The sequence below is a fragment of the Rissa tridactyla genome, chromosome 7 (assembly GCF_028500815.1).
Source record: "Rissa tridactyla isolate bRisTri1 chromosome 7, bRisTri1.patW.cur.20221130, whole genome shotgun sequence".
NCBI classification, from domain to species: domain Eukaryota; kingdom Metazoa; phylum Chordata; class Aves; order Charadriiformes; family Laridae; genus Rissa; species Rissa tridactyla.
Genome location: NC_071472.1, coordinates 11,339,838 through 12,493,270, shown reverse-complemented (window position 1 = coordinate 12,493,270; position 1,153,433 = coordinate 11,339,838). Strand labels below are relative to the sequence as shown.

The 1,153,433-nt window shown below is 42.6% G+C and overlaps 9 protein-coding genes and 1 long non-coding RNA gene across 29 annotated transcripts in view; 2 read left to right on the top strand and 8 right to left on the bottom strand.

The window, feature by feature from the left end:
* ADCY5 (adenylate cyclase 5) overlaps positions 1-103,977 on the bottom strand; it is a 222,157-nt gene extending 118,180 nt beyond the window's left edge. The window contains exon 1 of the mRNA XM_054208141.1: positions 102,593-103,977. Within this exon, the coding sequence (XP_054064116.1) occupies positions 102,593-103,597 (1,005 nt within the window). The 5' untranslated portion in view covers positions 103,598-103,977. The remainder of the gene's footprint in view (positions 1-102,592) is intronic.
* A 6,336-nt stretch (positions 103,978-110,313) lies between these two features.
* HACD2 (3-hydroxyacyl-CoA dehydratase 2) lies at positions 110,314-138,831 on the bottom strand. Of its 3 annotated transcripts, XM_054210270.1 has the most exons (7): positions 138,658-138,831; positions 132,476-132,593; positions 132,105-132,123; positions 127,772-127,860; positions 121,619-121,740; positions 120,776-120,954; positions 110,314-118,521 (listed from the first exon to the last, which is right to left on the bottom strand). In XM_054210270.1, the coding sequence occupies exons 1-7, from the start codon at positions 138,786-138,788 to the stop codon at positions 118,439-118,441; spliced, it is 741 nt and encodes a 246-aa protein (XP_054066245.1). In that variant the 5' UTR covers positions 138,789-138,831; the 3' UTR covers positions 110,314-118,438. The 3 variants fall into 3 exon arrangements, with proteins under 3 accessions (XP_054066245.1, XP_054066247.1, XP_054066246.1); XM_054210272.1 differs by lacking the exons at positions 132,105-132,123; positions 132,476-132,593 and having other exon boundaries at positions 138,658-138,781; XM_054210271.1 differs by lacking the exons at positions 132,105-132,123; positions 132,476-132,593; positions 138,658-138,831 and adding an exon at positions 130,363-130,442.
* A 2,569-nt stretch (positions 138,832-141,400) lies between these two features.
* On the bottom strand, positions 141,401-361,319 carry MYLK (myosin light chain kinase). Of its 5 annotated transcripts, XM_054210264.1 has the most exons (32): positions 361,096-361,319; positions 297,760-297,917; positions 272,860-273,067; positions 270,984-271,032; positions 267,904-268,069; positions 264,338-264,503; positions 261,476-261,512; positions 258,990-259,564; positions 255,852-256,055; positions 254,588-254,722; positions 248,682-248,834; positions 229,232-229,369; positions 228,397-228,594; positions 226,927-227,173; positions 218,820-218,900; positions 217,571-218,460; positions 207,263-207,379; positions 204,403-204,489; positions 191,007-191,057; positions 189,281-189,408; positions 185,764-185,917; positions 172,842-173,144; positions 169,177-169,212; positions 168,985-169,078; positions 167,684-167,887; positions 162,402-162,619; positions 156,688-156,811; positions 148,915-149,067; positions 147,759-147,882; positions 146,393-146,522; positions 145,405-145,524; positions 141,401-143,545 (listed from the first exon to the last, which is right to left on the bottom strand). In XM_054210264.1, exons 1-32 carry the CDS (start codon positions 361,256-361,258, stop codon positions 143,298-143,300), a joined length of 5,859 nt encoding a protein of 1,952 aa, XP_054066239.1. In that variant the 5' UTR covers positions 361,259-361,319; the 3' UTR covers positions 141,401-143,297. The 5 variants fall into 5 exon arrangements, with proteins under 5 accessions (XP_054066239.1, XP_054066242.1, XP_054066241.1 ...); XM_054210267.1 differs by lacking the exon at positions 248,682-248,834 and having other exon boundaries at positions 361,096-361,318; XM_054210266.1 differs by lacking the exon at positions 254,588-254,722 and having other exon boundaries at positions 361,096-361,318.
* Positions 361,320-388,327: 27,008 nt separating this feature from the next.
* Positions 388,328-399,260, bottom strand: CCDC14 (coiled-coil domain containing 14). 5 transcript variants are annotated; one of them, XM_054209815.1, is made up of 13 exons: positions 399,169-399,260; positions 398,422-398,477; positions 397,856-397,931; positions 397,095-397,167; positions 396,860-397,009; positions 395,556-395,795; positions 395,371-395,465; positions 393,781-394,354; positions 393,100-393,241; positions 392,387-392,466; positions 391,732-391,950; positions 391,514-391,646; positions 388,328-390,145 (listed from the first exon to the last, which is right to left on the bottom strand). In XM_054209815.1, exons 1-13 carry the CDS (start codon positions 399,199-399,201, stop codon positions 389,161-389,163), a joined length of 2,856 nt encoding a protein of 951 aa, XP_054065790.1. In that variant the 5' UTR covers positions 399,202-399,260; the 3' UTR covers positions 388,328-389,160. The 5 variants fall into 5 exon arrangements, with proteins under 5 accessions (XP_054065790.1, XP_054065791.1, XP_054065792.1 ...); XM_054209816.1 differs by having other exon boundaries at positions 391,732-391,947; XM_054209817.1 differs by having other exon boundaries at positions 396,860-397,000.
* Positions 399,261-437,056: 37,796 nt separating this feature from the next.
* On the top strand, positions 437,057-962,948 carry KALRN (kalirin RhoGEF kinase). Of its 3 annotated transcripts, XM_054209626.1 has the most exons (61): positions 437,057-437,323; positions 600,735-600,809; positions 613,542-613,656; positions 641,109-641,301; positions 645,589-646,101; positions 669,329-669,451; positions 679,487-679,678; positions 686,588-686,719; positions 693,172-693,402; positions 718,664-718,786; positions 743,015-743,206; positions 756,790-756,959; positions 762,844-763,018; positions 774,551-774,746; positions 780,460-780,626; positions 786,749-786,868; positions 789,225-789,443; positions 792,775-792,924; positions 793,862-793,976; positions 796,583-796,698; positions 797,258-797,380; positions 799,926-800,108; positions 801,176-801,294; positions 802,547-802,613; positions 803,530-803,639; positions 805,422-805,491; positions 807,200-807,289; positions 811,972-812,064; positions 813,491-813,602; positions 815,406-815,596; positions 816,004-816,105; positions 816,811-816,953; positions 818,306-818,408; positions 858,709-858,738; positions 860,304-860,550; positions 901,551-901,834; positions 902,683-902,787; positions 906,800-906,895; positions 908,574-908,704; positions 912,395-912,461; positions 913,740-913,843; positions 916,288-916,357; positions 916,935-917,021; positions 917,812-917,904; positions 918,978-919,028; positions 919,364-919,441; positions 920,344-920,529; positions 924,085-924,256; positions 928,620-928,858; positions 929,746-929,993; positions 933,251-933,374; positions 934,713-934,772; positions 945,521-945,548; positions 946,012-946,183; positions 948,341-948,462; positions 949,780-949,911; positions 951,622-951,786; positions 952,683-952,761; positions 953,960-954,160; positions 955,087-955,225; positions 957,500-962,948. In XM_054209626.1, exons 1-61 carry the CDS (start codon positions 437,251-437,253, stop codon positions 958,043-958,045), a joined length of 8,952 nt encoding a protein of 2,983 aa, XP_054065601.1. In that variant the 5' UTR covers positions 437,057-437,250; the 3' UTR covers positions 958,046-962,948. The 3 variants fall into 3 exon arrangements, with proteins under 3 accessions (XP_054065601.1, XP_054065599.1, XP_054065600.1); XM_054209624.1 differs by lacking the exons at positions 858,709-858,738; positions 906,800-906,895 and having other exon boundaries at positions 437,060-437,323; positions 957,500-962,947; XM_054209625.1 differs by lacking the exons at positions 437,057-437,323; positions 600,735-600,809; positions 613,542-613,656; ... (31 more) ...; positions 860,304-860,550; positions 906,800-906,895 and adding an exon at positions 880,993-881,262 and having other exon boundaries at positions 957,500-962,943.
* On the bottom strand, positions 855,315-862,008 carry LOC128912891 (uncharacterized). 2 transcript variants are annotated; one of them, XR_008467788.1, is made up of 4 exons: positions 861,100-862,008; positions 860,327-860,806; positions 856,185-856,459; positions 855,315-855,463 (listed from the first exon to the last, which is right to left on the bottom strand). It is a non-coding gene; the product is annotated as an uncharacterized LOC128912891 (long non-coding RNA). The 2 variants fall into 2 exon arrangements; XR_008467789.1 differs by having other exon boundaries at positions 860,327-860,538.
* A 1,149-nt stretch (positions 962,949-964,097) lies between the features above and the next one.
* UMPS (uridine monophosphate synthetase) lies at positions 964,098-970,050 on the top strand. The gene is made up of 6 exons (XM_054209848.1): positions 964,098-964,254; positions 964,683-964,836; positions 966,414-967,082; positions 967,761-967,936; positions 968,463-968,577; positions 969,371-970,050. Exons 1-6 carry the CDS (start codon positions 964,111-964,113, stop codon positions 969,550-969,552), a joined length of 1,440 nt encoding a protein of 479 aa, XP_054065823.1. The 5' UTR covers positions 964,098-964,110; the 3' UTR covers positions 969,553-970,050.
* A 17,208-nt stretch (positions 970,051-987,258) lies between these two features.
* ITGB5 (integrin subunit beta 5) lies at positions 987,259-1,051,703 on the bottom strand. 2 transcript variants are annotated; one of them, XM_054209596.1, is made up of 15 exons: positions 1,051,682-1,051,703; positions 1,045,665-1,045,750; positions 1,036,785-1,036,989; positions 1,031,457-1,031,706; positions 1,027,619-1,027,787; positions 1,021,666-1,021,827; positions 1,020,152-1,020,247; positions 1,018,918-1,019,007; positions 1,015,800-1,015,934; positions 1,012,729-1,013,158; positions 994,228-994,450; positions 993,407-993,510; positions 989,779-989,895; positions 988,447-988,613; positions 987,259-987,860 (listed from the first exon to the last, which is right to left on the bottom strand). In XM_054209596.1, exons 1-15 carry the CDS (start codon positions 1,051,686-1,051,688, stop codon positions 987,765-987,767), a joined length of 2,337 nt encoding a protein of 778 aa, XP_054065571.1. In that variant the 5' UTR covers positions 1,051,689-1,051,703; the 3' UTR covers positions 987,259-987,764. The 2 variants fall into 2 exon arrangements, with proteins under 2 accessions (XP_054065571.1, XP_054065570.1); XM_054209595.1 differs by lacking the exon at positions 1,051,682-1,051,703 and adding an exon at positions 1,049,866-1,050,013.
* Positions 1,051,704-1,064,438: 12,735 nt separating this feature from the next.
* Positions 1,064,439-1,085,197, bottom strand: MUC13 (mucin 13, cell surface associated). The gene is made up of 15 exons (XM_054208060.1): positions 1,085,140-1,085,197; positions 1,081,949-1,082,005; positions 1,081,101-1,081,157; positions 1,080,464-1,080,520; positions 1,079,618-1,079,674; positions 1,078,770-1,078,826; positions 1,076,090-1,076,209; positions 1,075,059-1,075,165; positions 1,073,356-1,073,420; positions 1,071,814-1,071,959; positions 1,070,358-1,070,483; positions 1,069,113-1,069,224; positions 1,068,022-1,068,059; positions 1,065,717-1,065,804; positions 1,064,439-1,064,628 (listed from the first exon to the last, which is right to left on the bottom strand). The coding sequence occupies exons 1-15, from the start codon at positions 1,085,195-1,085,197 to the stop codon at positions 1,064,439-1,064,441; spliced, it is 1,335 nt and encodes a 444-aa protein (XP_054064035.1).
* A 6,005-nt stretch (positions 1,085,198-1,091,202) lies between these two features.
* HEG1 (heart development protein with EGF like domains 1) lies at positions 1,091,203-1,152,736 on the bottom strand. 6 transcript variants are annotated; one of them, XM_054209527.1, is made up of 23 exons: positions 1,152,517-1,152,736; positions 1,126,573-1,126,851; positions 1,125,312-1,125,542; positions 1,124,661-1,124,954; positions 1,123,856-1,123,999; positions 1,123,033-1,123,341; positions 1,122,307-1,122,621; positions 1,120,783-1,121,112; positions 1,119,571-1,119,879; positions 1,118,522-1,118,851; positions 1,117,527-1,117,826; positions 1,116,663-1,117,001; positions 1,114,317-1,115,684; positions 1,111,944-1,112,063; positions 1,110,219-1,110,313; positions 1,109,104-1,109,162; positions 1,108,455-1,108,615; positions 1,105,978-1,106,112; positions 1,100,778-1,100,820; positions 1,100,629-1,100,666; positions 1,100,006-1,100,093; positions 1,098,371-1,098,545; positions 1,091,203-1,096,746 (listed from the first exon to the last, which is right to left on the bottom strand). In XM_054209527.1, exons 1-23 carry the CDS (start codon positions 1,152,707-1,152,709, stop codon positions 1,096,735-1,096,737), a joined length of 5,667 nt encoding a protein of 1,888 aa, XP_054065502.1. In that variant the 5' UTR covers positions 1,152,710-1,152,736; the 3' UTR covers positions 1,091,203-1,096,734. The 6 variants fall into 6 exon arrangements, with proteins under 6 accessions (XP_054065502.1, XP_054065501.1, XP_054065499.1 ...); XM_054209526.1 differs by having other exon boundaries at positions 1,091,205-1,097,011; positions 1,120,783-1,121,025; XM_054209524.1 differs by having other exon boundaries at positions 1,091,206-1,097,011.
* Between the last annotated feature and the right edge of the window lie 697 nt (positions 1,152,737-1,153,433).

Below are 1,153,433 nucleotides of genomic sequence, written 5' to 3'. Positions count from 1 at the left end.
GAAATCACCCAGGAGAACATCCTGACAGTTCATTTAGATGAATTTGTTTTCTCAAATATCCATCTATATTTGCTGTTCTTCAGACCTATGGCATCTTCTCCAATATAATGCTGCATTCATTAAAACACATTGCAATTTAATGTACCACTGTTCACCTGTTTTAGGATTTGTTTACTCATTTTCACCTCTCCCTCCATTTGAGCATGCTTAAAATTTGCTTACATTTAGATATGGCGATTGCAGCATCACTTCTCTGTATCTCTTAGCAATTCTCCTTTCACCTTCTCTCCCCTTCTCCCTCTGCCCTGCTGTTCAGCAGTATTGTCCTGAGGCAAAACAGTTATTCACCTTTAATCCATTCCTAGGTGGTCTTTAACTTAAATCCAGCCTTGGCAGCTGTGGTTCCTTGCTCTATTTTTATCTCTGTAAATATGTTCGGGCAGGCAAAATAAGAAGAACAGAAGTGCTGCAATTAGGTGGGTAGTTAAACAACACAGTGTGATGAAGAACGTCAAAATTTGTAACACTTCAGAGCCTCATCTACTGTAACCCAGCACAGAACTGAACCGAGAGGCAGAAACACTGAGCCAGAGACAGGTGAGGGATTGCTCACAGCTCTGCCACGAGCGTGGTATCATTCCCAGGAAATAACGGGGTACAAGTAGTGGGCTTGTATTGTGTGCAGTTAGAAATTACTGGCTGGCAGTTCACCTCGTGTTTTTGATTATTGCTCAGATCCATTTTTTCTGCTTCTGTAAGGTCAGTTCTAAGAAACAATAAAAACTGATTCACACTAATGAACCTCAAAGCAATCACAAAGCATGGAATCTTTTGGCACTGTCTCTGGAATTAAATATTTACTGGACACATTTCTATTCTAGGGACTTAGCCAAAAAGGAGAGAGAAGGCATGTGAAGCAAGCCTTTTCCAAAGCAAGCATAAAACCTCACACACACAATGCCACACATCCCCTGCTGAGAGATCACAGAAACCTGGCTGCCTCGGAGATCATTCATCTGAAAAGAAAAACAAGAGTGGACTGGTAGGCTGGGAGGCACAACAGACAGCCATCTCAGCTGCGGTGTGCCAAGGAATAGCTGATTTGACCCTGCCCCTTGCTCCTTTTTCTTTAGCAAATATTGCTTCTTGCTCCACCGAGGCAGAACTCCAACAAATGTTTACATTATTGCATGATTAAGGTAAGGTTTAAAAATACCCTGTCAAAGATTTTACTCTACGTGTGATGAGAGCTTCTGATTGCCATCATGCTCTGAAACTAGCTGCTTACTTTTGTTATCACCTTCCCTCTCCCATAGCAACCCTTTCCAATCAAGTAACGCTAACTGATCTTGGAAATCAATCAAACTCCCATTATGTTTACATACAATAGACCACCATGACTCACTTTCATTTACAGCCCTTGAGCTCCAAACACTGGTTTAAAACAGGCCACAGATTATTATAATCAAGTTTACACAAGAAATATAATATGCCAACCTGTCAAAATATTGTCAATATTTATTCCATATAAATCCATCCCCAAAAACTGAAGCAAAAACTTAATGAAACATTAGAACTGAGGCAGGCTGGGAAATAGGTAGAAGCAAATATTTGAATCAAACACAAATAATTAATGGATGAAGCTTAAAAAAAGCTGACTGTCAGAGAAAGCGAGCTGTCCCAAATAAATTGGGCAGCTTCACAAAAAGCAGTAAGGCATGTGAAATGAAAACTTTCACGGGCTATGGAAGACATCAAATCCCCAGAGAAAGAATGGTAGATTGCCCTTAGAGTCAGGAGAGAGAAGTGCAGTGCAAACTTGTCTAACAAGAGGAAAAAAGGCTACCTATCTAGAAAAGAAGCTCTAACAGCAACTGAGTAACGTGCCTGGCTTTCAAAGGACAAAAAATTACAACTAGATGGACAAGCACCATGGTAGGATGAACTATATTTCTATAAAAGTCGAAAATGGACATACCTTTTTAACTACTACTCCTCAAGGAAAAAATGCATGCAGAAAGGGGTTACTTTATGCTAAAAGGCAGGAAAGAATCTTTGCAAACAGACTAAGCTCATTAAGCGACTCCACATTTCATCCCTCCTTGAGGAACCATTTTACTAACACTGCTGGGGAAAACCAGAGCTGATTTCTGTTAGTACCTTTTCTGGGGGACTCTGTCTGTCCTATGCAATGCAAGCTTGGATGGATTTCAGTGGGAGTTAGCAAGTGAAGCTTGGAAACAAATGTCAGGAAGGAACTCCATGTTATTTTTACCTAATCTTATTTTTCCATGTGAAGTCATCTCGGGCAGTTTCATTCCTGCTGGAACCCTGCATGGGAGTTTCAGGTAATCCAGATCTCCAAATAAGCACTGCACAAACAAAAGGGCTAACACATTTGAAAGTTTAAGTCCTTACCTCTTTGCCCAAGTTTCAATCTGTGTCATGTGGGATGATACAAAATGAACCCGAAGGGTTCATGAGCCAGTTCATATTTCTATACCTAACTTTTTATGGAAATAATCTGTAGTCTCAGTTTTGAAGCACAACTTCTATGAGTTCCCACTAAAACCCTTAAATCAGAAAAATCTGACACTAAGATGAATTCAGTGGCTCTCAAAGGTGTGTTCAGAATATGAGAACAAATAAAGCATCATCTTATCTTATGGGCTAGATAAGATCTTTTGTTAGGACTTTGCACAGTACTCACTATATTAAGGTCCTGATCCCTAACTGCACACTTACAGTGTAATAGAAAAATATGGCTTGTAAGGAACTAGTTAGTAGTTATCTCAGTCCCCACCTAACACAGACAAACACACAGTTTGTGGGAATAAGATTGTTTCACAACATCAGTTATTCTTATGGCCATTGCCTGCTGTTACCTTTTCATTTTATCTACAAAAATCCTCTAAAAACCATTTATTTTCATTACCAAGTTATTTTAATTGACTTCTGATCTTGTTCCAAATTTCTCTCTCTACAATTGTTACAGTCTTCTATATTTGCACTGACTTAAACACACCTTTTATTGCCAAAAGTGTTTGCAGCACTGAATGCAAAACTTGTGTATTTTTTACTCTTGCTTAAACAATACATGCAGAATAGCATCAATTTTTAATTCTCCTTGTTTAGTTTGCTCCTTAGTATTCAAGTTTGTCCAGATTGGGAGCTAAAGCTTATGCAAAACTGATCATCAATGAAAGGCAGTTCAATTTTGTGTTGTATCAGATACAAAAATCCTTGTAATAGAAGCATATATAATCAACACAAAAATCAATGCAAGTCTGACCAGTACCCGTTAATTGATCATGGGTGGTAACAGACACAGTATAAGGTGCAAGAAACTCCTCAGTGTAAAATTAATTGATAATTTGCATACAGAAGGAACATCTTCCTAACCTCCATCACTCGCCGTAATTTATGGCCCGAAGCATAGAAGTTTTTCTCTATAAAGAAAAAAGGGGGAACCTACCGCTGGACGTGTTCCAAACCTTGGGTAGGCATCATTTTGTTTAGTTCTCATCACTTGTCTGCAAAGGGATGCAGCAGAAGTAGAATGGGATCAGTGACAGAAAATGCCTACTAAAAATAAAGTGAAGTATTATTTGCTGTCCTTTTCCTTGTAATTCTGACATACGTTCTGTTAGATCACCACGACACACTGAGCAGACATGTTCATTCAGCTTCCCACAGTGGAAGCTGTGGGAATAAATATTTTTATTCCCAAAAATATTTTTCCACCCACAAACAATGGTTGTTAATTTAAAATCCCGCAACACACACGAATCAGTCTCGTTACACTTTGTTCTGTGCCTAGCTTGTGACAAAAATGCATTTCATGTGCCATCACGTCCATTCACCTCATTTAGCCCTAGTCTTCCTTAATCTTCACTAACCTCTACGATTCCCTGTGATATTCAACTACCACCTCCCCTTCATCACACTTTCCCTATCATATGCATAGTATCCACGGACCACAACATGAAATACTGTACTGAAGTCCCAACCATTGACGTACTTTGTACAGAAGTAAGTATTCCTAAACCTTTGTTTCCCATTTCTTGGTAGGATGGCCAAAGTAATCGGAACAGCGGCAACTCAGAGAAGAGGATAACAATGGTAGCGAGTAATTTTACAAGCATATTCTTACCTAGGGGACTCCTCAGACGTTATACAGTTATTGGCTTCAGAGAACAATGATGTTTGCAATCCAGTATTTCAGGAAACTTTGTGCCCTCTGGCATCAGGGTTAGCTAGGGGATGAAAATTTCACTCAGCTTACCTTCGACCTCCTCTGACAAAGCCTGTCCTATGGGTGGAGTTGGTGATGAGTGGAGTGCTAAGATGGATACGTAATTGGTGAGGGGCTAAACTGGGTAAGACTCTACTGGAGTGGCTAAAATACACAGCAGTGTTTCTTCACTGAAAAATAAATCATGACAAACTTTCCACAACAATTCTGTCAGATACTGATCTCAGGTGTTAAGCTGACCTGGGAACAAAAACCTAGCGCAGGTTACAGAGCAATCTTCCCTTTCTCACCCCCACCAGGGAACCCACATTTTCCTACATGCTATTTCACAACAGCGTGAGAAGCTTAGACTACTCCTTTTATCCTCTTTATTCCCAAGTATTGTCTTTGAGTGCTTCAGCACTATTTGGGCCCAGCCATCTCCTGGTCACTTTTTTGGCACATACCACTTCGCTAAATGGCAGCAGGGATGAAAGGGAACATCTCCTTAAAATTCTCATTGCAATACAAATGACAGCTGCTATTCCTCCTGAGGATCAGACAACTTTTTTAGTCATGTTATTTCTCTCATCTCTTTTAAATTCACACATGTCAGTAGATTTTTCTTCTCCAATAAATCTTCAGTTATAGTCTGAAGCGTTTCATTTCAGAGCTGGGTTCAACAATAAGGACTGTGGGTGCCTGTCTGCTTTTGCTTTGCTGCTTAAGTGGTAACATATTTCAAATTACACTGAATTGCTGGGTTCTAAAAGCCTTTTCTTTACAAAATGACAGTACAATACATTACTTCGGCTTCTGAGCCTGGTTCTTAACCACAGTGTGTTCTGCACACATCCCAGAGCTTTCCATCTCCTAAGAAACCATGACAGCCTTCAGTCCTGCAGCCATTCTTTGTGAGGTTCAGTTCTTGATAAGTGTTTTGGTTTTGGATGAAAGATGATCTGAACACCCTTTTCTTCGACTTTTCTAGCACTACACAGTATAGATCATAATTTGGACATAATTCTGAAACTAAGCAATTCTATGAAGCTTTAACACATGCTGAATTCTGTTCAAATTATGTTTTTAATCTATAATTAAAAATTAATCTATTATATCTATATAATCTGTCCTATTTCAATACTCTCCCTGTTGCCTGTGGTCCAAGATGCACCGTGAAGGAGAGAAGAGAAAACCTTTTTTCTTGCTTTCAGTTTGGATTCTGAAGTCTACATACTTATCAATGTGCACTTCAATTTGCAGACTCTATCATTAGGAAAAGAATATTAAATTAGAGGTGCCAAAATTGTTTTATGCAGAGGGATTTCTTATAGGAAAAGGAATAAATAAAATTGTAAAGGAATACCTTAATGGGAAATTTGAAGTCTGCTCTATTTTTAAAAATTATCCATTTATAGCTATCTACGTTTTCCTTCTCTTGCATTTTTTAGAATTAAGAGGGACATTTGCATTATGGTAAATTTTTAGTGAGATCTAATACAGAAGCAGTGTTTGCAAATATTATTAAGATAATAAGCAAGAACTTTATAGTCTGGACTTTCTCATTTGTTTCTCTGTTTTATTCTAAATCTATTTTTCTATGCAATTTTTCTATCCGAAACTGAAGTATTGTGTGTGTGACGCCTTTCAGAGTGAACATGCTTAGGAAGTCACAAAAGAAGACGATCAACTGAGTAAGAAGCAACTGTGAAAGTACAGAGTGGTAGTTATGCAAATACCCTTTGTAGAGATGGACTTCTTAGCACATGGGCCTGAATGTTAGTGTACCTGAAGACAACGTGTGTCACATAGGTTCAAGATTGCATTAGATTAGCAGCGCTGCCAAACTCTCCCAAGAGCTCCTCTTTCACAACTTTCAAGCAGTCACTTATCTCCTTTAGATCTGCCATGAAATAAAAATTTACGGGAGTTTTATTCTAGTTATGGCAGTACATAGAAAACCTAAGCTGTTAGTTCTTCTTTTAAGACATCTGTGAGGCAGTGGACAAGTTCACATTACAAGACGACAGTTCAGATATACCTGAGTTATTGCTTGCTCAAGACAATACATCTGGCATGGCATAGTTCAAAGTAGGTCTTAATAACTCTAGTTTAAGATACAGGGAGTTTATTAGGTTGCACTAATACTAATTCTAAGGAGTTCATCAGTCAGTGACATTCAACCTGGCTGCAACCAGCCAGATCAAGTGTCTTTGCACTGAATTTGTTAACGCTTTGGGTTACAGAGGTCAACAGAGACAGAGTATGCTTGGGTGTGTTTGCAAATGCTGCTATTAAGAGTTACACCTATGGAGCTAGACTGCCTGCTGGGATCCTCAGCTTCGTCTCCGTGTCAGCCTTAACAGTTGTAATTTGGGCTCTCCGATGGCCAAAGAACCACTAAAGATTGTCCGACTGCCCTCACTACTAATGGAGCAAAATGGTCATAGTCACCACACTGCACACAAAAAACCTCAGCTTCTCTTCCATGGCAGACTTCTCCTGTCTGCACAAACTTGTCTTATACACCCTCAACCCATCCACTCCCTCACCTCATTATTTGTTGTACTTTTCAAAACAAACATTTTTGTGCTTTCCCCTTGTTCTGCTTCTTGCTGCCTCCCACATATGGGCAGACATTTCCCAGAATGAACTGCAAAGCCGTGTCACAGGCCTCCTTCAGACCCTCCCCTTCGGACTCTCCATTTTCAGATTTGGTTTGGTTGACTTCCCATCAAAGGTTAACACCATGGAAGCACTCAGTATGCTACATGTCCAAAAGAACAAGACTGAAGTGTGTCTGCCCATCATGCAGAATAGCCTGACTGTTCCTTCACACTCCCCATCCCACCTGTACCCAACTGATGCCCTCCTTGCCTTGGTTTCAGCTAGAAAAATCTCTGGGGATGCAGCATTTCTTATCCTTTATTAATTTCTATGTATTTCTTACTAGGAACCATAGCACCTTGTGCTAAGAGCCAAAAATTGATTACGTGGGGAAACTCAGCATCTGCTAAAGGTTATGAGGCCCATCAACACCTGAGTAAGGATTAAGAAGTCACCTACTGATGCCCAGTCCAATTGTTCTACCAGAGCAGCATGTTTCAGCTCTTCCATGCTGACACCCTTTGGGCAGGAATAACAAGAGGGAGATGGAGAAATAAAGCTATCTGGGACTCTCCCTTCAACTACCATAGTCAAGGAACCAAAAAAGATGACTACCATTGTATCCCTTAAATTCTAGTCTGTACTGACTCCCTGACATCTATCATCACTTTAAAAAATGTGAAGATATGTACACATTTACCAGGAGAACGTGCAACAGCTATTCATTAAACTTTCATATTTTCCAAATTTTTATAGCCATGGCACAGAATTGTTCTCTTTGTTGGCGTCTGTCCTGGTTTCAGCTGGGATAGAGTTAATTTTCTTTCTAGTGGCTGTTGTGTTTCAGATTTTCTGTGAAAGGAATGTTGGTAATGCATATTGTTTTAGTTGTTGCCAGGTGATGTTTATATTAGTGAAGGACTTTTTTCAGCTTTCCATAGAAGCTGAGAGGAAGCACGGACCGAACAAGCTGGCCAGCGGAATATTCCATACCATAGACATCATGTGTAGTTAGTATGTAAATGGGGGTTGGCTGGGGAGTGGGATCACTGCTCAGTACAGGCTGGGCAACCAGTCACCAGGTGGTGAGAGCCACTTGTGTTTTATTACTTAATTTTGTATATTCTTTTACCATTATTTTTTTTTCCTTTCCCACTGTTGTTCTATTAAACTGTCTTTATCTCAACCCATGAGGTGTTTTTTTTTTCCCTTTCCCTTCCTTTTCTCCCTCTTCTTGCTACCCTTCTTAGGGGGGAGGAGGAGAAGTGAGCAAGCGGCTGCACAATCCTTATTGCTGGCTGGGGTTAAACCATGACAGCTTCACACACACAGAAAATACCAGCTTTAGTTCTGTTTTCTGCACAAACAGTGTGATTTTCTTCTACCTCACCTAGAATTAACTAATCTTATCACAAAAACAGTGCCACTCAAGAGTTATCTTCATCATCTTAAGCTATAAAACCATAAAAAGATCAGGGCTATAACTGACATTCATATTTCTTAGGCATGTTATAAAAATAACTTACCTAAGACATTTCCGTTACTCTGAACACATGGCTGATGGTATGTAATTATCTACTCCTTTCTGAAGTTTGGATCCTTTGAACATCAGCTGAACTTGACTACATAACTCCCAAGACTAAAGAAATAAAACATTTGCCTATATGACAGTTCCTCCAACTAACAACAGCCCAGTACTCAACAGAACCAAACTGTAAGGTCTTCTACATCTTCTGCTTGGGGCAGTGGCATATGACAGAGCATCCAAGAGTCTGCAGCTTTCTGTAAAATGATAATGATTGCTTAAATTATTCTGTGCACTAGAATGGATTAGATGTCAGAAGATGACCACAAATAGAAAGATGCAAGCTGTCGGAAGGACGGAAATGATGTTTCCTCACCTCTTCAGTGGCAGCACTGATTGGCAGTTTCACAGTTGATCTCTCTTTAGACTAAAAAGTCTTAAGCTTAAGTTTTTATCCTTCTCTCCGAGTCAATCAAGTCAATCAACTCAGGCTGTGGTGCCTTGTGGGTTTATATATTCCAGTTTAACACATCTCAAGAACATCAGAAATACCGAGATACCATAATACTAAATGACATCACAAAAACGTTCTGATGCTCAACAAAATCAAGGTCCAGATTTTTAGGCCAAGCATTAAAAATGCGCTGAAAACATTTTAGAGGTCATTGCTGAAAGAATAGCTGCACCTCATTAAGAAATAACAGGACCACAATACTACAAGACCCTGGGAGACAGTAATTTGTAATTATTAATATTAATAAATTCAGAACTAATAAAACACAGCATAAATAGTAAACAACATAGTTGCTACAATTTTTACTAGCTTTCCTCTGTTCTAGCTCGTTATTGCTTCATTGTTACCACTCTACTTCCAACCCCATCTGATTTTACTTTAATGGGACCAGCTAAGCCTTGTATTTATATTTAGTTTGATTTAGGAAAGAGAAGCAAGAGTGACACAATAATATATTCTTCAATATATGAAAAGCTACTACAAAAACGTAAGGAAAATCACCCATCTGTTCTTCCTGTCACTGTTAGCCAGGACAAGAAGTTAATTGAAAAAAAAAAAAAAAAAGCAGATTATCATTAGCTTTCTTTTTTTTAAGGAACAAATACAACTTTCTAAAGGTGAAGATAATTAAGCAGTGAAATAGATTGCCTAGGGAAGCTGGGAAATCTCAAACTCCAGAGATGTTACATAATAATTTAGACAGGTCAAAAATGACACGAGCAGATACTTAATCCTTCCATATTGCTTTTTTAATTATTATCTTATGAGCATGACTTTTTAAATGGCACGGTTTCTTATAAATATGGTGCATCAATTAACACGTCTCAGGATTATACATTTCAGTTGGCTTATGCCAGGAGAATGAAACAGACTGAATAAATGCTGAAATTATTTTATTTATTAGAAACACTTATTTCCTAATTAAGAGTAAAAATGCACTCTTGCTTGTATAACTATGGGATTCAACAGTGTTCCCAAAGAGGCCAAAACTCTCACCAATTTCAATGAAATAGCAGTAATTATGAACATCATCATCTATATAAGGCTTTTTAATACAAAATCAAAAGAAAAACCAAGCAGAACAATCTCTTGCTTAAGAAGAGAAAAAGCACCCTTGTGCTTTGCCAACAGAGGTTGGCATGGATGATGAGTTCCTGCTCTATGAGAGAGAGCAACGTACTAGCTCCTTCCTACGATGTGCTTATTTTCTTAATTACATTATTCAAAAGGAATTTCATTCCATCTGCTTTATTGGTGACAATTTGCTTGTATTATGGAGTTACTACAAAAGTCAATTACACAAACATAACGGATGTGAAACAATAAGACACACATGCAAAATAAGAACAACTCCATTAGTTTAAATGTTTGGGCTGGTTTTCATGTGCCAGTTTCACATTATAGTGAAAAACATGCTCAGCTTCCTAACAACATCATTTATAACACTGGTTTTGTTCACTGCTAAAATGTAATCTCTTCAGACACTGAAGCCTTGGTAGGCCAAAAGTCATTTATCTGCTTAAAGCAATCTCAGTCCTGCAATTTGAGTTCTGACAGGACTCCGCTTCACCAAGATCTTCATATTTAATCACAGAACTTCTAAAATGAGAATTTTATAGCAGCAGGGTTTAATGACAGAGATATGGAAAAAGAAACCCATCTACCTTACAATTGATAAGTGCTCCCTTTCCATAAAGTTGTGGCAAAGACTTCTATAAATCAGTGGTTCACTCTCATCTAAAAGACTGCATGCTAAAGTATTCCCTCCATTAAAAGACACTGAAGAACTAAAAAAGATTCAGAAACAGATGACAATGATCAAGGGCAAGGGAAGAGAAGGGTTTCTCACACAATGACATGGAAACACTGGAACTGCTTACCTGAAATAAGAAAGTGATTGACAGAAGTATGTACTGTCACAAATAACTGGCAGAATGAATATCAGAATCCTCTATTCTCTCTCATAGATCAAGTTCAATGGGTTAGTCAAAAGTTAACCAGGTCCTTAGTAAAGCTTACATAATTGCAAAATGCTAATGATACACTGAAGCCAAAGTCTGATCAATGTTCAAGGAAAAATTGGACCGATCTCTGGACAGTTGTCCAGAGAGGTGTCTAGAAACAGAGTTCAGTAAGGGCAAGCAGTGGAGGAGTTACATGTCTAACACTTCAGAGTTTATGTTAACCTCCAAGCTATTGGCTTTAAGAGGAGCAGCTTCCTTGGTCAGATTAACTGCTTTCTTCTGGGTTCTATAAATTGACCTCTGAAGTACCTGGGACTGGTTACTGTCAAACAGTCTGCAGATGTAATACCATATGCTGCCTCCTACGCTTTGTTTCCAGAAACAGTGCCATGGAGATGCCCTGAAAATGCCCACTTCCACTTACTTGTATTTTTCCTCAAAGAAGAAAGTCTTTCTGCTAAGTTTCCTCAAAAAGAAAGCTGAATCATTACCATTTGAGTAAACCTGTGGTTTAAAATCAATGCAACATTACAACAATCAAATGTTGCTCATATTATTTAACCATTAAACAGAAAGTTAAGAAGCTGAAGTTGTAACAACATCTCCGTTGTAAGCAGAGTTCACATGTCAAATGACTTAGTCCATTCTACTTTGTGACTGCATACTAAGTGGTGTTACAACATGTTTGGCCACCAACCTCAAAATTATTAAACCCTCACCACTTATTTCAATGTGGGATACTCAGCTGCATTCAAAACACACTTTCCATGAATTTCAAATTGACTTGTGCTGTGTAATGCAAGGGAACTGCAGAAAGATTTTATGTTTTCTACTGGTAAGGAGAAAAAGCCTTTTCCCTGCCATGCTACCATACAGCAGATTCCTAAGCTGTATGGAAAGGGTCTTTGAAAGGCAAGCCTGCTGCCTCCGTGTAACAAGCAAATGTAACCTCGCTGGAATTAGCAGTGAGCCCTTGATACCTAAGGCTGTGTATGGGTGAATATTATTTTAACTACCCTCATTAATTTAAAATGAGGTTTTCCATCCTGTGGAACGAACAGACTGCCTTCTGGGTTGAGTCCTTAAAACCTCACTGCAATAGTTTTTCTGACTGTCCTTCAAAAGAAATTTTAGTTCTGCCTCAAACTCATCTGTTTATTCAAAAGGGATGCTACTTCCTCACTTTAAAGAGAAAGGGAAGAGTAGTGTTAATTAGCAGTACTCCTGACACACGAACCCTTTGCCCTCTCGGGTGCAATACTGCCACTGGAAAAGCAATGCAAGATGTTATCACTGCAGTAATAAAACCAAAAAAACATTTCACAACAGCAGAGTACCTTTATCCCAAAGGCTTTGCAGAGATACCTGTCCAGGAATTGCTGCCCTCTGAAATGAGGCATACACATACACACACACATACACTCAACCTGGTGCCATTAGATGAACCTGTTGGAAAAGGCTAAGGCAGCTCAAACCACACACAGGACACCAGAGAGGAGGAACTGAAGAGCATCGTGTCCAAGGGAATTTCCAGTGGTAATTTAGGTAAAATGAATATAACCTGGTACTTAAGCAGGTCTAACATCTCCCATTATACAGTTTTATTAATAAATATACCTTGCCTATTCCACATGCGCATTTTTCAATCTGTTATATTAGTCTCATATTTAAATGGACTCAAAGAAACCCTATCCACTTTGAAGGGCAGAAAAAAGTCACCCGGGACGAAAAACCCCCCCACAAACTCCTGCAGATGGTAACTGGACTTTCAAGAGTCATTAACTACTGATATGACTGACAAGCTTTCAAACAGAAAAAATGACAGACAGAAAACTATCCAAGCATCAACATTTCAAAGGATATAAAACACTCTTCAGCTGTAAAAAACATCCCTCTAAAGCTTTTGTATATGAATCATGGCTTTTTTTATTTGGTTTACTCGTATTGTAATGATGAGCTGGAAGACAGAGGGAAGAGACAGAAAAGCACAAGGGGCTCCTGTTTTACCAGCAGGCCCTAAAAGAGCTCTCAGTTCATTAGGAAAGCCCTCGAGATTTCCCTTCCCTCAAGCTAATCATCCTGGAGAGCTCATTTCTCTGCAGCCTGTCTGTCCAGAACCAACCGAACGGGATTTACTTTGCGACCCTTTAATCTGTGCAGCCTAAATTGAACCAACAGGGGCTGGCTGAATCATTAAGTTAATGAATCATTAAAGTTTGTTTTTTTGTGAGAAGCAAGTGTCTGAATAGAAAAAGAACAGCAAGAAAGGTAAGAGCCCTGAAGTGCAGTGGTCTCATGCTGGCTGCACAATATCCATCATCGCAGGACTTAGAAATCCAATGCAGATCTTCATATAATGTTTCATACCACTCTCAGCAAGGCCCTGGACAGGTCCCATCTCTCAAAGTCATGTAGGTCAAACTGTATTTGTTACTAGTTCAGGCTGAGCGGTACAACAGTATTAACTCCAGCATGAAATACCACAGGCAGCAAATGTGCAGCAACAACTGTTTTCCTACAAATAAACAAATGGGTGCGTTGAATTCTTGAGCAGCATCTAAAGGACACCAAACTTCACCCAGAGACCCAGCAGAGAACTAAACCAAAGCAAAGCATACTGCTGTGAGATGCTGAACTTCCTTATAGGGGCAAAAAATGTCTAAGAAAGTCAAATGAAGTCAAGTTTATGTCCTAGAAAGAAGGAGGAGGAGGAGGAAAAAGAGGAGGAAAATATCAATAGATTGAAATTGCTTATTTTATTGAACTTTGTGTAAATAAAGATAAGATTACGTAAATACATCATTGTTCATACAACAATTCTGAGTCAGTGAAGTAAAAACACTAGAATTACTGCTTTGATTAGATGCTTTCTACGTATATTCATTTCAAGCACTATTCTCTAAAAACAGAGGTATCAGCTTCACAGAAGGTGGGGATCAAAAGACTGAAGAATCCAATTATTCCCTTTGTTTATAGCAATGTGCTAAACTACCATTTTTCCCCAGCTGCCATACTCAGCTTTTCCATAAAAGGCAAATTTGGCTAACTTGAGCTCAGAAGCAAAAAAATCTTTTCAGCCCTGACCTGAGAAGTACCTACAGCAAAACTCTGAAAGAGTGGGAGATGCTACGCAAATTTCAGGGTAAGACATAACGTTCTCTCGATGATGGGACATCAGCATGGCACACAGAGCCGCAAAGAAAAGGAGTTTTCCACCAACAGCACTCGAGTGAAAGCGCTGCTCTTAGAAAACCGCTCTGGGATTAACGCCACCCACACAGAGCCTTACTGCATCCAAGAGACTCCAACGCACAGGGCGACAGGATTTGGTGCAGCTTCAGCACCTCTAACAAAGTCAGGACCAGTAAACCCTACTGATATTCTGTACCTGTGTGCCAGAGGAGATCCAGGTTTCTATGCTGTGCCCAGCTTAACCAGTTTGAAACAAGGTGAGCAGAAAGCCCTATTAATGCTGAGCTACTAGACAAGACCATAAACTGCTCCTTGTTTTACATTTGGAGGTACAGGGGCTGAAGGACAAGGTTCCGCTTGTATTCTTTCCAATTTTGCTATACACTCAGCTTGGGCACTTCACTGTGCCCAAGTTTATCATGCTATGCAATGGAATAATCCTGACCTCCCGCGGAGGATGGCACGTGCTTCGAGATGCTCAGAAAAACAGCACGTACTAAGTGATACTGGCAAAGCTCGCTACAATCACTCCCTGCTGATATGGTGTTTGGTACCTTCACTGCTCGATACTGAGATGCACTACTATATATTATCATGAGAAATCTTAATGCCACTGGTTAACTATTTTAATGTTTCTGCCCTCACAAAAGCAAATATTTCCTTAAATATAATTCCTGTGTGTATTTTCCACAGCTGTCTTGTGAGCAAAGAAAGTATTTGTCCACTCAGGAGTGCTTTGCTTTGGCAGAGAAATGATGCACAGCACTATTCCTGCTACGAAGCCGTTGTATGCTACCATCTTTTCCCCCTTTCCTGCAAAAAGTGAGGTGCTGCTCAAAGCGGCGGCTGAACAAGCCAGCTCTTCACCATGCACCGTGCAGCGCTGCCAGACACAAGCAATTTATAGATTTGCCTCCAAATGCTTTCTAGAACCTATGTCCAGCATCAACTCTTTCAGAAATTGCACCGCAATATTTTAACTTATGTTTAGAGGTCGGAACGAAAGGAGCATGTTCTACATCAGTGGTACCCGTATTTCATGTAACACATGGGACTGCTGTTGAGTCAGACTTCCCTCAACAACATTCATGACACCTGTTTGATTTCCTGAAGGTTCTCTCTTTGAGGACTATGCTAAAGGCAAACTAGTTTGAAAACAGCACATATTCTATGTGGAACATGGTCAGGAAGAGAAGGAAAAAACTAAGAGAGAATATCCTCAAGCTAAATATTAAAGAAAAAATAATCCTATGCTTTTTATTTATTTACAATGAAGCCACTCAATTCAGAAAAGACAGATGTCACCCACATTCACAGCCTTAAAAATACATATAAATAAACAGTGTACCTGGCAGATAGTTATTGATTTTCTAATTCCTGTGGGACAATAAATCTAAATAAATTGAATTAGGTACTTTAAAAATACAGACCACTTTGTTCCTTTAAAATCAGCGCAGAGGATAGAAATACAGGCTTTTGATTTCAATTTAATCCTGGTTCAAATAGAAAAGAGATTTTCTATCAAAATGTACAATACGAGATGTGAAAGCTTCCTGCTGGAAAGCACTGCCAAAGGAAGAGATAGATCCTCTTAATTAAGGTTGTCTTCTATTTGTCTCCCTAAAACAGACATGATCAATAGGCACAGAATAAAATTGATTGCTGCAGCTCATTTCATTAGGTGAAGCAAATGTCTCCGTAGAGATTAAGCATGTCTTTAATATCCGAAGGTGGTAACATCTGCCTGGTTGAAACCGTGAGCTCTCTGAGGCAAGGTTAAAAAAAAATATAAAAATCCAACCAGATTAGTAGTAGCTGCATAATTCTTACTGCTCTCTCCGCAACTCCGAATCACCAAACCCCATATTACAGAAATTATCCTTAGGGCTCTTATCTAATTGACCCTCTGTACTAGCACTAAATGTCACATCCTTCCCTAGCAACAGCTGCTAGACTGAGCAAGGTCTTGTCTGTCATGCATATTTCTGCATAGCAGTCATTTGGGAGCTCCAGCAAGAAAGCAGCTGGGAGGATGGGGGAAATGGTGCTCCTGCGCGGCCGAGACAGGAAGGCGAGGAGGGAAGCTGTGAGCTGGAGGAGTACAGGGGGGAGCGTCTGTAGAGCAGCATTCGGCAGCAGAGGAACCCTGCCAGAGGAAGACAGAGAGCGAGGAGAGTTACCAAGTAAAAGGCTGAGCGCAGATTTACTGCAATTACCGCTATGTGTGCGCCCTCTCTGCTTTTCCACATGCCCTAGTTGTTTCCACATTCCAAAGCCCCCATTTTAAAAGCAATACAGCCAAATAGTAACAAACGTGTACAAGAGGATGAGGCAGGCAGGCAGGCAGGGATGGATGTATGGATGGATGGATGGAGAGAGCACAACCCATTTCACCGCATGTGGGGAGTCTGACATGTCGAACTTTGCTGTCAGTTCTTGTTTCCAAACGGGCTTCTTAGTTACTCTTTGTTTCCACTAACCACCTCACCAATACAAGCATGAATGTACAAGGCAGAAGACAAGACACGTGTGCAGTGCAGGAAGTGTTTTGCAGCAGTGTAGGTGACTAACAGAGGATCTGAGGCCCTGAGAAACCAACCCCACCATTGTTTCATGTTTTCATTTGGAGAAGGGTAAATAAAAATGCTTCTTGAAAGCCAAACAATAGGAAGGGATTAGAATGAAAAGCAGCCGAGCCAGCATCACCTCTTCATCCTGCATCTTTGCTGAGGTGAGAAATATTATAGGACTCAAGCTACTTAGACTGGCACAATGCAATTTTCTGACAGCAAGAGCCCCAAACTAAGGGATTACTCTGAACCCAGGCCCAGCTCCTGCTAGAGCTTCCGCACAAGCAAAGCGACATAAAACGTTCCCCCACCCATGTTTAAGGAATTGTTTTCATTGTAACTACACTCGCACCATCTGTCTAAGTTGCCTAAACAGTACCATGTGTGCAGTTTGTGCTACCCTCTCTGTACAGATATTTACATACTCTTGCACAATGCACTTCCTGAAAGACGGATGAAAAGAAAGCATAATCCCGCTGAGGCAGCTGCAGGGAAAAATTAGAGAGAGGCATTCCAACTTGGCATGATTTGGGATGTTCAGCAAATCATTAAAACATTCTCTTCAGCGACTCACAAGCACATCCATGTACACTGGAAAGGTAAGGGGCTGGGAAACAACATTCCCACTTTCCCGGCTTCTCCTAAAACTTACATTTCTGTTGTTGTTGACTAAAAGTTTAAGTCCTGCAAGGGTTCACTAAAAGGTGGTGGGCTCTTCATTGCATGCAGACTTTGACTTGAGAATATTGCAGTCAACCTCTGATACTGGCATTGAAAAAAGTATCACTGTAAATAACTGATTTTTTTATATGATGCCTTTTCAAAGTAAGGCTTGTGAGAATTCACTTTTCTCATGAAGTTTCCCCTTTCACCTCATTTTGGGGAAATACCAGAGAAGAGAATTGCTTACGGTGCTGCAGCGGGCCACCAGCAAAACCAGAAACAAAACGCAGGCAGCCTGCACTGCAGTCTAGTCCTCTGCTCGTCAGGTCACAACAGAAGCAACACTTTACAATTTCAACAGAATTTCATCTTTGGGTTTCAGGTGTACTTCAGATGAAAAGCTCCAGCACCAAGCTGCAGGGAGGCATCCCCCGCTCACCCAGCCTACTCTATCTGATAACATACAACTCTGTCCAATATTTGACAAATTTGTAGTCAAATGTCCTGGCATATGATACAGCTTACACAACAGGACAGTTTTACAGAAGATATGATGAGATTTTTTTTCTTTTGAAAAAGCTTAATTAAAGACATGTGACACAGAAGGATGGTATACTTTAAGGAGGAAAGTCTCAAGTCAGCAGCCAAGGTTGCACAGTCAGTTTTTCAGAGGTAAAGAGAAAGCAAGTAAGTTATTGTTGTTCTCAAAAGGAATATGTTCACTTTTATATGAAACTTCAGAAAAGCAGGGAACTAGATAATTAGACTAGTGGTAAACTGGACGGAGAATAAGCCAAATCCTTGTGCATGACAGTCACCAGGCTCTCACACCAAAAAAGGTGGAAACCCTATAAAAATACTCAGGAAATATTAGAGAATCAGCACTCTTCTCATTCCTGGTTGTTTTTATGCCAGTTTTCTCAGTTTGCTTTCAAACCATAAAATAAATTGATCCCATGAACAATTCTGAAAAACTCCAAACTTTTAGCATTTAAGCGTGTGGTTCTGGGACAGGTCTCTCCGTACATGTGGTCTGCCCATGTTCCCACAGTGTTTCAACACCCTGTATTCCATTTTTTCTGTGCTCCAGTCTATGGAGTAATATAAACTTAAAACAAAACAACCAACCTTTCAGCAAACAGTAAACTCTCTCCATAAGATGTGCAGAAGATAACAAGGAAGTCGGCTTGCCTGAAAATTTTCTGAACCTGCTGTTCAGATGTCTAAACATTTAAGTGCCCTCTGAAAAGGTTCTTCAACAGGTCAAATGCACAGTGAAGGATCCTGAAATAACACCAAGGTGCAGGCAAGACCAGCAATGGAAAAACACAAATTGTATTTAAGCAAAACCCACACAACTGGCATGGGAAGATTAAGATGGTAACTGCAAGGACCATTCAGGCATTCCTGGGGCTGAGGTCTCCACACACTCAGACCTACAAGAAATTTGTGACAAACGTTTTTCTGGGTTGTGACTAATCTTTTCCAATGAAAGGAGATATTGGCCAGTCTTGTCTAAACAAACCAGATGAGGCATGTTTAGGAAAGGTGTTAGTAAATCTTTAAACACCACTTAGCACCTACTTTAGGTAAACAATTTAGCTAAAGCAGTTGGTAAACACTGGCCACTTTCCTAGTCCGGACAGTGGCAGAAGAAGCTGCTTTGTCCAAATTTTTACTCTGTTGGTTTATACTAACAGTTATTTTGCTTTAAACAATTCCTCAAATGGAACCGACTACGATGTGCATGAGGAATTTTTTCCTCAGGTGCCACAGGGCTACACTAGAGTGCCAGTGGGCACATCCACACTGTCCCCCTCCCCACCACCTACCCAGAAGCAATGGTACAGGCTGCTGCAGAGGTGGGATGAAATTAAATCCATCCTCTAAGACAAAGCAAGGCTTGTTAATTGAGGTACTATGTCTTATTAAACTGACAAAGCAGAAAAATCTGCTTTCAGACACGCAAGCTGTTGTTCTTCACCACTTCTGTCTCTGCCCTTGGACCATCCCAACTCTAGCAAAATTTCTTCCTCTAATGAGGACATGAATTGCCCTACTGTTACCTGTTTCTTATCATTGTCTAGATGACCACATAGAAGCATTGCTCAAGACTACATATCTACAGTTTTCAGTTAATAAAATTAATCTCAAACTCTTGACAATTTATTCAAAGGACACTTGCTTACAAGCAAGGACTTACTTTATTTTCAAAGCTGCAGAAAATTACCAACAGAGGTGATTGTTTTACCTGTAATTCTGATTTACAGGGAAGAACCTTCTGAGAGTTCAGAAGGGGAAGGTGACTGATACTGATGTTATCCTCTGAGTGTGCGGGGAAACAATAAAAGCAACAGAATGAGGATGATGGACTTAAAAAGGCTTCAGTAAATTCAGGGAACCAGCTGGCTGGGCTCCTGGAAAAGAAACTTCAGTGGGAAAACACTGAAAAGCTGCCAGAGGGAAAGGCTGGAAGCAGGGCAGTAGACAAGAAGGCATTAGCTGCTTAAAAATCAGAAGTTTTGAAAATCCAACACAGAAACAACTCCTTATGGCTAAGGATAAATGTAAAATAACAGCAAAGCTCTCCTGTGACAAAATTGGAACCTATGTCACAAGAAGAGCATTGCAAATACTGAGGGACATGAAAGATGAAAAGAGAATATTCTATAAATATATCAGAAGGAAGGTACAGCTCTATTGCTTAATAAGGACGGAGAGAAAATAATTCATGACAGAGAGAGACTAAAGTAATCCATGCTTTCATTGCTCCATATCTTCACAAAAAAAGGTTAGCTATGACCAGAAACTTCACACCCTTCTAAAAATGAGTCAAAAACACAGACTAGAATAAGGAAAAAACCAGCTAAAAAATATAAGACAGTTTAAATGTAGTCAAGCCCATGGTTCTGGAGAAATTCAGTACTGAATTCAATAAAAAAACCCACAAACCTTTGAACCACTGCCAATCATCTTCAAGAATCTCCCCTGAACATTAAAGACTCAGCGAAGTGGGAAAGCAAAATGTTGCAATTCTCTCTAGAAAATGAAGGCACTGGGGAATAATTACTAGAAGCAGAGGGTGAAAGATGTGAATTAGTTCAGTTTAGGAAAAAGGAAAATGAGAGGAGTGTAGTAACTCTTGATATATGTTAGAGATATTTAAAGAAGATGGCAATTAATTGTTCATCACATTTACGGAGTGAAAGACAAGTGGCAGATCCATTTACAGAATGGATCTGTTATGTTATTTAGGTTATTTAGGTCATAACCTAGGGAATTTTTCCATAGGTATGGAGACTTAAAGATGGGAACGTGTCCCAGGGATACTTGTGGAACTGCGCTCACTAAAGATGCTCACGAATAAGAAAACAGCTATCAGGAATGCCTTGGGATATTCAGTTGTGCAACAGAAAAAGGGAAGGAGTCATGAAAGATGAAGCTGCATACTTTTTTGAAGTCCCTTCCAGGGGTACCTTACACTTCTGTGATTCCTTAGGGCTTCAGGAACAAACCCGAGGTGATATTGGGAAGAGGGGGAGAACAAATCAGCAAAAAGCAAAGCCCACCTCCAGGTTGCTGCTAGTCTCTCAACTTCTGGTTCTTTTAGAAAAACTGAAATGACTTTGCAAAGGGATTCAGAAGAATATGCTTTTTTTGGACAGTGATTCAAACCTGAAGCTGTGCTGTAGGTGCTCTGAATTGCCCCCAGAAAAGCTTCCCACTTGGCTCATTAGGCTGAGAAAACAGCCTTCAAAGCTAAATCAACCCTCCTGAATACTACTCTCAGCTCTTGGTAAAAACGGTGCATCTTAGAACAATGTTAACTACTTCACTCGAAAACCAAACAAAATCCTGCTTGCAATGCAGGACAATACATGCAACCCATATTAGTCATGGACTGCATACATGAAACCAAAACTTATCTTTCTGTAAGCCATCAGCAGCTTACAGACCCTTGCATTTAATCAACTAGTGGAGCTGGAGCTCTGCCTGAGCATCACTGAAGTAACGTGCACCATTGCGAAGAAGAAAATTTGCACAATGATTGCTACCAGCAGTTTCTGTGCCATAGCTGGGGTAGCCTTTAGAACAACTGAACAGAAACTCATTTTGCCACCAAGAGGAATTACTTGCAAAATATGCTCCAAGATAGTCTTTGATCATTCACTGCGTGCCTTGGCTATCAAGGATTCCCATAGTCCGTCCTCCACTTGCAGAACAGCTCTTGTAGTCGATAACCACAGAACCAAGGACTGCCTTGAAACACTCACACACTAAGGGCAGATAGGCAAAATTAACCGTGCAGCTTGTAAGGTGGAGTGCTAAAATACAGTGATTTACCACAGAATAACTCAATTGATAGACATTTTTTAAAAAAGGAAGGAAGGGGAACACAGATGCTTTGTTTGGATATAACTAGGGACAAATGGGATAGAAATCAAGGCAAACTACCAACCAGGACTAGATGCAACAACTTAACCTGCAGGAGTAAAGTACTGTACATCAGATAACCATGAGCTTGCTTGTCACATTATTTGGAGTTTCCACAGGCCTCTCAGTATATCCTTTCCCTGAGGTAAACTTGCACCCACCTACAGAAATTCAGCTAGGAAATCAGAAAAGTCTATACTTAAATTCAGTTCTTAAAATTTAGTACGCACAATGTGGAGAAGCTAATGTCCTTTTAGCTTTTAACAGCATGACATTCCCAGAGGAGGCGGATGATGCGATGGAACAGGAAGGGATATCTGGACAGAGATGTGCTGTTTATTATTATCAGTTGGACAACAAAATTTACTGACATACTCTTGGCTGGATGGACTCGAACCTTTATTTTTCCTTTCCCAAAATACGAATGTCACCACAGTGAAGAAAATTTTTTCTCTTGCTTTGTGTATAATAAAAAAAGACAACCGTTTTTGCAGGGGCAGGTTTCTATAACAGGAGGAGGTGCATCTATGCAAGACATTGTACCTTATACTGTTAGAGTAAAATTACCTGCAACAAGTAGGCCTCGTATCTGAATAAAGAACACCTCTGCTTATACCACCAGATCCCGCCTGCACTACTTGTATGAGCCCGGGATCATCTCTGCCCTGCCTGGGATTAGTAAATGTTTCTAATCATAGCTAAAAAAACCCTAGTAAGGGAGGAAAAAAGAAGTCCTTGTCTGCTATAACATTTATACTAGTTATACACGTTAAAATGTTGGAGAAACATGGTCTAGTGATACAGTGAAACTGGCCCAGCAGGAACTGCTGCAAGATTGTGAGGCTGATATATTTTTGAGTGAGCATTTGAAACCAGTCCTCCAATAGCTAGTTTGCTGCTCATGAAATTAATAAGACATAGAAACAAAAATCTCTTAGGATTTTTAGGATTGCTAATGTGGAAAGAAGAACACATTCCACATGACTGAGGCTTTGGTAAATTCAATGCTAACCATCTATTGTAAATACCCTTCTATGAAGCCACAGAGCTACAACACAGTGTGGTGAATATAGACTGTGTGCCAAGTTTAACATGCTTGGTTTGTATGCAGATAGAACATCCATCTATGAGTAAATCTGCTTTGTGTTCCCTTTCTTCTGACTATTCTTACCGTGAAACACAATGAACTGAAAGAAAAATTGAATTACAGGCTGACTTGAGATCTGTATCTCATTTTGGATCACTTAAGCTGCATCCCTGGGTTTTTGCTATATTACTCTACAGCTATCACAAATACAGGAGATGCCCAGTATATTTCCACTGCCGTAAGCGCTCTGCATATTCCTATAGTTGTCTCGAAACACAAATGCTTAGAAAAGCTTCCTGAAGAAGCTCTCCAGTATGTGGTTTGGCTAAAAGGAAAAATGTGAATTATAAGCATATACCTTAAAAAACAGCATAAGAGAAACCTTAAATTAATCCATGCAGCAAACTGAACACCTGTCAAAGGTAAGAACCAAAACCCAGCAAGGAGCCCCGTTCCTGCAATAGCCATTTACAGTGGCTCCTGACCGCCTATACCTTTATTTCATCTGTAGTATAATATTACCTTGGAGAAGCACTTACCAAGAATTGAGCTGGCGCTGTAGTTTCTCGAACTAGCAAATTTTCACAATTCCCATACAATGTCCAAAACCCAACTGCAGATATTCTGGGGGGACACTGGGCACTAAAGAAAGAAGCCCTACTCATGAAATGCAGTTCAATTCAGTGAGGAATGACGCCCTACAATCCGCACCTTCAGGCCATTCCATATTGCAAAATCTCTGCTAAAAATCCCTCAGGAAGACAAGCTGATAAATGCTTTCATGTACCTTAGTCTGGGACTGCACAAACTTCATTGTGGGATCTGCTGAGGCCATCCCCCAGTAGTTAATCTACAAAGTTTGCCAGTGCAAAATCAGTCCATGTCACCTTTCCTTCAACAGGCAGCACACAGTACATGCATCATATCAGCATCACCATGGGGGCTTTGATACTAGAGTATTAGAAGACTTAAAGCAGATTTACTCTACTATCAATCGCAATCTCTGAAAAAGTTGAATGTATAACAAATCTTTCATAAATGCTTTCTGTCATCAAACGGCTTCCAAGTAGTTTACATATTTCTAATCTCAGAGAAGTCCTAAGAAGTTTAGGTTAATATAATTTCTATTTTACAGCTGCATATAAAAAGTATACCCTAGTGAAGAACTCAACATTGTCTCCCCAAATCTGTCAGTTTTGAGTGCCATTAATTTAACCTTCAAGTCACGCCACTGGAAGAGGCAAATGCTCACGAATTGTAAAGATTCAGTGGTAAGAGTTATTTTACTTTGTGTTTCCAAAATAAATTATTGTTTCTGAAAGCTTTCTCTGTGTTCCCCAAGATACAGAAAAAAATTAGAAGTGAGGCTATAAACAAAATCTAGATGAAGATATTTTCCATCGTGTACTTCACTCACAAGACATACTGCTTATTTTTGCAAAAAAACCCACTTAAGCTGAAGAAGAGACATTCCTCTGTCTAACAAAGTACATAGCAATGCATTAGCAGAGTATTCTCTTCCCTTAAGTTTGAAAAAGTTGATTTCATTAGCACCGCTGCTCACGGACAGCCCTCCACCGCTTTGGTCTCAAACAAGTGCCAGGTCTTCGCAATTTGGAGAGAATTTGGTGGAAAACAGCTGCTGAAAGTTTCTGAAACTGGCAGTTAAAAAACACCTCCTACAAACTTGGCTTTCTCCTACTGCACCCTCTCCTGGAAGCCACGCCACTCCTCTGCAGGCTAGCGGGGTGCTTCCCCATGGTGACACTTGGCTGTCAAGTCCCATGCCCCTCAAGCGGAGCAAGGGAGCGTTACTTCTAGAGAAAGAGCTGCACCAAAATGGCTTTGCAATGCTCAAAGCAAGCAGCTGAGAGCCTCGAGTGAAAAGTGCAGTCCCATCTCTTAACCTTTTCCTGCCTCTGCGCCATCAGAGCGTTCTCGGGACACATCCGCCTTCCCCCAGAGGATGCATCTGCAAGTAGACCCACAAGGACAAACTCTCACAGTACCAACAGAGCCACAGGCAATACAACAAATGACAGCTTTGCTTTCAGCTCTCCAGGAACACACGAGGATGGTTTATGCTTGCTCTGCTAGAAGTCATGCCACAAACAGGGCTTTCATATGACTTATGTCCCAGGGAAAAATACTTTACCTTCTAGGGAATGCCATGGGAACAGATTAAGAGCAAGGATATCACTGCGTTCCTTCAATGCTCAGCAGAAGTTAGCTGCAAAGAAGCCTCATGTACCTGGGTTATGATGATACCCTCACACTATTGCCAGCAGGTAACTGGGTGGCGAGGTGACACAGGGACATCATTGCATGAGCTAGGATTTTGACCGTGTGAACACAGGGGTCAGTTAGAGGCTGGCTGCAGTCGTGGCACTTCTCACCACTCTGATGCATTTCCAGCCTCACAGACTCTGGTTATGTGAATGAAACTGTGAGTGGAGAGGTGTGCGCTGTGAGGTCCTGAGGTGGCTCAGCAGGACCCCAAATCCCGCTTCTCACCATCTCCTTCCCCTCATAAGGCCATGCCTCATGTGAGGTTAAGCACCAACACCTGATTTTCAGTAAACTCAGCTCCTTAAAAGCTCTGTATAAAAGCAAAGCACACACGAGCACAGATACTCACCATGTGAGCTGAAGAAAGAAGAGACACAACCAAACTTCAGTACACAAGGAGGGGCTGATCTACACACCTACACATAACCCTTTGTCTCCTTCTCTTACTGTGGCATCCCTGTTCCTCTGCCTCTTCCTGGCGAGGAAGGACCTGCTGGGCCTGGCTCACAGCAATGGCCACTGGGCCACCACCCACCTTCAGACTGGGCAGCCCACTGCTGCCTCTGGTCCTGAGATACGCCTACCTTCCCCTCAGCAGCGCATGAATTTAGGTCGCTTTCATCTACCCAGATGCTGTTTTACGCAGCCCCTCAGAGCCTCGTAACCTTTGAGACCTCTTCTGCATTCTCAAATGTGTTGGAAAACCAGCGGGCTAGTTTAAATTGATCCTGGTGAGGGAGTGAGGTGAATTCACAGACTGTGAAAACCAGGACCCGGCCTGGTTCCTCCCCTCATCCCACTGACAGGACTATGGCCAAAGGTAAATGAATCTCCCCCCTCACCAGTAATACAGGGGATGTGGCCACCTGGGCCTGCCCCGAAACAGAGGGCTCTGGCTCCAGAGGAGCTTCTGCACAGAAAACGAGCAGACACAGGGACGGAGCTCACCAGGCCACTCCTGAGGTACAAAACCACATTCCTTCAGATCCAAAAAAACAACGTTCTCTCCAAACATCTTGGATGTTTTATTTTTTCCATATAGAAATAAACCACTTTCGTTCACACCTCTGTAAAAGTGAAATTCAGAACAAACCCCAGCAGTACCTCACGATCCAGCAGCAGGAGCAGAGGGGCTCTCCAGTTTTGCTTTCCCCAGCCCTCCAAGGTCACCCTCTGCATGGTCGCGTCCTCCTCACACGTGCCCGCTCCCGGCAGAAAAAGGTGAGAAGAAACCCCCAGGGCCCAGAGGAGACCCAGCCACCAGCACGGCTGCACAGACGGGACTATGTACAAGGCAGAACAACAATTTGTTTCCAGTATATTTGTGTACTACTAGAAAGAACACAAAAGTAACACAGGGTGAAGCTCTAGGGGTTCACAGACTACAGAAGTACAGTCACGCGAGCAGAGCTTCATTTGCTGTTTAAGCATATGCAATCTCAGATCCCCAAACTGTAAGCATTCTGCTGGCATACAACTGACAAAACCACTCAGCCTCTTTTGCAAAAATTTCCAGTCCTCCTATGATGTTCCAATTAGGTCTGCTACTAATAACTGTCAGCTTTGTGAATAATTTCACGTAATTCTCTTGGGCAGAAATCTCCCCTACAAGTCTGTGGCTAGGATGGCAGTAACCGACCGTTACTCACTTTCACACCGTAAGGCAGTCACATTTCATCCCATTAACTTTCACCTTCAGTGCCCAACAGTGCTGCACCAGTGACACTTTTCTATGTGCTGAATCACAATAATACTCGGCAACATGTGTAAGTAGGTGGACCCAGAGCAGCAGCTAATCATCTCTGGATCCAATGCAACCTCCTTCACAGCTGAAGGACTTTCTGAGGCCTTTCTTAAGGACCCCCTCCCATACTGTATTCAAGAGAGCATAGCCACTTCTTAGCTCTTCATGTTATCAGAGTCTTTCTTCTTCCTAATATGAGGAAAATGATTAAGAGTTGTGAATCTAACCTGGACTAGAAAAGCACAGATATTAAAGCACGTTCAGTGCTTCCATAAGCATGTCTGGGAGCATATTTATTCTTACTTTTTGCAATAGTAGCATTTTTCTCTACTTTCTACTTCACTGTGACTCAGAGGAAATACGTGACGGTCAGCACAGCATGCAAAATTAAATCTTGGCCTAGCAGTCAGAGACAAAGCAGTCAACAAAAGCTGAAGAATTTCTTTCATCTTTTGGGTTTTGTTTTAAGAAATGCATATCTACTCTGAGTTTTAGATTGGGAAGCTTCTGATCTTGCAGCGCAATGGAAAGGAAACTTCTGCTTGAAGTTTGCGGCTAATGCTCTGTTTGCAGGGGACAAGCTTTCCTTATGAGAGCAGGCGCAGGACAGGACGACTCATCTTTAACAGCGATTTGTAGCTGTGGCCTGTAATTTTTATATATATATATATATTTTTATATATATATATATATATGCACCACTGTGCAACCTGCACTATGGTGCACTATGCTTCTAGTAAGTGGCCACATTCCTTTGCAGAGGTGGGTGAAATGATTCATCTTCTATATATAGACCTGTTGAAGTACAAAATGATGCTGATTTTTTCTTGCAGTTTCTCTCAACATATGCTTTTCCATTTCACATTATTATGATTCTGAAAGCGTATGTTGAATATTTATCAGACTAAAATACAAACTAGCTGTGGCAGCCCTCATAAATGTAGATTTTAAAAGTTTCTCATCTTTACTGTAAAATTTTGGTGATTCAGAAATAATCTAACAAGACCATTCGTAGACAAATTATTTCTTCTACCAGTTTGTCAAGTCCAGGTTAGTTGTTCAAGGGTTACAGGACATTGAAAAAATCCATCTATGTTTATCTATAGTAATACATTAGAATACAATGGAATACAGTCAACAAGGTAAATCTCTTGTTTTTTCTCCACTTGTTTATAAGCCATCTGCAGCTGGGAAGTTTCATTGTTAGAGGTCCATTAATGAGATCAATACAAGTTATATCCACCAGGGATTAGCTGGCTCATATGCTATTGAAAGACTCTTGAGTTCAGCAAACTTTTCTGTTTCTCACGTGCAGTTATGCCTAACCGTGCCCCTCCTTTCTCAATCCAAAACCTGGAAATGAAAGCATGCCCATTTTTCCCCAATATCAACTTTCACACACACACACAAAATCATACAATAAATAGATTCAAAGATTCTAAATTTATCTTCAGTGGATGCTCTGCAAACAACGAGGGGTAGGTAAAAGGGAAGGCTCTCTGCCAGATATTTCCTCTCCTGTATTTATTAACTGACTTTTTCCCTGCTTTCCTTTGTGGCTTGTCTCAGGTTTAGTTACGCATTCATCAGTTTTAGTTTTGGTTCCTGAACAAGCCCAGCTGCAGTCACTGTCACCTTGTATCAACAGCCCTCTTTTACCCTCTACTCCTACCCAAGAAGGCGTTAACTTTTATTTCTGGGTAATAATGGGGGCAGGTGAAAAAAATAAATTAATAGACAGCAACAATAATTTTAAAGACACTCCCTCCATTTTCATCCCCTAGTGTAAAGAAACAGAAGGACAATAAACACAGAGCTGCGGAGCACAAGAGTCTGCTTGTTCCTCTGGGGAAGAAAAAAACATCAAAAACATGTGCATTTGCCATGGAAGAAAGACTGCCTTTCTGGTTGTATCCAAGCTCACATGACAGATACAAGCTGACATAACACTGCAGTTATTTATCACACAGATGTTTAAAGATACCTCTTAATAAAAAAATGATAATCACACACAGTACCACAAGTCCACCAGACCATGAAAGCTAATATTTACTTAGTACTAAATACCTAATGGCCTTGCAAGCCTCTGAGGAACCAAATTTGGTTACTGCTTTACTACTTGTAAAGCCAGCACTTCAAAGAAAAAAGATTATTTTCTATTTTTTACCAAGCTATTCAGCCTTTACATTTTCCATCAGTCAGTCACAGCACACAAGTTTTCAGCACTTCAAATGCCAGTAAAAGGGATTTTCGCCTTTGCATTTAGTTTTCCATTGGTTTAGCACTGATACAGAAACTGGAAGCAGAAAGGGAGTGGTGAACAATGCAGCCCTTGAGCAGGGTCCTACCTGCACACAGGAGGTAGGGAAGGAGCTGAAGGAAAGAAAGGGTCCCTTGCTGCAGCCTTTGTCCTGCTTACAACCCTCCTTTCCTGCCCTGGTGACATTTCCTACCTTGCCTTTGTGAGGGACAGCACCAAGAAGCCTCCATCCATTTTTCATCTGTTTAAGGAATTTACATGGCCATACTATGGCCCTAAATATGCGACGCAAGCTTTAATTATTATTTTTTTAATCTATTGTTAACTGTAACCTTTATCACTGAGATAGAAAAGTGTTACTGAGAGAGACTTTTCCTTTCTGACCAGTTTCTGTATGGGTACAGCCATGCTAGCACAGCCCAGGGCTATGTAAGAAGTCCCAAGCTAGCTCAGGTACCAGGAAAAGTACAAACAGATCGTTGTGGTTCTTTGCTTGAGCAAGTGTCTCCTTTTCCCCTCACCACTTGGAGTTACTTTGTACAGCAATGACAAAACCTGAATTTGAAGAACTTGCAATTTACTTGAAGCAGGCAACAACTGAGGCAAAAATCCTTCAGATAGATAGATAAATTATTTGCTCAGTTCCACCCATTATGCAAGGATAAACGCTATAAACAGCAGAAAGCAAGAAAGCTGCTTTGGGATGCTGGGAAATAGTGTCAGTAAATGCAACAGGGTGTACACGGACAAAACCCACTGAGTTTGTGCACACACACTTATGTGATCTAAATTAGTCATTATTGCTCAGGAAAGAGATCTTGGAATCATAACACAGAGTTCTCTGAAAGCATCAAGTTGAATGCTTGGGGATGGTAAAAGGGGAAAACAATGTCAGGGATTGACTACAAAAGAAATAGAGAACATATCTCTGCATACAAACTGAAGTTCAATACTATGCCCAGTTCTAAAACGAATTTGGGATAATTAGAAAAAGGGAGAAGGAAGACGTAAATATCAGAGGTACAAAACAGCTTCTTTACGAGAAGAGATTATCCGGAGGAGGACTTTTCAGCCTGCAAGAGAAATCATTGTGGAGAAGAATATGATTATGGTCTAGTATCATGAATAGCATAGAGATAGTGAGTGGGAACAACTGTTCTCATGATGCAAGAAACAGGGGGCACCAAATGAAATGATCAGACAGTTAGCTAAAAATGAGGGGCCAATTTTATTTTTTACATTATACACTACATAATTAAGTTGGGGAACTTATTGCCACAGGCTGTTTTGAAAGCCAAAAGCATAAATGGATTAAAAGAAAAGCAATTGGAGAAACTCATGGAAGAAAGGTCCATCATGGGCTATTAAATACAATGATGCAGATACAACCTCTGGCTCAAGTAGTACCCAAAAGGCCAACTGCTAGAAGCTGCGAAGGAATGCTGCTGCTGCTGCTCTACACCGGCCAGTAGCAGATGCTTTGGGAAAAGAGAGCGAAGGACCGAGCTACGGTCTGAGTCAGGATTTTTGCTTAGATGGGTCTTTTCTCTGGCCCAGTATAGCTGTTTTGATGCTTTTCTGAATTTGTCTTTGAGAATCTGATGCTATTTAATATCCAGATTGAATTCCTTCCCTTCAAGAAGAGGGGGTGACCAGAAATTACCAGAAATATTACAAGCAGCAATTATTTAAAGTAATGTAATTACCTTCATACTTTTGGATTGTCTTTAATCTGGGAATCACTACATGACTTAAAAGTCACTCAGCTGAACTTACTGCTGCTTGAAAGTTTGCGTCCATGACACAAGCTTTACACGACACTACAATAATGCTTCTATGTTTAAACGCACAAGAAAAATATCTTGTTAAATGCACAACAGTTATTGTTTGGAGGGAAAGAGATGTATAAAAGCAACAAAAGGCCCCATTTTTTCTCACATATGTCAGTATAAACTAAATCAACTGCACTGAATTTCCATAGATTAGCAGCGACATAGAAGGGCAGGATCACCTCATAAAAGCCATTAAAGACATACTAGATTGTTTCAACAATACAAATTAACATTTTCATTCTTGCAGGTTTCTCTAAGGGCAGTGTAAAGTTGCAGAAAAATAAATTACTGAAGTAATACCTAATCAATAATTCAAGGCTATTCAGAAATGCGTATGCACAAGGCTGCACAAATCACTGTCAACTTCTTGAGTTCTTCTTTCTGTTTCTGCTTTAATATTTCCCTAGCATAGTTTTAGCATACTGAGCTGGTTAAGGAACAGGATGAAGCAATTTCATCAAAGTGAGATTTGTTCCTCCTCTGCATTTTCAAAGATCAGGAAGGACGAGATTCAGGTAGGTGGACAGATTTGAAGTTAGAACGTTTTGCACTAAACCTTTTACAACTTTGTAAAAGTTTTCAGGTGTTGAAAAATGTCCATTCCACTTCTTTCAGACACTCATCCCAAGTCAAGCTGGAGAGGGCCCTGTTCTGATACATTCCACAAAACATTTGTGGGGGAAAAATACATACAAACAAAGCAAAATGTAACATCACCATGAAAACACAGCTCTTAAATTCAAGGTTCACATTCAAAAGAATTAAGATGCTTGGTTTCTAAAGCAAGTCCCTAAAATAAGCTATAACACATGAGACCGCTTAACTTAAAATTTATCTTGACCAATGTAACATTGAAAGTTCTCACAATATAAATATGGTTTCAGCAAAGTGATGGAGGGAGATGAAGGTAGGAGGGAAACAGATGCTACAATGAACATAGCCAGAAGGTAACACCTTCATTGGCAAAGATGCCAGAGAAGTCCTTGTAAAGCAGACGTTCCTGACCGAGGTTACATTCCAGGTGTTCACTTCTCATTGATGTCATCACAGCTTTAACAGGAGAGGGCACGCATCTTCAGTCCCCATCCTAAATTGCCACACAGCAAACTGCTGCTCAGCACTGACTGTCAGATCCCACCATACACAGCATAGGGTTTTGGTGGTGGGAAAGGAATGATTTTGGGGTATGTAATCAGCACGTTGCCTCCAATGAGAGAGAGGATGACAAGCAAATGCTAGAAATGAATAACCATTTTAACTGAAAATGAATAATCCTGACAAAAGGGATGAGAATCCTGTGTTTCCCTGGGCCAGGTGAGTCCCTTCAACATTGTGCAACAGAGTAACTCTCCTTTGCCCACTCAACAAAGTGCGAAGTGATGCACGCTCCAGCAGAAATGTGGAAATGTTTCCTACTACTTTGTTTCCTGCTTAGAGATGACTTCAGCTCCACTGTGGCCGAGAAAGCCATTTCCCGCACAACTGCTCTGTTAGTAGGTTCTTCACATAAAAGGGGTCACTTAACCTCCAACTCCACCTTCTCTGGTTCTTCCACCTAGAGTTGAAGGTCTGTGAAGGGATGGTTGCACACACCACTCCTTCGAGAGGGCTTCAAGCTCTAGACCTTGGATGCAAAAAGGAATGTGTGGGCAGCGAGTTCCCAACCTCGAGAGGAAGGATGCTACTCAGATACAACACTATCTATAGGTCTTCCTACAGGTAGAAGGTAAATGTCCCATACTCAGCATGACAGTGGTGTAGAGCTCATTCGCAGAGGCCTTACTTCTCGAAGTTACATGCAGGGGAGACTGGGAGCCTAATATCTAAGTGTTAATTCCTCTGTGAGCTGAGATCCTGAAACATTAGGTGCACATACTACAAAATATTTTATGGTATCTGTAAGCCGGGATCTATTACTTTATCCATGAAAATATTGAAAGCACAATGCTAAAGCAGATAAAGGTCATGGTGCAAAGTTCCTAAGCTCAAACAAGACACTTGTTGAGTTGGTGCTTCACAGTCTAAGCAAACGATCAGAAACACATCAGCTGCATGCCCCACAGCTGCACTGTAAATACAGTTCTGTTGCTAAAATCCCCAATGCCCACAAAGCATCATGTGGTTTCCAGCAGCATCTTCACTGCTAAGAGAGACCATGTCATCTCTCCTCCTCATGTTGAAAAATCCGTGCATCCAGACGCATATGATTCAAACATAATGAGCCCTTAATGTTGGATGAAAAAGTTGTAATAAGGGACCATAGGAAAGGCATACCTTCAGCTTCCACACTGGCTCTGGGTAAAACAGCTTTCAGTTACCATGGGAACACATCTTCCCACAGTACCATAATCTCCCATCTACCATGATAAATGCAATCCAGCATCCTGAAACATCTCTTACTTTGAACAGTTCATGCTCTCCTCTTGCAAGGGCACACAGAAGCATGCATGCACACACAGGCACAGCCGGACTCTTCTGCTTTTCCCCTGGGCCAGGTGTGTGCAAGCCAGACTGCCTTCTCCAACTTTCTCAGGCTTGAATGTTTCTCAGATTTGTGACAGATGAAGATAGATTAAGCAAAAGGGATGTTTTAGTAGTTTGCTTCCAATCTAATCTTTGGAATAGCTGAGGCTGATTCCTTGCTTTGCCCGATACTTCCTTTCTGGTGAGTCATTTCAGCCTCTCTGTGACTCGGCTATGCAGAACACAAACCCAGTGCTTTTCCCTTCCAAAGGGGATGGAAGGAAGCATGGCATCTCCTGGCCACAGATGGAAGCTGACAGAGCCCATCATCCTGTTACATAAATTACTGCAGCATTTAGGGTTTGTGGGTTTTGGGGACTTTTGTTTGTTTGTTTGTTTTGGCACCACTGACATACATCTGCCTTCAGATCCTGAGCCCCTGGCCATCCCCCTGGAGCAGCATGGCCAGAGAGCTGGGAACGACACGCACAGAGACCTGACAGAGCTGATGAAGAGAGCCACAGAAAATAAGCAACACTTTGAACTACTGAATCCTTGCTGCTACTGGATGGGATGCAAGAGTACAACAGACCCAGAGCTATGCACAAAGCAAGGGAAAAGCTCAAGGAAAATGGTTTATATTTTAACCATCTGACTTCAGCTTAAGGACACCACAACCACAGCTTCTGCAAAGGAAATCAAGGGGGTTAAAACGTTAGCTAAGGAAACACAACTCGATAGGCCTTTTTGCACATTCCAACCTTGGAATGTGCAAAAGGAGCCTGAAACTTTCCCAACTGACCATCATCAGAAGAATATGAATCATTGTTTGAATCTAGACAACTAGGGCATATTTATGGCATTTGGGAGTAGCAACTGTCATCTGATCATCGCCTATTAGAGCAAGAATCAATGAAGTGTTTAAATCCATGCAACCTTCTGCTTTAAGCACACGTTAAGTCCTATTTGGAAACAAGTATGGTTCACCTGGAAGCTTGGAAATATGTGTTGGGGGCAGGGAGGAGAGGTTATCCATGGCACACTGGGTCCAGTTCATTTAGGACTGTACGTCACACATTTGACTAAGCCAATTGGTGAGGGACAAGAGACGGCCCATCATTCCAGCTGTTCATCACAATGAAACTTTTTTATCATGCTAAATTGCCATTAAGTGCATGGACAATTCAAATTGAAAGAGAAGCAATTTCAGGGAATCCTTACAGAAAACGATTATTCAGTATCACTAATTGTAGTGATTTATAGCTGATGAGCTATCTATTGCCAGACCTACAAACACTCAAATTATTAAGCAAGAAACAGTCTGATCCTAGACAATAAGACTGGAGTACAATGACTGAGGGAAATTACTTTATCAATAAACAGATGTCAGTATTTAGCACCAATAGTCTATGACCCCTTTTATCTCTGGGCCTCAGAGCACTTTACCAACATTAATTAGGCTTGTGAGATAGCTCTGATACCCATTTTATGGGCACAGAGCAATTACTCCTACTTTATGGGCACAGAGCAGTTAAATGGCACTCTCAAGGTCAAAGAAGAGTTCTGATACCCAGCCACCAAATCTGTCCAGCAACTCACGCCACTAGTAAGATATTTAATGCTTTTTTATTAGATCGGTTCCCATGCTTGGGTGGACCATCTGACTGAAGTTTAAAGGATCTGTTATGTCCCACAGGTAGACAGCTAAGAACTGCAAAGCATTACCCATAATGTAAATCTACACTAATATCCCACTAAATGGCAAGTCTCAGAACTAGCATTTGAAACCTCAGAAATCTGATCTCATAATTGCAGTCAATAACAGGATTTAATGGAGAACACCTATCACCATATAGATAACCATAGCATATTCATTCTCTTCCTAAGCCGCAGCCACTAAATAGCATTGTGAGACTGTAACCAGTCAACACCACTACAGAACTTAGTTTTGCATCAATGATTGCCAATGCACCGTGTCTCATCATAGCACGAGAAATGAGCCTTAATACAACCCTTCTACTAAAGCATGGCATAGGCATGAAGAGAAGTTCTGCTCAGTCTATCAGCTAACAGACAGGTGTTTCCCTCTACTGCAGAGAGAGGGAGCAGCGATCAAGACACTCAAATGCATGACATTTTCAGTTCTACCACCAATTTTTGGTGTGACCTTTCATATACCACTTTGCCATTGTGTTTGTTCCTCCTATAACAAAAACTGGGGGAACAACTCTTTTTCCAGATTTAGCCTCCTCTGTTTTTCAGTTTGGGAGACGCCTGGTCATTCAGCCACTCAATTATACATGGAGCTGCACCAATCAAAGACTTCTCTTTTTTTGAAAAAGCTGTAATCAAATAATCAAAAATGCCACTCAAAGATGTTCTTTTTTCTCTTTTTGTTGAAGTTCACAAAGTGACTGTTTTATTATTATTACTAGCTTCGGATATCCAGATCCCTTTTTAAGATTCAGGTCAATTTAGAGGTAAAGGCATCACTTCAAAACAAAACAGAAAACGCAATTTACATCTCCTCTTATGCTGTTTTTCTTCTTAGACAAACCTGAGTGAATTTGTGGATGAGTCCAACAGCTCCAACTCAAAAGCTACATTTTCATCATGCTTTTGAGCTTGAGAAGTTCACTAATAGTTTCTGCCCAATTTTACCTGTCTACTCATATAGAAAACAAATCAGCATTTAATTAGGTGCATGTGACTTAAGAGCCACTACGCAGTTGCACCATGTGGAGATTAAAAGTATCTTAATGCATCACAGCTACCCAAAGCTTTCTCAGAAACTCTCAAGTTTTGTAACATTTTGTAGTTGTAAATACATGACATGCCACAAAACCCCTTCCACAAATACTGCCTGCAAGCACTGGCTAAACCACAGGATCTCGGGCACATTTGCAGGTATGCAGAGTACAGAAAATGCTCTTTGACACCTTGAAGGGAGGACTGGATACTATTATAAGAACAGAGCATTTTTTTTTTCCTTGCAATTGCGTCCCAGGTTGCTTAAGCCAACAGGGCTGTTCTTCGCATGGGAAGATAATCTGTTTATTTAAGCTCCTTAAATTCTGCAAGTGAGTATGTATTATTACTTCTTTTCTCCTCAACAAATGTATAAATCCATGTTCTAAATACCAGCCAGTTTCTCCCAAAGACAAAAGCCTCAGAAAGGGGGAAGACTTGAATACAACCTTCACACAGACATAGTGACAGCCCCTCTTGGTGAAGAGAAGCAGCTCAGGAGCTCCTCGAACCCATCAAGCTTACCAACACCCATGGAAGAGCAGCTGTGAGGCCAAAGAGCTGAGGAAAGAAAGGTGAGAGGAGAACCCATGACATTAAGCAAATAACAGTTCCCTTGGGGATGCTCCACTCTGTCCTACCCCTCCTCACTCTCTTTTCATCCTGTGACCATCAGTGATGGCTCAGCTGAGCTGGGTAGGATGGCTCTGGCCTGGTGACACCATGTCACAGGGTTCAAATGCCTTCCCACTGCTCTTGGGAAGACACAAGACACCAAACTTGGGCTGTCATTTCCCCCAGATTAGAGAAAGGCAGGGCAGCAGGGAGGCAAAAGGATATAGAGGGTGGTGGGCGCTTCCAGGATCTTCCTGGTGGAATCCTGGTGGGTGGAAGGATTTTAGCAAATGAAAGCCATTCCCGGCTCTGCACTGTCATCTTCTACAGAGATCACGCACAAACAAGGGAACAAAAGAGATGTGTTTGTTCCAGTTCTATTAGAAACACAAACACATTGTTTTGGTGGATAATTTGTTTGCTCAGGAAAGCTCAGCTCAATTGCAGGAGTAGCAATTGCTGTGAGGTCCTGCAGCTGATTCAAACAGATAAAGTTAAAAACCCCCACATTCAAAACTATGTTGAGCAAGACACAAAGATCATAGGCCTTATTTTTATCATCACAGAGAAGTGACCCTCGTTTGCCTGTGCAACTACCTGACTTCCATGTGAGATAAAGAAATTAAAAGATGATGTTTCCCCTTAGATTAATTTTCACTAACTACGTTCATAAGCAGCTGCACCCACAACAGATACTCATCCTCCCTGGAAACCGGACTTGCAGTAATTCTCCCAAAGTTTTGTTCACGTACAAACAGCATCCACTGGCTTTTCTTTGCCTATCTTGTGGCTTAATCCTTAAATGACACATTATGTATGCATGTCTTATATTGTTTATTTTTCATATTCCACACTTTCCAGATAAAAATGCTTAAAATCTAGAAAAACAAGCGCAAACAATTTTTTAGAAGTTGTTAGAGCTGTATTCATTTATGAAGAAAAAGCAGTCACATCTGTGCTACATAAGGATGTGTTGGAAGGCCAAGATACAATTATCTCATTGGTGGTTTAAATATAGCTTTTGCCAGAGAGAGTTCATCTTCACCCATGCTGTAAATTGGGTTAATTTTTCAGCATGCCAAGTGGCAATTTGTTCTCTTAACATGAATGGTTTTTGTAACATCAGCTGCAGCTTCACAATATTAACATCTACCCTTTAGAAGAACTCTGAAAAATGAATTATTCACCCCAACTTCAACAACTGCTTCATTCTCAAACCAGGCAAGAAATATTAACCCTAAATTATTCTGCAATCGAGTACGCAAGAACTCTCTGAAATGGAGATTTCGTATTTACTCTTTGAAAGATTAAGCATCTGTTTAGACATACACGTCTGTGACAGGTGCTACCTACGAGAGTGAGAAGTGCTGAGCTGTGAATGCCTAAAACTTTGCAAAAGGACTGCTCAGCTAAAAAAGCATTGGCTCAGCCCACATAGGATACAGCAAAGTATGTATTTATTTAAATGAATTGCAGAACTAGTAGTGGAGTAGTTGGCGGGTACTTCCACGTACGTAACAGAAAATGATGGAGAATATGGAGAGAATCCAGCCTGTATCCCTCTGGAGGATCATGGTTGCTCCTGGTTGAGCAGTTTACAGGGAAAAAGATCTTTCACATCAACGAACCCCTCTCACCACATTCATGTGGCTGGACACTTCATAGTTACTAGACTGACCACAAGATACGAAAGAAAACCAAACCTCTCCAAATTTTACATTTTTTTGTGGGAGAAATCAGGGAGGGAAGTGGCTGTTTTCTAGCTGCGGAAACACTTGGCATATGCCGGTGAAGGCAGCTAGTCTGCATTTCTGACAAGGCAAGTTTAAAACAATCTTTATTGATTTCAGTGAAATTTCCATGATATTAAAAAAAATAATAAATATCCAAGAACTGTCTTCCAATCTTTTTTTTTTTTCTCCTGTATCAACCCAGATTCTAAACCACAATTTTCTAACAAGGAAAGATTTTCCTTATGTTTTTCTTGCTGTTGCCCTATTCCATTCTTCTAGTATTTTATCTTGCTTTTTTGGAGTATATTTATATTTGAGGGCTAGACTACTTTATCTGCAATGAGCTGAGATCATTTAACTCTACACAAAATAGATAATAATCCTACCTCTGGATAGATGATGTCTTCAAAATATGTTTGGAAATTATTTTCAGGAGCAACCTTTTCCTCCTCGAAACGTCTGATGAAACTACAGGCTGTTCCAAAGCCATTGTTTAGCATTTAATGATCCCGAAAAGTGACAGATTCTCTTCCCCATATTTACACCTCCAGACTTGTACACAGATTTGTGCACCTATATGGGTCTGTACAAGTTTGGAGAAGAGGAGGCTGAGGGGGGACCTCATTGCCCTCTACAACTACCTGAAAGGAGGTTGTAGAGAGGTGGGTGTTGGCCTCTTCTCCCAGGTGAATAATGACAGGACCGGAGGAAACGGTCCGAAGTTGCAGCAGGGGAGGTTTAGATTAGATATTAGGAAGAATTACTTTACTGAAAGAGTGGTCAGGCCCTGGAACAGCCTGCCCAGGGAGGTGGCTGAGTCACCATCCCTAGAGGTGTTTAAGAAACATTTAGATGTGGCATTTCAGGGCATGCTCCAGTGGCAGAGATTATAGGGGTTTTTTTTGTGTGTATGGTTGGACTCGATGATCTCAAAGGTCCTTTCCAACCATGAAGATTCTATGATTCAAAGTACAGAGAAGCAGATCAGGTATACCGGCTTCTGAGAAATCAGAGTTGCAAAAGGGGAATTACGCTATTACTCAAAGGCTTTTCCCTTCTTAACTCCACTTGATACTTTGTACGTGATACAATTGTAAAAAATTTCACATCCCACAAATTCTTACATTTCATCTTCCTTAAGGAGCAGGGAGAAAATGAAGACCTTCTCTGAAGCATGCATTTAGACTTTTTCTGACCTCTAAGAGAGGAAGAGCCTTCCTCCGCAGGAGACCATGGAGCTATTCCAGGCATGTGATGGAGCCACCTGTACATTGTACATCTGATCCCATCTTCTCCATTTAACAATACAATATTTCCAGTATGACGAGGCTCTACACGAAGGGTAGGGAGCAGAGGTACTACCATCTCTCTGTTAGAAGGACTGGCTGTGAATCAGTTTCCTTTGAGACAGAAGCAGATGCAAACCTGGTGCCAACACACTGCGGCTGCCAGACCTGGTCTGCAAGAATTAGGATTACCTGAGCTGTTTTGTTTTCAAAGCCACCTTTCACTTGGGAAGAAGGGGAATTAATTCTACCAAAAGCTGACTGATAATGTGAGGTCAATTCAGTGTAAAGCAGCAATGCAAACAACCTTCAAGGATTACTATAATTGAAGTGAAACTCTTCTATTTCAGAAGAGTTCCTATCAGCCTTGCCTCCTTAGACACAACACCTCACCCTTCTCTTCTTCTCTCCTGCCCATCTTTCTCTGGTTATAGGTAAGTATGTATTTACACAAAGACTAGCAATAATAGGCCCTCACAGTAATTCAATAAAAGAGAATTTATCTTTGGAGTCTGAGTAATTGCCAGAAATAAAATCTGGTTTAAATATTATGGTTTATTTAACATTTCCTTTATGCAAAATGTAGTGCTCTATTTACAAGCTAATTAGAAGGTTTTATAGCGTTTAAAGAAAATGTATTCACATTAGCAAACCACCAACAACACAAGTCTTGTGCAGATCTCTATACAACATCCAAAAGAAGTTGGCAGCATCAATCACCTGTCTTCATTGTCAGTATTGTTAGTGTATTATTACTACAGCACAGTACTGAAGCACAGAAGTACCACATTTAACCTAGGAAAAAATTGAAACAACTGAAAGAAACAGATTGAATCAACAACAATCTTCCCAGGACCCTGAATATGCATACATTTAACAAAAATATAAAAGTTCTACTATTTATCTTTTGTTGGCATCGTGTGTGATAGAACAAATTAAAGTAAGATACTGACAGCTCTACAAAATAAAGCCCCCTTGTCCATCACAAGCAGTGACAGTTTTAAAGTCTCCTGTAGGCTAGCTCAACCTTTCAAAGGACAGCAAACACATTTTAAACATATAATTCCTTCTTGGTCTTGGGAAAATAGGTTAAGTTAATCTACTGACCTTGGAAACCCATCAGGAACGTGGAACATCAGTGTGAGCAGAAAACCCAGTCTCTAACCTCTCTATACCACATCTTCAGGTTTGATGCTCCCACCTGCAACCATCTGAGCACACCACACACAAAACCAGACTAGCTGCCGTGCATTTTCCACCCTATTTCCTAGCATCCCTGACTCGCCACTGGGGGTAAGAAACAATGTTTAGAGAGTCTGTGGCAATAGGGTTCTGACTGTAAAAGGTGAGTTACACTGATGTAGGCGCAGCTGCTCGGGTACCATTCTGCCCTCACACTCTGGCTATGATGCTAAAAGGCCATCAGAGAAGGTACCTGGAGTCCAGGTCCATCCTTCCTTTGGGTTATAGAGCTCAGCATGCACACAGTCGCCGCTGGCAGTAAAGGTGCACCTAACCGATCCCTAATTAAAATGCCCTCCAGCAACACACACTTACAGTAACTTGAAATGATAGACGACTGCACTGTACCTACAAATCATCTGCACCATGCTGAACTGTAATTTTAGCGTACCTTTTTGCAACGCAATCTGGGTCTGTGTAGCAGAACCACTTTGTATCTGTGATTGCATGTGGAAGGAGGTGTGGGTGGATGGATGACAGGTGCAGTAAAATAAAGCCACAAACTAAGCAGTGATGAGGTTGCCCATAAATAAAAAAGGTCTTCAGGTAGCCATGTTTCTCAAGAGCAGTGGCAATCAACCAACCGTAAACAGATGACCTGAAAACATCCCTTGTGTTCCATTTTATGTACACTTCTCCCAATATTTTTCTTACTCTGTGTTCAGAAAAAGAAGAGTTTAAATCCACTATCCAAAGACCATCAAGCTATCCAGTAAGCAAATAAACAGAGTGCAAATCCAAGAGATAGTACTGGTAATATGGCCACAGAGCCTCCAGCTAGTGAGATCTCTGAGCACATCTGCACACAAAGACGAAATTGCAGTTTAAGATGAGTTACCTATCCCAGGCTGAGACATAATTGTGTTATCGATTGTTATGGTTCTCTCTCATCATCGTATTGCAGGATGCTTGAGAGACTTTGTAGTGCAAACCAGTATGAGCGTAAACAGTGGAATATGGTCCACTGAGCATTAGGCTTCTTGTGCCAGGGCCTGCTGTCTCAGTCTGTTTCATTTGCTGTCCCAGCTTTCCTCTGTGTCCTTTTTGGTTATTTCAATTTCAGTATTTGCAGGGTTATTCTCCCTCAGAAGTTTTATCTACAGAAAGCCTTTATTCTGGAACGAAACGTAGTTTTAAAGTGCAATACCCATTTCAGAATATGAAATAAAAAAATTACTCTTGCAAAGTAGTTTATTTTGCAACAACTACTTGGGTCAACTTCTCCTTGCCGAAAAACTTGCTGTGGTTTTACAGGAAAGAACAAGATGAAGGAAAGCATCTTCCCCCTTCCCATGCCAGAAGAGATTTCTTTAAATGCTAGTTTAAATTCAAGCATGTCAAAGCTTCGGCTGTGGAGAGGCATCAACTCTTAGAATTTGCTTGTTACAATGAAGAGTATCACCATCCACAGCCACTTGTCACCAGGCCCTTCCGAGGTATCACTGGAGAGGAGCCTGCGGGAGCAGTGGGGCAGCAATGGCAGTGGGCATCCCTGTCTTCCCTCACACAGCGGGATGTGGAGCCCACACAGATGTTCTCCATACCCTCCGTGGCACAGGTGGCACGGCACATGGCTGGGAAAAGTCCTGCACGTTGCCTTTAAATGGTTTGCATGTGACTAGCAGCATACGTAGCTCACCTTGAGGAACCTTAACTTACAGTTTAGAGAGCCTCAGGGGTTTGAGCTGTGCCTTTGCCAAGGACATGGTGCCCAGTGCCGAGGCAGATGAACTGCATGGGCAGAGCAGTGCTGTCCACAAACTCCAGCCCTTCCCAGCCTGCTGCGGCACCGCAGGTACAGGCAGTGCCATCAGGTATTAACCCAAGGTACACAGAGCATACTGCATGTGTCCTGCCCTGCAAAGAAGTGTTAAAAGGCCTGCCCAAGACATCAGGTCAGTGAATGCAAAACCAAAGATGACCCATGACAAAGTTTTTCTGCTTCCCACAGGCCTTTGCCCTGCACAGTAAGTCATACTGTCCCCTTCATAAATCAAACAATTTACCTTTCCTGACAAGATACACTGGCTGTTTGTCTCACCTGCATTCTGCAGGGCTCTGCTCCCAACAGTCGGCTCTGCAGAGCTAGTATTCTGCCTTTTTTCATTGTCATCAGATTCACTGGAGCCTGATGAAAGGCCCGTGCCTCGCTCTTTCAGTCATCTCCTCCTCCTCAGCAGAGAGGCCGGGACATCTCTCACGTTTGACCTTGCCCCTACGCAAATATGCGGCGCTGCTTCGTTTCCCTTTTATGGTCTCTCTGCTTATTGCTGATGATGGTAATTTTAGTTTGTATCAAATCACAGCTAGCTTGGTATCCTGTAATGTTTACAGTGTCCTATAATGTATATTTTGGAAATCCTAATAAAAATAATTTTTGAAGAGGAGAAAGGAATGGCATTGAAATTGCTCACACAGTGTGAAGAAAAAAAATGCCATCTTGTCAAGATTAGCTGTGGGTCTCTGATATTATGCTTAATTATTATTGAATGGCATTGTCACAGGCTTGCATGGGGGAAAACCCTTCTGAGACTTCTAAAATTCCCAACCCACTGTTTCAATTTGAATTTTATAGAATGCCAGCTTTGAACCTGTCCCTGATACCCAATGTGATCACCGGTTGCACATGAAAAGATTGTTTTCATTAAAAAGGGGAATGGTCCTTTCAAGAAGCAACATGCTGCACATTCAACATGTGCACTGAATACAGAGGCATTTCTAGGGGATGGAACCGGCACCGAAAAAGAAGGAAAAATATAGCTATGGACACAGAATAGCTGGATCCTGCGCTCTGTTGCCTTTGAAAGGAATGTCCTGCGCAAAGGCACAAGATTGATTCCATTGTTCTTCTCTGCACAGAGCTCAAGAATCATTTTTCAGTCTAAATTAACAAATATCTACAATATCAGTGCTCTTAAAGGAAACTAATGAACTGTTCTATATTCATCTTTCTCATTACAGATTTGTTACAGCTTATCACATGAATAATATTCCAGCTCTTAAGAAGAAAAAAAACCTCCTGTGTCAGAGAAAAATACTTTGATTTCTCACATACACTTAAACACTAAGTTAATTAAATAGTAAGAAGTCACACAAGTCACTTCAAAGCTGCTAACACAAGATGAACTCCTGCCTTCTCTGTGCACAGGATGATTTTTTTAAATTATGTACTCTCTAGCTGCTATCACAGATAAGGCTTTTGCAACAGTTTTGTGCAGAAATTGATGTAATTTTGCAGCATTATGCATTACTCTGGGAATGAAATAAGGGCAAGATTTCATTCTACATCCATAAAGAGGAGCAGTTCAGGATTCAGAGCCTAAAGACAAGATAAACTAAAGGGACTTTGTGTCACCTGTTGGCGCTCCTGCTTGTGCTCTCCTTTGGTTGCTTTGACCTTTAGGCTTTTCCGAATTATGGTAATCTTGCAAAGGTGTCCTAAGGGCCACAGCACTGTTCAGACTCTCTACTGCATTATGGATTAGAGACGTGCCTAATCACATCAGCCCTGCCTATAAAAATCGCTGCCCTCTGAAGCTTTTATGCTGGAGGGATCCTGCTGCAGCCGCAAAAGGAACTAGGGCATTTACAGCTCTCGGTAGCAGTTTGAGATTGGAGGAGTGTCAAAGGGCAAGGATTTCATCCAAAAGAGCCAGGAGCCAACAAAATGGCACTTACAAACACAATGCAGAGTGCTCAGACTCATTCAGTCCACCACTCGAAGAACAACATGAAGCTACAATTAACAACTATTATAACTCTGCATCAGGGAATATAGTCACAACCATCTATACAAATCTGACAACATATGTGCAAGCTGCATATACAAAAGCATAGCCTTTCTAGGCTATATACTTAATGAAATTTATTGCTAGTGTGGTTAAAAATAAGAATAGTCCCAGAAAATCATATGTGTCCTGAAGGTAGGCAGATGTTCAATTCTCATTCTGATTCAATACAGAATTTGTACACCGTGAAATCAGCAGGTTTGCAAGTCCACCAAGCCAAAACTAGATGTCACCAGAACCTGGAAGTTGCACCTTCAGCAAAACAAGAAAAGACCAAGAAAGTTATGGTTAAGTGGAGACAGGCATCTAGAACTGGCATGCCTGGATGCACTTCCCTGTTACCGGGGTTTTTGTTATAACACTGGCTGCCATCTGTCATTTGCAGAGAAATACAAGCTAAACCCTCAAACAACAGCCCTACTCTCCTATGTCTGTGAGAAGCAGTTCTGATGAAGGAGGAGCAGACAATAAAAATAGCCTTCAGAGGTCTACCAGGAGTGAGGTGGCTCTGGACCTCACAAGCACCACTGAATTAAAGAGTCTCACTACAAATAAGGCACTGGACTGGGCACTGAACATCTGGTATTGAATATTAGCTCTGCTTGCGCCTCCAGGCAAATTACTTCACACTCTGCCTATCATACTTTCTCTCTCTCCTCTACTTTAAGTGTAAATATGTCAGAACATACACAGCTTCTCTCTATGATACTGCTGACAGTGAAGACACAAAGCCCATATTTCAGTCAGGGTCTTGAGGCACTCAAATGACAACAGCATGGTGTTTAGAAATCATCCTTTGAGCACAACAGTGATAGTTCCCACGCCAGTGAGCCCTTAACAAGGCTTCCATATGCTCAAAAAGTTTACCCGTCCAAAGTTGTTACCATCCCTGAGTAATTTTAGATTCACAGACTGTTGTCTATGAATCTTTGCTATCTTAACCAGCTGAAAGGCTTGAAGTTAAAGAGATTGGTATTAAGGATTTAATTTGGATTAGAAATTGATCTCAGAGTCTACTCCAAATACTGTTGAATCTTTGCTAAATGAAATAAATTATTTTCAACATTTTTTTCTTATCTAGAGGTCATCTAGTCAAACAAAAATTTATTAAACTTCAAATATGAGTTTTCCCTTATTATCAAGCAATTTCAATTCTCTAGTTAAAGGATAAACATTCATTTACATGCAATGTATAATCACTGGGTTTTGCCCACTCTGGTATAAATATGGTTAAGTAGATCACTAGAGCAGCTACTTCTTGAAAGTCAAACAAATTTCTCAAAGATATCAAACAGCATTTTCTAAACAATATAAAGACCACAGCTTTCATCTCCAAAAGTCACAAACATCACTGGACAGTTATGAGAGAGATAAAGGGGTTTGTTAAGTGTTCAAAAGTTCTTTTGATATCAAAACTGATTGATGATGTTTGACCTTAGCACTGTGGATCAATCAAAAAATGAAAGCATTTTGAAGGATCCTTTTAGAACCATAGACTCATGAGAAACCATAAGAAGTTTCAGCCATGGACTTTTCTATTCAACACGCAGAAGGTGGTAAGTTTGCATCCTCATTCAAAGTGACAAGCAGCTACAATACTCCTAGTATCTGAATACACTAAGTCAACCTACTTCAAGATATATAAAACTGACCAAGGTGCAAAAGGAATGAGGCTCCAATAATTTTTTTCTGAACAACATTTTGGAGAACTTCCAAGTTTTTAGAACTTGTGACTTCCAGGTTGTTTTGGTATCTAAAAAATTCACTCCCAAAAATGATTGTAAGTAGTTATCCCTATATAAATGATGCAACTCAATACAGTAAGCAATGTATACCTAAAATATATTCATTTCTGTAGAGGCGTCATTCAGATAGTTTACATTCCAGCCAAATCTGCAGACCACCAAAATAGGACTGATATTGTTTTTGTAGAGGTAAAAAACTGCTTCAAGGCATTAGAGATCAAAATGAAGGTCAATCTGTGCTGAAATACATGGTAGGCTTTCTAAAGACCTGTGAAATCTGGCTTGGTCTGTTTATTTTCATGCAGGATGTTCCTTTTGGTAAAATGGGAACTGCAATGTTAAACTCCTGCTTGCTGGTTTGAGGCTTTAAAGGAGATATGTCAATTATTCATTTATTTATTTAGGAAATACTTCTCTGAATGTACCTAAAAAGGACCTTAAAAGGCACTACTCCGTTTTATGAATTTGAATTAAAAACAGCACGATACAAGACTTACATTTGCAACACCAAGTAGCAAGATCCTTCTCTTCACCTGGTGCTCAGATTACTCTCTCCCCTCATCTTTTTTCCTAGTTTCCACATTTCTCCACACTAAGTTTATCTTCTGCTTACCCCATCTTCAAATGTCCTTTTTCAGTTGGCTCCCCTTCCTCGTAACCTTTTCTTTTTACTTTTTCACCTTCCAGAGCCACCAGTAGCAGTGCGTAAGATATTTCCATGGCTCGAGAAGCACCACTGATTCTAAAGCTGCTAAAAACTGAGAACGTCAAAGGAGCTGAAAACCACAAACCATACCTTCCTATACAGATGGTGTTTTGGACAGTGGGCAGTGCAAAATGCTGGGGAGTACATTCTAACCTACTATCTTTCCCTTGGAAAGGATGGAATAATAATGATGGAGCTTGAATCCATCGTTGACCTTTGCTCTCCACTTTCATCCTTCTTTAAAATCGCAATCGACACAGTTGCCATTGAGCATTGCTTTTAAATGCGGCTATGAACAGGGCTGGTTTAAGCTAGTAACATTCTTTAAGGCTAACCACTCTACTCGGGGCTTAAGTTTGACAAAGTTCATTTTTCCTAAGCATTTTCTGGAACTCATCATTGGGTAAAAATAGTAAAGCGTTATTCTGAGGAGCATTTTTTCCTGCTTGTTAAGGTATTTCCTGATAGCTCCGTCTTGTGAAGTTAAACATGTGCTCAGAAAGGAGTCTCTGCTAAGGAAGATTCCAATAGCTCATCAGTTCAAAGCAGACCTGGTATTCATTTCTTCTGACAAAGCATCGTCCCTGCTTTGAGCAGTCAGGCAGTTTCTTCATCACATGGCCTATAAAACATCTGTACAGTCAAGGCCAAACTGCTCCTGCTGGGTTCAAGTACTTCGATAGCTTCCCAGGCAAAATTAACTGCTTTGTCACCATATTCATTTTGACTGCCCTACAGATTAAAACCAGCAATAATTACTCCCATCCCTCCAGCGCTTTCCCTGGCAGTGGGCTGTTTGTTCCCACACTTTATCTTCATGAGGTGTCGTTATGCCAGTGCTGATGCAAACAGCTGGTCAGTTTTTATGATGGGTGTATTATCATCTGCTGTTACTGCGCAATCTGCAATACATTTGATTGCCTTCTCTCCTGCCGTCAGCAGAGATCTACCCATCACACAGCCCACACCAACTTTCCATTAGAAACAATTCTGCAAAAATTAGATGATAAAGGATCATGACATAAGACAGACCAAGAGAGTGAGAATACACAAGACCATATCTGAATAATACATTTAGCCAGATGTTATATGGCCTAATTTTCAGGGATTCTTAACACCACCCACAACTGAAATGTGAATCAGTGTTTTGCAGAGAAGCCATTAGCCAGGCCAGGATCTTACTGTACGCTGCAGGATTATAAAACAACAACGGTGTCCAACTGAAGTAAATTATAGCTTAATATATATGGCTATATGACTAGCAGAAGAGAGGTAAGAGGGCAACAGGGATCAAAGTAATGACAGGATGCTTCAGTACTTGCTAAAGTTGAAATAAAAAACAATTTAGTAAGCTTTAAACGACTACGTTATTTTGAAGACTCACAGGGCAAAGCACAGAGAGCTCACTCATCTTGGACGCCAGTCCTAGGAGCTGGCTCTGCTTCCCACGTGCAGTCGCCATCCTGTGCCATCCTAACACTGTACAGGAATGAAGTTGGAATGAAGCGTTTGCCAGGTACAGGAAAGTGAAGGCAGAGGAACGTGGGGAAGCGAGGGATGGATTCTGCAGAGACCAGCCTCACTGCGTGGTGCACAGCTCATCAGGGCAGACTAAAAGCTTTACTCGAAGTCAAACCCACCTAACTACCTGGGTACCTTTTTTGCCATAGCAAGATTTGAATCAGCTTTTCTGGGTCTACCCTGGGGCTTCCCGTGTTCTTAACACTGGGTGACCAGTTCACATTATAATGGCTGAGTCAAGGAGCTGAGGACAATTACACCACATAACAACGTTTTGTGGATCAATAACTCATTCAAGTAGAGGATGAAATAGCACAGCAGGGCACTGGCTGACAGCCCCAGTGCAGGCCACAGAAAAGGATGCTTTTAGCACAGATTAACTAAAAACATACAAAGGATGAGTTTGGCTGAACTCCACTGACATGAGCTGAGCTCTATTAAATGAGAATCTAGTTGAATATAGCGAACAGTTATTTGCAGCACACACTTGCAAATTAACAATGGAGAGAGCTCCAATAATCTCAGATTTTAATTTTTTTCCCTTGTTTCCAATCTTGAAATTTCATAGGCAAAGGTCATCAAGAAAACTTTTTTAAAAAGTAGCAAATGTCTTTTGCGTTTTGATATTTCCATGGAAACCTTTAATACGTTGTGCAGCACAATATGTTCTTTAAATGCGCTAAACTCATGAGAGACTGCACTTTGTTAAGAGAAATGGATAGGCTTGTATTACTGCTGGCAACACACTTAATATAAACAATGTCTTGCACTTCCCTTCAAGTGTGTTTATTCTACATCTTCCTCTGAAAGAAAATGACCCCACAACATGGAAAAAGGACACCAAATCCCAGGCAAGTGGTTTAGGGCTGTCTCATGCAGCAGAATCGCCTGGTGCAATTCCTCTGTGCAGACAAGCCACAGGATGGTTCAGGCAGCTGAGCTCTGACATTGGTCTGGTGGCCTATTTCTCCCTGGCAATTTGTCCATTAAAAAGCCTGGCATTCTTATTAGCAAGGCTGGCCAAGGTGTGCGTGGGTGTGGAAACTGAAGCTGCAGGGCTCGTTGTTCCAGGTCAAGGTTAGCACCCGTCATGGCACAGATGCCTGGAGGCGGTCTCCTTGCTCCCGTCTGTGCCACTCACGCTGTGTAAATAGAGTCACACTTCACTCACCAGAGGAGTCGGTCCAATATGTATCACAAACATAAAGAAAAAGTCATTAATATACATTATAGCCACAGCTGCCAAATACTGAAAAAAGCTTTGCGTAGCTGTAACTGATAGTTGTGCAATGCTGTCAAAACTCTATCAGAAACTAGATTATCACACACACCCCACCCCAAAGAAGTATCCTGTTCCACCTCATTTTTGTTTTAAATGGTGTGAAGAAATTGCAGGTTCCAAAGAAACACGTATTTCTTCCTGATCATCTCTGTCGCATTTAAACACACAGACATTCAGGATTACCAAGGAGTGTCTGTTTCCGTATCATGCCCACCAGACACAGATGCCTGCTGCAACATACTGCGCTTATACTTCCATCTACTGTAAATAAGATAATAAACTTGCAACTAAGAGATCAATAAAGGTTATAACTAGATATTGCAAGCAACTGAATAAAGGTAAGCAGTCTATTGTTTGCCACTGGTAGAAGAACATTTAAAACTGACAGGAGAGATGGCTTTTATAGAAGTTACATTCTTAATGCAACTACTATTTGGAGAGGGGTGCAATTAGCGTTGTCACATGCTACTTCGTTAAAAACACAGTTTTAGTAAACTAGTGAATATTTTTCTGAGTTCTAGTTAGACGGGTGGGGAAGAAAAGGACATAAATTAAGCGGGGATAAAAAGGATGCCATCACATCAGTATATCAATACAGAGCTGTCTTCCAGGCACAAGGTGAACCATCAGGACTCTTTCTGTCTTGCAAAGAGGCAATGTTTTAAAATTCACTCCCCTTGAGCCTAATTCTGCTCATATTTAGGTAAAAGGCAAAGCTCCCATTGGCATCAAGTGGGAGCAGAGCAGGGTCAAAAATGAGTGTTTCTGAAACACATTTCCAAAAATGCAAATCTGGCTTCTTTAATGTCACTCTGTCACAGTCACCTGTGGATCAGAATGAAATATCAACACTATGTTTGCACCAAGAGACAGAAGCAACACCAGGAACTTTTCCTACCTAATATATCATCACAAGTAGGTGATTCATGGCCTAGGGAATTCACTATCTAAATGAGCAAAAGCAAAAAAGGTAAAGATTTTCAAGCAAATTGTCCAAAACAGGAGGAGGAGTCTGTGGCAGAACTACCACCACAGATTTCTCCAGCCCTGCAGAACCATGCTCAGTCCTGCTGTGTTCCACCTCCATCAGCATCTTCATGCCCTCCACATTGATAAAAATATTAACAACAACTTCTCACTTTTTCCTGGTGAAAACCAGGAAAGCTCCTTTCAGAAAGGAGTTTTGGCACCGAGGCAGAAAAGCATTCTGATAAAAGCTTGGGGAACCCGCTCTTCTCTACACAGACACACCCCGTGAGCTATAAAGACTTCAAGCTGGGGCAGTCAGGACTATTTATACAAATAACAGCTCTGTATTGGATTCTTCGGTGCTCTGTCTCACCCATGCAGGCTCAGTTAGCTCAGCTACACTGCCAAAACTACAGGCATAGATAATACCACACAGGGAAGTAAACAAGAAAAAAATCCACTTAGCTTCTTTAGTGGTAAAAACAAGAGAGGCTCCTAATGAACAAATGGCAGCAAGAAAGGAAGTTTATAAGGACACAGGTTTTTTTCCATCCGAAGTCTTCAAAGGACAGTATTCTAAAAGAGGACAGAGTTTAATCATCAAGTCCACTATTGCAGTTAAGAACATAAATCTACTGAATTTATACCCAAGAGACTTTGTGCCTTCCATTGCAACGATGTGCCAGTCCATTCCTTGGATGCTTGTTCCCGTTCAGGATTCTCCTTTCTTAAGCAATAAATGCAGTGGGCTTGTGCACTGGCAGACTCTCCAGTTAAGCACGTTTCCAGATACAGCCGTGTTTCTGGCTTGTTCTCCTGCTGCCAACATTTTTGTGCCTCCAAGGGAGCCTTTGTAAACATGATGTTAGAGATGGCTTTTGAGACAGTCCCCCCAGGTAAAAAGTGGCAGATATAAACCCAGTGAGACACTCACAAAAAAAAAAAAACCCCAAACAAAAAACAAAATCAAACAAAAAAACACCAACAAAAAACTAAGACAAAATAGGGACTAAAAAAATCTTGCTGCACTGATTAAACTGTCAAGTGAGACAGAGGAGTCCATTATAAGACTTCATCTGTATCAGTACATTAATCTCAAATTTCCCTAAATCAGGAGAATTTTACATTGAAAGAAATGCCAGTAGAGAAAGCTGAACACTTATTCTTCATCCTGTGACTCTTACATCTTATGTATTTAAATGGAACAAGGCATGTATATCTATTTCTCTCTCTTTCATGGAGATACAAGGCACATACCTCTATCATAGCAACATAAAGGCCACTAAGTACAAACAATCTGTCTCATGGAATAGTGTATTCCTTTGCATTTTTACCTACCAAAGTTCAATCACTGAATGTTCTGATTTCTCTGATAACAAGTTCCCTGTCTCATTTTGATAAAAATAGCCGAATCCAACTTTACACATTGGCATATGTTTTTACACACAGTGACTAACTAGTCCAAGGAGGCTTTCAGGAACTCTTCAGTCCTTTCAGATTACCCATCAGCACTTGGAACACACACATTTTCAGCTTACAGCTGTATATAGGACAGATTAATGGAAAACACAATGCCTCAAGCTTCACTGAAGTACAGTCATAGGAGTTAGTTATCTACTTCTCCAGGTAAAAGAGCAGCTTCAATTAAAAAGGACTCCCTTCTACTCTTCATCACTTCAGTCCCTTCCATCTCACCAGCTGGTTTTGTTCCTAAAAGAAGTTACCCACTAAGACTGACCACATATGGAAGACAGTGCATTTACTGAAAGATGACAAAGAATATACGTTTTACCTTACTTATCTAGAAACAGCCCTCAACGACTCTAAACTGGGTGGAGACAGGAAAACCAATGGGAAAATAACATACAAAAGATGCAGCAGAATGCACCAGCGATCTTTGCAGATTGTATTTGACAGTACTCTGCATCACGTATTCTAACTGTATCACTGCACTGCTACACACACACACTCCCAGTGGTTCACAGCTACAGTTTACTAAACAAAAAAAATGGATATATTATCTACAGCATCACCTCACTGACCAGAATTGTTGCCATTTTGAGGCCATCGATGGTCTTTATGATAGCAACTGCATCTGAAGTCACTTCTGAGCAAATGCACTTGACTTCATGACTTCAACATCGTTGGCAAAGATGTCTCTGCCACAGTAGTTAAAAGTTTGATCTTGTAAACCTCTTCCCTGAGAATTAAAACCTCCAGCAGAACATGCTGCTGATCAGCCCAGGAAAGTCTGCAGGACCTCTCCACTCAGTTGAGAGTCACCCTGTGGAAGTAACTCCTCTACTGTAGGCCAGAAATTCCATTTCACAGCCTTCAATCACAACCAACAAAGTACCATCCAGGCTTTCTTGAAAAAGCACTCTTTTTAAGCTTTTGAAGAGAAACAGTAGGAGCTTACTGCACCTTAGTAGAGTCTTTCTTTATAAGCTACTCCTTTTAAGACTGCACTGCAGAAAATTTAGGAGAGCAGTGCATGATGGGACAACACAGATCTTAATCAAGATATACGTGTTGTGGCAAAACCTATAGAATCAGACACATAATTCCATATTCATTGATAACAGAGCATGTTTTTCTTTCTACCCATCCTTCTCCCATCTCTATATTTGTGATTACAGTAAAATATATGTTCCCAGTACCATAACCACCACTGGATATCTTTAAAGCTTTGCCGTATAAAAAGTCTGAGATACAGCAGCTACTCTCAAAATGACTACAGTGAATTATCCCCCAAACAGGACCAGTCCTGTTTTATGGCTTATGAGCAAATATCAGGATGACCTGTTCACCAAAGCACATGAAACCTATTCAAATATGCTCATGGTTTTTCATACCATAATTTTGACCTTTTCATTTTCCAATTATTTCTCTCAGTAACTGAAAAGATTTGTTTTATGATACTCATAATTTAGGGTGCCTTGGCAAGTGTGCGCAGTACCTTTCAGCATTGCTGCCAAACAACTTGAGTTAAAGTAATAAATCAAGTCATAACTGTCCTCTGATAAGCAGAATTACCAGCAACACATGCTTTATAGCTTAAGGATACTAGTTATTTGTATAATTTAAGTCCTACTGTCACCTGAGAGAAATGCACACAAAATATAATCACGAAGCAGCAGTGACGTGTTACACAAACACAGCTAATAATTTTAACTTTATTGCTGTCCTTCCCATTGTGATTTGGAAGAACTTTGCTAGTTAGCAATTGCAAGCAATGGTATACTTCATTCAAAGAAAAATGAGGTAGAAGAGCAGTTTTATTATTCATCAGGACACAGTCTACTCCATTCATACAATCTGTTTTCATTTCAGCTGCCTGAACTTTGGAGAAGCAAATATTTTAATAAATTGACACAAGGGCTTTGTAGTGTCCTTGACAACTCTGTAAGTTTCATGTTAAGGTCCAATCCAGCACTTGCTTTCTCCCATACAGCTGCATGTACTTCAAGTCACCAGCACCTTTTTCAGTGTCACATTTTTGTCTGAGGGAACGGCATAAAGGAAGGGGGAGAAATGCATCAGCAACTATCTGTATACTACCATGACTGGATGTATTTTGTGTGCAGTCAGACTGCAGGGACTGGCATTGATTTGTACGATATCATAAAACACCAAAGCATGAAGCAATACGCAGCATGCATACGCTTCACTCTGCTCTGAGGTGAGAACAGCCAACCTGGAAGGAACTGCTTTAGAAAAGCTTTGCAAAAAGAAAGGTATTACTTGTCTTCAGCGCCTCACAAGCCTGACTAGCTCCTTTCCTTTGGCTAACCTGCCTCTGTTTTGTTAGGTTTCGGGGTCAAGAAACAGTTCTTCACCCAACTGGAGCTGGCTCCCCTCCTTAAGAGATGTGATGCTTCCTCATCAGCTTTAACCATGTGGGATTTCTGACTTCTCCTACCAACCAGATGACTTACCTAATGCAAATGAGAACAAAGACGTGCGAGATGGTATCTGACCTGGCAGAGGTGAGCCCATGGGCCAGCAGCAGGTAGGAAAACAGCCTGTCCATCATACCCAGTTTCCCATCTCCATCTCAGAAGGTGCAGGCTGGAAGCAGGGAATGGCAGTCTATGCATGTCGGGGCCTCAGGAGAATCTGAGTTGGCAAGTAGGAAGAAATAACTACTGCCCCTTTCCCTGTTTGCTGGTTCAAATAGCTGGAAGTAGGCATACAGTGTAGCACAGTGACCTGCCAACAAGGGCGTCAGCTCTCTCCCAGGAGGGAGTTTTAGTTGAATTCTCCGTTACTACTGGCTGACTTGTGGGTGCTGTCTGGCCTCCTCACATACCTATGTACCAGCCACGGCTCCAAGGGGGCAGTCACATCCCCTGGGACCTGTCTTCTCTCTTCCTTCATTACAAAAGTACAGTGTCAAGTGGGGAAACTCAATGGATGGTGAGAGCTGACCAACCCTTGTCAAAGCTGAGAGGGCTGTAAGTTCACATCTGGAAAGGTTTCCGTGTTTTGTCAGAAGACGAATACAGGCATGACCATAAAAGGAGTATTTTTACATCTAAAAAATGTTGCAAGAAGGGGTTCAGGTTTTTATTTGCCAATTATGAAGATATTTGTTTCAATCTCTAAATTCAGAGCAGAAAGATTTTGCAGCAAAAGGCATGCTGTTTCAGTGCCAGAAAGTTCATTTTTCTTCTTCCCAGTAGAACATATTTTTCATCCTGACACTTTCTGAATACAGAAATGTGAAATAAAGAAAGCCTGCAGATCTAGTGAAATTCCATAGGCCTGAAAGAGCCACGGCCTCTCCTTGCTGTGCTGCTCCCCCATGAATTGGGGTACACTTATCTCTGTAACTGTTCAGGAGCTTTCCTCAGTATTTTGCCACCACAGAAAACCAACCATTGTAATGAATTAATTTCTAAGCAACTATTTTAACCAGAGAGAATAAAGCACAATGGACAAAAGGCAAAAGATTAACCTATTCACAGAAAGACTCGGTTTTGGGAAAAGCAAGTGTTGAAACATTGGAAGCCATACAGTCTAACAGCACAGGATAGATCTAGAATCTCAAACATAACCTTAATTTGCTGCAGGGCTTCATCTGTCCATGTGTCTGTCTCCCCTTACCCATAAAACCATGATTAAATCTGCTTCTGCAGAACTGTTAAAAATGCATTGCCATTTACCATCTGTTCAACATCCTACTTACCTAGTCTTGAGACGAAATACCTTTCTCCTAGTCCTCAGGATAAGAAGCAGAGTGCAAGAGTGCACAAAGATTGTGCTTCTCCCTGAACATCACCATCTTTAAAAATGATATTAGCACTTTAGGAAATTAATTCCAATTAACTGGCCTGGCAGGTTGTTTGGAATGGAATATAAACTTAGTTTAGAAGAAATATAGGCATCAGGGAGGGACATGATATTTTACTTTTAAAAATGCATCTCCAATAAAATCAGGGCAAGAAAGCAGTAAAGCTACACATTTGTCTGGCACTTTTTTGTTGACTTGATGATAATTTCGTTGACTCAGAACTCTGAATTCTGACATCACCTTGTTACAAAAGAAGCATTTTCAGCCACATGTTATTTTTCTACAGGGATTTGACTCATTCTTCCAAACTTTAATTTAGAATCAATTGTTTGCTGTGTTATTTTCACACATAAGAGGCAGCCCTGGCTCTTATTACCCCACAGAGATTTTTAAAAGCCTAGAATATAGTGGTGGAATAAGTAGCTCCTTTATTTAGGGAGAGGACAGAGAGGGGGAAGAGAAGCACAAAAACACCTTCAATTGCTCAAATCACTTAGTTAGCCAAACATCCTAATGCCTTTCTTTTTGTTTCAAAGAGCAATTCTCTAAGCCACTAGGGGTTGCAAGTTCATGCAACTCAAAGGCTAATAAAAGCATTTGACTGTCATTTCTGAGTGGGTGGAAGATCTCTTCTCAGTCCCTTTGGAAATGAAGTCACCCACACATTTCCATACTTGATAAAGACCATAGGGCAAATGACCACCTGCCAGCAGTGAGCTAGAAAAGAAAAAAAAAAATCTAACACAGGTTTTCCAAGCTGTATAATTGTGACAATATGTTAGAAACCAACATTTAACTGCCTTTTTTTTTTTCTTCCATAAACCTACTGGAATATGGACAAGTAGCTTTTTCATGAGAATTTTTCTCTGCCTCTCAAATAGGGATCACAATTACACATAGACTTACTATAAAACAGTTCCACAAATTCACCAAGATCAGTATTGTGGCTTTTAAGAGCTGTCTCAAGCAAGGTTTTGATCTGTGAATCAAAACATTGCATGAAAAGGACACGGGGATAATGCTGCTTAGTAAATGAAGCATCTTCTCCAAGTTGCAGCAGTTCACATTATCAACTTATCATTATGAGAAACACATACTGTCTGGAAACCCACGGTCAGGTGCAGCAACAACATTACACCCATTGGGATGCTGAACTGATAAGGCAGGTGACATCTTCCCCAAGTGGGGTGGAAAAGATGCAATGAAACTTATTTTAAAAAAAACAAAACAAACAAACAAAAAAAAAAACCAAAAAAACCACACCACCACAGAAATACATATGAACGTCCCTGGAAATGTAGTATTCCAACCGACAGTCTCAGCCCTGACAAGAGTCCTGTGTGCGTTATGCAGCGAACTGCAAATCTGGGCATAATCTAGGTCTTGTGTCTGGCCCAGTGGCCCCTTGCTGCCTTGGCATCCTGGAAGGACAGACAGTCCTGGCATGTCTTTTACTAGAAGGCCCCATCCTAGTCTAAAGCCCAGCCTGCACAAAAAAAAAAGACTGTAAATCTGAAATGGTTTCAAGGAAAAGTTAATAGCATGATCTGATCTTGAGAACAGATCATAAGGAGCTCATTTACGCAGTTTAACAAAAGCAAGATGGGGAGGCAATTATTCATATGCAGAAAAGAGAACTGATGCCACACAGCTCTTAGTCATGCACATAAAGGCAGAACATGATCAGAATGTTTTCCATTGAAACATTCCAGTGATCAGAATTTGAGAAACAAGATATTTAAACTGGAAACAAAAGGCACCTTTTTACCACACAGGTAATTCCTTATTGTGATGGCTTACAGAGGACAATAGTAATTAACTGTCATTTAGGACCCACTTTAATCAAGACTGAATATTTTTCATGAAAAGCGTTTAATTCGTCAGTACACGGCCCAGCTTAAAGCAAGAATTAGTGGAGCCAGACATCGTGTCACATATGAGGTAAATCTGTAAGCCTGAACATAACCATGACAAACTATGAATTAATCTTTGTAGGGCTTTCCCAGCTGGGAGTATGAACCAAATTAATCCATGTTACTATGTACGGATATGCAAACAAGCTGTTATCATCCTCGGGCACATTCCTTTTATTGTCGAAGAGATGGCTGCTGAGCAAGGCTGGATTCTGGCACGTGGAGGGAAACCTGCCCGTACTGCCTTGAGATGAGGCGACATGGTGGAACTGGACGCATGGTTCCTCTCGCACCGAGCTCTTACTGCTTCTCCACTGCCATCCCCAGAGCAACACACAGTTCTCTTTCCCTGCAGCAGTAGCCATAAACGCTCAATTTGATCATATCAACACAAAGTGATGGAGGTTTCTAGACATTCTACTTATTATAAAACTAATTATTTTTTTCTCTTTTCCATAATCACTCACTGCATGGTCACAGCACCTAGTAGAAGATCAAGTGGAGAGGTCTCATGTTTTTGAAGGTGAAGGCTATGGCCTCTGTACAATCAATATCCTGTAGTCAGAAGAGTATCTAAAATTTACACCTGGATGCAAAATAGCATATGACAATTTTATATGAACAGAAAGCCCAGATTTGAAGTCTTTGGGCTTTAGAACAAGGTTGTATTTTTGCTTGTTGTATAGCTGATTTCTTATAGTAACAGGATATTACAGAATTAGGGCAATCTAGCTTGCTCAAGAAGTGATGACAAAAAATGGAGCATCACTAAAAGATACTAATTTCTAAATACTGGATAAACTGTACATCTCCATGCTATATACTAAACGTGCTGTAGTGGGGTGCATATTCCTTTCATTAGCAGTCATTCAGAATATGCTACACTGAAGAGACTTTGCTGCTGGCAAATAATGCACTACTCAAACTTTCTGCAATAAAAGCTTTATACCACATTGTTATTTATTTATCTCATGAATTTTATTATCTTCAGGATGCTCTTCTTAATAACTGCTTTGAAATTTGCGAAAGCTGGCTGAGAGACAGCCATAGTGACACTGAAATTAAAAGAAAAGATCCCTGAAAGCTGAAACACAGAGCGATACTCATCAAAAACTAAAGCAAAATGTCAACGTATTTTAGATTTTGACATTTTAAGTAAACCATAACCTTCTCTCTCTGAAAATTTCAAGTAATTGTTATAGAACAGGTTCCTCATTAAAACTTCAAGAGATACAGTCATTAAAAACTCTAGAGAAAAAACAGCCAGTTCATTCAGCATAAGAAAATTGCATTTGAAAATATCTCATCCTCAAATAATATAATTTGGTGGGTCCCCTCACTGCACTAAACTACACACTGTTTTCTGAGGCGTATGCTTGGAACAGCTGAAGAATGATGCAGAGCCAGAGAGAAAATAAATGCCTTCATGCCATCTAGGAGAGGACAGTAGTTATGAAGAAGTGGACAGGGAGTCAACAAAGGTGTGACAAAGACTGTATTGCAGTTAGGTCCTAAGGTAAGGCTGTTCTCTAAGAATTATCAAGATGAAACTTCAAGTAAGGGCATGTAACTGGACAACATGTAGCAGAGCTCACCACTAAACAAATAAACGGAGAGAAACTGCAAGTCTTAGCCTTAAAGACTTAGGCTTTCTTTCTCCTGCTGCTGTTCAGTCACAGAAACAACACAGAAGTCACAGGATCTCTCCAAGCCCCAGCTTCTTGCCAACGGCAGTTAGAGAAAAAGCATCTCAAAAATTGTTTTTTCTTTCGTGGGACAGAAACGACTCATGTACCAGTGATGCAAGGACAAGTGACTTACACAGCTTGTTGAGCACATGCAAGCACAGTTACATGTGCTTGGGCAGAAACACTAGTTCTTTCACTCTTACTCAGGACGCCTCTGCTGAGTTGTGGTGAAGCACACAGAAGAAGAACATAACTGGGGGACAAGGAGAAAGTGAGACTGAGTTTTGTTAGAGAGCTCACCAGGGAGGCCAAAGGGAGAAATCCATCTGTCCTCCTCTTACGATTAACAGCAGAGTATCACTACATGACTCATCTTAAACACCATGATTCTCCATCAGCAGAGAAACAGGGGAACCAGTGGCTAAGGCTGTGCAAGGCCGGCAGTGTCCAAGCAGACAGAAGAGGGAAGGCTGCTTACGTTATGCAGAATCTGGTCTCCCGTTTACTGCTGTGCGGGGATGACTTTTTAAAATGCGAGGCTCAGGGAACTTCATCTATCTTAAGGTCAGTAACAGAATGATGTCTCACCCCAATTAAAGTAATGTGGGATTGATAAAGTCTGCCTTGCCTATCTTCGATACAATTATCAAGGGGCAGGGGAGGGGGGAATAAATCACCAGAAACAAAGAACTTAACCAGTTGTTACTGATATTCTGAGTGCTTCCCTTCACCTTCCTTCTCTTCATAGGAAAGGTAAAAATTAAGAGTGTCTTTTAGCAACAGCACAACAGGCTATGAAGAATCTCCCTGCTGAGCAATCCCAATACATACCAGACTTTTGCTAGCCTCAAGTTTAAGACAACTCCAATATCCCAATTTTGTCTTTCAAAATCCGTGTTCCGGTTACCGAGGCTTATGTTCTTACATGGGCTGTTTTATCCTGTCAGAGCCAGGCCATCCTGAGGCAGCTGCATGGGACACACAACTAGTACATAAGGAAACCGTTGTCAGCTGAAAATGGATTTGATCAATGTGGACTGGGAGTGAGGATGAGGCAACTGTAAGCAAAGCTCAAAATAAAGCTAAGAGGAGAACTGGGATTTCATGAGCTGAAGGGAGATGCTGCTTTCTCCTTACCAGTTCAGGAGGCAAGACTCAGGTCATCTGTGATCCCCTCTAGGATGGGCTTAGATCTGTGTGATTTTCAGGAGTCACAGTGACAACAGTGAAACAAACACAAGGAAGGAAGGCTAAAGAAATAAGGTTGGGTCATAGTAAATATGAACAGCATCTTGAGTTAAAGCCCCAACTATACCGTATTTGGTAGACACTAAACAGTGGCTTACAGATCTGCTCACACCAGCATCCCAGAGCGCTACCAATGCTGTTAAAATGGAAACCCCATCGGACACTGTAACTGAAACCAGCCTTTTCCTCACAAAGTCTTAGTTTTGCATAGCATTTTAGGCCTGAAGCACAATACAGTGAAAACATCTCTCCAAGTACTTATAATTCAGTAGATAAGAGAGTAGAGGAAAAAGCTGGAGAAAATATCCCACAGCTTTCTTCTACCTTCCCTGCGAGGTTTGCTTTTTCAAGCAAATGCCTCACACTTGAAGGCAGCGAGGCTGGCTGAAAACCTCGCTATCACAGGAATTATTTAAAATACCAGAGAGAGGTGGGGGAGAAACAGACCAAACCCCATCATTTGGAGGCTATGCGTCATGGAGATGAAACTGTAAAGCCCAGGAGTATAACTAGGATTGCTTCTGCTTGGAAAAATTGTTCAGCTGTATTTCTCATTTCTAAAGAATAAAGATGTCATAACAAGAATTAGAGATTGTCAACAGTAAGAATAACTGAAGGAGGATTTATTTATTTGTTTGTTGGAATGAGACAGAGACTGCACAAACAGACCCAGGAGCCCCTGCTGAGACCCCAGCCTCATGGTTAACAGTGGCTTCCAACAGTTAACAGTAACAGACAGTAGTCTCCAAAAGGGATCCTCACCCTATAGAGTACTGCGTATAAATGTCATCCTAATGTGAGGCTCCGCTACAAACACAGATATTGCTGCCTATCGGTATAAAACACGTAATTCCCCGAGTACTGGAATTAAGGAAGCAGTTTCCTGCCAATCTGCATCTCTGGCTCAGTGACATCTTACAGCACAAGCCTTGAGGAAAGCTCTTCCCACAGTTGGGACGGTGTTGCAGGGATCTGCCCTGGGCAGATTCTCCAGCGTCCATCGGAAGAAGCTCATCCGTAGTAACACAGTTACCCTTGAGATTTCTACCGGTCTGTAAAATTTGGCAATGATTTGCCAATGGGTTAAAAAAGGGAGGGGAAAAGAAGGAAGGAAAATATATGCAGAACCATCTTCATCTCGTATGCTTGTTTCCTATGGAAACAAGGCTAAACCCAACACGTTACAACATGAACACTCAGTTCAGTGCCAGTTCTGTTTCAGAACATAAGATGACAGAGAAAGCTCAAGCCGCAGAAAGTATTTGTCCTTCACTGTCTCATGCGGGAATCTCTGCAATAATTGCACTGATCCCTTTTTCATGTTGTATTGCATTATGGCAATGCAGCGGGGAGGGAAGAAAGGAGAGAAAGCAGATGTCACTAGATTTTGAACACATCGTTAGCACAGAGATATCCCAACACTGAAGCACTGCTAAAGAACCAGACAAATTAATGATGCCTAACTTGATGGTCTAGATATTTTTTATCATCAGTCCTGCGCAGAAGTCTTACAGCTTGTTCCTTGCTGATGTGGTTGCCATATATAGACAATGCATAGTAGACAAAAGGAAAGGGTACAAAGAAAATACATGGAGATCTGTATATTTAACTTTGCCAAGTGTTGCCATTTGCCTACATGTACAGTTCTTGGAGCTACGAAAGAACAGGAAAAGCTCAAAACTCCTTTGCATTTCCAAGCATCCGCTCTCTTCACTGTAGAGTGACTCCTCTTTTAATGTCAAGATGAACCAGCATCATTTTAAATCAGCTGGACACATTCTAACTCAGAAGAAAGAAATTTCTTTCCAAGTCCCTCCTAAATCACTTGCTCTTAGTGCCATGTAAAGCTCTGAATCATCCAATACATATAACTTACTTTTAGGGAGGCAGCTTTGCAGAATAACGTCATTTCTGTTCTTCAGCACCCACAAGAAGACATCTAAATTACCCACACGCAGAAAGATAGTAACTTCATCAGGCAAATAACTAAGCTAAACACCAAAGGCTTAAGCACCCTGTACATGAGCTAAAAGAAAAGTCAGTTAGGTGAAATCAATAGAAGACAGAAGGTATTTAAAAGATCCCCACGTCTACTTCTAGTAAAGTTACTTACCAGCTTAGAGACTGCCTTTTCCAGATTTACCACTTACCTGCTCAGGATAGAGACCACCATCTACTGCCCATTTTCCTGGGGCCCAACACAAGGCAGCTTTGTTGATGGCTTATTTACACTACCAGAGAGCAGACTCTGAGATCTGCTCTAGACAGATAAAAACACCTGCAGCTTGCAACATGGAATTGCTTTGTTGCAAAGGAAATCTTGTCCAAGAACAACAGCCCTTCAGTGCTCTAACAGGGTTGCAAAATCCTCTGAAAGAGGAACTTGCGGTATTGGCCCTCAAACACACTGTTCCCAGCACACGAAAAGAAAGGCTGCTCCTCGGCACTGCTAGGAAGGAAATCATGACCTTCATTCAGCCAGCTACTAGGCAATGCCACATCATCCTTCTATCTTCCAAGCTTCACCAAACACCATGGAGTTGCAAGCGTAACATTTTCCATTGCAAAACACTGATGCCTCCCTCCAGTCAAGTCTGCCATCACATTTCCAGAAGTGTTTCTACCTCTTCATTAAGGACTTCATGGTCAGGAGACAACCAATCTTACGGCTGGTAGTGAAAACAAATGTTTCCTCATGTTTGTTTTTTTGTAATTTCAGATTCCTTCTCATTAGAGATTATGCTGTACTTGAAAGAGATGTATTCTATCTACTCACCAATCAATAGTTATCCCAGACATTGTCTCAATATCCCCCTTGGAAAGTTAAAGGACACCATTCTGACACACAAACACTGACAATTAACTACACAGGGCCTTATTTTCCGATAGAAATAGTAATTGACAAATTTGCCTAACTCTCCCTAAAGATTAAGCTTTTTCTCAGCCAGCCACATCATCAAAATACACAGACATTTGGCTGTTCCTAATTTATTCTAGAATTTTACTAAGGAACTGAACTTTTAGTCAGTAAGTCAGAAAGTTTTCACCTAGTCAGACAAAACAGAGACATGCACAAACCTCATTTATTTGCCCAACAAAACACCATTTTCAAGAGCAATCCACCAACTCATCTGGTAACAGAGAAGTCATCTGTAAGCCAAGGCCAACCTCTTCATTGCAGCCACCGAGAACTGATAACTCAGAGTAAGGATAGTCTAGGAGAGGAGTAGGACAGTTGTCCACTTAAAACACCTGGATGTATAAGACAAGCAAGTGCTGATTCTAAAGTGCATTTATCATAACAGAAGTAGCCTTCTTTTCCCCAGGGTGATTTTGAGACAAACAATGAGCTGTAGCCCGTTCTCTAACATGAAGCCTGAGTTTCCAAGTCATCTAACAGGAAGGTGTCTTCTTTCAATGTTGACACTTACTCACTAGCTCACACCACCCACGCCACTGCTAGAGAGGACCCTCAGCTCTGCAGTGGAGCCAGTTTTCCCCCAAGCATGGATGCAAACAAGCCCAGGTGCTAAAACATTCAGAAGGAGAGAACTGACAAAACCTCCATTCAAGCTGCATACTGCCCTTCCGCTCTGGAGTCCTCAGAGCCCACCTGCTCTCACTTACATGTGAACTTATACCTGGAAGTCCAAACTTCCCCAAATGTCACGTCAGCCTCTGCCTCTTCTGATCCCCCCCAAAATGTTGAGCATTAGGCTATTTCAGACCACTTCCAATTCCCTCAGGACTCCGTCATCATGAAGCAGTGAGGTAAAGTAAGTAATCACTGGCTGGGATTTCCTTTATCTATCCTTTTTGACGTTAAAGGAGACCAGCATGTTTGATAAGCCCTTAGCCCCAACTTGGGCAACTCAGAAAACAGAACTAGATATTCGAGCTCCTGGCACAGTCACCTAGGGGAATCAGGTATCTCAGAGAGGTGACACACTAGACCCTCATGCCATAACAGGGATTCACCTACATCCCACTAACAAGAGGTGTTTTGTACATGAATGTCCCCATTCCTCGGGTGTAGGAATGAGGGCTGACCACTGGATGTCTTCATGTAGCTAGACATAGAGCATGAGGTCCTTGCCAAAGAGATGCCTGACTGAGCAGAGTTCACCTTCAAGATTTTTTTTGGCACGTGTGTCGGGTGAGGAGGAGGTTATAGTGTCCCTGCTCAACTTTGATTCACAGTTTAGAGTAATCAGCCAGGACACTACTCAGTTAAAGAACACTTAAATTTATTGTAGCCACCTCCTTGCACTATCAGGCTGATCTGGACTAAGGTACTCCTCTCCCTAAGTGCGGTTGGAAAGCAAACACCATGGGAGCAGAAGGAGAACATGCCACCAGAGCCCCATGGTTAAAACACTCTCATGGGAGCGGGACACTTAGGTGCGAGGTCTCATTTGTAGAAACATAAACCACTTGAAGTGCCTGGAACTACATTTAGATTCACCCAGCTCTCCTCTCTAGGGACGTGGTTATTGCAATAGCACAGGCTGTTGAAAAATCAGGACTGAAGCCTGCAATTCTGATGAATGATGGCAATAAGCTAGCATGTGATGAGTCTTCATCTTTTAAAGGCAGCTCTCTGCACTCTTCTGTAGTGCTATGGATCTTTACATTACTTTAATGAGATGCCAAGATAAAAAACACTCCAAAAGCATTACCGAATACTATTTTCTCCTCTCTCCCCTGCTTCAATTTATATTTGTCTCATCATTTTGCCGGTGCAAATCTTCTTATTTGATAATCTCTCTAAAACCTTCTGAAACGATTTTAGAAACCTGACTCAACTGGATGTTGAATTTTGACAAGTTTTTGAAAGAGTTATACTTAAAGTCATCAAAAACGGTTTTCTCAAATATTCTGATTTTGAAAAGAAGATTTGGTCTGCAAAAAACCACCTAGATTTTCTTTAGACTTTTGAGCACATCTGTCTTACCTCAGAGACAGCTGCTCCCTTCTTAGTAGTAGCAGAAGCAAAGGGACAAATGAGGCTTGTGTAAGGCTTATGACTGATGATTTGTACCGCATGATAAGCCATATTGATGATTTACACCACCTCTTGCCACAGCTGCCCAGTGAAATGAATCTCTAAGACCAAGTGTGTCATTAAAAGCACCTTACAGCTCTGAGATTGGCACCTGTACATATGGAGGCAGCATGGCTGAGAGAATAAGGAAGCATAAAATCACCTAGAGCATCTGGTAGAGCATCAGTAGTGCCGTGTGGCTGTTTAGCATGGAAGCAGCATCTCAGTTGTGTTGTCCTGGTTGAGACGCACAGGAAATGAAATGCCATTTTCACTGAGCATTAAGTTACCAAAAGCCAAACAGACAAATCAAAGAATCCACATGCAAGTAAAATGGATATATTTTACTAATATATGTGCACAAAGGAAGGAAACTGCGAAGGATAGCATGACTTCACTAAATGATAAGCTATGCAGGCAGTGTGCCTTTCGATGGACTGCTGGGAGTCATCAAGGCATAGGAACTGCAGGCAGACTGATAAGAGCATCAAAGGAGGCTCCTACCATTTGCATTAATGTAATTGGCTGTAGCACAGGGATGTGGACAGAAGATAATGATGGCAGTAGTTTGTTATAGTCACTCATTGTTCTTCCTTCTCCTCCTGCAATTAGAACTATACACATAATGCAATGCAAAATTATATCAACTGAATTTAGTCTACTAGGCCCAGCAGAGTTTCTCTTTAGTATGTTGTCTTTCAACAGGCAGCACAATGCAATATCAGAGGCTTAAGATAGATAGCAGTAAACAGCATGGGCCCATTACGAAGATTCATTACCGATAATGCCATCAGCTGTGTTTTTTCCAAAATGAAACATTTGTTTTCTAGCAAGGGAAGCATAGCTATTTCTGTGGCAGAGTCCCATTGAAGTATCCTGTTTGTAAACAGGCCCAGAACATGTCAGGTCTGTTTAAATCAGGATTGGATAAAGTCACTTGGGTTTTGCTGGAAGGACGTATTCTCCTGTTATCTGGGACAGCTCCTGCGTTCTGTCAAGATGCAGGAGTGATGACAAAGTGGCTTGGCAACCATCTTGTCAGAAGCAACAACAACAAGGAAAGAATAGCACAGCTTAGAAACAAGAGAACAAACACGCACCGTTTCCACCACTGTGACCTTTTCCTTACAAAGGGAAAGTGCTGTTATCAGGAAGATATTAGAAGGGACCTTGGAAAAAGAGCACTGCTTAGCCGGCTGGTGGAGATTGCTCTGTCCTCATTTGAAGTGCTCAGTGGAACCCTTAATTCTGAGAGTACAGCAAGGAATTCTTAAAAAAAAAAAAGCACAATAACAGATAATCCACAAAAGAGTGAGGAAGGGTCTTTAGTTGAAGTCTTGCATTACAAATCTAATTCTACAATTTTAAACATAGTGAACACAAAATACACTAACACTTCAGTCTGCAACAGAACAAAGCATCAAACCCTATACATAGCTGGACGGTTTATAACTTGAGGACTGCCTCTAATTCCCCATATGAGTGCCAGACACGTCCTTCATCTGCTTATACAACAAAAGAGCTGTTATATAGGCAGAGTTTGCTGAAGCTATCATCAAAGTTAAAAACAAATGGAAAAGCTGGGTGCACTTAAGGATAACAACATTCATCACTGATGCTTTCATTGACCTTGCAGCAAGGACTTGAGCTGGTGCTTTGCCTGGATTTCAAAGGAAAGAGTAAGCACCCATGCATGTAAGAGCCATCTCACCGCATCACAGCATGGGAAAAGGGCCTCTGTCTGTCCATGCTGGCAGCTCAGAGGTTCCATATACTGCATTCCTCACGCTTACAAAATTAAGATTGTTAGGAAATAAAATCCAATCATACACTGAAATTAAGAAAGCCAAATAAATGACCTGCCCTAATTAAATCTTATGATCAGATCTATTTCAAAAGTGAAGGTTGGGTTTTTTTCCAGCTTGCCTAACTCATGCATTCTTCAACAGCCTCTGTTTTGCAAGTCAAAATGCCTTGGATAAAATTTAGTCAAAATCAGTACTATTTACTAGTTGTTCTCAGCCTGATAAGAGAGGGGATATAGGTCCTCAGTGAGGTACTTTCAGCTACCTTTTTCCCCCTTCACATTACATAATTCTATATGCAAGATAGGGAGAAATAATGAATTTCCCAGTAATTGAACTCTCAAAAGCAAAGCACATTTGTGCCTTAAAGATAGGGGTCTCATCGACACCATCCAAAATTCAACGCCGGCAATGAGTTACCGATCCGGATATCCCTTTCCACTAGGTGGGATTTACATTCCAGCTTGAAAACCAGATCCTGCTAAAGGAATAAACCTTCTGCTTCATAAAGATTTTATATGGAGCTAAACGTTAATGATGACCACTCAAACATGAAAGCTCAATTCTAATTTCTATCAATCAAAGCTGTTTAAGGGATCCCTGTAAGAACATCCTGGTTCCCTATCCAGAGAAAAACAAGACCTAAATGGAGGTGGGAATCCAGCATCCTGAAAGAAGCAGCTTTTGTTGACTAAATTCATTTCCAAAGTAAAATTCCAGGAGATGGAAACTTTGTCCATATGTGAAAGACTTTGGTGACTGTAGCAGGAAACAGTTTCATCCTCTATTAAAGGCTCTATTAAAGCCTTACTGCTTGTCTAGCAGAGGCACCTTGATGAGCCTGTAAAAAAGGGAGTCTTTGTGATTTGAGGTGAAGAAAGAGACATTTAGGAGAACATGTTAAAGTAAATACATAAAAGCTATAGCCACTGGTGTGGCTAGAACTCAGGGATGCTTTATCCGGAGTCCACTAACACAACAAGTTTTAGAAATCTTAATAAGGGGAGATAGCAGCCACTAATAGCTGCAATACACAACCGAATCCAGAAATGATGGACTATTTCCAGCTCTGCCACAGGCTGGAAGCATGAAAAAGTCTGTGTGCCAAGGCAGCTTCCCTGAGACAGCATCAGTATGAGCTACCCATTTTTGCTGCTTTAATACATAGGAAAGATCTCTTTGCAGATTAATAGGAACAATGCTAGCTCGTCTTCCTGCTTGTCCACATAAAGTAGCATCTGTTTTTCCCTACTTCATAAACAGAACTTAAATTTTGCAATACGCATCCTCTCAGTTTGCGTTACCAAGCAGGTTCGCAAAGCCACCACACCCAGGATTAAGAGAGAATGATATATTTCAGCCGCCCTCCCCAAATATCTGGTTTTGTTACAATGAAACACACCCCAGTTTCCTAATTTAAATAGCCAGGGAAGCAATATGGCAAAATTTTGAGGAAATAGGGATAAAATTTATTTTCTTCTCCATCTCACTCAGTCACCATCTTTGTATGTAAATACAGGTTTGTTTTAAACTCAACTCTGGTTGAGTCACCATCCTAGTAAGTTCTTCCCCACACTTCACCAATGCTCTATTTTCTCCTTCCATCACTTAAAGTCATGGTCCACAGCTTTTAGGACATCAGTATGAGCAATTTAGTTTCATTATTGCCATCAGTCTTCAGTGTGAACTGTTATCTGCTACAAAGTTGTCTAAACCCACAAGCAGCCATCAGAGGAAAAGAAACTTTCAGCTGCAGCAAATCTAGTCTGAACTACAGATGGCAAAGTTGAAAGCTTATTTCTTTCTAGGTAATTGCAACACATTCAACTACCTAAAACTGCATGAAGTAAAGAAAGACAAGGCATCTTAATGCTGGTTCCTTTTCTCCTTTGCATAGTTCTCCCCAGCCTTTCTCTGGAAGAAGGGAAGGCGGCTTGCGATTATGGTGCACAAACAAAATAAGTTGTAAGAGTTCCTTGGGTCAGCCAACAGGGAAGAAAAAGAGAAACTGCACACCCCCTGTGTCCTTCTGCCCCTGTCTAGCAGTGCCTATTCCAGAGGTAAAACCTGGCAAACCAAATCTTTCAGATGAAGCAGGAAAGCTTCAGGGGTTTTAGGACAGAGACCCTCAGCCCTGAAAACCTAACAGACCTGTGCTCCAAGAGGTGACCTGCGCCAGAGTTTGACCTGGGTGAAAGTAGAGCCAAAGTTCTCAGCTTTGTTAGCAACTGCTGGATGTCCCCAGGCTAGACAGAGAGCCACGTTAAGCTCAATGATGGTCAACCTAACAGAAGCAGCAAAGGTGCATTATATCAGGTTTAACTGCTGACAGCTGTAGACTACTTTGACAAACTGAAACAGCTTACAGTGGCACTCAGTACTGATTAGCAATGTCCTAATTAAATGTATACAGATGTTCGCAATATAACTCATTTTCAAGGTACAGACAAAGCTATAGGAAAAAAGGAATAGCACTTTCCCCTTTTTCCCAAAGAAAAAATGGGAACAATTTTAACACAACAGCATAGCATCGTACATTAAGGGCTCAGAGAAATACCTCTAAATTACCTAGAGCAGCTTGTCCTCAAATTTTTATAGTCCGGACAAAAAACCCCAACAGATAAAAGCACTGGGGGAACAAGTGATCCACACAGAAATCCCTCCAATATCTTCAGAGCAGCTACTTCAAAGGTAATTTTATCACTAAAACATAGACATTATTATTAACAGACAGTGTCTCTAGGGTCACCACTCCGAGATAACAACAAGACTGGGAGCCTACTCACAGTTTATAGAGTCACTGTACTGGGCACCATATGAGACACAAAGAAATAAGCTTACAAATAACTTTTAACACAGGAGTTGAGCTGCTTCCAACCTACTGAATTTTCACCACTAAATTCAAGAGAAAAAAAACCAACCAAAACAAAGCATGATTAAAACCATTGAGAAATACAACTACTGCTTAAGCATTCTTCATTGAAGGCAGCATACAGGAGCCTGGTTAAAAAACAACTAAATGCACAGATCAGCATCACAGATGGAGTTTGCACTTCTTGCTCTTTTCTGTATGGCTGAAGAGGGGCAACGCCAGGTGATAAACAAGTTTCAGACACTGGTTTTATACAAATCCTCTGGAGCCAGGAAACCACCTGCCGGGAGCTCGGTCGTACTCGCAGAGGTGTTCCAGCTTCTGGTTCTCAGATACCAACCCTGCAAACACTGAAAGGGGAGCCTCAGTACATGCCAGCTCTCTATAGAAATTAATCAGCAGTTCCATGAACAGGGGAAGTAAATGTGGTTTCCTACAGATTTATGGTTTGGTTTTCTGAGATTTAATCAAGTTGTTGATTCAACCTTTTTTTTGCAGTTGGGGTATTTGTAACACCTCTTTCTTCTCTGAGGATTCTCCAAAAATGGCAGAGGTCAATCTTTCGGTGTTATCTGTCTGAATGGGCACTAATGCGTTGGACATCTTGCCCTCCACCTGCCTAAATTCATGAGAGTTTATCTAAAATTGATACTGTATCTCTGTCATATTTGGTTGAAAATAATCAACAGATTTGAAACTTATAGTGAGGAAGGAGGGAAGAGAGAAAGATCGTTTGAGCCTAATTTCTTTTGGAAGCCAGGCCAAAAATAGCACAAAACTCTTCATATTATAATTTTATACTTTAGATCACCTCCAGCTCTGTAAGCTGGTCCTCCAAATCCCAAGAGCATCCTTTAAGAATGCCCTAGAAATCCATGTTGTGTCACGTTTCTTTCAGCATCTTGTTTCAAATACGCTAATTAGAGTGGAAGCAATTAGAGCAAAATTAATTTACCCATCTATATTTGTTGTTCAAGCTTTCTCCAAATGCTGAAGAAAATTGACAAATACGAAGTCAGCATGTCAAAGAGCTATTTTTAGCTTGTCATATAAGGTGTGAAGAAATACATGGCATTTGACTGGTTTCTCCTGTCCCTACTGAATTTATGGCTTTAAGGATGAAACTGTCAGACAGGGTGACTGTCACTGACTGTAAACGGTAATTGCTTCCAACAGCCCATGCAATGATGCTTATATTGCTTTAACTAAGGCATGTTGTCCAGACCAGCTGCAGACTAAAAGAAAACTCCAACTGTTTAACAAAACCAAACAATTTGGAACTTTAAAAAAAATAATCAAAAGTTAAGGACCAGATCTGTGCCTGAAGTGTTAATTACAATTGTATTTCTCTGTCAGTTGGGACAGCTTGTTTGATATGCCCTCTCTTATGAGATACAAAGTCTGTTGGGTCAGCCAGACACTAACCTGGTGGGGTGACATGAGGAAGGAACGGCGTAACCGAAGAGTTCGGTAGCCTCCAGGTTACAACTTTTCCCAACAGAAAGTAGGTCTGGCTAACCTCAGCTTCAAGTCCCTGCTCCTTGTCTGGGACAAGATCAACAGATAATTGCCAGCGTCAACAAGCAGTAAGGATTTTATTTCTAGCCTTACAGATAGAAGCCAGAGGAAAAGTTCATTCCTGTGACAGCTCAGGTTCAAGGAGAGGCTTGCTGTATCACCGCTAGTACTGACAGACTTACAGTTCTTCCCAAGGTTTTGTCATCTACACGTTTGATAGGTATCTCTCTTCTGCTAAACACTGAGTAGAAGCAGACCCAGGAAAAAAAATGTACCTACAAAATCTCACTCAATGCGTCCTTTCATCCGACAGCGAATCCTTTACAGCTGCACTAGGATATACAATCATTTTTCTCTCTCCTGCTTGACCCCACATTGGGAAAACACACTCTAGATGCCATTTGCTTCTGAGATTGTTGTATGAGACAGAGTGAAAAGCCAACCTACAAGATGCAGGACATTATTATTATTACTGTTACTATCGTTTCTCTTACTGCGGCTGCAGAAGGAAACGTGACTGGTTGGATGACATTTGTTCTCAGCAAATCGACTTTGACTGTTATTCATCTCCGTATTATATGTCCCAGCTGCTTGCACACTGTGCTATTATTTCTTTCAGATTTTTCCAGGAACTGAAGTGAAGCTTGATGGATCTACAATTCCACAACACTTCTGCCCACCTCATTCGTTTTTTTTTTTTTTTCTCCTTTTCTTTTTCCTAAAAGGCAGGCATTATGTTTGATACTTTCCATTATTCCACTACCTAATGACCTCTCCAATATAACCAGTACAGGAACAAGGGGGTTTCAGCCACTTCTTTAAGTGTCCTAGCAGGCCTTCTCCTGACAGCAAATGGGGCTTTTAAGAAAACGGCTTCTACCAACACTGAGAGTAGCACCAATGCTCCAATGCCTGGTGGACTGGTTGTCAGCCCGAGGGCATGACAAACAGTTTTCTGGCAGTTTGATCAATCTCTTCTCTCATCACATGAGAGGGTCACCAAAGGTTTGAACGTAACACAGGGTCACATAGTTGCTCCTGAAAGAAAAACTCGGAAAATTCAATATCCTGGAATAAAAGCCTTGTTAATGCCCTGATGTGGTAAATCTAGCTGTACCACTCTCACATAAAGCAGTGCAACTTACCTAGCATGGATCAAACTACATTACTATGAGTACACTTAAAACATTTCATTTATGTACAAAAATATAAGCCTCTCTGTAAAAGGTACTGCACACTATCACATAACTGCGTAGAAGCTAAGAGCCATGTTGATATAAACCATCATCATACTTCAAAATAAATACTCAGCTGCTAGAAATCCCAGGTATAAGCCAAGCCCAACATGCCTCACAGCCAAAAGCAACATTTAAATTATTTGTTTAGGTGGATTGCTTTTTCTTTTAACTGTGACCATAGACTCCCACAATTTTCTTAACACTTCCATTTAAAATGGATATATACATTCTGTGTCCAATTTCATATCTATAGAAGAACAAAATAAAACTTCTCAAACTAATTGCAACGAGGTAGTTGCAGAAAATTCACATCTAATCTTGCTGTCAGAAGAATAGCAATTTGCCAACTATAATATTTAGGAACTCCTCCTCCTCCAGCAGAGGAAGTTTAAAAATATTTATCTCAAAGAGTTCATGAAGTTCTGCACATCCATTCGGGAGTTTGCCCCTGGGGGTAGAAACAGGAGAAGATGAACATATGAATTTTTGTACATGAGTTAACCTGAGCTCATCTAGAACACCTTCGGTTGACAGCAACCTAGCTGGTTTCCCTGGTAACTAGAGATACCTAAACAACAATCGAAGTTTGAGGAAAAACGTCTGGTACAAAATCACTTGCACAAACGAGAAGCTACTTTGAAAGACTTGCAAAAAGTCACTGAAGAGGAGATTTCAGTATTGTAAGAAATGCGATGTTGCTGGGGCTCTTAGGCAGCCTTACCTTGATGAGCTATGGAAAAGACATCTAGGATTGTAGGTTTAAACTCCCTCCCACAGTTCCCTTGGAAGCAAGGGCTTTTCTCAAAGTCCTGAAAAAAAGATGGCTGGCCACTGCCTCAAGCTATCAAATGGGGATGTTATTACCTTCTCCCTGACTATGCTTTAGAGAGTACATATAGGTGCCTGGTTCAGGAAGGATTCTGTGCTCTGGAGCAAGTGCTCAAATGCGTTCCCTTAGCTAGGTATTTAAATACAGCAAACTCAATACGCTGCTTCTCAGCATGTTATTGCTTGTTTTCATCATCCTGCAGCTTTCCCTGTACAAGGAACCCAAGATGCCTAAATCTGGGCTTCTGATTCCATTCTGGGGAGCAAACATTTAAGTACCCTAGACTTTAATCCAACTTAATCTTAAGGCACCAGAACAGCTTTCACCTTTTCTTTTCCCATTAATATTTCTTACATACCAAGTGCAACTAAATAAAAGATATTTAATATATCTTGTTTTCAGGACAGATTCTGATACTTGAGAGATTTCCGTAAAGAATAGTTCTATTATTCCAATAACTCCATTGGAATAGTACTTCTATTATTCCACTTATTTTACATCCTTTGGGTTTAAAATATTCCTATCCATGGTCCTAAGAACATTAGTAATTAAAATGTCACAATCTACAACAATAACATTTGTCAGTTACACCACAAAGTCAATAAAATACACTAGACACTAACCAAAGCCTCTAAGTTTAGTCATATAGATGGTCCTTTGCTCCTGATGGACGCTGCTCTGTTCTTCTGAAAATTCCCTTATTAAATAGGTAGTTTCAGGTGAAGGTCCCAAAGGTCAACCAACTTTGGCAGAGATTATTATAGAAAGGACAATTAAGGTAGACTTATATCCATGTGCAGCCATTAAGAGATAGAGCCAAAACCAGGAGCTCTAAAGTGGGAAATGGCACCTACAGTATTCAGCAGAGTTCCAAATTTCCATCTCCATTCCAGCATGTCACTCCTTCGGGAAAACTAATGAACCTCAGAAATAGTAAAGGGTGGGAACTGTCAACAGGAACTATTCTGCTCTGCAGGCTAGCCCAATTTCCTACAAAGGCAATGGAAAGATTCCTAATGGTTTCAAGAGGGAACTAGATCACATTTGCATAATGCATCCATGTAAGTCTGAAATAACTCCACTGCTGTTTACTCCCACAGCCCATGCAAGATGCACGCTGGCTTAAGAGAATGAAAGCTGTTGCACAGCATCTGCACGTACCCTCTCTATGGAAAGTTTTTTGCAAATATATCAGTTTCAGATAACTTTAATATGTAGCCTCACATCTGCCTACGTCCTATACAAAGATATTCAGATCAGACTTTATACACATAGAAAAGGTTCATTTATGGTGTCTGATCCTTTTATTTGAGATACCAGAAACTGTACTGATACCATGGACTCCCGCCCATTTTTTTTAGGCTGATCAAACTTAGTCTTTATTTATTTATTTCCTGGTGTATCTTTCTATTGCTATAACAAAGGTCACTGAGCCACACAACGATGTTGATAAATATAATTCAAAATTTCATTTTTCAACCCAGGAGATGGGGCAGGAAGAGACTCTGAAAGTACAGTCTCTACTAATTAGCTTGTTCTCATCTTTCTCCTACGAGGCTAAGAGTGGACAAGCCATCCTGTAAACCAGAAGGAATTGTAGGTACTTCCCATTCCCTCCACTGACAGTGATGAAGTGCTGCCAGCTAAAATTTAGTTCTCAATTATGTGTTTGGAAGATTGTTGCCTCCTGACCCTTAGACACAATGGTGCGGGTTGGTGGTGATACACAAATACCCGAGAGCAGAACGGTTACTGGGTATTGTAAGTCACCAACAGTAAAGAAATTAAATTTCTATGATATTCAGGAATTCTAGAGAAATGTGCCACCTCACCTTGTATCAGAAGATCCGAGAATACTTTCCAACTAATTTACCCTTTAAGGTAACTGTGGCTCAAATCAGTCAGTATTGTTCTTTGAATACATGTTTGATTACAAACATGGAAAATAAATTTGGAAAATCAAGTGGAAACATGGAAAATGAAGTGAAAAGCAGGGAAGGACCTCAGTCAATGTCATGGTCACAGACAGAAGAGCCTCATCCAATTTTCCTCCTTGTTCTCTGTAAAGCAAATTGACTGAAAGGAAGGTACATAGACTTCATGTAACATTGATGTTTATCAAAAAAATCTTTTAGGAAATTCCCATGCGGTAAGGGTAAGGTTACTGAAATTAATCTCATTTCTCTGGAAAAGTTAACACTACCTCAAGTATTAGATTAAGAGCACTAGCATGAGATGGAAACGTTGTGCAGCATACTCCTTCGGAGCACGGACTTCGCAACTTCTTTCACAATGGGAAGATTAATTGAAGAAGGAAATATTTAACAGAGAGCCAAAATGCAAAAATTTTTTGAGTAAAAGCAGCCAAGTCAAATGCAAAACAAAAGCAAATTTGACACACAGAGAAAGCAGCAACATATTACAAGAACATTTTTTTGTTTACCTCAACATAAATATTTTTAAAAGCCACTTTATTTTTTTACCATTCAAACATTACTCCATATCTAAAAGTATTGCTCTCCAGACACACACTTTCATGTTTCACATGACTTGTAAAAGCTAAACAAGTTAATGAAAGGTAAACAGCTTTAATTGCAGCTTTCAAGCACATGTTCAGAGACTCTCATCAACTCTCTGATATTATTTCACCAGTAAAATGCCATTAACCGAAGAATTGGTGTGCTGGTATCTAGCATCAGCTGCTGCAGCAGTCTAGCTGCCTTTTACAAGATGCCAACATTTTACATTCTTCAAAGTTCATACTTTTCTAAGCTAAACAGGACCATTACCACCACTGCCAGTGTACCGTAAGATAAAGTGGACTCTTTTCCCAAATATAGTAGGACTTGGTACTTTTCACTAGTAGGAAAAAGGTTTTACAAGTTTCCTCATTTTACAGATAGGGATCCCAGAGTAATGATGCACCCAATGTAAATCAGTGGCTTAGTGCCAGCCACGACAGGGGCCACGGTCTCATCCCACATCCCTGTCTGCTTTAAGCCACAGTTCCTCCTTCCAGGTCTGCAAACCACAACTATTTAAATAAAACCTCCCCTGCTCTGCTTCCCTGTCTTCCCTGCTCTTATGGAATCTACCTACCATTTAATTGTCAAGAGAGGCAAATCTAATAATGCAAAAAAACGGTGGCTTGGGGAATTGGGAAGACAACCCGGGACAGGAAAGACAGAACTAGGGAAAACTGACACTGAAAGTAGAGAAGGTAATGGCCCACTAACCAAAAACATCTGGGAAGGAGTCAGAGCTACTAGAAGCAACAACAACAACAAAAATAGTGATGGGGTGCAGCAAAGACACTCCCTTCTCCCTGTCTGCAGCAATAGCTTGGCAAAGAGACAGAAGCTGAAAGAACCAGGCAGCCTCTTGGACGGAGGGGTGGTATAAACAGCAGAGAAATAAGGCAAAAAGTTAACTGAATCAACAAAGCAAGTGGTGGCAACTCTGTCAAGAAAACAACATGGGATGTGTCAGCGGACACGCAGACAGTGGTTGTTGGTTGCAGTTGAAAAGCCTTTACCAAAGGCTATGAAGTTTGTTTCTTTGGAGCGATGACCTGGCTTGGTGAAGATGACAGCTCCAACACAGCTGACCACCACAGTTCTTTAAACAGCAAGAGTAGCATTGGTTTTGATGGGGTTTTTAACTGGCCCTTTGTCACCACTGTGAGCTGCAGGCTGCGCAAGGAAGTCAGAACAAGCTGTTCCCTTTTTGTCTACTTGCAAACGTCTCCTGGTAGAGATAACTCAAGTGGGGGCTGCTCTGCAGGAATCTCCAAGGAGCACCATCCAAGAGGGCTGGGATACACGGCAGGGGGAGGGGTGCTCAGCCAGCTCAGCAACGGCCTTTCTTTCCTAATTACACTTTTTTGCCAAGATGTAATTAGTTTGCCTGCTTTGTCTTCTGCTTGACAGCCTGCTGATCTCACAGTTACCGCCCTGCATGCTGACCTGGCGGGAGCTCCTCTCCATCCCTTCCTGGCATATGGGTATTTTTATTTAAAGCCCTTATATACTAGGTAGATTTAACTGAATCAGCAAAACTACTCCTATGACTCCTATTTCTACAACTACCTTATACTTGGGTATAAAGATGCCTTCTTCCCACACCTACACAAAGGATTTTGTTCCAGCTATGCAGGGAATAGAAGCTGTAAGTACATATTATCAGCATTATCCCAGACCTTCTGAAGTCAATGAACTATTAAGTTAAGCAGTCACTGCAGCAGAACCAGGGACTTAACTATTAACTAACTGAAATGTACCAAATGTCTTGATGCAGAGTTGCCCTATGTCCAGGTTAATACCAGGTGAGCTGCTACATAACATAGAGTAAGAGCCCGTTACAAAAAGTACTTTAGTATTCTGAGATTTTGTATTTAAATATTTCCTCTTCAATGGCTGCTGAACCAAAGGAAATCCATCACCTTACAGGTTATGTGGGGTCACAGGTCATGACCAGAGTTATACAACTTAATGTATTTCTGACAAATCAGTCAAATCAGTCCAATGCTACAGGCCAAGAAGGACAAAAACTCTACCTGAGATGAGACCCACTTGGAGCTCTGAGCTGTATGGACTTGCTCCAGCTAGAAAGCAGCCTTTGCAAATTACTCACCCCATCAATTTTACACTGAAGTCTCACTTTTTCACTGATGTAGTACATACATCTGGTGCCAAGGGAAGAGAGCGCCCTGCCACTTCAGCTTTGTAACAGAAACTAAGGGCTCTCCCATCTAGAAAAACATTTACAAAGCGCTCAAAATGAACATTTGGTTTTTGTCACCCTGCAAAGGGATATGGAGTTCCCAGATACAGAGAGGCTCCAGGGATGCAACTAAAGGCACTGATTTTCTCTCTGCATCTGCTCCTTCTGGGAGTGGTGCTGGTTTGCTCCTGCCAAGGTAAATTATCTCCTTAAATTTGCTAGCTGACAACACAGGCAACCCAGAGGCCCTTTGCTTGTCGGCCTCTCCTGACACACATCTTAGATTGCTGATTCTATAAGGCTGCTTTAGTTGGTGTCATTTGCCTTGGAAAGATCAAGCACCAAAGTTTCACCCAGAGTTCACTTATGCTCCTTCACGGATTGGCAGGCTTTTATAAAAACAGTGGACATATTAATGAAAGTGGGCATGGTGGGCTTCTAAATGCATGGTTAGAGGAGGAAAAAGCTATTTGTAGCTTATTTGTAAAGAGAACCATAATTCTAGTCCATGATGAATCAAAGATCTTCCTTGGATGTTCTCAGTGCCCCTCCAATAGAGGTCCTCATAGCCATCATTGGCCTGTCATAGCCGTGAAAGCTCAAATCATGCATTCCCGCAGCCAGAGCCCTGGAGAGGTGGGTTGGTGCTGCAGTAGGTCCCTGATTCACCACTCTGCCTCCTTCAGAAACAATGTGCATCCCAGATGGCCAAAAATGGAGTAGACATCTCAGACACTCAAAGGGATTTCCTATCCCTAGTTACCCCATATCACCTGAAACTGTCGCTGGTGCCTAGGACAGAAGTACTTTAGGTACCTCCTCTTCATCAGCCTGCTGGCCAACTCACCCCACCATGAACAGCTTATTTTACACTCCCAGCTCCAGGTGAGGCTACTGACTGGCACATCCCCAGGGACTGGCCCACATGATACAAAATCTGAAAAGTGCTGAAAAATCTTTGCTACCTTGCCAGTTCTCTGGGCCACACGTTATTAACATAGACAATAAAGCTAAGAAAAAAGAGATACCGTGCCCAGCCTTGCCAGCAAAACAAAGGTACAATGTCCCAAACCAGCCTCTGCTGGAATTTCCATGCCCATACCAGTGCAGCAGGTGTATGCTTATCTGGGCATGTTTGATTATCACACACTAAGGATTTTTAAAGCCCGTGGGAGCTACAGTTAAACCCTGTTGCCACCAGTTCCTACTGTGAGCACTCTTTGAGATACACATCTAAAGAAAAGCCTGTCTTTTGGAGGGTTTAAAATAGCTATCAACCAACTTGAGCGAAGCAGGGGTGGTTTGGAGAATGCTCCCGACAGGGCTGGGCGAGAAGGCACAGGTTTGCATTTGTACTTTCGACTCCTCTGTTGGCGCGATGCTGCAGGACCCGTGCTGATCATTGTGTGCAGATAAGTCCAGGCAGCTTTGCTCCTCTGGGCCCAGTCACCTTTCCTTAAAGGGGAAATCTCAACTCTTTTACTCTAAAAACCTTCCCACCTGCTGGCAGCTGTTTCTCACCAGAGGGCATGCATTTTCTTGGATACATAATTTCCCAGATATTCTTGATAGTGATAACTGCCTGCCTAGGATTCAGGTGGATTTCTTTCAGCTCCTGGAACTGTATGCTGTGAATATATGGCGAGATAGGAAATGGGACTCTAAAGTATGTGGTGTGACAGCTCCTACCCTGAGATATAACTTGGAGTTTGGGGTGGGACATCACACAATCATTAAAAATCAAGCCCACGTAGCATCAGCTGAAAAATCAGAGCAGACTGAACAGATCGAGCAGTTAGCACTGCAAATGCCAGAACTCACAGTGGCTGGTTTCCTCCACCCTTGCGTCTTGTGGCTGACCCACTTGCTCCAGCTGAAGCTTTTCTGTGTATTTGGCACTTAGAAAAGTCTTGTCTGAGTTGATGCCCCAACCAATGTTCAGGGGAGCATTGACACCGCAGCCTTTTGCCTCCAATAGGGTGCTTCCCTCCACTGCTGGGCTGAGTCCCCACGTTCACACCGAAGCCCTGGAGCCCACACTGGAGGATGGCATGCACAGGGTTACCGTCTGAGGTGGAGAAGGGAAAGGCACTTTTCAAAGAAATAATCTGAACAGACCAATGTGAGCGCCATAGCCTGAGTTAACTTTAGATTTCAAGTGGAAGAGCTGCTGGCGACTTGCCCAGATTCCCTGGCCTGCTGCCTGCCAAGTCCTCAGAGACTATTTTTATCATTATTTATTTATTAAATTTAACTGTCTTGGGGCTGGACCGCAGACAGACAGAATCTAAAAACGCAGACGCTCAACGGAAAGCTAGCTGGGAGGTAGGGGGAGAGCTTAATTATAATATCTGGTCCTGTCCCACTGAAGAGAAAAAAAAAAAAAACCCAACCAACTTCTAAGAGAGTTTGTGGCTTAACAGGCTTAAATTCTTGCCATTCTTCGAGGCACCGCTTTGCTTAGAAAGAGAAGGTGCTGGCTTACCTGGCAGGTACACATGCCATTTCCATACAGACTGGGCAACAGATTGTGAATTTGGAGAAAGGTCATGGACTAGCAAGAGCAAGAAAATGATGCAATGAAAGCTGACAATCCACTGTACTAATACTGAGCAGGAGACATCACTTCTAAGGAGAAACTTGAATCAGTAACTGATTCCCCACTATGAATCAGTTTTATCTGCTGGGATCCTCTACAAGAACGGCACTCTGCATTTTCTTGTGGCTGCCCAAGACCAGCAAATTATACCACACAGGCTGCTTGTAATTAAGCACTCCGTCCAGCTTCTGCTACGAGATACCTAGTGTTTTGCTAGTGCCTTACAGACCTACAGAGAATTCCTTTCAGTCCTTCCCAACCTGGGCTGGAATTAAGCCAAAGAGGCCATATATCCCATTATAAAGCCCAAACCACACTCTGCTATTTGGAGAATGCAAATCCAGCCAAAGCCACAAACAATATGGATTGTTCCAAATTGCATTTCCAGATGGATCGTGATGAATGAAATACAGAACACCTACAAAGAGATTTCCATCTTCAAAGGGAACCAGTGCATCTGATCTCCCCGAAAAACAGGTCTGGGAATGGGAAACTATGGCAAGTGAGACTAATTCTTTCTACAAGAGAAATACTTCACACTCAGACAAATGCTTTCCACCCACAAACCGTAAAACACTTTGTCTAAAAGCAAGCACTATTCTGGTTTCACTCAGAATAGCAGAAGCAAGGCATGTAAACCACTCGCTCAGGGTCACGCAATACAATATGGTATTGTCAGCTCTCTGACCTTGCTTTTCCAGTGCTTACCTTGCCCTATTGTGCTGCCTGGACAATGTGTTGATAGACAACAGGCTTTCTATTCCAACAGAGCCCTCTAAATCACAGCTACCAGTCTGCCCACATCATGCCTGGGTTTAACTGAATCAGGAGCTGGTGACTATTGCTAGCACAACACTGATGCAGGAAAGCTCATCGTATTCACACATTAACAGTATGAGCCTTGCAAGCATGACACAGCACACCACTGGGAGTGCCATGCAGAAATCAGAGATTCACTTTTGCTGCTACTGGACAGCCATGGGATGAGAGCATGGGTCTCAGTAGTTCACATGGCTCACACAACTCTTGCATATCCCCAAGGGATGTTTCCCTTGGTTTCAGTGGGATTTCTGGATGCAAAAGGAGTCACAGGTATAATGATGCTTCAGCACACTCTGAAAAAGCCAGGACATGTGCGGATTATCTGACAAATTTGAGGTCTCTCCTTTTTGCACCAATCCAGGCCTGGAATTTGGGTGTCTCCTTAGGCAGGTGGAAATCACAGCCCAAACCATTGTGATGCCATCAGTACAAGATTTTAGCAACATCTTACAGACTATATAAAACTATCCCACTAAAGAAAGTTTTATTTGTAGTCCAAGCCTTATAGCCTATCAAGCATGAAGCGCAAAATCTTCCTTTTTCCCCATGTAGAAGAACACTTTAGCTAGGAAGGCCATTTCCATGAGATGTGCACACATTTCAAAATGTAAATATAGCAGGGCAAGAAAAGAAAAAGGACTGTGACTGCTAATGAATCACCCTTGTTGAAAGTTTCCTTTGAGGCATTCTGCCATCTCAGTCACTTTGCTCTGCACGCTTTTTAGCTTGGCTTTCTCCTGGCTTCATTCACCTGACATATACATCTCTCTCGGTTGCAGGGATATACACCTCTGCTTTTATAATTCTCTATGTCATTAGGTGGGCAATGGATGAATATATGGCTATATTTTAAGCTCACTTGCAAGGGCAATGATTAAGGGGGGAAAAAGCATTCTTTAAAACAGCATTTTTCTTTCAAGAGTAATCTCGATACAGTCAGAACAGCATGTGTATGTATACCACTCCTCATCTTCGGGAGAACTTTGCTAAACATTAACTAGTTACTCCTCATATCATTTGTGGTGTGGTCTCTATAAACACACATTAATTTCCTCATCAGTTTAACAAAGATGAGATTGATAGATTAGAACGAGTTGCTAGAGACCAGAGATTAAATTAAAGACATATACATCAGGATCTGGGCCCTCTCAAGCCCTATGATCTGGCCTGTCTGTTAACAGTGGAAGTGTAAACTGCTTTCTCCTCTTTTATTCCGATGTGGTCTGGGTCAGAGCCTGTTCGTTAGATGCATTAAACCAGAAATAACCACCTCGAGAGCTGTGTTCTGGCCAGTTTCTCTCATACTGAACTCTTACACAACTTCACCCATACGAGCACTAACAAGCATGTTATGTGTCCTGCCTTCCCCTGTACCATCCACAGCTGTCCTCCTCCCATTCCCCAGGTAGTTTCAAATACAGCCAGTTCCCAGATTTGGGCCTCCACGTGCCGTAAAAATACTCGTGCTGCCACAGCAAACACTTCTTTTGGTGGCTGTGCCATGCTATGCAGGTTCGTAGTGTGCATTAAACCAGGCCACGTCTCTTCTGCTGAGGAGAAATCACATCTGGTACAGCACATCCCCTGTCTGTGTTTCCAACAAACCCCCTCGGAGTTCCCCATCTTAATGAAATAAGTTGTCACTCCTTCATCCTCAGCATCTCTCTCTTTCCCTCCATCTAGCCCTTGCAGCCTCCACATTTTCCTTCTGGAAGAAGCCTCAATAGGTAAAACACGACTTCAATAACACCATGAGAAGAAAGCTGTGTCAGTCCTACCCTGTGCAAAGCCACGAGGCCCCCCAGCCAGGATGTGTTTATAACACAAGATCCCATACCCTCAGAGTAACACTTCTTCACTTAACTGCTGACCTGCGCTGCTGGGCAAGGTGTGCAGAGGGAAAAGGGATTCTGCAGAGTGCTCTACTTTGCCTGCCAAAGATTTCCTGACAAGAGCAGACACTAAAACATTCTGTAAAGAGAAACTGAAATGCACCCGCTCAGCTGTGGAGCCTGACTCACTCACGGAGCCACACTAACATCCAGCGTGGGTGCGGCTGAAGTGACACACCAGCTTCGTATATTCATGGCTCTGTCTGCCTCTAGCAATTTTGCATGTGAAGGAGGGCACTGTCACCACGCTGCGGGAAGCTTGTGATCTGCAAAATTAGCTTTGCCCAATTCCACGGCTCAGAGGCTGGAAGAAGAGGTGGTGGCAGCAACACAAAGGCAGGGCACAGGAGCCTGCCAGCAGTTTGTGTTAGATGGATACTGACCCTTGGGTGATAAAGCTTGCTAGCAGTCTGCTGTGTTTACAGTTATACAGCAGATGGTTCCTTTAAAACAGAAAAGCTCAAGAACAAAACAGGAGGTAGCCCTACCACCAAGTTGTTTGGTGAAAGTTTCCTACAATTTTTCCATTGTCAGTCCCAGCTGAGAGACGTTTGTTATGGAGAAGTCACACGTGGAAAAAGAGGACAAGCACGTGCATGCCAGGAAACTCCAGTGTGTGTTATTCCCAACATAAGATCCATGGCAAGACATTCTGGGTCTCATCTTCAGAGTATCAGTGTGTCTTTGTTCCTTCCGTTCAGCCCCTTGTTCTCTCCTCCCTCCACCCTCTGAAGCCTCTTTCAGACAATTTTGAGCGATCGTTACCCACTCAGCCTGTTGCCATATACTCACTGCCACCTTCCAAGGCATCAGCAGGGCTCGGGCATACTTGGCCCATTTTGGTGCCCCACACCTTTCCCACAGCCAAGGCTCTGTGCTTCCCCGCATCCTACACAGCGGACTATCAGACTATTAATTCAGCTAGCTCATGAGATTTTGCTCAGCAGGCACCAGAGAGCACTTCACAATTCATTTTAATTGCGTCTTCTTTGTAATTTTTTTCTTTTGTTCGAGAGACAGAAGAAAATTAAAGAATTGGTTGATCTGGTCTATATTATAACACTGGTCCAGATCTAAAACAATCCTTGCTTTCAAAAGAACAGAAACAAGTTTACTTTGAAAAGTAACAACCACAAGCTGCCTCACAGCTGCCTCTTCTCAGCTCCATGCACCGTCCTACTGATCTTCCTCGTTTCTCCTCCAGTCTGCTGCCCCTACCACCTCATACAGGCACACAAGCCTCCTCCATCTCACACATGGTGCTTAGGGTCTCCTCACACACATGCTCTCCTTCACGGCCCATTTTCAGTTTGACCCTCCCCAGGGTCCCACAGACCTAACTCCACCATTCCACATGATATCCCATCACTCCTCAATAGTGAGCTGCCACTGCCTTCTCTTGCCACGGATGGCACAGAAGAAGGTAGAGAAAAGAAGATGACAGGCAGGCAGGACTGCAAGCACAGAATTCAGCAAGGAAGCTGTAGCCCAACTCTTAGCAACCTTAAGTGCTCGCCCTTCACCTGCACAGCACAGACCATGCATGCCCTTCCTCTTCAGGCCAACGCACAAAAGTATTTTCAATAGTAACCTGTTCCCTTTTGCTCTCCCAGCATTCAAATTCAAATCTGTATTCCCACTGAAAATGTTTCTGTGCTTTAACGAAACCCAACAGACACCTAGCCTCTGAATCTACTGTATTTTCTCTAGCAGAAGTCTGCTGTTCAGAGTTTAGTCAAAGGCACTGTGAGAATCCTTTCTGCTCTACCACACCAATTTCCACTGCTGATCAGATAAGTGATAAGCAAGATTGGTCAGGCAGCTCATGCCTATTCAACTGCAGCTACCTCCAGAAGCTTGACTGAACGGTAGGAGATACAGAAGCCCACAAGCTTATTATTTATTCTGTAGAAGTGACTAGAGGCAAGAGGAGGCAGTCACACCATTTAGTCAATGAAAAATGCTCTTTAGGAAGATTTTAAATGCCTAAATTTAAAAGACCCACTTGGGAGCTTTCAGATGGTTGAGGCATCCCACGTTGAGTGCTAGGCACTACAGGAAAGAGTGCCTTTGGAAACTTCGTTTCATAGGTTAACCAACCTAAGACGACACAAGAAGGCGGCTTTACCCCTTCCTCAGACATCTCCTGCCCTCCCTCGTTATTGAGGCTGGAAAGCCAAGGACCTCAGGAAGCCATATGCATTCCCCTTGTGCTGCAAGGTGGATGGGTCAAATGAGCTGTCACATAGGTTCACTGTGACAAGTACTGGGTGCTCCACAACATAGCAAAACCCACTTTCGTTCAGCATGACGTTCCCACCGTGATCAAGACAGACACCCTCTGTGCATCCAGGAGGATCAGATCGCTCTCCTCACACTCCTCAAACACCCTGGTGTGGAGAAGAACTCTGCCAGCTCAAGGGGCTGATCAAACGAACAAACCATTGGATCAGACACATGGTCACTGCAGAGGGCTAGAGAATACAGTTCTCCCAGACTCGAAGCAAAGGAACACTCATGAACACAGCCGTTCAAAAAAAAAAAAAATCTCACTGTTCCACATGCTTTTTCCCTTAGGACAAGTTATTCTGGTCTGGAAAAGTAGTGTTGGTTTTCGAAAAAGTAACTAAGTTCAAACAAAGTCAAGCCACCGTCTTCTATACCACACTTTCATAAAACCCTTTAAGGTAGATGCTAACAATACAGCTGTGCATCCAACAGCCACAGAAACGCTGCGAACAAGCACCAGTTCAGAGCACGGTTATGGAAAGAGGTGCCGGCGCAGCTTCCTTGGTCACCGCTGACAATGCTGTTTTGTTCTTCCATAAAGCTGTTTTGTTTAAGGCTCTCTTTGGAAATTCCATGACGACACACGTGCAAAGCCCAGCATGGACGCATGTGCTCCTCCAGGATTGTTTTCACCATGGTTAATATTCCATCCCCAAGACTTCCTCAACCACGGCCTATTCCATATGTTCATTACTTCATCAGCAGGGATATGCAGTCCCGTCCACACATAGTTTCTGTCTGCCTGTCCCCACTCCTCCCAAAAGTCACCAAGCACTTCTGTGGCAGCTGCTTTTCATGAATTTTGGAGCTGGCTTTGAAGGCAGCCACAATGATGGGGCTCGCACACCCTTTGTGAACTCCATCCACCTCTGTAAATCACACAAGCCACTGGTCCTGGTAACACAAAATCATGGCTCAACAAACACGTCTGTTACAGAAACATTTAGCAGTGTAACAATGTAGGACCTCAGCACAAGAAAGTTAGGCAACACGCCAAGTATTAACGCCAGCTAAGTAAAACCCTCGCTATTTCCTCAGCAAAACAGTGCTTAACCCACATTATCTAGGAAGCATCAGCTTGCTTGTTGCTCTGTGCAAACCCTACTTAAAAAGAAAGAAAAACTGGCCCACATTTGAACTCTCTCAGTAATCAGGGGTGCATAAGAAAAAGGCTCCCAAGGTAACAGCATTAACCCAGTGTATCACCTTCAGTGGATGAGTCCTCTAAAGCAATTTTTCTTTTGCAGGGACCAATGCTGAACTTTTTCTTCTTGTCTACAGCATCCACTCAGAGTAAAGCTGGTTACTCCATACTCCTGTCCAGAGCAATCCTGCCCCACGAAGAAAACAGCTTCCAGATCAAAAATATATTTCATAAGCTACCCGCTTCCTATTAAGAGACATGTTAGGAGACCCTGTAAAGATATTAATCATCAGGCATTCAAAAAAACCTCAAAAACCTAGATGGGTGGACCATGGTGCAAGGTGCTCTGCTGCAATAAGGAAAGCCAAACAAGGAGGCCTGCACCAAAACTTTGCGATCAAATTAACATGCCTCACCTACACTTCCATGCCCTCTTACTGTCACTGACTTGTAAGGTCTCTTCTAGTATTTTAACCTCTTAATCGTCTTCTAATCATTGAGTAGTCAACTGCAAGTTTGTTTTGCCAGACCCTTCCTATCCAGTCTCATTTTCAAAATCTTTTGGAACAGTTAATATTCTGGTTAAGAATCACATCATGTGACTCCATATATATGGAGTTTATACACACACCATCTATACTCCAGCACATACACACTCCAAGGATCATCTTTGGTCACAAATAAACCTGTATATCACAGATATTTTCACAGAATCATAGAATGGTTCGGGTTGGAAGGGACCTTAAAGATCATCTAGTTCCAACTCCCCTGCCCTGGGCAGGGACACCTCCCACTAGACCAGGCTGCTCAAAGCCCCATCCAGCCTGGCCTTGAACACTTCCAGGGATGGGACATTGGCAACTTCCCTGGGCAACATGTGCCAGTTTTAAGGCCCCTGTCACTGCGTTACCTAAATCAAGAAGATGGATAATAGGAGAATTGCTCTGCGATTTCCCACAAGCGCATTCCTTCGCCAGGCAATGCCAGTTGCAGTGCAGTTCATCAGAAACCACCCCAATGTTCTGCTGAAAAGAGGTCAGAAATTGAGAGTGACAAAGCACATCAGGGAGAGATGGTGCTGGAAGTCTGTGAGGCCCAACTGCAGCGCGCTGGGCAAGTCATGGCCTGATTTGCTAGAAATAGGTATCGTTTCCTCTGCAGCACTGGTAGCAGGAACAGGCAGGTGGGCCAGGCCAGGCAGCAGAAGAAAGAGGCAGAACGCCAAGGTAAGCCTGAAGCAAATTAAATATCAGAAGGCAGCAGGTTCCTTTGAGACTGCTTGGTTGCTCTTTTGGCAGAAGAGGAAAGCAAGCCATTAAAGAGGCAGAATATACCTGCGTTGACTTCATTTGCAGCACTAATTGCCATGCACGTGTGCTAATTGCCCTCACATGAAGTGCAAGGGAGCAGGCACTACTTGAGTCCCATGCAGTAAGTGAGGCTTCCTTTGGAATGCTTGTTGGATCATGCTCTCCCTGCAAGCTACACTCATACCAAAGCAAAATGGGGGAACTGGGGCAGTGTCATTTTTAATAAAGTTATTCATTGCTGTTCATTCAGAGACCAGACAGAAAACTTTCAACCAGACCGCCAGAGACATTCAAGACATTAACAAAGTTTGGAGTTTCTTACCGGGTAAGAGGAGGTAACAGCCATTAAAACAAACTGTTCTCTGCTGTCACGTTGGAGCACAGGGGAACAGAGATCCACTCTGCAGCTGCAGGTACCTTATGCAACTGTCTCCCCTTTTGTCAGTAAGCAACACCATTTCATTGCTGTGAGTGAAAGCTCATCTTAGCTACCTTTCACAGGTAAAATGCACCAGAAAAATAAGCACCAGCAGCAGAAACACAGACCTGTACTGCCTGGGGCCTTCTTCTGCAGTTGTTCACATCATTGAGGAGATGAGTGCAACAAAAGATGAGAGGTGGGCTGCAGCAGGTGGAAAGACCATGCTTGGCCATCCTCTCTCCTGTTACGTTGTTTCCTGGCAAAACAGCTTTATACCCTTCCTTCCAGCAAAGTCTGAAAGTAGTATATGCCCCTATCAGAATGTTGTCCTTAACATCTTCCAGCTGCATCTGTGTTTGCTCCTTGACACTGTTTTCTCACTAGATGATACCCACCCCTCTAATCTGCCAGCTCAGGGGCTTTGGTTGAGTTGGGCTGAAACCAGGCTGGGAGCAAAAAACATTTCAGTTGCTGCGTTTGACTGTCTCTTTGGCTGATCATGCTGTCAGAGTATACACAACCAAAACTCTGGAAAACCAGAGCCTCTGATCCATTACCACATGGATGAAGAAGAGGAAAACGCACCTCTCATTACTAATTTTTTTTTTTTTACATTATTTCTTCTCAAGGTTTTTTTCCCAGGACCTACAGAGGAGTCAGGCTGGGGAGAGAGACAGGAAACACTGCAGACATATCTTCCACCAGCATCTCTCTGAAAAATGTGCACTGCAGGGTGGCTAGTACAGACAGAAGCCTTTCAGTAATGTGAGGATTGATCAGTATAAATCAGTCACTATTGTTCTACACCAGCTGTCTCTTCATACAGAGAAGTCCTGAGGGGAGTTAAAGGCACTTTAAAAGCAGACAGAGGGGAAAAAGGTATTTTTTGTGACGGGCAGAATGCATTTAGACTCCAGCTCATCTTGTGGTGCTAAATAAAAGCTAGACAAAGCAACAAGGATTTAGGGTATGGTTTGAACAGAGGTAAGATTCCTGTTAGAGCTAGCTGGAACAGGGAATAGCAGAAGGATAAAGAGGTAACCTGGCCATTAAGATTCAAAAGTTGTTTAGTTCAGCCCAGGAAATTACAGCCCTGCCCAAGGCCACCGTTTGAGCAGAACGCACCTTTCAGGTCTTTTCCTCTTTACTGAAAGGAAATCAGCACTTTCTCCCACTCCGCCCAGACCCAAACGCTAAGTTTCCACCTGCAAGCCAATGTTACAGTGCCATCCATTTGAATGGAGCACAATATTTCTCCAATAATCTCCAGCAGAAGGTTTGGCGAGCAGAGAGCTGTCAGCATCTCTCTCCACGAAGATTTACATGCAGTGAGTATGCACACCTTGCGACAAGGCACTGGCTGAATAGCACAGGCAGTATTGCAAATGCCTTAAACGAGAAAAAGCTGATAGAAACCAAGGGAACTTCTCCCAGGAAAGACACAGAACAGCATCACCTGCAACTTCAGTGTTTAACAACTTGGGACCTTCCTCTTACTACAGTATATTGTCACAGTCATATCTGCTAAGGAAATGGCAATGAAAAGGTTTATTCTCAGCCCCAAGCAAGAGGCCAGGAGCTCTGAAAGCAGGTCATTTCTCTGCAAAGGATGAGTCGTGAGCAGTTGCAGCAGTCCCTAGCAGGGAAGTGGTCACATTGAGGAGACACTCGTGACCAGACTCCTGAGAAACAGCCTTGGTAACAGGGCCAAGGGCTGGCTAAACGTGACAGATAAGTTCCTCTCTTGACTCTATCCCTATCGCAACTGGCCCCAGCCCTTGCCAAGGCGGTAAGCACATAGCACAGAGGGTGACACTATCTCTTCTAATAGAAAATGGCATATATGGACAATGCACTAAGTTAATAATATGAAATACTCCTGACTTACACAAGCTACAGTCTCACCCTGGAGATATTACAGTGAAGATTGCTCTGTTCAGAAAAGTTCATCAAAATAAATTGAAGAAAATTATTTAAACTTGTGTGAACACTCCTCTTAAAAAGCAGGACTTTATTTAGTTTGTATTCCCTCTGGAATTAAATTAACTAGGTCCATTTGCATCTAAAATAGAAGAGTGAGGTGATTTCAGCAGCGGATTACAGTCTCTGTATAGTGGGCTCTATATTGTGGCTTAACTAATCCACCCGGGGTTACCTTTCCTAGACATCATTACTTGGACAAACTTTTAGTGTCATGACTACAGCCAGATACTCATTATCTTCATTAGGGAAGAAGGAAAACAAAATAAAAAATACAGTCTCCCAACTTTCTCTAATGAGAGATGAAAATACTTTCAGGAAATACTTTCTTAAGCATTTGTTCGCAGTCATTTAGGACATAGCTGCAAAACCCATGCATTTTAAGAGCCCCAGAGCAGCCTTGGAGTGCTAACAAGTTAAGTAAGTACATCTACCCTAACAGCTGACAAGGTCTAAGCACTGAAAGGGAAGTGACCTGTGAAAGGACACTTAACCTTCAAGCTTATTGCTTATACTGCAGTGCTTTCAAGGAGGTCTCATTCAGGAACAAGACCCACCAGTGTCAGTGTTTGTAACAAAGACCTGCAGGCTTTGGGTGGGGTGGAAACTAAAGAAAGATGAAATAATGAAACTAAGAGCCAGTTTCAGCTAAGAGCAGCCAGAGTGTTCCAGAGTGTTCTAGTCACAGACATCTCTTCTTTACTATCTGCTCCTACACAGGGCTGTGCTCGCTTGTTCGCTTAAAAAAAAAAAAAACAAACAAAAAAACAAAAAAACCCACACAACTAACAACGCAACCAAACAAGAAAGCACAACAATACCTTTGTGACCTCAAAGAGCACATATACAAAGGAGGCTTTTTTTTTTTTTTTTTTTTTTTTTTTTTTTGAGATGGATGTGTGATTAGTATCCTCCACAAACGGTTTAGGATCTTGTCTTGGTGCAGTGGGATGGCATAGCTGACCTCTGGAAGTAACCTTCAACTATATCATCTCTGGTTTTGTAGCCTTCAAAAGTTATCATTGCATCTGTCACATCAGGGGGATGGCACTTGCTCCATCATGCTAACACAGCTAAGAAGATACAAGCCTGATCTCTATTCCCTCATATTTTCTGGCTTGTCAACAGCCTTGCAAATTTCTCAGATACGATACTAAAACCCACATATGCACAGCAGCTCTTTGGTGGTGCTATCGTGTACTGCTAAGGAGTCCAGAATAGAAATGGAGCAAAGAAAAATGCCGTATTCCACAACAATTAAGAAGGCAAGAACATAATTACGCAGTATGAAATCTGGGCATGATGTAAGAGCCCCTTCACAAACTAAGATGACCATCTGTGTTATGTTTTAAGTAGAAGATGCCATCTTGAGCAGGAAAATACCCCCAATATGTTCCATCACAGGACGCTATAATCCTCTCTTACTAAGAAAGGAGAAGAAAAAAGTACTGGTTCAGTTCACCTTCAGTTCAGAGATCATTGCAGACTGCTTTTTCAATGACAAATGCTGTGCAATTCAGCATTTAAATTTTTTTCCTCCATACTATTTGAACAGAAGAAATCATTAAGTGTAAGAGAAGAATTGTTCAGCGAGCGGTGTTAAACGAGCTCAGCAGTCCTTCCTGGCCTTAAGACCCAGTGAGTTCACCACACAATAGCAATTCCCACACTAGTAACCTACTTCACGTTTAACGGTTTTAAAGACTGCAGTTAGCTTTTAGCATGAGTGAGACTGACATTTTAATTACAGTCTTCCACCACACTGCAGAGTATCCTCCTTTCCTAGAACCACAAAGCATTTCTTCCTTTCCTCTATGAGATTACTAGTTATCACCTACCGAAAAAAAATAAATACCATTCAGTTGGAAGCATCTTCATTAATAACGTATCCTTGGGTCCACCCATTTGTGCAATTCTGTGCATAAATGCCCACACATCTAGCAACAATACAAGCAGAGCTGCTGTTGGGTACCTCCCAGCAAACAGAAAGAGTTCATCACTCAGCAAGCATGTCTGAGTAGCTCTGTCATCTGTGGGCTGACCAGCAAACTGCTGTTTTTAGAAATACTGATCTGAGTAGTCCCTTACCACATCACTAGCTCTAAGAATTCAGTTTTCAGAGTCTGAGGGACAGTGATCAGCGCTTATAGCATTTAGTCTAGAGTAGGGAATAAAGGGAAGGAGCCATGGCTTTTTCCAGAGGGGAAAATACAGCCAGGGAACTGTCTGCATTAGCAATGTTTTATGACAGATTCTTGCAAGCAATGTCATAGCCTTTTCTTTTGACTATGAAGTGAGACAGAATGTCTTATACAAGCTGCAAACATGTTTAAGGAATAAACAGTTTGCATAAGTTGCTGCTTTGAGAGATCAATTTCTAATGTCTGGGGGAAAAAGAAAAAAAAGAAAAAACCTCAAACCTTTCTTCATTTATATTCCCCCTCTGTTACATCAGCACAGTCCTTTGTTTACTGTCTGCAAAGATGCACTCTGATACTAGTGGAATGTATACATTAAATTTGTAGAGCGGCTTTAATCCCCAAATCAACCTCCCAAAAGCAAAGTTTCCCAGGGAAAGGGAGGAAGATAGCCAAGCACAGCAGTACCACAAAGGCTCAATTCACAGTACAAATTTTTATGGGTGTTGCATGAATGTGTATAACTTTCCATTAAAAGAAAAGAAAGTTTAATATTTCAGCTGAAAACTCATCTCTCAAACTGCAGAAGCAGCAGTCTAGCTAGAGGAATTAAAACCAAAATTAGGGCAGGGTTGAAGATGCTTTGAAATATACTTCTCTTCTGGTATTTCTGCTGCTATGAAGTAGGAGAAGCCAGAAATGATGACCATACAGTACTCATGGGATTTGCTTGATGCTATTAATACAGATAGTCCAGATAACATCTTAAACACACAAACATGATTTGTGTTCTAAATGTCTGAAGGAGAGAGTAAGGATACACCACAATTGCATTGGTTACTTATAAATATGAAGAAAAAAGTACAAAGAGATATTTTATTTGCAGAACAAAGCTTGACAATACAATGAAACTTTCTATAGTGAATGCTGTAACAAAAATCCTACTCAGCACCAGTGAGGCCAGCCGGGCACTAGAAGCAATACTGTTGGTGACGCCAATGCTTCCCATGAATTCTTAAACTGTGGGGCCTCTTACTGCTTTTACTAGTGGCTGAAGCAGTTCACAGCTGCCAGGGTTCTGATGGGAGAAGGGCTTCCTGAACGTTCAAATGCAAGGTTGAAAGCGGAAGGCAGAGCATTAACTTGTGTTCTGTCCATTTCTCTGAGCGTCAGAACAAGACCATCTCATGGTCTTGTTAAATTCTTGCTAAATTCTACTGCAGATTTGTTCAATGATGCCATTCCTGTACCTGCCAGCAACGAAGCTGGCAAGACTTATCACCGTCATAAAACATCAAGTACAGATTTCCTTGGGAGTGGTCCCGCTGCAGGTGCTAAAAAGCATTTTGACTCTTGTCTTGGCCTGACAGCCATTTGATGTGTGATCTTATTAAATGCTAGAAACTTCAAGCTTTCCTATGATAAGGTGAGAACATTTTGGAGTTCAGGAGACAAATACTAAAATTCTTGTCTGTTTCTCACACCCCCTCATAACTAGATTATCCTTTTTAATATCTTTGGGGTTATGTTTTTTTCATTCACATGAGTTTTCCCCTTGGGTTTTTACCTAGCCTAAGGACTCCATAATAATGAACCAAATTAAATTTCTGGCAGCAGCAGGATACATCTCAGGTAAAGACAAAAAAAAAAAAAAAAAGGTTTTTAAAAGTACCATCAATGTCAAAACAAAAAGAAGAAAGAGCATCCCTTGGATGCAAGATATCACAAGTTCAGATCACTAGGCTAGACTTCAGAAGGAGGGAAGGAACTAACACCGAGTACATCCCACATCAAAAGACAGGACTCACAGGAGATGAAAAGTCACACAGCAGTTATACAGGAACCCCACCCACTTCCCAGAAGCTGTGAATTTTCACATTCCTTGTACACACTTTGTCACTGTCCTACCCCTCTGGGCCATGAAAAAAACAACCATGTAGCACATCATGAAATCGTGTAGCAGCTCGAAGGCTCAGGGGAGACTCTGGTGCACTCCAGCTCCCCCTGCACTACATTTTCTGGTTACAGATTACCTGTGCAAGGTGCCATGTAAATCCTACAGTATAAAGCAGACAAAAAGATGAAGCTTGCCCAAGGCTAGCAAAACTTGGAGGCTTGTCCTCTACCTCCCCAAACAAAAGTGGGTATTTCCTCTGAACTGCACCCACCTGCACAGGGGAGAAAAAAAAAAAAAAAGAGGGAGACGGGAACTTTTCAAAGCACGGGTTCTCAGGAGCCACTACCAGCTACAGGGTGGACCACTTCACCACACACGAAAGCTGCTGTCAAAACCATTTCAATTTCTACCTCTTGGTGTTTCAGCTGCTGCCGAAGATTTTTTTATTGCATCTTCTACCAGCATAGAAGGAAAGTTCTTTTAGTTTGATCAGAAAATGAGGGTAATATCCAGTACCAAAATATGAAGACAAAACCAGCTGTTCCCAAAAGACTGTAACTATTCCTACTACTGCAGTGGCCAAAAAGCTAGCAATTCTTCTCATTTTCTTAAAAGACCGAGAGGGAGCTATGGTGCATGACTGAAAGATTAGCTAATCAAACACAAATTGAATGCATTTGGAGAACAGTCTGGTGCCCAAAGTTCACATTCCAGCTGGGCAGAGGCCCAGTCCTCTTCCACCCCAGACCTCGTCAGCGCTGCCCAAGGAACAGCTAACTCGGAGCAAAAGGGCGTTTAGGAAGCGCTGAGCCGATTCAGGCTCTGAGAGGGCACGACCAGTTCCAGCGAGCCTTTAGCACTAGAATAATCAGCATTTTGTTTCCACTGCTGTTCAGGTTTATAAATCATCTGAATGCAGTTAATGACAAAAGACCATGTAAGATATCCTGCCTTGGACAGGTCTCTGACAGAGTATAGGGGTCACGTTGGTGTCAAATCAAGCCATCGAGCCCAGGACGCTGAAGGACAAGTCAATAATTGCTTTGTAAGATTAGGGCATAGAAAGCTATCCTTCTGCCTCATACATCTCAATGAATCCCAACTCTTTGCTGAAATATCTGCATCTCTCCAGAATTAAAAAGAACTAGCACACTCCGCCTTTTCAAAAATGCCATAAAAACACCTAGAAGAACAAGCCTTTTGCTAGCACTAGTGTATCTGGCAGAGCGATGCACCTAAATCATCTCCATCGGGTTTCGTCTTCAACTCACTGAGATCCAAGTCAGCTACAAGACTGCGATTGCTACCACAAGGATGAGAGAAGTGAGTCAAACAGGTCAGTTTACCAAGACAACAAACCCATTAAGAATCCAGGAATGTGGCGAAATTAGACGCACAGCACTCAAACACTATTACACTAACAGTTACTGGTACCAGTGAACATTACAGTGAAATATCAAACTAATGCAGGGTGGTGCGAAGAAGGATAAAGCAAGGGGGGGTAGATTAGGAGGTGGCAGGATCATAAGGTAATTTAGGAGATAAGAAAAACAGATACGCCTTTGTAAACCTCAAGCAACACATGCATTCCCAAGAGATACAAACAATATTCCTACTAAGGACTAATTGATATACAATACCTCAGGGATTTAATTAATTACCTCTGGTAGAGAATTACACTAAAGAAGGCAACTATCAATACAACAGTTACTGAATATTTCAGGTTGCCATTTTTTCCCTGAACAAGAGACCTAAAATCATGAATTTTTACTAACATCAGTCAAACTGCAGCTCAGGCAGATTCTTCAGTTGATAGCAGTGCTGGAGCACATCTTACTCTATGAGCAGCTCTACTGATATCAATGTTTATGCAGAACAGGACATTAAGTGCTGTTTGAGGCACACAGTATCTGGCCAAGTGCCTTAAAATCACATCCTAAATGAACATTACTCAAATTTATAGCCCAGGTGGACAGAAGTAAAACAGGCAGCAAACAACTGTAAGAAAAGTGACACACAGATCTGTCTCCATTTCTGGTAGCTCATCTCTCCTTTACGAATAAAGGCCACTCTGCAATACATTGACTTGAATAACACACTTCTGCAAATCTGTTAGTCTCAAAATCAGTCATCACCTACATAGCTTAAGCACGCTGCAGCTGAGATGGAATATAAAGTACTATTTCTCCTGCTATGTGACCGGCCTTCTCGTTGAATGCCATTTAAGTTGCATCTAAAAAGCATCTTTACAAGATGCTAGAAGATATCCACAAGACTCCTATTACAGTAAGAAGTTGTTTTTAGCCCTGCTGAAGTGACAGTTTATTCAGGGAAAGGAAATAGAGAGACTGCACATATTTTCATACCAACATCTTTCTAGAAATGGTTAAATCGAAATGCTTCACTTTCAAGAGAGCCACCATGCAGCTGCAGATCAATCATGTACCATTTACATGGACTGACAGGGAGAAAGGCCAACACGTACACAGCTCTCAGAAGAAAAGGATAAGGAATACTAATGTAATGTTACGATGGGGGCGTATGGAAAGGGGCCGAGCAAGGAGGAGCTCAAAATCAGGAGCTCAGAATCAGAGTGCCATAAACAAGAGCCACGTGCTGGGGCAGCTGTTCAGAACCGTGCTATCAGAGATCCTTTGCAGAAGGTTTACAGTAGCATTTGGGGAGGGAAAGAGATCAGAGCATTTTGGTTTCTCTTTCGATGAGGTTACTGACACAAGACAAAGAGAAAAAAAAAAAATTTCTCTTTGCTAGTCTTCTGTTTTTGTGGTACCCTCACGGTCACCCATTCACACTGGGTTAATAAACTACAAAGGCGTAACTGTATCCTTGAACAAGGAACCTCAGAAAGTTACAATAAAACAGGTTTGGATGGGAAAACAGAAGTAAATCTAACCTCAGTCCACAGGTTTGTTTTATGTTTGTACACGGCATTCTTATCCTTTACCCCTGGTCCCCGACCCATTCCCACACACAATCCCCATCCCTTTTTAAGTCTGATCCAGAGCCCAATAAACTCTGTTGTGAAACTCCCTGTCCCTTAGCCCCTAGTCTTACAAAAATGCCAGTGCTTACTCAAGACTATCTGCACCGAGGGCAGCTGGTCTACTCACATGACTTCAGTTAAGCATCTGCAACCGCACACTGTAAGTTCTTCCCCTGCGTCTGTACGAGTCTGTGGGTCAGCTAGGTAGTTTATTTCTACCGGAACACAGAATAAAGTTCAGTATCATCTTTGTTATGAACGCAAGACAGTTCATTGATAAATAGTATGCTACTGTCTCGGTTAAATATTAGATAGTCTCATTCACACCTAAAGTACTCCTTATATGAATCCTGCAGTTGAATGTGTTTTCAGAGCCCAAAAGCGCATCACAACCAACACATGGAAAAGGCTGACCTAAAAAGAGATACGCTATATATACAAAGCTAGGAAGATAGACTTGCATGCATTGAAACGCATTTGTAATCCAAACTGTCCCAGAATAACACAAGGACACAAAGCTGAAGACAAGTGCAGTCATCCCCTCCCCAGTAAATCCGAAAACAATGCCTCTAGAATTCATTGATCCTAGGTACGCAAAAAACCCACTTTTAAGCAATCAAGAATTGTAGTTGGCAGACTGTCATACATTTAATGTGCTCTGCTTCCAACAGCAGTCTTTGGATGCTAGTAAATTCACACACGATTTCTTTTTCTCCCCTCCCTCAGCATCAGATAACTCTTGAATATAATGCAATAATTGGGATTAATTAGCATTTTTTGTTCCAGTCAAACATCAATGCAAGAAGCCAAGATCATTGCCTCTACCCAGACTCGCAGAGGTGCCAAGTATACCTGCTGCTTTTGCTAGGGGTGCTCAGGGTACCCTTTTGAAAGGCAGACCCCGACTCCTACAGGCAGCAAACAGAAGTCAGAGCCTGCTTTCAAAGTCCAGTGACCCCAGAAGAATTATTAAAAAAGCAGCTCAGTTCAGACCGAACAGTCACAACTACCTTTACTCCTGTCCCCTTACCGATTCAGAAATAGCAGACTGCCTTGACCCTTTCATGAAGCCTGACCAGCATAGCCTTGGACCAGAGAGTCTGGTGACACAGAAGTCCCAAAGTGCTAGGAAAAGGTAATTCAGACAATAAAATCATGCATCCTCAGCAAGGGAAACCAACAAATTGCCTTTCCCTCCCAAAACGGACCTACAACCAAGAATTTCACTCTCTTGAGAAAGAGCAGCAGCAAAGTTTTTAACGGGCTCCTGAGCCTCATAAAAGTGCTCAGGAGTCTACACAAGAGTCACCCAGCTTTGAATGTTAGTGGATCATAACAAGATTTTTCCTGGCTTGGAAACAACTGGGAGAAGATTAAAAGAAAAAAGCCCACACAAAGAAGAACTCACTTAAGTATTATGGTTAAAAGCACGATGAAAAAGAGAGGAAAGGGGATACACATCCTAACCAGCCTTTCTCCTGTGACTGCTGTGGATAAAGAACCATCTGGTCACGTAGTCACAAATGCATTCACATCCACTCCTGCTCCACAAAACCCAGGCTGATGTGACTGCCAGCATGAAGTCACTGAAAACAACTTAACCCCCTCTTCTTGATTTATCTGGTCTTCGTCTACCTTCGCCCCTGTTAGCGTGAAGGGGGAAAACAGGGCTTGCTTGTATCAGTGGGGCAGAGCTGAACACAACGGATCTCCATGGCAACGAGATACAGCCCCAGTGAGGAAGGTCTGTTAATAGCTGTGAGGCGATGTGCTCGTCAGAAACAGATTTTTCTATCAGACAGCCAGAGATAGCAGCTCATGTTCATACGCAAATGTGCAGGGAATCTGATTCTTGGCCTTGCACAACCCCACTGAATTCAGCCAGAGCTACGCCAATGTAGACCACAGCAAGATAGAGACCAGCATTTAGTAACTGTTAGCAGGAAAAATAACACTCTGCCTTTGAAAACAAACTAAGAGTACTCCTGAGACATTCCTCATTAACTGAGTATTTATTGTCCAACTGCAGGAAACCCCAGCACTACTATGAAAGGGAAAGCAACTGTGTAATGCACAGATTTGTGCATGCTGTACCATCACCTGCCGCCCATGCTTTTACCTTCAACAAGTCCTCATTTATACACAAGCCCAATCTCTTACAAATAACCCTGCTGCATTTGAAAAGGGAGGGAGCTATAATTATCCCAAATTCTCTACTGAGGGAGTCAGTCATTTGGCCTTTGTGATTTAGGCTCCTTCCCATTAAAATACAGTTACCAACGTAATGATATTTTATGCACTCATTAGTACCCTCCAAACTCAACTTTACTTGTAACAGACTACTAAGTCTTCTGGCCATAATCATGACAAGCTTTGCCTTCACATGAATGAATACAGTCTCCGAATACGCTGAATTCAATAGGACAAGTCTCAGTTTATAAAGTTAAGAGTATGCACAAGGCTTTGCAGGACCAGAGCCCCAGCGAGGAAGAGCTGAGGCCATTAGCAAACTTTTCCAAGTCAAGCAGAAAAACAGCAACTGTGCCGCTCACAGTGTATGCTCTGCTGGAAATGCACAAAAAGCCATTTATATCAAGCATAAGAAAAATATGCCATGTACGGTTTATAAAAATATCTGTAACAAACTAAGAACAAAGCCGGAAACTGTCCAAGCAAGCCTTAACTGGGCAGGGGGGAGAAAAGAGTATTTTCATGGGCTATTTAGTAGAGCAGAGCAGCGACAGCCCCGTCCTACCAAAGTTTTATTTAAGCCCTACAACTTCTCCTGACACTGCAATAGGCATAACTCAAAGCAACTCAGAAGTAAGACTCAAGACAGAAACTGCAAGCACAAGGCATTTTTTTTGTATTATGCGATAGGGCTGTAAAGCTACCACACACCTGATTTTAATAAGCAATCCCCAGTTACATACAAGCATCAGGGCTGACTCTGTGACAGGCTCATCCTTGTTCAGAGTCCTGTTCATCAGAAGGATGATGACTACCACACTGCTACAATGTTTTAAGTCAATGGTTTCCCGACTGCCAAGGTGTCTGGAAAGCTTAAAGCACATGAACCCCAAGGCTGCTTGCTTTGCTTCAAAAGAAGAGTGGCGCCTTGTATTGCCATTGTTTATACAGATATGGTAATTAAAAATTGCACTGCAATACATTCAATAATAGTCTTATTGTTCCCGTGAACTGAACTGCTCCTGCTAAACATGATATCACAGCTAAATAATAATCTACATTTATACTTCTTTTTTTTAAACTTTTTTTTCTGGCTGTATATGAACTCTGGGCTTCTTCACTGTAGACATTTCCAGCACATCTCAGAGCAAACACCTTCCTGCTAAACCAAAAGCTTACTCCATGCTCCCATGGAGCATGCTGTCCGACAGCCTAAGCAAGTGCTGTGCTGACACCAAACCCAGGCCCGGGAGTGACACACAAGGATAACCTCTGGCTGATAAAAATGGCATGACTTTCCACACATTTCTCAGTAACACGGCAGCACGCACGGATACCATTCCACAGGTGTGCTTAGGGCAGAGATGTTTACATTAAATACAACTGAAGGGCATTAGCAGGGCTGGCTGACAGCGCTGGAACCACGGTCATGGGAAACCAATAAAGCACATTTCTCAAATGTTTAGAGCCTTAATGGAAAGCAGCAATAAGAAAACACCACAGCTATAAAAAAAAGCAAGATTACAGGCTTATATCCACCACATTGTACAACATCCCACCTCGTAGCAGGTAACCTAGGGGTTCAACTGAAAGCCCCATCAGCCTTCCAGCATCGGGCAGGCCTGTGGAAGTCCGACAACCCCACTTTCCTCGCCCTTCAACACGGCGGGCAGGTGGGGGGCTGCTGAGTGCACACCCGAACCACTCGGGGCTCACCTACCTGCTTCAGGAGAAACTTATCCTCTGCGTTGATCTTGAGGGAGACAGCCAGGTGGATGGCGGAGAGGACCACCCCACTGATGACTGCGGCCCTCATCCGCACCGGCAGTAGCGTGTAGATGCTGTAGATAAAGAAGACGGTCCACCAGATGCCCTCTGAGGCGCTCCTGGGCCACACCAGCAGAACCCCTACCACTTGCACTGCCAGGATCACCAGGATGACAGAGTAGCACGCCAACCACATATGGTCCTGGTGGAAGTCGTTGCGGTTGCACACCATGCACAGCACCACCATCAGTAGGATGGCCAGAGAGAGCACCACGACGTAGGATACCTCATAGTGGCCGTGCGCGGCATGGAAGATCAGCATGACCACGCAGACCAGCACCAGCACGGCCATGAGCATGGTGAGGCTGCTCTGGTTGAGTCGGAAGAAGTAGCGCTGATAGAGGCGCTCCAGTTTCTCCGACTGGAACTTCTTGGACCTGAAGATCTGCAGCAGGCTACTGCAACAGCTGCCCATGGAGAAGGCCGCCTCGGAGTCCCCCTCGTCCCCGTCCTCCTCCTCCAGCTCCTCAATCTTGGCCTTGATGCGTTTTTCCTCCAGCCCCAGCTCCACGGACCGGGGCCGTACCTCCCCCTGCTCCCCCAGCTGCCAGGGGCTGGCATTGTTGGGGGCAGCGGGGGAATCGCTGCCGGGCGGGTGGCGGGACCGGTGACGTCGGCTGTCGTCACCATGCTCCTGCCAGGCAGATTTGGACCTAAAGCTCATCATCCTGCAGCCGCTCTCCCCGCGGCTCCGGGACTCGTAGTCTTCCTCGCTCCTCCACCTGCTCGACATGCGGGAGGCCTTCTTGCCCGAGGACCTGTTGGCAGGCGGCGGCGGGTAGGAGTAGCCATTGGCCCGGGCCTCCGCTTCACCCCAGGCCGAGCGGTGCTGCTCAGTGCCTGCCCAGGGCGCGGGGCCGCCGAAGCCCGGGGGGCTGACGCTGTTGGACCGGGACATGCCCTGAGGGAAGGGGCAGCGGGCGAGGGGAGGCACAGAGGGCTCCCCCGCCACGGGGGACGAGCAGCTGGGAGAAAACCCCAAAAGACAGAGAGGAGGAGGAGGAAAAAAGAGAAAAAAAAAAAGGGGGGGGGCAAAACCCGCAGACGCCCCCAAAGTCTCCGGAGCAGCCGGGCGTCCCCCAGAGCCGGGGTCTCCCCGGCGGGGCCCTCAGGGCAGCGCGGCAGTGGCGGGCGCCATCGCCGGCCCTGGTGTTTCGACACCCCCGAGCGATCTGGGCACCGCCGGGGCCGGACGCCCCCGCCTCACGGCAGATCGCCCTCAGCCGAGCCGCGGCGGCCGCAGGGGCTCCGGGCGCAGCGGGGGAGCCACATCGCAGCGCGCCGCGCCGGCCCGCCACCCGCCGCTCGGGGCCGGGCGGGCGGGCAGCGGCACCGGCCGCCCCGCGGGGAGGCGGGCGGCTTAGAGGGGAGGGCACGGAGGCTCAGGCTCGTAGGGCCGCGGCGGCCAGCGGGAGCATCCCCTGCCGGGGGAGCCCTGGGCGCGGCGGGGGTGGGCTGCACGGGCTGCGGCGGAGCGGGGGGGGCTGCCTCGCCTCGCCTCCCAGCGGCGGAGCCCCGGCGGCAAGGCAGAGCCGGCGGCAGCCGCACTGCTCATGCACACAGCCGCCGCCGCTACGCCGCGGTGCCTTCGGGCAGCGGGAGCGCCTCTTCCACAGGCACCGGGAGAAACGAGCAAATCTGAAGGGGGAAAAGAAAAAAAAAGAAAAAAAAAGAAAAAAAGGCGGGGGCTCGGCGCTCCCTCCCCCACGCTGTCAGCGGAGCGGCGGCGGAGCTACGGACGGCGACAGCACCGCGCTCGCCTCTGCCAAGAACGGCGGCGCGGCCCGCCCCGGCCCCGCGCCTCTTTGTACTCCCCATTCAACCGGGCGCCGACCGCGCCGGCCCCCGCCACCGCCCCCCGCCGACCCCCATTGGCGCGCCCCCCGCCGCCGCCCGTCGCCATTGGTGGGTGCCGCCAGCTGGCCCACCAATGGGCGCGGCCGAGGGGCGGGCCGCCGCGCGGCGGCCGTTAACTCCTTCGGCGCGCGGGGCGGCGCGGCGGCCGTTGGCGCCTGCAGAGGGCGCTGCCTGAGGCGCCGGGCCGGCGGCCTCGCTGAGGTGATTCCCCAGGGATCGCCCCCACGGCCGAGCCGTGCCGCCAGGGAGCGGCTGGGGTGAACCAGGCCCCGCCATGACGGGGGGTAAATGGGGTTATCTCCGCGTGCTGCCTCATCTTCGAGGCTGTGGGCTCTTGCAGAGTAGCTTTGCCTGGAGGAAAGGGGGAAATTGGAACTGCCTCCTGCTCAAGATGACAGAAACGTCAACACCAAGCACCGGTGGCCAAAACGCTAGTGAACAGAGAAAGCTAAAGCCTCAAAGACACCTCCCAACCGCGGTACCTATTACTGGACCTACTGCTAAGGCTAATTGCTAAGTCAGTTAAGGCTAAAATACGAATACAGGCTTTTGGGGTAGTTTTTTGTTGGTTTTTTGTGGTTTTTTTCCAACCACCTAAACTACAGCCCGCATTTTCATGTGACAGTGTTGTGACACGGTCTTACTAGAGGGTACATTCTCTAACCTGGTTAGCCAGACTGGTCGGGGCGCACAGGGAGGATACCACAGCAGTTCCCAACCCCAGACTCTTCTACAATGTTCTTTAAGATGATCCACTCTTTCTGCAGATGTGAGTTAGCCAATTAATGATTTACAGTGTTTTGAAGGTAAGCATCATATGTACTAAGAATAATATTATCACTTGATGTTCTGTATCATGTTTTATTAAAAACAAACTGTGAAATCAGATTACTGCTTAGCTTTAGCTGAAACTGATAATTGTCTAGATGTTTGTTCAAACATTGAAAATCCCTGCTCACAAGTAGCCCTTAGTGGTAGTAGTGCTGAAGCTGTGGTTATCAAGGGACAGAGATAAGGCAAGGTTTGTAGAGAGGTAACATTGCTGGATACAGTTGGAAAAAACAGATAACCTTCCAAACACAAGCCCTTCACATGTTCATTTACACTTCCAAGTAACTCCACAAATTAACAGCAATTTAAGCCTTTCTGCATTTCAGTGAAGGTTTGTAAAATCATATACTGAATTTTCAGCAGCTGCTTCCACAGAGCATCTTTCACTTACCGGGAATACACAGTTAAAGATTTTCACTAAAAAAATGCACTCAACTGTTACAGTGGTGCTCGCTTATGTGGCATTTTCCTGCCAGATGCTACATACTGCAGCTGCTCAATATTGCCTTCGCAGCTCCATTTCCATGAGGAGACATTTTTATATTTAAATACTACTGTCTTTCAGATGGAATTTATCTTTTCTTGGGATATTATTGTTGTCACGATCCATACACTAGAGTAGAACAAACCTCAAGAATTCTGTGGTTGGTTACTCTGTCTGCACAGTGCCTGAACTCTTTGTAGTTCTTCTCTCAAAGCCAGCAGAAAAAGATCTCACCTTTTCACAAAAGCGTGCAACTGTAAAACCAAGTAAAGGGAGAAAGATGACCCCCAACAACTTAATGTTTAAAACTAACTCTGCTTGACAGAAAATTACTAAGTAGGTATGTGTAAGAACCAGGCATGTTCCAGATCCAACTTCAGCACCTTACTACATTTAGTTCTGGATATCAACAAAGCATTGCTCAGGTAATAGGCCAAATAATTTTAAGGTTCCTATGTTTCACCATTGGGACTACGTCAGGTCTACGTCAGGTCTTATTTAGCATTTGCATCATGATAGCCTATGGAAGCCTGAATCCAAGGTGGGATTCCAATGTAGAGTAAGCTATAGCCCCTTCTCCAGAAAGTTTACGTATACAGGTACCAGAAACCGGTAGTTTCAATGCTGTTTCAATGCCTACTTTTAGGTGATCAAATTACTGGATCTTATATCTCAGAACTGTAGTAGAAGAAAGGTAACTAGTAGGATATTGTAGTATTACAGATACAGATTATAATATGGACATCTTACCTACAGCTTTTGTTCTAACATGCAGTTTATTCAAGCCCTGGCTTCTTGTTTCTAATTCAGGAACCTGATTATAAACAGCAGATAAAGAACTACGTTTGTCTCACCCAAAAGAGTTATGTGACAAAGTGAAACAACAACATAACCTGGGTGGCTGTAAAGTAATTTAAAAATGTCCACCATTTATTATAAGAACATTCAGGCAATTATTCTCTGTTAATAAATCATACATAGATAACAGTTACCATTTCCTTTGGTGACTTAGTCCAGTCAGTTTCTGAAAAATTACTGTAAAAGTGTATAGCTTCTATTCTCAGTCCCAACTCTTCTATTTACAAACTATTATCTTAGTCAATACAAGTATTCTTCCTATTCTAATCTGTTAAATAAAAATATTTATTTGCTTTGTTCATAGAGATCAACAAACACAAGTATCACATGATTATGTAGTGCCAAAATGGAGAAACTTACTATTCTTTATCTAGAAAGGCTAACATTCTACCTTCCACCCTAGCCTAGCCTTCCCAAATTCTACTCCCCCAATAATAAAAGCCATTCCTTTTTAGGGGGAGCAAAATTCCATTAGGTACCTTCAATCGTAATTTAATCGAATTCTGGATTAAAACAGAACCCTGCCTCTTTGGGCTTCTCTCTTTTTCAAAAAGTGTTCTCTAATTAAAATAATACCTAAATGGAAGTAGACACATGGAAGATTTAGAGAATACTAGCACAAAATTACTAGAATGATATGAACTCCACAAGATCCTTCAGGAAGCCCGGAGAGAACCAAGTATAATCAGAGATCTATGTGAAGCACAGATCTAATGTTCTTCAACACATGAACAACTCACGTAAATTCTGACTTCACATGTAGCCTCATAAATCTGTATGAAAACTTTTTTACTTTATTATTATTACAACAGGTGCAGTAGACAAACATTAGCATTCTTTCTTTGCATTATTTACTTAAAATGTGGAATAACATCTAGACAGTGACCTCAGAACACACGTCACAGATTTCACTTTTTGTAGCCTTCATGTACTACAAGTTTCATGCAAGTATTAAATCCAGAACACTAAAATATATATACTCCCTAAATTAGTGAAACATTTATAAAACAAGTTCTTGGTCCTTTCACTGACTACCTTTGCATAGTCCAAAGCAGCCCTCTGAAACCCAGAGCCAATAAGAGAATCCAACTTGGAGGCATGAAATGTGGAAACTGAACAAGCTGCTATTATATATTCTCTTTCTCTCCCTTCCCCCCCCCCCAATCTGATGATTCACAAGAAATAGAACCAAAAGTGAGTAGAAAACTGTGAAAATGCAAAACCACAGCCTTTTAAAAAATAAACAAAAACCCCAACCCAAACCAACCCGACTCATCAATGACACTTAGGTTTTTTAGGGGTACATAGCAGCCTAGCAAGACAAGGTGCTTATTGAATCAAGTTTATCAGCTCTTCCATAGCCAGCATTTCACTCCAAAGGCAAAACTAAAAATATGTGCATTCCTAGCCAAGGATTTTTGTTCTTTATAAAGATTGTGAACACAGCAGCTTGTTTGTTAACTGTATCCCACTCAGTATTCAGCCTTGCTAGCTCACCTATGGATAACATCAAAGCAACATCAGTGTGGCTGAAATAGTTGTCCTCAGCGGACTCCTGTAGCCTGTATGAAGCTCAGAGCAGAACAACTATGCAGTTTTAAGCTAGTTTATCAAATACCTTTACACAAGCTGTAGCGAGGCGAGGCTCAGTCTTAAGTTCCACTTACAAAATTACTGTATTTATATGCAACACAAGTACAAATAGTTAAGGGGCACCAATAAGTTAAGGTCACACATGTCAAAATATGTAAGCGTGTGATAGGCCTTGTCATTATAGCACCAAGCATACCAGCAACTCATCAACTTCCACTACCAGGAAGCCTAGCTCCAGTACATCTGAAAACAGGGCCCAGAGTCAGGTGGTTTTGCCCATCAAATTTACACTGGAAAAAAATGGACTGATAACTGTCCTAATTATGTAAGGAACCATAAGAGGGTGCATGGAAAAGTGTTATTGTGTGCACAAGACTAGCAAAACCTAGTCTCAGATGTCATCATCTTACTTTCTGTGTCCACCCCCCTCTTTATTTACTCTGACATGAGATTAGCACATGCTGTAGACGTTCTGGAGCTAAGCGCAGACCCAAGTTGCATGAATTTCTCTGAGACTTCTACTTTTCTTTCAAATCTGGCTAGTACTTTTTAGTGATGTAGTCCCAGTCAGGAACAGGGAAATGGGGCAGAAAAAATTAAAATATTGTCTATCCTGTTTTCATGAGAAAGGCAGGCTTGAATAAAAATATACAAAACCAGACAATTTTTTTTTATTAAAAAGTTATTCTGAATTACACAACTTCAATGGGCAGATAACAATACATTGTACAGTACATTTATTCTTAAGAATTCATATAATAGGACTCCAATGATAGTTTATTATGCAAACAAGTATCAGTTTAGAACATGTAACTGACAATAACTAAATCATATGATTTTTAACACCAGTGGTACACAGCAGTTTTACGTCTTTCCACCAGCAATTTACTTCAAAATCTGTCCAGCTATGGCCTGATCCACAGTCATGTATGAGCAGGAACCAGGAGCAGACTGGCTCATGAATGCTTACGTCTGCCCCATGTTTGTACACATGTGTATGCCTGGAGCAGGCTTGCACATATCCTTTGATTTAACAATAGTTTCTGAAGAATAATCCAATTACCTTCAGATTGTACACTTTACTTCTTGTAGGGCTTTAACAATATCAACTGTTAATTTCCAGTCTCACTAAGTAAACTAACTAGCAATGTCTTTCAATTTCACATCCATTTTCTTGGTGATGCAAGAAAGCTTTTTCCGCTGTTCCAATTTGCTAACTTTGGAACACTTAAAATGCTTTGTTTACTTAACTTAAATTGCACCAAAAAGCTGAGTAAGGAAACACATCTAATACTCAAACCAGTAACTTTCCCAGAAGTAGTTTATACACAGGAACACAGGACTAAAACAGAACATAGAACCCAGTGCATCTAGGTCCCCATAATTATGTCATAAACACCTGGTGGCAAATGAAAAGGACTTCGGGTCATCAGTACACCAGACAAAACATTGCATCATTTTCATTAAGTGCTGTCATTCTGCCTTAAAACAAACCAAACCCAAACCACACCACTCCCCACCCCCGCCCCGTCCCCTGCCCTGAAAAAACCCAACCAAAACCAAGCCAACCCAACTACTGGATACCAAACAAAAAAAAAAAGGAAGAACATTTCATGTTTTGCCAACTCCCAAATGCTCTTTGGAAAGCACAATGGTAGCTCTCCTCTTCCATCTCATCATTTTAGTGACTGCCATTTAGCAGAGAAGATCAGCACTCAGTCTTTTTCTTAGCCAGTAAGTGAAGAGATTGTATTTTACCTCAACAGAACTTTAACTAAGAGGCAAACTGATTTAGAATCATAGAATTATAAAAATTCCATAAAAACAACCTAGTGTTAGGCTGACTGGAAGACCCTCCACTTCCTCTACCCTCTCTACAACTGAAATTTTTTGCAGGCATGCTAGATGCAGAAGAAACAAAGGGCTGACCTTTAAATTGACATCAACATAAAACTAGCTTTAAAGATACCTGAAATGCCTACATATATATATTCATTCTTCAGATTATCATTGTTTTTAGCGTAAAACTAACCCACTGTAGTGCCCAAGAGGATGAATGTGGATTACACAGCAAATAGGATTCTGTGAGTTCAAGTGTTCAAAGTAGAAAATGTCAGTATTAAAAGTTTTTAATACACACTTGTTGAAAGTGATATTTATATATGGTGACTGTAATATTTAACAGTGCCTAAATGACAGCTACAGATAGTCTGCAGAAGATTGTGCAGACTGGCTGAAGCAGGAGTCAAAAAGACAGAACAATATGCAATTCAGTCTGATAAGCCTCTGGAAAAACTTCTACTAATGAATTTCCCAATAACATCTTCATGTAGTACCAGGTAATGTAAAATTTCTATGTGCAAACTGTACAGAATTAATTTAATCTACAGAGAGGCAGTTTGTTGTGACACAGAGTTTGTACAAGTATAACTATACATGGAAGTGTTTCTAAATATTGTGAATTATGCTTTTGTAGTGGAACATTGAAATAATATGTATGTTCTTAAAACACTAGAAAAATTAAGATATAATATTGACAGTAGCATCTCTTTCCCTAACATTAGCACATTATCAGTATCTGCACATCAAAGAGAAAAACACCTCTGACAATAGAATCATGGAATCGGAATGGTTTGGGTGAGAAGGGACTTTAAAGATCATCTAGTTCCAATCCCCCTGCCACAGTTCCACTAGACCAGGTTAGCCAAAGCCCCATCCAACCTGTCTTTAAACACTTCCAGGGATGGGGCATCCACAACTGCTCTGGGCAACCCGTTCCAGTCCCTCACCCCCACCCTTACAGTAAAGAATTGCTTCCTAATATCTAATCTAAATCTACCCTCTTTCAGTGTAAACCGTTATCCCTCATCCTATTGCTCTACTCCCTGATAAAGAGTCCCTCCCCACCTTTTCTGTAGGCCCCCTTTAGGTACTGGAAGGCTACTATAGGGTCTCCTTGGAGCCTTCTCTTCCTCAGGCTGAACAATCCCAACTCTCACAGCCTGTCTTTGTAGAAGAGGTGCTCCAGCCCTCTGATCATCTTTGTGGCCCTCCACTGGACTCACTCCAACAGGTCCATTTCCTTCTTATGTTGGAGGCTCCAGAGCTGGACACAGTACTCCAGGCGGGGTCTCACCAGAGCAGAGCAGAAGGGCAGAACTTCATAGGAGAAGTTCTCCATCCCTCTCATCACCTTTGTGGCCCTCCTCTGGACTCAATCCAACAGATCCATGTCCTTCTTGTGTTTGGGCCCCTAGTGCTGGCTGCAGTACTACAGGTAGGGTCTCACCAGAGTGGAGTAGAGGGGCAGAATCACCTCCCTTGACCTGCTGGCCACGCTTCTTTTGAGGCAGCCCAGGATGCAGTTGGCTTTCTGGGCTGTGAGCGCACATTACCAGCTCACGTTGAGCTTCTCATCAATGAACAGCTCCAAGTCCTTCTCAGCAGGGCTGCCCTCAATCCATTCTCCACCCAGCCTCTATTTGTGCTTGGGACTGCCCCGACCCACATGCAGAACCTTGCACTTGGCCTTGTTGAACCTCATGAGATTCACATGGGCCCATCTCTCAAGCTTGTCCAAGTCCCTCGGGATGGCATCCCTTCCCTCCAGCATGTTGACTGTACCACACAGCTTGGTGTCGCTGGCAAACTTGCTGAGGGTGCACTCAATCCCACTGTCCATGTCGCCAACAAAGATGTTAAACAGCACCTGTCCCAATACCAGCCTCTGAGGAACGTCACTGGTCGCCACTGGGACATCGAGCTATTGACGGCAACCCTTTGAGTGCGGCCATCCAGACAATTCCTTATCCACTGAGTGGTCCATCCATCAAATCCATGTCTTTCCAATTTAGAGACAAGGACATCATGCAGGACAGTGTCAAATGCTTTGCACAAGTCCAGGTACATGATGTCAGTTGCTTTTCCGTTGTCCACCAATGCTGTAACGCCATTGTAGGCGGCCACCAAATTTGTCAGGCATGATTTGCCATGTTGGCTGTCACTGTTCACTTCCTTATTTTCCACTTGCCTTCGCACAGTCTCCAGGAGTAACCGCTCCATGATCTTGCCAGGCACAGAGGCAAGGCCTGTAGTTCTCTGGGTCTTCCATTTTTCCCCTTTTTAAAAATGGGGGTTACATTTCCCCTTTTCCAGCCAGTGGGAACTTCACCAGACTGCCACAGCTTCTCAAATATGATGGATAGCAGCCTAGCAGCTTCATCCGCCAGTTCTCACAGGACCCACGGATGAATCTCATCAGGTCCCATGGACTTGTGGACCTTCAGGTTCCTCAGATGGTCTCAAACCTGATCTTCTCCTACACTGGGCAGTTCTTCATTCTCCCAGTCCCTGCCTTTGCCTTCTGCAACTTGGGCCATGTGGCTAGAATACCTGCTGGTAAACTGAGGCAAAAAAGTTGTTGAGGATCTCAGCCTTCTCCATATCCTGGGTAACCAGGTCTCCTGTTTCCATCCAGAGAGGGCCCACATTTTCCCTAGTCTTCCTTTTATCATTGACATCCCTGATCAGATTTAACCCTATCTGGACTTTAGCTTTCCTAACCTGATCACTGGCTGCTAAGACAATTTCTTGTTATTCCTCCCAGGCTACCTGTCCTTGCTTCCATCCTCTGTAAACTTCCTTTTTGTGTTTGAGTTTGTCCAGAAGCTCCTCGTTCATTGATGCAGGCCGCCTCTTCATTGGGATCAATCACGCCTGAGCCTGGAGGAGGTGACCCTTGAATATTAACTGGCTTTCTTGGCCCCCTCTTCCCTCCAGGGCTTTATGCCATGGCACTCTCCAAGCAGATCCCCAAAGAGACCAAAGTCTGCTGTCCTGAAGTCCAGGATAGCGAGCTTGCTGTGTGCCCTCCTTCCTGCCCTGAGAATCTTGAACTCCACCATTTCATGGTCACTGCAGCCAAGGCTGCCCTTGAGCTTCACATTCCGCACCAGCCCCTCTTTGTTGGTGAGAACAAGGTCCAGCATACCACCTCTCCTTGTTGGCTCCTAATACTAATGCCCAGCTAACTTGTGAAGATATAAAAAAGGCTTTAGGATCTTTTACATGCGTAAAGGAAAATATCATTCTGGAAATCAATCACCAACAGTATTAGAAGAGTTTTAAATTTTCCATCTACATTTTTAATTCCAACTGCTTCAAGGTAGCCTTCAGAAACCACCACAGAAGCTTTATTAATTCCCTCACTACAATATTAGAAGTCTTCTGATAAGTGTGCAAGAGTATTTTTTTTTTTTAGGAGATTGGAAGTGGAATTTAAAAGCCACTTGATATTGAATGGAAGTCCCATGCAGTCAGGTGGCCTGAACCAATCCATCCTAACTCTGGAATGAGACACACGGATATTCACACCTTTTAATGTTATACTCAGCACAGACCCTTCCTCAAGTTTTATGTCAAGAACTGCCAATGCTTTATTTAAGATGAGCCTTATATACTATTGTGAAATTAATTTGGTTACAAACACAGAATCCTTATGCTTGTCAGGCTTCTTAATGTTACCCTACATAACTAAAATTATTTCCACACACACTGTTTTCAAAATGCAGAGAAGAAATACAAATAACCAGTAATAGTTATTCTAAAGCACAAATGGAGCTCAGCACCACTCTTCACTGCATAACATTTCAAAGAGAAGGTTTTAATTACACAGTAGTGGTAAGTCACAGCTATCACGCGTAGGACATGTGGTGATACTGGGCATGACAACATTATTTCATCCCTTCTGTAATCAAACAAAAAAATCACTGTAGTTGTGCCATCTTATGACAAGCATATGCCTAGAATAATAGTACTCACTCTGCAACTACTACTCAGTTCCTATTAGAGGATTATAACTTGTTATTTATAAGCATTAATGGCACGTAGACACAGTATTTAAATCTCTCTCAGGAAGTGTTAAAAATGCTAAGAACATTGCCGTGGTAGCAGACATATTATATTTAGTAAATGAACTCTGAAGTATTCTGTTGCATTAGTTAAGCATTTCACTATATTTATAATACTCGAATTATTTTGTTTGTGTAGAAAACCATCACCATCTAGAGTACAGATAACAACAGAACAGAGAGCTCGCGTTCTATTGAGGATCCTTCAGGAAGCTGTAAGTTTGAACGTTAACATAGTTAACACGTTGTTATGAATACCTCTTTTAAAAGTAAAAAGCAGAGCATTCATAACAGTATTAAGTTGCTTAGTTCTTTTGTTTGAGCTCAAAAGTTATGTATGCAAAAAAATCTTGTAAATTGCAAGGCACACATTATATACAAATGAATAAAAATACAGCCCTAATTCACATTTTAAAAGTATCTGCTTTTGTCCCTTAAACAGTAACAATACAACATATTTTGATCAGAATTATTTTATTTGGATTATAGCAATTAGTATAATTGATCAATAGGCCAAATCCAGGCAGAGAGCACAGAATCAATTTCACAAGGCAACAACACGGACTAGTATTTTAGCATACAAACCATTTCACTGCATTATCAAGTAGAAATATCTTCCAAACATGCATAAAAAGGCTATGCTTAATCTTTCAGAGCTCCAGGTAATACCAGATTCCTAAATATACAAAAAATACATTTAACTTATAATAATCTTAGTGAATCAGACTTATAAAATTACAATTTTATTCTTCACAACATAGAAAAAATACAAAAATGACTGTATATAGTTTTCACCCAAATTTCACTGACATAAATATACATCAAAACATATGATTTGATGTATACTCATGAAAATTTTGAGCTGAAAGATAGGTTTTAAAATGACGCTGCAGATTGGTCCACACAAATGCCAACCTTTCTACTGATAAATAAAAAAAAGCTTTGATAGAAACATCACATTGTGTAAAATTACAATTTACCTGCACCATAACCTGCATCTTACTGTAATTTACAATATGAACATTTCTACAATTCCAGTTGTAAACTATACACTGGTAAGAACCTTGGTCTGTTAGAGGGTAATGACTAACTCAGACAAAGCTGGCATGGTAGAACATAAAGTATTGTTGCCTGAAGCAGCGCACACAACACAAAGACTGCCAAAGCAGAAAACATGTCTGCTGCAGAAGTTTGGTGATGCTGACAGAAAACACGCAAGCCAAGTAAATAGTTTGTGGGGGGAAAAAAAACAACCCTCTAGGTTTGTGACAAAGAGTACTAATCAAAGCTTCTATTATAAAGTTCACATAAACCACATTACAATGTCAGTGACAGATGAGGGGAATTTTATTCTTATTTTAAGAGGAAAACACCCACATGTGTGACCAAAGTCAGTATTAGGGAAAAACCCAAAGAGTATTAGGGCATTGCACTACAGTTCTTACTCAAGATCACCTTCCAGTGATTTCCATGGAAGCTAAGCATGAAAAAGCACCGTAAGCTGAAGTGCTGGAATTCCTATACATACTAACTGCCTATTCATACTTCAGAATATAGTTTTTAAAATCAACTTTGCTGATAAGATTCCTTACTATCAAAGCAATTTCTTTTTATTTTAAAGGGGAAGTTAACTCTGTTTTCTTTTAAAAGGCTGTGGTTTATTTGCATTTATGTGGTAACCTAATATTTTCAATTAAAGTAAATATTCCATAATAAAGCTTGTTCAGTAAAGATGTTGGTTGTACAAGCCTTCTCCCTACTGGCAGCTCTATCTGCTTCTTCATAGTGTCAATGCTATCGAATACAGATCTGTACTACATCTGTCTCATCAACAGAGCTATGCATTTGTTTCATATAGGAGTATTACACAGCCACTTTTTTTTCTGCAAATTGGACAAACAAAATTGAAACCAAATCTTTCATTTGGGTACAGAAATCAAATCAAGAAAAGTTCAGGAGCCGAGCATCAATAATATCCAGTAACCTGAGTACATCAGGAAATGTGATCTTTCAGATGACATCCTTCAGAAGTACTGACACTAACTCCTTTGATAGCCAATATAAGCAAAAGGAGGTGTTCTGTTCAGAGGTGGAACTTTACACTTTTGAACAATGAGTTCAGTATAATGCAGCATTTCTCAGATCACTACAACAAAGCACCATGTAACCAAATGAAGAAATGAATTGAAATTGTTGCTCTTTGAACGCAAAGCCACTTTGAGGTTGTATATGGCCACAGCGTTTTTGATTACAGCCAACAACTGCCTCCAAAAGGTTTAAAGTAGAAGCAAAGATCATTATTGTCTCTTACCCTCTCCCTGCTTACAAGAGTCCTGTTTGTGTTGAACAGGAAAGATGTTATACATGTTACGAGCGCTAGGAAAATACAGTCACTTTTTGATGGAACCAAAGGAAATTACTGAAGAATGCAAAGTTTGTTTGGTTTTTTTTTGGTTTTTTTTGGTTTTTTTTTTTTTAAAATATAGCTCTGACAAACATAAGCCAAAATAATTGTAAATCCAGCTCTCCCCACGTGCTAGAACAGAGAGCCCATGCCCTTAGTACTTACTGGCTATGCTCAGTGAGAGCTGCGATGCCTCAAACAAGCAACTGGGACATAGATACGGGCCACATCCGGGGGGAGGTGCTGGCATGAGACTCATATTGCAGGTACCATGGTAGTGGTCACAGCCCATTTATGCACTAAATCATCAGGTTACAAGAGGGAAGCCAGAGAAGCCCTTGTGTTATTGCCTAGTGGCTCTAACTGGGTGAAGACAGGACTATTCAACTATCAATTCCTAACAGAGCAATGAGCATAACCTATATTTCCTTTTGCCCTTTCTTGGGTATCTGTTCATTTCCCTGCTCCCTTCCATTCCTCTCCCCCGGCCCCCAGTCAACAGTTTGTTCATAACTTGGGGCACTGCTGACACAGCATTAGCGCATTCCACCTCTCCACAAAATTTTCTCAGTTCTTTCCTTTTCTGTTTTACCTTCTCAAGTGAAGGCTTATCTCGAGAACCCAGAGAAAGCACCTCGGAAAATTTAACTTTCTATGGTCTTTTGCTCTTTCAAAAGAGCAGATGAGGGAAGGTTCATCCAATCTGCAAAAGCAGTATGTAACACATGAGATAATCTGCTTTCAAAGAAGGAGCTTATGACTTTGCAACATTTCAGAAGCTGAGTGCCTACAACTGCCTGCTTGGATGTGCCAGAGTGATACGCATAAGTCACTTGAGAAAAGTTAGGTTGAGGAACAAGACCCTCAAATAATTCCACAGTAGAACAAGTAGTCCTCAACACTGAAAGATGAGTACCACTGAGACAGTGATTAGAGATGATAATTTAAAGTAAAAAAAAAAAAAGAAAGGGGAGAACTGCACCTGTTTCTGGGTGAACTGCCTCCTTATATTGTTCAGAATTGTTACTGATATCACCAGAAATATTATAGTTAGTATTATTATTTTTTTTTTTTTTTTAAGTATTTAAAAAAGTATCCAGGGATGCAGTACTTAGAGGATTTTCAGTGTTTCAGATAAGCATTATAGCTTCTGAATTGACATTATCATTTTAGTAATCATCTTGAAGATGTTCAGAGAACACACTCTGGTCAGACACCCTACCGTTTAAATTCCTGAAGAATCACATTCTCCTCATTTCCCATAATTGGTTTCCTGTTTTTGTTCCCATCACCTTTTAAATGCACAACGTACCTTTCTAAATTCTAACACTTTGCCCAGATTACATTGTCCACTGGAGTCTCGAAATCCTAAATTATTCCAGAGCATATTCTTTGCTTTCAAAGCAATACATACAGTTTCTGGCATGCAGTCAAGCACTTAAAAAAAGAGGTATCAGTAATATAATCCCAATTCAAGCATTTAATGGGTACAACTTCATCACTCATACTGCAACCTTCAGGCATTTAGTAGTAAATGAAAACCATTTAGCACATCATTTAAGGAAAAGGCTAACTGCCAAGCCATATAAAGTTTAAAAGTTTTCTGAAGCACTGCAAGCTGAAAAATATTTCCATGTTTTACATTGTGGAATTTCAGTGAATTCAGATTTATTGGTTACTCTTGCTAAATTATTGTTCTTTTACCTCTGACTTATTTTATCCTGGTATATTCTTTATAAATGTGCTGGGTATTGAAAATCTGCAGCATTTTGATGTTTGAAAAGTTCTGAAAGAGAGCTGGAATTACTCCGACTTCTTGTGTTCTTCAGTGTGGGAGAGCACCTTTCGCCTCTGATGTAGCATATGAAAATACAGCTGAGGAAAAACTGAAGAGAAAACACACAGTAAAGTATCAAGTGAGGCTTACGTGTCAATGCAAGATACACAGTCACATGCTCAAGGTCATCAGTTTTCTATTAAAAGAAAACATGGTTATCCACTTTCCACTCAAGTCATCTGCTCCCTTTTATTCTTTAAAGGGAATAAGTGATATTGTCCTTAGGCTTCAGGTACTATTTATTTTTTGCTAGAGCAATCACATTTCTAATTAAACGTAAAATGCCTTATTTAACTCTGCATGTACAAGCAGGATGACAAAAGTTTCCCAAACTGCGCACACATAATAGAAAGAAAATACATCGCAGGGAGGAGAAAGTCCTTCTGAAAGAATGACATTTCCAGATTTGTTTTATTTCTTATAATTCTAGTGTCACTTTTTCAGGATCTGAGTAACTCTGTACAAACTGTTGCCTCTTTCATTTCTTCTCTCTTTATCCTCCATGCAAAGCTTTTTCTTTTCCTACTGGTAAGGCTACATTACACAGTATGTTTGCAGAACAACAAAGCAGGGGATAGAACACACACACATAAACAGCAAAAGCTAAAATTGCCATGATAACACTAAACCTTTGCGAACCATATGAAAATTATACAAGGTCAGCGTCAGCCTAAATTTTATGAGTTATGCATGCAAAGTGTTCGTCATAAACATAGGCCAAAGTCTAGTCTAATTTGTGTACTAAATTTTTTTTTTCAGGTCAGCATTTTTTATTTTGGCTTTCTTTACCCTGTATTTGATTTCCTGATTGTTTCCCCCCTATTGTGATACACTCCACCAGTGTTAAGGAGTGAATACAGCTATCCAGAAACATTAACAGCATAGAGAGCTACGTCATTTCTCCAGTAGAAGTCTAAGTAATGGGGATCCATTATATGCAAAGAATTTAATGATATCTTTTCTAGCAAGATGCCAATTTTGACAGATAACTACTAAATTAGAGATTTAAAGTGAGGTAAATGGTAAGATGCAACTATCAAGAATGTAAACACCCAATTTTTAACAACAGTTTTCAAAGCTTGCTTTCCTTATGATATTAACATTCACAAAATTTCCAAGATCTTCATTGGGATCAGAAGGCATAACTCCTGCACGGGTAGCTTTTATGAATGAACAACCAAACTATGGTGCAATCAATGACTGCAATGAACACTGCTTTTCTTGTATCTCAGGAATACCACAGAAATATCTTCATGGGACAAGGTGCCTAAGACTGCTTGAGTCTAAGCAGTTGGTTCTGAGAATTAACATACCAATTCACAATAATAATCAAAAATAAAAAAGTAAAAAAGACTGCATTCGAGTTATGCATCCAGGAAATGATAATGCATCACAAAAATACCTCGTTTCAGAGACAGCAATTTTAATGGAGAAAGCAGGCTAAAATTGTTATTTGGGTTCAATGTAGGTTCTCTCCCACTGTGTTTAGCAGTGCACAAGTAGTAATTAATACTCATGGTTATTTTGACTAAAACTATTTGCTAAATGCTTCTATGTTCCTATTCCCCATTTCAAAGCAGCAAAACCAAATCTTCATTCCACCTATAGGAACATCAACCAGAGATTATGTCAATTCATAGAATCATAGAACGTGTTGGGTTGGAAGAGACCTTTAAAGGTCATCTAGTCCAACCCCCCTGCAGTGAGCAGGGACATCTTCAACTAGATCAGGTTGCTCAGAGCCTCATCAAGCCTGGCCTTGAATGTCTCCAGGGATGGGGCATCTACCACCTCTCTGGGCAACCTGTGACAGTGTTTCACCACCCTCATTGTAAAGAACTTCATCCTAATGTCTAATCTAAACCTACCCTGCTCTAGTTTAAAGCCATTGCCCCTCGTCCTATCGCTACAAGTTACTGCGATTCAAGTTAGTTCAACAGAAATGGTTCCCTACCCACTAATACAAAAGCAGTGTTCTTATTCCTGATAAAGAACTAATTTTTAAGAAGCTGTTTTGAACTTTGTTCTCCTGTCTGTAAATGGGGGAAAAAAAACAATAACGTATTTGCCAAGAACCACCACGCTTATTTCATATTCAAAGTGTTAGAGGAAAAAAAAACAACCTGTATTACTGTTTTGTAGGTGTTGGTAGAAAGCAATCCCTGCAGTTTTAGTCTTGATTTTTTTTAAGTAATTTTCAAAATTTTGCAAAATTAGTTATATGTACATTAATCCCACAATTATTATCTTTTCCTTTTACAACTTTTAATATTAAAAACACACCTTAACAAACTTATACTTACTTGGAATGTAAGAGATCATAACCAGGATCAGGAATGTATAGTAGTCAAAAGAAAAATTGTACTTGTTAGGTAAACTAATGGAATACAAGCCAGACTGCCGGACGAAGGGTAATGCAGCATATATTGTGAGTAATTCACCTGAGACTCCCATTGGATACAATACTATAAACAAAGTGTACCTAGAACAAAACATTTATGGAAAGGATTAAAAGTTATGACAATCTCTGACAAGGAATTTGTTAAATGCTATTATGGATATTCAGATTTTAAATTCTCAACTCAATATTTATTTACCTCAGCTCTTATTTGATTAGAGCATGGCAAGTTGTGAACATTATTGCAAGGTAAGTATTCAAATCAAATTCAAACAGTCAGTCTGAATTATTTAAAGATCACCTCTGAGAATCTGGAAACTATTTTCAAAGCTATTCTTGCCGCTCCCCCCCCCCAATTTGTTACTTTGATTTCTGAACTCATTGGTACAGGTCATTACCTTACTTAAAATGCTTACAGATTGTTTCAAGTGCAACCCTTGGATTCAAGGGCTACTGTTAAATGTCAGTTTACTTACTGTTACCCCTTACTGTTAAGTGTCAGTTTCTGATCACAGAATCATGTTGTAAATGGGACTGAGTTCAGACAAACTACTCTGTCAGCTTACAATGTGTTTTTTTTTTTTTTTTTAACCCCAAAGTCTGCTGGAAAGAAGCTAGGAAGTCACATTTCCAAACAGGGCAATTACCTCAGGGTAGAACCTAATTTTTTGTACTGCAACTATTTTACAAGATAAACATCCCTGTCAAATCAGTGCTTTAAGGCTATGATTTCTATTATGCCACCTACCTGGCCCATTTGATGAGATAAGGGAGATGGTTTAACAAGCTAAACGTATAAAAAGAATAGCGGATTATCTCAGTGATTGTCCAGGCCACCACAAACAACAGGACGCTATCTTCAGTTTGTACCTGTAGGAAAGAAAACAAGCTCAATATCAATTCAAGTGTTACTAATTACTCACCCGACCCATGAAAATCTCAAAGAAATCAATCCCATGGGTTGCTTTACTGCATCATTTTAGAGAACAGACTCCAAGAATGAGCTTAAAAGCAACATTAGTTAACAACAGCAAAAAACCCTTCTTATCATGTTCCATATTTTTCTAATTGCTTAAGAACAGCTCTGCTTGCTGATCAGATAATTTAAGATCGCCCATTCTATGCAAGGTAAATTAGTAGAAGAAATGCCTGAAATGCTGAGAACATACCGTAACTCTTCCCATTCCTATAACAGTATCAGCTTTTATTTCAGTCCTACAATTGCTTCCTAGTGCAGCGAGCAGAAAGGATGCTAACACTTGATACCTGGTTCAACTAGTCTAGCACTTGATACCTGGTTCAAACTCTATATTCTGATCCTAGTCCATGCTACTTCTGAGTAGAAGCACTGTTTTCCTCTCTATACAGATGAGAAACTGGGTCCTAATTTTGAGAAGCAGCAAAATAGCTATCACCAAGACAAAGGCTGGAGAAGAGAAGAAACAGAAACTCAGATTGTCTCACCTCAGGTAAGCTTGACAACTACCTGCTTCACTGTTCCTTGCTCATTTTTCTGCTTATTGTATCCAGCATACTTCCTCTAATGTTATACTCAAGGCATTATCATGTTTCACTGCTTTACACCTCTTAGAGCTTTTATTTCAGACACACATCACTGAATCAGCTTTTACTCCCTTCATATTTTGAAGGTTAATCTTCAAAAGCATGTATTTTAACATGAATTTTTAGATTTATTAGATTTGGGAGCATAATTATGAGGTTTAAGTTTCAGACGGAGTAACACTGATGAAAAAATACATGGGGTCCCATACCCGCACTACAAACTCTTGAGAGTGCAAACATGACTTTCATGCAGACCTCCCCCTTCTCCCTTCCCCTTCAACAGAATTCCCAGCTGTATGAGTACCACGAGCTCAAATTCAGTGGACGGTGGGAACAAAAAGAGCTCAACCACAGGGGCTTGCATTTTCTTTTTTCCTCCAACTCTTGAAAAAAGGGAAAAGGAATTCTGTAGGTATGGGTGGTACACTCTATTCATCTTGGGCAAAGTACACGTACAAATGAAAAAAGGAGCAAGAAAAATGTATGGGCAATCAGAAACCTTTTAATAGGAGGGGACTGATCATACATTTGCCTGTAAAAATGCTCATGAGGATTATCCATAAAAAACTTTTTTACCAACTACAAAACCCAGAAAAGATTTACACAGAAATCTTAGGATATCCTGGAATGTAAAGCTGCTGTTAATCTACGTTCTGCTGTGTATAACATTTCAAGTCACTTTCATTGCATTTGGCAGCAAATGCACCTTGTCCTTTTTCGCAGGAAACTCTGACAATTTGCTTACATATTAATCTCCCTTACATCGTCATAAAAAGAATAAAATCCAAAACTTATTTGAAGATTCTCAGAGAAGAGACCAAATTTATTTTTACATTGCTACAGGATCCTAATCTTGTTTGGGGTCTGCTTTATAAGCAAGACAGTTCTCAACCTGGAAAAGTTAACAGCACTTCACAGATGATGCCGTTCCCATGAAGCAACATGCAACTCTACAGCTGCATCTTCTGGTCAAAACAGGAGTAGCAGCTTAGAGAGTTCATCTAAACCTATGCATCACAGACTTCAACCTGTACTTTGAAACGGCTCTTATTTCCCTAACTATGGAAGTCAGTAAAAACAACAAACGAAAATTTGTAGCTTGAAGCAGCACCCAAGAACACGAGCAAGGACAAGAAACAGTGAAGCTAACAGTGAACGATAAACATAGAAGTAGAAAATCAGGCAGTTACAATCCAGTTCTATCACAGGACTTCCTTAACACTGCCTTCTCAAGTCTAATCTTCCCCGTCTACTTTAATAATAGAACTGTGTTTAGAAGTTATTGAAACAGTTCACACCATTATAAAACACACACACAACCCTGTTAAGGTCACTTAAAGAGTCACTGATTGTGCCTTTATAGCTTGTGTCGCTGTTTAAGGAAGAAAGGATACTGGAACTTTGTGGCAGTTTTCATACAAAAGTGACCTATACAGTTTTGAAATAGTTCCATTCTGTGCAGTAAGGAACAGAAGACTACTGTGCATCATATTTTAAGTACATTCCACAGCTCATCATTAAAAAGTTTGTTTCTTACACACTAACAGATCTGTCAGAAGTCTGTCAATATTGGAACATCTCTTTGAGGACTGACAATTTTTCAGTACTTCAAATAAAGATGTCTGAGATGCACATTATCAAACCCCTGAGAACTGATTTACTGATTTACAAAACAGTCTCTCAAGAGGCATTCATTTAGGCACTGCTAATGCTGCATTTTTATCGTTCCTCTTCCAAGTTGAGGATAAGGAGGATAAGTACAGACAACAAACAGTAGACCCTTAATAAACCACTAGAGTCCAACACTGCCCTCAGAACTCAATTTCTCTTTCCTTTACTTTTTCATACCAGTCTTTGAAGGAGGTGTTAGACAAAGTCAAAGCACATTTTACACTTTATTTACAACTTATTTGTCCAACTGCCTTAATAAGGGTCAATCATGTCACAGGCATCATTTTTTGGCATGTGTTTCAAACAAATTTATCATCAAGGAGGGTCCAGAATATATTTTCTCTTAGCTTCAATACTATGAATAGCAAACAATATTTGTTAAAATATAAGAGAATCCATAGCCTTTTAAAACGCAAACATGAGAACTGGGAATTGACAACATAAAGCCCGAGAGGTTTTTACTGTTCTTCTTATGCGTGAAAAGACAAATTCTATAGATTTCTCCATGTTAAGAGTAACAATTTGACAAATTATTTGCAGAAAATTTCATCTCAACACATAATTAAGCAATCCAGCGCAGAAGATTAAAACCAGCAGCACTATGCAACTGTAAGGATGAAACAGCCCATCTCCCTCCAGAGAGCTGGTTCTCTGGTACATCAATAAAAAAAAAAAAAAAAAAGAAGCTTCACAGTAGGCACAAAGGGCCTGACAGACATTTCTGTTGTACAGTATTACTCAAATTTTACATAGATGTAAAGCAGTGATGAATCAGGCCTTTAAACTGCACTCACCCATTCAGAGTTCTGAACTTTTCCAGTGTGGACTTCTTTTACTACAGCTTAGACTTTAAACATCATAAATTAAGATGCTCTTCCCTCTTTAAGTATGCTTTACTACTGATTGAGGATGTCAATTCACAACTGCAGACACTGAAGTCTTAATTACCAGCTCAATATGCTGTACATGTCATCTTCACACCACCCCTTTTGACTGTCTGTTCTAGAAAGGTTGCTCTAAATATGTATTATACTTATTTGCAACTTATCTGTAACTGCACCCAATTGGATAAACATTAAATCACTGCCAACGCCATTTTTTAATTACCCATCAGAACTGTATGTGGAATTATCTATCAGAACGGAACTCTACAGAGGCCTACCATAATGTTACCAGATGATCTTATTGTTCACGCAAATTCAAAAAGATAACTATGCCTACTTTATTCTAGCCCTTCATGCTAGTCTGCTCATTTTTTCCCCTCCTTTGTAGAAGAAACAGTAAAATTCACCAAACCGATTCCTTTCCCATGTAATGACAAAACAATTACAAGTGCTGTATTACATGCCAGGCCCTCCTCCACTAAGCTAACAGCTACTCATATGGTGGAGGTAAGGAGAATCCAATTGCTACCCAGAGAAGTGTGCAGTGCTTTAACATTTGCCATGCTTTAACATTTATTATAAATACTTTCATATTGAATTAACAACACATCAGCACTGAATTCAACAAAAAGCACAAACATGTTAGTGGCAAGAAGCATGCTTCAAATCACATCACATATCTAGAAGTGTATTCTGGCAGAAAGGAGGGATGCAATACAGATGTTTCTTCTTTTAACTGTATTATATACAAAAGCAGTCTGGAAAAGCAAGATACTGAACAAGTCTCACTCAAAAAGTTATAGAGTAAAACTGTTTTATTTTACAAGAACCTCATCATGCAACTGCATAGCTTACAAGTTCCATAAAGCTGTGTGAGAATTTAATCCTGGACTTCACCATGGAGCTCACTTGTGCAGACAGCCCTTTAGAAAAAGTAGAACACTCATGACACTTTCAGTACATCTCCCCAGGTGAGACTGCATGCTCTGTGGCTGGGGGGAAGGGGAGGGGTCAGAATACAGCCTCTTCATTTGATTTATTTGCTCTAAGTCACAGCTGAAAAACTCATCACAGGATTCCTCATCCTTACCATTCTTATACCCACTTTCCAAGACATGAAAAAAAAGTAACACATAATACAGTCTCTTGCAAGACTTCAACCAAAAGACCACACAAATGTGAAGAAAAAACTGCGTATAAAATTGTTGAAAGAATCCTTATTAAAAAATCCTTGTTGAAAATTGAATATTAGGCTGAACTTGTTGCTCACATTTTCTCCCATTTTGCTGGTTTTCTCTGGTGAGAATGTGGGCATAAGTTTCAAAAAACCTAACCCACAATCATTTTACAGACTTCCTTTTTATGTCTAACAGACAACATTTGTAACAATTCTAATCCATGTAATCCAACCTTTAACATTTGGGTTACTTCAAAACCAGTAGGGAATTCATAAAAACAGATTATCACTGTTTTTTATGAAGCACGAGGTACCCCAACATTATACAGGTAAAAAGCAAAACTACAGGCATATTTCTTTCAAAATATTTCATACATGTACCTAAAATCTAATGCCTTGGGATTATGGCTTCCCCCCACCCCCCCCAAAATCTAGGATTTATCTCCAGTGAATTAAGAGACTGGAGTAAATTTATTTGCACCAAAACTGAAATCCATATAGAAGATAACTATTTACAAGATTTTGAGTTTATTGAGAAAAATAACATTCATCCACTTCAAATAGTAAGAGACTAAGGCTCCACATGAACAACCATCATAATATCAGAAAGGGCTGTTAATTACCAGGAACTACAGGGACTTATGTTACTCTACATGTGGATGGATGCTCTGATAACAGTTTGGAGTAAGGAAGAGAAAGCAGCTGCCCTGAAGACTTAGTAATGAGACAAGCTCCTTAAGACATTCTCCATGTCAAGTCACAAAAGATCTTATGCATATAATGACACTAGATCACCATCACTTATTTCAGGCAGCCATGCTGACACTGGCATCAAGACTAATTTCTTTCTTTAATGAGAAGCTGGCTAAAGTAACAGTACAGATGCAGCATATCTGAGCTACTACAAGGTATTTAGATCACGTGAAAGAGTCAGTCAGCATGATCTATATCAATTAAAGCATGTTTAAATTTTAAAATAACTGTCAGGAATAATTTTCAAATAAAATTGCTTCCAAATGATTCTGCATAGATTTGTATGAAGTACAGCAATATTTGGTGTGGTAAGCAATGAGAAAAAACACGCAGGCCCCAAAACCCACCTCCACTTGAATGTAAGAAAAATGAATGAAGGACAGAGGGAAGATTATCCTGGAAAGTGATAATGGAGGACATTCAGGTACTGCTGTGCACAGTTGCGGGGGAGCTTCCACATGCCATGGTAAAGAAAGCCAACTGTGTATGAACAAGGGGGCAGTGAGGAGGTTTTGCTATTAATCATGGCACTAGTGAAATCAATACTAGAATGCTGTCCCAAATTCTGGGTTCCATATTATACACTGGAACCGCTTTAACTTTCAGTAAGGACTGCAAAAATCTATTCAAGAGCTAGACGTCTTACAGTGAAAGAACCAGATCTCAATCTATTTGATTGCCAAGCAAAGATGACATCAGATTTATTTTTATTTCTTTTGATCCACACAAGTTCACAAAGAATTTCATGTTGGGATACAAACAGAAGTCATTTTAAGGAAAATAAGACGGCGATCAACCCTTGCTTTTCACCATGGGTCATTAGTTTTTATATGTATTTTGTAGCTTAACTTACCTCTTTTACACTATGTGTTACTGCCCACGTCAGGAAAACCCTTGACATCACTTGGAAAGCAGTCAGAACAACAGAAGACGGAACAATGCCTGGAAGAAATTTTGCAATTAGTAAATACTCCTGACTATCAGGGTGGGAGGTGGGGGTGAGGAAATAAAACACAGCTAAGCCAAAGTTCCAGTTATTTGAAATTTTTGGAAGGAAAGCATTTAAGTTTTTTAATTTGAGAGTATGAAGTCTGTCCTCTGGCGTGTTTATACAGCCTAATGCAATGCAATCCCCAACAGACTTTGTCCATCAAAATGCAAATAAAAGCAATCAGTCTTGTTGCAATCATAGCACATTCCTTAATACACAGAACACCTGAATAAGATGAGATAACCTCAATCAAATAGCTTTTGGGACACAGTCTTTCAAATAAACCCTGTTTGATTAAAATATCCAAGATACTTTTCATTACTGCGATTTAAAAAGTAAAACCAATGAAAGTGTTTTGCACAGTATATCCCAAAATCCAGCAAGCAAAATGTATAACTACTTTGAAAAAACACTGATCTAGCCTATATTCTGATAGATAAAAAGTTTGTAATTCCTCCTTGGCAATACAACTTTAAAAAAAAAAACCACACAAACACAAAACCCAAGAAATAACTGATGCATTGGTAGGTACAGAAACATTTTTAAGATTTTCTTGAGGAAGCAGATTTCGCTGATGAAGGTCCTGATTAAAGCGCCACTAAAAGGATCCTATACACCCAGGTCTGACAGAGCAGGAACAGTTTTAGACTGCAAGATTACAAAAAAATTCCTGAATTTCACAGCACAAAGTTTTATTTTCTTTCAAAAGCATGAAGACGACAAATGGAAGAGCAGTTGCACCTCCTAACAAACAGTAAACAGTGCTTCTAAAATGAATGCAAATCACAGCAAGCAACACAACAGCCTCAGAAGGATGTAAAGACCAAGCTGGAATGTGGAAGAAAGAATAAGAAAAGTGAAAAGCAAGTTTAATTAGAACTATTTTCAGCCATGCAACTGAACTGTACTGAAGTACATTTCAGAGTAAAAAGAAGGAAAAATCCTACAAACACAATTCTCTTCAGTTTTATCTCATATTGTTCATAATCTAATTTCTATGGTAAAACATCAGTGCAGAATTTCTGTTACTCAGACAACACAAAACAGGGTGCTATAAAATCCCACAATCTATACTCATTAAAGGCTCACTCCTACCATGTAACAGACTTTCTTTTATACAATTTAGATCATCCCTTCCTAAGCAAGATAAACTAACGTTCATACAAAGAAATCTATAAATAACCCAAAAAGACTGCGTAGGAACCATCCAACTTTCTCTCACAAGTAAAGCAAACAAGTTTTTTCATTGCAGCCAAGACAATGCCAATCTATGCCAAAAACACGAGATCAAAAATAAGCGACTCACCACCTACGATTTACATAAACTTTACTTGCCTCTAATTATTTACTCATTGCACTGAAAAGGTACCCAACAGACAATTTTAAGCTTGGTATTTTTCAAAACATCTGTCCCCCCTTATCCAACACTACACATGCTAGAGCGGTGCTTGACAGAGGGCTCAGGTCCAGAACCAAGCGGCAAGTCAGTCATGCCCAGACCTCTTCCAGATCCCACCTCCAGCAGGAAATCCTCCAACTCCCAACAAGTACCTCCCCTCTCCCAGGGAGATCCTGACTGACAACAGGCTGTATGCACAGCTTACAAGGTGGAGCCCTCCTATCCCTCCTAACTGGGCAGCCTAAAGCAAAGTCAACCAGTGCTGACTTCGGCTTACCAGAGGCTTACTGGTAAGCTCTTCCATGCTACCAATGGCATTCAGACACTTGGATTCTATCTGCTACAAAGTCAAGGAACTGCACATTCACTTTCCGTTTGCCTGTCCTTCAGTCTCTGCTCTTGGTCTCTGGGCTACACATTACCTCGTCTCTTCATCTAGAGCTCTTTTTTTTTTTTTTTTTTTAAATCTTTGCCACATGCCAAAGTTCTATTCCCCTATCAATCTTCATATTTTGAAGAACTTGCCTCACAGATGCTAACATTTCAGATTCTACTGAAAAGATGTGGAGAGAAAAGTTATGCTGATATTCACAGCCATCTGTCACAGATAAGCTCCTCTACTGACAGAGAATTACAGCTCTAGTTATAGCAATTAGTTTAGCAGGGGCAAAGGAATCTGCAAATTTCCTGTTTCTCCTTGCATAAAAACTTTTACCAGAGTCCGTAGGACTACAGCAGACAGCAGCAGTGTATCCAGCTGTGCAAAACCCCCTCATTTTTCTTAGCTGACAAACGCTTCCAATAGCAGGAAAAAAAAAAATAAAATCCATGGGCAGTTATAATAAAATAAGTGTGTTTTTTTGTAAAAAACTTTGTTAGGGAAAGCAAAAGGATAGACTTATAACGGTATAAAATGTTGCAACATTCCACTAATGGCTCTCTCCACTAATACTAAATTGTGTGACTCGGGATAACACGGGCTAAATGGATCCACATCTCAAATCAACTGAGCCAGGATTATTAGCTTTGCACACAGACAGGCTGGTACAGTCACCTTGTTTGCTGTTCCACACCAGCCTGGAAGGTGAAACCCAGGACTCTCTCCTGCTCTTCACCGATTTGTGTGGACGTATACTCTAAAGTGTGAGGAAAAAATAAGTTTTTTACTCTTTCTTAGATTTAGTACTAGTAAACACCGGCACCTGCATACAAGTTTAGCTTAAGAAAGCAGTAGAGCATTATAGATTTAGATAAAAAATAGCCTTTTATTTGTAACTTTTTTTGCCCAGTGTCATGAGATTCAACTTGTTCTTCTTGCCACTTGTTAAATAAAACTTCAAAATTTTCACATTTTATTATTAATGTTTGAAAAATGTTTTTAAACTATGGTTTATTCTGGTAAAAAAACAATAACTGACATTTAGTAAAATAAAACAGTATTGGAAGGACTACCTTGGCAGCACAGGCAACTATATGATACACATAGTTTACTCTGAGAAGCCTTTACAATAATTTGCGTATATGATCATTCTTTTCTTGGGATGATCTGTGTAGTCTACAAATTGTCCTTTATGAAACAACATTCTCAGAGTAACAATTATTCAGGAAGGTCAGAACTAATTTATCAAATACAGAATTAGACTGCCCTCTGCTGACAAATTTATGTATATCATTTTAAGTTTTCCAACTACTACATTTGGTTATTAAAAAAAAAGTCTTTTGTACAGGAATTCAATATGAACCTACTTGTATCATAGTGATACACCCTCCAGTATGTAGATTGTTTGTATGATATGTGAACAATAGCAGGTTTGTAGCTGCAGCTTTAGGAACCTTAATGCCATCTTACTCTTTAAATAGAAAACATTCAGATATGAGCTTAAACGCTCAAATTTAAAGTCACAAGACCACCTACCTAAACATAAATAAGACTGTCTCTTTGTGAAGACTGGATTGTTCAGAAAAATCAGAGTGAAGCAGACAGGCACTGCTCCATACTATAGCACACTGGCTTTGATCTCGCAGAGATTGCAACACATCATCTATTCTATGAACAAAACATCCAGATGCTGAGGCCAAGCTGTTCACTACTCACGAGGACTAACAAACCAGACAAGACGCAATCCTGCCACTCTGCCACGAGGCTCTTCAGGTTGACTGAACCATGACACTGCTACCAACCCCACGCCACTGATAGATAATTGAGTTCCTGCCACCAGCCTAACAAGCAAGCCTCACAGTACAGGCTAGCGAGAATTGTTGAGTCACATCTCAAGTAATTCGTATTCTCCCAGACAGTTCCATTAAAGCACAGCGGAATCTGGGGTAAAGAGTGGTTACCCCTTCCTAATTTTACAACGTGTATCTATGCACTATGGATGTGGGCAAAGTTCTAGTGCTTGAAATGTTATTTTTATTGGATTTTAAATTACTTCCAGCTAGAAATATTTTTTTTGGAGGAATGACAGCTTGGTACAGAAGATTATAGGATGTAAAGATGAAGAGTAACGATCTACTATAAAACATTTATAAACTGCTCTAAGATTTGTAGTATTGTAAGGATCTACATAAAAATAGAATGTCAAGTAATTGAAAACCTGTTACACTATTTTCCTTTTTGTGATTTAACTTGTCAAATTATTTAGTAAAAAATTGGAATGTACTGCAAGCAAGAATTAGTGAGTTATGCAAGAATTAAATCTGGCAATTCATACACCATAACATTTTTCATGCTAATATATTGCTAAAACATCAGTCTTCTATAAAAATAATAAAACTGAAAAATTGCAAGCTTACCAAATGCACAGTGCAGAATCTAGAACAAAAAGAAAAATTCAAATCACTAACATTTCAAATGAAGCAATTCAGAAACACATTTAGTTCTATCACAAGAGCTTAAGATTCAATATTTGTATTTCAAAGATTAGGCTTAATATTTAGCTCTGCTGCCCAAGCTAATTAGCAGACAGCTAGTTCCCTCACTGCTTGCTAAATGGGAAGATTCAACATTTGCGTGAGGCATATTTCCTATTTTACCTTCATATCATTCTATAAATGATAATGAAAAAACAGATACCTAGAAAGCACTGCTCAAAGGCTGCCTTATTTCTCCTAAGCAAAACACTCATGCAAACATTAGTAACTCTAGGGAAGAAGACTACACCTACCTCAAGCAAAGCTCCAGTTTGGAAGAATTTCAGGGGCTTTTCTATTGAATAGTAAAGGCTATGGTAGCTACCTTTCGCCAGGTATGCTCGAACTAGACCAACTGCAATAACAAGCCATCTGAAAGAGAGAAGAGAGTCCAAGATAAGGAGACATTAAGGAGAGCATAAATACAAAGAAATCCTTAATCCCTCTTTTGACACCTAAGGAAGCAACAGGCATCTAAGTGTCCTGAGAGACACTTTTTGCCTACCCTCTGCAACACTGAAAACATTAAATATTTGGATTCCCTGCAAATTTATCGAAGTTAAGTATTATGCATTTTTAAACACATTTCAGCACCAACACGATACCAATATCTTTAATATCTAAGCTTAATTTTCAGTGAGTTGCATTTAGTTATGGAAGGTACTAATGACGTTTTAAATAAGATTGGCATCACATTTTGTTTAGTTTAAGCAGAAAACCATTTACTGCTAGTCAAAGATCTCTCACCATACTATAACTTAAAGAAGTATGACATAAACAATTAAGGTTCAGAAGGCATTCATTTTAATGGTTCAGTTCAAAGTAAACCTTTAGACTTTATCATAGACCATCCAGCTTAATTGCTAGCATGTATTTTTATGAGAAACAGTTATGGATAAGTAACTGCAAGAAAACTGAGTCTGCTAAAGCTCTGAAGGTAGCAATGGCCATGCCTGTCCCAGCTTTCCTTTTTAAGGAACAAATACATCTAGGCCTATATAAGTAGTGCCTATATAACTGCAACTATACTATAAACAATGTGATCCACTAATCCTGCTGATTTTCCCCTCAGGTAATTTAAGAAGCAACCTTAAGAATTTTTGCTCCAGTCCTGGACGATGCAGTAACATCTTTCATTACCACAGTCATCCAGAGTCCGTGTTCGCCAACAACCTCAGAAATTCTTCAGTGGAATCTAGGGCAAGCCACAAAACTAAGGTGGGTACACCCTGGTCAAATGCTTTTTAATTTATCTATAGTTAACTTTAGTTTCCATTTGCTCGTGGCAAACACAAAGAGAAGGGGCTGGTCAATGAGAAGTGGGAATCCTTTCCAGCGGCTCCCAGACTTTTCACTGACAGGCTTATCCGGGCTGTCTTGCCCTCAGCAACTCCTGATGCCCCCCAACTTTACCTCCACCTCCCTCCAAACCCACAAGTGCTGCTACAAAGCTTGTGCTAACAGTCACCGAGTGTCTCTGCTAACAATGGTGCACCTCAGTGGAAGTGTGTGTAGACACGTAGAAAAGTCCCTTAACTATGCAATAGCTTTTTACCCTTTGAAAAAAAATCTGCAGCTGTGGTTTTGTAAGAGGGAAGATGAAGAAATCCCCTTAATGTACAGCACATTAGATGCTTGCAAGTATCACATTAGCTCAGGTGTTATGAAGTATATACAAATATTGTCCCAAATGCAACAGTTGTTTGAAATACACTGTAAAGTTCAGATTTGTCAATAATAAGTGACTCTGTCATCCAAGTTTATGTTTGCAACAACATTTGTTAGTACAACTGAAAAAAAGCTATTTCATTTCTGCCTGGACTTTTCAGAAGATGAGCACCAAAGAAAAGCAGAAGTGGGGAAGAGAAATGGGGAATGAGAAAAAAGACCTCCCTTTTTTCAGTAGTGACAAGTTATTTCAGTTAAAGCTGTCTTGTGAAACCAAAAGACAAATATTTGCCAAGTAATTGCTGTTTACAAAGAAAGAATCAGATTAATTTGGTATTTGGACTTCAGTGTAGAATAAACCAGTAAGTGCTACAGTACTAAATGACTCCCCCTTGCAACACTGACTGCTTCTTTTTTAGAATAGTAAATCAGAGCAGGTTGACGCTGCCCTGTTCGTATCTGTCAAGTTCCTTTATTTTTCCTAATCTTCTGTGTTTGTTGAGAAACTTTGTTGAATTGAGCAATTTCTCAGGTTGCACAAGATACCAGTTCTTCTTGTGCCTGCAGACTGTTCTCACCTTAACCAAGTGACTGGTGAAGTACATGGCTCCTAGAGGGGCTCCAGCCCCTCGCTCATCTCCACCCTCCCTGCCGGATCACTGACTCCAGAAAGACTGTATTTTCCATTCCCAAAGACCACATCTCTCTTTTAATAATAAAATTACTGTCCTTCAAAAAACATTTAATACAGATCAAAGTATTAACCCGTACAAAATTAAAAGCTGCACCTACTTTGTGTTGAAGATTTTAGTACCTCTGTCCTGCTTCTATGATTCTTAAATAGTTCTTCACCTGACTAGAGAAAATCCAATAGGAGTAGGTGAAAGCGAGGAAGATCAACTGAAAAAGAAACTTGTCGAGAAATTTAAAAAGGGAGCAAAAGACACCACTGTCACATGGAAGCTAAGCTATAAGTGCATTTTTTCTGGCTTTCTCTGACCTCAGGTCTACCAGATATACCAGCTGGAGCTACATTTCATTGAATTACCACTGCCATGCATTTAAACTTTAAGCTAGACTCTTACAGTCTTTGATTAATCCAAACTAAGAAAAATAAATACTGCATACACAAAATTTCTTTTTTTTTTTTTTAACTTGCAGTTGCTCAGACTTGATAAGCAAGCTCAGGTCCTCAGTTTAATTCCCCTTATTTGTCTTACAAATTACAAAAAGGTGTTTTCTTATGCAAAGTTTGCTGAGATTCTGCATCATTTATGCAAGAGAATACAGCAAAGCCATGCAGTGGATGAACCTGAAAAGGGAGAAGTGTACTGTACTTTGACTCGACAACCAGCCACTGAAGACGTGGACAGTGAAACTCAGAACCCAGAAGACTCTTTGCTCAACACTGATAACACGAACCTTTGCAAATTCAAAAGCTATTACATTAAGATCTATCTTGTTGGCTGAAATCCTTTTGAAATTCATTGTTTATACCACCATCAGCTACTTCTACCCAGAAGTACCAGCAGTTACGGCACTTGAATGAAAATAAGAAACATAATCACATTTTAAAGCAGCTTATCAAACATTTACACTCAACTCTAACAACATGTGCTCCCTCCCCACCCCCCCCATTATTCAGTGATTTCAGTCAACCACAGTTTTTAGGAAATAATTTCTATGCTGCATCTATGCCTCCAGAATGAGCCTCCTAAGCCAGGTCAGGCACGACTACATGACTTCACGCTGTGGTGGGAAAATAACAGTTTGACTGAATGCAAGAGAAGAAAGATGCAATGCTTTCTACATCTTAACACTTTGAACTATGCTGAAAAAAAACAACAAACACCTGAGCAAGTACAGCTGAGAACCAACTGCAGGACTGGTTATTCCCTGTTGTGTCACGTTGGTCCCTTAACACCCAAACACGTGAACCAAGTGGTAAGTGTATGCAGCTTCACTTAAGGATCCACAGTTTTCTGCTGTTTGCTCTTGCAAAAGCCATTGTATTACTATGTATCCATATACTACACACACTACAGTATATAAAATCAGACACAAGATCTATTATTTTTAGAATCAATGTTTTCTTTAGCTAAGTCAAGATAAATGCAAAGTAAATACAGTAATTATGCCGAGATTTTTCAATTGTTACTTGATCCATTTTAAATAAAGCTAAGGCAACTATGATTTTAAAACGTTTACTCTACTACCTGTTTATCATGTGACAAAGCTGTTGTGTGCTTCAGTTTAAAAGCCACCTTTTGTGCTTTTTAGAGCACCACTTCATCATCTGGGCACCTTCAAGTTTTTAGTGTTTTCGCAGTTCTCTTCCCAACGCACTGCTGTCTGGAAAAACTAAGTCTGAGCACTCTGATTGTCACAGGGTCAGTAACTAATTACTGCCACCAGCCATGTATCAATCCTTTCATGTGAACAAGTGAGCTTCTGCCAACCAACTCCTGAAAAACTACCTTATTATGAAGTCTTTTAAGAAGTAGAAAATAACTAATTGAGGGTTTTTTTTCCTAAGCTCAACATTGTATGTTGGAGAATTTCATCAGTGTCCAGGGGAAACGCAAAGTCTTCATCCATTTGAAGACAGGTTATCAGTCGGAGCCCTGAGTGACCTATCGCAAAAGAATGGCAGTGAGTGTCAACACAGACATTGAATCCTGATCACAGGACTCCCACAGTAGCACCCCAAGCTGCAGAAATCATCTCATCACAAACATGCCCAGAAAAAAGCAGCTCATGTAAAAGCACCACAAGCCATATCCCATTCAAGACTGGAACTTTCTAGGAGGTCTGGTATAAATCAGGAAAATAGGTAACATCATGATCAAGATTTACCTGACAACAGGAGACTAAATACAGATTTATTCCATTTATTTCTGAGTTTATAACACTTGGATTTCTTTTAATTTTTTCTTCTGAGGAAACAGAAATTTCATATGCTCAGGAACTTGCCTGCCATGATAAAAAGTTCAGGACCTTTAAAGAAACTCTCCATTTATACTGCAATTCCTCTCTCAGGTTTTTGAGATCTTTTATAAACGTAAGTGAATTAAATATGAGCAGCTCAATGAGCAGGCAAATGCTTTTACTTCTAAGAAGAGCTCAGAGAGCTTAACTTCTTAACGTTGCGCAGGGACGTCACAACAAAACTGAGGAGTCCTCCTCACTGCCTGTACTGTTGTACTGCTTGTGTAATTAAGAGTTTCTGAAACAAGAGATTAATTTTTAATCAAACTGGGGGGTAATTATCATTCCCCTCTGAGTGAAACATCCCACAAATATCACATGGAGCCATAAATCTGCTCAGCACTTCCATCTCCCAGTAACACACCTATTGGGTAATGGGTGTAACGAGCACATTACAAGAACCAAGTTCCCCCTTTCTCAGCTACCTTTGCTCCACCTCAGTGTAACTATCTTATAAGCCAAAATAGCACCAGCTGTCACCAGCAAAGACAGGAATCATCAGGCCCAATTGCCTTATTGAAATAAATCGTATCTATATTAATTCTTTACCAACCTTCCTCAAAAATAGCGCAGCTAGTCTGTCCGCCCAACTCCTCACCCGCCAGGATTTATCTAGCGGAAAACAGGCTCACTCGGGATCCATTTTAAAGGCTCTTTTCTCCTCCCACCCAAATATCCTCAATCTTTCAAAAGATGGTTTTATTTTTATCTGGATTCCAATAAGACTCTGGGGCGCAGGCCCTGGAGCTCACACCTTGCAGGCAGCCGCTTTCAACTTCTCCCAAAGCAGGCAGCAGTCAAAGGGTTTGCGGGGAAATCTCGCAGGGCTGTAAAGGGCTACAGATTTGCCTTCTTAACTACTGCTACAGGACAGATTCCCTGCGCTGAGCTTCTCCTCGCTATTGAGAGGTGCTGGAGTCCACACCACAGAAGTGGTGAGGCGAGAACAGTGATCTACACCATCACCTGGATGCGAAGATAGCTGCAGAGCAAATTAAGGTGTCAATTACAAACTCCAGCAGCCCCAGGGGACGCGCACTCGTGCTGTTGTGCTCCGTTTGCGGCGGACGGGTCGCCTGGACAAGGACCTGCCGCAGAGGGGCCCGGCCGAGGCCTGGCGGGGGCAGGGGACACCCAGCCTCTGTCAGCGCTGGGCCATCGCACATGGCAGCGGAGAGCGACACAGCACCTCCGGGGACACGCACACGAAACCCCGCAAGAGCCCGAGAGGCGGCAAGAGAGCGTTTGGTTGGGGTTTTTTAGTGTTATCGACAGCGCGAGGCACGAGGGACAGCGGGGACGCGACTCGTCCGACGCTGGGCTGGCGCCGAGGGACGGGACAGACCGGAGGGAGGGCACCGCGACAGAAGGGACTCCACCAGACGCTCGGCTCCAGCGCCGCAGCGGGGCTCCTCGCCCGGCCCCGCTCCGCCCGCCGGCCCCGCAACGGCTCCAGGGCGGGCACCCACCGCCACAGCCCGTCCCAGCGGAGCCCCCCGCCCCCACAGGCTCCCACCCGCTGCCGCTCCGCTCCCGGGGGGCACCGCCTCCGACGGGACGAGCTCCACCGAGCCCTCGGCGCCGGGGGGAGCCCGACCCGCCGCCGCCCCGCCCGGCGGAGAGCAGCCGACGAGGGCAAAGTTTCCCCGTCGCGGCGGACGGCGGCGGCCGCTGCCCCAGGGAAACGAGCGGGCGCCGAGGGCCCGCGGGGCGCTGAGGGGAGCCCGGGCGCAGGCGGGCGGCGCGCCCCGGCCAGGGAAACCCCCGCCGGCCTCCTTACCCCGCCGTCATCACCACGTTGTAGATAACCAGGTAGGCCGTGGCCAGGGCGCCCGGGCCCTTCCGCCGCCGCGGGTGCTGGCTGCCGTAGCCGTTATCCGCCCGGCTGCCGCCGCTGCCAGACGCCGCCATGTTGCGGCGCTCCCGCGGCCTCCGCCCGCTCTCAGCCTACGGTGGGGCCGGGGGGCGGGGCCGCCCCGCCTCCTCCCCGCCTCCTCCCGCCGCCGCCGCCGCCATCTTGGAGGCGGGCAGGGCACTGTGGGCAGGCACCGGCGGGACGGAGCCCCCAGGTCCGGTGCCCGAGGCAAGCTGCCGGTCACGGCCGGACCCTCCGGTGCCCGCGGAGCTCGGAGAGGTGAACCGCGAGCGGCGGCGGGTGGCTGGGGTATTTCCCCTCACGGCAGCGCTGCTGGGCACGGCCGGGCCTGGCGCTCCCCGCCCCGGGGTTAAATGACATTTTCGGTCACGTTTTAATAAAAACAGGTTAAAAATGCCCCTTTGCGGTCTCACTGCCGCAGGAAGAAATAGGTCTGTCATTTCCTTGGAGAAATTAATAGCGTTAGTTTCCAAGGGAAGGTTATTTTAGAAATATTTAGTAGGTTTTCATCACTTTAATAAGCTGCTGAAGCCGAGCGCTGTAACTCATTTTCTGCTGAAGTTTTACACAGTAGCAAAAACCTGGATAGCGTTACTTTGGCCGCAACACAAATTCCAGCGTCCTCTTTAGGGCAGATGGAGCTAGAACTACCTTTCCAAAGAGCTACAATGAAAGGATGAAAATAAGTTATGTTTCCTTTTCCTACAGAAATTGCAGGTATTCAGTGGAGGTACTTCTCAACTTGCAGAAGCAATCCTCAGTTTATTTTTCACGCTGGTTACGGTGCAGTTCCTTTATGAGCAGTGCAGAATAACAGCAAAAGCCTCCCTCCCCCTCCCAGCAAATTCTGCCTTCACGTGTTTATGTGGCCTAATAAATTCATGGCGTTACATGCACGTCTCTTGCAGTCAACAGCGCTCAAAATTCAAAGATGGTTTATGAGATTTTAATTTTCAAACAGCAATGTTTTAGTGCAATGTTCCAATAAGTATTCCAAGAAATCTTAGGGAAACAGATCATTCCTTATTCATGTATGCAGCTAAAAATTTTTCTGCATTTGAAGCCTGGCACTCTGCAGAGGAGCGAGCTATGAAGCCCTGTGCCAACTTTCTGGTGAGCAAAGGGAAACAGCGATAAAGAAGCCTTTGCATGCCACACAGACAATTAGTGAAGGTCTCCTCATCAACCAGAAATATGCACATGATGCTTGGGTGGCTGGACAGACCTGCCATTAAGTAAATTAAGTTTCTGCAAATCCAGAAACACGAGTAGAGAAAACCAGCGGCCAGTCCCAAATTTTCCATGTCTTCACAGAAGACTGAATTTTGTACGAAAGAAATCCAAGAAGAATTAAGGGGTGCGTCTTGGGCAGTACCAATGTCTTGCATAACCTCTGCTATGGGGATCGTTTCCGCCCTCCCACGCCCCACAAGTGGCTCTCTGCAAACATTACATGAGCAAGACAAGGTTTATAGGAAGAGGTAATACCTTTTATTAGACCAATCCGGATGGCTGGCAAAATTAGACAGGGTTTCAAGTACATAGAATATCCTTCTTCAGTGGAAACAGAATAATCTTCTATTCTTCAAGCAAAACAAAAAATTCAAGGTCAAATACAGGTTGGAGTCAGTTGCTCAGAGTTGAATTAGATATTTGTATCACATAATTTTTAAAGTAGAGGTCATTGTTTCCCACAGACTAGAAGGGATGTTAATAGGAGGCATCAGGGAGATGGTAAGCTAGTTATATCCTTGGGGAAAAAGAAAAATAGGCAGTTTATAGCCTGTGGGACACTGAAGGACTGGTAAAGGAGAAGAGGGAAGGGAAGATCTGTGCGGGAACACCAATACTGTGTCTGTGGGTGTTGATACCTAGTACGTGTCTCCGCAGACCTTGCCGTGCCCACAGGCCAGGCCATCAGAGCCAGACCTTCTACTGCCGTAGGGATGTGCCTACCTGAACGGAAACTGGCACTCGGTGGATAAAGTTAGGTACATTCACAGGACAGCAGAGCATGTCTTGCAAAGACGACTGTGTCAAGGGCTTAAGATTTGCTCAAGAAACTTGTTGCTACAAGCAGGATGTTTCACAGTCTTCATTTTGGGGAGTTTCTGTGTGGTTCTGCATGTGTTGAACTGCACGTTAGAAGCCTGCATACAGGTAGCACGTGCATATTTGCTAAATATCTTCATCTTTACACTTTCTAGGACCATTGGTGTAAGTACACATCTACATTTAGACTTCCCTGAATTTTTTTCTCTTGCTCTTACAGTCTTTCTGAACTGCCGTAAGGGAATTCTCAGCTGTAAAAGAAAACCACAGCTGTCATGGTGCCCCGTCCGCGTTTACGCTTCTGTGAAGGACGCGATGAGGCTGGAGACGTGCGGCAGAGCACACGGCTGCAACCAGTGTCAGCCCTGGGCTGTGCCTGGTGGCACTCGGGCAGAGCAGCCTCTGCACAGTGGTAACGGGCGCTGGTGGGGCAGGAGGAGTCCAGCAGCACCACAAAGATCAAGGAGGTTTCACTGTTGCCACCTCATCCATTTTTGGGCCAAGCAGCTCTCGGGACAGAACAGGAGCCCGCTGTTATTGCCACACTTAGCCAACGTGAACACAGTGACGCCTGCAATAGAGTATACAAGGAGCGTGCTTTGTGGTATTATTTATTTAGGAACTGTGAGTAACTACAGCCGTAGCGTTCTCATCTTTGTAATTCTGATGGTTTAACAAACTGGGAGAACATTAGCATATTTTTATTAAGGTACAAAATACACCCCGTTGTTGCCTAAAACATTTAAAAAAAAAAACGTGAGAAAAGCTCTGTATGCTCTAAATCAGATTCAAAACCTTTCTGTATAAGGAATTGTGGCAATACTGTGTTTAGTATAACAAGAGGTTTTTATCAATTCAAAAGGAAAAGACATGCTGGCAATCTGAACTTAGCAACAAAGAGTAAAGCAGTTAAAAACCATCGTGTCGTCCACATTAGTTGAGCTTTGAATGTAGAAGAGCAAATCATATGAAACACATACACAACTAGGTAATATCAAACAACCTAAGGCTGATATTGTACACACCTGTATTAAAGTACACTGACTACTTAATGGTGAGGTTTTAAGGTAATGTTTTTTTTTTTAAAGAGGTAACCTTTGAAATGCAAATGGTTGCACTTTACACACAAAAAGTGGAAGAGAAAAAGAATCACTTTTGGAATGATACACAGATATAAGACACACTGGTTTTGGATTATGCATATCACCTTGCAGCCTCTGATATTACCTCTGAACAGCAACAAAAAAAAATTAAAAAGTGCCAATACTGTGAAAGGAAAGCAAAGTTACTAAATCTGAGTGCATTAACCATTTCTGAGGAAAAAACAAACACCCGGGGCTTGGATTTTTTTGTTTTGTTTTGATTTTTTGCATTTTTAAAAAATGCAACAGCCTTACTGGTGCAGGTTCAAGACAAAAACAAGACAGTCAAGCTCATAAGGTAGAAATAGGTCCTATATAGGTTAAGATTCTTTGGAAACTGCTAAGTATAAAGGAGTTTGTAATCCAGGCTACTATCTTTTTGGCTACTCCAAAAATCTGTGGGAGTTCCAGCTTATCATCAGTTGAAATCTGTTTTGCAATTGCCAAATAAATGCCAGTAGAACTTTAACTAACCTGGGATTCCATTCACACACATGCACATAGAAGTCACTGATTGTGCAATAACCTGGTTTTTTTTTCACAGCAGCATATACATGAATCGCAAGTCATTATTAGACTGACCAGAACACCAGAAAATATTCTCAGTCTTTGTGTTTTCAGTCTGTTTCTTAAGTAGGCAGCTGTAACTGCGCTGAAGTGACAGGTTCTATAAGGGAAAGGTGACAAGGTGATTAAAAGCAAGATCAGAAGTATCTCAGGAAACCACCTGGATCTTTAACTTTAGCCAGTATTACAACGGGACTAACAGTGCACTGAGAAAGGGCAGTAGTTTTAAGTTAGGACTGTGAAATTCTGTTTAAAACAAATGAAAAACGAACCATACCAACACACAAATCGCAATGCCGGCTGTGTCAGACCTTCCCTTATAGAAGGTACTGCTCGGGGAGCAGCCTCTTCCTTAGGACTGGGGAGATTCACTGTGTGTCTGGCAAACGGTTCCTTGCAAAGTAGACCTTGGAGTGCCAACTTAGCTGCAGGAAAGTGATGGAATAGAGCAATGAGCTCAGCGAATAGACTGTTTTTCTTTAAGATGTTCAGAATGTAACTGTAGAATTGTTTTCCATACATTTGATTATAACAATAAACTGGGCAACTTAGTTGATAATTTTCTTAAAGTAAATCCAATCATGCGAGCAACTTAAAATTGCCTGCTGATTTGAATTAATGCCCATACATAAAGCAAACAGGTGTCAACTGATCATGCTGAAAAAACAACCCCCCAAAGACCTACGTATCACACAAGGTGCTTTTGATAACTTGTTTTTCTGAGCCTTATAAGGAGAGTCTTTAAATATACTTTTTTCAATTTTTTTTCCTTTGAGCCTTGTTTCATTCTTCCTCCTCCTCATCTTCGTCTTCTCCTTCTTTTCCCATTGTTTCCACAAGGAGTTCTGCGGTGCACGTGGCTTCTCCAAGGCTGTTAACAGCTTTGCAGGTGTATTTGGCATCATCGTCCCCACATACTTCAGAAATAGTCAAAGAACAGTTCCCCTCCTCATCGTAATCTATCTGGAAGTGACGGGACTCCTTGACAGGCTGATCATCTTTGTACCACATTACCTCAGGGTCAGGATAGCCTGCAAGAGTGGAGAGAGAACAGCAACTGCAATGAACAAGTATTAACTAATCTGTAATTCCTCTAAACTTTCATTCCACGTCTGCGTATGGACACGCCAACATGTTGACATGCAAATATTTAATTGAGTTCTATTTAAAATAAACGTAGATGCTTTTTTACTTCACATTTACCTGAAACAACTTTATTATGAATAGCAAAAGATTGAAAGTTAGCACTGAGGTACTCCCTAGATTCTGCTTTCTACTACATTAGCAGTGGCTGCAGACACCTTTTGTGTGTCTCGGACATCAGCCGGTGGGGGACTCTTAATAGCGTATTTGAGGCTTACCTTATGCTGCAGCTTTTGTGGAAACCACAGTTCCCAACACTGAAATTTCGAATTTCAAGGGTAAGGTGCTTTGGGCTACAACTACAATTTGATATCCTCCTCAGGTTGCTCTGTTGTGGCTATTCTGAATTTCCCTCCTCCTAATCTGTTCCTTACGCACCAGCCTGTCCTGCACGGTGACTGTGGCACTCCCGTTTCCTATTCGTGTTTGTCGGGATAAGTGAGGGAGTCTAAGAAAAGCATTTTGATTCTGCATCTCAACAGGAGTTCTGGAGCCTTGTGTGAAACAAATGGCTGTGCTGTACTCGAAGCACCCAGGGCAGGGCTGTACAATGCAAGCTGGAGAACAATCCCTTATACAGTACTCTTGGCTGCCATAGCAAATTGAAGGCTTTTTGCCTCAGCCAAGTTCTGGACTGTGACGGGAGGATGACTTCCCACTGGGCAGAAATAAAGTTCAGGAATCCCTAACACGCAACGAACATTACAGTGATACACTGGAAAGTTTAGAACATCAGCTGTGGTACATCCATCTATTTTATTCCATGCAGTACTTATGCACATACCCCTCACGCTGAGCATCCATCAGCAACAATAATCCATCCTCACATCCCCGCTGTGAGGTAGGAAACACAGGCAGTGAAAGAGATTAGGAGCACAGAAACAAACAAGCAGAATGTCAGTGAGGCAGTTTCTGAACCTCGTTTTAAGAATCAAAGTTGTCTAACTTAAACACATGCAGTATAGTACCAACTCTATCCATTTTAACAGCTCTTCTCTTCCTGATTTCTAGGTTTCATCAACAGCCATGATACAGAAGGTTCGATCTCATTGCAATAGAAGTGATCGTGGTCTTGGCCTGCAGACTGTTAGACTGACCAAGCCCAAGCTCCTTAAATGCTTTCTCATAAACTTATTCTTCCTATCTGCATATTCCAGTCTGAGTTTTCTTTCTTGAACTCATAAGTTAAAAAGAAAAGTAACAATACAGTATTTTCTAGATGTGGCTTTTGTAACCACTACAATGATATTATCGTTACTTCTCATGCAAATACATTGTTAGGGGCTTCTTTGCCTTTAATACAATGTATGTATGCCTCAAAGTTATTCTGAAGTCACCTGAAACTTGTCTGTCGTTTCAGACAAGTGACTTCCTACTTATTCTTTGTTTCAGGTTAGCAGTCTCTTATTCTTGCAGTTTGTGGTACTACATCGTGTCTTGTTTTTACTGTTTCTACCCTCAGAAAACATCTTACTGTTTGCACTTGCTATTCTGAATTAGTGATTCACACATTGACTTTTGGAGACTTCTGTTCTATGGCAAGCACAGAACAAGCCCGTGCAGCTCCAGATAATCTCTGTTATTGCAACACATTCGTGCTGTGACATGCAGATATTGGTAAAGCAAAATGGCACCAACTCAACAATAATACAGGGGGGAAAAAAAGAAGTTGTTAAACAAGAGCACAGCGCAGAAAGCTGGCAAGGAAGGAAGGAAAGAAAGAAAGAGACAGGCTAATTCAAAGTACCTTCAATTTTGCAGTCAAATCTAGCAGCACTTCCTTCCACAACCTCTATGTCAAGGATTGTTTTAGTAAAATATGGCTTTACATGGGGCTTTTCTTCAGCCACTTCTTCAAGGAAAGCATCTGGAGGAGAGCGAAGAGATAGTTAATTATTTTACAGGGCGTGTTCTCAAAAGATGCATTTTAATTTTTAATTACCAGATGGTAGTGAAAGCATCTTTTATTTCATTTAACTCTGTGAGGCTAGTGGGACAGTGAGGACGGTAGCTGCTTAGTTTTGTGCCAAGCCTTTGCAGCTGGACAAAGATTCAGACCATAAATAGAATGAAATTAACGTGCAGGCCTTCACGCTACAAATCATCTTTATTTTTCCCTTGAATTTGTTTCGAACTGAACCTGGACTTTTGCTAGTCAGAGGGGTAAACCAGTTCAACTTGTATCAGGCCCGCAGCCCATCTGGATCTGTCAAAACTGCTTTCCTGATTTTCAAAAGTGTCAAACATCTGCACCCCTGATTGTCACACACCACAAATCCACATTTCAAATGGGGACGGAGGGAAATACTGTCAACACATTATTTTGCTCTTAAATGCCCGTGTGAGGAGCACAGTTAATGCAGAGTACATGTCCCGGTTACAGCAAGAGTTAATAATTTATTGCTTGCTGGATTGCGTGAGAAGGCAATGCATCACTGTAATCTTTGTATAAACATGCATTCCCAAACCGATAGAAAGTGCAGCTGACAAATCTGCCTTAATTCTTTGGCTTTAAAAAGAGAAGAGTTTACTGCCCATACTTATACTGGGGCATTTTGAGTAGCAGAACAATAGGAGAACAATGATTTTTTGATAGATTTCTTTAAAAAAAAAAAAAGAAAAACCGAGAGAGAGAGAGCAGGAATAACCAACTTATCAACTGGTCTCTAGAATTTTGCTAGAAGTTTTAGTAGAGACAGAGAGAGGTAAAAATACGGTGCAGCAAAATTCCTTACCTTCGTTCTCTACTTTGTCTGCATTTATAGGGCTGGTAGGCGAGCTCCCAGAGGCCTTCCTCCCACTCATACCAGAAATCATTGCCATGGACGACAGCCTTCCTATTGCTCGGACAGCATGGCCTGTTTTCTAAGACATAACATAAAAGGCTTCTGATCAATCCAATCCAAAAGGCATGTGATTTTCTGTAACAATTGTGCTTCGGACAAATTATCTGGGATCTCTGCAAACCACACTGGAATTGTTGGACAAACTGCTTATATATAGCCCTGTTGTTTTAGCAGAGACAGAGCAGGCTGGTCTGAATTACCAAATTTAGTTGCAGATATAAACTTCCCCTGATGAACTCATACCTAAATGAATGTCTCTGTTAGCTGCGGATAAAAAGCACTGTGTGAGAGGAGGGCCGGCGAAAAAGCTACGTCCTGTTTAACTGGAACTTAACTCTGGTGGCGGACGGCTCCCTCGAACGCCATATGGGCTGGACTGAGTTTCACCAAGGATGAATAACCAGCTAATACGAAATGAATGAGAAAGTACCATCTGCATGATGGAAGCAAACCTCTGACAGGCTTGAGAGTCGACCGCCAGGATACTAAAATATGCTCAAACTACGTTGCCTCTAGTACGGACACTTGTACAGCTTGCATGAGCTCTAAGAAACATGTACAGTAGAACATAAGAGGAAATATAAGGTAGATTTACGTAAAAGAATATGTTGTAGGCTACTGATAAGGCTGAATGCAGGATTTTATTACATCGACTCCCCTAGCTATCAGAACAGCACAGACAGACCTGCTACGACAGTTCCAGCATTAAGAAAAAAGAAGATATGGAGACCAAATACATCAAAGAAAATTATTAAACCAATCTGACTGAATCCATGAGAAGCTTGGTGCTCCAACAGGACAGAACTGCTGGTTTAGGAGAATGAAACTACCATAAAATGAGGTCTCTTTAGAGAGGCCAGGTGGAAAAGCTTTTCCCTAGCTGTTCAGGTTTGTTAAGGATAACATAATCCCCCAGCCCTCAGAGGCATGGAGAGGGCGGGCAGGAGAGATGGGCATACCTCCAAAAGAATACGAAAAACCGTACTTGAACTCATATGCCTTTTAGTAACCTGAAATGGAATCACCACGTGTTTTTTATATATATATATATATATATATATATAGGCAGACGTGCACTCTCCTACTGCACACCCGTAGGAACCAAACCTGCTTTACCGCATTCATACTCTGGCCACACTGGAGTTTTCACCAGCAGCAGAAACCACCTGGCATGATGTGTTTCTCAGAATCGTAAACCTTAGAAATAAAGAGACTTATTAGAGTAACTAGCCCAATTCTATGTCCTCTTCATTACCTGCCATTTTCTTCTGGCCATATATTTCTTCATCCTATCTTTGGAAAGTTTTTTGGCTTCCATGTTTTTGGTGTCTTTTTGCAGCCAAGGATGCTGAAGACATTGAGTACAATTTAAGCGACTCCTGTTTTTATATAAAAAGATTAGTCAGCGTTGCCATTAACGATAGTTGAACCTACCTGCTTTAACATTATTTTGTGCGCTCTTTTCTGAGAGCTGATTTTTCTGTTTCCTAAATTTATCGACATACATCACATGGCACTGTTTTCCCAGCTGTACTTACTTCTTAAGCTCACTTTCACAATTTCTGTAGGGCTTTTTGTGAGAAAACTGTGCATTTTTAAGTGTTAATAAAACATTATAAAACAAAGCATGTAAAGCCATATGTTTTAGGCACGGAACACATACAGCAGAGCCACAATGGCAGTGATTCAGCTACCTCATGCTGGCAGAACCCTCTCCCAGCTCTCCTTTCCTTCACTTGCAGAGATTTCCCCTTTCCCACCACTTAATCTCCTCCTTCCTGCAGCACGGAACATTTAACAAAACAGAAACGTCCAAATCTCTAATCAAGCCACACCCATTCTTCGCTTTGTTTATCGTACACAGATAAATAACCCTTTGTTCTCCATCCATCCAACTGCAAACTCACTGGAAGAAGTACATTTTCTTTCCTTGGTTTCTTCAGAGTCTGCTGTAAACAGGGCTTCCAACTAGTATTTTTTTTTTTCTTGACCAATTACTACATTTGTAGGAAAGCTGCCTACTCAGAGGTACCGCACTTAAAAGCAACACATGGAAATAAATCTGGCAAAATTGCAACCCGTTCAGATCAAGACAGAACATGTCATGCAGGAATCTGTGTCACACAACAGTGAAGGTAAGAGTAGTCACAGAAAACCTCAGGGTGCATCTTGCCCGAGGGAAGGGAAAAGCAGACCAAGCAGGCGATTCAAAGAAAGCGCTCCATTCAGACCTGTGCCCTGCGCGTAAAATAAACGGGAGCTGCACACAGAGACAGACGGGCACACACAGCTCCTTATAAAGTATCGCCAGAGGTGCCTGCATCAACGCGGAGATTCACGGTGGGGAAACAAGAATGGCAAGTATCAGCTAAATGCAAACATAGAAAGTGTATCAAGTCCCACAGCTTTACTTCATATCTTTCTTTAGTAGATTGCTGATAAAGTCCTTGGCATCATCGGAGATTTCATCAAAAGCCTCATCGTCGAAGTCCCACGTTGCTGAGGTGACATTGGCTAGGGTTTCATTGTCGTTGTCTCCCATGAAAGGAGAAAGTCCGCTGACCCTGGGGATGGAAGAGACAGACAGACACAAAACAAACAGCGTCAATTTGCAAATTACCCGAGGAGCAAATTAAAATTGTGTGTGACATCTCCTATGCTCTGCAGATCTTTATCAGTAAAAGCCGCCTTTAAGAAAAAAAAAAGGACTCAGAGCTAACTACAGATAGCCTTGTGGGAAGGAAACGAGACTTTTGACTGCAAAACTGAAAGGGAATTTTTTGCTGTTTCTTTCTCTTTTCCCAAGACGTTTTTGAGGAGAGAACTAGCATTAGGTGAAAGTGGAGCAAGTGGAGCATACTAGTTTGTTAAATGACTCGTCTAGTTCTGCATAAATAATACCGCAATTTTCACACCAAATTCAGTTGAAGAGCTTTTTTTTTTTTCCTGGTGCTTTACCGTCGAACAAGCTCTTTTGTACATTTTATTCCACTTACTCCTGCAGAGAGAGCCCAAGAAGAAAGATGCATCATGAAATCCACAGGGCTATTTTGTAAACAAAACCACCCTGAATTATATAGCCAGATAAAACATCACTGCAGGCTGCAGAGTTATGCAGATGCATCCAAAAGTAATTAGGTCTTTATGTTCTCAATCAGTCATGATGATGCATGAAATGGAAATAATACTCTTTTATAACCGAAGTTGAGCTTCCGAGGCTTTTTACGCAATATAACTGATAAATTGCCAGTGAAAGGCAATTACAGAACATCACGATGTCATTTTTGCAGAGTATCTTTCTCCAGTTGAGCGTTGTCCTTTATTATACTGTACCTTTGTGCATCCAGATACTTTTGATTCCTGTATATATCACCCTTTCAGTAAAAACGGACAGGTTGCTTATGAAAGGTTGCTTATTCTTTAGAACTCCAAGTTATTCCGTTTTCCAGGTCTTCTTCTGGCATGCAATTTACATAATAACCTATTCTTTATTAAATTTTACAGACTTAATTTGCTTTCTCGGTACAATCATGTTAACCAGTTACAACAGCCAGTCACATTTCAACAGGAGTACATGTATTTGAAACACGGAAAAATAAGTGGAACTTACTAGGGTTCTGAAAATGCTGTATAGAAAAATATCATGATGCTACTGAGTATCACAGAACAGATTGGTAGAAAAAGAAACCGGTATCAAACAAAGTGAGGTACTAAATGAATAATATTAGTATAATCTCCTCCTCCAAAGTTATTTTGCTACTCTTTTGTCACTAATTACATTCAAAATCTGATTTGGAATTTGTTCCTAAGGATTTTACTTCTATAAGGAAAGCAGAAACACACACACATTGAAGCGTCAGACAAAGCAGATACTAAATCTTTTACCATTTCTGGAAGTTGTGTGCAGTACAGCAGAGTCTAGAATCTTATGTGTATACTTCAGAAACTTCCTAGTAATAATACACGAGATGAAGATAAAAGGTTTCTTTCTTCTCAGGCAGAAGGAGGTAAATCAGAACAGAAAGCATTTGCTGTCTCATGTTCCATCAGATGGGGTACATTCAAATGCAACAGTGAAGCATGACTTTATAAATGTGTAAGGTGGCATAAACCCATTTGTGAACATATAATAGGTGTGAGTTACAGGAAGCTGAAAGATTAACATACCAAAAAATGCCCACGCAAACCAACTTTACCATGACTGTTCTCTGTCTTTGAGGCTTACTTTAGTGAAGAGACAAGGTTTGTGCCTGCTAGCACTGGAGAGCTGGCACCGCTGCTGCGCAGTGAGAGACCGTTGTGCCTCGTGCACATCAGCTGTCATGGCCCGGTAAATTGAAGTAAAATCTCTGTCCTGGAATCCACAAAGCATCCTGCAGGGCCTTAAATCAATCTCCACTTCAATATTTAAGCATTTTCCTATTTATGACAACGTCATCGTTCTCTATAATGTTTTAGAAAGGGAAAAAAAATCTCATCCAGGCTGCAGGTCTAAACTTCGGGTTCCAGACACTGATTGCTAAGTTGCCTCTTTTTTGACTATGTAGTAAGTACAAGAATCTATCAGCCAATTCAGCAGTTGCTAAAAAGGCATTTATACGAATGAAGGGTCTGTGAAGTATTTCTTTAGCTCACTGCCAATATATGGGAGATGCACATCTTTTCTTCACCCCGTTAAGCTTCCAGAGGACAGACTTGGGCAGTCAGAGCAATAACAATCCCATCTCCCTTCAATACTTGATCGAAGTTTGCAAAGGTGACCTCTGCATAGTATTACCACAAATAGTATTGTGCAGCTCTTGTGCTACGTTAGATAATATTTTGGCCTATGTCCAGAGATTAAAGCTGCAGTATTGAGAGATCATTTTCATGCTAAAGAGACTGCTACGGATACGGAGCCATCGCTTCATGTGGAAACACCACCGCTCCCTGCTGCCCCAGGAGTCAGTGCTTATAAAGACATTTAGCTCTCTGGGCAGAGCCATACTGCATGTCACACCCAGCTTTTGAGGGATGAGGCTAAATAGAAGGAGATTTTAGAGAGGAAAAAAACCCTTGGGTTGTTTTGGCTGGCTTTATTTATTTTTTTTTTTTTAAGAATTGCATGATGGAATTACTGGATAAAATCTTAAATGTTGTGTTAGGATCGACCCATTCCATGCATTTGGTAAATTACCAGACAGGTATCAGTTAAGCCTCTGCTCACTTTGTCATTTCCAAACCCCAGTGTAACAGTACCCATTCCAATGTTTCAATGAACCTATTTTCATATTTCTGAATGTGCTGTGGCAAACTTATAAGGGTAAAATAGTTTTCTTTTTCTACCACAGTTTTATACTGTGAATCGGTTGCCTTGTCATGGAAATACTTGTAAGGAGAACTAGCCCCTTGCCTGTAGTCAGAAAACAAAATCCAGCAACTAATGCAGATTATAACTTGAAATTCTTATCTTTAGCACCAATTTCACTGACCTAAGTTTTGTCTGTTCGTTTCTTAATAGCCATTTAAAGTAATAATGGCCCAGCAACTCTTTTGACAGATTACGGAAACAATTTCTTTTTGGAATGCTGAAGCGAAGTGATAAAGATGAGCTACCGCTCCAGAAAATTAATAGTGAGCTTACACTGCAAAGTTACTATTAGACAAGCAGCAAGTTGTTTACTGAAAACATTTTTCCAGCTACTTAAGAAGGCATCTTCCTGGCATGTTAAGAACCATTTGTTTAGAAAATCTTTCACAGTTTCCACTTCTAAATAAAGAAGAAAGATATTTTATCCTCTGGAAGTTCCTTAACATTTATTGGTCTGTTCTAACAAAGCTCGGAGTGCAGATTTAGAAAAGTTCAGCTCAAAAGGGTCCAACGTGGTTGCCAGTGTCACTGCCTCTGCAACAAACGGGATAGCATTTCACCTGGAAATCTTTGCATTAAGACTGCCACTAATCCAGGAAAGATAAATTTGTTGCACGTCTCAAAAAGTCAGAGGCTGAGCATTTCTCTGCAAGCAGCGTTTGCAGCAGCACCTGATTTGGGTGGACAACACTGAGCTCCTCCTTACAGTCTTCCCCTTGCATTAGCAGTGAAAAAAAGGAACAGATTTCAGTGGGAAGAGTACTATTTGCTTCTGATAAACCTGTGCAGGTCATGTCAAATAAGCACATGATAATGCCTGCACCCTGGAGATCATGTAGTAATTTAGTTCTTTTACAAGTGAAATAAAACAAATACATCATCTCAGCCTATTTGGAGGGGACATGCATCCACCGGCCAAAACCAACTTTTCTTTAGCTGAAGGCTGACTGAATCCCACGCTGGTTGTCTCCCAGAAGAAACAGAGCACTGAAACCCCCCCACAGGAAGACAGCTCGATGCTGAAGCACGGGTGTTACTCTGTTCTCATTCTTGCTTTACGTGCCCAGTGGATTAATGAGGAATCACAATTTTCCACTGCCACTGAACAAATAATTCATTTTCTTTTGAGCAGTACAGTCATGACACTAAAGCTCTCCTAACTTGCTTTACTGAAATAACAAGGAGTGCTCTCTCATCTTTATATTAAGGAGGCTTAAATTTTTCATACGACATGGAGCCAAGTGTAAACCAGCAGAGTGTCTTGCCTTATGAAAGTCCCAAGTCAGCAGACCCAAAAGATGAATGATGCCAAAAGATCTTCCAACCAACCCAGATGGCCAAAGAAGGGCGGAATAATGGCAGTGATGAATAACGCAATAGATAAAAAGGAAAGGGAATGTTTGAAGAATCAGGGTGTGTGTTATCAGGAAGGTGCTGAAGGAAGAGTGTACAGCAAGATAAAATGTATTAAAAAGCGGCCTAAGACATAGCGTATTAAAAATTATTAATTGACAGAGATCAACTACTCTGAAAAGATATACACTGCCTGGCACTGATAAAGCAAGAAGAACTGACGGAGAGCAAGCAGAAGTTTGAATCAGCCACAGCCAGTTCCTCACTGAAACTAGTCAGATCCTGTGGCGGCAGAAGGAAAAGGGCTATCCATGTTCAATGTACGTACATGCAGCGCTGAAATCTTAGACTGAAATTTGGTTTGAAATAAAAACAGAATTTAGAGACTGTTTCAGATTAATAAATATTGGAAGCACTTACTATCCAAATGGATCATCAGAAAATAACCAGAAAAAAACCCCACAAAAACAATTTCAGCAATGCCCAAAAAATAAATGGGTCAGAAAGAGCTGGAAAGAATTCAGGATGTTTAACTTTCATTAGATAAAGATTATTGCAAACGCAGAAAGAAACACTGAAATAGACATAAATGGAGATGATATACACAAGCTATAATATTTGTGGCCTGTTACTTCAAAGGCAATAGATCAACTTAAGTATGTGGGACAGTACAGTGATGCAGAACAGGGGAGAGAACAAGATAAAAGTGGAAGATAAAAAACATGAGGTGGAGAATACAAACAGGGAAATTTAAGGAAGAACAAAGACTGTTGAAGAGACAGAACTGAATAAGTTATCCAGAAAGATTAAAAGGATTTAATGTGTAGCTATGAAATGTGAAAAGGGAACGCATGAGCCATAGGATGGAATTAGGTCAGTCATGCCATAAGGAAGACAGATGCAGCATCCCAATGGAGAGCGCGATATCTGTCCTTACACCTGCATAACAGAAGGCTAGGAGAGACGTTTTGCAATAGCGAGAGTCATGCAATAGCATGCTCCCTGCTGCTTCGCTTAGGACATAGGATGGACACAGCAGCTTTGGGCCATCGGCTGCCTGTGGCAGACCTGTCCTTAAGCCCAGTGCTGCTGCAGAGCTCACCTCTTCCTTCATGGCCCCACTCACCATGTCAGGGTAGAGGGGACACAAATGCTGAGTTACAAGCACAATGACGATATGTGAGACACCAGAGTGAGTCTTATACTCTGTGCATGAGATTTGGCAGTTCTGAGCTTACAATCAAAACAGGAAAGCAGCGTTACAACTAAAGAGAGATGCAGTTCTCAATGACTTTTATTTGCATTCTGTAACGATGATGTGATGGTCCATTTTGGATAATGGCTCAGAGTTGTGAGTCTGCAAAAATAGCTGGGCTTTAAGGAAGTGAAGGCAGATTGGGAGTCTGTCACTCTCGGGTGGAGAGGGAAAGTTTGAGCAATGACTCACAGGTCTTCCCTAACTTCTATTACTTTATTCTTGTCGCAAGAAAGACAAAAGCTGATTCTTACTGTTAATCATTATTGTGGCAATAGCTGTGCATCAAAAAAGGAAGATTTTTGTTGTGTTTGCGTAATGTAATTTTCCCCTCAGAAGGAGTTAAATGAGCTTAAAGACATCTTAGCAAACAAGTAATTTCATAATATATTTCACAAGGCATATCGGGTCATCCGAATCAAGTGTAACACCACCCCAATCCCATCAGCTGAACATTACAGCATGCAAATATCTTGCTTCTGGTGGCACAGAGAAACTGGGTAGAAGCAGTTCTGCCACTGCCGGCAGACTGGTCTTTGGCAAGACATTTCACCTTTTTTCCATCTCTTTCACCTGCTTCCTTTGCCTTGTCTACTTAGACGATGACGGTGTTCTCCAGCACATACCGTATTGGAGCAGCACCCCTGGTTGGGTGCCTTTGCAGCACACACAACTGCCGTCACCGATTTTTGCCTCGGTTGTCTGACATGTCACTGCTTACACTGCAAACACACAAAACCTCACATATACTTTGATAACAAATGACAGCAAAAGACGTTAACCCCCCCAAAATGTGCGTGTCACGCTGTGGTTAACGTTTTGTTCCTTAACGCATGAGAGGCCTCTAGGGGGCAATGCAGCATTGATGGAACTGTTGGGTTTTCCATTGCCTGTAGAGGCAGTCTGGGATCTCCATACCGCTCTTCAGTGCTCTGTAACTCAGGAGGCCTCAAAAGCTAGAGAAATAAATGAGTTTGTCATCCGAGTACTGCATGTGTGGTCTACATTATTTGAACTACAGGATGATCCAAATGAGCTTTCAAGATCTAGAAAGAAATGCTGGAAATGAATGGAAAATAAAGGTCCTTTAAATAAACTGGCAGAGCAAAGTGACCTTGAAGAGTGTAGCACACTTCACGTAAGAAACGGAAGATAACAGAAATATTCAATCTTTGCTGGGAGTAAGAGAGTTGATGTAGTAGCTTTTGCACAGGACAAGAAAGAAAATGGTGTTGCTTAGATTGTAAATGAGAAGAATAAGAGAACAAGGACAGGCTGACAAGGCAAGCAGAATTACAGGGAGACTGAGTAAAGAGGAGGCCTACAACTGTGCATTGCCAGGTGTCAAGGAAGAGTGCAGCCAGGGAGGAGAGGGCTCTTAAAAAAGGAAGTAAGGTATTGAGAGAAGCCTTTTAAAAGAATGAAGCAAAGCAGATCTGCCATTTACTTACTATTGAAACTGGAGCGAGGGAGAAAGAACCATGCTCCAAACTGAACTTCTCTTTTCGTTTGTTTATATGGCATCAAAAGTGTAAAGTCACAGTTGGAAGATCACTTGCTGTTCTAGGCATGGAGATCCTATTTCCATATACGTTTCTCTAGACCCACTGAAGTTCATAATTGCGTGTTATCAAATCACATATAAAGATCAAATCAAATACCAAAATACGTAACCGAGAGCTGAAGCCAAACATCCTCTAAAATATTTCCATGAGCTCGATCCATGCTGCTTATAAAATGTATTTATTCAGTGGTTTGTGCTTAATAATACATTAAAGTTCACTGTGAACAGATATGGTCATGCTGGGATACAATCTGAATAAGAAGGCCTCAAAATTTCACAAAACATTTCTTTCTTGTGAATAAAAGAATGGAAATTTCAATTATTAGTGCATGCCCAAACATATCTCTTTAATATCTGGGAAGGAAAAATAGTTTAAAGTTAATAATAAAATACTGTCACATTGTCTTTTTAAATGAGATGAAGCGTTGCTGGTTTATGATGTAAGATGTACAGCACTAAATGGCTGAATTTCCACAATTGCTAGTTCTGCAGTTTACCAGTTACAGCCTTCAGAGAACAGAGAATTTTTATTAAACACGCTGGAGCTGCTAATCAGAATACAAAAGGGCTGAAAATTGGAGAAAAATTCAGAAGTTTCCTATGAAAATTTCATATGTTCAACAACTGTCAGGATTTGTGTTACGAATAGCAAAGGTACTCACAAAATGTAGCAGATAACTCCTATGCTCCACATATCTGTTTCGTATCCAATAGGTTCATAGTTTATAACTTCTGGAGCCACAAACTCAGGTGTCCCAAAGAGAACCTTCAGAGAACCTGCATTTTCTGTGAAGAATGAAAGAGAAAACCATTAACTGTTACATGCAAGTTTCCAAAAACAATTATTCTGCAGTAACAGGAAAACCAGTTTTGTTAAAGATCCTTATCAGAAAAAAAATTGGCTGAATGGCTATTTTCTTAGCTGATACATGTATAGCAATAAAGAATTATTAAGCATCCTCAAGCACACAGCACTGTACAAGGCACATAATAAGAAGGTTCCTATTGCAAGGAGTTTCCACAAGACCAAGTCTAAGAAAGAGGAGAACTTTTAGTGTTCAATTCAGACCTGGATGTCCTGAAGTACTAAAGTGTTTGAGCCTCCATCACTTCAGCAGCTGCACAAGAGGACTTCAGGATTCCAGTGTTAGAAAGAAGTCGAAGTTTTCACAAATTATCAAAGATTTATCAAGGATTGATTTATCTGCTCAAGGATTCTACTGTAAAGAGGAACAGTACCAACAAAATGATAACAATAAGAAATGACTATTTTAATCCAACACAATTCTTGTAGTTTAAACAGGAAAGAAAATTGATACACCGTTGCATGTCTCTGAAATTTGAAGTGGCACAGGTTGGTGATGAAACAAGAAAAGAAGCCGATGACGTGCACCTGGCAGATCACAGCCTTGTCAGTAAAACTCAGCTTCAGGCTGCTTTCAAAACCAAGCTTGCCTCCAAGCATACCTGTGGAGCTCCAAAGTGGTGAAGGGGGACCACAAATGCTTAGTCATCAGCTGCCACCCTAAACTTCTATTCAGCTGGCTTGTGGCACAGGTGTCCTACATTTGTCTCTGCTTAAACACGCTGTGGGTGCTTTTAAAATGATCTGTGATGAAGCTGCTGCTAGCAATATGAACTGAAAGAATCGGGTTGTGGGATGCATGAACTCGCTCTTCATCTTTCCTGTGCTGACCCACCAGTATCGCTCTACGGGAAAATACAGTGATGAAGGTAGAATAACAGCCTGTTCAGAACCCAGTATTGCCTGTTTACACTGCCAGTGTGCAACTATGCTTTTTTTTTTTATGTCCAACTTTTAGTCATAGTGTGAAACATGACACAAATAATTTCGATAGATAGAAATTATTAGGCAGATTGCAATGGGCTCACTTTCACTGATGCTCATTCTAAAATGTTTGTGAAGAAGAGGAAAAGAATAAGCAAGGTCAGGAAGGAAGGAAACTAAGGAATAGATTAGGGACTTGGAAAAAAATCTCAATAAAATATTTGTATTATAAAAGTATAAAAATATAAGGAAATAAATTGTTTCTGACTTGAAACAGGCTTGGATTTAGGTTGAGAAACTCTCGTCCAAGTTACACATATGTCTGAGCAATCAGTATTTGCCCTAAGTGAGATTCATTGGATTACATCTATCTTTTGTGCAAGAGTAGCATCCAGTAGAATGACATAGTGAGGAACCATCCCTCTCCCAAAGAGATTACCATCTAAACAAAACAGATACAAACGGGAAGAGAAACAGATGTAAGAGATTCCAATCCTACTCCTGTTAAGGTACAGAGATTTGCAACTCTGTAATCAAGAGAAAAGCTTAAAAAACCTCAAACAGCAGCAGATCAAAGCTTTGAGAAGAGTACAAGCGAAGCTACTGGTCCACAACACTGAATCTTTACAGAGTATTTTTATACTTTATATTTTTATTTACCAGAATTTCCTCTACCAAGTTTTGCAACATAAATGCTGATCCCAATACTGACTCCAGACCTACAGTTACCTCCATTGAAAGGTGTTAAGCCATTTGATAAAATGTAATCGTACACCTAAGTAAGTACTCTTTTGAGGTATGCAAATCCCCAATTTACCAAATGAAAATTGAAGGATTTATGGGGTTAATAAGTTGCCTAATGATTGAACAGCATGCTTGACACAACTTCTAAGCACCACCACAGTAATTCACTCAGTCGTGCCACTTTCCCTTTTTAAATGCTGTGAAACCCTTTTTGCTCTGCTCAGTTATGGTGATAATAAATTAATTGCACTGAAAATTAGAAACCTCATTTTCACATGTTATCCCTGCTTTCAGAGACCCCTCCCTGCAAAGAGTACTCATTTCTATAGAGAGAAACAGACAGAAGAATGCCTGGGAGCAGCCCCAGGAAAGCACCTAGATCCCCTGCAAGTTCACCAATATCAAGACCTTCCTGCCAGATGTCTGACTAGCCTTTAAAAAGCACATTCAAAAGCTATTCCACAACATCCCTACATTCACATAACCAGAGGTTTTTTTACCCCAGAAAGTAGTATCCTTTTCCTAATATCCAATCTAAACTGACTTAGCCTAAACCAAGGGCAACGTCTTCTCCACAGTTCCAATGAGAAGTGAGAGATCACCCTTCCTTTTCCAAGCATGAACGGGAAGCCTATGATCCCATCTTCCCATGTGCCTTCTTTGTAAGGTCAACACCTACTTTATTTTTTCTAACAGTCCTTATGAAAAATTACTGAAATTTGTCACAAAGAACCTATTTTATAAAAGCTTCATCATGATCATCCAAATCTCAGGCTCAGATTTCCACATCCAAGTTTGGAGGCTTTTCTGGGCACTGTGTAAACTACCACAAGCCACTGTGTATGCAAAAGGCTGGTGTATGAAATGTGCTGCCCATAGGTCAGAGAAATGTTTTTTTGAAAACATGGCACTTGAGTGCAAGCATACAGTGTGAAACAACTGATACAGCATTTTCTGTGTATAAAAGATTAAAAAAAAAAGAGAAGAATAAGACCTTTTCTATGCAATTATATGTCAAATCTTTACCCAGATGTTTACAAGCTTAGTACACAAGTAGGATCTGTGTTTGGATATCCCTTAGTTCAGACAGAAAGCTGACAAGCTAGCTGGGAACTGTTGCCGACACTGTGTATAATCAACTGATTTAAAAAAAAAATCTTTACAGTACTCAAAAACCATTCTCTTTTCTTCTCAAGAAGTTTATCTTAAACAATTTTCTACATGTGTTCCTCAGCACACCAAAAAAGGTCAGGAAAATATCCCACTGCAGCTTTGGTATTTCCTGACAGTATAAGAGAACTAATTAGCTGCAGAAGATGACTGCAGAAGGAGCTGACTCTAATTTCTTTAAAGCTGATCAAAACACTGAATTTAGAGGCATTAGTTTGCACTAGTTACAGAAAGCTAAAACTAAATCTCAGAAGTTGAAGTGCAAAATCAGCCACTGTTCCCTTCAGCGCATCCTTGGTTGAGTGGTTTCCGCTCAACTGGGGTCAGGTCCATAGTATGAGGGTTCCAATCCCACATCTACCAAAGCCAAAGTGAATTTGACACACCATTTCAAAATCACAAGGCTTGAAGGAACACAAGCGAAGGACAGTGCCCTCAACGCACCACATAAGACAACTGGCAACAAAAGGGCACTTCTTGAAAAGTGAAAACTGTTTTTAGCAATTTTTGTAAGTAAATGAAACAGTAAAATTTGTTTTCTACTCTTGGAAAACATCTCAACCCAAATGTTATAAATGTCTTCATGATTAACACAGTGCTTTTGCTTTATGGGCATGGAATGGGAGGGCACGCTCTCTTCCCAGGGAAATGCCACACGCAGTGAGTTACCCGGAAGGGCAGCTGGTGAAAGAAACAGCAAATACCTATAATGTACCTTTGCAAGAATCAGGAACATATTAAGCCAAATCAATGTACAGTATTGCAAAATTAAAATCAGTGTCCGTGCCCATAGCTCTCATCCTTCTACATCAAGAAAAGTTATATATAGGTTAGGGATTTACTAAATATGGCATGACTGTAGCAGCTCACAAGCTGGAGTCAGCCGTGCAATATACAGTGATGCCACAAGATTAAGAGAAAAATGGAAAAGCTGGTGGATGTGAACAGGCTACTGAAAATAGGATCTTCCTTTTGCTAAATGTAGGTTTAACTGTGGTTTGAAGTTTAAATAGTAGTTAAAGAAATTTCCATAAAAAGGCCATTCTGTGGTTACATTATATCTCCTGTTGATGAAATCACCCGCTTTAGCAGTAAGCATACAGTTTTCAGGCTGACAGCTGGAACGTCATGGGACGAAGCCTTTCACACACCTCTGATAACAAAAACTTCAGCACTGGAACTTAGTTAAGAGTTCATCTGTTTCTTCAACAAGAACAAAATACAGTTCATGCTCCCAGAAAACTATTGGTTTCATGCTGCTGAAAGAACATAAATGGCAGCGATCTCTCTTTCTTAATGAATGGAATAAATACCTTATCTCTGAGTTCACAGTGTCCATGTGACCGAGATTCATGTAATGCCCTTTTGGAGTCGAACATCATCTAAAAATCTGAAAAGCAGATTTCTTTTCCCCTATTCATCCAACATACCATTTTTCATTTGTTTTAGTAAAATTATAATCCTGGGTATGCAGTAGCCTGTTACTTAAGTGTCAAAAAAAGTAGGATGAGCAGCATGTGGGCAGATAACAAAAATCAGAAGCTTGTAATTCCAAACTTTACTCCTACAAAAATCATTGTTCTACTTTTTAATAAGTTTTAAATATAATTTTGTTTAAAGAGGGAAGGCAAAAGATTACAACTAAGAATCTAGCTGCGGGCCACTTTACATAGAGTAGCAATTGATATGAGTTGTCCCAATTGATTTAATGGCAGAAGAGCCACAAATCTCAGCTCACCCAGTGTAACAGGTTCATAAACTATTTTAGCTCCTTTTAATTCCTGGAATGATTTTTTTTCTCTTGTGAAAATACAAGATTAAAAAAGATCAGTGTGTGAGGTTGGTATTGTTCAACACTAACAAACACAACTGGAGGCTGCTTTTTAGAGCTGAATTAACCCTGAGCAATATGAAGACAAGAACCCTCCAAGGTCTTTGGCTTTCAAATTGCAGAGCACGTTGGAAAGCTTAGTCCAAAATGAATGATAGGAAGCAGCTAAAAACAGCTTAGGAAGAGGAGGAGGTTGTCAAATGGAACTTCCTCCCCTCCCAACCCCTTTGCATTACTTTTGAGTAGTGCTATTTTATTAATCATTTTAAGCATGACAGAAACACAGCTCTTTACAGAGTTCCCCCCATGTTTAACATGCATGACAATATGCTGCTGCTTAGGATAAGAAATGATAAAAGCTAACGGGGAAATGTAAATTGGATGTAATTACCGCTATTTGAAAGACTTCTAGAACAACACCTTAACTCCTGCTGTTACAAAAGTTTCAAGGATTTGTAGTATTCATGAAGGTCAAGGTTTTGTTCTATTTTTTACAGTTAGATAGTTAGTGGTTTATGGTTTCCTTTAGCAAATGTAAATATTTTTTAACATTACTACTACTATGTATTGTACCTGGTAATCTACAGGGCTACCCTAGCCATAGAAACAGACAGGTAGATTGTACACACGTCACTGCAAACTCCTCTTGAAGGGGAGGTGCCCTACTCTCACTCTTGAATGCCTTCTTTTTCCCTTCTCTTTTTTTTCCTAAAACCATAACTATTTATAGGAAAGGTGTATGTTTACTCTTTATACATGAAAGAATATAATAGTAAGTATGAATTACTGCTTGTCCTGCCCTTTTCCCCATGTCATATTGAAACAGGGAGAAAAGTCATTACCTAATCTTCTTGCAAGTCCAAAGTCAATGAGCTTGATACTTGTACCCGTCTTGTTGACACACATAATATTTTCTGGCTTCAAATCCAAGTGGACGATACCCTGCTTATGGATGTACTGAACTCCTTCTGAAATCTGCTTCATATATTTAATGCACTCTCTCTCTGTCAGTTCAAAGTCTTCATCAATGATTCGTTCAAAGAGTTCTCCTCCAGAAACCCTAGGAAAGACAGAATAAAATGCCTGCTGTAGCATTTTGATTTGAGGAGTAATCAAACTATTTACACAAATACAGATAGTTCAAGCTTGCAAAAGTCACTTCAGGACGCAATCTATATTTTGTAATGGCATTTTCCATAGCCACACGGATCACATAGGAAGAATCACCTCTTGTGTGTGGTATAAATCAATAGATTTTTTCCATTCTGAATCTCTTTCCCAGGTTAGGACTGTGAAACACTCGTACTTTTATCCCAGGTAGTAGGGATGTAGCTGGATTTACATTCTGCGCTCCATCACTACAAAAGTGCAGATAACAAAATTTAGAAATAAAGAAAACTAAAATACCTGGGATGAGTCCCAGGAAAAGAGGACAAAACTTCTAGTAGACTGGCAAAAATTTGGGAAGAAGAGAGATTGAGAGTGACAAAGAAAGGCTGAAGAAGGAAGAATTCAAATGACATGGTTAATTGGAATGCAAAGCTCAAAGGGTAAATTACTGACCCAAGTGAGCTCAGAGGGAATTTCCTCTTCAGCTGTGACAGGACAAGGATATAACCCACAGCTCTTTCAGCGCTGGTATTTTTAGCTGAACTATCATCACACGCCTTGTAGGTCAGTTCCATTTTTATGCTTACTGGAGATGTGAAATAATTCACCTTTCCAGAGTAGAATCTCCTGGATTGAACTGTTTGTGGAACTGAAGTGGGACATTTTTAACCTAGATTTAATAAAGCAAAATTTAAGTTGTGGTTTGGTTGGTTGTTGGTTGTGAGGGTTTTTTTATTAAATTCTGAGTAATCACTGATTTTCTGCTTACATCCAAAGATGGGAAGTACTTTTTTGCATGCAGCGAGTGAATGACCCATACAGAAAGGAGTAAATGGTGAAGAGAAGCTTTGCTCTTAGAAATCTGTTCTAAATTAAATGCTCCACGGTCTTTATATGGCTTAATATTTTGCAGCATTCATGCTTATTGCCAAATGTAATTGCACATTTCAGTTACAGAAAGAAAACACACAACTGAAAACCGGCCTTGCAGTGTTCGCAGGTTGTCAGATATACGATTATATCCCTCGTGTCCTAAACTGAAATTGAAACATCTGGAGTTCTGGACACATTTGTTGCTTTGGCTATAAGATTTCAGAATGTATATAATTAGAAATGCTACTGCAGTTTCCTACTAACATGAAAATAGTAAGAATAGAATACGCTTGACAAACTGGGATTGTAACACATTTGTAACATAAATCCAATAATATGGCTAAAGCTGTTGAATAAACAGCTCTGGTAAGTCGGGGACCTAGTATTTTGTTATTTCAGTAAGACATTAACCAGTGTGGAAATGTTTAGGAAAACATCTGCATGCAAAATGTTTATATCTGGAGCACTCTGCAATTCCAAATGATAACCGCCCTAATAATAAAAAATACCAGTTGTTTTTTGACTATTTAACACAGATAATGATGACTTATTTTTACTATAAAAGTGCCATACTTTTCAGATCCCTGAAATGAAAGATTTTCAGAAATCATTCCATTCTCTTAAGCACCACTTTTTAGCATATTATTTGGATGTTATATCTGCTATAATCATATAGCAGATTATTTGGACAACTACAGTTAATACATCTGCATGCTGTTTTTACTCTGGGACCGCTAGACAGTCTAGTAACATCATTAGATTAAACTGCAATTGCTTTTATAGAATGCATATTTTTGCATTTATTTCCTGAGACAAATCCAGTGTAACTTTTGCCAGGTTAGGAAGCTGAATTGAACCAATGCAGATCAGGTTCTACGTATACACAGAAAGTGAAGTCGGCTTTCTTCACACCGCCACAACTAGTTCAGAATCTAAATCTCTCTCATTTTTTTTCTGGATTCTCCTCTTTTCAGTCTTCTCCAGATGAGGTCACAGAGGAAAATATTCCTGTCTATAGAGTCACAAAATACACATTTAAAAAATATTTTATCATAAGGTTTTGGTCATGGAGGAACAATCAGAAGGATCTACCTTGGAGTTGCCCAGGCAAATACTCAACTTTTTTTTTAAGAATTTTAAGAAATTTTATTTCTCAATTTCTCAATTTTAAGAAATCTCACCTTGAAAAAAAGAGAAAACCTTAGTAACTTGTGCAGACTTTAATCACACCAAATGAATGGAGTTTACTGCTGAAATTTTGCTTTAAAAATCTTAATTTGCAATACAATAATCTTCTGATCTATGCTAAAATAAACTGACTATCTGAAGTACGTAAAAGCTTAAAGGCACTTAGCTCCCAGCGTTGAATGCCATTCACAACGTGCTACTATTTTTCAGATATTCTTTTTCCACTGAGATGACTACTGTGGAGCAGGTACATCGCTATATTTGAAAAGGAAATGCCTGAGATTTGCTCCAGCAAATGGTAGACAGGAGGGTTTCGAAGGAAGAACACGTCAAATTATTTGAACCCTTAGAGTGTTTGATTTGAAATCAATGACAAAAAATTCTGAATTTATTATAAATATGAAATCAAACCGTATTAAATAGTGGCACGACAAATACTAAAAGGAGAGAGGGTGAAGTTAAAAAAAGTTATAAGAAATATATGGGAATAAACTTTAAATGAAAAATTTAGGATGAATATCAGGAAGAACAACCCAAAGGTGCTCTTCATCAGTAGCTCCAATTTGAGTGGAGGGGTGTTGCTGAATTTCAGTCACTACTAAAATCGAGTTTATAAGGAGACTGATGGCAGGAGAACTCCATTTCTTTGAAATCCATGCTTTTAGACTCTGATCACAGCTCTGAGAACTGCTTGGATACTAAGAAGGTACTTTGAAGGTATTTCCCACAACTTCTTTGATAGGCAAAGAACTATTAGCTTCACAGCTAAAGCAGAAACGATCCATCAGTGGCTCTCTAACAATACAGCTGCAGTTGCTGACACAGCGGGACTGTGTCAGCTGGGTAATATGTGACAGTATAGAGGCTACCAAGTCATCTGACGTGAAGGTGTCACGCAAGCATCTCACAGACTGCTACCACCTGCCTGCGTGCTGCTTTAAGAACCCTACCTCCTGCAGCACTCGACACTATGGAAATGTCAGTGCGGGGGTTCAAAAGCCAGAAAAGTGGCCACCCCAAACTAAAATCACATCCTAATTAGACTGGTTAATAAAACTACTTTAAATTTGATTGCACTTTTCTACATTTTTAAAAAGTAAAACCCCTTTGTTGGCAGAGGGGAACTAATGGTGTGCGAAGCCATATGCTATTCAAAACTCTTTATACATTTCCTTGTTTTCCATTAGGTCTGCCAGCTCCCAATTCCAAGCTAAGTAGGGCTCCCTTCCCCTACCGTCACCAGCTTGCTCAACTGCTGAAGCTAAAAATAAAAGCACCTTCTTGCACATAAGTACCAAGGTTGTATAATGGAGATCCAGTCTCTGAAATATGCTAGTGCAATAGTAGTTTGCACATAATCTAGCCAAGTGCCAAGCAAGCAAAATAGACATATAGTCTCTCTTGCTTTTAACAATTTCTATCTTACTCAGCACTTCCAAACAGCAAAAAACCTGCCTCTCCTTCTTGAGCTGACAGCACATGAAGTAGATGCGGCAGCCGAATAGTGACTGATGTAACCTTTTGGGAAAAACATCAGCACAGATCAGGATTTCATTTTCTTTCCAGCCACTACTGCCACAAGTATGGGATTCACACTAAGCAGGTGTGTTTTGGATGACGCAAATGTTGGCCACATCGGGCATTCTTACTGTTTTTGAAGTCTGACCATTACTTTCCATCCCATGTTGCGCAGATTCTTTTCTTATAATGAATTCTGGTGCATGAATGTTCTCTGAATCTACTCTTCTCTGGAAGTAAATATCTACTATCTTCAAATACAAAGATACTTAAGACACAGCCCTGTGAGATGCTTTACAGCACTGCTTTTAGGGTGCTTCTCTGCTATATCCCACAGCGGTGTGGAGTCAGTAGCTCAAGGTGAACAGTTTCTGGGAGGTAAAAATAAGTGTCGCTGTCTTACTCAGCAAGAACAAGTCAGCAACATAGGCTGTGTTCAAATTCAGCTTTACTTAGTTGTATAGCTTTGGATGAAGAGTGCGATGTCTTTTAGGTAAAGGAGAAATCCCCTTGTACAACTGCTACACCTGGACCATTATGGAGAATCTGTATATTGACATTAGGGGCAGATAAATTCTTGTTCAGTTAGGTTTTTTTTGGGGGGAACAATCAGTGTAATCTTTCTGCATCTACTGATCTAGATTTAGAAAATTCACTGTGTTCACCTGTGGAGATTTTCCAGACAGCACTCCTTTATTATAAATAAATGTTTTGCAACCACAGTATTTATGTTGTTGCAGGAAAACCACATCAGGGTATTCCTTTAAGGTCTCTTAAAAATATACAACCTGGATATAGCACTTGATGAAAACTGAAGTGTTCCCAATACCTCTTGGGTGCTATAAATTTGCCTGGGTGAATTTTTCATGGAAATTCAACTGTTTTGTTAAAACGTATCTTAGATGTTTGCATTCTCAAGCATATCTTTCTCTCCTGCAATCTGTTGTGCACCAACATCCAATTGTCTGCAAGAGACAACTGATCAGTGTTTAAGTGAAATTTGACACAAGCTTCTTCAATACGTGGTTAGAACTGCCTAAAGAAAAAACATATTTTTTCTCCTCCTTAAACATGTTTTTGGTTCTAAATGAAAGTCCAAATTGCAGCTAGCTTTTTTTCTTTCCTGTCCCAAGTTGGCAATAAAAGAGTGAGCTGCAGAAAAACACCGCATGTACTTGATTAAAAAACAAACAAACTAGACAATAAAGACTGTAACACATCTTCCCTGATTTTTAAGAGATACAACACAATTTCACTTACACAGTTTAAACAAGTTGGATAAATAATTGGAAAAACTTGCAAGATGTGAAAACCACCCAGGCCCTGCAGATGCCAAAGTTTTTGACACTCCCAAGTCTAGGTAAGTTGCTACTTTTGTATGCACAATTATTTGCAACATGATTAGCTTTGTTAGCGTGATTTGCTTTATACTTACATTTCCAAGACCATAACGATGTTGGCTTTTTCTTCAAAGGCATCTACACATTGGACAAGTTTTGGATGATGTAGACAGTTCATGATGCTGATTTCATCCCTTATGTTTTCTTTTTCCTTAGCAGAATATGCTTTGAAAAATTTTCCTGCCCAGACTTTTCCAGTCTTCTTTTCAACAAGCCTAAAGACTTGTCCAAATTTTCCCCTGAAAATATATAACTATTTCCATAAAATGTTTTTGCAATGTATGTACCATCATGAATAGCAACATTTTACTAAATATTCCAGTGCAACCACTCCATTCTGAAATAAAAATGTCTTCATATCAGGTACTGTTCTGTACTGATTTTGTGCAGAGTAATCTCCAAGAACTTTTGAATGACTACCGCGTTTAGAGATCACAGAATCACCGAATCATAGAATGGTTTAAGTTGGAAGGGACCTGAAACATCATCTAGTTCCAACCCCCCTGCCATGGGGGGGACACCTCCCACTAGCACGTTTTATATGAGTGTTCAAAAAATGGACTCCTACCAGGCTTTAATTCATGTGACTCAAGTTTTTCTGCACACAGTTTTCTACAGATCATACACCTCTGAAGGGGCAGCAGATAGGTGACATCTCCGATATAGGACATAGGTGAAATCAGGACCTGAATGCCCAAGGCTTCAGTACTAGTATTTCACATTGCCGTATATGTACAATTCTATCTCTACGAGCCCTTTATCAATGTTTCTTAATGGCAGCATACAGGAACCCCTCGCCTTCAGCACCACCAGCAGCACGAATCGCTGGAAGATTATCATGGCATGCAATTCACATAACCACGAGTCTGAGCACTGGGAAACGCAGCCAGGCTAATCACTGACCTTCACTGAGCAACGCTATTAATGCTCTTGGGATTATGACTGCTGTCAACAGAGATTCTAGCCTGTGGGCAGGATAATCTTATTACCACTAATGGATATAATGGAAATGCAAGTGCACAATGTGTACCTTTTTTTCAGCTAGCTTTTAGAACACTGGATAACGAATGAAACCTCTAGCTTCATTCATCTGTTGGCTCCATTTTCCTTGCCAGAAATGCATGTAGTGCCTATTTAAAATTATTGATTAATAGGAATAAAGGATCTTTATGTAGTGGAGGCCAACTTATGTTAAAATCTATTTTTACTGCAACAGAGGAGCCCAGCTGGAATGGTGAAAGTGCAAGACACCGTCAAAGAATGAATGCACATGATCTTTATAATTGACTGGTAGTTTGAAAATTCCATGTCTTCAAAATGACAATATCATACTTACGATCCAAGTCTTTCTTCAATATTATAGACATCTGAAACTTTTTGTTCAGTGTTGATAGTAACCGTCCGATAGTCGACCTCTGTTTCTTTCCCTTCTACAAATAAATAATAAAGACCATGATTAAAACCTCCATAAAACATGAATTAAAACTACTGATTTGCATTTTTCCTAATTAAAATATGAACTTCTTACCATCATCAGATAGCTCTGCTTCATCCTCTTTAAGTTCTATGATGAAAATAAAAAGTAATGAACAAATTATTATATAGGATATGGTACTTATATAAGATAGTCACATTATTCACAGTAACAGGGGCAACTGGTAGACCCTGTGGCTAAGCTGCAAAAAGCAGTCAGGGAGTTTGTGCATTAACTTCATAATTAAAATCTCTTCACCACTTCTACGTGACTACAGACTATACAATCACAGTCTGGTGTCCCTTTCTTAATAAATCATATTCATGTGTTTTGCAGTACTTGTCTACTATACCTGCCTCCTAGAAACACCAGCATACTGAATCAGCTCAAAGTCAACTAATAAATAGCTTTAGAATGACTTAGTGAAATAGAAAATACATTTAAAATCTTAAAATCAATAACAACGCTTTTGGTTCAATGACAAATCCTTTTCTAGCTTCTCTATGCATTTTTTTGATGCAAAGCCAAAAGTAAAGCAAGTTTGTACATGAAAAGATTTCCTGCAAAGCATCCAGGCAAATTTTTTATGCTCAAGATGACTAGAAAATTTGCTACCCTAAGCATGGCTGCATTTTGAAACCATTGAGGTCCAAATGGAGCCTCAGTTCTGCAGGCTTACTCAAAGGCAGGCACAGATGTTGGCAAGCCCGGTGACAGAAGACAGAGTAAAAGCTGGCCTAAATGTCTTGATTTTAATTCTTAATTTTCATGTGCATGAATTGTCAGTAGCAATTTGTGTGTTGTTCCCTGTGTTGCCTGCAGGTACGAAGGGAAAGGGGTTGTATCTGGAATGTTGTTATATGTTATTTACACCGCTTGGGCTTGCTCCTAAGACCTGTGGCTATGACAGTAATTTGAGAAACTGCAAAGGCAGTTGCACAGTGACCTGTACAAGTCTCCCTTTAGCTGCTGAAGCTGCACTTTGCCATCGTACAGCACAAGCCGAAACAAGTGATTTATCCCCACTGTGTGAACAGATCTGTGTTATGAAACATCAATGCAGTACTCTGGACACTGTTGGATGCTTGAGAGTATAGATTTATATGCAGCATATGAGAAGAAAACAACAGAAAGGGTTCAGGGTGAGCCAATAGCTGGTCTGATGCATGGGCACCACCTTCTCACATCCAACACACAATGCTGCATCTGTATTCCGGTAGCAAAGCCAATCAAGCAGATATAATCTGTTACTAAAGCTCTTCTCTCTTCTTTTTGGATTTGCAGCCCTTGAATGTCCCAGCTCAGACTAGCCGGTTTGCAGGGATTCACCAGAAGAGCAGGGAGGGAAGCGAGCCCTCCCCACTCAAGGGTAGCTGTCCTCAGATCTTCCCCGGCCAGAAACCACACTTGCACAGAGCACATCACATTTTCCTCCCCTTTTAAGGGCTGCATAAGGGAGCTGATCCCAGCCACGCTGCCAGTAGTTACTGTCTGCCAAACACTGATTAGACAAAGAAGTCAGTTCCCGGTTCTGCAGCGACACTATGTTGAAGCCATGAACTAGAAACATTTTGGTCCACCAGTGGAAGCCTAAATTAGATAAGCGGAACATATCTGAGCTTGGTAAGCGCTGAGTAGCTGTGCTAAAACCTTTCTCAGAAATGAGTCAACAGTACCAAATTTTCCTCAAACATGGCAATGCCTACTTTAATCTGTTGTGACTTACAACCTTATTTTAGTAGCTGTTTTCTTTAAATGCACAGTGAAAAGTTAGCTGTGACTTTCTTCGCTAAGATTACATTGAGCTTGCTAATATGCACTGGCCACCTCAGTATGAAAATCGTTAATCAATCTTTCTGTCAGGAATGGAAAATCCCGTTACTCAGCTGTTTACATAGATGGCAGCTTAAAGTCCTGACTTTGAGAGGTGCTGAACACATGCATTTTCCACTGCCTTTAATTAAAGCACCAGTTAGATTCACCCACTTGAAAAATCACGCTTTATATGACTTGCCCTTTGTCCACACTAGCTGCAGTATCCACAATTAAAATAAAGAAGCACTGGCATTGAGAGCGCCAAGACAACCGACCCTTCTGCCAATAGAATACACTTTCTTTTCACTCAAAACAACTTTTTTTTGTTGGTTTTTATATGCATCACAATGATTCATACACTTTGTAGCCTTTTTGTATTAAACCTAGGTAAGAAAACTCTCAGTCTTAAAAAGAAAATATAGCTTGTTTGCTTTAGTCTGGTACAAGTAGTGCTTGCTCTAGGAAAAACAAATGTAGTGAAGAGTCAGGTCCCCAACTCTAGAATTCTGGTGTTCGTCCTGCAACTAAAGAAAGAGGGCATTCAAACACAGGGAATTTTATTATGAAGAGCCGATACCGTCTAGCTTCCTTTTCAATTTTAATGTTATTTTTCCCCTTTTGAAGAGAAGCTGCATCTTGATTTAGATCAGGTTTTAAGTCTTTCAAATAGAGGAAAGTAATTTCTCAGAATGCATCCAATTTAGCACTTGAAGAGAAATATGATTTACTTTTGTTTGGAAATGTCTGGTGAGAGGCTTACACAGTGTGTGGTGCTGCACCACTGTGCTATCATTTTGTCTTTCTGTGGCAATAAAACAGAACACCACAAGAATTATGTGAGACCCTTAAAACTCCAAAGCCCTGTATACCTCAGTAAGGAGGGAGAGACAGAACACGCAGTCCACTCCTCAAAGACAGGAAAAATGGCAAAATACATTATTCCTGGTCTGGACTTTTTGGTGTGGTAGGACTATCAAAGCGATCCTTGCACGGTAAGCAGATGTGGGTGTGCACAAAAATACGCATTCAGTATCCGTTTTTTTAAAAAATAACGCTGATTTTCGTGTGTGTTTAAAATTTTGCACCGATTTCCGAATAATTTCTAAAATGCTCCAGCTCTTCCCATTAGCCCTTTGAGAAGTTCTTAAGTAAAAAAAAAAGAGGCAAAAGATACTGAAAAATATTTTACAAATATGGGCAACTGTAAACAAAACCCCTAAAAAATATTTCTAGCACCCGTAACGCTGCAAAACCAACTAAGTAGGATAGCCTTGAATTCACAAGATTGGTGTAGTAGGGGCAACAGGACTGAGGTGCTCTACCATGCTGGGATTTGAAGCACGGGAATGACAACTAGATATGAGAGGCTAATTCCATTTCTGCTGCATATTCAGTGCTTGGCTAGCAGCAAGCACTTTTACTTTTTCCAAAAGCAAATTTGGGATAGTGTTCATGGCTTGTTTTTCCATGGTGTGTCCAGTATGAACTGTAATGAATCCATCAATACGTTTCAGGTAAGCCACCAAACAGCATTTTCCAACTGGGCATGGTCTGAATGTGTAACTTATGTGCAAAAGGTTTCATCTCCCATTACCTGTGCACTGAACTACAGAAGTCTGTCAGCCAGTGCTCACACAGCAAGCCAGAAGTCCAAATATTGGTTGATTTCACAAGGCACGGTTTTGGGATCCCTGAAGCCAAGTTTCCACAATGGATGCATGCAAAATTTATATGCTCAGACACCCACACGAAGTCTGCAAAGCACCCTTACAGGCAGCATAAGCATTCATTGCACAGAAGCACATGCAAAAGAGTGTGTACAGGTGCCTGACCTCACTGGGGAACAGTTAAGATATTATTTAATTAAATTAAGATTTTTTTTTTTTTTTTCCCCAAAAACTAACCTTCTTGTTTCTCTCCAACTTTTACCAGCTCAGATTCTTGACTGGGCTCGCTGATGCCATACACGTTAGCAGCTCGCACACGGAATTTGTACTCCCGGTCAGCCTGCAGGTCCTGCACGTTGAAAGAGGTGCTGCGGCAGGTAGTGAGATCTGTCCATTTGTTATCCACTGAGTTCCAGATCTCCACAGTGTAGGACTGCACCGCACTTCCACCATCATAAGAGGAACCGTACCATGAGAGAGTGAGGGAGGAACTCCGTATGTCTGATGCGCAAGGTGTTCCGGCAGGTGGGTCTGGTTTATCTGCAAAAACACATGCAAAGTACATTAGATGAAATCGTGAAGGTAAGAGGCAGGACTTCCATTAGGGTATTACTGGCCCTAGCTAACAGCCCTTTTCTTTCCATGCCATTGCTCTGCTTCAGAGGTTTGTCCTATAGCAAAAAGGAATAACTGCAGCACAGACAGACTTACCTGAATTAGCTAACATGGACTCCCGTCCCACAGGGACCTCAGCGTGGGCTATTCAGTTCCCTAGGCATCTTGCTAAGCCATGCTGAAGCCTAATGCCCTTCACAGCTATCATTACAGAAACTACTGAGACTAAAACCAGGCACAGCTACGCCTGCAAGTACTGAAATCAAATCTCCCACAGTAGTGCAAACCACTCTTCGGTGAAGTTCCTTAGAGGTTTACCCCTGTATCAGTCACCATAGTTGTGATGCTCTGTCTCCAGCTCCCTCCATCTGCTTCCGTACTTCAGGGCCACCACTGACCTTTCACAGCCTCAGAATGTGCCACTTATCCGACTCTGCCTGGGTTATCAGAGATACCAAAACCAGTTTGCTGGTATAGAAACACAGATCTTCAGGGGTGATGACTTTGTCTATATGCGGATTTTGGAAGCCTAGTGCACTTTTTGGTAAAAAGGAAGTCAATTTAGAAGACAACACTTAAATATTAATTTAATCTCATGTGCATTTTGGAAATTGTTGGGAAGGCAGAAAACAAACTTCTCTTTTTCCTCAGCTGGAGGCTTGCTCCCGCAGTCCTTATTTGCATGAATAGAGCCAATATCACCAGAACCTGGTGTGCAGATGAGCAACCAAGTATGCAAACATCCAACACAATACAGAAACCTTGCAGCTGTATGACTTTTTCAAAATGAAGTTTAATGACTACCCAGTTATTTAAATTCATGTTTTCCTAAAACAGAAGAATGTTGACTTTTTAAAAAAAATACTGATTAAGAAAATAATTATGGAAGTTAAGCACTTCAAAAGACTTCAAAGGGAACAAATATCTTCCTTGGGAATAATCCTCTCAGAAGTAATCTGGCAAAATCTACAAAATAACGATGATGTTGATCTGGATGAACTAGTGGCCGAAGGCTGAATGAGAAATGAAAAATTGGGATAAAATGACAGAGATTAAAAGAAAAAGAGAGAAAGTGTGAGATGCTACAAACAGTGGTTACGCTGGACGTAGACGGATCAAATCCTGTTCCATTTTGCTGGTTAAAACTGCTAATGGACATTATCACTTTCTCCTTAAGAAAGGCAGAGCTGCCAAATCAGCCAAAAAATACAGCCACTTTCTCAGCAATATAAACACCCAAATGCTGTGTAAAACTGCTGTTGACTTTGATTAAAGCCTTGCTGTGGTAGACTATATCAGTTATCCCTCCATACTCAAATTATCATTCCTAGGAAAATCACTGAGCAGACAGAAATAGCCACAGTTTGCCATAAACATGCCTTTAATTCTTGGACAGAGGGACTTCACTGACTGCTGTGGTTTTACTTATAGAGAGGGCAAATGGGGTAGTCTAATCTGATCAAGACACTTAAATATCAGTTCACTATCTGGAGGAGTGCAAGTTCCGTTGATCAGTGATTTTCCTGAAAAAACTTTTGCAACTCCTTTTAGTTCAGTTGTGTTGGAAAATCTGTCTCCCCGCACAACTTAAACATATTAGATGATACATAAATAGAACTTTTGAGTATGAGGGAAAAGCCTGGGAGGGAGGAAGGGAGACGGGAACCAAGGGTTTGCTGCTGCATTCAGCATGAGAATGCCCAGGCATAAAAAAAAAAGAGACTGCCAGAACGAAGGTTTTCTTTATTCATTTTGGCAACACTTAAAACACCATTCCACTAGGAGTCATCATTATACAGTACATCTCTTGTTAAACACAAAAATCAGAGACCAGATGTCCTTAACCTCTGGAATGGCTTATTGCCCTGCTTAGTTGTCACAATTTACTTGCTTCAGTTTCTGGCAGAATAGAAGGGACTTTTTAAACAAGCATGAATTGATAATGTAGATATCATGAACTGAATCACGGAGAGGTTATACGATTTGTCCAAGATTAGAAAGAGAGATTGTAGCAAAGACAAGACGTGAATTTTGATCTCCTGGTGCCAGAACAGCAGCACCCCTCTTCCCTCCACAAGTCCTGCCCCTGCTTCTTCAGAGTTGCAAGAAGTGTGATTTCAGTGTTCACACCATTGTACAATACTACAGAACCCTTGTATAATACTACAGCAGCCACAGAGAGCTGGTTGCATGGCACACATGGATTGTATCATTTTAGCAAAACAGCGGCGATAGCCATCTTCTTTTCACTACAAGTTATTATCTGTGAAGACATTGTAGAGAGTGATGCTACCTCTGTCCTCTTCAAAATCTGTACATTAGAAGAATATTTAGCTGTGTGTCTTGTTTTCCTCCTATATAATCATCATTGCATCATCTCACGATGCAGATAGAAGAACTTGGATAAGTAACAGCTGACTTATCCTAAATCCAAACAGAACAGAGCAGTTGCTGATAGCAAGAGGAAAATACTTTGAAGAAAAAGCTAAGCCAGTAGCCTATCACCTTATAGAGGCATCTGGTCGGGTTTGTCAAAGTAGTGCAGATTCTCTGACATCTGCTAGGCACGCGGCTAGCTATGGTCACTATGTGTTTGTTTGTTGTTTTTTAAAAAAGAAAGTGTTATCTTGCTCTAATGCTCTGCACTGAATTTTACATTGAAGGAGGAAAGAATGCATATGCTTCAGTCTTTGCAGAGCACAGTAGCCTGCTTCCTGTGCAGGACATGAAAATACAGTCTCTCTTTGCTGACTTTCAACACCCTTCTGTTTCCAAATGAAACTCTGGGCATGATTTATCAGTTGCCTAGGCCACAGCTACCTTAGTGACCTCTCTTTCCATGACTCACCTAGATAACTGCAATCCATTTGGCCAGCATAGTTTACAGAAGCAAGGCTTAGGTATGCGAGCACTGGAAAGAAAACATTCATGGCCAAGGGGACATCAGTGGCAAGGAAAATGCTACATGGCTTTAGTCTAGTATCTGCCAGCCCTGGGAATATTTCTGCTTTCCTAATAAATTTTTCCCAGTAGGCAAAGACGAAAACCTGCAACCCTGACTGGCCTCTCTTGAGCCAGAAAGAAGCACGTTTGTGTTTGAAGTCTACCATGTGCCGCTGCTTGCAGATCTGCTCAACGTATAAATACTGGGGTAGTAGCTGCTATGGGAGATCATAAACAAGAGCGAAAGCCTAATCTTTGCTCTTTCTTAATATGACACAAGTATATGTACCATTTTACCACACTTAAAAATTATTTGATATCAGACTGGATGGTATTCTACAGCTCTGCACGTTCAGAGAATTTGCAGATGGTCTCTCCATGTGTCTGTTTTGTTTCTCAACAGTTTACTCTGTGGGGATTTTAAAGGTTACCCTGTATTCATCTGTCTGTATTGAAAGCTAGGATATTTTGCCAAACTACATTCCCATCTGAAATATGAAATCTCTATCAGCACTACTAACTGCTTCCAATGAAAATATCCAGGGGGTTGAGGAGGGGTGTGGAAGTCAAGCACAAGTCTCTATTTTGTTCTTCTGGTTTAGTGTTTAGTATACCATTAACGTCCTTAAGCTGCCCATCTTCAATAGTTCATTGGCATGTCATGTGCAGTCTTTTACATACACAAACATACCTCATACTTAGGCTTATATTATGAGGGCTTTACATAGGCTTCACTGGACCGCAATTTTGGTCCTCCTGTTGTGGGCCAAACCATAGCCACAAGTCAACATGTGAACTAGAAGGAAGGGAGTGGATCCAAAAATACACTCCTCCTTGTGAACATTTCTATGGGGGAAGCAATTAATGTAAAATATCAAGCTCTAACTTCAGTTTCACTATTATAGGCAACAAAAGAAAACGTGTATATTCTCTACCACAAGATGTCTTAACTATATGAAACTAGGGGGAGTCTAGTCTTGGCTAATTGACAGCATGCATATAACACCAAAATGAAGGCTTACCTATGCTTTATGATATTCCAGACTGTCACAGTCAAATCGGCTGTGTCCACACAGTCCTGTTGAACTTGGTCAGAATCCTACAAACTTCACCTCCTTTGTAGCAGATAGAACTGACACCTCTTTTACTAGAATACACGATCACTTCATTTGCCTGACAGTATGACTGTGGAGGCTAACAAGATAGTTGTTGGTTAGCATTTAACTGCTAGAGTTAAATGCTAAGGGGGACTCAAGCACAAAGCTCCCTACCTAATCTCTTTAGGAATATCAGTAGAGTTGCCCTGAGCTGGCTCCCAAAGCCTAGTGGCAGGCAAAGGAGATGGACAAGCAGCTAATTTGGCCTCCAGCCTGCCTTGGACTGTTCTGCACAGCAGCACAGAGACTGCAAAAAGTCACTGACACTAGTGCCACAGAGGGAACTGCAGCAGCAACTCATACGTACTACATGCCATGCAAACGGGAGTAAGGGGGGAGTGGAGGTGATATAAAGGAGGGCTCTACTGCTTTCTTCCCTTTGCGCTCCAGCAAACTAGGCACAGATTAAAAAAAAACCTATTTCCCAACAAAGGGAGACATAAATTACCACTACCTCAGAGCAAGGAGGTCAGATTCCAGTTTATTCTTTGTAGGAGGTGTTCCTTCGGGCAGATGGTAAGGTCATGAGCTGGCCTCACATGAAATGTATAAGCCACATTTAAGACCATACCAGGACTGAAATGCGCACTTCTTATTTACTCCCAAATTGAATTCAGCTGCACTCCTTCCTCAGACAAATTCTCAGAAATATCTTGGTAAACAGGTTTTGATATACAGCCTGGAGTAACCTTTAATTAATTTGTATTTGTACGCTCTGAGAAGCATAAAGCATAAGCATGCTCAGCCTTTAAATCATTGCTATTTATGAGACAAATTTGACTGGAGGTCCCTGCCTTTTTTTCAGTGGTGTGTAACCCAAAATTCCTCCTGATAAGGAAAGGGACTTTCTCTCTTTCTGCATAGGTGGCGAACCCACAGCTCATTCAGGACACCCGCATAATGTGAAACTGTGCTATCCAGATCTCACTGCCTTCTCCTCACGGTTTAGTTTACAGCGTTCGCAGAACACAAGCACCATTCCAGGACACCAAAAAAGGCAGCAATCTCCTTATCTAACTCCGAGCACAGGGAAATGGAAATTGTTCTGCTACTTGATGTGAGGGTCAGGCTTAGCCAAAGCAAGGCGCTAGGGCTTGCTGCACATTAAGAGCTTGCAGGGCTCTGGCAGTCTCTTAAGCAGCAATGCTGTTCCAGTAGAAAGCCTCTGAAAACTGAGAGCAGTATAACCACAGCTTCTGAAAAAAGTTATTTTTCTTTTACGAACAGAGACAGCACTGAAACAATGTCTCTGAAGTAGTTTTCTTTATCTGTTCTCAAAATTGGTTTGGTTTCTTTCTAAATCCAGTTATCATATTACTGTATAATACTATTATTAGCTATTGTGATACTTGTCTGCCAGATAAAGAACAGACAGAAAGAAACAATTTAATTCCATTCCACAAGCTGTTTAGCCAGAGAAGGTATTTAATATGCTGCAAAAGCCAGATGAACACTGTCCATGCCGACAGCACTGGCAAAGCCTTCATTTGAAATTCATCAGCAGGAGAAAAGCGAAACCATAAAAGGTCATAACTGAACTCTGCATTATTGCTGACAGGGCTCAGGGTCATGGCAGACCTCTCTGCTTTGCTCGGAAAACTATGCCCTGCAGCTTTTTTTTCCAAGGGAGAGGAGTGCTATAAGTAGAGATATTATTACCCCTTAACACCCTGTAACACCCATTAGCACCCTTCTGCGTGTTAGTGTACCATAGGTTTAGCATAACGTTAAACCAGAAAAGAATGCCTGTGTTCTCAAAACCACGCAAGAGAAGTTGAAAGGAACAGAATTTTTCTCCTCATGAAGCAGCCTCCCCAGCAGAGCCGAGGGCCACATGGGCAACGTTCGTTAGCTCAGGGGACTGGAGTTTGAAATTCACCCCTCCCCTGTAATACACACTGCGGACTGCTGCTAGCCTCCCCGAGCTGTGATCCCTCACCATATTGCCCCTCCTGACGGCTCTGACATAAAACTAAGTTATTTAAAAACTGCCTTTTGAGACCTGTGGATAAAGTAGCCCACAAATACTGGAGGTCCAGAGCACCACTTTGTGCTGTTGTTCCCACTTTGCCGGTTGGGGTAACTGAGGCATAAAAGAGTAAAATGACCTTGCCCAAGGACATGCTGGAGAATAGAGCTGGGAATGAAACCAGAGCTCACCACTCCCACGCAAATGCCCTCAGCACAGGAACATCTCCTTCTGCCACAGGCTGAATGGAACAAACAAATATATAATGCATTCTCAGGAGCCCTTTTTCTAAACCCTTTTTCATCTGCTCCTGTGCCTGAGTCAACAAGCTATTTGGATTACTCATCTGCTTCATGTTACGCATCTGGTTTGATAATTGATTGAATTAGAGCTCCAACACCTGTCCACTGAAAGGCAGAATAAATTTTAGGACTTTCCCCAGTAAGACTATCAGCAGATTCCAAGTCTCCACCAGGATGAGTTTGGGTCCTAGGAACCCCATGTTTGCGTGCAGGAATCATGATGAATCATTTCTTAGTAACTAAGACATTCCTAGCATTTAACAGCAGGTAAAATACAGGAATTTTGTTGCGAGAAATACTGTCATGATATCTCCTTTTCTTCACCAGAAGAAAGGTGAGGTAAGTATCAGGAAAAATAACTAAGCAGGGCATTCTACTGGAATTTCTCCTAACAGAAATTACATTGCAAATAGATGGCCCTTCAAGGAATAAACCTGGATCAGCGTACCGGCACTGATGCAGAGGGCAACGTCAGCTGGTTTTCCTCTATATGTTGTTATCTTGCTGTGAAAATTTAGTTTTGATACAGCTGCAGAGTTTTGCCACCAAGCATTAGTGGGGAGGCTGACAGTGGAGGTTACAACACTGTTGAACTACAACAGCAGCAACAACAACAGCAACTTTAAGACATCTCTTTCTTAACCACTAGTCTAGTTGCCCTTTAACCATAAAACTGGTGACAAAAATCCTCCAGCAATCCAGAGGAATTTAAAAGGCTAAAGGCTAGAGACCAAGTCCACCCACATACTCTTAGGAAATTCACTGCATTCTCGACCTTAACTGTAAACAATGAATCACGTGGATACTGCAAGATATAATCCGATGCTTCTTAAAAGAAGACAACGCTTCAGAAGCATTCATGTTAGCACTTCTGAGCTGCAGCATTCTCTGGAGAAGTGTCTATGGTTGTTCTGCTTCACTATCTGCTTACAGATGTCTGCACTTGCTTTCCCAGAGAGAGAACGCACGGTTTTTGACCACCGCTGGATACGGTCAGTCTGAGCACCTAGCACTGAGCCAGGCTTCTCAGGCACTCACAAAAACGCTGATAGCGCCACTGTGAAGTCTTGGTTATGCAACCGCATTTCCTCCTAATAGAGTTTCAGGGCAAAGAACTAATGCTAATACAGCATGCATATATGTCACCTGTTGAACCAGGACCAAGCCCTTCATATAAGCAATTAATAATCCTACCATTATATTCAATGACTGTCAGAGTCAGTGGTGATCAGATCTTGTTCTCAAGCTAAACTTGCATTTTCTCATTTTTGCTTGGAAAGACTCTGCTCATACAGATTCTGCTGAAGGCATAGAAGTAACAGCTTCCTCACAGAAAGTAACTTCTCCATCCCATCTCAAGTATGGAATCATAAACTCATGCAGGGGAGCAGGTATTAGCGAATTCATGTTACACTACTTGCATGCCTCTCTGCAACATGCTTATATGTAAGTGTCCTTAAGTACTTGGTTTATCACTGTCTGACAGTGCATGAGGACACAGTACACAGTATGTGCACAAATGCTTAGAGTAATAAAAACACCATAACAATTATCTTTAGGCCTCTCAGGTTATAATGATATTGCCCTTCTGCGTATATCTATCGTATAGCTCATTAATCACCATGATATTTTTTTTAATCCAATGTCACAAATCTAAAGGATTTATAAAAGACAAACAAAGTTAATCAAAATCAACTCCCATGTGTTCTTACTTCTGTATTAAAAAAAGTAAAAGAAGTCACTAGCATCCAAAGTATTCCCCAAACACTGATCATCAGAAAACCCTTACTAGGCATGGAAACACGAAACAGTTTGCCCAAAATCATGAAGGAAGCTTGTTGCATAGCTGCAGAACAGACTATTTCTCTAGTGCCAAATTCTCCTTGTTGAATATTCCATTTTCTTTTGACTCTTTGTCATAGTATCCAGCTTTAGCCAGTATGAAAACCAAGTTCCTTCTTCAAAAGTTGTTACAGATTGGAGTATTCCTGTCACACAGCTAAAAAGTTCAGAACCAGAAATTTGATAAATTTACCCATATACATCTAATAAATGGCATGAAAGGAATGACTATTCCTTGTTATCACTGTAGAGTGAGGGCTCTGCTTTGCCTAAATCAGTCCCGTCTTACACTAAGCTCATCAGTAGCTCATTTAATATAGCTTTGGCAACAGAAGTCCACTTTAATCTGACACAGTGTCTGCGGTAAATCATTAGCTCAGTCCCACATCAGGCCATTTTGGTTTTGGAGCAGAAACATGTTGCAAAATCTCCCTAGAGAGATACTGAGCTAATGAAATTGCTTATTTAAGAGAACTAATCATAACAATAGAGAAAAGCTCACATGGACATGTTGTGACCAGTCAACCCTTTAAAAGAAGACATTGCTTGACTTGGATGTCTCGCTTCTACTGCAGGTCTCCCAGTATTATTTATTAGTGCTTATACAGACAAAGTTACCCAATGAAGCAATGTGAAACTCAAGACTCAGTCCTTGTGGCTCAGTGCTGTGTACCCATCACCACACTGCACTGCCTATCAATTAAAAATGTGTCCTCTAACTTGACTACATATCTGTGCATCCGGTGTGTGGACTGCAAACAGCTCACACTGGAGGCTGAGTGTAATGGGCATTTTGTTCATTGATATTCATTAAAATCGTAAAGGAAAAAGAATTCTCAGAATGAAGTTGGGTTTCTTTCGAAAGTGTCTTTTCCTGTGGCCCAAACTGCATCAAATCATATACTATTCAAACTCTTTAAGTGCCAGAACCCCGGCTCAGTTCAGTTAAGCTTGCAGTTGAAGTCTGATCCTGACAGTGTGAGCAGTTAAATTTAAGACTTTAGGAGACAAATTCAAAGACATGCAGGGTAGATTTTTTCCCTGAAACTCATTATTAAAAATAATTTATAATAATCATACCCAGCTATAGTTTACAGTCTAGGATTCAGGGTTTAAATCATAGTGGGATCATTTCTGATTTGAATCCTGGCAGATAAGCGTAGTCCTTTGCCCTCTGGCTGGAGGCAAGTCAATAATGTTATTTTTTGTGACGAAAGGTCTTTGACGACTGAAAGCATAAAACCAAAATCTTAAATATCCTTAGGAAGGTCTTTAGACCTTCTGCTCAAAGCAGGATCAGCTATAAGGTCAGAGCAGATTGTTCAGATGCTTATCCAGTCTGAACTTGAATACCTCCAAGGATGGAGACTGCATAACTTTTCTGGGACACCTGCTCCCTGGCATGTGTTAGAGCCCAAATTTAATTTGGGAAATTCTTATTGGAATCTTTCACATGAGAAGCTTGCCCATCAGCATGAAGACTTTGCAACCCACATGGTCATAAGGAGACTATTTCCTTATTTATTTCATTTCATAGTTTAACAAACGCCTTTGATTTGCTAAAATTCAGAACAGACAAGCCTGTTAGCTACCTCTTTGAGAAACATAGCTCCAGGTTGGCTCAGACACGCTGCTCCAGAGAGCACATGTTCTCTATTTGTAGCTTCCCTCAATACATTCAAGACTCAGTTGTGGACTGTGGTCAGTCAGCAGTGCTTTGAGCACACAGCATACACGTAGATGTGCCTTTTATTGGTAAGCTCACAGGGAGGCAGCTCACACAGAGTTTAGAGCCTTATTATAAATGGCTGAGGCAAACAGAGCTGATCTTACTCCACAAACGCTTGTTATAAACGTGGGGTCAGGGCAGGGAGGGCAAGTTTCTTCCCAGTACTTTGGATGGAGCACAGAGAATGGAAAGGGGGAATTTTAAGACTAAAGATGAGTTTTGGTAGACTAAGAGGTCTCATACATTGCATATTTAGAGAAGTACAGTTTCCCTATTTTGATTGGAGCAGGCTTTGGGGAAAATGATGTTCCAACTTGCATGAATATTTAACACCTTTGAAGGTGCAAACAGGGTGAAGGATTTTATCTCAGTAGTGAGATTCTAACCCACTTCCTAGAAGGAAGACATTTTTGCTCCCTTTTCCCACATTTTTAAGTATCCAGATGGAAGAATCTGGCCTTAAAATGCATGTGAAGAAAACGAAGAATCTTGAGGCTTTGTCATGCCTTTGGCAGTGCTGACATCAGCGAGATGTCTCACTGAAGAGCTTGGCAATTTTACAAGAGGGAATTTATTCTTTTCAGTTGGAAACAGATAGCTTGTCATCAGCCAAAATGCATGGCAAACTCCAGCACATTGTAAGGATTCTTCACCCAACTGTCGCAAAAGCATCTCTGGGAATACCACTGTTCTCTGGCACATTTCTTATGGAAAAGCAAAGCAGGATGCTGAGATGTAGCTTTATAAGGTTATAGAATTCAAAGACTTTCAAACCAATTAACTCCAAAGGATATAAACCAGTGACTTATGTAATAATGAGTCAAAGCTCACACCATGACAAGATAATAGAATTATTGGCCTAGTTCAGCTAAAAAAAAATCCATCTTGCCCAATAACCTGCTGCAGTTAGCAGCCTGCAGCAATTGCTTAGGAAAGAGTGAAAAAAAGGGAAATATGAAGAGTGATTAATCCCCTGCCATTCTTCTAGCTGCTAATCAGCTGCCTTGGGCCTTCGGAGCCGAAAGCTGTATCCAGAACAACGTATATGATGATTATTTGAGGACCAATTTTTCATGGTGTTTATTTTGCTATACTTCTGACCTGCACAACCCACTGTTGGAAGGGGTAGTACAATTTATATATGCACCATGTGAAAAATACTTATTCTATTTTCTTCTATTCTTGAATTCTTTGGCATGTTGCTGGAATCTAATTGATATTTATACTCGTTCATTCAGTTATCTCTTAACTGCAACAAAAGCCACAGATTAGATGAAAGGAATTAATTTAAATAATCAGGCGGCCTCTATTGACAATATGTACAGCAATACGCAACTGAGGGACATTCGTTCTTTAGCAGTGGATATTGGACTTGAAAGTGTGATTCTACTCATTATACTCTGTATGTTATTCACTGGATTGCTGGAATCAATTTCCAGTCCAACCTGAGTTAATAGTATTTTGCCATTGATTTCATTGGAGTCAGATGTTCATCTTTGGCCTTATACCTGCATTTCTTTACTCGCTCCCTAGCCCACATATCTGTTAGGACAGCAGAGCCAATGCAGTTATGAGTGTGTGATGAGGATGCAGCCTTGCTGGTTGAACTAGAATTCGTCCAAATGTCTGGGCAAGATCTGCCCTCCCCTGCCTTGTATCAAAACTCCTCTTCAGGCCACAGAGAACAGAGCCTAGATACAGACCTCTCCCACAGACAAATGTTTTAATCATATCACCCTCTTTGCTTGTAGAATTTCCTTAGATTTCCCTGGAAACCATTTGCTGTGTATCCACACCAAGGGGTTCATTAGCCTTTTCAGAGCTAGATGTCACAGCTCTAGATTTTGTCTGATACTCAAGCTAGCTGGTTCAGATCTAGGCTGCCCTTTTATCTGCAAACATGCTGCAACTGTCTACCAGTCTACAACTTTTTGCAGTTGTCCACTGCTGTTGTTCCTGTTACAAGAAACTTGATGGCCGGAATGTGTCATCTGACAAGGCTGTTTGAAGGTTTAAAATACACGTCTGTAAAAGCCCGTATACGAAGGGCTCCATATTCAAAAAAGAATGCCTTTATTCTCTCTTTTCTGTCACTATAAAACAGTAGACAATGGTAGGAATTTCAATTAAATGGATAAAATCTCCTTCCCCCAAGCAACGGGATGTTTTCAAATTTACAGTCTAATAGAAACCACCTCAATCCTTCCTGAACTAACAGTTTTAAAATCTGCAGTCTAGCAAACATCTGGATGCTGCAAACATTAAATGGGAAAAAGAAGTGGTATCTAACCAAAAAATAGAGTCATGAGCTGTTTTTCTCTTGTGTTTGTTTTTTTTAAAGACTGGGCTATTTTGTACCTCCATCTGTAATTAGTAATTTTTCAAAATAAAACACAGTGTAGCCCTACTGAACTTGCTTATAATCCTTACTACAATGTCACGGTCCAGTCCACATTATTTTTTAAAGTACTAGTTTTTCATTTCAGTCTGCTTAACTGATCTGATTATCTTATTTAATTTTGTGCATATTATTGTGTATAAGGCAAATGTAGAGTGATGTCTGAAGAAAGAGTATATATCTGAGACATTATTATGGACTTACCAACAACTGTAAGGTTGACTTGTGCTTGTCTGCTGCCAAGTTTGTTCTCTACAACTAGGGTGTAACATCCACAATGTTCCTGCTTTGTTGATGATATTGTTAGCTTGCTGCTGTTTTCAGCATTCTCAATTTTAATATACTCATTTTCTTCAATCTGCCAAATTCAAAAGAAAAAAATAAAGATCTTATGGGATAAATGTCTTCATATCTGAAAGAGCTCAAATTACAATACACAGTTATCATTTTGAGTGTTATCTGCAGATAACTCAATTACAGCAGTGAATACGCGCAGCTGGTAAAGAGTGTAATCAACACAAAAATCTAGAAATGCAACGGAACATTATTATGGCTCCAGTCCTGCAAAGGCAACAGGGAGCATTGGTGTTGATGGGACTCCACTGAGGAACAGGAGTTTCACTTTCTAACTCCCCTTTGACAGGTTGAAAGTGAAAACTGTGTAATTGGGAGAAGAACATATTTGGTCTCACATATCTCACAGAGACCACAGTAGAACAAGGGTTTAGCTCTAAATTCCCTAATTCATTTGCCATTCTCCTTTACAGGCCCAATGTGCAAATCATCCATAGCTGTGAGGGTAAAATACCCTCTTGTCTTAACCAGCCTTATTCTGTACTTCCACATAAATCAGAGTAACAGTTTCCTGGGTTTGAACAATTGACAATGATGTTGCCTGAAATGGAGATGTAATGCTACAGCTGTGCAGAGAGACATACAAAGAGCAAATTTAGCTTTCCTGTAGCATTTTCATTTTCTGCAGAGGCAAAAATCAAAATCTCAGCTGAATACTGCAGACATATTATGAACTAGTTTTTAATTGAAACAAAGCTATCATAGCATAAATGGCCAAGGAGACTTAGATTTTAATCAGTATTAGTTTGAGACATGACAGATTCTTTAAAAACCTCATAATGCTACACTGCAATTATAGAAGCCGTACACTGTGTTCTTATGAAACAGATAACATAATGTCAATGCCCTTCTTCCTCCCACCACTTCCTTCTTAGATAAGTGGCTCTTCCAACTCATTCTCAGAATTTCATTAAAAATGAAGGCTATTTAGTTTGCCTTCTCCTGTTTCATATATTCAGAGAATAAGAAATTACAAGGCTAAGAGCGGGACTTGCCCTGCTTTCTCCTCAACTGAGACAGAACACATGCATTGCTATATGCCCAAAAGTAACCTGAGAAAGATGCTCCTACAGTAACTTGAATAGAAAGTTAGCAAATGGGATTATGTAAGATTACAGTTTAAATTATACTGAAAGTTGCTCCTCCCTGCCCCCATACTTTATTCTTTTGAGATTATACCCTGGTTTATAGGTTTTGCTTCATTAGAATTAGACAAAGGGTAATAGTAATAAAAAGCTCAGTCTAGTAGACTAGATCTGTGTTATGCAGGGAAAGCCCTGAAAGGATGCTTAGTAGCTTGCAATGGTTGTGGGGAACAGGAAGCTGGACCCCTTTGTTCCCAAAAAAAAGTCACTGGTCATAATTAAGAAGCTCCAACAATCGGCAACGTTACATGATGGATTTTGTTTCTCAACTAACAAAGAGGCTTTCAAAGACTTTCCCCTTTTTAGCTGAGCACAGTTCCAGCATCCCTCCACCAGACTGCTATCATGTGCAGAAGCATGGGTCACAACTTTGTGACATTCACATTCTTCAAGCGAAAGATATTTGTCCAGAATATACCTGTGAGAGGCCACTGTGACTATCTTGAACCTGAGGGAATGGGAGGAAGGAACATGGAGAGGACAAGTCCCCCCTGCACCCTGCAGCATACAGTGGCAGGGCTGAAATTACAACTCACCACGTACTGGATCTGCTCAAATAACTACTACAAATAGCCCCCAGGAAAATTGTAAGAACGCTTGGGTGATTTTCACTTTTCAGACTGGGAATGGAATAGAGTTGAAATCAGCCGCATTTATAGAAGAGGAAGAAGTCCAAGAATAAAAAAACGTGTGGTGAAGTGTAAGTGAAAAAGAAAGCAAACTAATGTGCAGCACAGTCCATAGTAACTGGCTCCCCATTTAATTTAACAAATGAAAGACCTCTGCCCTCACTTGTCCTCCTACAGTGTTTATTAACCTTCCTCAAAGCTTTTTCTTTTCTCATTCACCTGCCATAATTAACCATTTAAAAATTTATATGTCATTTTAATGTATGATTTTTGAAATCTTTAGAATGTCTCATAGTGGATAACTAAGGAAGAAAGTATAACGATGGAAAAAATCGCACTTTACAAAGGAAAAACAATGGTGTGGAACCACAGATTATGGATCTGGTATGGGTATTATGAGCTGCTGGTCTCTGTTACTAACATAGATTTTGCATATAAAAATGGCCTTGAACTCTATGTAAACAGGTTTGTTGTATTCAACAATGAACTCAGAATTCTGCACAAACCAGAAACTCACTTTTGAGGGGCACATTTTACCCATGTGTTAAGATAGAGCTCAGCAAAACAGAACACTGAATGTCAGTGGAGCTTCTGAGACCTATTTTTTAGAAATGAATAGGCTACTTTTTAACCCCAGTCTGGAAGCTAAAGAATTTTAAGAAAATATAGGAGTTCATGAAAAAAAAACATCCTTTCCCCTAAAGTAAGAGGTTATTTGGGGTTAACAAAGATGGATACTGGAATACCCTTTGCACCAGGACACTGTTTTGAATTCTTTCAATTAAATGCTGACACATCTGGATTTAGAGTCTAAACTTGTACTAGGAGATGTTTTTATTTATGTTCTATAGAGAGCATAATGAGTTCAGAATTAAATAAACAGAATAGCAGCTACAGTACATATTTATACTTGCTTGATCCTAACATGGCACATCATCTTTCAGTTTGTACTTGCATATTGGGTTGATTTAAAGTGGTTTTATGTTCGCTAAAGCAGCTCTCTTTAGAAACTGCCCTTATGGACGCATGCAATACAGTTCAAGGAAATTAATTCAAATGGAAGGAACTTTAAACCTAAGGCTGAGGGCACTCACGGCAGCATAACTGCTGCATGGTGACATTTGTGTTGTAAGACATTTCACCCAAGCTTCTTAAATGGCACATAACTTTGGACTAAGCATCAATGAAGAAGAGGTTATTTTTGAAGGAGAGAAATGTTTCCTGTGACAGATACTTTTCAGATACCTATAGCTTTCACATGAACTATATAAGGCTTTTCTCAAAGGAACAGTCATTTGTTATAGGAGGGGACACGCAGCAACAGGTTTAAACTGTAGCAAGAAAGATTTGGGTTTGGAATTTGGAAAAAGATTCTCACTCCATGGATATTTAAGCACTGCGGTATGTTGCTAATGGAGGTTGTGAAATCTTCATCATTGCAATGTTTTCATCAGAGGTGAGGAAAACATCTGGCAGGAATGACATGGACTTTGCCAGTTCCTGGGAAAGGGAGATGGACAAGATGGGTCATTGGAGTTCCTTTCCAGCTCTACTTTTTCAATGATTGTTAAAACAGACCAGAAAACAATTTACCTGCTTACGGAATTTCATCCAGGTGCAAGTTATGGGTGCCGTTCCTACCACCTTGGCAAACAGTTCCACTGATTCACCCGCACGGACTTTTCTGTCTTCTGGGAACTGAGTAATCTGAGGAGGAGCAGCTGATGGAAAAAAAAAAAGATAAATCTCTTTAGGTGACTCTACTTTCTGTTTTTCTTAAATTTCAAACCATATGTTTCTCAGCTCAACAGTTTCAGAGCAGCATTTGAAATCCTGATTAGCAGTTATCTGTTTCTTGCAATTAAACAATTCTGTGGACATTGTTAATTCTACTGTAGTGAAGCAATAACAATCTATCCATCAGAAGTTTGGTCATGCAAGACCAAGGTACAGAAATCCAAAGGCCAAAAGTGTTAAGACCTACCACCAATTCCAAATATACGGCTTGTGAAATTTTGTGTTGGGTTTTTCAGAAAAACGTCTTTTTTCTTTTGCTCTTTGTATTTTTGCAGAATGGCTCCAGCTAACTTCATATCAATTTGCGTGGGCTGAGGGGTCTGCAAACCTGCTCCCTAATATCATCAACAGCATTCAGAAAAATTTTAGACTGGACACCTGCCTATGAAGATTCTGGCTTCAGTAGCCAGGTAAACACCATGTGGGACATCTATTAGAGAGACAAGAAAGGAAATCCATGTCTTTCTCCACCACACTCAATTTTCTCGTGAGCAATGACAGATCCTTTTGTTTGTGTATTACAGTGCTTCTTTTAAATCTTGCAGTCCCACTCATACTCCTCCATGTCTGGATCAGGTATTTCTCCTCCTCTTCCCTCTCACTGCTTGAGTATCAATAGATGGCAGAACATGTCTTTTGCTAATAGTGCTACTTCCCAACTCGGTTGTGATGCTGCGTGTGCCAGACCCCTGGTAGCTGCTAGGGACACATGCCAGAGCTATCACAGCCCAGACAACTCCAGGGTGAAACTTGCTCTGTTTGCTTTACAGGAGCAAAACAGTAAAAGGCATTCTCTAACATTAGAATGACCTCACTGCCAAATGTAACATTCTTGTCCAAAGCACAGGGCTACTGGACATGAAAAAAAGTTCTTTTTTTTTTCTTTTTCAATGTAATTAAAATAAAGTGTTGTGGGTTTTTTTCCCTAGACTTGTTCTTTGAAAAGTGTTTTTGTTTTGAAATATCTGAAGGAAACTGAGGGACACATCTGCCAAAGAAAAAAGCTTGAACAGTTTAAAAGTCTGACAAGGTTTTAAGACACTGAAAGCAGGTTCCTATAAAGGAACATTCTGGTTAACTTCAAACATAGATAGCTTTGCCTAGGAGAGTGCAAACACAGGTTACCATAATGCCAGTTATGAGGGAATGTAGAATCTACCAACTTCTCTGTGGTAGCTACTCGTGCAGAGGTGGCATTTTGTGTTACACAGAAAAATCTCTTCACTGAAGGCTACAGTGTGTTGTTACAACACTACTGCCGACATTTGGGAGGACCTTGCTATAGTTTATTAGATAGTAACTTTTTTGCAGGCTTTTAATTTAAGTCTTAGCGCAATGTAACCTTATGAACAAGTTTGAAAAATGGGCTTTACTTTCCACTTTTCTCCTCATGGAACTTCATACTCACATATGCAAACAAATTTAGTAGGCAAACAGCTGTAACTAGAAATGTGGAGTCTGTTCTTTAAAACTGTATTGGTTTATTATTTATTCTTACAGGATGACACATGCAACAAATTACCTGCTTTTGGAGGAGTCTTTGGAGCTGGTTTCTTCTTCACTGTTGCTTCACCTAGTTAATAAAAAAATTTAAAAAAAGAAGTTAATTCCAAGGTGATGTTTGGAAGGTACCAGGTTAACTGCAAAGCTTACATCTGTAGCAATGCTTTGTTGGCAGTTGAAAATCTAATTTGTTCTTTCAGCATATTAAACTCAAGAATTAAAAATACTTTTTAAAAACACTTTTATTATCCTTAATGATCTTCAGAACATTCAGTTGAAGCTGGAACTTCTAAAAGAACCAAAGCAATCTACTACACGTCTCCCATACTCTGTCATACTCTATTCCTTATAGCAGTTTAACTGAGGTGAAAACACCGGTCCAAGATCAATCTCATACTGAATTTCTGCTCACATTTCCAGCATAATCAATGTTGAATGAGGTCAATTAAAAGTCAGGTACTTAATACCACATACTACTTATACCACTTGTGAGCTAGCAAAGAAACAGTGATATACAGGCAGTAAACACTAGTATCACCCCTCTGCCTCATCCTCTTCCCTAGGCAGGGATAACTTGTTGCTATATTCACAAAATAAAGGTTCCAAACAGAATTTGAAACCTGAGCACATAAATATTGGGAAGACAATGTTCTACATATTGTGAACGGAAGGTAGAAAATAAGTAGATAAGATACGTAGGTAGAAAATGACTACTACTTATTTTTCATAAAACAAAAACAAGGGGCCACACAATTAAATGGGCAGTGGGCAGAAAAGAAATAAAAGAATTATTTTTAAATATAGCATGCATAAGCTAGGTTCACAGACAAGTAATGTTTTGCAAGACAAAAACATAAAGAGGTTCAAAAGGACAAATTCACAGGAGTTAGGTCTAGTGGTGGCCATTAAATGTAACAGTCTGGATGCCTTCAAACCACTGAATTCCAGAATTGGAGGGGTTCATTCCTTTTAGAGCACTCTCTTTTTATCTGCTGTCCTAAGCATCCTTGTCAGAGGATGGCCTCTGCTGTGAAAGAACATTTCTTATTTTCTTATGCTCAAGTAGGCAGCTTGATTGAAGCAGTCTGGATTTTAAGATATTATTGCCTCCAACAGAGGCAGTATCTGCTAAGTGCTTTTGAATATCTGGCACTAGGTGCCTAGTGATAGCCATAACAGCCTCAAAAGATTTGAATTTTTTGGTTCATTGTTTACTTAAGTTACTTCAAAGTAGCAAGAGACCGAGCAGCAAAAAAAAATCCTCAAAAATCCACCAAACCAATAAAGAGCCTTTTATTTTAACCCCCTTTGCTACAGCAAACTACAAGCTGGGCATGATACCCAGGGAACACATCACCTGATGCCTCATGAATAAGGAGCCATGAGTTGTGAACTCACTATGGAAGTCTCACGTTATAGCTCAAGCAACAGATGGATGTGAAGATTGATTTTAAGTTTTAGAGTCACTGGAGATAGTAACTGATGTGCTACAGGTTGTTACATGACTAACTGCTTTAATAAACATATAATGGTTTAGCTGTCAACACCGGTGTTTATTCAGTTCATTCTGGGGAGTATTTCGCTATGCACTGAATATAGAAAAGCTGTTGCCACCTTATTTTTGTAAACTTCTGTTTCATAGTAATTTTCTCTGAAAGTACGTTTATCTTTTATACGCTCTGTCTTCATTGATTTTGTTGGAACTAGAAACAGTCCTGGAGAGGTAAGATATTCTTGCAGTACTCATGGCTGAGTCAAAAAGAATTGTTGGATATCTCCCAAAGAAGCCTTTCTTCTATGACTGTCAGCTCAACAGAACTATTAAAGGTTTAGATTAGTACTCGTGAGGTGTTTATCCTAGTATAACTGGACCACCAGGGCATGAGCTAGGTATCTGTCCTGCCATGTTTTCCATGTGGGTTTAACCCTGTTTAAATGGAGGCCTTCAAAGAGCACGACTGCTCATTAAAGGGACCCATTACTTTTCGGGCCACAAACAGACTGACATGTACTCTGGCTGCTGTAGTAAGTGACAGCAAACATATTGCCAGCTACCCTTTCCTGCCCAAGCTATATGAGCAGTAAGTGGTGTTTTCAAAGCAGCTTTCTTCTTTGTCATTTTATGGTCACATCCTGAGCTGAAACTCTTGTTTACTTCAGGCTATAGTCATAGCAACATGGATGAAACTAAGTATATGATCAGGTGCCAGCTGGCAGGGCTGTAGAGTCTGGCCTATCATCTGCTGTTAAACATCCCTATTAATGGAAGTAATCCATTAGTTATTCATTAGATGCATAATCCCATGCAAAGTAACTCGGTTATATGATTTCAAAACATGTAAATATTTGTCTGTGTGTGTGTACATGTGCTGCATTTGACATCAGATTCTCTGCTCTTCTTTAAACCAAGAATGAAATAGCTGTTGGGTATCTCCTCAGAACTATAACGGTTTTTAATAGAAGCTAAAGCATGACATGAATTTGATTATTTCCACACTCCATTAAGCCTGATGTGAACAAAGAGCACAATGATGAGGAAAAAGCACCATTTGTCAAGTGCCATCTTGGGTTGCAGATACTATAGCAATTTTTCAGAAATGTCACTGCAGACAAATAGGAGGAAAAGCAAATTCCTTAACCCAGCACGATTTTCACTCAGCTGTCCCCTCTTGGCCTACATTGTGTATTTGTTGCAGTACCTTAGTTAACAAGCAAGGTGCTGGTGGAGTCATCACACTCTTCAGATGTTCATGTTTCATTCTAACTCTTAATACTCAAGTTTTTTTCCTCCTGACTGTCATTCTCTGCCTTTGTACAGATGGATATCTATATACCCAAATACCCCTCTCACTTTTCTCTGCCTACCATCAGTTCATCACGAAAGGTACCCCAATACCATAACGTGTTCATGCACAACCACTACAGTCAGTGACATTCAATTCATCACTGTTAAGGAATAATGTTTCTATACAGGCCAGGATGTATAATGAACCACCAGGTATTGCATTTACCCTGTAAGTGGAATAAAGGCATAGTGTCCCTCCTGGCACTGGAATAACTAAGGGCTATGCTTAAGGCAGTTTAAAAGGTTCTTACCAAAATGAAGACTTACATAGCAGTAAAGCAAAGAATAGGAACGCATCACCTCATTCAGATAGGGTACCACTTTTTATATGCAAACATAAAACCTTAAATTTTTAGTTTTTACCCACCAAGGCATTACATTCACTTAACTGGGGACACACAGACTGTCGCTGGACTTCATCAAACCATGCAGATTGCAAAGGGTTGCTGGAAGGTCTGGCTGAATATCCTGTTTTGCAGACACAAATAGCCCTGAGCAGAAATGAAAGGCAGGGGCAACATGGGAGGGGGTAAGTTCAAGGATGCGCCTCTGGGTCTCTGAAGCTGACTTCGTTGGCTAATAGCGTACACTCCACTGTTCTTAGATCTTCCTAAAGAATACCAGCTCATCTCAGGCATCTTTTTGAAATGCAACTTTTGTTTCAAAAGCTGCTGGAGACAGTTAGTGAAAAAAAAAAAATCTAATAAGATTACCCAAAGTTGACAAGGTCAAATGATTGTTTTCATTAAAATATTTGAGCCGCTCGGAAATGTTAGTTCAAGTCTGCCTCTGCTGCTTTTTAAAAAAAGACAGTTTGTCTCTCTTTTCATATTTACATTGAAACCGGGTGAAACTGAAAACCAGCCTGGAAGAAAAAGGACATAATATTCTCTCCTTAAATGAATCTCCCTTCTAGAAACAACTTAATGTAAACATTATAAGGCTGGTATTTACATAACTTTATAGGCAGGTTTGCCTCTTAGAGAGCTTGTGTCTGAGGTGGGGGGACAGACATAAACTAAAAAAGGGAAAGATCCCATGCAGGCTGATAACTGTGGGACATTTGGTTGTGCCGTTCTTTGCCCTGATGTTGAATTCGTGAGAGCAGATATATTCAGAAGCCTCCGCCTTTCTTTTTTGTTTCCCTTTTTTGGAATTTTACTAAAAATAGGCATAGCCCTCCCCTGCAATGTCTCTCTGCACAACTTGCTTTCATAAAGCATGAAATAAAACTCTTACAGTCCGAGAAAAACATCAGTACTCAAGATAGCATTTCCAACCAGTCCATAATTCCTACTATCTTCCTTGAGGGACATGCCTAAAATTACGTGCATGTCTTCTATAGTGATGGATTTCAGCACCAGGTAAACAAGTCCAGTAAATACCTAACTCCATTAACATAAGGAGCAAGACGTTTCCCTCATTTTAGCTAAGGATAGGAGAAGGGCTAATAACGTACTCTAATATTATAGTCACATAGGAAGGCATTTTCCCCTCATGCAAAACTTTTCAGGATTTCAGCTTCTGAGAGGAATCAAATTGCTTTTGTTCAGAGTTTCCTTTAAGAGAAACTGAAAAAAGAAGTCATATCTGTAACGTGTCACATATCATGGTAACAAGAACAGGAGATGGAAAACCCAGATTCACATCTCTGCTCCTTCTTCCCCATCTCACTTGAATACTTCAGACGTGTGGGATGTGACATTATGAAGTCTCTCTCTACCACATGTAAATGAATCACAGTGTAACCTCCTTCAGACCCTTCTGGGGATAGATATCAGGGTCTGAATCAAAGGTGACTGTTGTCTGTAAAGCTTCACTACTCACTGCTATTCTGGAAAGCATGGAGTGACTGACACCTAAAACTACAGAAAAAATAAAACACTTGGCCTTGTAGTCAAGGCAATGAATTATTCAGTTCTATACTTGCTTCTGTCACAGACTTCCTCAATGGTAAAAAACTCATTATAGGTATTACTTAGCCCAGACAAGATGAAATCGAAGAGAGGTGATGGCTACAATTGCAGTACAAAAAGACAACACATCATTACTTACTAATTTATTCATACATTTATGAACCTATGCTAATTCCTACAGAGAAAAATGACAGTGACAATGCATGAGCACCAGTAGCCTGAACACTTCATCAAGGTTTGAAAGCTTAAAGAGTTCCGCTTCAGTGCTTCTCAAAGAGTAAATTCCTCATACTGTTTCCAAATAACTATTTATTATCTAAATACAATACAATAGAAAGCAACTCCATCTTAAACCTGACGACAAGCAGAAATTAGAAAACTAAATGCCATACAAGTCAGTTATTTTAGTTTGCGTGTTTCAGAACAGTTTTTAATAGCCTTTTTTTTTTTCACTAAAAACAACTGTCATTTTGTTGCAACATCCCATATTTAGTTTCTAAATCATGTGGAGATTGTCCTCTAATTGAAAAGAATCCAGCCTCCTCTTTCTCAAAATAAAAATAAAAATCCAGGAAATACTCTTGCATTCCAGTCCAGAGAGAGCTAGCATATACTAGCACACTCAGAACTTCAATAATACTACATCGTACGCTGAAAGTAACTCAATATTTTAAAACAGCTTGGCTGGAGGAAAAAACAATTCCATAGCAGTTTCATAGCACAGTGCTTGAGCAATTTCTGCAATTAAAGCAAATCTGAGCAGTGCAGAAGTGATCCAATATCAAATAGAGCTGACAAACAACCCAGGTCACGTGAATTCCACTAAAAGCTCTGGTGGGAGCAAGACGACAATGTCAATTTCCAAAATATAGATTTAATTTTCATATTTCTCATGTCCTGTGAGAACAGCTACAATTAGATGTTAAAATGCTGTGCCCAAGTGTGTAGGAACAGCTGTCTCAACTAGGTGACTAGCCTGCTACCCAGCCTATTAAGTAGGAAAATACTGTCGGGTCATTTGGACATTCAGGAGCTCCAAATTATTTCAGTGGGAACAGCTAGGTGTTACGGGCTTTTGCACATTAATTAAGCCAATGGATTTAGGTTCCTGTTTTATAGAGGATAAACTTTGGTCAATGCTTCTATTACATGCCTTAGATTTGCAATTTCTAGGCAATAACTTAACTGGGAATTATTGGTGCATGGCACCTCTTCCGTTCAAGGCCACGTTGCAAAAACTGTAGTCATTTTTCTCTGCATGAGACAGTCAATAAACATTTCTGTCTTCTTCTGTCAACATACAGCTATGTAGGATGGACTTTATGAAAAACACATGGAAAATACTGTTCCGTGCCAACATTAGCTCAGAAAATGTCAGTATGGTGCGAGCTGTAAAGTAACCTGGCAAAGATTCAAAATGCATACCCGGCATCAGCTAAACGGCACTAACTGGGCATCAAGGAGAAGTGATTTACACAACAAATTAGTGTTTCTCCATTGCACTCTTTACACGTACAGTAACTGAAATTTCTTTTCATCTGTGGAGTCAAAGAACCTTCAGAGTCACGAAGTTAAAACTTACATTGCCTTTTTACTTCAGCTAATTTGGTTGGCCTCGCACCACGGCTATTTACCCTTGGACCCCAGTGCTGAGGAATGAAGTCAGCATTTTTCACATTTCATTTCACACTTTCATTATTCACAGTTTCAAAGAAATCATACCTAGGTCTTAAAAATAGCTCATGGCAATTTTATTTACATATACTAAAAGAGGAAGTTTCAGCTTCTCTTAGAAAAAAGATTTTTTTTTTTTTCCTTGAAAAAGTTTGGTCAGAAGCTTCCCTGGCAATCTAACTCACATTGTTCCAACACACTCAGTACTTGCACTCACTGTGGAGACAATGTCTTGGTGGTTCTTGCAACACACAGCCGTAGAGCAGCATGGACCTTCTGGGAAATGAATTAGGCTGTGAGAACTGGTTTAAATAACCTCATTGACCCTTAAAAGCATCTCAGACTATCCCAGGGACCAAAGAGGACAGCAGCAGCCCAGTCACCAGATCACAGCTGCTACACTGTGCTCTTATTTCTGCAATTAAAAGAGTATCTCTGACCTGATTATTGACTTCCTTAGTAACTGAGCTCTTCCCTTAGAAAGTGGCAAGTTTTATACTGAGAACAAAACAATCTGACATAAAAGGAAGATTTTGAAAGGTTTTTTATATTCATCAGTGCCGTGTTTCATATTATATAACAGAGTGGAAATTGAGAAAAAACTTGGAAGTGTTTACTGATGTAGTAATGTATTATCTAAGTTGGACACATGAAGTTTACTGTTTTAATGACATTTTCTTAAAATGGTGCTTGTTGACTTGGGTTCTCTGACAAGATTGTTTATTGAAGAGTAAATAACAGAACTGCGTGCTAATTACTTGGCCACTGACTCATAATTTTTCCATGGTAATTAAAATGCTTAGAATCCCACCCACTATGGAGAAGAATATATAAAATGATAAGGAGTCCTGTCTGACATATTTACGTTTGTGACACGCTGCTCAGCCTTGCATTCAAGTACCAACAATGTTGAGAAATCAGATCTGGGAAGATCACAGTGCAGCCTTCTAGAGGATTTGATCTGGACAATGTCAGTGGTGACATTTTATTAACAACTGTCAGCAAGAGAATGCATCGTTACTTAACCAAAAATGTGTTTGACAGGAAATCAAACAGATTTTATATAGTAGCAGATATAAAAGATTGATATCAGTAAGATATCAAATACGGCTAAGTAATTTATTTTGGGCCCCTTTACTTGAAGGTGTGTGGAGGAAGTTGCTTTCTTTGATGTAACTTTATTTTTAACGGAGCAGAAGAACTTATATGTGTGCAATCAAACTGTGCCGGGTCATCCCTTCAACGTAGTGGGTTGAATATGAGAACAGCGGCTTTAACAAGTGTATTACTCAGATGAGGGAATCCAGGATATCCTGTTAGGTTTTCATACCTCTGATTATGACAGGTGATAGTTGCCATTTCTTAATATTTACTGGAAGTAGTGCTGTGAATTAGCCCTACAAAAAACAGCGGGCCTTTCTTTCCAAACACTTGAATCCAATGCTTAGATTTAGGAGGGTTATTTTGTGAAGCATTAAAGCCAATTCTTTCCTCAGTAGCAACGACTGGGATAAAAGTTTCTTCCTACTATAGTAAAGTTATGTTGCTCTGCTCAGCCCTGGTGAAGTTTAAGAAATAGCATCTAACAGTTGTAATATGCCTTTTCTCCCAGTACATCTTTGGAAAAAAAAATCTGCCTTTTGGAAAACTCATGTTTTATGTAAATTTTTGGGATGTCAGTTTAAAAAAAATCTACGGTGTTTTGGATGTGGCATTCAAGCTATTCACAAGATTGAGGATCAAAAAAGTTGGGTTCTAGGCCTGCAAATGAATGCGTGATCTTGGCCTAATTGCTCAAGCTATGATTTACTGCTGTTTTGGTCCTCAGCATAACACGCATTAAGGAGGACAAAATTTTAGGAAGTGTGGAGTAGTAATAGATTTTTTTAAAAAGAGGTTATTTATTTATAAACCATCAAATCCTTATTTACTCATAAAAATTTCAAGCAGACTTTGATTTTTTTCCGCAGTCTCTTGGGCCAAAAAACGTTTATTTAAAGGGACTGAAGATTTTGCAGGCAGCTTTGGTAATTTAAATAAGAAATTGCCTTTAAGCCTAATTTGAAGTAACTTCTAATTTCAAGGGGTCTTGGGTGTTCAAATCCCTTTACAGCAGGTGTTTTCAAAGCTCCCTAGAGAAATGTCCAAGTGGTGAGAATTTTTAGCTTTCTACTTCTACTGCACGGTTATGTCAAACTACGAGACCCTTATATTATCCACTGATTGTTCTGGCATAGCATGGAGTATGCAGTATGATAAATAATAAAAGGTTCCAATTTTCCACTGCCTCTTCTAGTCTTTTATATTTGTGCAGAAGAAACATAACACTTTATTATTCTAGCTCAGTAGCATCTCACATCCCCCCAGCAAAGACACAAGTGACAAAGCCTAAGTCAGTACAGTCAGTGAAGAATGAACCAATTCCAACATAAAAAGGTGTCCTTCCTCCATTCTTCCTCAGGGTTGATTTCACTCAGATTCAAACCTGAATCTGTTTGTTATTCCCTGAAAAATTATTATTTATTCTATTTATCATTACAGAGTTGCATTTTGCAGGGTCGTAACAGAATACTAATTGTAAGCAAAAGCATCATAATTTTCCCAATTTGCTCGCATGGGAGCAATCTTTTTGCACGTAAACACTGCAAGCATCCATTCAGAGACATTGTCAAACACCGAATGCTACAAAGATGCCTTCACAGATTTTTTTCTGAAAATAACTGCTTATTTTAAACCAGAGTCTAGTATAAATTGCATTACAAAAGAGATAATGCCCAAAATTTTACTTACTATTGGATTTCCATAGCTTACAAACCCCAAGCTTCCAGTAATAAAATAATGTTGTCAGAACGAGTAGTCAAATGACCTGGGTCAGCAACTATTCTCACAGTGAGACAAATTCTACATATTAACATACTGAGAGCATTTGTCCTTTTTCACAAAAAGAAATGTATTGATCTTTGTTTTCAGGAACTAAAAGTTAATTACTTTCCTGTAGGTATCTAACTAGGGCAAAAACCAAGGATCACTTAGAATTTTTCTGAAGGGAGAAAAGGTTGACATAGCTGTTAACCATGAAATTTGACTTGCACTTTCTTACAGAAAATGGAAAATAAGAATTTTTTCCCCTGAGAAGTATTTCTAAAAACCATAGACTAATAGAATCATAGAATGGTTCGGGTTAGAAGGGACCTTAAAGATCATCTAGTTCCAACCCCCTTGCCATGTGACAGAGTATATAGCTTCTGTACCCCATACAGTATATACTGCTGTGACTGAATTCACTTTTCAAAATTCAGAATTTATTCATTGGGTTTATTAGGAATTTTTGTTCTCTATTTCTTCAATATCATCCCTTAGACTCTACTTGCCGTTAGGACTGTTGGTATGTGGCAAGACTAGAAGAGATCAGAGTAAAAATTTATCTCCTTACTAGATTGTGACATCTTATTTCAGTGTCATTGTTTATTAACCTTCTTTTAGAGAGGAATACAGTGAAGATTCACGAATATCTGACTTGTTAAAACCCATTCTCTTTCAGGTAAGGAACTTTAAAATCTCTACATCTGAAAGGGATTTCAGTTTCAATTTAAACTGTGAAGTCTACTGTATCACTTTTGTATATTTTGCCGCTGACAAACGTACAAATACAATACTCATTTCAGGCAAATACCCACAGTCCTTTGAGACTGAGGCTGAGATGTTAAAAAACACCTGTGGAATCTCTGCAGCCAAATCCTTTTAAAATTAAATAAGTATTTTTCCAAAGGTTTCCAAAAGCTCTTCAAAAGCCCAGCTTCCTAACATTGTCTGTGGTTACCTTGGTGTTTTCAGTGTAACAGGAAAGATGTTTTAAAGGTATTTTGGAAAAAGAGCTTATGAGAAGTTCAGCAACTTTAAACACAGATATAATATGCCATGGAACAATCTTAAGAAAACTATTCACTATTATTTCAACCTTCTTTTTCCAATCATTTCTGAAGCCAGAGTTACTAGCTTCTGTTTCACTCCCTATGTCCAATTTCCACTAAAATCAACAGCAAGACAAGCAGTGATTTCAGCAGGATGTGGATCAGGTCACGTATCCGCGTATTTAGACCTAGTTCCCAACTCACACTTTCTCCTGGGAAAGCTGCAATTGATAACACTGCTGGGAGGATCAGAAATGTATGTGTTTGTGTGTATAGAAAACGTTATTCAAAACACTATTCTGTGGAGCTTTAAATGGCGTTAAAACTTTATTTTCTTTTGATGTTCAAGAACAAAATGATTGTTCTTAATTGCTGCTATTTACAGCATTTGAAGCTCAGGTGCAGAGGTGGAGCATGTCGGTGCGACCCTTCCCACACCCCCACATGACTGGCCGGAGGGAGTTACAATGCTCAGCCAGCAGTTCAGAAATAGCAGTGGCCCAAGGCGTAGCTGTGTGTAAGTCCACAGTTCCAGAAGCACAATTATTACCTGTGATCATCAGTCAGTACAAAACTGCACTGAGTCCTGCTGAAAGTGTTCCATGCTGGAAAATCAGATTATAGTTTCTTTCTCTTTTTGTTTTCTTTGAGAGAGATGGATAAAATATTTCATGTTTCCATTAGAGCCTATCTTTACAGCTTTTTTTTAGTAACTCACATAATGGACATCTTAGACAACTTTCAAACTCCAGTGTTTGATTTAACAGATATTTGTATCCCATGGATACTTAATTTCAAAAGCAGTAGTGGTATTAGGAATTTCTAAAATGACACTATCGTGCCGCCTTTACTGTTATGTTTCCTTAAGCAAATGCATGTATGCAGACTAGCAAACATGGGAATTTCTAGCTATTTCAGCTAGTAAAGCATTTAGACTTGAAACAAAATTTAAGGATGAGCTGCTCAATGACTTTTTTGCCTCAGTCTTCACCAGCCACTCTAGCCACACCACCAAGTCACAGAAGGCAAAGGCAGGGACCGGGTTAATGAGGATCCGCCCGCTGTAAGGAGAAGACGAGGTTCGAGACCACCTAAGGTACCTGAAGGTGCACAAGGCCATGGGACCTGATGAAATTCACTCACGGGTCCTCAGGGAACTGGCAGATGAAGTTGCTAGGCTGTCCATCGTATTTGAGAAGTTGTGAAGTGTGGTGAAGTTCCCACTGACTGGAAAAGGGGAAACGTAACTCCGATTTTTAAAAAGGGAAATAAGGAAGACCCAGAGAACTACAGGCCTCACCTCTGCCCAGCAAGATCATGGAGCAGTTACTTCTGGAAACTATGCTAAGGCACATGGAAAATAAGGAAGTGACTGGTGACAGCCAACGTGGCTTCACTAAGGCCAAATTATGCCTGACAAATTTGGTGGCCGCCCACAATGGCATTACAGCGTTGGTGGATAGGGGAAGAGCAACTGACATCATCTACCTGGACTTTTGCAAAGCACTTGACACTGTCTCACACAACATCCTTGTCTCTAAACTGGAGAGACATGGATTTGATGGATGGACCACTCAGTGGATTAGGAATTGGCTGGATGTCTACACTCAAAGGGTTGCAGTCAATGGATCAATGTCCAAGTGGAAACCAGTGATGAGTGGCATTCCTCAGGGGTTGGTACTGGGACTGGTGCCAACATCTTTGTTGGCAACATGGACAGTGGGATTGAGTGCACCCTCAGCAAGTTTGCCAGCGACACCAAGCTGTGTGGTATGGTCAACATGCTGGAGGATGCCATCCAGAGGGACCTGGACAAGCTGGAGAGGTGGGCCCATGTGAATCTCATGAGGTTCAACAAGGCCAAGTACGAAGTCCTGCATGTGGGATTTGGCAATCCCAAGCACAAATGGAGGCTGGGTGGAGAATGGATTGAGGGCAGCCCTGCTGAGAAGGACATGGGAGTGTTGGTTGATGAAAAACTCAACACGAGACAGTAATGTGCGCTCGCAGCCCAGAAAGCCAACCGCACCCTGGGCTGTATGAAAAGAAGCGTGGCCAGCAGGTCAAGGGAGGTGATTCTGTCCCTCTACTCCAGTCTCATGAGACCCCACTTGGAGTACTGCGTCCAGCTCTGGAGCCTCCAACATAAGAAGAACATGGACCTGTCGGAACAGGTCCAGAGGAGGGACATGAAGATGATCAGAGGGCTGGAGAACCTCTCCTACAAAGACAGGCTGTGAGAGTTGGGATTGTTCAGCCTGGAGAAGAGAAGGCTCCGGGCAGACCTTATAGTAGCCTTCCAGTACCTAAAAGGGGCCTACAGGAAAGATGGGGAGGGACTCTTTAGCAGGGACTATAGTGATAGGACAAGGGGTAACAGTTTAAACTGAAAGAGGGTAGATTTAGATTACATACTAGGACGAAATTCTTTACTGTGAGGGTGGTAAGACACTGGAACAGGTTGCCCAGGGAAGTTGTGGATGCCCCATCCCTGGAAGTGTTCAAGGCCAGGCTGGATGGGGCTTTAAGTAAGCTGTCCTAGTGGGAGGTGTCCCTGCCCATGGCAGGGGGGTTGCAACTATATGATCTTGAAGGTCCCTCCCAACTCAAACAATTCTATGATTCTATAAGGAATGTAAAATTCACCAAACCACTCCCCATGGTCATGAAAAAAGGACAGATTATGCTACAGGACATTTCAGCCAAGATATCTTGCCTACCAATGGTAAGACACTATATTGTCTACAAAGGACACAACGTGACTTGAAGCAAACTACTCGAGAATTTCTGTGCTCTTTGGGAGGCAGACAAAAATAAATCTGTGTCATAAGTTTATTGCATCATTGTGGAAAACTGAGAATAGAGTGGGCTAGGTCTGAACTCACAGTTTCAGCACTTACTTCTAATCCCCACAAGGCAAAAACTCATTTCACATGACTTATGTGCAAGGTTAAAGAAATCCACAAGCTTCTGATACTATGCCTGCAAACAGAAGGCAATGACCACAAAATCCCAGATCACTCTTTTGTTTCCAATGAAAAGGTAGTAATCAAAATCACTGTCACTTACTCTCTGTTGGCAGCACAGGGGGAAGTGTGGTCTTAGGCTTCTTGGTCTTCTTCTCAGTAGGCTTTGAGGTCTTTGCAGATGAGGCATCTGCAATCAAAACAAATAATAAGATATAAATCCTATTTAAAAATCAATAATGAAAAAGCTGCCTGTTAACATAAGTTTGTTTTAGATCTTTCTGCAAAGTTAGAGGAAATTACTGTCCTTCTGGACTTGCTGGACTCCCATTATAAAAGAGGGAGCAGAGAAGGAGAAGCCCTCTCTGAAAGCAGCTGCACTGAGAATCTGAGAAAGCAACTAGACAAGAGGCACCATCTAAGCTGATAGGTCTATTATAACTGAATAGAACAAAGTGCAATGTGCACAAAGCTGCTTTAGGCAGTGCATGGAAGAGGGAAACAAAGGCATATTTGAAGCATCATTTCATCCAAAAGAATCTATTGCCATGTCATTCCTCTATTCCATTGTCCATGTGACCTATATAGATGAACACATTTTGAAAACTAGCTTTTCCTCTGTATGTGTAAATCTTTCCAAGAAGATATTATTACACACTGGTTCATTCCTAAAGAAAAATGGCAGAAGGGATTGACGTTTGATGGATTTCATTATTCTCAAGATCGCACATCTCATATATAGCAACTACTCAGCACTGCAGGCTCCACCGACAGCTGAAAGTCAATACAAGCTCTCTTCCATGTGTATCCCATATGACATAGACACATTTAACTAGAAGGTGCAACCTTTTTTCAGAAAGGTTGAGCATATCATATAATGCAAATCCTAATGAGCTCCACGTGTTAGATTGTTTGATCCTCACATTTCTCTTTGGAAGAAAGTTCCCAAATGTGGATTATGATCTCCATAATAGTTGTATCGATTTATAGCTTTCAAATATTCAGCTTTCAGAGGATTTGTGGATGAGGTGATAGCTATTTGAAATTGAGTTACTGAAGTAAAATACTCCTCTGATTTGAGTCCATGGGGCCAAAAGGAATATAGTTATATTTATGGTTACTTGTTGATTCTAAAAATCACCATCTGGGATCCTGACAGCAGACTGAGTAGAAGGGAGCAATTTTAATTGTTGTTTTAGATCACAATTCTAATTTAAAAATAACAGTCATCCCCTCTACCAGTCACAGACATGGGATATCAAATGGTGTCTCTCCTAAATAGATGGAGTTTGCTGTAGTGCCATTCCTCAAAAACCTCTTCTCAGCCATCCAAAGCAGCATGCCAGTAGGGAATGGAAAAGACAGGTGAGGCAGGCAGTATCAAGGTAATTCTTGTGTCCAATATTACATGAGCAGATAGCTCCTAACACCATGGGTGCCACTACCAGCGTGAGCCAGACAGCTGATGTAACTCCATTCTCATCATGGAGATGTCATGAGCCGACAGCCTCCCAGGATCAAGACTTCGCAAGCCAAAGTCTGCCTCCAGCCTCCTAGAACATGCATTATCTATCAGGAAATTGGAAGTGGGAAATATGCTAAGGGAGGCTTAAGGAAGAAAGGCAACTAGTTGAAGGAAGACGAACTCAAAGGAAAAAAAATGCTAGGGCAGCTCTGGAGAACTACTGTGTGCCAAGCACTTGATCTGATCCTTTAACCCTCTGCATCTGTGGTAGTTAAGGTGTCACAGAGTGCTAGATTTTGCTTAAAGCCTCTTCTTGATAGTCTTCTTTGAACTTCAGTGCTGGTAAAACGTCTTACTTTAAATTACAGGAATATAAACACAAGCTTATCATATATCTAAGCCAGACTATGTTGTGACCATAGTATCATCAAAGATGCTATTACAGAAAACAATATAATTAATTGTAATTATCTGTATAATTAATTCCTTTTCCAGCTACATGAAGACTGACCCTTACTGATGGAGTTAGAGGATCATGTTCTCACCTTGTGCTGTGCTACATTAGGAAAAACAAATAATACATTAGGAAAAACAAATAATACATTAGGAAAAACAAATAACATACTAGGAAAACAAATAATAGTTTTCTTTTCTAGACCTCCTGCTCCAAATACCACATGTGCAGCACAGTTGTGAAAGCTTAGTACCAAAGATCTATGTTATTGGGCTTGTTGTTTAGTTTTGTGCTATTTTTAGTTACAGTGGAAAGTATCAGAGTATTCAACGATGAGCTCACCAGAAGGTGAGCTGATAAGAAGCACATTGGGTTACTTAAAGTCTCTTAAGTCACTTAAAGTCCACGGCAGTTTTAAAAGTCCGTGCTTTCAACCTCATGACAAAATATTTGTCCAAGTCCAACACTACTTGGCAAGAGTACGGCGTCATCGGCATGACTGAGCCTGAAAACAGGTACCTCAGTCAGCAAACTGTCCATGTTCTAAGACTATGGCATACAAGGGTGGTTGAGCTGTTAGTTTGTTTATTTTTACTCACTTCCTCACTAGAAAAAACCAAATGACCAAATGTCATTGAATGCAAAGAACTGAAAAGTTCCAGGCTGAGAAATGCGCCATACATAGCCCTGAGGCAGACTGGTACCCTAGCTCACACACCGAATTCTTACGTGCTCTTAAAGAAAGCATACAGCTCAGAAGCAAATCTTGATGGGTTCAACTTATTGCTCTAAAATCCTTGTAGAAATACAGTGGGCAGCAGGAAAACATAGATTATTCCACAAAGCAGCCAGAGCCTTTTGCTCTGTACTGTCTCTGCTCATGCTCCTTTATGGTAGACATTGAATTACATATTCACTGAAAAGTGCAGGAGGGAATGGGGCAGAGTTTGGTGTATGCGGTTCATAAAGGCTGGTATTAGGAAATAAAGGGGAGAGGGAGGAAGTTCTAAGGAAGGGTTTTCCCATATCCCACAAAATACTTACCTTCTACCAGCACTTTGCAAGCACATTCAGCTTTTCCTGCTGCATTCTCAGCTATGCATTTGTATTCGCCTCCATCTTCAGGCATGGCCTTCTCGATGGTAAGTGAACATAGTGTCCCTAATACAAAGGAGGGAGAGACCAAATGGATGTTATGTTGCGGTTCACAAAAACCTTAGTGCCATTAAGAAACAGAATGCATCAAAGGATCCAGTCCTTTACTACAGGTGATCTTCACTGCTAGAAAAAGATGTTTTGTCCTTAAAAGTTCAACATCAGAATTGGAACATTGTTGATGCTAAAGAAAATGAAAACACATTGTTAGAGAAATTGAATCTTATTGCTGTTCCCTAGGATACTCAAAACTGTCCCTGCAGCCCTAAAGTGGTTAATGGATGAGAGCAGAGCAGATCCAGAGCAGAATCTCTGCTGCTGTTCTTTGTCTTATAGTAGGGATAAGAAGTCCTCACTCCGATGATCTTTTTCCAAAAGTACTAGTAGTGTAGGACTATAAATAAGAGGGCTTCTGTCAAGTGACCATCTGCAATAGTTTGATTCAGTCTTATCTCTAGTACTCCCATGAGCATCCATGTGTGAAAGGAGAACTTCAACTTAGTGCCCAAATTTAAAAATGACATTGAGAGCCATTTTCTTTTTGCTTCAATTACTCACAGAACAAGTGTCCAATATTGTAAAACATCTGTTAGAAAGTCTAATGTATCAGTGGCAATCAAATTTGTCACTGCCACAAATCCATTTCTTTTCAAACAAAAAAGCAAATTTGACTTCATTTGGTTTGCAGAAACAGGATGCGACATAAGCTCTGTAGTTACCAAGGGAAGCTTGGTATGACCCAAGGGAAATACATTTCCTCTTAAAAAATAAAACTCTGTGAACCAAAACAGAAGCTGTTCCCAGTAGTCGGGGGGATGAGGAAGGGGAACTGTGGTTTACCTAATCCCTTACGCTCACTTGCATTGCTTGGAACAATGAAATACTTTGCTCCCTGGGGAGAATCCCAATTTAAACACTCCAGACTTTCCCCTTCCAAATGTCCCTCATTAAGTAAGGGTGAAGTGTGGGCTTACTTTCTCCTTCCTCACTGGAAAGCCTGGCCCCTCCCCTAAACACAGCCTGAGACATTGAGCACTTGCACCCATTGCTGTTAGCTTGTCCAGAATGCCTCTGCCCTCTGCTTATTTCAGACACAGTAATACCTTCCCCCTTCCTCCATTTACCTTTCCTACAGTCTCTCCTAATTAATGGCAAGATTGTTTAGACATTTCCCCTGTGTCCTGAGATGTAAGGAAATTTCCCAGCATCTCTTGCAATTTCCCACCGTTGTCTTTACGTTAACTGAAGGCTGCCTTCTGTCTTACAGAGTGTCTGCTCCCAGGTTCTCTATCAAATATACCCTTTGTGATGTGGGAGATGGCACAGGCACAGGTGACACTGGTCCTTGAAAAGGATCTTGAAACATCCTTAAAAAAACACCTCTCTGTCAGAAGAACTTTGAGAGTTTACTGGCTCCCCTTGGAGACTAGACCTCAGTTCTGCCACGGCAGTTATGGTTTTGGCATTCATATTTTCCCTCATTGTAAAACTGGATGCTATTATTCAAGACACATCTTATAAAAAACATTCAAATGGTTCCAAACAAATTTGGTTTGCCAGAAACACACGGGGTGTGTGGGTTAGAAGAAAATTATTTTTTTCCCGCCTCCTCATCCTCCACAAAATCAAGAAGCTCTAAATAATGACAAAGTTCCCCCTGAGAAACAATGTGAAAACTATCTCAGAAGAGAACTGACCCCTCACTCACATGTGCTGTGCTCACCCAACCAGAGGGTGAAAAGGAAGGCCACGTGCCTTCCTTGAGGCAACTCATCTCCATGAGTCAGTCTGAGCCAAAAATGTCACGAGCTGCAGTTCCATTCCAAATGGAGGAGGGACACTAGAAAAGTATTTTTGCAGGCATCTAGCAAATATAAATTCATGTGTCTCTGATGTTTAAAGAGACTGGAGAGCAAGCCAAAGATAACTTCCAGTCTAAGGATTTGCATGAATCTATATAACATGATTAGATGACATAGACACATACATATGAAGGAGATCTCTGGTCACCTTACTGCAGGGAAGGAGTCTGGCTTGTAGGGATAACTGGACCACTAAGGGACTGGAACAAAGCAGCAATTACTTTAGTTTTTGATGGAGTTTTCTACCTGCTTAAAAGCCCTTCCTCACCTGCACGCTAATCAGCTCACTGAAGACTAAAGTGACGCAGGGTCATTCCTCACCACTCACACTGTTGCGGTGTTGTCCATACATCATGCTGCAGCAATATAAGTTAACACCTTATGAGAAACAATTCCTTATGCAGCATATGCAAACAGAAACATTCCACCCTAACAATAATTCATTCCCCATAATTAGACTAAAATCTAGAAGCAAATCCTAGGGTTTTCTCATGACAATCCTCGACTTGCCATGTGCATTTAGTGCTCTGTTAGTTTTGCTTTTAGAATCTAGCCCTGGCCAGGCTGTATGGCAGGGGTCTGATCGCAGCTCCATTTGGCTTATTCCACTGGAAGCAGAGTCCTCACGAAATAATGTCAGTCTTCCTCATTCCAAAAGAATATTTATATGTGTTGAATTTTAATGATGTTATTTTGTGAGAAAAAGGATGAAGGAAATCTGTTTTTTCAAGGGCTGCATCTTTTTTCTCCTGACTTCGAACGTTCTGCAGCAATAATCTGTATCCTATTGCCCTCCACTTCATACTCCCCAGCAACTATGCTGGAACAGCACAAAGTACATGGGGATTGCTGGGCTTGTTCCTACCAATAGATGCAATGATGGTATTCTGCCCTCAGTGGAGGAGTGAAGGGGGAATGAGATAATTTGGGTTATTCTCTTTATTTAGCCACAAGTTTTCATGAAACTGTGGACTACTAGGACTTAGTGTGAAATTAGCCAATGGTTCAAAATAGCCAGCCTGAGTCGGGACTATAAGGGGTGGCTGAGAGAACACATGGTTGTAGAAACCTCATTTTCTTAGAAAACCAGAAAAAAAACCCCACCCCAACAGGCAAAACTTCATGAGATTTCATATGGACAGGAAACTCTCCAATAGGCCTATGTTCTGTGATCTAGAGCGACAGTCAATTCCCGGGGCTAGAAGGCCAAAAGTCTTTCAATGAAGTATTTGCTATTTCCTCTGCAAAAACTCTTCATGACCTGAAACAAGCTTATTCTCTCAAAACTGCAAGAAAGCCCAGACTGGTTACTCCAGTTGGATATTCTGAATCCTGGCACTTCACAAATCCCAGTCAACTAAAAGAATTTGCTATCAATTTTGTTCCCCGATCACTCAATTACTTCATTTTTTTTTTTTTTTTAGGAACCAGCCTATGGACAGGATTGGAGTAAACATGAATACTGGGATCTTCCACTTAGGCAGTGGAACTGGTGCAGCCAGAGAAGCTGACAGTTTACTGGAGGCTCTGGCTTAGATACACAAAGCCTTTCCCTTGCATTTTGAGCTATTAAAGGGTTTTCTGACTTACTCAAAAATAGTGCAAGCCAGTTTAAAATATCTCTAGGCTTCTGCATTCTTTCCATGAAACTCCACAGAATGTCAACTTCGGATATAAAACAAATACACAAACCAACAAAAAACCAGCTCTGGAGTCTAATTCCCCACACTGGCATCTAGCTGGCCAACCTCCTGACTCCTCTCTATGATGCAGACTGAAGTTTATGTCTTTCTCATTTGTATCCCATGGGATAAAGAAGTACTATGGAGTATTTAGGCAATATTAATAAATACTAGGCCATGAGAAAGTGTTCCTCGGAGACGTAAAACATTTGTTAAGGAAGTCGTTGTCCCACTGGTGTTAATTTTCTAATAAATCACAAATTGTCTGGGAAAGTACAAATATGTGGGAGTGTCACAGCCGTGTTTAAAAATGGTAAGTGGGTTGACCTAGAAAATATTGACTACAATTACAATAAGTACAGAAAAAGTAGTGAGAAAACTCACTTGAGTTTCTGAAAAGAAAAATTGTCAAATTTAATTATTGCTAATTGATACAGTTTTAAGGAAAACAATGTAAGAAACCTACTTTCATTATTCATGAGATCACACATTTAACTGCCAAATGTATCTGTGTAAAGGTAATTTTCTTAGTCTTTACTGAAATATTTGTGTTATCTCACACGACTCTGCTTGTAATTAATGCTATATTACTGTATTAATGCCATTCATGTTAGGAGGAGTTAGAGCTGCCAAAATAAAGATCTCATGAAGGAGGTGACAATAGGAAATCATCACTTGGTGTGTTTCTGGTGGATTTCCTCTGTGAGCAGACTAGAACCAAAGTTATTCAATATTTTAATCTGTGATGTAGAAGTATTCATAAGTTAATGTTAATAAGCTTACAGATAATACAAAGAACATTGGAAAGGGAAAAGACAGAAAGAGAGAAAACAGGGCAGTCCTCAAAATCAGTCTCACTTGTTAAACTGTGTCCAATTCACTCAAAGAACATGGGGGTTAAGATAGTGAAATGACAAGCATCCAGTGACAGCAAGGGATGCTCTATTTTCAGGTTTAAATGTTTAATACAGAAGTGACAAACACGAGCTCCGTTGTTGTGAGGTAGAAAGAGGACCAACGACCTCCAGTAAGCACAGCAGTAGGAAGGTGACCTCCATCTCACTGATGATACAGGCACATGGTTGTGCTGCCTATTTTCTAAATAGGATAATAAACCAACAAACAGCAACTGAAGGGGAGGTATTACATAGAAAAATAAAAGAAAACAACCCCAAGCCTCCACGGGCTGGATGAAGTGCATCATGGAGAGAAGGTTAGTAAGAGCTTGGCTTGTCAAGTTTCGGAAAAAAGAGAGATAGAGAGGTATCTTGATTACAGAGTCAAAGCCATTCTGTCGAATGGCTCTTTAGCTTAGCAGAGAAAGGAAATGCCTATGGAAAATAAATTCAAATTAGAAAGAAGACATTGCTTTGTTTCTTAATTTAAAAACAAAACACTTATAAGAATAATTGGACATTGCAATAAATTACCAGTGATTATAGCAAATGTCTCTCTTTTGCTCTATTTAAACCAACATGCATTTCTGGAAGAAGGAAGATTCAGACAAAAATGGCAGCACAGAGGGAAATTTTGTGGCATGTGACAAACATGGATTGTGTCAGATCTGATGCTCACACAATCTCCCTAGCCTTAAACTTTCTGAAGAAGCATTTTTTAAGCTGCACAATCCATTTACTTTCAGCAGTACATAGAGTTGTGTTAATTACACACCAAGCTCTCGCTCAAAGTTAATTAAAAAGAAATCAAAAAAATTATGGCAGATCCTAGTTAGACTGACAGACACAGACTTGCACAACTGATAGGAAGATTTAGGAGTTAAGTCACAAGAAAGTTGTTAAGGCATTATTGCTAACAAGATTACCAACTCTTTGTGCTGCCAAGACACTTAGGAAGAAAAAAACGCTTACACAAAGCAACACAAATTCTGGGCATTTTCTAAGCTACACCGTCACTGCTACCTGTGCCTATATTAAGTAGTTCCTGTTCAATCTATATAGTAACATGGTACTAAATCTAGCCAAAAAAAAAAAAAAAAAAAAAAAAGCAGAGCAAGCCGATTTTAAAAATCGCAAGTTTGCCAGTTTTGACTTCTATTCACTGTGCACCTCAATTCTCCAGTCTAGTAAGGATGCAGCTTCCAAACCCCTTTCACTAGTATCTTCTAGAACAACTTTTGTAACCACACAAAAATTTTCTATCTGGGTTTTCTGTCCAAGAGTGAGTCACCTAGCAGGACACTGGCACAGGGCACTGCTGTGCCAAGTACTATACAAATGTAAAACAAAATGGTTCCTGCTCTAAAGAGTTCACCGTGTGAGGAAGTTTGTTCTACTCAGTCCTTATATGTCTAACTCCACTGTAACGTCGGCTAGAGCCTTACTAAAACCTTTTTTTGCAAACAAAAAGCCCACCGTAGCTTCAAACAAAGAACTCTCTCATATGAAAATCAACTGCTTCTTAACTATACACCATCTCACCTGCCCGTATAAATGCACGATGCTCTAATTTATGAGTACCCTCTTTTGTTTGTTTGTTTGTTACAGTTACCATTTATTTTGAGATCTCCCAGGCAAAAAAACCCCATTAGTATCTATCCCAGGAACACAGCTAACCGCACTCTGACAAGTGTTTAAAAGAAGAAAAATATAAAATCAAACCATTAATAAACTCCTACCAGGTCAGACATGTTTGTGAAAGAAAAATGGTATAAGAGCTCACTTTGTCATAAAAATGATACTTTAAGCAACAAATCACTCATGCCAATCAACTGACAGAATACTATTTGGGGAATTATTAAAAGAATGGAGAAACAAGTACTGATGTTCATGATTTCAAAGAGAAACAAAACAGTATTAATCATTGAAATGTAAAATGGAAGGAATGAGATTGATCTAAAATCTGTTGTGATTGTGACATTCATTATAACGCTGCCCAGATTCTGACTTCTAATTGCTAATGTAAACTTAACCCTGGAATAATAGAATACATTGCAAGCCCTAGATTAAGTACTAGAAAACAGCCCAAATGCTGCGTCAATATGCCTGAAGATGGTCTTTTTGGGAGCAGGATTTAATTTTATATTTGCTGAAGTCCTTACCAATCACTGATTACTCTGATCCCGGTGTTTGAATTCAGGCTTCTCTGATGGCACAGAAGTGGGGCTAACGTCCCCCCCTTCTCTTCCACACTAATGGCTAAACTGCCTCAGACAGGCAACACAATGTTAGCCTCTTCAAACACAGAGGAGACGTGTGAACAGGGTTGTTTCTAACAGGTAAAGGACAAATAGACAAATAAAAGACAAAAGCTTCTAAAAGCTAGGACAAATATGCCAAGGAAAGTTACTTTTATTGAGTGACTACATAAAGGGACTAGTTAATTTGTCTGTCCCGTGAACTTGTTATACACAAGTATATTTTTAAATCTGCCCTTCCTGGGCAAATATGCCACTTGTTTTATCAGATGGGCATGTTCCTGAAACCAGGTTTTATGTATTTATCTTCACAATATATTTGGCACCGCGAGATCAACAAACTGCTATCTCTTTCTGCTTTATGGCAATGTCAGAGAGGGTTAATTTAATTTCCAAATGACAAATACATGGCATTCTGCAGGTTCATATGTTACTTTCATTGACCAGTTTGTGGGCCGGTGGCCTATACTTAATAAGATGGGCTTGTAGTATGATAAGAAGCAGGTAGACATATGTCACTCTAGATCAAGGATTTTCCAGTATCCAACTCACTAAGAAAAAGTAAGTCATTATTCTGTGAGATACCTCTGGAAAATTCCCCATACATGAGAACCAGCTGTCACCACCAAACATCACGGCAGCACAAAACCAGTTGGTGAAATAGCTAAGAAAAGACACCGTCTATCCACTTCCATAGTGGATTTTGTTGCTGAAGACAAGAGGAGCAAGGTCATACCAAAGAAAGAAAAAATGGTTTTGTAAGATCTAAGCCCATTGATGTGAGCTGGGTCCGTTTGTTCTGAATTCCTCTCCTTCCCCACAGACTCAACCTTCTTTCAGCCACGGGTGACTCCAGGGGATTATCTCCAGAGCCCATTAAATGCTGCTCCAAGGTTGGCCAAAGGCACTGCTTCTGAAGTACATGACACCTGCAGCTGTGATGAAGCTGCCTTTTCAGCATTTGGGGTAGAAGATGGAATCTGGGATTTTGACATTGGGCTGCCGAGTACTGCATCCAGTTTTTATTTTTGCTCTCTACGTTTAAAGCTGCTCCAAACACTTTCTGTGAGGCAAATCCACACAGTTTTTCTACTGAACAGTATTTCCTGATATTCATCCTGAATTTGTTATTTCTCAGTTCTAGTCTGTAGTCCTAATTACTCCTTCTCCTCCCTTGGTTCCTTCAACTATTTATGTGTTCCTAATTAGGTGAAAAGAGAAAAATCAATCTCTAAGAAAAGTGGAACTTACTTAAAGTAAATATCATACATACCTAATTAATTAGTAAACAGTTGGTGTGAAAGCATCTCACAGTGGGAGAGCAGCAACACATTGTTCTCCAAGTGCCAAAGCTAGCAGGTACGGTGAGGAAAAAACCTAAATTGACCATCATGCAATGCATCCCCTCAGTGTACCAGAGGGTATGTAATGAGGTTTAAAAAAAAATAGTTCTAATCCTGATTCCATTTCTTTCCATTAAAGGAGAAAACTGTAGCATTTACTTCCCTGTGTAATATTTCTTTCAAGATCCTCTGCAAATATGTGCAAAAGTAAGCATAACTTTGAAGTACTGACAACACTGACTACCTAAGCATGATATTAGTGTAATAATGCAGGTATAACTCAAAAATAAGGACAGTTTCTTCACTCCCTGCAAGAAGTTGTCCTGAAACAGTGTATTCCTTATCCAGCGGTAACCTTTGTTCCTTACCTCAATGTAAAGCACTGCTAAAGCGTGACGTGCCAGCTCTAGGGTGTTATGACGAAGAGTGTCACCTAGCCCAAACTGGATGGGATAAGTCACATGCCCTGCTCAGGCAGGTGGCAGAGCATTTCTGTACATGAGGATTACTTCACTGTAAACATAACTACACTGGATTTTCTTCTCTACAGTACCATTTTATAAAGTGAATATGAGTTGGGGGATTACTCAGATTATTTCAGTCAAGAAAACAGCTTTCTGCAGCACCACAACACTAAAGCTTTGAGACTTTAGGAGGCTCCACCATAGCTCAGATGTTTTGATACAGAGATGCTGCCTATCTGTTGCACTTTTATAGGAGACACAAAACTTTGAGATGCATAATTTCTTTTCACTCTGAGCAACACCAAGAAAACCCTCGAATCTTGCTTCCAGTGTAAGGCTGATTAAATTGCACTCTCCCACCTTCCTGATCCTGTCAGTTATTTTTACAAGGATGGCATTTCCACCAGTCAACTTTTTCTCATGTACACGACAGTTACCCTTATTCTATACAGTCCCCTCTATTGAAAATCATCTACTAATAAATAAATTTTTTATGCTAGTCATGCCAGTCACAATGCACCTGCTACCATTTCCCTCTCTCCATCTACTTTGCTATCACCTTAATGTAGTACTCAGGTACCTTTTTTTTTCCGCATGCTATCTGAAGGCAATCTTGTTTCTGACTGCACCCACTTTAAAGGAATCCTCATGGTTCAGTGCTTGGAACGCTGCACAAGGATTCACTTGTTGTGGTGTACATTCATTTGGTTCTCATTTAATAACACTGAAGACAGTCTGGATTAAATGAAGAAAGATTCACAATTGAGAGTGCAGACAGTGCCAAGCTATAATTCTCACTGTGAACATGAACTTTTTTACTACAAGGTGCAGGACAATGCCATTCTCTGTATAATTCTGTCAGTGTTTTATGAAGCAAATATGAAGCGAGGAAGTTTTTTTCTATTATTTGTTATCGTCCCTATTTTTGTCCCATGGAAAATATATTTTGTCTACATACAATATTAACTTCCATACAAAACCAATCCAGTAGGGTTTGATTATCCAGGATGTGGGATATAAAGAAATCACTCAATTTGACAACAGTAAGTGTTCTCTTTGAAGACTTTTACCAAACTCTGTACTACTTTGAAATTAGTTAAAAGTCATCAGGCCAGTGGTGTTCAAATATTTCAGTGTCTGTTAAGGCAACAGAAGCACCTGTGTTGGGGCATTCAATACACTGGGAATCAATTCTCAACTCTGATCTTAACTATGTAACTTGAAGTGGTAGTAATTTCTTTCTATAACACAAATCCTCTTTGCTTATGTGTTTCTTATTGCAGTAAAAAGCCTGAAATATTAAACATACAGAAGAATTAAATTAGAATTTGTAAACTGGCAATAATATTATTCTGTTTTCAATGTTCTAAATCCTTAAAGCTCAGCTTAAATAAGCGTCATGTACTAGCTCCTTAAACAGCGTTAGCAATGTAAACAGCATTTAAAAACGCAAGAAGTTCAACTTTATAAAAATTACACCCACAGGCTGTTAAGGGAGAATCTGCAAGAAATGTCAAACAATACTGTTCCTTGAGTACTCCACTGAAATAACAAGAAAGTTGCATCTGGAAACAGTTACTAGCACAGGACTTAAATAAAGTATTGCACTACCTTTAATGAACTAAATATTATTAATTAAGAGCCAGATATGACAGTGTGCCATCCAGCTGGCTTGTAATTCAATTAATTTACCTTCTTGGGAGATGACAATGGACTTTGACGATTTGATGGTTTTGCTGTCTAGAGTCCAGGTGACAGCTGCAGGGGGATCAGAGGAAATCCGACATTGTAAGACCAATTTTTCACCATCTACTACTTGAGCATCCTGAAGCTTCTCTGTAAAGGAAGGTGCTGTTCCTTTGCTTGCTGGTGGTTTGCTTGCTGTTACTTTGTTTTCAGCTTTTTTCCCAATTATTCCGCCATCCACCACCACACACCCATGTTCACAATTTCTGTCGTTCTTCTCTTCTTTTTTCACTGCTGGTTTGGCAACAGGGGCTTGAGAATTGGGGGTCGCATTCTGGGCTTCAGAATTGGTGCGGGCATTTGGTGCTGGGGTGCTAGCGCTACCATTCTCTGCAGGTGGTTTTTTCTTTGAGCCCAGCACAGATCTGAAATCTGTAATAGCTGGTTTAGGAGGTGGCACCTTCTCAGGCAATGGGGTTTTTGGGGTGCCTTTCTTGGCCAGCACAGAGCGGAAGTCCACCTGCTGAGGAGCATGAACTTTCCTTTCCTCCTCTGACAAGGTCTTGGGTTTGACCTGCCGCTGCAGGTTTGCTCGGAAGTCCATTTGCTCGGCTGGGATTTCTTTCAGTTCTTCCTCAGAAAAACTTTTGGTGCTGACTTTCTTGCCTAAAATGTCACGGAAATCAAGTTGCTCAGCTTCCTGCTGCCTCAAGCTCTCCTCTGTGTGTTCCCGAGTTTCCACTCGCCTCTTCAGCACACCTCGGACGTCTTCCTGCTCTTCCTCAGCTGCTCTGGTTTCACTGCTATTCTTTTTGAAGCCACTTGTTCTACCAAATGTTAGTTTACCATGATCTCCACCATCTCTTCGCTCTCCAGAGCCGGCTGATTCCCTCCCACTATGATCCAAAAAAGAAAAGAAAGAGAGAGCCAGGAAAGGGGCTGGTTTAAAAATGTCAGGGAACAATCTCAGAGCAGGAACAAAATGTGTTTATAGAAGGGGAGGTTGATTAGAGGAGCACACTCCATTAGTTTATTGCATCAATGATGACTTCAGGAGCCATATAAGGGCACAAACAAAAAAGATCTTCTCTACTCTGGCTTGGTACAATGTGCTTAGCCTGTATGATGAAAACAATTTGTTGGGTCACATTTGGGGATTAGGTTGAACAGCAGCCAGCCTGGGTCTGTAAGGGCAGGGAATTAACTGAGCAAAAAATAGAACCCACCCATGCAAGTCCCTGGGAAAAATACTCACTCTCTGAGCATTTCTGCTCTGGAAGCTGAACTCTCCCGCAGCATCAGAGACACCTGGCAGCTGCATTCTCCAACTTGGTTCCTGAAATATTTAAGTGAAATCAGAACAGCAGAGGTTTCTCCCTCCAAAACTGTAACTTGCCTGAGCTAAGTGATTGTGTGTTGCACTAAAGCAGCTCAAGCCCAGTGTGGCATCCTCCTTTTTATACCCGTCATTGTGGTGGTTAACTGAGTGGATTTGGTCCCCTTATGTTTGGAGCCAAGCTATCTCAAATAGCTTTTAATGATCTGTTGCTCTCTACACTGGGAACAACATACTCCCTGAACAAAAATCAAAGCAATTTACAGAATGAAACAGCTGCAAACAAACAAGCTAAAGGAAAACAAATACAAAAGCTGGAAAATCAAGGCAGAGGAAGGGGCTCTTTTGCAAAGTCGAAAATCTTTCTAACTCTGCCTACTGTTTATTTATTCAAACCCAAGCTCTTAAGTTTTCTAATGTTAAGATATTAAAAGCAGGGTCTCATTTCCTTCCCTCCCCCCCGGCCCAACCAATCAGCAAAACCCATCTACATGGATTGCTCCAGCCTGTACATGTTTATATTAAAAAACATAAAAGTGTCACCATATATGGTGCTGAGTACTTATTCTTCCTTTTGCAGAGGAATACCATGGATGCCTTCTGGAAAGGGCTCTCATTAAAGAATTCATTTAAAGTGCTCCCCCCTCCCCACTGCTCCCTCCCTCCCACAGATATATATCATTCTTCTAGCCCCAAACCGCTCGTCTCCACTTAACACAGGAGATGCCAAAAGCAAAATTTAACTCCCCCAGGGCAGCAGTTGTGTAACTGTTGCTACAACTTCCCTGAACTGCTATTAAAAGACCAGACCTGAATCGATTAAGGACTAGAGATATCTTTTATTGGTGAAAAGAAAACTTTAGTTCTTCCCAGTTTAAGTACAAGCTTGTAAATGGGCTACAAACTCCTGGATGATTTTTCTTTTTGAAACAAACATAATTTTTGCTACTGAAAACACTTCCTGGACATGAACAAAACAGATGTGTGTTGGGGGGAGGAAGGAGAGAGGCGGGTTTTCCCAGCTGTGTTCTCCTTTCAAAAGACTTGATAGATAAGAGCACCTTCAAGTCCACTTTGCCCTGAAGTTTAAAACACAGGCTCAAGAGTGTCTTTCTGTTAGATTGCCATAAACCTACTGTCTGGCCTGTTTTTTAAATAGTGCATGGAATTCCGAGATATGGTTCTGTTTGGGTGAATATACTATAATTTCACCTATTTGCAATTTACAATGAAGTCACACAGTAGGCAAGATCGTTAACACGGATGCAGCACTAATTTTGGTCTTTATAATAGCAATTAGTGCCATCAGCTTTTCAGATGGATTTCCCTTGCTTTCTGTTGCTTTAGAAAATGAAACAGTGGATCAGCCTAACATGAAAATCAAGCTTTTAATACCAAGAAGAAATTGGTGAGGTTGACTGAAGTAACTGGATTAAAGAGTAAAGGCCCTGCTGGGGGGTCTTATTTGACCATAAGAGCGTTAACAAGAAGAAGCCGTAGAAATGTTTTCAAAACTTTAGATCCAACAAGCCAGAATATGTACACTCGAAATTATTATTGAAGGCAATCCATAAGGACAGCACTGAAAGCTACAACCCTAAATTCCTTCAATACAAAAGACTAGAGAACATCTGAGTACCAAACCGAAACTGTCCAAATGGCAGGAGAGGATCCACATCAATGCAGAGGGTATTGAACTTAGACCTGCACTGGAGACCTGCCATTCTTATTTCTTCTTCTGTATGACCTCCATTTGGAAGCAAGAGAAACAGAAAGAAGGAAAGACAAATGGAAAGATAAATGGAAAGAATTGCATGTCACCACCTCCCAACGTATTGATTGGCATCAAATGGTGGTAGGGTACCAACATTGCTGAAAACCTGTTGTCTTCAAACAATGCATTTCAAACTGGCCCCTTTTGCCACTATTGAAACTCAATATTTTTTTTCCTGCTTCTCAGAAGCTTTTAAGAAAAGCAGACACACTCTGAAACTGCTCAAATACTTTCTCATTCACCAGTGCTACAGGGCTGTTAGTGGCCTGTTGGTTTACAAGAAGTTCCCTCCCATAAGTCTCCTAGAGCTCAACTACTCTTCCTTCAGAACTTAAAGACAATGCAAAGCTGACAAAGTAGAAGCCATGCAAGCTGAAGTATAGACAATGTACAGCATACATCAACTAGGGAGGCACCACTGCTCAGCTTCTGTCATGACTGTATGGCAAAAATATTTGCCCACAAGAATTGTGTCACCAGTGGGAGAGGTTAAAGTAACAGAGACAGCACTCTCCCAGGAGAGGGATCTAGGGATACTGAATGTGGTCCTGAGCACTGCGAAGAACAATGGCATTTCTGCAGGACCCATTCCTGCAATGCGTCTTTCCCTCTGCAAATTCTTTACATATGCAAAGAAGCAAATAAGGAAGGCAGAGTAAACCTCTCTAAACTAAGCTATTTTTCACAGGGTTTGGAAAATAAAGGAGGGGGTAAGAAAGCAGGAGAGCATTTTGTTCTTTCTATTTTTAAAACCTTGGGAAGCACTTATAAGTTATGGCAACAGTGGGACACAGAAGTACCTAGAGGGAAAAATGATTCGCAAGGTAGTTTTTTTGATGTTAATTATGACATCTGATTCAAGCGAATGGGTGAAAACTAGACCACTGGATACAAACCTGGAGTCTATATCTGATTCATCATATCCCTGTTCAAAAATGTAGCCTTCTCAGGGCAAGTCCTCCTCCCAGTGAAATCAAAGTGAGTTTAGTTACTGGTTTTAGGAGCAGGGAGAACATAATTTCGTCTTCTGAATTCAGTTGGAGAGTCTAAAAACGTGAATTTAATAACACTGACCCACCTTGGAGATCATAAGATGGAAAAAGAGAAACAAGCCAAGAAAAATTAAGAAGGACTGGATGGTTTAGATGCTAAATTCAATCAAGAATAATTCTGGAAACATTGTAAATATTTTTACATTTACGCAACTTCAGAATCTAGGCAAGGCAAAATACATAGGGGCAGTTAGAATAAATAGAACTTTTCAGTACGCAAGCACTACTTCAAGTCTTTCACGTCTCTGCTGTTTTGAATCTCGGTAATAACAGTATTACTTCTGCAACTTGAGGTTCTCCGTGTTGGCATTTTATCAACAAAAGATAAAGACAGATCTTAGTGGCTCTGTTATTGTGGAATAATGATAGACGTGGATAAAACCTATGCTTTGTAGCTATGCTCTAAAAAAGTGTCTGGAAATGTTGACTATTGCAGGATGGCTTTGCAGAATGCCATGCACAGGACTTACCTTTAAAATGTCAAGGAATAATAATAATAAAAACCTCACCAAAAACAAATAAAACCCCAGCTGCAAAGCCTGAAGCAATTTTAAAAATAGCTCTCTGTCCTATTGTGGGATCAGTTTTCCCTGGAATGGCTTTCATGTTCAAAATATCTTGAAATATTAGTTTCTTGGCAGAATGTACTCAAATATTTTCACTGAACCTTAGATGAGACTTATTGTCTGCGTGTCCCTAAGAAGCACTCTCTGGAGGAAGAGGAAAAAAAGCACTGTTAATTATAGTGTGGGGACACATCGAAAATTCTTTCTATCCTGCTAAGTGTGAAAAAAGTATTGCAGAGCAAATTACATTTTTTTAAAGAATGAACTGAAAGGGGCAAAGAAGCTGAAATCTAACTATAGCTGGTATTTCAGTGCAGGTAGCTGCAAAGACACAGAATGAGGGTTTGCAACTCTTTTGTGAGTTAGTTAAATGGAGAGAAAGTCCAGACTCCATGAAGCTTTAACCCCAAAGAAAGCAACTAATCTACTGGATCACAACTTTAGCTGACATAAAGCAGAGCACCTCTACTGGCTTCAAAGAGGACGCACTGGTTCACCTTACTTGAGGCTTTGCCCAAAAGTTCTTTATACCTGAAAGACCAATCATTTTATTTGCATTTTACAGCATTGAGTGGGGGAATGGAATGCGAAAGGGTCATGGTTTTCTTTCCTAACAACAGACAATGTGTTGATAGCAGAAAACAAGGTTTGCAAACTGTATTTTACAGAAAGATAGAGCTATATTTGTTTAGTGTAATGGAATGTAATCTTATAACTGTTTTTATATAACTTGTATTGCAGAGTATTTGAGGTGCCACTGATTTATAAGATGAATGTTTACCTCTGATTTTAATCAGATTGCCAAAATCTCTAAATCAGATTAATCAACACTAACCGAACTTCTATGGAAGATGGAGCGGGGGAGAAGAGAAACACTCAGCATCTGAGAAGACAAAAGGTTAACAAAGCAGATGATTTGTTTAAGGAACTGCAGGAGGATTTCTGAGGTCTCTCACGTTGACTGTGCTGTTATAAAGATGAAGGCTTTGCTCAACAAACACAGTCTCTGTCCAGTACTCCCAGTTTCTTTGCTTACCTCTTCACATACGACGTATACACTGACTGAAAGAACATACTGGGATGAAACGATACCAGTGCTTGCATCAGTGGAAGGATGCAAATGACAGGAGAGGAGAAAGATGTCTGTGGTTTTCTGAGTCAAAAAAGGATTGTAATTTCCCATTTAAATCACGAGGGTTTCACAGGGACTCTGACTGATTTCTTATCCCTCATCTTCATGGGCTGGAATTTTGCAGGCTGTAAAATGTTCAAATTTCAATAGACGAACCACAGTAGTGGGTGAATCTGTTGTTCTTTTTATATTTATGCAACACCATTCCTTGAGGCCTGAGTTATAACAGGCTCAATGGAACATTATTAGGACAATTAAAATGAAGAATGCAAGTGTAGAGGAATTGAAGGTCTGTGTTAAGTTTAAAATAAGGACCAGGGGAGGCTACAATGACTACCCTTAAAAGTCAGACTTAGTAGTCTGCTATATAGTAAAAGGCAAAGCAAACACATATTCTAAATAATGCTGAGGGAGGGAAAGACAGAAAGCCAACCAGCAATCATTGATGGATCACACTAGGATCACACTGGGCTACACACCCTTTTCAGCTCACTGTGATGAAAGGAGAAAGAATTATGGAGAGACAAATAGATCTTTTGTTAAACCCCAATTTTTAAGACCAGAGTTTTAATTTGTGAGCAGCCAACACAAAAGGAGAATTGTGGAGGTATTAGGACAGAATTCAGAGCTTAAGAATAATGGGGAAGAAAATTGGAAAATAATTAACACTAGTAGGAAACAATGCCCAGACTAAATTAAGGGAGTTGAAGAAAGAATGACTCCCTAAGAGCAGCTATGCGACATGATTCTAAAATTAATACATGAAAAGAAGCTGCACATTTTATTTGAAAAGAAAATGATTATGTTTAAAAATAGCCCACTGTCAAATTCTCTATAAACTCTTCAGTGAGTTGACTTGTGGTTTCACAGTTATTCCATATCTTTAATGGACTTTGTATGAGTTTTTGAGAGAAAGACTCTAAATGCAGCTTTCCTCCTCTCAGGTACTGTTAAGACTGTTTCTGAATATATAAACAATTCTCAATCAAGTATTCAGGACAAATGCAGGCTGTTCAAAAGCTATTTAGACAAGACTATTTGCTGCTGAAAATTATTTTAGCTCTATTGCAAACTTGAAGTTATACAGCTGACATTTGGCTCCTTGGATATTCCTGAGGCAGCTAATTCTCTGTATATAAGCAATTGCCTAAAAGCATATGGCTTTCTGTCCCCCAAACAGTAACTGAAATTTTACAAACGCAGCAGGGTAAAAAGAGGTATCAGCATTCCCCTTGCTCCAATTGCAGCATTGGATTAGAAATTATGGATTAGAAAAAAGCCAACATGAATGCATTTATCTTTGTGGGATCCCCAGCTATTTCTCCAGTAAAAGGATTAGGGAATAACTGAAACTAACACATAACCTGCTGTGTTGTTTTCTAGCTATAAACTTCTTCTCACCCCCCAAAAAATTGTTCTCCTCTGCTAATTTTCTGAAATAATTTATTTTCTAAGTGTACATTCTGTTATGTTCTACAGTCATGATATTGTCAGGCTTCCACTTTGACAAATCTCTTCAGTGGTGAATTTGGTCTGGGTGATCACCAACTACACCTGATCATTAATGTTGACTTGCTCAAGTCAGCCACAACAAAGTCTTCCACAAAGCCCTCTTGTCTCTCCTTTGTTCATCCTGTTCTCTTTCCTTTTTCCATCCCTGAAGTTTTGCTGAAATATCTCATTCTCTTTCATTCAAGTGAAACCATCAGCATATCATAAGAGAAGATGCCCATGTCCAAGACATGTAAACCACAGTGTGGAAATGTACCAGTAGAAGGCAGCAATTGTCACGGTTTGGCCTGCTCTCTCGTGTAATGCTTTGCGAGCTTAATGAAATTCAACTGACATTTCTAATCCCACCAGAGGTGCTGAGTATTAGAAACGCCACTGATCCCCAAAGAGACTTTTCTTAGATGCACGGATGTATGTAGATATGACCTTCACAAATCAGCATTATGAATGCCGTAGATGACCTGGCCTGATTGTGAACAAGCCAACTGCCCTGAAATAACTCAGTTCACAATTTATTGCAGAGTAGAAAGGGTTTAAATCCACTGAAGATCTTATTTGCAAAAAGGTCATGACACGTATGGCTCTAGCCACACAAATCTTAGTAATAAGACTTGAAATTAAGTGTAGAAAAACCTCATTATAGGAAATCTTGATAAACAACGGCTATAATTTTCTAAAGTGCCCTTTCCTGGGGAAAAGTAAGTGCCTCATCTGACTTTAAATACTAAAATATACAGAGGCTAGTTTGTGGCTGCCTGTGGTAGTCTATGGAAACATACCTTAGAGCAAGGCATCCACACCGTGACATGTCTACCATTCAGGCTACACTGGTTGGAAAATAAATTATAACTATAAAAGATTAAACTCACTGTTTAGAGGCTAAACAGTTTAAATTTATTAAGAAACACGCTCCCTCCTTGGGTTAGGAAGACGTGTAATTTATTTGCCTGCAGGCAAAGGACAATTCAGTTTTAAAATTTTGTGCTAGACTGAAGTATATGAAAAAAAAAAAACTAGTTTATAGCATGAAAAAAGACAAAAAACCACCATAAAGCCAGGCAAGTGCAAGCGGTGCAGAACATTTCGTAATACTGGGCAGTATCTGTCTAAACTGCCTACTGGACTAGTCCATCTGGACTAAAAAGCTGGCGTGTAGAACAGAGCAGATAATTTTCTTCCAGTGCAATGGATTTAAATATCCATGACGGTTAAATTAATTTTAAAAAAGAAAGTCACAAATATTAGCCAACTAAGGCAATACATCTATGCACAGTAAATAGCATAGAATGTTTGAAGTTGTACACTGTTTTCTATAACCACATAGGGGATATGTAATTACATCCCATCTTCACCATTGGAGGTGGAAAATGCTGTGGCACTTTCGACAAGGTAAAGAACCAGAAAATCTGATTCTTCATCTAAAGGACAGTTCTTTTACCAGAAAAATAAATAATTCAAAACAGCTCTTCCAAATTTTTTAGGAATGACAAGAAATTCAAAGCATCAGGGTGTCTCATTTCAAAGATACATCAGAAAAGGGAGACTACAAATTCCACATAAAGTTCCGACATTTCAAACATGGCCAGGAAACACTTTCTCCCATTAATGGTATGGATCATAATCTTGTGGAATGGCCCTTCCTGATCAGGTTGCTCCCATGGAAAGCAGGCATCCTTACAAATACCCAGAGAGATGCCAAACATAATAAAAGATAACTCCAAAATCAAGACATTGATTGTGGTTTTCCTTGCTAGAAACCCAAATTGCTTCCCATACTGCTGCCACAAAACTTTGATTTTCAGGATCCCAAAAGGAAACTCTGTACTGCTTTGTCCTTCTTTCTGGCTCTTTTTGTGTTTCCTCTTTCCTCTTTGAGTTTTATTGGTTCTTTTCATCCCTCAGAAATAATTTGTTCCTTTAGTACCCTACTGTTTTGTGTGAATAGGAGGAAACTCTTGCGTTCTTCAAGCTCTTCTCATGGCAAACATACCTGAGCTGAATTTCATATTGTCCTGCGTGATGAGACTGCACATTCCTCAATATCAGTGTGAAGATGTCTTCATTTTGCAGGATTTCACATGCTGTTCCCGGCATTATTTCTTGTCCATTTTTAAACCAGTGAACAGTGGGGAAAGGATCTCCAGCAATGGCACAGGATATAAGGACATTTTGCCCAGGAGCTGCTGTCACTGATCTCGGTTTGCTAATGAACCAGGGCTGAATACCATCCTGAGGTTCTGTAGTTTACAAACACAGTTTACAAATCAGGAGAAAACGCCAAAGCTAATAAGGCATTTGTAACTAATACAAGGGAACTTGTAACTAATAAGCTAACTAATTTCAGGGAATGCAATCACAGACAAGCAAAGTTATTTTGAACATGCAGGGTATAAGTTTGTAATCTGAAAATAAGTCAGGCTTTAATTTTGGCAGTAACTTGTGTTGGTACTAAAAGTAATCATTTACTTGTCACTTTACTGGCTTAATCCAGGCTTATATTAGGAGCTAAACAAAGGGACTTTAAAGCTGCCCTAAAAGGAATCTTGAAGATTTGTCCTTAGAGAATATGGGTAGGAATAGCTTTAAGGGCAAGTGACAGTACTATCACTGCTGTGCAGTTGAGAGCTCATGTAATAAATCATCATTAACAATTGCATAAAATTGCATTAAATATAGAAGACTGACCCTGAGGCTAGATCTCAGGGGAGCTTGGAGAATAGAGGAAGGTCTGAATTCAGAGCAGACAGTGACAACAGACTACAAACCCACCCCTGGAGGCACAGCTCACTGAAATCCTGGGGTTAAGATCCTTTACATTAAAAATAATAAAAGTCTCCCATCGATTTCCAATAATCCTTAGTAATGACTATGGGAAAATGTTGGCACACAGCAAGTCTAGTCCACTCTCATGAAGGCAGTGAATTCCCAGTCACAGGAAGTTTGTAGGTACTTCACTGTTTACTGTGGCATTTACATCATATGTGGAGATTCAAAGCCAATTTTTTTGCACCTAGTTCTCAAATTGCAGAAATCATGTGTTCCTCACCTGCTACCACTACAATGCTAATATTAAAACCAGGATACCTGGCTCCTAGACAGCTTTTCCAAATACTCAGGGCTTTAATTAGAAAGAAAAACATCATTAAATGGTTTACATTAAGTCCATAGCTAAGTAAGCCTTACAGTTATAATTTGAAGCTGCACTTAGCAAAAGTTTTGCACTGTCCCTAGGAATAGGACTCAGGAATGCATTTTTGAAATAGTAACATAATGTTCCAGACTGAAAAGATTTTTTTAAAGTTGCCTCTGCTCAATATCCTTTTTAATTCAGATGCAGAGGCTGAGAACTCCTAGCATCTTTCACAACAGACATTATAAACACTCATGTACTTTAAATAGACACTCCACCAGTACATTAGAATTATTTTCTTTTAGCATTTCCTAAGGTGGAACTTTATACCTTGTACCGTCAATGTAGCCTGGGTCTGAGTTTCTCCTAATTCATTCCAGGCTTCACAGGTATATTTGCCTGTGTCTTCAGGAAATACTTCTTGGATGTACAGACTATACTCATTGCCTTTCTTCTCAAAGTGGAAATCTTCTGTCTCTTGGATTTCTTTTCCATTGTGCAGCCAGATAATTTCAGGAGGTGGGTTAGCTGAAAAATAGGGAACAATGAAAATCAGAGACACACACAAAACCCCACCATATATTGATTAAGAAAATGAACAAGGTTGGTTGTTTTTTGCCATCTGATTCCTGCAATTTCAGGAATCTCATTAGCTCTGTTGATGCTGTGTAATGTATTACAGTTAAAATACAAATGAATAAGGGAAACATCTATACAATAGAGAGGGAGAATGAGTTCTAGATCCCACAAAGGGGTTATCAAGGGTTTCTTACCGAAGTTCATACCAGGACTGCTCTTTTCTGCAGCACAAATCTTACCCCAGCTGACATGAATTCAATCTTGTTTGGTTCACAACAAAAGCTATTACAAGTCCACCGAGACTTAGTTTTAGTTCAACAGCAGGACCCAATAATAACTCTATTATTACCATTATTCCAATAAAGAAACACTTGTACAGGTCTGAACACATTAACACTGCATAACGTTCATTCACTCTGAAGATCAGATTAGACAAACCTAGCTTTTACTTTTTAGAAAATTGGTTCCTTGAAATATTATTTCCAAATGCAAAGACACCTGCAAAAAGAAAAGGTCAGTGGAAAAAAGCACATACTTTGCAGCAGGGTCTAAAATTTTTAAATAATACTGTTCTGTAGCTACGCACCTGATACCTCGACAGTCATTATCACTTGACTTCCGTCCATTACTTTGAGGTCAGTCAGGCCTTTAAGGAAGATGGGTGCAAAAGTCTTGTTTAACTTGGCAGCCTGTGCACTTTCTGCTTTCTTGCTGCTTTTCTTTTCTGTGAAGTCAAGAAGAGAACAAAAGTGGTTTCTTACTGGAATTTTCATGAACAATTTTAACTCGCCCTGGGGTCAAACTGATTTTGAGTCAGTGGTCTTGTTTCAGCTCTCAGAAGGCAAAAATCACTGAAACTACCCAATATAGCTGTTTTGCCTTGCCGGTAGTCCAAGCAGAAAGGCAAGAAATGGGAACGGAACTGTCTTTCCTCCAGGGATCCTTTTAAATCATTGTAACAAATATCATAGAGCATCACACAGAAATTTACACTCATTTTCCCCAAGTACACATGCTCAGGTGCAAAAAAAACCCCTCAAAAACTTGTAACCAACAATTCAATGCCTTTAATCACTGCTAAATTCACATAAAAATTTTAAAATATTTTACAAGTTGCTATTCTCATGATTGATGAGTTAAAAATGTAAACTCACAGGAATATAGGATTCACCACTCTGTATGAAACTACAAACCATTTGGATTGTTAGATGGTCAATATCAAATGGGTTTGAGTTCACCCATCTACAAGAAGGGCTTAAAGGAAGATCCAGAGAATTATAGGTCCATCAGTCTTACTTCAGCCCCTGGGAAAGTTCCGGAACAAATCCACCTGAGGGCTTTCACAAGTCAAACGGAGCACATGATTGGGAAAAGCCAGCACAGATTCACCAAGGGCAAATAGTACTTGACAAACCTGATTGCCTTCTGCAACAAGGCCACCTGCGTGGTTGATGTGGGGTGAGCGGTGGACATTGTCTACCTGCATTTCTCCAAGGCTTCTGACACGGTTCCCCACAGCCTCCTCCTAGAGAAACGGATGGGTTACGGTCTGGACAAGTGGTCATGTGGTGTGTGGGGAAGTGGCTGACAGGCCACCCCTAAAGGGTGGTTGCTGGTAAATAGCTCCTTTTCAAACTGTCACAAGTGGCATCCCCCAGGAATCAATACTGGGACAAACACTGTTTAATATAATCATAAGTGATCCAGATGATGGGATCAAGTGTACCCTGATGTTTCCTTGATGATACGAAACTGAGTACGGAAGCGGACACTTCAGAAGAGAGAGCCACCCTGCAGGAAGAACTGGATAGGTTTTATGAAGTTCAACAAGACCAAGCCTTGTATCTGGGAAAACATAATCCAGGAGTGCAGCACAGACTGTGATCTACTTGGCTGGGGAGCAGCTCTGTGGAAAGGGACCTGGGTGTCCCGGTGGACAACAAGCTCAATATGAGTGAACAGTGCACTGCAGCAGTTAAGAAAGCTAACAGGATGCTGGGTTACATCAATGAGGGCATCAGCAGCAGGGATAATGAAGTCATTATCCCATTCTACTCAGAACTTGTCAGACCACACCTGGAATACTGTATTCAATTTTGGTCCCTGCTATACAAAAAAGGCTGGAGAGGGTTCAGAGAAGGGCGACTAAGATGATCAACGGACTGTGAAGCCTGCCATATGAGGAAAGGCTGAGATAATTGGGTTTGTTCAGCCTTGAGAAAAGGAGGCTTAGGGGAGATCTTATCACCATGTTCCAATATTTAAAGGGTGGCTACAAAGAAGATGGAGACTCCCTTTTTACAAGGAGTCACATGGAAAAGACATAGGGTAATGGATGCAAGTTACTCCTGGGGAGATTCCAATTGGACATAAGAGGAAAATTTTTCACAACGAGAACAATCAGCCATTGGAATAGTCTCCCCAGGGAAGTGGTGGATTCCACCATTATTGGACACTTTTAAGATTCAGCTGGAGACGGTGCTTGGCCACCTTGTCTAGACTGTACTTTTTCCAAGAAGGTTGGACTGGATGATCCTTGAGGTCCCTTCCAACCTGTTATTCTATGATTCTGTGAGTCTGTACTCCTCTGCTGTATTACACTTAGCCAGCTGACTGATGATGGGAAAGACTGAAATCTGAGGTTATCAACATCTATCACAAAACAAACTGTTGGATTAGCTTTTTTTTTTTTTCTGAGGTTGTACAAACAAATGATGAGTGCTGGAGTTAAATTAATCACTCCTAAAAGTAAAATCTATCTGTGATAGATACATAATTTCCAGTACCCACACTGGTCTCCTCTGTCTTAGATTCAGAGGCTATGAAGCAAGATCATTTAACTGTGGCCTATATGATGCACTAGACCAGGAGAGATACTTTTGCTCTAAAAACCTGGGCAAAGACAATTCTGAAGCCAAAGTAGTGATCATGACCAAATGTAAGAAGTCATAAATATTTATCGGTCACTTGGATACACTTTTTATTTTGTTTAGCTTGAGTTCAGATGTCTTACGTCTTGCCTTTAAAATGCCAACTCTACTTTCTGTCCATACATGAAAATGGCTTAATTTTGCTTATTTCCACCTTCAAAATATTCAAAGGTATACCGAGATCATCCCAAATGGTATTACAGCAACACAAAGTGCCTGGCTGGAAAAAAACCACCATTCATAAAAGGATGGTGATTAGAAAAACTGAAAGCACCTCACTGAGCAAGTCCACCAAAGCTCCTGGAGGCAGAAAGTTAAACTTGTCCCAGGGTTATTTGAGCTCAATGTAAATTTGGAAGCCGCCTCAAGAGGAAGTTTTTCCTCTTCTCTAGCAAAGCTTTTTCTAGCCAAAATCTTGTCTCGCTGGCATATGTTGTAGGTCTTTTCTTGGCACTGAGCAGTGAGACATTGATGCATGTGAGAATGGAAATATGGGACTTGACCGAGACCCACTCAGCTCAGTGTTACGGACTTACTACTCCGAAATGCCTGATTCACCATCAGGCCACATTGATCAGTCTTAGGACTTCCTATAGCACCTGCTTGTAAGTGACTAATGCTGTATAGAAAATAGCCATGCAGTTGGATACCATATTCATCTGTTTTGTACTGTTTACTCAGGGAAACAGCTTCAAACAACTGCTGTACTAAGCAATATCAGCACATGCTCCTTTGCTAATGCCTTACAGAAAATCCCTTTGTCTTTCAAACTGAAACAGACCTGGGAGGGAAAGCAGAAATCCATATCATGGGAAAAAGGAGGAAAACAAGAAGAAAGAAGGAAAAGGAAAAAACAAGAAAGTAATAAGACAGGAAAGAGGCATAGAAAAAAAAAAGAAAGAAAAGGACACTTAAATGATAATGTTTCTGTTATCTCTTTTATTGAAATAATTCATAACATTGCAAACCAAGATGGCAGATATGCAGTAAAAGGAGAGTAGGGAAATGAAAATAAAAACAGAGGTGTGGTTCTAGACCAACAGAGAAACAGACTTGGGGTATGATCAGAGAAGTTCATGCTTTAGAGAAGGACAGACAACAAAAAAAGAGCTGAAACAGCTCCCACAAGAGAGTTAGCGGTGACCAGGAAACAAATTTGCTGGTAGTGGTTCTAACAACAATCCTCCCAGAACAGACTGAGCTGCCTCCAGCAGAGCCCTGGTACAAACAGGTTTAAGTACTAGCAGCACTCCACATCCCTCACAACTGGCTCTTTGCTTTATTAGACTGACAAGCCTCTTCCATGTAATCTAAATAAATGAATTTTTGTAATCAAGGAAGACAATACAGTATAACAGCCTCGGCTTATTAAAAAGAAATGGGTGAGCAACTACAGAAGGAATAGAGCACAATCATTTCCCCAAAGGAATTTTTTAGCAATGTTAACTCCTCCAAAACATGTGCTGTAGAAATTCAAGTTTCATGTACTGGAATAAAACCACCTTCTTGCACGGAGCTGCATAAACATTAAAAGGAAGCAAATAATTCACAGTAATTGCATATATGAATCACAAACCTAACAAGATTACAAAAAAATTAGTCGTCACTTTCTGAAGTTATCTCAGGCATATGTATCCTACGCTGGTGAGGAAACCTGATATGAGTGACACTGAGAAGCTTTACTGGGGGTGGAGGGCTCTACCCCTAAAAGAATGACCTGCAGCATTAAAGGATAAAGAGCAACTTACCGATCAGTGCTCACTATTTGTAAATGAAGCTGTCAAACTGAAATTAAGGAGGCCAGAATGTGCCTTATGATCACACAGATCTTAAAAATAGCGTTTATGCTAAATTTAGGCACTGCATAGGTTTATGCTGATCCCTTGTATGAAGACCAGTTCTGTGCTTAAACAGAAAATTATGATGGTAAGTATCAAAACCCAGAAGTCTATGAATAGCAAAAACTTTAAAGGGTACAGCTTCAACAGTGCAAGAAAAGTTACTGGAGAGATGAAAGAGTTATTTCACTAGGGGAAACTGAAAGTAATCGCACCGAGGAACATTAAAATGGATTAGTAAATCTGAAATATGAAAACCTTGAGGATTATTCCAGGGAGAGAAACAAAGGCAACTTTATATATCAAAACCTTTCTGAAGGCATTCCTATCCTTGTAAATGTATCATATACCAATGAACATACACTTTGATTCACTTGTTGAAGTATTACCTGATTTCTCAAAACCTATTACAAAGCAGGAGTCAAAATGTCTCCCCTTCTACTGCTGATGTTCTTTGGAGCACAGGGGCAGCGAAGGCATTTCTTTACCAACAGATATTAAATCTGTTGTATGTAAGAGCTCCAAAACTGGAAGTTATCATGGCTAAGGCAACCAGTATTCCTTCTCAAACGTGTGACACACAGGATACAGTAAATATATGGCTACAAAGACTGACTCCGTGGCAAATTGCACAGGCTTTCTTCCAAACACTAGCATTCTCCCCTACTTTTTAATTTATATTTTTTTAATGGGGATCTCTAATCTTATGCTACTGTTGTTCAGTAGTGTATGTTGATCAGTAGCATACGTTTATTGTACCAACAACTTAAGCACAAAAATTGTCTAATGTTTCTTGACTTGGCAGCAACAATTAAAGACTTAACAAAAACACATAAATGCTATTTGTTCATTAAGAAACGATAGGTGCTTATTTCATGTAACTTTTCTTCCTTTACTTAAAATTTGATATTGTGGACTTCTAGACTTAGGAAAAAATTAAACTGGCCTACTGACAACTTTAGTTGTCACAGATGTTTTACACAAGACAACACAGCCAGTTCTAGATATGTTATTTAGTCTTAGTCTAAAATCATTGCAGTTTCTCAAAGGGACTGATACAATCATGCTGAGGCCAAATTATAAAGTCTGAATGTTAAATATTTTCAAATTCCTCTGAAGCTTGTAAATGTTTTTAGTTGTGTATTTATTACATAGCACCATGCAGTGACTCAGTGCTCCTCTGATGAAGGCCTTAACATTTCACAATTTTACCATGAGATAGCAGAGCGGTACATTTTCACAACTGATTTTAATATACCCAAGGGCTTCTTCAATTTTAGCCTTTACAGCTCTTGTTTGGAAAACAGCAATCCATTTGATTTTGGAAGGTACTTGGAAAAAGAAGGGACACTGCTCCTTCAAGATTAAGCAAATAACTCCTGTTCCCATTTATGGTGAAAAGATACTGTGTGATGCTACTTCCTTTTGAAAACATTTGGCTAATTATTTTGCCAGGAAAGTAGTACAAGAAAAACCATCCACAAAAACCCACGCACTGTTTCAGGAAGCGTAACAACCGTAGAAGTTCACATTCCCTGGCCACAGCTAGGTGCTAGCTAGCCTCATACATCAGGAACAAAATCTGTGACTTGCACCAGGAAAATGTAGGGCAAGGAGATAAGAAAAACAGGACACAAATAAGCAAGCTACACACAATGAAAGGCCAGCATTAGGACTTGCTTCCCCTCATTCCTCCAAAGCCCCTTTCACCACATGAACCCAGCTGGGGTTCAAAATTCCTATGCTCTTCAGTGACAGCTGGCTTCAGAGCCCAAAGCAGGGGGCTGGAGGAGAAAGAAGAAAGCACAGGTCCAGCTCCCAGCTCAGATACTGCAAGTCACTGTGCTTCTGGCTGAAACAACTTCTTTCATAACACTGCAGGGTATTTTTGCTGCCAAAACTACAGACAATAAAAATATGGCACATCTGGCACCAGAAAGGAAATCTGGAATCTAAGGAAAATTTTGTCTGACATTAGCATAAGGGCATGACTTTGTTATACATCTATGCATCTTCAAGCTTAATCAACTGGATGTGAAAAAAGAGGAGATCTGATCTCTTCCTATTATGTTAATGCGTGCTAATCGCCTGTAGCCATTTAACATCTCCCTCGCCACTCTTACTTCTTGTTACATTCAAGTAGGAGTAGGTTCACCTCCAAGAATGAAAAGAAGGAATATAAAAGTTAACACATATCAGTACTGACATCATAGTGACCAAAAAAATGATACCCCAGGCAGTTAATTTTCTCCCTCTCTTTCCTTTCCCCAATCGACTTCTGCTGCTGCAGCGAGTTCCCGTGAGGTGGATCATGTCAAAACAATTAATGAGGAACAGCAGAAAGCACTACATAGGGTGGGCTTGATATAACACAGGTGCATTTCAGTAACTTGTTTTCAGACCGTGCAACTAGTTCATTTTACAGTAGCTTATAAAAGCTGCCACAATTTTTTAACCACAGTTGTTGGTTTCATGCAGGTCAAATCATGCAAGATAATACAAAAGATACTATGATTTTCAGAAAGGCTGCTTGTAGAGCACTGAATTCTCAAAGGCTCTTATAAAATTATGAGATCAAGAAGTTTAACAATTTTAGCACAGAGCTGTTGTCTTGGCATAATACATAAAGCCAGCTGGAGCATTCTCTGGTGAGCAGTGGTCTCTGTCATTTCAACAGACTCTTGATAACGCATTACACAGGGCAATAGATTTAAAAGTCCACCACAACGATCCCACTTATATGGTTCCTGTGGCTTTTGGCTTCAATATGCATGAATGTTGGGAAACAGCAAGTAGTGAGATGCACAGCTCAGTGGCAAACACAGCCTGGGAGACCAGAAATAGCACGCAAAGCATTTAAAGGGTACCTTATACACCCACATATGTTTTCTACAAAGCAAAAGTAATATAGGTTTTTCTCACTGCAATGCCTTACCCCTAAGGGTTCATTTTTTTTATTAGAAAGACACTCTATTAAGCATCCAAATCTATGTTTAAAAAGCCACTTAGTGCATTAAATCCACAGAGATTAAGGAGAATTTAAACTCTTCCAGTTTCTTACAAAAATACAGATTCTCAGCATATTTGGATGGCAATGGAAAATTGCCCCTGATACACAACTATTTCTGTTAATCTCTTATTCTGTTTTCCTGTGTTTGTGTGGTCAATAGTTAATCCATCTACAGCTGCCCCATCAAACATCTGTTTATCTATTAATCTCTATTAATAGAAATTTAAGGTGATTCTTCTCAATCCAGGATTTAAAGAGTCCTTACATAAATTTAACCTCCACATATCGGCAGACTGAAAATTATTGCAAGAGAAGTCTTACTGTTAGCTGTGGAACTAAGCCAAAATATACTTAAATTTTTTAAAACCTAGACCTGGATCACAACTTGATGCTTGAACACAACTGTAAACGTCTTGATATTGATAAGTGTAGGTGAGTTACTGTGTTGAAGGTGTATATGTAAAAGTGGAAAATTCATGCTGTACTGAACAGTCAACCTACTAAAAATCAATTGTACAATACACATTACCATTTTAACTGCAAGTATGCAACCAACTATTTACTTTCTAAGGTAAAAGATATATATAATCTATACACTCAGAGAGAAGAAAAAAAAATAATCAATAACTGCACTGTGGCATTTCCATTCCCAGATTTGCTATTGAAACTGGAGTGAAGAAGAAAATCCAGATCAGGATACAAACTTTAAGAAGGTCCAAACACTGGACCTGGGTTTTACCTGGCCTGTAGTCAAAACAGTTAACAGTTTATGGACATCATCTATTCTAGTAAATTTTCTTGTTCATTTGCCTACCCAGATATACTGAAGACTTTTTAATGTGAGCTGCAGAATGCTGACATCTCCTGTTGAAATATCAGGACTTCAGCATGCCCAACACTGCACAGAATCAGACAATAACTGAGTTTGGAAAGGACCTCTGGAGATCGTCTAGTCCAGCCCCCAGCTCGGCCAGGGTCAGCTCCAGCACTGCACACACGCAGTACTTCAGTACTTCAATGCAGTAACTCAGCTGCACAAGATCACCGTTACAACTGGTTACAAGTCAAGGACATGCAAAGAATAGAGAGTTTGCTGCCTTATGTTCGGAACACTGCAAACAACTTGCAGTGTTTAGTCTTACAAGAGGTTTAATTATACTCAAGGAATCTGTTTGCCAGAATCATGTGGTTCGCTGCCAAATAATGCCTAGTCTGAGCTGCGCGAAAGGACTGTCTCAGCAACATTTACCATTTATGGTGTTTAAATATCATTTTGGCTCAGTGGCTAATAAGTCAACTGAGCTGAGGAGAATGCTTAACTCAAAAAGCTCTCTGTGTGAGCAAGCTCAAAGAGAGAAGCAGCAGATTCCACTAGAATCTCGCAAAGCAAGACTCAGGTTCACACGCAGATCTTGATCTTGAAAAGACTTTCATCTCTCCAAATAGTTTCAATGCAAATAAATCCAGCTGTTACCAGATCTCAAGTTAACAACGCTATCAACTCAAAAAAATAACTGATTTTATAAGGCAGAAAATTGATATTAGGACACTCATCTCATCTGTCTTTCTTCCTGTAAAGTGTTTTTCTGTCTCAGGCCTGAAGGGATATGGGCAAAATATTTTCTGCAAGTTTTCCAAGAATTTTAAATTTTATTTATACCAGGGGAAAAAAAAAAAAAAAAGAGACCTCTATGTTCTTGAGGCATGTAGGAATATTTCTGCCTTATTAAAGATCTCAGGTTGGTATGCCATTTTGCAAACTTAGGTCATGAGAACTAGATGTTTAACACTACTAGTGTTCTTTATACATCTATCTCCCATTTATTTCTGCAGTTGTAATCTGTTTTTGTAAATGGAAGGCAAGATTTAAATATCCTTGGGAGATGCTTTCACTGAAGAGCTGGGCCAAGTTATAGCCTGGATGTTGTGCCTTGCATTACACAGAAAAACTTAACCCAAGATTGACAGTGCCCTAAACCTACACTAGTCAGGGCGGTTAAGGATATACAAAGGAGGCCGTGATCGACTTTATCCAGCCTGGCAATCAATTTATTTTACTGCAGGATAGTCTTCCAGCTCTATTCTGCAGCTCCTTCTTTCCTGAGTCTTTCCCTCTGTACGGGTTATCACCAGGTCATCAGCGTTTTAATCTCTGATTTGTCTACTCAGTTTGTTCTGCAACCCACAGCATGCCACCCCAGAAATCCCACTATCAAAAGGATGACTACACCAGTAAGAATCATGATTTGGGAGAAACAGTCAAAATAGAATAGACTGTTTCAGTTGGAAGGGAGCTACTGTGATCATCTAGTCCAACTGCCTGACCAATTCAGGGCTGGCCAGAAGTTAAAGCATGTTGTTAAGGGCATTGTCCAAAAGCCTCTTAAACGCTGACAGGCTTGGGGCATCGACCACCTCTCTAGGAAGCCTGTTCCAGTGTGTGACCACCCTCCTGGTAAAGGAATGCTTCCTAATGTCCAATCTAAACTTCCCCTGGCGCAGCTTTGAACCATTCCCGTGCATTCTATCACTGTATACCAGGGAGAAGAGATCGGCACCTCCCTCTCCACTTCCCCTCCTCAGGAAATCTCATTTTCGAGTGCAGGGGACAGAGATAGGAAGTAGCCAGCTGAGTTCACAGCAGATCACTTTGCAGTCAGCAGACTGAATTCCTCAGTGACAGCCTCACTGGAAGTTTTTGCGGCCGAAGTGGTGTTTGCTTTTGCCTTCAGAGCTGTCTGCCTTATTAATGACTAACCCTGTTTGCAAGCTATTTTCATCAATTAATTGCTCTTTTGAAACTGCCACAGACAGCAACTCCATGGAAGGCCTGAGAGAGTGTATACCTACCAAATGCATTTATAAGGCAGCTCAGCTGGCCCACTGATAACCAATTCCCCACCACTAGGTACCAGTTTGACATGGAGAACTGCAGAAAAGGTGCTTCATATACGCTAGACCAAGCCAGGTTAGCTCAGCAGTGAAGACATGCATACTGCTGAGGCAGAATTTCACCTTCACATGTACAGTCTCAATTTTTTGTAGGGCTGCCCAGCTAGAATTTAACTTAAGTTCAGTGTATCATGGTGTATAGGAGATAGCACTTCCATTAAAAAAAAGCCTGAGCCGTGCACGAGCTTAAAGGCAATGGAACCCAATAGGAACAGACAGTCACATAAAGTGCAAGTGTCCCTGAAGGTGTCACTGATATAAGGAGTTACAGCCCCTTCAGCCCTTCCCTCCTCTGGCAGATCCACACTGGCAACAGAATAGTTACCTGTGGTAATGTTAAAATAGTTCTGCTTACTCTGTTGAGTAAGTAATCAAAAGGATACTGTACTAAGAATGCTTTTAAGGAATGCCTCAAATAAGACAAATAAGACTCAGTTTGAGAGCAAGGAAACTTTTGAAGTTAGAAAGGAAAAAAGGAAAAAAATAATGAAATACTGCAACATTGTATTTCTGTGTGAAAGTTGGTGACACAAAGGAATTCTAAAGAAAGGCTTCTTTGGCATTTAAGTCCAGAAAAGATAAGGTAGTTCTAGTATGGCATTGTTTGTGGTCAGTTTTCTCTTCTTGATGAATTTATGTTAAAAATCTCTCAAACTAAGACATCACCCTGGAAAAAAAAAAAAGGCAAGGTCTGTGTATGTCGAATGACAGTCAAGGCTTGACTAAAATGAAGCTGCATAGAAACACCTCCAGTAGTACACAGCTACACAAAGTGCCTGCCCTGTGTTCCTTTCCTCTATTGCAATGACCTGCTCATTAGGACTCACACTATAACCTGTATTAAGGCGCTTAGACATCTCTGAATTGCTCATTTTTCCAGTCTGTAAAATATAAACCTTATTCTTCTAAAAGTGAGATATCACTGCTTGATAATATTGGATCTCAAGAAGTGCTAAAGCAGATGTTATAGTGGTATATCTGCCTAGTTAGATATATTTTCTATCCCAAATGTACATAAATTCTGTCATGTTTCTCCTGTTATGTGGACATTTTTGCCTTTTAGGGCAAGAGAACTGCATAAACTTTAGAACAAGCAAGGACAAGGCAGGACCTGCTACATTTCAGCATGGGGCCCCTGTATTTTTTTCAGCTTTATTTTCGGTTTCATTGGCCATACTAACTTAGGGACTCTATGCTGCAACCCCGTCAGATGCTTGAGCAACACACTGTTAAAGACTAAATTGAAGAAATATATCTTTAAGAACTTGCCATCCTTACTTGGCTCTATATACACCACCTTATGTGTTTTAAATTGTCAAATTTCTCTTTATTCACCTAACTCAAAGACAGACGCTTCCCTTAGGCAAACCCATCTCAACTTCTCCTTACTTGGACCTTCCTTTCCTACAGTCCTACTTCTCCTCCTGCATATGCTGTTTGTAAAGCATATGCGTTAATTCTCATCTTTACAGCTCTTCTCTTTCCACTGGAGTTGAATATCCCTTGCTTATACACTCCCAACTCTTCTCCACGGTCCTCCTGTTTCCCTATACTTTTGATAACGGTATTCACAAAAATATTTATACTGAGAAGAAATGTGCACATCACCCTGCTCTCAAACCAATCCCGTTAGTTCACCAAGTCCTTTGATTAAAAGCCATTTTTTAAATTCTTATTTTCTTGAGCACATGACAAAACACTTGGTGTGACCCTGTCATCCTCTGCTTTTCTGTAAGCATTGGCCATGCTCCTCTGCTTACGCAAGAATCTTTCTTCTGTAAGTGAAAATTCCATGAGATTTTTGCACTGGAGCATATATATGTTTGTTTGTGTATACGTTTTACATCAGCTGGTAACGCAAGATACTCAACAGGCTTCTAAATACTGTCAACATGTCTATTCCCAATCCAAGAGAAATGGATAGAAAGGGACAAAACTCACACTAACAGAAGTGCTAATTATCTTTAAAAAAAAAAAGTGAAAAAGTAGAACAAAAATATATCTTTACAGTCTGTCTTGCTCCCCCTATAATTTTAATTCTAACATTGGGAAACAATTTGCTGAAGTATGTATTTCACCTTTTGATTTGTAGTTTAAAGGCAAACACATCAATCCTACAGGTACTCTTCCATTTGTGACTCTCACTCTGCCCAAGTATGAGGCACTAAAGATGAAAAGCTTAGAAGTTGAAAGGGGTGACTTCTAGCACTTAGCCATTTTACCAGTGATGTCATGTTTTTCAATTATTACATAAGCATTCTACAGTCTAAATTTCTCCTTGGTGGCTACTCCATCTGATGTATCATGACTGATGGTACGCAAGTGACTAAAATAAGCATTTGCTCTTTGTCATTTATTTACCAATACTTGCACAACAGGACTGTTTTGATTAATTCAAGTTAATGTAGTAGTCATGGAAAGGAAGCTCAGTGAAGGTCGGTTGGAAGTCATTTCACAGAAGTAACATAACCTGGGTGAATTCATAACTACACGACAAAAGCAGGAAAAAGGCCAGAAAATGAATGCAGACAGAAATGTTGCTTAGTGTCAGAAACCAAGTCCATTTTCCTCCACAAAAAACACACACTACATCCAACTCTCACATGCTTTGGGACCAATTTTCAGTGATTAAGTCCGATTAGGGCTTTCTCCCATCCTACAGCTTACCTACCTCAAATCTACCTGCACAACACTCATTTCTGGAGAGTTTTATAAATTGAGCTAATCCTATGAGTTAGTTTGATGGCTGACTGTTTGAGTTCCCATTAGCTAATCCACATCAGCTGCTCTTGGAAACATTCTTTGGGGTAACATCACACTTTCAAAATTACTTAGGCGTATATTCAGTTAAGAGGTTTTATATGTATTTTGATGACTTCCACTTTTCAGCTGAAACTTAGAGCATTACAGAATTTAGCAATCCAAGTTGGGACAGTTTGTCCCTTGGCCAATGCACAGCCATTCCCAAGACTGTTATAATAGCCATCTGTTTTCTGTCATTCTGGTAACGTTCACAGCATTTGATCACTTCACAGTTAAGAGGACCATCAGATGTAGGGGTGGTTTGGTTTTTTTTCTTCTTTCTTTTCTTTTTAAATTAATTTTTTTTTTCTGTCAGCATCTCATCTTTGTTTTTCATTTATAAGAAATATTAATGCAATTCCTGCCATTTAACTTTTGCTCATCCCTCATTTGGATCCAAATTTGGTTCCCCTTTTACTGGAAATTATTTATATATCAAGAAGCTGTCTTTAGAGAACATTGTTTATATTGATGGCACAAATCCTATACCATTTAAATCTTCCACACATGTTTTGCTTTTGCCCTTAAGTTTTGGTCTCTAGCCGGCATCGTATTTCATGTTTAGTCCTGCAGTGCTGAAAGAAGGCAATTTAAAAAAAAAAAAAAAGAAGCTTAATCTTACAAGGATTGCAGCTGTTAGTGACCCATACAGAGTGCTGGACTGAGAACTTTGGGACACTCTTGAAAGCACTGGAACAGAGTTTCTTTGATGATCACAACACCTCTAACCTTTCAATAAAGTAACAAAAAACCTCTCCCTTTCACTTAGTGCTCTGAAACCAATTCTTACATAGCCAAGTGGTTCCAGCAGGCTACCGGTCTAGAATGCCTTTTGGACATTCAACAAGACTAGTCTTGTATATTTTGAAAAGTCTTCTGTAGTCCTTTATATTTACGATATGCTTGAAATACAGCAAAATGCTCTCAAATAGTGACTTCGAAAAGATGAAAATATTGAAAATATTTCATCAGTGTTGGCAAGTACATCACACTTCATTTACCTTAGGCAGAAATACATATCTCAGAGGAAAAAAAGCTGTAGCCTCTCAATTAAGTCTTCCAAAAGAGGCTGCTTATTGCAGTGATAACCTTCTTTAAAAGATTAATGTCTAAGAAAGGTCATTCTGAGATAGAAAGAAAAACAACCCACAACCTAAAGACAGCATCTCTCATGACTGGAAGAAAAGACTCCTACCTGAAAGCTTTTCTTCCACCTGGTTATATTTTACGGTCCCCCTCACACCAGATGGAAGAGTGACAGGAACAAAACGAACTGGTTTTCCAGAAAGCATCTCCCTTCACTGCTCTGATAAACTGGTTACAGCAGGGCCTCTGACAGGCTTTCAGGTGTCTCTAATCTGCTCATCCAATGATCAATGAATGTCTACAGTAATCGGATTGCAAGGGCTACAGGCTTACCAACATAGACACTTATGTTGAGGAGGCTGCACTAAAAAAAAAGTGAACAGAAAGTGGTGGGGGAGAAAGGGAGGAAAGTGCACTGCTGGCAGGGAGGGAGAAATGAGGTCAAGAGTCAATGAGCAGGAGCAGCAGCATATGCTGAATAGTGTTTGCTCACAAAGGCAGGCAGTATTAGGCCTCTTTTCAAAAAAGCAGTGTGCAGAAGACAGGCATCAGCAAAATGGGTAGCTGCAGAGCGTTAGAGCCCACAAAAGTACCCTGGCTGCAAGCCTGTGGCTGCTGCTATCACTACCCACGCTTCATGTCCTCCCTCTTGAAATCAATCAGTGATGCTGCTGCCTGGTGGGAGGAGGCTGGAAAACTCCCAAGGAGCCTGCAGTGGGTCAGATATTTTATTTGTCACTGACTGCAGAACTGCAAGAGAAGGATATTCTCCTAGGAGTCAGCCCTCATGTAATAAGCACTCCAACTTGATATTATACCTAGAGAAAGCTGAAAAAAGCAATTAACAGCCTCTCTTACATGCAGAGTCTGTTTGCAAAAGAACAAAAGCTTCCTACACACCGTATTAATTTGGTTTGGCACAGCAGCAGATTGAACCCATGACATGCCCCATCCCTATTCCCACTCTTCCTGCAGCCTGTAAACTTGTGCGGTCCACCCAGGTATTGGTGTGAATGTCAGGTGGTTAAATATCCCTTTGACACATCTTTTCTACAGGTGGATCTGACCTGTAATTCCTCATCAGCAATTAGTTAACTGGAAGAGGCAACCACATATCAGAAGGCTTATCTCAGGCATGAGACAGACCTGAAGAACAGTTACTATGGCTGGGACCTGGCCTTACCTTCCAACTATACCGCGTATTACCACTATTTTTCTCGCCTACATACTCTGATTGTGACAGCTACGGCAAAGCACTGACTCACTATATAGGTGCACCCAAAGGCAATTAACTTCTCACCTCAGTTTCCTATTCATAAAAAACTGATCAAAATGTTCAGCCACCCTGCTAAAAAGCTGAGTAATATTAATATTCAACTTCAGTGTCTACAATCACCATCAATATATAATCATTGCATATTTCAAGTGACCTGAATGTACCCTGCATATCCCTGTTCAGGAGCTGGCTCTTTGGGTTTTTTTTAAAATGGAATGCCTGGTGTATTTAAAAAATGGCTTGTATATTTATTTCCATATGATAAAACAATATGAAAATAGTAATATTAAATGGGAACACAACCCAATTGCCTAGCTTGCACATATGATAGCAGAAACAACTGTCACACACATGTTGTTTAAAAACTTTTTAAAAAAATTTGTACACCAGCCCCAAAGCCTCCCAAATTCTGATTTTTCTGTGTATAGAAAATGATGCATAAGTTTAAAGGAAAAAAAATCTAACATTTGCAGAGCAGCAAGTGGTACCACATCAGGAAAGTCTATCATTGAATGTTTGAGTAACCTGGACCATGTTTCTCACCTCTCAGGTTTTTTTGCATTAGACTAATTAATCTAGCATTTTATCCAGTGCACCAGAGAGTACTGTTAGAAAAAGTTATCATGCTAAAGACATTTGTTAGGCTGGTTTTTCAAAGAAATGCTGCTCATTCTCTGTAGTTCATCTCTACCTGTATTTCAGCTGTAAGAAACCACTGTCACGGGGAGGATGACTGTCAGGATTCAATTTAGTCTACTTAGTCTTTCACAAGGCCAAAATTAGCTTTACCTTGATTAACTTAGTTTCTCCACAGACTACCTAATGGATCTATCTCAATTCACTCAGCCTTCAAATCATTTACTTAAGTGATCTGAAGATGTTATGTTCTTGTCTTAAATAAGCAGAAGGCTGATTAGTTTGAATATTTTACAACCGTTGCATTTCTCATGCCCCATCCATATGAAGTGTGGGTCTTTTTCCACACAGTGCCAAAAGCCTCCTACAAACAGCTAAGTACCTTCAGTGTTTTCCATACAAAACCAAGGAAGGACTGAGGTTGCTCAGTGCTAGGCAGAATTTATCCTGCTTAATACTAAGGAAGCAAAAGACAACCATAAATGAATCTGAGACTAATGACTTAGAAGGAATGCTATGCCACAATAAGCCTAGCTAGTTATCCAGGGCCCAATGCAAAGCATACTGAAAGTACTGGAAAAAGTCCCCGCCTTGTGCGTAACAGGACTTGGAGCAGTAGCCCTTTATGGGGGCAAAGGGCCTTTAAAATGTTGTTTCCTACAATAATCCCACAAAAGGAAATTTCCTTTGACAAAAACAAAGCAATAGGTCTTCGGAAGGACAAAGAATGCACAAAGCATGATCAGAAAACATAATATGTGGCCAGGTAACACCCTACTAGCAGGTTTAAGTATCATCTTGTACAATGGGGGACTTTTCTGAGTTACCTGTGAGCTTAATTTAATTTAGAAGGTGGAACTTTTTGCCTTTGAAATATAAAATTGAGTTTTACTGTTAAGACAGACAATTCACTCCAGGTAAAGTGTCCCCAGTGATCACAGCAGATACGCCCTCCATGAGACCCTTGCTGCATTAGAATAGCAAAGCCAAAAACGGCAATAGGAAGTGAAAGGTAGATCCAGACAGACTCAAAGATATATCCAAGGACCACAGTAGCAACTTAAGGAAAAGCTGAGTTCTGACACTGGTGGGATACTGATGATATGCCAAGAACATCCATTCCTTCTTAGATTAAATACAAATTACTTTTCAAATACAAAACGAAAATATTTCTCCAGCAATGACTGAACAAACTAAGCGCTGCATGAACCCTGAAAAACTTAAATCATCTTGGAGACAAAAGGGAACTGGAGAGAGATGGATTACAATTCAGAAACAGTTTTTACAGACTTTATTCAAAAAATCCATGTCTGGTCAGGAGAGGATTTTTGGTTTTCTCTCTTTCTCCACACACACTGATTTCCTGCTGTAATCCGTCTGCAAAAGCTGAGCATTTAGAGAAGCCTTAGAAGCATCATTCAGAGTCTCAGAGAACTCTAATGCCAATAAACATTTGGTAGAGGGTCTGATGGAAAAAAAATATGAACAGATAAGAGATTTGGAAATCACGATTTTAAATTTGGTACTATTTTTGGCAGGCAAATCCACATTGATCTGAGTCTTGGGGAAAGTTACTGTAATCCTCATGGCGACAGGGACATAATGAGTTTTAGGGAGGAATTGGAGGGGACAGCTAAAGCTGTAAAAATGTTGAACATGTGGCTTTACAGCCTGTCATGCGTGTTCTTAATTCTGCTCTTGTTCTTCCCCCTACATTCCATGGTCCCCAGAAAATAGAATGGGATGTAAAACAGAGGAACTAACTCCCCATAATAGTGGCAATGCAGCTTTCTAGCCCCAGACTAGCTAAAGTACAAGAGGAATCCAACTCTGTGCAACAGCGACTACGTAGCCTGAAATAGCTCAGCAGAGTACACAAGCCTAGGGAAAGGCTAGGTCACTATTGCTCCCACGTTAGTGTTGTATGGCAACCCTAAAATAGCTCAGAAATGGTTAGTAAGAGAGGGGCCATCTTTTTGGTTTCTGTGTCCCAGTGAAGAATCAGCAGGTCCCATGTCAAAGACAGCTCCCTTGAGGTGGGGCGCTCTTGATTGGCTCTTAGCTAACGCAGATAAAATGCTTCAGAGAAATTATAAATGACATCTTTGAGAACAGATTAGTTTGAGGCTTATTTTAAATCAACGTTTTCCTCCTTAGTGCCTTTTTTTCAGGGGGTTGAGGGGGAGGGCAGGGAAGGGATGACTGCATTTTCAATTTGGTAATCAAGAAATTAACTCATAGGTTTACCAGAATTACTTTGTTTTCATTTTAAGCTTGTCTGGGGTTTTAAGTGGATTCATACAGACAGAATAGGGGCAGGCATATCACTGAAGTGCTGAAAACACCACAGAACATTGGCAAATGAAGACAAATCTTGGGATACCAGGGGTCAGGGTACATTTCCCACCAAGCTGCCTGTACAAATTTGGGGCAGATATTCTTTGGTCATAGACAAACAGAATAGTTCACGTGGCAGCTGACACTCAGCAGTCCGTTGGACAGGCCGTGACAAACTATTATAACTTCAGGACAAAATCATTTGCAGATGACAGATACCAAATACAGGCTTGATTGTAGAGGGAGGGGAAGTCTGAGGGAGGGGGATTTTAGAGGGAGGGGACTGATCGTCTCCAGGCCATAAAACAAAACACCTGTAAAAACTGATGCCAGGTGAGATTATAAGAATAAAGACCATAATAGTGATTGATACTACCTCACTGTTCAATTTATCCATGGGATTCTGCTATCTTTTCATTGCGATCTCTGGTCTTACAGACTGTCTTCAGATCCTAGTGCAGAATCATGGCTTTCATGGACAAATCAACTATCTCAAATCAGCACTGAGGCTATCAAATTATTGATATTTGCAAAGAGGGTGGTCTCAGATTTTAGAGACAACAGATCACCTCAATTGCTTACTACAATATTCTTCTGGTACTTTCACTACCAAAATTCTGCTTACTTAGAGATATACTGCTCCCAATTAGCTGACGCATACCTCTTTGGAATTCTCTCTGATAAATCCTGGTAGCAGAACAAGAATATTAGTATTTGCTATCATAATTGCGCTCCCTGGCACTGGTCTCTGTTCTCTGCCTTTCAAGAGAGAGGGTAGCATCTGCATCCTCACCATAACACTCTCTGCCTGATGGGTGATACTGGTGATATTGTGCGCTTATTTTTCTTTCAGCAGCGACAGTCCTTTTCTACACTGGTACACCTCTTCCAAAAACTTAGCCTCACTGCTCTGTACCACCCTAAGCCCTTCTTGGTAAGGTCAGAGCATTAATACCTTTTTCTGAAACATACATATTTACATTTCACAGTGCTTAAGCACTTAAGTTGCCTACACCTCCAAGGGGGAGAAAAAAGTACACAGCTGACAACAGCTTAGAAAAAACATGGAATCCACTTACAACCACTTCTGTTAAGGATCCAATATTTTTTTTTTAAAAAAGATTATAGCTGGTATCATTGCAGTAATTACAGCAGGCTGAGATATTCACCTTTGACTGTGACCTGAGCACTGCAAGATGCCTGTCCTGTGTTGTTTTCAGCCAGACACGTATAAATACCATCATCTTCTGGTAGGGCATCCTGGACAGTCAATTTTGCAACTCCATCTTCAAAAGTGGAATGGGCATACTGAATTGGCTGGTCTGCAGACAGAAAGGAAGAGAATTTTCTTAATACATCAGCCACAAGTTTCAAAAGCGCTTGTTTTCAGTGAAATCTGGATGCCTAACACCAGCCAGTATATTACAGGGCAGAGTCAAATCCTGCTCTCTGGTGCACAGCCACTGCTCTCTAGTGACTACAAATAGCAGCATCCCAAGCACAAAGCAGAATACGGTTGTCAGACAAATCTCGCTAATAGGTTCACTAGGTGCTACTTTTAGTAGCAGCAAGAGGAGAAAGGTTTATCCGTGTATTTTGAATAGGTTCTCTTTCAGGAGGATATGAAAAGAAATGCCTTGAGTGTTTGCTTTGGACATTGTCTCCATCTTGTACTTTGTCTGAAACTAGATATTAGCATTATTGTCTAGATGTGCAAAACCTGTTGGGCATGGAGAAGCACTTGAAGCACTCCATCAAGTATTTTGTAGTGGAAGACGTTCCACGAGAGACAGCAAAATCTACGATGGAGCTGATTTACACAAGCAGACAATCTACACTACAGTATGTATAGTCTGTAACAGACAGGTACAGTCTGATATGTGGTGATGTGACTATTACAGAAGTTCATTTTAAGAAACTGGTTCCTTGAATTGGTTTGGAACATGCTTAAATGTTATTGAAGACTGGTTAAAGTTTCCTTGCTATTGTTTCAGGAACTGTCATCAATCTGAGCCTTACTTTCTGAAATGTTTCTGCAATTTGTTTTCCCAATATTAAATAGTTTCCACTACTGACTCATCATTGGTTGATTTCCCAGTGTATGCAATACTTAAGAGGGCCTGGTATCTGTGCATAAACATCATGCTGGAAAAAGAAATTAGGGTCATCTAAGAGAAGAGGATGAAATTGCAGAGAAATTGTGCAGGAATGAAACAAAGACATCCATCACTTGGGAAACTATGGTCAAAAGGAAAGATCAAAATTGATTTCATTGCAAAAAGGATAAATTAAATGATGGGACAGATTTTTCTCTCATCTCTGATTTTCAACACTAGCAAACTCAGAAGGCAGTCATTATCTAAGCACTATCTATCTGCATATGAAGTTTCACTTTGAAATACAGACATGTGCCAATATCAGCATGCTCCAATACTTACGTATATTATAAAATGTGGTAGATGATCTTGTTCCTTTACTTATCTTATAAGTTATCTGTTTGTTAAGTTAGCAAATTTTATACTGCATAAAAAAATAGGGTGAACATTTAATCAACTGCCCAGAAGACTCCAATTCTAGAATAAAATCTCTCCACCTTCTTCACAGGTTACATATTCTTATTACTGGTTCCTTTGAGCTCCCTTTCACTCAGTTCCACACAGACTGTTGTAACTAATAGGTCCCATCACATATTTTTTGTGTGTGGCAATAACATTACATTCAAATACGTACATGTAGAGCAAAAGCCCAAGCAGACAAAGCTTTCTGCAAGAGGACATGTGGCACTGGACTGCCTTCCCGGTCTGACTGTAGAATATCTAACCTGACAGGGAGCCTGTCTGCGATTCTGACATTGAAAATATTAATGGTGCCTAATGATGCTACGATGATAACCATAACAGAAATACACTCAGGATAAAAACTGCATCATCAAAACCAGAACAATGCCTTTTTACTTCTGTTGTAAATAAGCAAATGAATAGGGCAAGTATTCAATGTGGAAAAAGAAAATGTGGCCTCCTTCACTGTGTCCTCAAATTTTATCAGGTAATCCTCTTTTTCACTCCAGCTGCCAAAAAAACTGTGACTATTTTCCAGCACTATTCACAGAACACAGAATTCACTTACAGAATAGCCTTTTCCTCAGACCCCAGAAAACCAATGCAAGTATATCAGCCCTGAGGAATAACGTGCAGCAAGATTCTAAGTTATGTCCATTGTACTTATATTTTGGTCTAATAAAAACAACTCTCACAGTAGTGAATTGTTCCCTTCTCCAGATGCAGAACAGTCAATTCTCCATGACAGCTTGGCAGCAGGAACAATAACAAAAAATACCTTTTTGCTGGCATGTTATGCCAGAAGAAAGGAAAATTTCCCCTGGCCCATTTATTAAAAGCTTTCTGGACAGATCAGAAAGCTATCCTAAAACCAAACACTACTAAGAGAACTGTTATGCTAAAGTCGTGGTCATACTGTTTTTAAATTCAGCAGAAAGAGGCTCAATTCATCTTATGGGGAAAAAAAAGCACACGGAAAGCAGTATGAAATGGAAGATATTTAAAATGCAGCCGTATAGGCTGATCTTGTTAAATTCCTGCAATTTAAAAAGAAGTTACCAATAAAGTGTTTAAAGAAGCTAAAGTAAATTGGAGTTACATACTGAAGTATTGTCATAGAAATCACGTGTAAAAAGTTATTTATAAGGCTTTGGTAAGGCCAGAACTAAAACACAAGAGGTTTACTTTCAGGGAATCTGACAGTATATCAATGAAAATTCAGAAAGAAACTTAAAATAAAGCTCAGAGGGAGAGCAATAGGACAAAAGAACCATCTTGAAAAAGCTGGAAAAAAGCTTTAAATCATTAAAATAGGGAAAAAGTGTAAGAGAGAAACTGAAGATGGTAGAGCTGCAGAGAAGAGCAGGAACTTGAATAAAAACCATAGTTCTGTCAGGTAGCTCTTATTTGTGCAGTCTCTATGAACATGGAAAAACTACTCATCCTCACAGATGCTAAGTAGTAATTATAGACAATGCACATCATCTATTTTTTGTCTTGGTTGACCTGAAAGAGAGGCCAGCCTATATAATGCCTTGCAAACTGTTTTAAATTCGCATGCAGTCACAGCTGGTAAAAATGCTCAGTATCTAAAGCAGCACTTGTGTGTAACATTGTACAAAAAGTTATCGTAAGTCTTTCAGTTCTTAGGTGGTGAGGATTCCTTGAAGGTGGCGGGAAGGCAGACTGGAAAGCATACAGGCTGTTCAGCATCAAGTGCTACTGATGAAGTGAGGCTGGCCGCTCCAGGAGTGAGACTGTTCTGCTTTTTTCCTATCTTTTATTTGTTTCTCAAAGCAGCCTTCTTTTCATGTTTCTTACGATTCGATAACTTGGTCTTTACATTCATTATTTCACCAAGATATACATACTTTTCTCACTATTCCTTTCAAAAAATAATTCTAGTTTGTTATCATTTTCACGCTTGGAAGACAATTTGCATTGGATATTTTCTTGTGAACTTTACACATCCTGTCCCAAATGATTTTTATTTCTATGGAGTTCTGCAGAAGTGCTATATTTTGAAGAGTAGTGTGTGTGATTGCTGTCAGCAGATTTCTTTTTTCTCTTCCACAGCCTATCGGTTGTGAACATAAAAAGCTTTATATTCCAAGCATGGACAGCAGTTTGTAACACGCCTTTTTTTAAAAAACATAATCTGTCTTCCTGTCTCAAATTATGTACTGTAAATATACTGTTTTCTTCATATGGCCAGTTGATGAAAGACTCCATCAAATCATTTTGCCAAAAGCATTGTTATGTCTGCTTGGAGTAATATTTCAGGACTATAAACACAACTTTTTTCTTCATTTGATAATGGATATAATTATGAGAAGTTTGTAGTATTTAGCTAGCTGTTAGACAGGAAGGAAATGTTTGCATTCAAATGAATATCACAACAATAACCCTAGCAGTGTACACGGAATTATCAGCATTAAACTACTGTTCATAATCCATTCAAGTTTGTATCAAAATGGTATATAAACAGTTATGCATCACAATCAGGTGCAAGACAGAAAAGCATTAAAATATAGTGCTATGTTTTAGGAGTCTGGAATGAAAGTAGTGTGCTTATGTCTTTAGAATAATATATGATGTCCCAAATTTCTATTATTATGATAGTTTCTTGTGCTTCTGTTACTCAGACGCATCACCGCCTTTTGATTTAAGAGCAGAGTTAATGGACTGACTTTCACTTACAGAATGCTAATGGTTTGAAATCCAGCTATCTGAAAAAAATGTCCCAGCTTTTGCCTTCTTGTGATATTGATCCAATCGCAGTTAGAAGCTTGGATGCCAAATAAACATGGTTATACCTGAACAGGGGCAGACTCATCTGAGATTAGTGAGCAGAAAGGTCAGTGCAGAACGAACATCATGAAAAAAGGCAGTGGGGCACAGTGCATACTGGAGGACTACAGAAAGATGTTGCTTATTGATCTCTAGGCTTTCTTTTTCAGGAGACAACAGTTTTCTGGTTTGCAAAGCAGAATGTGGTTAGATCAATGGAGATGCTGTACCTATGCCTGATGAACTGTAACACAGAAAGGCATTTGAGACAGGAAGATGCTCTGTATGTGGAAGACAACTGAGTATAAACACATCATTCAATGACTAAGGGAAAGCTTCAGGGGCAGCAGGTAGCCTTGGAACATGAAGATGAAATGACTGACCCTATGGGTCGGAGTTGCTACTTCTGCATTGCAAGACACAAAGTCTTGTATAGCAAAACGGTGATTCTATCACATCTGCAAAGGAGGAACTGCAGAGTAGCCTTCAGAGAGAAAACCAAATTATTTCCAATGGGAGAGTGTCAGAGCCTTTACTCACACGTTTCATGTTGTAAATTAAAGCAGTGGCATTTCTATTCTAGAAAGAGCTATTAGAAAAGGGAGCAGACCAGGCTGTGAGAACGTACCAATCTCAAGGTCATGGTTCATTAGCCCTGCCACCTTTTTCAGTTATCCCATTTACTCTGAATAGCTAAAGAAAAACAGAGATCGTGTGCAAATAATTAATTTTAAAAAAATCCTGGAGGAAACATCTTTATGGCAAAGTATGCTATTCTTTGTCTTTAAATGGCACACACACACATACACGCAAAGATAGACTGCAAAAAAATCAATTGCACTTCAGGAGTAACAGAGGTGATCAAGGGTTAAGCAGAATAAATCTGTCTAGTATTTAATAGATATGGCTCTAAATGGAAAGAGCTCTTAGCCAAAGCGTGTAGTCCCTGGATCCTGAAATCATTTGGAATCTAAGCAAAACGCTGATGTTTTGGCCTGACTGTGATATTAAGAGAGGGCTGTTAAGGAAACGTGTATTTTCAGTTGTGCAATCAGGGCAGGGTAGGAGATTATAGAGTCTGGTAAAATTAAAAAATATTTTACTTATCCTTTTTTTCAGTCAGCTTTGGGCAAGCGTTAGAATTTCAAGGAACACATATCTAGTAGAGATGCAACCAGAAAAGCTGTGATTTTAAGATCTTGGGGACATAGCTGCTAATACCAATTATGACCTGCTCAGTTTACGGAAGGGTGGAATCGGGCATGGGTTTCTGTCCTACTGTGAAGAGTGATACAAATCACTTATTTTGCTTAGAACTTATTATCCCTGCAGGATCACGATGCCAACCCGTTACTGTCAGAGCAGAGGCTAGTGACAAAGGAGTGGGGGTAGCACAGGATTCAGCATACAATAGCAACACAGGCGTTGTTGTAGCGTGGTGAAAACCTGTGTTTAACAAAACCCATCTGCTTACAATCTTGCCACCAGAGTCCCCTGCTGGACATACTGGAAAACTGCAGAAAGAAAACGGCTCAAGAAATCCACCCTTCGTGCATATTATGTGCATATAAACCGGTTTTCTTCAAATATTCTAGTGCGTTATATTATGGTGATTTAGAGTTCTTTGTGCAGTATTCACAGCCTTGCTATTTACTGATGAGAGTGGCATTTGAGACTGTGGATGTAGGTGCGTGCATGCACGTATCGCAGACCAGGGGATTCCTTACCATTGAGAAGCCATGTGATCTGAGGCACAGGTACGCCTCCTACACAGCACTGCAGCACAAAGTCTTGCCCTTCACTCACAGTGCATCCTTTCAAGACACTGGAAAAGCATGGAGCAACCTCTTGAACTTTAGGCCCTTTAAAACCAAAATGAAAACAGTTCCTTTAACCCAAATTGAAAAAATTGTCTTTACCACTTAGTGACTTTTTCTAGGTATGCTTGGGTGACATGGCTGGGCTAACAGATTCATCCCATGCAAACACACACAAAAAAAAAGAAATCGAAACTATGGTGAAATGTTTTATTGGGAAATAGAAATAATTTTAAGCAATGGACTGGTATAAAGATGGAGTTCTATAATCTACAAGGCAGGCATTGCCAGCCCTCAAGTTATATCATAGGTGGTGGTTTTCTATGCCAGAATCCACCATTTGCAGCCAATCGCTAGAATCGTATGCAACATATTACCAGAGAGCTCAGTGCAAAGAACAGGAAAGATAATTCTTCTCTCCTCTTGTCTGTCTTCTCCCAGTCCCTCTCCCAATTTCCCCTGAAACAGGGTGACTTAAGGATGCAGTTTACAGGTCTCTCATGAGACAGAAAGATAGTATCTTCGGTATCCTGGTTTAACCTCAGGCACAGCATATAGAGAAATGTTGCATAAACATGATCATAGCTCCAGGACAAAACCTAAAACCAGGTGAAAAGATTAGAATTGAGGACAGGATTTGCTGAGAGGCCCACAAACCTTTCAACCAGACCAGTAAGACAGTGCCTTCAAGCTCAAAATAATTTGTCACTGGAAAGTGTACTTGAATTTAGCAGTAAGCATTTCTCATTCCTTCACTTTTCTTCTTATTGGCTTTACTGCACAGGATTTGTTTGTGTTTTTTTCAGATATGCAGGGTCCTACAGAAATGCTAAGCAACTCCAAAAGAACTGAATGTAGAACACCACCAATAAAATCTTTAGCAACCTGTATTAAATACAAGCATTAATAGAAAACCTCAGTGGGGAACAGGCCTCCCTGTGTACAAAACATTCAATGAGATGGTTTTAGTTATACAAACAACAAAAACAAAAGGTCAGAAGGGAAACTGATGCAGAAAGTGGCTTGTCAGCTATCCACATTATTCACAGAGCTAGGAATCAGAATTAACTTGCATTTAGAAGTTGTAATATAAATTTTGTAGTCACCACCCTCTGACAGCTTAGAAAAGCCCAGCCACAGTTTTCAAAGTGCAGATGGGCTCATGAGAACTTACTTCTGACAGTTAACAACCAGCTAGTGGAAGTCTGGCCTTTGGGGTTGAAAGCTGCACAGCTGTAAGATCCACTGTCCCCCACGCAGGCTTTCTTTAACCATAGGCAATGAATTCCATCTTCTTCATATATTCGGACATCTTCTCCAGCTTGAATAGGTTCACCCTCTTTGAACCACTCCACATCTGGTTTTGGTTTCCCTGAAACTAGACAATCAGGTATGAACAGGTATTCCCCCTAGTGTAATTTCATTATTAGCTTTACTGTAAATTAGGTTTAATTTACAAATACGTAACTATATAAACCTTAATGAGTAACTAATAAACAAAATAATCTTCAAAAAGGTGGTTTGATATTTCTGATCTTCCAAAACTCTTGGCCAGTCCATCTTTTAAAATAGCAAATATTTAGTAACTTGAAAAACCCCAAGCACTTCTATCGGAATATTGTTCCTCTAAAAGATACAGACTGTGATGAGGTATTAAAGGAGAAAGAAAGAAATTTCTCCCCATTCCTTTCTATCCTGCTAACTTGGTTTCTCTGAGCACTTAGCAGTACTTTGCAATCCACAGTATCTCCCACTGAAGTTGTTTATTCTAGGACTGCTCAGCCTGGAGAACAGAAGGCTTGAGGGGAATCTCATCAATGTATATAAATATCTGAAGGAAGAGTGTAAAGAAGATGGAGCCAAGCTCTTTTCAGTGGTGTCCACTGACAGGACCAGAGGCAATGAACACAAACTGAAACACAGGAGGTTCTGTCTGAACATAAACACGTTTTTACTGGGAGGGTTACTAAACAGTGCCACAGGTTGCCCAGAGAGGTTGTGGAGTTTCTCTCCCTGGAGGTATTCACAAGCCACCTTGACATAGTTCCTGGACAGCCTGCTTTAGGTGACACTGCATGAGCAAGCAGATGACCTCCAGAGGTCGCTTCCAACCTCAAACATTCTGTGATTCTAGGTATTTTTTTCCAGAGTAGGGTCCAGGCGTTGGCAAAGCAAACAGCTTCCTAGGACAGTAAACTTTCATCGAGCAGAAGCAAAACAAGTGTGGCTTCACTGCCTTCCTTGCCTGTCTCAGAGCTCTGGAAAACCAGATTTGGCTCCTAGTAGCACTGTGGGAGGCCTGGGTTTCTTGGGGCAGTTGCTATGGTAAGCAAAGAGAAGAGGTTAGGAAAGAAGGTCAGAAAAGGTCACCTACCCCATCCTTCACTTAATTTCAGCAAACAAGGCCCTCTGGGGCTTCCACCTTGCTGATGTTCCTTCCCAGCTCTACCCATTTCATTATAGCAAGTGCTCAGCCTCAGAGGAGGGTAAAAACAGTAAAAGATGGCAGGAATATCCGCAACAAAAACATATGATACGCTGCAGGAAACCCTTCTGAATGGAGAAAACAGAAGGATAGGGGAGTGACTTATCAAGAAGAGGAATCCTTAGCTAGAAACAGGACCCTACCTCATACAAGTGACCAGAAATAAGAAAACAAGGAATTCCTTCTTTTGGGAAAAAAAGAAAGAAAAAAAAAAGCAGTCCCTAAATCCAGCTCCAAATTCATAAAAAATTTGGAAGGGGGCAGGTTAACATTACACCCACAAATGGGGCAAAAATTGGAATGCCCCATTGGAAAGCAGGAAATGTCCTTTTTCTGTGAATTTTCTCCACTAGAAACAAGAAGTTATTATTCAGAAAAGTTTCTCTTTCCTGCTCAGCAGAGAAAGAGCACATTGAAGTCCACAGACAATTAGTGAAGAACAGTGGAGATGGGAGAACCTCCAAAAGCTGGGGAAAAAATATAATCAAGCCCTGAAGTGTCAAAGAACCTGGATGGTTTATAGTAACTGTTTAGACCCAGAAGTATGCTGAGCTGAGAGCCTGGCAGGTAGAAGCCTCCTTAAGGGTGTAAGAGCATTTTCATTCTTCATTGCAACCAGGAAGCAGAGGTGCCTGTGAAAGCAACCCTACTCACAATTTGCAGAGAGGATTCTCAGGAAAGAGAGTTTCTTGGATAACTTATTGAAGTGCACTAGGGACATTGCACTGTAACTTCCCTACAGACACTTTGCCTTTCCATATAAGAGTTGTGCTTTGGGTCCAAAGCCAGGTATTCACTGGCTTCAATAAGAAATGAATAATCTCCTTGGTTTCTGTACAATAGGGACTACATTCCCCTACCAAACAGGTTCATGAATTAGTTAAACCTCGCAAAGCTTTTGAGATGCTCTGATGGAAAGTAATCCATGTTCTTAGTACTAATATACCTGAAAAATAAACTATTCAAAAGGTGCCAGGATCTTTGGAATATTTTCTCCCCTCCTTACTCTCTGGGCTTGTGATATAAATTGTATTCTTTACTCATGGGGCAAGAACTATCAAGAAATGAAATAAATTACCATGGGTTTGTTGTGATTCTTTTTCCTCCAGAGGCATAAAAAACAATTTCTCTCTCACTTGTGGGAACACTTTAAAGTGTGAATGTTATTTAAAAAAAAAACAGCAGAAAAATGCTTCAAAATTATTTTCTACTAAAATTGTAATAAAAAAAAAAGAGAGAAGTTTTCAAATCTACTCCCTGGATTCAGCAAAATGCAGCTCTCATTACTTTTCTGAGAGGTTAAAACACGGTCAAATTCTGTGAAACAAACTCTAAACCTCCCTTTTAATTCTGACTTTATCATTTCATATCATTTCAGGAAGCACTCAGATCAGCACTGGGTTGACCAAATATGAGGGGTAAAAGTAGATGCTGCAAGGAAAATGCAGTGACTGATTATAGTGTCTTATCTGATAATTTTTTGGCTCAAGGGCAATATTACTAATTACAGATCTGGAAAGTGTACCGTCCATTTTCTGTCTTGCACCCTCACATCAGAGGGCCTAAACCTACCACCTATGAAGAGCAGCATTGATTACATCTGGGGCAATCTCAAATGAGAGAAGGGATGGACACTATAGTATAGAATGATTTGAAAATTTCATTTAGAAGAGTACTGTTGAAACACCATGAGATTCAGCATCTATTTCAAAAATGCTTTAGGAGGAGGAGGGCAACTTGCAATGAGGAAGGAATTGCTTCCCCACTTCCACACAGAGAAGGGGAACCTGACTAACCCCAGGGCTCTGATAACTTTCATCCCTTTACCTTTGCTCTTGAATTTAATCTCCTGGCCTTCTGATGCTTCCAGGCTTTGTGGACGGCTCTCAAATTGAGGGGGAATCCCCAGAGGCTCCTTCTTCTCCTCCATTACAGCCTTCCGGGTTCCAGATCTGTTTTCTGCTTCTCTACTTCTAGGACTGACTTGCTCTGTCAGAGTTAGGGTTTGTTGAGCAGACATCAGGGGCTGCACAGTCCTTTTTCTGTCTTCACCCTGTCTGATAGAAGTGGCCTGGGGTTCTGCCTTTGGTTCCAGTTGCAGTTTGACAGCTTGTAGTGTGATGGTGCTTGAAGTTTTCTGCAAGACCTGAGATCCCTTTTTTCCTTCTTTAGGTTCTTGAGGAGACACTGCATTGGACTCTTGGTGCTGTCCCTGCTTACTGTCTTTGGCTTCTCTGGCAATGTAAAAGGTCTCTTTCTTTGCTGACACCCTGTCTTTGGTTTCAACCATGAGTTCAGTGTTGTTGGATTTCAGCTCTTTCGCAATCCCATTGCTGGTTGCCTGTTTGTATTCTGAATTTTCAACAGCTTTGACAGCAAGTGTTGTTGGTTTTGATGGCATGCTGAAGGAAAATGAAAAGTTTACAGATATATGACACTGTATAAAGACTAATTATTATTATCAGCAATGATATAAATGTACAAGCCCTTAGCAAGGAGATGAACTAATTAGCCCTTAGTTTCCTTCACACAGATTAAGAACATGGATGAAAGAGGTGAAGTGAAAAGCTTCATTAAGTATGATCATTGCTCAGACACTGTCTCAACTGAGGAGTTTCTGGATACAAATCCACTGCTCAAGTTCTAACATGTTTTGTGAGCCAGACACTAACCTTACTTACACTGCTTTAGATAGAGAGCAGTTACGTGGGACCCTGGGATGACCATGATGTAACGCTACTTTATGCTTTAATAAATTGAGGCTATGTATAATTATAGCTCAAAACACCACATAAAATAGATCCCTAGAGGAAAATGAAAATGTAAATTGTCCACTGAATTTACTATTTCTAATTATGGTGTCTTGTAATTTAGGCGATTTCAAAAGAGAACCGATCAGGAAACTTGACTGAAGTCTAGGGGAGGGAGAGGGGGTGATGTCAAAAAAAAAAGAATCAATTGACTGGACGTAACACTTTTCATGGTTTCATTAGGAAGAGCTTCTCAGAATTATGATGGATCTGCTGCTCAGTACTTTGGGGGCACAAGTGTAGCTGACTAATTGGTGTCTTGAGTCTAAGTTTCCTTCATTGAAGTTGGTGCCCTGACCGCTAAGCTAGTACCTGTAGAGCACTGTGTGTGTGTCTCACGCTTTCAAAGTATTATTTCAAGTCAGAATTGGAACATAGTTGAAATACGGGAAGTAATTTCTATCCCAGCTCTGTTTTTCTATACTTGGTGCCATTGACTTATTCTCTTAGGGAGCTTCAGGATATTTATCGTGGTACTTTCTTCAGCCAGAGTTAAATGTAATAGGGCAATAATGCCTGTGAGATTTGCAGTTACAAATGTAAGATTTTTACGTTTTACAAAGTATCGATTTTCCTGTGAATAAATGATGGAGGAGGCAAAACTACTTTGGAGAAGCCAGTACATGGGGAGTTCTGGCTGTAGAGCTGCATAGTTTCATTTACACTAAACTCAAAGTATGTTCCTAAAAATCACACAGATCTGAAAAACAGGGTAGCACAGCATTTTCAGATCCATTTTGCAGTGGACCTGGAGTTAGGACAATGTAAACATGCCCTTTTGAATCCCATCCAGGGCACGTGAGCACAGATTAAACACCCTGAAGACTGTAAAGCAACTGGCCTTCATTAAAGTGTCTTACATAGTCAGCTTAAAGCATTTCATTCCTGCATTTTCTATTCATGAAGAAAAGCCATTTTACAAAATTATTTTTTTAAAAATTCTAGTAAATTAACTTTTAAAATCTTGATAAATCCCTAAAATATGCAATTTTTTGTTTCTTGTTACTTTACACATAGGTTTGTATGTATTTTCAGACAATAGCAAAGATCATGGCCATACCATATTTTGCTTATGACAGCTTTGCTTACGACAGCAAAGAACAACCAGTTCAGTACTGATAAGACGCATGCAGGTTTTTGACTCCAAAAAGGAAGTTTGACCAATTGGTACAGAGTATAATTTCTCCTCATATAGATTTTGTTCAGATTATATAATTATTTGGCTACATGGGAGGCCATCTAAATTTTGCTTTCCTGAGCCAGACCAGAACTCTCTACTTCATAGTGTTGCCACCAGTTCCACCAACTATTTCACAGGAGTCTACCAGGACAGCTGAATTTGGCAGTAAGACAGAATGTCATTGCAAGTAAACATTTTCTAACTTCCAAATACAGACTGACCCAAGAAGATTTATCACTTTGTGAGGAAGCCTCATGCAATAAATGTCAAAATTAGTTTACTACAATTACATATTCTGAGAAAGTACTCCAGTAAAAACATACCATGGTGGCTGAGCATATGTCTCAGTCTTATCTGCACCTGAAATAGAAAAAGAAAAAACAGGTAACTTATACATACAATACTGTACACTATTCCATAAATTTGAAAGATTTTAAGCAAAGAATATACTTAAGAACTTTCACTCTTCATATTTTCAATTCATTAAAGTCAAGATTGACTATCACCACATCTGAAATTTGATATGGACAACAGCAAGCTGCTCAGCTGAAACACAAAGAGGTCTCGGTTCATTTTGAGACATTGTTGCGTCAACTAAGTTCTCAAGTCCCTTGAGAGCTAAAGGTTCTGCGAGCCTTAAAGGCTCCTTGTTGGGAGAAAGAAATAAGGAAGAAATTCCAACCAGGAGGCAGCTCATCAAATCTTACAGCAACTCCACAGAGATTGCAGAAGTGGAGAAAGACAAAGCATCAGTACTACACCGGAGCATGCAGCTGTCTTCTGGCCAAAACGCAAAACCAAATTAACGGTAGTAAAAACTACTCAAACCTGGGCCCACCTGTAAACTTTTACCAACTCATTTGCTGTATAGCAAGTATTGTCATGTATTACCATGTTTGACATGAATAACACAAGAGGTAATACAACACCACTGGGAAATGCAACACCACTGGGAAATCTGGGACATGGCTGAGCTACACTGATTTGCCAAGGTACCTCGTCAGCTGCCTCATCAGTGAGCTCATATTTGCCCATTGTCAGTCTCTTAATTCATATGTATGTAATCCTCCATGCATTCTCCCAAACCTTGCTGGCACTTGTTTCTCTTGGGGGCAGCATGGGATAATAAATAGTTGGGAGGAGAGAAATGCTACTCCAGATCAAGTACCAACCACATCTCTCCATTTTTCCCTAGTTAACAGTACAGGATGCAGCTTGTTTTCTCCTTGTCAGATCATGGTTGCATCTACGTTGTCAGCCATGAGACTAGAAGCTACAGTAGAAAGACATGTAATAATTAATCTGCAAGATAATGATTTTTGCAAGCCATCAACAAATACTCCATAAAAATGCTTTCACAGCCTTTGCCTTAGGGGAAAAACAAAAACATGTGATGGATGATATTCTGACTTCCACTGTGTTTTGCAAAATCCACATCTAAATGTTTGGACTTGCCACACCATTCAGAGTGACCAAAAGAATCTATTTACACACACACAAAAGTTGCAGTGAGAGAGGGAAATAACCCATTGACCTCACTTCAATAAATCTGTCAATAAACAGTAACAGAAATTCTTCACATAAAAATTAAAGCTGAAAAGAGACTGCATAAATGCAGAAGAGGAAGCTGAATAACTACTGGTTGCAGACAAGACAACACCATACAACCCTGTCAATTAAAAGAATATTCTCCCCCCTTCCACTCCACTTTCCACTACGGGAACTTGAAGAAAAAAATGTAGCTCTTGGAACAAGATCATCTATATATGAAATTGCATGGATTTCAAAGAAAATGTAGTAATTCTGAGCCACTTGATTGTCTGCTAGCATCTTGCAGCAATTCCTATGACCTGATTTAATTGATAATGAAAGAATTAGGTATTATATATTGTGGTTAGGTAAGTGGAATCATCCGATTAGTCAAGTACATTGCAAGAGAGTGCCCTTTTTACTGACCTGTACTAATCCAAGAAAGAATGCCCGCATTATTCAGAGATGTGGTCAGCATCTGAAGCAAACATATACCACAACTGACTTTGTGACCCCAGTTCCGCATCATCTCTCAAGGCAGATGTACCCATCACACAACAGAAAGCTCACCACTTCAGGGAGTGCAAGTAAGGATCAAGTTTCATGTTTAAGAAAAGGGCTTATTGAACAAAATAGTCCTTTCTATAAAACATCAGTTGAATAGACAACTTGTAGAAGCTCCTTCTACAATGGCTTCATCAGATTGGAGTTTACAGATAAAAAGTACAGCTTTAAATAGTAAAGGCTAATTGTAGTTCTGAGGATCCCAAATGTAAATCCTCTTGTTATTTATGTATTCTTGATATCTTACAGAGTGGCGGCATTGATGTGAACATAAAAATCTTGCATCAAAAAATTCACTGCTGGGTTCATATGTAACCCACTGATCTTATGACTGCAGCTGAAGCCAGCAGCTGTTGAGTTTATTATTTAATTGGGTCCAGTGACTGCTTGCCCACTGACTGACGAAATTCCTCTTTAGTGTGGTTGCTGAAGGCTGTATGATTTTGCGGCTGATGCAAAGGGCACCCTAAGAAGCATTAAACTACAAAATGAACTGTATATGGTAATGCATATGTGGAATAGAACATCCTAAATTATTTATACAAAGACATTTATTTCCTTTAACAGCAGGGAAATAAGGCAGGGCTGGGAGTTGAGAAGGCTGAATTTTAATCTCATTAAGCTGTTTTTTTTCTCTTACAGTTTAGAGTTATGCTCCTTTACTTTACTTTCCTGGTTCTACAAATATAGATACAATTTTTTTTCCCAAAAAGGAGCTGGTATAAATGTGCATCTGGTGTTGGTACTCAACAAATACAAAATTAATTACTGATCATAATGACAAGTGCAAGGTTTCCATTTGGTGAAATTAAAATCTATGTTCAAACCATATGGAGGTCAAAATCCCAGTAAAGCGAAAAGTTGGTTTTAAAGAAAGCTGTAACAAAGCATTTGGATAGCCTTTTCCCCATTAAACCAACACAGTATTTTCAGCTGTAGCACGCTCCAAGCTATCGTTTATGTATCATTTAATGAAGAGAGAGGAAGATAATGGGAAACAGTGAATGCTTATACTGAGAACACAACCAAAGATATTTTAAAGGAATATCTGTGGTTCACTTGTGCTCTCTTCTGTAAACTCTTTGCTGTACCTTGAACAGTGAGCTCTGCAGACACAGATGCCTTCCCAGCGCTGTTCACCACTGTGCATGTGTAAATTCCTGAATCAGTGAGCTGAGCATTTTGGATTTCCAAGAACTGGATGCCTGTTTTCTCAAACATGTTGAAACGCTCATTTTGCTGCAACTGAATATCACCCTGCAAATATCACAAGACACCATGAGACAGCTAGCTATTGATAAGAGAAGGGGAGAAAGAAACTTTTTTGTAAAACATCAGGTCAAAATTACTTTCTCCTTTCTTTTAGCCAGATTCCTTCTATGAATAATACTCAGATGGTATAAACAAAAAACTGTATCCAAAAGTTCTATAATTCATATCTGCAGGAGGCTGTTTTTCCCCACATTTTTCCACCCACTCATCTCAGTTTGGTTTTGGCTTTTCATTACTTACTATATCCATATTCCTAGAAAAATTTCTTTTCTCTGTATGTGGGCTCAAACCAGTTTTCTGCTCATGTTTGTTCCATGAAGTCAAACATCACACATTTAAGCAAAAAATTCCACACTGGGGAGTAGTTCTCCGTCCCTCAATAGCTCCTTTATATTGTATTACTTCAGGAATTGGAAAAAATTCTGCATAAGAGGACCTCGGCAGTGGCCAGGTGGGGGTGGCAGAAGGCATTAGGCATACATTAAGAAAGGCATTGCTGCAACACAGCTCCTTTGCAGTGCTACAGTGGAATTAAATCATAAGGTATGGCTTTGAGGCAGGAAGAAATGCATGTGATTCTATGCTGTCTGTTACAAATATTAGCTAATCAGAATGACAATTTTTGCCTTTAAATTCTATGAAATAATTGACCAACACCTCATTTGTGAGCAAATCAGAGCTTCTGCTCCAGCAGCAGCCGTTAAAGAGGACTCCCTCGCTATCAGGCACCACAGCTTTTCCTATTCTAAGTTTAGGAAGGGAAAGTGTGCACATCAACAATTTGTAGGACTTTGGTCCGTAAACATTAGGGAAACACTACAGTGTTTTCAGATGCTGTCATTCCTGAAGTCTCTATCAACTTACTGCTATCTGGGTGCTGTAAGTCCTATTTGAATAAAATAAGCTAGTTCATGTCAGAGGTGTGGTGGTGGTGATACAGTAGGAACTTCTGTTCTTTGCAACTGAACAAGTAAGAAAAGAGGAAAGAAAACAATAAACAGAGTAAGACATTTACACAAAAGCTTATTCATTAGTTCTGAAAACTGCAATTTTAATTGTTTCTAAAGCTTCCATGCTGTATGGAAGGTGGTCATATGTTTGCTCTGCACTAACCGGATGTGATCCAGCAGCCATATAAATTAATTTCCATGATACTGAAATACCTACCACTCAGCAGGACCCTGCAGCGCCATCCTGACATGATCAGAAGCATTGTGGGTCTGAGCTTGTTTGCAGCTAGCCAAAGAACATGCGTGATTACCTGTTAACCCATGCCTTATGAACAGGGATGCAAAAACATGCTTCACAACAATCTGCCAGTAAAACTCTGGTAAAGAGCAACAACGCATTTACACTTTAGAGTGTATGTATTATTGAAAGACAGCTTCATGGTGCTCAAACTAGGTGCTAAAATAATATTACGAAAGCCTAAAGAAAACCAATTTAACCAAAGTGATGGATTGAGGCTAAGTTAATGAGAGTGGACTGGTTGCCTGCAGGCCAGCAATGGTATGACTATTGAACCTCTGAACAACACACCTGTGGGATTTTACAGAATAATATATGTAGACCTGCAAGTGTCGAAATATGCTTAAGGACATAAACATGAACAGAACTCATGGAGCTGCTAATAACAAGAACTTCGCATACTTCATTCATTTGATCAGACAACGAATACCCGATTATAGAATAACGCATTACAGAAGCTGACAATCAACAGCAAAATATACAACATAACTTCTAACAAACTGCAAAAACACGCATGAAAAAGTACCAAAGTGTAGATCCAAACTGCTGGGTTGCTAGTCCCTAATTGCGATTTACCACACAGCCCTGAACAACGAGAACTGAATGACAAGTCCTGTTTCGCACTGAGTTGCACAGCTGGAAAACCTGAGCAAGTCTGGTGGGACTGGAAGTAGGCTGCTGTGGAGCAGCTGCATTGCAGACTGCCCGAGAGCCAGCAGGCCCAAGAGAACTGACGGCAGCTGGAGGGAGAAGCAGGCTCTAGATGGAGCCGCCAACTGAAGGAGATGTCTTAGTGAGTGCTTCCACAGCAAGAGGCTGCTTCTTTTCTGAGATGTACCCTGGCATTCTTGTATTACAAACAACAAGGATAAGTCTGGAATAAAGCAGACAAGGACTTGGAAGCATTTCCCTGCTCTATGAGCAGTTTTCTGGGTTTTTTGTGGATTCTTCCCCCCCACCTCCTGAAAACCTGGAGACACCAGAAGAAAATTAAAGCTCTGAGAAAAACTTTTTTTTTTTTTTTTTTTTTTGTACTATACATAAGGCAACTGTCTGTTGACAGCTGAAGAGGAGCAGGATGCAAACAGAGCAGTCATGTATTTGGTCTTCCAAATCAAAGAAAGTAATTTTAGTTCCCTAAAATACTAAAAGTTTCAGTAAAAATGGCCTAATCTGTGTAATAATTATCACCTGAATGCTCTGTCCTTACTAACAAAAAAGCATTTGGAGATCTCATCTAGGCCCAAAGGGGGCACTAAGGCTTAAGTCTTCAATGCCTTTTTAATAGTCTAATGAATTTTAAGTATTGATCATTTATAGAGCTTTTTTGTAAATGACAGGTGCTTACCATTCCCAATTTTAATGCAGATGTGAAGTTGACAGATCAGGTCTCCTTTATTTTTTGTCAGACGCTTTTCTGCTACCACTGTCTTATCAGAGGTCAGACTGAAACAGTTGAACTGTTGTTTATCTCCCTTGGATTTATTTTTTTTTTAATTTGCAAAAAAAAATCATGCATGCCAAAACCCAATCATATCTGTTAATTCCTAAACAGTTAATTTTCTTTTCAATTCAATTTCATGTCTTTACAAACACCATCTTCATTCTAATGTACGGGTGAAACCCAATGTCAGCGATACAGAAAAGGCAATTTATGACTGAGCCACTGACATGGGTCTTGGGAAATACACCTGTAATTTTCACAGCTGTCAGAGACTCCTCTGTAACCACAGTCAAAGCATTAAATCCCTGCAGACCTTCTCTATAAAATAGAGATGATGATAATATTCACATTTCCCATCTTTTTCTATTTCTCTTATCTAGTTAGTAAAGTCTTTGGGCAAGTATGTCCCATACTCGTTATTTTTAGAACAGAACCTGGATCTTGTTTGGTGCTTTCAGATTATTTTTTTGTACAAATATTTTCAACAATGAGACAGATAAGGGAGAAGTTTATACTGAGAAGGAAGGCTATTATGTTTTGTGAATTTATTCAGTTTAAAAATGAGGAAGAATATGGCTCTCCTTGTAGGTAAATTCTCATCATGGTAATTTGCAGTGGCAAGTGCATTTCATCCTTTCAAGTCACCAAATTTCAAAAGAGTAAGAAAACATTAATTTTTTGGGGAAATCATACCTTAAACCAAGTTACTTGAGGCTGAGGTCGTCCTGTTATTTTACATGAGAATTTGCCCGTTTGGCCTTCACGCACAACAACTCTATTGGGTTTTGTAGCAAACTTGGGTGGACTTTCTCCCCAGATGCTTGGCCTGTGCTCCACAGATGGAACAGTAAGTCTTCCCCTGGAAAGGCAATTGACATCCTGGTTTTACAGAAGAACTGGAAGCGGTTGTGGTTTGAGCACACTTTAGGAAGCATTTTAGACCAGTGGTTTGCCAACAAGGGTATATAATTGGTGGCAAACTAGATGGTAGTTACACAATATTTTTTTTGGCCAATGGAAGAAATGGAAATGCTGGTGATGGCTGCTCTTGACTCCTCATGCAACTGAATAATATGATGCTACACACCCTCATCCAGCATACACATAACCCACATAACAGAACTTGGGGACAATTTCAGTTGCTTATGAGCAGAGCTGGGCAAACCAAATGATAGGAAACACTGCATGCATCTAGTTTGTCCCGTTTTCTGTTTCTTAATTGCCTCCTAATAGATTATTTGTGCATACTTGTTCACTGTTCACAGATCTTTATCATGTAATTGGTTTTGCCGTTGAGTGCAATGACACAGTAATTTCCGATTTATGAATCAGCAACTTGTTTTTGCAACATTTCTCACATGTCCTGGTAAAGATTTTTGGTTTGAGGAAGGCTTCTGTTTGGAATTGCATTCACTACAATGTTTGCAAAGCAAACATGAGAAGGGCACGAAACCAAAGTACACCCATCCCGGGTGAATGTCTGTAAGTGTATGAATGTCTGCCCAGCTCTACTAACAAGGATGGCACAGCTGAAAAACGACACATGGAATGAAACTAGAGTGACATCAGTGACTGCAGTCCAAACCCCTCAGTTACACAGCTGTAAAACATAAAACATCAAGCAGTACTATATCGAGAAAAAAAAAAAAAGAGCAACTTCAGGTCTATTAATGTCAAAGGGAACACTCACACTCTTTGCTCTGAAGCCCTGGTATGACAAAGACACATATTAGCAGATGGCAGATGGTGATTTCTTTTTTGTTTTTTAACCTTTAATTTCAAGCAAATGGAACCATTTTCAAGGCCTTCTTTTCCAGATGGCCTTTTACTACACGCAAGTAAGATGTGTCAATACCTCACCATTTCTACCAGGTGTCAGATACTAACAGAGACCTCATCGCCTTAGTCCAAGGTGCTGCCAAGACATGACGGTTGCCATATAGGCAGCTCGAGGTTTCTAAGTAAGAGACGATACCATAATGAAAGGATTTACATGGACAAGAGGACCAGCAAAAAGTCTTGGGAGAGAAGGGTGACTGTGATATGCTAAAAAGGAAAACACTTTATCACATAATTAAATATCTGATAGCTTTTAATGTCATCCTCCTCATGCTACCACTAAAGCAGAGCATAAATGTGTATTAAAGCAGTTTTTTAGTGACCATCTTTAGGTGGTGTTTCTATATTTATATACCTATACACACATACTAATGCATTAGAAGAAAATCAACTGCTCGCTAGCCTGCAGCTTTATGGATGTTTCCTAGACATACACAAACTGTAACGTATTTTTTTTTCTTTTTCCTCCTGCCTGTTTATGTAAGGTATAAACTTTCCATACCATAAAATTATTAATACTGAATAGGAGTAGAACACATGAGAATGAAAAATGAGGATAATCATTCTAACTGCATGCAATACAATGGATTAGGCTAGTGCTTTGGAAAGTCTGACTGTATAACAAAACTTAACAGCAATCTTGACTGTCTTTTCTTGTTTTGATTATTTAGAATGTCTGTATTTCTGTAGCACATTTGCAATACAGACATTATCATGTAAAAGCCTTCCTGACTACTCAGTTTCACTTACTATTTTCACTGTTGATCTCAGTTAATTTTAAAATTCAAACCATACATAAACAATATTCCTATCAATGACAAAATTCAAACCTTCAGTTTTAACTATCTGTATTCTGATCACAAACATAATCAGAAGTGTGTATTTTTGTCTACATCCAGGGAGACTCAGTCCCAGGGATATAAATCAGAAATAATTCTGCTTAAATTCAAGGTACTTATAAAGAAATGAATTCAGCTGTTGGAAGAATTAGGCCTGGGGCTTTTAAAACAGTGGCATTCACTTCATTTTAAATTCTTACTGAAGTGCAGAAAGCACATGACAGCAAGAAGGCTCCTCTGTATGCCAGCATAGATCACCCCATCAACCCATTCTTGCTAACAGTTACTCCAAAACAGAACAATACTTTCTTCTGGACCACAGTTTACCCACTGTGTTTCTTGGAAATTCTTAAATTATATGTGAGAGAATGATGATTTCAGTTGCTTTTATTTCTTGCTGGTGACTCTAAAAGCAGTATTTGCTCTGGCTTTAGAAGATGACTGTCAGGTCATGGAAGGTGTGAGGAAGGATTTCTGAATATTGCGATACCAGCAGAATCTTCTGTTTTCAGCCAGATTAATTCCTGTCAGTAGGAGGGAGCAGTAGCTGTATCACGCTACTTATGTCTTCCTGACAGCCTCAACCGTTTTACTAAGAGCAGCTCTCATAGTAGCTATTCTGCTTGGGATAAATGGAGATTTGGACTTAGAGCATTTGAGTTCACAAATACGGAAGTGTTTGTTTTCAGATGTTGCTGTACCTGGCACTGCCCTGCTTCTGAGAGCCCACACATTCTTGCTATCCCCATCTCACAAGTGTGAGAAATCATACGAAGCAGTTACTCTATTCCAGTGCGATGCTGTGGAGAACTGAGTCGTTAACCACCAGGCTTTGCTTTCCTCCATTACCTCTGATTCTTGCACAGGTAAGGAGCCTGTAAGGATACATTTCCAGTGAGGAATTACTGAGAACTGGACAACAATCCAACCCTTTTTGACTGGCCCTCAAAGTGAATCAGAGCTAAAGACAAAATGCAAGAGGCACTTAAAATGGGGAGAAGTGGTTATTCTTTACAAAGAGTGATTTTACTTGTTTTCCTACCAAAATCTATTTAGGTGTCTGTTAAACAATATCAAAGCCAGTGGACTTCTTACCCAGGGGTTTTGGCACTGGATGGCAGGCTGTATTTCTTCAAGGAGTTTCCTGTAAGCATAAGACAGAAAGGCAGGAAGTCAGTTTTGTCAAGAGCATTGGGAATTACAGATACTGAAGACTATGTAAAATAGGCATTTCTCCAGGTTTCAAACATAAAGGAGGAAGGCAACACCTGCAGTATAAGTTTATGTCATCTGTACTCCAAAGTTAGGCTCTCCAATTTCCAAAACAAGTTTTAGCAGAGTTACCATCTAATCCTTGGCCTCAGTAACAAAACTGCAGATTATTCATGCAAAAATATTTTTAAACAAGTGAATGAAGCACTGTGTCTAATTTCTACAGTGCAGCACTAATTCAAATTAAGATAGAAAAAAAATGTTTTTGGACGCTCAAAGAGGTCTTACTTTGCTGGGTTTGGTTTTTAGTCCTGTGCTAGCCCAGAGTATCTTTTCTGTAAAACGATTCTTTTTGAAGCTTAATAGTTCATCATGTTTGCTGGGGTGAGCAATAGGGAGATGTGAACGAAACCGTGTAAGCTCAGCGCCATCTACTGCACACAGCACTCCTGGTAGCTTTGGCACATTAAAAAAAGGGCAGTGACCTGGGGTAGATCCAGAGTGGCAGCATGGAACGAACAGCTCTGATGGCTGTGAAAAAAATTTGTTCTAGAGACTTAGAAGAATCTACATTACTGTCAGACAGGGCTGCCATGGAGGATGGGAAGACTAGATTTTGTTTCAGGCACTCGTTGGTTCAAGTAGCAGTCAGCCCCACAAAGAAATCTTTCCTGAGAAGAGAAACAATCTGTGCTTTGTGATGTTGATGCATAGAGGGATTTTTAGAATAAAGAATTCAAATTTTTTAGAACAAAGATTTGTAGACTAAAGACCATAAATACTTAAACTCTGAGAAATTCAGTCATTGGGTACTGCCGTGAAATTGCTTTTAAACTGCAAAAAGCCCAGGTCAGAAAATCTGATATAAAAACAGCTTTAAAAAATCCTCCACCTCCATGCAAGTTGTCACTCATAAAAGTTGTCACAACTTAAAACTGGGGGAAAAAAAGATTTTGCATAATTTTTACAACAGAAGGCAGTAACAATCATGCCAGATCTATGCATATTTCAGTATGTACTCTGAGGATATCTGTTAGAGATTTTCACTCTGAATAAACCTTAATGCTGATTGTTTCAGGACTGCTGCCGATTTTTTCTTTGCTTCAAGAATTCAACACCAAGTTGTGACCTGAGGAGCTTTGATATTCAACAGATCTCGGACATGACGAAGTTGCAAAGAGAGAACTAGTACAATTGATTTCCAACCTTCCCTGGCTTTGTGTCACTTTTTACATTTTAAATTTGGCAGTTTGCAACTATCTAATATGCAGATGTTCTTATAAAAATTCCTGGGTTTGATCTTGGCCGTTTCCTGTGTGACATTAAGCATGCAATTACAACCAGGCGTTCAGCTTAGCAAATAGAAACATGCATGGAGAACTCCAGGAACGCATTGCCTCAGTGTGCCTATCTGATAGGCTGTGAAGCAAGCAACATTGCCACAGTTTTTACTGCCGGGGGAAAATACTAACTTTCCAGGCCTTCGTTTCTGTACTGAGTGGTGGCTTCCATGAAAATTGAAAAGTTTACACGAAAGTCTTTAAAGCTAGGTGATCATCATACACATCTGAAACTGAATACACATTTTACCTAGCTATAGACGTGTGGTTCCCTGCAAAATATCTTAAACTGTGAAATGCACTTAACTCTTGCATCAGTGAGAAAGCATGTGTGTACAGTTGTGATTTTAACCAGAAAGTTTAACACAGCTTGTTCATTTAATTAAACTATAACTGCAACAGGATAAGTATCCTCTTACCTTCCACTGTCAGTTCCACAGTCACTTGACGAACCCCACCATCATTTGCAGCCTCACAGGTATATTTACCACCATCGCTTTCCTGTACACCTTTGATTACCAAGCTGAATATCCCCCGAATGCTGCGGTCCACGACATAACGGTCTCCTTCTGGGACAGGATGCCCATTTCTGTACCACGTGATCTGAGGCTCAGGGTAGCCTCTGACCTGGAAAGATGTGAGAGAGAGTGGAGAAAGAAGGCAAACAAAACAGATGATGGTATTAGGAAGAAATGTTGGACATTTAGCAATGCAGTGGAAAGTTCTTGACACAGGAGCTGTTAAACACATACTCTTTGCAAGCCAAATGGCAGAACACAATGAAATGAAAAAAAATCCTGGATAAGTCAAACTGTTAAAATCATAAGACTAGTCAGGCAGATAGATACCTACACAGGAAAGTTTCCCGCTATAATGGTTTACCTGCAGAAGCATAGTGACAGTGCCAACAAAGAATCCTGACACCTGGGTCCTCATTGTTCAGAGACTCAACGGCAGTAGTGCTACAATACCCTTAAGTATGCAAGATTGCAAGGTATCTACACCAAAAATTTCTAGCATGGTTGCCAAGGATTAAGCTTACATTGTAAACCTGTATGGAGCCATCTAGTTTTCAAGTGTGCTGAGATATAGTACCTCCTGACAATATATAGACAAGAAATGCAGACACATACCAAATTTTGTCATGATCTTTAAAAGCAGAAGATAAGGGTATAATTTGAGAAAGTGTCATTAAGGGTCATTCTCATGTTATGGTGGTAGGGGGACTATAAAGACCTAGAGATATTCACACAAACACACTGCTCAACTTAAAGAGCTTTGTGGTCTACTGTTAGCCCAAAGAGGAGTTTTCAACAAAATGAACCAGTCCTGTGCTCGTTAAATAGCAACCATATTAATATATCCTTGCCTGCTATGGCATTAATGATACCTTCAGATTTGCAAGCAGATTCTCAGTTGGTACAACTAAAGATTGTTGGCACAACTGAGAATGGAGTTATTGATTTCAATTGAGCTGTTGAAACCTGCTGAGGATCTGTGTCTTTCTTTCATAAAAGAATGGGAAAAGCAGACATACACCAGTTTCCATCAAAGAATTAACTCCTCAGGCAAAGGTTCCTCCTCTGCTTTATGAGAGATGCCATCCTCTTTGAAGGTTGCTTTAGTATGTGTTAACTGTTAGCACACTTCCCCAGTCATAACAACTCCTGATTACAGTATTTCTCCCTTCTTTCTTATTCCCCGACTCTGATATGTTAGCTCTCCACCTTTCGACTGTTTGATCCTTTGCCTACATGTCATGAAGTAACTGAGTGGATCAAGATGAGCTGGGATGAGTAATAGTTGTGGCTGTGTTTGCTCACTGGGAAAGGAGCAATGTTGCATTTTGAACTACGTTATCAAATCTTGGCAACTGAACAGGAAGTCCCTTCAACCTCCAGGTGGGCAAAATATTGATGATCTGTCTTGAGTTGAAGAAGGCTTGGTTGTGGCTTGTGCAAATTCCTCCCAGCATTCTCCTCTCAGTTTCCAATCTGCATTTCAGCTCTGCTTTCTTCTGACTGCACAGCACTTACTTTCCAAATTACAATCTTTAGCCAACCAACCTTACCCATTCCTAGGTTCTCTTCTTTCAAAACCTTTCATTTTCAGTCCAGCCCCACCTCACTCCAGCTGGGTTTCTCATCTGTTGGAGCTTAACCTGCAGCTGTCAGAAATTTTTCTCTTTCCTTTAATTCCTTGGGTATCAGTTCAAACAAATTAATTTTGCCAGTGATGTGGCGACCCCTTCTTCCTGGCACTACTTACTCAATAGGACATTAATGTTTGCCAAGAGCATGAATTTGCTGAATAAGATGGAGAAACTTTCCACTTCTGGTACAAACTTCTCAAGTTCTTTCTGAGGCTATCTTTACCTAAGTAAGAGCCGTATTCTATGGAGAATACATTGTGGGATCCTGCGCAATGGGGAGTTGATTGCCGTTTAAAAATACCACGGCATCTTTCTACAGCTCTTTGTGGCCATGCCTTTTCTTTCCTGTGCTTTCTGAAAAACAGCGGCTCCCACTCAACCATGCCCCATAACACTACTCCAGCATATTGCTTTAGTGCTTACTCAGAGGGTGGGCTTCCAGGAATACCTTTTTCAGCACATCTCATTTTCAGAAAGAGGGAGTTGTGAAGCATCATATGAGATTTTGAGAGTAGCGTAGCTCTTCTTAGTTGATCAAGTGCTCACTGGTACAGAAACTGACTTGTACCAAAGAACGGTTTTCTTACTATTAACTTGTCAATGCCCTCCTGCCTGTCTTTTTATTTTAGGTTAAGAAACCAACAGATAGATTAATGACTTACCCAAAGCCAGAGAGTATATTAGAATGGAGTTTCTACCTCTCATTCTTGCTTCACTGGATATTACAATTTCCTTGAATTTGAAATATTTTAAGCAAAATGGCTTTGAAACTGCTATTTCAAGTGAAATAGTAAAATGACCGAGTAGCGCTTGAATTGGTGTGAAGAAAGAACCACCTTTGCAGTGCATCACATCGCAACCTCTTTACTAACAATAGTCTAGCCACATCTGTTTACAGCTGCTGAGATTCTGGCCTGTGAATACAAGTCATCAATTACACATCACCTAATACTATTTTTTCCAATTCACAATCATTCCTTCTGGTGTATTTTCTTCTATGTATTTTTCAACCCAGCTTCAAAGCTCCCAAGCATATCCCAGGGAACAATTGGGGCTGAACCAATGGAAAACACCTTTCTTCCATTTTTCTTTCTGTTTTATCATATTCTTAAGTCCCTCTTGGACCACACAGGGCCATTTTTACCTGACCCCTCAAGCTCTGGTAGACCATTATACATGCCCTTCCAGTATCACACGGCTCAGCCTACATTAAGCATTTTTACATTTCTTCCATGTGTTTATTTTATGTTTGCTATGTCTGTATTATTTTGCTCATCCACACCTCTACACTGAGGAAATGCCATAGAGAAAATTACTAACACAGGCGATCAGCATGCCATTTCCTTTGAAAAGGTTGAGTCATTCCCTTCCCAAACTCTGTATTTTTTTTCTTTCATTGTTTGTCAAAAATGATATGATGGGAAAGCAGAAGTTTACAGAAATGCTCTGTTGCAAGGATTTATTTCAGATCTGGGTTTGGAATGCATTTCAAACTGAGCCAGCCCTCTCTGAAATACATAGTTTTGCCATAAAAGTGTCAGGGACCCTTAAACGAATCACTGGTTACTAGGTTTTGATCCTAATGGATCAATTCCAGAACTGCAGCAGGTTTTATATTCCTCCCTAACCTTTCCAGGGCTTACTAAAAACATCTGCCTTGAATAAATCCACAGCAAAGAGAAATTTATCTGTTTATTTAATGCCCAGCAGCAGAAGGCTATAACCTTTATTTACAGCTTGGCCTGTGTGAGTATTGCCAGTCCCAGTGAGGCTACAGCTTTTCTTTACCTGCTGTACAACACTAACAAGTGGAAAACTGACAGCAAGCAGCAAATAACCATTGTATTAGCCCAAACATGAGTTTTGAGTTTTTGTCTGGACCCTTCAGCTGCTTAGAGTCTTCTTGGAAAAGTCTGCTAAGGTAAAACAGGCCTTCTGCTCTATGCATCAGCTCAGCAAGTGGAAAGAGCTAAGAGAGAACCTGTTGCCCGTGCAGCTTCCAGAGTTAAGATTCAGTTCTGCATCTAGGTCTGGGGGAAATGGGATAGCACCAGGTTCCCAAAGAAAAGAAATAAGGAGAAAAAACCTATTGAAGCTGTACTCTGAAGGACAGTATTATTAAAAACTGAGCTGCTACAAAATAGTCCGCATTCTCACAAACCTAAAGGCATCCAGTGACCACCGATGCCAGAATATTCAGTGATCCTTCTTGTTTGAAAGCACAGGAAAGATTTTCTAAAACTTGGCCTATATCTACACTCCATAAAAGAACTCTTTATATACCAATTTCAAAAAAGCATAGGTTTGCCTACTTAAATGCATCACAGCTGCAATAGCAGTTTAGGACAATGAGATGCCCTCTTTTGTCTCATGCTTTTACCTTCAAAGTCATATCCTGCTTTGTAACAACTGTTGCTGGCTCCAGTAAGGTTAACAATGAACACAAACCCATAGCATCCAAAGACAGTCAGCCATAAGTGACAATAAACCAAAGCATAAATAACTGAAACACTGATGGGGTGTGTACTATTACTGTTGCTCATTTTGACAGTAACACCTTAAGACTATTGGAAATGATGGCAAACATTACAGGACATATATTTTAGCATTACAAATGTTATACTGGCTGAGGTATTCCATGCTTGACGGTAAGGACTAGATAAACATCCCATGTTGCTGCTCAAGGTCACATCAACATACAAGCAGTGAGATCAGGAAGAAAACAGCTATCAAAAGGATGTCTTGGTTTGCAAAATTCCCCCAAATTACATCATATATAGACAGGCACATCAAAAATTGTGCTAAGACTGGCAATGATACAACTGTTATGAAGTTGCTATTCAGAATAACTCCCCTCATAGACATGATTTCATATGCTGCAATATGAATTCCACTAATGACTAAAATTCCTCTCAAGAGACAATCCTTCTCCCATGAAGTCAGAATTCTAAAACATTGAGATTCTGTCAGCACATAGTATTCAGTTGTGCTGCTATTTCTGTAGACCACCTTTGCCTTTAATTCCACAAAATCCAGAATTAAGACCTATGTACGTAAACTATTCAATCGTTGAATAAAAGAATCAATTGTATTTGGGTGGTTCAATCCATCTAAAAAAAAAAAAAAGGTTTTGAATTTACCTTTGAAAGACAGAAATATTCTCTATTCAACTTTTCATACTTCACATGCTATTTAAAATGTAGGTTTCAACTCAATTTGCATACCTTGCTGATTTTTGAGGAAGGTTGTCCCCTTTGTAGGCTGTTAAAGAATAACAGAGTGTAGTAGGTAGCATTTGACATCCTAAAATAAGCAGGTTTGCTTCTCCTGTAGCTAAGGGACACTTATTTTTGACACCTGGTTCTTAGTGAGAAGAATTTGGTATCATAACTTTCTATTTATATTTGAGATGGAAAATTACAGAATATAATTCTTAGAGAAAATGTATGGAAGTTCTTGTTGCTTTAATTAACATGTGGACTGATAAAGGGTTCTGCAAAAATAGACTTTTCCACTTGTCTTGAGACTTCAAGGGATATGCAGCCCTTGAGGCTATTAGAAGTGATGCTCTTAGCCTGTATCTCATTCACTGCAACACAGAGAAATAATTTATTGAAAATGCTAATGGTTAGTAGTGTAGCTAGCACATTTATAATTAGACTGTAGTTTCTGGAAGCATTAAAACAACATGAAAACAAAGTTTGCATGACCAGGGTAACAAGTCTTACAAGAAGAATGGCAATAATGAGAAATGTTTTTTAATGCATAAAGCTTCCTGCAAAGCAGAAGAGAAGAAACTATTTCCCACATCTATAGTGGACAGGACAAGGAACAGACATTTAAGAGAAATTGGCCAGTAGGTTGGTAGATGATGTCTGACAACAGTGACCTCCTTTAGAAGAACAGCAGGGGTTTTGCTTATTTGGCTGCCTGCCTGCCTATCTTAACATTAAGGAACGTCAGAAAGTGAGGTAACCTTTAGAGAAGGGTTTGTAGCCTGTCCTCTGTTCCATGCCCACCTTCAACCAGAAACTAGTCATTTCCGGGAACTACATCTCAGAAAAGGCCATAGATATCAGAAGCTGCAAAGGGATAAAAAGAGGACAGCCTCAGTTATAATTGTCAGTTGTTACCATTGATCTCCAAATTGTATGCTTTGGGTAGATTCATTAGAAGTCACACCAGGAGGAGATGTCAAGGGAGATGTGGAAAACCATTCAGAATCTCTGACAAACTTTGACCTTTATTCTGCTACCTGCAAACAAAAGCCTGACACAAAAAAGAAGGGACTTGGCACAGCAAATACTCATTACTAGCAGGGCATGAACTGCTTGCACCTTTTGCAAAACTTAGAGTATTGATCCATCAGATTGTATCAAGAAAGCACAAGAAGAAATGTGATTAAGTAGCATGAAAATTTTGTAAGTGTAATTCTACTCAAAGAAATGAAGGTATAGGAAAAAACAACATATAGCACTTACACTTGAAATGCAGTAGTGACTGTATAGTGTACCTCTTCTTCCAGTGTATAGGTCTTAGCAAAAATGGAATATTATTCTTTTTATTGCAAGTTATGTATTATATGGGCTGGTCTGAAGGTCATATAGCTGACGGCTCTCATGCAGCCTGAAGAGACTCAATCCAGACAGTAACAGCTGTTCTGTGGATGCGGCTCATCCTAGGTCCTACAAGAAAAGAGGTGTTTCCCATAGTCATCAGACTCTAACCAGTGTCTTCTATCTTCCTTGAATCAAGAGCCAAGAGTTTTTGGATCTGAACCTTGATCAAAAGACTTGTGAGGGGAGTGAAGTACTTGAGAGCAAATTTAGCAAAGGATGCTAAGAACTGCATACACTGTAACACGCGCTCTCTCCATACGGATGGAGCTGTGCGCTCTAATAAGAAAAAAAGCCTCTTCTTGATGTAATTGTTCATACAGATGTGAGCTTTTAATGTCAGTCTTAGGAAAAGAAGTACGGCAAAACTGTGGAGACTACAACATGAATATTGTGAATACAACTCCACCTAATAGGTGGTAAATTTTTATTTTAATTTAGATTTTTTGGTTAGTGCAGGTGGGAAACAGGGTTCTGGCCAGTGCAGCTCTTTTGTAAGTCTCGTAACAAAGCTTTGGTTAGGCTCAAGCTGCAGTTTGCTCTAACAAATGAACAGCAGATGTTCTTGATAAAGGAAAGTGGACATGATACATTGTTAAGCTCCTTCTGAGACTTTAAACACACACAAACTATATCTCAAGAATAGTTTATCCATTTTAAAAGCTTGCTTCCAAAGCAGAGAACTTGTCTGGCACAGTTAAACATGAAAATGTTAAATATTTGGAGACCTTGCAAACAAAGCAAATAACCTACCTCTTCTACAGAGCAGTCTAGAATCTACAATTGCCTCATTTAAAGCAAAACCAAAATACATATCAGGGCTAAACATAGCTCACTTCAAAGTATTACCTATTGTTCGTACAAGAAACAATAATGGTCTTTCCGTAAACCCTGGGTATGTTTTTGTTTAAGCGTTGAACTCTGGTACACTGCATCTGCTGTTTAGGTTTCTTGTTCCACATGCACACAGTCCTCATAAGTTAGTTCTTTGGGCGGAACCATAACTGGAACACAACTCTGAAAACATAAGTCTTCACAACTGGTGTGTGCAATTATCTGTTTCTTCTCCCAAATGGTGTGGAGCAGGGAGAGAAGAATGACAACACAGGCCTTCAAACAGACCGTTATCTTGCAAAAAAAACCAAACCGCCAAAAAACAAACCAAACCAAACCAGCAAAAATAAAATAAAAGAGAAACAAAAATCAAAAGTAGAAAGTAGAATCAAACATCTGCAAAGCACTACCAAATACTACAAATCATTCTTCAGGCACTCATCTGCAATTCTGGCAATCACTGCATTCTTTCCTTAAGCAATCTCAGACCATCCATAGTTACATCGAGCTCCTTCTCAAGATTTCACCCATAGAAGTTTCAAACCCTAGACATTTTGCTTGATTCTCATTTGTGGCAATGAAAAGAAAACCTTTGCCAAATTGAACTCCTTAATATCGCTAATGTTAACATCATGAGTGAAGGAAATCTAATATTCTTTTAGTCGAGTAGAAAGACCATATGCCACAGCACTAACATAAAAAGGCTGCAAGATTTGTCATTGTCCTGTTTGCCCTGATGCGAGCTATGGAAAAATTACTTGGAGATGCAATTCATAGAATTCAATGCAAAGGGTAAGAAGATCCAGAAGGTACAAAGAGAATTAGCACCTTCTTCCTATTTATTAAAAGCTGTTCCTTTAAAATGATTATTTCAATGCAAACGTAAGTGTGCCATATGAAGTTCTTCCTAGTCCAATGGAAAAACCTGTGGCCCAATTTCAGAAGATGCTGAGTAATGTGTAGTTTTCACTGACTTAAAACACGATAGTGAGTGCTGAGCACATCTGGCTCATTTTGACTGCTGTACCCAATTATGGGGATATGAATGAAAACCTGTATACTTTAATTTATTTTTAAAAGTCCCACAATATCATAAACTTACAAGGACCGAGTTCAGATTATGGATCCCGAATCTATACTGTAGATCATAGGATATAATTACAGGATCCAGGTGAGACAGAAGCTAGGGGAAAGTAAAGAGTTAAAGGATTCTCTAAGCTTTCACACGAGTGACCCTTTCACAGAGTTTCACTTCGCTGTCTGGCAATGTGCAAGGGTTTCTGCAGGAGCTTGGCAAAACGTCCATTCATCCTAGAAAGCGTGGAATGATTTGATCACGTGGAAGAATAAGTTTCTGCCATGCTTCTGTGCTTATTCCCTCTCTGACACTAGTACTGATGCTCTAGAATTCTGTAGCAAAAGATAAAAGTTTATCTTATACAAAATTCCTTGACTCTGATGAAAACTCATTAGATCTTGCTTCATTAATTCTGCAATGCTCCATTTGGCTGGAAGCATGCTTTCTGTTCAGATCATAAACCAATGCTGGGATTACATGCACACTACTTAGATAATCTGGAAGAAACATATGTAACTGGGTCTAGTGAACTATTAGCGTACTTCACAATTCCTAATTGTCTAAGTAGGAATTTGGGTACCCAAGGGCAAAACTTCCATCTTAAAATGTGTAAAGATACATGCACACAGAAAACATACACAAACGCAGCCGTTATGGTGGTCGTGGGCAAAAGATGTTACAAGAAAGGAAAGGTACCCAAAACAGTAATGAACTGGAGAATTCATGAAAAACAGAAAGCTTCTTTGTAAGGAGAATACTTTGGACCCTACGTTTGTGTGAAGCTTTGCAGAAATTATGCAAATAAAGCTGGTTCGGATTTTCCATCTGGAAATGTCAAGTTATGAGATGGTCACAAAACCAGGTTTGCCTCATGCATGTAGTGGAAATCCAGGGAACAGCCAGAACTTTTTCTCTGGAGCATACAAGCCTGATCAAGTGCAGTACCTTAGTACATCATTAGGGCAGCCTTAGGCGGGCTTCCCAGACTGCATGCGAGGCACTGTCTGGTTTAAGCTTGCTGTTTGACATTTTACTGTAGCTTTCTATTTTTTTTTATTTTGGAAAACAGCAAATAAACATCCTTTATATGCTTCCATGTCATTCATGATTTTATAAACCTGTTTCAAATCCTTGTCTACTTGTATTGTTCCAGCTGAAGAGCCCTTTTTTTTTTAATCTGTGTTTGTACTAGGAGCCATGAAATACCTCAGATAATCCTTGTCAAATTTTCTGTCTCTTTTCTAGCCTAAGAAAAGGACAGATCAGAACTGCATGTAGCATACAAAACGTAAGGACCCAAAGTTTTCTAGATTAACACAGCAGACTGTTGATGTTTGTTTTTTTTTCTTCCAATTTTTTTTAACTCTGTTTGCAATTTTTCCCACCTTGAGCTAATTAGTCAGAGAGCTGTTCAGGGCAATATCACTCTTTTAAATAGTAATAGCTAATAAAAACGGAACTAAGTATCTTCTATTTTTCTACTTTGTACTCAACAATGCCAAAGAGCATTTGATGTTTTATAGTCCAGGCACAAAACAGAATGAGATCCTTTTGCAGATAGCACCCCACCAATTTTAGTTTTGACTCTTTAAAGTAGTTCTGCAAATTTTGTTATCTCACTATTCAACCCCTTTTTGTAGATCGCGGAGGTGCTGAACACTACATATACTACTACAGTTCTTTAGGGGAATCAGCATTTACGGTACTCCCAGCAGTGAAGAATTTATGACCTATCCATGGAAGACATGGTCTGCTAACTGAAAAGCAGACAGCAGCTGCAGATCATTTCTTCTTCAGTCTTCTACATTTAATCATATTTTTTTTGTAAAATTCATTGTGGAGAGTTCCCAGAGGTGCATGGAGTGTAGGGTTTGTGCTCGGTCACTGGAGTATAGCTGTCTGAATAAAGCATTGCTTTACCAGGTACCATAACATCTACATGCCCATTTGTCCTAAATTATTTCTGAAGGACTCAAGTGGAATTTCAGAGCAGCACTGGGTGTCAAGCTGCTTTCAGTTTATTTAATTTCTAAGTTCAAACACCAGCCCCAATTAATGCAGCCCCTAAGAAAATGCTTAAGCTCTACTTACGTCTTTTGGAGTTAATCACATGCATAGGTGCTTTCCTAAATTAGATTTTATTTTATTTAAAGGATAAGTTTAAGTTTATTACATTTAAAGTAACATTTTAATAGAGTCTTCAGAAAGACCCCAAATAACCTGAAACATCATTCAGGTTAAATTCAGAACACTATCGAGGTGGACTCTACCCTTTCCAGCACAGTGGGCATGAAGGGAACGCACTGTGTAGAGAAACACATTTCTGTGTAGCTGCAATGTCAATCAGCAAGTGAATCAGAGGTTGGAAACCTCTGGCACACTAATGGGGGCATTTTCACACAAGTGCTGCAGTCTCAGAGTGGCAGTGGTGTTTTGATGGAGCTTTAATAAATCATTCTACCAGCAGCAACATCTGCCTTTTTACTTTCTCCATGTTGTAGCCAGCTGACCTGTAGCCATTAAGCGCATGAGGAGAGTTTTATGCAAACCACCCATATAGCTCACCTGGACTTTTTTTCCCCTGGAAATACAAGTTTTCTGAATTTAAGATGGGATTATAAGTAGACTGAATCTCTGACCATCTTTAGATCTATATTTATATTTAGTCATTGTGCAATTTTTCCCCTTTTTAAAAAAGTTTGTCTAGGTTGGCAATTCAAAAGCAGGCAGATGCCATAAACCTTGGATAAAGTCTAGGAGAAAGCTCAGGCTGTTTCCCCCATTGCCACGCAGATCCTGTCCTGGCTCCCTCCTACTCCTTTGTAGTTGTTGCACATTTCTATCAGTTACACTGTCACACAAAGATGACAAGGTCTCTGCAAAGTGGTGAAATTCTGACACTTTGTCAAGGGAGGATTGTGCAGCGTACTGAGTTATGTACAAACTGAAGACAACTTCAGTTCCAAAATAGGTAGCTGTCATGTGGGAAAGCGTCACTCTGACTTCATAGCTGAGGATCTGACACATGGAGACACCCAGAGACTTTGCCAAACTCACACTAAAAGGAAATTAGCTTTTCATATTTAGTAACGTTAGATCAAATAATCTGACCATATTTCCTCCTTGACAACAAATCTGCTATTGCTGCAACCAATGCAAAGACTGAACTGAAGTTGCCACCCAGGAGGGCAGCCGCTCTTCTTACCCTGAAAAATGACTGAAGCCATTAACATCATATTAATGTGTTTGTATACGGGTATCAAAGTACACAGTAACAAGTAATAGTAAAGAGTGTCCAGACAAAATAGCTCCAGAGGCCCTGAGTCTTGGCAGCAAAATAAGCATGTAAAATAGTGTTAAAAATAAGAGAATTTTAGCTTGCCACCATAGGAGAACGTGAGCAACGTAATAAGATACGACTCCGTCAGCTCTCAATAACTTCAATACTGTCATACAGTTCTGCAGAGTAGAAGTGTCTGCAGAAAGGGCCAAAAAAGCAAGGGCAAGCACAAGAGCTCTCAAAAAAACAGGGAAGATAAAATTTGCAGCCCTCTCTTGGGTGGAACTCCCATCAATTTTAATGAGAATTTTGTCTGCTTCTGAGTCGCTCAAAGGAAAATAAAAAAAGCAAACTGCAAAGAGGAAGCTTTCTTCCCATGGACTAAATGATGTTAAGTCCTTTTAAAAAGTGTTAAATTTTATGAGGTGTTGAATAGTTTGAATAGCTTAAAATGCCAAAAAATGCAAAGAAACAGCTGATCTATGTGCGTGGTTATGGGTCATTTAGGATTATGCAGTAAGAACGTAAATGAGTTCAAAGGGAAACAATTGTGGCTGCTGAATGGAAATAAGGCTCTTGCTAATGGTTCCACATAGCGTAGTAAGCCCCTAAAATATTCTCTCTTTCCCCATCCTTCTCTTCTTCCCCATCTTTGGTCATTCTGAATCAAGATGTCTATCAAACAGTACTAAACGAAGCAGCTGCTTTAAGTCAGTAGCAATGAGTTCAGGAGCACGCCATAAGCTTCCTGATAGGACCAGTGTTCATTTCAGAGCAGCAGCAATCTTTGCTACAGGAAACAAGATTTTGAAAAATCAGACCAGAATTTCACTGTGGTGGGAGAGCTGTCAGAACAGGAGCAGTTCATTCATTTCCACTTCAACAGGACAGTCTGATTTACTGTGTTTGCTTCTACTTTTGTTCATAAATTTTATTTGGCAGCACTAGAAGAAAGGCTGAAACATAAAACAGTTTAACACAATAAAAAGAAATTGTTGGGAAACTGTCTCCCCTGTTCTGACCACAAAAAAGGCTTAGTTTTTAACACTTGACAAAGATTTTTACATTCAGTTGTGAACTCTTTGTTCAGTAACAATTCAGAAAGGTGGATAAAGATTCTTTAGACCAAGCCAAAGCAGTAGGAAGCCTGCTGACAAGTACAGGATGAAATTAACACCAACATTTCACTCTGTCTTTAGCAAAATGTGTATATGTCCCCACTTAGAAGAAAAACTTAAACATTTAGATGTTTTGACTCACAGAACTGATCATAGAATCCAGACACTGAGCCACAGCTTGAGACTAGGACATCATCAGCTCAAAGAACTCTGTTGATACCACATGAAAAAAGCAAAACTAAACAGCATCCGTTATTTTCAGAGCAACAATCCCTTCTTAACAATAATATTAGGGGTTTGAATTGGCAGCCACTTTTAAAAGATGACAATCAACTACATTTCTTTCCTTTCTCAAGAGAATGATCATCATTCACTGTAATAACACTTGCAAAAAACTAATTTTTCCATTGCATATTATTTCTGGAAGACTGAAAGATTATTTTTATTTTACTTACTGCTGCAAAGTTTCTGTCTTAATAGGATGTGAATTTATTTTACGCATCACTGAATATTAGTGGCCCTATCTTCTCGTAGAAGCTATGCCACTGACCAAAAGAGCTTCGTACTTTCCCAGCTTGGGAATGCTGTTCTTAGGAACTCAATATCAATACATGCCATGAACAGGTAAGGAATCTTTGTAAATTCACGTGAGCATACACAGTATGCGTGACCTACTGTGGAAACTGAATAAAACAAAGAAAATACATGCTTTCTTTCTGTGCCCAAAACACACAGCTACTGGAAAATATGTTTGGAGCTATGAAATTCGTAATTAAGGGCAACAATCCATGTCTGGAATGTAAGGTGGTAACAAAAACTCTTTGCTCTGAATGAACATGCCCGTGCTTTATCAATTTCCAGCCAGACAAGATTTATTTCCTGCAATTTAGTAGTCTGGCAGAGGCCACAGGAAATGCTAAAACTGGATTTTGTTGCCGACTTGACTGCACAGTTATATGTTCATTTAAAGACTGTCTGCTGATAGTGATGAATGCTGCTGGCACAGGCAGTGCTCTAGATAGGTTATAAAAATTCTCCTAAGTTATGTGTACTGCTTTGTTGTTCGTGCTACTTGGTAGGGCTGGCAAATGCATGGGGCATGAAATGTCATTTGTTTTAAATTTCATGAAAAAGTAGAACTGATGTGATTACAAAGAAGTATAAAATGCAACGTTGGATTATAAAGATATGAACACATTAGACAGCCTAAATATCTAGCATTTCTCGTTGCACTGTTTATTCTGCTACATGCAACTTAGTGCTATGTATTAAATAATTAAGACTTCCATACATAAGCCTATTGCAAAATATCAACTGCTCATTAGCAACTGTCAGTGATGTTTTTATCCCGTAATAATCTGTAAAATCTGTAAGTTTTCCAGGCTTCACACGTACTTCTTAATAACATCTTAGCAGAGATAACTCATACAGTACAATATACAAAATGCTGTGTTTAAAATAAAAATAAAAATCAAGGGCTGAACAACCACCATTTAAAAGAAAAAACCCTCAAAGCACTAACTGAAATACTGAGTATAAATTGATGTGGCTATAAATTTCTAGTTCAACAGTTCAGAATAAATATTTATAGACATGCTGAGTTCAAGAGAAATTTTGTGGGCTCGCCTCTTCTTTCCAGTGCTTTCTCTTAAAACTAAAATTGCTGTGATCTTGGTAAGAGCAACACACACGTGCACTCAAAAATAGCTACATTTATTTAGGTTGTGGAAAAAGTGCTTACTCTGCATATGCTTTCAATAGAGCTCCACTTAACTGCAGTTGCTAGCATTCCTATTGAGAGATCTGAACAAATCCAACAAAGTTTTCCATTAAACCTCCAAGCGTGTAATAGTCTCCCGAGCAGACAAATCTTTGTCTACACTTCTGTCCATTAGCATATCCCACTAGGCAAACAAACCAGCTTTTGTGTCACGGCACTGAGGACCTAATTCTGGCATTGTGTTTTCACTAAGTGATGCTTTTAATCAACATCAGTCACCTAGATATTGGTGATATTTGCACCTAGTGTGAATCTTAATTTTCTCTTCCACAATCAGAAGGTATTTATCTCCAATAAGGACAAGTTTATGTCTAGGGTACTGGATGGGAATTGAACTTCTAGAAGACAGCAGTTCAGTTCTGAATCCAGGCATGTATTTCTGCGGGATCTTGCACAAACCAGTAAATCTCACTGTGCCTCAGTTCTCCACATGAATGTCAAAGGGGTAACAATGACTATTTCCTCTGTTGTCCTCTGAAGGTCATCAGAGAAGGGTCTAACTCTAGTCTGGCCTCTGTATGTGTTAAATACTATCAGCAAACAAACTAGGACTCCATTTGAATTAGGCTATTTAAGTGGTACCATGGAATAAGCAAAAATCAATACCATTTAGATAGTTCTTTAATCTGTATTTCCAAGATTTTATCGTAACTTTTCTTCCAGTGCCCTGGCTTTTAACATAACTTTGTTTTGAAATATTTATATTTGCCTCCCTGTGGAGATGAACTGCTGAGTTATTCTTCTATAAAGGAACACCAGAATTTATACAGACAAAAGAATCAAGCTTAAGTATATTGAAGTCTTGTTCCAGAGCGTTCACAGAACAGAAAAATTCTTTATTTATTGTTTGCCTGATGAGTATGGGAATGTGATATAAATGAGTTAGATTTCAGATACGAGATACCAGATACTACTTACTGTGTATGGAGGGGTGCTTTTACAAAGCTTTTACAAAATAGCGTATATTACACTAGTATTATAAGCTTTGCAAAAACAATTTAAATAATACATGCACCATAACTATAGGCTTGCTTGTGTATTATAGGGCACATGGAAAGAAGGGCAACCTCTCAAGCCACACAGTTACAATTTGACTCTACTGTGCAGCTAGAGGAAAATCACCATTCTGATTCAACATAAATCAAGAGAGCGCAGAGCTAGATGAAATAAGCTCTATTCTGTCGCCAAAAGCCAAGTAACCATGAACAGAATTATTTAATTTGTCAGTCTTTGCTTCCCCATTTTCTTTAGGCTACGTGTGCAGATTGTTGTCATCTTTAAATGAAAAGCTCTTGTATACATTACACATCAGCATATAGTATGACCTTTAATTAGTATTTTAGTAAGATCAGCTGTTGTATTTATAATAAAAAGTATATTCCATAGAGTAACATTTACTACAGCATTTTGAAAAGGTGCAGAAAAAGCAAGGAAAATTTAGAAAGAAAGATTATTTATTTTTCCATTTCACCTCATTCTGCACACGAATTACAAAGGTCTCTATATAAGCAATAAAAATATGCAAAGCTGACTTGGAATTTGTAACAGTTTGAGCCACAGTATTTTCAGAAGACAAGGATTGCTTTGTTCTGTCTGGCTGCAGGTTTACAGCAATGCAGTGATTTCCAGATAATAAAGCTATCTTCGTCACCAGAAAGCATAGAAAAAGATTATTTTTTTGTTAAATGGAACATTTCCAGGTTTTCACTCTCTCATGCAGAGTGGTATATATTCCTAAAATCCTCTAACAAAGAAAGGTATAGGAGCTTAGATCACCTCTAGAATCTCACTACCACATACCCTTAATGTGGGAAGGCTATCTCAGAGGTCAGGTTACTAACTTGTGAGTCCACACACGATTTAATTCTCAACCAATAACCTGGCTGTTAAGTTTCCTGGAAGAATAAATTCAACATATTTAGGCAGGCAATTCAAGGCCCTTACACCAGACCAGTCATCTCAGGGATGACTTGATTTTCTGGCTTCTACGAGTGCAGAGAGCGTTGACACATAACCTCTGACAGCGATAGAAGTGGCAGTGTTTCCTTCATCAAGCACTACCCCAACATATCAACATCTCTCCTCTTTTGAAAGTTATTTCCTCCACACAAGAGGAGAACAAAGAGCTGTGTATTCACATGTGATGCTGAACTACGAACTGGGATGAAGGCAGGTTTGTCTCCAGATACTAAACAATGATCTCCAGCAGCTTAGGTGCAGATATATGTGCTGTTTCAGGCACCTGTAGAGATTCAGTAACCTCCAGTAACAAAGTGATAACGTCATTAAGAACTGAACCAGGCACCTATGGAAGGACAATCTGGCCTTGCCTACTTTTACTCCTGGCTGTACCCTCCGGTTGGATCCTGAACTTTGTTTCATTTTTTGTCATGTCTGAGACCATCAGTAGACCCTGTTAGAGCACATGGCGCCGCCTGCTGTGTTCAGAGCCTGTGGGACTGCAGCCCATTGGTGATGGCACAGCCAGTGCACGGCTCACCCTCAGCTCCTGGCTCGCTTTCCTTTGGGGAGCGGCCAGCCCTTGCTGCTCCCTGTCAGACAGACTGGCTTCTCTTCTTCATGAATGGGTTGAATTGTACACGATTCACAGCAATGTTATTTTCTGTTCAACATGCACTTAGATGCTAGGGAGTCCAGATGTTACATGTGAAAAAAAAAAAAAAAAAAAAAAAAAAGAGTATGTTGTCTGGTTTTGCCCAGTAGGTTTCCAAACTTCATACTACATCCACAAGTGAAAAGAGCCAAGTAACATGTCAAAAGCAGAATTTTTTTGCTTTGGAGTTTAGGTGCTAGAGTGAGTGTAGACTGAGCAAAACCGCAATGAGTAATGATGTGTTTTGATTATAAACCTTCTCCACATGTGGCCTTCTGCAAAGATTCTGAATGCATCATGCTTGCTGTCTTTAATGACTACTTTCTTTTCCTACAGAGGAAAGGCAGAATTATACCAAAAAGTGTGATTTGGCCTCATTTGGTGTAATTTAGGTCAAACTCTCAGGGACACATTTATAGACAGTCAAATGCATACTTCGCTATTTTGTGTGCTCATAGTTACACATGGCACTGAACCCCTCCCTGGGGTTCACAAACCTCCCTTTGTGGTTTCATCAGCCAGATGACGGCAAGGTGCTGGAGTAATGTTTAAACCTTGCTTATGATGGGAGAAGGCAAAATGTATTACTAGTTAGCCAAATACATGTCTGATAATAAGTATTCCATCCTACATTTTGGGTCAGCTAGAAAAAGGAAATTTAAAGTTTTTCCAGCCAGCGGCATATTTCTGGAAGGAAAAAAGAAAAAAACCAACAAAAATCTTTTCCCCACTTTGTCCCTCTCACATCACTATAGGCTATTGACGCACAAGGAAAAGAAAGTTAACTGCTCACACTGTTCCGGTTACTAGGTCTCCTTTAACCTTTAAACCTGTGATAATTGTGAAAGGAGTCAAATGCACAATTCCCCAAAAAAGCAAGTTTAAAACATCATAATGGCAAGTTGCAGTCATGTTTCATGTACTACTAAGAACACTTATATAAATAAGAAAGCTCAATGCTACTCAATGAGTTTTATTACCAGTGGAATTGACCAAAACAAAGACTTAGGCACTGGCCCAGAGGAGCAAGGGAGACTAGCCTGGAAAAGATGATGATATTTTTCAAATTAAAAGCAGAATTGAAGAATCTAATAAGACTTTGCAGAAATTTGAGAGATTCGTGATTAACCAGCATGGGACAAGAAAAATAAGAATCATACTGACTACTTCTACCCTGACTTACACTGACTCAGTCTCTGAACATATCTGTGTTCAGCTATTTAGGATATGCTGATCTGCTGTTCCTCTCTTGCAAAACAGCTAGATTTTCTTTATTCCTTTTTCAGACATTTTTATCTTATCATCCCTAAACAGTGGACTTCATGATTAGTCATGGTATTTATTCCAAAGCCTGAATCTCCTTCACACCACCACACCACAATATGAATATTTTATATCTCCTTTTCCTCTGCAAATTTATCAATACATAATTTAACATTTTTTTCTCTGATTTCTATTCAAGGACTACAGAAAAATACCAAGCCCAGAAAACCCTACTAATGAAGTAAATTTTCTTCAAAATCAACCCTAGGGATATCCCTATGGACAAATACTTAAACACACACAATTGCCTTCTTTAGCTGACACAAAGCCATGCTTTATAAGAATACGTCATGCCAGTGGTTGATCACAAAACACATGTCTACAATAAACCCATTGCACAGAGCAGCAGAGAACTCCTGTCCCCAACTGGTCGTAGATAAGGACTTAAGGTGGGAAAGGAGATAGAAAGCAAACAGAGTAATAAATGTGATAGAGGCAAAAAGCTCATTTCTTCTGCAGTCTGGGGGAGGGTAGGTTACTGAAAACAGGATCAATTATAGAAAAAAAAATCAACCCTGATAAATGGCAACTCAGAATAGTGATACTGTACGTCCAGTCTTCCCCAGTCATGGCCTCTTTCCTGCTTAGAAATTTTCTCTGGGTGGTATTCAGCATTATCGAGGATTTCTGAATGCCTGCTAGATTGGAGCAACTCTGCAGAAGGTCTGACCAAACTTTACTGCCAAACATCCAGAAATCTTGGCTGTTGTCTCAGCACATGCACAGATCAGTTGATTGGGACAGTGTACCAAGTCCAGCACTTTTGAGAATCATCACACACCCCTCACACAGGCTATGCAAGGAATGCTTAAATACTTACATCTGGAAAGTCCTGAATATAACTATGATGGCCATAAGTGGCAGGGAGACAGGTATGAAGTGAACTTGAGTTAAAGAGATTGAGTGAGAGAATTTGAGCTCACAGACCACCACTCCCATCTAAAACCTAGAAATTTCTTAAGCAGCATCTTGCACCCCTGCAGTCTTTTTCTAAAAGACATATCATATGCAAGGCAGGGAAAATGGATGACAACACATGGATCCTTGTGTCAGTTGATGAAGGGAAGTCTCTTTGAATAATTCTGGGGGCAGATGACGCTTATTTTGACCGAGCAGCCACTCCCACTTTGCCCTTGTCTAAAGCTGTCTAGAGCTAGAAACTGTTGAGCCACTGTTTCTATAGGACAATACAGAGTTATACAATAAAATAAACCCAAATAAAGTAATGCACACATTACTCATGAGAATATGTAAATGGATAAAAAGACAGCACTGTGGTAAGTGAATATAATGGGAGGTTAATTATAGCAAAGAAGAAGAAATAGCAGAAGATCCAAGCAGAAAAAAGACGTGCAACAAGCTGTTCACAGCCACCTAACTTGTGTTTATTTTCCTTTTTTATTTCAGCTGCTTATACCCCAATGTCTGTTTGACACCAAATGTTTCAGTAACTTCTGAACACACCACATTTTTCCCAGGAACGCTCACTGACATGTGGACAGAAAGATGAAATAAAATCTCTAGTCAGATTGATAACTTTTTCAATTGTTTGCTCCCAAAAACATGCCTCAGTGTTTCGTATCAGGTTTCTGGGAGTATCACAGTGTATGGTAGTTTTACAGATCAGCTGAAGTCCTCCCACAGCACTCACTTTCTTCAGACAATGGTCTCCCATGAAAACATGGATCTTTCCTGAGTTTCTTCCTCATATGGCTCAGAATAGGCACCCCTCCAGAAAGTTTAGATCCGAAACCACTGGCAGCTTCATGCAATTAGCTACCCAGTACATTTTGTAACAGCAAACATCTCATGCCAACAGCAAAGGATTTTGTGCCATGTCATCATCCTCTGTCATTATATGGGCTTCTCTCATTTCAGATCCTGCCATCTCAAATCTAGACATACAGTGCAATTAAGGCATACTTCTGGAGGGCCTGCTGACTGAGGCCTGGAGATGGAGCACACATTGCTGCTTCAAGTCCAAGCAAAGGGAAGATAACAAAGGTTTTTCCAAGCAAAGCTGGTGCAGCAGCCACAGTAAAACAAACTGGTTAGGTCTGTTCGCAGGTAGTTGAAAGGATTTACAAATGCTGTGGGAGTGCTTCCCTTAAAAGCTTCTTTTAATGCTTCCCTACTCTTTATCTCAAAACACCACATAAGTGTGTCTCCCCTCTATCTCAGAACAGATGGCAGAATCACAGTCAATCTTCCCATTGCCTCATGCCAGTTTATTTTCTCAGGTACGATGTTTCAAAGAGTACCTGTGCAACCAGCAGCAGCAAAAGCTGCTCAGAAGTTGGCAAATTAATGCACATCATTGGACTTAACTGATTTGAACAGATACCGAAGGGGTGTTGCAACAGCAGGGTGGTAGAAGGACAAACCAAAAGCACATTTAAAAGGGACAGGATTTGGCATTGACCTGGCTTGCCTTAAAATTTACCATCCAGCTCCATTACTTAGAGGGGGATGGAAGGAGAAGAGCAGAAAAGTAACTACTCAACAGGCAGCAAACTGAACTAAGTACCCCAACATCTACTCAAAGTATGAACTATGTGTTGAGACACGAAATCTAGCTCCCTGGGATTAGAATACCAGACTAGATTTAGTAGTTTGATATCTTGGTTCTGGCAATGGACCATAGATGATGGTTCACATGAAGCAGAAAAACAATGCATACTGCACTGTTGCCAACTGTGCAATGCTTTATCCAAGGAGAAAAATCCTTTCCTGACCTCTAGGCAATCAGTCTGTGATCTGTAGCATGACATTTGGCTGTTCAACTCAAGCAGAGCTGTGGCACAAGTATTCTTTAGGCTCATAAAATTAATGACCGTCAATATTACCCTCAAAAATTATACATGTGTGCAGCCAAAGCAGGTTGAGTTAACTGCCTGCTGCAATCAAAAGCAGAGGTTAATATTACTCTGGACAGGGAAGGGTTTGTTGGAAACTGTTGGTTCTCTGACTTGTCATTTTTTTCTGCTTGACAGTCAATGACATTACAGTAAGATACCAGAAGTGTTCATGATGTATTTTTGATGTAGTCTGTCTACTGCTATTTAAGTTCAGCAAAATTACATGCGGGCAGCTAATCACATAGTTATCAACTGAAAATGCTTGTTTTGGGTAACCACCTTAATTTTTTTTAAAGCAACAACCCTGCTGCAGACGATCTTATTGGTCTCAGAACCCAAAGCTTAAAATAGGGAGGGAAAGATCAAGAGAACGTGGTTCAGTGGTTAGAGAACAGTAAAGATTCTAATTTTTAGTTCTGAGCTTCTCCATCAGTTTGCTGCAGAAACCTAAGTGAATCTCTCTAATGCCTTGAAGTTATCTTTCTTTACAGAATTTAACACGGAGGAGGGTAACCTGAATGAGCACGCTGACATTCACTGACTCCTTATGCAGGCAGTCACAGTGCAGAGCCCCACTGGGGTCAGTCCATCCCGCTGCTACATTCACCTACACACATCACCAGGACTTCAGGGTCCCAGTATTTTTTTTCTGCCGCAGAAAGCCAAACTGCTTTTTAAGACTTCCCCAGACAGTCATGAAAGAACTTTTCAGTGCTTCTAGACACAGATAGGGAATAAGAGGATTAGCTTGCCACCTCAATACACGCACGGTAAGGCTCACAAACCCAAGCAAAAGCTCAACCTGAGCCTTAACACTAGGTTGGGACAATTCAGGCTGAGAGCAACACTTAAGCTGTGGGTATAGGTGGATGTGGGGTGCAGTCAGGGCAACATTTAAATAACTGCTAGGTTCTATAATGGAGACGTATCTTCCCCTCTAAACAGTTACAGCGGTTAACTTATAGCTGGATAAAGTTGTTTGCCATACAGAAGTCAAATTTCTAAGTATGAAGGAGGAGGTCTTCACAGGAAGTATGGAGTTTGAGACATAAGACAAGCTTCAACCTTAAGTCACTGAGCCTGTAGTCTCGGAAATACCAGTAAACAGGATACTAAGAAATCAGGTAGGCACAAAAACATGCAAAGTTATGGAAATCTGTAGTTTGTGGTATGGGGAGCATCTAGGGAAAGTAACCTTGCCTTTGCCTTACTAAGTGGTTCCACCCCTCGGTTGGTGCTCCAGGCCAAAATCACACTCATACACTTGAAAGATGATGAGCTAACTTTTTACACTAAGGTCACATTGGAAAACTGAGATATGCAGACAGATACAGATAAACTTGTTGAGATTTTAGTAAGAAAACCAGGGTGGTAGTGGGAGGAACAGAAAAACAAAAAAAAAAAAAAAAAAGGATTTTCGTTAATGGCAACTACAGTTCCTTTCTACCTCCAGTTTCCTACATTTATGGGCTATTTCTCAATTTCTGCACTCTCCTTGATCTTGAACTGCCATTTCACACGACTCATCTTACATGTCAATGGAAAAGAAAAGCGACAAGTTTGATTCTGGGGCCCTCTCTTCCTTGTTCGCCTAATGAGAGTACAAGATCATCACAATATCAGATTTATATCCTGTCTTGGATTCTCAAAATGTTGGTTCTTTCTGATAAGATAAATTCCACTGCAAAGGAACTCTTTGAAGAAAATCTCCTGTCTAGCCATTTTTAAAACTTTTTAGTTTTATTTAGCCTGAGTCGAGTTTAATATTTATACTGTGTGATGAAGCAGAGTATCAGCAGCAACCCATCATAACATCTGTAGCCTATTTTCCAGGATAGAAAAACCTAAGTATGTTCAGTAGCTACCTCTATTACTAAATCTTAAAAAATTGTTTTTATTAATATTGTGCTTCTGAACAGGTCCACTGTCCTTCTGAACCTCTGGAATATTAAAGTGACCGAAAAGGCCACATTGCACTAAGCAACTGAAGATGGACCCAGATGATAAAAGCTCTGCAGGCTGCTGCACCTATTAAGTGACAGTGTCCTTTCAAACTGTACTGTTGCGGTCCCCCTCACCCTGCCCATGTTACTAGACTAGGAGCACAAACAAAATACTAAGTCTAACCCATCTGTTATAAACAACAGAACCAAACACAATCTCCTCAACCATGTCACATTATAAACAGATCACACAGGCTCAATTTTAATAGTCAGTATTGTAATTAAAAAACTGATTTTTCTTGCATAAGATAATGAGAACATGCTACTCTCCGTTACTCTCTTACAATTATTATAACATAATAATTAAGGAGGGGAGGGATAAAATAACAAGGTGGGGAGGGATAATAATAAGGGGGGAGAGGGATAAAAACAGTAAGATGTCCTCACTAGGACTGTCGAGTGTCATACAGACAGACGGTTTCTGACTAGTGATTAAATTCATAATAAAAGTAAGCGCTTTTTTTTTTAAAAAAAATCTTTCTAAGAGTTTGATAAAAACCTGTTCTTTGGTTTAAAACACATTCATTGAAATTATCTTTCTATGAAAAATATCAACTTTTCTTCAAAAAGTCAAATCCAAGAATTACTTCTGAGTTTTGGTTTTGCACTTAAAAATTTATATACTCCAAAAATTGTTTTTCTGCCCAGTTCCTGTTGAAAAATCCCAGTTCCTGGCCTGCTCTTGCATGAACAAATAAGATAAATATCAGATGCCCTCTACCGGCCCTCTGTTTAAATTAGAGTTTCAGAAGTTATGAATTTCCCAAATTCCTTCTAGCCCTTGCTTTTGTTACAGTAAAGTTGCAGTTTCCTGCCTCTGTCAGACAAGTCCCACCACTTCAAAGACTGAAAGTGCGGTCAGTGTGATGATATAGCTGTCAGCATGCAATTGGAGCGTGACGTGGACAGAAGGAAGCTGAAAGGGCTGAGAGGGAAAACTGGCAGCTCCAGGAAAAAGATTTGGGTTAAGGGAGGGGAAAGGAAGATAGATAGAACAAGGAAGAGATCATACCAGGATTGGAGCTCGAAAGAAACATGGATGCCAGTAAGGACAATTCAATGTCCCAAGCATGAGGGGAAGGGGAGAAATCTGGGATCCTCACCCCACTACACACTCTTTTAAACCCCATGAATTAACAAGTTTGCTTGAACAAATCAATCTTTCCTCTGAAAATGCTCTTTTTGCTTTCAGATTAACAGCATGTAGGGCAGGTGGTGCAGATACAAAAATGTCTCAACTCTCTTTACAGATTCCTAGCTTGACTACTAGGAAGACCATGCTGCAGCAGGGTTAGATTCGTGTTACACATGAAGTTTCACAAACAGACAGACTTGAGATGCACGGAGATGAATATGCAGTAGGAGAATATGTACTCTCTGATTAGAGACAGCTCTTGAAGCAGTTTTCCACTGATACTACACTCACTGCCTGGCATGCTCAACTAGGTTATACTTAGCACATACTGAGGTTTTGCAACACTCTCCTCTATTCAGAAACACCCCTGTAATACTCCTGGCCTCCTCAGGAAGGTAAACACAGGTATATCCATCTTGAGTAAATGTCCTCTATTGCAGAGGCAACTTCATTATCTTTGCTGCCTACTAGGCAGTTTCAGGAAAGGGCAAAACCAAATGGAGAAGCCATCCATCATCTGTTTCTTACCTTCCCCTCAAATCTTGCTGTGGCTCCGAGCTGCACTCGGATATTCCGAGGAGGAAGAGTAAATGCTGGTGCTTCAGCAGGGACAGGGGGGCTGAGTGTCAGGGAGGTTTTGGAGACTCGAGTAGATGTCACCAATTTCACATCCCCCATGGTGTGGACTGTAAAAGAGAAACAAGTGGTAATACTGAAGTTATGATGGTTAATTGCTTACATTACAGTAACAGCCAAGAATCATATCAGGAGCAGAGTGTTCTACCTGCATGCTATATTTGTATACACAGTAAGTCTTCAGACTGAGGTGACAACTGCTGCTTTCTAGGTGGGGAACTGAGACCCAGGAAGATTGCCTGGTGTGCCTACAGTTGCGGTCAGGGTCACAGCCTTGAGCTGAACTCAGTTTGAACTCTCAAGTCACAGGCCAGAACCTTAACCAAAAAGTTATCCTTTACAACTGCATTAAAAGGTAATAACTTATTTCAGGAAGATATTTTCACAATGTGACTTTGATTTTCCTGGCCTAGAATACACCAAAATCAATAAGTCTCAGAAGCAGAGCCAGTGTTAAACAAGTACTTATGAAATAAAAAGACCTCTGTTTGCACTGGAATTAAGTTGCAAGCGGGAATGTGGAAAATCTGATTTTTCATACCATGCTTTCAAGGTCTTAAGAAATATCTGGATATCTCCCTCCAAAGTACAGCTAGAACATAACAAATACTTTTGCAGAAATTCCAAGTCTCTACTTTACTGCAAATCCATCTACAGCACATAGACTAGTAAAACGGCACAGAGGCCAAAGTTCATAATGCTACAAAATGGCATTTTAGAGACCTCATTACAGATATCTGCTTCAGGGATGATTGTTCTGCTACACACTTTCATACTTCCTAACAGCTTTCAACTTCCTAACAACTTCCTAACAGCTTTCATACTTCCTAACAGAAAGCAAGAATTATTATATTTTTGAAAAGTAAAATTTCAGGTTTTTCAGAAAAAAATAGTAGCTGACCCTAGTACTAATTCCTTGAATCATCTATGTAAATTAGAAGCCCCCACTGTAATATACCTATTTAATAGACAAGTTTAACACCTAAAAAAACCCTGAGAAATGGCTTGACCCACCAATAGGTCATGTTGAACCAATGAAGAACACTGGGCTTCCAGTCATAATCCTCTGCCATACACACCAATCTATGACAGACTATGCATTTATTCATCTGATTCTGATGAAAGTTACAATAGATAATACTTGAGTAAAAAGTGAAACCTCAATTTGAACAGGAGAAAAAAAAACCAAAACAATTAAACTAGGGCTACATTATTCCTGACTGTATGAAGGATGCTTTTTCTAGAACAGGCTGCAGTTATTTGGGGAGCAGGGGAACACAAAACATTCATTTAGGACTTACATTCCAATGTCACATGTATGCGTCTGAGAATATAGTTTTCCATACAGTATAGCTTATGTGCTCCTTGAACATACAGAAACACCTTCTCTACATTGATCAAAAACAGTTTAAGAGGGCAGCTCCTCTCATGGAAGTTAGTAGTCTAAAAGTTAGATGTTTAACCTGAACTAGAAGTTTAGCTCCTCATAGTCAACAGAGAGAAAGAGGCACCTCCAAAGGGTGTTTTGTTCTAAGCCACAGAGCTTTCTGCTTCACAGTATGCGCTTGTCAGGAACTATGGTTTAGAAGGCAAATCCTTCCAAGATATCAGTTAAATTATTTATGCACACAGATTTTAAAAAACTACTTGAAATCTCCTTCCTCATTCATAAGAATCCAGATGACGTGGACTTTGGGTTTCTTCTGGAATTGTGTTCTTTTAGCATTTCTGTATATCAACATACAAAAAAACCCAGAAAATCCTCTATTGTTTCTAACAGTTGAATTGCTGAGACTAACACATAAATGGAATAAAGATGATTTCCTTAACCATGGTGCAAAGCTTTAAACTGAGAAATTCTGCTTTCATTTACACGAGAGTTAATCTTGCAGTGAATCTCTGTATTGGCACCGTCATTTGAGAGCACGGCACGTCTCCCTTTCCAGGATAAGCAACTCTTTAAAACAGAAACAGACCCCCCCCCAAAAAATTATCTTTGTACCTTACTTAAAGAACTATATGAAATCATAATATAATTTAAATATGGAAGACACCGTATTCCAGAGACATGAGATGAAATCAAAGACTTCCTTCTTTTCTAACAAATGTACTTTAGCACCCTAACAAAGAATGACAGTCTCTCACAGCTATAGTCACTGCAATGAAAAACCATTTGCCTGAAAAAGTGAAGAATTATTATTTCAATTAATTGTTCTTTCGTTAAGAACAAGACTCCAAGCTCAGTTCTCCGCTCAGAACAGTCACTGCAGTAAACTACAGATTATCCCAGGAGACTTTCAATCAATTACACAGCTGTAAACTGATATACACTCAGTCACAGAATCGTCTTTGTCACAGAGCACACGTTTGCCAGCACTTTCTTAAGATTTATTTTTCTTTACAGATTAAGAACAAACATTTTTCAAATCTCAAATTGTCATAAATATCAACTATGACCTTTTGTCACTTTTAGGATATGATGTTGATAATTTTGTATCTGCTTCCTGTCCTGGTTTGAGGTAAAACAGAACCAATTTTCTGGTTTGTAATTTTACTTTTTAGCCAGGCCTCTTCTAACTGACTAAACTCTGAAATTAATAGCACATTGTTCAGAAACTAAATTTTGGTTTTAAAATAATATTGTAAGAGTAGCAAAATTGAAAACAAAACAAAAACAGACAACATCCAGAATCCAATTCAAACTTGATATTCACCCATGCAAATGGAACTCTGTTTTGGTCAATGTCATTATAGCGGCTGAAACAAGCAAAAGAGGAAACTACATGCACTGCAGATGCTTACAGGACTATCCTGTAGGGACAAAATTTTCAAATATCTGTCCTTAGGTACAAAGCACTGCTTATGCAGGACAACTTTAAGGAATTTGTTAGGCATGACACCTGCTTACACACAGAAGCCTCCACACTGGGTATGCTACAAGACCAAATTCACCAAGTACCTGAAAAAGAGCCACTGGCACATGCCTGGAAAATACACTGTATTCAACATAAGCTCATCCTCCAAGCATCACTGGGCTCAAGCATCTCCGGACTGCATTGAACGAAACGTCCAGTGGCTAGGAAAGACCCTTTGATGAAAAGACTGAGCTAAAGACCAACACCAGCTTTCCACTGATTTCTCTGGCTATTCAATCAAGCTCTACACAAAATTACTTGGGGGGTGGGGAGAAAGTAGAAAGAAAAAAAAACCATCCTGAACAGCTAAGGTACTCTTACTGGTCAGGTTACTAAGATGCCAAAAACCGTCAACAAATTGATGCCTAATATAGTAGGACCGTAAAGCATAAAATAAAGTAATAGCTAGTCTTTTCTGTAAGCACATCTTGCATGGTTTTATATTTTTCTAAATAAAGTGTCTAAATAGGATTGAATTTATAAATGAATATTAGCTCAAATCAGCACAAGCAGTTTTACAGCAACATAAGCTTCTAATCATCCACATTTAGCAGTCTGACTTTAATTAACTATGTATGCTGAAGATGCTTATAGTAAATAATTAGGAAGTTTTGAAGTTTTTTTTTCAGCTTAGAGGATGTTTAACAGTTCTGTTCACAAACAAATAATTTCATGTTGTGCTGTCTGGTGTTACTATGGAACTGCCATGTGCAAATGTTTTAAAGAAATAGTGTTCCAGAGAACAAATCTTGTTCAAGCTTACAATTTGATAGACAAGAAGAAAGCAGATACTTAAAAGCTATGGAATGTTTCTGATTTTTTTTTTCTTTTATTTAAGCAACTTTCTAGAATAAACCCATCCCTAAAATCTTTTTCTTAAGTATTTCAAGCTTCCTGCTGAATAAGATTTCAAGGATGCTACATGAACTCATAACGTTTTCATTTCACGTGCTGTGCGCACCTCGACTATGGGTCTTTAAACAAAACCAACTGTAACTGAAGTTGCAACACAAACATTGTGGTATTAAACATAAAAGAAAACCACCATGCAAATGTTGGCTTGTAGGCTAGTGAAGTGGTTAGACAGCATTTCTAATCTGTATTTTTTTTATTCTTAATCCTTTCTAAAAAGCACATAAATCCTGACAAATTCTTAGTGTGTCCTCTAATCTTTCTAATACCAAAGCAGACTAATGTGTTTCAAGCTTTTTCTGTTAGGAACAAATCTCTGTCACTCAGTACTCTGCTCACAAAAATAAACCCCAAAAAAGCAAACACTTAGAAATCCACCTCATAGTTTTTCTCCTCTACCTATTTTATACAAGTAAATACTTACCATCATCTTCCTATGTAACCATTTAATTATACTAATTTCCTTTTACCAAATCCTTCCTCTGAGGCAGAAGAGAAATGAGTTGCAGAGAGGGCATGTGTGTACATATGACAGAGCAAGCTCATGCAAGTGAGAGGAAACCAGAGCTGCCAGCTGAAAAACCTTTATTTGACTTACTCATATCGCAACTCTACACCTAAGCAGCACATTTTTACTTGGTCCAGCTATTCTGTTATTTTAGCCAGACTGCCTTCAATAACCTCTGAACCACCTCTGAAATCTGGATAGAACCTTTTGAGCTCTTTAAAGATAGGAGCAAAAGGACAGACAGCCGAGGGGTTAGAGCATTTTTCTGCTGTTTGGGAGTCCTGGTTGAATTCCCTGCTCTGTAACGGGCTGCCTGAATGACCTCAGGCAAGTCACTAAGCCTCTGTTTTGCCATGGCTCCCCATTTGTAAAGTGGGGATTATTGTACTTCCTTACCACAAAGAAGTGCTCTGAGGATAACTATATTAGAGGGTGGGAGTAATAGGACCACATAAATAGCATAACTAGCAAAAGGCACAAAATTACCATAAACTCACAGGAAGCTGGATCTCATTATAGATTTCTTTTTTTTGTAAATCAATCAGGGCGTGTTTTCAAAAAGCACACATTTTAAAACACTAGGTTAAATTTATTCCCTTACACAGATCACTGAATTCAACAGAGTTTTGCTAGGACTAAATGTTATCCATTATGCTTCAAAACCTTCAGTATTTAAAAGTTTCTTTCATTTCTAAACCTGTTTAACAGCTTCCCCTTTTCACACACCTTATTTCCTTTCCTACAGCTTCTTTCTTTACCACAACGACTAACATGTGGTTACCATACTTCTATACAAATCTGTAGCTGAACAAATTCTGCACAGAACTACAGAAATGAATTTTTGCATCCATATGACTTGTGAGTATCTTTTCAGCCTTACCCTACGAGACCACACAAAGAAGCATCCTGCCTCTGTCAGCTACTGGTACCCAACAAACAGCATGTAGGGAGAACAATAAACCACTAGAGGACCAGCAAAGGTGATGAAGTCATGTGTAGATTTAGCAGATGGGAGGAGGATGGAAGACAGAACAGGAAGCAAGGGACTTGTAACCTCACCAATCGTAGCCACGTATTCTGAGGAGCCTCTCCTTCAGACCCAGTAATTATAACAGGTATTGGGCTCTGGTAAAGAAACCGGACCAAGATTATGCTGGTGCAAGGAGGACTAAATTGAACTGGCCACACTATTAATACAAGAGAAATACATCTTTTATTTTTCTAAGGGAACAATAGGATACCGTCCACAGATCATGCTTTTGTGATGTTCAGATCTTGTTGTGCCTGTGCTCTGCTATTTGTAGTTCTTGCTAATCATTGTGGGTCAGGCAAAGCCTCAGAACGTGTCCTGACACTATGGGAGCAAGTGAGATTTTGTATCTATCCTGACTCAGCTGGGCATTCTTCCTCTCTTGTCTCATCCATAAACGATGATGATGATCATCATCATCTCACTTGTTCTCTACATACCTGGTTTCTAGAAAAGCCCTTTCATCATAAAAATTTTCCAAGGCATTTTCAACCCAGACTCCTAAACGTCCTATCCTTTTCCCAGTAAAATTTGATAGTGATTATTAGACATGGCAGTAAGAACAGGATCAGATGCCAAATCTTCACGCACAACTCCATGATCCAAAAATTTTGCAAGCTTAAGTTTTGGCAACACCATGCATGTAAAATCCCTGGGTATATTCCCACAATATGCATTTGCATAACTATCCCACACAAACTGGAATTACAGATCAACTTGCAATTTGTGCTAAAGCTTAGGCTCCCTAAAGTGACAGCAAAAAAATTTCCAAACTAAATTACAATTTCATTTGGGGCCATTGTGTCAAAGATTTTCACAGAAGTAAGCAAGTTCTTCAGATCCCATCGTTTTAGTGCCTTGGATTGCACACTCCGTAAGTCAGCCATGAGGCTCTGCATTAGCAAGAATCTTGCTTGAACACAGAAACAAGAAAGAACAGGTTCAAGCTGTTCCAGGTGCTCATTTTGACAAAATACGATTGCAGCCCCTATGTTTTATTACAATACAATAATGTTCTCCAGGCTGCTTTAAAGACTGAAATACTGTCAAGCTCCAAAGGAGATGTATGCATGTGAGATTGTGATGTAGAGTTTGAGCTACAAAGTGTAGTTAGAGCTTTCTGAAATGAAGCTAGGTCATTTTCTGATGTAGCACTGTGAAATATTCTAGGGTTTGGGCTACACTGTTTGAGATAAGATAACAAAAGTGTTTTGTGGCAGACTTCTTTTAGTCTACTATATGTCTTGGATATCCTTGCAAGAAAAAGGACAACTCTTCCTACATACTCTTTCAGGGCTTGTATGATACTCAGTATCATGTATTTAGTATGAGTAACTAGATGTGACATGCATTGGGCAGCTTTTGTTGAACATGCAACTCATAACAGTGGCTACTGTAGAAGTGTCCATAAGTAAAAGTGGCTAAGCCAGTGTGACTGAGAACAAACTTCATAATTAACAGTCAGCTGATAAGTCTCTGAAAGAGACAAAAAGATGTTGTTATACAGCTTGTGTGACGCAGAACTGAATTATTTTTAGGAGATCAGAGAGAGAGCTAAGAAGAAAATCTTCCTAATCAATAAATTTGTTGCGTTTATTATATTTGCATTACTAACATAGTATGAGCTTTACCCTGAAATGGTTTCTTTGGTAGTCACATAACTAGGTGAGGAATTTCATCCTGATCTCATGTGAAAGAATAACTCAAGATGATGCTAAATGACCTACATTTATTTAAAGATAGGTTCATTAGAGCACAAGGGCGGCAGTCATAAACCTTTACTTATATAAATCATATAAGAAAAAAACCACCAAATTCCCATGTGTTCTTATTGAGGAAAGAGAAAATCATGCCCTTCCTGGCTCTGCCACCTAGCAAAGAAATCGCTAGCAAGGATAGGACTTTCTTGCAGATACACACGGTTGTAAACATCCTCTAATTTTTCTCAGTTTCACAGTGCTGTTTAGGGTACTAAAGATACCAGGCCCACTGGATCTGTACAGATATCTAACTTCACCTACTGTCAGTACTCATGTTGCTGCCACAGATCATATTTAACATGAGCCCTGATACGTGCCCTTGCACAATTGCACCTTAAAGGTTTATTGATATATTAAAGTAGCTGCAAAGGGTATTTCAGCTACAAGGGAGGATGTGGAAAAACAAATAAAAAGAGTGAAATGGATGTATACCTTTGGTAACATATACTCATCTTGATTATAAACAGACGTGCTACATTATTCAATTATTCCATAACCACTGAGCATTAAACTTTAAGAAAAAACATGCCCATTACAAAAAAGCAGAACATGTGTCTTAAAAGAATGCAATGACATTTTAAGACTCAAAACCTTGCATGTTTAATTTGAAACATCAGATTAAGAAGCAGTAAATCAGGAGAGACCACAAGAAACACAGCTTCTTTGCAGCTGTTATCTTATAAGAAATATGAGTAACTAAATGTGACATGCGTTGGGCAGGTTCAGTACAGCATCCATACCTAAGAATTATTTTATAGCAGCAAATTGAAGCCAGAGGGAAATCCAGATGGCAAATGGGATGCAAGTTGGGCTCGTTCTTGACAATTCCAAAGTGGCTTCCTATAGAAGCACACTGGGGAGAGTAATTCAATCTGACTTCAAAACCTGCTACGATTTTAGTTTATAAGCAACATTAAAAAAAAAAAAAGGCACCCTCCAGAAAAGTTTTGAGTGTACTAAGCAGAAGGTCACTGACAATAAAATTCTACTGGTTTTCCTTTAAAGGGTCATGTCTAGTACTCAATATATACCAAAATCCAAACACCTTAGCCTCAGGAACGTTTGGACTAAAAATCTCAATCTGAATTTCATCACTGACAGCTGGCCTCATAAAGGAACAGACTTCTAATAATACCTTTTAAAGAAGGATTTTCAGCATATGCAGAGCATACACTTAAAATATCTGAAGAAAGAGAGATCACACCAGCCCTCATTTTACCAATAAACCCTTCTACTTAATTTGTACGTTGTATCTTATGCTGTACAAGTACAAAAAATAACTGGTAGAAGTCAGTGTTTATGATAGAAATACACGTGTTCCACAATCATCCAAAATTCAGGGAGACTACTGGGTGTGAGTATGGCCTTGATCACTGAACAGAGGACCTGGACTACTAGCCTATTTTTGCAGGAAGCAAAACAATTTTCCCAGTGCTGTGCTACCTTTCAGGACATACACTGATGCAAGTAGCAGAGAAACCTGTAGGAAGACATTTGTTTCTGGTCATCTTCACAAAGCAGATGAGAATTTCCCACCTTTTTCCTCTCTCCAACTCATGCATGCAGCATCAGTGGCTGATCAACACAGAATATCTGAGGATCAGTTGGGAATCCCAGCTGACTATAGATTTAAGAGGACTTGGATGAGACATTTGGAATAGACGCTTGAAGCCTTTTGGAAATGTAACTTGCAATTCTAGAATAAAACTTTTAGTGCCAGTGGCAACCACGTGGAGGTGAAGCGTGTCAGTATAAGCTGATAATAACATGAAGTTTCAAGTACACAAGCACAAATTTGCAGCTACAGCTCTGGCTTCAGACCTTAATACTCAACATACACAAACCCAATAATACTGCTTCGCAAAGAGCAGTACTTGTCACTTAAACAGTACCTTCCATCTAAGCCCCTTAGAAGTCATTTATATGTATTAACTCTCCCAGGAATGAGAAAGAAGAATGATTCAGTGCTTCAATGACTTAGTATAAATATTTATTTAGTATAAGACTAAGCACTATAGACAATAGACTAGCGAGCTAGGAGACAATAAAAAAAAAAGGTAAAATCCAGATGTCAAAGATCCAAGGACTGAATAAAAAATTAATCTTTTAAAAAGAAAGAAAAATCTTATTTCCTATTTCTTTTGTAAGGTAACTCCTTTTATCTGAGTGCAGGTTTCAGCAAGGCTTCTATCAGAGCTAACAAGTTTCATTCTGGCGCAAGTTAGCATAGGACAAGTTTTGAAAGGTCTGCCTACAATTTGATTTAAATAAAATGTTTTTATAGAAAAAGTTATATTTTTCTGATGTCTTAGCAGTGGTAGAACATTATAGCAGATTACAGTGAGTTGTCTGTTCGGTTTTTTTTAACCACCCCCCCCTTTTTTTTTCGGTTCCAGGTTTCAAAGAGTAACCACAACATTCATTTTCCTTGATGCTGATACTGCAGGTGGCCAGTTGCTATTGCCCATTTCCAAGCCAGTAGGGCTATAAAATTGCATGAAAGTTGAGTCATGGAAGATTTGTCGTTTATAAAACACAGAATTTTTAGCCTGTAAATCTTGCTCTGTGCTTTAGTTTCAAATATAGCCAGAACTCAAAAAACAAAAAGAGACCCAAGTCCGCCAAGTTCTATGCCATTTGGGAAAATGAACACATGCACTCTACTGGCTGAGGTGTGTGAACCCTGGGGTAATGTTGGAAAGAAACCTGTTCACTTCAGCCAGGGATAGACTGGGCCATGGATAAACATCACTAAGTTTCAAATTATACTGCAAATACTTAATACTAAAGGAATTAGGTTCTTCATTTGAAAGAGCCACTGGTTTTTCATGCTGAGATACGCTGCACAAGGCCAAATTCCATGCTGCCTTCCATTCTATGAAGTCCCATTAACTGTCAGCAGAAAACCTAACCGATAAGGTTCTCCTGCAAGTTTATTTTTTCTGGAAGTAGCAGTTTTGTTCATGTATGCAAGCCAACAATCATCGGTTATACATCAATCCATAACAATATATTTAGCACTGCAAAGCAAACAGAAACACCACCTTGCCAAAAAAGTTACAGCCTAGATGCAAGATGGGGCTATACAATGACAATATCTTTTTTTCTTAATTAATAAAGAGTTGGGTTTATTTCATAAAAGCACTAGATAGCATGCAATACTTATTGCTGCAAGATGCAGACAGTCAGACAGTTACAGCACTGACAAGAACACCTACGATTAGATCACAGAAGAAATTTTTCTACAGGATAACAGCTCTCAAAACTTCCTGATAAAGCAATGTCTGCTAGAGAGAATGAGCTTACAGTTGGGTCCACAACACCCTCAACCGCACATTACCTATCTGACACAGGACAGCTTCCTGTGACCTTCTTCCTGTCTCTATTCATAGAAAGAAAGTGAAAGCTTTAAGAGTGACATCCAGGAGAGCTGTACCAGAGATCATCAAGAAGTTATGATGAAATGTGAAGCCCTACATGTATCCTTTGAGCTGGACACTTCTTTTCTATTTTACCTCTGCCATCCAAAGGTAATCAAACAAGACCAACTCCTAACACTGAAGCCATCCGTCTGCTCTTCTCATGGCTAGTAAGGTTCCACATCCAGTGCTGCATGCTGCACTCCAAGCCTGAACCAGCTGGAGACTTTGGAAACAAACAAACAAGAAGTGGTAGCACTTTTTATTAATTCTTAAATGGAATAACACCCCAAATGGGCCCCACTAGGCAGAGAAGTTAAGGTGGTAACTATATTCAAACACTTCACAGCTTGCTGCAAAGAAAATGAAGACAAATTTATTCTCAGTGTACATGGGAAAACAAAATGTGAAGTCATAAGCTTTTAATTGTACCAGGGACAATTTAGACATTAGGGAAAAAATTAATAAATAAAAATTGAATCATTGCTCAATAAGTCCGTGGAGTCTTCAGTGCTGGAAGCCATACAAATGCCTGTCAGGAATGACATGTACAGCTGATTTAGCTTTGGACATGGGAAAGACTGGATGGCCTTATGAAGTCCCTTCCAATCCCATGACTCCATGATTCATCTGACAATTGATGTTAAATTTGGACTACAATATAAGACTTTCACATGCTGGATATGGGCCAGCAAGACAGCTATTATTCTGTAGAGAACACTATAAATCTGAACAGAAACAACTGTTGTAAGGTGAAAAAAAAAACCAGCCTATGAAACCAACAACAATATCAATATATAAATCATTAACACTGCACAGCTTAGTGAGGAGGGGGAAGACAGAAGGAATCTGGTTTAATCTTACTTAAGCACCAGTTTGCAAATCTCAGCCAAATGTCCATTTCTGATAACAAGTGAATACAGCTTTCATGTGAGACTGCAGTGAGACATGCAGACAAAGGAATCATTGCCTTTAAAGACACTTCCATTTTCAAACAGAGAAACTGCCCTGTTACATTAAAACACCTCACTGCATGATAAAGTTTTTACATACTTTTTATTAGGTTTGTAAGTTGCACTAAGTTACTTGAGTCACATCACATTTCTTCAGCTATGTTCTACAAAAGCACACAATGCGTGTTCTCGAAGCTATTGCCTTAAGAGTGCGTGTAAAAGAAGATTCAAATGTGAAACAGTGGTTTGGAGCCTCTTCACATTTCAGTGGGGCTGGTATGAACAGGAAACTGGTTGGACTCAGGTCTGAGATCCAAGTCTGTCCTGACTGCTCTGCTTCCAACTGGGAGACAAACACAAGAAAGGCCCATTTTCCTTCTGCGTGGAAATTCATTAGAATGGCTCTTCTTGTGAAATTTGGGCCCCATCCAATCCTCAGCCCCTCTTTACGCAGTATATCTGTTCAATGAAAATACTAACATTTACTCTACCAGCAAGGAAAAAAGCGGTAGGAATAATAAAATCTTTCCATAATGTCCATGAAGCAAAAGTTTTCCTATCCCTTTTTAAAAGGTCAAAATTGAGCAAGGCATAGCACTGCGATGCTCTTGTGAGTATGTTATATAGAGGCTTGATCTTGTCAGTCACATCAACTTGTCTGTCACACTGGGAGTAACTGGCCTAGCTCTCCTCATGGGCAGTGAAAGATGGGAGGTGAATACCATTTCACGTCACAGCCAGACAGAGATGATCAAGGAAAGAACAGAGGAGAGAAAAAAAAAAAAAGGAAGAACTGAGATTAAAAGCAAAAAAGAGAATAAGAAGGAAAAAAAATCAACAGGAAATTAAAAAGACAACTCTTAGGATGCAGAAAGGCACTGAGAAGCAGGGAAGAGTATGGTCACGCAGCAAAGAGAATATAACAAAGAACATAAGATGAAGGCTGTCAAAGGCCAACCAATATTCAGTTGTACTGGCAGTATGGTTGAGAACCATGATAGCTCTGTCGTTGAATTCTACAGCTTTAACTGAATGAACTTCAGGCCATTTTCTTTGATTTCCCCCCTCTCACCTTATGTAAGAACAGACAAAAAATCCAAGAATGACTGAGGTTCAAAAAAGCTTCTTTTGACTGACTTTCACCCACAGAGTTGGTTGTTGAAGAGTCTTTCTCACCCCTCCCCACCCACCCCATCCCCCGATTTTTTAAGTTTTGTTGTTTGCAGTGTTTTATATTTCTCCACACCCAAGTGCCTCAATCTGTCTAGTTGCCAGTCTGAGGCAATTCTCTTTTATATGAGATCCCAACAACCGCACTGGATGCCAATACTGAAAGTGAGCAGGTCAGAAAGACGCCAATTATCCAAGTGTTTACACAGATGTGAATAAAAATGTGCAACGTTGACATTAGAAACAGAGAAATGCATTCTTCTCTTTAAGATAAAGCATTACAGAAGATTTTGAAAAAAGCTAGTTCTTCAAACGCTGCTGACACTTCACAACCCATGAACTTTTGTATCTATTGCATATACAAAACTTGTTCATGTTTTCTCCATTCTCTTTTTAGTTCCTTTTGCATGCAGTTCCTGACAGAGATTTCTTCTTTAATGATAGATTAAGGGAATCATCCCCCTCCTCCCCTTAAATTAGCTCCCCACTACCACACTGAGATACTGAAACGTCTTAACAAACCAGGATACTGAAGTCCTAATTGAGATTAAAATTTGATCTCTCTGTCAAATTTATTCTGACAACCAATTTCAGCCATGGAGGACAGAGGGCAGAACCCAGCCAGTTTCTGTGTTTTGTTCCTGGTCACACATTTTATTCCATGAGTAGTATATCTGAAGTGAGGAACAGACAAAATAACATCGTGTCACTTCGAATTTGCTGAAGTCAGTAGAAAGACTGCCAGTGCCTTTAATGAGACCTGAATAGGGAGCCAGGTCCAAGGCAAGTCCTTCATTTACAAGCACTTGCCAGGAGACTTCTGTGCACTCAATAGAGATCTCTGCAGGATCCGAAAACCAGTTTAGAACTGGGTGCACTTTTAAACACTGCAGAGAATCTCCAAACCAGATGTGCCTTGGGATAGCATTTATCAATTAAAAGAGTAACAGCACGCCTCAGTTCTAGAAGGTGTCAATGAACAAGAGGTTCTTGATTAACTTGGAAATAACAAAAGAAATTGGAAACCTGATCTTTGATTAGTATCAGTGGGATTAAAAAGTTCAAAGAATGTTTTAAAGCTTGGGGAGAGGGAAAGGGAGAAGATATCAATAAAATCCATACCATTTTCCTTTTAAGCAGAGTCTCTTTTCCTATACCAGGAACAACCAGAAAGTTACCCTATGAAATTTCACAGAAAGTGTCAAGTTGGAATGAGAGTTCTATAAACCACAAAAATCCCCTTTTAGACAAAAAAAATCTCCATGCCGCGAATCTAGAAACCAGCACTGAGGGGGTAAGAGCGAAGGACAGAAAACTGCTTTTCCCAGTGGACCTACAGATACAGCGTAGACACAATTCTAGCAAAGGGCTCTGTGGCCAGTTGCACAAGATTTCATTTTCTCGTGGTGATTATTAGAACAGTGTTTTCCAAAAAGAGACAATTATAAGGATAATCTATATCTGGAGCCAGTAAATAGAGAGTAGAAATCATTGCACTGAAAACCGCAAAGGTACACAAACAGAAAGTTCATAGATCGGTCTTGCTGAGGAAATTCCTGGAATATTTGCACCTCATGTGATACATATCCAAGTCTGCTGATCATGGAATGCTTAGGCTTCAGTTTTTAAAGATGCCTCCAAAATCACATCCAAAATAATTGATTGTTGAAAAAATGCTATGAGCACAAACGCTCACGAAGAGAAACCAAGCACCTAAGTACCCAACTATTTCAAGGGGGGGAGGGGGGAGAGGGGGGAAGAGAACTAAATTACATCCAAAGGCATCAGAATGAGAATTTTTTTTTTAACAGGTATATTTTTTTTATCAGTTATAGCTGCTGAGGAATCTAGCTGTGAAGATGGAGGGATAAACATAAGGTAATTAATAAAAATAAGACCATATGAATATATAGACTAGATGCATGCATCACTAAACTCCAAATCAATATAGCAATTTTTTTTTTTTTTTACAAGTATCAGCAAATCCTAAACCCTCAGTAACTACCTCTAGGATCCATAGCACAGGAAGCTAAGACAGCAGTAAAAGCACAAAGACCTTTTTGCATAGCAAGTTAGAGGTCTGTAGTGGAATTCCTACTATGCCACAGCATCGGAGTTCGTTATCACCCAGCCGCAGCAATGCATTGTCACACAGGCTCCGACAAACAGCATAAGGATGTCACACATTACAGGAAGACTTCCCTATGCCACAAATAATGTTCCTACTTCTCCTGTAACCGCAATCACTTTGCTACTACTTCTGATGGCCATGGATCCCTTCCCTGCCAACATGTCTCCGCAGTCCCCAGCTAAAAGTGCTGCAAAATATTTACTTGTTAGTCGAATCGTGCATTCCCCTGTGCTGCTGCTTAGTCAGTTTTGCACAGTATCACACTGCTGGCTATTACAATGAAGCCACAGCTGTGTTAGTTTTTAAACTTTGTTTTTTGTTTCTGTTTTTTGGGTGGGTTGGGGGTTTTTTGTGGGGTTTTTTTTTGTTGTTTTTGTTTTGGGGTTTTTTTTTGGGGGGGGGGGGGTGTTTGTTTGGTGGTTTGTTGTTGTTGTTTTTTCTTTTTTCCCCCATCAGCTAGATCTCTCCCATGCACCTTTGCCACATCAGCTTCAAACCTGAGCTCTGAATTACCTTTGTGAAGACATACAGTGAGTCCATATGAGAAGCACATCTGGTAGCACATCTTTTCTATAAAAGTTCTGGCAGCTCAATGTAAACTAATTAATCATGAACTACAGGACTACAGTTCTGTGAGACCTGCAATCACAATGACCCTGCATTATTTATTTTATTTCTTATCTGGCAGGAAAAAATATGCCTCCAGGAGTCTGCCTGGTGAGGTACAGGACAATGGATGATTTCTGCCTGTGAGGCAATAGCCTCATATTTGGAATGACTAGGTTATCTGAAACCAGAGGTAGAGTAGCTAACAAGAGGTTTCTTCTTTAGATTAGGTCCTGTTTTCAAATAGTGGAGATATTTCAAATAGTGGAGATATTTCAAAGCATCTTTTTCATTGCTTTAATAGATAACCTTTAAATAGAGTAATCCAGGCAAAGTCCACACAAGATCTACTAATTTGAAGGGAGGACAGGGAGCCCAAACTACCAGATTCTGTTTCTGATCTTGATTCTCTCTCAGTCTGTGATTTTTTCCTGCCTCCATTCTCTCAATGTATCTCCTATTTGGTACGAGATGCTGTTCACCTTGGAGATAGCTACGAGACTTGTTTTTTTTAAAAGTACGTTTGACAACTCCAGATCAAAACCCTGCTGCAAGAAATCAGTAGGGTCTGAGTCTTTGTTTTTTAATCATCTTTACTATTTGCACAATAAGTGTCATTCATGTCAACTCTGTATGACCAGGAATGACAGACAATTTCTACATAAGAAGCCCTTAGCAAGCAGCTGTTTAGGCATTCAGAAATACAGACTGACTATAAAATATATTATAGAAATTATGCAAAGTTGTCGTAAGGTGCCTGTTGCAGCTTTATGCTTTGTTATTAAAGCAAATACCACAACACGCTCTAAAGCTTTAAAATGCGTGGCCAGATGCAGTTTTGTTTTGAGGACATTTGTCCAAGTGATCACAGGCAGCGATGATGCTTATGTATAATTCTACAGCATACATCTGAAAGGTTTGCCTGACAAGTGACAAAGAAAACAGGTTTTCTAGGATTCTAGAAGATGACATTACACGGTATGTTCACCAAAACATCAGTATTTCAGGCACACACAGACTCACAAACACAAAGAGAAAAATAATCCCCTTCTTGAGGGGTAAGAAAAAAAAAGAAAGAAATAAAAGCAAGAGCAATTCCTACAGTCAGGAGAGATACCAAAAAGACTCGCTACTGCCCTATTTTCCATCTATTTTCTATTTTTTAAGTTTCTAATAGGGAATAACAGCAAGAACCAATTACAGGATGCAGCAGAATTCCAAATAAGAATTGGTATGTTAGTTCAACAGACGTGAGCAGCTTTTCCCAGCACTATTATCTAAGCCCATGAGATATCTGATACAATTATTAACAACTTACTACAAAGAGGTAGTTTCTCCTGTCCTGGAAAAGACATACAGTATCTGGATTTATTGGTGCTATGCATGAAGAGGTCTTGGAGAAAATATGAAGTAAACCAATTTTTGCAGGTTTTTGGTATCACAATTGGAAATCATTTGAAAAAAATACTTGAATAAAGAAGAAAATTGCCCAATTTTAAATGATTTCTTGTAAGTCTAAAACTTAGGCCAGTTTCCTGAGGTTGGCAAACATTTCAGTTATTGTTGCCACCCCTAATCACAGCAAATTTTTCCTTCCAATATTGGCTTTTCTCTGAATTTGAAACCCAAACTTAATGCAAACCCACATCAAGAAGAAACGGGATAAAACAGATCCATGTTGAGCCTGTATGGGTAAAGCTGCAGGGATTCTTGCCGCTCTAGTCCCAATAATTGTTTTTCAACTGAAAAACTACTGGTCCGATTCAGCAAGTGACTGCTTTGCTCCTGTGCCACACAAAGCCACAAAAAAAATGAAGATAGCCTTCTCCTAGTTTTTTTAAACATATGTTAGCTGGGACACAGCAGCATAGAATCTTAAGAGCTTGTAAAGTGAATTAAGCAGACAAACACACTGTATTTGGTTTCAGTTCAACAGGAGGCTCTAATATTGAATACATATGAAGGAAGAGACATGCTAAATTGAATGAGCCTGGAGGCTTAAAATTATATTAATTCCACTTGCATTCAACCATGTGGATCCAATGATCAAAGGGATTTAGAAGCAAGAAGGGAATAATGGAAATATCAACACTCAGCAATGCTCCGTTGCCTCAGGGCAGCACAGGACAGTAACAGATGTCAGGAGAGCAGCAGGGCTATCTCCTCTCACATCGAAAGGAGACAGGAACTACAGTCACACTGGATTCATGCACCAACCTCAAATCTTCAAGACACTGTTATGAAAAGGTGCCAATTGCACTTCTGCTCTTCTGCTTTATAAGCTTAGAGACTTTCTATATAAAGCACCACTAGTGATGGCTACTTCCACTTAGCATTACTTTGAAGAGATGAGAGAAGAGCACCAAAATACCATTGTAGTGACTGAAAATTAGCAGATAAGTCTTTGAAGAGACAAGACACAGACCTGTTGATGATCAAGAGCACTTGCCACAGAAGAGCAAATCTTGGTTTTAAGCTGTTTAAAAAAGCCTTCCTGGATTCAGCATATGCATTTTGCATTATCCAGAAGTGATAATGATCTAAACTAGAAATACTTGCCAATTTTTTAAAAAATAAAAGAAAAAATAATCAAGATTCAGAGTAACTTTTTGCTAGAAAGTTCCTCTACTAGCACACAAGAAATCTTCAATTATTCATTATTGCATGTTATTATGCTAGCAGTTAGTTTTCTGTCCAGGGGGGATGGGGTGGGTTATCCTTCCTATATGGTTGAGCATAAAAAAGAAAAAATAGAAATTCACTGCCCAAAAGGTATTCAAAATAATGTTTTTCCAAACTAGAATAAGGAGAGAGAGAGAATACAGAAAACAATTGTGTTTGGTTTGGGTTTTTTTGTTTGGTTTGTTTTTTCTGGATCACAGAAAGATAACAATACAACAGTAATTGCTGTGAAAACCCGATCAAATAAAGTATTTTTTTTAGAAGTCAGTATTATTCCTTTTTAAATATTAAGTCCTTGAAACAGCCTAAGTTGTTCTCTACTTTCTTGTAGAAAGACAAATCAGCTGAAGACTGGAATACTAAACTTTTTTTAATTAGACACCAGGCCTTAATTCTGTCAAGGAACAGACATGATATTGCCAAGGGCTGCAAGTTTAAAACAAGTAGTGAAAATTGGTCACGTAATGAATAACTTCCTACTTGCTTTAGTATTTAGCCTGCTGCAACTTAAAATTGGGTTAATACCTCGCATTCAGGATCTCTTGAACTGAATGGGAAGGTTCCCCCAGTTTAACAGACTTTTGATCATGACTTTTGGCAAACTTCATCAGTTACGCTTTCAGATTCTCATGTGCAAGACATCCATCCAGAGAAGTGGAAAGTATTCTTGCAGTAACTGGAGATTGTTGGAAGAGTATTTGATGAAACACTCCTCCCCAGGTGCGTTTGTTTTATTTTTAAAGTAGCAATCGTTTTGGAGGACTAGGGGATTTGGATTTTGTTGTTCTTAAATGTTTAAGTTCTTTGTCTTTCTACCCTAAGTTTTAAAAAAGTGCTAGTGATAACTTCCGTGATGTCTTGCTGCATTTTTTAAATATTTTAAATTTACTTTGGGAACGTCCTGTGGTATCTTATAAATCTCTCAGAGTGTAGAAAAGGATTTTTGTGGGCTTTCTTTCTGCCAGATATCCCCTAACTATGTGTATTTTAACTACTACTTTCTTTAGACTGAAGTGCTGCCTATGTTTTAACCCCTCTTGTGCAGAGCTGCTATATCTTCTGCATGAAAGATTCAAATCACCAGAGCCAAAAATGGTCTGTTAGAGGCAAAAAAATTACGTGTCATTTAAATAACTGTTAGATGTCCTTACTCTTCCAACAAGATAAGGATTGTCAGTGTGCAAAATAAACTAACAGGCTTCTCACAAAGACACGTAACTTCAGGAGAAAAGGTGAAGGATGAAAAATAGATAAATGACTACTTTCAGGTTTCTAGCCTCTTCAAGCTGCCGGTGCTCTCACAAAGTTACTTCTTTCCCCATTCTTTGAAGTCCACGAAGTTGATTAACTGTAAACTACCATAGATTTTTTTAAAAAAGAATTTTAAGTTGTGGGAAAAAAAAAAATCAGTGGCAAATTTGAATTGTTAGTTAAATAAGTGGAACAAATAAATGCAAACTATATAAAGCTTACAAGTGTGCCCTCTAGTTTGAAAATACCAGCCATTTTTCCCTAAGTGCTATTCCTAGTTAACGCCAGTCCCTTTCCTTACGGGCTTTGTTGCAAGCTTCGTTGCTTGCTGCACAGCATTGCGCACACAAAGCTCTCTATGAATTTGGTGAGTCTATTTAGATAAGTAATATTAAGTATGCACACCTGGGCAGAAATAAAAATGAAGCAACAACCATGGAACAAGGACATAAAGTCTTAGTACAGCTTTCAGTCAGGAGAAACATGGTCCTGTGAAGTCTTCAGATGCAGTATTACTGGCATCAGACGGAACTGAATCCTTTGCAATATTTTTGCATTTGAGTGAAGCAAACATTGAGAAAAGCAAATGCTTTAATGGCAATGTTTGATTCGGAACTTACAGGGCATGAAAAGCACCACTGTAACACAGAGCGGGGGCACTGCTGACATGTTTAAGGCTCAGGAAGAGATATCCAATACAATCTAACCACACAAACACAGTTGAGACATCTGCTCCGAGCTACTCAGTTCATCCACAGGTTGAAACTGGTTTGCGTTGCTTACAAATAAATATAATAAATAATCAGGCAAATCTGTTGTTAGTTAAAGCATTAGGAAGAAAACCCTTTACAATGCCTCTTGCAGAAAGACATCTGTTAACTTGAACTCTCCAACCCAAAGAGCTTAAGGAAACCCGCGTTTGCATATTGTTTGGGTTTACCTTTTCTCTCTCTTCCCATTTCCTTTTCTGCTCTCACGGGTCACTTTATTAGTTATGTTTTACAAGGAAACATGTTTTCTAGCAAAAAAGAACATCATCATTTTGGCCATATGGTTACCATTACACCAGACGCTCAACAATCAAAAATTATTTAACCAGAAAAAGATTTCAGTGTTTTCAAAATACTTTGGAGACTATAAAGAAAACATACAACTTGTTTGCACTACTACATATGTAGTATTCGAGACTAATGTGCTTAAAAGACCAAGCCTTTCTTTAATAAATCCGAGTAAGAAATCTGAAGTGTGAGCTAGATTTACAGCTGTAAATTCTTCCCAGGACAAGTAGTTTTCCTGTTAATGCATCTTCTGCAATCATCTGCTTTCTGTAGCAAGATTTTTCATTCTGTTCCCATTGAGAAGAGAATTAGCCATAGCATACTGGTTTCTCTTGAGCTGAGCCAAGTGCAGTGCATTCGATTCTTCAGTATTAAAAGCCAGATTTTAATTTAATCGTTATCATTTATTCACAGAGGTTACTAGCACAAACCAATAAGAAAAAGCAGCGCATATGAATGTCTTCCACTCTTTTAAAGGAAAACAATCAAGATGAGCTTCAGAGTATTAATTTTCCATCCTAACAAATGGCTTAACTTCCTGGCTCAACCCAACTTTCTGAACTGGATGGATTCCCCTAAACATCCTAGTTATGCCTGCATATCAGCTGCTTCAAAGAAAGTATATGATAAATCTCAGTCACTGAGAAAGTTTATCAAAAGAAAAAAATAACATATCCAATCACACCCCAAAAACACAGAGGTAAATTTTATGCTAATAAACGTACTACATTATCATTCTGGAAACTGGTATATATTCAGTATTGAAGAATCATGCAGTCTTTTGTAACTGGCAGGGATAGTGATGGAGTGATGGCATGATCAAGGAGGTGGCGTCTGCACTGTCAGCACCCAGACTACACCTCTAACCAGCTTTCTCTCTTAATGAGACCATGCATACAAGACAATTAGTAAGTGATGAAGCCTTTTGTATCCCTTTAACCCCCCCGCATCACAGGAATAAAGATGAAAAAAAAAAAAAAAGAGGGGAAAAAAGCCCAACCAAAAAGATGCAGTTAAGCCACTGTTGACAGCCCTGCACCAAAGCACCTCCTCCCTTAAAAGCACGAAAAGCTATTGACTGTTCTTGGCACATTATACGTTTCTACTAGCTTGAGACAGAAAAGGAGATATATAACTTGAACTACTGAGTTTCTTCAGAATACCAAGAGCTATCTTGACTTGCCTTCATTCAGTATAATTGCTATTTTGTTTCTTGCTGAAAAAGTGTATTTTTCACTGTAACACAAACTGGACATGTGAAACCACAAATAAATCAGGATTTTACAGCTGTTGGAGGATCAAAATATCTGTACTTGATCCTACAGGGATGATCAAGAGATTGGCTCTGTAGTGGAAGTACTGCAGCATCAACAGAGAAAACAGATTAAGCAATACCTGCTTATAACCCATTTTTGCCAGCTCCTGACCCCTCACTGGTGCCAAAACTTGTGAAAATCAACACTAAATAAAAACCTAATGGCTTTAAATGCTGGAAAAATGTACTTACTTCTCTGGAATGAACCTCTAATCCAAACAAAAAAAATAACATCTTCTGCTCTTATGAATTTTGGCTGCTCCATCTATATTCATATTCTTTCTTTATGCCTACAATGACATCACCCAATAATAGGGAAAATGGAAATTCATTGCAAACTTAATTCACAGCCCTTTAAAGGACTCAAGATTCAAACTGTACTGAATTAATAAATCTACAGCAATGGGGCTACTGCATTCAAGAGTTTTATACAGATGTTATTTAGAGGTCCAGACACAAGTGAATAGTGGAAAATACAGTAACTAAAAATGCAACCATTGACATCCCTTTAACCAGAAGGCAGCTATACCAGATTAGATTTATAATCTTAAAAGGAAGAAAAAGAAGAACCTCAGACCTTTCAGGAGTTTAAAAATTGATAAGACTATAATTTGCGAAAGTGTTTTAGTCTAGAATTTTCATGTTTAATGCCTAAAGTAGTTCATTGCTTCTCCTTTTATTCACTACATAATATAATCTTGTTTATCCAGAATTCTTTGGGGATTTCTGAATCCGCTTGAGAAGCAGACATTCACAAGAGTGGACTGAAAGGATTACAATGACTTGCATCAGTTTTTTGAAGACGTGTAGTTCCTTTAATGTAGCCTCTTAAAGGGAGCCTGTATTCTTTTTATTGCACTGTAGGGATCTTTGGATGGTGGAAGGGGCAGGGAAGGAAAGTCCACACACAAAATATAGTGAACTTTCCTTTAATCAGGATTTAGATTAATCAGAGCTGAGCCATGTCTGGCAAAAATATATGCCACTCCCTGTAAAGAAAAAAAAGCCTGAACCACTCCTAGTACCCATGAGATTTTCGATAACTAGAATAATATTCCCTTGTACACTGAGTTCCCCAAAGAAATATTTTATTTCTTCCCTGAACATTGTACAATGAAAAGTGTTTCCCACTTCTAACAGCACGCCTGGCCACAGGAGAACCTCTCCTCCCCCCTCATTGTCTCTACATCCAATGTAGACAGTGCGTTGCCATATCCACTATAATGTGCCATTGCTGAATCTCAGTGCTTCAGCCATTGTCTTTGCCCCTAGCTCAAACCTAGATTGGTTTTGGTGCTTTGCTAATAAGATAAAACTTGGGATTAGTCTAGTGCAGTATCATGCCCCATTCAGAGCTAACAGGTACAGAAGAATGGTAAATATAATCCAGCTTCCTCTTTTCCTTTGTAATAGCTAACTCAGGTTAGATGTTAAAGTGGCTGCTACACCTAGAACTTTGCAGAAAAAAGATATAAGGAAAATAGCACAAATACAAACGAGACAACCTGCCTGGTAAGAAAGTAAATACCTTGGCCAGAAACAGACTATCTTCTATATATTACCAAGCAATCTGCAAATAGAGGATGTAAGACCATTAGACAACAGATTTGTATATTAAAAAAACCACAGAATAATCACTGTTCTTTTCAGTCAAGCCTGGTGGTGTTAGGTTTATGATACCCTATCATAGGGAATAAAATTCAGCCTAAGATGCATCTAGTGCAGAATATCAACTATGGGCATCTGTCTCCTAAACTGGGATTCAGCAAAATGTTCAGGGTTACTGTTTGTATGCTTTAGCTTTGCGAACACAGATGAAGCAAAAAACTGTTTAAAAACATGTTGTGTGACCCCTTCTCTCTGGATATTTTCAAGAGACATTCAAAAAGTCTGCAAGAAGAGTGATATGTAGAAACTGACAGCATACATACAAAAGAATTTGCCACCTCCCTGAAGATGAGCTGTTCCCTAGAATGCCCAAGAAAACAGATGCACCCTTCTTCCATGTATATTGCTAACTGCAGTTTATAAACCTAAAGTCTCCTCCACGATGCCAGTCACCAGACTATTCAATTTCTATGTGTCAGAGAGACCAAAGCCATTTCCAATCAAAACAAAGAAGATAAAGTTTATAGCTTTCACCCAGGATGATTTGTGTATTTTGGAACAAACACAGTCTCATGCAATAAGGTTACTTGGGGGGGGCGGGAAGAATGTGTTTACATGAAAAGCACTAGCACAGGCCAATTTTTCACTCGGTGGTGGAAATACCATGCTGTTACTCTTGAAAGTGTTGCTTAATAAACCCTGATTGCTTTTCAGCTTTCTTTTCTCAAATTCAGATCAATATGTTCTTAATTAGATGTTATATAGGCTTACCTGTAACTGATACATTGGCAAGTCTCTTTAAAAGATTGCAAATTACACCAAAAATAAGTTGTTCTCCTTAAGCAACACCATACATTTTCATTATCAGTAGCTGACACCTCAGGCAGGCTGAGGATAAAGAGAGCTTATTCTTCTTTTGTGTTTCAATTTGAGTATGAGCTGAGATGTGAGGCATTTTAAGAGAGTGCCAGTTTACCCATAGCCCTGATGGAAAGAGACAGTAGGCCTTCCTGTGGCTGACACACCTAACAGTAAATATTATCCAGCTGCTCTTTGTGGCTGTCTTCAGTCAAGTTACTATTATTGTTTTTAAAGGTCACAACTACAGTAGACAAAATAACCCAAATCACTCTCATTAAGCTTGAGTTTTCCCTACGTTCCTCTGCTCCACACAAAAGAGACTAACACAAGCTTCCCTTGATTCTTCTACACAAATCTCACACTTAATCATGGTCTGGGCAGACACACACACTTGTGCTCACTCACTCATAACATTTTTGACCAAAGTGAGTTTTCAAAAACTGCAGAAGTGCGATTAAAGTTTGTCCCCATTCTGTGCTCTAAGGCTAGCTGTACACTCCAGCTTTTCTGTAGCTTACCTGTGCTACAGTACAAGCAAACAGATATTCTAGCCTTCATTTGGCCTATGAGTATTTCAACATGGTTTACAGGATGACAGCCTGCTGTAACTCAGGAGTTAAAGCAATATTGTGACAATAGAGAACTTAACTATCAAAGTCACATAGGCTCTAATGAGGCTTTCCCTTGGCACCAGTTACAAGGATGCTTTATAACAGATATCTGTCCTCCAAAAATAAGACAACACTAATTAGATTCTTAATAGGTTTTCAGATAGACTATAAACTGGACCACAAACTGTCAGTTTGAACTGAATTCAAACTGGCAACAGAACTTTTACTGAGTTCAAAGTTAGAAGAGATTATTCCATTTTGTCTGAGCTTGGTGGGACATGGCCCAAAGAAATCATACAAGAACTCCAACACTTATTTAAGATCCTTTAGAGAAGGCATCCAGTCACTCTAAGATGTTTCTACAGCTTTTTTTTTTTTTTTTTTTTTTTTAAGATCTTTAAACATTTTTTCATCTCAGTTCTAGCAAGAGTTAAACTCTCCTTCAGTTTGCAACCTCTGGGTCTAATCCTACCTAATTCTATCTACTATCATTAACCTCTCCAGGTAGGTACAATTATAATCAGAGTCACATTTTTATCCTTTTCAAAAGTTAAATGGACTGAAGTCTCTGGCTTCAAGGCATTTTTCCAGACAGTGAATCATTCTTTTATCTCTTTCTTGAATCTTTTCCAATGTCAGCATCCTTTGTGAATTGTGGCTACTAGAATTGGATATGGTTAAGTGTATAATGGTCTCTGTGGTGTTACAAAAAAGTAACATTCCCACCTCTCTCCTCCTTGATGTTTTACATCTCAGTAAGGGCTTAATCAGATCTCTCGCCTACAGCACCACAATGACAGCCCTTATTTCCTTGTTTATCCAGTACTAGCCCAAAAAAGTTTCCAAAGCTTTCTCAGATGTAACATCCCATTTTCTGTGACCCACATTCTGCTCCCATATACACGATCTAACAAGTGACTGTTAGCAAACATGAGTCTGCCTTGCAATAAGATCCAGACTAGCACATATTATTATATGTGCTCCTTCCATTATTGGTCAAAAAACAAATATAAAAAACAAACAAACAAGGAAAAAAATGCTCTGCCCCACTGAGGCTTGCATGGTGTCAATAAGTCCTTAGAATTAACCACTCACCTAGAATCAGAACACGGTATACTGCAGTCAGGGTTCTTCTGATACAAGGGAATTTCCCGTAAAATTTCAGCAGAAGCAAAGGTCAGGAGACATTAATGGTTTTGTATGTGTTGTATAGAAACACTGATTTGAAACACAGTGTGGATAAAAATAAGTATTGAATTTAATACATTTCCACTGACTCTTGAAAACGAATACCTGGGGTTTACTGATGTAATAATAAATGAACAAAATTCACCTCTTATGCAATCAATGCCAGCATTGGATTTATTTGGAGCATTTAGCCTGCTAAATCACATTAGTGAAGGTCCAGCTGATAGAAAAACCATCCCTAGAGATGTTGCCACTTTCCCTTCCAGAAATACTAAGAAACAGCTAGCAAATGATTTAGGGATTTTCCATACATATCATTTATACAAATCTTCCATTGCTTCATGCTAATGACAGTCAAACAGGTAGCAAATATCACAAACTGGGAAAGACAATTTCAGCAGGAAAAAAGAGCAGGGATTTTGCTAAAGCTGTTTTCTACTGAAAAACTCATAAATGGAAACTTATTGGCATCTTTGTTGGAGCTGAATTGGCAGAGTAAGATGGAAAGCAGTTCTGTATCTCATTACTGCCTCTACTATCACTAGCTGGAAACTTCGTAAAAACAGGCCCCTTTCTGTTTAGATACAACCATGCTGTTGCTATACAGAGTGTCTGGTTTTTTATTTCCTTCTTCTTAGTAGGGATGACATCTGCATAGAAAGGCTCTTTGTCTTTTTAAGGCTTCACCTACTGCTGCTTATTTTCTACCTGACATCTATATGTAATATCATAGGCATTTCCAAAGTAACAATTACAGCGTCAGCAGAAAGATGGGTCAAATGCCACCACACAAACACATGTAATTAAGTGCTCCCAACTTAATTTCGGTTTAACTTGGTATAGTATGCACTTTTGTTAATTAGTTAAATGCAGATAAATTTAGCTTTCTAACAGAGGACTGCAAATTAAGCGTGAGTGTTGATCTACCTGAGGAAAGGGAGGCTCTACAGAGAGACCTGGATAGATTGGATCAATGCACCAATGCTAATGGAATGAGCTTCAACAAGGCCAAGTGCCGGGTCCCGCACTTGGGCCCCAACAACCCCATGCATCGCTACAGGCTTGGGGAAATGTGGCTGGAGAGCTGCCTGGCAGAAAAGGACCTAGGGCTTCTAATTGACGAGCAGCTGAACATGAGCCAGCAGTGTGCCCAGGTGGCCAAGAGGGCCAATGGCATCCTGGCTTGTATTAGAAATAGTGTGACCAGCAGAAAGAGGGAGGTGATTGTCCCCCTGTACTCAGCACTGGTGAGGCCACCCCTTGAGTACTGTGTCCAGTTCTGGGCACCTCAACAGGAGAGAAATATCGAGGCGCTGGAGTGAGCGCAGAGGAGGGCAATGAAGCTGGTGAAGGGCCTGGAGAATAAATCTTACGAGGAGCGATTGAAGGAGCTGGGACTGTTTAGCTTGAGGAAGAGGAGGCTGAGGGGAGACCTCATCACTCTCTCCAACTACTTGAAAGGACACTGTAGAGAGGTTGGTGCTGGTCTCTTCTCACAGGCAATTAGCGATAGAACAAGAGGGAATGGGTTCAAGCTGCAGCAGGGTAGGTTTAGGCTGGACATTAGGAAAATTCTTCATGGAAAGAGCAATATCAACGCCTACCCAATCTACAGTTGAACCGAAACAAGACCTGGATTTAAGGTGAGCAGTAAGTGCTGTGAAGAAGCATGATGTGTAAGGAAAACTCTACTTTCATATCAGGATGCCCCCAAAATAAAGGATGACGGGAAAAGAGATCGAAAGCCACGATATATGCTTGACTGCAGCAGGAAAAATGACTTCTAAATAGCTGAATTGATAAAGGAGACGTAACAGCTACTTTAATGGAACAGGAAAGGTGTTTTTACATCTCATGTAAGCCTAATCAGGGCAATACAGTATTCTATAGACATATCCAGGCCAGTTCCAAGGTTAAAATAGCAACACGAGCATGCTAATCCACTGGACTAATTATCACTCTTGATACCTAAGCTAATTTTTCCAGGTGTTTCTTTGCATAAGATGTATCAGCACAGAAAGCAAAACTGTGGTGTCTCAATATTTTGCCTTGCTTTTCTAATTTAGGAAATGCAGTTTCCATCCAGAAGCAGCAGAAATCTGAATTCCATCATTACACTGTTTAGACCCTGACACTGGAAAGACAACATGGTCTAGCAGGCAGAACGATCAAGTAGTAGGAATTCAATCATCTGACACTATTTTTGGATAATACAATTTAATTTTTCTTCCTCTTTTTCTGCTTTTTATCCTTGGTTTATGAATTGAAATCCATCCAGTGCAAAGAATCTGTGTGCTTGTACAGAGCCTAGCACAATGGCATCACAAGCAGTCTTTTTTCAGTGCAACAAAAAAAAAAAAATGCTACATCTTTTGTTTACAGGTTCTCACAGTAGGGTAGGGCTCTGTCTCACACAAAGATGTCTGGAAAATGGAATACTATATCCAGATTAACGCAGAAGAAAACAAAAGCTTAAGTCATCTATATAGCACAAAGAACCATAGTCCCTTTGCACATCCAGTCTTTAGCTACTCATTTCACAGCTAACACTGGAAATTAGCCCCCCACCGTCCTCCTCTCTCACTAATGAATTGACTGATTTCTCTTAAAGTCACATACACTCAAAGGGTACATTTGTTACAACTGTGCTGTATGTGTTCAGACAAAACTATCTCCAGTCAGATTGGGCTCTTTAGACACAGTGAGATCAAACAGCTCACAAAATCCTTTGATGGAAATTTAATTCTTTAAAAATATGCATGAGGTAATTGAAAACACATTTTATGATATTTCAGATTATAAACAGTAGGTCTCTGGCTGGGTTGAACAAATAGCATTAAGTCTTTTTCTTCCTTCTGAAAAACCACAGTGCTTGGCAGCATGAGGCACTGATGCATCTTCTGTATCAGTATGGGGAAACCGGTGTTGATAATGGAGAGCTTGTGTTAAGACACAAATTGCACTCCAACAAAAGAAACTGTTTGTATGTATCAGTTATTGTTCATTCAAAGCCATTTTGTGATATTAGCATGTATTTCCAAGATCTAAGCACAAGGCCTGGGTTTCTTACTTCCCCCACCCCCATCCTGCCCCTCCCTTGCAGAAGTCTTCAGGAAAAAGCAAAAATCAATCCTACGCACTCTAGAACACAGAGACACTAAAAATCATAAGATAAATGTCCAGAGTATAAAATCCAATTCAAGTTTGGCTCACTTGATATTTAAACTTCTTTGTCTTTGCTAGTGTAGTGCTGTGGAACATTGAGGAAACAAATCTGTATCCATGCTTTATAGAAACAAGAGTTACCGAGGGATGCACACTGCTTTATCCATTATCTATCACTTATGCACACACACACACCCCCCAATATCTGGTTCCATCACTAGTACTTTGTGCGTGAACAAGGAAGCTCTGAGCAGCAAATGCCACGGGCAGTCCAGAACTTTAGCGCTTCATGCTGCCAGACTACTCTAACTTTGCTTCTCTTTGTGCAACAAGGCAGAGCCTTGTGTTACATGTCTTACATGTCAGAGGTACCATGTGTAAGAACAGGACAACTGAGGTCTCATGTTCCTCTGAAAAAACCAGGATGTTAATGGGAAGGGGTGGGACGAGTGAGGACTTTTCTGGCAAAACAGTTTAAAGAAAACAGTACTTTTGTCATGGCTAAAGCATTTCATGGAAAGATATAGGCTAGTCTGAAGGAGGTCATTTCTAGTCAAAGAAAAAAGTCTTACCCCAAAGGAGTCAGGACCCAGGAGTCTACAGGTATTCAGAGACTGTGGGAGACTGCTTCAGACTCTGCCCGAATCCCATACCTGCTATGAACCTCAGTCTTCCACATGACTTAATGCATGGGAAGTGTTGCAATGCATTTAAAAGGTCTTTTAAAAGTTAGAGGGTAAGGAGTCTGTGTCTTCCCTTTCTGCCATCCTTGAGGGAAAAGAGGTGGGGGAAACACAGAACTGTCTGGGGTTCCCTCCTAGAGTCTGTGGCAGAGCCAGAGAAAAATCTGCATGCTCAACACACCAGGAGTCAGGCTTGATTTGAATGCATATTGCTCTTCATTCTCTGTTGCATTTTTGACAGAGTCTGAGTAACCCAGTTCCTACAGTTTCTCCTCAAACTAGATATCAAACGATCTCACTTCTAAAAAGCAAACAGTTATGATTTTTATTTCCAGAGAGTTGATGTTTCATTTCATGTCCTTCCAAGCCAGTGGCCCTTGAAAAATACAGAAGTTTTACTCCTGAGTTGGAACAACTCAGGAATTTTCAAAGAGTGGGCCAAGACTGTTGTAGCCTTTCACTGACGTAAAGCACACCTTGCTGCTTGCTTCAGCTTCCTCACTGCTTGAGCCACAAATGAGAGAGCAAAGACAAACATTTTGTGAAAAAATGGTACTCACCCACTCACTCTCTGCTTCCTCTTCTGCCTACTTATGTTGACACAAGTCTTTTCATTGTGTGTGGGTTAAAGAGAAGCCCTTGTTTTATGGAAAATGCTTCCCCCACCTCAGAAGAAGCAGTTGATGTTTAAGGCTTCCTGGTTTATTAGTTTCACTAGAACGCATACTATGACTGAGAAATCTATGAATTTGAAATGGTAAGGTATCATCCACACTTTAAACCAATGCTCTTGTTTTCCCTGGGTCACTGAAAGGCTGAGCTGCCCTTTGTGCAACAGGATTAAGAAGTTAACGTGTGAAGTCTAAAAGGCTCCACTGTTCCATAAACTCATTTTAAGGGATTCTTCATCATAACTAAAGTTTTGAAAAGTGGAACAATCCAAAACAACAGCGCAATCTAGCAATAAATCAAGCTTTAAAGTGAGAGCACTCAAACTGTGGAGGAATTGCAATTCATTGTGTAGGGAGGCATTTGCACCTAGGTAAAACTTAGCAAACCACTGGTAAGGCAAAACTGAATAGGCTGCTTATTGTTCTGCACCACTCTCCATGGGTGAAGTGAAAGTACAGGAAAATGAAGTCTTTCCCTCTCACAACTAAAGATAGAACAATACAAATCCCAGGGCAGCATTGACTTGTTAAACAGTTTCTGCTGGCTCTATTTTAAAGCTCTAAAGACTTTGAAGTGGAGTTGTAAACTCAATTGATTTCAAACAAAAGGCTAATGTAATCCACTTTCAGCACCAGTACCATGCTGGCAGTGAATACATCCTTCTCAGTAATAGAAATTACTTATTAGGGTTTAAAGCAATTCATTTCAGTGTTTTCAAGTCACTTAAGAAGTTGGATAGGAATGATCTTGGCTGAATTCAGCCACAGGGAATCAAAGCCAGTCTCTGGACCTGTTTTACTGTGGAGAAGTAAGGCCTCCAGGAACACTGGTATTAATATCTGACACATTCATGTGCCCTTTTTGTCCCAAGCTGCTTTCCAGGTATTGTAGTTTTGTATGTGAATTGTTGCACCCAGCCCTAGAGTGCAGCCATCTCTGAGGTGGGATGCACAGCTTTAGCTGTGCATGGTCAGCAGGATAAATTAGGGCAGTAGTAGACACTGCATCAGCTTAAAGGACTGGGCAGCTGTCAGATCCAGACACTGGAAAATGAACGGAGAGTTTGGGAAATTCTGGCCACTCTTAAAAAATTTTATAACACAAGTCATGAAAATGAACCAGTTTAGGAGTTTGTGGCAACAAGATCAGAAGTCTCCAAGAACAGCCAAATGGAAAAAGATCTAGGAGGGAATTGATTAGAAGAATATGGGACAGACTGAATGGAATTACCAATTGTAGAGAGTCTAAGAAAAACAGGAACAAGTGGAACATAGAACAGGTCAAAGATTTTAAACCTTTCCAATAAGTTTCACAGCATTTGGCCCCTTCCTTTGGAAAGTACATGTGATACACCAGGGAAAGTAATGACTCAAAGCAGAGTGTGAAACTAGGCAGATTTTAAGGTGGCCCTGACATAGTTTTACATATATACATGAAAGGTGCACTACCTGTTTCATTGTGGTTTTGAGTCTCCAAACAAGAGGTAGAACATGCGTTAATAAACCCATCAAGTTGGGATGGAAAAAACCCACAGCATAATTTTTGAAGGCCAGTGCTCAGCAATGGGCGCCCTGCACAATTCAAACCCAGAAGTGATTAAAACTTCCTGGGGTAACTGCAGGCCTGTTCAAGGCCCGATAAACAGAATTGAGATTATTTTGTCCAGCAAATGTATTCTGGACTAGATCTGCTTTTTGACCTTCCAGGCCTCTTCACAAAAATCTGCTATTTCATTAATGACAAGGACAAGCTGCTTTCAAGAAACTTCTGTGAAGGGAGGACACAGCCTAAGAGCATTTTGCTATAACTAATTATAAATATTCAAATTAATATTCACATATTGTTGACAGTTTCCAATGTCTATCTGCTCCTGGCTTCTGCAGAACTGACTGCCATGCAAATCCAAGAGCTCTTCTTCCTGGATAATGTATCTACACTGAATGTCTCGGAAAGCTTTCCTACTTTCCCCTTCTACTTTCATACCACTTGACTTCATTCCAGACTGAAGGACGTTGAGGCTAGCGGTCTTTTCCCCAAACTATGATACTGAAGTCCTTTAACATAACAGCAATTTGAAAATATCAATAACAATCTAATTCGAGCAATTAAGTCATATTTGATACAGAGAAAGAGAAAGGAGACTTTAAGATGCATCTCAGCCTCTCAGAATGGTTATTTAGCAGCTGGGACTGCCTTAAAACAAAAGCTCATACAGTAAATTTCTTCCATGTTCCCTAACTCAGATGAACACAAAACCATTTTTAAAGGACACGTCAATTCCTCCTGAGCCAGACTACATAACAGCAGCACTCTCCCTCTCAAACTAATAATTTTGTGCTAAATGAAAAATAGAAATTACTCCTTACTTCTGTCAGCAACAAAATACAGCATGCACTTCCCTATCTCATAAACTTCTACTTATCAGATAGGAAGCATAATTGGTCTCTCCTCCTTCAGACTAGCCAGGTAACAACCCCAAATCCAGCAAGTAGGTAAACGTTTTGCATGCCAAAGTTGTCAAAGAATTTGGTGAGCATGAAACTGCCAGCAGGCAAGTACATGACTAACTCCACTTGAAATGTTATGACAAAGGTCTCTTTTTCCCTTTCTCCTCATTCACTTCATACTTTCCATTGTTCACCGCTGCTCATCTATAGCTAATATTTCTTTAATTGAGCAGACTGGGGCTGCACAGATGCTCGGAAGCCAAGTGTTCAGCTCACCCTGTGCTGTTAAAAGACTGCCCAACACAATACTACTCACCTTCATTACATACCCTCCCATTTTTCTAGCTGCTTTGATGCACAATGAAACAGTTAACGTTCACCTTTAAAGTTGTATCAATGCCATTTGAATTAGCCATCCAGTGAATGAATGAGAGGAATTCACACCTCAAGGCTTGTTGTTTCAGGCTGCCTGCCAACTCAGGTGGCTATGGCTACAGCAGTTACTGCACTCCTTAAAAGCTTTCTTCACAACTACAAAAGCTAGAAAGTTAGTTTGAAAACTTCTGGCCATAGAAAATAGAGTATACCTGTGATAGCTGTTTAGCTCCCAAGCTTTAGCTAGTCCTTTTTAAGGAAGCCTGCCTTGTTCGTTTAAAAGTCCTGTGTTTAAGCTACAGTTCTTTCCTTTTCCTCAGGACAGCATTTTTCAACATGACATCCTTCTTAGGAAAGCACAAAAATTTCCTCATCTCCCTGAAGATGGCTTGCCTAGAGTTGCATACATTCACACTGTATGGAAGCTTTATTTTAATATCTATGGCCACAGAAGAAAGCAGTCACCTCTGCACACAGAGAGAAGTGTGAAAGCTGGAATATTACATAAACCACAAAAACAGGCAGTGGGCCAGATACCAGAAAGGAAAGCAATTCTCATTCCTAAATACTTGCCGGTTTCCTATTGATTGTAGTGGGAAACTTCCAAGCTCCTGCTCCCAGTCTCTGGGTCAGCAGCAAAAATATACACACTTTCTGTGCACACCACTACAGAGGTTAACGAACCAGCGTACCCCTGCAGCTTCCCTGCACTGGCTCACACACCGCTAATGTGACACTGGCATTGACCTGGAATTCACTCATGGCAGTTACAGGATTAAACAAGCAAAATCCAGAACAACAAAAATCTGACATGGATTTTGCCCATGTGAAATACAATTGTCTGTCACTTGTCAGAGGAGCTTTACAGAACTAACAGCTTACAGTATCACTTCCTTCAAGTTCACAAACATGAACCAGAGCACCACATTTCCATCCCTTTCACAACAAAAGCAGGAAATTCCCCCCACCCATTATTTCAAGGGAGGAATGCTTAAAACCGAAAGTGGACAAACAGATTTCTGTTAGCGGCTGGAAAGAGCATGGTCCCAACTAGGAACGCAACAGCTATATTACCTAGATAACAACAGTAAATAACTTCAACAAATAGAAGTGGGAAAGGCTTCCAAGATGATTAAAGCAACCACAAGCGAAGCTGAAGTGAGTGTATAGATGTTGCAAAAGAGATGAAACAGAATTGGGATCAGCACCTCACAAAGCAATCACTCATGAAATTCATGGAGTTGCACTGAATAGGTAACTATTCTAGTTCCTGGATGATGCTCTGGCAGACAGGGCTACTGTATGCCTTGGTGTATGAAGAGAGGAGTACAGAATAAATACAAGGATGTAGATTGATCATTAAGTGCTACCAAAATATCATGTCTGTAAATGGAGTCAGACAGCTAGAGCTGTTGGAAAGCAAGCTGTAAAAATGCCCAGTGTCTCATTCTTATGCATATCCTATCTCCAGTGACCATCAGTAGCACTTGCCTTGGGAAAGAACACATAAAGCCAGAGTAAGCTTACAGCAATTCTTTCCCAAATACACCCTCCTGGCTTCTGGCAATCAGCAGTTTATGGACTTAAGAAGCCAGACCATCATGTTTCATAGTCCCCGAGTTTTAACTTCTATGAATTTAACCTCTTCTTGAACCCATTTTGGCCTTCTTGACATTTTTTGCCATGAATTCTATAATCAATTGCACATGCCTTGCATTAAAAAAAAAAGACTCGTTTTAAGCTCGTTGTCAGAGTCTTACTGAGTTGTCCCTTTATTCAAATGAAGCTATGTCTGATTATTCCTTGTTTATCTTCACACCATTTCTAGTTTTATGGCACCCTCAGCTGCCAAACAAGACTAAAGAGTTCTAGTTTACTCTCTGGTCTTATGGGTGTCATTCCATACCTCCCATTTTTCTGCCCATCTCTGAATCCTTCTCAGTTCTATCAAGCCTTTCTGAGTCATAGCCAGAGCTGCAGATAGGAGTTTTGAAAATGCCAGAACAAATGCTTCTGTTTTATTCTGTATAATATTTCTAACTTTGTTATCTGGCCACCCCTGGAACTGACAATTTGAAAGAACTAGCCACAGTAACACCAAAAGCACTTGCTTTACATGAGAATTTAAATAACGTTCTCCATTACCATGCTGTGTGGGGATTCTCAAATCCTGTTGTATTTATTACTACAATATCTTTACAACAACCAGTCTAGAATTAACCCAGACACCATGCTTAGCACCACAACATCTCCCCAATGCTGTAAACATAGGAGAACACTCATTCCACTTCAATAAAGTTTTTCAAATGAAAATTGTTTTGGGAATAAAGCATACCATGAATTAGTCTCATATCATCCCCAGCACTTATGACATTTGACATAGAGCAGAGACAAGAAGCTGCAAAAAAACATTCCCTCCATTTCCATTTCAATCTAAAATGAATAGACGCCTGAAGAAATGCTGTGTGCTTGATTCTCACTCTCAGCACTCTTGCTTTTTCCCCTTCACCAAAAGCATGATATGGGGACATAAATTAGCAGCCTCAATTCTTCACACACACCCATCCACCTCCCACATTAACAGAAAAGATGAAAACCAGCTGCCTTCTAATTTGCCTCTGTTTTAAGTAAGTGATTCCCACATTTATCAATATTTCATCCAGCTATTTTTTGGCACCAACATTTTCCACATCATTTAGAAGTAAAGAGGTGCCTAAGGATGGGAGGGGAGAACATAAATATAACCCACACACACAAAAGAAGAAAAACAACCCACAACCCTACTGGTGTCAGTTTTCACAGTGGGACACTTCCTTTGCAAGATTATTCATTGTCTTTAATGATTTTTTTCCCCTCGCGACATGACTTTAAGTCATTTTCTCATTTTGAACAATCAGAAGAAGCAAAACTAATGTAGATTCCCTTGGAAGTAGAAGAAAGCTCCTAATTCACTAGTTCTTCCATGTTAACTCAGATGAAGACTGACTGATATTAATCCATTCTTAAAAAACAAATAATCATTCATTATATACCTCAAAGGGTACTTAGAAAAGGTTGCTTTTTTTCTCACCCACTGAGAGCTTCCAGGTTCTGTGCATGCAACACTGGGTTCCGAAACAACAACTGGCTCAGGACACTTTCGAGATACAAGTAAGAGAAAATTATTTCCAAAGGCTCTTGGAAGGCAGAACTGTAGTTTTATCCTAGGAATAGAACATGCACACATACTCCCTCCATAGCACAGAGAAGGTCTCTGCCAGCTCCCTGGTAACCAACTTTCTGTTTTGTTGACTAGACTGTTAGAGAACATTAGGGAAAGAAACGCATGGCTGGGCAGTAATGCCCTGGACTTAGAAGACATGAGTTGAGCTACTATCAGTTTGTGTGAGATGGGGTAACTACAGTGACCTTTGTCAAGGTACCTTATCTTTACAGGACAGAGTTCCTCATGTCTTTGCTTGTAAAAGGATGGGACCTTTGTGTTTTTAAGTGGAAACTCCTTAGTCCAGGAGCTGTGCCTGTTAGTGCTTGTACAGCAACATGAACAGGTTTCTAACCATCACTCTAGAGGGACCTTGGATCCACATCTTAAATTTCAGCTGCTACCAACGACAACATTCACCTTCTCCTTCCCATTCCCCCACCTCCTTTTCTCATATTCTTATCCTTCCATTTTACTAACTCTAACATTCCCGCAAGCATAGGGGGAGCTGGATCTGGACTGAAAATAAAATCACATTACATTCAAAAGGACCAGAATTTTGAGTTTGGAATATCTTCCTCTATTCAAAGACACAACTTTTCAAAGGTTCCCTGCCCACATGCTGTCTTAGAAACACATTCTAGGTTAATGTCATAATATTCCTTAAATTCTTTCTTAAGGAGAAGACAGAGCAGGAATGTCTGTTCATCATGCCAAACTTATGTCTATTCTCAAGTAAAAACTGGTAGCATGCTTCACTAACTAATCCAAGCCTATCTTTGTGTACATTTCAGCAGTCAGTTGATGTGCTAATATGAAATATGTTTTCTGCAATACTCAGGACAGACAGAACATCCTACTACACAGAGAGTTAATAACTTGATAATAGGATGGTAAAATTTAGGTGACTGCACCTGGCCTACCAAAGTGACAACAGCACATCCAAAGAGGCAGAAACTGTCCACATACCAGTAAGTACCAAAATTACCTCTTACTGGACTGTCAGATGACCTGCCATCCTCAAAGAAATCTCAGAGAGGACAGAGATAAAACTCACAAGCTACATCAAACTGAGTTTCTCTTGCATGGGTATACATTGGACACCTGCATTGTCAGAACCATAGTGTAATATTAATTTCCTGCTCATTAGAGATTTGACCTGGCAGGTAAGTATGATTTTCTCAGCTTTGTCACCCATGTCTTTATAAAAATCTTTTTAACAGTATTATCTATTTTGGATTTTAAAAATAAATATTTATATTCAGTGTAACTCAATTCAAAATACTAAGGATTATTTAAAGGTAAAGGCATCCCATTCTTATGGGAGGAGCGATCAGCCTTAAAACATGCATATCACAATACCCTTCTCATGCTCAGCTTTCTAGTACATTTCTCCAATATCCAGAAAGATACAGGAGGCACCTTCAGTAAATGCCACTGACAGTGGAGGTGTTCACGCATAAACTATCAAAACAAGGGTCATGTCAGGGAGCCTTCCTGGTATGGAGTGCAACAAACCCCAGCTATAGAGCTTATGACAATAAATCTGCTCAGATAGACTAAGAAATTCTGTGATTCTAGCTGTACAGGAAGTTAACCTGAACCATCATATGAGTTGTTTCTGGATTACCCATTTAGTAACAGACTATCATAATAGATTACAGGTGTAATTATGATTGAACATGCGTTTGCTTTACACACAAGTGTTTGCCTGCAGAGAGCCAAGCTGACATTAACGAAGCACTAGTGCAAGCTCCAGGGAGGCAACCTGAGATATACTCCTTTTGACTCCAGTCAAAAACATAATGGTCCTTTTACGTTCAAAGAGAAATTACTCAGTCATTACAGAAGCAAATTGTTGCAGAAGCTCTACAAGGCAGGCAGAAAGTTCAAATGCAACTATATTCCTTCTAAAAAAGGACTTCCAAGAAAAAGATGTGCTGCGGTGAGGAACACAACACTGAATGAGATTACTGCTTTTAAAAAATATATGTGATTTCACAGTCACAGGAGTCTTTTATAATCCAAACAGCTAGGCTGTTTGGCGGCAGGCACCTATTCTACAGCTACCTGTGGAGTTTTAAGAACATGCATCTTTAGGCTCACAGAATAGAGCAATAGATTAAGAGATATAGGGCATTATGATTTCCATGACAGATCAACAGACAGATCAATAGACAATAAACAGAGATTGCTTGTCACATCAGAAAAAAAAAAAACTAACAAAACAACCTGCAAATGAAAACATGATCAAAATGTACTATTGTTTGCAGAGATCCAGGAAAGTTCAGAGTCAGAACAATAGAGGCAGCTTCATAAACTTTAAATCAAATGAGCTGTCCAGATTTATAAACTATGAACCATGATCCCAGACAGACAGAGTTTGCCAGTTTTGGGAGATGCTGTAAGAGGTCTTTATATTGCCCAGGGATGAGGATGAAAGAAGGAAAACTAATAAATTGATAACATAATGGCACAGTCCCAGAAATGGAAGGTGGAAAGGATCTCTACACATCCCTAAGCCAACATCCCACTTGAAGCAGAATTACCATCAACACCTGATCAGACTAGTTGTGGTTTTGTCTAGACAAGCTTTGAATACCTCCACAAACAGAGATCATAGAATCATTTAGGTTGGAAGAGACCCTTGGGATCATCGAGTCCAACCATCAACTCCACTCTACAAAGTTCTCCCCTACACCATATCCCCTAACACCACATCCCCTAACACCACATCTGAACGGGTCTTAAACACATTCAGGGATGGTGACTCCAGCACCTCCCTGGGCAGCCTATTCCAGGGTCTGACCACTCTTTCTGTGAAGAATTTTTTCCTAATGTCCAGCCTAAACCTACCCTGCTGCAGCTTGAACCCATTCCCTCTTGTTCTACCACTAATTGCCTGTGAGAAGAGACCAGCACCAACCTCTCTACAGTGTCCTTTCAAGTAGTTGGAGAGAGTGATGAGGTCTCCCCTCAGCCTCCTCTTCCTCAGACTAAACAGTCCCAGCTCCTTCAATCACTCCTCATAAGATTTATTCTCCAGGCCCTTCACCAGCTTCATTGCCCTCCTCTGCGCTCACTCCAGCGCCTCGATATCTCTCTCATATATGTCAGAACTGGACACAGTACTCAAGGGGTGGCCTCACCAGTGCTGAGTACAGGGGGACAATCGCCTCCCCACTTCTGCTGGTCACACTATTTCTAATACAAGCCAGGATGCCATTGGCCCTCTTGGCCACCTGGGCACACTGCTGGCTCATGTTCAGCTGCGCGTCAATTAGAAGCCCTAGGTCCTTTTCTGCCAGGCAGCTCTCCAGCCACATTTCCCCAAGCCTGTAGCGATGCATGGGGTTGTTAGGGCCCAAGTGCAGGACCCAGCACTTGGCCTTGTTGAAGCTCATTCCATTAGCATTGGCCCATCGGTCTGGTCCAATCTATCCAAGTTTCTCTGTAGAGCCTCCCTTTCCTCAGGTAGATCAACACTCCTGCTTAACTTGGTATCATCTGCAATCTACGTCCTTATCAAGATCATCAATAAAGACGTTAAACAGAAATGGTCCCAACACTAAGCCCTGAGGAACACCACTTGTGACCGGCCGCCAGCTGGATTTAACTCCATTGACCACCACTCTTTGGGACCATCTATCCAGCCAGTGCTTGATCCAGCAGATCGTATACTCATCCAGGCCATGAGCAGCCAGTTTTTCCATGAGATGCCACAACATTTCTGGGTAACCAATTCCAGTGCTGTACTACCCTCCTAAGCTTCAGCGTGAGCCACTCAAACCTGCAACTCATGTACACTGTCACACATTTTTCCATCTGTCACTACTGAGAAATGCTTGGCTGTTTCATCTTTATAACTCCCCTTCAAGTAAATGTAGGCTGCTATTTGATTGACAGCTCAGTAGCAAGACTATATATGAAATCTTTGAAAACCTCCCACTTAAGCAGGAGACACTTAATAATGAAATCTCTTTGGAAAGGAAAGACAGACTGAAGAGTCCAATTTTCAGTTTCCCACTAGTTTACAGACTTTGATATTAAATATAATAGCACAGTATAAAACAGCATATTTCATTAAAAGCAGCGTTTAGTAAAAATTGACATTTTTCTTTCACACTGTTTAAAGAGAAATAACTTTTGTCATGGTGTCTGTGTTTCCCAGATCTCTATCCATCCTGACAAGTGAAATAAGAAATTTCAATGGAAGTTTTTTACCCCTTAAGGTAGGGATGGAAAAGGGGAAGAATTTAATGAGTATTATCTACTCTCAGTTGACACTCAGAAGGGCTATGATTGAGAGGAAAAAAAAACCACCCATCCATGAAATATGTAAAAATTGGTTTCATTGCAAAATATAAGTAGCTTCTGCAAAAATATCCATTTTAAAATGAATTCTCTTTCAAGTTTGTTGTCATCATCACAGTATAAGTTAGATACTCAAATTTATGCTATTACAGGACATTTGTACTAGCCTGTTTCCTTAACCAAAATAAACACACAGTCTAACTAGAATAGTAAGTTTAAAGTTAGCATGTTCATGCTAAGACACCATCCTTTCAAAGTTATTTATTTGCTTCTTCCCTCTGCTTCTGAGCACCTTTGGGATATGTCTTCATAAAGCAGCTATTGGATCAACACACAGAAAATTAATATTTTGTAATACACATCAAGTTACTTTAAAGATAAAGTTTTGGGCTGACTAGTCAATTTTGGAGAAAACGTTAATCCATTTACCTCACTGAAGCCAAAACTTTTCACTAAGTAACTCTCCCTAACTCTAAAGGTCGATTAATTCAATGAGTTCCCAATTCAAATTACTTGTGTTCTTAGATGAAAACAGGCTTATGATCAGATCCAGATTGGGTGCAACTCCAGTGACTCCATATGGTCTCAGACACTTTGAGGAGAATAGTCCTGGTAATGACAAGCACCAGCTGATGCATCCAAAATATGAAGCTGCTCATGTCTGAGTGAGAGTTGTCTAAACCTGGCCATTCTCGTAAAAGTCAGCATTTCCATACTGTCCCAATCTTATATGCACTGAAGTCAAGATGCTAAAGAAGCACAAGTTTTTTCTACCCTCTTTCTACATAAATTCATCTTATTAGATTGCTTATTCAGCCTGTACTAAAAAGTTCAAGTCCAAGAACTGCTGCAGTTTTATTTAAATAAGGATTATTTTTTTTTTTTTTAAGAAAATGTATCATAATGTAGACAGAGTCATGACTGGTATGCTTTTAATCTTAAAATATGTTCTATGCAGCTATAACTTAAGGGTTTTGTGCTTATTTTCAGAGTACACTTAACTAAAGAAGAACTCCAACACCACAATATTTGTAACATGAAACAGCTTTTCTCTAACCAGAGCTTGACCTTGCTTTTCAAAGGGAAAAGCATCAGTTATGAAAAGAAGGTGATGCTTGGTGAATTTTCCAATGGATATAGGATGATTAGGATGGTGGGCAACATGAGATACTAAGTGTATTGTGCTACACTCACACTGTGTACTTCACACTTTTAAGTAAATGGTTCAGTTGCACTTTTTTATCAAAGGAGAATAAACACAGACATGAAGGAACATTCATATTTGAATCCCACACTTGTATAAAGTTGTGTTTGCTTCACTGTAGGCAAGTAGGGGGTGGGGGTTCTATTTCTTTTTCTAAAAACACTTGAATGCAGTTTTTAACAATTACGACAGTCAAAGTAAAAATGAGTAGAGAGGGCATATAAAATGCAGAAAGCAGGAGCTGGAAGGAAGCAGTAGTCTGTCAAGCCAATTATTTGTCTAAGCCCCTGTTTTCCCCTCACCACCTTTTTCCTAAATCCAACTAACAGGGAAAAACATCAAACAACCAACAGCCAGTATCCCCACTGGAAGATTGGTATCTTCTGTAGAGTTCAGCTGCAATGGTATTCATGTTCCTTTAAGCCTCTGTTTGAACAATGTCACTATGGAAACAGATCTGTGATGCCCTGCACCTTATCAGGCCTTCTCTATTTAAATTCTTTTCTCGCGTTTTCAACAAAGCCATTCACTGAACCTCAACTAATCTAAGATTCTGTTAGGGGTGACGTTTTCGTTTGTTTGGTGGTTTTTTTTTTTTCTTCACTACCATCTCTTTTCCAAAAGGTCCTCTCCCCCAGTAATGCCATCTGACAAGTTTTGTTTGACCCACATCTCTTCAGTTGCTAGCTCACAAATATTATGGCTGTAATTATTGCCAAACAGATTCTATAGTTTTTACACACGCCCCCACTCGCCCGCAAGTGACACAGTTTTTTATGAAAATTACACTCATTCAACAGCAACTTTTTCATTTTGGTTTTAGCTGCTAGGAATCTGCCTGCATCTACATCAGATGTGCCTGTAAGTTCTCTCTATAGAGTTCCTAGGTTAGAGGTATAAAGGGTTACATCTCTGCAGTACCAAGAGTTTATCAGTTCCAGATGTATATGGAATCCCAAATCCTGTGTTTACAAATTCCAACTATTAGAATACTTTTGGGGAACACAGAACAGGAGGGGAGCTGGGAAGCTTCAAGTTTACTTTATGCAAATGAAAGAGGGCAAATCTGGGTTTGCCCTCACTGCATTCAAAGCTGGTGCACAGTCAAGAGCTATGGCAGTGCTTTTGCAAACTAAGCAAATGCTATAGCCTCTGCAGTAGTAAGCGAAAGGCATGCTATAATCCTCCACCTAACTAGATACAAGCCAAACATTATTTAACCTTTGAGTTTTTGTAGTACTGCCCATAACCGTAATTTAAAGCAAGGCTACAAGAGACATCTTTAAAGAAAGTTTCTGGCAGTTCCCAGTGTGAAGGAAGGCGGAGTCTTATCACCTTGCATGAGAGTTTTGTGAAGAGGAGGATGGGAGTTATAAAACAATTTTATTTTATTTGCTTACTACCTTTGATATTCTGAGTTAGCTGAGGATGCAGAAGATATGGCAACATGCTGGGGCTCTCAGAGTTCCCAAGGTGGTCTGGTATAAATACAAAGGCAATTGCAATTAACTATCCAAATGAGCTTCACAATGAAGAACTAATCAAAACCTCCTTATGACTTTCACTGGGACAAAGCAACTGTATACATGTTGATGCTTTAAGAAAAAGTGAAACTGGAGGAAAGGATACCACTCAAACATTCCCCCTTTATATAATTAACTGCATTCATTATCTCTAGGCTTTCGTTGAGCAAGCTATCGGATGGAGGCCAAAGTAGCACAATTCACAAGCATTACTCGCTGGGGTTCAGTTACTATTTCAAATGGAAATAAGGACTTTTAGGAACCTCAGAGCAAACCAGTTTTTTTTCATGTTGTTGCCACTGCAAATTTATATTTTCTTTACTCTTATCATAATATACCACCTAACAGCTTTTGTGAGGTGTAAAACATGACACATTGTAGTAACAGATTTTAAGTGATATTTTCCCTGATACTCGTGTAGCTTATTTTGGTTTACTGAGGAACAAATTTGAGATATGGCTAAGGAGAGGACCTGCATACCTAAATAAACCTTATATGTTCAAGTCCTTCAATGCAAAAAGGTAATCAAATTCACATTTTTTCCATACATCTAACCATGGAACAGCAGCCTGGTTTTCTATTTCCACACAGACCAGGAACTTGCTGTTCTATTTCAGCCCATATCCAGGAGAACCACAGCAAAGCAGGTAAGCTCCCTGCTCCCAAATGCAGCATTGCCTCCCTGGAGAGGCATGACAAAAGCAACAGAGTTCAGAGAAGACATTTTTCAGAGAGTTCCTCAGATACTTTATGCTAAATTCCACTGATGTTCACCAGAACACAGATACTTCTCGAAAATGTTGCCTACAAAAAGCAAAAGCAGGTAGAGACCCAAATACTACAGATTCTAGTTTCATCCCTAGTATACTAATGGGAAAATTTTTAATCTTTATTTTTATTTATTTTTAGGAACTACTAGACTTGGCACAAAATAAACTGTTACTTTATGTTACCCCTCACATTCCTAAACTAATCGTTCTTCCTTAGTCACCTCTGGCAGCTACTACTCTGCACCATCATCATCTCTTGCCATTGAAAGGCTAAACACAGTGCTTAAAGTTGGGATAAAACGAGGAGCTAGGAAGTACTGTGCTAATTTAATTTATTGCCCCAACTCACCTTCCACTGGGTAAGATCAGGGCATTTCCAGGGAGCCCGTGCATAAGGCCATCAGTGCCTCCAACCTCCTCTTGCACAGATGGCAAGGGAGCACAGTAAGAGATCAGCTGTACCTTTGAAGAACAGTTCTACACCCAAAGCTGCAGTTTTGCAACTTAATTGGGCTGACTTCCATGTGTATCTACCCTACTGGTTCATTTTGCTTCTTACTGTAAACATCCCTCTGCTGGGTTTTAGCCCCACTCTTGATAGCTTACTGTTAACAGGTATCGATCAAACAAAATTAAACAGAAAAATACTTAAATAAAACAAATGTGAGTAACAAGGGTCTGGGATAAGAGACACAAGAGTCATGCATGCAAAATGAACAGTGAATATATAATTAGGTTAGAAATCAGAAGAATGCTTCCAATGTGGCAAAGGAGCAGCTTCCCGCTAACTAAAGAAAGAAGCCTAATTCCACTGAAAGATCAGACTATGAAAGAGGTTGTATGGCACAGCTATTGTAAATAAGGCTGGACAGGCCCCCCTGGACCAACGGGTCTCGTTCCCTGCAAGGATAGTACTGGAGTTGAGTACTTCTGTGTACCATGTTATCCTTTCATTATGTCATACAGTTCCCTCTGAGACTACTGAAACTTCTGCTTACATTTCTGAGGGCAGATCTGGGCAGTTTGCCTTTAGCCTCATACCACTGAATACACTTCCCTTTCTCCCTCCCTGCCCACAACGCTAAGAATTAAGCTGGGAACATAAATCTCTATTTCAGATTTCCTTGGTTTAGACAGACTAAGCCAAGACACTCCCTGGCCCTCTAAAACATCTATAGCAATGAACCCATTTTGGAGTAATTTCTTCTCCTATGGAAGACACTAGCCAATGACATCGATATGTATTTTCTCTTCATGTTAATTCCATTTTGTAATCCAAACTAGAGCAAGACTTTGGTTGCTTCTGTATTCTTCAGGCTGCTGTGGGTCCTCAGAAGACAACCAAAGTGGTGAAATGAATTTGGAACACCGGATTTTCCTCGAAAGCTTTCTCGCAGAAAGCTTTAGTGATCTTTCCACTAGAGATTGCTCACCAGACAGTTGCCATTAATTACTGCGTGGGAACATTTGGCCAGATATACACAAGACAAATCCTAAAACCCATTAGGGATTTAGTTAGTTTAGAGCTATGGCAGAAGGAGTTGGCTTTCTCCTGTTGTGTCTTATATGTATCATTTCAAATTCATGGCATTTTTTCTGGCCTGGCTGTAGACAGAAGCAGGTAGCACTCAGTAGTGAAGCTAATGAAGGACAGGTCACAAACTGAATTTAAGTGAAGTAGATAAGTGGAGCTCTGCCAAAAACATGAGCCTCTTCCTGCTACACTGCATGCTACCAGCCTAGAGGCTGTGGCAAGTTTAAACCCACTGTTAAACTTGTGTCTAAATGAAGTCTGTATTTCATGGTCTAGAAGAAAATTAATTTCATTATTAAGACAAAAAAAAAATAGAGTTACAGCCTTGTTGGCACAAGCAGTAGTAGAACCAGCTGCCAGTTCTCTTGGAATTAGGAGGCATATTGGAATAAGAACCACATTTTCTGTAAGAAAACTCAGAGAACATTACGAGCAAGTTGTCTCTAATGTTTCAGATTTATAGCATGGCCTGGCTCAGAAGCACTGCTATTTCAGAGCTTCCTTGCAACAAAGTTGTTATTAAAGTTTGAAACTCTGTCCAAGTCTGTTATTCCTATAGCAGTTTATTATCTCTCTCTCTTCTTGTGCTAAAAGTCCAACAGTACAATAGCTTCCCTAGGTTATATGTTAAAACACGTACAATAACAGTTCAGAGCTACAGCATCCGCCTTCCAATAAGGCACTTTCTGTGCAAGCCACCAGGGGCACGTGGGTCCCAAGGTCAGCAAAACACATCATTTTGTTCTATCTCAATCTCTTCTGACATTAAGAGAGATCAACAGATAAGAAACGAAAAAAAAATGCGCCCTTGCATGTCCATAGGTAGAATCATGCATTTATGTGGATGTGACGTGAAACAGTAATGCAATGAAGTTAGAAGAAATAAATCCAGGAAGTTTTCCATCTCATTCCTTATAAGTTATGATGCACAAAATGTATGTACACTACTGTTTGCAGAGAACAGCTCATCTAGACATAGTTGAGCTGGTTTTAAAATAAGTTAGTGATGGTGAAACAGCACAGCTTGCAGATGCTGCCAAGAAAATAAGCTAATTTTCAGTTTATAAGATAGGGACTTCTCACTGAATCCGGCTCATTTCCCTTCAGAGAAATTACGCATTTCACTAGGAGCAAAAGAACTCAGATCCAAAGGAGGAACCGCACTGGGACACTCCCAGTCTCCCAGCTGATTCTTCTGCCCCAAAAGTCTTCACTTTATACCTTGGTTATGGAAGAAATCCCCTTGTACGGAAAAGGAGATTAGATGTTAATCTTTGCCTTAACAATAAAAATAAGAAGCCACTTCACAAACCATTTCAGTCTCATGGGTTAAATGGAACCAGCTGTACATGCAGCCATCGTGCAAACAAAACTGTGCCACTAAAAAGAAGCCATTTCTTGGCAGCACAGAAAAGTGGATAGGACGTTACGCTGTTGTCACAAAGGGACAGGGAGGTAGGTTAGAAGGGACCGTTCAATAATTCAGTTTAACCCTTTCACACCTATTTTGAGACCGATCAGCACTACCTGGGTGAAGCACAAAATACAGGAAGACAATTCCTAAACAGTGACATCTCAAAAATTTGGAACAGCTGCTGCCTGCTGCATTGACTGAACTCAAGTCTCTGAATTAAGTCCTGTGAAAACCAGTATCTGCCCCAAGTAAGGTGTCTCGGATTATCCCGGAGATTCCACATGCACAGGACACATACAGCTTCAAAAGACAGCTCCCTAATGACTGAAGGAGAAGCAGGTATTACAGGGCTTTTAAGTCTCTGCAAACAATATAGATATCATATCCTTTTAGTGTATTACTCTATAGACTCCAGTAAATCTACAGAATTCAGTTTACCACAAGGCTACTGTTTTTCAGAGCAACTGACCCAATGACTGGTATTTATTTGCTGAGACAAGCTCCATAAAAAAAAGAATAAAAGAAAAAATCCACATTATTCCCCCTCATCACCACAAAGATGACATCTTGCTGCCAATCTGCCTGCCAGGAAACCATCTGGAAGCAATATCAATACCACAATCTATAGGCATCCCTCCAATGCATTAATCAGGTCATCAGAGTTCAATAACTGACAGCATCTTTAAGAACTGGAAAGGATAAAGCTGTGGTAATAACGCACAGTCAAGATCAATCCCCAGGGCCTAGTTAGTTCTTCCTCTCCTTTGTTTTTTCCTTTTTTCTTTAAAAAAATACAGCATTAGCATTTTTCCCCCAGTGTTTGGGTTTAAATTTACCATTTCAGAGAACTTCTTAGTGCAAGTAAGGCCTCTCAGTTTGACGCATACACATGTAATGGAAAACGCCTACCGCCTCACTGAAGCAAATGCAAGTCCTCTCACAGATTAGCCAGGAAGAGTCACAGACTTCTGCCTTGACAGCAGAGTTATCCACATAAACCCTTAAAAGGGCATTGAAAAAGTCTGGAGAGAATTATATGGGGCATGACAATGATTTGGAGAATGGGAAAAAATATATACATATATGTTTATATTTTTAATATGTTTATTGTAGCGAAAAAATGTACAAAGTTCAGTTTAAGATGGTTACAAGTTTTCTTATCACACAGAGCAGTACTTTCAGAGGGAGACTAGCAGTACCAGATGCTAAACTTATCTACGAACAAGACATACCAAAACCCAGAGGCTTGAAACTGAAGTTGCAGAAATCTAAATTCGAGAGCGTCTTTCTTCTAAAGCATGAGAAGAGGTAACAAATCAGAAAAAAGCATTGCATGTGATTTTGGTCTCCTGTCTTTCTCAAATGAAAAAACAGGGTGGTTGTTTTTTTCCTAGGAGATATGTTTTAGTAACAGAAGTTATTGAGTATGTTGTAAGACCAATGAAAAGACACATACTTCAGAAAAGCAGGGAGTAAAAGCAGAAGCATAGCAAATGCCCCTAAAGAAACAAACAAATTGCAACTATTCAGTTGTATCAGTTCAGTACAACTCTCCATAAAAAAATAATTATATATATATATACACACACACCACTGGAAGTAAGCAGTTGTTCATTATCTTGGACGAGACTCTATGGGGACAGTGACAAGGTCTTCCTTAGTGTTTACAGAGCAGCTAGTATAACACAACTCAAAGTTAATTGTTGTACTATGTAACTCCATAATACGAAAGGGAGCAGTCAGCTCTTGTTCTGAATTTAAGTTGACCGGAACTGCTCAAAATAATAGATAGCATCAAGCCCTGACACTGAACCTAAACTTAGGTTTTATTGTCACAAGTTGAGATTCAGTATTTGTCAAACAGTTCAAAGCTTTTTATCTTTCTAGTAAGCTCATTCTTTCAGTTTCCAGAAGTCTTTCTGTCTTTGTAGAGCAGTTTTCCTATAAAGCATGTTCAGGTTCTCTCATTTGAAGATGGAAAAGACAGAATAACTTTGTCATCTGCAAGGGGCAAGGTACAGGGAGTCCATGTAATAAGTTTAAAGGGTGTTTTCAAATCTTATTTATTTATTTTTTTCAGGCTACAAGCTTCCAAAGGTATCTAGTAATAGCTTCATGTCCAGTTTATCAGTATCTAAAAATCTTCTTGGTCTGCAGATGGGGTGGAATAGCTATGGATAGTAAGTCAGAGTTAACCTCTGAAAAGTGTTTTTACATGGATTCTTTCATTGTGGAAGAAATTACTATTTTGGCTCACCACTAAATTAATTACATGTTTTTGAGATAATTAATCCAGCTGAGCCAACAGAACTAGTATTAATGGAAGTACAGGGCAAAAATCTTACATTAGCAACTCACAGAGGATTGGGCTAAAAAATTCACCCCAAAATAATTCTCCAATAAGCTCCAGAAATTCTGCATATAAAGCATGCAGTTTAAAGGTAAGAACTTAGATATATGATAATACCTAAACATTCCTATGGGTACACTTGCATTTATAAGTGACTTTTCTGTTTGTTTTTTTTTTTACAGTACAATCTAGACTAAATCTACATTATAGGTAATGCAAGAGTATTCACTCACAAGTTTTATTCAGTGAACTCCTACAGTGATTTTAGTTAGAATTAGACAACTTTGCATTCAGATATGGAATCAGAAGATTTGCCTTGCTTACCTTTTTTCAGGCCTTACAGAACTCCTTTCCCTCCAATACTTCTTTGTAAAGTGTTTGAAACCTAGTGATGAAAGTGGTAAAACTACATATTTGACCATACCATTTGAAAAACATTCTAGCAGAAATCCTGCAAATAATTCACATTAATTAATGTATTTTACAGTTAGAAAAACAGAAATTAATATGCTGCTGAAATTATCAATACCTAAATATCAGACAAGTGAAGTCTGGCTGGAGTAGCTACATAAACCTACCAGTCTAACTGTAAAGTAGAAAATGATATCTAGATAACAACCAAAATCCTTCTGAAGCCTGGCACTGAGAACAATTCCACAGCTAAATACCACAGAAGCCAGTGATCACAAAAGATCCTGACAGTCACTGAAGTTTCGTTTGATAAGAAATCACTCAAGAGAATGGAGTAATTGGATACAGGACAGTAAGAAGTCTTCTGAGTCATGAAGTCCAGTTCTTCTTTATGACATGCAACTGTTTCACTTAACATCATTTCCCTTGGATGTATTACAATGAAGTGATGAGCTACAGGTTTTCATCACAGATGGCATTCCAGTCAGCTTTGATGAAGAAATTGCTCTGGACAGTTTAACTTTTTTTTTTTGCGGTAACTTTTAAAGTATACAACTCTACTTTGTTATTTAGCTCCTCATATGATGGGGAACTCCTGCAACTCATCAGCAAAGTCATCACACAGAGACAGCGTGTACATTTCCAATAGCTTTCTGCTCCAGACAGACATGTAGTAGGCTTGAATCCAAGACCTTCAACAACAAAACACAGACACATAGCTAGATTTGAAGCGAGATTGGTCCAGCACTCGCAGGTTAAGTAAAAGCTCAAACTGACAAGCTCTGCAAATGTAGGTGTTTCTATCTACAGAATGCAAGGTAACTATTGTAGCAGGGGACTGAATATGGCTCAGAAAAAACCTAAACACTCCAGTCCTGTGCCCCTAGTAAAAAGAATATATGTGACTTTAATGATACAGTGCAAAGAGAACAAAGTACTAGGTTTATTCAGCTATCTAGGTGTTATTGGTTAATATTAGCTTCAACTAGCTAAGCAATTTTAATCAACAATAACTTCTTTACATATCTTGTTTCAATGCTGGATTGCATCTGTAAAAGCCCTTCGAAGCGCATCTGTAGACAATAATCTTCTGTACTGCTCCTTCAAATGCATGCGCATGCTTTATGGAAGAAGGACAATCTTCCAGCAACTGCAGAGAAATTAATGTAAACACACTTCAGCTCTTGTAAACATGTCCACAGACACCTCTCATATAACCACAGAGTATTCTCCTTCAGGTTTTTTTTCCATGTCTGAAAAACTGGAAAAGCAAGGCTATCTTCTTTCTGGGTGTTTTAAGTGTGGGGATTTTGAATTTTATGAAATCCTGGGCTAGAATATGTATAAGTGCAAAGTTTTAATCATCACTGGACATACTGTGTGTATGCAAAACATAATATATGTAGCTCCATTAGCACCCAGAACAGCTTCATGCCCAGCTTGTGCCTCTCAATTTTAATAGATGGCTTCCACAGAGTATTGCAATACTAATAGCTGCCATATATCAACACACGAGGACATTCAGAAATACTCAGTATTTTCCCACATGGAAAAGAAAGGGAAACTATAGTATAAGTCATTATTCTAGATCCATATACAGTTCTCCATTGGAAAAGAGACTTCTAAGTATAGGGTACAATCCAAAACAGAGAAAGCTATTATGGCCACCTGTTAGGTAACACAAAGAATGGCACTGATATTAAGGGTCACCAAACAAAACCAGTGTACAGATACTCAGTTTTAAGAAAGGGAACTATATAAGAATGTGTCAAGAAAGACGAGATTAAAAAGGAGCAGGTCAAAAAGCAAGAAGCCTCAGGGAGAGTTAGGAGACTATTGCAGGGCATAGGTCAGCTCTTACAAAATGGATTACTTAAGTAAAGACAGGGAAGGTCATAAAACATAGCAAGTCAAATGTAAGCAGGAAATTAAGAAGGCTAAAAAAAAATCCAAAAAACGCCTGCAAATGAAGATCATGGTGCTAGTAAACAGCTCTTTAAATACATCAACAACAGGAAGCCAGCTAGGAAAGCTGTTGAGCGGCTGGATGTCAAAGGTGTATAAGGGGCAGTCGTGGATGTAGCGGAGCAGCTCAGGGAATTCTTTACATCACCCTTTACTGCTGTAACCTTTGGGGAGATTTCCATACCCATTGCACTCTGTTGCAAATCTGGCAGAGGAGGCACATCAATCTGAAGTAAATTCAGGAAATACTAGACCAAACAAGGAAGTTAGATATTAATAAATCAGTGGGACAGAACAATGTTCACACAAGTTCTGAAAAAACTCAAATGTGAATTTGAAGAACCACTAGCTAAGGTGTGTAAACCAGCATTATAGAGAGCCTCTGTACTGGAGGACTCAGAGGTCCTGCCTGCGTAACTCCCAGCTACAGGAAGGGCTGTGTAGGGCAACCTGGGATCCACACTCTGACAAGTCTGACTTAATTCACAGTAAGAGTGTGCACATTAGAAAGAATAAGAAAGCAAATGATAGACTTAACAGAAACTTTTTAAGATGGAGATGAATCAGTAGTGCAATCCCTAGGATCAGGGCTGGGACTGGCATTACTCAGCATGTTCATTAGTGACAGAACTAACTGCTTGGGAAAAAAAATTGGCAGGTAGGCTTTAGTGTAGATAAATTTGAAGTAATTCACCTAGGCAATACCACCTCTAACTGTTCCTACTCAGAAACTGAAACCATCCTTGACAGTTCTCTAAAGTCATTGGCTCAGTTTTCAGCAGCAGTCAAAAAAAAGACATCAAAACACAGGGCAACATCAGAAAAAGTGCAAGAGAGGACATTTCTGCCACTTCATGCAGCCTGATCGCTCCTACGCCTTAAGTATTGTGATCTGCTCTCCGCATACCAAGAAGGACATAGAAGGGTGCAGCAAAGGGGCAACTAAATGGAAATGGAGCGGGTACTTTACATGAAGAGACTGAAAAGGCCGGGAGTCCCCAGCTTAGAGAGAAAGTGGCTGAGGGTAGACATGACCAGGTGTAACAAAAACCCCATGAGCTGTTGAATGCAGAACTGTTATTTGCCAAATCCTACAACATAAGAACAAGGTGATACTCACTGAAACTAGCAATAAACCCATTTGAATAAAAATACTTGTTTACCCAGCAGGTTACAAGCTTCTGTCATGTGAGGCCATGAAGGCAAAGGATGTCCATGGGTTGAAAAAGGGATTAAACAAACTCTTGGACAATAGGTCCATAAATGGACACTTAAAGGCCTAAACAGGTATGATACTTTCCACGCAAGAGATGTGGAAACTGGAGAGAAGCGGATCTCAAAAAACAGCTGTTGAAGAAGCTTCTCTTAACTTGTTGGACATGATGCTGGGCTAACTGGAACGCTGAGGTAGTTTTGATTTTATTAATTCTTTTAGGTAGACTCATCATTCTCACAAATCACACCACCTCCTGAGGATAAGCAATGACCAAGACTCATCAGGGCTCCTGCCACTGTGACAACCAGACTCGAACTCATCGCATGGTTTAATATAGGAATATTGTTTTAGAGATCTGCTTTCTGCCAACACGCTGACCACCATCTCTTAGTATCTAATGATAATTATCCATAAACAATGCAATGAAATAAAACATATACATGGCTGGTATTCTTCCTCCCGTGCAGCTTGTGGATTAATTTTGTTATTTTATCTGTACTCTAACCCCAGCAAAGGGGCAAGCCGATGGAAAGCAAGCCTATTCATTACCTCTCATGGCAGGGGTGGGAGTGGGACAGGGACAGATATAAACAGCAAAGAACAGGAAATAAAACAATTTAGACCAGTTACAGGTGCCAGAGCTTTTCTTTTAACACCCTTCGCCCTGAAAGCCCCTTTTACATCTGTACATACAGTACAGACATCCATAAGTAATTATTTTACCAACCCAGGTAAACCAAGATTTTAATTTAATTTTTAATTAATCACAAAGTTTCATTTTAGAGGGATTTTTTTTAAACAAACATTGTCTTTGAAGACAGTAAGTTATTTATATGTCAAAAAAATTTAATCAGCAAAGCTGTATTTCCTGTCTTCCAAGTGAAATGTAAGCTTGGACAGAAGAAAAAAAACCTCACAAGAAGTACAATTACAGCAAGTTTGTCTTCAAAACAATAAATCCTTTGGTTTGAGGTTCACTTTAGTTCATTATCTTGTAGCTCTTAGTGTTTTAAAAGAAAATATTTTTGTTTGGTTCTTGGGGAAAAAATTTCTATGCTACATTGACCAAAAATTAACAAGGTTTGACAAAGTTAACTCTTACACCTGCTCCTGACAGTCCGTCTCAAAACCTTATGTTTGTAATAAAACCGGCTAAAAAGAAACTAGCATTGGAAAGCTATATAGTGAATTCCCTTCACCACAGAACACATAGCAGGCATGAACAGACATGAAACACCATGTGTTTTTCTCCTCCTTAATTTGGTGAGAAGTAGGCTATGTTACCACAGTTCCCTACACCACTATCAATAACCATACATTGCTAATGTAAAATACAGGGTACCTGTCTCACACACAGGATCCTGCACAGTGCTCATGCACTTACGAACAATCACAACAAGTTCAAAGCAGGTTACCTTAGCTGTCAAGCAAAGTACAATATAATAAAAATGCCTGAACAATACAACATCAACTACTGAAACATATTTACACATTTATGTTTACTTTTACCATCTCAGCCAAAGCAAAAAGGATAAAGTGGTAAAAAGTTTGCAGTTAGACAATACTACATGAAGTCTAAGGTCATGAACATGCATGTGGAAAAAGGAGTAGGGTCAACACTGGAAAACAATTTGAATAACTCTGACTATCTGTCCTTGCTGTTGGGATGCCACACAAGTCATTAACTTTTGCAAACTCATTTTCTGGATATCACAGTGGTCCAGTCAGGACGAGCCCCCACTTCAGGCTAACCAGGACTACCGATTTGGTCTCCATACTTCAACAACCACAGCTACAGCTTGGAAATATCTTGGAGAAGGAACATAACTTTGAGTTTAATATCAGATAAGAGCTAAATAGATTGAATGAGAACTAAGTATTTTATTAGTCATCTGAGATGAACTACATAGTGGCACAATTTCAGGTAAAATGAAGGAGCAACACTTATGCTGACTAAGTTTAGAAGCATTTTTAGAAAACCCCTCTGAATCAGCCTTGTAAGCAGCCACACTGAATTTTACTCTGCATGACGTGCTTAATTGATCAGTAAGTAGCCCAGTACCTACGTTCAGGTTGACTTAAGCATGTAATTTGAGCAAAATTCCCCATCAGTTGCGATAAAGCTTTGGTTCCACAGGTCAGGGCTGAGGCCAAATGAAACAAGTGCTTTTGAGCCTGCCTGGTCGGCACTCAGGCCAGCCATGTCTGCAGGAGGCAGCACAGCTCCTGCCTCCTCACCTGCCCCTCCGCATGAAGAGATTCCCTCATGGATACTCACCGCCATGCCACAGCCACACCTTTATCCACATCTCTCACAGAATGACACTAAATGAGACGAGCGACAGGCTGCAGAGCAGGGCAGCCTGTCAGGAGGCTGAGAGCCGCCCTGAGCCGACCCTGGCCGGTTCCCACCAGCTCTGGCTCTGAGGGGGCCCCAGCGAGGAAAACCAGCAAGTACAAGAGCCCGGCCATCGCCCCAAAACATCCCTCAGCCAGAGAAGGGCCTGGATACAAGGTGTCAGCAACAGAAAATGGCGGCTCCTGAGGGCTGGAGACACTCTGTGGGGTCCTCCATGGCCAAGGGAACAGGGACACCCCTGAGGGGCAGCCTGCCTCGGCCCTGCTGCAGTTCTGCAGCCTGCAGCAAGTGCACAGCAAGCAGAGACCACGAGGGAAAGGACTGAATAAGTATTCATGTAAGCGACTTCATAATTGTTTGTGGTGGTCTTGCTCCTCAGTATCTGAATCAGTGATCAGAAGATTGTATTGATTGCCAAGAAAATAATAAACAAACATTAATTTTCTGACTTAAGCCTGTTTTGCCAGCAACACAGAGGTAGCTTGCCACAAACTCTCCTGCAAGAGTACTACGTGCTGTTAAAGCACATCCCTGAGCAGGGCTGAAGGAAGCACAGAATGCAAACTCTGCAACTCCCCTGGGAACGCTGAAGTTCAGACTTCAAAAACCTCTTCCATTCAAATGTGTTCACTCACAAGCACAGACATTTTCATGGCAACATGAAAAACTGCTGTATTGTGGAGGAAGAGGAAAATGAGTAGGAAGAAGAATGGGAAATGAAGAAGAAAGTGAAACAAACCTTTCACCACTCCCCTGTCCGTGAGAAAGATGCACCCAGACATGCACAGACACACAAGCCAGGATCTCTTCCTAAAAAAACTGCACGATACATGCTCAGATATTTCCTTGCCTCTTACTGATACAAGTTCAGTCAGCACTAAATACCTCCAGCGGGTTTCGAATTACAGCCGGGGGAAGTAGTACCATAAAATTCCTCACGGCCACCCAAACCATTACTCTTCTATTTTCTTCCATGTGGGGTCATCACACCCCCTCTGGAAAGCTTAGAGGTACGATACCACTGCAGGCATCTTCAGAGAGAGCCTAACAATGGTGTATTATGAGGCTTGTTGTAACATCCTTTCAATATTCTTAAGGTCCAGTGATTTAGAGAAGAGGGTCTTTTGTGTCTCCTGTCAGTTCCAGGAAGCTCCTGTCACTGGCATGGAGACTGCATATGGAAAAGAGCTGCTAAATAGACCAGTTAAAAGAATATGGGCCCAGTTTCGCTCCCACATTACTGAAAACCATGAATGGTGCATCTCTCTTGAGGTCAGAGGAATTGCACTGCTCTAATGTTGGGGGTGAGACACCCCTAGACCAGCTGTTAAATTTCAAAGCCGGGGCTCCCTCTGTGATGGTCTCACAGGCTCTGCCTGAGAGACACCCCCTGAGGCCACCACAGCCAGAATGTCAGCGCTTAAACAGCAACAGCATGTGTACAGGCAGATCCCACCGATCTAACCCACGACAGCACTGGAGTAAATGTACGCTGCACAAAACAGAAAAGATTTCTCACCTCCAAAACTAGGCTGGACTTGAACTAGTGATGTAAAGAGCTAGTAACGCTTTCAGACACGAAGCACTGACGTAATGCCTTCCTCTTCTTCCACCAAAGGAAAGGGAAGCTTATGATCATAGAAGATCTAAGGTAAATAACCTGAGTAAAGCAGTCCGTTTTTAACAAATTTTTCTTTCCTGTGTTTTTTAAACACAGTCTGCTTATTGCTTCTGTTTTGTATCTTTCCTTTTGATATATTCAATAGCATAAGACCATACAGACAGTGGTTCCCTGACCTAGACTTTGTGAGTGCTTCTTACAGAACACACCCTCACAGTTTTTCTTGGCCTAGTCAGACTGTTAATCCTTCTTCAGGAGACAGGAGTGATTTTTTATTTTGTTAAGTTACACTGATTCCAAATACATGACATAAGAGATGTGAATAAAAACGACTTAGCTTCAATATTTAACAAGCTGCTTGCTTCATTATAAGGAATTAATGGAATGATGTATTTATTCTGTTAAGAGACAAGGAACTTCATGAGACTTAACACTGCAGAAAATAGAATTACACAGCTATGTACATTTTATAATGGGGTATTAAAGCAGGCATCCTTGTTATTATTTGCAGTGCACGTTTACAAATTAAATGGAATTGTGACTGTCACTTAGTAGATATGGAAAAATCTCACAACCCTGCCTCACCTATCAGGTATTGTTTTGCACCATGAGTATTCACCAGTTTATAGCATTTAAGAAAACAGCATCACCTTGAAATCAAATGCAACAATGTCCTGAATCTTTGACTCCTTTGACTCATACTGCCTGCAAAACACAACTCCGATAGGCCTTAGAAGCAAACAGGAAACTTGCAATACTTCCAGGCAGATAAGAACAGCTAACTCACAAAACAGGGATCTTTTCATTATTTGGAACATCTCAGAGAGTGTGTATGCCAGACCAAATACCACTGTGTCTCTCTTCATCCACTCAAATCCCGATCCTCTTTGTAAAAGTACTTTCAACTCAGTCCTTGGTCTCCCCGTTACCCACTCATCCCTTAATATGTTGCTGAGGTTAACAATCAGGATATTGATTTTTGCTGCTTAGCAGCGTTTCCCACTGAAAGCTGGATTACACTGGTTTAGACAGTATATAAAAGGTTCTGGGATGAAACTACAGGCTTGGTGGTCAGATTATCCTTCACTACGCAGTTCCAGTATCATTTTGGGTACATTTTTCTGTTCAGATATCACCCTGTCACTCTGCAAATACCTCAGATCATGAGGCAGCTGAAGAATAACAGAAGCAGCAGTAAAAAGACAACTCAGAGCAACGGATTTAACCTGCTGTGCAACAATTAGAAATAAACTGCAGTAGGTGCGTAAAACAGCACAGGCCATCACTCACGTTCCTCAGGCAGGAGGTCTGCAGCTTCAGACCACTTGTGGGCTCTCAGCAATTTATCACAATTCACAAGAAAAAACAGCAAGTGATGCACATGACTAGCAACTAGAGCATCTCTTCCTTCTCCCACAGGTTATATCATCTGCTTTCAAACAGAATGTATGGTCTGTTTTAGTACTTTCTTGATGAAGAAAATAACTGAAAACATCCCTTGGTGACAATTCTGTATCCTATAGCACATCAGCTGCATCACAAGTCCTAAAAATACCTTTGGCACAGAATCCTGTGCACACAAAACTGCACTTCAGTCTGAATAATTAATATGCCATCAACTGGCCATGTTTTTGGCAAGTTTAATCCAATTACAGCAGAGGTGATGAGGTCAAACTGACTCTTACCAAAGAATCACCAGCAAGACTATCCTCAAAACATAAGACACTGCAGCTCGCTGGACTTATATAGAGAGCTGACACACTGTAGTGAAGTTTAGCAGTGCTCAGACTTGTTATAACAAAGGTAAGTGCTAAGAAACTGCTTTGTGCCAGCAAGCAGAAGAGGAAAGGGATTCAGCAAGAACACACTTTGTAAAGCACGCTGTAATCCTAAGTACTTAATTGCCTTTGGCAAGAGCTGCATCCCCTTGCTCTCTCAGAAGTCGTTTTATCTGCAACTTGATGCTCACAGCTACAGCAATGAATGGAGTGGGGGAGGAGAAGAAACTGGGGGAACCAGTGAAAGAACTACAGCTACCAGTCTGTCTTTGCTGAACTACCAAAACAGAATGCATAAAATACCGGTATGCACAAGGCCTGATCTGCACATCTGATGACTCTGGAGAGCTCCCATAGAAGCAAAGGAAGACTGACTCACATCCAGGCTTTTATCACCTGCAGAGGCAGTGAAATTTGTTGTTACACACCTGTATTTATACTTTAGTATTTATGTAGGAGTGGCCTCACTTCCAGACATTCTGAGTGAACCCGTATAGGTTAGCGTAAATGTGAAGGTATAGCCAGAGTTTTGTTTCTTTTCCCTGTCTCTGCTTACAATGCAACATTCACAAATATTTTACAATATGTTAACTCCAACTCATTGTTCCCACATAAATGGAAGACTCAAAGGTAAATAATGCGCCAAGCCTCTTTAATTAAATAAGGAGTTTGGGGGAGTAGTTTCTGCAGACCCTTTTAAATCTTAAAGCCTGCCAACTGGATGAACAAAAGGTAGATTAGGCTCACATGATAAATCCCAGTAAACCTGAAAAGCCTTTGTTAATAAGTCACTAAGGGAATTTTTTTTTTCCCCCTAGAATTTCTGCTCACCAGAAGTGAGAGTTAAGATTATTCAAGCGGGTTTGGTTTCCAGCAGCATTAAATGGGTATATGCCTCATGGAGCTCTAATCTCCTCATTTCTATAGAGCTCAATTCTCCTTTCATTCCTACTAAAGGAGAACCAGTTATTTCTAGCTTTTATATAGGGACCAGCTGCTGAAACTTCAGAGGCAAAAAAAAGTTTATGAAATTAGTCAAGATTCCCAGGAAAATTAGACTGGAATTCTATGTCAGCTTTAATGGCAACAGCAATGACAGAGGTACAAATGTATTTTCATTTCATTTTGGTATTTCTTTCATGTAGCAGGTTACAAATGATCCTTTTAAGTTTCCATTCATAAGTTAGTATTCAGTAGCTTGTTCACGGAGCCAAATGACATGTTAGTCTGGCAATTAGTATACTCTTCTGTTTGTAGTGAGGCTTAATCAAGACATTATTAGAGACAGACCTTGCTGTAGCACATTCAACAGACCCTTTACAATTGCTCAGGAAAGACTCAGGTTTTAGTAAAACCCATACTGCAATCACAGACAACATAGGTGACATTTGAAGCTGTGACAAATTAAAAAAAAAAAAGTCTGGAGTCCATCCTACCTGGATCCATCTGGCTTCACTAATGAATCCTTTTCAGCACTATAGATTAATCATATCTTCTCTGCATGCAGTGCTGAAATCCAAACAGCATATGTAATCCTAATGTTCATCGTGGAAGCATTTCCATCAGTGAAGGGGATGAAGGCAGCTGTACAAGGCGTGCTAAGATCCTGTCTGGAACAGTGGATGCCACTGCTGTCACTCAGACTCAGAAAAAGTTTTAAAAAGTCTGCTGCAACAGGTGTAGCAACACGTTTGTAGAGCAATGAGAGAAAGGACATCCTACCTTCCAAAGGGAGATTAAAAATGAATAATTTAGCATCAAATAGAGACGATAGTATTAACCAGGCAAGGAAGAAAAACAAAAAACAAAACAAACCTTTGTTACCTCCTAACTTATACCTGCGGAGTAATGTTTGGAAAAGCTATTGAGTACAGCTCTAAACACAGCAAAAGAAAACAACTGCTGCATGTTTTATTATGAACTTGACAAGTTTATGGAGTAGAGGAGACAAGTCTTTCTGCAAAAACGGGATGGAATAGTCCAGGCTCCCTTCCAGCCCATGCTCAGGCCTGAACCCAAACTACCTAGAAGAGTCCAGCAACCACAGACTGTGGCTCCCAGTTCTCCAGAGTCTAACCAAAAACTTCAGCCACCTCCCTACATGGCCCTCAAACAGAGCTTCTGAGCACACTTTCCAGATTTAGACATCCATAACTTTCAGGCACAGCATTTGGAGCAGCTCTGAATTCTATTTGCATCTGCATTTTGTTTTAGGAGGGCTCTGAAAGTAATTTGTAGCTGTTGGTTTATAGTGTTTCTAATACAGTCTATTTGGCCTGCGTAAGGATATTGGTATGGATTTTGATTGACTGTAAAAATAGGATCATCGCCCAGAGGAAGTCCTAATGATCTTAAAGGAGGAGTCAGGGAGAACACAAAACAGACCAAGAACTGGTGAAAAATCATGCATCTCTTAACATTAAACTTAAGCCAATGACAATACGTAATCCCTGCTTATTTCAGACTTTATAAATTCCCTTTCAGCATTATAAAAGCAAACCAACAGAACTTCACTGATTTATTCTTTCATCCTCCTTTGCACCATGTAGCAAGGCAACCAAAGCTAGAGAGAGATGCTTGCAACAGCAAAGTATCAGATTTCTAACTTTCTTTGCAGCAGACCTGTTAAGATTTCCCCATACAACCAATAAAAATTGGGTCAGTGATATTAACTAGCATGAGCCTCCCACATTCATATAAAATCCTAGCAGTGATGTGTGTTAAAACAGGCATTTTCCTTCTGCTCATATCTCTCTACAAGCGTTAAGTATCTTCAATATATTGCATGCCAGCATGTGATGTGCTGATTCTCCTTCTACTGGCTGGTCCTCTGGTGGCAAACATTCTCCTACTACCAGAGTCACTCCAGTTACTGCTGGAGTTAAAACACTTGTCCTGTAGGGTTAGAATGCAAAATGCACAGGACAAGAGTAACATAGGTGTATTATGAAAATGTTTATTGTGAGCACTATGTTACACGCTACAGTACATGTAGGGACTAGCTACAGAAGAATAGTATCATTTGAGGAAACAGAAAAAATGGTGGGTACATGCCAGATGAAAATTAACTATTCGTGCCATCTGACAGTCATTAGCAAATATAATTCTGGTTTCAAAACAGAAGGGTCCTAAAATGCAGTCTTAGAGCCTAGTTCCAGGAACATCTCAGCAAATATAAAGTTGCAGAGGAAGACACATACCATATTTGGCAAATAATAATGCAAGTCATTAGGAAAAAAATAAAGACATGTGTGCAGGAAGTAGGGGGAGGGAGACAGTTATTCAGTTTGGGATTTAAGTGTGAGAGGAATTACTCCTTCCCTTACAGCTTCACTGACAGAAATGGTATTTCCAGCACTCCACTAAGAGGTGGCATCATTTTGTAGAGTCAGCGGGGAACACACCCTCTGCATGTCATGCAACTCCATGCTCACCCTCCATAGGGTTCAATGCTTGGAAACCATCAGAGACTGGGTGCGTGGAACCAGGTATTTGCATTTACCCTCTCAGATATTCCCTTTGTAGGCAACATAATCTTCAAAATCTTTTGATTCTGCTTCCTGACCCTGGGACAAGTATTTCTATGGGTTCACTCTGCAGAGGACAGAGCTGTGGCTAAAACGTATCTTTCAACTCCAAGGGAAGGGAAGAATTCTCTGTCTTTATGTCCCTAGTCTCCATCCCCTGCTAGTCTGCCATGCCGCTCCCTTCCAGGCTGAGCGCAGGGAGCAGTGCCAGGCCAGAGTCCAGATGTGCACAGACAGGAAAGAGGATTAAATGGCAAAGAATCCCAAAAAGTCTGTTGCTCCATAGCGTGAAGGCAGCACACAGAGAAGTGATTTCACCTCCTCCTCCCCCCCCAAGTTAATGATTTTAAGCAGTCATCTCCTTCCCTCATCCTTATGCAGTATGTTTAAGTGGTGTCACCAGGATTTATCCTTCACTGAGACACTGTGTTGTGCAACGCGGTACAAATTATTTTGAGAACAGCAGAAGTTAAAAGAGAAAAAACACGTGCGTTTTGTCTGAAACATAAAAGATGTAGATGTGCAGCAAAGGAACATTCCTACATGTGCCTCCACACATGCACCCTTACATTTGAAAGGCTCAGAAGTCCAAGGGAGAGCCCAAGAGCCGATCATTGCAGCCTAGCCTGTAAATGCTTGTTCTTAACGAGCCTTTGCTACCTGCCAACAGAGAACAATAAAACTACAGCAAATCACACATAAAAGATGACAAGTACTTACTACCCGGTTTGCTTGCTCTCGGATTGATGCACTCTGGGAGGGGAACCGTAGGTGAGCGCTTCTCCCCACAGGAGCCCAGCTGACGCTCTCGTAGGGGAAGGGACGGGAGCTGGCTTGAGACGCCCGCAGGAAACCCGCGGCTCCGATGCTCCAAGCCCGGCATGTGCCCGCAGCCGGCGCCGCTGGGCTGGTCCGCTGCAGCGCGGCTTCCCCGTCCCTCTGGAGAAGCAGGTTTCCCTCCTCCTTCTCCGCCTACTCCACCCCCCGCCAGCTCCGTCCGGAGGATGCCCCAGTAACCCTCCACCCGTGCCCGCCCCCGGGCTTCCCTCTGCCGGCAGGGAGAGCCCCGCCAGCTCGGGGAGCGCTGCCGGAGCCACCCCGCCACCGAAGCTCCCCCAGCCCCGCACCGGCGCCTCCGACCGTAGCCCACCTGCTGCTCGGCTGGGCCAGGCTGGGAGCCGCTACCCCGCACGCTCCGGGAGCGGGGGAAGCGCGGAGTCCGGAGGGAAGCGGTGCCCGGCGGCGATACTCACTGCGGTCGGCGCGGCTCCCTTTAACTCCTTCCCTGCCCCGCCAGCGCGGGCTGGCGGCCGACTCGGAGCCTTATTAGGCAGCGGCCGCGGGCCTGGGGGGAGCCCCCGGCCCGACACAGCCTGAGGCGGTGGGGGAGCCCAGCCCAGCCCAGCCCCTGTGGACTAGGGCTCGCACGGTTGGGTTGGAAGGGTAGGTAGGTAGGTAGGTAGGTAGGTAGGTAGGTAGGTAGGTAGGTAGGTATGGGGGAGTTTATAAAGCTGGATATGTGGGGTGTGTGTGTAGACATGGGTGCTATATGAGAAGAGTTCATAGGGATGTGGTGACTGTGATAAGGGTGTCTACACTACAGGGAGTGTAGGCAGCACACATATGGGGAAGCATAAAGGGATATGTTTATAGTCATAAAGGGATATGTTTATAGTCTTGCATGGGACACATGAAATATGTATAGGTTGTATATATGCTTTCTGAGATGAGTGTATGGCTTACATATAGGGGAAGTGCACAGAGGATGTGAAGGTCTGTGTGGGACTTGGGTAAGATGCCTAAGGGGTGTGTTTACAGGGGTGGGCATATGAGTGTGTATAGAGAGCATAGGTGTCTGTATGGAGCAGCAGCCCTGCCACCCACTACCCTAATCCCAGCGATGCAGAGCTGCCCTCTGCCTCCCCCACACCACCCCCAGAGCCTGGCTAGGGCTGGTGCACCGACACATCTGCCTAGGGACATCCAAATCTGGGACAGGGGATTTAGTTTAATAAACCGTTTACAGTTAATTGTGTTAAGTGCTAAAGTAGTGTAGAAGGAAGAGCAAATGAGAGATGGGGACAAACTGAATCCTCTTCAACACTAAGACCTTAGAACAGCTGTGTTATAATGTGGAACTAGAGACCCTGAAGGGGAGGGGCGGGGAAATCCATGAACATGCAAACTTAAAGGCTTTTTACTCTAATACTTTTAAAAGTTTTTATTTCCCCATTTTAAAAAAACCCCAAACAACTGACTTTTTATCTGAAATGGATTTATAGCCAGTTCATAAACACACATGGGGACAGACACACCAAAAGCCCAGTTTCTGTGGATTAAGCCTTTCCTTTCTGTCATCTTGCATTCTTCTGTGCTGCGATCAAATTGCTGCTAGGTATCTTAAAATATGGTCCTGTACTACTACAGAAAAGGGAAGGCACAAGCTGGAGAGAACTTACCTCCTCACCAGGCTCTAAAATACCTCTAGGCGTGATGGAGCAAACCACAGTCCAGGCTCTAATTCTTTCTCTCCCCTCACTCTGTTCCCACTCAACAGCCGTCAACTCAGAAAAACGTGGCCAAGATAGGCAAGTCACAGCAAAGCTGTGTTTTGCTGCAGCAATGTCAGGAGTTTTATATTTGCAGAGACCTCAATATTTTTCATTTTGATCCTGAGGTGAATTTTTCAGCCATTGATAGAGGATGTGTCCTGCAACCTGAGTAGACTGTACAAGGATACAAGGAACCAGCGCAAGATGCTGCCTTTTCCTGGTACATCGTTTGTCTCACTGAGCAGAAGCCTCTGCAAAGGATGAGAGCAGTTACCAGTGTGAGTCCATGAAAAGTTGTAGCCATTCCTTTTGACTGTTTCTATTCCAGGCGCAGTACGAAGTGAGTGAATCAGGAGGAATTGCTGCTGCCTCTTCAAGAGGAAGTTGTCTGTTGGCAGTGATAATTTTCTTACTCCTAATTCCTTTAGATGAACTATGTGTTAGGAGCACAAGATGCTTTCCCTGTTTTAAAAGCTCTGGGACTTTGAAAACTGATAGAGAGAGGCTTTTTTTTTTTTTAAGCCTGAAACACTAAAGAAAAATTACTTTATTTTCAGAGGTTCTGAATACCTCAGTTCTCACTGGCTCTGTTGAATCTCCCTCTTCAGGTTTTCTTTTCTGTCACAACAGAGTTTGACTGAGACAGAAAAATATCTGTAAAGCAAGGTAAACCTATGAATTGGTACAAATAAATATTAAAGACAGCTATTAGCCAGTTTATTTCACAAGTAATCTGGTGCCAGGTAACACCATTCATAGAGTAGCATTGAGCTATACATACATACTGTGCTAATTACATGCAGCCAGGCTGTTACTTGGCTGTTTCTTCCTCAGCGTGTGGTAGTGGCGTATCCCGGACTGTACAGATGTGTTTCCTTTTAGTCCAAAACAAATGCACGTACATCCCTGGTATCTGCTGAAGTGCCTGACTCTCTCTGTAGTTGATTTCAAATGGCAGTGCATGTGCACGGAATCCAACAGCTACCTACCCATTGGCACCCAAGCTGTTAAAAGAAAGGTACTTATTGTGTGAATATTCTCTTTCTTCAGACAAATGTTTATTTGGCATTAGAACACAGAAAGAATATGAGACACTAATATACCCACATAGAGCCTGGCATGAGCTTCCTCTGACGTTTTCAATGTCACAGCAGACCAAAGTCTGTACTGGTAACACCTTTTGGGAAAGAGTTTTCTTCTCAACATTTTTAAGCATTCGCTCCAAGAAAATGCTGCTCTGTATCATGCTTATGCTTTCTTTGCTGATTTCTAGCCTAGACTTCATTAAACTCCTTTCTTGTAAATGTTCTCATGTCTTACCAGTTGGGAATTGCTGCTCTAGACAATCTTGTAATAGCATCACTGTCTCTGCTTTCAATTTAAAATGATTGCTCAGGCCTTAAACACTCACAAAGAGCAAGGCCCAATGTTGCCAGTGAACCCACATCTGCCTTCAGCTGAGAGGGAGGAGTAGGAGACACTTGAATCGGGATGAAAGCCACTGAGATCCATAAGGAGAGCAGACGGTACCCCTGCTGGGTTTCAAGGGATTGACTCATTCTCAGCAGAGCTCACATATTTCTCTTTTTTCCTGTTTTTATGATTGTGCAAATCAGATCAAGAAGGAAAAAAGAAGTGAGGGATCTCCTGTCCTAGTAGAAGCCAGTATGATGTAACACTTTGTGTCCAGTCACAATTTCTCCCCAGAGGCCTTGCTAGGACCATTTGTCTTCTAGTTGGACCGTTGTCCTAAGAGCCCTCTAGGACACTGGAAGTCTATAGTGCCAGTTCTTTGGATGCTGATCCTAAATCAGATCAAGCTCAAGATAACGAATGTTCAGATATGACATTTAATGAATGCTGCTGGCTAGAATAATCCTGTGCATTCTTAATTGGCTGCTTGAGGGGGTTTTTGGGGGTGGTGGGTTGGTTTTTTTTGTTGTTGTTGTTTGGTTGGTTTTTAAATTGTAAACATCCTTCATGCAGCTGCTCCAGAGACATGTTTAGGAAAGAGCGGCTGCCTGTATTTAAGATTTCAGCTCGTCTTGACCTACATTTAGATTTTTGTAGTTTACAAGACACGGACCATAACCACCAAAACCCTCAGAGAGCTTATATAGCTCCTGTAGGGCAAGGCACAGGAAACAAATGAAGGATGAAGTTACCCAGCTGAAGTGTTTGGCAAAGTGAGTTACTGAAGCTGAACTATAGGGTTCAGATGATTATCAGGTGATTAGGAGTACAAGGAGCAGAGCTGCATAAGGGGAGTAAAGATAACCTCTCCTTTTGCCTTGTGCTTTCTTTATGATTCTTTCTCTCACTTGCAATCTTCATGTAAAATCTTTTAGGCTCCTTTCAGGATAAAGTTCAGAAGGTGTACTTTTATATGCGCTTCTTTCTCATTTAAACTTCTGCTCCAGAAATTGCTTAAGTATAGGGCTTGTTCTTGCTATGACCCCTTATTAAGCAGGGAAAGTGGTAGAATCAGATACTTAGAAAGTAACTTTGTTGGGAATGAACACATTCATCCATTTCCCAGAAGCAATCCTTTCTTTTCTCTTACTGGTATGTGAGTCCCTGTTTTTGCAGAATGTAAGCACTTGTTTTGAAAAGCAATGCAGCTTCTAGCCCCTTGAGATTAGAAGATAATCTTCTAAAAGTGAGCCACTATAATATCTTCCCAAATCTGCAGGCCGATTAAATTATCATCCTCCATCCTGCTTCTGTCTTTGCTGACCGTGAACACAGAAAGCATTGAGAAGCCTGTGAGTTTTGTGCTGCAAATATAGAGATTGAGTACCTAAGGAGGGAGGAAGCCAAGAGGTCAGACACAATGTTGTACTAATATTGACATATAATGCTTAGGCCAGCATTAGTTCACTCAGCTCAGGAGCAAGAAAAATGAATTAGATCTGTCAGCAAAAGACCACATAGGCAGTTTAGGTGTATCTGGTAACATCTACAGGTCTCTGAGACTTGACACATTTACGTTTGGTGGAAAAAGGCAACAGGGTTGTAAGCATTTGGCTGTTGGGGAAATTACAGATTTGGAGATTTGGAAACTCAGCAGCTGTTTTATCCTCTTGTATTTAGAGGTTGGAATAATGTATAAGCTAGTGGCATAAACAAGGAAAAGCTAGTAATTTCACTGATTTTAATAGCAGCTAAAATGTACAACTTGTGTTTCAAACTAACAAACTGTTCAGACTAGCAGACTGCAAAAAAATGGTTGGACTGCAAAAATTCTGCACCATCATTTTCCTAAAGCCACTGGCAGTGGCAGAGAACTTCCGCTTTCATACACTGAAGCATTAAAAACATTAAATACTTCTGACTGCTGCTGAATTAAAGCCACCGGCAGAGTACTATTGGTTTTCATGCGAGTCAAGTGATGGATAAAGGGAGTGATTACAGTGCCTTATGCAAAAAGGCATTAAGAAACAGGTGCTGACTGAGGCTAGACTGACCCTACAAATGAATGGATCAACATAAAGACAATATTGCCATTCAGCATCGTGCAGTTAGCTTTACCCTTTTCTTCATGAAATGGAAATGGTACCTGCACATATGTGGAAGACACAGCTTTTTTGCCCTGAAGCTCTCACTTCAGCAGAACTAAGTTCAAATTGACAGAGAGCTTCTGAGATGAACCAAAGTCTGGAAAATTTCAGAAAATATGCTTATTTACCATTTCTACCTGAGCATGCTTATATTCTGCTCAAGTAACAGCCCAGAACTAGGGAGCTTCCATTACATACGCAATTAGTGCCCATTCCGTACAGAGACCAGCCAAGCTAGCTACAGAGTCTAGTTTACTTTTATTACAACCTTCAGTCTCTAATCTCAATTTGTAGCCTAAAGAAAGATACACTGGTAATGGCTACATGGCTACAGCATGATTACAGAGATGCACAGTGTTCTTTCTTTCTTTCTTTTTTTTTTTTTTTGCTTTTAAGTACAAAGCCTAAGAGCGCCGTGCAAATAGTCTAACCCTTGGGAATAAAAGGTATGAACAGTGTGATAAAACAACTGCTGGTAAGTCTCATATAACACAAATTTGTTACACTGATAAATTTGTTACATGATAAATTGAGAAGGTATATTTGACGGTTACCTAGTTAATGGCAATAAATTGTTATTTGACAAAGCTCAGATTAGGTAACTTCAACAGTTATAGGAAAATAACATTGCAGTTGTAATTAAAAGTTTTTTGCCAGGAAATTCTGTTTTCAATTGTCAACAACTCACAAAGTGGAAATGCAAGAGGGTATGAGAGTTATCTGGAAATGCAACACATGCCTGACTGTGCTCAAGGGCACGTTGGGATTGCCAACCACCCACAGCGGGAGTTCCACATAAATAGTTCCCCATCTGTATTTTGGAAGCCAACGTCAATTACACTGATATACCTGGGCTCTGGATTTATAGCTAAACCTCTGTGGTAGAGCAGGTGAATACTTGCAACTTGTGGAGGGGAATGCTTCACACAGGATTTCCCAGGCACTTTCAAAAGAACTGTATTTGCACATCATTCACGTATGGTACACGCGTCTCGAGATACCACACACATGTAGCTATTACACTTCACAGATCTAGGGAGAGAGAAACTGAATGTTTTCTTTACTTGTTCCCCTTCCTTCTTTTTCCCTGAGAGAGAAAAATGTTTATTCTTACCAAACATAATGAGAGAAAACAATCCTGCTATATCAGTGCCCTAGCTGAGAGTATTGTCAGCAAATTCTATCTAGACTAAAAACTTCAAGTCCCTGTGGTGTGTCAAATTTCTGAGACTTTAAGCTAAAAATGAGTTTGAACAGATTAACTAGCTGGGACTTGAAGATAAAGCTGGCTTCTCTGAAGGAAATGTGTTTTATGCAGTGTTAAATGTGCTTGGTTCCCCTTTTATTCAAAGGAAGCAAAGGAGTTCTGTGAAAAGAGTCTTCAATAGGGTCTTTTCCTTTTAAAACTGTGGAAGAGTTCCAGCCAGTCTGTAGCGTTGGCTTGAACTTTGTTTTTCTCTAAAGCAAGAGCCCTTTAGTTTTCAGTGGCTTCCACATTTTTCCCTCCTCCTTTTTGTAAAATGTGCCAGTGAAGTCAAGTGGGTTGTATTAACTGAACATTTTTCCAAACATTCACACTTAGGACCAAAAAAGGGAATATTTAATAAACATAACCAGGAATATGTTGGAATGTTGATCTCCTGATGATCATAAGAATTTTCAGTCGTAAGGTCTAATTAAATATCCCAAGTTGGAAAGGCTTCCAGTGACTGTTACGTCTCCTTGTTATCTGGTCAAATATTTTTAAGGCAGCCCAAGTGGCTTCTGTGCCAAAGTGAAACTTTTAATGTGAATAACACATGCACAAGAGACTGCATTAAAATTCACCTGGACTAGTGACATTTTGGCGTCTCAAATTTCATCTGAAAGCATCAGCCTATCATTATGTACAAGGGGCTAATTGGCGATGAAACCCTCTGCAGGGGTAATCATATGTGTTTGTTTATAACAAAATTTTTTAGTCTAAGAAAAAAATTGTCTGCATGGTCTAGTATGGGAATTTGGATTACCATTGCTGACATTCTTGAATTTTGACGGAATGGGATTAAAGAGAAATGAAGACATCGTGTAAGACAGTTTTCCAAAAGTACCATGCGATGTTGTTTTCCAAGAATAAAGCATTTTTGCCAAGATAAGATAAAGGAAACAAAAATGAAACCCCAAGATAACAAATGACTAATTAACCACTTCTTCTGATTAGGAGCAATAGAATTCCAGTAGCACTCAGGCAATCAGAGCTGCTTTGTATTAACTGATAAAACAAAAAACATTTTAAGAGACAATCAGTGCCCTAAGGAGCATCTCATCTAAGTAGACAAGTCAGACAAAGGAATATCATTGTTTTAGAATTAGGGAACTGAGGCACAGAATAATTGTCTTGTCTGCAGCTAGTCTGTGGTAGGACGGTAATTGAATGCAGATCTCCTTACCGCATGCACATTCTCTATCTATATTCCAACTGGTCAGCTGAAACAGCCTTTCATTACTGCTCTGTCAACATACCAAGAATTACACAAGACCATGAACATTTCATATATTTGCTTCAAATACACTTCTCCCACCACAGCATTTAAAAGCCTGTAGCCAGTGAGCAAGTACTTACCATAGACACAATAAGTTCTCAAACCCAGAGAGCAGGTTGGAAGTTTACAGTTCATCTGGAGACTCCTCCCCCTGCAAAATTCCCACTGACTTTATATTTTGGACTCCAGTTTCCTTTTGCAGGATCAACATTTTCCTTAAAAGATATTTTAAAACATTTTCAGCTTTCCTTCCTATAGCTAGAAGATGAAGCTTCATTTACTTTAAGCCAAGATATGCCTTCTTACTGTATTCTTACTGTACCTGTCCTCCTACAGTGTACAGTGAATGGCACTCACCTGTCCAAACACAGTAAACAATATCATTCATAGGAAGAATAAGACCATCATAGTACCCTTAAAGGCAGTATATGCAATTCTCAGCTCTACCAGCAGAAGCCAAAAATTAATCCTATTTGTAAGTGTCAATATAGTCTTCGGAGAAATTAACCAAGGAAGTAACTACATGAAAGTTTTAGGAGACCAAAGAAAGTTACAGTCCGGCCACTTATCTGAGCTCATTGACTCCAGATAAAAGAGGTGATTCACAGTCAAACTCCACTTCCAGGCTGTAACACAAGGAAGACACAAGGTGTTCCCCAGCTCCTTCCGAAGCAAAGTCTTTTCTTTTATAGACCTATGAAAATACCTCACCCAGTGGGGCTTCACAGGCCTCCTGCAGTAAAAATAACTAATTAATTGCCCAAAGTCAGGCCATTTGCTTTACTAAACACAACCTTCTCCAAAGCATTTTTATGTTACACATTTGTGTGTTTTATTCATATGCATCTTAACCTATTGGGAATGAGGGAGGAGAAAGCACTTAGAGAAATAAGTGTGAAGGCCTCCATTTGCTCACAGGACAAACAAGCAGCTGTTTAAGAACTTTGGCACATGGGCATTGATATAAATAGCATTTCAGATGCTTAAAATGAGGAACAGTAATAATAATAAGTAAAAGCAATAGAGAACATTTTTGTCCTTGCTTCTCTTTGCTTGAAATCTAGAACTCACGTGATCTTATTTTGCATGACGAGAAGATTAGTCACCACAAAGTAAATTTTACCAATTAGGAAACAAATCTATGATTCCTTAGAAACCTGGGGGTGCCAAATCAGTATTTGTTACCCTCACAGCCTTTGGGGTAGTGCTCCAGGTACAAGCTCTAACAGAGGGATACTGTAGGATATAGTGTTCACCTACATGGCACTATGAAGAAGGAGCTGGGCAGAGAGACTGCCAGCGCAGCTTGGTGCTGATGATGGTGCAGCCACGTTAGCACAGCACTGTGCCACCTACCTGGTACTTTCCAGAGTAGCACAACCACCATGCAGTACACAACGCATAACAGCACGCCCCTACATGGCTTCTCTAAAGAGGTGACTTAAGTTACAAGGTATTTACCAACACCCTTTTAAAATTAATTGTGTTAATTTTGTAGACTCGGTGTTTGCCAGTGTCCATGGACACATTCAGATTCTTTCAAGTCATGATAGTTCATAGAATCATAGAAAGGTTCGGGTTGGAAGGGACCTTGAAGATCATCTAGTTCCACCCCCCTGCCCTGGGCAGGGACACCTCCCACTAGACCAGGCTGCTCAAAGCCCCATCCAGCCTGGCCTTGAACACCTCCAGGGATGGGGCAGCCACAGCTTCTCTGGGCAACCTGTGCCAGTGCCTCACCACCCTCACAGTAAAAATTTCTTCCTAATATCCAGTCTAAATCTCCCCTCTTTCAGTTTAAAACTGTTACCCCTTGTCCTATCACTACAATCCCTGATAAGGAGTCCCTAGTTCTTTGATCCCAATGTGTCCTGTGGCAAGGAGTTCCATAATCTAGCCTTGTGTTGAGAAAATATATTTTAAACAAATATTGGCTACTGCCTGTCTCATAAAACTTATAAGAAAAAGAAACAGAAGAGTAATTTGTGCTGGCTTAAACTTTGTTTCTTACAAAAACACCCTACCCACTTCTTCCATCCCCTCCCCAGGGAAAGTTAAGGGATGCCTAGAATCTGGGTGCAGGGCTGAGAGCTACACGAGACAAGTTCTTGTTCCTTTTTTTTTTTGCAATTCCAAAACAGTAAGTAAATTACAATGGTCACATTTATTATTAGTAAATAGATAATTAATATATCTTTCTGCTGTTGGCATCTTACACCACCAGAGGAGGCAGGTCTAAAGTATAATTTAAAAAAGTATAACTGTGTGCCGTAGCTACAGGGCATTAAGATATTACAAAGTCTATAATATTCCTCGTGTAGAGGAGAGGGAGACCATGTTTAACAGTGCCCTCTCGTGACTGATGGAATAAAAAACCCTGGTTCCAAACCAGGTGGTCCGCTGGATGTGGTGTCTTACATTGGCAGAGTGCTTTGAAGGAGAATATGTATGGCAGCGTGCAGGTGAGTTAGTTTTCATTATGCATAGCAAACGAATTAACTATACTGTAAGTAAAATCACTCCCTGTCTAGACAACTTCCAAAGCAGCAACTGGCTGACAGAAGGGATCAGTGAGCTCCATCTACCAGAAAATAACAAGGATCAGAGCTTGTTACGTGACACTTATTGTTATACTGTTAGCAGTTGCAGAGGACACAGTTGCATTTTTCAAGTGAACACCTAGGAAACACCTTTTTTTGGGGCTAATGAGCTATTCCGTGTGCCTGCAAGCCTGGCACACCACCATCAGCGTCTGCACAGCTGAATTTTCATTCCTGGAGTCAGACCTTCTCCTCCATCTTCAGAGGAAGGGCTCCCTGCTCTGCTAGAGGTGGAACAGGGCTCCCCCAGGAGAAGGAAAGTAGATGAAAAGCAGCTGACTCTGCCACGTGTTCACCCTTAAGCTAAGTACAGAATGACTTCAGAGTGTCCCTGAACTTTTGGGCTGAAAACAGGGAGAGACTGAGCACAAAAATGTGCAACAGCCCAGAGGTATGCATAGTACCAAAAAGAAATGCGACTACTTTTTTCTCAGATCTTTCTCTGTTCGTCTTCCTGGTCCCATCCCACACCCTCTGTGTAAAATATACCATATCTGCTTGCACTTGCTGGCAGCACTGCTCTTCTAGCACAGTGTCACTATGAATTACAGTTCCAGGGGCAGCTTCTTAATACCAGTTATGCTCTTCCTTTCACCCGTGCTAGGAAAAGAGCCTTTTAAAAATCGCTTGTCTTCCTTGCAGCAGAGAATCTGCAGACATCAAAGCTGGCATCCCTTTTCTCTGCAGCCCCGCAGTGAAACATTGGGTATTCAAAGTCACCTCTGATCAGAAGCACTGCTTTTGTCACGGGCTGCTTTATGTCCTTGTAGTTCCTAAAATTTTGGCAGCCAAATCCAAGTGAGTACACTTACAGTAAACACTGTTTCCACACAGCATTTATGCAGCTTGGTGTCTGTTCCAAGCTACGCCGGCTCTGCAGGCTGCCAACCCCAGCCTCTGCGGCTGCTGCCCAGCCCGGCATCAGGACGACCTGATCCCTGTCACGCTCTAGTGTTAGTTCCTCCCCCACGTCGCAGGATGCGTTGCTGGTTTTTGGCAGAAAAGCAGACTAATTCTCTGGGCACCAGACTAATAAAGCTTGGGTTGCTGTTTATTTGTATTTCTTGACCAACTGCAATTTCAGATTCTAGGTTTTTTGTTGTTTTGGTTTGGTTTGTTTTTTTTTTTCCTGCAGAGGGGAAATTTAAAAGACGTCTTGACTGTATGGATTCTTTAATCTTAGACTACATGTGCACTTCTGCACCAAGCTTTCAGGGCGTTTATAGCTCCCTCTCTTCTATCCAACTGCTAATTTTCACAAAACTTGTCGTACCTTAATTATCTTGTAGTTCTCCCACTTCTGTCATATTAGCTTGAAATCAGACAATGAGTTCAAAAGTCATTAAGGGGACACAGACAGATACCAGAATCGTATAAGCCTCATTTCCTTAACAAACTAAATTAACATTTCAGATGGTGTCTGGTTCTCATTGCTCACGGTCTAGACAACACAGGCATACACAGGGCAGGCAGGGTATTAAAGCCTCAAACTTATTTTTATCTTTACTCCATTTTCACAGAAAAGAAATTGTAACTTCACAATAAAAATAATTTTTAGTGGTTTTGGGGATGGCTCAAGAGAATGGTTACAGAAATAGCAGCTTTTCATTTCTATGTTTCCAGATTTATTCCGGCCCAGGACAACACTGATCAAAAGTCAAGAGTGTCTAAATGCAGTTCTCATTAGACGGACACCCACTGCAGACAGCACTGATTGATTGGTTTTGATTTTGATCCGTTTTGATTTTGATCCGTTTTGATTTTGATCCATTTTGAGTTTTAGAAGCTATTTCTAATTTGTCTTTTGGGGCTTATAATGACGAAAAAGAAACCAGTACTAAGCCACTAAAAAGTAAATATTTTATAAAAGTTGCAAATAGATCAGTAGGTGTATGTGTGGTGGCAGGACGCAAGCAATAACCTGCAAACTAATGCTGAGTTTGAGACGGGGAAAAACAAAGAGGGAGAAAAGCAGACAAAGGAGTAGCTTTGAAGTACACCCCAGTGTCACAGCTGAAGGACTCCATCATCAGAAATAAAAAAGGAACATAGATGGATATTGTTTTATAAGCGCTCATAAAAACTGGTTGTGCAGTGAGACAGCTATAATAAGCTGAATGCTGTGAGTTAATCCGTACTTTTTTCACAAGAGCACTGAAGCTAATACATACTGGCATTAGCTTTGGTAATTACTCTGTGCAGGTGTGTGCATTTGCTATGCCTGTAGCCAGCTTTGATGCTGCTCCAACACAAGCTGTTAGCTGGGAAAGGAAGGCAGCTGTGGGTAGGTATTTTGTACCTGGCATTCATTAAGACATCCAGTATATATCCTTGCTGGAGGAGCTGGAATTTGACTCTGGTGAAAGTGTGTACTTTGTGGATTTTGTTTCTGGAAGTGCTTCTGGTACAGAAAATTGTGACTAATGCTCCGTTATTCCACCATAAGGATTAACAAAATATTAGAGTCTTTTAAAAACAATGTAGGATTGTTTTTTGTAGGTGTAGGATTTTTTTTTGCCTCTAGATGCGTACATGTATAAATATACATATCTATATGTGTGTGACTGTCTTTAGCACGAAGGCAATGTTTAGTCATTAAGCAGAGGACTCAGATCTTTCCAAGACTTAATCTGGAAAAAGGCTGCCAGTTTGCTTCTCTGTCCTCCAAAACAGACTAAGATGTCATTGCAATGCAGGTGTCAACTCTGACTATTATTTTAAAAAACAATTCTTTTGAATGAGCTTGAAGTATTTGAAGATCGATGGCTGTGACAGCTCAAAGGGCTAAATACGTTTTTGGTGAACTACAGAAATAAAGGAGTGGAGCAGAAATATCGTAACCAGCAGATTCTTCCAACGAACACTATTTTCAAGCTTTTCCCAAATTTTCAGATATGAACTAACCACAGCTTGTTTACACCCCCAGACCTCTGGTGTCGTTTCATCTGGATAGATGTTTCTACTGGAGTGTTGCAAAATGCCTACCATAAAAGATGCAGAAATAAAACCAGGCCCAAAATAAGACAATAGCAAAGGTGTGAGATCCCGATGAATTATGGTAATATATGGCTGTCATCAGTATGCTCGCTCGAACAAATGAGACGCAGTATTTCTCCCACACTCAGTAACCTACTTCTACATAGAAAATGTCTCTTGGAAGGTACCTTGATAGTTTTATGAAGTGGGGTGTGGGGTTTTTTAAGATCTAGAAGTATTTCTGGTATATCTTAATTATCCTTAAATCGGATAATTGCTCAGAGTACTTATCTCACTAGGGTGATTTAGCACCCTCACGGGCCACCTTCTCAGAATTGACGAGACGAGTTTTTCGATAGAAGGAGCAATTTTGCTGACCAACTACAGTTTCTAGATAGGGGTGAGAAGCACAGAGGAGGAACGGACCTTTCCATAATGTGAATAGAAAATGTCAGTCTCCAGACTTGCCAATTCCCAATACTTTTGTAGACATTAAAGAAACCTAGTTACTATTTTACCCCTTCATGAAAAAGAGAGAGGCTTCCTACCAGCTGTCTTTCTCTGAATACATAGAAGTTGGAAAACAATGCAATGGAACACTGCATTCATTTCACCCTGAAACATCCAAAAGGCCAGGATTAGGAACAACCAAAAAAGACTCCAAAACCAACCCCAAAATAAACTGCAGGAAAAAAAACCACTCATCCTTTATGTTTTGCTGCCAGAGTTTCATTTAGAACTGGAACTGTTTGACATCTTTATATGTTGCACGTATTGCTTTTATCCTGGAGTACGAGTTCATCAGTGAGGTAACTGTGTCTCTCATGTTCACTGAAAACTGGAAATTAGAGGTAGCCTAGTCACATCAAAGTGAAATGTTTTCACCACATCTATGCAGGTCAAGAAACATTTTAATTTCTTTACTGCAGATTTACAATGTAATTTGATTTGGGCAGCTTTCTATATCTCAGCTTCCCCGCTTTTAAAGGAGGTTCTAATAATAATTAATTAGACATATTCTTTGCCTATTTGTACTGGACTTTCAGGACTACAAGATGTATGCTTTTTCTCTGTATGTATCTTCTAAAACAGAGTCTAGTTTGCAGTCTTTTAGCCTCACAACAATACAAATAATTATGTTGACTTCACAGAAAAATGGCCTTAATTAATTAGCAGAATAAGCTAGAGATGCAGACTCAGATGAGACTCCTATTCATCGGTAGAGGCACTCAAGTGCTAAATGATTTGCAACAAATCTTGTAATAAAAACTTTAACAGTTTCGCCAGTGCAATACATTTTTTTTCTCTGAGAACATTTCAAAATAACTTGTTACACGTCTAAAGAACTGAGCACATGAATGAATTAATTTATTGATGAAACCATGGCTTTTAATAAGTTAATCTCATTAAGGCGAATGTAATGATAGGTTAAAAACAACAAATAGATCTAAAAATACATGCTAACCAAAAAAAAAATACATACTTTCGTTATATATTGAAAACTGCCTAAGTACTAACAGATAGACTGTTAACACAACTCTACCTGAGGCTTTAGGCTCTAGAGCTGCTATTGGAAAGCGCGTTTCCTCTTTACACACAATCTTTATTTGAGGCATCAGCTTTGTCCAGAGCTCATTTGCCTTCAATAAAGCTGAATAACAATTTATTTTTTTATGCAAGTAACATCATCTGCTTTTAATGTGGCTCCGCATGTGCGCAGTCTAGAGAGAAGGTAATTAAGAAGGGACAGTAGGATGGTGAAATTATGTACGATACCAAAGCAAGCATGTCAAAGCATTATCTTGCCTGCCAGTACAGGACTAAGGAATATCAACTGAAACTTCAAGGCAACATATTTACAACTGAATGAAATACCAATTATTATCACAGAATATAAATAGCTTCCAAAGCGTTCTGTCTCGTGTCATGGGGCCTACAGGAAAGATGGGGAGGGACTCCTTAACAGGGAGTGTAGTGATAAGGTGAGGAGTAACAGTTTTAGACTGAAAAGGGGGAGATTTAGATTGGATATTAGGAAGAAATTCTTCACTCTGAGAGTGGCGAGGCACTGGCACAGGTTGCCCAGAGAAGCTGTGGCTGCCCCATCCCTGGAGGTGTTCAAGGCCAGGCTGGATGGGGCTTTGAGCAGCCTGGTCTAGTGGGAGGTGTCCCTGCCCAGGGCAGGGGGGTGGAACTAGATGAGCTTTCAGGTCCCTTCCAACCCAAACCATTCTATGATTCTATGATATCATTGGAGCCAAAAGGCAATGAGAATTAAAAAAAAAAAACAGCAATTAGCTACCTGTTTGGGTATTAAGAACTTCTCTAATTTTGTTATAGATTACATGAGGGCATACAGAATATAATCTCATGGTTCAGGATTTACCACTAGTTGCACGGGAGAACTATAGGCAGACTGAAAATTCTCTAAAAGATAGGAAACATAGAGGCTGTGATGCAGAGCCAAAACTTTAAAAAAATATTTAGAGGGAGTGAAACCAGAAAAATAATTAAATCTTAGATTTACAGTACATTGGGAATTGTTGCAAAGTAACTTAAAGCAGGTATAAAAAACAATAAAAAAAGGAAAATGTTGTTTTGGAAAATGTAAATTAATAGATCTAAGAGAGAATACTCTTGTTAAGAGGTAGGAAGGAGCCTGGGAAACTCCACTAGTAAAAAAAAAAAAGCTTAAAATTTTGCTGAACAATGTAATGAACAGCAATGTGGCGTGGCAACAGAAAATAAAAACACAAAATAAAAGTAGTCCGGAGAGGTACCGACCGTGCAGGTAGGGTGTCACTGCCAAGGGAGGGGGGTTGCCTGTGTGCCTCTGGGACAGTTGTCTCCGGAGCGCTGTGTCCAGGTCTGGGCACTTTTTTCACCACTACGGGGCTGAGATCCTGAAAGCACATCGGAGGAAACTGTGTAGGGGCTGGAACCTGATTCGTGAGCAAAGGGAGTAAGTTACTCAACAGTTTGGGTAAATTATGCCTACTGGAGCAGTCAAACAGTCACTAACAGTTAATATTTAAATACTGTTAGATGATGACAATGTGGGGCTTCCTGATGTCGCTGGTTATCTCTCCACTTTCTGTCCCTTGCTCAAGGGCATTATTAACATCTGGCTTCTCTGTGTCTTGGAAGGTGATGCCACTAGTCCCCAGAATGACCTTTACAGATTGATGAGAAATTATCCCATCTCCCAGCATCCCAGAGAGGCCTAAATTGCAGGCACCCAAGGGCATTATATCTGCACTTCCGTTTTAATTAGATTTGATGTTTCCAAAGAAACAGCATACCTCATGCTTGCTAGACCTAACTGGAATCCTTCGTAGGACCAGGCATGCTTAAACAGAAAACAAAGGCATTCTAGCAACAATTCTTTGAAAATGAAATTACAGAGAAGAAGCCTAAAAGTAATAGAATATATATTGTGATGACACCTAACCATGAAGTTGTCCCTCGGGTGGTTCAGTGACTCGACCGTCCTGGAAATGGAAAGACAGACAAGCTAACCCGCCAGCTGTCTGCTGCTGTCGGTTGTGTGGAATGTTTTTTCCTCCTTTATCTACAAAAGAAATTTTCTCCCTATCTATCTCATCTGATTCTCTCTCTCTCATCTGTTTTTAGTCCCAGCTTGACTTTCACTGCCACTTACTGTCACTGTAATAAGTTGGCCCCGAGCCCTTTCCTCCAGTAACGAGGGAAGAGATGGTATTCCTAGATAGGTATGCCTAATGAGATAGGCAGTGCTACCTTACCTTGCAATCTTTAGGGCACTCATTCTTGCTTAAATGACTTCTCAGATGATCAGAATGATTCTGGGACAGCTACAAAGTTTCAAAAGCCATATAACATAGCAAGTTTTTACTGTATGTACGTCTTACAAAACTTACACTTTGCTTTGAGCTCTTCAGGAAAATTGCATTTGAAATCTAGTGATGCAGGCGGCAGGTCCAGCGTTAGAGCTCAGCAGTGCAGGAGAAAGATCTTTCCCAGGGCAGCCCCGGCTCTACACGGGCATTTCTCCTGAGGGACCAGGACTGTCACAGTCACCAACTCCCACCTTCTCCAGATGCCTAGGGCATGTTTTAAGCAGCTTGTCTTTCCCCAAAACATATAAAGAAGTTGAAAAGAAAATAAATAGGACAAACCTCAGACACCTCTGTCAGTAGTAGAACTAATGAAGCATTATTTCCTACAAATGTGTTCGGTATATCCAGTTCTCAGGTCAAAAATTGCTGGCAGAGTCCCACTCACTGTCAGACAAACCATGCAATCACACAGGAAAAAAATGCTTATGAAAAATCCTGCTGAAAACTGGAGTTTAGCAAGAAGTATAACAACAATTCCTTGCTCAGCCTAGTTAGGAAAAGTGGGAATATTCAAGGAACTCCTCAGTACAAGTAATATGGGTTTCTATTACTAGATATGGATTGTAGCTAGTGTGTAACTGGAAAGGGTAAGAAGGACTTTCTTTTTGATTTGAAAACCATGCCTCAGTCCCATCTTTTTGGATTGTGAGTAGCTTCACGAAAAAGTATCACCCCTTGATCTGACTGGAAGCAGATTCAAACTGGCTGTGCAAAGGCGGCCCTTTAATGTTATAATAAATGACTGACTGGCGTACATTTCTTACTTTTTTTTTTTTTTTCCAGAAGCACCAGACGCTAAAATCTGCATTTATCACAGTCTCCAGTCTTTGTTCATTTGTGTTAACATTTTTAGTGTATGGGAAAGCTCTGTCTTGTAAGAAATGGATCAGGAGATGTCATCTTGGTACTGATCCCTTGAGGGTGTGATGATAAAAGAATAACACAGCAATTCTGAATTAACCCACAGAACACACATATAAGAGTTGCACAGACCAGTATAGTGATTATCGCTGGTGCTCTATCTGTAGATAAAATATTTGCTGCCCTCAGCAAAGAAAGATAAAGAGTATGGGGTTAAACCTTTCTCCTAAACTATTCTGGGATGACCCTTTAAGTCCTTTCCTGCCTGTGGAAAAATCACTTTTCATTAAAATCTGGATACCCCTCTAGTAGTAGTCCTAATATTATCTAGATCAATGGAAGCCTTCAGTAAATATATTGGGAGTGAGGCATTAGAATATTACAGTTTATTATCAATTATGGATGGAGTAGGAAGAACAAGAATAACTGCAAGTTTAGCTACAGCATCCCTTCAGCTATTGGCGTCTCTATTAAATAGTGTAAGCACTGAATAATCTGACAAATACAGGTCCTGATCTAAAACTGAGATGCAGCGTTCTTTCACAGGCTTGGAGCCCAGATACTTACACTCATCTCACTATGAGCGTTCTTTGGGGAACTTGGCTTGGAAATAGAGCGTCCCTGGAAGTTAGAGCCATGATTTATAATGAACTACCCACAGACATTCAGATGCCATTATGGTAAGAATTTGTTTCCTCCAGTGGGTAACCGAGGAAGACTGTTATCCCAGTATGGGTTGCACTGGAAGGAACATGGGAGCAGAACCATGTACAACATGATATCTTCAAGGAGAGAAGTATGGCAGGAAGGAAAGGGAGAGGCTTTAATATATAAGCATAAAACCACACAGATTAGACAAAAAAATGCACAACTGCTCCAGAAAAAAAGTGCAGTCTTCTCAACATTAATGGGATGATGATGCCAGGTTTTTCAACCGTAAGCGCAATGATGCACAGAAAGAATGCATTAATTGTAATCTTGATTTGATTGTCAATATTTGCAGGAGGCGGGCAGGAACAACAAGACTACTGTTAATGTCCCCTTAAACTGTCAGAATAACTCCTTTGGAAACTAAAATCTTGCAAAACCACAAACATGAAGTCTTTAATGACCAGGCGCACTGCACAGCCAGACTGTCTAGAGCATGGGCTGAGAATGATCAACTTCAAGCCTTGTGACCCAAGTAATGAATCTTCTTGCAAGCCTGTAATCTTCAAAAAGGCGAAGGTTTTTTTGGCTAATTTTTGGAGCCTTGGCTGATTTTTCAACAAAACCCAGGCACTGTAAAATGACTTTCATTTGCAGCCCTCTCAGGTCTCTGCAAAAGGAATACTAGTCTTTTGGTACATTTAGGCTAGGTATGTATGTTCCTTTTGAAAATGAAGAAGCTGCTGCTCAGTTACTTCAGCAGAGGAGATGAAGCTGAAGAAGCTGACTGGGGTAAAAATTTCTAGACTTTTAGAAGTGGTCTCTGGATTTTAGAAGCAAAATGTTTCTCATTGTGGCTTCTTCTGTGGGATGAAATGACTGATGAAACAGTGTATTTGGAAGATGTGGCCAAATCCAAAGTAACCACTTTCTGCAGCATGGCTGGATGACAACAGCTTTTGTTGTAGCTGGGTAAAACCGTGTTTTAGAAATGCCCAGAGCTGTTTACAAAGGAAGAAAATTAAATCAGCATCAGATAACTTTTACAAACAGTCCCCTTTGTACCGTCATGGGCATGAAATGTAGAAGACATGCAAGACCGTACCTGAAGACCCTTAAGCAAGAAGGGTCTGCACTGCAAGCACAGGACTACGTCCTATCAGTTTTGGAGCCTTTGGTGGATGCTTATAAGAAGGCCGACAGAATAGATTTAAAAAACATCTCAGTAATTTAAAATATTAATGGTGAACATGTGTTGTAACTGCAGTTAATTAAGCATTGATAAAAGAATCTGAGCATAAACAATTACACACTGCCTAGAATATTTCCTGAGTGGCACTAACAATAGCAGCTCTTCCGTACATGGCCCGAGACAGTCTGCATGAACGGTGTCTGAGGCTCCTCGGCGGGTTTGTGGTGACGACTCCTGCTCTTGTTTCCACAGCCAGCTGGTGGAGAGAGGCTCTGCTGGAGCGGATGCGCTCTGAGCCTGGCTCCCAAAGCGGTGCTTTCTCAGGGAATGATCTTAACCCTTTTGTAAGGATGAGGGTCGGTCTATGAGATGGTGGAGTAAAGACAGTGATGGCGTGTGAGGGAGTGTTTAGCGTGTGTTCCCCAAACACAGCGAATGAGCAGGACTGGGCTGTGACCCCTCGGTCCGTACGCACGCTGCTGGCTATTGTCTTGGTCGGCATCATGGTCGGTGTTGCAGAGGGAATGTAGGTGTTTGTGACTCCTTCAAAGACTTCTTAAGAGCATAGCAGTGGTTGCAGGACCCTGTTCAGGAACGCTCCTGGGAATAATTCGCCTGGGAAGCTTGAACAGGCAAATATTTGCTCACTATATGATACACAAAGCAAATCGGATTGAGTGACAATGGATAGTCTTTTTTAAATAAAAATAGTAAATCCTTTTGAAAGAACTCACTTCAAACTCTGATCTGAGCTTGTCATTCCTTTGTCAATGGCTGCTATACTTAAAACTCCAGCTTCACTACTCACGGGGAGGCTCCACCGCCCTCGCGCACAGAGGGTCATGGTTTAAAAGCTGGACTAGGTGGCAACATTCCTGTGTGCTTGGTGTTACAGAGGGAAGGTGGAAATCAGCAGCCCTTAAATTTCAGTGAGAGACATAAGAATGCCACGGTGACAATTCTTTGAACAGAAACGCAAACTTTGGTTGGAGACAACACTGGTGCTGGAGAGAGCCCAATGTCACGGTGAACTGCGGCATCTCTGCAGATCGGGAGGGAAGGGGGATGAAGGCTGAGGGAACATGTGTTGTCTGTCTGAAATCTTGGGGGGCAGAAAAGAGTTCTTGGCCCTGATTCACTTGTGTTTCTTGGAAAGGGGGCGCTTGGGCAAGGGTGATGTTGGGATGATCTTAGTTCTGAGACTAACTATGAAAGAGAACTGGCATTCCCTAGGGGAATCAAGAGAACCTGAAACTGATATTAAAGCTATTTATAGTCTAGACTATGCCAAAAAAAATATTTTACACTTAGCTTAATGTCATAATTGCAAGTCCAAAACCATCACTGCTAGCTTCTAAATACAGAATAGAATCTGGGAGGAGGCAGTAAGAAAATATATGTTTTGGCTGTATGATTGCAGCGGAGAAGTAGCCAGAATTCATCATGGGCTTGGACAAAACCAGGAGTCTTAAGAGAAATAGTGCTTCTAAGTAGTCTTTAGACACGCAAATGCTTAAAGGGCCTATAAACCACATAATGTTAACTGGAGCACAGATGGCCACTGCACTTTAGCTAGTTTAATCTGCTCTTTTTCCAGTCAGTAATGCACCATTTTCACACTCTCTTTGGAGATTATTTTTATTTCCCAGCATGTGCCATTGCTGGTGACTACTGGTGTCACTTCATGACTGGGGGTCTTCACGACTGAAGTCTTGTGTGTGGCCAGGACAAACATTTAAGAGTAAAACTGGAGAACCTATGGGATAATATTCTCTCCACTCTGTGTCCTGATACACACGTCTGCAAAAGCATTTGGTTTTCAGTTCACGTTGGTGAATGTGAAATGTGAAATGTGAAATCATTCACTGAAGATGCACTGAGGTATGACCACAGCATCTGATCTGTGTAGATCTGAAGTTCACAGCAAACGCATCTTGTTTGCATGCGATTTCACTCCTGAAAGAGATCACCACGTGACTGCGGCACTTCTGTCCAGCGCTGGAAGGGGAAGCAGTGCATGACCATGGGGATTGACTAACCCACGTCTGCCCAAAGATAACCCGATGAATACTGCCCTCCTTACAGCTGCACCACAGTTCCCTGGGAAGCCTTTAAGGACTGCTGACAAGTGGAACGGGGGAATGCCACCAGCTGGAGGTGTTGACTGCTTACAGAGAGGTACCTTGCGCTTGCCTACGCTGCAGGAACAGATGAAAAGAGCTAAAGTGAATACACTCGTAAAGACTGTTAAAGATTGCAGAAACAGCCCATTTTCACAGACTAAGAGAAATCTGGAGACTAAAACCTGAGAAAACTATTTTCTTCTCTACCAAAAAGATTTCTCTGCTTATGCACTATGTGTGTGTATATAACATATATGCACAAGTGGGCACTTTTTTTTTTAAAAAAAAAAAGCATAAACTATTCTTATGCTGAAGAAAGACCTGATCACATGTAATATTGATTGAAGGCTGAGGGAAAGGACAGGTTGTTCTGTTCAGACTCCTGGCTGTTTACAGGTCAAATTGTAAGAACAGTCATGGAAGTTACTGTCACTCTTGATTTCACCTTAAAAGCAGACAGGCTCAAGTAAAGATCAGCAATAAGACCTCAACTGCTATTTGTTTGACTCCCCTGTACCTAAGGCTCTGCAGGCAAAACCCCCGACTGACTCATATAACTAAAGACTACTCAATATCCCTGAATCTGACTGAAGAACTGACTCTAGGACTTCGTTGTGCAAAGAAGTTACTAAAGGAATTTCCTGAATTTTGGGGCAGACGGACACTAGGCTCTGACACTATTGCATTATTCTTGATCAAGAACCACTTGAGGTGGCCTGCCTGAGCTTCATCAGAAGCAGGTCATTGATGTGGGTAGTCCGATCTACCTAGGAGGGTTTAGAGCTATATCTGCGTTTGGACTGAATTGTCCGTCATTACCCGTCTTAATACCCCAAAGCTGACTTGCTATTCTCAACTCCTCTCGCAGGTTCTGGTGCAGCCGTAGGTGTGCAGACCTGTCCTGGCTGGCCCATTCAAACCTGAATATTCCTCTGCCTTATTTGGGGAGATCATTGAAGTGACTAAATCTATGATTCTTATTTTTTTCCCCGTAATCTGTTTCTCTGATCTAACCAGGGAAATGTTTCTTTCCCTTCTAAGGAGAAAAAATTCACCCTTGTTAAGGATGCCTGCGTAAGTCAGTGACTTTAGAAAGGTACTTGAGGTACCAGTAGCAATCACTGTTATTTTGCCAATTGCACCATGAGCTGTAAAACCTTCCCTCCATAGAGACCTGAATGATCTTGTCACTTGACCACAAGTGGTGGCCTGGGTACCTTATTTACACACACAGATGCAGCACTGGCTTCACTTCATCAAATAAGGCATCTTTGCTCCTCAGGAAGTCTTTGATCAGCTGAGACACAGTAGTCACTCAGCAATCCTTTGTGGCTGCAGGGAGCTACCACCGTTCCCCGGTTCTCCGAACGAGACACTGGATTATAGACATTCATTGCTTAAGTCAGAGCAGGGAATTATATATGGGTTAAACTTGGGTATCCTGGATTCTGCAGTATTGCCCAATCTTTTCCCTTTTCCATAAGGAAAAGGGTTTATTAAGGGAAAAAGAGCTTGATGAAATGTGTTTTAAGAATTCTCCTCCTTTCCACAGCACTGGAAAGTGCAGATGTCAACTTCACAGAATACGCTTTGTAAAATGAAACTCCAGTGTCTTCTCTCTGTGGCTACAAGAAGAGCCTAAATGCGACTGCACAATCACTGAAGTTGCAGCTGCTGAGCTATTATTTATAAGTTAATCCTTGGAACAGGACAGATGTTTCACAGCAGCTATTACTGAACATAGAACAATGATTTTGTGTGGAATATACAAATTGCATATATCCATTGTATTTGGAGACTGATACAGTGATGGACAGAACCTGAACCAGCTTCTTCAGGTGTATGATCACTAGCTACCTGTGATAAAAACTCCTCAGCCCAACTAGTTGTGCTTTTCTCAACTTGGCATCTTAAGAGTCAACTTTAAATCTTTGTAAATACTGAAGACATAGTATAAAATAACTTATGACTACGTACAATACAGTGGAAAAAAATCTTAAGGTTTTTTTTTTTTCCCCATGGCCACAGGTGTGGAAGAACAGGCCTTCAGGCATGGAGGAGAAGGTTCCTTTTTGAACTGTCTCTGTTATCTCATGGCTGTTTGTGCTATTGCCAGCCTTGCTCATTCAATCATCACCGCCTGGCTACAGAAACTGAGGCACCACAGCTGGTTGCCCTTTGTCTGATCCTTCAGCTGATGTCCATGCTTTTATAAGACAAGGTAGCTACCTAAATTTAAATATTACCTTTTTTTTTTCCCCTTAGAAACAACAGCAAAATTCCATGTGCAACACAAAGATGAGTTGCACAGTTGACACTGTGGCCCAATGTATTACTGTATTCTCTTGCCTCTTTCAAGCTATCCTGAAGTATCCTTAAACCTGGAACAGAAATAGAGCTTCAATTCTGCTGCAAATGCGCTTCAACTTCTCTATCTATGATTGTAGGGATATAGCTAAAACCAGAAGTCAACTGAAGATTGTATTGCTCTAATTGGAGTCATTGGCACCAGTGCTGGATTTATGCAGGTAAAAATTCTACCCTGCTTCCAAACAGAAGTACCAGTTTTAGCAAGCGTAACCAGGGCTGGTAGGGAAACAAAGTTTGGTGTTGGAATCTAGCCAGGTAGCTCACTGGGTTAGCTGAGACTGAAAAGTTCTTAAAAGTAGCGTGGATAGCGATATATGTTCATGAAGTGTTCATGAAAGATACAGGCCTGATGTCTACTTGGTTGCAACAAGGACAAATCCTAATAACTCCCAATTTATGCAAGGACAAGCACTTGTCTTATCCTGGCTGGTAAAGAACAGCAATACAGGCTGCTGTATGAGCTGCTCCAGTATTCCAAGAGGTGATGCCTTTGCTCCATAGTGATTTCTACCTTGTTACTGCTAGAATAAGAAGAAATAACTTTTAAGCTGTTTTAGGCACCAAAGATAAATATTTCTTTTTACTCTGTCACCTGGGATCTTACTTGCTATGTATTTCTGAGGAATATGCCAGTTTGAGTGGTCAAAATGTGCAGACTCTGGAATTTCCTTTATTTATAACATACGACACATTAAAAGAATGAGTTTGTAAGAGATGTTATCATTATTTATCTTCTATTAAGCCTTACTGAACGCTAGAGCTATGTTGACTTCCACAGTTTCAGTATTTTTATCTTGAGTTAAATCCTGGAAGCCCTTCTCACCTTTTAAAGACTTACATATTTGATCTTGCTGCCTTTTGCTTCCACAACCGTGCACATTCACAATGCCCATATATGGGAAATTTCATATTTCATTTAAAGTTGCTATAGCTCTGATTGACATATCTGAGTACAAAATGAAGAATTATGTTAAAGACTCCCTCTTCCTATTTCTTCTTACCTTCTTCTCCTTCTAAAAGCATACACATTACAAACCTGCTCTCATCTCATTATCCCCAAAGAGGTTTTCCAGTAGTCAACTCATGCTTGGATAGAATTAATTTGTAATGATGAATAGGACACAAGTAAGATGGTGTAACATTCTCCCCCGTTGCGATAAAAGTGAACGTAAACGCTCTCGATGGGAGAAGAACATGCTCAGGCATCTTGACACCACATCTGCTTTACACAGACTGGAACTAGCTTTGGCCAGGACAAATATCCTCCTTCAAACGCAGTAACAGTCCTAGCTGCAAGAAGAAAACTAATTAGTTTGTCTACTAATGAATATTCTTCCAACCTTTTCTTTGCCTTCTCAAGAGTTTTAAACACTAGAATTTACTGTAGCTTGTCTTTAATCCACGCCACAATTATCATTTAAATCTTGCTTTGTTTCTAGACTGAAGCTGCTTGTAAATATTTAATTAAAACACGTTCATTTTGATACCATCGACCTTATTTTGAATCTGAGCACGAATAGTGTGGAGAGTAATAAATGCAAGCCAAGCCTTAAAAGCATTCTAAATCACTGAAGTCACTATTTAGTCTAACTTTCTTTTTTCAAAGCAGGAGTGCCAGTTGGCATCTTCTGTAGTACGTGTTGTCTCCATACCTTTTTATTGCTCAGTAACTAAAATAATCACGGAACTGCTCCACAGCACAATGTATGGACAGTGCCCTAACTTCAAGAAACTAACCACAGAAAAAACATTAAAATTTTTCAAAGTGATAAAAGTTCAGACCTTTGTCCTACATGGAAACATAAGGGAAAAGGACAGCACCAGGAAGCACAGGAATGTTTTCTAGGGGGGAAAAAAAAAAAAAGCAACAGTCAGAAGAAAAGTGTCTTAAATTCAGGTCCTTATACTGCCATTCCCTTTCCCAAGACACTTTCCTGGAAAAACCATGAGTCATAAAAAACAGCATTCGAGCACTGCTAAGAGTGTAAGAGGAACAGAATGGTAGCAATAACACCACCTTTCTGTACCTGTAACTTAAAAACTTGTGTGATGCACATTCTTGACACTGGAATCTGGAAAGCCCTGTCAAGGAGAACAAGAGACTGGAATAATTCCCCCTCCTACTCCTGTGAGAGCCAGTTTGGGTCACTCAGCCCAGACTCTCTGTGTTTATGCTCAATAGATGTTTGACACCTCAACAACTGTGGTATTTCCATGACTTCCTCACACTGTATATTCTGGTGCTTCACTGGCTGTACTGGGCTGCCAGCTTTCACTAATGCCTAATTTGTCTCCTCTGTGTCAGCTGCAGCCTGTTACTGCTTCTGTTTCTCAGCATCAGACTATTCTGTGTTTATCTACTGGTACTATATTCTCTTTTACTTTAGATAAAATCAAGCATCTGTAAAAACTATGACCTAAAACAGAATTGTAGAAAAGAACAGAACTTTTGATGTTTTTTTTCCTCTCGCTCTCATTTGCGCTCTCCGCTTAATCAACTTCTTTCTTCAAGTACAATACTCAAAACTGAAAATTGACGTAACGGGTGAAAAAGGATTACTTAATGTATTTTATAGAATCTAACATACACTATAAATCCTGTATGATGGCTGCATATATATATATTTTTTTTTTTTTTTTTTTTTTTTTTACAGCATGATCCTGACTTACCAATTGTGGAACCTCTTGCCCATGTATGGTACCTGCAACTGTTCTTTGGGGAAGGAAAAAAAAGAAAAAATGAACAAGGGCATTTAATTTAGTCTTCTGCACCTAATTTCTTCTTAAAAAAACAACCAACCACTAGTCAAGGCAGAACACTTTTTAAGTTCAAGGCAGCTCCACTTTCATCAGTTAAACTCCCACTTCTCGATTAAACTCCACTTGGATTAAGAAGCAACGCAGCTGAATAAGAAGTCCTGCCCGCCTGTTTCTTTGATATTGACATTACTTTTTGCACACCTTCATGGTGAACCAGAACAAGGAGCTAATTTCTTGAGATATATGGTCATAACCAAGGAATATAACTATGCATCTGATTTTACAACAGTCAAGTTATAACGAAATAAAAATTTCTCCTTATCACCTCTGCGACTTAAAATGCACCTCTCTCAATGCTGTTCCTACTACTTTGAAAAAGCACACAGTAAAAACATGCAAGTGTATTTTATCATTTAATAGAAAAACTGTATTACTAACAGCACACCGATTTCTTAAAGAATTATCAAGCGCTGTTCTAAGAATTAATTTTGCAATTAAAGAGTATAAACCTAAGTCATAATTTAAAAAAAAAAAAAAAGACATTTATACCAGTTATTTCAAGTTGTACACATCAAGGGAACCAGCACCATAGCTTAATGAGGAACAAATCCCATCCATAATTTAAACAACTAAGAACAAATAATTTCATACCAAAAAATACAGATATTCCTTAGTGCCATACTCATTACTTCAGAAAAACCTAAATAATCCAAATAAGCGCACCCCATTTTGTTTCCTTGTACTCATTGTTTCATAACGCTATTTTGCAGAGTTCTTTGTAACCTAGCTATGTTGGCATCCAAGGCTGCTAAGCTATTCTTAAAGTCCTCTTCATCTCGAGAAGTAAAAGTTGAGAAAGAAGATGCACTCCACTCAGACTTCCCTGATATATCATCAAATAAAATGGAACTAAAATCAGGTATTTCAGTGCCTTTTTTCTGAGAAATCTCTTTTGTAAATTGCTTTGGTATGCGAGGGTGTGCGCCAGGCTGAAGCTGATCTGGTTTGTCTGTGAAGTCTTTTGCAGCTCCACTTGGAGTGCCTTTTGGCCTCATTTGGACTTTGTCTCCTTCTGGCTTCACTTTATCCCCTGTAACTTCAAGTGTGTGTTCCAGAGTCTTTTTCACACTGTACCCAGCACTCAATTTACCCAGAGTAGTTGGATCCTTTGCAATATCACATCCATTCTGCTGCACGGAGCCTGAGAGCTCACAGTGGTAGTCCAACATCTTACAAGCCCCTCTACTTTGGGGTAGCACACCAGTTCTTGCAGAGGCTGGCAACTGTTTTTTAGAGGTGCTGCTAGTCAGTGGAATATAAACAGTCTCATCCAACTTGCTTTGGTCATCTAGTAAAGTCACAGAATCCCTAACTGTTTCTGCATCTTGCTTCAGTGAGGTTCGTAGTATTCTGGGAGTTGATGTTCCTCCTTCTGAGAATGTACTGTTTATTTTACGTCCTTCAGCAGCCAACTTTTCATAGGCTAGATTTCCCATTTCTAATTCTCCACTTTTATTTGAGAATTGAAGTTCTGTATCTGTCAAAATATGATCCATTTCTAATTTTTTAAGGTACGTCATTACTGAAGTACTCCCAGGAAATGGATCAGGTTGCATTTGCTTTTCATGGTCTTCCAAAAGAGACTTCGAGAGACCTTTTTCAGGTTTGGGCCTAATGTTGTCTACTGTGAGGTCAGACAGAAGCTTGGCCATACTGCCCTGCAAGGTTCTGTTAAGATAAGATCAATTAATCAGATTAGCTGTTTTTTAGCACCTATTTAAAAAAAAAACTTTTATATAAAACCAGAACATTAGATCTATCAGACTGCAGCAAAGTTCCTATTCTCCTTCTATGTGTTGTCATAGGATGTAGTATAAATGTGAACCAGTTCCAAGTTTCTTGAATTTTTTCTTCAGCTCAGAGAAATGTGCCTATAAAACAACTAAAATAGCACAACCCACTGAAGTTCAAGGTTATTCACGATTCACCTGCTTTAAATACTGCAAAATAAAATAAATTAATGTCAAAAAACTGTTACAAAGCATATAGAAAGTTATCAAAATCAGTGACATTTTTCCCGAATTATTCTTCTCATTGCATCTAAATAAAAAAATACAATAAAAGAAATAACTCTCTCATTTTCTGCCTGCTACATCAAAAGAAATGAATGCTTAAATGCTTATGTATATAGCATATACCTATACACGTGTAAACAGACATCATTATACTACCATCTGGTGGTCAGTATAATAGTCGTAGAAGCGTGTCACGTATCTGAACTTGTACTAAAGAATCTGAAGCACTGATTAAAAATACTCTGTCATTCCAATCAGTATCAACTATGAACAAGACAGACAACAGTTTAACTTCCTGTGCACATCATGTCCAAACAAATTTTATGTACATATCCTCTGCATGTGCAAAAAGGTACTGAAGTATCCCAGCTTGCCACCACGTTCATCATAAAAGGCCATGATGAAACAAATTCACAGTAATAGTTCTAAAAAATTACAAGTAACATCACCTTCATTCAGTGATCCAAGAACTCCCACCCTTATGAATAATTAACATCTGGGCATAATCTACTTCAAATGTGGGTAGAATTAAAGAAAGGACTACTCATTCCCACAGGAAGAGCTTGCTATGGGTCCTGAAGACAGATCTTTCTGCAAGTTCGTCTCGAAACAGACCAATTTCTGAACCAGTGTAAAGAAAGAAAGAAAAAAGATAATCCCTCCTTAATTCAGGTTAAGAGTTAGTTTCCAAATTCTACAGCTTCAAGGGAAATATCAGTATGTTTTTAGGTCATGCACACCACATGGAGCTCCTTATCGACAGGTCTGCAACTAAGAGTTAAAACTTTGCACGAGTTACAGCAGATAGCATTTTGCTTTACAACAGAACTCAAGTCATGGAGCACGACAACTCTGTTTTAACAAAGTTATAGCACCACTGTAGCAGAACTAGCTATAAAGAGAGATTTTAGCCTGCATGACCTCCTACCACCAAGATACTAAGATTACAATAACCCAAAGTATGAAACAAACAAACAAAAAGTGGTATCTAGAGGCAAAACAATAGCTTAGCCAGTAGTACCTGGTTAATTCACGCAGTCTGTTAACTTCTGCATCACGCTGACGTAACGTTATGCCCAAAATCTTATTTTCTTTCTCTGAAGCTTCCAGCTTAAACTGAAGGTTTTTCACATTTCCTAGTGCCTCTTCCACTTCTAAAATGCCAGGAAGAATTTACCTAATTACTTATTTTAAGTTTTAAAATACTAAATGAAGAATAAACAAGATCAAAACACATACCAATCTTGAGCTTGGTGGAATGAATATCATAATGCTGTTTGTTTTCAAGCAATTCTTCTTCTTTATTTTGAATATCTTTTGCAAGATGTTTATTTTCTTCTTTCTGACTTTCTATTATTTTAAGTAGTTCTTCATTTTTAGCCTGTAGTGACTCGAGGCCTTTCAGTGATTCTTTCAATTGACTTTGGAGCATCATATTAAAGGACTGCAAAGAAACTACTACCAAAAATAAAACATAAAAAGTTGTAAGTGTTTTGTGTGGTACAGTTTGAATTTCTAAATTAAACTAAGTTTTTAAATAATCTTGGTAATATGAATTTTGCTTAGATAGAAGAAGGGTTTTTTTGAGGCAGCAAGACAAAACTCAAGCTTTCTTCTTAATTATCTAATATGTCATTTTAAGAGGCACATAAGGAAAAATAATCTGCTCGGCAGCTGAAGAGCTGAGTCTCACTAAGTGGAGTCTAAACAGGCACAACTATCTATGCAGATGCAGTTGCACAAATAGACCCACAACACTTGGTTCAGCTGCCACTAAAGGCCACAACAGATACTGTTATTATTTATATATCCATCTATATCTTTATGTGTCTATCTATTTAAACAAAGCTTTAACAAAAAGTCCCTAACAAGCATCATTCTCGCAGTACTTTACATTCATAGTTGCAGCTCTGTCCAGATGCCTTCTCACTTCTTTCTCGTTCCCCAAGTTGCTGGTTTAATATTCTTAGTCTCCTAAATGTGAATTGTGGAAAAGCACAAATTCAGAAAGTTCAGAGTAAGTTCAAAATCACTGCATTTTAAATTAGTTTGGTAAGAAGTTGCTACTGAGAACTAAATGTTACAGAACATTTCAGAAATATAAAAACATTTTAATAATGCATTTTTCTTACATTCCTATATTTCTTCAACAAAAAAAGCCCCTTTGCAAGTTCTGATAAATATCTTTCCCTCTGTTCTGAAGTAAAGTGCTACCCACTTGTGTATTTGAAAGCTTCCCTGAAATGAGAGACATTTTTGCATTTCAGAATATACTTCAAAAGAATATTAGCAGGCTAACTATCTCAATACTGCAGTTTTCAGAGAGAATGATACATTGATGCCCCTAGAAAAAGATCCAATCATGATGTAACTGCTGCTACTAAAACATCAGCATTACCTGAAGTCTTGCTATGTGTTAATTATTTATTTTTAAACTACATAGCTTTACCAACACACTTTCTAATATATAAAAACTGCATAGGCAAGAATGGAAGGGCCACAACACTTACACCATAATAATTCTAAAATAAGCAATTTAGAACAGAACAGTTAAAGACACTTTAGGCACATTTGCAGTAAATACAGTATCACTGACGAGTTACTAACCTACGCAGCTGTGCATTTTCACTTCGGAGAGGCTGTAAAGCTAGTGCTATTTCAGCTTGTATATTCGTACTTCCCACTACAGCTGGGAGCAATGATATGCAGTCTTCTACTTCATTCATCAGCCTCAACATTTCTGAATCATCTGCAAGAGGTGAGGGGAAAAAAAGACCTCATAAACATATAAGCCTGTAACATGACAGTAATGTTTTATATGTGATTAAGCAATCTACAAAGTGATCCAATAGTATCTGTCCTTTTTTCCCCCAAGAAAACCTCACCTTTAATTTAACTACTTATTTAAAATTTTTAAGCTTGACTATGAAAACCATGCTTTAGGTTCTTGATAAATCACAACCCACCATCTCTCCGACCAGCCTTGGTGGGACTGCTCTTGTGATCTGTCTACCCTGTTGCCTTTCCTTTCTCAGGGGAAAACACTGTATGTGAAATGAGAACAATCTTTATCCTAGCTGTTACAATAATGTTAAAATACTCCAAAAAATAATTTAATACTTATCCAGAGTGACCCATGAAGGTATTGCAGTTGTGGAAAAACCACCCTAAGATGTCAAATATCATCTGACACATACAACTTCCAGAAACTGAAGTGCTCGCTCATTTAATGCGGCTCTTATGTTACTTGTATGCAATCACTCTACTGCACAATGAAAATGTCCTCACCTTGATCCGTTATTAGTGCTCTGAGCTCTCCCAGAAGATATTTTACAGTCTTAACTTTATGGGCTGTTTCTTCTGGGCTTTCTTTTCTAGATTTTAGAACTTTCTTCCCAAAACTCTTATTACAGCTTGTATCTCTCACTGGGGCTGTATCAAGTACATTTAATTCGTCTTCTTCGCTGACAGTGTCCTCACTGTGTTCTTCTGAAGTATCCTCCTCCTTGTTACTTGAAGCAGCATGTTTTGCTGGACAATGATGATGGTGCTTCTGTTCAGTCCTGCCGTTCATCATTTCATGTGATTGTAACAGGGTCAGGTGGGCTTGTATGCATCTTATCAAATCTGCTTCTTTTATCTGTTGATCATGGTTTGGAGTCATCTCTCTGCCAGATGATGGGATGAGTGGTGGCACTGTAGAGCTACTTGCTGTACCTGATGCGGTACAAGGGATCACACTAGGAAGAGCAGTGGCAGATTGCATTTGTGCAGCAGTAGTAGAAGCAGCGGAAACTACTGGGCAAACCACAGGTCCTCCCATCTCTGGCACACATTCATTGCCAACATCTACAGGAACATCCTGCATAAAGAATATTGATATTAAACAAAAAATTAACATGGATATTTTTTTAAATCTTAAAAAAAAAAAAACCAAAACCCCCTTCTCTTACTCAGTGTAATATTGATCATTCTTTGCAAATCGTAAAAGCAAAAACAGTTCATTGATCGCATAATTTTCCAGTGTGTTAAGGAGTAATTAAAATGTAAATCTAGTTTAGATCACCTTTCTCTTAAGTGTTATTGGCAATATTAAAGCACAGTTCTTTTTCAGCTGTTCTGTAAAGACAACCCAACAGCATTTTTTTTTTGTTTTTTTGCTTTATGAACACTCATTCCTTGAATAAGACCAGAACAGGGAAGAAAAAAATAAGACAATAGTGTTACCTTTCAGTATTTTATGTAGATGAATTTCTTAACAGTGAAGGGCAGCACTAGCTATACATGGACTGCCAGCAGATGAAAGGTAAGTCTACAATCTTACAATTTGAAGGTGCAAGCCCTTTACCACATTTACCAACGTGGCAGTTGGTACTCTCTAGTTAGTTCTACTCTATACCCTGAAATACACAAGTATTTTAAAATGTGGCTCTAAGATAATACACAGTGTCTGAAGAAATAATCAGCTTGATCATTGGCAGGGAAAAGCTACATGTGAGATATGATTTCTTTTATTAGGAGTTGGTTAATAATCCTAATGTGTGTTACTGAGAACATAATTATTAACAGTAATGAATAATTTCCTGCACCTTCCATGTTTGCTCTCCATTACAGAATTCACCGTGCAGAAACAGGCCGCCAGTTGAAATGCTTCTAATTTCATTTTTTGGTGTCTATATAAAATGTATTTTAAAGACCAGTGTTTTCTCTCACTATTTATTCTGTTCATCACTATGGGTTGAAATATGCAATTTTTTTCCTTTAAGGAAAATTATTACATAAACTCAAGAAAACCTGCCCACCTGCATAAATGTATAAATAAATAGGCAGTGCAAATTTAAAACGTTTATTAATAGTCAGAATCAAACTTTTACTTACTGACTGAGTAGATAAGGGATTAGCTGAATGCTGCAGGGACAGAGTTGACGTGGAGGGAGGTAATCGATAATTAGAAGCTGTAACATTTTGACATCCTAAAATGAAACAACACTCATAGATCAGGGCAATTTTAGGCAAAACTCATACAGTAAAATAGCAGGCTCTACATTAATAGTTTCACTAACCATGATTTGAGGTAGGAAGAGGAGTCAGAGTAGGAATTTCATCACTGTTCTGTGGTGGTTGGCCAGTTATCAGAGACATCTGAGTTTGCACATGCTCGCACAGTTTCTGATGCGACACAGGAGAGTGTTGACTGGAAGGCACATGAATCGGTTGAACCATCTGATTCTGTGCTGCACTGGATAATTCTTTCTCAGTAGAAGGTGTGGTGAACAAGGCAAGTTTTCTATTTGATATTGGCACTATAGAGGGAAAAAAACCCAACAAAACAGCTGAAGTTGTCTGTCTTCTCAATCTACACAAACCCATGTGTTTCCAGGCAGACTCTGGCAGGTTCCTTTGAAAAAGAAAACCAAAACATCCTACAGCCTAAAATTACAGTCAGATTTTTACTCACTAGTAAATTAATCCATCTTTTTTTTTTTTCCAGACAGAGCAACCCAAGCCAGTTGGACTGACTGCTGTCCTTGAGGGAAGCAGAGAGATCTAATCCTGCAGAAGGCCAGTTCTAAAATGCAAGTCTCTGCTTAGCTGCTTCCTAAGCTTTTAGGCTATTTGAAACAATCCATACCAAAGCACTCTCCAAATCTCATCATCTTATGCGAGGTATAATTAAAACTCCATATTTTACAGTGCCAGAAAGATATCAGCTATGTGCTCACCTTGTACAATTAACAAAAAAGGCATTCTGCTACATACCTAGTCTACAGCCCCCACCTGTCTACTAGATTAGAAATCACGCAAAAGACACAGAGTGGATAGAGGGAGAAACACTAATAAAAGTGAAGTATTTCAGCTGGGACCAACTCAGCCTGGAGTAGTCCATCTACCTTTCCGTTCAAGTGCTCTGGCCACTAAACCATTTGAGTTCTTATTATTTATTGCAACATTTTCCAGAAACTGATCTTTGAGAAAAGCCTGGCTAGACACCTAACTCCAGGACAGCTTATAGCTGCATATCCCAAACAGACATCAAGCACTGTAATGCTTCACTGTCCAAGAGAAACAGGGCATGGATATTATCATTCTCCTCCACACTTCCTGCCAGCTGAACTTGGTGATGTAAATGCACTCAACTTTCTTCCTTGTACACAAAGCTCAAACATTTGTGAGTTTTAGTAACTGTTTAGTAAACATTTAAGGTTTCTAAAAGGCAACGAGTAATGTCTACATCCTTTTGTGGATCCAGCCCGGATCAACCTATAACAAACGACAACAATTATCTGAAGCCTTGTTATATCTCAGTAAATTGAGGAGTCTCTCAATTTTGTCTGAGAAAAAAGCAAGCCCAAGAAAGCCCACTTACCAATTTCTTTTTGGACGTGGGCAAGAGTAGTGGTTTTTTTCAACCCTTTCTTCTTGGAAGTATTTCCTTTGGTTAGCAAAGGCTTGGACGTAATTTTAACGGAAGTTGTTTTCCCAGGTCGTTTATGGATAGTGTCCTTTCCTAGCATTACTTGAAAGAAAAACTAGTCAACCAAACAAATCAAAACAGTCTAACAAAAACTAAAGACATAACTTCAATTTTCAATAGGTACAACCTGTAGCCTCATTTTGTAAGATATTCTTCAGTAAAGCTGCACAACGGTCAAGTCCATTATGAACACTATCAACCTGCACAAAGAATACTGCAGTCAGAAAATAAGTAGCACTGTTTTCTTTCAATAAACCAAGATGCTATTTTAGAGGTGAGTGTTCCCCACTCTGTCATCTGAAAAAGAACAACGGATAGCCTGCAAACCCATGTCATTTTCCATGTATTACTTTGCAATTACATGAAAGTTTGCAAACATGCAAATTTTACAAAAAACCCTGAACTGTGTTCTTGCACACGTGTCCACTTGCTGGATTTTACATTTTGGTAATTGCATGCGTGTGGTTTTTATTCTTATTTACATGCACAGTTAAGCTATTATCTACAGCCTATTTCTATTTTGGAGATAACTGACTCAGCACTACACAGAAAACAGCACTGACTCCATACAACTCAATCTTTTCAGCACCAAACCTAATAGATATGGCTAGGGTTCTGCCAGGGCCAGCTCTAGTCCATAAACAGCATAGTTGTGTTTGCAAAAGATATCCTCTGCCTTAATGAGCTTTCTCAGAGCCAAACCCACTGCACACAAAGCCAACCTGCGGGTATCTGCAAGATGCAGTATAAACACTCTTGCTAAGCTTTGCAGGAGCTATTTCTAGTCCAGATGCAAATTAATGTGTTTTTCTTCTACTATTCAAGGTATTCCAATTTCCATTTTCTTTAGATAACAGAGATGATAAACAAATAAAGTAGTTTAATTACCTGATCGTCAGAGTCAGTTGAATAGAGAGAATATCCAGACTCCACATCAGAATGACATCCTTTTCTTAAGCCAAATCTGAAAAAGTCAAACTCAATGTTTATACTAACTCCTTAATATGCTGCAAACTAAAAAACTGTACTTTAATTCAATAATAGCAAACTAAATTAAATTAATTTTAACAAAAAACAAAGTATCTTTCTCATTCTGAAAACTTTACATTGCTGCAACAAACATGCTTAGCAGATGTTAACATCCTATGTCAAAGGAGAATTCAGTCTTTACTCAGCAGTCTTGTGTACGGCCAGCAACTATATAAATTCAATCTTTTATAAATAAAAACATGCAGACAGAGTGAACCCTGTATTTCTACAGGCAAAATTTCTATTCAGTTTGTGTTTGTCTATTCATGGGCTGCTTAGAACCTGTCTGTACTGCCTTTCAGCTAAAAATGTTTTCTTATACATACAAAGAATTTTTGGCTAGTTGTGAGGTATGACAAGTATAAGGTTCCCAAACACTCACACATACGTTCAATCTTAGACGGTATTAATGATTAAGGTCTTACTGTTTTCTTCCATTTGTTAATTTAGCTGCTCCTGTTAGTCTTCCAGAAGACAGTGCCTGTTGATTACAGAAATATACTTTGATCTTCATTAAGTACTTTCACAGCATGATTGAAGTCTGCCATTGCTCACTAATTCCAAGAAATTTTGCTGAGGCAGATCACTTAAAGGTAATTTACAACTCTCTGACCAACGGCGGGTTGGAAGGGGGGGAGGAGGGCGGGGGACACTGCTGCCATTAGGGAATGAGTCTTGCAGTTTTCATGTCACAAAACATGCCTTTACTGCAGGAAGCTTCATTAATTTCCGCAGCATTCATTAATTCACTGAACAGCACGGACAAGGGCTGACACACGAACGAACATATGTTGTAGAATGAAACCAAGCCCGATAAACGGACACCTGAGCTTTGGGGATATTAAGAATAAACTACAGTTACAGCACAAAACGCGGATGTGAACACAGAGCTCACTGCGGCGCCCCTTACCGACGCACATCAGCCCGACGAGCCCTGAGGAAGGGCGGCCGGGCTTAAGCCCAGGAAAGCAAAGGCGTCCAGAGCCGGAAGGCCCGACTCCCCCTCCGGAGCCGTTACCCCACGGCCCAGCCCCGCGCCCGGCGGGGACACCCCCTCACCCCCCTCCCAGCGCACCCAGGGTCTAATGAGGTGCCCCAAGAGAGGGCTGAGACCCGACTGCAGACCGGCGGTAACCTCCTGCTCCCCTCGGTACCCCTCGCCCCACACGCACCTTGCGGGACCGCGGAGCCGCCGTGCCGGCCATCGCCTCAGCCCCGGCCCACGCGGGGGCGGGGCCACACCGCCCCACACCGCCCCACACCGCCCCGCTCCGCCCGCGCCGGCCAATCGCCAGCCCGCTTGGCTGACGGACGGGACGGCCGGTAGGGGAGGGGCGGGGCTAACACCGCCCTGACCCGCCCCCGCCTGGCGGCGCCTCGCTGCGCGCCGGCGGCAGCGGGCGCGGGAAGGGGACGGAGCGGCGTTGCGGAGCGCAGTCGGGGATTGGCGGGGAATGGCAGCCGAGGAGCCAATGGGAGGAGAGCAGGGGAATGGGCGGGGCTAAGGCAGGCTGTGCGGCCGTTGGAGCTTGTGGCCGTTGGTCTGTGAGGGAGTGACTGCTCCCCTCAGGGCGTAGTGCTTGCTGAACCCGTACCCAGCATCTGCCTCTCCGCTTAATAAGATAAAAATCACCTCACATAGCTGGGTTTTCCCATCTCAATGCTGTCTTCCTGCGGCGGGTTGTTTGGTGCCTCAGGGATCCTTCGGCAGCAGCAGGCCCTGTGGCGCAGGGGCTCCAAGCACTCCTAAAATACATGGGAAAATGGGCCTTGCAGATGGGTGGCCACCCTGAAGTAAAACTAGGACATCTGTGTGTGGGGCTGCTCATAAAACTACCTCATGGCTTCAGCTTGCCTGTGCAGTCCATGTCCTGCAAGCCCTCAGGGGCACAAAAGGTAAAAAGCAGGCTTATAGCAAGTCAAAGGGTTGGTGCTTTTGTGTTCAGGCTAAAACCAGCAGTTCATTGCTCTCCACGCTGGCTTTCAGCTAGTGTTAAATCTCTAAAACACCCTAAAAACACCCATGTATATGGATCATACAGTATGATGCCTCAGGTTTCACACACAGGCACTGGCGTATTAGTATTCTGCATGTCATCACTTTTATTAGCTGAATAAACAGACCTTCTGAAAACATAGCATCAAAAGCAATTACATTTACTCAGGCTGAAAATGTGATTGCGTTACTATGTCATTAAGAGTACTCTGGCAGAAGTGCATATAAATATTCAACATCTGTGTTCTCCCAATGTGTAAATTGTGTTGTTATTAGGTATTACTGCGTTAACATTTGCACTGAAACTATGCTGAACGTGAAGTAAAACTATATTGTAAAGACATTTATCATCTTGTCAAAAAAGCCAGAAGGGTTTTCTGACAGAAATTTGGAGACTGCTTCAATTTATCTCTTTGAAAAATTTTAAATAGGAAAATCACTGTAATAGAACAGCTGAAGGAAGGAATACAAACTAGAAAAATGGGAGAAAATGAAAAGAGCTCAAAAAGATATATAGGAACTACCAAACCAGTGCCAGAACAGTTGGTATACTTTTTTCTTAACGGGTGTTATGGAAGTTTATGACTACATTCTCATTGAACTGATAGATGTGAGTGCAGCAATTTAAATAATTAAGGAAGAATTATACCAAGTTGTTTAGCAACAAGTAACAGCTAGAAAAAAAATAACCCCACCCCCTAAACTCATCCTTTGATTTCATGGATTATTTCAAGACACATAGATCAACACTTCCTTTTGTCATCAAAAGGAAAATTAATACAGGAGGCTATCAAGTTCCATTCTTGTCAGCTGAACCATTTTGAAACGATGAAATAGCAAGATTGTCTTATAAATAATTTTAAAAAATCAACTGTAAAGATGAAAAAATTGCATAAAGAAAGAAATAAAATTCTCATGAAGTCACAGACCTCCAAGTGGTCAGTCTTTAAAGAAAAGCACAAGTTGTCACGATGCTTGTGACAAAGCTACAAGGGTTAGCAGCAGTGTATTCTGAGCGTAGAGGTAGCTGTCAGTAAGAGGTAGATATTTTTTCTGACTGACAGTGGCTTTCTTCATTGAAACAGTTTGGGGAATCACTGAATATTTCTGGACCTCTCTGCTTGATTTATGTTAAAATTGCAATTAAAAACCCCCTTATTCTTTACTTTACCTAGTCTTACTCTTCAATATCATATGCTGCATTCATACATAATATTATATTGTTATTCATACTCATGATCAGGCTATGTTTCAGACAGAAAATTAAATTCCATTTAAGTACATTGCATTTCATTAAACCAATTTCATCTTTTCTTCCTGTTTGACAGATAACTAACATTCCCCTAACATTTCCAGGGGCATGATTTTGGGATGTGGCTGAGGCCAGGTTTGCTCAGTCTTTGGGAAAGCAGACTGTGGCAGTCTTCCAGGTTCCAACACTATTTGGTGTAGAAATAATGCTAAACGCAATTGAAAAACATAAATCTGGCAAAAGCAACATAAATAAAAGTATAATGATGAGCAGCATTGTCCTGAATAGATGAAGGGGACTTCTCAAATTTACATGATTTATCTTGAATTTGATGTTGTGCTGTATCTAAAGAATTAGTTTATGTAAAGAAATAAGGGTTATGTTGTTGTTAGTGAGGAAGAATAATAACTTATTTTTACAGATACTGTACAATGATGTCCAAGTAGTGAAAGAGAACGAATTGTGAAGTGGGATATGACAACGTAACACAGGTCATCATGCATTGGGCGATCTACGCAGAAAAAAACATGTTACAAGCTAGCTGAATATTAATTCTACTGGGACAGAACATGCTTTCCTTACCAGAAAGTGGTTGACAAATTGGACATAACTTAGAGAATAGTGACATAAACAATGTAATCCAGGACAAAACAATGTAATCCAGGACAAAAATACATGTGGAGGAAAAGACTCAAATCATTAACCAGGGAAAAGCTGTCTGAATTATGAATAATTAAAGCAGCTATGTGGTTGTATTTGCAATTTTAATGCTTGAGGTGCTGTCCATGTTGCATGAAGCATCACTGAAAATAATAAAAAGCTTATTCTTACCCTAAGTAATTTACAATTTAAGTTGAAATACCCAGGTGATACAGCAAATGGTATACAAGATTGATGCGTTTAATAATGATGAAGAAATAAATATACTTACAACATAGCTTTTGGAGACCTAAGATTTTTGAGGGGATGGTTCTCAGATAAAGTAAAACAAAGCTCTTTTGTTTCAGGAAGGTGAGAAAGCAAACAAAATGAAGCTAATAAAAGCAAGAGAAGACATTTGTCAAACAATCCAGTGTCATCAGAAAAATGGAGCTTTTTCAGTATCTACCTAGGAAAACCAAGTCATGTTATTCAGTGTAAGTTCTGGAAGTCTCCTGCTACCAATACTAACAACATCTAGTGATCTAATTAAGTACTAACCTAAGCATGATCAAGCAGTTGCACAAAGTGATACTAAGCTTTCCTCTGAATGGGTTACAATCAAAAAATTGTGTGGACTTAGCAAGGGAGTATTTCACAAAATTAGGAGGTTTTTATGAAACAAGTAGGCCAAGAATATCAGTGATAACTGGTTATTGTTTAAGAATATTTCGGTAGGTGCCTAAACCCCCATAAATCGACAATTAAGGAGTAAAGCCACAACTTGCTCATGGAAAAAGAATTAACAGTTTCTTTGTTTATTTGCCTATCCTTCAGTCTATGAATAACAAACAGAAAAGGAGAGAAGAATAGCAACGAATATGTAGTTAAGAATACAACCTACAGAAAACAGGTACTTCATTGGTCAAAGACAGGCTTAAGGGATGTCATTGGTCACAGAAAAATACTATTAGAGGAAGCAAAAATTTAGTAGAGAACTTTTCTGTTTCATAGGTAAAAATATAATGAGGAGATTAATCTGGATTTTATGGACCCTAGAAATGTGGTGCAATTTTAAAATGGGTTTGAAAATAATCTACAGGTGTTCTAGATTTTCATTGTGTCAGTGAAAGATATGCTTTAGTTCAATCACACATATTGAAAGCTGCAGCAGAACCCACGGCATGGAAGACCCATGATCTGTGTGGTTCAGAAGGCCTATCATCAAATTTTGATTTGTGATGTATTTGGAATGAGTGGGTGTATAAGCCATGAATGTCTTCTTCCTAATATGTAAATATAGTGAAAAAAATCTAAATAACTTAGCTTTGGCCTGTCACATTTAAGTAAAGCATCTTACATACAGTACAGTAAAGCACGTTAAATGCTCTTCACCTCAAGAAGGTATCACAAGGACAAGATCATAAGGGTATTGAGTTATGACTTGTAAGAAACATCACTTAGATTCAAGCTGTTTTGACCTTTCTGAGCTGATGCCAGTTTAAGTAACAATCCATTTTTTTTCAGAAAGCCGGTGACATTACGCTGCACAAAGTACTTGTGCATGAGTTTTGAGTCCCACAAGATGGCGCCACGTGAACATAAAATAATAACTGCATGTAAACCAAAAAAGTGACCCCTTGTTACTTAAGATAAATCGATGCACATTTTTGTTTAAGTTCCAATTTCTTAGAATCTTTGTCTATATATTTCCTTTTTTCAGGCAATCCTACTGACAGGAATAATATTTTATTAGTGAAAGTGTATGTATGAAAATAGTAATTTTTGGCTAAAATTTCATGGCATTATTTATTTATTGCTCTACTAAATATAAAATCTAGGTACTTTACTGAATCCACAGTGAAATCTGTGACTGTTTTTTTCTGGGTTGTCAGCATTAACTGATAGGCTTTTACGTTCTGGTTTCTTGAGGTTTATCTGAGAAGACTGCAATCTGCTTCCCATACAAATTGACTATCAATTGCCATTAGATTCAAATCCACTACCTGCCCTTTGGTTTTCTTAATAACTGAAAACACATGTTACGGTACTAAGTTTCCCTCCTATTGTTGGGTTTCTTTGACAGAGATTGTCTGAATATTAGGTAGTGGTGAAAAGATGCTGATCTGTTTCCTTTGACACAAGAAGTTTGCTCCAGTCATCTACATTAACTATAAAAAATCAGAGTGAATGGGGAATACCAAGACAGAACCAGTCATATCTGTTCAGTGATGCTGGAAATAATGGAACTCTTTTGGGCTTACCCTCACAGCTACAGCATAACGCTGCAGAAACAGCTTTAGCAAATTGTTAGGTGAAGCTTACAAGCTTTGTCCCTGTCTCTCCGGCTGTCTTCCCCAGTTCTTAATCTGTTGCTAATTGTCTGGAAAGGCAAAAGCTGGAAAATAACTTACTACAAATATTCTTGCTTCATTGATCCCTGAAAGAATATAGTTGAAGTAATTCCTGTATTCCTAAAAAAGATTTCCTCCTGACTTTAAAAACAGCAGCTGGGTTAGTGGCTAGCTAGTTATAAAATGTGATTACTTGGTCTTCTTTTTCAACATAAAAATTAACTCCAAATCACTATATACAGTATATTCATCCAGGATAACATGAAAATATGAATACATTTACAACTCCAATCAGTTTACATGCCAGGGCTAAAAACTTCAGGCACTCAGTTTTTCAGTAAAATGTCCAGTATTCATTACAGTCGCAAATAAGTCTCCTGGGAGATTCAGTGCCTTCTACGTGTGAGCCAGTCCACCTACAAGCATTATAGCTCTCCCTTCCACCTGGAGATAAGCACAAATTAAAAATGCATCACAGGAAAATACATGCTATTTTGCTCCTATTCAGAGGAAGACAAAGTTTTCTGAATCCAATATCACACCCAAAATACTTGAATTGGACTTGACCTAGGCTTTTCTTTTTGAAGTGTGCTGTGATTATTAGGGGATAGACATATAAAGACCATCAGTGATATTAGAGACTAACTGGATGCCTGAAGCACGCATTTGATAGGTACAGTTAAGAAAGATTATAGCAAAAACACTCCATAAGTAAAATGGGAGAAAAAACTGGAAGCACATAATGATGACAAGTTATAAAAATATAGGTAAAAATAACAGTGTGAGCACAGGAAATAATTACTTTTGTAACATCTGGAAGGATGTTACTTTTACAGAAGTGTGGCCTGACTATAATTTTAAATTCATTAGTGGATATTAATTCATGCATATTCTCTCTTTGGCAACAGTGGTATGGTGGGTGAGAAAGTGATCTGAGTATGAAAACCATAAAACGTTGGGCCAAAGGAAGCACAGCTGAAGAAATATTCTACTTTCGACTATATAGAAACAGCTAATACATTAATATTCAACATCCATTATATTTATATTAACCTTATAGAATATTTCTGGACATAGAGGTCAAAGCAGATTATCCAAGCTGAAAATGTAGTCAGCGTAACAATATTACTGGAATAAGAAATATAATAACAAGCCTATGGATATAAGTTATCAATGTCTTATATATTTGTCCCAGAAATGGGGAAGGTATTTCTTGCTCTTTGATCCAGGACCTTTAAGAGCTCTGATGTGACGTCTTTCCATTCTGTCCAAGGCAGCCCTTCCCTACGTCTGGGGGAACATCACCATGGGCCACAGGAGGTGTACAATAATTCAGACCTATGGCATCAAATTTAAAATGTCAAAATAAAGAAGGCAAACATAGGGGTCACCTGGTCTTCTACCCCAAGGCTGGATCACAGATGTCTGTGCCCATCCTTCCAGGAGTATATGTAGCCTTCTTTTGAAGACCTCCAGCCTTTCCATGTGGCATTCTACCTTCCGCAGCCCTGAGGTCATCAATGGCCTGCATAGCCCTGACCAGCCTCCCCTGGAATAACCCCCATGCCTGCCCTGGGGCCCAGGACCCTTGTTTCAACCCAGCCCAGCGCCGTCAGTCCCTGCCTCACCAATGACATAGTATCCCAGGCTTTATCTCCACCAGAGCCCTGTTTTGCTTGGCCATGGGCCCTCCTGATTCCAGTCTGATGGCTGATTCCTTGGCTGGACCTTGGACATGCCTCATCACCAGGAACTTGCCTGATGACCTGGGCTCAGGGCTTCCTTCCCTGGCCTCCCCTAATCCCTGGGGGGCAATGGGATGGGCCCTGGTTAGCGTGTCCCTGCCCTGCCAGCATTGCATGTGGCTCCTGGCTTCCCATCCCTGAGGGAGCAGCTGGCCCCTGCTGCGCTCTGATGCTGATATCCCTCTGAGCAATCTGTTGCAGTGCTTCACTGTGAAAAAGTTTGTGCTGCTCCCATCTTAAATCTTCACTGTTGCATTTTAACCTACTGTTTTATTTTCTATTCTCCCTGAACTTGGAGAGCATCACTTCCCTTTCTTCTTTGCAGTACTGCTTTAAAGATTTGAAGATAATTACCATGTCGTCTTTAATATACTCTTTCCAATGGTGAACAGCTTGAAATTGCTCAATCCTGCCTGTGAGTTGTGTTCATAAAATTTTAGTTAATCTCATCTGGAGTCTTCAGCTGATACATATCTTTCTTGAAACATGATGCCCAAAACTGGACAAAACACTCCAGCTGAGACCTTACCAATGCTAAGAATAACAGAAGGATTACATCATCTGTGTATAAATGATACCCTTGTTTATATTTCTCAGTACAATGTTTTCTTTTTTGCAACAGCACAGTGTTTTTAACTGATGTTTAACTTGAATTTCACAATAGTCCTCGAAACTTTCTGCAACAGTATGAACTATCTAGTTATTCCCTATGTTGTGTATATTGTTGGTGAATCCTGACTCACTGTAGAATTATTGAATGGGTATCTGTTTTCCACAAGATTTCTCTAATTTGTTAAAATACATTAAGGGAATTTTTAATCTAGTTTTCATCCTCTAGGTTGCTGGGATTAGAATTTGCTCCCTTTAATCTACCCACATGTAGTTGCCTTTTCCCACTTCTTATATTAAATACTTTCCCTTCCTGTCAGCAAAGTAATTAATAACACAGACGTTTCAATTATCATTTTCATTCAATGTTAACACCATATATGATGAATAAGTTTTGTCAGAAGACATTTTAGGAAAAAGTCAGTGTATTACATCTGGTATACTGCTTGGTTATTCCAGTTTATATCCCCCACTGCTGCAGGGCATTGGCTTCAGAACGTGGCAGTGTGGTGATGGAGAAAGAGGTCCACAACAAAACTTGTAATTGTACATACAGTGCTTATGTAATTTTTACTTATATTATTATTGAACATTATTTTTGTCAATTTGAGGTATTCCCTATATATTAAAAAATTCCAGAATCCTCTACTTGTGAAAATGATGAGCTTTACTTAAATGGCATTTCCTATCTTTCTGGTGAATTAGGTAAAACATGGGCCTGATACTACAATCCATTTAAAGTGGAATTTCAGCTGGGCCAGATACACAATTGATGTAAATCAGTACGATTCCATTTACCCTAGCTAGGAAGCTGACTTGTATTCGCGGTTTAGCCAATGGGAACTTTCTGAATCTGATCTTATCAGAGGTTTAAGTATTTTTTACACTTTTTAGACTTTAACCTAAAGCATTTGAAAAAATTAGGAAAATTACTATTTATTTAATAGTAGGCTTGGGATTATTTTCTTTAAAAACAAAATAATAGTGCTGAAAATATATCATTTTCTGTTCCTTGAAACAATATAGGAAATGACTGAAAATAAACAAGACTTAGATATGTCTCCTTAGGCCTGGGACTACATCAAAGGATGCAAGTAACGGCTTGAGGGTAAAATGTTGTCTTCATTTTAAATTATTCAGTAGAAGTAAAGAGCATTAAATCATTGATATGGTCACCTTCACCTTAATTATCTTATCTGAGAAAAACAATTATTGATGAAAACTAGACCTTAGTCATGGAAGAGCATTTATGCTCTAAACCAAATTTCTCATAACCTGTTTTGTAGGATGTAATGTATGCTTCGCTTTTTCTCATCTAGCTCCAACACAGTCTTTACTTGGAAATTCTGCTTTTGGTCTTCCATTTCATTTCAGTATTTCTCAGCTGAAGTTCTCAAGTAATCTTTTTTACTTCTACTTATGGAATAGCCATGTAAATCCTTCAGTGATATCCTCTTCCTCGTATTTCCTTAAACTTTTGGGCAAATGCTTATAAAACCTTTCTCAGGATCTGCGTCATATCTCTTTTATGGAAAAAATTATAAATAAATCACCTAAAAATCACTGCCTTCAATTTTGCCCGTCCTTGTACTGAAAGTGACTGGAGATCTTTTCCTGTCTCATGACTGTTATGAGAAATGAATGTAGTGATCTCACTCTGTTTTCTAGTGAATAAGTTAGCATAATATATGACTCCCACAGCAGAGAAGGCTGAAAATATGAAGACTTAAAAACAAATTTTTCTTTTTATAATATGAGTCACCTCATATTACTGCTGAGGGACGTTGCCTGGCATAGGCCAGGGAAGCTTGAACTCTTGGTGTCTGTGCTTCTCCACACGAAGAGACATAAAGCTATATAGGAGAATTTCTCTAAGGCAATTGCTACATCCTCTGCTGTTCTCCAACAGCTTAAATTACCAATATTGACTTTAAACTCAGACATGTTGGGACACTTGTTATATCATGGGACTGACTGTCATGTGAGCTCTCTGAGTCCTGCCTCAGGTGGACAAGGGTCTCCTTCTCACAGGCTAAGGCGACCTGATATCATGGTCATACAGAGGATGACCTGACATCCAGAGATTGTCCTGGCTTTTGAGTAAAACCTATTCCATTTTTTTTTTTTTACCCTATTGGGTTTCTGTCCAGATGTTGGATTTTCTCCCTTTCCTTCTCTTCAGTTTGATTTCCAGAGCTATAACATATTCACAGCTTCATTTCCAGTTTAATCTTAGCACCTGTGTCAGAACACATGAAAGAAGCTTGCTGACCTAAAATAAGCTGTTTCTGTGGCCAGTGTCTCTCACTGAATCCCTCACTTTCACTCATAACTCTAATCCCCATTCTGAGTCCAATAGTTGTCATCTCCCTTAGTTTATTTCCTTTTCTTTTGGTGCCTTTTTCTTGCACCAAAAGTGTCAACCCTTATGGTGAACCTACCTTTACAAGGTTCAGGGCCGGCTTCTTGCTTCCTGTCCCATCTGTTCTCCTCCGGAGAGGAGCGTGACCTACGCTATCATGTTGTGAGCTTAGTGAGTATTCAGTATTTATGGGATAGACCTTTAAAAAGACTGTCTTCTAAATTTGCTTCAATTGATATTAGGCACTTCAGGCACAAAATGCAGGCTTTTCTAAAGATTTCCAGAGCCTGATATTAAAGAAATGTCTTATTTCTTTAACAAAATATTAATGAGGGCAGATCTGATTTTAAATATTTGATTTAGTATTTGGATTATGTCTCTCCGTGAGAACCAGAGGATGAAACTGAAAACAACTGTTTACAGTCTTGAAACTTATTAATCTACTTTTGCTGTTCAATGCGATTAAAAGTGAAATTGCCATCAAAAAAAATTTGTTATAATAATCTCCCAAGTGATTACTAACAGACAAAATAGGAGTTCGAAAGTGTTACCTCAAAAACAGTAAAAGAAAAAACACTTCTGGAGTTGAATTCCTACTGTGCAGAATGCTAATGAAACTGCTGGATCAAGAAATCATGCCAAGAAAATTGTATTAACTTCCTAAAGATTTGTAAGTCACAGTGAAAAATGACAAAAGAAAAGCTGACCTCCCAAAAGCTTGAGCTTCTCCATGCCTTGAACATTTATGTTTCTACACTTGAAAAATTACCATCCCATGTGACATTACTGCCTATATTCTTTGCTCTGCCTTGTGGAAGTTTCTCAGTCCGGTAATTTCCACCTTGCTGTTCTCAAGTCAATTAGCTCCTTTTCCTCTGGTGTTCCACGCACCTATTCTTCTTTCACTTCCCAACCCTTTGCAAGTCTTCATCCTGAAATACCTCCCTAAACTCTTAAACATACAGTTCACCGCAAAACTGTCCTGTAGCAGATAATTTCCTCCCGTTCCATGACCAATGTCCATGCAGATATCCCACCTCTTCATAATTTTCCCACCTTAAAACCATGCTTTCTGCCACCGTCCTCTGCATATTAAGATGTTCCTGCTCCATGCTCATCCTTACTCCAGTTATCTCCCTCCCCACCTGCCTGCCCATCCACTGGCCCTCTCTCCCCATTTCCAAGCTCTTCCCCATTTTTCATCATTACCAGATGCTGAGGAGCTTGACCAGTCTTAAGGAGGGGACTTGGTTCCAAAAGCATCTCTGTGATCCCAGCTGTAATCTACTGGCAAGAGCGAGGCTTCTCTTACCCTGCATCCCTGTGTGAATCACAAACAGCCTGATCCCAAGTTGTGTGTTGCCCAAGGAAGAGTGAGGCTGTGGGGCTTGAACAGGTCACTGGGGCTCCAGAAAAAACCTGTTTGTAATCGTGCTAGAGAACAGCAAAGAAGAGAATGTTTGAACCCTTCAGGGTGGTCTCCTCGAAACAAATTGTTGTGGCTCTGGGGATAGGCAAAGTACTGGTTATATGCAGTCTATGCTGCAGAATGGCTAAAGGTAGCATGAGGTGTATAAATGCAGTGGAGTGACAGGGATACTGCATGCAGTTTTTCAGGGAACTTGCAAACACATTTGTACAAATAGAGTGGCCCTTGGTTTGGGGAGTTCTGTGTCTGAGAGACAAGGGCTCCACTGGGATCAAGGGGATTGGGAAAAAAGTGAGAACAGCCTGCAAGTGTATTTCTCAGCAAGGATGTGAACCTGTGTGTGACTCTCTGAGGGGACAGCAGCGCAATATGATTTGAATGTCGAAAGGAGTTGTCAGCTTCTAGAATTGTATATTGAAATTAGGGCCTGTTTTATGTTAAAATATATATTCCCTCTGTTTGTATATCCCCCCAAATCCCCTGTTTAAAATCATGATTCAAGTGGAATGATTTTAGGCAGAGAGCCTAAAAGCAATAACTCCAGGAGGTCATCTGAGCTTTGAAATGTAAAAGCTCTCCAAGGGAAGGCAGGGTCATGGTAAGGCCTGATTCCTATCCGTTTACCCTGAAATGATACAGAACATTAGTCACAAACTAACAAACAAGTATGCTACGGTATTGCCTTGGTAAATTGTTTGGATGTTTCAGTCAAAAACCTGCAAATACAAAACACCTTAAAGGATGAAGGGTTAGACTCAAGAAGTACAGTCATACCTTCTGAATTATGTGCTGTCAGTATACAACACAGTAGATACAAATATATTGATGTTGCTATAAACTAGATACCTGGCAAAAGCGAGCTGTAAATAATAATGTACTATGAAAAAAGGATCATTCAGTAATTAGAGCAGAACAACTACAGAAATGGTACATTTTTGTAATCATTACAGTAGAAAAACTCAAAGGCTTTTATATCAGAATATTATTATTCCTGCAATCTTCCTTCAAGTTAATGAGAGGTTGGTGCCTTCGTTTTAGGTGACAGGAACTGTGCTGTACGTAGACTCCAGTGAGGATGGTCCAGAGGTTAATCCTAAATAACTTCCAGCAGAAGTTGGCAATACTTCTTTAATGTGGCTTTAGTCTACAATAGAAATGGTTATTTTATTTCTGTATACAAAGTTTTTCTCCCTTCCTGATGCTTTTGTCTAAAATTGCTTCTTGGCATATCTTTGAAGGTCAGGAAGTGCAGTGGAGATAGCCTGCTGCTTATGGAAGTGAAACAACGTGAATATACAGCTCTCTTCTTTCAAGCAGTTCTTTTTTTTCACAGATATAAAAGGCTAAATAATGTTGCTAAATTGTCATTCACCGAAGCATAGGGGTTATTTGGTTTTAGCTAGCTGAAATCTGTGCTGAACTGGTTGCAGGCTTGCTGAGGATCCTTGATGGAGTTCTCATGCTCATATGTTCCCCTATGTAACTGTTTCAAGTCATGAATAGGCTTTACACGTCCCAGAGAGATTTGTTGCTAACCAGTGAGCACTAATAATATTACTTTCTGTTTCCTATTGATGTCAGAGTGGGCTTTTGTACTTGAATGTGGTGGGAAGAGGATGGGCATCTTAATTACTGAGGGCTGGATCATGCTGCCTTGTAGGAAACTCTGTGGGAGGTATACAAGAGAAAGCGAGATTCCTCCATCGGAAAAGAAGTAGTAGAAGACCAACTTCTCCTTCCCCGCTGCACAAAAGGTGCAGGGAACGCTGTCTCTAACACTTGTAAATAATCAGAAAGAGACACTGGCCGCAGCAGCAGTTGGACTTTGTTCTCTTCAGGTTTATGAAGCACTGCTTAAATAAAAGGGCATATAGGAGCTTGGTATAAATTAAAAACAGAAGATTGGTTTTACCTTCTTTGTAGACTACCCATAGCACCTGGGAAATGAACAGCTATCTCTGGGCTTCCTCACCTTCAGGATTCTCAGAAACTATTTGACAGTCATCTGAAAATATTCATCCTGACTGCATACACATAATTATTTTTATCTGGATATACATATTTATTTTTAAACTTACTGCTATCTATGCTGGCTTTAACAGGCAGGTAATTTAAAATCATGCTTTGTGTGCTGTAATAAGGCAGAATATAATGACAAAACCATCATGTTTCATTCTGTTTTTCCTTTAAGACATTTTGTGATACGGTATTGCCCCAGGGTTAAAAAAAACACACAATAATAATCTGTAAGTATTGGAAAAACTGTCAAGGGAGCTTAATAGCATTTATATCACTGCTCAGAAAGTGAAAATGCAATAGAACATGGGCACAGTAACTTTTGTTCTGCGGACTGCTAAGAACAGAAACAAAGCTTATGGAGAATGCGTTAAATCAATCTGAGAAACTGCAAATAAAGACGCTTATTCCTTGAGAAAATTAAATTAAACAAGCTTTATTGGGATTTGATTAAATAAGCCACATGAATTTTGTTATGATTCATGTTTATATTTTATTATTCTTTGGCATAATTTCTTACTATGCAGAATAGTTCATAAACCTTATTTAATAGGAATGTATTTAATTAATCTACAGAGAAACATGAATTCTTGATTTAGCATAGCACTGGTAATGTTATGATAAAAACAAAAGCTTAATAATGATGAGTGGGACAAGGTGTGCAAAGGAAGTATCTCTCAGAAAGCTGCTGTGTGGTAACCACATTACCACTAATGGAAGTAAGTAGGCAGGAGGTTGCTATGGACATGCACGCTGCTAGCATTAGGAAAACTCTGCTTAGGCTCCTTCCTCCCCCAGTTTGCTCCTAGTGGTTCACCCTTCTTTAATCCATGTTTTGATAAGAAGGTGAGCAGAGAAGAGGGGCTGATCACTCCTTTGTGGGTTGGAGTACTGGGATCATTTGACAGAAACAAAATAAAAGCAAACTGCCCAGGCAGTGGAGGCATGCTGTGTTTGCATCCTGTCTTTTGGAAAGAACAAATAGTCTGTGAGAAATATGGGAGAGAGACAACGCAGAGGAGCTTGCTGGTTTTGTATCACCATATCCTTTAATAGAGAGGGGAGACTTGAATACTTATTATTTCCCCATTTGTAGCCTTAGCCAAGGGAAACAATAGCCTTGCACATACAGCCTTGCATACATTGTCTGCTCTTGGACCTTACAGGGTGCAATATGTATGTAGGTGGAGGGGTTTGAATACTGAATACATTTTTGAAACTCAGATGTTCCCATCTTCGTCCCAGGGGTACACCTTTCAGCAAGCCTGGGAGGTCTAAATCAATTATTTACTCTAAGTTCCCTGGTTGATCTTGGTTTTTTGCCATCCAATCTGACAATCCAAGGGCAGCAAAATTCACTAGGGCATCTCCTTCAGGCTGTAAATTTTTCATTCACTAATTCTCTGGTGCAAGTGGTATGACACAGGGGTCGCATGTGGCCATGGCTGAAACAAAGTGTGCTCTCACTCATCCTAAATGACCCCTGAGCCTTTCTAGTCACCTGCTGCAACGCTGGCTGCTCTGACACTTGGCAGGAAAACTAAAAAATGACAGTCATGGCCTGGTTGCTGGATTTTCTTATTTCATGGCCCCTAGGCTTACCTGAGTGGCAGGAGGGAGCCTGTTTATCACAGTTCATTTGGATGCCATCAGTCGTTCCTCCCCTCCAGTTCTTCTGAAAACTCCATGCTTCAAAGAGAAACCGATAATAAAGCAGCCAGAGTGAGTAGTTTTCTCTCTCCCCTCTCAGTGACCCAGCCAGCATCCATCACAGAAGCTGCTATACACCTACAGCAGGGAAGGGACATTGGCTCAGAGAGCCTTGTGTACCTTGCAGCTACTTCCCAGGTAGCTGGGGAGGAGGCAGAAGAGGTATTGTGTGAGGGGTTGCCAGCTACAACGATAACGTCTGGTCCTATCAAAAGCTTCCATGTTTTCAACTCATTATCAAATACAAATTTTTCTTAAGTCAAATTGGCACCACACTGACTACAAGTCACCAGCAAGGTAAAAGCACAGCACCTTTGACGTGCTGGTGTACAAACACATTTCCTTTCTGGCCTTGACTTTGGAAGCTGGGGAGCAAAGCATGGAGTTCAACATGAGATGGAGGAAGGAGATTCAGTGGATAAGCTGTGGATAAAAGATGACTTTCTGGATATTCACACCAGTTCTGTCCACCCACTTCACACTCAGAGCTTCTCCCTGCCTTTCAGTCTCTCCGTTCTGCCCTCTGTGGAGTCCTCACTCCCCTTATCTGTATCCCTCTGTGTCAGGAAGGAGACTGCAGCATCCTACTGCACCTGCCCAGGTCTTTCTGGGCACAGAAAAGAGCAAAACAGCCCTCTAGAACATTTTTCCATAGGAGGGTCTGTGTGTGATGGTGCTACATTGCAGAGTTACAAGGTTATATGGCAGCTTGGGAGAGCACATTCCTGGGGCAAAATTCACTTTGAGGACATCTGTGGACCATATATCACCCCTCAAAGAATCCACAGAGACTTAGCCACCAAAGTCTCTGCTGTAGTTTATTCTTGGGCTATTTGGCACATGATTGGGAAGTGCAAAAGCCCAAACCATGAGTTCAGTGAAGCCTCCACAACCACTGACACAACTGGTAGGAGTGCTGCCATGCACTGAGTCACAGCAGGTGAAAACATATTGGTCTTCGAAAATCAGCTGTGTGCCCATGTGGTATCAGTCTGCATGTATTTGTTCTGGTTGCCCCCCACCCCCACTCCAGTCCTCTTCCCTCTCCACAGCTCACATTAAGAGATTATTTACTCATGGTATTACAGTAGTGCCAATGGATTGCTGATCCTCTGGTGTCAGAAGTTCAGCAAGTACAACAGAGGAGGCCTCAACATTAGAAGTAGAACTCAGACATACATCTGTGTGTTCTCTTTCACAGAGGTTTAAGCTAACATGATTCCTTTCATGTTTTCCACAGGTTAAGTGCAAACATGAAGAATTACTTTGGTGTGGTTGTTGTGCTGCAACTTATTAAATCACAGCAATTCAGCCATGAATCTTAAGGTAGATGGTAATGTACATCCAGTTGCAGTTGACACTAGATTTTAGAGCAATCAGTCAAATCCAGGGATTAGTAATTTAATGATGAAAAGAAATAGCTAGCAGAACTTCCACTCTGTTAAAAAAGAAAAAGAGGCCATTTTAAATGTTGCTGAGCACATAATCTTTCTGAGACCGGTATCCTGACTTTAGACACACAGTATGAGCCAGAAAGCCTGTGAACGGGGTGCTCAGAGACTGGCTCAGACAGTGAGGAATGTGGAGCATGTGAATTTGCCGAGGCTGTGCCTTGACACAGCTCAGCAACTATGAACTTCTGTGAAACCTCTCCAAGGCTTCCCAGCAGGTTAGAGGTGCTGCTACAATTACCTTAGAGCGTTTACTATTTGATGGAAACCTAAAAACATTTCTCACGTGTATCCGAGCCTTTGTGTAAGCCTTGTAAGGTCCAAGCATGCAATCGGTGCCCTGACAAGGGGTTGAACCTTGGTTTATGATGAGGTCCGTCTGAGCACTGCCTTGTGCAGAGGCCTCACTGCAAAGTGCACCTTGAAACTGGCCCAGCAAAGTACGTGTGCTGAGCCAGGAATCTCACACAGAAAGATGCCTTTGTGCAATTTCAGTGAGCTAAAGAAGGTTAAGTAGGGGTAAAACTGAGGCAGGGAGGATGGGAGTACAGCTACTTTTTCTTTGCTAAAAGCTTTAGAGTTTTTCTTCTCTCCGTGATGTGGCTTTGGTAAAGCTAATTTACCTGTTCCAGTCATGATTTCTTGTGTTTCATCTGGGAACTTGCTAGTTAGGAAAATCTTTAAGAAGAACAGGATAGTTTTATACATCCTTTGTTACCAGTAGGTTGGAGGGAACACAAGTTTGGAGAACCTGGTCTGCGTGCTTTCTTTTGTAGGAAAAGTTTTCAGCTGATTTTTTATCTAACCCACTCAGAAATTTGAAAAGAAACATGATGGTGAGGTAAATTCCTCTTCTGTTCTTGTAGATCCCTCTGTGGGATTGCACTGAGTGGTTTGGGCGGCCCACACTGAGAAACCTGTGAGCTGAGTGCATCATCCACCCATGTGCGTGCTGCGTGACAAAAGGCCATTGGCAAACATTACATTCCTGACTGTTACTCTCCCATTGTGCAGCTTGGGCAGTCCCCTGCCCGCCATCATCTCCTGGTTTGGTCTGCTTTAGCTTTTTTTTTTTTTTAAATTGCTAATGTAAAGAGACCAGAGAATTACAAAGAGTGGTACGTAAGGAAAGATGGAGATGCTGTGTGTACCTGTTTGTACATCTACATCTATACATAATTTTAGCTAATATCTAAGTTAGCAAAATATCTAAAGAATCTATATTTTAGTTTGGCTTTTAGTTCCTTTCAGTTCTTTAGCATGTAACTGAAACTCTGATAATGCTGCATCAGTGTACTGTGAAGTGGAAAACTCCAACAACTCCATTTTAATAGAATCTGTGCTGAAAATCAGAAAATACAATTAAAGATGATGTTTTTCACTTTGGGCTTTATCAGGTTCTAGGAAAAATTTTACATTGTCAGCTGAAGAGGACAGAAACTGGGAAGCCAGAGCACAAAGATGAAGAAAGATGAAAGCAGTTGAGAAAGAAGAGGAGGAGGTGAATAAGGGAAAAAGGGGTGGAGGAAGTATGAAAGGGTCAGGTGGCATACTAGGAAGCCAAAAAAAGGATCAAAAGGTAGGAAGCCCAGTACTAGAAGAAAGAATTATAATTTTCAGCAGCTGGAGAGAAGACTAGAATAGAGGAGTCTTAATGGTGCACAGTTGGAAAGGGAAACTGAAAGGTACTAAATCAAAAACTGATAGTAAAACAGAACTTGTGGGGGAAACAGCAGATAAGAGCAAAGAAAAGTGGCTGCTAAATGGAGGAGCATACTGTCATTTTTATCAAGGGATGGTGGCATAAAAACAGTAATAGCTTTGGCTTCAGCTGTTCTGTGAGAGGTGTTGGAAATCCTTTCACAGTGGTGCAAAGAGAAATATGCTTTCAATATTATGTTCAGCTGAGGCTCTTCAGCAAACTGGTGGAAGCAATTAGCACAGCTGATCAGTTTAGCATTCTTTGAATACTGGTCTGCTGGACCTCTTTTTGCCTAACATGATATTTACAAACATTTTTTTCAAACCATTTAGTTACAAATCAAGAAATTAATGAGAAACTCCTGGTAAATATGATCCTGCTTTTAAGGACTTGAGATTGGTGGCAGGGACTGAATGATCATCTTCAGGTGGGAATGGGTCTACCTTCAAGAACGTCATCAGGTGGGAATGGGAGAGAATCAGAATGACTTCTTATTTTCTGACTTTTTTTTCCTGTGTTGGTTTTTGTTGCAGTCTTTTTCTGTAGGTAGTGGAAAGATTTGGGCTTTTCATCATGGGATCCTGCAGCAGAATCCCTAATTTCCTTACATTCCTTGCATTTTTATGCTGAAAATGAGAAGTGAAAACACTTTCTGTGCATAAGTTTTCTTTTGCTTACAATTTTTTTTCCCTACTGTATTTTGCAGAGTTATTTCTGCATTCTCTACTGGGTGACAATCTTTTGTGAGGGTTTTATCTCCATATTATCTCAACAAATGATCAAGATTCTTAGCACCTATTCTAGATTTAGTCCAATCCAAGAACATAGCAGAGCAAAATAGGGTTGTCCTCCCTCTAATTTCTGTGATGAAAGTAAGAAAAAAATCCAGAAAAATTAGGCATAGACACAGTGTTTTCTTTGGAGAAAAGAAAGAGGGTGCCAAGAGCGAAAATGTATTGTTTTAAAATAGGCTCTGTTCACTAAATCATAATTACTGATGAGATTCCAGCCTATTTTCAATGTACTGAATAATAATATTATTATTTGCAGTTATAGTGCCATAAATGTAAATGGCAGAAGACCTGCAGTTCACCCTTCCTCCCAACAGTGTTTTGTCCACTAGCAAGGGAAATATGTAAGGGATGATACATCAGCAGAGAAATACTGAAATCAGCCTCAGTCACAAAAGATTGAAAATTTGGTGGAATAAATTATCTGGCACGCAGACTGCAGAAAGGCCTCAGAGGTAGTAAAAAAAAGTCAGTGGTATTGTTAAATTTTGAACCAGATCCTTTAGCATCTCCACAGGACTTTCTTCTAAGGGCGTGACTCAGTTTTGAACATAACCCAATGTAATGAAATGTCAGCAGAATGTGCTTCATGGGAAAAACTAGTTGCTTGAGATACTTAAAAGAAAACTGATTAAAGTGGAAAAAATGGTGAAGAATCATGCATCCTGAAAGGAAGATGGAAATAATAGTCTGACTCCTTGTGCCTCTAAAAACTCTCATGCTATTCTGATGGTAAATATGGGAAATAAAATGGGAGGACATAATGTGCCTGTGCAGGAGGTATTATTCCCCTCCAGTGATGACTGGTGATTTTTACCTGGTGGGCATCTCAGCGGAGTATTTTGTAGAAAACTTGTACATGTGTGCGTTCATGTAGCACAAAGGAAGTTGAAGAGAACAATATCACAAAAATCAAGAACAGAATTGGTTATTCACTATCACAAAAAGAATAAGCAGACAAAACATTTAATGGATATGCATTGCCAGACTGGAAAATGGCCACTGCCTTGCAAAGAGTCTGTTAATTTTCTCCATTTGACCCCTTTTAGTGTCACCTCCAGTTGTTATGTGCCTGTCTCAAATCGTGAGGTCTACTGTGTAAATGCATGAATGTACAAGAACTCAGAAATGGGCCCCGCTTAAACAGCATTAGGGAAAAAGAAGCATAGGGAAACTTGTCACGTGTTCTAGTGAGCTATTGCATGTGGTAGCAAGTTTCTGTAACACGCAGAGATGGGCATGTGGCAACTGAGGTTGAGCATGAAAAAGCCAAGGCTCCTGGCCACTTTCTGCCCAGAAAGCACCAGTAGCTGGAGAGTTTTAGCAAGGGCTTCCCAAATGGAAGTTGCAACCAAATGGTAGTGCTCTGTAAGAGTAATCTGGGCTTCAATCCTGCTGCATATAGGCATCAGTGGCTGCTTTGTGCTGTCCTCTTCTTGTGATCAGGGCTTAAGCCTAGTACCTTATCCATGGGTTTTGTATACTGTGCCTCACAGCCTGTAAGTAGGATGCTCTACAATATGTTTTTCTGAAGTTTAGGTGTCCCTACTGTCCCACATTTTCCCAGTATGATTTTCTTGCCCGGTTTCAAAACTCTTAGAGTTCTGCAGCCAAGACAGAAGTTTCTTACTGTACCCTGCTGGAGGAGGAAAGATGTTCTGTGACAGTGGAGAAGATGACTGGGTTTAAAGTGCCACTTAGTTTATTTTCCAAATTAGCCACAAGGCTCATTTCAGTAAGTAGCATTTTAAATGGTCAAATTAGAATGACTTAATTCTTACCATGTTATTTTAAAGTAATTAAGGTTCAGAAAGACTCTGGAGCTTCTCTTAGATAGGCATGGAGAAACACAACATGACTGCAAACTTAGTAGTGAAAATAAAGTGAAACCTTGCCTTTTCGTGACCTTGAAGAGTACTTTAATGAAAGTCTTTACCAACTCAGATACTTAGGGTAATAAATCCTTTAAGTCCACAAAGTCTGTCTCCTACCTTCGCCTAGACAAGATGAAATCAAATAAGGTTCTTTTAAAAGTTTCATATTAAAGCTAAATTAGAGTTCCCTGGAAGAAAGATTAGGGCTTGAAATGGGGCACAGGGGAAGAGGTAGACCAGTGTGGTGCAGGGGACGCAGCAGGTTGCTGCGGAGATGGTGGGAGAGGGGCCCTGCGGTGTCCTGATGCAGAGGCACATGGTGGCGGAGAGAAAGACCACCCCAGTGGGGCAAATCCTTTGCTTTGAAGATGAAGTGGTCAAAGGGGCACAAGCTGGAGTCCTGCCTCAGGTGATCCCCGGCAGCAGAGAAGTATTGAAAAAACCAACTTCTGCTTAAAAGCAAGGAGCCAGAAATTTTAGCAATTGCCAGCAATTGCCTTCAATTGCTAACAAGGGAAAAGGATAGAATCTAATACTGATACTTAAATCACAGACAAATCTTGCTATATAGCAGTTGTTTGCTAGTCAGGAAGGCTACTAAATCATAGCTTTAATGTAGAAAAAGAGGTGATGTATTTGAACACACAGTGAAACTAGAGAATCATGTAATCATGTCATTATAGAGCTCAGCCCTTCTTTTATCTGCCCTGTGCTTTTTGTCACTTTTCTCTTTTGGATCATTTGAAAATGAGAGCCTGATTTCTCTTCTGGCACTGGGAAGGAATCCAGTGTGCCTGCACAAAGCCCCTTCATGTGAGTCTGCCCTCACAGGTCTGAGATGTGATCCTGCCATTAAGGTAGTGAAAAACCACCTTGGCATTACAACTTACTTTCATTTTTTTCTTGCCTTTAGATAAGGAATAAACAAAGTGGAAAGGAGGTGCATGTAAACAAGGAATTTTATCTTGCCTCCTTGTATTTTAATGTGTGTTTTCTCTTTATTTGAAATAAATGGCCTTTGTTATTTCAGTCAGTGGTTAAACATCTAGAACTTTCAAGGTTAACTTAAGACAATAATTCTCGTGTCTAAAGACAAGCACACCCAACCCCAAAATCTTTCTGGACGTGTCATGAAGGCAGTTTAGAAGTAAAAGTTTTGGAAATATTTCCAAACTTTGCCATGTCTTACTTTCACACCAAAACGCCCTTTATTCTCTGCAGATGCTTTTCACTTTAGCGTGGTCTGAAATACACAACTTTTTTCCTTTTATTTAATTTTTTACTTTATTCCTCAATGGCTTATTTCCTTCATCCTCTAAAATGAAAAACTTGGGTGGAGGAAAAAAATGTGTAATTGTATGTGCTCATTAATCCCTGTGATTCTAATTATACGCAAGGCAGGATAATTGTAGTTTGAACTCAAGGCTGGCTGTACAGGTCTTATTGAATTTTAAAATATGTTTCTGACAAATGGTTTTAATTAGATTCAAGTGATGGTGCTGCTATTTTGGGTATATAATCTTCACAAGCTATTTGTCCATGAAGATTTAAAAGAAAAAAAAATATGTTTTTGAACTTTAAAAGAAGTTTTTATCCCTAGCAAAAGCTGTCCTAAGAGTGGTCAGTGACAGACACTAAATATGCAGCTATGGTGTTTCTTATTCTCAATCATGATAATGTCAAATTCAGAAGGGCTTAGAAGTGACATTGAACTTGTGTTCTCTTTTACTAGCTCTGAAATCTTAGGCTAATGATTCACATTCATATATTTTAAACTAATGCAGATTTATGGGACTTCAAACACAATGAGCCATATGCTTTCTCAAGCAGCAGAGCACAGAGTGAATAAGACACTTGAAACACACTCCCCAAAGCGCCTGACACATGCTTTCTTGCACAAAAGAAAAAAATTTTGTGTGTTAAAATACCATCACGATTTCAGATCCTTAAAGGCTGCAGAGCACAAAGATCTGATCCATAGCTCAGTGAAATCGGCGAGGATTTTTCTGTTGATTTCAATTGGTGGTAAAATGAGAAGAGGAGCTTTGTCCAAACTGAGGAGTGGAGAACGTGTTAAAACAAATCGGTTGAGGAGCCTTATCCTGTGTAATTAAAATTAGTAGAAAATGAAAGTTATCTCATTCCTTCCTGTAAATAAATATTTTAGAGAAAGGATAAAAGGGCAATTAACTTTCAAATTGCTGCCTAAATAGCTGAGAAATTTGGAGGTGTGTGAATCTTCTCTGTTCTGTGGATCTCGGGGATCTTTGGCAAAGATGAAGCTGCCTGTGCAAATGCCAGCCAGGGGTGATGTTCCCACATGCCCTCGGCCCCTCCTTGCTGGACTCCCCCTGCTGCTGATTGCTTTGAGCCATAGCAGGGACTGAGAAAGAGGAAAGGCAATTTTAAATTGCCTCCCAGAAGGAATTTTGTACTGAAAATCCAGCAACTACATTCTCATTCTCCATTACTATAATATTGCAGAAAAGATGGAAGAGGCTTTTTTCTTAAATTAGAAATCTCTAGTTGCAAAGGAATAAAGCCTCTGAAGAGAGCAATTTGGTGCTGAGGCAACTTTTTTCTGTCCTCTGCGCAATAGCAATCTATTTTTAGATGGTTTGGATAAAATTATGTTCAGTCTCTGTGGTCTTTAACAGAGGATCAGAGTTTGTTTGAAGACTTTCCATGTCAGCCCAGCACCTCAGCAATGAGTGTGTTTGGTTCATGAGCCTCAGTGAGAAATAAGGTGGTTCTGGTAACCTCTGTGTTATTCAATAATCTGCTTTTCCATGCACGTAGAGTTCAGTCCTGTAAATCTCCTCATGAGTCACCTTCTTGTTTATTTTCCACTCTCCCTGATTAATTCCCTGAATTCCTCAGTGCCGATGTTCGTAATGGGAGGCTGTTCAGAAGGTCAAAATACCTCTTACTGGGCACTTATTATTTCTGTTTTCCCTTTGCCACTAGGAAGCGAGGGTGTGATCAGTGGCAGAAATGTTTGCTCATGTATTTATTTTTTTAAGGTAATAGATGCAACTATCCATTTAATGCTTACCTATGACTACAGCTGGAATTAAAATATCTGCTATTTTTAAATATATTAATATATATACTTTGCTTTTTTTTAACATATTAAAAAAAAAAGCATCTTATTTCATTGGATATTCTTTCCACTGCATTGCTAGGGAAAAACATAATTTGTTTATGCCATTCTGAAAACATTATTATTTTTTTTTATTAGTTGAATTATTTTTAATGACTTGGATTGTATCACCTGTAGTAAGAAATAATGAGTATTTACAGTAGAGGGAGCAATAGCACCATTGCTGCTCTGTTTCTCTGGCTATCTGTCAGTTGTGTTATAGCTTTATATAGCAGACATATAGAAAAACAATTATCTAGGTGAAATGATGTGGTCTTCTCTGTAGAAGAGTTTCCCTCATGATTCATATTAACTGTTAAAATAATACTTTATTTTATAAGAAGCAGAAAATTTTGCTTATGGAGTCGCCTTACAATACAGCCGGATGAGATGAACAGCTATACTGTTTCCACCTCAAAGAGATTTCCTTTTTTAGTTGCTACCTTAAAATTACGCTCTTATCCAGAATTTTATATTATAATCGGCATATTTGACACCTTCCTTGCCAGGTTTGCAGAATGGTTTGAAACCTTTGTGAGTGTTTTTGCCACCTGTGGTTAACAAGACCCTTGTGGTGTTGCTATGGAAATTGTGAGGTTCCAGTATGCACTCGCTGGATCCTCTGCATTCTCAAGTGGGAGTGGGAGAGGTGACGGCAGTTCAGGGTCTCTTTGTTCAACCACATGACCCTTAAGTGGGAGGCAGTCAGAAAAATTAGGAAATGATTTTGGAAAAGTCATCTTAATACAGGATGTGTCTTAAGCATTCTATTCAGTGCAATGTGCCTTACAGGCTATTTGTAATACGTACATCAGCCTTCCCAGATTGGACTTTTAACTGCAGGTCAAATAAAAATCAATGCCATTACTGGGCAACCCGTTTTCACTAATCCTTTGGGTGGCCACTTGAGAAAGATTTCTGTGTCATAGAATATATTTCCTTACATGAAAAAGCCTCTTGAAAAGGAGGAGGATGATGCGTTTGGCACTGATGTGTCAGCTGAAGTTTCTGTGGGAGGTTGCAGTGGCTGCCCACCAGCGTCGGGTTTGAACTGGTGCCTTTCCAGAGGCACAGGTCTGGACGATGCAGCTGAGGACAAAAATGTACCTAAATGCTGGTCTGAATTGCAGCTTCTGCACCATCTTCACTTCAGTGCAATTACAGGAAGGATATTTCTCCTACATGAGTTGAGATTACTGAACAGATTGACTCCTGGAACATGTGGTGGCTTATTTAGGGCAGAGATGTGACACATCATGGGAAGCAGTTCAGGATGGAGGACTAATCTTAGGTGAAAATGGAGGGGTGAGGAATTTGGCCAGAAAGAAAGAAAGAAACAAACAAATTTTGATTTTTTCACCATAAAATGAAAAAAAAAAAAAAGAAAGTAGGCAAATCTGGAATTTTCCTATGGGGAAATTTTAAATTTTGGAAGAGTATTTTTCCTTAAAATCTAATACTTAAATTGAAACTTCCCAGTGAGTTCTGCTGTTCAGGCTGCAAACTCTTCCAAAACAGGGGCTGTCTACACATGCAGGCTAGATAGTACGTGGCAAGATAAGCCTCTGATCTTAGCTCAGTCTCTAGATGTTTCAGTAAAATGAGACATTACAGGCAAAAAAATGTAGGAATAAAGCTTTTCTCTGGTCATCACTGACAATGAATAAATATTGATCTCCAGAGTGCTGTCTTTATGAAACCACTCTTCTTACCAGAAATGCACTTTATAGTCTCTTTGGAAGATGATTAGAGGAGGGAAAGAAAAAAAAAAGGCTCATGGCTCAGATGATCCTCTTGCCATTCAAGATGAACTGTCAAAACATTGTCATTTATTATAACTGACTCATTTAAAAAGCCAAATCACAAATGCATAAATGGCTCTTGCTTATAACATGATTTAAATGGAATGCCTCTGATTTTGTTTTATTTAATTTGGACATCATACCATCTTTGCAGAATCATGTTGGTGTTCACTTCCATTTTCCTGTTAAAGCTTGCTCATCAATGATTCACAGCATCATCCTTTCATTTCACTTTGACAATACAGCATTGCCTCCATACGTGCACACTTGACATTGTTTCATTCTGGTATCATAACATCATCTTGATAGAACCATGGAAACATTCTTTTGTCTCCAGAATGGTGTTATAATTACATCATAATGTCTTGAAGCAATTAGTATAATAATAATATGTTACAAAAAGTGTATGTGATCTGTGCATAGCGGACTGTGCTGTTGTGTTTGTTAGGATTGTACTGAAGTTTGTTTGCAGGTCTCTAAAGAGTGGTAGTTTGTAATAAATGTTTACACACTAATTAGCGTTTGGGTACATTTCAGCAAAAAAAAACCCCAGCTTCCTACCTTGTCATGAGTAATTGCCTTTTTTTGTGTTAACTCAAAAAGAACTGACTTATTAAAGCTATTTTTAACCTAGAGGATGACCGCGAGGTTGACAATTTATGAACCAATTAACTCTCCACTTTTCTTCAGCACTCCTTGAGCATCTCAGAACACTATAGACTGGAATGAGGGCTCCTTGCCACTCCTGTGAGGCAAAGAAGTATCACTATAACCATTTTACAGAAGTGTAAAAGAAAGGCATAGAACTGTGAATTGCTTAAGGTTGTTTTGCAAATCCATAGCAGAATTGTTACAAGATCCAGAGATTCCTCTGTGTGTGTAAGAATGTGTGTGCGTGCACACGGTCACTCATATACATGCAAATCACCTGTAGGCTTTATGTATGAAAATACGGTAGTATTTAAAAATTTTATAAGTGTCAAAATACCTTTAAGGCAAAATAAAGTCCAAATCTTTGTGTTCATGTTTAGTCATTCCTCCTGACCAGAGCTATCCTGTTTCTTCTTTGTGGACAGTGTAACTGGAAGGCAGAGAATGGCACAGGACTGGGACAGAACTTCTGGGTTATCAAGCCCTTCCACCTACTGCTGACAACTATGTCACACAGTTGTTGAGTTTTACTGATAAACCCCCAACTTCATTTTTTGTTTAGATAGTTTGTCTTTCATTAAGATAATGGAGAAGAAGATGGGAAAATGAGATTTCTAAAAACATGGGTAGAAAACTTCCACTTGCAGAGAAACAGAAAGCATTGCCTTACAGAATCACAAACTACAAATAAAAGTCAAACCCTGCAGTTCTCCTCTGTTTGAAATCTGGAAGAAGGCCAATGGCAATTTTGCTTTAGCTGAGAGTATTTCCAAAATGACTAAGGAAGTGACTGCCCTGGAGCTTGAACTGTCTTTCTGTTGACTTCTATGAAAATTATACTAGGCTCTGAAGAACTGTGTGTCTTTGGTTGAGGGGTGGACAGAAAGCAACATCTGTTGGGTAGGCTCAGCTGGAGGCTTCTGAAACCATTTCATGGATCAATTTCTTGGAGGCTGTGGAAAACTCTTTTCCAGAGGGAGACTTTGGAGTTGATTCCTGTTCGTTAAAAGTTCATAGCAGATTCTGAGTCAGTAGCTCCTGTGCCTGATGTTAGTGTCTAAAAATGTCCACCCACACTGTTACGGACAAAACTATAACATAGCAAGGAGGCAGCTCCACGCCTTGGCAAAGTGTGGCAGATACAGTAATTTCTTTAGGGATTTTTGAAATTATTTTAATGGTCTTTGGCACTTAACTTCTACAGAACTGTAATGGGAGTGGAGAGCCTAAGTCTACCAGGCTCTTGACATAATCCCAGCGTGGTGATGCTTTCCTTCCCTTCTCTTTTCCTTCTCGCTTATCTCCCTTTCCTCACCTGGGTCTGCAGGAGATGGCAAGAGCTGCTAGAAGGAAGGAGAACGTGTCAGTGAGCAGTATCAGGCTTATGTGCTCTTCCCAGGTACAAGGAAGATGAAAGCAAACGTAAGAACCATTGATGCAGAGGGGTTATTCAACTCCCTTGCACTGGAGGAGTTGGAAGCATCAGGCTCTATTTTAAGTGTGTGCTGTTTTGTTAGCATACTGTAACCCACAGAAAGTGATACTGGGCCTGGAACAACAAACCTCTGAGCCCCTGGTGATGATGGGAAGTCTGTCTAACTTTTGTTTTCTTTAGGGAGATATGTGAGAGTATTTTTCTAATGCTTTCATGCTTGTGTTTCTTTCACCACTAAATGTATCACAGCAAAATCCAATTCAATCTTAAGAATAATCACTTTGTAGTGTAGAGAATATACCTTTCCATACACTTCATAATGATCTAGAAGATTAATTGAATAATGAGGTGGTGAAAGTATGGAGGACTGGGAGGATGTCCAGAAGGATTTGGATGATTGGCCAATATCATGACAAATGAAACTCGGTGTAGATGAACACATGATAATGCATTGGGGGAAATAATTTAAGCTGCTCTTGTGCACTCATGAATTCTGAATTAGCTGCAGCTTCTCAAGTGTAAGAACTTGGTGTTACCATGGGTAGTGCAAGGTCTAATAACTGATGCAGAAGAAGGTAGTGGGGGAAACCCTGGAGCACATTATTACAGGGTGGAAGGATAATTTTCTGAACAATACCCTTTACTGAAAACGTATGGAATGCAAGAAATGTTGATTTTAACTCAAGTACAAGAAATTGCTCCTGACTAAACTTACTAAAATTAGTTCCAGTTTTAACGATGGATGATGAGTTGTGTTGATAGTAGTATTTGAACCTGAGATTTTCAGCAATAAAAACATCTTATACTGATCAGACTGAAAAGCATTTGGATGAAATCTGGTCTCCTTCATGTTAGAGATACTTTTGCTTTTAATTTCACCAGGCCTGGGATTTTACTCCAGTTCCACAGTTGAAGTCAATAGTAGACTTGTGACACTTATGTATACTACTGAGTAAAACTAAATGCTTTTCTTGTGCTAATGTAGCAGATACAAGGCATAGAAAACCTCTGTAGTCTAGTAAGTTAGACAAGATAATAGCTATTGGTAAAGAAAAATATTTAGTAGAGAACTTCAGTCTTCATTGTCAAAATTAATTTTAAATTGGTTACCACACTTCAGAAAAAAAAAAAAATATCAAAAGCAGTGTGTGAAACTCTCCTTTCCATGAACTGGGAGAGAATCAGCCCAAATATGCATGTATATACACATGTATATAAAGGGAGCGGGAAGGATGGCCCTGGCAAGAGATTAAAATAACAGGATTAAAATGCCATTACATATAAAAAAATACGAATTCATGGATTTGAAATGATATTTGACTTCGTGAATGATAATAATGACTGCAGTGTTTACTTCTGTTGCCTAGGAAAGCTGCGTACGTTTACAATATTGACATTTGAATCTTAAATTCATTTGTCATGTTGTGCTCTTCCATTTTATAACTGATGAAGAGATTCATCTTTGAGATAAAAGCTTTTCCTGGCAGAATTTGCAATCAAATATTATTTAGCACTTCCAGAACACCACACTTGGAGCAGGGGTGGCTGGTTTTTGGGTGTCATGCCTGTGAGCAAATGGGGACCAATGTGGCTGTGGCCCAGACTGTGCCTGCAGTGCTGGCTGTGAGGAGTAAACAGAAGCTGGAAGGGGAATGTGTGTCTTTTGGACACCAAAATATCTTGCTATCACTCTATACCACCCACCATAAATGGGAGTGTGGAATTCAGTTCTGGGCAAAGAATCTGCCAATGCTTCTCATAGGGGTAACATTCACCTGAAGTAGTGTGTCATTCAGCTGTAGATCTAAGAATATTTCCCTGAACCATAATGAAATTAGCCTTTCCCTGAAGGTAAGAATACACTATAGCCCTGTTGCAGATAGGTTAATTATTATTTAGAGGGGTAATTGTTCTCTGGAAGGTCATGGTTCACAGCACAAAGAAACCTTGGATTTGAATCTAAGAATCCTTACTCCCAATATTTGTTTCTACCTAATATATATTTGTTGTTCTGGCTTTGGCACTGGAATACAAGTATTTTTTCTTTGGCTACGTACCAGACTGAATATCACTGAGCATGTACTGCATGTATGCAGGTTCAGAGTTTTCCAGCAGCAGCAACTGCTCGAGCTGCACAGACACCCTGTATTTGTTTCACTTTCAGGATACATGGCTTGTCTTTAACCACCAACCATTTAAAACAAAAGTCTCTGAAGAAAAAAAATCATTTTCAGATAGAGAGTCAAAATGTCAGTTTTCAAAAGCAAAACATTCATTCTCAGTATTTCTAACAGAATTCTTTCTATAAGCTTTACGAAAGCTGTGTGTTACTGCAAATCTATTAGATGTTAAAAACTCGTACTAGCCCAACTCTGCCTTGTACTGAAACAAGAAAGGTTGCCCAGCCTTCTCTTTCTGGGTATTTTTTTGGTATTCTGATCTTCCTGATGCTGCCCCAGACAGTTTTACCCAAGAAATGAAGTCCTGATAAAACGAGTTATGCTTTCTCTAGTCACTGACAAGATAGTGTATGAAGGCCTCTGCAGACTTCTGTCTGTGTTGTACAACCAGTTCTACTGGTAAAAAATCCTCTTCTACCAGGATCAAAGAGGCTTGGTCCAAAGATGCTGGATCTTGGTAGCCACATGGCCTGTGGCCTATAGCAGGGACTTCTTGCAGCTCTGGAGTGTGAGCTGTCTAGTGCTGTCTGTGAAATAAAGTGTGTTAATATAGCATAGCATGGGTTTGGTCTCTTCCAGATGTTCACCAGAGTACTGAGAAGAGCTGACATGACACAGTCAAAGAAAGGAAGATGGTTGGTACTTGTGTCAGTTTCTAGATTTGTTATATCAGTCATAATGATACGGAAAGCTTTGCTTTAGCAGATATCAATGTTTCTAAACAAATCCAGATGACCACTGAAGGTTTACCCTTTGAAGGAAGGGAATACTTCAGCTCCAGCAGCTGTGAGGCATTATGTTTTCAAAGATATTCAGAATCATGTGTGGTCCTTAAGAATTTATAGCGCAGCTTCCCTGGAGGGCAACTCTGATACCAGCCTCTATTAGACTGACAGACCGGGCTGTAGAAATACCTACCTTTCTGCTCTTCTACTGCAGAAAGTCTGTCAGCCTTACCTGCTGTCATATAAATAATCCCCCACTCAGAGCAAGTGTCACAGTAGCTAGGAACAATATTGTTTTGAAGATACTGTCTTGCCCCTTCTGTGGAACAGTATCATCTGTGACTTCCCATCTGGTTCCTAATTTTATTTCCTTCTAAGCTCTCAGCACACATGATCTGCACTTCTGCCTGAATCTTGGTCCCCTCAGCACTGGAACTTAAAATAAAAATATCAAAGTGCCAATTTGTACTGAAAATCCAAATTATACAGGGGCTTTTGGGCCTCTCTGTGGTACCAAGGTTCTTCCTTGAATGTTCTGCCACTGAAGCACCTCTTGTAGAGTGAAAACCATTAATATCTGCAGTTGTTGGAACTGGCACAAACCTCATCAGAAATCTCTAATATACCATTATGCACATTATCATCCTTGTCTGTCTGTCTAGGTCTCCTTGTGAACCACGGGAATCCATCCCTGACATTTTAATGCGTGGAAAGTGTAAGACACCCCGAGCAAGATGTGGTGGCAGTAGAGACCTACTTTTAAAGTTCAGAGCTGAGCTGGGTTTGTGTGAGATTTGAAGTACGACTGCAAGCAGCTAAGCGCCAGGTCTGTAATCATTGGGAGTGGAGTGGAAGGCTGGCCCTCAGCCCAGAGTGGCTGGGAAGCACAAGGATGTGTCTGGTTGGACACATCTTCCTCCTTGCCTAACCAGGCAAGGAGTCTCTGGTTGTAGTCACATGTTTCTCTTGTACTCCCAGTATCCCAGCACCTTCCCTCCTTCATGCTTGCCTGTAGCAAGCAATACTGGGAGGAAGCTGGAGCTACTCTCTGTCCTTGTGAACCTCTGTTTGTAGTCAGCAAGGACAGGAGACCTGTTATTAGGTGGATAAGAAAAAGCCAAAAGGACAATAAATGAAGGAGAACATCTGCAAACTCTCCAGCCATAGATGTAAGCCAGGCTGAAAAGATATCTGGGGAAGGTGGCAGAAGTTGAGATCTGCTCAGCGAGACTCTTAAAGGTCTCTGGAGAGAAGTAGTTCCTAAAAACTTTAACAAATTTAGAGATCAAATAATTTATTTTTCTAACTTTTTATGAAAAAGCCACCCTGAACTCACATTGGTTTTGTTTTTGCATACAACACCACAACTTTTCTTTTATCCCAGGAAGAAACTTCTTTCTCACACTAATTTATACTGGTGAAATGGAAAACAGGTTAGTATTTATGTCCAACCATGTGTGAAATTAGTATCCTACAAGTGCACAGAAATGAATGCTTGTGGTAATAAAGTAGTAGTCACTGTTTAATTTTAATGCGTGCTTCACCTTAAAATTGGTTTTCTGAATAGCCACTATGTACATTTACATTCTTCCCAAAACACTTCAATATTTAATACTTCCTTTTTCTGGTCTAGTTCCGTAACTCTTTCTGCACTGGACAGAACTTGCCTGGGAGGAGTTTAGAACTTGCTGCATGGAGTTTAGGAGCTCCTGGTAAATAAATACTGCTCAGTATCACTAAGAATCTGGCAAAATTTCAGAATCAGGATTAAATGTTTGCAGGAAACTTAGTTAGAATAAAATGTTCCAGTTTAACAGTGCTTAAGACTGGTGTTTTTTATGTATATAAAAGTACAGTGTAAACTTGTTCATCACAAGCTTCTCTTCTCTACCCTGCTGTAGCACACGGAGCCTGGCTGAGGGATACCACCTTTGTGATTAGACATTTTATTTCCCGTTAGTTAACAGAATCTGTGATCTGTTAGCAGTAGCAGCTTATTTAACAAACAATGTCCAAATAGTTACTGGGGAGAAAAGGATTTTCAGTTACTATTGACTCTTTCTAGATTCATATCTGTAAACTTAGAGAAAGACTTGTATCTTCTTCTTGGATGCATCAGCTGTTCTGCTTTCTGCTAATTCAGTTTAAGGTTCTGTGGCTAGAGTGGCAAATGCAGTTCTGTATCTTACAGAAGAGGCACATTTGTCTGTCTGCTGATGCAAGCAAACCTCTGCATTGCCACAGTGGTAAAACTACTCTATATTTTTTAAATTGTTTTGCTAATTGTTATCACTTTCTTCTGGATGGGGTGGTGTTTCTGGAGAAGAGTGATTATTGCTCAGCTTTCTGTCCAAGTATGGGGAAATTGGAACTAATGTTGAGTCTGGAAGCAGGAGATGAACACTGAGTAGACATTCCCACTTCATCTTTGATCCACATGGGGAGGGTAACAATAGCAGGGAAGATGCTGGGACAAGGGCTTTGGCATGGGATTAGAGCTTGCTCTATGCCTGCCCATACAGCTGTTCCACATCTGAGCAAAGGGTAGAGCTACGTGTGTAAATACATATGAGGGTGCTGCAAAGCCAACCTTGATGTGCTCGTGCTGTCTACTGAGCGCAGAAATAATGTTTGGCATATGTGGGCATTTGAGTCTAAACATATGAAACACGCCTTCTGCCTCCTCCATCCTGCCCTAGAGGCTTCTCTGCACACTGTGTTTCTGGGGACTTGCAGATTTTCCCTTGCAGCATTCCTGGTAGTCTAGAATATGGATGGAAACTTCCACCCCCTGTGCCTGGTCCAATTTAAGAGCATAGTAATTTCAACTCTAATACCTAGACATAGGTCTGAACAGGTCTCTGGGTGTGAGAAGTTCTTCTCACATACCCCGGAATGTAGCTGCAAATAACTTATTAACAGGCAGCCTTAGGTACTTTTAAGACTTATGTTTTCCTGCTCTGCTGTTCAGGTTTTCTCTTTGATCCTACCTATTAACACCCTGTATTTAGACGTTGCTGTGACACTGAAAGCAAGGGACTTTCTGCACAAATAACAGCCTCTGCAGCACCTTGCAGATTGCAGCTCGTCTGCTGAGCTTGGCAGGATGGTTTTTCTCCCTGTCCCTTTTTGAATGAGAACCATTGGCATGTGTACTGTGTTTTGCAGCACTTGACTCCTGATCCTTTGTGCAGGACACCCACATTACATGTGCTTTCTTGGAGTGCTGTACTGTTTCCAGCAGTGCAACTGTCCTAGAGCCTCCAAATACATTTCTCCTGTCTTGGATCTGCTGTCTTGGAAAGATGAGTTTTACTGATTTCTTGTTCAAATTTTTCTCCCTCCTCCTATCCTATAGTTTGCAAGCTCATGAGATTTAGATAAAAAATGTTTCATCCCAGATGCCACCTATTGCCATCTCATTGGAAAACTTGACCGTAGCAGAGGCCTTAAATCAAAAACCTGTGTGACGGTTTCTGATCTTTGAGCACCTTTAGGGGCTGTCACAAATAAAAACATTCATACCTAGTTAAACTAAGTTGTTTGGTGTGGATTGAGGTATTTGTCATATTAGAGCTATGCAAAAGATCAAAGCAGTATCTGTCAGTGAAATTAGTGTATTTTGGCTTATGTAATTCTAAAGGGGTTTTTTTTTTGTGTTTTGTTTTTCAAGGAAACTGTAGGTGCCTTCAGCATTATATCTAAAAAGTGAATTATACACTGCAGAAAGTATTTCATTCTATATTTAACAGCTCTTCTTTGAACAACAAAAACGATAAACTTGTTGCCGACATTTGAACTGAAGTCATGGTGGTTCCTAGTTGTTAATGATATTTTACAGTGACAGCCCTGTTCTGCTTGCAATGTTAATAAAAATAGTAGCTCACTTAATGTCTGAGGTTGCACTAAAATGTACTGATATCTGAATATGGTACTCCCCATCCTGCATTGCCATGGTGTGTACACATAGGAGGTGAGCGCAAAATGTGACAGCAGGACTGTTGCTTTAATGATAATGCCATGAAAACAGTGAATATATTGTGCACAGCTTCCCTGGCCAGTGGACCTGCAAGCACAGAAGAACAAACTTGCTGTGCATTGCACAGCAGAGATGGGCAATAAAAATGCACAGCTAAGTCTTGATATACTTTACTGAAACTGAATAAAAAGAACTCCAAACATTATTTAAAAAGTAGAAATCCCCATTTGTTCCACAGTATGAGAGATCTGGGACCATTCTTGTTCTAATGAAGTTGTTCTGTGACGAAAATTTGTGTGTTTTCAGAACATATCAGTATTTTATATGGTTAAATATAAGTGTCTAAACTGGTTTAATCATTAACCAGGAATCCGTGTAGGTATCAGGATGGCAGGTCAGTTAAATGAACTGCTCTGCCTCCCTCAGCATTTTCTAACTGCAGGTTATACAGACAAAGATGTATTCTGTAGCCTATGTGATTTCTACAACTGATGCTGTAGGCCACGCCTGAAGGTCTCATAATGAAAGAGGAATATAAATTTCTCTGTCATTGACAACATTAATTCCCTTTGGATGATGCTAAACCTTCCCTGCTTATGGGTAACTTCTGCCTAGCTTCTAAGGATGCTCCTGAAGGAGGAATGCTTTGACTAGAAAAAACATCAGTTTGTACCAAATCCAAGCTGATTCATAGTGCTTCACAAGGAAGCAACATTCTTCCCAGCTACCAAAGTTTTAGCCCACACTCAAAACCAATCTGCGTGTACAAGTCTGGGGAAGAATGAGGGTTAAGCAGGGAATCTGGGTTGTGGGTAGTGAATATTTGGAGATGAGATCTTGAGATGGGATTTGAGATGATGCAGCTTGCTTAAGCCTGGAAGATTGAGGGCTTTTCTGCATCATGGTGTGATGTGGAAGAAGGGGTGAGTGGTCACTGAAGAAAGTCTGGTGCTTTGAAAGACTGATTGTAATCAGGTGCTTGTACTGTGGTAATGCCCTACTGCTGGCATTCCTGATACAGAGGTGGTCCTGGCATCCTGCTTGTCCTAGGGAGGTGAGCTCAGAGGTAGCACTGAGGTCTGCAATAAACTTCGGCATCTTGGACATAGCTTTTGTGTTGACATTTTCTGTGGATAGTTGTGAAATGACCTTTTTTATCTATAAGCATAAAAAGGTAAATGGCTTCAGTTAAAACCAGCTGGTGTTAGGCTTGGGAAATGGGCAGTAGATCAGAGATCAGAAGGGAATAGGGCAACCGGAGGGAAACTAAATGCTTGAGAGATCTCTATAGGATGTTTGCTCTTATTTCTTCAGTCCCCGGGCACGGCATATGATTTGCTTCTCAATTCTGTTTCAATTCCAGTAGTAAACAGTAAGGGCAGAGAAGATGTGACTGGGATCTCTGTGCTCGGCCTGCCTGGTCAATGCCATTTTGACAGTTAAGTTTCTGCTGGGAAAGTTTCGGCCCTTTTATTAAGTGGAATATATCTAGTCCGTGAGCATACATCCAAATCCAGCCTTCCTCTACGCTCTATTGAGAAGAGATCAGATGGAGGAAACCCATGTTCCTCTGTTGTCTAAAATATTCTGGGCTGAAATGGGAAAGGTTCTGCCAGCCTCAGCTGCTAACCTACCTGACAGATTGAGATCTGATCCAAACAGTGTCACTTAAAACCAGTTGTATCTGAGATTTCTGTTACTTGGAGTATTTTCTTTCTTGAAATGCACTAAACTGATACTTAGCTCTTTTGAAGTGCTCCAGTGAGTTCCTCTGGGGTGATCAGGTTATCAGAGATGTTTTGTCCTTATCTTCTACAGATGACTTTCCCCTGTGCACCTATAGAGTCCCTTAAACGTCAGAGTTTTTCAGTGCCAAAGGAATGGTGATTTGGCATTACCCCTACAGGATAATGACACCGAGGGCATGGGGACATGTTGGTCTTGAGAGTGGGAAGTGCTATTTTGCAGCAAGGACGGGTTATCCAAGGGTAATACAGCCAGAGGGGGGGTTACTCCAATAGTTGCTTTTACTTTCTCATGGTAGAGGTAACAAAGATGAACAACTGTGAGGTGTGAGAGTAACACTCCTGTTTTACAATGGTGTTTTGAATACGTGGAACAGCAACATTTCTTCTTAAGCAGGCTGCTGGTTTTAGAGCTGTTACGCGATTATAGAGGAATGAGGAGCTGGTGAGACTTCAAATAGGTGAACAGGAAAAGAAAGGAAAGTGCCCAAATGGCAAACATCTGTCTTTCTGTCTATCTCTGCCTGTCTGTGCTTGAAATCTTGGTAGCTGGGCTCAGGGAATAATATTTAACACAGCTGCTAACAAAGTACAAACAAGTATTCCTCACAGCACTCCTTTTGAGACAACAATTATTGTCACAAATCACAAATATTGGAGCTACAGGAGAGAAATAAAAATCATTTAGCTAGCTGAATCAATGTCTGAGCTGGGACCAGGATCTTGGCTTTTCAAACTCCCTTTTGGCTCTCTAGTCACCTAGGATGGTAAAGAATAAAATACGAAGGCATACCTGCAACAACATGCAGTTTCACTGATCGCTTCCAAAGCAATAATGCCCTACAGCCCATGAACAAAAAAAAACCAAAACCAAACCAAAACCCAAAAAAACCACCACACCACGAAACCCCCAAACAAAGAAAAATGTTTTTCCCTGTAACTACAGCGGCGTTCACTTTCTCCCCCCGAGTACCTGCCCAGCTGACAGCCGGGCGCTGCGCCGTGCCCCCGCGGTTATTCATCAGAGGGGAGACATGGCAGCGGTGCAGCCCGCTGATGCTCAGCAACACGGCTGTGGAGCGCACAGGCGTAGGAAATAAAAAATTCCCCCCCCGCCAGGGCGCCCCTGCTCGCACCTGTGCCCGGCCCGCCCCGCCCGAGCTGTGCTGCTGCGCGGAGCGGCCGCGCCCGCGGAGGGGCTGCCCCGGCAGCGGGGGGCGCCGCGGCCGCCCCGGCCTGCCTCAGGAAGTGCCGGTAGGAAAGCGGCGGGGGCGGCCGCCGGGGGACGGGCCGGGCTGTCAGCGCGGCGAGGGGCAGCGGCGGCGGGGGGGAGCGGAGCGGAGCAGGTCGGAACAATAGCGGGTGGAGGGGAGGGGGCCGGCGGCGGCGGCGGGGCTCGGCACCGGCACTCCGCCCCGGGGCCGCGCCGCCCAGCGAAGCCCAGCGCAGCCCGGGGGCAGCGCAGCCCAGCCCCGGGGCAGCCGCCCCGCAGGCACCGCGGAAGGGATGATCCGGGCGGCGCTCGGCTGGGCTCGCTGCTAAACGCGCCTCCATCCCTCCCTCCTCTCCTCCCTCTCTCTTTCTCTCTCTCTCTCTCGGCTCTCCTCCTCCCTAACTCACTGGATATTACCAGCCGCCGGGCTCGCCGCCGCGTCTCCCCCAGCCATGAATCCCGCCGAAGGGGCGGCGGAGGAAGGCGCTGTCCCCGACTCCGAGGTGGATGCTTTCTTCCGAACAGGTAGGGGAGCCGCGGGGAAGGGGCCGGAGCAGCGCCGGGCCCTGCCTCCGCCGCGGGATGCGGGGCTGGCGGCGGCGGCGCGGGCACCGCCGGCGGCGGAGCCGCGGGGAGGGGAAAGGAGGGGAATGGAGGGGGTCCCCGCCTGCCTTCTTGCTTTGTCCGTCGCAGTCCCTCGGCTCGTCTGCGCTCCGGTCCTCCCTCCCGCCCCCGGAGGATGCTACCGCGGGGCTACGCTCCCGCCGCTGACTGCCTTGGGAGAGGACCGGCCGGGCCACCGCCCCGGGCAGGCACAAAAGCCCCGCGGGGATGCTCGGGAAGAGCCGCCGTGTTGTCGATCCCGCGGGCGGTTGCGCCGGCCGCGTCCCGCCGGGTCCCCGCCCCGGGCAGCGGCGGCTGGACGGCTTTTGGAAGCGGAGCCGCCTGCCTGCCCTGCCCGCCCCGATCCGCTCTGCCCGGGCGAAGCGCCCGACACTATCCCTGCCGCTCTCGGGTGGGCAGGGAGGGCTGGGGCGCCCCGGGGAGCGCTCGCCCGCAGCCCCGCTGCTGGCTGGGGGTGCTGACCTCGCGGGGACTGGCTCGCAAAGTGTCTCAGGGCTGGGCGAGAGCTCTGTGTTTCGCTCTCCGGTTTCAGAGGATGCTGAAGTGGAGCGGAGGGGTAGCTGGGCTACAGCAGAGTGTGGTGTGGCGCCTTCGCTGATGATGCAGCGGTTAAGTAAATTCTCTAGGCAATGGGTATGTGCTGGGGTCCCCACTGCACCACCAGTTCATGAGGTAGTGTCTGTGTGGGAGCCCTCAGCTCTGAAACATGGCTTTGCACAGGATCAGTGTCTCAACTGAAACAACTTGTGGTCTGCCCTCCTTCCCCCTTTCCATAGACAAAATTCTTAAGAAAGTGTTATAGGCTTCTTGGTAGATTTTTAATTAAAAATTGTAAAGGATTAAATGCTTGTTTCATAAGGGGATTGACCCTTTTAGGCTGGAACTGACACTTACTGCCACAGCTGTTTGTCAAGACTGCTTTTCAGCTGTTTTCTTCCTTCTACCTGCTCATTAGCTGTATGCAGTGCTTTGAGCTCCTGTTACAAAAAACCAATTATGTAATCACGAAAACTTTAAAGTAGTAAAATCCTGAAGGCCTGCAGCAGCTCTCTGCTATGGTAGACTGCACCCCATTTATGTGAAAGCCCTTTGATCTAGGGGATAAGTATAATAAGGTCTGGCTGTGTGTATCTTGTGATCCACAAGCCATTAAGCCATAGGATATTTGCCTGTTGATAGCCTACCTGGTTACAAGCTAATTTCTGAGGTCTCAACAATGACAGATTTGTTTAAAAAGAAAAATAACCCACCAATTTTCCTTTTAAAAGGAACCTGTTAATTAAGGTTCCCCCCATTTTTCCTCTCTCCCTTCAGATTCAAAGCTGAACAATTTCGCAGTGACACTGCATTCTCAACCTAAGCATGTTAGCAGAATTGAATTTGGAGAGAATCTGTCTAGCTGGTGTGAAAAAAGTATTCCTAAATGAGGAAAAAGTGCAGGGAGCCACATGACTAGACGGTTCTCCCAGACTGCCTCCTTCACCTGAAGATTCACCTGTAGAGCCATGAATACACTTGTAACCTGCGTTATACATTTATCGTGGAGATTTTGGGAAGTCTCCTAATGTTTCTGTTCTTGAGGAAACAAAATCACAGGAACCTGGGCCTGAAAGGGATTCCTAGGCCACATCCTTGAACCGAAGCATATATGCATACGCCATTCCTGATGGTCGTCTCTTCTACCTTAAGCTTCGTGAAAAGATATGGAAAAATTCTTGTTTCTGTGCTGTTATGTAGTATCTTGTGTCCAAAAAGATTACATGAAAAAAACCCCAACTTGTTAGTAATTCATTTTTATTGTCAGCTATTACAATGGCCAGGCAACATCACTGAGAAATGGGGAAAATGCACATGAGAGTAGGTTCGACTTACATGAAATTGTACTGTTGGTTTCCTGCATTGTTTGTGCGCTATTCACTTCTGGGGTTTGTGCGCTGCTGTTGTGCCTGTCTGAAGTTGATTTTAATGGATGGCAGAGAGAACAGCTGATATGGACCTTGGGAGGACAGCTGTAGACAGGACACAACTGACACTCACACTCTTCTCTTTAGCTATCAATGGCAATCTTGCCTGAGTGAGAACTCTGAGATGGAGTCTGATTTGTAATAGCTGCAGAGAGCTGCATTGTCTTAGCATCCTTTTCGTCTTCACTTTAGCTTTTTTCTTTTATTCCTTCTCTCTTGACTTGTATTCTGGATTTGTAAAGCATAAAAGCATAACCATTGTGGCTTACATGCCCTTGTATGTTCACATCAAATAAAAAATGAATCGGTGTGGTTTAAAGATCAGTTGCTTCAATAGCACAAGCATACACTAAACTGCCCAAACTCTTCCCAAATTCACAGCTACTGCATGGAAAAGCATGAACTCATTATTCTCAGTGAAAAAAAAATGGAGTCCAAACAACTAATATCTCACTCATAGGCTTTTAGCAACCAGCTGGGCTTTGCACTGAGCCGGTAGGATCGATAGGCTGCTCCCTGGTACCAGCAGAGGAGGCTGATGCTGGGAATGGTGCTGCGCACTGAGTGGCTCCCCCAGCAGCACCCAAACACTCGGAGGTGGCAGTCCCTTGTCAGCGATGACAACTGAGATAGTAGCTTTCTGAGCTGTACCTGGAAAGTAAAACTGAAGGAATTAACATGAGGTAATAAAGGAGGGTCTGTTCTGGTGCTTACACTGATGAGAACTAGAAATGACTTTTAAGAAAAGGGTGGATTTAACACCTGTGTGATTGATGCTGGCAGTCAGTTAAACCTCCACGGAGGCAGGCAGGGTAGGGACTATTCTAATTTTCACCATCAGATATATGCCGAGAGTAATTCAGTCTCTTTTCTTTTTTTTTTAGGCAATCACTCCCATGTAACTGGGATAAAAATTAACAGGCAGAGGGACTTTAAGGGCAGAAATGACTATTGCAGTCTCCAGCTCTGATTTCTGGGATAACAGCGGCTGCTGAATTGAGGCAGTAATTTCTGCACAATGTCTATCGCTTCTATATGAGCTTATGTTTGAGTAAGAAACCAAATCTATGCCTAGGTATGCCTTACTAAGTTTCTTATGTCTATTTGTGTGACATAATAAAATATGAGCAAGTTCTGTGGAACTCTCAATGGTCTATATTAAGTGTGTACCAAGACGTTTTTATATTGTGTGGAACTGCATCCAAATACTTGTTGTTTCAACATAACATAAGCACTTTGTAAAACATATGAATGACAGATATCCCTTGGATATAGACACAGAGGGAAAGCTTTGCCTTTGTGCCTAAGCTGCAGGAATCTCTGCAGTGTGTTTTGGAAACAGAAGTGAAACATATAAGGAAAACCTGTACCAAAATTTTAAATATTTATAGAGGTCAGTGACAGAACAGTTTAGCAAATTACCAATTACTGGCAAGGATACTCATCAATATTTCTTATCCACTAGCAGATACAGTTTTATTTTCTAATTTATTTTTCTGGCACTTAAGTATAACATTGATTATGTCTGGTACAAAGATGCCGACTTTGTCATCGATACTTCCTGTGAGTGAGTTGAAAATTGATATTGTTCCATCTCCTTTGACTGCAATGAATTATTCTGTTTGCTTTCTGCTTTCCACCAGCCGGTTATACTTCCAATGTTGTTCATTTGTGCATGAGTGACTGGCAGCTCCGCTACTAAATAACTTTAAAATGATTGGCAGTGGCCATGCTGCTTGATCAATAGATGTGCTTGAAATGATGTCTGCAGAGAAGTGCTCCTCGAGGTTGATGGAATCAAGTGTCTCCTCGTAGAACAGATAAATTAATTCAACTGAGTTGTCACTGGGGTGAGGGGTTTGTGTGCTGCCTGGCTTCCTCACCTTGAGACTTTATAATTTATAAGGTCCGGTCTGGTAATGTGTGCTGGTAAAGGAGGCTCTGTCGTAGAAAAGACTGTCAGGTTCTGCCTACCACTTGGAAAGCTCCTGTATTCTTTAAGGTGATGCTGTTAATTAAAATCTGTACCACTCTCTGGAGGCTTTGACCTCTGACCCTGTCAGGAATATGAGTTTTGCTCCTTTCTTTCCTCGTTGTCTACTGTAGCTGTTTTTTCATATGACTGACATGGGGGAGGAGGACAGTTATCTTGCTACATGTGGGTACCCAGATCCTCCCAGTGCATGGGGAAGTCCATGTCGCTATGCCCTGCTGTTGTCCCATCTTCTCCTCCAGGTTCTCAGAGGGAGCTCTGCTAGTCCGGGAATTGGCATGTAGACATGTGACAAAGGATGTGTAGGTGAATCAAGAGGTCTTGGTGGGAATGACTGTCCTCTTCCCCCTCTCGCCCTGCAGATGCTGCTCAGAAATGGGGCTGATTTGTGGGGTCTTGTGACAAAAGGGAAGGATCTCTTTCTGTCTGATCCTGGAAGGGAGTAATTTAAATTGGGAATTTATGTTCAGAAAAGCATTTCTTTCACATACTTCTTCTTTCCTCCTCCCTCAGAAGTACATACAGGGCAACAGGGGTGACATCTGATAGTCATTTACAATGTGTTTCTTCTGGATGAGATTGCATTGTGTTATAGGCCAGTAGGAAGATATTTATTCTATTTGATATTAATTCAATTAACGCTGAAGAGAATTACTTCCAGAGGAAGAGGCCTTTCAAGCCCAGCTTCTGTTCAGAGCTGGTATGTACTGAATTTGATTCCAGGATAGGGTGCAATAGAGAACGTAAGCCTATAGCACAGACAATAGTAAATTGTGCAGGCAATGCAATAAGGCTTGGTATGGCACCTGCAGAAGTTATGGGTGGGGGAAACCTGTTGCCTATGCTGTGTTTTGGGATTGAAAGTCTGAAAGAAGAAAAGTGCATCCCAAAGTCATCAAAGAGGAGCCCTGGGCAGCCTTCCTAGTGCTTGTGTAGACTATTTTCCATGTGGCCTTAGCTGGCCATGCGTGTCTTGGGATGGTGAGCTGCATGGAGACAAGTGAGCATCAAACTTAGCCAGGCAAGTATAACTAGTGCTGTTTCCCACCGCCTGCCTCCCATAGTGTATTTTATCAAGTCTCATAATAATAACCTGCCGGGGAAACATTGAGGGTTTAAAAATGGGAGCAACTTTGATGGGTTTGGTCGTTGGTTTTTTTTGGGTTTAATTTCCAAGCACACCCTCACCTTAAGAGCCCGCTGGGGGAGCCCTCCGGCTGGACAGGTGCTCTGGGCCCTTTGAAGGTTGGGGATGAAGTATTCTGTTGTTTCAGCTGCTGTGACCTTACGGTCCCTAGGAAGGTTGATTATGGATGTATAGCAGTTTATTGCTCCATGGCGACATGTAGTGTACAGTACCCAGTGGTGTTTTAAGTGCTTCATAGTTATATCAAAGAAAATACTTATGGAGTATTAGGCCTTATAAACCCATAGCGCTGTGCATTTTATGGCTGGAACTTAAAGTCAGTCATGAAACAACTAAGAGGTATTTGTGCTTTTGTTTGATTTGGACTGGCGTCCTGCTTTTAATATTTCTTTGGATAAACAACTCCCGTTCTACAGGCTTGAATGGCACACGCACCCCATGTTTAACTGAAGGGACTCTGCCACTTGGGGAATTTTGCCTAGCAAATCTGGCAAGAATAACAGTGAATATTACAATATACGTGTTGCAAAAGAAAGCTGGATATGAAAAGAGAAGTCAGATATGATTGTCTGAATGGAGAACCCTAAAGCATGGAGGGCTGTAAAAGAAAGAAGTCGTAATATTTTGAATTATTTTTTTCCATTCAGTTCTGGGACAGATTGTGTTACTGTTGCACACATCCAGAGGACTTCAGAGGAATTGTTCGTGAGTTTTCATGGATGTAACTGAAAACAGAACTTGGCCCAGGCACAGCAATGGCAATCATAAATCTAGGTTCGTCAGTCACCTGTGTGATATGTGGACTGCAGTGTGTTGAAATGGGATTTAGAGCATTTTGTGCTAAGAATGGAGTAATATACAGCAAAATATTTCTGTTTTCATCTTGTATTTCAGATTTGGTTCAGAATGAGACCAATATTTGAATCCAGGGCAAAGACTTCATTGTAAGTCATTGTGAAAGTTGTTACATATGTGATTACTGTGGAATAACATTAGTTTCAGTTGCTTTTCATTTATTTCATTTTGAACTATTCAGTGAAGATTCAAAGTGGTATATTAAAATTATGTATGTTGAATGCTGGAGTGTGAAATGCCACGTTAAAACATTTATTGAAGTTTCAATAATTCCTGTTTCCTAATCAAGGTCTTAGGAGATAATTCTGTTTCTACTTTTAAATATAAATATTCATTTTGTTTGCTCGTTTTCATTAACTAGTGCCCAGAATAAATTGTGGTTTATTGAGGTTCTTTTTCCCATATTAACATGTGTGGCTTTGTTACTAAACTCTAGGAGTGTGTTCTGTTTCTTCCAAATTACACAGTATAATGATTGAGAACATATAGGTACATAGGCCTAATTTGTTGCACTCCCACTTCAAGGCAACAAATTGCCTTTAAAACTAAAAACGAAATTTCTTTTTTTTGTAACCTTAATTATATGAACCAGCATTTCAGTTTCACTGATGGAACAAAACTACCATAATTAGGCAGACTGTAGTTTTTAGTGTAAGGTCACATCATGCTTTGCTGAGAATAATAAGAGGAAATGATCTTCAATTTAACATCTTGGTGACTGGCAGCCCAGCTGCTCTGGTCATTTCTTTTAGTGAAGTGGCCTTGGGAAAAAGGGTGAGTGTGTGTTGTTCGTGAGAGAAATTAAATTAACCTCATCACATAATTGGTACCCATGTAGACTTAGTGGACTTTTCAGGTTTTTTAACTACTTTTTTTTTGTGTGTGTGTGTGTGGAATAAGCTGTGCTGAAGTGGCAGAAGACATGCCTTACCTTTAAAATAAAAAAATCACTAGAGGGAAAGATTTGACTCCAAGATGTTGCTTTCTTCTGGGGATTGTGAGCCTTTCTTTGTGAAGTGAGTGTTTGGTAAAACAGCAAAGGCAGTAGGTCAGATGCGCTCCAGTGCAGCTGGGATATGAATAGCGGTAGTTGGACCAGATTGGTTACCTGAAATTAGAAAATATATACATATAGAGCAAAAAGAGCTTTGTAAAGGTTCCCCGGTAATATCGGCACTGCTGGCATGGTTCCTGACTCCTGGAGTGTACCCTGGCACTCCTGCTGTTTTAATGGCAACTGGCAGCCTACATTGGGAGCAGCATCATCAGCTGGAAACAATAGTGTCTGATTCTTGTTTGTCAGCTGGGACAATAGCCCTGCTGATGGGCTTCGGTGGAGGAGAGCGGGCTCCCTTTGTATGGCAGTGCAGGCATGGCAGATGGCTAATTGGACATGATAAACCACGGGGCCAATGGGGGAGAAAAAGGAGATCTGCCGGGATTATCGGCTTGTATCCCTCACATTAGGGAAAATAATATGTATTTTAAAGATGTTATCAACTTTAGCTCTTTGCCATGAATATATTATTCAAGAATGAAGAAGGGGGATGTCCTAACTAAAGTCTTTCCTTAGCTGATGTGAAGTCCATTTTATTAACTGGGAGCAAATCATATTACTGTATGGGAGGGCAGGGAAACACATGGTCCCCAGAGACGCTGGCATGGCACTTAAGAAAATTAGCAGTGCATATTTTTCACCAGTCTTGTAAGTGAATGTCAAACTGTTGTGCCAAACAGTATCCAAGCTGAAAACAAAGAGCATTGCAGTAATGTTTTTCAGGAGTGAAAAGTTACGCTCTACCATTCGTGATATGAATAGATGTCCATGTCCATCAGTATTGGAGCACCAAAAAGCTATGATTAACAAAGACAAAATTTATTTATTTAGCTGTATTTTATTAGACTTAATAGAGTATACACTATGAAGCCAAAACCTGAGGCCCTTGTGGAAACAAACTTTTGTTTGCTTAAAACAGCTTAGTGAAAAATGGAATGAAAGCCTCAAGGTTAGGACAAAAAAATGTTCAGAGGGATGAAACATGTCCTCTCCTATGAGGACAGGCTGAGATAGTTGGTGTTGTTCAGCCTGGAGAAGAGAAGGCTCTGAGGAGACCTTATTGCAGCCTTTCAATACCTAAAGGGGGCTTATAAAAAAGGTGGGGAGAGACTTTTTAGTTGGGCCTGTAGCGATAGAACAAGGGGTAGTGGCTTTAAACTAAAAGACAGTAGATTCAGACTAGAGATAAGGAAGAAATTTTTTTACTGTAAGGGTAGTGAAACACTGGCACAGGTTGCCCAGAGAGGTGGTAGATGCCCCATCCCTGGAAACATTGAAGACCAGGTTGGACAGGCCTCTGAGCAACCTGATTTAGTTGAAAAGATCCCTGCTCGTTGCAGGGGAGTCTGACTAGATAACCTTTAGAGGTCTCTTCTGAACCTAACTATTCTGAGGTGCATGTCGATCCCATGTAGTTTTTGGTATGGGATGCGTAGGCTTAGCTGGTGGCTTCAGTGGCTGTGAGCCCAAGGCTGTGCCCGCAGCCCAGTAGCAGCAGACAGAAGTCCATCCCATTAGATCCATTTTAATTCCTTTTTTGCCCTGTCCCCCCAGTTAAACATAAAGAGAAAGCATACCACAATTTTGGGAGTAATTCCACAATTTTTTTTCATCTTCCCTCCGTCGACAGAGGAGGTATAAGAAGTAAGGCTGAAAGGGGGGTCATGTGCATCGGTTGCTGCTGCAGTGATCTGCAGTCATCGCTGGCTTTAATTCCCTGTTTTGTAAAATGGTATCAAGTGCCTAGAATACTTTGCTATTTTAGTGTCTCTTATAATAATAATGTTATGGCATATAACAGATACGTTTAAATTGTAGTAAAAATAAATCTGCAAGAGGTTAAAAATAATAGCTAGCAAGAAATATGCAGTACTCTGTGGAAGCAGATTTACTTTCTGTGGAAATGTCTGGACTGTGTTTCTCTTCCACTGTTTACTACTGTCTTTTCCCACGGGACAAGTTTAGTGGAAACTCCAGATGAAAAGTTTCAGCGGGTTGCCTTTGCTTTCAGCAGACGCTTCAAATGCTGTACCTGTCAGTCTGTGTAGCTTTTGAAGCTGTAGGTGCAGGAGACCATTTGAAGGATTGTGAGCGAATGCAATAAAACTTCCAATAGGGCTATCCTCTTATAGGACCCACGATATTGTCATTATGTTACGATGCTCTCTACCAGAGTTTATTATTGGTACTATTGTCTCAGCCACTGATTAGTTCCTTCTGAAGCAGGTGCGGCGTGAACACTAAACAAAAAGATGATCTCTGCCACCAAGTTCTTACGATAAAAGCTGTCAAGTGGATTGTGAATTCATTTAACTGAACACTTGTCTTTTTTGCTTTTAAAGATGTCTGAAGGACCAGCCAGAGGAGTTATTCAGTGTGGAGCAGAGAATAAGGTACAAGCAGAAAAACAGGAAAGAAATGAGAAAACAGTAGGGAAACCTAAAAACCCATGGAAGAATGCAACAAAGTTATCTAGCAGAGCGCTTCAGAGCTGGAGGGCGTTTGGCTGAGAACGGGATCGCAGCCTGCATCCTTCGTGAAAGGGAAACAGATGATGTCAGTGTAGAGAAGGTCAGAAGCCAAAGGAAATCACAGAAATGAGACAATAAGAGGTTTGATTGGGGTTGTAGCTTTTAAGATGGAAAGCCAAAGGTATATTTTCTCACACATTAGAGAAAAAAATTGGTAGACTTTGGCTGGGTACATCGTGAAAGTAGGGAACAGGCAAAGCCTATACATGTACCATGCTCAGAATGGGGAAGGCACCCATAGGATGCAAAGCACAGGAAAAATAGCAAGGTTTTCTCTTCTAGGACATGCCCCTCACCATCGAAGACCATTGTTATCACGCTGCAGTCTGTAATGGTGACTGCACCAAACGTCTGTCTTGCTTTGAAGCTGCGGAGAGAAGGCATTTCCCTATGAAACCAAGACACAGACCCAAAATCCTTGGGTGTTCTGCTTCGTTTAATGCCTCTTATTCACAGAAATATGTCATGAAGAGCCAGCCTCCTTGGATCTGACTGCCACTGTGTTCGCAGCCATTTAGCTTTCCTGCTCTGCTTTTCTGTGCTGAGGCAGAGAGTTCAGGAGTGATGCTAATAGAGTCAGTCTGAAGCATTCAGATAAATTTAGTCCGAAGGAGCAAGTCAAGCCTACCAGGTAAATAGTAATGATCTTGCGAGCTTTGAGGACTTAGATCTACGGTGTGCGAATCTCCTGTTAACAGCTTGCTCCTATTCAACTCAGTCCTGCTCGAAAGTTAGCTGGCGTGTTAAATAGGTCAGCTATCTATTACAGATTCCTGTTAGTCTGTCATCTGTCTGCTGCTTCAGGTTATTTATCAAATTCCTAATGAGATGGTCTTGAACTATTTGAGGCAGGAGAAGGTTGTTAACAGTAGTTCAGTTTAAAACACCTCTGGTGCTAAAACTGAACAGAGGGAAAACCCTGTTGGTTAGATGAGTTCAGATCTGATTCAGTTAAAACTGATCTGTGTAGTAATGGGAGTTTGTAAAAATGACACTTGTCAGCATGTAAGCCCTTATCATGGAAAAGTGTTCCCCCCCCAAAAAAAAAAGGCACTGCCTGTCTTCATCATTGAGTTGTGCAGTAAGGTGTAACTGGCAGCTTGGATCTGGCTGTTGGGATTGGGATTGATTTCAGTGCTTGATCCAGCTTCAGCTCTGTTGTGATGTTTGTGCCTGGGTGCCTTATGATGCTTGTATGCAATAGTTCAAAACCAATGGCTGGTACGTTCTTACTTGGGTAGTCAAAGGAGAGGTTTCTACAGCATCCACCTCAGAAGTCGAGCAGTGCTCGAGACGTGCAGGATGAACAGTAATTGCTTTGCTTGGCTCAGCCATCCTCAGCTCCCCTTGCTGTGCAGTAGTAATGGAGATAATAGTAATTAGAAATAATACACAGAATTAATATAGCATTTCAGAACACTTAAATAGTCAGTCTTTGAGTAGAATAGGGAAGTCTCATCAAACCCATCTATAAAAAGGGGATAATCAGGGACAAAGCTGTAGTAAGTGGTTTTCTTGAGGCTGTATGAATTCTATGCACGTGTTCTTGAAAAACCCACATCCTAGTGCGGCGCAAACCCTCACAAAGTGCTGCATGGCTTTATCTTCTGTTGGCAGGGCATGGGCCAGGAAAAGCACGCCAATCCCTTTGTAACAGTAGGATTGTCAAAAGTCACGGCTGAAGTGACAGGTGAAATCAGAGAGATGTGCAAACACTTGGCTCTTCTTAAAGGACTTGATATGGGTGCCTATATATGGATGCAGGTGACCTACTTCAGACAGGTTGTACATCTTGGCCTTCGTCCCGGAAATGGGATTAACACACCTTGCTTATGTCCACACCAACCAGTCAAACAGTCTTAAGGTTTTTATTACACTGACCCTATTTTTGAACATACATAGGTCAGAGCCACATCTGGTGTAAAAAATGGCCTGATGCCAGTGGCAGCAGAGGAGCTACAGTAATTTACACAGGCAGAAATTTTGGGCTGTATTCAGCTGACAGACTTGTGTGGGGATGGGGCCAAAGAGGACTAGTAGCAGAATAAGGATATTTCTAATTTAATGTGTTAAGATATCCAGATGATTTTATTCATCACCGTGGTACCTGAATGCTGACAAAACGAGGCACTTGTGCTCTGGGTCCATTCTGCTCACTATTTGGTAGGGTCCCCCGTGCCTTTTTTGTAATGAGTGTATTGCTGTGAAAGTTACATCTATTAAATGCTAAATGTAAGAGGGATTTAATGACATGCTATTAAAAAGTTCCACCTACCTAAAATCACTTTGCTTTCTAGCCCAGGTTTGCTAATATATTCCATATTTCACAGAGATTGCTTCATGAAGAGAATGCTGTCAGGAGCCATTTACAGCTCTGATCCTGCTTTTGTCATCTTTTACAAGTGTCAGATTCCCTCTTGCTGCAGAGCCAACCACTCTGCCACAAAGCTTATCCTGTGGATGTCTCCCGTGGGCGCGTTAGTTACTCGGAGCATTGGAAGGTACTTCGTGACTGGTTCCATACAGCAGAGTTTAATGGAACTATAACTATAGTATATGATTTCCTTTTCTTGGTCTCATTTTTCCTCATACTTTTTCCTCTTGGAATATATCTAGCAAACGTAAAACCTGTGTGTCGCTATTCCAAATGGGGCCATTCACTTAATGTGGCATTGTCCAGGGTAGAATAAATACCCATGGCCTTCTGAAGAACGCTGAATTGATTGCACATACCACCTGTATTTACCAGTAACGTTCCCCATGTAACAAGTGAGAGAACTGCAAAGAGTTGTAATTAAGTGCTACTCCAAAGAGTAATTTTCATACTGACAAGAAACAGAAAGTCATGTTGCATCTTCCTATGGGAATATGTAGACAAAAGAAAGATTCCTCTTTGGAAGTTATCTTTGCATATTTTTTCTTTAGAGACAGAAGCTGTGGGAGATATAGCACAGGCAGTGGTCACCAGTCTGTGGACCGCAGAGATTGGTGAGGGAGCTTTCTCCCCCTCTAAATGCTGCTGCCCCTCCATCACTCCCCAGTCCAGAGCACAGCCCTGCTGGCTGCAGTTCCCCAGTAAAGGCTTCCTTTGGGTCATGTATACCTGGAAGACTTAAGAAGGAGCAAATCTGCTCCCTGGCTCCATTTTCTAGATGTCCCTAGTCCAAATGGGCCTCTGTTCCATTGAACTGAACGAGAGGGTGCTATGGGAGGAGCCTGTCACTCCTTTTGCTCTTGTCCTGCTCCTGCGGTGTGCAGTGACCTCTGTTTCCACACAGAGTAGCTGAATGTCAAATGGACAAGATAAACTTTATACAGATTAAACTGAAAAATCTTGCAACTAATAGGATAGCCCGGAAGGCAGACTTGGGGTGCCTAACTAGCAGACATGCAAAGTGCACAGGTGAACAAAGCGGGACTAAGCTCCATTGTTTCTTTTATTTTTCATCTAACGTAGCTAGCTGCAGCTAATGACTTCTTAAGGGATCTCCTCTCCTGGCTCCCTTTTTGCTCTTCCAATCTTTGTATGTATTTCCCCTTTCTGTTCCAGGAACTGAATTAAAACCACCCTAGTCATTACTTTTCCTTTTGGTGTGCAGACACTCTGCAAACAGTGGCTCGGGCAGAAGCCTGAAGCAGTTAGGTTTCAGAGGAAGCCAACTGTAGCAATCTATTTTTGAAAGGTTATTTTGATGAATTGGATTTTATGACCTGATTTGAACTGGTCTTGGGTACCCACGTGTTGTGCTGCCACAGCCTGAACCCACAGAAGTGTCACTGTTTGCTGTTTTGCCATTGCAAATCCTATGGAATCATAGAATGGTTTCTGTATCATATAGCAACAAATTATTCTCTCCATCCTCAATCCTGCTTGTCCTGTGTGTTGATAGTGGAGAGTTGCAGATCTTTTGCTGGGGAAAGTAAAACTATACTTGTCGTATTGCAGTCCTGTTTCCCTTCAAGCGGTGGGAGTCTGGGGTTGGACTGTCATCTTCTATGAAATACTGTTACATTTTTTTATTTTAACTATATTGCAAGAAATGATTTAAAAATCCTCCATGACCAAAGATCTTGTGCAGGAGTTCACGTAAGTTTCAGCCTTAACCTTGCTAAGAGTTACAGATATGGGTACTATGTAAGACCTTAAAACAGCAGAGTTAAACACCCACACCTCTCAGCTACAGTAAATGAAACTTGAACAGCCTTGATCCGGAAAGCCACGGGCTGTTGCAGCATCAGTCTCTGATGCCTCATCTGAACACATCCTTGCACAGGTCCTCTTAACATCAGTGGTGCAGGAGCTTTACAGTGGGACTTTGACGGGCACTGGTCTGGGTTTGTGCGTCTTTATAGGAGGCTTTCAGCATGTAGGAGTGAATATAAATCTTGTATTCAGTCTCTTGCAACTGTCTCAATATTTCTGTTGTGCAGTTCTACACAATATTTCTATTGTGCTGAAGGAACTTAAGTTTATTATCAATCCAGAAATAAATGGTAAAGCTGTAATGGATTGCTTTCAATTAGGTATTGATGCTCAAGAAAGCTGTCTGTTTCAGTGTCACACTTTTACACACGGTTAAGTAAAAGAACGTGTTCGTTTGGAAGTTTAGGACTTGTGGAGGTGTCTATCATACTGTAGTCCTGCTGGGACTCTGTTGTTAAATGGGATTTTTAGATAGAAAGCCTCTGTGGTTGAGTAGGTGCTGATGGCTCTGTTGTTGGCACCCATCTATTTGAACCTCTAAGAGGCACTTAGATATTAAAACTGCACTTTTTTTGAACTTAAGACTTGAGGTTATAGTTTTGAAGCTGTTGGTGCAACTAAGGAACCCCCCTGAGCAATTTCTGTAAAGGAAGGCTGCATTCCTAATATCCTGGCCAGATTCCTCTTAGGATAGCTATATTCTTCTCTTGCTTTTCTACAGTTCTACTCTGAGGTTATGCTTTGCAATGCTGGTGTGCATGAATAGTTGCTGAATTTGACTGTATCGATTGCTGCATTTTAGTGTTGAGAGGTAATTTGTGTCTGTGACTCTTTCATAGGGCTTCAGGGTGAAGATCCTGTTATTCTTAGCGCCTCCACTGTCTTTGCATAATCTCTCTTGTTTTAGGTAAGGTAAAACAAACACAGCCTCTGGCAGCTCTGTGTCAGGAACAGCACATGCAGACACCATGTCCAGGCACCCCATCCTTCCCGGCTGCTACTGAAGCTGTCCGGGAAGACACGGGCTTCCCCTGCGTCACGCCCCAGCCTGTGCGCCTGAAGGAAACCTCCTCGTGTCTTCAGCTTTTCCTGCCCAGCTGCACACGCGTTCAGCATGTCACAACTCATTGTTTAAGATGGCAAAGTGTGTTGCAGTCCTGCAGCACGAGAGGGGCTGTAAAATGTGAAATGATGTTAGTGTTGTTAAGGAAGTTTATAAGCTGTTAAATACCACCTGTTGGTCAGGCAGAGTTTTCCTATTTCCACTGCTTGGTAAGAGGCTTGTGAGTGACCACCTGCTGTATGCAAAGAAGGGGAAAGGCAGGCTCTAGTTGTCTCCAGCATTCCAAATCAATGGGTGCTTTTCCTGGGTCTGGCTGGAGCTGAGTTCCCAATGTCGCAGCCCTCTTCTGCTTTTTGGTGTGTAGTGTTCATATAGGATTAAATTAGGGTGCAGCAGCTGAACTGCAAGCTTTTCTGATTGGAACTCTTGACCTTCTGCATCCATAACTTTCCTGAGGCTCTCTTAGGTAAAGCCTGGCATGCTTTATCTGACTGCTCGGTTGATATTTCTAACGGCTTACTCTGCTGGTGTTGGTGTGCCGAGGTTCAACCAGAAACTTTCATCCAAAAGTTGTAGGTGTCCCCAGGTTACATTTACAAGTGGAAATGTTGCAATAGAAATGCCTCAGCAGCAAGGAGTGATACAGGAATGAGTGTTGCATCCCTGTAAGATGAAACAGTTGTGCGTTTTTGGGTGGGAACCACCCAAATTACAGGAATCTTATGTCCTAGAACAGCATCTTTTGCTGGGCTCTTAATTTTATGCATCTCATCTTTTCTGGTCTATGTCAGGCCAGAAATTTCCCCTGTTATTCTTTTCTTGTTCATCTTAAATATCAGTTATCTCCTTGCTGTGAAAACTGATCCATCGCAGAACAAAGATTTTTTTTTTTTTTTTTTTTTTTTTGCATTGGAGTAATCCTAGAGAAAAGATTGGTGCTGTGAAAAGCAAAACCCTTGGTTGTCTTGTTCTGTGTTCTTCTTGTCATCATTAAAGCTCTTTGTGTTAGACCGTGAGCAGCCCACATCATCACTGCCTTTCCCTGCTGCTGGTGCCTGTAGTGAGGCCATAATCCTGTGTTTGCCATCATGGTGTCTTCCCATGTAGTGTGATTTTACAAATCTAATATTGTGCTTTCTCTGCAGGAACAACAGCAACAACAAGATAGGCTGCAAATAGCAATGATAGCAGAAGTAAGCAAGCATCCCATCCCCTAACAGTGCTGGACAAACAGACAGCTAATTTTTATCTTGTAGTACCAAGGTGGTAGATAAATTTAGTGGAAAATGTAAAATGCTGGAGATGCAGGTTCTAATTCTGCTGTGGCCCGCTGGATGACACTAAGCAATTAGCATTGCTCTGTGCCTCAGTTTCCCTCTGAGAATTGGGTGATTGGCAGTGGATGAAAAGCCCTATAAAATAATAACACTTAAAGCAGTGCATATAATAGTTATTAACACAGAACACTGTCATCATCTCCACTTTATAAATGTGAGGAACTGAGGCAGAAAATGATTTGCCAAAAGCTATTGATGTAGTTGGGGCAAGAGTCCTCATTAGACCTCGGGAGCTGGCGGCTGCCTGGCCAGCCTGCATGCTTCGTGCTGCCCGTCACCCTCCTGTCCCTGCCTTTGAGTACCGCAGCGCCGGTTAAATGCAGAGGACTTTGGTCTGTGGAACAGATTTAGGCTCATTCGTTTCACTGTTCCTGCTGAGTGAATTGGAAAAGTAATAAACAAAATGGTTTTTATCTAGGAAAAAGGTTTTAGAGCCCTCCATTTTTAACAAGCATATGTTAATAGTACAAAGTATATGGGACAACATTGTCCTAATTAGTTTTCTGTCAAAATTAACAGCCTTTCAGTTCAATAGGAACAGATTTAGGCCAACACAGTGTCTTTGAAAAATTCACAGGACTTTTTGCCTCGTGATTTTGAATATGAGCTGAAGCTTCAACATCATGGAACCTCCTCTGAGCAGAGCTTTACTCTTAATTTAAAATGGTCTCTCTCTTTAAAAGCTAGCTTCTTAGTGTAATTTGAATCCATCTTATTTTAGGGTATATATTTAGTATCCAACTGATTTTTTTCTCTCGAAAGTTCTTGGATAGCAAGTCCATTAAGAAATATCAGTGTTGCCAAACCAGTTTAAGACGTTTGGAACTTCAATTACCTGCTGAACTCTTAAAAAGTAATTTGGTAATGAAAGCAGTGAATGCATTCTGCAGTGTTTAAGGATTGCTTACAGAGATAAAATGGTTTTGGCTGGATGTCAGATAAATACTTTTATGCTGAAGCATATGTGCAACCAGTTTTTCTCCTTTTTTTGAATGAATCTGAAAGATCTAATCCTTCAGAATATCCCCAAACAAATTCTGGATTACTAGATCCTGTGTTCTTAAGTGAAGACAGTCATTTAGTATTTTGCACCTAAGGAACAACTTTGATCCAGGATCTTGATGTGTTTTGCAAAGCCAAATATGTTCAATCTAACCAAACTTCTGTGAAACAAGAAAATATCATTTCCCATTTTACAGCTATGTTAGCCAGCAGGAGAACATGATCTGGCTTTCACTTGAGGCTGGTAGCAGAGACTGCTGGAAGATGATATGAGATGGAATGCCTAGGTAAGAAATTTGGGGAACAGATTCTTGGAGTCTCGCTATTTTTGACACTGACTCGAATGTGATCCTGGACATGGGTCTGATGCCTCTTGCAGGTGAACAAAAGGAGGGCGCAAAACTGTCTCCCTCCCACTCTGAGTTGCACATTATATTTGCATGGAGCTCTCGGCAAGCTCTGCTCTTCCATGCCTGGGAAGCCAAGCAAGGGCTCTTGTGGGCAAGACAGCGGCCAGTGTAGGGGGAGAGAAAAAGCTGAACTGCTTTGCTACTGTAGAGGTAACAGATGGCGTTTTGCTTATGGGAGAGAAGCTTCTCAGCTTTTCCAGTGTGCTTCCATTTTAAAATTCATCTTTCTGGAGTTGGGTTGGCTGAAACAAATACACACTTAGCTCCGGTTCAAGAGGTGATTGAAGCCATGCCCTCTACTGAGATGCCTATTTCTGTGTGTGGCTATGGTAGTATTAACAAGCAATCCCAGTTACCCTAAAATGAAGAATTTAGTTGAAAAATGAAGACCATTAGTACCAGCATTTTTTTTTAATTGTGATAATGGAATCTGAAGCTGAGTGGTGTTTCCCGTGAATCATACTCTAACTTTTTACACTCCATAGTTCATCTGTGACACTGAATGCAACCTCGTATGCCTTTCTTTTTTTGCCTGAAAAGTATCTACAGCTGTGTCCAGATGTGCTGCTTGGCTTGCAGCTGAGTTGGGTTCAAAGGCTTTGAACCCGAGCCAGGCTCAAAGTGGCTGGGCACTGTCCCCACTACTGCGGGGTCGGTATCTGCAGGCGGAGCTGCATGTGCAGCCCTTCTCTAACCCAAATCAGTCAAAATGATCTGGGTTAAAGAAAACCCTCCATGCTTTTAAATAGTAAGCCAACCTGGATCATTTTGACACAACCGGGTTAGGGAGTGACTGCGTACAGATAGAGCGACAGATTGGAGGGGGCTGTAACCCAGCTCTGCTGCAGCTGAGCTATGAGTTGGACCACAGGCTGAGTAACACTAATTGTGGGTGAGTTCAGTAAGCTGCCCTGACTTTCGTCCTATACAATACTCTTGTTTTACAGCAAATAATGAAATAGACTGAGGGCTAGAAACACACCTGATGGTTCCCAAGTTTGGCCTCTGACTATCAGTTTGCAGTCTGATGCCAGAAATATACTTGTATGTTCCAGACCAAGGGTCTGGTAGTGGCTGTTTTTTCCCTTACAGGCAATTCAGAGCAACTTCAAGGTTCTTCTAAACTGCTCTTGCTTTCATAGGCTGTAAGGAAGCTGCTACCCAGGCAATATTTCCTGAATAATGGCAGTGATTTTCAGATGTTTATGCACATGACTAACATGTATGTAGTCCTGACTCTGTGGGTTTTCACAACCTTCTAAACATGCTGATAAGAGATAAATATAGCAAGGCATTCTGCAAAAACTGAATGGAAACATTAAAGATATTAGTTCACAGAGGATAGTATAAAAATCCCTGTAATGCTATCTTGGGCAAGTTTGTAAGTGTGTGTGTGTGTTTGACACTGGACTTGACAGTGATCTCATTGATTTCTGCTGTGCTGAGACTCAATTACTCTGGTTTAACATCAGTGTGCATGAGAGCAGAGTTAGGCCTTCTGAAAGGATGGATGCTTCTTCTTTCCCCTCGGGGAACCTGTTGGCAGTGGTTATGCAGGTCATGTCCACACACTGTGACCTGTCCACGCAAAAAGCCACCACTCTGTGTCACGTGCTAGCAGACGTTTCCAAGATACCCTCAGCTATAAAAGACCATCTTCTCACCCTGTCTCCCCTCCCCAGGAAATACAGTCTCCTTGTTCCCATAGCGCACACACTGGATGCTGTTATCTGGCTCCTCACTAGGGCAAATTGTTCTTGCCTACATGGGATCTCCTTTGGTTTCTGGTGGAGGAACAATAGGCTTGTTCAGGAGAATTGAGTATCTATATAAATAAATGGAGGAAGCCCTGCTGCAGTGCGGTTTATGGTGCATGGTGGGGAGGGGAAATGACCGGGCCATTGGATGGGGTGCCCCCCAAACGCTGGGGCCCAATCTCTTTGCCTTCAATAGTCCCATTTGGTGCACGTTGCTGGGGTGTTGGTGATAGTGTGCGACAGCTTTGTGTCTTCTAGCCCTGAAGCTGATGACAACCAAAGAGAAATGACTTTCCCTTGTTGGTGTTTATTTCCAAATGCATTCACAGTGCGACTTGGTGCTTCCTCTGGCTGTCTGAGGCAAAGGCTTGAACTCTCCTTCTTTCAGCTCTCTTGACATTTACTTGTAACGAACAGACCTAGATGTTGCAGTATGTTTTTCTGGGTCACTGAATGCGTTATATGCTTGTCCTTCACAGAAGAAATACAATATCTTTCATCTCAGCCCATCGGCTAGTTTTTGTTGATTTTAATTTTGTTGTAGTTGTTTAAACCCAGTCATTTTGTCAATAGGCATTATTCATATGGGGAGAAATAAATTGATTCATACTTGAAACACGCTCCCTTGTGCACGAACTCTTACAGGGTTGTAGCACAAGACAACAACCACGAGTGCAACACAAAGGGCTGACTGTGCAGCCTTTTGGACTCAGGTACACCTGTGGGGATGGGATGCAAAATCCCACGCTAATGCTCACACACCAGTGGGACTGAGCAGTCCCAGAGCGGAGTCTGGCCTCACTTAGTTGCATTTGGCAAATCTACAATTTTTCCTGTGTTACAAGCATGCCCTTCCAGTCCAGGTCCTCTTGCTTGCTGTGTTATATGCGGAGACAAGTCCATATGCAGCCTACAGGCTCTCTTCAGCATTCTGGAAATCTCTGTGTATGATGATTTGTCTGAATTTCTGGAAACGAGCTTGATTGACACAAAAACACAGGAAAAGCTGCATCCCAGATGCTTTTGCTGTGATTTGGTTGTATTTTCTGGGAATACTTGACATTTGTAGCACTGTCTGGTCTCCAAATCATATACCTGCCTGGAGGCCTGGACTCTGTGAGCTAGAATTGGCTACCTCCAACCTTAAACACTACTTTTCTGCAACAACTGTATTTTATTTGTAGAATTTCAGTCCAATTTCATGGTATTCAGGCTGTTTCACTTACCATTTCTCATGCCTTTTTTACGCTCTCTCTGCATCCCAGCAGTGCAATGGTCTCCACAGCATCTCATCCTGAAAATTTTGGTGGTGACAATAAAAACGTCCAAGTTTATTGATAGTTTCAGGAGAAACCTCTTCAGCTGAAAAAAGAAAAAGGGGTGATTTGACATGTTGGACAAAAACACTAATAACTGAAAATTTTTGTTTGAAAACTTCCTAGAAAGTTAGAATAGAAATTGTCAGTTCATGAGAGGTTTGCATTTTCCAACAAAAACAGTTAAGGTTTTTTTGAGAACAAGGGGCACTTTCTTCTGATTATTCTGCTGAGTCAAAGTCATATTTCATAGCGAAGGGAAAATTTTGCTGGAGACTCTTTGTTCATCCCTGCTCCTCCAACTAGCTGGTTAAGCATCTCCTAAAAAACTGTTCTGCTTGCGTGACCAGTAAATTACTATGCTTTAATATTTACATTCAAAATGAGGCTGATAATATAGTAAAAACCAAACAAGCAAGCAAGCTTGTGACCTGCACGTGTCAGAGTTAATGGAGCTGTTGGCTCTGTTCGTGCCATAGTGATTGATGGGCGTTCTGATGGAGTTGCATCTTCCTTCTCTCTCTATCTTGTCTGCATGTCAATGCCTCCACTCCTTGAATAATGATGCACTTTAATACAGATTTGTCTTATTTTTTGTCTCTGAGCACTGGCAGGGCTGAAGTTATGTCTGTGTTTCTCTGAAGCACCTGACATGCTTCTGGTTGGTTGGAATAATTCAGCAGGAAGAATTTTACCTGGGGATGAGTACGCCTCTGCCTTATGGGAGCACCAACCAGTGAAACCAGTTACCATGTTGTATTTCAGTGAATCTGCAGATTTAGTACTAGGGGTAAGGTCCACATCTCGGAGCATATGGGATTGCATGGATGTGCGTGGGTATCCCTGGCATTTTGGTGTGGTTTCAGCGTGACAGAGATGTGGATTAAGGGCTATGAGGAGCACACAACAGGATGTCGGTGGGCTTCCTGCAGGAGTTTCCCGAGGCAGCTTGCAGGGGACCCCCTGCATAGAGAACAGACAGGCAGAACTATGCCTGTTATACTTGTGTCTGCTCCTGAGCCAACTTGTGAGGACTGGTGTGGACACAACCAGTGGAGTTCTACATGATTCCCTTGTGGATGCACTGGCTGAGCTATACCTTACCTTATGAATGCACTTGGCTTTTACACTTCATGTATGGGCATCCAAAGCTCATGTAAACCTTCAGAAGCAAAGTTCTTCTCTGTGGACATGACTCCTTGTAGAAAGATGTTTATAATGCCTTCAAAAGAGCTCAGAACTTTTCCTTGTCACAAAGATGTTCCAGATCACTATTTATTCACTTCTCTGTAGGATGAGGGCAGATAGTCTCCCTGATGCAATTGACCTCCAGTTTTTCCTACTTGATATTACTTTCTCTAGTGTAGTTATTTATGGTAGGGCCATCTCAGGGTGTTATTAAATTTACAAGCCCTTGGTTACATCATTAGTAAGAATAAATATTTTAAAAGACAAGGGCAATTTAGAGATCCTGGATTAGGTGTAGCAATTTAAGCAGCAAAGGCAATTGGCTCTCTGAATAGCACATACGAAGACTAGATATTTAACAACGTAGGAGGAAGGGGGCTTCAGGGACCTATGCCACCAGTGAATATGGGACTGTTTCAAAGACTGCAGAAAGCCCTTAAGATATTTGGACCAACTACTGCCTGTATGATTACAATATGGGAGGACGATATATGAGAAGTAGAAGGAAAAGCAAGATTCTCACTAACAAAACATAGTTAGTTCCCTCCATCTTTTTATAAAAATTTATTTTGGGAATCTGGTGGGTCAAAGAGGTCCTGGGGCTGCTAGCAATCTGTGTAGGATACTTGGAAGTTAGTAGACCTAAGGATAAGTAATTCTTTCAAGATGGCAATTCTCCCCTCCCTCCCTTATTTTCTTCAAAAATAAGTCTTGAAATAAAAGAAAATCCTCTGCTCCCATTGACAAATATTGCAGAATATAGCATAAATATATATAGCGTGTGTATGGGGTGAAAGCAGCAATTTACCACGTAGCTGCAGTCAATTTTTTAGCTATTTGGAAGTCATAAAGTATCACGGTTCCAGAAGGACAACAGAGGCTTCAGTTTGCAAACTCTGCTCCCTCCTGCTCTCCTGCAGTATTTATTCACCAAACCGTGCAAAGTGCTGTTACCCACCAAGGCAGTTTGGGATTTATCTCCCTTGCTTGCTTTGTTTCACTAAGGAGAATGGAGCTTTCATCCCTTCATCAAGCTACTCTGGAGAGGTTTAGTATTGTGAATATGCCGGTGCATGGTACAGCTGTCATATTCCTGCTGCTTGAGCAGAAATTTATGGCAAGGAAAGACAGATACATGCGGTGTTGGGTTATGAGACTGACAGATTTTCTGTGATGTCTCATAGCAGTTTAGGTGAGATAAAGCTGTTTTTTATTTATTTTATTTTGTCATGGAGTGCAAAACTTGAGCAGAAATAAAGGATGTTTAACAAGTCAATGGAGCCTGATTTTCCTATTGGTGTGAATTCGGAATTTCCCTACTGATTACGGATGATTAAAAAAAATTAAAGCTCACCTAAGCGACTCAGAGGAAGGAGATGAGGTACAAGGCAGTGATAAGCACAACCTCCAGCATGCTGGGGATGGCTTCCTAACCATCACTTGGGACAACGCAAGCAGCACTCAAGTGCAATGGGGTTATGGTAACTTTATTGAAATTGTTTTCACGTGTGAATTGTTGCCTTCCTTCCAGCAGCTGTCAAAATCCTGCCTTGGAAAACGTCTCCAGGTGGTCTGATCCTGTTGCAGGAGGCCATCCGAGCCCAGTCGCCCTGAGAGTTTGTTACATGTGGCTGATCACATGGAAAGATGTGCTACGCCACATTTAAATGAAACAATTAGGAAAAAAACCTGGAAATTAAGCTTTAAATCAGGATTTTGAGTAGTTGCTACCAACTTCTTAAATTTTCTGGGGCCAGCTGGTAGTTCCTAAAAAAAGTGTTTAGAAACCACAGCTTGCCCATGCTGCAGCATCTTTTGTGGTGGTTTTTGGTTAGTATTTACATTCTGAGGCCATATATGTGACTCTTTGTGTCAGAAGCTCTTGTCTGAAGCAAACCAAGTAGTGAAATAAAGGTCAGAGTTTCCTTCTCCTTTTCTGTACCTTCACAGTAGGTCCGTATGCCCATAATCTGTCCACTGAATGTGATTTAGGATGTCTAAGAGGAAAAGGATATTTTCCTGTATATATGAGTGAGTTTTTGTCTCTGAAGTAAAATGTGAAGAATTAAAAGGAAAAAATCCATTCATTATGTAATTTCCTCTCCCACTTATTGTATTTCCTTTGAAAAATGTAATCCATATGACACTTGGATGTTACAGTGAATTTGTTTTAAAAATCTTACAGGTGATTCCAAATACTTATTACTTCCTTACTGGAAAATCAGTTTCTAGAGACTTCTTGGCAAATGTCTTTTTTTTCCTTTTCTTTTTCTTCCTATATCATGGCCATACTTTCTTGCCTAATTTATTGTCTAGCTTTTTAGAAAAATAAATGAATCTAGGAAAGCTGGGTTTATTTACTCTGTGCCTAGTTTGGGGTATCATTCAACTTTGCTTCTATTTGGATAGTTCCAGCTTTTTAACTTGTCTTCACGTCCTCTTTGTTTCTGTGGGGTGGATTGTGTTACGCTCCGCAGTGCTTCTTCACGTGTTTCAGTATTCACACAGCAGGGCTGGTCTGGATAGCACAGCGTAAAAGCATGGGCAATTACTGGCCTTGACCTGGGAGGGCGAACGGAAAGAATTAAGACAAATACTGAATGTCGTACTATGAAAAAGGAGCAGTCTGGAGTAGGAGAACAGTAATATGTATATTTGCATGGCTTGCAGAAGATGTGGAATATGAATCTTACTCATCCTAGGATTTTTAGTTTTGCATTAAAAAAAAAATAATAAATTCAGATGTACCTTTTTTTTTTAACTTGTCACACTGGCATGACCAAAAAGAGAAGGGTGAACTCGTTGTGGCTTAAAGCATTAGAAAATGTGCTGCATCCCTCAGGCAGGGATGATTTCTTTGGGATTGCTTAGAAGAGCTGGCAATAGTTATAGCCTCATCTACCCTGGACATGACTTAACATGTGCACATTGGAGTGCCTTGGCATTAGTGGAAGTTCTGCATTTACCACAGCGCTAGGGTGGCACGTTGTATTCCTACATTCTGTAGGACCTCTGCCAAATGTATTTTTCTGCCCCCTTGCCTTGCATATCTCTCTGTATCCCAACAGAAAACCCTCTCTATGTATAGATTGTAACTAGTGCTTTTCTGATACTGTTACTCAGCCCTCTGAAAAGGAGACCACTGTATTTTTGTCCAAGATAAATGTCCCAAAAAGGAAAAGTATAACCTTTGTGATTTCTTTGAAAATCTTGACGTTGTCTGCCATTTTTTTAGTGAATGGATTTCTTAGATGCCTGTGCTCATAGAGGAACCAGAAACTGAATGTCTGCAATATTTGCTTCTTTTTATTATTTGTATATTTTTGGTACTTCAGGAGGAAATTCTGGTATTGGGGGGAAGAAAAAGCCCGAGATGTTTTTCTGTTCACCTCTGAAATTGTCAAGCTCTGTTGTTTAAAACCTGATATTAAAATATGTTGAACATCTTCTGGTGCCTTTGGTTGCGAATCGACATCAATTCATATTGTGCCTTGGGTGAAACATTTTGTTCTTAGCTTTCTGAAGGTTCTGGAGTATTCCCTCAGCTATTGCAGCGGTTTATGGTTATCTATCCTTTTTTTCTTTAGACCAACAGGAATTGTTGACATCTCACCTTTAAGTAAAATATCAAACCTCATTGCTTCATTCGCTAAGCTGCTGAAGTGTATGTATGCTGCCAAATTTGTTATATTGCTGTGAGCCTTTAGTAACTAATATGCTATGTATCACCTGCTCATTAAACAAAACCACAATCAAGCAAACAAAACCCCCAAACCAGCCCTATTACCTGAAGTAACCCAGTTGCTATAAGCACCAAATACTGCAATTTGTAAGCAACACATAAAGGTCTCTTCTTCTCCATCATTGTGAAAATGAGTTTTGATACCAGAGCCCTGTGGATGCTTAGGCTAAAAGATTCAGATTGCAGTTCCTAATAACAGACGTAGCAGTACATTTTGAACTTGTATATGAGTTGAGACTGCATTTTGGAAAAGAGTGAGAACATAATGCTCTCTGGCTTCTGTAAATGAAGTCACTTGTTCAAGAATGTGAAATAGGTGTCCAATGGAGAGTAGCCAAGATGTTGGCTGTAGCTTTCAGAGTGTGAGATGCAGGATAACTTATACTGGTGGTTAGCTGGAGTATCCCTATGCCCACCGTGGGGGCAGGACTTTTGAAGAGCAGCCTGTGGTGCCGAATGCTCACGCAGCACAAACGAAGAGATAGTTTTGTCTGTTCTGAACAAGTCGAGAGACAGAAATACTTCTGGTCTGATTCATTAACAATGGTGTGTTTGAGCTTCCACACCAAATAAGGCTGTGGTAGCAACAAAAGGTCAATTTTCTGTGACTTTTGCTGCCCATGGTTGCTGTTACTGCTTAGTTTGGTGATCGGGTGCTGTGATAGAACCATTCACTTAATGTCTCAGACAGGTGGTCTAGAGCCTAGCGCAGAGAAAATTTAAGAAGGAAAAATATGTTTTCTCTAAACAGTGCAATTAGGAGCTTAGAATGACAAATGCAGCTCTGGCAAGTATTAAACGGTGTCTCAGACCCTTTTCTGCCCTAGTTTGCTCTTTATGGGGGTGAGTTCATAACTGGCTAAAATGTCAATGTTGTAAAGGTTAACACCCTTTAAAGAAGCAAGAATCAAGGCCTTTGTAGGTTATTTGAATGTTAGTTAGAATCTGGGTTCCTAACACCTCTAGTGCGGCTGTTTTCGGTAATCCTCCTTCCAGTGAAGTCAATGAAAGCTTTACCACTGCCTTCAGTAAGGTTAGATCATTCTGTATCAGAGACGAACAGAAAGAGCAGTGATTTACTGAGCCAGGCAGATCTGCTCCAACTACCAAAAATTCCCTTTCCTGTAGTCGCCTGATCCTTTCTTTCATGGCTGTTCTAGCAGAGATTAAAAGCAGTAGTGTAGCAGCAATATTGGAGACTTGCTCAAATTCACATCTGTCTGCTGATGTATCAAAGCTCTGTGCCCTGGTATCTGTAAGTTTTCCCCAAATTATAAAGCGTGCACATCCAGAGAGGTTTCCCTCTGCCTCTCCCCAGTGCCATCTGGGCTTTGTTTATCTGTATGTGAAGTGGGGGATTTTATGTGGCGGCCTTGTGGGTAGCCTGGTGAAAGAAGTGGCTTTTGCATCCTGCAATGGAGGCACCAGAGATCATGATCTTGTTTTTTTTATTTTCATTTAACTTTATTTTATTTCTCCCCCTGAGTTTCCATTGCCTGTGACTGAGGGAGCGTTACATCCTGGAAAAGCAAGGATCTAATTTACAGTGATGCAGTGAGTTCAAGGTGTAATCTGGGTTGAAACCCAAGTCTCCAGGCTCGGTGTCCCTTGTTGCTGTGTCGTCCTAGTGCATATGGACTCAGTTAACTTGCACATGAAATAAGCTGGGTGTTCTGAGTCACAGCTCCTCAGCACAAAGGCTTTCACCAGGAAAGTGAAGGCTCAGCATGTGCCCACAGGATTTGGCTTCATCTAGGACCAGCACCAGCCTCAGCTGGCACTGAGCTGCCCTCCAGACCTGAATCTTCCCAATCTCGAGGATGCGGTATGAAGAGTTTGGTGATGTTGGGAAGGCAGCTGAAATGTTTGAGTTTTTATTTGGTGTTTTCTGCTCCAGTGAGTCTAGATCTACTCCATCTTTCCTCCAGTTCTATCCATTGCAGCTGATTCACAATTGTCCTCCTACAAAATAGCCTATGACAGTTTACGTGAGCTGAAGAACTGCTCCTGTCTGTGGTTTTGCCTTCTTTCACGAGTTGCAAGGAAACAACATGCGGTCACAAACTTGATCTTACTCAAGATCATTTGAGATCTCACTTTACCCCACAACATCCGGAGCTGTCAGATTTACATAAAAACTGATAAGAGAAATTAATTTCACTGGATTTCCTGCTTGAAAAGGAATTGTATATTTCGCTGATGTGGTTTGATTTTGCTGAAATTGTGACAGAAGTTGGACATTTTCCAGGGTCCCTGGTGCAGAGACAGCCAGCTGTGTGAGGCGCTGTGGGGCAGGTGATGCCCTCTTGGGAAGGGTACGTGGTGCCGGGGCAGCCGGGCATGCAAACCGCCGTGGGGCTGAGGATCCTGGCATCACAGGATCTGTGGCTCAGGAGCAGGCTGCCAAGCCACTAGGGCCCCGTTTTTCTTTTGGAAGAAAACTAGGTTTTTAAATACTAAAATCCTGCATTAGGCAACAGCCTTTCTCTTCCCAGCTCTAGTTACTCCTGACCCAGAAGGAAGAGGACCATCCCAAATCCGCTTCTCTCAACAGTTAGCTATTCCTTGGATGTTTCCTATTTAAGTATTTGTTTGATATACTCCTTAAATCCCAACAGAAGAAGATACAGCCCAGAGTGAGAGACTTCCGTTTAGTCTGAAGCAAACTGTATGACAACTTCCTTGGTTATTCCATGAAAAAGTTCTGCAAAATCTACCAGGACTGCTTTTTAATTTTTAGGATCTGCTATGGTTATAAAACTGTTGCTGTCTTCTGTTTAGGGACCTGAATGAAATATGTAATATAAACATGCACTTTATGTGTGCAGGCTTATCCGGTACAACCGAAGGATGAAGGCTTTGGGCTGGCATCATCTCCTGGTACAGAACTGTTTAATACCAGTCCAACAGGAGACATAATCACAATCAGCAGCAGGTAGCAATACAGCAACACTCATTAAAACAGGGTGAAAATTATGTATTGATTAGAAGTTTTGTCATACCCAAGAATGTGACAGATGGTTGATTTATAGGCAGGGAAATGTTATTTGCTCTCATTTATTTATTTATTTCAGCCATTAAAACACACTCAGTGCAAGACCTGGAGAATATGTGTAGTAATTAATAAGCTGTCAAAGAAAAGAGGTGACATTGTGTATGTCCTGTTAGCTCCCGTCACCAGTACTGAAACACTGCTAAACCCTGGTGAGTTAATTCATAGAACAGCTGTGAGACGTAGGGGATTATTAGCATCTCTGTTTTACAGATGGTAGTGAAGCATGGAGAGGTGGATGAAATGCTAGGATTTGTCAGTGGTGGGGGAACAGAAATAGATCCAATTTTCTCTTGCTTAACTGCAGGACCTCTTTTCTCCCACTGCCACCTCTTGTAATAGAAAGTAAAGCTTAGCTCTGACATGGTCCAAGTTTTGCTTGAGCATTTAGTCTGATGCTCTTGGAGTTAGTAGTAAAGAAGGATAGGGAAAGGCTTTCACGGAGCTGGAGCCTCAGAGGGATTGCTGGCCTGTTAATGGGTTGGATTACAACCAAGAAACCAGTGAGAAGCTGGTCAATCTGGCTCCCTTAAGCTTCCTCCTCCTGTTGCCCCAAGCAAGCAGAAAGCTGTTGGCTTTGTTACGTGAAATAACCCCTCTGTCACCCATGTAGTAACCTCAGACAGGCTCTGGGAGGGTAACGGTTGGAAAAGCTGTCTGCATTTGATGGAAGTGAGAACTGAAGGGAATGTATCTGCCTATTTTGGCAGTCTTACATGCACATTTCCACCAGAAAGATGATTTCTCATATGTAATACACTGGTGCAGATCGTAACAGCCTGAGCCTGCTTTGTTGGATTTCAAAGAAAAGAGCAAAAACACTACAGTAATAATAGCTACCCTTACAGGCATCTGACAGGCAGTCAAGAAAACCAGGTTTTCAACACCAAGCCTTCCCACTGCCCCATTAAGGTAAGTGCACTGCCCAGACTCCTCTATGAGCTTGCTTGCCTCTTTTTCCTGTAAGAGGAGGCAGAACTCCTTGATGGATACCCTCGCTGATGGTGAAGTTGTTACCCTTGTGATTCAATGGCAAGAAGAGGTACTTGACTTGTTTGTTTATGGCAAATAATTTGTGGCCTCAGTCAGATTTGGCTGTATTGGTTATTCAGGTGGCATGTGACAGTATACACCAGCAAGTGTTGAGCTTGCTAAATGCATGAGGTGGGACAGATAAAGGTGAACAGTTGAGATAAGTATGGAGGGAAGAGAAGTTGGGGATACCAATGGTGGATTCATGAAATGGTGCACACACTGGTTGTCTAAATGAATGACAACTTGTAAATAAGGGTAATTTAAAAAGCTCTTAATCTCTGGGAATGCACAGTTTGCTCCATGAGTTTACGTGACTGCCTGGCATCACTATGATAAGCTGTGCTCTGTGGTTGCATCTTTCTTTTCTTAATAAAAACCAAACTCTTTGGGTGGTGTCTGTGTTTCCTGAGTGCTGGCATTAGGAACACATGGTTCTAAACAGCCGTCATATAAATAGGAGGCAGTGATCTCCAGAGCAACATGCTAATCTTAAGAAATAACTTAATTTTTAGGGAATAACATGTTGGATGTCCCTCTAAACTTGTCCGATTGGAGCATTTGGCACGTATGAGTGAAGTTCTGAGATTCCACTTAAAGCTGTTGTCTTCATCCATCCCTCAGTGATGGGACCACTGGGATTGCTCTCTTTTTCTTTCCTTTTCTTTTTAGTCTTGTAGTGTATTTCTCTGTATCCTGGGCACATCTGTCCTTTCTACCACTGACAGTTTTGGAGGGTGATTTTTAACAGTTGAAGATCATCTTCATGTCTAAAGAAGTGGTGGATTAAGAGTTTTTCAAAATCTTTTAGAAGGGCTGAAATTCTCCAAGTTCTTGTTTCAGATTTCTCTTTTAGACAAACAGTGATGGATGAGATTTCTTGTTCACCATTGCACTGGTGCATAATAACAAGGTGAGGGAGGTACCCACTTTGCTGTTTTTCTATGTGTATGATAAAGTTAATCCCCAGTTTGTCAGCTCCCAGCTTCAATTTTATAACTTGGAGTTAGTCAAAGTACAGTTTGTTCAGCACCCTCTTTAGGTATTTATATTTTTAACTGCTGATTTAAACAGATTCATCTTGCAAAGGGCCTCAGAAATCTTCAAAGGATATTTACCAAAGGTCCAAGACAACAAAGTTCTTCTAATTGTATCCTAAATTCAGTAGGGACATTATGCTGCTGGTTTCATGCTAAAAATATTATTTGTATTCAACAAAAGAGACACTTCTAATTTGCACATCTATCGCTTCTTACAGAGCACGGTTGTTTTCTCAGGATATTTCTTACCTGAACACTAATAAATAAATAAATGAACAAACAAAACTTGTAAAATGGGCTGAGAAATAGGATTTCTCTAAAAATGCAGGGAATGCCAAGCCAGCTTGTGTGTGGGCTAGATGGTGATACCAGGTGGTGCAGAGGACTAAATGGTAGCATATCAAATACTCTAAAATGACGTGAAACAAAGCTACTCTTCTGATCATAATTTTGGACAGATCGTATTGCCCAGAGTATAAGTTTCACAGCACTTCTTCAGTGGTTGCTTTGGTCTGTGACACAGTTTTTAGGAAGCTGTAGCTAAGAGAGAGATATAAAGACTGGAAGCGAAACTCTAACGTTCTGGTCTAATTTTAGATAAGGGGACACATTTTGGTGAATTTAGAAGATGGAGATTTCTTGCTGAGTAAACTCAGGCTCTCTGGCACCACATTTTATTCTGTTACAGCACTGCTCATCTGCAATGAATCCATTTTTATCAGTTAAGGTACTGAGTGATATATTAGAGCCAAATTTACTGCTCTGGGGATTAAAATGACATAACAGTGCAAAGCTGAAAGGAGTATTTGCCTGTTGTACTTTCAATGAGTATGTGCATGTAAGTAGAGAAAAACAGCTTTCTGTCATCCTAGAATTCATATAAAACAGCTTAGTCACATTGAGGTATCACTACAAGAAGTTCAAAACCAATTTTGAATGCACTTCTTTGTTTGCTCTGTTGGAAAGTATAAAGGTCAAGTTAACCAAAGGACGTCATGAGATGATACAGAAAAAATACAGTGGAAGAAAAGAACTGAAAACGAGTACTCAATTACTTGTTCCCATCTGCTTCGTAAATGGTAAGAGAGGGAAGGAGTAATGTCATTAGTGCACAGTCACTGTAGCTGCGACTCAGATCCTTCCATACACTGTCATGTTGAAACATGTAGGCTAAAAACCAAATCAAAACAACAACAAGCCCCCAACAACTTTGCAGAAGGTTAATGCAGATGAATTTGTATTAAGTGTTTGGGAATTACAGTTTTTAGCAACAGCGAGTCCTTACTGTGGTGACTTTTCCTTATTTTGGTGTTACAAGTAAAACTAGATATGTTGTGTAGCCCCCAAGAAGGATATGACAGAATCTCTGGCTGATTTGCAAGTGTAGAGCTGCTTATCAGGTCTTGCATCTTCTGAGCTGAGTAGGAAGGACTTTATCAAGTCTCAGTGAACATCTCAAAGATGTGGTGTTCACCCAGTAATGATTTAAACCAGACAGTGGATACTATGAAGAATTATCTCAAACATGAGAATTTTTCCTCCTTTTACTGGGAAAGCTCAGTAAGCTCTTATCGTGTCACTGGTGACATTTGAAGGCAACCATCAGGGTGATATCTGCCCTGGGAAAAAAGCGAGGGAATTTTCAGGGGGTGGCATGCATCTCAGGGAAAGCAGAGCAGCATCTGAAGTGCATTGCTTGACGATGTCTTTGGCATACGGCATACTTGAAAGGTCCCAATAGGCATCTTCTAAAAATTGGTCCTTTCAGTAGTTATTTCGTGTAAAGGTATAAACAAGGTTTGCTTGTTGGGATTTTACATATGTTTCTCATAAACTCCATGTCCAGGTATCTAAGGAACAGTTTACAACTTAGCAATATGTGAGAATGGAAAATATTATTTTTGTTGTAAGTATTATTGGCTGAGCGACTGAAGTTTCTCAAAAAGCATCTAGTGCTTCTGAGGTGCCTGTGTCCCTGAGGAGGCTCTGTGCTTGGAAATGGATGGAACTTGTGGCTCAGGACTGACTGCATCGCACACTCAACAGGAATTTGAAATTTCCGTAAGAACTGAAATGCTGTATGTCATTCAAGCTAGGCATTTTTTTGCCTTTTGAAAGTTTTCAGTCTACACAGGCCGGGTCTGATCCTGCTCTCATTAAGGCTAATGGGAGCTTTGCCATCAACTTAATGGGAGTAGGAAAGAATCTGTCACAAGCTGTGCCTATCCAAGTCAAGATCTTTGCTTTAGTTGCTCTTTTTCTCATTGCTATTTTTTTTCGTTATTATTTGTATTCCAAATGTACCTAGAGACCCTGAGATCACAGCTTTACTGTGCTGTGCACTGTACAAACAGGTACTTGGAGGGGAAACCTGCCCCAAAGAGCTTGTAATGTAAACAGGAAGATAAGGGAAAGCTGGCAGGCGAAGGAAGAAGGGTGTGCAGAAGGGACACAGCTTGCTTGGAGTGGCAGGCAGGGAGGAGAAGTGCAGCCAAGTCTCTTTAGTCCAGGTTCAGTGCTCCCAAGCGCACTACTCTGTTTTGTGCTGGCCTAATTTTGGATCTATTCTGATGGAATTGGGGGAGTTTTTAAACTGATTTCAGCCGGAGCACTATCTGGCCTTTGCTGTCTGAGGGCAGCAGAAGGGACAGACTCTTGTCTAATAGGGAGTTACAGTGCCTGTTGTCACAGGGAATAGAAGCTGCTTATGCCATTTCTCTTTCATTTATCTGGTTCTGTGAGTAACCATTTGCCTTCTCACGAAAGTTATCCTGATGTTGAATGATTCAATGTGCCATGTGGTAGGGTGCCAGTAAGATAAATACAAATAAATTGAAGTTTTTCCTATTGGCTTTTCAGAAATGCCGAAGATCCTTGTTAAAACAGGAGGGAAGTAAGGCTCCTGGAAACAAAATGCACCGTTATAATTAGTCTTAGATGTTTTCGAAGTGGCTGTCATTTGGGTTTCTTTATTCATTACCTTGTGTTGGAGAGGAGGAAATATATATTTTCATTTGGTTCTATTATTAGTGAAAGTTCCTTAACTTCATCAACTACTGTGAAGTGTATTACTTTGATTCCTGTACTTGTATTTATTTTCTCTAAAGCTCTATGGCTTTACATATCCACAGCTCCTTCAGGAAAGAAGATTTCTTTTCTGTTGTTTCACAGGGGCTGGTTTATTCCCTGGACCAGTTTTCACCTGTAGCAGAAATGAATTAGCAAAGCTTAACAAGTTCTGGGTTTGCCTCAACTAATTAATCTGTTTTTTTCAGGGCAATATCCCAGACTTTTTCTGACTATAGGGTGAACATGGTATCTATTTAGCACAGGAGAACACGAATTTCAACTGTGAGCAAAGACTACATTGCCCATACAGGTACATTTATTTTAAATATGTTGGTACCAGACTTTATTCCAGGATGAAAATCACTTTCTGCTTTACAAGGTTTAGAAAACTCACTTCCCAAGTTGATGGTGGGGGACGTTTTTGTGCTAAATTTTGAGTGAAATTAATTCACTCTTGCAATAAGACAGATTACAAACCGATTTGCTTCCTCCCTGTAGCAAAAGTTGCAAACATGTATACGACAAGTTGGTATTGCTGTTAGGAGCTTTCTTCAGTATGTGATACTATTTGAGAAATGGAATGCTATGGTGTATTTAAAGGCTGTGTTGTAAAATGCATATGCACGGGGGGGTAAAATTAAGGTTGCCTGGGAAACCTTAATTCTGGCATTTCCTGATTTTTGAATGCTATTTTGTGCAACCTTCTCATTGCTTCAGAGTGGTGCTTGCACTGTGTTCTATTTATATGCACGCAGTATAAACTAAAATAAATGTTTTGTAATGTTAGTGTTGGATTTCAGTTAGCTATTTGTTCTCCATTGCATTCTGGAGTTGTTTTGTCTTTTGGGTTTGTTTTTGAACATTTTTAACAGTTAATATTCAAAAGAAAAATCTTACCGATTTTGTCCTTCCTGTACTGAAGACAGCTCTTTTCAATTGAACCTGGTTATCCAGGGGTAAATCAGGAAAGAATCTGGCTCAAGTGATTTCTGTTTCCTTTGGTATTTTACTCCCTGTTTTGCAGAAGTGCAATGAGCAATAAGTTTCTCCTACAGTTTTACTTTACTAGAGAGATCAGGGTGGAAAACATAACATCCAATCAAAGTGATGTAATCGCCAAGGGAAAAGTTTCTTCAGCCTGCTATAAGTAGAAATTACGTTTCTTTTTAGCAGGTCTCCTGGATCAAGCTGTTTAGGGCTTCTAGAAGGGAGCAAATGCATCCAAATGGATCTTCTCCAAAGTTGAATGGTCTCTTTTTTTGGCTGTGCTTTTAATAGAAAAAGTTATTTTAACCCTCATCAATTTCTAAAAAGTCAGAACAGTGAAGTTCACTGAATCATCTCCAAATGTGGCTGATAGGTAATCTTAAAAATCGAACTGAGGAAACAAGGACTGCAGCATAACCCATGATGTATGGGGAACTCATGAAGCAAAGACGAATGCCATGAGTTTTATTGGAAGAGGGAGCGGGAAGGAGGCTGGTGGGTAGAGCTTGCTTGAAACCAGATAGTTGTAAATATGGTCTAGGTTATTTCAAATATTATGCCACCGTGTCTTCTAATGTTGGGGAAAGTATTTTAATTTCCCGAGGCCTGATGATTGAACAGTGAACCAAATGTTCGCAGCCATGACTGATGGTGAAATCAGACTTGCAAGATAACTAAGGGAAGAACCAAGTCAGTATTTAATTCATCTTGACTACCAAGCTCAGTAAATCTCATTGCCCTTTTGAACATGAGGGTTGAGGGTGGGTAAACACCTTCCTAAAGGTGTGGAGAGGTGCAGTGTTGGGGTAGCAGCTCCATCCACAAGTTCATGGCTTTCAGCAGCCCTGTGTTCAACCCACTAGATGTGACCTCTTTCTAAAAATGTTTGCTTGTACTGTGATTTAAAATTAGCATTCCACCTCGGCACATCATATGATTTTCGAGCAGGGGTAGAGTGAGTAAGTGTTCAGGACACTCCCTGTATCAGCTGTTTTAATCTAAGTACGACTAAGGAGGGGTTCGATGTCCTTCAGACCTGCTTTCTAGGCTGGAACATGGTGTTCCTTTCTCCCATCCTGAGCTTTACAGCATTCGTTGGGCCAAATTGTCTGCTGAAGTAAACAGCCAGAGTGCCATTCCAGTTTATACAATCCCAGACAGGTCTTCCTCCCCATGGGGGCTGGGGGAGGGTGGGGAGTATTGTATTGTAATTTCCCCAAATCTAAACACTGCAAGCACAGGGAGTTTGATGTTAAGGAGACATTTAAAATAAATCACTCTGATATTATAAGAAATGCACAATTAAGTCAATCAAATAATCTGTTTTGTACTAGTGCCCTGCAATAATGTTAAATACGTGATTAAGGCATTTTAGTGGTTGTGGTCCTAGAATAGATGCAACTGATTATAAGACATGTTTGAGTTAATACTTCTTCTCCTTGTGGTATCTTGTAAGGCAGAGACATTTCCTGCAAGACAGAGGAATTGAATCCTTGATTTAATTTGCAAAATGAAATTCAGCTTAAGTATTGATTTCCTCAGAGTACTGTCATAGTAAGATCATGCAATGGCTTGCAGCATTTTGTGCCAGCTTCTGTTTCCATCAAGATCACTGGCAACTTTGTCACCGACTTCCTTGGGAGCAACTTTGGGCTATTCTCGTGTAATTGTAGCACTGGTGCTCCCACTTACCAGGGCCTGAGGACAAACTGGTCTTGGAGGTGATGGCTCATTGCTCAGAAAGCCAGCAGGGAGAGATGTCGATTTTTTGATGTGAAGTTTTCAGTCACTTCCCGGACCAGTTGTAGCCTCAGCACCACGTGTTTGTCACCGCTGAGCTCCTGTATCCATCACAGCTCTTCTGGCCAAAGGCCCTTGCACAGATGCACCTCTAACAGCACAGCTGCGCTCATCCTGCCCTGGAAAAGACTAGAATAAATCTGACAAGCAATTTTACCATTTTCTTTACTTATAAATGCTGCGTCCACAGCCCCATCAGCACAGTCGTCCTGGTTTAATTGCATTGATGTGAAACTTGCGCTGGCACAGCTCTGTGAGATGGAGCAAAGACCTCAGCGCATCCCTGACGGACACAGTGTGCCGGCAAAAATATGTGTGCATTTCGACACCTGCATTGTGCTGCTTTTAGCTTTCACTTTCCTATTTCCTTTTCTCCAGACTATGACATCCCCAGTGATTAAAACACAGTTCTTTTTAAAGAAATGACATAAACCGGTCTTGCTCCGGAGATCTGCTTGCTGTACACAGTGAAAGTCAGGTTGTGGAGTTCGTTACTCTGCTCTACAGAGCCACCACAACTCTGACCAAAAAACCTGAAACCCTTCCGAGTTTATACACTATCAGAACTTCTGTTATCTGCATTTATCTTGCAAAGCCACCTGTATAAACTTATTGTCTTCAAATTTGCAAACTCATTGTCTTCAAATTATGCTCCCAGTGACACGTGTACAACCCCAAAGAAGGAAATAGGGTTGGCCAGATGACACAGGAGACATAATTCACAAGTAGTGGGTTTACACAGCACTGGACCTGAAAGGATTTGCGTTATTGCTGATGAGGCACGAGCCAGAAAAAAGTTGAACTTCCAACTCAAGGTGAAGTTTGCTGCCATGTTGTATTACTTTCAGTCTCAGCATCTTGTCATAGTAGTTCTTAATAGCTGTACAAGCCATGTAGATGTGTTGTGCAGAGTCACAGCGTGGGGCTGAACGACACCGCACAGGAAGACAGCAACGCTGAACAAAAGGAAAGCTCTTCCTAAAGACGCAACAGTCCTCTGATGAGGAAAACAAAACTTAAAACTTTTTTTTTTTTAACCATGAAAATATGTGATGGAATCTGAAAGTCAGGAATTCTTTCCATCTCCTAATTCACAACTTTCAGATCAACATCAGGATATGTCATTGTTTGGAAAATTAATAGCTTCAAGCTGAGTTTTGTCACAACATCCACAAGTTCTCCTTTATAGTCTAGCAAAAGCACAGACAGTGCTGGTTAAGTTGTTCTCTTAGTCAAGTCTTCTGGTTTATTTACTTCAGCATTGTTTAGTTACTAAATGTAATTTTAGGGCCTGAATTTTCACTGTTAACACTTGGGCTTATACTGTTATAATTAATTTGAAGCCAGTGATGCTACATTGTCATAAGAATGAAGTAAAAGAGAAATCTCTCACTTTAATCTAAAGAGTTACCGGGTGCTAACAGTTATGAGGAGAAAGGGCCAATATTTTCAATGCAGCATCCTAAAAAACTTAGACTTTTAAATCCATATATGGACATGTTAACACATGCCTACTTTCAGACATACTGAATCTCTGCAGCCCTTGTCGACATAAATGGAAATCGAGATGTTTTTTGCTTGTGCTCATGTAAGGCTTTGAGTCTGCTTTACACATGTGCATGCCCAGTACTGGAGCATCCAGGACTTTGAGCCAGATGCTGAGCTCCCTGCTCTCTGGGCTGGGTGGGTTTGCCACTCTCTCTTCCTTTTTGATTGACTTCCTGGACCAGCCCTGAAAATTTGTGAGCAAATAAAGGAGCTTGAAAGCACAGAAGACCATGACAAGACTTTCTTCAAGTCTCATCAGTGCTTTTCCTTACCATCTAGTTTCTAGCTTCCAGAGTGTGAGACTGGGGCCAAAGTGGGCTATTGCTGAACAACGTGAGATGTACCCGTTTCTGAAACAAGCTGCTTCTGTTGCCTCTTGAGTGCTCTCAGCCTTGGGAGCAGCAGACAAGGACCATTATTCAGACGTGGCTTGGCACAGAAACGCAGTTGCTAAGCTTCCAGGCTGGCTACAAGTTGGTTCAGTTGAGCAATTTTATACAAGGCCAATGCAATTATTATTATTTTTTTTCATTTCTTTTCTTTTTTTGCTTATAAGAGAAGAAAAAATTCTGATTCTTTGAGAGCTTGATAGGAAGGAAAACGATCCTCTACTACTGGATTTCCCAAACTGCCATGTAATCCAAATAGGTCTGGATTTGACCGAATTCCCATAAGAGGCTTAGTGATATCTGAGCCATTGTTTTAACTTAATGCTGTCTGATGGGTTGATTATACCTAGTGCTGTAATGGTCAGAGTTTTGTTTTGCTTGTTAAATTGTGGATAAAGAGGTTCATTTGAAGATGAGGCCCCTTTCATCTCTTTTAGAAATGAACAAGTCCAGTAATTGTCCATTTAACGAGTAACAGTTTGTGGCTTGTCTCACGCGTGGGCTTTTCAGCTTGCTTGCCAAATTTGCATTTCTGATCAAGGATCTGTATGATTTTGGTGGAGCTGTGTGCATGAGGCATGATGATCTTTTGGATGTTTCAGTTCTCTGTCACAAGGGCCTCTCCTGATGGGAGTCAAATTCTTCACTTCCACTCCTGCAAATTTATTGTAAAAACTATCCAGTATAACACATCCTTGCTTCCTTCTTGTAATGGATGAGATTCACTGGCATAATGTTCCTTGTACCTTGGCTAAGCGGTATGATTTGCTGAATGATTACCTGTAGCTGCCAGATCTGAATTATATGTCTTACACCTTGTGAGGATAAAAGCATGACAAAATATCAATCAAAATGTCGACTCTGAAGCTATTGTTAGTAAACTGAAACTGTCAAAGGGCATATTACTAAAGGCAGAATAACAACTCTGTGCAGATCTTATATTGTATAGTAAGGAAACTTTTCTCAAGAACTTTACCATCAACTATTGGTGTCAAGAGAATATTATAAATTGGCGTCGTTATAGCTGCAGTGCCCAAATCCTGCTCCTACTCATGTTAGATGTAAATGACCAGAGCAAATTCACAGCATAATGACGGAGTTATTAAACACTGAACCAGATTGTGTCCTAGTTATTACCATCATGAATGTGTTCTGATGAAGTGGATATTTCGGGAGGAGACGTGCACCCGTCTGGTCGCGTGGCAGGAAAGGCACGTGCCTCACGCCTGTGCCCGGCTCCCAGCATCAGCCATGCATCCTTCGCCAATGCCAGGCCTGTCCTTGAGATGCTGGATGGGAAGGAGAGAGAGTTTTGCTGTGGGAATCACAGAGTATTTAATTATATCATCACCTGGCCAGGCGAGAGTTGATACCAGTGTGACACCTGGAACTGAAAAGCAAACAGTCTGGAGAAAGAGGCGAAACTGATTCCCCCTTCTCATGCAGGTATCTTGTCTGATATTTCAGTGACATTTACAGTGATTAAACAGATAGAGAGGATCTGTAAACCTGTGATTTAAGTTTTTTTTAAAGTTTTTATTTTAAAAAAAGGTCGTTGGGGATTTGGAAGAAAGCCTTCATGATCTCTTTAGTTATCAGTAGGGGAAGACTTGGTACTGAACGAGCTCATGAGAGACTGGCTTTATGGCATCTCTTTTCCCGAAGAAATAACTGTTTGCTATCTCAGCTGTAGTTTGAACTAACCAAAAAAGTATTGCACACTGGGGAACAGCTCTTTCCAGCCTCACTTCTTTCTGTCCTTTGTTTGAATAACGCTGTGCCTCTGACACAAACATGTCATGTGTTATCATAATATACTCCTTGTGTTCATGTTGTATTTTGAAGTGTTGACTTGATCTTTCTTTCCCCCCTCCTTAATGGTTTCAGTGCTGTTGCATTCCTGGTCTTTCAGGTCGATCCCATATGAGCTAATGATAGCAGGCAAAGTTATAATTCTGGTCACTTTATTTATTTATCATTTGATGACACCAAAAGCCTCAAGGAGGGTCTAAGGTCTTTCCCAGGTCCTGTACACATGCCTGCTGCCTGGCATCCATATTTGAGAATGTATTTAAATGCCTAACTTTTATTTTAGGCTCTTAGGTCCCTACTGAAATGAGTAAGAATTTAGGGTCCAGATTCATCAGATTTAGACATTTATTTTCCATTGATTTCAGTAGCTAGAGTCTTTACATATAGAGACTTAGGCAGTGAACATGAAGTGGGTTGCGTGGCTGCAGGTTATGGAGTGAGTGCTGTAGCCTCTTAAGTATCTTGATAACAGTCCATAAGTAAGCTCTTAAATTAATGACTCACATGTTAAAATGCCTTTTGAAATCTGTGCTTTGCTGCATTAACTGCTGCAGCTGAGGCACACGACCATCCTGATGTGTCCTGGCAGGAGGGGGGACAGCACACCAAGTTGTGTTCATGTTGATTAGGTACCTCCAGAAGTGATAGTTCCTCTCCTTGCCAAAATTCTAACCTCTACACCTGGACACTAGTCCTGTTGTAACGCCAGCAGACCCATATGGAGCTAGTTTTCCAATTGGCAACAGCAGCTTATTTTTATTCGATGGCACTTGAGTCCTAAGTGGGGAATATGCTATTATTAATGACTTACTGAAAATCTTTTGTAGCAAATTTATTGCTAATGCAAAGTGTATTTTTCTTTTTTCGGAATAGCTTCTCTGATTGCTTGTTGCATACTGATGGATATGGGGGCAATGGTCTATGTAGAAACTTGGATTTGTGGTAACAATTTCTTCTCTGCTGACTTTGAAGCGATTACATTGGAAACTTACTGGTTTCATTTTGTCATTATTATTAATGTAAATCTGAACTGTAACTTGTAGATATTCAACAAATGTTTCCCAAAGGTACTGTAACCAATAGCTAAATTTGGCAGGGAGGGAGTCCTGTCCAAAACCCATGGACAGCAGTGGGGGTAGAGACCACATTGTCACACACAGTTGTGTTGCTGGTATTATGGTACGTATGAACAGCCGCATTCAGGATCCTGTTACATTAGCGGCAGCTCATTCATGCCTGGGATAAGAGGTGTAACCCTCACCTACTAGAAGGAACTTCATGTCTTAATATACAAGGCATACAAATTGTGGAGAAGAGAGATTCTATTATACAGCCCTAAAAGCTGGCAGGTGACACTCCTGCTGTCTGTACCTCTCTGAAGATTTTTTTTTTTTTTTTTTTTTTTAGGACTAAGGGTGACGTCAGGGCAGGATCAGGAGATTTTGGTTACCAGCTAACCTTCGAGGGGAGAAAATAACCCTTGAAGGACAAAGTGCTTGTTTACTCACTGTGCTGTACATCTGCATGCTGCTTCTCAGCAGGTTTTTATTTAAGAAGGGAACATATGGTATCCCTCTGCCCCTGCCTGAATCTATTCTTTTAAATTTGTCTTGCCGCAGTCTTGGAGTTGCTGCTCCAATTTCTGTGAGACCAGAGTCAGGGCAGTGTAGCACATCATGTGGATGGGTACCTATGCCCCATCAGCAGTGGCTGCCCTCGGCTGGCCTTCGTGAAGGCCCCGTGACCCATCTTACATGGCATAGATCCTCACTGGGACTTGCAAGGCACTGGTTATCCATCTCCCTTTATTTTCAGTATGATCTCAATGCTGTTTTTCCTTCCCCTGGCTCTCTTGGAAATTTCAGCCTGACTCCTTCCTGAGCTGGGTAGTGGAGCTGTGCTCTGCATGCAAAACTGATGTTTCATATCGGCAAGAAGGGCTGAGGTACAAACCGAGTTAAGAAACCTTAGCAAACCTCCATTGATGTTTTTCAGTCCCAATAAACACTTTTCATATCATCTCTCAGGCTGCTGGAGGAAGACACTGAGATGGAGCTAGCCTACAGTCTTACACCTTTGAAGGGAAATAATAAGTAACTGTGCTCAATGAAGTAGACTGATAGCCAAATGCAGTCGGTTCAGTGTTTAAGAAGTGCTGTTTAGTTACATACCGAATCTTCTCTGTGCTGTGAGGTGTAAATTCATCTACATTAGCTCACAGTTAAGTTCCTGTGCCATCAGGTGCCTCTCAAAGCCTAGTGCTAGCTTTGATGCCATCACAGCAGGGCTGTGGTACCCACACCAGCGGTGAACATCTAGGGCAGCCTCTTCAAGCAGCCTCAAAACACGCAGCCCATTCGTACTGGCAGGAGAAAAGGGCTTGTGAGGTCCTGCATCACTCCTGCAAACACTAAATTTAGGGGGTCGCTGTGTCATTACAGATAGGTTTGTTGTTTGTAAGCAAAAGAGGTCATTCTGGAGACCTCCCCTTTCCACAGATGTTAGTTTTTCATTAATAACCCGAACATGGGGCCAAAGTGATAACTACTCTTACTCTTACAAAATACTTCATCCAGAAAGAGGAAATGTCTGAATTTGTATAGTCCATCTTTGAAAAAACATTGGCTTTCTCTTTAGAAGAAAGATTTTGTGTCGAAGGAGAAATGAAAAACATTCCCAGACCCGGGTAAGGCTCTTACATAAGCCGTCCTTTCTTTTCAGATGCCCAGCAGTAAATGATGCAAATGAAAAAGACACAGTGTGGGGAGTACTATTTCAGTGTAATCTTCTACCTCACAACTGATGCCTGAATGATTTTATTATAAGAACAACATGGTTTGGGGCACAGTGTCAGAAAGTCAGCTCTTGCCTGGAGCACGGGTTTGAACGTTAGTAACCCCTCTGTTGCCAATTGTCCAGAGAAATCCTGTTTCCATATCTCTCAAAACTTTCTTTCTCCCTTTCTGGATTCTACCACTGAATTTCAAACACAAACCCACTGAAAAGGGAAACGGCCTCATGTGGACTGGCTTTTCAGTGGCATTGCTAAACAGGCTGTAACCAATGTGGATTGCTTCTTGTTAGTGTAAATGAACATCAGTGTTTGTAGTGTGAATAGGTCTTACCAGGTTGCAACCAAAAGTGCGACTGTCACTTGCTTCAGGAAAGCCTGCAGGCGCTCTTTGGGAGGGTGCTATGTTAGAGAGAAGCACACAAGGTGGGCTGTAACAGTGGTTTGTGGCACTGGCGGCGTGGGGAGGTGAAAAGATACTGCACAAATGGCTTTGGGTTTCAGCCTTCCCCCAAGAAGGGACTTTACTTCGGAGAAGTGTGTACTGTGTTGGTACTATAGGAACAATTTGCCTGCATCAGGGAGAAACCACAATCCCAGAGACCATGTGGAGAGATAAATTAGCATCAGTGAGATTTACCTTATGTAAATATATACTAAGCAAACTGTCATTGCTCTGTAGTTTCTGCTGTCCTTCAGGGGCTATGCCAAGGCCTGTTTATTTTGGGACAAGGACTTCCTGTCTTGACCCACGTGTGCCAGCTATATTGAGAGATAGAATTAATTTTTAGTATGTGGTCAGTCTGTAACATACCTTACCTTCAGGCCAGCGCAGAAGTGCTATGCTGAATTACAGCCTCCCACAGGGAAAGCCAAATGGGCGTAACTCGTAGAAATAATAACATCCCTAGGAAACACGGGGCCTGCCCACCTGCAGCAGCTTGGGTTGCCCCATACTGCACCCTGCTTGGGACACGGAGATGCTGACCTGAATTCTCTCAGTTGTTGCTTGCCATCTTATTTCAGATGTCAAGCTCTATGGACTGAATGTTACCGTGTGTATGGTGGCCAGCTTAATTTTGATTGAAAGCTTTAGCTGCTGCCTTAACACAAACAACAGTGAAAAGGCAAATAGCTGCTGCTGGGAGGAAGGCAGCCTGTGCCACTGACCGGGAGCAGCAGGGATGGGGGAGCTGCTCTCCCACCCTCTGCACAGATTGTTGGACCCTCAGAGGAGAGCAGCCTTCCTCACCAACACCGTAGCGCTGGCCTTTGCTTTCCGGGAATCAAATAAACCCCGGGGTGGCTGGGATGAGAGAAGCTGCAGCGGGAGCATGAGGAGGCGCAGGAAACATTTGGGTGGTGTACAAGAGGGATTTACATTGCCTTCGATAGCATGTGAGGAAGGTTGCAGTGCAGCAAGTGCTGCAAAGTGGAGGGCTTTGGGTGCTGGCAAGATGCAGGGTTAAATGATTCAGTGGATAGTTTCGGCTATTCAGACCTGCTTACCTAGCTGCTCTAGCTAATAAAAAATTCAATGTTTTCTCAGGTGTAATTTTTAACTAATGCATGTTTCCTCCAAAAACATGCTTCCTTTCTTTTTCCACCATCCACCTCTGTTTAGTGCCCAGCCCCAGGCAGTGATTGAATCCCAGAGCTGTAGAGATGAAGCTCTCAGCACTTCTCAGCTTCTGCACTTTTGGACCTCACATTAAAACCTTTACTTTTGGGGGACTGTGTAGGGTGCAGCACATTTTACAAGTCTGAGGGCATGACAGGGAAGTATTGAAATGAAGGAAATAGTTTTTCTGCCCAGCACATAATTAAACTAGAAAATTCATTGTCATAGGAGGTTGTAGGGATCAAAATTATGAATGGATTCAGAAAAGCATTAAATGAATTCATGAAAGAGAAGTCCAGCAAAAAAGCTTACAAAACAGTCTAATTAGAATTTTTTTCAGAGTAAACTCTTAAATCACTGTTTGCTGGAAGAGCATTCTGGAGAAAGGTCACTCGTCAGGTGTCTGGGTCTTATACTCCCTTTGTGAGGTTCCTCTAGTTACATTGGTCCGTCCTTGGCACTGATGTTCTCCAGTATGATGCCTGTTTCTTGGTGAGTTTTTTTTTTTTTTTTTGCTGTGCAAAGCATGAGGTTAAAAAGAGTTAGTAGGATAATTAAAGGTGAGACATGCGCATGTATATTCTCTCTGGTCTCAAGAGACAAGCACAGTGGGCGCTCTCCTGAAAAACAGAAGCAGCTTCTTAAGATCCGTGGGCACGTGAGTCTTGAGGATGTGGATGCTCCGTTCCTGCTCACGGCTCTTTGTGTGTCCTCTGCAAACTGAGCTTTAAAGACAGCATAGAAACATTTTTTTTTCCTGCCTTAACTCACTGTACATGTATTATTTGGCAAATTATTTTAAACAGCAACACATTTGAGAAAATCTGCAAGGTTTTGTTTGAGTAATCTGTAAACAAAATTAGAGGCTTAATTTGGCAAGCAAAGTAGTTACTCCAAAGCTTTTGCTGGTCTCTGATTTTAGGCCAGGCAGTATTATTTTTGTAGGTGATATTGCTTATGTACCTATTTAAATGTCATCATGCCTTCTTAAACTCTAAATATGGCACCTGTAGTAATGTGTAAGGAGTCAGTGTGTTTTGTTTTTTTTTTATCAAGCATGGGAAAACACTGATGTATAAACATCTTGCAATCTTGATTTCCTTTACAGCTTCTTTAAGCGCTTAACAACTGCAAAAACCCAACTTCAAACATTTCCTGCAACTACTTAGGGATTAATTTGAATTAAGATAATTCAAGTGTTGGCATATAACTACAAGTTGTGCTTTAAAAAAAAAAAAATCTTTGCAAAATGAAAGGATTCAATTTTTTTTCCTAATAAAAACAAACAGCTGTGTCTCCCATATGGTATTCTCTTGTAAAATATTTACATTTGAAAGGCGCCCAGACTCCTTGCAGTAGAACACAATTTAAACAATGAGCGTAAGTGAACAAAAATCTATTGTTGTCAGCTCTGATCGCAAGGGTTTTTAGCATGCACCTTCCCCCTTCCGATCCCACTGCGCCCAGTGTTAGGCTCTCCTCTTAGTGTTGGAAGATTTTCCTTGTTGAGTAACTCAGTGTTTCCTTTACTGAAGAAATAACAGTTTTCATCAAGGCTCAACCTGGTGCAAGTCAAAGGGTGTGTGTGTGAAGAGGGATATTATGAAGGTACTGGGGGAAAAAAACAATGAAAGAAGGGAATGGACTATTGTTACATGAAGTTTTGTATTGGTTCGCTACTCTGAACTGCAGAAATGTTGGCTGTAGGAGAGTCTTCCTGGAAGCACCAGCGCTTCTTGGTTAGTGGAAGCAGTTTCCTTGGCTGCATGGCTGCCAGAGTCTGTCTTTTTTAGCCTACTGCAAGGATAAACGTTAACTTTCCAGCTGGAATTGCTCTGTTTGCTTTCACAGCGAAAACAGAACTAACAATTCTGGTAATGTTATTAGAAAATATTTGTCATGTCAAAAAGTCTTGCTGCCTGTAATTACATTTAAACATCCCAAACTGAATAGTAACATTCAAGCTCAGCTAGAGTATTTGATTAGGCTCGGTTAATAGTTACTAATGGGTGTGCAGCTTTTATGTGTGACTCAAGGGAGAGAATGGGGCAATTAATGGCAAGCTTATTTGGAAAGCTGTGAATGACTGAAGAGCTACAAGGTCTTGAACCTCGTCCTGTCCTATGCATGGGGGGGCGGGGGAAGGCTAGTGCCAGGCCTGTTTCATAAAGCAAAGCGTCTGATTTTACCAGATTAAGGCAAGATCTTAATAGAAAACAAACAAGGTTTTGTCTGATGAATGCAAGGGTGATGGGAGTTGCTTTTTTCTTGCCCTTTTTTTTTTCCTATTTTTTATTTTAAAAAAGTTTCTGTTTTGTCTCAAGCCCACAGCAGTCTCTTTGCTGGCTGTGTTTGCTGTTGACATTATGCTCTGCAGAGCAACCATGACCTCAGTCTGTAGCTTTTCAGCAACAAACTACGATTACAGGCTCTTTCATGGTGTGGGACACATCATCTCCTGAGTTTGCCAGATCCTCACAGTAGTTTACTAAGGCCTTGTCTCTTGGGGAGTTGTATCACTAGTAGCACCACCAATGCTACTAAAGCAATACATCACTCCCTAATGTAACCACAGTTTGGATAGTTAAAGGTGCTTTTCACAGAAAAGGCTGTTCCCCAGGGCAAGGTCTACCTGCATGGACAGAGGTGAGCACTGCAATCATCCCATGATGCCCACAACAGGGCTTACACTGAGACAGTGTATTTATAACTATATCGTTATAAAAGCACATCCCTGGCCAGCAGGCACACGTGGAGGAAAACGGTGTGCGGACCTGACTTTGGTAATTAGAGAAATCCATGCAATTTTACATTTTGTTCTATGTCACTCCTGTTTACCAAGGCCCCTTGGCATAAGCCTCACTAAGCTCCCCTCCAGTCCATGCAGATGTAACAGTGTATTATGAAATAAGCTGTTTTTCCCTATGCAATGCCATCGCGACATCCCAAATAATTAGTTTCTAGCACAACTTTGTCCTTTCCCCTGGTTTTCTTGTTCTTCCCATTCTGATTGAGCACTTTCCTAGTCATAGTAAAAGAGTATTTCCCTTTTGAATTATTTATCAGCCCCATCCAGTGCATGTTGCTCCTCAGGAATAAATATGAACTCCTGAGAGTAAGATAGTTTTATGCTTTTTGGCAATAAGCCACAAGATGGTCCAAAAAAGCTGCATTTTTTTATTATATGCAATGTTTGGACTTTGGCAATAGTTTATATTCGTAAATAATATATTGCCAGTGCCTTGAAAAAAGCCATGAGACTAAAGAATGCTTGTTTTTGTTGCTTAAAAAAGGTTGTAAGGATAATGTTTATGACACATCTGATGTTTAAGATAAACTCGTTATTAGGGTGTGAAGCAGCATGCTGGTTTACTTGCTGTTTTGAATGGAGGAATTAAAAGTTCTGGGTTTACAGATACATTTTTTTCTTAACTGAAAAAGAGAATCTCCAGAAGTCAGAATACACGAGCAGATAATCTGCATGCCAAACTCATGGTATCTTTGAATAAGTCTGAATCATGGGTTTCTGACAAGTGCTAGAAACTAGTGACCATTTTAAAAGAAACGCAGGAAAGACACAGCTATTTTATACTGGAAAGGAAAGCACCTGGCATATTTACATTTATTTCAGAGACCTACATCACTTTTCTGTATTTTTGGACAGGTCTGGAGGAGATGGCAGGAAGATAATAGCAAGTTCAAGGGGTGCTGCTTACAGCAAAAAAACCCCAAAGCAACATTTTTAACCCCTTGCTGGCTGCTGCTTTTCTCTTTCGCCATGTGTTGGCCTGGAACAGCTGTTGGCAGCTCTGAGCGCACCAGGCTCAGTGCACACAAAGGCTCGGCGACACAGAGGTTATGACCTAATGTTAATAGTGCTGCCACTTATTGTGTGGCTGCCATGGGACTTCCCCTGCTTTGTCTAGGGTCCTGCCTAACCTAATATTCTCTTTAAAAGGCTTCCTTGCACAAGGAAGAATTATGAAATCAAACTTTCTCTTTTATTGTAGCAGCTTGTGTTTACTCTTGATGTGCTTGCTCAGAAAAGCTATTTTTGTCACCACTGGGGAAGAGAGAGTAGGTTCCTGTGCATCCCGTTCAATCAGAGTTTCAAATAGTTGTTTTCTAGGGGACAAAAAAAAGAATCAGGTCAGCAGTCAAGGGATCTTTTTATGTTGATGGTGACGGTTTTTATTCTGCAGGATTTATAAGCTAGATGAGAGAGGCAAAAATACTTGGGGACAGATATCTGGCTCTAGAGTAAAAATGTTAAGTGTTGCTGCAAGGCTGAATGCAAGTCTTTTTCACTCAAGTGCTTTACTGTATTCAGTCATATAGTGGTGTAATTTTTCACCATAGATTTTTGCTTTCAAGTTTGCCTGTTAGGATCAGTGTATAAAGTCTGTGCAGATCTGTTTTGAGACTAACTGTAGTTTTGTTTCTTCCTACCAATCAGATGGTGGGAGGCATGTATTTATTACGTGCTTGGTGGTGTCTGTTATATTCCTGCAACAATAATGTGAACAAATACAGCAGATCAGATGTGATTAATGATGATAATAATTTAAAAAAAAAACAGTCCATAGATATCTAGAAGATATTTAGATAGATACATAGATAGGAGATCTATCTTATCTGCAATAGAAGATAAGTCTAATTCCAAAAGGGTAGCAAGGATGGAGCATTGTCCTCCAGTTCCAAAAGCACAAGCTCTTTGCTAGCAACATCTGTTCAAATTTGTCTGTGTTTATTAACTTATAGCTGACCTGTAGTACATATTTGGGCAGTCCTTTTTCATAAGGTGAAGGGCAGTAGTGCGTATATATGCTGTCCAATTCATTATAATTAGTTTTGCAAACTGGGAAATCTAGAAAGCAAAGGTTGATTAAGCACAGGATAATTGGAGCTGCAAAATTCGGTAAAACACTATTAGGTTTTTACTATGCCCAAGGGATACCTAGGGGAAAAGCAGATTATAGATACATCACGGTGAAGACAATGAGATACAGTCCTGTCCAGAATTCTTTCCGATGTTTTTATTCAGGTATGTAGTTAACTTGCCCTTTGGTTAGACAGATTTAATTTGAGATTCAAATGCAGAATGAGTAACATACATTTCAAGTTCTTGTATCTGTTGTTTCTAGCTGGTGCCTAAAACTGAGGTGCCTGAAGTAACTACGTGCTTGTTAAAATCTTTGTCGGGTTTTCATTCAGAAAATGATAAATGGATGGGCAGGAACAGGAAACATTTAAATCCTATGAACATAAAAGCCTCATGTGTCAGTAGAAACAGAATAGCGGCTTTTTGCCAAATGCCTGGGACAGACGCAGGGCCCTGAGCACCCCCACGTACTTGTGATGCCGGCGCTCAGCCACATGGTGAAATTCTAGCTCGCCAACTTTGTTTCATGACTTGGAGAATCTGTTTCAAATTTACTTATAAAAAAAACCCCAACCTATTAAATATGGCTCATTACCAAGTTTAAAGGGTATCTGTAATGGATATTTCTCAAACTTGCAGGTAATAGAGGCTACCCTTTGGAGAGTTACCTAAAATGACCCTTTCCATGTTTAAACCATTTGCTACCATCACTGCAAAACGAATTATAAGGATATTTTCAAGGAAACATGTATTGATTAAAAGACTCCTGGGCTCTTTTAGCTGTGGTTCAGATTTGTCACAACGATGATGCTGTCAGGTGTCTGATGTTTCACAACTGGATGTTGCATAGGGTGACACCCGTGTTCTATGTCACCAGAGGCATTTGAAAGCCCCACATATGTCCCCCCAGATAGGGGACGCTGGTGTGGCCTATTGTTCATCATCAGCATATCACCTTTAGAAAAGTTGCTTACCAAAGTTAGTGACAGGTTGTTTGCAAAGCAAATCATAGAAAATATGGACCTCAAGAGGTTGTCTAGTCTATCACCTACTTCATGGTGGGGACAGTGACTCTTGTGTTATATCTGGCAACGCCAGCAAGGAGATGGCCACAGTGTTTGCAATGGGGCACTTCACTATGCCCCATTTTCAAATGTTTTTCCTAAAACTTTATCTCATTTACAGAAATTTAAACAGGAATCTGCAAGTTTGAAGATGTCTTTTCACAAATTTGTTTGAAAACCCTTAGCATGTTTTTTTGTAGTCCTCTCCAATGAAATAACCCCATCTCTCTCAGCCTTTCCCAGGAGCTCGTGTGCTCTGGATCTCTGCATGTTTGCACTCTTCTCTTCGTGCCTCTCTCCAATATGGACATATCTCTTTTTAATTTTTTCTCTCTCTCTCTTTTTTTTTTTTTTTGGTGAGTGGGGAAGTTAGAAAGTGTTTGCAAACAGTTGATTGGGTAAAATAGAAGGCAAAACTGAAGAATTAACATTTCATTATTCAGCTAATTCAGCTTGTTCCAGGTGGCCTAGTGCCAATTTAATGAATTTCTTGTAATTCTGATGCAAGTGATTGGGATGCCTTAATTTCCTGAGTGTTGTAATTCACTTATTGTGTCTTCATCCTTTCCTGCTTCATTCTATAGTATTTAATTGCTTTTAGTTTTCAGATGGGATTTTTGAGCAACTGAGAATGGAACGAAGAGATCCAGCACAAGAAAGTGGAAATTTACTGGCTGCTGTGTTCCATCCCATCTGCATGGTGATTTATCTCTATCTTCATCTGCAAACCAGCTGCCCTCTCTACTTTCCAACTCTGATTCGGTCCTCCTTGCTATTGTTGCAGTAGTGTGGGACATAAGAAAACTTCTCTTGTGTTTCCTTGCTATCCTAAGACTGTTGAGGTTGTATCATAGCTTTTCCTTTCTGTCCAAGAACAAAATTTTCAGCCACAGAAATAACCTGAACTTAATTTTTCTGTTTTGTGAATGTAAATCTTGGATGGTTGTTTGCTGAGACCAGCGATCCTTATGGTTATAAATGAGAACAGAATCTGGTCCTGCTTGTTTATAGAAGAAAAGGAAACCCACATGATTTGGGCTTTCAGTGATGTTATCTTTTGGTTGCTGATCTGTCCAATAGTTTTCAAATTATGATTTCTAAAAAATTACTCATAACGCATCTGCTGAAGGATTTTTGGCCTAAGCAATTTGGCAAAGTGCTGGGTTTCTGGGATCTATATCTGGGTTCTTGACTGTTACTGCTTCTACTGGCTTATCGCTTCTGTGCTGATTTGCAGCTCTGAGCTGTGGTTACCTGGAGTACTAACTTCGGCCCTTTCCACTGAACAAATGGACCAGATTCAGAAGTGGAGTTGCAGAGAGGGTGCAATTCAGGGCCACATGTATAGACTTAATATTTGCAGGAATAGGGATTGAAGGCACATTTCTGTCAGGGGAAACATACCAAACAGGACAGAGTCTCTTGGAAGCTAGAAGTTTGTGTTCTGCAGTGAAAATGCTCCAGTTGCAGTGATGCTGAGATGACTTGGAAGAATGGCTCTTACCTAAGTTGGCAACAAGACCATGAAAAACCCATCTCAAAGAGCACAGCCCTTTATGAAAGAGGGGTAGCAACCCTTACAAAGCCTCTGAATGAAACAATCTCCTGTGATGGCTGCATGTCGTCTTCAAGTATTCTTGGTTTTGTAGCAAAATGTGAGAGAAATTCTCATTAATCTAATATTGTAGAATAAATTTCTGTCATATCTGTGTGCAGAAAAAAAGAGGAAAGAAGAAAAAGCACTGAACTTTCCCAAACCTCAGAGTGGGGGTGGGGGGGTCTAGGGATGATGAAATGGATGATGGAGACCTATGTATGACTGTTCCCTCTTCTGCATGTTTAGTAGCCACAGGATGCAATGTGGTGACAACAGGCATTTCCTGGCTGGGCCTGTAATTTTTAGAGTAGAATATTTTCCATCCCTAGAATACGATAAGATCTGAATGTCCTCTTTTTATAGCTGAAGAAAACCATCTATCTGACCAATCATTTTGTTCACTTACTAGCTTGCTCAGCACTTTCCAATCCACAGTCAACTAAGTGATAGAGAATAGTTAGATTGGACTTTCAGTCTTGAAAAATGCATCTTGTGGAAGGGACCACGTGCTGTTTCTGCTTTTGGAGCTCAGGACACTCAGAAATGGTGAGGAATCCCTAAGTGGTACATGTATGGTAGTAAACAGTGTGCAAGAGGGAGTGGATCTGGTGTGGAGGAGCCAATGCTTGCATGTCGTGCATTTCAGCTGTTGCACTTTGGACTGGTCCCGTGGGTGCCCAGATCACCCATTTGTGGTGTGTGTGGATCAGCCATTTGAGCATCATCCAAAAGGATGCCCTTTGCGTGCCTGTAAGACCTCACAGCAGCACAAATGAAAGCACAGTAAGTGAGAGCAGTCGGCAGACTTCTTCAAAAGCACGTTCCCGACCTGTGCTGCGATCCTAAAGTAGCTGCGTCTGTTCTCACCCTTGTGAGGTGAGGGGCCACTGTCCGCTTAGGCAGTTTATCACTTCTGTTCCTCTAACCAGCAATAATTATTATTGTGGCTCTGAGGGATGAATGCAACTCTGAAACTCTCCTTTATCTTCCCCTTCCTCCGTGTAACACATTTGCCTCTGGCTTTATCTGTAAAGCCCCACCTTGCAGTGCAGCCCCTTCTGTCCGCCGTGTGGGCTGTGCTCTGCCCCCTCAGCCAGGCGAAGAGCAGGCGCCCAGCTTCCCCCGCCCAGCCCCTCCACCTCCGTCTCTCCCAGGGACATCCACGCGCACATCAGCACTGCTCCCACTCAAGTGGTTGCTATTTTGGAAAAGAGCAGAGAGGATATCGGCCCCTGTGTAGAGCGCTTAATGGAAGTGCCTCACTGACTCACAGCAATTACTGGGGTATCTGAGGTTAAGGAAGTGATGAGTAATTGAGGTCTTTTTCACTTCAGGGATGCCAGATCCTGTCCTTGTGCACTCTACGGAGAGAAGTAACTTGCAAGCCTTAAGTAAAGAACTTATCGTAGGTGGATTGCACCCCCCCACACCCCCCAGTAAGACTAGCAGGTGTTAGCAAGGGCAGAGGGGGTTGCATGCTGCATCCTCTATGAGAGGGGTGTGGGGCTGTGCTCTCTACCAGGCCTGCAAAAATTGTCCCGAGACAATTTTCCTGACCTTTTCCTGCATAGCCCCTGGGAAGTGTGATTTTTGTATCACATACAACATAGGGCCATGCCTAAAATTTATCTCTGGGTTAGCATCTATGGAGCGAGAGCCCAGTGAAACTGGGGAGGATCAGATTCTTGCTGATAATCTTCCAAGAGTGCTGTGTGCCTCCTCTTTATCAACTGGTGCGCCGCGGCCTCGGCAGACTAACGATTGATGCCTGATAGCAGACGTTCCTGGGAATACAAATCCCCACGCTGCCATGTTATGCATTCATAAGGCAATTATCAAAATGGAGGTGATCTTGCTGAGCGTATAATTTGGATGCTGAATAATCTCACTCAAATGTAGTATCAGTGCAGAGTGAAGGAGGCTTATTTCATGCCTGAATATGTATATCTTAAAGCAGAGGATACAGCCCAGCAGATCTGGTAGCTAAAGATTGTTAGTACTGTGCACCCACAGTCAGTCTATTTACTGCAATTGCCTCACCCGTTCTTCCTGAAGCAGGTTATGTTGCAGAAATGCTTAGCAATTTCTCTGACACTATATATTCCCGTGGATTATTGACTCTTGTGTGCAATTCCATCAGAGGTACCAGGTGGTTGCTCCTCCTTTTCTTTTTAGACTCAACATGGTTTTACTTTGGGCTTTTCCATGTGTCTATAAAATTCAGAGGAAGTTTGGCTGTTGTTAGCCTCTTGCCTGCCTTCCGTCACCAACTTTCCTTTCCTTTGTCATGATGCCTGCTGTGCCATCTCCTCCTGGAGGATGCCTGCCACAAGGGACAGGAGCTACAGCCCATACACATTTAATTCTCGAACTAAAAATACAGAGATGTCATTCCAGTCACTTCTACCCTGAGGCCAGATAGGCTTGTGGGGATTTTTATCGTGTAATGAAATGCTTCCAGTGCCACAGTCTAAATGAAGACTAACATCTTACGCATCTTGTGGAAATAAATTCAAAACTGAAATGTAATTAAAATTTCTTTTAAAGGAGGACAAATCACGCTGACTTAAAAATTTCTTTTTAAACACTCACTTTTCTGAAGAATGTTGGGTTTGGGTCTGATTCATTGAAGTAATGAGAGGCTTTCAGAGATCAATATTTGTCTTAAAAGTATCGGCTTCCAGTTATGTAGACCGCATGCAACCTGAGTGGATGAGCACAAGTCTTGGTATCACTATTTAAAAGCAAGTCAAGCAAAGAAAGCCTTGCTTGAATAAAAACCTTCATGCTAAGCTCTGGGCAGAGTAGATCTGGGACTGAAGAGTGGCTCGGAGGGTCACAGCTTCATCCTTTCTTCTCCTTAGGATCAAGGCAAAGTGAGCTGGGGCATCCCTTGGCTTTTGTTGCTTTATGTGGCTGTGTACAGTGTGGGCTCACGAGGCAAGCCTCCTCTGGCACCACACTTCCCAAAACTTTATGAATTCGGAGGATGTTTTCTATCACACTCACAAAGCTTGAAATCTGAACTCAGAAATGAGCCAAATAAAAGCATTTTTTCCTTGGTGGTACTAAACCCTGGTTATGCAGGGTGGTTTTCTGACTCTGTTTTTTGGGGCTTAAACCAGGAGCGCGTCATGGCCCTTGGGCTTTCCCCATCCTGAGCAGGCCGCAGGGGCGCTGACCCTGAGCAGACCCAGCTTTCTGCACCAGTGCCCGTTCAGCCGCAGCCTGGTAATTGTGCAGCCAATTAGTCTTTGTTGCGAGCATCTGTGACAAAATACACTTTGTTTTAATAACAATCATTATTTGACAAGCCACTAAAAATTAAAACAGATGCAGCCATTATGTAGCTGCTTACATTTGCCTGGCTCTACCTGCTTTCTTCAGTCATGAGTGAAATTGTAGCTTGTTCAGGGAATATGACAGACCCCCTAAATATGGTGATCAGGCAAAATATTTTCACCCGGCTGCCTTCACACAGAGGAGCTCACACACGCCTGTGCTCCCAGTGGCTCAGGGTGAGACAGCGAGCTGACAGATTTCTGAATTCAAAATAAATTCGAGTCAGCCTCAAAGGCAGTGATGGGAGGGAAGTCTGCCTCTCTCTCTCCCCCTCTTCCCTAGTGCGAGTATTAGGCCTTGGTAAAGCTCCAAATTAAAATATGCGGGTTATAGTTGTGTGAGCATTTTTGTGCTTTTGAAAAATATTCTCCCAGGAACTCAATTGAAAAAAAAAAAATCTTCTCTCCCACCTGTAATGGTGGGAATGAGTTTTTTGGTAATACCACTACCAGTGGTACTTGTTCTTACACTGTTCAGAGACCATCCATTATTTTCAAGGGAAGAATGCATAAGAAAAAAAACGCATCAGGTGAACTCTCATACAACAGTATGAGAAATACTGTTTGAAAATGTGTAAGTCATGCTTAAGAAGAGAGCAGTGTCTTGTCTCAAAGCCTGTGATTGTATTTTTGAATTTTCTTAACATACTCATTATCAGATAATGCTGCAGTGGGTCATATAAGGAATGCTGATTTCTGCTATGAGAAGTAATGGGTACTTGTTGAATGCTTTCAGTGTATTGTTGTCTGGAGAATATGAGAGACCAGGAAAGGACTTAAATGAGAGAGGTGTCTCAGTTTAGTGTGAGCCACACTTGCTTTTTCCAGCTTGGCCCTTATTTGCCCAAAGTTCCTTTCCTTTTGGCGCACAGTCCATGCCATGAACTCATGTGAGCAGTAAGGTCTCAGCTCTTTTGTGAAGGAGAAAAACAATGGTATTCTCTTCTTTTTCTAGCCTTCTTCCTTCACATCAGATCCTTCTTCAGAAATCTCTCTTCTTCATCTAATCTTGTTGCCTCCTTTTTTCTGACTGTTCCCTGAAGTTACAAGTTCAGTAATGACCACTAGTTACAGGCGTACTGCATCACTGGGAGCAATGGGATATGTAAAAAGAGAGAAATCTGTATTGTGATCTTTAGTTCTTCCCCTCCATTCTACTTTTCTTGATATTTCACACTGTGCCATGTGTCCAGTAGTGTCCAGTTAAGCCCGTACCTGAGCATTTCCATTACAATTGGTGGGGTGAGTGGTGTCAGGAAGAACTACCCACCCGTGGAAGATCTAAAGCTTTACACTGGATTTGCAAGTTAGATCTCTTTAGGGACCTATTGGCTTTTATTTCTATTTTCTTAATTTTGTAAGGCGTAATGAATGTTGGTGATATCAGGCAGATGAAGTGAGGAGACAACACTTCCAAGCAAATGCGAGTGCTGAATTTGTGGTGGCCGGCAGCAGAACACGGAGGTGATATGATGGAGCTGGTGCTGTGTGTGTGCCAAGGTCTGCCTGAAAGGACTGGCAGCCACAAGCCTGTCTCTCTTGACGGTGCTGCCCCAGTTCAGGGTCTCATCAATCTTTTGTGCAGGATCTTTGCAGTGGGAAAGAAACTTCTCTATTGTTGTTCCTCTGGATGTCAGTACTAAAAAGATCCTTAAATGACTTTTATTAATTAGAAAACAAAAACCCAATAGAGTAACAGATGCACACACAGAGTGCATAACTTTGGAAAGTTGATTAGGGACAGTAGAAAATCTATTATATTAGGAGACCTTAAAAGTGAATCACCCAGACCTTAAAAAAAAAATTGATCCTAACCGTAGTTTTGTGGGGGAAGTTACTGAGTAGAAACTTTTTTTGCATTTTTCAAGTGATAATCTGGGATGCAGTCATGTTAGCGGACTCGTCCAAAACGCAGACAGACAGTTTCAGAAGGAGATTAAGCGAGAAGGAATTCCTGGCTCTTGGCCCTGCGTTCAGACCGTTTGCCCTAACGGAGAAGAGGAAACCACAACACACCAGGCACTTGGAGTACACTCCATTAAAGAGAACATGAGACTTTTAAATTAGGCCCTATTTCAGCAAGGTGCTTTCAGTGTGCACTTAATGCTGTGTGATTTATGCAACGACTTCACATGTTTTCCACAGGGTTACTCACACTTAATGTTATTTGTTTGCTGAATCAGGGCCTAAATCAGATCTTCTTTTAAAACTTCCTAGTTAATTAGTGATCTCATATTATCTTGTGCCCAGGGCAGTTTCCAAACTGGCATTTTAGAGCCTGTGGGTACAGTTAGCTTAAAGTAATGAAGATAAATCTTAGATTTGGAATGCTAGTCCTATCCAAATTGCATGTTAGCTAAAAATACTGTTTAGATAAGTAGTATTGAATCCAAATAATATTAAAGAACTGAACCATCCCGTGCATATAATTTAGGAGACATTAAAGATCAGGAAGAAGAGGGAATAAGCAAGAAAGCTATTGACATATTAAAGAATAAACCACTTATTTCTGTCAGATTTGTGACACACAGTTTTGTAGTTACTAGGGACCAGTATTTTTCTCCAGCTGTTGTAACTTGGCTTAAATTTAAGGTTAATTTGTCAGTTAAAGTAGAGGCGTAAGATGATGGAGAAAGAGTGGTAATGTGTTTCTACTACGTGACAGAAAGTCTGTGTTCAGTTCTTGTCCTTGCTATAAATGTCCTGTTGGGCTGTGGGCAAATCTCTTAAGCTTTGTGTGCCTCAGCTCTCTGTCTTCTGCTTCATTTCATTTATCCTTTGGTTCCATATCCAGAGTATGGGCTTTCCAGAACAGAGCCCAGTGTGCATATACAATTTTAGCACAACGGGCACTACATCTGATTAATATACATAGGTGTTTCTGAAATACAAATAATAACATGCAACTTACAATAATCAGACCATTACATGATATAAACTACAGTGTTCTGTCACTTTTATTTTTTTTGGAAAAATAAAAATTACCCTCCTAGCTTCATTTCTTTTGTGATAGTGTCATCGTCCAAGAAGCGATGTTGTTTCCCTGAGAGATATGGTGAAGTTCTCCCAGCTCACCCCTGTTACCACTATGATGTCCTGCAGTTTTCAGGGTTGCGACCTCCGGCGCAGTGCTCCGTTGTTTTACCTCACCATGAGCGTAATCTAGATTACAGCCCAAACTGTGTATTTTGCTTTATGGTATTTGGCGTGTTCAATATACCATTTTGTCTTGTTCAAAATGCTTTTAAACATTAAGTTCCACTATTATTTAAGGTGAATATTACGTAGTAGAAGTAATTACTATCATGTGTGGAGCTGTGAAACAGATGGTTTTTCTTTTGTGTATGCATTGGACAGCATCGTTACATTTCTAAAAGTTCTGCCTTTAGGGAAGATTTGTTCTTAGGATTCATGGTTGTCCATTGCCACGGTTCTTTATATCTAAAATAAGCTTGTTTAGATGGAAAATATGTGTTTAGATCTTGGGATATGGAAATACCAGAAGCAGCGTTGAAACTCATACAGCTTCAACAAAACATACGTCTGGAGAAACCATGGTAGTGAGCTGCGATAGGACATTTGACTTGCACATCTTCTTCCTGGTCTCTGTGTAGCAGGATTGAACCAATGGACTGTTGTTTGGTCTTATCTTGAAATGGAAAGAAAAATGGCACCTTGCCATTTGTAAGATTGCACATCTCCATTTTCTTTCAAATTGGTTGCTTGAAGGAGACCTACCCTATGAAACTAAATAATCCCAATTACACTTTAGAAGCACCACAGACTAAACTCAGATGAAATGGTTAAAGAATGAATGCCATCTTGACATAATTTTAATATTTTTGATATAATAGTAAAATTGTATTTGTTTGCTCGGCGTTGGTGCTGACATAATACTGTTGTGCATCAGCTCTGAAAGCATGAGGATGTATTTAAAATTCATCTTTATCACATAGGGTTTCAATTTCAATGTGATGTAACTTCCAAATCAATTAAGAATTACGGAAAAATTTACTCACTGGGTAGAATTCATCTATTAATTTGAAGTCTAATAGAAGTCTGTGTAGATGTTTTAGATCTCTGTGTTAACAGTAGTTATCTATGGTGCAGTAAGATGACATTTTATGACCTGCCAAAGTTGTTTGCATTTTTGACGCAAATACATGGCATTACTAAGGTTAAGTGAAAGGAACCCAAGGGAATTAAATACAAAAATTTATTTAAGGCAGAGAGAAAAATGTTCTTAGTATATGTAAAATGACAGTCACCCATCACTGATAGTCAGAAACTGCAATAGATGGACTATTTTTTTTTCCTAGAGTCCTTGCAAAATAGTTCTGGAACTGTCCCAGACTATTCAGGAAATCTCTTTATGGCAAGAAGTATAAAAATGTATTGCAAATCTTGCACCACTTTTCAAGCTGTCATATTAAGCATTGCTAAGATATAGAGAAGGAATTTCCAAATATTCTCATTGTCAGCCTGCCTCAGCCTCTCCGATTGTTGAAGTTTTACCAACGCTTATCTGTAGGGAAGCCTGACAACAAAGAGCTCTGAATGCTTCCTTTTCATCTTATACAGCCAACCTATAGATGATCCCAGTGCTATTGGGTCATAAATATATATTCAGCCTCAGGAATGCACACAGAAAAAGCATTGAATAATGCCTAAGGCTCCACATCAGTATGACTCTTGAATGCCAGTTTAAGCACTAGATTATTTTTTTACTAGTACATGAATAGACATTTACAGGGGTTGCAACATTGGGGCTGTAGTTATTTAGCCAGAAGAGTGCACCTGCACTAATGCAGAACCTAAAGTGTGATTTGCAGCTAGAATTGCAAAAATTAGTTTCTGGCTTTTAGACCTGTACATTAATCTGAAATATGTAAATACCTTATTTGTGAGTTAATTCAGAGGCAGATAAATAATCTCTCCAGAAAAAGTTGCAGGTGTAAAAAGGTACTTAGCAATATTCCATGATAATATAGGAATAAAAAGGATGCCTAGGTAATACAGCTTGAAATTGTAGGTCTTCAAGGTTTGCCTGAAAGTCCATTGAACTTGATGGGGGGATTCTCAATGCATTACTTAGGACTTGCATTTGAAAGCAAGTGAACACCAATAGTTTATAAGCGTAAAATATGAATAATTGTCAAAGCAGCATATGAGAATACAGCAAACAGTCTAAAAAGATGATGAACAAATTAACTAAGGGGATCTTCCACAAATTCCCTCTTTTGTGTTACGGTGCTGGGAGTTTGGAGATAATAGTAGGTGAGGTATAATTAAAGGGCTTTTCAATTTAATGCTCGAAAGTTTGAGGTCTGCATGGTAGATTATCAATCACTTAGCCCAGATTTTATTATGTGCCCTATGCAGCTCAACGGCTTCTGAAGAATACTAATTTAAATGTTCTGGAATGTAACAATGCAATATTGATTTGATGTATTCGATTTGAAGATGGAGAGCAATGTTACCCTCTGGTCTTTTTCCTGGATTCCTGTGGCCAACACGTGGTATGTCCCACCCATGAAGCAGTCACTGAAATCAACAACGTTTCATGGGCAGAACAAGCGCAGGGTCCGCCGTGCTGCTCCCCAAGGGTCTTCCTGTCTTTCATCAGACCGGCGCTCCTTTCTGCCATTGAGTAAAGACGTTATCAGTGGTGAAATTTTCCATGATTTACATGAAATAAGATACGAGAGGTCTTGAGCAAAGAGTCGGTGTTGAATAACAGAAAAGTCTGTGGGAAATGCAGTCAAACAGCTTTAAGGTGCTTTAGGGGAACGAAGGAGGTTGTTAGCAATTGAAGAAGTTGGGAGGTTTTAATCATTTAGAAATGCGGGTGGGACTGTCATCACCAGCCACCATAAAAGCCCATTCCTGCAGCCCTTAGGCAAGGCTTTCCTTGCCTGAAATAATTTTATAATCACACCTAAAACGTCTCATCAGTGTTAATGTCTGGCAGGTCATTTCACAAAGCAGCTTTTGGTTATAACTTTGTAAGCATCTTTGAGCTCCCAATAACTAAACATTATTAGCTGGTGGTCAGGAGCTTATATCTCGTGTTGCCTGTCCACAGATGAGATCAAATGTGTTTACATTACAGCACAGAGGCGATTATATTGGGTTGCTTTGGTAGGCATTTATAGATAGGCTAACAGCTCCCATGCCATAAAGAACCACATAAAAAGGCTGTTTCTTGACATGGCCCACACAGTTATGTTTGATGGACCTGGAAACGTTTTGTATGCAGAGAACTTGCAATGTTTTGTCTAATTGTCACAAAATACTAATGATATATCCAAGTTGCTAGTGTTTTCCAAAATACAGCAGCAATAACGAACAAGGAATCAAATCTTCCCAGAATCTTGCAGAATGATGTAATATGTTTAAATATGTAAACTGTGTAAGTGGCTCTCCGAATGATTTGAAGGAGAGAAAGAAATCGAATATTACCCTTGCTTGCTGTACAGTGAGGGTAATGGTCAGCATTTTGGTGTGCTAGGGGTGGTCACCAGTGCCTGTAGGACATCCCTGGCTGGTGCATAGTGCTCCTCTCCATTTTTCAGAAGGTTACGCTGAGCCAGCTGATGGCTCTTGAGTCTCCATCATCCACAGGCTGGCTGAGTGGGTGATTTATGTTATTAAATGGCAGTTAAGTGCTGGTGAGAGCCCTGGAGGCTGAAGTCATTTATTTATGTATGGAGCCATCCTGCAGACAGCAGTGCAGTGTCCGGCCCTGCACAAGGAAGCACCCAAGGCTGCCTGCATGGGACCCAGTGGTCCTAGGCATCCTGGCGACTCTCTGACATGGATGTGTGCCTGGAGGAACTGGCCAAAGGCCACTAACGCTTCTTGCATCCACCTGTGGTTCCCGGGCTGAGCTGGGAGGACACTTACTGGTGGTCCCTCAGGATGGGTGACTCATGCAGCCCCAAGCCACGGCCATGCTTCTGGCTGCCAAAGTGCCTTGTTAGGGTGGCTGCAGAAATGCTGGAGTTTTCCACGTAAGTAATGTATGTGAATGGCAGGGGAGGTATCTCCCAAATGAGAGCAAAAAGTAAGAGGATTTACATCCAGTAAACATCAATGTTATAGTACAACGTTAAGACAGCATAGGGATTTTGCTCTTGGAAGACCTGAGATAGAGTTGAACTGGTGGTGTGGAAGTGGCTGTGTACTGCACTCACTCCGCCTGAGGAACTGCTGTAATATATATTGGTGTTTGCCGTGGCTGCTGGTACAGTTTCCTAAGGCAGGGACGGACTGGCAGAACCGTTAATTTATGGGTTGCTTTTTCTCTTTGTCCAGTCCATATTCCGCTTCTCACTGGAAACAAAGATGTTTACAGTCGGGCTGGATTACCAAACTGCCACTGATGTTATCAGGAGTGATGATTTAGCATTTATTTATACCCACCCATTAGGAAGTGATGGACAGTGATGCTTCTGGCAATCCGCACCCACTATTATTTAAAGGAGCCAGTCACAATTTCATGCAATCGTGGCTTCTTGTTGTTGTCTCAGAAAGCAATTAAAAGTTTAATTAAAATCAGCACTGTCTTTATTGGCTACAACTGTAAATATCCTAAAATGATCAGACATGTGTCTGCAGCCTTTGGAATTGTGAATAGTGAACAGTTGCCAAACGCTGAAATGAAGGAAAGTGTTGGCATGCATTTAAAACCCATATAAATGCTAAATTAAATCTTTTAGATTGGATAATAATCTCCATATTTTTTAGAAACTATTTTAAGTATATCTGTCTCAAAATAAAGCAAGGAGGCAAAGGGAACGACATATACTTTAGACAGAACAACATTACTCATCAGACTTTTAACTTTAATGATCACAAGGCTTTTAAAAGACTCTCTGTGTAATACTGTAATGTAGACCATATTTTCAGCTGAGTATTTAGGACAAATAGAGTCAGTTGCTACAAGACAGAATTAACCCTCCAAGAATAAGCTTTTGAGAGGCACTGGGACAGCATCATGGTGGGGAGAAGCTGGTTGCTTCTCGTGTAGTTCCTCCTCCCCATGACACTGGCGTCCTGACTTAAAGCTCAGTAGATTATAAAGATTATGTTTACTTTTTAAAACTGCAAAAGATTTTTGTTGAATTCATTTTTCTTCTGTTTTAATTTATGTCTTTAATTTAAGAAGCTTTTGGCATATATTATAGGCAAAGAGACTTGTTCAGGAGAAACACTGGTTTGAGGAGGAAGCTCTACCAGCATGGCCTGGGTCTAAGTGAGTGCAGATGTATAGGTTTAAACTAATGTGGATATATGTCGGAAAATTTTCCCTATTTTGCTCATTAAAAGTTAAATCACAGGCTCAGTAGCTAACCTCTGCTTGATTAAAGGAAGTTGTAGGGCCAAGGAACATTGGCATTCATGAGGTGCCAGGCTGTCAGCAAAATGGAGGAAAGAATCAAAGACAATGTAATAAAAAAAAAGTTGTTATTATTTTTAATAGCCCTTCTGGTTTGCATCCTTGAGTCTGATGGTCTCACCAGGCCTGCAGGAGAGTCATGTCCTTCGCTTTCAAATAGCATCTCAGTGTTACGCAATGGATCTCACCCAGGATGTCGTAAAAGCCCTGACGGTCCGTGTCGTGGGATTTAAAGCTGTGGGATGCTTGAGAGTTTGCCGTGTTTGTTGTGGGTTTTTTGCATGCAAAAAAGAAACCTCAGAAATGTGCATAATTACTAATATTAAACAGTCAGTGTGCGGTAAAAATAACATTAGATCTTGGTGGAGTTATTGCCGCAGAGCTGTTCTTGCTGGTAACAGCCATACACTCAGCCGCTCCACCAGATTATGTCTGCCAAGAGCCCGACTACTCTGCAGTCTGTATGTACATAGAGACTGTTGCTGTGGACAAAGCTGTTATTAAAAAGGCACAGAAATCATGCTTTCTGGTTTTTGCATCCCACCCTGAAATTGCCCTCCCAGTGCCCATTGCAGGAGTTGGTTGGTGTGAGAAGTCAGAGGCGCAGAGAGGAAAGGGTTTGCGTTTTCTGTACCTGCTCGGGGCTAGTGGTTGCTTGCAGCGTGACAGTGCTGTTTTCTCTATGTTAGAAGGTAATTTTTTAATGAAACATGTGACTTGATAACACAGAGAAGTCCAGATTTCCTTCTGTCACAGAGGCAGGCATTCTTCATGTGTAGCCCCATTCTTCTGGTCTGCTTTTTTAAATCATTATTGTAAAAATTCCTAACCAGGCCAAAACCCCTCATCTCTCAGAAACAGGAAGGTAGCAACAGATCTTTTGGTCAGTGATGCGTAGGAGGAAACATGAACAAAAATCATCGACCTGAAATTTGGTAAATGTAGAGGTGTATGTTTTGAAACATGTATAATGTAAGTGTCAGAGAGCAAAAGAAAAATTGAATTTTAAAGGAATTCAAAATCTAAATCTTTTGCAGTTCGTACTCCGCATTGGTGAAATGAAGTGGAAGTGTTACAAGTGGGCTTCAGGCAATCAGTTTGGTTAAGCATAAATTTGATAAGCATCAGTAGTGTCTTGGTACCAGGATAAAAGCAGTAATGGTAACAGAATAAGGTGTTCAATAATGGAAAACTTAAAAAATATCTTGGGTGTTCTGTGCTTACAGTTGTAAACATATCTAAATTGAACCTGTGTTTCTCATCTTCCTATCAGTAAAAAGATAACACCGGACACAAGGTTGTTTAGGTGTGCAAGGTTTCACCTTCCTTTCTGGCATATGATAGGGATCATTTAATAAACGTAGTTAGCCTTAAGCCTTAAGCAGTACTGTGGATCTCAAACTTTCAAAAATTGTGGGCTGGGTTCACCAATGCCTTAAAAATTAAATGTGCAAACAGTGTATGTTTCCTTGCTCTTTGTATATGTATTCTGGACTTTAAACTTCTAGGATCTGTCCTTTTAAAGTTTACAGTGATAACCAAGTTTCAAAGAAAGTTTGAGGAGCTTTGTGGTAAAATCATGAGCGATACAATCTCTGTTTTATAGTACGTTGAGTCCAGTATGAATAGTAATACAGAACTGAAGTTTTACATCATTTGCTCTTATGTGTAATATATGTAGTTCCAGATGAGACACAAATGGGACTTGTTGATATTCATCCAACACCGATCATAATTTAATCATATACAGTAATATTTCACAGATTTTATTGAGATAAAATTTTGGAGTTTGGAAACAAATTCGTCTGGCTTATTTGAACACATTCAAATAGACACTTTGGGAACCTGCAGAGCTCTGGGTGTTTTCAATTTCTTGTAAGATCTCCAAGGCCAAATTAGAGCAAAACGCATCATTAAAAGGCCATACAACTGCCACAATTGTCTCTCACCAACCTGTAATTACAAATAGTTCCCACCGATTTGCCCCACTGACCTCCAATGAAGGCAAATAAGTGTTTATTTGGCACTGTGTTGCAAATTGTCCCGCGTGTTTCTTGTTGTACATTGAACCTTTTATTCTTTCCGCTTTCTTTGTTTCTTTGGTTTTGGGGAATCGTGAGTTGGTAGTATTTGCCTAAAAGTTACAAAAACAGGAAAAAGAAAAATTTAAAACCAAAGAGGGAATATGTTGGCAGAAAAAAAATCCATTTGAAGCCACTGGGGAATTCCTACTGTCACTTGCAATGGCTGTTGTGGGGGAGGATAATACAAAGGCCTGGATTTTTGAATGTGATTAAGATAAACAAGCAGTGTTTCTTATCCTTGAGCTGGTTACACTCTAATCCAAGCAGCTCAGTGTAAAAGTGCATTTTTGGCCTTAATTGATATTTTTACTAATGTCAGTACAGTCTGGAATGATCACATTTTGCTTTGACAGCGTAAAGCGTTGTGTAAGTTTTCATCCGTACCACTGAACTATAAACATTGCCTCAGCCAGCCCACTAGAGCTTGAACGTTTGAACTAGGAGCCGTCTTGACATGAGGGTGGGAAGGAGCTATTTTTCATGTTGAGAGCAGAGTTGCCAATGGTAGTTTGGGGGGGTACATCAGCAGCGGGTGGTTGCAAGAGTTTTAGATTATATGGGTCTGATCCCATAACCTGGCTGGCCCTGAACTCTCAGGGGAGCAGAAGTTGTGCGTGTGTGTGAAAGCCAGGTAGGACTGCACACTGAGATAGTTTAAGGTTAACTGCCTGTTTGTGGTGCAACGTGTATTAACTGTGAACAGAGAAATTCTTTAAGTACCGATGGATGCTAAACCTCCTGCATGATGCCTGTCACGGTGTATCCTCCCTGGTTATTTGCTTTAAGAGTCTTAAGTCCATCTTATTTCTGTTTAAGTCTGAGGCTGAAGTTTTTGTTGGAATCCCTATCCGTGAGCAGTGCCTCCACTAACACTTCTAGGTTATTCCTTCTGGCCCTGGAGCACGCTCATCTCCTCATCTCCAGCCAAACATGACTTTTGCCACAGGGTGATTCCCTCTTACTTCAGAGCCACGCTGCCCTGAGCTTAGAGGGGCACAAAAAAAGAAGAATCTTGAAAGAAAAAGTGAATCCTTATTTTTCTTATCCATGGTGCAAATCAAGACTTTGCCCGCTTGTTGCTGTCCCCAGGTTGTGGGGAGCAGGTGGTGGTTGGGGAAGCTGGTGTGGGTACTGGGAGCCATCCAAGCTTCATCTCTGGGTTTAGATGCCCTTGAAAAGCTTTGGGTAGCAGAGCGTTGCTCCACACTGCTACCCCAATGTCTGTCTTCTCCAGACCTGGCTAAAATGTTGCTGACATAGGTAATAATAGAATATGTTATAGAGAGATTTGTAGGCTTTCTGCAGCAATGTTCATCACTTGAGTTCAACTTTTCCATTTAAGTATTTTGTCACTTCAGCTTCTGCCCTGTCCCCAAACCTGGAAGTACAGAGGGGGAAATCTACAGGAGGGAAAAAAATACAGCTGTTCCAAGCAGTTATGGTTTGATTTAGAGTTGAGGGGAAAAAACCTCACCAAGAAACAACAACAAAACCAAAAGAAAAAAAAGCCGAATGCAGCACATAAAAAAAAAAAAAAAACCAAAACCCAAACCAAAACAAAAAAAAAACCCAAAACAACAAACAACCCCCAAACCAGAAAGGAAGATAAAGTAATTTTCTGTTTGCTTTTGAATTTAAAAAAAATTTTAAAATTTCATGATGCTATTAAACCATATCAGTTTTATCTTACTCAACCCATTTTGTTTATTTCTAGTAGGAAAAGTTTTTCCTCGTATTCACTTAAATTAACTTATTTTTTATGTTGGTGTACTTAGTGTTTATGGGGGTGCAGGATAATGTTGGCGGAGCCAAGCACCACATGCAAACATTTCAGGCTCCCCACACCAGCATTCAGTGAGGACCAGGTTCTGAGCCATTTAGGATATTTATAACTCCCACTGAAGTCATTTAAAGTTCTGCCATCCAGTACCTTCTACCTTTATTATTTTTCCTTTAAATCTATTTGCAGCGTATCTGTCTTTGTCCTTTTAAAATAAATTTCTCTGTACTTCTTTTTGTTTTCAGAAGCATGAGATCATTGTTTTTGATGGTTAAGAGTTTCAAAAGAAAAAAAACACACTAATTTTCTTCATGTAGTTTGTTTAAAGAAATGAGCAATGACATTCTTTTTATTAGTACAGCTTCATCCTAAATCCATATATCTCTTTTACGGTCTTTGGTGGCCTAAAATTATAAATAACATTTTAAAGTTAGTTTGCCTGTGGGAAAAGAAAACTTGGGACAAGCTGGCTGTGTAATTGTCAGGCCAAACCTACAGTGTCAGATGAAGGAGCTGAGAGCAAGCGCTGGTGAGCAGAAGGGACACAAATGAAGGCACAGTTGGGGTGGGAAGGCATGAAATGGGTTAAGCTTCAAAGCTGCTGCTCATGAGACTAAATGGTAAATAAGATGTGGAAATGCCGTACCTCTGTGTCTGTCTGAATGCAAATGAAGTTTGCCTTGACCCTAAGAGCCGATGTTGACATGACAGAGTCCATCCCCATGCATCCAAGGCTGCCCTGCACAGGAGAGAGTACTGGGCTGTTACCAGCTTGTCCCCTTGCATCTTTTTCTGCCTCTGTGAGAGGAGAGGAGCCGTGGTCATGGTTGACCCCATCAGGAGAAAACTCAGAGCTCTGAGTGCTGAGCTAGCTGGGATTTTAAGAAAAGGAATAGCTTAGATACTTGTGTTTGCATCCAGGGGCTGCTACCATGCATGTCCTCCTTTTGCCTCCTTCCAGTGCTGTAAAGCACAAGGTTGCTCTGAGTTTCCTCTTGGTTCATTGCTCCCAGTGTACAAGTGCATCAATTCATTCAAAATATAAAGTCAGGAATCCCTCTGGACCATTATTCCTTGCTCCGTTAGGTGTATGGTAAAAAGAAAAAAAAAAAACAAAAAACGAAAAACTGGTACTACCATGCAAAATACTGTGCTCACTGTGTCTGTGCTGACTCTGCATCACCAGCCAGCTGGCTCCTCAAGAAGAATTTTAGTCCCCTCTGAAACCTGTGAAACACTTCACAAGTTCACACAGCCTCAATAGCCAGATCTTGCCAAGGTTGGCTGGGATCCACACCACCTTGCATGCGTGTAGTTCAGCATGCCAAACTCTTGAGCAGTGTCATTGGAGCAGGTTGATGATTGTGTATTTACCAAACAAACCTTGCCTGATTATATTCATTCACATCCTCTTTGTGTATCATTATCAAATGACAAATTAATCTCTCCTTAGTTTCCATGACACACATCTGCTCTGGGATGGGGAGCGCAGACAACTGTACACAAACTCAAGGTCTGGTGTCCAGCTGAAAACTCTCTCTTCACACGGCCTTTCTGTGTCCATCTTGCTATTTCCAAGCCAGTGAAGATCTCTTTCTACTGTCTGATAAAGTACGTACTGATCCAGTGATTGGTGGCAGCATGACCATGATTTTGACTGCACAAGACCTAATCCATTGCACTGGATCCTGGTTTATTTCTTCACAATTTCCAGATCATCAACAAGGATTGGTTCCCTGAAGGCAGTCTTTAAGACATAGCTTTCCAGAGGGCAAGACAACCTGGCCAGCTATCTGAGCAGGAAGTTTATTGGCAAATATGAATCAACGCTAAGTAATACAGGCAATATTCCTACTTTAGACCCATCTGCGAGCAAGGAAACAAAAAATGTTATTCTCTTCTGGGATGGCTAGGGCCAATTTGGGACTCGGAGCTCCTATGTGCGCACCACCCCAGCCCAGGGATCTCCAAGAAAATCAGAAAGCTCTGGCTAAAATGGATTTAACAGCCCTAACACAGTTAAGGCAATTTGGTTCTTTGGCCTTCGGTATTTGCACTCTACAGTTTCTTACAATCATACTCTTACTCCTGAATATAATCTCTCAGAGACAAGGCCAGGCTCTGCACCCTCCATCTTACCAAATGGATGTTGAATGGCTATTTGAAAGAGGGAGCTCACATAAATATTCAAGACATCCTCACCAGCAGCAGAAAAGGCTCGATTAGAAACACTGACCTGGCAAGGTAGGAAAGGATTTCGGTTTGACTCATTGCCAGCTTCTGTCTTTGTCCAAAGCACAGAGCCAAGGTATTTTGGGCCTGCCAGTGCTGAAGAAGCCAGGCCCCCCAACAAGATCACCAGAAGTTCTATTTTAGAAATGGTCTGGTTTTGCCTCCTGCAAAGATAAGAGTTTGAAATATTTAAGAAAGAAACATGCATCTTCTAGGGCCCATAACTCAGTCTTGATGGGGCTTCTGAGACAAATTTTGCAATAGCTGTCCTCATTTTTTCCATTCCACTTGTAGGTGAATGGGAGAGCTACAAAGTTTTAACAGCAGGGCTCCTTTCCAGTCTTTTATACACACACATCGCATAGAGGCCTCGCAGGTATCTATCAAAAGTGATCTTAGAATTCCATCCAAACTGGCCAATATATCCGTCAATATTCTTTCCAGAACTTGAAGAAACATGGAAAAGCTGAGCTTATAGGACATTTAGGTACAGTGAACTTTAGACAGACATATATTTTAGATCTACTCTACAGCTTTTTGCACCTTCTGCAAAAATAATAGTAATTAACAAAAAAGCCTGTCTGTATCAGCATAAGGTAAACTAAACCGAGCTCAGCTTGCATCTTGGAGCCATCCTCTTCATCAGACAGCTTGTGGCACATATAGAGGTCTGCACAGGCTGCTCAGAGGACCAACACTTCCCAGGATGCATGTCTTCTACTCCAGAGGTGCTCGTGGCTGCAAAGCCCTTGGGCTGTGTTAGAAATACCTGAGCTAACGTGGGTACCAAAGCAGCCTCACTGCAGCAGGGTGGAGATCCCCGCAGGCTCGATTCTCAGAAGAGTGTAGGTGAGTTCTGAGCAGTCACAGTTTTAGTGGTTCTGGTACTCATGCTATCTTATTTGGACTGCAGAAATATTCTGTGACTTCTTTAAGCTGGATACAAGTTTGTAATAATCAGACACAGAAGCAAATGCAATCCTGATGGACCATAGCAAGTATGCAGGTAAATAACCATTTAGATTTACTCTGGTAAGTTACCAGTTTCATCATTTTCTGTTTGTGGAGTGTATGAGTCATGACTAAACTGATCTAAACTATTCACTACTATGTCGACTTATTCTTCTTCTGATCTATAGATCATGGTATTGAAATTGTCCCACAATCTAATTTATTTCAAGTGTTCATTCCTCAGTGTCCTCTTTTGCTGGCAACTGCGAAGAAATGAAAACAAGAATTGTTAAAAGTTAAAATATGCCTTTGTGATGGTTCAAATTAACAGTTAGTTATGAGTTTGTGGGGCAGTTGGCGTGGGGTTTTTTTTGGGTTTGTTTTTTTTGTTTTTTTCTTTTCTTTTTACTCAAGCAGCCTATCAGAAGAGTATACTTGCTTGGTGCATTTCAACTATAATATGTGATAAAAATGAAGACTTTCATTTCAGGATCAGCTATGGTAAACTTCAACAATGTGTGTGTATGTGCAAGAGAAAGTGAAAGAAAGAGGAAATTTTAAGAGAAGGACTAAATGAGTGGGGAGCTGGGAGCTGTGTTGGCTACAATCCAGTAACCCTTTTGGTTCAGACAGAAGTGGCAGAGACTGGTAAAGAGTAGTTGATTGAAGAAAAAGATACTTAAGTAAATTGAAATCATCCAGCAAGTGGGTAACTTCTGTGTTCATGGTGATGCATTTCCCTAAATCAGTTTGCTTAGAGTGAGTTGTCTGATAACAACTTGGCTCGTTGTTTGAATAAATGGGGATATTTAATTTGTGTCATCATAGGTTAGATAATGCTAAATCAAGGCAACTGTGCCAACAGATGGGAATGCTTAGTCACAACCAGGTGCTTGTGGAGGCTGCAAGTCTCTGATCTATCAGTACATTTGTTTTCTTACAAATGATAAGGGAACAAGAGACACTCTAAAGAAGCATTGATTAGGTATTATTTTCTCTCCTAATGCCTTAAAGTTCATCTGATCCTTCGTAATAACTTGTTTCTACTTACCCTGTTTAATTTAATGGAATACTTTAAGCCATTCAAGTTATTCACCGGTAGTACAGAAGGACTGATAAAAAGCTGATATAAATGTCTCCTTCAGCGGTAAAAATTTTCATATTTTACTGAGGCTTGGAGGAGAAATAGATGCTGACACTGAGAGAAAACCCCACTGGTATGCTAGATGCATTCATGGCAATTAGTCAAGGAGCTATCAGCAGGAATTCTTCCAGTTCTTTTGTCTGTGGCATCTTGAGAATATCCTTTCCCAAAGTACAATAAACTTCAGGAGGGAAAGAACACTACAAGGAAATTTCAGTTATGAAATACAGTGTTTCTTCAGTGTTATGGTGAGGATAATATTGTAAGAGCATGGAGACTACAATGCAATGCTAGATCAGACCAATAATCCCTTCAGTGCAAATTTCTGGGTGTCTTTTTCTGTGCTTTTAATATTCTTTTGCTTTTTCTGTGTCTTTTTTATTTATTTCACCTCTGCTTATTGAGAAGGAAGTGCTTGTAAAACATGTTACAAAAGCAGCGGTGCTATTTCATTTCAGGGTCTTACATTTGTCATATAATTATCCATCTATTCCATGGAACAGTTTCATAGCACGCTTTGTTTGCAGCAGCTATTGGGAAATGGGGGTTCCGATCAGCTTGTATCTCCACTTCTTTTCCTTAATGATTGCAATCTTCTGCCATTGAAATTCATTGTAAAACTAACTTAATCTTAGTGGAAATGGGATTTCATCTAATGTTTGTGCATATAGAAAGATCTAATCATCTAGCGTGATAAGACACACAATGAATACGTTGACACAAGGTTAGGATTCATAAGGAAAGTCTCACAAAGGCATTGTTGATTTGGGTCAGAATTTGAACAATTTGATCTTTTTTTGAACTGACCTCCTCCCTCCCAAAAACCACAAGAAAGTTTTCAAGGCCAAATGATTTGTCATGGAAAACTGCATCTGGCTCAGGGACTGCCGTCTGGGCTTCCCTCAGCCAGGGTTGCTTAAGGGGCCACAACAGAAAAAGGAAAATATCCTCTATTGTTGGACACTGCCAGGGGAGCGGGAGCAGAAGGGAATTTGTCACTGGGGAGGGGGAATTTGCTGGAGAAGAGAGGAGGGGAGCAAATGAAGGAATTACAGGAGGAAAAAAGGGTTATTCTGTGGGCCTTTTGATCTCCTTTGATGATGCATTTAAGGGTTCACCACTGTAAAAGCTGTAAAGGGTTGGTGGGTACCTGAGAGTCCCTTGGCATATAGACAGGTTGTGGTGTAGCACTGTATCCAGACACTCTCAGAGCAAAGAACTTGTCCTTCATTACTGTTCTCTGAAGACTTTGCTGCTGACTGAAATGGTATTTGGGTTCATTCCTCAGCATGCTCTTTTGCAACCTCAATTAAGAAAAAGTTCAAGCAAAAGCTGTGTACGCAACCCCATGAAAAGCCACTGTGGCCTTGAATCTTTCCTCTCTCTTCAGATGTTGCTGGGGACGCATTCTTTCAAACACTGATATTGCGTTGCTTCCAGACTGAGCCATTTTAGGATTGTGGTTAAATATCATATTGTTGAAATTACTGCTGTTGATATTAAATTGGCTGGATGGTGACTCTTGCTTGGGGTTAGCAAAAGAAGAAATTCCTTCTCTAACGATTGCTTTCAGGTTCAGCGCCACTAACATTGTGCAGCAAATCTGTTCTGAATGTGCTTAACTAAACCTCTTGGCATTAACAGATGTGTTGCTTCCACTGGTGTACACAAAACAGATCTTGCAGAATTTCTTTGTTTTGGGAAATCTGAACTCTTGAAATCAAAGGGGTGAAATGAATGTTTAGAATAGGTTTATATATGTATTAATTCTTGCCCTCTGGAAATGCTGTACTGTCTCTTAGATGGAGATACCTTTAGATTTACATCCAATACCATTGACAAGATGTCTCTTAAAATTTGACATTTCAGTACAGTGCCACATACTATTTCAATGTGGACTATTTTTCACTAATTTTATATTCATTTAAACCCTGCTAGTGCCAGCAAAGAACCCCTAAAAAGTAATGCTTCTCTGCCAAAGTAAGCTTGGAGATATACAGGGGGCAGAGCATGAGAAATGCATTGCTCTGCTCTACTATTTCTCGTTTGCTTATTAGAAGCAACATTTCTATCTTGGTTCTTCTGTTTAGGTTGTCTGATGTATGTGGATGTTGCTGTGTATTTGTTAAGCGCTTGTAACCGTCACAACACTGTATGAGATGCAAATACCACAGTAATCCATTCCTCAGGGATTTCACAGCCTAGAAAATGGGGGGGGGGGAAAAAAAAGCACCTTAGTCAGTACATAGATAGGTTGCCCAACCTAACTCAAGGGAACAGAGCAGCCCTGCTCTGTTTACAGAAATATAGAAAATTTACATTTGTATGCGAAATGTATATTCTGATCTTGGAAAAGAAATGAGCCTTTTGGAGAGGTCAGTATAAATGCGGAACATGAACTCTCGGTACCAGTGTTTGGGTGAGGGGGGAACTGTGCTATTATTTTTGGGTAGTAGCTGTGGAGCATGAGGCAGGGAGGCAGACTGAGACGGGAGAGGAGGGACCTGTATACGGTGCAGTTTCTCGAGCACGTAAAGTGAAAGCAAAGGTTGTTACCCGCAGTAAGTGGACTGGTGGGAGTACCTTCTTGTGATGCTCAAGGATGAACCGTCCTTGAGATGGTGGGTGGTGGGGAGGCCATGGCTCAGCTTGAGAACATGGCCGTGGTCAGCATTGGGTGTCTGCTTAGGCACCACCCTAGCCATTGTGTTTAGCTCAAAGGTCCTCTGAGGGGATTTGCAGCCTTGCACCTTCCAGTAAGAGGCCCTGTCTTGTGAATGGAGAAAGGCTGGATTGGAGAGGATCATAAAGCAGCAAGCAGTTTATTTTGATGATGACTTTTTGACTGTTGTTTACACTACCGATACATAAACTCTCTCCTATCTCTGTCCTCTCTTTTGTACCATTTCCTGCAATCTACAGCATCCAAGTGACGCTAGTTATGTTTACTTAAACAAACTTTTATATTCTGCCCCTCTTATAGCTTGCCTCAAGTCTCTCTTTTCTTTACTTGAGCTTCAAATCTCTCTCTTCTTACTTACTTTTAAAATTTTTTTTCTTATTAGTCTGCTTCCAAAGGGGAAATAATGTTTAGAATTATTCCTGGTGCCTGTAGGGACAATGTGGGAGTCACTGTCTTAGCAGATCCTTCAGGAGATGAACAAAAAGCAATTGCTTAACCAAGGAGGAGTCAACATGTACTCTATGCACAGGGAGCGATTTTGGGGTGTTCTCTTAGTAGAGGAGATTGCATCATGACAAAGGCTCTGCCAGAGGAGTTCACTGTGCGTTAAAAAGTGTCAGATTTTTATTTACAATGTGAAACTGAGTAATTTGCTCCTTTCATTAACCTGTAAAAGTGCAATTGCCAGAGGTCTAACAAAGTCAGCGTTGCTGAGGCCTCCCTAATAATTACAATCAGTTTCCAGCTTTAACTTATGAAAAAGAAACATGATAGTATTATGTGCAAAGCCATTATTAACTGCGTAAGTCTTTGTAATTAATTTTCTGCCTTCTCCTAACAGTCTTTTTGCCTTGGTCATTTGCATTATAAATCTTTCCTGCTATGCCATGGGTTTAAATTTTTAAAATTGAATGTAATTAATGTATACATAAGTCCCTTTGTGTTGTAAACAATGCTAGGAATCCTGGCTGAGTAACTAAACAGATCTTTTAATTCTTCTGTTGTTACTAGACTACCAAACACTGTCAAGAATTTTAACACCGTCATCCCTAGTGATGGATCTGATAAAAATTGCTAGACAAAAATCTTCTTAAAGCCTAAATTTTCAGTTGTTTATATAGTCCTAGTTAGCTATTCACAAAGCATAATCAGCTCAGATAAACCTCAGGCATGTTTAGAAATACCTGGGATGTGCAAGCTGTGCCACCTCTATACAGAGCGGGAGAAGATGTAGAAAAGGCTTTACAAAATTTATTGATAAGCAATTGAACAAATCTGGTTTGTTTCTTAGGCCTGTTTCTGAAAGACCAATGCCATTCTGGTGGTTGAGAGATACTGCCAGCTCTCTGGATAATAATTTTTGACCCCAGTGGGAAAAGGCTGAGTATGAATCGAGTTATATCATTATTAAACCACAGAGAAGCCCTATTGTAAAGGGCGGTTCTGAAAGCCTGAGCTGTAGAGAAGGCTTTGGATCGAAATGTGTCTTACACCCCAGGGAACCCCTCCACAAGACAGAAACCCATAAGAAATGGGCATTGTTAATGCTAGTGTTGATTGTATTTAATTAGAGCATGAGGCTGGGGAAGCAGTAAATCTGTTTGTTGCTTGGGGTTTTTTTTCCTGACTATGACCTTGACTTGCTTCAACTACTTGGGTAGTTTTTTTTTACCCTTTTGGATAATCTTTAAAAGGATTAAAAAGTTTTGCTGTCTGTCCTACTCATGGCAATAAATTATGCTTTACCTAGAGAAATGGCATTTAGCCTTTGTGTCATCCAGATCCACTTTTCAATCCTACGATTGTGATATTCTCATTAACGGGGATATTCCTGGAGACTGTCTTATTCAGCCAGATGAGAAGAGCAGTGTTACTGAACTTGGATACTTACAACTTATTTCACCCTACAGGAAGCTTGATCTAGCATTAGCATAAGGCCCTTTCAGAGGCTGGAAAATGTGTACCATCATTTTATTTCTAGGGAAGCACAAACACTAAGCAGTGTTAAGGTTAGAGTGAAATCTTTCTGAGTCGAATCAGTAGAAGCTTTCCCAATTGCTTTGGTAAACCCAAGCTTTTAACATATTGATTAATTAACGAGATAAGATCCTCACAAAGAAACTCAAGAAGCACATTTGCTACCTTGAAAGTTCAAGCTCTATTTACACTTTGATGAAAACAAGAGAATGTTAAAAAGTTTGGAAATACCCCTTGGAAATCAACAGACCTAAGTCTCTCCCTGACTGTGCCTTTCATCCATACTTCAGGCTGTTAACCTAATAGGAACTCATTGATAAGAGCATTAAAAACGTATTGATAAATTGATGGGAGAAGTCGTGAAAACCAGACAGGCCTGGGAAGTCTCCCTTCCCAGCTGCATATCAATCTGCAGATACTTCCCAGCCTCCTGAGCAACCAATCTGAAAAGCCATTTGCTTTCAGACATATCAGGATGGAGTTCTAGCAGCTGGAGCTGAGTGAATAATTACTTCAATTAAAATGCATTCAGCAAGAGGTCACTGAATATTTGGTGTAACAACATATATAGTACTTAGCAGCTTAAATGTGTGCAGATTTTTCAGCTATGTATATATACAAAGTGTCACTTTGGGCTGGTTGTGAGAAGATCAGGATAGGAGCCAGGAGGTCTGGTTTTTAGAGCCTTGCTGTCCAGTGGTGGTTGTGGTGGGACCGGAGGTGCGATGGGGGGCCAGCAGCTGCGAATGAGGTGCTGCCCTCCCTGGGACAGGGCTCAGAGACAACTTGTTCACATGTCTCGGGGTTGGGCTGCAGACTTAGTGACACCCGAGACATTATGTTTGAATGATACTGAGCATGCAGCTTCGTTGCCCTCCGTTATTATTATGCAATAACTACACAAAAATGCTATTAAGCTACACATGAAATTAATTGAAGATAATATGGAACAGACCCACGAACTGTCTCCATTGTCTATCTGAGACGCCATGGTCTGGTATCCACAAATACGGATTTATTTCTAGGTCTTATAATCCATTTTAGTCGTAACAGGTAGTTAAGGCACTTGACAGGGCGGTCAGGGAATAGCATGTCCTAACTCCTCAGTGACCCCCTTGTCCTATTTGTGGAGATATTAATTCTACCTATCCAAATACCATGAACTCTTTATTTTAGATGGAAAATATTATTAATTTGAAAACTTTGTCCTTTCCACTTTTCTTAGTCTTTCATTATGAGTATCCCTGTCTGCAAATCTTTACTCCTTTTCCTCTTTTTGTCTTTCAAATTGAATGGTTCGAATTAATTGAGCCTACACCATCTGAAGGGCAGCAGGATGCTGCCCAGGTAAGGGGTCCAGACTTGAATTGCAGCAAGTTCAAGTCCCCACTAAGTCATCAAGGAGTCTGTTGCGTGACAAACAAAGGATCAAACCATTGAGTTTTGCTGCTGTGGGCTGGATTTAGTTGGAGTCTGTGGGTCAAGATGCTTCTATTGACTTTGACTCTGATTGCACAACTTTTTAAAGGAATATATTTTAGTCAGCCAGGGTCATTAAAGATGAGCTTAAAAACTCATCTTTGAAACTCAGCAGTTCAATTCAACTGGCTTTTTTTTTTTTTCCTGGAACTAAATCCCATTTGATACAAAGATAGCGAGAACTGGAGTATTCACGTAGGGCTTCTTATAGTCAATCCTATGTCCAGCCATGTTCTTTCTTAGTCTTTCCCAAGTGAAGTTTTTTTTCTTATATGTGGTGGTAGTTATTGCCTGTAATGCAGTGAGATGTTTTATTGCTGGTAAACTATGTAAACTAAGCTTTTAAAGTCTCGTTTTCAACTATTTTTTTTTCTATGCCCTGATTTATATTTTTATGACAGTTTTCTGCATCACTTCCAAAATTTCAACCTCACTGTACCAATAATGATTATAATCTGAAGTAGTTTTCCATTTCTTCTTCCAGTTCTACTTTTGCAGACCTCTGTTTGCAGATTCCTTTTGCAACATCATTGCATAAAGTACTTGGGTTCGGCTGCTGTAACTCATTAACCTAAATTTGTTCAGAGCTTCTGCCTTCCGGAGACAAGTCCCACTTTCCTGTGCACCTTGTTTCTTGTATCATTTTTCACCTTGCTTTGTAAAAATACATGGGTTTGGAATGGATTCCCAAGCAACCTAGATTGCTGCTGTATTAGACTATCCTGCCTTCATCACTGCGTGCCGCTTTACCAGTCTGTATCAGTCAGGCATTATATTAGCAGCAAAGTTGCTTTTACTTCCTGAACACTGTTAAAATGTTCAGTGGCTTCAAGCATAATAATAATAACTCCTGAAGAAACCTCTGCAAACACCCCATCCCTTATTTCTGATTCCCCACTGACAAATATTTTTGAGATAAGTCAGTCAGACAGGTCTGAATTAATTTAATGCACACTTTATTGGTACTGTATCATGCTAATTTTTAATACGAGTGTTGCACCACACTAAATCAAACATTTTATAAAAAGATAAGTGCACTATATCAATACAACCAGACTTCAGTAACCAAACTTGCAACCTCATTAAAGAATGAAGTCAGGTTTGTTTGACAAGATATTTCAGCGATTGAAGTACGCTTTGAGGTATTGACTGGATTCATCTTTATCAATTGCATTTTGTATTAACTTTTATATTCATCTGCCTGAGGTTGATGTCAGATTCTATAGCTGTCCCACTGTCTGCTTGTACTTTTTCAATGTTGGTACATCATTAATTCTCTGCTAAAGATTTTTTCCTGGTGTAATTTGCAGGCCAAACTTCTTAGCTAGGCTTTAAGACCTTTGGGTCTTGCTGCTTTATGTTTTTATTTCTTTCCCATAGATGCTGCCTGATGATGTTTTCAGTTTTTCATTACCTGGAGAGGTTTTCCTCATCTGTACATGATGGGAATTCATTGTCCTACTTCTTTCAGGGCACAGTGCTTTTGTCACTGCTAACAATTTCAACTTCTGGTGTCTAGCAAAAAGTGCCTACTTAATTGCTAGGATTATAATTGCTGAGATTTATTTTTCTGTAGGAGTTTATATCAAAATTTAAAGTGCACAGAAATGCAGCTGAGGAAGAATAATTTACTGTAGGACGTAGATGAGCACTCACTCTGTTCTTACAGAGTGCTCGATTCTAGAATGAAAGTTCAGCTTGGCTTCTGGAGCAGCATGCTGGGTAGTTTTCCCTTTAAAGACTTTTCCTGCTTTTGCAGTGAAATCTTTTCATGTAGGGCTTTGCTTCCTTGAGAAGATCTCATGCTGCTTAATGTCAGTAGATACACCCACGGCTAGTCAGGAGGTAGATGTCAGAAAGGCGTCCTGCCGGGTTTGGATTCCCAAGACAAGGCAGGTGCCCGGCTCAAGGAAAGAAAGGAAGCTGAATGAAGCCTCATGCAGCAGTCAGTAATTTTCCCTGGTTAAAATGAAGCTTTGAATATAAAGCCCCGTACTCCCACCCCCACGAGCCTAATTAAAATACTTTTGTTTAAAAAACATAAATCACTATTATTTCATGTACTTGTGCACGGCCTAAACCAAAGTTATCTACTTGTTCATTATAAAGCCCTGTATTATTGTGGCTTGTATTATGTTTGCTTTTTTGATGTTTGAACTTTTAGCCTTTGATGTTACTGTGATCTGTAACAGCAGGTGCCAGTAACTCATGTTTCCTTGTGTCCTGTCCTGTCCTGTCCTGTTCTGTCCTACCCAACATTTATGTACTGTGCTCATCATATCCAGAGCTGACTGTCTTTGAGTGATGCGTTAGACAATCTGAAGAGCTGAAACACGTGACAGCATTACCGCAGCTTCATGAATTATTATGATTTAATAAATAACTGACTACTACAAATACACAGTACTTCCAACCTCATTTTAAGATGCTATTAACAAAATACACACAGAAACCTGGACATGCCACTGGAACAGCCTGCCCAGGGAGGTGGTTGAGTCACCGTCCCTAGAGGTATTTAAGAAACGTCTAGATGTGGTGCTTCAGGGCATGCTCCAGTGGCAGAGATTGTAGGTTGTTTGGTTGGACTCGATGATCTTAAGGGTCCTTTCCAACCATGAAGATTCTGTGATCTCTATTCAAGAATCATTCCAAGAAGCACTACTAGGATGATCAGAAAACTGGAAAAGATATAGATGGGAATCTTATTGAAAAGATACTAAAGATGTGGCTTGTTTATTTATCTGGAAGAATGAAGACTGATGGTATATAAGGTTTGTTTTCCTGTAAATACAAGAGGAGATAATGTATTACTCCGCCACCAAGAGACTGAACTCCATGTTCTTGTCTAATCCAGATTGTCCCAGACTAGCAGGTCAAGTTACATTGGGTTAGTAGCTGGTCTTTGAACTTTTCTATGAGTTTTCTAGGAAACAGGAAGCTTGAACTTGGTCATCATTTGTGAGAACGTTGTGAAGTTCTTCAAAGGTCCAGATGGATCCTCTCAAATAATGGCCAGTGTCTACTGGGCTGGATCAGACTTCTTGGGGTAACTTAGTTTCCCCTGACTTGCAAGCGTCCTGTAAATACTTTTAATGATAGGCAAAAGAAGAAGACGGAGGATCCTGTGACCTACCAAGCACCAGGCACATGTACTGCATGGCTTGAATGGTGCACAAACATGACTCTTGTTTCAATCAGCCTGCACAGAAAGCGTGAGACTGTGGGAACCATGGGTGGTTATTACCTAAGTGAGAAGCAAATCCTGGGCTGTGTCCAGTCATCATGGACTGGTCCTCCCCTTGCTACACTGATGGACCCTTGGCCCAAGAGCTCGGTCTTCAGAAAGCGTGGCTGGTGTTGCTCAGCAAAGGCTGCAGTTATGGCTGGTCCTCCTGTACTCCCTAAATCCCTACGGCTCCTACCGCTGCTGGGAACGCAGCAAAACTGGGCACAAAAGTTTAGGTGAGAGCAGCTATACAGTGCTTTTAATTGCCATCCATTAGATCATCTGCCTTCCCTCTCAATGTTTGCTGACTGGTAATTGGATAGACTCAGGATGATCCTGGATGGAAGACTTTTTTGTCTTTTTTTGTTTTGTTCAAAGAGAAATAATTAATTCCCCTCCTGCTGAATTCAATTCTGCTGCAACTGAGTTTTTATGCCTCATCTTACCACTTGACAGGCAAATATGTTTGCGTAAGAACTGGCTTATTAAAGTGGGATAGCCCAATAAACCAGAAGTAAACCCATTGAATCCCAGTAATATCCTTGCCTAACAAAAGCCAAATCCCATGCAAGTGTCCTTGTTTATTGTTCCAGATTACATAAAAGTTGTGCCAGCCAGTGATGGGAAATAAACTCTTATTTGTCTTCTGATATTTGAGTTTGCGGTTAAAAGAAAAGAGGAAATATTCAGCTCTTTGAACAGGAATGCCATCTAACCCCAACCCTGAGGTAGAAGCCAGATGTCTGGATGCTGTCTGTGTGCCCATCCTGGGGGTCTGTGGGAGGGTAATTTCAGGGCAGAGATGATCCAAATTGTTGGGTGCCAGATAGCTGGATACTGACCACAAGTATTCAGCCATGTTTGGGTGACCGATGTTTGTGTTATTCTGGAGGTAGGTGTTTCTTTTTGCCTTAGGGCTTGGCCTTTTTATGAACATCTCCAGTGAGGGGGAGGCAGAGTTGTTGAGTGCAGCAGGTCGGCAGCAATTTCATCATTTGGAGTAGTCTCAAGCTGTTCAGAGAGAATAACCTTCCTTTCTCCTTACTACATGGCAATACCACATTGGCTTTTAAAAACCTTTATTTGCTCAGGTATTTGGCTGGCATCTGTGAATCCTGGTGTTGTATGGAGGTGGGATGAATATTTCAGTAGCTGCAGAGTACTGTGTTCCCATAGCAATGGAGAAACCTTAGTACTTTGCACAGGCACTTGCATGATTCACGGTAAGGAAAGGCAATCAAGGGAAAACAGTGGTAAATCCTACACAGTCCTAGTTCTTTGGGACAGCTTGTCATGTCTGTTCCTTGCTGAGGGGAAAATGCTGATCTGACAGTACTTGATGAGTTGATCAAATCAAGCTGAAAAGGAAGTGGTGACAGTACTCACCTGGGTATGTGTTTAGTATCCTGGCTATCCTGTCCACAACTGACAACAGATGGGGTTGTCCTGCTTGTGTCTGACCAGCACACCTTGCCTGAGTAGAAGGAAGTTGGGGGCAGCATTTTCTCTGTAGTGCCATTGTCCATTCAACCTTGCTTTTAATCAATGCAGAGTAAAGAAACTATGTATTGCGAATACTGATGCATTGAGCTGTTGAGCATACAGCTGCATAATTATGGTTTTGCCAACTTTCAGGAGCGGCCAAATTTGGGAGGGTCTGACATGATGAATTGAGAGAGAGAAGTATCCGAGTACATTTTCTGTAAAATAATCTTCTATTATTTTTATAGTTTCTTTGCTTGATAAAATACAGAAGCAGAGAAGTAGGGAAAAACAGAATCTGGATGGTATAGCCAGATTTTCTTCTTCTGAACAATGGATCATAACAGATAATAGTCCTAAGCAGGCTGGAGAGCCACCTGGACTTCTCCCTTAACAGCATCTCTTTCTTTGGGAACAGAGGTTACAGCTGTATCACCTGTGTTTCGCAGCAGAAAGGTTTGCTTGGACAAGGACATCAAGGACTGGATGCCATCCAGTACTTGAAAGGCAGGTTAGGGCAATTTGTGCCCTATCAGTAATGCAATGGGGTTGTGCCAGGTTGTGTTACTCTGGCTTGCCAGACAAAAGCAACCATGGCTTTGCATGTACAAATGTGCAAGAAGGAGCTTCAAGAGCTTCTAGGCAGCACAGCCCTTGAGACAGCTATTCTAGTGACCTTTAAGACCTTTTATGAAAACAAGGCTCAGAAATGGCCCATGAGTACTTACAAGAAAGTATACTGTATTAAAGAGCTGTTTAATTAGGAGGAACAGGCATATTGAGATCCCCTATCTGGAAGCTGAAGTCAGATAAATTGAAACAGGAAAGATGGGTAACACTTTAGCAATCAGGGTTATAGCATCTACAGTAGCTTACCAGCGGATGTGGGAAGTTATTAATTACCTGGAATATTTCAATAAAGATTAAGTATCTTTCTGAAGTAAATGATAGAATATGACTACGGCATGTAGCTTCATTTCTGATTTATCTCAGTTTCTTTACTTGTGGTAATCTCTTCTTGCTTCAGAACATAGGTGACCGTGTTTTGATTATTTCTGTGGATACCTGAGTAGCAAAATTAAAGGGGTTGATAAAGCAATTGATTGACACCAATTTCTGGACTTCGTACTTGTAGACCTAATGTTCTGAGTTTCAAAAGGCTTTTTGACTTGGGCATATTTATTTTATATATATGTTATATATATTTAGTCTTACTGATGAAAAGAAAAAGAATAAGCATGCTGAAGTGAGGTGCCTTGCCTAAGTCACACAGGAGGGCTGTGACATAAATAAGACTTGATTTTTCTGGATTTTTTTTTTTCTTTTTTAGCACTGAGGAAAGCCCGTAGCATCTGTACAGATATATCCTCTCCAGTTAAATTAGCTTGGTAATACTTATACCTGATCTGGTGATCTGGAGAATGAGAGTCCTCTGCCCATTGCTAAGAATTAATGGTGAAAAAAGGCAAGACAAGCCTCATTAATTTTGCATCTCATTCCTGGGCTGAAAGAAGGTTTTAGTTTGTGAATTTAAATCACTGTTAGCAGATAGTCTTAGCTGTCTGGCTGAAAGAACCTTGTCAGAGGTTGTAGTAAAAGCAGGTGAGAGATGTTGAATATTTTTTACTACATATAACTTTTGACCATCTATGCAAGTCTAATGATAGATTCTGGCAAAGGCAGACCAACAGAATCACTACGTGCTTGCCATTTTTTTATTTAATAATATGATATTTTCTCTGTCAAATCAGCAGAGGTAAAGTTTGAAGCTCTTTCACAGGCTGCCCTTTGTGTTCCTAAATAAAAAAAATGCACAATTGTGCCTTTTTGCTATATTAATTAATAAACAGCACCCATTTAATGTCTTTTGTCTCTCAACCTTACAATACTTAACAGAGGTAGATAACCTTCTAAATTCATTCAGAGGGAGAAAAATAAAGGTGAGGACCATGTAACTCAGTGAATCAAACCGCGCTAGAGCCGACGAGGTTCCTCAAGTTCAGCTCCATTTACAAGTGGCTGTCAGCTACCAATAATTAACCCATTCAATCATGACTCGTGGCTTCTGTTTTATGATATGACTAATGACAGTGGAATGCATAACTTGAGCTCATTTTCAGAGTCTGAGCCATAAACAACTTTAAGAACAAGCCTTCTTAAACGTCGCTCAACATCACCTGCCATTTTTGAATAGTCAGATCTGTTTTCATGTAAACGTTGCTCATCTCTTTGTCTTCTGAGGAAAATAACATGTACTTTTGGGCTGATTTCAATCTATGAAAAGCCAAGCTATCATAATCATTCCCTCTGGAAGAAGAATATGTTGTTAACTGAACTATAAGAGGGATGAAGTTTAGTTTTTTGAAGGATTTAATCTAAATCTTGAAATGTATCAAAGAGCAGGGTGAATCAGTAGAGCTTACCTACAACCTTCTAAAAGTTCTCCTTTAATGTTCACTTTACTGAACTTCTGCTTCTGAAGGTATTTGAGAAGTCTGAGAAGTTGCATTTTTATGGAAACTTCTCTTGATTTAGCCTGTGAACAACAGCTGAGAAGATCAATAGCTCACTGATGGCAAGGAATAAATTATATTGGCAGATTGTTTTAGCAAGAAAGGAAAATAAAGTATGGTTTTAGAATAAAACTAGAAGGTTGATATTGCATTTCTGGTGCATTAATAAGATTTTCTAAGAGCATCTGCATGGATGTGTACAGACAGATTGGTGTAATTCTTAACCCAAGTGGATATTAGAATAAATATTTAATCAAACCACTTATAACATGAATCATAGAATGAAACATAAATCTTATGTACAAACTTTTTATTTCTTGTTCTGAATTTCGATGCAATATTTATTAAGATCAAGTTAAATCATTTTGGCTAGCATGGCTGGATTTCCCAGTTATATGTACTCTGCCTGTCATTTACCCAGCAATCCACCTATGGACATGCCTTGTTTGCTGTCTTTCATTCAGAAACAAATGAAATAATAAATCTCCCAGTATTTTTGATTTCTGCATCGTGAACTTACAATGAGTAAAACTAAAACTAGAGGCAGTGTCAGTCAATAGGTCGCTCAGTAACAAAAGGGGAAGAAAGCAAACCCAGCTGTAATTCACTGACATATTTTTTTGTCTCAAGTATCTCTTCAGCAGGTTGGTTCTAGTTTTATAGGCTGGTTGCTCTATGAACAGCATAATGGTATAAACCAGTGCAAACCTGCGTTGTTACTAGACGAGAAGGGACTTTCAAAATGAGTGTTTAGGGAGACTGGGCTGTCCCCAAGCCGCCTGTTAGAGAAAGTAGGACAGTTTAAGCATCTGCTTAAAGTGGTATCTGCAGATGTGATACACTCTAAACTCTTTCATAAATCTACAGACAAGTGCCTCTTCTTCCTCCCAACTCTCTGATACCTGAAGACGTTTCTGTCGCCTGGTGTCTTAGCTCTCTTTTTGGACATACGAAGTTCCCAGTTGTCTACTGGCCTTGTGGCAATACAGCATTTTTTTTAATTAGTTTTTTTTTTTTTGCTACTAAATATCTATAATTTGAAACTAGAGTGATTGCTTCTAGTCGGTTTCTTGCAGAGGAGATGTTTTGATCTATGTCCAAAGTACTCCTGGTTTGGTCCCTCACTCAGTAACCAGGCAGATGGCCCCAATACTGAGAGGATACAGAGCTGCTTTCCTGATGTGCTGCTCACAAATAAACATTTCATGGAGCTTCTAAACCAGATTTTCCTGCACTTCCTATTCAGTGCTGTCACCCTTGTGCTTAGTGTCACCCTGGGGTGAAACCTGATTTTAGGTGTGAGAAACTGAGCCTTGTGTAGAAGACTCTTAACTGATCTGGTGAGTGTGTTTGAGCTCTGGAGTGGAGCGGTTTTTCTGTAAGTTGCCCTGGCTCCTTTGCTACTCGGATACTTTAGTGATAAGCATGGTATAAGTATTAGGATCAAGAAGTTAGACAGTTAGGAAAGAAAAAGAAGCAGAAGAAGGAATTTTGATCACTGTGGATAAAGAAAAAGCTTTTGAAGGATTAAAAAAAAAAATGGAGTGTTTTTGACCATAGGGATCTCAGATACCAGATTTTGATTGGCAAAGTAAATCTGTGCTTTATGCAGCATAAACATACAGAGCAGCAGTGACCAAACAAAACTGAAATCTATCTCTTGTCATTGAATTATAAATAATATCTAACATATGCATGTAATTATGACCAGGATTACATATATACAGAGAGCCAAGGGAGAGCTGTAACATCTATGCTTAAAGAGCTAGCAAGATCTTTCTGGTTCTGTAGGGATTATATGACAGCATGTTCACTTTGCAAATATGTTTGTGGTCCTAATACACCAATTTCTGTTCCTGTTGAGTTACTATTGTCTTACCTCTCTTCTTGACAGATGTTTAACCTGGAAATCCTTAGTTACATTATCTGAGACACCTGGAAAACTCAGGAGATAGATGAAGGGCTAAACTTCAAGGCCAGGTTGTCCTCAGACGACACGCGCGTAGGTACCCTGCTGAACAAAATACTGACTGTGGCAAGTATTGAGCGAATGAAAAAATGGGAGAGAAGAAAACTGGCTGAGAATGTAAACAAAATGGGAACAAATCCATGGTCAGTTTTGTCAGTAGTTTCTTCACTTTTGACCAAATTACTACATAGTTCACTGTTATTAAAATGGCAACACCTGTACTGCTCTCACATCTCCGCTACTGGCAGACGCAGTGAAGAACATCCAACGGCCCAACAGAGAGACAAGGAATGCCTCTCACTTGATAGCAGCTGAGCTGCTTATTGCACATGTTATTACTGATACTTATCTCTTAAAAGCCATGTATATCACTTGTTTAAGCAGGCAGTGAAAGTCCATTAGTTTTCTCTGCTGCCTCTTGGAATAGAAGAATTCAGTTAGCGCTTAGTTGCTGTTAGGAGAGGTGGCCAGCTTGGAACTCTTCCTGTTAGAAAGGAGCATCCTGACTTCGGGAGTCCAGACATGTCCTGACAGAGAATTATCTTGCTCTCCCTGATGTCCTGTGCCTCTTAGCAATACCCCTGGTATGAGATGCTGGTCAAGGAACACAACAGGAACGCAAGAAGCATGAGAGAGGATGGAGCCTCCTACTCCCATTGATTTGGAAAACTGGTCAGATCCTTTCATTCTTTAACTCCTGAGTACTTTCACAGCAAACTCACTAATGTTCACAGTTGTGATTTTTGAAAATCAATTATTTGTTTGCATTTTTGGTCATGATAATGCAAAACAGAAAAAAATAACAATTATTTTAGATTTCCTACCAGGATAAGGCAGGCAATTTTCCCCTGCAGCTTAGTTGTAGCTCCTTAGGGACTAATAAAAATTATAATACTGTATCTTGTTTAAATCATTAAGTAACTTTATCTAGTTTTGTAGAAGAAAATACTGTCAGATTATCTCCCTGCTTTGATGTAGAAACTTTTCCTTGGGTAAAGCTTTTTCCATTGAAATCTTATTCATGTCGCTTTTATTATTTTATTGTTTTCACACGTGGACCCTATTATCAGCTTAGGGATGAAATGGTGCTTCTATATTCCTTTAAACGGAGAGTTCAATGAAAATATTATTAATCTTTCTGGGATATTTACCTAGCATTACGAGTAGCATATCTGTGGCGTCAGTGTTAATGATTTTATGTTAGGAAGGAATGACATCTCTCTGGTGACCTTAAAGCATTGTGGGTTTGCCAAGTATTATTTTGCCGCTCAGACATGTAGTACTGACTACTCTGGTCCCATGAAAGGGTGTATTCTAACATTGATTTTTCTTGTGCCCTTACATAGGTAGGAAAAAATGTGTTTGCTACAATTCATTTGAAGGGGAGTAAAACAAGTTTTTGGCACGCTCCTAGCCTCAGCTGACAGGAAAGTTTGGGTCCTGTCTTCCTAGGTGATACTAAGGTGGTAGGCGCAAGAAAAGATAGATTTTTAAGTCATGGAATAATGAACTCTGAGTGAAACTTATTGAGCTGATGCTGCCTTGTTCTAATGGAAACTGGAATGGGAAAAAAAAAAGTTGGCCTTCCCCAGGAAAAAGTAATAGTTGGGCTCTGAAATGGAGGGTGGTAGTGTGAGCTGATGCAAAATCCTGGCCAGGACCTGACCACTGCCCATAGCGGAGGATGCCAGAGAAATCCTTACGGGCATACCTGTCCTCTGAGCAGATCAATTCTGTAGCTGCAGGAGGCACGAAGGGCCCCCAGTGCTGCAATTTAACTCTTGTCATGCCATCAGGCCTGGATCTGGCTCCTGAGTTTATATTTAGAAGCAATTTGACAGAGAGAGAAGTGCCAAGACTTGCCCGTTCCCTGACAGAGGGGAGGTCTGATTATCCCTTCAGCTGCGGCATTCTTGTTTGGCTGTCTCTAATCTAATCTACCTCTGGAGGCATTTCTATACTGCTCTCATTACTGTGGTATGTGAGCACTTTGGGCAGTGAGCTGAAGAGCAGAGTGGAAAACAAAAATCCCCTGGGCAGGATCCCGCACCGTGTTCTGCTTCTGCTTCTCTGTTTTTAGGAAGGTGGTGGGTGGGAGACTGTTGAATTTGCCATCCCTTCTGTATCTGGCCCTAGGATGGTTCTTGCTTGCTGTGTTTCCTGTCCCACAGTCGTGTGCTGGAGGACGTCCTATATGGGCATTTCTACCAGAACCCATGGATCCAACACTCTGTAAGGACAGTGACTGTGATGGGGCTACGCCAGCTCTGCACAAATAGTACCCTTGAGTTGCAAACGGACGATATCCCCCATTAGCAGCAGCATGTTTCCTCCTTTGGACCATTTCAAAAGGATGTGATTTTTAAAGTCTTTCTTGTTTCTTGTGCTTTGAACTACTGATTCACCCTCCTTCTCCAGCTTGGAGAGCAACATACCTTCCCGTGACCTGTGACACTTCCCTTACAAACAGGTCTTTATCTTTCCTCTCTCATGAGCCTAGATGATCCTTTAATTGCAGTGTGGTCTGTCTGTGCCAAGGTTTAGTCGTGAGGCCTGAGCATGCATTTGCTTTGTATGCTTAATACCTGGAGGAGAGTGGGTTTTGTCCTGTTCCTTGGTGCAGAGACGAATTGCTGCCAGATATGCAGAGTGGAGAAGAGTCATGCACAGAAAACTAGAAACACAACCAGCTCACACAGTTGGTGGCAGCTTGGCATGTAGGGGTCACATTTTCCTGCAGCTTTCCCCCTATTACATCCAGAATAAAGGAAAAAAAGAGAGGCTGAAAAGTGCCTGTTTAGCTTGGAGCCTGGGTCTCCAGAAGATGCAGTTCACTACGTCGACTCCCCACCACCATTCATGGTCCTGCTGAGGTGCCAATGATCTTCCCAGCTACATCTCTCCATGCAACGTTGCAAAGAAGCATACTTGTCTGTGATGGTTCAAATGCTCTGGTAACTATGAGGTGTTTCTTTTTTCGTCTTTTTAGCAATGGATCCCTGTGAGGTGGAAAACTTCTGTTTTCAGCAGTGATGGAGAGAATAAGAGGTACTCGTTCTCCATCTGCTGAGCTCCACTTAAATTGTTATTCCTTCATGCTTTCCCCACCCTTCAAAACATAAAATTGTCAGAAACAAATGAAGCTGTAAAATAACAGCTCTCAATTAATAAAGTGTAATTGTGCCAAGTGCATTGCCCTCAGTACGCGCTTAACGCTTCAGCTGTTACGGCTGCCGGGAAGAGAGGAAAGTTGTTGATTTTTATCTGCCTGGATACTGTGGGGTTAACAGACCCCACGCTAGGTCTGTCAATGTTAAAATCGTTGTCTGGAACAAGTGGAAATCCTGTGGAAGCAGCTACGAATGAAGCTGAGCAGCCCTGGCTAATAGCCTGGCTGTTAGTACCCGGCTCTATGGGACTGCCAGAGAAAATACCCAGAAATGGGCTGGGCACTGCTTAGATGAAAAACCTAGTAGGAGTATGCTGGGGAAGGGGTGGGATTTTCACTTGAGTCATCAAAGACTGATGTAGGTGTCATGTCTCTTGGATGTGACTAACTGAGCAGTGTAATGCTGATCTATCACAGACGTTTGGTTAAAGTCTTCCAGGAGACTAACCTAAACCCAGGCAGGGGTCCCGGTGCTTTAGCTGACTGTCGAACAAAACTGCTTCGTATTCGCAGGCAGGTAGCAGCGTGTCTGAAAATCTGCCAGATTTTCTATTTAATTATCTATGAGGGCTGTTTCACCATTAGGGCTGGTTCCTATTTTGCATTCTTGGAGGAAACACAAGAACAGGCTCCCTCTGCCAGTGACAGGGAAATTCGAGGATGCCCAGAAAGAGTGGCTTTACTGGGGCTGCAGCTCTGTTAGGGATGGTCAGAAAAATTTTGGCAGAGTCCACACGCTGTGCATTGAAGTTGAAATATTTTGTGGTAACATGCTGGTCTCAGGGATGTTTTCTAAAGGAAGGATATGGGAACAAATATAGACCCTGATTGCTTCTGAAAAGGAGGAGAAAGGAGGTCTCCATCAAACCTCTCACGTTTTCTACCTTTAATATTTTGACTGTACTGGTTTCCCTGTAAAATTTGAAAAGGTTTTCAGTCCAATGATGAACTCAAACAAAAGAAAAGAAATTATCCTTTGTTCATCTCTAGGTTATGTTAGGGCAAAGAGATTCACAACACATCTGAGAACCTAAAAGCTCATTTTTTTTTTTTGTCAGTAAGAGGATGCATGTCCTGTGAAGTACAGGCTGAAAAATCTCTTTAAAGACCCATGCTGATTTTTCACTGAGGTTGAGGTTGTTTTGTTCTTTTCTTTTCCTTTGATTATTAATTGTTGGTTTTCTCTGAGGTGAGGAAAACTGGTCGCTCAGACCAATAATCTCAAGCCTGCACCTGTCAGATAAAGATATGTGATTAGTTGGATGGAGCGAAAAGGGTGTCCCATTTAGATTATTAGTGTGGTGATACTGTCATGGGGCTACAAGTGAGACAGCTGCCCGACTAAATACAGCTGCCCGAAGAGCCCATAGCAAGACTGTGTTGCTTATAGGTAGCAGTAGGTCTGGAGCTGCACTGCACTTTTATTTTCATGTCAGGTCTATGCACTAAACATGGTTTATTTGGAGCCTGATGGAAATATTAGACAATAGAATAAAATGAACAGATCTAGTTGCCAATGTTCTGAGTTATTTAAAAATTCAAATTAGAGGTCTTAGATTGCAGTGCTCCCAAGAAGCCGTAACATCCAAGGGATTAAATCAAGAAGAGCTGAGCTCAGGTTCCAGCTCCACCGCTGCCATAGTGGATAGTGCTGGGAAAATAATTTTCCTTGATGTTTTTAAAAGGTGGCTGTTTGTTTTGGGTGCAGATGGTAATGTGTCGTGTGCTTGGTTTTCAATGCTAGAGCCAGGAACCTGTGCAAATGCTTAAGGCTCTCCATGGCTGAGAATTTGTTGTGGCCATCCTCATATTTGACATGAGGACATTAAAGATCTCAGAATCATGGATTACTTTTGAAAACTCTGGTGATGGGCATGGGGAGAACTGAGGTGGCAGCACATGCTTCAGCGTCTTTCAATCCCTCATAAAAGTACTGAGGAAAATGGCAGACTAAATGGAGAAAATGGCAGCAAGGATATTGGTACAGTAAAGCAAGGAGAAAGATCAAATTTACAGAATTTACAGCGGTTCAGCCTTGAAAGCCTTTGGAAATGAATGGGAAATACAAGACTTAGTTACATATTCAGGCAAACCAGGTTCCTTGTGTACCCTTTCCTTCAGAAAGGGGTGTTAGTGAGTGAGCCTTGGTTCAATAAATATATCTTAAAAGTGTATTTTTTTAAGTCAGAAAGGAAAAAGAAAAAAGCTTTATGAACATTAAGGGAAACTTAGACTGAGAGCAGGTCAAGATACAAAGCAGCCACTACTCTACCCTTTCCCTGCAACTTCATACTAATAATTGGAAAAATACATTAGCAGATGCTGCACTTTTCTGAGGAGAGTGAAAGATGCCATAATTAAGAGAGGGCTGATGTATTATTTAAGAGTAATTTGCAATTAGTGTTCCTAAGTGCTGTGCTATATTATTAGTTTCTTCTCTCGGTCTTGATCAAATGCAGTTGGATAATCTGCAAATTAACAATGATGGAAAAATGACTATGAGTACAGTTCTGGCTCTCTGGACTGAAAAGACCCGGAAGAGAAACTGGCAGTTTGCTGCTCCGGGTGGCAGAGTGGCAGGTGGTAGAGCGGTGGTGGTGGGACCCTGGGGCAGCATGGGAAAGAGAGATTTTGAAGAAGTTGATGTCTGGGACTTTTCAGCCAGTCCAAACTCTTGATGACAGGGCTGGGAGGGAGGGGAATTGTGCGAAATTCCCATGGGACCACGTTTCTGCAAAGACTTCCCTTGTAGGGATGGGATCTCTGCACAGCAGGAGAAGGAGAGCTTTGCTGTCAGAGCTCCTGGAGGTTTGATGGAAAAGAAACCCACCTGTCCCCAAGTCTCTTATCCCTGCCTGTGCAGTGGGCTTCTCTTGCCTGCTCCTGACTTTATCCCTGTGAATTCACTGGAAAAAGCCATAATTACGCTTCAAATGCCCAGTGATAATTGGGCAAATGCCCATGGCTTAATTATTTCCCTTAAGGTTATTAGTGTTGAAAAAATGGATGTGTCATCTAGTGTCTATGCTTCTCCATTTACGTGCTTTGAGACCATAGAAAAGTTTTCTAAAGTCTGTTGGAAGCTCTTTCTCCATGTAGTCAGGAGGCGGCACATGTCAATGATGCCAAAGGAACAAGTTTCTCCAGCATTTTGTCACCTTCTTGCATTGTCATATTTTCCTTTCCTTTGGCAGATTTATCCTTGCAGTGGCTATGGCCGAGAATGATTCAATATAATTGATTATTTCAGTCAGTTCCCCACAGTTTGTGGCTTTAATAATGTGCTAGGAATATAAAAGTGTTCAACCTGTAATGTCAGTGCAAGGAATTAAGTATTTATCATATGTATAGTATTCCAGGGAGTGATTCAGAAATGATTAACATGTAGATTTGCATACAGGAGCATTAAGAAACCCCACAAAGTGGACCATTCGCTTCTAAAAATATATGCGGAAACATGTTTTGTTTTCAAATTTTCAGATATATGTGTTTAAAAGAGACCTAAAGAACTGTGATTGACATGATCCTATAATTCTACTGGCTTCAATGTCTGATTATGCTACATATCCTGTAGGGCAGCTGTCTCAAAAGCTTTGGGTCTATCTATGACTGTCAATCTCGACTGTTTCTTTCTGAATCAGCAGCAGTTTTAATTTGAGCTGGTGTCACTGTGAGCACCTGGTCTTTCAGCTAATGGAGCAATGGTGGATTTGCGTGGTGGGAAGCAGTGAAATAGCTGTGGCTTAACAAATTCGAGTTTATCAGGCAAAACATGCTAATCTACTGTTAGTGTGCTCTTAGCTTACTCCAGTCACTAACATGGTGGGTTTAAACCTCCATGAAACAGCTGCAGATATCCCCTGAAGCATGTTTTCAGCAAATGTATTTTATTTCAGTACTGAAGTGGGCTTAAAGTGCACGTATAGTTATTGCAACTCAGTGGATGGGCAGTAAATTGCTGAGCTGTAACAGCTCAATCAGTTTTGGTTATGGGAACATACCTACGCTTTCTGGTTTTATTAAGAGTTTGATTTTTTGTTATAGGCCAAATTTGACTTGGCGATGGCAAACTGGAAATGCTTTTGATTCTTTTTCAAAATCAAGCAGAACAAATTCACTTGCAATATTTAAAAGTGTTTTATATTCGTTGTCACTAGTGCTACCTGGCTATATAAGCAGAGCCTTCTAGGGGCTCATTTGTTCCATCTGGGCGAATGAACTTGCTACCCAAAATAGAAAACCAGGAGGATTTAAAACCCCTTTTCACTAAGAGGGTATTTCAGTCTCTCCTATGTTTAGCCTGGCACTAAGTGAGATACACACCTGAGAGTTAAAGACCCATTTGTTTTTTTTTTTTTTTTTCCTCTAAGCTGGGTCTATTAATGCATTTAAGTGGTCTGGCTTGTAGAGCTTGTGTTGAATCCCGCTGCGGACCTGGCAGTTCACTTGTAGAGATCACGTCCCACCGTCCTGTTGGAGGTTACCGCCAATGGAAGATGTGTCTGTTCTGTAGCTCTCAATTATCTTTCCCTCTCCAGAAAGACAGGAAGAGCTATCTTTGATCCCACAAAGCTCTACAGATGATAAAGGGAAATACAGAATAGAACTCAGCTAACTTACAGGTATTGAAGTATCTACCTTGCCATCAAGTTTTAACAGAAAACTGTGGCTTTCAAAAAGCCTTTTGCATTTAATGAAAGTAAAGAACTGCATCTGGAGTCCCCCCATCATAGCTGCAATCCTAATAATAACAATTTCCAGCATGTTTGCAACAGTCAGCGTGGCTTGAGGTATTTAAGAATAATAACAGTTAGAATTGCCATAATCTCTTTTACCTAATATTCCCTAATATTCAAGTTTCTTGTCTCCTGGGGGGAGAGTAGGTACCTACCAGTGGCTGGAAGCCCAGAGATGCACCTCATGCTACCTTATTTCCCATCTTACAAACAGTATTAGTTCTAAGCAGTGGCTTCTTTCTTTTTAAAAACGGATTTCCCCTAGAATTATGAGGTTTATTTGTTGCAGTAGGCATTTCTTGTGACAGACTTGGCTTAAATGTCCAAGATCTGTAAATGTCTGATACTTAAATGTTTGGGTTTTATTTGTATTTTAAGTGTTTAGAACACCAATGTGACACAACGCTGGGAGTTTGGTTATTAATAATAGATATAGCGGTGCTACTGTGAGGATTAAATTAGATTCAAGGTACAGCCAACAATGCTTGTTCAGTTTCTGACTTTCTTATAGAATTCAGACTAATGAGGAACAAACTTGATTTAGAATTTTCATTTGTATGTACTGTCTTGAGCATGATGGGGTACCACATTGTTGAATCAGCTGTTTTTAGAGCCCAAGTACCAATCCTGTGGTGTTGAAGAAATTCCATAAAAAGGAAAAATAAAAGAAATGAAAAAGAATAAAAACATGAACTAAAACTTGAAATATTTTATGAAACACATGCTAAATCTCCCTGTTTTAGCACCGGTGGCCTACAATGGAGCAGAGCACTGGGCCAAAAAGAGTAAATCTTACTCTAAGAGACAATTTTACGCACAGCATGAATTTAAAAAGGGGAGAAAGGGAGGAGGCCATAAGGCAAAGCTTAGCAGGAAGAGAAAGAGGTAGAATATGTCTGCAAGAGAATGCAATCGTAAAAGGAAAGGAAAATTGACACAATATGAACAAAATAAGATGAACTCGCTTTTTTTGTTCTATGGCACTTTGTCTTCCATGTCAAAGCCTATTATACCATTACATCATTCATGTGCTGAGTACTAAACTCTGCTTTCACTGTGTTGTATGTTGTTCCCAGGATCTTTACTACCATTTCAGATCATCTTGAGGCTTGATTTTGCATTACGTCGGTGACGCTGGGGTTAGTCCTGATTTATATCGTTCTAGTCATATAAAAATCACACACTTCATTGGTAACACTTAGCATTTCTTTAGGGTTTATCATTCATTGATCACAGAGCATTCTGTAGCAGTAAATAATGATCAATTCCAGCATGTGGCAGATGATTAAAAAAAAAAAAAAGGAAAGCACAGAGCAGTTGCATGTTTTGCCTGTGATCACATGGCATGGCGGGGAACACAACCCAGATCTCCTGATGCCTTGCCTATGAGATCATGCTGCCTCCCTAAATAAAATTAAAATGGAGTTCTGCAGTAAAAAGGAATGACTCTGCTCTGATACCAGTCCTAGTGAGATCAGCTGTGGGCCTCCACTTAATAACACCACATTACTGCTGGGTTCACTGGGAACGCTATTAGACTCCCTCAATAACTGGAGAAGAAAGTGCCTGAGTTTTGGTTCCCATCTGTACACAAAATGCTGTAGCACATCGCAGCAGGAGCACTTCATTAGGTGAAAAAACAGTCGGTCACCTCACAGTTTACATAGTATTTACTATATCCATCCAATTTATATCGTGGCCCAAAAAACCCATTTTTTTCCCCCCTAAGATGTCAGTGCCCCTGTATTTATCTGTGCCTCAGAAAGGCACAGTTGTCTTCAGGGGGGATGCAAGTGTACCCCACTACCTCTCTCCCTCTCTTTCTATGCCATTCTGATTGTAAAATGTGTTTTTAATATTGTGAAACAGAGATTGTGTTTCCACGCACAGGAATTGCGTTTCTAGCGCCACAGGAAATTCAGCCCTTACTACTAATAAAAAAAGACTTAGTGATTTCACTTGGAAGGAAGTTCAGGACAAGTGCAGCGTGCACAGGAGCTAGTCTGGTGTCCCACTGCGGGGATGTGGGGTTGTGGGAGCTGGGCAGCGATGGCCATTGGCAAGGGCTTCAGCCATGTGGAAGATACACTGCAACAGGGAACAGAAAAAGCAGTATCAGGGTAGGAAGCAGTTGGGATGGCTGCTTAGGCCTGTCCTAGTTGATCTGCTCAAATACTCAGTTGGCACAATGTTGCTGCTGTATGGTAATGCTTCACGGAGAAATGGAGGTGCCAGGGTCGTGTTGCTGAAGGACACAGAGCTTGTAAGTCCCCCAGTGAAAATTATAAATTTGGGCCTCCGTACTCCAAGTTAAGTGATGTATCCTGTAGACAAAACTATTTATGCTAGTGTTTCCTATATGAAAATAACAGACAGAGGAAGAGGTTACTGTTTCACTATTTGTAGGTCTACCGTTTATCTGAGTTTCCCTGGAAATATACTCTTTGTTCCTCCTGGATTTTTATTTTTTGTTTTCCCCTCAAGAAATACTTTATATCAAAAGGTCTGGACAAATGGTCCTAGCAGATGTTTAGGCCACCGTGGTGCACATCTGTTTATTTGTGTTGGACCTGTTGGGCTCTGTGCGGTGTGTGGGCCACAGATCCAGCCCACCCTAGGCAAAAAAGTTTTGCTTACAGAGAACAGCAAGTCTTTGCTCCATGGTGCAGACTCCCCAGTTCTGCTCCCCTTTTCCCTGTGTGTAGCCAATGGCTAATTGTAGAGGCATGAAGGGGATCGAGGGTTTGTGTCAAGCAGCCTGACCCCAAGGTATCTGCTGGTGACTTCTGCAGTAAAGCTGCCTGATGTCAATACAAATGGGAGGATGCCTTGAATTAAGATGCAATTTGCTGGGAAATAATAAACTTAGGGGCAGAGGAGACTATGTATGTGAACATAAAGTATTCTGTGATAAATGGCAGGGCAAAGGCACAGTGCTGGTTCACTGACATGGAGCCTCTGTTTTTATACCTTTAGAAAATACAACTATGATTCATCTTTGTGGGTCAAGGTTTGTGATCCAGTAGAAGAATATGTAGCAATCTGACCGTGAAGTATCTTAATATTGCAAAATTGACCTGTAATACTGAATTCCTGTGGTGGCGTGCAGTGGCAAATTGTGGTTTCACGTGCTTCTTCACAGGTATGCATGGTCAGGGCATCTCTTATGCTACTTCTTTTGTGATAACGTGTTCAACGTGTGGCAAACTACATCCGTAGTGGTGCTTTGCAATGACTGACCATGAGGGCTGTGCTTTCTTAAAGGGTTTAAAAAGACATATTTAATATGTTTGCTTGATGGCAGTAAAATATTTTGATTGCTTTAAAACATTGTAATAGGAACAAAGAGCAACTTTGAAGTTGGTGTGGAGTTCTGGCCTTCCTCTGCTTCAGTACTTCAAGTTTATACAGAAAAGAAATACTGGGTTGCCATGGTAACTGCCTTTTCACAGGTTCACCCTGTGTAATGTGCTATAAATCTTTCTTATGTGCTAGATGGACAAAGAGAAGATAAGGAGGTAAAATCTAGGCTTAGAGATCAATGTATAGAAAGGTAAGTATAAAGTGTGGTCATGTGGAAGTAATTCAAAAAGTGCAGAGCCCACAAACTGTGCCAATCTCTCTGTGCGTGTCTCCGTTTTATTTAATTAATATTCTTCTCTTGGGAATATCTGCTTCATTGACTTCCCCGTATTCGTAGGCCATCCAGTAGAGCTGAAATTGTAATGTTATGGCTCTGTTATGTGGCTCATGGTTTTCTTAATAAACATTGCAGCCACCTATTTATTAATGGGAATTGCTCAAAGCAGACTGATAAACAGTGTTTGTGATGACCTCTGTGGGAAATCATTAGTGCCTCGCAAGGCAGTTAGTGTCCCATAAATCAGTAAGATTATAACTCCCATGCTTTCCACAAAACTCAGCTCCTGCCTCCTTGGTTGCCCTGCCAGGCATGTTTGTGATGGGGATGATGCTGGTTATGGGGTAATCTCCTACTGCAGCAGCAGATTTTCTGCTAAGTTTTTCAGACCTGTTCAGTATGTAATTTGTTGTCAGTGTCTAAATTCTAGCAAGGAAAAGCACTAAAATGCAGAGAACCATGTATCGTAACTGGCAAACATCTCTTGATCTTTTTTGTTATTGAGAGTGGACCACCATTCTGGCATAAGCGGTTTCTGTCTTGAAAAACTTCCAGACCAAGTGGAGGCAGCAAACAAAAGCTTTGAGGGTAAAGGTAGACATACGGGGCGGGGGGGAGACGACGGACACAGAGGTTGCCAAAGAGCACAGAGCGGTGCAGCAACGTAGTGGGGAGCAGGGGGGAACTGAGCCCTGGGTCTGTCTGGCTGTGAGGCATCCCCCAGGTTTGTCCTCAGTGCAGGATTCTGTACACGTTCATGGTTTTGCATGAGACAGAAGCTTGAACTTCTCAGTGTCTCCTAGTGATTGTAACATTGATGTATGTTGCAGGGTGAAGCAGGCTGAAAACTATGGAGTAAGAGTCTTCTGAGTGAAAAAATATGAAATGGTTTCATAGACTCATAGAATGGTTTGGGTTGGAAGGGACCTTAAAGACCATCTAGTTCCAAACCCCCTGCCCTGGGCAGGGACACCTCCCAGTAGACCAGGCTGCTCAAAGCCCCATCCAGCCTGGCCTTGAACACCTCCAGGGATGGGGCAGCCACAGCTTCTCTGGGCAACTTGTTCCACTGCCTCACTGCCCTCATAGTGAAAAATTTCTTCATGATCTCTGATCTAAATCTACCCTCTTCTAGTTTGAAGCCATTACCACTTGTCCTATCACTGCATGCCCTTGTAAAAAGTCCCTCTCCAGCTTTCTTGTAGGCCCCCTTCAGATACTGGAAAGCTGCTATAAGGTCTCCCCGGAGCCTTGTTCCAGGTTTCGATGACATCCTGGGTGCTTCCAGAGAAATATGAAAAAGAAAGCAGTCCCTAGTCACATACTATTGTGGTGGCTCGTACAGGCATTTAGGAATCTGATGCTCATGAGCTTCTCTAGCTCACCTCATGTTTTCACCATTTTTTCCTTTATAGGGAATGCGTTTATAGTGAAATAGAGCATGGGAGGCAGTACATTAAAACATGAATAACTGGGAACATACTGTACTTCTCTGCAACAGGTAGATCAAAACAAGCCAAAACCTGCAACAAAAGCCTGACTTTCAGCTCCTTTTCTATTTTCACTGGTGGCATGAAAGCCTAATGAGAACCCTGATAAGAAAGCAAGTGCACGTAGCTGTTGGTCTTCATCTCTTTCTTAACAGATACTGAAAGGCAGTTTTACTAAAGCTCTGAATTCTTGATCTGTGCTTCACCAGTTTGGTATAAAGTGAGATCTGACACCTGAAATACTGGTTTCCCGTGTTCCTCTGATGGTCTGCAGCACTACAGAACCGTGTTGGTTTTCATCAGTGAGATTCTTTTTGCCAAGCAATAAACTGAGTTGAGGAAATTACCCACATGCCATAATTATATTAGAAGTGTTGTGGTAGATTGTAACTATCTATATTGTCTTTAGTTATTTTGGACCTAGGGAGCAGCTCAGACAAAAACCTAAGATTCAGACTCTACTTAGTGAACGAAAAAAGTTGGAAAGCATCTGATTTTGTTTGTATTGATTGCTTTATCCATGAAGCTTACATACAGGAATGCTTTTGTGAATGAGTATCAGGCTGTAGGTAGGCAGCATGAAAGAGCTGCTAGCAGGATGCTTTGCTTATTACCAGACACACCATGAATGGTGGCATCAATTGCCAGGAAAGTATTGAACGGTGAGACAAATGGCTGACCTTGTAACGGGCAGGTTTAGGGACTTGTTATGGACCATTTCCTACATGACTCAGGCACTTTGGCACCGGTCTCATCCCCCGTCGACACTAGAAACAAAAGTGCCTGAGAACCAGAGCCAGCCTCAGCCCCCGGGTTGTTCCCGGCACAGGGCAGGGTCACTTGTGGAGATTGCCTGGGAGCTTCTGTGTGTAAAGAGGAGGAGCCGCAACCTTCACCAGACCCCAAAAGTTTTATCCTTAAATAAGGGTGACAGGTATTACTAATTAAAAAGTAATAATGTGCATTCTAGAGGATAAGGTTGCAAAATGACAGAGCAGATGTGGCTGATTTATTGAAGACCTTTATAAGCTTCCTGGGTGCTGAGTTTTTTCAACTTTCTCGACTGGATTCTGGATTTCCAAATGCTGTGATTGGTGCCAAAGCAGGCAGGGCTGTGCTGCAGTCTTGGTCATTCAATGTGGTAGAGCGTAACTTGGGTTTCCTGTGTTACCAAGGTTTTCCTCCAGTTGAAAACAGGACCTGGAGGGGAGACAGTGGGACTTAGCACTTGCCCTGACGTTAAGTTGGGATGTGGCCAGAGTATACATCCAGAGTAGGAGCTGGGAAAATTTCCCAGACACCATAGTTTAGATGTGCCCATGTAAACACTGTCTGCTTTTCCTGATTTATTTGATGGTGTCACCTGGATAAACTTCTACAATGCTAGGCAGTACCTTTGAAACTCAATCTCCAACAGGGAATACTCGCATCCCAATTTTAGGATTTGATCTGAGTACTTCAATGAGCAAATTAGGTGATCTGCATAAATTCTCTGGAGTCTCCAGAGGCAAATCAGAGCCTCTAAGCATCAAAATAGAAGCCTTTTCTAAAGAGTACAGTTTTTTTACATGCCTTTTTCTAAATCTGAAACAATGCAATAATGCTGCTTAACTGCATTGTAGAAGTCTTAAAAGAACCCATTTAGTGACCGTTATGAGAGGCCTGGAACAAAAAGATAAAAAACATCTTCACTCTTACTGTAGCTGACTGTATTGCAGCCGGATGGAGGGTAATTCCAGTTAACTGTTTCTCAACAAGAGTATCAGGTTCCTAGGTGGTTTGGCATTAGAGGGAGCAAAGCACATGGTGAAATCAGTACCAGAGATGATAAGGATGTTGACTTTGAACATGCGCAACAGAGTAGAGATGATGATATTTTTCTAGCGGTTGCATAAAGCTTTGTTAGGAGGTGGAAGTGAGGCCTCCTGTCTAGTTGAAGTCACTCAGTTTCTGCATTAAGAGATGAAAACTTACGCAACTTCTGACCAGCTTGAAAAGTATCTTGAAGCATTGAATCTTTTCAGCCCGGGTCTCATACAGGGCATAGGACAGTGAAACCCTGGTCTGGAAATGGATTTTGCATTGTCACTGTGCATGTAATACATGCGCTTCTTGGCTAAAACTTTGTGGGTTTGTTTGCATTCCATTGAACTTCATGTAGAAGTTACAGATGCATCCATGATTTTGTTAGTAAGAGACCTAAAAGCAGTTTACAAACAGAAGGCGTCCTCTCCTGTTGTCATGATTCTTTTTAATGCATCAATAAAAGATGATAGAAATTTTTTCAAGAGAACATGTTTTTCATGCACTGAAGTTCACTCATACTGTCATTTCTTCAAAAGGAAAAAAAAATTTTGGTTTTGCTGGGTGCAATCATCAAATCATGAACATAAAAAAGGATAAAACAGCAATGAAATGGAAATAATTTACATGAATCATATTTAAAGATTTATCATATATCTGCCTTATTACTGTTTGTCTGTCTTTTTCTTTTCTAACTCCAATCTATGGCAGTTTCAAAAATGGAAAGCTTTTCTTCTTTCTACACCTTCTAGAAATCTGTATGGTAGGCAAAACATATAGGCACATGCACAAAAACTGTTAATGAATTAGCATCCTATTTGATTTTAAAGGCTCCATCAGGAGACAAACCAGAAATAGTCAATTATGAAATTGTGTCTTTATATGTAATTTACCTACCAGATTCCCTCAAAAGGATGTTTCATCCCAATGAAAATTATGTGCCCTTATCCTTGTATTATCCAAAGGACATAACATAACCTTTCCTTTAAACTTTTATAGTGATTAAATGTAAGCTCTTTGTATTTTTTGAAGTATCCATAATTGATTGAGATTACAGAAGTGTGACAGCAATTCCTCTTTTAGGAAAGTATGTTGCTTTGCATTAATCATACTTGGTTGCAGGGAGAAGAGTGGGTGCGACTTTTCAAATTAAGCAGCCACAGAGAAAAACACTTAGTGATTTTCTTCAAGTAAGCTAATGTTTTGAAAATTATTTTAATTTGAAAGCAAACAATCTTGAGATCTGAGTTGGAGAAGGAGGAGAGATGTTTTATTTTTAATCTCATTTAGTGTTCCAGCCTCTTCCTTCAGATTTTTATTGCACTGAAAAAATTAATTAACTTAATTGAGTTCCTTTGGAAATAGTAACAGAAGGATGACAGACGCATTTGTCGCCCCTCTCCCTAATGAGGGAGCATTGTCTCATTCAGTAGCTGCCCAGTGCCGTGTCTGCGTGGAAGGAGTACAGTGGTGGTCCTGCTCCCTCTGCTTCTTAATGAGCACAGAACATCCCCCTACTTCATCACCAGTCTCTCAATAATGGCTGCAGAGATGGTGCTGCTGGTCCCCCGCCGGGGGTTGCAAGGACCATCTCTCTGGTGCCCTTGTGGGGGCTTAATTCTCTAGGTGTCCAGATCAAACAACTTTTAGTAGGACAAAACTCATGTGGAAAAATAACTGAGAGGAAAAAATCAAGAGGGGTGAGGGGGATGTTTCCATCTGGAGGCAGGAGGCGGATGCCTCGATCCTCCTGAGCCCCCACATCTCTGAGCGGCAGGCAGTTGGCGTCACTGCTGCGGGCCCCCTCCAGTCGTGTCTTTCTCTAGTTCTGTGTATTTACAGTTGCAAACTCTTTTCAGCCTTTTACTGTGTGTTTGCACAGTAATGTGCGTCCTGGCTTCTGATACCTGTCTGGGCCTCCAAGTGCAACTGGTCTGTGAATAAGAATTTTGTACACCTGAGTAAAAAGCTTCACCTGAAACAGGAGGTTCACTGGGAGGGATCCATCCAGTGTGACGTTTTTACTTTATGCTGGGATCATGCAGTAGAAGCTGACTAGACAGAAAGCTGGAATAATCACTCAGGCATTTAATCTTTTTATTTACGTGGATCATCCTTTAAAAAAAAATACATAGTTTTTCAGTTAATTTCATAGCTGAAACTAAGGACACTTCCCCCCCCCGCCACCCTCTGTGTTCAAGGAGACAGCCCAGAAGTCAGGAATGGGTGCAGGGGAGTTGGGGGGTTTGTCCTGTCTGGCACATCACCCTCCTGAGGTTCAGGCATCCTCCTCCTCCCGCCTGCAGTCGAGTGGCCCAGTTGCCTGCATAGGAGCAGCAGTGCAGGCACGGGTGAAGGCAGCTTTTCTCTCGCATCAAGCCTCACACAAACCTCCAGAGGTCCAAGTTTGTCTCATCATTTATGGTTTCAGTCTGGATGTTGAAAACATCTGCTAACCTGTCCACAGGCATGAAAAAAAAAGGGGGGATTTATGTATTTAGTCAACTTGATTTAAAGGGGTAAGAGTTATTGTTAGACAAGGAGGTATCAGCTGTTCTTCCTTGTAGAGGGAGAACCACCACATGGTTGCAGTTGACTGTTTCTGGCAAGCACATCCAAAGTGCAATAATGTGTATGTTTCCTATGAAACACAGGGGATCGGCCGTGAAAAATGCTGAGCAGCTCTGCAGGGGCAAGAGACTCTTGGCTTTCCTCGCTGCCGAGCCCAGTAGCCCCAGGGTGCTTCAGCTCCTGAGACCTTGGTTTACCACATCTCCCCTGTGCAGCAAAACACAGACACACACGCCTGACGTTAAACCTACTCCTAAGTCTTGTATAACTCATGAAATACAAGCATGTGCGTTTGAATGCTCTCCTGAGTGACACCCTCACAGCACATGCCAGCAAACACGTATTTAATTTCATGCATTTGGTGAAATGTTGATTTTGTTTTATATTTTTTTGTGCATGGTGAGAAGGAACAGCTTTTTTATTTAATTTTTCTGCAACTTTCTGTGTAAGGAGTGTTGAAAAAAAGGACTCCACACCACCATTAGTTAGAAGCTTTGCTACCTACTAAATCTAATTACTTCCCCCTGCAGTTTTTAAAAATCAATGGTGATTTATAAATGAGTGTGGTATATAATAAATTAGGTTATTTTCATGTCAGCTTGTATCTTTAATATCTGGCTACAAGATCAGAGGCGTTAACGATTGGGCATGATGTGTAAAAGAAGATGCATCATTCCCAGTGTCCGGTATACTTTTGACAGTGAAAAAGCAGTTACATTTATGCATTAGAGAAGGACCATGTATTTTTGCAAACAAGATGCTACCATACAGTCCCAGCTCAGCAGAAAACATCCTGGCTTTGCTCAAATGTTGCACGAGCATGGCTTTACTGGAGCAAGGGAGGATTTTGAGGAGATTTTTCATACACTTTTCTTCACAGTTAACACCAGCTTCCCCCTTGCATGAGGTGTGCACTTTCCCTATTTAGATTGGGCTCATCATTTCAGACTTACTTCAGCAAAGCTTTTAAGCGTGTTCTTAACTTCAGTGTGAAGTTAATGAGCAGGCTTTGATGCTTGTGGGTTCATCGCTGTCCTACCTGCCACTCTGACTTGAAGCAACATAAAGCTATTGCTGAAGCAGGACTAGAGCTACCATGCTTCGGATGTGTCCAGGTCTGACACTTCCAGGCAGTGTAGGGGGACCTGCTCAGCATCTGCTACCAAGTTGTGCTGCATGTGAGCAGCAAATCTGGCGTGTCCAAAACATCTCCTGGTAGTTTTCTGTCCTAGAAAACCCACACAGGAGTGTTAGATGCATAAAACTCAACTGTTGAAATTTCTGATCTCCAAGTGAATGGAGGTAGGTCCTGTAAGAGAGGATGAGAAAGCATGGTGTCTTAGATCTCACTGTTGGTAGCCCCTCTTTAATATTTATATCAGTCACAGAGGAAGGAGACTTTGGCCTAAGCATTAGATGGTAGGTATGAACTGGCAGCACACCTGTCACTGAGAGTGAACGTGTTAAATTTGCATCAAGGACTGGTCAGTTTTTATTAGTGTCATATAAAATTGTGTTAGTCATCAGGTAGCTGAAAAAGACCACTAACCAAAGTCCTTATAGCATTTAACAAATGTTAGAAACAGCATTCTAAAGCATCCAACCCTTCTATGGGGCATCTGTCCTATAGAGCTGCTGGTATTTTGTAAAGGGTGTCAGTGTGATACATGAATGTGTCAAGTCTGATCCTTTAGACTGTTCTCCTAATGTACATCTGAGATAGCTTCAACAAGTCAGTGTCGTTGGGTTTTGTGAAACTTGTATGAGGGAAAGATTAGGCCACCAGGGAAGGATCCAGAGTAACCTGCAAGGGCTTGAGTATGTGTGGTTTGGGACCTGCGGTGCTTCAATATGCAAGTTCGCATGGGATGGTGCCCATTCATGTGGGACACGTGGGGAGATGCTTGGATTTATCATGTATCCGAAACCTCTAGGTTTGTGGCCTCTGCCAGAGCCTTGGTGTTAATCTAACATAAAATAATTTCTTTAAAAGAATACACTGATATCTAAAATATAAGAGGAAGAACAACAAAGGAAAAAATGAGACCTTTTTTGATAGTAATGCTGTGATAAGAACCCTTAAATTAATAGAGGTGTGCCAGTTTGTACCAGCAGAGGTTTTGGCCTAGGGTCTTCATGGGGAAAGATGTAATGTTTCCACTTTTCTAAAAGCTGTATTACTGGTATAGCAATATTTTTATCTTTATCGTTTTAAATAACTTCTGCCTCGACAGGAAACCTCCTTTCATTGTTTGGCATGAATATGCAAGAGGGTTGATGAACCATGAAAGGACCTGTTGGAAAGAGCTCTTTCCCCAGAAAGGTTTCTGAGGACTGTGAAGTACGAGACAACATATTTTTTATTACTTTTTAATGGTTCAAGAGATAAACTAGAAAACTGTAGGCTAGTTTACTTAATATCTGCTGTTAGAACAGGAAACTTCTGGGAAGCTTTCTCAAGTGATGTGGTGAGAAAACACCTGGAAAAGTGTATTTTCACCGTGGACAAGCAGCGTGAGCACTGTCTGGGGAGGTCGTGCTGAGCCAAGTTTCTGGTGACAGTTTAAGATATTAGTGCCATGACCGAGGAAGAGGATTTTGTGGAAGAGCTGCATGTAGGCTTAATGGTGGTGGAGGAAGGAAGAAGGCAGGTTTTGGAAAAAGGTCTGCATGGATGAGCAGTAGCAGAGGAGTGTTTGTGTGCCCGTGGAAGCTGGCCTTGCACCAATAAAAGATCACTGTAAATGGAAAATTCAAAATTGAAAGGGCTCGGGGGTGTGGCATGGCTCTGCTAATCCTCACCAGCTGGTGAGGCAGCAGGATGGGCACCCAGGGAGATGTGGTGGGAGGCTTGAGTCTGTCAGCCCCCCAGACCTCCAGCAGCCGTTCCCCTGATGTCCCTGCAGCTGGGATTCCAGAGTGCACATGGGACTGTGCCTCCCCTGGGCCTTCTGATTGGTACTGAGGAGCACAGTCAGTGGTAGAAGAAGGAAGGCAGCCCTGTCACTTATCATTGTCTTTATTAAAACAGTGCAAATAATCAAGATTGAGGGGTTTCGGTTTTATTGCAAAGTTTCAAACTGAAGCAGCGTTAAAACTTTCCTATTTATTTTTTTCTTGACAAAATGAGAAATACAAGATGGCCATGATGTCTTACATTCAAAATCTATACTGATACAAATGCATGTAATCGCATATATTCATCTCTTTTGGACACATGAGGGAATTCTTCTTGCTCATCTTCAAAGGTCATTGTCCCTAGTCTACCAAATAACAAAATATTAATTAGTATAACTAATACAATCCTCTCTTATCCCTGAGATTCTTCTCAAGCCTGCATAACCTTGCAAGCTTACTGCCAAATTTTTAGTGAGTGCAAAAGAAGCCTTGGAGTTGTGGTTGTGATCGTTTCTTATGCTGTAAGTAAATGAAATGATCAAAATGCACAAGGAGCGTCTGACATTAATTGCATGAAATACAGTTCTATTGAGAGTTAAACAGAAGAGAAAATCACTGCTGGAGACTCCTCGTCTTCAAGATTGATGCTATGTGGGACAACAGCCCTAAAGTTCATTACTTAAAGTTCATTGGAGGCTGCTGACAGGGGAGGCCATCTCGATGAAATGCACTCTTCATGTGGGATTTCCTAGTTTCCCAAACCAGGCTTTGGCTTTAAAGAAGAGCGTGTTAATAGAAGTTAGATCTTTTGGGTTTTCCGTATGGTCTCTGTAATCCCCAGGAAATCTCTGCTGCTGCCTCATGTTCTTCGATTCAGAAATGAGGTGATGCAGGTAGAGACAGGTGCTTAATGCACTCTATTTAAAAAAATGACATTTCCATTCCTGTTTGGAAGCAAAAGCACCAAGCTTATTAGTGCTCAATTAACATAATATATTGCAGTTATTATTCTCAGAATGATACCAGACATCCCCCTCGGAGGGGGTAAATTGAATCCTGATAACTGGCATTTAAACAAAATGGGAAACCAGCAGTTAATAATAGGCAGTAAAAATACAGAATATCATTGTTCCTCTTCTGAATTCAGTTAAGTCTGGTTGTGGGTGAAGAATTAACCACAGACTTCCATCTTTTGTTAAGAAAAAGTAAAAAACAAAGAAGACCTTAGGCTGAAATAATCATTATACTTCATAACATGGTTTGCTGTCAGTACAGAGCTTAAAGAGAAGGAAGGTTTTATGGTCCTTGGCTTAGCATTTGATGGACATTTATGGACATTTATCGGGCATTTCTTCCCAGGCCCTGCTCTCATTTTCTTAAAAAACAAGGATGATCATTTTTCAGTCTGCTGCAATCTCCTAGACCTCTGAATATGATCCTTTGGTGCTAATACAGAAAAAAAAAAAAAAAGGAAAAAAAAGTGTGTTCCAGCTAAAGCCTTAGGCAGAATCCTCTGTGTCCTCTGCAACATGATGCTGAAAAAGTCCAGTGTTACGTTAATGCCTCAGAAAGAGAAATTCAATGGCGTCTATGTTGTCCACAAATCAATACGATTTTCAGGCTTCTGAACAGAGCTTGGAAACGTTTGGGTGTTGTAATGAACAGTTTATGTGAAAATATTTTCCTGTATATATGTGTTTTTTCCATGATCCCCAAATCGCATTCTTTTAAACAAAATTGTTATTACAGATACAGGAAGTTTTAAGACATTAAAGTGCATTGCATTTAGTCAGTTCTTCCTCAAGCCTAAAAGAGAGGTTGCCTCGGCAAGCTGCCAAAGCTGAGTACACAGCTTGCCGTGCTCAGTAGGCTTAGCTCAACGCAGCAAAGCTCGGGTTGGGAACAACCTTCTGCTTCCCTTAGAGAGCACTTGGGTGGGAGGTTCTCCCCTTGCTTCACTCAGTGGTACCCCTCCGTTACACGGGGTGCTACTCAAGTAAGAAGATTCGGCTTAGAAAATTTTGGAGAACTATCCTTGATTTAAAATGTAGTCTCTTCTAGAAAATCTCAGCTGAAAAATTTGTTAGATGGAAAACTGGAAACTATGCAGGGAAAGAAAGCTGACTTTCAAGATCTGGTAAAGATGAAATAGCAAAAACGGTGATGGGTCTGAGGGTATTTAGTTATTTTCATCACATGTAAAATGCAACTAAAATAACTTATTAGGTTATTTCATGTCTAACCTGAAGTAATTATGACAAATAGGTGGCAGGGAGGAGCTGCATTTATGGGCCAGTAGTCGTTACACTCTCCTCCGCAGCACACTTTTCCCTGGTCCTTTTTCACCACACTCTCCCATTCAGCAAGATGCTTGAGGCCATGCTTACGTCCATTAAAGTGCACTTAAACATATGATTAAGTATGTTATTAAATAGAAACCTTGGCTGAATTGAGGCGGTCAATACCAAGTCAGCCTTTTTTCTGGTGTGCTGCGATTCGCCCCATCCTCAGGACTGCGTGCCCTCAGCGGAGCTGATCCCCTTCGCTGTGTGGCAGCTTCACAGGGTGTTGAAGGTTTGGTTAGTGTTTGTGAAATGATTTGAAATCCGTGGAAGGAAGTTGTCACAGGAAGGCAAAATATTACAAAATATGTCTGTTCTGCTGTACTTGTTAATAGGTTCTGGGATCCCTTGGAGATGGAAAGTGTTACATAAATGTGAATTTTTAATTATTTCATACAAAGGTACTGCAGACCTACTTCTGCCTGGTTAACATCTGTGCTGTTTAATTTCAAATATGCTTAAATATCATTACTGGACAAATTGAAACTAGAGACAAGCCTAATTTGTTTTATATTGATGGTAAAAATCCATTATTATTTTTTATGTAACTTAATAAAGATTATATGCATGTATTAATTAGGAATTAAACTGTACAGTGCAATGGGTCGTGAGTGTCCAGTATTTCAGTGATTAAAATAACAAAACAGAGTGGAAAGAAACATAAATAAATCGAGACCAATTTTTAATTAGTAGCAGCCTCTTTTGAAACATGTCATGCGGGTCCGAGATTGGTGCTGCTGATGTCCATTGCAGTTTAATAGCCTCTTTTGTGCGGTTCCAATTTGCATGAGATTTACTTGGGAATTGATTCTTCTCCAGCCCTGCTAGCTGCTATTTTGGGAAGACAAAAGGGACCAAGTATGGTGCTGTAGCTCAAGCGTAGGGCAGGATTTCAAGAGCTGAACCCCGACGGGCTTTGTATGGCTCTCAGGCTGCCTTGTTTTCCTGAGCTGCTCCGGTCCAAACGCTGAGTTTGTGAGCTTTCCGTCTTACAGAATAGAAATAATAACAGTTCAATTATTATTTCTAAAAATAGAAATAATAGAAAGCCCAATTTTCATTGGACCCTAGGCATTTAATAATCTTTTAATGATTTCTTCAAGTTTTGAAAGTGGGGAATTGCAGCTTCTTTATACCATGTGAAGCACAAATAAGTGTCTGTATGAGCTCCTTACGCCTGCCCTGGCAGCCCCATTCCCAGTGCAAGGAACGGGGCAGTGCCTGATCCCCACTGGGGCGGCTCTTCCCTACCTGGGAACCCAGCTGCGTCCCCAGGGTCCTGTGGGAAGGGTGTGAAGCGTGTTGGATAGGAGGCAAGGGCATATAAGGGACGCGGATTTAGCAAGGAGAGTTATGGAGACAGTGACTCTCTCTAGTGAGGTTAGAGAAAAGGCTGTAATATTGAGAAATTGTCATTGAATTATGCTCATGGCCTTTCCAGCCCCAGGGTGGTGGGAACTGAGGTGAGCAAAGAGGGCTTTGAGCCACCCAAGGTTCCTCTGCCCCATTGTCTGTTTGCTTTATGCTCCAGATCCTAGCATGGTGTTATGACAGGTCGCCTTATTGGAGTGACTTTTCACGTGCAGCTCATTTCATTTTATTTCCATAGGGACTGCAGTCTTCTGGGTGTTTTCCACTATGACACTGGCTGAAGTTAGCTGCTTATGTGGGTGTGAACATGGCTGTGTGTGCCTGTAACACCAACTTGACAAGCCTGTGAAGGGGGTACAGGTACGGTACCAGTCATGTCAAGGGCACCATCCAACAGAAGATCAAAGGTGGGAAGTGTAGTTTACACTATAGCCCTTGACATCTCTGTTGAGTTTGCAGACAAGGTTGTCAGGCAGTGCTGGTGGTAAAGCGATTTTTGGGATATAAGACCTATTTAGAAACATCAGCACAAAAAGATAACAAATTTTAAGTGGCTAAAGAGGTAAAATCTAAATAAACAGAAAGAAAAGCTCAGCTGAAAAATTGAGGGTGTTGTGTCAGGGTTTCTATATAGTCTTCAAAATAGAAACATAACTCTAGCACCATCTGAGTCTCTGGGAGAGGCCAGTCCTGCATGGTCCAGATTCTTGTAGGAAGCAGTGCGTCAGTGGGAACTGAGATGATGGAGCTTCTGGCAGGATGAGACCAGGAGCTGGCATGTTTCACAAGTGGCTCTTTTTGCTGTTAGCAACCAGCTCGTCTTTGACGAGTAGCAAAATAAAATGAGTGATGTGCTTTTTTGGTTCAAGGAAAGAGTTTTAAAATGTGATGGAGAGCTGCCAGGATAGGAGCAGCACTCCTCCCTTGCTTTGCTTTTGATGTGCAGCAAAGATGAAGGCATTGCCTTGAAAGAGTCTCCTGCACTGGGCAGAGACAGGAGAAGATGAAAGGGAAGTGGGAAAACAGTCCCAGTTTAGACCATGGCAAAGGCACTGTGCAGAATAGCCTCTGTAAAATGTGTCATGATAGGAAATCAATTTTGAATTACACTATGTGACGCATACTGTATTTTCCATCCTTCATTATAATGAGCAAGCACACCCTTACATAATGATGGCTTTTTAAGAGATTGCCTTTGGCTGAATTTATTGCCAGACAGATCTATCCCATGGCATTTAAACTTCATAATGCTATGAAATGTGCAAGCTGGCTGAAGCAGTGGGAGGACGCTTGTAAAACTTCATGCCAGTGAGGGCCATCTTTCTTTTGCTCGTACACCTCATTGATCTCTTGCAATGGGTGAAAAACAACACAAATCGATGCCACAGATCTCTTGTAGGAGTTGAGTTTGATGTCCCTTTCTTTGTACTGCAGCAGCAGCAATGCTGCTGTAACAGGAAGGAGGGGTTTTCCTTGACATTAAGGTCCTATGTCCACATAGCATGTCCTATGTGTCTGTACCAGCTGAACAGCTGGTGTGGCTGAGCGTGCAAAGATGGTGACAATTCTTGAAATAAGTCTTTGCACAACACTGAGTGGAGAAGCTCATGCTACGTGTGGAAATCCCCAAACAGTTTGGAATTGACTTGCTGAAAGTTGTCGGCCTGCAATGTCTGCAGTTTCACATTCCTCCTCAAGAAGTATGGGGGTATTTTCCAGTGTTATCCCTGTTTCGAAGCACAGAAGTGGCCCTGACTGAGCCTGTTGGGAGCAAACGGAGGGGGAAGCGTGCTCATCTTCCTGCACGTTTGCTTCCTCAGCCTTGCAGAGGAGGCTGCCAGCAAAGATGCAGGTTGTGATAGAGGCTTTTGGTCCGTGGGCACCTGTCCCTTCCAAAGCCTGTGGATGGATGGAAATCCTTTCATGGAAGGCAGATATTGCATGTGGAGAATAACTCTCAAAGGCTGGATTGGAACGAGACCACTGCGGAGGGGGTGCTGTTCTAGTTGGCTCCTACCTTCCACCAGCCAAGTAAATGCGTTTTTAGATGAAATTGCACTGAATTTTACTTGTTGTTTTAAGGTGTATTCATAATTGACATGACAGATGAGATTTTCACGTTTTCTGACTCTCTACAAATAATATGGTGAAATCCCCTTTCTCTTCCTTTCTTTCTGGAAATCAAAGTAATATTTAATGAATATGAACTCCCTTTCTGCTTGGGTGACATTTTCAGCAGTGCCCAAAATGAAACTCACTGATTTAATTACTTCTGGAAATTTTAGCTGGAAATTGCTAACCATCCAAAATTCTGGAATGTCAGAATGCTTTTCACTGAATCGTGTTATGATCCTGCTCGGCTGCATGAGATGCCAATTCACTAAAATTAGGGAAACCGAGGATCCAATTCCTGATTTATATATGAATTAAAAAGATCATTTAAATTAGAAAAGAAATGTGAGTTTCCATACTGGAATCTAAACTGGACTTGGTTAGATTATTCACTGTTTTGGCAAATTCTTTGAAAAATGTTGGTATTTGTTCTACACTTGTCCATTGAAATGAGGAGGTATCTCCAGGGTCTGAGATAGATGAGAGGTCCCCAGCATGGAGCCTTGTCCTGACAGGCATACAGGAGCCCTTCAGCGTAAATACACTCTGCAGCCCTGCTTCACCGGCTCTTTAAGGGTTACTTCCCTCATGTTGAGAAGGTCAAAACACCAGGAGGAAATTGAACGTAACTTCTTGACATTTGAGATTGTGAATTTTCCTTTCGAATAAGAGCAGTAAATTTGCAAGTTGGTAAGAATAAAACTCTAAACCTTCAGATGGTTTGGGGAGGCGCGGGGAGCCCTAATTAAATCCTCCAGGTCAAGCAGTCCTCACTCGTCTGGTTTGATTTTGGTGAGCTGCCTGAGCTGGTGCATACAGAAGCATGCTGCTGTTTGTTTTGTTTCCCAAAGCACAACTGTTACCAATCCCCCAGCGACAACAGCGGACTTGGACGTGCTGCCCAGCCGTGGCAGACTGATCGCCTCGGCTGGCCCTGTGCGCTACCCTCTGAGTCACTGCCTGTTTGCATAGCACGTAGGGATGGATATACATCACACTACACCTTAGAAATGTGGGAGCAATAGAGACTGGAGGATGCTTAAGTGCAGATCTGGTTTGTACCTGAACCTTTCCTGCTCTCATCGTCCTACCTGTCCCCTCTGCACCTTTGCTTTGTCTCAGCTGGTCCGGAGGGCTACAGGGTTTGTGTTTGTAAAGCAGTGGGGGCAGCAGGACTTTGGCTTACTCACCAGAAGGACACGCAGTGTATGCTAGGCTGCCCTCTCCATCCTAACACCCACAGGTTTCTGTGTGTGATCTCTTGATGGGGAAGGAGAGCCACCAGCAGAAGCCAGCATAGCTCTGTGCGTGCTCACATGCATGATGTGGCAAGGAGAAGTAATTCCCATACTGCAGCATAAGGGTAATTAATCACCATATTATTGAGAAAGCCACTGAACTTAGGCTTGGGAGTACATCTGGACCAACAAGTTGAATGTGGTTGAGACTGTCCTCTATCAGTGAGGGAGTCTGGCATGGGGCCGTGCAGGTCTGTGCTGATGCCATGGTTTAGTCTCCAAAGCAGGGTGGCCGCATGCAAATTGCTCATGGGGAATGATCCATGACCTGTGCTGCCCTGCTTGGAAACTGTTTAGTAAAGTGCTACTCATCCCAAGCCAAAATCCTGCCAGGCACCATTTATTCAGCAGCAGAGAGCATTGACTTCCAACCTGCATTTAGTTTACTCGTCAGATGCAACCTGTGTAGTCTGAGTTCAAACAAATGGCCGTGTCATGGGCAATCCATCTACTCCAGCCTCTGGAGGAGGTGAGAGGAACTGGCTACTCCCCAGCTTTTGCAGGCTTCAGGAGGCCAAATTCCCCAGCATGTCCTGCGAAGTGATCAGGGAGACCAGAGTTGTCTGAAGAGAAGCATGAGACCTGGGTTTTGACCAGTCTGACTGGGATTGAAAAGTGCTGTGCCAGTGAAGAATAGCGAGGCTATTTTATTAGAATTTTCCCAGGGAAGCAGGGAGCGGATAGTGAGGGTGTCTGGAAGCAGAAATGGGCTCTGTTTGATCCACTTGTGTAAACAAGTGGTAAATCTAAAGCCAAATTCAGATCTGGTTTGCAGCATAAAATCCCCCTTGACTTAACCAGGGTTAACGAGGTCTAACCCTGGGCTGGTAATGGTCCCTGAGAGGTTTCTTCTCATCTCCGTAACGGACCATAGATTCTGCCTCACTCACTGATAATTATTTTGACAAGAGTGCTGGGTCCAGAGCCAGGAGATCTGTTTGTTCTACATAGCAGAACAACTTTCCGATTTGTGTATGTGTTTTACGTTGCTATTTTGGTTAACACTGAATTACCCAATCAGTCTCTTCCAGTTCCAATTTCTATAGATATTTGCAGTACAACTGTATTGCAGATACCAATATGGCAGTATTTCTCATACCTCTACTGTCTTCTGCGTGGTGTTCCCCAAGATGTTGGGTGGGTTTTGTTATCCCTCCCTACACAAGTATGTTCCAGCTCACAGTCACCACTTCATCCCCTTCACCCTTACAGGGTCTTTGGTCTGTGTCTGAGCAAAGCAGGGAGTCTTCCTGGCTCCTGGTCTAATGTGGGAGCCTAGGAATAGTAGACACCTAGATGGGAAAAATATTAAGTTATGTATTTTCTAAGAACTACTTCTATCTACTTTCCTGTATGGTGTCACATCTTCCAAGATTTTAACGACTTTTTGTTTTCTTTTCAAAGACAAATATTTCCTTTCCTTTTACATGCTTCATGCAGCTTTTCAGAAACACGCAGGGGAGTTTGAAACACCAGCTGTTTCCTTTCAAAATCTCTTTGAAGGTCCCTGGGCCATGTACTCCTTACTCAGCTCCCGGGTAGCTGCAGGGTCCATGCTCCATGCGGACTGCCAGGAAGATTTCCAGCCTCTCAGCCTCACCCAAGGGTACCTGGGGCTGCCTTGTCTGCGACTTGTGACAACTCAGTCATCCTGGTCCCACTGTGGTGGAAGCAAGTAACATACGTATGACTGTCATTGATAAAATTTCCTGTTTTCTTGTGCCCTGTGAGCCTTGCCTTCATGCTAAAGAGCAGCAAGGCAAAACATTTATCGACAGTGAGAAAATGCATTCCTATGCAATTTGCAGTCAGAATTTGGAAAAAAGTTATATAGGAGGGGTGGAAATTATCATAGCTGGCCTGTCCTAAAGAATGAAGGGCTACAGCAGATAAAATGTTCTCAGCCTTCAAAAAATCTAAAGACACCTGCTGAGAGCAGCAATTGAGGAAAGGTAGGAATAGTAATGCCAGACTTGCTCCTGGAAACATCCCACTGCAGCCACAGGAAGACTGTAGATGGTTGTCAGGATAATGTCCTGACAGGCCCCTGTCACACTGCTGGTGTGCCCTGCATTTGGGGTCATTACTGGCATGGTGGAGCTTCCCCCATGAGCACTACTCCTACTCTAGTGGCAAAGACACGTCTGGTGTCCCCACTGAATTGATGCTGCCCTTGCCTGGACACAGCCCACCATCCTGGAGTGATTGTTCCCACAGAGGTAGCCATCCTTCCCTACTGGCTCAGTGCCAAAATCTTCATACAGCCAAAAGCCTTGAGATGTGTTTGAAGCTGAGGAAGGGCAGACTGCAGCTTGGTCTCTCCCTGAAGGGGATGGCATTGCGTGGGCAGGTGATGGGGTCCCTGGCTCTGCTGTGAATATTGGCCTCCACAGCCCCACCTAATTCCCTCCATCCCTCCCTCAGTCCCACAGAGAGGATTTAAGGTGCTCTGGCTACCGCTGTGTGGTTGCAGCTCAGCCACCGATGCCATCCTGACATCTGAGCTCTCTCTGAACTTTGCAGCCACCACAGAGGCATGCATTGGCCATGTCCATGCTGGTGTACCCGTCACCACACAGTGCAGGAAGTTTTCCCCTGAATGATGCTCCGTCACAAGGATATTAGCACCAGGTGTAACTATTAAAGCACAATTACGAAATATTTGTTCTAATGATGAATTCATAGCATTGCTCTTGTTGTTCTGAACTATGGTAATTGCTTGGGTCTCTGGAAGACCCTGCAGCTAAGAGATAACCATGGCCTTTCTACTGCAAATATGCCTATGGGTAACTTTTTGCGCATATGCAACCTCATTAAGCCATCTGTAGAAAATTAGACTGCTTACTGCATAATTGTTTGCAGGAACAGGAACTGGCTTCATCGCCTTTCTAACAAAAATTGTGTATCTGTCTAGAGACTGATGACTTTATTTTAATTTGCATCAAGGCCATGGTAATGAAGTAGGCTTGATGAAAATGAAAAGCAGACTACGAGAACCCGGCATCAGTAGTGAACTACTGATAACATGGTCTCATTTTCAGTTCATCCTGAGACTGAGCTGTGCTAGTGCTGGGAAAGTGTCAGCTCCTTACTGTATCCTGAGAACATGAATCTTTTAAAGATCTGTATACCAGTACTGATGCTGTGATCTCAGTACTTATACTCTTATAAACAAGTACTTTCTTTTCAAAGAAAACATTTATTAGAATTTTCATTTTTTTTCTTTTCTTTTGGAAAAGAAGGATGGTCCTTTACTTGAACACTTGACTATGCTGTATTGAGATGGTTTCATTCCCAGCTTTTCATCTCTCTGATATTGCAGTTTGATTATGGCATAAAATAGGATTGTGGTCCTTCCCTTCTCCTACTCTGTGTGTACTGCCTTTAGAGATTGCCTTGTCCTTGGGAAGTGTTAACTCCTGAGGTTCCCAGCTAATGCAAGTAGAAGTTGCCAAAGGGGAGGGGTCCAGACCCTCATCCCAAGTGCAGCCTGACTTTGCTCACCTGCAGACAAACTATAGATGCGAGGCTGCTGGTCAGGCAATGCGCGGTGCACTTGGGTGTCTACCATGTGTTAGATACCCAAAGTTTGGTGGCTTAGGTTAGCCAGCGGAGAGGTTTGAAATACACGGATGGTTGTTACACCATCAGCTTTTGCCTGAACTGTTGTAAATCTTCCTTCATGCCACCGTTAAAAACTGTGCTGTTTTACAAAGTGTTTACCCTCTAAATCAGTGTGTGCTGTGCTATTGGGCATAAACATGTTGGTTTGCTACTAATGGCAAAACTCTGGGCGGAGGAAACTCAAAGGCACCCAAGAAGCTCAGCTCTCTAAAGGTGCTGCGGGTGGGATTGATGGATCCTACTTCAGAAGTTTACAGCATTTGCACCTTCATCTGGGCTAATCAGGAATCTCTTTGTTGTTAATTATGAGATACAGACACTCTTAGAGAGTGATGCATCTGATTTTTTTAGACATCTCCTTCAAATAAGATGAATTGCCCCCTGTATCACCCCATTTCTCTGTTCTCTCCTTTGATTCTGTTGTAAGCCATTTGCAGCCAATGAAGGAAAACCATTGAATATTTGCCTCTCCAGCTGACTTCCAGCACCCCGCTGCAAAGGGAGAGCTTGCGTCCCCCACGGCCCTATGCAGAGTGAGGGCTCATCAGGAACTGAGGAGTTGGGAATGCTCCAAAGTGTTCTTAACTGAAAAAACAGTGATCGAAACCCACAGCTGAATGTATTCCCAAGCCTGCTTTACTTGATCAAGGAGCATCTTTGACTTGGAAGGAAGCAGTGAGAGACCACAGCGATCTGCACTCTCCACTCTATGTGCTATTTGCAGCTGAAGGGGAAAAGCTACTTGAGGTGGAAACCTCCTAGCTTGCATTTTGCCACAACGCGCAGCCATATGTTACAGTCAGGGAAGCAGATATTGCAAATGGGCCTCTGATTTATTTCATACCATGCTCTTGTGAGGCAACCATGGATTGAAGTGGAAGTGCAGAAATAGGCCAGCGCCATTAGAGGGCCTTAATAAATATTAATATAAGCACGTGTTTTCCTGCTAAGAAAGAGTGACTGGTGAGCAGAGTGCGCGCTGGCAGCTGTGCACAAATTAAGCTTTTCCATTTGCTGAGCTCATGCGTGGCCACAGAATGCCACGAGGGGAGATGCACCAAAGTGGGCACCCTTAACGTCATCACACCAAGGAGTCCATCCAGGCTCTATAATTAACATGAGAAGTGTCTTTGGTTTTCAGCTCTACTTTTTGAACTTTTTATGAGTGAGACTTGGTCTGATATTATTTAGTAAACTTTAGGACATGATGATTTGTCAAAGTACATAATTTACACCAAATACGGCAGTTTTTGCCAGCAAGAGAATACATTGTAGACAAATGTAAGTAATTATATAGCTTCAGATTTCTTTTTCATATTTTCAATTTTTAGGCTTTAATCACTTAGAAAACAGTGAACAACTTTATTTTTATTTACCAGCTTTCTTTTCGTTTATGATTTATAACAAACTTGCTAAGGATGCAAATTGGATTTCAGTTAAAATGCAGAAAGCCTACACTGTAAAATTGCTTTAGTATTAGTTAGGTAAACCTACTTTTGCTGGATGCAGGGGATTTTTTAGTTTATTTTTTGCTAATCCAAGTATACTTGTGTCTTATAATGTTTAAAATATAGTTTCTTGGTAATAAACTAGACTGATTCTTTTTAGTCAACCTGTCCTTCCAAATGTTTAGATCCCATTTTTCCACACCCATTTGTTTTTCATGTATCAGGAGAAAAAAAATCTTCCTGTTTTTTTCTTTTTTCCAACAGTCAGTCCTTTTCTTAATCCTGGATGAACTGTTTACACTGACTTTATTGAACTAAATTAACCTAAACTAAGTGGATCATTCCATTGAGACAGTAAATGTTTGCAAGGGTGGCAGAATCTGGCCCTAGTGATAGATAAAGCAGTATCAAAAGGAAACAGATGTGCTAGATTTTAACATTTCCAGTACTTGACTATTATTTCAACCTTGAAGTGTTAAAGTTTTCTGGAAAACTGTATTTAACTGAATGCATAGCAGTCATTCTTAGGTCCCTAATGATCAGTTGGGTGTTATTTCTTATTGATTCCCAGTGCTATTTTGGATCTAAAATGGACAAGGATTGATTTTAGAATGGTACATAACACTTTTAAATGAGATGAAAGTTTTTTTGTGTCCAGAAATATTGACTAAGAGATCTAGCCTAAGTGAATAATCATCATATGATTTCAGAGTTGAATATAAGTATAAACTGAAAGACTTTTTATTGCTAGCAAAGATAACGGTTGATTTTTAATACAGAATTATAATTATTTGTCTTTAAGGTTTGTAAAGCTAAGAATTGTTTATACATTGGAAGTCAAATACAAACTAAGTATTTCATATGCAAAAGAAAAAAAGACATGTAAATATATCGGGTTGGATTTAGTTGAGAGAGTTTATTAAATTATTCAGTTCTTCATGTGATATTTAGATAAATAAAGTCTCATTTTCCACTATGCAGCTGATCTCATTAAAGGGGGAAAAGAACCCCTTTAATGTTTAAACCATCCTCTAATTCTGAGCAAATCCCTAAGAATGTTCTAAGGAGAGAGAATTCTTAAATCGCTGGATTTTGTATCCTAATTAAATCTCTTGACAGCTCTCCACATTATGTGCAGCAGTGGCTCAGTGCAATACAGGAGGTGGAGTTCAGCTTTTCGTGGTTCTCCTTTTCTACTAAATAAGGCTTATATTTCCTCTTTTATTCTGTGTACTAAGGAGACCCATTTCTGGGTGATCCAAGTCCAGTTACTCCTTGGAGGTGTATGTTTTTTTGTTTTTTTTTTCTTGGGTGGGAAAGGGGGACCCCCAAAGGAGGAGTGGATGTTGCTAGTAGTGAAACAAATTAGGAGGAGGAGTGGATCCATTTCTGAAGTTGTCTTAAGAATGAAGTGTGGGATTTGACTGATAGATTTTTAACTATAAATGGATTAATTAGAGTGTGACTGAGGTCATGTATAAAAAAGGAGCAAGCTAATTAAGTCTGAGTAGTACTCCAAATGCCTTTTGTACTGATGACGAGATCAAAGGCTAGAGCAAGTTTTTTAATATTATATTTTTTTTAAATGAATAAATGAGCCTTACTGAGGATGGACAGGGTGTTCTTTTCAGAGGAGCACAGACAATCCAGGTGTATTTTCTACCTGGCTGATACGCTTAGAAATGTCTGGTTTTTAACTGATGCTTGGGTGTTCAGATATTTTATGCTCCCATGCATTATGGCAGAATAGATCTGTAGTTTTGCATGTTCATGCTTAATTTAAATGCAAGGATTTTGCTCCTATGCCTTGGGCTCAGTTGTCAGAGATTCTGGAAATTGTGTTTATTCTGGTTAGACGGTGTTTATTGTGGTTAGACTGTAGCTGCACCAATCCAGGATTTGCATATGCCCAAGAGACTCACTTGTCCTCCCTTCTTTCAAGGGATGCATTCAGGTACTCTGATCTCTCTCCCGCTTCTCTGCTGCCTGCTCTCCTTTCTTTCTGCTGCTACATGGGAGGTGGCTATCGATACACAACCACATTTGGGTTTTGTGGAAGTTTATTGGGTCCAAGTTATAGTTGTCTTGTATCTCTTTGTAATGTCATTTAGGACAAACTACACCCGTGCCTTCTTGTTTTGCACTGGGCTTTTGAAGAATTATGAATTCAAGGTAATGGTAATGGACAATAAAAGACATCTCCTGGCGATGCGCTGCATGCCTGCAATCATCACTGAAGTCAAGGGAAACTAAGGGCACTTGGCTCAATACAAACGAGCCCTAAATGTTGGTGAGGATTAGGAGCCTAAGTGCCACCTTAGTTTTTCTTTAAAATTCCATTTCTGCAGTTTAAATAGAAATGATTCTTTCCCTGAGCAGAGCAAGCCAAACCCACATACAATCTTGTGAAAGTCAAGAGTCAGCGACAAGGCAAGTTTGCGGCAGAAGGACAATTGTACACCTCACTGAAAACTGCTTCTCTCCGTCAACAGTCACAATGAACCTATTTAGTATAGTTTTCGTACATGTGTTTGGAGATGTTTTTGCACAGTTATTTCTCATTTTTTGACCTCATACAGTGTGGTACTTAAATGTTGACTTTGGCATTTCTACACATGTGTGATGTTGATGTAACTTTTTTCTGTTGAAGTTGAGGGAATTTTTTTCTTCTAGACGAGAATAAGGCAAGGAGGGGTCTTCTGATTTTTGTCAACTCCATTCTAAAAAGAGAGCTATTTCCATTTGGATTTTTAAGTGAGAAGAGTAGGTTTTTGCCACTTGTGGGGATGGCGTAGACCAAATGATGTCTTGAGGTCCTGTGTTTTGATTTTTCTAAGAATGTCTTAGAAGTGACCCAACCATTCAGAGTTACACCATTTGATTCATGAGGTTTATCCCATTTCCTGTCCTGTGGTTCAGCTACCAAAATTTAAAGGATCATTTAGGACAATGAGAGTCACTGGCTGTTGCCCAGGTGGACGTGCAGAGTCTCCTGCTGAGGGTGTTGAAAAGCTGGACAGCAGATGAGGTTTATAAGATATTGCTCCTGGCAATCTCATCGGTTAAATTTAGTCTGATGTGCAAAGACTTGTGAATGGGATTGAAGGAGGATTTATTGTCCTCCTACCCTGGATGGCCCAAGGTGGAGTGCTGTTCTCCAGATTGTTTGCGGCATCCCTGTTGCTTCCCATGCATCACAGCACAAACTGCTTCAGTTTGTAATGGTCTTAGAGAAATATAACCTTTTGATGACAGTAAACAACACTTGATGGATACTCTAAATGAGGTTTTATTGACCTTTGTGTCTTTTTATATTTTCTGATTTGTTTCTTTTTCAGAAAATTGTGTCTGGAATAATCCATTGTAGAACTATATAGTTTCAGAAATAAGAGTAGCTGCTAGCTGGAAGCTTGAAAGCACCTCCTATTGCCAGATTTGACCATCAACGTAGGACAATAGGAAATAGCTAATTCCTCAACGTTTTCCTCTTGTGTGCAGAATGAGTTGATGTACGGCATCTTTCAATTCTTGGCGCTGCTTTCAGCCAAGAAGGGCCTCCACCTCACTCTTTGCAGATGAGGGCTCTGCAAGCACCTCTTTCTTTCTCCACCTCAAAACGGAGCACCCAACAAATGGTTGCAGATGCTGACAGTGGTATTTGGACACTGGTGACCCAACAGCACAGCCTTCAGGATGGTGTTTTTTAAACCTGTTCAATAGCAGAGGAGCCCTTTGAGTATCCAAAACAATAGCAGACCCCTAGACTTGAAAAAAAATCCTAAATACATCTAAGAACAGATCTGTGTACGAAGAAGTGTAAACATTACCTCGAGTGTCTTGCCAAAGCCACTTAAACAGCTTTCCTATATCTGCAAGCAGTTTTTATTTGGAAGACAGATGACTATCTGCCAGTGCTCGAGCCTCTGCCTTTCTCAGGGCCTAATTAAATGAGATGATGCCTCACAAGCATTTTTATTTCCAAATGAAAACTGCTAGAAAGCATATTATGGACAAAGGAATAATTCTGTGGAGAGGGAGATGGGATATATTATGCCTGTTCATAGAAATTTAAACTGGGTTATTCAGAGGGGCACAGCATGCATACAACTGCCTGTATTATGGAACATTATTACTGTATGTAATAGAAACAAATTCAAGTGCTGTTACATAAAAATGTTATTGTCTCCGTTATTCTAAGACCAACGGCCATTTTTCCCAGTTCAGGTGCTGTGAAACAGTGGTGGAGCCACTCTCCAAGCATACAAAGGCATTTACGTGGCAAAAAGGTGTTTGTTGCTCAGTTGCTTGTCACATACTGAGGAACAAGTCTACAGTAAGGTCTTGTATTCAGGTACGTATCATGAACAAATCTGTTATAAAATTGGGATGGTATTTCCATTCTCTGCGGAGACGTTAAGTGAAAGTGCATTAGGGACTTTGAAGTTATCAGGAGTTACAGTGGAAAGGACAATTAATTTCTATGTAAGAGTACAGTGTTACTCAGCCCCTGGAATAAACTGTGTCCCTCACAACATAATCGGCTGGCAGCTGAAAAGAGTCATGCCATGGATGAAATGTGACCTGCTGCTGGACATACAGCATATGCCATCTGGGGAGCCACAACAACACGCAGTGAGTCCACAGACTGTAGAAAGCCAGATGTCTCACAGATATGGATGGCAAAGCAAAAAGCCCCTTCCATGCAAGAGCATCTCAAAAATTGTCCCTCTCAACTCCTAGCAGTGTTGCACTTTTATACAGTCTGGTAATCTGACATGTTCATACTATACATACCTGTATATATGGATATGTGGATGTGTGTACGCATATATAGGGGTGTGTGCATGTACACATGCATACGCATGTCCATCCATCCATATATATATGGGTATGCATGCTATACACACATGTATATACTCGCACACATGCTCAGTTTTCTCTGGCTGTTTTTCACAACCCTTGACTTTTGCAAGCGACCTGTACACCACATTTATAACACAAGTTACGTTCTTTGATAATTTTTTTTTTCTTTTTATCTGGATGAGTTTCTAAGTGGTGCTCTCAATGCCTTCTCTAAGCTGTGCTGGTGACTAGGAGCTTGCTTTAACAAGATAGGAGCAGAAACCTGAGTTTAATCTATGTAGGAAGTAGTTAAAGCAATTTGAGATTATTGCATGGTGATGGCTAATGCAGAGCACTCGGGTATGGCTTTTGAAGCCCTCAGCCTTTCTTGTGGTTTTAAAGCTTGTAAATGAATTTAGGGTGCAAATCAGAATATTCCCTAGGTCTTTGATTTGCAGCCACACTGAAGCAGAAAGCAGCACAAGTATTCAGCCCGGCTCTTCCTTCTCAAAGGCTGGCACACAAATAGGGGTGCCCTAATTATGCAGGAAGCAAAAATGCACCTGCAAAAGGCAGTCCTCATTTGAAATCTAGCCCTGTGTGAAATGCAAGATGGAAAGGAAATCTGGTTTTGTTAGTGAATTAGGAAAATGTGGGACTTAAGTTAGAGCAACTGCTCTTATATGTGCTGCTGCTGTTCGTCTTTCACGGGAATAAAATTTAATATGAATATGTTTATTATTACCTCATAAAGCCAAGCAGCATTTTAGAGCGGAGTAAGTGAATATCTTTGATGGATTGTTTTCCCCCATTGGAATGAAATCCCAGTGAAAACAATAACATGTTTAAGGAGTCCTTTGGGAAGCAGAGGATGACGGGGCTGGAAAGCCTTCTGCTGTTTCACGCCGGTCTGTAAATAAGCTCATATCTCTCTTCTGACTCTTCATGTCTCTATCCACTCGGGAAGGGGTTTATTTTTAGGACACTACCTATATTTATATTACTGTCTCTGAAACTGGAAGCAGTTGTATTTACAGGATTTACTTTTGAAACCGTGGACATAAATTAGAGTTGTCCTGTCCCTTTTTAGAGTTACTTGGATGTAGAAGTCCCAGTGTATTTCACAGCTCCAAGAGCAGGGTGGTGCGTACGATGTGTGTATGTGTGCTGAAGGGAGTTTTGCAGCTGAGAGCTGGAAGCACTGGGATGTGGATCTTGCTCCTGAGGTGTGGGGGCTGCAGGGACTGTATTCACTTCTCCACCTGTGTGGAGGAGCTTGGCTCACAGTGAGGTTCTCCTGTGTTTTTGTCTGATGGCAAAAGACTGGCGGTGGTACTTTTCCAGCACTCTGCTTGTAAGGCTTAGGCATGGACACAGATCGCTTTGAAGTTTAAACTGTAACTTCATTGATTTTAGTGGACACTGGCTCTTCATCCTTGATTTCTTCAAAACACTTTGAGATCTTCAAATGAAAAGTGCTAAAAGGGTGAACATACTAGCACATACTAGAATGACCTTGTTTTTCTGTGTAGTGATTTGAAGGATTGGTTCTGTAACACTTGGTAGAAGAGCATCAGTCAGTTCCTGTCTATACAGAATTATAGGTATTTTGATAAAAAAAAACCACAGCAAACACAAATAACCTTCACTATTAGTCATCAAAGGTGATAATAAATAGCGCACATAAATATATTACATTGACTATGTGTCTTACATGTTACAGGTCCTGCAAGATAAGCTTCATTATAAGGATTGACCTGCCTCTCTGTGTGTTGAAATTTTTATGGAATTGTAGTAATGCAAGGATTACATGGGGGAAGCAGCTTGAAGTACCTGGAGATTTAAAGATTTAAAAAAAAAAACAAACAAAAAAAAACCCCAAGAAAAGCCAAACCTATTGCCACAATGTCCGGGGGTGGGTGGGGGGGAAGGAACTTTATAAAAGACAAAAATTTAATTAAAAGATTGGGCTTGGAGGCAGTGGCTGCATCAGATTTATAGTCTGAAGATCTAGGACACCCCTGTATCTTTTCAATCTGGATCACTTGCCTGTTTGGAAAGGAATTTTTGTGCTGTAGATGGTTTACTATTACTAAAGACACAGCTAACATTCACGAAGCAACTGTAATGTCAATGTGAAAAGAAAAAAACAAAACAAAACAAAACCAAACAAAGCAATACCCCAAAACCAGTTTAGGGCATCGAGGTGTCTTGCCCCAGCGCTTGCTGAAGGTCAGCTTTGGTTGTGATGTTTTCACTTGTGTCTTGCTACACGCTCTTCTGTTCAACCTCTCAGAAATGTCCATCTCCTCCCAGCAAACTTCTGTAGCGTAGAAGCTAGAGGTGAAAATCTAGGTAGTCCCGTCCTCCATCTGTCCCTTGCAGAGTATTGTTCTTTGGTATAGTTATAATTTGCTACTTCATTATGTTAAAACCGTTTAAGTGGAGACACTGCTGGAGGTGTAAGTAATGTGAAAATGCTGTCTTTCAAGGTGTTGAGCATCCTTACATCCATTAAAGTCAGTGAGAGTTGATAGTGCTTAGCACCCCATAAGAGGCATTTAACATCCTGGAGGGTTTGAGTTGTACGCTACAAAGCCCCTCAGGGAGGGACTCTGTCATGATTTATTTGCCTTTGAATCTCCAAAGTCCCTTATGGTGCTATATAAATAACAACATGCTTCTGGGAATGCCATTCGTGTCTTTGCATAGCTGACCCACTTACCTGAAACTTCTTTGCTACCGTTTGGCTTGAGGGTGCATGATTTGTGCTCTCAGCCTGCTGAGCAGGGTGGTGCTGGTGGAGATCTGGGGCACCCAGCCCAGCAGCCTCCCCTTCAGCATCACGCCAGGCCCAGGGGCTTGCCCTGCCCTGGGAGCATGCGAGTGCCTCGCTTGTCATTAAAAGTTTAGCTGGAAACTGGTTTACGGAAGAGGTGACCTGCTAATGCTGAATAACAAAGAATTTTAGGACAGTGTTTCAAATGTCTCAAAGACTGAGCAGGTGGGGGAGATTCATGACTTGTTTTCTCCCTGTCCTCACTAATGGGCTCCCAGCTGCTGGTTTGGGGTGCTGGTGCAGGATGCATTCCACTGCCTGTATAGTGGTATGGGGGCAAGTGCTTCTCCTCCTCCACTGAACATTACCGTGTTTTGCCACTGGTTTCATCCGGGTTTGGTTTGAATGGTGTAGCAGACTAGCTTACCCTTGCCCTCAGCAACCTGCTTCCAGCCTGTGATGGGCTGTCATTGTCACTAAGTGATGATGTTGGCTTTCCCCTGAGAGGTTGGGTCCCTCCAAGTGATCCACACAAGGTGCATCTCTGCTCATTTCCATGAGCCCAATCAAGTGGCTGTTTCCCCAGGTGGGAGCACGTGAGACCTGCTGTCTAGACTTGGAGGAGAATTAAAAAAAAAAAGGATAAAATCTGACATGACATCTGTTCTGTGTCAGATGCCCTCCTTATCCTGCTGCTCAGCACGTTGACTGAATTACAGATTTACTGCAGAGAATGAAGGCTCCCCCATTTAACACAGCCCGACTGATGCAGGTTCGGAGGGCTAATTTGCAAGCTCCTTTGGATAGAAAGGTCAAATATTCCTTTGTTCGTAGCAAGTGAGTCCTCAGCGAGCACAGAAACCCTTGGAGCAGTTCGGCTGGTTCATTCAGCACTGGGAGCGTGCGCAGGGTGGCGAGGCAGGACCCCAGCTCCTGTAGGAACTGTTGTGCCACTCTGTGAAACTGCATGTGATGTGTGGGGCTTCAGTGGGCAGGGGGGAGATTTCAGGCTCAGCTCTCTGTCAGCTCGTGGTGACCATATGCTCTCAGTAAAGCGTGGTAGGTCACAATGCAACCCAAGCACTATTAGCGCCATATCATCCCTGTGACCCTCATTAGAGTTGCTCGCCCACCCTCAGCTCAGGATGGAGCTACCCTGTGGCTTAGGGCACAGCAGTGAATGCAGCTACTTAGGAAGGAGTTCTGCACTCATTTTTGCACATTTTACGTTCCCCAGTTTCGGTTTTCCCTGAATTAAGCTGGTCCTTGGTTAATTTAGATTTTTGATTTTGTGTTCTGCTGTTGGCTTCTCGAGGGGTACCTGAAGGCTGAGCAGAAGCGCCGTTTTCGTCTAGCCATTCCAGCCCCACCGTTTCAGCAATGGCAGGAGCTCCATAAAAGCTTTTACACATAGATTATGAGAGGATTGCTCCACACTAAAGTGCTTTCTGATCAATAGCTATCAAGGACAGCTTCTCTGTGGAAGCTTCAGATCTATTTGTTAAATTAGGAAATATTCTAGGCATGCAATCCTGGAAGTGCTGCAGATCAGGTGTGTACAGTCCTCTGGCAGAAGCAGCTTCCAGTCTAACTCAGAAATACTTACATCTGTTTTTCAGTCATTCTACAACTTTCTCTTTCCCTCTTTATTACATGTTCATCACGGAAAAAAAGGAGAATCTAAAATCCAAAGTTCACTTCTGTGGTCAAATAATTTTTTTGTCTCATGTGGAAGAGTTTTGCTGCTAAATGCGTTATCTGCTGCGGGAGACAGAGCTGACAGGCTCCGGGCTGGGAGTTTGACTGTTAAATCCCACCGACAAGGTTGTTGATGACTTTGACAGATCGCATGGCTTTTATGTTGTGGCTCAGCTTCACATTCAGATTTTCTTAACCTCATAATATCGTGATCTTCTCACAAGGACATGCTCTGACAAGCTGAAATATTATTTCAGTGATTGCCTGCCACACACACCTGCTTATCAAAAATAAATCTTTTCATCTTCCTCTGTCACTATGCGTTGGGATGGAGAGGCCCGCAAGCTGCTCAGCAAGGGTTGGGGGCTTGCTTGGGGACATGCCTGTTGATGAACAGCCCTCTTGCTGAGGTTTTTTCAGAGGCTTTTCTTTAACGTTACTCTGCAAGCAAAGTCAGGACCACACAGAGGCCGTGGGACTCCCTGGGGCTGGGATGCATCACAGAGTGATGTGATACCCAACCTGTAAGTGCAGAAAAGGGGCCAGGGATAAACCGTTGTGGGTTGCACACCCTTCTCCCCATGCTGAAGAGCCATGAATAGCAAGAGCTTTTCTCCCTGTCTTATGCAAAGGAATGGGTTCATGCATGGATGTTGGAGACACTTGCACAACCCTTCCTCTCCCTACGTGACTGTTTCAGCTCCACAGCTCAGCACAGGAGCTGGCCCTGAGCATCCTGCAAATGCCCTCTTCTCTGCTGCAGCACATGCACTGCCATGCAAGTGCTCCCCCCAGGCATCTGAAGGGTACGCATCGGAAAAGTAACAGAATGAGACCAAGGGAAAACCACCGAAGTGTGAGGACTGGACTGTGAAAATATACATGAGAGGAGTCTTGATGGCTGTCTAGGCTAGTCTTACACAAAGTGCCTTGAGGTTTATCTCTGCCTGTGATGTTACTTCCCAAGTAGCTCACAGCCTCCTCTGGTCATACTTTGTGTTGCATTTTGGAGAAAAGTAAAAAGGCTGCTTTCTCTCCTTTTTGTATGTAGGGGATTCAAATCTGCAAAGTGATGAATTTTATTTAGGACTTACTTGTGCCAGTGAATGAATTAGAGTCACGGTGATGCAGCTGATTTACATGCATTAGATTCTGTAATATAGAAAAATGCATAGCATTATCCAGTGCAAAGAGCTTCAAAGTACGAAAGGATCCCACACAGGGGTTTATCTCCCCGCCCAAATGTAGTGCAGGGTTGCACAGGCAGGTAGCAGCTCAGTGGAGTCTCTCCTTCCTCTCCTCCCTTTAAAGTGTCAACCCCTTGTGCTGCAAAGCCAGATGGCAGACTCGATGGCTCCGCAGCCTTGCTCCCCGGTGAAGCTGTTTCCCTTATGATGTGATCTCTCTCGTATTGTGGGCCAGATCTTCAGCTGGGAGAAATCATAACAGCTCCCTGGGTTTCACTGAAGCAATGTGAAATTACAACTGCTGACTCCAGCTGCTGAGGATCCGACCGGTACCAAACAAAGAGCCCAATGAAAACCTTAGCTCATGGAGATGGCTGCCAAAAATTCAGATAAACAGCTGTAGATCCAAAAGCAAATCCAGGCTGTGATTTCATTGCTCACCATTGTACCATTGTACCAGCACTTTAAAACCTGCTGTTGTGATAAATGCAGTAAAAGTGCTGGCTACGCCTGCACAAATCCCCTTCCAAGCCCAGGGCCTCGCAAGTCTGTGCAGACATACCTGAAGTCAAATTTGGTGCTCAGCTTTCCACCTCGTGCCTTTGCTGCCTACTGTTGGCTTCCTCTGACAGGCGCCAGCTGGCCCTTTGCCTTTTGTCTGCCTTGGTTTTGGTGAGCAACACTTTATCCCCATGCTGTAGGTGGACCGCCAGTTATGACATGTTTATTCTTATCGAACTGCTGAAATACTCAGTTGGGAGAAAAGTCTACCAGTCAATTGGGTAGGAATGGGATTGTTTCTTATGTTGTGCCATTTCTGATGTAAAATCCATGAGTCCCCTCACACCCGCAGGAGAGGCTCTGGGGTACAGCTCCTTGCAGGGTTTTGGAAGATGCGCACTGAGCTGTGAATGAAGGACTCCGGTTGATTTCAGCACGGCTTTGGTCCCAAAGCATCCAAGGTTTCTGGCAGGAGGCTACTTCCAGCATCACACTTTATATATATACATAAATATATATATTGGATCTCACTTAGTCGTGAGTGTTTTTCTTTTACAGGAAGGAGGAGATGCACAGAAAGGAAATGTAATGGCTGCATATAGGAAAAATGTTACTTACTTTGGCTTTAAAAGTTGAGTTCCTACTAACCTCAGGAATATTCCTCCTCCCCCTGGGAGAGTCAGGTTTTGTCTGGGTATCATGTCATCTGTCCACATTTATTTTGGATCCAGAAGAAATTATTAAAAGTGATTGAAAAATCAGGCTTTGAAACAGTTGGTATAGAAGTGTGAGACCTGTCTATCACCTTCCATCAAGGAAGTCTTGGCACCTCTCTCTCCATCTGACAGTTGCCCTCACCCTGCTTCTGTAAAACAGAAATGCTGGCTGCTTTGGTAGGGGAGCACAATCTAGCTGATACCAGCAGACATGCCGTGCTTAACCATGTGACCTGTTGGCAAGTATCCTCATTAGAAAATTAATCCTTTTAAAAGAGAATTAAGGAAACTGGAGGCTACCACTGTGCCCTGCAAAACATATTGGTCCCTGGGATATGGTCCACAGAAAGCCTTTTTCTGCTTTTTATAAAGGAGGTGCTGTCTGTTCTCCATCATTGGGATGGTTTATTTTTCTTTTGCTGTCACCAGTGGCGCTTTCTTGGTCAACCTCCTGCACCATCATCAAGGTAGCTGGGTGTAGTCCTTTCAGCTATTTGTTTTCCAACATTATCATCCATCTCTTCTGTTCTTAGAACTGAGTAATTGACCTATTTTCTCATTTTTTTGTGTCTCTGCATCTAGTCTTCCCCTATGTTATTAATAGCAAACTGAAGCGACGCTCACTAATCTAGGAAAACAGCCCTGTCCCAAAGAGGCATAGCCATATGCCTAAGTGCTGTCTTGAGTTTAGACCTAAATCCATGGCCTTCTCCTGCTGTCCCCTGCTGAGAGAGAGCGGTTTCCAAAGTAGGACTCACGTCGCAAACCTGGGGCTGCTGCAGGATCAGTATGCAGAGTCGGTTTGGCAGCCCCAAGCCGTGATTAGGTTAGAGACTGGGATTCGGAGCTGTTAACTACCCTGCTAAACAGCTCAGAGACAGCTGAGCGGCTGCAAGATGGGAGCAGCAAATTTGGGCTTGGTGCTGACACAGCCTTTCAATAACCAGATATCGTGGGTACAGAACATCTCCGTATACAATAATATATATACAGCTTTATAAATTAGCCCACATAAGTTACTTTTTCCCCTGCCTGATAAGTTACTACATATCTTCACTGTCTTCTCCACTTGCTGTCATTGATTATAGAGATGGTACTTCCCTGCTGAAAACCAATTCAACGAGATCGGCTTATTCATCCTGGGTCTGTCTTCATTGTCATCTCCCTACAGGAAAAAAACCAGGTCTGTCCACCTTGACATCCCTCCTGTGAATGTGTGTCACTCTTTATTCAAGTTACTGCCAGTAACTTCTCCCGGTGCTAAGGCCAGGCTCATGGCACCTGAGAGGACCTGAGCTCGCCCGGTCTCCCTTCTGCTCCTCATGGGGAGTTAAAGAGCTTCCACCATACAAGTTCTTCTTCAGACTATTGCTCTGCCTTGCTGATCCTCTCGACCCCTTCAGAGCATTGTCTGATTTTAATTGTTTTTATCCCTTTTTTCTTTCATTTGACATACTCGAGTGTTGCCTAGCATTTCATTAATTTTTCATTTTCTGCCCCCGGGAAATTTCTCTCCATTTCTGGCATGTTTCCCTCATTCTCCCTGCAGAACACTGAGTCAAAGAAATCATTTAGTTTCCTAGCAATATCCGCCTCATCTGTCATCGAGAGATAAAATTACTAAAACAATGAACAAAAGGTTAAAAAAAAGCTGGATGTCTCCAACTGCCAGATTGTAGGTCCCAGCAGTCAAATACTGGTTGCGTGTGTATTTTCCCCGTATGCCTTCACATTTGCCTCCTGCCCACTCCCTCCTCTGTGCTGAAACAGCTTGGTTTCATCTGATCCATCTTTCTTGTCTGGAGAATTGGGTAGAAATCTCTCCTGAAAGCATCGTTTTTGCTGATGGGGCAGCTGAAAGGCTTTTTTGGGGTTGCATCTCTGTTGACTATGATTAAAAGGAAGTTTGGAGTGGTTTGTAGCACTAGAAATATCATTGGGATGGTTGTGAGTGGGAATGGGCAGCAATGCCTTTGCCTTCTCAAGCATGCAGGTAATGCTCAAAACATTGGGCAGATAAAGTCAGAAGTAAGGAGGAACAAGAAGTGGGGCTGCTTAGTGGAAAAAGAGGAAATTTGTGTTCTATTGTTGTTCATACTATAAATGAAAGTGGTTTTCTTGTCCAGCAGATGGTACACAGCACAGCATTAGTGCTGAGGATGAGGATTTAGAGCACATGCACCTGTCCATTTGAGGACATAGACCTGTTGGAGCGAGTCCCGAGGAGGGCCACAAAGATGATCAGAGGGCTGGAGCACCTCTGCTATGAAGATAGGTGGAGGGAGTTGGGGTTGTTCAGCCTGGAGAAGAGAAGGCTCTGGGGAAACCTTATAGCAGCCTTCCAGTACATAAAGGTGGCCTATAGGACAGATGGGGAGGGACTCTTTATGAGATAATGTAGCAATAAGACAAGGGATAATGGTTTTAAACTTAAAGAGGGGAGATTTAGATTAGATACTAGGAAGAAATTCTTTGCTGTGGGGATGGTGAGGCACTGGCACAGGTTGCCCAGAGAAGCTGTGGCTGCCCCATCCCTGGAGGTGTTCAAGGCCAGGCTGGATGGGGCTTTGAGCAGCCTGGTCTGGTGGGAGGTGTCCCTGCCCAGGGCAGGGAGGTTGGACCTAGATGATCTTTAAGGTCCCTTCCAACCTGAACCATTCTATGATTTCTAAGTGGAAAATGTACCTACTGTCTATGGGTGCAGAAACTCGTTTGGATGGTCTACATGGGTGAGGTGTATGTAGCGAATGACTGACGGCTTCCTCTGTTTTGCCTTCTGGATCTTGGGAAAGCAGTTGTTAAACGTGGTGTGCTGCAGGTCCTCTGGAGCCAGGTGTGGGAGGAGCGCGCCTGGGTCAGGCTCTGCCTGCTGTTGGGTGGGTGCAACCCCAGAGGTCTGGGGGGAGTTACAGCGGATTGCAACCCGCATAGCGCAGCTGTGCTTTCTTCTAACTGGGAATCAGTTGAATGTCTTTAAATCTTCAGAGATCTTCATGTCCCTGAAAATTAACTTGCAGGTTTTTCACAAGCAAGTGTTATGTCATAAATTTGTAAATTTGAACAAAAAGTTGACTGAGTCTTCTAAAATGTGTACTGGGGAGATTTTGTTCAACAGAATTAGACTATTTGATATGTTTCAAACAGCTGTCAGGCTGAAGCTTGCTTTTATCCCAGATGTGTGAATTTCCAGCAATGTTATTAACTGGATTGTTCATTCTCAGTGCTATATGAGGTTCTTTCCTGCTATTGCCATTGAAGGAAACAAATAAATAAAGAAAAGGCTGTGGGGGATGGGGGTTGCAGCACATCTTCTGCTTTCCTAGAGTGATTGCAGAATAAAGCTTCTGACAAAGCCACTCTGTGCAAGTCAGTGGATACATTTCATAGGATACAGGAAAAAAGGGTGGAAACACCTCTAATTTTGTGTCAGTTTTGACAGTACTGCTTTGGGCTTCTGGTAATTTTGGTAATTATTTTAAAGGTGGAATCCAAAAAGTGTAGAAGTCTGTGTTGGCTTCGTGATGTGTTAGTACTGGCCAGAGCCACTGAGTCACCCCTAGCAAATGGGGAAAATGTATTTTTTTCAAGCCTTGACAGCAAATATCTTTGTGTTTTGTGTTCGAGCTGTGGTTCAGTTTGAACTCTTCGAAGGTTTTCTCCTCTGTGCTTCTCTGGGTTGGGATTTTATCTTTTAATATGTGACAAGGAACTTTTCCCAATTGAGAAAAGGCCATGACCACGTCCTTATAGTCCATTGCTTTCCATATGGTTTAACCATATGCTCAAATAACCACGTGGAGCAGAGAAATATTACCAAATCATGACCTTTGTTTACAGACTAAGTAAATATTGGTTTATATCAAGTTTATGTCATGAAGTCAGATGAAAGACTTGTGTCCGGTCACTGATTGTCCAGAAAGCATGTGTGTGGTCTGTCCTTTACAGTTTGTGGCCATACTCTGTTACAAAATTGCCAGAAGAGTCAGTCTTTTTAAAAATGTGTATTTTCCCAAACTGCTATGGGAGCAATCCTAGACCACTTTCTATTCCGTAACTCAGGTTAGTAAAACACTGTAGGTTTGCTTTTCTCATTTTAGCTTGATGACCTGCGATGAACAAAAATTGAGTGACGTATTCCTGTTTATTTCCCATGTGCATTTTAATTCTGCATCTAATGCAAGTTACTCCATTGATTTATATTTTTCTTAAATCAAGAGTTGCTGTTTAATTTTTACAGATATTTCATCTGTTTCAAATTTGCTCTTTTAAATGCCCACTAAAGCATCAGGATGACAGTTGGTCAACATTTGGAAGTCTGTTTTATGATAAGTTTTGACATTACCAAATTTGTTTTCTTTCAAAATTAGAATAAAACCAACCTTGTTTGAATTTCCCTTTGGAATAGAATTTGCAAAGCTAGGGGTGAAATACCACTCCTTCCACCATGACTAAAACTGGCAGAGGGCTAAAAAAGGCTACGGGAATCAAACCCCACCTATTGGCAGCACAGAGGGAGCTCCACTGCTTTCTCAAAGACAAGAGAAGCAGAAGGATTGCACAGGAGACCTGAATTTTAATTCCATCTCCATGGTGCGCGCCCATTATTGCCCTTGCTTTGTTGCATTTAGCTTCAGTGCCATGAAGGCACACTCCTGTCCTCGCAAAAGTGACAGATGGGGACGGGGACCTGGAGAACAGCAGGACTCTGAGCAGAGCACCAATTAGGCAGGAGCTAAAAGCACCTTTCTGGAGGACCTGTCCAGACAGTAGACATCCCAAGGGGACAAGGGTTTGTCTTTTTGCCTCCTCTCTCACTCTCTTTTTCTTGTTTTTAAATGGACAACTCCAGTGAGCTGTAGTATGCATCACCGGAAGAAAATATATGACTCCTTTTACATTTTTATTCAAAGCAATTGGGGTGCTAAGGTGACATTGCTGGTAGTCTCTAATGAGCAGGTTTATAACATGCGCGAGCATATGTATCCTCTGGTATAAAATCTCTACATCATGCCGGGGTGCCACATGACTTCACACAGTAAATGTCATTAGTGCCGTGTATGTTAACAACCTTAATTGTTTTCAGTGATCTGTCGTGAATTGTTAAGTGAGGACACTAGCTCTTAACAGGAGAAGTTGCACTAATTGCCCAATTTTCACAGATCGGGTAAAAAATGTTGGCCTTTTGAAGTTTGTGTGTGTGTATATAATCTTTGCTGATGGCATATAGATCATTAATAGAGCATTCAGCTGTGCAAGCATTCTCTAACAGGGACTACAGGCCTTAGCGGTTGCTGCCAGTGAGTTCCTGGGAAGAGACAGACAGGTGATAACTTTACTTTGGCTGCACCCTCTCTATGCTCAGAAGCTCCTCTAAAAAAAAAGACACTGCAGGACCTCACAGTTTAGCAGTTGTGTGAGCCCTTGTTTAGCTTTGAATTATTTGGGAATCTTGTTTCTTGGAATCCGGGATCACGTTCTACAAACACACTTCAGCCGTAAATTCTGCAGATTTGTAAAAGTGGTTACAAAAACCAATGTTCTGAAGTGGTGAAAGCCCTTCTTTGGTGCTTTAAATGATGTCTCAGCTATTTGCAGCTGGTGAAATCCAGCTGTAAGAATTCTTTTCTTAATGAAAGGAAATTCTGTAGTAAATAATTTTGATATCTGTAAAGCAACGCAGAATAACAGCCATCTTCAAAGTAATGTGACTTGCAAATTTCTGGTTACTTGCAGCTCTTTCCTGTTTTCTTCTCAGAGATACAGGATGTAGAAAGCCAAAATACTGGATGCTGATCTGACTCTGCAAGATGCATTTTTGCAGTTTCGGGATGAGGGCCATGATGAAAAACCTATTTCAGTGTGACTCTGAGCTTCACCTCTGGGGTTTGCTGGCTGTGTTGACTTCAAGTTACTGTGATAGTTGGGTGCTACTGTTATGTGCATGTTTTTTGGTCATCGGCAAGACTCAGGCAATCGCTGTTGGCTTTCAGATGTTTTTTGGGGGCAGAATTACGCACTTCAGGGACTCATATAGGAGGTGTTGATCCCTCTGAAGAGCACTCACTATTATCAAACAGCTTCTGAGGGCTGGTGGTAATTAAACAAACCTCTGTGTGTTCAGGTCATTTTGAACTTATTACTGCAGATTTTAGGTTGGTAGGATCCAAAACCAGATGGAAGTGTTCGTGAGGTGCACTGGTGAAGTGTGACCATTTGTCCTTGAATCACAGGCAGAATTTATCCATAGGAAGATCGTAGAGATGACCCAGGATGGTAGAGCCATTAACAGATAAAAATGTGCTGACCAGCTCTCTCATTTCTTGAGTGCAGCTGATAGGGGATTTTCAGCTCCATAGGCTGTGCCGTTACTCTGGACCTGTCAGTGTAAAGATCTTATGAGAGTAATTTAATGGCTAAAGGGGATTTGGACCAGAAGGGCAGGAAAAACAACTTAGGGGACAGAAAGCATTTCTCTTGCTGAGTAGCTACTAGAGCGAATCCCTCTGCTGCCTGGTTCAGCACTTTCCCACCTTTGGTAATTTTGTTCTGCCGTATTGAACCCAACTGTAAGGTCCCCTGAGCCAGGCTTGTAATGGGGATTTCCCTGTCCACAGCATCACTCCATGCTGCTCTGTGGTGACAAATAGCAAAGCTGACAGGAGATGCCTGGACCCAGGGAGATGCCTGGACTCAGCAGCGAGCCCTCCTTGAACCGCTGTCCTGGGGTCAAGCGATGCCAGAGGCTGGGGTGGGAGCATGGAGGGAGAGAGCCCAGCAGACAGGCACGTTGTGCTGGGCAGCAGCCTGCAAACAGCAACCTGGCGGTTGCTGGCAGAAAACAAGTCAAGATTTGGGGAACTCTTATGTTTTTAAAGTAATAGGGGAAAAAAAAAAGGGTTCTTTTTTTGGCACAAATTTGGGTTAAACTCAGTTTCCATCAGCCTGTGTTAAAAGATCAATTGTGACTCCTTCATACTTGTCGCATAGATTTTTTTTCCAAAGAAACCAAAAAAGTAATAGATTCTGAAAATGTAAGGCCTTGCAGTGCTTGTGTTTTGATTTATGGCTTCTAGTGGTGAAGGAAGCAATACTGTGTGAACAAATTATTCAGAGATCAGAAAAAGTCCGGGGGAGGAGGAGAGAGGGGAAACAGGAGGCCACCAAAGAAATTTGCTTGAAGAGGCACCTGAAGTGATTCCTGTTTCCCAGTGGAGGGCTGGGATAAAGTGTGTAGCACTGAAATGCAATTGAGCAGGTCCCAGATATATATTCAGCAACGCAGAAATGGAGAGCAGAAATGTTGTTAAATGTGGGAGAAAGGAGGATGTTTGGGTTTTTTGGGGGGAGAGGATTTTTTCATCTGTTCTGCTGTGCTGCTCTTGCAGCGCTGGGAATTAGGAGGCTGCCTGGTACCACAGCAGGTCTATTGAGGACACCAGTCTGAACCAGTACTTTAGCATTCATGATACATAGACTGAACTGCTGACAGGCCATTCAGCAGGGCAAGTGAAAAGGACAAAACTGCTCTGTGTTCTGCTCAGCTGCGCTGCTCTCTGTTTCGGACTAATAGAAAAACTCCCCTCCAACAGTAAAAGGAAACTCGCATCACAGGGTAAAGCCTCATTCTCTCTAGCAGTGGATTCAGCGAGCCTTGGATGGATCTGATATTCCAGCTGCTGAAGTGTGGGGTGGGACGGCAGAACTTTATGCTTTCAGAATTGCAGGTTGAAAGAGTTTGTCATTCAATAATCCGATCTATACAATTCTCTTTAATCTCTTTTCCTAGTGGAGGCATTAAGTACACAGCAATGTTTGGCAGAGAAATGATGGAGTGTGATATATCTTATTTTGGGAACTGACTTTCCTTTTTAATAACAATGAACATTTTTTCCGCCCATCACTTCTGTGACTGACACAGGAGATGTAGTAAAACTCCTGTTTAGAAGAAGTGTTAGGTCAATCTGCAGCATTTCCTACATTCAGCAACAGCTAACAGCATTGTCTGGATAAAACCCTCAGATTTACAGCCAAGTGCTTGCTTGAACTTCCTAAGCATGCTGAAAGATTGATTTTAATGGAAACAGGACCTGCTTGCAGCACTGACAAAACACCTATTTGCTTTAGTGGGAGCAGGAGGAGCGTGCAAAGGGGGTCAGATACAGAAGGCTGTGCCTGATATGACACTGGGGATGAGATTTTGCCAGTGGAAGCAAAGGTTTTGAGGGTTTATATTTTCAAGTTACCCTACTGGAGCCTTTTGACAAGAAGTTAGGTTTAGACCATGCTCATCACTTGTGTTCTTGGACTCTCTACTCCTTTAGAGGACTCCTGCAGTTGCTAAGGAACTAGGTTCCCCAAATGGACATCCCTTTGAAAATCCTGGTCTATTGTCAGAAGAGTTTGTGGTATTTCAAAACAGCCACAAAATGCTTAGTAGTGCTTTTTGTTATTTTTGGTTTGCTGCTACGGGCAAGAACAAAAAGAACCATCGATTCTCATAGAGACACCTGAGAGATGAGAAATTTGGCAGAGAAAATGATGTCCATCATCGCTGAGCTTAGTAGGATGGTGCTTCTCTCATAATACAAGGAAATTGGTCCATGTACACGGGGCCAGCATAACACAACCCCACCTCACTCAGGTCTCTTTTCCAAGCCTGCATAGCTAATACTGGTGAGGGGAGACTGTGGGGACAGAGCAAGGAGCATCTCCGTCCTGAAGCCGTATCCAGCTGTTGCTGCTGAGGCTCTGCTTTTTCACTGCCCTGAATATCTCCATTCCAGACCCAAACTCCTGCAGTGAACAGAGAGGTTCAAGGAATAATTTCCAGGTGGGAGAGTTGCTCTTGTCGTTACACCTATGCTGCCAGTGGCAAAATGGATGAGAGGTTGGCTCAAACGGGGCTAACTTGAGCACTAGTGACACAGCAGGCTGGGGCAGTGATCTCTCTTGCCTCGAAGATGGGCAATTGCTCTGCCAAATTTTTCACTGTGGTAGCTTCTCAAGTGTATTTACAGCTGCTACCTGTACGCTCCACTGCTGTTTGACGTGAAGACTTCCTCATGTGAGCTGTCCCCAAAATTCTTCTCTGCTTCTCCGCTCTGCACCCACAGAAGTGGGAAGGCATCGTCACCCTTTGCACTAACGTGGGTTTGTGTTCTTCCCTGAGACAACAGCCATCATTTGAGCTGTCTAGTCTCTATCTTGCTCCATTTTTTTGTTTAAACACACATTATCTTCAAAAACACAAATGGAGGGCTAACTTCTTCACTGATTTATACACTCCACGCTACCACCTGGTTCTGAATCTGTAATCATGCCGTGTCAAGATTTCCCTTCTCTTTGAGAGGGCGTTTCATGCGTGGATTGTATGTATTGACTTGGCCTTGTAATGATATGTTTGCTTGCAGTATGTTATTTAGCTGCTAGTTATCTTTGCATACGTAGAGAAATTCAGACAAGATTTGCTACGTGATAAACAGGAAGGCAGGGTAGGAACCAAAGCTTTTTTATTCACATCAACTCCTTTAGATTTTTTCTACAACAAATACCTTCTGTTTAAGAAAACAGTGTGTGACAGGAGTAAAACGGGAACAAAGTGATCATGTATTTTCAGCTTGGGCAAGAAAGTGCATACTGCTTTTATTCCAGATTCTGGATTTGAATATTATCTTGTCTGGAAAGTTTTGATGAGGTTTTACTGCCAAATATCATCACGTTCTTATCAACTCCGCACCCTGTCTTCTGATCACTGTGGAAAAATGCATCAGTCAGGCCTGTTTGGTGTCCAAAAAGGCAGTTTATAACTTGAGCAAGTTAGCCTGGAATAAAGAATTATGGCTTGGATGTATGTCTTCCTCATCTGTGTGAATTTACAACATCCATTTGAACTGGCACTGATTTATAGTGTTTAAAATAGCACTGGGCATTTAACTGAAGAGGACTGACAATATGCAAGGAATAATAGGCTGTGAAAGGAATAATTGGTTATGAGGTTACATTGCTAGAAGTTTCCTTTTTCTTTGTAATTTGCCTTTGAGCCTAAGTTAAATTTCCTTTTCTGTGCATATAAGATAAGCAGTAGTTATTGGTCTTGATTGAAACAGTTCCTTGATTTCATTAAGGGTCCAAATCTTCGTTCTGGAAAAAGAGAGGCACAGGCCCTGTGCACAAGTCACGCTGTTCCAGGACTGACAGTCTAATGATGCGTTGGCCTCGGACTTGTGGATTCCTCCCTTGGTTTCCAGATCTCCTTGCTATACTGGTTTCTTCTCTTTAATCCTCCCCCTTTTTTTCACCTTTTTATTCTTTTTTTTTTTTTTTGCTAAAAATACTTTCCACTGTAGTATCATGCTAGGGTGTCCTCTGGCCATCAGGTGTCTCTCATACAAATATGGACATAAGTCCTATCCATGCATGTAGAGAAAGTGGGCTGTGAATTTTCTGTCTCCAGTGAGTTGGCTATTGGGGCATAGCTGTAAATGATGACCCAGGTAACCGAGAGGTAATTTACTATTCTGTTTGTAAGCAGAGATAGAGAGAAAAGAAAAGAAAGGACACTCATTTTCAACAAATTATTCTGAAGCTTTTCCCCATCATCTTAATTGTTGGTTCCTCACGATTTCCTTCCATAAGTAATTATGAAGGAGAGAAGTCATAAATTATGACTTAATTTGCCCCAATTAACGTTGAATGATCAGTGCAGTTTGCAGGATTGAGTGATTCAGCTGCACTAATGGATTGTGGGGAAAATGGGTTTCTGTCACGTTATATAATGCTCTGTTATTGTCTTTAGCTCAGCTTATGAGATGCTAGAAAACCTCTTGTTTGCACTTGCTTGGAAGCTGGAGTCTGTCTCAGTTTGCCAAGCAAATTACGTGTGTTTTCTCCTCAATGCTATTACCAGGAATCCTGACAAAATCCAAACCAGGAAATGGCTGGATTTCTTATTCAAGGGTTATCTTTGTGGCAAAAAAAGCAGTATGGACTCATTATAGATAAGTGTATTTGCTATATCCTTCTCCAAGATCGTGATCTTACATATTAATTTCCAGGACTACCAATTTCCCAACCGTTTGACTGAGATCTGCAAAAGCCATTGATAAGAGTTTATTTCCTGTCATGGGACCAGACTCTGTTTCCAATTACCATCCTACAGTTTTATGTGCAACAGATTATTGACTATTTAGAAGACAGGATTAAAAAAATCTGTATGAAAATGTAATTCTTTTAACTTGTGCCACGTTCAAATTTTCTTCTTTTGACTCTAAATCATGCAATGTAGCGAGATAATATTTTCATTAAAAAGCATGAGATTCTTCCATTCTCACTTTCTCTTTTGACTCATTGTCCTCATTTTCACTGATTAACTGTCTGTTTTCACCCCATTGCACTTTCAGCTGGAAAGGCCTGGCAGTTCTCAGCTATCACACAATCTTGTTCTTTTGGGAAAGTCCTATATATTCCATTAAATTCCTATAAATTCCAGTTGGGTTAAAGGAAGGACATGGGGTAGTTGGATTACCCTGTTTTAAAGCAATAATGTGTATCTGTGGCTTGAATTAAAAAGTATGCAGCCTGAATAAGTGACACGCATTGACTCCCGGATTACACAAGTTCTCTAACGGGAACTTCCTATAGGCAGATACGTCTCCAGCTTGGATAGCTCGGAGGTGAGCATGTCTCTTTGTGACTTGCTGAGTGGCTTTCAGCACAAGTCCCCTCACAATAAAATCTGGGTTTCGGCCTAAAGAAGGCCTTGGAAATGCCTTGGAAATTGGCCTTATGTGCCAGAAGAGTGTGGGGCCGGGACCTATTGTGGTGGAGATGCATTTGAGATCTTGGATGCTTCTCCTGTCTGGAGGAACAAATTTGACTCATAGCTACAAGTCCTGTGGTTTCCGTTGCAGAAAAGTGGGATTAAGGACAAAGATCGCCTAGTCATTAATATCTTCATATAACATTTCTCTGCTACCCATTGCTATTTTTTCCCTGCTTTTTATATTAACTTCTTTAGAATTTCTTTGGCTACATTATTGGTTTGCTGACCCAATTTGAAATCACAGACTCCATCAAACCCAGTATTTCCAGAGTGGAAAGCTATAGTGCCACTGATGAGTCTCCTCTTTAGCAATATTGGGTTTGGTCTAAACGCGACTCTGACACTGGAGGCCTGGGAGCAGGGTGAACCTTTCTCTTCTTTTCTGAAGCCGTCTTTGTTTTTAGCCACACGTCAAACACCACTGGCTGCCAGCTTTCTCTCTGTGCCCTGCTTAGCGCCTCACATGCAGCTGTACAGGACAAGAACTTTAAACATGAGAGGTAATTTGGTACCAATTCTGCTTCACCTGAGTCTCACCTGAGTAGAGACCAACAGCTGATTACTCCAGATTTCAATCTGTAGGTTTTCCTATTGAGGCCAGTATCTGCAACCTCATTTCACTGAAAATTCTACACAGAGTTGGGGAATGTGTCTTAAAACTTGAAGGTGATAGTTTTGGTGACCAGATGTTCTTGCTTCTCCTGCAAAAAACAGTTTACAAAAGACTTGTGCTTGTTGCCCCACACCAAAGCTCCTTTTTGCAACTGTGTTGGCAGCTTTGAGCCTTGTATATAGAGAAATTATATGCTTCAGTACCCAGGCAATTAAGTACGTGGCTCCATGTTTTATTTTCAAGTCTGCCAACTTTTGGAACTATTATTGCTTGGAAATGTGGTGCAGTCATTGTCAGATGTAAGGAAGGCTTGAGGAGGAAGACTGACACCCACTCTGTGCTTAAATGCCTCTTCCACCACCCAGACTACAGGCGGTACCACTCCATACCTTCTGAAGATCTAATGAAATGTTTGAAAGCTCAGAAGATTGAGAATGTGTAAACAGACTCCTGAGACAAGCACCTTTTTGAAGTGTTTAGTAAAAATGCCTGTAAATATCTGCAACATGGAGGATAATCAAGTGACTAATTCAGTCCTGGGCTTTGTCAGGGGAGGCAGTGTGGTGCATGGCACAGGGCTCTACGCAAGGGGCTTATCCTGAGCCTGGGATAACCCCATGCATGACCTCAATGAGGGACTTGGCTTTCCCATGACACTCTTCCTTCACCCACACGGTACGTGGACTTTGCCTCCAAGCACGTCGTTCTCCATGGCAGCTGCTCTGGGATACGAGCGATCCTGCTTAAGGATGCGTGTGCTGAAAGCTGAGGGATTACTCAGACAAGCTGATTTTCTTTCTGAATGTAATATTCTCCACTCCTGTTTCTCATTTACTCTACTAAAAATTGGTACTGGATGGTGGGTTGCACCTGAACGTCTTCACTGGGTCAAAACAGTGGGGCAGCTGAAAATAGCTCTCTGCGACCACCATGTGCTGGAAACGGCCTGTGGCCTGGACTGACAGCAAGTTAGATTATGCCCAGTGAAGTTCAAGCAGTCATCAGAGTAATTGCTCGAGACTTTACTTGTTAGCATTGCTAAATGAGTGGCACTTGAATATTTTCTCAGTTTTCTAGAGATGGACATGTTTTCTCTCAAGAACAGCTTTACATCTTTTCTTTCTGCCTTTTAATTTCCCTTTGAGCAGACTGTACAGAGAAAACACCCACTTACCACTGATGGTAAGAAATTTTCTTGGCCAGTGAAAAGACAAGATGCTGCTTCCAGGCTCTGTGTCTGCTCTCGGGAGGTAAAGAAACATGCTGTCCCCAGCATATGGGTGAAGCAAGATGCAGGAAGAGCAAAGGATTTGCGTGTGATCACACATTACGTCTGTGGCTGGGATTCAAAAGCAAATCTTGCAGGCTAACCCCCGTAACCATTATCCTTCCATATCTTGGGACGACCAAGGAAAATGTCAGAGCTTCCTGGAGACCAGAGCGGGCACAGCAAGACCTCAGGCAGAGCCACATGGAGCTGGGAGAAGGTCTCACATATTGGGCCACCTGCAGCTTTTATTATCATTGCTGTGACATGAGTTACTTCCTTCACAGGCATTTGGAGAGGGTACACCAAGGAAGAGAAGGCCATTTCCTTCCAAGGAATAAAATGCAAGTGTGGGTTCAATGTTAGTTTCTGGAGAGCTCTCTTAAACGAGCCACGAAAAGGAGTCAGGACTTGCACTGATGCCTGGGCATCTCCACCGTCTCTTATTTTTGTGGGAGGATAGGTAAATGAAAGGTTAGAAACATCCCATATTTATGAGGCAATAACTGTTCCCTGGGCTAAATTAATCTATAGACAACTTTTGAGTAAGATACACACGCCAAGGCTTTGAGCCAAGGGATTGTCCGTGATGGCTTTATTGCCAGATTAATGTGGTATACCTGCATGTTACTCTCAGCAGACAGATGGTCTCCTTTTTCTCATACTAAAATAATTTAATAAGGGAAAGATAAAAAAATGAAATGGGCTTTCAATATCGAGTTAATCTGTAGCTATCAGTAGTACTGCACACTAGCCATAGCTGTACACTTGTTTCCTGGCATCCCTGAAGGCTCTCTGCAACTTTGTTGATATGCCTTAAGACTGCTTTACATACTTTAGCCATATTTTACAGTTAACTCAGCTCCGAATTTTCTGGATTTCTCTTGGTTGTCTGGAATAATTACAACTTCCCACAAAATGCTATTTCTGCTTTTAGATATCTGAATTTACACAACCTAAACTCCAATTTAGTGTTATTTTTCTTGGGAATCCAGCAGTAAGCATTCAGTTCTGAGTCAGTAGCTGTGCAAACTCCTGTGCTGTAAACAGCGAGGCATATCCATTTCTTCTTATATGGAACTAGAATAATTCACAGAGAAGCCGTGAAGAAAATCATACGGAAGTGTGGAACTGAAGGATGATTTCAGCGGGATAAATCTGCAGTTCTCTGAAAACTGCGTATAGCTGCTCTTCTTGGCATCGGCATGACTAAGGACAGGGTTTAATGCAAAGGCTAAAGCCGGTGGTATTGTGAGGGCTCCCTTTTCCCTCCAACCTAAATCATTTCATTGCCTACCATCAGGCAGCTGCACTGGCTAGATTTTATAACACAGGCTTTCCCATACTGAGCCCAATGTGGAGGAAAGTTAGGGGTTGTTCAAGGCTTATCGCATTGCTACAAGACCAGGGTTTGGAACAACACCCTTCCTGCAGCAGGACATGAGGATCAGCTTTTACAGAGCAGAAATTTGTTCTTCAGGGCAACGTTGCCCAACCATCAGACCACAGCTCTTTCAGCCCCTGCATCAGGATCTGCTGCTGACGTCCATCTTTGTCCTGCGGGCTCCCTCTCTGCAAAGCACATGGTGTACATGGTATACATGGAGTACATGGACAAGGGTGTACATGGACCCCTTCCGCCGACAGCAAACAGCCCCTGGCTCACCAGGACCCCACTCAGCTTGAAGCATCTTGAGAGAAGCCGAGCTCTAAGCCTGCAAGCAGAAATGCTGTATTACCGGTTGGGAACTATTTGCATTCTCAGATGAGGATGACTCAAATAGCACGAGCTGTGACTACGTGATGGGAAAATATCATCTGGAGGACGGAGTGAGCCACAAGTACACCCATTCCTTCTCACTTTGCTGGTTACAGCATCCCCCTGACAGTTTATGAAGACAAGTCAGCAGTGTCTCGTTTGCAGGAGCAACAAACTTGTCTTGCGTGACTATAGGTTTCTAAAATCTCCAGGCAGGTTTCATCATCACAGGCAAGACCTTGGCTGGGGCTGGAGTGGGAAGGGATTGGCAATTGCCTGGCACTAAGTAGTTCTGTGATTGAAGGGGCCCTGGAAGGAGCTCCTTGGGAGTGAGCACGTCCTAAGCAGTGCAATTAGCATTTGCTGCTGCACTTTCCTTTGCTTTACACTTGAATATATAAAGAGAACCAGAGAACAGAAATACATCTCTCAGCACCATAACTGCCGTAATTGGCCTGATGTGACATTCATCACAGCGCTCCTTAATGATGAAAGCCAGGCACGGTGCTTTCCAAATCAACAATTTTACACATAGCTGAAAATGATAACATTTGGATTTAATTAAACACCTTTGCCTCTCCTTGTTGGAGGGGGATGGAGAAGGAGAGAGAGCCACAGTAACGGTCAGGAATGGTCTGGAAGGACTGCCCCTGAAAAGCAAGCACCTCTGGTTGGTGAAACCAGTGTGGAAAGGCTGGGTGTGTAAAACTGGATAGTATTTTGGAAAATTCCTCCAAACTCGTTAACTCAGTACATCTGTAAACGCTGGCCATGTTCCCAGCCTTTATTTTCAGCCCACTTTTCCTGTAAGCTCTTCTGCATTATCTCTTTGGTTGCCATCAGACACTGACATTAACTCCCAGTGGTGCAAGGCTGGAGGAGGCAAAGCCCAGAACTAGATGGGATAATCAGCATTAGTGCAGCTGTGCCATGGGTCATGGAGGAACATTTCTTGACAACTGGTTAATGGGTTTCCTTGGTTTACCCTCAATAAATCCATGTTTCACATACAGCTGTTAGCTAAGACTTCTGCAAATCTTTGCAAGGCTCAAGGCAACCATCATTCTGGGTTCTACAGAGTAGCACTGGGATATGTTTGACCGGTGGCATCCAAAACCAGTTGGCACAGGATCCCAGAAGGAAAAAGGAGGGATGAAATGGAGAAAAGCAAAGGCATGACTGAAAAGTGGAGGCTTTGCTGTAGGGAACTCGTAGGGATCATGACAAAGAGTTGGAGTATCTGTCTGTTGGTGTGGTAGGAAGCTAATCCACATCAAACCAGGTTTCATGGGTTCCTCTGTCCCTAGAACAGTTTGTTTCTTTCATGTGCATGATAGTGGGGCTCAGATACCTGATTACGACCTGTAGGAGTTGCCATGAGAGAAACCTGCTAAACCCTGCAACGCTGAGGTTTTACAGGCAGACAGCTGGGAAACGGTGAAGTTACATGTACACACGTGTGTCTGTGTAAGAAAGTTGGTGATGTCTGTAATGCAGTAATTTACAGCTGTCAAATAGTTAATACAGACACAGCTTGCAGACTCATAAATTTTAGTTTAACGTGCAGTTCTGCTCTGACAAGTGTCTATATAAAAATAGCACCTTCCTACTGAAATGATCTGCTATCTATGTGTAATCACATGCAAATCTGATTAATTTGCCGACTAAATTAAGGGGAACAGTTTTGAAAAATGGATGCCTAAAGTTAGGTACATACTATTTAGGTACCTAAATATGCAGTAAGATTTTAAGTGGTACTTAAGTCTTGTCACTTTAAGCTGCCCTTGGAGTAGCTTTTAAAATCAGATTACCTTTCTGGAGCCCTGAAGCGCAGAATTAGATAAGTGGGTTTGAAAATATTGTCTTCATTTTTATTCCTTATTGTCTCTGTTGAAGCTGGAAATATGCAGCCGCTCCGGGAGTGGGCGAGCAGAATTCTTTTTCGTTCCTTTTGCAATCGTACAAGCCAAAAAGATGACAACTTAACTTCTAGATCCCAGCATGAGTTTGTAGACCTGGTAGTTGGAAAAACAAACTAAACATCTTTTTTACTTGTAAACTGACTGCGTTTGATCTGGAAATCATTGAGATGCAATAAACATGAACTCCATGATCCTATTTTTATGGAGTCAGTTTTCCGAGTAGAACCACACTTAACAAAACAATCATTATAATTGAATAGCAGCGCTTGTGAAAAGGGCTGGATTGAAAACACTGATGACAGAAGCCTTCTGTTTATCCCTGGAACAGCAGTGACAGTGGTAGCGTAAGCTACAACACACTATTCCTCAAACAATTGACACCCAAGGCACTAAATGGTGTTACAGCTTCAAGTGCACTATTTCGCCGGGGACCTGTTTCCTAGCAGTGGTGGGTGCTCCCGAGTGAGGGGTAGCGTGAGTAGTTGAAGAGCCACGTTGCTGAGCAGGTAGCGCTGACTGAGGGCTCTTCACATGACTGGCACTTTTGTAGCTACACTATTGCTAAACAATTTTTGGAAGCAAAGGGGTGAGGAGGTAGCTGGGTTGCTGTTGCTTATTTGGTCTCCACACACAAGCTCTCTTGTTATTTTGTCAATTGTAAAGCTTGGATTTTTTTCCCCCCTACCTTTTTATGCTGACGTCTGTCCATTGGACATCAAAGTGCAACCTTTCAAAGCCAGCAAGTCATAGGACTTACCCAACACTTAAGTGATGATCTATACAAATGCGGGCAGGCTCGCTCCTGGAGGAGGCATTCTTCTGTCGTGATGCCTTAAAACAGCTCTTTGTATTTGGGCAATAACAAAGATTCATTTGAAAGTATTAGCTGTCATCAGGGCTTGACCTCTTCAGAAAGTATTCTTTAGTGAGGGTTTTAAAGTGGATTTGGAAAAATAATTATTCTTTTCCTCGGGTAGAATCTGGGCAATTTATGTGCTCAGCTGACTTGCCATTTTGGCTTCAATGGGTATTTATTCCCATAACGTAGGATTTCTGTGCACGGTCGTCTTGCAGCAGCTGAGGATGATGGTAATGGGCAGATTAGATACGTGCAGACAGAGATACTGCTCAGAGTGACACATCCTTAATTGTCAGTAGTCTTATAGCAGGCAGTGTGCTTAGTACTGTAACTCTTCAGTGCAGGGGAAGAAGAGACTATTTATCTCTTTGTCTTTCTCTGTGTGTGTGAGTTCACAAAACATTTCCAAAGAAGCATTTCATGGCTGTGAAGAGGTTGTTTGTCTGTATCATTTAAGCCAGTATACAACTCGGAAAATTGGATTTGGTACCTCTCCTGCATGGTAACTTTCTTTCCATAATATTTCAATATGCATTTTTTTATTCACAAGCATGTCATGGTTGTTTTATCTTGCAGCTTTCATCAGTAGTCACTGTCATGTATCTCAGCTTTCTGCAGTTAATGTACACCTCACTATAAATGGATATTGCAATATTTGATAGGGCTTCTCAGGGAAGTGGTAGAGAGTGTCGATGCATTTCCACAGGCTGCATTTTCATCAGACCACAAAATTTAAGTAGGCATTACCAAGAGGATATTTTTCTGTCCCTCTCAGTCCCATGTAGTATCCCTGAACCCTGCTGGTGGGCACTGGGCTAAATCCTGCGGTGGGATACACTGGATGAGGTATAAAACAGAGATCTGTGGACGCATGACCATTTCCATGATATGTTCTTCAGGAACAAGATCCTAGCTACTTTTCCAGTGCAGGTTTATAAATTTCAGGTTTAGGAAAAGTTATTATAAATGTCCTGCCTCAAATCCCTGGCCATAACACCTGCACTCTGCCATCAGTCAGCTGCCATCAGTCAGCTGCCATGAAACATGGGAAATGCCATTACGTGTTTGGTTGTCTCCAACCATATCTGACTTTGGCCGTTTTAGGCACTTCTGGGTAGAAACTGCTCTCCACGATGTGTTTGTGCAGCCCTGTACCAGTGCTGCTGACTGGACCCCATAACAAAGCTGCGGGCAGGGCAGGATGCAGACGTAAGATGGATGGTGAGGAGCATCAGCACAACTACTATTTCCCGTGACTGACACACGCATGTTGCACCAGCTGGTGGTGGCAGAGGGGTGGAAACAGATCTTCTTAATGTGCACCTGCTAATATAAATTAATTATTATAGTAATGAAGCCAAAGCGTGATGAATCTGTTATCTCCAGCCCGCCTTTCATTCTGCCTTTGCTCTGGAAGCAGGCAGAAAAATATCAGTGCATTTCTTTCTTTTCTTTGTGCAGTTAATTTGCCATTTTTGTTTTGTCATTGCTCCTAATGTTTCATTGGCTTCTGACTGTGATTTGTCATTTATTCAAAGCTGTATTAGCGCCTAAGAGTTATTGAACAACTAACATAATGGACAAGTCATTCCAGCAGCAGAGCTGGAGTTTGGAGGAAAAGGTCATGGAAACCCCAGGCTATGTCGTAGGCTGGAAATGTGGACGTGGCCTGTCCTTTTATCAGCAAAGCTACAACGAAAATATGAGAAGGTGCATGTGGTTGCATGTTTGTGTTGCAGAGTAGGGATGCCTCGCATGAGATGTGTACGCAGGATGGATTCCTGGCTGGGGAAAAACATAAAAATGAGTTATTAAAACTGCTGCAGCTGGGGGAGTGAAATCTCACCTGCAGTAGGAGATGTGGGGGAAAGGAGAAGCTTTGTTTTTCCCTCATCTCTAATTTACTGAAGGTAATAAACGTCCTTTTGTTGACTTAGCTGGGTTTAGATTGGGGTCTACTCAGCAGTATTGTACTCAAATGCGGCTCGGCAGCCGCCTGTAGCAAGATCCTGGTAAGACACCGCAGGCTGCAGTAGGTCATCTGTGATCAATGTATAATTTCACTATCTCTAGGAGACCTTTCTAATGAACTTTGTGGACTATTACGGACACTTTGTGTGTGACAGTTTCCTCCTTCCTGGAATTGCTGTTTTTGCAGAGCATGCTGCTCAGTGAAACTGAAATCTGGGAAACCACCAACCAGCAAAATCCCTTCAGAAGAACGGAAGATGTGTGTGGGAAAAGGATTTTACAGTGCAATCTGCGAAATTAAAAAATCATTGCCGATTTATTGCATTTCTGTCACCTCTGTTGAAATTAAAAAATAAGGAGACAAGGTCAGGTCTGTGGCTTTTGCATTTGCAACCTGGCAGTGGGCTGGAAAGAGGGGCCCCAAACCATTTCGCTGTGTTTTAGGGATGAGTTGGATGGTCATTTGACTCCAGCTGTCGGGGATCTATAGAGCAGCAGCTTGCACCCTCTGGAGATCAGTCAGATCTCATTAACCTGTAGCCAGTTATTTGTGCAGCTCTGAGCTCCCCCTTAGTGAAAAGAAGCCAATTTACTGAGTTTAGGTGATAATCTCGTTAGATATATTTTAGCCCCTTCCATAAAAAAAAGGTACGTTTGGGATGAAGAACATATTTCTGGTAACTCTGGCGCCTAGTCTCACAGTCTAATGGGATATGTAAGATGAGATTAAATGTGTATCCTCTGTCTTTGAAGGCTGCCCAGTGGCTTTGTGTAACTTTACCTTCTGTTGAGTATCATTTCAGCAAATTTAAGGACTGCTTGTCCAGGAAGAGATCCAGACAGCTAGTGAGGTTTTAATCCCAGTCATCTCTTTATATGTGTCCTTGGCTGGAACAAACTAAAGGAAAACTGCATTTTCAACCCTTTGGTGATCCTCTTCTATTCAACATTACAATAACATTGCAGGTTTTTACCACAAAAATGTCAAGCTTCTTACAACCGTAAGTCTTAGGGCTATAAACATTTATACTAGCATGCTAAAGAGATTTGGGCATAAGGGGCCGTACTGGCATTAGGGAGAGGCTGAAAATATGAGAAAGCTAACATTAGATTAAACAGAGGCAGGCAGTAATTTAATTGGCATTTATACATTGAGAGAAGGAAAAAAATAGTAAGTTTAAAAAAAAATGCAGCTAGGAAGCTTTTAGAAATCAGAGAGGTAATTTGCTTTCCAAAATGATTCACAGCATCTCGTGTTAGCTAATTAACAAAACAGCAGGTTTGTGAATGTAACAGCAGCGGGGTTAGGACTCGGTGGGCTCGGTTCTTGTCCATGTGTTCGTTAGGGTCTGTTCAGCCCCCTCGGTGCTTTCGCGCTGCTCTTTGGCATCTGGGGCAGCCCGGCCTCTTTCAGGGGGCAGAGTTACAAGTGGCTGCACTCCACGATAGGAGCCAGATGAGGGTGAAAGGGGCAGGTGGAGAGGCAGGAGATTACGCATTGACTGGCATGACTCAGCCATCCATAAAATGATTTTCATTAATGTTTAATGTGTGTCAAAAATGTCAGCATCCGTAAGAGAGGCAGATAAATTATTTAGCCTTCCCCCTCCCGCTGATGTATGTAAAATGTTTGCCCTGGTTTTGTTTAGATTTAGGATGTTGTCAGGGAAGTTAAACCGATTGCTGTTACACCCAGAGAGTTTCCTTGCGAGACCCTTGGAGGAGCTGCTGCCGCCGCCGCTTTGCAGTTCGGTGCTTCGTTAGAGAGGTGTGGGCAATCTGAAGTCAGCTGCAAGTGGGTTACGCACAGTCCCTGTCGGTGGGCTGGGGTCATTTTTGGGTTGGTTTGCAGAGGCGTAGATCCTGGGAAACTGACATAAAGACAGAAGAGCGGGGTGTGAAGGGAGGTCCTGCTCTCCAGGTAAGGGCTGTGGGGAGCTGCTGTCGGAGCAGCCCAGCATCACAGCGTAGCCCCTGAGCCTTCCCTGTGCCCCCACGGGGACGTGCTGCATCTGACATTAGCTGGCGTGCCGCCTTCTGCTGTTCTTGCTGTCCTGGTTTTGCTGGTTTTGCCCGGGGGTGCATCACCCAGAGACCTGCCGCCGCCTGGTCTGGCTGAACTGTGTCCTACTCAGGTGTGTCCTGCTCAGCCTCTGCGCTCCCGGCAGGGCTTGGGCTGCTCTCCCACGTACCCCTCTGCAGGGGTGGTTTCTACTTGCCTGCCCTGTTTCAAGAGCTTAGGGCATGGATCTTGCTTTATCCCTAACCAGGGAGTTCATGCACGGGAAGGGAAAACTCCGCTTTGTGTTGCAAGTTTGGGTTTTCATTTTGTTATTTTTTTAAAAAAATCAGCCTCACGGGATGACACAGTAGCTGCAAGCTGCAATCAAAAACCCTAGCAGAAAGAAAGAGGGACTGAAGGGGATGAGCAAAGGAAGAAATATATCTGATCTGTTGGGATGTGAGGCGAGGTGAGACAGAGGGAAATGTAAGCCTAATTAATAGTGAGGTGCTAGTTTGTGAATGTTGGATGAACCACAATCAAGAATGACTAATTTAAAACCTACGGTGACACTTGCACTAGGCACAGCCATCCTTCCCGGGCAGGGATCTTTCTGAAGGCAATGGGAACTTTGTCAGCCTGTGCGCCCGTTCAGACAGGGCACATTGAACCCTGTCAGAAAAATTAAGAAGAGAAAATGCATTAAAAGAGAAAATGTACAGATTGTTTTTAAACACAGGGGCAAACGCGATTGCTTTGTTTGCTTGGGATTTTTCTTTCTTTTTTAGGGAAGTCACAGGCCTTGGGACGAGGATCTCAATTGGCCTCTAATTAAAGTTGCTTTCTTACTGTCTGGCATGAAATCCCCCTGAGAGGCAGATGTTTGCAAAGCACACTTGAGGCACTGGCATATGGTTCCTTTGTAAGGCTGGCGTTTCAGCAAAGTGCCTCCTGAATGTTGTACATAATTAGATATTTTATTTTATTTTTTTGTCCTGGAGAAGTTACTGGCGGTGGGGGACCTCCAGGATCCGAGAGGGCGGCTTTCTGAGAGATGGATGGGAAGCCCTAAGCACATCACTGATATGTGACAGGTGCTGGCAGATGCCCTGCTGCGGCTTTTTGGAAAAAGCCTGTCGAATAAACCAATGCCAGTTAAAGGAAATTATTCTAACCTACAGAATTTAATAGAGGAGGAGACCCTGGGTACCCAACCTCTACAACTTCACAGAGAACTTGCATCCTTCCTACAGGAATCCATCAGCAGGTCTAAATTTTTTACAGGTTTATATAATTCAGAGGAATGTTTCCATAAGGAATCCAATTGGAATTGAGAGGGGAACAAAATGAAAAGAAAATATTCATGCACACTAGGCTTGGGTAGAAACCGTGGCCATGCTTAAAATGTGACGTCAGATTACAAATGGCCCATAGCTCTTTATTAACACCATAAAAGACATCTGGGTGGTCACTGGTGTGTAGTGCAATCTACAGCAAGACACTTAATGACTAAAAGCTCAAGGTGCTGAATACACTCATTTCCCTCTGGGACAGCACATCCATCCCTTGCACACTGAGAAATAAAACACAGGATTTTGTGTCAGATGACCTGATTTTTCCAACTTTCTTAATGACTCCCTTTCCTGCCCCAAAAGTCCTTTCTGTAGACACCAGAGCAAGTCTTTCCTACTGTCGATGCTTCATTTTTGCCTGTCTATAAAAGTACACTGCAGCAGTTCCCTGCCTCAGAAAGGTTTTTTGAGACAAAATTAATTCATGTTTGTAAGGTGCTTTTGAGGTCTGTGGACCTGACTGTGCTTTAGTAATGTGGGCAGTCATTATTTCCCTTCTGTAGAAAGGAAAACCAAGATCTAGCATAGTTGAAACAGCTTGTTCAGGATCACAAAGCAATTTAGGAGCAGAACCACAAATAGAGCTGAGTCTTTTGACTAGCAGTCAGATGTGCTATCCACGGGGCTACTTACAATGTCTAATTATTTTTCTAAGGGTAAGAACTGAAAGATCTCAGTCTGGTTCCAAAGTCCTGATGAAAATAAAAAGGAAACACGTAAACGACTGACTCACAGTCATTGCATTCTCTTAGCATCTCTATTAGTGTGTGTTTAAAATGAAATTAATAAAATCCCCCATGGATGGAGATGAAGCAGAGGCTTTGCCGCAGGTTGTGCTTTCATTCGGTATCCTTCTGATGCTTTGAATGGTTTTGTGCCACGTTTGAAAAGGCAAAGCCTGGCTGTTAGCTTAGGTGGGATGCACAGGGTGTGATGTTTTAGGCTTCAGATGCTGAACGCAGCTTATTAGAGGCCACATGTGCGCAGAGGCTAATGAATTTGCATGCTTGCTGCAAGCGGCTGTATCTTTCTTGAAGCCTGGCCTATTCTTTGGCATGCTTTCAAGCCGGGGCTACTGTTTAAATGTGTGGACATTCAAAGGCTGTGCTGGGAGGCTCGATGCTGCCAAGTACCTCGTGGAGGGAATAACAATCTCAGCAATTAGCAAGCTCCCCCAAACCCCAGCCCTGCCTCACTGGGTGTTAGAGGCAGGGGAGGGAAGGGGGCTGTGCTGGCACTGGCCGCCCCTTTGCCGGGATTCAAGCAGGGAGAAATCAGAGGGACCGACCTGTCAGTGTAGAGGGGGCAGAAAAGCAGCTGGACCTCTGACAAGCACTGGTAAAATTTGGAAGCAGAGGTACTCTGTAGTATTGCCACTCAATAGCTGTGACCAGAAGGATGTTCCAGCCAGCAGTAGTGGTGTATAATTAATAAAAGGAAGGACAGAATAAGGAAACAGAGAGAAAATAATATTAGTCTTGGAATGAGCCTAAGTATTACATATAAAAACAACATTCGTCATTTCATTTTAGAATAAATGCAGCAATGTAATGAGTATAACTTTTGTCTCAGCTGGGATAAAGTGCTTGGCATGTGCTGCGGTGGGATTAATCTCATATGCATCTATTTTGTGTCCATGGTTCTTGCAGCTTTTGAGGCTATGGCGTGGGTCTGTGAGTCAGTCTGCACACTAGGTCTGGTGGTATAAAAACATTTATTACATACAAGACTGTCAGGAGTACTAGATATCAGATTCACAGCAAATTTATGTTTGGATCCTCTATGAGGTACCTGTAACCCACTTTGCATACCTATATGTCTAAATCCTATGTTTATGTACACTTACACGTGCAGAAATAAGTGGACTTCAACCACAAGCTTATATGCTGTGTGGGTCTTCGGTTATATAGCAGGAAAGCCATCACGAGTCTACGAAGGTCCCGGGGATTATTTACATTTCCATTGCAGAGCTGAAAGCAAGCTCTAGCCCTGGCTCTGCATGAGGCGAGAAACACAGCCAATGCCAGCTGTGCTTCCACGGAAAATAGCAGCAATGTCTGACCAGCTTCTGCTGGTCTCCCCAGATGAGTGTTGGATGCTTTGGCCGTGCTTACTGCTTAAGGTATGTTGGACGCAGACAGTCTGTTTACTGCATCTGTTTGTTTAGGAAGGGCAGACGTGTCAGGAGCACCAGGTGAGAAGTTCTTGCTTGAGAAAGCGAACTGAGCATGGAGGGGGACAGCTGCCATCCTTGCCCCAGGACTATGGTGCTAGTCCAACCTGCCTTCCACCTTGTCCCTGCCACACTCTGACCTGCAGTCCTAGCACTATAAATGTGAGACCAGGTATTACTTTTTATTGGTTATTAAGGAGAATAATAACCTTTGTTAGGGAAGTAGATAGCTCTGGGTTAATCTTCAATAATTGTTGGTAATGATGTTTACAGATTAATTTTGTATTTTTTGTGGCTGGTGCTGCCTTTAGATTCAATTCAATTCAATTCAATCATTCCATCCTTCCTTCCTTCCTTCCTTCCTTCCTTCCTTCCTCTGTGAAGTCAAAAGCTGCTCTTCTGCTGCCTGCAGCGGGGAAGCGTGGCAGGAGAGCCTCACGGGCTCCCGGGGGGCTCAGGGCACTAAAATGTTCTTTCTTTGCATCAGGGATCAGGCTGTTGTCCACAGAGGAGTGATCGGCAGATGCAGAGTGTCCAGCCCTATTTATCTCTGCCAGATGGTGCTAAAATACTAGTCTGGAGCACATGTTGCTTCTATTCAACCAAATGCTTGTGCCATGCTGTGGCCTCTCTGCCTCTGAACCAATGAGCCTCGGCCAGCAAAATCCCAGCGGCAAAGGCCCCGGCAGCCCTCGGCTAAGCCGCTCTCCATGGCTTGTAGAAAATCAGAGAAATCAAACTAGGAAGGCTCACAGCCCTGCCGGGACAGACAATAGCATGCAGGGAAGGGAGGAAGGGGTTAAAAAGGATTTAGCACACACAGAAAGTAAATATTTGAGGCAAAAATACAGCAAGAAAGAATAATGGAGAGAGAAGGGCAGGAGGAGGAAGCAAGAAGTGTAAAGAGAAGAAAAAGGAGGATTATATTCTGCCAGAAAACAAAGGGATGGTTGTATGAGAAAAGCATTGGGGAAATGAGGGTTCAGCTCTGCACAAACTCTCTGTCTGACACTGGACAAGTCAATCTCTCTGTGTCTCAACTTGCAAAGGCTCCAATGGGAATAATAGTGTCTCCTTTGTTCTGCCTCTCTCTGCTCACATCAAACGTCCCTTCTGTTTGTATGTTGTAGAAAGCCAAGATGCTACCTTACTGCAAACACAAATAAAATCCACTGAGGCCCGGGGGGATGAGGCAGGGGGGGAAGAGATAGGAAGGCAAATAAATAGGTAGGAAGGCAAATAGGTGATGATAAATCTAGGAGATAAGTGCTCCAAAAACCAGGGGTGGGAGTGGGAGAAGAAACACAGGAGAGGGCTTTACTGAGGGAAGAAGAAAGAAACAATATGGACCAGATTAATTCTACTGTTGCCTCCTGGACTCCAGTAGAGTTCCTCGAGGGATGGGTTTAGCCCAAGGAGTTCGGTTTTGTTTGGTTAAAGAAACTTCATGCCAAAGTTTTTAAATAGTCAAATCTGTTCTGAGAACTATGAGAATGTGGGCTGCCTTTCCTCAAACATTGCATGGGACTTGGGATGAACAACTCCTGCTGAAGGCATCAGGAGCCAAGTGATTAAGCCCCATGCAGTGCTCTGACAGGAGGCTGCCTTCTTGCCTACGCATACTTTTTTTTCAGTATAGAAAGTATTTCCATATTTCCAGCAGCTGATTTTTATTTGAAGCCAAGAGCTGCATTTTTCAGATTAGAACTGAAGCTTTTCTAGGAAAAGCCACTCGGGAGTAGACCATCTAGCCCAAGACGGTGTCTCCAACAGAGGCCCTGCACTCTGCTTAGAGAAAGAAGTCTTAAAACCTGCAGGGCTCTCTCCAGGGATAATTTATATTTCACTCCAAGAGTTAGAGTTTGGCTTTCAGGCCAGAGTCTGTAGGCTTATATTGTTTCCAAAACTCTTGCTTATTTTATTAATCTTTACAGTTCCCTGGAGGCGTTTGTTGTTTGCAGATCTCTATCCCGTTTGGGAAGCCCCTTGAGCTGCTGACCTCCACGTCCTGCGGCAGCAAGTTCCCCCAGCCAACCGGGGCATTTGTGTGGGGAAAAAAGAATTTTCTTTTCTCAATTTCAGGTTTGCTGCATTTAATGTGGAAGCGTGCCTTAGGCTTCCCGTCTCACCCAGCTGGCTTCTCATTACAGCATCTCACCTAAAACTGTGAGCTGCTTCTGCTGCACAGGGAATCCCTGCTAGGAGACAGGCTGTGCATGTGCGATGCTGGTCTGTCCTGAAACGTGTCTCAGCCATGTCGAGGATCCACTTTTTAAATTTTTTAGTCCCTCCAACTTTACAACAATACATTATTCTGTCAGCTGCTCCTGCGGCATGCTGTGTTTTTTTCTCGTGTCACTGGAGTAATAAAAGTTTGGGGATAGTCATAGTGTCCGCGCACACCACGCTAAGCCAGGTGTGAGGGGCTGCAGGGTGACTGGGACATGGCACTGTGCTCCTGTGCCTCTTTTTTGGTAAAGGGGCTATTGCAGTGCTCAGGCTTCTTTGCAGACCATGGTGAGACTTGCAGGTAGAAGGGCGAGAGACTACCATCATTGTGTAGTCCCACACTTATGATGATGGTGAACCAGCAAACCAGTGGGCAGGATGGCTCAGTGCTCAGCCTGCCCTTCCTTCACCCCTCTGTCCTTCTCTGTCCTTCTGCCACAGGAGGTCTCAGGTCTTGCAAGGGCAGGAGAGAGGCGTGGGACAGGATACAAAGTGCAGCCTTTGGCATCGTCTAGTAATGAACTGGCTAGATGGTTGTATACCCGGGGCTCTGCAGCAAAAATTAGACGGTGCTCTGCAGACATGTCTTCAGATCCAGCACGCAAATAAACAAAACAAATGTATTAGAAACAGCTGGGGAATAGGATGAAAATAAGCATTATTAGGGGTATGCTTGTAATAACTTATGAACTGGGGAATGCATCATTGCTGCGCTGGGCCCTCCTGGAGACAGATTTGCTGTTGCTTTTGGAGCCCTTATTACAGCCATTGGTTTTCCCATTTATGCATCCCTTCCCCCAGCCCTTGCTGGAAAGCCTGTCAGCATGCTCTGAGATGTAGCTGCTAACACGAGGATTTTGTCAGGAGCTGGAGTGACCTCTGAAAGCAGTGGCCATGGCCTCATTTGTGGGTCACGAGCTACCACTTGGGTGACCACATACATCACCCAGAGCGAGGGCATTGCTTTAGGCAGTGATTTACCTTCAGGAGTTTCCTCCCTCATCCCAAGAGAAGTTTTGCAGCTCTTGGGAGTTTTTGTTGATTCCCTGGCTGTAGGATGTGCTCACAGTTTTCTAATTCATTCATCATTTTGGAGCGTGACTTATCTGTCCTGGGGGATAGTGAGAAAGGTGAAAACACCTGCTGGAAGCACCGTCCCCATTCGTGTCTTTTCTTGCCGCTCCTGTGCACAGTCAGGACATCGGGGCTGTTAACAGTAAGCTCCTTGCCTGCAGCCTGCCCTGCTGCAGTTCAGGAGGTGACCACCTTTAAAAGTCATACATTTTCCTCCTGGTCTCCATGCGTATTACTTCTGTGAGATGCAGTCCTTCCTTGTGGGAGGGTATTTTAAATTGTCCTTTAGCCCTCAGTATAGTAGGCTCTTGCTAAGAAGTACTTAACATGTGTTTTACATATATGAATACCGCACTCACTGACATTTTTTTGGTAATATTCACGATGTCTTAAGTTATATAATGTCTACTGCACAGCTAAATGCCTAAGAATTTGCTGTTTCCCTGACAAATTTAACAAATATTGGCCAAAACTCAACTTGCACTGACACTGCTGATCTCGCAGCTGGAGAAATTTGGCCCAGTACTCTGCTTCAGTGTCTTCGAGCCATTGTGATGTGTCTGCCACATTGGCTGTCCGTGTTTGCTTCACGGTTGGATGAGATGCTTATACACAAAGCCGTTTAAATTCCAAACGTTGCCTGTGGCTGAACGGTTCCTACCTTTGATGTGAGAGCTAACCACGGCCTGGGATCGGAGAGGTTATTCTCGTTAAGAGGATAAGTTAATAGCAAAGCCTCATATATTTAACACAGAGTGCACATAGTCCTGCTTACTTAAACACAGAAAGAGTTCAGCAACCATGACTAGTTTCCCTGGTCCCAAAAACACTTTACTGACACGATGCACTCTTTAGGGATCTCTCAGGACCGTGCTCCAATGCCTGTTCAAAATGCAGTTACACTGGTCTTGGCCTTGCGTTGAATTACCTCACTCCTTTGTGTGCTGATTCTCACGAGCGTAGGCTCAGCTGGTGAGCTGGCTCGTCTTCTTGAGCTGAGTGTCGCAGAGGTGACACCTGAGAGCATGTGGGGACATATAGACGTAGTTGTAGCTGTTGATCACCGGTGAGGGACGTATGTGCATGTACAAGATAGTCTTATTGTACCAGGTGACTGTGAGCGGCAAATGCTACCTCATTTGCCATTAACAGTAAGTCAACCATAATAATACCACTACTCGTAGGTATGCAGGTTCAGCTGCAGGTGGAAATGGCTGTTATGGTCTTCATCCTGTCTGTTCCATATGTCTGCGTGGATCGAACCACTGTACCTTTGAAGGCTGCATGATGCAAGAAGTAGATGACAATTTATAGAAGGGGCTTTCATCCCCATTCCCACTTTCAGATCCAGATGATCAGGTGTCATCTGCTGTGTTCAACAAGGAAGGTGTGATGGCTGGAGCAATGTTGCCCTGTTTCTAGGCAGTCATGAAAGCTGCTTAGTGAGAAGACTCTCTTGCCCTGGTGCCATATCAGAAAAAGGTGGTTGCTGCCTGCCTGTGAAAGGCAGAAAGTAAAAATAAGGGGGTTTCAAATGTGTTGTACTCTTTGATGAGCTGGAATAGGTTTAAGGCCATATTGAAGATCACTTGTGATGGGTGTTCACTACCCAGTGATGGATGAGTTATTTTTCAGAGCAACTGCAAAGATGTCCTTCAAACCCACCTTTTGTTTTGTAATAGCGCTGATGGAATAGCTGTGTCTGGCCTGCTGTGGGGTGATCCATTACTGCTGGTCTTTTGCAAAGCAGAAAGATGCTGCTGGTGGCTGAAACCATCAGCAATTCTTTCCTAAAGCTTCCAGGAGAGTAAAAATCTCTTTTGGATTTCTTTGGTCAACTTTCAGGAGACATGAAATAATTTGGCACAGCAGGGAAGGCAAATGGCCCGTGCAGGTATATTTAACATGTAATCAAACAGCATGAATATATGAGGATACGCTGTGGCTTCAAACCACTCTGTACCCAGGGAGAACTTTGGCTGGCTTCTAAGGAGCGTGTCTTCCTTCTGAGTACAGTCCCCACCTTGAGCCGTTCCTTCTCCCGCTGTGCTGTGTAGAGCAGAAAGGGGGAAAGAGGAAAAGCCTTTTTTAAGCCAGCCCCCGTGCAAATCTGTCTCAAAGGCTGGTGCTAAGTGGATGTGTGTGTGCTATAATGTTCCCTGCAATTTTGGCTGGGCAGTGCAGAGACAAGAGCTCCTGACCGGCTGTGCAAGCTGGGCATTTCCCAGGCTCGATAGTGTGGTCTGTGAAAAAGGCATAAATCTGTGGGCATAAATCTGGTTACTTGGTGGGAAATTTGTTAACCTTTCAGAACTTCTGAAGGATAAAGTGATGAGCTGATTCTCTGTATTTTCTTTTTACAGACATCTCTATTGATGCTAATGCTGTTTATGTATCAGCCATTAGGGTCTATTTCTTGAAGCTTTTATGTAATTTATAGACTTTTTCCAGTCTGATTTTGAGAAATATGGAAGCTGGGAGCAAGGACATTCTCTCTTCTAATGTGGCTTTCCTGTTTTCCTCTGTTTTGCAGGTTCTTTTCGAAATGATGGTTTAAAAGCTGCTGATGTCCTTCCTATACTGAAGGAGAAAGTGGCCTTCGTGTCAGGTGAGCACATCTTTTCTGGATCCCTCCAGCCCAGCATGAACACTGCCTGCCGCATCCTGGTCATTGTGGTGCTGCAGAGTCACAAGGGATTAGTTTCATGTTTGGTCTTGGTAGTATTTAAATTGGCTTTTCTGCTAAGAAAAGGGCTGTATGTGGAATGGGGCTATCCAGTAATACTCTGAGTGTTGGAAACTGGCCCATGTTATTTTCTTCATGTTCTGAGAAACAGGTAAATGGACAGCACAGGTGGGATGAAATGCAGCTTCTCAGCTCCAGCCCAGACCTGTGCTGTGCCAGCATTCAGCGGAACAGTTCAGGGATCCTGCTTTGGGTTCAAGGTCAGTGAATAGCATTAATTCCTGTTTGTAGGAAGCGCTCAGACCCATAAATCACTGGCGTTTCATTTGCAAAGCCAATCAACTTGCGGTTAAAAGTACCATTGATGCTTCATTTACATAATAACTCAGATGCTCAAAGATCTCCTGCCATCCTGTACAAAGATTTACAGCCTTCATTCAGGAGACAAATCTCGAGGACCTGGGGGTGGATGAGGACTAGACAATATGGAAAAGGCTCTGAGAATGGCTTGGATGATATTGTTTCTGGCGTGAATTACAACTTGTCAGGGGGAGGGGGAAGAGAAAGTCTGAAGCAATCACAATCTTGCGTGAAGTCACTCAAACTGGCAGCATAAAAGCGGGGTATTTCCCGTGACAGTGTTTCTGATGATTGCAAACCAGTCAGGCTGCTTTTGGTGATTTTCCCTGTTGCAATGAGAAAACCTGCATCAAAAATAGCCATCCCCTTTGTTTGCAGTCTTTGCTTTTTGTTTCCTTCATCTCCGCAGTAATGCTGACTGCAGAGGGGAGGAGAGTAGCAGCGAGGCTGTTGGGTGCCCGGACTCTTCCTCCCTGGCTTTGCCCCCGGGTGCTGGAGTGGGGCTCCTGAGGATGGGGCTCGTCACCCTGCCGAGCCACGGAGATGCCTGGGCAGGCAGGAAAAGCTTCTGCCTCGACAAATGGTTGGTGTCAGGTGTTTTCCCATGTAGCAACAGTTAAACGGTCCAGGGACCACGAGTCCAGGAGTCACTTGGACAAACGATTTGTGGCTCTATAAACCCTAAACTTTCTGACCGATGACGTCAAAATCCAGGAATTTGAGGGAAGTTTGTGGACACCAAAAGCCTCGTGTGAAAACCCAAGACTATCCCAACAGCACTCGCGTGGAGGACTACTTCACGTCGCACTGGTGTCTCATTATGACTGTCCTGAAATGTTTTACGTGCTTGTTGTCTTTCACTGCTCCGAAGAGGCCAGCGGAGTCATAAAAACACAGCGTACCTGCAGACTTGGTTGCGACACAAAGCTGAACTGGGTGCTCTGGGCAAGTGAAAGGGAGGAATTTATGCAGGGACTGTACTGGAATTTAGTTCTTGGCTGTTGCTTCACATTGAAATGACTGCAGGATCATTTGGTAATTCATGGAATATTTAATAATGACAACCTGTCTGGATCATTTATATAGCCCCTTCCACTGACGGTGCCTGCGTTTAGCTCTGAGCCAGAGGGTCTCACACCAAATCATCAGCTCGTTAGATGCTGTCACGGGCCAAGCTTTCCTTGTGGGGGGGCGTTAAACAAGCAGGGCCAACACGATCCCCATAGTGCGATGGGTTTCGTGCCATGATCCGCTGCAGGCAAGGGTCAGCTCGCTCCTCATAGACTAACCAGCCTCCAGACTTGTATCTGCTCAAAATGTGCCTGTTCCCAACACAGCTAGCTAGATAGCAGTCCTAGGATTTACACCTCCTCTCCATGATCTCCAAACACAATGACTATGGGCAACAATTGTCAGGGGCCTGTGCAGATAGAATGCTCTGAGCTGCTAGTGTCTTATAGCGATAGCCCCAGCTTCACCCTCCAGCCCAGAGTTTAAGTACTGCCCAGTCTTCCCCTGGGTTGTTGTAATAAAGCAGGTTAAAAGAAGAATTTGAGCACTTCAACTGATGGCTGGGTTCTTTTTAATTAAAATGGAATAACTTCCTAGAGTATGCTTTGAGCACGGAAGTGAAAATGTTTGCCAAAATAGAAAAATCAAATAGCTGGATTTTGCAAGATTGAAAAAAACCCCTTGTTCTGTAGTTAGTACAGACTGTGGAAGCACATTGCATTTGTAGTCAGGCTTCCTCGAGGAAAAGGAGAGTTTTATTGAGTCTTCAGAGTTTTATACTACGGTTAATTTTAATGATAACAGTACAGTAAAGTTGTCAAGGGGGTTCTCCTTACACCAGCAGAATTTATCGGCACACACAAAGAAACCTCAGCTGAACATCTCAGTTACATAGGTTATTTCTATTCTCATCTGCTGTGGCTCATCAGCTTGTTTCTCAGGCCGTGATTCCACAGGAAAGCTGCAGAGAACAAACAAGCTCCTTCAGGCAGGGTCTTCACCATGCTTTGTGTTTCAGCGTGGTGGATGCTCCACGCCTGGACCATGCAGAGCAGCAGGGCAGAACAGGCAGGGAAGTGACTCCGGCTGCCGCCTGCTCCAGAGCAGGCACAACAGGACCTGCCTGCACAGCCCTGGAATCTCAGAGGAGCACTCAAGCTTTCAGAAGTGCACTTAATTTCAGAGTTGAAATACAGCTCTAACTAGCTGGGCGCGGATTCATCCAGTCTAAATGCCGTCTGGGGCGCTGTGCCTGGCGCTTCGCCGCGGTTGGCTCAGGCGGCAGTGAGCAGCAGGCGCAGGGCTCTGCATCCGCATCCCTGTGCCGCGGGAGAATTGAGGGGCGGATAATACAGGGATTTTTTTCTTGGAACTAGTTCTTGATTTCTTCCAGTGATCTCATGTATGAGCTAGATTGAACCCGAGCAAAGTTCATGTGAGCGTGTGTCTAAACAGCACCTGAAAATCCCATTCCGGCACTCATAAGCAGGGAGATGGCCTGAGCAGTCAGGAGCACGGTGCATCCTGGACGTCGCCGTCTGATTGCTTCCATTGCTGACCTCGTGAAGCAGATTAAGCAGGAGGTTGGCAGGGGGGAGGCTTTGGCTGCCTGCTTGTTGCCTAAACCCTAATAAAATCTTGGCTTTGCCTGGGTGGTTCACTGTGTTGCTTCCAGCAATGGAATGGCTTTGGGAGCCATTAGGGAGCGAGTTACAGGCCAGAGATTGATTTTTGTGTTCTGAGAAGGAGATGAGCGCAGAGGAGAGGAAATAAAACAGGTTGTAGATTATTTTAGGTGTTTTTTTTCAGTGAGAGGTGGTGAAATATTTTGGAAGCTGGGCTTATAGTCTTTCCTAGGAAACACAGATGCTGTTTTAGAAGGGTAGTTTAACTTGGGATGTTGTTCAGCTGCTTGACTACGTTTATAGGAGATTTTCTATTGATCAGTGCAATACGGGAGGAAGCTATGAGGCTCTCAGGAGAGGGAGGGGAGCGTGTTACCGTGTTCCCTTCCCGCACATGGAGCTTTTCATATGCTTAGGCTATGAAAAGCTTGTTAGTTGACTAATGCTGCGGGTCTTGCTGAAAGCATTTGCCCTTTCCCCACGTCCCACCCAAAAGAGTTTCTCAGGATCCTTCCTGGCACTTCCCATTCTCCAGAGGGCTCAGAAGAGCGGCAACGCGTGGGCTCCCGCCTGTCACCCAGGTACTGTCTGCTCGTCTGCCAAGGCAGCAGTACAAAGGAGGAGGCTGGGCAGGTTTCTGAGAGGGTGGTTGAGCACGGAGGAATCAACAGCAAAAGGCAGAAGGGAGTAATAAGCCGGTGAGCTGCTGCAGCTGTGACAAGCCGAGCTCCCAACGCGTGTTCAGCAAAGCAGGAGGTTTTTCTGTGGACTATGGGCAATAAAAGGCACAAAGCAGGGAGAAGTGGATGAGGTAACAGTTCAGCCCTCTCCATCCTTCAAAAGCCCACTGTCCCCTACCCTACGTGTCTCAGGAACAGCCTCGGGAGCTGGGTCACAGCGATGCCTGTTCCTGGCTGAGAGCCTGAAGGAAAACCAGAGAGATTTCCTGAAAGGTCTTTCAGAGGAGGAATTTCAGTGTAAATAGATCAGATGAAAGGACAACTTTGCAATTAGGTTTCACTACATTTAGGCCAGCAGGATGAATCAAAGAGGAAGTCTCAGAGGGGAAGACGCTGACCTTCCTAAAAACTTGTTGGAAGAAACCACAGGTCACTTAGTGCCAGAGGCACACGGGACCACATGTGGAGGGCCATGTTTTTTCTCTTTCTGTGATGGATGCACTTCACTCTACAGAGAATGGGTTGAAATGAGACCCCAGGACCCTCTGGGCACTGGAAGAGTTCAGGTCAGGTTTCAGGGTGTCTCAAACACTTGTGAACACTGGAGTCTGTATTGGTTTGGGATTAGAACTACCCAAAATATTTAATTTTTGAGTGGTGAAAACGTTTTGTATTTGCACAAAAAGTTCCAATTTAAATTAAAAGTTTCAATTCTTCTCTTCTTCTGGAATGGCAATTTCAAATGAAACATCAACAATTCTTCTATACATTGTTACAGAAAAATGTCTTCCATTTTATAATTCCCTGATGTAGTTTGAAATCAATGGAAATTCCAAAAAGAGGAAATATGCTATTAGAAAAACATAGCATTGCTTGGCTATTGAATTTTCCTAGTGGTTTTGGGCCATCATGCTTTCATCTAGAATTTGCTGCTGCATCGATGCAGATTTTTCTTTGAAGAAGAAAACAAGGAAGTTTAGACTGTAAAGTTTCCAGGTCTTTTGATGAGGATTGAGCCTGCTGGGATTTTTTGTTTGTTTGTTTGTTTGTTTCCTTTTGTTTATCAACTGTTAGGTCATTTTTGAGGGTAGAGAAGAGCCTTTAGATATCCTCATCAGGACTCTAAGGTTAAAACAGAAATCAAAGCGTTTCCTGTGATTTCTGATTTCATTTACAGGTTTTAAATGTAGTGTGAAGAATCAGTTGTATTTCTTTATGTGTGAGAGTAGTGATGCAACCTGTGCTGTCTTGTAGAGAGGCAGAAAGGTTCAAGCGCCTTAGAAAACTGGGCAAAAAGTCAACCCAATCAAAACTTCTATCCCAAAAGACTCACAAGAACTCCTGGGATCACAAGTCATTGATTGGATATCATCCAAACACACCGGACTCTGACCACCTCCTGGTTGATGGGTCTCTGCATCCTGTCACATAGGTATAGCTTCTCAATTAATGATAGGGACTTTCAAAATAACAATGAGAGGAAGGAACTGAGCCTGTGAAGTAAGAAGGCCTGTATACATCCCATCCTGTTCCGGCTCACAGGGTTTTCATGTCCTTAAAGACACAGTGAGCTCCATATGTATCTCGGTAAAGGTCTTGTCTTCATTTATGCAGGTAGTTGAGAGTTGTCCTTATGTAGAAATCAAGGCCGTGAGCTTATAAATCAATATAAGGATCCAGGGAGGTGACTGGAGCACCTGAGATAATGAATATGATAACAACCAACTATTTTGGTCATTTTGCATTAAGGTGTGTTCTTTTGTCCTGCTGATGAGACTCGTCACCTCTAAAAACATCCTTATTTCTGTGAAAGTGTTTTGGTTCATAGGCTTATGTTTTTTTCCTAAGGAATCAATTTAACTGACAAGCAGCACTGAAACTCACAACTGGACATCCTCTCTGTATTAGCATGGCTTGGGGTTTTTAATATTTTTTGCTGGGAAAATACAGGCTATTTGAAATGGAAATACTTGGCTGGAATGTGCGATTTCAGAAAGATTTTCATTCGATGGTGTTTTCCAGCTCTAGGCTGAATTTCTTTTTAAAACCAGAGAGGAAAAAGACTTCCTGATAGCAATTATGTAAGTCCAATAGCTTGAACTCTCCCCTGAACTTTCATTAATTGGCAGGATCCTCTACTTGGCTGTAGCTGTCAGGGACTTACCTGCTGGGGATGTGGCAAACCTGAGCAGCCAGTTATATTAAAGCAGTTTATCACGTATTTCACTTTGCTGATGAACATTAGAAATTTTGCCATTGCTGTTTCTCTGGGCTCATCTCAAATCAAGACAAACAGTGTGTGATCAGGATGAATATGGCCTCTCTTTGTTTCTCCTTATTCTGTACAGCTTCCAACATTATGGCCACTGGTATGAGTTTGGAGCGCCTGCCGGTGCCACCATCAGCAGCGTGACTGGCATCGCTACATGCTGTTTTGTTCCCTTCCCTTCTCCAGAGGCAGGAGGGTGTGCAGTGGGGTATTTTGTTTTGGAAGATTTGGGGTTTGGTTTTTTTCAGTTTCTCTATTTTTTTTTTTTTAATATATACAGCTATTCCCATACACCTGTGATAGAGAAAGCAAGATTAAAAAAAAAATTACTTTGCAGCTGGAGCAAAAGGCAGCGAGGTTTGCACAGGTGTAAGTGATAGCATTGAAGAGGATGGTTCTGGTGCTCCCTTGATACTTCACAGCAAACCAGCTTATTCCAGAGGAAGAAATGGTCTCCTCTGAATCTCTGTGGAAGTTTAGCTTTCCACACAAAGCAGCTCTTCCTTTGTTTTAATGAGTCTCATTTGTCCTTAGTTTTGCTTTGCTGGGGAATAACTGTCTCTGTGGTAAATAAGACAATTTTCCCAGTGGCTTGTTGGCAAGTAAACATTCAAAATCAAAGAATTACCTCAAAATACTTGCATAAATCCATGAAGGTGTATTACAGTCCACAACAGACAGTCTATTCAAACCCATGCAGTGGCTCTGGGCAGTTGTAGAACAAATTCACCAGGTGTGAAACAGGATCCTCCAACCACTGCACTGAGCATCCCGTCTACACCCGCTGCTCTGATCTGCCAAGAGATCTTCTGGTGGGAACACACAGCCTTGGTTTTGGAGTCATTAACCCTAAATGTAATGTTGCAAATGTTGGCCATTAGGTTTTGATTCAGGCACTTGACTCTGGGACTTGGGATGCTGCAAATAGCAGCACGGTGGAGGATCAGGTGCTGGTGACTGCGTTGCAGCTGTGTTAATTTGCAGGTGGGCTTCTTGTGTGAGCTTAAATTTCCATCTCTATTGCACTAGAATCACCTGCTTTGGAACCAAATGAATTTGAGGGTGGTCATACAGATAATCCTATACCTGAACCTTACAACACATTAGTCCCTCTTGAGGCTGGAGGAGTTTTACTACAGAAATCTGTTCCCAGGAAATCTGGTAGCAAGCAGGCTCTCACAGGGCTCAACTGTGGCAGGGAAAGGAATATTATTTTAAGACTCTGGATGCTAATTCCTTGGTACTTTGCTTTCCTAGGAAGTCTGTCAATTAGATTTAGAAATCCAGAGCGTATTGTTTGTCATTTTATCGAGGCGTCTGACATTAGCTGAGCTCCTTCTGTCTCCTAGTTGTCTTCATTATCACTCTTTTTTTTTCACCATATTTTGGACGGAAATACCTTTTAAGGAGTATTTCAGCTCCTCTGGAAACTCACTTACGATCTCAGCAGAGTCTGCAACATTAAGATTGATCAGCTTATGATCTGCAGGGGTCAGATGAAGCAGCGTATTCATTTGAACTGCAGTAGACTTCCGAACGGAGGCCAGAGACATTGTGTACTACTCCTGTCTCCATTGCTGATGTGTTGCAGGACATTAGACAAGATACTTGTGTCTTTCCATGTATGGACACTTGTCTGTGTCTATGGTTAATTCTAATGAATTCATGCTTATGAAGACAGTGCCATAGGAAGCAGAGTGCTTGAATCCCTTAAATTAGATAAATGCAAGCGGGTAAGTATCGTGGTGGAATGGCTGATAGAACTGGAGAGATGCAGCTTGAAAACAGAGCTTGATAAAATTATTATCTGTTGTATACAAGAAATCTGCATTAAAGGAAACTGATAATTTCCTGTCCTCAACAGGACTATGCAAAGCTGGAATTTTAGCTTTTTGTGTATTATCAGGGGTGGATGTGCCTCAGGACTTGAAATTGGGAAGGCCTGTACACAGAGTTCACGTTAATAATGCTCTGGGTTGGCCAACATCTTGACTTACCTGTGGGCAGTTGGAGCCACTGTAGGCAGAAGCATTTGGGCCCACCATTGAGGGGATTAAGATGCCAGTTCAGGCAGCTGCCAGGACAGAGATCTTGTGGCTGGAGTCCCTTTCCTCTTGGCTGCAGGCTTGACCAGAAAAGTGGTCAGCAGAAAGTCACTGACACTGCTGTCTGCTTCCGTGCAAGTTTTTTGAGGTTTCTTTAATGTTTTCTTTTAATGTGGTATGCATCACGATGACTTGTGCCATCACTCCAATATTCCCTGTATGATTTGTAGAGGAAAAATGATGTAATCCTAGTTCTGGGAACAATTGCTGAATTTAGCAATGGTTTCTGTATGGCCTGGAAGGAAGGGAGATGGGAAGAACCGGCAAACGACTGACAGGCAAGGCCATCAACAAAGGATTCTGTAGGAGGAATGCAAGACATATATGGCTAAATATTTGTTCTCAGTGTACTTTGTGCCCTGAAGAACATGTGTTTTTCTGACTCCTTTTTCCAGAGCACTAATAACTAGACCATCTGTTTGCCTCTCTAAATCAGAGAAGAGCCCGTGAAAACCCACCTTGAAAAAAATTAGAAATTATCAGCTCTTTGTTTTAGCATTTAATAACTGTAATTAGCAAACCTAATGACATGTTTGATTATTGCATCCCATGTCTGTGAGCCCAGTGGGAGGCAGGAGATGGGACACACTGATTAGAGCAATTGAGAGTCTTCCTTCCATTTTTTATTTTCTTTTAAAACAATATGCTGGGTAGTTCTCTGAAGACTGTGCATGTAAAATTGGTGTTGAGATCATGGCTGACTTGGGGCAAGATTAGCCTCCTTGGGTGGATTAATAACCAGCAGAGACAGAGTTTCTGTGTTCTTAGTTGCTGACTTTTAGCCTATGAAGCTCTAACACTAGGCTGACTAAGAGTCAGAAAACCTCATTTCTGCTCCTGGTTCTTCAAGTGACTTGCTGTGGGATCTGGGCTGATTTTCTTCCCCTCTCTGTACCTCTCTACTCCCCTCAGTGAAAAAGGAGATAATAATAAAGAAGAAGAAAGGTATAGTCTCCCTGTACAGCCAATGCCAGATTTTATTCTCTTATAGTGGCTACCTGTCTGGAGGCTCTGTTAGAGGAGATGAGGAACTTAATATAGGCATGTTAGGTGTCTGAAGTTCGATGGTGGTAATATCCCATTTAGTCTGCCTAGAAAACCTGAGATTTGTGGTTATAAAGTGCAATGGAAAAGCTATGTATTATTAGTATTTAAGAGAGTAAACCACAGTTACTGAACTCTGTGAGTCTTATGGTGAATTAAACATAGCATGGTTTTCTCTGGAAGAAACCTGACATTTCTTCATACAGGCCCTTCACAAAATGGTAAATTATACAGATATTCATAAAAATTAGGGATTGCTCATGAATAATTTGGAAACAAGTGAAGGATTTTAATATGTACAATTCACTTGTAATAATAATTTCACCCTATTGCTCAAAGCATAGAGCAGTACTTTTATCATAAATGAGAAACATTTGTTTCTAACCCTTACATTTCTTGAGATTTGCCCCATGTCTCCTTGTTCTTCTGTGCCATAGGACTAGAAGGAGTCAGTCCAGGCACTTATTTGTCCTTCTATCATCCAGAATCCTCCAACTGGGTCATCATGTAGCCATCCTCCTCCAATGAGAATTAACCCATTTTCTCTGGTCTGTCCTGGTAACTTCTGACTCTGCGCTAGAGCCGTATTTATCCTGCTCCCCTGAGGACAGTTTAGATGAACTGTTGAGGGACAATTTTTTCATCCTGAAGCAAAGACAGGACAGGAATGTTCTGGACCCTGTTTCCTTTTCTGCAGCTGAAATGCTTGTGTTACTGTTAGTAAGAGGGTCAAGAATTTTCTGATTTAGCTTTTTCAGCCTACCAGAATTTAGATTTTTTTTTTTTTTTTCTTCAGAGCTCACTTTGGTGAATCTTTAGGTGGGAAAGGGGTCCATGGCCAGAAACGCAATTTTTGGTTTACCACGCTGAGGTGAACGGGTAGCATCAAAGCGATCAGGGCTGCTGGGCTGTGGGAAGCTCATGGCCCTTCACAGGTGTTTCATATCCTGGGAGAGGTTTATAACTGGGGACTTGGATGTCTCCTGATCTCGTCTTTTAGTGCTTTTCCACTCTGTAGAAATATTTAAATAAATGGGAATGGAGGACGAGAGGGAGCCTTACTGAGTAGCGGGTAGCATGTTCTTCTGGGATGCAATTCAAGTTCAGGTCTCTGCTTCAGTGAATATCTGGAAGCTTTTGAAAGCTTGGTTACATCTTGATATGACAGGAAATTTTTCAAAACCTTGAAAAGCTTCCTGTGTTGAAAAAATGTTTCCCTCCAGCTTTAGTTACTACATTGGTTTGCCATTCTATAGGCTGGCTTTCTTTTCTGTTGGACACATCATGCATGATATAATAGTTTTGGCATTGTTACGGTGTGTGAAATAATCTCAACAAAGGGAGAATGTGCTTAAAATAAGGATCTTTTTAAATACATATATATGTATATAGGGCTGAAAATAAAAATGAGCTTATTTCCTTGTAAATTGAATCCTCGTCACGTTACACCTCCTTTCTCATGCTATGGGGCAGAGGTATGGATCAGCCAAGGTGAGACCAAATTCCCATGGATCTTCCTCATCTTCAGGGTGTGAAGCCAAAGGCGAACATCAGGCACAGAGGTTTGCGTGGAGATTAGGCAGGACAGTTTTTGTGCTCCATATGTACCCCTGGCTGCATCAGGGCTCAAAATGAAGATAGCATCTCTTGTTTGCCTCTCCATTTGTACCCCTGGAGAAATGAGACATGACCTGGCCCCACTGGAGAGTTGCACAATGCAGCCCTTCAGGTTTATAGCACCCATTGAAAACTCTGGGAATTTCAATGCTGGCGAACCGTAACAAAGGGTAACACTGGCATCTCTAGCTGTATGGATGAAGTTTATGTAGCGGACTTTGACTTGTACCATCTGCAGCACTGTAGAAAACTCTTTAGACAGGATGTAGCAATTTAAAAAAATATATTTTAAAAAATGTATGTATAGTAACAACATTGCTATTTTTATCTGCTTCTGTGTGACTCTGGTCATGTAGAGAGACACTTTGTGCTAGAAGGTGAGCTTGTACCTGTCATGGCATCAACTGAATGGACAGTTTTAGAATAAAATGGACAGGGGATGTGTTGTCAGATGGGAGCTGGATCTACAAGTGACTTCTCTGATCTGGAAGCAGGGCTGGCTGGAAAACCTGTACCTTGGAGGTACATGCATGTATCTCACAGTTTGGTTTCTGGTTTGTCCCGGAAATTCTGCCATATGAGGCACCTCCTTGATTCCTGATCTAAATTCTGGCCAGAACAATTCTTTCTCCTGTAGTGATCCAGGATACTGTTTTTCCAAGTGCACGTGTGCTCTCACACTCTTACAGCAGAGCCTCTTAGGACTCTTCCCACTGAATTAGGGTGTTTAGGACCCCTACAGAAGTCATGACTCCACAGAATGTGGGCATCCTGTGTTCTGCACGAGAGAACACAGCATGGACATGGATTGATGCTGGAGATGAGCGTGTTGTTGCGTAGCTTTTAATCCTTGTTGGACAGGTAAATTATTTCAGAGAAGCATGTGATTTTCCTTTCTCAGAAGTGATATTTCTGTTAAAGGGATTATACTTCCCATTGAAAAGTGCAAACTCATCTGCATTTTTACAGCTTATTTGCAAGGTCCTTGCAGTTCTGCGCTAGCTTTTTGAACTGTAGTTTTGCTATGACTTTTTTTTCCTAGATAACAATGCAAACACGTATCTAGCAAAACACAATTCCTGAAAAAAATCCTGTGATATGTGAAGTAAGAACTAAACGTTGAGTAAGACACGAGATTTCAGTTTCAAGCTTATTAAACTTTATTCACAGCAGAGAATAAAATAAGGTGCTATAGAATAGATTGTATTCACCCCTATATTTGTGATTGTATAATTCAGGGTAGAGTCCTTCCTTTATGGCTAAGCCTTTTGACAATTGCTGTAATGAATGAAGCGCCAGACACTGGCAGTTTAAAAGGAGTGGATTTTAAGACAGGAAAGCTACAGGGGGGAAAAAAAAAAACAAAACCAAACCAAAAATCATCCAATTGCCAACAACAATCTCTAAATAGAAGGCATAGGAGGCATGAACTTGTAATCAAAATTTCAATTTCTAATGAATTGCCAGATAGATTAGAATGTTTTACTGCATAAGCATCGCTGGGATACATCGCTTTTAACTGGCAGGACATTGTAAACTGTCTGGCAATGAACGACGCAACACGCTGAGTAACAGTGAAAAATACTTTCACTTTCTTGGTGTTGACCAGTTTAAAACTATCCCCACAGTAGGATTTCATTAGCATTGCCTGCTTGGATTGGCAGTTATATTAGATTTGATGGGATTAGGTGAAAGTCAGAAGAAATGCTAGTAGCAATTTTCCTTGTGTTGTGGTTTTTTTTTTTTAATTATTTTTTTTTTATTTCCCGCCTTGGAGCTCCAGCAAATGCAAGCACGTCTTCCTCAATTAGGCAAGCCTGAAAGCTACAAAGAGTGCATGGGCTCTTGAATGTGCTGTAATTTATGTTTATCAATTCAGTGCACATAGTTATTTTGACGTGTGCTTCCTGCCTGATTTTCTAACAATCCTTTATTTTCCGCAGGTGGCCGTGATAAACGAGGTGGTCCTGTCTTGACCTTCCCAGCCCGCAGCAATCACGACAGAATAAGGCAGGAAGACCTTCGGAAACTTGTGACTTATTTGGCCAGCGTGCCAAGGTAAAGCTAGAAAGAAAACACTTCAAAGCTCAGGGTGGATGGATGGGTGGGGAACTTGTTCTTGGCAGTTGCTGATTTCCAAGTATTAACGTTTAGTACCTTCAGTTCTTGGGACGGAGAAACAAAAGTGTTCCCTTCCTCCTCCTGTGTATGCTCTGATGGGTTTTATCGCACATGCGGCAATGCAGGAGCCCGGAGCGGAGGCAGTGCGAGCAAACCCAGGCTTCGGGCTCACAACAGCTACGAGGAGAAGCTCCCATTCCCCATGTTTCTGCGTGGCTCTTCTAGAGGAACGGAAAGGGAGGAGAGTGCTTAGTGCAGTTAAATATAGCAAGCTGGAGAGAGCCTGTTGTCTGCTGTTGCTTTTTAATACCTTGTGGGAGGTTCAGGAGAGCTGGTGTAGGGGACTGTAGTTGCTGGGGAGGAGAGCCTGCCCCATGTGAGGAGGCAGATCTTCCTGCTCCAGCACTTCCCAGAGCTTTCTTCAGGCTGAGGAAGGAACATGGGTGGACTAAGGCGGAAGCTTTCAAAGAAAGGCATTTCAGATGGTTCTGCATGTGAACCAGCACCTTTCCCCGCATTAGTCCCTGTGTCCCTCCTCAACACGCAGGTTCCCATCCCTTTCCCAGGGGTGCTGGAGGAAAGGTCTGTTGCCAGTGCATATTTATCTTTGTAAGGTGTGGGAGACAGTTTATAGGGCTCAGTGCCCAGGTAGGTATTTCTGAGTCAATGTTTAACGCCTCCGAGAGTCTGAGACTATGTACACCCTCATCCAGCTTCCTTTCCCTATTTTCAAGCTTGACAAACATCTTTACCCAAGAACCACTGCGCTGGTTATCAAGGTGAAGGTTAGGTTATCCCAGGGCAAGTGAGGGGCTGAGAAGGGATGTTCAGGGTTGCAATAACACACCCTGTGCCACCCAGGAGCTCCTTTTTAAACCCAGGGTATGACCCGTTAAAGAGTGCTCATATTTTTGCAAAGAGCGTGAAGTTAACACCTGAAGGGCAGAGGGGTTGGCTGCATCAGAAAACCAAGAGGTAAGGGTCTCAGAAATGCACTCAGTTCCTCAAATACGTGATGCGCAGAGAACAAATGTCCCGTGTTTGGTATGGAAGAGAGTTGAGGGCTGTTTGGAGACTCATCACTCGGCTGCAGAGGGTGAGGGGCAAACGCAGCCACATGTGCCAGATCTGCCAGTGCTCATTTCCTGGACTCCACAAGTCCTCTGGCGATATATTTTTTGCTGTGTTGGACTTTTGCTCATCAAGGTTTCAGTAATAAACGGAATTGGTTTGTTTTTCTCCCCACCCCCTCCCCTTTTTTCCTCTAGCCAGCTCTATTTTCAACCATATTGTGAGAGAGATTACAGACTGCTGTGGGGCTGGGAGAGCAGGAGGTCACTCCCTGGGAGTGCATGTCCCAGGGCTTGGCAATCCCCCTCCAGCTGCTGCAGTAATGAAACTGCTGCCTTACATCTTATCATTTTTTGCATGGTCGCAAGTAACAAAAATATGACATTGCTTGGGGTTGCAAGCAATTGCACAGCAAAAATTAACTTCTAACATGTCAACCTTTTCTATTAATTGCCCTTTCCTCATGGAGGTGGCAGTAATAGCAAGACACATCGCTTCTGTTCCACACTCTCATGCAACTAAATGGATTAGCTCAATCTGAGATGCTGCTTTTGGTTGCCTCCCTCTGAATCAGTCCAGCAATGATTCTTCTCTGGTGATGCAGAAGCTGGGGGACAGAGGTGAATGCTGAAGGAGCTAATACACAACCCATCTGTTTATCTCTCTGGAAACACTAAAAAAATCTTTTTCCCTCCTGGTCCCCATGGCAAAGCCTTGTTCTGCCCTGCTGTTTGAAGCCTTTGAAGGACATCTCTCTAGCTATACCAGAGAATATTTCTTCCTCTGCAGTACAACCTCCCGTCATGAAAATGTGCTCAGCGGTGGGGGACTGGCTAGTCATGAAGCACTTTCACCAATTTCCCAAGGATCCCTGCAGATTGGTTCTGTGGAGACAATGACCAGAGTTCTGTCTCTTGTTTGGGATATTGCACACTAGAAGGTGTGGAGCAGAAAGCAGCAAGAGTGGTCAGAGGTCTTAGAAAAGGTGGCCTGTCAAGGAAGGATTAAAAGGGTAGAGGTTGGTCAGCCTGGAGAACAGAAGAGGGCGAGAAGGGTCTTTAAAAGCATGTTGTGATGCTGCAAAAGGAGAGGGTTTGTAGGGCTAGGACAAGAAATGAAAGCTTTACACCAAAGCAAGGGAAGCTTAGGCTGGACGTGAGGAAAGGGTTTCTAATGGATTTGCATTGGCACTAGAATAAGTCATCTAATTTCTTCTTAAATTCCTCCATAACTCTATAGGCAAATTTCTGGCATGGATATAAATGTTAGGGAGAGGGGATGATAAATCAGGAGGTGACTTCTTTAGGTTCCTCCTCGCTCTGTTTTGTCTGGTGTCGCAGTGGTGATCTCACAGCTGTAGGAGGGATACGTGACCACAAACTTTGTGGGTTTGGCACGTGGGATTGTGTAACCTGTGTGGTGTGAGAAAACACTGAAAATTCGTTTTCTCTAAACGTTTTGTTCACTATAACAAGGGCAATCAGCAGAGCCTTCAAACTTTTTTACTTTTTAGAAACAAATATATGGAAGGAACAGTTTGAATTCATATCACTGGCTCCTAGTTCATATTTATTCCAAGATGAGTGCTGTAATGAATAACTGTGTCAGCCATCCACCAAAATAAACAGTTTCATTAGCAGAGACTCTGAACAGGATGTCAGGAGAAACTGCTCTGATGTTCAGAGTGCTGAAAGGGGGAGAGTTTTCTGTGCTAGTTGAAAAACTAGAAATTCTTTAGGAAAAAAAGAGGGTGTAATTTATCATATTGACACCAGTATAATAATTCTTTCTTTATTCCCGGTGCAATGGTTTCTGAGTGAGACAGATTGCTATCCACATTGATACTATCTGTCACTTAACCCTTGTTTTGTATCTTAATGGAGGGGGCAGAGGTGGCGCATTGCTGGGAGCTTTGAGCAGGTATGAGAGTGGTGATGAAATACGATGATAGATTAGGGTAAGTGAAACCAGGGTCTTGCTAGCAGTTTTCAAAGTTTCTGCTTTAGCTTTCCACAAGTCCTTCTTCAAAACCGGAATAATAATGTGGGTTTTCTGAAAGCAGCAATGTGTGTTTGAGTTAGAGCAGAATAGTGAGGGCTTTCATGCAGCTGCGAGTCATGGCCAGGCAGGTTCCTGCTGTCCGGGGGGTTTCCCGTGTGCCTGAGGGTTACTGCTTGGGGCTCGAAACTTCAGGTCTAGGAACGTGGTTTGTTCATATTCCAAAACGGTAGCCTTGCAGTCCATAGTATCTGGGGTGATTTAGGGGTTCTGGAAGATTCCAAAGCCTGATCCTGCAGTCTTGGGTACTAGGAGGAGGTTGCAAAGCGGGTATCTGACACCGTAGACAAATGCGGTCCTGGTTGGGTGCTGTACACTGGGTCTTTCAAGGCATATCACGAGGCCCTTTTCTCCAAACAGTTCCACTATAATTAGTTACTAAGAAACGAAGACGCTATTTATTAGAAGTAAAGATAATTGCCACGGATGCCAGGTTTCTACCGCTCTGCCATTTTCTGCTTGTTTTACATTTGCGCTAAGGCTTTCTGGATAGGCAAAGCTGTATTTCTTGTGAATCAGGATAGCTCCTATTTACATGCAAATTTAAATGGGATGTGATGTTTAAAAATTTGGAGGGCGTGACTGAATCTAGGATAACATGGTGTTTATGATCGAGGGAGCTGAGGGGGAATTTTCTGGCCTCGCTGAGGATTATATTTTTTAACACCAGTGCAGTGCCATCTATTCCGGTAGACTGAGTTTTGATTTATATGTGTGTAAATGAAACTAGCACCAGGCCAATCTCCTCTGCGAGCTCTTTGGAATTAAGAATTAAGTTATGCGTAGGCTATAGGAGGATAAAAAGGAGACAGAATATTATTAGCTTGAGTTATCTCCTCGCATGGTGAAGCAATACGATGAAGGAAATGTTCTCTGTCAGCTATAGTGAATCTTCCGGCTGAACACATCAATCTGTTTTGGAGCCAAGATAAGCAGTCTTCTGTGCTTGCTGCAGAGGGGGAAACCCGAGATGCCTCGGAGGCCTGTATTTTTAAAGACATCTACTTTTTATTTGTCCTCCGTTTAAAAACCTGCTCAAATATTTCCTTGTTCTGGGGGACATCCAGGGCTCGTAACAGCAGCAAAATGTTTCCAAGGGACAGCCTGTGTGTTTGAAGAGCTCCTCAGAGCCGCCTGAGTTTGATGAAAGGTGCTAGGATCAGTAAAACAACTTAAGTGTCTCTAATAATTACTTCAGTGATTGGAGCATTATAAAATTAGAAGAGCAATACAGGGGATGGCAAAATGTAGCAATACTCACCCACTCTTGGATTTATTTTAAGCTCTTCTCTGATGACCTGTGGTACTGTGTATATTAGCTCCTCTGGCAGGAGTAGTGTGAAACTCATTTTGTTGACTGATAGGAATTAAACCCTGGAGCTCTGCTTTCTGTTACATGATCCTAGCACAAAAGAAGCTTTTGAGGATCATTTCTTTCTGGAGGCTATTGTAGATCTACAAAAATAACCATGTATTTTAAAAATAACACCAGGGACTTCATACTAATTTTAGTAACTAAATATCTGGTGCCATCTACAAGATAATTATTCCACCACACGCTTGTATGAAAATACCACAGTAAAAAATGAAGTGAGGCTAATGAGGCTAATGGAGGTTTAGTATTTTCTTCAGATATCATTTGATTTTTTTAAAAAAAATTGTAAGTGTATTTTGGAGAAAGAAGCCCATTAGTATATAACTGACAGGAATGCTAGTGAATTTGAGAGCCTTTTGCCACTTGCTAGCCAGTTCAAATCCAGCCTCCATTGTACGTGGCATTGGTACGTGATGTTGTTATCACCATCGGTTAGGGACTGGGGGACTTCGGTGGAAACAGTTGTTGGTCTCACCTTGTCCTCTTAAAAGGCTTCTGACCACATCACTCTGTTTTGTTTCCTGTGTCCCTTTACTGACCACCTCAGGACGAAGGTACATGTTCGCCTCCTGTTGGAGATCAGCTGCAGTAATGACCTGTTGAGATATTTTATTCCTAGATAAGCGGACAGTGGATATAATTGATGTTGAAATTCTGCAGTAAGTGTCTGTAGCTGCCAGCCCGGCAAGCTCCTCTGTTTACCAGAAGCTGCTAGAAAATGTGGACTTCCTAGAAGTGCAGAGGGAACAAGAGCCATCAGAGCCTGAGGAGCAGGAGTTATGAGAAAAGACTGAAGGTGTTGGGGATGCTTAGGTTAAAGAGGGGGAAAGTCAAAATTATGTGGTTACAATCCAGTATGCAAGGCTGAGCTAAAGGAAACAATTTGGCCCAGTGTAACATAGCAAACAGGACAAAAAGAAATGGATTAAAATCATAGATTGAAGAAATGCAGCAGGTTTCTGTAGCATCTTCATCTTGGAGACCCTGTTTAGAAGGTGTATCAGGAATGACCCTGGTGTTGTCGCTCCCGTCTTGCAGCAGAGAGATGAAAACATCAGCCTCTCCAGCTCTCATGACACTGTTTGTGTAAGTCTGCGGTTTGGGTTTTTTTTAAATAGGTACAAGATTTTCATTTCCCATGTTTGTTTAATTTTAATCCCTGGAATTTTTTTGAAAATTAGTCCAAACCTAAGGTAAATGGGGGCTTTCTGTATCAGTTTCCAAATTACTTCCTGCTTTCATTGCCTGTTGCTGTTTTCCTGGATAGCGTAAGGACGGATCTTGCACAGCTCTGGACCTAAGGCAAGTGTCCTCTTTTCCTCTGCCCTCTGTGGGAGCTGAGAGCACTCTCAGACTGGTTCCAGCTTGGTGAGCTGCTGAGCCCTGCTCTGCCTTCCAGCTGGATAACAGTGCAAGTGTTTTCAGTCTGGTTTTGTGATGAACAACACAAATAGCATGATTCAGAGATTTGTAGTTAATGTACTGCGAACTGCACAGCTCACGTAGCCTTTTTCTTCTGAAAACTAATAAAAGGCAGGGTAAGCTGGGCTCTGCATATCACTTCTACCAGCGATCATCAATATCTTCTTTTTGGTGTAGCAGAAGTATCTCTCATCTCCCTGTTGCGAAATAGAGGCAGATGAGAGTAATGTAGTGTTAATATTGAGACAAACTCATGGATATCTGATTGTCTTGTTTCCGAACATGACTTCAGGGACTCAAATAAATAAAATAAAGGTTGATGTTATTTCAAGATTTAATTCCTTACTTGAAATAAATTCCTTAAAGGACATAGAAAATACTTTGCAAATCCCTTAAATTGTTTATTTTGTATCCAAAAATATTTGCACTATTTTGGAAGACCTGAAAATCTGTTACTGTTTTTTTTTACACTAACTTCTTCAATATTTCTATATTCTTTAGTAGCTTGCTCCTTTTTATTATATATTAATTGTATTCCAATAAATAATTGAAATTACTGATTGCCACATGCAGAGAAACTAGGATTTTAACTTGCCATTATGTTTTTAAGCATTCTATTCAACACTCAACATCTGCTTAATTTTAGATTATAAATCTGCAATTGAAAATGGTTAATATGAAGGAATCCCTCATTTATTGTGTCTGAATTATTTCCAAGGGAATTGTTCTTTTTTACAGGGTAGGGGAAGGGGTCCAGTTTTCTCTTACTGCCAACCATGCAGACTCATGCTGAGATTTCAAAGTCATATTGGGTTCTTTCTGGTTCATCTAACGTCTCCAACATAAAGATTCTCCAGTGAGTTACTCATTTGAAGATTTAGGATTGCAGAGGTAACCCTACAGGCCAAGTTTAACGTACAAAGAAAATGCACAGGTCTGGAAGAGAAGTTCCTTTTCCTGGCGCTGTGCTGCTTTTCCAGCCCAGTGAGAGCTCAGTCATGCCTTCTTCAGTAGAGTCAGCAGATAAAGCTCGACAGGGGGACAAATCTGATGGAATAAAAGGTCACTTTTATTTTGTGCTCTTCCAAACAGCAAAGCAAATGTCTCTACCTGGTTTGGGTCCACTGCCTTTTGGTTTTACTGGTCTGGCCTTTTTTGGTCCAGGCCTACCCTCCCATTTGCAGGCTGTTTCTCCTCGCTGCAGGCACCGCAATCAGGCTGCAAGTTCAGAGCAGCCAGAAGGACTGCAGTGAGTGGAGTCCTTCTCCGCAGCCCCCATCTTTCCAGGTCTGCTGCACAAAAACCAGGCTGCTACTGCCAAGCTGTAGCCGCACAGCTTTGCCACACCTGGCTGCTTGTCTCTGTCTCACTGACAGAGGAGGGACTGAAGGGCTCCTAAAACCCTCTGAGCAGAGATAGAAATGTCTGTCACAGCGCTTCCCACCAAAGGTATGGACAACGGGTGTTGACCAGGAAACACCAACCTCCTGTGAGGATGGTTTCCCAACGCAGCAGCATCAGCTGAGCCTTCTCAAGGCGTCCTGAGGGGTTGATGGCACAGGGGTCTGAGCTTTGCCGAGGCACTGAGAAAACCCCAGCTGTCTTCTCGGGGGAGTCTCAGCTCGCAGGCATGGGCCGGGGGCTGCTTATCTCTGGCTGTCCCATGCAAGACGGGTGCCTGTCCTGTGCAGCCGCTCCCCGTGTCACTGTATTTCTGTTAGCGATGTTGTAGGTAGTGTCTGACTGCATTTCCAACAGGGGGGTTGGGGCTGGGAAGGATTCTGCTCAGACTTCTCCAAATGTGGAGCAAACAGGAAAACAAACCCCCTCACCACGCACACCCACCACTGCTGGGATGCCAAGGCCACCATGACTGAGTGACACCCGGTGGCGCTGGCAGGGTCTGAGGCCTGAACCCATCCCCTGAAGCATCTCACGTAGAGCTGCACTCCTGCACTCTGCTTTTTGAGCTGTGTCCAAGCCCTTGTTCTGGGGATTAGATCAGCATTGTTCCTCCTTGGTAAATGGCTTTTGCATGTTGATTGTACCGGCGTTTGCTGCCTGGAAGAAGCAGCTGAGGCGATGGAGAAAAGGCAAAAACTTGTAAACTAGGATATATCCTGCACCCACTCACTGGTGAGGGAGCCAGTGGGCACCGCAGCCTGCTATAAATTTTATGCAGAGCATCATTTTCTTCATCCTCTTCCTCAGTGGCTGTCTGACAAGTGGTTTGTGAGTCTCTGCAGCACACTTCGCCGTGCTGTCCTCTCTGGCCTTTTCCATGCTAGTGCTGATTTAAAGCTGTTGCCCGCTCCTCGCGGGCTTTTTAACCACCAGATTAGTGGCTCCACAGTACTCCAAGAGGTCCAGGCAGCAGCGACCTGGAGACTTCCATGGAGAAGGCAGGTTTGCGCTAATGTGAGCAGTAATTCAGAAGAGCTAAAATTAGCAAACAGAGACCTTTTGTGGGAGTGAGGCGCTGGCAGCAGAGCCGGCACCGGCCACGTGCGGTTCCCTCCTGAAGCTGTCAGCAGCCGTCAGCAGAATATGCAGCGGTTCAGCCAATCCTAACTTTTCTTTTCGGCAATCTCTTTCCTACGGTTTTTGCAGAGGCTGTAAAATGGTTTTTGTCTCATTCCAGCATGGGTGCTTGTGTTCCTCATCAGTAATTCCAGTACGTGCTACATCCTTTCCACTCTTAGAAATTATTATAATTTGGAAGCGTCTTGTGCCACCCTCTTCATGGATGTCATTAGAAGCAGGAAAACTGCTGCTGTGCTTTGCAGTCTGCTTTGTAATGGGAATATTGTCAGAGGTATCTTAATGTCAATGGAAAGCTCTTCTAAACTTCCATGGAGAACGGATGAGACCTTTACTGTGTGCCAATATGGAGCAAATAATGGGAGACACAGAAGTTGAGTTGCCTCAGTCTAGACTGCCTGGTCCTTATCCTCATTGGATGGATGGAGGTGTTGTGGATGCTGCTCCAAAGTCTGGATTCCCCAGTGCGCAGCTTGGATAGGACTGAAATTGTGTCTCCAGGAATATATTTTTAACCTTGTCTCCAACTGATAAAAAGCTTACGCAGTTGTGCTGTCCGTCAGCCACTGTTTAAACCAAATCTGTCAGAGAAGACTCAAGAATATTAAATTCCTACAAATTTAATGAGAATAGACAGCTACATCAAGGAAAGAGACCTAATTAGAGTCCACGAAGAGGGAAAGGTGATCTGAACTCACCCCTTCTTAGAGACTGGAGGTAAAGGGGATATCTCCAGACCATATAAGAGGCAAATTTGTTATTAAACTTTAGAGAATCAATATGCAAGCCACTATCAAGGATTCGGCAATTCCCATGCTCATGAAAGTGCAGGCTAGTTTATGGTATTAGAAAATCGGATCATACTAAAATAGAACAATGACCAATTCATGGTAACATATGGTATTGAGCAGGCTGATGCTCTTATAGCATGGAAAGTATGGGTTAGGACTGGCAAAATTTGTCTCAGAGGTTGGGATGCTCAATTCCCTGCTGTTTGCAAAGGGAATTGGTATCCAAGTTTGGTAGGCAGTTGTAAATCTCATCAATGGTTTCTTCTAATTTTCCACAAGGTGCTCCTAACCAAGTCAGTCTGTGGTATTTTATGTTTTTTTTCTGGATCCTGGCGCTGCAGCAGAGTTCCCTGTGGATCCTGTAATGCTGTGTGCAGCAAAACGTAATTGTAACTATGTGGTGTGAGGCTGTTGGGCTACTTAGATTAAGGGGAAAAAAAAAAAAAAAGAGAGAGAGAAATACCTTAACACAAAATAAAATCATAATAAGAAAAATAACTCTAGAATCACTCCTTCCCCCCGCAAGAATAGGCAGAAAAGAGCAACTCAAATATACTTTTGGCTTGGCAGATATTGTCTGGTCTGCAATGTGTGCCACAGTGTACTTTTCTGCTGTTAACAAGGGAGCATTGGTTTCCCTGCCTGTGTACACGGGGCTTTATTTTATGTCTAAAAATTAAAGGGAAACCTTAGTCTCTGGGGAATTTTCCAGTGATGTAATATTTTAGAAAGTTCCTTTCTGGTACTTCACCAAAAAGCCAAAGCACCAAACCAGCCTTCCCGCATCCTGCAACTGCGCTCAGGGAAATATCCTGCACCTCTTCCACATACCCCCGCTACAGCGGAAACAAGAGAAAGTAGGAACCTGCTGTAGGCTCAATGCAATATTTATATGGGACACCTTTGCTGAATGGTCCTTTTGGTTAAAGTCATTGAATAGAAATTGTAGTAGAGCATTGGCTTTGTACAGTAATTGCATCTCTCCCTGAAAATTGTAACAGCAGCAGCAGTTCATCTCCAGCCAAATTCAGTCTGCTTTCATACACCTTTCCTGTGTACTACTCAAGTGTGTATGTGATGTTCATATGATGTAGCTCTCCTCTGTCACCCTGTTTCCCATGGGAATGCAAGAAGAATTGACAATCTCTGATATCTATGCAGTGATATTAGCACTTAGTCTTTTACTAGGAGGGTGAGTTAAGTTTGCTTGTTAATTTATTTATTTGAGCATCTGGCAAGCCAGATGCTTCTGCTATTGATGTTGTCGTTGAGGATCAAATAAATGCTACTTTTTGAAATTTAGTTTGAAAGAACTACTCATTAAAAACCTTTGCTTGGTAAAATTCAACCCCCAGTCCTCAACCAGGGTCCAGCATCCAAGAAGTTATTGAATATATCCATTTAAGGAATACAAATAATAAGGATACCAACGCAGCATTAAAATAGAGATGGGTGGGATCCTTAGCAGGAACTTTATGGCATGTTAAAGTACACATTGTACCCACACTTGCAGCTGTGATACTTTGGAACTCCAGGGGGTGATTTCAACTTTTCTCTGCAGGTTAACATTCTGCAAAGCGTGGTAAATGGCTTTGGTGATCCTCAGGGAGGATCAGCAATATACTTTGTTTCACGTCAAGAATGAATGCTGTGTTCTGAAGTGCAGTTGCATGTTATTACGCAGCTCCACGGGTAAACATCACGACCCGCTAGGAATAAAAGTTTTTCCCCTTAGAGAACTCCAAATGGGCTTCCTGTACACATTTCATCTACTGTGCACCTACACTTGGTATGTCACATGACAAAGGCACACCATCAGTAATAGTGGATGGAGACTTTAGTATTCCATATTTTGAAATATTCTTTAAATTATATTAGTATAATCTATACCTCTAAAATAGTTTCCTACCATTCCTCTTTATTTGCATGTTAATTTAATGCTAGTGAAAGATTAGCTGCAAGAAAGTTAGGCTTAATGGTGGTGATTACTATTCTTTCTTGTCAAAGTACCAACAACATCCCTGGCTGGGATGATTTAATAGGTCTCTTCTATCTCAGTCTTCTGTGATGCAGCAGTTGACCATTCTAGAGGCCAAAGTCCTATGCTAATGCAGCAATGCAAATTTTTCCTTCCATTGTTTTTCTGTTGTAAGTCAGTCCTAATTGGAGACTAAAATTGTGTTTCCTTTTCAGTAGCCTTAGCAGCTCTGCTTAGACCACCAACTAAGGGCTGCGTTTATTAGTAGCTCTGCTTGTGGCTTTTGTGATCTTTGTAGACGGTAATTGGATGGCAGCCTCAGGTTTAATTTCGGCCACCCATTTAGGTCACAGTTGCCCTACAGTAGGTGCCATCCTGGAACATCAGGGAAGACACACAGTCTGAACTTCCTGAATTTTAGTTCTGGACTAAACATTTAGTTCTCTTCTCCCTTGGTTTAACTGTATAATCTGAATTTACCGGTTCATACAGGAGACACCTCACAAAGGTTTGGGAAACCAAACTAGCTTATATTTTTACATCTTGAAGACAGAAAACCCTAAGTGGTTTTATCCTAGTTATGCTGCATGAGGTGGAAATACAGGTCCCTTTAACAGTACGCACTGATTAGCCCTCTCATTTCTGGGAAGCAGGATCTTTAAAGTTGCATTTCCCCATACTATCTTGGGAGCACTGCGTAAGAAATTGGCTGTGTACTGTGTCACCTCCTGACCTTAGAAAAAGCACTTGATAAAAGCGTCTCATTACAAATGTATCATTTTGCCATGCAGTGAGTCTAGGGAGTAGAAGAAGAACTTACAGAAGAACTGTAATTCCAAAACACAATCTAAATAAAAAGAACCAGGTACCTGATAAACTAATAGGTGATCTTACACATAGGAGAAATGGCTGGAAATGTTGCCTTGTTAACAAACTACTAGTCTAAGAATTAATCAAATAGGCAATATGTTCTTTTTCTTTAAGACATTTTTTTCCTCCATTCTCAAGACAGGACTGAACTCTTACAACACTGATTAATCACATCCAATTTTGTGGTTATGTCCTCTTATTTCTCCATTCTTCTGTTCTACAACATTTATAATTTAGTTCAGAAACTGCATCTGGAGAAGCTAACATCTCTGGGTTCACAGATTAATTTAGATTTTGCTTCCCACTGGAGGTTTGTGGGTAGGAGCTACGATTCCATTCCAAAATCTAATTAAAAAGCAGGTACATAGGAAAGTAGCGGACAATCTTACCCATAGGAAGAATGTCTGGAAGCTCTGCTTTGTTAATGAACTGTTAGACTAGGAATCAAATACACCAGCAACATGTGCGGGTTTTTAGGGTTTCTTTCTTCTCCGTTCACAAGGCAGAACTCAACTGTTATATCATTCCACACTTACCAGGCTTACTGGAAATCTCAGTTTCTCCTTAATTTACAGAACAGCCACCCCAATGATTTTGCAGTGTCAGATGGTATATGGTAGGTGACAGGAAAATAGGATCAGCTAAAATGGTTTCCTGCGATTTTCATTTAGGAATGAATTCTGTAGGACGCTTCATCTCTGTAGTTTTATGGACTGTTAAATTGCGTCTGTGGTATATTAGCATCGGCAGCACTTTTCTGATGAATTGTTGGGCACTACTAATTTCATGAATAAGGCATGCATTTTTGTTAGGTAAAATCAACTCAGTACCTTTGAGAAAGAGGCCACTTGAGGATCCACCTGCTCTAAGTTTGACACTAGGTTTAGAAATATTTGCCTTAGTGAATAAGATGCTAATTGTCCTCATGTTAAAATATGTATTATATATTTTGTACGTTCCCAGTGGCCCTTGGAAAATTAAAGCAGACATGTTTGAATAAGGTACAGAGAGTGGAGCAAAATAAATCAAATAAATGTATCAGATGCAGTACCAGTCCAAAATTGTGTTGATCTCCATTTCTGGGCTCTAAAAATTGGTGACAAGTCAATTTTTCCAGAAGCTGAAGTCCATCTTTCCAATATTGTGCTCAGTTTGCCCACTTAGACGTAATTGACTTATAATTGTTTTTACAAATGAAAACACATTTTTGCCTTTTTTGTGGGAGGACACAAATGCAGAAAAGAACTTTAACTGTGTTCATGCTGCTTTGAAAAGATGCCAAAAGTCACATGTGTAATTAGGGATTCTGTTAAAAGTCTAATTCCTGCACCTGTGAACATTTTTTGGCACATAGCCTTTTAAGTCCTTGCTTTTCTCTCATGTTTCTCATTTTCTTGGCCAAGAATTAAGTTCCTTTTCAAAGGAAACTGTCAAAGATCTTCTGGGGTGTATTTGGTTCTTTGTCTAAGTCCAATACAAAAAGGCAGTTCCCTCTGTTTTTGTTGTTGACTGAAATACTCTAAAGCATAATGTTAGACCCTGTTTTATTTAACACTTGATTACTCGTGGCAAAGCCCTTTAAGATCCTTCAGGACGAAAGATGATACAACAGGTTATGACAGTATTTTTATAATATAGGTTTGTTCTTCCAATGCTGAAAGTAATGTACAGGCCACTTTATGTTTGCCATCACATAGATTCAAATATTGGTCAGGTTCTAAAAAAACTAATGATGCACTGTTTTAGTTAGATGGGGCAGAGAGAAGAGCAGAGAAGTCATTATCACCAGATGATGTAACAGGATTTTTTGGGATGGATTTTAAAGTAGTTGTAAACAAATTAATATATCAGGTAATTTTATGAGTGGGTCTGGATTGGTTTATTAAACCATTAGTTCTTCCTACCTTTGGTAGGTGCCTCCTGTGAAAATCACAAGATTCATCTGTTTGTTCTTCTAGGCTACAGATGACTTCAACAGAATATGAACGTACTGCAAATATATATATCTGCTCTGCAAACAGAATCAAGCAAGAAATGTATTTCAAATTAACAGACTAGAGAGGATGTGTCTAGGCAGCCATTCACTGAGCCTAGGACTTTTCCACAACTCTCTTACATCTTAGGACACAATGAATATATTTATTCATCATGTAAATTGCTGGGGACATAAGAAGGAAATCATCAAGGTGGAAATATGCATTCACCATATCTGCTGTTAGTCACAAATGAAAGAAGGATATCAATGCTTTTTTAGGCTAACACATTAATTTACTAAAATAAACTTGGCTGTTGATGCAAGAGGTCAACCAAAGCAGTAAAAGGCCTGCTTGGCCTGCAGGCTTCTGCTTCCTATGTCCTGTACTAATTCTTAAGTACGGTGATCCTCCTGCAGCAAAGCAGTCAAGCGCATGCGTAAGTCCATCCATATCCAGCAAGTGTAAACATGTGCTTCATGCACCGTCTTAATTGCTTAATCAAGCTGCCTATATTGTGAGGCACAGCCATACAAAGAGGGACCAGATGGAAGATATTTTTATCAGATAGTCCATCGGATTAAAGAAGCATGGTCATTGAACATTGCTGTCCTTTGAAAACCCACTATCAGGATATGCCTGCATCCATGCAGCATCCCCACAATGTGAATTCAGGCAGCAACCACTGTCATAGACTTGGTCTTACCTCTTCATTTTCTGGTATCAACAACCTGTGCGAGCTTGCTTGGTGGACGTAAGCACACATTGTTAATGATTTTAGGAGAGCTTATATCAAAGATGGTTATAACAGTTATTCAAGTTTAGAATCAGTAATTACAGAAAATGCAGCAATAGTTAGTTCTTTTTAGAGTCATGAGTTTTGTGGGTGATTTTAGCATTGAAGTACTGTGAATTGGTATAGTGTCACTCTCCGAAGAGACCCATACAGTATTATTATTCTTTTCAAGTGATAGGAAAAAGTCTGTGTCTATTTGAGCTGGTTTGTGTGCTGTTTGTGAAGCATGTCATAGTAACAGAGACTTTAATCTGTTTTCCTTAGTTTGATATCATAAAGCACTTAAAATTATGTATTAGGCTAGTGCTCCTGTGAGTTCTATATCAAATCCAAAATAATTGTCGTTTTGCAATCTTTTCCACTACAGGCTTCTGGTACTAGGTGTCTGATTATGCTGTAATCAATGCTTTTACTCCACACATTAAAAAAGGAGCAAAAGCTTTGATTATAATTGAAGGCTTATATATTTGGCCAGGTACTTGCCTGGTGCTAATTGACAGCCTGAATTGTACAGCACAGTCATCAAAATGAATAATTCAGAGCACTGACAAACATTTTATCTCGAGGTTTGGTAGCAAAATTAAAAGCAATGAAATAGTTAAGAATCCTGGTATTTAGGCAGTCAGAATTGGCTTTTTAGTTAACACCCCAATAAGATGGAGGGTGCAAGTTCACCGTTCTCCTAGTCTCATTGTTTCTTTCCACTGGCTGCAGACTCAGCAAGACAAATGTGCATTAGTTTATATTGTCAAGGCTATCTTTGCAAGCAGATGGGCTGGAAATCTAATTAAAAAAACCAAAAGCTTTGATTCTGGCAAAAAATAGTAAAATCTGTGGGACGACCCTAAATCCTCTGAATTAAATGGATGTTCTATGTCAATGCAGTTCTATTGTCCCACTTTATAAATAAAATATGAAGGGCTCTACTTTCACATAGACCCATAAATGTGCTCATTTATGAGTTTAATAAAGCATGTGTATTCAGTACAATTAGATAAGCGTATGTATAGAGCAATAAATGCTCCCTATATAAAATCAGCACACGTGTAACAGAGAATATAGCCCAGCACAGATAAATAAGCACATGCTTAGATTATTAAGTGATCTCTCTTAAGCTTTTGTGAATTAACCATGAAGTGGACATGACTATTTGCAATTTGTAATTCTCCTGCAATTATGTATCCTACCTGTATCTGAAAATGTGGTAAATATAGTGCATTCTTTGGAAGAATGCATTAGCCTCGATAAAGAAAAGTACTGTAACACCCATTTTACAGATGAAAAAAAACAAACGGAGGTAGAGTTGAGCTATAACACAGAAACACAAGAAGGAGGCAAGCAACCTGACTAGGACTGCCTGACTCAGTCTCATCCCCTGGACTGCAGTGCTCCAGCCAGATTTAGAAAATGAATAAATTGTGAAGATATAATTAAAAGGAAGCCACTTACAGTTATTTCTGGTATCAGTATCAGCGAGTTATACGTAGTAGGCTTTTCTTATACCGGGTGATGTGTCCAATGTGAGCATTGGCTAGGGGTTCGTGCTGTTTCTTGCCAGTTGTTGCCCAGGGGGGTGACTATGGTGGTTCATCTTGCTATAGAAATGCACCACATTAGGCCCATATCTTCACAGAATGTTATATTGCATTAGGTTAACTCACAGGTAGGAAGCCCTTTAGTCTGGTGGAGTAGCTGTGGCCTGTGACATGTCTTTGATGTGTCTCTTCCAGACCAAATGAGCCACTGAATATTAGGACAAATATCCTTAGGTGTGGTGCTCCATGAATCTGCTCTGTGAATTTTATTACCACGGGCTGTCTGACATCTACAGAAAATTTGAAGAGTTTTCTGTCTGGCAGATTCCTGTCGTTCCTATCCTGGCATACATTAATTTGTCAATACAGTTCTCAGGTCTGGCAGCAGGAAAAGCACCCCGTGGGGTACGCAGTTCTTGATGTGGATAGGATGATGCACGTTCACATGTGTCACTCGTAGATGGACTTGCCTGTGAAGTTTTATTGTGCTTTTGATAGAGCAGCAATACAGCTAATAGGGGAAAGGGGGGAGGCAGTTCAAACCAGGCAATTACTTTTCAGAGCGTTTATCTGAACCTGGTTTAGTTGATGAAACAGTTGTTCTGGGTTATTCCAATTAGCGGTGATTGACGGGGAGAGGTAACGATGAAGAACTGAAATTATTATTGGTTGTGATGGGAATTCAGGTTCAGAAGAGAAGCGACCTTAAAACTGTGTTGGCGTGACACCAATAAGTGAGTTCCCATCAAGGTGGGAAAGTGCCTTCGCATGATGGACTGTAAAACTGAGGGGACCACACGCAGGCATCTAAGGAGCTCAATCTCCTACAAAGGTGAGAGCATCTGAGGCTGAAGAAAAACCTTAAGTGCTCTTTGGAAGACCAGAGTGTGAGCTCAGAGATTTTGTTGAGGTCTGAATGGTTATTGCCAATTTTTGGTTCCATTATTCGAGTGGTGGATTCATCTTTGCTCTCCAGAAGCTTTTTGGATCCAGCTTTCTCACTCAGGGGGTCAATGGTATATTTTGGGCTTCCTATTCTCTTTGAATATCCCCTATCGACTTGTTTGTGCTCAGTCAGCATCAGTGATTTTGATCTATCACACATTTATGTCTCCATACAAATAATAAGGGATACCTCACTTCAACTAGCTTCATTGGCAAGTCTTAGTCCCCCTTGCTAGACAGAGTAAGAGTGGCCTTGCTAGGAGACAGATTCAGAAAAATTGGACATGAGCTAGATGAGAAGCTGGATTGTGAACAATATCAATATCCACCGTCTCCTGGGGACTCGGTAGAAAGGACTTTTTCTCCTCTCAATGCCATCACAGTAGTTATTGAGTAAAGAATGAGTAAAGTCTACTGTGCAAAGGAATACACAAAAATCGATTTTTCAAGTGTATCTTAAAACGTAGGTTAATTCTGTAGGTTCAGAGCAACCCCTTCCAGATGTAATACCACCAGCAGTCCTTTGCCCAGCCTGGCATGGCAGGAAGTATCTCACTGATAAGTGAATTATTTTGGGTAAGTCATTGTGCCTACAAAGACCAGCTTTGTTTCTATACGGGTGGAGGTCGAAAAAAAATTAGTACCACTGACGTATTAGTCGTGGTCAGTCCCCATTGTCCAACCTGGGGAAAATGGAGGCATCAGCTTTTAAATCGTACTCTTCTAAAGAGAACTCAAATTCTCACGTAGTGTCTTAGTAAAACAGACTCCTTGCAGGGACCGCAGAGTGTTTCTGGGGTGTAGCACTCGACCTTTGCACAGATGCGCTTGACTCCAGTGTGTGCCCTTAAATAAAAAAAGAGTGTGGACTCTGGCCAAAATCTTGTAAGCTTCAAAGAATGGTTACATCACTGCTGCTTAGGAGATAAAAAGTGCAAAGCAAATCTCATGCTGAACTCTGCACTGCAAATTGGCAGAAGCTAAGTTACTTATTTGTGGAAGAATCTGCTGTTGTCAAGTGCAGGTATTTAAATAAGGAAAAATCCAAAAACTTTAGAAATTTCTCACCAAAGATACCTCTAAAATACTATGTCGATCAAAATATTTTTGCTTTGATAAAATTCAAAGTTTTTGTTCTTTCTTTTTTTTGATGCTGTGTGATCAAAAGAAAAAAATAGGAACAAAACAAATAAAAGACATTTCATCTGGAAAGGCCTAAGCAGAGCATTTTGCTGTTATAAAGGCCTTTTTTCAGTTTTTAATTCCATTTTTAATGAGAACTTGCATTCATCATGAAACATCTTATTTTGAATTAATGTGTAATTTCTCATCTTCTCTCAGTTCCTTATTTTAATTACAGCTCTTCTGTACATGGGTGTACATTGCTCTCCTGTACTGCCAGTACAGGATGAGAACTGATGAGTGCTTACTGCAAGAAATGTCAATACTACTTAGAAAAAGTGATTTTAGCATCTCTGAAGAGTATTTTTCCTATCCTCATCTATGAGCCCAGTTGAGCCCTGGATCAAGCGTGCTAGTCCCAGAGTGGTTATACCTGCTTACATCAGGACTGAATTTGGCATGGTGTCTGCCTCTGGACATATATTGGATTTCACCAGGTGTCTATTGTCTACACCTACATTAATCATCCTTTGCATGAGCCGCACATGTTTGCAGGCTTAGTTATGCTATAAAAGGTCTTTCCACTATGAGTAACTCTGCCTCCCGCCACGCATTTTAACGAAATTTATTTATGTGCAATCTGGAGACTTTCTGTTCTGGAGTGACTGTGTTTTACTATGATGACTGGAATTCCTGGAGCTGTTCACTATGCTCCATTCACTCACTTTTTAAGTCACCGGTGCCTTGAATTGGTATGTCAGGATCCTGGGTCTCAGAGGCCCAAGCAGGCATTGCCCAGGTGAAAATCTGGCAGTGTTGACTGTAGACTAAACTTTATAGTGACTGCACGTGCAATGGACTTCATGGTCTCCGTGCCTGAACTACAAAAAATGCTGTGCAGGCAAAGAGATATATTTATTTTTCAAATCTTACTAGTTTGGCTGTGCTAAGCACAACCATATATGTTTATTTCTCACCTGGAATCCAATGGATTTGAACCTCCAAACATATTCTCAATAGCCTCTGCTCATCCAAACCTTTTGAAGAATGGTGTGTTTATACTTCAGCACAACTCTAATATTTATTTTTTTCCAGCAAATGTCAATAACGTGTAATTTTCATTTAGTAAAGCGTTTTTGTTTTGTTTCTGCTAAATCATCTCAAATACAAGACTTTAAATGCTCAAGAGATAGTTGAATGGTACTTACTGTTCAAATATTTCTTTGTTGTAGTAACAGATCTTTAAATGTAGCCCTGCTTCAACAAAAACAAAGCCCTGATTAATTTCATATTTATCTCAGCAGCTGTTTCAAGGAAGACCTGCCAGATATTGATCCAAAGATAGTAGACGTGCAACAACAAGAGGGGAAGAGGGTAAATGGGTTTATATGAAAGCATCATTTACCAGCAAAAACTTAATAGGAATGTGAAAAATTATAATATTCGTCCTCCAGATTTGGCTTTAACAGCTGCAATCATGCATTCTTGGACACAGCTGTGTTTTATATCTTTGCTATTTGAACGAAGAAGGAAGCTTCTCAAATAGTGTTTATTTGCTCAATTAAATAGGGGGATGAATGCCTGCAGAGCTCTGGGTCCCTGTTCTGGTCCAGGGTGTGATGATGTAGATCAGAATTTTTACCTGGGTAGAAGACAGCAAACACAACCCTGCTGAATCCTGACAGGGATACCATCTGGGACCTGCACCTCTCACAACAACTCTCAGGAGTTCACAGGATCATGGATATATATTGGGAAAGGGTTTTCTTGCACCTAGCTGGTGTCTAAGTTCTTCCTGGCTCACATCATTTTACAACAGCATTGCTTTGACATCAGAGCCATTTTTCTTAGAGTTAAAATTGAATACCCAAATAAGTTAGTTGCTTGAGAATAGCAGGAGAACCGTTTGGCACCAGTTAGCTTCTGCCAAAAATATTTGGATTTTTTTCTGTCTTTCTGTTCCCTCCTTTTGACACGGGGCCAGAGGCGGGGGTTGAATGTGGACATTGTGCAGCCCACACATCTGCATTCTTGTGCCATTCGCAATCACACCTCATGTCCCCTAAGAGCAGTGGCTGGAAACCAGAGACAGGAGGTTTGTCTCTGACCGGACCTCACTGGCTCCAAGTCTTTTTACAGCATGTCACTGAAATTTCTCTAGATCACTGCTTTATGTCCAGCTCCAGCCAGCGTGAAACTGGCTTACATTTTCTTCTTTCTCTTTCTAAAAAAGAAAAGTGAGAATGAGTAATTCCTTTAAAGCACTGAAAAAGAAGAAGAAACAAATTTAGGTCACAGTAAGGAAGAAAGAATTAATTGAAAATGGAAGCTGGATGACTGTTTCTCCTCTAATTACAAAAAACATTGTGAAACCAAGTTAGAAAACATGAGAAGGAAAATCTAGGATAAAATCTGACTACCTACAGTCTTTTAGGCAGCTGAAGTTCTCTGGTGGGAACTTTCTGTGAATTGTTATTCCAGAGTAATGGTGCTCTTGGGTGTGCATCACGAACTTCCTCCGCTGGTCATGCTACACCAGTGAGGGAGATGTGGGGATTAGCAGTCACAGGTGTCCTGGGACCTTTGAGAAGACCAACTACCCCATCATGACCAACAGCTCCAGTCACTAGGAGATGTGGTGACAGCTCAGACTGACGGTGTAGTTCAGGAACATACCTGGTAATTAGGATAATGAGCAAGATACATTTTGCTGAGAAGTTTTAAATGGAGTAAAATATTTTAATAAATAATTCAAGAGTGCTTGACAAACAGGTCTATTAGAAAGGACTTTATCTGGTCGTCTACGTGTATTGGAAAGTATATTATGAATATGGATGACTGGCCGGTGCCAAAGCAGGAACGTCAGTAAGTGATGCTTATTATAAACCTTCCCATCTAGCTTCATTTTGAAGCTGAGTAAACAAACCACAGACAAGATGAATAAAAAATTGCAATAGATAAAAAAAATATCAACACGTAAGTTATTGAAGTGGTCCTTGGCACATTTTGATATGGAAACTAGGCAGGGGAGTTAGTTTGGCCTCAAGATGAAATGAGGCCTTTGGGATAACAGTCTGTGCATGCAGGCTTTCACATACCCATTTTTCTCCTTTTCCTCTCTCTTTTCCACCCTCAGCTTGTGAATCAATTGGCTGACTACGGCCACATTTGTCAAAGGAATGGTGAGCTCAAAAATAATTAAGTTCCTGCAGATTTTGTGCTTACAAATTGATGCTTGTAGAGCTACTTGTTATGCTGAGAGTGTCTTCTGACAAGGTTACACTGACCCTCCTTAAAGGAGATCTTGCTCTCACTGTTAACAAATCATATTTTGAATGAGATGCCATACATGTCAAATCTGTGCTTTCAGTGGTCCAACAGGCGTGCTAAATGTGCTTCTGTGTCATTAACTTATGACTGCAAAATGGGAATGGAGATATTATGTTATTTCAGCTAATCAAGTACTGAAGCTTCTAAATGCCAGAAGCTTTGGCCAAACCGTAAAGATGAAAAATACCCGTAATCAATGATAGGTATTTGAAAGATTAATCAGAAAGCATGAAGTCCTTAAACTCATTTGGTACCCAGCAAGCCAGCACTTGCCAAAGAAAATACAATTTAGAATGTGCCTGAATTAAAGAGGAAATTTGAGAAAATAACCTTATGAAAGTACCCTAGAAACCAAAATAGAGGCATTTATTTTGACAAAATTATCACATCTGCTTCTGAGTTTCAATTTTATGCTTTTTTTTTAAAAAAAAAAATCCAGATCATAAGTATTTTTTTTACAAATATTCTAGAGTATTTTTATTGAACTTAGAAGCTGGTCTTTGTCTTTGCTTAAAAGCAGTGTAGCAACTGAAATGACATATCAACTATCAAATATTTTGTGCTCACCATTGCAAATCTGGTCCAGATGAGCACAGCCAAAAGGCTGACCGATTGTCCAAATACCTTGATCTGAGTGTTTTCTCCAGTTTCTGGTCAAATATCAATACCGGAAAAAAATAAGCACCACAGTCAACCTTAACTGCCATCCTAAAATGATTACTTGTGCATAATAGATATGTGGATTGATGCAGTGTCTTGGGAGCCAGGGGTAAGGCATGTCTTGCTCAGACGGTGTGGAAGAAGCTTGATTGCTACTGATGCTTTTCCCGATCAATTGCTAAACTGGGAAGGGTTTGAGTTGTTGCTTTTAAACAATAAATTTAATAAGCATGGCTAGACTATTCAAAGGAACCTAGGGTCATTTCCTCAATGCATGTTGAGGTGACTGAAGAAAAATGACTGACTGTCAAAGATGACAAATGTTCACAAATTGCTCTGACTCACCAGAGTTTATGTGTGCTTCATTATGTCTACACAAGACCAACTTTTTTAGGACCCTGCCAATAGCTGTAAGTATTTGGATATTGCAAATTTTGGCCCTTTTAAGGTTTTTTCTTAACTAAATTGCCTATGAGTTGTCCCCATGTTTATGTAATCCTTTTGTACTTTCACATACCTGTTCAGTTGTGTTTTTGCAGACTGTTATTACTCATTATTTTTAATTCTTTGGATTTGCATCTACAATTTCCTGAAGAGTAATTTTTTGGAAGTCGTTCTAGACAGCTGAAGACTGTAGTATGAACATAGGTACCTGGAGACCTCCATCAAGGCAGGCTCCTTGAACAAGCACAGCATGGCAAATGGTCCCTGCCCTGAAGAGCTTACAATCTAAATAATTTTCTTATCTCCCTCTTCTTTCTCTGAGTTATTACTATTTGATTAGTATCTGGCTGCCTGCTTGTATACTATAAGTGCTCTCAAAGGCACGTCTCTCCACAACATGCTTGGCAACTGAAAGTAGAAATAATGACCAGGCAGCTTTCTGGCTTGCAACATCTTGAACACTGTTAAATAATAGTTTTTGACAAGCAGGTTTCGAAATCAGGTGCTAATTTTCTGCAAAGAGTCAGAGAAGGGCCTGTGGAATTATCACTGTGCTGAGGAGATCAAATGCTGTAGATGAGACTACAGACCCACAGGTCTTGTTACAGGTTAGTACCATTCATCTCATTAAAGAAAAAATTGCAAGCAGAGACACTTCTGCAAGACTGTGAGCAAGGTTCTTGAAAGAGAGTTAGATTTTCTCAAAATGAGAAATACCATCCATATGTACATTATCTGCACTATATTTGAAAAGGGGTACCCATCTTTTCACTCATTTTACTTCATACAGGAATTTACATGTCTATGTAACCAGTCAAGGGGAGACCTTATTTCGGCCTTTCAGTACTTAAAGGGGGCCTACAGGAAAGATGGGGACAAACTTTTTAGCAGGACCTGTTGCGACAGGACAAGGAGTAATGGCTTTAAACTAAAAGAGGGTAGATTCAGACTAGAGATAACAAAGAAATTTTTTACAATGACGGTGGTGAAACACCGGCACAGGTTGCCCAGGGAGGTGGTAGATGCCCCATCCCCGGAAACACTGAAGGTCAGGTCGGACGGGGCTCTGAGCAGCCTGGTCTAGTTGAAGATGTCCCTGCTCATTGCAGGGGAGTTGGACTAGATGGCCTTTAAAAGTCCCCTCCAACCCAAACTATTCTATGATTCAAGTAGGGAAATCCTCTTTGTAATTAAGAGCATTGTATTGAGTTTTGTATTTTTAGTGAAATAGTTGTTACTTGATGTCTTTTGAACCTAAGAAATCTATGAATATTGTTCTTCTTTTCCTCTGTCTCCATCCCTGCACCCTATCAGTTTCATACTTGAAAATATAATAAGCTTGTTAAAAATTTGGTCTAGTTACAAGAGGTGTGGATAGTGCTGGTAGGGAATGACTGCCTATTGCCTCCCCCAGGATAAGAATCAGGAAGCATCCTGACCCCTACTCATGGGCTGAAGTCCCAGCCTGGCCTGCAGGGTCTGTGACTGTTCTCCTGTGTCCACCAGAAAAAGCTGGGGATCCTTACGCTTTCTTCTTCTCCTGAAAACATACCGTGAAGTCTCAAAAACACTGAAAGTAGGGATTTAGTGTGTTACAGAGTATTTTTCACACATGCATGCTTAGGCATGGAGTGCTGATGGAAATGGATGGCAGTACCATCTGCTCTCGCCACTGCTTCTGTGCACCTCCAAGGTCCAGGGAGGCTATAAACAGTAAACAGGAAACAGAGGGCCCATCACGGAGTTACATCTCTTGGTTCCCTATCTGGAATATCTATCTTACTACAGGCTGAACTTCCAGTCATGGTGGTATGTAGTCATGGGTGTCAACATGATATCACATTGCCTGTGCTCTGAAGTTGGGCACTGGGTCAAATTTTGGGGCTGTTTGGGTCTAAGACTTTAGTTCAGGTTCATAAATGGAAGACTTCAGTCCCTCAGGACATTCCTGTTATGCTTACTGAAACAGTTCAGTTTTCTGTTGTTCATCAGTAAGTATTAAATTAAGTTATTGTTTTAGATCAGATTTGGTAAGTTGTCAGGTTGGCAGCAGCTATGGGGAGCTTGAATGAAGTTAATATCGGTTATGCCTTGCTGTGGTTGCAGAGGGGGGTGTGTGTCTGTGTGTTGTGTGTGTGTGTTAATTATTTATTTATAGAAGAAAAGATAGCTTGTATTTACCTGTTACTATGTCTGCTGCTGGGGTCTCCGTACGCCCGTATGGCTCCTGGATCTCTTTGTCAAGTGTTTGAAGAAAAAAATCAATCCTTGGAAAAGTCAGTTCAGTGTAACACGGATTGGTGACTTGGCAGAAGTTACTGAAGACTCCATAAAGCTTTGCAACAAGAAAAAAACAAAACACAAACCCCCTTCTATTCATCCCTTTGGGATTTGATTCTTTGTCTCAGCTCTCGTTCCAAAGGGCAGGAGGCAGTAGCACCACCAACAAAGCTTCTTTTACAGCCTTTTTTGGCATTAGTTATGGAAGGATCAGATGTCTGACCTTTCAGCAGTAGGTAAAAGGAGAATAAAAAGATCTATATTCGTGACAGTGTTTGGAAGTGCCTGGTCTCCTTAGTTTTTCTTTGCACTGACTGTTGTATGCAGCATGCTCTGGATGTGCCAATAATGTTAAGGCAGAGGACCAAGCCTGTTGGCTTTGACGGCTCCTTCCTGGCACTAAGTTGAGACAGTTCAAGTCAGTGAACTCTCTCTTAACATGGCAAAGTCCCCTTTGCCATAGGGTGGTCCATCTGTGCACAAATCTTCCTAGATACTGGTAAGGTCACCAAGGACTTTTATTTTTAAGTTACATATGTTTATCCAGTGTGCCTCCTATGAAGGATACCCCTGTCCTTGTTCTAGCCCAGAAACCTACTCGTAAGCTTTACAGAGTTGTTTTCAGTGATAGATGTAGGACATGGATCTCATTAGTAGAAAGTGCTTTAAGGATTTAGAGTGGTATAGTGAAAATCATCCTGCATGTTTGTGTAGTGAGAGTCTTCGTGTGGAAGCTAAACAGAATCTTACAGTTAACTTTACCATACTAAATAAAATCTGTCATCAGTATATTTCAGATTCATTCCAGTGATATCAAAACTTTCTATTTTAAATTATCTTACATATGATAATATTGATCCTATTTAAGTTGATGGTCAGTTTGCAGAAAGGCCAAGGGACTATATTCATGTATTAAAGAGGATTTCTTGCTCTGTACCTCACTGTTGTGTTCATTATACATACTACATTCATGTTCTGCCGTTCTGCCGTATTTCTCTTGTTTCTCAACTGTTCTTTCTGTTTTCATCTTCCTTTCTTCTTTCTATACTTTCTTTCTTCCAACAGCTTCACCTTCTGTGAAGAAGGTTGTGACCTCCATTCCACTTTAAAAAAAAAATATATGTTAGATCAGCAGGTAGGCCATTCTGGCATTTTTAGAGCACCATCAATGAATTTTACTCATTACCATACCTATAATATTACTGGGGATGGGGAATTTCACACTTTATGCAAGTGCTTGGGGCCTAAAGCAGACAACATAGCTCTCAGAGTTCAGCGCCATGCATGGCAGATATATTAGCCCATCAGTCAGAGGAGCAGACACTTCCCAGATCACATCAAATGTTTGGACGCCGCAGATGGAGGATGACACTTTTGAGCCATGCACCTTTTTCTGAGGAGCAGTACTACGTCCCTGGAAAAGCTATGCCGAAAGCTGCCTGGAGTTGACTTGAATCAACATGTCCTTTTATTCTTTCTCTTTACTTCTCCTGATAAAAAAGGGAAGGCACGTTTGCAAGCTAATGCTGCGGTGCTCTTGGTTCCCACACATTGCCAACAACCAGGCCACATAACTGTCTTGAACTTTTGAGAAGGGAGGAGCACAGGCTGGCAGAAAAAGTATGACTGCAGATTTAAAAAGATCCTGCAACATTTGGAAGATCAATCAGGAGGGAGAATGGCCCAAATCTGAACAGTGCACATGCTGAGGCACTGTTCTGGAAATGACGCTTTTTTAAAAGCCCTTAAAGGGGCCTCTAAAAATGAAGGCACCCAAATTTATGAGTGGCCAGCAATGTGAAGGCACAGTACCCTGCTTGTTGGCTTTGGTTGTGGATTGAATTCAATATGTTGAAAGCAGAATCTGTTGTATGTACACATATATAGAATCTAACAAATATATTTGATTCTGTTTTCAGTTGTGTGAAAATATGTATGTTTTCAGTGAAAAGTTCAATTACGTGTATTTGGGAAGTTAGAGATTAAACTGTAATGTATATACTTGAGTATTCATGTAAATTAGACTATGATAAAACTCATCTAGCCTTCCATATAGCCTTTACGTTATAGCATCTTTTGCCTTTTATTTTGAAGTATATAATTCTTTGCTTTGCTCTAAAGCACCAAGTGCTAGCAACAAAAGTCTCAGCGTGACTGACCACAATATTAATTATCTTGATATACTTCTATTCCTACAGCGAAGATGTTTGTAAACGAGGATTCACTGTTATTATCGATATGCGGGGATCCAAATGGGATTTGATCAAGCCTCTCCTAAAGACCCTTCAAGAAGCCTTTCCTGCCGAAATTCATGTTGCCCTGATTATAAAACCTGATAATTTCTGGCAGAAGCAGAAAACAAACTTTGGCAGTTCCAAGTTCATCTTTGAGGTGAGAACCACATGAGGGATGTATGGTAAAGCATTACCTCTGATAAGAAGTTTTCTTTAGATGGAAAAGAAATTCCCAAGCCTTGTACTTGAGAGAAAAAAAGACACCTGAGGGCTGTTTGCAGGAGCGGGCTGATGTTCTGGCATCAAGTTGCCTTCTGAGCACACTGGTGGAACAGGATGCACATTTCATCTCAGAGGTTCACATACATATTTCACTTTGGTGAGGGTTTCTTAGTGGTATTTGTTTTTGGTGGTGTTGCATTCAGTCTTTCCTTTATTTCTCTTGAAAAAAAAACACCAAACCAGTCAATATACAAAAGACGAAGTTCTCTAGGTGCTAATTTATGAGTTTGCTGGTTGATCTCTACTGAACTTAAGGTAGTGGCTTTTTTTTAATAAAAGACATTTATACTGAATTTATCTGTATATTGTCACCGCTTTCATTTAATTGAGATCTACAATTCAGGGGTAACATTAACAACTCACGTTAATGATAAGGTGCTTCAGGCAGGTTCTTTGAGAAGTAATGAATATACAATTAAATTGTATAATTAAAAGGAATTTTACTAACTTTGTCATTGGTGAAGACAAACCAGCTGTGCTCTCTAAGTGAACTTTGGTTTTCTGCGAATTTCAGCTTCTTACCCAAAGAGAAGCAAAGCTCAGGTGCATGAAGTGCTCAGGCATCAATCGTGCCCAGCCATGAGTTAGTCATGTGTTGTTTTTTATAACTTGGCTGAGAAACAATTCTATCATTGGCCGTTTTATTTACCAATCCGTTAATTTCAGAGAGACGCTCAGCTTTTGCATCTCTGGAACTCAGAAGAGAATTTGGCTGTAGTTCTTAATGTTGACTGCAATGGAAGACTATATTTAAGTATACATTTATGATCTGTTGAAGTCAGTGTGATATAAATATGTCCTTATTTTCAACCTCTTCTTAAAAGCACTCTTGAATTGCAATGGGCAACTAGATTGGTGTTAAGCATTAACAAACTTTTACCTTATTATCACAATTTAAGTATTTGCACATTTTTCCCCTGGCTCACAAAAACCAGTCAAGTCATAAATTTTTCTTTGTTTAAATGGATCTTAACCTTCCTTGGCTGTCTATGAGGACTCAGACATCAAAATAACTTCCACTTGCTATCCCCTATGTACCTTTAAAAGCAAGGCTGCCTTCAGTATACCTTTATGTCACCTCCAGAGATTCCTCAGTGAAATCACCACTCCTGGCAGAAGTGGCTTCCATTGCAGTGCAGTGAGATTGGCAACACTGCCCACGGGGAATGAGGGGGATCAGGGCAGGGGGAAAGAGAAAGGAGATGTATGGAAACAGAAGAACGTGAAGCAGGAGGGTGCCTGAGCACAGACTAGTAATAGAATAGCTTTTGAGGATGGGGAGCTTCTGTTTAAAATATATATGGGCACTAAGGGGCAGTCCCATAGCAGCCCAAGAAAAGGCAGCTTATGCATGTGTATCCGACACTGACTTTCAATCCTCCACTGCTTTAGTAAACAAAAGAGCAATGTCTTCCTAAAGCTTCAAACCAAGACGTAAAGTAACAGAATTCTAGAACATTTGTTTTTAAAATTAACACTTTCTGGAGGCTTGACTTATTTTTTTTATTGGTGTGATGATAGTGAAGAGGAAGCTGTGGTCAAGCTATTCTTTGTAGTTACAGCTCTGGGTCTGTATTGTGTTAGAAGTCCTGGGCTCATTTGCTGTACATGCTGGGACACGTTGAGGAAATTTTCATTTTGTGTGCGTGCCTTTGAGCTTTAGTCTGTCTGCTGGGCACTTCACATGGGTGTCTGTAATGGTTCACAAATTTTTGGACTGGAGGAGGAGAATCAGTGCTTTTGCTGTCTGTTGGACCCCCTGCAGACACCCAGAATTGACGAGTCCTTCAATTCAACGATTTTAAAAAGATTTCTTAAGCTGTGGTCCACTGTACAGTAGACCTCCTGCAATATACACACCACAATCCAGGAACTTCTGTTTTAAAGGATTCTTGTGGATGCTGCTGCTTATGGGTAGGCTCAGGCTCTGGGGCAGTTTATGCTCTCTCATAAGAAGAATTGTGAATATCAAATAAGCATCGTAGGTCAATATGACTCGCATTTATTTGATTTATGTGGGGCAGCATGCAGGTATCTTCTCTGCACTGAACCATCATGGTGATTTCCCACAGCTGTAATCAAACACGAGGTCCTTGTCAGGAACAGAGTGCAGTGGAAGGCAATGGAAGTCTCTGTTGAATTACCGCATCTACAAACTCAGCAGTAACCAGCATCAGTTTTAAGGCCAGATTCTGCTTTTGAGCTTAATGAAAGCATTATGCACGTGCCAGGGCCGCGTATGACCCTTAGTGGAGGCTAATGATCTGGATTTTGTGTTGTGAGACTCTGGCACAATGATTCTGTGTCACAGTCCAGAGAGTGAAACATGCCCACAGATGATCACACAAAGAAGAGAGAAAAAAAAAGGGGCTGGTTGACGTACGTGGACTCCCAAGCTTCCTGTCACTTTGAGGAATGGGCCAGGCAGCTTAGTTAGCGTTAATTCAGAGGTGCCTTCAAGATTATTTCCTTTCTCCTGCCGAAAGGGTTTAAATAGTGGGCAGCACTTTTTGAAGTGATTTGTAAAAGAAAGACGGGTGACGCCTGAGAGACAGTTACTTTATCTTACCACCTACCTGCCTAACTAAGGTTGTTTTCATGAGAGTTTCAAGGACTCCTTAAAGAAAGAAATCTGAATGAAGACATTTGCTGCAGAATTCATGAAATGAAAAGCCTTTCTGCTATATCATCATGTCAAATTCTGTTCATGATAAAAGCAGTGCTTGCATTAGCTTGACACACTGCAGGGGAAACGCCCAGGTATTAGCCATGAAGAGAAATCTTTTCTTCACAGGCAGTTAAACTCTAAATTGAATTATCTTCAAGGGGTCAGTGTCCAGGTCAAGAGGTTTAGAAATTTGAAATCCCTCTGAAGCTACATACTTACTTTCCCATTGCTTGTTGGCTTTTCCCTCTGTCCTCCCTCTTCCCTAAAGCAAGGAACTTTGCAAGGAAGTTTTAAAATAATCTTTCTGCTGAGCATAAGTTCAGTACAATCCCAATTTTAGTACATTGCAGAATGCCTGATATTTTTAGATGGATACAAATTGGAAGAAAAGACTATTATTAACTTTAAATCAGTGGGCAGCCTGCTGTTTTTGACATAATTCAGGATAATGGGCAGGACTTGAGGTATTTTTCTTTGTAGATGACTTTTACAAGATTGCTGTGATTATTGGGTGCCTCCACTTCTGAAGAGCACAAACTCTGACATTCTTTAGAGACCTGGTCTTTAGGGGATAGATGTGCAGTCACTGATGAACATCGCAAGCCTTTAAGGGCTGCCAACTTGGGTGTTAACATGACAGCACTGAAAATCTCTAGTATGAAACCTTATGCTCATATTTCGGAAAAAAATAATCTGTCTAAAATAAATGATAATAGCCATCAGTTGTTGTGTCCCTAATTTTTAATCTGCTTTCCAGGCACCCAGTGCATTTCTCTATCACTGATTACTGAGTCTGAATGAATTAAAACCATCTCTCATTGATTGTGTATGATTCATGAGCAGTACTTTCTATTAGCAATAAATTCTAATTGTTAATACTCTAATGACATTTCACTTTTACATTAATTTTGTCTTAATTACGTTAGAAATTACTAACATGAAAGAGATGTGCCTGTGGCAAAAGCCAACTGGAATAATCTGGAATTAAAAACAAGCATATTCAGTGTTTTGGCAGGTGACAACACCTGCTTCAGTTCACATGCCTAGAACTTTTGCTGCTGTGTAGCCGCCACCCTGAGTGTAACACAAGTAGCAGAATCCCTGTAATATCATATACCCGTTTAGTGAGCAATCATGTCCAGATATCCAACAGCTGCAGTGAGAAATCTTCAGTGTCCAATTGCGTTGAAGTAATCTATGGCAGAAGCATTCTCATTACATGTTTTTGATAGTCAGGCTGGTTGAAAAAGATTGACATGATTCCAGTAAATATCATGTCTTTTAATAAATAAATAAAGAAATCAGTGGCATTGATAGAAGAGTTTTCAATTCAATTAATTCATCAAAATCAAATATAATCCTTGGCATCTTTTACAATGTTCATTCAATTACGTATTGATGAGGAAAATAATCCCTTCATGCTATTTATGGATTGCACTGTTATTTCTGATTAGACAGTCACTGATTCAAATGCTGTCATTTTCCCTTCCTTAGACAAGTATGGTATCTGTTGAAGGCCTGGCAAAACTCGTAGATCCCTCTCAACTGACGGATGAGTTTGAAGGTTCCTTGGATTACAACCACGATGAATGGATAGAGTTGCGCGTTTCCCTGGAAGAGTTTTTCAACAGTGCCATCCATTTATTATCAAGGCTGGAGGATCTCCAGGAAATGTTGGCTAGGAAGGAGTTTCCAGTTGACGTTGAGGGCTCAAGAAGGCTGATTGATGAGCACACACAGCTTAAGAAAAAAGTGATTAAAGCTCCTGTGGAAGAACTGGATCGTGAGGGTCAGAGGTTATTACAATGCATAAGATGCAGTGATGGTTTTTCTGGTAGGAACTGCATTCCTGGAAGTGCAGATTTTCAAAGTCTTGTGCCAAAGATCACCAGCCTTTTAGACAAGCTGCATTCTACCCGGCAACACCTGCATCAGATGTGGCATGTCCGCAAGTTGAAACTGGACCAGTGCTTTCAACTCCGGCTTTTTGAGCAAGATGCTGAGAAGGTAGGGAATAATCTGTTCCTTTCATACTTTAACCAAGACTTTATTGCAAGGACACTGTGACCATTTTTTCTATACTTGGCAACATGAGGTATTCATCACAGGTGTAAATCTCATGTTGCCAGCAGATGTACTTTACGTGACTCGTAAACCAAATTCGCTGAACTAATTGTTGGATGTAGAAGGCATAATGATATCCAAAAATAACTTGTCTGTGTCACTTCTGATGAAAGCTAATCTGCTTTTTTTTTATGTCACAATGGGTACAGTTGGTAGACATTAGCACAAGAATCCGACTTTTTTTTCAAGTTTCTTTTACTAAGCTTATGAATATATTTATCTACATGTCACAGCACCTAAAGAATAATGATTTTAGGGTTTCATTCACTATATTTATTGTTTGCATTTCTTGCAAGTCTATGGGAATTTTGTAGTTTAAATCCTCCTAACTGTTATCTCAAAAAACATTTTCAATTTCCCTTTCCTAAGAAATCACAACAGGATTTGCAACTGGTAAAATCTTTGTACCAAGGGCATGGCCACTTAGCTCCCACAGCATGAGATCTGAGACTGTGTTTAGGTTAAACATATAAACAGACCAAGAGAAACTATTCTGAAAAGACAGCAGCATGCAAAACTCAGTGTGGCTGTTTTGCATTAAAAAGCACATAAGGATGGCATTTGAATTCATACCTGACACTGAGGCAGTGGCCAAGATTCCTGCTCACCAGCGCAAGACCTTATTTGAGAAACATTTAACATTAAATTATTCCATAGAGATTGCATTGCAGCTTCATATTCCTTAGATGTCTGCAATGTAGCGTATCAGCCTGAAAAACACGTAGCATGTCTCAAAATGAAATACAGTGTACAAAAGTAGTTAGAGCAGCAGAGCCCAGGTAAGTAACACGGCTTTAGGAGGCTGCAGTTTCACAGGTATGCAGTACCGCTGCGGAGTTACATCCCCATTCCCTGCCTCTTCAGGAGATACTCATTGAGGAACCTGTAATAGATAGGGAAGCCCCCAGCAAGCAAAGCATAGCAGCTTGTCACCTTTGTTGAAAAGACTGGCTAAAAACCAACCAGAGTTCCCTAACCACATCTCATACACAACACCACCTGCAATTTTCAGTAATACCCAATAAAGCAGGCTTCTTACTACTTCAAGTATTCATCTGCTGTTTGTCTCTGGAAGCATATGCAGGTACTGGTTTCGGTGAATTTATTTTAGAAAACTGTGCTGTGATAGTGTCTTGGCAGTCTCACTTTCTTAACACAGAAGTTCTTGACATCTTGTTAGGTGGTTTTGTGAGAAGTCTTTGCTGCACATTTAAAATTCTAGGCCACAGAAGTAGGGTATTCTCAGTGGAAGGTACTGAGCTCTTGGACTCACGTTTATCTAGTCTGTATATCCATCAAAAGCACCAATCTCTGAATCTTCTCCACTTAATGTATGATCCAGTTGTTTCACTAATGTGTGCTTCTGGACCCAGGAGGAATAGGAAAAGAAATACAGACCTCATCTGCAGGGGCATCTCACTGAAGATGATTTTTCTAATCAGCTGCAAATTAATATTATTTTTAAAACATCAGGAAGTAGCACACTGCTGAAACAAATATAATCATCAGTGGTGCGGAGCGAGACACAAGGCATTGGTTTTCAATGCATGTACTGAATATCTCTAAGGGATGCTAGGACTGAAAAGACTCTATCATTGTATAATCAATCCCCCTATTGGGAAAACCTTGAATTCAGATGAGTCCCTCTAAAATCAGAGTCACTGCAGCATCACTCAAGAATGCATAAGAGCAGAGTTTTTCTTCCAAATGCTACAATTTCTTCTTCTTCTGCACTTCCCTTGCGTGTCACATGCTATAAGGAGATGACTCGCTGCTGTCCTTCCCAGTGGTGGCTGCATTTCAGTTAGTGCTTCGGTTTGGATTTTCAGTTTCTTTGGCACTGTTCAGATGACCACTACTTACTAACATAGATTTTCATTTTTATTTATGATTATTATTTGCTAATGCTATTAGCAAATTATTATTATTTAGCAAAATACTATTATTAATAATGTTATAAGCTGAAAGGCTCTCGGATCAAGTCAGTGTCTGAGATGTTCTTGTTGCCAAGCACCATTCTGTACTGTTGAAGCAATTCTCCAATATATTTTTTCTTTCTATCTCCTGAACAGGCATAAAAGGATGGTGTGATACAAGTCTGAGCATTGTGACAGCTGGGTTCTTTGCACGTGTTATTCTAAGGTTGTTAAGTGTAAGTTTTAGGCAAGTCTGCAGATCAATTAAACTTTTGAGGTGACGGAAGAAGCAGTGAGAACATGGTTCCTGCCTTTTTAACACTGGCTGTCTCGAGCAATTCCTGATTGACAGCACTGGCATTTTGATCTTCTTGGTATCTCTCGTTCATCTACCTCACATTAACTAAACACACAGGCTTGCTTTGGCTTCTGTGAGTAGCTCTGCTTGACTTTCCTTGACTGCTACATTTGCCCTAAGAATAGAAAATATTTTGTTGTTTCATACTCTCGAATCAGTGGTTTTAATCTTTTCAGTTTGGGAGCCCCTAAAATTCTTCCAGAGAAGGTTGCAGACCCTTTTACTTCACATTTTGCACATGTAATCTGATGTAAAATATTGATGTGCTTATTCTCCTTAGCTGCCTTTTGCAGATCTCTTTGAAGTAGTCTGACCATCTCAGACTGGAAAGTACTTGTCTCATAAAATGTTCAGAGCTAAATCCAGTCTGAGCGCTGTCTCCACTGTATAAATAGTCACCACAGTGTGTCTGTGTATTGAATTTTAAAGTTTCCTGGTACCTCCATTTGCTCAGTTGAACTCTACCCTCTACAATTAGGTACGGTAGCAGAGCCAGGACAGTCTTCGTCTCCTGGGGAGAGGCACAGCTCTTTCCGTCTAACCTGGATATGTCATTTAGTGCTAATCAAATGACAACTGTAATACCCTGTGAAAGCTCAAACTCCAACATAAGATTCTGAGTATAAATAAGGTTTTAGGGCCTTTTAAAATATCTTCGTATACTCATTGGGTGATATTTTAGGAAAAATTTCAGATGTCCTCATTGCTTGAAAAGTTCTTAAAGATGGGATAGGAAAAAAAAAAAAAAGAGGGACACAAGATGGAAAAACACACTGTATTTCAAGGTAGGTTAATTTTTGAAACCCTTGGTATTAAAATACCCCAGATGTTCAAAGCAAATCAATTCACTTTTTTCCCTCCTATAGATCCTCTCTATTGGAATATTTATACATGACAGTCACTGCCTGGACACATGAATTATTCAAATTACAGGTATTACAACTTACAGAAGGTCTGTGTAGTTGTGTGCCGAGCAACTCATATTACTGTCAAAATAAAAGAAGGGGATGGCAGTCTCACCCTGGGCTTCTCCCACTCAAATCAGCAGGAGAGAGCAGAGCTGTCTGTGGAGAAACTTTGTCTCCAAGTCAGGCTTTTTGGTTTTTATTTTCCCAGGCTGGGGCCGAGAGAGAGGAAAAGTTGGGCTATCACATAGGCACAAGCAGTGCAGTGAGATTGAACCCCCAGATGGAGACTGGAAGGTCCTTGAAGCTGAAGTCAGCGGGCAGGTCAGCCACGCGGGGAGCTTTGGCAGAGTGGCGTGAGGAAGTTCACATGCTGTGCAGTGCTGACTGTAACGATCTGCTGATAAAGAACGCATTTCAGCTGCCGGTGTAGCCCTGACCCTCACTGTTCAACTAATTCATTCCTTACCAACTAATATATACACACATATGTACATATATGTATAATTTTGTGCCTAGAACTGAGGCTTCACTGTGGTTTTACTGGGTAACAGGGGACATATTTTTAGCCATCGATAACATGAAAAAATGTAGTCCAGTCTAAATTGAACATTGCTTAAAACAAAAAACCCACAATCAGCAGAGATCCAACTATTAAAACTATCTGAGAAATGTTAATTGGTTGGTTGAAATCTGGACAGGGAGAAGAATTCAGGCAAGAGTCCACATGTTTGCACTTGAATAAATACCAAAAAAGACAAAAAATTATCCTTACACTCTGCACTTTCCAGCTCTTCTGGAAATCATTTGTAACTGGCACCCAACTTGACTTGTGCAGGAATTTCCCCATCATTCTGGGTTTCTTCCATATCAATTTTACTACCCTGGCATGTATGTGAATGAAAAACAGCTATCACAATGTAGTCAGCGTTGTCCACATTAAGTATAAACAATATAGTCATCAGCTGGACTGAACCAAGGATCTCTACTGTAAACTTGTAACACCAGAGCAAAGAAAGAGCAGGCTGCTGTCATATCAGCCTCTAAGGAGAGGCAGAGGAGACTTTGCATGTTCACTTTGTCCTCACCTCCCCTTCTCCTTCCTGACTTTCCACAGAGTCCACTACACAAAGGAAAACTCCAAAAGATGGCAATGGTAGTTAGAAAATGCCATGAGCGAATTTCACTGGAAGTTTGTGGTGGGAAAAACATTTTATTTGGATAGGGCCAGCTTTGTAGAAAGTCTAGTGGCGAACCACAGGCCACATCTCGTCTTCAAGGAGCAGTGAAGTAGCGGGTTTGCAGTCCAAACCATCTGCCTCATCCATACTAAAGCTTCTCCTTCAAAAACACAGGTCTGCCTGTGATTTTCCCTGCGGAGCAGGCTATGGGAAGCCGTGCTGGCTGTGGGGGGCTGCCGTGGTGCAGCTGCTCTGCGGGTGGCTGCAGCGAAAGGGAGGGGAGGACATGGCCTGCAGCTCCCACTCCACAGCAGCTGTTCCCCCCATTTCCCAGGTGATGTGACCAGCCTGGAACGACAGAACGATTTCAGTGGAAGAGTGATTGGGATATGACAACAATGCAAAGTTTGTATGATAGAAGACAAACTGGGTGGGGGGGAAGGTAAAAAAAAAGGTTGAAGGGAAATAGGGTGGTATAACAGTTGCAGCAATTCTCCTGCATCCCACTCCCTATGCGGCTGTGGGCAGTGAGACCATGGCGCCAAGAAGCACACACTGCATCCCTCTCACACACAACGCTGCTTCAGGCCTCTTCCTCGGTCTGGTCTCCTTAAATAAGGGAACTGATGTGTTACTCTTCTGGATAAGTGCTATGAGACTCGGCCTCCATTTAGTGAGATAAATAATGGGGCATTTGATTTCTGAAGGAGGAAAATCTCAGATACACCAGCTGTACTAGACTCCTGTCCGGTGTCCTATTCCCATTCCTAATGAAAATATTGGGAAGACTCCTACTAATTTTCAGCAGAAGCACAATACCCATTAACACTTATTCTGAAGTGCCAGATGAAATGTAGGAATTCCTGATTTAGAGTCCAATTTACACCACTAGACTTAACAGCCTAGAAAAATACAAAGGAGCTCTAGCTCCACAGCAAAGTCAATGGGAGAGAAGATTAGCCAAGAAGTATATAATCTGAGTATTTGAACCATGCTTACACCATTACTGGAGTATTAACACCTGCCAAAAATGTATGTTCATCAGAAGGAAGGAATACTCTGCAAGCTACAATTTGCCTAAAAAGATGCAGGATAACTTTGATGGAATAATGGAATGCAAAATGTGGAAATTTACCCTGTGGTTTAGGGGGGGAAAAGATGATTTTAAGAAAGAAACATTGATACCTTGCTGTTTGAGAGAAGGGAAATTAGAAGTGCATTTGTGATTGTGTAATAGATATGCACTTTAACCGTTTCGTACATTACTACCCCTTATATTGCACTTAAAAATTCTGATGCCGTATATTCTGTAATAAAATGCATTACAAATCTGATGATATGATCCTTCTTGCTAATAGGAGGCAGTTTATTTTATTACAGTCCATTAAGTAGAGCAATTGTAGCTGTTCCTTTAGTCAAGTGATGCTGTGTGGGGAAGCATTTCCTAGAAATGGGTATTAGCTGACTTTCTGGAAAAGCAGCATAAGAAAGATCAAAAAGATCAGTAACATCTTCACTTCCTTCGTTATTTTCCATCACCTCTACACTTTCTTCTGCTAGCAGTGTCAAAAGACCCTGGAAGTGATACATAAGCAGATGACAGAGTTTTCCCGTTTACAACATGTAATATTAACCCTTAAGGATCTGTGCAATGCCAAAAGGCATAGCACCTGGGAGAGACTCCTCTGACTGAGATAAAATCCACTCAGTGAAGGGCCATTTCCCCTCTCTTATTTCACTGCTGGAAGCACTTGCTTTCTTTGATCTGTTCTATGTGCCATCTATACAATTGCCTCCAAGATTTTGCGTAAAATGCTGGCTTAGAAATTACCGTAAGGGGTATGTGTCCCAGGGAATAAGGCTGGGAAACAAATGAGGAAAGTACTGAGAAGCTGACGGTGGGAGCTGTCCTATGTGAAACGAATACAAAGCCAATGAGTTCTGGGGAGGTGGTTAATTAGGACTGGGGAGGAGGCAGGAAGCATATTAAGAGGGGAAAGAACCAGAATCAGGATTAATAACGAGAGCATGTCCTTCGTGTCTTGCACCAAGGAGAAGTATATATGCCCCCTGTGCTGTTTCACTGCGAAAGGATTTGTTACTGAATGAATGGTATTTAACAGTTAACAGTAATAATCATACAGGCATAATAAGCATGGATTAGACATGGATTTTTGCATAGGATTTAGATTTCATTTAAGTTACATGAACACCACGTTGGCTTACAGAACTCAGCATGCCCTGGATTTTTCATCTAAGTACTTACACCATGGATATCACAACAGCACAGTAAGTGAGCATCACAGTAAGGAGCTTTCCTGGAGATTTTGAACACGGGGGGTGTTGTTAGACCTGAGGTAAGCTCCATAAGACTTCCACAATAAAAGGAGTCAATAAGCTTAGTGTCTTCTGCAGAGACATATGACTGAAGGTCTAAGAGAGGCTCATTTAAGCATGTTACTTTTGTCCTTAGCCCATCCCAAATGCCTGGGCGAAGAAGGACACAGGACTGGAAAATACTCTGAACTGGGGTCTGCGTTTGTGAAATGCATGTGTTTGTAGAGATCTTTATAAGAGTAACCAAGACTTTACTGCTAAGCATAAATGAAATCCGTTACCCACAGTCCCAGAAAAAGGGTTCTCAGAGATCACAAGGGCTCAATTTGTTATTGGTACTTTGCCCTCTCAGCCCAAAGCAGCGGCTTCTCTCTTCATCGGGTGAAACAACTCAGACTACTTTTATCTGCAACCCCTGACCTGATTGCATTTTGGTGCTCGAGGTCTCCCTGAGGTGTCTGCTAAAAAGACAGGGGCCTGATCCTGTAAAGCAAAGTGAATCTCAACTTCTGTTAAAATTAGTGAAAGAGTCACGGTCTCTGTAGGAGTTCCCACTGACAGGTATTCAGTGAGCCAGTGCTGTTAGAGCCCTACAGCTGGGAGCTGTGCAGCCACCACCTCTAGCTACTGTCTCTGGCTCCAGCCTTACAGATAGCAGGGTTAGCAGCTTTGCCACCCACTTACAGAAATGGGACCTTATTTCCAGCTGTCTGTGCTGCTGCCCCGCTTTTTCCCTCACCCCAAGTAGTCCAGTTATGTTAGTACACGTTTGCAACATTATGGGCAGCCTCATTTGCCAGGGCTTGCAATAGTCCTAATATAAGAGAAACAAGCTTTGAAAATGTTCCTGACACAATTGGTTCTTATTTTTGAGCTCTAGAAGAAATATACAGGTCTCTACATTTATGGATCTGGAATAGACATTGCTCAAGAGCAACATTTAGTCATAGTACTTTAAGTTGCTTTAGTGTCTTTTTCTCTGTCTTTTCTCATGCATATGGACCCTTGCACAGAGAGAGCACATAGTGTCTGTTCTCTCATGAAACCCTGTTTCCATTTCTGGCATCTACTCTCTCATACTGCCAGTGAAAAATGCTTTCTTTTATAATCGGAAGTTTCCCTTGGCATATGGTGCCTTTTTTGGTATAGAGATTCTCACTAGACGACTGTTCTTCCCCATTAATAAAATCAGACTTGGGATGGCAATGTTGGGAAGGAGAGTCAGCTGTCAGTCTAAGTAAGCTGCCATGAGTAGAAGATCATCATCTTGTGCCATCCTGTGTGCTTAAGCCCACTCTGAAACTAAAACGACAACAGAGAGGACAAGCCCTGTGTTCAACACGAAGTGTTTGCTCTGACACAGAATTTGTAATACCAGGCAGAACGCAGCAAATGGATGCAGACAGGTCCCTAAATTGTTGAATTGGCAGACACCATCTTACAATATCAGATCGTAAAATGTCAGAAACTAATTATATAGATGATATGGAAAGGAGGCTTAAATTGAGACTGAGCTGAGTGCATAAACAATAGTTAAGTGCGTGTTCGAATGGCACCTAGCACAGTAAGATACTGAGTCTAGCTGGGGCATTGGCCGTTTCCAACAAAGACATGCGGATTTGCAGTTGGAAAATGCTCTTGGAGATGAAAGGGTATGGAAACATTCCTACTGAATACAGGTATCTTTTCATACATGACTTGGGTTGCTTTAGTATAGTACTGGGAATAGTCTGTTTCACTTAAGATGTTTTGTGTAAGACCTTTCTCATAGCATCAATCAAGGACAAAGGACCAACACAGGAAATTCATATCAAAGGGAGAAACTGTATATCCATTCCTTAAAATCTGTGTATTTCCCCAAATGAACCTATGCCAGCTCTAATCACTTTTATTTAATTACTTCACACATCTTAGAACAAAGGAGGCTCTAATAAAACAGGTGAGAATTGAAAGCATGTAGCAATAACTCTATTGTAACTGCAGTTTTTCATTAATTTTCAAATGTGTTCTCTGTCATCTTTTTTTTTTTTTTTTTTGCATTTTAAAATAATCGAATTCTTGCTATTGAGTACTGCTCCTGCTTTGTCTTGATGCACATAGGTGCTTTCTGTCATGCATGAGCAACTATGAGGTGTTCTGATGCAGCTGAATAAACCGTATAATGTTCTGAATGCATCTTTACTGATTTTTTTTTTCCTGAAGCTCAGTAGTAGCAAAACAGGGTTTAGGCTCATGGATTCCTCAAGTTACTGAGTTTACCTGGTCTCAGATTTATCCCTCCCCCTGCCCCCTTTTTTTTAAAAAAACAAAAGAACAAAGTCTGCCTAGGAGCAGAAAAAGTGTTGTAACAAGGGGTAGTTGTGCCCAGAGCGTGTGTTGACACAACCTGATCTCTTTCTATGACGATGTGACCAGCCTTCTGGATGCGGGGAAGGTGGTGGACGTTGTCTATCTGGACTTTGGTAAGGCCTTTGACACCGTCCCCCGCAGCATTCTCCTGGAGAAGCTGGCGAATCATGGCATAGACAAGTGTACTCTTCGCTGGGTTAAAAACTGGCTGGATGGCCGTGCCCAGAGAGTTGTGATTAATGGGGTGAAATCCTCTTGGCGGCTGGTCACCAGTGGTGTCCCTCAGGGCTCAGTTTTGGGGCCAGTTTTGTTTAATATCTTTATCAGTGGTCTGGATGAGGGGATTGAGTGCACCCTCAGTAAGTTTGCAGATGACACCAAACTAGGTGGGAGTGTTGATCTGCTTGAGGGTAGGAAGGCTCTACAGAGGGACCCGGACGGGCTGGATCAATGGGCCAAGGCCAACTGTATGAGGTTTAATAAGGCCAAGTGCTGGGTCCTGCATTTCGGTCACAACAACCCCAAGCAACGCTACAGGCTTGGGGAAGAGTGGCTGGAAAGCTGCCCAGCAGAAAAGGACCTGGGGGTGCTGGTGGACGGCCAGCTTAACATGAGCCAGCAGTGTGCCCAGGGGGCCAAGAAGGCCAACAGCATTCTGGCTTGTATCAGGAATAGCGTGGCCAGCAGGAGCAGGGAAGTGACCATGCCTCTGTACTGGGTACTGGTGAGGCCTCACCTCGAGTACTGTGTTCAGTTCTGGGCCCTGCTGTACAAGAGGGACATAGAAGTGCTGGAGCGTGTCCAGAGGAGACCTCCCAGGCTGGTGAGGGGTCTGGAGACCAGGTCATATGAGGAGAGGCTGAAGGAGCTGGGCATGTTTAGCTTGGAGAAGAGGAGGCTGAGGGGAGACCTCATTGCCCTCTACAACTACCTGAAAGGATGTTGTAGAGAGGTGGGTGTTGGCCTCTTCTCCCAAGTGAATAATGACAGGACCAGAGGAAATGGTCTGAAGTTGCGGCAGAGGAGGTTTAGATTAGATATTGGGAAGAATTACTTTACTGAAAGAGTGGTCAGGCCCTGGAACAGCCTGCCCAGGGAGGTGGCAGAGTCACCATCCCTAGAGGTGTTTAAGAAACGTCTAGATGTGGCACTTCAGGGCATGCTCTAGTGGCAGAGATTGTAGGTTGTTTGGTTGGACTCGATGATCTCAAAGGTCCTCTCCAACCATGAAGATTCTGTGATTCTGTGATGGTTCCCTGTGATGCTGTGAGTGTAGATGTCATGTGATAAAGAGATATCAGAGTGGGATCAGCATATTCCACTTTGGAAGGCTTTGAGAGTGGCAGCTAAACTGTGTCAAATCTACAATCCCCCTCACCTAGTCATGGACACGGAAGAATTATTGCGGAACTGTGGAGTAAATCCTCTTCAGCATCTATAAGGATAAATTACTTGCAAAAACCTTCATCTTTAACTGGAAGATGAATCCTGCAGGAACCTATATGCTGGGACTTGCAGACTTTGCAGGCTCTAGCTCTGAAGTAAAGGTGCAGCTAGCTGACATCTGCTCTGTTTAATATGAAGTAGGCTTCTGACAGGTTGCTAATGCCATCCACAATTTCTTGCCCCCAATCTAAAGTGAAGAGTTGCCAGAGTGGGAAATAATCACGGGGGGCTCTGTGGGAGCTGTTCATTACTTTGACCACTGCTGGTCACACTTAATAAGATGCTCTTCTTGGTAGCTGTAGGAAAAAACAGATTTTTGCAAGACCAGGAGATCATTATAGAAGTTTTTAACTTTCCTCAAAGCACAAACAGAGCTCATTTCTGCTAATTGGATTGTAAAATCAAAATGTCTTCATTATTAGTGATGTTCCAAAGGAGCTTGCAGCTTCTTCACAGTGTCAAGCTTGTATCCCGCTACATTCTTATTTATCAGTCAAGGCCATGGGGTGTTCTTCCCCTACGTACCAATAGCTTTTCTGCCTTTACATCCACCAGCAGAAAGTTTGGGGACAAATCTAATAACAACAGGACAAATTCACAAGTACACACCAACTGCTTTGTGCTGCTCCTGCAACTGAAAGCAGCTACAAACCCAGTTTTGCCATCTGGTTTGAGGAAGTGTGGGATTGCCTTGCCTGCTGAGCAGAGCAGTACACGGAACTAGATAAATATATATCACAAATCCTCTTCCTGCTAGATGTTATTCTATGGTGAATGTCACCTGCCCTTGTTGCAACCATCATTTCTTTCCCTGTGGAGGAGGGGGCAGGATTCCTTTTGGAGCCTACCATTGACATTTCTGTTTCCGCTGGTTTGACAGCTCTGGGGGTACAAACTTCCTCCCGTAACACTTCCATGACCGGAGCTCAGACTCTACAAGCAAAGCATGTAAGAATCTTCTGAAGGCATTTGTGGTGCTGATTTTTCATATGTGGACAGCTGTCCATCGGGAAGGGTAACCATCTGTCAGAGGCTGATTGCTGTTGAGCTGGATTGGCTTTGGAGGAACAAAATGAAAGTAAAAAGGATGCAAAGTTTAAAGCTAAAAATTGGAAATTGAAAACCACAGGGCTTAACTGCCTTGCCTCCTGTCACACAGGAAGCCTGTCCTGCAGTGGGAGTCCTGATCTGATGTGTTAAAATAGATATCTCAGTGCTTTCCATATTTCTTCATCAATTCATCCTGCCCTGTGCTGCAAAATCTGCTTTTTGCCTTTTTTTTTTTTTTTTCCAGGCAGCTAAATATGTTGCCTCCACAGCACTTGGAATTGAACCTGATCTTTTTGATGGGAATGTAAAAACAATAGCAATTCCTCGCTCCGCTGCTGCAGCTAGGGATGAGGAAGACTTGCGCATTTCCTTCATGCTAAGTGCGCCCTATAGCATAGTTAGAGCAGTCTGGGGCCACTTTCTATCCGATTTGCACTGGATCATCCAACACCCTTGTGACCTTTCAGTGCAAGAGGGCAGAACATTAACCGAGTGATGGCGTAGTTCCTGCTTTATGTTTCCAGACTCTGGCAGCAGTTGCCTCGCAGCCCGTCCGCTCCTGACTGTAAGGAAACGTCTCTGAAGCCTGCCGCTGCTGAAACTGGAACATGGTGTGCCGTGCTATTTGTAGTTTCCTGCTGCCGACACTGGATACGCAGTTACTATTCCTTTTTGCTTCCTCCATGAACATTAGAATGGTCCAAAAATAATTGAAGGCAGTATGTTCCAATGGAATATTTTTGCATTTGCACAAATTTCCTCTTTATTTCGCTTGCCAATTTTGATAGCATTTTGAGGCTGGTTCTGCTTCTCCAACTTGGCACCGCTGTGAGGCACAGGAATGCTCCCCTCATCAGTATGGCAAGAGAAAGTGTTTTGGCATCTGAATACAGACTTAAACCTCATTTTTAAGGATGAATATAGCATATTATAACCACAAAGTTCTGCTTTAACTAATGAAGACAAGAAGACCCAAAATGCTCTAAAGGGCAACAAAGCCCACACGTCTAGAAGAAGAGAAGAAAGAGGCCCGCACACATAGAAAAAGAGAAGAAAGCTGTTTTTTTGATTTATTGCTTTGATCCTCAAGAAGGTTAGGTGATAAGAACCTAGCTGTCAGGAAATAATGTAATTAAACTGTGCATGAGGTTCACAGACTTATTGTGCAGCATCTTTCAGATGCAGCTATGTGATTATTCCTCAATGAATATCTTCCTGGCCTGGCTGAAATGCTTTAAATGGCCCATACTTGGTAGAGATTGGGGTCTTACAAGTATATCTTAAATTAGCCTTCATATCTATTTATAGGTAACACATGAGGGTGGGTGTGCAGTTGAGAGGTCGCCTCCTCAGTAGCTGCTGATGGTTTAAGAGGTGAAGCCAGGAGCATGGTCTGTGGATCGTTTCCAGGAGTATCAGTGTCATTTTAAGCCAGGTCACTCTGGCTTTTCTTCTTACATATCATGCATGTTATGAAAATTAATTCATAAATGTTTTCTTGGACCTTCATGTATTGCAAGGCCCCTCCATATTTCTTGGCTTCAAAATCCTGGATGCCTTATGTCCGACACAGGTGCTGAAAAGGTGTTGCAAGTGAAACAGTCTTGAGTTGAAGAATTTTGCTCAATCTATTGCTAATCAACACAAACTTCTGATCTCAATTAGGGTGTTGAGAGGAAAATGTAGGACACACTCCCAATAAACACCTATTCTTCCCCAGACTCATTTTCCCTGTTTTTTGTCGTGGTGTATACCCAGTCCATCAAAATTCTTCTGGTGGGGTGACAGGCAGCAGGGGCTATCGAGGACAATATTTGCATGAGTTTCTTTCTTCTGCTCTTACAGCTATTCTCTGAGTCTTACATTTTTTCTGCCGATGTTCCTTAGTGTCCCTGCCCTGGCGTGGGTCACCCTCAGGGGTGGAGGACCCCACAGAGTGTCTCCAGCCCTCAGCAGCCACCATTTTCTGTCGCTGACACCTTGTATCCAGGCGTTTCTCTGGCTGAGGGATGTTTTGGGGTGATGGCCAGGCTCTGGTACTTGGTGGTTTTCCTCGCTGGGGCCCCCTCAGAGCCAGAGCCAGAGGGAATCGGCCAGGACCGGCTCAGGGCGGCTCTTGGCCTCCTGACAGGCCGCCCCGCTCTGCAGCCTGTCACTCACGGTTGTTGCCCAGGGGAATGTGCAAGCACCCTTAACACCCTGCCAAATTAGCTCTTACAGTCCTTTCAGCCCTGGGGAATAAGAAGTCACCATGGAGGGGTAAGTTGGATTTTAAGTTTTTTACCAACAAGTCTGTTGACTGAGGTAGGCCCTAAGGCAGCCCCATGAAAACCGGGGCACTGCTGAGGGGGCGGCGAGGCCTGGTGCCACCTGTGGAGCGCATGTCCCCAGGTGGGGAGACCATCCACCCTCACAGCTTGTCAGGTTTGCCAGTGTCAAGGGAAAACATTGAACTGGTTGATTCATGGGATGGGAAACTAGCCGGAGCACAGGGGTAGGGAGTGCTCGACACCCCAAAATCCAGCAGAAAGGTGACGTCCTTTGCTTGCTGTCTGTACAGAGATGCTGGCTTCAGCCCCGAAGCATCATCACATGTCGGGAGTTTAAACCTATGGTTACTCCACAGCTGTATCTCTGGGTCTCAGACACAGGTGATTTTGGTAGGGGAAATGCCACACTTCTGACACAAAACAGTAAACATGCGTCTGGATGATTTGTTTCTAATGGCAGCTATTTGGAGTCACAGGAATGTCACCCATTAAGCCAGGAATAGAACCAGGGTCTACAGTAAAGTCACTAAACTCGTACAGCATTTTCAGCTGAATGAAATTGCATCTCACACATTCTGAAAGCTGAGAGGGAGATCCCTGTTCTGGGGGGACGCTCTGATCTTTTTATAATTTACAGTTTCCTCCATTCACAAAACTGTTGTCTATCTCTTTTAGTATTACATTGCCTATCCAGCCAATGAATTGATTTGCACTTAGAAAGCAAGCAGTTCTCTGTAGATGATCTGTGCCCAGGAAAGGCCGTTTCCGTTATAAGGAACGGAAAATCCTTTCCAGGAATGCCTGAGTGTTTGATGTCACTGAGTGCGGTAGAAAGGTACAATATTTCAAAAAAGCGAAGCAAACACACGGATACATAAAATACCCCCAGATATCATTAGTCATATTTATGTGTTCAGTATCTGTAATTTTCTCCCACCTTCAACAATAAAACTATTGCTTCTCTGTTCAGCGTTATAGGAATCACATGCCTTACTTTGTGCATGGCTGTGGCTTGATATCTGTCAGGAAAAAAACACAGATCTCTTACTCTGGCATTTAGTAGGAACATTCAGTGTATGTTGGAAATGGTGCTCTGATATTAATACAGAGCTATTTGTCACATCACACATCTAGCTAATTTTCTAGTGGGTTGACAGTTGGGCCCATTGTCTGGAATAATTTAATGTGCTGTAGCTTAAACTTACTGTACTCTATGAATCATATACACAGATATTTATAACGGAAAAACTGTGTTCGTGCAGGATTGAGGTTACACAAATACAGCTGTGGGTCTGAATCTTCAGCTGGTGTAAATTGGCCTCATTGGAACAACACCAATTTACCCTGGCTGTGGACTGCACTAAACACATGTGAAAAGGAAAGATCTGGCAGAAGTATTAGCTTGTCCGTCACCATCTGTAAACAAGAGACAAACACAAAAACAAGCACAAATTTGTATTTAGGCCCTGGCTTAGCAAAGCATTTAGATGTACACTGAGTTCTATTTTAAACCTACAAGTACTTTGATTTAATTAAGGCTGTGTTTATAGAGTGGCGATAGGAATTACAGCAGATTGGGATTTTTTTCTGTTGAAGCAGTATTGATCAAATGTGTTGATTAATGAAAAAAATGAAATGCGCTATCAAAGTTTTCTTTAAATCCAAAATTTATTCTGGGGCCAGTTTTCCTAGTGACCCTTTATGTAACCAGCCCAGTGTCAGGACCCTGTGAGCACTGCTGGGCGTTGATGGCCCTGACCAGCCTCACCCATGGGCCAGGAGCCTCATTGCAGCTCAGCTGTGGGAGATCAGCCTCCAGCTTTGCCACAGCCTTTCCCACCTGGCCATGGGCCGCCCTGCTGAGGTGGCACTGATCCATCAACTGATTTTGTTGCATGATCTAGGACCTGTCTTGTCCCTGTGGACCTGTGCTGCAATCATGAGGCTGTGTCTAAGCCTGGTCACACTCACTACGCTCACTGGACCTGATCCTGACCTGCTGATGGACTTCCTAGCTTAAGCTTGGACTTGTCTTGTCACCACAACTTGCCTGATGATTTATTGATTAAACCTGGTTGCTATCAGCCCTCAGAGGCTGCGGGCCAGGCTCTGACTAATGAGGTCCCTGTCCTGCCTGCTGGGTCTTCGTTTCTGGCTCCTCCTGCCTTAGGGAGCAGCCAGCCTGGACAGCCAGTATCAGTCCTCTGTTCTGCTGAATTTTGCTCAGGGGCTTGGGCGGAGGGATTCTTCTGTATTCCAGGTAAATGTCCTGATTCTTTAGGTTGTTGGCTCTTCTCCTTTGTGGAGGTGTTGCACTTCTGTTAGTCTTTTCCAGATATACAGGTGACCTAGGTATGGCTAGTTCAAATGAAACTGTAGTTATGATTCTTGTCTGAAGGTACTAGAGGACCGTCTTGACTGATTGCCTTTTATAAAGGTAGTTCATTTGCAGATCTTTCCAGGATCAGGCCCTCACATGTTATTATAGACTGTGTATGTAATACAAATCTGTTGTGTGGTATTCTTCTTGTTCAAATACTGGCTAAATGTAAATTGCAAGAGATGTAAAGAATATGGCTTAGTTTAATTTAATTGTTGTGAATACTTCAACTCACTCAATGAGATAGGAATAGACCTTGTAGCTGGAAACTTAGTCCCTCAAGAGAGGGGGCTCTGGCAGTTACTCTTCTACATGAGTTATTGTTTTGTTTATATTGTGGAAATATATGAAAATGAACTTGCTTAGCTGTAGATGCCTTCAGAGTGGAACTTTCTACTTTCGGTTGTAGATTAGTCAATTTAACACTGGCTGGTTAGTTTTGAAAATCCAAATTGCACGTGCACTCTTAGATAGACCTCTCCTTAATAAGCAGTGGGTGGTTATCTGCGGTGTTTTCCAACCTGTGGATCATATATGTTAAATTCCTTAGTGGTTGGTAAAGGTATTTGATAAAACAGATTTATTGTCTATAGACTTTAATTTGCTATAGCACTTGCCTTGAAAATTTTTATGGAGTCCACAAATTGGAAAAGATTGGAAAGTACTGATCTAATGGGGATTTCATCTGGCATATAATTACTCATCTACTCAACTACAGGCAAGACATTCTTTTTAGATTAATGTGGCTTTTTTTTCTCTTTGTTAGAAGCATATGGAAGCGTAGTGGGAGAATACATTTATGCCTGGTGCATTATGTGTGAGACTGACTGGAGTTTATTACAAAACCCTGCCTTATATTTTTTCTAAGTGCTCTTGAACTTGCTCTTCTTATTTGGAACATCAGATGGGTTGTGCTTGTCAGGGAAAATCCAGTAAACACTACTGTCCTTTGTCAATATTTATGCAGGAGGCTACCAAGAGAAAAGATAGCGAGGTAATGCAGAAGGTACTAATGTTGATTCGGTAGCTGCTGCTCTCCCATTTTTGTATCTTCTTTTCTAAAATTGATGCCAGAAGCACTGCACAGGTGATTCTAGATGATGTCAGCTGAAGTATTTCCAGCAAAAAATCAACATTCCACAAAGCCTTATTGGGACCTTAGTTTGGATAGAAAAATAACTATGAACTTGAACAAGTGCAGAGAGAGGCTGTGTATCTTATGAAAAAATAAAAGAGCTGGGCTCTAAAAAACAAACAGCAGGAGAGACAATGAACCACACTGGAAATGTGGTTATATGGAAATGTCCACACCTGAGAGAAGAACATCTTTTACTTAAAGGACAGTGTTGACCTAAGAGCAAATGTATATAGACTGGCCTTGAGTGTGATTTAGGTCAGAGAGTATATGAAGAGTTCAGTAACAGGAGCAGAAAGTTTCTGGAACCGCTTCTCATAGGAGGAGCGGAGCTGTGGCATTTAACTAGTTTTCAGGTGGAGCTTCATCCCTTTATGAAAGGAAATTCTATACTGTGGTTAGCTGCCAAAAGCAGTGATTGGACTTGACCTGAATGTCCCTTTGGGGCCGTTTTCTTGATATGTATCCTATATTGTTCTTCAAGATGGTGTGTTTATAATCGTTATCATTCTGCCCTTACTTACCCGCATGAGTTGGATATTTATGGCTCCAAACTTACAGAGAAGATGATTTGCTACAAGCAGGTTCATAATTAATTCCAGCCCTAGTATAGTGTTAGATAGATTTGAGATTTATTATTTTTAGCATGTATAAACAATTTCATTAATAAATATATGCAGTTCACTGGCTGCCAAAACCATGAGGGCTGTAATCCTCCCATCAGTACCACTTGGCAAAGGGTGTGCTGCCAGCCGTGGGATGGGAACATCATCCTGTGGTGCTCTGCACCACTGTTTCAGAATCCAGTGCTAATGCTCCTCAGTGAGCTCTGACAAAAGCCAGAGAGTAGAGGTTATTATTTGAAATGATGTTATAAATCTCATTTTATCTGAGGTAGAGCTGGACTGCACACAATCTGCATACATGCTGTTCCATATCCGTGTGTTTCTTCTCTGTTCTCAAACAGCTGTTCTCGCCGTGTACTCACTAGTCTGCCAGATGTTACAAATCCAGGGAAAGTAGAGAGTTGCATTCTCCCTCCATAGGACTTATTCATGACCAGCTTGAGACCTGTTGTTTGGTCTAACACTTAACCTGGATTTTCTAGTAACTCATCAACTATGATGACAAAACATGAGGTTAAGAACTCACTGTTGCCAGCACGACTGACACTGGAGATGTGATCTCATACCCTTACTCTCAAGTGAAGCGGCCTCAGGACCACATGTGTAGTAATTACTGGCACATATATGATCATTAATGACAGTTAGGGTAGATGCTTTAGCAAAGTGTTGGGCGGAGACCCTTTGGATCATTCTTACTTTTTCTGACTCTCATAAGAGACTAATTTTCTTAATTAAATATAGCAATTAACATTCTTCAGCATATGCATTCACTTTCCTTTATGTATTGATAGAAACAGGGGCTACAAGAATAATAACACTGAAAGTTTATCTTCTCTTTAAATATGCTTAACCCCTCCTCCCAGCTACTCAGTCACTGGAAAACTCTTAACTACTTACTTGGTTCCAGATTATCTAGAGCAAGGTGGAGAAGAGCCGGTCTGGGAGACACTGAGGACAGCTGGTTCACATGTTTTAAGTGATATAATGTCCAATCTTAGCTATTCTGTGCTCCTGTTTAGTGTGACTTTAGAACCGCAGGAATGATTATCAGACTTAACACACTGGCAGTCAGCATGGCTCCAACTAAGCAGTAAGTCAAAGGAATAATTAAAGATTCATTAATTTTATGATAATCACTAGGCTAGGTTTGTTAGGGCAGGCTTTTTCATGAATGGGGTGAGGTCAATTGATATGGTGCTGTATAGCAATATTATAATGACACAGAAAGTCTCAGTTAGCTGAGACGCGGTATTTGGTTTAAGCTGATCTCACAGGGTACATTCTCGAGACTCTGCTATTTACTGCATTAAAAACTCATTCCTTTGTCAGGGAAACTATCACAGGATGTTGAATGCTTTTCCAGGAGCCCAAATTACCCCTTGAAACTAGGCTGGTCCTTGCAGGATTGAGTAAAATAGCAATTGTCAGGTCATTGCGATGCTCACATCCTTAATCATAGATCGTGTGCTTTAATTAAGCAAACTCGGCAGCACACTCGCTTCAGGAACACAGGAAGCATCAGTGTTTCTCATGTGTAAAAAAAGTTTAACATGAAAGTTTTCAGGAGATACTGCTAGTAATATGGGCCGGGCCAGACAATGTTGACAGGCCTTCATATTGAAACCTCCTGGCTACACATTGCAAACTCTCACAGCATCATCACAAGTCATCAACATTTGGTATTTTTAGCCCCTCAACTTCCAGTCATATTGCTATGAGAAAGTTGTTTAAGTCCATTTGTAGACTTTGTGGTTGAGGAGAAAAGTTTGAAAATGTAATCCGTTAGATCTCAAAAGCAAATAAGACCACATTTTTATGTATTTATTTATTTAAATCCCATTATTGTTAAGCGAATCTCGTGATCTGTGGGACTGTGTGATACTTATAATTTCCGTGCATCCTTGATTAGGAGGGTGAAAATACTAAGTTTTCCATGATGCCAGCCAGACCTGTGCAATAAAGAAAACCCAGTACTATTTTCCGGGTACTTGGGGAAATGTCTCCAGTTAAGTAAGCATTAAGCAGAAATGCTTGAGAAGTCTTTGAATGAACTATCCCTGGAAACAAAAGCAATGTAGACAAATCCAGGCAGTGCTGTTCCCAGGCTGTGCTGTTTTGGGGGGTCAAGTTAGTGATTCCACATAGCACTGGACTGGGCCGTGCGGAGGTACCAATTAATCTGGAACTTGGGTATCTCGGATACAGCAATGCATCACATAAGGTTGACGTGTTTGCGGTCTTGCAAAGCCCTGGTTGCTGTGTAAAGCAAGAGTGATTGTAACTACTGCTTATTATTCATTAAGACTCAAGAGCAATGAAATTTTTCACAGAGCAAAGTGCATCGTTAACTCTACCTTAGACCATAGTGTATCTGCATCTTTTTACTCTGCACTTATTCCTAGGCATCTTGCTTTATTTTCTCCCTGCTCCAAACCACGTGAAACTCAACTCTTCATTTTCTGGGGTTTCAAGTGAGACTTGAGAGGGTTGGGAAGAGACTCCAGACCATATTGATGGGGGATAATTTGCTACAGGCATAGGCCAGCTGAAACCAAGGTAATTTTTTATGAAGAGTATAATGGTAAGATTCAAAATTTAAACTGAAATTGAGTCTCTTCCAAAATCTGCTATTGTCCATGAGTAGAAGTTTAAAAAACATACTGTTTTGGAAGTTGGTACAGATCTCATCATTGAGGTCTGTTGCTCAAAATTCCTAAGGTCATCCTTTCAACTGCTATTGTGTATTTCAGTTGATTAAACAAAACAAAATGATTAATCATCTTTTAAATTTCCTTTTTTTTCCTTGATAGTTTATATTGTATTTTAAAAAGCAGAAGCATAGTTCAACTTAACCTAGATTCTCATCCAATAATATGTGTATAGATTAGATGGAGGAAATGCTCCCTGTCCACGGAATAATTACTAGTTTAAATTACTTGTCTTAAAAAGATCCTGATTCGGCTTTGCTGAGCATAAAATATTAGATTTACTGTTTATTTTTAGTGGATTGCTGCCAGTTTTCTTCTCCCTGAACGTCTTTAGATTGTTTAAAACATTAAAAAAATGTTAACAACAAACATATATCTACTTAGAAGAAATCTGTGTTGGTTTCTCAGCAGAGATGTAAAATCTTGTTGTTGGGACATGAACTTCGCTGTTATGGAATTTTTCTTTCTTTATTGGCTTTATGACAAGTGTGGCAAATTATTTTGTGCTTATGTTGCTTATTAAACTTAAAGAAAGTGAGGAAAAGGAATCCAATGAGAAAGCTTTAGGTGTCTTTTCAGGTTATAGTAGGCTGTTTCATTCTGTTTAATTGGCAGTAATGTTTGAAACCCCTGACCTCATCCTTGCAAAAATCTTGTTATTTATACTTTCTGAAAAAATGAGAGAGTCAGGATTTTGATCAGTTCCATGCGTACGAATGAGAAAATAACTGTGTCAATGATATTATTTTGGACTTGCATCATTGTAACTTGAACCAAATTGGGGCTTTAAAATTATTCATCAACACAAAATACAAGCTACTGTAGACTCTATAGTTGCAAGTGTATTTTCACAAATAAAAGATTGTGAGGTCAGGCATATGTGACATTTATGGGACCGGGTTGGTGTAGTGTGTCTGGTGGCTTTGGAGCACTTGCAATGTTTTGCCTTTTGATGAAAGGGATATTCAGTGTTATTTCTGCAAATCCCCTGCATAAAGCAGCTCACTCCCATGCTGAATCGAGTGCTTTGCATGAAATGCTGAGTTTATTGCAGGAATCTCAGGTGACCCATACAGGGCCTTTTCTCTACTCTTACGAGCACCATCTCTACAGGGAATAGGTAACTGCCCCTGAGAAACTACAGCAACATACAGTACCTGAGCAGTGGGCTCTGAGTGTTCTTCAGCTGTCATAGGTCAAAAAATGTTATTCAGTGCTAAAGAACAAACAGCTCTTGACTGGAGGACACATAAATGTTATAACAAAGATGTGGGCTGATCCTTTGACTGTAAGTTGGTTGCTTAGAAGCTGCATCACTTGCCTGTTCACCCTAAACCACTTTCTTGAGCACCATGAACTGTATTGACCTGACCTCCACTTCCTCTGTTAACTAGTTTTTCTTTCCTTATAATGAATTAATCAGTTGGGTCTTTTATTATGAAAGAGTCCTTATTAATGGACAGTTCCCCAGCTTGCTGAGGTAGAGGTGAGGGAACATGGCTTGAAAAGATTCTGTAACAAAAATGTTTGAAGAAAAGAAGAAAACTGAGAGTGTAATGCCTGCAGAGCTGTAGACAGGAGTAAAGAATGAAAGGTTCTCACTTTAAATGCATTTAATCTATAGCACAACGCAGAACAAGCCAAAACGTAAACACGCTATCTCCTAGCTGACTTGTGATGGCTTATAATGCGTGAATGTGCTGAAGATTAATGTGTCACGTTAACGTGCTACGAAATAAGGAATGAGTTTCATCAGCTTTATTCAATATAGTTCTATCTGTGTCTGAAGTGCTAAATTATCCATTTTGCTTGGAAATACATTTAGAAGTGGGAGAAGTTGAAATGGTGTACTCTTTATAGATATTAATAAAATACTTTTTTTCTTTTTCTCTCTGCATCCCAAAAATAATAAGTAGAAGATAGACTGGCTTCTGGCTTTGGAATTGGAAAGATCTAGGAAATATAAGTGTAGAAAATCAACTGGCTCTTTGGATGTAACATTTGGAAATTTTATGTGTAGACAAAAAAGAGGGGTGAGAAAATCCCATCAATAATATTTATGGAATTTTTGGTCCATTTCTGGATGAAGGTTACTTTATGAACTGCTAGATCTTCAGTCAGTGAAGCAACCCCTCTGCTGCCATCTTTCTATATATGAAATTGCCATTACTTACAGGAAAAGATTATGGGATCAGCTTACTGAGGAACATGCTTCATGAATTATGTTTCCTGACCTATCATTCTGTTAGTAATGAAATATGGTGATAACTTAAATGCTTCCATTGCTCAACAACAGCTTATTTTGGTGAGGAACATAGATGAGGTTTTTGGTGTGTGTTGCATATGCATCTGTCTGAGAACTGTGTATCTTTATATTTTGCACTGTCTTTTATTTTTTTTCCTCCCTGTCTAACACTTGTTTGGTTTTTTCCTGTGTGAATACTTCTAGATGTTCGACTGGATCAGCCACAACAAAGAATTGTTCCTGCAGAGTCACACAGAGATTGGCGTGAGCTACCAACATGCCCTGGACCTACAGACGCAGCACAATCACTTTGCCATGAATTCCATGGTGAGTTGAGGGCATGCTGTGAACGATGGGTCTGTGCGCACGTGAGTGAGGAAGGGGTTGGCACGTGAGGCCACCTCCAGTTCAGAGAGCACTGTGGACCTGTGAGAGGTGAAGAGAGGGAGGTCAGGCTGGGCTGTGGCAGCAGCCCTCTTCCTGGGAAGCAGAGTGTTGCTCTGTCCACCCGGACACTGATATATGATTATTTCCTCGACTAAAGAGCAGCACAGTCCTGTGGAGTCTGTTTACGTTTTGAAGAGCAAATACAATATTTTTAAAGTTTTTGACATTTCTTTGACTGGGAATTAATGAGAGCTGTAGGTGGCACCTTAATAATTTATGTTTCTACCCCCACACCCTGCTAAGGTACTTCTTAAAACCTTGAACAAGAGACGTTAATCAAGCTGTCAGTTGTGGCCACAGTGGGATTTTTTGGCTTTTTCAGTAGTTAATCGGTCAGTCTTTTTGAATGCAAGTCAACTTACCTTAGGTTTAAAAAAATCCAAAACCCAAAAAAAGCATCATTATACGTTTATAAGTGCTTTGTTCACTTTCGTATTCTTTCCAGGCATAATGTATTTGTTCTGGAAACTGCTCTGCTTTCAGCGCACAAATGAGGACAGAATGTATTGATGTTTTGATTGTTGCACTGGGTTAGAAAAACGTGTGCATACCCCCTGCTGCCATTGTACAATGCAGCAATGAGCCCTCCCTGAATGCTCCCTGTCAACTACACAAAAGCTCGCCCTGAGTAAACCGACTCCTGCAGGTGAACCTCTTCGTGCTGTGCATGGTCAGGCAGCTGTTGCACTGGGGCTGAGACCTCAGAGGTGGTGGTAGACATTTAAGTTGGTGGTGGAAGTCACTAGAGAGCCACACCCTTCTAAGCCGCCAAAGGGCAAGGGACTGGAGAGCAGCTGCCTGAAATGTGAAAAAGAGGTCCCAACTACCTGAGGTCATTAAAGACTGTACACCACTTTCATAAGATCACAGGTGTTAACTCTGGTGTTCTGGCCAAATTCCAGATCAGGTAATTAACTTCTCTGACCTAAATTCCACTCACCATTTCCACCTACCTAGCTATTCCTCACTAAAGCACTGTGCCTCACTAGGGCATTGCATAACAGTGGAAGATGAGAAATGTTTATAATGTCTATTAATGTGTGTATTGTGATTATAATTGAAAGAACCACTGAAAAACAGGCTCCAGGCACCTGAGAGTTAAGCTTGCCATCACAATGCCATCTAGCAAAATACAGGATAGCATGGCCTCCATATAACACAGGTGCTCACAGAATCCTAACAAACAAATGGGTCCTGGAGGTTAGTGCATTAAGTCATTTGACATATGAAAGATGCAAAGTCAGTCATAATTCTTCAGAAAACACCATTAGAAGAGTCAAGCTGGAGGACCTCCCTTTATTCTTTTTGTGGTACTGTCTGGTAATATTTTCTTAAACTAACTGGGAGCTAAACTTGGAAAGAGATAATTGTTGTTAATAGTAAATTAACGAGTAACAAGGAGGGTGCCACCTAATGGAAGAAAAATTATTTTCCTCTGTTCTTCTTCCATCTGTCCCCAAGTGAACTTTTGGGAATGAGGAATGCAAGGAAATGAGACATTTGCAAAGACCTTGGGGGAGCTTCTGGGGGCAGCCTCTCATTGGCTGTACTGTGGCTCGCGGCTGTGCCATCTCACCATCTCAGTGCTGCCAAACCCCTGTCTAATAGAGCTGCCCAGGAGAGAGACCTCTTTGGCCAAGGGGAAAGGGTGCAACAGATGACGTGCCTCCCATTTTGTACTGTCTCCAGTATAACCCACACACATGTATAGTCGTACAGAAGCCCATACAGTCATCATGAATCAGTTTACAAAGAAGATTGTCTACTCCATCTCTTTAGCATAGAGGATCTATGGAGAACGGCATGAATACTGGGTACCTTTTACTTTCAACCTTTAAGTATGGTGAGAGATGGCACTCAACTCTACTCTAAGTCATTGGACTGAAAGAAATGATTATGGAGGAACCCCAAAATATAACAGATATGCCAAAGGGTATATATATGTTCTCAGATAATCCTCCTTATAGGAATATAATTCAGAGAGCAGTACGCCTGTATGTCATTTTCCATTTGCTACTTTTCTTTTAGCTTTAGTTGAATTTTAGAGCTAGAATCCCTTCTGATGATGGGGTGATGTCTTCCTTGTGGTTTTGGATCAACATCGATTCATACAGCAAACAGGCACAGTTCCTTCAACTTTGATTTCTATTTTAAAAAATTCTTGTGCTATACTTGTTCAGTTGGAACTTTTTCAAAAAATTCTTCAGCAGATTTCAGTTGTTGAACAGAGGTTACGTAACAAATTATGGTTTTATTATTGACAGTATGGCAAAGTCAGGATAAAAAAGACTATATAAATATTACAGGATACAGATGCAACTCAGGACTACACTTTTCTTTTTCTTTTTTATTTTTTTTATTAAATCTAAATGAGGCCTTCATGGTATTTATCGGAAATATCATAGTTTTACTCAGTGACTGAAATTCCTCATGATCTTTTTCAAGACTTTCCATATTGCTGAAAGGACTGTGTTTGGGTTATGTGTCTGCACAATGGCCTTTCTAGCAGGGATTTCAATGCAAGGGTTGCACAAGCTGGCAAATGAGGTGAGTTGTACAGCCTGGTGAGGTCAGCTTGTGGAATTAAATGCGGCCGCTCTCTTGCACAGGGCTGGGCATCCTATTTTCAGAATAGCGACATGGGGCTATATCGAGCTGAAAGGACATTTGAAAATAGTGGGAAAAGGGTAATAACCTTAAGCTGCATGCTACTTGACTAACCCGGAGCTGCTGTTCTTATGTCCGTATAGCGCTGCTGTTGGCAGTGATGCTCTTTTTCAGATGGAGCATACTCTTTGCTAGAAAAACAGGGAGTGACTCTAGTGTCCCCAGAAGTCAGTATTGTGAATATGAGGGTGTTAATGTGCAGGAGACATCAGCTTGCTGCATACTAGTCACTCCATTTGTGGTAAAGCATGCAGGAAGAGCAAGAGGAGACTGAAACGAAAATGACCCCTTCCTGGCCACAGCCCAGCTCCTGTGGTAGATGGTAGTTTTGTCTCTTGGCATGCACAAGAACTCTATGCAAGCCTGGGTGAAGAGGCTCTGTAGCAAGGATGAAGCCCCTGCATTTGTTCAAGGCAAGAGCCAGTGATGGTCAGCAATGAACTCGGAACAGATCGACTTACCTGAATGAAGCAAAACCAGAGAAAGCTGGGTGATGATGACCGTGAACGTAGTGGTAGGACATACCACAAGCCTACACAGCAATCTGAGCCATACTTTGGTTGACAGAGAAGTGGGGCTAGAAATAAGAATCAGGTCTGTTTCATGCATAGCAACACTTTAGTGCAGGTGGGTCTTGCTGATAATTGAGAAACTAGTGGGAAAGAACCACCACGGCTAACTGTAACTTCTTGAGGCGAGATATACAAGGTCTGTATGTTGTGCCAGGTTCTCTGATGCACAGTATGATTATGTGGGTTTGTTGGTTTTTTTCTCTAATACAGTCTCTACAAAAACTACAGTCACTGATGTTAGAAATACATAATGTGCTATTGCTACTACACAACTGCCTTCATTCAACTGTCTTACTTCTATGGCAACATCTTCATTCAGTTGTTCATGCTACCATTTGATTTCTGTTGGAGACTGTTGGAAAATGGCTAGTACGTGTTATTTGGTAATATTTATACTGCAGTAAGAATAGGAGATTTAGGTCACTGTTCTAGGTGTTATACACTTTCAAAGGAAGAAATGATCTTTGCCTCCAGTCTGTTGCCAAAGACTCTACTCCTACAATATTTATATACTTAAATTACTTCTGCACATCAAGAATTTTCTTCTGTTAAGTTACCCACTGATAAATATTTGTGAAGTTAAGGATTAAGTAACATAATGCAGAAGGTGTTAGAGAGAAAACTATAGCTCTGGTGAATTTACTATTAGGTATATACTCATTTGTGTTTATAATCCAGTATTACTTAATGTCTTCATGGAATAACCTTGGCTGCAAACAGAAAATGACAGGAAGCCTCTCCTGTTTCTATACCAGAGAATGGGAGGTTATTACCATCACATTTATTTGCATTCCCAGGTAGAGTATTGTGACCCACCCAAGTCTGAAAACACGAGATTCTGGTGAATTTTAATAAATTAAAACGTTCACATCAGATTTGTATCTGATTAGCCTTCAAGCTCTCTAATGTTAATTGGCTAACATTAGCTGCTAATATTTAGCTACCATGGTTTGGGCTCAAGACATGAGGTTGGTTCAAGAAGAATGACTCTTCAAACCCAGTAAAATGGTGCTGCATTTTTTTTTATATATATATAAATCTTTTGTTTTCCGAGTCTCAAGGGTGAACTAGAGCACACTATAAACATTTACTCTGGGAATTTGCTTTATAGTTGTGATTTTCTAGAAATCTGCTTTGTAATTTAGCTATGTCTTTTTTAATGCAATATATTAGTCCCAGCAACAGTTGGATTGAGAGTAGTTCTGCTATCATGAATCTGAGTAACAAAATAACAAAAACTTCAAGCACTCTTATTGGTTATGGAGCTTGAGGTTGTTCATGCCTTTTGGAGTTTGTTTTGTTTTGTCAATACATTAAAATTTAGTATTGAGAGAAGATATGGAGGAGGACAATGTAGCTGAGGGTGGCTATTGCAGGGTATTTTGCAGGGAAAAACCCTACAGACTTCAGTGGAAGTTGGATCAGATCTTGGATCTCTAAGGTGTTTTGTTTTGATTTTTTTTTTTTTCTTCTTTACACTATGCCTAGTGTCCTTTGAGCCTGGCATAACTAATAATAGTTAAAATATTCTCTTCAGTTCCTCTAGAAAGTGCACTCTCTAAATTTTTATTGGATCATGCCTTTTGCCACAGGCTCTTCCTGTACATCTCTATAGGCATGCTGTGACCAAAGCTCCTTCTTAGAAAAACAATTTGTTACTCTGTTTTTTACAATAATAATTCTTCCTTTTAAATTAACAATGTGGGAGGTGGAGAAGTCATGTATTTGAGGTAATAAACTGTAGTGTGGTGTTTTTCTCTCAAACAAGGACCACAGATATTTTTTTCTGTCATTCAAGGCAGTGCTTGTTTTCATTTCAGGTTGCAAATAAATTGTGTTAATCTTTTATCACAGCTGTATAATGTTTATGCTGAAGCAATAATACTTTTCACAAAGATGAATATTTAGCTGCAACACTTTGTGAGTGATCTCAATAATCTAGTAAATTCACTAGAGAAAAAAAGCAGTTTCAATATGACACAAAGCATACTGGTTGTAGCTCTGCACTTGGATACATGGTATACGTGCCATTTGTTCCGACTGAACTTATTCATATCTCCTTTGGCCGGACTTTTTTTATGCGTGGATCTGTTAACCTCCTTAAAGAATGAGTTATCATTTTGTGTGGGACATGGATAAAAATGGCAGTGTTCAGAGCTAGCGTTGCTGCCTATCCTGCTGTCAGGGAGTTAGCTGTCTGACACTAGACGGAGATACATGTTGCCCTAAGGAAGTCACAATATCTTTCAAACATGTTACAATGATCATGTAAAGGCTAATGATGTCTGTTGAAAATTCCCTTCATTTATCTAAAATGAACGATATTTTTCTGTACGTAGGCTGAGCTAAAATGCCATCCAATATTATTCTGCAACAGGCTACATATAATTTGCCTTGTTATAGAAACTTAAAGGTCTTAAAGATATCTCATGAGTTTATTTTGTCGCTGAAACATTCTGCTTTGAATTTATATGTTAGGTTCGTTTCACAGATGGTTTATAAACTCACAGGAACACCGTGCAAGCTGGCTATTTTTTTTTTATTTTATTTTAAAGAAGAACCCTTCAACAATCAAATTTCACCTTCAATTAATCTGCAAGACCCTTCTCTTGAAGCCCACCTTTGTTGCTTGCCGTCACAATATCTCAACTAGTTCTCTAGGAAATGAGATGAACACAGCCAAGTTCCTTGCAGATTTAATGCTTCTCACTGCTCATTTTTCTTTTGTGAGTGTGAGGTATTCTTTTTATACGTGTATTAGAAGAAAGTATTGTTCCAGCTAGAGTTGGAGGGTTTAATTAGGAGGGAAGGTCTCCCAGCATGCCCACTAGATGATCAGGGCTGAATTACTGTATTTCCCTATGGGAGATCATTCCACAATTGAAACTCCGCTACTGTCAGTGCTTATGGCTGAGACTGCGGGCTGTTATCCTATCAAGTGTTAGGGACCTTAGCAGTGATCGCTTGCGCTGGGAGGAACAGCTGTGTTCTTGACATTGATGACCAGAATCAAAGCCTTGTTTAAGTGACAGAAACAGGCTAAGAATTGGTGGACAAAGAGGGGTATGTGCACTTGCAAGGCATTGCACAAGGCTTTCCTAAACTGTAAAAGAAACTCTTACATATCATGATGCTGATGTACCTGTGGGGAAATGTTTCTTTTGTTTGCTAGTCAAGTGATCTTTAGAAGGCAAAAATCCCCTTTTATGACTAAAGTTTCAAAGCTGAAATAAAGTCAATGAAAAATTAACTCCAGCATGGGGAGTGTTTTTTAGAAAGTCTGGAAATACATGTAGAATAAAGGTATTTCAATGATAAATTAAATATATTATCCAAAACTTGGGTGTATCCTAGCGTCACTACAACAGAATGTCAATTGAAGTGTTTTTACCCTTACTTCTAGGCATTAATATATTGTTTTGTCATTGTTTGACCTACTGTAGTCCTATATAGCCATACATCAGTGATCCCTTGCAATCCTCTTTGGGGACACCTCCCTGTTTTGAAAAAAAAAAAAAAAAAAAAAATGAGGCCTTAGGTTGTATTTAAAGTGAGACTCTCTATGAACCTGCTAGTATTGGATTTTCCAGCCTTAAGGAAAAATAGTCACAGACATTGGTTTCTCTATTTAATCTATTTCCTATTAGGATAAAAAGATCTATAAAGTAGTGAGATAGAAATATCTCAGTTTTTAAAAACATCAATTTTTAGAGATGAACAAATCAGAGAGAAAGGAAGGTTTAACTTTGTGAAATGTCAACAGTTGACTCTTGGCAACGCGGATTTTTGTTCAGTTTTACTCAGAACATCACATATTGGCAGATAAAAGATGAAAGTTGCTTACAATTTTATTCTTCAAGGTAGAAATGAAATGTCTTGCATTTCTTGGATTGTGATCAATTAAATGTTTTTCTCCTGAAACTAAATTCTGAAGCACCGTAACGCCATATTGCATTTTACCTCAATCCACAACAGAGATCCCATCTTACCCAGTTTTTTCCTGAGCTCCCATCTTTCCCAGTAATAGTGACACTGGGTAACGGTCCTGAGACTGTAAAATATGTTATGTCTGGTAGGATGTGCTATCCTGAATTCCAGACCTTTAGCCAAGTGTTTGCTCTGTCTTGCTTTTCTATGAGACCTTGGACAAGTCTTATCTGTTGAAGCCACACTTCAGTGCCTCTGCTTCGTTGAGGTGGGACAGATAAAGCAGAGATGAAGCGTGCACGCATCCAGAAGTAGGAGGTATCCCCATTGCAATACCTGTTGGAGCTATACGGAAGACCACGTCACATGTTATATTGCACTTGAATCTATTTATTGCTCAGAAAGCAACAGGGGAAGCTCAGGAGTCTTTTTCCTGAGCCAGTTCCACTTGGTGCACTAAGAATGGAGGTGTGAGCAGGTGACTCCCAAACTGCTCCTTGCTTTGTGCTGGAAAAGGTATGGAGTTAGTGGACTGGCTAAAGGACAGGTACTCTTCCGTGAAAAATTCTCAGCTAGGAAAGTGAAATTTCATCAATGAAAAGCCTCATCTCTGTATAAAAATATAACAAATAGACATAATAATATATAAATCTCCCTAACTTATAAAACAGACTCTAAGAACATCTTCTGTATTTCAGCTAATCTTACTTTTACCATTCTACTAGTTAATATATCTATATACTGTAGCTATAGGGAAGGAAGGAATTCAAAGTTGTTTTCCCCTATGCTCATTGCATTACAAGGGCTGAGATAATTCTGCAGGAAAATAAATAGATAAATAAAAGCAAGATGAAAGCAACTATTTTTTACATTAAATCAAAACTTCTTCAGGATCTTTGCTTTTCCTTCAAACACAGCGAAGTTCCATGTCTTCATTTGGTGCAACTCAGCAAGCTCTAGCAACTGTAGTGATGCTACACTCTTTCCACCAGATGAGCTGACCTGAAATATTGCAAAATGATCTTGGCTGAGGCTTAGTCACGAAGACTTTCTGGGAGAAAGGCTTAAATATTTAGTCTAAATTTCAGTCTCTAACCTAGAGGGACACAAAGAAGTGTTTGGCTGTGGCTGGTGGTCAAAGTTCCAAATCATACTATCTTTTTTAGCATACTTAAAACTCCAGAACAATTTTGATCGGTTTTTCTAATTGTACTGAAAAAAAAAAATATTTTTAGTTCTTTAAAATTAATGTGATGATTTTGAGAGAAATCCAGTTTTTAAGAAAAGGCTATATGGGGTGTGGGGGGAATAAAACTGCAGGCTGAGTGTTTCTTTATATCTGTGTTATTTATGTGACAGCTGTCACAGTCATGGTTCTACCAGGGAGAACAGAGAGGCTGTAAGGGCTGTGGCCCCATCCTTCTTTCCTTTAGCACCTACAGGTATGATGAGTGTACTTCGTAGCTATCCCACACACTTTGCAGACACACTTTGCTCTGCTTCACAACTTAGTTTGGACCTGTGCCTGCCTTGGCAGTGCTCTGTTGTGTTTCGTGTTTGGATTGGCAGATATCTTTCCACATTGTGATCCCACTCACTATGATGAGATCCTGCTCCAACAAACATTTCCACCTCTGATTTATTATTTGCCCATGAGTAATACTGTTAAAATCATCAGAGCTGTGTCTGTCCTTGTGCATAAGGGTCTTACAGATTCTACTCTCTGAAATTACTAAAGCCTTTTTGAAATACTTTGGGAGAGAAGAAAGCAATGAGTTAACATTAGCAAAATATCTCACATTCTGGGATGTTCCTTTCCTTTGGTGAGAAGGAAAGAGAAAGGAGAAGTGCTTACATCAAATGACATTCCAGAAATCTGCAAGACAGCTGTCACTTGTCTTTTGATGGTGCCTCTTTATAAGACATTGTCATGATGGCTATTTATTTTCAGGTTTACATTCCTATGCAGAACGGGGGTATTGTAATGCAATTACATTGCTGTCCACAAGTCAGTTTGAGAAAAAGCAATCCTTCCACTGCTTCAAGGCTGAATAAAAACTATCATGGAAAATTCTTATGAAAGAACAGAAAATATTACCCTTTTAGTAGGCTTTTTGAATCCTTCTAAATTCAGAATGTAGTTAAATGATATCTCTGCTGGAGAACAGCTTAAAATAACTTGCAGAAAAGATAACATTTTAACTGAAGAATATAATTTAATAGACATTTCTATGGAAACTCTTATATTTCTATAGAATATCCTTATGAGCTCTTTTAAATTCTGTAAGACTTTTCCATTTGTTGACACTGCATGTCTATAAAGGATTGTCAGAGTGTTCTCAAAGGACAGAAAGCAAACATTCCACTTCTGAATATGTGGATATAGCATCCATAAATATGAAGTAATGCCACAGAAATATCAAGAATAAAATAGAAGCAATAAGTAGACCCTAAAAGGTGAGTAAATAGCTAAAGTATGGCAAATTAGTTTTACATAAATAAATTCAAGGGGAGGGGGTAGATAACAGTGTTGGGTAATGGCATAGATGTGCGAAAAGATTCCCGAGGGATTATTTTTAGAGTGGAAGGTAGAATGCCTGCTATTCATGTATATTTAAGTGGGTGGTTGATTGCTCTCACTGAACTGCTCGGCTTTACTCCCAGCGATGGTGTTTGGAATGTGTAATGAAGGCAGAGGGTGGTCACGGTTCTTCCTTCTCTTTATTTATGTGTGCTTTTTAATTTTCAGAATGCTTATGTCAACATCAATCGGATCATGTCTGTTGCGTCAAGGCTTTCCGAGGCAGGCCATTATGCTTCCCAGCAAATCAAACAAATATCTAGCCAGCTGGATCAAGAGTGGAAGAGTTTTGCCGCTGCTCTGGATGAGCGCAGCACCATCTTAGCCATGTCTGCTGTCTTTCACCAGAAAGCTGAACAGGTGAGCTCCTTTCGTGACTGGCAAAATCATCCACTGCTACTTTGATAACGACGATGCTGCAGTTATCACCTGATGGCATTTGGCTTGTATGCAGTGAGGCTAAGAGCCTTGTTCTCGTGGATCAGTGTCTTAAAAAGTATCATTTCCCCCAAAAAACTGGCCCGTGTTTCCTGAGTGGGTAAGAAAATATGTTTGTGCCTTAGTGATGAGAAAGAATCTGATCATAAGTGAAGTGCTCTGGTACAGTAATGTTCTGTCTTATTTCTATTCCCTAATAGTTCATCAGTGCTGTGGATAAATTCAGGATTATTATGGTCAGGAAAACAATATATATCTGCACTGATATGTATATATGGTACGTGCTATGTGCACAGGAATATGCACACATATGACATAGACCCATACCAGCAGACAATTTCTAGGAGCCAAAGCGCATTAATGTTAATGAAACTTATGGAATTCATTCCACTCCCTACTCCTGCAGTGCTCTCCATAGCCCCAAACTTTGTTAGACCTCACTAAGCAGAGACTTCAGAGACAGCTAGGAACATCCAAGAAAATTTTCCACGTCCCTGAACTCTGGTTTGTGTCTTTAATAACTACCAAAATTGTTCCATAATTTTATGGCTACAAAAGATTTAAAATATGTCAGTGAATAAAACTCTGCTTTTTTTACACTTAAACCAAGTCCACTTAACAGTGATGGTTCAACTTTCATCATATGTTGATTACATTCATTTTCCAGTGAAAAGCACTGCTTTGGGGCTCTCTTCAGTATTGTTGTGTGCTTGTTTTTCCAAGTAGTTAATATCAAAGCTACTAAGTGAGTGAGCTTGATGTTTACAAAATGACCCATACTTCAAGTGTTTGAAGAAGAAATTATAACTGATAAGCCAGGAACTGTGCCTCGTAAACCAGAATATATGTATGGAAAAGTTTAGCTCAAAGAGTAAAGGTTTTCTTTATTGTTTGTTTCTGACCGTGGAATTATAATAGATTTTTCTTTATTTTGTGTTTCCTCTTGACAACAGGCCATAGCATAGAGCAATTACTCACCCTACTGGGCACTTACTCATGTAAGCACACGCAGTGACTCCGATGGGATTGATACACTAAGACGCCCAGTACAAGTACTTTCATCTCTGTACGATGGGCATTGCAGTGTTTAGGTGTAGTCGTCACGATGATAACTGTCAGTCATCATGTGTTCTGAAAGAAAAATCAAAAAATAATTTATATCCAGTCTATAGACACAATGAGAATGCTTAAGGTTTATTAGTGAATTAGGTCTTTCTTGTTTGTTTTGGTTTGTTTGGTGTTTGGGTTTGCAGGTTTTTTCCTTTTTTTTTTTATGAGCAATCCCCAATTTTTTCTGAAGTGTTATTCATCTTTGCAATTTATGAGGAGCTGCTGAGGTATTGTATAGCATGAAAGCAATAAAACAGAAAGCTCTCCTGAATTGTCTGTCAAGCTAGAGGTGGTTCTTTTTTTTTTCGTTTGTTTTTGTCTTCCTACCTTTTGAACCCTGTGAAAGTGGGTATTTGCCTCAGCCTTAACTTGAAAACAAGCTACACTAATGTCACTTTCAGCTTTGGGTCTTGCGTTTTTGTTTTTTTTTGTTTTTTTTTTTGTTTTTTTTTTTTTTTATTTTTTTGTTTGTTTGGGTTTTTTTGTTTGTTTGTTTTTTTTTTTACAATTGTATGGATGGGTCTGAAAAAACCCAGTCCTGCCTTGGCCACCTCTTCACAAGGAGCTGAAGTTTGTGCTGCCTGACAGAAGCTAGTTTCTCGTTACTAAGCAGACAAGAGAATTTGCTAATTGTAAATAGCAGTTTTTCACTTGCGAAAAGAGATAACTCAGTGGAAGATGAGTGCTGATGTGAAGCCTGCGACCTCAGACTGCTGCAGAACAGAAATGTGGGAGCCAGTGTGTCCATTTGCCAGGACTAAAATTTCAGTCTTGCTTTAGTAACTCTGGTAGGATAAACCAATGACTTGAATGCTAATAATTTAGTCGTTTGACCTCTGTATAGTATAAAAAATGAAGTGGTTTGGATTTGGTCTATAACTCAGTCTGTTGTCTATCAAACATTCATTCCAAATGTGACTTTATTATTTGGCATCACCCAGAGTGTTTTGGTTTTTTTACTCAAATCAGGGCTTCATCATTTTGTAATAAATAAGGCTTAAATCTCTGAAGCAAAGATGCAGATAAACCCACTATTTCCTCTTTCCCAGATCAGATCTTTTTTTGCTCCCTTTGTTCTGTCAGTAAAGGTAGTTTTGCTGCAGATCCAACCATTTCTCCCACAGTGTACCCCTGCTTCCCTCATACCAATCTGATATGCAGATTGTCCTTCCCTCTCCAGTGTGATAAGCTGCTACAGTCTGTTTGTTCATGCCTTCCTATTGATTGAAGTTCTCTGTGATGCCAACAGGAAGCAAGTCTATTAGGACCATAATCTTTCAGCCTTTGGCACACCCCAGCCCGCAAGGAAGTTGTTGGCTTGGGACAGAGATTTATGAAAAGCCCTACGGTCTCTCTAATATGCAAGCTGAGCAGGAAGCAACTTCTTTTTCAAGGTCTCTTCCTAAAGACCCCACACAGAAAACTGCACAGAATACAATTTGTCTGGCTTGGAAGGATGAAAAGCTGAGTCAACCCTGCTGGGAATTGAACCTCACATCTGTCTTCACGTGCCTGAAAATCACAGTGCTTTCCTGGCTCTTACAGCAGATACATGTGGCATGTTGAATGGAACTTGGCTGAATGAATTCCTGGATCAAAGCTTTTTTCTTTTTTTTTCCCCTTTGTTTCTTTCTGCTGCTTCTTTTTGTGTGTGTGTGTGTGCAGGCATGTGTCTTCCTTAATTTTTTAAACACAATTTCTACATACTATACCATCTTCAAGAAAAGAGCAAATAAAAGAAAAGGAAAAAAGGAAAGAAGAGAGGCAAATCTTGCCAATTTAGCCTCCAGCCAGGCTTCCTTCAGCACATGTATTTGATCAAAAGCCAGTAAACTAAACTCCAAACAACTACTATGTCCAAGTCAAGGTGCGACTAAGGATATTCAGTGGAGGTGTTTCCCAAATGTCCCTTAATTCAACCTGCTACAAATCTCATTTGTTGGAGTTTTTTTTTCTTCTTTTCCCTTTTTTTGGTGTTTTTTTTTCCCCTTTCCTTTTCTCATGCTAGCATGGAGATATTCTAGCGCAAAAGAAAACATCCTTCTATATCTTTAGGTATGTCTGAGGTTATTCAAAGTTGCAAGAAAATGTAGAAGAACATGCCTTATCTCACTGTGATTTTGAGAGAACTGTGCTGATTTACACCAGATGAGATTCTGGCCCACTAACTGCCAGATAGGGGAAGCAGACATACCAGGTATCCTCCCTTTCTTGGATATAATCTCTGAAGGAGCACTAAAGTATTCATAAGATGCTCACTTTACGGATCCTGTCAGAATGAACAAATTAATGTCTTGAATCAGCCAAGAGATCTCAAACAATTACTTCTGTGTCAGAGTCTACCCTCAGAAGTGCACAAGCAGAATTACTATTTAAGGTAGTAGGTGTTAGGTGCACATGCTGAACATTTATGCTGATTCTCTGAAGACTGACCCCTGACCGTTTGTTTCATATTACCTTACTCCCCGACCAGGAAGTCTACTGTTCTCAGCTCTGCCTGGATCTCTCTAACCACATCCTGAACTCCCCTATTTGAGGAAAGGAAATGAAAAAGAGAGGAAAAGAAAAAACAGAGGAAGAATTTGAGGAAAGGGAGGAAAGGAAAAGCCAGCTGATAGCTATAAAATGCAGGGATAAGACTAAGATAACTTCTACTTTAGAAAGGAAAATTCCAGAAACAACAGGAAATATACAATTAGCCTCATACAAAAAATTCAGGGCATCAAAAGATATTATAGCTCACTGAGGAAAACAATTTCATGGCCTTTTTCCCATCTCTCCCCACAGCCATTCTGGAACATGAAAGTACGCTAGAGTTTGGTTTTAATTTCCCTGGGGTCTAGGGGAACCACCCTGGTTAGCCTGCAGCCTCCACGCAGGGGCCTAGCAAGCTGTAAGCAAGGACTGCGCAAAAAATGTGGAGAAATATGGACTAGAAAATGTCTTATCTGGGTTTTGGAGCAACCATGTGATACAGCATCGCAGTCCCTGAGGAAAGCTAATAAGCAGTCTGAGAATATATTATTAGCTGACCTAATACAGAATTTGCAACTTAGGTGAATAGGTTGTGAGTCAGGAGTAAGCATAGATCATCACTTTAAAGTTACTTTTGGATTGGATCAGAGGCGCAAAGGTACCTTAGGGACTTTTTTGTTTTTTAGGAGAGATTTTTCTTAGTCTTTCCAGAAGTCTTGAAAAACATAGATAATTATTGGAGCCTGTCATTTCAAATCATATTTAAGCAGCTTTTATGTTCCCAATAGGAGGTGTTCTAGTCTATGGGCTAACTAGAAATTTAAACAATTAATTTAAATGGTATTGAATATCCAGTGGACAATAACAGCTCCTGTTCCAACCTAACAGTTAGGAATTTACAATTTTAAATGCATGTTTTTTTAACTCAGTCAAATGGTGATTTTTGTGGCATGATTATATTTTCAGCATGAAGGGTTACATTTAATAAAGTTTTGCATGTCTGCCACAATGTGTGACAAATAATAAAAATTAATATACCTGATTTTTTCAAAATACCCAAAATCAATAGTCCTATGGTATGAACTAACATTTGCAAAAATCCGTAGAAAAACCTTTGCTTTCCCTACCTGAAGCTACACACGCAGACCGGATCACTATGCGGTGTTTCAGGGTATCGTAGCAAAACACTGGCAGGCTGCATTTCTTAAAACATTTTAAAACAGGTGATGTCAACTGCTCCTGCTAGTGGCCTTAGTGAAATTACTGATGTAATTGTTGATGTGATATTATCTGTATACAATAGATATACAGAAGAAAGATAGATGTGAGAAAACAAGGTGGAACTGTGGTTATGTGCATAGGATCTTCTTGAGACTGCTCCCACCTACTGTGCAAATCATAGTTTGGGGATATGGCAGTATATGAGTAACAACGCTATAAAAGCTTGTACTAAAATTGGTAGAATTCAACAGTTTTGATAAGAGCCATAACTGTGATTCTAGCAGCAGAAACACTAGTCTATAAGGTGTAAAGGTCTTTTGTTCACTGTTTTGACCAAGAGATGCATGTAACAGCCCCAAAAGGGATCGAACTCAGCTCTGTGCTCTTAAAACGGCATAGGAAATGATGTGAATTCCACTGCCTTGGCACAAAATATGATGACTTCAGCTTTATGCAAGGTGTTTGGGGATTTTATCTGAAGATTTGGAGTCAAACCAACACAAGAGAACCTGCCATCCTTGCCTCCGGTCTTCTAGAAAGCACGTTTTTCACTGGTAGATTTGTACTTTGTAGAAATGAACATTTAGGAATTCATCTTTGTCACTGAATCCTCGTGTACTGAAAAGAAGTGTTTACAATGCAAACACTTTATAGTCTTGATTACACAGCAGCATGGTGAATAGCTTTACACTGCTAATAAAAAAGGATGCTGATGCCAGAGCTGAATTGAAATTCTTTGCTTTGCATCTCACAGCCCTTCATGCTGTGAATGAGAGCTTTACTAACAAGCCACAGGTGAACACTTCAGGAGTGGATAAAGCTGTGATCCTGGGGGTGGTTTTGTGGCATTATACGTTCACCCTACAGGGCACTGCATCTGTTGTATAATTAGCTGTTCTTTTCTTATAAATAGCCCTAAAGTATAGCAGGCTGGTTTAACAGAAAGATGGAGGAAGAGAAAATATTAATGAGAAGTGATAAGGTGGCATTAGGCAGTTAGTATGGACGAAATTTGAACATGCGAGCTGTGTCATTGAAGTAAGCCCTCCTTAAAAGAAAAACAGAATGGGAACCTTAGAGACTAAATTCCTCTTTTCTTTTATAGAACAGGGAGCACCCAGGAGAGCTTCCCCAATTTGTTCTGCCAAAGTGCATCAGCACTGCTCTGGAGGCCTTTAAGAGTGGAAAAATATTTTTTTCCATCCCTCTGCTCCCCAAAGCCATTCAGTTTCTGGCTATTTATTAAGGCTTCCAACCAAGGTGCTAAACCGTATCAGTTGCAATGGCAATGATTTTTTTTCTCCCTTTCATGGATGTCTGCCCACCAGGAACTGGACTGAGACCAGCAGCTCATTTTGCATTGGCTGCTTAGCAGCCATCAGATGGTAATGGTATCTGATCACTGCTGACCTGGGCCAGAATCAAATGTGTGACCCAGGGGTTTAAAGCCTTGGTATCCTATTAGCAATCCCACTGAGCTGGCCCTGGATTGGGAACTGCTTGAATACAGACTGGCTGCCTTTCACCAAAATGAATGTCAGCATTGATTTTAATGGGAGTTTTCCAATGCCCAAATTAGTAGTATTAAGGACAGGTAAGCGACTGGGGGAAGATTGACAGCTGAGACAATGCCAAATACAGCTGGAGCTGTAACTGTCCTTTTGCGCTTCACACTGATGTTTTTTTCTAAATGTGTTGCAGCCTACCTTTTGGGAATGCAATGTTGTAGCCTCCCTCCGTGGTATGCAAAGACTCTTAGAATGGGTGTTTTCTGAGCCTGGTTAAAGGAGAAGTTGTTTTTAATCCAGAAGAAACAGAAAACATTCCTTTGGATCTGGGTGTTCTTCAAGTACTGAGGAAGTGACAGGAATGTGCTGTTCAAGGGAGCCCAAAAGAACTTCTTTATAACGATTACATTTTCCTCAGTCCATGCTGCAGCCGTCTGTGGTGCTCTACAAAGTTTTCTAGCATTGATGAGATGTTGTTTTATGTCACTGTTGCTCATTGTTCCCGGAATTGTTTTAGTTTCTTTCAGGTGTGGATGCCTGGTGCAAAATGTGCAGTGAAGGAGGTCTCCCATCAGAAATGCAAGACCTGGAACTGGCCATCCATCATCATCAGACCCTGTATGAACAAGTAACACAGGCCTACACAGAGGTATGTGCTTCCCAGACAAGAATGTGAGTATCTGCTAAGCGATAACAGATATTTGACTGCATTTTGGAGCTTAGCTTTTCTAAATGAGACAGGTTCTGCTTTCTGTTTCTGCAACTTTTTCAAAGAAGGAGTCAGATCTAATCCCAGAGTTGTAGGAGGTGACTCCTAGCAATTTGCTTGTGAGGGCACAAAAGGACAATCTAGGGGGCAAACCCCATACAGAAATGAAATCTAGACCCAGTGTTGGCACCCCAAAGAAGAGCCACTTCACTGCCTTTGCTGAACAGGGAACTCCTTTAAGCCCTGAGTAGCTTTACTCCTCTTGCTTTCCTTCTGTGAATAAGTCCTGGCTCTAGCATTGGTATGCCAATGGGAACAGAGAATGCCAAAGGCATATACAAAGTCACAAATATGTCAGGTTGTTATTACAATGAATGCTGCAAAAGACTGTGCTTTATATAAAATCATAGAATCTAGAATCATTTAGGTTGGAAAAGACCCTTGAGATCATTGAGTCCAACTGCTGACCTAACACTACCAAGTCCATCACTTAACTATGTCCCTAAGTGCCACGTCAGATATGTTTGTATATACTGTTGTCAGATATCTCAGACCTAAATAGGGTATATGGTTTTTTCCTTCAAAAGAGGGTGTCAAGGATGCTAAGACTAAAGCATATTCTCTGGCATTCTGTCAAAAAAACCCTAAAATTCTTCACTTGCTTTTTCACCCAGATACCAACAAAGAGCCAACATTCACTTCATCTGACTGTGCAGGCCAGGGTCTGTGTTCAGTCTGCTTTATTTTGCAAGAGGGCTGCAGGACTTCCCTGCCATCTGGGAGGAGTCCTGTTAGGAATGAGGCTAGTCTAGATGTTCACCCCAGGCATGGGCCGACCTACAGATCACCCAGGGGTGGGAAGCCATGTACGTTATCCGTTCTATTCTGTTATTCGTGTCTCCAACTCAAGCTTGTTGGAAAGTACTCCACAGATCATCTGAATGTTGGGTTTAGTTATATTTTTCACTTTCCTGTACTCTGCTGTGCTTGACTTGTCTTGCTGGGTACGAAGGCATTTTGCTCCTCGCAGGGCTTTCCAAGCTGGACAGGAGGACTTGTGCTTGCTATATTTAACAAGTTACCAAGTGAAGACTCCAGAACAGAACATAGCAACTCTCCTCCATGCTCAGCCCTTGCTCTGGTCATCATGTTCTTGGAAGAATCTATAGCATAAAATAGAAGAGGAAAGGATTTGGTAATCTAGGTGTGGTGGTAGGCGCTCACTCATACACAGGGAAGTTGTGCAGATACCTTGATGGTGAATGTAAGGAATGTTAGATAGAAATCTCCTGTTTTCTGAACACCTACAAGATTTTGAGAGTTAGTCAGTTAGAATGAGGAAATTTGGGTTGCAGTCACAAAGAGCAATTCCTTATTCAATACTCAGGATTCTCAGGAACGGCAGGTTGTGTGAGCAAACACAGAACATTCCTGTTGATCTCTACTTGCAACTGTGAATTTTATACAAGTGCCTAGTCAGGTGAAAGTAAAGTTTCTTTACTGCATTTAAAAACTATTTCTAAAAATTAAGTCAAATTTGGATTAAATAAAAAATAATAATGTTTGGAACTGGCATTTTGTTTATGAGCCCCAGTCTTAGTGCTTAATTTTCGTGAAATGACAATTCATTTAAAACTCATTACCAAAAGCAACCTTTAACATGCATATTGCTTTTGCTGATGCTTCCTCAGAAAGCTATAACTTCTTGCAGACGTAGCTGTTCAAAACATTTCTATATTCTTTTACTAATAAGTACATTTTAAACACTATGTAGAATTGCCAGAAAGGTTACAGTCTGTTATTTCACAAATGTTCATCCCTTTTCCCACAGCTACATGGTGAGATGAAAAGCCTGGATTAGACTTAGGAGTCCTGCCTCCTATCCACAGGCCTAGTTCTCCAGTCTAGATAATGCCCCTTGCTCATAGAAAATAATGTTTCTTCCCTCAGAGCATTCTATGGTGGGATGAAAATTGTAGCTTTTTCTTTCCTTCCTTTCTTTTCCTTCACAGTCACTGAAAATCTCTGTTTCTATTTCTATAATTGTAAGAGATTTGGAACAGAATGAACGTTCCTTGGAATAGCCATTTAATATCAATATTTAATAGGGTATTAATTAGCATTGGTAGGATATATGGGCCTATTTTGTTACAGAGTATAACAAAGCAGTTCCGATTCACTGCAGGAACCAAAGAATCTTAGGGAGACTCTTTTTTTTCCATCTTGCCGTGGCTGTAGGCATAATTATTGTCCTTCTTTCCTTTATTGCACTTGAGTGAAGCTCAGAAATAGTGGAGGCAGGGATCATGGGCCTGATATGCAATCCACAGCTAAGCAATCCTCTCCTGCACTAAGCTGAGCTGCTGGCGGAACAGGCCTTTCTCTTTCCTCTGAGAATCAAGGGGTCCTTGTGCTTTTACTTTGGGTAGAACAGTGGTGGAGGGAGGAGATACACGAGATGTATGCCTTTGACGGATTTCCATCTTGCAAAAAGAGTTCCTCTGGATGTCTCCAGCCAGGGTGTGTTTATGTTGCTCTGCCAGTGTTTCTAGTGGATGAACAGCAGGAGACAAACTTGGGACACCTCTACTGAGGACTGGACTGGTTTGGTAAAGACAACGAGGGAGAGAGAGAGAGAGGTTTTCTCCAAATAACTGCAGTCAGGCTTGAGCCTGGTTGATGGTAAGAGCATCTTGTTCAGTGTGACTTAATTAACGGCACTTTACTGTCTCTTCCCAAAGGCATGATATATTTGCTCTAAAGAGCAATTTTTTTTTCCTAGTGCAAATTGTAGCTGTTTCACAGATGGCACCATTAGTCTATTCACTTGCAAGGCTTTGGAGGTGTTTCTGAACCACTACATAGGATATCTACAGATTTTAACTTACTCCCTAGCTATGTATACAGCAACTGTGAAGATTATTCCACTAGCACAAAAAAATCTATTTTTTGATTCACCCAAGGTAGCATAACTTCTTCATAGAGGCATTTGCGTACTGTCTATCCTAGTCCTTCTCCTACCATGAAGTCAAAATGCAGGAAAATCCCCATATGACAGGAGTGTATATGTGTATTGTCTCAGGTGGTGAGTTAAACCTTCCCAGAGAGTCCAGCAGTAATTCTGTACTTTTCAAAATAAGTGAGATATGGTCAAATTTGCTTTGACAAATGCAGCACTGGCACTTACATCTTGCAGGGACTGCAAGTCATGCTGGGTGCAGGTCCATTCAGTTTATGACTTTTGCAATACTTCTTAAAAATACATTGTAAGTGAGACATAAGTGAAGTGGTGCAACTAAGCTGGATTGTTGATGCTTGTCTCCTTGTGCAGTCCTTGAAATATTCAAAAGATTCATATGAAAAGACATTTGATGATTTGTTTTTGCAGTTATAAGGAGAACATGGAAATGAATGAAAGAGCACAGTAGGTCACTTATCCACTTGTGAAGCTGTTCCCTTCCTTTCTGAAATCTGTCCGTGGGTGAACTCTGAGAGCACAAACCTTTTGTGCCCATTGATTGGGAATGCAGTAATATTCACAACAAAAATACTTTCAGAAAAGAAACCCTGAAGCCAAAGAACTTCAGAGCTGCAGAATATATGAAATCCTGGAATGTATATGTAATTCTTGTGACTACTGAGTACCATTGGTTACCTGAATGTCACTGTGCTGTTTGCCATATATTTACTCCAGCATGACCAGACAAGCATGTAAATTGGAGAGCGGGAGAACACTTCTAATAGCTTCTGATTTGTGTTAATGATTATTAGCAGGACAACACAAGCACTTGAAGTCTGGTGTTTATTTCTGGCTGCACAGAAAATAGCTGGAAGTCTGTGCCCATCAGGGAAAAATCACAGCTTGTAATCTCTGAGGCTTTTTAGACAGACAACAGGAACAAATTATTGTACAACAGATAACAGCCTAAATCCTAATAGAAGGAAAAGGTGTAAGAGAGAATGCAGAAGTGTATTTGCTCTTTACCTCACACCACAAATCTGGGATAATGTTGTCCTGTCTCAGCTTCAGATGAAGCAGGGACATATAAGCTGTTGCCTTTGAAACAATCTTTTTGTTCTGCATTACTCTTGCCACTGAGACGACTTTTTATTATAAAGGCCTTGTTGGCCATATTCACCCACTAGTCAGCTCTGGAAGAGCACTTTTTTTGTAAAACAATTGAATTTAGTCTGGTGTTTTGATCAGTCATGACTAGTAAACAGAATATTTCACCCAAGGATCTGACCCTTCAAAATGGAGGAACTGCAGGATTATACATCTGGGAGACAAAAAACTGACAAGCAGGGCCCGGAGTTGGGAGGGTGGTGTAGGTATGAATAGGTCTGTGTTGTGGCACAGTTTCCAGGAAAGTTGTCCTGAGTAAAGCATGTCTGTCATGTTGTCTGTGCAATCACATATCTCTTACTGGTAAACTTTTGAACCTTTATTGCTAGTCCCAATTCTGCTGCGATTGCTATCAGTGTAAATCAGCAGGGACTATACTTAAAGCATTGTACCACGACCCAGGGAGAGATTCAGACCAACTGTAAGCCCAAGGGCCAGTAACAGGACCATAGTGAATTCACATTGAATTTAGCCAGCGCAAAGAGTGAGTTTCTAGTCTAATAAACTGCTCCCAAGTGTGTGCGTAGCCTTGATTTCCTGTTCCCAGTAATTAAATTGTTGCTGATTATCTTCCCACAGATAAAATAGGATGTAGTATGCCATGTCTCCTTCCCTGTCTAGAAGCTGCATCTTCCTACCTAGCAGCTATTGCCACCTCCATCATGTTGCCAAGGTAACACCTGTGCCTCTGTGTTTCCTCCTAAAATCTCCCCCGTACCACCGCTATCTACTGCTGTTGGCGAGCACAGTCGTTCCCTCTGTGACCCCAGCAGGCTCCAGCATGTGCAAATTGTTCCAGCTGGTCTTGAGCAGCAACTGAATTTGAGTATGGAAAGCCGCTCCCTAGGGACTCTCCAGTTATTTCCTGATTTAATTCCAAATTGCCCTGAATATTTAATAAAAAATCTCCAAGGATCTGCCTAAGCCCACCTAATAGTCACACAGGATGATGAGATTTGACTCCCACTTTTGCCGGTATAAATCTCAAAGACTCTCTTGATTTCTCAGAAAACACACCAGATACACGCTGCTACAACAGTCTGGGTCGTGGCATGGCTTGCCAAAAGACACAGGTTTGGGTATTAAAGGATATTTGCTAGATTTGAACAAGCAACTTATAATACAGAAATAAATGAGACTTGGAAATCCTTGAGGTGTGTTTTAACTTTGACTGATAATGTTCAAAGTTTAAACTAGATCAAAAACATTCATTAAGCCATTCTCTAGCAAGGTTGGTGATTGTGATTGCATAGAAATAAAACGACTTTTCAGAAAATCTTGTCATTTTCACTGCAGTTTGTTTCAGAAGGAAAAGAGAAAAGTGGGCTGGGAACAGGAGAGGGATTCCAATAGTGTCCTCATTTACCATTTCTGTTGAACAAAATATTTTAACTTTGCAATCTGCATCTGAAAAATGTTTCAATAAGCCATTTTTAGAGAACCAGTGCATGCATGTGCTTGTTAATAGCAGTTTGGTTTTTATGGTTCCATTTTTCATTTTGCCCCTGCAATATGAAAATGCTCTAGGAATGGTCCAGGAAAAAATCTGGCATTAAAAAATCTGGCATTCTGGGGTTTTTTAATGCCCAAATGCCTCTGCATCTGTGAATGTGTTTTAATATGCTCAAAAGAAGGTTACACATGTGCAAAGGGCTTTGCCTTTGCCAACAAACTTTGTAGCCCATTGAAAATGGAGACTATAGGTGTCTCTGAGCTGTTCCTGGGGAAGAAGAGAATCACTATCATATACTAATTTATTTTTCACTGCCACTGAATGAAATACAGAATTGGAATGTCACACTTCTCAACGTATATACATACTTAGTAATCCTACGAAGAAAGGACTCTCCCTTATCCTACGGAATATGAATGACTCTGCCATCTGTGGTTTTCTTAAAATGCCACCTCCTCACAAAAATAGGCCCGCTTTAGCAAATGCCACCTGTCATCAACTAGTGTATGTCAAGGCTTTTCAGTGCCTGAGTGTCAGAATGTAATATAGTCTTGGGATCTCGGTCTTTATGTATGCAGTCCCAGCAGTGCAGTATCTGTGCTCCTGCTGAGTGACACAGCAGGCCCTCTTGGAAGCGAAGGCAAGTGCTGAATGTGTAAGTACAAGTCAAAAAGAGATGTTATGAGGTCTTTCTTCCTTTTTGACTAAAATAACGAAAACACACAGGGGAAAATGAATCAGCTAGACTGTTCTCGGTCAGCTATTGGATGTTTAAGTATCAGTGCAGTGAAGTCGACCTGTTTCTTCACTCAGGTGAGCCAAGATGGAAAAGCCCTGCTGGACGTCCTACAGCGTCCCTTGAGCCCTGGGAATTCCGAATCCCTCACTGCTACTGCAAACTACTCCAAGGCTGTTCACCAGGTGTTGGATGTGGTACATGAAGTCCTGCATCACCAGCGGCGCCTAGAGAGTATCTGGCAACACAGAAAGGTCCGGCTACATCAAAGGCTGCAGCTCTGCGTTTTCCAGCAGGATGTTCAACAGGTAACATCATTACTAAGGGAGATAAAGAATGGTCCTTTCTTTGCAGCCATAAAGATTGTTTGGTGACGCATCTAGAGGATATTGCCATAACCAAGATTTCACAGGTAGCTTTATGCTAGAAATATGCTGCAGTCCTAATGTGCCTTTAGTACCTCTTGGTTTCATGTTGGAAAACATCAGTCAGTACATTGATATTGGTCAGTCCATTCCCCACAAGAATGTGACAATGTTGTCAGTGGTTAATTTTTCTCAAGTGAGCAATTAGCTGTGGGTACTCTACTGTTCTTGAGAAAATTATGTTTAACAGAAAAAAGTATTTCAAGCGTAAAAAGCAATTGAACTGTGAGGTATTTCACCTTTCTATGCGGAAACAATACAGATACAGACCCTTTCGTGGTGGCGTTTAGATGATTTTTACATCATTGCCATTTATGTACTCCACATACCTGTGCTATGAGTTTGCTGGCTCAAATGAACTGCACACCCCAACGTGCAGAGCCCACCTCACAGAAATACAGCTTATACAGCCCAGGCTCACCTCTGAGAACTCAGGCTCCAGGTGAATAACTTTTCTCTCCCAAAGGAATCCATTTGAATATCAGCACAACAGTGTAACTGACAGTAAGTATGAGATACCATGTTTGTAGCTGCCAAATATGCAAGCACAATCAACAGATGTTACAGGACTCTGCTCATTCAGGATGGTGTGGTTTGTTTAAGGGCCCCATTACAGCCCGAAGCAGATGTTGGTAGCAATATGGTACTTGCTTTAAATGAAGAGGCTGAATGCTCTAATCATGTTTATGGAGCATTCCAATGTCCCTGGGGTTCTTTGTCATTGCCTTCCTCCAAGTGAAAAATGAGGTGGAGACGGAGCGCCAAAGCTGTCACATGCGAAATAGACATGAACCAGCAAGGACAGGAGACAGGCAACTTTTATTCAACATGCAAATTTGTGGTCCTGTTAGTGCCATAGTTGAAGTGTACCAGCACAGACAGAACCGCAGCTGTAGATGTCCTTTGCAAATATGTATGACCATTTCTTTGGCAGTTTTGAAAACTTTGTCAGAACTTCTACCTGCTCAATTTTTCCTATGAAACCACACAAATATTCATGCCATATGTAACAGATGTTTAATTTAAGCAACTTCATTTTCGTTACGTGTCAGCAAACATACTGCATGGTAATGAAATTCATAAGCTATATATTAAATAGAGCATGTACTTGGAATTCAGTTAGAACACTCTCTGCAAACTATATTAAGGTTGACATATTATCTTAATACAATTTTGGGGTTAAAATCTCAAAAATCAAGGGTTGTAAATTCTGATGTTATTATGCTTTTTCCATTTGTGGTATGTAATGTCAATAAGAATCCATATTATTTTAGGTATTCTTCATCCCCTAGGGTGATTTATACTTTTGTTCAATCCTTCCAACCCAAAACTTTCTCTCTTACATCTTCTGAAATCAGTAGAAGTGTTTATGAGGTTCATTCATGAAACCCATTCAGACTTTTACTTCCCACACATGCAAGGCAATGAGGCTGTGTTACTGGTTTTCAAAAGGAACAGATCTTTTGTATGTACTGTGACTTTTGGTGAGAGGAAAAGAAAGAAGCTGTAAGAGTTGCTGGAGTACAGTCACTTTAGACAGCATCACTCTGTGCAAGTTCTGTTGGCAGCAGTCTTTCAAAATTTTTCTCTTAATGGGTAGTTATTTGTGAAGCAACAACTTAATGACAGACATGTTTCTGTCCTAGCACATACTTCCTGGAGGCATCTCTTTGTCCTACTTGGAAAGTGGAAAGGAAGAGATGAATCATTCTGTTCACTAAACATCTGTACTATTCAAGATGCATGCTTTGTAACTCATAACTGAAATTATAAGCTGAACAGAAATATGAAGTGTAGATTCCACGAGGAGAAGGAAGATATCTGAGTATGTTGATAGGGTTTTTTTAAAAATAATCACCTCCTAGATATGTGTCGTGCAGTTCCTATTATGCTTATTCTGTTAAATGCCCATCAGTTGGCAGGTGAAGCTGTCTACCCGTATGTTGTCACTCGTCATAAGTAACATTTATCTATAATAATTTTTTGCCTTGTCAAAATTTAATAACCTTTAAGTAAGTTCCTCCTTGTTTAAGTCTAAAAAGAAAAGATGTGGGAGAAGAAATCCTGACAGAAGAGCCCCGAGTTTACTAGACATCACTGTCTTCTAGGCGAGTAACGATACAGTGTAGTTTCTCTAATGAAGATGCTCCTCTTCCCTTTCCACCCCGCTCAATATTAAGCATATTCTCACAGATACGGTTTTCTCTGTCAGGATGTGCCATGGCTCACCCTCTCCAGCTGCTAGCCAGTGCAGTAAAAATTCTGGTGAAAGATGATCACTGCGTCAAAATTTACACTCCCTCATTTGTTCATCTATACCTCTCTCTTCATGTCAGCTGTTCTACATCAATCTTCTCTTAAAAGCAGACATGAATAGGGACAGGTTTTGTTGTGTTGCATGTTCTTAATACAGACTCCAGGATTATTTTGCCATTAATGGCATTAGTAGCTTTTGGTAAAGGGTCATCTCCAAGAAGAGATTCTTATGAATCTTGGGAGACCAATTATTCCTCACCTAGGAATACCTCACCTCACTCCGGTTAGTCTTGCCAGAGGGATGAAGTATCTAGGTATACAATATCAAGTGTTCATAGGGAAGTCTTGCAAAACCGGTTAGCTGGATGAAGGCTTTATGCAGGCCAAGCGTGTGCCTTTTGGACTGGATTTAAGAGTTAAGTTGAGTTAAACAGGGCTTGTTCATATCATTGCCTGTGTATTCTGTACCATTTGCAAGGCCAGAGTACACACTGTATACATTACTGGCAGGTGAGGACTATGTTCTCAGACAGCTTCCCACTGTCAACGAGATGCGTTTGATTCTAGCTGTGTTTCAGTTTGAACCGTACAAAACCTGAAAACATAAAAGTAATTTTTATTCTGAGATAGAAAGTCAGCCGTCCTTACAGTTGTGGCATAACCAAAACACAAGTTGTGCTATAGAAAAAAAAAATTAAATAAACACTGTGGATTGCCAAGTTAAAATATTAATGTAAGAAATGTTATGCTATAAAATGTCATTATAGGTAATCACTACCTCACACCACCAGGCATTTTACAAGATATGTGCTATTACGTCTATGTATTAATACAATTAGCTCAATTTGCACATATGAACCAAGGTAAATAATGGTGTGCTAAGGACAGTGAGTTATGAATATATAGCATTTTAAAGAAGGAAAGAAAATACATGGCGTAAAACTGCATTTGCAGCCTTCACAGGAAATGGAGCACCATTCACACAGAAGGGATAACAGATAAGGCAATTTGTGAGCTGTTATGAGGCTCTACGCAGGCAGGAACTGACAAGGAACTCTTTTAACACCGAAAGTATTTAGCATCATTATAAAAATGTTGGGTTGCCAAGTGTAAAATACTTCATTGCTTCAGTTGTTTTTTAGAAGCTCTCTATCAGTTCAGATAGGGAAGAGCTGCGCTGTTTGACCCTTTTAGAACACAGCTGTGGGAGGAGGTGCTGAGATTGTGTCCTGCAAGAGAGAAAAAAAAGATCCCTTTGACATTCATATTGATATTCTGTAATTGCTGCAGATGCTTTAGCCCATTTTTGGTAGCTTTTCCTTTTTGCCCCTCCTGTCTGTCTCTCCTCCTTCTGCAGACTACTTACCAGCAAATTAACACCATTTCCATTTGTGTTGAGATTTTAAATTGTTCTCTTGTTGTCTCCAATTTCCACTGTTTTCCACTGTTACATCCTGAACAGCAACACTGTGAAACAGCAAGGGTAACATAAGGGTTGTACCATAAGCAGATGTTACCCAGCAGCCTTAGAAATAGCTGAAGTAATTTTATAATGCTGTTCTTCGCCCTATTTCCTCTCCCATCCCCTTTGTTTCATATGGGCAAGAATTTTGCCTGAGTTTTCTCACTCATGAACTCATTCAAGTGAAGCTCTAAAGCCTGAAAAATACCTATTAAAGTAGAAGGAAAATGGAGACCCATCAGATGCATTATTGAAATGGTCTATGCAAGCCTAGTACTTGGTATTTTTAAGGACTTTTGTGTCAGAATAAGCAAACTGCTACTCTTATTCTGCAGGCTTTATTCCTTCTCATGCAAATTCTCAGTGTTTCCATCATTTCCATACACACACACCAACACTTAGCCTGACATAGGCAGCCTTTTTTTCCACAGATTCACATGATTCCTTCTTGCTTTACTTTGTGATAGTTGCCTGTAAAGGAAGAGCTGGAAAATAGGTGGATGTAGAAGTACTGCATGTGCTGGTGGAGTTTCTTGGCTATGTACAAAGCCTTGAGTTATCTGGGGTGACTCTGCATGGCAAAATGAAACAGGCCCCTTATGCCAGATGAAGACCAGTGGTAACCAGCACGTACTCAGGAAGCTAGGACTGTTGCCATACCAGCTGTAGTGATGTCTCAAATCCTCTTTGTTATTGAAAGAGTCCAGCTAGACCAGTGTCAAGTTCACCTGGATTTCTCTAAATTTGTGGATCTGCATTCTGTTGGCTTCATGCCCAGATACATTAACGGACATAGCTTTGGTTTCCGTGTGTGGTTATCTGCCTCTGGTGATGTATAAAAAGGCCATGTGGCCATACTGATATCATTACATTTACCAGCTGCCGTTGTTGTGGGAGACTGCAAAGTATTGCAGAGGAAAGGCTGTCTCTCTTCATAACCAAACACTTTAACTTGCAATGTGTCTGGCTTTTACTGGCCGAGAAAACAGATCAGGGCATGATCCTGACATCACTCGTATGGAAAAATGTCCTGGCAACATCTATCTGTCTCCATACACTATCTGAGAATACTGAACACTTCATGTGATTCATGTGATCTACATAGTCCATTTGCAGGAGAATGCTAGGATATTCGAGGCAGTTCGTGATTCATTTAGCTCTCACACAACATTTTAGAGGATTAGGTCTGTACATCCACACACACATGCGCGCATACGTGCCGTTGTTATGATCAGTTCAAGGCAATGAAGAGTTCTCCAAAATTCTGTAGTTTTCCCATTTGTCATAGTTTGTTTCAAAGACAGAAGAAATCAGAAGATAATATCTCCTTTTAAGCTTTGTTTACAATAATACCTTCACTGGGTCTTGTAAAACAAGAGATTTATTTCTAAACAATAGCTAAGAAAAAATAAATTTATAATCAAGTCAAGATTATATTTACTACCATAGGACTTCAGCCACAGCACCCTGCAGAAATACATCACATGATCTGTGTGCCATCTGAGCAGATTTAGCCTGTAAATAGCTACCAGTAGGAAACATTACAATTCAAAGTATCCTAGAGAATTTTCACAGCCCTTTTGGTAAATTTCTCAAGTAATGAGATGCACTTAATGTTTGTCACTTGCGTGTTTACATTTTCAAAGTACTACTGCTGTACTTTCTTTGAGTTTAGAAGGTATATGTGACCTTACCAGCCATAAGGTTGAAATATTACTTGATAGTGAGTAGAGGTTCTAACTATAGTTGCATTGTCCCCAAAAATGAATGAAAAAGGAACCCAGGAGTCAATAGTGGTGAAACTACTTGGCAACCTTCTCCCAATGGGATGTAACAGGAGAGAAAACAACCTTTTATTATCTGTGACTGAGAGATAAATACCTCTGTTTTCAGTAACCCCTTCCTTCCAGCAATTGTTGAGGCCAGAGTGTCCACACCTGGTTTATTATCTGATACAAATATCTCACCACACAATTCTGATTGACCATACCACTTTTTTCTGTAGTGACCATACAACTTTTACCAACATAGCTCTAAATGACTAACTTAATAAGATGTGCATGTGTTTCCAAACCCACATTATGTCCCTAACGGCCTCTTATTTAGTACTTGTCTGCTTTATTATTTATGCAGTAAAGGATGGTACGTTTGTAGTGAAAGGATTTTTTGTTTGTTTGTTTCCATCCACTCTTTGTCATAGACCATGCCAATAAAACATCTTGGCAACTGCTTCTTTAGAGCAATTTTCATTCCATTCCTTTTGTTCCTGCCAAAGGAACTGGCACATTTTCAGACAATGTGAGTGCAAGTCTAGGCAAAGAAGAGATTTGTGGCCCCACTCATCTTCTGAAGAGGAATAACAACTAACCAACGCTGACACTGATTTGAAAGTAAAGTGGTTGTATATTTGTGCTGATTAGTATCCTGCAGATATTATAAAATGAATTAATAATGACATAGCCATCTAAATAACACAAGGGTTGCTGACTTAGTTGCTTATTTTGAACTGTTAAAAAAGGACTGTCATTCCTTAATTTGAACCCACAGTGGCATGGGATTGTGCAGGAATTTCAGATGATTTATACTGGCTACGTATGTATCTCTAAGCTCTGGTGGCAGCAGAGAGAGTAGCAGAATAAAAGCAGCCTGCACGGCTATACAATCCCTATTACTCAATAACCAGGTTGTGTTGGATTTGCCTTCAAGGCAGCCGTGTTAGGAAGGAGAATATTGCATACATATTTCTTTAGTGCCTGGTGATTTCATATGGCTGTTTCTCTAGTTCCTTTAGCTTGCAAAGACATGGAGTATCTGTGGACAGTGTGCTTTGGGTTGTCCAAACCAAACAGGATGGGGTTCTTTGAAAAAAAAAAACATAGCTGAAAGAAAGAACATGGATTTTTCCTCTTTACCAGTGACTCTGGCATAGAAACCTGCCCATCAAATGGCCACAGCACATAGCTTCCCAAGCGAGGAGTGCAAATACGTGGCGCTTTGGTATTTGAGCTTGTTCAAACAATGGCTGTTGGTATAGAGCTAGGCTCTGTGTTTCTGTCCAGGCAATCAATTTCACCTTGTAACCAGTGATCAGTGTACAGTATAAGAACACCTCAGAGATGTCTCAGGCTATCAGCCTAAGAAGTTAATTGCTTTAAATACTTCAAACTCATGTGAGAGAGAGGGAGCTCTGTTCTAAACTTCCAACAATGCTCTTTCGTATTATCTTGGATTTTTTGTGCCAGAACTCTTCACAAAGAACTAGAGGTTTAAATTATTACGTTTTCATTTAATGATATTTATTCTGGAAATTCTTTAAGGGTTTCTGATTAACAGTACTCTATCCTCTTCATAATTTGATTCAAAGTGTAACTAGAAATTATCTGGAAACAGCCTTTGTGTCTTTCTTCCTCTATATAGTTATTACACCAAGCAGACAATTGTTCTTTGTGCCTTTAAAGAGTCACTGATTAAAAAATAATAATGATCACTTTTTAATTTACACACAGAGCAGTAGTGCTAGGGATATCAAACTTCAGGGGCCAGCTTTAGTTACCAGCTGAGGTTTACTTAGCATTGATGTATGAGCAGTGCGAGAACACTTTGATGAGCTCCACAGCTGTCTTGGGAAATAGGATCTGAAGAAATCCGAACCAGACAGCTTGATCTCTGAACCTATTGAAGTGAGAAGAGGAACTTAAAAAACAAAAAAAAATCCTTGGTGCCCAAAAAGTGTTTTTCTTGTTTAGAGCACTGTCTGTCCTTCAAGACCTAGTCTTTTCAGATGGTCTGTTTTGCTATTTCCTGAACTGCAAATGTTCGGATTCTTACTGAGAGCTTAGGAACCTCTAAGAATGCCTTCTGAAAACCCTCTGAAATCCTACTGACTCTGAGGTTTTGGATATACCTCATAGTGGATGAAGAGGACATAATTCATAGTATGAAGAAATGGAGAAGTTGATATAAAGATACAGTTAGGTCTCCATAGGTAGATGCAACTATCCATGGTCTGGATTTATCCTGCCTGTCTTTAGGGGTGTAATTGAATCATCCAAGTCAGGAGCCTAATGCATAGTCTCCTTTTATAGTCAACGGAGAGACACTGGCATCATCAGAGAATGATTCAGTCTGTCTAAGGTCTGAATTCTACCCTAGATACTTCCCTGTCTTAACTGTTGACTGTTAGGGAAATATAAGGTAGTGTCTTCAGACAAGACCTTCAGTTTATTACCTAATGTTGGGTGAGATGTATTAGGATGCAAGAGCCCAATTCTGTGTGGCGCAGAGGACCTCTAGCCATCATGCTGGGCCACTCAGTGCCTTTCTGTGCCAGCATGTGCTTTGCAGCAAACTACAAGTCAGTCCTCGGCAAACTGCTAAAATTTGCTGTTATGCTTAAGCAGAATCGTCCTCCTTATATAGCATATCCTCGTTGTCTATTTCTATCCCAGGACTGCTTGCATGTCAGCATCCCTGAAAATATGATGTGCGGTTTATTGTTTCTGAAAGGAGTCGTTGGCTCTCATTGTCGTGGCAAAGGAGGAAAAAGAATCAGGCTTGTCTGTTACTGATTAGGCCTACAAAAATAGTAGGGCTACAGTGGTGAAGGAAGAGAAATAAAGTAGAGTTTTCTCCAGAAATATGTGTATTTTTGAAAGCAGTTGCTAGCATGAGTAATCGTCACCAAGGACGTGGAGAAAAATAAGGTCTTTGAATAAACGTAGGCTGGAATGCCAGGCTTTCTCCCCTGTAACTTTAAGCAGTAACAATAACAGTACTACTTCTTGCTTATTGTAGTTTCTTTCATCTCAGGATTATGGGTTTTCTAAAAGGTTGATGTTGAGTGACTTGCCAAAGGTCACTGAAAGCTTCATGACTAGAACTCTGCGTGTCAGGCTGTCTGATTCACAAATCCCTGCTCTAAACCCTCAAAGTCATTGCTACTCCAGTTTTACCCCTTATGAAAAGGTCTTATAGGATTTATTGGGACTATCTAAAAATGAAATAAGGGTCTGTTATGCTAAGAAATAAATATGCTATTTTAGGCATTGGTTTAGCAGTCCAAAATAGTCATTCTTCTCTAGTCCATTTGTTTCCCTTGATCTTTCCTCCCAATTATCTCCTCACATGGCCTCCCAGCTTTTTCATGATCCTGCCTGTCACTCAGAGTGATCAATCCTCTTTCATATTGCTTTTGACTGATGGCCAACAAAAGGTATTTTCATTAAAATGAGAAAAAACCTTGCCAGGCAACAAAGAGGGTAATGATAGCTAGTTCCTGAAGTATAACTATAACAATTTCATTGTGTTTTCCCCCACGGAGCAGCTGTTCATCCAGCTGGTTACTTTTCCCCCTCTAGTAATGAATTGCACTCATTATTTGAGATTATTATGTCTTGCTGGGTAGCAAGGCCCAGTTTAGGTTAAGATGATCTGGCATCATGACCTGTTTCTGCTTCCTGCTCCTTTCCATGTCAGTCATTCCCACTAGCTTTTCTCCTTCTAGTGGCTCTACCTTGCTCTATGCCACAAGCTACTTTTACTAGCTCTGCTCCGTATGGCTGGGCTCTGCAGCAGCTCTTTGCTCTCTTAGCATCTCCTGTTGGCTGTGCTTTCTTTCAGTAGCTGCCTTGTTTCAGTAGCTGCCCTACCTAACCAACTTGACTGAAGAGTTCTGGTATTTCTGTCCTTGGAAGAGAGGTTATGCACTATTTAGGACTAAATACAGTGTTTTAGCTCACAGGAGACTTTTAAGCAACTTCTTTTGTTTCATATTCCTCATAGGGAACTCTTACACAAAGCTTCTTGCTTGTTTTTTAAAGTTGTAATCTTTGGATTGTAGTTCTGGAAGTTATTGCCTAGGCTCTGGTGACCCTTCAGGCACATTTAGACAGAGCTGGCTGGCTCAAACTCCTGCATACTATTACAGCTATAAACTTTCTTTTATGTTACGCTATGGTTCTCTTTTAACAAAAATGTCCTTCAAATGTAAAAACATGCAAAACAAACATATTTCAGGCCTGTCCATTGGTCTTTTACCTTTCTCCTCCCTTTGTTTTGATAGTTCTTCACTTGTTGTTTCATTCCTGCCTTTTGGATTTTTTTGGATGAGACACGTGTTGAGGGATGGAGAAAATTACTTTTATTTTTGGCTTCAGCAACATACAAAACATTCTGACCTTGAGACAGTTCCCTTCCCAAATAAGGAGGAAAAGTTGGTGGGGGGAGGGAACCACAAAATGAAAATATTTTTTTTGTAATTTCCCTCTCCCTCCAGAAAAAAGTAACTTTAAACAATCAAAATGTATTTTGGGGTATTGTTTCTGCTTTTTTACCTCCTCAGGTTTTCAAAGTGCATGAGGTGTCAGGAAACTAGAAGTGAAGGAAGTTCAGGGTGAGGGTATGATGTATTCTGGGGCCACCAAGCTGGAAGTAAAACATAAGAACGCAAGCAGTTTTTCACAGAAAACTTCAGTTTTGGGGAAACACAACTTTTAATTAAAAAGGTGATCTTAGGGGAAGTCCCCAACCACTTCTGCCCCTCACTCTGCCCGTGACTCTCACTCCTGGAGTCTTTTAGGTGGCTATTCTTCTCTCTTGAACAGCTCAAGGTTGTTCCTTGCTGAAAGGGTTTTTCAGAAGTCTGGTCCTGCTTGTGCATATATCCTAGTTTATTACTGCATTGTCTCTACCAGTCTACCAGGGGACTTGGGGCTCAGCATCCGTTTGTTTGCTTCCCCACAAACAGCTTCTCATTGCCATTATCCGTGGCCTCCTTTGGTGAATCTGTAAGGTCATTGGCTTTTCACCCTTCAAAACCCTCACAGGATCCATTTCTGCTGTGACATCTAGAAGAAATCAGCCATACGGTTATGGGTAGATTACACAGTGATGCAAACGTCTTGGGCTTTTTATTTCAGCTGTGCTGTATCTTGCATAGTGAGTGCCTAGCTCAGCATGGGGTCTGTATGCTGCATGCAAAGCTTCTCACACAACACAGCAGCTTAGCCCTTTCCCCGCTTACTTGCAGTACTAAGCTATGACTTCTCTGCCCTGGGACACATATGTCAAGTGCAGCTGGTTTGCGTGAGCAATGATTGATAGACAGGCAGCGCAAGCAGAAGAGATGCTGCAGTGGCCCTACAGCAGGAGAAATGCTGTGGTACAGGTTTGAATCTCTGGGCAGGACCCAGTGGCAGAGGAGCCCTGCCAGAGATCAGGCTATTTATTTAAAAGACAAAGAAGAGATGCTAGAAAAGTCCCTGATGGAGAATAGGCACTCCTGGCATTCAGGGCACTTCTTTCATCCTTGTTATCCTACTTCTCCTTCACCACATGGTTTACTCTTTCATATTTTGCCTCAAATCTCAAATCAGGTCAGAGCCTCGTGCGGGAAAGATTATGTTTTCCTGGGTGTTGGCATGATGCTCAGCCCCAAGGGGCTCTGACCCAGGCAGGGGTGTTTAAGACTACTGCAGCGTTGTACCATCCTGGTGAGGTTTTTTTGTTACTGGGATGAGACTGTGTACCGAGACCCATTTGTCCCAGTTGGGATTTGTTCTCTTACTAAACCTGTCTTTGCTGTGTGCTATGATTATAAGCCTTGTTAAACTGAGATGATTAAATCATCTGCTCCCAACAGTAACCTAAAGCAGCGCTTTATTTAATATCCTGGTCAATCAGGCGTTTTCTCTGTGGTGAAGCAGACAACTCAAGCGCAGTGGGGAGTGCCTATATGGGGCCTGGAGCATAGGGCTTGCATTAAAGACTACTCTGTTGTAAAGCTCATCCTTGCTTTATCAGTCCTTTCTAATTGTTAATTGTCTTTAAACATCTTGTTTAGACTAGTAACAGTTTAGGTGGGTTGATACTATCAAAATGTAGACGGTACTGTCTTAATTAATGTCTAAATTAGGACAGCAATCTCAGTTTAGTACAGTGGTAGAAGTTCCAGACAGAGCTCCAGAGCACCGAAATTAGGAGCCAGCCATGTAGGTTGCTCTTTTCCTATTGAGTAGACAAGGAGTGTGTTTCGCAAGGTAGGTGCCTACTTGACTATTGTACTATTATTCTTCTGCCTACACTAGCACAGTTATGCTGTGCTTACAGCTGGAGCTGAAAAAACATGTAATAAATGTATTATTCGTATTTTTTTCCTGAGTGTTTAGTGGTTACGACTGTTTAAGGGTAGCAGTAATGATATCACTATATTAGTCTGACATTTATCTATCAGTGGATTTCTTTCTTTGTTTTACAGGCAGGGAAACTGAGGCACTAAAAGGGGCCATAGAGCAGATCAGGGTCCTGATGTGATTTTTTTTTTTCCTGAATCTTTATCCACTCCCTATTAGTTTTGTTTTGTTTCTTCTCTTGAAGCCCATAGGCACGCCTGTCACTGGCAGAGTTAAAACCAATTGCTCTATTTAAATACTTCAGGATAGCGTACTTTTCTAAAGAGTTCACATGGCTCCTTTTTTCCCTCCTGCAAACTTGCTGTATTTCTTGGGGACCCTTTTACATATTGGACGTTCTCACTTAGGAAAAAAATGAAGGAAATACATGCAAGGAAAACACTTCACAGGCCAGAAAAGCCACATTTTCAAACGCGTTATAGGATCAGAATGCCTTTCCTCACAAACATGAAAATCAGCACTGTGATGCTGTGTTCACAAACATGAAAATTAGCTGTGATTATAGTAACAACAACTTGGAGGTCAACACCTTGTAAGTCTAAATCAGAGCTTCCAATCAGAAATCTAAATCAGCTGGGTCCTGCAGGTGTCTCTACTTACTATCAGGTCTGCAAATGCTGTTTTTCTGTTGGTTTGATGCGAGAAGCAAAATAGTTACTAGAGGTAGGAGGAAACACAAGATGCTAAATAATTATTTCAGGAATTAAAAAAGTCCTTAGTACGCATGGTCACAGCACCGTCTGAGCACTGTTAACTCAGCATACAAGAGGTCTCTAATAATTAGGTTTCATCTGTTGGTGCTTAGGAGCTGTAGAGATCCCCTCCTTCAGTGCAGACGAGGAAGAAGTTGGGCCAAACATTGAGCATGCTCAGATATTTCTCTTCCTGGGAGCTCCAGAGCGTAAGCTAAAATAGTGGAAACAACCATAGAGGAAAATGAAAGCGAGGTTTGCTTGAGCAAAAAATTAAGAGCTTTTCAGGTTGCCTTTCTTCAACGCCCAGTCTGCCTGGGACAATGCTCTTCCCATCCAGTGAGAGCTGTGAGAGACCTGGGATATTCTTTCAGAAAACTCTGATTACGTCCAAGCAAACAGCCCAGAATAGGGGGGAGCCAGACCTAAGGCTGGAGCTGGCCCCAGCCCTGACTGACCCGGTAGCTGGGCCCTGTAAAACTGAGCTGGAAGGACAAAAACGGGACAAGAAATGGAGACCTGGGGAAAGTGTATTAGACTCAGAAGGAGCAAAATCACTGTTCTAACTAGTGCTGTGGACAGCAACAACCAAAATCTTCCATATGCCCAAAGTAAGAAAATATTTCTGTATTTCTGAATATATAATTGATAGGAGACTGACAGATCTGATTAGTTGTATTGCTAATTCATCACATTACAGCATGACAGCCAAGTGTAGGTATGATTCCTGACTGCAGGAGAAAAGACTCGCAGCCAGCAATGCCAGCAGCATAACTGCAACAGAAATAATCTACCTGCCAGCGTCGAGAAGCCTCACGCAGAGCACAGCAGCATCTTTCTGTGCTGATGCAGAGCACATTTTCTATGTCTTGTACAGAAGGAACATGCACAAATGTGGTTATTTATAGCGTCTCCACCCACACACAGATTTGAAACTTGCTCTAAAAGAAGTTCAGCATTTAAAGAATACAACAGTTTTTTTAACCTGAAGATTTTTTTTTCTTTTTTTGATTTCCTTTAAAAACAATATTCTGGGAACATTAGTAACAATCCAAGCATTAAGGAAGAAACATTAGTTCTTCATTTGTCTGTCTATTGTTCTCTTACTTGGAATGTTTTTAGAGAGGCAGTTGCCAAATTTTATCGAGTTAAACATTTAATCAAGAAAATGAAAGATAAGTGGGATACATTTGATGAATGGGAACTTTACCAAAGAAAAGCAATGTTAAGTTGAAATAAGTTTTTTCTCAGGGCGAGAGGCGGGTGTATTCCCACTCCCTCTTGAGGAGCTTGCATCCTAGATGACAGCATTTAGCGAAGGAGCAGGTTGGGGCTGCGTGGCCTCAGCCACTGCCCAGGGGAAATGGGCAAATACTGCTCTCATAATGCCCAGCCCACACTTGGCCAACTCCTCCAGAGCCCTGAATTGAACATGCTGTTCCCAAGAGAGAGACATGACTAAATCCTCCATCTTCCTAATTACTAGGGCTGGGATCAGCTCTTTTCTTTACGTGAAGGTGGATGGACCAGAACACATCATATTCTCACTCTTCTCCAAATGTATGTCAGTTTTAAGCCATCATAATATGTTTATAGATGTGAAAAACTGTACAAGTACATAATAGCCATCTGCAGAAAGGAGAAAAGAGGTTATTTTTCCATTTAAGCTTGTGAAAAGGTCAGGAGTTAAGTGTGGGAGACTGTGCACACCTCATCATGGCATGATGACTGTGTGGGAGACTGTGCACACCTCATCATGGCATGAAGTGAGCGGCCATGTTGGGAGGGTGGGTGACATATCTGGGAGCAGGCAAGAGTATTGGTGAGTATTGTACAGGTCTGTAGGTCTACAGTAATGTGAAAGCTCTTAGAGGGGGTGGGGAATGGAAGAGCAATGCTACTGCAAGCTAAGCCCTGAATCATCAAGTCACCATCAACTTCTGAGACTCTGCCACAAAACTTGAGAACAGTCTTGTTGTTGCTCAGGCCATTGCCATGGAAGATATTTTGTATGTTTTCACTTAGTCATACTGTTAATTTTGGAGGCCTTTCACAACTAACTGTTTTTGCAGACTTTTGCAATATAAGCTACTAAGAAGGAGGTAGCCAGGGGGAGTTGTTACTCTGCAGTGATTGCCACTGCAGAAGCTGTTGATGAACAAGGAACCTGCTGCAGGGACTGTCTTGTCTGGACAAACACCTACAATCCTGTTTCCAGATGGGCTTGTAGGATATCTGTGGGTGCTAGAAGCATTGATGAGTCTGAAGATGACTATGTGCATGTATTTTTGATATTGAGGACTTTTCTGACACTCTTCTAAATTGGTAGGCCCACATATCTCAGGACTTGTATAATTTAATCAGATGTATTCATTAGTATCAACTGTGCTTTGCAAGGCTGTCCCTGCTGCAAAGAATGTGGATGTTCTGCTTTTGGCAAACTAGTGAGTTTTTTTAACTACAGAGGTTAGATTTTTGTTGTTAAAATGAGAAATTGTGCAGAGGTGAAACATTCACATAATGTCCAGAAAGCTCATAAAAACACCTACAGTCTAATTTCATGGGGACTTTTTTTTTTGGTTCAATGTAGACAAAGGAATAAAGGAAGTTTTTTAAATATTGTAATTGGCTCTGCATTTAATTCTCCTCATTAATTTAGTTGCACTGTGCAGCAAAATACTGATATGTCTGTAAGGTTGCTTTTCCCTCCAAGGGTAAAAGGGACTGCATGTTATTTTTCTTTTTGAAAAGACCTCTTTAATTAATGTGGTGGTATTTGGAATAGCTACAATTAGAGGGGAAAAGCAGGGAGTGATTAAAAAATCATACTTAATAGCAGCTGCATTAGTTCTCTGGCTTTTGAAAGAGACACAGGCACAGCTGAGTACAAACATACCACACAGAGGAGTTCTGGTGAAAAGGAAGGGCAAAACGGAGGTGACAAGCCTTTGATTCACTCCAGAGAAGGTTGTCTATTGTAGCATTTTAAGAGAGATCTTCCTTGAGAAAGATCGAAGAAGTATCAAAATTCAACTTTCTTGTCCAGTCCTCAGACTGTGTTAATGAGTGTAGCTCTGTTCACTCAATTCCACCTCTTCTTTAAAACAAAAAACCAAAAAACAAAATAAACCCAATGAACGAACCCCAAAACCTTAGATTGCTTGGTTCGTGACAGAGGAATAGACTAATAGGTCTCAAGCCAGTTTGAAAGAAGTGACTCTTGACTCTTATGACTGACCATCTGAGCTGAATTAAATAAAGAAGAACTTGGTTGCCTGGCTATATTATTTTCTGAAGATAAATTAGTCATCACCACACAGATAGGTCAAGCTATGGTATTTCAGGATTTATAGCTATATGCTCAGAAATTAGGCATTTATACTGCAGTGAATTTGGAGCAGCTTACATGTGATTTTAAATCCCTACCTTTCATAGAATCATAGAATAGTTTGGGTTGGAAAGGACCTTTAAAGGCCATCTAGTCCAACCCCCCTGCAATGAGCAGGGACATCTTCAACTAGACCAGGCTGCTCGGAGCCCCATCCGACCTGACCTTCAATGTTTCCATGGAAGGGGCATCTACCACCCCTCTGGGCAACCTGTGCCAGTGTTTCACCACCCTCATTGTAAAAAATTTCTTCCTTATATCTAGTCTAAATCCACCTTCTTTTACTTTAAAACCATTACCTGTTGTCCCATTGCAACAGGCCCTGCCAAAAAGTTTGTCCCCCGTGGATTCCCTGCTCACTTTTGTACAGCTGCCATAATGTTGTTTACTATTTATGATCTTTCAGTATGTTCCTGTATTGGAAAAGGTTCCTGGAATTCCCAGCTGCATTTGGAGCCACATATTGCTAGAGGCTGTAAAAACTTAAAGTAAAAGGCAGCTTTCACTCCAAACGCTTTATTTTCTTTGTCAGCCCTGCTTGTTTTCACTCTAAGTGTAGATAATGTCATTTTAGAAATGAGAATGGAGGCAGGGAAGTTGACTCATTTGCTGAACTGCAGAGCTGGGCATTGAACCAAATCACTCCAATTCCAGTCTACTTTTGATATGAAATTCTTGCTGCTTTTTTCTTATTTCTTAAAACTCTTGCATAATTTGACACGCTTAACCGAAGAGAGCGAACAGAGAAAGGCACTGTTGCCTTCCACTGCTGCTGGACTGCGTTAGCAGAGCTGTATCTGTACATTAGGAGTGCGCTTACCTGCATTAACCTATGCAGCTTGTAACATGCTGTCATATGAACTACATTTGTTCAGAAGTTTCTAAATGGAAAATAGAACATGGTGTCCAAGTGTGTATCTGGAGGCTCTGATTCTACTGGTTGCATAACTAGCCCCTGCCTATTAACTTTACAAACGTGGAGCCTTTGATCCATGTTTACACAAGTCAGTTGAAACCTTACTGTGGATTTTGGTGGGAACAAGATCTGAGTTTTGGAGTCAGATATAGATGTCACTGAAATTAAAAATAACGTCATGGGAGCCAAAGATGATGTTTCTGGTTTAAACATGAGGTGTGATTGCCTTCTTAAAAACCTTGTTTTTTAAAATCCTTTACTGTGCCACCAACTTAAAATTATAATGAGGAAAGAATTGAAAAAGGGAGCTAATTTTTTATTAGGAGGTAAAAACCACAAATGAGAACGGCTGAGTTTTGTTTTGGGTTCTATTTTAAACCATTAATAATAGCAGGAAAAGTTCCTTTGTATTTTGGTGTATTTTCTCAGCTAGACCTTTACTTGACATTACTCTGCTGTGACAGGGCCAGGGGTAGGAGGGAAAAGAAATCTATTTTCAGCAATGATTTGGAATACAACAAAGAAACTCTATTTTAATTTAAATCAGACTTGGTGTGCGTTTTATTCATTAAAGAGGATTAGGATTTATTAAATCTCCCTGAGTTGTTGTAGGTTTTGGAGGATTTTTTGTTTTGTTTTTCTTCTTATTCTCAGTGTTTGTTCTGTCTTCTGTGGTGCTGCTGCTAACACCAAATTCTCCTGCAGGGCCTGGTAGCAGGCCAGGGGTTGGGCTGCCCATGCCAGCCTGCGCAGAACAACGTTATCCAGGAGCAGATGTAATTGCAATGGCTAGAAGTTGACAATTCCACGCTGGTTACTGCATCCACACAGAGATTCAGCGGTCTCCCTGGCAAATGTGCACTATTTATCGATTAGAGGCCCTTTCCTTTTACGTCCCAGGAAGGGAATGGTTTCTGGGTACTCTGAGAGCACGCCTGCTTTGAATTGTGTAGCTCATAAATGCATTTATGATGTGTAGCTTCTAATTCTATTGTAAGAAAATTAATTATTTACCTTCTGCCAAGAGATTCTCTGTCTTGTATCTGCAAATTCTAGTTCAGCCAGTGTGTGTTACTAACTAGGCTTGTACAATTTTGAAGGGCTTTGACAGAAAAGATTGGATTTTGTTGCTGTGCAGTATAACAAAACATTTAAAATAAACTTCGGATGTAAAGTATCTATGAAAGCACAATCTGAAACATGAACCTTTTAACTATGCTTCCTGGTTACAAAAAGCATGGTTGGCAAGGCAGAGTTTCTGGAACAGGGCTTTCAGGCATGCAAGGCCTTGGAGTTACTGAGCATTCATAATAGCAGCTACAGAAAAGGTGAAGATTTGATTCTTGTGAGTGGAAATGGTGATGAGACTATAAAACCACAAGTTTTGAAGTGCCATATGAATTCCTGGTATCACAACAGAACTCTAGTTAGCCCATGGTATCTCAAGAGCAAGAAACAAAAGCATGTAGTGGCAACAGACTGAGAGAGTTGGGGTTGTTCAGTCTGGAGAAAAGAAGGCTCCGAGGAGACCTTATAGTGGCCTACCAGTATCTTAAGGGGGCCTACAAGAAAGCCGGTGAGGGACTTTTTAGGATGTCGGGTAATGGTAGGGCTAGAGGGAATGGATTAAAACTAGAGATGGGACGATTCAGACTGGACGTTAGGAAGAAGTTCTTCACCATGAGGGTGGTGAGACACTGGAAGAGGTTTCCCAGAGAGGTGGTGGATGCCCCATCCCTGGAAGTTTTTAAGGCCAGGCTGGATGGGGCTCTGAGCACCCTGATCTAGTGGGAGGTGTCCCTGCCCATGGCAGGGGGGTTGGAACTAGCTGATCCTTAAGGTCCCTTCCAACCCTAACAATTCTATGAACTTGATACTGTTTGGCTTCCTTTCACCTCCATAAGCCTAGCAGATTTTGGAGGCTCTATCCATGTGTTTAAAGTTAGGCAACACTTATGAACCTATTTGAAATGGGACGTCATTTAAAGCTGAATAAATTGGGTGTATTCCCTGGAATTGCTCTGGAATTTATTACAGCTCTGCTAGAGTTACTGAAGAGTTAATCTAACCCCTTTGAGTTATGCCAGGTTTGTACTGTTTTAAGATCACGATCTAACTCTTAACTGCTTAAAGTGTAAAATGGTATAATATATTTTCAGTTTTCAGAGCAACCTCGTTTTAAGAGTCACTATGGCAACAGCAGTGGGTCTTAGAGTAACAAAGATTAATTATTCCCTCAGCCAAAGCACTTCTTCAATGGGTCATCTCACTCAGGAGCAATGAAAGTGTTCAACGTGGGCCTGGGTCAAATGCAGAAGTCGGGGTGCCCCGCACTGCAAGAGCAACACACTGTATCCTATTAATGCTGGCTTAATCACCAGCTCACACTTCTTGGCTCCTTCCTTTAGGACCAGGACAGGATTCAGTGACTGGTATATTTGAGCCTCTGTGTTCTTCTCCAATTCATTCTCATTTCATCTTCGTTCATTGCTGCTAAAAGAAATACAATTTAAAAGACGGAAAATTGCAGAAATTTTTCATCTAACTGCAACAACAGATATGTTTCCTTGAAGTAGTGGATTTACTACTCCTTTCATATTTTGTATTCGTGTAAAATGGGAGCAGAACATGGGGACTTCTAGGAAAGAGCTGGTTCCTGAGGAGATTTTAAATTAAAGTCAGACAAAGTTATGAAGTGCTTCTTAGTTTTCACATTTACTGATTAGGAAAGATACCTACAGAAAGAGACTTCATTTTCAAAGAACTACATTAAGAAATCTGCCCTTTTAAAATAGTGCCCATCACTTTTTTTTTTAAATTTAAAAATCAAATTAACTTTGTAAGCTATTAAAAGAATTGACCTTAACTGCTCTATGCAATCATCTTGCCGTATTCCTATCATACAAATTAGCCTAAAGGAAGAGCAATTATCATCCCAGAACTTTGCTTAATTATTGCCTGATGAGCTTCTTCGACCTTTTTCCTTTAAAACCATTCTTCCATTCCTTACTTGCCATGTTTTCCTACCTTGTCCTGTACAAACCATCACCATTCTCTGCAAACACTCTCTTTCTTCTCTGACATCACCCGGGCAGTATGTATTTTGCCGGTTTAGGTGTGCCATAGGTCTTAGACTTCCCGCAGGCAAGAGTTTGATCATCAGCAAAAAGGAGTGTGGAGAGGCCTCTGGAAGTGTTTCTCTTCTAAGCACCTGCTTTCTGATGCTGCGCTCAGATGAAACCTGTCTGAATTGCCACTATTATTATTTTTGCAGTTACACAGATCGTTCAAAAGGGACAGTTATGGCTATTCTTCCTCCAGGTAGCATTTTGAATCCGGTGGTTATCCAGCCATATAATGACTGTAATAGCTAGCGCAGTCAGTCTGCTGTAATTGTACGGGAGTTTTATTTAATTTTCTTGGTGACCTCAGTTTGCTGCTTATTTTGTTGGGTGTGTAATTGTGCCCCTGAGGAGATAGGGAGACAGGACATGCACATCATGATAGAAAGAAAATAATGCTCTTACCCCTTCTGATTTTAAACTAGGTGAAATTAAAAAAGAGATATTAATATCGTAACATGTGTGTATCCTGCAGCATTCCCACCAATAAACGTTGCTGGCATCAGATGTGCTTCTTGAGCATTTGGTTTATGTTCTCCTTCTGTTAATAGGCTCCTAGCACACATTTCATGCATTTGAGCCTGATGCTGTATAAACTGTTACTAGCTGGGAATTAAACACGGAATTATGAATCTCCATTCAGAAAAGAAAGGGAGCTTCCTTCTCACCTCCTAGCTTCACATGCACGCTTTCTGGAGTCCCGTGCAAGCTACCATCAGAGTAAACAGAGCAGCTCATTTACTTCCTCCCATGGACATCTTACGGGAGTGGGCAATGGAACAGCAGAAACAGCCACCCCAATCAACTCACCAAGAGCGATTGGGTCAGTAAGGTATGGATGGGAATTTGACACAGGTGAAGGTAAAATACCAAGACTTTATTATCCTCCAGTCCTTTCAGGAGATGTCTGTGAGTTATAAAGGTTCACAGGCAAGTCCAGGGGTAGGTTCACCCGTGCTTGGAGATGTGCCTTGAAGTTTGAACTCAGGAATGTTTTTATTAATTTATTATTATCTAATGGATAGCAGCCTGGATTGGAAAATACTGTCCTATGTGGGAAGTGTGTCCACACAGTGATAGCCTGCATTTACAGTGCAGTTATGCAGGGTCAGGCTTTACTGTGCTAGGAGCTGAAAAGCAGGTGCGGGGTCCTGGCCCTTGTCCCAGGCAGCTTTCAAACCAGAGGAAGTAGAGTAGCAAATACGTGATGGAAGGAGGATTGGCATATAGTTACAAAATATATTATTTATTTCAAGAAACACCTCAGATGATGGATCAATCTGAAGCACAGTACTTTCATTTCAAAGAATTCATGATTTAAAGCCTTTTTCTAACTGTTTTTAAGAAAAAATAAAGGACAATTAGGAAATTTGAATATGTAATTTGGAAAATGCTCTTAACTGCATTTTAACAGCATCTTCAAGCTGTTTAGGTTTTTAAGGAATAATTAAATTATTTGAACTAAGTCAGTGCAACTTCAATGGTTAACTATATCTCAGGTTGGTAATTTTCAGCAGTAGAGCAAGTTCTACAGTCCATGCTCTCAATTAAAATGTTAATGTTTATCTTGAATTATTACACAGTTATGCTAGTTCTAAAGACATTTCCTTTCTTCAGGGTAAGGGAGAATGTCTCCAAACATGCTGACAGGTAGATGTTTACAAGTGCTGGTGATTTCAGGTTTTATTGTGACCTTTCAGAGTTGTTCCTGCATTTGCCGTAGACTAATTGCTTAACATTTCTCATTGTTTTCACCAGGGAGTAAGAGCTTTGTATCCATCCAGATTTATGTTCTTGCTGTTGCTTTGCTCACTCAGTCCATACCTCAGCTCCTCATTTAGCGCAAATTTCTGTGTCTTGTATGATGGAAATAAAGATGTGATATTTCTTCATGTTTGAAAATTTTTGTGAGCTTATTAGACAGAATTCTTTATATAAGGGAAAAGATATTAACTGCTCATATAAATGCCGGGGATTCTTTTGATAGTTAGGACTATCAGATTATCAGAGCCTCGTGCTAAAATCCTTTCTTCTGCCAACTTCCTCAGCAATTCACTTAGTCTCTAAATACATATATATATAAATTTTTCCCCTTCTATTCAAAATGAAAATACAGCATTTATGTATTTCACAGAAAAGTTGTGAAAACAAATGCACTGAAGACTGCCGTGGTCAAATATGTTAACATGGGTTTCAGAACCACAGAAAACGCTGTGAAGCAAGTTGTTCTTTAAAAAGTCGTGATTTGTTTCTTGTGGGAATCGTGGCAGAAATAGAGTTTATGGAACAATTTGAACAAGAACTTTTTAAAGAGCAGATAGGGTCTGTGAAATCTGAGACATGGCAATCTAAGCAGAGAAACAGCATAGGAAAGAGGTGGTCAAATAGATGTTACAGCCAGTGTCATTAGTTCATGGTTTATAGATTCATTTTTTTAATCTTGTCTGCTCACATAATTTTGATTTATTAAGTAGATATACAATTTTGTCACCTCAAGGGGTATTTTATATCTAATCTTATAAACTAAAGGATTTGGAAGCCTAATCAATACCTGCATAGATGACTTCAGAGGGAAGCTTTCATGTTACAGGAAGGATATAGTGAATCATCAGATGGTGCCCTTCTGTGGCAGGCCGTATGGAATAACTGCCCAAATGCAACATGAAACTTTGCTACAGGAGTTGCCAGCTCTTGGATGAGTCCTGGAACGGAGGTTTATTCCCTATGGATTAATGTTCTAGCACTTTGGTTGGCTGGTTGGTTTTTTTTGTTGAGAGTAAAGTATCCAAATTTTGACCAGTACTCTGGCCTATATTCTTGGCCTTTGTTTTCATCTTTGCCTAAAGTGGGCATCATACGTTGTATTTCTTGTTTTCAATTGAGGCATGTAACAAAACATCCATTTATAAAACAAAAGTGGCAATCTCTGTCAACACTCATCTAACAGTGACTAAAGTAGCCCAATATAACATCGGTTAGGATAAAAATTTTATTATTAGGTGATTACTACTTTAATGATATAAGCATTAAAAAGTTACTAGAATAATTTGCTGTAGAATTACAGTGAGTGGCTATCAAATATTAATAGATAGAAAGCACATACTGCTTACTAACTCCATATGAAACATTGTTTGAATTAAAGCCATTTGCCATTTCAAAAATAATATTTTAAAAATGAGGCCTCAGATGAGATTTTTTCAAAATTGAGTTTTGATCTGGTTCCATTTTTAATAGATAAATTGAAAACTGACAAGAGGAAAGAGGATATTAATGGAATTATTTTCAGACTATTAATGACACAAATGCTAGAAGGCTACCCTCCAATAATAAATTTTACTACAATTTATATGCAGACTGCTGGTCAAGAATATATTGCAGAGAAGCTCTTCGCAGACCAGCTGGCACATGGCTGTCAAACAGTTTGGAGGAATGTATTTGGGATTCTCTATCCAGAGCAAATTGGAGACAAACTGATCACAGAAAGGGAAGCAGGAAGCAGCGACTGAACTGCCAACACACCTGGTCCCGCTTCCTCATCTCACAGTGACACTCATGCCAAATATGTGTTGTCCCTGCTGGACATAAAGTGCTTTCATACCCCATTTTGTGAAATTATTTGTACTCTGTGCATTAAAAATACCTTGTGAGCACAAAATATTAAATTAAATTCTTTGCTTTTTCCAGCAAAGAAATCGGGTGGGAAAACAAGTATATATGTATAAAGCTTTGTTTGTACCTGGAACTTCTTATAAATATATGCTTGGGATCTACAGTACAGAAAAGACTCAAAGCCCAGGTGGTTTAGAATCTGTACAACGAAGCCATGAAATAGCTTTACTTGCCTGAAATAAAAAATAATCACATCTTCCATTTTTCCAGTCGTAGGTTTCTAAGCTTAGTCAATAATACCTGCTCATTTGTCTGCCCCACACAAGCCAAGTGGCTCCTTGCACAACAGCTCTCACCCTCCCTGGTCCTACACCCTGGTACCAGAGCCCTTCTCAGGCCAAGCTGTCCAGAGCTGTGAAGTGTCCTGCAGCCCCTGCCCAGCATTGCAGGGGCCCACGCTTGCTGCTTACTCCCCAGCGCTGCACAAAGAAAGGACGCAGCTCTGGGGCCGTTTGCAGGTGCAGCACCCTGTGGTAGCATCACCATCCTGGGGACACTTGGGGTGTCTTCTCCCGTCAGTGTGACAGACTATCCATTAGCATCAGTAGCAGCCAGGATCAACTCACTGCAAGTGCCAGGCTCCTTGCTGAATGAAGTCCTACCTACTTACACAAATCCCGGTACTGATCTTGTTCCATTTATTCTCTTAGCCTCTGTGTATTGAGACAGAGATGTAGAAAGGGTGGGGATCCCAAGCTCATATTGTCAAGTTAATTTTTTTCCAGTTTGTAGTAGACCCAAAACAGATTTGATCTAAATTTTTGTGCCAGTGTTATTGTGAGGAGCTCAGAATGGATGGTGCTCATACAGTTGATCTGTTTTTTAAATGAAAATCCTCTTTAACTCTCAGAATATCAAATTTGCCACTCTACTTTTCTGTAAGGATCAGTTACATTTGGAACTGAAAACCTGAAAGTCTCGGAGGGTGCACACCATCAATATTTTATGGCCTGAAATGAAGGATTCTTCACCTTTTCCTTCTGGTTACTCTGATAATGCTTTCTCCCCACGTCAAAATACATTTTAATTGATCCCTCCATCATGCTTTTGGACTTACGTAAGATGCTTCCCATTGAGATCTGCTGTTTGTGTGAAATCGTATATCACTGTTTTTCAGTTTACACAAGGAGCTCTTAAGAGGAGGGTGCGTGCTGGAAAAGATTCCAGATTTCTGATTCCTGTTCCTCAAAATTCATTTATCTTCCAGGCTCAAATAACTAAGCTACACTTCAAAATAAATTGAATAGTAAAAATCCAATAATCCTAATTTACCAGTAACATCTATAAACATTTATCTTCTATCCAGTTGCAGTGGACTTTGACAGATCTGCACGTGTTCAGCCATAGCAAGCACAAAGCAATAGCTCTGCAGCTCTTTTATCCTCACCCTGAGAATTCCTCTGTGCTGCTGAGACAGGAGAGGTAATTGGATGTTCTTCTTTTCTGGCAGGTACTGGACTGGATTGAAAATCACGGGGAAGCCTTTCTGAGTAAACATACAGGAGTGGGGAAGTCTCTACACAGAGCACGCGCGCTGCAGAAAAGACACGATGATTTTGAAGAGGTAGCACAGGTAAGAGTCTGAATCAGAGATTACTGCTTTCTGGATTGATTTTTGTTACTTCTTTTGTGTATTGAGAAAAAAAAACTATTGCTGTTTTGAGTCGCACTGCTCTCTTGAAACATTTGGAGCTGATTAGGATCCTGCCTCCCGGGTTTGAAAGTTAGCATGCACTGCAGAGCATGATAGCAGCAGGACTTATCGTCAGAAAATCACCACAATGGGTTGATGGGAGGTCTCAGCGTGTGTAAGAAAGTGCAAGCAGTTTATGGGACAGTAATGAAAAGTGTTGGGACATAGAGAAGGATGGTTATAGAAATAGAGAGTGAGACCAATAGAAAAATCAACTGTAACTCCTACAGTGACAACTAAGGACCTTGAGAATAAGGTGGAAAGCAGCAGCTAGTAAAGAAACAGGGGAAACACTAGAGCGCGTTTGTAGTAAGGGCGACTACCCTTCTACTCTTTCCAGAGTACAGTGTGTTACGTAGAAGGGTTTTTTCTTTGGTTTGGAATGAGAGGCAATCATTACAGGTAGACATTATTATTAGTAGTAGTAGTAGTATTTATTTTCCTTGTAGCACAGTGTAAGCAAGGCTTGTACAGGAATTTTTGGTATGAAGCCAAAAGCTTCCACCTAAAAGCTTGTAACTTTTCTTCAAAGCATGGTCACAGTAGATGTTTAAACATGTATCCCATCTTTATTTATGGAATTTAAAAGAAAGAGGACCTTTGATAAGTTCTTCCAGGGACTGAATACCTTTTTTTTAAAAAAAAAAAAAAAGTATGGCCAGAAATTATCCAGTCTCATGTTACAGTTTTTTGTTTTAGATTTGAAGCATCCTCTATCAGAAATTGATCTTCTGTAAAGGTACTTCTGCTTTGCGTATTTCAGATAAAATCTTGATTAATCTTTATAAAGCAGAATGTATCAAATGCTTTGTATTCCTGATGCACACAAGGCAGGTTATTGCTCAAATATTTCACTGTGGCGTAAGAAAAAAATGGATTAGACTTTAGTTTTGTTTTTCTTCCCACGTGCTCACCTAGTTCAGTTTAAGATGCTTCTAGCAACAGGGATGTACCTCTTTCACCGTGCCCTCAGGGAAACTATTTCACTGCCTGATGGCAGCTACTGGCTAGATTTTTTTTTTTTCCTCTCCCTCATATTCAATTTATATTTCTCTCAATCTTACCCCCTTCCGCCTTGTTTATATCCCTTTAGTCTTATTTATCTCTCTTAAGGAGATAGATGCCAGGGAAGGAGATGAATTAACAGCCCTGAAATATCTGTAGAATATTAGCATGTCTTAAATGCCTCTTAACCATGTTAAACATATTTAATGCTGCTAGCATGTTCTTATTAGCCAATCCCTTAAATATCTTTTGTTACCTATTTCTTTGGATCCATTCAGTTTGCCAACATCCTTCTTTTAATTAGATGTTCAGCTCTTGATGGAATATTCTATTGCTTGTCTTGCTAATGAACTTCAGTGTTACCTTTCAGCTGTGATGGGATGTCTTTGCGTACCACTGACAAATCACACAGTCTGAAAGCAGCAGTTCTAGATTGGTGAGTCTAAAATTTGATGGGATTTCCCCTGGATTTAAGCTTTCTGGTAATAGGCTTGAATTTCTAGAATTACTTTTTGTGATTTTAGTAAAATGGACCTTATGCTGGAGGTTGCAAACCACCGTCCTACAAGACCTCATCCAAAAGCACAAGTTAGTGTGCCTAATCAACATTAGGTGCCTTGGTGTTGTTGGATGCAATACTTGATGCAATGAATGAAAATGAAGATCATGTAATATACAGGAGCTGGAACTAGGTGATTTAGTGTCCTTTATGGCACTAATATTTTCTAAATCTCCCTTCTCTGTGATAACTAGCTTCATAATTCCAGTTACATCTCACATTTCTGGATCACAGTTACCTTTTTTTCCCCCCTCTTTTTTCCCCTCTTCTTTGAGTAGTACCTCACTAGAGAGGTAGGAAACAAATTAATAACAGGTGAGAAAAGACAGAAAAATACATGGTCTTGACAATAGAGATGAGAGCGAGCTGAGTAACTGTCTGCACATGGAAACAGCAACTCACTTAAGGCTTGTTCCACCGGAGGATGTAATTTAGAGATACATCCCATCACCAGGGTTTAGGAAGCTTACAGATGTGCAGCTTGCATGGCTAGGTACTAGGGTAAATCAAAATAGAAATACTTAAGACTTTTCTAACCCCTCTGTTAGTCCTCCTTCTATGCTATTTCAGCATGTCTATCTGTGAATAACTTTAGACACTTTTCCATTCACTTCACAAGACCAAATTTAGAGCAAAGGGTGTATATATCTAGTTCACTGGATGACCACATCTGTTCAATGAAGATGGGTGTTTGGGAGGAGGATGGAGAGGAAAGAGAAAAGTACAGTTTGCTTGGGTATAGAATTTCTTAAGTTCCTCTGAATCTAATTCTTTTACATCTTATGTGATATCATCAATGAGCATCTCATTGCTGTGCCTGGACAACTGTGAACAGTCACGATCAGTTCTGCACTCTGGGTATGAAGTTTATGGTGCCTCCTAATTAGAAATAACTGACACAAGCCAAACCTGGTTAATTCCTCCCTGGCTTTGGTAGGAATAATTTCCTCTGGTGCATTCACACCAGAATACCATTGCTAATTTATGAGGCCTGTCTGCAGTGTGACACTGGAATGTGGTGTTGGCAAATGGACACGGGGACATGTGCTGAGGGGAAGTGAAAGGAATCTCAGGCTTTATCTGAGGTCAAGGACTTGAGAATATAATACTCTCTGCTTTAGAAAGAGTAATAGCCGAGGGTAAGAGGGGAGGCCATAAATTTATCACACCTGGAGTTCTCCTGCAGAAGCTTCTAGTGAGGTCGATTTTGTGGTTGGGGAATAAATCTCCTCCCCACTCTGATTATTAGCATTTTTTATTCTTCCTAATTTCCTTCTTGATGCTTAACTCTTTAGAGTTGGTTGGTAATTAATTAATTCTAACGTAAGTTTAATTATTTGTCATTTTCCTCAAGATAGCGAATAACTTTGCCATGGCTAGGGTGGATAACTGGCATTGTTTATTCCCAATATAGCCATATAATAAAACGCATGTTCTAAGATCATGAAACAGACTGATGAGTTTGCCCATTCCCCTCATCAGGATGTCAATTACTGATGTTAAGAAGAATAAAGAGTTGTGGGTTTTTTTCTTAAAAATTAAGGTAAAAAGTGCAGTACTGATCAGGCCTGGTGAGACTGACAGCATTAGCAATAGTATTTCTATTGGCAGTTCTCTGACAAAAAACCACTTAGCCTGACATATAGGATAAATTTATTCTCCAAAATCTACTTTCTTTTGGCTCTGATATATTTGTTCTTATCTCTTACTGTTTCAGGAAGGCATTTGCAAAGGTCAGACTAGAAGCAATTTTCATGAATTTTCTTGGTATTTTCAATAGTGGGTGAAGCATTCATGTTTTTGAACGCTGTCTAACTGCATGTAAAGAAGAGCAGCATATCTGGGACTGCTGTGCTGAGAAATGCTCTGATTGACTGACCTGCCAAGGCACTTGATTGAGAGGTGGAACGTGCTCCCTCTGTGTCTGATTAGAAACTCCACAGATTCATAAATCTAGATGTAATGATCCAATCAGGCATGGTCCAAATAGATCACATTCCTGAATACAGCTGGGCTTGGAAAATGTCAGTGATTTTAGAGTGCTGCATTGTGGGCAATAGGAAATATAATCTGGGGTCCCTTTCTCTCATAACTGCTGTTTAGACAATGCTCTGGCAATTTTTCTGGCTGTATTTATTCTACATGGAACACACAGATGGCAAATGTTTGAATGTGAATTAAAAAACCTGACCTCCTGAGAGGGAGATTGTTGTTTTGTATGTACCTGGGATGGATTCTCAGCCGCTGCTGATACTGTTCACAGGCTGCCACCCTGAAAATGCCAACTTTAGGCACAGTGCCTACCACACAGTGAAATTTAGTAGTCAGACATTATTGATGAGGTAGGTACCACAATATCATCAAAGAAATACCACTCAGTGGATGTAGTTGCAATGTTCCTGCAATGACAGCCTCTTTCCTTGTCTGGAATTGCTTTGTGTGAATAAATAACCATAGTTCAGCCAGTTATGATTGTAAAACCAAAGATAATTTCATTTTTAGACTTTCTGATTTTCCTTATTCAGGACTTTCATCCTGAAAACCACTGTGCCTTCCAGTTGGAAAATTCTGTTAACTGGCTTGTGTTCCCAAAATCTCCCAACACTTCAGCACTATCGAGTTCAGCTGCACATTCGGAAACCCTTCTCCCGTTATTTGTATACGAAGACAAGGGCCAGAGATCATTCTCCTTTCTGCGATTGCCGGCAATTGGAGGTTAAAGTGGCCTTTTCAACCTCCTCCTCTGGTCACAAAGAGCATCGCTGCATTTGTGCTGGTGCAGAATTAGGAAAGATACTGGGGAAACTGCTCTGTTAACTCCCTCGCGCTCTGCTGCCCCAGGACTAAGTGCTTTTGTGCTTTGAATGATCCCAAACAAGCATTTCTGTGGTGTTTCTGCATTTCTGAGCTTTTCCATCAGATGTGCTGTGAAGATTTCCTATCGAGCGGGTTTAGCCGCAATTTTGGCATGCGAACGCCCTCCAGTACGTATTTCAACCTGCAGATGGCACTCGCAATGCACTGTAAAAGCCTTGAGCTCCGCTAATGGTAAACAGAGCTGATGTTTCTAATCCAAACTAACCAAACATTGTCTCGAAGTGAAATGAAGCAGAAGTGGAAGCTGGCTCACACGCTGTCCCCTTGGTGTTCTCCCACCCCTGCCAAAACCTGAGTTGTTCAAGGTCACCCAGAAAAACAACCTTCCTAGTTTTTCTTTTAAATGCAAAGCTGGGAGGTCCATGCTTTAATGCAAGGTGGTGCTTATCATCTGTGTTTATGGGATAAGCTGCTCTCATCTATGGAGCTGTTTTCGAGGCTCTTGGGCCACATTATGCTCACAGCTATGGCTGGCTTTTGTGTTCAGTACCTGCGTGCACGTTGCAGGCAGTGGTTGGTTTGTTTTTCACGGAAATCCAAAGGCATGATGTTTACAAGGTAAAATATCACAACTCCAGCCTGCAACAAAGCACATGTTCTGAACAGCCTTAGTTCAAAAATGCATGGAGTTGTCCCTCATCAAACACAGTAAGAAGGTTGACTGGAGGCGGGGCTGTGGCCATCAAAGTTCATGGGCCGTGTCTGTATCTATCTGCAGCGCGGCGGCTCTTGGTTCAGGCCTTTTGACTAAAACAGTTTTGATTTGGGTGCGTGGCTGGGTCCTGTATTGCTGACTTTCAAAGTTTTACAGGCTGTGTTTTGCCAAGGTACACACGCAGTGCAGTGGCCTATTCTTGAATTATTACAAAGAAGGAGAGCCAGACAAAATGTGAGCAAAAATGGCAAAAACGCTGAGCTTGCAATGTGCCATTTGGGAAGCTATTCAGTTTTCCTGTTCTTAGGTATCTATGCTTGCTTTCCTCTAAGAGAACTTTTGGAAGTTGGTGGTTAAACACCTGAAGCGTCAAAGTTAACCTTACGTGTACGGATATAGTTCCTTTAAGATTCAGCTCTTCCTTTTATTCTTCTCAGGGAAGTAAATGTATTTCCTGCAAGGGAAGGCTTTCAGAGGACACCTTGAAAGCCAAGGGCCTGTATCCTCTATGAGAAATTAAAGATCACGTGATATTCTTCATCTGAGAAGCAATTTGTGCACCAGTGTTCCTGTCTAGAGTATTCCCTTCCCCCATTGTACTGTTCGTAAGACACAGTCAGTTCATAGCTGTCAAAAAGCCCTTGGAGATAAAAAGAACTTTAAGTGTAAAAATGTTGAAAAATATGATTAAATTGTTTGTCATGTGAAATATCCAGTGGATTTGGTAAGAAATCCTGCAGGTAAAAATGGTATTCCGTGATCTCTCAGTCCCACATTGTTTTACTTGAACGGCTTTAAAATTAAGTGAGGTAATGGAATAGTCAGGCCAAAGCTGAATTGCAAACAGCTACTTGTTTGGCCTTCAGGATAAAAACCTAGTGCTTTCCCATACAAATTCCAGCTCTGTTGGATGTCATTGTTCTAAAGTTTGGCATGAAGTTCAGTACTGATGTAAACCAGCTAGGCATAAATTAGGAGCCCAGGTTGATAATGAGCACTTAGGGAGCATTGTCCCAGGGTGATTTTTTTTTTAAATTATTATTATTACTTTTTAACAAATTTGTGACCTACCTGGTTGTTGAAAGGAATAGCTCACTGAGCATACTGGATTTTTCCCTTTGGGTTGGGTGACTAAAGTCCTATGGAGGATGAAATACTAGGCCAAAACAGGGAGAAAGCAGACAATTAAACCTGGTAAGAACTATGCTCGAAGTTAGCAATAATAACTGTCATTTCAGTAACACCAAATCTTTTTAAAAATAACAAAAACACGATACTGGCAACAAAAAATCACCCCTATTCTTATTTTCATCATCCTTTGCATGGTCATTAGCAAGTTCTGAAGCTATAATCTGCAGTTTCCTGTTCGCTTCAATTATGTAAATGTATTCACTTCCACACAAGGAGGAAAAAATGCCTCCTGGCAGCAGAGTACACAGGCCTTTGCACTGTGGTGCAGGAGCTCTGGGCTCCAGAACTCTTGCTTTCTTCTCCTGGCTGGCAGCAGGCTGCATCTGGCAGTCACAGGCGACAGAGAAAAATGAAACTCCTTACATAGGGGTTGTCTGTGAAGGTTATCTTGGGACTTCTGGATATATAAACTTCTAACAGCATAGCTGAAGAGCTAGATAGTTTATCATGGAAGCAATAGTATAACTTTTTGCATGAAGTCTAGCAGTTTCTGGGTGACTCAGGACAAATCTGCATTGAAAGCGTAGAGATACTGAAACTGTTCTGCACAGCCCGAGCCAGGAAGCAGAAGGGCTGAGCAGTATAGCGGTGTTAGATGTAATGCTATGGGGACTCGACCGCCAGAGTGAAGTCAGAAGCAGGTCATGTAAAACGTGTTTTCCCTGAGGAAGTGTGAGTACGCTGTGGATATCTGTACCGTACTCCATTGCATGATCTAGACATGCCCACAAGAGACTTCATTAGCAGGGGCTGCTGAAAGAGTGTCTTGGCTGATCTTCTGAAAGTTTGGAAGCAATGTAATTGAATTGGTGGCTTTTGGTACTCCACAATCGTGGAGAACCTGGTTTTAGAGAGGCCAGAAATCTTTGGGGCAGTGACTTGAAGAGCTGTGCCTGTTATGCCATGTCTCTGGGTTTGTATTTCAGTGTATTTCTCCTCAAGCTAGAGATGGTTGTCTTTCCTATTTCTTCTCTTCCAAAATCATGTGACAGCTGGATCTTTTCATTAAACTGCGTGCAGCATGATTCACAATCTAAATACTCCCTATAAAATCTCAAGGCTTGGCAACACAATATATTTTTGACAATTGCCAGGAGCTAGCTTCCTATTACTGTTTTATTTGGGTAGGTTTATTTTTGTGTCTTTAAAACATGTTCCTTTAATTTGCCTATAAATGTGAAATTCTGTTCCTAAGGCAGACTGGGAGAACAATGAGGCTATTTAAGAAATACGTATTTTTAATTCTAGAGGTTCTGGAAAATGGAATTTCTATTGTGTGGGGAATTCTGAGTTTTTGAATTTGTTTCATTTTGAAGCAGAAAAGGAAGCCAAAATTTCCTAACAATGAAAAAACCTGTAATTTGCGTTTTCAAGGCCACAAATTTCTTAGAGAGAACATTGGAAAATTATACTCTGTTGCATTATACAAGATACATACTAAAAATATATTCAATATGGTACTGATGTCTCAACTGAATAAAGATACAGCTGAAACAAACGATGTTTACCATTGACAATTTCTGTAAAATATACACACTTAGACAAACCGCTGCTGTTTTGACTGACCTGTGTATGTTGGTGAAAACCATTGTCATCTAAAGGCTTTTGATCGCTTCTCATCATTTTTCTTTGTGCTTTTCTTATTGGCATGCCAGTGGGTTATCAAAATGTACCTATTGATTCAGCAAGATTAATGGCAGCAATGTCCAAATCTCATTTGTAATGATGGTGGACTCGCGCTTTTCAGTTCAACTTCTTGTAGCTATTTAGAGCGGTGGGCCTTATGGGGGGGAAAAGTGACACACTGCATCTGATCGGTGTTTTTACTTTCTGATTTTGTCATGGGGCAGGCAGTCGAAGGGGCTGCCCGTGCCTGTGCTGCTTCCTCCGGGCCAGCCACTGGTGTCTTTAGGAGAACGGCACAACGTTACCCACAGCAACCGTATTATGACATTGCTACAAATCACAAATACGCTGCTTTGCAGACACTTGGTAAAGGAAATTTCATGAAGATTAAGCCAATATTAAAGACATTTGTATTCAGTAACAGAACAAAATAATTTTCAAAGACAGGTTTTAGGTATTCATTATCATTGTGCAAATGTTCTGGGAATAGACTGACTGGGTCCAATTGATCACTTTGCTGCGCAAGAGTTAGAGCAAAATCACACTTCCAGATTCAGAGACATTGCTTATCATTAACTTGTTCTAAAGAGTAAAGGATCCAGTTCAATGTCTGTATCTACATGGCAGAGAGGCTGCTTGGCAGCGTGCTTGTCCCTCTCTTCTTTTTCTATCGCAGGTCCCTAATTGTCTAGATGAAGGATGTCCTTTTATTCTCACATCAGGCATTTGTATTGTCTAAAAACTACACTTGCATTGTGAGACTATTGCAAATGTTTTATACTGATTATGTATAAATAGAAAGTATTCAACCAACATTTTATTGCATATAAACATATTTTTAAAATTTATTTCCCTGGGACAGAGTTCATATCTCAGTTTCCCTTGTATAGAAACAGGACAACATCAGTGGATTTATAGAGGTCTTTTGGAATTACATGTGTGTGAACAGGGACAAAAATCTTAATGCGTGTATAAATAATTCACTTGTTGATTCAGTGCGTGTAGTCCAGCCATTAATATTGCCCTCTGTAACTGTGGTCTGTGAGGTCTGGTTTTGCATAACCAAGCCCCCAGAAAGCACTGGTTTGTGTCACTATGGAAATGCCATATGGTTTGAGGAATTTCAGCATCTTTGTTTAGTGTCTGGTTTAGAGCACTGTTACATGCAAAAGCGCAGGTTCCTCTCCCTGTACTGCCTTTGCTGAGCTAGGGAGAGAAATTCTAAAATGAGAAAAGCAAACAGAATCAGCCTTCTCATGTCACTGTGCTTAAAATGAAGCTTGTTTGGGGAGAAAGAAATTTCAGAATTTGCAAGAAGTCAGGGACTGAGACAGGAGGTGTTTCTGAACTGTCAGTGAGTATGTGCACGTGTTTGTTTAGCATGGTTGCCTATATTAGTATGCAGCTCACACAATAGAAACCAATACGTGTTCCAAAAGAATGACACCATGACCTATTAACATGCAACCTTCATTATTATTAGTGGTTTGTTCAATGCATAAGGGTTGTTTTTTCTGCACAGTGTAGGTAACTCCTCCTGACATTAGTGAGATCCACAGCTATGCAGCAAACAGAGAACAGAGCCTGCTTTTGCCTCCCCCAGAGTAATATTAGGGCTCTCTGCAAAAGTGCACAGCGTAAAAGGGCGTTTGTGACTCATTAATATCAGGGAATGGAAAGTGCAGCTGTCACGTTAAATGTGTCAACTTGAGAGCTGGAGCAAATGCATTGCGTGTTGGGTGAAATGAAGGGTGTTTCTGCACGGAGAGGGGAGATGGCTGAGAGTGCTAGTTTTTGGTGACTGGTTCCTCGTCGTTTTATCTGTGGCCAGGATTTATACTGACAACCAGAACATGGATTTGTCAATGCCTGCACATCAAAGCTGAGCGCAGGAAGGACCTGAAATGTGCAGTGCTCCATAGTTTTACTTTGAAATAGATGATATTAAGGGGGAAAGAGAGGTCTAGTGCAATTTCACTGTTAGTTTCTGTTGTCTTCTGGGGTTTGTTTTAGACTCAAAATGGACCTAGTTGAATCCTTTTTAAAATCAAGGATAGGTGTTTTTTCTGACCGCAGAAGTGGCTCAAATAAATACTGCCCATCTAGGAATGCTTTGCACTGTTCCTCCTTTGTAAAAAGTAACCATTGCTGACCTGTTTCACAGGGTGGCAAGCTGTCCTTCCCAGTACCAGGCCCTTTCCCAAAGGATTCGTAGTTTTATCTGTGCCAAATCACAGTTCCTCAGTACACACTGCGTGATCCGCTCCGCTCCTCTGTCATCCATTGAAAACTAAACAGGAGAGAAGCAGCCTTGCAGCACAGCCAGGGCTGTGCAGCCACGCTGAAATATCAGTCAACTCACCAGCGTGTGTGCTCCCCCTTGGGATTGGTAATTGGGTCACTAGGTCATTTAACCATTGTAAATTTAGTTTTCTTGTAGTCACTTGTATATGTGGGACAGAAAAAAAAGATACTTCAGAGCACAGAGCAGAATCCGATTTGTATGCTAGGATAGGGACACAAAATAGGGAGATTATTTGGGGGTGAGAATAGTGAGTGGAGTGTGAATTGCTGCTTGGACCTGCTGGGCATGCCTCCAGGGGTGGGGGACGTGCCCAGATCCTGCTGCTTGAGCTTTGGCACAAAACTGGGGCTCCAGGATAGCAGGCAGAGAGAGATCAAACGACAACTCAAAGAGAATTTCTCTGATCTTTGTTTTTTGTCTCATATTATGTCCAGTCTTGTCCTTTGGGGCCCTGATTTGGGATTTTTGGGGGAAGGGGGATTGGATAGAGAGAGGGAATGATTTGGCAACATTTAATAAAGAATACACTAGAAATCTCTCAGGATTTTTTATAGTAAAAAATTTGGCAGAAGTTGACTATAGAGGCAGTATCTCATATGCCTGCAATATTCTTGGAGATCTACCACATACCAAAAATCAATACATTTTATAGCATGAAGGTTTCTGGTGGGAATACTGTTCTGTACCAGATCTCTCATGGTAAGTCATTATTAAGATACATTTGTCTCAGATCATGTGTGGCCGCCTAATAAGAGACAGAAATAAAAAAAAAGTTATCTTTCTAAATCTTTGTTGTGATTTTGGATAACCTGAATTGAATTTCACACAGTAGAGTACATTTTTAAAATGCGGCCCATATGAATGCTTTCTGACCAACATTGAAAAATTTTAGTTCCTGTCTGGAACTTTTCTAAAGTATATGAGTAAGTCTGGTGTAATCTAAATAAATGAAATGGTTTATTACTTCCAGAGTAGTGAAAACCCCTTTTATTATTTTTCTTCGTTATAAATATGCAGTCTCACTAGCTGTTACAGAAGATTTTAATCTTTTTAAGTTTTAGGGAAGACTAAGCCCTTAGCCCATTTTCCTTTGGTGGCATCTCTGAAGAACTAATTTGATGGGTAAGCTGTTCGGACAGTTCACATGTCAGGGAAATAACAGTGGTGAAAAATTGGTTTATAAATCTAATAAGATACAGAGAATGGTTTCTACTCATTTGAAACAAATTCCAATGTGTAAACCATGACGGAGAGCTGAATTAATGTTGACAGTGAAGAGATTCTGCATCCAAAGGGACCATCTTGCTGACCTGCTCCTAAGGACGCCGATCTGGAACAAGGAGATGAAGTAAAAAGTTACTTCAGTTGAAGTTGGGGAGGCTGCTTTACCCTTGTAGATAGCAGAGGGGCATTACCCATCAAATTATCTGAGGTCCAGAGAGTAGGGGGATAGGGAGGGAGGTTTTATGACTGGTGGGCAGGTGGTCTGTTACCATTCCTGATCACAGGGTATGTTGAGAGACCTCCTTCTTCCAAATGGAAGTATCCAAATTGTCAACAAAACAGAGGTGTCGGTGTTTTATTCTCATCATGTGGTGCGTCTCCAGCAGGGAGTGTACTAAAATGTGAGGTTTACTCTGGATGGAAAGGCCAATTTTTAAGTGAATCTTTGCTACAAGTTAAAGTTACCTGGGCAAATTGAAGGGATTCAGGAGAACGCCAAGGACTCCCCGATTCCCTCTGAGTCTAGAGGGAATATAGACAGTGCTAGCGCATGGCACCAGCTCAGCTGCGCCACAAGACATGATGCCCATTTCCTGCACCACTCCCACCTGGGTCAGTGCACGGGAGCTGATGCAATGCGATGTGTCGGGGTGGTAATCTGTGTTTCAGAGGAGCAGCAGCAAAAAATTCGTTAAATCTCTATATCCTTCCTGAGGTTGCAGCAGTGCGCTGACCCTGCTAAAAGGCTATGGTATATTTTCCTCCGTATTTTTTCTGTCAAACATCAGTTTGCTTGTCAGAGGGGGCCTTTAATTTATGGCAAAATAGAGTTCACTGCAAATCTTGAGGTCCTGTGATGCATTCCTGGTAAACTTACCTTTTTGCAGCAGCCTGTGTTGCATATAGTATTTTTTTTGGTCACATATTACCTGACAGAAAGAAAGTATGATTGTTATGTGATGTATGTGCAATATTGTGTTGTGCTCCAGACTGCCTAGTCTGTATATTTGGCTGTGCAGGAATTCTTAGGCTTTGGAGAATTTGGGACAAAGTTTTGCTGAATTTTCTTCTGTTAAACATTATCTCATTCTACAAACAGTCCCATGTAGCTCAGAATCTGCTTCAGGAAAGATGTTATAACCTGTCTCTATGTTAACAGAAATAAAGGCACAGCTGAGTCGGGGTAGTGGCTGTGGGGGAAACAGGAAGAGGAAAAGCCTTGCTGTCTTATTTAAAGCAGGTTTCATATAAACCTAGACACTAGAAATAAAGCCAGGCAGTTTACAGAATTCACATCCTTGTAGGTTTATTTCTCCCTCTGTTTTCAAAACAGCAGTGCTGCCACTTGTAGCTGGTACCGACTTTTTCCCAGTGCTGCTGACAGTCCAAAGCCTTTTAATACTGTCGTTGCTGTGTCTTTGAAGTCTCCAAACTGTGAGAGTGATATTAAACACAGAATGCCTGAAGTTATTTCAATTCAGGGGACCGGTAGGACTTGATAAAGCTGTCATGATTGTACTCATGTCTGCAGGGCTCAGAGATGCGAGCTGACCCTTTGGGACAGAAAACAATACTGTGCCCTCCTAGATTGCTGCTCACCTCTGAGCTGCCACACATTTCTTTGTTTCTCCACTCGCCTTCCCTTTTCCCCCTATCATAGGGAAGTTGTGGGGCTTTGCTGTGAACTGTCTGGGCTTGTTGATGATATTTATCATTTGAGAAGCTTTCAAAACACTGCATTTCACTCCTGACGGTTTGCCTTCTTGTGCTCCCTTGTCATCTCTGGAAAAAAAAAAAATCCCGTCCTTACCTTTGCTGAGTTTCAAAGGCTCAGTTACCTTATGGTCTTTGAGCAGCCCTCATTCATACACTCTGCTAATCACCCAATTATCAAGTCACCGTGCAGTGATAATACGGTTTTACTGGTACACTCACTGTGCTGCATAACACTAACCAGTATCAGATGGTATTTTTTGGCCTTAAAACCAGTTCTGTTTCATGTCTGATACCAGAACCACTGTATAATGGTATCTCAGTCAATTATGTTGTCTTCATTGTTTCGCTGTCCTTGCTGTTGCGTACTTCCACGGTGCCTGTTACTGTGCAAGGATTTTCTCAAAGAGAAGGGATCAAGCTCGTTTTATGGATATTACCAAGAATCAAATGCCAGGATAAAACTTGGCCAATAATAATCAATTTCAGGTATCTCCCCTAATTCTTGTACATCCTTGTAGAGTCTATAAAATATTGAAATTTTTTAACAGCAACAGGAGTATTTCATCTCATTTTAATATCTCCCAGAAGAGCAGTAGGGTGACAGGGAAAAAAAATATTGCAAAGAGTATTAATTGACCTTTGTCTGCATAAGCCTATCATCATATTTCCTAATCCTTTCCCTATAAGGAGAAATGAGCCTCCATATTAAGTAGATACTCTTTTTATTTAGGGTGCCTTAAGGTGCCAAAGTGAGGTATAATTGTTGGCTCTGGAGGGCTGTGAGACCACCTCAGTTAAAACTGTGAAGTTTTTTCAGTGCAGCCTCTGAAAATTGTTTCCTCTGATGGTTCTTTAGTTTTACAGAGTTGTTTATGTGTTAGACCCAGTGGCTGAGCCTTCCTGGGGCAGCACTGCTGTCTCAGCTGGCAACCTCTCTTGCCTCAGGAAAGATGCCAAAGATGGCTTTGTGGGATTAAAACTTCATTCTTGTGCCAAAGGGGTGTTCTTCCAGCTCCTCTGTGGAGTTATGTAGATCAAAACTTCTAAAATCACATGTGTAAAGGCACGTGTATTTCTGGTACTTTAAACTGCACCTTCTTCAAGGACGTGTATCAGACTCCAGGGTAATCCTGCAATGATATGCCCTCCTTATAACACAAAGTGTGCAGATTGCTTCCCCGGGAAGCAAGTGCTTGGTGGTTTATTTAATAAAAGAGATTGCACATATATACTCATTAAAATAGGGAGCAAAGAGGAAGTTTGCCAGGCTCCAGGTGAAGCTATTGGTGGGTGTAGTCGTTCTGCCTGCAAAAAGAATGAAATCCCTTGTCTTCCCCTTTACAACAAAAATAAAAATTAATCTTGCAACATTTAAAAAATATATATATAAGCAGAAGTTTGAAAAGTCTAGGTCTTTGCCAAAAACGCTTTTGAGCATTCTGATTTAGAAGAGGAAAATAGCTGTGGAGGCATTCAGGGTAAAGTCCTGGCATAGATGGTACTTTTCAGTGGTGACAGGAAAATTGAGTGGTGGTGAAGCTGACCACACTGAGCTGAGAAGTTCACTTGTTCTTTGTGTGTACGTGGCATGTGCACGCATGTTCCAGACAGGCGGCTGAACATGAGCCAGCAGCGTGCCCAGGTGGCCAAGAGGGCCAATGGCATCCTGGCTTGTATTAGAAATAGTGTGACCAGCAGAAGTGGGGAGGTGATTGTCCCCCTGTACTCAGCACTGGTGAGGCCACCCCTTGAGTATTGTGTCCAGTTCTGGGCACCTCAATATGAGAGAGATATCGAGGTGCTGGATCGAGTGCAGAGGAGGGCAACGAAGCTGGTGAAGGGCCTGGAGAATAAATCTTATGAGGAGTGATTGAAGGAGCTGGGCCTGTTTAGTCTGAGGAAGAGGAGGCTGAGGGGAGACCTCATCACTCTCTCCAACTACTTGAAAGGACACTGTAGAGAGGTTGGTGCTGGTCTCTTCTCACAGGCAATTAGCGATAGAACAAGAGGGAATGGGTTCAAGCTGCAGCAGGGTAGGTTTAGGCTGGACATTAGGAAAAAATTCTTCACAGAAAGAGTGGTCAGACCCTGGAATAGGCTGCCCAGGGAGGTGGTGGAGTCACCATCCCTGAATGTGTTTAAGACCCGTTCAGATGTGGTGTTAGGGGATGTGGTGTAGGGGAGAACTTTGTAGAGTGGAGCTGATGGTTGGACTAGATGATCCCAAGGGACTTTTCCAACCTAAATGATTCTATGATTCTATCTATGTGTCTTTGCATACTTATTAATACCAGATATGATGTGTGATATTAGATGGCATTTAAAACATTATTTCACTCTATGTTTCACTGGCTTTTCATTGAATAATGGCTGTGATCGCACTGGAGTTAATTAGCATGATTGGGGTAATAAAAGTATTCTCTACTTGATGTATGACTGCTCTCCTGATTGAGGTGAACAGTTGATGTGATAAAATATACCATAGGCAAAAAATTTTTTACTCTAAACACTCAATATGAAACAGCACAAAGAATTCTTTTAGCTAATGTATTTCCAGCTGTTAATTCTAATCTTGCTTATTTATTAGTTTGAAGGTCTAAGGTAGCTTTTAAACAATTTATCTGGGGTTTCAGTGTTTGATGTAATGTGTAAGTGTCATTCTTTTAAATTTGAATAATAAATTAATCTCAGTTTGTATGTGAAACCTGGGGAAAAATCATAAATAAAAGATAATGATACATGGAAAAATATCTGGTTCTTGGCGATGGTTAGCGAGGATGCTGTGTGTTATCCACCTCGTCGTTCCTGGGAACTGTTTATTTCTCATTCATGCTGAAAAATACTTTATGCTTAGATAATCTACTGAAATAATGGAATTACTGGAGGTGTAAAGTAGTAATTAGTACCAGCATGGTATTATATCTGGCCTCTTAGCCATCTGAAATGGGAGCAAACTTCACATTCCCCAAATCTGTGGATGTTCCTGAACTGAGCTAAGCTTCAAATGTCAGTGAGGGAAGAAGTAACAATGGATCAGCAAATACAGATGCTCAGACAGAAAATGTCTGAAAAATCATTTAAAACATTGTGAATGAGCCATAGTCCCACCATGAGAGATGAGAGGTGTAAGGACCTTTCAAACCCATGTACCAGCTGCAGAAATAATTTTTCCAGGAGCTGGGAGAGATGTTTTCTACACAGTGCTGGTCTGCTGAAGCGTAGGTGACATTCCAGGCACTCTGGTTGCTAGACTGCCTTTGCAAATAGATGTAGTTCTGAGAAAAGTAGTAATTTCATTGAAATTGTCAAGTGGTTGATCCTTGAATGCACACTCACATATGTCTGCACTCACAAACTTACCTGAGACCCTCATTTGTTAAACTACTTAAACAGATGTGATTCACTCATTTAAAGGTAGGCATGTTCTTACGTGTCCATCAAAAGCTTAATATAACAGGCTGTAGTACTTGAAGAGCTCAAACTTCAAGGACAGCGCAAGGAGAACTGGGGCAAAATTATGACAAGAAAAACTTAAGATGAATTGCCATATCTAAGGGGAGAACAGTCTGCAAAAGAAGCTGAAGGAAACTTTATTAACCCGGATGTTTTTAAAAAATGTCTGAAGAAGTTTCCGTTCTCATGTACAGTAGGGAACAATCCTGTACTGATAGAGCAAGCGGCTGCATGACCTCAGAGAGATGTTCTGCCTTTAACTTCTGTAACTGCAATTCCTGGTAAGTCTGTTTTGAATCAGAGCAATAGAGCACAAGTAAGAATACAGGTCTTGATTTGATTATGTGAAATTCAAACTGAATAAAATCACATCTTGCATTAGATCATCATATGCACTTAGCCTTTCACCTTCTTAAGGGAGGAGGAATTTTGACAAAGATGGATGCTTCCTTAAACTCCAGATTTATTTATCAAAGAAATGCTTCATTGTGGTCACCCATTTTAGCTTTAGAATATCAAATTACTAAAGATATAATTCTCCACAAAAGCCTGACTGTGAGATCACTTAACCTAAACAAAAATTGGAGCTAATTTTAATGAAGTGGCTTGAGCAAAGAATCTGATAGCAGTAACACCGCTTCATGATTAAGGATAACAATAGTTTATAGGGATTGAGAAGAAATGCAGAATCAGCTCCATAGTTATCATTTTGTGAATGTGAATCGTGCTGTAGTTTCTGCGGGGAGGAGTGCTACCCTCTGTCTATGTGCAGAACAGGGGTACGAGGCCTCCGGAGCTCTATTTTTAGCCTTTTGCCGTTTTTTGTCTCCTCCTGCGATCTTGAATAAATGGCTAGGAGGCTGACCCAGTTCTCACTGAAGTCAGTAAGATCCTTTTTACTGTTTTCAGTAAGAGATGGATGAGACTTTGAACTTTGTCTCTACATCCCATCTTCACAGCAGGAGTAGTAATACTGTGATTTCATCTTTGATGTTGAAGAGTCGAGTCATGACTCTGAAGAACGTAAAGGAGATATCACATCAGAGAAAGCCTAATAAGTCTCCTAAGCTTCAGCCTGCAGGCGTAAGATGGGATTTGCATCACTGGTCTTTAGTCAAGAAGATCAGATCCAAGCTAGTCATCTAAGTTCTGTCTCTAGTCAGTACTTACTGGCCTCTAGAGATGCCATCTCTTCTGTGCCTTTTACATGGTAAAACCTAGGTGACAAACTCTCTGAATCAATACGAGGAACCTTTGCCTGGAACTGCCTTTCACAGCCCCAGAACTTGATAACACAGAATAAGTCAAACCAGTGCTATCTCATTCCCCTTCAGCATAATTAAACATCTACTTAGGAAGTGCAGTGTCTCAGGTGTTTGTGTTTAATGGGATAGTGTATCTGATCACCTGCCCCATTCCCCTCCCTCATGTTTCTCCTGAAGCATACAACTAAACATCTTTCCCTGGCTGATCAACATGGTTCACAAGACATCAGAGATCTTGAAGGCAGTTACCATGAAAACCTCTCAAATATAATAAACAGCTGTAAAATGCTGTGCAAGGGGAGATTGTTCTGGAAAAAAATTGCCCAGGTTTGGACCACGAACTCTGCCCTGGACTACTATTAGACACAGGTATTTTCAATGTAATCTGCCTAGAAACATGCAGCAATAAACTAGTTGCAAGTGTAGTTGTTAGGAGTAGAGGGAAAACTACATGGAATCATTTTCCGAAAATGTGCTTGGGTCGAAACCAGAATGCTGCACTAAATTGATTGATGCCTTAAAAATGTGGGGAAGGGTCAGTGAAAACACAAATTATATGATTGGTGCATTTCCTTTTTTTTTTCTTTTTTAATTTAAAAAGAATGTTAAGATACTTGAATGCATCTAGAGGAGGACAATAAAGCTGGTGAAAGGATTGAGGGATTTGAGTCTTTTTAGTCTGGAAGAAAGATGGCTGAGGGGGGATCTTATCAACACTTATAAATACTTAAAGGGTGGGTGTCAGGAGGATGGGGCCAGGCTCTTTTCAGCGGTGCCCAGGGACAGGACAAGAGGTAATGGGCACAAACTTGAGCATAGGAAGTTCCACCTAAACATGAGGAGGAACTTCTTTACTTTGAGGGTGGCAGAGCACTGGAACAGGCTGCCCGGAGAGGTGGTGGAGTCTCCTTCTATGGAGACATTCAAAACCCACCTGGACGTGTTCCTGTGCAGCCTGCTCTGGGTGACCCTGCTCTGGCAGGGGGGTTGGACTAGATGATCTCCAGAGGTCCCTTCCAACCCCTACCATTCTGTGATTCTGTGTGAATGTGCTGTGAGGAGTGGCTGAGGACTCTGGGTTTGTCTAGTTTGGAGAAAAGAAGGCTGAGGGGTGACCTCATTGTTCTCTGCAGCTTCCTGGGGAGGGGAAGGGGAGAGGGAGGTGCTGAGCTCTCCTCTCTAGTACCCAGTGATGGGACGCATGGGAATGGTTCAAAGCTGCGCCAGGGGAGGTTTAGACTGGACATTAGGAAGCATTTCTATACCAGGAGGGTGGTCACACACTGAAACAGGCTTCATAGGGACGTGGCGATGCCCCAAGCCTGTCAGTGTTTAAGAGGCATTTGGACAAAACCCTTAACAACACGCTTTAACTTTTGGCCAGCCCTGAATTGGTCAGGCAGTTGGACTAGATGATCGTTGTAAGTCCCTTCCAACAGCAATAGTCTATTCCATTCCATTCTAATTTGTTTCTAAGTGACTAAGATATTAGATTTCTTTAGCTTGCAATACATATCACAAATAAGAAAGGCAAAATATTTCTGTTCTGCTGCCTCTAACGTTACATTGGTCCAAGAAATAACTGATGCATTATTCAGTATTTTTTCATGCAATTATGTGTTTATTTCTAATTAGGAAAAAATGCCTAATACTTTCAAACCAGAATTGGAGCCCTTTTGTTGGTTTGTACTGAGCACTGCAATGCTATTTTCTGTGTAACAGATGAGGACAAGCACAAACTGCATGCAGCCAAATCTCTCTGATGTTGAGAATCAGTGCGACTCCTACTCTGGGTTAAAAAGATTTGGAGAGAACAGTTGATGAAACACCTCCCTGGCACAAAAATTATGGACAAAATAATGTCTGTTTCAACTTTAAGGAAATCTCTTAGGCAGTAAGCTGAAAGAGCTGTGCTTGGATAGTGCATTTCCGATGCAGCGATGGCTTCATATGCGTTAACCTGGATTCACAGTGGAATCTTGGCTGAGATCTGCTACCTAGGTCAGAGACTGAAATGGATCCTGACATTTTGGCACTTCTTGTCTGAAATGCAAAAGAAATTGTGATAAATGTAACAGGCAAATTTCACATCAGCTTTTTCATAAACCGTTTTTTCCACTTGCTACAGAATATCAAACTGGTAACAATTAATGAACCAAAAGTATGGCAATCCTGTTAGTAAACATTGCCATTGCCTCTGATTCTGCATTGTGGTAGGGATTGTTGTATAGGTTTTGTTAGTCTATTTCTTTTCCATAATTGTGTTTCTTTTTTGTTATTTGCAAGAAACAGAAGAGAGGCTTTCATATAGCCTCTTGGTTCCATCTAAAATGAATTCCAAAAGCATACGTTACGGCCATTTTCACTCTGAAACGTGAAGGGTGCAGTTTCATTTCTTTGTGATTGCAGATTTCAAGATTGAAATAGGTGATTATGCCAAGATTAGTATAAAAAAATTATTAAGAGATTTGAGATGGAAGTTGCTTTTGTGCTTGAAATGGTGCAGAAGTATGTAACGCCCGTTAGCAGATCACTGAGAATTTCAAGGGTTTGCATATGACAGTTCTCTCAGGGGTTAATGCAACATTAAGAAAAAGTACTACACACCCCTGAAGTTTCAGAGAGCATATCATTTTATAAGTCATAGACTATTTTTCTGTGGAACTCATGCTATTATTGTTTCACAGGAACTAATTTTCGCAGATGCAAAAGAGATTCTTCATGGGATCTTCCTTCTGGAGGGATTAGCTATTTCTGGTGTCACCTTCCTCAGGATGCCACAGAAAACCTTCCATGGGTCTGTGGTTTGCAGAAAAGGGGACAGCCATAATTGTCCTTCTAGTAGCAAGAATTTCATTCTGTGGTTGGATTAGCTCTTACCTTCTTCCAAAGTTTTAAATATTGATGCCAGTTCGGAAACGTACCTACATGTTGTGCTCCTGGTATGTGCTTCCAGATGTAAGAAGGACTGGCAGTCTGAGGTATTCTCTTCTAGCTGGCAGTAACAGGACAAGGAAGCATTATACGCTTTTTTCATCATGAGGCTTAATTCTCTCTTGGAGTCCCACCCTGCCTGATCCAGGGTTATGTCACACCAAAAAAGTATGAAGTGCTTCAAAGAAACGGAATAAGGGTTGGTACTGTGAAGAGCATACTAACAAGAGAGCGAGCTCAGGATCAAAATGTACAAAACAGGCAAGCAATGCAGCCTTACAGTACCAGCCAGGGTGAAACTCTCAGGTTCAATGTAGCTTTAGTTCAGCACTTCAGAGAAATAGATGTACGTGAAAGTATTTGATAGGCGTAACAAGTTCTGATATGATTTATGTGCACTTGAAGCAAATCAGCAGAATGAAAGGAGAGCAGGCCCTTACCAAATAACTGACCTCCAGCTTATTTGGCCTGTGCTGTGTTTATATCTCATCTGACAGTAGATGACAATACTTTCATGATACGTCAAGCTCTGGAGTTCAAGGCGAGTGTGGTTAACTCCCAAATGTGGTTGCTTATCTGAAATGTATCTAAACCTCTGAAATCTGCAACGGTGAACTGGAAATCTCTCAGCACCAGGTCTTCCTTCTAGAATGGCAGGGATAAAGCCATTAGTATTTTTCCTATCATAAACTGCACCTGTTTTAAAGAACCCAAACACTTAGCCAGGAACTCAGTGGACGAAGACAGAAAAAGAGGTGAACAAAAATTTCACCATACTTAAAATGTGCTGTGTTCAGGCTTCTTGTGCACGACACATTTATGCAAACGTGTCCAAAATTAGGTTTGAATGCTTCGGGGAAGCATCACTGTAGGGTGACGGTACCTGGCACAGCCCAGGTGAAACACTGCATGTCTCTCCTTCCACACCCAGTCACCTTCCTTGCAGAAAATCCCCTTTGCCTTTGGAAAACCTTGTGCACCACAAAGGTGGTGCAGGACCACTGCATCCTTTACTGCCTGGGCAGCGTGGCCAGAGCCTCTGTTGAGGCCAATCTGCACTCTTTTTTCCCCTGAAGTCTAGGGCTCAGCCTACACCCTTTTCACCATGCAGTATATTTATATCTGATACCACATTGGTGAATTCACCTCATCTAGGTGTAATTAGGCACAGCATATGTTGAAGTAGGTAAACTTATAATGGTTTTCAGCAGTGTTGAACATAAGTGCGTTAGGGACAAATGCAGCAAAGCTGCATCCATACTGTATTTCAACAAAGGTGTTTGTGTCTCGAATCAGTGCCATAAACAGAGATTGAATGCTTTTAAAAGTATACTAAATATCATAAATAAAAGCAGGGGACAGCCTTCTCCCCAGGGAGCTGGACTGGTGTTTGAGCTGTTGTAGTGGTAATGTGTGAAAAACCCTAGAGTAGAGCAGACTTTGAAAAATAGTGCTAGCTTTGGCATTTGCTCCAAATACTATTGGAAGAGGATCATTCAGAAAGGATGCTGTTAAGTGAAACTGGACCCTAATTCAGATCATATTATATGGAACGTTTTTTACAAATTCTCAGCTAAAGACGTTTCCAAAAAATGATTATTAAAACATAACATTTTGCTGCTGTTAACAACCTAACTATTATAGCAGTGGCCTGAAAGTAAGGGAATAAAAATTTACTATTGGTAACAAAACTGTCTAGAATATGTTCTTCACAGTCCAAAAGGAGAAATGCAAATAGTATGTATTTATAGTCAGCCTTCAGAAACTGGGAAAATGAACAGTGAATGAGCTGTTTTCTTTCTTCTTTTTATAACTGGAAATATTTCCCCCATTAAACACTTGGAGGCCAGTGCTCCGTCTTTGTATTGAATATTTTCTCAAGCAACAACTATTGACTGCAGCAGGATATTATCTAAGTAAGAACAACATGACTTGATTCATGGCTTTTATGTTTGACAGCGTTCCTTTAATGCTCAGAAGTACATGTGTGTCCACAGTGTTCAAAGGTATTTTGTGTATATGCGTCAAATTAATGCATTTTTGAACTGAGGAGGATTCTCAGTAGGATTTTGGAAAGGAGTGTTAAAATTCCACTTCTGTTGATGGGGAAGTTAAAATTCCCAGTGGGAGCAGTCTTAGGCCAACACCAAGCATTTCTGAAGATCTTACCCAGTACTGGAAACACCTGATATCTTTGTCTCTCCTTATTTTTGTTAAGTGTTAAACACCACAGAGCTATTGTCCTTAACTTCAGTGAAGAAGCTTTGCTGTGATAGCAAGGGCTGGCTATGTTTAGTTAGCTAAACAGAGCTGACAAAACCATAGCTCCATGGCCATGGAGATGACTGCACTCCCTTTCCATTTCTGCTGTTATTTATGAGACATTCTGGTATATTAGTTCAGTGGTGCTTTCCAGAAACATGAACGAGGGAGAGAAAGGATGGGCAGGTAGTTTGAAAGCTGAGGTAAATTTGTTGGAATTCACCTCTGTTCTTTTACAGTCTGGTATGTCTTGGGTACGTCGCTTAGCTTCTGCGTTCTTCAGTTCCCTCTCTGTAAAGTAGGGGTAATACATCTCATATGGCAAAGGCTGTGGCTATGGGGCAAATCTACTCAGGATGGTGAAGTGTTCAAATTCTTATTTAATGGAGGGCAGGTACGTGCCCTGGACAAACTGGAAATGATACCCCTCCAAAGCAATCTGAGCATTACATATTGGCAGCTGCACTCTAATCAAATAGACTTACTCCATTTAGAAATAGGATGCAGAACAGTAGACAAGAGGAAAAAATGTGGAAGGAACTTGAAGACACAGTCTTCTCAAGTTACCTCACAAAAGCCAGTGAAAGGCAAATTTTTCTCTGGCTACCATGATTACATGCTGTAATGCGATAGCCGTTGGGAGGCCTTTGCAACAAGCTTGTAGTCGAGTGTCACGTGAGGCACCGTGGGCTTCTGAGGTGGTTCGTCCCACTTGCTTCATTACATTATCTTTGAGAAATTCCAGGGGACTTGGAAATAAACAAGTGCGCAGTCATTTTGCTGCGCCTGGCAGGATTGGGCTGGGCTGGTGTGTTTCAAATAAGAAATTATTTCACGTGTACTCAGGGATTAGTCTATGTGGCTTTATACATTCTCCTTTCACAGATGGCAATGCCAGTAGGAATTATTACTATTGTTTTAAAACTCTGGTAATCACTTGCTTTCATGCCTTTGAAAGTATAAACAGCCTGTTTCAGGGGTTTACTTGCCACAGTTGTATTACTCATACTCCGTTTCTTGCTTTGTTTGATGGTAGAACACGTACACCAATGCAGACAAGCTTTTGGAGGCTGCGGAGCAGTTGGCTCAGACTGGGGAATGTGACCCTGAAGAGATCTATAAAGCAGCCCGCCATCTGGAAGTACGGATTCAAGACTTTGTCCGGAGGGTGGAACAGAGGAAACTTCTCTTGGACATGTCAGTCTCCTTCCATACCCACACCAAAGAGGTAAGATGTGCGTGAGGGAATTTGTGTATTGCAGAGGGCTGCAAGAGGCTGACTGAAAACTCGGATGACATAGAAAAGGCATCTTCACTGCACAGGGCTCATAACCAGTTCATTTGATGCGTATGACTAACTGTTGTAAAGAGGAAATATACTGTGAATGGAGCATATGTGTCATATAGTACACTATAGTATACTAAAATATAGAGGCAGCATATCTAACATCAAGCGTTCCTTAATTCACAACTAGAATGAATTGTTATAGAGCGAGAATTCTCTTGTAAGAACGTGAGTTGATATTAATGCATTAGGTATAAACATGATAGCAGTGTGATACGTATCCTCAAAGGGATTCCATTTGAATGTAACATTAATTAATGTAGCCATTATTATTAAGTGTTACTGGAAATGCTGCACTCTTTAGTGAGGCAGACTTCACTTTTCAAAATTACGGTTAAAGAGCAAATAGCCACATACTGATACAGTGAATCAGTGAGGACCTGAATAAATGCTGTTCAGTGTAATTGAAAAATATCCAGAGATAAGGCTGTCTTGCCAGAGATACAGTGGACACGACATCGAATGAGAGGCCACTGGGGATGTAATTAAAGCATACTTCACATTTTTCTGCAAACCAAAGGCCATTCAGTGATGAGTGACTTTTAAAGATAGGGTTTCTGCTGAGAGATGGAATTAGTCAGAAGGGTTGTTTTCATGCTCTGCAGCATCTGTTTGCAAAAGCACACTTGATCAGAAAGATGTTCTTAGAAGGTGAAAGCTTTGCCTGTGTTTGCTGATTTACACGTTGCAAACAAGTTGTGTATCACAGACATCAGTGTGTTGGGGAGCCTCCTTAAATAGAAGGTGTATGCACACCTTCATATGTGTGTGTGTACATATATAAATATATATATATGGAAGATGGAGTTACAATGTGTCTGTTACAGCTGTTGATACATGAAGGTTTTCCTTTTGGATCCTGCATATACTAAAATCTAGTTACTTTAAGGTTGTGAATAGTACTATTGTTTCCAGAGTAGCTGAAACGCTTGCAGCTATGCTGGTTTGCTGCAGGGGAAACTTAATTAGTTATTTCCTCAGTCAAAATTATTTCATAACAGTTTCCTACTGTGATTAACCTCACTTCACCTATGCAGGTGGTGACTAGTAACACAAAGATAGGCATGACTCCAGGAAGTTATCAGTATAATATGTTTTCTATCATCCAAATTTCTTCTGATGATTACTGGTACTGTGCAGCCTAATTTGGGGTTGGGAACTAGAGCTTCCCTGTGTGAAGGGTTTTGGATTGCAGTGCTATATACTCAGTATACTCACTTCTACCCTTCTTCAACAAGAAGGGAATGTGCCTGCTGCACTCACCTGGTTTTCATGAGCCCTGCTTTGGTGTATAGAAATGCAGATGTATAAAAATGCACATTTGTGTCTTTTGTGACAGCAAAATGCTGTTTACCAGATACTGCAAATAAACCCTGAATCTCTGCCTCATTGACGTTTAGCCACGGGACAGATTAATGCTTTTTGGAAAGCTCAGTAAGTACTTGCTATCAGTTTTAGGGAGATCCAGAATGTACAGACTCCGGGTGCCTCTCTCTCCAGAGGGACAGTCAAGGGAGCTGTAGCATAAAGCTGGGACATTGGCAAAGTCCGGGTGGACCCAGGAATCCACATTCATCAGAATGAATGACAGCAGACGTTGGGTTGGGTGCAAAGAGGCTGCTAAAGTTATTGCAGTCTTCAGCAGTTCCCCAATGTTGGAGGATGAACAGTAGCTCTGCAAAAGAAAGGAATTTTTCACTTACCCCTCTGCTAATTCACTTCTGTAGGGGCTAAACGCTCTCATTTTCTGCAGGTTCACCAAGTTTCATTGTGTGCCACTACCTGACTCCTTCAGTGACACGGTTCTGCACTGGTGGGAGTCACACAGCCCAATACCTCATTTTTTTGCCAAAAATAATAAGTGAGGAAATCGCTGTGGTTATAGTATTTGTCTGCCAGCTGTGGGGATCCCCGCAGACACAGTGAAGTAGCCAAAGACTGCCAGGGGGGAACTGGTGCAAAGGGCAATGCATTACAGCAGGAGAGCCTTAGCACATGTTTGGATCTGTATTTGCCTTTTAATGCTATAAATAGATTGGCTCAAGTAGAAATGACTCATTGCTTTGCCTTGCTTGGCCCGTCACGTATATTGTAAAATGACGAGTTAACCAATGTAATTGTCACTCTGCAATATGAATATAAAACAGATAGGCGGATTCCTCAAAAATGAAGAAACACAGATGTCCTTCCTTTGTCGCCATGTGTATGATAGTATTATGTCCTTTCTCTGTTTCATACCAACTGCTCTCAGTTGGTTCCTCCCTGGGCTCGGACTAGGAAATGCGCCCAGCCCCGGTGAGACCTCCCGTCCTACAGAGCTGGGGTAAACCGAATGCAGTTTCTTGCTCTAGCCACTTGCCCACTTGTCCAGGTCAGATCTGCACCATTTTATGAAACTACTTAAAAATACATTCAGTCTATTTGCTGGGATTTCAGCCCCAAACAACAACGATAACCTTAGATTCCAATTTTAAAGTCAGGATTAAAGTCAGCAAAATTCCCTTTGAGTCGGTAGCAGTTTTAGTTGAGTTGAGGAGTTTGGAGTCAGATGTAAATTATAGCAGATGTCAAGGCAAAAAATTCTTTTGCTGCAGCAGTTAAATACAGGGAGATCTGAGATCCATTGCTGCTGTTTTAGCAGGAGATGTTCCAGTTACAGTGCCGAAACATGCCTCCCTGATTAACCTTGCCCCTCCTACCGGTCATGCTGTGCTGGCCTGTACTATGCCCATCCAAACTCATCACCTGGCAGTGTTTTGGGGCGAGGAGAAAGCAGTTTGCCTGGCATGTTAATGTGTTTGATACCTGACATATTTTGCATTATCCTGGAAGGCATTATTAGTTACTGAGTAATAAGCATCATTATTCATTTCATCCTTTGTAGTTCTTAAAACTGTTTCTTAAACTATTAACAACTGTTTCTCTTATGTCCTTGGAAATGAATAAACAGTTCCCTTCATGTTTTCTTGGCAAGAAGGCAGGAAACTATGGGTGAGATGTATTTTTCATCCAAGTTTTCCAAATTCTCATTATTCTTGATATATTAATCTACAGAGACAGAACTGGTGAAAGGGAGAATTAAATAGAAGGAATCGGTCTTACTGACATGGTTTTTCTGGAAATATTCTGAATACCTTCCTGCAATGAACTTGTAGCTTCTGACAGTCTTTCTAGCAGAGATGGACTGCATTTCTGATGTGATAATTCCCAGGCATGGATGAGTACATTGACTGTGAACTTCCCACTGCTTCACCTGCACTCTGCGTACCTCTTCATCTCCACGTGTGACTACTCAGATTCCCAGCACCTGAGAAGCTTTTAACAGCTCCCATTTTTAAAAAGTGATCTTGTCAAAGAAATGTTTCCTTTTGTCATCTCCCTTGCCAGAATTTCTTCAGGACAATATATAGTGTTGAATTAAGGAGTCACTTAAGTCCAGATATCCCATGAGCAATGAAAGTTAAGAGTGGCTTTTTTATACTACAGTAGACTTGAATCACTGCTCATTTCACGTGAAAGCATAATAAGAGGATTCTTTCTGCTGAACGCTGACTTATACAGTTGAAGGAATATGAAAAAGACTGTCAATTAAGCATAACAATAATTTTGAAATTTCTTTAAATGGCTTTTCTTAACAATACATGCAATAGGCTGAAATGATGACTTTCTGATATGGTAAAAAGATTTTAGAGGCATAAATTTAGAGCAGTCACCTAAATGATTGTTAGTGTCATAACTCATGAGTAAGGTAGTTGTCCTGTTCCCATGCCTATAAGAGAGATGTTGTGTGTCCCACTGTCCTACAGTATTCATAATGCTCTCTTACTTTATCATCAATATTTCCTACCCTTTTAGGCCAAGACATTCTTGATGGTGTGAGCAGAAACCTGGTATCTTGGGAATCAAATCTAATTCTCTGGTAGGATACGGCAGGGTAAAGTTATAAATTGTTATCAGTGGGATAAATGCATTCAACGGACTTGTACCCGAATCATTTTTCTCAGGATTAAGTGTGATTGAATTCAGGTTCTTACTTCAGATCTGAATCACTTATTGGCAGGATTGTCAGGTCTTGCAGTTTTATCACAAATTTCATGATAGTTGGTGTTTTTCTGTGAGCTCTCAGCTGCAAGGATCAAAGGATGATACAGGATTCTTGGCTGTCATTTCATTTTGTTTAAAAGAGAGTAGTTTTTGAGCCTCTTGAGGAAGAGGTTCCAGATGTGATGTGATTCAGTGAACTTCACTGAATTTAGATCCATTTACAGTAAATGGGTCTTACCTGAACTACAAAGCAGTTCTGCAGTTGCTTCATAGCTCTTTGGGGCATGAAAAGCATGTTTTACCAGCTCTAGGTTTCTCATTTCTCAGTGTGTTTCATATTACCGCTTTTATGTTGCATTGTGTCCAGCAAGACAGCCGCAAAAAGCAGGAGAGGCAGTAGTGTGGTTTCAGGCCATGTGCCCTGTGCTTTCTTGACCCTTGGTAGGTCAGAAGAGCAATAGAACGAGTTGCTCAGTTCTTGCAATTCCATGTGGAGCCTGACAGGTCCACCTGGCCCACAGAACGCGGGGATGAGTATGCTTAGGAAATATTTAATGTTGAGAAAAATGAACTGCCAAACTCTTAACATGTCCTTACTGAATATGTGCAAACTGGAACTTGGCAGAAGTCTTCTGAGTAACCAAATTTGGGCAAATTTTCACAGGGATGACATAATGTATATTCTTGACATCAAGGCTAAACCCTGCAAAATTTCAAACCCTTGCTTAAAAGCATGGAGGGTCTGGAGCATCTCATGTAAGCAGAAATAAGATTCCTTTTCTAACACAGGCGAAGTAACTCCTTTTTCCCCTTCCTCTCATTGTGGACCTTTTACTTCAAAATTCATCAAGTTCAGCCTTTGGCAGATACCTGGTATGGAAAGTTTCACTCTGAACAGCTTGTCCGATAAGGCCATGAGAAACCGAGAGCAAAGTCCTCGACCATTAAGTGTCAGGCAACTTCCTACATAGGCCTAAATTATTTGTGATCAGCCGGTCACCTTGGTCACCCCATAGATATCAGTGGGGTTACTCAAGTGAGTAATGGGAGTGGGTTTACCCTGTCAGTTAGGAACAGTAACAGTGTTTTATTGCAGGCACTGCTAACTTAATTTTACTTGATAACCAAGACCTGTGAAATTAAATTCTCTCTGCTTCGGTTGAATATTGTGATTAGGAGATTATTTCAGTGCAGGTCACTGATTTTGACAGGGCTTGGCCCTCGCAAGTTGCTGGGAAGCAGGGAGCAGAAAGGTGATGGGGCTAAGGTCGGCTGCTGTTGACTCTCGTCAGAAAAGTAGACAGTGTGTATCAAAGTTAATCATGGAGCAAACATGACAGTGGTTCTGCGATATATTGTATAATCCTGTCATTCACTGTAAATTGACCCAGGATTCAAAGTTAATGTTACTGAACTTAATAATTTGTTGTTTGACTTTAACTGTTAATATTGACATTTCAGAGCAATCACTATTAGATTATTGAGAGTTGTGACGAAGGGGATAATCAGTTTAGCAATTCCACTTGCTGGCAACTTCTAGAAGTCCTGAAAAGGTCTTGTTCTCTGAACATGTCTGCCACAAAGTATTTGTCTTACACGCTAGTCCTGTTCTGGGCAGTGCCTTTATTCCTTTTCTCATATTATGGTCAGATTTAAAAAACAATGAAACCATAAAACACCAAAATGACTCAGACTATCTTGCTGCACATAAAATATTCGCTGACTGTCCATTTCACATCCCAGCACTTTTCAGGGTTAGAATGAAGCACCACATGCCTTGTTCAAAAGCTATAAATTTTGTTCCTTCAATATGATAAAATTAACAGCTGAGATACATACAAAGCAGCATACAGAATCAGACTTTGAAAATACCTGCCCCTCCTTTCACTGAAGGACTGTGAAACATCAAACCTTACGTTTATGGATCTCAAAAGTATGAACGTTGTTTTTGCTGGGAGCTGAATCAGTGTGGTTTGGTGGGGGGAGTATTATAAACAGAGAAATCACAGGTCAAGGGGGTGAAAAAAGCAAATGCTTTTATAAGGGATTAAGTAAATGCTGATTTATTTTTTTTAAAATAAGTGCTTAGTTCCTAAACATTCTGATATTCCCATGAGAGGTGGACTTGCAGGCAGAAAGCAGAGGACACGGGAGAGTGAAGTGCCAGAGCTGTACATACAGGTAACGAGTGTGCAGTCCTCTGCCTGGATGGCAGATTCCTTGGAGAAGACAGATAAGTTGCCAGCTTACTGTTACCATTCTGATAATTAGGGCTGTAGACAGGGCTCTGCTGGTCTAACAAGTGTTATTTTTGTGTGAGCTATGTAAAAGTTCACTCAGGGTTATCAGCAATCAATTACCATGAAGCAGCAAAATAAGAGCAAATCCCTCTCCAATTCCAGAGCATAGGCTGTGGCTGTGACCAAAATGCATTCACCGGTCATTCCCATTGGTGGTTTCTTTGCAGAGTTAAATCTTGTCTATAAAGCTACCAAAGGAACCAGGACAGCTGGGGTGGTGCGAGGTACCCCTCTTTCCTGTCCATTTGTTGTCTAGAAGCAAGTTTTTTTTCATGAAGGATTAAGAAGCTGGGAATGGAGAGAGCTGTGGAATCCTGGCAGCACATCCCGCTCTTGAAGCACAGCCAGACCACTAGTGAATAAAATTCTGCCATCTGTGATGGAAAAAAAATTGTGAAACAGAATCAAGGTAATAAGAATTAAATGCTTGTAAATGCAGCCACATAAACCAAATATCAGGAAGTCAAACCTGCAGCAGAGCAAGGGCAGGCGCAAGGAAGAGAAGTTCTTTCCATCATTCTGCCATGTGCTAGCCAAAGGGCTCCTATAGACTGCATTTAAGTTCACACTTTGCTGTCTGCCTTTGTCAGGCCATTCACCAGCATTCTTACTGACTGCCTGGCTTCACTCAAATATTGCCACTGGCTTTTGAAGGCCTTTGCATGTGTTTTGTGTGTTATGGAGGTGGGTCTCCAGCCCCTGTGCCTTGCTCTCCAAAGAACAGTGGTTCATGCTGCAGCAAGAAGGGTGTTTTATGGGCACCTTTAAATAGGATGTGCCGACTGTCATAAAGTACCCTTTTTGTTAGTCATATTGCAGCCCATTTTTCTGATTTCCTGAAGCTGAGGAAGATGAGCTTCTCCCAGTTCCAGCATTTGGGCTTGCAGCTTTTACTGCTGTGTACAAAGGCAACAGAGTGGGCAGCCAGTGCCTGTGATACATTGCCGTGCCTGTTTGCGTACTGAGTAAATCCACGTGTACCAAGTAAAGGCATACAGGGATACTCCTGTAATTCACTCATCACTCAAAAGACGCATTCTGTTGCGCCTTAAGTACATGTACACAATGGAGCCTACACAACTAGTTTTAAACAGTTAGTGTCAGCGTAGCGGTTCAAGTTGAAGGATCTAAAAAGACCTAATAAGACTCCTTAGAGGAAGGTCTCACTTAGCAAGTTTCAGAATAATTCAGAATTGCCACAAGTGATTTATTTCTGAGATTCCTGGGGCGTAGTGCACAAAGTTGCACAAAAGGCTCAAAGCAGGAGATCAGGGTGAGACTGCAAGCAATATGGCAAGTCATTGGAAAAAGTATAGGAGGAAGGGGTACTGCAACTCCTGTTTGAGAAATAATGAAATGTTTAGAATCAGTGAACAATTTAGAGGAAAATTTAATGGTACCTGCATTTATTTAAGTAAATTACTGAATTTTAGTGTATAGTTTACAGATATGGAAAGCTCTTCCTGCACCAAATTGTACTGTATTGCACTGGTGTAAATCTGAGTAAATCTTTTGATGTAGGAAGAACTTCTCCAAGCTTATTATCAGTATGATCAAGCGCAGAATTTGATTTGCTTAGTACAATTACGGCAGTTAATTACATCCAGATTCATAACTACAAGTATCTTATATTAAAATTATACCAGAAGAGAAACATGTTTTTGCAATTCATTATGGTAGCAGAAGAAGCACAGAACACGTACATCTGATTCTTCAGTTAGAAGCCAACTTTCCCTCCTAGAGTGAATAGTCCCTGAATTAAATTTACATGACCTTGGGCTGGGGATTTACACACTCCCTGATGTCAGCACAGCTACCCAAATCATGTTTCCCTTGAGAGGAGATTATTTTGTGCTATATCAATCTGGTCCATGCAGGACTTGGAAAAAGCATCAGATGTTTAGGCATTGCAAATCCTTTTGCCATAGGCAAGGTTACTAATTAAAAAGCAACAGCGTACAGAAGCACCAGATGCAGCCCAACCAAGGATGAATGTCAAGAAATTGGCGAAGAAAAAGGAAAAAGCAAGAAAGAGGTTAGGAAGAGATCAGATGGGGTTTTTTTCACAGAATGTTCCCTTTCTTTCCACTCATCGTTCCTTCCCAACCAGTTTGGTGGAATCTGACAACATTACTTCTTGCAGCAGGGTGTCTCATCACCTGTATCTTACTGTGGAAGTCGCATATCGTGGCATTTCATATGTAGTGTCTGGTCGTATCCCATCTTGTCACATTTTATTAGGTACGCTGTCACTGCATGACACTTCGCTGGTGGCATATGGTCACATTACAGCTCATCATTACATACATTGTTTTCTATGTTTCCATTGATGTTTCCATGAGACCTTGAACGTGACTTTGGAAAATGTTGTTGAAATATGCTATTTATAACAACCGTCAGTTCTTTCAACCGAAACAGTACTGGATGCATTCTAAGTGTGAATTCTGAGTGTAACACTAGCTGATGAAGGTAATTGTGCTTAAAAGTCTTCTTGTCTCCACCATGTTGGTGCAGGGAAATCAAGGCAGAAAAGGCAATTTCCTAAAGGCTGCGCAGTGAAGCCAGATTCACAACAGCACTTAACAAGTGCTTAAACATAAGCACAGGCTGAAGACCTGCCATAACTTAACCTGAACTTGGGGTCTGTGTGACTCCCTTCTGAATATTATGAAAAAGCTAGATGTTATGGCTCAGAACAGGTTTGTATAAGCCTAGCATGGTAACAGAGGAAAATCGGGTTGATGGACATCCCTCTCTGGAGCAATTCTGTTTGTGTTTGGTTCTTTTTCTCAACCTGCGCTTAGTTCTCTGCCCACTTACGCTACAATTCATGGCGTGGAAGCAGTGCAAATCAGGTGGGAAAAGAGGGTCCCCATATTTCAATGCATTCTGCTGTAGCCTTCATTGCCGTGATGGATGTTCACATTACAGAGTTGGCTTGAAGATCCTTTTGGGGACAGGTCTACAAAACATGACGTTTCTCTGCCATAGTTAAAGGGGTAGAACAAATACCCTGGAAAGTTGCTTGTTTCCATTAATATCTTTGTTTTGACTAGCAAAAATGTTGTGCAACGCTAATTCTCATGGATTGAACTGACTGGTTCTTTGCTTTTCTCTGGTCTCATTACTCAGTGTTTTTAAACTGGTTTTGAGGGGATTAAAACTCATCTCTGGCATTTGCAAATAGCAGTGTATAAGCACTGGGTGTTTAATAGTTATTCTGAACATGCAGGCAAGATTTTCTTAGCAATCTCCTTAGGTTTTAGATTTTGTTTAAAGTGGTCCCTTGCTCTAAATCAGAAGCATTAATTTCTAGGTAACAGGCACAGATGTCCTTCAGACCTCCAGTAAGTGGTCTCATTAAGTGCTTGAGTAAAAAGAAGGGTATTGCATCAGATGAAATAGCTGGGAATAAAGAGCTGTATTGTCTCTTGGATGAAGGGGAAACTGCCTGTGTTTTATATCCAAGAAAGACACAGAAGTTGTTACAATGCATGAGAGGTGCCAGATGCCCCCCCAAAAGAAGGGGGGTGGTGGTGGTGTCATTCTTCTTTTCCCCTGGTCTAATGATCAGAAGAGATTTGTTTCTCTTGTTTAAAGCCATGGTTACCTTGATAAACAAAGCCTCCATTCTGGAGCCTCTGTGGACCTTCAGCATGGATGGTTTAGGGCTAGGTTTTGCTTAGACTTCTGTGTAGCTGACAACTATAACATTTTTAGATGTAGTTTGCATTTGGGTTTTACCATTAATACCATTAGTATTTCTATGTCCTATTAATCATACCAAAGCAGATCAATTTGAAGGAAGCACAAAAATTATTTTTCTGTTATTATTTCTTTATTGTTTTCCAGGATTCTGTAGCTTTGGTTTAGTACATGTTAAGTAACACACTGCAGAGACTATCTCGTTTTCTGGACATGTGCATCGCTGGCAAGCTTAGTAAAAGTCACCACAGCTGGGTGTGGAAATACTGTGTTAGTATTTGAAATGTCTGCATGCATCTATATACGCCCCCTGTACAGGATCAGGTGATACATTAGCAGTAGTTTGGTGTCTTTATGTGAATGGGATAGGTGCTCACAAATTTTGCTCATGCTAGGAATAAAAGAAGAAAGTCAGTTTCTACAAATATGAGGTAAAAGTTGTCCTGTGTAATATGTCAGATTTCCATGACAAATGGAAATGGTTCACTGAGTCTAAGCTAGGTAGCTCTTTAGGAGTAGGTCACAGCATGAATTAGGAAATGCACACGGTGTCTGTTAATTTGGGGTTTTAGTATTCAGGGTTTTTTTAATCAGTTGAATAGGTGCATTGGAATTGGACATATGATTTCTATTTTATGATTAACAGCTCTTCTGACTCTGGTGTTGCAGTGACCTGCAGTTCATCTTTTCATTGCTGTGGCATTCACGAGTGGAGCTTGGTAGTGATTTATTTCAGGTGCTGTTAGTTAGTAGCACATAACCTAGGAGGTTTTTGAATCAGATTCCACTTGTAAATTGTTCCTGAAAGATCTTCCTAATCTTATTAATATTGACTGATTCTTTGTATTAGGATTTCCCAGGGATTGGTGGAATCTAAAGGATTAAAGGCCTCTGAGTCAAGGATGACCTAGATTCTGATAGATTTTATTATGCAAATCCTTACAATCAGAGGTCATTAATGGAAACATCTGAAGCTAATATGAGTTAATATATTTGAGTGCTCTCTGAAATTAATGAGCATTTCAGTTCCAGGTGAGTACAGTACAGTTAATGTTTAAGTTTTTCAAAACTACTTTGTTTTTAGAAACATTCTCAAAAAGTGACTTAGGATCTCAAATGTCTAAATCCTTTTGGCTGCTGCTGAAAGTTGGGTTCTGGAGACACTTTTGAAAACAGTTTTCCTCTGAAATTGCAGTGGGACATTAGAAACATTCTCCTCTGCCCTGTTTTACGTGATAATTTCAAGAAAACAGCAGATTCCTAACAGCAAAGCAAGTTCTTGATTTCACTTTCATTTTCTAAAGGAAATTCCCTGAGCTTTTTTTTGTTATCTTAAGTGAGAAAATGAAATATGACAAAGAACAGCAAGAAATTAAAAACCACTGGCTTTCCCAGCTCGAAACAGCAGGATGATTTATACGCATCGCCATTTTTCTCTTCTATATTTACAAAGTGCTCTATTACTTGAAGATCTGATAAGCAAAGAAAGTAATATTCCCGAACAACCTGGTCCTTTCCTGTTATAGTCCAGCTGTCCCTACTGTGTGAGTGGGTGCAGGGATCAGATCAAAACCAGGAAGATTCTGAATGTAATTCATATATAAAGGCATCAATGCATTTTCCTTTACGGTGGCTTTGCAGAGTTCAGCACCAGGACCTCAGGCCTCAAATGAAAAAGCTTTCTGTTTGGTTCTTTAAATATGGTTTCATTCTTTCGTTTATTTCACAAGCCTAACTACTTAATTATATTTGTTTCTTTTGTTAATGGTTACCTTTTTATATCGTGCCTTTCTCCCAAGAATGTGAAAGTATGTAAATAACCTGAGCAAAGACATTCCATTTTAAGCCAGTAGTCGGGTAGGCCATTATGATTATGCTATTTATGAATAAACAGAGGCGTTTACCCAAAATATCCAAAGCTGACTCTGAAAGCCTAACTGAAAAGCCTTCAAATTAAGCATATGTTTTAAAGTTTGTTTTTCTAAGTCTGTCATGCAAGGAGGCAGTAGCAGAGGTGGGGACAGAGCACAGGCAGCTGCACTCTCCCTTTTCTGCTATCATGAGCAGTACTGGCACAGCTTGTGATTTGGGTTATTTAGGTTTAGATCAGGGTGATATCCTTGAAGTCAGTAGTGTGCGTATAGTGTAACAGTCGATGACCGGCCTTTAGGTTTGGACCCTGGTGGTGAGAAGCCTTGCCAGCTGGTGCTTAAGACATCCCTCTCCTCCTCTCATTTTCCGTGGACATGCAGAATTCGCGCTCTCAGAAGCAATACTGCAGGATGGGGATCCGGTGCGCCTCGTTCTCAACAGAAACAGTTTTACCGGCTCTTTTGCCACCCCCACACGACGTCTGTCGTCTGCTTTGTGTGTACCTCCAGCTCCCTTTGAGACAAACTGCTTTGCAGCTCCCTGGGACAGCAGGCAGAAGCGCAGCCCCGCTGCCGCCACCACCGCCTCCTTTGACATCTCCCAGTGCAGCACAGCAACGTGTTGTTCCCCGCTCCTGTACTTCTCTGCTACCTTGCAGAATATACCAGCAGAATGTGGGTTAATGGGGCAGGCATGGCACAGAAAATCCGTCTCTCTGGTGGAGTCATTAGGATTTGCTGGCAGATTGCCAGCTCGGTTGTTGCAATTTTACACTCACTCTTCAGAGCAAGCTTAAAGGGGAAACCTCCATTCGCTTTAAGCCTTTACAGCCCACGAGAGGCTGCTGGGGTTTGCCTGCCACCGTCCAGATCTCTGATGAACAGCTGGCTGGAAATTCTCATCTAAGCGCTTACTCAAATGATTTGTTGTTGTTTTGAGATTGGTAGTCAAGACTATTTAAAATTAATGGGTCTGCATGGGTTTGATTGGTGATATTGCTGTCTCCTATGTTTGGATTTTCCAAAAGTCAAAAAGCAGAGTCTGAAGTGCATTTTGGAAAATAAACAAAAAATCCACAAAACCAAAAACCTCCACAAAAGCTTCTGCTTGGGAAGGCATAGCTGAGCAGGTACAGTTAGGCTACAGTCAGTACCATACACGCATACCAAAGATTTTAGATCTCAGTTCTGCAACAGGCTTCAGCTGCGTATGAGATTAATAGCACACAGCTCCTGAAAGGGTTAGGTTATCACAGCTGTAGGGTATTGTAATTTGTTACTTGTGTAAAGAGTTAATCAGAATAATATAATTAGTTATTGTCATATAATAAACTGAAATGTAAATTAAATTTGGAAAAAAAATACCCGAAATTATATTTATTTTATTTTGTTGCTTAAAATGGAATCTTTTTGTTTTGAGAAACTTCAGGTCAGTTTTCATGTGAATCGTGCAGCCGCAGTTAGTGCTTACTGATCTGGAATTAGAAAGCAAAAGGGTTAAATCTCAGTCCCTCTCTGATTTATATTTCCCTCCCCTCCTTCCCAGCTGTGGACATGGATGGAAGATCTGCAGAAGGAGCTCTTAGAGGATGTCTGTGCTGACTCTGTGGATGCGGTTCAGGAGCTTATCAAGCAGTTTCAGCAGCAACAAACAGCCACCTTGGATGCTACCCTCAATGTTATTAAAGAAGGGGAAGATCTAATCCAACAGCTCAGGTAAGCATCCACCTGGAGGACAGGTGTTGAGAAATCTGATGTATGCTGCAGTTTAGGTGTGCATAAATAGGGAGCTGTAAGTTAGGATTAATTGGTGGAGTTTATTAATTCTTTGCTTGTTTATGATTCTTCAAACTCTCTGAGTATTTTATTGAAATTGCAAGGAGTGATTTGTGTGGACTGATTGGAGTAGTCTGTGGGTCAGCATGGGTTCCTGTTTGACAGAGAGATTATTTATAGGCACAGTGAAGTGAATTGAAACAAATACGTTTCAGGTGAATATTTTCAGTTGGTATTTATAGAAGATTGTGAAATGGTTGTGAGCTGAGGCCTCGTGATTTATATGGTTATTCCTGTCGTAGAAGTGTATTCCTCTTAAAATATACATGTGTCTAACAATCTTCACTTTCATTTTGCATGCAGCACCCTTCTATTTATCTTTGTCTGTGTGGGGTTTATTCATGCTGTCAAAGAGGGTCTTACACTGCCAGTTCTGCTTGCATTATGGATTAAACCAGCTCATTTTACCTGATTTAAAATACATGAAGAGGCTGCCTTCAAGAAGTTGGGGTTTTTTTTTTGCTTTCTTTGTAAGCGTAGTAGAACAAATGTTTGCACAGAGTACAGTGAGCCTGCACAAATCTTGGAGTTCTGAGATCCCGCTCACTTGTTCTTATTTACAGTGGTTTTCTGTGGCTTTAACTTTGTTGACAGCAGTGGAGTTTTCTTGCCTTTTAGTGATGTTACTGAACTCAAAACCAAGACCAATACATCGCTTATCCTTTAGATCTTTTTATTGTTACACATTGCCCTTATCTACATATACATAGTGTGTATGTTCTGTATACATATATAATATGCAAACCTGACAGGTCTCACGCATTTCACCAGAGGCTGTCCCAGAGAGTTATGCCATCCTCCCCACCCTGAGCTTTCCTAATCGGATGCCTTCAGTTCTTACATGAGAAGTGCAGGAAATTGTGAGCCATGATAAGAAAAGCCTAAGGTGCTCTAGAGCAGAGTGGATAATGAAGGTCCCTGGTGGAGCTCTGCCCTTAAGAGCCCTCCTGGAGTCCCTGAGTCTTCTACTGCAGCCGTGTGCTGGGCTTTCCTATATATTTATCCTATCACCCTGGGTGTGGAGTCTCCTTCACACAGGTGAGCCTGCGTAAATGCCTAGTCTTGCTGTATGTGGCTTGCTTGTGTAACAGGGGGAGAGCGAAGGACCTGAGCTGTGGTATCGCTTGTTGAGACCAGAGTTGGAAAGGAAGGATCAGGAGTAGACGAAGCTAGGCTCCATCCATCCATTCATCTTTGCTGATGAGATAAATAGGAAGGAAACATGCTGTTTCTGGCAGCTCTAAGTGAGCTGCCAGAAGAAGGGGGTTTTAGATAAGAATGTATGTATGGCCAGCCATAATGGGTCAGTCAACAGTCTGCATGGCAATTTCCCTTTATGCAAATAAACTTTTTGAAAAATTTAGGGCATTTCTATCAAATCACACAAATGGCAGTGAAATTCTGGACTAAAGATTTTTTTGTTGCTCATCTCACCTATTGGCCTAACATCGTCTTGGCGTGAACACCCACAGAGAAGAGCCTGAAAGGGACCCTGTGTAAGTCCATCAGGTGGACTGTGGGGTGATTTGTGGGGTTGCAGAAAGTGTTGTGTTGAAGGAGTCCTCATGCAAGCTGAGGTATTGGCCTGAAGGCTTTTTGCCTGCACCTGAGTCAGTACAAAAGCTGCATGCGGGGTTGGAGATTAGCCAGGGCAATATTTGGAGCTGAGAAGTCAGTGGAGCATCAGTATGAATAGCAGCTTTTGGAGAAAGGCTGGTGTAGCGGCTGCAAGGTCATGCAGGAGAAGAGGTGAATTGGGAGATGTCATGTGGGACTTAAGTTTTCTTTAATGTAAACTTAGTCAATTCTTAGTTTCAGTCTTTGGAAAGTAAGGGTGGCCTTGGGTTTGAGACTTTTTTTGGAGTTGGTGTCATGCCTAAACATTTGTGAAATGCCAAGACAGGGTTTGTGGTAGCTGTATTTAACGAAGAAATGTTTTGGGGGTCTGGCTTGTGTTCTGGGCAGTGAGCAAGGTGGAACAGGGTGAACATATTTGTGCAAAGTGATCCCCTGCTTTTGATAAAGTTAAGACCAAACACAGAGAACAGTTGTCTGAAGGACAGAAGCCCTGAATGCACGCAAAGATTTGCAGAGCTGACCTGTCAAGACGATCTCTGATTCAAGTGTTGGTTTTGAGCACTCTGACGAACTGCAAAGCCTGTAATGTGATCCTGGACTCTTTCAAAAAGTGAAGCAGAACTGTGTAAAAAAACCATGAAACCACTTCTGTGTGTGCCCACTCTGACAGCTTTTGGGGCTGCTGGCAAAAGTAAAGAACACACAGATAAAGGAAAGGAGGAAAAATTAGAATTGCTGCAATCTTCCTTAAACAAAGCATTGCATTTCACAGTGTGGATCACCTTGTACCTGCCGTGAAGAATAGCTGAAGATTGCAAACACTACAACAATGAAGAGAATAAAATACACTGCTCTTATCAAGCATGTCATAGCACAGCTTAAAACCAATATAATTAATGGGGCTTTGAAAAATTTTACATTTCTTGTCCTTACCTCTGAGAGAACAGATATTGCTTTAGAGAAGATGATTTGTGTAATAGCGCTCTGTCTCCTCCAGATTGCTTAGGAAAAGCTCAGCTGCCTGCACTAGTTAAATATGATGCCTGGGACTGCACTTCACAGAAGGTCTTCAGGGGCTTCAGTGACTGCATCAGGAGACCATACCTGTCAGGAATAAAACAGGCCTGGCTGGCAACACTGTACATGGTTAGCATTGGAAACGCTTTTTTCACTCTTCCTTATCAATATTTTAGTGAGGTGATCATCGTTCTCAGCAATCAACACGAAGCAAATCTTTTGAACTGCGTTTCCAGGAGTGCTGCCGGGCACAATATTTCTGCACATCTGTTAAAGGCAAAACAATGACTTGCTCCAGGGAGATGTGAAAGAACAGGAATGTTAGGGGCAAAAGAAAGACAGTGAAGAGTTATGGATCTTGCTTGCTTTCTTTACAGTAGTTCAGCATATGAGCTTTTGATGATGGGTACGTTTCACTAAGGTCTCTCCCAGTTAAGGCACTGGAAGCGGTTTCAGGAGCACAGCGTTCGTTCTGAACAAACTCAACAGCAATGCACTAAGCCCAGTTTTATGTTCCCCAAAGTTTATCTAATTTTTTTTTTTCAATATTTTCCCTGCATTTTATAACTCTAATGCATAACCTTTCAGAGAATACTAAGGATCTTTTCTGAATTCTTTCCCAGAATTTCTCATTGCCAGACTGAGCAAGAAATCTTGTGGTGGAAGCATCCAGTCTCAAAAATTTCTTTTTCTGGAAGGAGATCTTTCTCCAACCAGACTACAGAGGGATTGTCAAGGCCTTTTCCGAGGAGACTGTGAAAAAGTACCAGATTATAACATTTAATTTTTTGTATTGCATCAGCCACTGAAATGCAAGTGTGGCTTGATTGGAAGAGTGAAATGTTTAATGGAAAAGAATTTCTAAAACCAAGTGCGCCTTTAGATCCTGTGAGAGATTATTCAACACCAGTCTTGAATAATTCATTGAATCATTTAGATAATATATGAATAGTAATAATCCTGCATTTGAATGAAGACATATTTCATGTCCTTTTGTAGACGACAGGTGCTGACTGAAGGAAACAGAACTTGATTGGATGTGGGCTCAGATTAAGCTGTAGTTTCAGAATCTCACCTTGTTGTCTTCATTCATCCTCTGTACAGCTCGAATGTGGAGGCAGAGGGAGACCTTGTGGTCACCAAGAAGGTGAAAACACAAGATGACAGAGTGGGGCAGAAACGCTATCACCTGGAGAGAGTAATATTGGTGCGATATTCCCTTATAAATTGGTAGTACTTTCTGCGGAATGATGCTGGAGCATCTGAAGTTCAGTGTATCAAACATAACGTATTTGAGGAAAAAGAAGTGAAATATATCCAAAGAGAAAACTACTATGCAGTTAATAGTATTCTGTATTTTTAATTTTATTCTTAGGCTTCAGATATTCAGGCAAATGCTTTTTCTGTTCCTTCAAGACACATAATGAAAACAGAATAACACGTGTGTTTTGTTGCCTTAGAACCTCAAAGGTGTGTTTTAAACTTACCTAAAATGACTCTGTGTGTCAGCACCTAGTTTCAGTTTAAGGCATCTGTAAAAGGTTGTACTTTTTTTTTTCTCAATTATGCTCACTGACAGTTGAGTTGTAAGTTGTTTTGATCTGACCCCTATCATCTGACGTGATGATAATTTGCAAAAAGCAAAGTGTGAACATTTCAGTCAAGTTCTGTAGAAAATTACAACTGCTTTGCTAGGTGTTTATAGAGGGAAAACTCAACCCAGAAAAGGAAAATTAAAACAATAAAAACCTAAAAATCGTGAACACCCTCACACTCTTTTCCGGTGGGGAGACTCCATGGGCACCTCTACTCAGCAGCACAGGCTAGCTGGCCAGAAGAATGGCTCCCAGGTGTGTTTGGTCCTTGTGGGACAATGCAGTGACCTGGCAGCATTACCTGACGTTTTGTTTATCTTGCAGTATTGTGAGCCAGTTTGCTGCACATGAGGGAGTTCATTGGTGCACAAATAGCCCAGTATATGCTGTTGGATTTGTAGTTGTCCCTCCCATCTTCTCCAAGGCAGAACTGGTGATTGACAGGAAATACTGATGGTAAAACCTGCTGGCTTACCCACTCCATCATATTATCCTGCCAGTACACAGGTCTTTCCAACAGTGTATTTGATAGGGTTTTCAGCTGGCTTGGTTTAAGTATGCCAGATAATGCAGCTGCTATCACATGCCTTTGAGCAAGATGGACAGAGAAAACGGTTGCATCTAAACCTTGGTGTAGCTGAAGTACCAAAGCCAAGATTAAATTATGGCTTCAGAATTTCCTTTCTGATTCTTGTTAAAACTGGGGGATGTTTTGTGCCACACTCGAGGATAAATTTCAGCTCTTATGTCTGCAAAGGCTCTTTATCCATAAAGCACTCACTGAAAAAAAAAATACTGAAGACGTAACAGACTGTAGGTGAGCCTGTTAATAGATATCTCAGAGCATAAATAGAAGAGAAACTGTCAGGACCATCCAGTGTCCATGCTAAGACTTCTTCGGGTACAGTGGGCTGCCCCTTGGTCCTAGCCCCCTTTTGCTATGAAAGGTGTAGATGCACCAGTATCTGACCTGTCAGAGGCACGTCTCGTTTCACTTACCCTAGTGAAAAGACAAGTCAGAGTCCATCTTACAGTGTTTGAAAAGTGTTTTCCATCAGTGGAGTTTTTTGCACTGTATTCTATTGGTGTACTACATAATCCAGAGGAAATCAAGGCATCCCTACCCCTTGGTCTAAAATGCTGGCAATTCTGATTCAATTAGTCTGTAAGTAATAAAGCAAATGCACAAAATTAACTTGTAAAGGTCCAGGGGGCTAAATAGCACCTCTGAGCTTGGTGTAAGTGTCAGCTGGAGTAGGTCACTCTGTAGGATTAAAGGGGATTGCCAGCCAGTATCCTCAAGAGAGCCATGGAGAATGATGTGTCATTCTCCTCCCTGCCAAGTGTGTAAGGCCGCAGTGTCACGACACAAGAAAGGATGATCCCCTTGCTCAAACTTTGTGGATTTTTGCAGGATTTCAGTGAGTAGAATAGATGAGTGTTGCATACACCTTCCCTCAGCCCTTTGTGCTTGGGTTTGCGTCTCAGCAGCACACAGAATCACAAACGTGTAGTTCTTGCTCTTTTGCCTGCCTTAAAGCTCAACTTTAACCATGCTCTCTGCCTTGCTACAGGGACTCCGCCGTTTCCAACAATAAGACTCCACACAATAGTTCCATCAGCCACATTGAATCTGTCCTTCAGCAGCTCGACGAGGCCCAGGTACAGATGGAAGAGCTCTTCCATGAGAGGAAGATTAAGCTAGACATTTTCCTTCAGCTCCGGATTTTTGAACAGTACACCATTGAGGTAAGAGCTGGCTGCGTGACCTGAGAAAGGTAGAGCTGTGGGAGAGGGAGTGTATGTAAACATACTCGGTTAGGATACACCTGGAGCTGTTTGGTTGTGCTCAGCCGTCCAGTGAGCAGGAGAGAGAGTTATAACCAGGTTTTAAATTCGGCACGTTGAAGCTAAAAATATGCTTTAGGATATACTGCTAGAATGCACTGAAATAGATTCGTGGCTGCTAAACTGACTGTGCTGAGGATCTGCCTGCTTTGCAGGGGAGCTTTATAAGATGCCCGTGTTATAACTCTTTATTGACGCTAGTCATTCAGGGATTTGGAAGTTCTCTGTTGCTTATTAGTGAGGTTTGTCTCTTCAGATACAAACATAGATGCATGCAAACAGATATGTGCTTGGCTTTAAACCACCGAGGGAAAAAAACTTGTTATGCATGAAAGGAAAGGGTATTTAAAAGATGGGCTTTTTAAGCATCGCATTGGATTTTTTTAAAAAGAAAAAAAAAAAAAGGGTGCGGGGAAGTTAAAATATATTTTTTTATGTTCTTATGCAAAAAAGGTCTTTCAGTTTTGTTTTTTGTACTTCTGTTTTGAAATCAAAAGCACTGGATGGAAAACTCATCAAAACATTAATGATTGGCTGGAGTCTCTTCAAAGTTTCTCTATCCAAAAATACCTCAATCTCATTAATTACTTGCTGATAGGAAATGATGCAAAAGGAACAACATATAAGTTAACTTGTACACAAAATCCATGAAAGTCATGTGTCAGCACTTATGTCCCTTCTAGGGTGTGTTCCTCTGAATGTATCCCACTAGTGCTTGTTCAGTTTGTGAAGCACCTTTAAGTGTTTTATGATGATATATTCCTGAAGGTATTGTTTGTAAATCTGCAGGTAATCTCATGGTAGGTACTAGTAGTTAATGGGAGCCTTAGAATGCTGTGTTATGCTTTGTAAGTGTTTATTTTAAGACATGGGATGATGAATTATAGTGGAATAAAAGGCTGGAAATAGAAGGTTTTAGGTGTCTCGATCTGTAATTGGATGCCAGAGATAGAAATCAGTGAGGAATATCTGAGCTTTGCTGTTGTGACTGCATAGTTAGGTATCGTACTGAAGTCTGTTCCACGGTGCTTGGTATTGATGTAAATTAGGGTAGTTTCATTTTACTTACCAGTTATAGACAGCCTCCTTGATATTGAGAGACAGTTTTCTTTGTGAGTATGTGTGTATAAGTATAAACATATGTATTTCGCGTCAGATAACATACTTTGCCTTAAGAATGCTACATTCAAAATTCAGGAGTCTGCAGTAACTGTAGGATCTCCTATATTTAAATACAAGATGTTTTGATACGATGGTGTGGCAAATGTTGAATAATTTAGACTTAATCTAAAAGATATAAATGGGGTGTTAATGCATATACTTGTACATACCTATAAGTGGCACCTGTGTTTTCAAAAACGAAGCAAAAAAAATGAAAAACAGTATGTGTTTCTGTAACACACAAATGTGTCTGTCGGCAGTATGCGGTGAACCCATGGGAGTCATTCATTAAGATCTCAGCCTGTTTCCCTGCAAATTTTAGGTCTGAACCTGCAAATTATGCTGATTTAGGTAAAGATCTAAAAAAAAAATTCAAAAAAATAAACCACTGTTTTCAAATTCTTTTTCTTTGTACGTAGTCTTTCAGTCAAAGATCTCAAAGGCCATTAGCACCATGGATTGCTTTACTGATGGGGCAAGCGAGGCATCCATGAGATGATGTGACTTACCCTAGTCCCCTCCATATGTGGGGGTAGAAATGCGAATACTATGTGGATCCCTCTGTTTTGTTTCTGCAGGAATCCTACGTCTGTGTATTCACAGACACATTTGGAGTGGCTGTGATAAGTTAATATATTTAAAACTGGAAATGTGCTTCAGAGTCTTCTAAAATCAGATTAGCTAGAAAGGATTTTAAAGAAAATCACCACTTAGTTGTCACTGTACATTTGCTATTTTTTATCATACGAACATCTGAATTCCCTTGGCAAAATTTATATTACAAGGAAATCTGAGAATGTGTTTCATAGGGAGTCTATGGGCAGATGATTTTATTTAGAAAGCTCCCTCTTTCTGAAAAATAGTTTTTATTTTAGAATAATTATGACATTTAATTTATAACTGAACACACAATGAAAAATATATCTAGGTCAGTATCTTAAATTTTATAAGTACATTTAGTGCTTAAACAAGAAAAACAGTTTGATAGATAATAAAAAGAAAGGCAATTTGAAATAAAATATTAAATGACACGCGTATGCTATGCATTTCAAACAACAGCTGAATTGGCTCAAATTGACACAATAATGATCCTTAGAAAGTAGATTGCAGTCAGTTGCCTCAGCCATATAATAAAGATTCCAAGTCACTAGGAAACTGTTATCAAAATTAACAAAATTATCTCATGCCATTGTTGAGAAGCAAAAAGATTTTTTCATCACCATAATTAAAAAACATGTAGTATTTCTAATTGTTGAGTATTCCAAGCTTTTAAGGGAAGAAGATGATGAAATTTAAAACAGGAAATTCAGTATTTTTTTTTACTAAAGAAGCTTGAGCTATGACTGGAAATGTATTTAGGTTTTAATTTTCCATAATAGCCTAGATCCTGCATAGATTAAGAATAACGAAATAATGTGTACCAGTGTGATTGTCAAATGAATTTCTCCTTTTCTAGCCTAGATAAGCCCCCTTCCATCTGTCCAAAGAGCAGTGCCATGTTGAACACGGCCCTAATGAAACCCCTTTACCTGCTGCCACCACGTTCTCTCCTTCCTGCAGTCACACAAACTGTCTCCAAAAAGTGAGCCCTCCACCTCGCAGACTTGAACACCTTTGTCCTCTTTGCTGCTTCTGGCTTGTCAAGCATTGAGATTCCCATTTTTGCCCCTCAGGTCTGTGGTTTCACCCTTGGTTCTTGTTCTCCAGGGAGTCCCTTAGGATGAGGACCCTTCCCTGGGAACTCTGATGAGAGGAAAAGCTTGCATCTCTCTAGCTAAAGCCAGAGGGATGCAGCTGTGGGAGCCCAACTGCTTCCAACAGCTTTAGGGAACGCTCCATGTTAGAGCTCAGTCTCAGAGAATAGTTGCATCTCTTTCCATCCAGTTTTGGCATCAAGCATTTTTGATTCTGTTAGCTTTTCCTACTACCCTCTCTCTCTCTGTCCCCTTTCTAATTAATAATGTAAACTGAAAGTATTAGGAATTTTTCATACAAATGGTGATTGAGCGATTCACCTTTTAGTTTTATTTAGAAAGTGTCTGACTGTAATTTCTTCTTTGGAAACTTTCCTGCTTTTACTGTTCTCCCCAGGTATTAAAACCTGTGCCATAGATCACATAACCCTCTCCTTTGGCGCTCTTTCCTAAACTTGCACTGTACCCATCTGCTTTGGAACCCTCCTGGTTTTTGAGCTTTTCTGTAATCTTCTCTTCTTGACAAAGGTTTGGAGTCCAGACAAACTTCAGAATTAATGATTACTGTACGAGCAACACTTATTTCCGTCTATTTAGGCATCAGTGGACCTTTTCTTGTACTTCAGTGAAATCTGCCGACTATTATTGCGTTTTGTCTTCAGGAAAAGTATTTTATGTAAAGAGAAGCCACCTGCTTATTTCTTTGGCAGGGCAGACCAGCTGCCTTCATTTAGGACTTCTAAGGACTTTTAAGCCTTACAAGCAGGTTTTGTGTTATACTTGAGTCAAAGCAGGTTTGGCAGATACGAATTTGGGTACGAATCCACAGGCACATAGGATGTGCTGCCTGTTCTTTCTTGCCTTAATCTCATTATATTGACTGATGTTTACACTCTGGGCTCTTGGGGTAAATTATGAAATCCAAACTATGACAACACCTGGCAACAGACATAACAGAAACATGAGAGAGCCTGGCTATCCCTGTGGGAGGCTACTCTGCCTTAGGTTTTAAAACCGTAAAATGACAACCCATTCTTTATTTAGGAAATGTGTCTAACTTTGTTGCCTGGTATGTTTTATTCCTTTACCAAGTCACTGTGCATTCCAAGACAACATGGGATCACTAGGATTATATGGTTGGTCTTTCTGTATGATACAGACTTCAGTTGAGTTTGTGCAGCCAACCAAGTAACTCAGGAGATTTCATGCCGTGTGAATGTGGTAGCTGGTCCACTACGAGGAAATAGGGTGTGAGACTTGAGGGCCGATAGCTGGCAGACATCAGCAGCAGTGCTGGTACCACACTGAGTACATTATACGTATGAAGCACAGTCTTATTCCACAGTTATGTCCTTGGTAAAATCTGGCAAGTGTGCTTTTTCCCTTGCTTCAGAAATAGTCATTTAAAGGCTTATTAACCATTATTCGAATGAATGCTAATATACAGTAAAACGCTGAGTAAATGCACAAAAGGCAAATGATGGTATGCACTGAATTGCAACCCCTAACAAAACTACTGCCGTCCAGAGTCTTTCTGCATATTTTTTCTTTGTCTTTTATAGAGAGATGATCAAAGTCACCTGTAGGCTTTAATAAAACTCTGTGACTGAGAACAGGAATGATCTCAGACAATACCTGTCTGTCAACAGCTGTTGCTTACCTCCAAAGAAACTTCCCTCTCCCTTTCCTAGAGTTGCCCAGCTCCTTCCCTTGTGTGTGTTGTTTTGTTTCCTGCAATGCATATGATCTGTGCAATGCTAGACAGAGCCTATGTACTGTAGTCTTAGAGCAGCGTGGTTCCTAGGCCAACACATACTTCTGGAAGGGCTTGTGGGGGTTCCCACTATACAATATAAATTTGATCTTGTGTGCTGTTTGTTATCTTTCAAAAAGCCCTGTGATCACTAAAATCTTCACCCCCTGGACATCTAATTTTCCACTATTCGATCTCTTTAGCTCCATTTCACCTGCTAATTAAATTTTTCAGCCTTGATTTTACTTGCTGGCTCTTCTGACTGTTTGCATCCATCCCTGTGCATGAGTTTAGAAGGGAACAGGAGTCAGCTTTCACAGTGGTTTACTTCGCTGTTATTTACAACTCATTTGAGGTTCCCATTGCAGGTTTATAATGCTATCAGAATCTTTCAAGTAATAAGCTGCCTGTGTGAAGGTACAAGATGTTTTATAGCTCCTCACTGACTTATAGCTGACACTCAAATGTGAGCTTCTTTATTAGAAATAAGAGTTACATCGATCTTGAGATACATTTGAAAGAAAGGGAACCGTAAGAAAAAAATCAGCCTCTTCTGTTCATAAACTGGAATCATATAATTTCTCACGCTTAGTGAGCTTTTGTTTTTTCATTTCCATATATACCTAGTTTTCAAACTGCATGTCACTTCATTTTAAGGAAAGGCAAGCCCCAAGCTGTCCTGGGCACCACGTCTTTTGGAGATGAATTCCATTGTTTCTCTTGATGTTTTTGGGATTCAGGAGCCAAAAGCACCAGAGCAGAATCATCACTGTGACAGGCTTTTCACGCTTCAATGGCTCAGGTCCCCACTAAGCCAGTGTGGCTTCTCTGTCTGTTGTCAAAAAAATGGGTGACAGTATTGTCACACTGCACAGCGTCAGCTGAAACTGAGGCCTGAGAAGAAGGAACAGCTTCTTCTCATATATACCTTGAAAACTAGGTATATATGGAAATGAAAAAATGAAAAAATGAAAAACTTTCTCCTTACGTGATCTGTAGAAGTGACAGTTTCACTCACCCTTTCCTGCCTACATCTCCTCCACCATACACCTTCATATTAGTCTGCTCGTAGATCCACCTATAGTGTCACATCCAGTCCTCTGCTCTTCCAGCCTGCTCTGAATGCTGAAGCAGAGTCAAGTGCTGTTGCCCCCAGGATCCCTGGTGCCCAGTCTCTAGGATGTGCCTTACAAATCTGGTCTCCCCTACTCCATTATAACCCCTTTCTTTCTGCATTCACAGACACTCCCTCAGCATCCAGGAGTCAGAGTTACCTCTTTGTGATTCCTTCCTGGGTCATATCTGACCTCTGGTCTCATCCATCCTCACTCTCTGTTCATCCCAGCTGTATAGCTGCCACCTTTTTTTCTCTTGAGATGAGGTAGATGTTCCCTTTTCTTGACTCTGAGCTCTGTACAGATCTGACCTGTGCCTGAGCGACTGTTCTTCCTCTCCTACCTCATCCCCATGCTCTACCCACTCTTCTCACCCTTGCTCCTCCTCCTACTTGCACCATCGTTTCTCTTGCAACCTGCCTCCTACATTTGTTTGTTCTTCCCAAGTGACTTTACTCTTTTTCACATCCCTCTCGCGAGCCCACTCTCTTTGTGTTGATAGCTTCTACTCCCAGGATAGAACTTTCTTTCCCTCCTCCTCATATGCCCTTCCTCATCCCGTACTCTAAAATATCAGCTCCTGTGTGATTCATTTGCCATATACCATTTAATTTCTTTTGCTTGATTCCTCATTTCCCCTCTCCACCTCCTTTAATTGGCAAACAAAATTTTCTGGTTGGCATTAAACAAGATGACTTTAGGTGTCAAACACTGAATTAAGGCCAAGCAAGCAGCATTCAAGGCTCAGCAGCACCATTTTGTAGAAAATCTCAGCAGCAGCCTCAAAAGAAAAGATACCTAGGATTTAGATATGAAATTATTGCAGATGTACAGCAGCTGCCGTAGCTTGGGTAGGCTCTTTGGCCTAAATCACAAGCAGGCTGCAATGTGGGCATGGCCAGACTGCTACTGTTGTTATTACTGCTATTACTTTTCACCTGTGTGCCTCTTCTCTATAGCTCTCCTCTTTCTCCAGGACTGAAGATGAACACGTCTCTCTCCCTTCAGTCATGCTATCTGCTGGTATTGCAACACAATAAATCCAGGAAGCAGCAAATGCAGCAGTGTTGCAGCAGTGGGAATTTGGGTATATAAAGTTGCTGCTTTAGGAGGATTCCTGCCTAAAGAGTACGTGGTCTAGACTGTGGTCGCTGTGTCTGTATGAAAAACAGACCTGGCTGACAATCTGTGTATCTGTTATAGCCTTGTGATAGCAGCATGGAGCTCAGCACAAACCCAGTATTTGCTCGCGTGCTGAAGTTAACTCTTGCGCTGCCTTCACTGCTCTGATAAGGATATCCCAGGTATCTCATTTAATACTAGTTTGTGTTCACTACCAGCGTTAGTTCCCCTCCCGTTATCATGGCAGCAGGAGCATCTATTTCAGGCAGAGTGAAGAATTTTGCTTTCTAGGCTTACTGTCAATCAATAGCTTTGTCGTGTCTTTCTCTCTCATTAGTACTCTGGGGTCACTTGACCTTCCTGTAGTAACAGAGAGCTGTTTATTGGCCACCAATCTTATATGACCTGCAAGGAAGGTGCATGGCTTTTTCCAAGGACTCAGCCAGAGTGTGTCTGACAATGAGGCATGTGTGCAGCTTTCCTTGGGACAGTGTGGGCACCTGGGGATAAGTCTGCTGCTTTTGCTAATGCAGAGCTGTGCGCTGCCGCTGCTGCTGCTCTCATGCCCCTTCTGCTTTGGTATGATTTCTCTCTCATGCCACAGCAGAACAGAGCAGAGCTCAGGGCCGCTCTTGCGGCGGGGCCTCTCTTTTCTCAGGGCATGTGAGGGATGCTAAGGTCTATTTAGAATCACAAACACTAGGATGTAGGATGTAAAGTGAATAAACAAAAGAAGTGCTGTTGGTTCTTCCCACCAAAAATCTAGCAGATCAGCAAAGTAAATTCTAATCAGCCATTCTTCTGGTTCTGGGTCAAAATGGAATTAAACAAGTTCATGGCCAAGTGAGCCTCATTTATGAGACAATTCCTGACACAGGCCCAGCACAATTGGCTCAGTGCAATCACTTTGGTCTGATACAGTCCAAGTTTCACCATAGATGTCAATGCCTGACCAATCTGTGAAAGTATCCGAAGTCTTTTTTTAGACTTGAAAAATGTACATCTGTAGTTAACAGAGCTGCCTAATTACAGCTTCTTCCTGAAGAAAAATAAATCATTTTCCCTATACCCAAGTCAAACCAGTTAGGGACTCAAATTCAAACTCTGGGACCATTTCCAAATGGTCAGGTTGGAAGTACAGAAAACACTGGGATTTTGTGGCATTGGCTGTACAGACAGAAAAGGAAATGTCTTCATGAGCAAAGCAGCATGGTCTCTGGGATAGGGCACCAGATTGGGATTTAGGAAACCTAGGTTGTTATCACAGCTCTGCTATTGCTTCTTTGCCTCCGTGTGCTTTAGATTCCCTTCTTGCCATCTGTTTGTCTCAGTTAATCAGAGCAATGTACCCAGCCTTCCTGTACACACTTCGCCTGACAAATTTGGTGATGTTCCACCTCTCACTGTCCTTCCTCTCTTCCCCTAACCCAGCACATGGGATGATTGTTACTCCTTCATCAGCCCCCACTTGGAGGCAACTTCCCTCCTTCCTTCCTTCCTTCTCCCCTCCGTTGGTGGCTGTGCTGCTGGCCCTGCACAGCTGGCACTGGGCTAACAAGCCCCATTAAACCTGTCTGACTGTCCAGAGCCACTAAGGTGCAGTCTTAGCCCCTGGTCCTGGTCCTGGCAATGTGAGATGGAGCCACCTGGACTGGCTTTGCATCCCAAAGAGTTTATCAGCTTAAGTCCTGACTGCTTGTACTATCCTTTCCTCTTTAATTGGAACCACTGATTTGAACTGGGGGGTGCAGATAAGGGAGCATAAACCCTTCAGTGCCTTGCAATGGCTAATATGACTGGTAAATATTTAGGTGGGGAGTTTGGTGAAAGCTGGCTCCCGATATGAGCATGAGGAGCACTGGTTGCCTGGGAGGCACTCACGCTTAATGGGCAAAAGGCAGTACAGTCAGGAACAGCTATTTTCCTGTGCTCGAGTGGAAATTATTGTAGATTTAATGATAAAAGCGATGCTGCTCAGTGTGTCCCTTCCACAGCCGAGTGGAAAAGTTGCTAAGAGAAACAGCACTCCAGCAGAGAGATTTACTTGGGCAGTTTTGTAGAAGTGCTGAATCTCAGCCCACTTATGGAAACAGTTGTTGATTCTTCCATATGTCCATTGTCAACTCCCCTGATGGTTCAGCCCTCTGAAAGATTTGCATTTTCCTGTCCCGGGGATGACATCCATTGATGTAAACAGGATGGAGGGATTTTGTTTTGATCAAAATCCCACAATTGTAGCATTGTGGCTGTCAGAGCAAACTAATGTACCATATTCTTTGATTGGTTTAATCTTTTCTATTACTGTCACTTATGAATGCTGTTAGACATCGTCCTGAGTGCACATGCTTGGGAATGTTCACCAGAAATTGGGAAGTATTTTGTGAATCCTTGCAAATTTCAAATAATTATGTTTTAGCAACCTGAAGATCAATGCAATGAATTCAAACAGATGTTATTTTTAATAGCTCATAGAAAATAAAATTCTTCTGATTCGCTTATGTTAGAAAGAGCAGAAAGGGCATTGCATTGAACTTTAGGTGTTATTGTCATGACTGTAGGAACCTGTGCTCACTCTAAATTCATTCCGTTATTTGTAGTTTGAAACAAGGTCAAGACCACCTCAGTTCTGATTAGTGTTAGCTGGGGATCTGTCTCTAAATGTAAACGTATTTCATAAAACCCTTCTCCAGCTTCTACTTTGACCATTTCTCCATAACTGTTAAACCTGCCAATAAGCCTCCACAGTCCAGGAACTCCAGCTACGACGTGTGAATGAATCGGAGGCTGCGAGAACCAGGAATGGGGCCAGAGAGGCTGTAGAGATAGCTATTATTTAAAGGTAATTGAGTGGAATGGGCAATGGAACAAGCTGAAGAAAAATAGAAGCCCCTCAGGATGTCCACGCTCTGCCTTTCGCCCTGCAGCTGAGGGCCTAGGTTCTTGCTTGAGTAAATCTGCTTTTCTGCTTTTCTCAAAAAAGAGCCTAAAAACTGCTTATTTTTTCCCTTCTAATGCAAAGCTGTGTGCTCCCGTTTACTCTAATGTGAGAAGGGCTGAGAGATGGTCAGTTTGGGTTGCCTTCCTGTGCCTGCGTTGGATACAGTGTATGCTTTATGGAAAGGAAACCTGAATAGATAATTTTGAATCTTGGCTACTTAGGAAGTTAAGCATCTCACTGCACACAGGCACTGAAAAGCGCCTTTAGTGGGAGACAGAGAAGTTTTCACTACATCATAACATGCACAAGTGGGAGGTTAGATACCTAGTTTTAGCTCTCCTGAATCTAGCTATGAGGAATTGACCTATGAATCATAATTAAGGCATTTATTTAATACTTTAAAAAATTGTATTCTGCACAGTACTAGCCTGTATACATCCCATTCCCCCTTTTCCCCCTCCCTCATTCATTTTGACGAGCACGTTCCCTCTTTTTTGTCTCTACTAGCAGAATCTGGGTTGAGGTGAGACTGTGCTGTTTGGGTGGACAATAGATTTTGCTTTAACTGAACAGGCAAAAGCAGAGAAGAACTTTGATACCAGTTGACTACTTGTGACCTAAAATATAAAATAGAGAAGATATACTAAATTGACTACTAAAATCATCAGATTGTGTGTTTCAATTAGGAAGCAAAGAAAGCAACAGAAGATTTTGCGTGTTCCCATGACTTATTGGCAGGTTATACAGGTCTTTGGTTAGAGCCAGGTACCATTCATGATTCTACTGGTGATTCACCTAGCCCTTGAGTATGGTGTTTCTGTGCTGTACTTTCCCCATCTGTAAAAGTGAATTATTTATATTCATTCCCCAATGTAAAAGCTTTCAGATCCATGGGGGAAAAAAGTTATACACGGCCCGCTCCCAAGTCCACTGAAAACAATAGAAAGATCCGTATAAAAGATTGTGAAAGCACAACATCAGACTCATTGTACAACTGCAATCAATGCTGTGGGGGTTAACGCAAAATTTATAACAAAATATTTAGTCTCATGATGTATTTTCTGTGAACAATGGTAGATACTGTTTACAATCAGTTCTATCAATAATAATAATTCTGAAAATACATTAGTTATCCCCGTTTTAGGGCTTAATGGAAGCAGCTTATAATATCAATTCTATGAAGATAGAATAAATAATATTTCCATCTGTAATATGTAACATACAGCGTGTTGCAAAATGTTTTTAGAAACATTCAGGCCATTTGGGGATTATATGGTCACAGGTGTTACAAATTGTTTTGCAATTCTGTAAGCATTACTTCTTCATTTAAATTTGACTTTATTCAGAAGCATTATCTCTACCATCCATTGAATATAGCAGGTCTTCTTACAGTGCTCTTCGGAGTGTGTAAGGGAAAAGGAAGGTGTCGGATTTCTTGTTGGACCAATAATTTTTTCATGGATCCTCACCTAAGCAAAATGTTTAGCGTGACCATTAAGTAGGCAGGATCCAGAGTGCGCTGAGGCTGTGGTTTGGGGGTTTCTGGATCAGAGTTAAAATGTGGAGTACTTTGGTGATCCAAACACAGTTTGAGAATAAGATTTTTCATTGGTCTTGGGTGAATACACTGTCTGTCTTCTGCCTATGAAGGTTACAGCAGAGTTGGATGCCTGGAATGAAGATCTGCTGAGACAAATGAATGATTTCAACACTGAAGACCTCACTCTCGCTGAGCAGCGTTTGCAGCGTCACACGGAGCGGAAGTTGGCCATGAACAACATGACCTTTGAAGTCATCCAGCAAGGACAAGATTTACACCAATACATCATGGAAGTCCAGGCTTCAGGTGAGCAGAACAATTTGATCTCTATTTCACATGAGAAAAAGACAAAAAAACAAATCAAACCAAAAAAATAATGCATATTAAGCAAAAATACCCCAATAAATACCAAATACATCAGCTTTTAGCATAAGTAAGTATGGGCAATACCTGTCTCTCCACTCCCAGAACTGTCCCACAAGTTTTGGGAATTCTTTGATTCAGGACTACATGTCAAAAATTGCTGTTTCTTTGAGACTGAAACTCATTGAGGAAATAAAACCGACTTGCAAAGTTCATTCAGAAACTGCAGGGTGGAACTTGTGATCAATTCCAAAGTGGATGGAGAGGGGAGGGCAAGACAAGTTACACTGGTAGCTGCTTGTCCTTGCACCAGCTCAGAAACAGGAGCTGCAGGGAATCATGAGTTACAGATACTTTAGCTGGCTGGTCAGACCTCAGGTCTGGATGAAGTCTAATCATTCTAGACTCCAGAACTTGTTAACCTTTCTGCAGTCAGACTTCATTGAGAGGCAAACTGACCAGTTGTTCTGGCTTCGTTCTGCACAGACTTTTCCTTGTGCCACATTTCAGGGTGCAGACGTGCCTGAAGGGGAGAGAGAGGAGTGAGGGGAGAAAGAAGCTAGTTATCCAAGAACCCTCTGGGAAAGAATCCAAATATGAGAGACCTGAAAGCAGTCATGAAGTGAAAATCTTGTTTCCAGCCAGCTCTAATTGGAATTATTTTGGATAGAAAGAGAATATGATGAACCATACAGGAATTTTCCTTTCCAGTGTGCACTTGAAAGTTAAAGGTAGCAACTTGGATGTAAAAAAAACCCCTTTGGCATGTGCTCTTAAATGACAGAATTGATTCATGTTGATGGGGACTCTGTCTGATACTTATACTCTGCTTCTCAGCAGTAGGATCCTATTTCTAAGACATCCTATGAATCAGGATTTTTGCATCCTCGCATTTTGCGTTTGGAGAAGGAATATCATAATTCAGATTAATCACTGCATAAAGTCCAGAAGTGAATGTTACTTGTAAAGTGCTTTAACCTTCTTAAACGTCTGGAAAGAGTGCAAAGCAAGAGCAAGTCCTGTTCTTTCCCTCCCAATTTGCACTTTCAAAATAAAAAGGATTTTTATGGGTTTATTCTTTAGCAAACATTTTACCTCTAGGCACCCACCTTTAAAAAAATCTGGCAGTATTCAGCCTGATTTGGCAAGCTGCACTCAGCAGAGGCTTAAGGATTGCCACAAGAGTATATTGTGAACTAGACAATCCGTGCATTGCATGAACCATGTGCGTGATCTTCTGTGAGATCTGCCCACACTACGCCTGGTCCTGTGCTTCAGCTCCCTTGCTTTCTGGGGTAGAAAACTTGTCCTAATACATCAGTTAAGATGGGGGGTTTGTGCATTTTTTTGGTGTTTTATTTTTGTTGTTGTTGTTTTGGTTTTTTTTTAATCCTGAAAGAATCTTAATATGAGTTGGAATCCATGGGGGGTAAAGAATATGATCCATAACAGAGCAGAGTCGGGAGTGGCAGTGACTGATTTTGGGGAAAAAAATAAATATTCTGTATTTGTCAAGAAGTTAGAAACAACTTCTTTTGGATTGCAGACAAAAGATTAGCAACTAAATGAAGTGACTTTTAAAATGTTTTTATAAGATTATCTAAGATCACTTTCTATGAAACCTACCCAATAAAAATCCATTGCTCCCAAAGGCAAGGAAGCAGAAGCCTCATGGGGATGTAGAGTAAGTGTAGTTAATCAAAGGTAATGGTCATGTCTGCCGTGCGTGGAATGCTAAATGCTGGGAGAATGGCGAAATAAGGGAGAGAGATTGCTCTTGGGAGCCTACTGTTTCTTATTTCAATAAAGGACAGTTATACTCCATAAAAAATTCATTTAGTTTTACTCCCTCTTCCTGAATCCTATATCATAAGTCGTTCAGTGCATAAGTTAAGTGATGATTGTTCTTACTGGCAGAGCTGCGAACTTGCAGGGGTTCTGGGAAATCAGCTGCTATTGCTGCTTCCTATTGTACAGTGTCACCACTGCTACAATCAAAACTCAACTGAAGCCATAGAAGATAAAGCCAGAAAGAATGTGATTTTTCAGGCACATTCTACCTAACCAGGCACTCTAAATTGACCAAGTTTCCCCCCTTTCCTATAATTCTCTCTGAGCTTTATTCTTTTTATCATGTCACACAGGAAACGGATTCAGTTTTGATTACTCTGGCATTTGGCTTGGAGGTCTTTAAGCTAGTAAGTCTGTCAGATAAAATTACATCCAGGTTTTTCCATGCATGATACCTTTTTCACTTGGAAATCTCGTGGAGGTAGGAGAAGTTTTTTAAACATTTGCCCCTGATTTTTGCATGTCTGATGAAGATTTGGAACGGTCATTCTTACCAGGCTATGGAGTGTCTGGAAATCCCTGTGAACGTTGTCGTGTTGGTACAATGCAGAGGTCCCGTGATGCACCAGATCAGACTCTGTGCAGATATTCAGGGCATCCCTACATGCGAGGCATCTATGCAAGTCCAGTATTTCCAAAGCTCCATACAGCTCAGAGTTCTGTTCCCATAATTCGTTCCATTACTCCACCACATGTGGGTGAGCCTGGTTTGGATCAGCCTGTTTTCAGCATCGGAATAATTATTGTTCAATGAAATGTTTGTTTCTATTGGGGGATATGTAAATCTGGAAGTCAGGTTGTATTTTCTGAAATTTTGCAGTACTTTCAAATTGTCTTCATGTCTTACTAAAATCCGTGTCCTTCAGGAAACATTTCCATTTAGAGACTATTATTACAGTGTTCTCAAGAGGACTGGACTTTTTAATAAGCCAGGCCTTTTTATTTCAATGAACCTATCTTCTATTTTTCCAGTTGGATTGTAGCTCTGCTGCTGATCACAAAGTTAAATACGTGGGCGAACATTCACAAAAATGGATATTAATTTTTTGAGTGTCTAACTTGATATGTTGAAAGTACCTGGTGTTTCCAAAAGTGGCAGCTCGGACATTTCTGAGAAATCCATTTCCTATGGAAACTTTAGGATCATAATTCAGCAGCGATTTAACACCTCGACCTGAGCTGCGGTGATGATGCGTTCATGTAATTCATTAGCATACGCACCTTCGTCATTCTGCTTCGAGATTCTAAAAGTAGTTACACTCTAATAGCTGATTAATTGATTGCACGGATTTATTTGATTATAAAGTCCATTTGCATTGCCAGTATCATTGTCATAATGAGCACCACAGTTAGGAGTTGCTCATGGTTTACAGAGCTACCTTTTGGTGTCTTAGAAGCAATTTGTTGAAGTCAAGCCTGAAATACACTGCAAAGCTGATGCTGGGGAAATGTACGCAGTCCCTACCTGTTAAGGGGAAAATTCAAAGTCCTTTTGTTTCCTGGCTGTTGAGCTAACATCATTCACGTCTTTTCCCACCATTGCATTGTGTAAAAGGGAAATGCAAATCTATTTTGTTTGTGATGTCATTTATAGTTAGTTATAACTATAGTTTATATTGCAAGGAAGAGGATACTAAATTTTCCTGTCACAGGCTTTTAATAGTTCAGCCTAAGAACATGTTCAAAGCAGTTTCAAAATGGCTTTGTGCAGGTCAAAAAGCAATACCCCTTCCTTACACTGAATAGTATCTCACATTGCAAATAGTTCAGGCTTTGTAGGATGGAAGTTCGTGTGGCCCGGTACTCTTTTCTATAATATTTTTTTAGAACATTTTCAATTTGTTATCCTTCACCTGGCATCTGCTGCACAGGTTGAGATGTTAGAAGAAAATGGCAACTAAGTTTGGTTTATCAGAAAATCAGCTGTGCTTTTCAAAACACAATGTAAAGATAATGTGTATGAAATGTCTGAAATTGTTCAGAAAACGATGCTTTCTATTTTGCAAACCAATCTTGGAGAAGAATAAGTGCTCTCGCCGCGTGTGCTGGCACCGTAGAATAAATCTGCGTGACATATGACAAGCAGGAAAGGGCAGATCATTCATCATGGGGAGCGCAGGCTGCCCTTGGATAGCATCCCAGGCAGTTCACTGGTTGCTGCTGATGAGTTAGCACAATCCAAACCATACCAGCTGAGTGTGCACGAAGGAAAACTGTGCATTTAATATTGAATAGGTGTGGTGAAGTCAAGCATACAAAAAGCCATCATGTCCTGAGGATACGGAACCATATGCAGGCTAATTGTAGCAACAATGCCTGGTGTCTGGCAATTGAAAGGAACTTCACTCCCAAGAATAGAAACATATATTAAATTTCCAGTTCTAAATGGGAAGCCAGGGGCCATTCCACTTTGTTTGGTAATGAAGAAACTGTTTTGTTTTGGCTGGGAAAGGGAATAAACCAATGTGCTTTTTCTGATAAAACCAGAAACCAGGAAAAAAGGGATAGGGTCAATCATAAAGTCATATTTATTTTGTGTGCTGTCCTCCGTAGATATCGCTGTGAGAGAATGGAAATCACGAGTCTCCGAGGAGGATAAAGGGGAAAGAAAAGGCGTCTTTCTAAATGGGTTTTTAAAATAGCGTCCAAAGCTTTTGTACAACAGCTTCTAATTAACACATTTCTTTTTAAATGTCCTATTATTCTATGAAATCAAATGGCTTTGGAGAAAAGTGTAGTGTTTTCTCAACTTTACTACAATCTCATTATTTTTATATTAGGTTCCTGATCCTCCCTGTATTGAGGCCAATGGCAAAATTCCAGTAGACTTCAATAAGGGAAGAGTTGAGTCTTTATTAGTTTATAATCACAGGGATTACAGTAACGTGGAATGACCTCATATTTCCTCCAGGCCAAACTTTCACAATCACGCTGATAACGTACCCAGTAATGCTATCGCACCAGTGTAATAAAGAAGGAAGATGTGAAGCTCTGCATTGTATTTCATGTAACCACTACACACAAGGCTCGTAGGGTCATAAGAAAATTCAGGAGGTAGGAAGGGACTTGGGAGGTCTCTATTTCAACCTCCTGATCAAGTCAGAGTCAGCTATGAAATCAGAGCAGGTCATTCCTGGGTTTATCAATTTCATGCAGGATGCAGGGGATGGGGAATGTGGTACTAAGCCACTTTTTCTCTCTGGTATGTGAGGATTGGATGAAAGTCAGGCTGTGGAATAATTCTGAATGAACTATAGGCTGGTTTATACTAAATTGTTAATGATTCTCTAATGTGCCCAGATGGAAAAAGAGTTTGCACTGTGGAGTTCCATGGACTTGTAGAACTACTGCAGATCTGGCGACTACAGTTTGCTTCCTTTATTTCACTTTTCTATTTTCTTCCTCATCTTTTTTCTCTTCTAAGTTCTTTTCAACATGCATTTCTAAAGTATAAGTTAATGAATTACTGTAAGAAAGGGAGAGGTTTTCTTCCTTTTTTTATTTGATGTTCATGCAAGTTCTTAAGCAAGGCTGTGGTTAAATCATGTCCTACTAGCCAGATGCTGATGGGTGAGGTGGGCAATGATCACCAGAGAAACGCTACTTTGTAGAAAAACCCACTACTTTGTAGTGATGCAGAACAGGAAACTGGGAAAGCCAAATACTACATGTTAGAATTTAGTGAGAAAGAATTATTCAGAGAGTTGCAAATCAATATGTTAGGTGGCAAAAAATTTTGAAGGTTGCATTTATAACAACTGAAATTTCAAATAATTGCAATGACCTGTCTCTCTGCATGTTGCAGGCATTGAGCTGATCTGTGAAAAAGACATTGATCTTGCGACACAGGTTCAAGAACTGCTAGAATTCCTTCATGAGAAGCAGCATGAGCTGGAGCTTAACGCTGACCAAACTCACAAGAGGTTAGAGCAGTGCCTACAGCTCCGGCACCTACAGGCTGAAGTCAAGCAGGTGAGAGGTTTTAACCACACTTAAGGGCCTTAAATGGGTATTCAGCTATTACATATATGCAAACTGCTAAACCAGCTTCTGCTGAGTCACAAACCTTTAGGTGAACAATCTTAATCCCCCTTTCCTCAACAGTACTTGATTTGCTGACAGATTGCAGCATGACCCTTTACAAATAATGAAGGGCTCTGTTCCCTCTGGTGTGCGTGTATTTGGCTTCATGAATAGTTATGGGAAGTCTGCGCAAAACTGACCCCGTAACTTCTCAGCTGGAGAAGCTGCCTCAAACTCCCATGTGTTCTGGGAATATAATGATATGATTTGGGATCCAGACTTAAGCTGTTGTTGAGAAATGTCCCAAAGCAAAGGATAACTGAGTTGTGAGATCGAAGTATGACATTACAATAGTTTCACCTTTTCATTTATTGCTATACATCTGTTGAGCTGCAGGAATCTTTAACATCATTTGGGTGGGATAAAGTATTCTGTCTGTGGTTTCTAGATCCTTGGACTTCTTTAGCCATTTTAGTATTGTTACATTGCCTTTCTTCCAGATTTCATTCTAGTGTGGGCAGTTGTGTTCTGCCTCCCTAGGTTTCCCTGATGTTTAATTTGGATGACTCACGTTTCTTTGTTTTCCTTTGCTACACAGGATAATGTTATACTTCCTGCTTCCTAATCCATAGGTGGCTTCACACTTCAGTGTATGTCTGGATTTCAACAGAATGGTCTTGGTTTCGTTAGGAAAACCAGGAGCCTTTTCCAGACACCTGGAATATTCGGGTTTCCATTTTACCAGTACAAATGCAGGAGGTTTTGTGGTGTCTTTTTCCAAATACTGTAAGGTGTTCATGAAAAAGATTTGCTTCTTTGTTGTTTATTAAAAAAAATAAAAAATAGGCAAATACTGAGTGCTCAGTACCCATGATCGTAGTTATTCTTTCTTCAAAAGTGAATATTTGAGTGATGCTTTATCTGAATTGTTTTAACATAGCTAGCAAAAACCCCTTCATTCTCAGATGATTCTCAAGCTAGAAGCTGGCAGCACCAACACCAGTGCATATATTTTCTTTCAAAGTCCGCTTTGGTGTGAATATTTTGCCAACCCTAAATGAAAGTAGCACAGAACTCTACTAAATTTTTTTGAAAATGTAGTCATTTTGCATTTGTGATAATTGAAGGCCAACTCCTCATGAAGCTCCAGAGCTCTATAAAGTGCTTTGACCTTTCTTCTGGGAAGGAAAAAAAAAAAGGAGACTCTGTGATATTCATAATCACCACCTTAATATGATTATGAAGTATATCCCTTTTTTCCACCTTAATACGATTATGAAGTGTATCCCTTTTTTCCATAGGTTCCCAAAGTTTTTTTACACACAACATAGCTGAGCTTGGAGTTTTGTGCAGTAGATCTATGATGAAGTAGAGATATTTTAACTTATGATGGAAAATAGAGAGGAGTTGATATGTGTAGCAGGTTATCGCTATCTGACCAAGTGTCACTAGCCCACTTGACCAGGATGAAGTGCCAGTAGGTCAGCCCTGTGGCTGCTCCTGGAGCCATACAGTGGCAGTCTAGCACTCTCTGCAGGTACCTGATGTTACTTGTCTCATTATCAATTATCTGCTGGGCCTTAACAATTTTACAACCCAAAATCTAACCAAAGGAAATGGTTTTAGGACTGAACTATCTAATACTTGCTTGTGAGAGGAAAACAGCTGCCTTGAATTAGTATTTCCTTAACAGAGCTTAGGACCATCAGAGCCTTCATTACTGTGGGACCTTTCAGCAAACCAATAGTGAAGAGTCATTTTATTTTTTCAGCTGAATACTAAGGACTTCTTTGCTTATTAACCTATAAATTACCACAGCTACAGTTTCCCTTAGAAAGAGACAAGTTAATATATCTGTGCCCTATCTCTTTGGTTTCCTGTTGATGAGTCATATTCCCAACCGTTCAGTGAAATTGGGAAATATATTGATTTTGGCTTGTAGTTCATCTCCAGTCTGGTCCAGATTTCCTTCACTTTCTTTTCAGTGCATCTGAGACGATGGATGATCTCATTACCGAAGTGCTCTCACTCTTGTGAATCAGTTGAGATGCGGTTGCCGCAAGACACCTTCTGTAGCCGTGGTTAAGTTCTGCTGACATAGTAAAATTGGTCAAGGCTGCTACATGTACACGTGTTTGCATTTTGATATAATGGCTTATGGAAATACAAAGTCTTTTAACTGTCTCTATCTATTTAAGTCTCATTTACCAGGGATTTCTGCTTTATATCATATGCACCAAGGGTTCGAATGCCAAGACAATGAATCAAAGTTTGAGGCCATTAAAGCGGAACAATTCCAAATGAGATGTTCTGCGAACTGCTTTAGAGGGGAAATAGTATAGATCAGTGATTCACAAACTCTTTGTTATTAGGAAGGATCCTGCTCAAGACTGATTTCCCCTCATTTGAATCCCACTCGTTTCCGACAGAAACTACAGAGCTTGGATTGCTTACATAAAAGTAATAGCAGAATAGAGTTGTGGAGATCACTTTAAAAAACAAACTCTCTAATGCTGTGCTTGCAGCTGTTTGGCTTCCCTGTCACCTTATTTTGTGTTTGTGTGTTTTATTTATTTTTTTGATAAGTGTTGAACTTGACCTAATTTACTCCCAGATACCCTCACAGTGTCCCACTACACTTATTTTCCAGGTTGTTTTGAAATGTATTTATTCCTTTTCATGTGCTTGTTACCCATCCACTTTTGCTGTTTGGCATTAGATTCGCTTCCAGATGAATATGCCCAAAGGATGATGAGAAGTAGTCATTCGAGACACACTGAATATATTTGAGTATTTTCCCAATCTAATGTCACAGATCTCCTGGAAACCTGATGCAGTTTTGAACATGGCTAAAATTAGCAGAAGATGTCCTTGCTGGTGGTTGTGTCTGGGGTAGTAAGAGCCTCTCAAAGAAGGTGCAAAAGGTCTAGAGTTGTAAAAGATTCACTTACAGCATTTTGCTTTTTAAACTTAAAAATCTTTTCCGCTGTAACTTGACAGGTATCATTAGCAATGCCTTAAGTCTTTTTTTTTAGAAACATCGAGGCAGGTGTTTGGACTACACTAACCCAGCAGACAGGAACACTGTGTGACGCAGAGCTCTCATTTCTTAAGGAAGTCTGCGCAAGAAGTGCCTCGCGCTCTGTTTTTCTTGTAAGGTCTGATTTGGTGCTCAGTGAAGGTGGCAGAGTTTTGGGGTATGAATTGTAGAAAAGCTTGGTACTATTATTTAATTTCAGAGGAGCCATATGCAGAAGTACCCTGTTTTAAGCAAATTGGAGTCAAAGGTGGGAGTTGTTTCAGAACTGTGGTGGTTGCCGTGTTAGACAACCCATGCCTTGCAGTGAAATTGCCCTCCGGTGGCAAGTGGCTTTAATCTAAGTTGCTGTCAATGCGCTTTTCCTTCTTGATTGTTAAAAAAAAAAAAAAAGCTAGGCTTTTAAAAAGAGTCTTTGGAGATGTATTTAATTCCAGAATTACTTAATCACTCCTTCTACAAAGTTGATAAAATCTGTAATTTGTTGGAAATGTCTGTTTAAAACTCTTTTGCTGTTGGCCTGTCTGCACGTTGGCAGATAATGGTGAATCTATTAATACAGGAAATGATCAGAGAAGTGTCTTGGTGCTATATTAGCAGCTTCTATATATATTGTAATGAAAAGGTATTAGGTGCTATATAAGTAGGAGTCAATTTGTGAGCAGGTCTTGTAAACCAGATACAAATGCGTAAATGCTCTCTTCCAGACATTTCACAGTCTACTTACAAACCAGTGACACAATGAAAGGCTCTGCAGGTGACTGGGTTTTGCACTTACTCTTAAGAGTTGGGTATGCAACTGAAATTTTTCTTACTGTATGTAAACAATCCACACACAAAAGAAGAGGGGGAAAAAAAAAATTAAGAGAAAAACATTACTATGGAAAAAGATGATGCAATCCTAAATGAGGCCCTGATGTTTAAGTGTTAGAGTTTTGGAAGTAAAATGGAATCATTATTTAAATTCTTTCAAGCAAATTTGCTAGTGCTTGGGTGCTCCATGGGCCTGGAAGGGGGAGTGCAGGAGCCCCACAGCGAGCGCCTGAACCCACGCTCTGGGGGAAGGCAGGGGGAGCACAGCTCAGGGGTGGCAGCAGCCTTGGTCAAGAAGAGTGCTGTCAGCATTGCTGACAAGATGTTGTCCATCGGAGCCTGACCTGAACTGCTTTACCCTGAATATTTTTTAGCCAACAAGACAGTTGTACACAAGAATGCACATGTATCATTAACACTAGAAGAAACCTGGCTGCTTTCGGTTGTATGGTTCCCCTTCCTCCTTACTCAACCTGTTAGCTTTTCACTAATTGAGTTGCTTTGTTTTAAGACTGAGGTTTCCAGTGATTTTATTACTATTTAGAGACTCAGCTATTTATGTGAAATCTCCATCAAAACCTCTGTGGCAGGTTTTGAAAATTTCAGCTCAAATGAAAGCTGTACCCAAGAGGACCCTGTCATGCCCTGATTGTATTGTTTTTTGTTGTTTTTTTTTTTAAAAAAAAAAGCTACTGCATTTTTATCATACATACTCAGTATTTTCTACACTCTAAATGGCCCAAGCCAGGATATATCACAGTATGTAAAATGTGAAAGCGTGTCTTGCTTTATGATGTCCTCACTTCCAGCCTTTCCCAGACACGGTGATCCTTTGGTTAACTTCAGCTTTTGGTACCACGTAGTCGGTAATAATGTAGCTTTCTTGTCTGATGGATTATAGAAAATGCCAGCCAAAAAGATTGCCATATGATAACCTGATTTCTTTTCCTTTAAATCTTTGTTGCATTTCCCACAGGAAAAATAACACCTGCTGATGAAAGAGAGAAAGCTGACAAATGAAATCTTCCACGCTGTTGTATTGAGTAGAATGTAATTTTCCACAAATTAGGGTCAGCTACATGTGTAGATGGTTCCCCTTTCTTTCTCTTAGGGAAAACTCATTTTCCTACCCTACAGGGAACTGAATGGCTATAACTAGGGTGATACATGATGTAGGGATAAAAACCAAAACAACAGAAAATCCCAATTTCTTTCAGGCAATTTAATGGATCACTTGGTGAAAATGATGGCACAAAAGGGAAATTACCGTATAGACTGTTGCAGCAAAATCAGTTTTGGAGCTTTGTAAATCACAAGCTAAATTTAGGGCAGTGATTGGGCAGTCAGAATTTCCTGTGCATCTGTGAATTGAATTCAGCAACTTTCTGTCTTTATGGGAATAACTTGACACCCACACAGGTAGAAAATAGGCTTTGAGACAACACAGCGAAGAAATAGCACGTGTGTTCTGGGTGCTAATTTTCCAAACACATGTCTTAAAATAGCAGAAAATGTTGCTGCTTAAATGAATAAATATAAGCTTGATAGATTAATTATGTATATTTGGGATTTGATTCTGCAGTCGTTACAGCATGCATTGCATGTCTACAAATAATTTGAATATCCCTGAGTAAAGCCTCTTGACTAACTATAAAATGCAAGGACTGGGATTTCTTCCTACCTCTGCGTGCAGGTGGAAACTCCATCTTGACCCCATGTCAGACGAAACCAGCTGTGTCTATTCCCTCCTCACCCCTAAGCTCTGACCTTTGTGTGAAAGAAACACAGGCAAGGGGAGCAGAAAGGAGTTGCAGGGTCCATGATTCCAATTGGAATTTTGAAAAAGAGAGAGACCTTTATGTTTGATTTCAAATCTCCCTCATTACGCTTTGTGGTTTTGCCCTGGGGTATGTGCGTAGGGGAACATTCTTTTTTGTGATCAAACTTGGGAAATGAAAGCTCTTTGCTATCCAAATATCAGTATAAATACTTTGGAAGTTTAATTCTTCAAGGAATAACTTCTTCAGTAAGATCTTTGCCCTCTAAGAATTTATGTCATTAAGACCTTATCCTAGGATTTCTTTCTGCTCACTGATTCAGCTTGAGACCACACTGGGCAAAGTACGTTTTTGTTAAGCCGGGCTGAAAGATTTTCTGATCGGTGACTACGCAAACCTTCGTACTGAAGCACCTTTTCCATAAGTACATCCTTTCTTTACAGGTGCTTGGCTGGATCAGGAATGGTGAATCAATGCTGAACGCAAGCCTTGTCAATGCAAGCTCCCTCTCTGAAGCCGAGCAGCTCCAGCGAGAGCATGAGCAGTTTCAGCTGGCCATAGAGGTAACATGAATAAGTTAATTTTGTTTCTCCTTCCCAGGTGAACATCATACGAAAGGTTATCTCTGTGGTATTAATTGCTGCTTGCTTGAAGGAAGGGAAGGAATAAAAACTTTAAAAAATCAACTTAATCATTAAACTTGTAACGCAACCAGAGGTTAATAGTGAAATAAACTATTTATCATCTGCAGGTAATTCTTTGGCTGTCAGATATCAGCCTTCCCGTTCATGAAAATGACACTCACGCATCCCTTGATAATTTCTTTGGTAAAAAAATAAGATTAAAATTCGCAAAGCGATCTGAAAATGGGAAAAGTCTGTGAAGTTGGTTTCTCCCCACATCCAGAATTTGCAGATCATTTCATAGCATTCATTTATGAATATCTTTGTTATTGGGTAGTGCTTTCGCATGAAATCTTTGTTTCATTCAGCTCTCCTTTTGTTGACAGCAGAAGAGACGTTCATTCAAACCCACATTCTCAAATAACTTTACTTTGAAGAAGAGGCAAGAGGGGCGATTTTTAAGAATTACCTGCAAAACTGAGCTTTTGCCCCTGCTTGCCCTGGAGTAGCACATCTTTGACCTGGGCCTTGAAAACTAATTGAAAATAACAAAAACCAAACCAAACTTTAAACTATGAAAATAATATTTCCATAATGGAGATTTGAAGAGATGCCTGATTTGTGGCAGGGGGGGAAGTGTCTTTATGCCTTGTGGTAAACTTTAAATAAGTCAATACACATTATAGTGTTGCTAGTAAGTATAGAGTTTAAATCTCAGCTAATGACCTATTTTGATTCAGCTCCACTCACACTAAGGAAGGAGCAGCTGTTGCAGCTCCTAAAGGAAAAGGAAGACGTTTTCCATCAATTCTGTATGAGCTGGCTGGTACCAAGCTGTGCTGACCACATCTTGGCAGCCGTCACCAGACAGCGGTGGGGAACAAGACACCCACTGGCTGTGTTATCCCAGCTTGCTGCCATTGGGGAAGTGCTTGGATTTGGTGGTAAATGCAAATCACAGAGGGAGAAGAGGGTTACGCCACAGTAAGGGGAAAGCAAGTTTTCAAAGGGAGAAAACACTAGATTAAATATTTAAAGTGTTTAAAGCTCAATATGGGGAAGAGATCAGCAAAGCACACAGGGCACACTGTTCTCTAAAGGCATTCTAGATGTGGAATTGATTTTCAGTTGAAATCCTTTAAAGTCTATTTAAAACAAGTATTACAACTCTAACATCAGTAAAGCAGCTGGATATTAAATTTAACCAGTTGTTCTTGAACATCTTCCTAAATGTTTCTGCCAAGTATTAATCCTTTTTTTTGCTAATAGCTTTCTCTACATTGCATTATTCATCAGTGTATTACCAGATGATTTCAAGCTTCTTTCCAGGTTCAAGGATTAGATCATAAAAGTATCACATGAGAATTTGTCAGCAGCAGTTACAAATGGGATGCAGAACAGGGGGAGTCTTTGGGAGATTTCAGGGCTTCTGTTCAGAAGATTAAAATCAAATACTGGACTAAACCATGCCTGAACACAGTTACTCAGGAGGCTGTGAAGGGCCGGGGGCTATTTTCCTCTCAGCAACCCACAGAGGAAGGTGTAACCGCCACTTAGCTACTCTAGAGGAGCTGGTGTAGGCTGGGGAATGGGACAAGATAATTCGGTCCTGCCTATGAAGTGGCTACTGAGTAAATTGGGGAACATTGGAGAAAATGGCTTGACTTCCCCCAGCTCTGCCCTTAAAGGTAGCACAGTGTAGCCCCAATATGAGTGAACTGACTTTCATAAATGTGTCTTGTAGGGGCTGATATTTCTCATATAGTTCATGACATTTAATAAGGCATCTTCATGTCTTCTGGGGCAGGAGAGGACAATTAGACACATGAATAAAGCTGTTGATGCCAGCAAACTGCCTGGCAAGAGTCAAGTCAGGGTGATTAGGCCCATAGGTGGCCATCTCTTTGGTGTTTGCTTTTGTATCTGCAGATTGTGTGGGATGCAGTCAGCACTGACTACGGGCTGGGTGGGAGCTCAGCGCAGCGGGTGCCCGCATCGGAGTTGTCAAAATGGATCGATTGGGAACCCCACCCCGGGTTGTTACCCAAGGGGCAGTAGCAGATCGGTGGAGCTAACCCATCTTAGCCAGTGCTTGCTTGTCCCAAGCTTTAATAACATGTTGCAAATGTGTGTGAATAATTGAAACTAAAATGCTTTGCAGAAAGTAACTGTTAACTGAAGATAACTCTCTGAAAATGTTTCACTCTCTCGCATCTCCATGCTCACACCTCGCTTCACCTTTCTACCATACATCTGGCACATCTATACAACCTCTCTTTCCTCACCTCATACACAGTCCCTCTTTCATGCCACTTCCTTACAGAAGACACACCAGAGTGCCCTGCAGGTCCAGCAGAAAGCCGAAGTGTTGCTACAGGCTGGACATTATGATGCCGATGCTATCAGAGAGTGTGCTGAAAAGGTGGCCCTGCACTGGCAGCAGCTTATGCTGAAGATGGAGGACAGGCTCAAACTTGTCAATGCGTCGGTGGCCTTCTATAAAACCTCTGAGCAGGTGAGCTGAACAGTGTCATATCTGTGCCATAGCATATTGCTACAGCCTGGGATTTAGCTCCCAGGCTACAGTTCGGAGGTCTTGCCTCTCACCAAGATCTGCGGTGCAGTCTCGCCACATTTCCAAAATCTTGAACTGTTCCGAATACCTGCTCTGCCAATACCACTAGGGAGCAGTGCTCATTCTTCTCCCTTTTCCTTGAGTAATCCCAAAAGTAGGAAGAGTGTGGCTTCAGTCAGCCCTGCTTGCCCTTAAAAGCCACCCTTTGTCTTTTTACATATGTTTGCATGTCTACATCCACACATTAGGTGCGTACAAACCTTTCTGTCACCTGAATAGGGCCAGTGTTGAGCCCTCTGGTGACTCTCAGCTGGTAAACACCAATATGAGTGCACTCCAGGATGTCGCAGCGCTGGTAGGTGTGGATTTTCTACTCTGACCCTGAGTGCAGAGGGTCTTTTGCCAGCAAGGGATCTCACAGCATTGGCAAAATTAACTGAAAGGACATTAGCTCCATTGGTATAGAAATGCTAAGCCACAAGTGGAAACCGAAGTTCGAACTAGTCAAAAGCGTTTCTTTGACAAGTATTGTAACAAAACCAACCAAACAAAGGCAGCAGTTTGCAATAACTTTCACCTTAAAGTTTTCAGTGAAGCAGTGTAATTCTTGAAGTTGTTTTTTTTTTAGTTGTCCCCTTTCCAAGGGGAATAATTTCTGAAATCCCACCATTTTTATTTCAAGTTCTCATGATACCAGAGTATCTGCTTTTCCTTGAGAACTGCTTGCAATTAATTACCTGTTACTTTGTGAGCAGTACTAGCCAGTGTTTTCGCTAGTAGTTAAACACCACCATGGTGAAAAAGATGTCAAGATATGAAGGGATTTCTCCTAAATCTGTCTGCAACCCAGATAATTACAGCAGTAACCATTATATGTTAAGAAAACTTTACTTAATTCCAGATGTCCGTGAATTGCAAAACACATTCCATCTTGGTGCTGGTACGGTGGGATTATTCATCCCTTGCACAAACAGGGGCCATTTATACTGCAGTCAGTGAGAATTAATGTCATAGTGTGGATACTGGAGTAGCCTTGCCTGATGTAATTTACTGCAGCCAGGCAGTTCGTCTTAGCATGGACATTGCAGGAACCTGTGGTTTTATACAAAAGGCAGCAGTGATTTCCATTAAATTTTCTATTGTTATTATCACACAGTAAGTTCCTCAATTAGAGAACCAGACGTGGGAAGTTTTTTTTAGCACAACTAAACATATCATTATGGAAAGTGATTATTTTATCCTTAACATCGAGGCTGTCGATGATCCTTGGGCCACTTTTTGGTGTCATTTATTTAATGCATTTTTAAGATTGTTTAAGATTAATTCATTCCGTATAATGAATGTCTTTCACTGTGAAGAGTTTCAAACAGATTTACAGCTCCTGATGCATTCAAGATTGAAATGAATTACTGCTGGTAAAGGATAGTGAGAAATGAAAACCATTAAGGAATTCATTAGTGCTTTAGACAGTCAAATACAATGGCCAAAATACGCATAGCCAGTAATTTATCATTTCAGTCTCTCTTCCTGTTTCCAAGTCATAGACAAGCATACTGCAGTGCCCACCAGTTCGTTCATTAGTTGTGTCTATTCAGCAAATGTTTAGGACCAAGATCATTCAGTCTTTGAATGCCTCATAAACTCACTGCTGCAGGTAGTCTGTCGTCTCCTCTTGGGCTGCACGACTGATCTACGGTCCTTAATGGTCAGCTTCCTGACTGGATAACAGTAGGTTGAGTAATTTACTGGATCCTGAATTCTCTGAGTATCTAGAAAAAGCAGATAAAAGGGTGTAGAGGCTGTCACAACCAGCCGAACTTTTTCATGCCTCTCTTTCCCAAGTATACTATGTTCTTACTATAACTGGTGGAGCCCTGGTTTTCAAATAGCCCAGTTTCTCTCTGTATTCATTGACCGCCCACTTTATATAAATTTCTGTCATCGTCTTAAAAGAGAGATGATATTTGCATGTGCAGGACCCATCTTTTCTGAAAAGATGTGAACCCCAGGCAGTCCATCTGCTTTAATTTTTTAAGTCACAAAAGTTTTCAAGAACTAAGAAGTAAAATGGAAATGTTTTTCTGTGCCTGAATAACACATGGGGCACTTGCTCTCAGATAAACGTTTGAGGGTGAATGCTGGTTTGCAACCAAGCAAGAAGATGATTTCAGATTGTCAAATGCATTACCTCCTTGAGCAGCCTGGCAGCGGGGTAAGTTGGTCAGTTCACCAGTTTTAAAACTGAGTTTGGCGTGTTCATGAATGGAGTTACATGAAAACGGCCTGCATTGGTGGGGGGAGGATTGGTGGGTGACGCTGGAGTCTCTTCCAGACTATGCTCTTGAGCATGTAGGGTCCTCTGAATTACAGCTGTGTTCATATAAAGGTTGCAGGAGTGAGCGAGGAAAGGGTGGACATGGTTGCTGGACCTCCAGCAGTAACTGACTGGATCTTGAGTAATCTCAGCAGTGGAGGGTGTAGGAAGAGCCATCTGGGAGAGAAGAGGAAAGTTCCAAATGGTCCTGAAAACTTTTGCGCTTTTTTTGATGTCTGCACAGGCCGCTAAGAGTCATTCTCAGGATCTGCAACACAGAAGACTCAGCCTTGTCTGAGGCCATGGCACACACAGTTTCCAGACTGTTTTGATTTATTTACCTCATTCCCATTATTGTACCAAGATTCAAGATACTTGTGTAAGCCCTGTACAGTGGAACACCTGCATCCACCTGTGTTGCGACACTGATTTAATGTCTATTGATTTCCATCAGTCTTTACAAAAGCTGTGTAGGGAGCAACTAACATGCAGCTGAAGAGAATTAGTTCCAGCTTCAGACTTTGTTTCGGGAAAGTATTTAAGCATGTGTTTTTCTTTAAGTATGTGCTAAGTCCCTTGACTTCAGTGGGATTTAAACACATCTAAAGCACCCTTCCGGAATAGGGATTGTTTCCTGACTGATCCACTGGGACCAAAACCGACCCCTGCCTTGATTCAACCTTTTGAGCTTCCCCCTGATGATCCATTGGAAGAGAAGAAAGATTTATCACCCTTAAACCAGATGAATTGCATCCCAAACAGTAGAGATCCCTATGGGTCAGAGAACTGCTAGATCATTCTGTCCAGGGCCTGTTTCATACCCGCTTATCCTCCGTGCCAGGGCCCATAGTCTAAAGCATTTAGATTTGAAATGTCATTGGTCGTAGACTTTTACTGAATATGTTTCTCCTGATTATGATTGTAGATAACTGAATTGTTGTTTATGGGATGTTTCAGGTGTGCAGCGTATTAGAGAGCTTGGAGCAAGAATACAGACGGGATGAAGACTGGTGTGGGGGTCGAGATAAACTTGGACCGGCAGCTGAGATAGACCATGTCATCCCTCTGATCAGCAAACACCTGGAGCAGAAAGAGGCTTTTCTCAAGGTTTCATTTTATTTCTCTAATAAATCGGGAAAACTCCCCATTAAGTAGTCAGTTTAAAGCAACGTTGGTGAGTTTGAGAGGAGGGTTTGAGGTGTAATTCCTGGCTGGCTGTATAAGCCCTAGGCTAGTTTCACACCGTGATAGTAGGGGTAATAAGCATTATCATCAATGCATATCTCAGAGAGATGTCATCAGGACTAATTAGGTGGTATTTGCATTGCACTTGAAGGATGTTAGTTGTGCTGGTTCAAAGTTCAAATTCTCATGATTACATATGATGAGCATTATAAAGGACAGGTATTATACGGCATTTTGGTGTTGGCTGGCTTATACAAGCCATCCAGCATTTCAAATTCTGTCCTCCAAGCCAATAACTGAAGAACTACAAAAACTGAAGCAATTGTGTCTGTGCAGGGCAGCACCAGGATGGAGACGGAGATTTCCTCCTGCCTTCCAGGTGCTGCTTTGTAAGAACTGTGGAGCTGACAGGCTGACAAGTCAACTGACAGCCAGCCTCCAACCTTCCACTAAAACTGATTACAACATGAAACTACGCTTGCAGGCAAGGCTTAAGAAATTATGCCGCTAGATTGTACGTTTTTTGAAACAATGAGTACTTTTCTTGAGAGATGGGTTAGCTTTGGTTAGATTGAAAACGTGTGATGTACTAGCTCTTTACAACCAGTTGCTTTCTTATTGTCATTAATTTACCTTAATATGTAATTATCAGCCACTATATTCAAAATGACTTATGTGTTTTAATACATTTATGAGGCTGCTAGTTTATTACCTGAGTTTATTGCCTCAGCGGAAGCTCTCGTGTTCCCATATGAAAGAGAACTCCTCCCTGCAAAAGAAGCGGAGAACTCCCTTGGGTCCCCTTTGCTCTCTTTGCTCATCTTCACTGATTCATTTTGGTGGGGGCTGTTTTTCTTAGGCCTGTACACTGGCACGAAGGAACGCTGAGGTATTCCTCAAGTACATTCACCGCAACAATGTCAGCATGCCCGGAGTAGCAAGCCATACAAGGGGGCCTGAGCAGCAAGTGAAAGGTTGGTGCACTGGTGCAATGACAGCATTGAAGGTTTTGGTTTCTTCCCCCTCTACTGTGTGGTTATCTTTATGTTCGTGAACATGCTGAGAAGACACCTTAAGTTTTGCCATCTGCTGTTACTAAAATGATACACAAGCCCGACGCTTTTAGCAATGGCGGTGAGCACTCTCTGAAAGTGATCCCTCCTCTGCTGGGCATGAGTTCTTATACAGAACTCTGCTGTTGCAAGTGGTGATGGGGGGGGAAAGGAAAGGGGTTTGAAACACGCGTTCTGCCTGGCTTCTCTTGGCAGGAGAGTCCATGGGAGTGACACTGTGCCATCCCCCATCATGTAGGTTGTCAGCCAAAATGATCAGGCACTATTTTGCCTTAATATCTAAAAATGCATAAACAAATAAGCATATATCAAATACAAGGTCTAGATGCATCCTGTTGCTACTAAGCACTAGAAAAAAATTAACCCCAAACTTGTTTGTGCCTAGGATGGATCTGCTATTTCTTTTTGTCCCTGGAATCCTATTTGATGTCCTACCACATCAAACAAAAAGTATTTGTAGTTACTTTCCTTTAGTCAAAGAGCACCATTTACAATCAGCTGTTACATCTGAGATGTTTGAAATATTTCCACTCGTCTCCTTAATTAAACAGTTGTTAACCTGTGCCTAGCAATGCTGCAAGGTACTGATAAGAATGAGCAAAGTGATTCTGCAGAAACAAACCATTTTTTTAATTATTATTATTATTGGCTTTCTTACGAGCTGCAGAAAGATACAGGTTTAAAAGCAGTGCAGTTATTACATATGTGGGAGGGATGGGAACTTTGGTTAGGCACAGAAGATGAAAATGGTGCTACTGAAAAGATTATTTTCCTTCCTTTCTTTCAAAACTAGTTCTTCAATGTTAACATGACTTTGTTCAACTTTTCCCTGCTACGGTGTCAAATGCTTGTTGTTGCTGTGGACTTTTGTTCCCTACAGTTGAAAATCACGGGAAAATTAATTAAACCCTGACTCAGCAAGCCTTTAAATATGCACCTGATATAAATTTGTGAGTGTTCCTCCCTGAGCTTGTTTGAAATTACTCACTTATATAAAAATCAGCTTGTACATTAGTCTTTTTCTAAGCCAAATATGTAATTCTTAAACTTGGTGAGTCTACCTACAGAAAATCTTTGAAGTGGACACTTTAGTTCAGAGTAAAAGCACTATTTAGTAGGATACTGATTGTGCTTCCAAATCAAAGTCAGATCAAAGTTTTATTTGGCATAAACTGTTTATGCAGAGACCTGATCTGGGGCACCAAGTCGAGCTTCAAGTTCATTTTGTCATTCAAAGTTCCCTCAGCAGGGACTGGGCTAGGTTTTGCAATTAACTTAATATTACAAATTTTTTGACTATAAGCAGTGTCACGCTTGTCACTGGGGAGGGATACATCCAAGTCTGTTTGCTGCCACCGGTTTTGATACATAAGCAACAAACATCGGTACATTCGGAAAGGGCTTGGGGTGAAAAAGGTTATTAATGGATACTGTAAATGACCGTAAGTCACCGTAAGCGGTTGAGAAGCTACACTCGGTGTTTTAATATAAAAGAGCGTGGCTGCTGCCCGGGCTGCGTGTGCCTAAGCCCCCTCTAGTGGATGCTCGGCTCTGAGGATAATGTGGGAGGGCTGCCGTGCCTCACCTGCCGAGGTAGCTCCCAGCGCTCCCTACCCAGCCATGGCTGGCGTGAGCCACGCTGCTGCCGGCTACGCATGACTTAGCTCGGTTTAGTTAGAAAAGCTCAGGTTTAACTAAGGTTTATGTCACTTACACAGTGTAGATCTCTTGCACTGTCTCTGCGTGTAGTCTTTTCGGTTAAACTCATGATACTTTTTAAAGGGTTAAATCACACGCTTTTATCGAGTTGATACAGCCTGGCTGAGCACTTGGGTTTTGAAGAATGCGTATGTCCTAGGCTCCAAGGAGTAGCAGGTCTCCTGCCAGTTTCTTCCTGAATCTGGGTGTCTGTCACATCCCCATCACACAGAAAACAGTTGAGAGGACCAATACCAGGGCTCAACCCAAAACTGTAGCCCAGCAATAACTGCACAGGGAGCAGCACACCAAGTGTCATCAGGCAGTACAGCAGCACGAGAAACCTTAGCAGGTATTTCCAACTAGGGGCTCAGGTCTGAATTAAATTCAATCATGACCAGAGCTCATGCGTGACAGTAGGCTTCAGTGCCAAGTGCTGCGTAGCCTGTGGCCAGAGCAACAGACAGGGCAGTAAAAGGGCAACTTCTCCTACATCAGCCAGTACTAGACCCCCGAAATATGCAACAGAAGAGAATGAAAGAACTATAAATCAGGTACCCCAGTGTATTTACTGCAGTAAATTCCAAACTCTGTTCTAGCATCTCCTCCTTTACCAGATAACTTTGCAACTGCGCTTTTTTGTTGGTTTTGTTTTGTTTCGTTTTTTAAAGCAGCCCCTTTGAATCAATGCTTGTTTTTAAGAAGTACAGTCGCAGTCCAGGCAGAGTGAGTAAATTCAGCTTTTTATGGCTTATTTCTGTATGCACTCAGAATCACTAATCATGCAGATGTTTTCCTTTGCCCTACAGCCATTCTGAGTGAGCTGCTGCAGAGGGAAAACCGGGTCCTTCACTTCTGGACCCTGAAAAAACGAAGATTAGATCAGTGCCAACAATATGTTGTCTTTGAGCGCAGTGCCAAGCAGGTAGTGTAAAAAAACCCACTTTGTCTTTCTGTCCTGGCAGAGCGTAAATATTTCTTGTATTCGTGTAATGCCTCTGTGTGGGGTTCCTGTTGCAATCTCAAGTTGTATTTAAAAACTGTGATTTTTGAAAACAATGTAGATTTTTAAAACAATTTAATAGAGTTTAAAATCCCAACAACAAAACTCAGTATTTTTGACAGGTCAGATTAATTTCCGGTTTTGTTAATTCATTTGAAAATCGTATAAGAGCAAAATTGTTTTATTGAGCTATTACTGAGTGAGAAAACTGCTTTCCCTGCATGCAGATTTATCTGTATATAGGTAGAATTCCCTACATTCCTTTTTCTCCTCAGAAGCACGCAGCACCTTTTGTATCCTCTTCTACCTGCTTTGATTACTGTATTCTTTTTATGTGTTCCTAGAAAGTGTTTTAGTATACACTGTATTAAGTACCAATGGATTTGATATCCTTTATTTGGCAGATTTTTTTGTCAGAGGATTAGTTCTTGAAATACAAAGACTGTTTTGTTTTTCCTTTTGTTTTTTTTGACATTCACAGGCCTTAGACTGGATCCAAGAAACAGGCGAATATTACCTCTCTACTCACAACTCCACAGGGGAATCAGCAGAAGAAACTCAGGAACTCCTGAAGGAATACGGGGAATTCAGAGTACCTGCCAAGGTAAACAGTGGCTTTAATCTAATTACGGCATCTGCCTTAGTCTGTGTTTATGATCCTGTTTTAGTGCCTTAAATCTCTGTAATAATATTCTCTTGATTTTGTGTTTTCCTCCCGACATTCCTAGCCCAGACAATAAATGTCTTTTGAGAACTGTGATCTTTCATTTAGCAAGGCATAGGCACAAAAAGGAGGTTTTGTCCCCCTTGGTCTGTACTGAATATGAAGCATTTTTATTCTGATCAGAAGGAAGAGAAAGTCCATTTGCATACAGAGTTCACAGCAACCTAATGAGACACTAATTCAATTCTCGAACAATCTTACAATAATGGTATAGAGTAACTAATTGATCTGAACGTATCCAAGGTCATCTTGGATTCCCTGCCTCTTTCTTCTGTCATTACAACCACAATTTCTTTCGTTAATTCCAGCTGGTTTGATCACAGTTGATCATTTATCTCATTAGAAATAAATCTGCTGATCCCAACAAAATACTTTAAATAAATGGGTTTGTAAACTCTGGGGTGAACGTTTTTTTAATGCAAAGCTGCATTACCAAGAATCTATTAATTTATCTGGAGCAATTCTGAGAAATCTGGTGGGGTTTACAGAGGAATGGTGATTGGATCTGCTTCAGACAAATTAATTCAAACCATAGGTAATTCACAGACACTGAATCCACAGGGGTATTAACAGTCACTGATAAAGATCTAAATTGCAAAGTTGAACTGCAGCAAGACCATGGCTTTGGTATTACGTAGCTTCATTTCACTGTGTCCTGAAATTGGTCTTCTGTAATCCTCAAATTCCTCATTAGGCTGTCCATACTTGCATGGGTTTGATTCAAAGGCTTTGTGGTGTTCTTGTCCCCTTCCTTTTTCCTTAGCTTGCATGTTTATGAAAACGGGAGATAACTAGCAGTGGGTGGAAGTTAATGTAATGAGACAGGACCAGTAGAACATTCCTTTAATAGTACTCCTGGCCTCTAACCATCCATAATCGATCCACCTGAAATCGTATTCCAGGTTATAATTTAATTTTGATCAGAATAATCTTGATTCATCCTGAAGTTTCTGAACTATTTCTGCTCTTGACTTAGCCTAGGATTGAGTTTTTGTTCCTTATTGACCATTACTGGCCATTCCTTACACTGACGCATCTTGCTCCCTAGGGCTCTAGTAAATCACTTCCCTACTGCTGACCTAGAATATTTTCACTGCCACATGCAATCTGGTAAACGTATGTCACTCCCAGACTGATGTTATTCTCGAATTAAACTGTAACTAAAAGCCTTTCTGATCCAAATAACTTTCTGGCCAAACCAATCGTTTGGAAAGCAAAAACACCAGTAGCTTTTTGGAATGAAACACCCTTTAAATATAACAGGAAGTCGGATTTTTCTTTCTCCATACCAAGCGTTGCTAAAGTACTCGATTAATTTGTTAAGATGACCTCTGATTCAGCTGTTAATTTATTTTGCAGGTGAAATTTTTTGAATTTAGTTTGGTGTTTGAAATCTTCTAGATGTTTTCTGGTCTGACTTGCATTTGTCTGCTTGTGGCCAAATAACGTCAAGTACCTGAAAGTATGTCTCGCTTCAGGCAGAGTGGAAGTTTCTCCTCATCTCTGAAAAGCAACTTGCCAGTACTTCTGGGGATACAACTGATTCTCTTTTTGCTTTTGAGAATTAAGGTGTATGTTACAGCTGGAGTGCAGCCTGTACAGTTGATATCTCAGTTTTTATAAGCACTTTGTACTTGAGTCAAACATAGGGCCCAGGCGCCTTCAGTTCCTAGGATAGATTTGGACTCTAAGCTAAAATTTATAACTAACTCTTTTGTGCCAGATTTGCACAGACTTCCTCAACATGGAAAACCATAGTGACTACGGGGCAGTCAGAGCCCAGGTAGAATAGAAAAGATTTCTGGAAGGTTTGGGGTCTCAGGGTATGTTTCAGGAGTTCAGGCATCTTTTAGTCTGTAATGCTCTAACTAGAACTAAAATACTGAGGGGAGATTTTATAGACGACCAGAAATTTGGATTTAAATTCTGTTTGCTTCTGAAACAGAGTAGTAGTGACTCAAGCTCACTTCCTGGGCTGATAATGTGGTGCATTAATGACCTGCCTACACCGGTCTGCAGAACCACCTAGGTATAGATTCAGAGTAACTTGGTGTATTTTATGAGGTGTGATTTTTTTTTTTTAAATCCTGTCTTCTACTCCAAGGCTCATAAAGAATAAGTTTTTGGTTATGGGAAGGAGGCATGTCTAACTTCCAGCATGTTTTCCTTATGTGTTTGTGTGTGTGTGTGGTTTCAAAAACCTGACTTTTTCTATCTCCTGCAGCTTCATAAGTGTCCTTGTAAAAATTTCATTCCTTTCATATTTTACTGGTCAAAGTTTAAAGCATCTGATTCTGTATAAGATGAAGTACAGGCACTCTTTAATGATGCATAAAAAATTGTGAGCTGCTTCTGACTGCTGTGTGAATTAAAAGCAATGGAAACAATAATGATGCAACGTAACCAAGGACCGTATTTTGGGCAGCAAACAAAGGAGAAAGTGAAGCTCCTCATCCAGCTGGCTGACAGCTTTGTAGAAAAAGGACATATACACGCCACTGAAATTAGAAAGTGGGTCACCACCGTTGACAAACGCTACCGGGACTTCTCTCTCAGGATGGGGAAATACCGCTACTCCCTGGAAAAAGCCCTTGGAATCAATACAGAGGTACTGTAAGTCCGTGTCCTGCTGGGGTTTTATACCAAAGCTGAAAGTCACAAAGAGAAGTGAAGGTTATGGTATGAATGCTCCAGGTTACTGTGTGTCCATTAGAAGCACTTTAAAACCTAGCCAACTCACCTAGCCAAGCTCGGAACTGTTTCTGAAGAGAAAAAGGTTTTTTTATGGCAGATCGGTGATATGAGGAGGAGGCGGAGCAATATCAGAGAGACTTTCTAAACAAATGTTTGCATCATTCTCCAGGAGACCATACAGCTACTGGGAAGGAGAAACACATTATTTGAATAAAAGTCTGTGTTAATTTTAGCATAAGCCATAAATCCTGCTCCCACACCATTATTTTGAATCAAACACAGGCTTTGACCGTAAGTTTCCATTCTCTCATCCTTTAACTAACCAAAAAATTGATCCCCAACCTCATCTCTGAGCTCTTTTAGGTGAAGTAGAGCAACACAAGAGAAACAAAAATTAGAACCTTCTGCTATTGCCTGGCCGCAGTATTAAGGGGGAGTGCCAGAAACAGAAATACTTAAAAACATTTCAGTCAACCGTCCTTCAAAACTGAGTATCAAACAAAGAGGAATAAATTCCCTCACACCTTCAAGTTACCTTAAATCTACTGTTCCTTGTAAGGGTCTCTAGTTTACACAAAGTTACTAACCACAGTCTGGAAGCATTTCCATGGCAGAAGGCCATTGGAAGTGGGGATTGTCTCTGTATAGTGCCCTACTGTATCAGGCTATTTATGAAGTCCCATACTAGGCAACTCATTTAGATGTGAAGGAGCAAAGTAAAATTTAGACTTTTGTTGTCAATACCTGTTTCTAGATAAGCCTAACAGTGAAGACTATAATAAATCTTATAGTTGGTATTTTTTTAAGATTTCTCTCACCTTCTCCCTTCTCACTGTACTTTTTCTAAATCTCTTTGAATTTCCTGCTTTCTGACATTGTATCTCTATCTTACTTTTGTCCCTTCTTATTCATGAACATGCTGCATTTTGCACAGCAGTTGGGTTACAATGAATTTAAAATCTGTACTGTCACTTTTTCTAGGATAACAAGGACCTAGAACTAGATATTATTCCAGCAAGTCTTTCAGACCGGGAGGTAAAGCTGCGAGATGCAAATCATGAAGTCAATGAAGAAAAAAGAAAGTCAGCCAGAAAGAAAGAGTATGTCCCCAAATGCTTACAGTCTGCCGTGACACATTATCAAAGAATGATTCTATGATATTTGCATGACCAGAACTGACTGACAGTCCTGTAACTCCTTCCAGCTGTGGAGCTATTGAGCTAAGTCTACAGGCGTAGGGCAGAAGTTGTGACTTGTAGGCTAGAGAATTTTAGGAAATACAGGTTGAATTTCTTTTGGTTTTAATCAGAAGTTACTTTTGGAAAGGGAAAGGACTGAGTCAAGCACTTTGATTAGACCCTGATGTCATGGAGGTATTCATTGCCACGATTTCTTTCCAGCTGTATGTGAAAAGTAAAATGAACAAAAAAAAAAAATGAAAACCATCTTTATATGTCTTGGTATCATTTAAACTCCAGTGACATCCAGAGGAGTTAACTGGGTTAACAAGAGTTCACTTCAAGCGTACGTTCAAATTTCAGTGGGTGTAGAACTGAGAGAACTGGATATATTTTATACTAGAGGAAATATTTGGAGAGTTCTTGTTGTACTTAAATCTAGAAACAGTCTAATTTCACAGTATTTTCTCTTAATTTTTGTTGAGAATATTCTGGAAAGCATTTGTATGCAGGATCCTTCTCAGCCCTCTAAAATTGTCACTACAGTGCATAACCTTGATAAGAAACCGTTTCTACTTTAGGAAACAGTGGTTACACTTGGTCTGCCTGTGGCACATTTTCAAAACATTGGGCATTTCAACTTTGAGATGCCCAGCCTCAGGCACTACAGATGCGGTTTCTGGGCTTCCCACCAGTCTGGATTTTCTCCAGTTGGATACCAAGCTGTTGAAGCCTCTTCAAAGTCATGCTGTCTCCCAAATCCACCTGTATTGCCACTGAAGGTCAAGTTTCAGGGTGACTTACTGTTGACTGTTAGTGAAGATGTGAGTGTTGTCCGTGAATCTTAAATCCTTGCTCCTGGGGAAAAAACTTTTCTAAGAATCAGTTGACTGTTAAGGATGGGCCTGTAGATAGTAAATCACACCTCAGGGTTGCAGAAATACAACATAACTAGAATTTGTCACAGAAAAGATACTTAGAAAATAACCCTACAGAGGACTAGACAATGAAGAGATATTTCATTCCTGGAGCTGAAAGGTGCAAAATGTAGCAGCTGAAGGCTTAGAGTGGAAGTACGCTGATTCATGAAGACAACAGAAGGCTGTTTTGTTTTCTGTTCATTGTACAAATGCCAGTCATGTCCAAAACACCTGAAAGACTTTCTTTCTTTCAGATTCATTATGGCTGAGCTGCTTCAGACAGAAAAAGCTTATGTCAGGGACTTACATGAATGTTTAGAGGTAAGTTAAGGCCCGGGAAGTCTCCAGTGCTTTCAGGAAGGACATGGTATCCTTTGTGGTGGTGATGTTCGCTGTACTGCAAAGGCTGACCTCGACAAGAGTCGGTGTGAGGGTACCACCGTTGTGGCTAGCCGCAGAGCTATGTCCTGCTGGTGGTGGGGAGCTGGGTGGGCAGCAGAGGGAGCTTGTCTCCCACTGGCAGAACCGCGCCCAGTGCTCCCCACCAGTAGCTGTAAATGTCTGCACCCCCAGGGACACCTGAGTGTGCCTTTATTTACAAAGCTGCACTGACCCCTGCAGAGTGAGAACAACGTCCTGGGACTCAGAAAAGAACATTATATTTGCATGTTGGCCTGAAATTTGTTAGTTTCTACTCTTTTTTGAATCATGGAACATTTTCTTAAGAATTCAAATCTGTTCCTTTGGATCACCTCCTGCTAGAGAAAGAGCTGTATTTGCACTGTCAAATACCTTGCCTAGCTCTACAGCAGGGTGTTCCTGAAGCACACTGTGATATTCAGGGCAAAAAGCAGAGTGTATTTCAGTGAAATCTGTCAGCTTTCACATTCCTGCAGTTTGAAAGAGATTTTTATGTATCTAATGCTACTGAAGTGGCAAATCCAGTTTGTCTTCAACTGTTTCTGCCTGCAGTTTTTGGACGCCATCAGTTAGACAGCAAAGACGGGTGTTGTTGGCATGTTTCTGCTTTTTCCTCAGACAACTTCTGAGTGTCAGCACTTTGAATTTCTCTGGGGAGCTTACTGTGACACTGGAACATTTTTTTTTTTTAGCTTGTTTGTTTAATCTCAAAGTACATAGTTCCCTTGTCAGCCTGTGCCTTTGGCAATAAACCAGGGAGATCTATTCTTTTTCACTGCATTTATTCACAAAGCTAAGAATTGCTGGTGTCTTCCAGACTTACCTTTGGGAAATGACGAGTGGAGTGGAAGAAATACCCACTGGGATCCTTAATAAAGAACACATCATCTTTGGCAATATTCAGGAGATATATGACTTTCATAACAAGTAGGTTTTCCTAACTGTTCTGTTAATGTTTACTGACTAAAGAAACAAACGGCATGTGTAGACCTGTACATCTATGTGGTGTAACACCTACAATAGAATGCACACAGGAGTGTAAAGTAATTGATCCAGGTTTGCAAAATAATGTTTGATTTCTTGTTTTGTTTCTTTTACAACAATTAATTGCATCTTAGTTTAAACTTTGCCTTCAGCTGATTAACAATGTTGAAGTCATATTATACTGATGCTTTGTAGTCTTGCGCATGCTTTCTGTCTCACAGCACTAGATCTGGTCTGGAAGCTTGCCTGTCAAAAGTGCGATCTCTCGGAAAACACAAGGGGAAAAAAAGGAATGGTTGACATGAGTGGGGTTAACCAGTAGCTTTCATGCCTCTTCTTGGAGATTCTCTGTATTTAATCTGTAACTAACAGTACTCCTTTTTTTCAAGACTGTGTATCAGATCAGCTTAGAGGGTATTGTTTCCCTGCTATAATGTGAATGCAATAGCAGTTATAAACTTAATATTTAGGGGTGCTGAATCGTACAAGTTCAGTCTGAATTTCAAAGTCTGCCTTTAAGTTGCACATCAAAACCAAAGCAGTTTGAAAAACAAACCATAAAACCCTTCCCTGTTGAAGTTCTGGGAGACTTTCAGTGCTTCAGACAGACAAATGCACCATCACATACGCATAAATATGGCCAAGCAGATGCTGCCATATGCGTGCTTTTGTGCAAGCAGCTTCAAAGCATGTCAGGATAGTAGATTCAAACAACGTATTTCATTAAAAAGTCCTTTAAGTAATAGATTAATTGACTTCCAGCCCACAAGAATTGCCCTGTCATGTGGGTAAGTATTCTTCTCCCATTTAAAACCATGCTGGGATCACCCAATTGCCTTCCCACTCCCCCTCTCTTTGTGGTGCTATATCACCCTGACTGATGCCATCTGATTACTCGTCTTTTTGACTTTCCCTTACTCCCTGCTAACACCCCTTCAACCCTCAGTCGTGCCCCTCAGCTCCCTGCTGCTGTCATTTGTCCTTTCTCTGACCCATTCTCCTCCAGCCTGCTGCTTCTGCATAATGCATTTCCTGATAAAACTTCTAGCAACGCTAAAATAAATTGTCCCCCCTCTTGCCTCTACCAGCATCCTCCAAAATCCTCTCCTTTGGCTGGTGATGTTAAGGCATCCCCCAGCCTGATTCAGGGATGGGGAAAACAGCACATTCAGTTGCTTCTGCAATTTCTGTTTCACATTGCTCTTTCCACCCAGGCATTGTAGAGGGCTCTGTCTGCAAACAGAGATGTCACTCATAATACAAGGTATTGAGAGAGAGTTGATTACAAAATCTGCATTTTGTGAGTTTACTACTTACCTATGAAGTATCAAGCTTCTTTAAATTGTTGTCTTTTGCCCAGTGTGCTGAGTTTGGTAATGGAAAGATGGAAGTTTTGGGCTTCTCTTTTTGCTCTCCCTCTGAAGCACTGCACAAGATCTTTTTGCAGATTCACAATCTGGTTCTTGAATATCACTTTGCAGTCCTGAATACACTGACCCCTACAAGGGATTGCTACCTTTTCCTTTCTAGTTGAGTCAGGCATGACTGTGCTCAAAAACCAAAGCATACCTTGGCAAGGACACACTTCTTCCACTGGCAAGACACTTGATTAGCCTTGTAATCAAGATACAAGTATTGATCATTAGCACTGATTAACTCATTGGTTATTCTGCTTCTCCTGGGTATTTGACTGTAACTAATTAGATCCGGGTCTTCTTTTTTCAGCATTTTCCTGAAAGAACTAGAGAAATACGAACAACTGCCTGAGGATGTGGGCCACTGCTTCGTCACCTGGGTAATGAGGCTTCTTCTTTTCATTATTTATTCAATTTAATTCCTCCAGCACAGACAGAAACAAGCTGGGAATTGGTGCAAGGGTTACGTCCTTAGTGATAAGGGAGCTAATCTGGAACTACGACTGCTTTGTTCTTCACCTCTCCCAGGGTGAAGGGTTCCCTCCTGTAACTCTTCTCCTGAGCAGTGGTGTGAAGGCTTTCCAGAGCCTCTCTCCTTGTCCTGCACTGACCTGCACAGCTTTTACCTCTGCTGGTTTCTGTTTAACAGGACTTTGTCAACCCAAACCTGTATTTAGGGGTGACATTCATTTCTTTGTGAAGGGCCCTGGGAGGAAGGACATTTAAAACCTTAATATGCTCTCCTTAGAGAATTTATGTCATGCCATGAGACCTCTATAAAGGCATGAACAACATATTTTATCAACGTTTTTCTTCAGAAATTTGTGTCAAATTGCTGAGCCACTGTACTTTCTCATTCCATTACCCAGTGCCAGGATGATTTCCAACAGGACTTTGAAATCTTGATGCTAAGAGTCTTCATGGGCACAGGAGGCTCCAGGAATCGACTACAGCAATTTATCTGTATGAAAGCTGTTCTTTTTTCAAAATATTTACCACACAAGTCAGACATCTTCATGTTTTCTCTGATGGTTTTATTCATATTTCAAAGCTGGGAATTAGTATTTTTAAAGACATTATGGAATCTTTTCACTTACCGAAATAATAAGCATGTTTGGATGATTTCAAATGGGCTTTAATTTGAAAATAAGACACAAAGATTGATGAAATGGATTCAGAAATATTGTTTCCAAAGAAGAGGTTACATATTTATGAAACATGGACACGTTTATATATCATTCTGTGCAAAATCTTCATGGTACTTTTAAGATACTACCCCATCATCTCAACAACGGTACGTGTCCAGAGCTGTGTGTGTGGTTACAGACATACAAACAAAGCCGCCTGCCCAATTGCAGTGTCCTGTTATTTAGACACCTGGTATAAAAAACCGCAATAGTAATAAAAGGAGGCCATCCTCGTCTTCTGTTTGCCTGCCTCTCCCTGAGACCAGAGTTCAGTAATATGCAATTACTCTAAGGCAGGAGCGCACAGATGCTTTTAATTTCCTCTAAAAAATAAATAAATTGTGAAATGAAATGCAAAACACTCCTAGCACAACATAAAGTTTGAGCCATTAAAGTCTGAACCAAGGTAGGAAAGGCAAGTTTGGGCCAGGCATCACAAATCTGAGCCAGTCTCAAGTCAAAAATGCTGACTCGAGCCAGTTTAAGTCAGGCGAGTCTTTTGCCCAGAGTTTCCACACTGGCTTCATTTGCAAGTAGGTGAGAGAGTCGACATTTCATGAGTGGATTTTGAGACCTGCAGACTTTTGGATAAAATCTGTGTAACAACATTAGAGCTCTTAGAAATTATTTTATAGCTGGATTAAGGTTTTAGCCCTTCCCTCTGTGACACTTGTTAAAGAAAGCCTCCCATAGCTGTTCCATGATGCACCTCATTCCCCTCAGAATTGCTCAGGTAAGGTATGAACTGTCCATAAGTCTTCTGTTCTTAGTTTGCATTTCTTACGTTACTTTGAGATGGTGGGGGTTTATCACCTGTATTTATTCTGGTAAGCCTTAATGAAAGAATGTGCAAGCAGAGAAATAGCTTATCTTGCTTTTCCCTTGATGTTTGTTTTCACAGGCAGATAAATTTCAGATGTATGTCACCTACTGCAAAAACAAGCCTGACTCCAGCCAGCTCATCCTGGAACATGCAGGGACTTTCTTTGATGTGAGCAGCCATTGCCATTTTCCTTCTGCACGCATAGTGCAGCTAAAACACCTCCTCTTTACCTCTGAGTAACAGGTTCCTTTTGTGCTTTGGCATTTGGGTTTTTCATTCCACCGCAGATATCACCTGCTGTGAAAACTGATAGGCTGTGGTGTGATTTGTGATCTTCATCAATGTGGCAAGTTGTTTTTAACGGAGACACACATTCTTATGGGAACCTTTGTGCATTTTTCAGATCCAGTCCTTTCTAAAGATCTGGTTTAGATGTACTCTCTACTGCTGGGTTTAGTGGTAAAATGAAAAGCAGATCCCATTATATTTTATGATGTGAAATCCCGAAGTCCAAAACAAGATCCTGTCCTCCTGGTATGCAAATTTTACCCACCCTATTAAATCGCTCTCTACAACTACCTGAAAGGAGATTGCAGCGAGGTGGGCAGTCAGTCTCTTCTCTCAAGTAACAGGCAATAGGACAAGAGGAAATGGCCTCAAGTTGCGCGAGGGGAGATTTAGATTGGGTATTAGGAAAAATTTCTTCATTGAAAGGGTTGTCAAGCATTGGAACAGGCTGCCCAGGGAAGTGTTTGAGTTGCCATCCCTGCAGGTATTTATAAAATGTGTAGATGTAGGGCTGAGGGACATGGTTTAGTGGTACTTGGCAGTACTAGGTTGGACTTGATCTTAAAGGTCTCTTCCAGTCTCTTCTATGATTCTAAGCGTTTGCTTCATCATGCTAGTAAGGGACTCCATTGACTGCAATTAGACTATTTCCCTTACAAGTACTACACCTGGTGATAACCATTTGCAGGCTCCAAACCCAGTTTTGTAGAGCACTTTTAAACTAAGCTTTCCCTCCAATTTTTGGAACCTCATCCATTTTGCCATGGTTTTCTGCTTAGCCTATAGCTTTAATTAATTGCCTTTCTAAAAAAAAAAAATAAATGCTAAGACCTCTTTTCGAAAGCATTGACAATCTTTTTACAAATGTAACCGATCAGCAGGATCCAACCTGCCTGACGTGAATCAGCTTCTCTGGGTTTCATATGTGCCAATGGGTATAGCATTTCAATTAAACTCAACACTGAAAGATCTCACATCAGCCAGAAGAAAAGTGATGAACACCTTTTTCTTTTGCCTTGTTACGGGATGGTGTAAAAGTAGAATTGAACTGAAGGGGATTTTCCAGGAGGTGGCGCTTGAGCCTGTTGAATGGTTTGTTGGCGACTCGTGGAGGGTTTAACCCGCCCTAGGTGTCTATCAGTGTTGTTTGCACAGGTTAAAAGCATTTACTCTCCTAAGCTTTTCCACTTCAGCTCTGTATATGAGCTGGAAACCTGCCTGATGTTGCTTAATAGAGAATATTCATGTGTCAGCATCTGCTGTTTTGCAAGGGGACGTTTTCCTTCCATTGGTAGGAATTGTGCTGGGCTACCCAGTGATGCATGTGCAAAAAGAGAAAGATGGCTATCCCCCCAGAAAAATCCTTTAGGATTCACTCAATCTGACTAAGGTAGTGCAAAGTACCTGTAGATCCGTCTTGTCTTGATCTTGGATTGGCAGTGGTTAAGTGGCAGGACAGAGGACCGTCTGGCTCAAGGAATATGAAGGAAATGTCTGGTTCTTTTCTTCCAGGAAGAATCTGCAATTTCCCAAAACACCCTAATGATGAGTTATCTAGAATGACACTTCTTAGTAAGAATCCTGCTTGAGGATCACAAGTGTACAATCCCTTAAATTGCATAAACTATCATAGAAAGCCACCTTTGAAATGAGAAAAAGTAGTCCCAGTAATCTGTCGAACCCTTCAAGTCCAGGGAAAATTTGCAGCTTCAGAGCTCATTGCAAGGGCTTCATCTGGTGGAAACCAGCATGTTATTGAGGTGGTAGTGTTGATTTTATTGTCTGTTATTTGGCCCTCAGGACTAAGACAGAGTTTGGTTCAGTCATCTGTATGCTTCTGGTATTTTGAATATTTTTTTCCTTTAAATCTCAGAAAAGATCAATTGTTATATTCAAGGAGCCACAGGGCACCTTTAGTTTGCGTGACCAGCATTTAGAGTGGAATATGGTAAAGCCCATTGACTTTGGTAGCATTGCAGAGCATTGTGTTTCTGCATGGAGGATGGTTCTTGGACAGTTTCTCTGCTGAGCTAGAGTGTCCCTTAGGAAATAGGCAGAGGTGCAAGAAGGGTCTCAGTTTCTTCTTAGTAATATTTTTTTTTAAATTGCTCACCAAGGATTTGTGTCATGCATTACAAAACCTAAATGTTTCATGAGGTTTTTAGTGTTGAATCAGTCTACTCAGATAGCCATTGGTCTGTACACCCAGTTCAGGATGCAGTTTGTCTTCCTACTAAACAACTGTACACAAATGGATAACTTATCTTAATTTTTGAATCTCTTTAGACATTTGAAACAAAATCTGGGCACTTCATCACTGCTTCATGGTAAATTCAGCAATCCTTATAGTATGAAATTGTATTCAAGTATTCCTGTCTCCGTTTTGTCCATCCAAGGGCCTCTGAGGGTCCTGTACTGCCCTACACAGAGGATATTTTTGGTGTTTTTCTGGGATTCTGTCATTGCATGTAAGACTACACGTTGATGCTGTTGTGCAGCTCATCTGCTTTGCAACACGCAATTGCTAGCACGTGGTGCCTGTCAGACACCTTAATTTCTTCCAGGCCCTTGGGACACTTTTCCTCCCAAGAAAGAACTAAAGTTGTGTCTAATGGTGAGCCATGGCACGCTACAACGTGAACCGAGCTCGCTTTAAGTAAGAATCAGGGCAAAGTAGAGAGCACAGAGCCCTGTGGCCGGCTTGCTTCTGAAACCTGCCAGCTGCTTCTGAGATAGCTCAGATACCTCTCTGCTTCGTGTTACTTAAAGGTGTGCGAGAAATGTCTGTATTACTGTACTCTACCCTGCACAGACCTCTCCCATTTCCACCTCCACCCTCCACAGTAAGTTCAGACCTCTCCAGTTGTTACAAAGCCAACCCAAGACACGCTGCAGCAGGCTGCTGTCTTACTCCAACACTTCAGGGACCAGAGGTAGGAGCTGCAGGGAGAAGGTTCCTTTCCAGCAGTGTATTTGTCTGATGGCCATGTAGCAGTGCTATTGCTTCCCTGCCACAGGTTCCTGTGCAGCAGGGACAGCTGTCACTCTACCAGCCCACTCTGTCTCCACACAGTCTGACCTGGGAGCATCCTGGCAGAGCAAGGAATGCCTGAATGGGAGGCATCTTGCTGGGAGCTTGCCCTGCTCTTCAGAGAGCTGGGAGGAAGGAATAGCGCTAAATTCATTACTTGGATCCTACAAAAACAAGCGTACTTAGCCAGTTCCAGGAAGTTCACATACGTGGCTGAGGTCTTGCTGGCTCCCGCAGTTACTAATAGAGTCCCAGCCATGTGCTCTGCAGGGACTGTCCCTGTTTGGAGCCAGCCATGACTCAGCTTCATGCAAACTCCATTAACCCCCACAAAGAGCCCCTTCCCTTTTGGGTCTTGCTCATGGCACCCAAGATATTTTTTTCTAAAACAAACTTGCCTAGTACAAAACAACCAAAAAAAACAAACCTCTGTTGGCACATTGTGTGAAAAATGGCTATTTTTGCATCCCAGCATAAAGATGGAGCTAAAAATCCCAGTAACCTCCCTAGTAGTCAGCATAAAATCAGACTGTATACAGAAAGAATATCTCTCTTCTTGGCAGCTCTTCCCCCTTCATCTTCTGTAACTTCTTCCCTTTACAGCCTCAAACTTACCTTCCAGTAGCTTGAGATAAGTCCCATTCCCCCTCCCCATCTGCTTCTTTAGGAACTGAGGATTTCCTGATGGCCAGGAGTAAGGGGAGGCATGCCTAGGGCCTGGTGGACACCAGAAGAATTCCAACCTGCTGTATTTCAGCAGAGAATCTGCCCCTGTAGGGCATGAGTTTGAAGTCCTTTAGATGGCTAAATATGTGCATTAGGGTCCTGTAGGATTTTCAGGAACTTCTAACTCCCACTGGAACCAGTTGGAGTGAGGCAGCTGGCCCTCTGCAGACCTCACCAGGTGCTTATCTGCAATGTCTCCAGAGGTTCATGAACACATCACACTGATCAGCACAGACGTTTTTGGTTGAGATTCAGATGATAAACCAGAAGTATTCAGTGCTGTAAAAGGTATCATAAGGATATCTCTCCTGGCCCCCAGGTGCCACCTCAGAATAGCATAGGTCTGTCACCACTGTGTCAGCCCTGTTACTCCCATGTGGATATTTCAGCTACCCCAGCACTCTCAAATGGCACTTATGTTTAGACAGCTAAATTACACCCTACGCATGCAATTTAATTTAATGTCACTCCATTTTAATTGAATGTTAAGACTGCTTTCGGCTTTCATAGCTAGGAGAAGCCAGTTAACATGACAGATAAGTCATATTTAAATGGAAGCCCATGTAGTTTACTCAACATAGCCTTAGCTTGACTTACACAGGGCCCCTGCAGTTTAAATGGCCTTAGAGGGACTCTGAAGTTTATTGCCAGCCTCTCTGAAACCACAGTTATTTGCATGTAAGCTTAGAGAGAGTTAAAAAATAAAGAAACGCAGAGATCCAGAGATATAATTAGTTATGGGTGGTTCTGTCTGGCAGGGGCGTAAATAGTTTCCATGAATGACTGCTGTTTTTATCTCTTCTAGGAAATTCAGCAAAGACACGGTCTGGCCAACTCTATCTCTTCTTATTTAATCAAGCCTGTCCAGAGGATCACAAAATACCAACTCCTACTGAAGGTACCTTAGTGAGCTGCCCAAATCAGCTCATGCAGAGCAGTTCACAGGTGTAATGAGTTAACTGATTCTTAAGGGAGCTGCTTCATCACCTGTTTGTGACCTGTAAGCAGCTACTGCTGACCTGCTACTCCTAATTCCCAGGCCTGAGCATGGCAACAAGGTGTGAAATCAGGTTGGGTGTTTTAAAGGAAAAGACTCACAGAAAGACAAAAAAAAAAAAAAAAGAAAACCTGATCACCTGTTTTAACTGGGGTTTTTTGTACCCAAGTGGACTTAACCCTAAAAAGCAAGAACTGGGAAAGGGAAATTGAAGGGATGACAGAGCTGTTTACTTTCCTTCTTGCTAAGTTTGTGACATGGAATAATTTGGTGAAAGGCTTCAGTGATAGCAGTAGTAAACTTTGGTAAACTTCCCTGACTCTTGACTAAGACTCCTTCACTAGTGTTACATTCTGTTTGTGAGCTGAAACTTTTGTATTTGAAAAACAAGGAAAAGCTTCATACACAAAGCAAAGGACTTCCAAGTGAAACATTAACATTTCCCATTAAAAAAGCAAAAAAACCCAAACAAACAAACAAAAAAAAAACCCAAATAACAAAAAAATCCTTGTTGGTTTGTTGTAAATTGGTTACAGGTTTTTGCAATATCTTGTGAGGAGGTGAATTTTAGGTCTAACTTAACCAGCTACTGTTCACTTCAAAGCTAGTAAACCAGAGAAGAAAAAATATCTGGGGGATAAGGAAAGAGACAGATTCTGACTTTGAAAAGCTAGGACCTGATAATAATACTTGCATCTCTTTAAAGCTTCCTGTGTATGTATAAAATGAGTGATATGCTGTACCAGGAAAGTACTTACTGAGTGCATTCAATGTGTTGACAAATTTGTGCTTTGTACCAGTTTACGGAAACAGCGCACAGGTTTGCCATAGTCTTGTGAGTGCTGTGGGACAAGGAGCCTGCACTGCCCAAACCAGCTGCTCATGGGAAGGCTAAAACACCCCTTCAGGCATCACCCCTTTGGTCTCCTGCTCAGGTGAATCTTGCCTGAAGGGCCCTCCCTGCCCTGGGCCCAGCACTGCGCCAGCCCTGCCCGCGCTGCGCTGCTCACCGGCACTGCTGGATCGGGCAGGGGTTCCTGCAACCCAGCTGGCACAGCTGGACTGACTGATGTCTGTTGGTTAGTCATAAGTCCCCAGAAATCTTCTGAGTGTGCAGTCTCACTCAAGAGCACCTTGTTTTGTGTTGCTTCATAGTCATTCCCATTTGATCCCCACTATCTGTGAGCATCCACGGTGGGTTTTGATGCAGTTCAGCGTTCTCCTGTCGCTGTCAGTGAAGCAGTTGCATGTACCAGGTAACGCAATCGGATATAAAGCCAGCATGTTGATCAGAGTTTGTTTATAGATACTCTGTATTCCTTCTTAGGAACTGCTAACCTGCTGTGAGGAGGGCAAAGGGGAACTCAAAGACGGTCTGGAAGTGATGCTCAGCGTCCCAAAAAAGGCCAACGATGCAATGCACGTCAGCATGCTGGAAGGTAGCAGATGGGCAGGTGGCAGGGGAGGGACCTGCTGATAAATTAAGCCTTCTTGTAACTTGTGTAGAAAATTAGTACAGGCTGATTGTAGCAATGTTGTTGATTGATTGTAATTTTCAGGTAATTCCTGACTCCTTTCTGATATTTCTCTAAAAGTCTTGGAATCTGAGTAAAGCTGGCTAGGAAGTCGTGGGGTTTTATTTATTTATATCTTATGTGTGTGTATATATATGTATGTATATGTGTATGTAGATATATGTATATATGTACAGACGTGTGTGTACACATATACAATGTATATATATATATTTGGTTAAAACATTCTTACTTAATGAAACAAAAAAAAACCCCTCCTGAAACAGTATCAGTTTAGCTGCTGGCAGCCGTAAGGCTTATTGAATGAAAACACTTCTAAATACTGTCTCAACATTTCAAAAGGAAAAGTTCTGGTTTTCTGAGTCAAAACAGCTTGTGTTTCAAAATGTTAGTATAATTATCCCAAAGATTAAAAAAAAAAAAAAAAAAAAAAGAAAAAAGTATTATTAAAAAGTATTTCAAAAATACAGAAAAAATGTTATGATTGCCCCAAAGTTAATTATTTTATTGGCTTTTTGATGTGTGGAGTATTTCTAAAATTTAAAAATTTTATTCTGGATGGAGGTGCTTTATTGTCTCTCAAACAGTTTCTTGGCCTGGGAAAATAATTTCTAGCCTGGCTTGCGTTAGAACCAGGAAAAGAGAAGAGTACTAAAACAGGCAAGAAAAAGGAAATGCTATCAGTAGCTAAGCAGCACATTAAGACCAAGCGATTAAAATTGCAGGGGGAAAACTGACCCAGAATGGGTAGAAACACTGTAAAGGTGGTTTAACTGTGGTGTCTGGTGAAAAGCAAGGTTTCCCAAAATAACGCCTGGATAATCTGTCCCCATGAGACGACCAACGACACACAATAATAAAGAAGCCAGGGATGACTTTGTTAGGGTAGACAAGCACTTGGACAGTTGTCTTCTGAATAAAACATTATTCCTGCATATTTAGAGCAGGGGCCAGGGCTGCTTGCAGCTCTCCTAGGGCTATCCGGCATGAGCAACAGCAGGCTGTGCTGATGGAGGAGCAGTCCCCAGCTCTGGAGAGAAGTGTCACTCACAAGCTGCTGAGACAGCAACTTGGGGGGCACCTTGCACTAGGGACTCCCTTTTCCCTCAGGCCTGCCAGTTATGTGGAGGGAGTCCTGTGATTCTCAGCCATGTGAAGGGTTTTGACATGCAGCTTGGAAGACGAGAAACTCCTCCTGGAAACCTTGTTTCAGACACCATACCAATTTGCTCTCATAGATGTAGCTCCCCCGTGCCACTGCTGTGGACTCACAGGCCCTTGAAGGCTGGCTTAGCGTGCTTGAAGGTATCATGGCATGATGGGGCACTTCCAGCTACCACATGTCACATTTCCCTGAATTTGTGTTGACATGCATAAGATTCCTTGCATTGCAGTTCTGTGTATGGTAACCACCACTGAAACCTTTATAATATTTATCTTGAAGTAATTACTACTGCACTTCAGCAGCAGTCTCATTTAGCACATATGACGTATTTGCCTCTGGTGAAATAATTATATCATTGCAGTAGGGGGAAAAAAAAAAAAAGAAAAACATTTTCACGGGGGCAGTGGATGCCCATAGATGTCCTTTCAGAATATGCATAAAAAAGAGAAAGACCCTTTTATTTCAAGTCCTTACTGCTCTGGTGTTTCTTGGCATTACTGGTCCCAAGAACAAATACAAGCCAATGTATTTTGTGGTTTTAGGGTTTGATGAGAACCTGGACGTCCAGGGAGAGCTGATTCTTCAGGATTCCTTCCAAGTGTGGGATCCCAAGTCTCTAATTCGGAAAGGCCGTGAGAGGCATTTGTTTCTCTTTGAAATCTCTTTGGTGTTTAGCAAAGAGATCAAAGATTCTTCAGGACACACAAAATATGTTTACAAGAACAAGTTACTGGTAGGTGTGGCTGTAAAGAAAATATTCCGTGTGTTGTGTTTCTTGTAGGTAGAGGTGGCGTTTGGGGGCTGGCTCACATGTTGCCATGCTGTGTTGGGGATACTCATGCCACCTGGAAGGGCTCGCTCTGGGCCCTGCAGGGCTCACCTGGAAGCCAAGCTTGCAGTGAGTCTGGAGAGGTTTAAGAGAGTGAGATATGGAGGGTGGGTGGGAAATGCAAGGAGGATCACTCAAGCCATTCACTTCCTTGCCATATCCCCGTAATTATCTGTGTGTAGCAAAGCAGAGACAAGACCTCGCTCCCTTGTCCATCCTTGCCTCCCCACTTCTCCCTGCAAATGTAAACTTTTCTGGACTCATGAGGCTTCATATATATGAAATCTCTCATCATCTCTCCTCCACACTAGACCTCAGAACTGGGAGTGACTGAACATGTTGAAGGAGATCCCTGTAAATTTGCTTTGTGGTCTGGACGAACACCATCCTCAGACAATAAAACAGTGCTGAAAGTAAGTCTTTTCTGCTTGTTTCCTTTGCCTTTAGAGCTGCTAGTTGAGGCCTTGGGAGCACTGAATGAAAGGTCAGTTTTTTCCCTCCTCATATTCGCATGGCTTCCATGTCTGTCAGCAGGGTCATGCCTGCATCGGGAGCAATTCAGCTCTAAGGCCTCAGTACGAACCAAGACAGTGAAGTTGTGCAGCCTTGCTGAAATTGCATCTCCTCTTGCAACCTGGGTTGAGCAGCTGCACACTGACTCAGGGCAGGTCTCGGGGTGTTTGGCTGGGAGGTGTAATTCTCTTAGTCCTTGGCCGCTGGGCTTATTGACAGTCAACCTATTCCTCAAACCTCCAGAGCTGACAGCCATTTCTGCCAAGTGAGTTCCTAATGAAGAATTCATGTTATAGTTATTTTGTCTGAGGAAATCCCAGCTGTGCACTGATAACCTATTTCCCCTCCACAGAGCGTGCTGTATTGCTGGCATTAAATATATTTATCCAGAGCTTAGCTGCTTTACTGTTGCTTGCCAAGCAGGTCTGGTAAAAGTACCTCAGTTCTCCTGAGGCTACCGGGTACTCCAGCAGCTAAAACAATACAGCAGAGAGGAGAAACAGCTAATCATGCATTTTCATCAGCCAACCACAATTCTTCTACATAGGAGGTGACATGCTGGGAATATGATAAAGTGCCTGTCTTTCTGCCTTGTGGAACTTTAGGCATCCAGTATTGAAACAAAACAGGAATGGATCAAAAATATCCGGGAAGTCATTCAAGAAAGGATTATCCATCTGAAAGGAGCTCTGAAAGAGCCAATTCAGCTCCCCAAGACACCAGCAAAGCAGCGAAACAACAGTAGAAGGTAACCTCAGTCATTCCATACAACATGAAATCACTAATGTTTTCTCGACCAACAGCAGTGTAGCGTCTGTGGGCTCTTGACTGGATTCACTTACTTTTTCTTACTATAGTCAAAAGCAGTTTTCATCATCTTTGATTTTTATACGTTGTCTTGGCAAAAGTAGCAAGAAAGCACTTCTATGATATACATACAAAGGTCTTTTATTTTAGTACTCCAGAGTATTGGAGAGAAACGAACAGTAAAAGTTCTTCGGAGTCCAAGATCATGTTTCTTTCCCAAAGTAGAATTTACTTCTTCACATTTGACTATTAAAAGATTGTTTTTTTTTTTTTTTACATTTGGCATTCTGAATTGCTTGACGATGAAAATCACATCTGGTCATGATAATATATTACTACAGCAGAGAATCTGTGTTTCATCGTCAAATACAAACTCATTTCAGCCTGTGAAGTTATATTAATTCTTTTTGTCAACTTCTTTGAATCCTGGATTAAATACAAATTATAGAAAATGAATTGTTCTTTTGTTGTCATGCTGGCATTCCCAAAAGCCACCTGTAATTTGAGCATTTCCATTTCCTCATCAAGTTTTATTGCTCTCTTACTTCAGGCTGTATTATAGAGGCATCCAAATCAACGAGTAAAGATGGTCACCCAGGAGATCTGTAGCAAAGCAGAGATCCAGACATTTCTTCCTGGGGACATGCACCAATACGAGAGTTTTCTAGTACAGAACGGGGATCTTATTTTTTTTTCTTTGTCCTTAAATATGTATTTTATATTATTTAAATGTTTATTTTGAAAGACCAGTTAAGATGTAGGAGAACTATATCTATACAGCAAAAGAGAAGAAAATGCCCTCTGTTAGCAGACTCCTAGAGGTAAATTTGTAGACCACTACCTTGTCTTTATTTCTGTTTGTTTGAATATAATTTTTATGGGTTAGTATTGAATTCCTGAAGATGTGGTTCCTGTGAGACAAGAGAAATACCCCTTCCTTCAGTGTCACATGTGGCCTGGGCTGAATGGTTTTGGTTAAGGCAGAAATCTAATTGTAGGAAAATTTCTGCCTGACACCCTCATTACAGAGCTATTTCTGGACACCAGAGTCTTCTCTGCTGTAAATATGCAGGCAACGGCCATCCTGTTTCCAGCAACAAATGTTGTGATTATGTGCTAATCCCAACCCTATGGCTGAGGGTGCAACATGGGCTGCATCAGTGAGGTAATTTTAGCACAAAGCCAGCTCTGGCACGCTGACTCGGCACTTCTCAAATCCACCTATAAAGTTGTGCACATTCCAAGGTGGTGTGTTAAGTAAGCATCATTGTTTCCCCATTATGTCTTTTGCAGAGACGGAGTAGATGACGCAGACAGCCAAGGAGATGGCAGCAGTCAACCTGACACCATTTCCATTGCATCCAGGACATCACAGAACACAGTGGACAGCGATAAGGTAGGACTGAAATGTGGAAATACGCTGCAGCTAATCGCCCCCAGAAAAATGTAAGTGAAGAGCAGGATAGAAGGCAAAAATAAAGCAGCCTGTCTTCCACTGAGTGAGTCAAAACTTGTATTCCTCTATGCTAGGCTATTCAAATCCAGTCTGTTTCTAGGTGCTTGTCAGTACTGCTGTTTTACATGGTAACATCTCTGTTGCTGCAGCTTCTTTTTGGTTAATACACACAGGTTGTATTGGCTCTGAAGAAACACAGCCCAGAGCAACCTTTTCTTCCCTAGTAGAACTTGCCCTGTGGGAGCCAGCTTCTGAATCAGCAGACAGTTGGCTATGTTCCATATTTGCCCTCCGCGCTAAAATCAGTAGTTTTTTGGAGGGAATACAGGTGCTTACACTCCAATTAATACAGCAAAACTGGGATCCTGGCTGGTATCTTGAGAGCCTGGGAGACCTACCCTTTCCAGTGACTATGATTCTGGACCCCTCTCCTCGTGGACATATGGTGGAGCATATGGATGGCCCTGAGATGCGCTAGATTCTGTTGGAATGCTGCACGCTGTCGGCACGTATGTACTCATCGTTTTACTTATCAGACGATCTGAGTCCAGATTCCCAGCTCCACTAGGATGGCTGAGTTGAATTTGTCACCCTGATACCTCCAACTGTGGTCTTCAGCTGAATTAGCAGTTGGTGGTAGGAGTAAATGGGCTGTTAGTAACAATTTACCCTAGCTGCGCTGTTGGGGTTTGTCATATCCACCGAGAGAATGTGCATATTCTCTTCATGTGTTGTTTTGAAATCAGGTGTAACTTGTGAAAGGATGAATTCTCCAGAACCATTATGGATTTATCTGTTTATCATGGCTTTAATTATGCTGCTACTTACACAAGGTAGAAGGGTGTCTTCACAAAACCAGAATTCAAGTTTATCATTGTAAAGTTCACAAGTAAGGTTCAGTACAGGGATTATCTTGAAAGATGAACTCAGTCCTCACAATCCAAAGGCCACTGTAATGTATGCAAATACTTTGCCCGATGCCAAAGATGTACTTTCTTATGTCTTCTTCAATCCATGTGGACTCACCCTGTTTTTCCATGTTTTTCACATTTATCATTCCTGAGAAAGGCACTGACTTAGTAGAATACTTGGGCTCATGCTTAATTTTAAGCATTCGCATAAGCTTTGCTCATTTGCCTCAAGCGCATTGCCTCAGTTGCATGAATTAGGTAGACAGGTAGACAGGCAGGGTCTGGGTAAGGTGTTCCATATTGCATGCCGTAGCTGCAGAGAAGATCTATAATGCCAACAGCACAGGAGACGATCAGGCGGTACCCTGAAAGACAGCCCATCATGGCAACAGTTGGTTTAAGGACGCAAGACTGGAAAGGGTTGTAGGAATTTCTATCCAAAACCTTGTTTGAACTGAATGGTGAGGTAAATTGAGCGCCAAAACGTACAGAGAAAAATTTGTTACCACTGGGGAAAGACTAAATCAGTTCTAGGGTTGTGTCATGTTTTTTACCTTTTTAAGGTGGGTAGGTTCACTTGCTAACTTAAGGCTACCTGTGTGTTTGTGTGTCCTTATATACATTTAATGAATAGAAACAAATTCCAGCGTACAGCTAAAGCTTAAATACACTTGTATGTGCTTTGTTGAATCTCAGCAACTAGTCTATCATCCTTAGAGAGGCAGTTCCTGCTGAACAGTTTCCTTACTGTCACTGATGTTAATGCCAGAATACTGTGGAGAATTTAGCTCCCAGAGTGCTGCATTACAGTGTCTTTGCTCCAAGGAGAATGATCTCCCTGTATCACTTTATAGTTCTTTCTCAGTTTTTCTACACAATGTTACCCAAGTTAATGACAGATGGAGCTGAGTTGTCTTACTTGAAGCTGCATGGAGGCACTCCTGTGTTCAGTCTCAGTTCAGACATCGGTTCTTACGCTGCTTGCACGGAGCCCTTGGCACGTGTTAGTACCTGCTGTGAGGGGACTCTGTGTTACCAGATCCCAAAGCTGTGCAAGGACCCAACACGACACAAGACTCCCAGTGGTGACATTTCACCACGTGGGAATAATTCACTGTCATTACAAGTTATTTTAGCCTCCAACTTTGAAATGGGATTTTTTTCTTCACTGTAAAGTTGTGCTTATCTTCTAGGATGGTCTGAGTGAATCTCGCTGGACTGGGAAGATTTATCTTCTCACATAGACTGGTATTGAGTTATCAGCACTGGAAGACTGTAGCATATCACGCTCTCTGGCTGAGGTTTCTTGGCACAGTTGCTACTCCTTGGTAAACACTGTAACATACGTGTTATAATTAACTTGCGTGGTACTGATAACAGCACCGATAGGGAGAGTGTTCAGCAAATAGTGGTTTCCCTGCTTATTTGACTTCAGCGTAGTCAGCAGAGTTTTTCCCAGGAGTTCAGATTAAGGCTCTGAGATATTTTGCAGCTGTAGCCTCCATGGGTGACCTCTCTGTGTGCCCCAATGAGATCTCCATCCAGAGGAACCTTTAAAAACTCTGGCTGTTCACAGCAGCCCTGTTTACAAACGCATGTGAAGAACTTTGCAGTGCTAGCAGTGTGCCAGGGTGGCAGCTAATTAATCCTGCACTGGGACCATCTATGTATTAACTCAGTGCCAGAAACAATTCTCAAGTAACATTTTAGAGTTGATACTGCTCTCTGAAGGCAAAAGAATTCAAAGATTTAGCTGACACACTTTGTCCTTTCCCTAAACCTTGCTATTGCACCCAAGGATTACCTAATGCATTAGTTAAAAGTTCAGACAAGAATGCCAAACAACATTTTAGACTAAGAAAAACACAGCCTCTCAAAGATTCCCAATTTCAAGTAGCACTTCTGCTTAATAACACTCCTACTATGCCCCAAGTCATATGTCTGTCTTTCAGCCTATTTGTGAGCCAACTCCTTCTGGGTTGCAAGTAGCGATTGCTGTCTCCTCTCTCATCACGGCGCAGCCCCAGAGCAAAGCTTTACCTTTGCATTTCAAACTTGTAAAAAGGCAGAAGGTTGTTAAGTGGGAATGTGATAACATTACTGTAAATTCAGCAAGGATTTTGCTTTCTCTCAAAACAGCTGAACCTACTCATAACATTTACCAGGGGGGTCATTTGGGGCAGAGGACAGAGCACTTGGCTGGGGGCCAGAAGCACTGAGTCCTGGTTCTGCTCTGTCGCTCACACGTTGGACGCCGTCACAAATGACATCTGATGGCACATTGCACTTGTCTCTTTCTTTTTCTTGTTTGTATTAGGAATATGCACGGGGGGAGTGGGGGCAGAGGACAGGGGATGACAGGAATTCTTGCAAACGTTACATTTGTACATTAGTCATAGCATTGACAGCAATCTTTATGGTAGCAGACTCTCCTTTTAAAATATTCTTAATTATATGCCTGACTCCAAAAGTGTTACTAAGTCTTTAAATATTCAGGCTTTCTTGGCTGCAGGAAGTGGTCAGGTTATTATATGAGACACTTCAGATTAAAAACAAATAAAATTTCCAAGTCTGTTAAAGAAATTTAAAAAAAGAAAAAGAGATTACTCCTATCTTTTAAATCAAATACCCGTTTAAGTAGCTTCTTAAATCTTTATCTTAGTCCTTTAATTTTCTTGCATTTTTCTCTCTCAAAAAACATATAAAGCCATTATCCCTGGGCTCAAACATTTCATTTTCATTAAATACTATACAGTAGAAATGCAGACTTCAAGTAAGGTCTGTAAGTTTGCACCTTCGTAAAAGGAAAGAAAGTGAGAACGTATAAACTGTTTATTTTTCCATTTGCAATCTACAACTTTTTCTGTATGCAATCTGTAATCTAAAATATTTCATACACTGAAAAAGAATTACTCGGATTGTCATTGGGGAAAGTATTATATAGAGGGAAAAAGAGGGTTCATGCACTGGGCTCAGTGCTAAAGAATCAATAGATAATGAATACTACTACGGTAAGTGTAATTTCCTTTGAGCATCCAAGTCAGGTCCTAGGTAACCTACTATGCAAAATTTCTTCATCCTTTTCCAAAAGGCAAACTAGACGGCTTTTGTTCTGTACAGTAAGCCCTCTTCAGCATGCTATCTAAAACCCTCTCCTGAGGGAGAAATCCTTGCCCTATTCAATTCACAGCGGACAGGATTTCAGCTTTTGTATTTGGATTCAAAGCAGTGGGGAATTACCTAAAGAAAATGCTAGAATGCAGGGCATTCTCATTTGTTAAGCCCATTGATCTATTGGCTTGTAAAACAGCTGTTTCTGGCGATACTGGTCCATCTTCTAATGGCTTTTTTTTGTGTGGCTTTTGCAGACTGCTGAGGAGAGCAGTTCTCATTTCCTCCTGTTGTTTTTGGATATCGAAAAAAGCTCTGAAATGTGAACCAAAAAGTTTTTACTCTCTAAAAACAAATATACATTATATACTTTTATCTTTTCCGTTAGATACTGGACTCAGCTCATCTTTCAGCAGTCATGAGACTGAGATCTTGACCTCTTCCACATTGGTGGTATTATATAAAATCTGGGAATAATAATTTTTCTAATTGAAGGTAATTGGCGTAAGAGGGGAGATTTTAGAATTAAGGCTTGTTGGAACAAGTCACCTAGTGGCAGATTCTCTTTTCTTGAAAGGCGTCTTATCAAGGCAAAATAGCTTTCTCCCTGTGATGTTGCTACTGAAGCAGAAGTCAGGATCTGATGCAGGAAGTACTGCTTCAGATTCTTCGTTAGGAAAAATTCTCATTTCCTTGGAAGTTTCCTTTCCAAGTAACACAGATATGAGAAGTGCCTTGATCCCCCACTTTCTTCCTGGAGGCTACTAATCATCTGGGGCTTGAACTCCATGAAGTTGTGCACCAGCATGCTGCATGTTTTTCTAAATAGGTAGTATTTCCTCGAACTGTTGCCTGGTGTTAATTTGTGCTGATTAAAAAAAAAAACCCAACAAAATTACCAAATGGAAATGCCCACTCACTCAATAGTAAGGGAAACTTGTTCTGTTACATACCTCACAAGGAGGATATAAGGAAAATCAGTATGTTTATTAGATGCCACCATCAACATGTACAATACAAAGTGGTCAGTCATTGTTTCCCAGCATAAATCAATCTGCAAATTAACTATTGACATAAAAGTGCCTAAAACCAAACTTGAAAAGCCAAAGATCCCACTCTGACCGGGCAGCTTGTAAAGAAATGAAATATGTAAGGTGAGGAGGAATTTTATAAATACTCCCTTCTCTGAAACTGTTGATTCCATCAGCTGGAGTTCAGCCACTTGCTTCCAGCAGTGGGAGTTGCAAACCTGACTACAGCAAGTAGGGAGCTCCTGGTTGCTGATAGCTGGCATCATCCCCTAAATGTCACTGAGGCAAAACTCTTCTCCCTCACACTGGTGTAAAACTGACATAACAGCCCAGCACAGTGTGTGCCCTGCTCTCCCCATCTCAGGATGTGGATCCTGCGAATAGAGGGTGGGTTTCCAGGTGGTTTGCGTTGCCGTGAAGGCATAGGGTCTAGTTGCAAATTTGTATTTGCAGATGTGTCCAGCTCTCTAGCTGAAAGTGGAACTAGCCCCTTGGAGCATGCTAGCACTGGGACCAGAATCGCTGCTGCTGCCAGCATTGCACATCAGCTCTGCCTGGATCATAAAGCTGATTCCACCAGAGATTTCTCTGGTTTTGATACCGTCCTGGTTCCAGCTGAGAAAGAGTTCATTTTCTTTCTAGTGATTGCTTTGAAAGAAATGTCAATAATGCATATTGTTTTAGTTGTTGCTAGGCGATGTTTATACTTTTCAAGGACTCTTTTCAGCATCCCATAGAAGCTGAGAAGGAGCATAGGAAGAACAACAGAATGGCAAATGGAATATTCCGTACCATAGATGTCATGCTCGGTATATGAAGGGAGGTTAGCCAGGGGGTGGGAACTCGCAATCAGTGCTCTGGAAGGTACCAGTTTGCCAGGTGGTGAGTGACTTGTGTCATTGTTATTTTCCTTTTCTGTTATTGTTCTATTAAACTGTCTTTATCTCAACCCATGAAGTCTTTTCCTTTCCCTTTCCCCTCCTTTTCTCCCTCTTCTCCCTGCCCTTCTAAGGGAAGAGGGAGAACTGCGTGAGCATCCGTGTGGTCGTAGCTGCTGGCTGGGGTTAAACCATGGCAGGGACTAAGAACATTCTTCTCTTCTGTGCTCTCAGACTGACTTGGAATCAGCAGCCAGCCTAAGGCTCCTCTCAAAGGTGCAACGACTTAGAAAACTCAATTAAAGAAATGAAAGCATTTACTACAAAACAATGAAATAATAATAATCTTCCAATGAAAATCCCCTTGAAATAAGAACATCAACATAAGGAAAAAACATTTTAAAAAACTGATGTCGATATGAAACATTACTTTGTCAAGTAGAGAAAATGCAGACCTTGGATAAAAATGAGAGATATCCCCATTTTCAGAGAGGGAATTAAAGGCACAGAAAAATTAAAAACAATGCCATAAGGCAAATGCATACATTAATTTTGCTAATGAGAGCGCTCTTTCTCACACTGAGCTGACAATTTAATTTCTACTTAGTTTCTCAGCAAGGGAACTGATGTACCAAACAGAATTAAAAACTACATAGCAGATCTCTGTCTCTCTTCAATGCTGTTAAAGTGTTCTGTAGCTCTCCGTTATATACTTTACTTTCCTGAAGCATTTTTTTCCTTTGAAAAACCCCTGGTACTAGGGTTTTTTAAATCATCTCTAGTCTTTTACAAAGTATTTACACAGCTAGTGACCCAAGCCCTCTATCCCTCTGGCATTATTACGGCACAACGCGTGCATCCCATGATCTGAGTTTCAGCCTTTTCCACCTCTGCCAGAGAGTTCTGTATTGAGTCGTGTGCAAGAGACACATTCTGCTGCAGCACCGGGGGAATTTCAAGGCACAAGAGCTGTTGACCCCCAGCAGTGCTTGTGCATGGTCAAAACGTGTACCACTGCGGACTGGAGGCAGTACTTGAGCAGGGGGACTGAACTGAATAGAAACCCCCCGTCAGCAGAAAGTCACTCTGCTGGTGGTTAATGGCTGCTATAGGTTGTAGCTGATGTGAAGGAAGGTGGAAGGTATGATGTAAACTGGCTATGGCAGAGCTAAGGGAGAGCATGATCATGGGAATATGGAGCGGGTCATAAAGCAGGTAGTCACTCAAATATGGAATCTGGAGTATTCCTTTAGAAATCTTTATGTTTTCTGGAGCCCTGTGAAACATGATGCATATAGAGTTGTCTGACAGGTGAGGCTGGGCAATGACTTGAAGAGATTTCTTCCTCCAGCCTATGTATTTTCAGTAAATTAGATTCAGTTTAGCAACTATGAGTTTCTAAAGGGCAAAGGAAGGGATTGATTTGGTCTCATTTATGTAAGTATTGTTGTGGTTAGTCTGCACCGATCCTGTCCGGGCAAGTGATGCGCCAGAACTGAGTAATGTAGTGTCTGGAGTGCTGCTCCCTTATAGTGACTGATGAATTATGATACCATGAGAAAAATTAAATTTATGTAATAAAAATGACTTCTGACTGTTAAGTGAATTTTTCCTGTGAAGATACGACAAAGAAGAGAGGAGTGAATTACGACTCCAGAGGATATATTTCTATTGCTTGGACGCTGCCTAGCATTAGTGCAGTTGTCACACTGAGATCTTACTGCCCTCACCTGTGGAAAAGCAAGAAGATGATAGCTGGCAAGGGAAAGCCTGACATAAAACATTTTTGGCACTTTAATTAGCCTTCTTGAGTGCTCTTTAGCTGTAGGTTGTTAACTCTTTTCTAGATACTGTCATGCAGCAGCAAAATGTTTATTTTATCAAGGAAATAAACTGTTCAGCCAGGAGCCGACATCTCTCCCTCTCTCTCTCTCTAATGGTAGTGTCTTCACATTTCCTTGGGCTTTGGGAGACTGCCTCTCAATTCTTGCTCTGAATCTTGGATAGGACCCCTGCAAATTCAACTCTTCCCTGGGAAAAATATACAAATATATGTATCTTTTTTTTTTTTTTTTTACTGTGACTAGTACCCTGAAACTGAGGTTATTGAAGTGACACTTGGAGCTGATAAAATAAGACTGTTTTATCTCTGCTGGCAATACCTTCTTTGAGGTGAACTTGCCTTTCTAGTCATTCATGTTCAGTAATATTACTGTGGCACTTTTTTTTTTTTTTCCTCTCTTTCCTAAGTATAAGTAAGGACTTTCCCTTTCTTGCATTTCTTATCAGGAATGCAGCACTGCCAGCATCATGAAATGTTCCGGCGTTTGAATTGCAGGCCTGTACTTGCCTGTCTCCATTCGAGATTTTTCAGTCTTTTGGTAAAAAAACCTGAGGCTCTTGGAGTGAAATATAAGAGACTCGAACAGGCAAGATTTAAATGACATCTTTAAATTTCCAATGCCAGGACTGAAGTGCTACGCACACCTTATTTGACTCGTCATGCAAAGGTGCGTGGGCACTCACAGGAAACTCTGAACCCCAGATGTGATCCAAATAGTTAAAACTGCCCCTCGCTCAGAGAGTCAGTGCCAGGCCTATGCTCTGCCTAGGTGTAACTTAGGCTCTGTTTTGGAGACTTGGATGATAGGTCTCACATTGCCATTTCTTTTTTTTGTACACTTGTCACTATGACTGGCAGCTTTACAGGAATTTATCCACCTGTCATCTGCATGGAGTCAGTCGACGGCTCTTTTTTTGGATTTATAATGCAGGTAGTGCAGGATCTCCAGCTCCTCAGAACAGGTATTAATACCAGCACTGCCTACAACACAAATCTCCCAGGACAATTCTGGGACCTTTGGCCCTTTTTTCCTCTGAGAACTTTGAAAAAATGGACTTTGGTCTTCCCTGGATTGGAACCAGGTTTCAAAACAAAGGAAAATGTAATTCTTACTAACCTTGGTTTTCAGCCAGGTTTAATCCTGGCTTGAATTACGTGTTACCTGTCTTTTCCGTCGCCCATTTCTAAATCTAACAAGGAGATGATCAGCAGATTTACCTCCGAGAAGCGATCTGTCAAGGGTGCAAGTGCTGCTGAGAGTAGGGACATTGGTTTTCTGTTGTTGGCAGCAAGTATTTGTTGCAGCAGAGGGTGGAGGCAGCACTAAAGGCAGGCTGTCTTGTTTCAAAGAGCTTTCTCAGAAAAGGTGTATATGTTCTTTAGAACAACAAAGTAAAACATGAGCAGCTGCTTTTAAAATATCACACTTGTTGCGAGCACTTGCAAACTTCCTAGTAATTCCTCAGGAACTTTGTCTAAAGTCCTAACTACGTAGTGGAGCCTGATCCATCTCTTACTGTACTGCATGCCTGGACAATTCCCCCCGCATCTACCTGACAGAAGATGACAGTGGATGAATTTCATCAGAGACCCCCTTTTTTTATTCGAGAGTTGAATTTTAGGAAGAAATTTCCCAGAGGTTTGAGTGTTTCACACAACCCTGGCCTCATCACTGTGAAAGTACAGCAAAGCCAAAACAGGAAAAAAGGCGGCACAACCTTTACAAGGGGTTCTTTCTTTCTCACCTCAAAGGGCATTTAAAATAACAGGTTTAGTGTCAGATTTTTAATTATATGATATAAAAAAAATTAATCCCAGTGTAATTGTTTCTAATGTGCCTAATGCACTCTCAAACAAAAAAAAAATAAACGAGTTGCCTATGGAGAGCTCCTACCTATGGAGAGTTTGCTGACTCTGGAGCAGCCAGGGGTTTCATTTCATGAACAAAAATGAATGAATATCTGGAAATGTGGAACATCTGTAGTGGCCATGGGAATAGAAATCATATTGTTCATTGGGTAATATTTCTAGGAAATAAATTCACGAAAGGCATGCATGAAATTTGCCATACACCTTAAAGATCTCAGCTGGGATTTGTGAAAGCGCTATTGAACTTTAGTAGGACCTCTGCTCTCAAAATGCTTGGACACAATTCTGTCCCCAAAGGATATCCGTTCCTCTGGTGGTCTGGGGAAGGGTAACTGGTCAGCACTCACAGGTTTATTTCCAGACCAGTGCAGAAGCCACAGATATTTTCTTAACACCTCTCTCACTTTTTTATTTGCAGCTATAAATAACTGCAGATAGGAATCTAGATTCAGCTGGGTGTTCAGATGATGAGAAGACATCCAACTGAATGTCCCTGAAAAGTGCAGTCCCAGGGAAAAAGTTTCTTCAAAGATTTCTTTTTCAGCATTTTGCTCCATGCATAACTGGAAGTTACACCCTGGGCAGATAACGTCCACTCCACTTCTTTTATAAAGTGCATTCTTTTGTAAGGTTTCGGTTTTGTTCCTATCCATTTCATAGAGATCATTTGTTACCGATTTTCATAGATTATTTTTTTCATTTAGGAAATAAGAGTCATCATTCAGTCTGCTTTCAGTCATATCATCAGATTATTTCAATCTAATGCATCTTTTGGTGGAAAATAAGTAAATCGGTAACATTTGAAAATATCAGTAAAGTGAAGTTCATGGAACTCCTTCAGGCTGAAGTTCTCCTGCGAACATTGTAGCTGTGAATACCAAGGGTCAACACATACGTGCAGGGTACTTAGACGTAATTTCTGTGGCAGCCCACTTGATATCTCCTTTCTATTCCTGCAAGAAGTGTGAAAATCCAGTTCTATACTGATGTGCTGATGAACACCTTCCCCTTACAGGCGCAAGGCACGCAGCTAAAGGTTGTCTTAGTTGATATAACCAGTATCCTAAATTCCCAGCGAATGTGGTATCTCTCAATCACAAGACGTTTCTGAAGAACGTGTGATCCTACTTAGATGGGATGGCTGTAATTTTAAAGTGTACAGGAATAAGGTGCAGAATGTAAAAATGGTTGAAACTCAGCTGTGGACTACGCTATGGTGTTAAATGACAGGAAATAAATCATGCTCCATATCAGTAAATCTATATTACCAAACAAAAAACAATGTTTTGATGTCTGCTGTGAAGAAAGAGGATGTTTAATTTATGGGGATGGTTAAGTGAATCAGTTTAATGCAATCAAAACAGAGTAGGAAGGAAGGAAGTGCAGGAAAATCCCTGTCTTTCAAAGATATCACCAACCCAAGTTTAGTACATTTTAAAATAGAAGGATTCAAATAAAGTATTGATTTGCACAGAAGAATTAAAGGGTACTCTGGTTTTCAGCTCTAAAGAGAGACCAGCTGTTGTTTGACTTTTATAAATGTGCTGTGATTTCCAAAGAATCAGGTGTCAAAGGTTTGTTGCCATTTATGTTAAATTAGAAACTGAGTGGGACTTCAAATGGCAGAGGAGCTTCTAGATCTAAATTGATCTTTGACTGAATGGGAAACAGTTAAATTGATTCATGTTATCAAAAATAGTATTTTTTTTCCCAGCAAGATTCCATCTGTAATGGTTAGACAACAATACATATATTAAGAGATCAAGTGACTGAGTTCCTTTTTCCTCTAAATATATGCTAATGAGAGTGCAAGCTGAATGTCAGTCATTAAAGGCCATTTCCTCATTATTGCTTATCAAAATTAACATCCAGTGACCTGTAAATTATTCACTAATTCCTTCCCTTCCTCCTCATGAACAATTCGTTTTCACTTCTGTTCTTGCACTTCTTGCACAGTGTAGAATGCCAGTATTGAGCTATGACACTGGTGAAGCGATTCCAGGGGCTGCCCTCAGACTTGCTTGCCTTGTCACATCTAATGAGAGTACGCTGGCACTTGCTGAGACCTACGGTCCGCAAGGTCCGAGCACCACTTTGTAAACAAGCCTGCTCAAGACATGAAATAGATGCTCCCGGGGCAGCATCATGCTGGTTTTGCAAATTTGTCTGTTGATAGAAGGATGAAAGGGTTAATTAAAAGTGGATAGATTATATCCAAAGTCCCCCCAGAGTGAGGACATAAATGGAATAGGAAGTGGCCGCCAGTATTCCGGGGTTGTCCCTGTAGCTGTTCTTGGGCCAGGCACTAGGTCATCTGAAGTGCTAGACTTAGAAAGAAAGGAGCAAGCAGGATTCAGAACTTGTTTTAAAGAAAAGTATTTTATATTTTTTTTAATTCATCTTAAATTCTACCTTCCATGTTGTTATTCAGCAAGAAGCTGTTCCTCATCTAAACTTGATGATTCTTCTCCTCCTGTTCTTCAAAGAACTTGAGTTCATATTTATTTATCCTGTGCTGTTGTTTTGAGTTGTTCCTGAGGTTTCATTCTGGTGATTACAGCATGTTTGTTTGATTTGGCTGTACAATATTAAATATATCCCTCTGGAGGAACAATATGTTTTCTTGTTGGCAAAGATTTTTTTTTCCTTTTAGAATTCATCATTTTTGTGTGGTTAATGCTTATTAGCTGTAAAGTGCCAGGTTTGTTCAAGAAACTTAAGAAAACCTTGGAACAGCATGGTTCCAGCTATAAAGGGCATATAGGGATAACACAGAATAACTGCCTAGAAAGGAAGAAAAGTTTAAGTGTGATCAGAAATTAGTGTTAAAAACAGGTCTTTGAACAACACTGTTAGAGTTTATTGATCAAGGACGTTAGAGGACATTGGAGATCACCCAAGTTCAAAGTTAATATTAGCAAGGGGTTTGATATTGGAAACAGAAGTGTGCGTGAAAGAGGGGGATAAGGGGAAAGAGTTGCAAATTCCCTTTTTCTTCATATAGGGGATTGAGTCAGAAAAACACATCACAGACAATATTTATCAGAACACCTTTAATTCCACAGGAGTGGAGGGTTGTACTGGTGTGCAGTAGCTCTTATGTGTTCAGAAAGTCTTGGAGAGTCCTTTCTTTCATCCAGTGTATGTGTATATTTGCAAACAGCAGTCACTGCCTTCTTGGTTATAGTCTGAGTTATACAAGCAGTTGTTGATGCTAGGGTGTGCTGCTGGCCTTGTCCAGATTTGGCTGACCCTTGGTGCACTGAATTTATCAGTTCCTGGGGAAACTTGTCTCCAGAGCTGATCAGTTCTTGGGAAAATTTCACAACCTACCCTCTCAGCTCATACTTTTCCTCTCTTCAGGTTGCTGTCTGCTAGTAACTGTTCCTCCATCCAAACCTGAATACAAAAGCTATATAAAATTCATTCACACATTCTCATGTGGAAGAGGCCTTTATGCTATGGCCTCATAAAAGGTGCAATGCCTGATTATGGGCAAAAAGGGAGCAAATAGTGAGTTAATTGATTTTAACTCTTTGAGCAAGGCCACATCTACCTCAGTCTTTGTGCACTGCGTGGTCGAGTACAGCTGTGAGCATGGAGGACCATGAAGTATCACAAGAACATAGATACTGGACTGGGAGGCAACAGAAGGAGGCAGAGGAACATGGAGGGCAAACCACAGGGAAGCACAGATCTGGGCAGGCAGCTGAGGGAGATGAGAGCTTTCCACAAACTCACGGTCTTTTCAGTGATCTGAGGCAGTATTTATTCTGGAGCCAAGTATTTTTGCTGCAGGATGCCCCAGGAGGCACTTCCCTGCCTTGGAGTCAGCATTCTCCCCACCTTGTAAACCGCATGCATGCCTTGCTACTGGCAGCCTACAGCTGAGAGACATCCAAAGCTTCCCCCAAGCCTCGGTTTCCAGTATCACAGGGCTGCTGCTCCCCAGACCAGCTTTATTTTTCTGTTTGGATCTTGCATTAATTTAAAACCCACCAACAATCAAAATCAAACTCACCCTCCTCAAATGTGTGTGGGCGAGAAACAGAGGGGTGTGAAACGTATGGCGCAACTCCATAGCCCCTTTTCTCCTTGGTTCATTTTTCCTGACACCACAGCATCACTTCCTGACCGTACTTGCAAATAAACAATTATTGAAAGAACATGACTGGACCACACATGCCTATTTTCCACTCTTGTGGAGGGAAGCTGCGTGTCGGCTGCTGGTTATTTATTTGCACAAGAGGCCATTGGGTTTGTCGTTGTGTCTTTAGGGCACCATCTCTCGAGGTGCTGAGCCTTCTCAACTTGCAGGGGCTGCGGGAAGAATTGAGGGTGGGAACCAGCTGTGCCCCACAGGTCTCGGGCCTCACTTGGCATTATTCCTTCTGAAAGTTTTCCAGTGTTGATGTTTACTGCGTGATCTTGAGGAGTCAATAGAAAAGGACAGCAGGGGGTCCACCCGAGGGAAGGAACACTTTCCTTTACCAAACCATGTGATGTTCCTTTAAAACTGGAGTTGAAGTTGTTAAACCATCACTTAGAAGCATGGCATTTATACAGAGAGAAGAAAGTAAATTGAGACATACACAGAGAAACTTCAGCTTTCTGGCTTGCTCCAGATACTGCAGTGAGAGCTGATTTTCATATGAATTTAACTGATTCTCTTTAGACAGATAAAGGGACACATTCTGTATCTGTTGCTATGTATAAAATGGGAAAAGTGGCGTTCAGCTGGCTGGCCTTTGCCTTCGCAGCTGGGCACTGCACATCACGGAGGATGCTCCGCTCCACACGGCGGGCTGCCAGTGCACACTGGGGCAATTTGAAGGCTGGAAGCACCCAATCTCAGCTACCCCGCATCTCCCCAGCAGCAGCAGACCCAGCCAGGGAGCACCTTCCCCCAGCTTTGTACTGGCTTAAACAGCTGCTGGCTGGAGGATACAGGTTAGGAGATGAGGGCTGTGTGATTCGTGAATCACCTTCTGGCTTTTGTTGCAGCGGCTGAGCAGACTGTGGCTGCATCTCCCCTCCCTCTGCGGCTGGAGTATAACAGAGGTGTGAACCAGGCCTTCAGGGGTCGGTTTTGTGGGTTGTCTTTTGAAATCTCTGAGGTTTCATCTTCTCCCAGAGGTCCTGGTCTCAATGCTACATGCAGTTATTTAGCAGAAGGTCTTTTCCAACCCTGAAGTTGTGCTGCCCCCCAGCAACTGAACCGTTGGTACCTTTTCCCTTCATGAAACCTCTGCCCTTAAAGCTTTCTAGGAGAGAAATTTGAGGACTGAGAACAGAATTCAAAAATCAACCCTTTCTGAAGCTCTTGGAGTTGCTCCTTTATGACCCTCTCATTGTGTGATGCCTGTGTGTTATTTATGAGCGCTTGGCTGCTCATTTACACAAAAAAGATAACATTGTTGAAGCTGAAATGCAATCAGCTATGTGGTACTGCAAAGAGGGTGAAAGGGGACAATGAGAGCTGTTGCACTCAGGCAGCTGCTAGGGTCGGAGATGTGAGGCAGAAAAGATAAGTCATTTTAAAAAAATGGAAAGAAAACAGAATGAAATGTAAGTCAGTTTTGCTTCACCGGGTCAAGGAAACCACCTCACTGTGGACCAGGTGAATACCTGGCTCTGAGCGTCTCATAGCTCCATGCCAGCACATCCAGCCCTTCAGGAGTCCATTGGCTGCTCAGGGTCTTGTTTCTGTAGTAGCAGGATTCGTCTCCAGCCTTTGAACAAAACACTTTCCCTTTGGGGAAGGGGGAGTGGGATAAATGAATAAAAATAGTTCAGTAAGAACTGGGCTAAAGTGGATGTCTTTTAAACAAATATACAACTTATTTTCCATCTGCTGGTTCCCAGCCCTTGGTTGCTGTGAGAGAGAAAGAGCAGCAATGCTGTGTTTCAGGAGAAGCAGGACGTGCCTCCCAGGGTGCAGACCTGAAAGGTGGCCACTTGCATCCATGAACCTGGCATTTTTGTTGATAGGAGTAATATAGTGACAGCTAAAATTGATGCTAATGAATGCAGGCTTTCCTTTGCATTTCTTAATGTTATATCTGTTAAATTCCCGCAAAGAATTCTTCTGGGCATCCCATCCCTATGTAAAGACTAAGGCTAAGTGACTTAGTAGGATAAGTGCTTTATAAAGCAGATCTGTAATATTTTAGTTGTCTTTCATTTCATTAACAAGCATAAGGGAAGCTAATGTCCCAGTACGCAGGGATTTGCAATCACCATTAATGGAGATAATTCCTCTCATGGGAAACAATATAAAATACCATTGCAAAAGCTAGAACACTTTTCTGGTTTTTCTTTTCAGTCACAACAGATTGGGTCTCTCTTGCTAAATTTCATTGTGCTGTAGAGGAGAAAATAAATCTAGCAAAGAGAAGTGATTTTAAAACCTTGAGATAAACTCTTGACGAGGGACAATAAAGGAGCGATTCTGAGTGTCCCAAGGCAGCATCTGTATGACTGAGGAAAATGAAATAAAAACATGGCAGCTATTAGCAGTTTAGTGAGTATTAAATGAGTCCTGAACGATGGCAGAATTAGGAAGTGTTTTCAACTTTTTCACATTGTCATCACTAACAGGAGAGGTCTCACTTGCTTTTCATTCTATTTTGATGGTAAATCCTGCAAAGAAGCTGTGAAAGAGCAACTGACTTCAATTGCACGGATTGTCTATCTTAAATTCTATATTCATAGATCTCAAAGTCCACTGCAAACCAGTCAGAGTCATTTCATGGCTGAGGAAACCAGGTCACAGAGCAGTGATACGGTTCGCCAGAGCTCACACTGCTGCCCCAGCATGAAGAGAAGTTCTGTTTCAGTCCCACTTCCTACCAAATTTGCACCCTTTCTTATGGGAGATCAATGGACAGTACTTGTTCAGAGATTTTCCTGACATCTCTATGGTGGTGCAATTCAAAATGTCATTTGTGTGCATCTTGTCTTCCCTGCCTTCAGCTTTATCTGAATTAGTGAGCCAAATTTATCTGTTTTCATTATTCAAACTCTAGTTAGGCTAAACCTTCACAGACAGGGTTTGCATTTCTGTTTTGAGAGAGAAATCTGACCTATTTCAGGAAAGATTAGATAGCCACCCCATCTGGAAACAAATTATCTGCTCAAGGAATGTTAGTGTCCGCATATTGAGGATCCGTTAAAAGCTAAAGGTGAGCCATGAAATTATTTCTGGATCAAAATGCTTATTTTCCCAAGATCGCAGTCATTCCAGTCTGGAATTTCAATTCAGCAATTTTGGTAAACATCTTATTTTAGTGGCAAATAAGATTAATTTAGTTTAAAGGCTGACTTTATTAAGGAGTGATTCAGCTTTCTATAACTGGGCCTGAGCAGCTACGGAAGCAACCAGCAGCAAGGTTAACAAGCCAGCAGAAGAGAGCGTTCCTGCTGAATGTTGAGCAACTGATGCAAGGCTTGGCATCCCATGCCAGCAGCACAACATGCCATCCATACAACAAAATATAGAAATAGATTTTCCATTTTGCTTTGTTGGAGGAAGGGCAATGAACAATGAATCAGACTGTGTTTAATATAGCCAATGATGGTCAATGAACTGTGAGGGTTTTTTTTTCAAATCCGTGTTGAAGTTTTTCATCAAGATAGAATTTCAGATGAAATTTCTTGCCTTACTGCTTGAGACAGAGCTGAAGTCTTGCTCTTACCTGTATTTACCTGTGTGAAGAGCAAATCACTTTAGCCGTCAGGTTTGTAGAGGCTGCCAACCACCATCGCTCCACCACAGGGGCTAAGAGAGAATCACTTGCCATGTCCTACCTTTTTTTCCAGGTACTTTGTGTTCTTAAGCAAGGGCAAGACTTGGTTTGACACTTTGTATATTTAACCAGAAGTCTATAAGTGTAGGAACAATCTTGTTTTGTTCCTGGAAGCATTTCTGAGTTGGAAAAAAACAAACCTCTCCAGGGCTGAGTGCCAGGTTAGAAATGAAATGTACTGTAAGAATGAGAACATGCAAAGGAAGGAGAAGCCTTTAAAAAGCCGATTTAATGTTATTTCTTCTTTCTTTTCAAAATGCAGAAGCAGCTTGCGGTACTCAGAAGCGCTGAGAATGTGTTTTTCATGTCTTTAAAATATACAGCAGTGGAGATTAATACATTGGTTTGTTTTTTAATGAAGTGAATCTTGGAACTGGATTTGAACGTTTGCTGTAAATTCTTCTATTTAAATGCTTTCTTATTTATGGCGCCATGCTCGGAATGTTACACAGAGCATTATCTATTAACTCTAACAACAAGATGGATTTTAGGATTAAATAAATTGTGTGCATTCCTTTTAAATTGCCGGAGCCAAAAGGGTTAGGAGTGTTAGATTATCCAGCTGCAGCCGTTCCCCCTGCATAGCCCGGTGGCTGTTACAGGGGCAGCAGCGGCTGAGCAGGAGGGAAGAAGCCGCTGGAAGCAGCAATTGGAGGTGGAGCTTGAATTGCACATCCTCTCCTCGCCACATAGGGTAGGTGGCCTAACTGTTTGACGAGCAGCAGGCAGAGAGAGGGAATGGTAGCCTTGATTCAGAACAATGTAAGCTCAGTTCTGGGCATGTATTTATTGTCCTTTGAAGTCGGTGAGATTTGAACCTTACGTGCTTTGTTTGCTAAGTTGTGATGGGTGTGACGTTCAATTTTGCATCGCCAGGTTAGAGCCAGCATTATGAGCTGGTGTCACGGGCTAACGCAAGTGATTATTCCAGGAGCTGTTGGAGGGGCAGCATGTGTGACTGGTCACAGTTATCTTTTTGGTTTAGAAAAATAGATGTTTTCTCTTTTCATCAATTGCAATACAGTAAATACTGATGTAAAAGTGCTGTGTAAAAGTGCACATATGGCTTGTCTTGGATTCAGCTGCCCATCACACCTGTGTGATCCTACCTCCACTTTTGAAAACCAGTTATGAGTCCAGACCAAACACTGTCACTTTTAAGCATGTCGGGACTGATTTTAGTGGGACTGAATTTGTCTCACCTCTCAAGCCGGTTATTGCTTTGGACCTTTACGCTTGAAACGGGTGAGTTTTATGAACCTCGTACTGCCTTTGAGCCAACAGTAATCTTTCAGTCAAGCAAGGAAGAGTCGTGTTTTTAGAACCAAAGATTAAACATTTCCTTCCTGCCGTCACACCTGTTTTCATTGAAAAGTGTAATTGCATAAAGAGTTGCTACCATTTACAGTAAGCTGTTCCTTGGAACAAGTCATCCTCTTTATACTCCTCTCCAACTTCCGCTAAAGTGTATTCTGGGGTGATTAAGTCTTATGCAAACAAACTCATGACTGGGTGATCATTTCCTTACCTGATCTCTCATATTCATGGGTTATTCTCCTATCTGCTGCATAGTGTAGAGTGGTTCACTCCATCTTTTTTTTTTTAAGAAACAAATGACATTTCCTGTACTTCATTTCTTCATATATCTAGGATGTAAGATTCAACCTCTTTGTTGCCAGGAACTTTGTTTACTGGTGCCAGTTAGTCAGTGAAGTGCTTTAGTCCCACCGTCTAGTTTTAATTTCATCCAGTGTTTTGTCTGAATGAAATAACTGGCACGGTTACTCAGGTTGGTATGGCTTGGTTGTACCTACAGGCAGGGATTTTTTTGTCACAAAGTGTAATCAGGCAAATATATGTGGTTTATCTCATTTTATTGACTTCAAATACAGCAGAAATCAATGTCAATTTAAGTGTGATTGTTGAGTAAGACTTTTGTGTTAATAGGAAAGGAAAAAGAACAGGAAGAGGGAGGACAGTAAAGAACGAGTTGCTCAGTTCACAAAAATTACAACAAGAGATGTGAATTTTAATGAGAGAACTAGCAGAAGGAGGAGAAAGTATAAGGTGAAGCTGTCTTATATTGGTGAATAAATTGGGCATGTTTCAACAAAATGGGAAACAAGGTACAAGTGATACCGTGACTTTCTGGTCTGTTCTGTAGACTTGAACAGTAACGTGACTGTTTTGCCTGACATTACCTGTAAAATGGAGAGCACAGGGTACTTGTGACAGCTCTTTGGCCTGACTGTTGTGGTTGGTGTTTTGCAAAGATCAGAAACGCTGTCAGGTGGTGTGACTTCGTAGCAAGAGGTGGGAAAGAGCAAAAGGTGGGGAGCAGGAGAATGGGAACAGTGATAAAGCCTAAAGGCTGAGACAAGGAGAAGGGCAGGGATTGAGGGCATGTGGAGCAGCCCCAAGCAGTAGATTGAGTCCCTTGCAGAGCAGAGAGATGGGCAAAGCCCCACCAGGTCCACAGCCCTCTGGGAGGCTGGCTGTGCCCAGGTGTCCAAATGTGCGTTGCTTGCCTGAGAGCAGCCTGGTGAGAGCAACCCATGGCAAAGGACCCACTGACTTGATGGTGCAGCTGCAGCTGAAGAGGAATCTGACACCCTCCAAAGATACCAGGGAGCCTGTTGGCTGAGATTCCGTCTCTAGAAAGGAGACGGTGTCACTTAAAGATGCATTTTGTGCTGTTGTGCTAATGTCTTTCGCAGAAGAGTAGGAGAAACGGCAGAATACAGTCTTTTGGAGTAGGCTCGTTGCAATCAAATTACAGACCATGAGTCATGAATGTATTTGACAGCAGAGCTTTTGATTTTACAACACATTCATAACACCTTGAGCACTTAGTACCTTGTTAACCCAATTAGCATACACTAAAACAGCCAAAGCAATCTGAACAGCTATTAATCACATGCCAAACTGTCCAAGATCATGCTTTGTTATTACTGCAGAGGCAGCTAAGAGTAGATTGGGACAGAAGCATCCTTGAATGTCTAAATGCACATGCAATCTGTTACAGTAAAGCCAAAGAATACTGAAGCAGACATTGGTATAATAAAAACAAGCCATCATACTATAGACTGTCTTGCCTCACAGGCAGTGGGAGAGCTGTAGTAGTGTTTAAGTGGAAGGTGCTTATCCTGAAGCTATAAAAAGAGCCCTAAATGATTTGCGCTGAGCAATCACTGATAGTACTGTTCCGTCCCGTAAGCTGTGCAGGTTGCTTCTAGCACGTCTCAGAAAAAGGAAGCATTAGTAAAACATGACTTCAGTGTGCAAGCAAACAGACATGCACCTCTGCTTGCACTTCTGTATTTGTATTGAGCAACTTCAGATTATACCTGTTGTGAGTCATTTTCCGTCTCTAGGGTTCAAGGCTAACATTAAAGTACAGTTCAGCTGTCAGGCACAGGTGATGCCTGACCTCTGTGGCAAGACAGCTTTTAAAGGTGTTAATGTAATGGGAGCATTTGGTCCTGTCCAGAAGGAATGGGGCAAGGGATCTGTGTCACAAATAGGCTGCATTACCACCTCCGTTTGGGAGTTGCTTTCCAGTTTCTGTTCAAGTTCCCGTAGCAGAGTCTGTTTTGCTAGGAGAATTGTCTAACTTACAGTAGTCAAAACTGATGTGGTTTCTAAGGACATAGTAATGGGCATCTGTGTACCTGCTTGAGATATAAATAATACAAAGGCCCTGAGAAACCTTCAGAAATTGTATTTGACCTAAAAATGAAAACAGTAAGAGGATTCATAAGTGTCAGATCATTCCACTTCACCTGGGACTTGATGAAGACATTGCAGTTTTCAAAATCTGCTACGTCTCATTTTTAGTTAATACAACTGAATTGCAAACCTGGTATATTGACTCCAGGAATAACAATGAAATGACAAATAAAGAACGTGAGTTAACAATGGATTAAATCAGGTTCGTGTAAGTAATGCCAGTTAGCACCTGTTTATAGAAAATAAAATTAAACTAGCTTGGTATTTTTTTATGAGGCTATAATTCAGCGAATACAGGAAATAACGTCTCAGTGATAGACTTTTGTGGGCATTTGATTTGGGCTGCATGATATTTTTATTAACAAAGCGAACAATAGAAAATAAACATGGCATGTATTAAATGGATTGAAACCTGGCTAGTTGACAGCTATAGATATAAACAGAATTATTATAGGGCAGGCAAGTTTGTAGAGAAATCCTGAAGAGATTTGTCCCTACCCTTGTGATAGGAGAAGGTTTTTAACTTCATTTTCTAAGGAAACAAGGTTTTCTTTTATGTTTTCCACAACTGTTTGTGCTCTGCCCTCTAATAACTTTTGTACCCATCGGACAAATTTCAAGAAAATTGACAGAAACTTCTGATCTCAAAAATAATTTCTGTGGAGCTCAGCATAAGGATAGGCAGAGAGACACAGAAGCTGCTTAATTAGGAGAAATGCAGTAGTATGAACACATGTATTTATGGACAGACACATTACTAGAGAATCCACATGGCTGAGAGACCTCATAGATACTTCAGCCTCGGAAAAAGCTTCCACTGTAGCTGGGGACTGACCCCACAGCCCTGATCTGTGGGGAGCTGGGCGGCACTGGTTCTGCTCCACAGGGACTACTAGCCATCTGTGCAAAGCTAAAAAAATAAAGGTATTTCACTAATGCCTGCAGCTGGCTGAGCAGTCAGGAGCAAAAAGAACAGCCTGCTGATCCAAATAGCTTGGTAAGCTTGGCGTAGGTAAACAGGACAAGCCCTAGTACAGACAGGTCTCATCGTCATGGAGGGAAGAATATCAGCCACGCTTGCGGGCGCAGGGGTCAGCAACGGTGTGGAGGAGACTGGTGATCTCACCGAAGTTGTCATGGCTTTTGCCTTGCTAGAAGTGTGCTAATCCAAACTGAATGGTTTTTTGCAAAAAAAAATAAATAAAATAAAATGCCCATTAGTTGAAATGCAAGCTTGTACTCAGTCTCATGAAAATGTGACTGTCGCTGTCTCAGTTTCCAAGACATGGAAGGGATATAGGAGAGTGAAGCGGTCCGGGTTAAACACTGGACAAGAGGCAGAGTTGGAGTTAAAACCAAGATCTTCTGTGTCCCAGGCAGTGGCCTTCTGCGAGGCTATTTTAGCTTTCATATCTGTATGTTCCCATCTTACGCAGCAAACCAATCCATGTGAACATAAAAAAGCACCTTCCTTATGTGAAAGTTTGTAACAGCTTGGGGCACTCAGCACTCTTGAGGCATGATTATGCTCTGCTCTGTTGCTAACTCTTTATGATTTTAATTATTTTGAAAACACATCTGTAACAGCATATACAAGAGCAACAGGGTAACAATAACAATAAAGTTGTGTTGTGTTCTTCGTATAAACTCTTTGGTTTGGGGTTTACGATTTATGTGTTCTGGAACTGGATTATTGCCTCATAAAACAACGCAGCAGCCTTTTCTCATTTAGTTAGCCATCCATTTTTATTAGGGCGCTCTATAGAATGCCTGCAATAATATTATAAAGGTGCAGAAGGTTCATTATTTCACAACAAGCGGCTAGCCAAAACCATTATTATTTTTACAACAGCCGGGCTTGCTATTGAAATATAGTTTTGATTATAACCTTTTTTCCGCCTCCCTCTTTCTCTTTTCTCTACCAAAAGCAGAGATGTGCAATTGTTCCTTCTCAGATTGCTTTTCCACTGCCCCACAAACATGTCATTTTCAGTGAAATGGATGGATTATAATGGGAACAGATCAGTGATAATGCATTAGTGGAATACAGCCATCCCCAAGAGAGCTTATAATAATATCCAGTCTTCCTAAGCTTTAAAATCTGCAGTTTGGACAGCCCATAGCTCTAATATGGAACCTAGTTCTGAATTTTCCCTGCACTTATAATTCTTTGATGCTCAATTATTGTTTGGGTTCTCCCCTCCCCGTCATGTTGCCATGACAACTGCCTTGCATAAAATCCAGTGCTCAGACAATACAGCCGCTGCTTTAGAGAGGGGCTCCAGGCTCATAAAAGTTGAAAATGTTGCTCAAAGAGATTACTGAAGATTAATGACTCTGCTCTGAGCGCCACGAAGCATATTTCTGAAAATCATGGTAATTAAATAAAAAATATAAGCAGGCGATGTGTTCTCCAAGTCAAGAGTGTTGATACCTGCTGGGAGTGGTGGAGTTACTGTAAATCTGTAGTAAAAACCTCTGTGGGTATTATTCCTGCATATAGTTTCTTTATGCTAAATAGCTACGGTGTTTAATTAGCTGTGGCGCTTTTCCTTCGCCTGTTCTGTGGTTGTGAATTGAACATAGTGACCAGGGCTTGCCCCGGGGGCTGGAGCGCGTCGGTTTGTCCTGGGCTGGTGCCGTGTGTCGTGCTGGTCCAGCCTAATGGCCCCCTTGATGAGACCGGTGCTCCGTTTTCTGCCACCGGCCTGTTGTAATTTCAGGGGCATGTTCCTGGTTGTAAGGAAGATGAATACAGAGCTGCAAATTGCTTGCGCTGAATCATAAACTAGGACTTATTTCATGAGCCCATTAAGCATATGCCCCTAATGTTAAGCATATGTTGCGCTCTGCTCAAGAGGAATAGAGTTAGCACTGGCTTGAGGTTAAGTGTATGTTTTTAAGTCCTGCGCTGGTTTGAAGGTCTTAAGAGTTGTGAACCTCTCTGGGCCAATGAATTAAATATGTTGATTATATTTGCAAAAGTGTTAGCTATTTTCATATTCAGTCATAACATCTTTAGTATTACATGCCACATTAGTTGTAACCAGCTGTCATGCAGCAGGGTTTAAAATGATCTTAACGGCAGTCAAAGGCAGGCATTTTGCTTTCCCCAAAGACAGTGGTACACAGTTGGGTTAGAGTTTGCCTCCCTCTGAAGGTGAGCTGTACTCCTCGGGACAGGCTCCAAAATCACATCTGTTCGAGAGTAGTATATTACAACCTTATGTTACTAAAATCAGAAGAAACGTGTACTAGGAAAAGCCTAGCTTAGGAAAAAATCTTGTGTATTCTAAGGGGATAAAAATATTAACTCAAACCAGATGCATAAGGGCTAGGGCCATTTTTGTTCACTACAGCAGATCTTTCAAAATCTGTTTCGCATCGGGGCTCTCTGCCACATAAGATCTCTGTGCCATCGAGAAACCTGCAAGTACAAGGAATTAATGAAAAACTCAGAAAGCGTCCACCCTGCCAAGCAAAGAAGAAATACATGCAGTCTGAAAGGGAACTGTAATTCATTTTGAGATCTAAACTTGTTTTTAAATTAGCTGCTTGTAGGTTAACTTCCTCAAATCAGAAGCTTAGCCATCTGTTTCAGTTAATTAGTTAGCCTTTGGCTGAGGTTTAATCATTGTTGGAACAAGAGGTGGGGGAATCAGTAGTCCTAGAGGGTTCACAGGGACCATGCCCATGAGATTGAATTTAGCATCAGGCCCCAGCGTTTAAATAAGGGGCGAATTTGCGTTGCTGCACCGGGGAAGTCTCTGCCAGGGCCAGCATGGCAGTAAGGCTGGTGGGGATGCACAGCTGTAGTGAAACGTATTTTATTGCTCCTGGAAGATTCTTTGGTTTTGTTTCCATATCCAGGATGTGATCCTCTTTGAGGACTGCTAAGTGTTCCCTTGATGCAGTGAGAATAGGAATGATAATAATAAATACATTTGGGCCTGCGCATTTGCCAACCTGGTGTTCATGGCCGAATTACTACGGCCTTCTCCTGCCTGTGGTGAGCTGTAGGCCTGGGGTAAATCGTAGCAAAAACCTAAGAAGCATTCAGGCACCTGGGCCAGCCTTTTCCGTTGGGGTTATTTCATGTCAATTACTGCAAATTAGACACATATAAAATTTATAATGTGGAGGTGCCTGAGCACAGAAATTTAGCTTCCTCAGTATTTACAGAATATAAAACAGTCCTCCTTGTTTAAGGCTAGGATGAACGTTTCTGTCACATTAGGAAGGAAACCTTATTTCATTCTGCAGCTGCTGTTTAAACACGACGAGATCTCTTTTTAATCTTAGACAAAGTTCAAAACGAGATGTTTCAAACATCTGCTAACTATTAGGGGCCATGCCTGCTAGCAGAGGTAATAAATTATAGCCAAGAAGAGAATCGAATGTCTTAATAGTGTTTTTGTTCGTTGCTTCAAAGTTTGTCCTCTTTCAGTGTTATCTGTTCTCTTTTTTAGCATGGTAGTCAACATGCCTGCAAAGAACATTGTGCTGTGGGTGAGGTGGGTGGGATCACAGTGGGATGAGGGTGACACCCTCTATTTTAAGATAGGGGAAAAACAACAAACAACTTGGCTTCTCTTTTCCAGAGCAGAGAGAAATTGAAATCAATCACAAAAATGCACCCTCCATGCTACGTGCCAAAAACAAGATGGGTGGTTCTAGCAGAATATGGGAGAGAGGGCATTTCGGTTTCCTCCAAAGGGGAGATAACAGATCAGCTTTCTTGTTTGTCATGGAAACCTTTTGTCAACCCAGTAACAATGACGTCAGGGTGGCAGTGCCACGGAGACAGGGTTAGTTAATATAGCACACACCTGTTGAACTGCCAGAGGGGAAGGTATGTCGGCTTTTACATTTTCCATCCCTAATTCTAAACAACTTTGGGTGAAGGTTGAGAAAGTGTTATTCAAGTCCCAGGGCAGGTTGTAGCAGATTCATGCTGCGAGCAGGTGGTGCTGGAGCTTTCGCTCATGAAGAAATGCGGCTAAGAGGCATTTGCTCAAGCCATGCCATTCTACAAACCCTCGTATTTGGGGTATCCTTTCGGAGGGTGGTGAGAGCAGACTTGTATCTCAAAAGAAGAGCAGCCGATTCCTTCAGTGTGTTTGCTTTGCTTGGGAGTGAAGTGTTTTGCTAGTGTTTACCAAAGGAGCTTTTTAGAAACACTTCTCTAAAAAGGGAAAAACGAACCTATATTTATTACGCCACATCTATAGCTGTAGACGTACAGCAATAAGCTGTAGCCCACTTTTGGAAGGACTGTTTTCCTGACAATTTTTTACTGTAATAGTTTCATGTTTGATGTTGTTGACTGGCTACGTGTTCTTGTTGTAAAGTGAGATTAGATCACTTTTTCACTTCATTCAGTGTTGCTTTTGTGACTACCTTCCTGTTTTTAGTAATTAAAAACAAACTTACTTCTTTTCACAAGAAAAACGTGTTAGCGGGGAAGGCAGTTCATTTTTGCTGGATTCTCCATGTTTACTAGCAAAATGATAGATTATGTGTTTGCAGAGGACTTTGAATTAGTTAGAGAATTGCAGTTGATGCCGTTTCTGTTGCCATGGCTAAAACATGAATTTACATTAGTTGCATTTCTTGTCTATGGTAACACAGGATAATTCTAATAAATTAAAATGTGCCCTTGTCATTGCTAAACAATATGCATGAAACCAAATATTTCCTATCACATAGTTTGTAAGAGGAGAAGAAAAGCCTATGATGGGGATGATGATTTAAATTATATTGGTTTGCAAAGTGGAATTAAGGCTGAGAAAAAGAATGGCATAGAATGACATACAGTGATCAGAAAAGGAAAATGGAGTCAGCCAATGTAAATGACATTTACTATACAAATAGAAACCACATGTATGAAGCAGAGCCAGCGAGTTGTAGAAATCTTTGCAAGAGAGAACCATCTGGGATTGTAATTTTCCAAATAGCCCATGAATTAAGATAAGTGTTCAATTGATAACCCATGGCATCCTAATAGAGACGGATGATGTCAAATGGCTGTCAGGTTTCAAGGAGGTAAAAAAAAATAAATCTGAGCAATAAACATTTTGTTTCTTCATATGAAAGAAATAAGGTTTATCTACATTAGTACTATTGCTGTTGTGGTGAGTATGCGTAAATACTCTGGAAATATCTATGAAGAACTATAATTGTCTTTGCCTTCAGTTTGGAAAACATTCTACACTCCTCTACTTTTTTCTTTTAAACTCCTTACTGGTAATTTCAGCCTGACAGAAAGATGTTTTGTGTCATCTAAAGTCTCTGTAGCATCATTTACTTTTATTTGGGGACTTTGTGGCTGGAAGACAAGAAAAAGGCTTTATAGACATTCTTGAAACAAGACTCAGAGTTCTTACTGCCATTGATAGGGAAAGCAAGACATGGCAAAATGTATGGTCTAGTCCTGAAGGTGCTCGTTTTGCCTTCATCATCCATGTCTGAGAGACGTGACTGTGGTCACTATAATGAAGTTGTCATGTGCTCAGTGTAACACAGAGAGAATAAATAGAGACTGGGGAAGTCTCTTCTTTCTCAGTGACCCACATCCCTCTCTCCAGACATAAAATAATATCCCACCCCATACAGATACTGCAGAATCGTATGATCAAATGGTCTCAACACATACTTAAATCCTTCTCCATTTTTATGGACTGCTTCTTGTTTTGCCCTGATTGCAAGTACTCACATCAGTCCTGACTCACAAAAGAACACAATTTAAGTCCTATTGATTTTTATTGAGCTTATGCATACGTGTGGGTGCTCTCCAGAATTAGACCTACAGTGGGTGCCTCTTGCATCAAATTCTGTAAATTCCGGGTGGAGCATGAAAGAGACATTAGTTAGGGTACTGAAATGTCCATTTGCCCCTCTACTTTTCATTTGCCCCTCCACTTTTCTTTTAAGCTTTCTGTGCCAAACCATCTCTTCAAATCCTGCAATTTAGGCTTTTTTAAAAACAGAAAAATTTTGGCAAAAAACAGTATCCTGATTTCTTTTTTTTTCTCAGTCATCTCCTTTTCTTTAAAGCCCATTTGGCTGGAAAGTGGATGGAAAGGCTGTACTGCTCCAGGTGACAGAGCACTCTTCACTTTTTGAGACCAGGAGTTTTTCAAAGCTTTCAGGATTTAGCCATTTGGTTGATATTTACCCGATCCGACATTAGGTTTCCTGCAATGCCAGGGAAGGGACCTGTCTAAGAGGACCACCGTGTCTCCTGCTGCCCGTCCCCAGTAGCCGTAGCCCAGCCATCAGGGCATGGGAACCACAACTGTCCCCTGCTGCCCCTGTGCTCCCTGGGGAGCAGCCCGGCTTCTCCGGCAGGAGCAGGGCAGTGGGGCAGCCATCCCTGGGGAGCCCAGGAGCTTCTCAGCCCAGGAGGGGAGGAGATGGCTTGCTGCTGCAGCTGGGCAGTGGTATGGTGGTGGCCAAAAACCTCTGTCTGCCTGCCAAGAACAGGCCTGCCTCTGAATATTCTTTTCCCCGAGTTCCTCTGTTTTCTGCTGTGACTTTTCAGACTCTCTTTGCGTTTTTCCCATGCCTCAATGGGGCATATTACAAACGAAAATACCTTTGATATAGAAAAGAGGTGAATTCATTTATCTGCACCTTGGATCAATCCAGATATTAGTTATGGTACAATACGGAGCAGTGTGATAAAGAGTCCCTTTTTTGCTGGAGGGACAGAAAGAGGAATCAGAAAGAAGCAAAGGAAGCAGTGCAGGCTGTGGTAAGTTATGTACATGCTCTTAATAGGGTCACTACATGCTCAGGCTGTGTGTGTGAACCCTGAGAAGGAAAGCAAGATGTTTTCCATTCTGTTTTCATCATTTTCTTGCAGAAATTTATCATTGAAGGAGCCACTAGCTCATAATTCTAGTGTTATGTGTGCTGATGCAACAGTAAAATCCCTTTTCATGCAGTAAAGGCTAAGCTCATTCTCTGTTAGTTCAAGCACATTTTCCTTCCACATAGGACTCATTCTGGCAACCAAAGCATTTCAGCAGTTTTTTCTTGAGATTGTGTAGGGGTTAATGAGGTTTGGACAGGCGGTTCTGCTACCGTACTGCCTGGGATAGAGGAAATTGCTTACTTATTGTTTGTCTATTTATCATTATCAATCTTGCCCAAACTGTACTCACATTTTATGAAAGGAAACAGATGCTTATGCCAAAAATCTTACAGTGTATATGAAGATACAATGAATTAGTGAAATTAAGTTTGTTTAGGGTACTCAATTCTGTGACTGGAAAAGGAGATATTCAACCAAGGAAGTGTCCTGTTGACTATTCAGGTTAAGTAAGTACAATTAATAAAATGTTAATACTGTACAAACACATGTATGGAGGATAGGCTATGGATGTTAAGAGTAATAGTAAGTGGAGTTTGAGAAAAGGTTAAAAGGTTAATCCTTTCTTTCTTTGTTCTAGGGTTCCCCAATATGCAGTTTGAGAAACTTAATCTCAAAGTGAATCCAGGTTTTGTGTGGGAATTGCTTGGTTTCATTACAAGTGCTGATCAGCACTGAGGGCTGTTCGTTGACCTGTTATTCGCCACTGCTGGTATTCACCATCTTCCTTTGCCCACCCCCAGGCCCTCGTTTGGTCATCTGCCTCCTCCATCTCTGCAGCGCCAGTTCCCCAGTTCTGCCACAGCCCCGTGCTTCTCCCATGCCTCCACTCCGTGCATGGGCTCTGCTCGTCCCTGTCATCTGCAGCCACAAAATCCCTTGCTATTCCAGATGAAACAAAGCAAGCCAAAGGGACTGTCAAACTGTATGTATTCACTGTCTTTCTGCAACAGGATTTCATACACAGTTTATCTCCCAGTTACTAGCAAAAAAACAAATGTAGTTCCCCTGAGCACATATCTTTATATCTGCCAATTAAGGATAAGATAGAGATTTAGCCTAGGATTTTCAAAAGAAACCCAAAGGAAGTAAATTTTCAGTTCACACTGAACTTCACTGACTTTAGGCTCTATCCCTCCTCTGTACCTCTGAAATCCCCAGCAGTAGCTCTCTAATTGAGCTGTCCTGAACACATCCTCCACACGGCTTTAGAGACTCACTGAATATGGTAATGTCAAACTTTAAGTGTACTTGGATCTCATGCTGAAAATTTTACACTCGGCTATCAAAATCTTTTGTTTATCCTGGACACTGTTGCATTTCACGTTGTCAATTACCCTGAGGATGTTTTAAGCTCAATAATATCACCTTCCTCTGCATGTGTTGTGTGCAAAAGAGAAATGTGGTTTTGGGGAATAAAAGAACACATGCGTGAGCATTATGGGTAAACACAGACATCTCTCTCTGAAAATTGAAGCCTCTGTGTTGATCAAACTGAGTCTAGCAAGAACAGAGATGAACATATTCGCCCGGGAACCGTTCGCATGTTAACAGTGATTGCACAGGGCAGAGTATTTTATCTGAAGTGTCTTCAGTGAAAGAAATGAAGCAGGAGCTGGGAACGTGCTTATCAATAGACCTTATTCTGCTCATCCTTTGATAGATGAACATAGCAAGTTCCTTCAGGCTCCCCTCAATCTTCTACTTGTTTGTGCTGGACTTCATTGATCCATATTTAGCCCTCCCTGATAATGTGACATGACAGCACATGTAAATGGCCAAGTCAATGAGCATTTCCTTTCAGCTGAAGCAAAGCCAGTCAGATTGACTATCAAACTCTTTGGATTTATATTCCTGTTTGAAATAGAATCTATTACCTTGTTAGAAACTAAAACAAAACACAATAAAAAGTGTGCAACCATTTTTTGTTATTGTAGTTAAAGGAGAACAATTTTATGGGAGGAGTGTCCTCTGGGCATGCTCCAGTCAACTCTATCAAACAGAGAGGCCAAGAATGATAAAATTCAAAACCTGCAGCTGGTGGTTCCTTTGGGAGTCACGTTACAGTAGTACAAGCAACAGTCTTTCTTTTCAAAAAGGGAAGCATACGACTGCAGCCAAAGGCCTGTCAGCACTATTTTAGGTAAGCTGATCTGCATAAAGACCATTGTAATCTCTTGTGCTGCTCAGGTTTTAAGCGATATTTTCGTTTCATAATGCTGTTTCTGTGTCCACTGAAAACATCTGCTTAGACGTGCCAGGCTCGATTGTGCACCCTGTTACATCACTTGGCAAATGAGGTCACCTCAAGTAAATAGCAGTATTATGGAGAGGAGAATGAAAGCCCCACGATTTAACTGTTAGGACTCGAGCTGCCACCCATTGTGATGGCTGAAAATGATGCAGCAATGCTGAAAAGGCTCAGTGGCTGCAGTGGATGAGGCAAGCAATAGGGAGGACTCGAACACAAGTAATTGTGCCCCTCAAGATCCTTTTTCACAGTGCCAAACACTGACCGAGGGCATGGGCACGCGACCATTGTGCAAACTCTCCTGCCCAGAGTCGGCATTGCTTCACATGGAGTTCATCCATGCAGCCTATTTGTAGCAGCAATAGTGCATTTTCACATGGTGATTAATTCACAGGGGGGTTCACTAAGCTGGAGCATATTGTTAAGCTGAGACTTTAATATATAACAAGCAGCACACTACAGGCATTAGAGAAAACAGCTTGGGACAGAGGGAGAAGGGTCTGTGGGATTGCATGGCTGCCTCCAACTGCTACCAGACTAACTGCACCCACCTCACCCAAACAAGGTCCAGAGCTTGTATTGCAAACTCAGTCTCCTAAAGTGTGATTAAAATTTACCGTAAGGATTATTGCTCTCAGCTGATGAGAATTCATGGGCTGTATTGGGCATGATAGAAGTAGGCACTAGATGGCCAGGCTATGCCGAGCCCAGCCGTGTGCCCAGTGTGGTGCCAGGGCAGGGTGATGCCCTGGGCCATCACACGTTCACGTGCCCTGAGGCCTGCCTGGCACCCAGCGCCATCTAACAGTCATGTTGGTAATGTGCCCCGTTTTTTCCAGTATGTAATAAATCCCTTTGAAAATTCCCGCTCTGCAGTGTGACACCTGCAAGGGGAAAAGGGGCAGGAAAACGTGCCAGCCAGGACCAGGTCTTCCTTCAGCAGCTTGGAGATGAACGCCACTCACTGTCGTCATTCCTCCCGATGTGTTTTCTGTCATCTCAAATCTGCATTTCCCTTTATGTCCTATTAGACCAGCCTACTACTGAAAATCATTAAAAGCAACTTATCCAAATCCACCTTTGAGTTAATTTTGGGCCTAAGGCCCTGATTTATAGTAACGGGACCTAGGGACCAACAATAAAAAAGAAAAATAGTAGCTATTAAATCTGTAAAAAGGAAATGACTTGGAAAAGGAGAGGGATGCCAAGCTAGCCTCTCCAGCAGTGGCAGAAGGGAGTCAGACTTACAGGACCATATGGCTTAGACATAGTTTGAATAATCTCCTCCAATTAAAAATAAAGCCAGTTTTATATAAAACATCTGTTCCATGAATTCAACAATTTGGGCAAAAAAATCATCAGGGGATACTTCAAGTCCTTCATCATGTTTTCGGTTTCTCTGTTCAGATCCTTACCCATTTTGAGGAGTTAATATCCCTGAAGGAGGAGTGTTGTGGTTTCCTATGATGCTACCAAGCATCAGTGTGGGCTTTTACATTTCTGTACGCTGGGCATCCACGCTGCCTTCAGCTCTCCAGCCTTCATTGCAAAGGTGGGTGTGTTTTAGGAGAGCCCAGAGCAGCTGAGGCAGGTCAGCAAAGATCAGCAGAGGGTTTGCAGTGAACGGGCAGCGCTGGAGCTGGGCTGGGGTGAGACGCAGGAAGGCAAATCTCCCCATCAGCCCTGTGTGCTGGTCTCGTTACAGGGCTGGGAGCTGGGCATGGCTGTCCACTGGGGAGGGAATCCATCTGATGTAATTGGGCTTGTATGTATCTAAAACACAGTGGTACTTAGCCACTAAGTCCTGATCCCTGCACGAAGACAGGACAAGATTATCCCTTTTCTGCCTTCACACACTCACAGCAGGACCATAACAGGAAAATGTAGCTTTGAAGCAATCCACAACTGCTTGTTTTGGAAGTGTCTGGTTTGCATTTGACAAGGGGAGGGAGGTCTGTTGCAAGTATTATTTGAAATTATATCTCTTTTCATAACTACATTAAAAGTGTAATTGTGCAGATAGCAACATACCTGTCTAAAGTAATTAACTAGATTACAAAGGAAATACAATCTGGGGATATGTGTATCGAGCAAATTTCATCCAGTGCACAAACTGAGATTTGCTTTGTTCTAAAGCATCCCAAGGGTGATCTTATTGTGCTTTTCCTCTGACTATCATTTGCTTCCTTCTCAAGAGGACATCAGTTTGAGATGTTTCCTCAGGTTGTTGTGAGCCATTGTTCCTAGTTCTTCAGGTAACTATTTTTATTTCTGTATGTAATTTAAAAGCAGAGGTGGCTAATGAGGGTACCTGTAGGTCCTAATCATTCCCTGATGTTGACATCAGGGAAACCATACGTTTTCTGCTGATAAACAAATAGTGGGCGTCATAATCAGTCTTTCTAAAGCTTCTGTTGGACTTGAGTTCTCCTTCTCCAATGGTACCAGGTATGTGATGCAGGCAACTGGGTTTCTGTTTTAAACTCGTCAGCTGTGTAGACCTTTTACTGTGCACACTTTGCCTGTGGTGTTTCACAAAGTTCCTGGCCAGAATACATGATCAGATTTTGTGTACCTGCCAGTACCAGTATGTACCAGTATGACCAGATTTTGTGTTCCAGTGTCTTGGGAATTGATGTTCGATGAATCATCTGTTGACTGAAACCCTTCACCTCCCGGGACAGGATTGTCTGGTTTGCTCAGACTGTGCTGGACATACAAAAGAAAGCAACTAGTCAGTACTCCCTGATTTCAGTTTATCCTTGTGCTTTTATTAACCCTGGGTGAGTTTAAAACATCTTATGGCTGTGGAATGTGGCAGGTGGGGGATTACCGTGGAGGGCTTCAGTTACCTGCCTTGCTCACCTTCTGCAACACTGGTATTAAAGGGGTTTGGAGGCAGTTTTGCTGTCTCTGTGTCACTGAGGAAACACGGATTGTATCTGCTCCATTTTGTGCTTCTCCAGGGAAGGGAAAGGAATGGAATTTGGGTACCAGCTCTCTGAGCCAAATGCCATGAGAAAACCTTCAATCTTATAGGATCAAACACAGACTGATGCTCTGGTTCAATTTGTTGGGTGAAACAAAGTGAGTCTGGTCATCTTTATCTTCAAAAGCATTTTTTATAGTTGGATGCACTGTTTAATTTGGGTCAACTTTAGCCTTACTTTCTGGAAAAAAAGGCTCCAGAAATATTTCAGACAGCTCCATTCAAGCTGTTCTGCAGATGTCAGCATATGTCCAAAAATCCAGCACAATCAGGATGTGGTCGTCTAGTAGGGACTCCAGCAAGAGATGCTGGATGGCAAAGGTATGTGCTATTTCAGACCGTTACACCAGATTTCCTTTCTGTTAGCATATTTATGTGTCCCACGTGCCGTCCCTGACTCTTCTTCCCGCTGTGGAATAACTTACTGTGTCTTGATTTATAGAATGCTGCACATCCAGATGCCTCTGTTATCTCCTCTCTGAGAGGAGCAAAGCTGGTACATTTGGGCTACAGGGCTGTCAACACAATCCCAGCCATGTGTTTAACTAATTGCTTAAATATAAAGAGACCTCCTGGTGAAGCTCAGGCAGTGGTCCTCTTTGTTTGGACAGACAAAACAGAAAGGGTGGGAAGCACCGATTCCATCTTAATGGAAGATGGGTAGAAGGGCCTGAGGACCAAGAAAGACTTAGAGAGCCAGGTATTCTCCACCGAATTTCCAATTCTGAACTCAGTCCGGAGCAATTCTGCTGACCGTAATAGGTTATCTCTGGTTCATCTCATGGCTCCTGAAATATAGCCTGTCCCCATAGAAACACCTTCATACCAACGCAACGAAGCGTTCACCGGAATTGCCAGAGCTCTCAGCTCAGCGTCCTTTGGAGCTGTAGAGGCTTTAGAGGGAGGAACGTGGGTGACTCAGTGTTTGCACTCCAAACAGAGCCTGTTACAAAGTAAGAAAACTAAAGTAATTCTCTAGTACTGAAATTCCTCAAAGGCTTCTTCTGAATTTGTTCTCTCTCTCTAACCTCCCAGTAAAAAGAAAATGTCTACAAAATTACAGAAATTTTCACAAAGAACTCCACAGGAGGACAAGATTTCTCAAGCCTGTCCCCCAGCTAGAGTGACAACTCCTGGATCTATTTCAGTGCAGACAGAATCAACGTCTAAGCAGTCTTACTTACTTTTTTTAATCTCTTGATAAGAATGCAAATGCCATTCTTGCTCCCACTGCCTCTCTCACCCTCTTGAAATAGGCTGTTTATGGTGACTAAATGCTTCTATCCAAAACTGGCTGTCACAGCAGTGACCACATGGGCAGAAAGCCTAAGAGCAACAGAACACTAATAATTTATATTAGGACACAGTGCAGCACCACACAGAATGCTTTGTTTTAATTAACAAGAGCTCTGCATCCTATTGAATGTATGTCAATAACCAGCTCGTATGGATTTCTACAACAATGCTGGCATATTTCAAAATACTTACATACTCTCAGCAGCTCTTCTGGCCCTGATAGATTCATTCTCCATTGCGGATTCTTTGATGGAAAATCAGATGTTGGCTTAAGATTTGTACTGCAGAGTAAACAACTTCTTACCTACCTGAAATATATTGGGTCATACCTACATCTGCAGATGCTGTGCACTGCTGATTCTGCCTCTGAATATGATTTTATGATTGAAAAATATACTGAAGGGGAAATTGAAGCATTTTAGGAGCAGAAAAAGGAAAAGGAGATAAATATGAACAAGTGATACAGCAATTTTAATAACAGAGTATGCTGGATAATTTAGTATAGTGAGTTGGGCTGGGCATGGTTCTTTACATGATAATCTATTTTTAAATAGCTTAATATTGCATGAGAGGATACTTGTGTGTTATGTACTGACAGAGCATCTTTGACAGTCACGAGCCCTTGGGCCAAACAAATGACTGTCTATATAGGCTTTGGCAAAGGTATGGCATCTTGAGCTTACTGTGTTTTCAGGCAGCGTGATACTCAAAAGGAGTTGATGCAAAGGTAAGAGATAGGCATAATGCACTGACATTTATTCTCCTGTTCTCTGTTACTACTCAGTTGTGAGAAGGGTCTGACCAAACTATAGGCATATTTGGAAATGGGGAATTCCAGGATAACTGATCCGTGTAATTCACTTGGCCGTGAGCGGCGCTGACTGGCAGTGAGGTGGCCTGAGCTGTAGTCATTCCTCAGCTCCCAGCCCAGGGATTCAAATGCAGCACTGAGCCAAAGGAACCACTCGGGTACACGCAGCATCTGCCCGGGGCTGGCTGGCGGGAGGCAGCAGCATCAAACCCCTGGCTGTGGTCCAGCTCACGTGGTCTCCCCTAAGTGTCAAATGTAGTTCCCTGAGAGAACAGGTAGCCAGATCGTCTCTGTTATGTGCTCTCACATTTCACAGACCACAGTGTGGTTCATGAGCCTCCAGCAAACTTAAGACCTTAATTACAAAAGGACTAAAACCTTAATTACAGCACTGTGCCACAGGAGGGAAGACCAAGCACACCAATACTTTGCACGCTTGTAGAAACAGACAGCTGAAATGTTGCTACATTTGCTGGGGCAGCTGGTATTTATTCACTTACGCTGATACAACCATCACAGTATCACAATCACAGTTCTCTGCCTCTCAGAGATTTCGTCCGTCTTTTAGAACCAGCATGAGATCCATTGTGGTCTGCAGGATAAACCATTTAGTTACCATTTAAGAAGTCCCTGAGGAATCCTTCTCCAGACACCCATCTCCCAAATCCCTTCTCACCCTGTTAGAGAGTTATTCATTCCCAATTTTCTTTCAACTTAAGTGGATTTAGTACTAGTTAAGGTCTATTTTAGAGGGAAGGAAGGAGAGCCTGTGCCCTGATAGGTCTTTTTCATCTGCAGTCTAATGATAGATATGCCTCTGGAGTTCAGTCTGGCTTCCTCTGGCTGCTGCTTTGTGGCTGGAAACTAAACAGATGCAGCAGTGACCATGCACACACACTGTGATTCAGGAAAGACCATCTCGTGGTAATCCTGCACTAACCGGTACCTGCCGGTCCCTGGAGCCAAGCTGGCTCCTGCCCTTGGAGCAGCCTGCGTGCCCCTACAGCAGGATGTCCCCATGCCTGGGATCATTTTGGTGGCTTGCACTTCGCCCTCCCATAGCTGACGGGCTCTCAGTTGGGTATTCGTAAAAAGGCTCGCGTAAGTTGTGACAAAACTCATTCACCAGAGTCAGTGTCTGACATAAACTCCTTGCATCGACGCTCAGAGGTTGGTGAGCAATGGCCTGCGGTAGAGAGGGGAGTTTTCAATCGCTGTGTGGCTGGGTCCCTGCCTGCAGTGGTGACACAGGGCAAGGCTCTATTCTAGCTCAAGTTTGATCTGTTTTAGAACATCATGATGAAAACACTTACACTCTTAATGCACCGTGATGCTTTCTAGCCCAGGCACAAGTGATCGCAGAGGATGGGAGATGGTTTGCTGGTGGCAGGCAGTGTGGAGACAGGCTGGGGCTCCTGCTGGCTGCTTTCAGGGCATACGGCATGTTCGCTCGGGACTGCTTGGGGCCCTCTTGCTTCCTCATTTTGCTACTTGCTTCTGCCATTTCCTTTTCTTCCTAAGGCTATTGCTTTCTGTGTAATTCATTAGATTTGTCTGTGTGTCAGATCTTTCAGTTATGCCTTGTGCTCTGCAAAGACATGTTGCATTGTTATTTTTATTTTAATGTCTCTCACCGATCTTCTTGTACCATACACAGATTAGACTGCTGTCTGGGTTTTAAATATATTCAGTCAGTGGTTTTAATGGTGGTTTTTATCACAGAAATAATAAAAGTGAACATTACATGTTAAAATATGAAGCCATTTACCTGTGAAGTTCAACCTTAAGGGTATTCTCTGTTTTCCTTCTCTTTCCAAACCAAATGCAATATGTGTGAGAAACCAGCAGCCCATCCGTATTCCAATTTGTGTGCTCCGAGGTAGAGAGAAGCATGACGTACTTCTCTGAGATTGGAAAATTACTCTCCAAAAACAAATTAAGTAACCAATAGCTTGAGGGATCACTTCATAGGTGAAAGGATTTCTGTCATTGGGAACCAGATGTATTTGCATTATTCCTCAGTGGCTTACAATTTGTATACTTATTTGTATAATATAAGCTTTCTAGAGACATTACTTTGCTGTGGGTTAATTTGGTAAGTAAATGTTCTTTGTGGTGTGGTGGTATGTAAGACACAGAAGAGGCATGGCAAGCACCTGGAAGTCCTTGGCAAAAGGGAGGAGCTCCTTTTCTATTCTTTGTTGCCAGCACCTAAAAATGATGTGTGGGCCCCTACCTGAGCTAAGGGCTTGCACCTACACCTGCACCTGTAAAAGGGAACCTGCTTAATTCCTCCTGCCAAAGAGGGGATCTTTCCCTGAAAATGCATTATTTTAGCACTGGCTCCGACCGGTGAGTGGGAGCATGGGGAAGCCCTGGTCCGTGTTTCCACCCAGAGTATGTTGGAGGGGCAGGTGATATGAATTCATACGGCTTCCAGGGAGCCGAGGGAGGCTGGCTGCCTCCCTCACACATCAAAGGTAGGCTTCTAAAGCCAGGGGGGTGAATATCTCCCCTGCTGAGGAGGAGCTTGATCACACCAGGTGCCGAGCAGCTCCTGGAGGGGATGATTATTCCAGTTCTCATTATATTAAATTGCTATTTTTAATGAATCAGAGAAAACAGGAGCTCAGGGATAGATGGTACCTGAGGGTCACGGAGCACACCTGCCTCCCATGGGATAATGTTTACAGGTGTTGCCCTGATTGAAGCATCTGTTTGTATCACAGATGTATAGTTACTTGAGGAGGGAATGGCAAAGGCCTGCAATAGCCTGAGTTTAGGCTAGCTGCCCCTCAGCATCGCAGGCAGGGAGCAGGGACCTGCTCAGGGTAGCATTCCCCAGGCTGATGCTCCCTGGGAAGTGCCTTGTTAGTCCCAAACTTTCCCAAGTTCTCTCTTCATCAGGCCTTTTTCCCTGGAATATTTCAGGGCTGATTCACCTTCCCTGCTTAAGCAACAAAAGTGACTTATTTTTCAAAAATCAACCTGAACCATATGAAAACATTTTTTTAATATTCTGGAGCATCCTCTGCCCATATGATTAGAAACGGTGGGTCTTGGAATCCTGTCTGAACCAGCTCCTTCATGCCCAGACACCGCACATCATATTTAGATAAGCGCTTTGAAGACAAGCGAGAGTTAATTCTTTATAGCAAATTAGCTGGCTGTGTGACGGCAAACACGGACACCTAGTGGTACTCAAGTGCAGGGCATGTAGATGCTTTAAATTTATCTCTGGAAGAGAAGTAGATACAGCAGAGTGTTTGTTCACATGTTTTCCCCTAAAAGAAGGAGAGTTTTGATTATTTTCAGAGAAAGTATCATAGATAGCATAATATGGGGGAAAGAAAATTTATTTAGCAAGGAGTATTGAAATAATTAGGGGAAAATCATGACATTTGGTAAGATTCATCAGTCTATTTACTAAGAAGTAATCAGTTTTTTTCATGTGTCTTAAATATCTCAGACCATACCAGATCAGATACCATATTGGACCAGAAAGATTTTCTGCCCCTAAATTAGTCCATAGCAAAGAAACCTCAGCAAATAGTATAGCAATATCATTCTTACCACACCTGTGAGTGTTTGTACTCCAGTTATGGGGAGATTATATCAGCGTGAAGAATGATGGGTTTGCTGGTAAACTGCATAGCTGGGTGCTAAACTGATCTCTTGTGCGCTTTCATCAACCACTGAGCTCTTTCTGCCAGGATTAATGCAAGCACTCTGTCTGAATGGCCTCAAACAGCTGCCATGGTTTGGTTTGTTTGTTTTTTCTATTTATTTACAAATAATCTTTCAGAAAAATATTTCCTTCTTCTTCCCCAAATCTAGCATTTCGTCTACGGCAGAGACACAGGACAGGTGAGAACCAGTCCTTGTCCACTGACCCCTTTTTGTAATTGTAAATGTCACCTCTGTGAATGGGATTTCTTTCACATCTGCATTAGACACACAAACCACTATGCCACAGTGGGGAGACAGGCTGTTCCCATGGGAATGTGCATTCAGGGCTGCGTGGGCTAAGATAAAGAATTTTGAGATTGTACCAGCTGAAGAGTTAAGTCTGTAGAATGAGTGTGCTCTCCTCAAGGGCGCCCCATTCAAGCTGATAAGCAGATCCCAGTTTTCATTCATTTCACAGAGTTACTCAGCATGTTACAAGATTTCTCCCGATTCAGTTTGATTTAGAAGTTGTTCTTTTGAAAACATTCTATAATATGCTTGGGTTTAGCTTTATATCCTGAGAAATTGGGAGGTTTATAGTATTACACTGTTTTGAGTCAGCTTGTTTACTATCCTCATCTTCATAACTTTTGAATCCGTGAACTAGCTAATTTCTATCAAATTTGACACTGGAATAAGGACCTCAAAGATTCCTGCATGCTCTGGGGGAGCAGGCAGCATGCAGAGGAGAAAGACCCAAAAGAGGGCCCCTAATGACAGGCAGACAGCGAGAAATCCACACTGCAGAGGAGCACTGAGAAAGATTCCTCACACTGGAAAAACTTAGATTTTTGCTCACACTTTTTTAGACACCAAGAATCAATCTCTGAGATCCAAATCTGTAAGAAAACAAGCTTCATTAGCTCTGCTGCTGGTGCAATCACGTCTTCTGTTTTGTTCTGCTGTATACACAAGCGCTTATATACCCAGTCTCTGGTTATATGGAGCTTATGATTAAACAGAGACCAGAATTGTTCATCAAGAGCCGCAGGGTGTGAGGCTGAAGGAAAGCAGCAGGTTACCAGTGCTCAGTACGGAAGTAAGATGATACATTTATTCTTAGATACAAATCCTGGAAGTCAGCATATAATCAGTCACTCTACGTTTATATATTTATACCTCTGTTTTCTATCAGAGAGCATGGGAGGAGCTTTTCTCATCTGCCCAGTCAGGATTCCCTAGTCTCCCAAGAGGTCCCTGGAGCAAGTTTGGGAAGATGAGGGGATGTTTCTTGTCTTGCAAAAAAATTGTAGCTGTTTCCTCACTGCACTGGGGGCATGTGAGACTGTGTCTAGCTCATGCTGTAAAGGGATGAGCTGGAATTTGTCCTGCCACAAGGGCACAGTGCCAAGGCAGCCTGGGCTATTGCCGGTCTAGAGAGACACCCCGGAACTCAAGCAAGAAAAAAAGCAAGGTTTCTGATGGACACCCACAGCTAGAAAATTCACCCACAGCTAGCTTTCAAAAGGTTACTGGGTGGGTAGCTTTGACTTCTCACTTCAGCCCGGTAGAATCAATACGAAGTAAAGGAAACCAGGGCCACAACATGTTGAACTTTGACAAAAGAAATTATTAACTTGGCTTGTAAGGAGTACAAATCCTGTCTTTGCCAGTGTAAATATGGTGCAAAGATGATTGCCTTCATCCTGCCCTCTCTAACTTCTATTCCTGTTCTTTTTTTTTTTCCTGTTGAACCTGGGCAGTTGTCTGGAGGGTGTGAACTAACCGTGGTGCTCCAGGACTTCACAGCGGGCCACAGCAGCGAGCTGAGCATTCAGGTGGGGCAGACGGTGGAGCTGCTGGAGAGGCCGAGTGAAAGGCCAGGCTGGTGTTTGGTCCGGACGACGGAGCGGAGTCCACCTCAGGAGGGTCTGGTCCCCAGCAGCGCTCTCTGCATTTCCCATTCCCGCAGCAGCGTGGAGATGGATTGCTTCTTCCCTTCAGGAAAAGGTAGGACACAGTCCGGCAGGTTAAAGACTGTTTTGGATTTCCCCTTTTGTATCATGTAAGTGCAAAGCTGCTTGGGCTGCTCTTGCAGTCAGCGTGGGTAAAAGCCCGTTTAGTCGTTAGTAGGTTTTGTTACCAGATCTCTGTGAATCGGCACAGCGCTAGCCTTACTCCATTTCCATGAATCAATGTTTGTACGTGTGCGTCTTTTGCTGTGTGGCAATCATTATTGTCTCGAGATTCTGGGTAAAAATAAGACCTTTTAACAAAAAAAGGAACTAGTTTTAGTGCCTGAAAGCCTAGAGGGAGGGAAAGTCATGTTGTATATACACTCAGGATGCCCCAAATGGTGGATATGTTATTTTATGAGTGCCATGGTGCACACTAGTGCATGGTCTTTTAGTATATCCCTGCTGCCTGTCTATTATTGCAAACAAGCCACCAGTGAGGACTGGTATGCTCTATTGACTCATGAACTGGAGACACTGTGTGTAATGGCACTGTACAGTGGGGAAAGAATCCTTTACAATTAGCGTGCAACAAAACACATACCTGGTATTGTCCTGAGAGCTTGGGCTTCACCTGCAATGAATGGTGAAATATCGTTTGTCTGTGTGGTGTCTGTGGCCTATTTAGTGGATGTTCTGTTCTGAGCAATGTGTGTCCTGCGTACAGCATCCACGCAACCAGGCATAGGAGATGCTCCAGACTGGTAAGACCAGAACTGGTTCAGTTCAGCGTGGCCACAGAAGGTCCCCTTTCGGCTGTGCCCCTGTTTTTGGCCACGCGCAATGCAAGTGAGGTCCAGGGAGGAAAGACTCGTCATCCCACTCCCGACTTCAGGCCTGCAATCCGAACTGGCTTTTTAAAAATGTTTTTTTCCTTCTGCATTAATGGAAATAGAATCTGATCCGTTCTTGTTTAAGCAAGTTAAGCTTGAAGGTTTTGTTTGTTTTGAGAAAAAGCACTGAAACCGAGCTGTAGTCCCTCCTTGCTCCCTGCCTGCCCTCCCACTGCGGAGGCTGGGAGCGGGGCACACCCCCAGGACAGAGCAGGGTGGCAGGGCTGCGGTCCGCAGTCAGAGTTTCCCTTAAAGAGCTGTCTGATCCACACCTGGGGGAGGAGAGCTTGGCTTTTCCTTCCAGATTTGATCCCCTCAGCAGGTCTCTTTTGGTTAGGTGCTTCCCCTTGCCCTGCTTTGCAAAAGGGAGGAGGTGAAGTCAGTGCTGTCAGCTCTGTCTGCGGTGCAAACTCCAAACTCCTCACGCGTTTCTTAGACCCGCTGCCACATCTCCTCCCTGCCACGCGCCCGGGGCCCTGCCCTGCTTCTGTCACCACAGGAGGCTGTCCTGGGCCCCAGCTCTCCCCTGAAAAGCACTGCAGTTGCTTACGTGCAAATTGAATCTGTGAATAAGCAGAAAAGTAAAGCTGACAGTCAGCTTGGTCTGCGTAAGAGCAGTCACTGGCATGACTCACAGGAAGCCGGAGAAGTGTCTGCTGGGTGCATGGTCCAGAAGTCAGGCTTGGGTCCTCTGCTGAAGGATGCTGTGAGACACCACTCAAACTTCATTTAAGTGCACTAGGTTGTAGAGCCTTTCCTCAAATGAAAAAAAAACAAAACAAAAATTGCAGGAGTAGGCCATGGAAAGGGAGGCAGGAAGTCCCTAGGAGGATGGAGACAGGGCGGTGCAGGGGCTGAGGGCTGGTGGGGGACTCCACTTCTGGCACAATTGCGTGAGCTTCAGGGCACAATTGGACCACAGGTACAGTGCGATGGACATAGTGCCAGGCTTCGGCTGATGGACCAGAGCCGACTGATGCCTGGAAGCCACCAGGCTGTGTCAGCACAGCACCGAGCCTGTGCTAGCACGCTTTGCCTGCCTGTGGGGCAGGCTATCTCATGTAACACGCTGTGACCGCTTCCAGGTTGGAGCTGGCTCTTGTCCCATCATCTCCAAGCAGGTGCAGAGTCAGTCTGGGTCCGGCTGGCTGCAGCCGTATATTCATGGCCTTCATTTCCTTATATCTCTTTCCCCCTCGACCTCAGTTTTTTTCCTGCACATACCAAAGCTGTATCAGGGAGCCTCAGTATTAATGGGATCTCCAGAAGCACTGCTAGAAATAATAATAATAACCACCCAACCCACAATTTTGGCCAGAGTACAGCAAATAGGTTCTGTGTCTAATCAGTTCTCCCTCTATTAGGAAAACAGGAAATTGTTTAAACTGAATGAACAGATGCTGGGAATAAAGAAAGAGGAATAAGTTTAAAGGGGAAAATGCAGTAGCCACTGGAAGAGCCTGCTGGTCTCATGAGATGCTGGAAGGATCAGCATGATAAATGTTTCTGACTATTCAGATTCTTGCCCTTCTCTACTTCCAGTAACTTTAGGCATGGGTTGGACTCAGAATCCCTTGGTCCAGGCTTCCATAAGTTCTGGCCTTTCGCTGCAACCCAGAACAGAGGTTGGCACATTTTATATCAACATCAAATGGTGTCCCCTGTCTGTTTCAAGTATGTAAACATACACAGTTGCAAAGAGCAGGTTAAAAGCTGAATTTTGCTTGCAGTTACCAAGACACATAATTCTTTGCTTTTACAAGCACTGTAATTCGAAGAACAGAAAGTATCTGTACTCAAAACTTAACATTTCTAATAATAGAATTTGCCATCTCTGATAGAAACATTCAGAGTTTTGACAAGTATTAAAACATGGTTACATCTGCTTAGTGGGAAATGCCTAATTACTGTGTTTGTCCCTATTATAACTTATGGTGGGCTATAAATGTAAATCATGTGGCTCAAGAAGCTTCCTACCATCCTTCAAATGAAAGAGTAAAGAAAGTAATATGTCAGCCAACACCTGAACAGATGAAGGCTTGAAAGATTTGATGGGATCACCAGAACATTTTGTAGACCATCAATGCAAGTCCTGATGAAACAAAAAAATAAGCCGTTTTTAAACAGCCTTACCGAAAGCCACTGGAAGCGTAAAACCAAACTTCACAACTGAACATGTGCTCTGGGTGTTCTTCACTTTTTTACACTATTCCTTTGAAAATAGGTAGTGAATCAACATAAAATATTGCAAAAGGGAAAACGTGGTGAGAATATAAGAGAACAAACCTGAAAGAAACACTTCCTGCCTTTTGTAATGAAATATCTTTACAGGTTTCTCTTGTTGTGTCGATCAGTAAAAGTGCAGAGACTTTAAGGACTGGTCTCCCAGGCTTCCGTCTGACTGCTGGCTGGGTTCCTTTGGAGGATACACATTTGATTTTTTCATGACTTGACTGCAGCTCAGAGCCCAAGTATAGTCCTGCCTGTCCTTCCTTTCCGATGATGTGACGGTGTTTGCAGTTACCCTCTACAAAAAGGCAAACAGGTTTCTGGGATTCACCTTTTGCAAGTCATTTACACATGACTGAGTAAAACAACTCGTCTGCAGTCTCTGTTACTGTACTTGAGAATTTGTGGGATGTTTGGGTTTTTTTCTGACTAGCATTTGTAGGAAGGAAAAAGAAAGACCTGTGACATTAGGAATGAAGCTCTGTTTGAACTATCCCACGTGGCTAATTACAGGAAAGCTGTGACTTTTATTTCTGTCTCTTTTACCCGATAATTGAGCTCTCAGGTATTGAGCTATAAATTTCAAATTAAGCGAGAAATCCACATGGATAGAAAGCAACTTAATGACCTAGCCAATATTCATTAAGCACACTGTGACAAGCATATTCCTGGTGTCAGCCTGTTAGCTTTGACTGAGTAATTCCAAATTTGAATTTGGCCCATGAAACATTTAGATGAAATCATGATCTCAGAACTCTTATTTTATGACCCCTCACCCAGTATTTTTCTTGTAGCATCAAAGTCATAGTGTAATTCAAAGAGTAACAAAGGCTAGTTTTTGCAGTAATTTTAAGCAAAGGAAAAAGAAAGCAATAAAAAAAAAAAAAAAGGTTTTATGGCACTTGTTTTGGATTGATGATATGTAAAAGGATCCCATTCAGGGCCCCAAACCAGATCCTGCCTGCAGGATACTTGTGTCTGGTACATATCTCTGGAGGAGATGAGGAATATATTTTTTTAAGATGCTATGCAAACATCTTGCTGTGCAGGCAGATGGCCACTTAACAGCAGTGCTTTGGTGGCAGTGGCGTGTCCTTGTAACAGAGCAAACTGAGAAACAGGTGGGTCTCTTCCAACTGAAGAGGGAACATGGGTCTTGCAAGGTGTATGTTAGCAGGGTGAGCATCTCGCCTGCACTTCCCAGATGGGTCACATTGGCCCTGGTGCATCAGTTGGGAGAGCACCAGACTTTGGACAGGAGGGACAGGAGTTTCGGTGCTGATTAAGTGACAGCTTCTACATTTAGAGGGTTGCCTACCTGATCCTACAGACAGAGAGAGCCTGTGGCTGGTAGGTGCGATGTCAGTCTGGGCTGTGAAAGAAGGAAGCGGAATAAGGATTTAAGGAGGCTGGTGAGAAGAAGAGTGGTATCAATGAAGAAGTCACTCTGAGACCTGTGTTTTTGTGACCACTCCTTGTGGGAAAGAGCACATCATTTAATGGACTAGTGTGCAAAGCCAGTGAGGCTAATCCGGCTCTTGTTGGGGTTGGAAGTCTCTTTCCTCCAGTTCCTGGTCTCAGAAGAGTTATCTATGTAGGGAAAAGCATAATTGTTTCTTCCCACGTCTCTGTTGTTAAGAACATCTTGGATTTTAGTGGGGGAAAAGAGTCTAGGCGGCTTTTATTGTGTCCCTGTTCCTGTTGAGTATTAAATTGCAATCTGCATTGGCTCACGCACTTTCTCTGTTGTGTTTTAAACAATCTCTGTTGTGAAACATATTCGATGGTAATGATTCCTGATGTCCCGGGGGAGCTGTGTGAGGACGATTCAGAAGTTTTAGCGCACTGCATTAAACCTTCAGTTGCCCTTGTAGAGGCTGAGAAATTGTTTTTGTTTTTGAAAGTCTTAATTAAGAGCAGTCAATTAAAATGTTTGTAAGGCTCTGAACTAAGGGAAACATTTCATTAGGTAACACAGTTGATTTAACTGGCACATAAACAGGTCATGGGGTTTCTATTAAGCAAACAATGTTCAGGCTCCTATTGTCAATATAAATATGCAGTATTTAAATAAAAAAACAAACCCTCACCTCTGTCCCTAATACCATTCCAACAAGGGTGTTCGGAGTCAAAATTTCATAGTATAGACTGTCTTTCAAGAGAGGACATGTGGACTCCTCCTGCCGGCATTTAGTGCCTCATGGCATCCTTGTTAAAAGTTCAGGACATGGTTTATGTAGAAAAATCACATCAGGAAAGTTTTTTCTGCATTTTCACTGCTTTTCAATTATGGTAGAGCAGCTGGAAACCAGTCGGTAACCAGCATGGTGTAACACGGCAGCTCTCTGTGGGTTGGCACCAAGGGCTGCCAGGGCCCAGCTTGGGACTACTGCTCTACCCCAGTACACAAGTGTGGCTCCAGGCAGGCATGAAAAGAATGGGAATAGAAAGATGAAAGAGCTCAAAACCACTTTGCTATTTCAATCCGGTCACTCTTTCCCTTGTTTTTTTCTCTGCTGTGTCTCCCTCCCCTCTCTTGCCAAACAATGGCTGTTGGTCTTCACTTTCACAGCCCTTCACAGCTTCTCCCCACCATATCGCTCCTTTCTACCTCAGTGCGTAATGTCAGCCCTGGTGCTGGAGAGCTGGTCATGCCTCACTCCCCACCTACCAGTATCTTTTGATCCCAGACCTCTGTGCTTTCTCCTACTTCATAGTCACCCTGTGGAAGAACTCAGATAAAGCATCCATCCTTGGTGTTGTCCATGCTTACATCTTCTTGTGGACTCCTTTCTCTCCAAAATAATACAAAATGAACAAAGAGTTAGCAACAGTTGGTAATATGGGTGATGAGATCTGATTTTCATTGATTCTAAGAGGTAGGCCAAGTCAAGCCTGAGAGGATGAGCCATCCCTCTTTAGGGGTATTCATATCACTATGAATGTAGCTTTACCAGGGATTTTACCTATTGGGTACATCAATACATCAAGAAGACAAAAATATACTGATAAATCTTTGCATAGTCAAGCCGTAGAGGCAGCATCAGTCCTGAGTACCTAGATAAGCTAGGCACGGCCTGACCAAGCATGATAAATGCTTGTCCTCCATGGTAAGTCGCAGCAGATACAAGTCGTGGTCACAGGTTGCGTGCAGGCTGTTGGAGCCATGTTCGGATGGCTTGCGAATACCCAAATTTCTCTGACATAGTATTTCTATTTCATTATTTTTTCTTATTTTCAGTATGGCATCAATAGATATTTAAAGCTAGATTCAGCCATGTGGGCTTGTTCAGGACATATCAGGTACCAGTAAAGTCAATTATACTTATTGCTTCAGCTGCTTTGTTATCTAATCAAAGCAAAAGGCCTCCAGTGCTCTACCTGGAACTTTATTTTTGTGGAGAAGTACAATTTTGATGAATGCTTTGATAAAACAGGAAAGGCTATTTTGGGGGAAGTTGCTTTGCTTTTGTACAGTGGATTTTTATTATTTTAAACACAGGAGTCTTTGTTTAAAAGAGAGAAGGCCTGCAAATTTTCTTGTTTACTTTGCCTTTGCTTCCCCTTCTGACAGGGGGTAAAACTTTATCCACCTAGTCCCCTGTCAGCTTAACCCCAAATTTCACTGTACGATGTCCATTCTGGTTTTGTCAACGCAAACGAAAAAAAAAAAGGAGGGAGTTAAAAATGCTGTGGCCAACTGAGCTCATCAAGAATGCCAAAGGTTTCAGCACCTGATCCGGCAGGGAAGCTAGGGGGAAACGCAGCAGTGATACACACGGTGCTGTAATCCACCCCTGCCGCGATCACAAATGGTCCGCTCAGGGTTAGGCCATTGATGCGGTAATGTATGGATACATCACCATTTGTTGGACCTGATTCCCCAGTGTTGGACCCGTCTACCTGCTTTTCCCGCTGCTTCTTCCATCCTTGTCATAGGTCACCCTTGCTACACGTGTACCAGGAGCAACTTGGGGAGTACAGCGAGTAGGGAAAGCACAGGATAAAACTGGGCAGAATTCAGTGGCTGATATTGCATAAAGGTCAGGGCACCTCAGCTAAAGGTCCCTTCTGGCATTACAGTCTCTGACAACTTTACTGTTTTGCAACTCATGCTCAGTTTTCTAATGCATGGCTCACAGCACCTTTGGGACCTTTGCTTAATTTGGCAGGGAGGCTTTCAGAGAAAAGGGTTTCCTGGTAGCAGATATCATATTGATCACCTGTATCTTGTCATTAACATACTGGCACCACCATCCCAGGCTTTGACTGAGTATGGGGTAGAATTGCTGCCTATTGAGATAATAAATCATTCTGGTTTTAGCATCAGATTAGTCAAGGGGACGTAAAAAAAAGAGGAAAACTGGCAGAGAAACCCCAATAGTGGTCAAATGGGAAGGCATCAGCAAAAATGTAGTGCAGGATGTTTCCAAACTCTGTGTGGATCTGTAAGAGGGCAGAAACATTCACATTTCAGAAGGGTTAAATGCTGCTCTCTGCGGAAGGAAGCAATGACCATGGTATATCGCTGCTATGCAGGCTCCTGTCAACACTGCGCTGAGTGTTGCTCATGAGATGTCTATTTCCAAAATGAAAAATCTTCTCTCTTGAGATAAAGAGTCATTTGTTTCCTCTAGATATGCTTGTGGCTTTGTTGGAGAGGCAGTTTTTGGAAGCGGGTACGATTACTTATTGCAGCGTTTCTGTTTTGTGGAGAGATGGTGGTTTGGCGGGTCCGGGGTTGGGTGGTGGAGCTCAGCGTACAGCTGGCTGGGTGGACTGGGTCTCCCTGTCAGGGACTGGAGCGGTAAGGAGTGAGGGGAAGGCAGAGAGGGAACACAGCTCTAAAGAGGCTTTCTCTTATGGCCGCCCTGGACATGTTTCCTCTGTTCACTTGCTTGCTGTCTGTCTGTCTGAGATGGTGAGAGCAACACTCGGGGAGATATGGCTAAGCATTTTAAGATGAGGCAGAGAAGGAGCATGGAGTTGCAAAGACATAGCCGTGCATCCTCCCAACTCTTGATGTTTCTCCAAGACTCTCACGTCCTGCTGAAGTTTGCTTGTAAAGACATTGTTAGAAGGCATTTTCATGCTTCCCCACAGGAAAAAAAAAAAAAAAAAGTAACTCAGAGTTCCCCTCTGCATTAGGCTCAGGACAGCATTTCCTCGACAGCCTCTGTGGAAGACCAGGGTTATAAATTCTCCATGCCTTCCTGGCTCTCCTGCCTGCCTTTCCAGATCCCTTTCCTAGGGCCAACGTATGCTTTTCAGGGGCAGGTTAAGCCAACCCAGATATCTGGGGCTTGGCATGGGGTTGTGCTCCTCAGCACAGGTGTTGATAAGCCCCAGAGCACCCCTTTCCCTATCGTATTTCTGCAGAGAAGCAGGAACCTCCCTCCTTGGCTGCAGCTCGCTCACAGACAAAGGGAAGGTCCCAGCTGGTCCCTGCTGCCAGGACCTAGCTGCTTAGGTGAGGGCTGGGTGCGTGGCCACAGCCTTCTCCTGGCCCTGTGAGCCATTTGAGAGGGGGCAGTCTGGGAGGACCTCAGCTGTGCATACCTCAACAAACAAAACTGCACTGGTCCTATTTTCCCCGTTTTTCTTCAAAGACATGCTGGAAAAGGAGTCTTTTATTTTTATTGCTCACATATTGATGTCCCAACTAATGGGACATCACAACATCAGAAAGGCTGAAGACCGTTTTACTAAGTAAATACTATACTTTTAATTCATTCAGTGAGATTATTTCCTGGAATAATCCAGGCTGTGCAGCATCCCATGTTGCCTGGGGAAGACCAGAGGCATCTCCCATCGAAAGGATGCTAAGCCAGGAAAGGCCTGTCCTGCCCAGTCCCCAGCTCTCCTAGTGATCCCAGCACATGTCCTTTCACAGCCTGCCCTTGCGTTAGCAGGGTCAGAGCAGAGAGGGAGGCTCTGAAGGGACTCCATGAAAAGTGCTGATTGAGCCAGAGCAACAGTCGTTCCTCTGAGAAAGGACTCGGGCTCCTGCTGGGGCACTGAGGTTCAAGAGACCAGGCCAGGCCAGGTGTTATCCAAGGCTCTCTGCACAGTTATCCAAGGGAGGCACCTACTGAAAATGGTCTGAATATGATGCCTGTTTCTTTTTATGAACTGCTAAGGGACCCTGTAGATGCCTTCTGTTTCTTCTCCTCCTTTGAGCTGTGGTACCTCAGTGGATTGCAGGCACCAGGGCAAGTAGGTGGAGTAGAGAGTTCAGTTTGTAGCATGAGGTTTTATATTCGCTCTGACCCGAAGCCAGCAGCCATAACATCTCCACGCCTCTGCCCCACTAGTGAAAAACAAGCAGCCAGGAGGAAGGGTATAAAAATAGCTCCTTGAGTAAAATCTATTTCCTCTGTATTTAGTCGTGTGTCTTGAAATACATGTAGTGTGGTGGGAAGGGGGGAGTTGTTCTGTAGCGTTTGGCCCGTCAAGCTAACGGGAAGGTCATCCTGAAAGAGCAACAGGAGCATGTGGATGGCTTGTGTCTTGTGTTTCCTCTGAGGCCAGACTAAATTTAGCACATTCACAGATGGACATTGGACCGTAATCCATCTGGGACTGCAGGGGAAAGAGTGGGATCTGGGTTGTTTGCCTAGGCTTTTTGCTCTATAGCCAGCTTCAATGAGCCACCATTCATTATTATGTTCCTCATGGTTCTCTGCCTTGCCCAATATGCTGTAACTTACTGCCTGATCCTTACTGCCTTTTCCCTGAAATGTTGAAAGTTTAACCATGAAGGAAAAATAAACCGCCGGTTCTGGGTTCCTGCCTGACATCCCTACTAACTTAATATCAAACTGTGGATGTCCCTTTTAATAGCATCATCACAAAGGTTGAACCTATGTCTGGTACTTGCAAGAATTGCAGTAACACAAATACTAATGACTGACGATTTTGGCTTCCCCAAAATGTTGCTTCCTCACTCTTTCAGCTTCCAAGCAGTTAAAGGGACTAATCCTAAATGCAGTATTTGCACCCTGCGAGGCCTGTACACTGCTGGGCTGGTCCTTCCCTTGCTAATCTTAAACAAATATTTTATGAGTATGTTTTGAAATGAACTAGCTCTGCTAAAAATCCCATTTCCCTGACCAGTCTGAGCTGGAGATAGGCAAACTGCAATGCAAAGCACATGTGTATTAAATAATATATTTCAAGTAATTGAAATTATGTTTCTGTATATCTGCTTCAGCACACTGCACAGATTTGATGTATTGATCCTGACACAAGACACCTGATTTTCCTGTCATTTATGCAAGTGCTTTGTCAGAGCAGTTATTCCCAGGTTACACACTTTGCAAAAGAGCCTGAACCAGTGTCAACTTTGCTTAGTTCAGATTAATCCCAAATTCTAGAAAGCAGAGTTAATGGTATTGTCACTATGATGGTCTAAAAATCTAGGGCAGGAGGTTATTTACATAAATGTCAGTGTATTTTTTTCCATTCATATTAACTGGTCTCACAAAAGATATTATCTCTTCTTACAAATGCTGCTTTTAGCTCCAGAATTGTGAGGTTTTTTTCTTTAAGAAAGAGTCCATATTTGACTGTATTTTCCTTCAATATGTTTAAATAAGTTTCTCACAGTTCAGAACAGCTAAAGAACTGTTCCCTTTTTTATTATGAGGTCAAACCATTCTTGTCTTTAGATGTCCTAAGCATTTATTAAAAGGCGCTATTTTACATACTATCATGTAAATGGAATGGGTCCAGCGGAGGGCCACGAAGGTGATCAGAGGGCTGGAGGACCTCTGCTATGAGGTCAGGCTGAGAGAGTTGGGGTTGTTCAGTCTGGAGAAGAGAAGGCTCTGGGGAGACCTTATAGCAGCCTTCCAGTACCTAAAGAGGGCCTACAGGAAAGATGGGGAAAGACTCTTTATCAGGGAGCGTAGAGATAGGACGAGGGGTAATGGTTTTAAACTTGGAAAGGGTAGATTTAGATTAGATATTAGGAAGAAATTCTTTACTGTGGGGGTGGTGAGGCACTGGCACAGGTTGCCCAGAGAAGCTGTGGCTGCCCCATCCCTGGAGGTGTTCAAGGCCAGGCTGGATGGGGCTTTGAGCAGCCTGGTCTAGTGGGAGGTGTCCCTGCCCAGGGCAGGGGGGTGGAACTAGATGATCTTTAAGGTCCCGTCCAACCCAAACCATTCTATGAGTCTATGATTCTATGTATTCTTCATAAATGCACTGAATAATTATTAATTTTGCAGAACTGTAACGCAGTGAAATAAGTAATTTTTTTCTTCGTAGAGGTTGCAAAATACAAATTAAATTTTACGCAGTGTAAAAATAGAGATAATTGCTTGCATATTGAAGTAAATGTTGAGATGGCCTCCAGTCTCTCTAAAGGTGTGCCTTCCAACAGAAACAATAGTAATGCACTATCCAACACTTCGCGTAATAAAGCAGCCCTGACTTCTCTTAAGCAAGACAATTTGCAGCTCACGCGTGTTGGTGAGTCCTGTTTGCATGGAGTGAACCTAAGGTTCCATGTTTCTCACCAATAACATTAAACTGCCTGATGCCAAGCTACAATTTTTTATTGCCCTTTGCTTTTGCAAGCCAAAGACATTACAAGTTAGTAGTAGCACACAATGTTCATATTTCAAGGGCATTTTTCTATTTTCTAGACTAAGGAAGAAGATTGAAATCTTTCAACTCAAGATACACTTTAAAAAAGTATTTTTAGGTCTTCATACATTTCAGTTTTACTTTTTCCAGACTGTACCCAGATCTTTATTTCCTCTGCAATTTCATGTATCGTCAGAATTTTAACAGCTGCATTTTGCCAAGCAATATATACCCAGTTTCCCTGGAAATCTATGGGAATTGCATTTAGGTATCAGAGAACAGATTCTGGCCTTAAGAACCAAATGACGTTCTTCAGAAAAGCACTGAAGAATTTATTAACTCCGCAGGACTCTTACTCAGTGAAATAAGCACATTTTTCCTTCTACTGACTGCAAAAGTCAAATTAAGTTTCCTGCAGTGTGAAGAAATCAGGGTGCTCTTCCTGCAAAGGAAGGCCGTTCTAACCCATGAAAAAGCTCAGTAAAAAAAGAGTTTTTTGCGTGGATGGCAGGGGAAGGTAGTTCAGGCTTTACACCCCAGTAGTCTTCGTGGCCATTGCACTTCTGTTCAGACAAATCTTCTGTAGCTGTGCTATGCATACACAGTGCTGCTCCACAGGACGGCGGCTTTGTACGTAGCTTGCACCTGGGAGCTATACACGTTCTGCAATGTTCAATCTGCTACAGCCTTTCCTTATGTCGAAGATGTGACTTTCTGCATGTAAAGATGCGAAAATGCACATTCCACTCCCCATCAGCTTGGTCATTGCCATCATAAAACTTGCTACAGGACATGCAGGCACAACGAAGACGGGCCTGATCTCAGCAGCCCTGGGGGCTGGTGATTCTCTCTGCTGAGTAAAAGGTAGTCAGCCAGATGGAAGAACCCATTTTGACCTGCACAGGGAGGCTGAGCCTCTCTGAGCATCCAATAGGTGTCCTGTGCCGACCCGAGCAGACAGGATCTACCATAGTGAGTGGGATCACTGAGACCAGGAGATAGTACAACAGTACAGGTGACGCAACATTCATATACCTCGAGGCTTTGCAGTAAAATCTCAACAATAATGACAGGAGAACCAGGGCAGATCAAGGAACCAATCTAGGCTAAAATGAACATTTTTTTTCCACCCTAGGTTAATTTTAACCTGGATCCGTTTGCGGATCAGATTCACTGTGAGGCTGCACAAACATTTCTGTTGGCACAGGGGAAGCGGCAGGAAGGAGCAGGCACCTGGGAGAGACAGAAAAGGCAACAAAGGGTTTTGGCAGGGCTGTTGGCTCTTGACAACTCAAAGTGCTCATGGAACTATTGTGTAATGTGGAGCTGTTACGTACCGAGAGATCAGCTGAACATAGGAATTAAAAAATACTCCATGACATCATGTACTTTTCCCTTTCACAGAAAGACAACAGGGTTTTCTGCTTGAGGTGACTGGAAATGCCAACGTGTACAAGTCCAGCTTTTGGCGATGTCTGATGCTACCCAGCAGAAGGGGGATTTCTAGAGTATTTGGTGCTGGACTAGCAATCGCTCACTGATGTTTCCAGGAGCAGCATTTCTGTACAGGACATGAGCAGAAATCTTGCCTGCCTGCCTCCATCCTAGAAATGCCATTATTGCTCATCTGTGGACACTTAAGAATGAAAGTGGTGCGCAGAGGTGCTCCACACTGATCGAAGCAGAGGGGTTGTTTTCTAGCCACTCATTCCACCAGCTGATCAAAATAACTTAAAAACTATTTTTTTTTAACTCTCCACACAGCAGGCTGCCTGTTACGTGTGCCCTTGTTATTTATACCCACCATAAGTTTCAGTAACAGCTTTACAGATTCTTTTATGCGTGTCTTAGATGTGGTGTTGTGAATCAGAAAGCTTTGCCATCCTAAACATTGCCTGGTAATAATTCCTCTGCGTTCTCTTTTTACCCTAGACAAAAAGGGAAGTGGAAAATACAATTAATGCAATAATTTGGCCCAAATAAATAAAGGCTTTTACAATATTAACATTTAATTTTATTTTAATTCCAGTCCAATTCTTCCAGACTGGCCAAACAGAGAATATTTTCTAACTGGCAAGCAGTGTGTGCCAGTTTTTTAATTTTTCTTTTAGCTTGCCTTGAACCATAATTGTGTTGGTGGGGGGATAGTCGATGAACAGAACTTGCAGTTTTCTGCAAAACATCTCAGGAAAGTAGTCTGAATACTCTTCCATCAAAAAAAAACCAACAAAAAAAAGCCCCAAAGAAGCAAACAAAAAAACAAAGCAAAATGAAACAAAAACAAACAAAAAAAACCAAAAAAAACCCCCAAAATAAAACAAACAAACAAAAAAGGTAACAACTTACTCTAAGGAAGGAGAAATGCCATTTAATGAGAAAATTAGCTGTGGTTTCTACCATCCGAATAGAACAACCTCAGGCAAGTTGAGACAGGCAGGTCAGGAATACTTCTGTTACACTGTTAGTCTGTAGTTGCTAAAACAACTCACCTTTGTCAGGCACAAGCGGGTGAGGCTCCGGTTTGTCTTGGAGAGCAGACCATGATGGGCTGAGATAGGCTCCTGATTTCCCCACTGAGACCCAACACACTGAGACAGGAGCCAAAACATGTCCAAAAGGCAGCGCTTTAATGCTTCGTGTCTTCCATCATTGGGTATTGCAGTAACTCCCAAAGATAAGTCTCTGCTCTAATGGAGATAAGTGCTTCAGGAAATGAACACAAAACCTGCTTTAAATTTTTATTTCACTCTTTTTCGCTGAAGAATTGGTTATGTCTTTTTTTTTATTCTGACCAGTAGCTTGTTCAGGATGTGTCCACCATCCATCGTAGCTCCCCAGAAACCAATTAATACCGTACTAACATAATGTATGTGGCTCCACATACTGAGCTTCCTATGTTAAACTGGTTTGTGAGGTGAGACTCTTTGCTGCAGCCACATCTGACTGTAACTCATCTGGTGGTACTGCTGGTGAGTCAGACAAGTCCTCTCTGCTCACACAAGACCTTGCCGAAGCAGTAGAGCCAGCCCAGGGGCAGGTGAACCTGCGCTGAGGTCTTGGAGGAAGGCAGCAGGGCAGGACTGTACGCCAGTTTTCTAACTGTTTTCTGACGCAACTCACCATCAGAAAATGGCTACTCTGCTCAGGAAGTAGCTGCATATATAGTGGAGTCAGTTCTGTGCCCAGGAAACCAGAGGAACTGGAGAATGTAGGAATCTGTTCTGATATACCTGAAAGGTTGAAGGGGCACATGCATTCTGCAGGCCTGTTCTGCTCCTGGGAGTGGATGAAACTCCTAGACTATACCTACATTAATAAGTTGGGGGCAACTGTAAGTTCCCTTGAAACAAACGGAATCACATGAAAGCAAGTGTGTGTATCTTATTCTGCAGTCTGCTCTACAGCCATCCACCTTGTGCTGTTCATTAGGTGATCTTTTTCAGACACTTTTGGGTTAAGTCTCCGAACAACTTCTCTTTTTTTCATAGGCTCTTCCTTCTTTAGAGGATGCAGAGAAAGAAAAAAGATGGGTTGTAAATTAGGAAAGAAAGTTAGGCTAGCGTCAGCAGGGGACTTCTGATGTTTGGGAGAGGTGGGTTGTGCAGTACATGAAGGTGAGGTCCATCTCAGCAGAGCAGACCGATCTGGCTGTGGCCTTTAAGGCTTTACGGTAGAGTTGGTGGACCAAACAGGATGTTCTTTGGTCATGGCAACTCTTCTCAGTTGCTGTAAACCCATCCCATGCTGATGTTTACAGCAGAGGGATCAGGAATGATATATTCTAACATTTGCTGAACATATGCCTACATTGCACTTCGGCGTGGAGTTTGTGCTGGACTGTCTATATTTCATCTTAATTTGTTTGTTTTAGCTAGTTGAGAATGTTCTTTTTTAACCTACCACTGTGCTGAACTGAGGAGCCAAAAACCTCTCCTTGGAGTTGTGCTCCCTTGAGCCAGGAGGGAATATGACTCTATTTATTTATTTATTTTTAATTTATTTGATCTGTTTTAATACCCAATAAAGTTGTTGTTTTTTCCAACTGGCATGACAAGGCTCTGGCTATTTTTAAAGAACGTGGTTCATTTGATTTAATCTAATGAATGTTTAGTGCTGTTGAAAATAGCTGGAGCCAGAGCCAAGAATAATGTACTGAAATGTGCTGGTTGAGCAAGGACTGCTTCGCTCTGCCAATCTGCTTTCCCTCCAATTGTTCACATTTACCTGGTTTTGCGAGTAGCATTTGCAGGCAAGACATATTGATCGAGGTGCTTTTTAATACCAAATCTAAAGACTGATAATGTCAGAGCCATATTTTGCCCCGCTCGTTTCAAGAGACATTGAACATAACGACTCTTCTTGTTGTTCAGTATAGGATGTCTAATCTCTGTTTCAGACCACTTTAAAGGGAACGTGAACTGCTGATATCCTTTTATTGCACACAGGAAAACTGAGGCATGAAATGATCATTTTTTTCCCCTAAAGTCACCCAGAAAGCAAGTGGGAGAATCAGTAAAGAAAGTAGTCAGCTAGCATCTACCGGGCTTCTTAAGCTGCTGTGTAACTCTTGGCTTCTCCATGAGCTGCAACTAGACCATAGTCAGAAAACAAATTCTGCTCCTGGGGTTTCTCACTGGCTGGTTCTCGACACGTCCGTGTTTACTGTCCTGCCTGCACCATCTGAATTGCTCTGCAGGGGTACATGACTCTCCCTATTAATGAAGCTTAAATTTCATGCATGTCCTTGTACTATGTGAATATGTCTCTGCAAGTCACATCACATAGTTAACTGATGTATTTAAAACTTTATGAATCCGTATTCTTTTTGCCATCTATGAGTTATTTCTGATAGATAGCTGTTTCCCTATTCCTTCATAAGAAAGGAGTAGCTAATACTTAAGGTTCATTGGATTAAAAAAATAAATTGGTCATAATACATCTTACTTCGTCATAGTGGTACCCGTAGGGATGGATTTTCTGCAGAGATCACTTTACACCCTGAAGCACACTGTAGGATTGACTTGCATAAGTAATGAACAGGTGCTCCTGACGGCTATTACATTATTCATCTCTCTCTGTATGTGATGGGGGGACGGAAACAGCACCTGTTACTATGGGAGAAATGTTGTCGCTGCTGTTCTGCATTACAGACCTCCAGGGCAATCTGGGCCAGGCTTATTTCACTGCATTTCTGTTTACCCAGATGAAGCCAGGGCAGTTTACATTCTCTAGTTATTTTGTCCTGTGTTTCCCTCAGCTAGGTCCCTCGGTTTATAACCTAAGGAAATGAAATGGCTGCTGCAGGTATGAGGGAGCACTGGAGACAGTGTAAAAATGTATATGTTCCATCTTTCACCCTAAAATTTGCACAAGAGGACTGGGTAAAAGTATTGGAACTTACTTCCCCTTTACAGCATAAGTCATTTCTACAGACTCTCTCAGATCTCACATGAAAGCAACTCATATGCCAGGGGACTTTCTAAAGGTGTGTTTAAGAGCAGGCAGAACTAATTTCCTTGTCGTCCTGACATTAGACTGAGATGCCTTCTCTTCCATCATCTGTGTTGCATAGGGCAGCATGCTTGGCCTGTGGTGCAGGCACACCACTATTAGCCTTAGCTTCAGGTGCAGCACGTCAGGACCCTAAAATTTCCTCGGACACTCTGCTGCAGATAACAGCAATTGTCTTCGTGCCAGGAAATCTTTCCTTGAAGAATTCCCTGTAACTCAGACATAGGTTAGAGAAAGGGCAGGAATGTTTTCTCTGCCAGGGGACATACAGGTTATTCAGGGACTAGAGAGTCACACATTAATGCACCCGTCCAATAATGACATGAAAAATATAATGTGAACGTAGGAAGTGAGGTTAAGGACCCTTTCTAGTTCCAAGCAAGCGCCTCCTCACCCCTCATGTAGGGCAAGTGGCCTGTGCAGATTTTCTTTCCCCCTGTGTGATCTCTGCAACACTTGTAATTCCCAAAGGCCGAACTCCCTACTTGACACTAAAGGCTCGATGCTGCTGACCTCGTAGTTCCCACTGATGCTGATGGCAGAAGCCTTCCTCATCCAGGGCTGAAGCTGAGCTAGACTGTGCCAACAGCATGTGTCCTCTTCTGCTTTAGAGGAGCTAATTGATATGATGTGATTATTAAGAGTATGTCTTTCAGTCTTATTTTGTGAAATATTTATTGCATGTATAATTCATCAGTGAGTATGCATAGATAGATGTATTTTTAAAGAGTAACTTTTTAGATACAACCTTCACAATATCTCTAGAACTGTAAAGGGGGGAAGAGGAGGGGAGGAGGAAGCCTACTTCCCCCCACAATAATGACTTCAATTCTGATTTAATTAAGCAAACAGTTTTTCAGAGCTGAGATTGCATCTTAAGTACGTTTTTAAGTTTAGCTGCAATTGCAAGAGCTACAAACTTGTCTCAAAACCCTCCGGAGAGTCTCGGACTCCACCGCCTTAGCGCTGTTTTACTGAAACTCCAGCCCCAGCACCGCTTCACTGCGTTTCTCGGGCGCCTTTCCTCGGCCCGGTGGCTCAGACGCCCCCCGAGTGAGACCAGCCGAGCCCCCCGCGCTCCCAGCCCTCGGCCATGCCGGGCTTTGCCGCTAGGTGTCCCCGCCAGCCCCGCCACCGCCCGGCGCCGGGGGACGGCGCGGGGGGGCCCCCGCACGCCCCGCAGCCCGGGCTGCAGCCGCCGAGGCGGGACCTCGTAGCGGCCAGCTCTTCCGGGAATCTCGGGAATTTAGGGGTGAAACGCTACTTTTAGGATGTTTCCTAGTTTCTTAAATGAGGATTTGATAAGATTTAATAAGATTTTCCTATGATGACTTTTAAAACCTACCAAGAGCAGGGCTGCGGCATACGAGGCACTATATAGGGACTGCTCCTGCCTCGGAGCCCATATCGCCAGTCTGGGCAGACACTACGTGAACAGAGAAATGCCAGTGAAGAGAATGTTCACCTTACCGCTTTTTTCTGTTTGCATGAAGCAGGCTGAGTTTAGGTGGGAGGCAGCCAGCCCATAGGGCAGAAGGTGGATGTGGTATGACAGAGTGGATTAGAAAAGAGAGAGACATGGTATGAAGCAGAAAGCAGAGGAGAAGTGAAGAGCTGCCTTCCCGAAAGAGCCCCGCTCTAAGTTTCCTGAATCACTCAGAGGCCCAAAGCTGGTGCCTTCTTACTGCCTTGCACTTTAGGTAGCCAAAACAGCTGCCTGGAGAGCTGCTGCCTGTTGTGCCATGGCAGAGACAAACAGTCTATAGGGAAAGGGAGAGGCAAGATGGGTGGGGGGGTCCTAGCTGGTTCCTAGTCCACCTCTTCCTTCTCTGGGTGCAGCTGCGGTTTCTTTTTCCAGTGAGACCTATTATCTCCCTCCTACAGGCACAAGAGCCCTGAGTGTACCCCCGAGACATTCTTTTGCATCTCCCAGATAGGCAAGGACCCAAGTCAAAGAAAGACACAACACACGTTCTTATGTATTGAAAAGCACCTTGGTGCTCAAGGGCATTTACAGGAAAATTTTGCACACTCCAGGCTTCTTAAGAGGTTGTCAGTCCTTCCCGTGAGGCTGTAGTCAAAGAACAGTTCCTACCCTGCAGCCAGAAGTGAAGCAGGAAGGTTTCATATTTGCCGTTGTGGTGGAGGGAGTCTCTCAGAGAAGATCTCTGGGACTCTCCTGGCACCGGGTACTGGGGTCCTTCTGCCAGGGTGGCTCTAGGGTCTGCAGGATCCCACCTGGCAGCTACATGAAGTCACCCAGCACAGGCCTCCCCCGGCCAACAGCACCCACTACATAGGTGCAAACCGAGGTGGGTTTGTGAACTCTGTGCTGAAGCTGCAGCCGTCACCTTCTGTCTAGAAATGGCCCTTGGCCCCACAGGAGCGTCGCTTACTCAAAGCCATTAGGCAGCAAACCAAAAGCCTTAGTCCAGCTCCCCAGTCTGTGGCACCGGTACAGCCATGCCTGCTCAGGCTGAAGTCCTGGCACAGGGACTCAAAGCACAACACTCTGCTCTTCCCTCTCCGTACACACTTATGCCTGGGAGAAGCAGCTTGTTGGGTTTGTTCAGCTTTCGATACCAGAGCGCAAAACGATGATGCTGCCACTCTGGAATCCTGCCTGACCTCTCCTACCAGCTGCCTCCAGCAAGGTTCAGGATGTTTTTGGCACCTCCAGTTTTCCATGCTTTAGGTGGGAAATCCTAACACAACAGGTTGGCACCTTCCAAAGCAAGCTGTGCATCTGGATCTCAGGCGGGTTGGTCCATGTGTCATTTACCCTACAGTGCTTCAGGCAGGTTTCCTACAGCAGAAAGCAGCCGGGCAGAGCAGTTGGGATCACAGCAGGCTGGATTTAATATTTTTAACTAGTTGTGAAAAGTTTTAGCTGTCAGATGCATATGCCAAGGAATGGTGCTGGGGAAAAAAAAAAAAAAGAGTAGTGAACTTTAAAAAAAACACAGCAACACAGGTTTTGCCTTTTAAAGACTTTGGAGGAACCCTCCTCCACAGCATGTCACAGCTTCAGCAAACTTCCTCCCAGGCAGTTTTTGTCTCGCTACCGGCTTCGCGGCCGCCGGCCCGAGCGCGGTCACACCATTTTCCTCCCCCCGAAAACTCCTTTTCCTTCCAGACAGAGGCGGGAGCCCCGTCTCCCCGCAGCCCCCCCTCCCCGCCGGGCCGCGGGCGCGCAGGGCGCTCCGCCCGGTTGCAGGAGGCGGTGCGGTGGCCGCGGTCCGCGCTCCACCCCGCTCCGCCCCCGGAGGTGCGCGCCGGGCACGGCGGGGACAGCGGCTGCTGGGCGCCGCGGCCGCCAGCGGCTCGGCCGCTTATCACGGCTATTTTTACATGTTTTTTTGGCTTTAGGGCTTTTTTTTTTTTTTTTTTTAATTGTGATTTGTTGTTTTTCCCAAGCGGGCCGGTGGCTCCTTGCCATGAGCAGCCCGAAGGCAGCATGAAAGCGGGCAGGCGCGCCTATCCCGCCCGCTCCGGTGTAGGATGGCTCTTGGCGAAGTGCTGCTGCTGCTGCTCCTGCAAAGGTCGGTGGGGTCCGGGGTGCAGGGAACGGGTCCCCCCGCGGGGGCTGGGTCAGGCGCCGGCGGGCCGGGGGCTCCGCGGGCGCAGCATCCCCCCTTTCCGCCTCCGCCGCCCGCCCGTTCTGCCCCGGGACGAGCGGAGGGAAGGGGCAGGTGAAGGCGGGGAGCAGCCGGGGTCGGCGCCCCGCAGCCCCCTCCGCAGGGAGCCGCAGGGCCCTTTCCCCCGGGGGTGGGCGGGCGAACCGGCCCCGGGCATCGGGAGGGAGAGGGCTAAAGTTGACAGGATGCATTTTATCGTTGCTGGTAGGAAACACCCTGGGACTCTAAGGTCAATAGGGCGGGGAGAAATATTTGCTTAAATGAGATGTCGTCTTTTTTTTTTTTTTTTTTTTTTTCCTCCCTCTTTCTACTCTTTCTTGGGCTTGGATAGGAGCAAAAAGCTTTGAGAACATCTGTTTCTCACAGTTCACAAATCTCTGAATGGTGATGTGGGAAGGTCTGGGGAAGCTGGCTGAGTTGAAACGCTATGAGGGATGTGGGAAAGCTGCGGCAGCTAGAGCCCCTTGTAAAAATAAAATAAAAAGCTGGCTTTTACAAGGAACAGTGCAGCTCAGCTGCATTGACTGAAGATTTCCCAGCCCGCAGCCTTTATGCTGTGATATGGCTCCTTGAACTTGTTCTGGATAATGTGAGGTTTTTGAAGATGTGTGTGGCATTTCAGTGTTTCCTGTTCTCTGAATGGCCAAGCAAAAATGTCCCAAACAAAGCTTGCCTTTTCTTTTGTTTTGGGTCCTTTTTTTTAAAGACCAAAGCTTTTTTTATGCATTTTTTTGGTAATTGTGGAACCCATTTGCACATCCCCAGATAAAGATGATTTGAGGATGGGTGGGTTTACTAATTTCATGAGGCACACATTCGCAATGCAGGCGCCCTGTTTCCCCGGTTATTGAACTGGAGTCACGCTTGTGTGGTGACAGCAGCAAAGCAGAACTAGTTGGTGATGGAGTTTGCCGTGATTTCATAAGACGTTGATCTTTTTCAGCCTCGGGAGGGCACACTGCTTCATGCCAAAGAAGTGACTCTTGAGGTCAATGCACAAAACCCCACTGTTTTGCAGCCTTTAAGAAGGAACATGTAAGCTGGTTGTAGGGATAGGGCTGCTAACAGAAAGGTTGTGGTACTAAATTACTGTCAAAGCCAAGTCTCTCAGACAGCCTATGCTTTAATGTGTTGGCCCATGCAGCAGGTTGGAGCAGCATTCAAGCTCTCTGAGATGGTTCTGGTCTTTAAAATGTTGATTCTAACAGATTAAAATCTCCCTGCTGCCTGTCCTGCCTGCAAACTGTCTCTAGAAGGGGGTCGGGGAAACAGCTGTCTCTCTCCTTTTGAAATGTTAACTGTGTTTGCAGTTCTAGTTTACTGGGTTAGTAACAAAAGGTGTTTTGTGAGACCGATTGCTTTACTTCTTTCTTGTCCTTGGTAATAAACTCTGGACAAAAAGTTTAAAAAGGCTGTCTGTTATGCTGTGTTTATGAAAGAAAACCAGATCTAGTCAGATGGTGGAAATACTCCCTGAATATAAGCAGGTACCAAACCTGACGTTCCATGAGGGATTTGGGTGCCCCAGACTACAGCATCAGTGCTGCTGTTGGCAGCTTCCGCCATTAAGCTTGGAGATGCTTTAATGTGGCCACCAGACCTTTGAAGCTCTAACTTCATGTATTGTGCATTCTCAGTGATCATCTTTGCTTCTGGGGCAGGGGACACTCTTCGTGACTCACTGATCTCAGACTTGCAGTACAAATAGGTGACAGTAGTTTGGTTTTAAGATGGATATGAAGCACCTTGGAGCTATTCTCATTGCTGCCCCATAAATGACCTTCCCTTTGCCTTTGGAAATGCAGCTCTGCTTTTTCTGGTGTCAGATGCTTGATGCATCTTGGTCTTTTGCAACAACTGAGTAAGTTTTGTGGTGCCAATAAGAATTGTCTGGTGAGAGAAATTGAGAAGATGAGCGTGCGTTCTATGCTCAGACAGAGGTTATGTTGGTACAAGCTGTGTCAGTGCTTTTTGCGTGGTGAAGCTTGGAAGTGATATGGGTGCTTGATCTCCTAAATAGCAACAATAATGCAGAGCTGAAAAAAAACAAACCCTGGGTCCCCAGTGTATCATGCAATAGGTAAATTCTGTGTAGCCGGGCATTTCTCTGAAGGATTTTGACTAATAACTTAAACTACTCTTCCGCATCACTCTTAACCCATCTTTTGCAGTGGTAAAGACCTTGATACTGCTTTTTCGCTTGTTTCTCTTGGTGAGTTTCTGATCTTGTCAGCTTTGCCCATATACAAAGCTATTGGGATCCATCCAGAGAAAGCAACTGACACTGAGCACCATTTGCAGTTTTGCACTGACCCTGATATTTCCCTGCATGAACTAAATAAGGACTAGTTGTCTGTTCTGAAGTATGGAGAGATACAAATCCTAATATAGGAGTGCCTCAGAGCAAGAGTCTGTCCCCATAAAAAGGGGTAGTTAGGAGCATGATACTTGCACAGCCCTCAGGCCAATGGCCTTAATCAGCCAAGAGTGGGCAAGCGAGGCTTTTTGCTTTGCGGTATCTCCTAAATGCACAAATGCAAAGTGACCTGGTGTAATGGGATGCTTCTTAGTGCTGCAAAACTGGCTCTGAAAGCAGACTGATAAGAGGGTTCAAATTCTGATGGTCTTCTGATAACTAGAAAGTCATTGAACTCTCTTTAGAAATCAGTCCAGGATTTGCAATTGAATATAGCTTATTTTCTTTCAACTTGAAGTCCATTTTCTCAGTTATCTGTGTGGTTCAGATTAGAGGCTTCGTTAAAAGGGTCGTGATGAAGGAAAGCGAAGAAATTGGAGGGATTCAGGCTTTGTGAAACGTCTTTTCTAAAGCAAAAAAGGTCAGCTGTGTGCCTGAAATGTGACAAGGTCAAAACTTCATTGCCTTTAAACACAGAGCAAAGTCTAGCGGGTGAGTGCCATCGCTCCGCGCTACCTTCAGTGCAGAGCTCTGAAGCTCAGCAGTGGGTGCGTGGAGCTTGGCTCAGGTGGAGACTGAACTCCAGGCTCTGATGCGCTGGGGGCTGTAAAGACTAGTCAGTGACTCAGATTTAACCTCAAAGTTAAATTCTGCGTGCTGTATTATAGCCAGGGCCTTATTTAGAGCACATTTCTTTCCAGTTGTTGAACTCATTCAGTTCTAGCCCAGCCTGGAGCACGCTGGGGTCTCGTTGCCCTAAAGAGCACCAGAAGGGTGGAAAGCACTAACAAGGTGTAGGAAATACTCTTTTTTGAGCACAAGGAGAGAGGTGTTCTGATCTACTGAACTTGAGAAGGTAGCTATTAGTGCATCAGGTACAGCCCAAAGAAAAGGGTCTGTGGTTAAAAGTAGCCTATTGTCGGCATAACTTTACAGTGCAACACGTTACACCCCATTCTAGATAATATTATGTGGCTGCAGAATGGCTTCAGGTGAGAATATAAAGCACTTTTTACTTGAGGGTAGACAGAAACAGGGAAGATGGATTTAAATGGATGTGCCATATCGGCGTCAGTAAAGAACATGTCCCTCTGCCTCCTTGAACAGTTGCTCTTCTGAGCAGGCTGCTGGTCGTATCCAAACTTTCTATTTCAGAACAAAAGAAACTTAATCTGAATGTCAAACCTTTAATCTCAGCGTGTTAAAAATGAGAGACTGAGTGGGTTTGTGTCTGTGCTAAGCTCCTGGTAAGCTCTTATTTAAATTTCCTATCCCTCTGGCTTCTCCTCTTTCCTATCTTCTATGGTTTTGCTCTTCCTTCTGCATTTTTTTGTTTTACTGTCCTCTTTTTCTTTCTTTCTTTCTTTCATTTTTCTCTTCTTGCTAGCCTTCCCTGAGTCTTTGATTTGTTACTGGCTCAGTCTGGTGAACCTCTTTGCTGTAAGATTAACAAAGTAAGCTTCTCTTGGCAGAGTGACGGTGACTAATGTGCAGTGAAGGGAGTTCAGCCAGCCACCTTGTACATCTTTGCTAGCTGGTCAGAAACAGAGCCTTAACTGGAAGTTGGGCACACCGGCATCATTACAAGGGCTGTCAACAGCATGTTAATAAAAGTTATTTCTTCATTAGGTAAAAAGTGAGATCTGATGGTGCTTTTTATAGAAGGTGCTGACACTGTGTTACTGCGATCTGCAGAGCTTTGCTAAGGAAACTGGTACCTTTGTGCTGAGTGGTAGCAAGAGAGTGATCTGCAGTAATATATTCAAGCCCATAACATTTCCTAATTTGAACATATTTTATTTGGTGTTTCAGGCTGAGCCATGGTTACACTGTGTAAAGCATAATGGAATGCATGGCCAAAGCAGTTCCGTCAAAATTGAGGCAGAGGAGAAAACAATAGTAAAATGAAGGGTGTCAACCAAAGCTCGCTTAGTTTCCTGGTCCTTCCTGAAAGAGAAATATGAGGAAACGGTTACCTTCCCCATATACACTCCTTGGGTGAAGTCCATCTGTTGCTCATTAGTTGCATCTCAGTAAAGTCCAGAGGATCAAGTGTACTGGTCTTCTGTGGGTGGGCAGTCCCTCTCTCCTGCCAGAGTTGTGCTCGGATCTTTCTCCTGGCAGATTCACAAGCAAATGGCTGTGGTGAGGTTTGGGAGAGCTGTTATTTTCTTCCAGTTCTATTAAGAGCAAACTGGTAAGCCCGTGACATGCGCGTCTCTTCCAAGTCCTGTGTTTTCTCACCTCTGAAGGCTGAGTCAGGAGTCGGAGTAGGTCATGGCAGATACTTATTGGAAGGGACAAAAGAGTTGATGAAAACGCTGCTCAGTTGAGCAAGCAGGTTTAACATGACAAGGTGAATACTGTTAGCAAAAAAATCACTCCTTTTATTAGTGTGGGAAAGTGCTTTCCCACACCTGCGCTACACCCTCCTGACAGATGGTCCTGAGTTAAGTGTGTCCCAAAAGCATGCCTGACAGTCCCCATGCCAGTCTTTTGGGGTAAATAAAGACTCTCTGGTCTGAACGTGTTAGTATTTGTGTGCATGGGCATGTCCTCCCTTGAACGTGGCAATGAGACGTAGGAGGATTTCAGCAGGAGAAGTCCTGAGGTTGATAAGCTGCCTCTGAGTGTAGACAGCTGAAGGAGAAGCATGGCCACTGCTCTGTTTGCAGGCTGGGGGAACGGTCAGCTCTTTTAGGATCATTTAGTTTTAAGTGTTGTTAAGTCTTACCTGTTTGCAGGAGGGTTTTTTGAGGGTAGAAACCTTGTTCATGGATACAGCAGGTCATGTTTTCCGTGGATCTGTGTTACTACAAAATATAAAATGTCCAAGAGCACAGGAGGTTTGAGATTTTCGAAGCGCTGGTTGCTGCACGTGACTCTCAGCTCACCGCTCTCATCTTCCGCCAGCCACTTTCTGTAAATCTGATGTTTATCATATCAGTGCCAGTGTTCAGGATGCTTTAACAACTTTCTCTCAGTTTCCAAGATCCAAGTAATACTAGTTTAATTTTTTTCATTTTTTGAAAGTTACACGCGCTGCTAGGCAACTCTAACTCTCTCTACACAAGCTAGCCCCTCATTCTCCGGTTTCGTGTGTCTCTCTCGCAACTGACCTTGCAGCCTTATCTTTTGAGATGTGGATGTGACAAAAGTTTTACAGAAAATAGACTTTCAAATTTTAATTCGTATGTGTTAAATTGATAGCAAGAGCTTCTATAAAGATCAGCTTTCAGTTACTAGTCTGGGGGTAAATGCGTGGTGGGGATCCTTGTTATTCAGATTGCTGCATTGTTTTCAACTTCCACGAATTCATCCAGCTTTCAAGAAACATGGGGTTTGCTTTTGTGCAGGCAAAGCTCCTAAACTTCCTATTCGCTCTAAGAAGCATGTAAGAATTCACAAGGCTTTATTCATCTTGTCAGAAGCCTGAAGAAGGGAGATTTTATTCTAAGGGAAAGAGAACAGATAATTGTGAAAAATATAGCTTGGGTAACTCTCTGTTGACTGCAAAGAACACAGGGTAACTAAACATGCTGCTTTCCTATAAAATAAGTGCCAGATAGATGAATTGTTTAGGAATTCAATGCGTGGATGCTGAAGTAAAATCTATCCATTTTGAAGTGAAACAAAAAGGGCAGTTATTTCACATGACCCCAGAAGGATTTTGGTTTAGTTCCAAACCGTTATGTTTCAGCATACACCTTGCTAAAACTTATGTATGTATTAGGAAAACTAATGTATCGTTTTAAAGTTAAAAAAAACCCCAAACCTCAAAATGTTTCAGTCTAAAAATAGCATCAAGATAATGTCTCAAACACACTAGAACACTGTTAGATTTCAATGTAATTCTTGTCTGTTAACAGGCTTTATGAAAACACTTTCATCTTGGGCAAAAGTTGCAGTTTCTTTTCAAAAGAGAAGAAGTGGTTGGGCGGATAGTGATTACAGGAGGGATCTCCAGAGGCGGTTTTCAATTTAGTAAGGAAATCCAGTTCTCTGACAGTTTAGCCACTGCGTATCAGTTGCTATTGCAGAATGGTTCAATTGCTAATATTGCATCATGCAATTCAATGTCATGTAAAGATACTTTTTAAAACAACTGCAGAAGCACATCTGGATGTTTTCTTAAAAAAGATCCGTTGATCATAATTAGGACTTTAGCACGTGTAAAGAATTATTAGAAAATAATACCTAACAAGATATGCTTGAAAATGTCTCCCTTGGCTAATGTTCTTTGCCATTAGAAAACCACAAACCAAAAATTAACCTGTTTGCTTTTAGTTCATAATGTTTGATGTGGCTGATTATGCTGAAACACAAACCACTCCTTGGATTAAAGGTAGTTAGTGCGTCCCATCGGGTCTCCTGTGGTGTTTGACGTGACTCTCAATCTGTCAGCCTCTGTCCTGGACCAGCCCCGCAATCCTCTCCCCAGCAGGCTGAGAACATGGAAATCACACATGTCGCCTGAGCTCCTTGCAGATAATTAGGACAAAACATGAAAATTTCAGCAGTGAAGTACCAATGAGAGGAGAAATAGAATCTGAAACCTGAATTACAACAGTTAATAATAGAAGAGACAAGGGGGTTTCTTCAATTTGATGGGGAGAGAGCGGTTATATACGCTTCAGTTTACGTACTTGTTGTTTGCTTTTCTCTGATGTAGCATGCGTAACATCACGTTGCAGAAAGCCCACTATAACTCTGGCTGGTTTCTTGCTCTCTCACCTCTCAGCACTTCCCAACGCTTATGGGCACTCCTCTACTGCACGGGAAATGTGGTTGCTCAGTACTTTTGGAAAACAGAAAAAATACATCTCCCGTTTTGTGTGTTTTCATAGGAGGAGTTAAGTTAGTACTTGCTATTCTGTTGCCCTTAGTGCAGCCCAATGCACTTGGTTGTGTTACAGCCATTGCTAGTCCTGCTACAGCGCAACAACTTTGAAATCTTGGATCCCTGCAAAATTATCTTCCAGGCTGTGCAAGGCTGTGAAGTTGCATAAAGGGGTGAAGCCCGGGAGCCAGACCTGCTGGGAACCCGTTAGCAAATGTGATCGTGAGGAACCAGTAGGTGGTTTCTGGTGGAGATTGTTATCTTTTGTGTTGGAAAGTTGTAAATTAACATGGAAATTTAATGTTGCTGTGTACAGGGAAGCACAAGTACAGTCTGTACGTCAGTTTTGAGCAAAGATCCCTTGTTCACTAGCACTGAATTAAACATTTAGGAAAGAGATGGACTCTTACCTCTGATAAGAAGGGACTGGATTTAGTGACCCTGGAGGTGTCTCCACTGTTATGTTTTCCAGGCATTTTTCAATGTTCAGATTTCACGTGGAGCAAGCAGCTCTGAGCGCACAAGGGGAGCTGGAAGTGGCACATCCCCAGCTACAGCTAAATCCACTGAGGACACTTTTTCATGCAGTTTAGGCTTGCTGACAATTACAGCTACAGAGTGTAGCAGCCGAGGACGTGCCCTGTTATGCCGTGTTGTTTTTTTCTTTCCTCCTCCCTTCATAATGCACATGCAGCTTTAGTGAACAGAGGTTTCTTATATCCCCAGCACACGCAGTACAGTCTCAACCTATTTGAAAAGACGTTGCAGTTCCGTGAGCGCTCTGAAACTCTCGTGAGGTCATGTAGGAAATTGGTGACAAAGTAAGCATCAAATAATCAGCACTTACAGCTTCCAGATTTATATCTACCACTTGATTTCAGCCTTTTTATAGGCCTGTCCTACAAAGCACATCATACACGTACCCGAGATCATCTTGCTCAGCGGCACCAGTCAACTGTGGCCAAAGCAATGCCCGCTGCGCAGCGGGAAGCAGCAGGATGGCATTAGGGGGGAAGGCAGTATCTAGATGGTGGCGAGGCAGAGAGCACGAACCAGCATGTGTGTTCCTTCTCGTCGGCTGGGGTTCGCTGTGGTCCCGAATTAGATTTGCCCACGTTGAGCACCCCTGACGAACAAGGCCCCAGCTGTCGGCTGCTGCAGAAGCGTGCGCCAAGGCAGGCTATGAAAAGTGTTGCACAACCCAGTATAATTTAACCACATGCTGAATAAATACACTTTTGAGAACTCTTTTGAAGAGATGTTGCCTAATTAATCCTGCAGGGGGTATAATATGTATATTTTTGAAATCCAGTTTTAGCATCATGCAATTAGCTTTTATGGCCTAAGGATTCTGATTTAAGACATTCTTTAGTTACTAATGGTAATCTGTTTTAATTAGAAATGCAAATGTATTTTAGATCCAAATGTATCTGAGCAGTACAATGTAAAAAGATGATTCACTGCTAATGCCATTGAAGTGCCTCAAGTCTGGTGTTCTTTGTACCTTCTGTAGTTTGAACCCTGAGGATCAACACGATATTTAAACATCGCTCTCAGCTGAAGCATGTGGAAGCTGAATAGACTTCTTTAGGAAATGGAATAAGTATTTATCAACAGGGATCCTTTCTAGGGCAGCAGAAGAAAAATCATAGCTTTAGGCAAGGAGGAGGCAAACACTTTGAATGTTACAGTAGTAAGTTCAGCTCCACAATAGCAGAGCACAGGTCCTGCCCGGGCACAGGTGCTGAGCAGACAGCAGCATCTTAGTTGACTTTGTCTTAGTAGCAGAGAAATTACTCGGGCTTGAACATCCCGGGCTGCTCAGGGAGGGCTGTAGCTGCTCAGAGGTGTGCTGCCGTAAAATTTGACCTGGCAGCGTGTCTAAGAAAAGCCTCAAGCAAGGCAAGCTCCAGAAAAACGTTTTAAAGGCTAATGCTTACTGAATATTCACTGCAGTCACTTGTCCTGGGGATACTAAACTATCAGGCACGTGGATGTCTGTGACCAGACATCGTACATTGTGGCATGAGATTACCCGTATTCAACAAAGTCTTTCTAGAATCAAAGAGACTCTGCTGCTAGATCGGTCCAGCCCTTGCTGTTGTGTTCAAATAAGCATTTCTTTTTCTTAGCTACTTTGAAAGGTATGTCCCAAATAAAGCAATTACTCAGCAGTAGTGAAGATAGCTTTTGTAATGATAATCTCTTATTAGACATGTTGCTTAGTAGAGCATTTTTACAGCTACTTGCGATTAGATGCAGTGACGCAGCTGGGAACTAAGTGGTACAGTTTATGTAGTGCACTTCTCCCCATCTCTGCTAAGCTGGACGCAGAACTTTTTCCATGAGGAGGCTGCTGGTATGGAATGATGGTGTAGGCACCATGAAAGCCATGGGAGGCTCCGTGTGGCCCTCCAGAAGTCAAAATCAATGAGTTTCTCGGAGCTAGCCTTATTGTAAAGGCTGGTGGCTGGGTCAAGGCACTTGCGCAGCTTCAGAGAGCTGAGACCTCGGCAGGGTGCTGCAGAGAGCGCTCCTGTTCCCATGCAGCAGATGGTCTCTGAGACTTCAAGTTCCCATCCCATCTTTCTTGCTGACGCAGATAGAGTGTAGTAGTGATTTCATCACCTGAAATTTGATAAACTTGTTGACCGGCGCAACGGTGAAGGTTCCTCACAGAACTGCTCCCTGCCCTGGAGAGCTGTCAAACGAAAAACCAAGACGTAGATTGCGTGAGCCTGTTATATGGGGCGGCAAGTGATGTTCTCATTTTCCTACTGAGTGAATGAAAGCTTCTCGCAAGTCTAACTGATAGTCTTGAGTGTGCAGTTAAAAGTCTCTGAGCTGCTTAGCCATTTCCCTGTGCCGTGTTCAAAAAGCAAAACATCGCAAGCACCAGCAGTTCTTATTTGTGTGTTTTATTTCCAAACCGCTGTTTGCATTTACTTCATTCATTACTTCTTTTAATTCATCCCAACCAGTACCTTTGCTGTGAGCTTGTATTTTCCGCTAGTATTTCTGGAAGACAAGGGCGTGGAGGAAGCTGCTTTGGGCACCAGCTCTGGAGGCTCCGGCTGCAGTGTGTCTGTCGTCAAACACCCCAACCTCGTTGTTCTTGGTGGTTACGTGGTGTCCGCTCTCGCCCTGCACCACTTGCAACTTATTCTTATTCCGTTCTTTTCTTTTCAGGGGCTGTCAGAGCCTGAATAATTTAAGAGTGAACAAATGAGAGACGTTCATGGAGGACTCTGTTCTTACCTAGGCACAATTTGACAAGCATGTAGATTGCCTTGGGTTTCCACTGCACCTACCACAACTTTACTAAGAGAAAAGCCCCCTTTCCTAGACATCTGTGTCACTCTTGCTTAGTAAAGTTATTCAAGATCAGCGCCTTTGGAATTGGTTGGTAAATGGACAAAGACTTTCTCTTTGCCCGGAGCTCCTGACAGCCTCCAAGTACCAAAGAGAACTTCACAGCACTAGAAAGCAAGAGACAGCTGCTGAATGTTGGAAGCTACTGCATTTGGCAAAAGAAGCTGACGCTAAGATGCACACAGTTGTGTTTGTTTGTTCTGCTTGTTTTCTGTGCTTTCTGAGCCCTGTGTGTGCCTGGAAAGTTTAATGACCAGTCCCTTCTTTCTCAACATGCAGTTTTTCTTCCTATCCCAAACAGCTTTGGGTTCTGTTCTTGCTTTTTTTTCCCAATTCCAATTTATTTTGTCACCGATACTCTTGTTTCCATGAGGAATTGTTTGGGTACATAGCCACAGTTTCCTTTGAGGTAGGGAGACATAAATACAGTATTGAAATGTTGTCCTCCTCCCTTCTCTCGCCCCATTCAGCAGAGCGGTCCACCTTGTTGTAGAGGATGCTGGCTTCAAGCATAAGGCAGAGTTGACCTTAGCATTTAACTGAGAAATTACTTCAAAATTCTTACAGTAGTTCAATTTGGAAGCTGCTGAACGAAGCCGACCCTTGACACTTTGCAAAAGAATAAGGCTTGTATTGTACTAACAGCTGCTTGGAAACCATGTGTAATAAAGTTTGTTTTTGTGCCCACCACCAGGATAAAAGATTGTATTCGTCGACTCTGGTACCCTTACGCTCCCAGCAGAGCAAAACTGCTTAGATCAAAGTTTAAAAGTCTGCTTCTATGTGGGTGTCTAAGCATTTCACAGTTCCTTATGCTAAAAGTAACAGTGTACTTGCAAAGGCCAGCAAATGCTGCTCTTCTTGTTCAGCTTCAAACACGACGTTTTCCCCCTCTTCATCCTGTATAGGTTTCTATAAAGGTTCAGGGTTAAAAGTTTTTTATGGAACACGCATAAGTCTCCTATCAGAATATATCTATGGGGATTTTTGCTTTGTGTTTGGGGCTTTGTTCTTTTTGCTGCTAGCGGCACTTATTCTGGGAACTTCAGGGTTGGGGATTTTTTTTGTCACAGAACGAGGACAGTGTAAATACAAAATGTAAAGTAGAACTTAGAGAAGTGCTTCAACGAGTTGTTTGACTAAATTGAAATAAATGTTGATTTGTTCAAAAAAAAAAAAAAAGCATGCCCTTTCTGGATCTTGTTAGTCTTGACTTTTTATTTCCTTTCTTTGCTAAAGCAAAATGCGTGCCTCTTGACTTCAGAAATCTGCTGTCCCAGCTGTGGGGCATTATGGGAAGGCTGCTCCGACGTGTGCTCCCAGCAGATGTGTTGGACTTGCTCTCGCGGTGCTCTGGGCTGGTCTGGGCCATGTGTGCTGGGCACAAACCCGACACAAGAGAATGGGTGAATGAAATGGAGTGCATAGAAGTACCGCGTCAAACTCTGGCCTCAAACTCTGCTGTGTGGAGCAACTGCTCTTTTCCTGAGCTCTTCCACACCCTTTTATTCAGTAAAAACCTATTCTAAAAAACTGTTGCTTTGCTGGGGAGATAAGCAAGGTTCCCTTGAGGGACTCGAGGCAGGTCAATAATGTACCTAGCTCATAGTATTTTGGGACAGGAGCTGGTTAGGAGTATCTCACTTACCAACGAGTTGGTGGATTCACTCTGTGGATGTTTGTTCTTTTATTATACCTGTCATGAGCTCAGTGGCTTATGTGAGTGGTCAGACGGGACGCTGAAGCAGGATAAATATGCCAGGCTAATAAATGGAGAGAAAAAGGCTCAAACCTCACGCTGGAGAAGTCGTAGATCCCCATCGCAGTTGTAAGCCGTCATATGGGAACACGTTTCTGAGTGGGACACCCAGAGAGGAGGACCGCAGATGTTCTGGCTGCTGTGCAAGTGCTTGGTGCTGTGGGGTTGAGTTGCACGCTTTCCCGAGAGCCTCTTCAGAGGCACAAGGGCATGCTCTGCCTTCATGTGCAGCAGCTCCTCGGCTAAATGCTCGTCTGTAGGAAACGAGACCCTGCCCAGTATTCATCTGAGGACTCATCTTCCTCTCTTCCCCGTGTCCTCCCTAGAGTCACCTCTGACAATAGCTCTAGGTCCACACGAAGCAGCAGATGAAATAGAGAGGACTTCTGTAGCTGGTTCTCTCACTAGGCTCTCTTGGACAGTAACAAAGTCATTTCGGCAGGCTCTCTCTGTGCCTTCCCCTTGTGCTGTTTCTCTCCCTGGAGACCCAGCTCACTCATTCAGCATGCCCTCAGGATTTCAGTAACTTTTCTTGCGAGGTCTCTTGAGACCGCGCGCCTCTCTGCTGTTTCTCCAGGCTTTTGGTTTTATCTCGGTCTTTGAAACTTTCCCAGAACTGCAGTGACTTTTCTCTGACCTCCAGGAACTGGAGCTCTTGAGCCCTGACACTCCGACTGGCACAACCAAGACCTGGAGACTACTTTGGGATGTCAGCTTTCCCAGCACATGCTGGATGAAAGCTGCATCTGAGCAACACCAGCTAAAAATAAAAGCTATTCAACTGGAGCTAATGGCGGGTTGCCATGAGTTATTGCTCATTAAAGTGAATTGTCAGATGCTTAACTTCAGCTAATCATTTCCTGCTGCGAGATCAGCCTGGTATGAAACATACTCAAATGTGGGAAGGGGATTCGCAATAACTAAATTTAGCTGAGGGTGTAATTTCCTCGGACTCCCTCTGTAGTTAATGGAAAGAGAGAGGCTCCTACAGGGTGCGATTCCTGCTCTGCATCACCCTTGGGCAGAAGCATCCGCAGCTTCTTGACTGCCGAGAGCATGAGGTGAGCTGCTGCCTGCCACAAAAATGAGCTTCTCCGAGAGACGGTGTTTGCCCAGCCCAGCTAGGTGAGTGCCTGTTTTCCTCAGCTTAGGCTTCTACCTGGAAGTAATGATCAGGAAGTTGAATATGAAAACCAACAGATAGGTGACCATTTCCCAAAGGCAAAACCCATATGCAAAATCCCCCAGGAGCATCCCCTGCTTTGCAGTATAGCTAAAGGGAACTCTGCAGATCGTCCTCTATCTCAAAGCAGCTCTTCTTTCCCATTTCCAAGAAATATCAACTATTCAATAAAGAAACAGTGCATTCTGAATGTTGTGTGATTAATTCAGTACTTAGTCATTTTTTTTTCCCCAACTCGTTTTGGAAGTTAGTCTTGTTTGCATGTGTGGCAGTGAAACAAAAAGTCAAATTTTGAGTTTTCGCGTTACGGTGATTGGAAAGTTTGTCAAGTATGTCTGCTTTTAGCAGTGTAGGCTACTTTCTCTATTGGACTAGAAACTTTTGCATAAAATATTTAACTCCATACCACTCTTCTTGAGTCTGGACAGAAGTCATTTCATCCATGTAAGTGGAATTGTGAGAATCCTGCCAGATTGATTTGTGCCTTTTGATGTTACTTCCAGCTTGAAGCCTCAAACAATCAAATGATACTCCAAGACACAAACAGAAAATCCAGTCGAACCTTCTCAATTCTGATAATTTCCAGGAGATTATCAAGTTAGGGAGAACATTGGAACCTCAGACCAAAATTTGCATTTAGATTTCAAAGGCGTAGTTTGAACGTGTCTTTACACTCTGGTGTGAAACCAGGTCCTATGTGGTCTCATCTCATTTTTCCGTCGAGCCGAAGCACGGGGCAGGTCTGTGGTTGGACACGTGTAGAGCAGCTGAGCGGGGCTGGGGGTGGATGGGGAGCTGTGGAGGACTCCAGGGCAAGTTTCGCAATTGCATTGCTAAAGTTTAACGTACTTCTAATCTAAAGGGCTTTTCAAGCCAGTTGTCCTCTATCTTTGTCTGACATGGGCACTGAAAATTTCCTTGTGTTCACTTATGTTCCTCTCTGGAGCCTTTTTCGGAGGCATGCCCGAGGAGACAGTTTATCTATTGACATTAAAAGTTGTCAGATTCATTATTTACATTGTTATGAACTAGTGTTTTCACTTGAGGAATAGCTGTAAAGTGACTTTGTGTTATCCAAATGTTGTTACCTCCCAAATTTTTGCAAATCCATGCCAGGTTTTACAGGCAGAATAGGCTCTAACACTAAAACTGGGATTGGTCCTGTCATCCGCCTAAGCCACAAAGTTTTGTAACCCTGACTCGTGCCAATAAAAATGTTTCACTGAGCGTGTTTTGGACATATAATACAAAAGCACAGAAGAGACCAAAGAAGCAGTTTTCATACCTCCTTCTGCCATCTTTCTGTCCATTGAGTAGGGCTTTAGCCCTGAAGCCCTCGAGCAGATCCGAGGTGGCTCTCACAGCAGCATTTCCTGAGGGAGAGTATAAAGCCTCAAGGGGCTGAGAGCTGTGAACCGGAGTGTACAGCCTGTATGGTGGAGGAGATGCTCTTGGAAAGGGCAGAAGAGGGTGCATTTTGACAGTTTAGACATTTCTTGTTTGTTTAGTGTGAAATACTAACATAGAGGCTTTGTTTGTTCATAGGACGGGTCTAGATGACTCCTGCTTTCCAAGATTTTCTGGGGCAGAGATTCCCGTTCTCCAGGAAATAATAGCTTGAGTGAAGACTGAGTTAGTCTTCCATCCACATCTGATTCAGTTCCATCTTTGTCAGAAATGTTATTTTACGGGAATCACTAAATATGGAAAATGGGTTCTGTTGAGCACAGCAGAGCTAATTTATGTGCTCATCGGTCAGATTGTCATTATTGGCTTTCATTCATGAGTGGAATTATTTCTGCAAAAAAATATTGATTTAAATGCACATGCTAATAGGATTACAGAGTTCCTATTCTGGCTCATCTTCTTTGACTTCTGTGGAAAAATCCTCTTCTCTCAGGCTGTTTTTCTGGGGTGAGAAATGGAGCCATACCTAAATCAGAAGAAGATTCACCTCTTCTCACCTAAAGCAAGATTGTGTCCTGCCATAGTCACCTGTCTTCATAGCTATATTCTGTAGTAATTTCTGGTTATGGAAGCGTATTTCCTTCCTATCGTAATTGATCTGCGGTTAGTATGGATCAAAAAGAGAAGCCTGTTATTTTCTTCCGAGTTGCTCTGAGAAATATTTCCTTTTTCCCAGTAGAGATCTGAGTTCCTGCAGATCATTCCAGTGCTGCATGAGCCTGATCAGACAGACCTCCCCTCCCATGCGTGCTCTGGGGAACAGGGAGGTAAAAATAAAATGCCTTGTATTTATGTTCCAGCAGTAATTCCTACTGACTCAAATGGGAATGCAACTGTGCCTCTAAAACGGGTCTGTGAGATTTTCATTTTTCCTTTCACCCAAGGTTGCACAGAACTGGAGCCTTCCATTTTTCAAGTAAAAGAGCTGTGCTTTTATAGACGTCTGTTCATTTGAGCAACAACAACAAAGATTTCCTGCCTCCGGCCGTGCAAAAGCCCTGAATGTTAAAGCACTTTGGTCTGGCTGAGTATCTGTCACAGTCCTATTGCCAGAAGTTTCTTGGAGGTTTGCTTAGGGGTGTTTTGGAAACCGTCATTTCTTCTGTCTGAATGAATGGTTTGGCCAGGAAATCAATCTAGCCACACTAGTCTGCTGACCTCCCTACACCCATTTCGCTTCACCAAATACCTTTTTTAGATGCCTGTGTCCCAGTGGTGGCAGGCACTGGCAGGACAGCCGCTCTCTGTAGCTCTCTGCCGGGCCGCGGTGTTCCTGCAGACCCGCTGCAGTGCGAGGGCAGGCCCCGCTTTGCTGGTCCTTGCGGGCTGCCTGGATTACCACGCAATGTGCCGCTGCGTCTTCTCCAAAGGGCTCTCTGGCTTTTCTTAAGCAAACTGTGTTTCCGAACAGCTCTGCCAATACAGTTCGCAAAACACATATGTGCTAGTGCTTTGCAAGAAGAGCACAGTAACGTGTCCTCCTCTTCCGCTTCATCCACCTGGTGTCTGGATCTCAGGCTAGTATCAAGTGTCATGATTAATGTGTTTGTAGCTGTATGTGCCGCGGAAGCAGTGGAGCTCACACAAGCACGGCTTAGGAGGTTGTCTCCAAAGTCTTTTCTGGCAGATTTTTTATGTTGCATGTTTCTGTCTCTCATTTCGCGAGCTCTGCTCTTCTTGAGCTCCAGTCCTGCCTCTGCGACCATGTCGAGGTGACCTGCTTTATGTGCAAAGGAAACCATTCTCAGCAGGGCTGGCAAACAGCAAGTGTGACTTGCTCACGAATGTGTCTATATTTGCAATTCCTTTAATAAAGAAAAGGAAAAAAGGTTATGTATGTTGCGTGTGGACTCTCGGTGTGGGTTTTGGATAGCGCATGTTTGGCAACAGTAGGAAGTGGAACGATGGGACGGGAGTGCTTTGTCCATGTGTAGGGTGCTGGGTAGAGCAAAAACCCCACCTTGAGGGGCTCTCGTGGTGGCTGGGGAGCAGGGAGATTTATACCAGCCTTTCTCTTCCACCTCCCTGCCTATCCTCCAGCCAGCGACCATGTAAAGGCGAGATAAGGCCATGTTTCCAGTCTTGGGCTGCATGGGCCAAGTGAAGCCCGGGCTCTGTCCCAGCTGCGTTACAGTGGTCAGCCAGGGCACTTCAGTGGACGAGGAGGAAGAAGGAGACTTCGTATCTGCCCGGGCTGTGTACAGCATGGCAAGACTGAGATTTAGTAACCCCTTGGTAAATAGCCTTTTTCATCACCAAGGGCATGACCTTGAGCAGGAAAATCCAGAGCCTCCTTCAAGCAGAATCATTGCACGGTGTAACACGCCTCCCTCTGGAAACCTTTGGGTTGGCTTTCATCATGGCTTGTGGCTCTGGAGGCCTGGTGTTTGGTCTGCAGAGGTTTCCTTGTTTCCTAGGTTAGACTTTGGACAAAATGCCTGCAAGCGGGCAGGGTGGGCTGTGGGCTAGCTCGGGACTTGGCCTGTTTCTCCCCGCCTGCTGCCTTCCCTGGGATGACAGGGGACAATGACTGACCGTCGCTTTCCCAGGATGGCCACAAGTGAGGAGTGTTGTGGTGTGAGAGGTGCTGTGTGTCTGTCCGTGCCCTGCCATGGCTGTGCTGCCTGGGGAAGTGGGGGGAGGCAGCAAGGCCGGGGCCTGGCCCTGCTCGTAAAACCAGGGGTGTTTCCTGGTGGAAAGGGACGTCCCTGCCCCTTCCATCATGGACTTCAGAGCTCCTGGTTTTGGCCCTGCCTCAGGCCGCTGGGCTGAGGTGAGATTGTGTGTCTCAGTAACAAATCCTTGGGGCGGATGGGGTTGTCCCAGGCTCCATTTAGCCTCCTATCAGCTCCCTTCCCTTTCCAAAAGTTAAATTGGCAAGGTGCTGTCGACTGGAGGTAGGGGTTTGATTGTGTTACTTCCAAGCTGTAGTAAAAACCTCTCTGTACGTTAATCAACTGAGCTGTGGGAAGATCGGCTTGTCCTCATTTCTCCTCATCCTCCCCACAAGCCCAGTCCCCAGCAAAGGCAGCGAGTCCATGGTACGGCTGCTTGCCCCAAATCATCCCTGGCAGTGGCAGCCTCCACAGAGCGATTGCTTCCAGCATTTCCCCATCCGTGACTGCAGCCCAGCTCTCTTTCTGCCAGTAATTCCCAAAGTTAATCCTCCTGCAGTGGCAGTGGGAAGATGGGCACTGGAGGGCACCTCGCTTGACACAGGGGATTTCGGTGCTGCAGGGGGGACGGAGGGGCCAGGGCGCTTGCAAAATCAAAATCACCATCGCAAAACCCTGAATGTTGCTGACGCAAGGTGCGCTGATAAACTCCCAGAGCATCACGTGGAGCCTGCGAGAGGAGACTGTCTAAAGCCTGCTGAGTGGAAGATAAGCTGGCCACTGACAAATATTATCTTGCGCTAGTTGATTTAACACCACTTCGTGTGCATGAAGTAACATCAATGGGAGCTGGCTAAACCCAGGCCTTTTTGAGATAAGGCTGCTACTTTGCCCTTATGGAGGAATGTCAGAAAAAACCCAGCAGCTCCACCTGGGATCTGTCCTCCTCCCAGCCCCTCTCACACTCACTCCTGTCATCAGAAGACAGATGATTTGGATGTTCTTCCTGTCTGGGAAATGAACTTTGACTTCCTCTAGCTTGTTGCAATTATTTCCGTATGTTCTAAAAACCTAACTTTTAACCTCAGGTATGTAAAATGAATTATTGGTTCAACTTCTGACTCAGGCTGTCTATGGTTGTAAAATACTATTAAAATATTATAACTCTCCCGGTCTGCATTTTACAAGCTGGCAGAGAAGGCAGGCTGCAATCTCTGCTCAGTGCGTAGCCGAGCTCTGCTGCCCAGCGGGGTAGGAGCTCTGCGTGCAAGTAGCAGGAACCAGGTTCTAAAACAATATAGGTAACGATTCTCTGGGAGAGTAGCTCTCCCTCAGCATGTGTACTAACCAGTATCTCTAATGATATTTATTGCTGAACTGAGAATATCTGGATGCACCAGGCTATTTTCACGTGTTGTAACTTACATTTTTGTTTCCTGCTGGGGCAGATAAAAGATTCAGAGATAACCATCTAAAAATGTTTAATAACATCAGCTAACTGCTTTCTGATGTACGGTCTGAGATGTATCTTACAGGAGCGTGACAGTTTCTGAATTCTGTAAAAAAAAATTTCCTCTGAAACTGTGTGGGATTAAACATCTTGGTCCTTGATTGCCCCTGGGGAAGGAGTTGCCTTGCCATGGCTTCAGAAAGGTGAAAGCAGGGCACTTGTTCCTAAAGGGCAATTGAGAAATCTTCGAGCAACTTGTTTGCTTTGGTGACGTATTGACATTGGCACATCTTTGGTCTGTTGCTTTTGTGGGGAGTAAGGGAGGTTGCACCCATTTCTAAAGTGGTAGTTGGAACATGCGTATCCATAATTGTGGTTGGATACAGTCCAGCAGAATCTCCTGCTTGGATGTAATGGAAATCTTTTTTAATTTTAAGCTTGCCTTGTATCTCCTTCTTGGGAATTTCCTTTGGTTTGAACAATTTGTCATCCTTTTGTAATTGTTCATTCCAATTTCTTAGTTCTAGGGAAGGTGTGAAGTCTTCTGAAAAATTGCTTTCAGGGGCAAAGGAGGTAATTTTAAGGTGCCTCAAATAACCTTCAAAAGTTAATAAGTAGTCGAACTAACAGTAATGTCATCGAGGTCTGGAAATGGCTGAGAAACATTTATGGAATTGGAACCTGACAAAGTGTTGGTTACTGTCAAGTTTCCTGTAGTAATCTGCTTTTTGTGCTTATTTTCTTCCTGGCAATTCACAATGAAATCTGTGGGAAGAAGCTGAGAAATTCAGCACTTAGCATGAAATTCAGGCTTTCATCGAAAACTAGATAGCTTTGCTGTCTGCGATCTTTCATAAGGACAGATAGTGTGGTAGGAAATGAGAGAGGTGTGCAAGATTGTGAAAAATGCCCATTGCAGGGCATATTCCTCTCTCTGGTGGTGCAAAAAAGTTTACACAATGTCCATAGGTCACAAAACCTTTCATCGAGGCAGCTTGTAATTTCATGCTTAGGACTGTCAAGCGCTTGATAGGTGCTAGCAAATAGAGGAGGTGCTGGTATGATCTCTCACCTCATTGTTTTCTTCCAGATGCATATTCGGTCTCTTCCAATGACAATGGGGGCAAGTCTGATTCAGTGGCCAACTTGCAACCTCAGCCATCCCTCAACTCCATCCAGAGCTCTCCTGGCCCCAAGCGCTCGACCAACACACTGAAGAAATGGTTGACTAGTCCTGTGCGCCGGCTGAACAGTGGGAAGACCGAGAGCAACATCAAGAAACAAAAGAAGGTGCGAGATGGCAGGAAGAGCTTTGACCTCGGCTCACCGAAGACCGGAGATGAAACCACTCCTCAAGGAGACAGCGCCGATGAGGTGTGTGTTAGTGTTTGTTCCAGGAAAGACCACAGCTCTGATAGTCTCTTCTGTGGTGCGTGGTTCACGCTTGAGTAAAAACTTAGGGTCTAGAGGGAGCAGCGAATCATGTGTAAAACTGAATTGATTAAAGTTGTGTTTCAGCAGCATTGTCATCCAAAGAGCAATAGAATATACAGGGAACGGCATTTCAGAGCCTGCATGTTATTGTCCTTTGACTAGAGATTTTTAATAGCCTATTAGAAAGCTGCCAAGGATAGAAATTAAGTTATTCTTAAGCAGCTGTTATCACTTTTTGCTGACGTTCATATCACCTTTATCCTACCATGGCAGTGTAATTCCTTGTTGAACTAAATCACTCAGAGAAACGGGCATGTTTCTGTTGAATCTGCTACGTATTTGCAGCCGCTGTTTCTCTGCAGGCACGTTCTTTGACAGAATGGCTGTTTCCTAAGAAGGTGAATACGGAATTACAAACCAAAATGGAGAAGATACTAACTGAACGCAAATAGAAGAACACATTTTAAAAACTGTGCATTGAGCTGTTCTCATTTAAATTAAAAAAATTCTTTTCCATCAGCACACAAATGTAACTGCCTTTGCTGCTTGGGCGACCTATAAACTGTATTTCTGTAGCTCTTAGAATGCATCAGGATTAACCAGCAAAACCTTACGTCTTTATTGCTTCTCTTCCATGATGCTTAGCATTACCTGCAGTTCTCTCCACCCAATGCAACATTGAGCCAGTATTAGTATTAACAGACTCAAAGCCTGGTGGTAGAGCTCAGATATCTGAAAAGATAAAAGAAACCCGTCCCTTCTTCTAATTATGTTTAACTTTTCTTCAGAAGAGCAAGAAGGGTTGGGGAGAAGATGAGCCAGATGAAGAGTCTCACACACCTCTTCCTCCTCCTATGAAGATTTTTGACAATGATCCTACCCAAGATGAGATGGTAAGGCCTCCCCTGCTGTATCAGTTTGCTGTTTGTGTTTCTCACATAGCCATCTCACAGTGGTTTCATAGTGGTCTTCTAGTATCCAGGGCCTAGACTTGTGGTTATAAGACACCTGTGTGCAAACCATAATCTAATACCTTTCACCAACTGAATTTACAAATAATGCTGGATAAGCAATTTAGCCCTGTCGTTACATTTCAGGACAGGTCACGTGCTTGTGTTGTGTGTGGTCAGAAATTCCACTCAGGCTGATAACGCGTATTCTCCACGTCTGTTTTAAAAGTGCCATTGGCGTCTGGCAGTAGCAGCAGAAATGGTATTTGGTGGCAGCCTGGGCCCGAGGAGTAGGCCAGTAATGCTGGAGTCTGCTTGAATCCAGAAATAACACCTTCACCAAGAGTTAGAGAGCTTGGGCTCTCCACTCGGGCATTGTGTGTGGTTGGGGTCCGGGAACACTGTCAGTCTGTACCTCACCATCCATCCTCCATTATGAAGTGCTTTAAAACTCACAGATGGAAAAGCCTACCTAGTGCTATCGTTTGGCATTTTTGGCCTATGTGGCTGATCATCACTGAATGGTCCATCGCCTTCAGTTAGTTCAGAATTCCACAAGGTACCTGAAGTCCCTCTCAGGACGGTGGAAAAGGCTTTGATCTGTCCATCTTTGTCCACCATGCTGGTGATGGTAGTTCTCTGCTGTTAGCTAGGATCTCTTGGATGTTGAATCAGAATTTGCTGTGGCAGATGGTGCAGTGGCTTGCAGAGTCCTTCAGTTGCTCTCTTGGACTTGTGGTGAGAATCTGGGCATACGGCTATGACAGTGGTTTGCATTCACAGTCACTGCAGGTCCTGTCTGCACGTGTCCTCCCCCACCCTTTCCTGGTGCTGTCGTCTCCCTTGTAGAAATCCATCCTCCTGTTTAGCTGTTTCCTGCTTTCCTGCTGGCATCTGTTTTTAGCACTGCCACTTCTGTATCTCTATCCTCTGATTGTAATTACTGCATGCAAAGAAGCAAGGATAGGGGAGATTAATAAATTGTCAGAAAGAAAAACAACCCAGAATGTTCTTGGGGAAGTTTCAGGCAGGAGTTTGGAAACAGAGAGCGAGAAGGGCGCAAATATTTTTGGGACTCAAGGAGCAGAATGATGGAGGAAGGGATTCGGGGGCTTGCTGCTAATCTGTCAGGAAATGTTATGACATTGTGGTGGCAGCAAGACCAGAAGGACACAGCTGGAGTCGTGGACTCTTGCCCTTTGAGTGCTGCGTGTGCTGCTGGCTGCCTGGCGAGGGGCAGAGGCGAAAGGTCGGCGAAGCAGAGCCGTGGTGGATCCATGCCCAGCACAATAGCAGTTGCTCCTGGCTTGTTCTTTGTGGTGTTTAGCTAAATGTTTTGGGGTTAGTTTGCTTTTTGGTTTTTTTGGGGGGTGTTTTGGTTTTTTTTTTTAAAGAAAAACAAAACTGCTTTAGCTCAGGTCACTATTTTTGATTTTTAACATGCCATGTGATTTCAGTGTTTCGTAAATACATTTCTGACAGCGCTGATGTTGTGGAACTAAACTGTTTTCCGCTCCAGATGTCTAAGCTTTATAGAGCGTTTTGGCATGCTGTTTCTTCACCCGCTCCTAAAAGAGAAGATTAAATAGAGCAAGATGCATCTGAAACCCTTTTTCTCTCCCTTTTTCTTCCCCTACTCACTTTGCATCACAGGGGAAAAAAACTTAAGCTCACAAACGTGGCTCCTGAATTCTCTGGCACAGGAGCACTGCCTTAGCAATGTTTGAGCCATGCTGGAGCCAAAAGCTCTTTAACGGTGTTAATTTGGGCACAGCTCCCTGCTCATGTCCTACTACTGCTTACAGGCATGGGCTCAGGCTGGACCAGCGGCAGCGTGGGGAAGCAGCAGTGGGGGGTGGGAGATGTCTGCACAGTGTGGGAGGTGGCACCTTTCCTGGAACCCATCTACAGAGCAGCCATAATCGTGCCTTGCTGCTCCTGGAGGCTCTTATAAAGACAAATTGCAAGATATCTTCATATTAGAAATCCAGAATTTACTTTCGGGAACACAGAAATGCCATTTTCCGATTCCCCCCATACAAACCAGAGTCTCTCCTCAATCACAGAAAAGTTTTATTTTACCCTGAAAGACTTGTAGGCAGCAAATGTTTCCGTGCTCCCTTCAAAATCCTGCAGTTATTTACTTTTCAGAGATATTGAGCAATTTCAGTTAAAAGAAGTGAGAGCAACAGCTGTTTAGTGCCTCCAAAAATTGGACTCCTCCTGCTAGAATGATTATGTTTGACGGTTATCGTCTCTGTATTTGTCCAGTATCTCTTCAAAGTCCCTATTTTCAGTCTTTTTTGTTCCTAGACACGTCTGTCCGCATTGCAGGTGAAACAGGCTGTCTGAACTTTTACATTTGTATGAGATTCCTGCATTACCAGCGTAATTCCTCAATTACCAGCCTGATTACCTGTAGTTTCTGTTGTTGTTCTAATTAGAACTGTTGATTAGATGTATTATTTGTGAAAGATGAGATGACAAGTGGCAGGCTGTTGACGCTTCTGCTCTGTCACAAGGCTTCTGGTTGGGATTGATCTCCTTTGCCTTTTTTTTTTCTCCCCCTGGGGCTGTGTCACTCAACATGAGGAACCTCCCCAAAGGGCCACTTAAAGAGGTGGCCAGCTGCCTAATTCCTGCCATCACATTTCCATGGCTCACTCTCCAGCACTATTTAATCTCAGACGCGTGTTCGTTGGCACCTGCACGGTGACTTCCCTGAAGTAGCTGCTCTCCAGAAGACCTTTATTAAGCAGCTGAGAGATGAATAAGCTTTTTAATAATTTTAATGCAGAATTTATTAAAATGTACCCATGCTTTAGTCCCTGTCAGCCTGCCAAAAGCAGGTTATCAAAGGGCTTATAGTTTCAGTCAGTGCTTGTATTTTATTCAGTAGAAATGTGCATACAGGTGAGCTAATAAATACCAATTCCCATAGCTATCGCATGAGTTTGAGTTTTCAAAGTGAGGTTTCCTAGGACAAAGGCCAAGGGGTGAAGAGGCCCGTATAGAGCAAAAACCTTAAACTAAAACTGAATATTTCACACAGAGGCCAGTCTTCACAGCACCATGGGGGATGCTTGGGTAGCACATAGAAGAGATCTCAGTGTTTCTGGAGATTTGTAACAGCCAGCAGCTATTAGCTGTGGCTACCTGAATGTGGAGACGTCAAAAGACATTACGTGGTGTCAGGCACCTAAAATTGAATACCTGCGACCAACAGACAGGCATAGAGAAGCAAGACTGAATACATTCTAACCGATGTCAATAGGGAAAGGTGGGCATCTCCAAAGAGTGTTTCTGCCCTCCTGTGCCAGGTGCCTAGGAGAGATGAGATATGTAGGGGTATTTTTTCTCCACTGATTGCAGAGAGGAGACAGAAAAGATACACATTTAAGTGGCTAAAGTTGCATGATCGGGAGGTGTCATCTGGCTCCATTTGGAATTGCAACTGATCTGTGGGGAAGGGAGGGGGAATGATTAGTTCCCCCTTGCCTCCCTCTCCTACGGCCTGTAACTCCATGTGTACTTTGTACTTAACTGCATTTATTAAAAATGTATGTATGGGGGAGGGGGTAATTTCTTACATCTGCAGTAAGAAGATCAATTTTCTGGAGTCTGTAAGACCATAGATGTCCTTTGAAGGAGGAACCTACAGACATTAAGAGTAACCCAGCCTGGTTGCAAATGAACTTCAGTGCTTTGACGCTATTCCCTGGTTCCCAGCCTTGCAACTGCTGCAGGGAGATGTGCAGCCAGGAGTGGATGGCAATTTTGTGCTTGTCTGATACGGCGACAGTCACTCACCTGAGCATGCATGTGGTCCTCTAACCCTCCTGCTCCCCTTCCACTTTTTTTCTTCTGTCTCAGAAGCTGCTTCACTGACCGCTGGTTTCCTACTCCCTTCTCATCCTGCTAACTTGCTTTTCCTTTGCAACCTGGTGTCTTGCAGTCCTCTTCTTTGCTAGCTGCTCGACAGAGCTCCTCCGATGTCCCAACTGCTGCGGATCTTGTCAGTGCAATAGAAAAGTTGGTCAAAAGTAAGCTGGTAAGTTTAGTGTTGTGAAAACTGTGTACACAACAGGCCTAATGTGACTCTAGGGAAGGGCTTTAAAGTCTTCCTCTTGTTTCTGGTTTCCTTGCTTTTCACCTTCATCTGCTCTGCTTTTATTAACGCTGTGTGCTCTACTTTTCAGTAGAGCGTCTGATATTTTTGCTCCCTGTGTGAGACAAAGCCTACATCTCACCTTGCCGTGTAGGCTCTGCTCTGCATAGTCGAATGGCCCTTTTGGAGGGGGCTTTGCAGAGCATGAGCTACTCTGCTGTACTCTTTCTGGGGTCTTGTTGGCATTCAAATATTTTACACAGTGGGATGTTTTGTTTGTTTTGTTTTAAAGCTTGTTCTGAGGCACAGGAGTTTTACTATGTAACGTGAGGTTTTTTTGGTATTCTGGCTTCCCTGAAAAGACCCTCTAAAGAGTAGAACTGCTTGAAGTGTCACAGCTGTGCTTTAATTTTACAAAGGTTCACGTGTCACTCTTAATCTGCCTTGTCAACTCTTTCTGACAGAGCCTGGAATAAGCAATAAAAATGCTCTGGGTTTAATTTGTTCTAAAATTTCGATATCCTGCACTCTGCCTGTCTGGTCCCACGTCTGCTGGACAAGGAGTAAATCCTGTTTCGAATCTTGGCTTCTCTTAAGTTTTCCATGGAACAGTTCAGAATGTTAATATAAAAGATAAACCTTTCTCTACATGTCCCAGGACCTCTAAAATTAGGTAAATGCTTTCTCTGAGCAAGTTTAACTTAATTAACAAGTTAGGAGTAAGGCAGGGTTATGATGAGCCTACCAAGGTTCATTTCCTTATGTATATTTGAAGGATGAAGAGAGTAAATAAAATAAAAAACCCCACAGTGATCATCAAATTACTGTAACTCTGTGCAAGCAGCTTTATCTAGCCAATCTTTTCAGAGGGGTTTGGTATTTTCTCCGCTTGAGATGTTGGTACGTGAAGATAGTCTGCGTTCATAGAGTGCTTGATAAGGAGTAAGTGATGAAGGAGCTCTTTGTGACATGGGAAGCTGAGAAGGACATTCCCAGAAAGTTTACTCAAAATAGTTTTATTCCATCGAGGGACTAACAAATTGAGAAGTATTTCATTAATCCAGTTAGATGTATTTTCAGAGGATATTTTATTTTCTCTTCCCCGCGTGCAGGCTGTTAGGTCAATTGCAGTTACTTTCTAGGGATTTGGGGGAAACTTAATTATTGTGGAATGTTACCATGTATCCATCTGTTTCTGTTTCATTTTGTGCTTTACTTTACTACCAAGAATCCCCATTCAGGCTTTGTCAGAGAAACACTCACCACGTGTAGCCTAACACTGGTTCTGATTGAGACACCAGGATATTTTCAGGTTGTTTTCAAATAATTTGGAAGAGTTTTCTCATCCTGGGGCTACTGGAACATCTTTTTCCACCTTCTAGCAAAAGGACGTCTTCTGTTTTAGTGCTTTTTTTTTTTTTGGGGGGGGGGGGAGTGTTCTTATATCAACTTAAAACAAGTTTGATTGTGTTTCACTAAGTCCTGCAGGAAAATATTGCTGAATACTCTGCTTGGTTTTAGACCGCAGTGTTGATTGCAAAACTGACTTGAAACAGGAGATAACGCTGATGCTGAAGTTCAAGGATAACATTTATTCTATCATTCTTTGGGGCTTTTTTAGACCCTTGAAGGAGGATCTTACCGAGGAAGCTTAAAAGATGCCACTGGCTGCCTAAATGAAGGAATGACGCCTTCGACTCCTCCACGAAACCTTGAAGAGGAACAAAAAGCCAAAGCAATGAGAGGAAGGATGTAAGTTGTCTTGCTGGTTTTTCTTTCTGAAATACGCACCCAAGGAGGACATATAGCTGCACTGAAAGAACACTTTGTAGTAGTGAATGAGCACAGAACTGGGAGTAAAACTCTGTTCTGCTTCCTTCTTTTTTTTCTTAACCTGTAAAAAGACTTTATAAGAGCAGTTGCACACCCAGGAAGTTCATCATCATTCTTTAAAATGTACAGCTTTTACCCCACATAGCAAATATCTGTTGCTCTAAAAGCCTCTGTACAGCTAGACAAGTATTACTGAACTGTTTGCCTCGGTAATTCCTGCATCGCCAGAGGTGAAATCAGCTCTCGAAGAGGCATATATGGTTGACCTTGTTAGTTACCTTCAAGGAAAAGAACAGAGAATCCCACTGGGATTTTTTGAATGTGAGAATATTTTTTTTGCCTTAGTTATTAGCAAAGGAAGGGGCAGAATTCAGATGCATTTGTGGTGGAAACAGGCCACTGAAGAGAAAATTTCATTTGGGAAACCCTCATCTTCACAGTAATGGGAGAGGAAAGAAATGGTGACAGCTCATGAAAGTTGTTTTTTAAAATTATCTGTACAGTCCCTTAAATGGAACAACAATAACACTTGTGCCTTTAAAGCTTCTCATGATTAAAGTGTTTCTTAAATGCATAGTTCAGCTGAAGGACACAGAGAACTGGAGAAACAGAATTAAAATTAGATGAAAACAGCTGAGAGCTGTTTTCTTTATACTGCCTCTTGCACTAACAACAGTAACCGCAATGATCTAATCAAATGGTAGACTGAGGGGAAAAATAACAGGTCTCATTGGAGTGTGCTAAGGTGAGAGGTGGAAGAAGAGCAGCCCATTTGTGAAAGATGCCAAGGAGGGAAGGAAACCGAGTCAGGGGAGGACAAGGGGTACTTACAAGTAGAAGAGGAAGTAGGAGCAAAGTGTCACAGGTCTGTGAAAGCCATCATTTGCTCCTGCAGTTTGTTGTAGGAAGCCAGAGGAGCGATACAGTGAGGGACTGGATCAACTCCCAGCAGCAGGCAGGGACGTGACACTCCCGGATGCATTTCTGAATGGGAGAAGTTTTCTCCTAGACAGACATCAGCCTTCCTGCAGGGAACATCTCTGACCACGCCTCTCTCCTAAAAGCTCCTTGCTATTGCAAGTTCTTGGGTTTCTCTGGTAGCAATTTGCTAATTAGATAACTGGCAACTAACTGCAGGTTGCAGTTTTAGTGCGGAGACCTTTGCCATTGTAGGCATAGGTACAGTAACGCTTTCTAGCGTGTGACGCTTCTGGCAGGGGGACTGGCAGCGTGTTCCACGTAATTAGTGGCTGCATCCGTCCAGATTTCCTAAACGCCAGGATGTTTAGGAGCACCTGCTGGTGGCTTTCAGCACAAGACATCTGTCTCCTCTCCAGCTCCGTTGTGTCTGTGTTCTGTATCTCTACAGCTCTCTGTGTTTAATTCCATCACCATATGAGGCAGCTGAGCTCCCAACTTGAGCTGTGACCCTCCCGTTCCCCACAAAACCACAGCTGAATCCTTGCGCAGGCATGGGCAGTAATCTCCTGTGTCTCTGGCAGCATGTGCATGCCAGCAGTTGGCCCTGGTGTTAGGAAGCCTCTATTCTACCAGGCCTGATTGCTGCATTTCTATAGTCTCATTGGGTAGCGTTGTTCAGTATAGATTTAATACCGACTTAACAAGATGCCCGCATATTCAGATGTATTCAGAAGTGAGGAGGCTCTATCCTTGTTCCAGTTCATGCCATTTTAAATACAGCTGTGTAGTCAATACCTGCTGGTGACCAGGGCAGGCACTTTGCAGGCAACTGCCTGCCCTTGCTACATGTTACCAGGTGAGGAGATGAGTGAACTTGAATTTTTGGCAGCATGCATCTCAGAAACCTTAAGTTCAGGAGTACCTGTAAGTTCCTGTGTCAGGTAGGCTGACAGGCCAAGGCTGATTTTTCTGCTTCCTAGGAAGAGGGGAGCTGGGGGAACGCTGGTGCGGAGTTGTGGAGGTGCAGTGGAGGTGCAGATCCTGGTTCCTAATAGAGGTGTAAATTTGCAGGGTTAGTCTGTTCACCTGATAGACACCCGGTCGCCGCACTGGTGTTTAATTCACACCCACCTGCCTGCATGTGCTGCAGCATTACATACTACAAGTACCCGCTGCTTCATTTCTAGAGCAGGATTTGGCCAGATGGACCCTTGCAGTAACTCAAACCGAAGGAGAGGCAGTGGGCAGGAGGGAGAGGTTCTCCCCATTCCCTCAGCAGCTCTCTGTGTTCCTCGGCAGCAATGCAGACGGAGGTGGTGCGAGCTGAAAAGTAACCTCCCAGCACGCCTCCCCGGGTGGAGGAGATGTGGCAAGCCTTTCGCAAGGGCACGGTAGGTCAGCCAGCAAGAGGGGACTGTACAACATACGCTTGTTCAGGCCACATGCTGCTGCTTTGTAAAAGAACTGCCTTTTGCCCCGTGCGTGTTTACTACCCAGGCACACAACTTGGCAGGGCGCTTCGGAGAGCACAAGCATCTGGCATCGCCGCTGCCAGCACAGCCTTCTGCCAAGGGGGCTGGATTCCACTCTCAAATGAACAAGAAGCTGTTTGACCTCTTCCTGCCACGTGTCTTAAGTATCTTCTCCGCTCTGTCTGAGCAAGGGACACGTTGGGAGTGCAGCAGGAGCAGGATTTATTTTCTCAGTAACCTCTCATAACTGAGTCTTTCCTTGCAATGCTGCTCTACTTCTTTTTTTCCTTTAGATATTTTCAGCCAGGCTTTTATCTTAGCGCTGTTTGCCCTCAGCCCTATCATTTCAAGTGGGTCAGTCTGCCGATTGATGTGAACGGAGTGATATTAGGCATGAAAGCACTGCTCTATCTTGTTAGCCTTGTTACTGCCGGAGCGAACTGTAGCGCAGATGGAGTTTATTTGTCATGTGCCAAATCTATGTATTGGCGTAATTGAGAGGCAAACTGTCTGCAGCAAGCTGTAACTTTTTGAAATTGTCCTCGAAAGAACATTATGTGATTAGTCAGTTTGACTTACAAAGGAGGGGCTTTTTTTAGCTTGCTGTTGTTTGCATGCATCAGGCCTTGATTAGATGACTGTCCTACCCAGGATTATTAGCTCTGAAATCAGTGTAAACCAGTTGACACCCACACATAGATTACTTAGTCTGAAAGATTAAGCTCTTGGTTATGACAGGAGTGGGGATTTGTTTTCCAAGTGTTTGAAACTTCCAAATTAAAACTTAATTGCTGAATCTTGGGCAAAGCCAGAGGGACTGGGGCAAGAAATCCTCTCCTGCTTGCTGCAAAGTGGGTCAGGACACGTCTCCATAGCTGTCGGGGGCTGCATGGGGGATGGAGGAGAGGAGAGGAGAGCGGGGAGGGGTGGTTCAAAGTACAGGCAGCTGGTTGTGCTGCTGCTCTTGCACCATCCTGGGATGTCAGGGGGAAGAGGAATAGGAGGAAAGAGTAGTTGAGGCAATTGAAACTACCCTGACCTGAAATGTGACGTTTTTATCATTTACATTCCACTGAGCTATAAGTGAGCGCAGAGTGAGTCGCTTTACGTGACCTGGATAATGGTGGGGTTTTATGGAGAAGTAATATACGGTAAGAGGAGCAAGCCGTAACATCAACGGATATGGTCAAATAGCGTGTGTTCTGTTTTAATTTAGGTTTGTCTTAAACGAGCTGGTACAGACTGAAAAAGACTACGTCAAAGACTTGGGAACTGTTGTGGAGGTGAGCTGAAGCAAACCCTGCTATGCAAAATGTTTTCCCTGTAAAAGCACCATGCTGACAAGTGACAACAAAAAAATACATCATGAGAAACAAACTGCCTTATTTTGCACTCTGCTTCCATGGTCCCCTTCTCAGGTTGACAGAAACAAGAAGAAATGCCTTCGGAAACTATTTTTATTTCCATCTAACAACTGTTGTATTTTAGGTTTCAAATCCAGTGTACAAAGGTTTTTCTTGGCTACCCTGCTTGTGACAAACTCTTTCTGCTGTAATGCAGCCTTGAGGGCAGTGATGGAGGATAACTTATGCTCCTTCCACTTATTTTCATGCTTTTCTTGTTGTCATATTGAGTAATGGTAACACATACTTTACTTGAGTTTGCACCTGGACTAAAGTCCAGTGTCTGAGCACCTTTCCAGAAGCTGGGTTTGGATCTGTGCTGAGGTGTGCGTGTGGCCTGTGGATTATTGTTTTGCAAAAAACCACTTGAGATAAAATAGTGTTTTGGATTTTTTCTGTTAAAAAACAGTCATTGTTTTTTAAACTTCAACTTGAAAAGACCTGGCGGATCCCTCGGGGATCACCTGCAGAGCCATCTCACATGCAGGGTGCAGTTTTTTTCCCAGCAAGGACTCAGAACTGGAGGCACGTGTTTGAACTGGGCTTTTGGCAATGCTTTTGGTATTCGCTAGTCCAAGGAGAATTATCAGCCATTCTAACAGTGATTTTCAACAGCTTCCAAACTTGATGAACTTTGTGTTATCTTCTGTTTACATTATGCACCACTGGCAAACCTGACAGGGTTGCAGTGCTCCACAGCTTTATAAAGAAACTCAGGAGGTGTGAGAAATCCCATTCATGTGACTCTTTAAACTTACTGCTTGGCTTTGTGCTCCCACAAAATAGTCACGGTGATGAATGGAAGAACTCTGTGCAATCTGCCTTCTTCCTCTTACCAGAGAAGCAAAGAGCTTGATAAACTACTTTGGTTTAACTTTTATCTTCTAATTGCACTTGTCACTTCAATGACATCTAATAACGGTTTGTGTAACTATGGTAGATACTCCAGATAAATCCTTTAAAGCTTTCTTTTAAGCAAACTGTGTAATTTAAAGTATCTAGATGGGTTTCTGGTTTTAAATTGTAAAAAAGGTATTTTAAGTGTTTTCAGTGTAAAAAATCCTGACACTAAACTTTGCTTCTTTGAAAAAAAAAGAGTGTAATTATTCTTTCCTTTTAAATGAACCCTTTGCTAATTGCCGTTCATTAATCTTAAAGGGCTTCATGAAGAGGATAGAAGAAAAAGGTGTTTCTGAAGATATGAAAGGGAAAGACAAGATAGTATTTGGCAATATTCACCAGATCTATGACTGGCACAAAGAGTAAGTTTTTGCTTTGGTTCCTTTTTAAGCACCTTTCTAACGGCTTGTCCGTAAAGGGTTGGGATATATGGTGTCTGTATGCCTAAGCTGCTTTTAATTGAACATCAGCAGGTCATTCAGGGCTGAACTTCCAAAGGACATTGCCTCACTTTAAATGGTCTCTGTTGGTTTGTAAGTGCTGCTTAGTAACTTCACAAATCATCGCTACCCTGAATCCCAAGCACGTGTTCTAATTCATGTGCTTTTAGCCACAGTTTCACGATATGCACGGTGCTGATACAGGGCTTTGTCTACCTAATCAAAAATGGCACAACTGCATGACACAAAGCAGCGGTCCTACGTAAACTCCTTTTTCCCAGTGAAAAAATTTTGATGGGCTATAGCTTTGCACTGCCTGGCTTCACGGGAGCGTGTTTGTCGTGCCATCTCTCACAGCTCCAGCTTTATGCTGGGTCAAACACCGTGCCAGGAGCGCTGGTCAGTGTGACAGAAATGTTGGTGCACGCAAGAGAGTCTGCTCTGTGTCAGTGCTGCGCTGCCAACGGCTCTGCCGTTCCTCGCTGGGGAGTCACAACAAGAGGCTCCATGGGAGATAACGTTGTGGTCCCTCCACAGTTCCTGAGCTACTGCTCATAAGCAGTCCCAACATGGCTCCCAGAGAGGTGCTGCGTGTGGGGTACTTGGAGGAAAGCTATTGAGGCTGCCATAATTGTGTCTCTTGGGTCACAGCTGTAGGCTCAATCCGTCCCAATGGTGAGCAATAGCAATGCTGGAAAGTCATGGTTTCCTTCCTATGTCTTGTGGTTCTCAGCAGCACGAACGTCTTCACACACAGCTGACAGGATCATGAAGGCTGACCAAACCAGCAGGATTTGGCTAGTAGGGTGATAAAATGCAAATACTTTCAAGATACTTCTCATGTAAAAGCTGTGACAGGCTTTGGCCTGGTTGATGCTTTTAACTCTGATTTAGGAGCTCTGTTCTGTGAAAATCTTACTCTGTCCTCATACAAGTAGCTTTTGAAAAGCTGCTGGAAACATGAGGCTTATTTCAAACCCTGGGCCATTGCCACTGTAACTTTATGAACAGCAATGTCTTGCTTATGGACAATATGGTCATCATTTCAACTCTGCCACTCAAAAATACTCTACAGCTCTGGCTAATTAGAACTTGAGCGTGTACATGCAGTCTTGAGCAATGGCCACCAGGCTGGATCTTCCTTCAGCTCTGGGCGTTTCCCTCACCCAGGAAACACGCTGTCCTTCCCATCATGTGTCCTACAGGTGCTTATCTCATGGCTTGGGCCTGTCCTTATGTTCTGACAGATGCCCTTGTGAGCACAAAACAAAAAATGTCAGAAAAAGCTTCACCATATATTAAGTTGATACCAACAATGGAATGTTTTTACCACTGCCATCATTTAAGTGTGACGATAGGAGTTTTCTGTAACACATAGGGAGGGATTCCCTATTTTTAGTTCTGTGTATCTGGGTCAAGAAGTCTATTTAAATGCAGATCAATTTAACAGTTATAGAGGATCGAGTTATGGAAGCAGCTGTATCTGATGGTAGCGATAGGGATGTTTAGTTGGGACAGCGGTCCAGTGTGCATCTTTTTTTGAGGTTCTGTGATTTCTTGGGACCAGACCATTGCAGGCATGTCCTCTCACCAAATCCGGCTACTGTAGCAAATCCACGGAGGCATTTGAGACAGAAATCCTGCAGTGAAAAAGAGTAAGATCATGGAAAGGGAGGTTGTCAGGATTTGCCTACCAGTATTTCTGAAGCTTAGCTTAGCTGCTTTTACCTCACTTTTAGGCATCCCAGTATATTCTTGGTAAGGGCATTCAAGCTAGAATGACCTCCTGAAAGCTGCAGGTCAAGATAGAGACGGTGTTTATGAATTACTATTACTATTGTGAATGAGGGTATATTACTAACCATATATATGCTGAAAAACAGTGAAAAACAGAACATACCAAAACTCCACCAGCAAAAACATGTTGATTTCTTTATTCAAGTGGAAACTTCTGCATCTCTTTCACGTTGACCAGTACTCCAAATCTGCACATGCAACTGAGAACTCCTGGTAAAGCTTCAGTTGAGTTTTCACAAGTGTTTTGTTATATGGAGAAGTTCTACTGTGGGAGTTCTCAGTGAAGGAAAGCAACTCTTGCAATTAGATTGTAATTTTCGCTTTTAAAAAATTGAAACCACTATTAATAGTAAAGAAGAGCAGACAGTTTGCAAGACATGACCTCCGTATTTCACAGCTCTCATCTAATGTTTCAGAAATGCCACCATTAAGGATTGAAGCCAAGCTTAGCTTTTCATGTATTATCGAATACTATAGCTAAAATTGCACTGATATATCTGCAGAATGACTAGTTTGCTGCTGGGATGACCTAAAGAAATATTCTGAAATGTTGATACACTTTCTTTCAGCTTTTTCCTGGCTGAACTGGAGAAATGTCTTCAAGAACCTGATCGTTTAGCACAGCTCTTTATTAAGCATGTAAGTTTTATTTTGTTACCTATCTCTCGTATAATTGTCACTTAGGGTGTGATGACTCCTTTCCGAAAACATCTGTGTCAGCTTGATACTTTTAGATGTCTAAACTTAATTTAAATGTGAAGTAGCCTTATAGTTATGCATCTTCAGCGAGCAGCTGGATTGAACTAAAGCATTAATCATTGCCTTCTTCAGACTTCTTATTTTGGGGGCAAAATTGGTGTGGCCAAGGACATCTGCCAAAATATAATTATGGCAGGTACTTGCCAACTACTACAATTGACATGTTCGTGTGATATTAGCTAGAGCAGAACACTGTAGCAAATTTAAGACCCACCAGTTTGGGGACAACATTTCTAACTGGTTACCCCCATGGAAACCTCCTCTTGCCTAAGGTGCAGGAGTGGAGCACAGAACCAGTTACCGATTTACTTTCCTACTTCAGCAAACTAAGTCTTTGATTAAAGCAAAAATAAGGAAGACCAAGCAGAACATCTTAGCAGCTTTCTTCCAGCTTTTAATAGCAGGATGGAGTGGTGGCCAATATCTCACCAGGCTGCTGTGCATCTTGCTTTCACAGGAGCGGCGGTTACACATGTATGTGGTGTATTGCCAAAACAAGCCACGATCTGAATATATAGTAGCTGAGTATGAGGCATACTTTGAGGTAAGCATGGCTCATTGTACATTACTGCTACATAGGGCTGTGAGTCCTACTCAAGTAGACCTGTGGGGTCTGTGACCTTCGGGGTTTGTCTAAAACAAATTCGAGAAGATTTTGGTACTATATGTGCTGCTAAAGTCTCCACTACAGGGAAAAAAAGTTATTTCATTTACTTCAAATTCTCATGTTGTTAATTTCTAATAAATATTTAATCCAGTACTAACTGTCTGTGGCCCTCAGAGTGCCCCCACTGCATTGATTTCTGTCCAAAATAAAATAAGACTTTTTAATCTGTAGTCTACAAACAGGGGAGGGGGCAAAAGTTGTTGGAGCTGGGTGGTGCCTCTCATAAATTCCCGATAACTTTGTCTGTTTCAAGAAATCTTTGGGACTAGACACATTTAGATATTAATGCGAAAGAAGCTCGTTTAACAAGGGAAAGATGTTTCATTTCACCCAAGGGCATGAGGCATGTTCTGCAGGACTTGTTTGTGAGCTAATCCCTGCTGCAGTGGAAAGAGCAATCTCCAGACCTTGCAGTCCTGCTCGGTCAGCTCAAAGGGGGAAGGGATCCTGTGCTTTCCAATGCCTTCCAGCTCGGTCATGACTTTTACCCAGTCCTTGCCTAAATAGGATATGCCAGATTTTTAAATCCTGTAAAATTCCCTCTTGCAAACAAAAGATTAAGAACAGACCAACTTTCTGTGGAAATAAGCCTCTGCTGAGGCATTTTATCATGTTCTCTGTCTTACTCTGTGATTGTTTGCAATTGTTTTTAATCCTCGATTTTTAGGAGGTTCAACAAGAAATAAGCCAACGGCTAACCATCAGTGACTTTCTGATCAAACCCATTCAAAGAATAACTAAATATCAGCTTCTTCTCAAGGTAAGTGGAAAGATGCAGTTAGGACTAAACTATGGTCTGCATCTTGCATTAGATGCTGTTATTTTAAATCAGCCTTAGTTTTAACTGAGGAATAACTTCACCAAATTAAGAGGAAGGAGGAGTCTGCTTCTTCATGGGCACACAATGACAGAGTCCCATGGAAAATTTCCAGAGAGCAGGAGGACCACACCTGTAGGAGTAGTTTGCACTCAATGATAATCAAAAGGGTTGGTTTTTTTTAACTTACTCTTGGAATTTTTTTATAGAAGAGTAAACTTCAAATAGGAATTTTCTTCCTTTGAAGTAACAGAACAAACTTCCGTTCAATTTTTTAAAATTGCAATAGAGATGCAGAGAGGTGTTAATAAAGCCTGTCTTTGGTGCTGAATGGTATGTTTCTAACACAAACTGTAGCCTCCATTTCTGAATATCTCTCTTCAAATTCGCTTGAGAAACATATTTCCAGAATATTCTGATGTCTGCAAATTTGGGGGGCCCACCATAATTTTTTTCCTGAGGAGTCTGACCAGTCTGGCTTTTGCTGACTTTATCCACAATGCCAATTACTCAGCATTTCTGAAAATTCATCCCTAGGGGTCTCAAGCTAATACCTAAAATTAGGCATGTCTGAACCATACCCTGTAATCTCCAGCGGTACCGGGGCTCTGAGCTGGTTTCCTCTCTGTTTTGAACTAGCCTCAAGGAGGCTGCCATCGGCCCACAGTTTGATAATTGCACACTTGCAAAGAGACAGCGGCATGTTCCCTGAACTGCCAAAAAGGAAAAGAAGAAATCTTCAAGTGTGTGTGGTCTTGTGGCTTAAGACAGGGACCAAGTAAGCCTTCCCAAGAGCTAATCCCAGCTTTGTCTTTTTTCTGTGATGTTTTCAGCAACCATCCACACCCCTTTCCCATATCTATAATGTTCAGCAACCTCTGAAGGTGAATTTACTAATATTAGCAAGTTCCTTCTCAGAAAATCACATGCTGAATATGTTTTTTTCTTTTTCAAACTGGCATCTTTTGTTTTCTCTTTCTGAAGTGCCTTAATGCAAACCTTTCTGCTCTCTCCAGGACTTCCTGAGGTACAGTGAAAAAGCTGGTCTGGAGTGCTCTGATATAGAGGTACGTTTTCATGTCCTGGACAATAGTGCTACGTTATCTAATGGCACTTTATATGGAGGAATGAATACCCCAGTATGCCTTTGACAATAGCTGAAGATCCCGCTGGTATTCTAAACGTGGCGTTTCTCTTAAGTCAGAAGTAAAAGATGAAGGCACAGTCCTGCATTGTAGGTGCACCATCCTCTTAGACATTACCATATGTTTTCAGTGCATGAGGGCCTCGCCATGAATAACTGCTAGCAGTGGTCGTGCTATTGAAGTCCATTATTTGACACTTTGCTTTGAGGAGCCCTCTGATTCCCTTGTAATAATACAACATCCTTTTTCCTTAACAGAAAGCAGTTGAATTAATGTGCCTTGTACCAAAACGTTGCAATGATATGATGAACCTGGGTCGCCTCCAAGGCTTTGAGGTAGGCATTTGCATTCTGCTTGTAATAACAACTAGACAAGGAAAAGTATTTTCTCTTTCTATGACTGTCTCTACAATCTGCCCTACTCCAGGCTGTTTATCCAGGGCTTGTTCTTCTCCAGTGCTGAGCTGCATGCTTTGGTGAGGTTTCGAAGGTGGGGTTGATAACCTCTCACTCTAATCTTGTGACAGCCTATCTATTGTTTCTTCAAAATGCAAGGTCTATAACAGTTTCTGCAAGCTTGAATTACGCTTATATCTATTGCCAGAGCAAAATAAGTGGTGAACCACACTGCTCTGTCTGTTAATAAGGTCACCTGGCATTAATATGTTAGCAGCTCTGAGTTTGGCAACATCCAGGAGGGGACTTGTGAGTTATAACCCCACAGGTTACAGCTTGTGGTTTGTAACTAAGCCAATGTAGGCTTTGGCAGTCCTGGTGAGATGTCTTATCTCCAAAATCAAGTCAAGTTTGTCTTACCATCTTAAGCATCGTAGAGTTCCTGCAAACGGGTAGGTCCTGGGTTTTTTGCACCTTCGGAGGTGTCGTGTCACTGCCTGCTGCCTTACGGGGTGATGGAGAGCTCATGACTAGAGGGACTCCAAGGCACTACAATAACAAAATACATAATGGGAACAGTGTTGGAAATTAAGTACAAAACAGTCTACTTAAGACCTCTTGCTTTTGGTTTTATATGCACAATCAGTGGCAATGAGAACAAAGAAAACCTATGTTATTTTCCTTAAACTGAGCTCTTGATTTATGAGATTGCTGCTTTGATAAATTAGAGGGGGTATGTCTCATATGAATTCAGTGCTGCTTGGAAAACTTAGACTGCATGAAACATAGCAGATTGTCTCATGGGGTCATGTTGTAATGTTGGTGCCTTGTCTGCTTCTCAGGGCAAGCTGACAGCTCAAGGCAAGCTGCTGCAGCAGGACACCTTCTACGTGACAGAGCAGGATTCTGGAGTTCAGTCTCGACCGAAGGAGCGTAGGGTGTTTCTCTTTGAGCAAATAGTTATCTTTAGCGAACTCCTTAGAAAAGGATCTTTAACGCCAGGCTACATGTTCAAGAAAAGCATAAAGGTAAGAAATAGAGAGGGAGAGACATACTCGGTTTGATGGTCACGTAAGGAAATGTTACCAATTTTCTATACTGTGAGACTGGTCCATCCTGTCGTAGGTGGCCAATAAGTTGCAGAAAACATTTGTATTTACCTTTCAGTGGATCAGAAGCCATTTAAGACCATCTCTAAATAAACCACTGGTGTCTAAATTTACTGGGTAATTTTTACAAGGAGCAGAGCTAGGGCAGGTCCTCTGTCATTCATAGCTCTGAGTTAGCAAATATTGCTGCAAAGCCTGCAGTAGTCAGAGAAAGTCTACAATAGTTGCTTTTAAGCACGATCATAAAAGGTGGGGGAAGTTGTAGTATACGACCAGTCATCTTAGTCCAAACTGTAAGTCAGTATTAAGCCACTATATGACATTACTGGAAATACTCTCCTTTATGGGGGGGAAGGCTCGTAGTACAAATGTGAACGTTGCAAGAAGACAGAACTATTTTGAAAACAAACGAAAACACACACAGTTCTAAAAATGCAGCTGTGAGGAATTATAAAACCAGCTAAACTATAATGAAAGTTTTAAGAAAATAATTTTGAATTTAAATCCTCTTTACAGATTATGGGGTTGGAACTAAAAGTAAACACTGAAAGTAACCAGGGACAATATTTATTTTTTTGTTTAAGGGGTTTTATGTTTGTTTAACAAGTGCAAAGTTAACCTCTGAAATGGTAAGTGAAGGTAAATGAATGCTACACCACTCCTGCTAGAACAGCCTTTGCTGTGCCTGCAGAAAGAGCAAAGTCACTGGCTTTGTCACGTTTTGATTTCTTGATCATTCAAAGCTGAGAAACCAGTCTGGGATTGATTTCCTTTTCAGAGAGACAGGTTAAAGAGAGATGCAGGAGAATGCATTGTGTTTGCTCTAAATTTTAAATAGTACATTAATATGAAATAGAAGAGAACCATATCAGGTGAAATGATGCATATTAACCATATATAACTAAACTAATCTATGATAAATAGATTCTTTACTGAAATGAAGGTGTCTTCTTGGCTGACAGAAACTGCAGCATTTACTGAAAAGCCCATATCCATTTGCAGTCAGTGTATTTCATAGTTTCCGACCAAATAATAAGCTATAAGGAAAAACCTAAAGCATACAAATAAACAATCATCCTGATTTAAATGATCAGCTTTGATTTTTTTCTTATTGCTGATTTAAATCATTATTAAAGTTGGAGATGGAAATAACATGAATCATTTTTACTTCAGTTTATTGTATGTATAACAATGAGGCTTTTATCTGCAGGAAACAATTCCTGAATTGTATATTGTAGATAAAGAGAGAAAAATAAATCTCCCCTAATGTCAATAAAATTAGCTTGCCTCAAGGGTATGAGTTGCTTTTCTAGTTAAACAGCCTATGAAAGTAACGCTGTTCCCACTGCCTGAGTTTAAAATATTTGTGTGATAATTTTCCAGTCCCTCTTTTCTTCCATTTGGCAAACAGCTTGTTCTTCTGTTGAGTGCCTGCAGCGAGCGTGGGATCCCCTGTGGCTCCATGTGCATCTCCCCCACCGCAGGATGGAGTCTGTGTGCCGGCAGCTCTCACACCCTGCCTCCCAGCCCCTGCTGCAGCTTCTGGCTGCTTTTGCATTTCTCTCGTGCTTTCCCACAGAGATGAGCTTGCGGCCTGCAATGGAGCAGGACTGTTCCCTAGAGCAGGACCATTCCCCGCCTCTCTGTGTCCTCACCTTGCAGTGGAGCTCAACCTGAGCTGGGTCATTCCCTGGAGAGAGGCACTTTGTCCGAAGGTGTCACACAAACAGGCTGCCTCATCACATGTCTTTCATAACTCTGCCCTAAAAGCGGGCATCTAGAAATTGCATCTGGTCTGAGCTCATGAGCCAGAGTTTGAGGAGGCTTTACACCGTCAGCTAGGACCAAGTTTCTTTGACCTTGGTTCAAGTGCTGGCAAGATCCTGCTGAGCAGGTTGAACCCATCTTCAGAGCAGTTATCAGGACTGACTAGCCATCTTTGGCTAGCTTTGATACCATCTGCGGTCATGGTTGTCCAGTTCTCTGAGAGAAGTTCTCTGGGAGATACAGGGAGTTTCCCCGCTGGTCACATCCTCCCACACAGCAGAAGGACCTAGCCAGCACTGGAGATCCTATTTCTTTGCTCTGTGTCACAGCCACTGCTGAGCACTGACATCTCTCTGTTAGAGTAAGAAGAGTGTATGACTTCAAATGCAGCTGTTCTGGTTTGTCAAGGAGATGAGGCTCCCAAATATTGTTCTCCAAGGTCTGTCACACTTGCACTATGATAGAAGCTTCATCCTGATGACCTTCATTAGCAAAGAACCCTTCTTTATGCAGTGAGGTAGTTACCATTCAGAAATAGCACATCCCTTCTTGAATACTTCTCAGCTGGATACCTTTCAGACTCTCAAAATACGTAAGTGGGTAGCCTTGGCAAATGCATCTCCCTGAGACACCAATAGCAGGTTAGGGACTCTGACCTACAAGTCTTTTTCATGGAGTCATACGAGGATTGACTTGCTTGCTTTGACCATCAACCAGAGGAGCGAGAGCTCAGAACAAGAGGAAGAGCACTGTCCAGGCTCACTGTCTGTCCCTTTCCTTGTCCCCATGTCAGAGGAGTTCCTGCCTGTCCCTCCAACTTCACAGGGACCCCCAGAAGAGAAGGAAGAGGCTCCTACCATCTTGAAGTTTAAATGCTGGACAGTATTCAGATGTGGAGTGGATCTCTCCATACCTTGACAGATATTCAGAGCAATTTGAGATAGACTTCTAGAGGGACATCATTACCTTAGTCTTCAGGTCTGTCTACTTTCGACGTGAAGATGCTCTCTCTTTTTTAGAAAGGCTATGCCAACCAGTTCTAGCTGACTATCATAGATATAAGTAGCTCAGGAAAAGTTAAAGGTATGGGTACACCTAAACAGAAGCCTCACAAGGGCTCACAGCAGCCAAAATTGACAACCATGAGATTTCCAGAAAAAATATCTGTGACTACAGTCAGGTGAAGTGATTGCACACCGCTGACAGTGTAATCTGCTAGAAATAAGATTTGTTGGAGCATCAGGGGAGAATTGCTCTTTTTTTTGGTATATCCTTGTGCACAGTTCATTCCATTTTTAAAATACTCTAATTGACTGAGACTTTCTTTCCCATGGAGGATAAGAAATGTAAACACTTATTTAAACTGGAGGGATGATAGACTTTATTAACATCTTAATAGGAACATCTTAACTCTATTTACAGGTTATGGTAAATTTTTAGCACATCAGTCAGGTCTCTGTTACCTTAAAATAGAAGTTGTAATTCAAGACAAGGCAGGCGGATGTCTGGTACATCTGTCAGAGCTTTATTAAGCATCATATTTAAGCCTAAGATTTATCTCCCTAAATCTAGATGAGGCAAATTCTTGTGATTATGATCTGACAGACTCAATTATTTTCAGGAACTTTTCACAACAATTTTATTCTGATTCTTGACTAATGTTAACTCATGCTCCATGTAACACATGCTTACCTTGGCTTGTTTCAGATGAACTACCTTATCATTGAAGAAAATGTGGACAACGATCCCTGCAAGTTTGCTCTAATGAGCCGGGAAACATCAGAGAGAGTCATTTTACAGGCAGCTAATCCAGAAATTCAACAAGCTTGGGTACAGGACATCAACCAGGTCCTGGACACACAAAGAGATTTCCTAAATGGTATGTACGTGGTCTTTGCTCTGTTTCCCAAACTGTGACACTAAATGGGATTTAGAATCTTTGTGTCTTTGCTCCCTCTACAAGAAAAACATTCAGCAACTTCTTTTCATAAGGAACATCCCAAGGAGAAAACAAGTCTGCCTGTCATTAAACACTGGGTCAACTGATATCCACAGAGTACATGGGAAAGAGTCCTCATAATTTACAGCTGGTCTTTGAAAAGAGACCACCTCAGTGACACTGTACAGAGGTCTCTGCCCTGCATGCCAGATCTGCCTGGTGGGAAGGTGAAGAATAGGAGAAGGGCTGGGCAAGCCTGATCTGAACTGCTATGTGGCCTTGGAGCCCACCCTGAGAAGCTACTGGAGCCCTGTCTTGCATTAAAGACTGCCAGTCATTCTGGCCTGGCTCCATTAGCAGCATCTCCTGGATTGTTTTGGCAGCCTCCCGGCTCCTTGCTTAAATAGGTGGTGGGTCCCTGAGGAGTTGCCCTGCATATATCAGTCAGGTTTATGTTCAGGTCTCAAGTCCCTCTTGTCAATGACGTGTCTCTGGTGGTACTTTTGTGCAAGATCCTTTAAAATTGATGGGGTCTCCAGCGCGGTATCACCTGGTGCTTTCCATTCTACTGGGAGATTTTAAATCTAATCCCTTCCCAAAACCACGTTGAAGCCAGGTTGCCGTTGTATCCGCACAGTATCTGTCACTTAGCCAGAACAAGACATATCCCCAGGAACCTCCTGTTCAACGTCACCATGCGCTACAAGCTGAGGACGTGAGGTGGGACAAAGGCTGCCTCACCATCCACCCCCTTACAGGTCCAGACTCTGTGGGGCAGCTGCTGCCTTCAACAAAAAAGTAAAGAGAGGGCAAGGAAATATCTGGGCTTGTTTCTCTTAGGAACCGTGGGAGCTGTGCATGAACAGGGGCCTTTCCAAACTGTTGGCTTCGCTTTAGGAACAGATTCGGGATGGTTAGAAATAATATTTCAAATTAAAGCTGTGTTTCTAAAAAAAGAATCAAAAGTCACACATAATCAGCAAAAGTGTGGATTTTGAAAATAGAGAGGAATCAAATTCAGTTAACAATTTTAGCTTGTTCTTGCTCGTGATTGGGTGAGGGCAAGAGGGGGAACCAGGACTGGAGGAAAAATTTTAAAATAGTATCTTTTTGTTTCTTTGTTTGTAAGCAAGAAACTGGGAATAATTACTTTGGAAGCTTCCACAATTGTTTTGTTCTATTAATTTCAGCTTTTTTATTTTTAATCAAGCTTATATTAGAAAAGAAGTCTATATTTAAAAACTTAATTCATGTTCAATAAGGAATCTTATTTGCTTGAATCAAAATGCTTTGGCTTGGCACAACCTGTTCGCTTGTTTGAGTTCGGGTTTTGGTGTTCTGTTTTGTGGATTTTTTGTTGCAAAATCTGAAGAGGCTCTTTCAGTTCACATCAAAACAAAAGTTTCCTTTTCTTCAACACCAAGATTAATTTTAATTTAGTTTAGTTTTACTTTTGAAAAGTTAACTGGGAAAGGGTTACAAGCAAAAGCTATTTGTGGCAATTCAAAAACTATGGCTGAGCTGAGAAGGGAAATTGTGTTCAACCCATGATTCCAAAACTTGATACTGGATTTTCATGACTTGGAATTGAAAGGGCTTCATACAACCACTGTAAAAATGATTCCTTAAAGAGATTAGTGGGATGAGCAGTCTGAGTTCTCCAGTTTGACCAGTTGGTACCAAAGCTTGCCGGTTTTATGTCAGTGCAGTTGGCTTTGAATGAGGGCTTATTGGAATAAAAATAACTTCAGTAATGGTTAGCTACAGAAATTGTTTTAAACCTTGTGAGAACTCCGCAGACACTACAGCAGGGGTTTTCTGTCCCTTCCACATCTTTCTTTCTTGTTTTATTTTTGATATATTCCCTCCTGTCCTGCCAGGACTTACTGCCCCATGAGCCCCTTTTTCTACTGAAGCATCTTCAGATCCCCTATTTATCCTGTCTTCTGTGAGGCCAGCAAGGAATTTGGTGGGTTAGGAACATAATCGTCCATATCTCTAAAGCTAGAAGTAAAAATAGATTTATATTAAAACAGAGGCTTAAGGATTTACTTTAAACCTATAAATAAGATCCAAGAAAATGATATTGTATCCAGTAGAGCCTGTCCAGTCCAGAACAATTTAAGTGGCTTTTAGGATGTAATCTTATTGAGACTGACTAATCTTTAAATACGTTCTTTAGCTTTGCATTTCATTAAAGCGGATGTTTTCTGTCTTTAAAATCATATTAAATCCACACTGAGCCAATGCTGCGTAAACTTAATAACAAAATATTCCCTGTGAGTTCTTGCCCAAGCTGCTCTGATTTTCTCTCTTCAGCCGGGAAGCCCTGAAGTGTACAGGGCTACGTACAAAGCATAGTATTTGCATCCACCGTTCATAAATGTAAAACTAGGTGCAGTTACATTGAAATATTCAAGCTTTTTATATTTTTCCTTGGAAAAGCAAAAGCTGCTAAGCTTGAGAAGCAGACTGCGCACCAAATGATTGGCTATAGTGACTGTTCTTTCGTTTGGCTTTAAGAAGCGAGCTGTAAAGAAAATACGTCACTGATGGATATATTTCATAAGAAGAATGCCATTGATCTGTACCTTTTTTTTTTTTTTAATCATGTTTTGTGGGGGTTTTTGAGAGAGAAAGAGAGAGCACACAAATACATGGACACTGATTTTTGGCAGAAGCCCATACAAATACTAACAGGTGTTTAACAGGAGGCTGGAAGCCAGGCATCGCTGTGATAGTTAACGGTGGAATTAGTAGTCACAAGTGGACACTCAACTAAATACCCTTTAAAAGCATGGAGTGGGATAGATTGTTTCAAGATAGATAAGTATTCATTCAGGTCTTACTGCTAAAGACCTTGCAGCTTAATCTAGTGTCTATACTAGAAAAATGTCACTGTCAAAAATCACTGTCAAAGTTCTCCCCAGCCTTCCTTCTCCTCAATGGCCGATCTGCAGCAGGACTAAACCATTTTCAGCTGCAGTTGAGGTAAGCGAGTGAAACTGGTAGTTACTGTGGCATAAATACGAATCACTTCTGTCACAAGGGTCACTGCGTAGGTTTTGGAGCCAAGTAATCTTCCAGATCGCTACAGGTCTATGTTTGTGTCCTTTTGAAGAAAATGGTGATCTGGCATCCTCCTTGCTTTTTTTATTAGTGTCTTATTCTTCAGTATTAAGTGATTTCTTGTTGGAGTAGTCCTGCCTTTCTCAGGAAGGGGAATGCTGGAGAGTATGCTGTGCGGTGCTGCTTGTCTTTCCTTTTCCTCTTGTTGGGAAAGACATTCCTTCTGTTGTGGTTCTCTGGTTGGGCTGATGCTGTGACTTTATGTCCTCCGTCTGCCTCTTGCTAGACTAGTCTCTCTGCATTCCAGTAGGTTTAGTCTGGTGCATGTACACAGTATTAACTGACTATAAATCAACCATTAAAGCCACATGACATGCAAAAACCAAACCCATAGGTCTGGGGATGGTAGTCTGAGCCTAGCAAATCTGTTCCTTTCCCACTCACTGTGAGTCCTAGCCCTGATCCCTTCTCCAAACATAACAAAGTCTTTATTTCTTTACCATCTGGCATTTTTAACCTTCCTTTTCCCAGTGTAAGCTCTCTCCGTGACTATGAAATGTGCACTCTCGCAAGCAGACTTTTTTTAAGGCTTATGAAGCTGTTTAATGTTGCTTGTGGGTATTTTCTGGAGAGGTCTGGACTGCTGGGATTAATGTCTTCATGCCATCTATACCTCCTCACTCGCTGGTCATTTCCAGCAGTTTCCTTGAACCAAAGTAGTTAATGTAGAAAGCACACAGAGAGCCAAGTTGCAGTGCATCATGTCTGAAGAGTATTTAGAAGTCACACTCTCTTGGGAATACACAAATGAGACTTACGGGTCTTGACCTATGTTTTCTGATGATAGCAAAATTCACTGTGAGCGAGCTGTGCATCGCTTATTCAGGCTTTCATTTATTATGACTACGGGAGGTGATTAATTTGTCTGATTTCAAAGAAAATGAATGCAATTATGCATGCTTTGAATGGCAAATATTTTAGCCCGCTGTGGTGGTTAGAGAAGCTGTTCTTCGCAGTAGCGTGGAGTGCTGTGTTTGGTTCATGCGCAGTACAACATAAAATGCTTGTGTCCTGTTTAGCCATGAACACACTGTGTGCTTCCATGGGTGGCATCTCCTGCTCCTGTTTGGTTTGCAACTTAGGTGTCTGTTCCGATTGAATCACCCCGCACACCCTCTGCAGCCCTTTGCAACGTCATTGAAAGCATATAGCTAATTCTTGTCCTCTTTTGCAGCGCTACAGTCTCCCATAGAGTACCAACGCAAAGAAAGTAGCTCAGCCGTGCTGAGGCCCCAGACCGGTAGGGTCCCTCAGCCCAACAGCAGACCCTATTCTTCTGTTCCAGTAGGGTCTGAGAAGCCTTTGAAGGCTACAAGCCGTAACCCATCTCTCCCACCCTTGAAGATATCTACCTCCAACGGCAGCACAGGGTATGAACACTCACAGCCCGGAGACAAGTATGAACAAAGCAAGGTACTGAGCTCATCTGACAAAACATGATCTCATAGCCCATTTCTTATACCAGAGATGATCTGCGAAGTTAGCTTTAATTATCAGCTAAGCAGGTCAACATACTGAAGCAATGGTGTAAAACGTGATTTGGGATTAAACAGAGACTGCGAAAGCTCTGGCATCCAGGCGGGTGGCGCTTCAGCTGGGAAATGGAGACAGAGCCTGACCCTGGAGCGCTGGTCTGTGTTTTTCGGGGCACTGTGTTTGCAGACCTGGTGAACTGAATATCCACTCGCTGCACTGCCAGCAGCAATAGTCAGGCTTCTCTAATATGCATTAACCACCCATTCCTGAAGAGGTCCGCTCTGATGGTATAGAAAAGTTTAGACTTTTTCCCACATAACAGCTCGCAGGGTGCCAGTTGCAGGTTGTAATTTGGGTGCCTGTGCACTGCACACAAACCACCAAAGAGTCAGTAACCATCAGCGGTGTTTGGACCCTGCTGCTGGCAGCGGTTGACCAAAGCCACTTTCCAATATGACCTATATTTAAGATCACGAGATGTGTGAGTATTCATTCATCTTCTAACGCTGAGCCTTTGTTGGTCTTTGCCCCCACGTGGCTCAGCGCAGATCGTTCATCTGTGACACCATACAAATGAGAACATGGCTGGGGCACCGTTGCTAGCAGCTGTGAAATCTAATAGGAAATAGGAGGCTGGTTTGTATCAGATAACTGCCGCCTTTCAGATCCTTTAAATCCTTTTCTAACAATGTGAACTTGACGTGTTTCATGTCTTTTTCCCCTGGTACGGTTAGGCTGGAAATGAAGTGGTGGGATTGCTGCTGGAAAAGGCAGGTTCCTCAGTGCCACCTGCTCACCAGTTTCTGTCGTGTCTGTTTTCACAGGCTGATTTGGGAGGGTGCAATGGGACCTCTTCCATGGTGGTGATTAAAGATTACTATGCACTGAAGGAGGATGAGATCTGTGTGAATCAAGGAGAGGTGGTTCAGATCCTTGCTATCAACCAGCAGAACATGTTCCTGGTGTACCAGCCTGCAAACGACCACTCTCCGGCCGCTGAAGGATGGATCCCCGGCAATATCTTGGCTCCCCTCACTAAATCCACTACAGATAACAGCGACGGAAGCATCAAGTAAGTGCCATGTTGGCTTCGCTGGGAGCACTATGTGGATTTTTTGAGGAAAAAATAAATAAAAAATAAATAAACAAACCCAAATGGTAGGGAATTCCTGCTGATTTTTATCTACAGTGCCATTGGAACAAGATGAGTTGTCAATCCACAGCGTCGGGCAGCCATGGTGGATAGCTCGGGTTTTGCTTATTTTCATTTTGTGGGGTTTTGTTTATATTTTGGAGAGAAATAAAACCATAGACGGTTAAAGATATGTTTTACTTTACACCATTTTACACCAACATGGACCTGCTTGGACTGGACTTATATTTATGTTGTATTAAGTTACTAATCTATATATTGGTTATAACAGCATCTAGCAAAAAAAAACCCCACAAAAAAATCCAGGCCCCGTGTTGGACTGAGGTTCGCTTCTCAAGGAGGAGAGATTTTGTTGTCTGTGGCAATTTCCTTGTACAGCTTGTATTTTTTTTTTATTATTTTGTTTTGTTTTGTTTTGTTTTGGGGTTTTTTTTTCTGTTTGCAGTAACTTTTGTAATATATTTTTTTGGTTTGCAAGACCCCCATCCAAGTACATTCCTGTATAAAGTATTTTGCACTATTTAAAAAAAAAAAAGAAAAGAAACAAACTCATATTGATGAAGTCAGGTTGTGCAATATAATGGATAGTCGCAATGTTCATCATTGTACCTGTAATGTAACTAATTTTAAATGTACTATTTTAAATATGTAAAATAAATTTTCACCATGAGCATGTTTTAAAGAGGTAAAAGAACTAGTTTGACCCTTTTTTGGTTTGGTTTGGTTTGGTTTTGTTTTTTTGTTTATAACATTTTGTTGCTTATTTAACAAATGTGTGGATATATATTTTTCTTTTCTGATTTTTAGAAATTTGTCAGTCTGAAATGACTAATGCAAGAAAGTGGTTTTTTGGTATTAAATACAGAAGGTACAACCCTCTTTTCAGTAATACCTGTTGATTTCTTTTAACATCTAAAATGACTAGATGGTAATGCATGATGTATGCTACAAATTGTGTTATCTTACATGCGTACCTCGAGGCGCAGAATTGAACACGAGGAAAGATTTTGTGACAGATTCACTAAAAATAATAATTTGATCTCTGCCGCGGTTTCAGTTAAGAGAAATGATGGCTTTACCTGTCAGTCAGTACCGACTGCTACTATGAATTGCATGTTAAGCCAAAGGAATTGCTTAGCATGTCTCTTGCACATCCGCCACAGCCGTTCCCGGGTTCCTCTCCAACCACGGTACGCAACCACTTGCCCTTACATGCATCCACGGCACCGGGCTCCTGGTGAAGACTCTGATTTCACGGCAGCTGTACAGTCAAATTCTGCATCAAATGATGTAGTCGGATGAATTGTGGCCAGGAAGGTGTAACAAAACTGAAAGACGCGTGCATTGCACTTCTCTCTTTGTCACTGCAGTGAGATTTACTGTCTTAAATCATGTTTTCAGACTCAAACAGCTAAACCGACCCCGAAACAAAAAGATGTTTGAATAATAGAAGTCCTGTGGGTAAAAAATGACCTGGAGCTGGTGTTATCTTCAGCCCTGTCTAGTCTAGATCATATTGACTAATTAGTATAATTAATAAAACTGTTTCTTCCGTTGACAAGTACTGTACACAAAAATATGTGGTCAATCCAGTAGTGTTGGCACCGTGTATTATTCACCGACAGGTCAGGGAGTCCATCAGCCGCGTCCTTGACTCTTACCATATCTTAAAGAAAAACGTAACAGTCCTGAAATGCTGGATAACTTCCCCCGCTCTGCACGTCTAATTTGGACCTCCTCCAGAAACACCCAAATATCAGACGGCACTTACGGCCTGGCCAAGACGTGCGAGGTGCTCTGGTGCTCCTTGTGCTCAAAGATGAGTCCCGTGCCAGCTGTTTGCCGTGGAGACACTAATCCTGGTTGCAAAAACAGTCGATGTGACCCAGTTCACTCTTGTGTCAGTGGCAGCCAGCTGTTGGGAGACCGTTAGTTTGCTTTTTTTTTTTTTTAATTTGAGCTATTGTACAGCTCCCATCAGGTGCTGAAGTAGGACCAAAAAGCGCTTAGGAATCAGACGCAGTGTTCATGGGGGAGCGTCGGCTGTGTGGGGCGTCCTTTGAGTCCTACCTCGCTAACATACTGCGTTTTATTGGCATCGCAGGTGATCGTTGGATTACAGGCAACTTGCTTTGTAAAATGTGTCAAGGTACTGTAGACATGACATGTGCCAAACGTTGGGCTTAAACATGCAAATCAAATTTGCATGACTTAAAGGTGGGCAGATGCTTTGAACCTGGATCCCAGCTCATCACACTGCTGTTTTGAGAGCTTTCTGCTTTGGACAACATGCCCCTTCCCAGATTCCCCCCCAACCTGTCCACTATTTAAACCAAATGAAATCCATATTAAGAACTGTTTTGTTTTTTTCTTAATTTTTTATGTCTGCTTTGATATGCGATTTCTGTTGTCAACATGGCATTGCTCTTACAAAGGGTGACGTGATCTGTTATTGGTTTTTTCCAAGAGTAAGGTCATAGGAGCAGTAATGAGGGGTGGAAAGTGTACTGGAAATGGTGGCTGCTGTGATGCCAGCCAAAACCCGCGGACTGACTGATGTCCTCTCTAACTGGATTGGCAAAATCAAATGGAAAATTCTTGGTCTTGAGAGGCACAGAATTCTAGAAAATGACTTATCTCTTGGAAAGTTAACGATGTGGCTCCTATTTGTTGAGCTGTTCATATTCTGAGCAACATGTAGGGAGCAACACCTTGAATTTCTTAATTATTTTCTTTTTATTTGCTCTACTGAGTAATCTATTAAGGCCGTTCTCCTGTATTTACATTTGTTTCACTGCTTTTAACCAACAAGACTGAGGACCGAATTGACCTTTTAACTGTAACAAAAATAAAATAAATTTCTATTTGTGGCAATGCAAGACAAAGTCCCTGAAACTAGGTGACCAAGGACTAGTTGCCTGCTTCCATCATGGGCATTTTTTTTCCTGCTCCATGCATTTAAACAGCAAGTGTGGCACAACATCTGCTTCGCAGAACTGTTTGGTTTGGGTTTTAACGTCAACTCTCATTGCTCAGATGGAGACAGGCATATCGCCAGTGGCTTTCACCTTGTAGGGAATTGCAGTAATCGCAAATGTGGATGCTGGTTCCCCTTTCCAAATCCTTCCTTCCTGCTATGATTTGCTGTTTGATTGCTGCGTTTTTTGGTACAACAGGAAGTCATGTTCATGGCATACCCTGCGCATGAGAAAGCGGGCGGAAAAGGAGAGCAGTGGCAAAAATGAAGCCAATGGGCCACGTAAATCCAAGGATATTCTGGGGAACAAAGTCTCTGTTAAAGTGAGTAAGGCCATCTGAAAGCTGTGTGCTGCTCTCCTGCTTCCCATCCTTTTCACCCCCTATGGCATCCTCTCCTGAGAGAGGGAGGGGGCGGCGACTTTGGGTTTGGTTTTTGTTTTGGTTCAGTTTTCTTTTTTTCCACTTTAGTTATCTTTTTTTTTCTTTTTTTTGTAGTATCCATTTTAGCAGGATTTTTGCATGCAAGATAACATGCAGCCTTTGTTTTTCGTTTTCTTTTTCCTGGCATCCCACATGCAAGTAAGTAATCTTCATTAAAAAAACCAACTCTGTAGATGGTTAAGTAATTGTTCTTAAAATTGGGACAACAGTGATTTCCTGACCTCTGACCTAACCCAACCTGCAGCTCCATCAGAGCAGGTGCAGCGGTGAGAAAGCCACTGGGTGAACCAATGGCCTTACTGAAGCTAAGGAGTTTTCTTTAGGCCAATATTTCACGTCTGAAGATCAGGGGTTCTCAGCCTTGAGACGCTTAAGGTTTTTTGGTCTGAGGAGATGGTCTCAATGACCTTTTTCTTTCCTTATTATCAGACAGGGCGGAGATGCTGAGTCTGTCTTGCCAGGAGAGGGTCTCGTGTGTGTCTGTGTGTGTGTGTGTCTGTGCGTCTGTGTCTGTCTCTCTCTCTCTGAGATCTCCCACAATGGAAAAGGTTGAGAACAGTGGGGTTAAGCTCCATCTTCTGCTCTGGGTGCCTGACTGCTCTGCTCCAATTCGGAGGATCCACCCCTATAAACCGACCATGAGGCCTGCTCAGGACTAATCTGGGGCTTTCCCTCCCGACAGAGGCAAGCAAACACTTGTTGTGATTTTGACACAACCAAAGCCCAGCCTTGATTCAGGAAAGCACTTGAGCATGTCCTTCGGATCCACCCCTCTCCAGGAGAGCCCACGATTAAGTGTTTTCCTTTGCAGAGGCTTTCCGTCTTGTAAGCCTAGTGAAACGGCCACGGCATGTGCAAAGGGAGGAACCCTGGCACTGCACCCACTGCGCAGCCGCCCTGCACCCAGCCGGGGAAGGACGGGGCCCGGGGGAAGCAGTTGCTCCAGCATGGTGGCCTCAGTTCTTCCTCCTGTTGCTTCCTCGCTGTTTTTATTACCTGAACAACTTGCGGAATCACTGCCTCTTTGGCAAAAGCATGTCTTTGCCTTTGCTTCCCCTGTTTTGCTGTTGGTTTGGTTTTTGTTTGGTTTTTTAGAGCGTTTTCTGTACTGTTACCCATTTCCATGCTGTTCACAACTCCTGTGCTGCTCTGCCCTGTCTAACCAATCTCTCTTCTAATCTCTTGTTCTCTTTCTTCCTCTTCATGCTGCCAAACAAGGAGACAAACAGCTCAGAGGAATCAGAGTGTGATGACCTTGACCCCAATACTAGCATGGAGGTAGAGACAATCATCCTTGTGATTTTTTAAATTTTTTTTTTCCAATAACATGTGCCCGTTTTGAAATGCCTTTGGTGAAACAGGAGCTGGTGGGTCTGTATCGCTCACGGACATACGTTTCAATTAAGCGTGCGTCACACAAAGCGCCAGTTCTGGTTTTGCCAAGCGGTGAACCAGAGTTTGGGCTGCCTTTGTGATGGGAGCAGTGGAGGAAGCTGAGGAACAAGCTCCTGCTGAGCCGCAGGCTGACGTAGCCACCCTCAGTCGCTGTTTCCTACCCGGGACCTCATTCAGTGAACCGATAACGCGTGCGTGTCAGCTGCCCATAAACGTAGCAGCTTTCTGTATTAAAAACACCTTGTGCCCTGGCAACACGTGCTGAGCTGCTAGTCAGGCTTGTGCTATAAATCGCTGGAGCAAATGCTGTTGCGCCACAACTAGTGCTTTAAATTATCCAGGAGATCAGAAAAGACAATATTTCTTTTTTTTTTTTACCTAGCAGAGTGGGAAATTGCATTTCTATAAAGGTACTGAAAGAGAATGGTAAAACTGGTTGCGTGAAGGTACCCGTATCACAGGCAAGGCTGATGCAGATAGGTGGACCCAAATTGTGATACCTTACACTACGCTTTTTCCAGCGTGAAGCCACCAATCCTAGGCGAGTGACTGGGATGTGCCTTGTTGAGAAAGCCCGAAGGAGCTTAAAATCCCGAGTTATATACCGAGTTCTCCTCAATTAATATCTTGCAGGATCCATTTTTTTTCTGTGTATAGCAACCACACCAACCATTTGTATACATTGTACCACGGCTGAAAGAGTTTCCTGCTGAAACAGGCAAGGACAAGGTTCAGAGAGACCTAAGCTGTTTTGCAGAGGTGACAAGGCGGGTCACTGGAGGACATCTCTGTGTCCTCGATCTCCGGGATGCTGTTAGCCAGGCTGCACTATAAACACCCCTTGAAAGAAAGACGATCTTCCTCCTGGAGGGAAAAAAAAAGAGGCAGAAGTGTATTGAAATGCACCACCTCATATATTAACCTGAAGGCTCTCTTTTATTTTAATTGTGTTGGCACAAATAAACCCATCTTTGAGAAGGGGATGTGCACTAAAGGAAAGCTTTTGACCCAGCCGACATCCTGGAGATTGAGTGGCGCTTACCACTGAAGCTGCGTTATTCTCAGGAGCACGTTTGCATTTTCCAAGAGCATTTTGCCAATCACAGGTGACAACGAGATGTATTTGTTACAAGGCAAATTAGAAAGTTGTTGCACGTAAGTCTGTGCAAGCTTTAGATCACTGGGAATTGCCCTGGGGAGTAAAACGTCGCTGAGATACAGGTGTAATGTACGGAGCTGGGTGAGAATCGCCGTCCTTTTTGCAGAGGATTTCTGGGTTTTGACTTTGCTCAATAGGAGGAAAACCCGATGTTTTAAAATTGTCAGTGGAAGGTATCTGAGTCTGTACCCTGTCGGCATTTCTAGTCATCTCTGGCATGCTCCACATGGGCCTTTTTGTTTGATTTGGGTCTTTTACCATGGTACAGTCTACTGTTCTTGCCTGCTCCCCAGTTCAGGAGGTAAGACCCTTTCTATTTAAACCAAAAGACACGAATTTGAAGTCTTAGCTATGGTGTGGATGTCCTATTAGAGGAATAACAATGTGCCCGGTATGAGACTTGATTTACACTCAGAAACCCTGTCCTGCATCTCCCAAGTCACTTACTGGCGGGAGGTGACAGTGCCACTGCACCACCCTGCAGTCCCCAGGAGTCACAGTGTTCCTCATGGCTTGGAAAGCTCAAGTCTGCTTCTGAGCAAAACTCCTTGGGGCTGAGCAAATGTTTGCAATGGCAAAGGGGCAGAAAATAAGAGTACAGTTGTGCATGTGATTTACTAAGGTCACCCTGCCCTGCAAGGAGCAGCATGGCCCTTCATTTCTGCTGGTTTTAGTACATCTGCAGCCTGGAGTGAGTGAGTCTTGTTGGTCTGGCTAAGAAGTACTGGGGGGAGGGATTGCTGATCCCCAGTATAAACTAAACAAAATCATCCAGAGGGAGCAGAGCAAGGGCAGGCTCATCAAATGCTCACGAAGCTCTAGAAGCAGCCTTGAGGAAGACTAGTCTGTAAAGGAGGTCTGGGGTATTCACTACTGGAAGCCACAGTTGTTCTCTCTTTCCCTTCATTATGAGTGTTTTAGTGCTCCCTTTCAGACGTGTTATGAGAAATTAACTGTATTAAGGCCTTGAGAGCTAAAGTCTTTTCTCATTAAAACAGAGGCAAGGCAAGGTACTTCCACCGCCAGAGCCTAGCTGAGGGCTTTCTCAGGTCTTCAGGCGTTGTGCCCTAGGCTTAAATAATTGCTAAACAGCTGCGCTACCCCTCCGCCCCAACCTGTCTGTGCGGTGAAAATCAGCATCTCACCTGGTTTTCCTTTCCCTACTCCACATGGCACATCCCACCAGGGCCACTGGTGAGCTCCCAAGTGAGCTGGGGGCAGGACAACTAGCCACCCGAGGAGGAGGAAAACCTTACCCTCACCCATAACTCAGCTCATGATGGATTTTATAGGCCCTGGGAGTGCTGGTAGGAGAGCTGTGACCTGGCCATCAACATTTAGAGGTGATGATGCCTCTCCTGTGTTGTTAAGGCGGAGTTGTCTGTAGCTATAATTACAGCCAGGTAATAACAGGGAAGTCACCTGGCTTCTCTTATAGGACTGTCACCCCTGACGTCCCTCTTCCTCCCATCGTGCATGAGAACATGCACCCGGTGCTGGAATAGAGAGAGCAGTCTCGAAATGCAAAGCAGCAGTATTAATTACTTGGAAATGTCGGGACAATTTACCTCCAGCCTACTCACCACACAAGTCATCGGTAAGCTGGTTGTTGCATCCATGAAATCCCGTGTGGTCTTTCAGATCTAGCTTTGCTTGCTGTTTATCAATTACCACATATCTGTTCAGGAGAATCCAGATTTCCGAAGCACTTTGCCTTTGTTTCAAGGGGAAACATAGACAGGAAGAGTTGTGGAAAACATACATAGAGAGAGCAGGAAACTGAAATTCTGGGTGACTGTTTAAAAGAGCTAAAATGCCATTACTGTGGTTTTGCCCACACAGGGACGTGCTGGCCCTGGAGAACTTTTCATTCATTGTAACTTTGACTAGAAATAATACCTTTTGCTGGATGTTTCTTTTCTCTTTGTTTATTAATATGTAATGAAAGTGCATAAGGATGGAAATGAAATTTGATATTTTTTTCCCCCTGGTTTTCTGCTTTGTGCTGTTGTTTCACAAAACAGAAGGTGCAAAGTCACCTGTTCGTTTGGCACGTGAGGGTAGAAGCAGGCACTTAGAGAGCATGTGTAGCCACGTGAGGGATAGGAGTAACCTATATTTAAGGAAGATCGATGACTCCCTTTCCACATGTCTGTAGCTAATTGCACAGGGACGGGCAACTCCACTTCTGGGAAGAAGGTGTATGCCCGTGTGAATCAGTAAATATCATCCACACCCAAGTCTGGGGTCCTGGACAATGACACAACTAATTGTCCTACAAGTCTCTGTCGTAACGTCTTGTGGGGTTTCGATATTGCTGAAGGGGTCATAAGTCAACTGCGCAGATCCCATCGGGCTACCGCTCTTGTCTGAGTGAATGTCCTTCCAGCAGTCAGAAGACCTCACTGAGCTAAACCTCACTAAATTCAGCAGCAGCTCCTCAGGCTTTGGGGTGGACCTCACATGTAGGGATCTGAGGTGGCTCCAGACATCTTGTTTGGCACAGCGTGACTCCAACTGCAGTGTGTTACAAGTACTCCTGACCAACACACAATTGTCACCGCGTGTCTAGCGTTTGTTCCACTTTCTTAGCCGTGCGAAGGAGAGATGAAGTCCAGGCCCACCCCAAGTCAGTGGAAGTGCCATCATTAGATTAGTGAGCTGGGCTGTTGCCGAGGTACTTAAATTGGGCTTCATAATCTGTTTTGTTCAGTTATGACATTTTAGCATGTTAAGAACTACTCAGAGACACTTAGAGCAAGATAAGCACTAGGAAATATCCTGCAGGGAAGAATATTGTGTTAGCACCCCCACAGTCCAAGTGGTTGAGTAAGTAATGGTTTGGTGGATACAGCACTGGCTTTAAGTCAACACTCAGCTCAGGCCAAGAATTCCCAAGTGCTTTAAGCAAATTCCTTCACCCCCTGCCTTGAATTGTCCTTCTTCAGAGCAGATCTAACACACTCTTTTGGCGAGATCTCGTACAATACTGGTAAGAAAGCATTTCCTGGCCTGTTACCACAGTATGAACGAGTACAATCCTGAGAACTTCCCATGTTTGCCTGGGGTGGCCTCCATGGGTGACACCGCTGTCCTGCTGCCTGCAGTGGGCAGGGGTTGCTGAGACCAGCCATGAAGGTGGCTCATCAGGTGTGACGTTGCCTGAGCTGGCAGTGCAGGAGCAGTGGTTTAGCTTTGGGAAGGAGAAGAAGTGACCTACTTCATCTGCAGGACGCAGGTAGAGTCCTGCAACACAGCGCCTGGAGTCATCCTGCAGCTACAGCCATTGAAGCACCCCATTAGGGCCTCGCAGCAAGAGCGTGACAAGCGGAAGAGGACTTCTGCTTTGCACGGATTCATGCACGACAGTCAGCATCCCTTGTGGCTTCTCCATCCGTCTCAAAGGCAGCTGAGGCCATCCATGCGGGGCGCCAGAAGGTATCATCCCCCATCCCCACCAAAAGGCTGATGCCGGGGAACATTTCATCAGATACCGTTCTCCCGTTTTAAATTATATTTTCCCTTTGGTAGCATCCATCTAGGATCCTTATTTGCTTCTTTTATCACAAAATTTTTCATGTTAATATGTTTCTTTTTCTGGAGAGGGAAGGCTGGTGACACTGAGAGCTTGTCCCCCCAAAAGTCTCAAAGTAAAAGTTGACTTAGAGATGGATTGATAGATCTTTTCCTACAAATCAGTTGGCTTAATTCCTCTGTAAGTCATTTCATTTTTTTTCTGAGAATCGGTATTTTTCTTTTTTTTTTTTTTTGAGTGAGGGAGCAAGGAGCATGCTGCTGACTCTGCTACCAGCATGTGCAAATGCGTCAATATTTTATTTTAACTGGGTGAACAACAAGTGCCATGAAGTGTTTACAAAGTGCTGAGCTGCTTGTCTTGGAGTAAACATGCCCTCTACTGTCTAAATAAAGCACGGATTTTATTACAGAGGGCTGGGTTTGCAGCCTAGGGGGAGAAGAATATTCTCCCTACTGTTTTTGATGCACTCCCTTAAAACGGGACTGAGAATGTGGCATTGGAAATAGCTGGGCATCCACTGGGCCCTTCTGTGCACCGTGTGTGTCTGGGCTGGGCTCACGCCTCCTGCAGGGAAGCGAGTTGGGCACGGCGATGGAGAAGCAAACCCTGGCCCAGGCGAGAGCGAGGAGCCCTGGCAGGCAGCGGGGCTGTGCGTGCAGAGCGTCTCAGGGCTGGCCGTTGGCACTGCAGAACGGTTTCCCGCTCCCCAGCAGACACAGCGAGGGTGTACAAATGAAAGATAAGGTCTCGCTAAGAATTAGGGCAGTTGGAGTCACTTTGCAAGTGGACGTCGCTGCTGCTGCAGCAGATGCCTTTCTATCTTTGTAACACAAGAGTGACAAACCAGGAGAAACGTGGCCCAGTACCGCAAAATAATGAGCTGTTGGATGCAGCATCTGTGCTGCTTTTCTAAAGCCTGACTGTTACACTAAGTTAAATCACTCAGATCTAAATCACTTAGATCCCTGCAGGTCCCCAAAGGCATTCCAGTACCTGCCTCGTGTGCCTTTCTTGGCATGATCCCTGAAATAATGGAGGCTGGAGAAGAGAGAAACAAGGTCTATTTCTGGCTTTTTTTATTGAATAACCCTGACCTGTCCTCTCATTTCTTTATCTCATCCCCCTCCCTTCGGTTCCCTGTCAGCGCCAGACCCCACATCACTCGAGCAGAGGCCGTTTCATGGGCTGCCTTTGTCACCTTGTACGGGGTTCCCATTTTTAGCTGTCATCGTATCAGCAACAGACACTCTCCTGGCCACGGAGGGAGTGTTACAAGTTTTCGCCCACCCTGGACCACAGTACAGGTATTTCATCCAATAGGAAAAAGAAAAAAAAAAAATCTATCTCAATTCAACTATATTTATGTTCCTAGAAGAAAGAGCCCCCTGTGTGTCTCACCTGAGGAGTGAGAGCATTGCCAGCTGAGTTTCGGTTTCGTCCCTTAGGGTTTGCGTGGATCGACGCTGAAGATGGTGTGAGGTTTTGGCATTGGGTAGCTCCCCCCTCCATGAGTTTGTTGGCTCGCAGGCCAGGCTGGTGGCCACCCTGGTGCAGGAGGTGTTTGCGGGGATTTCTTCAGGGAGCCCTTGTCAGCGCGAGGCCCTGGGTCGCCTTCCCTGGCTCATGGCCGCCGCGGCGAGGGATGCTTGGCTGAGGGCTGGGCTGAGAGACCCTCCTTCAAACCGCAACGACTGAGCAGGGCTTCAGGGCTGATCCTCACGTTGCTTTTCAGTAAAACCCCGCAAAAGCCGTGTAACCAGCAGGGCTTTTTTCCACCTGGTAATCCCAAAGCAGTGCAGAGCGTTCCCTGAGGGAGTGATGCACTGAAGCTGGGGCTCCTGCATCACCCCTGCAAACTCCACCGCTGCCCTTCAGCTTGTGTGGGAGATCCCTAGGGTGAGCAGGGGCTTTAAAAAGGGGGAAAACAAGCTGGAAAGGGTGGTCATTCACCTCCTCCTCCTCATCAACCGTGGGGGAGCTGCACCCACCTGCCCATAATCCCCATTTCAGCGCCCAGTACCTCACCCTGCTCACCAGCAGCCCGCCCCAGGCCCCTCGCTGGCAGGGATTTCTGCCCTTTGGAGCAAGGCAGCCTGTCTTTCATCTCTCTGTAAAAGCCCCAAGAAGGAGGAAGAGAAGCGGGAACAGTTACTTGCATGGATCTTGACGCTTTTCCAGCTTTTTGCACACACCATCATTTTTAAAAGGCTCTGGGAGGTGCTTGGCAAGTCCATCCATAAGGGAATCCAGCCCCGGCCCCAGCAGGAGACTGTGCAGACAAGCGGAACATGAGCTCCTGTCCTCCTAGGGCAGTGGGACCATGCTCTGGAGCCCTCCTCTCCCCCCACGGGGATTAAAAACCTGTGTGGCAAATGAAGAAATCATCTCCAAAGGTCTTGCACTTAATCTAGAAGGACTCTGTGGAGTCTGTCATCTCCTGCCGTCCACCCATAGCCCTGAAACCCGGCTGGCCGGCCGAGGGAGACGGCGAACCCCGGGGCCTGGGAGCGGACGCGTGAGCCAGCAGAGCTGGCTTCTGGCCGCGGATCTGACTGTGAACCTTTGCTTTCCTATTTCTGCCCTTCTCATCCCATCATTAGACCCCCCTTCTTCAAAGCAGACCAAATCCTGTTCCCTAATTAAATGATGTATTAAATCACTTTGTTAGCACTTAAGTATTCTCTTGCAAACAGGCTTTTATTTTTGTCTAAGCTTACAGCAGGCAAAAGCTGCGATGTGGCTGTGGGGGTGGTGTTAGGTAACATTTTATTAATTAACAGATGAAGTTTTAGGAGAGGAAATGTAAATTTTACCTGTAGACTCTTCCAATATTACCTAGCAGCAGTAATTTTCTTTCTGATATTCCCATGGTGAGGCAAGGGAGAAAAAACATCGGTAAGGCAATCATTATAAGTGATTGTGCCTTGCAAGTCATTAGAAATGTAGTATTATTTATTTATAGATAGATCCATTACATTCATCATCGTAGCTGCATCTTCTAATGAATCCTTTAGAGTTATAAAATTAATATAAAGTGTTAAGAGCATCTCTATCTTCTGATCTCTAATCCTGCAAGGATGGAAATCAGTGAATAATAAGGGAATTTAGTGCCTGCTGCAGGGAAGGAAGGGGAGAGCTTCAGAGGATAGATGTGTATTCCACTTATACCAAAAGCTTCAAAAATGAAGATGTATGTGCAAATGAGCTGATGCCTGGGGTTACTCAGCTGATAAGTAGATGGTCTCTCTGAGGGAAAAGTGGCAAGCAACAATTATCCACAGAACAGCTTGTTCTTCCCTTGCTGTGTTGTGTGAGCGATACAACTCAATCACGAAGATCCATCTCTCATTTTCCACATGCACAGGTGGGAGAGAAGATGTTCTTCTTCATCCGGTGCCCTCTTGTGCCCTGATTTCTTCTTGCCCGTGGGTCCAGGGGGCCCCTATGTGGGTCCTGGACCCTGTGGAGCAGTCATTGCTGCCTCTGAGCCCCTCACCTCGGAGGCTCCTGGGGTGGCTGGCCAGAGGTCCACATCCTGGTGTCAGTGCCCAGCTGCACACTTCAGATGGGGCTTTCTGCTTCCCAAGTGAAACCAGGGCCAGGAGGTGCAGCCAGAGGAGGAAGACCTGACACAGGACCCAAAGAGCCCTGCTGGCTCCCTCACCCACTCAGGCTCTTGGCTGCCGAGCCAAGCCAGATGATGAGGGGACCGGAACACCTCTCTTGTGAAGAAAGGCTGAAGGATTTGGGTCACTTCAGTCTGGAAAAAAGATGGCTGAGGGGGGATCTTATCAATGCTTATAAATACTTAAAGGGTGGGTGTCAGGAGGATGGGGCCAGGCTCTTTTCAGTGGTGCCCGGGGACAGGACAAGAGGTAATGGGCACAAACTTGAGCATAGGAAGTTCCATCTCAACATGAGGAGGAACTTCTTTACTTTGGGGGTGGCAGAGCACTGGAACAGGCTGCCCAGAGAGGTGGTGGAGTCTCCTTCTATGGAGACATTCAAAACCCACCTGGACGCACACGTTCCTGTGCAACCTGCTCTGGGTGACCCTGCTCTGGCAGGGGGGTTGGACTAGATGATCTCCAGAGGTCTCTTACAACCCTACCATTCTGTGATCCCATTGCAGGGGTGGCACAATCTCCTGCCCCCTCCTCACCACAGAGGTGCCTCCCAACATGGCTTTAAAAAAAAAAAGCAGCCCTAAATATACTAATAGTCCTCGAAGTGTCCTCTCCAGGATGTAGGCAGAGATTGGCTCCTTTCAGCATGCTGGGAGTGAAACGTTTGAAATTTCAGCAGTCTTGGGAGCATCTGAGAGTCCAAACCATCACACTTTTGCCCACCAGGTACAGACTTTTAGGACTGACTGTGTGGTAGGAGCTGAAACCTGCTTTGCCCACAAGCAGCAGCCCCTACTCGTTTCTGGAGCACAGAGTGTAAAGCACTGGCATTGACCGGTTGTTTCAGCTGTACCGTGGATGTTGTGTTCTCTGTACATGTGTTCCAAAGGATCAAATTTTGCCTGTTGCTAGGACAAAGGCTAGTCTCAGTCTCAGATAGTGAGGGATTTGTTGATGTAAGATGTGTTTCTATGGGGAAAAAATGAACCTTCGTGAGTTGCGAGTCCACATTATGCCTGGTCCATTTGGGCTTTCTGGTGGTGACAGGAGAAAGCAGATCCCGAGGTCTCAGTGCTGGTACCAGAGGTTTGCCTGGGCCTATGAAGAAGGGTTATAAAACCAAACTGAACTTGAATATGCTCCAGTGCCTCCTTGAATGGCACCCTGAGCCGTTCACCTTGGAAAACTATTTATAAAGCCAAAATATAAATATAAATCTTGAAGATGTAGCTATGTTATTTTGAAGGGTTATTGCTTCTACTTCATGGCCTGGTTTCTGAGCCACTGCAGAAACTCCAATCAGCTTTGGCAGACCACGAATTAGGTCACTTCTCCATTGGCATCTTCCAAAATAGCTCCGAAATAGATAGTAACAAAGATATTTAAGGCGAGATAAACCACACTGGTGTTTATGGTGCTTGATATCAAACTATTAGTTTGAACTTGGATAACAAGGCCTTATGAGAATATTGAAACGGTTAATGAGGCTAAAACCTCTATACTATTGTACACCAGTGTGTAGTTAGGGTTGATGCCACATGTGAGAAGTTATTGGCATCTTTGCTATTCCCAACTTTGCTTCCAGGGTTACGTGAGGTAATTGGCATATATAGGCCAGGGAGAGACAGTAGTTTTTCAAGTCTTTGCTAACTTGATCAATAAACTAGTTAGATAAAATAACTCTCAGTTATCCAAACCTAGTTTCAAGTTGGAAAGTTTCCAGCAGTCCAATGAAATGAGTGAAATTTTACTCATTGTGATAGACCAAGAGTTGTTGCAGGACTGATACTTGTCGATAGGTGAAAAGAACGCAGTTTTTTTTGTTTTAGCGCTTTACCTTTTTTCCCTGAAGCTAAGCAGAAGTTAAAAGACATCCCCCCCAAAGCTGGTTAGTGGCCAGAGTGCTGGTGAGATGCCCCAGGTGTGCGGTGACTGCAGGTGCTGTGTGATGTGGGTCTGGAGCCGTGCACAGGGGGACACAAACCACCTCCGGGAAGAAGAGTTAATGGCTTGAGCATTGTCACACCAAGCAAAGAGTCCACCCTCCTCAGCCTCAGTGTTGCGCCTGGTACCTGTGATGCTTTATTGGAGTTCAAGAAGCCATAGCTTTCATTTACTTTCCCAGCTGTGCACAGGCTTGATCAGTTGTCACTAGAGCTTGCTGCATCTGCCAGTTGTTTGGTTGCTTGTAGCCACTGGTCGGTGCTTCTGCGGTTCTGGTCAGGTTCACCACAGTACCTTGTGAAACCAGATGTCTCTCTGTCACTGCCCATAAAAATAAATGCTTTTATTTCTTTGTATCTTTCAGATAATCAACCCCAATTTCATTCAAGAAGGTGAGTTAAGGACAGCTGTGCAGTGAGTGGCACAGAGGGGGAGGCCAGCAGCTGTGACTTACTCCGGTGCAACAGCTCTGCACCCACCAGCGTTACAGCAAAGGCAGATCTCCACTACTCCGTCCCCAGGGAAAGCGGTCTTCCTGCTGGCTGCTCAGCTCAGACAGCCTGAGGACCGCAGGCGAGGCTGAACCCCCCGAACCTGCCTTCATGAAGTCTCACCCTCCTGCCAGAGCGCAGGCCTGGGGGGTGGACAGTCCCCACTACCTCCTTTGCTGAGCTGTCAACAGCTGGCTTTTAGTAATGGGGGAATTTTGGTAACATAATCCCAGGACCCTCAGCTGTTTGGGACCCAGATCCCATAGTTGGTCCTATAATGTATTCTCTAGACTTCTGTGGGGAAACATCCTCACCTGTAGATTAAAAGAAGGTGTCATGTGTGTGTCCCCATGTTTTCTTCCAGTGGCTCCAGAGTTTCTTGTGCCGTTAGTGGACATCACCTGCCTGCTCGGTGACACAGTGATGCTGCAGTGCAAAGTCTGTGGACGGCCCAAACCAACTATAACCTGGAAAGGACCGGATCAAAACATTCTTGACAATGACAACAGCACGGCCACTTACACCGTGTCATCCTGGTAAGGTCCTGCCTTTGGATCCCAGCATAGGTGGTCATGATGGTCATGTTGCCCTCAAATACGGAACCAGCCAGGCTACAAGGCTCCTCAGAAATGCAGTTAGTCGAGGCTGGCATGGTGTATTGGCACATCACTGCACCCCACGTCAGCTAGAAAGGGTCAGATTTTGGGGCGCAGGTAGCTCTACAGTTTCCCAAGTTGATGTAGGGTATATCCACAGAGCGTGTCACTGGCAGACATAAGTTTGCTCTGACTGACCTCCTGAGCCAGCTGCAAGCCAGAAGCAACTCATGTTTCCGACATATTAGTTTGGCTGATATTGCCTCTGCGTTGCTGGGGCTTCTCTGCTTGAGTTTGATGCCGTGCTCATCTTTGGTAGGAACAGGAGCCGAGCAGAGCAAACCCTCCCCAGCTTGCAACACCCATATCTCATTGGGTGTTTTCTTATTTCATGGGCAGAGGTGGTAACTCCTGCAGTTTTCCTGAGCCTTTCCTCAGCTGTTCCTAAAAAACCTACACGTGCTCCTGGGAAGGCTGCATCTGGCTGTGCTTGGACAGAAAGATGCTTGTCGTGATGTTTCCAGCCTGGCTAGGTTGGGGGGAAAACCATCTTTACAACAAGCACTGGGAAAATCCGAAAAGGTCTGGAGTTGAATTCAGGTCAGGTAACTGCCTGCTGCTGGATGCTCATCTGCAGCTTATATAAGCGATTTGGGCCAAACTGCAGTGGAAATCTCCAGGAGGCAATCTTTCATGCGAGCTTTTCAGCGCTTCTGCTGCAGGCTGAGATGAATCCAGGGAGTACAAAGTCACTGAAAGCGAAAAATGAACACTAGGAGAGAAGGGATGTTATATGTTCCATAATAAAAATTACATCTGATCAAGAGCTTCCTTCAGAGACCATTGGCTTGTGCAGCTGCCCCAGAGCACCCAAAAATGTCTTTTTGGCCATTACTCAGTAGATCGCTAGTCCCTTATCTTCAGGCTTCTGGCTAGGGCTGGGATGGGGGGATATTTCCGTACAGGGTTCTGTTTTCCATCACAGTCTTTCGCCTGTGCATTGGCTGTCCGTGCACTATCAGCACTTGTATTGTCTTGTTACTCGTATTTGTTTTTCAGTGAAGACACTGCCTGCCAAGGAGAGGCCCAGCAGATCAGTGGCTGTCTTACAAATCTTGCTGGCATAGTGTCCAGTTTGCGGGGGAAGGGTATATTTCTGTCTTGTTTTAAATCAGCATAGTCAGACCAGCAAAAGCCGCAGCGTCGAGGCAGTTATACCGGCAACCATGTCCTTCTGCAGTTTCCGATAGATTATGCATTCAAGAACTAGTCTGCTTCTGCCATCAAGGGAATTTATTGTTGGCTCCTAGCTGGGTCTCCCAGCTAAAGCAGTTACACAAGCAAAATGCTTTAATTCAGGCCAACTCCCTTAAATTGCATATTGAAGACTGCAATGTGCAAACCAAAGTGACTATGTACAGACCTGCTATAAATTCACTAGACTCCAGAGAGCTGTTTGTCTGCTCAGATTGGCCCAAAGATTGAGAGTCTTCATGAACTCAGCACCAGCGTTCTTTATCTCTAGCTGTTGTGAGATGTCCAGCCTTCTGACCAGGGACCTGGCAGCCTCATTCGATCAATGGCACACGCTCCAGGGGTCTGAAGCTTCCCAGAAATGTCAGGCATCCTGCGCTGTGTGACTGCCTTGTGCATCTGTGGGAAACCCAAGCTGTCCAGCACGTGTTGGACTTAACTGCAGAGGCACAGCAGCTCAGCATCTTCTGAGACAGAAATTACGTGCCCGGGAAAATCTTTCCAGATATATGGGGTCTAAGCATCCGGCTCTGGACAGGCAGAGTAAATGTTCAGCTCTTGGACTTTGCTTGCTACTTGAGTGATCCTCTCCTCCTCTGAGAAGGACAAGTAGATTTGCCTGGCAGCCAGTTTGGACCATTGTGCTGGAAGGTTTCATTAACAGCCTAATCCTGACACATGGAGGGGTTGTACTTGGATACCAGCTTGCTGGGGGGATGTTCCGTCAAATGAGTTAACAGTTTTGTGTGCATGTGTGTTTGTAATGAGGCAGGACAGGAACAAGGATAAAAAGCATTAGTGACTGAAGCAGTGTTTTATAATCGGTGCTTCCTGCATCCACAGTGACTCTGGGGAGCTCACCTTGAAGATCTGCAACCTGATGCCTCAGGACAGCGGCATTTACACCTGCGTGGCAACCAATGAACACGGAACCGCATCAACCTCTGCAACCGTCAAAGTTCAAGGTAGCACATCTGACCTTAACACTGCGCGGGGTCCCTTGGTGGGGGCTGGGAGCACACAGGAATTGCCGGCGCAAAGGCGGCCAGACATGGAGCTGTGCCAGGTGAATTGAGACGTTACAATCATACAACTGTTCCTCAGCCAAGTCTCCCACTGATGGCTGAAGGCATCACAGACTCTTTGCGCTTGATTAAGTCGTCTGATCATAAGCATCACATCTGGGAAATGAAAATGCTTTGGCACCGGTTAAGCTCCTGCATCCTGCTCACAGCACTGCTTCCCAGGGGCTCGGTAAGGTCAGCTGGGGGAAGCTGAGCTCCCTCGGGCTGCCAGGCCCCAGGGGGGATAATGTCCCGGCCGCCCACAGGGAGCTCTGGGCTTTAGTCTATGCCTGGAGCCGGGGGACCTGGGATCCAGTGGCACCGATTTTCAGCCTTCCTGTCTCTGTGGGGTACGGAGGAGGCAAGTAAGGTTTGGCCTGGTTGAACTGTTCTGCAGGGACTCAACTCAGAGACATGTCTCCGAGTCTGAATTCTCAGCACTGTGATTAGTGACCCATCTAATTGTAATGAACATGAAACGATGAGTTGACGCTCATGACCTCCAGCTCCAGAAAGGGATCCGTTAGCATGAGAGATGAGGGGTGCCTGCTGCGTTGAAGGGGATGGCACAGAGACAAATGTCTAACTGGTGACTTACAGACGCAGGAGTGTCAAAAGCATTTAGAAGTCAATTTGTTTGGTCTCACAAACTTCCCTAGAGATATAATTTCCCAAATTTATCCAAGCAAGTTACTGGCTGCACTAACTACTAACTACTCCTGTGCTGAAGGGAGCCCTGAGCAAAACAGTGAAGAATTACTGGTCATTTGTTAATCTGTCAAACATACTAAGCGCCATACACCCAGAAGCACTCTGAGTGGCTTTCTTGTGTCGTTTTCGGACACTTTAAGGTGACTCCCCACCTCACTCACTACTTGGGGAAGTCCACAAGAATATTTGTTTTCCTCAGTTCCACAGGCTTTGCATCAGGTCTTGAACTGAAGCAAAAATTAGCAGCAGAAGGTGGGAGGTAAAGAGGCTCTGCCTTTACAGCAGCTGAGCTCAGACAGATCCTCTGCAGGGCAATTCTCCTGGCCGGTCTTACAGGGAGCTCCCTGGGGCATTGCAGTCCAGTTGACCACCAGCCGTGAGCAAGAAGATATTACCCTTGCCCTGTAGTACTGTGAGACCATGTACCTGATGCACCTGATCTTCAGAATAAAGCATTAGCGCTCGTTGACGTGATGCCAGACTTGGTGCTTGTTTTCTCTTCCCAAGGCGTCCCAGCTGCCCCAAATCGCCCCATTGCTCAGGAGAGAAGCTGCACCTCTGTGATCCTGCGCTGGCTACCCCCATCCAGTACAGGCAATTGCACCATTTCAGGCTACACTGTGGAGTACAGAGAAGAAGGTAAGTGGTTTGAGCTGTGCTCGCTGGCTGGGAGAATGAGAACAAACTGTCTCCTTTATGGCACACCAGGTCCCAAAAGCATCCTTGCCAACACTGGAGTGCCACTAGCTGTTGCTCACAGATCCCAAAGTCTAAGGCCACAAGAAGCCTTTCTATCATCCAGTCCAAGTTCTCATATATTACAGACCTTTCTGTTCCCTCCAGTCACTTATGGCAAATAAAGTAAAGCTAAAACAACACTAAGGCACCCTTTCATTATTTGCATTCTGCCACTGGTGGATGTTTCCTGGGAATGCACAAACAAAGCAGCCTCATTATTTTTTTGATCTGGGTAGAGTTGCAGATGCCTGCATACTTTTCAAGCTCAGCTCTGAAATCCATTTGTTCTTAAATCCAACCATCCTTTTCCCCTGAAGAATTAAATAGGTATTAAATGCACTGTTTTCCCAATAAGCACAGGCATGTGCTCTTGAAAAGGGCATTTGAAATTATTCACATCCCTTTTTGCATTCTTCCTGCAAAGGTGTGAGGGTCCCTGGGTAGTAAACCTTGCCTTAGGTATGTGGTCTCTGTTTTTTTCCCCTTCATCCTTCAAAAAATCCTACCTCATGTTAGTAAACGTGCAAACTTAACCACTCCATCATATTAATACCTTCCCTTAGCAAATACTCTGCCTTGACCCTCACAGTGCCCTCAGTGTGACTGGCATTTCTGTGAAAGAATAAAAGCTCTTCTATTAACAACAGACACCAAAAGAAGCAGCAAAAAAAGCAGCAGTGTTTTCAGTTTTCAGCATTCCTCCCACTCCAAAGGAATCACTGCCTCTTCCCTGTAAAACCAACCTTGACCTTGCAAGACCTGGCAATCAGAATTTGCTCCCAGCGCACACAAAATATATGGGCCACGGTAAATAATGAACTTACTAAAATAAGATAAAAATTTATATATTCTTGAAAGAAACCATAGGCTGTGACAGGGGTCAGTGTCCTAGGAGACCTTTTCTGTTCTGTGACACTGTGCAGATGAATAAAGTATTGCTCCTTTGGATGCCGAATGTTAGGCAATGGTTTGGTTTCTGTTAGGAGCAGAAACACATGAGTCTCACACATTTCTTTGCTGCAATCCTGCTCAGCTGCAAAAAGCCCATACTAAGCCTTAGAAAGCTGGTTCTCCTCCTGCACCTCCAGGTGCAGCCACCACATCTTCTGAAAGACTTCATCTGCAAAAGCATTTTGATTGCTCTGACACCCTGTTTCAACTTCACCTAGGACTCCCTTGTCCATTTTTTTTTTTCAGTATTTCTGCTACCAATTCTCTCACAGCAGAGCTGTCATCAAATCAGCTTTCCATTCCTGTCTTATCACGCTGCCCTGAGATATCACTTGTAGTACCCAGCCACAGCTACACTGCTGGAGAGATCAACTTGTCCCTGGGCTGTGATTTTTCCATGTTTATCAGTCAAGTCAGGGACATTTCCTTCTTCCCTCATGTAGCCAGACTGGAAAGTGTCTGCAACACAAAATAGCTTCCTATGGTCCAGTTCTGGTTTAAGAGAACTACATCAGTATGATGTAATGTTGCCTTTTGAAAACCCAGTGGGTTTTAACCTCCCAGAGTACTGCATGAGTTGGGTAGAGAAAGCTTCTGCTCTGAGTTCACGTATTGAGACTGTTTCCTTCAGCTCTCCTTTTCTTTCTCCGTAAAATGCAGGCTCGCAAGTCTGGCAGCAGTCGGTAGCCTCAACTTTGGACACGTACCTCGTCATTGAGGATCTGGCCCCAGGCTGCCAGTATCAGTTTCGAGTGAGTGCCAGCAATCCCTGGGGGATCAGCTTGCCCAGTGACCCATCCGAATTTGTAAGGCTTCCGGAGTACGGTGAGTAGGACACAGCGAGGAGGGGCTGGTGTCTGCAGGTGTCCACCTGTATGGTGTGCTTTGATGGGTCCTGATAAAAACGTTGATCCTGGACCTGGTAGGAATACAAGAAATAGCCTGGGAGATGCTCAGAGCCAGCTCCTGCCACTAGAAAGACTTTTCATGTCTGCTCCTCCAGCAGGGCTCACAGCCTCCCTCCATCACAGAAGCTACTGCACTTTCCTAGCATGTCCCTCTTTCTATCCCAAGACCATTTCTTCTCTTCATCTCTGGGCAACAGGCTCCACATCCTGCCCAGTGTGTCCCCTGCCTTTCCACAATGCTGGTACCACCAAGGGCTTCTGCTGGCCAGCCCAGCTGGGGTCTGCAGGTCACCTTGGAAAATGTACCCCCCAAAGCAATGCAGCCTGCGTAGGAAGGCTGTGATGGAGGCGAGCCCCCAGCGCATGGTGCTGCAGGAATTTGGGGTACAGCTCACCCCCGGTAGTGCTGTAAGCAGAGCCCATGTTCCCCATGTTTTTGTAGCTTCAGTACGTAACTAGGACTGTGACTGGCTTGGATAACCTGTGCTGGATGAAACAAGAGCTCACACGGCATAGCTCTACCTCCCAGTTACACACAGACATGCCTTAGACTGTCCGTGTGGCCCTTATCAGCCCTAAATTGTGAGGACAGATTTGAATCCACCTTATCCATACCTTCCTCTGGGGAGCTCTGGCTTGTAGTGGTGCAACGCATTGGAGCTGTGCCTCAGCAGTACGAAACTGGACTCCTGGCTGTAATGTTTGCTTGTTTGAGAAATATAGTGTCATATAATTTTAAAATATGCAGTTTATAGTCTACATGAAACTGTCATTACCTTTACGCTTTCTTGAATGTGCTTTGTTCTCCCAAAGACTCTGCTGCCGATGGTGCCACTATTTCATGGAAGGAAAACTTTGACCTCGCTTATGCAGAGCTGCATGAGATTGGGAGGTAATATTAACCATGCTTATCGCTGCACTAAAACACCAGAACAATGGCTTGGAGCTTTTTCCTTGGAAGAAAGTTTAGGTTGCTTTTTGTAGTTAACTTGAAAACTGCTGCTCCTTTAAAGACCATTGCACATTAAGTACTGACTAAAATACAGACTGAGTAAAATATGAACTAAATCCTGTCTTTCAAGATCAGTTGCGATTTGAAGATTGCAACTTGGCAAACTCATGAACAATTAGGCAGCCAAAACTCTGACAGCCACTGCTAGCTCTCGCTGGTATCTCCTCTGACATCTGATTTGCTGTGAGCTTTTGAAGTCACGGCAATTTGCTCGTTCTGGATATGCTTAACCCCAAAGGCTGAGTTTGCCGGCGCACTTAGGCGTGTGACTGACTTCAGTCACACACTGAAGCGCTTTGCTGATTGGGACGGTCAGTTGAACAGGAGCCTCAGCAGGAGCTGCGTACGGTGTCAGCCCTCAGTGCTCTGAGCAGACAACAGCTAAGGGGCACGCAAACAATTCAGGTTAATGCAGTTAGTTCTTCATCTCAGAGATCAGAGGCAAGTAATTCTGGGGCTGAAAGGATAGGAATCTCTCTGGTTCTATAGAAAGAAAAGTGATGTATTGATAAGAGGTCAAGTTCAGAACATGATTTCACTGAGTAGTTTTACTTTTGGGAAGGGTACTAGGCACTAGTCTGTGTGAATTTCCTAAATACTTTTGCACCAGCTTTTTTCTTAATTTATTACTGTGTGCCTGAAACAGTGAGACAAAATGATAGGTTAGGGATTAGTTAACAAAGCTTTTCTTTTAGTTGTCTGAGAAAGTTTGGGCTCTCTATTAAAACAACTGGAGAAGGGAGACCCACAGCTAAAAAAAGAGATAGAACCTGTAAAAGTGGCAGCAAACTGAACCCAGGGGAGATTGTTAGAGGACATCAGTTTGGCTGTTCAAAGCAAAGCGTCACCGTTTGCTCTCAGTATTTGCTAATCCCCAAAGAATCTCTACACCCAGGGTAAGAGGTGGAGGCTTTTTGTTGGAAAAGGTTATGAACAACTAGTAAGTCTGATTCCTTGTGAAATATTAATGTGCCGAATCAAATAACACTTTGAAAATCAGTCTGTTATTGCATTGAAAACCAAGCATGATTAATTCATGAGGCTCCTTCATTATTTTGTGGTTTTGGGTTTTTTTCAGGGGACGATTCTCCATAGTAAAGAAATGCGTTCACAAAGCCACCCGGAAAGACGTTGCTGTAAAATTCATTAGTAAAAAAATGAAAAAGAAAGAGCAGGCGGCACACGAAGCAGCTTTGTTACAGCACCTACAGCATCCTCAGTACATCACTATCCATGATACCTACGAGTCTCCTACTTCTTACATCCTAGTTTTGGAACTGTAAGTACGTGGAGCGTGAATTCAAGTGTCTGAGTAGGAATCACAGCCCTGTTAAAGCCAAGGACAAAATTCACCCTGACTTCAGCGGGGCAAAAATTTTGTCATCTGTTTTTTATTGATTGTGATGTCAAATGCAATACCCATTTTCTGCAGAGCTTCCACTGCCTTTTCTTTACGATAGATAAGATTCAGAGGGACAAATAAAACTGCTTTCTCCTCCGGTGAAGCTTGCGTAATTGTATCACCACTTAGTTTGTCGCACTGAATAGCATCAGATGAATTTGGGCAGTTTTGTCCAATTTTTAAATTCAAGTAAATGTGTTTTAGCTAGATTGAAGCCTACATTGTTCTAATGCTTCTTGGTGAAAAGAGCTGTGTAGCAACTATGCTTGCCCCTATAAGGAGAAATAGCAACTGAGATCCAAAATGATTCTTTGTTACAGTATATCCAACAAAGTATATTTGGGCTATTTGCTTGTTTATTTAGATGGATAAATAAAACTAGGTGGAAAACTTTTATTGGGTTAGTTTTCCCACAGAACATATTACCAGCTGAAAATGTCAGTGATTTTTTTTCTGCATTATGCAACTAGCTCTATAAATAAATAGATGAATCCAAATAATTAAGAGGATCTGTTTTCAAAGGAATTGCCTCCATCTATTGAATCCATCCTTAAGCAAATGAGTTTACTTTGAGACTGTTGCTAAATATTTCAAGGACCGGAGATAACAATTGAGGATTAATCATTCTACCACTTCCGTGGCCTGCAGTATCTTGAGATATCATTAAATACTCATCAGGTCTTGCATTTTAGTTTCCTCCATTTTTAGGTCACAAAGTTTCCATTGCAATTTTGTTTTCAAATATTAACTGTTCCTAGAGATATCATGTGATCTTTCATGTGCAGGGTTTGATTTGTTTGTAGGATGGATGACGGTCGTCTCTTAGATTATCTAATGAACCACGATGAACTTATGGAGGAAAAAGTTGCTTTCTATATAAGAGACACAATGGAAGCCTTGCAGTATCTTCACAATTGCAGAGTGGCTCACTTAGATATAAAGGTAAGAAGAAAAGAGAGTGATGCTATTATTCAGTGCCCTGGTACAGAGTTCCCAGCTGCACAGACAGGGAGGAGGTGCAGTCTGTACCCCAAAGAGATGATCACTAAAGGGACAAGCACTATCTTTCAGACTTATTGAGCAGAGAAAGGACTTGCTGGCCTGCAGCGCAAAGTCTTTTTGCTTTCTTCAGACAAGAGATGCACCTATTTTCTTGATTCACTGGTTTGTTCTCAAGAGCTTTCTGGATTTAATGGTGGAGGAGGAGGATGTCTGAGACACGAGCGAGATGTCACTAGCATCTGACTGAAGAGGAATTATAAGATAAATCCACAGGTCACGGTTTAGGCTCACACCTGTACTGACTTAGCTACCAAGCTTCCTGAGCAGAGCTGGCTTGTGCCCAGGCAGCTCAGGGCAGGCCAGAAGGAGCACGTGTCTCCTTCTCTCCCTGGAGAGCCCAAAGCAAGGGGAAAAGGAGTGTGGAGGGGAGCAGGAGGTGGGGAGGGCTTGCAGAGGCAAAGGAAAGCAGCACGCTGTGTTGTGCTGCAGAGCCTGAGAGGGGAACTGAGAGAGAGGAAGAACAAGCTGCATTGTGGACAAGAAATTCAGGCATTCCCTGATGTCATACTCAGTTAGATTAGCACAGCTTGAACCTCCTTTTGTTAGTGCACATGGCAGGAGGCACCGTACTGTCCTGGATTCAGCATTGTGCTGCTGTCTTCACCAACATTCCAGTTATCTTGGATGACAAAGAATTAGCGATTGAAGTTATGATCAAGTATTTTGAGTTTTGTGATCTGCAGCATTGATTCTGGTTGCCAGGGACATCAGATAATCTATGATTTTTTTCAGACTTAAATGCCAATTAAAAATGAAGAATGAGAGATGAGTTTAACTTTCTTGTGTAGTGGACAGTCTGGCTCCAAGGAGGTCTCTTCTCAACTCTCCAACCCCCAGGCATGTCAGATGAAGTGACGCTTTCATTCTTCTGCTGCCTACTACCACTACAAAAAAAAAGAAAGATTCCTTTTGTACAGTACCTCATGTAAGCATTAGTCCCAAAAGGCTAAATCAACCTGGCTTCTTTCAGTAAGATTGTTTGTATTTTCTGCTGTATTTATAGGACCTGTCAAAAAGTAGGTATCTCTTGGAGGTAAGAAACTGCACTGAATTCTCTATTTGATCATAAGATACTTCCCAGAAACAAGGTGGGAAGCCAATTTTCTGTGACCTATTTACAGTTCTCCTGAATGAGGGATGCTAAATAAAGCACCTTCTGTTGCTAAGTGGGAAACAGGAGATGCACTGGTAGTGACAGGAGACCTCGCCATGAACTGTCTTCTCCCAGGATCCTGCTCAAGAACATGTTGATTTTGTCAATGCAGACTGCACGAGAGAAGAGCAAGCAGAGAGAATGGAACAGCAGAGTAGTGAACTTTGCTTTATATATATAGCCATGAGGCAGCAGTAAAATATGCATGAGGATGAGGGGCTATAGGACAGAAAAGTAAGTCTAGAGAGGGTGAAAGAAGTAAATTAAGAAATCATCTCAGAGCAAATAAAGGAAGCAAAATCCATGTTACGTCCCCAGAGCGGAGTGTATAGGCAATGCTCAGTATCTCCCACTGAGAAAGATCTTAAATACCCAAAAGAGTTGGTAAAACAGAGGGGAAAACAACTGGGATGAAATATAATTGCACACTGGCTTGGAAGTCGTGACTGGTGCTGGTGTTCATATGGGAACACTGGAAGCTCCATCCATGTCAACTGTCACCGACAGTAATGGCACTCACCAGAGGTCCTCCCGGGGTACGTGGTAGCGGAAGCAAAGTTGAACATTTATTTCATGAAGAACATTTCTGCTACAAGTTATGCACATTTATGTAGCCAGTTGTCATGTGAACAAATGGAATCTAAATAAACTTGTATCAGGCACACACAAATCTTATCAAAATTTAAAAATCTGTCAGTGCTCTTAATCTGTACAGATTAGTTTGGGAAAATAAACTGTGTTTATTTGGGACAAAGTGCAAAATCCCAGTGCGTTGCCCTAGTGCAAAAGAGGATGTTGTCATTTCATCTTCAGCATTGATCTGACTTTACAGCCGTGTAAACAGCAGCTGAGCTGGTTCCTTGTCATTCATTCTCCTGATCTGTACCTCACATATCTGATTAAATGCGAATTTTGATTGGCTATTAAACCTAAATGAAATCTACACATTTTATTTGCAAAAATATAATATAATTAAGTTTTTGTTATTATCTTTTCAACAGCCAGAAAATCTGCTCATTGATTTAAGAATCCCGGTACCTCGCGTCAAGATCATTGATTTGGAAGATGCGGTTCAGATCACAGGTCATTACCACATCCACCACCTGCTTGGAAACCCGGAGTTCACTGCTCCTGAAGTTATCCAAGGCCTTCCTGTCTCCCTGAGCACAGATATCTGGAGCATTGGGGTCCTCACCTATGTCATGTTAAGTGGTGTCTCTCCATTCCTGGATGAAAGCAAAGAGGAGACTTGTATCAATGTGTGCAGAGTAGATTTCAGCTTCCCACCCGAGTACTTCTCCGATGTGAGTCATGCCGCCAGGGATTTCATCAACGTAATTCTCCAGGAAGACTTCAGGAGACGGCCAACGGCAGCCACTTGTTTACAGCATCCGTGGCTGCAACCACACAACAGCAGCTATTCCAAGATCCCACTGGATACCTCCCGCTTGGCTTCCTTCATTGAGCGCCGCAGGCACCAGTACGACGTGCACCCGGTCCCCAGCATCAAGAGTTTCCTGATGAGCAGGCTGAACCCAGGCACATAATGCCTCCCTCCCTGGGGTCCTACATGGCTGGTGCTGAGGCAAGGTGCAGGGAGCAAGCAGGCACGAAGCAGAACTGTCTGTACATAGTCCCGTACTCGGCGTTTACATTTCACGTGGCTTCCCTAACTGCAGGGTACAAATCATTGCAGAGGTGGCAGTACCTGCCCAGTTCCTCGGGACCAAAGCAAAGGAGGTGACGGCGGTGGGTACCCGCTCCCTCCCCTTGGCGGGCTCCTCCTGGGACACGTGCTCTTGTCGCATCCACCGCGAAACAGGACCATGGGAAGCAAACACCAACTGGAAATGAGAGCCAAAATTGTAGTTGCCTTAATCTTTGTGAGGCAGCCTTATAAGAAATCCTCTTGATCTTGCTGAACTGATTTCAAAATGTACGAGAGATTAGGAGTAGGATAGTCGGGGGAGTGAGACTAGGCTGACCTTAGCGTGTACTGCAGAACTGCACTGAAGTCAGTTTTTGCTGATATCATTGGAAGCCTGCTCCAGGTTAACAGATGGATTTTCCAAGCCCCATATGCCTGGGTCTGCCATGATTTTGGTGGGGACTTTGCCTGCGTAGGACATGCAAGATCAGGCCCTAGTCACTGCTGGGTTGGCTTCTGTGGTGGCGTGGCTTAGATACACTCTCGCTGTGTTAGTGCTCAGACCAAAATCCCATGTTAATCCTTGGGTTTTCTGCGGTGTCAAGTCAACATGCAGTACCTTTCAGAGCTACGATTAAGGCAATGAATTCATTGGAGCATACAGCTGATTTTGACTAAGCACAATGGGACTACGATGGGTTTTTTTAAAAGCATTTTATAAACACTGTACAGAAATCTTTTGCAAAACCTGTGCATTGAGAAAAGGCTGTGTCCAATTTTTGCAGTATCTGTAAACTAGATGATGATGAAGACAATTTTTTCTATCACAGGTTTTCAGTATACATATATTGTATCATACATATAAATATATATATATATTTAAAGGATCCTGTTCCATTTCTAGCTTCAGAATTGCTTGGCCCAAAGTCCATCTAAGCCTTTGGAGTGCAGTAGGAGTGGTGAGTTCATCCGTGTGCTTACAGCTTGAAAATCGTTTTCAGTGTCTAAAGTATGTCATTTGTTTCATTTCCAAACTTGTAAACGTCTCTCAGCCACCGTTAGCACCTCATCACTAAAGCATTCGTGAGGAAATTTTTATGCCCAAAGCCTAATTTGTAATAAAATAAAAAATATTCACAATTAAAACACTTCTCTCTTGCAAGCCAAGTTGCAACATCACCATATTGATGTTACAGTGATGGAGCCAGCCTTAAATATAACCAACGCAGGGAGTCTGCAGCGACAAATCAGCAGTTTGTAGACTGGCCAAATCTTCCTCTCTAGCAGTGGGACTGGGAAGGGAAACACCTCCCCGGCTGGGGCTTCCCCATCCTGCTGCTGCACCACAAAACTCTACAGCCTTGTAGGGTGACGATGAAAAAGATATTTTTTTTCCCCCTGGCATGCGAGGACTTTATCTCCGTGCTGAGTGCCATTGCTGTGCCTATAATGGGAAATGTCAGTTGTTGCCAAAGGTTTTCCTAAGGAAAAGGGCTTGATCTGACCATGTGTGCTCAGTATAGAGTCTCTTGTAAGGGCAAGAGTCACATTTAATGTAAGAGCCAAATAGCTGCACTGTGAGCCTGCAATACATCTGCAGGAGCAAAAGCTGTCTCTGCCAGCAGGTGGTGGAGATGCTCTGCAAGTACTGTTAAACTCTCAGGGCTCTGCTAGCCCTTTGATTCACCTCCAAGCTCAGTTTCAGGGTAGGCAGGAGACCCGGCCCTTCTCTATCAGTATGCTGGAGTGGTCGGTATTTTGATAGTGGAGAAGAAAGGAGACACAGCAAAAAAACCCCAACATTCAGCACCGCGTACGTGCAATACAAGAACAGGCCTTGAGGTCGGGGAGCCACAGTCAGGAGGGTGAGCCTGGGTGTCTCAGCAGAGCCAGAAGCGGTGTACGAGGCTGTGTGGCTGATGGAGAGGTCTAATACAGGGGAAGTTGTGGAAAGGTGTGAAAGAGACGGTGTTCACAGAAGGCTAAGCCTTCTGGATCAGCTAAAACCTATCTCAGTTCCCCTCTGTAGTGCAGCAGCTCATTTTCTAAGCAATCCAGCAGCACCTCTTAGACAAAGACCAGACTCTCATCCTAAGCGAGAGTGTGAAGTATGTGATTTCTTAGCAACCAAAACTTCTTCAGACAGCAGTCATCAAGGGGTGTCTTTAATTAGCACCAGCCTCAGGTACTTTCTCACTACAGGACTGTTTGTACTCCTTCCTATTTGTCAAAGCTGGCTCTTTGTGCTGTGATAGCGCTGCCCTTAAAAAAATATTTATGGAAGTGTGATTTATAAAACCCACAGCTTTTATTAGGCCTGTGGGTACAGTTTAAGCCACAGTCTTTCTGCTTGGCATTAATACAAACAAATTCTCATGTATCACATGAAATCTGGAGTTATTTATCATTTTATTTTCCTACCTCCTGCATTCGCATCTCAAACTGCAACAGCAGACGCTTTGGATGCACAGGGGGGAAAAGCTGGATTGTTTAAGGAGATATTTAAGCCTCTCATTGCTACTAAATAACGGGGCGGGGGGGGGGAACAAAAGCGAAACCCAAAAGGCTGGAAGAGGATACATGTTTAGGAATTGGTGCTCAGATTCAAAGGAGAGATTCCTTGTCAAGGGAGGGCTGGAGGTGCAACTGTAATTCTGTTGTAAAGAGATTACAGAAGCTCAGTAAGGAGGCCTGGAGTGAGCCCACTGGGCGAGAAGCACCACAGCCAACCCCTTTAGCAGCATTCTCCAACTACTGGATTGTCTGGTGCATGAAATATTGCCTGTAACAAACATGGGGAAACACAGTTTCTCATAAATCTCCATTAGGCCCTTACAAAGCTCCCCAGAGAGCAGCTGAAGGTTTCCACCTGCAGCTTTACCACTCAGGGTATTCCCAAGACTTCACTCCCAAGAGTGAAGGTGTGATGGTAGCTGCACCCTCTAGCTTCTGTGGCAGCTTCAGGCCAGCTAGAATGACCAACAGTAATACTAGCCACGGAGCATCACAAGCTTGGTGCAGACTGGCACTACGCACACAGCCACCACCTTCAGACATCTTCATGGTAGTCTTGCCCTGGGCTGACATCAAAGTACACTTGCTCACAGCATCACCCCAGCGCTGGGGTAGGTGACAGGCCGCAGCAAGAAGGCCAGCGAAACACAGCCCGGAGAGCATGGTGACATGTGGCACTCATTATTTAAGACAGCCACAATTAAAGAATGCACATGGAAATGAGAAACTAATTCGCCTCTCTCTCTCTCCACTCCACTTGGAGCACCCAGGACAGGTAGTTTCACTCTTAGTCATTGACTAGGAAATCTGATTGCCCATGTAACATTGTCATCTCCCATTGGGTGTCCCAAGCACTTGCTGCCCTGCGGGTGATCCCCATCTTTCCACCCAGCTGCCGAGCACCTAATGCATGTTACTATGGGGATGACACGCAGCCAGTCCAGGGTTTCAGACTTTAATTTCTTAAAGCAACCCAGGCTTTAAAATTTACAAAATTTCCCTCTTCCTACTTGTACCAACACGTCTTGTTTAGTCTTACTGCCCTTTTACTTTAGATGACCCTATTTTTTTCAGTAACATTTATCTTTAAAAGTATTTTGCTTTTAAACTAAGTTAATGCTGAGACAAAGTCTGTGCCCTCAACTGACCTGTACAAGCTCTGTGGCTTTGGTGAAGTTCCTTAGCATTTCTGATGATGCTATTAGGCCTTTGTTATGGATACCGTGAATAAAGGCTAAATGTAGAACCGCACATTAAGACCTGACTATATATAACCATATTTTAATACCCTTGCAATGAGGGGACTGCATCAAGTGACCTGAGATAATATAAACTTCTGAGACAGATGTAAAGGCTAGTCTGTATATACAAACGTCTAACAGATAATTAACGCGCACAGGTGCTAACCACCTGGTTTTGTTTCAGTTCCTTTCACTGCAGAGGTAGATTCTCCTCTAACACAGGGCTTGGATTTAATTTCCAGCTCATTCATTCATGTCCCATCAGAAAATGGTGCTTTCCCAAGGAAACAAAATAAAATCCCATTTTTACTAGGCTGACTGCACACTGCCATCAAGTGATGAATTCTCATTCTGGGATCTGTATAGTGGTGAGTGTTACCATAGCGTCAGGATGCTGAATATTCGCTGTAACTGTAGTCTTTCTTATGGAGCTAGTGAAAAACCAACATCTCTACTCAAGCCATATCTCACCTTCATGTCCAACTTCTGATGCTGGTGCTTTTACCTCTCTTTCTACTAAACTGTTCAGCATTGCTCTGCCACTGAGGTCAATTTGATGGTCACTTTTGGAAGGCAAATGCAAAAGAAAGTGCAAAAAATAAAATAAATAAAAATCTCAGATTTATTCACTGAGATGAGAGCAAACAGTTGGAAGCTTTTCAATCTTTGCAACAATCAACTGAAGGAGGAAAAAAGAAACAGTATTGCTAACAGCTCAGCATTTTCAAGGTGCAAAGTAATTCCACAGCCTTAATTATTTCAGTGTATTGCTGGTCTGCCTTAAATGTATCTTCAGTTTTATTGCAGATTTCATTTGGTATGCCCACAATGTTGTTTTGTAAAGGTAAGTTTGTAAATATTTCCTTTGTAAGTCTAATCACTCATGTGTACTGTTGTGAGGTGATTACTTGCTGTCCCATGTTGTTATTACTATACTGCAGTATATACGATCATCTACGGATGTATCTTCAAACTGTACATCTTCTGTCCTTGCATTCCTATAAATAGAGTATACTAATGATGCAGTTTCTGGGCTTTTTCGATTAAATACAATTGTTCAGAGAAGAGCGGGTCAGTCTTATTTCACTCGTATGGCACTCTTCCCGAGGCCTTGAAGACTCAGAGCTTGCTCATCACTTTATTCACATTTACTGGAGGGATGTTCAGAGGAAACCAGCACAAGGGACCACCGCATCGGCCAACTCTGAGCCTTGCACAGGTCAACCCAGAAACAAAGCAGCCTCTCGGGAGTCACCCCGAAGCACAAAGTCTCTGGTCACAGTGTTGTCCGAAAAGTGGAGTCGTTGCCCAGTGTGCCATAAACTAGTTCTCGCACGCAGGGGAGATAACGCATTTTATTCAGGCCTGGGTGCTCGGTGGATTTCCACAAATCAAACACAGCCCATGCCAGTTTCCTTGTTATATACACAGAAAAGCTACAAGGCAGTACTCTCACAGTTACAATAATTGGTTAGTCATTTACATATAATTATAATATCTGCTGTGCCGTTCTCTTCAATCATAGCATCTCCAGGGAGGAAGGGTCTTCACCTGGGCGAAGGTCTTCTTGACCTGCGGGCGTGTGTTTTAGTGTTATAATGAAGACAGTCCAGTTAATGACACCTGGACTCTGGTTTTCACTGCCAAATTGGCATTGTTTGTAGAAGCACCTTGATTAGATGTTCATTTAAGGTATTAAGTGTCCCAGGCAGACCGAATAATTAGACTACTGGTGTTCCTTCAAACAATTCCCTTTGATCCTCTCCTTAGCAACTACTTAGCAACTATCTACAATCATCTTTAACTATGGACCCAGTACATAAAACTTAACTACAGAGCCATGGTTAGCTTTAATTTCGATGATAACTATCAACACCAACATCCCCCCCTGCAGCAGCGGTTTCTGCTTCCCTGTAGAAAGGGATGCTGCCGGGGGGGAGGCCGGGGCAGACCCTGAACGCCTCCCCCTGCGGCGTGGGGCCGGGCCGCGGGGAGCCGGGCTCTCTACCGTTCGGGGCTGGGCCCCATATCCCGGGAAGGGGGGAACCTGAGGCCGGGGACGGCGGGGATAAGTCCCGCCGGGGGCCTGTGCCTCCCCGGCCACCGCGCTCCCCTCAGCGCGTCCCGCGCCGCCCTCCTCCCGCCCACGCGCACGGCGCGCGCCGGGCCCTTCCCGCGCTGCTGCGTCATCTCCCGGCGCCGGGGCGGGATGGCGGCGGCGGGGAGCGTGGCGCTGGCGCTGCGCGAGGCGGGCGCCCTGCGCTTCGGCGACTTCGTGCTGAAGAGCGGCCGCGCCTCCCCCGTCTACATCGACCTGCGCCGCCTCGTCTCGCACCCGCGCCTCCTCCGCCAGGTGCGGGGCTGGGGGGTTCCCCCACACACCTGGGGCCGGGCGGCGGCAGTGTGGGGGGAGAGGGGTCGGGCCGGGTCCTGCCCGGCGGAGAGGGCTCAGGGTGCCAGGCCGCGCTTATCCGTGCCTCAGGGCCCATGCGACATCCGGGAGGTCTCGGGTCTCTCTGAGCTCCTTTTAGCTGAAGGAGGGGAGGGGGAGGTTCGGGAGCGGCTCTCGGGAGGGGCCGTCCTGGGGCCGGGGCCGCGGCCGTCTGGCCAGCAGCCCGCCGGGTGGAGGTGGGCCGTCTGCTCGCTGTAGGGACAGCGACTGGCGAATGGTGTAAAGGAGAGAGGTTTTCAAGCGCTTGTATTGCTTCCTTTGGTAATAGGCGTGTTTAGTCGTGATCGCTCGGGTCTGACTCCTAAGAAACACCTGGTTGTCCTTTTCAGGTTGCAGATCTTCTCTTCCAAGCAGCCAAAGGTGCTGGTCTCCAGTATGACTGCGTGTGCGGCGTTCCTTACACAGCACTGCCATTGGCCACAATTATCTGCGTTGAAAATCAGATTCCAATGCTTATACGGAGGAAGGAAGCGAAAGACTATGGTAAAAACTTCAAATCAAGAATTTATGTCTACTTGTTGTCTTATTTTTGAAATGACTGTATTTTGTGGTTCTGTAATGTGTGGTGTCTCCTTTACAGTTTAAGGCTACTATTCCCAATCTAAAAGCAGCACCCTTTCCCCCTAAAACATGTACGTCTCACAGCATCCCAGCCTGGTCAGGCTCTCCCAGCTGCTTGCTGATTAAGGGGCAGCTTGAATCCTGCTGTAGCAGGTTTGGAGTTGTGGGGGGGTGGGGGAAGAGTTCTGTTTCTTTTTTGAGTTCAGCAGTGTTTCTTTTCCTTGGCACCATTACTGTGATTCATGGTTATTGGCCTCTTTCAGAAACTGAGCTTTATAACTTCGTTTCTCTGATATGCTGAGACCTGTGTGACATTTCACCCCCAAACAGGACTTTTTGCATATCGCTTCGAAGAGGAACCTTTCTAGTCTCATCTTCATTTACCTCTCAAACCACTTTTTCTTTCTTAATCCTGTAGCCCTATAATCAGTGGGCAAGGTGGACCAGGTGAGAAGCAGTCAGGTCTCTACCCATTGAACCAGTAGTTGGATTTTGGCGGAGGCAAGGAGGAGAGAAGGCTGAAATATTAACCTATAGTAGCAACTGGATTTCAGCATATGATAAAAGCTATCCTCTTCCAACAGTATTCAATTAGAAAGGATGTTTGTCACAACTGAATGTTACTCCTATGTTAGTCAGTGTGCCAGAAATGAAAATGTTTGCTGTTCCTTCTTGTGAAGGACAAGTCAATTGTGATGGCAATTAACTGCCTGGCACAAGGTTTCCGGTGTCACATGGATTGCAAAGCCGTACATATGCTCCTTCTCTAGGCTGTCATGGTCTAAACGATGCACTTGCTGCATAATGTTCTCCTGCTGCTCGCTGCTTCCTGGGAAAGCTCGGCACCCTTTGTTGTTGCTCCCCAGGAGGCCTTTCATGGACGTGTGCCTGTTGGTTAGGGCAAAGGCATTTGGGGCTTTACTCCTTCTAATTGTTCTAACAGGCATATTAAACTCTGAATAATGCCTGTGGAAAACAGGAAGTATGCTGAGGAGTACCAATAACTTGGCTGCTTTAAAGGTGTTTTAAATAAGTGGAGAAAACAGTTTGTAATTCTGAGCATTCAATTCATGGCAATAATAAACTTCTGTAGTCATCTTACCTAAAGATTAAAATTTTTGCAGTTGACAATATGTCAGTTTTGTTAATGGAACAACTTCTGGAAATGTAGAGAAGTATTTTGTTCACTTGGAGAAGTAACAATCTTTATGAATTTAATTACAAGACAGTGACTGAGCTGTGGTAAGAACTATGATAACTGGTACCGGATAATAACTAAAGAAATTACCTCTCCGTACTGCCAGTGAATGTGAAATTCCTATTCTCTTGAAGTCCATTTCCATTGGACTTCAGGATATGCTGCAGCTTATGCTTGTATGTAGAACAAATATGACCTTTATATTAGCATAGCAAGTTAAATTTTTGATATTTTAATGTTTTTGAAGGGGGGTCTTATAAACTTTCTTAATTTAGTGGAGTGTTTGCCTTTTATTTTTAAGGTACTAAACGGCTGGTGGAAGGCACCGTTAATCCAGGAGAAACATGCTTGATCATTGAAGATGTGGTAACAAGTGGATCTAGTGTACTGGAAACTGCAGAAGTCCTTCAGAAAGAAGGATTAAAAGTCACGGATGCCGTAGTGCTGTTGGACAGGGAGCAGGGTGGGAAGGCCAGGTTAGAGGAATGTGGAATTCGCCTGCACTCTGTGTGCACATTGTCTGGGGTGTTGGAAATTCTCCAGCAGCGGGGAGAAGTGGCTGTTGAGATGGTTGAAAAGGTGAAGAAGTTCATTCAGGGAAATGTGTTTGAGCCAGTGGCTCAGAACGGCCCCGCTCCTGTGAAGAGACTGTGTAAAGAGCTGAGCTTCAGCGCTCGTGCCGAGCTGCCGGGGGTACACCCTGTTGCAGCCAGGCTTCTCGCGCTCATGGAAAAGAAGCAAACTAACTTGTGCCTTTCTGCTGATGTCACCAGCTCCAAAGAGCTGCTGCAGTTAGCTGCCACCCTGGGCCCCAGCATTTGTGTCCTGAAGACTCATATAGACATCCTGAATGATTTTACCCAGGAGGTAGTAAAGGAGTTGAGAACGCTTGCAGATCAACATGAATTCTTGATTTTTGAAGACAGGAAATTCGCGGACATTGGAAACACAGTGAAACATCAATATGAAGGTGATTATCATCAACCTCGATTTACTGTAACTGTGCTGCTGGTGTGTGTAACTGCAGCACTGACACAGGTTGCCAGGAGACATTGTGGAATCTCCAGCCTTGGAGGAGATTCAAGGGGACAAGGCCCTGAGCAACCTGATGTAGCTTTGAAGCTAACCCTGCTGAGAGGGCATGGCCTCTAGAGGTCCCTTACGACCTAAACCTTTTTAGGAATCTATGGTTGTGCTCAGCAAGTACTTCTGAGTCATTGTTTGCCATGAGAAGAATGCAGCATGGCCTCTTAAGGCAGCCTGCTGCTGTGTGCTCATTGCGGCTTTCATTTGATATTGCATCTGCAACTGTAGAACTGGTTTTTTTCTGATCCATATATCCCATATGATCTGCATACTGTATTGAAAGGTAACACCTGTGACGGTAAATTTTTAGGTTGCCATGAACGCCTCAATGAATGTTAAAGGTGAGATACTAAGAAGTGTTTGTGAAAAGTAAAACTGAGAGATTATGCTTTGTGGTTAGACTGTCTGATGAGACTGAACTTGTAACTGTCAAGCTTCAGTAGTAAAACTGTCTTTTAAAATGGGAATGGTTTAGCCTGCAGCTTGTTCTGTTTAACTTGTGTTTCCTGTTTAATACGTTTCTAATAACACTTTTTCTGTGTCGTGCTATCCATGTTCTCAGGTGGTGTGTTCAAAATTGCATCTTGGTCAGATATCATTAATGCCCATGTGGTTCCAGGCTCTGGAGTTGTGAAAGGTCTGAAGGAAGTAGGTCTTCCTCTGCAGCGCGGCTGTCTCCTGATTGCCGAGATGAGTTCCCAAGGCTCACTTGCAACGGGTGAATACACAAAAGCTGCAGTAAGTAGGCAGACTTGTTTAAGGCTAAAAGCACAAAGGTTTTGTGTGCTTCCAATATTTGCACTTCCAAAAGTCTCTCCAGCTCTAAGTATTACAGCGCGGTTCTTTTCCTGTGGAGACTCAGGAATCTGACAGTGTGGCCTTTAAAGGTTGCAGCTGTAGGCTGGTGGTGTGAAGTGGTCAGAGTTCACACTGTGAATGCTAGTAAACATGCCAGTTTTACAATTGTCCCCCCTCTTTTTTTTTTTTCTTTTTTCTTAAGCAATGAATTTCCAATTAGTTTAAGTTCATTCATTGTATTATTTATAATGTAGAAAGAAACATAACATTCACGTTCCTGGCTGCAAGTGCAGCATGGCCAGTGCGGGGTGAGTCAGCTCTGGGTGACTTTACATTGGTAAAGCAAGAACAGGCGTTTCATACCCTTTCCCTGCACAGCTTAATGTGTCAAAGGGTGGAAGAGAAACAGACTGCTAGTCAAGCTTAACTTTAGGTATATCATTTGTAACTGTTTACCGATTTTCAGGTACAGATGGCTGAAGACAACTCGGATTTTGTTTTTGGATTCATATCTGGATCTAGAGTTAGTAATAAACCGGAATTTCTTCACTTAACTCCAGGGGTGCAGCTGCAAGCTGGAGGTAACTTTTTCTGAATTACTTATAGTCTGTTTGTAACTACAGTAAGTGATCTAGCCTTCAGTGAAAATGTGACTTCTGAAAAGGGTTTGGTTGCTGTTTCTCTGGTGGGAGGAGTCTGTATTTGCCATTACGGGCTGCCTTCTGTATTTCTGGGTACGCTGATCCCTTCCCTGGGAGCTCTGAAAGGCAACCAGCAGGCTGTGCAGCTTTGTGCTGAGGTCTGTGCATATCATAAAGCACAGTCCTTAGTACATACGAAATGCCTTCAGATAGGCGTTAGGTTAGATGTACAACTACTCAGAGGAGTAGAAAAAAAGATTTTAAATAAATACATAAGTCTAATTGTAACTGTTGATACTGATACAGATGCAGTATCAAATGAGTTGGAAGTCTTACACTGACTAAACAGGTTATCACTGAACCACGTAGGGGAGATGTGTTTCTCTTACGAAACCTGAAGTGATATCACAAGTTTTTATACGAATGTTTGGGGATTTGTCTTGTTTTAAGAAGGCTGAGGCTTAGTTCGATAATCCTGATAGGTATTTCTTTGTGTAACCGTTCCATGTATTGTGACTGACAAATCATGAAAAAGGAGGGCGCTCCCTGTCAAATTTGATGGGTGTAATTTCATTGTTCGTTAGTTGGCGACACAGTTTCTAGTTATGTCTGTGGATTGTTAGGGTGAGAGCTGGAACAGCGTACCTGTTCTCTGTTCCAGCACCTCATTGAAGGTTTTTAGTAGATACGGTTTTGTACAAACTAAAACAAATAAATGGTGTCTCTATTTCAGGTGATAACCTTGGACAGAAGTACCTAAGCCCCAAGGAAGTTATTATCAAAAAAGGTTCAGATATCATTATTGTGGGACGTGGCATCTTGGCAGCTTCAGACCGTCTTCAAGAAGCAGAGAAGTACAGGAAGGCAGCTTGGGAGAGCTACATAAGCAGACTTGATGTTCTTGCAGAAGATTGAAAGCAGGCCAATTTCCAAGTCAATAAGCCAAGCTGGTGGAGTTGCAGTCATTGTGAGACACTTCAGCCAGTAGAAAACTGCCCTTTTGGAGAAAAATCTTTAGTAATTAAGTTATTTTTAATTGTACACACATAGATAAAGTCGTACATGTACAAGTTGGTCTTTCTAATGTTTGAATACATGGCCCCAAAGCTTCATGCCCAGTTTTTAGCCTTTATAGCTTTTCTCTGCTGAAAAATGTTGCACGAAACACTCCAAGGGTGTTTGATTGGCTGTTGTTTTTGTTTTGTTTCCCCACCTTCAAATTCCTTCTGGCTGTGGAGTGTTTTACTGTTCTCAGTAAACTTCACCTGCAGACCTGACCTGCTACCCTGCTCTCACAGGATTACTCAGCTCTGCTATTTCCTAGGAGCAAGTATGGGTCTTAATCCCATGCTGTGAAATTGAATAATGTGTTTTATAATAAATACTTTTTTCTACTGTCTGTCTTTCATTGGATCTATAAGTCTTCCTTCTGTGGCAGTGTGAAATACTGACTTTTTATAAAAAAGTGTGTTTGTGATTGCAGCGATCATTACTCATGTTTCCGTTTACAAGAGCTACAAAGAATTTGTCAGAACAACTAGTTGTTGTGTGCTTAATTACAGTGAAGCTGTTGATTTCTCTATTGAGAAACAAAAATGTACTTTCTGTCTACTGACTTTTTGTGACAGTAGCTGGCATACTTCCAGGAATTACTTTCCACTCTTTGTGATGAAGGAGAAGAAGCAGAAATGTCTTGTATGATTGATTAGAGTCATACACTTCTTTTGATTGGAAAGGATAGAATAACCTTAAATATATCTAGTGTATGTGTGGTGGAAATTGGCTTGAATTTTCATTGCTGTCAAGAAGGTGAAGACAAATGGTGACGCAGTTCTAGACCTCTTGCTGTGCTGGTGCAGAGCACGCAGAGGAAGCTGGGTCCCTTTGTTAATACACTTACCTGTAGACTGGGAACAACTATATCTAGTGAGAAGAGTTTTTTGGCGTTAGTACTAGACTCTTCACTAGGGCTTTCAAAATAGGAGGTTTGAGTTATGCTGAAGTTCAGAAAGAGCGTTACTGTTGGTTGGATTAATCTATGCAGTGTCTAAGACCAAGATACGCAGGCTTGGATTTGAGGGCCTTGTGCTCTGCTTCTGTTTGTGACGTTGTGCTCTGTTGGCAGTAAGAATTCAGAAAAGTACGACTGAAAGACTTCCTCACTGTCTGGGCATGTTGCGGGTGATGACCTTGCCCTTTCACATTCCACGTGCCCTGGAAGTGTGCTTCCACTCCCATTGGTGAAGGGTCTTCTTATGGGGCGTAGAAGTTGGTTACTATGGGGAGAATATTCGAATTCACTTGGGGTGTGTGGTTTTTGTGTTGTGGGTTTTTTGTTTGTTTTTTTTCTTTAGTCCTTGGGGCTATCGTATGGTTCGTGAGTGTTCTCATGTACCATAATTTATATCTGGAGAGCTCCATCCAGGAAAGATGAAGGGCTCCCCTGGCCACCTTCCACAGCTGGAACTCGATGAGTGCACTGTCTTGTGCAGCTGCCCTGTGAGTCATAAAATTTCACATCACGTTCTAAGAACTTCCAGTCCGAAGTGAGTGGGGGTTTTGGGATTTGTTCACTGTCTCAATTATCTCATGGCCTTGAGGCCTGTAGCAGAAGCAAGGCTTTCTCACTTAAACTGTTCTGCAGAAAATTACTTTTTCCACCAGAGGGAGCCGAGAGTCTATTTTTCAGGATAGTCGACGCCCTAACTCTTCTACAGCTGGTAGTTTCCAATGATGATATCGACTCTAGATATACTTAGGATGAAAATCTGTCTGGATTTCAAGAAGTTACACCCTTGCTGATGCCCTTGTTTAGAACGGTGGAGTTTACCAGAGAGCTGCCTCGGGCTGGAGTTCAGCATTGTATGTTGTTGTAGGCTCACTGTTAGAGCGCAAGCAGGATTTTGTGAGTTTAGTGTTTTCCACTAACTACGCCGAACTGCATTAAGCGGGTGGCTGACATCTATGCAGCTAAATCCCGGAGCCAGTTTATCAGGCCCCTAGCTGAAAAAATAGCAACTGGATTTGGAGAGATTGATGTGATCTAATACTGAGTCGCTTTTAGAGGATATTTGCAATTCATTTTCCTTATAAAACAAGTTCTGAGGAACAGATCAATGGGAAAACTTCATTTCACAGTTCTTGATTGTGCACTGGGTAAATCATCCAGAAAGAGCTGTATTTTGGCGCTTCATTTGACAGCAATGTCCTAAACATTCCAATTAGTAAAACAAAAACATGTTACCTCCTATATGCATTCTTCTGTCAGAATGATTATAGTAAACAAGCGTGTGCAGTTTCTTTGAGGCACCTGGAAGTGATTAAAAATCCATTTCAAATTAAGAACAAATGTTAATTTCCTTGCTTGCCCCCACTGCTCACATTCATCGCATAGTTCTGCTGTTGGTCCCAACTGTTCTGAACATGGGAACTAGGTCACAATTTACAAAACTCATTTGCATCATAATACATGAATCTGGAAGTCTTGCAGTTCACTCTCTGATCTAATTGAGTCTGGGGTAGAGGCATAAGGCTATGCTTAAATTTCTGAGTTATCGCATGATTTATATTATCTGGCAAGTAGGCATTTATATGGAATTGTGATCCTTAATCCACTCTGGAGTATGGTTTATAACGGAATGAAAGGATATCATGCTTTTTCATCGTGAAATAAGAGTGTGATCAAGCATTGTCAGTGCTTGCAAGCAGAAAGAGGGCTGACTTGCTGCTGTTTCTGAGCAAGTCGTAGTGGGGACTGCGTGAGACACCAGCACCAGCCAGAACCATTAAGGAATTGTTACGTAGCTTTTGATATTTGTATATAAAGTTCACTCTGTCTCACTGAGGCTGTGGCAATCTCTGCTTAGCACAAGGAGTGCTGCGTCAAGAGAACTCAGCCTGGGCACTTTAATCGGTATAACCGTACATAAGTACAGTGCTTTACTCGGACTTAAAATTCTTGCAAAACCTTGATAAACCCAGTACTGAATTAAAAGCAGCCAAGTTAACATTTTCGTCCATAAAAAAAAATTGTTTGTCACAGTATCAGCATTGCTTTATTAATTGACAGGTCATAATATAGTTTCCAAAGCCTATTTCATGAAAATTTATTTAAGATGTAATCCCAGAAAAATAACTGAATCGCTTCCCTGTGAGTTTATTTGGAAGGCCTGTTGCTGTGGATTTTTTTAGCAAGTGACACAAACATTGTGTGTAGGGAACGGGACCAAAGGAATGCAAAACACCCAGAGGAAGTTTGTTTCCAGATCTGAGTTTTGGAGGTCACTGACTCGGGGAAATAGTCTGTTTTGGGAGACTTGTAACTGGACTGCGGGCTAGACGGGCTGGATGTTTTGTTTGTTTGTAATCACCCAGTTGGTTCTTGGCCGGTGTGTGCCACAGTGACAAGGACAGCTTCATGTCGGAACGCTACAGCACGTGAAAACTCAGCCTGGTGCCTGCTCCCGCTTCGGGCTTTCCTCAAGCCCTTTTGGCAGGCGTGTGCAGGCTGGGAGCGGTGACCCTGCCTGCGTGTCTGGGTTGACTTTGTCCTTCGTCTTGGTTCTCTGTTTCTGCATGACTCCTGTCCTCCTCTGAACTTTTTCTCTTAAGTTGATGCTGTCCACAGTCAGGCTGGGAAAATGCAGGGCCGTAGGTAGAGGCTGGCCAGTACGGAGAAGAGGAGGAAGCCCAAGCAAGGCTGTCACTGCGAAGTTCTTGCTTGCAGCATGGTCTCCTGAGCAGAAGTGTGATGGTACGTCATAGGTTGTGTCTAGGCCAAATAGGCGCTGCAAGCGCTAAGCTAGCAGAGTCACTTTTGGTCTGTTCCTGAACAACTAACAGTAGCTGTACAAAAGATACTTTCACAAACAGGACTATTTAGACGGGGAAATTCTGCAGCGTTCCCTTGTGACTGATCATTTCTGCTTTGCTGAGAGGTATCATTTTAGGCTGATGGTGGGAGCAGCCATAAAGGCGACCCGGTGGTAAGGGGGGAAAATATTGCATAGAAGGCGGCCTCTGCTCAAACACTGACAGAGAAACTGCCTGCCAGCCTGGGAACCAGGCCTGGGAACCACAAGCATCCTTGAGGAGCGCAGCTGGCATCTTTGAAGTGCAGCTGGGTGCCAAGAAACCAGACACAGCCCTAGATAACATTGATAAGTGCAAAACCAAGGAACTGTAACAGCATGTTATCATCTGGAAAGGTGGAAAGAAAAGTCTGGAAAAGGGGGAAAACATCCTGAGAAAGTAAGCAGTGATAACTGCCACCGGCAGTTCTCACTGACAGAACAGAAAAACAGTCTGGAAATACAAAAATCAGTCTGAGAGAACAGAAAACATCATCTTTTATTGGCTGTGCCAGGTGAAAAACAGAAACTAGCAGCATCTATTGGCTGCTCCGGGTGGTGGTGTCCTACACCCCTTTATGTCCCTACGATATAAAAAGGACTTACTTTTTACTTAAAATGGACCTTCTTTCCTGCACACGACCCCCTTTTCCCTGCAAAATTTCCTGGGCAGAGAAGACCCTCGCTGGGGACGCCGGGCTGACCCCAGGCTCCGTGAGGCAGATCGTCGCCCAAGTGAGACCTCGTCTGCTGTCGAGTGGCCCCACTGCTGGGATTGGTTTGATGAGCACTCGCTACCGGTAATATTTTTATGTATATATAGGCAGGCATATAAGTAATTAGTGGTAAGTATATCTGCTGCTTTACTAGTGGTAATTCTATAGTAACTTGTAATATTGAAACGTAGACTTGCTACTCATATTGATTGTGCTGCTGTGGAAATATAGGTTTGTCTTCTGGTAGTAATTTGTAGTAACTTGTTTTATATCTATACTACTATAGATATTTGCTGATTTTAACTATACTTGCCTTGATAGTAGTAAAATGATAAGTAAGTAAGAAGTAAGTGAGAAGAAGGTAATACATCCTCCGCGTCCTGCAAACCCGCGGCTGTGATCTTTGCACACCTGCAGGCTGGGTAACCCCTCCGGGTCGTGGCATTAGTTGGTGTCAGAAGCAGAGTTCTGTGATAGACGCAGGTCATGGATGCTTGGGAGAAAGCAGTAGAGGAGCAGAGAAAATGGCAAGAGGCTAAGGGGTGGAAAACCCCTCGGTGGGACAGGGATTGGGTGTCTGAGAACTGGTTGAACTGGGAAATGCTGCGAGCAGAGTTTCATAAGTGGCAGGACAGTCACAAATGCAAAGCAGAGGACGGCAAGGGGGCCTTCATCGGGCTTCTCACGGAGGCGCTGGCGGCCGCGGGCGCTTTGTTTAACGCTGCTGGGCAGGAACTGGAAGCTTTGCAGCGAGCTAAGGACGCAGAGGCAGGGGCAGTTGGCTTTGAATCCCACAGTTTTGTTACAAACCAATTACTTCGACAATTAGAAACAAACCTCAGTCCCCTGGCTGTAGGACAGCTAGAGCAGGAGCCTCCGTGCCTGGTCTCAGAGAGTGAGATCATTGAAAAGATAGACGTACTGAAAATAGGTAACGAGGAGGAGGGCTTTGATTCTGGCAGTGGGTCTTCCACCCCCACCTTGTTACCCAAGCATCGCCCAGATAACACAGTCTCCTTGTACCCTGGCATTAAAACTTTCCCGGTACAACTCCCGGCTCCTGCCGGAGAGGAGGGTACTCCCCCGCTGCCTGGGGTCATGGTGACCGCTACAAATTTTAACGCAGAACAGCTAAGGCAGCTGTCCTTGCAGTACAGCAAAAAGCCCCAGGAGGACTGGATGGGCTGGGTGGCGCGGTGCTACCAGCTGGGAGCCGGAACCGTGATCCTTACTCAGACTGAGGCGGGACGAATATTCCTGGGAGGAAGAATATTTCTCCTAAACCCTGATGCAGAGGCCGGAGTGAATACCTTCTCCCTGTTAGCTTCGATAATACATGCTGTTAGAAAGATGCCGGGACCGTGGGGATATCTCCCTCCCCCTCCCTGGAGCACTCCTGTTGGGTTTTCTCGCTGGACGATGAGACTGGCTGCTCGGGATGTCCTTAAGGGACAAGGGGCGATACCGCAGGACATGATGGCTATGCCAGCAACAGCAGCAGGGAAACTAAAACTCTTGCAAAATGCAGCACCCGGAGGGCCAAAGAACCTGGCCTTAATGTTACACCATGAAACCTGGGACTGGAATACCATAATGGCCCAAGGGCTGCAAAATTGGACAGCCCTTCTGGGGAGGCAAAGAGGATGGGGAAGCGTCCCTGAAAAGGTAGGGCCTAAGAGGGAAGGTCAGGTCAGGGTCATCCAGACGCCAAAGGGAGGTCAGAGGAATAAGAATAAGGGACAAAATGCTGAAATTAATCAATCCCCCACAAAACGACCCCGTGATAAACAGGAGCGTGATCTGGAACACAGGCGCTTATGTGATCTCCTGCGAGGAATAGGGTTCACAGCAGGCCAGGTGGAGGGGATGCCCATGTTCGTCTTGCAGAGACTGTGGGACAACCGCGATGGGGGCGGCACCAGCAGCCCAGGGGCAGGGAAGGGGCCAGGGGGCGTTAGTCCCTCTGCCTCCCCCGTCCGCAACAGCCACCTCCTGTCCTCTCCCCCAAGCCCGCTCCCTGAAAGCAACTAGAAGAGCTCCCAATGTTGGCCCAGGGAGACACAACCCCTCCCAGGTGGCCAGAATGTTTGGAATGAATATTAACACCCTTGTATACCATTAATAGTGAATGGCAAATACTCCGTCTCTTTTCTTTTGGGTACAAGAGTCTCAATATCAACGATTAAAGCTGAGGATGCCCTTAGGTTAATTCAGAAATCTCAAGAAAGGATTTCTATAGTAGTGATTACCAGGAAAAGATGAGAGCTCCCCATGGTCAGGATAAAATTGGCTTTGCCTGGTGGAAGGACACTGAGACCCACGGTGGCAGTAGTACTTTTAAGTATTTTGAGAATGCATGTATTAAAATCCCAGACTATTAATACTTCATTAGGCTCTCAAACCTTCAGACCCAGAACTCTGTAATTTCTATTTAAATAGCTGCTGGGGAGGCTATTGCTTTTCTGTTAGGGACAGCACTCAAGTTACCTAAAAGTCCCTTCACCCACGTATGACAGTACTGTATTAGCCCGGGAGCCTCATGAGGCATAACTGCTCTCATCCAGGATTTAGGACAATGGGGTATTATTCAGAGAATATAACCATATATTCACCATATAACTCCCCCGTATGGCCTGTCCATACGTCTAACAGCACCTGGTGTTTGATGATAGACTGTTGTAAATTAAGTGAAAATACTGGACCCTTACATGCTGCTCTCCCCTCTATTACAAATGTTATTTTTTTCTATAGAGCAAGCAGCCCAGCCTTGGATGGCTGCCGTGGATATAAAAAAATATGTTTTCAGCAGTCCCTTTGCAGTCTGAGGATTGAGAGAGATTCGCTTTTACCTGGGGCAGAATATGGCTTGCTTTTACCCCATTACCCCAAGGGTTCAAAAATAGCCCTACGTTGCCACACCAGGCTTTAGCTGGAGAATCAGAACAAGTCCCACAGGATCATGGGGTGACAGTATACCAATACAGAGATGACATCTTAAATGGAGGTGATTCGCAGGGGTGATTCCCCCAGTATGGTCCAAATGATGTGTGATTGCTCTGGGAACTGTAGGACTCTGGCAAGCACATTTTCCAGAGTTTGGTATAATGGCTCGACCCTTACATGGTCTGTTAAAGAGCCGTGCTACCTGGGCATGGGCAGTTACTCATGAAACAGCATTTCATTTATTAATGTACGGTGTTTCAGAATTTCAGGCTGTGGGCCCCATAATACCAAGAGCCCGCATATGGCACGTTGTCACAGATGGAGTGATGCGCTTCACTTGTAAGAGAGAAGCAGCAATATATTTATTATATATAAAACAGCTATTTACCAAAGGTTGATAGTAAATGCGACAGAGGTTTAGCAAGATTCTGTGGCAAGGCACACCTGGTTTTTTACTGCATAGAGGACAGCATCAGACAGAACTGTCAGGGAGAGTCACGAGGTTCAGAGGGGACCCCCTTGATTCCTAAACTCCTTCTCAGAGAGGAGTCTAGGTGCGGCTGGATCCAATCCTAGTCCCAGATTTGGTCAACAGTTTATGTCTAAAGGATTATATGTGCGCAATCACTCTGAAGTATAATTTTAGCGAAGCTTTGAAGTTTAGCATCCTATTAGTCACTTACCACGGACCCAGTGTGGCAAGGAATCTCTCAACCTCGAGGAGTAACCTTGAGAGGCATCCTTACCCAAGGGGCGATGCTGGCGTGCAGCCCGCTGTCATTCAGGAGAGTTCAAAGGGCTTTCGGGCTGCTATTTATAGAGGTAAGATGATTGACTTGTAGTCATATTTGCATATCACCTACAGTACTAATGGTGCGGGTAGGTATGCGTATCGATCAAGTTACCCCTTGGCTATCGTGTTTTTACCTGTTACCCCCAAATCCCCTTTGAGCCAGACCACGACTAGATGTACCCATTACGGCCACCACGGGTGGTTATCACTTGAGCAGGATTATGGGAGATAAAGGTGAGGTTGGGGCGGGGGGAGCACACCCTCACAGGCTCTACAATCAACCCTCTCCCTTACTACAGTGCAACTCCGCCACCTCGCCTGCTCTCCCTGAACAGCCCGTAGCCCTCCATCCCAGCATGCCAATCGCGGGACTCATTCCACCAAGTCTGACTAACACCAACGATATTGTAGTTCTGGGGACTGACCAACACTTCCAGTTCATTGTGTTTGTTTCTCATACTGTGTGCGTTGGTGTGCAAGCATTTCAGATGTGCTCCTGAGCCCTCTGTGATCCCTGGAGCAGCATAAATGTTCCCACTGGCATCATCACCCTCAGGTGATGCTGTGCCAACCCTTGGCTTACCTTCAGCTCTCCTATTGGTATCCCCTTCCCCCGTCGATTCTAGTTTAAAGGCCTCTCAATCAATCCTGACAGCTTATGACCAAAGATGCATTTTCCCCATGGGGACAGGTGGATCCCATCAGGCCCCAGCATACCTTGTGCCTTGAATACTCTTCCATGATTATAAACCCCAAAGTTTTGTTGGAGGCACCAGTCCTGGAGCCAGGTATTGATATCTTGGGCTTGCCTGTTTCTTCCAAAGTCTCTCCCATTACTGGGAGGATCAAGGAAACCACTTCCCATGCTCCTGAGATTTTTAAGCATTCTTCCTAGGGCCCTGAAATCTGTTTTGATTGACCTTAGACTTTTTGTTGCAGTACCCAAATGAAAGAGCAGGAGCGGATGATGGTCTGGAGGCTGTACTAAACTCTTCAGTTGTCTGGTGGCATCCCTGATTCTGGCCCCAGGGAGGCAGCAAACTTCCCTGAAAAGAGGGTCTCATCGGCTCAGTGCAGGAGGGAGTCACTGATGACCACATCTTGCTGTTATCTTCTTGATGCTGGTCTTGATGCAGGTCTTGTTGTGAGGGGTTAGTCAATTGACCTTGGCGAGAGTGCTTGTTTCTGTCTCATTGTGTGCTTTGTCTACCATACCCAGGGCCTCGTACCTATTCTGTACGGGTATCTGAGAGGGTAAGGAGGGGTTTCTCTTAACAGCTCCATGCAGTAACCTTCTTCCACCCCTCCCTATCCCTTGTTGTTGTGGGTTGACCCTGGCTGGATGCCAGGTGCCCACCAAAGCTGCTCTGTCACTCCCCTTCCTCTGTGGGACAGGGGAGAGAAAAAATACAACAACATCCACCAATTACATCACAGGCAAAACAGATTTGATGTGGGTGAAAAAAAATTAATTTAATTTGTTACCAACCAAATCAGAATAGAATAATGAGAAGTAAAACCAAATCTTAAAAACACCTTTCCCGTATCCTTCCCTTCTTCCTCGGCTTAAATTTACTCCTGAATTTTCTACCTCCTCCCCACAGAGGGACTGGGAATGGGGATTGGAGTCAGTTCATCATGCGTTTCTGTTGCTTTTCCTCAGGGGAAGGACTCGTCACACACGGGAGACAGTTCTCCACAAACTACTCCATCGTGGGTCCCTTCCATGGGGTGCAGTCCTTCAGGAACAAGCTGCTTCAGCACGGGCTTTCCATGGGGTCCCAACCTACTTTGGGCATCCACCTGCTCCACCCATAACCTCCATGGGCTGCAGGGGAACAGGCTGCCTCACCATGGTCTTCACTATGAGCTGCATGAGAATCTCTCACTGTGATGAGCTTCTCACAGAAGCCACCGCTATAGCCCCCCCGCTACCAAAACCTTGCCAAGCAAACCCAATACACGCTTAATGCTGCCTTTCTCCTGGTACAAAACAAATCCCGGGCCTGCTTCCATAGTGGCCACACTGAGCTGGCTTCCATGCATCAGACATGGCAGAGTACAGCTCCATTGGTTCTACTTGTCGGACTCTTGGATGTTCCTCAGTCTGCTCACCTCCTCCTGTAGCTTGGCTACCATGCAGAGCAGGTCATCTACCTGGTCACACCTCCCACAGGCTTGCTTGCTGTCACCCTCCATCTCCAGGAATATTATTTTAGCTTGTTTAACCAGTTCCCCTCAGTCGCTGGGGGAACAGCCCCTGTTCAGTCATAGTCTCACCTTGTCCTCGTATGTCCCTCACCTCTGCTGACTGCTCTGCTGCTGGTGCTCCTCACACTGCTCTGCCATCTGTTGCACGCTCAGTGCAATCCAGGAGATGATGATGCACAGAGCACATGGAGGGGATCGAGGGGACACCTGGGCTGATGGGGGGGAACTGACAGTACAATATGCAAAGGCAAGGGGCTGCTGAGCTCGGTGCTGATGCAATATATATATATAATGATTGGAAAAATAAAAGCTGGAAAATTAAAGGAAGGTGCTTGATCACCAGGGTGACGAGCACCTCATTTCTAAGTGATGGAGACCCAAATTACCTAATATCCAAAAGGAATGAAGCAATTTTGTTTTTTTTTCAGGTCACCCTAACTGCAACATCAGCAACTGGAAACTCAGATTATTCTTCCTGGATTTTGGTCATCGTACTGATTCGGCAAGGTGGCATGAAATGAAATGATGTCATGAGCACTTTTCTTTCTTATAATTGTTATATTATATACACAATGATTGGATCATATCTAGTAATTACGCTATTGCTTGTCCCCTTATCTCAAGGGTGGAATAGCAATCACATCATTCAATTTATGAATACAATTTCTCAAGCAGTCAACGAATTAGATTATTGGTATTGCTTACACCACCCTCAATTATTACATGCCATATTTTGGTTGTTAGCAGAACCTGTCTCTGAAGCACCTTATTACCAATCAAATTTGGCACGCTTACTCCCCAATACACCAAATTATCAGCAATAGCCTTTCAAAACACATTTATATGATAAGGCTCCATGGTGCATTACGATGCTCCAGGACACAAATTCAATTTGGGTGGGGAAGACAAGCAATTGTAATTACACTTTTTACTACAGTCACACCCAAGCATGATTTCAATGTCAGTGTGACAGAACACAAGCTTGTACTGACCCTGGAAACCTCATGGACCTGAAATAATGGAACAGCAATTAAAACCAAAGGGGTTTTTAATGGACTCTGGCATTTTACATGGAACATTAATAGCACGAATTGTCAAAGATACCGTAATGTCACCGGTCCTAATTCTTCATGCTGTTGTCTACAGAGTAATGGTTGGCTTAGTACTAACGATAATTGGGACATATGTGGCCCAAGCAACATAGCTGGCTGTATAGATTGTAACCCCTTTTGGACACTCCAATCGATGTGCTTAATGAAATGGAATTGTTTTTCTAATTCATTCTGTAAACATGGCAATGATTCCGGGTGAAGCTGGTGGCCTTCGTTTTAACACCTGGATGGTTCTGGCTTTGCGGCACTAACGCCTCTAAGAGTCTACCACTGCAGCAGACAGGCACTTGTACCACAGCACGTCTCGCTCCTTAGGCATTTCAGCCTTACGATTTGACGTTTAACTTTCAACACAACCATTACCTGTAGGTAATCAGGAGAGAGTGTCTAAGTCCACTGTAACGAAACCATCTAAGCTTCCTAAGTTTGTACATGCGCTGTTTCCAAACTGTGGTGTCACTGAATTAGAACAAGCTGTTGTTAATGTTCTGCTACAAGTGAAATTACTCAAAATGCTACTATGGGTGCTCTAAAGAACCTACAGACAGAGATTAACTCTCTCTCAGTTGGCTACTGTTGCAGGTGAAATATTGAGAGAAATCATCATTGTGGGGTTAACTAAAAGAGTTTTATTAACAATCAAATGACAACCACTTGGTAATTAATCGATGACTGAATGAAAATCAAATAGTAATCAAATGGTGATTAAGCCATAATGGAATGTTAATTAAGCAGTGATTTAACAATGATCTGACAATGATTTAATAGGTGATTTAAATGATAATTAAGATGGTGATTAGATTATGATTTAGACAGCGGTCACACTCTAGTACTTCCTACACTTCTAATAGTTAAGTTATAGCTGGATATATAAACGTCACTAGCATACAATATACCCTTAGGCCTAATGTAAAATGTCACTTACCTCGTTATAGACATCGGATGCCAGGCGAGGGGTCTCTCAGCCTGGAGGAATAACTTTGAGAGGTGTCTGTGCTCCAGGGGAGATCCCCTCCCTGCAGGCTGCTGCTGTGCAGGGGAGCTCAATGCCGTTGGGGGCTACAGATACCTATAGCATAAAGTGACCGACCCATCGTCACCCCCCGCCTTGGTGTATGTGCAGGTGTGAAGCTGTAGCAGTTTTAGTTTTGCCTAGTCCCAGCTCAGGCTGGTACTGTTAGTCCAGATAGAACGTGGCCTAGACTCCTTAGTCCACATTCGCTGGGCCTTGGATGATCTGTTAGGCTCCCGAAGGCGTATTTGTGTTTTAATGAATAGTACCTGTTGCTTCTACACTAACAAAGTCAAACAAATCGAATATGAAGGGAATGTTATTCAGCAACACATCAACCGAATAGCCCAAGAGCAGCCCCGGCCCCGGCCCAGGGCCGGCCATGGCCATCGTCTTGACTGCCGAACCCCAGAGCATGGTCATGGGGCATCTCAGTGACATTAGCTCTCGTCCTAGCTGTAGGATTTGTGATTTCCTGTGGTGTGTCTCATATCAAAGCACTGTCTGTATCACTTTTATCCAAACCGGTACCATACACTCATGCCTCAACCAACAAACCCTCTCAGAAGTTGCAACAACATTGGGCCCGACATGGCCACGAGTCTCCTCCGCCTCACGCATTAGGAGGCAAGAGAGACGCACCAGGCAGGGTGTAGTCTCACTCCTAGTGACCCATCGGTGGTTGTACGCCAAGGGGTGGAGTGACGGAGCAGCCATAAAAGCAGCCTGGTTGTACGGGGGAAAATACTGCGCAGAAGAAGATGTCTGCTCAAATACTGACAGAGAAAATGCTGGACAGACTGTGAAGGAGAAGCATCCCTGGGGAGTGCAGCTGGCACCTCTGAAGTGCAGATGGGTACTGAAAAGCCAGAGACCTCCAGAGGTACCTTCGATGAAAACTGCAAAAACAAGAAACTGTAGCAGCACGTTATCATCTGGAAAGGTGAAAAAAAGCCTGGAAAAGGCGGAAAACATCCTGAGAAAGTAAGTGGTGGTAACTGCCATTGGCTATTCTAACTGATGGAACAGAAAAACAGTCTGGAAATACAAAATTTGGTCTGAGAGAACAGAAAAAGTCATCTATTATTGGCTGTGCCAGCTGAAAAACAGACATTCACAGCATCTATTGGCAGCTCCGGGTGGTAGTATCCTTCAACCTGTTATGTCTCTGTGATATAAAAAGGACGTACTTTTTACCCAAAATGAAGCCTCTTTCTCTGAGAAGTGCCTGTGCAGGGACACCTTTTCCCCGCAACATTTCCTTGGCAGAGTGGACCCTTGCTGGGGACACCTGGCTGACTCCAGGCTCCGTGACGCGGATTATCATCCAAGTGAGACTTTGTCTGATTTGCCCCACTTCTGGGATGGGTTTGATGAACACTTGGCACTGGTAACATTAAATATACGTGTGTGTGTATATATATATAGGCACGCTTATAAGTAATTATTGATAAATGTATTTGCTGCTTTATGAGTCATAATTCTGCAGTAGCTTACAGTATTGAAATATAGACTTGCCCCTAATATTGATTGTGCTCCTGTTCAAACTTATATTTGCTTTCTGGTAATAATCTGTAGTATAGATATACTAATCCTAAGTGTACTTGCCTTGATAGTGGTGACCTGTAGTAAAATGCAATAAAGTAATTTAGGAAATTAATCCTCCATGTTCTTGTGCATGACAAAGTTCTGAGAACCCACAGTTGCAACCTTTGCTCACCCGCAGGCCAGGTAACCCTTCTGGGTCATGAGAGCCAAATGGAGACGTCTCTGTTGGGCTGCCTCCAGTGGACACCAGCACTAACTAGTGGGCACGGAGAAAGGGATAGGATGAAATAAACCCCTGTGTCTCTGTCGTATTGTATTGGTTTGACTTTTTGCAGGCTGATAGTGAAGAGGAGGCAGAGGAACAACAGTTAATTCCAGTGCAATATGTGTTCAGAAGTGGAGATGATGCTGGGATATAAGGGCCCGGAGACGCTGCCGGGCTGCAGGTGTCATCCATTATCTCCCCTTGGTATTTCCCGCCCAGCATCTTAGTGACTCTCTCCTCGATACATTAGCTCCTTTGCTTTCCATGTGGCTGGAGAAACGCACAGTTAAACAGGTTCAAGAGTGTGGGGCATTCATCTTCCAGAGCTTGGGCTTAGCTTCCAGCTACTTGAGCACCTCCTCACTCCGCCATAAAGGGCAAGGAGGATGCACAGCGGGCATGCCTCACTCGGGCTTGTGTTGGAGCAAAGGGTTACGGTGCATCTCCACAATTAACAAAGCACATAATGCTGTCATCGGCCTCGACTTTTCCCAAGGCATGATGCAATCCTCTTTTCCCCAGCAGCAGAAGGAAAAGGTGCTGGTGAGCCCCAGGCCCAGTGGCCGTGCAGCAGCAGCCTCCAGCTGTGGCTGGGGGGGGAAAACAGGAGGGGCTGATGTTGCAATGGCATCCGGATTCCAGCTTGGCCAGACAAGCGCTGATATTTTTCCATCACATGTGACCCGTTGGTGCCTTCTGCTGTAGTTTTCATTCAGGAATGCTAGCTGTGGTCAGGCTGCCTGTATTTACAGACACAAATAAACTGCTGCTGACTGAAATACACCATTCCCATGACTGTGCTTGGCACTAAGGTTGCCCGGGTAAAGGCAGATCTGCTTACACAGTAAGGCAAAGCCTTCTTGCTCTTAGCATCACTTCCTCCTTTTTTTTTTTTTTTTTTTGATGCAACCTTGTGGAGAAGCTAAGTAAGGTGGGGGGGGGTGGGTTTGCTCTGCACTATCTGGCCCAGCACTGTAAGCAGCAGGATGCTCTTTGCTGACAGCAATCAATCAACCCTATTTTTTTCCTTCTTTTTGCTATGCTGCCTTGGGAGGCTGGCCTGTGGCACCCTTCCCTCACCCACTCGCTCCCCGCATTGCTCCCTGGCTACTCCACAGACCAGTTTGCTTTACAACTGGGTCTCCCCTTGCCGGGGGGAGGGCACTTTGCAGTCCTGTCCCCAGCCTCTTGCTTGCGTCCCTCTGCACTCTCCCAACCCCAACCGTCCCTTCGCGGTGAGTCAAACTTCAGCTCCCTAAATTTTCCGGTCTCTCAGCTCTAACCCAGCCTGCTGGGAAATGCCATGGTGTAAAGGTAATCTGCAAGGGAAAGGGTGGCAGCGGGGCACTGCCCGTGCCTTCCCTTTCGGAGCGCAAAGGAAGAAAGCAAAGGGGTTGGGTTTGTTTTTAAAACCCTTTGGTCCCTTGCAAACGGACCACAGCAGAGCTGTATTCACAGTGTTTGCTGCTTTGGGTGGCAAAGCTGGTTTAAAGCATTCCTGCCCTTCCTTTCCCTCCACTTTCCTTCCTGCTCCCCCTTTCCGTGCCTGGGGCAGCACGGCTTGCGTGAGAGAGTCACATGAACCAAGCCAAAACTAGCTCTGTCTACTTGCGATGATTACTTTTTGACTGTTTTCTATTTTTCCTTTTGTGATAGTGATGTCTTGCCAGCCTGGCACCAGGCAGCGGGGAGGGTCATGAAAACTGAATTTTGCCCACGGATGCTCCATCCCAGGCGGCAGCGTTAGTCCCAGGTATTCAATACGCAACATCTCAAGCCTGCAAATTTCAGCCGGGGCTTCAAGATCGTGTAGGAAATGTGGAACTCTGAAGAGCTGCCCCTCTGCAGTGCTCAGGCCTGTCCCTGTCGCTTGTGGGGCTGCGGGGAGGCGGCAGCGCAGCCCCCAGCCCACACAGGGGTGGGTTACACGAAGGCAGAACCGGCATTTAGCCAGACCCTGCCCTTGCACATGTTTTCAGGAGGGATGCACCCTCCTCCCCTGGTAGGGCAGATTTGGTGGAATCGAGCAGGAAGACAGGGCATGGATTTCATTTATTTGGAGTTTTGGTCCTCCGCCCACCCTGATCAGTGCCAACGCTGCCAATGATGTGCCACTTGCTGCACTCCGAAAAAAATCCCCATTTCGAGCCATTTTTAGCATGGTCTGCTGCATTTCTTCAGTGCTGCTGGTAGGAGGAGCAGGGACCATAAAGTTCTTGAAGGAGAGCTGTTTATACTGCACAAGTAAGAGCTTCTGTTTATAGAGGCAAAACCAAATAATAATAATAAAAAAAAAAATCCGGAAGGATGGGCCCATGGCCCTTTTCCAATGAGAAGAGCAAGTCAAAACAATGAACACCATTTGTTTTTGCTTTTCCCTGGCAAGCTTCCTTCAGCTGACTATTGCATGGTCTGTTCAGGCTGAGGAGACAAGAAAAGAAAGAAAAAAGAAAAAAAAAAAGAAAAGAAAAAAAAAAAGCAGGCAGTAGCAATTGCTCCGTCTTCTCCGTCCTGCCGGCAGCTGCAGCCCGTGTGGGTTTAAAGCTGCAGCTGCCGGAGGGGTAACCCAAACCCCAGCTCCAGAGGAAAACAGATGGGGCTGGGGGAGCAGTTCGGTGTGTGTGGGGGGGAAACAAACCCAAAGCAAAATGTGTGTTGTGAAGCAACAGCACTGGGTTCTATCCATCTGCCTTTCCAGCGACAAGCCTCCGGGCTCCCCTGCTTTTCCAGCCGGGCTCTGCTGCACCCCACAGCTCTCGTCTTCTGGTAAAAAGTCAGAGGTCTGGGGGAGCTGCTGTGTGCTCCCAGCTGCCCTCTGGCAGGCACCCAGGCTGGATGCCTACTTGCACACCTCAAGGAATGGGTGTTTAATTTAGTTTCCTCAGATTGAACTCCCATTTCCCCTGGGCTCCCACCAGTTTCCCGTCTGTTTAACTCTGCCGGCATGGAGCAGGAGCTCCTTGTGGCACTTCCCGCCTTGGGTCAACACCAGGGTATTAAATCAACATACCTTCTGCGGCAGTCACTGCGGCTCCAGCTCCTATTTTTATAGCCAGGCTTTGACCGATAAGGCTCTATTAATAAATCAATCACGCAGCACCACTTGTGCTTGCAGAAGCAGGTCCCAGTTCGGTCTGTCAGTGGGGGGCTCTGCAAGGCAACAATGAACTCTACTCACAGCATCATATATGCACAATACTTTTATTTTGTTTTTTTATATAAAAAAAAATTCCTAAAGACTGCAGAACTCTTGTATCCTAATTTCTTACACAAATGCTCCCAACACCCTCTTCTTTTTAAGCTAATTCCCCCCTAACATCTTGCAATGGCGTGGGTTCCCCTGATTGTGACCTAGTCACCCTTTCTAACGGGATATGTCTAAAGCTGCAATATGGCACTTGGTTGACGTAGTTGGCAGGTTTAATATATCCAGAAAGCTGGGGTATGGAGTCGCACACGGCTCGGAGTCCATCAGCACAGGCGGGGAGCCTGCCTTCGCGTCCGTGCCTTCAGAATGAACCAGACTTTTCTCCTTACTGTGCAAATAACAGGCTTTGGTCATCGACCAGTCCTGTCGTAAGGGATTCTCGCCCCTGAAGAGGATCCCATCTTCACATGGGGAAGCAGCACATACAGTCAAGCAATTGTCCACAGCAGTCCCAGGTGCCGAGACCCCATCAGTCAACTGTACCGTTGTAAGACCTGTTGAGCTTGTTGAACGTGAACTCTACATTATGTGTGGAAATAGGCTTTCGGTAGAGAGGATTGGATGCCTTTGGAGAAATGAGCGGACAAAAAAAGAACAAAGGTGAGAAACAAAATCCATGACATGGTAAAAATGTGTACAATCCCCCCTTCCTGTGACAATTAATTTGGACATAGCGCTGCATGTAGCTTTGGCTGAAATGTGCTTTCAGATCCAAAAGCAATGTTGTTTGTCCATCAGACCCACCTTCCATCCTGTCTGCAGGCACAGGTGATGCCCTCAAATGCTGGGCAACCCCACCTGACCAGGAAGCCACCCAGAAGGGCTTCCTCACAGACCTGACCAACCTGGCTGCTGCCACAGTCGGAGCTTGGTCTCTGCTCCCCTGACTCCTTCAGCCCTCCAGCACTGCTGGAAAATGCAGGATGAAACCAAAAGCTGGCCATAATTTCGCAGAATATTTGTAATTTGCCAAGGGGAAGGCCGGTACAATGTGCAGGATCCTGAAGCCCAGCTACGTGGCATCACACGGCATAGGCATCCCTCATGCCTGCCACCCTTCTCCATCGCTGCAGAGCTGTCTGCTGCCGGTGCATCCTGACAGACCCCCCCCACACCGTGTACCCCAGCAGCACCCCTGCCCCAGGGCTCACCATTTCATATCTGGCCCGGGAGCGTTCGCTCTGGAACCGGTCGAACTCCCGTCTGTCGTGAATGGTGACGAGCAGCTTCCAGAGCGCCAGCAGGATGATGCCGATCAGGACCACGGTGCCGATCACTGCCAGCACGATCGTCACAGCACTGGGGGCTGAGCTGCATGCTGGTAATGAGGGGCAGAAGGTAATTAGCTCTGGTGTGAGCGTATCCCCGATCGGGATAGCGGGATGTAACGACCTGGACCGCAGCCACTGAGCAAGTGACCTCAGGGCAGCACTAGCAGCAGTGACTAAACTAAAAAAAGCAACAGTCCTCTCTGAAACCAAAGGGATTTTCTTTTTTTTTTATTAGATAAATTCCTGGCTAGAGGCAGGTCAAAGGCACAGCTCTCATGGACGTCACTGGGGATGCGATGTCACATAGCGCTTCGGGGGAAGAGCAGCGCTGCAGTGCCACTGCCCAACGGTGACGCCTGGTTTTAATGCCGGGTGACCCATGGGGGACACAGAGGGTTAAGGTGCCTCTGGCAAAAGCCAGATCAGCTTCTGGCCCACATGGAGGCAGGTGATCACTAGGCACTTTAAATAAATACATTAACTGTCAGCTAATCAACTGGTCTTTCAATTACGCGCAAGCCACAGCACAAATAAAATAAAACGTGCGGTATCTCAGTCTTTTCCATACTGGCCTGTGCCTCAGAGGACCAGAGCAGATTGCGAGAAGCTACTGCTGGATGCTCGCCAGCTCGTCCTGCAACACCACATGGGGTTTTCTTTGCACGTGATTAAGATAATGCTGGGAAGCACAGCTGTCCGCGGCAGCCTGGGGAGGGGAGCAGGGACACACAGCCCCTGCGCTGCCTGGACCAGAGCTAGCTCTTTGGAAATGCAGAAATCCATAGGTGGCGTGGGGTTTTGCTAACATCCTGATGTAACCAGCAGAAGCACCAGGTGTCCCCTTCTGATTTTTTGCTCCCAGTGGCTGTATCTCCAAATCGGTACATGGCACGCTTTTTGCTACATAAATAGGCTGTGTTTAATTTCAGCATCCCAAGCTGGCAGAAAACGCTTCAGCCGCTTGCTAGCAATGCTGGCAGCTCGGGTGCATGTTTCACTCCCAGAGTCCTTTTTTACTAAGTTGGGAGCATTTGGAGCTGCGTTTCAGCACTGTAAAACACTTTATTTTAAATCATCCTGGTTCGTCAGCTCACGCATGCCTTTGTGCGGCCAGTGAAACCAGCCTTTCACAACCCGCCAGGCTCCCCAGCAGCCCATCACCCCTCCTGACACAGCCTGTACTATTAAAAGGAAACCCAAGGCAGGGCCAACCTGGCTCTTTGAGGACGGTGAGGTTGGATTTCCCACTGGGAAGCTCCAAGTAGGTGAACTTCATGACGCAGTTGTTCACTGGGTAGGCACAGAGGATTGCGTTCGGGTCATCCGTTTCTGGAATGAGATGCAGAATTTTTATTTTTTTTTAATATTAAAAAAAAAATCATAGAGACTGCAGAACTCTTGTATCCTAATTTCTTACACAAATGCTCACAACACCCTCTTTTTTTAAGCTAAGTCCCCCCAACAACTTCCACTGGCATAGGCTCCCCTGATTTTGACCTAGACCCCTTTCTAACGGGATATGTCTAAAGCTGCAATATGGCAGGTTTAATATTAGGAATTAGTACAATTCTCCTCTGCAAGCTGAGCAGGGCTTTCCACGGGTGCCAGGGAGCAAAGGAATGGGGATTGAGCCTGCAAAGCAGCACGATTTGATCATGATTTGTGCAAATCGTAACCGAGCAGCATCCAGACTTAACTGCTCGAGAAAACGTGGCACTCGGCAAACACTGCATGGCAAACAGATGCAACCTCACAGATACACACACTCTTCCTTTGCACAACTCTGCTTTGGCAAAAAATGACATTTTCTTCTTAAGTTGCTAAATTTTTTGAAGAGTGGAGGCTGAAGAGAAAGCAAGGGGCACAGACTGAACCTGCGAGGACACGGACGGGGCCATCAGCAGCAGCAGCCCATGGCTGGCTCGAGCTCCAGCTGTGCTGAACGGCTCCAGCTCCGGAAACAGTTGAGAAGTTTGTTTTTAAAGGGTGAGATAGAAGAGGAAAATGGGGAGGGAATGAGGGAGCGAGGGGGAAGAGAGGAAGGAGGTGGTTGGAGGGGAGGATGCAGAGATGGGGGAGTTGCAAGAAATGAGACTACTTGATTCCCATGGCCATACGGATGCTCTTTGTTTGCCTGTTTAACACACCATCGCACCAGGCAGAGCCTGTCACTGCTCTGGGCACTATAAGATGCTTCCTGAGGAAGGCTGCTTCACAAAAGCCATCACAAAGTTTCAGCAAAGCCATCGTCTGAGGTTTGCAGCTCTAGCCTCAGGGGTGATTTCAGCAGAGCCACCAGCCTGCGCAGCCACAGCTCACGGGGTGACCCCGCTGCAGGGACAGTGTCCCGAGGGAGATGGGGGAACAACTCCGGCCACGCCAAGTAGCTCTGCAGGAGCACATCTCTCTGCATGGGCTGAGAGTTTCCAGTGAGAGGAAGGGATCTGGGCACCCAGTGCTACTGGGTGGCAAAGAAGTGACCTTGGCTTAGGCACCTGGAAAATGCTTCCCACGGCTCCCCTCCTCACTCATATCCCTGCCCGTCTGTCACGCTGAAAAATGATTGCATTCATGACCATGGCTACTCCAGCTCCTTATCTCTCTCCTGTCTGTTTTTCTTTCCTTTCAATGCCTTTGACCCGCTTTCAGTCAGAAGATTAATACCCTCTGTTTCAACAGCTCTAAGCCCAGATGCAACTGCCCCCTGGTGAGTCCTGACAGGGTTCCTGGTGTGGACAAACCTCAGCTGTTCCTAGCCCAGGACAGGAGAATGTGCTCTACCTACACAATGGTATCTAAGGCAGGTCTGGAGAAGTGCTAATTGTTAGATCAGCACTCTAATTAGATTTATATTGATAAAACCTCTGTGTTTCTTGACTAGCGCTCTTCTGATTTAGAGCAGCAAATCTTAGTTCCTCCAGGCCCAGCTGCTTTCAATCTCATCCTTGCACCATTATTCTGCCAAGAGAGACTGATTAAAGTCTTGGTAGTCATGATCTCTGCTGGTCTTCACTAGGTTTCAGAGATCACACATCCACTGAGAGAGGCTTGATGGCCCCGTCGAGCTTTCAGGTCCACTGATGTATGCCGTTGGCAGCTTCATCTCACCACTGGACCTGTCGTGCTCCTCATGTTGAAAGCTCCTCTCTGGAACCATCAGGAATGGAAATTTTGCAGAAGCAAAGGTGATCCTGCAGAATACAATGCAAGTCATAAAAGCCTCCCAAAAGGCATAGGTCTGGCTCGTCAGTCCAATTATAGATGCTTCCGCTCTACGAAGTTTTGAAGCACTGGCTGCTTCGTACCCAGAGAAAAGGCAGAGAAATGGGATCTTCCCGGGTGTGTTCATTGCAACTTGGTATTTAAGAAGGTCCCATCCTCCACTGTCAGGACAATGCAGACCTATGTCTTCTGTGACAAATACCAGCATTTGGCCTTTCAGCAGGGACTTTTAACGTGTGCTACATAACACGAAAGCACTTGTACACCAGGATTTGGCTGAGTCTGCCTGTAAAGAAGTCCACAGTCCCCAGGCACTTCCCCTAGGAACACTTCGCTTTACATCTTTCTCTCGTAGCCCAGATCTCCAAGCGGCAGAGTGCCTTGAGCTACCAAGAGCTCAGCGCCACCCACAATCAACAGAAGAATAAGCGTAACTCCCCAAAATGTCTTAAAACAGAAAATTGGCTGTGTTTTTCTCTGAAAGCCATGTGGGAGACTGGCAAACCAGAGCCCAGCCTCACCTCCCAGGGCACAGTCAGCACAAAAGCTGGCTTTGGCATGGTGTGACTGAAGCAGGAGAGTTGAGCTTTAATGCCCAGTATTTGCTGGCTCCTAAGAAACACAGGCCAGCCAGGGATCAGGAAGGAGGTTCATGTGGTTTGGAAGTGCCTTGAACCTCTCTCAGTGTGCTGGTGTAGGTGCACTCTCCAGTAAACTGCAGGGAAGGTGCAGAGAATGAGAGCAAGTCTCCCAAAGAGAAAGGCAGGAAACCTCACTGGTCGTAATTTAAAAGCTAGACACTGGATATGAGAGGAGTCAATGGGAAAAACACTGCCTTAGGAGGAAGGGAGAGAAAGGGCGAGCGAAGTAGAGCACTCCTACCTCTATAAACTATGGGAAGAGAAGGAGGAAATGTCAGATGTGGAATGCAGTTTATCCCTGCTTGATGTCTGTCCCTCCCTCCAAGGGTCAGGATTGTGATTAAATCTGTCACAGTTTGGGTTCCCTCTACCCCCACAAATAGCAACCAGGGACTCCCAGAATGGAGCTGAAAAGAAGGGCGAGAAAGTCATCTGCTGAGGGACACAGGTGTGGGGTGACATCTAAAAGAGGACACAAAGGGCAGGAGAGGAGCTTACTGGGGGAACTTTTAGCAGTCAGTTCCACCAAAGCAGAACTCATCATCTCCAAAACATCTTTGCTTTCTCTTACAAGCTTACTTCTTCCAAAACGGATTCTCAGAACATTAGAGAATGCCTTTTTTTGGTTGATACTTTGTCCTTTTGTGCTCTCTCACGGCTCGCCTAATCTTCTGTCTCGTCTGATCTCATCCTACTCTCTATGCTCCTTGCATTGTCAGTAGCTGTCCTTACACATCTTGATTTTAAAATGTTATTTAAATTCAAAGGGTTTTTTTACTTCAGTATAGATTACAGCCTGGAGAGAGGGTCACACATACCACATGTACACTTATACACACTACATACACACATAGATTTCTAAATGCCAGGTTTTCCCTGAGGCTTTCTTTACAGATATGTCTTGGTCTGAACTAAGAGGAGTTCAACACCACAGTCACTGGCTCCCACCATCTGCAGTCCTGCTGCTGCCGACTCACCGAGAACATCCACAGTGGTGATGATCTCATCCTTGCAGTGCTTTTGGCAGGTTTGGTTATCAGCCAGTCTTCCTGAGTTAAACAGCTTGCATTCAATGCAGTCCCTGCAGAAAGACACATGGAGGGGAAGATCAAGCACCCATCAGAAACCTCATGAACACAGAGATTCACCCCTCGGAAAGGGACTCGCTGGGTGCTGGTCTGGAGGCTGCACATCTGCACCACAAGGGAAGAGCAACTTCAGGGCTAGGCATCTCCATCTCAAGGATGGATTTATTCTAGGAGTGGGTTCAATGAAGGTGCAAAACAGCTGGTAGGTTTGGGGATGGTTTGTCCTTTGGGTGCCACAAGCTGCACATCAGCTGCTGCCAAATCCATCCTGAGATCAAGGCAGACAGCATTGCTGTTCGGCGCCAGCCTGGGGATGATGCCCAGGGCACCTCCGTCACTGCGAGGCAGGCACTCGTCCCCATCCTCCCCTCCTCTGCATCTCGCAGCTCTCTGGGCCCAGACGTTTGCAGCTCAGGGGGCAGCAAAAGTGGGGCTGCCAGCCTCTCTGGCAGAGTGGGACAGCACTGGAAACGAACAGGGACGTGAACCTCCATGAGGACTTGGGCAGCAACACTTGGTGCTTCTCTGCCTGGGATACTCTCAGGTTGCTTCGCGTGGGCTCTGAGCAGTGGTAAGCTTGCCTGGGGCTAATCACCCCTGTTTAATGAAGCAGGAGTAATTCCTTAGCTGAAAAGTCTCCCAGGAACCAAAGAGCCGCCCTCCTCACCAGCGAGACATCCCTCCTGAATGTCCCCCGTCCCTGTGGGTACCTTTTAGTGCTACAGACGCCCGGGCAGGTGGGACACTTCTCACACGTCTCTCCAAAAGCCCCTGGCTCAGTGCACTGACACTTCCCGCAGACGCAGGTGCCCCTGCCGCTGCACATCTGCCCGTCACTGGAAACACAGCTGTCCGTCTCGGTGGAGCAGTTGCAGTTGTCCCCGATGTAACCGGCGTGGCACTTACACTCCCCGCAGTGACACTCTCCGTGGCCTGAAGGCGAGGGCAGGGGGAAAGCATCAGCAGCATTCCTTGGGCAGGAGGGACCAGCAGCCCAGCAGGAAAAGCTGCCAGAGAGACCTTACTCGGCAGAGCATCAAACAGATGGCGATGGGCAACACCTAGATATCAAATTATTATCTACATTTAGCAGCAAAAAATACCTACTCACAGCTCTTCCAGCTTCCCTCTGTAGTCGCTCAAGACAAACGGGCACCTCTCCCTTCCTAGGTGGGACCAGGTGGCCAGGACAGGGGAACAAACTGCCCTTGGGAGGTACCAGCAGTGATGGTGACCAGGGGGAGAGAACAAGGCAGCTCCCTTCAAGGAGACACCTTGAGACACCAGCCTGCAGCTGGGGGAGGTGGCTTCCACCCCAAGTCCCCCTGGGACCCCTGTAAGGGTAGCACTGTCATCCCTCTGTGGGTGGAGGGCAGCAAAACGAGCCGATACACGCGAGGAACCACCACCTACTATTGCAGAGCCCAAACACCATTAGCTGGCAGAGACTGTGTGCCCCAGCCAGGTGTCAAACGCGTTACTCTCTTATTCTTCGCTCTCTGGATGAGGGCTCCCAAGTGTCCCTCTCTTTTCAGGGTTTCCTTTTGCAGCTTCCTGGTTCGTCCCCATTTGGTGCTTGACACCACCAAGCAAACATTGACTCCTTACCGCACGTTTCAGCTATGTGTTGTCATGAGCCTTTCTTCCCGCAGATGGAATATTCCCCACCTCTGCCTCCCAGCGCCCAGCACTACGTAACTGGGCTTTGCAGAGCAGTACACCTCCCATCTCGGCAGAAGGTGAGCAGCGTCTCTGTCACTCAGTCCCCAACGCTTCCTAAGCATCACTCGACTTCACTCATGTGCCCACCTGAAGGTCCCAGCTAAGCTTTGAGAGTTATGTGCAATTTAGTACCATGATTTCCACTGTTACTGGTCTCTGGCAGCAGCTTTCAAGGTACTGCTTCTCAAACCAGATGTGTCCGTCTCAGAGGCACGGCACTGGGCAGACTAATACTTTGGGGCACCAGAGTTTGCGGCAGAGTCGATGTGATGTGGCTGCTCAGCACATGAGCTGCACAGGAGGCAGCACAGCCAGACTGCGGGCAGTTTTCTGCTTGGTCTTGCTACAGCATCGAATTTTGCTAGCAGAGACGCTGTGGCGGTAAATGGGAGGCCCAAGCCATGCTTCCAGCCTGGTCTTCTCCAGGCCCCACCACTCAGCAAGAAGTTTTCTCCTGCTCCACGCTTCCCTGCCCACTGTGGACCTTGAGCTCCAGAGATCAGTGTGACTGCTGGGCCCTCAAAATGGTGTAAAAGAGGGGCTCCTGCAAGGGCTTCCATGTCTCCTGGGCTGGCTGGTGTTTTGCGTGAGTGAATCTCTTGTTTCTTTGTCTACATCAAGAGAAGCGAAGACAGGAATGGAGCAGTGCTTCCTTGCTGGTTTTGAACCCAGGGTTTAGCAGCAAAAAGCCTAGCAGGGTGACCACTTCATAAGGTCTGCTTTCCTAACGGTTTTGCTTAAGAAGTACTCTCAAGAAAACCTTAAAACTCCTTAAAAAAAATATTACATCAACAAGCACCGTGTCCTGTGTCCAAATGAGACCTCTACGTCCCAGCCAGTACCATGAAGGTTGTTGGGACCACCTGAACCTCCCCCAGGGAGCAGCTTGGGGCAGCTCACAGCAGAGATGGATGAAGAAACTGACCCAGTAAGGGCACTCCTCTACCGAAGCATCCCCTTGCAGCTGTGGGGTTTAGCGATGGACTGAGAAAGTCAACAGGCTGCAAGGCGTTCGGCGACAGAAAGCGGAGTGGCTGGCTGCCGAGCATCTGGTTTCAGAAAGGCATCCATCAGCCTGCTGGAAATACTGCTCAAATTCCTCCTTGGTCGGTCCCTAGGAGAAGGGATGCCTTTGAAGGCATAGTTTATAGCTGAAGGGTTTGCGTACGATGCTCATCAGCAGCCTAATTACAGCTCAGTTTTCCCACTGGTAACAGCCTCAAGCGCCTCAGACAAGATAAATTATATACATGCTCCTTTCATCGGCACAAAACCGCTGATCTCCCTGCCTCTCCCATCGCTCCAAGATTACCAGAGAGGCTGTGGATTGTCAGGCTATATCCCTTGCCAACAGCCATGGGAACACCTTCTGTTTTACAAGGCATCTCATATGTCCCAGCACATCACAAGATGCCCTCCTACAGCCTCTTTTGCACTCCCACCGTTTGCTTTGGATCCAGCCCGCAAACTCAAACATTACTAGACAGAGGAGGTTATGTTTACAAGATCTCTAGAGGTGACCTCCTTCCCCGCCTACATCTGATGGAGATTAAAAATCCCTCGTTCTGTTTGCCTTCGCAACGACAGCCTTACCCTTTCCCCAGACACATCCATACAGGTTTGGTTTGCCCCTTCCTTACAAAGCTCCAGTTTTAGTTCAGTTTTTAAAGCCATCAGCGCCAGGCCAGTACAGGAGGCTAGGAAGCCTGCACGTCCCTTCCAGACCCTGGCAGGCTGGGGATGGAGCCTGAAACGACTGCCCTGGGGAAGAGAAACGCATCCTATCAAAAACACTGCCATCAGAAAATTTAAGAAATAGCATCTTAAAGCAAACATTTCATTTACTGAAGGGGATGAAGAAAGAGCCCTTCTATATGAGGGTGACTAAGTGTGGGGTGTGAGCTTGAAATTTAAAAACAAGCTGAAATGTTTTTTCTGCCTCGGCCACACTGGCTCAACGTGCAGTAAGTCACTGCCTGAGGCTCATCATGGGGAATGTGCCAAGAGTGGGAATTTCCATGTTGACCTTTAACGGCAAAGATGTTACAATCTTCACTGCCTGCATGAGCTCAAAAGAGTGGCCACTCCTGCAGCCACCATGAGCTCCCCTTCTAGCGCTCTCCATCCGTCTCCCACACAGCCTGAAGACCGGAGAAACGTGGGTGAGTGGGATACATTTATTTCTCATATGGGTGTGACAAGGGTCGTCCCACTTCTCAACATCCACCTGGAGCACCAGAGATGGGAATCCACTCCGTCCTCTTGCTCAGGACACAAGAGGAGCCCTAAGGCAACATGGCATGCTGGTTACAGTGAGTCTTTTGGTGAGGGTGACCCAGAGCTGAGGTTTGCAGCATGCAGAGTGCTACCTGGTACTCGTGTTTCACAGAAAAATGTGCTGCATGTTTCCAGTCTCAGCTATCCTATGGTCACATGCAGTGCTGATGGGGCTAAGCAGTTGCTGTGGCATGTAAGATCATGCCTGCAGGAAGCCTTCCACCACTATGCCGATGATGAACCTAGTTTCACTTCCCAGTTTCATTTCCAAGATGAAAATGCGTCCTCGAGGAGGAGGTGTTTCAAGACATCTCTCTGCACCAGCAGAAGTCTCATGGTGCAGGACATTACCCTGGATTTTAACCCCCCTGCGCCCTTTGAGTTTGTATGTTCTCTATTAAAGCTGGTTTATGAAGCCAAAAGACATTAATTATGTTCTCCAAACATAACAAGAGATGTTTTCTTCTGTTCCCATCCTTGAAATGAGACGAACTTAGATGTTTAAAAGATCCAGATCTAGTCGGGAAATTGAATGCTCCCTCTGAATTTGATAACATACTTTCCAGCCAGCTCTTGATTCTGGGGGGGCGGGGGGACGCTAACATGAAACACATGTCAGGGAGGCTGCAGAAACACTCTGGGAGGGTGCAGCAGAGGAAAGCAATGCTTCTGGGGGGGGAGAGCAGTCCCCAGACTAGGTTTGGACTAGTCTGGTCTCCGTTGAGGTGGGAGTTGCGAGGCGCACTGCTGTTCGGAGGGACCCTCTTGCCAAGGAGGCCACCAAGGCGGACCAAGCCCAGCTGGTCCCTCCATCTCTCTTCCCATCCCGAAATACATCCCCATCCCACTGCTGTGCCCCGGCTGGGCTGCACGTCTCGCTGTCGCTCAGGCAGCTTTTGGCAGGAGGTCCAGCCGTCCTCGTTTCACCCCAGCCGCCTCTGCCTCCCCCCGTCAGCTGCCCGCCGGGATGACAGCCACAGACCAAATCCCATCTGTCCTCACGCCGGCACCGCGCAAACCTGGCTTGGCAGCCCGACACCAGCGCTGCAGGCTCTGGTCCCCGAGCTGGGCCGTCATCGCCGAGCAGGAATCAGGATAGCAGCTTCTGGCAGAAACTTCCAGCCTCTGACCCTGATTTCATCCTGGGCTTCTTGATAGCAGGCTGGAAAGTGGAATCACACAGTGGCCAAGTGCTCGGCGAGACAGCCCGTCTGCCCTCCGCGATAACCCGGTTTGCCTTTGAGGAATTGCACCGACCGCTGCTGCACCAAGAGGTCTGAAACTCGAGGCACTAAAAGCTCTGTCGCTAGGTCTTTCCACAGAAAGTGGTTTTCCTAAAGCCTCTTACTTTTGGGGACCGCAAAATTATGCAAAAATACCAGCTCTCTTTTGAAAGAAGTGAGAAATGATCCCAGCTTTTTTGGAGGGGGAGAAAGGGTTTGAAAACAAGCCCCTCCAACACTCATTTTTTTCCCTACCTTCTAGAAAATTAAATTGATGTGCCTACTATACAAGAAAAAAATAATCTTCAGGATTTTTAAGCCAGTTTCTTGGTTTCTGAGCACTCTGGAGGGGAAGGTCATAGTGCATTTTGTTCCCCCTGAATCAAGCCACTTATTTTTGTGTCTCTGTGCTCACATCTAGGCTTTGGGTCGGGACCTTCAAAATGCTGTGCGTTTGTCATTTTTGGTTACTTGAACCACCAGTTTGAAAAAAACCCCACAAAAACCCCACAGGAAAACCAATTACGAGAAATAAGGCACAGCAAGCAATTTCCAGATTCCCTGGTGCCACCCCTTTAAGGATCCCTGGCCACTGTCCCCATCACTCCGGAGAGCCCCCACGCAGAAGCCACATGTTGTTTGTATTCCCTGGGGGTGGATGCACCAAAGCCATCTGCGTCTGGGAGACAGAAGAAGTCAAACCCTACCGACACAGGGCACTGCTTGAGCATCATTTTTGTACCAGACCGGCCAATCTCCCGGCAAAAGCGCCCGACGTCTGCAGGAGAGGCTCTGGGAAGAGCACATTTTGAGTGGGAAGAAGCGGAAGAGGTTTTGAGCGCTTGGAAAATGTAGACCTTTCCGTTTGGGAAAGGGCTATGGTAAGACACAGTGCCTGCTTAGGCAAATAAATCATCGACTTCCCCACTAATCTCTTTCCATGACTCACAGGAGCCGGCGCTGCACACGCGGAGGCCAGGCAAGGCGAGGCAGCCTGCCCGCGGCACGGCTCGGCTTCGCAGCATCGTCCTGCTGCCAGATGGTCGGCACCAGTAGGAAGTCAGGGAGAGCCTCAGGGCATTTTAAATACTGGGGATGGGCTTAGGATCCATTCCCCAGGTCACACCAGTATGGCAGGGAAGAGTGGCAGGTTGGCAGGAGCACCCCCAAGTGCTAGAGCCTACGGAGAACAACCACCTCCTTGCGCAGAGGAGGTTACTACATAAACACAGACAGACAAACGTCAAGGGTCCAAGGTTTCTGTGTAAGCTGAAACGCGTCCACCGACTGCCTTCATTCACACCAGAAGACAGCTCGCCCACGCGCATTTATCCACAAAGCAATACTGAAATAACAAAACACTAAGAGGCCAGTAATAAGTAAACAGTGCTTTTTTGTACGTTACTTATACCAGACACCACAGATCTGTGCATCTTCCCATTGCATTAATTTCAATGGATATTTATATTCCAAAGCATACGGATTTGGCCAAGAATCGACATGGCTTTAAATAAGCCTTTATTTCAATCCTGGTGCTGGTTGAGCTCACCAGTCATCAAAAATAGCATCAGAGATACAGACTAATGAAACCAAACACAGAGATACAGACTAATGAAACCAAACCAGAGGAATAAATACATGTTTGAGCTGCTAATTCAGTCCTGGGTACCACAAGTCCCACCACCAGCTCCACATTACTGCCAGCATCCCCCCACGTTGCAGCATTGCAATTACAAAAAAACCAACCCCCCAGCTCCTCAATTTCTCATTCACTTGGCAACTTCTGGGTTAAATGAGAACTGGGCAGGGAAAACAGGGCTTTGGAAACTGCTGTCTCATGAAGGCAGCTGAAAGCAATCCGGGGCAGGCGGATTTCCTGCGGCAGCCCTGGCCAGCCTTTCCTCATTTTCTTTCTCTCCGCTACAGAAGGGGAGCCGAAACGCAATCACGAGATACGGCTGATGAGCCACCAGAAAGCCAAAACGGGCAGCGAGGAGTCATTTCCTGAAGGAGATCTAAAGCTGCATTTCTTAAAATAAAGCCTTCCTTTTTTTTTTTTTTTAAAGTAAGCTCAGCACTCCACAAATCTCTCGACTTTTGCTTATGTTAGCTCCTCAGCCGAGCCTGCCACACGTGGCCTTTTGGACGGAGACCCAGATCTGGGAATTGGAGCTTTTAGGTCCTGCTGCCGACTCTGCTACTGATGCAGGGAGCGATACGGGGCGAGGGCTGCTGCCAGACCCTCCCAGAGACACAGCGCTTCATCCTGAACGGGGGCAACTGGGATGAGTGTGACGGTTCCCTTCAAGCCATGGGTCCAAATACCGTCCCACCAAACTGGGCACATGCTCATCCTTGGCTTCATCACCCCTTAAGCACCCGACATGGAAGGCACTGCAGAAACTGCTAGTAATTCCTATTATTCCTTAAGCCAAATAGGAACGTATGTGTGTGTGTGAATTCTCTGGGTCTTTTTGTCCCTCAATCCTCTAACTCCGTAGGCTCAGTAGGCTCTGTGCCACTGGCCTTTTCCACTGACATCCATCCATTCTCATGCAGGTGTTTATTGGGTCTCCCTTGGGACTCACCAATGCCTCTCCCAACACAGTGCTCCTCTCTCCAGCCGACTCTCTGGCCCTTTCACAGACAAGACCCGCCACAAAACCCCCTCAATGCAGGTCCCCCCATTTGTTTCCTTACTCCCCAAAAAGCCTCACAGAAAAAATTGCTTGACAAAGAGACGTTTCCACGTGGCTCTCCCAACCTTGCCCAGATACCACCAACATCGATGGGTACAGAACCAGGAGCTTCTCCCACACTTACATAGTTCTTGGCCCATGTCTTAGCCCATGTCTTCTTATACAACTCTACATTTAGCCTTCAGCTTTTGTCATATAGGGGGACATATAGTGACCATGCATTAGATGAAATGCAGATAAAGGGGTTGAGAAAAGCTATAGTGCAACCCTCCTGCCGACGCATGGTGCCTCCAAGAAGGTTGAGCTGCGTCTCCCTGCTCTGCTGCCCAAGCAGGCTCCTACTACCTCCTACCACCCAAAAACTCCAGATTCATTCTTAAAATAAAACTTGGCTCCAAAACAAAGCTGCACGATCCCAAATGCCTGAGCTCCAGTGACAAATTCTATGGTTCAGGCCCATCCCTCACATGAAAAGCAGGATAATTCCTACCCTGCCAAAGCCCAAATGGGCTGAACGTCCTTTCAGCTGGACCTTGTTAAGAGGAGTGGGCTCTGGAGCAGAGAGAGATTCTTTCTCTGCAAAATCCAGTGCCGTGGGAGCCTTGCCCAGTTCTGTGCTTGGATGCAAACACATAATCTAGTGCAAGTTCACCAATGGTCCATGGTTTTGGAACACATTTCTCCCTTCCCAGTGAAGCTGGAAGAAGTCAGAATAGCATTCAAAATAAGGCCCAAAAAAAAGAGAAAGAAGGAATCTGCAACCCGTGCTGTGCTTCCCTTTTAGGTCAACTGTTTAAATTTAATTTTTTTAACCAAACTGAGCAAAATTCATGGGTTGTCAGTGCCTGTCAACAAGAAAGGCAGAGACACAGGATTTCACTCACCTGCTAGTTTGAGACTTTCATCTGCCTCTAAACCCCAAACACAGCATTCATTTCCAAATGCTTATTTCTGTTAATTGCTATAATCAGAAGGACCAAACTCCAAACCCGTCGGGATGCTGCCTGTAAGGGCAGAGCATTTAAGAGCGTTTGTTCTAAGACCATCTTCTCTCTTTGGGGAGCAAATAGGCAACGTGCTGTGTTTCCAAAGTTCATTTTGTTTTTCTTTTGGAGCTTTCTACTTTCTGAGATAGAAGGTTCACAGCAGTGGGCAAGGGGGGGGCTGCGGCAGGTCAGGGGGGTCTGGGTACATGCACGCACCATCAGATGACACCTCCGGCTGCGACTGGCACGCTGTGCCGCTTTAAGAGCAGAGACCCACAGACCGAGCTCTGGCTCCTGTAAAGATGTCAAAGACGTCACTTCTTTATTCTTTTAATTCTGCCCTGGCATTTAATGCCTCATTAGCATGCATTAATGCTTGCAAAAGGTCCGCTCAAGAACAAGGAGAAACCCCAGTGAAAAGAGGCAGGAACAGCAGCGCTCTGTGAGGTTTGGTCCTCCAAGGAGCTGCTGCCAGATTTGGGGAGAGCTGCAAGACTTTGACAGCAACGAGGGCTCGGGCAGGGGGAAAGGAGGGGTAAGAAAAGACAGCCTTGCCCTTTCGTGCCAGGAAAGGAAATTCTGGCGAAGCAGTACTCCATCCGCTGGGGAAAATGTGCCCAACTCCATTGCTGTTTCAGTGTGAACAACCAACACAAACCCTTGGCATCACCAAGGCAGGGCAGGCAGGGTGTACCTGCTGCCAGAAACATAAAGTGAGATGAAGAACACGCACAGCACCAAGCAGAAACACGAATGGAAATATCATCTGTTTTCCCGGGAGAAATCCATGCGAAGATCCTAAAATATCTTCAGTTGGAAGGGACCCATGAGGATCATTGAGTCCAACTTGAAAATAATCAATAATATTTAATAGGCGACAATGTAATGGTAATGACTGGTAGTGTAATACTTAATATTGCATTTATTTATTATGAAAGAAATCCAGAGGGGCACGTACATGAAGCACAGAGTACTCTAGCAAAGAACCACCTACCTGCACTGAAACGCAGCCACCTCTGACCTGAACCACAGCAGCTGCACCGGGCGACACGGGAGGTCATTAGCAGAGCAATCAGAGGGGAAACCAGGCTTTTTTTTTTTTTTTTTTTTTTTTAACACACTACAGCTACAAGCACTGGCCATGCTTTCGCAGGTCACAGCTGCTGGGCGAGGGTCACCCCATGCCGCTTGTCCCAGCCCAGCGGCCATTTCAACCTCTTGGGATCTTCAGCGTTATGAACGGGCACAGAGCAGGATGGGGAGGCGCACAGTCTCGGGGGAGAGCAGCACATGTCTCAGGATTAAATTGGAAAGAGAAGAGAAACCAGGTTAAAGGGGAAAAAAATAAATTCAGAGAGGAAGCAGAAGAGAGAAATTGGGGAAGGGTGGAAATGATGCCCTGGGGGCAAACAGCTGGGAGGTTCCAGAAGCCTCCCAAGACTGGAAATGTGAAGAAATACAATCACTGAGTCACCCCTATGCTCCTCCAAAAGGCCACCGAAGATTTGCATGCCAGGGAAACAGAGACTTCATGAAGATGAAATGTGGGATGCAAACACCTCCCAGCCGGCTCTCAGCCCCTCTCTGCACCGGGGCTCCGAGCCACGGCTCCTGGGGGTGACCACACCCGGAACGACACGGGACATGAATTTGGCACCTTAAGGCAGAGAGACCTGCGAAGACCAAAGGAGTTGTGGGGAGTGGGAGGTTGGCTGTACCAGCAAGGCAGTGTTAAGGACGGGTCCCGTCCAAGGCAGTGGTTTATGGGGTGTCCACCTCTCTCGACTTAGGGCTGCCGGGGCCTGAGCCAAAGCCCATCCACGCGACCCAGAGAGCCTGCACTGGTAGAGCGTGTGTTTTAAATAAAAATCCTCCCTGCCAGTCCACTAACACCCAGTGACAGATATCCATGGTCAGCAGTAACACACTGAAGAGGTGTGAGTGCCCCCATTTCCCTGCCTCACCACAGCTCTCCAACATAATAGTGATTGATGCTCAGGAACCGCTTGCTTGTAAGGAAAAAAATCAACCGCTGCTAAAGAGGGATGCTAATGCCAGCCAACTGCTTGCACAGCTCCTGGGGAGCTCCTCTCCACCCTTTCAAATTATCTGGCCCTGCTTTCCATCGCAGAAGGTGCCACCCCAGCATGGGGCATGGTGGGCTGCCCGCAGCAGGTGAGCACGTCCCCTAGGTGCCCCTGTGGCTTCTCATCCTCTTCACACTGTGTAAAGAGCAGAGAGTTTCTCAATGACATTCCCCATTAAAGGCTGAGAGGTTTCGAGTGTTGCTCTCAGAGCTCCCTGCCCCAGGCCAAGCACGCACAGACCTGACCCTTTGGGAAGGCACTGTGGGAAGCAGCCTGGGATGACCCCAGGGCTTGGCCACCAGCTCCCATCACCAGAGCAAGACCTAAAAGTCAACATCCCATCCCACATGTGATGGCAGCAGCGGGCTCCTCCACAATTTCTTCCCTGCCTGTGGAAACGTTTTCCAAATCACTGCTTGAGCAATCACGCTCTGCCTCCCCAAAATACTGCAATGGCACGGCAGCCCCCTCACTCTGCAGGAGGTCAGGCAGGAATGCAGGGATGTCAACAACTGACATCAGAAAAAATCCGGTTTATACTAACACGCCTCCGGGGTAAAAAAAAAAAAAGTTTTTCCTGATTTGGGGCTCAGATGTCGTGCAGACAAATGACATCGGACACACAGCATCTGCAGGGAGCCTGTACGCAGGGCGAGAGCGGCGTCGGTCCGAGCGGGATGAAGGTGAATTCAGCTGACTGCTCTTCCAGTTAATCCCCATCACAGCCCGCAGCCCTGCCTGCCCCAGCTGACCTGGAGCTTACATTGCTTTTGGCTGACCCACAGGATGGGAGTGAAGGGAGCTGACCCAAGCCTTACATTTCTTTACACTAATCCACATGATGAGAGTAAGTGGAACGTGCCCAGCTTTGCAGTTGAACCCCAAAAAAGGAAGAGGACAGCGGAGGTCCCCCATTTGATTTGTTTCTTATTAATTTCTAATTAAATTAATTAATTATTATTTGCAGTCTATAGAAATTCTTGTTCGAGCCAGAACCTTTCACAAGTGGAGGGTGGATGTAAGCTGGAGAGGGGATGCTCACCCAGCAGCGGCACCAGGCACGGGCACTCTGCCCTCAGTTCATCACTGCTACAGGACACAGCAAGTCAGAGATTTATTTTTCCCTCTTATTCAGGAGGATTTTTTCGTTTCATGCGTTTCTTCTCAGGCATGCAGGCATCTCGGGGCAAGGGCTTCTGCTGAGCAGCTTCTGCAGGTGATAAAAGCCAAGGCCGGACGGGAACGCGGCAAGGCGAAAGGCTTTTAGGAAGCTCTAGGATAAACGTGCAGCCTGAGTGAGTCTTGACCACATCTTAAAAGAGAGATGCTACCACAGTGCCGTCTCCTCACTACTTATTCCGGCCATAAGGTCCCTCTGGGCTATGCAGCAGCTCTGTAGGTAGGAGACCTCAAGATGCCTGAAACCAGGTTTGTTGGCTGCTAAGAAGGAGCGATGGGCACCTTGTGCCCCACACAGTGTGATGACACTTACATATCTCTCTATTTTCTAAGTCCAACCTCAGCTGGCTTTCAGCTCCCTGTCCTCTACCCTGCTCTTCGGTGGGGAAAAGAGACCCTCGCAGTCCTGTTACCAAAGACAGACTTCTGCTTTGTTTATAACCATACGCTAACTAAAATGTTGTTTGTTTCCTACTAACCTTCTTACTGTGTGAGAAAATAGCTAATTACTGACCTTCTTACTGTGTGAGAAAATGGTTAGTCACTGAGCTGATGTTACAGCCAGTGATAATGAGGAGACAGCCAGAAGTAGCTAATCACCAAGGACGGGATAACAAGAAGTAGTTAATCACTTCAAGGTTCTTTTACCAATTAGGACAGAGCTGTGGCTACTTCAAGGAACATCGTTATCATCCTCAAAAAGCTGGCAAACTTACAGTAAACTTTTCCTGTCCTGAGATGACTCAATACCTTAAAAGGATAACGTGAGGAAGGGTCTCCTTACCCAAACGACCACCGAGACACTCACGCTTGCGCAGAAGTGTTTTGCTGACGCAGCAAAATTTGATACGCATGTGCAAAAAGACTATTCGGTCATCCTAATGAATACGTAAGCCTAGGTGGAGTTATGTATTAGGCAGGTGGAATTATGAGACTATTCTGTGTATAAATAATGGGTGAATATCCCCGGTAAGGTGTGCTAGATTTGTGGGGTTTTCCCCCTAGCACCCGACGTCAAATAAAGCAATACCTCCTCGCTAAACTACTTTTGGTTTCGAGAGCTTTTATTTCAGGTAACAATCCTATAACCCACCCTAATGGAAAAGGTTTTCAGCTCAGAAGAATTCAGTAGGTTCAACTCACCCCAAACCACCCTCCCCTGCCCTGCAGCCCCGACAGCACACGCAGCCTGTCCCTCCGCGAGCCCCCCACCTGCTGCTAATGACTGGGACCACTAACGAAGCAACCGGCATCGTGAGGTTGCACCGTGGTGACCCAAGCTGACACTGCACCCTCTGTCACCAAAATAAGCCTCCAAAATGCTGGCAGACCTGTGCTCCTCATCCTCCGGCCCGGGGAGCGGAGCAGGAGCCGTGGACCTGCAGGGCAGCCGTCCCAGAGACGGAGCCGCATCTCCTCCACAGCTGCACGGCTCACGGCTGCACAAGCACTTAGCAACAACCAAAGGATTATTTTTAACTTCCACATCTTATATGGTCCTTTTGTCTCTGCCCTTCAGGTCCTTTTTTACTAGGCGGTGCTCAGATTCCACCTTTTTACACAAACTAAATAAAAAGACCCCCGAGTTCCCCAAATCAAAAACCTAAAGACAACAAGACTTGACATGACTTAAAAGAAAAAATTGCAGATGTGGTTTAGGCTCGGTTCCCTGTCCTCTTTCTGCCACAGGTCACCCTCTTCCCCTCCGTCAGGGGCTACATTTGCTTAATGCCCCCCCCCGCCCTTGGCACCGCCGCAGACGCTGGGCACAGGCAAGCTCCCCTTCCTCCCCAAACCACCCTCAACCCACCACCTGCACCTCAGAGGTTAATAAATTGAATACTACCCATTTCTTTCTTAGTAGCAGCTTCTGGTAAAAGCTTACACACTAGGAATGAAGAGAATTAAGACAAGAAAAAGAGGTCAAAGCTGGATCACAGTGATTTTCACATCCGAGCCTTCAGATGCACACCAGCACCCTCCCTCCAGGCACTACAACGGGGCAGGTGAATAATAGCTACAAAAGACAGCGTGGAAAAAGGTCTATTTCCATAAGATGTGTCCACAGGCACAGTGATTTGCATGGTGACAGACCCCACCAGAAACCCCAGCGTGCCATCAAACCTGAGCGCCGCTCTCAAAGCGCGGGGCTCCATTGCACAACCAGAAACCGTCGCGCTGGCACCGGAGCCATCGTCCCACCAGACCTCCCGCAGACACAGCGCTGTTAAAACGCCGTTACGGCGCCCGGGATGGGGAACACCAAAAAAAATATTGCAGAAGCAGGAGGGAGATTTCTAATTTGAGGTTGTGGTAAAAGAAACAAAAAAGCCTTATCTCACTGTGCCTTAGCACAGGCTAAAACCTCACAGTGCTTCCTTATTTAATAAAACCAAGAAAGGGAAGCACTCAAAAATAAATATGAGGACTTGCACCTCCTCAGCAGTTTTTGAAGTGGTTTCTGCAGGGCAGCTGGAGTTGCAGTGCACGTCAGCTTGCCTATTCTCTGCGAAATAACCCACGGATTTTCAATGAGCTGTCACTTCCTAAATCCCATTTCAGAAGCGATTCTGGCACTTGCCTGTATTTGCAAATCCGACACCTGATGCTCTATTGCTGACCCGAGCTTTTCGTGTCGCTGTACTGGCAAGCCAGGCCAGACTCCCGGCTCCTGCGCTCCGAGGCATCGCCTTCTCACCCTGCTTTTGCCAGCCACGATCTTTAGCCATCTTAACCAGTTCAGATGCTCTCAGCTGCTTAAGAGCTAGAGAGAAGTTGCAGAGCTTGATTAACAATTGCAAAGTGTTTATAAACCTGATTTATTGTCTAGTTTTAAAAAAATGGAGAAGAAAACCGCAAAAGACCTGATTCCGCGAACATCAGCAGTCTGTGTGTTGCTCAGGCAGTATGGATTTTCGGGATGAGATCCTTTGTGTTTTAGGGGGAGAATCAGCTTGCAGCATGGCGAGTGCTCGTTACTTACACCTCGGTAGCAATGTTCCCGGGCACAAAAACAGTCCCAGGCTGAAGGGCGCACAAATGACACCCACATGGGGAGCCGGGGAACAGTGGTGATGGTTAAGGGGAGATTTCTCTTGAGACACCAAAGCAAAGACGATGCCGTACAGCCCTGCATCTCCCTCCCTCCAAAACACATCTGCAGCACTGAAACGCTAATGAAGCTTGGCCTCCGGCGGCGAGCCAGTCGCTCTTCATTAGGGGCAAATGTGTGATGCCTTCATCGGGGGCCTCTCCTCCCTCTCGCCACCTAGTTTTATGGGACCTTCAGGAATGCAATTAGCGCGCCAAGATGTTTCCTCCTTTGTCAGACTGCCTGGCAGGCAGCCAAGGGGTTCAAAAGCCAAAGGGCCGCGCAGGCAGCTGCCCCTTCCCGAGCCCGGCTGCAGGCGGGAGGGAGGGCTCTCTTCCCCTCTCCCGCAGCCACCCACACTTCAGAGCAGAGCCCAGACCGATGTGCCAAAGGTCTCAATGCAAGAGGGCAACTCTACTGTCCAGAGAAAAACTGGGAGCAAAGCGTTCAGGGCTTTGGGAAGCGACTGCCTGCTTTGCCGGAGTGTGATGCTGTGGATAACCCGGTTGCATCTCTTTTGGAGGAACTGAGCCACCCCTGATGGCCCTTCCAGAAGCTGGGTTAACGGTTTCAAACAGCTACTCTGGAGCTGTTAACTGGACTTGGGGAGCAGCAGAACGAACGCCACTTATTAGTGACTGAGTGGCATTGCCCCAAGAGTTGGATGCAACTTGAATGAACATTCATGATGTGTAATAAATGACTCTTTTTTTCCTGCCTGCCTCACAGATGCAGGAAGGACGTTAAACCTCCCACTAACAGGAATCAAATTCTTGCTTCTCCTTTAGATTACCTCCCAGCCAAAATCTGCTTCTCCACTTCATGGGGGGCTACGAAAGGACAGGAGCCATTCGGTGTAGCCATCTCTGCTCTCAAACACTGACAAAATGAGGTGCCAATATTTATAAATGGACCCAGGAATGAAAATGCTTTTGCTGGCCAACGGACTGAGTAGCATGAGACAAGCTCAAAGTTCATTTCAGAGTTATTTCAAACCCGCTGTGGCTTTTGCTGGGAATACAGGATGCCTGAGCACGATCTGCCACCCAGACCTTAGTCATGACAGTGACTTGATGGGGACAGCTTTGCTCCAGATTGCAAAAGGAAGAAATGCCCAGGCTGGTTGGTGATGGGCTGACGGTGCCTCTAGGCCGAGGCATGCAAAAAAGCATGGCCACACACATGCAAAGCAGTTTGGATGTATGGATTTTTACTTCTTAGCTTGGAAAACTGTGCTTTCCTCCTTGGGTCAGGTTGGACTGGCTGCTCTCCCACCTGCTCCGGCCGGGATGGGCACTCAGAGGTTCATGATACCATCTTGTTCAACAGATTAGGCAGGCGTAAATGCATTTAACAGGGGACGCTGCAGCCCATGTGCTAAAACTTGGGTTCCTTTGGGTGAAAACACTGTTCGAAATACAGTAACCAGAAATTTACTGCAAGGCATAAAGCACCTTTTATGCTACAAGCAGATTCGTACAGTACAAATGACCACAGCGATGAGTTTCCCTCACAGGTCCAAGCCAAGCAACTCCTGAGTGAGGACGGAGAACAACAATCTGCAGCAGTTCCCTCCAGGCTGCTTTTTTGGTTTCTGCATTTGTTAAAACGAGGGTGGTCTCCCCTCGTGGTGGGATTCAGCCTGCAAGAGCAGCGGGCACCGGGATGGCAGGGCCTTTCAGGGACAGAAGTTGTGCCCAGGGGAAGACAGAGCGGGGCAGGATGTTATCTCCTCCCCTTGCAGGAACAAAAGCGGTGACCAGACCCCGCATGACTGCCCTGGAGCACTTCCTGCACCCAAGGCATGACCCAAACTCCTCTGGCTGCCAAGTCCACACATGCTGGTGGACTGAGATATTCAGTTCTGAGTTAAATACACCGTCTTTTCCAGGAAAGCCCCATTTGCAGTGAGCAGAGAGCATGCATCTGCTGGAAGCCACCAGAGATGCTTGTGTAGCAGAGGGCTGTCCGTTAGGGCCAGCTTTGGGCACAGCCCTCTGTGCAAGCTCAGACACTTTTCGTGAGCTGGCGAAGCCCCACGCCTCTTGGGCTGACAAAACCACCTCAAAATGTTATGTCATTGGCACGGCGCTTGCTACAGCTCAGATTTAGCATCACAACTACTGGAATTTTTTAAAAAGAGTCAACAAACCAATGGCAATAGAAATACCAGGAGGCACAGGGAGACCCACCCCACGCAGCTGTGCCAGACTCCATCCCACCCCTGGAGCAAAGAGGCCAGTTGGCCTCAGCCTACCCTTTGTTTTCTTTCACAGCTATAAAAAGGACTTTTAAATGACTTTAGAAAACTTTGGCAAATCCCAAACCAGCTATGCTGCTCTTCCCAGCACGAGAAGCCCTCCACAGGGACAGAAGAAAGCAAGTGCAACAGAAGACACACAGTTTGTTCTCCTGCGGAGCGGCAGAGCTCTGCCTCTCCTGATGAAATGGAAATTCAAGTAAAGGGATGTCCTCCTCTTCCAGTACCAACCGCTACACCGGTAACTTCCAAGCTCTCTTTAGCATCACTGCCCTGCTTGCTATTAAACACACTCCTTTTGGGAGGGATGATGCTACCACAGCAACATGGTCATTTGGAGAACCCCCAGGCAGTATTGTTCTCAATTACTTCAGAGTTGAGTTGATTTTTTCACCCATCTACTTTCAAATATACCTTTTTCCTGCTTGCTCATCCCTGTTTCCCGTCCAGCATCAGCAGGGAGAGCCTCAACCCTCCTGGTCCCAGGAGAGTTGCTGCGGGAGGTGGTACCTGCCTTCTCCCTGCCCTGCAATAGGGAGCCTCAGGGCAATGCCAAAAAACGGGGTATCGCCGTCCTCACCTTCAACAGCGCCCAAACGTCACTAGCCAGGCTACAGGAAAATAAGCACGAACATCCTCTAGCGGCCCAACAACACGATCGTCTCAAAAAGCCAGGAACTTGCAACCAAAAGGTGCCCCATCACTTACGGCCCAGCTCAGGGCAAGATAAACAGCAGGGAAAAAACCCACCACTTCCCTGGAGGAAACATGAAAAAAACCTATTTTTCCAAGCTTATGCTTGTTTTGGAAATTTTGACCACGATTTTCAGTTAAGGAAATATTTTACTTGCTTGAAAGCAGGCAAGTTTTAAAGAATAACCTTTTGCCCGGCTCCAGCTGAGGGAATTATGTTTGAGGGTTAATCCAGGCAATTACGTGCAAGGTAAATTATGTGACTTCGGACTGACAAGGAATTAAAGCCATTTTAGCAAACACAGCTAAATAATTCCTCTACCTTTGCTTAAGTAAAGCTGACAGGCTCCATCTTTCCCAGTGAATGGCTTGTCTTCCCAGTGGGCAGAAAAATCTATACATAAAATACCTTTAGGAATCTTCAACACAGATTTTCTCTAATAAATAACAGACTGAAACACAACCTCTCCATTCACCTGCGCTGCACCAGCGGAACACTTCAAATGCTTCACCTTTGAAAAAAGATTGTTTCTGCCTACACAGGGAAGGATGGCACAAGCAGAAGAAATCCAGCCTATGAAGACACCAAAAAGCTTCAGAGGATTCAAGGCGGTGCTGGTTTACTCTTTCCTGGGGATGTTATGTCAAAATAACAACACCGAAGCCCAGACTCTGCTCACCTCCGAGGGACCCGGGCAGAGGACAAGCCTGCCAGGAGAGAGCCTTTCGCCCTAATGCTGGAAACCCAATTCTGATGGGGATAATGCGCTTTTTGCTCATTAGCGTGGATGCACTGAACCCTCTGCCTCCCTTTTTCCATAAGGAAAAGAAAGGGAATGCAGATCCCTCCAGAAACAGGGCAGATTTGGGCAGGCGCAGCCCCTCGCACTCCCTGCACACCCCAGCCCAGCAACCCTCCCCATTTTGGGGCGGTTTCCCCTGCACCCCCTGCATCCCTGCAAAGCGGAGGGCACATGGGAGGACAAGCTCCTACCTGAGCAGAGGACTCCCTTGTACCTGGCGCAGGAGAAGTCGTCGCACTCGCAGAAGGGCCCGTAGATGTTCCCGAACTCGCTCTCGTAGCAGAGGCACTGGTTGCAGCTGCACTCCCCTCTCCCGCTGCAGAGGGGTTTGCCCTCCGCCTCCCGGCACATGGCCTGGTGCATGTCCCCGCTGGCACCCTCCTCGCACTCGCACCTGGCCCCCAGGTAGCCCGCGTCGCACTCGCACAGCCCGCAGGCGTAGGTCCCGTTGCCGCTGCACTTGCCGCTGGCCGGCGCGGCGCGGCCGGTGCAGCCGCAGAGGCAGTTGTAGGTCACCGCCACCTCCAGCGTGTCCCGAAAGCCGGCGGGTTTGATGGTGAAGGTGTGGGAGGTGTCCTCGGCCGGGCAGCTCCGTGCCTCCACGGCTACCTCGAAGGAAACCTGAGGGGGGACAAAGGTTGAGGTGTAAGTTAAGACACACGGCCCCAGAACGGCTGTCAAGGGTATCCCGGGAAGGAAGGCAGGAGGGAAGGGCAAGTGTCCCGAGGAAAAGCCATTCTCTGGAGCGGGGCCGTGCTCAGTGCATTGAGCTTTACTCTCAGATGTGCAAAAAAAAAAACCCAAAACAACTGTACGTCTAGCGAGAGCATCTGCAGCTCAGTGCACGCCCATCTGCCCGTCCCACGAGGAGTTTGGCATCCTTAACATTTCAAAACTCTTCACCGTCAGCCGTCAGCAGCAATTTTCCCCATTGGGGGTCGTTGGCTTCTGTGAAGCCTATTCCCATGAAATAAATAGGGAAAAACTCTAGCTCATAAAACCCCAGTTTTTATGCTATATGGCATAATAAGCATAAATAAGAAACTTTGTTGAAACCAAGCACTAGCAAGGATCTAACCGATGCAGCTCAAGGACCTGAGGTGCCTACAGGATCACGGATTTAGAAGATTTTATGGGAATCCTGATCTGTACAGAGAGGTGTGCACCAGTCACACAGTCCCAAGCTTCCAGCACTCTGCTAACGGGCCATTTTTGATGGATGCTTCTGCTAAGACTGGCTTCAGAAAGTTATACATCATTATATGGTTATACATCACCCCCCTACTCATTTTCTGTTGCTACAATCCAGTGTCAGGGATTTTCTCCTTGAGAAAACCAAGACCATCCTATGGCCGCTTGCTTGGCCCCCGAATTAATCCTGCTGTTTGATGGGGGTCTCAGGCTGGCTGGTGCTGCCTGGCGCTGCGAAGAGGATTAACCTAATTCCAAGGAAACGAGCCCCTCTCCTAAGCATCAGGAGGGAATGATTTTTCTCTGGAGACATTTGGGGTCACCTCACGCTCTCACTGCCTGCTCCATCCCACATGCCAAGGGGTGACGTGCAGACAGCGGCACAGCAGCCGCCTCCAGCCGGTAGAGCTGCACCCCCAGGAAGCCTCCCTTGACCCCCCCTCCCATTCCCAAGGCCTGAAGCAATTAGGAAACAAGCTCAAATTACAGAGGAGAAGGAGATCAGAAAGCAAGCTAAGGGGATCAGGGTAATCCTGCTCCCTTTCACCCGCTGACACCCACGCCCCTGGGGCTAAACCCCAGTGGATTAGGACCCAGTGCCAGCATTATTATCTTTGGGGAATCCTTAGTGGATCTTGATCCATGTGGAAGCAATGGGGCCGAGAGCCACTGAACGGGAGGGGATGGAGGGATGAGACCCCCGTGATCCCGTGGCTTGTCTGCCAGTACAGGCACCTCAACACTCCAGTGCACCAAAAATGGGAGACACACCAATGCTGGCTCCCTGCTGCACCCCAAATCTTCTGCTGCCTGGGGCAGAAGGTATCCCTAGTTCATCCGGATTGGGAGAACCAGTCATTCCCGCTCACGTCATCAGCCTCTGCGGATACGGGCACGCACGTACCTGCTGCCAAACCCCTTTACAGCACAAGCTGCAGCGGCTGGAGCAATCTCCCTGCTCCTGCCAAAGCCGGGAGGCCAGGATCAACCACCAGATTAACTCTGCTACCTCGGGGCTCTGGCTTTGCCGTGGGAACAAGGAGGGCACGTGCCTAGCGTTGGCAACGCTCCAGGGATTGCTTTCGCCCGCCCATCGGAGATCCAGTAAAGTCAGCTAAAAAAGCTGGGGCCACCTCCCTTTTCAGCACTTTGCATGATCCTTATTTGGCGGGCTAAAAATCCAGCTGCTGCCCACTCTTTCAAACTATTTTTATGCGTCTCGGCGCTTAGAGCTCTGGTATGTTTGCCGAGCCGCTCTTCTCAAATAAGGCAATCAGGCTGCTAACGAACCTGCGCCCGCGTCCTCGCAGACAGCAAAAGCCTGGAGAAAGGGAGGGAGCTCCCGGCCAGTCTGAGCCCTTCCGCCCCAGCCCTGCAGCCCAGCAACTCATTTATCTCTATCAATACTCAATTTAAACAAGCAAAACTTAACATTCCTGATTCTTTTTATAAAAAAGCACAGAATGGATTACGCTACGTATACTTTTAACATTAAGGGGCAAACTATATTTTCATGCTGTGCTGCCATTCAATAACTCTAGGAACACGGGAGAGGAGAGCTGCTGCCTTTCTGAGCATCCTATTGTTTTTTGCAACCTCCAAGGTTAACCGTGACCTCTTAAATCCAGGAAAGACGGGTTTAGATTCTCAAACAATAACAGGAAAACCTTGCATGCTTAACAGACCAAGAAGAGACCATCAGACCACAGCAATAAAAACTTCACAGGTGAGAGCGGGACGTGAATATCTGGGATTACACAAAAAAAGCCCATTCTTGACTATTGCATCCTGCTGCCTGATCAAGACCTTTGAGCTCAGGGTGCTGTAGACAAGACGCCTGTATTCCTTCTTTCCTCACAGCTGAACTTGGGCTAATCTAGACCGCCCAGAGCCACCTCCAGGAGAGCGGCTCTCTGTGAGTTTCCATATTAACATGCCACAGCATGAGCTGAGCAGAGGAATATGAGCAAACCTGTATCTTATTGCCTGGGACTCTCTCATCGAGAGAGGTAAGAGGCTGCACAGGGGGTGAAACAGCCTCTCCAGGGGACGGACCAAAAGGCAGACTCACCGTATCTCCTATTTTGAGATCCCCGCACTTCCTGAGCCCGGGATAGGACAACCCGTCCTGGCATGTGGCAGTGAAGGTCAAGCCAATGTCCTCAGGGCTGTCCCAGACTGTGAGCTCCACCTTGGACCGAATACTCTAGAAACACAACGGGAAAGCAAACCATCAGGTTCCCAAAGGCAGGTGGGTTTCTTCTGCATTAGCCTCTTCTCCTGATGTTCCCAGAGGGCAGCTAGGCCATCTCTGCACCTATATGAAAAAAAAGAGTCACCCGTGCACACACATTGACATTTGTGCTTGACTTAACCAGCTCAGGAGACTTCTGATGAACACAACTAGAGTCATGGGGAGCTGCCTACAACCCCTGCGGGTGGCTTATGCCCTTTAGGACAGCTGCGATGACCACTGTAGCCAGCATTGAAAAGATACGGATGCACAAGAAAAAGAAAGAAGAAAACATTCTTGACCACGAACAGAGCATCTCTGAGCTTCATGTGTGTACCTGCACCTCCTGCTCCCCATAAACCAGCCCCTTAGAGAAGCGCAAAGCTTGATTCTCCACTGGCAGTCATCCTGTGACATCCATCGTACAGCATAGAGAAGGTGTAAAACTGCACGATCTCCATCCTATTTTCTTGATTTCCCCCAACTGGTCAGAAAAACGTATTTACCCTCTTCAGAGAAAACAACAAATAGACTCATAGAATCATGGGGTTGGAAGGGACCTCTGGAGATCATCTAGTCCAACCCCCCTGCCAGAGCAGGGTCACCCAGAGCGGGTTGCCCAGGAACGCATCCAGGGTTTTGAATGTCTCCATAGAAAGAGACTCCACCACCTCTCTGGGCAGCCTGTTCCAGTGCTTTGCCACCCCCAAAGTAAAGAAGTTCCTCCGCATGTTTAGGTGGAACTTCCTATGCTCAAGTTTGTGCCCATTACCTCTTGTCCTGTCCCCGGGCAGCACTGAAAAGAGCCTGGCCCCGTCCTCCTGACACCCACCCTTTAAGTATTTATAAGTGTTGATAAGATCCCCCCTTAGTCGTCTTTTTTCCAGACTGAAGAGACCCAAATCCCTCAGTCTTTCTTCACAAGAGAGGTGTTTGAGTCCCCTAATCATCTCGGTAGCTCTCTGCTGCACCCTCTCCAGCAGTTCCCTGTCCTTCTTGAACCGGGGAGCCCAGAACTGGACACAGTACGCCAGGTGCAGCCTCACCAAGGCAGAGCAGAGGGGGAGGATGACCTCCCTCGACCTGCTGGCCACACTCTTCTTGATGCACCCCAGGATGCCATTGGCCTTTTTGGCCACGAGGGCCCATTGCTGGCTCATGGTCGTCCTGTTGTCCACCAGGACTCCCAGGTCTCTTTCCACTGAGCTGCTCTCCAGCAGGTCAGCCCCCAACCTGTCCTGGTGCATAGGGTTATTCCTCCCCAGGTGCAGCACCCTACACTTGCCCTTATTGAATTTCATAAGGTTCCTCTTTGCCCAACTCTCCAGCCTGTCCAGGTCTCTCTGTATGGCGGCACAGCCTTCCGGTGTGTCAGCCACCCCCCCCAGCTTTGTGTCATGAATGAACTTGCTGAGGGTACCCTTTCAGATGTGTCAGCTGGAAACACCACCATGGGGGGAAAAAAATGAAAAAAATCTCTTTCTTTGCGAAACTTTTCAAAGTGAAAAACATTTTCCATCAGCAAGGTTTTGGTATGCTCCTACCCCCTTTCTTCTGCTCCTCATCCCTCCTCCCTGCTGCACACACAGACTTTTTAAGTCAAAAGAAAATGAAGTTTCTAAGTATTAATTTGGAATGAGGTTGTTTTGTTTCATTCTTCCAATGGCTGGAACTGATTTTTTTTACTAGTGGTGTCCAAAAAAGACAAAGGTTTCCGAAATGGAGCTTTTTATACAAATACATTTATTTTCCAAAGCCAGCTTGCAACTCCATCCCTCCCCTCCTTGTCCCCATCACTCACTGAAGTGGCCAGATTAAGGAAAAGTGCTAATTCAGACCCCTTGCCAGTCCATGGGATAACAAAACCAGGGTTCGCATGCTGGCAAAGAACTAATGCTTTTGGAAATGGGCAGGAAATAACTGAGTTTTGGCCGGGTGCATCTAAACAGCCCTTGAGGGAAAGAAGAAATAATTTCCCATCTCTCTGCTGTAACATTCATGGGGTGGCAGTTGGGACCGTACGGAGCATCCATCACCTGCAGGCTGAATGCCACACAGGCCAGTAAAGCTGAACACGCTGCTCTGCCCAAAATTATCGTGTAGAAGTTCACCGTCACACCGATACGCTCTCCTGTGTCTTCCTGCCCAGAGCATCTCACCTGGGGCATGGCAGAAGACAGGACACTGGGCCAGACCTAGGTATAACCTTGTCTGGGCTCTTCCTATGTTCCTATACAGATGCCAAGACTTCTTATTAGCCCTGTATAGTAATGCTATTAGCCTAATTGTAATGCTATTATTATTAGCATTTATTATTTAACAGCTATTATTATTTAACAGCTGTTATTATTTAACAGCTATTATTTTGCGCTGTTACACAGTGATACCTCCTCACATCACCACAGCCACCACTAAGGGCGACTGCAGGATTTTGCTGCTGCGGGATTTTGCTGCTGTGTTGTTTGGTGGCCCCCAAGCCTGCTGCACCTTCAGGGATGAGTGGAGATTGCTGGAGAGACCTAGAGGAAGAACCTGGCCCTGAGGTGGAGCAACATCCCTCCCTGAAATAAAGCTGTCTTCTGTAGCCCAGGGAAAATTCAAAGGATGAATCGTTTCTTTGTGAAAACAAGGAAATCCTGAACCGTCAGTGGCTCCAGGGATGTCTGATGTGAAGGCCACCTGCCACAAATCAGGGCTGTATTTAGAGGATAATTCTGCACGTGGGAGGCATGGGGTGAAATCCTTGCTCCACTGCAGGCTTCCTTGGGCATCCCTGTGCTCCTTCTCCACCTCACACACCTTGTTTCCCTCCCCGGGGTGGATGCCCCAGCCTCGGCGGTACACGGAGGACCGGGAAGGAGGCGGATGAGCTGGGTGGAGCACGGCAGGGAGAGATGAGCCGGCCAAGCTCTTGGCGCTTCACACGACAGCAGCTGGGGGATTAAAATGCACTTACGTTGTAGGCCTTGACGATCAGCTCAATGATGTTCTTGGAGTCTTTGTGCAAAATCTCCACCGTTGTCCCAGGGATCAAGGCCGTAAAGTTCTTGGGGAAAAAAAAAGAAAATGAAAGAAAATGCTGAGATGCAGAGAGGAAAGCAGAGGGTGAGGAGGAACAGACCCCGTGCCAGGGACACCGGCCACACACCCTGCCCCATCCTCTGGTGGTGTACACGGTATGGCTTGGCTCACGCTGATGGGGAGCTTTTGGAAGCAAAGCATTGCTAATGCGGCACATCGAACGCTAAACAAAGCTTGCGGCCAAGGGATGGGGACTAAAGGACGCGGCTCTGCTGCTGGAGGGGGCCAGACCCAGCCGCCGTGCACTCGGAGAGCCGGCACCGGCACGGTGGGGCGGGAGGTGCGGCTGCCCCGACTCGCCGCAGGATGGGCGAGCATCCCCGGAGAGGGGGTGGAGAATGAGCTCAGCCCTCCCTGCGGGCGAGCAGCAGCATCTCCACCGTAGCAACACAGCTGCTTGTTGGTTTCGCTCCAGCCTCGAGAGCCGGAGCAGAGATCTCCGAAAGCGATCCCGCCTGAAACACCTCCCCGCATCCGCAGAGGAGCGAAACCCCACGGGGCAGCTCCAGACCCAGGCCGGCCCTTGTGGCTCAGGTCACCTTTTCCTTTGGGAGGGGAGAGCGGGGATGGCGAGGGAATTCGAATTGTATGTGCCACATCGGGGCCCTGGACTACGGGATGGAAAAACACAGCTGGGCAGAAACACTGCGTGCGATTAGGTAATGGGATTAAGTCACTGTGGAATGGGTTGAACAGGTTTCTGCGCTCTCGCATGCTGCACGGCTGGCAGCCCTCCGAACATCGAGATTAAGCTGGAGTCTATTTTAGGTCTTCACATGCTCGCTAACATATATATGTTTGCTCTAAGGAGCTTTAGTGCTTTTCGCTGAAAGGACTAAGCGGGGAAGGACGGCGGGCTGAGCCTCGCCTGCCTGCATCTGCCTGCCCCTGCCAGCCCCGCGGGCAGCGGGGGGCTGCCTGCATGCGTGCTTGTGGCTGCACACATGCGTGCCCGCAGCTGCACACACACGCTCGTGGCTGCACACATGCGTGCCCGCAGCTGTGCACACACGCTCGCGGCTGCCCACGGTGCCGCCAGGAAGATGCTTTCACAAGGCATTTAAATGCCCACCCCCCACCCCCAGCCCGGGCAGCTCGGCAGCACTTACCTTGTACAGGACGTAATGACTTTTCGTAACAGCGAAGATCAGGTGGATGTTGTTTTCAGCAAGTTTCTCCCCAAGAAGCGCCAGGGAAGGATAATCCTAGGGGTGCAAAAAGGGCAGAAAGACTGCTGGGTAACACAGAAACAAAGACTAATTTCATTGCTCTTCTCTTCCCAACAGCAAAATTCGTTCCAGAAACGTGGCATGTTTTGCTGTGGGATGAAGTCTCTGATGTACCAGCACAATCCCAGCTCAAATAGTAGAAACTCTGTCATCCCTTAAATATTTCTGCTACACCCTTCACTAGAATATATGACTGACAACACCATTAGTTACAGCAACACCTTAAACACTGGATTTCTTTCCTTCCCCTTTCTGCTTTGCCAACAGCAGACACGTGTGTAACAAGCTGGCTGCCATCCCCAGGGATGCAAGGCAGGGAGATCTAGAGCTGCACTAAGTGGAAATGTATGATTTTTCTCCCAAAGCAGAGACATCCACTGCCTGCTCTTTCCACATACTGGAACCATAAAGTGATTACTAGAAGCTCCTTCATTCTGCAGACTTCCCAGACAGAGAGGACGGCAGGACGACAGTGCTCTAGCTACCCACACGCAACAAAATAATGAACCAGGGCTCACTTGCAAGAGACCAGCTTGAGTTTAGAGCCCCTGGCTGCTTCTGAAGTGCTGTCCTCAGAAAAAAACCACTTCATTGACTTGCAGACTGGACGGATGATTGAGAGCCTCCAAGACCCAAACATGGAAATACCGAGGCAGCATTCCCACGTCAGCTCCCCGGCATAACTCCACATCAGTTCCGGGGTTGTAGCCTAGGATTGCACAGGTGGCCAGAGATCCTAGCTTCCATGCAGAAACACCTGTTACGAGGTGACATCCGTGCAGGAATAAAAATCATAAGTAGTGGTGGTGATGCGCTGAATAGAGCACCCTTCTGCAGAAGGAGGTGATAATGAGACAGCAGGCAAGTGCTCGTTCACCCCAGAAGTTTCCCCCACTGAGTTTAAATTAAAAAAAAAAGGGCCAGTTTGTCTATTTATTACTAAGACCTCTGTTAGTGTTGTGCTCAAAGGCTGTGAATAAGAGGAGCGTCCCGACGTGCTTGCTAGTGTAGCCACATCAAGGTAGACTCAGGGAGAAGCTGACAGTCCACTGGACATTTTAGGAAATGGATGACATCTTTGATGTTTCCTCTACACTTTTCAGGCAAATCTGACGCACTTCAGGACACCAAGTTACTTTTCCCTCCCTTGCAATAAGCCCCAAAGGAACTCGCTAAGTTCCTAACCCATTTTTGTGCATCGCAGAAGCATTCACTACAGGGGGATGCCCAAGGGAAACACCAAATTTTATTCGCAAACTGCAGGATGGGGTGAAACCACGCTGGTCAGGGGCTGCATGTGCTAAAAACTGAGGCAGTTTGGAGTGGCTGGTCTCCAGAGATGTCCACCAACACCCCAAGGTCTCCAAGTGCTGGCCCTCCGTGTCCCCCCTCACCAGCTGGCTGGATGCGCTGTACTCGTTGGCTTCATTCAGGTGGCACTGGCCGTCGTGGGGCTGCACCAGCCCCCCCAGCTTCCCATCCAGGGCTATGTGGGGCACGTCATCCGTTGTGAAGACCAGCAGGTGAGATGCCTCCTTACGCCAGCCGATCTTCTCCTGAGGGAAAACAAACCCCCGTGAGACAGCCGGTCTGCCCCTGCCAACCCCATGCTTCACTCTCACCCTGCACGTGGTCCCAGCCACGCATCCAACCAAAAGCACTAATTAGATCTGTTAGCACTAATTAGAAGAGTACCATGCTCCTTTCCACCCATCTCTAGCAAGAAAACAAAATGTGAGGGGCCCACCTAGTATTTCCCAGCATCTCCTTCCAACACATTTACTTAAAAAAGCATGAGGAGGTATGTGGACTGTCCACCAGACCATCTCTACCCAGATCCAAGAATAAGAATTTCAGCTGCTTTTATAGTCAAAGGAGACCTGCCAAATTCCTCCACACACATTTAATCTGACCTTGTTTCCTCAGCTCTGCGGAGAGGCCAAGGCAACAGCAAGAGCTGCAATATCCCCACTCAGCAGTTTCATTACTGCCCGCTCCTAAAGGCTGTTTCTGAGCACGGTGATGTCCCCGCACAAGGGCTTGGCTTTGGTGCACCCACATGCATGCACAGGCGCTCTGTGCAAGGACCAGACGTTATCACCATCTTTGCCTGGAGGGAGATGCGGGGATAGATATTTATTTTTTATTTTTTCAAATAAAGGGATAACATTTAGTTGATAAACTTTCTCTTTCCACGGAGCTTCCCCAGGTTTCTGGCTTTTCATCAGCCTGAGCAGCAGATCCGTGCCTACAGCAGCACACTGAAGCTGTTTGTTGCAATGGAAGAGGAGGGAAACAGAGAAGCCCAAAGGAAATTTTTGGAAACCATGGAGCTGCGGCACACTCCCCTGCGCTGGCTGGCTGCTCCCACTGCCAGCTCGTGCCAAGCCGGGCAGGCTGAGGTCCTGCCTGCCAACCACGGCGGGGAGATCCTGCCGCGGCAGAGACCGGAGCCAGAAAGCTCCATCTCCCAGAGCTTCCCCCTGGGCTGGCCACCCTACCCGTCTGCCGGGAAAGATGCAGCCACACACCTTCCCTCCCCACACGCATCCAGCATCCCCCTTCCCAAGCCCCCGGCTCAGAGCAACACAGCACTTGAGAACGTGGGAAGGGATGAGGGAAAAGGTGGTAAAAGCTTTCTGATGGGAAGGCAGTGCAGATGAATACACCCGACTCCTCCAGAGCTTACTGCTCAGCTTATTTAGCAAAATCTGACATCTACCTTGTTTTACATTAACACGCTAGCCCACAAACGGCTGCAGCCCAGCTGCAAAGATGCTCGCTATGGAAAGAGCTGGCGTGGGCAGGGCAGGAGGGCAGAGCAGGCAGAAGGATGCGGAATCACGGCTGCCAGCGCAATTTTCGCCTGCAAATGTGAGTCATAGCCTAAAGCCTGCTGATCTTTCCGATAAATATAACTCTTGCTTCAGGGACGCTATTCCAGAGTAGATTGCTTTTTCCTCCCTGTTGCAGAAAGTATTTTTTCTTTAACAGTATTTTAAAGACCCCCACACACCACAAATAAGGCCATAGGAAGAAATCTTCGGGAACACACATCCTTTGCCGTGTACCAGCATGTTACAGTCCAGCTCAGGACGTAATGATGACTTTTCTGCTCTGGGAAGCAGGAGTCATCCCACTGTGACCCCAACTGGACAAAAGGCAAAACATTCATGCCAAAATGTAATTTCTTAAGAACTCAACACAAAAGTGATTACGTCTCTAACAACGCAAGAAGCAGTTGTTGGTCTACTCAGTCACCAGACAGAAACCCATCCAGTTCACTTTCCTGTGTGTATCCAAAGCTGATTTCTTTTCTTTTTAAACAATTGAGGCCAAGAAACTCCAAAAGATATTAAAAGGATTAGTTTGAGTTTCATTTCCTTAGAAATGTGGTACGCACAAAGAAAACGAGCTGCATTCAAGCAGCAGTTATGAAGCCACTTCAGGGATGATGCTTCCATTCACCTGCCTCCTCAAGCGATCCTTTAAATCACGGGCTGAGCACCCCTTTACAGACAAGCGCTGTGTCTCTGACACACACCTTCCCACATAAACAACACCAGAAACACTCTGGTTGCTCAGTTCAGCAACTCGCTTCCAAAAAACAACGCGCACCCACAGTGTCAGTGCCAATATCCAGGCACTGAGAACATTTGATGCCTTGGAGCATTGGACCAGGGTGCCTCAGATGGGGTGGCCAAGCCGGTGCCAATGCTACGCCAAAAGAGCTGGAGACCTATGGAAAAAGCACCCGGAGAGGTCGGCATGCCGAGGAGCTGCCGCATCTCACACTGCCTCCGCCAACAGCTTCCCGGCGCTGGAAAATACAGCTCTTCGACACGGAGTTTCCACCGCGAAACCCAGAGCAGCACTCTGCTCTGCTTAAAACAAATAACCAAAGAGACTTTCATTTATTTTTACTGGACTGGGATTGTTGAACAAAAAAACCTGCACTGACATCTGCCCCCTCATCTGTTTTTTGATCCCTATGGGATAGAGAGGATTTTGAAAGCAGGGGTGGGACCTGACCCAAAGCAGAGTGAAGTGGGAAGACGTGTCTCCGCAGGGCTGGGCATGCTACGGATCCTGACCCTGCTCCTGTGACCAGCTGCAGTTGCCTCCCGTCCCCCGAAAGACCAGCTTCTCACTCCCTACAGCCAACAGCGACTGGCAAAACTGCCACAGCTGTCCCAGCACAGCACAGCCCTCCAAATCCTATTGAAAAGGCTGAAAAACCCAGCATCAGTATTTCCAAGCCTGAAATAAATACCTAAATTTATGCTCTGGGCACACAAACTGCCAGGAGACCCCCTATGTTTGTCAATGTGTCTAAAAACCCACCACTTTCCCAGGCGCAGATCCTTTGGGAAGAAAGAAACAGACACAGGTGCAAGACAAGTATGCCTTAGAGATTAAAAAAACAAAACCTGCTTCATTTTGCATTACCTCTGAAAAGCACCTTGGCGTGTCCCAGATGTTTTGGCCATCTCCATGTACCAGTGTGGCTAGCAAGCACCAATTGAAACTATTTCAAAAGACACTTTATTTTCTAATCCAGCATTATCTCCGTGCTGCATCTTAGTATATAAGATCTGAAACTTATACATACCACCAAGCCATGTGGTGCTTGCACTTAAAGAATGGCAGAAAACCAAAACACTGCAAATGGAAAATGTAATTACAGAAGGTTGATTAATATTCCTGGCCAGAAATTTCAGCGTCAGGATAAAGGCTTATTGTCTCTGGCTCTTTCACTGCCTCCAGAATAACATTTACCGTATCTTCATCTTTCAGAAAGGAGCCAAACCCTGGGCTCGCTCGTTAGTCTGTATTAGCTGGGCAAACTTTCCCCCCTCCTTGGGTTGAAAACCAGGCCAAAAAATGACTTGAGCGTTACAGAGCTCTTAGACAGCTCATGCAGAAGAAATGCTTGATATGAATTACATTATAAAAATACCTAGTCAACAGAGTAGGTATTCTTTCCGACCCCTCAGTGATTGAAAGGGGAAGAGAAGACCACGCTTGGGACACCGCAGCTTGGGAACAGTGAGGCTCTGCCATGCTGTGACCAGCTCTCCCCGGGACATCCCCCTTGACTCTGCTGCTGAGCACAAAGTACCTCATGGTCAACAGGCTGCATCGCCCTAAAGGTGGGGGACTTTCTAAGGTCATAACTGCCTTAAATCTTGGGTTTTGAATATGGTAGAGAGGCTGAAAGCTCTGGCCAGAGAGATGCAATGGGGCACCACAGCAGTGATGAGGAAACCCACCCCAGGAGCCACCAAGGTATCTGTATGCCGCTCTCCCTGCACTGGGGGAAAATATCTCCTGAGTTATTACAAGCTACTGTCCATGCACGTTTTATTCCCCATGATACTTCATTAATCATCGCTGGATGCAAAGCACCATTCAGTGCAGCAAAGAGCATCCTCACCAGCAAGTGGCACTCACTGCCACTCCAGATGTCTGCCACCTTCACCCACCTCAACGGTGCTGAGCCCCACCACAGCCCACGGCCACTGACCAATACGGGCCATCACTCGGCCGCCGCCGTGAGGGAAATTAATCACTAAGCTCCCGTTTTGGCTACGGGGCTTAGGAGGTCAATCAGCTAGCCCGGAATTTTGTCTATTCCAACTGCGGACAGAGACAGCCTTTGCTGCTCCTGCCTGCGATCAGCAGGCAGCTGCTCCACCCACAGCAAAGGGCTGCCAAGGCAGCACGAGTTATGACGCAGCTGGTTCTCCTGCCTCACACACCAGTCCCATGGACTTTCTTTCCCGCCCCCGAGCTCCAGTAATTAATTAACCACTGCGGCTGCAGAAACTCCTCTGTCATGACCTGCCACATCATGCCATGAGCCATGCAAGCGCACACGCTCACCTCTGCTCACCCTTCCTAGAGGTTGCTCAGTCCTGAATTTAGGCAGCACCAGCATCTAAAGTCACCTTCTGGATTTAGAAGGGACCAGGCTGTGCACTCAAGAACCAAGTCAAAGATTTTGGTCCATACCAACAGTTTGAGACTGGCACAAACATCTAGGAAATATCTTGCAGGTCTCCTGCCTTCCAGCAACACCTCCAAAATGAGCCCTTGTGATACACACCGCAGTTATTTCTGCAGTGTAGGGAAATGTTGTCCCAGTTTTGCAATAACGTGGTGGAAGGGACTGCAGAAAACCACATTGTGGGTGGCACAACTGAGATGTCACCACCCCAAGATGTCTCTGCTCTAACCATGACAGCCACTTCTCCAAAACTGAGAAGCACTTTACGCTCAGAGGAGTATCGGGAGCAGCACTGTAGACGTGCGAACAACTTTATCTGTGATGGGTTGGGAGAGGGAAGATGACTGTTGGGTGGCAGCAGATCCAACAGGGCAGGTTCAATCCTGTCATGAGCATGAAGTGTAAATGAAGCCAAGCCAGGCGAGGGAAGATGTGGTTTCCCATGAGCCCACGTCACATCACTCCCACAGACGATGCCTATCTCCCGGCTCCCAAAATTCAGACCCAGAAGAAAACACACCCATCCAAAAGGACTATGCAAGACTGGAGCAAAAAAAAAACCCCAAACTGTATGTCAAGAGGGAAAAAAAGCAAGCAGAGCTGTCCCTGGCGAGTGGGGCAGCTCAGCCATGTGGCAGATGGAACAGATGCTTCCATCCCTGACGCACAAAGGGATACAGAGCAACCCAACTGCTTGTTCCAGAAAGGTCTTCAAGCAAATCTCCAAAAACCCTAAGGACACGGCTAACATGGCACCAAGCTAATGAACTCTGTCTTTAATTACTGCTCACAGCTCCAGTTCTGCTGACAAAGAGGGAGAGCAGGCTATCAGCATTTGGAGGTGGGACCATCCAGCCCCATACACCAAAGGGGGCAGGTACGAGCAGTAGGAACCAGCTCCAACTCTCAACACGGGTCAACCACTGCAAGATGTGTTTGACACACACTTAAGAAACGCATTAAGCCAACGCACAGTGCTGTTGCACACAAATGGACGTGAATCTTAAAGGATTTCATCCCAGCTGCTTAGGGATCAGCACCTACAAGTCTAATCATGCAATGAAATCTCAGCCCTAAACTTGCATTTGCAAATCTCCATTTTTACCCCTTTAAACTAGAAAAGATATTAACATCTTTTTCTTTGCCTGTTCATGTACAAAAGCACACAAAAACAATAGCCTCTACTTTTCAAGGCATCTTTCATGCATTCTTGAAGAAAAACTTAGTAGTTCCTTCCAAGAAATGGCATACCGAAGCCTTACCCCGGTCCAAGAACACAGCAGAAGAAACCTCCTAATTTCCTTTGCTTTAAAACCCCAGAAATGAGAGCGACTCACCTTGCACACAGCAGCCTGCAAAATTGCATCGAAACCACCCTCTGGAGCATCTCGGTTGCGGGAAACCTTCTGTTTCTGAACTTCTTCATTGAAACGGTCGACTTTATCCGTTAGGGACAAGAGGTGGCGGAAGCCAAAGGACGGGACACAGCTGGGGAACAGCTTGTAACTGTAGGAGGAACAGAGGAATAGTCAGCTGGGAGGAACATCACCAGCAGCCAAGAGCTGCAGAAGCTCCCAGGCTGGTCTCCAAACCTCTGTTCAGAGGGATGAAACACTTCCACAAGGCTTCATGTTTTGAACACTTCGATTTCTGGCTATTTATCTACAAAACTCCACAGTAGAGACCATCTTTTTGGTTTCCCTCTGGTGGCTTTGAGCATCTGAAGTTTCCAGAGATCTCACCAGGGCCAAATGTCTCTCTCCCCATAAGGTCTGAGTGGAGACACAAGGCTCTGGTGTTTCAGCACCCAGAAAGTGGTTTTCACACTGGAAGTCTGCAGTGCAGGATGCGACCAGCAGTGACGCAGAGGGCATGTCGGGGCAAGAGGGCCAGAGCCGCCCTCCACAGGAGCCCAGGAAGGTGTGCTGGTGTCAAAGTGCACCATGCAGGAACATCACTGCCATTCAGCTACTTTCCCCCTATTTTTCAATATGCATTTTCACTTTGTCATCCAGTTTTCTTGTCAATACGTGCCACCCTGCACCACTGCACGTCACCGGGCAACTGCACACCACAAGGTGCATTAGTAACCAACTCATGCATCCTCCCACTCTCCCTGCAAGCCGGTGAGCAAACACCATCTCCACTTTCCAGGGCGCCGCTGGAGCAGAAAGGTAGGAGTGGCACCCTAAGGCAGAGAAATGCCTCGGCAGGCTACCAGCAAAACTTTTTTCCATATAAACCAGGAGGCAGCTTTGGTGCTCACCCCATGTCCGGGAGAGCTCAGCGTGGGAAATTAGTGTGTGCAGGGGAGAGGGACGAGAAGGGTTAAGAAGAAAATGTGTTTAAAAAGGAGTTGGGCTGGCACTAATTCACTCTTATCTTCAAAGATAAAACAAGGAGAACAATTAAAGGCCTCTGCTGACACATGACCCACTATGGGTAAGTTGCAAGAGGCTTTTTACACAAAGGAGTATTTAAGATTTACCACCTCTGGGAACTCCAATCACTCACAAGGGACCCCAGAGCAGGGATTTCCACCCGCACAGTCTCGCACACACCTAACCGTGGGGCAGGTCCCACTGCCCTGGGCCCGGCTGGCAATTAGAGCCATCCCATGTGATCAGCCCCGTGTTCAGACTTGCATCCTGCTCGTACCTAGGGCCAAGGTGAGGAGCGTGTGATGTGTGAAACCTCTGTGCTGCAGGGGCTCAGCAAGCAGACCTGAACCCATATGATACCTCTGGGTGCTCAGTTTGCCAGAGTCCTGGTCCAGGAAGAAAACACAGACACGCTATAGGCTCCCACATCCCATGAAGATGTATCATTTAATCCTTTTTTGTTTTATGCTCCAGGTTTGCTGGCAGAAGCTGCAGGCAGCAGCAGGACAGATGATGGATAGCTGAGCGACTACGCAGCAGTGCGGGTGGGTTATCTCAGGCTGAAACCTCCCCAGGTCATATCACAGATAGATGGGCAATTTGGTGTTCAGTCAAACCCTCTGCCTTCCTTATCTAGCTTTTTAAATTTAGTGTTTGTTTCCTGTGTATTACCTCTTCTTGAATGACACCATGGCTGCCTGAGGCCACGTCCTGGCTCCCCAGGAGGTCCCAGCCAGGATGCTGGGCCAGGAGCAGGGGCGAGCAGCGAGACGGGGTGAGACGGAGGAGGCACAAAGGATCCCGGCCAGACCCCACATGAAAACAGGGCCGCACCCCACCCAAACCTGCAGGTCAGGCATCACCGTGAGGAGGAGAGAACCTGGACTGGGGGCAAAAACACCCACCGCAGCTCATGTTTCTTTGCAGCTTTTTGGAGATGCAAGCAGGCCACCGGACAAAGTCTGCTTTGACACTTAGAAATAGCTGCAAACAAAACCCCACCTGACAACCCACCTTGCTGCTGCATCAGGGAGCCCCCTGGCAGCAGCGACTGCCCGTTTGCAGGGCAGGCAGGGGAGGGCGACACTGCTGGAGAAAAACGAGGAGCCAGCACCCCTGGCTTGGATGAAGAGGAGACAGATGGCGACTGGAAGGGAGTGCCCACCAGGCGAGCTGCCTTGGACAATCCTTCCTAAATGGTTTCCCAAGACCAGGCTGGCTTAATGTAACCCATAAACAGAAAAGCGACCACCTGGGTAAAACCAAAAGGACATGCAGACAGCCTGATCATGGTGGGAGAAGATGAGTCCACATCTCTGGATGACCTCAATAAAAGGGCATTAGCAGTTTCAGGCATGCCTCGCTGCAGAGTTGTCCAGCTCCACCCTCTCCTCTTCTCCCACCCTTTCCCTCCTGCACTTTTCACCCTATTTCACTCAGCAAAAGCCATGCCACATCAATTAAATCACACACCAGGCAAACAAAGTTTTCACTGGAGCAAAACCCAGTCCCTAGCCCACAAGCAACGTGAGCAGGTGATGGAGACTGAGAACAATAGAGATGACTGAGCACAACCCTCTGAGGCCGTGCCAGATTTTCAGAGGGAAGAGCTACAAAGAGAGAGGTGAAAGGTGGCTATGCTTCATGGACAAAGCACGAGTTTTCAGTGTTAAAATCTATTTGACTTTCCTCTCTGGATGGAACTGGTGAAAAGAGAATACGGATAATTTTGTATGGTCAACGGTCAATGTGCAATGAGATGCCAAATGCTTGGCCAATGCCAAAATGTGCCTAGAAACTCATAGCTGATGCAAGCTCCCTTTAATCTGCCTCTCACACGGAAAACTTAAAGGATGCATGCATGCAGAGCTTGGCATCCATCTGTGCTGTGGTCTTACAACGTAAGTGTCCACGAATGGCTCAAATAAAAGTGCTAACCTTACTGCCCTTACATGACTAGGAAGCACCCCAAGGTGAAGACCCCAAGGTAAGTGTCAATGGTGACATTCTCCCAGGAGAGCACTTGCTGCTGTATCCATCCTTTTATACCAACATCCAAACCCATCTGAGCCTGGGCACCCTCCACTGCACCCCTTTTCACTCTCGCATAATCCCTGATTCAACGGACTTGATCCCAACTCCACCAGTTAAAGGCAAACAGAAAGAAAAGGAGGAAAGCTCCGATATCACCACAAAGCAAACCACATCATTTGTGTCTTTTGCAAGTGCCGGTTTGCTTTCCTTACACAGCAATAAAGATGAAAAAACCTGCCTGCCATCTTCAAAACACTGGAAAAACTCATTAATCAGTCCTACAGGCCCTCACAAATCTCACTTCCCCCAAACACTTCTGTTGGAAGGACTTACATTGCCTTGGTCTCCTTATCTGTGAAATGGAGACAAAGAGCTTAATTGATTTACTCAAGGCCAAACTATGACTCAGAACTAGGATCAGAAATCAGGAATTTCTGGCTCTTGCTCCTATTTCTTAACGCCTGTAAAAAAGCCTGCTATGTCTGCATCCTCGTCAGGTACTTAAAAATAGCTTCAGGCTCCCGATACAACAGTTTCCCATCTCTTGATGCAGAGATCTCCCAACAGCCACTGCAAATTGGAAGCTGTCCTATTGTGAATCGCTCTAGAGCATCACAGCGACAGCCGTGGCTAATCAGCATTACCAAAAGCCAGGGCTTAAGTCTGCTTCATTATTTAAAGCAAGAATGAGAAGAGAAGACTGCAGCCAGGCTCTGTGCAAACACAGGGCTTGTCTCTTCGAGGTACACCCACCACTTACCCAATGCAGGGATTGTTTTGGTATCTTGGTGCCGTGTAGGAAAAAGGAGAAATGTTTTTGTCCACAAAGGATCCAAACCCCAGCCGGAAATTGCTAGTGAGCTTTCGCATCTCTTCAGCCAGCTTGGTCCCCAGATTGCGAATATTATCTAGGTCATCGTTCATGGACAGGGAGAGATCCATCAGGTAGTAGAGGTCCACGGGATAGTCCTCCACTTGCCGAACCTGAACTTGGAAGGAGGTCCGGTCACCTGCACACACACAAGAGTTGAGAGGGGTGAAAAGGAAACTGCTAGCACACATAAAATCCAGACTGCGGGCTTCTTCCCCCCCGACCCCTGCAGAGCAGACAGATCACTTCCAAAGAAGAGGGCGAGGGGAATAAGCTTTTCCAAATCCCTCCCTTAGGAGACTAACAGAAAAGCAGGTAATGACTTTGGGTCCTTTTAAGCTACGGAGAGTACTGGCTTGCAAGAAAAAGACACATCTATAGACTGCATGTCTCTGTTTTACTTTGGAGATATGGGAAAGGGTCTTTCCGTCTCTCAGCTGAGAGCATGTCTAAGGGGGGACGCATGAAAAGTGCTGCTGCCCTGGACTGTGTACAGTCCAGAGGTGTTTTCCTTGAAAACTGTAAAGAAAAGCAAGCAGAGTAAACCTCAAATGGATGTTTCATGGACTACTGAAAGAGGGACCCTGCACACGCTTGCTTGGGCATGTCCTCAAAGCAAACCAGGAGCAGTCCAAGGAGTCCTGCACAAAAGAGAGGAGTGGGAGCAGGAGAAGGAAGGAGGTCAGGAGAAAACAGCCAGTGTGAGATGAATGCAAGAGGTCCTCTGAGCTGTGCAGGGAGGTCAAGTCAAAGCAGACACAGAAGAAACATCTTTTAAAAGGATACCTCCCCCAAAACAGAGCCGTGCCACCATCACTCTGGAGAAAGCGGAGCGAAAGGGAAGTGAACTGGAAAAAGAAGGTTGTTAGGGTCAGCCGGGGAAGCACTGAGGCAGAGATGAAGCTTCCCAAAGTGCTGAAGACAAGGGAAGGAGGTGGCAGGGCTGAGTCACAGGCTGCGCAAATGCAAAGAAGAGCGGAGGAAAACCTTTCCCCTGACCTTCCCCTTTGCCAAACCGCTTTCACCAGAGATGCCCTCCAGAAGGGGGGCCCAGGAGGGGAGGCCACCGCCGGCACTGCCCACACCTCAAAAAAGGTGAAGTGGCTTCCAAGTGAACTCAACTTCACCAGTTGGTGAACCACGCGGACCTCGGTGGAGCCAAAGAGGAGGCAGCAAATGTTTGATTTATGCTTTGCTGAGAGAGGGGTCTAAATGGAAACCCCAGACTCCAGTGCCCTCAAGCCCCAGGCTGCTTTGGAGATCCCACGTCCCCAGCTGCCACCTCGGCCCCTTTTCCGGCTCAGTGGGGTCTCAGACCCAGGGACTCAGATCCTCTCAAGACCAAGCTCCCTCTCCTGCCCACCTCTCCCAGCTCTTCACGGTCGAGGCTGAACTTCAGGCACTGGCAGGTTCTGCAAAACACTCACGGCTTCCCCTCCTCTTCCCCAGAAACGAAACATTTTTTAGTATTGTGAAAACATTTCCCTAACTGTTTTATTGTTCTCCTCATTGTTCGCAGCAGCACAGCTGCTCCCACTTACTTCCAGCCCAACAACACGCAGCAGCAGCATCCCAGAACTGCCGTGCTGGCAAGACACGGCACCAGGGGCTTTGCAGCCCGGCAGGCAGGAGCCCTGCGTGGCTCCTGGGGTCACGCTCTGTGTGACGAGCCACACGCAGGGCCAGACACCCTCCCTGCCTCCAGGATCTGCTTCGTAGTGACTCCCACAGCCGTCCCCGCGTGCGGGGAGCGAGTGGATGCCTTCTCCCAGGCCTCGGCGGCAGCTGCTTCGACCCAGCAGCATCCACCCCCTCGGCAAAGGATCCGGGATCCCAGCACCCGGGAGGACGTGCACAAAGACCAGAGCCTGCCTCTTTCGCAAACAAAGCTGTGAAGGGTTTAGATCCGGGTCCGTGCCCTTTGCTCCACCAGTTCTCTGTGCATCTCACCAGCTCGGTGCTGGGGTACCAGGGGAGTCAGCTGCAGCTCCTAAACCAAGACCTTCCCTCTATTTAGTGATTTCCCTGTGCATTTAGATCAAGGGTGGCTTCCAAGCTTCTTTCTCACAGCTAATTGCTCCCCCCTGCAGTCTCCTCCAACCCGGCAGGGCTTGCGAGAGGCACCGTCCGCAAACCTGCACACGTAGGTATTGCCCAGACACCAGCTCTAGGATGCAGGAAACTCTTGCCATAAATATTCCTCCTTATTCTCCCCAACTTTCATTTCCTGCAGGAGCGGGACTCTCCCGGCACAGCCTGAGACATGGCATGCCGCAGGATGCAACTCAGCACAAGATCTACAGTAAGCAAAGCGACTGAGGCAGCTCAACCAAATCAGGTGGCCTGACGCTGTACCTGGCATGTATTTTGTGGGGGGACAAAGGAGCTCATCATTTATATAGTGCAAAACCTGTGAGCACCGACCGCAGGGTAAGAAACCATGACGGCAAGCTTGGCTTCAATTCGGTGCTGCAAGAACGTGCGTAACTCCAGGAAAATTAATTCCCATGACTATCTTTTTCGTTCCTACATATTTTTCCCACTGGAATACCCAACCCTTTCAGAAAAAGAGGATGTTTCCTTCTGCATGTGATGTCCCCAACATTTCAGTTTCCAAAACTCTCTTCTTCCTGAGCAGGTCTTAAGGTGGGAATTCCTGTGCCAGAGAGCATATTTGGATTGTTCTAATCCAATCTTCTTTTAATAGTTATGAGTTTATTAGTTCCTGAGAGGACCAAAAATAACAGGATCCTGGTCTGGGTTCTTCTGTCATTCCTAACTGCAAAAATTGATTATCTCAGAGAAAATATCGCTAATACATGTAGATGTAAGTGCAAAAGAATTTATTACTCTCTGTGCACAGCATTACTCTCACACTCCTAGGAATAATCCAGTCCCCTGTTTCCCCACATACTGTCACCACCATCCTCTCCTTAGGGCTTTTACTGAAAAGTTTTTAACTCAAAACTGAATTCAGAAATGTTTCTTGGATGCTGTCACAGAGAGGCAGCGCAGAAACCGGAAAAACTGCTCTTGGCCAATTTACAAACACAAACTCGACAAGCAAACTTACCCATGAAAAGCTGTTCTTTCTGCTTGGCGAGGCTTAAGGCTTGATGAACAACACAGCTCGAATCTATTCATTTTTTTTAATTCCTTTTATACTCGTCATATTTTTCATCTAACCAGGACACACTGCTTTACAGCTGGACATAGGATTAAAAAGCAGTGTTATAAAAACTAAATGCTCGATTTGAAAGCTACGCTGTGAAGGACGTCAATTTAAAGCCTTTGGAAATCAGCTGTGGGCATGGAGATTTGGGGATACGACTTCTGCCACGGGACGATTAGATCAAACTGCCTGGGTGGGAACGGCAAACAATTGACAATTCGCTCCCTTCTGCTTCTGCTTAGTGGTCTAAGAATAAAAGATCACCATCGCCACAGACCGCCGTGTGTATTCATCTTTGAAATAGGACACTCTTCATGCCCAAAATTAAATCAACATTGTCTCCTTTTTGTCTTGGGTTCACGGGGTGAAACCCATTCTCAAGCTCAAGGATTAATGGATAATTTAAACTGGGGATGCTAATACATGGGTTTAGGAAGTCATCAGCCCCAAGAGGGAGTGCTGCCCAACATCAAAAAGAGAGCAAATACGGGAGATACTATTACAAACATCCAGGTATGTCCCTGCTCCTGCGATGACCCTGATGCTCGGCAAGAGGAGTGCAGGGAGGGGAGGTCCCCGGCTCAGCAGCGGGGGCCCTGGGGGTGATTTCTGCAGCTCAGCCCAGACCTGGAGGGCTCCTCTGCTGCCCAAGGAGAACCGAAGGTGGCCACGAGCGTGGTCCCCTGGGAGGGCTGGCAGGAACGGCACACCAGCCCTCTACAGCCTGAAGCATCCGACAGCGCAGCCCCCGGAAAGCCGCAGGGACCCCCATGCCCTGCCCCAGACCAGAGCGGATCCGCTCCTCTGGCTGGGCAAAACTGCCGGGGACTGGGAAAGGGGAATTTGCTGGGCACTGGGAGTGAAGGAGGGTCTGCGGGAGGCGAGATGGGGAAGCTGAGACAGCCCTTTCTGCCAGGAACCACCTCAAGAAACAGGAGGAATAACAACTCCCTTTTTTTTTTATGGGAGCAAACCTGTTTCATCAGCAACATTCCGTTGCAGAAGCCACGCATCTAGCCATACATCCAGTGGTGGCCACCCTCGGGTACCTGCTTTTAAGCCTTTGAAGCAAAATGTCTTTACGTTTGAGGGTCTGACTGATGACAGCAGTCACACTGCTGAGGAAGAGTTAATTAAGAGACATGAGGACTATCCAACCCCTAGAATTAAAGCAAAAAATCCTGCAGCAACTGATAGGCTCCGGGAGAGCACTGGTAGCGTGAGCACCAGCTCAAACTCCTGTTTTTCTTGGGCAAAACATCGTATTTCATTTTTCTGTATGCTCATAAGAGCTGTCACAAAACTGTAAGCCTCAGAAACCCACACCAATTGCTTATAATGAATTGAGCTTTTATATTTGCTTCTTAACTTTGCAATAAAGACCTTTTTTTTTCCACCCCCCCCTTCAGAAATATCGGCTGCCAAATTTTTGCAAGAATTCTGAACCCACATTAAAGCTTCCCCCCACTACGCAAAAACTTTTGATAACAAGCATGCTCGCATGGCTCAGTCCAGCCGGTCCCTTCTAATTTTTAATTAAAAGGAAGAGATTGAAGAAAAGTGATGGCTCAGGGGAATGAAACAGGGGTCTGGCCACAGTCCAAGGCCTGAGTCACAAGTTCAAATCTCCATCTTCAGCCTTGATCCCACGGCTCTTTTGCATACCGACAGAAAACAGATACGCATTTTTGTTTCCAATTTATAGAAGGAGCTGTCTCAGTTTAGAGTCAAGCACTGTCAGCTTGGTGGAGGATCCAAAGTTATTTTAACTCCTTCCACCCAGTGATTACGTTCTGTAAGTCACGCAGGTTCCTTTTAAACACATGCAAAGGTTAAGTTTTGGGTGGGGTTTGACTGACATTGCCTGACAGTGGTGCCATCTCATAGAGATCATACGCCTCAGCCCCAAACTTGTTTGTGATGTACCACTAAGTTCACAGGCTACAAGGTCAGGGGCTACAACACGCTCTTGGCACGTCCTGGCCACCCTTTCTCACCCCCACAAACACACCCCAGCACGTCGCTCACAGCCATTGGGGACTCACCAGGACGAAGACTCAAGGCGACCTTCTGAGGCATGATCTGCGTGACATCCAGGTGGGTCTGGCCGGAGCCCTTGCTGCTCAGAGGGACGTTCTTCACCACGTTGATGCTGCTGCTGGGGTTTTCGATGGCTCCGTCACAACCGTTTGCAATCAGGTTCTGCAGGAAGTCGCACCGTGACGTGATGGACTTTGTGCTGCCGAACTCCTGGGGGGTGAAGAAGGGACAAAAGGAAAGGGGAGGAAGAAACATCAATCCCACAGCAGGGGCTTTGTTTGGACACACTGGTATCTGTAGGAAATAGGAGATGACAAGGAGAAGCTGGTGGCATTTGTGGTGGCTGTACTCAAAAGCAGCCTGCACTGAGCCTCTCAAAGGGATCTACCAGGAAAAGAAATCCTGTGAGGCTTTGAATTTGCTCTCAGACCACCGCAGCAGAAAGCTAAGCCTGGGTTTTCTCCCCAGCCACAGCAGCAGCACTTGCTCCCAGCCCTTTGAAAGCATGGCAAAGTGTTTGCTTTGCCGCCTGGAAATCTCTTTGAGGGGAAAATGTGAGAAGTTGTTACTTTTCACACGCGCATCACCTTGAAGGAACTTTGCAAAAGAGAGAACGGAGGACAAGGAGGTTGCACCGTGGGAAGCAGGACAAACCCACCAACCCCGAGAGCCACGTCAAGATGTGAAGCTGGAGACGGAGGCTGGGTGGCTCCGGGGACCCGCACCCTCTTCCCTGGGCGAGATGCCACATGTCCCCACGCGAGCACGGCGTGTCCCCACTCCTCCCACCTCTGCACTGCAGGCGTTGGCACCACACCATCACATGGAAAATAAAGAAAAGTGACCACATCCAGCCGTCCCTGAAGCGGAGCAGAGCTGGGGCAGTCTGACGTGGGCAGGCTGTCCTGGGCTGCTCTGCTGGAGAATGGGGAGGTGGGAGATGCTGCCTGGGAGGTGGTCGGAAGGCAGCCCATGCTCGCTGCCGGAGGAGGGGCTGCCATGGCAGGGAGCATCCCAGCACCCGTCCCCACCGCTCCAGCCCTCGCCGCGAGCCCCGCGCCTGGTGCACAATGCAGCCTTGTGCCGGCAGCGCTCAGGAACAGCCGGACACACAATGCAGCCTTTTGCAAAGAGACCATTTGTTAGAATGCCTTTTTTTTTTTTTTTTTTTTTTTTTTTTCCCCCAAAGGGCCAAACGGAGCAAGCCTCATGCCCAAAACTTATTGGATTTTCAGCAGTCGATTCTTACTTATTTCTGCACCATAACAATAGAGACAACCGTCTTCTGCTCCGGGGCTGATGGACTGAAATGACATGAAATAATGCAGAGAAGATGTCTGCAGCCATGCCAGCCCCTCCTTCAGCTGCACAGCCAAAAACCAGTGTGGGGCTGAACAAACCCCCCTTTTTTGCTGATGCTTCAGCATGGCAGAGGACAGGGGAGACATGGAGGAGGGAGAGGTCTTCCAGCACACCTCGCCTTCACACCCTGCAGGGTGCCCCGGGGGTTCCCCGAGGACAGCCTTGGCCACAGGGCCCGAGGACACAGACAGAGGCTCTGCTGCGTTTTCTCACTACAAGGTCCCAACGCTATTTGAAAAATGTGAGATTTGCATTCCAGCATCCAGCGGCGGGACCCAGCCAAGGAGACGGCATATCAGATGGATGCAAACACGAATTTCTTGGAATGCGTCGTGTAAACAGATGCGCTTCCAAAAAGGAGGACTGGGACTATTTAAATCATCTCCAGCATGACAAAATAAAAATCAGAATCCCTCACAAAACCGAAAACAATGCCCAGCCTTTCAGAGCAGCACGTTTAGGGCAGCCTTGGAGAAAAGTTTATCTCGGATGTGGTTTGACCCAAAGTCAGCGAAAAGCCAGCGGGGTCCAGGCATTCTCCTGGGCTGGTCCATCCAGCAGCAGGGCACCCCTGGGGAGATGCTCTCCTGCTTTCCCGGTGCCTGGACCACTGCTCCAGGTGAACACCTCTGCCAGCTCATTTCTGCTGGCCACCTATTAGAAAGGACACTCTGGTTGTGCAAAAAGCAACACCAATAGCACCAGGAGTGCAGCCAGGAACCTTTAGTTATTCCCCAGGAATTAACACTGGAGAGAAGTATCTACATAGGACGATCTGGATGAAGGGATCGAATGCACCCTCAGTAAGTTCGCAGATGACACTAAACTGGGCGGGCGTGTTGATCTGCTTGAGGGGAGGTTGGCTCTGCAGAGGGACCTGGACAGGCTGGACCAATGGGCTGAGACCAACGGTATGAGGTTCAACAAGGCCAAGTGCCGGGTCCTGCACTTGGGTCACAACAACCCCATACAGTGCTACAGGATTGGGACGGAGTGGCTCGAAAGCAGCCCGGCAGAAAAGGACCTGGGGGTGTTGGTTGACAGCCAGCTGAATATGAGCCAGCAGTGTGCCCAGGTGGCCAAGAAGGCCAACAGCATCCTGGCCTGTATCAGGAATAGTGTGGTGAGCCGGACTAGGGAAGTGATCATCCCCCTGTACTCGGCACTGGTGAGGCCCCACCTCGAGTACTGCGTTCAGTTTTGGGCCCCTCGCTACAAGAGGGACATTGAGGTGTTGGAGAGTGTCCAGAGAAGGGCTACAAAGCTGGTGAGGGGTCTGGAGGACAAACCTTATGAAGAACGACTGAGGGAGCTGGGGTTGTTTAGCTTGGAGAAGAGGCTGAGGGGAGACCTTATCACCCTCTACAACTACCTGAAAGGAGGTTGTAGAGAGATGGGGGCTGACCTCTTCTCCCTGGTGACAAGTGATAGGACGAGAGGAAACGGGTTCAAGTTATGTCAGGGGAGGTTTAGATTGGATATTAGGAAACATTTTTTCACTGAAAGGGTTATTAAACATTGGAATAGGCTGCCCAGGGAGGTGGTGGATTCACCATCCCTGGAGGTGTTTAAAAAAAGGGTAGATGGGGCACTTAGGGACATGGTTTAGAAGTGGCTTTTGTCAGGGTAGGTTAAAGGTTGGTCTTGATGATCTTAAAGGTCCCTTCCAACCTCAGCAATTCTATGATTCTATGATATTTAGGGCTGCTCGTGCAACTGCAGCGTTCATCAGGCACTTCCAACCCTCCCCGGGGTCTGCTCCAAAGCCTCTTGATGTGAACGGAAAGACTTGACTTCAAAGGGCTTTGAATGAGGGCTCAATTTTCTGGCTGGGGCTGGGGGAGCAGAACGAGAGCCAGGAGGGGGGTGGGGAGGGGGCAGCAGCCTGGGGAGAGGAGGATGGCGGCTTCTTCCCCTCAGCTGCTACTCCTTAGCAGTCGAGCTCGGAACGCCACGAGAGACGGCTCTGGGTATGGTACTGTTTATATCGATGTTCATCATCCCAGCGAGGGGCGTACAGGAAAGCAGCATCGGCGCCGGCAGATGGGGCGAGGAGCACACCCGCGTGGGACCTGCCGGGAGGTTTTTCGGGGCAGGGCGCCCGTGCATGTGCAAGCCTGTCTGTTTGAGAAACAGTTACCGCTGCAAATGTGTTCTTCTGCAGCCTCCGTGACAGAAGTTCTCCAAAGGAAGCCCAGGAGGTCGGGGGAAAGCCCCCACGCAACCCCTCCTGCCGGGAGCTGCACAAAGCAGCAGCACCTCTGCACGAGTCCCCCTTGCTTGACTCGGCTATTTTCTCTTAAACTTCCTTCTAAAATGGGCCCAGAGGACATGCCACAGGACAAGCTGCAGCTCATATCAAAGCCAGGCCCTTGCTTTTTCGGTGAAATGCTGCATTACCCGGGGTGGAAGAAAATAACCCCCCCTCAGGGGTGCAAACACCACCGGGCAGGGGGTGCAGCTCAGCACCCAGCGGCTGCAGGACCAGCCCCTGCGTCGGTTTCCAACCCAGGCAGGGTGACACCAAGCAGGGGAGTGAGGGTGGCCTCGGGAAAGCCCCAGCAATGGCCACAGCACCCTGCAAATCCCCCTCGTGAGCACCCGCAGGTCAAAACCCAAAGGCAAAACTGCGGCTACCAGGTACCATCACAAGCGCAAAGTTTTCTGCAACACAGAAAAATCGAGGCTGCCGGAGGTTAAAGAAAAGGCAAAAAAGGATGAGAAGTTTTGAGGAGTAAAGGGAATTGTGCAGGTCCAAATAATTCAGGAGCGACTAAGCTGAACGGCAGCCCCACACCAGCTCAGACGTGGCACATTGGTCCAAACCCCGATTCCCCCCGAGCAGAGGACACCTCACAGTGAGTTAAGCAATTCGGGGTGCCCAAATACCTGCCGACCGTCTCCCTGCTCCAGCGAGAAATGCAGCAGGTGCCCTGCGGCAAGCAGGAACTGCCCCAAGCATCGCTTCGTGCCACAGAGAAGCATCGGCTCAGGGAGATCCCACCTCGTCCTCGTTAGTAACGCCGGCCGCCCACAGCCCGGTGGGCGCTTTGCGGGCCGGCCTCTGCCTTAGCAAGCTCACAAAAGCAAACGCACAAAAGCAAGTGGACAGACTGAATGGAGACAACAGTGTGACAATTACATGCTCATCACTTTGACAGCTTTAAGACAAATTGCTTGGTTCATGCCATAAAACCGAGAATAGCACTGACTGTATCTAACTGACTATATCTAACTCCTGACTACACATGTCCCCACCATTTTTCGCTTTAATCAATCCAGTTCTGCATTAATTCAGTCTGAACCGTGCTTTCTTTCTCCATTTAAAAAAATTGACACGTTCCCGCCTTGATTTTCCTTCCTCATTCTCCAGGCACGCGTTCCTGAGATGGGAGAGGATGGGGTGCAAGCCATCTGCTGGAAAACAGAGGGTGCCGTTGGGGAAATTTCAGTTCAATTAATCAAAAAGGAAACTTCGGTTTAATTAGTGCAATTAATGAGCATCATCTCTATCTTGCATGTAGACATCTAAATGCATCCACACAGGTAATGCATGGATGAACACACGGTGTACACACACCTAACGAACAAGAGGGGCCTCTGCCTGTTGGTACGCTGCTCCCCAAAGCAGCAAACAGAAGATAACAGCTCCGTAATGACATAATTTCCCCCTCCTCGGCCCCCCATACCGCTACTCTCGAATGCTCTTTTGGAGAGCATCTCCCCTGCAACCACTCCAGGTAGCTTTATCATGAACACAAACCCCACCTGGCCGCTCAGAGGACAGAGCTGAAGCCACCTCCAGAGCTCCCTGCTCCCCCCAGCAAGCCCCACCAGCCCCCGTGAGCCTGGGCAGCCTGACAGCACCGCAGAAAATCAACCAGCGTCCTCCTCTCCCACCCACAAACCCCAGGCTGCTGCAGGGATCACAACCCCCCCACGGGCCAGCGTGGCAGTTTCCAGCCAGAGCCTTTCACCAGCAGCTTGTCAGCGATTTCTGGTCGTTGCCAGCTTCTTCTGGAGCTTGCAGCAGAAGTTGAGGAATCTCCTCAGATTCCAGCACGGACAGAAAGACCAAAGCAGCCTCCATCACCCAAGAGTCACGTATTTCCCCCAGACAGTCCTGTTTCAAGGCATGCTCAGGCGACATTAAAGGCCACGCATCCACACCTCCTCTTTTAAGTGCCATTTAAACAGATCATCCCATTTCAGTCCTGCCTTTCCAGGTATTCGTGCACGAGCCAACAGAATTGATGTCGGCTTCCAAATTTCCAACAGCCCAAAGGCTTGTGGTTAGCCCAACAGCCCCTGCGGCCTCCGGGGCTGCCGGATACCAGAAGCTGCTATCATCAACTCATCCATCATCACCCTCTTTGATGGGAGCAGAGATGCTGAACGCAAGCAGAAGTGAAGAGAGGCTGATTCAAGCCGAGGGGACGTGACACACCCTCTACGAACAGGTTAGGAGGTCGTAGTTATAAATTTATAGCACGTTGATTACTGTGCTGTAAGCACCTATCTATACACATGCTCTTACCCTCACAATTCAAGGCAATGTAAATACAAGGAACCTTATCCCACCTGGAAAGCCATTGGGACAGGGCTCCTTGTGTCCACAGAATTGCTTTTGCGCACTCTTAACCCCTATTCACAGTCCGTGAGCGCTGGAGTCTCTCTGCTCCTCTGCGGTCACGCAGAGCCTGGATCTGGGCGCGCAGAGGGTGATGGAGGAGGATGCAACGCTGCAGGAGGTTGCGCGAAACACAGTCATCTCTGGGAAACGGCACAGCTTTCCTGCTCGTAACGCTCCTCTGCCGTAGCTGGGGTGTCCCTCACAGCACCGGCAATGCCGGCCACCCAGGGGGACAAAGAGCAAACAGGTAGGATGGCACCGCCAGGTGATGTTATTCCCCATAGGAATGAATATTATATATAAGAAAGTACAGAAGAAGGTACAGAAAGTATATAAGAAAGTATTTAAGAAGGTATAATAATTTGTGTATATATATATTATATACACCTCTACACTTCCTGTATATATAATACATATACTTATTTACAGAATTATATGTACTTCAGACTTCTATTATATATACTTCCTGACAAAATTATTAATTGCTGCCTACAAAGATGACGACAGCCGGTCCAATTTCCTCCCAAACCTCTTAAGTAAATGCAAAGGGAGCAGAAAATACACACGCATCAGCTGATCGTGTTCTCACCACCACAGCACTAGTGTCTGCGGAAACCCCTCCAATACCTTAGCCCTGACACTTAAACAGCAGCAGGGCTGGAGAATTTGACTAGCATAAATGCTCGTGGGCAACATACTGCTGCAAATTAAACAGACTAAAAGGAATTTAATAAGCATACCTGACTAGGCTGTGGCAGAGGGGAGGGGAAATAAGGTGGTGAAAGGACTATGCAGAGAAAGCGGATATTAAGAGTTTATAGCATTACTTTAAAACTTCTGAAGTCAAAAATCTCTTGATATCTTTCACAATCCCATTACCTCACCTGATGATCTCAGTTAAAGAGAAATAATTAGAGTTTCAAGCAGTAAATTCTAAAAAAAATAAATAAATACAGAATTAGAATAAGAACTCGCTATGTTTTAGCATGCAGCATGTAATGGGGACAGCAGCTTTTAAACGCGTAGCTCTTGGCACGAAACACCTTGAAATGTATTTTTAAATAGCCGCTGCAGGCTAAAGGTCAGGAAGTATTACAGCACTTCCCTGTAAACACGCGTCTTCCTTCTTGGCCCCTCCGTTCCATTTAGGAATATTTTTTTTTGGTAACTCTCCTGTTTGCAAGATAAGAGTCAGGCTGCCAGTCCCATGGGCTGCCATACAATTAGTGGTCACACCGACCACCAGATAAACATTGCCGCTGGCAGCGTTTTGCAAAAAGTTGTATTATGAGTCCAAGAATTAAAAATAAATAAAAAACCAACTAAAAAAGCGCAAGCTATTGGGTACCCATAGCTTAGTAGCCAGCGTTCCTGGATCCAGTCTCACCACCGCAGATCAGCTGGCTGGAAGAGGAGCTCTTGCAGCTGTTTACAAGATGTCTCAAACGCAGGATCTACTGCTTTACCCTTTCCCTTCTGCACATCATTTGCCCTGCTGGAAAAAAATCCCATGAAAGCTATTACGCTGTCAGGTAGCATGGTGTTAGCAGTGTTAGGAGGTGTTCCTTGGAGAGCTGTGGCTGTGCCTACAAGTAAGTGAAAACCCAGGGAAAGAGACCTGGAGAGCCAGTGGCCAGGTACCTCCAGAGACGCAGACGAACCGGGGTGCTCTGGAGCATCCTTCATCCCATCTCCATCCCCATCCTCTGCCCCGAGGGGCTGGAGCCACCCCAGACGGGGCTGGCAGGAGGACGGACAGGAGCAGCAGAGGAGCACACAGGCAGCACCTGCATCTTCAGCTCAGCATCACCAGCTACAGCTGGCAGGTGAAGTGCAATCTCAACCCCACAGCCTGCCTCCCCTAAAACGGGACCAGGACGGCCACACCAGAGGAAAAAGGGTCAGCAGGGAACAGGAGAGCGAGAACATCACTCCTGGCCATGCCCATCGAGAGGTTCAAGATCATCCACCGCCCTGGGGTTTCTCACAGCCCAAAGCTGGTTCCTGGCATAGCAGCTGTGCCTGCAAGTAGGCAGGGTCTTTCCATCTGTAAGCATCCTAATTTCTCTCTTTAAATATTTAGGACAGATGCAGGCACTAAGCAGACAACAGCTATCTATGCATCAGATGTTATCAGCTCTTTCACACAGCTTGTTCTCTAAAAATTGTTAAGTCTACATGACAAGATGTATATTTGATAAAATATCTCTCTCTATATATATATATATATATCTCCCACTAAACTCAAGAGCTGTCCTTAGGTAGCAGGGAAAGATAGTTGCAATTTCTCACAAACCAAGCAGGCCCTATTAAACTCTGGGTGAGCAGCTTCAGCACCGACATACGGATGCATTTCCACCCCGAACCGCGCAGCTAAGCCGTGTAACTCATCGCCACAGCACAATGTAGATGCCAGAAGCATGGGTCAGCTCCCAAAATGACACCATTGATTCAGAAAGGAGAATTATCTTTGTTACAAAGAGCCCGTGCCACAGCAGGCCACGCAGCGTGGGACACGTAGCAGGACACCAGCTGGGGGCTCGGGGCTTCTAAGGGAGAGAGCTTTCGAGCAAGGCTCCCTGCAACACAGAGCCCATGCGGGGACCCTGTACCCACCGAAAACAAGAAGGTAATTGAAGGGAGAGAGGGACGGAAGGAACAGTGCTGCTCTGTCAAGGATGCACAGGGGCCAGCGGGGTCGGAGACTTATTTCCTACAGTGTCAAAGAGCTGGTGAGACACAGAGACCCAAAATATGCTCAGCCTGGGAGTCCCCACTGCCCTCGCCCACCCGTCTGGCATGGGACGGTGTCAGGAACAGGCAGGGGGGGGAATAGCTCCCTTCCTGCGTTACAAAAAGAATGGAAGACAAACGAGGTCTGTCCACCTACCTCCTTGGAGCACCAGGCACACTTGGGATGGATGAGGAGACACTCTTCGCAGGACGTGGCGCTTCCGCTGGTGCACAGATTGAGGCCTTCAGCAAGAGAGAACAAGAGAGAGAGGGGTGGGCTGAACACTTACTTCACTCCAAAACAGCGCTCAGGGGAGTTTTGAGGTATTTTTAGTGTTAAACATACTGTAAGTTCAAACAGGGGCAAGAGCAAAGAATCTCCCAGGAGCTTAAAAGGCTGGAGAAGTAATAAACCTCTCTTCACCTGTAAGGAGCTCTCATTTTCTTTTCCTTCCCCAAGAAAAATGAAAAGGGCAGAAACTGGTTTTGGGGGCCTGAGAACCACCAAACTACAACTCTGGTGATTTTTCTTCCCTTTTTTTTGGTGGTTTCTCGTTAATCAAAGAGTTCATCTACCCATCTCCCTAATGAAATCCTTCCATCACTGTAGACAGAACGCACCAGCTGTTTGACCAGCCTGAAATACCGAAGTGGCTGTCCAAATCCCCCAAGATGCTGACTTTTAGGCACGTCTTGTGAATTTTTTCAGCTGAATATATGGAGGTCCCCTCGCCAGAATTTTCATCTTAAAGCAGCCTTGGAAGATACTCATCTCCCCCTTCCACGCAGGTGATTTTCACAGTGGACTCATGTTACAGTAAATTACTTTTAATTTGTTATGGGAGTCATTTCCACAGGATATCCAGGTTAAGCCGGGCAGCATGTTTGCACTGGGATGTATCCAAGGCTGGCCAGGGTGGAAGATGCCACCCCACGCCGTGAGCCAGGGCTCTCCCTGCCCGTGACACCGGCAAGGGCTCCGCGCCCTCCGAGGCAGCAGCAACCAGGGCAGCAGCGATGGTCTTTCCTCCTGGATGGCTGGCGTACCGAGCCAGTTTCGCTTGCAAAATCTACCATCTGGGCTTTGGGCTTTAAAAACAAAGTGGAACCACACAAGTTAAGCCGAAGCAAACATCAATGGTATCGGCTGTGAATGCAGCAGCTTGTTTAAGCATGCCTGTGGCTACGAATGCGCCCTTCGATACCACCGATGCCCCAGCTCCCCCGGGCGCAGCTATTAACTTCTACTGTCAATAACTGATTAAACAAATCTTCAACGGAGGGTTCAGCACAGAGGCTGCACGCTCCAAATGAAATGCCGCGGGCTCAAACTCTGAGTCTGCGATTTTTTCTATCCCAAACATCAATAAAAGCATTGTCAGGCCTCTATTTTCAGCCAGTTGCATCCGCAGATACCATTGCACCATGCCGCTGCTGGGTATAAGCTGCAGATTGCACAGACTTGCTGACGGCTGCTGAAGAGCCACACGGAGTCTTCTCTTGTCCCAAGAACTTTCTGCCCTAGGAGCTTGGGAAAAGGCATTTTTGCTGCACCCCACGTGAACATTTCACCAAAAAAATGAAAAGCAGCGGCTGCCCGGGTTGCTCCCGTACAGGGCGGGTCTGTGAGCGCAGGAAGGAGTGAATCAAGCCGGACAGCTGGAGGAAAACTTAGCGTGCCCGAGGCTAAAAGCACAAAGGGGATAAGTAGGTCCTGTCAGTAATTCTCGGCCACCGCCGAGGCATGACCGTGTCAGAGCCCTGCACTGACGGGTCTCTTCTGCCCGCAAGGTGGTTAACTCCAACCCGGGAGCGCGAAGCCCTGGGCTTTCTCTATGGCTCTCATTCAGACAGGCTGCTTGGGCTCATTCATACCAAACAAGAGCCTTCTTAGGGTTGGTGTTTTTTTTTTTTTTTTTGCTGGCTGTTACCACATACCCAGGCGTTTCATTCCTCCTTCACGTTCACAAGTTATATTCCAGCTCCTGGACCTTGCAAGAGCTCAAAACATACGTAAAATACAGTGAAATGTAACTTGTTCAACTGAGTTACAGTTTGCACGGAGATTAACGCTTGCGTTTCCAAACCCTACAACGCAGCTGAAAGTTTTTCCTCAAGAGCCACTGCTCTGGGTGCGCTGGGTAACACAGCAAAAATAATGGGCTTTATAAAGCAAACACTTGTGTTCGTACACGGGCTACACAGCCCTGGCTCCCCCACGGCTTCACTTGCCTGTCTGCATGGAAATAGGATAATATTTACCTCCATTCCTGACCACTGCATTTTTGAGAGTTTACTTAGTAATGGTAAGATCTTAATGAAAACCAAGGTCTCCTCCTTCCACCGGCTGCCATGACCAAAGCAGCCCACGCTCCTGTGGCTGGCCATGGGGTGACATTCCTCCCAGTGGCAGCTTTTGAAGTTTCCAAGTATGCTTTTCTTTCCACTTTGGAGCAAAACCAAACCGTTTCCAGCATTGTTGTGAAAACGGAGCTTTGTTAAGCCCTCTGATTTTGGACCGAAACCCGAGCTTTTTGAGTTGGAGTGAAAACACGCAGGATTTTCCAGATGCAAGTCTTTGCTGCGCTTGATTCAACAGAGTCTTTCCTGAATCGGGCAAAGGAAGGACCTGAAGATGCTCACGCTAGTCCAGATCCTTCCAGATGCTGAGGCGAGCCACCAGGTAAGACTGGAAGGAACTCGGTCTGCTCCTTAATTCTGATATGTTTAATGAAACCACTTGTAAACTTCAACTAAACTTCTTATAATGGGGAAAATTCCATGCAGGATTTAGTTGGGATTACTCTGGAGGAAAATAATCCACCCCCCCGGACCGCTGAGCTCCACACCCCACACACGGTCCTTCACGCTGATTCCCAAACCCCGTACCTTATTTCATTTTGCAAAGCAGTGTCCAGCAGGCATGAAGAGCATCTCCAAAAGGCATCCTTGCCTTGGGCTGAGCCACAGGAGAGCCCAAAAAAGCAGAGGAAGACAAGGCATCCCACTAGACAGCTGAGATTTTAGTACATCAAACTACCGATGCAAGAGCAAGATAGGAAACTCTCATGAAAGGTACTCAACAAATTTACTCATAAAGATGCTCCAGGCAATCTGACCTCATTTTAAACCTGTTCTGCAAGAAATCCTAGTTTGGGGAGCTCCTCAGACTGAGACGAATGTACTGGCTTGCTTGGGGGAAAAAAAAAGTAAAAAAAAAAAATAAAGAAAAAATGATGTACTTTATTCTTTTTCCAGCTACGGGTGAAAAAAGATCATTTTATTCACACTTGCAATAAGCGTTCTAACAGCCTTGTCCCTGCGACAGTCTGCTGCACTATTGAATCATCAATTCTAAGGATCAGATGCTCAAAATAAATAAATAAATAAAGCTAAGAAAACCTCTTCAGCTTTTTTGCAGTCGCGTGCCACAGCACTCTGTAAGATGAGACTCTTGTTAAGATAACTCATTAAAACATTAAGGACTGAGAGCAAGTACCGGAATGGTGGACTCAGGCATTTTGTGGGCTCCTTTTCTGTAAAAAAAAGTTTCCCAGAGCGCTCAGAGAGGAGAGAAAACCCATTTCCAACACTACTGGAGCAAAGCCACAAACTGTGCTGCCCTCTCCGAGAGCATCCCCGCCGGGGACAAGGACCGCTCCCCGTGCACAAAGCTGAGATGGGGGGGACGATACAAGGTGAGAGCGTGGAGATCGGTCACCGGCAGAGCGAACGCTTGTGGGTTCATCCTGCTTGTTCTTCATCCGATCAATTAATACACGCTGCTCAGGCAAACGTCCCAGGGAAGTGCTTCTCCCTGAATAGCAGTGGTTATAGCTGGTTCCGTTAAAGTATATATACAGAGAGAGAGGTGTATATATAGCGGCTCCACGCTTTTTAAGGAGAAGGTGTAAGATCCCGCCCCGCCAAGCCCAGGGATGCGGTCCCTGCCCAACAGCGCTGCTGGAGCGCGGGTCCCACCGCCCCGCAACCGGGGACACAGCGGGCGGGGGGGACGCGGGCTGCGGACCCCGGCGGGGCTCGGGGACCCCCCCGGGGCCGGAGGGGGAAGGGCAGAGAGCCCCATACCGGGGGTGGGTGGGTGGGGAGCAGCGGGGGCAGGGAGCCGCGTCCCGCCGGCAGCGGGGCTGGAGGGGGAACGGGCGCAGACACAAAACAGAGCGCAGGGAGATGGGAGGCGGCCGGAAAGTAGGGGGCGGGGGGGGGGGGGGGGGGAAGAGAGGAGCTAAAAAATATAAATGGTAACGAAAGTGGACCGAAGCGGGTTTGGGGGATAATCCGCCTTCCGTGGCGGCGTTTGCAGGGCCCGGGGCGGCGGGGAGCGGAGCGGCCCTTACCTCTGCCGGGCTGCAGCGGGGCGGCCAGGAGGAGGAGGCGCAGGAGGAGGAGCGGGGGGGGCCGGCGGGCGGCGGCGGGGGCCGGCAGCCCCCCTCGGCGGGGCATGGTGCGGGGCGGCCGGGCAGCCCTTCCCGGCCGGGCCCTCCCCGCCGCCTTTTGTGCAGCCGCGGCGGCGGCGGCGGCGGCGGAGGAGGAGGCGGGGGCGGCGCCGCGGAGCTGCCCCGGGGCCGGCGGGAGCCGCGCTCCCCGCCGGGATGGGGCGGGACGGGACGGGACGGGACGGGCGAGCGTGTCCCCGGTGCGTCGGTGTGTCTGTCGGTCGGTCTGTCCCGCTCCCGAGGGTGCGCTGCCACCTCCCCGCCCCGCCGCCCAGGGAGGCGGAACCCCCGTCCCCCCGCGGGCGCGGAGCGGGCACGGGCTGGTCCACGACACGCGTGGATGTGTGTGTACGCACACAGACCCACACACACCCTCAACACACCCCACACACACCCCCCCACACCCACACCACACACAGACTCTGCATCTGCCCGCGTCCGTACACACACGGACACGCGCGTATGTGCACGGCCACATCGCATGTGTACACGCGTGCACGCTTCATACAGGCACAGGCGTACACCCACCCGCACACACGTACACACACGCACACACCTGCGCAGGGATGCACGCATGCAGGCACACACAGCTGTCACAGACACACACGGAGGTGCATGTCGGACTCCATGACCTAAAAGGTCCCTTCCAACTAGACAATCCTACGATTCTCTGATACAGACAGGCACCCCCAGACACGTCCGTGTACATACAGGCAGACGTGCAGAGCGCGGACACACACCCACACATGTACCCACAGGCACAAAAACAACACGCTCTCTCCTCTCCTGGCTCACAGCGCTGATGTCCCCACGGGTCAGTGGCTGCCCTTATGTGACATTTTCCTGCTTCAGGGATTTTCCTCTGTGCAAACAAACTGCATCCGACGGTTAAAGGGCTCCCTAGGCAAGGGCACCCAGGCAGCGCTGCCCTGCCTGCCAGCTTTTTGGCACTGCCCACGCACCCACCGCCTGTCCCTGGCATGATGGGACATCCAACACTTCAGATCTAAAAGAAACAGTGGATTTATGATTGTGTTTGGGTTGCTGGGGAGCTCTCTGTTTTCTTCTGTTTTTAAAAGAAATCATAAATCAACCGTAAGGCTGATCATTAATTTTAAAGGCAATTTATAGTAACAGTTAACTACCTGTGGCCTGCAGACCTTCATGACACTTCAGCATACTATCTACTAGATCTCACCATTAGGTTTTACTCAAAACACACACCCTCAATTCAATACGTCACATTGCTGTTCTCAGAAAGGAGTGATTAACTGTAACGCCGCCTGCCAAAATTTCCCCTTATTTGCACTGATTTCCAGCTCTGCTTTCATAAACCTCGCTGATTTCTGCAGCCTCTCCATAGCCTGGGAGACACCAGGCTTGGGTTTAAAGTGATGGTTTGTTGTCTTAGGAAATACCTGCCTACAAAAGCTGTAACATTTTAACTGTTCTGGTGCTGATAAATCAGACTAACTCCTGGTGTGGTGGTTAGAGCATCACAAGGGGTATTACTGGTAAGCACTGCAAAACCATCACCGAATGCCTCACCACAACACCTGCTGTGGTAGGAAGGTGGCACGTGGGCCAGGCTCTGACCTACGGGCTGCCCTCCAGCCATCAGCTCTGCGTGGGCAAGGGGCGGCATCAGCTCTCCCTCCTACCCCGACAGCCCGATAAGGTGGATCCCACCACCCTTTATTAATAATAAAAATAATACCGGCCATGTTGTGACTGATCTGGAAATGCAAGGCATGGTTTGCAGGGACGTCAAAGGGGGTCGTTCCTCTGCGGCGTGTTTTTTGTATTTCTGTGAAGAAAAATGAGATGCAGATCTTACGTTTGCATGAGATAACTGATGTGCGCCTTAGTGCCCAGAGGAGCCTTGTGTAGACCTACAAGTCCCTTCTCAGACCTTTCGGCCATGCCCAAGTACCCTGAGACACAACTTCATGTGCAAACATACCTTGACAGACTTGTGTATCAGAGCTTTAATCACCCTGGTCGTAGGAGCAGGAAGACCCTCATTCCTCATCCCGGTGTTCTGCCTTGCCACCCAGGGGGCTGCTGGAGAGAAGGAGCAGGTGCAAAAGGGCAAGTTGTGAATAAGCAAGAGAAAGCAAAAGCAGGGTCATGGGAGGAGGAAATTACTCAGAGGGAAGCCATCCACCTTGTGAGACTCGACTGTGGCATCTCAAGTAGCAGACAAGAGGATTTGAGGAAGAGGGGGATGACTTTCGGAAGGAATGTATTGCTGCAGGACCGGAGCCAGGGGAAGCGTAGGAGCTCACCAGTCACCGGTTATATTTAGCTGGGCTCAGCCGAGGTCGAGCGCCTGCCCTCGCTTTCCGTGGGTCCTGCGGCGTTGCCACGAGCACCCAGTGCCCGCTGTGCCTGGGCTGATCTCGCCCCACAGCCCCCACAAGAAACCCCAGAGAGAAGGAAGGTCAGGAGCTGCTACTACACATCTTTTGAGCCGGGGGCTGTTGTCAGCACTCAGCATCCGCTATCTATCAGTCAGGTACCCTTATCACCATATTTTTCAAGCCAAACCCCTGTGAAAGTCCCACGGTTCACAGGCCATATATCTCTTCCCAGTAGACGACCAACAACCCATAGACCACAGCGTGCGCCCAGAGCTCTACAGGGAAAGACCCTGCAGTGCTGCAGGGGAGGAAGTGCTGCGGCTTCCCTGACGAGAATGACATTAATACCCTTCTCCAAAGCCAGCACTGTGCTCCTGCCCCCACACACAGCAAAAAAGGGGATGCGATTGCAGTTACAGCGAGCAGCTGTAAACTCAAGAGGGGGACTTTGCAGTGGTTGAACATGGTTGAACGCAAGGAATGCACCCACCATGGGGCGGGCAGCTCAGCTCTGGAGCGAGCAGGCAGCCTTGCATCCCTGAGGTCGGCTGCAGACCAAGAAAAGAAGCATCAGCATCAAAGTGTGGCCTGAAGTGAAGTGCCCAGAGAAGGTGTTTGTAGTAATTTTTCCTGTTCACCCATGGTAAGGCCGCTGGACCAATGTGTCCTGGCTGCTTTTCTGGAGTCAGGGACAGGGTGGCAGTAGATGCCTGAAAAGAGTGCCTCTATGTACGAAACCAGATGAGACCCTCCCGGGATTCAGTCCCTGGACGGAGAAAAAAAGCTTTTAGTGCCCATGTGTTAACAAGATTATTGAGGACAATGGGATCATACAAACCGGTAGAAGATGAGTTTGGGGCAGCAAGTCGCTCTTGATCTCCAGGATAAGCCATCGCTGCTGCCTGTGTATTTTCCATCTTGACCAACATGTCTCCTGCCTACAAAATGCCATTCTTAAGGATCACTTAGTCCATGGGACTGAAATCCCTCGGGTTCCTTCAAGTATTTTGGTGCCACAGAGGCCTTTGAACTTGGATTATGAGTATCATTGCACAGTTCTGCTGGAACAGAGAGAGGAAAACCCCCGGGCTGGAAAGACCTGATCTTTGTGCTTGCTTTCTTATCGCTTGCATTTTAAAGCTATGGTTAAAGTAGGACATAAACCCAATGTATCTGACTGAGGCACGCATTTGCAAGCGGTGCATTTGTAAGTTAGTTCTTTGGCTCTTTTATTATCAGTCAAAACAAATAGAATGCTCTATCAGAGATACTTTGAGTGTTTTAAAGATAGGTTTCCATTGTCATGTCTTCCTCGTGGCAGGAAGGGTGGATAAAAGCATCTGAGTCATGTCTAGATGTCTGCCGTGGCACTGAAGAGGTTCTAGATTTTCAGTGATGACTCCTCTTTCTGCACCAGTCCGAGCACAATGCTGTACCAGAGCCTCAGCCCACAGCCACAGCCTGTTCCAGGGTGACACTCCACTTCCACATTAGTATTTCACAAACTATTGCCTTCATCCTGCAGGAAAACCTCGGGTCACCTCTGACTTTTTCCCCATTTCTTGACTCTGTGGCATAAGTTTAGGGTTGCAACTTACTAGACAGAAGAGACATCTTCCGACTGGATATAACTATAACCTCATTATTGGATGTAACTCATTCAACTACCATATCTGCGGTAAGTTCAGAAGCCATAGGATCTCACGCACAGCTCTCTAGTGCGTCGGGAAGATCAGCTAAGAGATCTGAGATTACCTGTTTCCAGAAGTCCCAGTGAAGCCAGTGATGGCTGGAAGGGGAACCCAGATGCAGCCTGGTCTTGGGCACCGCTGGTGCGCAGCAGGTCCTGAACATCCCTCAGTCCTTTGGTCCAAGCAGCTCTTCATACAATGATAGGTGGGCAAAATGAGAACCTAGGTGATCAACAAACTGGGTTGATTTATGGTTTTAATAAAAAGGAGTTTTGGGGGGAGCTGGGATCGAGCTGGGGGTAGGATCGGAGATATGAAATAAAAGACAAACTCATTTGAACCTTGGGGACCTCCACCACGTAGCAAACAGCTCTTGCATTAGGAAGACACTTTCTCTTCTTTTCTAGTTCCTCACCGTGCCGTTTGCTGGGTGCTCCTGGCTGCATCGCAGTGGGAAGTGGGGCGCCAAGGCACACACTATGGGCACCGTGCAGCTTTGCCGTCCCCACACTGCCTCACCCCACGAGCCAGCCCACAGCCCAGCTGCTGGAGTTTCCACAACAGTTGGACTTGTTGTTTCCACAACAAGTTTGTCTCCTGTTTTTTCCATGAAAGCTACAAAAAAATTCCATTTCACACAAAATCCATGTCAGTAAAAGGCAATAATAGCATGCCAAAAAATGACAATCATAATTTCATCCTTTCTTAAACAGTACGTGCTATCCTCTGGCTAAAGATGCTGCTCATGTTGCTGCTGTGTGCTATAAAAATAGTTATAAAGATATCTGGTTTTACCGTCTGAGGACCAGCCTCTCTTCACAGCTACTCAAGAGCGATGCTACCACTCCCGACGACATGCTGAAGGGAAGCATTGCAGAGAACTGCACTTAAAGTTGTCTTAGAATCATAGAATCATAAAATCACTTAGGTTGGAAAAGACCCTTGGGATCATCGAGTCCAACCATCAACTCCACTCTACAAAGTTCTCCCCTACACCATATCCCCTAACACCACATCTGAACGGGTCTTAAACACATTCAGGGATGGTGACTCCACCACCTCCCTGGGCAGCCTATTCCAGGGTCTGATCACTCTTTCTGTGAAGAATTTTTTCCTAATGTCCAGCCTAAACCTACCCTGCTGCAGCTTGAACCCATTCCCTCTTGTTCTATCGCTAATTGCCTGTGAGAAGAGACCAGCACCAACCTCTCTACAGTGTCCTTTCAAGTAGTTGTAGAGAGTGATGAGGTCTCCCCTCAGCCTCCTCTTCCTCAAACTAAACAGTCCCAGCTCCTTCAATCGCTCCTTGTAAGATTTATTCTCCAGGCCCTTCACCAGCTTCGTCGCCCTCCTCTGCACTCGATCCAGCACCTCGATATCTCTCAAGATATCTCTCAAGATCTCTTGCTGAGTTTTGTACCTCTTCTGCACAAAAAAAGGCAGGGTCCACAGTAAATCTCTGTAAAAGACCATGCCTGGAGCTGCTGGGCTGGAAAGCAAGGGAGGTACATGGGGGAGATTTTCCTGGCATCCCTAAGGTGCATGAACACGAGTCCTTCAAACAGCGGCAATGGAGCAAGACCAAACCTGCAAGTTTTGGTGTTCCTACAGCTCCCGGAGCAGGTGGGGGACACTTGGCTGCCTGAGCGGCTGTTTTCAGGAGGGACTCACTGACGGGCTGAACTGAAATGGCTGATGGATGTCTCCAGCCATGGGCCACCCCAAAAAATACACCCTGATCCCCAGAGCTAAGGAGTGTGCCATCGAAGGGACAGGCATAGGGATGCACAAGGCTGTAACACAGGAAAGCGTTAAAAATTAGCAGCTGACTGGAAACCTGGCTGTGGTCTCTATTAATGGTTAGCCCCGATTAAAATGTGCTGGTTAAAAGGTTTTGCCTTTCGTGTGGCTTGTCCTGCAACTGCGAAGAGCCAGCTCCATCTTGTGGCCAGGGACTCTGCCAAGTGGCAGAGAGGAGGGAGCGGGAGGAGGGTTTGGTAGCCTGAACCTCTGTCCCTGCTGCCTTGCATGGTGTAGTACGAAATATTCCCTCTTCCTGCACATCTTGCCTCAAATAGGCTGGACCCATTCTGATCAGGACTGATGGAGAGCCACAAAAGCCAGGAGTGTTTACTGGGTGCATCTAGCAGAGGGTTTCTCATAAAACCCAAGTGGAACAGAAAGCCCAAAGAGATTCCCTTCGTATGCGTTCATGTGGGGGAAGCATCATTTAGTATGATTTAATGTGTCAGCAGGTAGAGCCAGCTAGGCTCGGCTCCACTCGAATCTCTGGCAAAATTCCTACTGAATGGAGTAAAAGCCCAGGTCCCAAGCACCCGGGTGAGCAGAGTGCTCCAGAGGTGCAAATGGCTTTCCAAGAAATTCACCCTGGATCCGTGTGGTTTGGGCCTCCTCATGCCTCATGCAGCTTTTTCAAATCTCAGTTGACACTTGGCTATTTAATCACTATCGGAAATAAATCATTGGACTCTGTTTTTTTTCCTTATTTTTCTGGCAAACAGTTTCTGCCCAGCGTGAGCTTGCTGCAGAATCTGTTCACATTGACCTTGGAAGGACAAAACAGTGGAGAAATGATGAAAAGTCTACAAGGAAAGATCTTGCTTCGGGAAGAATAGTAATGTACTGTTACACATGTGCACACAAGCCCTGTTTCATTTATAGGAATGATATATAGGCCCCGGTCCACAATTCCTCCTCAGGGACCGTTATTCCCATTAACGTCAGTACAAGTTAAGCGCTGAAATACCTGCCTGGACTTGACCCCTGATTCCCACCAATTTAAACATTCCTCTACTTGAGAGGGAATTAGGTACCTTAGCACTACAATAACCTCTTGAATTTGTTGACTGTCCCAGATACGAAACATTTTTTAAACACTTTCGGCTGATTTACCACATAAAAGAATCTCTACGCAGAAAGACTACTTCAGAGAAGACTTTTTTCCAAAGTTTCATTTACGCGGCAGACTTTCTTTCCCCAGCAACAGCTGGATGTGCAGGACTAAAGGAGAGGCAGAGATTCCCTAATGTTTAACCAGGCTCGTGTCAGCAGGCACAGGGCAGGCAGCAACGACAGGGGCGCGGGTCTAGGGGAACCATCTCAGGAGGGCTGAGAGCTTTCCTCACCCTCCCCACCCCACCAAGATGTGACAGACATTACTCTGGGAAGCTGTTAATGTCCCTTCAGAAAACTGACTATCAAAGCAATGACCAAACTGGGAAATTAGGCTGGGACAAATGTCCCTCAGGGTGCTACCAAAGGTGCTAGTGTTTCAGAACAGGCAAAAAAGGAAGAAAAGGCTCGGTTGCCATAGATGCCTGCCAAAAGCAATGTTAGTCCCTCCACGGCCCCCTCTGGAGTTCTGTGCAAAAATTCTTATTCCTCTCAGTTCCCTCTTTTCCCTTTTCCACCTTATCTGGCCTTGCAAGTCTCCCATGTGCCCTGGGGAAATCCCAGTCATTATTTGGGCCAGCAGCTGGGCAGGTATTTTCTCTCCACTTCCCTTCACGTTGCCCACCTTGGTGGGTGCCATGGGGGACACTGCCCGGGGTTTGGGGACATAGAGAAGCAAGTGAGGCACAGGTCCTTGGTAAGCTGTTTTGCGTCCACCAGGAGAGGGAGGGTGGGAGCTCTTGGTCTTGGTTTGCTTTTCCTGGAGAGGAATAGACTTTGCTCTCCAGAGGCTTCTGTTTAGAGCTTGCGTGTGAAAGGCAGCACCTTTCCAGCTTGAAACAGGAAGCATTTGGCATTTTTTGACGAATCTGCTTGCAAAAATTTTCCCTTATTTCTTTTATGAGGCTGTTTATATAAACAGTAAAGAGCCCGGTGTACAGCACCTTCCCATGCCTCTCCACGGTTTATGACCAACCTGGGCACAATTCGGGCGTACAAGACACACTAGGTACACACCCCAGGCAACACCTTTCAGCCCCGTGCTGCCCTTGAATAAAGCAGGTCAATCAGTGCAGAATGCGAGAAATGTCCCCCTGGTCCAGGTTGTCCACCCAGCCCCAGGCTCTGCTCCGGGGGCTGCAACAGGAGGCGTTAACCTGGGGGACTGGATCCTTTTACAGCCCCTTCCTCCAGCACCCCCACTTTCTCATCCTGTTTTTAGAGGGTACATCTCTGTCATGCATTTGCATCCTTGAATTTGCCAAATCTCTTCTTGAACCTGCAGATACAACATCCACAACCCCCTGTGGCAGCAAGTTCACCGCTTGGTCCTATAAAAGTTTTTTTTTTCTGTCTGCTTTATGCTGACCTCCTTTATCTTTGCGTAACCCCTAATCCTGGTGGGTGTTTGGCTGCCACCCTGAGTCAATGGCTTCAGGCACCCATCAACGATGGCTCAGTGCTTCCCAGTGTGTCTATGGGGTGCGATGGGGTGGCTGTGCCTGGGAACACATCTGGGCACTGTGACCTCCCTGGGCTGCATCGCTCTTTTGGGTCCCTTGGGTCAGCCACCTGGTCCTGGTCAATTATTAACAATCATCTTATCTATTTGACCTCATACCTGCTGTTACCCAGTTACCTCACATACTTATTTCTTTACTCCGTGTTACCTTTTTTACTTGCGACTGCCCTGGCTCCTCCAGCTGATCCATTGCAGAGTGCGATGGGTGTGGGAAGCTCCCCAACAGTTTCATCTGTAAAAAAAGCCACAAAGAAATCCCTGAGTTCCTCTGCTACATCTTCACCATCCCCATCTGTCCCTTTTATACCCTTGTCATCAGCATTTCCGCTGATTTCCTACCTGCCTTTGTGGCTTTGATATATCTGAAGAGCCTTTTATCAGCGGTTGGAGCATTCTTTGCAAGGCAATTTACGGATTCCTATTTTTAGCCCCATTTATTTCCTGCTTAATCGTGAGCTAACAAATTTTATAGGTTTCCCTGTTCTTAGACCACTTTGGGATTTTTGGGTTGGGTGTTTTTTTGACCAGTTGCTCTGAAAATCAGTATCTTCAGCCCACACCCCCAAAACCTGTGAGAAGTCAGTTTAATCCCCCTGGGAACCCTTAATAACCAAAGCTGCTCTATCCGCAAACACCAGACACAAGGCTTTGAAACAGGGAACATTACTGGTCTAAAAAAAAAAAAGGTGAAGGATGGGAAACTGGGAAAAAATTAGCAATTGATGACTTGGCAGTTGCCAGGCTTGACAAATGATGGTCCTCCTCTCACAGGGGTGGCCGATGAATGAGGCAGCGCTAGGCTTTCCTTGGTTGCCTTTCTGTGGTTTGTGGCCCTGGGCTCATAAACCCCAAATTTCAAGCAGGATCCTCCATCCCTGGGTTGTCCCAGGGTCCAGTCACCCTCCTGAGCCTGGGATGAAGCTGAGGTGGTGTCACCAAAACCGGCTAGGAACAGTGATGTTCACTGGGTCATCTGCCTGAATCCCTTCAGCCCTCCCCTGAGTTTCCCTAAAATCTCTTCATACCAGGGTTTCTGCTGGGGAAGCCGTTTCTAGCGAGGAGGGGAGCTCTTCTGGCTGGAGGGGAGGCTCCTTTTCCCTCACCCCTGTTCCTCCTGTTGGAAGGAGTGCTGTCGTTCACCTGGAAAACAAACCATCAAAGTCAAAGGAAGTGAAAAGTCAAGCCATTGGGTCTGCAGTGGTGTCTTACCTGCATTGCTTGCTCTTACTTTTTATGCCTCCAGCCTGGCTCGTCACATGCAGGATCTATGTAAAAACAGTCTCATAAAGGAAACACGGAGTGGTTTTCAGCAGCAGGTCACCAGAACAATGCAAAATGCTTCCCGCTTTCAGGCCTGAAAGGCGCTGCCTTTCACATGCGCATTTGGATGCTGGACTTTGCTGGAGAGTGTTTGGATGCAGGGTTTTATGTCTGATTTTTGAGGTTAGTTTCGGGCATGAGCAGTGCAAACAGCACAAGATCCGTCAGGCCTGGTTAAGCCCGTCCTGCCCCCACTGTCCCGTCATGTTACTGTGGCACAGCTCCTCACAGCAGCTGCCCAGACCCAGGCTCTTACCCTACAGCCACCCACAGCACTGTACTCCTGCCACCCCGCACCGCTTGAATATGCCCAGATGTATCCAAATAAATGAAGAAAGGTGCGTGACTTAAGCAATCCCAATACCTCCGTACGAGTATGTGTTATAACCATGCAAACCTCTGTCCCAACTCCTTTAGCACTATTTAGCACTCCCTGTGCAGATGTGCCAAGCAATTACGGTCTCCAGCTTAATTTTTGATCTAGGACAAATGTAGGTGGCAGGCTTGAGTGGCACCATCCTCCCAGGTCCTCTGCGGGTATCGTGCCAGCAAGGACAGCCTGTATCTCTGGGGAGTAGATGGATAGGAGATCCCAGGGTGTGAAACGAGTTGTGGCAGTTCCCTGAAGCCTCTCACCCTGCCTGCAGGCGTGTCCTCTCTCACACTGAATGGTCGCACTCAGCTCCCTTTCCCTTGCCCGGTTGGATTTTGAAGGATGGGCAGCTGAAACAAAGCGTGAGCCAAGCGGTGGCAGCAGTCATAAAACACCCCAAAAAGTTGTTTTCCATGGTAGTAATTCCCAAAAGTCTCACACATTGCTAATAGCCAAAGAGAAGTGAAATATCTGAGAGTTAGCCCTTTAGGTGCAGAATTCCAGTCCAGATAAAAAAGCTGCAGCAGCCTTTGAAATGCTAAAGAGTAGCAGGCTTACAGTAGTATCTGATAGCCCCTCCCCAGCACAGGCTAAATGAGAACTGGTTGCAGTTGCAGAAATTAGCTTTGAACTAGAGCAATGAAAATTCCTCTGTAGTTAAATGATGCAAACACCTGACTATTTTTGCTTCTTTCATTATCAATGTCTAGATATCTCACCCTCAATAAAGTTTTACTGCATTAAAGTTTCGTTTATCATTAAGCTTTCAGCTGTATTTCCAGCCCCTATCGCTTTGAGAAAGAATAAGAGATAACACTTAAAAGCCTTTTCATGTGCCTCTGTAGCAGGCTCCTGTTACATGTATTTTGAGGATCCTCTGCACTAAGCTGATGGAACCAGGCAATTTACCTCTCAGTGAAAGACCACAATGCGTGGGCTGTTACTCTTGATATAGAGAAATCTTTTTATTAGACTCCACATTTCAGTCTGACATACAAAGAAGGGGAGTAGGGGGTCTCCAAGCAGAAGCAGCAAGCTGAACAAAGAAGTCTACGCTGAGCTTCCTGACAGTTTGCCATTTGTTCTGCCCGTATCCCACCCATTTTTCAGTGTCTCAGCCTGTGCAAACTGCTTGGATTGTTTTGCTGGCAGCAGAACCTTTTCCTGCTGCTGAAAAATCAGGAAAAAGAGGGAAAGGACAGGATTTAGCAGAGGGATTAGAAGCAGGGAGCATCTCCTTCACCTGGGGAATGGTGGGGACACACAGGGCTCAAAGAAAAAGAAGGGGGAAGCAGGCATTGAAACTGCTGGGGAAGGGAGCTGGTCCCCCTTTTACGGCTTTTCTAGCTGGAGGAAGGACAGGGCCTCTCTGCCTCTTGTGCTAAGGGCAGCCACCGTGCCTTTCTTTGCTCTTCGCAGGTGAGTACTCTCAGAGGAAAAGCCAAGAAAATAAGACCAAATCTCTGCCATCCTTTGAATATGGTATCGTGAATAGCTAAAAGCAGCTAGCCCTGCTCGCATGGAGTAAAGGTCACCTTGCTCTTGTTGAGATGCACATAGCCAGTGGAGGGTGACTACGGCCACCAGAACCTGGCCTCCTACAGATACCTGCCCACGGCGGGCGCTGTGCAGCAAAGGGGACAGGAGTCAACTAGAAGAAAGAAACAGTGAAAACCCAGGAAAAAGAGAAGATTGCACCTTTTCTCACCAGGCTACTTCTGAACTACTGCGCGTTGCAGGCAGCTCAGAGAAAGCAGGGTCTATCTTCTTTTGCTAGAGAAGCCACATGAGAAAGATCAGGACAGTTTAGTTGCCCGATTTCAACCACATAACTGGCAAGTGGGAGCTGGTTTTGATCACTGAGAGCATTGGAACAACCCGTCTGCATGCACATGCTGGTAACCTCTACAGCCACATACAGGCTTCTCTACCACTGCCCCCCTAACTTGTCATTTAAGCTGAAAAACACTTCCTTTTTTCAGCTGTGTGACTTCGACAGACCCATATGCAGAAAACTGCCATCACAGAGAGAAGTTTGTCCAGCATTTTCAAAGGAGACTCAGCAGCACTAACTACCCAGTTCCCACTGAAAGCCATCACAGAAACTTCGTGTCAGCCTTAGAACAACAAATATTTGAGCTTCATTAGGTTTAAAAGTATTTCTGATTGGAACCTCCGAGTGAAAGCTGGGTGCTGATGCAATCAGTCTGTGCAGACTCGCTTCTAAACTCTGCACATATTTTAACATAAAATAGTCTCTGGAGTTGTAAAAAAAACCACTTACACTATGGGGCAGCAACATAAGAAAGCCTTGGTACTGAGAAACAATAATGTTTAATAGGAAAAGTTAATCTGCACATATAAAAACAAAACACAAAATGTAACATAGAGTTGAATGATGCTTTAGATGAGCTTAACCTATAAATATATTAACATATTTGTGCATATATATATTTTATACACATACAATGAAATGTTAATGCTAGTCAATAGATAATGCATACTTATTAAAGGACAGTAAATTATGGATTCTTTTACAGACAGATTTATTGAATGTATGTAAGAAATGAAAAAAAACCCCAACCTTAAGATCATTCAATCAACATAAACACTGCAAGACAAAAAAAAATGCTAACATTTGCCACAGGAACTAAAAATGTATAATTAATGTAGTAGTGCAAGATGGAGAATAGTGTTTGTTTGAAGATATGTTTTGTGTCATTGTATTGGGAAAGAAGGCTGTGTAAAAGGTCAGATAAGTACCATTGTCTCATACAACGCATGTCAGCATGGATCTGAACCGAATGCTTTCAGATAGGAAACATTGCAGGGGTTGAGGAGGGAAAAAAGACTGTATCTGATATAGTAAAGAGAAACAGGTTAGGTTCTCACGAAGAACAGCTTTGATCTGCCCAAAGCCACGCAGGCTGCCCGTAGCTGAAATGGAGAGAGCACAAATACAGGCAAAGCTCTAGGTGCTGACATTTTTCAGCATCACACATATTGCCTGGACCATCTTCCAGAAAAACTGAAAATCAGCCGGGTTAAAATCCTGGTACCTTGTCTACATTTACTCCTTGTCAATTTACTGGCCTCCTGAAAGAAGTCTAATGTTTATTGGAGCCCATTAGTTCTTTGAAATGTCCTCTTTGTCTGTTCTTTTAAAAGTCCTCTTCTTCTCCCTGCCTTCTGCTTCATTTTTCCCTTATTTTAGAGAATTGTCCACGATCTCTTTCAAGCAGGCATCTTCCTTTAGAAAATCTTCAGAGAATATGGGGATATGGACTTTGTTGTCTCTTCTGCTGAAGTAACTGTATTGGTGAGAGGCTGTGAAAGTGCTTGGTCTGACCCGTTGTTGCAATGGTCATCCATCCTTCTACGGCTTTGGTCTCTTAGTATCTACTCTGCATCCTAAAGCCCTCAGGCTCCCGTGATGCTTCGTACTACAGAGAATTTGGATGAGGAAAGAGAAGAGAAGAAAAGAAATAAAGAGCAGCTCTGGGTCAGAAAGCTCCTATCTCAGAATTGCTCAGCATGTAGCACACTGCACGTGATAGCCCCTTCACCAGCCCTCAAGGAAAACCAAACAAGCAGACTTTCATCAGTGAAAAGTTGAGTTCTTTGGAAAGTTAGAAAGGCCAAAATCCATGTGAATCTGATCAATCAACTAACAAAATAGATGGTTTTCTTCTCTTAATTGTCAGCTTTTTAAAAGTGGGTGGTTTTTTTAAACGTCAGGTTTCTGTGTTGCTTCTATCACAGTTTAGGCCTCAGTTCTGCAAAACACATAAATGTATTACAGTTAAACAGATTTTTCTTCACTAAACAGGGGTAGTTTCTTGCACCACAGAGGTGGAACTAAAATGTCATTTAAATGAGATTTGAATGGACAATGTGCTTCCTATTTACTTGATGCATGCAGAACCCTGCAAATCAATCATATCAAGACCCTGCTCCTTCTGCAGCTCCCTTGCAGAGTTCAAGGATAAAACAGGCATTTTTTTCAGAACACACCTTCCAGCTAATGACACTCCCCTGCTGAACAGGCTCCCCTGGGCTATATCAATGCAAAAGCTGTGCTAGCTTTTTCGTGGCACTATATACTTCACCCCTTTGCAATGCAGAGGCTTGGTTGGTTGGTTGCCATTGTACTACTTCGGCCTTCTAGATCAGGGGAGGATGGACAGAGCGGAGTTTAGGTTCCAACAATGTCTGTAGCCCACAACGCTACAGTTCAGGAACACAATTCCTGTAGGCCTGTGTGAAACACTTACCATATCATCACAATCCCTCTACAGAAAATGACCTCTGTTTGCAGAATGCTTCTCATAAGGGTTGTTTGGCTGATATCCTGGGTTCGCATGGCCAGAAGTGGTCTGGACTCTGGGGAACGTTGTGGTCTGCCTGTCATCAGAGGCATTTGGGTTGGAATATCCTTGCTTTATCAGGCTCCTCTTCTCTCTATCTTGTTTGTGTTTGGCTCTTCAGAAGAAATGAAAGAACAAAGGGGGTTTTAGAAGAAATTTGAGTGTGCCTCACTTATTGAGTAAGTCAAATTTATTGAGTTGTCCACTCCCACCTTATTTTGAATGCTTGTTTTGAATTTCCTGTTCTGAAACATGCAATGGATTTTTCTAGCATACCTATTCCAAAACCCTTGTTACCAATGACATATTACAAAGTTTGGAGTTTCTTATCACAGATGGGGCTAAACTGCTAGGAGAGACAGGGGGGGACTTCTTTCAACTAGTTCCTACAGTGAAGGGGTTTTCTTAACCACCACTAGCTCTAACTGACTATTCAGAGGAAGAAACGAGGCATTCATTACGTCCAGTTCAGAAAAGTTGCCCTCCTGCCTGCAGCCAAAGCTGGACACTCAAATGATGCATTTGAATTGTCTGTGACCACAAGTCCATACATCACACACACACTCAGCACCAGCTTGTGCACCCACTGCTGAGCTACGCCTGCTGCGGGCGGTCTTGTAGGCATCTTTACCAGGACAGCACTGAGAGGAAAGGTAGAGGAGCTGCTTGAGTGCTTTATATTTATTGTGTGGAGAGAAATGAAGAGGTGCAACTGCAATTGGGAATTTGCCAGTACACCAGGAATAGCAAGCTTTAAAGAGATGTTTGGTTGGAAATGCCACCTGTATTGAGCTGAAAGTGGCATGCCAGGCCTTGAGACAAAGTGCTAGCAGGGAAAACTGCAGAGGGCCTGAATTTGGATCACACAGTCCTCTGATATCAGCATTCTTCTTCAGTCTCATCCAGATGCCATGTGAGTACTGGCTAGGGCAGGATTAGGATTGGATTGGATTCTAGGTCAGGTATGTATTTTCAAGACTTGGCTGAAGCTTTCATAGTCAAATTCACAGCAAGAGAATAAATACTTCTGGGAAGAGCACACAGGCAAAACCACATTCTAATGGCTACATGACTTAAATTAACTTGTCTGCCCAACTAGGCATGCAACCACGTTCACAGCCCTGCCCCTCTCTAAATTTCTGCTTAGTTCTCTACGAACATGCAGCAATGCAGCTTCTATTCAACTGTAAGAAATACTCTTACCTTAGTGAAACAATAGACAGTGCTACCACTAAACTCAGGATAATGGCTCCAAACACTGTACCCACTATTATAAGGATGAGTTCACGATCTGAAAACAAAACAAAACAAAACAAAACAAACAAGAAACGTCAATTGAAAACTCACGGTAAATACTGAAAACCAAGTCCTGTCCCTGTCCTCTTACTATTAAAGACAGAAAAAAAGAAAAAGAGAAAGAAAAAGAGAAAGAAGAAGAGAAAAGGCAAAAAAAGGGAGGAAGGGAGGAAGGGAGAGAGAGAGAAAAAGAAAGAAAGGAAGAGAGAAGAGAGAGAGAGAGCGAGAAAGAGAGAAAAGAAACATGGAAGTTATTCATTCCCAAGCTCCTGGTGCTGTCTCAGTACAACTGTCTATGGACACAGAAAGGTGTAAATTAAGGAACTGATCTGCATTAAAGACTGTCTCTTCTGCATGTCTATTTTGATCCCAGCTCAAGTTCCTATTCCCATGCATTGAATGGCTTCACGCATAGATACAGCTGAGGAACAGGAACAACTGGGAGGGTGCATGGGTTGCTTAAGCTGGTATTGCTGCTAAAATATGCAGTTAGGTGTCAAATAGGCTCTTCCCATGGCGTAGGCACATAAAGCACACTGATTTGAGGTGTCTTTTATGTGGCACTATGAACACTGTATAAATATCCCTTATCTGAATAAATGTTTGGCAAGGAAAATTCATTTTCACTGATCTTGCTGCAAAACCAGCATGACCAAGGGAGGAAGACATGTATTCTGTATATCTTCCTTCAACTGTGAATGGAATTACTACTAAAACCTAGTCTTATCTCTGCATAGCCATGGTAAGGGGAAAAAAAAATAATAATTGTGTCCCGCGGGGCATAATTTCAAGAAAAGGGTGTGAGGAGTTTGTGAGCTACCCAACCTACTTGAAGATTCCAGTCTTGATTTATGAGTTTGCCATTTAATACACTGAATGCCTATACTGGAGATACACAACATGAAACCACCAACTGTGCCATTACCAGCAGATGATGCCTCACGTTTAATCATAGGAGAATACATCGAGACAACAGGGAAAATGATTTCTTGAAAGATTGTTATACCAAACACATGTGTAAACTACCCTTGGTGATTGCGCGACAAACTTTTTACATCAGAACCAACCAAATGCCATATGAAGATAAGGCTATTAATGGAGTTTATCATTAGCAGGTCCCAAATTCATGTTTAAATTCACAATGTGTTGATTTTGTGCCAATTTAGCGTTTTCATTTGCTTTATATAAAAGGCCTTAAAATTCCCAAAACTTTCTCTAGCAAAGTATGTCCCATGTGAAGAAAAATATCCTTTCTGCAAAACATTTACACCTGGCAAGATTCAGGATGCTGCACTACAACTACCATTAGCCAGTTTCAAAAACTTTTAGGCAAAACCAGAAGCAAACCCTTGAAGATATCATAGCTGCAGACATGGGTATGTTAAACATGTATAAGTTTAAGAATGCAGTAGTGTGAGACTCCAAAGGACCAGCTGAGGATATATATTTTACTCAAATAAAGCCAAAGGAGTTATGAGAAGTGAAGAACCATAAACATTTGGTTTTCAACTTGCTTTTGGCCGTATTAGATGTTCTGAATTTAGGCACATGCAAACACTAGAAAGTATGAAGAATATCCTCTCCTAATCTATATGAAGGAGGAAACTGGAGAAGGTGCAGCAAACAGCCACAAAACTGACTCGGAAAAAGGAAAAATCTTTGGAAGATCCATCTGGTTAGCTAGTCCACATGATTACAATTCTGGGATAACACAATCGGGGCCATCACCTCTTCACGAGTATAGAGTACTAGATACTATGCAGTGCTTGCAAGGTAAAGCACAAACAAGAACCAGTGTTTGGATATTAAAGCAGAAACATTTCAAATGAGAGTAAATCCACTGACATTTTAATAGAGGGAGTCATGAATTGCAGGAGAAAATATCCATTAATGGTGCTGCATTGCATGTCTTTAGATGAGGACTATATGCTTTTTTGTCAAATAACCTGTGTTTGACTAAAAACTACTGGGCTTAATGCAGAGGTCATTAGAGGAAATACACTGTCTCTCTGAGCATGAGTTTCAACAAGAATTTTTCCCTGCCCGCAACAGTGGAATTTCACTTAGTTTTTTCTAACATTTTCCTAGTACCAATACAGGATGGTGGCACCCCTAAAGGCTTCTACTTGTTATTTTTTTGATCTCAGGCAGATTAAACATTACCAGGTATTTTTCCATGCTATAATTAAAAATCAGAAATTCTTGTACTTACTGTTACTGCAGTTCTCCCCAGAGTAGCCAACTGGACAACTACACGACAGAAAAAAGAAAAAAGGGGAAAGAAAGAAAAGAAAGATAAAGCAGATGATCACAAAACAATAGTATATTTCCACTTTTTATCAGCAATTTCTCCACAAGGTGTGTTCATCACAGGTTTCTTCTTTAATGCTATCTTAATATTGAATTCTTTAGTTTCATTGTTTTTGAGTAAAACAATCTGAGATTTTCAGAATGATTGGTGAGGTGGGCACTCAAAGTTTCAGGTTCTCAGCCTGAAAAATGTTAAAACGGCCTAATTTCTCCAAAGAACTAAGCCCTACACCTCTGAGCCCCTTGGAATTGCTACCCATTGTCTTTATCAAAAGCCTCAATATAAGGTCTATAAAGGACTGGCAGCTCTTTATCTCCCTCCCATATTATCTTCTTATATTTAAAATACATCAACTTTATGGTAAGAAGTGTTCAGTGTGTATCAGCAATAACTACAAAAAGAGCTGAATTCATGGATATGGGTAGTAAGGTCCCTCTGCCTATCCACGGGAGCAGAGCACAACCAGTCAGTCACTCAGCTTCAGCAGCTAACACCACTGCTCTGTTCTGATCCTGAATTGACAGAAATACCCGCAGAGAGAAAACCAAGACAAAATATCATAGGTCTGAAAGTTATCAGGAGACAGAGTCCCCACTGATTTCAGTGGCAACTTTCCAGGGATTTAAGGCAAGTCTTGCTCTAATGCTTGTTGCTTACTAAATGCTTAAACATACTAGTTCTCCTGACTCAGTTACTTCGAGGGAATAGTTTCTGTTTATGTGGGCAATCCACAAAATAAATGTGAATTAGTTTACCCTCTTCACTCACAGATCATCTTGGATCTCCCTGACTTTCCTCGGAGGTGTTATGAGTGCACACCAATGGCTAACGCCAAGCAGTTAAAATGCTATAACTTGTGCTAACCACCTGAGGCACCTCTCTGATTCACATAGCTGCAGGCTGTTCTAGATTGAGGGCGACCCTCTGTTAGATGTTCTTCTCCCCTCTCTTTGCCTAGAACATAGGAACACAAGAAAAATCTGAGTACTCACAATACACATTTTTCATTCTTTTTTTCAAAGTTAGGCATGCATTTGCACGTTGGAACCCCTTCTTCTTTTGCACAGTACTTATTTTCTTCACCAGAACAGTCTTTACTGCAATCTGTATTTTCAGAGAGAAAAAATACAGAGTGAATTGAAGATAACCTCAAAAAAATCAACACTGGAGAAAATTCCGTCTCCTTTTTTTGTTTTGTTTTGGTTTTGTTTTTTTTTTCACTGTAAAAACACACTACTTTGTAGTGCTTCGAAGCACCAGAATGGCTTCTTTAGGTCTATACCTATGTAGAACAGAAACTGAAATACAAAAGCACAAAATTTAAAGTAAAAGATCTTTGTTTAAACCACCCAGCTTCATCAGAATGGAAATGTGTCTAGGCTGCAGTTTGGTTTCACAGCAGATGATTTGTATTGCAACTGATCTAAAACTGGATCAGATTTAGACAGGTTAAGGGCCACAAAAGCCTACACTGGATGACATCTCACTGGCCTTTATTGTAGTCATCTTTCATGATTTTATCATGAGTGTTTGTAATATTTGTTGTTTTTCTTAAAATCTCATATCTTAGACTTTTTTTTCTGTAGCGTAAAAATTTTAGTTTTCATAAGAAAATAAGGCACATCTCAGTGCTGGAGAGGATAACTAAAAATATAAATAGAGTACTCATTAAAAGATTCAAAACCAACATGCAAATAAACCCCAACACCTAACAGCTCCTAAAAATCACATAAATCATTCTTCCCACAAAAACTTTTCTAGACACAGGTAATGCAATCCTAGAACTACCAGCAAGGAACGGAGTCTTAACAGATCCTTGTAGTGCATCATGAGATTTCCAGTTGTGTCAGTGTCCCCATAGCTGCTTCCAGGTAGCATGTAGAATTTATTCCCAATATATGCCCTAGCAGAAAAGGCTGTGAATATAGGATTCAATTTGTTCCATCCTTTACCTATTTAGGTTTCAATTCTTACCAAGAGTTTAACAATGCATTTAGAGAGTTCCTTACTCACTGGTTTCAGTGATAATTTTCTCAGGCTTTAGTATTTTATTCTACTGGAATAGAGTTATGGACGTGTTTAAAGTGAAACGTGAGAATGTGTTTCTATGGCTTTCTTAATAAGACACACATTCCCTGATTTTTAGAGGTCGGCACATTTGCAAAGCGTCCTTTTCAAAAAGGAACTGAGACAGGGAATGATCAGATCAGGGATAGATAAAGTAGCAAGGTTCTTACCTGAACAAGAAAGAACATCCCATTCTGTACGTGAGAAATTACTTTTGCATTCGCATGTAGGAAACATTTTTTCTTTGCACTCTGTGGTTCTGGTATCACAGTTAAAGCCCTCACAATAGCTTGCACCTTTAAAAGAGAAATAGTCAGGAAGAAAACTGAGTTCTAATAATATAATTTCATAGAAAGCAGTGCATTTTCTCCATACATCACAAACCAATTATTTAGCAATTCTGAAAAAAAACAGTCTTTTTTGGGGGGTCATCTATACTGCAGGCATATGGACCAGCCCTTTCTTTTCCCTTGCTCTTTACCAGTTAAGGTTCTGTTCCCATTCCATCTTCTGACCTTCTGTTTCTCAACCTCCTACACTGCCTGCAAACCTTCCAGCCCCAAAGTCCGTGAAGGGAGAAATTCTACCCATAAGTTTGTATACAGAACACTGACTTTCTGACTCACCTTAAAAAAACTATAGGAAAAACCCAGCACTATTCCCTTGGTTTTTTCTACAGCTGAACTGTGAGGCCCAGATCCCATACAGTTCTACATAGATTTAAAGGTTTATGAGCATGCAGCTCATTTAATGAGCAGTATTAGTATGCTGTTTGCCCGGCATGTTGCTCTTTAGATCCACAACCCAGTGGCAGCGACGCATTACAAAGCTCAATGGGTGGCATGCAGTGGAGGGATGTGATTGCACTGGTGCTTTGTGAGCTCTCAGGTTTTTTTCTATTTCCGCCTCATGTTTAGGACTAGCACACAGAAAATGCCCTGGTTGAGGTGGATACAGTCACCTTCAGAGACCGAACTCAGGCCGTAAGCCATTAAATGGACTCCCTTAATTATTAGCTACACCTTTTGTGAAAGTTGATTTCAAAATAGGAGCATATTACAAAGAAAAAAAAAAAAGAAAAAAAAAGAAAGAGAAAACCCCCATATTTTATTCACAAAATCATTCTCCAAATAGCACCCTTTTAGTTACACAAGGCTTTACGCATTTAGACCAATGAATCACTTAGCTCAGTAACTAATCAGTGAGGCCTCATTTCAATTACGAAGGTTAATTATGGAAGAAGTCTAAAGAGAGTTTCATCCTGTTTTGCCAGTAAAATACCTGCTTATTCTCAGAAGCACAATATATGTCTGTATATATTTTGTCCTGATTTTCCAGCCACTTAACACTCAGCAAGTTAAAGTCAACATGCCATTGCTTACTTGGAAATAAGTATTTTCCTTCTCTCCTTTACACAGGAAGTAGAAAGCCTTAATAAGGCAAAAAGGCTCAGCACTGAATGGTTGAGTCTTCAAAATTACCCAAGACTGAACATTCAGCTCCTTAAAATCAACAAGGTTTATGCTCTGATGGGCTTTGCTGAACACAGAAATGTTCTAACCAGCTTTGAAGATAGGAACCTCTGTTTCTGCTGATTATTTGGTTCCACAGTAAGGAATTACATACCTCTGGAGTAAGAGACAAAGGCTGATTTTTCTGTTGCATTTTTTATTGCCAAACTAACTGTCTCATTGCTTACAGATGCATCCTCCATAAACAGGTTTATCACTGTTATATTCGTTGAAAGAGAAGATCTGACTTTTTTTGGAGATCTGAAAAGTACAGATAGAGTCATTTTAAATTCTCACGTAATCCATATGGATAGCAAGCTAGATGCAAAGACAAAAGAATATTTCTGCCAAACCTCCCTCTCTCCCCCAGCTTCTTTCATCCCACAATGTAGGTAGCTGCTAAGACACCTGAAAATGAGTTCATGTCTTGCTTAGGAATCCATCTTTCCAGTAGATCCAGATGTAAATAGGTAGCTGGTAAGTAAAGGCTGTTGGATTTAATACTAACAACAACACTCCTTTGTGTGCTGTTGGCACACAACTGATCTTTTTTTACTGGGCTAATCTCAAACCAGCTGCAGTCTGGAGGAACTCACCTGTTAGACCCTAACCTTTACAGGCTTGCATCAGCCTGTGGTGTCATCCAGGCATGATGTGGAAAACCCATCCTGAAGCACGGTGAGAATAATTCAGGGTATGACCGCAATGAATTCAGAAGGGTCTGTTTGAAATGTAGAGGTACCTACGCTAACTGCATGCTAGTTGGGTTGGGTTCAGCAGGACAGCAATCTGCCTGGGGTGTGAGGTGGAGAACCTTGTTCTTCAGCTGAACTTTGTGCTGCTGGGATATGCACACAAACACATTTAAGTGGTAGATTGCTGAAGCTCCTTAAGATGTTACTGCGCCCCACATGTTTGTCACAACCACCCTACTGGAAGTTACTGTCCTCACAACCCTGCTAGAGCAACAGTCTGCTTAACTGCTTAATCCATGGGGGTCACAGGAAGGGTTTACACTGCTGTGTGTGCTAACATGTCAAGTTCTGCTGGATGTGGGTTAGCACTCACAGAAAAGCTGGCAGAGGTCTGGGGACAGTAACTTGTAACACATGGGGATGGGAAGAGGGGGACATCTTACAGTGTCCGTCTAGATCAGTAAAGGGCTTATGCCCACAGCTACAGTTACCACAGCCCATTCAATAACATCTTTGCTCAGCCTGCTGTCAGGAGAGACCAGCAAATGCACGATGAGATGCAGTGAGCTGCAATGAGGGTGTTTCTTAAACTGTGACTCCAAGTTGGACCTGTTCATAGGAACCTCAGAGTTAACTTACAATTTCAGAGGCATGTCAGATATCACAGGGATTGCTAGTTGTAGCACAATGCTATATCCTACATGGTGCTAAAAGTGGGAGATCCACTGTGGAGCTGTCTCAGCCAGCCCACTTCATAGACTTATTGGAAATCCATGGGGTAAAAATGGGGCCAGCACCCCAGAAACTTTAAAAATACAAAAAGAATGGCCTCATTTAGCAGGAGGGGTACTGAACTGAACTCATCCCGTATACTGTCTTGAACTGAGTACTCCATGGAAAACACTTTAAAATGGGGTGTGTGGGAAGCACGCACTGTGCAAAATCCAAACTGTCAAACTTACTCAATTTTCACGATGACAGTCTGTTCAAAGCCTGTTAAATTGTAATTGCTGAAGGCTTCGTTAAACTGCAAAAGATAAATGAATTGGAGTTAAAGGCAAGCAGAAACATAGACCAAAATCATAGGAAGCGCTGAGGCGTCAGCTGTGGTTTTAATCCAGAACACACTACAGTAGGTACAAATAAAGCAAGCTGATCAGTCATATCCATCATGCAAGGGATTGCAGAAGAGGAGCGGTGGGGTGGTGCTGTAGAACAGGGAATATAGGAAAACAGTGGAGGGATGGAGAGACATGAGCTCAATGAACGTCAGGCAGGGCATTAGGTTTGGTTGCCTGGATACCTACAGATAATCCTTTGCAGACTCATCGCTTAGAAAGGTGTCTCTGCAGTACCAACCTATGTACAGGTAGAGGGAAGAGGGAGAAGTAGGCATCCTTACAGATGCCATGTGTCCCTAAGATGCAGTGAAGTGGGATCATCAGGGGTTGATCTTGTGGGGAGAAGCACAGTGCTGATGAAAGCACTGGAGGTTGAATGGGGTCAGTAGGAAAGTCACTGTCCTCCCTCATCCCCTGTGAAGCAGGGAACAACTGCTGGAGGCAGCTGCCTCCAACAGCCACACAAGCAGAAGGCACCATGAGAAAAGGATAAGATGTCTAGGTCAGCTGCAATGAAAGATAAACTATCCTTCTTTGTAATAAAATAAAAATTATTTTCTATGCTATTTTCACTTTTGCATACTATTACATATGTATTCCAGTGCTGCATAGTGTGCAATTCTGTAGCCATGTCATGAAAAAATATTGGACAAAAAAATTGGGGAAAATATTTTTTAACGTTGTGGAGGGACAATTTTTTGTTACTTTCCAATAAAACATTCATAGGAAGCGACATAATAGCATGAAGAATGTGATAACCTTTTTTGATGAATTCTGATTAGTATTTGGTGATTTTATTTTTTTTTTATCAGCTGTCTGGTAGAATTGCATACTACTTCTTCCTTGCTTCCAGAAAACAACATAAGCGAATCCACTTGTTTCAACATGGCAGTATAAATCAAACTGTTCATCTTATTTCTCCAGGAAATCCATTACCATATTTTATCTATAGTCATAGAATGTTCAAAATGTGTAATATCCATTTCTCTAATAGCATTAAAATACTAATACTGGTATGCTTATGGAAGAGGCTTATTATTTAGGTATTTAGACGCAGCTAGACAGCCATTCTGAAAAGTTTGTGCAGTGTGGAAACAATAGCTTTCTTTAAAAAAAAATAATTAAAAATTGTTCATTTTTACATTTAATCAGAAACTAAATGGGTTGCAAAACCTCGCTCAGCCCCATGGTTTCTGGAGAGGGAATGGTGAAAGATACAGAGCAATTTACATGAGAACTTCCCAAAGTAGAATTGGCACTGAAAATGCAGATATTACTTATTTCAGGTACATCCCCTCACTTCAACAAGAGCCACACATGTACTCATCTGAGGGCAAAATTCAAGTCTTTTATGAATAGGTCTAAACTAGTGCGAATCAGTCTTTGAAAGAAGTAGGTTTCTTGAGTGAAACTATTCTAGGCTACACATTCTAGCCTATTCTAGGCAGCGTGTATCCCCTCTGTCTGCATGACATTCAAGATAGCATTAAATATACAGGGGGAAAAAACAAAACAAAACAAATCAAAACCATCGTCACACTCACAAACATTGTTATATTTTGGAACATCTCTTCATACTCCTTGGAATTTACATTTGGAAAACTACCACTGTAAGATTCATTCAGCGTAATGACCCATGGGAATATTTGCCCTGGAATGAGAACAGAGAATATTAATTAATCAGAAAGCATTCAAGTAAGTCAGGTTTCACCTTAGAGTTCTCCAGCCTCCAGAGATGGGGAAATTCAATGCAGAAATCAATCGGTGCTATTTTTCATATACTGGATGAATCAGTAGGGGACAAATGTTTGCTTAATCAATTCAGCCATAATGGGGGATGTGTTCTGTCTACCTGGGAAGCATGCAGGATCCTGGGCTCAATCAAGCTGTCCAGACTATGAAACTGAATAGCATTAAACTGTAAGCGTGGCCTGAAGCTAACAAAAGACTCCATCTAAGGTATTACAGCATTTAGTGAGAAAATACCTATATTAAGGACTCCAAATTTGCAGCCATTAAGTATCTAACATGGTTCACCGTAGTGGGAAAGTGATTCAGTGTCTACCTGCTTCTCTAGGCTTACAAGTAAATTTGAGAATCGTGCTTGCCGGCACTTAATTAGCCCCATTTGCTCACACGCTTGGCCTTCAGCAGCATCTCAGAGAGGCATTTCAACAGGACTGTGATGAAGTGTCTAGCAATAGGGAAAATCAAGCCGGTTGTTCAGAGGCGTTCATAGGTTTGGGCCTTTTTAAATCCTGGCCATTAATATTGATGTCAGGTTTACACTTGTATTTTTTCCTGCTTTTCACTTATTTTAATCTCCAGCACCCCTGACAGAGCTCATCTTCTTCTCCTAGCACGTTGACCTCTTTGGCTGTTACTGTTTTGTGAGATAACAATCTAGGTCATTGTAGCTGTGGCTGTCTGCAAAGCAAGGTATTATTCAGCAGTCACTTTCCCAGACTGATTGTTTTCAGTTATAACAGGAGAACAAGGGATATGGGGGAAAAAATTCACCTAAGCAGTTACCTGTGAAATAATAGAAAATATAGATTGCCTTTCTGCAACTCACCTGGGTGACAATTGTTCTCTCTGTAGTAGAATCCATATTGGCACTGGCAGGTAAAATTGCTGTATAAAGCAATACATTTAGCCAAATCTGTTCCACAAGGGTTTGAGTTGCACAAGCCCCCTGATAAAAAGATGAAAGACATTAACATCAGGATTACCATGAAATTGCAATAGCTAGTCCATATATAAAGTAGTTCATGTATTAAATAGTTCATATATGCTTCTACTAAAAGAAACTACCAGGTATGTTTTATAGAGTATAGATGGAATTAAAGAGCACATGGCTATGTCTTGCTTGTTTAATGTCTATATAGTAACTGTTTTCCCTACACAGTTCAGCAGGATATTGCAGTAAGGACAAAGAGTAAGGCTGAAATTCATAGTCTGTCATATTGAGCATTCACAATCTAGCTCTACTTAACACAACTAAAACCAAAACAAACAAAAAAGTATATTGAGGGCTGCCAAGATCAGTGTCTAAGTTAGAAAAAGGCAGACTACAATAGCCTGTGCATCTTTAATACTGCACTGATACGTACTTGCCTTATTATAATATAGTGTTATGATTGGGTCCTTTACTGCAGACACATTAATAAAATGAAGGCTCCCAAGTTAATCATCATAGTATACATACCTCAACAGATATCAGAGTATGCTGCTAAGGAATTTGTTGCAGGGCTTACAGCTGTCGTCATAATATGACAAACTATATTAACTGGCCACTATACCCTACTTCTACAGCAGCAAAACTTTGTGGATTTGTGCTGACTGCCGCCTTCTACTTACTTGCTGGAGTTGCTGCTGAAGATGATGTTGTGTTCGTTCCCAGAAAAGGGAAAATAACTTAATATGGCAGCCCTGTCAGTGTCTTGGTTACACTGAGGCCACCGATGGCAGCATGGTATGATGCCTCAAAACCTTCCCCAAACCTGCTTCTACCTTGCTGTGTACTCTAGCCAGTGCCTTGCCCTTATTTCCTGCAACCTGTTGCTCAGTGTGACTTACTCTGCACGCCTGCCTGTGATAGCTCTTCTCTAGCAACCTCTCTTTCCACTTGATTTGCCCTATCCTTGCAATTTTTCTCTGTCCAAAAGCTCTGCAGGCTCCACACATCTCTCCCTCTCCCCCAACGCCAAGCTTGTCATTGCCACCCCAAGACACGGGCAAGGTTCTTATTTTCACCCTCACAGCATTTTCAGTGTATCCAGACCATCCTGTGGCTTATGCCTCTGTTCTGAGCCAACCCACATCCTCTTCAACTCCAACACGTTTAAACACTTGGAAGACTAATAGCGCTATAGGAAAACTTCCAGCTAATCCTTCCTTGAAAATCATCCTGTGAGAGGCTAGCCTGGAAATACGCACAGCAATAAAAAGGAGAAAGTTCTTAGAAAGATGTGATAGCAGGTCCACCAGAAGTTAGAAATCTAGGGAGCAGTAGGACATTAGAATAATCTCAAATGTATTTTAAATTTAAGTTTTCATAGGGTACGCTTTTTGCCTACAATGGTCACAGCTGTATTTTTCCTAAGTAATTATGTATTCTCTAAGCATTTTAAAGTATGTTTCAAATCTATACATATATAAGTAATTAAAAGTTATATTTCAATATGTTATATGTAGGATAGCAATTACAGTTCTCTTCCAAGTCATCAAATTCTGGTTTTCACCCTGCCTGGTTTCTTTCACTTAACTCCACAGGTACGTTCTACGAGATGAGACACTTTCTGTGCAAATTGGGGAAAATAAAGTACATCTCTTTCATCCCCAAAAAGCGGAAAGGAAAGCACTTAATGATGTTTCACTGTCTAGAGGGCTTATCTCCAGATATTGTGTTTCCAGAGCTCCTACTGAAGCCAAATTCTTTTTCTGGAGGCAGAGACCCCAAGCAGAATGCAACACTTGTGAAATCATCCCCAACACTTTCCCCTCTACAGCAAAGGCCAGCAGGAAAGAATGGAGGGGAGACACAGCATTGGCTGGGAGCTCTTTGTCTCCCCTGGAACGTCTCACTAGGATGGGGACTTGGTGGGACACAGACGATTACTGGGAGGGACCACTCTGTGGCCACCAGTCACAGAACCAGACACTCAGCCCCATGCTCTGGTGCATGCTCTGGCTCCCACCCTGCCCGTGCTCCAGGCAGGCACAGGAAAAATTCACTGCAGGGCCTGGTAACGGGGTTGCCCTGGACATCTTGTCTCCAGAGCTCCTCTTGCACCCACAACTGATGCGGGAGACAAAGGAACCAAGCAGGAAAAGAGCTGCCTCTTCAAATCTTCCCTCAACACTTTCCCTCTTGCACCAAAGGCCAGCAGGAAAAGATGGAAGAGTGGAGAGGAGAAACCTGTGAAACAACAACTGTTGCTGCATGGCAAGGATGTGAGAAACTGATGTGGATCCTGGGGACTGTTCAAGGAGGCACCAAGCAGGAGGGGACAGGGTTGCTGAAATCATCATCAACACTTTCCTCTTGCAGCAAAGAGCAGGAGGGTCAGGGTAGGAAGGCAGGAAAGGAGATGCAGACTTGATCTGGGCTCTGCAACTCTGCCAGGAAAGAAACTGGGGGAAACCCGGGCAGGGGAACACATCCTTGCCTGTGCAGGCTGCAGAGCTCCCTGGGAATGAGTTATTCCAACCTGTCCTTATAACAGGCTTCCTGGGGGATTTTTGGTCCTTACCTGCAGTTATTGGGGTTGTCGGCTCAGGTGTGGCAGTAGCTGTTCCAGTGTTGTCTTCTGATGAAGGGAAAAAGAAGAGAGATGTCAGCAGTGCTTAGTGTTGTGTGGAGGAAAAGATTTGGGGAACTCTGTGTATGGAGGACAACCTCTGAGTAGGAAGTAGGGGACCTGCATGGAGCTGAGCAGCCACAGCCAGGGCAGCCTTGCCCTGTCTTTAGGCTCTCCCTGGCTGCGATGCCTGTGCAGTCTTACATGTCCGTGGCCTCTCTCCCCCAAATCCCTGGGCTTCAGCGTGTGCCTCGCAGGGGCAGCGTGTTGCTCCCAGCTCGGCTGCACTCTCTGGCCACAGCTGTCTCAGCCACCAGCACACACGTCTCCTTGAGGCAAAGCTGCCTCCACCCACCCAAGGCAGCACCACACAGACAGCACCAGCTGCCAGAGAAGGCTGAGGGCACCCACCAGCCCGTGAACAGGCTACCCATGATGGCCTGCTTGGCCACACCACTTTGGGAACACGGTGAAGAGCAACTGTTCCTGCATGGCAAGGATGTGAGAAACTGATGTGGGTCCTGAGGTCTGTTCAAGGAGGCACCAAGCAGGAGGGGACAGGGTTGCTGAAATCATCATCAACACTTTCCTCTTGCAGCAAAGAGCAGGAGGGTCAGGGTAGGAAGGCAGGAAAGGAGATGCAGACTTGATCTGGGCTCTGCAACTCTGCCAGGAAAGAAACTGGGGGAAACCCGGGCAGGGGAACACATCCTTGCCTGTGCAGGCTGCAGAGCTCCCTGGGAATGAGTTATTCCAACCTGTCCTTATAACAGGCTTCCTGGGGGATTTTTGGTCCTTACCTGCAGTTATTGGTGCTGTCGGCTCAGGTGTGGCAGTAGCTGTTCCAGTGTTGTCTTCTGATGAAGGGAAAAAGAAGAGAGATGTCAGCAGTGCTTAGTGTTGTGTGGAGGAAAAGATTTGGGGAACTCTGTGTATGGAGGACAACCTCTGAGTAGGAAGTAGGGGACCTGCATGGAGCTGAGCAGCCACAGCCAGGGCAGCCTTGCCCTGTCTTTAGGCTCTCCCTGGCTGCGATGCCTGTGCAGTCTTACATGTCCGTGGCCTCTCTCCCCCAAATCCCTGGGCTTCAGCGTGTGCCTCGCAGGGGCAGCGTGTTGCTCCCAGCTCGGCTGCACTCTCTGGCCACAGCTGTCTCAGCCACCAGCACACACGTCTCCTTGAGGCAAAGCTGCCTCCACCCACCCAAGGCAGCACCACACAGACAGCACCAGCTGCCAGAGAAGGCTGAGGGCACCCACCAGCCCGTGAACAGGCTACCCATGATGGCCTGCTTGGCCACACCACTTTGGGAACACGGTGAAGAGCAACTGTTCCTGCATGGCAAGGATGTGAGAAACTGATGTGGGTCCTGAGGTCTGTTCAAGGAGGCACCAAGCAGGAGGGGACAGGGTTGCTGAAATCATCATCAACACTTTCCTCTTGCAGCAAAAAGCAGGAGGGTCAGGGTAGGAAGGCAGGAAAGGAGATGCAGACTTGATCTGGGCTATGCAACTCTGCCAAGAAAGAAACAGGGAAACCCAGGCAGGGGAATACATGCTTGCCTGTGCAGGCTGCAGAGCTCCCTGGGAATGAGTTATTCCAACCTGTCCTTATAACAGGCTTCCTGGGGGATTTTTGGTCCTTACCTGCAGTTATTGGTGTTGTCGGCTCAGGTGTGGCAGTAGCTGTTCCAGTGTTGTCTTCTGATGAAGGGAAAAAGAAGAGAGATGTCAGCAGTGCTTAGTGTTGTGTGGAGGAAGCATCTTGGGGAACTCAAATCTCCAGCCACTCTGGATCGGGGGTCAGCCTGGCCTCCCCTTAGCACCTCCGCAGCTCTCCCTCTCCACCGAGGGTGCCCTGGCCACTGTGATGCCGTCCGTAGCATGGAAGCGTGCTTAGCGTGGCAGACTGTAGCCCAAAACCCAGGGCACAAGCGATCCAGTGGGCTCAGCCTCGCAGCGTACTGGGACTACCAGCATGGCCACCACACCCGGCTCTGTGTGTGCAGGAAAACCTCTGAGTAGGTAAGTGGGGGACCTGCATGGGGCTGAGCAGCCACAGCCCTGGGCAGCCTTGCGCTGCCTTTAGGCAGGAGGGTCAGGGTAGGAAGGCAGGAAAGGACATGCGACTTGATCTGGGCTCTGCAACTCCGCCAGGAAAGAAACTGGGGGAAACATGGGCAGGGGAACACATCCTTGCCTGTGCAGGCTGCAGAGCTCCCTGGGAATGAGTTATTCCAACCTGTCCTTATAACAGGCTTCCTGGGGGATTTTTGGTCCTTACCTGCAGTTATTGGTGCTGTCGGCTCAGGTGTGGCAGTAGCTGTTCCAGTGTTGTCTTCTGATGAAGGGAAAAAGAAGAGAGATGTCAGCAGTGCTTAGTGTTGTGTGGAGGAAAAGATTTGGGGAACTCTGTGTATGGAGGACAACCTCTGAGTAGGAAGTAGGGGACCTGCATGGAGCTGAGCAGCCACAGCCAGGGCAGCCTTGCCCTGTCTTTAGGCTCTCCCTGGCTGCGATGCCTGTGCAGTCTTACATGTCCGTGGCCTCTCTCCCCCAAATCCCTGGGCTTCAACGTGTGCCTCGCAGGGGCAGCGTGTTGCTCCCAGCTCGGCTGCACTCTCTGGCCACAGCTGTCTCAGCCACCAGCACACACGTCTCCTTGAGGCAAAGCTGCCTCCACCCACCCAAGGCAGCACCACACAGACAGCACCAGCTGCCAGAGAAGGCTGAGGGCACCCACCAGCCCGTGAACAGGCTACCCATGATGGCCTGCTTGGCCACACCATTTTGGGAATACGGTGAAGAGCAACTGTTCCTGCATGGCAAGGATGTGAGAAACTGATGTGGGTCCTGAGGTCTGTTCAAGGAGGCACCAAGCAGGAGGGGACAGGGTTGCTGAAATCATCATCAACACTTTCCTCTTGCAGCAAAGAGCAGGAGGGTCAGGGTAGGAAGGCAGGAAAGGAGATGCAGACTTGATCTGGGCTCTGCAACTCCGCCAGGAAAGAAACTGGGAGAAACCCAGGCAGGGGAATACATGCTTGCCTGTGCAGGCTGCAGAGCTCCCTGGGAATGAGTTATTCCAACCTGTCCTTATAACAGGCTTCCTGGGGGATTTTTGGTCCTTACCTGCAGTTATTGGTGCTGTCGGCTCAGGTGTGGCAGTAGCTGTTCCAGTGTTGTCTTCTGATGAAGGGAAAAAGAAGAGAGATGTCAGCAGTGCTTAGTGTTGTGTGGAGGAAAAGTCTTGGTGAACTCCATGTGTGGAGCACAACCTCTGAGTATCTAAGTGGGGGACCTGCATGGAGCTGAGCAGCCACAGCCCTGGGCAGCCTTGCCCTGCCTTTGGGCTGTCCCCATGCCTCATTGGTGTCATGCTTTCCCTTGTTATCCTTCTCCCACATCCTGGCATATGGCTCCTTCCCAGCACTAGGAGTTTTATACCCTTCCTGCCTTTCTCCTCTAAGTGACTGTGGCATGCTGATTTGCCGGCACACGCATGTTTCCTTGCAGGAAAGCTCCCTCCGCCTTCCCAAGGCAGCACCACACAACCAATGCTGGCTGCCAGAGCAGGGTTAGGGGCATCCCGTTCTATTGCTATGCCAATTTGCTTTTCTCATTCCTGAAACAAGCAGTGATTTTTACCATCATGCATCTTCAGTAGTTGCAGTTTTTAATTAGATTTATATGACATTGCACTCTGCAGTTAACGTGTTTGTAGTGACTCTCTAGATTCTGCTCTAGACTTCAGCTAAATCCACAAAAAATACATTCGCTGCAAGATATACGGATATTTTGCAACTATGGAAGGTGGTCTCAGGACAAGCATCATTAAAAACACTATATGGATTCTTTCAGAGCAACAGTGAAATAATGACTGCCTTTTCTAACACCTTCTATGCTGTAACAAATTCAAGTGGACATTGAAAGCAGAGCACTTTTATTCAAAGTATGCATATTCTGCTAAATGATCATCAGTGGTAATCAAGACCCTATTTCCAGGACTACGCTTCCATGCAGTTATGACATTATAATTTTTTGTCATTCTTTTCCTTTCTTGTTGTAATTCTTTCCAAATAAAGAGAAACCTGGCTGATACCAGACAATGGTTGAAGAAAATTTTCCTCGCATTTGGTTTTAGCATTACCTGTTACTGTGTTTACTCTTCTGAAGTATTTTATCTATTTATTTTTAGGATGTTTATTTCATATTTAAACTGAATCATTCTTATCTCTTGATATAAGGAATGTTTGGGGGGTTTTTTTTGTCTAGAAATAAGGGGAACAAATAAAACAGCCTTGCTGATAAATGTGTGATACTGACAAATGACCAGTCTGGATCATATGATCTAACTTTAATATGAATTAATTAATATATCAGTGAGGAATAAAGGTATTTACTCTCAGTTAATGCTGCTGCAATCTTAGTTGGAGCTGGAAGACATGTATGGAAGCTGGAAGACATGTATTTCTGCCTAAAACCCTTGGCAGTAACGCACTCTTATAGCTGATATATTAAAAAAAATATTGCAAAACTCAACAGACATTTGAAAAATAGACCCCACTTTTCAAGAGCTCTGTAGGGCTTTTAAAATCCAAAGTGAGGCGAACTTTATAAACTTTTTTCTTCTGATCAATAAAGGTCATGTAGAAAAGGCACACCAAAAAGTCAATGCCTGAAGTAATTCATTAGTCTTCTCTAGGTGAAGGGGAAGCAAGAGCAATTGTGCCAGTTCTCTGCCGAATCTGCGTCCACTGGTCACTGCGTCTTACAGGCAGCATTATTTGTTCCCTGGTCAATGTTAAGAAATGTACATTTTTCCTATAACCATGGTAATATAAATCTATGCTGGCCACAGGCCTTGGTTTTGGAGCATTGTTTAGATTGCCTTCTCAGAATGGATGTTGGGGCAGTAACCTCTTACAGCACTAGTCCTTAGTCTACAACAACTGTTAGCCTTGTAGAGGCTCTGGCTAACACTTGTCCAGGACTACTACTCTTTGGATCCCAGAAGAATCACTTCTGTGGCAACAGCAGAGTACATGAGCTGCAATTAAACCTTGATGATGGGCTTGTCAAAGGTAACCTAAGCAAAGGTGGTTATTTTATGGCTCTGCCTGCCTAGACCCAACCTTCTGTGTAAGGAAACAGGATGTGTTAATAGACTTAGGCATTTAGCGGAATAACAGACATCTGGCTGCTGAGCAGGGCAGGGCCTTTGCCAGTACTATTCAAACGGACACATCCTGCAAAGCTTTTACAGTGTCTGCTTAAAACGAAAAAGGTTTCTGGGCAGGCCCATCCTGACACAAAGTCTGTTCAAGTAAGCAAAAGTAATCTCTTGGGTCAAGGTTTTTCACGTTTTGTTGTTACCCACAAGCCTCCAAACAGAAAACCAGTCTCGAAGATTTCTATGCTTGTCATTTATAGCTAAAAATTGGTCCATGGCGTGTTGTAGATGTTGCTGGAAACACATGTGTTCACTCACACTAGACAACAGAGATCCACAACCATCTCTCACCACTTGCAAGCTTATCAGCATCAGTGAAGGTCTTAATTTGTCTCATATCTCTGTAACTTTATCGCCATATTAACTGGGAGTTTCTGTCCTCTCACAGCTTCAAGTCGCCACAAAACTCTCCATATAGTTGCATGAACTCTGCTTCTGCTAATCCCTTCTCTTCCTCCTATCTGTCACTGAATATCAGGGACAGGCAAGTTTGGGTGGAGGCTCTGGCCCACAACTACCAAGTTTGCCACGATGCCGGAAAAAGTAGTATGTGGCTTAAGGAATGACACCTGCCCTTCAGTTTGAACAGACCACAGTGCAACTGTCCGCCACCCGAGTCGTTGGTGAAGTTCCCGTTAGTTAATTTCAACAGGAGGGAATGAATGCTCTGTGAGCCAGCTCAGGCAGCGCTGCTTTCCAGACTGACTGTTTAAGCAGCCTCCGGCCAGAAGGCCAGCAGCAGCACTCCTTTCCCTGGGTACTGGAGTGGAACAGTCATACCTTTTGTTATGACTGTAATAGAGCTTGAATTACCTGGGTTTAGCGTGCAGGTCCTGAAAACTGGTCTTGGAATAGGCTAAATTAGGTTAATCACAAGCACCAGTGATTTTGCATTGTTCTGCGAATAAGGAAAACTGTTGGCTTTCAGTGACATTTTTCATTGTTACTTAATCAAAATCTAGACATGCTGAATTGTGTAGCATCACTGACCTCCAGCATCTCAGCAGCTGCTGAAAGTACTAAGCAATCCATTCACTGCCACAGAATAGCTGCCCTGATAAATACCAAAACAGAAGATAGTGTTTCTTACCTTTTGAAAGGCTCACCACCAGGCTGAGCAACACAGCGAGGAATACATGGCGTCTCATTGCTGCTTCTGTTGCTGCTGCCACTTGCTGCTAAACCTAAGAGAAAGTGCTTTTCTATTCTCTCGTTAGCTCATTTAAGGTCCCAGCCACAGGTAGAGAGTTCAGCCCCGAGCTGACGTCATGGTGGCAAGCAGCAAATGATAGATCCAAGATGTATTTTCCTTCCTCCTCAGGCTAGGGGGAGATTTCTGGACCTGCAGTGCTCTTTCTTTAAGTCATAAATGCTTGAGACCTGTTGACACAAGGAAGTTACTGCTAAATAAACTGTTGTGGGACCTGACAGCATATCAGCTATCCACACTGACACCTTCAGTCCAAATGAAACAGAGGGTGCCATATAATCTGTTCTTAAAGTGCAAGAAGCTATCCCATCCCAAGGCATGATAATTATGCACTTGGAGCAGAGTACCTGGGATCCACATGCTCACTTCCTTTGCAATAAATTACCAGTACAGACCAGTACGGACCAGATGCCTCAGACCCCAAGTGTTCTTTCCTTGTAAGCAAAATTTTATGCCAAAGCACTTCCTACTGCTCAGCACGTTAAAAAGCAACAGGAAACACTTGCATCTTTGACATCAAAGAAATAGGACTGACCTTGGCCTTTCTGGCGGTGATTATGTGTCTTTTGTTTGCTGCCATCTTACGTGTGTTATGGGCTCACTACAGCAATGTGGCAAGAGAAGGGGGAGCAGGCAGGGACAACCAGCAGGTGTTTGACAAGGGGTGGCAGCCCTCCTTTCTTGAGATGAAGTGTGTTTGTGCCAGGGAGACACTTGGAAGCAGGGATGGTCAGGCTGGAGCTTGCAGCAGATCTAGAGATGAGAAATAGCCCAGAAGGCCAACATAGCTATGACACACGGAAAATAGGTGGGAGACAGAGACTTTTTGACATTGCATCCCAGGAAGCCTCTGAAAATTGCTAGATAGAGACCAAGATGGGAAAAAAGGTCTCTGCGGGCAGGATCTGTTTTTTGTCAACCCTCTTATTTTTACCTGCCTCACCTGCCCGAGTTCTTTAGCTCAACAGTGTGTTTGTTCTGCTTTGTGCTCCAGTAAACTACACTGCTTGAAACCATTAGAAATCACATGGCCCACAGTAGTTTCCACTTCCTGTTTTTCAGGCAAAGGTGTCTTTTCTCTCACTTCAAAGCTCTGGGTGACCCTGGATCCTGCCACAACTGCCAGTGAAGTCTTTTAGTGAAATAAACGCAGGTTATCCTGTTATTATCAGACATAGACAAGAAGGATGAGCAACCCAGTGGTGTATCCCCTGCAAAGCCACCTCTAAAGGCTGTGGAGCTGGTCTCCTCTGGCAAACTCCGCTGCCAGAAACACTGGCAGGTTATGAACACGTTTCTGAAAGAGAAGTAACAGCTCTGTGTGTTAAATGCCTCTCCTCTTCCTTCACCTACCTTTGTTTTGTCTGCTGTTTTAAGAACAAGACATGCAGTCTCGTGTACTGATCTCATATATTCAGAGAGTGACTCTTTTTGTATGTAGGAGGGTGGGAGCAAACAGAAGTATTACTGAAGTCGTTCCTAAGCTTAGGGTTTTCCTAAACTGGAGCAGGCCCAGAGGAGGGCCACAAAAATGATCAGAGGGCTGGAGCACCTCTCCTGTGGGGACAGGCTGAGAGAGTTGTGGTTGTTCAGCCTGGAGAAGAGAAGGCTCCGGGGAGACCTTATTGCAGCCTGTCAGTACTTAAAGTGGGGCTTATGAGAAAGATGGGGATAAACTTTTTAGCAGGGCCTTTTGCGACAGGACAAGGGGTAATGGCTTTAAAGTAAAAGAGGATAGGGTTAGATTAGATAGATATAAGGAAGAAATTTTTTACAATGAGGGTGGTGAAACACCGGCACAGGTTGCCCAGAGGGGTGGTAGATGCCCCATCCCTGGAAACACTGAAGGTCAGGATGGATGCGGCTCTGAGCAACCTGGTCTAGTTGAAGATGTCCCTGCTCATTGCAGGGGGGTTGGACTAGATGGCCTTTAAAGGTACCTTCCAACCCTAACTATCCTATGACTCTATGATTCTAAACTTTTATCTTGAACTGAAACAGGAAATATTGGTGGCTTATGGACAGCAAAAATGGCTGGATGCCTCCCTGCTGGCATGAGGAACGAGTGGCCTGGCCACTGCGCTCTGCCACTCAGACCTCCTCAGGGTGCTGAGCCTGAACCGTGGGGTGTTTTGCCTGCATCTTCCTTTACCCCTCTGGCCCCGAAGCCCCTCCAGTGCAGCCTGCTCCTCGCACCTACAACCCGTCCCCACAGTGACCCCCTGGCAGCACCTGTGCTGCCCCATGTCAGCCTGGGACTGGCTGGCAGCTCCTGAGGGATCACCATGGTAGACGCCCTGCATGGTCACCCAGGGGGGTTTTGTGGGGTGGGGGAAATTCCAAGCTCAGAGAGGAGGCCGGTACTGGGGTCTCAATATGCCCTTCCCCCCAGGGGGTTCAGTGCCAGGCCCTGGCCCTGGTCATGGGGACTGCCCCGGCCTTCCCCAGGGCGGTGGGGGCCTGCCCCATGGGGGACCAGGCCAGGCTGGGGATCCCTCAGGAGATGGTGCTGGAGGGGGCCCTGGGCTCGAGGCGGCCCATGCTCGCTGTTATGGAGCTGCGGGGCTGCGAGCAGTGGGGGAGCAGGAGCAGCCAGGGCCTGTCCCACCACCCCCAGCCAGCGAGGAGGGCTGGCCTGAGAGGGTGGCCAGGGTGAGAGTCAGCTCCCATCTCACTCTGGGCCATGCTGGATCCAGCTCCTGCCCTTGCTGCTGCTCGCTCCCATGCCAGCCACCCATCCCATCCCATCCCATCCCATCCCATCCCATCCCATCCCATCCCATCTGGTTCCTCCAGGCCTATCCGTAAAAATCCCCTGTGCCACAGAGCTGACAGAAAAAGGGAAGGAAATGCCTGGGAAGTGTCTGGCACCAGAGCATTGTGCCTCCCTGCTCAGGCAGCGCCCAACCTCCACTCCAGGTCACCACTGCCCTCCCAGCTTCACCTCAGGGGGCACCCAAAAACTTACCCCGAAGTCCCATTAGAAACATTCCTGAGGAGAGGGTGCTGTGAGCCCCCAGGGACATCGGCCATCTGGGGAATGTTGTGGTTTAACCCCAGCAAGCAACTAGGACCACACAGTCACTCACTCATTCCCATCCCTGGTAGGGCAGGAAGAAGAGGGAGAAAAAACCTCATGGGTTGAGATAAAACCAGTTTAATAGAATAGTAGTGGAAGAGGAAAATAATAATAATAATGGTAAAAGACTATACAAAATAAAGTAATGCAATGCAATTGCTCTCACGACCTGATGATCGGTTGCCCAGCCCATCCTGAGCAGTGATCGTGGATTCCTGCCCCCCAGCCAACTCCCATTTATATACTGAGCATGATGTCTATGGTATTTATATATCAAGGATGATGTCTATGGTATGAAATATTCCTTTGGCCAGCATGTCCTGTCTGTGCCCCCTCTCAGCTTCTATGGGAAGCTGAAAAAGTCCTTGACTTAGTATAAACATTACTTAGCAACAATTAAAACAGTGTGTATTATCAACATTATTCTCATACTAAATCCAAAACACAGCAGTTGCTAGGAGGAAAATTAACTCTATCCCAAGTGAAACCAAGACAGGGAACTGCAGCATGTGTTTCAGCTGCAAATTGGACACCTCTGGCAATGTCCGTCCCGCATATCTAGACTCTCCAGTCATCACAACACATCCCGATTTTCCAGGGATGCCTCAAGGTGCAACTAGACTAATCTTAAAATCTCTGTGTTGGCTGTGAAGTGAGCGTGTTGGGCCAAGAGGACTTCCCAGAGCACTGTTGAAAATACGGGTCAGGTCTTCAGCAGGTGTAAATGGTGCAGCTTTGCTGGCTACACTGGTATCTACTGGTTGAGTGTGTCGTCCTGCACATTAAAATTGTTACCTGGTAGTTCCTGTTTATCACCATCAGAGTTTGGGAAGTGTGAATCATTCGCAATGCAAAAGGCATCAGTTCCGCCAGGAAATAATGTGCTGAACAGACATATGCCTTCACTTACCAGATCTTTTCATCTCTGCTTGCCCTCCCCTGTCCACTTTGTGACACACCAGTGGCCACAACCAGTTCGCCCCCAGAGAAAGGGTGGCATATGCCCTATTTGCTTGCCAGTTCCTGGGGGAATTATAATAGAGACTGAATGGTTTAGGAGAACAGACAGACAGAATTACCAAAACAGGAGAAGTGACGTCAGGGAAAGATCGGCATCTCTGATGATACAGTTATTAAGCACATATTTAGACGATAGTTGACTGTTACTCCAGACAGATTCACACAGACACAGCAGCTGTGATGTCTTTTAAGGAATTACAGAGAAAACTTTCTTTGCAGAAAGTTAACTTAACTTTCCAGAAGCTGTAAAACCAAACTGTTGTGCGTAAAGCTTGGAAACAGCAATGAAGAACACTGACACATGATTATTATGGAATAAAAAGTGTTCTATATTTAGTAACAAACACAATAGTTGTTCTCTTGTCTTGATCTTTGTTTATGGCAAGAGAAAGAAGTATGAAAGGTAAAGGGCCTTGTTTATTAGAAGTTGCATAGTCCTGTGCAGCCTCATTATTTACCTGTTAAGTTGCGTGCAATCAAGGGGCAATCACGCTGCCATAAGACATACATTAAAGTAGGAGCAAGTGTCTTTTATAGCTCTTACATGTGCTTCAGCTAGGTACTTTCCTCCTGTGCATTTTTTCAATCCTCTTCCTTACTAGATTCCTGTACATTTTGGTATCTCCTGTAAATTTGGTTCATCCACTGTATATTGCATACACAAGTAGAAATACACATCGTAATTAGCTAGAAGTTCAAAAAAACTGTCCATGAAGTCTAAATCAAAGTGCTATATACATACAGAATCACCCATAATCAGGGGAAGCAGATGCATTTTGACTTCTTTTCAGATGGTTCCCAAGATGGTTGAGGGCACAAAATGTAGATGCATTTGATGGTGTCAGAGGCACTGGTATGAAAATCTGAAGTGGGCAGGACTGTTAAATCATGTGCTTGTCCATAACTGCAAAGGTCTTTTACCTAGTCTCACGGTAATGTTGTTACCAGTCCTTTTGCACTGCCAATTTCCTTAAAAGACACCAAGGTCACACAGAAAATAGAACAACTTGCAATAGTATTGGTAACAAAACTGAGGCACTGTTAACAGTCCTTCTCTTGCAAGTGAACAGAATGTCAGGATTTAATCGGGTTACTTCCTCCTTTATTTTCCCACTGGCGTCTCACTAGACAAGGAACACGCATATAATACAGTTCTGTACTATATCAGCGTAGAAAGTAGGCTGTAGTTTCAGGATGTAGCAAGAAGTATGTTCTAGACTCAGAATTTCTCTGCGAGTGGCTCCCACTTCATCTAGGGCAGCTGTCTAGTGTGGGGTCTTGTGACACGGCTGCCAAGGGTGAGGGATATCTTACCATGGGGTAAGCTACCCTCTGTGGACACTTGTCTCTTTTCATGGCTACTGGAGGTGCCAGATGGTGGGTTCAAACTGGCCACCTAACTTTTGGTAGAACAGATGAATCCCACCTTAGTCCCATCCAATTGCTATCGCAGTTGAGTGTTGTACTCATCTGGAGCCATATAGGAAAAGATTGTCCCAAATGAACATACCTGCCTTTATTCCAGATTCTCTTCCACATCACACCTCTTCCAGCAGCCTGGGCTGGACATTGTGTTCATCTGGATTCGAGGTACCCTCCTCCTTCCTCTGAGAGACGTTCAGCTGTGTATTCTTCACGGTCCCCAGTGGCACTCAGTGAGGTAGGGCTGATTTCACTGCGGTCAGGTCGAGTCCCTTGCCCTTGCAAACAGCTCTGCTGCATCAACCTCTCCTGAGGTTTTCCTCCCCTCCTCAGTATTTTAGCTGAGCAGAAGTTCATTTAGCACAACGAACAGAATGTGCCCTTTTCCTCTTTGCTTTCATTTTAGTTATTCAATCACCAAGCACCACCAGGGGAACAAAAGAACTATAACATTTCTTATTTTGTAGATTAGATTTCTAATTATAATTAAAACCATCTAAAATTGCATATGCATCTCTCTACAGGGAAAGCTAAAGACAATAAAAAAGCTGAGACATACTAATATTCATAGTTTTATTGTATCCTTTTATAATACTGACTAGAACGCCAGATTTAATAATATTGGATGCAGGTATAAAAATAATCCAATCCTTAAAAATTATATTTTGCTACTACAGTACTGTATAATTAGTGGAGGCTGAAAATATGATACAACTTTAAATAATACTGGTTTCGAAAATGTCCTTAGAACCCCAGCAACGTGGAAGCAAACATTCAGAGATACAGGGAAGGAAAGAGGGCAATGTCAAGAACATAAAGCAGGTTTACATTCAGGTTGATAAAAGAAGCACAAACAAATGCTGAAAATTTACCTGTTGAAACAGAGCTCACGAAAGGTAAGCTTTATTACTGCAATTCTGAAAGCTGCTCAAATAAACCATTATGATTTTACACGCCAAGTTCGACCTTCCGTTGAGAGAAAGTCTTGTAGAATTTAACACGGCTTAAAACAAATGACTGAGTTTAACACAATTTCCTTTAAAGAAGGAAACTATTAAATATTAGTTAGGGTTTTCTTCTTTAAAGTAAACCTATCCTAGCAGATTTCATTGGAGACCTTTTATGTCAGGCGAATTCTATGGCATTGTTCAAGAGAAGTGATCAGTTTTTACTGTATTCCACAGGGCTTTTACACATAGGATTTTGCAGATGTGGGGGATGCCTGCTGCAGTCATTAACTCAAGCAAGACTCCCATCCCTTCTAGCATTTTGCCAAAACAAAGAACAGGGAACTTAGCATTTACATGCTACTTCTGAGGACCAACAGGCACCCTCTCTAGGTTTTCCCTCAAGAAGGATATTATGCACATGCAACACAAACTAGACACAGGAAAGGTGTCATCCCACATATGACCCTACAGTACAGAAGCCACATTCGCTTTAGACATTTACTTCTCCAAAACATGTAAGCATATTCCTTTCTTTTTTTGTTCGTTATGTTATTTCTTACCCCTTCATGGATTTCTGTCCTGCTTTTCAATTTCAGCAGTTCAAGGGAACAAAGAATTAAATACCCATTGCAAGGCTCCCAAAATCTTCAAAACACACAGCTCATGCTCCTTTGGAAACTGGGAGATCTTCCTTCATTTCTGAAGGGACAAGTAAGAGTGAACGGAAGAGTTCTTATCTGTGACTGCAGGAAGCACCTCTATGTCCCTAGAAGATCTTACACGATAGGACACAGGCTGGCTGATCAGTAATACAACTACACTAAATTCACGTTCACTCTCTTCTCAGGAAGGTGTTTCAGATCTTGAACCTGTTTTGTTCAATCTCACATAATACAGGTTCTGCTACAGTAGTAAGTATACTTTAAAAAAATAAATACAACTGGAAAGGCAGCAACAGTATCACAGAGATAGGCAGAATACAGAGCCACAGGAAAGCATGTACTACACACAGGTGACCCTGGTGGTGGAATACTTCAGGCCTAAAAAAAAACTTTATTACAGTCCATGGGAGAGTTACCCCAGTCACTATAATGGATGCTCGGTTAGATCCTTTGTGTGTAAAGAGGAAAAAACATTAGTCAGCATAGGAAGAGCATTTAAGTAAAATGCATCCGTTCTTGTTAATTTAAGGAAGAAAACTAAAGATTAAACAGCGCTATGAGAAAATGAGACGTCCAGCTGGATTTGGAACGGATATGGCCATTGACCAGCATCAGAGACAAGCCCTGGGGAAGCACTTGGCATGTCTGCAGCAATGTCCAAACCCGCTCTGCTGCTCACTCAGGTCCCGGCAAGCAATGTTTATGTGTATTGGCATAAACAATTCCACAAGATGACAAACACCTCTCTGTGACTGCAATTCATTGCTATTTTTAAAGCCTTTTACTACTGCTCAGTGTGGAGGCAAATACCTCTTAAAAGGCCGGTCACAAGGGGTGACTCAGGACATGACCGTGACAGTGGGACTTGCAGGAAATGCCACAACAGCAACAAGATTCATTGTTGCTGTATTACCTAATGCTTTAAATGTGGAGGGCAAAGTGCCACAAAATGCTCCTGTCCTGCTTTTTCCTCATATAGCCCAATTCAGTGCTGTGAGGTTTCAATAGCATGCAAAAGGCCCCTGATTCTTCCAGGGCAGCTGGGAGGGCTGGCCAGGGCGGGCAGCGGTGCATGGCAGGGACACAGGAAGGCTAAGCATACAAGCCTCCCTTTTGAATGATCCCTCAAATCCGGGCATTGCTGCTCTGTTCACTGGGGCTGCCTTTCCTAGGCTGAGTGCTGGGGGTATTTCTGTGGGTGAGAGGCTTTTGTCAGTGCAACTGGCAGAGCACCACAGCAGCAAATGCGTGTCTCTCACATCTTTTCCTGTCAAGCAACATAATTAGCATTTTTTCCAAACTTAATCAAAACCACACCCACACAACTGCCCATGGGCCCTTGCTGACTGCTGCCTTAGCTTTCCACAGCAGCCAGGAGCAAGAACAGATTTCTGTGCAGTGTTGGCGTAGTTTTTCTTCCTTTCCCCACATCTGGCTGAATCACTTGCATCCTCCTTACAAGAAACATGCCACTTCTATCTTATCTTCTTGGATAGCGGGGAGCAATTCCCTTGGCAAAAACAGCCAGTGTGCTCAAAAATTTGCAATTTGGAGTAGCTAAAAGTAATCTAAGTAGTCTGAGAAATCAGCTGCGTTTATTTAGACGTCCTACAGGGAGTTAGGTGCTGAGCAGGGAGGAATTCGTATTTGAAAGTGGGTGTGAGGGCATGTGAAGACCCTTCTCCCATCTGACAGGAGCAACAAACCCCACTCCACTGGCAGGGGGTGCTTGGTTTACGGCAGAGATGGAAAAGCCAAAGATGATGCCGGTGGCAGCTTTAACGGAAGCAAGCTGCGCTGAAACAGGTCACATGCCTGTTGCCCATTGCTGCTGGGATGTGGTTGTAAAAAGCTGCAGTAAAATAACTGTCATAAACTGTCAAAACACACTGTCTGGCACCCACGCCTTCTGCCCTTGTGGAGCTGAGAGCTGGCTGGCGCGGGTGAAGATGGAAGCATCGCAGCACAGGGAGCGGCCGGGCTGGTGGAGACCTGGGGACTGAATCACCTGGGGCTGTATCTGCCAGCTCCGCAAAGACTTCCTGGAGCACCGCACAGGAAAGCACCTGCACACACCCAGTGCTGACGCCTTCCTAAATCCTCCCCTGGCCGCTGAGCCGGGCCTCCTGGGACACCCAAGAAGGTGCTGCAGGTCAGGAGAGACCCTTTTCCTCCTCCTGTGGACTATGTGTTGGCTCCGTGACTCATTTCTTACCAAAGCTAAAAGGAAGGTCAGGCTACAATAGATACATTCTCATACAAAATTTCCCAATATCTACCTGCTCTGGCAGAGGGAAAATTTCAGTGCAATAAAGTTCTCTCTTTTGGAAAAAGCCAAGTTTTGAAGTCCTCGATCAGAAAATCCTGCTGGGTTTACTGAGACCCTTTCACTCCAGATGCAGCATTAAGAAGAATTTGAACATCATTAATTATTTGCAAACTTTTGCAAATTTCAATTAGCAATTAGTGATTTCAATTAGGAATGGTCTTAGCTCATTTTCACTCAAATCCTTTGCAATTCGCAATTTGCTAAGCCCATGCACCTGATGACTGTCTAGTACTAGCTGCCCTTCCTCTGGGTTGCTGTTGCTCACTTCTGATAGGAAATACAACCAGCCTTCAAAGTGCTGGGAAAGGGTCTGGGGGCTCACAGCATCTATAGGACGCAGGTACTAGTACCTGCTCCGTGACAGAGGGCTCCTCATCACCCCAGGTTTGCCCCTGGTGAGCAACTACACAACACATCAGCATCTGAACTGCCATTCTCACTTGGGGTTAGGCACTCTGGGGGACACATCCCATGGTCCTTACAGCTTCAGTGAGCTGAGCTACCTTATGAACTTACTTGTAGTTGAACACTGCGGGGGTAGAGGGGAGTATCAGAGGGTATGTGAACTTCAGTGAAACTAGCTTCTGTATGCACCAGGGAGATGGTGGGTTAATGGCTAAAGAATTGTGCTATTTGATGTCTTCATACAAGCAATCACCTTGAATTAAAAGCAAAGTCACATTCAGGGGAAGGATCCGCGTCTGTATCCTGTATCCGGTCAAGGTTTGGATGACTCAGGTTAACACTGCAGTAAAGTTAAGTGGTAAATATACTTCATTAATAAGATCTCTTTCAACACCCTTCTCAAGTCAGAATATGGTTTTCAACCTGATCTTTGGTGAGAAATGTAATAACTTACATTCTCCAGTTTTTGCAAAGGTGATTAATATGAATTAACACACCTAGGTGAGGAAGCCTGCCTCGTCTGAATCACTCGAAACTAGGACGGAAGAAAGCAAAACACTTCAACATCAGTGATCTTTGTTCTGCTAGAATTCAAAGCGTCATGTTTTTCTCTGCCTTAAATGCAACTGACTGCAGTAAGCCTTATTTTCCAATGTACTGAAAGCCTCCACAACTCCTACTGAAGTCAAGGCGGGCTGTGGAGGCGTGAAAACTGTGTCTCATCTGCAGTGCCCAGAATTCACCTTCCACCTGCCCGACGAGGGGTATAGCATTATTGCGTCTTCCCAGATTCCTTGTAAGGAGCGTGCTGAATTCCCAGCTTATGTTTTTCTTCCCCGTGAGCAAGTATTTAACATTATATTGCTGTTTCTGCAGGCATTGAAATCCCTGCAGGGAAGCAGAGCCCCATAAGATCCTATACGGAAACACTATGATGATGTGTAGTGGCATCACTTCTGAACAATGCTGGCTGACAAAACACCAAGATGCTCAGACTCTTCCCTATATAGAGGAAGTTTTCAAAGCAGTGTGCAGGACCAACTGTGTCTTTTTTTCAGTTAGAATTGCAGTGGTAAGACTAACTTTCCTGTACTCCTTGGAGACACAATCTACCCATGAATTCAGCCAACATTTCCAGGCACCAGACTTCAGCGAAGACCCAGCCATCAGCAGAACTTCTACCACTAAGAAGGTGAGGTCTAGAGGATCAGCCAGCTTCCCTGTCATGGATGAAGCAGAAAGCAATGCAGATGGAAAAGGGAGTGGACAAACTTGCCCTACCAATAGGAGTTGCACAGTGAATCTTTGCATGAAGGTTGTCTAAGAAGACAAGCATAGTCAACAGTGAACAAGATCTGTAAACAAAACACTCCCTAGTGGTATTCAATGCAGAGTGGTGGGCATAGTTCATCTGCCTGTACTGATCCATGCATGCCATCTAGCGTAAAGAGTGAAGAAGCAGCACAGAACAAATTCAGAGTATATGTGTTAGCTTCCATCTGGGTCTTTTAGTGATGTGCACCTGGAGCCATTCCATCCTCGTCCTTCTTCTCTCTGCTGCTCAGCAAGTGTAACCGTTCCTCAGGGCAGCAACGCTCGGCATGGAGTTCAAAGTCCTTCCTGTTAAATGGGAAGAGTAAGATTGATGTGGGCTGAACTGCCCAGGAGACAGACTGTACCTGGGGATCAAAGGCCACAAAACTGTGTCAATCTTCCACTCCCTCTCCACTCCCTGCTAAAAATAGTCTCTTCTTCTGGTTTCGTCACTAATGAAGGATGGATTGTACTGTCCAGGGTAGATGCATGAATGTCGAGATCCAGGCAAACCAGTGTAGGGAGGATAAAGTCCGTTTCTTTCCAGTTCAGGATTTCTCAGTCCAGTTGGCTGTATTAGCAAAAAAATTAAATAAAAAGGGTCTTATTCTCACACTCAATCCTCCTTCAGGCACAGCCTTACCACCTTTCCCAGCAGTTATTTCAGTAGCTAGAAGGAACAATGTGATCGCTAATGATCTCTACAGCCTAGAATGATTTTTACTGTGGGAGTTATGCAGTGCCTGAAGGGATTATTCTGATGCAATCTAATTTCAACATCTTGCCAATTAGGACACTTGAAGTTTACCTGACTCCACCAAGTGCAGTCTAAGCGCACAGTTAATTTTTAATCCAAGAGAATTGTGCTGATGAGCTCAGGCACTGAAACAACCCTCATGAAAAGGATATTGTCTCAGAACCATCCCAAAAGGAAACGCTTCTGGAAAATCAAAGTTAGTCTCCTGCTTTGAGTATTACCTTGGAGCACTTTTCTCCCCATTAACCATAGGTACCTATTCTCCCAACACAGGCACTTGAATTATATGTCAAATACAAAGTGATATGACCTTGCTTTCTTTTCCCTTCTCTTACTTAAGTAAATCTCCTGGGGACACTTGGTTGATGAACTTTAACGTCTAAGACCAAGACTGTACAATTCGTTCACCCAGTAAATAACATCAAGCCACCTGGTTTGATCTGTTACAGAGCAGATCCATGCAAAGCCCTCGTCACCTACTCCCTGCTAAAAAGCTCCCCTTTCTAGTCGCCAGCATAATAAAAGTCTTAAAAAATGTTTAGGAAATGCATTTTCAGTTCCTAATCTCTCATTCTTACTGGAAGCAGGAAGGAGGATTATTTCCCTTCATGTTGTGCAACCCAATAAACTTGCTTACTGGAAAACTTAAAATACAAGCCAGAAAAAAAGTACTGCTTACTGCTCTCTGCTCTGGAAAATACGAGTCCAGAATGTGTGATTTGGGTGAAATCCTGCAACTTTCAATCATGAGTAACCTCCACACACCTCAAGTACATCCAGTATGTTGCTGTAGATTAGTGACAGATGATACAACAGCATCACAGCTCTGGATAGAGACAGAGTTCCCCAGGCAGAGGTCTCAACCTTCCATCATCATCAGTGAGCGTGGAAGGGAGAAAACTACCCACAGGAATTCCTAGCAGCCTGTCCAAAATCTTTAACTCTCCTTCTCTACTCTAGGATTGGGCTTTTTAGGCATCTACCAAAATGTTGCTAGACATTTCCCTAGCACTCTTCCTACACCACATGTGTAACAGCTGGAGTCCATAGGACTACCTTGCTGCCTACGGAAGCTATTTATCTGCTTTTTTATTTTGCAGGAAAGGGATCTGACCTTCCAAAACCAAAGGAATATATCTTTGCTATATTAGGCACAAAGGGATAGATACATACCGAATAATACACATCTGTCATCTGCAACAGGTTCTTGGTGCTTCCGTTCTCTTGCATCTCGATGGTCTCTCTGCCCCACTCCTGTCCCCGGGGGTTCTTCGGATATTCAGCATATGGTGACATCTGGAAATCTCCACTCTTGAAAATTAGTTTACTTATGTCATTTTTATTCTTCCTGTTTATAAAACAATTAAGGAAAGTGAAAACACAGAACTTATCCTACTATCTTGTATGCATTTCTGATGTGATCTCAGGAGATTTACTTCATGTTATGAACCTTGGCTAGGAACAAAGATGACCTCAGAAGGGCTGTAGTCCAATCTTCTGCTCCAAGGCAAAATCAGATATGAGGTCAGCTCATGCTACTCAGGGCATTATCTGGTGGGATTTGAAATCTCCAAGGATGAAGATGGCATAACCTCTCTGAGCCACCTGTTCCACTGCCTTACTGTCCTCTTGGTGAAAGAGTTTTTCCCTACGTTCAGTTTGAACCTCTCCTGTTCCAACTTATGCCCATCGTCTCTTAAAAATGTGTGTGCTCCCCTGAGTCAATGAAAAAGTCACAGAAATCTAGGACGAAAGAAAAACCTATGGGAGCCCCTATGCTATTCAAGTCTCCAAGTGCTTAACTATAGCACCTCTAGGCACAATGTTAACTCATGAGAGGGAAGGCCTGCAAGCTGCAAGTCTGAATGGCACCAAATGCCCCTACATGAGTACCATGTTGTACGAGTGGACTTTGGCAGAGCACCCTCCAGGAAGTCACATAACCTGCCAAAAGTCAGGACTCATGAGAAGATCAGCCCATCCCTGCGGAGATCTGCACTCTGGGCCCTAGAGGTGTACTGGCCATCACCCCTCCTGGCTGGGGCTTGCGGGCATCCCCCTGGATCAAAACACGTGGGAACAAGCGCACACCACTGTGCCAACCAAACCACTGCCACATCTATGTTACTGATAAATCCATCTGGCCACTTTAACCAGAGGGCTTTGAAATCATGGATTTAGGGGCTGGAATGGAGGGGAGAGGGTGTTACTGCAAGGCAGCCCTTTTCATGATATAAAAATCATGAAGCAGACCTTCCTTGGCAGCATGTCTCGCATCTAGTCCGAAAGCTACTTGCTGGTATGGGAATGATGTGTGTACACGCGTGTGTGCACCTGACAGGGAGAGACTCATAAAGTGAGAGCACGTGCAAGACTTGTCCATAAAGAAAAATGAAAACAGACTCAAATACACTCAAACACCACTTGAGCAATGGCCAGCAACCTTTGCTGTTGCCTAAACTTCTCCTTTCTACTTAGCTTGCTGTTTGGAGACTGCTCCCTGGCTGCCTTACAGCTCTGAGTCAGAAGGACTCTTTTGCCTCCCCATCTTTAGAGGACACAATTGCCATGTGCATCTTTAAGAGACACTGAGTTGAATTTTTTAGCCTGGGTTCTTGAAAAAAAAAAGATACGTCCCAAATGAAAGCACAATGTAATACGTCAGTATCTCTGATTAATCCACTTGATTAGCTACCCTATGTTTTCACCTATGTTTTGGTCCTTCGGGGTTCACATGTGAAGCACTAAGTGTGGTGTAACCCACTGAGAGGATGCCAGAGATGACCCGGGGCTGGCGGTGGTACCTACCGGCAGCAGGTGACAATCAGTGCTATGCCCATGATAAGCAGAAGTCCCCCTCCTGCAGCCGCGATCACCACAGTGATGAGCTGATACGCTGCAGACAGGGAAGACAGAGACTCACTTAGAAACAGCGATGTAGTTGCAAATACTAATTTAAACATATCCACAGTCCTCATGCAAACGGATTAACTGTTTATTTCCCATCTTCCCTCCCTCTCTAAGCAATATCGCCTTAAATTTTCAAGTGAAATGGATGGAGTTTGGGATCTCCTGCTGAAGGAAGAACAAGCTCTTGCTTCTCTGTGGGATGGATTCCCTTCATTGATAGATCAGAATCATTCAAACAACATTTCATGGATTCACCTCTGAATATCTTGCTTCAAGGGTGCCCATTATATGTGCTGTCATGAGAGAGTATCCAGAGAAAGGAGATTTCCTTTCCTTAGGACATAACATTAAGTCAAGTTTCTCAAAGGTCAACAAAATAATTTTTAACAGAAAATGAAGAAACAAAAAACAAGAGCAGTGTGAACCCACTGCATTTTAGACATAGTCATTTGCAATTACTTGTTTCAAATTTCCCGTTTCTGACACTGCGGATATTAAAAGAAGCAAAACTCGGTACTTACGGTTTCCACAGTTGAATCCACCTAAGCCAAATGGGCAGCTGGTAACAGAAAACAACAGGGAGTTTCAGTGGCTTAGTTGTGCCAACAGGTCACGAAAGCAATATTAAGAAGGATGGTGGGGTAGGAGGAGGGCAGAACAGTCACCATACCTCACACAGGTATCATTTTCCAGCTTATATCCATCTTCACAGGCTAAAAACACAGAGGAGAGAAGGGCCGTGAGCACCGCGTAGTGGTGCAGGGGAGGCATTTCCCATCCCCGCTTCCCACGGCAGCCTCACCCCAAACAACCTTGGGGACCAACAAGCCGGTCTGCACTGCTGGCACAGCAGGACCGCGATGGGCTCTCATGTGATGCAATATATTCTCTGGTTTAGGCAAAATACCGAGCACGTAAATTCACCTCCCGCTGGCTTTGACAGGACCATTTCAGGGCTTCCCGGCAGAGCCAGCCCAGAGCCTGGCACAGGCTGGGCAGATGGTAATGTAATTCCCAGCAGAACATCATCTTCTCCAAATGGAACCTCGCTGCACACTTTTACTGCTTCCCACAAAATAGCAGTGTAAAAAAGTCTGCGAGTGCCTGCACTTTTTGTTCTGAAACCTCATTTGAACGGTGCTACTTGAGCACATTATCCATTACTTTTAAATGTTAGTACTGCAACAAAATGTTACGCAAACGCAGTCGGGGTAACGCAAAGCGGTATGTTATGTTTTGCCTCATGTCACCTTTTTTTGTTCTCTGTCAAATTTGGAGCTAAATCAAATTTTGAAATATCATATTTTTGCCGTATGATAGAAATTAAATTTACTAGGTCAAAATAACCCAGAAAACTGCTATGTACAAAATGTTGGTGAAATACTGAAACCATCGCTTCAAAATAAAATAATTTCTGTGCTTATGGGCAGCTATCTCATCACCTGCATTGTCTGAGAAAATTACACTACCCTTTTGATGAACAGCAAAGGGGATGATACTTTGGACATACAATTATAAACTTCAGATTACTGATAAAATCACGCTGCCTTTTGCGGAGGCAGTGAAGGTGGTCACCTGAGACAGTTCAGACAGAGACCTGGGGAGGAGTGACATGGATGGAGTCACTTTGGGCAGAGGGACAAGCCAGAGCAGCACGTGAAGCAACCCTCCAGAGTCTGCATGCAAAACATCACCCAGAGGTCTGGGAAATCCCTGCAACGTACTCCACAGGGAATAAAACTAGATTGTTAAGAGAACTAAAACATGCCCATGGATTTTTTTTCCCCCTCACACATCTGGCACAGCCAACAACTGTATTTTTGGATGCGCTTAGCAAAGGAGGAGAGGAAGGAAGAAAAGAAAGACAAACGTGCAACTTTGTCCATTAGGATGGGCTGGCAATATCATAGTAAACCAACAGAGAGCACTAGTTTTCTGGCTGGATTCAGAAGTTTATGGCTCTTCCAGCACCAACAAGTGATATTGATGCCAGCAGGGAGCAATGTGACTGTGACCTCCCCCTCATAATACAGGTCACAGAGCTTCCCTAAATTTAATTCCAGTTTCAAATCAAATAGCTGAACTGGAGCTACAGTTTAGAGAACCATCCAAGATTGATTTTAATATTCTCAGTGGCAGACAATCAACCACAACCCTGGGTCAGATGCTCATAAAGTTAATTTCCCCAGCCATTAAAAACATTCACCTTCTTTCTGGTCTGAATTATCCCAGTGTCAAATTCCAGCCTTCGGATGTTTTCTTGCTAGGCTGGGAAAGGTTATATGATCACATTTCTCCTCCTCACCACCAAATCACTCCTTTGCCTTTAACAAAGCCAAGTGCACTGAGATCTTTGAGTCTCTCTGGTTATTGCAGCTTTGCTCTGGATGCTTACAGGTTCTCTTCGCCACTTTTGTTTTCTGGTTCCCAGAAATAGATATCACAAAGTTCCCCTCTTCTGCCTGCCCATGCCCCCTAAATGCACCCAGGGACCATACTAGACTTAGAAACCAGAGCTGGGGACCTATTCTTTACCCACCAAGCCCTCTTCACAGCTCTACCCAAGTCTCTGCTTTCCAGGAGACGTGTTCTGCCGTGTGCCTGGCACTCTGCTCTTGGCTGCCTGGCCTTGCTTGTGGTCATATCAAAATGCCATTGGCCTATATCCCATTTACTAAGCATCTCGTGTCACTAAGTATGTCATTTACCCTGTGGGGCGTAGCAACTGGCACCAATGATGATGGGGAAGCTGATGTCCATTACAGCTGGTCTTACGTCTCTTTCTCTGCCCTATATACCCTCACTACTCCTCCACCACCTCTTTTACTCCTTTTACTCCCCCCTGAGCTGTAGATGGGGAGGATGAGGCTCTTTAAATACCCCCCCTGCTGCATCTCATCATGATGCACTGGATTTATTTTTCTCTCTCTAAGATGGTTTCTTTGAAGTCAAGGAAGAGACCAGGTGTCACTGGACAAGAGTTAAGAGCCTCAATCATGAAACAGCCTGGGCAAGAGTAGTAAATCCCAAAGGATCCTTGCCTGGCTCATCCATAACACCGAGGCATTAGCAAAATGGGACTGGATGGGTTGCTCCTTTCACTTGCTAACAAAAGCAGACTGAAAACATTATGGAGTAAACGCTCTACCAAAGCGAACCACAAGATCAGGCAATAATGAAATCCTCAGTAAAGCGGAGGGAGGCATCACCTCAACAGCTCGTTGGAGTTGCCTTCGCTAATGAGCGCAGCAGCCCCGTGTACCCCAGTGTCAGCCCCAGCCCCAGCCCACTGCGTGCGTGTTGGGAAGGCCCGGAGGAGCCTGCAGGCAGAGGATGGAGCCCAGCGTAATCTCACCCCCTCCGCCCTAGCCACGTAACATGTGCAGGACACGTACACCTTGAGCGGTCTCAAAGCTGGAGCCGTGTCTTGGGCAGGAGCAGCCCTGGGACCCCGCTGGCACAGAGCTGTCGGGCCAGGAGGCTCTAGGGGCGGTAAAGAGGAAAAGCAAGATCCTGAAAACATCCATCTCTCTGTCTTATTTAAATGCTCGGTGCTTATGTCTTTTCCTCTCCTCACCCAGCCTTTTCCTGCCACTTTGCTTTCTCCTCTGGCATCTTTCCTGCTCCTTTGAAGATGCTCCCACGAGAGCTCAGGCTGTCACACTCACTCGGCAAGCTTTCGAACATGAGCAGGGAACAGAGGAAAGGCTTAAGTGTCAGGGGCCAAGCAAAGCTATTGAGTCGTGCTTTTCTACTTGGGATTCCTTTGCTTTCACCTTCCTGAAAGAGACTCAGGCGTCTCTTTGGAAACATGCTTTGCTGCTCCTTGCTTAGCTCTAGAAACCCTCTGTACTGTTAAAAATAGCATGCCCTGGAAAAGTTGGCACATTGGGTTTGTTGCCCTTTCTAAAACAGCCCTGAAGATACTGGGAAGATTGAAAACCAGCAACAACCCAGAGATGACACAACTGCATGCTGAGCTCTACCATTGCCAACATGTCCAAATTCCTGTGGCTCGGAGACCCAACCCTTCCTTGGTCCAAGGGATGCTTTTTTGCGCATGCCCTAGGGGACAGACACCACACGGCAGGACAGAACAATCCCTGAGGGTTGGGGAGGCTGATCCCCCACACCCCGGCAGCTCTCCCAGCCGTACCCGCCTTCCCACGGGGGAGACCGGACAGGGCAGCACAATAGCCATTTCCCTCTTTGCAAATACTATAATTGGAGTTACCGCACCACATTTTCATGACCCACAATGAGGGTCAGATGCTCAGGAGACCTCAGTTCCTGTTTAGTCGCTGAAAGGGCAGAGGATTTCAAAGAGGCTGGTATATTGTATGCTATATTTATCAGAAAATAGCCCTAAATATCAAATGAAGGCCATAGCTTTTCTTTTGAAAAAGCCTTTAAAAATCCCAACCACCTGGATTACCCAGATGGGAACAAAGTGATGCTGAAAATCTGGCATCTTGCTGGGCCGTGGCACCATGCAGTCAGTGCTATCGTCATGCCACTGCACTGCAGCCTAAGTCCCGCATCAACCCTGTTCCTCAGACACTCTCGAGCTCATCAATAAGATGTTTCCTACTGACAGCAGAGAGCTGAAGAGGGAATTGAGGCCCCACTGTGTGCAGGCAGGGTTTTTTTTATATTTTGCACAGCGAACAAGAGCCATAAGTAGGGAGTAACCACATGTACAAGACGTTAGATCTCCTAGCCCTCTGTTATCATCACACCCCAGTGCCTTTCAGGTATTTATCTTGACAACACTGCTTGGCAAAGGACATGGACAAGAAAAATGGAGTAACTCATCCTGGGTCCCCACCATCGGTGATGGAGCAGAAGTTGGGCAAAAGCCTACCAGGTTTCAGCTCAACTCCCTGCTCACTGCATGAGCCCTTCTCTCTCTCAAGGGTAGGTGGAGACAGACAGTATGTCCTAATAAAAATCCTTCCCCCAAGATGAAGGGAGGGAAGGAAAACACAAAGGAAAAAGGTTTCGCTTGGAGCCACAGAGCAGAGGAGAGGCAGGACCATGATCTGGGACCCAGAGATGCCCATCTCTGAGATGTCCATCCCAGAGTCTGCAGCACATAAGTTATTTCCAGACACGTTTTTATCACTCTCTGATCAGATCTGGAATTGACAAAGCATCTCCTCCTATTTCAACAGCATCTGAGCAGACACTGCCAGAAACAATATATAACCACTATTGCAATTCTTACTGATATGTCATCAGAAAACTCCATTTCTTCAGAAGCCCTACAACAACCACTGGAATGAGGGAATGTACACCCTGATCCTACAGAAGTAATTTTGACCACTGGCACAGGGACAAAGACCTTATTTAAAATGTAGCACCACCAGATTTCATGATCTGACGAGTAGCTAAAAAATAATATAACTCTTAAGTTTTAAATTTCTATTAGGAGCACATAAATTCATAGTTATTTTCAGATACTTATTTTTAAAATATTGATGAGGTATTAATATAAGCTTGTGAGTTTAAAGCACTTCTCCTAAGTTCGCTGAGAGTTCAGACAAAATCAAAACAGGCAGAGCCGCACGTCATCTCTGCTCTGTGCCACTGAACTGGAGCCCAAAGCAGCCGGGCCCCTTTCTCCCTCTTCTCGATCACCGTGACTCACAGCGTGCTCCAGAAAGAGATAATATTATTCCTAGAGAGAGACAGTATCTTCAGCGTCTGCTGAAAAGTCCCCTAACTATATAAAAGAAATTTGAGCTGCTAATATTTATTCATAATATTGAGCTTCTTGCATGCACGGTGATACAGACACACACTCATTTCCACTGGAACAAAAAGTTAAAGCAAAATTCAGGCAAAATATGCCACACAAAGAGCAATACCTCTGCAGGAGTGGTCCATCTTGTTGTATTTGAAGTACCCGCTTTTGCACTGGCAGAGCGCAACCCCATCGAAGTCGGTGCATTCAGAAGTTTCCTTGTCGCATTCGGGGTCTTTCTGCTTGCACAAGCTGCCGACTGTTGGGAAGAGGCGGCCAACATCAGCGCGGTTCTCTCTGAACCCACCGTCACGCACATTTGCTTTCCCCAGGCATCACATTCAGCTCATGTCCTGCTTTAATCTCTTTTCTTTTTTTGTTAAATAACATTTGTTCCATTAGGAGACAGCCAACATTACACTGTCACCATTTCTTGCGTATCTACCATTGTTTGTACAGGCAAATAGAGGGAGCGAATAATAAATGTTTCAGCTCGGAGGCAGAAGGGGAAATGAAAAATAAAAATTTGGTTTGGCTCGAGCTGAAACACATTCACCCCTCGAGACAGTTCAACAAATCAATTTTTAAGTTTATATCAAGCAAAACATTTTGCTCAGCCCAAAAAATTTTTTTCCATTTCAATATTAAGCACTGGATTTTTTCATTTTTCAAAGGAAGAATTTGTCCTTTCATTTACATTACTTTGAAGCAGTGTTTTAATTTAGAAAGTCAGATTTTTTACAATGAGCATTGAGGAAAACTGTGGGTAAATGACAGAAACTGTGTCACTGAATTTACATTGTTTACTGAGAGGTCAGACTAAATGGTATGAACAAATGAAAAAATATTCATGAGAAATAGGATGTTATGGAAAACGTGTCACTCATTTGTCACTCACCTTTTATAAACCTGTCCCTGCTAGATCCATCATCATTATTTTTTTTTTGATCTGACATCTTTTCTTTTAAGCACTTACACAAGAACATCACTTGGTTCTCATTCTGCTTATTTTAAGTTAGAAATAGACTTTACAAGAAGTATTGTTTCAGAGGTAACGGCTAGATATAATCTGAGCAGGTCTACCAAAACAATTTAGTTTAATCCATGGTGGAGTGTGGCTTTAAAATACGGCACGTAAAATAAAAGCACACAATAAATATCTCATTTTTGTGTTTACTTTGCCAAAACGATCCGAGGGGTTTCCTGCTAGACCCAGGCTAAGTGCTGACACCCTTCATCCTCAAAGCCAAACCTCGAAGCCTCAAACTCTGAAGTCATAGAGCTCCTTGCAGGAGCCCATTTTCAAGGGTATTCCCTCACTGCATCCTGCTGGTACCTCTCACGGCTAAATCTCCTCTGTCTCACGGCTAAATCTCCTCTATCGCACACTCATAAAGCAAGGAGCTGGAGGTGCAGGGCAGAGGGCCACCACCTGGGGTCCACCTGGAGAAGGTCCTGCACAACACTGACGTGCTTCTCCAGGTCTCTCTGTGCCAGACCCACATTCCCCTTTGGCAGGTAGAGGATTTGGTACAGAAATTGAAAGCTCTTAATTGTGAACCATTTTTACACCCTGCAACACTGAAATTGCGCAGGCAGGAGAGCGCAGCTCCCTGCTGTCGTGGTTTTGGTTGGGATGAAGGTGACTTTCTTACTAGCAGCTGGTGTAGTGCAATGTTTTGGATTTGGGATGGGAAATAGTGTTGGTAGCGCACTGGTGGTTTTCGTTGTTGCTGAGCACACCAGGCCTTTTTTGCTCCTCACACCACCCCACCAGTGAGCAGGCCAGGGGTGCACAAAAAGTTGGGAGGAGACACAGCCAGGACACATGACCCCAACTGCCCAAATGGATATTCCATACCATTTGTCATCATGCTCAGTATAGAAAGTTGGAGGAAGCAGAAGAAAGGGCAGGGGATGTCATTCAGAGCTATGGTGTTTTGTCTTCCCAAGTAACCGTTATGCGTGATGGAGCCCTGCTACCCTGGAGATGGCTGAGCACCTGCCTGCCGATGGGAAGTGGTGGATTAATTCCTTGTTTTGCTTTGCTTGCATGCACAGCTTTTGCTCTACCTATTAAACCATCTTTATCTCAACCCACGACTTTTCTTGCTTTTACTCTTCCGATTCTCTTCTACGTCCCACCACTGCATGGTCCTAGTTGCCGGATGGGGCTAAACCACGACACCCGTGTAGCCTCCAGTGGCTCTAATCCACTTCACTGGGGGGATTTGTCTCGGTTTTCACACCGTTTCCTGGCTCCTGGCTGGGCGGGTGGAATTAAGACTTATGGTTTTTTGATCTGGCCGGGGCCCGGTGTCACATCCCGGAGATGAAAGGCTGCCCTACAATGCCTCTAATCCTGTGCTGCACAATATTTTCACAGAGAGGCAGATTTCTCACACATGTGGCAAAGATAAGGCTCGATATCTGCATCCCTTTTGTACTGCGGAGCTCTTAAGATGACTTCCATTTATATAAGATAAAAAAAGATTCAGAGGGATTTTACCAAACACCAAAATCTTTCTCCCCCTGTTATAAAAGGAGCCAAATAAAACATCCCTTTCCCTTCCCATCACAGTTCCTACAGATGCTATTTACCTCTGTGGAGCGGTTTCAGGCTGGAGATGAACTGGCAGGCTTCGGTGGGGGATTTGCAAGCTCGAATGTAGCTTTTCACGCTGCTGACAACATCGTAGAAAGTCACGTTGGATGCTAAAGAGAACGTGGATTGCACTGAAACATGCACAAAATTTGCCTCCCTAACAGAAAACAAAACAAAACAGCCCTGAGTACCACGGGTCAGTCTGATATCATTGTTAGCACCTTATACATAGGACTCTTATTAATGCACATTATACATAGGACTCATTAATGCAAGCAATGCTTGCACTGCAGACACAATATTGCATACATACTGAAACAGCCATGCATTGTAACAGACCTCAAAAACAGGACAAACTTACACACAGAAAGATAAATTTGGGGCTGGAAGTGGTGCTGGTAGCTCACTGAAACCAGCCATAAATCCCTCCTGGGCAGCTCACAAGCCCATCCCCAAGCTGCTCAGGCCAGGGGGATGCTACCGGGAGAGCCAGGCAAGGTGGCCAGGTGTTCTCCATGCCCTGCACTACTGCTGAGCCAGATTGCATCAAGCCCAGCACCGACTCAAAATGGAGAACACAGATCTCAAGTTCAACATCCCGAACGCTTGAGTTTCTCACTCTTCCCCTGGTAGCCTTAGCCTTACCTGGTCGCCTTAACTGTGGAGTGGTGGTACCCTGGTAAGCCCGACAGCGATGCATCAAGCTGCAAGGAAGGAGAAAGCAGGTGTTAGTGCCCCAGGGGATGATGGAGAGAAGCAGCCCAGTGGGATGCAGCATGGGATGGCCCTCCTCGGTCACTGACACCATCCCCTGTGTTCACCAGAGCTGCCTGCTCAAGGGGGCTCTGAGCATCCCAGCAGTTCATCTGCTCAATAAGAAAGATGCGCCGTACTGTTGCCAGCATGGGACAGCTGGAGTCACCGTTGCACAGCCTTGGAGAAGAACGAAGACCTGGGGGTTTTGTCCTGAGCACCTGCCTGGGGTCCCACTGTACCACCAAGGTAGAGGACGAGCCAGAAGCCAGAGAGGAGAGAGCCCTGGGAGAGAGGCTGAGCTCAAAGCCTCCCTCTCCCTGGATCCATGCGGTTGGTTGTGCTGACTCCCCAGCACAAGCCATGCAGGCAGCATCAACGAGACTCACCCCAGCTCCCCCTTCCTTTGGCAGCATGTCCAAATCACCTACTCCAAAAAGAGTTGGGATAGCCAGCCCAGGAACTGCCAACAGGACAAACTCATGCATGCTATGATCTGGCTAAATAACACACAGAGATGTACCTATCCCCAGCCCAGAAGTTTTTTTGGAGCAACAGATAGCACAGCATATTGGGAAGCCACCAGCTCACCCAGGGCTTGCTCTGAACAGATCAGAGGACACATGGTTGCAATAGCGTGACTGGGAAACTCCACCGAAAGGAAGGTACGTATGGGTGGGTGCTGCTGCTGTGCTTCATCCCATGGGGTCTGGCTAAGAGCAAGGTGTCACCAGCTGCAGTCCAACCTGCCCCAGCACCTGTGAGATTTACCGTGAGGAGCCCTATCTCTGCTGCTGTCTTGAGAGCCTGGGCACGGCAGGGGAGAGAAGCGTGCTGGGATTTAAAAACGTACATCTCACCAGTCCTTTACATCAGACCAGGATTGTTCAATGATTAAAAAGGCTAAATCCACTCTACAGACTCTTATGGGTTTCCACGACAACCATAAAAGGAGCAAAGGGGACCTGTCCCATCAGCATTGCCAAAGTCCTGGCAACGACACTCACCATCGACAGGATTTCATCCTCAACATGTAGGAGCTCTGCATACTTCCCATGGGTAATATTAAGCTTCAGGGGGACCTGGCCAATAAATATTCTTACTAAAAAGGAGAATAAGACAAGTTAGTCGGAACACACGTCTCCATGCCATGTGTAGCTGCGGTTTCATCCGCCTTACATCAGAGACTGTCTGCATGGAAAATCCCTTCACGCAACAGATAGAAAACTCAAATCTGACAGTCACTGCCCCAGAAAAGCAAAGTCCTAGCCTTGGGAGTTTTCCCGAGGGTTGCTGCAATGTTCCCACAGCCCCAGTCAAATTCCACAGCTCAATGCTGCTGAACAGCCAGCATTTCACCGCAGAGTTCATACATCTCCTACAGAAACACAGACTAATTTAAAAAGACCCCTAAACCACAAAAAGAGCTGGCTAAGTTTATTAACAAGATAGTTTCAGGTACCAAAGCTATTTATAATAACTTGGGTTAAACCTCTCAAATCTCTTACCCCTCCCTCTCATGGAAGGAAAGCAAATCAGCAAGTCAAAATAAAGCACTGTAGAAAGGACATTTTCATTTTTCAAATTGTTGGACAGAATGAGCAATGACATTTGAAAAGAGGTCCAAAAGATGCATTTTTCCATGCTTAGATTAATATTTGATTCATGGCAGCAGAATGCAATAATCTGAGTTGTCCAGACTCAGAGAGATAATATCCCTAAATCTTGTATTAAGTGTCATGAGATACTCGGTGGAAATGAGAACTCAGAGCTTCAGTTTTATGTTCCACCAGAAAAGCAAATACGGTTGCAGATAACATTATAAAGCCTCCAATTCTTTCCCATTTTTTCCCATCCGCAGAGCCTATCTTAATCACAAATATTATACCAGACAGCTCTAATATAACAACTCCAGGTAAAAATAATCACCTTCTCAGTATTTACATAATCTGCCCATATCCCAGTTCAAAGCATAATCAAAACAACTCTCTAAATTAGAAGCTGACACATTCCAACTCGAAGAAATGTTTCAAAACACCCTTCAGGGACACCTCACCCATGTTCCCTTAGCAAAATTTCCATGCCTCTAATCCTTGATGATTAAGGGTCAGAAGAAACTCTAGCAAAACAAATTCCCCGTTACAATGGGACATTGTAAATCCTTGAGATTGAGAGTCCCTCTAATAGAAAGGAGGGGGTCAGAACCTGAGTTCGAACTAATAACTGTGCTGCATGAAAAATGCTAAAGGTATGAAACAAGACCTTGAGCCTGCAAAGACTTTCACGGCTGCTTAATTTTCCGCACATGGCTGGTCCCACTGAAGCCAGGTTACACAATAGCCCCACTCACTTCTCCCAAGCCAAGCGCTGCCGCTCGGGTTTGCCGGGCTGGGAGCTACGATAAGCTGCTGAACGCTTTTTGGGGGGTTGTAAAAGGCATGAGGGACACAAGGGGCACATCTGTCCTCACTAACAAGCCCGAGCCCACCGCTCTGTTGCTGTGTTTTTAAGAAACCCTCAGCTATCGCTGTGCCTGCTCCCCAGGGCACCCCAACACGACAGGCTTTAGACACTGCACTTGTACAAACACTAAAAGGCTCTTGTCAAAAGTGATGGTTGGAAGGAACATTAAGTTCCTGAACTAGTCTGAGCCTAGGTTAATTTGTTTTAGACGATTACAGATAATTATTTCCATCTTTTTCTCCCCTGGTTTTTCACTTTTGTTTTCTTACCTAAATTGCACTTTCCTTTTTCTAGCTCATATCCAAGAGGACACTGACAGATATAGGAGCCACGGGTGTTGTTGCAGGTGGCCAGCGCAGGACAAGGGTTGGAGAGACATTTATCCACATCTACAAAAGCAGAAAAAAAACCAGGCTATAGTTACAGAATCACAAAAATCATCAACTGTTGGGCTAAAAAAGATCAACTTGGCTCCTCTTCTGTGACCCCCTGAGCGTTACCAGATGCTTCATTGCATCATTTGCACTTACTATTTATCTGGTTCTTAATTATTCTGTCGGAGCTGAAAGAATAAATACAAACCACTTGCTCTTGAATATTCATTCAGAAGCTCTTGGGATCCAGTGTTGATCCATGTTAATATTAACACCCAGCTTGTCTACAGCACTGCTCATCTGCAGATCTCTGCGTGCTTTCCAAAGACAAACAACCCTACAGTTATGGATGGAGAGACCAAAGAAGGGACCTTGGCAGCCAGAGCTAGACACAGGAGCACGGGCTCCTTCACCAAAGTCCTGCCCTTTTCATCCAAGCCCTGTTTCCATGAACAAAAGCTACTGCTTGAACACTGATGCAGTCTGTAGGTTACCCAGCAATGGTGGAGGCATTCTCAGCTGCCGACACCTCCTTTACCAGGGCTGCAGGCTCCTCCGTGCCAGGTTGGGGTTGCTCACAGCAGTAATATCTGCCTGTGCCACCACTCGTAATGCACGTCCCACTGGGTGAGCAAGGGCTTGGGGAGCAGACACCAACTGTGAAATACGGTGTTTCGGGGCATTAATGACGCTAGTCTCAGGTGCTTCACAGATTCGACAACTCAAACTGCAAGTTCTGGAGAAGATACCCAGTACCTCCCTTTGAAAAAAGCCACCTCCTGGTCAAAAATGCCCCTCTTGCATGTGTATCACTCACATGAGCACAAATGCACGTCACACACGCATGAAAAGGCAGACTGTAGGCAGGACTGTGGACTTGTTGGTGACAAGGTGCTACAAGATCAGCAAGACAGCTTACGCACCCCTTGTACCTATTTTGCAGCTGCTGCCGAGCCCTGCAGCAGAGGCAGGAAGGATGGGCTTTGTGGTTAAAGCACAAAGCGTGAGAGTCAAACCCGTGTGTGTATTTCTGACAGCACCGCGATGCTCCGTGGCCTCACGCTGGCCCTGCAGACCAGACAGTCCCAAGTTGACCTGGGACACACCATTTGACATGATCTCTGAGTCTCAACTAGCTTGGCACGACCATCTCAGCATCAGCGAGACGGAGATTTGGTGTCTTTGATCTAAGCAGCCAGAAATGAGTGGGTGCATTTTAAAACGTTGGCTTTCACTTTGCCATCCTTCAGTTTGCACTTTGTGGAGCGTGGACCAGGGCAGTTTCTTCTCTCACAGCAGTGAGTGCCAACATACAAACAAAGCACCACGTCTCAGGCAGCAGAAGGATCTTTTCATTCTGGTAAATGGCAAAACTCGGTATTTAAAGGAAAGAGTACATTGGCTAAAGTCTGAATCAGTTGGTAAAAAGGATACATTACATTAGTTTGGGATAAAAAAAAATCCATTCCCTTACAGTGAATTTTTTTGCATGAAGCCACAGCTATAATTAAAACCAATCAGCCTGAAAAATAACCTTTAAATACTTAATTATTGTATGGAATATATACTATTGCCAGTATTTCATTGTGATTAATGCAATTAGCACACACAATATCCTACAGTGGCATAAGGGCCAGGCTCCTGAACTTTAAACACGGAATCAATTTCCATTCATATGAAACTTCGCTGAATGTATTTACTTGAGAAGATAAGGAGCCTGGCAGCGATAATAAATGACTGCAACAATGCACCGAGCAACACTACGGTACGTAGCCTAGCAGGAGAAGCAACAGGCCCTTGAGGAGGAGATTATTTTAGTGAGTTGGGGAGAAAACGACCATAGGTTGTAATAATACAAGTTCCAACACAAATACCAAGTGCTGGCCAATCGCCTTTTGTCATTAATAAGATAGACATTGATCAGTATCGATCAATATTGCTGATCCATCGACAAATATAAAGTGCATCCTACGCTTAGCTGGAAGGCCAGTCAGCTTTATTTTCTTGAAATTCTCCATTTTCAGCTTAATGCTTCTATCAGAAACGTTCACCAAAATGCTCACCCTTTTCCAGCAGTTCAGCTTGATTGCTAAACCTTCAGCTTAAAAATACCAACATGGACACCGAGTTTTTATCCTCAAACCCTTCTGATAACCGACTGTCATACATACATGTATAAACTTTCGAAGACCCTTAAAAGGGGACCCAGGCATTGCTGGCCCCCTCGTCCCTAGCCCCACCACTGGCGAGCACCATTAGACATATTACCTGTTGCCGGAGACGATGTCCTCAGCCCAGTCGTGCTACTTGATAGGGGAACAGTGGTTGGTTTGGTAGCAGCCAAAGTAGTTGCAATGCTCACAGTGGTCTTGCTGGTTGGAGGGGCTTCAGAAGGACTTGTAACAGGGATGTTTTCTTTGGTGACTTTACTAGGCCTGGCAGTGGTGGGATCCACAGCTTCTGTGCTTTCACCAGTGGTATACACAAGCTTAGTGGCAGCAGGCGTTTGAGCTCTGTGGGCTTTCGTGGTGCTAGCATCACCTGGGGTTGGCTGGCGACTGGCTGGTGTTGTCAGCACAGGAGGTTTCACCGTTGTCAGTGCCACCGCAGGGATGATGGCGCTGTGGTTTGTTGCACTTGGTGAGGGACTAAGGGGTGCATCCGTTGGCCCAGCCCGTGGGGCATCATGAGTCATGGTGGGCAGCAATGTTGCCTTCCCGAAGCTGCCTCCCTGGGCGGTGGTGGCTCTCGGCGAGGTGGTCTCCATTACCGTCACAGGAATGGACACAGACATGATGCGTCCACCAAGCTGCTCCATGGGCGCCGTGAGAAGAGGAGAAGAGCCGGTGGGGGTGAAGGTGGTGCTGTTTTGGGGTTGGTGCGTGACATTGTGTTTGTTGGTCCCTCTGGGTGAGGTCCCAGCCACAGCAGCTGTGGAGGGCACCCGCCTGGCCACAGTTGTAGCTACAGAGGTGCTTGCTTGACCACTATCGTTGGACTGCGAGATGGATGATGGTGACGAAAACAGAGGCAATAAAGAAGCTAACGAATAAGATGGGGAAAGCAATGAGGAAGTGGGCAATGAGGATGACAAAGCCTGCAGAGGGGGTGAAGATGCCATCACAGAGGACGAAAGTGGTTCAGATGACTCTGATGAGGTAAACAAATAAGTTGGCGGTGGTGTTGATGACAGGGAGTGATGCAGCGGTGACACTGAGGAAGAGGCTGGAAATGCTGATGAAGACACAGATGATCTGCCAGTGGTCAACAACTGAGAGTCAGTGTTGAAGAGAGTTGTATTTTGTACACTGCCTGCAGAAGCAGAAGTCAACAGTTTGGACGAGTGTACCAGCAATGGTTCTGTAGATGGTTCGACAAAACTGCCATCGCTGGATATGTTGTTCCTCCTGTCCTGTGCCACAGAAGACCTCGATGAATCAGAAGGGTTGGAAATCTCAGAAAAAAAGGTGGAACTTTCTGAGGAGTCAGCAGAGGTGCTGCTATTCGAGATAGACAGGAGTGTCCTTTCTCCTCCTCTGGTATATGTTGTTGAAATGTATGTGCCATCTGTATGAGAAACTGAGGCCCGTTTCTCAGCATCAATGCTACTGACTGGCTGATGGCTACTTGAAAAGCCTGGAGTAAAAGAATGAAATATATTAGAAAGACAGAGTAATATTAAAGTATTTTGATGTCATATTAAAATCACTCGCTAAATATATAAAATGGTTTTGTCTGTGAACTGGCCCGTGCTCTTCTAAAAATTTACAACACCACCCAAGCGTGGGCATCAAATTGGGAGTCTTCTGCGCTCCTTAATTCATTCCAAAATGGTGAACTCAGACAGACACAAGGCTTCTGTGAAAGGTGTAGGTTTCTAAAACACTCTTCCGGTTTTGCTTTTCTAATGTGATTGAGTGCTTATCGTTCCATGCTATTTTGTGGCAAGCTAAACAGGAAAACCTATCTGTTCTCTTTATCACCCATAATTTATAAAACTCATATCCTCTCCCTCTTATCCTCCATTCCCAACTAAAGAATATCCATCTTCTTCAGTCAGTTTGTTTTTAGACACAGTGAACTTCATGCCTCTGCAGGATGAAATTATTACAATATGTTAATTTGCAGCTTATCATGAACTCATTGATAGAAAACTTTGCAGTCAGGAAACCCTAAATGAGTAGCACATCAGTCTGCAAAAAATTCAGATTATTTAGCATAAAAGGTGCAGTCAATCTTATAATACGAATTTCAGGATGTACAGATAAATTCAGCAATCTCTACAAATAAAAAAAAGGGTACTGAACATTTGGTTTAATTCTACAGATGACTTAGGTCAGCATGAAACAGTTCTGAAAGCAACACCCACAAGAAACCAGTTAGGGTACAAAAAAATAACGCAGCCATCAAAACAGGAGAGTTTCCCTGCTCAGGCTCATAGTTTCACTTCTGGAATGATTCTCCAGCCTGGCGGCATCTGGCTTTGAGTCCCTGGATGAAAACATCCCCCCAGGTGTACTCACAGGTGGCACTGCATGTACCAATGAATGAAAACTGTATACAATGTAGGCAAAGGCACAGTGTGAACTTCCCCACCAGAAGACACTAACTTACTTGTGAGGTCATTTTGGAAAGAGTAAGCGGGCATCTTGGAAGAATGTGGGAAGAGCGTCTCCGTTGCAAAGTCTGTGAAGGCCATGCTGCCGGCCGAGGCGTTGGCCATCCCACTCTGTTCCACCAACGTTGGCTGAGCCGGCCCTGGAGAGCTGGCGGTTTCGGCGTAAGAAACAGAGCTCTCCGTGCCACCAGCCAGCGCCCCATCTGTCACCGAGTGCAGTGTCCTATCTCCACCACCAGCAGACGTGGATGAACTGTGTGCAGGATCTGTGATGGGGCTGGACAGCCTTTCCTCAGCACTTGAGCTGCTTAGTGAGCGATGGCTGCTGCCCACAGCTGGAATAGGATCGAAAAGCAGGCATCTGATTTTACTATCTGAGAGCAGACAGTACCTGTGGTTTCTACAATAACTCTGTTTAATAAAATTGCACAGATAAACACAGATTAAATACAGATTAACTAGATCCCACCTATCTATCACCCTAAATGTGGATCTAACAAACAAAGTGTACTCCAAAGAAACAGGACTGTCCAAATACAGAGGGACGATCAGTACTGTTAGAGTCATAATGGCGTATTTATGTTATTTATAATTATCGCCCCAACCCAGGCAGGGAGTAGATATGTCCTACAGCAAGAAGCTACACGTCTCACTCCTGAGACACTTTTTGTTAAGGATCAACAGCTGCAGATATACAATAACAAGGAGCAGAATCACCACTGCTTGTAAATCCTGCCCACAACACCTGCAACAGCTCTGACATGTGTTGGTGGCCACATCAACCCCATGCAAGAGGAGGAGGGAGAGGCCGTGGGTTTTTTCCTAATTCAAATGCCATCCTGGAGTTCAGAAAAACTCACTGGAAGGTTCTCCGGCGGCTGAGAAGTAGGTGGAGACCCTGGATGAAAGAGTGACCTTGGGCTCTGTGTACCCTGCTTGGACAGATGAGACGTGTCCCACTCCAGGCCATTCCGTGGAGGACGGGAGGGGGCTGGTGTGGGGCTCCCCGGCTGAGTCCGGGTGAGACGTGGGCCTTGCTGCTGCTGTGCTCCATGTGCCATGGTTAGCTGCAGGCTGAGATGTCCTGTCCCCACGGCTGGAGAGTGCGGTTGAGATGTATGTCGTCTCAGTAGGAGCACCAGAATCTCTTCTTCCTCTCTCTGGAATTGCAAAGCAGATATATACATAGATATATATAAAAATATATATTTTGTATATTAATAATACCTTTGAGGCCTCTACAGGGACTAAAATTTCAATTCCCATAGTGGAGGTGGTGCTCAGTTACCACCATCACTTATTTACTAAGTGTGGTTCCCAGGCAATCTGTACTTTTCCTCTTTACACCAGAAAAATAAAACAGATTGGGTTGCATAGCATTTCTGAAGGAGAACAGTGGCAGGGAGGTAGGACCTGGTCTTGGACATCCTGCAGAAAGTTCCCTTGGGAGGACCAGTGGGTTTCAAACCAGCTCTGGTGGGACCCTGGAAGCAGAGTTGAGGCTGAAACACACAATAGGTGGGATACAAGGAAGGGTTCAAGTTCTACCGATCCCTCACCACATCTTGTGCCAGACTCCCTCGGTTTGAGGGCTAAGGTCAAGGCTCCATGGCACAAGGGCACATGCGTCCCAGAAGAGCTGCCAGGCCATCTAGTTCCTGACATGAGAAGCACTGCCCCGAGGCAGTGAGACGGATAACTCGCCAGCCGTGCAGTGCTCAGACCCCTTCGCTATAAACCCAGGTTGCTAGAAAGGCGAATCTGGTTTAAAGCTAGAAAAGGGAGGATGGGACCTCAGGAGGGGGAGAGTAGGAGGGATGGCCTCCATGGCAAACCGGGAAACCACAAGACCCACCTGAAGCACTTGCTGAAGGCGAAGGCACTGAAACGCCGGGAGGAAATGCAGGCAGAGCCTTCGTTGGAAGCTCACTGAGTCCAGCATCACTCTGCCAAACATCACCCTGCCTCCCAGGCTCTGTTGCTGATGAGGATGGCAGAAGGACCACATCCAAGGAGCTGGTGCGGGGCGGAGCGGGAGCAGAGCTCCCTGCCACACTGGATGCTGTGTGGGTGTCTGACACGGGCTCTGTGCTCCTCTCCCCACCACTGGCGGCTGTCACTGAGCTGGGCGTACTGGTGAGAGGAGCACTGGGTAGGCGTCCTCCCATAGCTGAGGTCCCTTCTGCTGAGAAAGGGCAAAGCAAAACGGATTTATAGACACTAAGCTATAAACAGGTGGGCGCGCTCCCTTCCATCACCACCCTTAGGCGGATGGCACAGATACGTCATGGGCAGAAGATCTAAACCTAGAGAACACTGTGAAGACACAACCCTTTCCTGTGCTAGAAAGTGCTGCTCGCAGGAGGACACCCTGAAGAGGGCACTAGGAACAAGTCCTGGGAGCACCGTTGGGTTTACTTCCTTTCGGCACTGCTCCCGGTGCCACAGTCCAGCCATGGGCACCGCTCACCCGCACCACTACCGCAGCACCTGCAGTGAGCGAGGTGGGGTTACAGCGGCACCCAGCTCCCTGGTACTCGAAACAAAGCACGGCAGGCTTGTATGGGATCAGTAAATACTGCATTTGCATCCCAGGGCGGGAGTCAGGAATGAGTGGTGTTGCCTCCTGCTTGTATAAACACAGACAACGAGGTGGTCTTCAAATTGCGCTGTCTCAGAAAACACACCAAATCTCGGGGCCAGGCTGCTATTGCAGTAAGGCTGTTTTTTTTTCTGGTGACTAAATACAAAAAACAGCTAATGCACTTTTCTCTGGAAGTTGAAATTTTCCTCCCTAATGCCCAATGCCATCGTCCAGCACCTTTAGCATGCCCTCACTCCTCCACACAGCGCAGGTGTCTGAGGTCTACAGGAAGAAGCCCCACAGGGACAGTCACAGCTCACCTGGGGAAGCGCTTTCCGAAGCAGACGGCAAGCTCACGAGGAAGGGGTCTGTGGATGACACGGTGGCACCTCTGCCACCACCGCCCTGGGCTCCCAAAGAGGAACGGGTCTGGTCTGGAGAGCTGATGGTTTCGGTACCAGTGGTGGAAATCTCTGTTGTTTGGGCCAGTCTGGTGCTGGCTGACAGAGACCTTAATGTCCTCCCTCCACCCTTGGTGGCTGTTGTGGAAACGGAGGTGCTGGTGGTGGGGAAATCGGTTCTTCTCTCTGTTGAGAGGATGCTGGATGACACATGGCTGTCTCCAGTAGCTAAGATGTAAGAAAGAAACAATTTACATTTTTACAAACGTGAAACTATAAATAAACAGGTGTTCTTCCAGTAACACCCAGAGGGCAAGTACACGCACAAGTAGAAAGTATGAGATGTCAATCCAGAGAAAACAGGAAATTTCCAAAGACGTGAAACTTCCCTACAGAGATTTGTCTTCTAAAAAATGTGGTTTGATGCTGAGAAAAGCGCTCTTATATAAAAACTGTTGAACTGCTACGCTGTGCACTTGATTTCACCATTATGTGCCTGAGTGCACTCCACGCTGCTAGAACACACCAATACCGTAACAACCCAGAAAAGCCTGGAAATCAGTTCAGACAGTGCTGAGCAGTGTGAAGGTCTTAGAGAAGAAGTCTGAAGAAATGGGATCAGGGGGATCAGACCCCTTCAGCACCGCAACGGGTGGTCTAGGACCAAACAGCAGCATGAAGGACCTCAGAGACCACATTCAAAGTTGCCTTAAATTTGTTGAACTGGTTCAATTGCTGGGAAGCAGCATGGTCCAAGGGGTAGGACAGAGGGCAGGAACTGAAGTCCAGTCCTTGAGACTGCAGGGACATGACCTAATCCTCGCTTGCTTAGTTCTCTTGCCTATAAAATAGAGATAGCAACTGGAGATAGTACAAAAAGAATCATGTTTTGAAAGTCAACTATTTTTCTTGGCGTGATGAAACTTTCCATACATGTGCCCTTTCTGTCAAAAACCCAAAACACATTTTTTGGTCAAGCAAGAGCTGAAATATTTCAGACACAAAATCACACTGCATCTTCCAAACAATATATTCTACATAGCAGAAAAGAGTCAGGCAAGTGTAAGATACGGTAACAGTCCTCCTTTTACTTACAAGAAAAATAGTATTTCACTTCTAACTTGAGCTCACCTGGGGAGTGACCTTCCGAAGGAGAGTGAGAGCCTGTTAGCGAAGGGTCTGCCACCCGCTCGGTGAAATCTGTGATTTCTCTGGACCCACGAACTCCGTAGGTGTCTCTCACAGAAGACGCAGACAAGGATCGGATCGTGCCCAAGGTCCTGTACATGCCACTACTGGATGTGGAGTCTTCTGCTGCCCATCGGCTGCTTGTGGCAGACCTCGGGGGCCTCCCGCCGCTGCCGGTGGCCATGGCTGAAATGAAAGTGCTGGTGGGAGAGGAAGCAAGGGGTTTTTTCTCTGTCGTTGAGCTGTTAACTGGTCGGTGGCTGCTTCTGACACCTACGATACAATAAAACCAGGTTTGATTTATGCATTATAGCTATACGTTTGAGGGACTGGTCTAGTGGGAGGTGTCCCTGCTCAGGGCAGGGGAGTTGGAACGAGATGATCTTTAAGGTGCCTTCCAACCCCAACCATTCTATGATTCTGTGATTGTACAGTCTATGTTTGTACACCGTTTGTTGAGATATTGAATAGACCAAGTTCTCAACCTGGAAAAGGCGCTGCTCTGGGAAGAGGTGAATCCCTTACATTCAAGCACATGTGGCTTACAGAAAGCCAGGAAAAACTCAACTTAAAACCATGGCTTTAACTGCAGGCTCTGCACAACACTCGATTTATGCATTCAAGGTGCCTTTGAGCCTGTTTCAATCAGGCCTTTAACTTCAAAGCAAATCTAGAGGATGAGCTAGAAAAGGCCTGTTTTAGCTTTTCTAGTCACGGTCCAGAGAGCCAAGCTGGTCTCAGTGCCTGGGTGTCGGCATAGCCGTGGGGCTGAGCCCCCCAAAGCACAAGTTACTGAGGGCTACACAGGGCTGGACACAGCCTCACCCAGAAGATGCTCAGAAACACCTCAGCGCCCCAGCCTGGCATTCGACCCAGCCTGACTTACCCCACATTTAGCAGGCGTTGCTGCCCCAGGGCTCTCCCAAACCGCAGCGCTGGGGATGCCGCTATCTCACCAGCTCACCAGGAGCAGGAGCTGCGCTACGACTCGCAGGGCGATGGGCTTAACTGTGAATTAACGGTGAACAGTGGGGCAGAGCTCACTTGGGACCACTCCAAGGGCAGGGGGTGAGTCAGCACTGTCATGGTGGTGGGGACCTCCCAAAACGCTGCCTCTTACAGACCATCCTGCACGGCAGACACAGCGCCGGGTGACGGCTGCAAATCCCCAGCAAAAGTGTCTCCGGCAGGGAAAAAGCGCATGCACGTATTTCTAACCGATGGCTGCTTTCCCCAGCACCAGAATTTCATTAGCAGTGAGGACACTGATGTTTTTCACTTTTTCACCCAAAAGCCAAGATCCACTCCCATCCTTCCCACCAGCCTCGCTGACAGCCCAATGCGGCCAGTAATAAAAATATCCATGTATCCAATAGCGACTGGTGGCCATATCTAAAGAAAAACAGTGTGGGGATGCAAAATCTCATCCAGCCCCAAAACAGCCAACTTTCAGACTAACAAATTTACCTCTGAAAGTACTTTGGGAGGCAGAGGGGGAGCTTGTGAGCAAAGGCTCCCCGGGAGGCGCTGGGAGATCGGTGGCTTCCCGAGAGCCGTTAGGACGGTGTGTCCCCACCCCCGCGGAGGAGAAGGTCCCCCCTAAAGAGCTGGTGGGGTCAGTGCTGGTGGCGGAGCCCGTTGTCACCCTGGCTGTGCGGCCGTTTGCGGGGGAATCCGCTGCCCCCGCTGCCACGCTGGGCATGTCAGAACCACGGGCGTCCAAGTGCAGCGTCGCCTCTTCTGCAGCTGGGATGCTCTTGGGTTCGTAAGTGCTGGTTAAGGCTAAAAAAAGGAGAAAAAAAAAATATAAAACTGCCTACACGTAAATGAAAACAGCTGGGTAGATTTCATCCCGCTATCAGTTGATGTAGACAACATATGTGTGAATATTCAATACGGAAATATTTAATACTGGGAAATCATTAAGACGGGGGAAGAAATGGTCTCTATATAAGAACTCATGAAATTATTGCTTGCAAAATTCAACTGAAAGTTTTCAAGGAAAATCTATCCTCCTCTTCCAACAAGAATAATATTTATCCATACTTTCCTTTCTGTGAAATGTTTTTAAACGTACAGAATGTGCCAAATACAATATTATTCCTCCTTTCTTTAAAATAAAAAGGATGTATTTTGTTTATAAAGAGTCTTTAAATAATGCTGTGGGTTACACAGCTAGCTATCAAAACTCACCCGTGGAAGGGCTTTCCGAAGCAGAGGGCGAGCTCGTGAGCAAGGGATCCATGGCATCTCTGCCACCACCACCCTGGGCTCTCAAAGACATCCCAGGGGACCGGGTCTGCTCTGAGGAACTGGTGATTTTGGTACCAGAGGTGGAACTATCTGTTGTTTGGGCCAGCCAGGTGCTGGCTGGCAGAGACCTTAACGTCCTCCCTCCACCCTTGGTGGCTGTTGTGGAAATGGAGGTGCCGGTGGTGGGGAAATCCGAAACTCCCCTCTCCACGGCTGAGATGTTGGATGGCTGGTAGCTGCTTCCAATGGCTACGGCACAATAAAAAAACCCTGGATTTATACGTATGAAATTATAAACAGATGGATCCATTTTCTTCACAGATGCTTACAGCGCACATACGGACATTAAGCATAGGAAGTTTTCAATCTGGACAAAGTGCTCTTTTGGAAAGGCATGAATCCCCTCGCCGCAGGAAGACCTTGCAACAAAACCCGGGGCTCGCGCCAGGACAGCACGGCTTCACAAGAGCCGGGACGGCTCAGCCAGCAGGAAACCCCCCGGGACAAGGACTGCGGAGACTTGTCTTTTAAATCCCACCTTTGCTCTAAGACTGGTGGAAATCAGCCCAGGCTCTCTCAGTATTTTTTCGTAGCTTGAACACGGCATCAAACAGCAAAGGGGGGAAAGCTGAGCACACCCTCATTCCCATAGGAGCCTGCAGCTCACTACACACCCCAGGGCTTAACGGGACACAGGGAAAACCGCTTAAGGAAGCACAAAATAGGGTAAAACGACAAATCATAGACTACAAACCGAGCTCACCCGTGGCAGGGCGTTCTGACGCCGGGTGAGAAGAGGCAAGCCAGTGCTCCGTGGAGAGCCCGGGGAAACGTCCCTGTGCCAGGGCTACCAAGGAGGAAAACCCAGATCTCGAGTTTTCTGCATCCCTGATGCTGTTCCCAGCAGCTGTGACAGAGGGAAGGGACGTGTCCGCGTGAGAACCCTGGGGATGTGTTTGCTCCTGGCAATCCCGGGCACAGGACTCAGCAACACCAAGGTTTTCAATAACTTCACGTGGAGTAGGGCAAAGTCTCCGTTTTGGAGAGTTCCAGAAACTAGCTGCTTGCAAAGCAAGCAAGGGGAAGCGAGCCCAGGGATCTCAGGTTTGTTGTCCTGTACAGGCTGTTAGAGCACAGGCATCTCACCCTGTCTAGCCCCGAGCAACCCCCACCCGGCGTGGCCGTGAGTGTGGGCTACCAACCTCACGTCCCACTACAGCATCGCTCGGGTGGGACACACAGCTCAGCTGGGGCTGGGACCTGGCCTTCGCTCTGCAGCTGGCACTGAACCAGCCGAGATATGATGCCCACCCTGCAGAAAACACAGCGATAAGGTCCAAAGACTTTTTATTATTTTGGTTTTTAAGTGGAAAATGTTGGGGGGGTTTGGACCAAATCATTTTTTCCATTGCTTTTTCCTGCTTTCAGCAGGGAATTTCAGCTAACCACCCAAATAATAGCAAAAAGAGTGCATGCAAAACACAGCACCTTTTCTGTTTCAAGAAAGCAAAAGCTATATAAAGGCTTATTAAAGCTATAAAACAAATCCGTGGGCCAGCAAAGCTCACCTCCAAAAGTACTGTCCATGGCAGGCGATGCTGTGAGCGGAGGGCTTGTGGAGTCCCCCGTGACATCCCTGGGATGTAGCATGATGTGGTTTGCACTGGTCTGGGTACTGGAGGCTCGGGGGGAGGACTGGGGCTGTCCTGGAGAGCCAGGGAGCGGGGTGCTGGGGAGAGGCCACAGCGTCCCCCTGCTGCTCCCTGAGGGGCCAAGTGAAGTGGTTGCAGTGCCCGCAGGAGGGCTACCAGGCAGCTCCGTGCCCACCCAGCCGCTCGCCGGTTGAGAGTGGCCACCTGTGCCTGCAAGGCAATGGGGGAAAGCAAATTAGAGCACAGAGACGGGCTGAGCTGCCCACCCAGCATCCTCCACCATCACCTTCCACCTCCCGCCATGAGCCCACGGTCCCCTTGCCTCTACTCTGCCTACAGCAACTTCGTGTTTGGGAGCTGCACCGAGTAATTCATCATTTTCAAGGCCAGCAGAAGCTGCATGGATCCTTCTCTCCACCCTCATGCATGAAGCAAGCCAGAAAACTACCCTGAGCACATGGTGAGGATGGAAGATCCAGCGCACAAAGCTTTAGCAATGCAACCAATGCCCAGTTTCTCTGGGCAACAGCATCTCCCTTGTTCCCAGGCTGAACTGGGACGGCTCACCTGGGCGACGAGTGTCCGCAGATGAAGGCAGCAGCACCATCCTCGTCGCATTGTCAAACCCCGCCATGTCCCAGGCCCCGCGGTGCCCGCCCAGCGTCCTCTCAGCCGAGTCGGTGCTGATGGCTGCCGAAACCGGGGGCGTCCTCTCGCCAGCTGCAGGGGTGTTGGCAGAGGCCAGAGACCTCTCGCCTCTCTCCCGGCTGCCCGCAGCACGGTGATGGCTTCCATCAGCTGGAAAGCAACATAGAAAGGGTCACGTTCCCCTCGGACAAGTTAATGTGACTCGGCTGGGATGGCAGCAGCATCACCCGCAGTGGTACCCAGCTGTCCCACACACTGTGACAGGGTCACAGCTGCATCCCCTGTGTTTTCTCTATTTCACACAGAGCATGCTGGAAGAGGGACTGCTGGGAGCAGAGGGTTTCTGTAACCAAAAAATATCAGTATTTCAAAATTTGTCTTCTTTTGTGCGTGGCAAGAAAAACACAGTTTGGTTTTTTTAAACTTTAAAAATGCACAGGGCAGTAAATAGCTTATGCTAGGACAGCGAGCGGCTGGCAGCCTGGGCATGCCAGATCCATACTCTAGTCCCTAAGCAGGAAAAAGATTGAGGAATTAAAAAAATTAAAGAAAACCTCTATGCTCATATCTCAGCAAGACACTTATTACATTTGGGGATATTAAGAAAAAAATTGAAGTGGGGACAGGGCAATCAGCACGGCCTTGTCCTGCTGGTGTGGGAAACAGGCTTTGATTTAGTGCATGCTTAAAAAAAGCACATTGGTTTACTCTTGACCACAGTCCCACCAAATGCGGTGAAGGTTATGAACAAGCCCAAAGGTAAGTGTTCACTTGTACAACCTCCACGTGAGGACCGCAGCTACAAATCACGATGCAGCTGGTCAGATGTTTTTAACTTGGGCACCTATAATCTAGGTTGGATTTGCGATGGGGTTCCCCTCCTCCCGGAGGAGGCGTGGGGATGCCAGGGGTCTCCGCTCTGTACGCAGCCTTCAAGCCCTGTGGATGGGGCAGGAGTCTCTGGGGTGCTGCTGGGTGGTGAATAACGACAGCGGAAGGTCCCAAGAATCACCTTCATTGCAGTGTTAAAAAAAAAAAAAAATCAGCTTTCTTGACATTGGATTTCTTCCAAAAATCTGAATTTCTAGCAGCAGGGCGGGAATACTTCCTAACCCGCCACCCATGCTCGGTCCGTGGGTTGGTAAAGGCAAACAGGGAGTTTCGCATCGATAAAACTCACCAGGAGGACGGCTGTGGGCGGGCAGGTGGGTCGCCGTCCCAGCAGAAGGGCTGTCCGGGGGTCCTTCTCCTGGCAGGGTGACATCCCCACCACCGGCGGGGAGACCAATGTGCCCCGTGACCCCACTCGCCGCCGGCACCGCACTGTGCCTGGCAGGCAGCGATGTCCGCTCCTCGCTCCCGGCCAGCATCGGCACCAGCTCCACGCTATCCACGAGAGCACCAGAAGTCCTTATCTCCGTGTCCAAACTTCTTCTCGCCTGATGGCTGCTCTCAATGACTGAAAGGAAAAACAAGAAAAAAATTAAAATCCCATCAGCGCTGGCTCGGCTCGTTGCAGTAACACCAAGGCCAAGCTCTGATCTGATTTACACTAGAGAAAATTTTGCATAACCAAAACACAGACATGACATTTATTTTTGGATTCACACCAGTGGAAATTACAGTGGTCTGTGGGGCCAAATGCCAAAACCCACCTTTGTGCACAAGTTCAATTCAGTTCAGCACCCTTGTGCTTTTTTTGTGTCTTAGGAGAAATAAATCTCTAAAGGAGCAAAAAGAAAGTCTTAAACAAATAACCGATGGAGGTACGCGCAGCGTGGAGTCCATGGGAAGAGTGTATAGGTCTCCAGAGCTCCAGCTGGAGCCCAGCACAGCCCGTGTGCCCCATCCCGAGGGCATGATGGGAGCAGGGGGGGTCTCGCAGCTCTTCCCCTCTCTCTGCTCAGCTGCCTGACCACAAATCCCACCACTTTCAGAGAGCTGGCATGAAGCTGGCTGAGAGCTGCAGGACAAACCGGCAGGTCGGCATAACTCATCCAGCCACCACAAGGTCCTGGGACAGAAGATATCAACATATGGTGTGGATTACACTGATCATCCAGGAGCTGAAGCACCCCAGGGTGACAGACATTTTGGCATATCTGACCTTCATATCTACCAGAACAGGAGAAACAAGATGAAGAAGAAGTTTGTGCATCTGCAGGTCCTTTTGCTGTGAGAAAACACAGACCCAACACTCCATCCTAAAAGTGTTGGGATCTGCTCTCTTGCTCCTGCTGGAAGGCCGCTCCAAACTCCCACCTCTCCCATCATCCAGAATCATTTTCTCATTTTGTTAGAAAATGAGTAAACACATTTATGGAACAAATGTTGGTTCCCAAGCCAGCATTACCCTTTAGCTTAGCTACCTCTTCCCCTTCCTCCCCACTGTGCCGATGTGTAACAGCAGCAGTCTCATCCCCTCTTTGCACAAGTTTCTTCTGCATTTCTACCATCTGGTGTATCTCATGGACCTAAACATGACTTCTCCCAGGGACGTCAACAGGCTTTACGGGATCTCCAAAAGCACACAGATGGCTGTGTGCATCTCTAGAACATAAACGTGTTCCCCAATGGGGCTCTAAGCAAGGATGTTACTCAGTAGCCAACTTCTCGGCTCAATCGTTAACGCTGACCGCCACCGGCAGCAGCAGCAGGACTCGGTGCGGCAGCTGTAGCTTCAGCCTTGGGTCTGCCATCCAGCCTGATACTTCCTGGAGCAAAGCATCTACTGACAGCTGCCATGAGCCATTCCAGTGAGATTTGCTGGGGGAATCGGCGTTTCCAGCCTGTGGTACCAGCCAGGGCTGCGTGAGGATTTCCCTGCACATCGCTCACGTGAAAACCAGCAGCAGCCATCACTGCCCTATGTTGCAGCCCCGAGGGCTGGCTGGCACTGCAGCCTCAGATGCTCTTCAAAGCCCACAAGAAGTCAAAGTGAGTCCAAATCACAGCTGTGTCATCTGAAACAGCAAGATCCCAGTTTTGCCCATTTTCCTCATAGCCAAAATGCAATCTCCGGGTTGGAATAGCCCAATGCACTCTGCACTTGCTGAGTGGGCAGAATGGGAGCCCGGCTAGGGAAACTGCAATGTAGGGTGACAAGAGTCTGAAGCCTCTCAAGAAACCAAGAAAAGTCCTGTATTTTGGGAGGGGAACTCTCCCCACTTTGCACTTGTCCTGGTTCCGGTGGGGATAGGGTTAACTTTTCCTGGTATTCCATGCCATGTGAGCCACGCCCACCCTGAGCTGCCGGGGGAGGGGGCAGGAAGTTGCTGCTTAAAAGCAGGCTGGGGCGGCCCGGGTCCGGCCGGCGAGCGGCGAGCGGCGGGGGGAGCGGCGGTTCCGTAATCGCGTTTGTATATTCCCCTATCCGTGTTGTTGTTGTTGTTGTTGTTTGCCTGTTCCCTTTGCTGTTCTATTAAACTGCCTTTGTCTCAACCCAAGAGTCTTGCCTTTTCTTACGATTCTTCCTGTGTTTGGAAGGCACGAGCGAGCGGCACGTGGTTCTTTGTTGCTGTCTGAGGCTAAACCACGACAGTCCTTTTTGGCGCCCAACGTGGGGCTCGAAGGGTTGAGATAACGACAGAATCCAACTAGAACGTGGAAAAAACGGATTTGGTTTTTTTTTTTTTGTATGCATTTATTTTATTAGGTAAGTAGTCACTGGTCATCATGTTGCTTGGTTTGTTCTCATGGCTGTGTTACATAAATTCCTATATGGCTTATGTACTCCCTGCGATGCTGTTTACCATGTCTGGAACAGGGATGAGGATTATCATTCTGCTGTCCTGTGCGATATCTGTTTATGATATGATAACATCACTGTTCAGACGGCTATTTTGGGGTGTTTATGCGGTTTTGCTGTCCTGTCCATACATTGGACACCGTCTCTCAGAATTTGTTAATAATTTCCCCAGCCCTTTTGCCTCCCTTTTCTCCTTCGGGTCAGGTATGACAGCTTTTGAGAATTTTGAATATCCTTGGGATACTCAAACTAGCGTGTTCGTAGTGCTATGTCTCCTGAATACGTTCCAGGTCTTGTTTAGGGTTAAGCGACTATTTAAGACTACCACCCGGAGATCTGCTCCGAGGCTGGATAGTCAGGGGTGGCATGGCATGTGGGAGAGCATGGGCAGGTACCTAGAGAACTACTCACCTCCAATGGTCTGGGACTTCACCCCTGAACAATTACAGGACCCTGATAAAGTGGTAGAATATTTGAAGGGAAAATGCTGTGGCTATTCTAGAGAGGCACAACTCACCGCGCTGTGCTGGGCCCTGGCCAGTATCTACCAGGCACTGCTCAGAATTATGCAGCACCCTCAAGGGGAAGAGATGGAAACCAGACCTGCGGCGGCCCCTGCGGCTGCTGCAGCCCCTGCGGCGGCCCCTGCGGCGGCCCCTGCGGCTGCTGCAGCCCCTGCTGCAGCCCCTGCGGCGGCCCCTGCGGCTGCTGCAATCCTTGCGACGGACACTGCGGCTACTGCAATCCTTGCGACAGACACTGCGGCTACTGCAACCCCCGTGGTAGCCACTGCCACTGAACCAGGGAACCAACCCATGCCAGTATCAGTTGCCCCCATACAGAAGAAGAAGTACACAAAGAAATCAGTTCGCTTAGTAAGAGATGATGATGAACCAGGGCCATCACGAGAGCAGGAGGAAGAGGCAGAACCAGAGATAATTACTCGATCCCTATCCTTGAGTGAGCTGCGGGATATGCGAAAAGATTTTAGCCGACTTTCAGGCGAGCACATTGTCACCTGGCTGCTCCGGTGCTGGGATAATGGGGCCAGTAGCCTGGAATTAGAGGGTAGGGAGGCCAGGCAGCTGAGATCCCTGTCTAGGGAAGGCGGCATTGACAAGGCGATCGGGAAAAAGACCCAAGCCCTCAGCCTCTGGAAACGACTCCTGTTAGGCGTGAGGGAGAGGTACCCCTTCAGCGAGGATGTTGTATGTCAGCCAAGCAAGTGGACTACCATGGAAAGAGGTATCCAGTACCTGAGAGAATTAGCCGTGCGGGAGATGATTTATTATGACTTGGACAATGCAGACTTACCCACAGACCCTGATGAGGTGCGATGCACAAGGCCCATGTGGCGGAAGTTTGTACGGAGCGCACCATCGTCATATGCCAACTCCCTGGCAGTAATGGAATGGAAAGGTGAAGAGGGACCAACGGTGGATGAGGTAGCTGGCCGGCTCCGGCGATATGAAGAAAGTCTCTCTTCCCCCCTTGTCTCAGCTGTGGAGAAACTGTCGCGGAAGGTCCAGCAACTTGAAGAGAATATGTCCTACTCCCCACCTGCACGGGCCAGCATCTCAGCTATTAGAAGCAGGCATTTCCCCACTCAAGAGAGAGAGTACAGAGGGTACACACCACGAGGCACCCTGTGGTTCTACCTGCGGGACCACGGAGAGGACATGAGGAAGTGGGACGGACAACCTACTTCGATCCTGCGGACACGGGTACAGGAGTTGCAAGGAAGGACAACCACAAAAGGGGATCCCTCCAGGAAAAGTGCCGCCCCAGTTTCCAGTGGGCCGTTCCCCAGACAAAGCAGAAGGCTTGATCTTGCTTCTGATCCTCTTGAAGGAACTTCCAAGTCATTTATGCAAGAAGTGAGTAATGGATACTATGACCAGTATTAGGGGGGCCCTGCCTCCGGCCAGGTGGAGGAAAGGGATAACCGGGTTTATTGGACGGTGTGGATTCGATGGCCTGGCACATCAGACCCACAGGAGTATAAGGCTCTAGTGGACACGGGTGCGCAGTGTACTTTAATACCATCAAGCTATAGAGGGGCAGAACCCATTTGTATTTCTGGGGTGACAGGGGGATCCCAAGAGTTGACTGTACTGGAGGGAGAAGTGAGCCTAACTGGGAATGAGTGGCAAAAGCATCCCATTGTGACTGGCCCAGAGGCTCCATGCATCCTTGGTATAGATTACCTCAGGAGAGGGTATTTTAAGGACCCAAAAGGGTACCGCTGGGCCTTTGGCATAGCTGCTTTGGAGACGGAGGAAGTTAAGCAGTTGTCTGCCTTGCCTGGTCTCTCGGAGGATTCTTCTGTTGTGGGGTTGTTGAGGGTCAAAGAACAACAGGTGCCGATTGCTACCACAACGGTGCATCGGCGGCAGTATCGCACTAACCGAGACTCTCTGATTCCCATCCATGAGCTGATTCGTCAACTAGAGGTTCAAGGAGTGATCAGCAAGACTCGCTCACCCTTTAACAGTCCCATATGGCCGGTGCGAAAATCTAATGGAGAGTGGAGGCTAACTGTAGACTATCGTGGTCTGAATGAAGTCACGCCACCGCTGAGTGCTGCTGTGCCGGACATGCTAGAACTCCAGTACGAACTGGAGTCCAAGGCAGCCAAATGGTATGCCACGATTGATATAGCGAATGCATTTTTCTCAATCCCTTTGGCAGCAGAGTGCAGGCCACAGTTTGCTTTCACTTGGAGGGGCATCCAATACACCTGGAATCGACTGCCCCAGGGGTGGAAACACAGCCCCACCATTTGCCATGGACTGATCCAGACTGCACTGGAACAGGGTGAAGCTCCAGAACATCTGCAGTACATTGATGACATCATTGTATGGGGAAACACAGCAGAAGAAGTTTTTGAGAAAGGGAGTAAAATAGTCCAAATCCTTCTGAACGCTGGTTTTGCTATAAAGCGAAGTAAGGTCAAGGGACCTGCGCAGGAGATCCAGTTTTTAGGAATAAAATGGCAAGATGGACGCCGTCAGATTCCAATGGATGTGATCAACAAAATAGCAGCTATGTCTCCACCAACTAGTAAAAAGGAAACACAGGCTTTCTTAGGTATTGTGGGTTTTTGGAGAATGCATATCCCAGATTACAGTCAAATTGTAAGCCCTCTGTATCAAGTAACCCGGAAGAAGAATGATTTTAAATGGGGTCCTGAGCAACGACAAGCTTTTGAACAAATCAAACAGGAAATAGTCCATGCAGTGGCCCTGGGGCCAGTCCGGGCAGGACAAGATGTTAAAAATGTGCTCTACACTGCAGCCGGGGAGAACGGCCCTACCTGGAGCCTCTGGCAGAAAGCACCAAGGGAGACTCGAGGTCGACCCCTAGGGTTTTGGAGTCGTGGATACAGAGGATCCGAAGCCCGCTACACTCCAACAGAAAAAGAGATATTGGCAGCATATGAAGGGGTTCGAGCTGCTTCGGAAGTGGTTGGTACAGAAGCACAGCTCCTCTTAGCACCTCGACTGCCGGTGCTGGGTTGGATGTTCAAAGAAAGGGTCCCCACCACACATCATGCAACCGATGCTACATGGAGTAAGTGGATTGCACTGATCACGCAGCGAACTCGAATGGGAAACCCCAGTCGCCCGGGAATTCTGGAAGTGATCATGGACTGGCCAGAAGGCAAGGATTTCGGAATGTCACCAGAGGAGGAGGTGACGCGTGCAGAAGAGGCCCCACCATATAATAAACTGCCAGAAAATGAGAAGAAATATGCCTTGTTCACTGATGGGTCCTGCCGTATTGTGGGAAAGCATCGAAAGTGGAAGGCTGCTGTGTGGAGTCCTACACGACGGGTTGCAGAAGCCAGTGAGGGACAGGGTGAATCGAGCCAGTTTGCAGAGGTGAAGGCTATTCAGCTGGCTTTGGACATTGCTGAGCGAGAAAAATGGCCAGTACTTTATCTCTACACGGACTCATGGATGGTGGCAAATGCTCTGTGGGGATGGTTACAGCAGTGGAAGCAGGGCAACTGGCAGCGCAGAGGCAAACCCATCTGGGCTGCTGACCTATGGCAAGATATTGCTGCCCGGATAGAGAATCTGGTTGTGAAAGTACGCCATGTAGATGCCCACGTACCAAAGAATCGGGCCACGGAGGAACATCAGAACAACCAGCAGGTGGATCGGGCCGCTAGGATTGAAGTGGCTCAGGTGGATCTGGACTGGCAACATAAGGGTGAACTATTCATAGCTCGGTGGGCCCATGACTCCTCAGGCCATCAAGGGAGAGATGCGACATATAGATGGGCTCGTGACCGAGGGGTGGACTTGACCATGGACACTATTGCACAGGTCATCCATGAATGTGAGACATGCGCTGCGATCAAACAAGCCAAGCGTTTGAAGCCTCTTTGGTATGGAGGGCGATGGCTGAAATACAAATATGGGGAGGCCTGGCAGATTGATTATATCACGCTGCCACAAACCCGTCAAGGCAAGCGCTATGTGCTCACAATGGTGGAAGCAACCACTGGATGGCTGGAAACATACCCTGTGCCCCATGCCACTGCCCGGAACACTATCCTGGGCCTTGAAAAGCAAGTCCTGTGGCGACATGGTACCCCAGAGAGAATTGAGTCGGACAATGGGACTCATTTCCGAAACAGCCTCATAGACACCTGGGCCAAAGAGCATGGTATCGAGTGGGTGTATCACATCCCCTATCACGCCCCAGCCTCTGGGAAGATAGAACGATACAATGGACTGTTAAAAACTACACTGAGAGCAATGGGTGGTGGGACTTTCAAACACTGGGATACGCATTTAGCAAAAGCTACCTGGCTAGTTAACACCAGGGGATCTAACAATCGGGCTGGCCCTGCCCAATCAAAACTTCCACGTACTGTAGAAGGGGATAAAGTCCCCGTAGTGCACATGAAGAATATGCTAGGGAAGACAGTCTGGGTTAGTCCTGCCTCAGGCAAAGGCAAACCCATCCGTGGGATTGCTTTTGCCCAAGGACCTGGGTGCACTTGGTGGGTGATGCGGAAGGATGGGGAAGTCCGATGTGTACCTCATGGAGATCTGATTTTGGGCGAGAATAGCCAATGAATCAGATTGTGTGCTGTTAATTGCTAAGTAACACTGTCACTGTATGTCCTCATTGCTATCAGTTGTACTACAAGTAAGGCACAGGGATGATGGGATAAGAACTGATCTCAGCAGCCGGCGCCCAGCAGTTTCCTCAAGATCTACATCTTCAGCCTACAGACTGCGTGCATGTGCCACACCAGGTGCACCAGTCACAAGCTCCGAAAAAATACAGCATGCAACAGACCAGCACCACCCAGCATCTCACCTGCCCTGAGAGACTGTTCTAACAGATGGAGCCCAAAGCCGTGGATTAAAAGAACTCAACGGACACTTTGGAGGGATGACCCATAAACTAAGGGTATTATATGTGTGTATATATATATATATATAACAGGGGAAAGTGGTGGCAATTCATTGGAACCTGCTGGGCATGGCATAGATGGTATGGAATAAGGGGTGGATAATGTCCTGGTTCCGGTGGGGATAGGGTTAACTTTTCCTGGTATTCCATGCCATGTGAGCCACGCCCACCCTGAGCTGCCGGGGGAGGGGGCAGGAAGTTGCTGCTTAAAAGCGGGCTGGGGCGGCCCGGGTCCGGCCGGCGAGTGGCGAGCGGCGGGGGGAGCGGCGGTTCCGTAATCGCGTTTGTATATTCCCCTATCCGTGTTGTTGTTGTTGTTGTTGTTTGCCTGTTCCCTTTGCTGTTCTATTAAACTGCCTTTGTCTCAACCCAAGAGTCTTGCCTTTTCTTACGATTCTTCCTGTGTTTGGAAGGCACGAGCGAGCGGCACGTGGTTCTTTGTTGCTGTCTGAGGCTAAACCACGACAGGACTTCAGAGATCTGCCAGGCTATGGGACATATCCTGCCTGTCACACACATGGCATCTCAAAATAGAGCTGCGGATGACACCCAGGCAGCAGCTAAAGGCACCACTCAGTCTCTGCCCAAAAGCTCTGATGCTGAAGGTTAAGCTTTGCACATCTGTCCTTAGCTTCCAAGTACTTTCTGTAAAAAAGTTGTGCCTCAGAGAAACCCCCATGGGACACCTACTCCTCCTTGCCTTGCACGTCTCCTTTGGGGTTGCCAAACCTGCCACACCAGCAGTGGCAATTTCAGGAGTCGTCCCCTCTACCCATCTGCAGTAGCTTCAGTGGGAACTCGCCAAGAAAACAGAGATAAGCAGACAGGACAGTCTGCATTTCATCCTGGGCGTCTGAGCACCACGAGGCCCAAGGAGACAAGAGCTGGGGTGGAGGAAAGCCCCTCGTGTGCCTCTACTGACAGCCCGAGACATGTCTGCGATGCCCACCTCGCCGAGCACACCCACCAGCCGCTGCCGCCTGGAGCCGGCTGCGAGCCACCTCCTGTCCCATAAACCAGCTGCTTGTCACCATTTGGACAAGGGGACGCAAAGTCGCAGGGGATGCTCGCTACGCTCCTTTGCAAGCCAATACCCAGCCTGTAATTGTAGCCCGCAAGTCCATTTATAGCTGCCCCGACGCTGAAAAATTTGGGTGTGCTGGAGGGCGGCAAACGGAATTTCCCTCCGTTCCCCTCTCGCTAAAAGCTTTCAGCTGTGCAACCCATGCTTACTGTGCTTTGCTGCACAGAAGAAAGGCAAAGCAGCAGATGCTTAAAGAAACCCTTAGGGGATGAGTATAGACAGAGGGAAATTTGCTTTCTCAGGTTGCCAAGTCATTTGTCAACAAGGACTCCAGCCAGGCATGCTAAAATATATAGCGGGGCACTGCAGCAGGCATTGAATTGCCACTTCTTAAAAATATCCCCGGAAAAGCCAGCAAGCAGTACCTTCAGCTACGAACCTTTTTGAAAGTAAAATGCTGCTGGTTGCTTGTCTGGTTGTTGTTTGCCCTGCAAATCCACCCCGGAGTTTTGTCTATCCTCGTTCAGCTCCGCAGAGCTGCTGGGAATAAACCGAAGCAAAACCCTTCCCCTTATCACGGGCACCAGCAAACCTGGCTTTGAGTGCAGCCCGGGAGCGGACGGGCTGAATAAGAAGGTATTATTTACACAGGCTTTTTAGGCGCAACTGGCATTTTTATCTCTGCCCTGCAAGGTACGCCAGGTCCTGGTGCAGGGAGGAAAACCTCGTGCCAGCAGGGGCTCAGCTCCCCGGTTTGGTGGGTGCAGGACATGAAGCGCGCCGGAAAATCCAACCCACAGCATGTAGTGAGGAAACCCAGAAAAAATCAGGCCGTCCAACAAAATAGACGTGAAATCTCTGCTCATCACAGAGCCACCAAGCCTGCCAGAAGTGCGAGACAACTGCAACCACCTCTTTGACTTGCCTGCAGAAGTTAGCCTTCAAAGATGAACCCCCACTGCGGCGGATGGGCCAGAAGCAAACTTCTTCCACAAAAATACACACGGGACCATCTGGCCTCCCCGATGGACTAAGGGCTTAACGCAGAGCGGCCCTTTAGCTCAGGTACCGATTTGTCACTAACAATTTCGTCACATCCTAAGCTGCCAACTGCTTTCCGCAGTTTAACTCCATGCGACCGTAGCTGTCAAGAGAAACATTTGACTTCCAGCGCAAAACCCTCCTGCCACCCACCAGACCGGTGTTTTCCTTCCCAGTTAAAACTAGCAGTGATGCTCACCAGACAGGTCGAGGCTCGGAGTTACTTTTTCTTCACAAGCATAACAAGTCCGCGGCTTGCTGGGAGTCGAGTTATAAAGCCGCCAGGAAAAACAGATTGAGTTCCAGCTGATTTCTGGAGGCTTTGGGTTTGCCCCCGGCAGCCTGGCTGGATGTCTACCTTGTGAGACTCCTGAAAAATCCCTTTGGGACAATTTTCTGCCTCCATCCCCGGGTGCAGCACGGGCATCGCCCTGGCCAGGAGGTGGCTGCTGCTGGGGCAGTGTCATGGTGACACTCAAGGCTCAACCATGGGACAACACGCCATTGAAAAGCACAATACTGTGAGTTTTCAGTAGTGGCTGCGATCTTGCAGTGACATTTTAGGGCAGGGAGTGCGGAGGGATGTGTTTGCTAATGCCAGGGGAGCGGGATCCCAGCAACCAGCATTTGGCAGGAGAACCGCAGCCAGCCGAGGCGCACCATGAGCTATCCCAGCCCCGCCGCTGCCCTGCAGAAGGGATTTTTCTCCTCATAGGCCAGAAAAATATTCCCTTGATCGGGGAACGCAAAGTTAATCTGTGTTTGCACACAAGGAAAGCCAAGAGCCATTGCTCGGCTGCCCAGAGCAGCCCTTCACCCCAAAGCAGTCCCTCCTCGGGAGGCTGGCAGTTCCCCAGGGACCGTTCCCGGTACGGCCGCCCATGCAGCGGCTGTTTTGCCAGGGCTACGGGCCACCCCGGGAGCATCCCATGCTGAGCTGAGCGCACGTGAAGCTAAAGCAGGCTCCTCCCGAGGACAGGCAGCTATAATTATAAAGCCCACATCTGTTAACGTTGCATAATCTGAACATCATCCCAGGCTCGCGGCGGGGGAAAAAAAAAAAAAAAAACACTAAAAAAAAAAACAACCTTCATCTCAACTTAGAAAACTCCTTGCCGGCTGTAGGAAAAGGTTAGGAAGAAAGGCAGGCTGTGAGGGAGGAGAAGTGGGGTGCAGAGCCGTCCCCACAGCGGGTGGCACGGGTGGCTGCCGGTCCCCGCCGGGGCCGGGCTCTGGGCTGTGTTTTGAACGGCTGCTGCGGATGTCGGGATCATGGGTGGAGGCCGGTTGGGAGCCAAGCGAGTTTGTGTGAACAAAAGCTACAGCCCTAAATCTGGACCGTCCAGGGCGCCCTGGGATTTTCAATTTCCTTCCTTGTTCTTGCCCTGAAAGAAGCAGTTCGAGGCGGGGGGGGGGCGGGAAGAGGTGGACGGGAGGGCTGAAATGGAGCTTAAAAAAAAAAATTTCATTCTGGAGACGGGTCAGTTGAGCGTAAACACGCTGATAATATTGCTTGGGGAAGGTCCCTCGTGTGCACTAAGCACGGGAAGAACGTGAGAGGTTTTTAACCACATGCGGTCAAACCCTTTTTTTTTTGCTAATTCTTTTGATATTAATGAAAGGAATTGTTCAGGCTGGATGAAGAAAGGTGGCGAGAGAGGGTGGGTGGGGAAGAGAAGAGGTGCAGGAGCCCCGCCAGCACCTCCTGCCCTGCTGTGGGGCTCCGTTTGGATGGGGTACCCTACGGACACATCCCCTGGTAGCACCGTGCTCCGGTCCTTGTGCTCCTCATCCTCTCCCCACCAGGTCCCAGGCAGAGCAGGACAGCAATTTGCAGGACTTTAAATCACTTTAACCATAACACGAAGGATTTATCCAGCCACCAAAGGTGACTGGAGTTTTAATATATCTGCTCAAGAAAGGTGATGGGGGGCTTAATGCCAGCAGCCGCCCCTGCAAGCTCCCAGTGCCCAGGTCCAGGTGGTTAATGCCTACCTGGCTGCTCCGTGTGATGGGTACCCATGGGGCTGGGGACATCAGCATCGTCCTCAGCCCCTCCTATGCCAGGCCACGGCGCTTTGCTTGCAGTGCCGCTTTGTGAGACAAAAACACACCGCACTTCCACACCACCTCCCCTCTGGGACATGTAAAACTACGAAGGATGCTAAAGGCCATTTTTGTTTCCGACCCTTTTTTTAATGATCCCAGAGCCTGATGCTCAGAGATGCCATAAGGAAAAGAGGGATGCAATTATTGCTTTTAAGAGCAGTACCCTAAAGCAGAGAAACACGTACTCCAAAATAAAGAGCACACAGAAACCTGTGGTCGTTTCCAAACGCGTGGGATGCATGCATACAGCCCGCCTGCAACCTGGGATAAAACCTGCACAATGCAGGGACAGGATTATTGTCCTGCTTATCCAGTGGTTTCCACCTTCTTAATTTTGGTGTCCTAAATATTTCCCTGGGGAGGTGCAGGCCCCTGGATCACCGGCTCAAGCCTATGAAACCCTGAGCTTCTTACTCATCTTTGGGTTCTATCTGCAGATGCCTGGGACCGCACGGACCCATGCTGCCTGAAAGCCACCCAGGGCTCAGAGCAGCGCCTTAAACCTCTTTTCATGAGCTTTTGTTTTTGAATAGCTTTTGGCAACTGAATAATAAAAAAAAAAAAGTCCTGTTTTATTGTCGAGTCTTTGGAAAACACTTTCAAATACAAGTCCACTATCCAACAGGGATAAGAGGTCCCATGACTACCCATACTCCCAAAAAACCCATAACCATGCCAAGGCTCCAGTAAAATCCCAATCCATCCGTCCATACAGCCAGTGAAGGGGGGACTAAGCCTCCAGCCCTAGAGAGGCCCCGGGACCCCTGTCCCTGCTGCCTTTCCTGAGCAGAAAGCCCAAAATAGCTCTGTGCTTTTGCTTGCCGGTTCGTTTATTTTCTACCTCAGAAGTGTCCCTTCTGGCATTAACGCAGGAAAAGCCCCTGCAGCCCCAGGGGGTGCGAAGGCAGCTTTGCCCCAGCACCAGCTGATGGGCCCAGGAGCACTTACCAAAGGGATTTCTTTCTTGGCGTTTTCATTGAACATTAATAAAAATAAGCCAAAAGAAATCTCCCGAATGGCACAGCTCTCTGTGGACTTGCATCTCCTCTCCTGTCCCCTCTCCCGCCGCCCTGCGATGCTGCAATGTCTCCAGCCACCCTGCCTGCACCGCAGATCCCAAATGCTAAATCCCAGCACCACCTAATTCGCTTCTAAAACCCTCCAGGCTTTTCTGCGACGTCCTGCAGAAACGTTACAGAAAAATATCACCCACACAGCGTTTCTCCTTCCTCTTTCCGGGGTTTTTGAAGTCCGCTGGAAGCCTGGCTCAGCGGGAAGGCAGCGGTACCCTCGCCGGCACTCGCCAGGGCAGAGCAAAAGCCGTGCAGGGACTCAGCCCTCTGTCATTTCAACTTGTGCTCCCATCCGAGGGCAGCGCTGCTGGAGACTGTCAGACGGCTCGGGGAGGAAGTCTCCTGGCAGGGCTCCACCAAAGTGGAGTTGCTAGGTCACTGGAACAATAAAAAGGCAAGAAAAAACATCCTGGCTGCAAAAAAGAAAGGGGAAAAAAAAAAAAAAGGAAAAAAAAAAGCCACGGCAGTGTGTACAGTGCTGGTTAAGTGGAAAGAAATGGGGCTGGAGGGAGCAGGACGATGCCGCTGCTGGCTTTTGTAAGCATGTGACTTAATTTCTAACACGGACCTTTCTCCAGAGCTCTCACATGAATAATTCCAGAAACCTGGAATTTGTCTGCAAGGTTTACAACTAGTAAAAGTCTCACATGGGGCAATATTTCCAGGCAAGCTAGCCCGCTGCTGCTACGCAGAGATTAATTACCCTTCGCCTATTAACCAGGGCATCACAACCCAGCGTATGACCTTCTCGCACCATCACACCCCCCCAGCAGCTGCCTGCGTTCATTGAAACTGGGTAAGATAAGAAAACTGCCTCCAAGCGGGGACCTATTTCGGCAATAAGGGGGTGAGCAGCCACACAAGGTGCAGAGCTCTGCGCCCCGCCGGGGCTCGGGCTCCTGCGTAAGGAAAGGCGCTAGCAGCCTACAAGCTGCAGGAGGAAATTTTGCTTTCTGAAAAGTTCAGTTTCAAGGCCAGAAGGGAGCATTAGCTCATTCTGTCTGACCTCATGTATAACCAAAGTCATTCCGTGTAGCTCATTTACTCCCGCTATAAGCTCAGTGACTTGCGTTTGACTTAAAGGGATCTTGCAGGGAAAAAAAGACCTCCAAACTATCGGTATTTGTGATTATTTGGGATTGTGCTTAAAACCACGAGAACTATGGGCTGAAGCACGGGTTTTTCTGCACAAAACCTCAACGCGATCAAAAAGCGATGCCCGGCGGTGTGAAGCGTATGCGCAGCAGGAGCCACCCACCCCAGGAGCCGAGGACTCCGTCCCTTTGCCGATCCCAGGAGAAAACAAGGCCATATTTTCATGTCAGACTCTCGAAACAAAACCGCAGGTCCCTGCTCCAAAGTGGTCTGAGCCTAGGAGCTGCTTCCCACAGCCAGGAAGGGACAATAAATACCGGGAAGATGGAGGAGGAAGTAGGAAAAGGGATGCTGCCATGCCAAGAGACCACGTCGGGAGCTGCCACGGACTTCCAGCAGCCGGGTGATGCTACCCACCACTGCAGGGTGGGCTTTGGTCCAGGTGTCCTGACCGGAGCCTCGCTCCAGCAATGCACTTAAGAAGAGCTCCCCAGGGAACTATTCTCTGTGCTTAACGCTAAGCACGCGCCAAAGAGCTTTGCTGGCCAGTGGCCACACCAGGGATGATGACCAACCTGGGAACCGAGCAACTTCTCAAGGACATGGTGGGGACAAGAAGGATGCAGGGCCCTGTCAGATGCAAGAGGATCACAAGGCCACCACGGGGTGGATGCATTTTGGTGACCCACAGATACAAGGCTCGCGGGGTTCTTCCCTCCACATAGACAAGCAAAATCCAACCCCATCCCAGGGGAAAAGTGATGGCAGCCCAAGCCTTACACCCAGCTCAAGGTGGGTTGCAGGGCATGGTGTCGTGGCAGTGGGAACCATGGATGCTCTCGTGGCTCCTACTCTTCCACCAAGGGATGGTGAGACTCGGGAGGGGATGGAGAAAAAAGCAAGCAGGCAAAAATATAAAGCAGCTTAAAGAGAAATTAATCCCCAGAAGAGAAAAGGGCCCCCACTTCCCTTCCCCCATCTGCTGCGAAGGGATGATGATCTAAATCGCATTTCCTAGATGACACCGCACCGATCTGCTGCCGGAAGCAGCGGTGGCAGGGCTCAGGATGGCGCTGAACCTCTTTCTTCCAGGGGATGAGCCAGGTTCTTCCCTGCTGACACCCACTGACTGGTCACCACTGCCACCACAGCGGAGCAGCGTGCCCCGGGCTGGCTGGAGCACGTGTCTGTCCCACTGTCCCCCACCACTCTCCCACTGCCTCTGCAGTCACACGTTTCCTTTCTGAGAACCGTGGGGGAAGGGATTTACCATTTCCAGTCCCGTTCTGCACACGTTTCGGGGAGGCTGAAAACAAGACGCTTTTGTCTGGCTGCGTGTGGGTCTCTGCTCTGCAGCCGGCAGCCCCGCGGCCGAGCCCTGCAGCCAGCGGTGGAAATGGGTGATGGAGAAGGGCAGGATCAGGCTGTCACCCTCCGAGCTGTCAATGGAGTCAGGGTCAGGTGGCTGGGCGCTGCGTGCTGAGCCAGGCAGCGCAGAGCATCAAGAGGCCAGAAATCTGTGCCCAAACCCCATCTGCCCACAGGCTGACCCATGTTACCCAGCATAGAGCCACCTCACACCAACTGCCTTGGCACGCTCTTGCCATCAAGTGACCGTCAACTTCGGTGTTAACCCAGCATGTGACACGGCTTACCCAGCACTGTACGATCTCCAGGCGTGCCAGCAATTTGCAGAACAGGATTATGAGGATCCCTGTCTGCACAGTATGGACCATTCTCAGGGGCCACGAAATTGCTCGCGCTCCCATTCCCCAGGTTAGAAGCCACCTGGTCCTCATCCGGCTTTCTTCATGCATCAGATTTGCTCCACGTCCCTCAGAAAAGACCATCTTCGCAATTATTCTGCACTCTCTGATCAAGTTTCCCTCCTAAGAAACATCCTTTCAAAGGGCTTTTATCTGCAGGGTTGGCTGCCAGTCTAATACTGCAGCCCCATTCTGTATTTGCTGAAAGAGCTGATAATATCCTAAAAAGAATTAACATTTAGATGTTAGTCCGGTAACTGAATCTGAATCAAACAATGATGACTGTTCAAATGCCTAAAGCTACCCAGGGGTATTTTCCTTTGAGCTCTTCCAAGCTTGTACCAGGGGTGAGGAGCTTTCTAAAGATGCCTTTGTGAGCACCAGCTACTGAAACCCTTCTCCTTGTCCCGCCAGACACAGATACAATTATGCCCAGCTCCGGCACAAAGATAAAGGCTGAATTACAAGAGCGGTATTATGCTCCACAATCAGGGTCCTTGATTCCAATTGACAAGGAAAGCAAATCATGCGCAGTTGGCTTGCTGATGTTGCCACTCCTGGAAATTCATTCCCATCACAGGGGTAGAAATTATTAGTTCAATACACAGGGTTACCTCTTGCGTTACCTCCCCAGATTGCTAAATTACCTTAGCTTGTCAGTTCATGAGATCTTCCAACTTATGCAGGGTCAAACCTGGCCACCACTTGTATGGGATATCTTTCTTTGCAGAAGGTTTAACTACCAGCTGCTACAGTTTCTCTGATAAGAAAGTGTTTTCTTACCTATAATGGCATGGATGCAGCGGGACAGCTATTCAGAGAAGCTGTGAAGCCTTTCTCTGGAGTAAATTTTTGAAAACCCGTAAGATAAACATCTTCTGGGGTGATCCTGCAAGGGGAGATGTCTCGAGATCCCTTGGGAGCTATCTTGAGATCCCTTCCAGACATGCCTTTTGCTTTTATAGAGTGGTCAAAAAACAAACAAAACCAAAAACCCCTCAAATATCCAACCTCCATCCCTCAACTTATGCCCACTCCTCCCCCCAAGACAGGTCCTGCCACCCTGGGTGGGCTGCAGTACCCTGCTGCTAGGCTATCACAGAAGGTATCTTTCCAATTATATATTGAAGCCAAATCTTCAACTTAGTGTGATTCATCCCCGCTTCAGTGAAATTCAACAGAGCATGACATTTCACGGCAGTCCTCGGGGCTTAAGAGATTTTCCACAAGAGGAAGGGTGTTAACGCCAGCATCCTAACAAGCGGTGACGTGGATAATTGTGCTCTATAGATCCAAATTCCTCTTGTCACTCCAGATGCAGAAGTGCCTTTTAGTATGCTCTTCAGGAAAAGAAAGAGCCCTCCTTTGCTACTGTCAACCCAAAGGAGCCTGTCCATCAGTCAAAAACTCCTGCACAGAGTTTCTTCCATGGCCTGGAGATCCCTGAGGGAATCTGAGGGTGGTTCTGGTAGCAGAAATGACAACGATGTCCGCCTTGTTAAAGAGGCAAGAGGTCAGACCTATTCCTGTAATGGCCTTCAAAACCTCTTTAAACACCATGCTGAAAAATGCTGAGAAAAACGCCCTGAATGCGTGTGTGCAACACAATGTCCTCTGGGAGATGCAGGCTGGGCTACACCCCGGGGACAACCATTAACTCTGCCCAGTTAACCCTTCATCTATCAGACCATTTAAGATACCTCCTCAGTCCTTCCCCAGCCAGTTTCATCCCAGAGCTAAATTAGCTCAGGGTTAAAAAGAAAAGGATATTTTCTGTCCCAAACTTCAGCTGCAAGATCCTCGTTGCCATCCAACCACTGTGCAAAAGGTCCCTCCGACATCGCCGTGTTTGCCTTGGTGAAGGAACCGCAAAGGTCACGGCGTTTCCAGAGGACTTTCTGCCAGCGCTGAGTGGGGAGCCCGAGATGGGCTGCTCACACAGAAGGGCCAAGGGAAGGACCTGCAGCATCTGGTCGCATCGCGATTGACACGGTCACCCTCAGACAGCTTAAACTGGCCACACCACCGTCGGGATGCTGAGAAGGCAGTTTTAAAAGTCCTCCTAGCTTCACGTCCTTGCCAAGATTGAAAAGGCAGATGGAGCTCGCTTCTCCCAGCGGAGAGTCAATCTGCCAAGGTCAAGGCGCTCGGACAAGGTATTCCGACAGCTGGGCAGAAAACAACGGGGTTCGCACCCAGGTTTCCTGCTGCACTGCCCAGCACTTCTTTGTGCACCCTCTCTTTTCCTAGCTGAGCAAGATGCTTAAGAGGGCTGCACTTCTGCAGACACCCGGGCAGAGCCCTGCCAAGCTGGAGTGTCTGAAACGGCCACTCCATCGGGACTCAAAAAACTCTGGAAAGCAGCTTTGAACTGGCGGCATTTTTAAATACAGCCAACCTGGACTTCTTGTGTGTCTCCTGCATTTGCAGCTCACCTTTTCAGGGGGTTTTTATCTGCCACCCCGCCATCCAGAAGCTCTTTTTCTCCCCCTCTAAGCGATCCTCCTGTAATGACAACTCCAGGGGTTGGGGTTTTAAGGAAAGCCAGCCAAATCCTAGGAGGCTCTCGACACAGATCCTGACTTCTGGCAGCAGCGCTCCCTCGCCCACAGCTGAGATGCTGACTGCAGCTCGGGAGATGCTTAAGTAACCAACTGCAAAACTATTTATCAATGATTCAAAGTCAAGGGCACGGCAGATGCAGAAGCAGATAGAACCCTCGTCAACAGCCCTGCCTGTGCCAAGGACAAGCAACAGGGAATACCTTCATCCAAAGCCACGGGAGGGACTGGGGCATCAGGATGGGAGCAGCAACAGATTATAGGATATTTCCTATAAGCACCCAGCTTATTGGAAATAGGTTGGGGTTTTTTATTGCACTTCAGGCACTTTTGAAAAGATATTTTTTTTATCTATCTATCTCGTGCATTTTATACCGGTTTCTGAAGAGATGAAGCTCCTGAGACTGCATAATCTTGTCCTCCTATCTATGTCCTGTGGTACACTGAAAAAAATAAGCCTGGAAGAGGCAGAGATAAGGCAGAGACCTCCAGGACAGCAAGTTCCTACAGGTTTCATGAAGATGGGACACTTTGCTCGCGAAGACTCCTGTGTCCAGCTTGGGGAGCTGCTGCACCCAGACCAAGGAAGATCCCTGTGGTTTGGTTCACGCCCTGGCCATGGGACCCGAACACACTCGGCACCCACAGAGCCCAAAATAAACCATGGCACACACTAACGCCTCCCACCCCATGGCGAGCAGAAGAGAGCAAACCACCGCCCACAGAGTAACTTCATCACCCGTGCATGGGTTTGCCCAAACGCTGGCAGCTCTAAACGTCAGCCTCTTTCTCCCCCAGTTTTACACAACCAGACTTTTGAGCCCAGTTAGTGGAAACCTTGCAGGTGTTTTACCTTCCTCCAGCTGATCCCTCTGCTCACCCTGGCTCTGCCTGCCCCTCCTCCAAGCTCCTCAGGACCAGGGGTGACTCTCACCACAGCCAGCACCCAGCTGAGATAAAAAAAACCCCAAATTAACAGCAAAGAAGGGATGTGGCCCAAGGTGCTAAAATCTGCGCTGTAAACCTCACAGTATTCAGATCCCGCAAGAGGTCCTCATTTTAAGCAGCAACTGGATCTTATTCCCGTTTTCCCCAGTGCTCTGCCGAGCACTTCAGTAGACTGAGTCTGACAGCAGCGTTACTATAACACAGGCAACAGCCACGCTAACAGCTTGGAGGAGCTGAAGTTTACAGAGCTTCCTTTACTCGAGGGAACTGCATTTTTCTAAGATTATATTATTACTTGGGCTGGTCGCTCAGTAATGCAACATCATTTCCCTTTTGGGTGGGAAAGTTCTCTCCTCGTCCTCGGATGCGAATGATTTCAGCCTGAAAGGATGAATACAAACTCTCTGCATAATCGAAGAGGCGTAAGTGAACCGTGCCCCTTGCTGAAGCAGCGGGATGTTACGGTACAACACCTGGGCGTTAAAAATATATAGCGATGGGTGTACACACATCAGCTGTATGTAGGCAGAAAAGGGTGAGAGGGAAGGGTGGCCAGATGCGACAAAACCATTTTCTCCTAGATAGGCATCCACAGGCTCCATTCTTTCACTGAGCCTGCGCTCGTAGCCCTCTTGCATCTGCTCCGGATGAATATCCCAGCAAATGAAGCTCTAATATTTATGGAAACAGCAAATTACAATGCAAATGTCACAAAACTGCTCAGAGAAATAAAAATTTGAATTTGTAATTAGGTCTACTGCCGCTGAAAATTGGATTCTGCCTTTTATGCTCAGCCAATCAGGAAAAGAGAAAATCCGTATCGTATGACCTACATCTTCAATCGAATGTAAATAACAGGGCCTGTGGTTGGGTTAATAAGGCCTCGCGACGAGCTTGCTCACGAGGTACAGACTATGGATTTGGTATCAGACATATCAGGCGAATATTACGAACAACCAACCTTTCATTCGCTTGGAGAAACTTCTGACCCTCTGGCTGGTCCAGCGGCCCTGAAAGCTTCTTTGCACCATTGCAACAGCAGAAAGACACCACAACAGGTGCCAGGATCCGGCCATGCCTCTTTCCAGAGGAGCTCTGTGCACGTCCGAGTGGATCAGCCCAAGCATGAATGATACTGTTCGTCTGCGCAGAGACACCTGAATCCACCCAGAGCCTCCTCACCCACCCCATACCCCAGAAACTCTCTTGAATCTACATGGGGGAGCAAAGCCAGAATCCAGAGGGTTGATGCTGGCTATCCATGATCTATCCAGCTCCGGATCATTTCCCCGAGGTATTTAGGAGGCTGCAGCCCTGCCCTGAGCACCCCATAGCTGAGCCCTACTGCTCCGTACCTGTCCTTAGTTTGGTACACAGCTACCATGGATGAGGAAGCCACAGCACCAGACAGTGGGTGCTTCCAGCAGTGACTCCAGAAAAGCCGGAGACTTCGGGGGTGCCTTAATCTCTAACGCCACAGCACTGAAACACTATTGCTACACCGACAGGTGTTATTGGCTTGATTAACTTGTTAATTGAAATAGTTCTTTATTCTTGGGGGCAGGGGGAGTTATTAGCTTGGATGAATGCTTCATAAATAAAACCATCATGACCAGATTGATGCTACTAAGGCCTCAGTCCCCTTCTGTACAGCCGTAAGAGCGGTGAGCAGGACCAGCAGCATCTCCTGCAGCAGCCGTGCACGGCCGTGGGGCCTGGGCTGGCTGTTGGCCCCCAACATGGACCTACAGTCTTTGGTCTCCCCTCTGGGCTTTGGTCTCCGCTTCCACCCAAGGGACAGCCCAGCCCCAGGTTTGGTAGCTCACAGGACAGAGCAATCCCCTGCTCCTGTTGCCCAGACACCTCCCGAAATCCCTTTTGCAGGACGGGCTGAACCGCTGCGGGTTTGAAGAAGCGGCTTTGCATTGCGGATGCACAGGCTCAGTCCCAGCCGTGGCAGCATCCCCTCGAGCTCTGCACTACAACCATACCAAGACCAACTGCCTTTCTCACCTGGTACCACACCGCCTCCGCTAAATGAGCATCATCCTCTGCCACCTCCTAGAGACGTGATGGTGATGGAGCCATCAGCATCCTCACGGCGCTCAGCTGCTGTGACATGTCCCCAGTAGATGACCAGGATGGGGAGGATGGAGGCAGCATGCAGAGAGCTTGGGAGCTCAGTCACGGAGGGTTTCTGACTGCCAGCCCAAAAATTAGGATCTCTAAAAGCAGGTGAAGGAAGCAAGTTGTCCCAGAAATCCCACACTCCTCTGAACTCATCAGTATCTGCAACTTTTGATACTGAAAATAATACTCCCTGAGGAAGGCACCCCTGCACCAGCAAGGCTGGCATCAGCCCCCGCAGACATGGCAACGAGCGTGTGTCTCCCTCGTCTTCCCAGCCACAAGCGAAAATTAAAGCTAATTAAATTATCCCTCTGAAGTGGCGATGGCTGCTGGAACAGAGCGCGCTGTGAACGCCTGCTGAAGGGGCGCGGGCTGGCTCTGCCGGTTTGCTACTGGGAAATGGAACTTTGCGGCGAGCCCAATAACGGGCCTCAGCTGCAGCAGTTGTCCCCTCACCTGCTGTCCCCGGTCACAGCTTAGCACTCGCGTTCACTACGTCTGGAGGTGTAAATCAAAACGCATCACTACGTGCCCCCTGCCAGTCGGGTTACGCGATTATCTCTCGGGCTGTATTCATTTACCACTCAAATATCACGCAAAGTGCTTTCACAGACAGATGTGAACCCAGCCGGTCAGCACACAACCCTCGGCACCATCAGGGGCTCGGGACGGGGAAGGAGAGAGAAGCTGATCTCTTATCTCCCTCCTCTTCTGAAACACTTTTTTTTTTCCCCTTGTCTTTGCTTTTTAGCTTTTAATTATGCACCCCAAAGGAGCAGAGCTAAATCTATACAACTCCAGGGACTTCACCAACCAAATCCACTTACAGCTCACACAGAGGAGCAGCGAAGATGCCCAAGAAAAGAAAACCCTTCAGCCTGTGGGTCTTCTGATAGCAATGCGGAGGCGTGGGAGGCGATCCTTCCCTGTCCTCACGCCGGAGGAGGAGGAAGCATCCTTCCTGCACCACCCGCGGTCACCTGAAATCCTCCCAAAGCCACACAGCAGCCTCTTACACCTCTCTGCATGGAGAGCCGGGCTTCTGCCCCCAGGAGCCGCAAAAATACATACTGTGAAAACTGAGGCAGATTTGGAAAGTAACACCATACCTTTGTGCAAACGGGCATCTTCCTCATCTTCTCCTCTCGCTCCTAAATTTGTTTTTTCCGCACACAGAAAGTTTCAGAGATAGAAAGCTGAAAACATACATAAATAAATGCAGACTGTTCTGTCCTTCTCAGAGGGTTGGGACATTTCTCCTAGCAGCCAGCCAAAATCTCTGCTGCAAGCTAAGCCAATTCCTTCTCGGGTGATTTCACACCTTATTTCCAGGGCTCCCACTGGGGAAGCGGCAAAGAAAGGTGGCAGCTGGCACCGGAGAGAGGGAGAAAGGACGGAAGGCCGGACACAGATGGCAGAAAAGCAGATCAACTTCTCAGGGCGAGCCCATTGCTGGCGGCCCCGCGCTGTGCCGGGCAGCATGGCAGGGCACCGGTGTGGGTCAGAAGTAAAGGGAAAAGGGATATTGCAGCCGCAGGGGGAGACCCCAGCCACAGTGACTTTATCGAGGGCTCGATGCCATCTCTGCTGTCCCCATGGCACCACTGGAATTATTCCCATTTTACAGATGGGAAACCTGAAACAAGGAGACCTGCAGGAGGACAGAGCTCAGAACCAGACCCCGGCAGACGGTGCCTTTCGGCTCGCCTGGCACCCGTGTAAAACAGCTGCCAGGAGGAATTTCACAGAGGGGTTTGATGCTGCTTTAACTCCACTCTCACCAGCTTTCTCACTTCCCACTTCACCTATTTTTTCCTCTCTTCCTCTCCCGCAGGATTCAGCCTGTACCTTAAACAACACGTGAAAGCCATCTGTCCTCACTTCTTCACCGGAGGAGCCCCCGGCGGGGCTGGCGGGGGGGTGGCAGATGCGGTCCGAGGCGCAGGCCGGCCGGGGAAGGCAGCGAAGGCTGCGCAGGGCAGCCCGGCTCCCTCCCCGCTCCCTCGCCCCACACTTTGTGAGAGGCTCAAAAGCCCCATTTCTACTCCCCTGCCTCACCATCTGCTCGCTAAGCCCTGCCTGAGAAAGGGCTTTTGCCGCCTAACCTCAGACTCAGTTTTTAAACGGAGATGTAATCTTCATTTCCACGTAGTGCCAGGGTGACGGGTTCACAAGAAATGCTCCCCCTCCCTAGCAGCTTCAAGCAAGAGTTTTCAAATATGAAAAACATCTCAGATCTCAGAGGGGCAGGAGCGGCGGTGAGACGGACAACAGGGATTTCTCAAAGCGTCGACAGCTCAACCTGAGAGTGATTTAGGAGCTCCCATCAGCCCGCTCCCATAACACCAAACAATTCCCTTGACTGACAAGCGTAGAGCTGTAGCTAACAGCGAGTGAATCGCGGCTGTCAAGACCCAGCGTAATTCATGATGCCGTTTGCTAGGGAGCGAGCTATTGCCGGGTTATTTATCACTCCTTCACGATGCATCCCCCCCGTTCCTTCTGGATGGGGCTGACGTGATTCACGAGCACCTGTAGCTGCCGAGCCCGGGCAGCTCGGAGCAAAGCCTCCACCGCTGAGCTGGGCGGCCAGATGCTGGTAGCCAGACAAATGGCTTTTCCAGCACGCGGACAGATAGTTTGAGCTTTTCAGACTCTTAACAAAGGAAACGCATTCCTCTGCTGACTCTCAGGAGTCATCAAGGTCACAGGAAAAGATGCCAGATTGAAAGCTGAGATGAAATTAAATAGTTTTTTCTGTCCACTGTGGAATTTGCGCAGCTCTCATCAAATAATAGGCGAGCACTTTGCTGGCAAGTTGCAGATTTTATCTCTGTGAGGTTGATAGCAGGTAAGACAGCGTTATTCTCTCCTGGTTTGGAGGACAAACTGACACTCGGAGTGGCACAAAGCGAGTGGCTGAGCTGGGAACAGACCCAAATCGCCTTCATTTCAGTGCAGTATCCTAGTCACCAGGCTGCTCTCACACAAACACTGTTAGTTAGGAGCTTTCTAATCCACTGCAGGGTACATTCCGGTCGATACCCCCAGCTGTACATTTGGTCTAGTGTGGATACATCTTACAAAGGCACGCCTTAGGGTTGTGCAGAAAACTAAGATGTTATAAACGTAGTTTTCTCACATTTCCTGAAATTGTATAGCTCCATGAAAGTAAACTTAACCTCAAGTACCAAAGCATGATATTCTCTCCACGTCAGAAATTAAAAGATGAAATCTGACAGCCCAGCTCAGGCAGGCGATCAATCCTAAAACCTACTTAAAGCCTACACAGGACTAATTTGACATACTGGATTTCCTTATACCACCTGCAGATACCCAGCGCTTTCCAAAGTCATTGAGAATTAGTCATCCTTAGAGCTATGTGTCTTCTTCAGCAAGTAAGTGAACCAGTTTACTGGGCGACACTTGAAATGAACCCTGCTGTTTCTGGGAAAAATATGGTTCATCCTGTGCTGAAACCAAATCCAGCATCATTTGTAAAGCACCAAACTAGTCATTGCTCCTCATAACGACACTGTAGATGTGACATGCCAGAAAAAAATGTGACTTTATATATGACTAATCTGACAGTCTGTGGGCGATGCAGAGAGAGAGAGGGTATTTATAGAGCTGATGGCATCTGTCCCCACACCTGGATGCGGGTCAGCACCTAAGGTGAGGTGAGGGCATGTCTGGAGATGAGCAATAGGCAACTCAAACCCTGAAGACCACTTACGAGAGCCACCAATTTTCCACCCGGGAACATTTTGACGGGTTGGACGCGTGTCGGGCATGCCCTTGGTACCCACCAGAGCCTGCCTTAAATTCCTCCGTGAAGTTCCCACCGCTCACCTTCGAGTCAGTCCAACCCAGCTACGGACATGTTTACGGTTTCCCACCCACCCCACCATGCCTAAACCTTCACCCAACCATACCACGATGGGCTGGGGCAAGATTAAAAAGGGAGAGGGATTTTTTATTTTATTTTTTTTTTGGGGGGGTTGGGGAGCGGGGTTGCACTTCGCCGGGATGCTCGGTCGCGGTGCGGCGGAGAGCGTGCGGGGTCCCACGCTGCGCGGGTCCCCGCGCAGCGTGGGACCCCGCACGCTCTCCGCCGCACCGCGACCGCTTTGGGGACCAAATCCCATCCTCATCCCCATCCCCATCCCTATGGCCGAGGGGGGGGCACTCACCCGGGCTGCCGGCGTGTCCCGCGGCGGGAGGCGAGCAAGGGCGGCCGAGACGGCTTCGGGACGGAGGAGAAGAAGAAGAAGGAGGAGGAGGAGGTGGAGGAAGAGGAGGAAGACGCCGTTGGGAAGCGAGGGGCAACGACCCGGCCGGCGGGACCAGCCCCAGCAGCAGCAGCAGGGTGCAGGCTGCCGGCATGGCGCTAGGGGTGGATGGATTAGGGGGGAAGGGGGCGGGGGGGGTGGGGGTGGGGGGAAGATTGTAAGGGGAAGGGGGTGGTTGTTCACATGCCCGGAGCGGGGCGATGAATAACCACGTAAATAGCGATTTTTTTTTTTTTTTTTTTTTTAATTAATTCACGGTACCCCCCCCACCCCCGGGGCGGCGCAGAGGGCGGCCGCCCCGGGCCTTAAAAGTGCGGGGTGCCCATAGCGGAGGGGGTGAGAGGGGGCGGCGGAGGGCGGCGGCGGGGTTGGGGGGGGGGGGCCCGGCCGGCAGCGGCAGCAGCCTGCGGCCAAGTGCCGGCGCCCGAAAGTAAAAGGGCAGGCGGCGGAGGCTCCTCCTCGGGCCTGACATCACCCAGCCGCGGCTCGGCTCGGCACGGCACGGCCCGGCTCCGTACGGCCCCCCCCCGCCACCACCACCCCGCCCCGGCCCGGCCCCGAGCGGCCGCCCCCTCCCGCCCCGCGCAGCCGTCGGGCCGCCCGCTCCCTCGCCCGGCTGCGGGCAGCATCACCATCATCACTATTGTTGTTGTTATTATTATTATTACTAATTGTCATTTTTTTAAATTAATTTTATTTTTACTTTCTTTGCCCTGATGCATCTCCCAGCCGCGCCGGGGCAAGCAGGAAACCCCCTTGTCCCCCCGCGTCCTTGTTCACCCCCCTCTCCCCAAGCCGCCCAGGAGGTGCCGCAGCGT

What these genes read in the sequence shown, in the direction of transcription:
- HACD2 (XM_054210270.1), bottom strand. Translation starts at nt 138,788, where the DNA reads ATGGCGGCGTCTGGCAGCGGCGGCAGCCGGGCGGATAACGGCTACGGC. An exon ending in TAACACATAGTGTAAAAGAG is followed by an intron (nt 121,741 to 127,771) that starts GTAAGTTAAGCT and finishes TCTTTCCTACAG; the next exon opens with GTACAAACTGAAGATAGCGT. An exon ending in TATGATCTCTTACATTCCAA is followed by an intron (nt 118,522 to 120,775) that starts GTAAGTATAAGT and finishes TTTTCTCTTCAG; the next exon opens with TTTTTCCTCAGCTGTATTTT.
- MYLK (XM_054210264.1), bottom strand. Translation starts at nt 361,258, where the DNA reads ATGCCGGGCTTGGAGCATCGGAGCCGCGGGTTTCCTGCGGGCGTCTCA. An exon ending in AGTTGGAGAGAAACAAGAAG is followed by an intron (nt 169,213 to 172,841) that starts GTTAGTTTTTGG and finishes TTTTCATCATAG; the next exon opens with AACTTAAAGAGGATGAAGCA. An exon ending in ATTGAAGAAAGACTTGGATC is followed by an intron (nt 167,888 to 168,984) that starts GTAAGTATGATA and finishes ATATATTTTCAG; the next exon opens with GGGAAAATTTGGACAAGTCT.
- CCDC14 (XM_054209815.1), bottom strand. Translation starts at nt 399,201, where the DNA reads ATGGCCGGCACGGCGGCTCCGCGGTCCCGCAAG. An exon ending in CGGCTCCGCGGTCCCGCAAG is followed by an intron (nt 398,478 to 399,168) that starts GTGCGTGTGGGG and finishes TGTAATCAACAG; the next exon opens with GCACTGTCTTCTGGAAGACT. An exon ending in CAACTGACTCTGACGATCAG is followed by an intron (nt 397,168 to 397,855) that starts GTAATTAAACTA and finishes TTCTTTGTGCAG; the next exon opens with GTTGATAGTGTTCATAATGG.
- KALRN (XM_054209626.1), top strand. Translation starts at nt 437,251, where the DNA reads ATGAATCCCGCCGAAGGGGCGGCGGAGGAAGGCGCTGTCCCCGACTCC. An exon ending in GGATGCTTTCTTCCGAACAG is followed by an intron (nt 437,324 to 600,734) that starts GTAGGGGAGCCG and finishes TCTGTTTTGCAG; the next exon opens with GTTCTTTTCGAAATGATGGT. An exon ending in ATCTATGACTGGCACAAAGA is followed by an intron (nt 913,844 to 916,287) that starts GTAAGTTTTTGC and finishes ACTTTCTTTCAG; the next exon opens with CTTTTTCCTGGCTGAACTGG.
- UMPS (XM_054209848.1), top strand. Translation starts at nt 964,111, where the DNA reads ATGGCGGCGGCGGGGAGCGTGGCGCTGGCGCTGCGCGAGGCGGGCGCC. An exon ending in ACCCGCGCCTCCTCCGCCAG is followed by an intron (nt 964,255 to 964,682) that starts GTGCGGGGCTGG and finishes TGTCCTTTTCAG; the next exon opens with GTTGCAGATCTTCTCTTCCA. An exon ending in AGTGAAACATCAATATGAAG is followed by an intron (nt 967,083 to 967,760) that starts GTGATTATCATC and finishes CCATGTTCTCAG; the next exon opens with GTGGTGTGTTCAAAATTGCA.
- ITGB5 (XM_054209595.1), bottom strand. Translation starts at nt 1,049,971, where the DNA reads ATGCCCCGCCGAGGGGGGCTGCCGGCCCCCGCCGCCGCCCGCCGGCCC. An exon ending in CAAAACAATCCCTGCATTGG is followed by an intron (nt 1,027,788 to 1,031,456) that starts GTAAGTGGTGGG and finishes TTCCTCCTACAG; the next exon opens with TTACAAGCTGTTCCCCAGCT. An exon ending in TGCAGGCTGCTGTGTGCAAG is followed by an intron (nt 1,021,828 to 1,027,618) that starts GTGAGTCGCTCT and finishes GTTTTCCCTCAG; the next exon opens with GAGAAGATCGGCTGGCGTAA.
- MUC13 (XM_054208060.1), bottom strand. Translation starts at nt 1,085,197, where the DNA reads ATGAGACGCCATGTATTCCTCGCTGTGTTGCTCAGCCTGGTGGTGAGC. An exon ending in AGAGAACAATTGTCACCCAG is followed by an intron (nt 1,075,166 to 1,076,089) that starts GTGAGTTGCAGA and finishes TTCTCATTCCAG; the next exon opens with GGCAAATATTCCCATGGGTC. An exon ending in GGATGTTCTTTCTTGTTCAG is followed by an intron (nt 1,069,225 to 1,070,357) that starts GTAAGAACCTTG and finishes CTGAAAATACAG; the next exon opens with ATTGCAGTAAAGACTGTTCT.
- HEG1 (XM_054209524.1), bottom strand. Translation starts at nt 1,152,709, where the DNA reads ATGCCGGCAGCCTGCACCCTGCTGCTGCTGCTGGGGCTGGTCCCGCCG. An exon ending in GCCTTCAGCAAGTGCTTCAG is followed by an intron (nt 1,117,827 to 1,118,521) that starts GTGGGTCTTGTG and finishes TTGCAATTCCAG; the next exon opens with AGAGAGGAAGAAGAGATTCT. An exon ending in GACATCGTCTCCGGCAACAG is followed by an intron (nt 1,112,064 to 1,114,316) that starts GTAATATGTCTA and finishes CTGCTTTTGTAG; the next exon opens with ATGTGGATAAATGTCTCTCC.